Below are 1,153,433 nucleotides of genomic sequence, written 5' to 3' on the forward strand. Positions count from 1 at the left end.
TCCCACCAAAAAGGATGAAAACAGTGAGTGAATTCTGCATCTTCAATTGAGGTATCAAGTTTATCACACTGGGACAGACTAGGCAGTTGGTATGACCCATGGAGAGCGAGGAAAAGCAGGGTGGAGTGATGGCCCACCTGGGAGCTGCACAGGGCAAAGGGGGCTCCCTCCCCAAGCCAAGGAATACAGTAAGGGATCGTGCTGCCTCTCCCTGAAAAGCACTCTTTTATATGCCTGAAAAATTTTTATTTTTCCTTAGCTTATGAAGCTTAGTTTGGCCAGATATAAAATTCCAGGTTGGAAACTCTTTTCTTTAAGATGTTGCATATTGGCCCCCAATCTCTTCTGGCTTGTAGGGATTCTGCTGAAAGGTCTGCTCTTAGTCTGATGGGCTTTCCTTTATAACTAACCTGGCCCTTCTTTCTAGCTGCCCTTCAGTGGTGGGAGGTGCTCAGGTGAATAGGGTCTGGAGTGGACCCCCAATAAACCACAGCAGCACTACGGAAGAGGGACCTGACTGATAAAAGCAAAACAAACAGAAAGCAACAACATCAATGAAAAAGATCCTACAAAAACCCCATCCAAAGGTCAACAGCCTCAAAGATCAAAGATAGATAAACCCATGAAAATGAGAAAGAATGGCAAGCTGGATGAACAGTCAAGATCCATTGTTGTGCTGTATTCAGGAGACCCATCTCACGTGCAAAGACACACATAGGCTTAAAATAAAAGGATGGAGGAAAATTTACCAAGCAAATGGAAAAGATAAAAAAAGGGGTTGCAATCCTGGATTCTGACAAAACAGACTTTAAACCAAGATCAAAATACAAAGATAAAAAAAAAAAAAAGAAAGGTGTTATGTAATGGTAAAAGGATCAACTCAATAAGAAGAGCTAACTATCCTAAATACATACGTATTCAATTTAGGAGCACTGAGATTCATAAAACAAGTTCTTAGAGGCCCACAGAGAGACTAAGACTACCACACAATAATATTGGGAGAATTTAACACCCCACTGTCAATATTACACAGATCATTGAGACAGAAAATTAACAAAGATATCTTGTACTTGAATTCAGCTCTGAATCAAGTGGACCTGATAGATATCTACAGAACTCTCTACCCCAAAACAACAGAATATACATTCTTCTTGGAGCCACATGGCACTTACTCTACAACTGATCAAATAATTGGAAGTAAATCACTCCTCAGCAAATGCAAAATAACTGAAATATTAACAAATGGTGTCTTAGACCACTGCACAATCTAATTAGAACTCAAGATTAAGAAACTCACTCAAGACCACAAAACTACATGGAAATTGGACAACCTCCTTCTGAAGGTCTTCTGGGTAAATAATGAAATTAAAGACAAAATCAAGAAGTTCTTTGAAACCAATGAAAACAAAGAGACAGCATACCAGAATCTCTAGGAGGCAGCTGAAGCAGAATTAAGAGGGAAATTTATAACACTAAATGACCACATCAAAAAGCTAGAAACATCTCAAATCAACACCCTAACATCACAACTAATGAAACTAGAGAAACAAAAGCAAATAAATCCCCAAGCTAGCAGAAGACAAGAAATAACCAAGCTCAGAGTGGAACTGAAGGAGATAGAGACACAAAAATCTAATGAATCCAGGAGCTCTTTTTTTGGAAAAAAAAAATAATAAAATAGATAGGCCTGTAGCTAGACTAATAAAGAAAAAAGAATGAAAAATCAAAAAAGACACAATAAAAAATGATAAAGGGGATATCAACACTGACCCTACAGAAATACAAACAACCATCAGAGAATACTATAAACACCTCTATGCAAATAAACTAGAAAATCTAGAATAAATTGATGAATTCCTGGACACATACACCCTCCAAAGATGGAACCAGGAAGAAGTTGAATCCCTGAATAAATCAATAACAAGTTCTGAAATTGAGGCAGTAACAAATAGCCTACAAAAAAAATAAATAAATAAAACAATAAAAACACCTCAGGACCAGATGGATTTAAGGCTAAATTCTACCAGAAGTACAAAGAGGAGCTGATATTCCTTTTTCTGAAAATATTCCAAACAATTGAAAAGGAGGGACTCCTCACTAACTCATTCTATGAGGCCAGCATCATACTGATACCAAAACCTGGCAGAGATACAATAATATCAATAACAACAACAAAAACTTCAAGCCAATATATCCCTGTTGAATATTGATGCAAACATTCTCAATAAAATACTGGCAAACCAAATACAAAAGCACATCAAAAAGCTTCTTCACCATGATCAAGTTGGCTTCATCCCTGGGATGAAAGGCTGGTTCAACATATGCAAATCAATAAACATAATTCATTACATAAACAGATCTAAAGACAAAACCCACATGATTATCTCAATAGATGCAGAAAAGGCCCTTGATAAAATTCAACATCCCTTCATGTTAAAAATTCTCAATAAACTAGGTATTGAAGGAACATACATTAAAATAATATGAGCCATTTATGACAAACCCATAGCCTAAATCATACTGAATTGGCAAAAGCTGGAAGCACTTTCCTTGAAAACTGGCTGTAAACAAGGATGCCCTCCCTTACCACTCCTATTCAACGCAGTATTGAAAGTTCTGGCCAGGGCAATCAGGCAACAGAAGAAAATAACGGGTATTCAAATAAGAAGAGAGGAAGTCAAATTGTCTTTGTTTGCAGATGACATTATCCTATATCTAGAAAACCCCATCGTCTCAGCCCAAAAGGTATTTATGCTGAGAAGAAACTTCAGCAAAGTCTCAGGAAACAAAATCAATGTGCAAAAGTCATAAGCCTTCCTATACACCAACAAGAGGCAAACAGAGACCCAAATCATGAATGAACTCCCATTCCCAATTGCTACAAAGAGAATACCTAGGAATACAGCTAACAAGGGAAGTGAGCGACCTCTTAAAGGAGAACTACAAACGACTGCTCAAGGAAATCAGAGAGGACACAAACAAATGGAAGAACATTCCATGCTCATGTATAAGAAGAACCAATATGATGAAAATGGCCATACTGCCCAAAGTAATTTATAGTTTCAATGTTATTCTCATTAAACTGCCATTGGCATCCTTCGCAGAATTAGGAAAAATGATTTTAAAATTCCTATGGAACCATAAAGGAACTCATATAGGAAAGACAATCCTAAGCAAAAAGAACAAAGCTGGAGGCATCACACTACTAGACTTCAAACTATACTGCAGGGCTACAGTAACCAAAACAGCATGGTACTGGTACAAAAACAGACACATAGACCAAAGGAACAGAATAGAGAACTGAGAAATAAGACTGCACACCTACGACCATCTGATCTTTGGCAAATCTAACAAAAACAAGCAATGGAGAGAAGATTCACTATTTAATAAATGTTGCTGGGAGAACTGGCTAGCCATATGCAGAAAATTGAAACTGGACCCACCCTTCTTTACACCTTATACCAAAATTAACTCAAAGTGGATTAAAGACTTAAATATAAAACCCAAAACTATAAAAACCTTGGGAAAAAATCTAGGCAGTACCATTTAGAACATAGGAACAGGCAAAGATTACATGACAAAGTCACCAAAAGCCACTGCAATAAAAGCAAAACTCGACAAATGGGGTCTAATTAAATAAAGACCTTCTGCACAGCAAAATAAACTGATATCAGAGTGAACAAACAACCTACAGAGTTGAATAAAATTTTTGCAATCCGTCCATCTGACAAAGGTCTAATATCCAGAATCTATAAAGAATTTAAACAAATTTACAAATAAATAATGAACAACCCCACTAAAAAGTGGGCAAGTATCATGAAAAGACATTTCTCAAAAGAAGACATTCATGTGTCCAACAAACATATGAAAAAAAGCTCAACATCACTGATGCTTAGAGAAATGCAAATCAAAATCACAATGAGTTACCATCTCACACGAGTCAGAATGGCAATTATTAAAAAAGTCAAGAAACAGCAGATGCTAGCATGGTTGCAGAGAAATAGGAACACTCTTACACTGTTGTTGGAATGTAAATTAGTTCAACCATTGTGGACAACAGTGTGATGATTCCTCAAAGATATAAAACCAGAAATACCACTTGACCTGGCAATCTCATTACTGGGTATATACCCAAAGGAATATAAATCATTCTATTACAAAGATAAATATATGTGTATGTTCATTGCAGCACTATTCACTATAACGAAGACATAGAATCAACCCAAATGCCCGTCAATGATAGACTGGATAAAGAAAACGGTACATATACACCATGGAATGCCATGCAGCCATAAAAAGGAATGAGATCATGTCATTTGCACAGACATGGATGGAGCTGGAAGCCATTATCCTCAGCAAGCTAATGCAGGAACAGAAAACCAAACATCGCATATTCTCACTTATAAGTGGAAGCTGAAAAATGAGAACACATGGACACAAGGAAGGGAACAACACTCACTGGGGCTTGTCAGGGGGTGGGGTAGGGGGAGAGAGAGCATTAGGAAAAATAGCTCATGCATGCTGCACTTAATACCTAGGTAATGGGTTGATAGGTGCACCAAACCACCATGGCACACATTTACTTATGTAGCAAACCTGCACATTCTGCGCATGTACCTCAGAACTTTAAAAATAAAAATAATTAAATAATTAAATAAAATAAATTTTCTATTGAAATATCTGCTGGTCATATGATGTTGTTTTTCCATAAAGTTACTGAAGCATAGTACCAAGGCTATCCTTAGAGACAGCCAAAAAAATAAATGGGTACTTACATGGTTTGATTGGAATTATCAAATATTTCACCACACATTCTTCACTCTTGACTATTCTGATTATTTTATCAGATTAACCTAAAAGTACATATTATTAATTTGGCAGAAATACGGTTATTGGAAAATGCATTTTAAAATATGGTTATTGGCAAATGCAGACAGAGTGGAGATGGAAAGTATGGAAAAGCCAAACAAGTAAGACACCATGTAGGCTACATCTGACGGAGAGTGAAATTTTGTGACTATGAAAACCTTTGTTGTTTTGATTTTAAAAATAAAAACATTGTAAACGATATATTCATTGCAACAATTTCTAAAAATTCAGAAATATGTAAAAGAATGAAATTCCCTGAGGCCCTATTTCCCTTCCTAATTATATTCCTCAGGGGTACTTGTCATCTTTTATAGTTTAGAGTGTGTACTTTGGCTGGTAGACTTTTCAATGTCTCTGCAAACAAGGAATCCTATTAAGAAAATACTTCTGCACTTACACAACTGCCTGTAGACCATTCTACCTAGAAAATTAACACTATGCATATTTTTTCTCCTTTTATCACAGGCTGGAAATGGAAAACAATAGAAGTAAGAAGCTAAAATCTAGTATTCATCATTTTCTTTTAGATAGGCAGAGTATACAGAGCAAGAAGCATCTTCACTGGAGAATTAAGTAGTCTCATTTGTGTCTAAAATATATGGGTGTTCAATTAAACAGAGACATAAACAGGACTTATGTGTAGCTCTGTCATCTTCTTCAATGTTGGTAATTACACTTATTTAGCAATATCCTGATGATTAAACATTTGCCTCTGAACTAATAAAACCACCAGGGCAAGTACTGTAGTAAAATAACTAAGAGGATGATTATAGCAATAGCTTTATAGGGCAGATGGGAAGAGATCACATTAAAATAGAGCAAAATCTCTGTAAGTCAATAGGAAATACAGACAGGGAAAATAAAACAGTATTTCCCTAGTGACGCATAATTTTAATTTTGGTTGCCTGTAGAAACAGCTCTCAACATATTAAGTAATTGTATGCAATTTAATTGAATTTTGTACTGCATGTCTCCTTTAATCTTTATCAGATAATTAACTGATTGCTTCTATTGCAGCATTCATAGAAACATCTGGATTTTAAATTAAAATGTTGCAGAAGTTCACACAAGCTTATAACAGGGTAACAGTATATTTAAAAAACCAATATTAGAGAAAGTAGAATTAATTGTGTTTATGTTGACTTATATGGCATAACATAATTTAGTTTTGTTAAACTTCATTGGAGTCAGAATATCTTTTATTTTTGATACCAAATGGATTGTTCACATAGTTTCAATCTTACATATTGTATGAAACATTTAAGCACTTATGAAAAAACATTTTAAAATTTCCAATACAACCTATAAATAAGACAAACTTATCTATGGTATATAAGTATTTATAGTCCCTAAATAACCACAAAATTGTGTGTGTGCATGTGTGTGTGTGTGTGTGTGTGTGTGTGTGTTTACAGTTTCTCATGTGGCTATTAAATTCCTTTCTTGTTCCTCTCAGAGGCACTTAATGTAAAATGACAAACATTTCCCATTATTTTAAATGTAATGAGTACTCTTGGTTATGTTTAAATAAAATTGTCATCTCTAAACAATTAAAAAATGAAAGCTAGAAATAACCACTGTGTGGAAAAAAAACGAGGAAAATCCAATTATCACTAAAATACAATGAATTCCCTCTGTATAAGTAGGGAGTCAGGAAGCTCATTGAGTGTTTCACAAGTAATTTAAAACCATATGTTGCCTCTAACAGAAGAAAAGCATACAGCAACAAGAAGGCAACTTAAGCAAAGAGAATCTCAACACCCAAAAGCCAGAGTAAAATTTGAAACACGTGTATTTCTTCTTAAACACATTGGAGAGCCTGAATCTTATTTTTTTTGTAATACTATTAATGGTATGATGAAGAATTTGTTCTCGTTTTCAAAGTATGTGTATCTTTGTTTTATTTTTACTCCATCTAACAGTTATTGCATACTGTGACTGCTCTTACAAGTCCTTTAGAAGATACTAACAGCTGAACTGCAATTTAGCAGTGGCAATAGTTTTTTCCAAATGAAAAGATGATCAAAAAACAGAATCATGTTTATTAATTCAACTGTGTACAAGCTATTACAAATATATTGTTTTCAAATGTGACTTAAACACGAGACTAGAAACTATCAAAATCCTAGAAGAAAACTTAAATAAAACTCTTCTTGACATTGGCCTAAGCAAACAATTTATGATTAAGTCTTCAAAAAGACATGCAACAAAAACAAAAATAGACAAATGGGACTTACACTAAAAAGTTTCTGCATTGCTAAGGACATAATCAACAGAGGGAAGAGACAACTAATCTGTTGAATGGTAGAAAATATTTTTTAAATATTCATCTAACAAGAGACTAGTATTAAAATTTTACAGGGAACTCAACACACAAAAAAATCCAATTTAAAAAGTAAGCAAAGTGCACGAATAGATATTTCTCAAAAGAAGACATACAAATGGCCAACAAGTATATGAAAAAATGGTCAACCTCACTAATGATTGAGGAAATGCAAATTAAATTCACAGTGAGATATCATCTTATCCCAGTTAGAATGGCTATTATCAAAAAGACAAAAATAGCAGATGCTGGCAAGGATGTGGAGGATATACAAGGATATACTGTTCCTGGGTAAGCAAATTAGTATAGTCATTGTGGGAAACAGTATAACGATTTCTCAAAAAACTAAAAATAGAACTACCGTACATTCCAGTAATCCTATTACTAGGAAAGAAAATCAGTTTATAAAAGGGACACTTGCAATCATATGTTTATTGCAGCACTATTCACAATAGCAAAGATATAAAATTAACCTAAGTGTCCATCAACAAGTGAACGGTAAAGAAAGTGTGGTGTATATATACGGAATGGAATACTGTTTAGCCATTAAAAAAAGAAATCCTGTCACTTGCAGGAACATGGATGGAACTGGAGGTCATTATGTTAAGGGAAATAAGCCAGGCACAGAAAGACAAATATTGCATGTTTCTCACTCATATGTGGGAGCTAAAAGAGCAGATCTCATGAAGGTAGAATGATAGTTTACCAAAGACTTGGAAGGGTGGGAGATGTTGAAGAGAAGTTGCTTAATAGTCACAAATATACAGCTAGATAAAAGGAGTAAGTTCTCGTGCTTCTACAACATAGTAGGGGGACTATAGTTATTGACACTATACTGTATATTTCAAAATAGCTAGAAGAAAATATTCTAAATTTTCCCAACACAAAGAAATAATAAATGTTCAAAGTAATAGATATCCTAAATACCCTAATTTGATCACTACACCTTGTATGCACGTATCAAAATATCACATGCACCCTGTAAATATGTACAATTATTATGTATCAATTAAAATGTTTTTTAAAAGATCCTTCGCTCTGAAAAAAATTGATATGACAACATTGCACGTTTTTAATAAAGAATCCTAAAGTGCGTTATACAACAGAACAAACGTGGGTTATTTACACTCGTGTTTTATCTGGTAGACATTTTTAACCATTGTAGGTATTAGAGACTGTTACTTTTCTCAAATTTATATATGCTGTTTTAGAAACCAGTCTTTTTGATATACAAAGATAAATCCTTTCAGTTGGCAGAAAAAGTGAAGGCTATTACAATCCTTCTTAAAGCAGCTTGCAAACTTTGGATTTGTAATCATTATACCGTCATAGCCCAGTCTTAGCTCTAAGGACAAGGATTATGGCTACTGAGCAGTGATGGACTTCCTAGACTAGTTCTTAAACATAAATAGCAACAAAATCAGTTGGTTCATCCTCAAACTCCAAAATTTACAAGGAAAAAAAAAATGCTGCCATTAAGTTAAAATCTACAAAATATTGCCAACTATATATAATTAAAGGGAAAATAAACTCAATACCTCAAAGAATTTATATATTTTAAAATGTATTAGTCACCCTGCCTGTGGATCCTGTAGCAGTTTTTGTAATATAAAGCTGGATAGTTGCATTTAATTTGTTTTAAAGGAGAGTTTCTATTAAAAGCATACCCAATCAATGTGTTAATCATTAATGAATTTCTAGTCATTTAGTTTTGAAGGCTTTATCTTCAAAATCATTTTCTATCCATCAAAATAGCTAAGTTGAATTATTAAAACATCGCATCATTTAGCTAATAGTAATGTTCCAGTGTCAATTTCTTAGTTTTTACAAATGTACCATCGTGATATAAAAAATTAACAATCGAGGAAAATGGTTAAGGGGCATGTAGAAACTCTGTACCAGCCTTGTAACTTTTTTTGTAAATATAAAATTATTCCAAAACATAAAGGTTATTAAAATATGCTCTTTTAAATGAAAACCTCTACTCCCCAAACAATGAGAGCTCCTTTTGGAAAAAAATTCCTTAAGTTGTATTTATTTGAAATTCTATTGAAATCAACATTATTTGAAGATGGTTTAAGTTGTTACTGTTGGGAATGAAAAGACCAAATAGGGAGAAACTGCCAAATCCACAAAAAATCCTCAAAATATAAGAAACCCAGGTAGCCCATAGACATTTGTTCTCAGAGGTGCAATCCAAAATCAAGTAAACCAACTAAAAAATGTTTAGCATGAATCAAAGAATAAAAACTTACAACAGTATTGGCCTTGATAAAAGCAACGTTCCTTCCCCTCACTAATTCATGTGAAGAACTTAACTGTCAGACCTTTGCGACCTAAAATAGTGATTATTAAAATTCAGATCTTGTTTTGACTGTTCCCTAATTTATTTACAAAAGTAAATATCCTTGGCATAATTCTAGCTCATTTTACCTGCATTTACATTTTTAGGAAAAAGTATGATATTTTCTTCCTATCAGGAATCTTGATTTTTCAATGACTGATTCTAGAAATATTTCAGAACAAAAGTCAATCTTCATATTTTTATGATCTATTAGCCATTGAACAATTTATTTGACAGGTTTATATATACTCAGTATGTACCATGTGCCAGACACTGTTACAGGTGCAGGAGATCTAGTAGTGAGTAAAAGAGAAGAAAAATAAAAACCTTTCCTCAAAGAAGCTTACATTCTAGTCATATTGTTCTCTCTTTTTTTGTTTAAATTATTATTTTTAATTGACAAATCATAATTATATACATTCGTTGTGTACAATATAATGTTTTGATATATGTATATAATGTGGAATTATTAAATTGAAGTCATTAACATGTTCATCATCCCATTTACCTATCTTTTTTATGATGAGACATCTTGTTCTTAAAAAGTAAGCAGAAATATACCAAGAAAATGACTTCACTATAATTGAATCATGTCCCTACCTTAAACTTCCTTTTCAGGGAAATCTAATAAGAAATGGTCTGCTATTTTTCAAAGCTAAAACACATCTTATTGTAACATTGCAGTAAGAGATACTTGGGAGTAGGCAGACAATGCCATGCAATGATAATACCTGACAAGATAATATCCTAGAAAGGGTTCCTTTCCGTCAAATGAACTCTAATAAAGAATGGCTCTGAAAATGTCAGACTTTGAAACTGCCTTTTATGTACTTATTGATAATGCATAGAATCTGTTTGTTATTCATATATAACTTGAAATTTCCCCCGTTAACACTTGAGGGCAGATTATCAGAGTAAGGAGAGTTTTGAATGTGGGATACATTTGTTTCCTCTTCCTCCATATCTCATCCAATTGTGTAGTTTGATGTCCTCCCTAACATTGCCTTTAATATTAGTTAATTCACATTTTTCTTCCTACTCCTATAGTTTTCAGTTCAACTGTAATATAAGTGTATATGGCAAACCACATTGGCCAGTTGATCACGGTGCATATTAATACTTTCAATTTGGCTTAAAACAACTAGAAGGGAAAAAGAATAAAATACCCAAATCCACTCAAAGCTCACATTCTCTATATCCTTCAAATAAATAGACTTCAGTCTCAGACATACTTTAACTTATGAGAATCATTTCAGGTACTATCACAGCTATTCTTGTCTGTCTTTAATGCTCCAGCATAATTGGTCTTAATCCCTTCTCCAAACCATCCTCTTCAAAAAAAAAAAAAAAAAATCCAAGTCTACGTCTCTATATAAAGGAATGAGTTCAAGTTTTTCTTTTAGCTTATTAGCTTTGATATCTTGGGTAAGTCACTTAACTACCAATCCTTTAACAGTATTAGTCCCAATTAATACAAAGTCAGAGGTATCTGTTACTACAGAATTTAATGTTTCTAGTTGGCAAACTTTAAAAGAAATTCTGTTAAATGAAGTGACACACAAAAAATGTTTTACTGTCATTCAGACAAAACTACAGAAAAGAGTATTAAAGTCCACAGACCACTCAGTTATAAATTCTTTTTGCAATAATTTTTTTCCTTTGATTTTGTACAATTAAACAATATAGTTTTTCTATTAATAAGTGTCACAAAGTAATACTGACTTTTAAACACATAACTTTTAAAGACAGACGGTAATAGTAACTGAGTTGATACAGATTTTTGAGTGTATATTGATACTTATTTAAGGTAGCATCCACCTTTCAATTAAAACTGCAAAACAAAACAGAAAATGTCATGGTGTAATAGGAAAATAAGCAGATATCCTCTAGAGGTTTCTCTTTCCTTGCATCAGTTTGAATCATCAAATTGCAATGGCTGTTTGGTTAATATTTTTACCAGTGCATGGAATACTCACTTATCAGTCAATCCATTAAGCTACACCTGGGCATTCACCTTATAAAAAAAGAAAAACAGTAGGGTTTTAAAAAATTTCATTGTTATGAATTTGGGGAGCTATTTTAGGAATCTATGTCCGAAGTATTATATCATTTGCAGAACTCATTTGGGCTGTGGAAAAGAGTATGGTAGTTCTTCAAAAAGTTAACCATAGAATTACATATGACCACACAATTTGAATTTTAGATATATACCCCAAAGAACTAAAAATGTAAGTCAACACAAAAACTTGTGCATGAACATTAATATCAGCATTATTCATAATAGTTAAAAAGTGAATAAAAGCCTAATATCCATCAACTGATAAATGGGAAATTAAAATGCAGAATATCAATGCAATGGAATATTGTTTAGAATTTTTAAATTAATGAAGTACATATTATAACATGTATGAACCTTGGCAACATTATGCTATGCAAGAGAAGCCAGGCACAAACAGATCCTATATTGTATTATGACATTCAAATGAAATGTTCAGAGTAGGAATATCCTTAGAGACAGAAAGTACATTAGTGGTTTTCAGTGGCTGGGGGAAGGAGGGAATGGGGAGTAACTGCTAATGGGTACAATATTTTCTATGAAAATTCTCTGGAATTAAATAATGGTGCATTAGTCCATTTTCATATTGGCATAAAGAACTGACTGAGACTGGGTAATTTATTTTAAAAAGGAGATTTAATTGACTCACAATTCAACATGGCTGGGGAGACCTCAGGAAACTTACAATCATGGCAGAAGATGAGGGGGAAGCAAGGCACTTTCATCACAAGGCAGCAGGAAGGAGAAGAGCTGAGAAAATGATGAAGAGCCCCTTATGAAACAAGACTCCCTTGTAAAACTCACTATCAAGAGAACAGCATGGTGGAGACCACCCCTGTGATTCAATTATCTCCACTTGGCCTCTCCTTTGACACATGGAGATTATGTGGATTACAATTCAAGATGAGAGTTGGGTGGGAGGACAAACCCTAACCACGTTATTTCACCCCCAGCCTCTCCCAAATCTCATGGCCCTTTCACATTTCAAAACCAATCATGCCTTCCCAACAGTCCCCCAAAGACTTTATTTATTGCAGCATTAACTCAAAAGTCCAATTCCAAAGTCTCATATGAGATAAAACAAGTTTCTTTCACCTACAAGCCAATAAAATCAAAAGCAAATTAATTACTTCCTAGATACAACAGGGGTAGAGACATTGGACACTCTTTTCCAAGTGTCATAAATTGGCCAAAGTGCAGGCACTACAGGCCCCATGAAAGTCTGAAATCCAGTAGGGCAGTGAAATCTCAAAGCTCCAAAATGATCTCCTTTGGCTCCATGTCTCACATTCAGGTCACGCTGATGCAAGAGGTGGGCTCCCAGTGCCTTGGGCAGCTCCATTCCTGTGGCTTTGCAGGGTACAGCCCCCCTCCTGGCTGCTTTCGTGGTCTGGCATTTAATGTCTATGGCTTTTCCAGGCGTATGGTGCAAGCTGTCAGTGGATCTACCATTCTGGGGTCTAGAGGATGGTGGCCTTCTTCTCATAGCTTCACTAATCAGTGACCCAGTGATGACTCTGTGTGGGGGCTTCCACCCCATATTTCCCTTCTGCAGTGCCCTAGCAGAGTTTCTCAATGAGGGCTCTGCCCCTGCAGCACACCTGTGCCTGGACATCCAGACATTTCCATACATCCTCTGAAATTTAGGTGGAGGTTCCAAACCTCAATTATTGTCTTCCATGCACCCACAGAACCAACAACACGTGAAAACTGCCAAGGCTTAGGGCTTGAACCCTCTGAAGCAATGGCCTGAGCTGTACCTTGGCCCTTTTTAGCCGTAGCTGGAGCAGCTGTGACACAGGGCTCAAATCCTGATTTGAATCACAATTCAAGATGACATTTGGGTGGGGACACAAAGCCTAGTCATATCAGTTGTGATAAATTTACAACTTTGTGAATACAGTAAAAACTAGTGAATTGTACACTTTTAAAGGGTAAATGTTGTGGCATGTAAGTTATATCTAAATATTTTAAAATTAGGTCATAAAGAAGCACAAGTTAAACTCATTTTGTTTCAGTACTTACTGTGTAGACTTCAGCAAATTATTAAACCTGTCTGAGCCTCAATTTCTGTCATTTGCCTAACAAGGGTAATAATATCAAACAAACAAGGTTATTGTGACTTGATAAAATATAAAATATGACATGCCTAACATGCAGTAAATAGCTAACGAGTACAGTTATTTTTGTTATTATTATCATTATTACTATCATTTTAAAATCATGGGCTAGAAAGAAACTCAGAAATCCTCAAATTCTTCTATTAACTAATGAAATACCTCACCTTTCTGCCCGATGTTCTTTGTTTTTTGATCTTATGTTGCATATCGATGAGTTACTGCCAATCAGTAAAATATACAGATACACATATACACACATGCATATACTATACTCATACATATATAAAATAATATCTAAAAAATGCTTTGTATCTAATACTTGTTATATTTTCTCAACAAACTGGCTTTCACAGCTATTAAATATCTCTCAGTGACACACTATGCATATCTCAAAAGGCTATAGCTCCTTAAAATATAAGCAAACAAATAAATCCACATATGCATACTCTGAGATTTCTGTGGGTGACAAAAAATACCTAGTCTACTTCAAGCCATTGCTATTCTATCCTTACTCATTGAAATAAGAAACAGTAGGTATATTTTTACCTGAATACGTTTATGCATAGTCAGGGACAAACCAGGCTCTGGTGATCATGGTTCAACTTTCTGATTCTATGAATTTAATGATTTTAGATACTTCACTAAGTATCTAAATCCTTCAATGTGCAGCAACAGTGAATGAATATTAAATATTTTATAGTTGTAAAAAGATATTTCATATATATGATCCTAATTAGTGGTAAACAAAAACTAGTGTGAGAATGGTAAATAATGCTGCCTATATATTCATTTAAAGTATTCTATTTTCAAACACCTTACTTTTATTGCAGTTACCTAGTGATACATATTCAATATGTTTCTCTCCATTTCACAAATGGAAAAACTGAGATATGCAAAACTAAATGACTTAAATAGGGAGACTCTATTCAGTAAAAGAAGAGTAGACCAGGTATGAAAAGTCTCTTCCATTGAACTCTCTTGCTAAAGGTGTAATTAATGAAAAGCAACATCAAAAGGGGACAGAGCAAGATGGCAAAATGGAAAGCCCCACTGATCATCCCCAAGGACACCAATTTTACAATTGTCTACACCAAGAAAACACCTTCATAAGGACCAAAAATCAAGTAAGCACTCATAGTACCTAGTTTTAATTTTCTGTCACTGAAAGAGGCACTGAAAAGGTAATCTTGAATCACCAGTGCCACTGCTATCCCATCCCCCAGCAGCGGCAGCCTGGTGTGGAGAACATTTCTGTGTACTGAGGAGAGGAATAGTGTAGCAATTGTGAGGCATTGAACTTAGTGCAGACCTCTTATAGCAGAAAACTAGAAAAAAACTCAGCTGACATCCACACGTGAAGGAAATATTTAAAGCAGCCCTAGCCAAAGGGTGATTGCTGATCCCAGCAGTCAGAACTTGAGTTCCTGGAAGCCTTGACACAGTGGGACAAAGTACTCTGGGGCCTTAAATAAGCTTGAAAGTGAGTCTAAGCCAAAAAGACTGCAACTCCTAGGTGAGTCTTAGTGCTGAACTTGACCATGAGCCAGTGGACTGGGGAGTATATGACCTATTGAGAATCCAGCTAGGGGAGCTAAAGGAGCTAGTATCACTCATCCCCTAGCCTCAGACTACATAGATCATGGCTCCAAAAGAGACTCCTTCCCTCTGCTTGAAGAGAGAAGATGAAAGAGTGGTGAAGACTTTGTCTTGGACTTTGGATACCAGCTCAGCCACAGCAGGATAGGGCACTGGTCAGAGGTTTGAGGCCCCCATTCCAAGGATCCTGGGAGGCATTTCTAGGCATAAACTGGGCCAGAAGGGAACCTGCTGCCTTTAGGGAAGGACCCAGTCCTGGAAGGATATACCACCTGCTCCCTGAAGAGCCCTTGGGCCCTGAGTATCCAGCAGTAATACCCAGGTACCACATTGATTGCATTGGGTGAGCAGCTGAGACTGTCTGGCTTCAGGTAAGACTCAGCATGTGCCAAAATGAGGTGGGACTCCTTTCACTTGAGAAAAGCAGTGGGTAAAGTAAATGAGAGGTTGTTTTGCACATTAGGTATTATCTCAGCCACAGTGGAATAGAGAACCAAGCGGGATCTTGAGGTCTGCAATTCCAGGATGTGGCACTTGAATGGCATTTGGGGATGTTCCCTGGGCCAGAGGGGAGCCCACTGCACTGAAAGGAGAGTTACAGGCCAGGCAGCATTCACCGCAAGCTGACTAAAGAGCTCTTCAGCCTTAAGCAGGCATAGGTGGTAAAGAGCTCTTCAGCCTTAAGCAGGCACTCTCTCCTGCTCCATCATGGGAAAATGTGCATTGCTTCCCCTTAATCTTCCACCATGATTGTAAGTTTCTTGAGGCTTCCCAGTTATGCTTCCCGTTAAGCCTGTGGAACTGTGAGTCAATTGAACATTTTTGTTTAATAAATTACCCAGTTTCAAGTAGTTCTTTACAGCAGAGTGAAAACGGACTAATACAAGATCCATAACAAACAACAACAAAAAAAAAACAAGAGAAAGTAAAGAAATAATAACATCTTTAATACAATAAAGCTGCAATATGTCTGACAGAAGACTTTTTAGTGGAAACTTTACAGGCCAGGAGAGAGTGGCAGGACATATTTAACATGCTGAAAAAAAAATTTACACTAGCATACCATACGTAGCTAAAGTATCCTTCAAACATGAAGAGAAATAAGGTCTTTCCCAGGCAAACAAAAGCTTCTGAGGGACTTTATAAACACCAGACCTGTCATACAAGAAATGCTAGAGTGTACTTCATTCAGAAAGAGAAAGTTGATGACAAGCAATAAGATACATCTAAAAGTACAAACTTACTGGTAACAAACAGGAAGTACACAGAAAAACACAGACTAATTTAACACTGTAACTGTGGTGTGTAAACTACTTCTATCCTAAATAGAAAGACTAAATGATGAACCAATAAAAAATAAAAACTTCAACCTTTTTATGACCTTGACAATACAATAATATTGTAAATAGAAACAATAAAAAGTAAAAAAGCAGAATGACAAAGGTAGTGTAGGGTCTTTATTAGTTTTCTTTTTGTTTGTTTGCCTTTGCAAACAGGGTGAAGTTGTTAACAGCTTAAAATAATGGGTTATAAGATAGTATTTGCAAGCCTTATGGTAACTGCAAACCAGAAAACATACAACATATACACACAAAATAAAAAACAAGGAACTAAATCATATCACCAGGGAAAATTACCTTCAATGAAAAGAAGACAAGAAGGAAGGAAAGAACAAAAAGATCACAAAACAACAAGAAAACAAATAAACAATGCAGTAAGAGTTAGTCCTTACTCACCAATAATAACATTGAATATAAATGGAATAAACTTTCCAATCAAAAGACACAGAGTGGCTGACTGAGGACAAAAACGACCCATTGATCTGTTGTATACAAGAAACACATTTTTTAAACATATATGCACCTAACACTGCAGCACCCAGAAAAATAAAGCAAATATTATTCGCATTCATTACATAGATGGGCCCGAATGCAGTGATAGCTGGAGGCTTCAACACCCCACTTTCAGCATTGAAAAGATCTTCTAGACAGAAAGTAAACAAATAAACATGACTTAATCTGCACTATAGACAAAATGGATCTAATAGATATTTACAGAATATTTCATCCAAGAGCTGCAGAATACACATTCTTTTCCTCAGCACATGGATCATTCTCAAGGACAGACCATATATTAAGTCACAAAACAAGTAAAACATTCGAATGATGGAAATAATGTCAAAAATCTTCTCTGACCACAATGCAGTAAAACAAGTTATTAATAACAAGAGGAATTTTGGAAGCCATAGAAACAGATGGAAAGTAAACAACATCCTCCTGAATCACCAGTGGGTCAATTAAGAAATTAAGGAGGAAATTGAAAATTTTTCTGAAGTAAATGATAATGGACACACAATATACAAAAGCCTATGGGATACAGAAAAAGCAGTACTAAGGTGGAAGTTTATAGCTATAAGTGCCTACATTTAAAAAGAAGGAAAACCAAACAAACAACCTAACAATGCATCTTAAAGAACTAGAAAAGCAAGAATAAACTGAACTCAAAATTAGTAGGAGAAAGAAAATAATAAAGATTAGAGTGGAAATAAATGCAACAGAAATAAAGAAAATAATATAAAAGACAAAACAGAAAGTTGTTTTCTTTTGAAAAGTTAAGCAAAATTAACAAATGTTTAGCCAGATTAAGAAAAAAAGAGAGAAGTCACAAGTAAATCAAATCAGAGTTGAAAAAGAGACATTACAATGGATATTGATGAAATTCAAAAGTTCATTAGCGGCTCCTAGGAGCAACTATATACCAATAAATTGAAAAATCCATAGGAAATGGACAAATTTCTAGACACATACAACCTAACAAAATTTAACCTTAAGGAAACTCAAAATCTGAGCAGACCAATAACAAGTAACAAGAATAAAGCTGTAATAAAACATTTTCTAATAAATAAAAGTCCAGAATCTGATAGATTCACTGCCAAATTCTAAACATTTAAAGAACTGATACCAATCCTACTCAAACTATTCCAAGATATAGAGAAGAAGGAAGCACATTCAAACTCATCCTATGAGGTCAGTATTACGTTGATACCAAAACCAGACAAAGAAAACCAAAGCCAATATATCTGATGAAGATTGATGAAAAAATCCTTAACAAAATACTAGCAAACTGGTTTAAACAACACATTGAAACTATCAGTCATCATGACCAAGTGGGATTTATTTCAGGAATGCAAGGATGGGTCAACCTATGAAAATCAATCCATGTGATATATCAACAGAATGAAAAACAAAAAGTTTATTAATTATTTCAATTGATGCTAAAAAAAACATTTTGTAAAATTCAACGTCCCTTCGTGATAAACACCCTAAACAACTGGGTATAAAAGGAACATACCTCAGTATAATAAAACCCATATATGGGAGACCCACAGCTAGTATTATACTAAAAATGGAGAAACTGAAAGTCTTTCCTCTAAGATCTGGAACACTGCAAGGATGCCCTTTGTCACCACTGTTATTCAGCATAGTACTGGAATTCTTATCTAGAGCAATCAGATGAGAGAAACATATAAAGGGCCTCCAAATTGGAAAGGAAGAAGTCAGGTAATCCAAGTTTGCAGATGATATGATCTTGCATTTAGAAAAACCTTAAGACTCCATGAAAAGTACTATTAGAACTCATAAGCAAATTCTATAAAGTTGCAGAACACAAAATCAACATACAAAAATCAGTAGCATTTTTATATGGTAACATTGTAAAATCAAAAAAGGGTTTTAAGTATAATCCCATTTACAATAGCCAGAAATAAAATTAAATAGCTAGGAATTTATTTAACCAAAGTGAAAGATCTTCATAATGAAAACTATAAAACACTGACAAAAGAAATTGTAGAGGACACCAAAAACTGGAAAGATATTCCATGTTCATGTATTGGAAGAATCAAAAATGTTAAAATGTCCATATGACCCTAAGCAATCTGCAGATTCAATGCAATCCCTATCAAAATACCAGCGACATTCTTCACAAATCAGCAAGAAAAAAAAATTATCCCATCAAAAACTGGGCAAAGAACATGAATAGACAATTCTCAAAAGAAGGTATACAAATGGCCAACAAACATATGAAAAAATACTCAAGATCTCTAATTATCAAGGAAATGCAAATGAAAACCACAATGAGATATCTCCTTACTCTTCTAGGTATGGCCACAATTAAAAAATCAAAATATAATAGGCATTGCGGTGGATGTGGTGAAAAGGAAACACTTTTATGCTGCTGGTGGGAATGTAAACTAGTATAACCACTATTGAAAATAGTATGGAGATTCCTTAAAGAACTAAAAGTACAACTACCACTCAATCCAGCAATCCCACTACTGGGTATTTTCCCAAAGCAAAGGAAGTCATTATATATTTTTAAAAAAACACTTGCACACGTATGTTTATAGCAGCACAATTCACAATTGCAAAAATATGGAACCAACCTAAATGCCCATCAATTAATGCATGGATTTTAAAAAGTGGTATATATACACCGTGGAATACTACTCAGCCATAAAAAGGAATGAAATAATGGCATTTTCAGCAACATGGGTGAAGTTGGAAACCATTATTCTAAGTGAAGTAACTCAAAAATGGAAAACCAAATATCATATATTCTCATTTATAAGTTGGAGCTAAGATATGAGGATACAAAGGTACAGAGTGATATAATGGACTTTGAGGACTCAGGGGAAGGGTGGCAGAAGGGTGAGGGATAAAAGACTACACATTGGGAAGAGTGTGCACTGCTGAGGTAACAAGTGCACCAAAATCTCAGAAATCACCACTAAAGAACTTAGTCATGTAACTAAAAACCACCTGTGCCCCCAAAACTATTGAAATAAAATAAAGAGGAAGAAAAAGACTTCAAGTCTTCAAGATAACTTACTTTTACAGAGATTTCAATAATTTTGTTTGAGGAAATGAATTTTGCTTTAGTTGTTTCTCTCACAAGATTTCACCCATAATAATGTCACCGTTTTACCCCATAACTGGATTATTCTTCATTATGAGAATATATTACCTAACCTATATTACTAAATGAGAAAATATGTTGCTTTGAGAGTTGAGATAAATACATTTTCATCTATTTTTTTACCTTATAGAGGAAACAAAGTGGTGGAAGTGTTTACATTTGCACACTGTACAGTCATGTATTGCTTAATGACATAGATGCATAGTTAGGCAATTTCACTGTTGTGCAAACATCATAGAATGTAATTCAAAAACCTAGATACTATAGCCTACTACATAACTAGACTATATGGTACAGCCTAATCCTTCTAGACTACAAACCTGTACAGCATGTTACTGTACTGAATAGCGTAGGCAATTGGAAAACAATGGTCAGTATTTGAATATCTAAACATATTTAAACATAGAAAAGTTACAGTAAAATATAATATAAAAGATTCAAAAAACAATACCTGCATAGGGCACTTATAATGAGTAAATCTTGCAGCACAGAAGATTGCTCTAGGTGAGTCTGTGAGTGAGCGGTGCATGGATGTGAAGGGCTAGCATATTATTATACCCTACTTTAGAATGTATAGACACTGTACTCTTAGACTACACAATATTTATTTTAAAATATTTATTTCTGATGAATACTGTATGTTGTAACTCATATGTGGGAGCTAAACAAATAAAATTGAGCTCACAGAAGTTTAGAGTAGAATTGCAGTTATTAGAGGCTGGGAAAAGTGTGGGGGAAGAATAAGGGGAGGTTGGTTAATGGGTACAAAGTTACAGCAAGGTGAGTGGAATAAGCATTATACAGCACTATAAGGTGAATAAGGTTAACAATAATTCAGTGTATGTTCTTAAAAGCTAGAAGAGATAATTTTGAATGTTCGCAGTGAAAACAAATAATGTTTAAGGTCATGGATATATTAATTATCCTGATTTGATCATTACACATTGTATACATGTATTGAAATATCACTCTGTATCCCATTAATATGTGCAATTATTAGGTGGCAACTAAAAATAAAAGGAATAAGGTGTTTCTTTTTTAAATAATGGATTAATATTAGCTTATGTAACTTTTTAACTTCATAAACATATGTAACTTTTTGACTCTTGTAATAACAGCTTAAGTCACATATTGCACAGCGGTAGAAAAATATTTTACACATATCCCTATTTGATAGACTTTTCTCTATTTTTTAATTTTTTAATATTTTACTTTTTAAACTTTTTATGTAAAAACTAAGACACAAACACACACATTAGTCTAGACCTGCACAGGGTCAGAATCATTAATATCATTGCCTTCCACCTCCATATCTTGTCCCACTGAAAGGACTTTAGGAGCAATAACACACACATGGAGCTGTCATTTCCAATGTAACAATGTTTTCTTCTTGAATGACTCCTGAAGGACCTGTCTGAGTTTTGTTTTACAGTTAACTTTTTATGTATATAAATAGAAGATGTATACTCTAAATTAATTATAAAAAGTTTAGTAAATACATAAACCAGTAACATAGTTGTTTATAATTATCATCAAGCATTATGTTCTGTATATATAATTGTCTATGCTATACTTTTATATTACCATATACATGTGAGTAACACACTGCACTTCAACATTACAATGCCTACAATGTCACTAGGCAATACAAATATTTCAGCTCCATTATAATCTTATAGGATTACCTTCCTCTATGCTGTCTATCCTTGACTGAAATGTTCTTATGCCTTGCATCACTGTAGTTAGTTCTATCTGTAAAAAGAAATCTGAATATACAACACATTTTGAAATGTATAATAAACACATTGTTGAAAAGATTTCCATCTTCACTAGTTACACAATAAGTACAACACAACTCTCCTTCTGAGATTCTTAGACATTGAGGTTTATCTTAAACCTCAAACTCCTACTCACAGAATATGTATATTCACACATTTTTGGGGTGTATATTAATGAACATATATAAGAATATATTAAAAAATGACTACAGAAGAAGAAAATCACTCTATTGAGCTCTAAAATGTACTCACATTCATAAGCTACAAATTTTTACTTCCATTGGCATAAAGCACTATCACTCCATTGCTTCAAAGGCAGCTGTGGCTGACAGAGTTCTCAAGAAATATTTATCAAAAAAATTTATGAAAGAAAGGGATGTTTTGTCTTGTGTTTCCTGTGATGCTTAAGAACTAAACATATCACATGGTAACTGTATTTCTTTGAAGTTTTACTATTTTTTTCTTAAGTTCATAAACTACAAGAACCAATATCAAAAATCAACAGTAACAGTACTCTTTAGAGATTTATTATAAATGAAAAATATAAGAATTAAAAAACTAAATTTTATTTTAGTAGATATTTTACAATGGAAATAATTACATGCACACAAAATGAGCAAATATCCTGAAATTTTGTTTTGTTCTTTATTTTTGTCAATAAAGGTCTTTTTTGCAAGTTAAGCATTCTCACTATTGAGAACCATGTTGAACACAATTCATCATTTTGATAAGTGCAGGTAAATTTAACTACCTTTTTATTAGAAAATTAATTGTTAATACTGGTATTTTAAAACATAGATGGATAGAATAACATGCATCCATAAAAAAAAGAACAAGATCATGTCCTTTGCAGGAACATGTATGAAGCTGGAGGCCATTACCCTTAACAAACTAATGCGGGAACAAGAAACCAAATACCAGATGTTCTCACTTATAACTGAGAGCTAAATGATGAGAACACATGGACACATGGGAGTAACAACAGACACTGGTGTTTATCAGAGGGTGGAGTGTGGAAGGAGGGAGAGGATCAGGAAATATAACTAATGGGTCCTAGGTTTGATACATGCATATTAATACATGGGTGAAAAAAATAATTTGTGCAAGAAATCCCCAAAATACAAGTTTTTCTGTATGACAGACATGCACATGTATCCCTGAACTTAAAATAAAAGTTAAAATAATTTTAAAAAAACATATTTCTAGCTTTTCTTGAATTAAGTATTATCAAAAATAATCAGTATCTAGCTTGGGTTGGAAACATCATCACATGAGTTCCTTCAAGGTCTCCTTTTCAACTTTTAGATTTATGTATATTTATACCGACCACCATTTTATTTCTTATGTCAGGGAAAACATTTTGTCTCTTTCCTTCTAAAATACTGGATTCATTCTTCTTCCCTTCTCTCATCTCAGACTTTTGCTTCATTTATTTTCAACCTCTCACTCAAAAACAGATCTTTTCCCTTTATTATGAAAACAAATTCACAATGATCTCATACACAGAAAAACAATAAACTTCCCTAAATCCCTATACTCCCTGTATTAATCCATTCTCATGCTGCTGTGAAGAAATCTCTGAGACTGGGTAACTTATAAAGGAAAGAGATTTAATTGACTCACAGTTCCACAGGACTGGGGAAGCCTCAGGAAACTTATAATCAAGGCAGAAGGGGAAGCAAACATGCTCTTCCTTACAAGGTGGCAGGAGAGAAATGTGCTGAGCAAAAGGGCTAAAAGCCCCTTATAAAACCATCAGATCTCATGAGAACTCACTCACTATCATGAGAACAGCATGAGGGTAACCACCTCTATGATTAAATTACCTCTCAATTGGTCCCATCCATGACATGTGAAGATTATGGGGATTACAATTTAAGATGAGATTTGGGTGGGAGCACAAAGCCTAACCATATTATTCCATCCCTGGCCCCTCCCAAATCTCATGTTCCTTTCACATTTTCAAAACCAATCATGCCTTCCCAACAGTCCCCCAAAGTCTTAATTCCAGCATTAACTCAAAAATCCAAGTCCAATGTCTCATATGAGACATGGTAAGTCTCTTCTGCCTATGAGCTTGTAAGATCAAAAGAAAATTAGTTACTTCCTGGACACAATCAGGGTACATGTGTTGGGTAAATATACCCATTTCAAATGGGAGAAATTGGCCAAAATGAAGGGGTTACAGGTTATAGTAAAGTCCAAAATACAATAGGGAAGTCATTAAACCTTAAGCTCCAAAATGACTACCTTTGACTTCACGTCTCACATCTAGGACACACTGATGCAAAGGATGGGCTCCCATGGCCTTGGGCAGCTCTACCCCTGTGGCTTTGTGGAGCATAGCCCCCCTCCTGGCTGCTTTTGTAGCTGGCACTAAGTGTCTGTGGCTTTTCCAGGCGCACAATGAAAGCTGTAGGTGGGTCTACCATTCTGGTGTCTGAAGCACATTGGCCCTCTTCTCACAGTTCCACTAGGCAGTGCCCCAGTGTGTGGGGACTCTGACCCCACATTTCCTTTCCATGCTGCTCAGCAGAGGTTCTTCATGAAGGTTCACCCCTGCAGCAGACTTCTGCCTGGACATCCAGGTGTTTCCAAACATCCTCTGAAACCTAGGCTGAGGTTCTAAAACTTCAATTCTTGTCTTTTGCACACACAGGACCAACATCACATGGAAGCTGCCAAGGTTTAGGGCTTGCACCCTCTGAAGCAATGGCCCAAGCTATATTTTGGCCCCTTTTAGCCATTACTTGAGTCACTGGGATGCAAGGCACTAAGTCCCTAGGCTGCACACAGCAGGGGGCCCTGGGCATGGCCCAGGAATTAATTTTTTTTCTCCTAGGACTCCAGGCCTGTGATGGGAGGGGCTGTTATGAAGGTCTCTGACACGTCTTGGAGACATTTTTCCCATTGTCTTGGTGATTAACATTTGGCACTCCATTACTTATGTAAGTTTCCGCTGCCAGCTTGAATTTCTCCCCAGAAAAAGAATTTTTGTTTTTTATTGTATCATCAGGCTGCAAATTTTCTAATCTTTTATGCTTTCTTCCTCTTGAAAGCTTTGCCATTTACAAATTTATTCCGCCAGAAACCGTAAATCATCCCTCTCAAGTTCAAAGTTCCACAAATCTCTAGGGCAGGGAAAAATGCTGCCAATGTCTTTGCTGAAACATAGCAAGAGTCACCTTCATTCCAGTTCCCAAAAAGTTCCTCATCTCCATCTGAGACCACCTCAGCCTGGACTTCATAGTCCATACCACTATCAGCATATTGGTCAAAGCCATTCAACAAGTCTCTAAGAAATTCCAAATTTCCCACATCTTTCTGCCTTCTGAGCTCTCCAAACTGTTCCAACCTTGGCCTGTTACTCAGTTCCAAAGTCGCTTCCAAATTTTCAGGTTTCCTTATAGTAGTACCCGACTCTGTGCAGTACCAGTTAACTGTATTAGTCCATTCTCATGCTGCTATGAAGAAATGCTCAAGACTGAGTAATTTATAAAGTAAAGAGGTTTAATTGACTCATGGTTCTGCATGGTTGAGGAGGTCTCAGGAAACTTACAGTCATGGTGGAAAGGTAAACAAGCACATCCTTCTTCACAAGGTGGCAGGAGAGAGAAGAGCCAAGAGAAAGGGGGAAAAGCCCCTTATAAAACCATCAGATCTCATGAGAACTCACTCACTATCATGAGAACAGGATGAGAGTAACTACCCCCACGATCAAATTACCCCCCACCGGGTCCTTCCCATGACACATGGGGATTATGGGAACTACAATTCAAGATGAGATTTGGGTGGGGACACAGCCAAACGGTATCACCCCCTCAAGCTGCAATGCTGTCTTTCAATTCTCTTCACTACAAAATTCTTAAAAGAATAATATATTTACGCTTCTAAAACCCTATTGTCCAAATTATTCTGTAAACCTTTCCCATGACACTTTAAAATGTACTATGTCACTCAGGGGAGTCACTGACTAAAATACCCAACAGTCTTTTCATCTTAGTGCTCTTTGTCATTTGACTTATTTTCATTTGTCTCTTCCCTGGCTGTTGTAATTCTGCATATGTACTTAGCTCTCCTCTTTCTCCTTTATTAACCACTCCTCAGTTTCATGCAACTTTATATTCTGCTTTTCTGGTTCATATTCCTCTTTGTATAAATGCATGTTTTTACCTGGGATTTTTTTTCTTAACTCTCATCTTGACACATACCAGAGATAATAAGCTGACAATCTCTATACAAAACTTGATTTACAGATATGGCTTGTATGGTCAGCATTCAAACTGAGCATGCATTTTCTAGTTTACCGCAGGCCTCATCAACTCTTAATGGATTATAACTGATCTCTTTTGAATATTAATTTTTACCAGAAGTCTTCAATATTTTGTTGTTTATATTTTTGTCTTGTGTACTCTCTTGAGTTCTAAGTTCATATTTTCTATGGTGTGTTACTCATTTTCATGTACATACCCTATCTGTAGCTAAAAGTCTGTTTCTAAACATCAGATTAGCTTCTCCCCTCTGAAACTCAATCTTCTGCATTTTTTATTCATGTGAATGGTGCCAATATCTTTCCACTATCTATCTTTCCATCGACTTAGGCTTGAAATATCAGTGTCATCTTTCACTTCTTACAGGCCACACAAAACCAATTTGTTTTTAAGTCCTGTTTCTTTCAAGGTCTATAATATATGTTTGCATTGATCTCTCCTTTCAGTTCCAGAGCAAGCACCTTAAGTTAGGTTCTCACTGCCTCTTCTTGGGACCACTGCACTTGCTTCCCTGTAAACTAAATTGTGTTACAAGAAAAGCATTTAAAGTAACATCAAAAGTTTAACCTAAAATAAAGAAAATTGGATGGTCCTGAGAGCAAATTTCCAATAACTTAAAGGCTGTCATGGAGAAAAGGGATTAGAGTATCCTGTGTGGTCTTCAGGAAAGCCAGGACCCCAGTGGGTAGAAGATGTACATGGGCAATTTTTGAGTCAATATAAATAAGCTTTTTCTAATATTTATCTCAGAAAGTAAATGCTATGTTACTTTAGACATTTGAACCCAGACTGAAACACAAGTTATGTATGTTACAGAAAAGATTACGTAACTATGAAGGTTCTTTCTTACCAGAGAAGTCTATGATTTTAAGAACTACACATCTGTAAGACTGTCAGATTGCTAAGTCTATAAGGATTTTAGAATTATTTGTGTGTGTGTGTGTGCGTGTGTAGTAAAAGGCCTTTTGTTCAAGTAAGTAATAAACATACCTCACTACTGAGAACCATGCTAAATGCAATTCAACATGCAAGTGAATACAGAGGCCAAGAAATTTTCAATTTCTTTCAAGATTCAGATGTGTTGATACCTCTTTCCAAAGAAGGAGCATAGTTAAGTGATTTTTCCGACCTGAAAGTAGAAATTGCCCAAATAACATAATGAGAAAATATTATTTCTATATTTATGGTCTTATTTACATTTTCAAAGTGTTTTCATTGTTGTTACTTCATTTAATAATCAGAAAAAAGAACCTGAAAACTGGGTTGATGTTATTCTTATCTTACTGATTAGAAAACTAAAATTCAGCAGTGTTATTTCTTATTAAAAGGCCATTATCAACATACATGATTAAAACCATTTTTTTTGACTCCTAAATCACTGTACTTTCCACTAAAACATGTTGCTTTCCAGTACTGGACAGTTTCTGGTATTAAAATTAACATGAACTCAATGATACAGGTTGAGTGATGATAGTGGAGTAAGTTTGAATAATTTAGAAACGAACATACCTGATGAGATGTATTTGATTTATTGATGTTTAATACCATCAAAGTTTCCTTACCACTAAGGTAAAATTTGTCACACTTAAACTTTTATAGCAATTTTCTCACTGAGAAATGGCAAATTTTTATCAAATACAGATGTGTATTAGAAACGTTTATTTAATCAGTTCAAGAGGAAGTAGTTCTTATGACATAGAAATAAAATAACTTATTTCCTCCATCAAATTCCTCTCTTGAGAGTCCATTGAGGGGAAAAAGTCAAATTTGACAAAAGCTATCATTGTCAGTATAGCATTGATTAGTTATAGCAGGACTTAAAGTGATGATTCCATTATCAGGATTTTTTTTAATGCTGTGACAATAGACAGTTAAAAGTGCTTATTTTACCTTAACACTTATTTATTGGTATGTATTGCCCTTTAAAATTCTTATATCTTAAAATTATTAAATCTTTATCCTGGTATAAATAGGATAAAATTTGTATCCTCAGCATGTTGTACATTTCAAAATTAATTGTCAAGACAGAGCCATCTGCTATAATAATTAGACACAGCAGTCCAGCAGTTGTCCAGCTGTTGCCATCATATAGTGCACTATCCAATATGTAGTAGTCCAGCAGTAGTCCAATATGCTGACACTAAAATGACAAAAACAATTGAGACAGCTGCAGGTGTAATCCAATACAGAGTAGGAAAGGCAGTCATACCAGCTATTGACTCCTTTACTATCAATATAAAAAGTGTCTTTTAGCCTATGTGGCAAATTACCCTATGCTGCAAGTTTATTACCAAATGCTTATTCTTTTCTTCATTAAACTCTTTTACACACTTATAATCACACCCAATTGACTTTCTATACTCTTTTATACTGGTTAACATGACTCTATATGCCAACACAACTGAAATCTGTTCAACTTGAAGACGTCTCCTCTAACAAATCTAAAACAAATGGTACTCATACAAACCCATCCAACTAAAACTGCTTTCCTTCTAACAAAACTAAGTAATCAACAAATATTTATTTATTTATTTATTTATTTTCTTCTTTTTGTATTATACTTTAAGTTTTAGGGTACATGTGCACAACGTGCAGGTTTGTTACATATATATACATGTGTCATGTTGGTGTGCTGCACCCATTAACTCGTCATTTAACATTAGGCATATCTCCTAATGCTATCCCTCCCCCCTCCCCTCACCCCACAACAGGCCCTGGTGTGTGATGTTCCCCTTCCTGTGTCCATGTGTTCTCATTGTTCAATGCCCACCTATGAGTGAGAACATGCAGCGTTTGGTTTTTTGTCCTTGCGATAGTTTGCTGAGAATGATGGTTTCCAGCTTCATCCATTTCCCTACAAAGGACATGAGCTCATCATTTTTTATGGCTGCATAGTATTCCATGGTGTATATGTGCCATATTTTCTTAATCCAGTCTATTATTGTTGTACATTTGGGTTGGTTCCAAGTCTTTGCTATTGTGAATAGTGCCGCAATAAACATACATGTACATGTGTTTTATAGCAGCATGACTTATAGTCCTTTGGGTATATACCCAGTAATGGGATGGCTGGGTCAAATGGTATTTCTAGTTCTAGATCCCTGAGGAATCGCCACACTGACTTCCAAAAGGGTTGAACTAGTTTACAGTCCCACCAATAGTGTAAAAGAGTTTCTATTTCTCCACATCCTCTCCAGCACCTGTTGTTTCCTGACTTTTTAATGATCGCCATTCTAACTGCTGTGAGACGGTATCTCATTGTGGTTTTGATTTGCATTTCTCTGATGGCCAGTGATGATGAGCATTTTATCATGTGTCTTTTGGCTGCATAAACATCTTCTTTTGAGAAGTGTCTGTTCATATCCTTCACCCACTTGTTGATGGGGTTGTTTGTTTTTTTCTTGTGAATTTGTTTGAGTTCATTGTAGATTCTGGATATTAGCCCTTTGTCAAATAAGTAGATTGCAAAAATTTTCTCCCATTCTGTAGGTTGCCTGTTCGCTCTGATGAACAATGCAGTGCAGAAGCACTTTAGTTTAATTAGATCCCATTTGTCAATTTTGGCTTTTGTTGCCATTGCTTTTGGTGTTTTAGACATGAAGTCCTTGCCCATGCCTATGTCCTGAATGGTATTGCCTAGGTTTTCTTCTAGGGTTTTTATGGTTTTAGGTCTAACATTTAAATCTTTAATCCATTTTGAATTAATTTTTGTATAAGGTGTAAGGAAGGGATCCAGTTTCAGCTTTCTACATATGGCTAGCCAGTTTTCCCAGCACCAATTATTAAATAGGGAATCCTTTCCCCATTTCTTGTTTTTGTCAGGTTTGTCAAAGATCAGATAGTTGTAGATACGTGGTATTATTTCTGAGGGCTCTGTTCTGTTCCATTGGTCTATATCTCTGTTTTCGTACCAGTACCATTCTGTTTTGGTCACTGTAGCCTTGTAGTACAGTTTGAAGTCAGGTAGCATGATGCCTCCAGCTTTGTTCTTTTGGCTTAGGATTGACTTGGCAATGCGGGCTCTTTTTTGGTTCTGTATGAACTTTAAAGTAGTTTTTTTCCAATTCTGTGAAGAAAGGCATTGGTAGCTTGATGGGGATGGCATTGAATCTATAAATTACCTTGGGCAGTATGGCCATTTTCATGATATTGATTCTTCCTGCCCATGAGCATGGAATGTTCTTCCATTTGTTTGTATCCTCTTTTATTTCATTGAGCAGTGGTTTGTAGTTCTCCTTGAAGAGGTCCTTCACGTCCCTCGTAAGTTGGATTCCTAGGTATTTTGTTCTCTTTGAAGCAATTGTGAATGGGAGTTCACTCATGATTTGGCTCTCTGTTTGTCTGTTATTGGTGTATAAGAATGCTTGTGATTTTTGCACATTGATTTTGTATCCTGAGACTTTGCTGAAGTTGCTTATCAGCTTAAGGAGATTTTGGGCTGAGATTATGGGGTTTTATAGATATATAACATGTCATCTGCAAACAGGGACAATTTGACTTCTTTTCCTAATTGAATACCCTTTATTTCTTTCTCCTGCCTGATTGCCCTGGCCAGAACTTCCAACACTATGTTGAATAGGAGTGGTGAGAGAGGGCATCCCTGTCTTGTGCCAGTTTTCAAAGGGAATGTTTCCAGTTTTTGCCCATTCTTTATGATATTGGCACTGGGTTTGTCATAAATAGCTCTTATTATTTTGACTTCCGTTCCATCACTACCTAGTTTATTGAGAGGTTTTAGCATGAAGGGGTGCTGAATTTTGTTGAAGGCCATTTCTGCATCTATTGAGATAATCATGTGGTTTTTGTCATTGGTTCGGTTTATGTGATGGGTTATGTTTAGGGATTTACATATGTTGAACCAGCCTTGCATCCCAGGTATGAAGCCAACTTGAACGTGGTGGATAGGCTTTATGATGTGCTTCTGGATTCAGTTTTCCAGTATTTTGTTGTGGATTTTCACATGGATGTTCATCAGGGATATTGGGCTGAAATTTTTTGATGTTGTTGTGTCTCTGCCAGGTTTTGGTATCAGGATGATGCTGGCCTCATAAAATGAGTTAGGGAGGAGTCTCTCTTTTTCTATTGTTTGGAATAGTTTCAGAAGGAACGGTGCCAGCTCCTGTTTGTATCTCTTGTGTAATTCAGCTGTGAGTCCATCTGGTCTGGGACTTCTTTTGATTGGTAGGCTATTAGTTACTGCCTCAATTTCAGAACTTGGTATTGGTCTATTCAGGGATTTGACTTCTTCGTGCTTTAGTCTTGGGAGGGTGTATGTGTCCAGGAATTTATCCATTTCTTCTCGATTTTCTAGTTTATTTGTGTAGAGGTGCTTATAGTATTCTCTGATGGTAGCTTTTATTTCTGTGGGATCAATGATGATATCCCCTATATCATTTTTATTGGGTCTATTTGATTCTTCTCCTTTTTTTCTTTATTAGTCTGGCTAGCAGTCTATCTATTTTATTGATCTTGTCAGAAAACCAGCTTCTGGATTCGTTGATTTTTTGAAAGGTTTTTCGTGTCTCTATCTCCTTCAGTTCTGCTCTGATCTTAGTTATTTCTTGTCTTCTGCTAGCTTTTGAATTTGTTTGCTGTTGCTTTTCTAGTTCTTTTAATTTTGATGTTAGTGTGTCAATTTTAGATCTTTCATCTTTTCTCTTGTGAGCATTTAGTGCTATAAATTTCCCTCTACACACTGCTTTAAATGTTTCCCAGAGATTCTGGTATATTGTGTCTTCATTCTCATTGTATTCAAAGAACATCTTTTACCTGCCTTCATTTCGTTATTTACCCAGTAGTCATTCAGGAGCAGGTTGTTCAGTTTCCATGTAGTTATGCAGTTTTGAGTAAGTTTCTTAATCCTGAGTTCTAATTTGATTGCACTGTGGTCTGAGAGACAGTTTGTTATGATTTCCATCATATTGCATTTGCTGAGGAGTGTTTTACTTTCAATTATGTGGTCAATTTTAGAATAATTGTGATGAGGTGCCGAGAAGAATGTATATTCTGTTGACCTGGGGTGGAGAGTTCTGTAAATGTCTATTATGCCTGCTTGGTCCAGAGCTGAGTTCAAGTCCTGAATATCCTTGTTAATTTTCTGTCTCATTGATGTGTCTAATATTGATGTCTAATATTGACAGTGGGATGTTAAAGTCTCCCACTATTATTGTGTGGGAGTCTAAGTCTCTTTGTAGGTTTCTAAGAACTTGCTTTATGAATCTAGGTGCTCCTGTATTGGGTACATATATATTTAGGATAGTTAGCTCTTCTTGTTTCATTGATCCCTTTACCATTATGTAATGCTCCTCTTTGTCTCTTTTGATCTTTTTTGGTTTAAATTCTGTTTTATCAGAGATTAGGATTGCAACTTCTACTTTTTTTTTTTTGGTTTTCCATTTTCTTGGTAAATATTCCTCCATCCCTTTATTTTGAGCCTATGTATGTCTTTGTATGTGAGTTGGGTCTCCTGAATACAGCACACTGATGGGTCCTGACTCTATCCAATTTGCCAGTCTGTGTCATTTAATTGGAGCATTTAGGCCATTTACATTTCAGGTTAATATTGTTATGTATTAATTTGATCCTGTCATTATGATGCTACCTGGTTATTTTGCCCATTATTTCTGTTCCAGGGAGATGGGGTTTTATCTATAAGTCCCTGACTGGGGCTGCTGCCTTTTGATCAGAGATGCCCTGTCCAGAGAGAAGAAATCTGGCAGTCTAGCCACAGTGGCCTTGCTGAGCTGCAGTGGGCTCTGCCCAGTTCGGACTTCCCCAAGGCTTTTTTTACACTGTTAGGGTTAAACAGCCTACTCAAGCCTCAGCAATGGCAGACGCCCCTCCCCCAACCAAGCTGGAGCACCCCAGGTCAATCTCAGGCTGTTGCTGTGCTGGCAGGGAGAATTTCAAGCGAGTGGATCTTAGTTTCCTGGGCTCCATGGGGGTAGGACCCACTGAGCCAGACCACTTGGCTCCCTCGCTTCAGCACCTTTTTCCAGGGGGGTGAACAATTCTGTCTTGCTGGCATTCCATGTGCCACTGTGGTATGGAAAACAAAAACTCCTGCAGCTAGTTTGGTATCTGCCCAGACGGCTGCCCAGTTTTGTGCTTGAAACCCAGGGCCCTGGTGAGGTAGGCACTGGAGGGGGTCTCCTGGTCTGCAGGTTGCAAAGACCGCGGGAAAAGCACAGTATCTGGGCCAGAGTGCATGGTTCCTCAGGTTTAGTCCCTGAAGGCTTCCCTTGGGTAAAGGAGAAGATTCCCTGACCCCTTGTGCTTCCCAGGTGAGGTGACAACCCACCCTGCTTCGGCTCACCCTCTGCGGGCTGCACCCACTGTCTAACCAGTCTCAATGAGATTAACCGAGTACCTCAGTTGGAAATGCAGAAATCACCCACATTCTGTGTTGATCTCTCTGGGAGCTGCAGACTGGAGGTGTTCCCATTAGACCATCTTGCCAGCAATCCTGTTATATTGACTTTCTAAACCTCTTGTTTTCTTTTTGCCTTCTGTAACACCAATATTTGATCATTTTATGGTGTCCCATATGTCATGTAGATTTTGCTCATCTTTTTTATTCTTTTGTCTTTATTTTTGTCTGACTGGTTTATTTCAAAATACCTGTCTTCAAGTTCCAACATACTTTCTTTAGCTTGAGCTAGTCTATATTGAAGCTTTCAAATGTATTTTGTATTTCATGCCATGTATTCTTTAATTTCAGAATTTCTGTTTGTTTGTTGTTTTAATGATATTTATCTCTTTGGTAAATTTCTTATTCATATCCTGAATTTGTTTTTCATTTCTCTGTATTTATTTTTAGTATTCTCTTGTGTCTTACTAGACTTATTTAGTACCAACATTTTAAATTATTTTACTATAATTTTTAAAATTTATTTTTGATTGAGGTCTTCTGCTGGAGGATTGTTGTGTTCCTTTGGAAGTGTCATGTTTATTTGCTTTTTTAATGTTTCTCATGCCCTTACATTAATATTTTTTGCATCTGCTGTAATAGTAGCTTCTTCCAATTTTAAAAATGTACTTATTTGGGAGAGGACTTTTTCCTGAAGATGTATCTATGGGGTTGGAGTAGTGTAGTCTCTGTGTGATTTCTTCATTTGTAAACAGTGTCAGTAGTATCTTATTATTTCCTCAGTACCTTAGGGTGTGGTTGATAGTAGAAACTGTGGTGAAGTTTTGCTAAAAACTGGGACACTAAGTTGGCCTGCCTTTATGCCCCAGATAGTGGTGGACTAAGCATACCTGTCCTTAGGTCCCAGGGTAATATATGCTGACACTGTTTTTAGTAGGTTCAGGCATCCTGATCTTGGGTCTCAATGTTGCTTGTTTAGTTTCCTAGGATGGCAGTGGTGGGCCAGGCAAGTAAGTGGATTCATGAGCTTCTGGGCAGTGAGTGTGGCATTGGTGATGGCAGTAGTAGTGGTGGGAAAAGCTCCAGGATCCAAACTATCCACACTGGAATGGGTGCTGACTGTGATGGGCTAGCCAGTCTAGTCCCCAGGCCCACATGTGGCACATACAGGTGGATGCCAGCTGTAATGTTAGCAGCAGGTTGAGTGGGCATGACTTCAGACAACGGGAGGAGTACTCAGGCGCCAATAGTGGTAGACAGGGCTGGGTTATTTACAGGCTTCTTGATGACATGCTTGGGCTCTGCAGGGTTAATAGTGGGATGGACAATCACCCTGACAGGCCCCCTGGTGGTGCATGCATGTGCTGGGTGTGGTAGGCAGGAACAGGGTGATCCCCAGGCCACAGGCAAAATGCTCTTGTGAGGGTAGCAGCTGTGCCATGTCCCCGCTTCTGGGGGAGGACATGGTTGCTTTCTGTGGGAGCAGCCATAGGGAGTTGGCTGAGTGTCACACACTTCACTTGAACCTAAGCGCTGCAGCAGTACGCAAGTGGTTATAGGCAGGGAAATTTGTTCTCAGGGTGCATGAAAATGTATCACTTCTCCTCTGCTGGGGGTCAAGGTGGCATGAGGTCACTGCTAGTGGTTCCTGCCAAACCCTGACAGTGACAGATGTGGGTGAGAAATGTCAATGGGGCTCCAGGAATGTGGAGATGCAGAGGGTGTTGAGCAGCAGGGCTGGATGTAGTCTGATTGGGGCTAGGTTCCCAAAATGGTGCCATGCTTCATTTGCTTAGGACTCAGAGGTTTGTGGGACCCAGCATAAGCTCAGTCTCTGGAGCAATGCCTTTATGTAGTCTCCAGGCAGCATTTTATGCTAATTTCAGGGCCTATGAGGCTTGAGAGGCTCTCCCATGGCTAGGATTGCAGAAGTCTGTGGTGGGACTATGGACCACTGGGTGTGTCTTTCACTTATGTTTTCCTTGCAGTAGGGAGCCTCTCCAGACTCCCAGCTGATCCCAGCCAAAAAAAAGCTGCCTTGCTTCTCTCTTTTTCTTTGTTTTCAGTGCTTCTTATCACTACTCTATTAAATTCCAGTGATCTCTCTTAGATAATTTATCCAGTTTCTGTATTAGATATGTTTAAGACAAATTTGCATTAACATTTAAATCTTATTGGGGCTTAGTATTCTTTTTCATTCAATAAACATTTGTGAAGAACAACTATTTCCTGGAGATTTTGCTAGGCATTAGGAATATAAATAAAGATAAGATGCTTTTTCCCACTTTGTGGATTTCACAATATAGTAGAAGAAAGTATGAAATTATCGCAATACAATTAGATAATTATCACATCAGAAATATTTGTCAAGTCCTGTGTGAACTGAATGAAAATTTGTCTATATTTTACTTACAAAAATTCAAGGTCACTGAAGAGAAATATTACACATTAATATGTGTGAAATGTAAACCACAGATCTGGTTATCACAATTACTTAATTTAATGTTAATCTCACTTTCCATCAAGGAGCTCATGTCTTGAACAAAATAGAACCAAACCTAATGCTCATTAAGCAATCAAATTGAAATATAAATAAATTTATTTTCAACCGGTAGAATTTTGATATTTATGTTAGCCCAGATCCTTCAAGAAGTAGAATCCAGAATGTGATTAGATGTGCAAGAGGTTTATGCAAGAAATTAAAGAACATCTAAACAAATGAAAATATATTTATGTTTATTAACAAGGGGACTTAACATTGTTAAGATGTCAATACCACCAACAGCAATCTACATATTCAATAAAATTAATGTCAAAAGTCCAACAGTATTATTTGCAAAAATGAAAAAGTTGATGATCAAATTAATATGAAACTGCAAGTAGCCTCAAAGAGCCAAAAAAAAACTTGAATAAGAAGAATAGAATTAGAGGAGTCACACTTCCCAATGTCAAAACTTCCCAATGTCAAAACTTTCTCTCTCTCTCTCTCTCTCTGTCTCTCTAGAGGAACTGAATTAATAGGATATATGTATATATGAAAGGGAGTTTACTAAGGAGAGTTGACTCACATGATCACAAGGTAATGTCCCACGATAGATCATCTGCAACTTTAGGAGCAACAAAGCCAACAGTGAATTAGTTCAAGTCCCAAAACCTCAAAAGTAGGGAGCTGACAGTGCAGCCTTCAGTCTGTGGCCAAAGTCCTGAAAGCCCCTGGCAAACAACTGGTGTAAGTCTAAGAGTCGAAAAGTCAAAAAATTTGGAGTCTGTTATTATAGAGCAAGAAGTATCTATCACAGGAGAAAGATAAAGGCCAGAAGACTCAGCAAGTCTAATCTTTCCAATTTCTTCTACCTGCTTTACTCTAGCTGTGCTGGCAGCTGATTAAATGATGCCCACTCAGATTGAGGGTGGGTCTGCCTCTCCCAGTCCACTGATTCAAATGTTAATCTCCCTTGGGAACACCCTCACAGACAAACCTAGGAAAAATACTTGGCATATTTCAATCCAATCAAGTTGACATTCAATATTAACCATCAATATACTAATTAAAACAATATGGAAGTCTGGAGGGGAGAGGGATGTTAGAAAGATGGCAGAGTAAGAAGCCCTAGATCTTCCTTCTTCCCACAGAAACACCAATTCAACTATAATAGTCTGATCATTTCCTTTTATGAGACATTTAGAAACCAGGTAAGAGGCTCCTACACCCCCAAGCAAGCACAATACCAACCATATTGAAAATGGTAGGAAAATTTGTGGTAGTCTATCACCTCAGTCCCTCCCTAGCACAAGGACACACAACAGGGAGGAAACTTTTAGCTTCCAGCTTCTCACTAAAGAAGGAAAGAGAAGACTGGACCATGTTACTAACATTGTGACTTTTTGGGGAGGCTTCTGGAGTGACTGGCTTATATTTAACCTGTCTTGGAGCACTGACAGCATACTCTAGATTCCTGGAGACCAGTGCAGTCAAAAGATCCAGGCAGCATCCTGCTGTCTTAGAGGGCCCATTGAGCTTGTTTGGCCTCTTTCTCAGGGGGCAAAAGAAGACTGGGGGGGAGGAGCCAAGATGGCCAAATAGGAACAGCTCCGGTCTACAGCTCCCAGCGTGAGCAACGCAGAAGACGGGTGATTTCTGCATTTCCATCTGAGGTACCAGTTTCATCTCACTAGGGAGTGCCAGACAGTGGGTGCAGGACAGTGGGTGCAGCGCGCTGTGTGCGAGCCAAAGCAGGGCGAGGCATTGCCTCACTCAGGAAGCAGAAGGGGTCAGGGAGTTCCCTTTCCTGGTCAAGGAAAGGGGTGACAGACGGCACCTGGAAAATTGGGTCACTCCCACCCGAATACTGCACTTTTCCGATGGGCTTAGGAAACAGCTCACCAGGAGATTATATCCTGCACCTGGCTCGGAGGGTCCTATGCCCACGGAGTCTCCCTGATTGCTAGCACAGCAGTCTGAGATCAAACTGCAAGGTGGCAGTGAGGCTGGGGGAGGGGCGCCCACAATTGCCCAGGCTTGCTTAGGTAAACAAAGCAGCCTGGAAGCTCCAACTGGGTGGAGCCCACCACAGCTCAAGGAGGCCTGCCTGGCTCTGTAGGCTCCACCTCTGGGGGCAGGGCACAGACAAACAAAAAGACAGCAGTAACCTCTGCAGACTTAAATGTCCCTGCCTGACAGCTTTGAAGAGAGCAGTGGTTCTCCCAGCACGCAGCTGGAGATCTGAGAATGGGCAGACTGCCTCCTCAAGTGGGTCCCTGACCCCTGACCCCCAAGCAGCCTAACTGGGAGGCACCCCCCCAGTAGGGGCAGACTGACACCTCACACGGCCGGGTACTCCTCTGAGACAAAACTTCCAGAGGAACAATCAGACAGCAGCATTAGCGGTTCAGGAAAATTTGCGGTTCTGTAGACATCGCTGCTGATAACCAGGCAAACAGGTTCTGGAGTGGACCTCTAGCAAACTCCAACAGACCTGCAGCTGGGGGTCCTTTCTGTTAAAAGGAAAACTAACAAACAGAAAGGACATCCACACCAAAAACCCATCTGTACATCACCATCATCAAAGACCAAAAGTAGATAAAACCACAAAGATGGGGAGAAAACAGAGCAGAAAAACCGGAAACTCTAAAAAGCAGAGCACCACTCCTCCTCCAAAGGAACGCAGTTCCTCACCAGCAATGGTACAAAGCTGGACGGAGAATGACTTGGATGAGCTGAGAGAAGAAGGCTTCAAATGATCAAACTATTCCGAGCTACAGGAGGAAATTCAAACCAAAGGCAAAGAAGTTGAAAACTTTGAAAAAAATTTAGAAGAATGTATGACTAGAATAAACAATACAGAGAAGTGCTTAAAGGAGCTGATGGAGTTGAAAGCCAAGGTTCGAGAACTACGTGAAGAATGCAGAAGCCTCAGGAGCCTATGTGATCAACTGGAAGAAAGGGTAACAGCGATGGAAGATGAAATGAATGAAAAGAAGTGAGAAGGGAAGGTTAGAGAAAAAAGAATGAAAAGAAAAGAGCAAAGCCTCCAAGAAATATGGGACTATATGAAAAGACCAAATCTGCATCTGATTGGTGTACCTGAAAGTGATGGGGAGAATGGAACCAAGTTGGAAAACACTCTGCAGGATATTATCCAGGAGAACTTCCCCAATCTAGCAAGGCAGGCCAACATTCAGATTCAGGAAATACAGAGAATGCCACAAAGATACTCCTCGAGAAGAGCAACTCCAAGACACATAATTGTCAGATTCATCAAAGTTGAAATGAAGGAAAAAATGGTAAGGTCAGCCAGAGAGAAAGGTCGGGTTACCCACGAAGGGAAGCTCCTCAGACTAACAGCGGATCTCTCGGCTGAAACTCTACAAGCCAGAAGAGAGTGGGGGCCAATATTCAACATTCTTACAGCAAAGAATTTTCAACCAGAATTTCATATCCAGCCAAACTAAGCTTCATAAGTGAAGGAGAAATAAAATATTTTACAGACAAGCAAATGCTGAGAGATTTTGTCACCACCAGGCCTGCCCTAAAAGAGCTCCTGAAGGAAGCACTAAACATGGAAAAGCACAACCGGTACCAGCTGCTGCAAAATCATGCCAAAATGTAAAGACCATCGAGACTAGGAAGAAACTGCATTAACTAATGAGCAAAATGACTAGCTAACATCAAAATGACAGGATCAAAGTCACACATAGCAATATTAACTTTAAATGTAAATGGACTAAATGCTCCAATTAAAAGACACAGACTGGCAAATTGGATAAAGAGTCAAGACCCATCAGTGTGCTGTATTCAGGAAACCCATCTCATGTGCAGAGACACAAAAAGGCTCAAAATAAAAGGATGGAGGAAGATCTACCAAGCAAATGGAAAACAAAAAAAGGCAGGGGTTGCAATCCTAGTCTCTGATAAAACAGACTTTAAACCAAAAAAGATCAAAAGAGACAAAGAAGGCCATTACATAATGGTAAAGGGATCAATTCAACAAGAAGAGCTAACTATCCTAAATATATATGCACCCAATACAGGAGTACCCAGATTCATAAAGCAAGTCCTGAGTGACCTACAAAGAGACTTAGACTCCCACACAATAACAATGGGAGACTTTAACACCCCACTGTCAACATTAGACAGATAAATGAGACAGAAAGTTAACAAGGATACCCAGGAATTGAACTCAGCTCTGCACCAAGCGGACCTAATAGACATCTACAAAACTCTCCACCCCAAATCAACAGAATATACATTTTTTTCAGCACCACACCGCACCTATTTCAAAATTGACCATATATTTGGAAATAAAGATCTCCTCAGCAAATGTAAAAGAACAGAAATTATAACAAACTGTCTCTCAGACCACAGTGCAATCAAACTAGAACTCAGGATTAAGAAACTCACTCAAAACTGCTCAACTACATGGAAACTGAACAACTGCTCCTGAATGACTACTGGGTACACAACAAAATGAAGGCAGAAATAAAGATGTTCTTTGAAACCAATGAGAACAAAGACACAACATACCAGAATCTCTGGGACACATTCAAAGCAGTGTTTAGAGGGAAATTTATAGCACTAAATGCCCACAAGAGAAAGCAGGAAAGAACAAAAATTGACACCCTAGTATCACAATTAAAAGAACTAGAAAAGCAAGAGCAAACACATTTAAAAAGCTAGCAGAAGGCAATAAATAACTAAAATCAGAGCAGAACTGAAGGAAATAGAGACACAAAAAAACTTCAAAAAATTAATGAATCTAGGAGCTGGTTTCTTGAAAGGATCAACAAAATTGACAGACCGCTAGCAAGACTAATAAAGAAAAAAAGAGAGAAGAATCAAATAGATGCAATAAAAAATGATAAAGGGGATATCACCACTGATCCCATAGAAATACAAACTACCATCAGAGAATACTACAAACACCTCTACGCAAATAAACTAGAAAATCTAGAAGAAATGGATAAATTCCTTGACACATACACTCTCCCAAGACTAAACCAGGAAGAAGTTGAATCTCTGAATAGACCAATAACAGGATCTGAAATTGTGGCAATAATCAATAGCTTACCAAACAGAAAGAGTCCAGGACCAGATGGATTCACAGCCGAATTCTACCAGAGGTACAAGGAGGAACTGGTACCATTCCTTCTGAAACTATTCCAATCAATAGAAAAAGAGGGAATCCTCCCTAACTCGTTTTATGAGGCCAGCATCATCCTGATACCAAAGCCGGGCAGAGACACAACCAAAAAAGTGAATTTTAGACCAATATCCTTGATGAACATTGATGCAAAAATCCTCAATAAAATACTGGCAAACCGAATCCAGTAGCACATCAAAAAGCTTATCCACCATGATCAAGTGGACTTCATCCCTGGGATGCAAGGCTGGTTCACTATACGCAAATCAATAAATGTAATCCAGCATATAAACAGAGCCAAAGACAAAAACCAGATGATTACCTCAATAGATGCAGAAAAGGCCTTTGACAAAATTCAACAACGCTTCATGCTAAAAACTCTCAATAAATTAGATACTGATAGGATGTATCTCAAAATAATAAAAGCTATCTATGACAAACCCACAGCCAACATCATACTGAATGGGCAAAAACTGGAAGCATTCCCTTTGAAAACTGGCACAAGACAGGGATGCCCTCTCTCACCACTCCTATTCAACATAGTGTTGGAAGTTCTGGCCAGGGCAATTAGGCAGGAGAAGGAAATAAAGTGTATTCAATTAGGAAGAGAGGAAGTCAAATTGTCCCTGTTTGCAGATGACATGATTGTATATCTAGAAAACCCCATCGTCTCAGCCCAAAATCTCCTTAAGCTGATAAGGACCTTCAGCAAAGTCTCAGGATACAAAATCAATGTACCAAAATCACAAGCATTCTTATACACCAATAACAGACAGAGAGCCAAATCATGAGTGGACTCCCATTCACAATTGCTTCAAAGAGAATAAAATACCTAGGAATCCAACTTACAAGGGATGTGAAGGACCTCTTCAAGGAGAACTACAAAAGAACTACAAACCACTGCTCAATGAAATAAAAGAGGATACAAACAAATGGAAGAACTTTCCATGCTCATGGGTAGGAAGAATCAATATCATGAAAATGGCCATACTGCCCAAGGTAATTTATAGATTCAATGCCATCCCCATCAAGCTACCAATGACTTTCTTCACAGAATTGGAAAAAACTACTTTAAAGTTCATATGGAACCAAAAAAGAGCCCACATCACCAAGTCAATCCTAAGCCAAAAGAACAAAGCTGGAGGCATCACCCTACCTGACTTCAAACTATACTACAAGGCTACAGTAACCAAAACAGCATGGTACTGGTACGAAAACAGAGATATAGACCAATGGAACAGAACAGAGCCCTCAGAAATAATGCCGCATATCTACGACTATCTGATCTTTGACAAACCTGAGAAAAACAAGCAATGGGGAAAGGATTCCCTATTTAGGTAATGGTGCTGGGAAAACTGGCTAGCCATATGTAGAAAGCTGAAACTGGATCCCTTCCTTACACCTTACACAAAAATTAATTCAAGATGGATTAAAGACTTAAACGTTAAACCTAAAACCATAAAAACACTAGAAGAAAACTTAGGCATTACCATTCAGGACATAGGCATGGGCAAGGACTTCATGTCTAAAACACCAAAAGCAATGGCAACAAAAGCCAAAATTGACAAATGGGATCTAATTAAACTAAACAGCTTCTACACTGCAAAAGAAACTACCATCAGAGTGAACAGGCAACCTACAAAATGGGAGAAAATTTTCACAACCTACTCATCTGACAAAGGGCTAATATCCAGAATCTACGATGAACTCAAACAAATTTACAAGAAAAAAACAAACAACCCCATCAAAAAGTGAGCAAAGGATATGAACAGACACTTCTCAAAAGAAGACATTTATGCAGCCAAAAGACACATGAAAAAATGCTCATCATCACTGGCCATCAGAGAAATGCATATCAAAACCACAATGAGATACCATCTCACACCAGTTAGAATGGCAATCATTAAAAAGTCAGGAAACAACAGGTGCTGGAGAGGATGTGAAGAAACAGGAACACTTTTACACTGTTGGTGGGACTCTAAACTAGTTCAACCATTGTGGAAGTCAGTGTGGCGATTCCTCAGGGATCTAGAACTAGAAATACCATTTGACCCAGCCATCCCATTACTGGGTATATACCCAAAGGACTATCAATCATGCTGCTATAAAGACACATGCACACATATGTTTATTGTGGCACTATTCACAATAGCAAAGACTTGGAACCAACCCAAATGTCCAACAATGATAGACTGGATTAAGAAAATGTGGCACATATACACCATGGAATGCTATGCAGCCATAAAAAATGATGAGTTCATGTCCTTTGTAGGGACATGGATGAAATTGGAAATCATCATTCTCAGTAAACTATCTCAAGGAAAAAAAACAAACACCGCATGTTCTCACTCATAGATGGGAACTGAAAAATGAGAATACATGGACACAGGAAGGGGAACATCACACTCTGGGGACTGTTGTGGGGTGGGGGAAGGGGGGAGGGATAGCTTTAGGAGATATACCTAATGCTAAATGATGAGTTAATGGGTGCAGCACACCAGCATGGCACATGTATACATATGTAACTAACCTGCACATTGTACACATGTACCCTAAAACTTAAAGTATAATAATAATTTAAAAAGAAAAAAAAATCAAAGAAAATCTTAAAAAAACCAAAAAACAAAACAAAAAAAAACCAGAAAAGAAAAAAAAGAAGACTGAAGCATGCACATCTAATGCTCCAGGCTTTTGAGGGACTGTCTAAGGGGTTGTTTTCTGTCTAGTCTAACTTGGGGTGTTGATGTGTGTATTTGTGTGTGTATGCATATCTATGCAAAATCCCACCATACTTAGTGTTTTTTTAAATCTAGAAAGCACTCAACCAATTAGCAAAGGAGCTAGTAACAATGTTGATTCAAAGCAAATATTAAGAAAGCTATCATTTTTTTATAGGATTCTCAGCACATTTAATCAGTCATAATTTTAAGTATAATTCATGGATATTTAGATTAGACTCACCTTAGACATGGAAAGGCCATGGGTGTCTGCTTGTTTTGTACTGCTTCAAAGCAAGAGAAAAACAGAATTAGCCCAATTGTAAGAAGTATCTTGGCCAATTAAAACAGAATAATCAGAATGAATTATTTGTGAAGCTATTTAACAAATAATAAAACACCTCCTTTACTTACTTTATTCATTCATTTAACAAATTTTGTTGAACCCTTTCTGTACAAACACACAAAATAAACCCTTACTCTCATTTAGCTTATATTCTAATACAGAAAATTTTATTCATAAAGGTGTAAATAATGGCACAAAGTAGCATATAATTTATAGAGTAGTTGTTTAGGCAATATGCAATATAGAAATTACAATAAAAAGTAGTTTTATTTGGAAATAGGGAATACTTCGTGAAAGATTTATAAACTAACTTAATCTGGGCCCTAAAGAAAGGAGTATTGAGTCATTTTTCTGGCTACAGTTTTAGTTAATAAACCATTGAATTAAAAAAAATGGTTTCACTGTGCTTTCCAAGATTGTCTCCAGATAAAGCACACTGAAAGGATATACAGACAATCCCTGACTGAGGATGGTTCAACTTATTTTTTTTTACTTGATGATGATGAAAATTCAATAGACATTCAGTAGAAACCATAATTCAGCAATTTTTTCTTAACTTTCAGTACAGCATTTGATAAATTACATGAGTTACTCAACACTTTATTTTAAAATAGCTTTGTGTTGGATGATTTTGCTCTACTATAGACTAATGTAAATGTTCTGAGCATGTTTAAGGTAGGCAAAGCTAAGCTATGATGTTCACTAGATTAGGTGTGTTAAATGCAAGTTTGACTTACAGTATTTTCAACTTATGATGTATTTATCAAAATGTAACCCCATTATAAGTTGAGGAGTATCTGAAATTTGAGTGCTCGCTAAGTAAAAGCGTGTCATTTTTCTTATAATTTTTGCTATACTGTGAGCTCCTCATAGGTAAGAGTCCCCTCTAATTCATGTTTGCATCCTCCTTCCATTCCAACTAGCACATAATAGGCACTCTGATGTAAAGCTAAGATACTATGATCAAAAAAATTAAATCATTGAATCATTTCCTATGTTCTTTCTTTTCTATAGAATGGCCTAACTTGGAATCTAGATCAGTTTTCCCCTTTAGTTTAATGTAATGAATATAGACAAAATGTTTAAATAATTTCATAACTTTGAACATACTTTGAACTTTCTGTTAAAGAATCTTCACATTTTATTCTGTGGCACTAATCAGGCATCAGGAAAATAAAGACGTGGCATTATATATACATATGTGTGTGTGTGTGCGCACACGTGTGTGTATCAACAACACAACTATAACCCTACATCCTCTTTTGAGGAGGATAGTAAACTCTAACTTAAGATTGGGAACATCACACACCAGGGCCTTTTGTGGGGTAGGGGGAGGTGGGAGGGATAACATTAGGAGATATACCTAATGTAAATGACGAGTTAATGGGTGCAGCACACCAACATGGCACATGTATACATATGTAACAAACCTGCACGTTGTGCACATGTATCCTATAACTTAAAGTAAAATTATATATATATACATATATATATACATACACACACACACATATATATATATAAAAGATTTACTCTTTGTCTAACTATGTGGCATGCCCTGTAGCCACTATTTAACAATTCTCAATTTAATCAAACTTTAAGTTTCATCATCTAGGAAATTTCAGAATGTGTTCTGTAATGGTTTTGATTTGGTAGTTGAAAAAACAAAAATCATCCTCATTACCATTACCACAGACTCGTGAAATCATAGCATCAGAATGGGCTACAAGAAGTTATCTAGGTTTCTAGGCAGCTCTGTGCCTCCTACTTTTGGCTTGTTGCAGAATCAATCAACACTTACCCGTGTTTTTTTTTTGTAATGGATGTCTAGAAGTCCTGGTACTTGAGCTACTCAAAAGTCACTAACAGTTTGTAAAAATTTTTTACTAAAGCAAAATTTTCTAGTAGGGAGCATTATCAAAATATACCCTTAAGATAGGTGAAAATCACAAGTGCTCTCAGTGTTACCCTGTAACATGGTAGGAGAGATCACTAAAGTGAGCTGTGTTGTGATAAATAGACTGTATTGCCTTTCTTGGCTTCTGACCTTGATTGTTACAAAGTTTCTTCTATAACTCAAAAACAAAACTAAATCCCAAGCTGACCAATATTGGTTTTTAACCCTGTGTTACAAATACATATAGATTCTCTGGTATGGTGGCAAAAAATAACCTGCATGAAGGAAACCATTACCTACTTGAAGAATTTGAAGAATTAAGCCACCCTGTGAATTGTTTCCACCAAGTATACAGTTTCATTTGGACATGTGAGTAGAGTGATAAAACAGAATTCTTTACAAGAGGGTACAGGTTCATCTGATTTGAGCTACGGAGGGAGTTAAACGTTGTATCATGGTTACACCTTACTCTACCAGTGCAGTGCAGAAACAGTGAGAGTGGGCATTGATGCATAACAAAATTGGGTTTAATTTTAGCCAGTTACCAGTTGGGGGACTAAGGTCTTAATTATCTAGATTCGTGACTGGTAAATAATAATAATGCCTATCTATAATGGATACTGAGTGCACAGTAGATGACACATAATAGGCGCTGTGTAAAGAAGGGTGCTACTCATTTTATGTTCATCATCATCACAGCAGGCAGTAAAATTGTGATACCAATCGTTATTTTTATTTTTGTGTAAGTGGTAATTTCAAAAGTGGCTGTGATTCCTTTTTCTAGATTTTTCTCCTTATTACTCTCTAGGTGTAATCACATATCTAATAAAACCATATTGGTTAACCATAAAAACATTGATTTAAAAGCCCTTTAATATTGGAAGAAATAAAAATAGCAAAGGCATACAACCTTCCAAGCTAAAATTCTGAGTTATAAATTCAAGTGATTCAAATTGATACAAACAAAATAAAACTTTCTAAATTGCTAAAAGTGGGGAAGATTTGAACATTAGCCTCAATTTTGGAAATCAAACAACTGGAAGCCTTGCAATAGGTGGTTTGACTTTTATAAGATCAACTGGATGCTTTTAGAATAAAAGTTTTTTTTATTTACTTTATTTGATAACCCAAATAAATGTTCATGAAATAGATGTGTTCTATATAGCAGTAGGTCATAGAGACATTGATCAGAGTGCAGGAAATAGGAAAAGATAGAGCATCGAACTGCGTATTTATATATCCAAGGTAAATGAGAACATGATTATAAGTAATATCATTTTAGGATTTACAATTCTTTTAGATTTAATATTGGATGACTAACTGTATTTTATTTTTGACAGATAATAAGTCAATTACATCTCTTTTATTATCCTGGGAGGCCTCTGACTTTGGGATATAAAAAAAATAGAGGAAGTATTTTTTTAAAATAACCCTGGTAAGTAGATACAAACCCTCTAACAATTTAGCTTCTCATATTTTCTATTTCCTGTCTGAGACAGAGAGAAGCAACTGTGCTGCATTATCAAAAAATTAAATGAAAAATTAAAACATCAGAGAGTGTAAATGTCTGCTTCCAGTGACACAACGCTTAGTCAATATCATTTGGCTTTGCTTAGGGAGCTTATGTTTTCCTGCACATTGTAATCATCTCCGCATTAAATTACATTTGAAATAGAAAGAGAACATATGAAGAAAATGCTTAAGAAAATGAGCTATGCATCTTGACATCTCTTTCTCAAGTTCTATTCAATTTGATCATTCATAAAATATAAGCTATGCATTTTTATTCTTTGTCAACACCCACTCTCCACCTCCGCCCCTACATCCACATCCAATTAATATTTTACTGTAATTTATAAAGAAAAAGCAGTGTTATGATTGATGAGAGTAAAAAGATTTTTAGTTACACTTAACACATAAATGCAAAAAGTTTAAATGAATGATTACTAAAATAAATGTATAATTTCCACAGGGAAATACATTAAAAAAAAAGTAGAGTTGTCAAGGTAAAACTTGAGTAAGAATTTTTAAACCAAAGGGGTACCTGAACAACATTCAGAAATATTGAAACAAAAGTTTCAATCTCCATCTGAATTTTGATTACTAGTGGAACAACCAACTAATTCCCAAAAAGAGAAGAAGAATTGCTGAGGATTTGGAAGTGGATTGGATCTCTCTCATCTAGCTATGTGTGTTACATCTCCTATTCCACAAGGTTTTCATACAAAGGAGTTGGAGAAATATTTTATTACTTTGCACCCAGAGTCAAGCTTTCTTGTATGAGTAAGAACCAGCTTCATCCAAATAGTGAACATGATTTCCAATGTGATGTTCACTACTCTTTAGTAAAATGTACCCACATACATAAGCACCTCCCTTGAATTCCTGTTGAATCACTAAATCCTGAGATCAAGAAGTAAAAATTTCTTTTTTTTCTCTTAGTTTAGGAAGTTTTTCTGGGCAACTACCCGGCCCTACAGATGACTACTGATTAACCAATGCTACTTATAAAATAAAAAATTAAGAGGCATTATAATTATTCATCTGTATGTTCAAAGAGAGGAAATGAAGTCTGTTTAATTTTACTCCAGCTGAACAAGAAGCTTTATTATGGCATTTCCTCCCTCCTTCTACTTTTCCCTACCTTCCTCCCTCCATTCCTTCCTTCTTTCTTTTCCTCCCTCCCCCCTTATTTTCATACCTATTTGAGTGCCTCCTTCATATCAGGCACTGTGACAGGAGAAGAAAAAACAAACAATGTAGGGCCAAAATAGGTAAAGTTCATTTCATGTGGCTGACCATCTTCTTAGGAGAAATGACATTAATCAAATTACCAATTAATTATTAATCATTACTAATAAATATTTAATTAGAACTGTAAAAACTGCAATGAAGTGGAGGAAAATGGTACTATGGCAACATAAAATAGAGATTTTACCTAGTCAAAAGCCAAAGGGAAGTTTTCACAATGGACTCTCACTTAAGAGCTAAAGGAGTAGTATGAGATAACTGAGTAAACAGGGAAAAACTATTGCAGTGGAATGCAAAATCAGTGAAAGAGAGAGCCTTACTAGAAGACCAAGGTAAAACAAACTGCTAAATATGATACCTAACTTATTGGAGAATATCTGGTAGAATATATACAGAGGGAGAAATATATTAAAGTCAAAACTGAATAGAAAACAGATGTGAAACACAATGATTTAAAAATCAATTTAAAAAATCAATCTTAGCAATTATTTGTGCAATAATTTAACATTTGGATTTCATTGCTTTTGAATCATTTTGGTGATTATGCATGATTATTCAATAAGTACTGTCTAGACAGTGTGAACCATTTGCTTAATATTAAAAGTTAAATAGATATTCCTCACTTATCGACTAAATGTTTCATTTCCATACACACACATTCACACACACACACAAACACACACACACAGATGTAAATATGTCAATATAGGAGATAAACAGTAGATTTTAATATTTCCCCATGGTACTATTTGTTAATTAATTATCTATCCAACATTCTTTGCTCTTATACTATTTCTACTGAAACTTTGGATAAGTAAACAAAACGTGTATTGTTAGCTTAAACTTTTCATGGTTGGCATGAAAAAATGCAGTTGTTTATAGGTTTTGAATAAAAAGTTAATTAATTGGAGTTAAAATATTTGATAGACTTCAAATGTACAATTCCCTGTACAATTCAAAAACTTAAATAAAAATTTATAATTTGATTTTTAATCTCACTCTCCAACTCTCCTATTGAGAGTTTGGAAAAGCATGTGCTACAAAAGCTAGAAAAGCCTCTGAGGACACTACCAATACTCCCTCTACAGGCCGATATGAAAAAGGACTGGAGAGTGGGATAGTCATCAGTATGCACTACACTCTAGCTGGTTCTTTTCTTTGCATCCTCCTGGGCTTGGTAGTCATAACTCAAAGTTTTCATGTTATACAGCAACCTGAATATGAAAGAAATGTTCTTCTAAAGGTTTATAAGAATATTAACAATGACTAAAATCAGTCACACATATCCACAAAAATTTCTTTATACTGGTATGTCATAATGCTCAAGTCCATTTTTAGATTTGATTTATAAACACAGAAGTATATATTACATCTATTTCATTGATTTATTCCTTTTGAAAACTCCATGTTAAGATTGTAGGTGGTTTCATATGGAAGCCCCACTGGATGGGTGTTAATCCCACTTTGATCTCGGATTTCTCATACTATAATGGAAATGGTATGTTAATCAAAGAAAACCAAAGTAATCTTTTAATCCTGAGCATAATAACTAAAAGTATCCTTCTCCTTGAAACACTGTTGTATTAGTCTGTTCTCACACTGCTGATAAAGACATACCCGAGACTGGGCAACTTTCAAAAGGAAGAGGTTTAATAGACTTACAGTTCCACGTGGCTGTGGAGGCCTCACAATCATGGTGAAAGACAAGGAGGAACAAGTCATGTCTTACATGGATGGCAGCAGGCAAAGAGGAAAGCTTATGCAGGGAACCTCCCTTTTTTTGAAACCATCAGATCTCATGAGACTTATTCTCTATCACAAGAACAGCACAGGAAAAATCCACTCCCATGATTCAACTACCTCCCACTGGGTTCCTCACTTTACACGTGGGAACTGTGGAAGTTACAATTCAAGATGAGATTTGGGACACAGCCAAACCATATCATTGTTCACTGAAATATCATTATACAGCATATGACTGCATATAGATCCTTTTTTGAAGTGTACATTGGATAACAGATTAGGAAAACAATACTAGCATATCAAAAAAAATACCCGCAGTTTAAATTCAAAAAGCTATTTAAACACACATGGCAATATAGATATACTTTGTTTTGGAATGTTTAGTGATTCAGACAAAAGGAACATGTTCTTACCTAAACTCTCAAGTTAGAGAGATCTAGAGAACTAAAAGGTAAATTCTAGAAGTATTTAATACTTCTAGCAGTTTTTATTTTATTGTACCAAATTTAAAAATATGTCTTTTTTTTTTCTTTGTTAGATGTCAAGCTCCTTGAGCACAAGGACCATACTATATTAGCCTTTGAACTTAGAGGTTCTTGGCAGTAAATTAGTTAATATCAAATTTTAACTCCACAACTTACCCCTACCTCATAAAGGATGATTGGTGCATTACTCTTTACTTTTAAAATTGTGTTTATTTTTAATTTTTGTCAGCACAAAGTAGGTAAATATATGTATAGGGTATATGAGATACTTTGATACAGGCATGCAATGCATAATAATCACCTCACAGTAAATGGGATCTTCATCCCTCGAGCATTTATCCTTTATAGTATAAACAATGTAATTATACATTTTTACTAATTTTTAAATGTAAAAATAAATTATTACTGACTGTAGTCCTCTTGTTGTGATATCAAATAGTAGGTCTTATTCACTCTTTCTAACTACTGTTTGCACCCATTAACCATTCCCTCTTTACCCCCACTCACCCACAACCATTCCCAATCTCTGGTAACCATTCATCTACTCTCTATCTTCATGAGTTCAAATGTTTTAAGTTTTAGCTCCCACAAATAAGTGAGAACATGCAAAGTTTGTCTTTCTGTGTCTGGCTTACTTCACTTAACAAAATGACCTCAAGTTTCATCTATGTTTTTGCAAATGACAGGATATCATTTTTAATGGTTGAATAGTACTCCATTGTGTGGTGCCTGAGAGAGTTCCATAATAGAATAAAAATGGTTTACATAGAATCTTGCTACCTGGGAATATAAGGAGGAGTTACTGATAAGCAGGGGGCCTCTTTCCTAGGACTAATTCTAATTCTGTGAGGAGCTGCTAGTTTCTAAAATGTCTGATAGCTCTCACGTACTGCTTGGCTTGTGAATGCCATTTCCAACGTAAACAAACATCTTGTTTAAAAGCCACTGCTCTATTTAAAGAAGTGTCAGGAAAATCTTTACTTTTAAGTTATTTGGGTAAAGTATTTTTTTTTGTAACGAATTGCTTTTCTCTCTGAGTTCTCCAAATTTCAGATCGTGACTTTAGGACAATATAGGTATTTGCATAAGTTCAATAAGAGTCTTTTAAAACAGAACAATTGAAAACACTGGTTATTTTACCAAGGCTTTAACTAAAACAGCATATTTTTAGGTAAAGTTCCATCACAGCCAACTTAAAACGAGCCTATATGGCCAATCAATTCTTGTGCATTTTATGCAAATAATCAGGCCAAGCATAATAAGCCTATAACATAGAAATGGGTCTTAATATAATTTCTCTTTAGTAGAAAAGAAAGGGGCTAAAGAAATTGTTTCATAAGGAAAAGTGTAACAGTTGATACAAGATTTCGACACTAACTTTGTTTCTTTATGTGCAGATTATATCATGAATTATTTCTTGGCTACAATAATCCTTTAGAGTGTACCAGATTATAATTTGTCTTCATATTTTTAGTTGGCACCCTTTTGAAAGAGGTTCCTTTGTCTATTCTAACACAAAAGTTAGTCTTATAATTGTCGAAGTATAAATGTTATTCATCTCTGTTTTACTTCCAAGGAAATCAAAATCACGGTATTCTGAAGACCAGATTTGATTCTCCCTCATTTGCCATCCCACTGGACACAGATCTGTTTCCCTGTGAATGTTCTGCTGCTAAAACTATACACACAGCCTCTCTCTAGGCCCAGGGACTGTCGTAGAAGAGGCAGGCACATGAGATTGTAAGGGCTGGTTTTGAGGTATAAAATTAGGTCATGGTCAAACCCTCCAAATCAAGAAGGGGTACAAAGATGCCTAAGCTGCCTGTAAAACAAATTTAGTTGCCTTTTAAACTATTATGTGTCACTTTTGCATCCACTCCAACCATAAAGAATTTTCTGCTTAGTATAGAATTAAAGGAAAATATTTACTAACAGGATAAAATACCTTGTAACAAAACCCACTGGGTATAAAACTCCTAGTTATAAGTTGTAAAGATAAATCTATCTATCTACATATTAGTTATTTTTCAGAACAATGCTTATGTTTTGTATAGCAAATTGCTTTAAGTCTGTAACTAAAACAAAGTTTACACATAGCTCAACACATAGAAGTTAAAAATAAGTCAGTCTGGTAACGTTGCCTTTCGGTTTTGTTTGCTGAGATTTTTTCTTAAAATAATTTTAGGAGGTAATGAATGCCTGTCCACAACCTTTTATATCTGGCCTAGAACAATTAATTGATTATAAGTCTTTGACTCTTAAGGCCCTCAGCCATAGGGAGTCCTACCAAGGGACAGGATGGATGCAGGGCAGGCAGCCACGCCACCCAGGCAACACTATGGAACAAAATAAAGATTTGTTGGCCTTTGATGTTTCTCTGGCAAATCTTGGCCAGAAGAGGGAAAATGTAAACCAAAAATAAAATTTTAAGGCCTCCCCAAACATTTGAATAAACTTCCTCCTGGGCCGGGGCTCTTAAATTTTAACCTGAAAGACTGTTTCAGGCCATGAAGGGAAGTGGGGGTCAGACATGCCTCATTATACCTCTCTGCCATTAACATCAACAGCTCTGATAAAAAACCTTTTACTAGCTATTCTTTCTGAAGCCTGCTACCTGGAGGCTTCACTTGCATGATAAAACTTTGGACTTCACAACCTCTTATTACAACACTGGCATTCCTCTCTATTTATCCCAGGTCTTTAGACAAACTCAACCAATTATCAACCAGAAAATATTTAAATTTACCTATAGCCTAGAGGCCCCCACTTCGAATTGTCCCACCTTTCTGGAGCAAACAAATGTATTTCTCAAATATATTCGATTGATGTCTCATGCCTCCCTAAAATGTATAAAATCAAGTTGCACCCCAGTGAGCTTGGGTACATGTTCTCAGGACCTCCTGAGGGCTGTCTCATGGGTCATGGTTACTTACATTTGGCTCAGAATAAATGTCTTCAAATATTAAAAAAAATAGTACTCCATTGTGTGTATGTACTGCATTTTCTTTATACATTCAGCTGTCGATGGGCTCATCAGTTGTTTCCAAATCTTAGCTATTGTGAACAGTGCTGCAACAAACATGGGAGTGCAGATATCCTTTTGATATACTGATTTCCCTTTTTTGGGGTATACACCCAGCAGTGAGATTCCCAGATCATACAGTAGTTGTGTTTTTTAGTTTATTGAGGAACCTCCAAACTGTTCTCCATGTAGTTAGTACTAATTTACATGCCTAACAATAATGTCTGAGAGTTCCCTTTTCTCCACATACTCGCCAGCACTTGTTAATGCCTATTAGATAAAAGCTATTTTAACTGGGGTGAGATGATACCTCATTGTAGTTTTGATTTGCATTTCTCTGATGATCAATGATGTTGAGCACCTTTTCTTATGCCTGTTTGCCACTTGTATGTCTTCTTCTGACAAATGTCTATTCCAATCTTTTGCCCATTTTTAATTGAATTGTTAGATTTTTGTTCCATATAATTGTTTGAGATCCTTATATATTCTGGTTATTAATTCCTTGACAGATGGTGATATGATGTGGCTCTGCATCCCCACCCAAATCTCATCTTGAATTGTAATCCTCAAGTGTTAAGGGAGGGACCTGGTAGGAGCTGATTGGATCATGGGGGTGGTTTACCCCATGCCGTTCTCGTGATAGTGAGGGAGTTCTCACAAGATCTTATGGTTTAAAAGTGTCAGTTTCCCCTGCACTCTCTCTCCTGCCACCATGTGAGACATGCCTTACTTCCTCTTTGCCTTCCATCATGATTATAAGTTTCCTGAGGCCTCTCCAGACACGCTGAACTGTAAGTCAATTAAACCTCTTTTGTTTATGAATTACCCAGTCTCAGGTAGTATCTTTATAGCAGTGTGAAAACAGACTAATACAGATGAGTAGTTTGGAAATATTTTCTCCTATTCAATAGGCTGCCTCTTCACTTTGTTGATTGATTCCTTTGCTGTACAGAAGCTTTTTAAATTGAAGTGATCCCATTTATCCATTTTTGCTTGATTGTCTCTGCCTCTGGGGTATTACTCAAGAAATTTTTGCCCAGACTAATGTCCTAGAGAGGTTTAACAATTTTTTAATAGCAATTTTATAGTTTTACATCTTAGATTTAAATCATTAATATATATTTATTTGATTTTTGTATGTGGTGAGAAAGAGGCTCTACTCTTGTGTGTGTGTGTGTGTGTGTGTGTGTGTGTGTGCACATAAGAATATCCAGTTTTCCCCATAACTTTTATCAAAGAGACTATCTTTCCCTCAGTGTATGTTCTTGGTACCTTTGTGGAAAGTGAGTTCACTATAGATATGTGGATTTGTTTCTGTGTTATTTATTCTCTTCTATTGGTCAATAATATGGTTTGGCTGTGTCCCCACCCGAATCTCATCTTGAATTGTACTCCCATAATTCCCACATATCGTGGGAGGGACCCAGTGGGAGATAACTGAATCATGGGGGCAGATTCCCCCATACTTTTCTCGTGGTAGTGAAAAAGTCTCACAAAATCTGATGGTTTTATTAGGGGTTTCTGTTTTTGCATCTTCCTCCTTCTCTCTTTGCCTGCAGCCATTCATGTAAGACAGAACTTGCTCCTCCTTGCCTTCTGCCATCATTATGAGGCTTCCTCAGCCACATGGAATTGTAAGTTCAATTAAACCTCTTTTGTAAATTGCCCAGTCTCAGGTATGTCTTGACCAGCAGCATGATAGCAAATGGATACAGGTAACAGTAGAGGGGGGCGTTGCTGAAAAGATACCTGAAAATGTGGAAGTGACTTTGGAACTGAGTAGCAGGCAGAGGTTCGAACAGTTTGGAGGGCTCAGTAGAAGACAGAAAAAGGTGGAAAAGTTTTGAACTTCCTAGAGACTTGTTGAATGGCTTTGCCGAAAATGCTTATAGTGATATGGACAATAAGGTTCAGGATGAGATGGTCTCAGATGAAGATGAGGAACTTGTTGGGAAGTGGAGCAAAAGTGACTCTTGTTATGTCTTAGCAAAGAGACTGGCAATATTTTGCCCGTGTCCTAGAGATTTGTGAAACTTTGAACTTGAAAGAAATGATTCAAGGCATCAAGTGGGTGAAATTTATAAGCAACAAAGCATTCAAGTGGTGACTTGGGTGCTATTAAAAGCATTCAGTTTTAAAAGGGAAACAGAGCATAAAAGTATGAAAAATTTGCAGTCTGATAATGCAATGGAAAAGAAAATCCCATTTTCAAAGGAGAGTTTCAAGCTGGCTACAGAAATTTGCATAAGTAACGAGAAGGCAAATGTTAATCCCCAAGACAATGGAGATACATCAGAGGGATATGTCAGAGGTGTTCATGGCAGCCCTTTCCATCACAGGCCTGGAGGTCTAGGAGGAAAAGTGGTTTCATGGGCCAGGCCCAGGTTCCCCAAGCTGTGTGCAGCTTAGGGACTTGGTGCCCTGTGTCCTAGCTGCTCCAGCCATGGCTGAAAGGGGCCAACATAGAGTTTGGGCCATGGCTTCAGATGGTGCAAGCCCCAAGCTTGAGCCTGTGGGTGCACAGAAGTCAAGAATTGAGGTTTGGGAACCTCCACCTAGATTTCAGAAGATGTATGGAAATGCTTGGATGCCCAGACAGAAGTTTGCTGCAAGGGCGGACCTCTCCTGGAGAACCTCTGCTAGGGCAGTGCGGAAAAGAAATGTGTGGTTGGAGCCCCCACACAGAGTCCCCACGGGGCACCACCTAGTGGAGCTGTGAGAAGAGTGCCACCGTCCTCCAGACCCCAGAATATTAGATCCACTGACAGCCTGGAAAAGCTGCAGACACTCAATGCCAGCCCATGAAAGCAGCCAGGAAAGAAGTTGTGCCTTGCAAAGCCACAGGGGCCGAGCTGCCCAAGACCATGGGAACCCACTTCTTGCATTAGCATGACCTGGATGTGAGACATGGAGTCAAAGGAGATCATTTTAGAGCTTTAAGATTTGACTTCCCCACTACATTTAGGACTTGCATGGGCCCTTTAGCCCCTTATTTTGGCCAATTTCTCCCATTTGGAATAGCTGTATTTACCCAGTGTCTGCACCCCCATTGTATCTAGGAAGTAACTAACCTGCTTTTGGTTTTACAGGCTCATAGGTGGAAGAGACTTACTTTTTCTTAGATGAGACTTTGGACTGTGGACTTTTGAGTTAATGCTGAAATGAGTTAAGATTTGCGGGACTGTTGGGAAGGCACAGTTGGTTTTGAAATGTGAAGATGTGGGATTTGGGAGCAGGGAGGGGTGGAATGATATGGTTTGGTTGTGTCCCCATCCAAATCTCATCTTGAATTGTATTCCCATAATTACCACATGTTGTGGGAGGGACCCATTGAGAGAGAACTGAATCATGGGGGCAGTTTCCCCCATACTGTTCTCATGGTATGAGATCACAAGATCTGATGGCTTTACCAGGGATTTCCACTTTTGCATCTTCCTCCTCTCTTTGCCTGCTGCCATCCATGTAAGATAAGACTTGCTCCTCCTTGCCTTCTGCCATGATTGTGAGGCTTCCCCAGCCACATGGAACTGTGAGTCCAATTAAATCTCTTTCTTTTGTAAACTGCCTAGTCTCGGGTATGTCTTTATCAGCCATTTAAAAACAGACTAATGAAGTCAGTGTGTCTGTTTTTATGCCAGTACTATGCTCTTGTTGTTACTATAGCTCTGTATAACTACTTCTAACTATAACTACTATAGTTAGAAGTCAGGTAATGTGATTCCTCCAATTTTGGGGCTTTTATTTGTGCTCAGAATAGCTTTGACTATTCTGTGTCTTTTGGGGTTCCATATACATTTTAGGATAGTTGATTCTATCTCTGTGAAGAATGTCATAGGTATTTTGATTGGGATTGCATTAAATCTGCAGGTTGCTTAGGGTAGTATGGACATTTTAACATTATTGATTCTTCCAATCTATAAACATAAACTAACTTTACAGTTTTTTGCATCCTCTTGAATTTCTTCCATCAGTATTTTATAGTTTTCATTATAGAGATCTTTAACTTCTTTAAGTTAAATCCTAGATATTTAATTTGCTTTTTGGGTATTGTAATTGAAATTACATTTTAATTATTTTTCTTAATATTCACTGTTGACATATAGAAATGCTACTGATTTTCCTATGTTGATTTTATGTACAACTTTGCTGAATTCATTTATCAGTTCTAATAGTTTTCTGGCTGAATCTCTAGGTTTTACTGAATATAAGACCATATCATCTGCAAACAAGGATAATTTGACTTCTTTGTTAACAAGTTGGATGCGCTTTATATCTTTCTCTTGTCTAATTTATCTAGCTAGAATGTCCAGTATTATGTTGAATTACAGTGGTGACAGTGGGCATCCTTGTCCTGTTCCAATTCTTAGAGGAAAGGTTTTCCATTTTCCCCCATTTGCGATGATACTAGCTGTAGACCTGTCATGTGGCTTTTATTATGTTGATGTATGTTCCTTCTGTACCTAGTTTTTTTAGTGTTTTCATAATGAAGGGAGGTTCTCAACCTCCCAACCTCAAGTGATCTGCCCACCTCAGGCTCCTAAAGTGCTGGGATTACAGGCAAGAGCCACCGCGCCCGGCCCAGTGAAGGGATGTTGAATATTATTAAATGCTTTTCCAGCATCAATTGAAATAATCACATGGATTTTGTTCTTCATTCTGTGAATATGATGTATAACTTGATTATTTTGTGTATGTCAATCTCACCTTGCATTCCTGGGATAAATCCCACTTGATGGATGATCTTTGTAATGTCTCATAGAATTTGGTTTACTAGTATTTTGTTATTATTTTTTCATCAATATTCATCAGAGATATTGTACTGTACTTTTATTTTTTCATGTGTCTTTGTCTGGTTTTGATACTGAGGTAATACTGGCTTTATAGAATGAGTTTGGAAGTATACTTTTCTCCTCTATTTTTGAAATAGTTTGAGTAAGATTGGTATTAGTTTTACTTTAAATGTTTGGTAGAATTCAGCAGTGAAACCACTGAATCTTGGGCTTTTCTTTACTGGGTGACTTTTAACACAATTTTGTTGTTGTCACTTGTTATTGGTCTCTTCAAGTTTAAATTTCTCTGTGGTCCAAACTTGGTAGGTTGTATATGTCTAGAAATTTGTCCATTTCCTCTAGATCATCCAACTTATTGGTATATAGTTGCTCATAGTAACCACTAATTATACTTTTAATTTCTGTGGTATTGGCTGTAATCTCTCCTTTTTTACTGTTGATCTTATTTGGATTTTCTCTCATTTTCTCTTAGTTATTGTGGCTAAAGTTTTGTCAATTTCATTTATCTTTTAGGAAAACTTTTTCTTTCTTTGATTTTTTGTATTGCTTTCTAGTTTTAATTTCATCTATTTTTGCTCTGATCTTTATTTTTTCTACTACTAACCATGAATTTAGTTTGCTCTTGCTCTTCTAGTTCTTTAAGATGCATCATTAGGTTATTTATTTGCAGTTTTACTTCTTTTTTTAATGTGGGCACTTAAAATCATAAATTTATCTTGTAGTTCTGCTTTTGCTGTATTACATAAGTATTGGTATGCTGTGTTTCCACTAGCATTTGTTTCAATAAATTTTTCTGTTTTCTTCTTAATTTCTTCTTTGAGTCACTTGCCATTCAGGAGCATATTGTTTAATTATCATGTGTTTGCATAGTTTCCAAAATTACTCTTGTTATTGATTTCTAGTTTTATTCCATTGTTATCAGAAAAGATGTTTGCTTTTGTTTCAATTTTTTGAATGTTTTAAGACTTGTTTTGTGACATAACATATGGGCTATCTTTGAGAATAGTCCATATGCTGAAGAAAAAAATGAGTATTCCGTAGCTCTTCAATGACATGTTCTGTAATCATCTATTCAATCCATTTGGGCTATAGAGGACATTCAGTCTAATGTTTCTTTATTGATTTTCTGTCTGGAAGATCTGTCAAATGCTAAAAGTTGGGTGTTGAATTTTCTAGATATTATTTTATTTCGGTCTCTGTCTTTACTTCTAACAATATTTGCTTTATATATCTGGGTGCCCCAGTGTTTGGTGCATATACTTTTACAATTTTGATGTCCTCTTGCTATGTTGACACCTTCATTACATAATGACCTTCTTTGTCTCTTTATACATTTTTGTCTTAAAGTTTATTTTTTTGTTTGTGTTATGAGTATAACTACACATGCTCTTTTATGATTTCCATTGCCATTGAATATCTTTTTCATCTCTTTATTTTCAGTTTATATGTGTCTTTATTGGAGAAGTGTGTTTCCAGTAGGCAACAAATCACTGGATCTTGTATTTTTATCCATTTTATGTCTTTTTATTGGAGGGTTCAGTTAATTTACATTAAATATTATTGAGAAGTAAGAACTTCCTCCTGCCATTTAGTTATTTGTTTTCTGATGATTTTGTCACCTTCTCTTCCTTTTTCTCTTCCTCTCTGTCTTCCTGTTAGTGAAGGTAATTTTCTTTTGTGGTATGACAAATTAATTTCTTGCTTTTCATTTTTTTGAGTATTCTTTTTTTTTATTTGTGGTTATCATGAGTCTTGCAAATAATGTCTTATAACCTATTATTTTAAAGTGATGGCAACTCAACACTGATTGCATAAACATCCTAACAAACAAGAAAAATAAAAAACTTACAAAAACCTTACTCTTTAACTTCACCTACCCCCCATTTATAAGTTTTTGGTTTTTTCCATTTGTATCTTATTGTACTGTCTATGTCTTGAAAAGTTGTAGTATTATTTTTGACTGGTTATTCTGTTAGTCTTTCTACTTGAGATATGAATAGATTACACATCACAATTACAGTGTTATTATATTTGGTGATTTTCTATGTACTTACTATTTCCAATGAGTTTTATACCTTCAGATGATTTATTATTTCTGATTAATGTAATTCTATTTCAGACTGAAAAACTCTCTTTAGCATTTCCTGTAAGTCATATCTGGTGTTTATGAAATCCCTCAAAGTTTCTTTGTCTGGAAAGCCTTTTTTTCTCTTTCATGTTTGAAGAATATTTTTACCAGATATACTATTCCAGGGTAAAAGTTTGTTGTTTGTTTGTTTGTTTTTTCTTGCTTCAGCACTTTAAATATGTCATGCCAATCTCTCCTGGCCTATAGGGTGTCCACTGGAATGTCTGCTTGCAGACATAATGGAGCTCCATTGTATGTAATTTTTTTCTTTTCTCTTGCTGCTTTTAGAAACCTTTCTTCATCTTTGACTTTTGGGAGTTTGATTATTAAATCCCTTGAGGTAGTGTTTTTGTGTTAAATCTGCTTGGCATTCTGTAACCTTTTTGTATTTGGATACCAATATCTTTATCTAGATTTCGGAAGATATCTGTTACCATCACTTTGAGTAAACTTTCAACCCCTATCTCTTTCTCTACCTCCTTTTTAAGGCCAGTAACTCCTAGATTTGCCGTTTTGAGGCTATTTTCTAGATATTGTAGACATGCTTTATTGTTTTTTATTTTTGTTTTACCTCCTCTGACTTTATTTTCAAATAGCCTGTTTTCAATTTCACTAATTCTTCTTCTGCTTGATCAATTTTGCTATTAAGAGCCTCTGACACATTAGTCAGTATGTCAATTGCATTTTTCAACCTTAGAATTTCTGCTTGATGCTTTTTAATTATTTCAATTTCTTTGTTACATTTATCTGATATAACTAAATTTCTTCTTGGTATTATATTGGGTTTCCTTGAGTTTCCTCAAAACAGCTATTTTGAACTATCTGTTTGAAATGTCACATATCTCTGTTCATCCAGGGTTGGTCTCTGATGCCTTGTTTAGTTCCTTTGTTGAGGTCATGATGACTGTCTTGATGCTTGTGAATGTTCACCAGTGTCTGAGCATTGAAGAGTTTGGTATTTATCATAGGCTTCACATAGGTTTTTGTTTATCTCTTCTGAGAAGGCTTTCCAGATATTCAAAGGGACTTGGGCCTCAAGCTCAATAATTCAGTGGTTCTTGTAGACTCATAGAGGTACCACCTTGATGTTCTTGGATAAGATGCAGAAGAATTATCTGGATTATAGGGAGATACTCTTGTCCTCTTTCCTTACTTTCTCCCAAACAATCTCTTTGTGTGCTATGCTGCTTGGAGCTGGGTGTGGGTTACCATACACACCACTGCCACCACCATGACTGGGATTGTGCTGCGTCAAACCTGAAGACAGCACAGCACTGGGTCTCACCCGAGGCCCACTGTTAGCACTACCTGGCTACTGACTATGTTCACTCAAGACCCTAAGTCTCTACAATCAGCAAATGGGGAAGCCAGCCAAATTTCTGTCCTTCCTTTCAGAATGGCAAGTCCCCCCAGGCCCCATGCAGGTCTAGAAATTTTGTCTGGGAGCCAGGGATTGGATTCAAAAACCTTAGAAATCTCCCTGGTGTTCTATTCCTTTGCAGTTATGCTGGCTCTCAAACCACAAGACAAAATCCTTCCTGCTCTTTTCTCCCCTTTTTCCAGGCACAGGAGCCTCTCCCAGTGGCCATCACCACCACCAGCACACGGGGAATTTGCCAGGCAACCACTACTGCTCACTTAACATTCCAAGGGCTCTTCAGTCAGCTTGTGGTGAATGCCGCCAGGCCTGGGATTCACTCTACAGTGAAATAATCACCCCTGAGTCCCAGGGAATGTCCAGAAATACTGCTCAGGAGCCTAGGCCTGGACTTGGAGACTGCAAAAGCCCACTTAGCATTCTACCCCACTGGGGCTGAGCTGGTAGGTACCTAAGGTGCAAGACAAAGTTCCCTTCACTTTTCTCTCTGATTTTCTCATGCAGAAGAAGTCTTTCACTATAACCAACACAGCCTGAAATGTGCTGGGTTTTACCTGAATCCAGCACATCTCGGCCTCACTAAAGACCCATGGCATACTACCTGGGTATCACTCTTGGTTATTCAGGCCCCAAGGGCTCTTAAATCAGCAGATGGTGAATTCTGCAAGGACCAGGTAATTTTCTTCAAGTCAGTAGGTTACCTTCTGGTCCCAGGTGTGTCTAGAAATGTCTTCTTGGAGGTAGGGCCTAGAATGGGGACCTCATGAATCTGCCCAGTACCAGTACCCTATCCTATTGTGTCTGTGATCCAAGATGCAAGACAAAGTCCTCTTTACCCTTTCCTCTCCTTTCCTCAAGCAGAAGGAAGAAGTCACTTTTGTTGGTGTAAGCTGTGCTGCCTGGGGTTGGGAAAGAGGTGTCACAAGCATTTCTTTAGCCTCTCTATACCTAGGTCATGTCCCATCATAGTCTGCTGACTCTAAATCCAGACCAGCACTAGGACATGCCTAGTAAATGCAGTCCTTGTGTCTTTGACTGCCTTTCAAGTTTACCTTGGACCCCAGAGCCCTTTATCCCACAGTGGCAAGGCTTGCTGAGAAATTCAAGTTTCTGTCTCTGAGATAGATAATTCCCCTCTGGCAGGACTGATCCAAATGCTCCCTCCATGAGTGAGTGCTGGCTGAATCCAGCATGGCTTTGCTCTCTGCTGTGACAAGGCAGCACTGAGTTCAATGCCAATTCCTCCGGCCATTGTGTTCTCTCTCCCACAAGTGCACAGATTCTCTCTGCGTTCCATGTGGTCCTTGCTAAAGGATGGGGGAGGTGTAGCATCAGTGACCCAAGACTGTCTTTCCTACCCTCTTCAGAGTCTCTTTCAGCAATAGAAAGTTAAAACTGGGTACTCTGATTGCTCGCTTGATTTTTGCTTCTTACGATGATGCATTTCTGTGTAGTTGTTAAAATTTGGTGTTCACGAAAGAGTGGATGATAAGTGGAGGCTTCTATTCAGCCATCTTGCTCTTCCCCATGCTTCTTACTTTGACATTGTATTCTTCAGTTCTCACATTGCTATAAAGGAATGACCGAGACTGGGTAATTTATAAAGAAAAGAGGTTTAATTGGCTCATGATTCCACAGTCTGTACAGGAAGTGTCACAGCATCTGCTCAGCTTCTGGGGAGGCCTCAGGAAACTTACAATCATCACAGAAGGCACATGGGGAGCCAGCACTTGACATGGCTAGAGTAGGAGGACGGCTGGGGAAAGTGCCACACACTTTTAAATAACCAGATCTCATGAGAACTTATTCACTATCACAAGAACAGCACCAAGGGAGAAATCTGTCCCCATAATTCAACACCTCCCACCAGCTTCAAACTCCTACATTGGGGATTACAATTTGACATGAGATTTAGGTGGCAACATAGATCCAAACCATATCAGACACAAAAGATCAACAGAAGTCAAGCTAACTCTTATTTTCTTCTTACTTATTATCTCTGAATTATAACTTCTCAAGAATAGAGAAAGGGCAAGGATTAATTACAAATTTTGGCTCAAACATCACATTACGATAGCTGAGCTGAGCATAAAGAAAGTAACTTAAAATATTTTTCAACTCCAGCTGGGAAGCAGTCTCATACAGAATAAGATTTTTCTATGATATCTGATATAATTTACCACTCTATTTTGTCTGAAAATGGTCTCTTGTTTTAGGCTTCCTTGATAACACACTGTTCTGGTTCTTTTCCTACATTTGACCATTTGTGGAAGGTTTCTTTCTTGACTGTTTGCCATATTTTTTTTCCATTCAACACAAGTGTTCTTTAGGGTTTTATCTTCAATTCCCGTCTCACTCAATATAATGTCCCCTGATAAATTCATTTACTATTAATGTTTCAACCACCAATATGCTGACATTCAGAAATCCTTAACCCTTTCTACCCCCAGATCTGTTTCCTAATATTCAGACAAAAAAGAAAAACCTGCAATTTGACATTTCATACATGAATATACCACAGGCTTTTCAAGGTTAGTATGTCAAAAAGTAATCTCATCATCACAACATCCTCCCTAATAGGTCTTATGTTTTCCTGTCTCTCACATCCTCATTCATGTTTCTACTATCTTAGGTCAGAAACTTCAGAGTCATTCCAATTTTTTTTTACCTCAACCCCTGCTCAGACACCTGAGTCAACATCCTTCCCCTTGCTTATACCTTCTCTTTTTCACTCCCAATGCCTTAGGCCAGGCCTATATATTATTTTGCAGAGATGATTGCAATAATTTCCTAACTTGTCTTTTAGATTCAATTTTACACCTATCCAATCCAATCTTTATATCTTCTTAGAAGTAATCTATCTACAATGTACATCTGACAATGTCATTTTCCACTTAAACCCTTTAATGACACCATTCATAAAGCTTCTTCTAATCTAACTCTAAGGTAAAAATAACCATCCTCTTCATTAAAATCTCTACTATATTTGTGCTCTTCTGCTGTTTTTATTGTAAGCCTGTAATTATTTTTTGTTTCCACTTGTTTACATGAGTTGGGAACTTTTAACTCAGAGAGTGATTTTATGTTTTTGTGATTCCTCTGCATTGGAAATTGAAGTAATTAGATAATTCAAAGATTTTAGTAAGAAAATAAATTAATTCAATGAAAATAAACTAACATAAAACCCACAAGCAAGCCAGTTATTTTACACTAAATCAAGCATATTAAAATGACTAGTTTTTCTGTTTTTATACCCTTCCAAACATGATGCTGGTTACAGAGAACCTGAGAAAACATATTAGTAGAAAGTGAGGACAAAGAAGTTGAAGATAGTTTTAGAAAATGAGATATAAATAAATAAATAAGAATAAAATGAAATCAGAACATACTTAAGCCAGGCTCCCTTTACCAGCTTGATCAGATCCTCACAATCAAACAAATTGAGAGGATAACACTCATCTTTCGGGCATAAATTCCACTTTTATTTGAGTTATTCAAATGATCCAAGCTGAAACCTGTGTTTGGCTTAAACTGGTAATACAGTCAACCACTCCCCTTGATTTGAGAAAACACTAGGGAAGAGGGCTTAGCGAATTATAATCAATCATTCTTCTTTATTCGCTTATGATAATTAGTGATTTTCTTAGAAATGTATTTAAATGTATTTTAAATGTAAACAATAACATGCTCTCAGATTAACTCAAATGAAATATTAGATTCCCACTGTAATGCCAAACTGTTTCCTTCTAGCTTTCTAAGGCAAACATGAGCTTAGCCAATATGTTGTCACTTAAAATAATTTATTAAACTAGGCCAGGCGCGGTATGGCTCACACCTGTAATCCCAGCACTTTAGGAGGCCAAGGCAAGTGGATCACAAGGTCAGGAGATCGAGACCATCCTGGCTAACACGGTGAAACCCCGTCTCTATTAAAAATACAAAAAATTGGCCGGGCGCGGTGGCTCACGCCTGTAATCCCAGCACTTTGGGAGGCCGAGGCGGGCGGATCACGAGGTCAGGAGATCGAGACCATCCCGGCTAAAAAAACGGTGAAACCCCGTCTCTACTAAAAATACAAAAATTAGCCGGGCGTAGTGGCGGGCGCCTGTAGTCCCAGCTACTTGGGAGGCTGAGGCAGGAGAATGGCGTGAACCCGGGAGGCGGAGCTTGCAATGAGCCGAGATCGCGCCACTGCACTCCAGCCTGGGCGACAGAGCGAGACTCCGTCTCAAAAAAAAAAAAAAAAAAAAAAAAATACAAAAAATTAGCAGGGCATGGTGGCACATACCTGTAGTCCCAGCTACTTGGGAGGCTGAGGCAGGAGAATCTCTTGAACCCAGAAGGCGGAGGTTGCAGTGAGCTGAGATCGCACCATTGCACTCTAGCCTGGGCGACAGAGTGAGACTCTGTCTCAAAAAATAATAATAATAATAATTTATTAAACTAAGATTTTTTTTTTTTTTTTTTTTTTTTCTGAGGCGGAGTCTCGCTCTGTCGCCCAGGATGGAGTGCAGTGGCGGGATCTCGGCTCACTGCAAGCTCCGCCTCCCGGGTTCATGCCATTCTCCTGCCTCAGCCTCCCAAGTAGCTGGGACTACAGGCGCCCGCCACTACGCCCGGCTAATTTTTTGTATTTTTTAGTAGAGACGGGGTTTCACCGTTTTAGCCGGGATGGTCTCGATCTCCTGACCTCGTGATCCGCCCGCCTCGGCCTCCCAAAGTGCTGGGATTACAGGCGTGAGCCACCGCGCCCGGCCTAAACTAAGATATTTTGAAGGCTCTAAGATGTTCGATTAATTCTAATTATATTAGTGTGTTATGTCCAAATTATAACTTTTTTAAGAGACATGTTCTTTCTCATTCAGGCTGGAGTGCAGTGGTACAAACATAGTTCACTGTAATCCCAAACTTCTGGGCTCAAGCCACCATGCCTGGCTAATTTTTTAAAGACAGGGTCTCACTATGTTGCTCAAGTTGGTCTTGAACTCCTAACCTCAAGTGATCTTTCCACCTCCAGCTCCCAAAACCTGGGATTACAGGTGTGGGCTGCTGCACCCAGTCCCCAAATTATAATTATTAGAACAGTGTCAATACCCCGGAATGTTTTCTTTTTTAACTTTTATTTTAGGTTCAGTGGTGCATGTGCAGGTTTGTTACATAGGTAAACTGCATGTCATGAGGGTTTGTTGCACAAATTATTTTGTCACGCAGGTAACGAGCATAGGACCACATGGGTGTTTTTTCTGATCCCCTCCTTCTTCTCACTCTACACCCTCAAGTAGGCCCCAGTTTCTGTTGTTCCCCTCTTCGTGTCTGTATGTTCTCATTGTTTACCCCCTAGTTATAAGTGAGAACATGTGGTATTTGGTTTTCTGTAGCTGCATTAAAATAATAGTTTGCTTAAAATAATGGCCACCAGCTCTATCCATGTTGCTGCAAAGGACATGATCTCATTCCTTTCAACGTCTGCATAATATTTCATTTATATATATATATATATATGCATGTATATATATACGTGTATATATATATACACGTATATATATGTGTATATATATACGTGTATATATACATGTATATATATGTGTATATATATACGTGTATATATATATATACATTTTCTTTAGTCTTCCATTGATAGGCATTAAGTCAATTCCATGTCTTTGCTATTATAAACAGGGCTGCAATGAACATATGCGTGCATGTGTCATTAAGGTAGGATGATTTATATTCCTTTGGGTATATAGCCAATAATGGGATTGCCAGGTCAAGTGGTAATTCTGTTTTAAGTTCTTTGAAAAATCGCCACTTTGCTTTCCACAGTGGCTGAAGTAGTTTACACTCCCAGCAGCAGTGTATAAGCGTTCGCTTTTCAGTGCAACCTCGGCAGCATCTTGCTTGCACCTTGCCTGGGGCCTACTTGAGGATGGAGTATGGGAGGAGAGAGAGAATCAGAAAAAATACTTATCTGGTCCTATGCTTATTACCTGGGGGACAAAATGGTCTGTCCACCGCACCCCAGTGGCGCATAGTTTACGTATGTAACAAACCCCCACACACACCCCTGAACCTAAAATAAACGTTAAAAAATAAAACTTTCTGGACATATTGACATCTTTCTAGTAATTATAATTTGGGGCCTAGGTGTGGTAGCCCACACCTGTAGTCCCAGAACATTCACTGGCCAAGGTGGGAGGTTCACTTGAGGTCAGTTCTCTTTGACCTCCTAGTAATAGCCATTCTGCCTGGTGTGAGATGGTATCTCATTGTGGTTTTGATTTGCATTTCTCTAATCATTAGTGATGTTAAGCATTTTTTTTTTCATATGCTTTTTGGCCAGTATGTCATCTTTTGAAAACTGTCTGTTCTTGTCCTTTGCCCAGTTTTTAATGGGGCTGTTTGTTTTTTGCTTGTACATTTGTTTATAGAATGTTTTATTAAAAGGTCACTTTTATTTCTTGTATTTTATATTCTAGCTTGCTATTTTTTTTTTGTCTTTTGGGGACTTGTATGCATACAGTAGTAACTCCATGGCATTCTTTTTTAAGCCTAAGCTTTAGTGGATACTGAATAATGCTTAGGAAGGAATGAAAACTAGGATAAAGAAAGAAAAGACTGAAGAAAGACTTTTTTTAAAGTTTCCAATGGAATATGGCAATGGAGATGTCCAGTTGCAAGCTGAACATGCTTGGTTTGGAATTCTGTAGTGAGGTTATGACTATAGATAGAAACTTTGGAGTTACAGGCATAAAACTACAGATATGAACATGCCTGATATTATCCAGAAAGAGCCTATGGAGTCTAAAAAGCAGGTGGTGAGGATAGCTTCCTGAATATCATGAACATTTTAGGATTATTCACACTGAAGAACCTGTAAAGGGAGTAAGAGGAAATAGCCATAATGATAGAGGAAAACAAGGAGAAAGGAGTATCATAGAAATTGAGAAAGGACAATCTCATGAAGACAGTGGGCCACAGTGCAAAATATCAAAGAGAGATGAAGTAAGATAGGGAAAGCAAAGTGACTGGAGCCTTTGGAAATACTGATCGCATTGATAAATTGGGAAGACAGGGTCTTCTATTTCAAGGGAATGGAAGGGGTTGTTGAGAAGCCAGATGATTGTAATTTGGGGACAATGGGCAGTAAATAAGCAGAGGCAGTAAATAACTACAGACTACTATTATGATGACTCTTAGCTATAAAGAAAATGGCATGATGACTAGAGAGACTTATGTTATTGACAAAGAATATAGAGATGATATCGGATGGAACAAGTTTCTTAGGAGACAGAAGAAACAGAAGGGGAGAAATTTGTCATGTGGAGAAGAAGGGAGCCCTCTTCCATTGAGTTATGAGTGAGGAAGTAAAAGATATGTGGACATGAAGATACACAGTACGGGAAAAGTAAGGAAGTTGTACTAATTTCTCGACTTACGGCTTCCATTTTCTCAGTGAAGTGAGAGGCTAAGTCTGCTAACACCAAAAGAGAAAGTGGAATGTTAGGAGATTTGAGGTTAAAAAAAATATAAGTCTGGAGTGGACATTGAAGAGCAACGTAAAGGAATCTGAGATCTTCTCTGTCTTCATGGTGACTAAAAATTATTGGACAATAATTAACACCCTACCACAATGTGGAAACTATAAATTTATTGTAATTTCATATAATGATTGTGCAACACTCTTTCAATATCCAGATCAAATGGTTCTTCCACAGTGAAAATTCCTGTGATCCAAAAAAGCACTGTTTAGCCGTCCTTATTTATGGCACCACTATACCTATGATATATCTCTATAATTGCACTTAGAATAATATATAATGAATATAAATTATTTGTGCTACATGCTGCCATCCATCCATATACTGAGCTTCTTAAAGGCATGTCTGTATTTTGGGATATCTCAACAAATGTTTGTTGAATGAATAAATAAGTAACCAATAATCCTCTTGAGATAGTGCATGTCCAAATGTGTATCTACAATGTTATTACTAATATATCTTTCTCAAAATACCTTCCCAGAAACTGCTCCAACCCAGGTATCCTGACTATATAGCTTAGCTTTGTCAGAATGTGCTCAGTGCAATCAGAAGGAGAGTGAAATTTTGGTAGACAGCAAAGTAGATTAGTCTCAGATGTTCAAATTTCTGGTTTGGAAACTCAGAAAAGAACCATGTATTATAAACATGAGATTGTACTACAAAGATAATTCTCTACATTATTTTTAAATGAAAACCTCTTTTTTCACATTTTATTTTAAGAAAATTAATTTTCTATTATACATCTTACTGGTCAATCTATTAAAACCCATAACCAAAAACAATAAACGATTACTTTTAAAAGAGACTTATCCTTGAATTTTTTTTTTTTAGAAAACATCACATTGTGATAGTTTCTCAAACAATCAATGAGCAAAGATAGTTCTTTCAGCCTCAAGGAAATGGACAGCAGCTCAATCTGTGTGATCTCACTCATTAGGCTGAATGTTAGCTGCCTTTGGAAAAAATATGCCAGGTTTGAATGATGTGGGGTATAATAAAGTTTTATCATGAAAATAATTTTAACCCAAATTAGGTCATTTATATATTTTAATAGCAGTTTAAATTTACTCATTCACATTGTGCAGATTATGGTCGCTCTTCTCTCACAATTATTTTGCAACCTTGTTTAGCATATGTGACTGATAGTGGGTAAATTGATTTTTCAAGGATAAGTTAGTAGGATCTTTCCGTAAAAATCCAGGTGATGATGGAAAAATTATTTTTAAAAAAGCACACAGATATTGTCCATGTTGACAGTTACATCTATTATTTTATGCTAACAGATTCTTTAGCAGCCTAGTGATTAAAAAACTTGGTTTTTGTTAAAAGTAGTTTCAAATTAATTATTTACTGTACTTACCAGTCCCTTTCAGCTGATGATATACTTCTAAATTAATATTTCACATAAATTCTGCACTGAAATTTATAAGAATAAGTCATTCATCCTGTATCAGATCTCATGGGTGTCTATTATTTTTAGGACACCTCTTACCTTATTATCTACCCACCTTTCATTATATGCATACTTTCTGGAAGTTCCACTTAGAATATGAATAATCTTCCATTTTCAAACATATAACAGAGAATATTGTTAGGGCTGTCTTATATGACAGGAAAGGAAAAACTTACATACTTTGACATTTAGCTTCCTGTAATATTGTACCCTATTAAAGAGCATTGAAATGCTATTTATGTTCTGAGTTTCAGCTATACTTTTGCTTATGAAGTTATCTTTCCCCAAACATTCCAGTTTGTTCTTCAATGGAAAAATGCAAAAAATGTGTTTGAAGATATGCATCATGTTACCTATTGGGAGGGTAAAAGAAAGCTTCAGTCAGAAACAAAAGAGGGTGGCTTACGGAAAGGTTTTTTCCCTAAAATTATTGCATGTAATTAACTGTGAGCAAGCTTGAAGATTCATACATTACTAGTAGAACAAACAGGTTTTCCTTATTTTACCATCCATCATTCATTCATTCATGTAACAGGTATTTGTGAGCACCTACTGTGTGTCTGGCAATGTTACTGGCACTGCAGAAATATCAGTAAACAAATAGGCAAAAACCTTTGCCCTCATGGATCTTACATACTTGGGGAAGATGGAATGTAAACAAAATAAATAAGTAAATTATGAAGCATATTAGAAGGTAATAAGCATTAAGAAACAAAAATAAGCAGACAAGAGGAGGTGAGGAAACATAATTTTATATAGTATCATCAGGGAAAAATTCACTGAGATGGTGCCATTTGAACAAAGATCAGGAAACAATGAAGTGAAAAATATGGTTATCTTGGGGAAGATAATTTCAAACAGAAGGAAAGGAGATGCAACAGCTCTAAGCTTGCCTCTTTCCAACAGCAAAGAGGACTATATTGATGAAGTGGAGTGAGCAAAAATGTTGGAGAAGCTGCAGTCAAAGGAGTAAGGGGTTCAGTTGTATAGAAGCTTGATTTGGCCCTTACCTTTACTGAGATGGAAGTCATTGGAGAATTCTTAGCAGAAGAACAACATGATCTGACATAGCACAAAGGATAAAAGTAAGATTTAGCAAATCTTACTAGCTAAGGAAGATTTCTCTTTGTTTGCCAGCTTCAGTGGGATCTCTACTTCTTTTCAGTAAAATTGGAATCTCTGTTAACACCTCTGTTGGGATTACCACTATTTTTTTCTCCCACTGCTTCTTTGTGATTATATATTATACTGTAGATTAGCAGGGTAGACAAATTAACTACAAATGCCTAAGAACACACTGCTAAAATCATTAATTCACACTTTGAAATGATAAGCAAAATGAACATTATAATGTTCATTACTGTGTGGTCACATGCTTTTACAGAATGCAGCTATGTATAGAATAGAATTCAGTTTTTCTTCAAACTTTTGACTCTCCAGAAATGGAACATAAACAGTCAATTAACACAGTCAAAAAAGAGTAGATTTTATATATTAATTACATGCATTATACACTGTATTCTTACAATAAAGTAAGCTGGAGAAAAAAGGTTAGTAAGGGAATCATAAGGAAGAGAAAATGTATTTACTATTCATTAAGCAGAAGTGGATCATCATAAAGGTCTGCAACATAAATGTCTGCATACTCACCTTGAGTAGGCTGACGAGGAGGAAGAACAAGAAGGGCTGGTCCTGCTGTCTCAGGAGGGGCAGAGGCGGAAAGGTGGAAGAGGCAGAAGGGGAGGCAGGCACACTCTGTGTACATTTACAGAAATATGTCATAATTTCTTTCTGAATTTTTCACTTTTTCATTTATCTAGGAGTTTTTCTATACAGTACCGATTCTTCTTCCATTATTTGCTTTAGTTTCACTGGCCATATCATAGAAAGGGCAATGTCATAAAAGAAGTCAAATGCAATCTTGAATCATTGGAACCTTTCTGCCAGATTGCCTTATGTCAATTTCTTTTCTGGCCCTGTTTCTATGTCTTCTTCTTCATTGTCTGGCACTGGTTTGGAAGCACTAATCTCCATCAAGTCATTTTCTTTTAATTTGTCTGGTGTGGGGTCTATGAGCTCTAGAGTTTCTCCAAGCCCCATATCTTCGAAGCCTAAACCCCCCTAAACACATTTTTTTAACATATTCACAATATCTTTCATGATTTCCTTGGTTAGCTCTGTTGTAAGTCCTGTAAAGTAATGCACAACATCTGAAAACAGTTTTCTCCAGCAGAAATTTATTGTTTTGGGCTTGATGGCTTTCATGTTTCTTTCTATAACAATAATGGCATCTTCAATGGTGTAATTCTTCCAGGCTCGCATGATGTTCTCTGTATCCAGGTTCTCTTTCATAGTGTTCACAATCCTTTCCATAGAGAATCACGTGTAATTAGCCTTAAAGGTCCCTATGAGCCCTGATCTAGAGGCTGAGCTTGACATATTGCATCTGGGGGAAGGAGACCACTTCAACACCTTTGGTGTTGAATTCACGGGTTTCAAGTATTCTGGGACATTGTCCAATATCAAAAGAACTTTAAAAAGCCGTGTCTTACTGTAGAATACTTCCTGAGTTCAGAGACAAAGCATGGAAGGAATCAATTCAAAAACAGGGTTCTCATTGTCCAGGCCTTCCTACTGTACAACCCAAAAGACTGGCAGCTGGTGCTTATATTTTCTCTTTAAGGCTTAGAGGTTAGCAGCTTTATAGATAAAGGCAGTCCTGATCATAAACCCGACTGCATTTGCACAAAACAGTAGAGTTAGTCTATCCATTCCTGCCTTACATCCTGGTGCTTGATTCTCCTCTTTAGTAATAAATATCTTTGGTGGCATTTTTTTCAAGAACAGGGCACTTTTCTGCATTATAAATCTGTTCAGTTAGTTATCTCTTCTCCTCACTGTTTTTTTTAATGGCATCTAGGAATCTGTCTGTTGCTTCTTGATTGGCAGAAGCTGCGTCTTCTGTTATTGTTACATATTTTCATCCATACTTCTTTCTAAATTTATCAAACCTTCCTTCGCTGGCATTAAATACTTCAGCTTCCGATTCTTCATCTTCCTTTTGCTTTAAATTGTCATATAATGACTTTGCTTTTTCTCAATTTATATTAAATTGTGTAGGTCTGCCTTTTTTAGTAACAATTCTGCACCCACATAAAAGCTGCAGTTTCAGTGCAAGAGAAAAAGATATTTCACAAAATGTGAAAGGTTTTCACATATGCTGGGATACCAGTAACAATGGCTTCATGTGTTTCTTTTTCTTTTTTTACAGTGCTTCTTATGCTGGATCCATTTACCTTTAAATGGCAGGCAACCGCAGCTGCAGACCTCAATCTACGGTACATATCAAGCAAATCAACTTTTTCTTGTAATGTAATAACTTTTCTCTGCTTCTTGGTAGCACTTCCAGCATCATCAGTGGCACATCATATGAATCCCATGTTGTTACTAAAACACGGTGTTACACTAAACATGATGAAAATATGCAAGAACCATGAGAAATCCCTTTTTACTGTGACGCACAATTTACTAAGGAGACAAGCTGCTCATGTGGAGATGATCAACAGCACAGGGCATTTTAAGTGAATGCTGACAACACGAGCTCACTGCGACAGCAACAGAAGGTGGCTATGAAATTGTAGTAGTGCACTACATACTACAGTTAATTTTATGGAGTTGTGATTTAATAACATATCTTTGTGTTTGTCTACTTTCAACTGCAAATGACACTATGTAAGGTCTGTAAGTGGTTGTATGAATAAGTTTTGATGTATTTTAACTTTTTATAACAGATTTGTGTGTATTTTATGGTGATAAATAATAAAATAGTCAAGTATCTAGGTATTTTATGCATTTACAACATACATAACTTTTTGTTATTTTTTTTCTATATGTCTAAGATATGTGGCTTGTCTGTGAGTTTTTTCAAATTGTTGCAAATCTCCAAAATATATTCCAACATATTTATTGAAAAAATCTGTATGTAAGTGGATCCGCACAGGTCAAAACCATATTGTTCAAAGGTCAACTGTATATCAGGGTTGATTTTACAAAAGTTAAGAAAGAAGAGAAAGATCTAGTAAAATAATTAAAAGAAGAAAAAGGAAGAGATCTGTGTTACAGACCAACGAAGTCCTAAATAGAAACATTTTAAGGGTTATTTTCCTGAGACATCACTTTTGCTATTCTAGCCTCTGGTGAACAAAATCCAGTGTGCCAAAACACTCGTGTTAAAGTAGATTACTCTATCATACATTTATTAGTTACTTTAATTTAAATCTTAAATAAAAGAGATATACATGCCGCTAATTAATTGATGGTGCAGATATCTCAAGACTCAATATAGAAGTCTGAACAATTATATTTGGCAATTAGTGCCAGGTAGACAGACATGGATAGGTAAACAGTTAAGTCTACCAAGTTAGCAGCTCCTTTCAACTTCCTTGCTCTTTCTAATGAAGTCACTTTCTTTAGCAATTTTGCTCACTACTCTTCTCAGGTTTCAATATGCATGGCTAAAAATTTACTATCAAAACTTCTTCATTGTACTACTAGGTTTCTGGTTTTTTTGAATTTTTAAGAGTAATTTTAAGAGTGTTCCCTTAAAATGAATCAATAATCATATAACACCAGAAAATCTGACAAGCTATGAGGAAGATTCTGTAGAAGATCCTTAACTATGCATCCAAATTCACATACAACCCAGTACATTGTGGTGGTGATGGGTATGATCTTAAGCTTTGAAGTCAGACAGATGTGGATTTGAATCCAGGCTCCAACAGTTACTTTGTGACCCTGGACATTTAACCTCTATTTTACACAACCATAAAACAGGGATGGCAATATATAGGGCCTATATATATTTTTGCAATTCGTATTAAGGGAAATGTATATAAAGTCTCAGGCAGGAAGAGTTAGTAATTATTATTAATGTTACGATTATTTCACCAGAAGATTAAATTCCACCAGCTTGTAATAGCATATATTGTCTTCTATTCAGGGCCCACTTAAAGTGCTTTGCGATCTTGAAGAGTTTCAAATAGTACCTGGAACATTATATGTGCCTAAGTGCTAGTTAAGTGTCTGTTAAATAAATTAATTAAATAAGCTTCTTTTTAAAGAAAGGGTTTGGAGATTAAGGAGAATACCTAAACCAGTCTTTCTCTTCTATTATCACTGTAAAATACTTACCTAGTATTGTCAATGGGCTATGAAAAGGGGTCTGGCTCTTATCGCCTATTTTTTCTTTTTTCTTTTTTTTTTTTTTTTTTTTTTTTTGAGACAGAGTTTGCTCTTGTTGCCCAGCCTGGAGTGCAATGGCACGATCTCGGCTTGCCACAACCTCTGCCTCCTGAGTTCAAGTGATTCTTCTGCCTCAGCCTCCTGAGTAGCTGGGATTACAGGCATGCAACACCACGCCTGGCTTATTTCATAATTATAGTAGAGATGGGGTTTCTCCATGTTGGTCAGGCTGCTTTTGAACTCCTGACCTCAGGTGATCCACCCGCCTTGGCCTCCCAAAGTGCTGGGATTACTTGCCTCAAACCTTTGGCCTGGGCTTCTTGATTATATACTTGATATGGTTTGGCTGTGTCCCCACCAAAATCTCATTCTGAATTGCAGTTGCCATAATCCCCACATGTCATAGGAGGGACCACATGGAGATAATTGAGTCGTGGGATCAGTTTGCCCATCCTGTTCTCATGGTAGTGAGTGAGTTTTCACAAGATCTGATGGTTTTATAAGGGGCTCACCCCTTTGCTGGACACTCATTTCTCTCTCCTGCCACCATGTGAAGAAGGATGTGTTTGCTTCCCTTTCCAGCATAATTGTAAGTTTCCTGAGGCCTCCCCAGCCTTGTGGAACGGTGAGTCAATTAAATCTCTTTCCTTTATAAATTACCCAGTCTCAGGCAGTTCTTTATAGCAGTGTGAGAACAGACTAATAAAATACTACCACTGTGAAAACGCTCAGAGATGTTGCCATTTTAGAAACAAGAGTATAGAAGGCTAGAACAAGTTAAGAAACTGAGCTATTTGCAAACAAGGAATATGTTGTTTTCTTTTTTTATGCTTAAGACTGAGGCATTTCTTGATGAATGAATCAACACATCAGTGAATGAATACATGAATAAATAAAACAGAAAAGGGGCTTAATTTTGAGTAGATGAGAGTATCTTCAGAAAGTTTATGGATAACGGGACATTCCTTAAATTCTTATATGATGTACCATTCAAGAAGCTTCATTCTATTGCAGACCTTTCTGTTTTTAGCATATAGAATATAGTGCTAATATAACACTTACTTCTAAATCAAGAATGATCTTATTTAAAATGTCTATGATTTAATTAGGAAATATGCTAATGATGATTTCAAGGAATCTGCTACATCATCCCTTCATATTCACACTACTAAAGAGATATATAGTTTGTATTTGATCAGTAATACTAGGATACATTATAGAGTCTGTAGAGCTTCTTGCTGTATGGTGAAATTCTCAAAGTGTGAAGGTATATCTTATTTTTATTTACATCCTCAGTGCTGAAGAGTTTCCCTAACATATAGTTGTTCTTCAACAATATTTATTGGATAAAAAAAGAATATTAAGATTCAATAAGCTCTGGATAGCAAGGCAAAATTGCCTTAAGAATATCCAATACACTACAAACTGTAAAGTTGTTTTTCTTTTAAAATGCACTACATAAATATGTCATTCAAACATTTAAAAATATATAATTAAACACATTAACATATTGGCTTGTCATGTTACAAGATTATAATAGGTAATATGTATTTTTTAAATTCCCCTCTGTAAATATTGTTCCTTAAGACTGCTCCCACTCAAGGAAACATGCATCCTGAGAATAGTACTTTTTTTTGGTCAATCATCTTTTTCTCTGCTTTAAGATAAAGCCAGTAAATATTTTCCTGTTTTCTACAAGGAATAAGAATGAAAGATTCTATATTTAGGTAATTTCCCCTATCTCCAATTGATCTTTATAATTCACATTTTACAAGTGCACCCCTCTTTTCATCAACATTTTGAAACATTTGAAACAGTTCTTTTTCCTTCCACCTAGAAATTAGTGGAGTACACAATCCTATTTTCTGATTCATAATATTATGACTTTCTTTGAAAAAGTCACCATTTTTTCTGAGTCAGCATTTCAAACAGGTGTACCCTTTTTTCTTTTTAAATAGTATTTGTCTTTTTAGTGCAAATTGTTTTAAATAGGGTTTTTTCTAATATTATAGTTCTTTCCTACTAGATAGAACCAGAAGTTATATCCCCACATCCTAAGGATGGGTTACTAATTTCAAATGCTTTGCTAAACAGAAAATTTTCACATTTAAGTTCCATGCTACCTGGTGGAAATGACAAGAAAGGTTATATTTTGAGCCTAATATTCAAATCAGTAACTCGGCTTTTCACATATCTCTTGCTAATGATGCTGTTTATTTTATTAGACGAATTATATAATGCCATAAAACAGGGGACCTTCTCCAGGTATTTTCTCCTATGGGAGACTAGCTGATAAAGTATGGTATAACCATAACATTGTGGTTTCTTCCAAGATAAGGGTTTCCACAGTGTTTTTCACATAAAGAGTCCTAGAGCTAAGTTTCACTTAATAAAATAAGAGGCAACTTAAAATGATGGTTAAAAAAAAGATACTCATTACAACATGATGTAGTGATGTAGTGGTGGAAAATAAATAGAATGCAAAGAAATGAAAAATAGAAACTTATATATAAGCTTCTTAAAGTGTTGGGACTTAGGCAATACCATACTTGGGCTCAGATACCTGTTGATTGATTAACTGGGTAATGGTGTGTTCTCCTGGACTTTGTAAAAACATTGTAAATATTGACATATATTTGAAAATACATTATAAGCTATATTAAATTTTAGAATATGTAAGGGGCAGCAGTAGTATCTGAAGTCAATATCTTTCACTATTTTTTTTTTTTTCTGAAGGTTCATCCTATAGTTAATGCTTTGGTAAGTAAAGAGGATACAGTACTGGGTCCTGCAACCTAGCTCTGAGTTCTCAGCTAAGGTAAGTAGTTAGTGCTTCATGTAATCAGTGGTATAGAATAACTTCACTCCAGTTACTTATTAGGGAGGATCGTCTTAAACTCTGCCTCTCAATATTATAGATATATATATGAGAAATGTATCCATTATTTAAGTGGCATTTTCTGAAGAATATGCTGCTCATCATTCCTCAAGTGCAGTCATTTCTGCTAAAATATTTTTTGAAAACATGAATTTGTTCCAACACGATTGATATATTAGGGAACAATTTGAATATAAAGAGGATTTTGCATTGTATTAAGCTCTGAAAATCTCTCGGTAAACACAGAAAACTGCACCCAGCATAATAATATAAAACACACACACACACACACACACACACACACACACACACACAAAACAATTCACTGGAAACCTCACTTTATTATGTATGTTATCCTACAAGTTTATGTCTTGCCATTGTTTTGTATTTGAGGATATTTTTATACTAAATAAAAAGTAAACATCCAAAATGTATAAATATTTTGGTTCAAAAATACCAAGTAGTGCATAAAAAGAAAAAATTTAAGTACTGAGGAAAAGCTTGAATAATGAAGTGCTTCACATTGAGAGAACATGATGTTTCCCAAGCAACAGACAGAAATCCACTCTGTGACCCCTTAGAGATAATAAGCAAGAAAAAACAAATGTATATGACTCTGTGATATAATAAAAATCTATTTGGTCTTTGTTTTTGGTTCCTGGAACAGGGCTCCTATAATCTGTGAAATTTCCTGGGAAACTGGAGTGTCATTTTAAAACACCTAAGTTTATGCTAATGAATTGATTTAGTGTGGGGCTCCTAGGTAGCCTCAGGATGGGGCAGGTCACCAGAAGGACCAAGTAATTTGAGGGGTGGAAATTCTACCCTAACCATTGGCCTCTGAGGAGGTGAGCAGGAGACTGGTGATTTGACCCGATGAATCTTCTTGAACCATGTGATTCAGGGAGCTTCTTCTGGGTGGGTGAACACTTCATGGTGCTGTGAGGGTGGCATGCCTGAACAGGGCATGGTAGTTGCACAGCATCCCCTCCTCAATACCTTGCCCTGTGCATCTCTTCTATTTCACTGTTTCTGAGTTTTATCCTTTAAAATAAAATAGTAAACATAAGTAGTGTTTTTCTGACTTCTGTGAGTTGTTCTAGCAAATTGTCCAACCTGAGAAGGATGTCATAGGAACCCCTGAATTATAGCCAGTCAGTCAAAAGTACAGGTGGCCCCCAGGGGTTGCAGCTGGCATCTGAAATGAAAGCAGTTTGAGGAACCAAGCCCTTTAATCTGTGGGATATGATGCCAAATTCAGGTAGATAATATCAAAATTAAATTTGAGTTGTTGGGCATCCAGTTGGTGTGAGAGACTCAGAGAATTGGTTGTTGGTGTACAAAAACTTTACACAGGCAGGAACCACTTGAAGTACTGCTGCAAAGTCAGTAACAACAAGGCCACAATAAATTAAGGAAATGAAAAGATTGTTGAGCATATAAATTCTAGTCTCAACAGTGAAAAATATTGGGAACAATTGTCTCATAAAAATAAAAGACTATCTATAGATAACATCCTTAAACAGAATAGTCTGGGTGTGGTGGCTCATGCCTGTAATGCCAGCACTCTGGGAGGCAGAGACGGGTGGATCACCTGAGGTTGGGAGTTCAAGACCAGCCTGACCAACATGGAGAAACCCCGTCTCTACTTAAAAAAAAATACCAAAAAAAAAAAAAAAATTAACCGGGCAAGGTGGTGCATGCCTGTAATCCCAGCTACTGGGGAGGCTGAGGCAGGAGAATCACTTGAACCCAGGAGGCAGAGGTTGCGGTGAGCTGAGATCGCAGCATTGCACTCCGGCCTGGGCAACAAGAGCGAGACTCCGTCTCAAAAAAAAAAAAAAAGAAAAATAAAAAAAAAAACAGAGTTTGCTAAATCCTGCAGAAGTGACTTCTTTTATCTCGGAAAATGAGTCCTAGGGGTGGCTATTTTAGTGTTGTCAAACATCTCTACAATTCTCAAAGCCTTCAGCTGTCTGGATAAGCTATGGGTGCACATGAGACATCCACAACATAATTCCCAGCAATGATTCACAACTTACTTGAAGAAGTCTATATGCCAAATCAGATTTACAATTTTTATGAAATATGTGTCTATTATAAATTTAAACCTTAAAAACCTGCACCTGAAATGCAGAAAAACATGCCCAGGATTTAAGGCTGTGAAAGATTTTTAACTGCAGCATTTGGAAACAATGCCAAACCCAGGACAATGAGCCGTGCTGATATGATTTGCCTGTGTGCCCACACAAATCTCACCTTGAATTGTAATAATCCTCGCATGTCAAGGGTGGGGCCAGGTGGAGATAATTGAATCACGAGGGCAGTTTCCCCCATACTATTCTCAGGGTAGTGAGTAAGTTTCACAAGATCTGCTGATTTTATAAATGAGAGTTCCCCTGAACAAACCCTCTGTTACCTGCCACCATGTAATATGTATCTTGCCCCTCCTTGCCTTCCACCATGATTGTGAGGCCTCCTCAGCTATGTGGAACTGTGAGTTCATTAAACCTCTTTTCTTTATAATTACCCAGTCTCAGGTATTCCTTTATAGGCAGCCTGAGAACAGACTAATACACACACCTATCCACATCTCCTGCTACAACTTTGCATTTGCTTTCAGATAATCACCCCACACAACCTCACAATAACTCACAAGCTGCAATCCTTCTGAAACCTACTTCCACAAGGTAAAGTGCCATATTATAGCATTTATGTGAAATTGTGCTACCACATATATTAGATTTCTATTATTTATTTTTTATGTGTCACTGAAAAAGTGTTTGAATATTGTGCCCAAACCTCATTTTTCTCATGAGCCCTCAGGTTTTTCTTATACAATTTTGGAAAAAAAAAATATGGTGTTTTTTAGAATACTATAAGTTGTGTTATAGAAGAACTAACTAAACATTAAAATCTATCATCAGGGGAAGCCAGTCAATGAGAGAGCTGTATGATGGGGCCAAATCATTTTTATTTCCCCAAAATTGCTTTCCCTATACTGGCCATGGCATTAGGAAATCAACCTACAGTGAAGGACATTATAAGAAACTATCCTCTGAAATTCATTATTCTATTCACTGTAAGAATGTTGTTGAATATGATGCTTACCACATTACACAAATCAAATTTTCAATTTTGATGAAATGGGTGTCTATTATAAATTTAAACCTTAAAAACCTACACCCGAAATGCAGAAAAACATGCCCAGGATTTAGGGTGGTGAAATAGTCTTCTTTTTTTTTTTTGAACTAGAAATACCATTTGACCCAGCCATCGCATTACTGGGTATATACCCAAAGGATTATAAATCATGCTGCTATAAAGACACATGCACATGTATGTTTATTGCAGCACTATTCACAATAGCAAAGACTTGAAACCAACCCAAATGTCCAATAATGATAGGCTGGATTAAGAAAATGTGGCACATATACACCATGGAATACTATGCAGCCACAAAAAAAGATGAGTTCATGTCCTTTGCAGGGACATGGATGAAGCTGGAAACCATCATTCTCAGCAAACTATCGCAAGGACAAAAATCAAACACCACATGTTCTCACTCATAGGTGGGAATTGAACAATGACAACACTTGACCACAGGAAAGGAAACATCACACACCGGGGCCTGTTGTGGGGTGGGGGGAGTGGGGAGGGATAGCATAGGAGATATACCTAATGTAAATGACGAGTTAATGGGTGCAGCATACCAACATGACACATGTATACTAACTAACTAACCTGTACGTTGTGCTATGTAACTAACCTGCACGTTGTGCACATGTACCCTAGAACTTAAAGTATAATAACAAAAAAAAAAGATTCTTAACTGTGACATTTGGAAACAATGTCAAACCCAGGACAATGAGCCATACACAGTATTCTCTTTATGATGGCCCACACAAGAAGTTTCACTCTGGCCTTAGTCCCAGGAAGAGTTATGCATCTCCTGAAAAATTAGTTTGCTTTTATTTTTATGTACACTGAGACTTTTAAAGGAGTATCTTAACAGAGTTCAATGAATATTTCTTAAATAAATGAATAAATGTGTTTTTAAACTGTTTCTTTTTCCACTTTGGAGAAAATGCTTAGAGCCAAATTTATGAGCCTCTTCTAGGAAGTGTACAGAAACCAGAAACATTATTAAAATATTCTGAGCTGAACTCACAATAATAGCTTCTTACTTGTGCATTTCAACTATAACTGATCACTGGCTTAAACCTTACTTGAAAATTTGTATAATTGCTGACAGTCTAAATAAGTAGCACTCTGACTAATGAATGAGTTATAAGTCTATTGAAAAATCCTATTTTCATAGATTCTGCAGATGCAGCACCAGAAGTCAGCTAGAGGAGACTAACTAATGTTAACAATCCTTCTGAGGTACTTCTTAATTGACATTTTATTGTATTACAATTACGCAAACTGTGCCAAGCTGACTAGGACTAAGACAAAGGAGACAGTAGTTTATATATTTATTTACTTTTGCTCCTAAATGATTCCTGAGAAGGAGTAATAAAATCCTAAACCAGAGTATACAGGCTTTGAAATGATATATGTAAAATCCAATAAGGCCAGTGAGAATCATGTGTACCTTCTCTCTCCTTCTCGTCCCCATATACAATAACTAGGCCCAATAACTTGAAAAGGGTATAATCAAAGTATTTAAAATAATGGAGTATATTGTGACTGAGAGTAGCAATTAATGGGAAAAAATAGTAGTTATTGGTCTGAAACTTTTACTAATAACTCTTCTTGTATAATCTCTGTCCAGCAACTTAAATACCCAAGAGAAGCATTCTAATGCCTTGGTCACAAGTTTCTCTTTTTATTTATTTATTTACTTTTTTATTATACTTTAAGTTTTAGGGTACATGTGCACAATGTGCAGGTTAGTTACATACATATACATATGCCATGTTGGTGTGCTGCACCCATTAACTCGTCATTTAACATTAGGTATATCTCCTAATGCTGTCCCTTCCCCCTCCTCCCACCCCAAAACAGGCCCCGGTGTGTGATGTTCCCCTTCCTGTGTCCATGTGTTCTCATTGTTCAATTCACACCTATGAGTGAGAACATGCAGTGTTTGGTTTTTTGTCCTTGCAATAGTTTGCTGAGAATGATGGTTTCCAGCTTCATCCATGTCCCTGCAAAGGACATGAACTCATCATTTTTTATGGCTGCATAGTATTCCATGGTGTACATGTGCCACATTTTCTTAATCCAGTCTATCATTGTTGGACATTTGGCTTGGTTCCAAGTCTTTGCTATTGTGAATAGTGTCACAATAAACATATGTGTGCATGTGTCTTTATAGCAGCATGATTCATAATCCTTTGGGTATATACCCAGTAATGGGATGGCTGGGTCAAATGGTATTTCTAGTTCTAGATCCCTGAGGAATCACCACACTGACTTCCACAATGGTTGAACTAGTTTACAGTCGCACCAACAGTGTAAAAGTGTTCCTATTTCTCCACATCCTCTCCAGCACCTGTTGTTTCTAGGTGCCATTCTAACTGCTGTGAGATGGTATCTCATTGTGGTTTTGATTTGCATTTGTCTGATGGCCAGTGATGATGAGCGTTTTTTCATGTGTCTTTTGGCTGCATAAATGTCTTCTTTTGAGAAGTGTCTGTTCATATCCTTCGCCTTGTTGCAAAAATTTTCTCCCATTCTGTCGGTTGCCTGTTCACTCTGATGGTAATTTCTTTTGCTGTGCAGAAGCTCTTTAGTTTAATTAGATCCCATTTGTCAATTTTGGCTTTTGTTGCCATTGCTTTTGGTGTTTTAGACATGAAGTCCTTGCCCATGCCTATGTCCTGAATGGTATTGCCTAGGTTTTCTTCTAGGGTTTTTATGGTTTTAGGTCTAACAGTCAAGTCTTTAATCCATCTTGAATTAATTTTTGTATAAGGTGTAAGGAAGGGATCCAGTTTCAGCTTTCTACATATGGCTAGCCAGTTTTTCCAGCACGATTTGTTAAATAGGGAATCCTTTCCCCATTTCTTGTTTTTGTCAGGTTTGTCAAAGATCAGATAGTTGTAGATACGTGGCATTATTTCTGAGGGCTCTGTTCTGTTCCATTGGTCTACATCTCTGTTTTGGTACCAGTACCATGCTGTTTTGGTTACTGTAGCCTTCTAGTATAGTTTGAAATCAGGTAGGGTTATGCCTCCAGCTTTGTTCTTTTGGCTTAGGATTGACTTGGCGATGCGGGCTCTTTTTTGGTTCCATATGAACTTTAAAGTAGTTTTTTCCAATTCTGTGAAGAAAGTCATCGGTAGCTTGATGGGGATGGCATTGAATCTATAAATTACCTTGGGCAGTATGGCCATTTTCACGATATTGATTCTTCCTACCCATGAGCATGGAAAGTTCTTCCATTTGTTTGTATCCTCTTTTATTTCATTGAGCAGTGGTTTGTAGTTATCCTTGAAGAGGTCCTTCACATCCCTTGTAAGTTGGATTCCTAGGTATTTTATTCTCTTTGAAGCAATTGTGAATGGGAGTTCACTCATGATTTGGCTCTCTGTTGTTGGTGTATAAGAATGCTTGTGATTCTTGCACATTGATTTTGTATCCTGAGACTTTGCTGAAGTTGCCTATCAGCTTAAGGAGATTTTGGGCTGAGACAATGGGGTTTTCTAGATATACAATCATGTCATCTGCAAACAGGGACAATTTGACTTCCTCTTTTCCTGATTGAATACTCTTTATTTCCTTCTCCTGCCTAATTGCCCTGGCCAGAACTTCCAACACTATGTTGAATAGGAGTTGTGAGAGATGGCATCCCTCTCTTGTGCCAGTTTTCAAAGGGAACGCTTCCAGTTTTTGCCCATTCAGTATGATATTGGCTGTGGGTTTGTCATAGATAGCTCTTATTATTTTGAGATACGTCCCATCAATACCTAATTTATTGAGAGTTTTTAGCAGGAAGAATTGTTGAATTTTGTCAAAGGCCTTTTCTGCATCTATTGAGACAATCATATGGTTTTTGTCGTTGGTTCTGTTTATATGCTGGATTACATTTATTGATTTGCATATGTTGAACCAGCCTTGCATCCCAGGGGTGAAGCCCACTTGATCATGGTGGATAAGCTTTTTGATGTGCTGCTGGATTCGGTTTGCCAGTATTTTATTGAGGATTTTTGTATTGATGTTCATCAGGGATATTGGTCTAAAATTCTCTTTTTTTGTTTTGTCTCTGCCAGGCTTTGGTATCAGGATGACGCTGGCCTCATAAAACGAGTTAGGGAGGATTCCCTCTTTTTCTATTGATTGGAATAGTTTCAGAAGGAATGGTACCAGCTCCTCCTTGTACCTCTGGTAGAATTCGGCTATGAATCCATCTGGTCCTGGACTTTTTTTGGTTGGTAAGTTATTAATTATTGCCTCAATTTCAGAGCCTGTTATTGATCTATTCAGAGATTCAACTTCTTCCTGGTTTAGTCTTGGGAGGGTGTATGTGTTGAGGAAGTTATCCATTTCTTCTAGATTTTCTAGTTTATTTGCATAGAGGTGTTTATAGTATTCTCTAATGGTAGTTTGTATTTCTGTGGGATTGGTGGTGATATCCCCTTTATCATTTTTTATTGTGTCTATTTTATTCTTCTCTCTTTTTTTCTTTATGATAGACCGCTAGCAGTTTCTCTTAAAGTAAAAACTTTCTTACTGTATTTTATGACATATTTTACTGTGCATACATAGGAACTAGATGAGACCCACTAAAGAGATTATCTCTGTAACTTTTACTACTGTTGACTGAGAACACTTTATTCCATTTTAAATCATTTGAGAAAACTGTAAACATTTTCTGAGCCTTAGGCCTGGCCTTACCCCTGATCTTTAAAACTGATAGACAACAACCACAAAAGTTTCAGTAGAAGCCATTTAAAAGAAAAAAAAGCCTCTCATTATCTTGAAACAGAAGGTGTATTAGTCTGTTCTCACACTGCTATAAAGAACTGCCCCAGACTGGGTAATTTATAAAGGGAAGAAGTTCAATGGACTCACAGTTTCACCTGGCTGGGGAGGCTTCAGGAAACTTACAGTCATAGTGGAAGGGGAAGCAAACACATCCTTCTTCACAAGGTGGCAGGAGAGAGAAGTGCCAAGCAAAAGGGGGAAAAGCCCCTTATAAAACTGTCAGACCTTGTGAGAGCTCACTCACTGTCATGAGAACAGCATGAGAGTAACCATCCCTATGATTAAATTAACTCCCACTGGGTCCCTCCCATGACACATGGGGATTATGGGCACTACAATGAAGGTGAGATTTGGGTGGGGACACAGAGCCAAACCATATCATTCTGCCTTGAGCAACTACACCCCTGTGGCTTTGCAGGGTACAGCTTCCCTCCTGGCTGTCTTCACAGCCTGGCATTGAGTGTCTGTGGCTTGTTGTCAGTGGTGCATGGTGCAAGTTGTGGTGCATGGTGCAAAAGGGGGAAAAGCCCTTTATAAAACTGTCAGACCTTGTGAGAACTCACTCACTGTCATGAGAACAGCATGAGGGTAACCATCCCCATGATTAAATTACCTCCCACTGGGTCCCTCCCATGACACATGGGGATTATGGGCATTACAATCAACGTGAGATTTGGGTGGGGACACAGAGTCAAACCATATCATTCTGCCTTAAGCAACTACAGCCCTGTGGCTTTGCAGGGTACAGCTTCCCTCCTGGCTGCCTTCACAGCCTGGCATTGAGTGTCTGTGAGTGTCTGTGGTGCATGGTGCAAGTTGTCAGTGGATCTACTATTCAGGGGTCTGGAGGATGGTAGCCCTCTTCTCACAGCCCCACTAGGCAGTGCCCCATTGGGACTCTGTTTGGGGGCTCTCACCCCACATTTTCATTCCACTCTGTCCTAGCAGAGGTTCTCCATGAGAACTCCACCCCTACAGCACTCCTCTGCCTGGACATCCAGGTGTTTCCATACCTCCTCTGAAATCTAGAGGTTTCCAAACTTTAATTCTTGATGTCCCTAAAAACCAAATTGATTATTTAAAAAGACAAGATATAGTTATCTACATGATTTAGCTAATACAGTTGCACTAGTTATTTTTCCCAGATTCCCACTGAATGAGTCTTTAATGCGTTGGAATAAAATTATATTCAATACAAAATCTACCTTTCAAAATCAGGTAAGAAAACATACAAAACTATTCAAGTGACCAAAGTTAAGATAAATGCAGGAATGAATAATTAAAATCAAGATTTTATCACAATGTTTTAGAGTTAATCAATATTCACAGAAATGTGACACTAGTGATACATCACAAGCATATCATGAGAGCTGAGACTTTCTTCAAATAATAATGACTAACACTGTATTTTTACTATGTATCAGTTCACCAGAGAAGCAATGTAATGAATTACTTTGTTTAATGAAGATGAAATTATTTTTCACATTTTGCCAATGAGGAAACTGAGAAACGGTTGGTACGGACAAAGGGCAGTACTCTCGTCCATGTCTACCTTCAGCTCAAGCTTTTGTTCTTAACTACTTTGCTCTAATACATACTGCATTAATGCTGGTAAGTTTGGATGGCCCATTTAAAATTTTGTCTGATTCTATAGTTATCAGTAACACAGAATACTAAATTCCTTTATCTCAGTTATAGTTACATTCAACAAATATAATATAACTAAAATATATTTTAAGTAGATTGAACTTATATTGAAAATTAAAACTGTTGTGGGGTGGGGGAGGGGGGAGGGATAGCATTAGGAGATATACCTAATGCTAAATGACGAGTTAATGGGTGCAGCTCACCAGCATGGCACATGTATACATATGTAACTAACCTGCACATTGTGCACATGTACCCTAAAACTTAAAGTATAATAAAATAAAATAATCTGAAAAAAAACAAAAAAAAAGAAAAGAAACTTAAAAATATTGAAAAATGTTGATTGTTGATAGCAATAGTAATAAAAACATCCACAATATTGAGGATGAAAGCCTGAAAATTAACTTATTTCAGTGATAATTTTTACTCTGTAAAGGCTGTGTAGTATAGTTAGGGATCAAAAAATTAACTTTAAGCATATTACAATTAACCATAGCAATCCAATTTTATCAATCAAAATCAAATCCATGTATGTTAATTAACAATCTGAATACTATCATTTTTCTTTCATTCAGTAGCATCCTGTTTGTATCTTGGTGAAACAGAATAAAAGCTTCTGGCAAGATATATTAGATTTTAAAATATTTGGATAATTAACATGCTTTCATATAAAGAGTATACATTAATTAGTGTTTTACTTCCCTAAAACACATTGATAGAATAGTTTATCATTGTATTTAATACTGTTATTATTTTCATTACTAACATTCATTGAATGTTTACTAAGAACTAGTGATTGTGATAGGCATTTTATTCACATTATCTCATTTATTGCACACAGCCCTAACATAAATACCACTATTACCTCCATTTTGAAGATAACTATAGCTAGTATTTACTGTGGACCACCATTAGCAATCTCAGTTCCAGTGCTCCAAAGAAATATTTTAAAATGAGTGGAACATTGTCCTTGTTCTTATGCAGGTTGTAGTCTGGTAAATTTATCAAAATTTTCTTGAAAAAATCCTGTGCATCATTATATGCCATGTTGAATTGAATCTTTGCTCTACTTTTCTAGCTAAAATATATCAGGTAGAATTATCTGAGTGTAATTATTTATATCAGAATATGTCACAGCATTTAGAGATTTTCTAATTTGTACTTAATTGCTATGATAAGAAAAATATTAATACGTAACCAAAGCAATTATTTTGGTCTCAAATATTAAAAATGTGATGGTATTCCGCTGAAGTGTTGGAACTTTTCTTGTTATTTTGAATAAATATTTCTGTTATTCAAAGAAATTCTAACAGTTGTTTTCTGACTTCTAATGAATATGTTGCAAATGTTCTTAGTGATATACATCAAATGATTAAAGGTATAGTTTTCCAGAAAGCAGAGTTCATTACTGTATATCTCTTATCCTGGTAAGACAAATCTGTACTTGATTTTGGTGTTAACAAAAAGAAGCAAATATTTTTTACTCTTTAATGATGTTTTATGCTTAAACTACATAGAGATTTTCTTGGTATTCATTTGGAACATTGTTTCCTTGTCTCATTAATACTTGTAGTTTTCAATTGGTAGATAAGAGGAATTTTTGTAGTTAATTTTACTCAGATGGAGAGACAAAAGCTCAAAGAAGGTAGAATCATACAAATCTGAGACCAAGTCTATTAAATAAAAGTGAAGATTATTGCCAGGAAAAATATTTTAATAATAATAATTTACCTAGAATGAAAAATTTGGAATCAAAGGTAGAACTCAGCATTCATTTATCCTTTTGTATATGGAACAATTTTAGAAGTGGGGTAGGGAAGAGGTTCAGAGTAGATTTTCAGAAGAAACAAAAGATGCACACTTATTATCTTGTCACTTCTTTATAATACATTATTATCCCTAATTTATAAAAACATAAAGAAAATAAAATGAAGAAGAGGTTTAAAAAGAAGAGGAAGAATTTGCCTTCAAAGTAGGACAAAGAAACTAAGCATAAGAGAAACTACTTTTCAGTACACTATGTCTGAAACAAATTTGTTACAACTAAAAGAGGACACCAATATTTTAATTTTAATGTATCCAGATGGATAAGAGAAACTCAGTAAAATTGCTTTCAACAAACAAATTAAAAAAAAAAACCCAAAGGTATCCAGCATTTCTACACTATTTATAAGTGCAATGGCTGCTGCTTCTGAAAAGACTTACAGAATCTGCTTTTATGTTATTTTTTGATGTCATTTATAGTGTAGCCATTGTTAGACAATGACTGATTCAATTAAAGCTAATGCTTTTGATTTCTTAAAGCTCTGAATAGTATTTTTAATTGCAATTGATTACATACTTATTTAATAAAAGGGAAACTGTTGAACTGACCGAATAATGGTATCCCAGAATGAGGATTTACATCAGTTATTGGTTGAAACATTTAAAACTTCAGAGTAATATTATAATTTTCCTATTATTCAAACTTATAAATGAAACAAAAAGTGATTTTTTTCTATGCTTTCAGAAACAGGAATTCACCAGAACTACTTTACTGAATAGGTGAGTGAATTATTCATTAAGATGATCAGTAGGACTGGGTCTTTTTTAACTCTAAGGAGATATGTATATTACTTCACACAGAAGCAATTATTAATTTACTGATAGCATAGATAACTTCATACTTTAATTTTTGCAATTTTAATATACATGTTTATACTATTTTATTTAATTTTAATAAAAGCAAATAAAGTATTGAATATGTAATCATTTTGAGATAACTCTGGAGTAGTAAATTACTATAATTTCACTTTTCTTTGCCTTTTATTTCTTTATTAGTTTGTTTTCACGGTGCTGATAAAGACATACCCAAGGCTGGGTAATTTATAAGGAAGAAGAGGTTTAATGGACTCACAGTTCCACGTAGCTGGGGAGGCCTTACAATCACGGTGGAAGGTGAAAGGCACAACTTACATGGCTGCAGGCAACAGAGAGAATGAAAGCCAAGTTAAAGTGGTTTCCCCTTACAAAGCCATGAGTTGTCGTGAGACTTATTCACTACCATGAGAACAGTATGGGTGAAACGGCCCCCATGATTCAGTTATCTCCCACTGGCTCCCTTCCACAACATGTGGAAAATACCGGAGCTACAATTCAAGATGAGATTTGTGTGGGGACACAGCCAAACCATGTCAAATTATTTCTTGCAACTTCCAAAAAAAAATTTTTTTTTAGAAATAATTCATTATTTTTTGTTTCATTAGATATTCTTGTAAAGTCTTGATGGTAAATCTGAATGATCAAAAACTAAGAGCCAAATAGTGGGTTGTTGTTACATATGGTTAAAGTTCATTTAGCCCTAAAATAATGGGAACAAGAGAATAATGACCAGAGGAGGGACATTGGGGAGGTGATGAGTATAGTAGGAATCTCTAGCAGTCTTGCAGACATCATGTGAATTTTTCAAATCTGATACTCTCTTGTTTTAAGATAGCCAGATGAAAAGTCGATTCAATGGAGAAAAAAGAGGGGTTTGGCATGAAGTTTCCTAAGTACAGCCAGGCCAAAGAATGTAATGTATAGAAAAAGCCACAGTAGAGTTTATGGGAATTAAAGCAAGGGAAACCAACTAAATTAATCTGTAGTCTTCATTCGACAATCTCACATACCTGTTTCCCTCACATATATACTCATTCTTAAATTCACTGTTATGACCACATTAGAACTCAACTTCAAATTTGTGTTATTAATCTTTTTTATAAAGCATTTCCAAGTAGATTTACTTAACATTATCTAATATCTTGCAAGTGTATGGCAGTATTATTTTCAGCAATATGGAAAATGATGAAAATACTGGTTACTGCAATAGATTATGTTGCAGAAAATAATGCAAGAGCCTGTGAAATTCCTTGGACATGTGACACATTATACATAAACCAGTCAATGATCTAGGGAATTATAGTGAACTCTGGTCATTCAGGTGAAGTAACATAAGAGCACAAAACATTTCTAGTTTCAATCCTGCTTCGTATCATTTACACTCACCAAGCATCAATTTCCTCTTCCATAAAATTTAGATACTAAAATTTTTGTCTTCCATAGGGCAGTTATGAGGATCTCATAAAACAATAAATACATAGGAGTATTCTTCAAAGAACAATGTATTACAGGGATGCTAGTTATTTCTGTTAACCCAGCAACTCGAATTACCCAGGAATCCTGATTAATGCTATGGCATATAAATTGGGAGACTCTCAAGATTCTCTAAAATCAGTTTTAAAATGTAAAATGTATGCTTTACTGGAACACATTTATCTCAAGAAAGAGCATCATAGCAATTTGAATATGTAATCTAGTATTAAAAAAACATTTGTAGCAAATTATATCCACTGTAAAGAAAATTATTACAGGACACACATGATCTGGACTTAGTGCTTAAGGAGGTAATAGATAAGTAAGGAGATATGAAGAATAGAAAAAAAATTCTACTTTTATTTTTGAATACGTAGCTGTATTTCTGAGGTTGAGTCTGAGTTAACCTACCCGTATAACCGTTTCTTCTATCTCTTCTTTAACTAACATAGATCATCCTCTCAGTGCATCTTTTAGCCTAGAGAAAAGCTAGGTTGGGATTTATGGAAGGAACAAGAACAAAATAAAACCATATCTGCTCTATTTTTCCATATCAATTGATTTCAGAGTGTACTTCATTCTCAACAAATGAAAAAAAAAAAAAACAAGAATTTCCCTTCATGGTTTATTCTACTGGTTTAGAGGTAACTGTAATTAACTTTCTGCAAACTCCTCACTTAGCAAAAATGCATTACCTTTCAAATTATTTGTATTGTAGATACAATACAAATCACTACTAAAAACTGATCTTGATTGATAGACCCCATAGTTGGATATTTGGAAATAAAATGGAAACTGAGACACAGGAGAGACATATCTGAAATTAAAATGTAAGAAGTATCAGAAAATACATTGCTAATGAAGTAAGGTTTCCTAATGGTGTTTTTTCATTAAAAATACTCTTCCTGTTTTACATGAACCATAGCTTGGGTTTGCTAAAAGACGCCATGATAAATAATTAAACATGGAAATCCTGAATATCCACACTAAGGAAAATAAAACTTCCACATGCAATAACTAATGAGTATTGTAAATGTAAAATCAAGGCCCTAGTGTAAATTTTATAACAAATACATGAAATAATATAGTGAAATTTTAATTTATGTAATTATTATATATAAGCTGTATTGTTATATATATTTTATATACATGTAATGAAAGTCATGGTTAAATAATCTAGTATATTTAAGTTTATGGATTTAAATTTAAATTTATTAAATTTAATTGTATTAAATTTAATTTTTATTAATTTAAATTTAAATGGCTTAAAACACATTGAGTTGTTTTATATATTTTATACAACAAATATATCTAAACTAAATATTAAAAATTATTAAATGCTTTAATGGACAAATAAATGACAGATAATTTAAAATGTTATTTGTTTTTCTTTCAAGATGGCACATTAGAGGCTTTTAGCTTGCCTCAGCCACTTGGAAATACCAAGAGAGTTCATAAAGATAAACACTGTGTGCTTTAATACAAGAAGGGAAATGGGAGTACACCAGAGTCATGAAGGACACCCCAAATCCTGGGGATGAGATCATGGGAAAACAGCCCCTCTGTCAATGTCTGGCTGATAAAAGTGAGTGAAGCCCCAGTACATGAGAGAGGCAGAAGCCTCCCTCTTTGACTCACCTTTCCTCGGGGGAATCTGAGCAACCTAGGCCAAAGAGCACCCTTTTTTTTCTCCCAAGTCTTGGAACTAACTTGGCGAGAGGCATAAAGACGCTGTGAGAGAAAGACACTAGGAAAAGCTGCACTCATTTTCCAAGACCCAGAGCTGAGATCAGGATGGCATTTTTAATCCGGGCTCATGCAAAGTCAGCCATTCTGTGGCAACCCAGAAGCGTGGCCGTGTAGACATTTTAGTTTCAGGCCAGAGTTTGGAGGGCCTGCTCTGGTGTAGGGTAGGGGCCTCCTCAGCCAGAACTGTGGAAACTGCCTCAGCATCAGGTGCTGGAATTGTGCTCTCCCCTATTGCATACTTTGAGTGGGAGGAGAGCTGCTACAGCTGCAATTTCTCCTGGACAATGATAATTACATCCAGGGCCAGCTTGGCAACCTGGAACCAATATGTGTGTGTCATTGCTGGGTATCCCATCCTGCTCCCCTGAACTTGCGGTACAGAAAAACCCTCTCTGCTTCACCCACAAACAGAAATCCAGACTCTCAAATCACCCACTTTCCTGGACCAACAGCCTGAGCTGCCCCGCTTTTCATGGACATAGATTGCGGTTCAGCGAGCCCCTCTCTGCTTCAAAACTAGGTACATCTCCAGGTATGCATAGCACCTGCTCACCTGGATCAGCAACCTGAATTGCTCCACCCTTCCGGTGCATAGATTGTGGTGCAGCAGGGCCCTCTGGGCTCTGTGCCCAGGCACATCTCCAGGCATTCAGAGCACCTACTTGTTTGGTTCAGCATCCTGAGTTTCTCCTCACTTCTGTGCAGAGATCTTGGTGCAGAGAATCCTCTCAACTTCATGTCCAAGCAAATCTCCAGGCATATGGAACATCCACCCTCCTGGAGTAGGAGTTTAGGATACCCCTATCCTTGTGCAGATATCTTGAGATTAGGGAGGTTTCCCAGCTTCATACCTAGACACATCTCTGGGCACTTGGTGGCTGCCCAGTGGATTCTCATTCAGTACTAGTGCTTGTCCCTCCCATCAGGACACCAGTACGTGGACCTGCCCAGTCTGACCCCATCAATCTTGCCCCCCCAACCCTCTGGAGTTAAGAAGTAAGCTCAGACGGCTGTGCACTCTAAGAATCAGCCATTGCCTGAGGCGACAGAGAGGTTCTATCAGTAAACAAGGATCAAGTATATACCCAGCCACATCGGCCAGTGTGGGCTCTTACCCAGAAACGTCACCTACTGGCTTATTGGTCAAACTGCACAGTCCAATATAAAACCTGCTGACAGAATTGCATGAGGCTACGGAAGCAAAGCCAAAACACACTACCCAGCATTCTCTACAGTCACATCCCCAAGGGAGAGGGAGAAAGAGAAACTGAAAAAAGAAAAAAACAATAATATTATAGGGAAAAAGAGAAAAATCCTACCTGCACAAAAATAACTTCAAAAAGTAGAAGTGTCAGCATCTTCAGATCAGAAAGAACCAGTGCAAGAATTCTGGCACCATAAAAATATGTGAATACACTAATACCACCAAGGGCTCACACTAGCTCTCCAGCAATAATTCCTAACCAAAATATAAATGCAGAAATGACAAATAAAAGACTCAAAGCATGGATTGTAAGGAAACTCAATGAGATCCAAGATAAGGTTGAAAATCAACACAAAGCAACTTCTAAAGCAATCCATGAAATGAAGGAATAGATATAAATCTTAAAAAGAAATCAATCAAAGCTTCTGGAATTGAAAAGCTCACTTAAAATTTCAAAATACAATTGAAAGGTTTATCAATAGACTGGAACAAGTAGAAGAAATAATTTCAGAACTTGAAGCCTAGTCTTTCAAACTAACCCAATCTGACAAAAATAAAGAAAAATGGAATTTTTGAAAATGAACAAAGTCTTTGAGAAATATGGGATTATGTAAAGTGGCCAAATCTACAAATGGTTGGCATTCCTGAGAGAGAAGGAGAAAAAGAAAACAAACAACCTGGAAACATGTTTGAGAGAATAATTCAAGAAAAGTTTCCTAATCTTTCTTGAGAGGCAGACATCAAGATACAAAAAATTCAGAGAACACCTGTGAGATACTATACAAAACAAACATCGCCAAGGCATATAGTCATCAGACTATCCTAGGTCAATGCTAAAGAAAAAATCTTGAAGGTAGCTAGAAGAAAAGGTCAGATCATATGCAATAGGAATCCCATCAGGCTAGCAGCAGACTTCTCAACAGAATCCTTGTAAGCCGAGAGAGATTGAGGGCCTATTTTCAGCATTCTTAAAGAAAAGAAAATCCAACCAAGAATTTTTTTTTTTTTGAGATGGAGTCTCGCTCTGTTGCCCAGGCTGGAGTGCAGTGGTGCAATCTCGAGCTCACTGTAAACTCCACCTCCTGGGTTCACGCCATTCTCCTGCCTCAGCCTCCCAAGTAATTGGGACTACAGGCACCCGCCACCACACCCAGCTAATTTTTTGTATTTTTAGTAGAGATGGGGTTTCACCGTGTTAGCCAGGATGGTCTCGATCTCCTGATCTCATGATCCGCCCGCCTCGGCCTCCCAAAGTGCTGGGATTACAGGCGTGAGCCACCACGCCCGGCCCAACCAAGAATTTTATATTCTGCCAAACTTAGCTTTATAAGGAAATAAGAAATAAAATATTTTCCAGACAAGCAAGTGCTAAGGAATTTGTTATCACTAAACCAATCTTATAGAGATCCTTATAAAAGTTCTAAACACTGAAATGAAAGAATAATACCTGCTACCAAGAAAACACACTTCAGTACATAGCCCACAGATCCTATAAAGCAACTATACAATAGAAACTACAAAGATACCAACTAACAACTTCACAACAAGATCAAAATCTCACATATCAACATTAACCTTGAATATAAATGGTCTAAACATCCCAAGTAAAACGCACAGAGTGTCAAGTTAAATTTAAAAAAAATGACCCATTCATCTTCTCTCTTCAAAAGATGGACCTCACACATAACAACACACACAGACTCAAAGTAAAGGGTTGGAGCACATGTATACATATGTAACAAACCTGCACATTGTGCACATGTACCCTAGAACTTAAAGTATAATAAAAAAAAGGGTTGGAGAAAAATCGATACATGCAAATAGAATACATAAAAAAGTAGGAATCACTATTCTTCTTCTTTTTTTTTTTTTTTTTTTTTGAGACGGAGTTTCACTCTTGTTGCCCTAGTTGGAGTGCAGTGGCACGATCTCAGCTCACTGCAACCTCCACCTCCTGGGTTCAAGTGATTGTCCTGCCTCAGGCCTCTCAAGTAGCTGGGATTACAGGAGCCCACCACCATGCCCAACCAATTTTTTTTTGTATTTTTAGTAGAGATGGGGTTTCATCATGTTGGCCAGTTTGGTCTCGAACTCCTGACCTCAGGTAATCCACCTGCCTCAGCCTCCCAAAGTGCTGGGATTACAGGCACAAGCTACTGCGCCCAGCCTGAATCACTATTCTTATAACAGATAAAACACAATTTAAACTAACAACAGTAAAAAAGGACAAAGAAGAGCATACATAATGATAAAGGGTTTAATCCAACAAGAAGAATCAACTATCCTTAATATATATGCACTTAACATTGGAGCAACCAGATTCATAAAACAAGTACTTCTAGACCTACAAAAAGACCTAGACAGCCACATAACAATAGTGTGGAACTTCACCATACCACTGACAGCCTCAGACAGATCATAAAGGCAGAAAACTAACAGAGAAATTCTGGACTGAAATTCAACACTTGACCAATTGGACCTAATAGAAATCTATAGAATATTCCACTCATTTACTACAGAATGTACATTATTCTCATATGCACATGGCGCATACTCCAATACAGACAACATGCTCAGCCATAAAGCGAGCCTTAGTAAATTCAAAAAACTTGAAGTAGTACCAACCATTGTCTTGGACCACAGTGGAATAAAGACAAAATGCAATACAAAGAAGATCTTTCAAAACTACACAATTACATGAAAATTAAACACTTTGCTCCTGAATGACTTTTGGGTAAACAATGAAATTGAGGCATAAACCAAAAAATTATTTGAAATAAATGAAAACAGAGACACAACATACAAAACGTCAGGGATGCAGCAAAAGGAATGTTGAGAGGAAAATGTATAGTGCTAAATGCCTACCATAGAAAAAATATCTTGAATTAATTATCTATTATCACACCTGTAGGAAGTAGAAAAACAAGAACAAACTAACTTCAAAGATAGCAGAAGAAAGGAAATAACTAAAATCAGAGCAGAACTGAACAACATTGAGACCCTAAAATCCTTACAAAGCATCAAAGGAACCAAAAGTTGATTATTTGAAGAGATCATCAGCACCAATTGACTGCTAGTTAAATTAACAGAGAGAGGGGAAGAGACAGAGAGAGAGATAATCCAAATAAACACAATCAGAAATGACAAAGGAAACATTACAACTGATCCCACAGCAATACAAAAGATCTTCAGAGACAGTTATGAACACTTCTATGCACACATACTACCAAATCTAGAGGAAACAGATAAATTCTTGGAAACAAATAATCTCCCAAGATTAAATCAGAAAAAAAAATTGAAACACTGAACAGCCTACTAGGATGCTCCAAAATTGAATCAGGAATAAAGAACCTATGAATCAAAAAAGTCTTGGATCAGATGAAATCACAGCTGAATTCTACCAGATGTACAAAGAAAAGCTGGTACCAAAATAATTGAGGAAGAGGAACTCCTTTCTAACTCATTCTATGAAGCCAGCATCACTCTCATACAAAACCTGGCAAAGACACAATGAAAAATGGAAAACTATGGGACAATATCCCTGATGAACAGCAATGCAAAAATCCTCAACAAAATACTAGCAAACTGAATCCAACCATATATCAAAATGGTAATTCACCATGATCAAGCAGCCTTCATTCCTGTGATGCAAGGTTGCTTCACATACAAAAATCAATAAATGTGATTCACCAAATAAACAGAATTAAAAAATAAAAACCATATGTTCATTTTAATAGATCCAGAAAAAGCTTTCAATAAAATGCAAAATTCTCTCATGATAAGGACCCTCAAGAAACTGGATATCAAAAGAACATACCTCAAAATAATAAGAGCCATCTATGACAAACCCACAGACATCACACTGAATGGATAAAAACAGGAAGCATTTCCCTTGAGATCCAGAACGTAGACAGTGATATCTACTCTCACCAGTCCTATTCAACAAAGTACTGGAAGTTCATGCCACAGCCATGGGGCAACAGAAAGTAAAAAAGACATCCAAATAGGAAAATAAGAAGTCAAACTATCTTTCTTCACTGATGATATGATCTATACCTAGAAAACTCTAAAGACTCCATCAAAAACCTCCTGGAACTGATAAACAACTTTAATAAAATTTCAGGAAACAAAATCAACATACAAAAATCAGTAGCATTTCTAAACACTAATAACATTCAAGCTGACAGCCAAATCAGGAACACAATCCCATTTAAAATAGCCACAAAAAATTAAAATATCCTAGAATACATCTAACCAAGAAGGTGACAGATCTCTACAAGGAGAACTACAAAACACTGCTGAAAGAAATAAATGATGTCAGAAACAAATGAAAAAAAAATTCTATGCCCATGGATTGAAAGAACAATATTAAAATAACCATAGTACCCAAAGCAATACATAGATTCAACTTTATTTCTATTAAAACACTAAAGTCATTTTTCACACAACTAAGAAAAACTTTCTAAAATTCATATGGAATCAGATATCAGTCCAAGTAGCCAAAGTCATCCCAAGCAAAAAGGAAAAAGCTGGAGGCATAATATTACCAGACTTCAAATTATACTATAAGGCTACAGTAAGCAAAACAGCATGATGCTTTTACAAAAAGATACATACACTAAGGGAAGAGATTACAGGACCCAGAAATAAGGCCACACACCTACAGTCACCTGATTTTTGACAAAGTTGACAAAAATGAGCAACAGGTAAACAACTCTCTATTCAAAAAATAGTGCTGGGCCAGCTGGCTAGCCACGTGCAGAGGAATTAAAGTGGACCTCTACCTTTCAACATATACAAAAATTAACATAAGATGGATTAAACATTTAAATGTAAGACCTCAAATGAGAGTAATCCTAGAAGAAGACCTAGGAAACACCATTCTGGACATCAGCCTTAGGAAAGAATTTATAACTAAGTCCTCAAAAGAAATTGCAACAAAAACGAAAATTGATAAGTGGGATCCAATTAAACCAAAAAGCTTCTATACTCAAGGAAACTATCAACAGAGTAAACAGACAATCTGTAGAGTGTGAGAAAATATTGACAAACTATGCATCTGACAAAAGTCTAATATCCAAAATCTGTAAGTCACTTAAGGAGCAAAAAACAAATAATCACATTAAAAATTGGGCAAAATGCATGAGCAGACAGTTCTCAAAAGAAGACATACTGATGGCTAAAAAGCATATGAAAATTGCTCAACATAACCAATTATTAGAGAAAGGCAAATCAAAACCATGATGAGATACCATCTCACAACAGTCAGAATAGTTATTATTAAAAGGTCAAAAAATAACAAATGTCGGCAAGGTTGCAAAGAAAAGGAAATTTATACACTGTTGGTGGGAGTATAAATCAGTTCAACAACTGTGCAAAGTAGTTTGGAGATTTCTCAAAGAAATTAAAACAATTATCATTTGACCCAGCAATTCCATTACTGGGTATACACCCAAAAGAAAATAAGTTATTCAACCAAATAGATACATGCACTTGTATATTACTCACAGCACTATTCATAATAGCAAAGACATGAAATCAATGTAGGTGCCCATCAATGGTGGATCAGAGAAAGAAAATATAGTACATATACACCCTGGAACACTACACAGCCATAAAAAAATGAGATCTTGTCCTTTCCAGCAACCTGGATGGAGCCGGAGGCCATCATCCTAAGCAAACTAACACAGGAACAGAAAACCAATACCACGTGTTATCACTTAAAAGTGGGAGCTAAACCATGGGTACTCATGGACATAAGGATGGCAAAAATAGATACTGGGGGCTACTGTGGGGGGGTGTAGAGCAAGGGGGCAGGTTGAAAAGTTGAGTATTAGTAGTAGGTTGAGTACTATCCTCAGTACCTGGGTTATGGGATCAATTGTACTTCAAACCTCAGCATCATGCAATATGCCCAGGTAACAAACCTGTACACATACCCCCAAATCTAAAATAAAAGTTGAAATTATTAAGAAATGTTATTGGCTATTAGTGGCTATCATAATCTACTTGAAATTTCTAAAGTAAATCTATTTATATCAGTGACGAAAGCTTCTTCCTCTCTGATGATAAATCCATTGCAGACTGGAGTTTTAAGAAAATATTTTAGGATTATGAATATATTTATTGAGACAGAAGTAAATTCTGAATGCATGAAAGAAGAAAACTGGATATAAAAGAACCATGAAAACTGAGGAGAATTCAACATAAAGAATGCTTATTCACAGAAAACGTGATGTTTTTCAAAATCAGCCTCTATATGGTGAATTACAAATGCCAGCAAGGCCAAAAGTCAAGCATAACTATTTTAAAGAATAGTGGTTAAACTTATCATACACATGAAATTGAAGCTTATATTCTATTACAATCTTTTAACACAATCCTCATTGTTATGAGTTTCTAAATGTCAGTTCCTCACTATAAAGATGTTAGATAACCTCTCATCTAGCCTACAGTCTAAACTCTAAACAGTCTTATACACAAGTAAAAGTTATAAGATTATTTAAAATAATAAACTTGCCATTCAACTAAAGAGAATGATTAACTCCTTCAAAAAGTAACATCTTATATTGATACCCATAAACATTTATGAATATCTTTATGTAGTCATATACTATTTTAGAATTTTTTACAGTAAGAAATGTATAAGGGAAATATAGTGCCTCAGGTTGTTTGAATGAATGAAGAAAATTGTCATCTATTAAAGATACAGAAATTCAGTCATCAATGTTAGAATAATTTTTTCATACATGTTTTAAGTAGCCTTTCAAAAGCCAGCAGGAAATTGAAAACTGACATCCTGAAATATCCACTTATACTGCTGCACACATATACACACATGCATATACACACATAATATGAAGTGATAAAAAAAGACACCCAAGTGTGATAATTTTCTAAAGTCAAACAATAGTAACAATAGATATATCTATAGACCGTTTAATACATGCTGAATATTGTTTTAAGCACTTCATATGTACAGGTATACCTCAGAGATACTGAGTTCAGTTCCAGACCACTACAATGAAGCAAATATCACAATAAAGCGAGTTACATGATTTTTTTGGTTTCCCCTTGCATATAAAAGTTATATTTACACTGTACTATAGTCTACTAAGAGTGAAATAGACTATTTTTTGGTCTAAAAATGTACGTGTCTAAATTTAAAATACTTTATTGCTAAAAACTGCTAATAATCATCTGAGCTTTCAGCAAATTGCAGTGTTTTTCTTGGTTGGTGTTCTGTCTCAGTGTTGATGGCTGCTGATTGAATACCATGGTGGTTGCTGAAGGTTGAGGTGCCTGAGGAAATTTTTAATAAGACAATGGTAACATTTGCCTCATTAATTGACTCTTCCTTTCATGAAAGATTTCTCTGTGGCACGTGATGCTGTTTGATAGCATTTTACCCACAGTAGAACGTTCACACTTGGAGTCAATCCTCTCAAACTCTGCCACCACTTTATCAGCCAAGTTTATGTAACATTCTAAGTCCTTTGTTGTCATTTCAAAAATGTTCCACAGCATCTTCACCAGGAGTAGATTCCACCTCAAGAAACCAATTTCTTTGCTCATCCATAAAAACCAACTCATCTGCTCAAGTTTTATCATGAGATTACAGCAATTCAGGCAAACCTTCAGTCTCCACTTCTAATCTAGTTCTCTTGGTACATCCACCACATGTGCAGTTTTTCTATTGGAAAAAGCCTTCTTTTCCAATAGAAGGCTATTTCATCTACATTGAAAATCTGTTGTGTAGTGTAGCTACCTTCATTAATTAACACAATCTTCAGCAGCTTGCTGCAGCTTCTCCCTCAGCACTTGATGCTTCACCTTGCACTTTTATGTTATGAAGATGGCTTCATTCCTTAAATCTCATTGAAACAACCTCTGCAAAATTCAAACTTTTTTCCTGCTGCTTTCTCATCTCTCTGTCTTCATTGAATTGAAGAGGGTTAGGGCCTTGTTGTGGATTAGGTTTCAGTTTAAGGCAATGATGTGGCTACTTTGATCTTCTATTCAGATCACTCAAACTTTCTCCATATCAGCAATAAGTCTGCTTATTCTTCTTATCATTGGTGCGTTCAGAGTAACACTTTCAATTTCCTTCAAGAACTTTTCCTTGATATTCACAATTTGGCTAACTGGCAAAAGAGCCCTAGCTTTTGACCTATCTTAACTTTTGGCATGCCTTCTTTACTAAGCTTAAACATTTTGGACTTTTGATTTAAAGTGAAAGAGTTGAACACCTAAAGTCAATTTTGGTGTTATTAACTGGCCTAATTTGTATATTGTTATGTCCCAGGGAATAGGGAGGCCCAAGTAGAGGGAGAGAGGGTAACACCTGGCCATTGAAACAGTCAGAACACACACAACAATTATCAATTAAGTTCACCATTATTTATGGGTGCAGTTTGTGGTGCCTCAAAGCAATTATAATAGTAACATCAAAGATTACTGATCACAGATCATCTTAATAGATATAATAATAATCGGATATAATAATACTAATAAAGTTAGAAATATCACAAGAATTACAAAAAAATGTGACATGGAGACACAAAGTGAGCACAGTTCATTTAGGAAAAATGTCACTGAAAGACTTTCTTGAGGAAGGGTTGCCACTAACTTTAAATTTGTAAATATGTATATCTGAGAAGTGCAATAAGGGGAAACACAATAAAATAAGCTACACCTGTATTAACCCCCTTAATCCTCACAACAAAACTGTAATACTGGCACTGTCATGATGTCCATTTTTCAACTGGGAAAAAGAGTGCAAAAAAGTGGGGCAAGATTCAAACTGGCAATCTGTTTCCTCATCCCACTTTTTATATTATAATTATTTATTTTTTTATAAATTTTACTTTAGGTTCAAGATTACAGATGTTATATAGACAATTGCATGTCATGGGGATTTGGTATACAGTTTATTTCATCTCCTCAGTAATAAGGATAGTACACTATAGGTAGTTTTTCATTTCTCACCATCCTCCCACCCTCCACCCTCAAATAGGCCCTGGCGTTTATTGTTCTCTTTATTATGTCCATGTTTAATCAATGCTTAGCTCCCACTTTAAAGTGAAAACATGCAGCATTTGGTTTTCTGTTTCTGCGTAAGTTCCTCTGTTGGTTCCTCCAGCGCCATCTGTGTTGCTGCAAATGACATAATCTGGTTATTTTTTACAGTTGTGTAGTATTTCATGATATATATGTACAACATTTTCTTTCTCCAGTCTACCATTAATGGATTTTAGGTTGATTCCATTTCTCTGCTGTTGTGAATAGTGCTGCAATGAACATACACATGCATATGTATTTATTGTAAAACGGTTTCTATTCCTTTGGGTATATACCCAATAAAGGGATTGCTGTGTGGAATGGTAATTCTGCCTTAAGTTTTTTGAGGAATCACCAAGCTGCTTTCCACAATGGCAGAACTAATTTAACATTCCCACCAAAAGTGCTTTTCTCTGCAGCCTCAGCAACATCTGTAATTTTTTACTTTTTAATAACAGCCATTCTGACTGTTGTGAGATGATATCTAATTGTGGTTTTGATTTGCATTTCTCTAATGATTAGTGATGTTGAGCATTTTTTCATGTGCTTGTTGGCCATATATGTGTCTTCTTTTGAGAAGTGTCACTTTATGTACTTTGCCCTCTTTTAATTTTTTTTTATTTTTTGCTTTCTAATTTGCTTGACTTGCTTATAGAATTCTGGATATAAGGTCTTTGTCAGATGCATAGTTTGTCAATATTTTCTCCCATCCTTTATGTGATCTGTTTACTCTGTGGATAGTTACTTTTGCTGTGAAGAAGCTGCTCTTTAATGTATTTAAGTCCCATTTGTCAATTTTTGCTTTTGTTGTGATTGCTTTAGGTGTCTTTGTATGAAATATTTGCCAGAGCCTATGTCCAGAATGGTATTTCTTAGGTTTTCATCTAGAGCTTTTTATAGTTTTAGGTTTATTTTTAAGACTTTAATCCATCTTTAGTTGATTTATGTATATAATGAAAGGAATAGGTTCATGTTCAATCTTCTGCATATAGCTAGCCAGTTATCCCAGCACTACTTATTGAGTAGGGAATCCTTTCCCCATTGCTCATTTTGGTCACTTTTGTCGAACATCAGTTAGTTGTAGCTGTGTGGTCTTATTTCTGGGTTCTCTGTGCTGGTCCATTGATCTATGTGTCTGTTTTTGTACCAGTACCATGCTGTTTTGGTTTCTGTAGCCCTGTGGTATAGCTTGAAACCAGGTAATATGTTGCCTCTAGCTTTGTTCTTTTTGCTTAGGATTGCCTTGGCACTTTGAGCTCTTTTTTTTTTTTTGTTCTATATGAATTTTAAAATGGCTTTGTCTAACTATCTGAAAGATATCATTAGTAGTTAGAAATAAGATTGAATCTGTAAATTGTTTTTGGCAGTATGGCCATCTTAACAATATTGATTCTTCCTGTCCATGGGTATGGAATGTTTTATCACTTGTTTTTGTCAGCTTTGATTTCTTTGAGCAGTGTTTTGTAATTCTTATAGTAAAGATCTTTCACCTCTTGGTTAGTTATATTCCTAGGTATCTTATTATTTTTGTGGCTACTGTGAATGGGATTGTGTTCTTGATTTGGCTCTCAGCTTCAGTGTAGGTGTATAGGAATGTTACTAACTTTTGTAAATTGATTTGTATGCTGAAACCTTGCTGAAGTTCTTTATCAGATTTGGAGCTTTGGGGCAGAGACTATGGGGTTTTCTTTGTTTAATTTCCATATAATTGTATGGTTTCAAGTGATTTTCTTAGTATTTATTTCTATTTTTATTGCTCTGTAATCCAAGAGTGTGGTTGGCATGATTTTAGTGTTTTTGACTCTGCTGAGAATTCTTTATAGCTGATTCTGTGGTTGATTTTAGAATATGTGCCATATGCAGATGAGAAGAATGTATATCCTATTGGGTTGGAGGCTAAGGGTTCTATAGATGTCTGTTAGGTCTGTTTAGTCAAGTGTTGAGTTCAGGTCTCATGTATCTTTGTTAGTTTTCTGCCTAGATGATCTGTCTAATAATCTCAGTGGAGTGTTCTCATCTTTATATTTTGTCATGATCTAAATCTCATCATAGATCTCTAAGGACTTACTTCATTAACCCAGGTGCCACTGTGTTGAGTGGCATATATTTTTAGGAAAGTTCAGTCTTCTTGTTGAATAGAACCTTTTACCCTTATGTAATGCCCTTCTTTGTCTTTTAAAATCATTGTTGGTTTAAAGTCTGTTTTGTCTGAAATTAGAATAACAACCTCCAATTTTGGGGGAATTTTCTTGGTAGATTTTTCTACATCCCTTTACTTTGTGCCTATGCATGTCATTGGCTGTGAGATGTGTCTCTTGAAGACAGCATACAATTGGGTCTTGCTTCTTTATGCAACTTACCACTCTGTGCCTTCTAATTTGGTCATTTACCCTGTTTACATTCAAGTTTAATATTGATATGTGCACTTTTGATTCTGTCATCATCTTGTTAGCTGGTTATTATGTAGACTTGATCCCATGATTGATTTAAAGTTTCAATGGCCTATGAACACAAGTGAATTTTTGTGGTGGCCAATAACAATCTTTCCTTTCCATATTTAGCACTCCTTTGATGACCTCTTGTAAGTCTGACGTGGTGGTAGGTTACAAATTCACATACATTTGCTTATCTGAAATGGATCTTATTTTTCCTTTGCTTATGAAACTTAGTTTGATTGAATATGAAATTTTTGTTTGGAACTTGTTTTCTTTAATAGTGCTGAATATAGACCTCCAATCTCCTGTGGCTTGTAGGATTTTGTTGAAAGGTCCACTGTTAGCCTGATTGGGTTTCATTTGTAGGTGACTTGCCACTTTTCTCTATGTATCTTTAACATCTTTTCTTTCATGGTAACCTTAGAAAGTCTGATGACTATGTGTCTTAGGTGTGGTCATCTTGCATAGTGTCTTGCAAGGTTCTTCTGCGTTTCCTGAAGTTGAATGTTGGCCTCTTTAGCAAGTTTGGGCTGATTTTCAAGGATGATATTCTCAAATTATTTTCAAGTTGCTTACTTTCCCTCACTCTCTTTCAAGGACACCAATGAATCAGATTTGGTCTCCTTATATAATCCCATATTTCTTAGAGTGTTTGTTTATCCTTCATTATTTTTTAAAATCTTTGTCTGATTGACTTATTTCAGAGAACCACTCTTTTCACTCTGAGATTCTTTACTAAGTTTGGTCAATTCTGCTGTTAATACTTGTGATTGTATCATGAAATTCTTGTAGTGAGTTTTTCACCTCTGTCCAGTTTGTTTCTTTTTAAAAATGACTATTTTATCTTTCATCACCTGTATCATTTTCATTTATTCTGAAGGTTCCATGCATTGGGATTTGAATTTCTGCTGAATCTCAATGATTTTTGTTCCTACCCATATTCTGAACACTATTTCTGTAATTTCAGTCATTTTGGCCTTGTTAAGAACCATGGCTAAAGAAGTAGAGTAGTCATTTGCATGTTAGTAGACACTCTGACTTTTTGAGTTTCCAGAGTTCTTGTGCTGGTTGTTTCTCTTCTGTGTGGGCTGATGTTCCTTCAATCTTCGAAGTTGTTATCTTTTGGATGAGTTTCCTTTCCTTTTATCTTCTTTGATGCCCTTGAGGGTTTGATTTTGGTATAAGGTGGACTCAGTTGACTGGCTTCATTTCTGGAAGATTTTAGGGGGGCAAGTCTCCGCTCAGCAATCCTGGGCTGTGTGCACTAACTCTGGGGGCCTGGTACCAGGCCATTGCCTTGGTTCTCTGGCCCTTCAAGGTTATGAACCTGCTTCACTAGAGAGACTGATGTGTTCTCAGTCTGCTAACCACAACATTCCAATGGGTGATGCCAGCCAAAGCACATTGTCAGGTAAGTGGCAGCAGGATTCATGCTTGCTTGTGAGTACAGCAGCTGTGGCAGTATGACAAGATGCACACAAGTTGGCTGGGGTGGAGTACTGGTAAGAGCAGGACTGCTGCATTTCTGCATGGATTCATGCCAGTGCTGTCAGTGGCATAGAGGGGCAGGGTACTGGTAGGCATGGGGTTGCTGGTGTGTATGCTCACTGTCACACTGGTGGCAACAGTTGGGGCAGGGTGCTGGCTGATGTAAGGCTACCTCCATGCACACATTTGCAGCAACAGCAATGGTAACGTAGGGGAGTGGGGATGCTGGCCCACATCCATGTGTGTGTTTGTATCAGCAGCAGTGTCAGCACAAGAGGGAGCAGGGTTTCTGGCATCCATACATGCATTCACGCTTGCAATGGCAATGTGGCCCAATGTCTACATATCAGTGGTCGAGCACAAGGGATTTGCTCTTGCCACCAGCAGTGGCGTGACAGGGTGCATGCACACACACATGCTGGTGGGGAAAGGGAGCTGCAGTCTACCCATTCACCCATGCCAGCAAAGCAATGAATGGTTGGCCATGGGCATGTGTGTGCCTACAAAGTGGCACAGGGGAGGCTGCAGTTGAGGGAGGATGCTGTTGGACTGGTGAATGTCAGCAGAGGCTACTCTGTTGGAGCTCTCTGAAGGTCAGGCATAATCTGTCATTAAAGGAGCTATGATGAAGGCCGCAAGTTCACACCCAGTTTGAGCATCTGAGGCTGCATGGCAACTGGGCATGGACAGGCTGGGGCCCTGGAGAGGCAAGCAGACATGACTGTGTTCAGATTGAATTTGCCTCATCTCATGGGCAAGACTTCCCTGCTGTGTCTGGGTCCAAAAGCCAGCCCAAGGCTAATGTCTCTTACGGGAACATGGTGAGACTTGGGGGATGCATCTCCCTGGCCATGATCAACTGCATACGTTCCCATACCAAATGCTCTGGGCTCCACATAGGCTGAAATCTTGCCCCTAACATCCCTTTAAGCAGCTCTCTCACAGCTCAAGTGTCCATCGGGGTTGTGGGGTCTCCTACTACCAAGATGCCAGAGGTCCGTGGTGAGAGTGGGCCACTTTTTTCCTGTTGTACTCACCCTTTCCCCAGAAATTTCTGGGGGCCAGGAACATTTCCCAGTGCTCAGTAGCCCTGTGCAGGATTCCCAGCTTCCTCCCGCTTCAACCCAGCATCTGTGTCCTCTCTCCATCCATTCTCAATGCCTTCCCTCCGAAGGTCTACTCATGGTGTGCCAGTATTCCTGATGTCCCAATTTCTCAGTGACAGATGTTCCTTCTGGCTGTATCTAGTCAGCCATCTGGGATATTCTTTAAAAAAAAAAAAAAAAAAAAAAAGACTACATTCATCCTTCAGTATTCACTGGGGATTGGTTCCTGGGCCTCCTGTGTATTCCAAAATCTAGAGATGCTTAAGTACCTTATAGAAAATGGCATAGTATTTGCATATAACCTATGCACATCTTTATGAACACTTTAAATCATCTCTTGGTTACTTATAATACCTAACACAATGTAAATGCTATGTAAATTGTTGTTATACTGTATTTTAATTTTAATTTTATTGTTGTATTTTTTTTTTCTTTTTTAAATATTTTTCATCTTTAGTTGGTTGAATCTATGAGTGTGGAACCCAAGGTTATGGAGGACTGGCTGTGGATACCTGAAGAGGTAAAGATAGTATTTGCCAGAAAATTCAGTTGAAACATTTGTTCAATGTTTACAATAAATATCTACAGGTATCATCCTGGGGACTTTTTAAATAAAAATTGAATAAAAATTCTCCAAGTATAGCTCAAAAGAAGGCTTACTATATTCATGGTTTAGTAATTAATCAGGATATTCATATCCTAAATTCCCATGTCAAGTTAATCTTCACACTTTTTTTTTAATAATCAAAAGTATAAAGATTATATTTTTCTCCCAAAAAAAGGCCTTTAAAGGAAATGACCTGGTTTATATATTACTCAGGACATTTGAGGTATTTCTTTTCTTCTTTTGAGAAATCAGGAGCAGATTTCAATGTTGGCAGAAATACATAAGCCCAATGGCTTAATGCCTCATTTACTTCCAATATCAAATATGTCCTAGTATGAAAAGCAAAGAAGTTAGAAGATTTTACTATATTAAAAGGAACAAATTATTTATTTTTCCCAAGGCAGACTCAGCCAAAATGTAATAGACTAAGAACATCAATCAAGTATCTTAATATAGATTCAACCAAAGGCCAAGAAAGGTTAAAAAGGGGTGGGGGGGTGTAATATGTATAATACTCTATATCTAAGGAGTCCTAAAACCTTTAATAGAAGTTGAGTTTTAGAAACAATTTATCAGATAAATGTTCAACCAGAAGTTACTACTGATTTAGTATTAACTCTACTAAAAAATATTCATCATTTTATGTGCCAAGTACTCTACTAACGGCTTTGCATTTATTAACTCATTTAATCCTTATACAAACCCTATGTAGTAATTACTGTTATCCTCGGTTTACAGATGAGAATGATACTAAAAGCAGTCTGCTTATTGCCATAATGCATGATAGATGAAAGAATGCCTATTTAGGAATTCTGAAATATAATACTTACTAATTGTTACCATTCTCCAGGTCATTCATGTTCCCAAATGAGAAAATTTAAATAAAAAATATTCAAATCCTCATACTCAATGAACCCACTCTTTACCTTTACTTGGACCTCAAATTGCTCAAAAACATCCACTTCATTCTTTACATTAGCACATATGAATTCTACAAATTAAATACTGTAGTTACCAATTTTAGTGCTGACTAGTACTTAAGATGCTTTTTTTTTTAACAACAGTTTCCTGTTGTGCTTATAACATTTGTCCCAATTTTCGTTTTTATTCCCACTGCTACCACTCTGGGCAAGGTCTTTAATTGAATGGCCTCAAAAATGATCTTCCTGCATCTAGTCTCTTGCGTGTTACAATTTCTTCATTCAACAAATACTATTTGATATAAATTGACCCCTTACTATTACGCATGGCACATAGTAAGGTGTCAATTTATATTTGTTTAATGAAGTGTTAAACCAAAGAGACAATGATTCTTGATCTTATAGCCCTTATACCCTACCATGTCTCTAAACAAAAACGTAAAATGTCTCCCATTGTTTTTGAGACAATTTCAAACTCTACAAATTTGCATTTAAGATACTTCACAAACTATTTTTACATATATCTATTTCAATACTATCCAACACAAACTCTCTAATATAACCAGGAAATATCCTCATTATCCTTCAATATGAAATATCCATTCCCAAATCTGCACCATTTATTAGAATGTTTCCTCCACGTGAATTTTCTTCACTGTCTTCTTCATGATTACAAAGACCTATTCATCACCCTTTCAGTAAGAGATTATATCTCTGCCCTGTCAAAAAAAGTTTCCAATTTTCTCCAGCTAATATCTTTCTTCTCTGAACTGCTCTGAACTTAGAATTTACATTAGTGTTTACAAATTTTGGCAACAAAGAGTATCAAGGAACACTGAGAGCACATCATAGCATATTTAAGATCAAATTATGACTGCAACCCTTCCATTTAAGGGAAGACCCCCAAAAGATTGCATAGCATAGAAATAGATGCAAGGTACCAGTAAGATTCAATTTCTTAGGTTTTAAGATGTGTTCATTAGGAGGGCTGGCAAGATGGCCAAATAGGAACAGCTCTGGTCTGCAGCTCCCAGCGAGATCAACCCAGAAGGACGGTGATTTCTGCATTTCCAACTGAGGTACCTATCTCGTCTCATTGGGACTGGTTAGAAAGTGGGTGCAGCCCACGGAGAAAGAGCTGAAGCAGGGTGTGCTGTCGCCTAACCCGTGAAGTGCAATGGGTCAGAGAACTCCCTCCCCTAGCCAAGGGAAGCCATGAGGGACTGTGCCATGAGGAACTGTGCATTCCAGCCCAGATATTACAATGAGATACAGTCTCATTCCAGTTAGAATGGTGATCATGAAAAAGTAAGGAAACAACAGATGCTGGAGAGGATGTGGAGAAATAGGAATGCTTTTACACTGTTGGGGGGAGTGTAAATTAGTTCAACCATTGTGGAAGACAGTGTGACGATTCCTCAAGGAACTAGAACCAGAAATACCATTTGACCCAGCCATCCCATTACTGGATATATACCCAAAGGATTATAAATCATGCTGCTATAAAGACACATGCACACATATGTTTATTGTGGCACTATTCACAATAGCAAAGACTTGGAATGAACCCAAATGTCCATCAACGATAGACTAGAAAAAGAAAATGTGGCATATATACACCATGGAATGCTATGCGGCCAATAAAAACGGATGAGTTCATGTTTTTTGCAGAGACATGTCTGAAGCTGGAAACCATCACCCTTAGCAAACTAACACAGGAACAGAAAGCCACACACTGCATGTTCTCACTCATAAGTGGGAGTTGAACAATAAGAACACATGGACACAGGGAGGGAAAAATCACACACAAGGGCCTGTCAGGGGGTGGGGGGCAAGGAGAGGGAGAGCATTAGGACAAATACCTAATGCATGTGGGGCTTAAAACCTAGATGACAGGTTGATAGGTGCAGCAAACCACCATGGCACATGTATACCTATGTAACAAACTTGCACGTTCTGCACATGTATCCTAGAACTTAAAGTTTTAAAAAATAGACAAATAGCACTATATTAAACTAAAAAGCTTCTGCACAGTAAATGAAACAATCAAAGAATAAAGAGATAACCTTTGAATGGGACAAAATATTTGCAAACTACTCATACAATAAGGGAATAAAATCTGGAATATACCAGGAAATCAAACAACTCAACAATAAAGAAATAATAATCCTTTTTAAGTGGGCAAACCAAATAACTAGGCAATTCTCAAAAGAAGACATACAAATGGCCAATAGGCATGTGAAAAATGCTCATTGTCACTAATCAGAGAAATGCAAACCAAAACCACAATGAGATATCGTGTTACCTTCGTTAGAATGGCTTCTATTAAAATGACAAAAAGTAACACATATTGGCATGGATATGGAGAAAAGGGAACTCTATACGCTGCTGTATGGAATGTAAATTAATGCAGCCACTATGAAAAGAGTATGGACATTTCTCAAAAAACTGAAAATAGAACTACTACATGATATACCAATCCCACTATTGGGTATTTATCCCAAGGAAAGTATATCAATGTATCAAATGAATACCTGCATACACATGTTTATTGCAACACTATTCTCAATTGCAAAGATATGGAATAAACTTAAGTTTCCATCAATGGATTCATTGAGAAAGAAAATGTGGTACATACATCATAGAATAATTTTTAGCCATAAAAAGAGTGAAACTGTGTGATTTTCAGAAATGGATGGAACTGGAGGTCATTATGTTAAATTAAATAACACAGACACAGAAAGACAAATATTGCATGATCTCACACATGTGTGGGATCTAAGGAACTTGATCTCATGGAGATAGAGAATAGAATGATAGATACCAGAGTCAGGAAAAAGTATCAGGGTGTGAGGGGAAAAGGAAGAGTGGTTAGTGAATGGGTACAAATTTACAGTTAGGTAGAAAAAGTACATTTTAATGTTTGATAGCAGACTAGGGTGACTACACTTAGCAACGATATATTTTATATTTCAAAATAGCAAGAAAAGAGGACTAGAAATGTTACCAACACATGGAAATTATGAATACTCAAGGTGATGGACACTCCAAATACCTTGACTTCATCATTACCCATTCTATGCATGTAAAAAATACTAATATGTGCCCCATGAATATGTAAAATATTATACATCAATAAAATAATAACTACAAAATGTAATATGAGTTACTTTTTTTGTAGATATATAAAATGTTATTCTAAAATTCATATGAAATATCAAAGGACCCCTGTAGCCAAAACAACTTGGAAAAAACCAAGTTTAGTGGCTTCATGCACTTCCTGATTTCAAAACTTACTACAAACCCATGGTAATCATAACAGTGTGGTAATGGTATAAAGACAGATACATAGGCCAGTAGAATAGAATAAAGAGCCCAGAAACAAACCCTCACATAAATGTCAGGAAACACACAACCTCGATTTTATTACACATTTTTCATTCATTACACACATATTAATATTTATACATTACCTCACATTATCACAATGATTTTCTACAAGGATATCATGACCATTTAATGGGGAAAGGACAATTTCTTTGACAAATGGTTTTGGGAAAACTGGATATCCACAGAACACATGCAAAAAGAAATTGGGCCCTTACCTTACACCATGTACAAAAATTAACTCCAAATTGATCAGAGACCTAAACATAAAAGTTAAAACTAGAAAACTCTTAGAAAAAAAGAAGAAAACTTTAATGACCTTGAGTCTGGCAATGATTTCTTGTATAAAATACCAAAGGACAGGGAACAACGGAAAAAACTAGTTAAGTTGGACTCCATCAAAATTAAAAACTTTTTATATATTAAAGAATGCTGGTAAAAATGTGAAAAGGCAGTCTGTGGGATGGAAAAAATACTTGCAAATTTAATATATGATAAGAGATTGATATCTACAATACATAAAGAATTTCTGTAACTGGACAACAACAAAAAACAATCAACCCAATTAAGAATTGGACAAAGGACTCAAACATATCTCCAACATATATATATTCAAATGATTAATAAGCGCATGAAAAGATTCTTACTGTCCCTAGTCACTAGGGAAAAGCAAATCAAAACAAAATGAGATATCACTTCACTCTGTTAAGATGCCTACTGAAGAGCAAGGTGCCTGGTTAAAAACCTATGTGTAATTTTTCAGGCCAGACTGTAGACAACAACCTGACAGGCATCACAGGGGAAAATTGCCCTCTCTACACCAGATTTAAGGCAGAGCCATTTTATTACAGTCTCTAGAGAGAGTTGCAATCAAGTTCTCAGCCTCTCTTGTCTAGTCATGCTCATCACATATGTACACTCCTAGCCCTGGTGCCTTCATTCTTCAATCTCTTTGTCTGAGACCTTTTGCAAAGGTTCTCTTCAAGCCCTTCTGCCAAGGCCTCCTAATGGGAGTAAGGAGGAGAAAAATTTGAAAGCACTTTTCCACTCTGACTCAGTACCCAGTTCTTTTCCACTTCTAGCTTTCCCTTTAAGCCCAGAGACATAAAACTGCTAGAGCCTTTCATTTGGGAGCTTTCTCAACAGTAAGATACATCCCACTTTTGTACTGATTCAAGTGACCCTTCATGAGTGCACCAGGGGAAATGGAACACAGTGTGTTTGCACTGTTTCTGGTTTTAGCTTCTTGCTTATACCATTGCAGTAAGCCATTAAAGGATTCACTCTTTCATTTTTGGCTTGCTGCTTTAATCAGATATTCCCCCATCTAACAGCTCAGCATGCACTCTCTCTCTCTCTCTCTCCTCTTTCTCCCTCTAGTTCAGCTGAATTCCTGACACCTGTTATCTAAGAAAAGAAAACAAAGAAAAAAGAAACAGAAAATAACGAGTGTTAGTGAAGCTGTGGTGAAATTGGAACACTCATGCATTGCTGGTGGTAGTGTAACATGGTACAAGTGCTATGGAAAATGGTATGGCAATTCCATATACAATTATTACCATATGATCCAGCAATCCCAATTCTGGGTATATACCCAGTATAAGTGAAAGCAGGGACTCAAATAGATATGTATACACCATTTTCATAGCAGCATTATTCACCATAGTCAAAAGATAGAAAAAATCCAGTGTCAATCAACAGATTAATGGATAAATAAATGTGGTAGGTACATACAATGGACTATTATCTAACCACAAAATCAAATAAAATTCTGACACATCTGATGATATGGAGAAACCATAGAGACATTATGCTAAGTGGAGACATTAAGCCAGTCACCAAAGTAAAAATATTGTATGGTTCCTGTAACATGAGCTTTCCAGAGTAGACAAATTCATAGAGATAGAAAGTAGAATAATGGCTACTAGGGGCTGGTGGTCAGGAGAATGGAGAATTATTGTTTAATAGGCACAGACATTTGGTTTCTGGTGATAAAAAATCCTGGAGAAAAATAGTGTGATGATTACACAAGAAGGTGAATATACTTAATGCCATTGACCCATACACTTAAAAATAATTAAAATAGTGATTTTTATGCTACGTATATCTTACCACAATAGAAAATAATAATAAAAAAAAACTTGGGAATACTTGGAGGTGAAAGATTAATAATGAAGAAAATAAAATAATAATGAAATAAATAAAATGATGAAGAAAGTAAGGATATACATGAAGACAAAAGACTGACAGCAAAGAAAATATCAAAGAAAATAAAAAACATTGCTGAAAGAAATTAAAAGCAATGTAAATAATTGGAATGCTAGCCATTGTTAATAGATTCAAAAACTTACTATTGTTAACATATCAATACTCCCCAAAGCTATGCTTGGTTTCAATGTAATTCTTATAAAAATCTAAATGATAGTTTCTTCAGAAATAGACAAACTCTTCCTAACACTCATATGGAGTCACAGGGAAACCCAAATAGCCAAAACAATCTTGAAACGTAAACATGGAAGTGACAGATTTATAAACTAAAAACAACAAAATATTGGTGAAAGAAAGAAGACCCAAGTAAATGAAAAGATGTCCCATGTCTTTGTATATTTTGCCACAAAAAAATAATATTCAATATAATGAAATACTGAAACTTACAGAATAAATTATGTTAATTATGATATGCTAATATGTGCTATGATTAAACACCAAAATATCATTTGTTTAAAGTCAGTAAAGTCTGTTTCTCCCTCATTACTACATGTTCTACAAGTCCATTGTTTAGATTGGAGAGAGGTGCTCTGCTTCACATAGTCCTCACTTAGGGACACAGTTTGACACAGATTCTACTATCTGGACTGTTGCCACTTGCTTTGGGTGGTGGGAAATGGTATAAGGGAGAACAAGATACGTTTTTAAGAGCTTTACCTGGAAGTGACACTCATTACTTTCACTCATATTTTATTGCCTGCTCAAGGTAATTCTCACAGCTACACCTATTTTCAAAGGGGAAGGGAGGTACAATTTTCGTTTGTATCCAGCAAGAGAGAAGAATGAGAAATACTGGTGAGCAGTGCTAACATCTTTCACCGTAGTTATTTATCAGTATTATTATAATCACATGTCTTAATCCATTCATGCTGTTAAACTAGGATACCTGAGACTAGGTAATTCATAAAGAACAGAAATTTATTTTTCATTGCTCTGAAGCTTAGAAAGTTGGAGATCACGGCGCTGGCAAGTTTGGTCTTCTGTTGATAGCTGCTTTCTGTTCTCTGCTCCCAAGATGGTCCTTATTGTTGCATCCTCTGGATCGGGGAGAACACTGTGTCCTCACATGGCTGAAGGCAGAGGGGCAAGCACACCTAATGCTGCGTGAAGCCTCTTTTATAAGGGCCTTAATCTCTTTGGCCAGGTAAGTGCCCCCATGACCTAATCACTTTTTAAAGTCCCCATCTCTTAAAACTATTATATTGACAGAACCTGAATTTTGAAAGGGACACCTTCAAGCCATAGCACCACATTTACTCCACGTAAGCATTTCATACACATAATCTCTCTTGAACCTCAGAATAAGTAATATTATTTTCACTGTACATATGAAGGTACTGTAGCTAATAAAGGTTAAACTGTTCAAAATTATCACAGGAATAATAATAATGGAGCTTATCAATAATACTGTCAGTACCCATAGGGGAGATATTAAGAAACTCAGAGACAGGTCAGTATTTTTCACATCATACCACATAGGTAGCCATTCATTCATAAGGATGGGCCATATCATGAGTGAATATGGTCCAAATCATGAGTGAATAAAATGGGCTGGTAGGATGAGGTAGACTAATGCTAGAAACATGGAAAATGTTCCTAAAGTGCAAATAGAGAAAAAAGGATGCTCTCTACTAATTATATACAATTTTCCACATGTTAATTTTAAGAAAATACCACTACTGACTGAAAATTGGCTTGAAAAGGCTGACAGAACCAGGAATGCAGTTAGAAGGAGGACTGTTAAGGGTGATATTTCTCAGGTTAACAATGTCAGAATCCTCAAAACATATATGAGGGACGTAGAAACAAGAATTGACATTTTTATTGGAATATTCAAATATGGGTTTTAAAAATTATGTTAATTATGTTTCAGTGTTCTCCACTCACAATCCTAATAGTAATCCTAATAATAATCCTAATAATAATCCTTTATTTCCACATCTAATATTCAACCTTACATCTATTTTGTATGTGTATCAGTTTTATTTTATTAAAACTTTCTAGCCCTAAAATTGAACTTCATTTCCTAAAGTATTTCCTAAATGGAAAAAATGATCTATTTTTTCTAATTCTAAAAAAAGTAAAACACCTAAGAAATGAATGCAAGTATCATAGGAGATATTGCTGTATCAACAAAACAGTAGTGGACACATTGTCATAAAGTCAGAGGCTTTTGTTACTCAAAATGATATTACACATGTAAACACCCATGTTCTTCTGACAAACTGCTAACAAAAAAGAAAAATAACCTTTCGTCAAATTCCCCATTATGGGTAGATTAGCAGAAAACCATGTGTCTGAGTGACAGGCATTCATCCAAGAGCAATGCTATGACTGTTTTTATTTTGTTTATGTAACATTTTTACTCAAAATGTTTAATATTTTATATTACACTTTAGGAAAAATTAAAACATACTTTATTTGCTAAAGAAATGAATCATTCTAAATGGATATGTACAAACCAGAATATTGCAGCTTTAAATTTTATCACTTTTTGTTTCTTAATATGTTTCTATGTTTCTATACCTTCTCCATATCAATAGAAAGTCCTAGTTTATATTCAGTCCTTTATTCGTAGGTAAATTTGCTACACAAAGGCAAGAGTATGAAAAGAAAGTGTTGTCAGAGAGTGTGATAAGATGTAGGAAGTGTCAACACAAAGAGTCAAACTCTAAAATATATATATATTTTTTTTTTTTTATTATACTCTAAGTTTTAGGGTACATGTGCACATTGTGCAGGTTAGTTACATATGTATACATGTGCCATGCTGGTGCGCTGCACCCACTAATGTGTCATCTAGCATTAGGTATATCTCCCAATGCTATCCCTCCCCCCTCCCCCGACCCCACCACAGTCCCCAGAGTGTGATATTCCCCTTCCTGTGTCCATGTGATCTCATTGTTCAATTCCCACCTATGAGTGAGAATATGCGGTGTTTGGTTTTTTGTTCTTGCGATAGTTTACTGAGAATGATGGTTTCCAATTTCATCCATGTCCCTACAAAGAATATGAACTCATCATTTTTTATGGCTGCATAGTATTCCATGGTGTATATGTGCCACATTTTCTTAATCCAGTCTATCATTGTTGGACATTTGGGTTGGTTCCAAGTCTTTGCTATTGTGAATAGTTCCGCAATAAACATACGTGTGCATGTGTCTTTATAGCAGCATGATTTATAGTCCTTTGGGTATATACCCAGTAATGGGATGGCTGGGTCAAATGGTATTTCTAGTTCTAGATCCCTGAGGAATCGCCACACTGACTTCCACAATGGTTGAACTAGTTTACAGTCCCACCAACAGTGTAAAAGTGTTCCTATTTCTCCGCATCCTCTCCAGCACCTGTTGTTTCCTGACTTTTTAATGATTGCCATTCTAACTGGTGTGAGATGATATCTCATAGTGGTTTTGATTTGCATTTCTCTGATGGCCAGTGATGATGAGCATTTCTTCATGTGTTTTTTGGCTGCATAAATGTCTTCTTTTGAGAAGTGTCTGTTCATGTCCTTCGCCCACTTTTTGATGGGGTTGTTTGTTTTTTTCTTGTAAATTTGTTTGAGTTCATTGTAGATTCTGGATATTAGCCCTTTGTCAGATGAGTAGGTTGCGAAAATTTTCTCCCATGTTGTAGGTTGCCTGTTCACTCTGATGGTAGTTTCTTTTGCTGTGCAGAAGCTCTTTAGTTTAATTAGATCCCATTTGTCAATTTTGTCTTTTGTTGCCATTGCTTTTGGTGTTTTGGACATGAAGTCCTTGCCCACGCCTATGTCCTGAATGGTAATGCCTAGGTTTTCTTCTAGGGTTTTTATGGTTTTAGGTTTAACGTTTAAATCTTTAATCCATCTTGAATTGATTTTTGTATAAGGTGTAAGGAAGGGATCCAGTTTCAGCTTTCTACATATGGCTAGCCAGTTTTCCCAGCACCATTTATTAAATAGGGAATCCTTTCCCCATTGCTTGTTTTTCTCAGGTTTGTCAAAGATCAGATAGTTGTAGATATGCGGCGTTATTTCTGAGGGCTCTGTTCTGTTCCATTGATCTATATCTCTGTTTTGGTACCAGTACCATGCTGTTTTGGTTACTGTAGCCTTGTAGTAAAGTTTGAAGTCAGGTAGTGTGATGCCTCCAGCTTTGTTCTTTTGGCTTAGGATTGACTTGGCGATGCGGGCTCTTTTTTGGTTCCATATGAACTTTAAAGTAGTTTTTTCCAATTCTGTGAAGAAAGTCATTGGTAGCTTGATGGGGATGGCATTGAATCTGTAAATTACCTTGGGCAGTGTGGCCATTTTCACGATATTGATTCTTCCTACCCATGATCATGGAATGTTCTTCCATTTGTTTGTCTCCTCTTTTATTTCCTTGAGCAGTGGTTTGTAGTTCTCCTTGAAGAGGTCCTTCACATCCCTTGTAAGTTGGATTCCTAGGTATTTTATTCTCTTTGAAGCAATTGTGAATGGGAGTTCACCCATGATTTGGCTCTCTGTTTGTCTGTTGTTGGTGTATAAGAATGCTTGTGATTTTTGTACATTGATTTTGTATCCTGAGACTTTGCTGAAGTTGCTTATCAGCTTAAGGAGATTTTGGGCTGAGACGATGGGGTTTTCTAGATAAACAATCATGTCGTCTGCAAACAGGGACAATTTGACTTCCTCTTTTCCTAATTGAATACCCTTTATTTCCTTCTCCTGCCTGATTGCCCTGGCCAGAACTTCCAACACTATGTTGAATAGGAGTGGTGAGAGAGGGCATCCCTGTCTTGTGCCAGTTTTCAAAGGGAATGCTTCCAGTTTTTGCCCATTCTTTATGATATTGGCTGTGGGTTTGTCATAGATAGCTCTTATTATTTTGAAATATGTCCCATCAATACCTAATTTATTGAGAGTTTTTAGCATGAAGGTTGTTGAATTTTGTCAAAGGCTTTTTCTGCATCTATTGAGATAATCATGTGGTTTTTGTCTTTGGCTCTGTTTATATGCTGGATTACATTTATTGATTTGCGTATATTGAACCAGCCTTGCATCCCAGGGATGAAGCCCACTTGATCATGGTGGATAAGCTTTTTGATGTGCTGCTGGATTCGGTTTGCCAGTATTTTATTGAGGATTTTTGCATCAATGTTCATCAAGGATATTGGTCTAAAATTCTCTTTTTTGGTTGTGTCTCTGCCCGGCTTTGGTATCAGAATGATGCTGGCCTCATAAAATGAGTTAGGGAGGATTCCCTCTTTTTCTATTGATTGGAATAGTTTCAGAAGGAATGGTACCAGTTCCTCCATGTACCTCTGGTAGAATTCGGCTGTGAATCCATCTGGTCCTGGACTCTTTTTGTTGGTAAACTATTGATTATTGCCACAATTTCAGAGCCTGTTATTGGTCTATTGAGAGATTCAACTTCTTCCTGGTTTAGTCTTGGGAGAGTGTATGTGTCGAGGAATGTATCCATTTCTTCTAGATTTTCTAGTTTATTTGCGTAGAGTTGTTTGTAGTATTCTCTGATGGTAGTTTGTATTTCTGTGGGATCGGTGGTGATATCCCCTTTATCATTTTTTATTGTGTCTATTTGATTCTTCTCTCTATTTTTCTTTATTAGTCTTGCTAGCGGTCTATCAATTTTGTTGATCCTTTCAAAAAACCAGCTCCTGGATTCATTGATTTTTTGAAGGGTTTTTTGTGTCTCTATTTCCTTCAGTTCTGCTCTGATTTTAGTTATTTCTTGCCTTCTGCTAGCTTTTGAATGTGTTTGCTCTTGCTTTTCTAGTTCTTTTAATTGTGATGTTAGGGTGTAAATTTTGGATCTTTCCTGCTTTCTCTTGTAGGCATTTAGTGCTATAAATTTCCCTCTACACACTGCTTTGAATGCGTCCCAGAGATTCTGGTATGTGGTGTCTTTGTTCTCGTTGGTTTCAAAGAACATCTTTATTTCTGCCTTCATTTCATTATGTACCCAGTAGTCATTCAGGAGCAGGTTGTTCAGTTTCCATGTAGTTGAGCGGCTTTGAGTGAGATTCTTAATCCTGAGTTCTAGTTTGATTGCACTGTGGTCTGAGAGATAGTTTGTTATAATTTGTGTTCTTTTACATTTGCTGAGGAGAGCTTTACTTCCAAGTATGTGGTCAATTTTGGAATAGGTGTGGTGTGGTGCTGAAAAAAATGTATATTCTGTTGATTTGGGGTGGAGAGTTCTGTAGATGTCTATTAGGTCTGCTTGGTGCAGAGCTGAGTTCAATTCCTGGGTATCCTTGTTGACTTTCTGTCTCGTTGATCTGTCTAATGTTGACAGTGGGGTGTTAAAGTCTCCCATTATTAATGTGTGGGAGTCTAAGTCTCTTTGTAGGTCACTGAGGACTTGCTTTATGAATCTGGGTGCTCCTGTATTGGGTGCATAAATATTTAGGATAGTTAGCTCCTCTTGTTGAATTGATTCCTTTACCATTATGTAATGGCCTTCTTTGTCTCTTTTGATCTTTGTTGGTTTAAAGTCTGTTTTATCAGAGACTAGGATTGCAACCCCTGCCTTTTTTTGTTTTCCATTTGCTTGGTAGATCTTCCTCCATCCTTTTATTTTGAGCCTATGTGTGTCTGCACGTGAGATGGGTTTCCTGAATACAGCACACTGATGGGTCTTGACTCTTTATCCAACTTGCCAGTCTGTGTCTTTTAATTGCAGAATTTAGTCCATTTATATTTAAAGTTAGTATTGTTATGTGTGAATTTGATCCTGTCATTATGATGTTAGCTGGTGATTTTCCTCATTAGTTGATGCAGTTTCTTCCTAGTCTCGATGGTCTTTACATTTTGGCATGATTTTGCAGCAGCTGGTACCGGTTGTTCCTTTCCATGTTTAGCGCTTCCTTCAGGAGCTCTTTTAGGGCAGGCCTGGTGGTGACAAAATCTCTCAGCATTTGCTTGTCTATAAAGTATTTTATTTCTCCTTCACTTATGAAGCTTAGTTTGGCTGGATATGAAATTCTGGGTTGAAAATTCTTTTCTTTAAGAATGTTGAATATTGGCCCCCACTCTCTTCTGGCTTGTAGGGTTTCTGCCGAGAGATCCACTGTTAGTCTGATGGGCTTTCCTTTGAGGGTAACCCGACCTTTCTCTCTGGCTGCCCTTAACATTTTTTCCTTCATTTCAACTTTGGTGAATCTGACAATTATGTGTCTTGGAGTTGCTCTTCTCGAGGAGTATCTTTGTGGCGTTCTCTGTATTTCCTGAATCTGAACATTGGCCTGCCTTGCTAGATTGGGGAAGTTCTCCTGGATAATATCCTGCAGAGTGTTTTCCAACTTGGTTCCATTCTCCACATCACTTTCAGGTACACCAATCAGACGTAGATTTGGTCTTTTCACATAGTCCCATATTTCTTGGAGGCTTTGCTCATTTCTTTTTATTCTTTTTTCTCTAAACTTCCCTTCTCGCTTCATTTCATTCATTTCATCTTCCATTGCTGATACCCTTTCTTCCAGTTGATCGCATCGGCTCCTGAGGCTTCTGCATTCTTCACGTAGTTCTCGAGCCTTGGTTTTCAGCTCCATCAGCTCCTTTAAGCACTTCTCTGTATTGGTTATTCTAGTTATACATTCTTCTAAATTTTTTTCAAAGTTTTCAACTTCTTTGCCTTTGGTTTGAATGTCCTCCCGTAGCTCAGAGTAATTTGATCGTCTGAAGCCTGCTTCTCTCAGCTCGTCAAAATCATTCTCCATCCAGCTTTGTTCTGTTGCTGGTGAGGAACTGCGTTCCTTTGGAGGAGGAGAGGCGCTCTGCGTTTTAGAGTTTCCAGTTTTTCTGTTCTGTTTTTTCCCCATCTTTGTGGTTTTATCTACTTTTGGTCTTTGATGATGGTGATGTACAGATGGGTTTTCGGTGTAGATGTCCTTTCTGGTTGTTAGTTTTCCTTCTAACAGACAGGACCCTCAGCTGCAGGTCTGTTGGAATACCCTGCCGTGTGAGGTGTCAGTGTGCCCCTGCTGGGGGATGCCTCCCAGTTAGGCTGCTCGGGGGTCAGGAGTCAGGGACCCACTTGAGGAGGCAGTCTGCCTGTTCTCAGATCTCCAGCTGCGTGCTGGGAGAACCACTGCTCTCTTCAAAGCTGTCAGACAGGGACACTTAAGTCTGCAGAGGTTACTGCTGTCTTTTTGTTTGTCTGTGCCCTGCCCCCAGAGGTGGAGCCTACAGAGGCAGGCAGGCCTCCTTGAGCTGTGGTGGGCTCCACCCAGTTGGAGCTTCCCGGCTGCTTTGTTTACCTAAGCAAGCCTGGGCAATGGCGGGCGCCCCTCCCCCAGCCTCGCTGCCGCCTTGCAGTTTGATCTCAGACTGCTGTGCTAGCAATCAGCGAGATTCCGTGGGCGTAGGACCCTCTGAGCCAGGTGTGGGATATAGTCTCGTGGTGCGCCGTTTCTTAAGCCGGTCTGAAAAGCGCAATATTCGGGTGGGAGTGACCCGATTTTCCAGGTGCGTCCGTCACCCCTTTCTTTGACTCGGAAAGGGAACTCCCTGACCCCTTGCGCTTCCCAGGTGAGGCAATGCCTCGCCCTGCTTCGGCTCGCGCACGGTGTGCACACACACTGGCCTGCGCCCACTGTCTGGCACTCCCTAGTGAGATGAACCCGGTACCTCAGATGGAAATGCAGAAATCACCCGTCTTCTGCGTCGCTCACCCTGGGAGCTGTAGACTGGAGCTGTTCCTATTCGGCCATCTTGGCTCCTCCCCCTCTAAAATATTTTAAGAGATTTATTCTGAGCCAAATTATGACTGACCAATGGCCTGTAACACAGGCCTCAGGAGACTGTAAGAACATGTGCCCAAGGTGGTTAGGCCACAACTTTGTTTTATGCATTTTATGGAGACATAAGGCATCAGTTAATGCATATATGATGTCCACTGGTTCAGTCCAGAAAGCAGAACAACTGGGAAGCAGGGGCTTCCAAGTCATGGGAGGATTCAAAGATTTTCTGATTGTGAATTGGTTGAAACAGTTATTACCAATAGAAAGGAATGTCTGGGTTGTGATAAGTGGTTGTGGAGACCAAGGTTTTGTCATGCAGATGAAGCCTCCAGGTAGCCGGCCTCAGAGAGAAGAGATTGTAAATGTTTCTTATCAGACGTAAAGAATCTGTTCTACCAGTAATTCCAAAAGGAAGAAGGGTGTAATTAAGCATGTCCAGCTCCCACTTCCCATCATGGCCTGACACTAGTTTTTCAGGCTAACTTTGGAATGCCCTTAGCTGACAGTAAGAGTTTATTTAGATGGTGAAGGGGCTTAGAATTTTATTTTTGTTTTACAGGAGATAGTATGGAATGGTAAAGAGGACATGATTAGGTATACAAAGATTTAATTCAGTCAGGCTGTAAGAAAAGCTGTAAGAAGTATCTACCAATCTTTTCTACTCTTCTTTCCACAGAAAACTCCCTTCTCATTTGTATGAGAGATAACACCCACTCCACTCACTCCTCACAACTCCCTATTCTTAACAAATTAACTCACATGCAGATCTTATCAAATATTTAATGGAGAGGTATTTCAGGCTTAAAATAAAATATTTCCCCTAAGCATTTGCCTCATTTATTTATTTTGTATTTGTTGACCCATATGTATTGAGAGCATTTTTCTTTCAGGCACTGTGTCAGCTATCATGAAAACAAGTAAATTTGTCTTATGCTACAACTAAAGTGTAGACAGGGATCAGTAGGAGAATGGGGCAAAGCCTAATTACCTAGAGGAGTCAGGAAGGTATTCCCAGATAAAATGAAATTTAAGTTGTGTCTCCTGAACCAAGGAAATCCATTAGGACCTAAAGCATTCTAAAATTTCCTTAACATATTCACAATACAGAAAGTTGAGGATGGAGACATTTTTGTGTGTGGCAGAAAGTATTTGAAGACAAGGGAAGAGTAATAGCATCCCTCAAATAATAGCACAAATGTGGCCTTATATTCTGCATACTTGAAAGATGCCCCTTTCTTACGTTATTTTAGGACGCATCTTCAGGAGGCCTGCACAACAGAGTACACTGTTTTCTGGCTCTGTTCCTTACCTCTCAGATAATTTAAATGGCACAGAGTCAAATGAAACAAGAGAAAAATGCCAATATATATGGATGTGTTAAACCGTGAGAAGATATAACATAGCTATTTGAGTTGACAGAAAAGCATCAGATAAGTTTCAAGAAAAGTTTAAAGATAGATGAAAGTAAGGCAACTCAGTTCAGAAAAATATAACCTAAACTATTATATCTATGCTGTCATTTAAGGCCTAGGAACAGGACTCAGGTCACTGTTGACTGTGAATTACTCCAGAAAATGATGAAAACAAAGGACTTTACTTACTGTGGAATTCTCATAGAATACAGTGGGGTTCAGTTACACCTAAACCACACTAAATTTGGCAACTTCTGTTGGATAACTAAAAACAGAAAAGGAAAAAGCTAAAAGAAAGGCATATCGAGGAATTCAAAGGATGCTAGATTATTTTTCTATATGAATTCAAACTTCATAAAAGACTAAGAACAAAACAGGATTAAAGCGTACTCTTTGACCTTTGAAAGAGATATGATGGTTATGATGAAAATGAAGATGACATCTCCAATTTAGTGAGTGTCAGACACTTGGTTGTTCAGTTTACATATAACATATATTATCTTCCTTTGGCCTTGCCACATGAAGCAGATATAGTTTATAAATAGTAGAAATGCATTGTATAACCAGTGACAACTACGTAAATATGAACCTCCTCTGTTGTATGGTAAATACAAAATATAATAAAAGGTATTCTGTTTCTAACTAAATACCATATTTTTAATGCCTTTATAAGATCTGATTTCAGGAACTGCATGTAAATTTATTAGTATTTTAAATTAAAAATAAATTCACTAATATAAGTGTAAAGAAATCAAGTGAGTTTAAATGTCTTAGATAAAATACATCTTTAATTTTTACTTCAGTATAGCTAATAAACAAATCCAGACATGGCTCTTGTCAGATAGCTTTTTTCCTATTTGATTTTCCTTCCCTTGTACTTCCTGCACAGCTTTAACATGGCTCCCACAGCCATGCTTTTTCACAATGATACGAAGTGTTGAAATTATCTCTTCTTTTTCAGTACACAAAAATATCATTCTACTGTACAACTTACCACCAAACCCTTATTCCCTGCAAGTTTACACTCAGGATAATCAGCTACTGTCTGAAGTCTCAAATTCTAGTGAAATGAAACATTTTTGTATTATACACATGCACTTATAATATATTCATTAACATGAATGTGCATTATGATATAGGACATGGGAAATAAGGCATTTACTTGAGGAACTGCAAATATTTTACATTTGTTCAACAAACACGTTGAGAATTTACAATGTGCAAAGTATTGTGGAAGTCTTTCTTCTTTCCTCTTCCCCCAGTAAAAATGTCCAGCTGTCTCGGCAGGAAAAGAGATTGAGAAGTATAATGAAAGCATACTCTCTGGTCCTTGTCATTACAGCACTTATCCATGAAGTTGCATGCTAGAAACAGGGAGTCAGTCTTTGTGAAAATTTTGGTCACCATCGCAGCTTTAGACTAGGCTGAAATAAAGAAAGAGTGTATAGGGTCTAGTCTCTTATCCAAAGCCAAGAAAATAGTTATTTCAAGTTTTTATTTTTAATAAGTGAAAGCATTTATTTCTGTATCAAACTACATATATGTTTTATTAATAGAGAGTTTAATAGAATCATGGGTCTGGATAGCACATATTAGAAGACTTGAATTTTAGTACAGTCATAATAAGTAATTAATTTATAATAAGAGAGGGAAAAAAAGAACTTCAACCCCAATGCCACAAATAAAATAAAAATTTTAAAAAAATTATGAATGCATAGTATAAAATCATGTAGTATATTTACTTAATTGAATACATATCAAAAATTGTTGCCTGTAAAGATTTTATGCATACATAATTTCACATAATTATATATATTTATATCATTGTATTATAAATACAAAAATATTCATATAATTATAATTACATATAATTTTTAGAACTAGCTTCCTCTAAACAATAATTGAATTCAGAATAATATAAATCATGTTAAAGAAATATAACATAAATAATTAAAATTATAAGACAGCAGTTCAAAAGTTCAAATACCTATTATATATATATATATATATATATATATATATATATATATATATACACACACATGCCTTAGGAGATAAAATTATTTTATTCTTCAATGAAATATTCATTGTTCTTCAATGAAATATTCATTATTCTTCAATGAAATAATTCAACCGATAAGTTTAAATCATTGTTAATTAAGACAATATTATATACTTGAAATTTATATTAATTTTAAGTGTTCAGTTCTAGTTTTATTGTTCATACACTGAGCCCTCTTACACACTACCTCAGAAGATGAATATGAGAGCATGATTGCAAATTTCTTTGAAATTTCTCCCCAGCAAAGACTGATTCAGAAAGCCACATGGGAGAAGCAAAGAAAAGCCAGAGAACACATTCTTTCCTGATCTCTTATATTTGTTCAGAAATACGAAACAACATAAATTGAATTCCAGTTATAGGTAAAAATGGGGCCATTTCTAGAAAGATGTCTGTGATGGCTCAGACTAGCTCCAATTATATTGCCTTTCTCATTCAAAAAAATTGATCTCCTATTGGCTGCAGAGAATAATTTGTCTTTTTTATCTGTGATCAAATGAAGATTCATACCTGGTTTCACCGGGAAGTTTAGGATATTGTTGAAAAAAACACTCTTACAAGAACTAATTGCACATGACGCTGGAATTAGAATTAATATCTGCTGAGCATTTTACAATTCACAAAGCACATCTATATGTATTATCCTATTTGGTCTCCTAGCAAACCTGTGAGGAAATATTATTCCCATTTTACAAATAAGGCTCAGAATCTCTGCCTCTTATGGCTGAAACTTTTTTTTTCTACAACAATTTGACTTACCATATGAGAGATGCCAAATAATAGTTGCAATGCCATATATTGCACATGAAATGTATATTTTTAGAGAATCTATGAAACATCCAAATGCTGCTACTATTTTTGATAGCATCTTTCATTTAAAACTCTAATTGTTGACTTCTAATATGAACTGAATTACCCTTTAAGGCAATCACTGCAAATAGAAAGTTCTTCATATACAGTATTTTCCCAAATTCTTCGTTAAAATCAAAGTACCTTGCAATGAGTTTTACCCTGAGGTTCCAATATTTTAACAATGAAAAGTCTTTTATTAGTCTGGCATAGAAAAACATCGAATACATCTGCTTAGGAGGAATGAGAAGTTCTTCCTGTAAGATGAAGGTACTAACTCAAGAAGGGAACTTTGGGAACTCCAAAGCTTGTTCAGTTCCTACTTTATTTTTATCATAAAAATGTGGCATCTTTCCTACTGCTACTATCTAGGTTAGTAGTCAAGGCCTATGTTTTACAATAAATTATTTTAAGCCATGTTTCATATCCCTTCCTTTGCCTCAGCCACAGAATTCCGAAAAAGCAAAAGTAGAATAATCTCTCTTAGGAGGCTTCTCATTGTACAACTGCAGTATATCCAATACTGACATTTGGGTTATAAGAATTCTCCTCAGTCTACCAATCCTAAATATACCCTAGTTTAACATACTCATTATGTCCCTTGCCAAAAAGCAGTTAGAGAGAGATTGAGAGAGATGGACTATGATATTTAAGTATATCACATGCCTTTAAGCTTTTGTATACAATCAAAAACAACTTTAAATTAGAAAAAGCTTATTATGTCATCATCCTCTCATTTTAACTACCAAGAAATAACTGTGCAATGACCACTGTGAACATGGTCCCATTATATATGTGATGGGGTTTTCAAAAGCCTGTTTATAGACAGTAGTGGCTTTCAAAGAATTTTTTTTCTTTCTTTTTTTGAGACAGAGTTTTGCTCTGTCACTCAGGCTGGAGTGCAGTTGTGCGATCTTGGCTCACTGCAACCTCTGCCTCCCAGGTTCAAGCGAATCTCCTGCCTCAGCCTCCTGAGTAGCTGAGATTACAGGTGACTGCCACTACGCCTGGTTAATTTCTGTATTTTTAGGAGATACGGGGTTTCACCATGTTGGCCAGGCTGATCTCGAACTCTTGACCTCAGGTGATCTGCCCACCTCGGCCTCCACCTGGCAACCTTCACAGAATTTCTAATGACAGTACAAATACATTCACACTGTGTCACTAAAGGGAATGAGAATAAAGACTACCATTAATATTTCCTACAAAGGTTACAAATGGTCAGTCATTGTCAGTCACTTACTTAAGCAACACTTAAGTTTCAAGCCTCTCCACTGAAATAGTCTACCCAAATTAGAAGGTACCAGAAAAGTAATCCAGGCAATATGACAAAACAGGGTTCTATAACACACCCAAAAGATCACAACAGCTTGCCAGCAATGTATCCAAACCAAGAAGAAATTTTTGAATTGCCAGATAAACAATTCAGAAGGTGGGTTATTAAGCTATTCAAGGAGATACCAGAGAAAGGTGAAAATCAACTTAAAGAAATTAAAAAACAATGGAGGATATAGATGAAAACTTCTCAAGAGAAATATATATCACAAAGAAGATACAATAACAATTTCTGGAAATGAAAGACACACTTAGAGAAATACAAAATGCAGTTGAAAGTTCCAACAATACACTAAAACAAGCAGAAGAAAGAACTTCAGAGCTCAAAGACAAGGCTTTCAAATTAACCCAATGAGACAAAGACAAAGAAAAAAGAATTTAAAAAAATAAACAAAGCCTCCAAGAAATTTGGGATTATGTTAAATGACCAAATGTAAAAATAATTGGTGCTCCTGAGGAAGAAGAGAAATCTGAAGTCTGGAAAACTTATTTGAGGGAATAATTGAAGAAAGCTTCCCAGACCTTGCTAGAGATCTAGACGTTCAAATGCAAGAAGCTCAAAGAACACCTTGGAAATTCATCACAAAAAGATCCATGTATTCTTCAGGTTATCGAAAGTCAAAACAAAGGAAAGAATCTTAAGAACTGTGAGACAAAAGCATCAGATAACCTATTATTCTGTGTTCTAATATTCTGTGTTTTTCTGTGTACTTATTACCACTGAGTTTTACACCTTCAGGAGATTACTTATTGCACATTAATGTCCTTTTCTTTCTTTCTTTTTTATTTTATTTTATTATTATTTTTTTGACACAGAGTCTCATTCTGTTGCCCAGGCTGGAGTGCAGTGGCACAATCTTGGCTCACTGCAGCCTCCACCTCCTGGGTTCAAGTGATTTTCCTGCCTCAGCCTCCCGGGTAGGTGGGATTACAGGCATGCACCACCGTGCTTGGCTAATTTTTTGTATTTTTAGTAGAGATGGGGTTTCACCATGTGGACCAATCTTGGCCTCCCAATGTCCTGGGATTACAGGTATAAGCCTCTGTGTCTGGCCAGTGTCTTTTTCTTTCTGATTGTAATATTCCCTTTACCATTTCTTGTAGTTCAGGTCTAGTGTTGATGAAATCCCTCAGCTTTTGTTTATCTGGTAAAATCTTTATTTCTTCTTCTTATGAGTTTGAAGGATATTATTGCCAGACATACGGTTCTAGGGTACATTTTTTTTCATTCAGCACTTTAAATATGTCGTGCCACTGTCTCCTGACCTGTAAGGTTTCCACTGAAAAGTCTGCTGCCAGATGTATTGGGGCTCCATTGTGTTTGTTTCTTGTCTCTTGCTCCTTATAGGACTGTTTCCTAATTTTTGACCTTTGGGAGTGTGTTATTAAATGCCTTGAGGTTGTCTTCTTTGGGTTAAATCTGCTTTGTGTTCTGTAATGTTCCTGTGCTTGGATACTGATATCTTTCTCCAGGTGTAGGAAGTTTTCTGTTATTATCCCTTCGAATAAACTTTCTACCCCTGTTTCTTTACCTCCTCTTTAATGCTAGTAACTCTTAGATTTGCCCTTTGAGGTTATTTTCTAGATCCCGTAGGCATTCTTCATTTTTTAAATTCTTTTTTCATTTGTGTGTTCTGAGCCTATCTTCAAGCTCACTAATTCTTTATTCTGCTTTATCGATTCTGCTATTAAAATATATTGATACATTCTTCAGTATGCCAATTGCATTTTTCAGCAACAGAATTTATATTTGAGCCTTTTTTTTTTTTTGTGGGGGGAGACAGAGTCTCGCTCTGTCGCCCAGGCTGGAGTGTAGTGGCGTGATCTCAGCTCACTGCAAGCTCCACCTCCTGGGTTCACACCATTCTCCTGCCTCAGCCTCCCAAGTAGCTGGGACTACAGGTGCCTGCTACCATACCCAGCTAATTTTTTGTATTTTTAGTAGAGACGGGGTTTCACCGTGTTAGCCAGGATGGTCTCATCTCCCGACCTCATGACCCGCCCTCCTCGGCCTCCCAAAGTGCTGGGATTACAGGCGTGAATATTAGAGCCTTTTTAATTATTTTGATATCTTGGTTAAATTCATCTGATAGAATTCTGAATTCCTTCTCTGTGTTATCTTGAATTTCTTTGAGTTTCCTCAACACAGCTCTTTTGAATTCTCTGCCTGAAGCATCACAAATCTCTGTTTCTCTAAGATTGATTCCTGTTGCCTTACTTAGTTCGTTTAATGAGGTAATGCTTTCCCAGATGGTGTTTATGCCAGTAGATGTTCTTTGGTGTCTGGGCATTGAAGAGTTCTGTATTTATGATAGTTTTCACTGTCTGAGCTTATTTGTAGCCATCTTCCTTGGGAAGGCTTTCCAAATGTTTGAGTGATTGGGTGTTGTGATCTAACCTTTGTCCCCTTTAGGGGGCACCCAAAGTCCAGTAACATTATGATTCTTCCGGACTCATAGAGGTACTGCCTTGATGGTCTTGGACAAGATCTAGGAGAATTTTCTGGATTACCAGGCAGAGACTCTTATTCTCTTCCCTTACTTTCTGCCAAACAAAGAGTCTTTCTGTCTGTTCTGAGCCACCTAAAGCTGAAGGTGGAGTGACACAAGAACCCCTGTTGACACCATTGCTATGACTGTGCTGGGTCAGACCTGAAGCCAGAACAGTGCTGGGTCTCACTGAAGGCTTGCTGGAACCACTCTCTAGCTACTGCCTATGTTCACTCAAGACCCCAGGGCTTTACAATCAGCCAATGGCAAAGCCAGCCAGGCCTGTGTTTTTCCCTTCAGGGTGTCAAGATTCCCCAGGTCCCACATGGGTCCAGATGTGCTGTCCAGGGGTCAGGGACTATAGTCAAAAGCCTTAGAAGTCTACCTGGTGTTCTACTGTATTGCATCTGAGCTGGCACTCAAATCACAGTTCTTCCCACTCTTCCCTCTCCTTTCCAAAGGCAGAGGAGTCTCACCCTGTAACCACTGCCACCTCAGGCCGTGAAGTGTACTGCCAGACTTCCAACCAATGTTCCCTTAAGTCCCAAAGGCTCTTAAGTCATCTTGTGATAAATGCTGTCTGGCCTGGGACTCTCCTTTCAGAGAAGTGGGCTCCTTTCTGACCCAGGTTAAGGCCATAAATGCTATCTAAGAGTCATGTCCTGGAATTGGGAACTCCCAAAGCCCGCTTGGTGCTCTGCTCCTCTGTGGCCATGCTGTTACCTAAGGTGCCAGATAAAGTCCCCTTTCCTTTTCCCTCTTCTTTTCTCAAGAAGGAGTTTTGCCCCATAGATACCACAGCTGATATTGTTCTGAGTCTCACCTGAAGCCAGAAAGCCTCAGAGGTTCACCCAAGACCTTTGATGTAGTTCCTTGGTATCACTGCTGGTTACTCAGTGCCCAAGGGCTCTCCAGTTGGCAGGTGATGAATGTTATTAGGAATGGGTCTTTTCCTTCAAGGAAGCAGGTTCTTTTCTGGCCCAGGGTGTGCCTAGAAATGTTATCTGGGAACTACGGCCTGAACAGAGCCCTCACAACTCTGTCTTGTGCCCTATCCTGCTTTGTTTGAGCTGGTATCCAAGACGCAAAACAGAGTCCTCCCCGCTCTTCCCTCTCCTCTCCTCAAGCAGAAGGAAGGGATCTCTTTTGGAGCCAAAAGTTGTGTAGCCTGGGGTTAGAAAAGAGGTGATGCCAGCATGCCCTTGACCCTGCCACAGCTGGTGTATCAGTAGGTCATGTGCCTACCCAGTCCACTGTCTCTGGGCCCAGTTCAGCCCTAAGACTTGCCTAAGAGTTGCAGTCCTTATGGCCTAGACTGCCTTTCAAGTTTACTTGGAGATAGAGAGTGCTGCAGCCCATGGTGGTAAGGTTTGTGGGAACTCAAGTTTGGGTCCTTAAGCTGGGATGGGTGATTCTCCTCTGGCTAGGGCTACTTTAAATTCATTCTCCAAGGGCAGGCATCAGCTGAGTTTGGTCTGTTTTTCCTTTCTGCTCTAACAGGACGGCACTGAGTTCAAGCCTCACAATTGCTGTATTCTCCCTCCCTTAGTGCCCAGAAAAGCTCTCCACACCATGCAGCTGCTGCTGCTGCCAGTGGTGGGAGGTTAGGTGGTATTGGTGATTCAGTACTTTTTTTTTTTTTTATCTCTTCAGTGCCTCTTTCAGAAATATGAAGTTAAAACTAGTGCTATGAGCGCTTACTTGGTTTTTGGTTGTCATGAAGGTGCTTTTTCTGTGTAGATGCTTGCTAACTGGGTGTTTGTTGGGAGTGGGAGATGATCAATGGAGCCTTCTATTCCACCATCTTTCTCTGTCTTCTCTATTCTGTGAGAGTTTAAATGTCACATCTGTTTTTGACATTCAAATATCTGTAATTTTATTTTGCTTTGTAAACACGTGGTCACAAACCAGACAAATAAAGATTAAAGCTATAATTATTTAAAACCTTTTAGACTGGACTTCTAACTTCTGTTATAAATCTATCACCTAAAGCGTCTTTGTTACCCAATGTATGCCTTGAAGACCAGCAGCATCAAAATTGCCTGTGAATATCAGAGAAATGAAAAGTCTCAGTCTCCTCCCATATGAACAGTATCATAATCTGTATTTTAACAAGGTACCAAGTGATTTACGTGCCCACAAAAGTTTCATGTAACAGAAAGAACAACAAACTGGGATTTAAGCCTAGCTCTGCTCCTTTGGCTTTCCTGTCTGTTTCTCCACCTATAAAGAGCAATAATTCTGAAATGACTACCTCAGAGTTAATATACAAATGGTATTAGCATTTATGTGAAAGTATTATGAAATTGAAGACATTAAGATAGCTTAAAACAATATGGTTGTTGATCTTCTTAGGAAAAGATTCAAGGGTGGAAATGTAAAAGGGGAAAACAGATGAGAAGGTGAGTAATGCAATGAATGCTTACCAAAGAAGTTATCCTGGATTATCCCAGTGGGCCCTAAATCCAATGACAAGTGTTCTTATGAGAACAAGGCAGAGGGATATTAGGCCTAAGAGGAAAAGGCAATTTGACCAAGGAGGCAATGATCGCTGTGATGCAGCCATGAATAAAAGAAAGGCTATCACCCTCAGAAGCTGGAGAAAGCAACAAATGAATTCTCCTTGAGAGGCTTCTGAGGAAGCACAACCCTGATGACACCTTAATTTTGGACTTCTGGCATCCAAAACTGAGAGAAAAATAAATATCTTTTGTTTTAAGCCACTAAGTTTGTGAGAATTTGTTACAGCGGCCCATAAAGGTGGGGAAAAAGGAAGAAAGGCATCTATGTCAAAGAAGAAAGCATGAACTCACATTCTGTGCACTTTGCAAACAAATGGTAGCTCTTTGTCCAATAGAAAACAATAATGCTGAAGATAATAATAGGAACAACTAATAATAATAATGAGCTTAACACACTTTAAAGTATTTTTAAAGCTTTTAAATGATTTGAAGATGCAGAATCTCAATCATTTTCTCTTTGTATATGTCAGTAAATTGACACTGAAGCTAGTTACCTCTACCCAATCCAAAAATTCTGTAGATAGTTAACTGGGGGGAGGGGAAAGCCAAACAATGCCAGACAATGCTTAGTAACATATTAAAAAAAAAAAAAAAAAAAAAAACAAAGCTAGCCACACAAACACAAGTAAACTAACCAACGTGTCTCGGTGTATTAGTTTCCTAGGGCTGCCATTCTCAAGTTATTTTATACGCTTGCATTTTACTGTGCTTTCTCTGTATTTCCTTTGCTAATGAATTCTCTCTTCCTTTCATCCCACTTGCCCCCTCCTAACTCCTATTCATGCTTTATTTATCAGCCTAAATAAAATCTCTTCTAGGAAGCCTTCCTTGAGCCATTGATCTCTCATCTACCACCCTAACCAATCCCACCTCCCAGTCACTCGCCCACTAACGTACATAAACACACAGAGTAGGATGCTTTTATGCTGTGGACACACTGCATTCATCACAGCATATTAATAACTCGGTAGAATGTGAACACACTGCATTCCTGACAGCATATTATTAATAAATCTGTAGAGTGCATGTTTACTTGCCTTCTTCCCTCTATGGACTTTATCCCCATCATGAGTAGAACATAGCAGGGGTGAAAAAGGTATTTTAAGATAAATGAATGCATGAATAACCTTTAAAAATACCAACTACCACTTATAAAGTGTTTTCTGTCTGCCAGACACTGTTCTAAGTGCTTTATGTGTATTAATGTATATCCTTATAAATGACCTATGTTACATACTATCGATGTTCCCATTTTATAGATCAATAAACTGAGGCAAAAAAAAACTTAGAGCAAAGTAACATAGGAAGTAAACGGTAGAACCAAGTATTTGCATCCATGCATTCCCACTGCAGACTCCAGGTTCTTAACCATTATTTTAAAAACATAATAGCTAACACAGAATTTATCACACACCAGACATTCTTTTAACTCATCTACATATGTTGATACATTTAATCTCAACACATTCATTCAACAAGCGAATGATACGGGCATAACTAGCACCAATAGTGCCTGCATGTCTAAAACTTGGGGGCATGAAACCTGTTTCCGCCAGAGAACTATTTGTTGTTTAACTAATAAAAGGCAATGCTATCAATTCACATTTGTGAATCAATTGTATTCAAAGCACTTACACACATAAGGTAACCTCTTTTTTCTCTGGGGCACAATAATTTAAAATAATAACATTAGCAACATTACTTTCCAGTTTTATTTTACATTTTAAATCTTATGTTGTGTGAAGTTGTGCCCAATTTCAGCCTGCCACAGGATTCCAAGGTAACAACTTGCAAAGCAGCCCTTTAATCACTAGAATTAGTATTTCAGTGGATTTTTGTATGGCAGGTATAGCATGAGTAATGACCCTGTATAACTCAGTAAGATATGATGATGAAAACTTAGGAGCTTCATGTTGAAAGAGTCCCAACTGGAAGTTAAGAGAGCTAGCTTCAACCTCGGACACTAACTGGAAGACAACTTTCCCTGGACCTCAGTTTTTGCATCAGTGAAATTACACGGGGAATGAGCTCTTTATAACTCTAGATGCCTAATTCTGTAAAGCCACAAACTACTCATGAAATGTAATCTAATTATTTTATAATATCACTTCCAGCCAGCTTGGCAAAACTAATAAATTGTGGCTCTCTTTTCCTGGCTGGTGAGACATATAAGATAAAAACATGAGCATTATTTACCCAGGATCACAGGTTTGACTAGTAATGAGGACTCTGTCTCTAAAAATCATAGCATTGAATAGAAACTCCTTTGAGAATATCAATAGTATGCCATGTGTGAGCAGGAAATTACCATCGTGATACCAGTAGATAGCATGTTAACAGAGTATTAATTATGAAGCAGTGCTAACTGAATAATACATGGCAGTTATTAAGAGGAGATTTTCAAGGGTCGATATGCTATGACTCAACTGCCAGTCAGTAATGAGATAATACACTACAGAGCCCAGGTACAAAGAATTGCTGGTGCCAGTGATAAGGATGCGTGATAGCTATCTGGAACTAAAAATCATGGTCTATACATGGTATGAGCTAAGATTTATAAATCTTCCGGCAGAAAGAGCTATTCAAGCAGTTATAAACCACACATCTGGTAAGCTGTTTTTATGGATCTTGAGTGCAGAGCTAATGAGGCCAGGATAAAACCTCAGTAGGAAGTCATTTTATAAGATTGCCTCTTTCCTTTTCAGGCATTGTGTAGAATAATAGTAAATATCAAATTGCAACAGAATTACTAAATAAGTAAAGAATAGCTTAGCTACCTCTTGAGTGAAGGAGACAACAGAAAAAAAAAATAAAGAGACAAAAGAATCTGTTTTTAGAGCTTCTTACAAGAAAATATGGTTTTAATAAATGTTATTGAGTATGAAGAAGTCAGTCATGTCATAAATTCAGGAAGCATCAGATTTACCAAGCATTTATTTTTAGCTCTAGCAAGAGTAAAGAGAATTCATTAAAATATTACCATGGCAAAACATGAAGCTAAAAGTGATATCACAGTCACATGATTTATTTTCAACAAAAAAAAATTGCATTAACATTGACTTATAGTATTTCCTTGAAATATAAGACATCTCTCTCCTTTTAGTTAAAGGTCATTTAACCAGCAAGGCAATGGCCTTGTAAAAAAAATTCCTGATAATGCTATTAAGAAACTAACCTTCTAGCGTGGATGGAGGACAGGAACCAGGAATAGGAGTTCCAAGTTAACAGACATAAATAAACAAAAATATAAAAGATTCTGAAAAATATTTTAATTGTTATGTTTTCTTTATTAGGCTATTTTTTTTTTTCATGGTCTCAGTAGTCACTAAAGGCATTCACAGAGAGCATTCTTCTTGATAAAGGAAAATAAATTCAAATAAAAGACTGCACTAGATGTAGAACCCAAGTCTTTTCGAAATGAAAGGGGCCTTAAAGATCTTCCAGTAACTCCTGGAAAATTTTCCAAAGGAACAATTTTGTTTCTCAGAGCAGCCTACTCTCTAACATATTCCAGCTGTCCAGTTAGGTAAGCCAGTGCAATCAGGGAGAACACAGATGAACCAGATAAACAACAACAAAAAGATCACTTGGAAAAAAAAGGGTTACTGTCAAGTAATTCAAACTTTGTAATATGAAAGTGTCAGTGTGATAAAACTGCTGATAAAATAGCCTGCAGCCATTTTTCCAAAACAGAAAGATGGCACTAATATTGTTTTTCTTTTATTTTAAATTTCATTATTATAATACTTTAAGTTTTAGGGTACATGTGCACAACGTGCAGGTTTGTTACATATGTATACATGTGCCATGTTGGTGTGCTGCACCCATTAACTCGTCATTTAGCATTAAGTATATCTCCTAATGCTATCCCTCCCCGCTCCCCCCACCCCATAAGCAGACCAGCCATGCTTGTTTACTACAGGATTTCTACAGCCATCATTTAGAGAGGCATAGAAGCAGTATTTCTGAGCTACTGAACAGTAATACAATGCACAAATTTTACAGTGGATAAGCCAGCCTACAAAAGGGAAGAAATGTATTTCATGAAATCTCTCTCCTGTCGATGTATAACATCCACAGAAACAAAGATGGAGCAAGGTAGCCCACATACTAACCATGACTGAAAATGTACTCTTGTCCCTTGGAATAAGCTTTTAATTCCTATCTTTGCCCTTCACTCTTTTCTATGATGCTCTGTTCATTGTCCTGCTTCCACCTTCTTTTAGCATTCTTTTTTGCCCCAATAACAGAAAAAACAAAACTATGTAAAAGATAAAATGTCTTCAATTTCTTACTGTAATAATGTACCCAAACACTCTCTTCCTTCTCCCCACCAACATGCATATGCAAACACACACACAGAGAGAGAGAGGTTGAGAGAGAGAGAGAGAGAGAGACAGATCCACTGAGAATTATTTCTAGGACTGAATGTCCTAGAAGGCAGATGTATCTCTATGTTCTGTTTTGTTTAGCTATATGTGGTACTTACTACAGAGGTGTAACTACCATATGTATTTAAAAAGCAAATGGTAAATTAATTTTACAAATACAGCATAATTCCTGTGATCCAGAGCCACCCATTAAAGTTCAGATATGGAGAATAGAAACAACATTTAGCAAGAACCCTCCCTTATAAACACACATGTGACACCCAGTGATGTTGACATGAGCTGTGAATACACGTCTAAAAAGAAGATTTGGTTTACAGTAACCAATGCTACAGTTAATGAAAAGAGCATTTTTGTAGGATTGCAAAATTACACGTATCACACCTGTACATGGATTACCTGCCTCCAAAATAAACATCTTCATAAGAAGCAGGGTACATCTGAGTGGCTCTAGCATCTTAACTAAATTAAGACCAAAATGGCACCTTTACACAAGGACACAGTATTCTAAAACTCCAAATGAAAACCTTTCTTTAGGAAGTGGAAATCAGCTGCAATTAAGAGATGACACACTCAAAAATGGCATATGAGAACTGGCAGGTAAAAGGCTTTCCATGAAACAATTTGAGTGTACATTGAGTCTGTACAGTCAATCCCTTGTTATCCATATCAGTCAAAGGTGGTGATCACACAGAAAATTCATAATTGTGGATACTGAAAAACACAATATTTGGTTTTATATGTCTCAAGCTAGATTCAAATGGGAGAAAAATCTGGAATACATTTGTGAATCCACTGTGAAGAATCTGATTCTCTCTTTCTTGTAGTAATCAAATTGGAAAAGCCACTCAGCCTCCAAATTCTGCTTTCACTCTTTCCAAACCATATGGGAAATTATTACCCAGACTGATACAAAGTAGCCCTGGAAAGCCAAATATACAAACTTGCTTTTTTTTTTTTTTTTCTGGCAACTCTCTTATAGCAAAAAGCTAAATGCTTTATCCAAAAAGCACTTTATTTCAGGTTTCTCTCTGTCTGGCTAGAATGGGGAAAAGAAAGTTATTTATATAAGCTATTATAGTACATAATTACACAGGTAACAAAAGAAAAAAAAATCAATAAGATTTTGAAAGGAATACGTTCTTACCCTAAACCGAATGGAAACAAAAACAACATAGAAAGTATTAATTCAAAATCAGGCAGACCAACAAAAGTCATGGTTAAAAGAAACCACAGATTTATATAACCTAAACCCTTCATTTTATGGATGAAGAAATTAACAAGCAGTGAACTGAAATCTTTACTTCAGTTGTGGTCTGTGGGCCAAGCCTAAGCATCACCTGGGAGGTTATTAGAACTGCACAATTTCAGGCCTCACTTCAGACCCACAAAATTAGAATCTGCATTTTAACAAAATCTCCACCCCAGATAATTTCTATGTACGTTGAGGTTTAAGAAGTACTTGTTAAATTACTTCTCCAAGTTATCATTAATCATTTACCATGTATATATTACTCAATGGTAGTAGTCAAATGTGTCAAGAAACCTTTCTTTGAGTAAGAGTAATTCAAGCATACTTCCCTCTGTCACAGTGAACAAACTATTTCCATAAGCTAAATTAATTATTTTTGAATTCTGCATCACTTCTTCAGGCCTTTTACCCAAGTTATCAAATTACTATTTTAGTGCAAATAGGCATTGCCAGAGAATAATTTTGGCATTTAAAGAATCTAGTTTATTCCATGATAAATTCTACAATTCCTTATTTCCTTATGATCCCTGACTAGGAACCAGGTTATTCTGTATAGAATAAACTGGAACCGGGTCCTCGCTTATTCCATTTATTTGTCCACTCTAAAGCCAGGCATAAAGAAGCACAGTATATATTTATTCAATCAGTTGTTGGAAGGCAAGCAAAGAACCAAGTTCTTTGTGGTCAGTAGCATTTGTGTTAATATTCCTTCAAGAAAAATTACTAGACCATTTTCAAGTCCATTTTTAGTGCACTCTCTTTTATTGGTGGTCAGAAACTGCTTCTTGCTCTCCACTTCAAACTCCTCAGCCATATAGTTCGGCTTGTCTCTACAGCCAATTGAGCCTATCCTATACTCTAAACAGGTGGCTCTCAACCTGAGGTGATTTGGCCCCACAGGGGACATTTTGCAGTGTCTAGAGATATTTTTGGATATTACAACTCTAAGGTGGTGAGTGCTACTGGCATCTACGGAGTAGAGGCCAGGGATGCTGCTAAATATACTACCCAGGCAGCCTTCCACAACAAGTAATTAATTATCCAATCCAAAATGCCGATAGTGCTAATGTTGAGAAACCCTTGCCTAGACCCATTCCCAAACTTTTGTAGTCCTTTATCCTCCTCAGGTTCAGCTATTGCCTTCTATGGGCTGGCTGAGCCATGTCCCAGTTATTAAGATTAATCTCATCTTTAGATAAAAGAGATCCAATCCTGGCTTGATGCCCTGATCACTGTGTTTGTGCTTCATTCTCAAAATCTAGGCTCTACATTTTGTCTCCATAGTTTTGAGTAACTCAAAGGCTACAAGCTTACGTCACTCTTGCTCAGTGTCTTCCTAGGTCTTGTTCTCTAATATCACATGACTGGTCTTTATATTACCTATGAGACTTGCCTTACTATTTCCTTCTTTTAGATTTCCCAATTTTGTTCTCCAACTTTCTGTAGGGTTACCTGCTTATCCCTGGATTTGACACTGTCATTAAACTGAAAACCCCATTTGAGTAAGCATTCATCATAAAAATCCTGTCAGCTCTTCTCTTGGAAATCGTTCTTTGTCATAAATACTGTGGAAACACAGAGTGTTATAAATTTTATGAGAATAAATACAATATCTTTATTAATATATCAGCTTCTTTTTAAAATGATGTAGAAGAAAGTAAATGCAGCACTTAGAAAATGTAGATTGGCTTTCATTCACTATCTGACATTTTCCAGATCAGCATTTCAGTTTTAAAAAATATATAATGACAAATAATTACTTTCGTATTTCAATTCAGTTGTAACTAAAGGGTAATTTTAGAAAGAACAAATGGTAAGCATAAGCCAAAAAATGAACCAAAGGGTAATAAATAAACCAAACCCCTAAAATTCATTATCAAAAAGAGCTACAACATTTTCACATTCTCAGAAAAAAATGATTTTATAGAGATTATCTTTGAATTCAAGCACTTACAGTTTTATTTGAAAGTCACGGGGAGGAGCCAAGATGGCCGAATAGGAACAGCTCCGGTCTACAGCTCCCAGCCTGAGCGACGCAGAAGACGGGTGATTTCTTCATTTCCACCTGAGGTACCGGGTTCATCTCACTACGGAGTGCCAGACAGTGGGCGCAGGTCAGTGGGTGCGTGCACCGTGCGTGAGCCGAAGCAGGGCGAGGCATTGCCTCACTCAGGAAGCGCAAGGGGTCACGGAGTTCCCTTTCCTAGTCAAATAAAGGGGTGACGGACGCACCTGGAAAATCGGGTCACTCCCACCCAAATACTGCGCATTTCCCACGAGCTTAAAAAACGGCGCACCACGAGATTATATCCCACATCTGGCTGGGAATGGGGGGTCCTACACCCATGGAGTCTCGCTGATTGCTAGCACGGCGGTCTGAGATCAAACTGCAAGGCAGCAGCAAGGCTGGGGGAGGAGCACCCGCCATTGCCCAGGCTTGCTTAGGTAAACGAAGCAGCCGGGAAGCTCCAACTGGGTGGAGCCCACCACAGCTCAAGGAGGCCTGCCTGCCTCTGTAGGCTCCATCTCTGGGGGCAGGGCACAGACAAACAAAAAGACAGCAGTAACCTCTGCAGACTTAAATGTCCCTGTCTGACAGCTTTGAAGAGAGCAGTGGTTCTCCCAGCACCCAGCTGGAGATCTGAGAATGGGCTCACTGCCTCCTCAAGTGGGTCCCTGACCCCTGACCCCCAAGCAGCCTAACTGGGAGGCACCCCCCCAGCAGGGGCAGACTGACACCTCACACGGCCGGGTACTCCTCTGAGACAAAACTTCCAGAGGAACAATCAGACAGCAGCATTAGCGGTTCAGGAAAATTTGCGGTTCTGTAGACATCGCTGCTGATACCCAGGCAAACAGGTTCTGGAGTGGACCTCTAGCAAACTCCAACAGACCTGCAGCTGAGGGTCCTGTCTGTTAGAAGGAAAACTCACAAACAGAAAGGACATCCACACCAAAAACCCATCTGTACATCACCATCATCAAAGACCAAAAGTAAAACCACAAAGATGGGGAAAAAACAGAACAGAAAAACTGGAAACTTTAAAAAGCAGAGCGCCTCTCCTCCTCCAAAGGAACGCAGTTCCTCACCAGCAATGGAACAAAGCTGGACGGAGAATGACTTTGACGAGCTGAGAGAAGAAGGCTTCAGACGATCAAATTACTCTGAGCTACGGGAGGACATTCAAACCAAAGGCAAAGAAGTTAAAAACTTTGAAAAAAATTCAGAAGAATGTATAACTAGAATAACCAATACAGAGAAGTGCTTAAAGGAGCTGATAGAGCTGAAAATCAAGGCTCGAGAAATATGTGAAGAATGCAGAAGCCTCAGGAGCCGATGCGATCAACTGGAAGAAAGGGTATCAGCAATGGAAGATGAAATGAATGAAATGAAGTGAGAAGGGAAGTTTAGAGAAAAAAGAATAAAAAGAAACGAGCAAAGCCTCCAAGAAATATGGGACTATGTGAAAAGACCAAATTTACGACTGATTCGTGTACGTGAAAGTGACAGGGAGAATGGAACCAAGTTGGAAAACACTCTGCAGGATATTATCCAGGAGAACTTCCCCAATCTAGCAAGGCAGGCCAATGTTCAGATTCAGAAAATACAGAGAACGCCACAAAGATACTCCTCGAGAAGAGCAACTCCAAGACACAGAATTGTCAGATTCACCAAACTTGAAATGAAGGAAAAAATGTTAAGGGCAACAGAGAGAAAGGTTGGGTTACCCTCAAAGGGAAGCCCATCAGACTAACAGCAGATCTCTCGGCAGAAACCCTACAAGCCGGAAGACAGTGGGGGCCAATATTCAACATTCTTAAAGAAAAGAATTTTCAACCCAGAATTTCATATCCAGCCAAACTAAGCTTCATAAGTGAAGGAGAAATAAAATACTTTATAGACAAGCAAATGCTGAGAGATTTTGACACCACCAGGCCTGCCCTAAAAGAGCTCCTGAAGGAAGCGCTAAACATGGAAAGGAACAACCGGTACCAGCTGCTGCAAAATCATGCCAAAATGTAAAGACCATCGAGACTAGGAAGAAACTGCATCAACAAACGAGCAAAATAACCAGCTAAAATCATAATGACAGGATCAAATTCACACATAACAATATTAACTTTAAATGTAAATGGACTAAATGCTCCAATTAAAAGACACAGACTGGCAAATTGGATAAAGAGTCAAGACCCATCAGTGTGCTGTATTCAGGAAACCCATCTCACATGCAGAGACACACATAGGCTCAAAATAAAAGGATGGAGGAAGATCTACCAAGCAAATGGAAAACAAAAAAAGGCAGGGGTTGCAATCCTAGTCTCTGATAAAACAGACTTTAAACCAACAAAGATCAAAAGAGACAAAGAAGGCCATTACATAATGGTAAAGGGATCAATTCAACAAGAAGAGCTAACTATCCTAAATATATATGCACCCAATACAGGAGTACCCAGATTCATAAAGCAAGTCCTGAGTGACCTACAAAGAGACTTAGACTCCCACACAATAATAATGGGAGACTTTAACACCCCACTGTCAACATTAGACAGATCAACCAGACACAAAGTCAACCAGGATACCCAGGAATTGAACTCAGCTCTGCACCAAGCAGACCTAATAGACATCTACAGAACTCTCCACTCCAAATCAACAGAATATACATTTTTTTCAGCACCACACCACACCTATTCCAAAATTGACCACATACTTGGAAGTAAAGCTCTCCTCAGCAAATGTAAAAGAACAGAAATTAGAACAAACTGTCTCTCAGACCACAGTACAATCAAACTAGAACTCAGGATTAAGAATCTCACTCAAAACTGCTCAACTACATGGAAACTGAACAACCTGCTCCTGAATGACTACTGGGTACATAATGAAATGAAGACAGAAATAAAGATGTTCTTTGAAACCAATGAGAACAAAGACACAACATACCAGAATCTCTGGGACGCATTCAAAGCAGTGTGTAGAGGGAAATTTATAGCACTAAATGCCCACAAGAGAAAGCAGGAAACATCCAAAATTGACACCCTAGTATCACAATTAAAAGAACTAGAAAAGCAAGAGCAAACACATTCAAAAGCTAGCAGAAGGCAAGAAATAACTAAAATCAGAGCAGAACTGAAGGAAATAGAGACACAAAAAACCCTTCAAAAAATTAATGAATCCAGGAGCTGGTTTTTTGAAAGGATCAACAAAATTGATAGACCGCTAGCAAGACTAATAAAGGAAAAAAGAGAGAAGAATCAAATAGACGCAATAAAAAATGATAAAGGGGATATCACCACCGATCCCACAGAAATACAAACTACCATCAGAGAATACTACAAACACCTCTACACAAATAAACTAGAAAATCTAGAAGAAATAGATAAATTCCTCGACACATACACTCTCCCAAGACTAAACCAGGAAGAAGTTGAATCTCTGAATAGACCAATAACAGGATCTGAAATTGTGGCAATAATCAATAGCTTACCAAACAGAAAGAGTCCAGGACCAGATGGATTCACAGCCGAATTCTACCAGAGGTACAAGGAGGAACTGGTACCATTCCTTCTGAAACTATTCCAATCAATAGAAAAAGAGGGAATCCTCCCTAACTCATTTTATGAGGCCAGCATCATTCTGATACCAAAGCCGGGCAGAGACACAAGCAAAAAAGAGAATTTTAGACCAAAATCCTTGATGAACATTGATGCAAAAATCCTCACTAAAATACTGGCAAACCGAATCCAGCAGCACATCAAAAAGCTTATCCACCATGATCAAGTGGGCTTCATCCCTGGGATGCAAGGCTGTTTCAATATATGCAAATCAATAAATGTAATCCAGCATATAAACAGAGCCAAAGACAAAAACCACATGTTTATCTCAATAGATGCAGAAAAGGCCTTTGACAAAATTCAACAATGCTTCATGCTAAAAACTCTCAATAAATTAGTTATTGATGGGACATATTTCAAAATAATAAGAGCTATCTATGACAAACCCACAGCCAATATCATAAAGAATGGGCAAAAACTGGAAGCATTCCCTTTGAAAACGGGCACAAGACATGGATGCCCTCTCTCACCATTCCTATTCAACATAGTGTTGGAAGTTCTGGCCAGGGCAATTAGGCAGGAGAAGGAAATAAAGGGTATTCAATTATGAAAAGAGGAAATCAAATTGTCCCTGTTTGCAGATGACATGATTGTATATCTAGAAAACCCCATTGTCTCAGCCCAAAATCTCCTTAAGCTGATAAGCAACTTCAGCAAAGTCTCAGAATATAAAATCAATGTACCAAAATCACAAGCATTCTTATACACCAACAACAGACAAACAGAGAGCCAAATCATGAGTGAATTCCCATTCACAATTGTTTCAAAGAGAATAAAATACCTAGGAATCCAACTTACAAGGGATGTGAAGGACCTCTTCAAGGAGAACTACAAACCACTGATCAAGGAAATAAAAGAGAATACAAACAAATGGAAGAACATTCCATGCTCATGGGTAGGAAGAATCAATATCGTGAAAATGGCCATACTGCCCAAGGTAATTTACAGATTCAATGCCATCCCCATCAAGCTACCAATGACTTTCTTCACAGAATTGGAAAAAACTACTTTAAAGTTCATATGGAACCAAAATAGAGCCCACATCACCAAGTCAATCCTAAGCCAAAAGAACAAAGCTGGAGGCATCACACTACCTGACTTCAAACTATACTACAAGGCTACAGTAACCAAAACAGCATGGTACTGGTACCAAAACAGAGATATAGATCAATGGAACAGAACAGAGCCCTCAGAAATAACGCCGCATATCTACAACTATCTGATCTTTGACAAACCTGAAAAAAACAAGCAATGGGGAAAGGATTCCCTATTTAATAAATGGTGCTGGGAAAACTGGCTAGCCATATGTAGAAAGCTGAACTGGATCCCTTCCTTACACCGTATACAAAAATCAATTCAAGATGGATTAAAGACTTAAACGTTAGACCTAAAACCATAAAAACCCTAGAAGAAAACCTAGGCATTACCATTCAGGACATAGGCATGGGCAAGGACTTCATGTCTAAAACACCAAAAGCAACGGCAACAAAAGCCAAAGTTGACAAATGGGATCTAATTAAACTAAAGAGCTTCTGCACAGCAAAAGAAACTACCATCAGAGTGAACAGACAACCTACAAAATGGGAGAAAATTTTCGCAACCTACTCATCTGACAAAGGGCTAATATCCAGAATCTACGATGAACTCAAACAAATTTACAAGAAGAAAACAAACAACCCCATCAAAAAGTGGGCAAAGGACATGAACAGACACTTCTCAAAAGAAGACATTTATGCAGCCAAAAAACACATGAAGAAATGCTCATCTTCACTGGCCATCAGAGAAATGCAAATCAAAACCACAATGAGATACCATCTCACACCAGTTAGAATGGCAATCATTAAAAAGTCAGGAAACAACAGGTGCTGGAGAGGATGTGGAGAAATAGGAACACTTTTACACTGTTGGTGGGACTGTAAACTAGTTCAACCATTGTGGAAGTCAGTGTGGCGATTCCTCAGGGATCTAGAACTAGAAATACCATTTGACCCAGCCATCCCATTACTGGGTATATACCCAAAGGACTATAAATCATGCTGCTATAAAGACACATGCACACGTATGTTTATTGCGGCATTGTTCACAATAGCAAAGACTTGGAACCAACCCAAATGTCCAACAATGATAGACTGGATTAAGAAAATGTGGCACATATACACCATGGAATACTATGCAGCCATAAAATATGATGAGTTCATGTCCTTTGTAGGGACATGGATGAAATTGGAAATCATCATTCTCTGTAAACTATCGCAAGAACAAAAAACCAAACACCGCATATTCTCACTCATAGGTGGGAGCTGAACAATGAGAACACATGGACACAGGAAGAGGAACATCGCACTCTGGGGACTGTTGTGGGGTGGGGGGAGTGGGGAGGGAGAGCATTGGGAGATATACCTAATGCTAGATGACGAGTTAGTGGGTGCAGCGCACCAGCATGGCACATGCATACATATGTAACTAACCTGCACAATGTGCACATGTACCCTAAAACTTAAAGTATAATAGTAATAAAAAAAAAGAAAATTAAAAAAAAAAAGAAATTCACAAATAGCTTGTTTAAAGCAATTGACTATTTTCAGTGTTGTGACTGCTCTGCTTTGGTGTATATAAACATTAAAAAAAGACTTCAGAATTTTTTATTTTCTATTTATAGAGACAAAGAGGAATCATTATTAGTTTTTTTGCCATGTCATATTAATAATCAGTGTTTATAGGCCAAACTAAACATAATCGAAAATCACATTTCTTTAAAGAGTCCTTATTATAGAGATAAAGCATCTTCTCTTAAATGTTGTTATATTTTCCATTTCTAAGAAGTAGTTTAGGTGAAATGAAATGGAGACCCATGAAGTAGATAAATGAGACTGATTAAGAGAATAAGCCAGTTATTTAATCCCAGGAATAAGAAGTAATGTCTAAGCAGGAATTCATGAATAATAAAAGTTTCAGGGAAAGCACTTTACATGCCTGAGTTTATGACTGTGTTATTTTAAACACTGTCAGAGTCCATTCAGCTGGAGTGTAATATTTTGTGTATCAGCACTCCTATTTTAGGATGTACTATAATTTAGAGATAGTGAGTAGTGATCCCTACATAACAGGACTACTATTTCCTTTGCCATAATAGCAGTTTGTTTATGATAAAATTTATTTTCATCTAGTCATAGCATATATGATGCTTTCATTTTCATTCATTTCATTGGAGATTATAGCCTTAGGTGACAGAGTTATTTTATTTTTCTTCAGAGTCCATTAAGTCATAAAAGTCTGCAGACTACTCCTAGACTTGTGCTCTACTTTACTATAAAACAACAAATAAACTGGAACTGTTACAATATGTTCATAACGTTAACATGTTGCTAGCCATAGGAGTTCATATCTTAGTTACATTTTCTCGGGAAATTTGAAACCTCTAAAGCTAAAAAAAAAATATATATATATATATATATATATATATATATGTATATGTATACACACACACAATAAAGTACACTTTAAAAAGCAAAAAAAAATTTCTTTATAAGATTTAATGTAACTACATTTTTTATTTGATTTGTTTTGATTTGTTTTTGCATCAAAGATGATGCAAAGAGTTAACTGGAACTTTTAGTTAACTTTCTAACTAATAGAGTTAACTGGAATTCTTCTCTAGTTTTTTTTTTTTTTTTTTTTTTTTTTTTTGAGACGGAGTCTGGCTCTGTCGCCCAGGCTGGAGTGCAGTGGCATGATCTCGGCTCACTGCAAGCTCCGCCTCCCGGGTTCACGCCATTCTCCTGCCTCAGCCTCCGGAGTAGCTGGGACTACAGGCGCCCGCCACCGCGCCCGGCTAATTTTTTGTATTTTTTAGTAGAGACGGGGTTTCACCTTGTTAGCCAGGATGGTCTCGATCTCCTGACCTCATGATCCACCCGCCTCGGCCTCCCAAAGTGCTGGGATTACAGGCGTGAGCCACCGCGCCCGGCCTCTTCTCTAGTTTTTTTCTTACTTGTTGAACACTGTGTTGCTTTGATTGTGAAAATCAGAAAGCCTAGCCTGTGGATGAACAAAAAGAAGCAAAAATACAAAGTATAAGTTATTTTATAGTTTTTTAGTCCATAGTAGAAAAATAAAGTTGCTTTTCTTTTATTAAAATATACAACATTTCAGCAGTATCCACTCAGCCATGTTTCTGAGTTTTGGGTTGTTGTTGTTGTTTTGTTTTGTTTTAAGAAGCATCTGTGTGATGAGTAACAATTTTACTGTCACTTATTCCAGACATTAGTTAGTTACGAGGCTTGGCTTTTTCACTGACAAGGTTAGGTGTCCAACCCTATTCCCCGTAGCCCCTCCAAGCTCACAACATGGCCCCACTGAAAGCCCTAATGAATTATTGCCTCTTTCCAATAAGCTGGATGCTAGCTCTAAGAAGTACTTAATGACATTCACAATTTAAAACCTTACCTAAAAATCTGTTTATGGAAGAATTAGCTTAATTAACGAGTTTGCAATGAAGTCAGTCTTAATGACGTTCTGAGAAAGACACTAAAGGTGAAAAGGAAACAAGCAGAACAAACAACCCTTTGAGCTTTTCAGGTCAGTAGTTACACTAACAATTGTCACAACTTCCCCTGAAAGGGATGGTACTTGAAGTGAGAATCAAAAAGGAAAATGTGTGATTGATCACCTCTAAGACTTTCCTCTGCTTTTCTGAAGAGCTAGGCCATAAAGTCACAAAGGGAGCAGCTTACTAGGTTGTAAAGCCTCTTGATATTTTTTAAGGCGCCTGTATTAGTTTTCTATTGCTACCATAATAATTTGCTACATACTTGGAGGCTTAAAACAACACCTATTTTTCATCTCACAGGGTCTATAGTTCAGAAGTTCAGCTAGACTAGACTAGGTTCTCTGCTCAGGGTGTCATAAGGTTGAAATCAAGGTGTTGGAAAGTCTGTGCTCCTTTATTGCAAGTTTTGGGGAAGAGCCTTCTTCCAAGCTCATTCAGGTTGTTGGCAGAATCCAGTTTCTTACAGTTGTAGGACTGAGGCTCCTGCTCCCTTGATGGCTGTCATCTGAGATCTCCTTTCAGCTCCTAATGGATAGCCACATTTCTTCTCACATGGCCCCCTCCATCTTCAGAGCCTGCAAAGGTGTGTTGAATCACCCTTGTTCTTTGGATTTCTCTCTTTCTCTTCTGTGACCAGCAGGAGAAAACTCTCTGCTTTTAAAGGGGTCATGTGATAAGGCCTGTCTCACTTAGATCATATGTGTATTTTATAGTCCACTGATTTGGACATTGATTACATTAGGAAAATCCCTTCATGATTGTATCTAGATCGGTGTTTGATTAAATAAACCAGGCACAGAAATCTTGGGAAGTTTTGGGGAGGAGAGGACATATTTAAAATTCTGCATGCCATAGCACCTCTTCCTTTAAGAGAAAAAATCTTCAGGATGGACAACTTGGATTTAAGCCTCTGTCTGTCCCACTTGTTAGTCCTTTGTGCTGTGAACAGTTGTACAACCCTACGTAGCAGCCCTGAGCTATAGCTTCTAGGGGTCATGAAGCATTGCCTTTACGCTTTGACTTCTTTCTCTTCTTAGAACCTTCCCTGTCCTGCTCAATCCTATTTATTAAACAGATCCTATCCTCATAACTGACCTCCTCACCTTCATCCAAACTCTAGTATTTATTTACCAGTATTTGACATTTTTAATGTGCATTTGATAATAATTTGTACATAACAGTTGCTGTGGAATACATCTTCTATGGCTAACTTATTTCTGCCATTGGAGTCATGTTTTCCCCCATGAAGTGTGCCATTCAAATGGACCTTCTTCAATAATTCAAGAAATTCAATAATTTCTTATTTTATTTTCAACTAAATGAAAACTGTAAGTTCGTGAGAGTAGCTTATATTTTTTCTTCATTTTTACTGCCAAAAATATGGTTGCTAAATCCCAATATAGACAAAGGTCAATTAAAGACTATGTAATTGTGCTACTAATGTTATTACTGACGATATGTTAAATCACATTTACTTTTGCATGTGTGTTTTGGAAAGAAGCTTTACAGTTGAGAAAGCCATAAGGGTAGAAATAGAATACACACAGAAAAGTATGAAAAAATGCTTCTAATAGATCTGATAGAGATTTAGAAAAACAATTGTTTAAATTAGCACAATCCTTAGGGCTGAATTGGCTGGGATCTAGAAAGAACATTACTCACCTTTCAAGGGTGTTAAACTTCTAATGGACTGAGACCTCATCCAGAAAACATGGGAATTTATGCTTTCTCCTGGACAGAAAAGCATGTATCAACTTCTTCAGTTGCAAAGTCTCACAGTAATTGACCAGGAAAACTACAATTTCTATACAAATGCTAGATGACCATAATCCCTCCTCACGCAAGTAACATTCCTTTCTCATGTATGGACATTGCAATTCATAAAAGGGCTTATCACACACATCTCAGAGGATATATAACTACATTGCAGCAAGGTCTTTGGCATTCTAAGATAGAGGACCTAGGTTATTAAAAGCACAGATACAGAACACTGGCAGGAATGTGTGTTTTCACAAAAGAGTGTGTGTTTTCACTGAATAGCATATATTGCAAATTGATACAGTGCAGTTTGGTAGAAAAGACACTAATTTGAATTTAGGATATGTGGATTTTAATTCAAGCCCTGTCTCCAAATATAAGCTCCTTTATTTAGCTTGAATCTCAGTTCCATCAGTTAAATGGGAATGCAGGTCTAGATGTTTTTTTTAAGGTCTCAGTGGGTTGAGAACCTATGGTGACAGCTAACCGGGGTTTTAGTATATGTGCCACATCTCTGTAAATGTTCACTTCCTAGGCAAGCTATTATTACAAAAAGCTATGCTCCAGGATAAACTTCTGGGAGTCAAGAAAACTTAGTTGTCATTCTGATTCTACCATGAATGTGGTATAACTGTGGTGGCTTTGTCTCTTTCAATCTCATCTCCTCATCTCTAAAATTGGACTAAGGCTTTCTATAGCCACTTAATAGTGTTATTTTTTTGAGAATCAAATCAAATAACAGATATGAACCTGCTTTGAAACCTTTAAAATCATATATAAATGTAAGGGATAATAAATATATCCTAGCAAGTTTCTTTGATAAATAATTTATTCTGCCACTCAGTTAATAGATGTTTTCATGAATAAGTTTTTAAATGAACTGAGCCTCAATTTTATTATCTGTGAAATGAGGAAGATGACCTAGATCAGTGATTTTCTTAAGAGCATTTTATATTTTTTAGCAGCAGAACTCTGATTTCACACAAAGTATCAAGTGGAATCTTACATATATGTCAGTCAAAAAACAAAGCAATTCTAACTGAGTATGACCCAGAGCCTTGCCTTCCAAGCTTCCTTCTCTTTGCACTCCATACCATAACTTCTCATGCATTTCTATAAAATCCTGCAACTCTGAGGGGTTCTGAGTGAAAACAGATGGACCAGATAATCCTTAATCTGTCTTCCAGTTTCAAATATCTGTTTAAAATTATGACAACTGAAGAGAGCTAGTCACTGGTTTTTATATAGAATATTTTGGTTCTAAGAAATGAATAGGAAGTAATTTAACTTCTTTAGTAACTTTTTCTTCATTCATTTACCCTTTGATTTCTGTACCTTAACAGACCATGATGTCTTCTCAATTATGAAATGAAGCTTGTTGTCATAAAATATACTTACTATTTCTAATTCATTAGATAACAAAGCAGAAAAATCAATTTTTTCATTTAAACCATCATTCTAAAACAACTACTTTTAGTGCTCCATCACAAGAAGTAGTTATTACCAGCTACAAAAATGACTGTGAAATTTATATAGTAAAACTGACAAATTCCACAACACTTGCCAAGAAAACTCAATACCCTACTGATATTAGTAAATGCATAGAAAGTCCCAGACCCATTAGGCTGTCCCATTTCAGAACATGACATTTTATTTCTTCCCAAGTGATGAAAACTAAATTTGCAACCTGAAAATTGTATAGCTTTGTGGTGCTTTTCTAAAAAACATATTGAAAATAGTTGGTTATAAGTGAGCTAAAAATGGGTAGTGCCACTATTCAAACAAAGTATGTAATTATTGAATAAGTACTTCCTTTACATCCAATACACATACCTCAGGAGTTCAGAATGCCACTTAAAAGAAGATGTGCATTTGTCTTAAATTTACAACAAAGTTTACCACAGAAGCCAACATTTACAGCTACTAGGGATATTCTGCTATCCAATTAGAAACATAATTTTATAACTAATTGAAGGAGTGCATATATATATGTATATATATATATAGTTAATTTTAGAAAAATATATGTCTCATGGGTTTTTTAAAAATGACAATTTAGTGCTATAAATTCCTTCATGATTTTTCAAAAATGACTTTGGTTTAGAGAATGAAATTATAAATGTTATTGATCTATTAAGCATATTATTTCCTGAAGAGAGTTTAATAAAAAATACTAAAAATAAGTGTTTTACTTTTTAAACCAAAAATAAAATTCTAAGACCCACAACCGACTGATGGATCTCCCCCTCAGCCAAGGACATTCCAAAGTTAACCTGAAAAACTAGTTCGGGCCATAATGGGAAGTGGCAGTCAGACCTACCTCAAAATCCCCTTCTCCCCTTGGTATTTAGGCACAGCTGACCAGCATTAATATTAAAACAGAGACCTTAAGACTGATAGAATAGCCTCTTTAAGTTTATAAGAAACATTCCCTTCTATTCATTCGATTTGCATAATGTGAACCTTGGTCTCCACAACTCCTTAACAAAGACATTCCCTTCTATTGATTCTAGGTCTTTATACGATAACTTAACTCTTTCAACCAATTGCCAGTTAGAAAATTCTTGAGTCCACCTATGACCTGGAAGCCCCTGCTTCAAGTTGTCCCACCTTTCCAGACCAAACCAGTGGACACTTTACATGTGTTGATTGATGTCTTATGTCTCCCTAAAATATATAAAACCAAGCTGTAGCCAGACTGCCTTGAGCACATGTTCTCAGAATCTCCTAGGGGTGTGTCAAGGCCATTGGTCACTCATATTCGGCTTAGAATAAATCTTTTCAAATATTTTACAGGGTTGGACTTCTTTTGTTGACAACTGTTAATATATCCTGTGCTGAAACTATTTTAATCCTTAACCAAAATAAACTCTAATTTAAATATGTGGCTTTAGTGTTCATGGTTGACTGTTATCAGGAAAATTGATAAGCCTGACTATAATCACCTGACATGTCAATAATCTCTAAAGTGAAATTGGTCTATGAGATCACTGAGGTAATGTGCTGAACTACATACATTGGAATATAGGTTAGTTCTTTCTCATGCCTGTGAAAAAGTTAATCTCTTAAAGAAACAAATGCAAAAGAAATCTAACAAAGAAATTATGACACAGCAAAATGCGTTTCACATATACTGTGATTAACATCTGAAGGAGATCAGAATATGCTACCCCAAAATATGCCACTTTGGCTAAAGATTATTTTAACCTGAAGGCAATTGAGAACATCAGGCACAGGATGAGCTCTCTGCCCTCCCCCATCTGATGTCATACATTACACTTTCGTAAAGGAAATTTCCACTTGTAATGAAATTTCCATGTGTAAAGTTGTCTTCCTCACCCATAACAGAAAGAGGGGAATGATTCTTGTCATTGGAGATGGCACCAAGATGAGTGTGCATAATCAACCCCTATCCACCGTTATTTCCCCCATATATTTCCTAGTCACCGTCCCACAATTTACTCCATAGAATCTCAAACTACTTTCCTTTGTCTAGTCACTTCTGAATAATTTATCACTCTTTGTTAAAATGGCATATAATCCCCTTGGTCTAAAGGCCCCTTAGAGTTTTTTATTTCTGTGAAGCTCCAGTGCATGTAAAAATATTAAAACCAAGAAGGTTTGTATGCCTTTTCTTTTGATAATCTGTCTTTTCTCAGTTTAATTCACAGGTCTCTAGATCCAAAATCTGAGAAGGTAGAAGAAAATATTTTTTTTCCCTCCCTTACACATCTACAGTCACTTTACAAACCAACCAATGTATCTGTCTTCTTAGTGGTGCAACTTGGCAACTAAATAATATGAGACAACATAACACAGAGGTTTGAAAGACAAAGTGAAAGAAAACTACATATATAATGTTATAAAGGGTATTTTAATTAGACAGAATGTAAATTAGCAGAAATTGGACTTGGACCAAATAACTGAGGTTGCTCTTCCTGTATTCATGGACATTTTGATACACAATAAAGATACTCTAGTCCAAGTGCCTAGAATTTTAAAAATAGCTACATAAATTTATTAATTTGATTTTAACCATTTAAAATACTATATCATTTCAGACATTAAAATGTAAAAATGTAAAATTTAGAGACATGAAGTAACTGTAAACAAGATTGGGCCTCAATTTTTCTCTTGTGATACTTCTACAATATACAAGTAATTTTCATCTATTCTTTTATGTTTTCTCAGTAGGAATATATATGCCTTACAAGTCACCATCTCTTGAAATGGGTTTAACAGTACAATAATAGGTGTTACTGTTAAAAAGCAAAGAAAAAAGACAGACATGGGAAATTCTGGGTTAGAAAATGTTACATATATTTTTTTGCTGTAATACATCTCAGAGTCTTTAAGGCTAATATTAACTACGAATCCAGGGAACATGCATTAGAAAACACCATTTTAAGTAAATGGATCACTTAGCTAATAAGTATTTGGCAAGGGTTATATGGCTGTCCGAATGAATCTTTAGATAGCTTAATAAGCAAATTCATGGATGTGCTTCAGTCCTCTTGCAATAGGTATTAGGATCACCAAAATGACCCAAATAAATTAATTGCCCAATTTAGATTTGGTGATCCCCCAATACTAGATTTGGTGATCCCCCAATACTAGATTTGGTGGTTTTACATTGGCTTGGTCTCCAATTCAGCACCATATGTTTCAGAAGGGATGTATTAAATTTCTTAAATTATCTTTTGTGTGTGAACAGGAATACTTAGTGTCTTAGTAATATCCAGCATTTCTAATCCTTATCTTCCTTTTTTTTTGAGTCCCTCATCACCTTTTAGGTTTATCATTACTATCAATACTTTACCAGTAGACTACTGACTGCTAATTTATGACATTCTCTGCATTTATGAACAAGTATCATGAGGAAAGGAAAGAAATACAATTCTTGCTCCCTAATGTCATTGTGATTTCAGGAAGTGTTAGAACATTTTTGTCAAACTTGCTTAATAGTCTTTAACAAGCTGAGTTAAAGAACTTTATTCTTTCAAACTTAGGATTTGTCATTATTTTGAGATTCATTAGTTTAATTAGTTAGAGCATTGTGCTAATGAGCCCAAGCACATGAATTTGAGTCACATAGGCTAGTTAATTTTGTACAGAAAAAATATTTTCTCTCCCCCCATACTAGGCCCTTTGCCATTAACTAAGCCTCTAATGAATATCTACGTTTTGATCATAAAGGAAACTCATCACCACTGCTTAAAAAATAAAATAAAAAGGAACAGGCAGGATCATATACATATGCAGGCAGTGCAGTTATTCATCATTATTCACTAATGGATCTTTGGCCATACCTCTATTACCAGAAAGGGGTCCAGATCCAGGCCCCAAAATAGGGTTCTTGGACCTCACACAAGAAAGAATTCAGGGTGAGTCCATGGAATAAAGTGAAAGCAAGTCTATTAAGAAAGTAAAGAAAGTAAGAATCACTACTCCAGAGCCAGAGCAGTGGCATGGACTGTGTATACTTATAGTTACTTCTTGATTATATGCTAAACACGGGGTGGATTATTCATGAGTTTTCCAGGCAATGGATGGGGATTTCCCCAGAACTGAGGGCTCCTCCCCTTTTTAGACTATATAGGGTAGCTTCTGGATGTTGCCATGGCATTTGTAAACAGTCGTGGCACTGGTGGGAGTGTCTTTTTGCATGCTAACACATTATAATTATCATATAATGAGCAGTGAGGATGACCAGAAATCACTTTCATTGCCATCTTGGTTTTGTTGGAAGCTGGCTGGCTTCTTTACTGCATCCTGTTTTATCTGCAGGGTCTTTGTGACCCATAATTTGTGCTGATCTCCTATCTCATCCTGTGACTAAGAATACCTAACCTCCTGAGAATTCAGCCCAGTAGGTTTCAGCCTTATTTTCCCCAGCCCCTATGCAAGATGGATTTGGTCTGGTTCAAATGCCTCTGACACCTCTAAACACACACCTGCTTTACTTAAGGAAACTGATCCAAGAAGAAAATTCAAGATTTGATGACATTTTAATTAACAAGTGCTTCATTTTAACTAATAAATTTCAAGTTGCTTATTCTCTTATACAACTATGAACATGTTTTAAATTGAAAAATACTATGTGCAGTATTGTAGCAAACATAAAAACAATTAAGAGATTCAGGGGATGTGAATCTAGACTTGCTGAAGTTTAATTACACTGTATTTTCATAAAGGAATCCCATTCACTTTAATTTTGTTTCTAAATTATGATGTCCTTTTCTTTTCAGAGCACATTGTAAATAACAGCATAGAACATCAGTTGGAATAGAGAAAACTGCAATTTCTTCCTATCTCTTGTCATTTAAAAATAACAAAAATGACAACTTGTCTGAAGAAAAGTTTTTAAATTTGACTAATGTTCCTTTGTGTGAAATATAATATACTTAGCAGTTCAAAGTGGAAAAAACTAATCCAAGAGAGGATCATCATCATAGAACTCAAAAGAATGATGGATTTGATAGTTTTCTATTTTATGTTCAATATAAAATTCCATTTTATTTGATTCATCAGGAATCCCATATATCCTTTAAATATGACAGATGATTATCTGAGAATAAAAATGTCTATGACCAAAAGTCCAAAACTCGAACAAATTCACTAATCTCTAAGTTGATAAAGGCCAGTCCTAGTTTACAGAGCTACATATGGTTATTGCATGCTTTCTGTAAATGAAAGAACTATAATCTCGTCCACAAGCGTATGGAGGTTTCTATTTTCCCTTTAGTCACTGATGTAGCCAAGAATCATACTACAGAAAACTACAGAAACTATTAAATTTTTTTCAGAATTAAAATCTGAAGTTATTTTGTAGGTCCAAATTAATCTACTCATAAAGGTACAAACTTATAACTTAAGTTCCAGTTTTTTAAATTTTGTATTTCCTCTGGAAGAATAAAAGACAGGTCTTTTGATATGGATAAATAGGGATGAATCCTAGTTTTTGGAATCTGAAACTTACACGTTAACTCTCTTTAAAAAAAAGAATACAAAATTACCATACAAAATTTTGTATAACCAGAATATTTATTTATAAAGAGAGGTTACGACAAATGCCAAATTTATAGAAGCTGACAAATATCACAAACATTATAGAATCCAAGAAAATTATATACTTTTAATAATAAGCTGCTTGACACATCTCTGTAATATTTTTCTTTTCCCATTTCAAGAACACCCATGGATGCCTGAAACTGTAAAGACTACCAAACCCTGTATGTATTACGTTTTTTCCTATACATAAATATCTGTGATACTTTTTCCCAACATTTTTGGGTGCCTATCATTGGATTGCCTCTTCACATGAAAATAATTTTGTAATATCAGGCCTCAAAAGAGGCCAGTGTAAGTGAAGGACCCTCAATCTTAAACTTCCTTAGCTCCATGGTAAATCTGCCTCTATTTGTATCAGTTATTCAATCAATGTGTGGCTGTTCATAAGATATAAAATAAGAACAACACCCTGTTGCAAAATATTCATCACTATATATCTATATCAATATCTGTATCCATATCTATAAACATAGATGTGTATAAAAAAGATTGTGAATTATAAATTTTGGACCGTATTTCAGGGTGCAATATATCCTCAGAGAGATTCAAATTGTGTGGTGGGAGTGAGAGGTAATATTTATTTTATGCAAATAAATTGAGGTTACCAATCCCTTTTACCTGCCTACTTCAATTAAATAGTGAAAGGGATAGTGACTTATACAATGCTGGGGTTGTACTTATCATTATATAACTCACTACCTAGAACTAAAAACCAAACATGAAGTAGAAAGTCTATTTAATGAATTAATGTGGCTTAAAAGTGCCTGGGATGTAGAGTTCTTCAATAAGTATTTGTTTATGAATGAATAGATGAACTAACAAATGAGTGAATGGATAATACAGCTATATCCACCTCCCTTTTCTTTTGCCTCATTTTACCTCAATGACTGCTTTCGCTGCCTAATGAAGTCTAATTTTTTGAGTGCTAAATTACATTGAAATATTTTTATCGGGTACTTCATGGCAGTTTTTATGTTATCTCATTTATGTTTCTAATAACAATTCTCAAGGTAATTTCATTTCTCAATACATAGTTACTGAAATTGAAAGAATTTGAGTAACTTATCCAATGTTCTACAGCTAGAATGTCAAAGAATCACAAGTTGAATCGAGGCTTTCTAGATTCTTAGGTAATATACATCATAGCCTTTTATTTTTCCTACATGCCATGCCGTAAAAATATAGCCAAAACAAAAGGAGCTTATTAAGTTAAAATTGTGTTACATGCATCACAAGTTCTAGGCAAAAAATGTAATATATTATGTCAAAAATAGTTACAATGGGAAGTCCTTGTGTCTGTGTCACAATGTACAGATTTATTCTTTTTATTTCCTTTCATTTTCATATCCATAAATTGCTCTTCGTAGTCTCAGTTTTGAAACTGGGTCTGGTCTGGATTGAGCAGTAGCACGTCAAGGGATCAAATGAATGTTGATGGAAATAGCTATATGCAGAGTGATCAACATCATGATAGGCTGACAGGTTTGAAGAGCCAAGCACTTTTACAACTGTCAAGCAGTATTTTTCATACTACCTCAAAAAGATTCTCTGGTTGAATAAACTTTTAATATCCCCCTGCTGGAGAGTCACAACACATATTTACGTATTAAAGAAACACAGGAAATCCTCCGTATAAACCTGCACCACGCCTACCTCCCCCAACTCCAATTTGTTCCTTTGCTGCCCCCTAGAGGGCCTTGGCCAGAGTGCACACGCCATCACTGCCTTCTCTCCTAGTTTCTCTTTCTATTGCAGACTACGCTGCCTAAACTCGGGTCTCAAAGTAAACAGGGAGCTCAAAGTAAACAGGGTTTGAACACCAATTTGTGGTCTTTACATCATTTGCTAACTGCTAACACCCTTCTCTTCCTTGGAGAGTTTTCAGAAAGGAAATCATTATGAAGGGAGTAGGTGACTTCAATTCCTTTCTTCCCTATCATCTTCACTTCCACATCAGTCTCCAGATGAGCATTTTACCCGGCTGGAGTACATGCAGAAAAGTTGAAAGAGATGTAGCATGGTATAAATTTGAAAAGTTACGGTAGTGAACTTGAAGGAAAAATAAAAGAAAAATAATTTAAAAAGAAAAAAGTATCTCTACTGACTCCCCTCCTCAGGACCCTGAGTTTGCCTATCCCTTATGTCCCACCCTCCTCCTCCTTCTCCTCTTCTCTGAGACCTAATCCACTTGGGGATAACAGACTATTTTCCAGTTATCTATGATTTATCTAAATCTAGTTTTTGGATCTAAATCTGGTTTTGGAAGTGTGGGTGTTAAGTAATTCAGTCACACTATTCAAGAATAACAAATGTCATTGGAAGGCATCATTACTTATTTTGATAAACAGAAAAAGTCTTACCAACACAGCCTACCCACTTCAGCATCTTCCATAGAATAAATGATCCAAGGATATAAAACATAAAATGAGAAGCTAGAGTCATAAGTAATCTTATTTGTAGGACAGTGCTAAGCAGTTTGTCCTTTTGGGATCATGACCCTCAGCGAAGCAGGTAATATTTCCTTGACACTGAGCTGAGAGCACCACAGAAAGGGACTGGTGGAAACCAAGCAGGGTGCCAATGCTCCAACTATCAGAGCCTGAGCACTAGTAATAGCAACGGGTACTACAGTGTCCCCAGATAACTGAGTTAGACGACTAATTGTATGAACTAGAACACTAGGTTTGGACTTGGAGTAAAACGCAGATCTGGTCGATCCACTACAAGAACACTGAACAGTGGGTCTGAAAAAATATCGAATTCAAAAATCCATCAGTTGACAAAGTGAAGGTTTCTGAAGGATTCTTTATTATGACAGGATTAAGTTCAGCCTGAAGGAGAGACTAGTGCGTCTGGCTCCAGCAACAGGGCTAGAGAAGGTGGAGGCTAATAATAACAACATTCACAGAGTTGGGGAATCTAGGTCCAGTATTTTATTTTCATTGCCAATTTTTCATTCAATTTTTTTTCTTTAAAAGGAAAACCATTCTGTGCTCCAAACCCTTTCCCTTCACATTCTAGCCTGACAAAAAAGATAACCAGGATAGAATCAATAGTGTGCCAAACTGCCTTTGTGGTTTCACTTCATTTAGAAGTTACTCAAGAAAGGACAATTACATTTAAAATTCAAGACATCTTTTTATTATATGAAAGTACAATGATTCACCATTTTCTACCCTATGTGAAAGAAAATATAAAAGGAATAGTTGAGACCAGCTGCATTTTTGCAATTGAGAATAATCCTGGATTTGGATATTTTATTTAAAGGCAGAAACTGACATCCAGCTAAGTTTTAGTAATGAAAAAATAAAAATTGTCAGCTAAGTTTTAGTAATGATGAAATAAAAATTGTTCAATCTCAAAGGGAAAACAAAAATCCTATGCTGATTCTCTAGACATATGTGTAATCATTTAAAATGGTATGTCTGCAGTAGTCCAGCCAATTAAAAATGGCTCAAAATAGCCACTCATTAAATACTTTGTTGACTATACCATAGGCATTGATTTTAAAAGGAAAAAAAGAGCAGTTTTCCTATACGTTTCAATGAAATACACAGTATATTTGTTATCACATATCAGAAAATATAACTGATTTTAAAAGCATACAAAAGTTAAATCTACTTAGTTCACAGTCATATAATAGAAATAAAGAGGCTTAAAAAGTAAAGGCGGCTCAGAGTAGTGTGGGATTAGTCCAGGATTCTTGAAAAATGTGTATTTGTATCAATCTCAATATATTGCTTTGGAAACATTATGTGGTTGGTTGCATATGTGTGTGCATTTCCTAAATTTAAAACAGTAGCTGATACCTATGTCCTGAAGAGATGGCCACATAGAAATCTTGATGGAATAGGAAAATTCATTCTCATTGTTAATGAAAAAAAAAAAGGATTCTGCTTTTCTCAACGAACAAAACTGTTGGAATCCTTCACCTCACCACACAACATCTGGATAACTTAAGGCAAAACCTGTCCTAAAGAAACAAGAAAGATAGAGACTGTTAATAGCATTCTAATCATTCTACTCTTTAAAAAACAATAATTTTCCCCATTCACGTGCTGCCATCACAACACAGGCCAGTAGCACACAGATGAAAATCCTCATCTGGTACAGTTTGCAGCTATTCATTTGCAGAAAAATAAGAGTAAAGTAGGAGAAATTAATTCTTCAGGGGAAAAGAGCAACCTTGAGAACAACCCCACATTTACAATCATTTATAATTTATAATCATTTATAATCAGCGCTCAGTGCTTCAGCAAAGTTCAGCTATAAACATAAGGCTGTAATTGTCAGGTTCTTGTGAAAGAAATTCAGCTACAGCTTTTATCCACTGCAATTGTGGAGCTGTTCAAGCCTACTGGAAAAAAAAAACATCTTCTATATGACCTGACTACCAAACAGTTGTCACACCCCTATTAATTACAGAGGTCGTTGAAGTAGTTAAGAATTCTTATCAAAATCTTTCCTCTATAGAAAGCCCTTCTTTTCTTCCCCTCCTTGGAATTTCAGTAAAGCATTTCTCAGAGCAGGGAACGAGTTCAAACTTTTCCCAATTATTGGCCCAAACATTATAGTACACTTCTGATATATATATTTTTTATTTTGATGGTGTTGTAAGGCCAGTCCCAGGTCTACAGAACAAAAAAAGAAAAACCAAAAAATCCTTGCAAGTCATATACAGGAGGGAATGGAGAAATGTTACTTTCATTTCACAGATACGCCCTTTTCAAATATTCTTATACATTATAGTGGTGGAGAGGGGGAAGTGTGTTGAAAGATTTCATTCATCTATGTTTTCAGTAATAGTACCCTCTAGTGTCTCCAGCTGAGATATGCATTTGGTGAGCTGCTAGGTAAAGCAGTTAAACCACCGACAGCATAGAGCTCGGTAACAAGCAGACCTTCTCCCATTTCTCAATCTTTAGCTTCCGAAGAAATTCATTTGTCTTTTGTGTATCTGTACCAGTTTCAGCCTTATTATCATTTGTGACGTGAATGCCTGAATACTAGAAATATCTACCAATTAAATGTAAAACTGCCTGTACAAATTATGATAGTAAAAATGCTTGGAATTGAGAAAGTACTTTTAACTTCTCATATCATTTGCATATGCACTATAATATTTGTAGGTCACAGTATAGTTCCCCTACCCCTGTGATGACACATGAATGTTTGTTGTTGCTTTTAAAGAGAGAAGCAGAATGATTTCACTTGGGATAAAGAGAAATGAATTCTTAACTAAGGCTTTTGCTTTAAGCATTCTCTATCCCTTTGAGGTTTATGTTATCTTTTAATTTTCCTTAACATCTTTATTTGTTTATGTCTTGGAGAGTGACAACTTTTTAGCTTTATTTTAGACATTCTGCTGAGCATTTTAGATGAATTACCTTATTTAAATATCACTACAATATTTTGAGGTGGATAAGGTTATTATCCCTAATTTTAGATGAAGGAACTGTAGCTTTTTGGGACAGCTCTGTCCAAAAAGCTACGTAATGCAAGCCACACATGTAATTTGAAATTTTCTAAAAATATTAAAAATACACAGTTGAAATTAATTTAATAATATATTTGTTGAACCAATGAGTCAATATATTATTTCATCATGTAACTGATATGCAATGATAATGGTATATTATGTTATATTATATTATATATTGAAACAGAGTCTTGCTCTGTTGCCTAGGCTAGAGCAAAACGCCACAATTATAGCTCACTGCAGCCTTCGAGTCCTGGGCCTAAGTAATGCTCCCAACTCAGCCTCCCGAGTAGCAGGGACTACAGGTGTGCACTGCCACACCTGGTGAATTTTTTATTTTTAGTATAGATGAGGTCTCACTATGTTGCCCAAGCTGGTCTGGAACTCCTGAGCTCAAGCAATCCTCCTGCCTTGGTCCTCCAAGGTGTTGGGATTACAGGCCTGAACCATGGCATCTGGTCAATATATTTTACATACGTGTGTGTGTGTGTGTGTGTGTGTGTGTGTGTTTATGTGATATACCTTCAAAATTGGGTGTGTACTTTACACTCGAAGCATATGTCAACTAGGGCAAGCCACATTTCATGTGCTCAGTAGCCACATGTGGGTAGTGGTTATCTTATTGGACAATACAGGTCTAGAGATTAATTTCTTCACAGCCAGACAGCTAGAACATGGCAGAGCCAAGACTCCAAATTTGGTCAAAAATCAAAGGTTTTTTCTTAACTACTGAGCATCACTCCCTCCTATTGCAATTGTTGCTGATGGTTTAATATTAAACATTAAAAATATCATGGAGAATGTGTTTTATCCAGTCTTTCTGTTTCATTCCCATACACCAATCTACTTTCCCAATAGCAATGATGATCTATTGATTATCACATGTCTGTGCAATGAATAGTGCAATTTGTGATGTAAAACACAAAAAAAGAATGGAATTTAGTGCAAAATAACTGTCACATGATAAATACAAATTACTCTGTTGTCATCTATCTGCATGACCTGTACACTCCTTCTCTGAACAGAGACTATAAGGAAAGACAGATCACAATGAGATGACAGATTGCTTGATAAGGGATGTTTCATGCAAGGTGAATTAAAATAACAATATTTGATTGGCTTCATCAATCTCATATCAAGGGTGATTTTGTCAGAGAGTGAAAATGTACATGAATAGGTGTTGCCAATGCTCATCTCTCTGTTTTCTTTCACCAGGATTCTATGGCTGATCAATCCTTTTTTAGATGGGCATGTTATTTCTTGGTTTTAATCAATTCTTACAGGCCTGAGAAACATCCTTACTCACCAATGTTTTTGAAAACTCTTCTTTGATCCATTATATAATCAGAATGGCTTTATAGTTTATCCCTCAGAGAATATGCATATTTCCATGTTTATGGGGGTATATATTACCATAATTTCCCTTTTATGATCATAGCAGAACCCTGGTCTAGGTTCCTAATGGGAACACTGAAGAAACAAAATGCAATAAATATCACAGTTCCTTCCTGACACCTCATCCAAAAACCAGATTCCCACAGTGCCCTTTTTGCTTTTGAGGACTTTTGTTAGTCATAAAATTTTTATGTAATGCACATTCTGAAAATGTGTCACTACACAATCTGAAGACCGTATGCTGAGGGGCAGCACAATGGACTGGACGTAACATGGGTTGGAATTTCCTGTGTATTTTACAGCTATAATACCTTGGGCATTTTTACCGAGTCTCTGTTTTCTCATTTGTTAAGGAAAACATGAAGCTAATAATACCTACCTCTTAGAATGGTTTGGAGGATTAATGGGACAATTTATATAATGCAGATGGTACATTAAAAACATTCAGTAACGGGGAGTCCTTCTGTCTGTAGTCAGAAAAGCGTCTTCATCAGTCCTTTTAGAGTTAGAATGCCTAGAGCTTTTTGCCAGGTGCCTTTTGGTTATTCCGTTGCTCATTGGTGCCACCATCAGACAGAATACAGGAGAAAAGAAAATGGGGGAAAATTTTCATTATTTTCAGATGTGGATTTCTGTCAGTCTTTTCAACAGACTCAATTTCTTAGGTAACTTTCTGGTTTGCTTAGTTCAACTAGTAGAGTCTCCTTGGTCTGTAAGTAATGTTTCTAATCTATTCAGATCACTTCCTATTGGACTATCCACCTAAAACTAAATGCTCTGCTCCATATTATATATAGAAGAATTCAGATTAACTATAAAGTAACCATGTAGCTGAATTTATGAGTTATATACCCTGAATAGAAATCTAGAGTCTGTTACTCTTTAGCGTCATGGTCTTGTGCAAATCACCTGTCCTCTATGAATTTCAGTTTCAGGAATTGCAAAATGGAATAATAATATTAACCTCATAAGTCTGTCATGATAACTTTAAATACTTTAAACGGTGACAAAATAGTTCTCTTCTCCTGCCTAGGGATTAAATGGAAATCTTCAGAAATCAATTAATTGATATCTAATGTGGATGTTATGAATAATTCTTAGTATTTGAAAGCACTCCCATAGCATGCCTGTGCCACACTGTCCCTGGATCAATCAGTGATTTTATTTGCATTGAGTTCCTGCCATCTCCCATGACACAGTCTCATACAGTATTGCAATCCCCAAGAGTCAGAGCTGTAACCATTTAGCAGCTTCTGATTTCCCCTCTCAGACATTTCCTAGCTCCCAAGAAGAGTACAATGCATGTGCTGGATACTGTGAATAATGAAGGGACAGTTACAGGAGGAGCAAAATGTAATAGTGAAGTGTCTCCTCACACCTGTGCAAGTAAATATTTCTCTGTTTTCTTTCATGCAGACCTGCATTGAGCTGCGGTGCTGATGTTTCTCCTAGTAGCATGGTTTTCGGTATAAAAATATGCAAAAAAGTGACGTGAGGAATATTTGAACCAAGGATTTAACCTTCAAAATATCAGGAATGGGAAAGGAGGCAGCTAAGAAGATGGAGAAGGATATACTGGGGAAATAAGTCATAAGGATTTGCCTTTCAGTTAAAAAACTTTCCCTGAAGCAGCTATTAGAGAAAAGCAACTTATTATAATTCTGAAAATTTTTCCTTCTTGATGTTCTATCTCTATGCAGATGTCATCTCCTCTTCTATTCAGTAGACAAAAAATAAAAAATGGATACTGTGTTATTGGTGCTCTGAAACATTCTCTACTTTTTCTCCTTTTATTTCAGGAAAAAGAGCCACCTACTTTCAAATAATTGCACAGCCCCAGAAAGATAAGTTTTTCTACAGGATAAGCACAGAAAGTGGATTTTCCCCATAAAATCGTACACCTTTCTGGAGAGAGGAATTTAGAAAATTCACCTGGTTAATTTTCTGGCGTCTGGGTAAATTTAAGGAGTTGTTCCTTGAAACAAGAATAAGAGTTGACCAGCTGGGGTGGTTTTGATGTTGTTACTACTGGTTTTTTAATCACATGCCAGGAACGGGAGAATTGGCCCCTACTTCCTTATATCCACGACCCTTCGAAGGCATAAACCAGCCACATTCCTCCTGGTACCTTTAGTGGTCCTTGGGGACCTGGCACCCGGATGCCCACCCAGCCGTCGCCCACCAGGCAGCCAGAGCTGGCTGGCAAGCACCAGGCATGAGGCTCCGGGCTGGTTTCCTCCCTCTCTTGCCCCCTTTCCTACCTTGGAAAAGCGCCGTCCATGCCCGCGACGCTGCCTGGTCTCTGGCAGCAATGCCACCTGACTCACTCCTGCTTGCTGTCTGGGGTAGCCAAATGCTAGGTCGCTAGAACTTCTCCTTCCCTCCTTCACACACACACACACACACACACACACACACACACACAGCCCTTCGCTGCTGTCAGAGGATTAATCTGGAAAGGCGATCGAAGTACCAGACCCCGCTCACAGTTGAGTATGATATATGCGGACAGCCTCTCAGCTCAAACTGTGACTTTGCCAGGCTTCTGCCCCTACTACCCCTAGTCTGCCTTAAGTATCCTTTGTATGAGAAAACGGTGCTGTGGGATGCTTGTTCTCTAGCTGGAGTCGGCAGCCAGCGGTATCACAAGAAAAACACACAAGAAAAATCAAACTTCTCTGAGAAAATGTGAATGGGTGAAACTTAAAGGGAAGCCTAAGAGAAGAGTGAGCAGAGGACCGAGGAGAACATTGTATGCACAGGGTTTTGCTCAGGAAAGCTAGCAGCCCGAAAGCGGCGCGTTTTCTTCAGCAGCGGGTCCCGCACGCGAGAGTGCTGCCAGCACGCTTTCTGCCTCCTTCTCCAGGAGGCGAGCAGTAACTTCCTAAGCTTACCTCCATCTCTCCCCCGCCCTTCTTGCTGGTTCTCCGTCAGCGGGGAGGGGCCGCCCCCGGATCGATGGGGGATGTGAGGTGCAGGGAGTGGGGACCAGAGGGGGGTACTCAGCAGTTGGTGCTGCGCCATCCCTTCCCAGCAGGCGGCCCGGACACTGGTTCACTTCTCTCCCCACGCCTTCCCCTGGTTCACCCCCCTTCCTTCCCCTTTCTCCCCCTCTGTTAAGTCCCTCCCCCTCGCCATTCAAAAGGGCTGGCTCGGCACTGGCTCCTTGCAGTCGGCGAACTGTCTGGGCGGGAGGAGCCGTGAGCAGTAGCTGCACTCAGCTGCCCGCGCGGCAAAGAGGAAGGCAAGCCAAACAGAGTGCGCAGAGTGGCAGTGCCAGCGGCGACACAGGCAGCACAGGCAGCCCGGGCTGCCTGAATAGCCTCAGAAACAACCTCAGCGACTCCGGCTGCTCTGCGGACTGCGAGCTGTGGCGGTAGAGCCCGCTACAGCAGTCGCAGTCTCCGTGGAGCGGGCGGAAGCCTTTTTTCTCCCTTTCGTTTACCTCTTCATTCTACTCTAAAGGCATCGTTATTAGGTAAGTAACCGGACTGGGTACCTGTACAGGGTGCTGTCAGGGAGGCGTGAGGTCCACACTTAGTGCGCGGACACTGCCCGCTGCCTGCCCCTGAGGTCTGAACTATGACAACGGGGTGGTTTTAAAGACGCTTCTGCTATTCTCCCTTCCCCCTTCTCTTCCCGGGAGGGAAGAGAAAGAGCAAACCCCGGAGGTGAGCGCAGGGAGAATATCTTTTTGCACTACCACCGCTGCGCTTCGTTACTTTGGGAAAACTCTCACTTTTGTCAGAAATGTGTCGGCGCATGAATTTCCCCGACATTGGCTGTGCAAAAAGGTCTCTCCCTTTAAAGGGTACAGCCAGCTTCAGCGAGGCTGAGGGAAACTCTAAGGTTGGGGCGGGTGTTGACAAAAGAGCACGTCCCGGACTCCCAGACTCGCCCGGCTGAGAGATTGGAGCTGAGGGGCGATGCCTCTAGCTGAGAAACTACCCCTGGCCTCGCTGCGCTCCTCTGGGGGCTCGGGTTTGGATCCCTGCCAGGCTGGCTCCAACCCTTGAGGGTACGACCCTTGGCGCAGAGAGGAGGGCCAGGAGCGCACAGGGTTCCCGGTGCTGTTTCTCTTGGCGCTCACCTCCCCGCCCTTCCTTCCCGCCCTATTTATGGGGCTGTACTCAGCCAGCACCTGCTGGATGTGGAGATGGTAGGTGTGAGAAATACTGCCTATTTTTTAAAAATCAACTTATAATCTAGCCGAAAAACGGCATCATTTTCTCATTTTAAAAAAATGACTTTTCTAAGAGTATTGCCAGACATAAAAGGGTTCCTCTTTCTCTAAAGAAATGACTTGTAATCCCTTAGCCAAATAAATAAATCAATAAACCGCCCACCTATCCCATAAATAGATGGTGTTTTCTAAGACAGAACCCAGAAACAGTTCACGTCCTCACAAAGGAATTCTTTTTCTTAAAGCGCGTAGCGATAAAACGGCTCTTTTTTTTTTCGAGGAAAGTAATGTACCTTTTAAAAGAGGTTCATCGGAAAATGTGACTTTTTAAAAGCGAGCAGCCGCAAACGGGTGCATTTTTTAGACTTTAGAAGAGCGGAGCGGCAGTCCGCCCGGGTTGCGGCTGGGACTCGCATCTGAGCGCTTAGTCGCAAACGGACTGAGGGTTAGGAGGAGAGGTCACTTTCTCAGAGTGTACAGCCAGAGCCGCTTCCTTGCCTCTCCCAGGGAAAGACTTTTAGAGCTTAACCGAAGGTGGGCCCTTTTGCTTCAGAATGATTTATTCCGCGTTCCTCTGCTTCACCCGCCTGCGGCTTAGGGTGTGGGGCGCTAGGCTGCTCATGTGAAGCGCTTACGGGTGAGCCCTGGCCTCTCCGATGCAAAATATGGGCTGGGGGCTGGGAATTGCTATTTGCGCCACTGCGGCCTACACCCACAAAGCAAAAACCGTGGGGAAGAGGGGCTAGGACAAAAGAAAAAGAATTAAAGCTCAACAACAAACAAAATAAAAATTTTTAAAGTGTCTTTTTCTTGTGTGGAAACATCACAAAATGGGATTTAAACCCAGCCTAGGATCTGTTTTGTACGAAGAAAAGTGTGTGGAAGAAACTGGTTGAAAATCCGGGTAGAAGGGGGAGGGGGGGCAGCAAAGATGGGGAGGAGGCGATGGTGTCATAGCAGTCGCCTGTGCGCTCTTAGCGCTGCAACCAGGAAACAACCTGAGGAGCATGCAGAGAATTCCGAACGCTGAGCACACCTGAGAACATAGACGTGCTTTGTGACTTAAAGCGATCTAGGCCCCCTAAAAAGTAAAACAGGTGTGACTCAAAATAGAAAAGGAAACGGTACTTGAGGGCACCCGCGCAACTTGGTAAAGACTGACGGAATTCCACTTTTAATCTTGTTTGAAACAAACTCTCGCAATCCCAGCAGGAAATTCCAGCGCCAGGGCTGGCCTTTCCTCTGTGGGTCTGTGTGTGTGTGTGTGCGCGCGTGTGTGTGTGTGTGTCGCGGCGGGGCTGGGGGTGGGGAAGCAATTGGAAGCAAGTCGAAGTAATAGTGTATGTACACGTTTCCCCCTTTCTTGCCTTTGTCTAGTTCATCATAGAGAGAGCGCGGACCGTGTGCGGGCCGTCTTGACGAAAGAACCGAGAGATGGATGCGCTAAGGTCTAAAGATACCTTTCTCCCTCGACTAAATTAAGAATTGCTGCGGCAGTTCCCAAAAGCTGAGTCCCGCTGCAGCTGCCAGGTCGCCACACTCGCCAAGCGGCGAGGGAGCGCCTTTGCCTACCAGGCCGGAGAACCCTGTTCTTCAGTCGCCTTGGCAGGGGCAGCCCCTCCTTCTGGCAATGATGTCAGCTGCAGAGAGGCTTGGCCCGGCCGATGGGAAGCCGAGCGGCGAGTCCGACCCGCAAGCACGAGCAGCCCTGCCCCGCGCGCTCCCTGCGCGCAGCCGCCCTCGTGTCCCTTCGGCCCCTCCTGGGTCCTGGCTCGCAGCCCCCCCCCTTCCAGTCCCTCGCTCCTCAGAGGCGCGCTAAGGCGCCAGAGGCGGGGGTGGCCACTGCTGGCGGCCCGCCGCCGGTTTTAAACCCGGGGTTCAAACCCAGATTTGGGGTCTTCCCTCCTCCATTTCCTCCTTTCCTCCGCGCCCCAGCTCTCTCCCTTTTTCAGCTTGCACCTTCACTATTCACAGTGACTTTACTTATTTAGCAACATTTTAGAGGGCAAGTGTTCCAGATGCAATAATAGTAGTAACTGGTGTTAAATTTCTGCTGTTTTCTCTCCCCTCGGGTGATAAAAAAGATGTGAAGAACGCCTCTTTAAAAAAAAAACCCCCGTGGCTGCTGCTTCGCCTGTCACAGAGCAAGCTCTCTAGAAGGCGGGGAGGGTCATCTTTCCCACAAAATTGTGAGGTGGGGGAGGGTTTGTAACCTTAGGCGAAAGCGCAGGCTGGGGAATCCCCTTCACAGAAAGAAGAAACTGCAAATTGGAAGTTGCGGAAAGGCTCTATCCACTACTGCCATAGGGGAGAGACCACCATGCTCTTTATTTAGAGACCCGCGCTCCAAATTGGGATGATGCAGGAATAGGTTTCTTTAAGACGGAAGCCCGCTGCGGCTTCCCTTTTGAGCTTGCTCTTATAGTCCTAAGGAGCAAGCCCCTGCTTTGCCAAATTGGAGGCTAATCTGTTTTCCTGATTGCGGACAATTCCTTCTTTAGCTTTGGTAGAAGGGCCGCAGAATGCAGTTGGAGAAGGTTGCACAGGGCAAGAGGGAGGGGCAGAGGCAGGGCGTGTAGAGGCAACTGGCGCCTGGAGCAGAATTTACCTTCCAAAGGAAAAAATCTTCAAGGGGTGTCGCAACAAACTGCTTACTTACTGTGTTTTGGTTTGGACGCAGGTGAGAGATGTGGGCAAAGGGAGCAGGAGCAAAGAATTACTCTGTTTTGTAAAAGTAGGATTCTTCCCCCTTCCTTTTCTTCTTCCCTTTGATGAAAAGCTTCCCTTTCATGACGTATAGCTGGCAGCAAACTTAAAGTTGCTGTGCGTCTGAAATACAGGAATGGGAAAGAAACTCCGACCAAGCATAAAACACACTCATTTTCTAGAGCTCAGTCATTTGCTAAGGGTTGAAATAAACTGTGTACCCCCACTCCCTGCCCCTTCCCCCTGGCTCCTTGGCCTTTTTGTCACCGGACTGGATTCTGAAGGACGTCCAGGTAATGCTGGGTTTCAGCAGCTGAAAGGCCTGGCAGAAGGGATTGCAGGTTTCACATTCTTCCTTCTCTTGGTATTCAAAACTTTATTTATTTATTTATTTTTTGCGAGATAAAAATTCTTGATAGAGAGCTTCCAGACTGCTGGTGGCAGGGAAGCAATCTGGTTAAGAGATTCAGAAAGCAGAAAATTCTTTTTCTCTGCGCAAGCAGTCCACAACAGCCTTTAGCTAGGATTTATAAGATTCTTGGTGGAGCAAGGCGAGGCACATCGACAAGGAGAGTTTATATAAGCCACTGGCCTTGAGGTACATTGAAAAAATATGTATGGCAGCCACGTTTTCTTAGTGGGAAAGAAAATTATTCAGGGAATGAAATTTTGAAGGCTAATTCTCTCCAAGAATCTTGCTTCACATAATTTAAAGGAGGTGTCATCCCTGTATTTGTTCACTGAGGAGTCCACAAACTTTAATTAGTCACCTACTGTGCCAGACAATGTGCTAGGCTCTAGGAATACAAAAGAGAGTATGACAAACATGGCATGGGCCTCTTTGAGCCATGACACTCTTATAGATCTAGGATACGATGTGATAAATGATGTAATTGAACATAATGGAGAGAGGAATTAATTTTTGTTAAGAGGTTGAGAAGAGGTTCATAAAGGAGAGAGAGGTCTGTGGCTTTAAAAATAGTCATTCCTAGTCAGTGGCTAGCCAAGAAATGTATCTGGAAGGTCATGACCTGCACAGAATAAGTAAGGAAGGGCATGAGGGCTTGGTGTCTTGTTACAAAGTTTAGAGGTATATGTGTGTTTTGTAGACCTAGAACATCTTTGAATATTTTTTTCCAGCAAATTCGTTAAAGTAACAACAATAAAATAGCCTGAGAAAATTGGGCAATAGATAGCACACAGTAGAAATATTATTGTTGTTTGCATTTAAATGAAGAATTGAATACATTGATGTATTACAGTAGAGACTGGAAGCAAATATGTTAAGAAGATAATGTAACATCCAGAAAAGAGGACTAATGAAAGAATAGGGCCTAAAGCTAATCAGTATAACTAAGAAAGAAAAGAAGGCTACTTTGGGGAATAAAATTTCTCTTTAGGCACCATCATGTATCCACTCAGATCTTTTTACTCATCTCACTTTCCCCATCCAGACTTCGAAAAATTCCCCATCTTCCATCTATCCAGTAAACTCCCTTTGTCCTGGGGAGACCCCCACTCCTTCAGCCACTTTCAAGCACATTCATCTTCACCTCACCCCATTTTCTACACACATCCCTGCATCATCTCTGAACCTTACATCATGTAACATTTTACCCACTTCAGCCTTCTTTCTACAACCAGTTAGAGCCTCTTAATCTTGTCTTTTTCCTCCCTTTAGGCACTAACAAATAGCTCTATCTTGCTTCTTTTTCCTCCTCTAAGTCAGGTATTCCCCGCCCCTTTCCCATGCATTAATTATCCTGCTAATTTGTCCATTCATTTCCCCCTTTTACATCCTCCTCCCCCTTAGCCACCTTGCATTCTCCTATCTTTCATTGACCTCAAAGAAGCTAAGGGGAAAGAAAAGCCACTCTACTTTAAACTTGCTTAGATTTGCCAAATTTTCATCATCAAGGTTTCTTCCTTTCTGTGTCTTTTGCTGTTTTAGTTCACACAAGACTTTTAGTGGAATTCCTTCAATTTGTTATATATTTTTATTATGCCTGCAAATGTCTGTTTTCCTTTGGTTGTGGCTGGGGATTCAAATATTTTACTTTGGGGAGTATTTCCAACCTTTCTGAAGTTCTCACTGACACACTCCTGACACTGTTTCGCTGCATCCCATCCTTTCTGCTGTATTCTCTTCCCATGGGTAATTCCTTTTATATTTTCAGTGAAATTCTTTCTTATTTTTATTCCCTCCTCCCCCCCTCCTCCTTTTTTTCTTTTTGCTTTGTGGGATTGGTACAGTGGCTCAAGTTTAAATATTTTGAGAAGGGACCCCCCTCAGCAGACCCCCTCAGCCCACACACAGGATTTTAAAGCCTGTGTCAACGTGTGTTCATGTCAACATACAGTTACCAATCTTCAGAGGCAAAGGAACCCCTGTTTGTTTTATTTTAACTGCACTCTTAGAAAATTCTTTTTCTGTGTGTATGGTAAAGGTGCAATTCTCATATCGTTGTTCTCTCTACATTCAGTGGAATTGATTCAACATCGCTGGGAATTGGGAAGGGAAGAAAGAGTATGCTGTAAAAATACATTTTTCATCAAAGACATATATACATGCTACGTTTGGGAAAAATAAAATACTTGGGAACATTTAATTGGATTGACTTTATATTACAACATTCCAAATTACATGTCATTGTCTGAGCAGAGTTCTATTATTTGAAGACTTTATTGATCATTCAGTGTCCAGAATGAAGAAAACTAGGTAAGATGTCTTGATGTTCCAAACTGGCTTGCTATGTTCAAATTGATCATATTTGAAATGGTGTTATTTTTCAATAGAAGTTCTTCACGAAGGCATCATCTCTAAAATGTGGTTATCTTTTCTTAGGAGAAAACATCAAATGACCTATGTGTCATGGTCCCTTAAGATTTATTCTCTATGCAAGGTTAATTGTAAAATAAAAGTTTATCAGATAGAGAAAACTATTTTAGGGTGAAACTGTCTTTTGATATTCAGTTACATCTGGGGAAACACTGCATTCTCATTATCAAACAGCACCAAAACGTGGGAAAAAGAGTATTTTTCAATTACTGTTTTGAATTTGAGGAGTAGTTTGCCAGAAATTATAGATGTACCTGTTATCCTTTTGCAATCTAAAAATCCTCAACTGTTCAAGGATTTAAACTGCCCTTTTAATTGTCTCTAATGTGTTATGCACTGGATTAATATAATACATTTTAAGACAAAGAACATCAGTGGCTACAATTTTTGTTTCCAGCCCAAATCTGAAAGAATGATTTTTGTACACCTAATCTGCTCATCTTGAACGTGTAGATTTGGGTAAATAGGAGGAAAGATAAATGAAAGGAGAGAATAAATTCTGGAAGAATATATTTCTCTGTTCAATAAAAACTGTTTTAATAATCTAATATAACTTTTAGCATGACAATGATAAAATTAATTTGCTGATGGATTTTAATTAAACTAAAGGAAAATTCATTTCTTTTAAAAATCCTTAAGTGATTAGAGTGCAAATTGAGATTTTAGCTAATTATATAATTCAGTTACTATCATCACATAAAATGAAATTAAAAGATTGTTTTCTGTCACCTTTATTTTGATTCATTCTTTAACTCCTTCAATATGTATAGTATTTTATATTTTTATATCATTTAAAAAGTTATATTAGGATCATAAAAATTTTTTGAGTAGAAAAAGAAGGCATGGTTATACCCATTTTGTCAATGGGGAGACTGAAGTTCCCGCTGATGAAATCAGCTCCCTAAGAATTTCCAGAATTAAGAGGGGAAGCTTCAAGAGGATTGATGGTCTTTAGTCTCCAAGCCAGGTCTTTTCCCAACATCCCTTCTTGCCTCTTTTTTATTTTTGAGTATATGTTGTCAAAGTTCTGAATGTAAAAAGCAAAAATCTATGTGTCTTGGATTAAAAAATAAAATTTCAAAGACAAGTATATTCAAATATATTAAAATAAGTTTTTCAGTTAATTTTCTACTAGCATTATATTCTCCTATTTAGTGTCTTTTTGCACTAAGCTTTGTAAACATTATATGATATTAAATAAAATGGTAGAACTATTGAAATGTTAACAGTACATGCTTATATGCTTCTTCCATTTTGTTTACAAAAATAATTTAAATTATGACCCATCATAATGACAGTCCCTAAAGTTTGAGTTTACTTAATGTAGCAAATGTTTAGTCCTATATCCTACTATCCTACTGTCATTTTTTTAGAACACCTGTATTTTTACATAAGATTTATTTTAGGGGATGTTTGCCAATGATTTTTAGGTAGTGTTTTTTTTCCTGACATGACATTTTGGAAGCAACATATCTTTGGTAATCAGTTGAGTGTGGGTTTGTATCATATCAACCGAAAGGATATTAAGCCCCCAAAATTCAAATCGTTGTTTGTTGTCTTCAGATTACAAACTCATTTCAGGTACAGTGAGAGCAGGGGTTTATTTAAATTGTGTGAACACAAGGTCTTTTATGATTTATGTTTTATTAGTGTCTAGAGAGTGACCTTGGGCAAAAACCTTCACCTCCCTGGACTTCAATTTCCCCAAAAGTAAAATGAAGGAATTGTAAGTTACTTCAAGGCCCTTTGCAAAGGGAAAAAAAAATCCTGTGATATTTTACAAAAAGCAGTAGACATCTAGGACATTCTTTCCTTGTCCCTTGGCTCTGCACGTATTATCAATTTGACTGTATTGATTCATTAACCATCAATAACTAAAAACCTATGGCTTGTCCAGCATTGCAATACTTTAAATGTTAAGGGTGGCCCTTAAAGAAATTTTGGAGAGTTCTGTCTTTGAAAAGCTTATATTCTAATAGGGCTAAAACAATGAACAACAACAACAACAAAGTAATATATAGTCACATTAAATTGAATTCAACAAATATTCGTTGTCACTCTACATTACAGTACACCAAGTATAGTGCAGGTTTTATAGACTCTGAAAGTGGAAGGGACCGGAAAGATAATTTAGTCCAAACCCCTCATTTTACAGATAAGAAAAGGAAGGCTCAGAGATGAGATATGAGTGCTACAGGAGTTCATGTAAGGTATTGGGTGATAGCATGAATTAATTTATTCCACAAACATACTTGTTCCCTGCTTTCCAACGTGTTTAGAATTTTAAAACACCATCATGTAGGGCTTTTTAATTACCTTTGCTCAAATTTAATAATAGTATCTTATCAGAAAGTTAAATGTATCCAAAACTTGTTTGTTTTTTGTTGCAGTAAACAATTTCCCACTCTGACTCAGATCTAGAAAATACTGTTTCCCAAATTTTGTATTGAATAGAGATTATTAAAAGCACCTGTATTGTGCATATTATGTTATAAAACATAAAAAATGATGTTTTGATATGGAAAACAAGTGAATGGATTCAAGTATCAATGCATTATTTTATTTTTTTAAAAAAATGACTGGAAAAGCCCATTTACTTAAAATGGCTAGAAATATACATTCCTGGAAGGATGGTTTTATTTTTATAAATGCATATTTACTCTAAATAGTTAAGTACACATTTCCTTTAAGTTTTAAATATAATCTGGGGAAGATTTTGAGTGCATTCTCTAAAATTTGATGTTTGCTACATAATCTCATTCTCTATGCCAGGGCATATGTGCGTTTGTTAGGGAGTATGGGTCAGGCAAACGTAGGCAGGAAAATTATGCCAAAGCAAAGCTTTCCCTTCTTTCCTGAGTAATCGTAGACTGCTTTATTTTACTTTGTGACAGAGGAAGAGGGGAGGAGAAAGGAAATCAAATAGAGAAGAAAGAGAACTACCAGAGCGTTGGATGATAGGGCCTGATTTTCTCTTCAGTGTGAAATATGGAAGCTTTTTGAAACTGCCTTGGATAGCTTGTCTCTTTTACTTCTCATATTATATATTTAGAATACCTTAAGTGTTGGCTGGTCTCAGCGGCTCACGCCTGTAATCCCAGCACTTTGGGAGGCTGAGGCGGGTAGGTCATGAGGTCAAGAGATCGAGGCCATCCTGGCCAACATGGTGAAACCCCGTCTCTACTAAAAAAAATTACAAAAATTAGCTGGGCGTCTTGCTGCGCGCCTGTACTCCCAGCTACTCGGGAGGCTGAGGCAGGAGAATCCCTTGAACCCGCGAGGCGGAGATTGCAGTGAGCCGAGATCGCGCCACTACACTCCAGGCTGGCGACAGAGCAGGACTCCGTCTCAAAAAAAAAAAAAAAAAAGAAAAAGAAAAAAGAATACCTTAATTGTTATTTGATGGTTGTTTGCTAGGTTGTGAGAATCAAAATCTTCCAAAACATGAATACATTAAATTTTTTTAAAGAGAGGCTTAAGAATAGGTAATACACACACCAAACACACAAACAGGACAAAACCTTTACATGAGAGCTCCTCAGGCAGAATTTCCTTTGCCTTTCTTTTTAGATCGGGAAAGAATTTGCTCAGTTTGTCAGTGACGTTTTACCCTTCAGTCTGCCTCCACAGTTCTTAAAGCTTTCCTTGTCTGCAGCCTTTCTTAGTCCATGAATTCAGTTTTAGCATCCATAAAATAAAGCAGTTACAATATGTGCTGGCCATTTTATAATGGCCATGAGTGCAAAGCAGGATTACTTAAGAAAGAGCATTTGAATTCACTGAAAGTCACAGACATTCTGAATGCCTCAGAACTGCATACAGGAGTAAACAGATATGGGAATATAAGGCTAATGTTCAAAACTTGGATAGCTGGCATATATAACAGAATCAAAACACTTTAGAAAGAAATAGAACCAATATACAATTACTAATCAATCAGCATCACTGCTAACGACTTGTTATTTTAAACTCCAGTTTCTAGGAAATTACATTCTATTCCTGTGCTTCTCAAACTATAATGTGCAGACAGATCATCTAGAAATGTTAAAATGCAGATTCTGATTCAGTAGATTCTAGGTGAGGCTGAAATTCTGCATTTCTAACAAGCTCCCTGTACACATGGAAGCTGCTGCCCCTCAAACTACAGTTATCCAAAAGGCGCTGATCCATAGTCTGGTAAACAAGCATGATAAAGATGAAGTAAGCCAAGGGTAACAGGATTTCTTAAAAGAAAAAAGAAACAATTTAGGTATGTGCAATGGATGAAAGTTTTAAATTCAACTAGATTTACAATTATTTGCATTTAGAGGTTAAATTTGATTTTAACCTTTGGTGTGACTATATTGGTTGAAACTGTAGTTCAGAATAACAACCAGTTGCTTGTCCATTTTGCAGTCAAATCTATTTCATGGACACTTTGTACATACGATTATACCATTTCAAAAATGAAAACCATTCGTCATACAGTGTCAATGGTGTACCAATATCTTAAAATCTTTTTAAAGAAATCCAAAAGCTGTGAGAAGTCTTAGTATAGTATAGACCCCTAAAGATATTGGTTTGTAAAATATCAGAATTGAACATATCAGCTAATCATTCAGATTTTAGAGTGGAATATCCAATTAGATTTTCATTTACCTAATTTGAAGAACTTCTTTTTATTTTCTTATTAGTCACATTTTGCAGAACAACAACAGCAACAACGAAAGACACTTGGTAGAGATTATTTTGTATTTGCTGTCTCAAAATAAAAGTCCTCAAAGTGGGAACAAAGGTAAATTAGACACCATGCTAACCACTTTCCTCACAACTAGACTTTTATCTTAGAATACAGCCGAATAGTCACTTAATCTAAGTGAAACTTTCATTCATTATTAGTTTAGGAAAACTTTCATAGTTCTCATTTCTTTATGTGCAGCTCAGAAACAGTATCAAGTTAAAACACATGACATTGAAAGCAACCATTGAAATAAGTGTAAATGTTTAAATTGTGCTTGCTAGGAGACACGGTATAGTTCTAGCAGGGTTAGGAAAACAACTGAAAGTTTTCACTTCAGCGTTGGAATTCATGTCTTAATTGTACCATTGAGATTCAGAAGCCATCACCTTCCCGATGAAACTGTACTAGTCTTTTCTAAGCTCTGATACTTACAGGAACAGCAAAGTCTGTTTAGTGGTAATAATTTGAGGATCTCAGTGAGATAAAGGGCCAATTGGATTAAAATGTTCTTGTAAGTGCTAAATGAACTTGAGTGTCTGCCAAAATTGCCTTGGATTTCATTACTCTTAACATTACTTAATAATGTTAAGCTAGCGCCCACGTGGGTATGAACCCCAATCTTGCTAACAGTTTTCTGTATTGGTCTGTTCTTGCATTGCTATAAAGAACTACCTGAGACTGGGTAATTTATAAAGAAAAAAGGTTTAACTGACTCACAGTTCTACAGGCTGTATAGGAAGCATGGCTAGGGGAGGCCTCAGGAAACTGACAATCATGGCAGAAGGCTAAGAGGAAGGAGTCACGTCTTATATGGCCAAAGCAGGAGGAAGACGGAGCAGGTGCAGGTGCCACACACTTTTAAACAACCAGAACTCGTGAGAACTCACTCACTATCACAAGAACAGCAAGGGGAAAATCCACCCCCATGATCCTATCACCTTCCACCAGGCCCCTCCTTCAACACTGGGGATTAAAACTGGACCTGAGATTTGGGTAGGGACCCGAATCCAAACCATACCATTTAAGCATAGACTGTTTCCATGTACCTAATGGGGCACGTATAGCAGCCAAAATACCCTATATCATTTTAGGGTTTTTTTTTTTTTTTTTTTTTTGAGAGGGAAAATCCAAAATATACAAAAAGGAAAAGAAATATAAGAATCAAGACAAAATAAACAGATAGCAAAACATCTTCATACTCTATTATCAAAGAATAGAGAAGAAAACTTACTCTATGGTAAATAGAAATATCAGTTCTATGAACACGATCAGTTCATTTTTTTTTTTTTTTTTAGATGGAGTCTCGCTCTGTCGCCCAGGCTGGAGTGCAGTGGTGTGATCTCGGCTCACTGCAAGCTCCGCCTCCCGGGTTCACGCCATTCTCCTGCCTCAGCCTCCCGAGTAGCTGGGACTACAGGCGCCCGCCACTGCGCCTGGCTAACTTTTTGTATTTTTAGTAGAGAGGGGGTTTCACCGTGTTCTCGATCTCCTGACCTCGTGATCCGCCCACCTCGGCCTCCCAAAGTACTGGGATTACAGGCGTGAGCCACCGCGCCCGGCCTCATGTTTTAAGACAATGAGAAACAATTGAGTTAATTTACAATGGCATTAAAATAAAAAATCATATGTAATTAAATACATGCCAAAAATCAGACTATCTCAGACTCATAACTGGAAAAAATATGAAATAATTTCTTGGCCTGATCCAGCAAATATTAGAATGGTTCAAAATATTAAACAAAATAATGATGTCAGACTATTCCAATTCAGTTTCATAACTTTAAGTCATTTATATTTCCAGCTTCAGAATCAATTTGAGTAGATCTTAGAATGAGTTTAATTACAGGAAAATATTACATAACTGGATGAAATTTTAATCATAAATCACAGACTTGAAGAATAGATTTTAAAGAGATGGCAGTGAAGGTTGAGCAATATTAGCCAGAAGACAATACTGTATAATACATACTAAATGTCTAAGTACTTACAATTGCTAATAATATGATAGGATCACAAAAGAATTAGTAAGAACTTTAAAGGAAATGGATTAATTATATTCATTAGAAAAAAAATTACAATTCTCAGTTACAATTAGGTTCCAGGATAAGGACTGACAACTCAAATAAGCATCATGATTCAGAGAAATGGAAGACACTTTGAGAACATGATATACAGTATTTCCTTTACAATATCATTACACTTTTTATATTTTTATATCCTATGCCAATGATAGCAACTATTAGGTCGAAGCAAAAATAATTGTGGGTTTTCCCATTAATAGATCACCCAAGAACATGCTTTGGTTGTAACTGAAACTACTAAGTTTTTGAAACAGGTAAACTAAAAATCAAAGCAGATTTATCATGAAACTTAACACAAAAACTAAACAAAATACTGGAAATAGCACTTTGCAGTAACTACTAAAAGCAATATCACTAATATCACAGATTTTACTATGTAAATAATTACATTATCACTTTTAAATTGCTTTCATTGCATTTTAGGGTACTCTGGCAGATTTTTTTTCATCTGAATCTCACAACAGTTCTGTGAAACAGGTATTGCATATATTATATATTTTTAACATATGAGGAAAGAGGCAAGACAAATTTTTCTATTCTTAAAATCACATACCTTTTAGGTGTCAGAGACAATAATAGATCCTTGTTCTTATCCCTGGAATAATATTTGTTTTATCAGCTAATATATGCACCAATTTATTAGGTTCAAATATAATTAAGGATATATATTAAATAACAATTTAGAATATATTATATTTACTTTTTTAGAAGTTTTAAATTTGTACTACAGAGTTTCAGTGAGCACTTATTGAATCTTATTCGGCAAAACTATTGTAATATCCCTGGCTTTAGTAATTTAAAACATGTATTAACATAACTATACAATTATACAGTAGTCAATAGTGGACTAGGAAATAAGGATGTTATCAGATTGAACAAGAAAGGAATACTAAGTTGGAAAACAAGTTAGGATTTGGTTCTATTTTCAAATAATTTCGGAAACCAGAGTCAAACTTCAAAGGATTGTCTTCTCTGTGAAGATAAAAATATTTGAAATAATAGGTCTAGAGGGAGAGTATTTGGGAGCAAAAAGGAAAATTATGGCTATGGGTTGGCTCAGATATAGACTGTTAATAATACACTAAGGTGTATTACTCTGGCTAAGTACTGGTAATGCTTGATCACAGAACTTTGGTAGGTTTCAAGTTTCTAATTTTATTTGAATTACATTCAAGCATTTCCGTAATAGAGTTCTGTAATAGTAGTTAACCATGTGGGGTGAATAGGTTTATCCACTGAGCTCATACTTTGTTTTCCATTGGAAGAACTAGATTATTAGAAACTATTACAAAAATATATTTTGCTGTTAGAGAAGCAAACCCTGTTTAGTTTCTTTAGTGAATACCATGAGTTAATTAGTAGACTTAAAAATATAAATGATGACACATATTGTGCTGAAGTGCCACCGAATATAAGAAAAACACTATCCTTTTTGTAAAGTTTCCTTAAAACTACAGTTCTACATAAAGGTGATATTTATTCGTGAATGTTTTCTTGAAAGAAGCCTTTACATATAACCATTTAACACTTCAAACAACCCTGCGGATTAGCTGGAGCAGACATTTTTAGCCTCCCTTTCTTTTGTCCATTTCTGTTTTTCAAATGAAGAATTGAGCTACTAGTCCAGATTAGCTAAATGGCTTGCCTAAAGTCATCGTCAATTTAGTTAGGAGTAACTTAAGATTCCATGAGCTTTTCACCATTGCCATGTAGACTGAGTTACTGGTGGTAGATAATTTAACCTAGGAATTATGTAGTGATTTGAGATTTTTAATAAAGGAAGGAAAAGAGAGGAAATGTTTCTCAGATATAGAATCTAGGTTAGGGATAACATTTCTTTGCAGAAAAAAATACAAATTGTGATGAGATATTCAGATTCTACTGAATTAGCAATACACTGAGGTAAATCATGACTAGCAACGTTTTGATGAAAATATACTTGTTTGCTGTTGGGGTATTCATTCTGTTCTCATTATTAGTGGCTCCAAATGAAGAAAGTAGGAATTATTGTAGTGAAATGCATGTCCCTAGGCATTCTATAATAACCTGGAATTTCTAGTTTATTTGATTTTCCTGTTTTTACTTAGGAAGGTGATATGGTTTGGCTCTGTGTCCCCACCCAAATCTCAGCTTGTAGCTCCTATAATTCCCACGTGTTGTGGGAGGGACCTGGTTGGGGATGATTGAATCATAGGGGCGGGTTTTTCTATGCTGTTCTCATGATAGTGAATGGGTATCATGATATCTGATGGTTTTAAAAATGGGAGTTTCTCTGCACAACCTCTTTCTTTGCCTGCTGCCATCTATATAAGATGTGACTGGCTCCTCCTTGCCATCTGCCATGATTGTGAGGCTTCCCCAGCTACGTGGAACTGTGAGTTCTCCATTAAACCTCTTTCCTTTGTAAATTGCCCAGTCTTGGGTATATCTTTATCAGCAATGTGAAAACAGACTGATACAGAAGGTCATTTCTGATATTTTTTTGTCTTTGTGCATAACTTGTGCTCTTTTGGAAGTAACTTAAAACACAAATACTGTTTAACTATGAGCTATGAACAGTTACACCTACTGACTTAACGTGTGTTTTCCAGAAGGTTCCATTCCCTTTGAAGTGACTTGCCCAAGGTCACAAAAGCAACTTAGTGGCAGTCTGAAATAGAATTTAGGTCTGCTTGGTCAGTGTGCTTTTCACTATATTGTCCTGTCACATCTTTCACCACAGTAAAAGGGCTTATGTACATTTTTTTAAATCACATGTATAATGATCATATAGCCCAAAATAGTCCAGTGTTAAAACTAGTTTTGGTTATAGATTTGAATGGTAAATACCAAACTAATGTGTGTTAAATAGTAAAACGGTGACTCTTTTTCAACAAATTAAAGACATAAAAATACTAACTCATTAACTAATTTTCTGAATGAAACTTAAATTTTATAAAGCAATGTTACATATGTTATAACATTTACCTTCTTGAATGTTAGGGACGTCTCCTACATGAGGTTTTATGCTACAATTTAAACTTTAAATTTTACGGAAATATCACTATAATACCTTACTGCAACTTAGATCTCTCTTGAATCCAAGAAGTTTGTTTTGCAGAAATACTGTAAGAACAGTTTTATAGTCATCTTAATTTTTGTAGCAGGTCCCTATGACTTAAGACCCCAAAATACATTAAGGTAAAGTTTTAATGTTCCATAAACAATACCAATCATCCAATTTATGGAACTTATGTTTTGCTTATTTACAGAAAAATAAATATTTGCCCCATTTTAAATATTTTAAAGGTGTTTGCTCTATTGCTAAAAATGTCTAACACATTAGACTTTTAATAGATTAATGGAATGGAGTTGTAAACTATTCTTCAGCAAACATACCTTTAAAGGTCATGCTGTTCTCAAAACATAAATTAACAAGTTTGGTTAAGTGCAAGGAAGTAGTATAAAAGCCAGCAACCTCAGTTATATTTTAGTCTTGTTATATTTGTTTGAATGAAAATTTATCTTACATAGCTATCTTTTTTTTCCAAAATGTAAAAGATTTTCCTTGTGAACAGACAGCATTTGATCTAACATAGTTATTGGTCTATTAATTTTTTGTGTGTTCTTTTCTACCAGAGCCATGTATTCTTACTGCATAGTATACATTTTTAGAGTAAATTCTTTTAAGAAATAATTTGAACATCTTTAATTTTCAGAGAAAATTTTAGGTGTAGTTTTTTTAATTGCATAACTATTTGAAACTACTATATAGATAAATTTTGAAATTTTAGTAATGTGGTGAAAAAATTCAATGAGAAAGAATCTCCTTGATTCAGAAGCTACTGAAGACAAACAAGTAAAGTTGGAAACTGTTAAAGGACTAAAAGGGCAGAAAAATTGTCAATATCATTTTCTTATCTCTTCTAGATATAGCTGACTTGATAAACTGATTATTAAAAGTAACAAGTTCAAATAACTGAAAAACCCAAGTTCATTTTGAACCAAAGATTATGGTTAAAATACCAATGCCAAATTTACCAAAATAATTACATTTTGCATACTGGATAATCATTATATATGTAGTTGGTACAAATTTATCCTTAGTTATCTATATCTTAGATGTCTACTTCTGTGCCTCTGTGAAGCAGGAGGTAGTCTAATTATTTCCATGGTATGAATATAGAAATTGAGACTTGCCTAAATGTACAAAGACAGTAAATGGCCACATCAGGGATCACACTCACATCTTTTTCACTTCACAGTCCAGATTTTTAACCAGAATGCGAAATATAAATGTATTTTTGTTTATATTTTGAAATATCATTTAACTATATTAATAATTACTATGCACATAAACTTTTCAATTTCTTTTTAGATAAATGTTTTATATTATATCCATTTCTCAGCTTTATTAACTGTGTTAGGAGTGCAGAACACCGTGCCTTGAGGAAACATAAAAGTACATCAGTTAAACTGAATATTAAGGTTTTTCTTCTTTCTTCTGGACAGCTTAATTGTAGGAGAAATATTCTACCTATAAAATTGCCTGTCGTTAACAATTCAGTAACAGCCTGGTGAATGTGAACACACACACTTTAAGTGTCTAATTTAAAACTAGATTTTCTCCTTTGATAATTCTACTTTTGTTGTAGATTATATAATGAGTTTAAGCAAATTAAAATTATAGATGGCTTGTGATCTTTCTCATCAAAGATGATTGCATTTTTGTTTCACTTGTATTAGAAATTTGACAGATTTGATCTAGAGGCATGTACAGTTTTGATTTTTAATGGATTTGCTTGGACAATCTCAAGTTAAAATAAGAACTTTCAATTCTAGTCTCTGTTCAGAAATCCTGACTCATAATACTGAGATAAATACTGGAGGGATAAAATGTCTCTCAGCATTAAATAACTAAATAACATTTGTTTGAACTGTGAAGGGAGAATTGAGTTTATTTATAATCCATCTGCATAATACATCTAGTTGAATCAATCAATTATTTTAACTGATTTTCTTCCAAATTAACTGCTGGTTTTATTTTTATGTGGACATTAGCCTTATTGTCCAAAAAACTCACTCTATATTTCTACTTAAGACAATTAAAATGCAGCAATTCCTTATTCTTTAATCATATCCTTAGGGTATTTAGTCAGAATGGAATATTATGAGTCAAAGATATTGATCAGAAGTCAGTCAAAATTTAAAATATCTTCTCTTGGATTTATTTTCTTCAAAACTATTATCATGCAATAATGATGCAAATGAAGTACAGACAAAAACATAGATGAACACAGATGCATTTGCTTGATAAGTACAGACAAGGAAACAGCATGGTAGAAATTTGCCCAACTAGACTTTCATTCTAGTAGCTAAGCTTTATACTTTTTTTCTTAACTTGATATTTTAAAAACTTGAAAAAAAGAAAAGAATCAGCATCACTTCTCAGCCTTTTGGCTAAGATAGAGTGTAGTATCTGTTCCTATCAGTTTAATATCTGATGTATCCTCTGTCCGAGGACAATATATTACATGGATTTTTGGAGCAGGGAGATGGAATAGGAGCATGCTCTGTCCACTCCACACATTGACCTGGTATTGCAGTACCTCCAAGAACGGTGTTCCCCTCGGGGGTTAAAACACAGTGTTACGGGCTGGGCGTGTTGGCTCACGCCTGTAATCCCAGCACTTTGGTAGGCCGAGGCAGGTGGATCACCTGAGGTCAGGAGTTCGAGACCAACCAGGCCAACATGGTGAAACCCCATCTCTACTAAAAATACAAAAATTAACCAGGCATGATGGCGGGCGCCTGTAATCCCAGCTACTCAGGAGGCTGAGGTAGGAGGATCACTTGAACCAGGGAGGCAGAGGTTGCAGTGAGCCGAGATTGTGCCACTGCACTCCAGCCTGGGCGACAAAGTAAGACTCCGTCTCAAAAAAAAAAAAAAAAAAAAAAAAAAAAATCAGTAGAATCACTTTCCTAAAATATAAGTACACAGATACTTTTACAAATATATGATACACAATGGCCTTCAAAGTGGATCTAGACAAATAGAAATTTGTTTTTAATAATGCTTAGAAACTATGTTTCTCTTGCTAATATTCAGTATCACTTTGTTACTTGAAAATTCTACTTTTCACAGAAAACAACCTATTTTTGTAGGACTTAGGTTGTCTTCCTGCTGTTAGGATATAATACCACTAGATAGCAGTGAGGTTGTAAGAACTCATTTCTTGTTGGAATGTATTTTACTCAGACATGGATTATTTCTTCCTTTAATATATATAATATACATAATTTCTGAAATTATATAATAAATCATAAAATGTTTATATTCAAAATATACTTTTAGAAATGAAGACTTAGGTCACATTTATTCTGTTTTCCTTATCATATATCATCAGTTAATACTTAATGAAACCCTACCCCTTCACCAGAGATTTTGAATAGCTTATTTTTTACCTACTCCATATTTTCTATTTTCCAGAATTATCTCTTGAAAAAACTCATACATGCATAATTGAAATTAAAATTTTAGGATATTCCACAAAGTTGAATAGAGGTTTTAACTAAATCCATGACCTCCTAAACACAAATCTTTTTTTTCACTGACATTAAAAAAAGTGTATCTATAGATAAAATTTCTGTTATCCTTCAATTAATAATAAATCACAAACATACATAATTCTGTTAAGTAAAAGACCACATGTCTATTGAGGAATTGTACTAGGCTCACAAGAGTGAGTGTGAGATGATTACTAAGAGACTGTTTGCTATGAACAGTAAAACGCATTTTTTTGGTATAATGTGATATATGATATAAATGAGCTTGATAAGGTTGTTTAAAGATTCACAAAAGAAAGTAGATTTCTGGCCTTTCACTTGATTTACTATGAATTTCTGCAAAACTACTGAGTTTCCTGGTTGTGAAATAAAAATAATGACTCTTTAACAATTTGTCTGACTGTGCAAATGAGTGATAAAACTTGAATAAAAATGTATTATTCAGAGTAGAACTGAAAGGTGTGAGGCTCTAGATGTTAAACATTTATATTCATAAATTATCATAAACACTGAACAATGATATGTGTTCATAAGTAAATAAATAAGTTTTTTAAATTAGGTGTTACATATAACTTATAAAACCAGATGAGATGCCACATAACAGAGTTGTATATTTTCTACACATTTTGCAAGTGCACTTATAAAGATATATGTCTATTATTCATATATTAGACATTAGTATTTATGGAGAGGCATAGGTGGATACATATGTCCATATATTCTTGCTTAGACAAATGGCAATATAATCATTATACATATGTTCCTAAATAAAAATTTTGCATTTATCGTGTATACTAATCAAGGAATAACAAACTAGATCATTTAAGGTTTCATTTACAGAATCAATTCCAAATATCTTTTATTGCTTTGACACTAGTAGCATTTTGACTCCTTTAGTACACCCTACAGCATTCCAGGTTAGGGGAGTTAAAAGGTCCGAGAAAGTTGCCAGGTTCACATAGTAGGGAGATTGAACTGATAGTAGGGAGATTGAACTGATAGTAGGGAGTTTCAACTGATACCTCATTAAGGTTTTTGTGGCTGGTTGCGGTGGCTCCCGCCTGTAATTGATCCCAGCACTTTGGGAGGCCGAGGTGAGTGGATCGCTTGAGGCCAGGAGTTCGAAATCAGCCTGGCCAACATGGCATAACGCCGTCTCTATTAAAAATACAAAAATCATCCGGGCGAGGTGGCACACGCCTATAATCCCACGTACTCGGGAGGCTGAGGCACAAGAATCGCTTGAACACGGGAGGCGGAGGTTGCAGTGAGCCGAGACCGCGACACTGCATTCCAGCCTGGGCGCCAGAGAGAGATTCTGTCTCAAAAAGAAAATATTTTTACATAACAATTTTCACACTCTTCCATTTTCTCTCCACTTTCTCTTTTCCTTCTACTCTCTTTTTTCCTTCTTCCATTGAATTTTCACTACTCTTTCTTCATAAAGTAAGTTGTTGAAAGATTAAATATTTTACTGCAGTTCACTCTGTTTTCTACTTCCATTCTTCTACAAGTAGGCCTCTATGTCAAAAAATAATCAGTTTGAAAATCTCCTTTATTATTCTGTTTTTAAGCATCTCTTTGTCTAAAAGTAAAAACAAAACGTACAATTAGGAATATGTGCTTTGGCTCTTTAAGGCAACTGCTTGCCCCATACTCTGACTTTAGCCCTCAATTGTCTTGGAGATGCACAGTAAAAGGATATATGCCTAGGAGAATAAGGCTTTGATGTACTGTATATCTAAATGTTGTCTGACAAAATTAACACAGAAAACTATGGATATTTTTTCTTAGCGTTTGGAACAAACATGATACATAATAGATTATTTTGCTGTAATTAAAATGATTTTCTATGTCTAAGTTAATGTTCATGTACCTAGTTTTGGTTGTTTCCACTCAGCAGGTGAGGTAGCAATTGCTTTCTTTTGAAAATTTAGACCCTTTCTACTGCTATCATTGACTTTGGAAAAAAGGCAAAACCAAAGGCAAATTAACCCTGTAATAAATATATTCAGTTGATCATTCATGTTAAGATACTTGATGGCTTACATTTAATATTAGGGATATTTATTTTACATTCAAAAGTTATTCATTTTTACTTAAAACATAGAAATGCTGTTTTTTAAAAAAAGGTTTATTGCTGGGCGCCCTGGGCCTGTAATCCCAGTATTTTGGGAGGTGGAGTGGGGCAGAGAGCTTGAGCCCAGGATTTCCAGACCAGCCTGGGCAACATGATGAAACCTCATCTCTACCAAAAATAAAAAAAAATTAGCCAGGTGTGGTGGCATGCGGCTGTAGACCAAGGTACTCTGGAGGCTGAGGTGGGAGGATTACTTGAGCCTGGGAGGTGGAGGCTGCAGTGAACCATGATCATGCCACTGCACTCCAGCCTGGGCAACAGAACAAGACCCTGTCTCAAAAAAAAAAAAAAAAAAGAGTTTATTATCCCATCTAGGCTTCAAGTAAAATGATTTAAATAAGAAGGGCAGTTACTTATTCAACTCAAAAGAATTTAAAAGGAAACATAAAGGATTTTAAACAGCAGTATTCATTTTCTGCCTTTGTTAGTCAACAAAAAAGAGGGTCTTGAGTCATAATGCAGACAAAAGGTAACATCGGCTGCATATTGTGCCTGAATAATGGAGATTTCTTCAACAGAAACTGTTTGAAAAACATTTGCATGGAAGTAGTAGATTGCCTTTGATTATATTCAAGGGGAAGGAAATAGCCAAGCATGATTTTCCAGAATAAGGTAAACTTTTCTTTCATTAGTGAAAGTTATATTTTTGGAGTGATATAAACACTTTAAAACACTTTATACACAAAGTGAATTCATATAGATAAATTACATATTTTAAAACCAGAAATATTTTCACATTAAAGCTGAAATTATACATGATATGAATGCAGTATTAGTTACTAATGATTTGTTTTGCAGAAAGATTCTTCATTGTGTAAATGAATTCATCATAGACTCCAAATATCAAGCTCTCAGAATGTGTTAAAAATGGCATTTGTTATCAGTCCTCCAGGTGTTACATATGACTCCCAGTCACACTTAGATGACAGTATATGTGAAAGATGCTTAGGAGAGGCAAGAGTCTGAAAGGCCAACATATATTAAATAACTTTATTTAAATGAAACAATAAAATCCTGATTGATTTGAAAGCACACTGATGCATTATTAATGCACTTTCTTGAAGAATTGGTCTCGAGAGAAAATGCTTCACTGAAATAATTCAGGAAACTGCCCTTATGGCAAGTGGGGCAGATTCTCTTCCTGTCCTTCATAGCATTCTATATGTTTAAGGAGCAATGCTGACAATCATACACATGCATCTGCATGCACACATTAGAAGAGATGGAGTAACATGTCTATCTAAGTTGTTGTTGGCAATCTGTGTTCCCCCTCAGTGGAAATCTTTCAAATTAAATTTGGGCAATTTTCTTTATGTAGATACTAGAAAAGGATTCTCTCTCAGCTCATATTTGTGTGTCTTTTGTCATTTTTTCTTCACAGTTATGGTTACCTATGCTAGTACAGTATGCTGCACATAATTTAGATCAATTAATTCTGTTGACTAAAATACACCTTTTTGGATCCCCTGTTTCCTGCTTCTCACCACCACACATTGTCTTGTCTGCTGTGCTTTTAACAGCTCTCAAATAAGAAATTTATCTTTGCATATTTAAACATCCTACTCCTCACCCCATATTAAAGTTACATTATTAAGAAGGCCCACACATTCTGATAATTTCCATATATTTATTAATGCCCACCTGCATGAAATAATTTTTCCTGCACATTTAGTTTTGTGCTTTTCCCAGATATTTGGAATAAATCTTTACTTATTGATGTAGTGATTTGTATGGAGAATTGCATATTAGTGGAAAGTCTGACTAAATATCTATATAGAATATATGATGTCGGACTACATGAAATTTCTATTTTTCAGGTCAAAATTGGTTAAATATCAGCAATTTTATCTATTTCAACCAGTAAACAAAGGTCACAGTTCAGATGTACTGAAACAGAGAAAATCATAATTATCGGTGGAACTATCTTCTGAATTTCTCCTCACATCTGCAGATTTGTCCGGACAATTACTTAGTCTTAAGTAAAAATTAGTGTTGGAGAAGTCTTTATGAATAATGCATACTTCTGGAGGAAGTGAGATTTGATCACTTCTCAGCCTTTTGGCTAAGATAAAATGAAAGTCAGTTTATAAAGTTGAGACTTCTGATTTAATGTTAATATGAGTTCCTGAAAAATGAAACACAGTTCTATTAATGCCTCAGTACAAATTACCCAATTATGCAACATAAATTTCAATTAAATGTAGCATCAAGTAAATCTATTTTCCTATTCAATTACTTATTGAATGAATACGCATTTTTCTAATAAGATAGGCATTTGGATCAAATGTTAGCATTTTTTGTTTCTGCAGATTTATTGTGTCTGCAATTTAATATGGATTATAGAAACATACGGAATGAAGCCTCCGTATAATTGTTTATCCCATTATCAGAAATTTTGCAAAATTTGATTCCTGAGAAAAAGGTAAATTAAAACCATTTGCCATCAGTTATCTTTTTCATTTTTTTTTCTAAACTCGGATTTCAAACAGAAGAGCTCTTTTTTGGGTGATGTCCTTAATAATTACAATCTAGATTCTGATTCCAAAACTTTACTAAGTTTTATTTAGGTTAGTGTAAGTGAAAAAAAACATATTTTGTATTGTTTAAAGTCTGTGTAGTAGCTAAGAGCTTAAGCTTTCGACTCATATAAATCTTCTTTCAAATTTTAGTTGTATACCTTAATAGGTCTGTGACCTTGGGCAAGTTATTGAAACTTTTAGAGTCTCAATTCCCTCATATGTAAACGGAAGTCACAATAACAGTGCATGTATCATAAGACTGCTGTATTAAATGCACTTATCACAGTTCTTGGCATGTAATAAGAATTCAATAAATGGTAGCTACTATTATTCTAATAACTGATTACATTCTTTGGAAATTGTATTAAGTTGACCCCAGCTGCTTAGTGAATCACTGTATTTGTCAGCATAGTAATTTGCAGAAACATGGATCTGTATTTCCTTTATATATATTTTTAATAGGATTAGGACTTGCAGGAGTTTGCTAGTGTGTATATGATCTTGGCAGCAGGAATCCAAATAGCCTGAGTAGAAAACTGAATTTTCCCACATTTTTTCAATCACATATGGATAGAGATAATCCCCACTGTTGGCTAAATTGTGGAAGTTTTATGCTTCTTGTATTGGTGGCCTTGCTGGCAACAGTAGTCTACAAATAAAGAATATTGTTTCTTAGTAGCTTAAGCAATGTTAACATTGTGATACATTCTCTCTTTTTACCAAATAAGTCTTTTCAAACTCTTAGCAAAATTAAACATTTTAAAAAATCATCGAGTTAATTAAAAGAATATTGTATCCTTAAAATATGCCATTTTAATGGAAATTTTTTTTTGTCAGTGAGAATATGATTTATTTACAATAATGCCACAAAATATGAAGTGGCAGTTTTATATTTCAAGTGGTTCTGGTCATTTTTAATTAACCGGAGAGGAAGTGAGAAAAAAATAAAGACTGTTTAAAATATAATTAATTAGATTAAAATTTTAACTTTTGTTTATACAGTCTTTAGTAATGTATTTATTGGCTTTTCTGAGGAATCTGGTATTTCTGAGGAAATTCTATTTTTAAATACATGCTACTTTAAATAAATGTTACTTCATCATTTGCAAATGACTATTCAATCAACATGTATAAAAGTTGTGGATTTCTTTGCTTTTATGACAAAAGTGGTATTGTATTTTTAAACTGATCACTTTATTAGGTCAGAGAGGGTATAGTTCAACGTGTAATTATTTATTGTTAAATTGTATATTTACAAACATTTTAGTTTTGAACCATTAGATGTTTATGTAATTTAAGTATGAAAGTTTAAAAATGGTTCATATAATAATAGGCATGTGATAAAATGTCATGATAAAAGACAGCCAAATAAATATTATTTCATCCTATTTAGAAAGAATAATTTTCCAGAGGAACTTTACTCAGTTTTAGAGAGAAATCCAAGAATAGTGTTCTTCTTTCATTTTTCAACATGATATAATCAGAGAATTTGGAAAACTGGTAAATATAACCTATAGTAAAATGGTCAGGAAAAATACTCATTTCCATTTATGATAACTGAAGTGACAAAAAGACTCCTAGAAGTTACATTTTCCCTTTGTGGTATATTAAAGAACAATGAATATACCACACTTTATTCTAAAAAGGACTTTTTTTGTGAATGTAAAGGATAATGATCAGATTTAAGTTTCTTTCTACAACCACTTCTAATTCTATTCACGTGATCTATTTAAAAATTCCTTACTTCAACATATTTAAATGTAGTAGCCATTTTGAAACATTTTAGTCCCGCAAGACACAGAAATATACAAAAAAACATACAAGTTTCAGATCCAGAATTCAGTTTCTCCCTAAAGGGAAATTCATCATCCAATCTTCTGGCGTTCTTTAAACTAGACACTAGACCCTTTTCATCTAGATATTGCATATCTCATATATATTATACATACATACATGTATGTGTATGCATGTATTTTTAAAATCAGTATTTGTAGTAACATATCAAAAAGGAATTTCTAATATTCCAAGGTTCTAATGTTAGAATAGAAACATATTCACAATAGTGTTTATCAGTTTCATGTATTTAGAGTAGTTTCACACTAAAATGAGTGATTAGGCTGGGCACGGTGGCTCATACCTGTAATCTTCGTACTTTGGGAGGCCAAAGCAGGGGGCTTGCTTGAGCTCAGGAGTTCCAGACCAGCCTGGGGAACATAGTGAGACCCTGTCTCTACAAAAAACATTTTTTTTAAAAAAATTAGCTCCTCACAGTGACACGTGCACCTATAATTCCAGCTACAGGGGAAACTGAAGTGGGAGTATGACTTGAGCTGAGGAGTTAGAGGCTTCAGTGAGCCATGGTGGCACCACTGCACTCTATCCTGGGTGGCAGAGTGAGAGCCTGTTGCAAATTAAAATAAGTTATTAGGACAAAAAAGATATAGGGCAAAATAAATAGAATGCTTACCCACCTCAAATAAAAAGAAAATAATATTTGTTAATATGAAGGTGATACTGGATAAGTGAAGTGCCTAGGACTTTTTTCTTAAATAATCTAGTATATTTTATGTGAATAAGGGACTATAAAGTAGGGAGATCAGCAGGACTGTAAAAGTGGGTGTGGGAGAAGAAAGTTTGCTAGTCAAACTTGATTTAAATTGACTGCCTTTGTAATAGCATGTGGCTGAATGTTTTGATCTATTTATAATGAATATTTTAAGGATTTGCTAATTTTTGAAAATTGGCAAGAAATACTCATTTTTTTCCTGCCAAAAATAAAACTTGCTAGAATAAAAAAAAATGAAAGTGAAGGAATGTCTTGTGTGTGCTAAAACACCTCCACTTAAAGAGTTTGATATCCACTAGAAAATGTTGTTTCTTTAAAAAGGGGATAAAGGGCATTTGATGCTTCTCACCTTTCACAGTTGTGACAATTCTCTTAGACATCTTAAATTCTCTAAGTGGAGATTTCTTATATTCTTCACAGTACACCTGTTTAAAAATTGTAGTCCACAGAAATCTGAAACTACAAAAGAAACTTTTCTCAAGATGATAACTCTCAAGGAGTGTAAATTACAGTTACTTCATTTGTGGGAGTTTTCCTATCACTTTTCAATTAATAAGACACCCTGGTTATGGGAATTTTAGTCTCACTGAAAAACTCAATTGTTCTATGCAAATTAAATTTGCGTATGCAAGTTACAATTTGAGTTTAAGCTTAGGCCTACGATGATGGAGGGATAACAGGCAAACTGGAATGTGGTACTTGACCATACTTAGTCAGTGCAGGAAAAACAACAAAAAAATCTTCAGAAACTTTCTTACCATTGACAGGGGCTAGTGTCGATATTCCTTGTGGTTTTCCCTTATTGACTGTATCTACACCATCACATAGCAAAATGTACACAACAGCAGAAAGTAGACATTTTACTCATAGTTTCTGCAAAATCTGAATAAAGATAAAGTTTTTCTACCACAAATAATTCCAAAGATGTGGTCTTATAGATGTATGCATTCTAAGGATCAGGGAAAGGCGGTGAAATAAAACTCTAAGTTGAACAAAATTCAAGTAGTTTATCTTTTAACAGAAATATCTCCATAAACCATATTGATATAAAGGTGAACAGGGGTTGGACACAGTGGCTGAAAGCCCATAATTCCAGTGTTTTGGGAGGCCAAAATGGGAGGATGGCTTGAGAATAGGAGTTGGAGACCAGCCTGGGCAACATAGAAAGACCTCATCTCTACAAAAAAAAAAAAAAAATAGCCAGGTCTGTTCATGTGTGCCTGTAGTCCTAGCTATTTGGGAGGCTGAGGTAGGAGGATTGGTCAAGCCCAGGAGTTGGAGGCTGTAGTGAGCTATGATCGTGCCACTGCACTTCAACCGGGGTGACAAAGCGAAAACCGTGTCTCTAAAAAAATTAAAAATAAATAGAGGTCAACAGGAAGAATCAATAACTAAGGCAGCAACTGGAATTGACAAATTAATATCAATAAGCTTGAATCAACTAATGAGGATGGTTTTGTGTGTGTGTGTCTGTGGGGGGGAGACAGAGAGAGAGAGAGAAATATTGGTGAAGTAGTATTTTAATTCACCCACCAACATTCTATTGGGTGGCCAAATTCATAGAGGTATTTTATTAGAATCAGAAATTTCAGAATTTTAGAATCTATATGTTAGCAAACTGTGTATTCATAGGTTCAAAAGAGGTTCACGACCTCTTGTTCCTCATAAATCATTCTAGGAGGAAAAAAATACTAACATAGCTGTAGCCCCTAAGTCATGAAGTGCATCTGACTGGTTCACAAAATGTTAAATATAAAGGATTACAGCTTTTCAATTAAAAATTTTTTATGATAAACATTAATGGGAAAAAACACTTATTTCAATAAAATTTATGGAATTCATTATTACTTTCAAAGAAATAACACCCTTATCTGTTAGCTCTGTCGATCCAGGGATGAAGGTTCAGCTAGAAAAATAACTTTAACCCATTATTGGACTGGTCTTTATTAAAGGCAGAGATATAACCCTAACTATCTCCCACTCTTCTGATTATGTATTTGTATTAAATACCTGATTATTTATTTAAAATTTATTTACTCAAACTATGGAAACATTATTCAATTCTTCCTTTCTTTGCAAAGAAAGATTTTCTGGTCAAAATAATAAACGTTAATCCACAGAGGCAAAGCAAAAATAACAAAGATCTCTGTAGATAATATTAACTTTTATTCAAATTTCACAGTTGTTAATAAATGTATATTCAAAAGGAATGTGTGGCTGGGTGCAGTGGCTCATGCTTGTAATCCCAGCACTTTGGGAGGCCAAGGCGGGCAAATCATGAGGTCAGGAGTTCGAGACCAGCCTGGCCAACACGGTGAAACCCTGTCTCAACTAAAAATACAAAAATTAGCTGGGCATGGTGACGGGTGCCTGTAATCCAAGCTACTCAGGAGGCTGAGGCAGGACAATTGCTTGAACCCGGGAGACGGAAGTTGCAGTGAGCCGAGATCATGCCACTGCACTCCAGCCTGGGCGACAGAGCTAGACTCTGTCTCAAAAAAAAAAAAAAAAAAAAGAGAGGAATGTGTGATGGATCTGGGCATTGATAAATCTATCACTAAGGTTCTATATTTATGGCATTTGATTAGCTATCCACATCACATTATGAGGCTATCTACTTTCTCAAAGTATTTTGATCTTTGCTTCTAGATTAATAAAAAATGTAATAGTGGCTGAAGTATTTAAGGCACTCCCCTGGGACATGAAAAAAAATAATAAAATTTAGGTTATCTGGCACTGCCCAAATAATTGTATACAGAAAGTAAGAGAAAATTCATGTATGTTTGTGTTTATCTGCACTTACGGTAGTTGTTCTAAACTTTAGTCTTTAAATATAGAAGCCAATATGGAAGGTTAAATAGATGATTAATGCTCATCCTTTATTAGAAGTCTCTTTAAGCATATCTTATTTCCACGTTGATCATATTTATCTTTAGTAAAATTATAATTAACGTATAAGGTTTGTTTAATGGCTACAATTTCAGCTCATTTGTAATTAAAGTTTATCGCAAATAACTTTTATAATTAAGTAACTTATAAAATCTCAGATTAAAGTAAATTATATTACTTAGTCTCAACATTTTCTTATAAAACATATTCTTCTTCTGTCTTTGCCTTATCTGTTCTTGGCACTAACTTCTTCAGTCATTCACACTTCAAAAGCTTTGGACTATTTCCTCTTCCTTATACCCACATTGCAGATTAAACTTTAGACTTTTTTATCTTGCAATCTCTTTCTCTCCCAATCTTTCTTCCTACATCTTCCAGCTATTTATCAAAAACATTTAAAGAGCTACTTCTTTCATGAACCTCTTCTTAATTCCGTTACCTCAAAGTATTCACATTCTTCGGTACTATCATATCACTTTGCTCTGTCCTTTGTCACTTAGCCTATTTAGTATAATAATTATCATCTACAAATCTTGTATTATCTCCCCCACTACATAAACTTAACATGTGCTTTATACACAGAGGGTGCTTAAAAAGTACAGATCAACTGGATGGATGAATGGATGGAAGAGGATGGAATATCTTAACAAAACACATTTTCCTTAAGTAAATTCATGCATACTCCAAATAAAATACAGAATGTGAAGTATCTCTGAACTGTGCTGTTGAATATGGTAGCTACTAGCTACATGTGAGTATTTAAATTTTAATTTATTAAATTAAATTAAGAATTTAATTCCTCAGTCGCACTAGCCACATTTCAAGTGGTTAATAGGCACAAGCGGCTACCATATTGGACCATGCAGATTATTTTAATAAAATATTTTTATCATTGCAGAAAGTTCTATTGGATAGTACTGCTCTAGAAATTTCTGCTGGAGGAATGGATGAGAGAAACACGTCTATGGAATTCGAGGGAGATCATAATAACGAATAATAAGGCATAGGATTACCACTTCCCATATAAAAAGTATGATTCATAGCCATTTATAATACAAGCAATTACCCCTCAAAGTTGAAGATTTATATTAGTATCATTATTATCACTTTTCATTTAATCCATAATTTTTGCAACATCGATAATATAAAACTCAAAATAATTCATGTAGGTAGGAAGATGTCATATTTTCCACATAAATATGCATTAAATGCTTTAACAAATCTGGCTTAATTAGAATAAGAATACAACAGACTAGGCTGGCTTTTCAAAAATTTTAATAGCTTATTCCCTGTTAAAGCTAAGAAATACCTTCCAGTATACCCTACCTCCCAAAGTATCAGGGATTTTTTGTTTTTTAATCCAAGAGAGATTTATGAGATCATAAAACACAATCTTTATGTTCTTTGCTTCCCTTTTCCCAAAATCTAAAATTATTCAGAAATATTTAACCTTTTCTTGATTTGTAGCCGTTACAGCTAATTGGAGGATCCTGCCATAAAATGATGGCCCTCTGTCATGTGTTGCCTACTTGTTTAATTTAGATTTATGGTTTCTTGAAAGCCAATTGAAAGTGTTTGACCCCTCATAGGAAAATCCTGTTGTGAATAAGAAGGATTCCACAGATCACATACCAGAGCGGTTTTGCCTCAGCTGCTCTCAACTTTGTAATCTTGTGAAGAAGCTGACAAGCTTGGGTGAGACAATGTTTTGCTATCCTCCTTAAAGAATTAGAAATTCCCGCATAAGAGAGTATGAATTGATAACAAGAGGCATTATAGCTAAGATCAGGTTCATAACTGACAAAGTTGAAATAGATATGTAGGTAATCAAGCATTTTTAGTGATGTATATTATGTGATTGCCGTTCAAGGCAGGCATAACTATTTTCCTCAGTCAGGAAATAAATACCACTAGCCAATGGGGCTAGGATCACACCTATTCCATATAAATAAAACTTTGAATCTATCCTGTCTACTGTTTGATAAGCCTATGCAGATTATCAATTTTATGTGTTAGGCTTATAAAACTGTTATAATGATCCAAGGAATAATAGCAGCTGGTGGGGAGGGTGTTTTTATTTAAGCTTTCATTAGCAGACAAATAAGGATAGCAGAGAGTTCACTCCAGTTTTAATTCAAAAAGTATTTTGTGCCTACATTTCAGAATCCTGGATGATTTGCTGCTAACAGCACTCTGAGGTCCTGCCATGGAACCTCCTATCTAGTGCAGCATTTGGGTTATTGAAGCCCTATCTTTTCAGTGCATCTATTTCATTTAAGTTTAAACTGATTACAATGTACTGGAGGCAAAGACCTTTTTCTTCCCCTCCCTCTTTTTATCCCCCACTCAACAGCTGATTGCAGTGCACTATGAGGACTGAATGACAGTGGGTTTTAATTCAGATATTTCAAGGTGAGTTTCATATATATTAAATATCATATACGTCTCCTTTCCTCTGGGTCTTTTCAGGAGTAGTAATTTTATCTGAACTCCAATTTTTCATGTTTGAGGCTTTCATTTTCTTAAAAGATTTGTTTTGAGTTTAAAATGTTAACAGTGAGATTGGATGAGAGGAAGGGGAAGTCTATATTCCAATATACTGATATCATGTAGGGAGAGATGTAAAACAACAACAACAAAAATCCCACAAATTATAGTAAGCATAATTTACCTAGATTGGCCTGGATGGCCACACATGTTGTCCGTGGATTGACAATTTCTAAAGAATTGACAGTTTACTGACGGTAAGCAATGAAGTTGTAAAGGCCCCTCTGGATCGTGCAAAGATGTCTTTAGGACCATGAGTTATCAGTGTACTGAAAAATTCCAGAAGTGCCTATTTTCAGAACAAATACTTGTTCTGAATACTACAAGCACCCTAGGTAGAGAGACTGTTCTTCCTCAGTTTTGCATTTCCAATGCGTGGTGTACAGAACATACTTTACAAATAGACACCAAACTAACAAACAAGAGAGTATTCTAATGAATAAATATATAGACTTTATTGCACTTGTAGGAATATGATTTGATTTAATAAACTAATAGGCTATCCCCCCAAATCTCCATTTAGATGAATAAAAAATGTTTAGGATTCTATTTAATTAAACCAAATTTAGAAGTAGTGTTCAGTTTCTTGCTTGGGAGGTTTTGATTTATTCAAAAATCATTTAAGTTTGTCCACTTAGTGATTAGCGTGTACTCCAGTGCACCCCCACAACCTTGTCACAATACTCCAATAATGTAATACGCTTAAAAATAATATATTTAAATTATTTGTCACAAATACTCATTCTCAGTTTCTCTTGTCCATGTGGCAGAAGATACTGAAATATGTTCCCCTTGACATTGCTCAAAGAAGAAATCTCTTAAAAGTTCTAATCACTGTTAAATTTCTCAGACATTTTAAGCTTTAGAGAAGAAAGGATTTAAACAACTTTTTACATGATTCTTTTTCTTGTTCCCTTCTATTCCCTCCATTACTCCTCTGTCACTTCCATCATTCTCTCCAAGTATATAAATCCACTCTTTATGGTGCCTGGGACCTCCCAGATCCAGTAAATCTTCCCATCCCCTCCCTGTACCTTTCATTCCTTCAAGTTTTCCGTTCATTGAAGTCACTCTCAGTTCTGTTAGTTTTCCCAGATTTCTCCCTGTTCTCTTTGTGTGTCTATAATTCTTCCAAGTCTCTACCCAGTTTTTAAGTTCTCCATCTTTGTTGTCACCATAGTTTTCCCCAGTTAAGTTTTCATAACAGCTTGTTGCTCAGACTCTATGAGTACTTCTTATTTTGTTAGTTCGTCTCAATGCTCAAAATCATTCCTTCCCTCTCAATCATCCCTTTTCTCTCTTTAACACCTTCATCCTTTCCATGTTTTCTCTGCAGTCTTTTCCATATCCTCTGCCCCTACCAGTTTCCCCTTGTGCCTCACAGTTCTTCCCAAATTATTCAAGTCCCTTGCAGGTAGTTGGAATATAATTCATCACATTATTTCCATATTTAGGAACAGCTTAAATTTACAAACTGCCATGAATAAAACAGTCTGTAGCTTAATCATTGACAGTTTAATATAATCTTATTCTTTATTGTGGCATTATATATACACCACATTTTATAGACCTGTTATTTGTACCAGGTTTGGTTTTAAGATAACTTGAGATAGTAGAGGGGAGATACAAAAAATTAACATTCAGGTAGTAAAGCCAAATTAGGCCAAGGTGAAAATTTCTTATTCAACAAGACATTCAGCCCATTCAGTTCAAAACAATATTCTGTGTACTTTTTAAGGAGTGGAAGAAAAATAGACGAGTAATGGAATATGCTAGTTGAATATTGATGAGATTTGTTTCCATTTTAAAGTTAAAAAAAACCAAAACTGATTGCTCTAAGACTTTTTCTTGCTGACTGCCATCACCTCAGTTGTCATATTTTAACCACAAATCCCGTAAGCACTTACATTTAACCTTATCGTTACTCTTATGCTTATTCAAATTTTCCCCATGTGATGCTAATCTGAAAATTTCTTAGAGGAAATGAGTTTTGAATTGCTCTGAAGTAGATGATGACCTTTGATGACCAGAGAAGATGTGGAAAATATTATGGCTAGAGAGTAGATGTTGGCTCGGCTGAAGAGGAGAGGTCATGGATTATAAATTAAAGAGAAAGATATTTCTTAGAAGCAGCTAATTGAGGACCTTGAATGCTAGGCCTCGGAGTTTAGATTCTATAGATTTCGAGAGGTAATAAACATAGTTTTTTTGCTTTCAGTTTTTGTTGTTGTTGTTATCGGTTTGGTTTGGTTGTTATATATAATGTTTATCAAAATAATGAATACTTATTTTTCAACACCATAAAAACGTGGAAGTAGACCACAAAAAAAGTACTGGTTGGATAGATAATATATTTGGAAATGCTTTGTTTTAAAAAAAAAACCTTTTCTTCTGAATAAAAATAGAGAGGAGAAGCAGTTCTTACGTGAAATCTCTCTTTAACAGTTCCTCTTGAAAATTAGCAGCTGTACTTAGTGAAAAATTATGAAGGTGCAATGTTGTTGTCAGCTGTAACAGGTTTTAATTATCTTTTTTATTTTAAAGTCATCAAATTTAGAGATGTCAAATTTTTATTATTTTCAGGACAAAATCATGATGCCATAGTTCACATATTTTAGTTGCAAATACTGTTTCAAAATGCACTTGATTTTGTGAGGTGTTTGCTTTAATATTTTCAACACGTGCTGGATTACAGAGTTTCAAGATATATTGCACGTATCCAATTAAAATAACTCCCCACTTTCCCTAATTTATACTTGTTCTTTAAAAATTTAAATATTAATTAAGATCTTCTAATAAGTTAACATGTTCCCTGTTTTATCAAAAACATTCATTGTTCAGTTTAAGCATTTGAAAACCAATCATAATAATATCTATAGATAAATGTCACTGGGATGTGTCTTTCTCAAAAATGTTATGAAGGGTTATAAAATTTTGAAAAAAAAATTTTATTACCAAAATATTACCAAACATACCTTGAAAGTTGAATATAATCATTCCTCTTTTAAAATAAGCTTTTTAATCTAAATTACATGAAAAAAAATTTGTTGCCAAGCTGGGAACAATTATAAAATCACTAACTACCTAAAACAGAGCACACAGTCTTTAAACCTTATAAACATAATTTTAAATCTGAAGATTATATGAAATATTCATTTGATGAAAAGACATTTTGACTTCGCATGTGGAATTGTGATGTAAGATCTTTTAAAGCTGTAGCATTGCTCATAATTGAGATCCATTATGCAAATGATTATGTATTTATGATTAAACCTTCTTTCAATCACAGATGGCTAGAACAAGAAAAGATCTTAGAGATAAATCCCAACGCTACTCACCCTCAGTGAGTAAAATGAGGCACAGAATGACTAAATGACTTGTCCAAAGTCACAGATACCTAAAGGCATAGTTAATACTAGAATTCAAGTCCAGTTAGTTTTTCCCACAGGATTAGACTTGTCTTTGTGAGTGCAGGATATACAAATACCTTTGTTTATTATTTTTTTTAGTTTATAATAACAATATCAACAATTACAAACACATGTAACATTAATGTTCCAGGAACTGTTCTAAGTATTTTACATATATTAACTCATTTAGTGCACAATAACACTATAAGGTAGACACAATTGTTAACCCTGTTTTACACAAAGATACAGAGAATTTAAATAACTTGCATAAAGTCACACAGCTAGTGAGTGGTGGATCTTGGATTTATTATAAAACAAGACCGTCTAGCTCCATAGCTCATGCTAGGACTTCTTTAAAAAATTTAAATTTTTTAATGCCAGGATAGTTTATATTTGGATATAATAACATTTTATGACTTTACTTTTTCAGTAGGGTATAAAAACATTTTTTAGTATTGGAAATTAATGACTGTCTCAATTTCCATAACATATACATTTTGCAATAGCTTTAAATGAATTGTCTTGCTACAATGGATGTGAAGCCCTGAATGAATGGTTTATCTGAAATCATCAATATTGTTCATTAAGACAATTGCAAAAAAATGATCTCTATGGAGTCTTTCGTTCATTCTATGTATGAAAAAATTTTTCATTTATTTTTAAAACTAGAAAATCAAACCAAAAGTATATTTAAATAATGTCTCTATGAAATGTCTTCTGTGAGAATGGTAAAATGAGCTATCAACTAATTATTTTTTCATATACTTGGTAATGACTATGTGAACAAAATTGATTTTGCATTTTCTCATTAATGTGGCACACAACACAGAAATAAAAGTCCTATTTTTTTCTAGCTTGTTTTAGTCTGTGGGCTTAATTGCTAGTTTGAAAGTAATATTAGGTAATATCTTACTCTGTAAGAAAGCATATTTTGACATGTTGACGTGTTAATATATTGACACATGGGAAAGGAATAAGTAAATGTAAATGAAAACTAATTAAGCAACATTATATAGTGGATATGGGAAAGGTAAAAAAGTATCCCAGCACTTTGGGAGGCCAAGGTGGGTGGATCACCTGAGGTCAGGAGTTTGAGACCAGCCTGGCCAACATGGTGAAGCCCCGTCTCTACCAAAAATACAAAAATTAGCTGGGCGTGATGGTGGGTGCCTGTAATCCCAGCTACTTGGTAGGCTGAGGCAGGAGAATCACTTGAACCCGGGAGGCGGAGGTTGCAGTGAGCCAAGATTTCACCACTGCACTCCAGCCTGGGTAATAGAGCGAGACTCAGTCCCCACCCCCCACCAAAAAAAAATCTCCAATACGCAAAATGCCTATATAAGTTTGTTTTATGTATAATTATGTAATAAATTCTGAAAATTATCATAAAATTAAAATATTAGAATATGAGATCTTCCATACATTGCCCCAATTTGTTTATTCCGTTCAAATAGAATGGAAAGACAAATTAAAATGGAGAAGGGCTGACTCGTAAGAAATAGCAATGAATTCCTTTTCTTTTCATTTTTTAGGGAAGAAAGGGATTGGGAACAAGACTATATGTTGTATAGGGAACATTGAAGGATTCTATTTCCATTTCAGTGCTTAATGGCTTTTACTAGTTATTTAACTTTTTTCTCTACGTTTTTAAAACTCTCAAGAGTCTGTGGCTTCATTAAATATTATTTCTTTATAAAACATATATGATAATACGAAAAGTGTTAAATCGGTGGTATTCATTAAGACTGTATCCAGCACTGTGGAGAACTTGGAGGTCAAGGGAAAGTCTGCACAAAAGTAGAAATATGAGGAAATTTGTGTGTGTTAGCCAATGTATATTAGTGCTCTGAGCATATATTTAAGGAAGGATGAGGCAATGTGGACTGAGGGACATTGGAGATGGATTAAGAGTGAAAGGGTAATTAGCTATGTTAGAAAACAGTGGCTTGCATTGCATGATTCTGTATCACAGGTACTTATTTATAGTGTGCATGCATTTCTGATATTGCATAAAGCAAGACAGTGATGAAGTTACATAGTTGTCTATTAGGATATTTGCCCTATACCCTTCAGTTTTCTGTTTGAGGTTTTTGAAGGATTCATGATTTCTATCATGCATCATATTCTTCATACTATCTGTATAAGGATTATGATGGTGATAAATGAGAAGAACATGGTGAGTATTCCAAACTCCTATCGACCCTACCCAATATACTAAAGATTATCAAGTGGAGAGTTATTTTGGTGTATTACCACTTCATAATTTTTATGTCTCAGATACAGTAAATTTATTTATATAGATATCACATAGGTTTTATTGGGATCATATAATGTTTTATGAAATAATTCTATTTTAAGATGCTATTTACTCATAACTATAAAACTGTGCATTTTTGTTCTCTCAGAGGATCTGGAACAGTGTGATTTCTAACTTAAAATGAGGGGAGATTTGATTGTTTCTTCTTGAGTTAACAAGTTACCAATATCTTAAAAATATTCACTGCCTAATAGTTTCAAAATTTAGAATCATAAAATACTACTCATTCCTAAATGATTCAAGAATACATTTTACTGTACTATTTAATTTTATACCTTTTTTGTCCCCTGCCTATGAATTGGATATTCTAGCCATCATTTCACTGTCCTGGGTGCAGGCATAGTTGAAGGTTACTGACCTTCTGATCTAGATTAGTACCGTCCAACAGAACTTTCTGTCATAATAGAAATATTCTATAATCTGTGCTGTCCAGTGCTTAAGTCCTTAGCCTTATTGGACAATTGAACACTTAAAATGTGCTTAGTACAACTAAGGGATTGAATTTTTAATCTGACTTAAATTTAATTTTAACAGCTACACACAGCAAGAGGTACTATATTGGACTGCACAGCTCTAGATGCTTATAGTCTAAATATAACTATTGTATGGAAAAGAGAGTTCTTTTTTCAAGGCATAATCAATCACCTTTGTTTCTAATTTTGTTCTTGTGCTATCTATAAATCAAGTCCTGATGCAAAGTAATTTCATCATGAAGAGCAATGGTCTTTATTTTCCAGGGTTGTCAGGTTATATAAAGAATTAATGTACCCTGTGATCACAATTTCCTAGAGTGAGTGCCAGTTTTAGCAAGTGTAAAATAGTTGTGTTTGTTGTAGCTTCTTCTATGATATCTATTAAGGAGTTGGATATCTCTGAAAAGGAAATATAAAATATTTCAGCATTTCTAATATTTTCTGGAATAGGAAAATATTTTACATTTATCAGCTATAAAGAAATTATAATTTAAAATGAAATACTGGCCATTTTCACATATTTTGTACTCTGTGACAAACTGAAATCATTACAGAGTATGTTATAATTCTAAAAACCAAAAAGTCTCCCAAGTAATTGGAGCCTCTAGTACCTAATCAAAAGAATGGTGCCTTTATTTTCTTTTTTCGTAATCTCTTTTTCTAAACCAATGTGAGATCAAATTACGTTTTTTATAAGCAGTGCAATAGCTAAATAAAAATAACAATAACCGCAAATGCATGAAGAATTTTTTTTTTATCTGAATGTATTACTCACTTAAAACTGCATTGGTGGACTGGGCACGATGGCTCACGCCTGTAATCCCAGCACTTTGGGAGGCTGAGGCCAGTGGATCATGAGGTCAGGAGATCAAAACCATCCTGGCTAACATGGTGAAACCCCATCTCTACTAAAAAAAAATACAAAAAATTAGCCGGGCATGGTGGCACACGCCTGTAGTCCCAGATACTCGGGAGGCTGAGGCAGGAGAATCTCTTGAACCTGGGAGGTTGCAGTGAGCCAAAATCGCACCACTGCACTCCAGCCTGCGCGACAGAGTGAGACTCCATCTCAAAAAAAAAAAAAAAAAGTATTGGCATGGAACACAATGAAACTTCTATTTTGGGGCTGCCTTAATGTGAGATTAACCCTGATCACACCACTTGCATTTCAACTATTGTTTAGTATGATGGCATTTCAATTGGCAGTTTTCCTTACAGTGATCTGTCTACACATGCACGCACATAAATGCACACAAGGGCATATGTTCACAGTGAAACACAAAGATTATTATTTTAAACATATAAATAAAGCATCTCATGAATATTTCTCAGTTACAAGTTGGCTAGTGTTTGTTGGTCCAGCAAGCAATACTGCATCCAACTCTGTAGAGGCAGAACTTGTATATTCTTGATTTCCCATTTGATGGTTACTTAGAATTGTTTTGAGGTTAATGCACTTCTTGATTTATAAATAAAACGGGGGTTGCATTTCATTCTTCTTCCAATATACTATTATATTACCCCTTTGAAGGCTTGTTCTTTACTTGTGGTGAGAAGGCATGGAATATGCTGAATGAAGGCTAATGATAAATCATTTTTCATTTCTTAATGAGTTGGAGTGGGGTTTGTGGTTGTCCTAAGTGAGAAACAGAAAAAAAAATTTAAAGAAGAGGAATCTAAAAATATTGTGAAAACATGTAGGATTAGTTAAATTAATTTAAATATTTTACTTACTAATAGTTTGAAAAACTGATTTCCTAAGAACCACTTAGTATAATTTGTAGTGAAAATAACTACAGGTGAAGGTCATGCATAAAATATACTCTTACCAGAAAACTTTAGGTTTTTGAATAAAATGGAATTCATAAAATAATGAACACTCCAAGTTATTATAAATCACTCCGATTATTTCTTGAAGTCTTTGCTGGTTGTTGTAGTGATATATTCTTGGAGGAAAAGGTTTAAAACAAAAGAATTGGTGACCCGAATCTCCAGCAAGCATCTTTTTTTTTTTTCCTTTCTTTTTTTCATTTTTATTTTTATTTTTATTTTTTATTATTATACTTTAAGTTTTAGGGTACATGTGCACATTGTGCAGGTTAGTTACATACGTATACATGTGCCATGCTGGTGCGCTGCACCCACTAACTCGTCATCTACCATTAGGTATATCTCCCAATGCTATCCCTCACCCCTCCCCCCACCCCACAACAGTCCCCAGAGTGTGATGTTCCCCTTCCTGTGTCCATGTGATCTCATTGTTCAGTTCCCACCTATGAGTGAGAATATGTGGTGTTTGGTTTTTTGTTCTTGCGATAGTTTACTGAGAATGATGATTTCCAATTTCATCCATGTCCCTACAAAGGACATGAACTCATCATATTTTATGGCTGCATAGTATTCCATGGTGTATATGTGCCACATTTTCTTAATCCAGTCTATCATTGTTGGACATTTGGGTTGGTTCCAAGTCTTTGCTATTGTGAGTAATGCCGCAATAAACATACGTGTGCATGTGTCTTTATAGCAGGATGATTTACAGTCCTTTGGGTATATACCCAGTAATGGGATGGCTGGGACAAATGGTATTTCTAGTTCTAGATCCCTGAGGAATGGCCACACTGACTTCCACAATGGTTGAACTAGTTTACAGTCCCACCAACAGTGTAAAAGTGTTCCTATTTCTCCACATCCTCTCCAGCACCTGTTGTTTCCTGACTTTTTAATGATTGCCATTCTAACTGGTATGAGATAGTATCTCATTGTGGTTTTGATTTGCATTTCTCTGATGGCCAGTGATGATGAGCATTTTTTCATGTGTTTTTTGGCTGCATAAATGTCTTCTTTTGAGAAGTGTCTGTTCATGTCCTTTGCCCACTTTTTGATGGGGTTGTTTGTTTTCTTCTTGTAAATTTGTTTGAGTTCATCGTAGATTCTGGATATTAGCCCTTTGTCAGATGAGTAGGTTGCGAAAATTTTCTCCCATTTTGTAGGTTGCCTGTTCACTCTGATGGTAGTCTCTTTTGCTGTGCAGAAGCACTTTAGTTTAATTAGATCCCATTTGTCAATTTTGTCTTTTGTTGCCATTGCTTTTGGTGTTTTAGACATGAAGTCCTTGCCCATGCCTATGTCCTGAATGGTATTGCCTAGGTTTTCTTCTAGGGTTTTTATGGTTTTAGGTCTAACGTTTAAGTCTTTAATCCATCTTGAATTGATTTTTGTATAAGGTGTAAGGAAGGGATCCAGTTTCAGCTTTCTACATATGGCTAGCCAGTTTTCCCAGCACCATTTATTAGATAGGGAATCCTTTCCCCATTGCTTGTTTTTCTCAGGTTTGTCAAAGATCAGATAGTTGTAGATATGCGGCGTTATTTCTGAGGGCTCTGTTCTGTTCCATTGATCTATATCTCTGTTTTGGTACCAGTACCATGCTGTTTTGGTTACTGTAGCCTTGTAGTATAGTCTGAATTCAGGTAGTGTGATGCCTCCAGCTTTGTTCTTTTGGCTTAGGATTGACTTGGCGATGCGGGCTCTTTTTTGGTTCCATATGAACTTTAAAGTAGTTTTTTCCAATTCTGTGAAGAAAGTCATTGGTAGCTTGATGGGGATGGCATTGAATCTGTAAATTACCTTGGGCAGTATGGCCATTTTCACGATATTGATTCTTCCTACCCATGAGCATGGAATGTTCTTCCATTTGTTTGTATCCTCTTTTATTTCCTTGAGCAGTGGTTTGTAGTTCTCCTTGAAGAGGTCCTTCACATCCCTTGTAAGTTGGATTCCTAGGTATTTTATTCTCTGTGAAGCAATTGTGAATGGGAGTTCACTCATGATTTGGCTCTCTGTTTGTCTGTTGTTGGTGTATAAGAATGCTTGTGATTTTTGTACATTGATTTCGTATCCTGAGACTTTGCTGAAGTTGTTTATCAGCTGAAGGAGATTTTGGGCTGAGACAATGGGGTTTTCTAGATATACAATCATGTCATCTGCAAACAGGGACAATTTGACTTCCTCTTTTCCTAATTGAATACCCTTTATTTCCTTCTCCTGCCTAATTGCCCTGGCCAGAACTTCCAACACTATGTTGAATAGGAGTGGTGAGAGAGGGCATCCATGTCTTGTGCCCGTTTTCAAAGGGAATGCTTCCAGTTTTTGCCCATTCAGTATGATATTGGCTATGGGTTTGTCATAGATAGCTCTTATTATTTTGAGATACGTCCCATTAATAACTAATTTATTGAGAGTTTTTAGCATGAAGGGTTGTTGAATTTTGTCAAAGGCCTTTTCTGCATCTATTGAGATAATCATGTGGTTTTTGTCTTTGGATCTGTTTATATGCTGGATTACATTTATTGATTTGCGTATATTGAACCAGCCTTGCATCCTAGGGATGAAGCCCACTTGATCATGGTGGATAAGCTTTTTGATGTGCTGCTGGATTTGTTTTGCCAGTATTTTATTGAGGATTTTTGCGTCAATGTTCATCAAGGATATTGGTCTAAAATTCTCTTTTTTGGTTGTGTCTCTGCCCGGCTTTGGTATCAGGATGATGCTGGCCTCATAAAATGAGTTAGGGAGGATTCCCTCTTTTTCTATTGATTGGAATAGTTTCAGAAGGAATGGTATCAGTTCCTCCTTGTACCTCTGGTAGAATTCGGCTGTGAATCCATCTGGTCCTGGACTCTTTTTGGTTGGTAAGCTATTGATTATTGCCACAATTTCAGATCCTGTTATTGGTCTATTCAGAGATTCAACTTCTTCCGGTTTAGTCTTGGGAGAGTGTACGTGTCAAGGAATTTATCCATTTCTTCTAGATTTTCTAGTTTATTTGCACAGAGGTGTTTATAGTATTCTCTGATGGTAGTTTGTATTTCTGTGGGATCAGTGGTGATATCCCCTTTATCATTTTTTATTGTGTGTATTTGATTCTTCTCTCTTTTTTTCTTTATTAGTCTTGCTAGCAGTCTATCAATTTTGTTGATCCTTTCAAAAAACCAGCTCCTGGATTCATTAATTTTTTGAAGGGTTTTTTGTGTCTCTATTTCCTTCAGTTCTGCTCTGATTTTAGTTATTTCTTGCCTTCTGCTAGCTTTTGAATGTGTTTGCTCTTGCTTTTCTAGTTCTTTTAATTGTGATGTTAGGGTGTCAATTTTTGATCTTTCCTGCTTTCTCTTGTGGGCATTTAGTGCTATAAATTTCCCTCTACACACTGCTTTGAATGCGTCCCAGAGATTCTGGTACGTTGTGTCTTTGTTCTCGTTAGTTTCAAAGAACATCTTTATTTCTGCCTTCATTTCGTTATGTACCCAGTAGTCATTCAGGAGCAGGTTGTTCAGTTTCCATGTAGTTGAGCGGTTTTGAGTGAGTTTCTTAATCCTGAGTTCCAGTTTGATTGCACTGTGGTCTCAGAGATAGTTTGTTATAATTTGTGTTCTTTTACATTTGCTGAGGAGAGCTTTACTTCCAAGTATGTGGTCAATTTTGGAATAGGTGTGGTGTGGTGCTGAAAAAAATGTATATTCTATTGATTTGGGGTGGAGAGTTCTGTAGATGTCTATTAGGTCCGCTTGGTGCAGAGCTGAGTTCAATTCCTTGGTATCCTTGTTGACTTTCTGTCTAGTTGATCTGTCTAATGTTGACAGTGGGGTGTTAAAGTCTCCCATTATTAATGTGTGGGAGTCTAAGTCTCTTTGTAGGCCACTCAGGACTTGCTTTATGAATCTGGGTGCTCCTGTATTGGGTGCATATATATTTAAGATAGTTAGCTCTTCTTGTTGAATTGATCCCTTTACCATTATGTAATGGCCTTCTTTGTCTCTTTTGATCTTTGTTGGTTTAAAGTCTGTTTTATCAGAGACTAGGATTGCAATCCCTGCCTTTTTTTGTTTTCCATTGGCTTGGTAGATTTTCCTCTATCCTTTTATTTTGAGCCTATGTGTGTCTCTGCACCTGAGATGGGCTTCCTGAATACAGCACACTGATAGGTCTTGACTCTTTATCCAATTTGCCAGTCTGTGTCTTTTAATTGGAGCATTTAGTCCATTTACATTTAAAGTTAATAGTATTATGTGTGAATTTGATCCTGTCATTATGATGTTAGCTGGTTATTTTGCTTGTTAGTTGATGCAGTTTCTTTCTAGTCTCGATAGTCTTTACATTTTGGCATGATTTTGCAGTGGCTGGTACCGGTTGTTCCTTTCCATGTTTAGTGCTTCCTTCAGCAGCTCTTTTAGGGCAGGCCTGGTGGTGACAAAATCTCTCAGCATTTGCTTGTCTGTAAAGTATTTTATTTCTCCTTCACTTATGAAGCTTAGTTTGGCTGGATATGAAATTCTGGGTTGAAAATTCTTTCCTTTAAGAATGTTGAATATTGGCCCCCACTCTCTTCTGGCTTGTAGGGTTTCTGCCGCGAGATCTGCTGTTAGTCTGATGGGCTTCCCTATGAGGGTAACCCGACCTTTCTCTCTGGCTGCCCTTAACATTTTTTCCTTCATTTCAACTTTGATGAATCTGACAATTCTGTGTCTTGGAGTTGCTCTTCTCGAGGGGTATCTTTGTGGCGTTCTCTGTATTTCCTGAATTTGAATGTTGGCCTACCTTGCTATATTGGGGAAGTTCTCCTGGATAATATCCTGCAGAGTGTTTTCCAACTTGGTTCCATTCTCCCCATCACTTTCAGGTACATCAATCAGACGTAGATTTGGTCTTTTCACATAGTCCCATATTTCTTGGAGGCTTTGCTCGTTTCTTTTTATTCTTTTTTCTCTAAACTTCCCTTCTCACTTCATTTCATTCATTTCATCTTCCATCGCTGATACCCTTTCTTCCAGTTGATCGCATCAGCTCCTGAGGCTTCTGCGTTCTTCACGTAGTTCTCGAGCCTTGGTTTTCAGCTCCGTCAGCTCCTTTAAGCACTTCTCTGTATTGGTTATTCTAGTTATACATTCTTCTGAATTTTTTTCAAAGTTTTCAACTTCTTTGCCTTTGGTTTGAATGTCCTCCCGTAGCTCAGAGTAATTTGATCGTCTGAAGCCTTCTTCTCTCAGCTCGTCAAAGTCATTCTCTGTCCAGCTTTGTTCCGTTGCTGGTGAAGAGCTGTGTTCTTTTGGAGGAGGAGAGGTGCTCTGCTTTTTAGAATTTCCAGTTTTTCTGTTCTGTTTTTTCCCCATCTTTGTGGTTTTATCTACTTTTGGTCTTTGATGATGGTGATGTACAGATGGGTTTTTGGTGTGGATGTCCTTTCTGTTTGTTAGTTTTCCTCCTAACAGACAGGACCCTCAGCTGCAGATCTGTTGGAGTACCCTGCAGTGTGAGGTGTCAGTGTGCCCCTGCTGGGGGGTGCCTCCCAGTTAGGCTGCTCGGGGGTCAGGGGTCAGGGACCCACTTGAGGAGGCAGTCTGCGTGTTCTCAGATCTCCAGCTGCATACTGGGAGAACCACTGCTCTCTTCAAAGCTGTCAGACAGGGACATTGAAGTCTGCGGAGGTTACTGCTTTCTTTTTGTTTGTCTGTGCCCTGCCCCCAGAGGTGGAGCCTACAGAGGCAGGCAGGCCTCCTTGAGCTGTGGTGGGCTCCACCCAGTTGGAGCTTCCGGGCTGCTTTGTTTACCTAAGGAAGCCTGGGCAATGGCGGGCGCCCCTCCCCCAGCCTCGCTGCCGCCTTGCAGTTTGATCTCAGACTGCTGTGCTAGCAATCAGCGAGACTCCGTGGGCGTAGGACCCTCCGAGCCAGGTGTGGGATATAATCTCGTGGTGCGCCGTTTTTTAAGCCCGTCGGAAAAGCGCAGTATTCAGGTGGGATTGACCCGATTTTCCAGGTGCCATCCGTCACCCCTTTCTTTGATTAGGAAAGGGAACTCCCTGACCCCTTGCGCTTTCCGAGTGAGGCAGTGCCTCGCCCTGCTTCGCCTCGCGCACGGTGCGCGCACCCATTGACCTGCGCCCACTGTGTGGCACTCCCTAGTGAGATGAACCCAGTACCTCAGATGGAAATGCAGAAATCATCTGTCTTCTGCGTCGCTCACGCTGGGAGCTGTAGACCGGAGCTGTTCCTATTCGGCCATCTTGGCTCCTCCCTCCAGCAAGCATTTCTTAAGCACTTACTGTGTATTTGGTACAGTGCCCATGAACTGCTAAGTTAAATATAATGTCTTAAAATTGTTGGTATATATTTGGAATGATTCATTTGCTTTGAGTTGAGATTCATAATATAAAATATTATGGATCTATACAGTTGTTTACATTTAAAACTGATATTTATAGAGAATAAATTTTATATCTAAATTGTTATTTTTGAAGAGCTCAATCTTTGTGTATTACGTAGGGAGTTGTCTTGAGAAACGTCTAATTTTTACCGCTCATCTTTTTGCACTTTCAAATATACTAATACTTTTGAAGCAGGACCCAACAGGCCTTCTCTAAAATTAAATTTTCTCACATGTAGCAAGGTTATTTTGAATGCCCAAATTGAAGTTTAAATGGTTAATATTACATTTATATTTGGAGTTAAAATGTATTAAGACACAGTTGAAATAGTAACTCATTGTAAGTATAAAGAATATTGCTAAATAGAGAAAACATTTTCTTATGTATTTACCTAGATGAAAGAGAAAGGAAAAATTATACAAACACTAACATTTATACCTTATCTTTGTATGAACATCTTGTAAATACATTTGAATTTTCTCTTATAGATGCTATTCCTTCCTGAAAACCAGGCTGAACCCAGTACATGCTTTTATAGTGAAACTAAAGAACACACAAGAAGTAGGGTTTATTTTAACTTATAAATGCAAATTCCATTTTACTTATTTTTTAATGGGAAAAATATTTACTTTATTTCTTTAACTTTTATTTTAGGTTCAGGTATGCATGTGCGGGTTTGTTATATAGGTAAACTCATGCCACAGGAGTTTGCTATACAAATTATTTCATCACCCAGGTACTAAGACTAGTATGCAATTTTTTTTTTCTGCTCTTCTCCCTCCTCCCACGCTCCATGCTCAATTAGTCCCTAGAGTCTGTTGTTCCTTTTTTTGTGTCTATCAGTTCTCATCATTTACATCCCACTTAAAAATGAGAACATTCAATATTTGGTTTTCTGTTCCTGCATTAGTTTGCTGAGGATAATGGCCTCCAGTTCCATCCATGGTCTTGCAAAGGACATGATCTCCTTAGTTTTTATTGCTGCATAGTATTCCATGATGTATATGTACCACATTTTCTTTATTCAGTCTGTTATTGATGGACATTTAGGTTGATTCTATGTATTTACTATTGTGAATAGTGCTGCAGTGAACATTTGTGTGCATGTGTCTTTATGGTAAAATGATTTATGTTCCTCTGGGTAGTTACCCAGTAATGGGATTACTGGTCAAATGGTAGTTCTAGTTTTACCTCTTTGAGGAATCACTATGCTGCTTCCCACTATAGTTGAACTAATTTACACTCCCACCAACATTGTAAAAGTATTCTCTTTTCTCTGCAACCTCGCCAGCATATGTTATTTTTGACTTGTTAATAGTAGCCATTCTGACTAGTGTGAGATGATATCTCATTGAGATTTTGATTTGCATTTCTCTAATGATCAGTGATATTGAGCTTTTTTTCATATGCTTGCTGGCCACATGTTACTGTCTTCTTTTGAAAAGTGTCTCCTCATGTCCTTTGCCTACTTGTTCATGGGGTTGTTTTTTTCTTGTAAACTTAAGTTCCTTATAAATGCTGGATATTAGACCTTTGTCAGATGCATAGTTAGCAAATATTTTCTCCCATTCTGTAGACCGTCTGTTTACTCTATTGATGGTTTCTTTTGCTCTGCAGAAGCTCTTAAATTTAATTAGATCCCATTTGTCAATTTTGCTTTTGTTGTGATTGTTTTTGGCATGTTCATCATGAAATCTTTGCCACTTCCTTTGTCCAGGATGGAATTCCCTAGGTTGTCTTCCAAGGTTTTATAGTTTTGGGTTTTATGGATATTTAATTCATTTTGAGTTGACTTTTGTACATGGTGTAAGAAAGGGGTCCAGTTTCAATTGTCTGCACATGGCTACCCAGATGTCCCAGCCCGATTTGTTGTGTAAGGAGTCTTTTCCCTACTGCTTGTTTTCTTCAGCTTTGTGGATGATCACGTGGTTATAGGTGTGTGGCCTTTTATCTGGGCTCTCTATTCTGTTCTATTCGTCTATGTGTCTGTTTCTGCACCAGTACCGTTACTGTAGCCCTGTAGTATAGTTTGAAGTCAGGTAATGTGATGCCTCATGTTTCGTTCTTTTTGCTTAGGATTGCCTTGACTATTTGGGGTCTTTTTTTGTTCCATATGAATTTTAACATAGTTTTTTTCTACTTCTGTGAAGAGTGTCATTGGTAGTTTCATATGAATAACAATCTGTAAATTGTTTTGGGTGGTATCCCATTTTAATGATATTTATTCTTTCTATCCATGAAATAGTGTTTGATTATACTTATTAATGCAAATTCCATTTTAAAAGGCAGAATTCTTTTTTTTTTTTTTTTCTGAGATGGAGTCTCGCTCTGTCACCCAGGCTGGATTGCAGTTGAGCGATCTCAGCTCACTGCAAGCTCCGCCTCCCGGGTTCACGCCATTCTCCTGCCTCAGCCTCCCGCATAGCTGGGACTACAGGCGCCCGCCACCACGCCTGGCTAATTTTTTGTATTTTTTAGTAGAGACGGGGTTTCACCATGTTAGCCAGAATGGTCTCCATCTCCTGACCTCGTGATCCGCCCGCTTCGGCCAAAAGGCAGAATTCTTTATCATTTTTTCTACTCTAAGTGTATCACAACTGAAGATTCGAAATATGGCTTGTGTGTGTCACATTTATGGTTCAGTTGTTTTTCTATTCATTTATTAATTAATGTTGTCATTTTTAATTGGTTATCCATTTTTTTGGTTTTGAGGTGACACAAAACAAAAATCACAGAAATAATATTAAAATATGTGTAAAAAACTGAGAACTAAAAGGATAAGGAATATTGTTGAACCTTTAGGCTGAGGCATCTGTTATTAGGCAGTTGATAAACCAAGTCTTAAGATTGGTTTTAAAAGGTTGCTATGTCATTTTTCCTTAGCGTTCTAAGATGTGTAGTTACTGATTATGGATTGTGCAACTCCAAAGTCATCTTAATAGGAAGAGCTTCATTGTCTCACGGGGTGAATGAATGCAACTATTAAAGTCATTTCTCTGTTCCTTGGAACAATAAGTTGATGGATATAATTCATTTTCTGACAACTAATATCTTACCTTGATTTGTTTTACAGACCATCAACTTGGATCTTGTTTTTAGCCATCACTTCCAAGATTCTGGTGCTATATCTCATTTGCTTTCAACTGTTGATTTTACTGCATTGTAATTTGATAATTTAGACCCCAACACAAAAAATAAATTAAGTCATGCTAGAATATGCACCATACGTATATAGGGGAGTAATCTGATAAAATGCTTTGTGCAGATATTGCAATTAGTACTGAAGTTTGGGGAGGTGTGCAATCAATAGTAAAATATTAATTGGTCTTTGTACATAGATAATTTAAACACTAATATGATAGATATATTACTACCTGTTTTCCTGTACTGTTTTATTAATTCATGGAATAGTGACTAATAGAAGTATTATTTAGCCTTATATATAAAACTCATAGATATAATACTGTTTTGTGTACTGTTTTATTAATTCATGGAATAGTGACTAATAGAAGTACTACTTATCCTTATATATAAAACTCAAAATAGCCTTTTCAGCAAATACCCAGTGAAGACACAAATATATATATTACACACACACACACACACAATTATATATATATATGAAGAAACCACATTTGTTAACAAATGACTAAAATTGTCATGCCTGAACCCTCCATTATTGAACATCACCTCTCCATACCCCTTGATCTCTTTAATTTTGTGATGCTATACCACCTCCATAATTTCACCCATGAATAATAGATTCCAAGCCCATCACTTTCTGTTTCTTTCTCTTTTCTTTTGCAAACACTTTTCCTTTACACGAGGGACCTTTGGTTACCTTCTTAAAATGTGATTATCTAGAAAATTTACAGAATGTGAAATTAATGCCTATTTGATAAAAAATATTTAATATATAAAGCAATGCCTACAGATATGTATATATATCACATAGTTGTTATACAGATTAAATGAAATAACTGATTTAAAATCACATAGAGCAATTCAAATACTACACCAAGTGGAAATTATCCTTTTTGATGAATTTAGGACTTATTTATTATGATAATCTGGTACTTGTTGACAAAGTACAGTAAAATAATTATTAGATACTGAAACAAGCAATATTACATTCACCCTGAGGCAATAGAAGAATGTGTGATGATAGACAAACGTTATATTTTTGCCATGAAGAATGTGTCTCTTGCTTGATTATTCTGTAAAGCCATGTTTCAAATGTTCCCTAAATCATATATCAAAAATCCAGAAAAATTAATATAGAAGAGAAACCTTTAGAATTTGTCTTATTAAGTGCTATTTGAGCTTGATTATTATCAGATTTTGAAACCCTGTTAGAGAACACCACACTAACTGTTGTTGGAATGATAGAATGAATCAGCAAACAATAAATAATTTGGAGAAGGAAGCAGCATTGATGGAATCCACTTCTCAGAGAAGTTTAGACCCAAATGTGAAAAATTAGACATGTACAATAAGTACAGTAAGCAAGCTGTTTGTGGAATAAAATTTAACAAACCAGTTATATAATTACTGTGCCTTATTAAATTTTTTATTTTGACATCTCAAGTTTCAGAATACACAGGAAATAATTACATAAAATTGGACAGCCAATGCCCTTGCCCGCCTCTGCTTGCTGTGGTCAGTTCCTCTGAAAATACTAGGTTTATCGGTTGCTCCAATTTGTCTTTCTCCCAGTGTGGTTACTTTTATTGCAATGTTCTAGATTCCTGTCAACCTCAAGAACTACCTTATTGTTTACCCAGGCTGTGAAAGAAGCTTTGCTTGTATTTGAGACCAAGAACACAACAGTAGTGACCACCTAACATATTATGGCTGTTAAATGGTGTATTTTTGACTTAATGAAACATTGAAATAATTGGAATGATGAGATTTAAGTGGAGTTAGGATAATGGGCAGCAGATAGATATTTCTTATCTTCATGTAATACTTAAATTTGTACTATTGTAGAAATTGTACAAAAATTGTAGCATATAAACCATTCACTCATGTGTTTGTTGTTGTAGCATATGATCCAGTAATTCACATAGAATTCATTTAAATATATTACAAATGAAACCAGCACTATAATGCAGAAAAAATTTAAAAAATATCAAGGAAATTATGCCTTGAAATTCTTCTGACAAAGCATTTGAACATTAATTGTGTGGTTTGAAATTTCTAGAATTGCGTATAGTAGATGCCTAGCTCCCTTACCTACTCAGAGATGATAAAATGAACTTCCATTTTTGCTTTATATATCTTTAAATTTTCAGAGATGCTTATTTTATTTCTGCTTTTGCTTTCTCTAATTGTCATTATTGTGTCCCTCTAAATACAACTATTGCTTACCCAACCGTGATGTCTTGCTGATAAAGGGCATCACTTAAATAGCATGGGCACTACTGGAACTTGTCAAAAATTTTAGTTCTTTATATCTTCTTTTGTGTTGTTTCCTTTATCAATTTCCAAACTAACATTAATCTATAGTAGGAGTGGGTTGTAGGAGAAGGGCAAAGAAATTTAAGGTTACCTTGTCACATTTTTCATGAGACAGAAAAATTAGAATGTAATTTACATACATTAAGATACGTATGTAGGCATATTTTCCCTGGATATCTGAGTTAAATGTGCCATGCTTCCATAAGACTAAGCAGTGATTATTTATATCCATATTTAGTAGCTAAATTTCTGTACTGTTCATTCAAAGAATTAAACTCAGCATTTTCAAAGAAAACTTAATAAATTTTAAAGATAATAAATTTTCAAGTGGCAAATGTGAGAGTTGAAATCAAAATCTGGAGATTGAGGTTACTTAAACATGCATGTTCACATCCTGGTAGAAGCAGAGATGAGTTCATTATACAGTAATTGAACACTGAATTAAAGACATACTAGAATATATTATCAAATATAAACTCTGTTTTGTTCACTGATGTACCTTCAGTGTCTAGAACTGTGCTTGACATATAAAAATTGCTTAATAAGTATTTGTTGAATAAGTGGCTAAACCTCCATGAGTTCATTTCATCTCAAACTCTTTATTAACTAGAGGGTGAATATTCCTTCTAGGTTGGCAACATATATATTCACTTAAGCTTTAGAAATGGTATTTTTTCTCAATATTTCTTCCCTGTTTTTAAAACCACTGAATGAATTTCCGGTTATGAAACACATTTTAAAATGTTTTATATGATGATGGTATTGTGGAAGACAGTGTGGCAATTCCTCAAGGATCTAGAACTAGAAATACCATTTGACCCAGCCATCCCATTACTGGGTATATACCCAAAGGATTATAAATCATGCTGCTATAAAGACACACGCACATGTATGTTTATTGTGGCACTATTCACAATAGCAAAGACTTGGAACCAACCCAAATGTCCATCAATGATAGACTGGATTAAGAAAATGTGGCACATATACACTGTGGAATACTATGCAGCCATAAAAAAGGATGAGTTCATGTCCTTTTTAAGGACAAGGATGAAGCTGGAAACCATCATTCTCAGCAAACTATTGCAAGGACAGAAAACCAAACACCACATGTTCTCACTCATAGGTGGGAATTGAACAATGAGAACACTTGGACACAGGGTGGGGAACATCACACATCGGGGCCTGTTGTGGGGTGGGAGGAGGGGGGAAGGGTAGCATTAGGAGATATACCTAATGTTAAATGACGAGTTAATGGGTGCAGCACACCAACATGGCACATGTATACATATGTAACAAACCTGCATGTTGTGCACATGTACCCTAGAACTTAAAGTATAATTAAAAAAATTAAAAATAAAGATAGAGTAGAACAGATTTAGAATGGATTGAGGGAGGGTGACTTCTTGGAACTAGATCACTCTATTAATTATTTATGTTGTGTAGAGATATTGCGACATGCATGCAATGCTTTTATTTCTTTATTTTGCTTTATTTTGTTTTTCATTTTGGGCGGTTATCCCAGGAATTCAAGGTGGTTTTATCTTTTTTTTTTTTTTAATTTAACTTTTATTCTGAGTTCAGGGGTACAAGTGTAGGTTTATGTAAGTAAACCTGTGTCATGGGGGTTTGTTGTACAGATTATTTCGTCACCCAGGTATTAAGCCTAGTACCCATTAATTTTTCCTGATCCTCTCCCTCCTCCCATCTTCCAACCTCCAATAGGCCCCAGTGTGTGTTGTTCCCCTGTATATGTCCATGAGTTCTCATCATTTAGCTCCCACTTATAAGTCAGAATATCCTGCAATGTTTTTAAAAACAGTCTGTAGTATTCTTCTGCCAGTTGTAATAATGTGTAATACCTAAGGGTAAGATAAGAATAGAGCGATAATTTTAATTCCAATTGTCACTGCCCCATTTTTATTTCTGCTTATGTTTGCATGACATTTATAAAATCACATAAGCATCCAAAACGTCTTAGATATGCTAGATTCACAGCATATAGAACACATATATGTGTGCATATTAGCTGGTAGTATCAATGGGGTATTTTTAATCTCACCTTCATAACAGAGTATAAAACCAAAAATTCACAAGACTGAATTTTGAGCGAGTTTTTATATTATGTAATCCCAATGCACATCATTGTACAAATGATGCTAAAAATACTATACCACAGGCAACAGTGTTTTTATGTTGTTTACTAGGATAAATAATGTCTTCACCTCTAGCATTACTCACTATCATAACTAACATATTTTATATATGATACCAACTGCTTAACATAGGAAAGTCATTGAATTCATAATATATATTTTTAAAATGTTGTGATAAAAATTAATGAGATATTTTAAGTCTACTGCTGACCTAAACTATCTTGATTGTTGCAACAGATGCATTTATTTGATTATTGATTGTAAATAGAAAGATTTCTTTTTTTCCAATTTTGTGTATTCCAACATTGGCATATGCATATTTTAAAAAATGCAGATGTGCAGCTATGCAATGGGACAGTTATTTCATATAACACATTGCTTGGCATAACCAGAGCACAATATCCATAACAAGTTATTTATATCATATGTAGTCCTCCTGTTTTTAGAACAATTACTAAAACTTGTTGATGTTATCGATTACCAATAAATATTGAGAAATTCCTTAATTGGTTACCTATATGCATTAATACATTTCTGGAATGGAATTTTAAATAACCACCTGAACACTGAGTTTTCAAAACTGCTAAATACCTTAATAGTTGCATTAACCTTCATTTAATTATAAAAGTATGACATCTGATAGGCTTTAGCTCAGTGTGATACAAATTTAATTTTGTTTATATAATATATCATCTACAAGTACTATCCAGAAGAAGCACATTAGAATGTTTAATTATACTAGAGATTAAAAGATATTTAATATATAAACTTGAGAATAAATAAAATAGAGAATAAGAATTGAGAATTATGAAAGGAAACTGAAGGTAAAATTTGCAGATTTTAAGAAAATCAAAATCCCTCATTGAATTTTGTCAGAAGAGTTCAAGAACTGAAATAATTTTAAAGCTTTCAGTGAGTGAAAAATAATAGGGAGAAGTAGCAAGAGAGATTGATTTTTGACTCACTTTCAACTCGGTACTGTTTTTAAATGCCTTTCTTATTTTCAAGCCCTTCTCAAGCTGTTCCTTGAAGTTGTATAATTCCTGTTAGTCTATAGATGTGAAAACCCATTTTTATATGAACTACCTTCTGCGTTCTATAAACATAAATTCTCAGGGTTGGGATGTCTTCTAGTCTAACTCTCCCATTGAATGTTTGGACGTCATCTACCAAATCCGTGTATCTAAAGCAAATATAGTAGATCTAATCTGGTGGTCCAGTACCTCCAAAGATATGGAATACACTCCTGAAATATCCTGAAACCTTTTTTTTTTCAGAATCCTTTAATAAGCAGTTATGTCAATCTGAAAGTTGCTTACTTGTACTTTATATTAATAGCTATTCTTGTTTTTCTTATCCAAAGAAAAATCCTCTAATCCCCTTTTCACATGATAGTTGTTACCATGTTTAGGCGTTAGTCACATCAACCCCTCTCCTCTCCCAAACTTCTCTTCTTCAAATCAAACTTTATTAGTCCCTCCTTTATAATGATTCCTTGCCTCCTTTTATCCAGATCAATTTTTTTTCACTTTGATGCCCAGAGCTGAAGAAATGGACTATTGTATAAATTATTCATTGCCAAGAGAATAATTGCATTTTAAACCCATGTTATAACAAAGAATAATGATTATATTTTGTGATTTGTAACAAATACCCTTTATTTTCCCTTAACTATTGAATTAAATATTTTAATTATTTGTATTCTCTTTAACTATCTTGGTATATTAAAGTATTATCTTTTATATATTTATCAATGGTGGACACTTTTATAGGTACTCTGTGTCATTTTTGATACTGTAGGTATCTTATTTCATTTATCTTTATTCTTAATGTACGAATTCATAATATTTGATTCAGAACAGATTTATCACTAATTAACAGAGTGTCAATTATGCTAACATCTCATTTACTGATTTTAATTTAAAACAGTTTTTGTTAACATGCATGTTTAGGGTTGGCTTCTTAATAATTTCTTCTTCCTCTTCTCTCTCTCCTCTTCTTTTGGTCAGTGTTGTGCGGGTTAATACAACAAACTGTCACAAGTGTTTGTTGTCCGGGACGTACATTTTCGCGGTCCTGCTAGTATGCGTGGTGTTCCACTCTGGCGCCCAGGAGAAAAACTACACCATCCGAGAAGAAATTCCAGAAAACGTCCTGATAGGCAACTTGTTGAAAGACCTTAACTTGTCGCTGATTCCAAACAAGTCCTTGACAACTACTATGCAGTTCAAGCTAGTGTACAAGACCGGAGATGTGCCACTGATTCGAATTGAAGAGGATACTGGTGAGATCTTCACTACCGGCGCTCGCATTGATCGTGAGAAATTATGTGCTGGTATCCCAAGGGATGAGCATTGCTTTTATGAAGTGGAGGTTGCCATTTTGCCGGATGAAATATTTAGACTGGTTAAGATACGTTTTCTGATAGAAGATATAAATGATAATGCACCATTGTTCCCAGCAACAGTTATCAACATATCAATTCCAGAGAACTCGGCTATAAACTCTAAATATACTCTCCCAGCGGCTGTTGATCCTGACGTAGGCATAAACGGAGTTCAAAACTACGAACTAATTAAGGTGCGTTTTAAAATCACTTTGTTAAAGATATCATCTCATTTTTTAAAGAGTAAAATAAAATGATATTAATGTATTTCAAATTTTGAGTAAGCCATCACCCCAATTTTTCAAAATTTATGTAATTTAAAGCATAGTGGAGAAAATTCATCAATGCAGTTTTTGCAATTACATGTGGATTATGAATTTTCATGGTATGTATATTCATTTTCAAACAGTTGTGTTTCCATTAATCTATAAAGGGATCAGACAAGGAGGTTAGCCCTGCTACTTACAAATCAGTAGTTTGCCCAGCTTCATTCTTTTAATCTGTCCAGTCATGCTTCTGCCAAAAACTTGATATAAGCAAATCATTAAGAATGAATCCATAAATCTGATTATCAATTTTTCCTAGTGATTACTTTAGATACACAAATTTTATCTTGCCATTTGATATGGTGCCAAATAAATCTATTTGAGAGGTGACTAGAACAATTTAATTTATTACTAGCATTTCTGAACATATATAGATAAATATTTTTCATGAGGATTTCAAGGTAAGGCAAGGTCTTTAGCATATCCTGAATCATCAAATTGAGATTAAATTTTAGTCAATGTTCTGTTAATGTTAAATATTTTCTTTTTTTACAATTATTTGAAAACAGAGTGTTCATTTGTTGTAAAGGGTAAGTAAGCCTTTTAACAAAAAAGAGTCAATCAGTTAATTTGAATAACCTATTCTGGCTTGATTTGGGTCTTAGGATGGAGAAGTTAGAGAGAAGAATAGATAGAATATTTGGTATTCTTCAAAATATGTGCAGAGGGGGCACATTTATCAAGTTAATGATCAATTCTTTTAAATTACTTATATGTTATAAAGAGAAATAGATAACTCAGATTTGGGTATGTGAAATAGTACAATGCACTTGAATGATCTTGGAAAATATATGTTAATGAAATAACTAATGTGCATGTTTCAGATAGATATGTTCAGGGGATTTTCACACTTTTATAAATATTCTGCCAAACTATGATCTATATAATAACTAGTGTTAAAAATATGCCCCAAAACATATAAATAAGACATTCTGATATATATCATCTGAAGGTTTTGACCTGGAGGATATATAATATGGGAAAATTTCTCAACTAATGCTGATCTATTGTAAAGATATATTTATTTATAAATTCATTCAGGAATGGAAGGCTACAAACCTCTTGAGCAAATTTCGGTGAAATGCAGATATGTTTGAGTATATGAAGTGAAAACAGAAAGAGAAGGATTTGGAAAACAGGGAACTCTTGAATACTGTTGGTGGGAATGTAAATTAGTACAACCACTAAGGAGAACAGTTTTGAGGTTCCTCAAAAAAACTAACATTTAGATGATTTTTAAGTGAGCACTTTGGGGTGAAGTTCCTGCAATGACATCTCCTTATCTGATGAAATGGAAAAATATTCAGGAGTCAGATAGATATGGATCACAGTTTTATGCTTACCTCTTACCAGACATGCTACTTTCAGCTTAATCTTTTTGACCTTTAATTTCTTCAGTCATAATATGAGGATGATAATATCACAGGGGCAGAATTGGGAAGAATAAGCACTTAGTATGGAGTAGACATACCTGCATAGAAGATTTTTGAACATGCTTTAAAACATTTAAGTACTTATAGAAATGTGAGGCTTATCACTTGACATAATAAATTGAGTAACAGAGTGGACAGTCTCTCTCTAAAGCAACACTTCACAACAGAATTTTCTGCAAGGACGGTAATCTGTGTGAGAACAATGCAGTAGCCACCAGTCACACGTTGCTGTAGAGTCCTTGAAAGTACTTAGTAGCTAGTGCTACTAAGGAACTAAATTCTTAATTAATTCCATTTTAATTTTAATAGCCACGTGGTTAGTGGCTATCATACTGCACAGCACAGCCTAAACAAATAAAAAACGTTTATTTGGACAATAAAAATTAATAGATAAAATCAAAATGAGACCTTACCAAGTTTAAATCAGATATTAGCAATAGGGTCTCTTCAACTGACCATCTTGACAAATGTGTTGTTTTAAAACGTAGTGCTTTATTCAAAGAATAATTTTGTCATGTCTCCCTTAGGGCAGCTTAATGAACTTCCAAGAAATTTCTGATTTGTCTTGAAAGCTGCTTAACTAATTCAGATAAAACAAATAAGCCTGCTGGCATAATTTTAGCTTTGTTAAAATGTGCTTTCATTTGACATTCTTTGAAAGATTGTCAGCAAATGACAAAAAGTCTCACTACAGGTTCTTAGATGAGTCTTAGAAATGCTCTAAAATTTCTTTCTGTTTTAGAATGTGTGATAAGCCTAAAGTAACTATATGATGTGCCTAAAGTACTGAGGCATTTGTATGGCCCCGTGGACAAATACTGTTTTGACTGCTTGTTAAAAATAATGAGAATGGAACACAAAGCATAGCCCCAGGCATGCAGACAGCCATGACATGGGCGACTTTAACTGAATGCACTTTGACTCGCAAAAAGTCCCTGTCATGAAAGTGGCATATATGCTATGGGAAAGGAGACTTAAAGAAAAACAGAGAAAAGAAGCATGTGTTGATTCATCCATAAACTTTAGTAAATTTTACAATGTGAAATAAGTAGGCCAACCATAATAATTTCTTTTAAAAATCCCTTTGTCCTGCAGAATAGGATGAGAATTTAATTAATATTAATTGGCTCTACTTTTGTTGAATAGACAAGAATAGAAAAATCACCGTTTATCCTAACTAGGCTAATATAAAATGTATATGAATAGTTCAAATAGCAAAGGGAGAGAAGGGAGAAATATAGAGAAAAATTCTAGGAAAAAAGCTCAATTTAAATATTTAAATAGGTCAATTTATACATGAAGGTGTCCTATTTACTATTTGATATTAATTAACTGAAATTAAAGGCATTGGTGGAAAATATTAAATGTTTAAAATGTATGTAGTATAAAATTTCATAAGACTTAAAACTTAGAATATTTATTTCTAAAACTAATATATACATATATTAATTTAGCTTACCTTTTGATGACTTTCAGTATACCTTGGCACAAACAGGGAAAGTATTATTTCACATTTTAAATATTTGGAAAATGAGTTTCAGAGTGATAATGTATTATGCTTATCATCATATGACTGGTAAATGATAGAGGTAGGAACCAGAGTGCAGTTCCTGACTCCTAATCAACAGACAGATTGTAGATGGATAGATAACCTTCAGAGCAGGATCACTGCAAGTTCATGATACAAAACGAAAAGAGTGAAAGAAAGAAAAAAGACTGGGCGCAGTAGCTCACACCTGTAATCCCAGCACTTTGGGAGGCTGAGGCGGGTGGATTACTTGAGGTTAGGAGTTTGAGACCAGCCTGGCCAACACAGTGAAACCCCGTCTCTACTAAAAAAATACAAAAAAAAAAAAATTAGCCAAGCATGGTGGCGGGAGGCTGAGGCAGGAGAATCACTTGAATTCGGGAGACAGAGGTTGCAGTGAGCCGAGATTGCGCCATTGCAATCCAGCCCGGGTAACAGTGAAAGACTCTGTCTCCAAAAAAAATAAATAAATAAAATTTAAAAAAATTAAAAAGGGAAAAAGTGGGGGAATGAAGTGATTACCAAGTAATTCTGCTTGTTTAAAATATAAGTAAAAATAAAACTTATTTATGTGACTTTGATGCGATTAATTTTCAACTTTTTAATGGATCATGTTACTCTTTAAAGAAAAAAAATCATCTATAAGAGTTCTTGATGTTATTAATAGTTGCCACTTAAAAAAGAATCCAGATTTGAAAGCTTCTCTTTTCTCTCTTTCAAGTAAAATCATACTGCAATGCTAATTCCCTATATACATTATAGCTATTTACATACTCACACACATCGTACTACACATTGCAGTATTTGGAAGAACTGTTGTTCAGGAGTAGGAAATCACAGATCTCTTTAACTTTCACTTTTTAATTCAGATGGCCTGTTATTTATAAAGCTTTTTAAAATATTGTAAGTATTTTTTGACAGGGAAGCCAACATTTTCACAAATAGAAACATCCCTCAAGCACCCAGTCTGACTCAGAATATGTATATAAACCACAGGGACTTCCTTCTTTTCTCATGGTAGGAACTCAGGGGAAATTAGTTTATATAATGATGTTACGGTTATTTTTATTTTCTGCTTCAAATTTCCATCTTCCGTGGCATATATCAACAGTCACATTTCTGTACTAGCCCAGTGACAGTGTGCTGATTGATTTCCTTAAGGCAGGCATGACAGTGTTTCAAAGGTTGACAATTTTTGTTGACAGAACATGAAGATCAACTTTTTCTCAGATTAGTGATCCTACTCAAGGCCTTCCCTTGTTTCTACCCATCCCATAAGGCATCCTCATCTGTTCCATGAATCTCAAAAGATCATTTAAACTGGGGTAGTCTTTTAACATAGTCAAGATGTTTGGGCCCTTGTTTTTATTTTAAGTAAACATCTTCCCCATTGATCAAAAGCTGGACTGGATTTATGAAACTAAGGTTAGAATTAGATTTGTTTTGCGATCTGGGGTTAGAAAATCTAAATTGTGAAAAATCTCACCTACCACAAGATTTAGAAATCTTGATTTAAAATTGCCAAGAATGAGACATCAAATAATACATTGTGAAGACAAAGAGCAAGCAAACTTTGTTGTTCTGAAGAAATTAATATTTTTTAACATTATGTAACCATAACTCAAAGTGATGTGTAACATTAGAAGTGAGTAAAGATTCATTGATGTCAGTGCAGAGAGAATATACTATAACAATGAGTATAACAATTTTAGAAAACTTACTTAGTTTATTTGCCTCCAAGAGGCTCAGAAGAGTTTGAATATAATGATTTCCTCATTTTTTCAAATATAAAATGAAGTTTCACTTAAAATTTCTCCATTTCAGCTTTAAGTTTACTTGATTTTATAGTCTCTGAATTCTATAATTTGCATATTAATATTTTTGATCTAATGTTAAAAAGCAAAAGAGATGACAATCAAATGCTAACGACTATGAGGTTTCTGAAAGCTGGGGTTATTATCAAAGTACACTTCCACTGGGGAAAAAATGACAACATAAAACTCACTGTCTTCATAAATGAATCTTTATTAATGCTGTCAGGTCTTAACAAATGAGAGTGTGACACTAATAGGATTAAGTAACTTTTGACTTCATTACTATTATCAGAGTCTTGGTTAGTGTTCATCGTCCACTAATGCCTTTTGTTAAATATATCTGTTATTAAAAATCCCACAGTATGGATGGACACTTATGGAACATAAGTTGGACATCGTAAATAGTTCAATTCTGGAGTTTATAAATTGAGGCTCTGAAGAACAAATGTGTTCCCAAATCTGAATGATCTACTCACATCATGCCTCTTAACTTAATATTACCAACTAACTATAAGAAGCACCACTAAATTTTATGTTATTAGATACAGATTTATTGATCTGTTATTTCATTGTCCACTGTATCTAAGTAAAAATAAATTTGAACTTAATATTATTCTTGCCAAAGGAAATGACTTAAATCCTAAAATAAAAACATATTTTTATAAGACAAAATTAATTGGTATAGAATTATTTAATGAAAACATGAGGTTGTATTACACAGATCTAATTGTCTTTAACAACTTTGATCAATGCTAATAATCTAAGATTATAAATATCCCAATGTGGGTAGTTTTCTTGGCATAAATTATTCTTTTTGTCTACACTGATTTATATTGATTATATAACAACACTGCTGTGGAGACACTCTCTTAGTGAACTGAAGTGTGATCTTTCAATCTTAGATAAAATAAATTGATGGATTGGTAAGATTTCTGTATCAGAGGTGATGACACCTTGTATGAGAAGTGATGATAAAAGCAATAAGGTCATTCTGCAGAAAACTTTCTGAGTTTGTTTGAGTTTTATCTATAAAATAATGTATCTATCTTCATGATTTTACCAGGGTATGAGTTTGGACCAGTTTTTGATGGAATTGGTCTTTAGCAAAAACTATAAAGTGCAGATGAAAACTAATTCTCACTTAAAAATCAAATACTGAAGAAATTAATATTCTCCCTTTTGTATTTATCAGTGTACAGTCATCTTCACAAAACTAATCAAGAATGAATAAATAATCTAGTAGCCTAATAGACCAAATAAATTGCTTTGACCACAAATTAAATTTTAGCCGATTGTTATTCAAGTGTCTTTCAATTTCCCAGTGCAGGTAGATGTCACTGGAGGAAGGAAAATATTGAGTCTAAGTTAATTAAATAACGCAGAACTTAATTTTCTTAATTATTTTTGAAATGTCCTTTTTTCATTGGTCTTTTGCTTGCACAAATTATATCTTCACCAATCTATTCTACAAATAGGTAATAAAGTGTTTTATCCATAAAATGTTAAATATCTATTACTAGAGCACTAAGGGCATCAAAATAGAATACATGTGGACACACACGTTTTAGCAATTAAAACTATAAAAATATCGCTAGTTATCTATTTTGTATTTCCTTTGAAATAGAAGAGGTACTTCTAGGTGAACAATCATAAGAAACCTATTGCTTATTATTTATACATTGGAAGAGTATTTAGTGGTAGCATGTTTTAATTGCTGCATGCACATATCTCTATACTTGCTGGTAAACTGAGGAAAGTAGTATAACGTCATATATAGGAAACATATTTTAAAAGACATATTTTGCAAAGTAAGTGTGAATTTTGTTTCATTAAGCAAAACAAAGGATTTTAAAAGTTGAAAATCATAAAATGAAGTTTTGGATTTTCTAACCTAATTTACATTTGTCTTTGCGATCTCACTTAATCTGGAATTTTATTTTATGTAGAGTATTATCATGAATATTTCTCATCCTTTTACTTATTTTATATATAGAATTTCATTATTTTAAGCTTCTTCAATACAATGAAGTGAAATTCTAAAGAATGAAAGGCTGTTCTATTAAATTTTGTCTAGATGTAACAATAACTGACTGCTAACTAATATCTTAGTCTAATTCCAGTAATCTAAATTTAACACATATTTAATGAGTGCTCAATGTACAAAGTCTTGAGGGATAAAAAATGTGTTTGGAAAACAGTCAGTGTCCCCAAGGAGATTAATAACAGGCATTATCAGGATTATATTTTTGCTCTAATGATAGTAAAGAGGAAAGTATTTATTTTATATATACATACATACTTGTGTGTGTGTGTGTGTGTGTGTGTGTGTGTGTGTATCTTTTTTCTTTCTTTTTCTTTGTGAGACACAGCCTTGCTCTGTCGCCCAGGCTAGAGTGCAGTGGCACGATCTCGGCTTACTGCAACCTCCACCTCCTGAGTTCAATTGATTCTCCTACCTTAGCCTCCCGAGTAGCTGGGACTACAGACGTCTGCCACAAAGCTTGGCTAATTTTGTTGTTGTTATTGTATTTTTAGTAGAGACAGGGTTTCACCATTTTGGCCAGGGTCTCAAACTCCTCACCTCCAGTGATCCTCCCGCCTCAGCCTCCCGAAATGTCATGGTTACAGGCATGAGCCATCACACTTGGCCATATTTATTATGTTGTAAGAACATTTTATCTTAAATTGATCATGCTGCCATTAAGAAAATGGAATTATTTAAAGTTTTATTGTCTCAGAAAAGTTAAAATTTTATATCTATTTTTAGTAGATTTTTACCAAGCACTCTCATTAACTTATGATATCTTATTTTGTTACTAGGTTTGCAATTATGGCAGTAATACTTTTTGCCAACATTTATCTGTACAATCATTTTGAGACTGGAAATAAAACGTTTTGATGACAATGGTAATTCTTGTGCTAGTTGTGGTAATTACCTAAGTCTTTCTATTATCTTAATTCTCAAACTTGTTATCTGTGCCTACAATTCCTCTCCTATATAATAGAGAAAATTAAAATTATCCTTATGTAGCATGCAGGGATATTATAAAAGCTAATGATATAAGTAAAATCTATAAAGTTTGCTGAGTACCCTGAAGAAAACTGTTCTGTAAACAATAGTTATGGGTTTTACTCTGTAGGTTGAGGTTAATTATAGTCTTTCACAATTTTTCTAAGACTTGATGCTTCATACTCCTTAAAAAGCCTATTTTACGACTTAAACTTAGTTTTCCATACATGTTTTATGTATGTATACAGAGAAAAATATGACAACATTAATCTATTTCTTGATCAGTGCCACTGGCTCTACATTTTTTTCTGGACCTAGTTCAGTTTTTGTTTTGTTTTGTTTTGTTTTAAGTCTTCCACTTACCCTCTTTGGCTTATCTTTTGAATCAAATGTCTCCTCTTCATTTGCCTTTGTCTCCTCGTGGCCCTCCATATGACAGTGATACTGCTAATATGAGTACTTTCTCATATACTGCCTCTACCATCTGGAATTGCTTTATTTACATCTCATTCATATGACCTTATTTTTTTAAAAAAGATTTCCTCTCTTCTTTTCTTTTTTCAAGCTGAGAACTTATTTTCCTATCCCCTTTCTAAGACAATCACGACTGTTTTTTTTTTCCAGTAGATTTTGTAGAAGAGGTGTGTAATAACGTACTTGAACTTTTTTATTTTTAATTATTCTAAATTAAATAGGTCTTAAAATATCCTTTTTCAAGCAGAAGATTTGCTATAACAAGCCTTTCCTGGATGCTAGTATGTTTTTCTGGCTTATAAGAGAGCCAAGATATCCTCTGAGGACAAGAGTTGTTTAGAAGAATTCATTTAAAATAGTTTGACCAGGGAAATATAGCAGAATAAACAGCCTGCATCCTAAGGACAGTGGAACAAGGGGAGCATTGCTGTCAGTAATGCAAATAACAAAGTAAATGGTTAACAGAAGAACGAAGTTGTGTTCTAGATAATCATACACTGCCTCTACGGTCTGGATGCATGAATTCTAGAGAAACAATTTAATGGACTATAAATAAATTAAGAAGTTTAATACTTTATAGATTACTTTTAGTTGAACAGAGTGCTTTATTTAAGTCACTGAATGATTATATGCATGAATTTTAGATTGCATATAGATATCAAAAAGCCAAAGAATATGATCATGCTTAGCTACAAGCTAATGCATATTCAATTAACTCCCATTAAACTACCTTCAATAAATAAGTAAATATAAAATGAAGGCTACTTACATTGTTTGAATACACAATATAATAAGATTCTGATGCTGATTATTTGATTTTGTGTTTAGTGGTTTCATACTGCTTTTGCTTGGAGGATGTAAGTATTTAACAGATCCTGTGTGTTTCAGGAGGCATTTAAATCTTTTAATTTTGCTGTGAGGAAAGTTATTCCTAAGGGATCAGTCACAGATAGCTATATTACCCCCATCAAATGCATCATTTTCCTAGATTCCAAACCCTATGTAGAAATCTCCAAGTTGAAGAAGTAACAATGACCATGCTATCAATGTTTAATCCTTTGGAAACCATAGTAATGGTATAGGAATGCACCTTTTTAACTAGAAGTACTCATGGGCCTGGAAAAGTGAAGATGACCTCATGGGGGAATGGATATATGGCCCTAAACTGGAAAATCATTGGCTGGCTTCTGTATAGGCTATTTATAGCCCATTTATTCATCTGCAGCTTTTAAGATTCTAAACATTTCTCTATAATCTATTTTCCCTATAGTTTGAGGTTAATTATACTCTGTTTATCTATATGTTTAAGATCAATTACCTAACTGCTAAAATGAAAGCATTTTCATATAGCTAGAGCTCTCACACAGAAAACTAGTTTACGTGTAAGGTAACCAGTTTAATAAAACTGATAATCTCTTTAGCTCTTAGAAATTGGATTTTAATTATTTATCTAATAGACAAGACTTCTTAAGCTATATTTTCTACTCAAATATACTAATGGAAATGTAAGTAATTTAAAATTTTTCTCCAACTGTTTTGTGGATGTTTTGTAAACTGTAATCTCATTGTAACTATGTCTGGTGTTCTACAATCTAGACTATAAAGGTGTGAAGCAAAAAAAAAGATTTCTTTCTGAAATAATGTTTTGCATTACTATTTTACACCACAAAATAGTGACTGGCCTTATTTAGGTATTGATTAATGTAAAAAATGGCATTTTACCCAATAACCTTCCTGTTATTACCAGGCAACTATGAAATTTAGTGACACAATTATTTTTGTTTCTTTTTTTCATCTTAAGGAACAAGTTCTTAATTAGATTCGATACAGCTATAAGTAAACATAAACTATGTTCTTATGTAACCTCAAGAGTTATTTTAGGCCGGGCGCGGTGGCTCATGCCTGTAATCACAGCACTTTCGGAGGCCGAGGCGGGCGGATCACGAGGTCAGGAGATTGAGACCATCCTGGCTAACCTGGTGAAACCACGTCTCTACTAAAAATACAAAAAAATTAGCCGGGCGTGGTCGCGGGCGCCTGTAGTCCCGGCTACTCCGGAGGCTGAGACAGGAGAATGGCGTGAACCCGGGAGGCGGAGCTTGAAGTGAGCCCAGATCGCGCCACTGCACTCCAGCCTGGGCGACAGAGTAAGACTCCATCTCAAAAAAAAAAAAAAAAAAAAAAAAAAGTTATTTTAAAGTGTCTCCATGCCTTGTTACACAGTTCATTGACAATTGTTTAATCTGTTGCTGCTAAGTTTCCTTAAATTTGTGATTATTTCAATGAGTTAGTGATAGTTTATTCACCCATATTTGTGGTGCATTGCCACAAGGAATTATTGACACTTCTTTTTACTGACAACAGCTTTTTTGTTTTGTGTTTACAGTGTGATGTTGAGAGTTTTGTTGTTTCCTCACAAATAACTGACTGCATAACTCTATGCTTTCCTACATGGTTAGCAATTGCTATTTCATGAAAAATTGGATTTGCTTTCCTAGTTGCAGTTATCAGTCGGTGCTTCTTAAAAAGATAGCTGTTTATTTTGATGACTGCTTAGGCAATATTTATTATTAAGTATTGCTTTCTCAAATGATTTTTCACAGAGGCAGTGGACAAATGGTTTGACCTGTACAGTGTACAGTGTACAAAGATTCATTTTGTAGCTTAAAGAATGAATTATCTTTGTGTCCTCTGTGTGTGTGTGTGTGTGTGTGTGTGTGTGTGTGTGTATTATAGAGACAGGGTCTCACAGTGTTACCCAGGCTGGAGTGTAGTGGCTTTGCACAGGCACAACCATGGCATGCTACAGCCTTGAACTCCTGGGCTCAATCAATTCCCCTGCCTCAGCCTCCTTAGAAGCTGAGACTACAGGCTAGCACTACCAGGCCCAGCGTTTTTTGTACATTTTTTAATCTGTATTTTATCCTCATATGAATTTTTGTTATCTATTTGCCTTGTATAATATTAGGATGGGTATATCATTTATCCTCCAAATTAAGATTAAACAGGGACATTAAATTAAATTAAACAGGGACAACCAGAATATATAGTCACAATATTTAAAACCCCAAATTTCTACAGTAATTCCTTCTTTTCCATTTTACATCCTTCTTCTCAAGGTCTGGTCTACCTTGAGCCAGAGAGCTGCCATCTTCTGCAAAACATCAATGGGGTCAACTATTATTTGCACAAACTTGAACTTCACTCTGTTTTAATTTAGCAGAGCGACTCTCAGGCTGACTTGGTTCTGTTGGCAAAAGACTAGCTTCTGAAGAATTGTCTAACAGCAGAAACGCTGTCATCAAGCTTGTACATAGGGTGAATTTTTTTCTGAGCTGGCATTGTTCATCTAATGTAGTGTTTTCTAAAGCTAAATTTTACACACACACAAAAAAAACAGACATGGAAAACGGGCATAATTGCATTTAGAATTATGTTACTTTTGGACATAAGATTTCTATTTCCTTTGATACTATTCAAATAGATGAAGACTATGTCGTTTGCTTCTATGCACTGATCCACAAAATGTAGGAGGTATTAAATGTCTTGCCAAGTTACTAAACAAGTAAAGTTTTCAGAAGCTCAATGTGTGACCGAGTTTCTCCTTTTCTACACATATTTCCCTAAATAGCCATTTGTCTACAGGCCATTTGAGTATAGCCTGAAGACAGGATGAGATACAGAACCACTTAAGCAGCTTTCCAAAATGAGGTTTTAGATTGTAGAGCCAAAGCTCTGAGTGGTTTTTGTAAGAGAGGAATTTTTTTTTTGTTTTTTTTTTTTCTTGAGACAGAGTCTCGCTGTTGCCCAGGCTGAAGTGCAATGACGCGATCTCGGCTCACTGCAGACTCCGCCCCATGGGGGTTCACTCTATTCTCCTGCCTCAGCCTCCCGAGTAGCTGGGACTACAGGCACATTCTTTATGACTTTATCTCCATGGACATATTCTTCATAAATATTTAGAACAGCTTATACTGTCTTCTATTATACTGGCTTGAAGATAATTGATACCATTGATGCAGGATCAAGTGTTGTCTCTTTGTTCATCTACATTACAAAACATGGTGTCACCAATAATCTAATTGTTTTTGTTATACTTTCCTATGTTACTGGTTTGAAGATAATCGATACCATTGATTTGGGATCAAATTTGTATTTTGCTGTTTTTCTCCATTCATCAACAGTACAAAATGTGCTGTCACCCATAATAGTTTATTTTTGCATCGTATGTTTTGGATTTCTACATTCATTTGCCTGAATTTTTCACTCAGGGTTTTGGATATTATATATTTCATATGCAGCATGTATCATTTGTTGGTGACTTAAATGCCTGTATCCTATTATAACAGAACTAATCACTTTTCTAAAGATAAGTATAAGTTTGGTCCACAAAAAAATTTCTATGTGCATTGACTCATTGAACCTGCTACGATGAAGACTTCTACTTTACAATTCAACTATGCATATCAGGATTACTGATTTCTTTATATGACATTACTTATGAAAAGAAGTAATTTTATGAATTACTAAACACTTTCCAAGTATGTTTATTTTGAAACTTGCCTTTAATTAATAGAGATAGCTTGAATATTTAGCATAGTCCCTAATAAAAATAATTGAATTAAATTTAAGTATCTAGTCAATAGAATTAATAGCAATTGCTATAAACCTAAATAATTATGGTGATAATAAAAATCAAGTTAAATACAAGATGTGGTATAGGGGTTCAGTTAGCTTAATAATCTAATGTTTTACTAGTCCACATTCAATTTTAGAGTAATGATGTTGAAAATGCAAATTACTTATTATTAGGTTCCTTAACTTTACTATTTATTTGCTTTTTAGTTTTTTTAAAGTTTTATTTTAGGTTTAGGAGTACATGTGCAGGTTTGTTATATAGGTAAACTCCTGTCTTGGGGGTTTATTGTACAGATTAATTCATCACCCAGGTACTAAGACAGGTAAGTACCCAATAGTTATTTTTTTCTGCTCCTCTCTCTCCTCTCACCCTCCACCCTAAAGTAGGCCCAATATCTGTTGTTCCCTTCTTTGTGTCCATGAGTTATCTTTATATTAATTATTTTTATTTCACTACTTGGCAGTTTGCCAAATCAGAAACTTGATTTTGATAAGAGAAAAATGTCTATTTCAGAAGTTAAAAATCCGTATTTACCAAATGTTTACCAGTCTACTATCATTGATAGGGTTCACTATATTTCAATACATATATCCCAGTGTTGTCAAATTTTTGAGATATTGTGATTTTATTAGTGTTTGATAATGAAAACATAACTTCAAAGTCTATTACCTGAGCATTGCTTTAATATCCAGGATTCTTTGTACATGCCATTATGTTCCTGAAAGTACATTTAGCATAATATGTATAGCTAATTTATTTGAAAACATAGCCAATTCTTCATTATTCAGAAGTTAATAATCAAATTTCATGAATCATATCCCTCCCCACTACATCCTACTACATTTCATTTTCCTTCAAAATACTTTAAAAATACTTCCTAGAAATTATCTACTTTAGCAAATGCATTTCAAGATTCTCAGAAAATATTTTTTAATAGTCCAGAATTATTCATAGGATTAGATAAGCTCAAATCTCCATTAGATGTTCTTTTCTGTTATTAGTAAACTCCCCTCTTTAGTTTAGATCAGTGTTGTAGCACCCTTATTCTTGGTTTCTATTACATTTACAGTATCTTACAAGGAGCAGCATCTGTTACTGTTCTAAGAGATTAAGTCAAACCAAATAGGTGTGTCTATTTAGAATAATAGGGATTTTTAAGAGAATTATAATTGGATCTTGTAGGTGTCACAAACCTCAGTGTAATAGGCATCATTGATAAGAGATTCCTCTTTTAACTGTTTATTTTGGCATTGCTACATTCGTTTTGAAGATTTTCTTGGTAGCCTTGCATACATGTCTTTAAACCATTTTTCTTACAATTAGATGCTGTGATAACATACAGAGGCTGTGGATACCTACAATTTTAACTTCTGCTTTGACTCCCAGAAGGAAAGTATAAATATTATACTGGCTCTGATATATTACAACTTTACATTAATTTTTAGACAAGATAAAAAGTATTTTTAACATATTTTCTACCATATTGCTCAATTATCATCCTTTTATCATAGTAACTTATCAATGTTACAAAACGTTTTTGTGGGCATTATAGTTTGGAACTCAATTTTGAGAACATTGTTTTAAAAATCTTATCAAGATATGACTTTCCAAATACAACATTTGTATTACAATTAGATGTATACCTTGTTCTTTTTTTCACTTTTAAATTAAAACATGTGGCTGCTCACGGATTGAAAACAGGTTTACCTATATATGTCCTTACCAATTGGTAAGCATTATTCAAAGTAGATCATAAAAAGGAGACAAAAGCCTTGATATTCCCAATTAAAAAGATTTAAACTAAAAACTCCTTCTGCTAACTGTATACTGTTGAAGCATTTATTGTATAACCCTTAACTATCAAGAACTGCCACATCTTTTGATATTTGTGACAGCTATTTTAGGAGAATAAGGGAGATGCAATGTTATAATAGGTAAGGGATGAAGATCAGCTTCCTGGTAGATTACAAAGTAGTGATAATTCTGCTTTCATCCTATTGTGTTTTTTTTCTGCACTATAGATTGAATTACATATTATTGCTCAATGTGATGCTGATTAATTAAGATGTAGGGAGCTGTGGAAAATTATCCATATTTTGTCATAAACTTATGTTTACTGACTGTACATCAGAAAATCACTAAATAATGCATGAAATTATAAAAATTACATTAAAATATTAAAATTACCTGTAAAACCTAGATATTTAAACCACTGTAGTTTTTCATATGATATTGTCAGATCAAATACACTTGCCACTTTCATTTAAGAAATAATTACCAATATTAGATGTAAGTTAAAATAAACATAAAATAAAAAGAGTTGGACATTTATTCATATCAAATAAATAGACTAATGTCTTCTATGGATACCTACTCTTTTCCATATTTTTAGTTGTTCTTCCATTTTTAATTTTTATGACTACATAGTAGGTGTACGTATTTGTGCGGTACATGAGATATTTTGATTCAGTCATACAATGTGTAATAATCACATCAGGGTAAATGGGGTGTCCTCAGTTCTTTGTCACCTGTGGTTTTAGCTCTGATTAAGAACTTGTCTTGGAACCTAAGTCAAAGTTTGATTTTAAATTTTTCATTGAAATTGACAGGTCGGCTGAGGAAATCAAGATTTCTCCAGTTCTGTAGTCAGGTGGTCTGATCGTTAGACTAATTGGATTTACATAAACCCAAGTATTACATTTTACATATGCATTGATTTTTATCACCTCTATTTTCAAGCTGTTGTATAAATGTTGCAGCTTTCAGGCCCTACTTCCATTGGTAACAGATAGAAACTGGTTTGCTGCTATTCTGTCCTGGCATACAAATAATCTAAGTCAAAAGCTTCGCTTTTCATGTTTTTCTAGGATAGTGAGAGGAAAAAAAAAAATTTCTCCTACTCAAAGCATTTATTTCATTTCTATTTTCATAAAATTAGGAATTCATTTTTTTTTTTTCTTTTTTGAGACGGAGTTTCACTCTTGTTGCCCAGGCTGGAGTGCAATGGCACGATCTCGGCTCACTACAACCTCCGCCTCCCGGGTTCAAGCAATTCTCCTGCCTTAGCCTCCTGAGTAGCTGGGCTTACAGGCGCCCACCACCGCACTCAGCTAATTTCTTGTATTTTTAGTAGAGACGGGGTTTCACCATGTTGGCCAGGCTGGTCTAGAACTTCTGACCTCAGGTGATCCTCCCGCCTCGGCCTTCCAAAGTGCTGGGATTACAGGCATGAGCTACCATGCCCAGCCCAAAATTAGGTATTATTTGTTAATGACTTACGGGTTTTTAATTAGCCACAAGATACGAAAGTCTAAACAAAAGTATGTTTTGTTATAGTCAGTTTAATGCCCTAAAAAAATGATGTTTGCACAAATGATTCTAATGCACAAATGTTATTAGTTTCTATACATTTATATTTTCTCAGAGTCTTTTCTGATTATTTGCTGGACCCTACATTTATAATTCTATTTATGCCGATTTCAGAGTAAAATTTCTATTGGGGTACAATTTAGTCTTTTTCTTCTAGGATTGCAATTTTCATTCTGTTGGCCTAGGGCTTCTCAACCTTGGCATTATTGACATTTGAAGCTAGATAATTCTTCCTTGTGGGGTGGTGTGAGAGCTGTCTTATGTACTGCAGGAAGTTTGGCAGCATCTCTGGCCTCTACCAAATAGATCTTAGTGGCACTCTCTTGCCTAATTGTGACAAGCAAAAATGTCTCCAGAGTTTGACAAATGTTTTCTCGGGTTGCGGTGGGGGCCCCAGGAATTTCAACAATAGAAAACCATTGCTTTAGCTCACCCTTACACATATTCATAAGAGAGGATTTTGTATTTTATAGAAAGATTTTATTAACTCCAAAAAGGAGTCAGACTTGAAAACCTTCAAAAACCTTCAAATGATGAGCATTCTCAGATAAAATATTTCAGAAATGTTGAAACAATAAATGCTATTTGAATAACACATACTTTAGTGGTCATAGGTGAAATAGTATTAGGACATATATCAAGTCCTTTGATAAAAAGATATTTTATGAAGTAATAGTGCCTTTTAACAAATTCATAATATGTTATAATTTATCGTAAATGTAGAAGTTACTTTCTTATCTGGTGTGACTGAAGGGGAACACAGTGCTAAATGATAAAACAGAGTAGCCTGAGGTGGTTTTCTTCTAATTTCAGGTCAGATTTACATTTCACTAATTGCACAAAAGTTTTTCAATATTAATTTTGTTTTGTATATACAGAAAACATATTTATTATTAGCACTAGCAAAATCTTATGTAATGAACCCACTTCATAAATAGAATATTTATGTTAATCAAATATGAATGTTTTGCCAACCTAATTTCAAATCTTAACATAAAAAATTGGAATGAGAAAATTGATACATATGAGTATATTGGTATATGTATTATAAATGATTCAACCTCAGCTAGTAAAGGAAGTTTTATTATTTTCAACAGTAAAATCATTATTTTTCTAATTTGATTTCATAGTTATGTAAGAATTATTAGCAATGTTAAAATAATAAACTTTGAGCAAAACTATTTCCTGATTGTTAATGGATAAGAAAAAGATAAAAATTGACATCTAGAATTAGGCAAAGGAAAAACTAATGGAAGATTCAATATATGAATGAGACACAAAAGTTGATAGTGGTGTGTGATAGAACTAATTACAAGCGTTTTTTAAGCTAATGTTTTTAGTTATAGATTTATTTATGAAAAATTGTTCTTAGCTCTTGAATTTTATAGTGTTTTTAAATTTTTAATGTATTTACTTTTTTCTTTTTAATTTTTGTTAGTACATCATAGGTGTATATATTCATGGGGTACATGAAATACTTTGATACAGACATGCAATTGTCATGATCACATCGTGGTAAATGGGACATCCATTCCCTCAAGCATTTATCCTTTGTGTTACACACAATCCAATGATACTTTTAGTTATTTTAAAACATATGATTAAATTATTATTGACTGTAGCCACCCTGTTGTGTTAGCAAACGCTAGGTCTTATTCATTCTTTCTTTTTTGGTACCCATTAATCATCCCTACCTCCCCTGCCTACCAACAACCCTTGCTAGCCTCTGGTAACCACCTTCTACTCTCTGTCTTCATGAGTTCAATTGTTGAAATTTTTAGCTCCCACAAATATGTGAGAACGTGTGAAGTTTCTCTTTCTGTGCCTGGCTTACTTCAATTAACATAATGATCCATGCATCCATGTTGTTGCAAATGACAGGATCTCATTCTCTTTTCTGAATAGTACTCCATTTTGTATATGTACCAGATTTCCTTTACCCATTCATCTGTTGATGAACACTTCAGTTGCTTCCAAATCTTGGCTACTGTGAATAGTGCTGCAAAAAACCCTGGGAGTGCAGATATCACTTTGATATACTTATCTCCTTTCTTTTGTGCATATACCCAGCAATGGGATTGCTGGATTGTAATGGTAGCTCAATTCTTAGTTTTTTGAGGAACCTCCAAACTGTTCTCCAAGTGATTGTACTAATTTATATTCCCACAAACACTGTACAAGGATTCGCTTTTCTCCACATCGTTGCCAACATTTGTTACCACCCGTGTTTTAGATAAAAGCCATTTCAACGGGGGTGAGATAATATCTTATTGTAGTTTTGATTTGCATTTCTCTGATGATTAATTATGTCAAACATCTTTTCATATGCCTGTTTGCCATTTGTATATCTTATTTCGAGAAATGCCTATTCAAATCTTTTGCCCATTTTTTATTACAATATTAGATTTCTTTTTCTCTAGAGTGATTTGAGCTCTCCATATATTCTGATTATTAATCCTTTGTCAGATGGGTAGTTTGCAATATTTTCTCCCATTCTGTGGGTTGTCTCTTCACTTTGTTGTTGATTGTGTCCTTTGCTGTGCAGAAGCTTTGTAACTTGATGTGATCCCATTTGCCCATTTTTGCTTTGGTTGCCTGTGCTTGTGAGGTATTGCTCAAGAAATCTTTGCCCAGACCAATATCCTGGAGATTGTTTCCAATGTTTTCTTGTATGGTATAATAGCTTGAGATCTTAAATTTAAGTATTTACTCCGATTTGATTTGATTTTTCTATATGGTGAGAGATAGGGGTTTAATTTCATTCATCTGCATGTGGATATCAGGTTTTTCCAGCACCATTTATTGAAGAGATTGTATTTTCCCCAATGTATGTTTTTGGCAACCTCGTCAAACATTATTTCACTGTAGTAGTGAGGATTTGTTTCTGGGTTATCTGTTCTGTTCCATTGGTATATGTGTCTGTTCTTATGCCAATACCATGCTATTTGGTTACTATAGCTCTGTAGTATAATTTGAAGTCAGGTAATGTGATTCCTTCAGTTTTGTTCTTTTTGCTCAGGATAACTTTGTCTATACTGGGTTTTTTGTGTGGTTCTATACAAATCTGAGGATTTTTTTTCTATTTCTGTGAAGAATATCATTGGAATTTTTATTGGGATTGCATTGAACCTGTAGATTGCTTTAGGTAGTATGGACATTTTAACAATTTTGATTCTTCTAATCTATGAACATGGAATATTTTTTCCCTTTTTTGGTGCCCTCTTCAATTGCTTTCATCAGTGTTTCATAGTTTTCATGATTGAGATTTTTTACTTCTTTGGATAAGTTAATTCCTAGGTATTTAATTTTTTGTGTGGCTATTATAAATGGAAATAATTTTTAAATTCTTTGTCACATTGGTCACTGTTGGCATATAGAAATGGTATTGATTTTTGTATGTTGATTTTGGATCCTGCATCTTTACTGAAATTGTTTATCAGTTCTAATAGTTTTCTTGTGGAGTCTTTAGTTTTTTCCAAATATAACATCATATTATCTGTAAACAATGATAATTTGAATTCTTCCTTTCCAATTTGGATAACCTTTATATCTTTCTCTTATCTGATGGCTCTAGCTAGGACTACCAGTACTATGTTGAATAATAGTGGTGACAGGGGGCATCCTTGTCATGTTCCAGATCTTAGAGGGAAGAATTTCCATTTTTCCACATTTAGTATGATACTAGCTGTGGATCTTTCATATGTGACTTTAATTGTGTTTAGATATGTTCCTTCTATCCCCAGTTTTTTGAGAGTTTTTGTCATGAAGGGATGTTGAATTTTATAAAATGCTTTTTCAGCATCAATTGAAATGATCATATGGTTTTTATCCTTCATTCTATTGATGATATCTCACATTGATTTGCATATGTTGAACCATCCTTGTTTACCAGGGGTACATCCCACTTGGTTATGATGAATGATCTTTCTAATGTATTGTTGAATTTGGTTTGCTAGTATTTTTGTTGAGGATTTTTGCATTAATAGTCATCAAAGATATTTGCTTGTAGTTTTCTCTTTTTATTATCATTTTTAAGTTCCAGGGTACATGTGCAGGATGTGCAGTTCATTACATAGGTAAATGTGTGCCGTGGTGATTTGCTGCACCTATCAACCCATCATGTAGGTATTAAACACAGCATGCATTAGCTAGTTAGCTGATGCTGTCCTTCCCTAACTGGCCTCAGTGTGTGGTGTTCCCCTCCCTGTGTCCATGCGTTCTCGTTGTTCAGATCCCACTTATAAGTTAGAACATGTGGTGTTTGATTTTCTGTTCCTGTGTTAGTTTGCGGAGGATAATGGCTTCCATCTCCACCCATGTTACTGCAAAGGACATGATCTCATTTCTTTTTGTGGCTGCATAGTATTCCATTATGTATATGTACCAAATTTTCTTTATCCAGTCTATCATTGATTGGCATTTGCATTGATTCCACATCTTTGCTATTGTGAATAGTGCTGCAGTGAACATACATGTGCATGTATCTGTATCGTGGAATAATGTATATTCCCTTGGGTATATACCCAGTAATGGGATTGCTGGGTCAAGTGGTATTTCTGGTCCTAGGTTATATTAGTCTGTTCTCATGCTGCTAATAAAGACATACCCAAGACTGGGTAATTTATAAAGAAAAATAGGGTTAATTGACTCACACAGTTCCACGTTGCTGGAGAGGCCTCACAATCATGGCACAAGGCAAAGGAGGAGAAAGGCAGGACTTACATGGAGGCTGGCAAGAGAGAGCGTGTTCAGGGGAGCTCCCTTTTATAAAACCATCAGATCTCATGAGACTTATTCACTATCACAAGAACAGCACAAGAAAGAAATGCTTCCATGATTCAATTACCTCACACCAGGTTCCTCCCATGACACATGGGAATTATGGGAGCTGCAATTTGAAATTTGGGTGGGGACACAGTGAAACCATATTTTTCTGCCCCTGGCCCCTCCCAGAACTCATGTCATCACATTTTAAAGCCAATCATAGCTTCCCAACTGTCCTCCAAAGTCTTAACTTATTTCAACATTAACTCGAAAGCCCAAGTCCAAAGTCTCATGTGAGATAAGGCAAGCCCCTTCCACCTATGAGCCTATAAAATCAATAGCAAGTTACTTTCTAGATACAATGGGTGTACAGGGTAAATACACCCATTCCAGATGGGAGAAATTGGCCAAAATAAAGGGGCTACAGGCCCCATAAAAGTCTGAAATCCAATAGGGCAGTCACATCTTAAAGTTCAAAAATGATCTCCTTTGACACCATGTCTCATATCCAGGTCATGCTGACGCAAGAGGTAGGTTCCCATGGTCTTGGGCAGCTCCACCCCTGTGGCTTTGCAGGGTACAGCCCCTCTCCTGGCTGATTTCACAGGCTGGCATTGAGTGTCTGTGGCTTTTCCAGGCACCTGGTGTAAGTTGTCAATGGATCTACCATTCTGGGGTCTAGACGACAGTGGCCCTCTTCTCACAGTTCCACTAGATAGTGCACCAGTGGGGATTCTTTGTGGAGGCTCCCACCCCACATTTCCCTTCTGCCGTGCCCTTGCAGAGGTTCTCCATGAGTTCTCTGCCCCTGTAGCACACTTCTGCCTGGACATCCAGTTGTTTCCCTACATCCTCTGAAATCTTGGTGGAGGTTCCCAAACCTCAGTTCTTGACTTCTGTTCACCCTCATGCCCAACACCACGTATAAGCCACCAAGGCTTGGGGCTTCCACCCTCTGAAGCAACAGCCTGAGCTCTACATCGGACACTTTCAGCCATGGCTGGGATGTAGGTCATCAAGTCCCCAAACTGCACAAAGCAGCAAGGCCCTGGTCCCAGCTCATGAAACAATTATTTTTTTCTCCTAGGCCTCCCAGCTTGTGATGGGAGAGGCTGCCATGAAATCTGCGGACATGTCCTGGAGTCATTTTCCCATTGTCTTCTCGATTGATATTTGGCTCCTTGTTGCCTATGCAAACTTTTGCAGTCAGCTTGAATTTCTCCTCAGAAAATGGCTTTCTCTTTTCAATCACATTGTCAGACTGCAATTTTTCCAAACTTTCATGCTCTGCCTTCCTTTTAAACATAAATTCCATAAGTTCCAAACCATATTGTAGTGAATACATAACACTGAATGCTTTTGACAATACCGAAGTCATTTCTTGAATGCTTTGCTGCTTAGAAATTTCTTCTGCCGGATACCCTAAATCATCTCTCTCAAATTCAAAGTTCCACAAATCTCTAGGGCAGGGACAAAATGCCACCAGTCTCTTCACTAAAACATAGCAAGAGTCACCTTTGCTCCAGTTCCCAACAAGTTCCTCATCTCCATCTGAGACCACCTCAGCCTGGACTTTATTGTCCATTTCACTATCAACATTTTGGTCAAAGTCATTCAGCAAGTCTCTAGGAGGTTCCAAACTTTCCCACATCTTCTTGTTTATTTAGGATCCCTCTAAACTGTTACAGTCTCTGCCTGTTACTCAGTTGCAAAGTCATTTCCAAATTTTGGGGTATCTTTACAGCAGCACCCCACTCTACCAGTACCAGTTTACTGTATCAGTCCATTCTCACATGGCTAGTACAGACATACCCGAGACTGGGTAATTTATAAAGAAAAAGAGGTTTAATGAATCCACAGTTTACAACAACAGTGTAAAAGCTTTTCTATTTCTCCACAGCCTGGCCGGAATCTGTATTTTGTGGACATTTTAATAATCGTCATTCTGACTGTCCTGAGATAGTATCTCATTGTGATTTTGGTTTACATTTCTCTAGTGATCAGTGATATTGAGCTTTTTTTCCATATGTTTTCTGGTCGCATGTATATCTTCTTTTGAGAATTGTCTGTTCATGTCCTTTGCCCACTTTTTAATGTTTTTTTTTCTTGTAAATTTGTTTAAGTTCCTTATAGATTCTGTATATGAGACCTTTATCATAGGGATAGATTGCAAAAATTTTCTCACGTTCTGTAGGTTGTTTGTTCACTCTGATGATTGTTTCTTTTGTTGTGCAGAAGCTCTTTAATTAGATCCCATTTGTCAATTTTTCCTTTTGTTGCAGTTGCATTTGACATTTTCATCATGATGCCTTTGCCCTTGCCTATGTCCTGAATGGTATTGCCTAGATTTTCTTCTAGGGTTTTTATAGTTTTGGGCTTTACATTTAATTCATTCATCTATCTTGAGTTAATTTTGGTAAAAGGTGTAAGGAAGGGGTCCAATTTCAATTTTCTGCATATGGCTAGCCAGTTCTCCCAGCACCATTTATTAAAAAGGGAACCCTTTCCCCATTGCTTGTTTTTTTTTTTTCAGGTTTGTCAAAGATCAGATGGTTGTAGGTGTGCAGTCTTATTTCTGAGTTCTCTATTCTGTTGCATTTGTCTATGTTTCTGTTTTTGTAGCAGTACCATGCTATTTTGGTTACTGTAGCCTTGTAGTATAGTTTGATGTCCGGTAGTGTGATGCCTCCAGCTTTGTTGTTTTTGCTTGGAATTGTCTTAAGTATATAGTCTCTTTTTTGATTCTATATGAATTTTAAAATAGTTTTTTTGCTAATTATGTGAAGAATGCCAATGGTAGTTTAATGGGAATACCATCTATAAATTACTTTGGGCAGTGTGGACATTTTGACAATATTGACTCTTCCTATCCATGAGCATGGTAAGGTATATTTTTCCATTTGTTTGTGTCCTCTTTGATTTCCTTGAGCAGTCGTTTGTAGTTCCTCTTGAAGAGGTCCTTCATTTCCCTTGTTAGCTGAATTCCTAGGTATTTGATTCTCTTTGTAGCAATTTTGAATTGGAGTTCATTCATGATTTGGCTCTCTGCTTATCTGTTGTTGGTGTTTAGGGATGCTTGTGATTTTTCCACACTGATTTTGTATCCTGAGACTTTGCTAAAGTTGCTTATCAGCTTAAGAAGCTTTTGGGCTGAGACAATGGGGTTTTCTAGATTTAGGATCATCTCATCTGCAAAGACAATTTGACTTCCTCTATTTCTATTTGAGTATATTTTATTTCTTTCTCTTGCCTGATTGTCCTGGCCAGAACTTCCAATACTATGTTGAATAGGAGTGGTGAGAGAGGGCATCCTTGTCTTGTGCTGGTTTTCAAGGGAGATGCTTCCAGCTTTTGCCCATTCAATATGATATTGGCTATGGGTTTGTCATAAATGGCTCTTATTATTTTGAGATATGTTTCTTCAATAGCTAGTTCATTGAGAGTTTTTAACTTGAAGTGTTGTTGAATTTTATTGAAGGCCTTTTCTGTGTCTATTTAGATAAGCATGAGGTTTCTGTCTTTAGTTCTGCTTATGTGATGAATTATGTTTATTTATTTGTGTATGTTGAACCAGCCTTGCATCTTGAGGATAAAGCTGACTTGATCGTGGTGGATAAGCTTTTTGATTTGCTGCTGGATTCAGTTTGCCAGTATTTTATTCGGGATTTTTGTATTGATGTTCATTAAAGATATTGGCCTGAAGTTTCATTATTTATTTTTATTTTTTTCGTTGCATCTCTGCGAGGTTTTGGTATAAGAATGATGCTGGCCTCATAAAATGAATTAGGGAGGAGTCCCTCCTTTTCAGTTGTTTGGAACAATTTCAGAAGAAATGGTATCAGCTCCTCTTTGTACCTCTGGTAGAATTCAGCTGTAAATCCATCTGGTCCTGTGCTTTGTTTTTTTGGTAAGCTATTTATTACTCCTTCAATTTCATAACTCATTATTGGTCTCTTCAGGGATTCGATTTCTTCCTGGTTCAGTTTTGGGAGGGTGTATATTTCCAGGAACTTATCGATTTCTTCTAGATTTTCTAGTTTATTTGCATAGAGGTGTTTATAGTATTCTCTGGTGGTTGTTTGTGTTTCTGTGGGTAGGTGGTGATATCCCGTTTATCATTTCAGATTGTGTCTGCCCCAGTGAGATCAGAGTTCTGTCCATAAACCCCTGACTGGAGTTGCTGATATTCCTGTAGGGAGGCCTTGCCCAGTGAACAGGGATAGATCCAGGTCCCACCCAAAGAAGCAATCTGGCCACAGTCTGTCACAGCCACTGTGCTGCACTGTGGAGAATTCCTCCCAGTCGAAACCTTCCAGTCTGTCAGGCCCTGGCAGCAGAAAATGGCTGTTTGGAGCCACAGGGATGGCTGCCGCACCTCCCCCCAGGAACTTGGTCATCTTAGTCAGTCTCCAGCCTGCTACCTACCTCTGGGTCCAACCCAAACGGCTGCTGAGATTCTGCACAGTTCTGTGCTTGGGAGCCAAAGTCCTGGTGGCATAGGCTCACAAAGGAATCTCCTAATCCCTGAGTTGTGCAGATGGGTTGAAAAAGCATGATTTCCCGAGCAGAGTAGCACAATAACTCCCTCCCTTGGCTGAGGGTAGGAACTTCCCTTGCCCTGTGCAACTAGCAGATGGGCCATCACTCCACCGTGCTTTTCTCTCTGCATGGGTTGCATCAACCACCTAGTCAGTCCCAATGTGAGAACCTGGATACCTTAGTTGATGGTGCAGGATGCACTAGCTTTTTTTGTTCTTCTTGGTGAGAGCTGCCAACCACACCTGCATCTAATCAGCTTTCTCGGCCCCACCGCCACTCATCTTGGCCCCGCCAACACCCAGTTTTCTTTTTTTGATGTGTCTTAGTCTGATTTTTGTATCTGGGTAATGTTGGTCTCATAGAATGAGTCTGGAAATATTCTCTCCTCTATTTTTTGCAATAGTTTCAGTAGAATTGGTATTAGTTCTTGTTTGAATGTTTGGTAGTATTCAGCAGTAAAGCCATCGGGTCCCAGGCTTTTCTTTACTGAGAGGCTTTTTTATTACAGCTTTGATCTCACTACTAGTTATTGGCCTGTTCAGGATTTGAATTTCTTCCTGGTGAAATCTTGGTTGGTTCTATGTGTCTAGGAATTTCTCTATTTTCTTCTAGGTTTTCCAATTTATTGGCATATAGTTGCTGATAGTAGCCACTAATGAGCCTTTGCATTTCTGCAGTGTCAGTTGTAAAGTCTCATTTTTTCATTTCTGATTTTATTTATTTATATCCTCTCTCTTTTTTCTTAGTTCATCTGGCTAAGAGTTTGTCAATTTTGTTTAACTATTTTAAAAAGCCGCTTTTTGTTTCTTCAACAATCTTTTTTCATTTTCTTCATTTCAATTTCATTTTATTCTACTCTAATCTTTATTATTTATTTCCTTCTACTAATTTTGGGTTTGGCTTGTTCTTGCTTTTCTACTTATTAAGATGAATTGTTAGATTCTTTATTTGAAGGTTTTCCTCTTTTTTGATGTAGGCACTAATAGCTATAAACTTCCCTCTTGGTACTGCTTTTGCTCTACCCCATAGGTTTTGGTATGCTGTGTTTTCTTTATTATTTGTTTCAAGAAACTTTTCAATTTACCTCTTAATTTCTTTATTGACCCACTGATCATTAAGCAGCATATTATTTAATTTCCGTGTATTTGTATAGTTTCCAAAATTCCTCTCTTTATTGATTTCTAGGTTTATTCTATTGTGCTTAGAGATGAGGCTTGATATTATTTCAATTTTTTGAATGTTTTAAGACTTGCTTTGTGACTTAACATATGGTCTATTCTTGACAATGATCCATGTGCTGAGGAAAAGAATGTGTATTCTGCAGCCGTTGGATGTAATGTTCTGTAAATATCTATTAGATGCATGTGGTGTATAGTACAGATTAAGTCTGATGTTTCTTTGTTGATTTTCTGTTGGGAAGATCTGTCCAGTGCTAAAAGTGGGGCATTGAAGTCTCTAGCTATTATTGTACTTGGGACAATCTCTTTTTAGCTCTAATAATATTTTCTTTATATATCCAGGAGCTCCAGTGTTGGGTGCATATATATTTAAAATTGTTATATCCTCTGACTGAATTGAAACCTTTATCATTATATACTGACTTTCTCTCTTCTTAATTGCTTTTGTCTTGAAATTTACTCTGTTTGATATAAGTATAGCTACACCTGCTCTTTTTTGTTTTCCATTGGCATGGAATATTTTTTTCTCTTTTTCATTTTCAGTCTATGTGTGTCTTCATAAGTGAAATGTGTTTCTCATAAGCAACAGATCACTGGTTCTCAGTTTTTTCATCCATTTAGCCATTCTTTGTCTTTTAATTGAAGATGTTAGTTCATTTACATTGAATAATATTGATAAGTAAGGACTTACTCCTGCCATTTTATTATTTGTTTCCTGGTTGTTTTGTGGTCTTCTCTTCCTTCTTTCTGTCCTTCCTGTCTTCCTCTAGTGAAGGAGATTTTCTCTGGTGATATGTTTTAGTCTCTTGCTTGTCATTTTTTGTGTTTTCATTTTATGTTTTTTGGTTTGAGGTTATTTTGAGGCTTGCAAATACCATCTTATAATGCAGTATTTTAAGCTGATAATAGCTTAACATTGTTTGCATAAACTGACAATCAAAAAGAAAACTAATAAAAATTCTACACCTTAACTTGATCCCCAAGATTTTTAACTTTTTGTTGCCGTACTATGTCTTGAAAAGCGGTTGTAGTTATTACTTTTGATTGGTTCATTGTTTATTCTTTCTACTTAGGATAAGAGTAGTTTACACATTACAGTTACAGTGTTATAATATTCTATGTTTTTCTGTGTACTTGCTGTTACCAGCGACTTTTGTACCTCCAGGTGATTACTTATTGCTCATTAATGTCTTTTTCTTTGGGTTTGAAGTACTCCCTTTAGCATTTCTTGTAGGGCAGATCTCGTGTTGATGAAATCTCTCAGCTTTTGTCTGGGGAAATGTTTATTTCTCCTTCATGTTTGAAGGATATTTTCACCAGATATACTATTTTAAGGTAAAAGTTTATTTTCCTTCAGCACTCTAAATATGTCATGCCACTCTCTTCTGATCTGTAAGATTTACACTGAGAAGCCTGCTTCCAGACGTATTGGAGCTCCATTGTGTGTGTGTGTGTGTGTGTGTGTGTGTGTGTATTTTCCCTCTCTTGCTGTCTTTAGGATCCTTTCTATATCATTGATCTTTAGGAGTTTAATTATTAATTACCTGAAGTAGTCTTTGCATTAAATCTTCTTGGTGTAAAACTTCCTTTTACTTTGATATTGATATATTTTTCTAGGTTTGGAAAGTTCTCTGTTATTATTCTTTTGAAAAACTTTCTACCCCTATCTCTTTCTCTACCTCCTCTTTAAGGCCAGTCACTCTTAGATTTGCCCTTTTGAGGCTACTAATATTTCTTAGATCCTGTGGGCATGCTTCGTTGTTTTTTATTCTTTGTTCTTTTGTCTCCTCTGTGTATTTTCAAATACCCTGTCTTCAAGCTCACTAACTTTTTCTTTTGCTAGATTCATTCTGCCATTAAAAGGCTCTGACACATTCTTCAGTGTATCTATTTTATTATTTAACTTCAGAATTTCTGCTTCATTATTTTTAGTTATTTCAATCTCTTTGTTAAATTTCTCTGATAGAATTTTGAATTCCTTCTCCACATTATCTTGAATTTCTTTGAGTTTCTTCAACACAGCTATTTTGAACTCTGTTTGAAAGGTTGCATATCTGTTTATCTAGGCTTTGTCCTGGGTGACTTATTTAGTTCATTTGGTGCGATCACGTTTTCCTGGATGGTGTTAGTGCTAATAGATGTTCTTCAGTGTTTAGGCATTGAAGAGTTAGGTATTTATTGTACTCTTCACTGTCTGGAATTATTTATACCCATCCTTTCTGGGAATGCTTTCCAGGTATTTGAAAGGGCTTTGGTATTGTGATCTAAGCTGTATGTGCTTTAGGGTACACTCCAAGCCCACTAACACTGTGGTTCTTGCAAACTCACAGAGGCACCACCTCAATGGTTTGGACAAGATCCAAGGGAATTCTCTGTATTACCAGGCAGAGACTGTTGTTCTGTTCCCTTATTTTTCTCAAGCAGAGTCCCTCTCTGTTCTGAGCCACCTAAGGTTGGGGATATGGTAACACAAGCACCACTGTGGCTTTCACCACTATGACTGCACCTGGTCAGACCTAAAGCCAGCTCAGCACTGGGTCTCACCCAAGTTCAAGCTCAGCACTGGGTCTCACCCTTGTTCAAGGACCTGTGGCTCTACAGTCAGCCAGTGGCAAAGCCAGCTAGGTCTATGTCTTTCATTTCAGGGTAACAAGGTCTCTCTGGGACCAGGTGGGTACAGAGGTGCCATCTGGAAGTGAGGGACTACAGTCAAAAACCTTAGAAGTCTCCCTGCTGTTCTATTGTACCACGACTGAGTTGGCACTCAAACCACAACATGCAATCCTTCCCTTGCTTCCCTCTACTTTCCAAAGGCAGAGAAGCCTCATCCTGTAGCCACTGCCATCCCAGGCCACAGGGAGTCCTGCCAAACTACTGCTGATATTCCCTTAAGACCCAAAGGCTCTTAAGTCAGCTTGTGGTGATTGCTTCCTGGCATGGGACTCACCCTTCAGGGTAATGGGCTCCCCTCTGTTCCAGCACAGGTCCAGAAATGCTACCCAAGGGTCGTGTCCTGGAATTGAGGACCCCAAAAGCCCACTTGGTGCTCTGCTCCCCTGTTGCCATGCTGGTACCTGAAGCCAGCTGTCTAGAAATGTCATCTGGGAGCTAGGGCCTGGAATGGGGGCCTCATGACTCTATCCAGTGCCTTATCCTGCTGTGGCTGAGCTGGTATCCGGGATGTAAAAGAGAGACATCCTCACTCTTCCCTCTCCTTTCCCTAAGTAGAAGAAAGGTGTCTCTTTTGGAGCCATGAACTGTGCAGCCTTGGGTTAGGGGACAGGGGATGCTTCCCCAGCTGATGTCTCAGTATGCTGCATGCCACCCTAGTCCACTGTCCTATGCCCAGTTCTGCCTTAGGCCTTGCCTAAGAATTGTAGTCCTTATGGTCTAGGCTGCCTTTTAAGTTTACTTAGAGACCTAGAGCACTTTGGCCCTTGGTGGCAAGGTTTGTGAGAATTCAAATTTGGACCACTGGGATCAGTGGTTCCCCACCAGATAGGGCTGGTTTAAATGCTCCCTCTGTGGGCGATTGTCAGCTGCGTTTGGTCTGGTATTTCTTTCTGCTCTAACAGAACAGCACTGAGTTCAGTGGCTCACAATTGCTGTATTCTTCCTCCCCCAGTGCCCAGAGAAGCTCTCTGTACCATGAGGCCACTGCAGCAGTTGGGGGAGGAGAAGTGGCTTCGGTGATTCAACTTTTTTTTTTTTTCTTTTAATCTCTTCAGTGCCTCTTTTGGGGTATGAGGTTCAAACTAAGTACTATGAGTGCTCATCTGATTTTTTCATTCCTATGAAGGTGTTTTTTCTTTGTAGATAGATGTTAAATTTGTGTCCTTGTGGGGAGGATGATCAGTGGAACCTTCTATTCTGCCATCTTGCTCTGTCTTTCATTATGGTATTTTTTTTCTTTTAGTATTGTGGCATATGAAAAAATATTTCTGACCAACCACCCATAATCATTTTTATCTAAACTGCTATCAATCATTAAAAATGTCTGTGTTTCATTGAGCAAAACTGGGACCAGTGTCTTTAAGCTTGTCACTTGCTGAGTCTGTAAAGAATTGGTTAATTGGATATTAATGGAAATTTTAGTTATTCGAATGACTTACATGGTTGCTGAATATTGTGCCATAAAATACTGGTTCTGACTTTCAATACATCATTTTAATTAATGTTGGTGTAATTTCATACATGTTATTAATCTCTGGATGGAGGTTAGAGATTATATTGTATTGATGCCCTGATTAAAGTGTGTTATATTCACGGCACTTGAAGAAAAAAATCACTAGTAGTACAAAAATATCATTGTTTCTCTTAATTCAACTTGATACCAAACATAACTTAAATCACTCCTAGTTTCGTTGCTATGGGGCATAGTATCTTAACTAGAAATATGAAATACTTCTAGTAAATTTGAGTAGGTAAAGACTCCCTAAATATATAAACAGTAGTTATGCTTACAGAAAATTGGTGGCATTTTTCCTATCAATGAGTTGTTTTAAGATGAGTCAGAGCTAATGAAGAGTCAGAAATCATCTCAGAAGACATGGTACTTTCTTCTAAAACAGAAACAGAAACTATTAGGACAAATGGCAATGAATTCTGCCTCCCCCTAAATTAAAGCAGGAAAGTATGAGTCAGAGGTAAGGCCCTTTTAACATCTCCAGATATATCCCATGGTGTCAGGCCAACTGGATAGACCTTATAAATGGACTTACCTGAAGCTTTCTTTAGCCTCTCTGTGCATGGCCTCGTATTTTCTGCCCTAAACTTTTCTCTTTTTACTTCAATTATCACTTATCCCGGAGACATATCACGACTATCCCATACTCCCCATTCCTTGACTAGTCTTACCTCCAACAAAGAAGAATATGCATTTTAGTTAAAATCCAGATTTATAAAAAAAGACACGTCTATGATTCCCAGTCCTTTGCCTCCACTGGGAAAAAATTTTTGATCTGTTTGAAATGTTCAAGGGAAAAAAGACCCAAGTTTGCTGCCTCTCCCATGCCATCCTTCAGCTTCCCAGCCCTGCCTGTGGAGGTTTGATTCTACTTGGGCTACATCCTACTTCTCAAAAACCAGGTCACTGAGAAATCTGGGACTTTCATTCATATATGTGTCCAATGTTTTAGTGACCAAAAATAACAACAACAACAAAAAATCTACCACAAGATTCTGTCATTCACCCACTATAGCATTAATGACTTCCAATTATTCACCAGGGACTTGATTAGAATGAGCCATCTCTGACTCGTTACTGCCAATTTGAAAGTATTTGCATTAAAGAGCAAAAGATACGAACTATTCTTACAATGCTTACCCATTTCCAAAAGAATGTGATCCACAGACAAATTTGTCATTTACCAAACTTCTCTCACCAAAATTTGCCACCATCTTTATTATGACGTCCATTTAATCAATAGTCAGAGGCCATGAGACACAGAAGAAATGGCCTTCTTATGTGATAGAGAAACTGAAATCTTCTTTTGGAGAAAAGGAGATTTCTGGACTTTGATGATAGTAGATCCAAAAGAAACTGGTTGAGGTCTTTTATCAATTTAGAAGGTAGAACCAATCAGAGTTAGAAGCACCCAAGAAGTCCTGAGACTTAAAAGATAAAACACCTTCATATGATCTTAAATGTTTAGCACTATTTTCCCTTCTTGAAGTTGTATTATTACTGACTTCCTTTACCTGAGGTTTTCGCTGACATACAATGAACCAGAAGCAACTTTAGTTTTATTTTCCTGATATTAATAAGCAATCAGTTAGGTTTATAGCAGTGTCTATTAGTGAAAGATCATATTTTCATTTTTGATTACTGATTTTTTAAAGTTTAAGCTAATCACAAGTTTTCATTAAAATTTACCATTAGATCATTACCCTGCTTCTTTAAAACAATAGTTCAGATAAAGTACACCTGCAACATAAAAAGCTTTTGGACTTTTCTTACAATGTTCTTAAAGGACCTTTTTACAAGAAATTTTTAAGAAAATCTTCTAAGAAATGTAAAATACTTTATACCAGCTATTGAAGAATAGTAACGGTGAATTTTATTTTGAGAACCTGACTCAATTTATACATAGAAATAATAGCACTCAATATTTATTCATATTCTTAAATGGGCAAGTTAAAATTGTATTTAATTATATACTCTTAAAATTTTAGATGGTATTTCTTTGGTTTCTTTTTTCAATAAACATTACTTTTAGGGGTGGTAGTTTTGAAGGGAGCAGGGAAGAAATCTTTTTATCAGTAGCTCAATATTCTGGGATCAGAAAACACAATAGTTTTTGTTTTGCTTTTGCTCTTTTTGGGCAGTAATTACCTGATAAGTTTCTCATACTGAGAGCTCTGCAGAATACAGAGTTCTTGCCAGCATCAAAAGGACTTCCTTTTGAGAAGTAACCATATTTCAGTGAAAAAATCCTTGAACTAAAAACTAAGAGACTTGGCTTTCAAATCGGGTTCTGTAATAAACCAGCTGTGTGATCACGGGCAAGTCACCTAACCTTACTGTGTCTTAGTGTCCTTTTCATAAGAGGAGAAGTAAGGCTAGATGATATCTGAAGTCTTTTCTAGTACTAGTATTCAGTGGTTGAATATCCTATATTTTTGTTATGAATGCAGCTCATCTAACTTAAGCACAAGAGAGCAGCTGCTAAAAAGAGCTGATTAGCAACAATTAGGAGTGGCATTTCATTTGTATTGCATATCTTCCCAATTAAAAGCATTTAGTGATTAAAATTACATGCTTGAAATACAGTCTTTAAAAGGAAATATTTTCAAATAAATGAAATCTCTGGGTCAAGGCCAATTTGTATTTTAAACATTTGCATAATATTAAAGAGTTTTGCTGTAGTATAAGGCATGCTTAGCCATTGCAGGTTTTAGAATCTGAAGCGAGACAGAGATAGAGTCAAAGAGCGAGATAGAGAATGCAAGTGCACATGTGAGCACAAGCAAATGAAACAAGTAAAAAAGAGAATTCTGAATTATTATGCATGCTAGTAAAAAATGATTGGTTCCTCCTAGGATGTTTACAGAATTAATCAGATTATATCTTGTGTTTCATTTCTATACTTCACATTAAGTCATATGTTTAAGATTTTCCTTTCTCTCTGAAAGCCAAAAGCTGACTTTTCAAAATCAAGGGAAGAATAGACTAAAAAAATGGAGACCCGAAAAATAGATGTGCTTCACTGTTCTCGTGGATATAACAACCCTGATGTCTTCAATTAAATCTCCTTTGTTCCAGCTTAAAACATTGTGAATTTAAATTAACACTTTACGACATTTCAATCTGAGTGCATATTTCAAATTTTAACGTAATAAAATCATTTGATTGTTCTCTCAGATGGAGAAACCAGAGTAGTGATAGTGAACACAAGGCCAGAAAAAATGAAATGGTATTTATTATATATTTTCTTATAAAAACAAAGTTGGGGGAAGTACACATTAAAACAGAACTTAGTACAAAAATTCTATCATTTTCAAGAATCTGTTCTTAATTTTGAAATCTGACAAAATAGGGAAAAAAAATCAATCACAGAAATTCCTATTCTTTGGACTACCATTTAAAAAAAAGAACCACATGCTATGAATAGTACTGTTCTACAAAATAGGTTTTGCTAAGTCCTAGTGGGAAAAAAAATCCATGTATAATATCTTAAACCTTGTATGTGGCTTTATCAAAATTAACAATACTATTATTAATATTTTAATGTAAACTTATTTCTTCCTAAGAGACATAGTGTTTTCTTACCCAAAGGGAGATGGTGTTTTCTTACCCAAAGAGAGATGGTGTTTTCTTACCTAAAGAGAGATGGTGTTTCCTTACCCAAAGGGAGATGGTGTTTTCTTACCCAAAGAGAGATGGTGTTTTCTCACCCAAAGAGAGATGGTGTTTTCTCACCCAAAGAGAGATGGTGTTTTCTTACACATCACTCTCCTTTCCTTAGTATGACTTTAAAGTAGCGAGGGACTGGCTGACATTAGGGTTATCGGCAGATATGTGACTAACGGCTTGGGACATTTTATTGTAATCCATTTTTTATTGTATTTCCCTTGACAAGGCTACAAATGAATTCTGAAATAAATGTTCTAGAAGTAGTGCATAGACTCTAAAAGGCACCACAGTATTGAATATATAAGCAACAGTTGCTTTTCCCCCTAATAGTTTTAGACAGCCTATAGCAAACCAAGAATTTTTAGTGGAATGAAAGTGAATTTATGATAATACTTATTATATCTGTATTGAGAATATTCAATGTGTATTAAAGTATTTCCTTAGTGTTTTCTAAAACAGCCATTTTATTGTAGTGTTATCCATTTGAATCTATGTTCTTGCATTCCTGTGGCCCAAAGATGTATCAGTAATACTAAGAGAAAAGTGAAAAAAAATTAAATATCAGGTTAGTTATTGATAAATCAAGCAGTGGTGAAAGTCAGAAATAAATTTTGAGTCTTTCCACCAGCATTCCTCGATCTAAAGAGTAAATGGCTTTTAATCAGTTTTAGAACTAGATCTCTTTGGAACTATTTTTAGTACTTACTGGCACTGTATGCATTTTCTGGGCAACTGTACCAGATTTATAGCTCTAAAAGTGCTGTGTTATTTATTGCCTTCCAATAGGCAATGAAGTGGTGTCTTGCACATGCATGTGTCAAAAATGTTAAAGTTTTCTCCAGTTGTCTTGTTAATTCTTTCCCAGGACAATAGACAAAATATATGGCTCTCTATTTGGCAATGAATATCCTTTATCAATTTTTTAAAAGAAAAAAAAACTTCTCTTGCAAATTTCACATCCAACATCAACTTTCTCTTTTTTGATTTTACAAATCTCCACAAAGAATTAAAGTCTCAGAAGGGCTTTATCTTGTTTATTTTAGCAGTTTTTGTCTTGGGTTTGCAATCCTAAAGCTTATTTTTGAATTTAGGAAGAAATATCACTCACAAATGAAGGTTATTAGGATGAGGTTATTAGAAAGTCCATACATTTTTCATGACCTCAACCTGAATTGGCACTTTTGTATACTAGAGATCAATGCCATTTCAGATATCAGAATCCAAAAATCAACATATCATGTGTAAATGATTCTTGCATGCAGTTCTTATATATTATTTTCTTCCCTGATTTTTGTTTTCTTTGTTGATCACACGTATCCGTGTTTGACAGATGTAGGGTTTTGCATCTTTTCAATAATGCACTGGCTACATACCACACTTAGTATTTGTCATAATTTATTCTGAAAATCAAGTTTTACAACTAGGTTGTAAAATTTTACTAGCAATTGACACTTTGGCTTTTATTACATTTTTGAACAGAAAAGAAGTAGTTGTTTCAGGAAATAATTTTGAAATTGTTTTCTGGACAGTTTTATTAAAATAAAAGACAAAAAAAAAAACCCAAGTCAACAATTATAGAGTATTCCTGTGCCTATACAGACTGAGAATTAACAACAACCAAATTCTGCTCTTCTTTTATCTTTTAAAATAAGAGCCACTACTTTAATTCGTGCATTTATTTATCTAACAAATGTTTTCTGAATGTGTTCACATATGCCAGGTGCTATATCTTTAGATATTATACATTTAAACAAAGCTTCATGCCATATTACTTAGTATATGAAGGCGTACCTAGAGATATACACATAGAGAGTTTGCCCCTATACACAGAAATAAATAATTTTAAGTGGATTTGGAATTCAGGGTAGTGCAGGTCAATTCTTCCAAACTTTTAACTTTTTTGTATATAAGGATGTGTCGATGCTGAAGATAGGGAGATGATGAATTAAGGAGCCATATGTTTTATCTTCTTTTTCATTTTTCTCACTGTCCTGCTGTCATGGTCAAACATATGGCAAAAGGCTTCAGTTTTTTAATTGCTCATGTGGATGTGAGCTCAGTTGAACTAACTACATTTGGGGTAGGACTGATGTTGGATTCATGTGTTAGTTATTCTTTATTCCTGAAGGAGATTGAACAGAAAACAGTCTTGGAATCATCATTCAGTAATAATAGTAAGCTCATGTTGGTACTATACTTTGACGTCAACTTAGATATCTCACCAAAATTTTGTTGAAAATTATTTATGTCTTAACCTGTGGGCAACTCCTGTTCAAATCCCGTGGACAATATTAAGTTTAAATATGTTTGCTCAGCAAGTCTTTGTAGAACTCTAAAAATCTGGAAAAATGGGGGTTATGCATGCAATCACCTGGCTAATCATAGATTCTTTTTAAAGAAAAACATGATGTCTTAGGATAGTACAGTTGAATAGAATTTGTGCAATAATGAAAATGTTCTACATCTGCAGTGTCCAACGTAGTAGCTACTGGCCACATGGAGCTGTTGAGAACTTAAAATATGGGTAGTGCAAGTAGGAACTGATGTTTTAAATTAATCTAATTCATTTAATTTAAATCTAAATTTAAATGCTCCTTTGGGGCTAATTACCATCATATTGAACAGAGTAGTTGTGAAACACAGAATAGCAATGGTGACATTATCCATTAACTAATATGTACATTTCATTATCACCTTGAGAGTTAGAAAAATATATTTTTAAGATTATTGCCATTTCACATAAAGTAATTAAAAGACAGTGAGTATGCTGATCTTGGATTTTTCATCTGACACAAGCTTGCCTTAATTTGCTTTGGAAAGCAAAGGCCAACTCAAAATTCAGACAAACACATAAAAGTAAAACCTAAATATATAAACAAGAAATGCACAAACATAAATACATAAATTTTAAAATTAAAACTTACATATTCGTTTTCCCAGATGTATTGTATTCATAAATTGGATAGTTGGCTCCGAAACTTAAGAACTTTGGAACATTTTCCTTGTTCTTTTTATATTATATTATCTTTGTTTCTGTTTATGCAACCTCTAATAATAACTTACAATTTCCCCTTATAGCTCTTATTAAAAATGTAGTGATTCTCTTAATGTAAATCCGTTAGTGTCAATACCATCATTAAATCCATAGTTATTGATTTTTCTTTCACCTTAACTAGAACTTACCTTTTATCACATTAGTAAAATATGTTTACTCACCACCATAACCTTGGCATCTAGGAGAATGCTCTCACTATATTAGCCACTCAGTATTGGAATGTCAAGGATTAAAAGAATAGTATTAAGTGCCATGGATTTTATGAAGTACAATTTAGAAACTATTTTTTCTACCCATAAATAGACATTTTGGATTTGAACCTTCCTAAAAACCTCTTAGAATATCATTACAAAAATTAAATTATCATTAATCACTAAATTTGTTTAGATCAAATTATAGTAGTATGTTATGGTATTTACTTACATTCAATGTTGTCATGAAATTCTATTTTTTCTTAAAATATGCAGTATATCAAATAATAGATTTTGCTTGCTAATTTTCAAATATAAATACGTATAACATGAAAATGTTTTTCTTACTATATAATCAAGGAAAAGCCAGGTTGATTATTGCTCTATCTGAGTAAAATAGGAATAGAATGCTCACGTTTATTGTATGAATTAAAAACAAAATAACTAATATACTTTGGTTAGCTCTTGTGAAATGTTTTTTTAAATAACGTTGGAACAAACTAATGATTTTAATTAATATTTCTGAAATGCCATCTTAAATTTTGTAATAAACATCTAATTCCTCCACAAAGATATATTATGGCACTGCATTTGAATAAAAGTATAAGTGAATCTCAGCACCCCCCCAAAATCTGAAAGTTTGCAGAAATATCTTCAAGTAATTCATAAGAGGAAAAAATGAGATGCATTTGGATATTGTTTAAGACTATATATAGGCAATTATAAGACAGGTAAATTTTTTAAAGATAATGTGATTGAAATACATTTATAAACTGATCATATATTCTAGCAGTCTCTGAAAACCTGGTATTATTTATTAGGTTCTAATTTTTAGGATCTTGTTTTAGACAGTGGTATGACAAAACTATAACCTCAGATCTTATCCTGTTCTTTTATGATACAGCACATAAATGAGAGATCAATAACCAATCCATGCCACTTGTCCAGAACATGTATGTTAAAAATGTAGTAGAGAATTAAAAATTATTTAGATGTACGTGTGTGTGTGTGTGTGTGTGTGTGTGTGTGTGTGTGTATCTGTTCATAAATCACCCATGAATAGGAATCTTAAAGTCCTCCTCCGATCTTTTCTTCATACCCTCCAGTACCTTTTTATCTCATTCATCTCTGTCATAATGCTGCAAGTAACACTGGACAGGAATCCTCCTCTCTCATTTCTCCTCGGTGAGCTGGCAAGATCACTACGTTTGTGTGTAGGGATCATCTTATTGTAGTACAGGGAGGGGATTTTTTTTTTTTTTTTTTTTTTTTTTTTTTTTTTGAGACGAGTCTCACTCTGTCGCCCAGGCTGGAGTGCAGTGGCGCCATCTCGGCTCACTGCAAGCTCCGCCTCTGGGGTTCATGCCATTCTCCTGCCTCAGCCTCCTGAGCAGCTGGGACCACAGGCACCCACCACCACGCCAGGCTATTTTTTTTTTTTTTTGTATTTTTTAAGTAGAGACGGGGTTTCCCCGTGTTAGCCAGGATGGTCTCGATCTCCTGACCTCGTGATCCGCCCGCCTCGGCCTCCCAAAGTGCTGGAATTACAGGCGTGAACCACCGCTCCCGGCCGAGGGGATTGTTTTTTAAATATTCCCATACTGTGACTTTGTGGGCATGAATTGAAAATAGGTCCTATCCGAAGCTACCTTTTTCAATTTGAGATCTTGACCTGTGAATTTTAGTTCCTTGTGCTTGCATGTTAAAAAAAAAAAAAAAAAAAAGTAAGAAAATAACATTGCATTGTTAATCTCTGAGATAATTTCATTTTAACTGTGTGTTCCTATGGGAAATATTGAAATTCTTTGTATTTTATACAAATTTATATTTTAACCAGTTTGTGTATTTTTTTTCCATCTGCTAAAGGTTTTAGCTGTATTTATTAGATATGATACTTATGATGTTGTCTTGGAGGAATATTTTTATTTCGGTGCTTACTTTGGTACTGAAAAAGCATCTTAGGCAACTGAAATCTACAGTAAAAAATATTTTAATTCATTTGGAATAATCTTGGATAATTCACTTACAGCTTCATTTATCTTGCAAAAATTTAGTGACAATTCTTTTTAAAATTCTATATACTTTTTTCTTTTGAAAACTTAAATAGTTCGAAAACCAAACATTGTGTGTTCTCACTGATATATGGGTGCTAAGTTATGAGGACGCAAAGGCATAAGAATGATACGATGGACATTGGGGACTTTGGGGAAAGAGAAGGAAGGTGGTGAGGGATAAAAAACTACAAATATGGTGGAGTGTATATTGCTCCAGTGATGGGTGCACCAAAATCTCACAAATCACCACTAAAGAATTTACTCATGTAACCAAATACCACCTGAACCCCAATAACTTATGGAAAAATGAAATAAAAAATTAATTAATTAAAAAAACTGAAATAGTTCACATAATTTAAAAAAACTTAAATAGCTCACATAAATAAGTTACATATATTACCATAAAATGCTACAATCTGAAGCCTCCTGTCCCCAGAACATCTTCTAGTACAGTTCTCTAATTTTACAAATATCAAGAAAAGTAAAGTAACTTGCTTGTAATCACGATATTTGTTATAGGCAGAGTTGAGACTTAGAACTGAAGTCTTCTGGCACCTATTTCTGAACTGATCCCATTATTTTATGTGGCTTCAAGAAACTGAAAATTGTTCTCATTAGATAAGCTAACATAAGTTAAATTATATTTTATTATTCACATTAATATTAATATATTAATTTATATTAACATAAGTTAATTCTGTTTCATTGCATGTTTTCCAGAGTCAAAACATTTTTGGCCTCGATGTCATTGAAACACCAGAAGGAGACAAGATGCCACAACTGATTGTTCAAAAGGAGTTAGATAGGGAAGAGAAGGATACCTATGTGATGAAAGTAAAGGTTGAAGATGGTGGCTTTCCTCAAAGATCCAGTACTGCTATTTTGCAAGTAAGTGTTACTGATACAAATGACAACCACCCAGTCTTTAAGGAGACAGAGATTGAAGTCAGTATACCAGAAAATGCTCCTGTAGGCACTTCAGTGACACAGCTCCATGCCACAGATGCTGACATAGGTGAAAATGCCAAGATCCACTTCTCTTTCAGCAATCTAGTCTCCAACATTGCCAGGAGATTATTTCACCTCAATGCCACCACTGGACTTATCACAATCAAAGAACCACTGGATAGGGAAGAAACACCAAACCACAAGTTACTGGTTTTGGCAAGTGATGGTGGATTGATGCCAGCAAGAGCAATGGTGCTGGTAAATGTTACAGATGTCAATGATAATGTCCCATCCATTGACATAAGATACATCGTCAATCCTGTCAATGACACAGTTGTTCTTTCAGAAAATATTCCACTCAACACCAAAATTGCTCTCATAACTGTGACGGATAAGGATGCGGACCATAATGGCAGGGTGACATGCTTCACAGATCATGAAATTCCTTTCAGATTAAGGCCAGTATTCAGTAATCAGTTCCTCCTGGAGAATGCAGCATATCTTGACTATGAGTCCACAAAAGAATATGCCATTAAATTACTGGCTGCAGATGCTGGCAAACCTCCTTTGAATCAGTCAGCAATGCTCTTCATCAAAGTGAAAGATGAAAATGACAATGCTCCAGTTTTCACCCAGTCTTTCGTAACTGTTTCTATTCCTGAGAATAACTCTCCTGGCATCCAGTTGATGAAAGTAAGTGCAACGGATGCAGACAGTGGGCCTAATGCTGAGATCAATTACCTGCTAGGCCCTGATGCTCCACCTGAATTCAGCCTGGATCGTCGTACAGGCATGCTGACTGTAGTGAAGAAACTAGATAGAGAAAAAGAGGATAAATATTTATTCACAATTCTGGCAAAAGATAATGGGGTACCACCCTTAACCAGCAATGTCACAGTCTTTGTAAGCATTATTGATCAGAATGACAATAGCCCAGTTTTCACTCACAATGAATACAAATTCTATGTCCCAGAAAACCTTCCAAGGCATGGTACAGTAGGACTAATCACTGTAACTGATCCTGATTATGGAGACAATTCTGCAGTTACGCTCTCCATTTTAGATGAGAATGATGACTTCACCATTGATTCACAAACTGGTGTCATCCGACCAAATATTTCATTTGATAGAGAAAAACAAGAATCTTACACTTTCTATGTAAAGGCTGAGGATGGTGGTAGAGTATCACGTTCTTCAAGTGCCAAAGTAACCATAAATGTGGTTGATGTCAATGACAACAAACCAGTTTTCATTGTCCCTCCTTACAACTATTCTTATGAATTGGTTCTACCGTCCACTAATCCAGGCACAGTGGTCTTTCAGGTAATTGCTGTTGACAATGACACTGGCATGAATGCAGAGGTTCGTTACAGCATTGTAGGAGGAAACACAAGAGATCTGTTTGCAATCGACCAAGAAACAGGCAACATAACATTGATGGAGAAATGTGATGTTACAGACCTTGGTTTACACAGAGTGTTGGTCAAAGCTAATGACTTAGGACAGCCTGATTCTCTCTTCAGTGTTGTAATTGTCAATCTGTTCGTGAATGAGTCAGTGACCAATGCTACACTGATTAATGAACTGGTGCGCAAAAGCATTGAAGCACCAGTGACCCCAAATACTGAGATAGCTGATGTATCCTCACCAACTAGTGACTATGTCAAGATCCTGGTTGCAGCTGTTGCTGGCACCATAACTGTCGTTGTAGTTATTTTCATCACTGCTGTAGTAAGATGTCGCCAGGCACCACACCTTAAGGCTGCTCAGAAAAACATGCAGAATTCTGAATGGGCTACCCCAAACCCAGAAAACAGGCAGATGATAATGATGAAGAAAAAGAAAAAGAAGAAGAAGCATTCCCCTAAGAACCTGCTGCTTAATGTTGTCACTATTGAAGAAACTAAGGCAGATGATGTTGACAGTGATGGAAACAGAGTCACACTAGACCTTCCTATTGATCTAGAAGAGCAAACAATGGGAAAGTACAATTGGGTAACTACACCTACTACTTTCAAGCCTGACAGCCCTGATTTGGCCCGACACTACAAATCTGCCTCTCCACAGCCTGCCTTCCAAATTCAGCCTGAAACTCCCCTGAATTTGAAGCACCACATCATCCAAGAACTGCCTCTCGATAACACCTTTGTGGCCTGTGACTCTATCTCCAATTGTTCCTCAAGCAGTTCAGATCCCTACAGCGTTTCTGACTGTGGCTATCCAGTGACAACCTTCGAGGTACCTGTGTCCGTACACACCAGACCGGTAGGTATCCAAGTTTCTAACACAACTTTCTAACTATTTTTTTATTATTATTTTCAGTTGATGTAGAACTTTACAAAATCTATTGACTTCAAAGAGGGATCAAAACAATCATATTCTACAGATGTACCCAATAGATATATGGATTCAATTAAGTTTGGTAGAAGATGAGAACAAAATAACTACTGATTTAGGAAAATTGGATGCAGAATAATAATTATAGTAGGGGCAATTTTGTCTGTAGATGGCAGTATGACAATTCTTGCTAGAAAATATATTGAAAAAAACTTCAACACAAAGGGTTGTAGCACTGTCCTCAGTACCATTGTGGGCATGAGGATCAGAATAGTCTGGGCTAGATACATCACATTAAAGCTTTTCAGAATCTGATAAATAGCTCTAAATACTAATGATATTGAGAAGCCTAGCTTCACTTGGGAAAATCTGTGGCTGTTCACAGAAATTCAGCACCAAGATATTCCCCCCATACTCTACCAGGCCTTCAGGTCCTCATAAAGAAAAGTGTCGTTTTCAGATTAGGAACTCAAAATTATTTTGGTGCATCAAATCTACAGTAACACAATATAACAAGAATGGGATTAGAAAAATGAAAGCCTACTCATTCTCATCTTTAAGCCAGAGAATGAAATATATATGAGGTCTCTACTTTAGATAGCTATTTAAATATTTGCATATTTATGCAAGGTATTTTGAGCCCTTCAGAAGACATTCTTAAAAGATAATAACTTTTGGAAAATAAAATGCTTGCTTTCTCTAATGGGCACAAAGAAAACTGTGGGCATATTAAGACCCAAGAAATCTGTGCACAATAACTTAAAACCCAATACATTTATGAAAGCAAGAGTTTATCCAGTGCCTTTTATCAGTGTTCCATGAAGAAATGAATACAAATTTATCCAGAAACTCTTAAATGTTGAATGATTTAAATATAATTGTTCCCTTTAAAAATACAAGCAATGGAATTTACCCACATATTTTTCTCGAAGTCATGCTACATGTTGAGTTTATTATTTTGTTTGTGTTAACTCTTAAAAAAGTATTAATCTTAGTTTCAGGGAATAAAGTCTTTTGAACACCTATTCAGGCTTAACAAAATAGTAGCAATGTGAAAATCAAAACTGATTTTCTTTCACCAAAAGTTCGAGATATTAAAGAAGGCTACTGGATTCAAGATAGCAATGCAAATAGTTTACCATAACTTTGGAAATGGGTTTAAGAATGGAGGTCATTCAAGCATAAGCGCAGTTATATAATACGATAACATTAACTTTTCTCTCTGAATCACACAGTGAACGTAAGGTACTAATTCAGATGTGGGTGCATTTTTGTTACAGTAGGTACACAATTAAATGCTGTTTCAAAAGGTAAACTAGAACCCTAGTGTCTGTATAGAGAGCTTCTGTTAGACTTTAAAAGAATTTACGCTGCAGTTGTTATTTCTACAGTTTAGATGAATCCCATATTTTACATAGTTAGTGGATCTGGGATGGGCAACAAATGTTAAGAGATGTCGAACATCTCCACAGGGTGTGTTTTTGTTTATATTTAACCATTAAAAAGGGCACTCTCATTTTCAAATTCTTATTGCTATTCTGCTTATTGGATAAGTTTCTCAACATAAAAGTATCTTTTATGACTAACACTACATGATTTGGGTATAATAACATTTTTTCCTGGGTTTAATTTGTGACTTTCTTTAAGAAATGTACAAAGAGTGGGTTTGTGAATTACGTATGTAGATCATCATTTTTAACAGAGTTAATGAAGTTAATTAATAAAGCAAGTTCTGGTTTCAGTGCTTTTTGAAGGCACAGAGATATTTTATGAGCTAGACTGATTTTACTTGAGTTTATGAACACATAGCAAGGAGGGCATGGATGAAGAACAAAAAACTGAAGTATTTTTCAAATATCCTCACTTTTTTGTTTTTTTAAAAATATTTTGTAATCCTAAAAAGTCATTAAAAATAATAAACTTTTTCCATGACACATTTTATATCATATAACTAAGAGACATTTTCTGAATCATAAGAATTAGTCAAAATACAAAAAAGTAAATGCTAATGAGAATCAGTTATTGGTTGTTATTAGGTTTTTATTAACTGAAAGGACTATCTTAGAATCATTGAATTAGCAGATGACTTATTATTTCACAGCTTAAAAAGTAAATAAATTATATATTTTATTATTGGTTCACAGTTGTTTCATATTCGTTACTAAATATCTTCAAGACATGAATTGGTGAACTTAGGCAGACTAATATGATACTAAAAATAATTTGAATCTTTACATTTTGTGCTACATTTGCAATGTTCTTTACCTTTTCTATATGCTCTTCAATTTGTGTTTAATGTTAGGGTGTTCACTGATGTTGCAGAATGCTAGCAAAATAACTGAGCACTGAAAAAGAAATTATGTATTTAAAAATTCAAATGCAGTAGGTGTCTTCTTTTTAAAGAAATATCATACAAAATGGGAGAAGTGACAGCCAATACAATACAAATTCATTGTTCCTTAAGGAAATACTTAGAGTGGAATAAAATATTACTGTTAGCAGAAGGCAGAATTATTCCAATTTATTTTAAACAGTGAGAAATGCATTTTCAAAATGAGGGTTTGGGGAATATTTACAGTTAGTTCATTACTCATCTGTATAGAAACAGGAAAGTGGAAAATAAAATGTTCTAGTAGACTATAAGAGACAAGGGAATTCATCTGAAATTTTATGTTTTATAAAGGGAATCAAATACTTTCTAGTTCTCATAATTTCTCATTCTCCTTGATCATTCTATAGGTTGTTTTTCTGACTTGGATGTTCTGAAAATATATGGAACATTTATTAGATAGGAGTACGTATATTGCATAAAGCCATCTATACCTGGGGAATATAATGGTCGTCTTTGGCATAAGTTTCTACATGTATTATGGAAGGCATTTTTGTATACATTGTAGTAGAAATTTTAAAAACATGAAATTTGAGAGGATGAGGCTACACATTATCTTCTATTAACACCTTCCAAAGCAAGCAGATAGCAATTGGTTGTTATGACACTAGAGAAACCATAAGTATAAATAATTATTTTAAAATCACTTTTGATCAATGTCATATAAAAGAGATAAACTGCCAAAACCAAGTCTTGCTTAATACAATTCACCCATTAAATATTGTGAAGACTATACATTTTAAAAAAAATAGAGAGGAGAATAAAAATGAAAGTAGAATTTTTGAAGGTCTTCCAGTCACTGTCTAAGACAAGTATTTGGGGTACATCATTTTCCAAAAAACAAACAAACAAACAAAAAACCTTACAAGTTTCTGTGATTTGAGTTGGAATAGTCTTTCAGTTTCAGAAATGAGGTGAATGAATGGTGAAAACTTTAGACAGTTCTAATTCATGCATGAAACCATCCTGTAGATATGATACATGGATTTGAAATGATAATTGCAGTCTGAGTTAGCTTGGAATAGGATTGGTATTCGCTATTGTAAAATTCAGTAACTTTGATTCTGCATTTATATTTTGGTAATGCAAATTTTAACCATGAAGCATGCTTGGCAAATGAAACTCCTAGAACACAACCATCTGATTTTGATAACCTGTTATTTTTCTTGTCCTAGACTGATTCCAGGACATGAACTATTGAAATCTGCAGTGAGATGTAACTTTCTAGGAACAACAAAATTCCATTCCCCTTCCAAAAAATTTCAATGATTGTGATTTCAAAATTAGGCTAAGATCATTAATTTTGTAATCTAGATTTCCCATTATAAAAGCAAGCAAAAATCATCTTAAAAATGATGTCCTAGTGAACCTTGTGCTTTCTTTAGCTGTAATCTGGCAATGGAAATTTAAAATTTATGGAAGAGACAGTGCAGCGCAATAACAGAGTACTCTCATGCTGTTTCTCTGTTTGCTCTGAATCAACAGCCATGATGTAATATAAGGCTGTCTTGGTGTATACACTTATGGTTAATATATCAGTCATGAAACATGCAATTACTTGCCCTGTCTGATTGTTGAATAATTAAAACATTATCTCCAGGAGTTTGGAAGTGAGCTGAACTAGCCAAACTACTCTCTGAAAGGTATCCAGGGCAAGAGACATTTTTAAGACCCCAAACAAACAAAAAACAAAACCAAAACACTCTGGTTCAGTGTTTTGAAAATATTGACTAACATAATATTGCTGAGAAAATCATTTTTATTACCCACCACTCTGCTTAAAAGTTGAGTGGGCCGGGCGCGGTGGCTCACGCCTGTAATTCCAGCACTTTGGGAGGCCGAGGCGGGTGGATCACGAGGTCAGGATATTGAGACCATCCTGGCTAACATGGTGAAACCCCATCTCCACTAAAAATACAAAAAATTAGCTGGGCGTGGTGGCGGGCGCCTGTAGTCCCAGCTACTCGGGAGGCTGAGGCAGGAGAATGGCGTGAACCCGGGAGGCGGAGCTTGCAGTGAGCCGAGATGGCGCCACTGCACTCCAGCCTGGGTGACAGAGCAAGACTCTGTCTCAAAAAGAAAAAAATGTTCAGTGATAGAAAATAATTTTACTAGGTTTTTATGTTGATTGTACTCATGCTGTTCCACTCCTTTTAATTATTAAAAAGTTATTTTTGGCTGGGTGTGGTGGCTCATACCTGTAATCCCAGCACTTTGGGAGGCCGAGGCGGGTGGATCACCTGAGGTCAGGAGTTCAAGACCAGTCTGGCCAACATGGCGAAACCCCGTCTCTTCTAAAAAATACAAAAATTAGCCGGGCGTGGTAATGGGCGCCTGTAATCCCAGCTACTCGGGAGGCTGAGGCAGGAGAATTGCTTGAACCCAGGAGGCGGAAGTTGCAGTGAGCCGAGATCGTGCCGTTGCACTCCAGCGTGGGCGACAAAGCGAGACTCCGTCTCAAAAAAAAAAAAAAAAAAAGAAAGAAAGAAAGAAAGAAAAAAAGTTATTTTTGTTGTAATAATGTTTTCTTTTTCCATAAATATTTTCAAAGAAAGAGGTCCTTTCTATTTTTATCTGTCAAAAGGAGAATGTAAAGTTCTTTATACTCCCTGATATTTTGAAAAAAAGTATATTGATATTTCTTATATTACGAAACATAATTCCAGTCATATGAGGGTGGAAACAACGATTGAGATAGGAGATTTCAAAAAGATTTTATCTCAACTTTGAAACTACCTAAGAAAAATGTGAGGTTGCTAGAGTAACTTATTTAAATAAGTCTGTTTTATTTCTCTAGCATTAAATTACTAAATATACATCATTGCTTTGAGTAATTTTTCCTTTAAAATGAATTCACTTTTCACAGTAAGTCAACTAACTCATTTCCTACACGAATGAGACAATGCCTCATATTTTGTGTACATTATATTTTATTGAGGAAAGAATGACATGTTCCAATTTTATGCTATATTCTTAAACTATTTATGACTTACTAACAGTACTAACAGAATTTTTTAAAATCATGATTTATTGGGATAAAAAGGGAGTACAAAGGACCCTTATAATGATTACATAGCATATGCTTCCTGAATTTTAATTCAAATGTTAATTATGTATCATTTTACCTTTAAAAGTGTGAATAGGATTTGGTCTGTTTTGTATGTACATTAACGTTAGTGTATTATTTGAAGTGTTCTTTGATGTGAATGTATTTAGAAAAGGTTTATGCTCTGTTCAGTATTTCAAATTAGTGTAATTCTTGGATATTTAATATATAGGTAATATTTTAAACAAGTTTCTGTTAAAATTTAGTGTTCCCATTAACTCGGTACAGAATCCCTTGTATTTCCAATATGTCAGGTTCCATGAATGTACATGCTATCTGGTTGTTTAAACATTACTTAGTTGATTATAATGACTGTGAGTATAACTACTTTTACTGCTTATGGTAGATATCATGTGAGTTACAATATTATATTACATACTCTTAAACAACTGTTGTAGAAAAGTTGCTTGAAATTAAAATACACACTTGTACAAGTTATTCACATAGAACAAGTTTACAGTTCCTCCCCTTTTATTCTTGATAAATATTTCAGTTTAGTTCAAATCATTCCAAGGAATGTAAAAATTGAGTCAACTTATTATATTCCTAAAATCAGTGCCCTGCAGGTAGTAAGATATACCTAGAGTGGAGGTTTCCAAAATCTACAGTCTCAATTTAATTTTGAATAAAATGACGAAGCCCAGAAAAGTGAATCAGAAGTTGAAGTGTCCCATAATAAGCTGTCATGGCTTCATGATCATTTGTGTATGTAATTATTATAAAAATGCATTTGCATTTTTATTGCTTGTGTCATGACTAGCCTGGCCTTTCCTTTCCTTTTCTGCACACACTGAACTAAGGGAGAATACCTTGTTTTTCTTCCATTTCAGTGAACCTTTCCTTCATAACTGCAATGAGTAAAGGTCCTAATCACTCCTTTGTATATATGAAGATGAAAATTCCTTGAAATAATTATCCAGAATTTCTTTAAAAGCATTCCTCAATGGTTTTATGGGTGCTGTATTTGAAGAAGATTAAAATAGAAACTTTATTTTAAAGCTATGACTCCATCTCTTAGAATGCAGCGTCTCTGAGAAAGGAACTTCTAAACTGACTTCTGCTTTGGGCTAAAATATTTACCCATATAAGCCAATGATAGTATAGAGATTTAACAGTATTTAAATTTGGGCCATAGATGAAAATGAATTCTACTTTTGACTAGTAACTATTCTTGATCCATCCTTTGCTTTTGTTTGAGAGAATATTATCTCTATTTGAGAACAACATGGAAGGCATTGAAACTAGTTTTCCACAAAGGCCAGAGGACAAAAATATTTATTTCCTTAGTTGATTCCTTATCAGTTGACCTGGTCGCACCTTTAATTTAATTGATATTATTATTACGTTTGCCTTGCAAGTTCTCAGATATCTCCAACCTTTTGTGTTGTCATTCATCGACTACGGGAATATTCTCAATGAAATGTCCTTGATGGTCTCTCTGGTTCTTATTCTAGTCATGAAAAGGAAAAGACAAAAAGATAGCAAATCTTAAAACTAGTCATCGGCCGGGTGTGGTGGCTCACGCCTGTAATCCCAGCACTTTGGGAGGCCGAGGCGGGTGGATCACGAGGTCAGGAGATCGAGACCATCCTGGCTAACACAGTGAAACCCCGTCTCTACTAAAAATACAAAAAATTAGCCGGGCGTGGTGGCGGGCGCCTGTAGTCCCAGCTACTTGAGAGGCTGAGGCAGGAGAATGGCGTGAACCCGGGAGGCGGAGCTTGCAGTGAGCCGAGATCGCGCCACTGCACTCCAGCCTGGGCGACAGAGCCAGAGGCTGTCTCAAAAAAAAAAAAAAAACAAAAAAAAACTAGTCATCATAGATAAATAAAAGGAACTTTTAGTGAACTTTGTCCATTAAATTATAAGTAGCTTACCTGATGAGCTACAGTGTACTGTATACTTTCTCCCCTGCAAGCACTCAAAGAAATATTATTTGATCAAAATCTATAGTGCATAAATTAAACAAAAAATACTGAAATATATTCTCATTTTATTTTAATTATGAAAGTTTATTTTTAATGATATGATATTTAAGCTATTATATTTCTCACTTTTTTATTTTCAATGATTTAAATGTAAAAATTATAAAACAATTTTAATCTCATTCATTAATTCATCTTTCATGTATAAGTCTGTTTTCTCTGTTGACCACCCTGTCCACATTATGAATGAAAATATGTATATACTTGGCCGGGCGTGGTGGCTTATGCCTGTAATCCCAGTACTTTGGGAGGCCAAGGCGGGAGGATCACGAGGTCAGGAGATCGAGACCATCCTGGCTAACACAGTGAAACCTCGTCTCTACTAAAAATACAAAAAATTAGCCGGGCGTGGTGGCGGGCGCCTGTAGTCCCAGCTACTCGGGAGGCTGAGGCAGGAGAATGGCACGAACCCGGGAGGCGGAGCCTGCAGTGAGCCGAGATGGCGCCACTGCACTCCAGCCTGGGCGACAGAGCTAGACTCCATCTCAAAAAAAAAAAAAAAAAAAAAGAAAAGAAAAGAAAAGAAAATATATATATACTTTAGAATAATTTTTAGAAGTTGAGTTTATATTCAATCAATATTTACTAACCTTGTCATTTCACCATGAAATACTAACTGCATCATTTTGCTGTTTTGTCACCTGCACTCCTCACTGTTGAATTCCATGTTGTAATTGTGTATCTAGCTAGATGTGATGTGCAGCCTGAGTGTAACAGAAGCACTACAGGACAAGCAGACCTTGAGTAATCTTATATAAATCTAAGCCACATTCCATAAATGCTTCTTGTAGGTGCTTTTGTGTAATAAATGTATTTTCTTGGCTTTTATGAAGCTTAGTTTGTGTTTATTTTAAATATGACTTAGCTTCCTAGAATATTCAAAGATTCTGTGATAATACAAAGCTATATTTCTTGCATATAATTAGTATTTTTAGAAAGAACTACAGTGCATTTTTTCATACATCGTGCGTGTTCATACATGACATCTTTGGTTTAATGTATTTAGAATTAGGAGTTGACTTTTAAAATTCTAGAGTAGCCATAGGTTTCTATTTTTATTGTACGTGTGATACACATTTGTTGTAGAAAAATCTAGAAAATTGTATAAAGTTTTTAGATGAAGAATTTTAAAATTATTTGTTTTTATTTCAAGCTATAGCAGTGAGTTCTTTATAACAGTAATTCTGTTTGAAGGCTATATAACTTTTTGAAGTGGTGCATTTTAAAATTATAGAATTATGCTTATTGTTTTATAAACTATACATCCAGGACTTTTTACATGTATTGAAGACTGATTTATTTATTAAACATATTGTTTATTTTTATAGATGTATGATTGGACAAATTTATGTAATAACATACCTTGATTAGTTGATAGTGTAATACAGAGGCATGTTACATATCTCCATCATGAGACTAAACTCCCCTGAGTAAAAATATCAAGTCTTGATGAAAAAGCTTTTATACTTTAAAAAAATACCATCTAATGTTTTCCAAAAGTTCCCTTAGAACAACCTAGTTACATAATTATTTCCCAGAATTTTCAGAACTCTTTTAATTTTCCTATATTCTAGATATTTGCAACTGAAATTGTTTTAAATGTTCCTTTTGAAATAGTTAATTACATTTAATTATCCATACATACACAAATATATCCAATTAATAATAAAACGTTTTTGTCAAGTGAAAAAAATCACAAATCACATTTCATTAGATTTCAGGTAGTCAAATTGACATAATCATGAAAATGAACTATTCCAATAGATTTTCTAGAAATATTTGTACTTTATCCCTTATCCTAGAACCTTATATGTACCAATTATATATTGATTTACTTCATAAAATGTTACTGTCTTTTGAATACAGTTGACTTTTAAAAAAATTTTCAGTGGCCAGGCGCAGTAACTCTCATGCCTGTAATCCCAGCACTTTGGGAGGCCAAAGCAGGTGGATCACTTGAGCTCAGGAGTTTCAGCCCAGCCTGGGCAACATGGTTGAAACCCTGTCTCTATCAAAAATGCAAAAACTTAGCCGGGTTTGGTGGTGCATATCTGTGGTCTCAGCTACTTGTGAGGCTGAAATGGGAGAATCTCTTGAGTGGCGGGGGTTGTGGGGGAGGTTGCAGTGAGCCTAGATCACGCCACTGCACTCCAGCCTGGGTGACAGAGTGAGATTCCATCTCAAAAAAATTTTTTAAAATAAATAAATAAAAACATTTTCATTCTTTTTATCTTAAAACTTGGAAGAAACATTAGATACAATAATACTTTCATTAGTCAATTAGAGAAAACTTTAAGTAATAGGCTTTGACTATTCAGTAGTAGTGAAAAGTAAAACAAATATTGAACTCTAAAGAAAAATGTTATTTACAGAAATCTATAAAATAAACTTTAAAATGTATTTACTTATTATATATCAGTTCTAACCTTAATTACAAAATCAATGCAGAGCACCATTTCAATGATATATTATAACTAAAGAGAACTGATCATAAACAACTGTTACATTATCCAAAAATATTTTCAGTAATTCAAACATGCAACTTGAATAGTTGTTGAGTGACACAAACTTGAAGTAACTAAAATTATTTTTTTAAATGCACTGGCTCTTTTGACATGTAAATACAGAAATAGTCTCATATTCAAGGATGGAACAAATACACAAAAATGGAATTTCATGGACTCTCAACACTAGTTTGTGACCTCTGAAATGAGAGACCATATTTTATTATTATTTTTATTTATTTCATCTCTTGTTATTCAAAACTATGAATTGAGTGTATTTTTTGCAGAAAATTATACTCATCATTTATGATGCTCAGATTAAATAATTACTTTTTTGTTTTGTTTTGTTTTGCTTTTTAAGACATAGTCTTGCTCTGTCTCCCAGGCTGGAGTGCAGTGGCCTGATCTCAGCTCACTGCAACCTCCGCCTCCTGGGTTCAAGAGATTCTCCTGTCTCAGCCTCCTGAGGGACTATAGTCATGTGCCACCACACCCGGCTAATTTTTGTATTTTTAGTAGAAACGGGGTTTCGCCATTTTGACCAGGCTGTTCTCAAACTCCTGACCTCAGGTGATCCACCTGCCTCAGCCTCCCAAAGTGCTGGGATTACAGGCGTGAGCCAGCGCACCTGGCCAAATAATTAGTTTTTTTACACAAATTTAATTATCCAAAGAAACTGCTGAGTTATCTTCCAGATTGTTATCATGACTGTGTTTACATGATACCAAAACATATGGAGGCAAAATAGAATTTTTTACTACATATAGGGATATTTTGCTGACCTGACAGAATTATTTGACTACATAAAGACACAGAATTTAGTACTACAGAATGATATTGTAAATAGTTTCATTTTCGATAGAAAAAAGAGTTTTACATGCTATATAAAGTTGTCATTATCTGAATCTAGAATAACTGATAACAGTTAACAACAGAATTCCACACAGTGCTGCAATTCAATTTTACATTTATACATTTTAGTTGTGTATAAAGACATACACTTATTTATTTCAAAATGCACACAAATTAAAGAAATGAGAGGGAATGTACACTTAAATCTTTTTAGGTGTCTGAACTGAAAGATAGATGTCTAGAAGTTAATATACCTAATTGTGTGTCTAGAGGAAATGTCATATTAATTTGATGTTTAAGCAGTTCTAATGTATTGGTATTAAAATGGGTTAGTGTATGTGTGAGCACAGATATGTTTGCATATATGTGTGCATATTTATGTTTCTCAAATTTCTAGCAGAAAAAAGTAATATAAACTTCAAACTAAAGAAAGCTTGTTAAAAGATTTTGCATCTACATTTACAATGTTATTGTCCCCTTTTACACCATTATGCCTCGTTTCTAAACTATAATCATCCAGTATCCCTGATATCATCCCATATATAATCTTTCATTTAGAAAATCCTTGTCATATCCAGTACATTCTGTATGTGTCCTCATGTTTTTTTCTTTTAAAAAAATTATTTGTCTGTTTCCCAAATGATCACAGATCCAGTAATGTTAAAGTACATATAAAAAATTAAATTGATTTTTGTTATCTAAGTACTAGTACAGATTCTGCTTCTCTTGCACACACACACAAATAAAGACAAATTTGCTTTCCATAATAGCCAACTTCTGCCCAGTTGTTATAACTAAAATATATCCAAGTAAAAGTCCATTAAAACAATCCTCTTTATTTTGCATTGTTACATTACTTAATTTTAATAATTATGAAAATAAAAAGAAAGAAGTAGTTCTCTGTTAGTCTTCTGTACAATGTCAGATTTGCTGTTTCATGTGTCTTCAACTTTATGGGTTTAATTTATGTCTTCATCAAATGGCTATGGTATGGATTTACCATAATTATATACATGCGTACATGCCTACCTATGTATATATAAACAAACATTTTTGTAAACAGCTCAGTGAGGACTTTGGACTGGCATAAATCATAGGAATATGATTATGAGGATACATCCAATTTTCAGATTGGGCAATGTATACAGTTTATTATCATTTCTGATTTTGAGTAGAGTTAGTACTAAGAACAGCATTGAAGAAAAGCAGTATAACATTAAAATTAAGAAGATTTAAAATACAAGAGGATTCATAACAGTCACTTTTAAAATATTGTTTTGGCTTTCTACTTTGGAGCTGTAATTTTAAAAAACCAATGAACAGGTTTTTGTATGAATATGTTAGAATGACTAATTATAGAGCATCTTTCAACTGGAATACATGTAGATACTAACACCTGGTTGTATTTGATGTAATTTCAGTGCATACAGTGTGTGTAATCTGTATTAAGTGAAATACTTATGAATAAAGTTGTTTCTGCATTGCAATAACACATCTTCTGATATTTTTTGAAGTGCTTCTTGTCAGCAGGGGCTACTAGTTTCATTAACATCATCAAGGATCCTAAAATATTTTTAGCACAGTGACATCCTACATTCTTCATGGTATAGCTCATTATCTGTGCTGGATTAACCAGAATTTTTATATTGTCATTTCTGTTCACCACCATTGTGGTGTAATTGATCTTTTTCGATTAACCCAAAGCAATGAAGTAGTCATATTTACTAAAGTTTTAGTTTCGTGCGTTTTATTGTATTAACATTTTTTGAATATTGGTAATGTGGTATCATTTATGAACCACTGTATTTGATAAAGCATTATCGATAACGGAGTTTACCATGAGTTCAGACAAGATAAATTAAATATTTCTCAAACTCCTACTGTGAGTAAGGCAATGTGGAGAAGGTCAATGGTTATGGTGAGGGATGGGGTATAGGGGGCTAGAAATGTAGGATGACCAAGGTTCTCCCCTAGTTGCTATTACTGTAAAAAGCCCCCTGTCCAAGGAGTTGAACTGCAAGTATGTTTAATAAAAAAACAAAAAACAAACAACTTTCCTTTTTCCAGTGCAGAAAATTTGTGAGTATATAATATCAGGGTTTAAAAAAAAAAAGAAAAAGAAAAAAAGCACATAAAAGTGACAAAATATAAAATTTCAGTGTTTACTATAATAATTAGAGGGGTGTGTGTGTGTGTGTGTGTGTGTGTGTTAGAGAGAGAGAGAGAATATCACTAGTAAACCACCTCCCAAGTATGTATTGGGTATGGGCATGCATGTACTTACCCCATTTCAGGAAGCATCCTAAAATCAGCAACACTTTCCTCTCCTCAGTCACATCCAAGCCAACAGCTATATTATGTTGATAATACCTCCAAAATACCCCTGACATTTGTCCCGTCGCCATTTCCTTTTTCCAGTCTTAGTCACCAGTTACCTGTTCCACTACTAACAGGTTGCCTTACTTTCTACTTTCATTTGTTCAATCAATTTTCTACCCTGTACCCATAATACTCCTAAAACACAGGTCTGATCCAGTGAAGCCTGACAGAAAAGCTTCTCTTTCCTCATTGCACATAGAATAAAGCCTCAATTTTTATATTTTTCAAGGGACTTTGCAATCTTAACCAGTTCTACTTGTTCATTCTATCTCGTACCTTGCCATGCACCTCGTATTTTTGTCATTTCTTCTGCCACCCCCTCCTCCCTGATCATGGCATGCACTTTGATGCCTCCATAAATCTGCACAATTTACCAGAATTATTTTGAGGACTTTTTTTTTGTTAAGACACCGCTGCAAGGACAAAAACAAAAATAAACTGCAGTTGGCGATATTGAAGTGCAACTGTGGAGATAGGACAAGAACACATTTTTTTTTTTTTTTTTTTTTTTGAGACGGAGTCTCGCTCTGTTGCCCAGGCTGGAGTGCAGTGGCACGATCTTGGCTCACGGCAACATCCGCCTCCCGGGTTCAAGCAATTTCAGGCTAATTTTTGTATTTTTAGTAGAGACTGGGGTTACACCCTGTTGGCCAACCTGCTCTCTAACTCCTGACCTGAAGTGATCCGCCCGCCTCATTCTCCCAAAATGCTAGGATTACAGGCGTGAGTCACCGCGCCCGGCCAAGAACACAATTTTAATACCAGAGAGTATATGACAAAAATGAAGAAATGCTACCTGATTTTATTAAAAATGAAACAAGTCGGCATGCTATCATTTCCTTCCATATCTTTTCAAATCTTAGCATCAACCTTACATAATTCTTATAAAATTAAAATGTTTCAAATAAATGACTAGGTCATATAACCTGTAAACATCAGTTTCTGGAAACTATTCCCAGAAAATTGTTACATTGCTTTTCTTCATTAATTCTAGAAACATTTTTAAAGCTCTATTTTGGATATTTTGATTGTTGTTACACCTTTTGTCCATGAGTTACACTCAAAAAGTATCAAAGGAAAAATTTAACGCATTTATTGATCTGCATATAGTCCATATACAAAGGGGTGAGAGAACCGCATTTTTTTTTTTTTTTTTTTTTTTTTTTTGAGATGGAGTCTCGCTCTGTCGCCCAGGCTGGAGTGCAGTGGCGCAATCTCGGCTCACTGCAAGCGCTTTTAGGCATTTTAGCACAAGAAGCATCTCAGTGTGTGATTTCTTCAAAGAAAAATATTCCCAGTATGCTATATGGCGAGAAAAAAAGACATTCTTGTCTTCAATAGAGGGACATTTTCTGTGGTGAATAATCACAAATCTATATTGACGACTATGGTTTGGATGTGTTTGTGTAGACATAAATCCTGTCGCCGAAGTACTGAGATGAAATGTTCACGCCAAATAGAAATCATTGTGTCTCTCCGCCCCTCTGCTGAAAATCAAAGTTATCAATTTTGGGAAAACATGAACAGATGGAGAAACCATGGGATATCAAATGTACATATATGTATGTCCAAATTATAACATGGCAGAGCTACTCTGAAAATGCAGAAACTACATATCCCTACTCAAAACTGACCATATATATATAAAATTTTAAGGAATGAACTTCTTGGCACTTACATTGAAAGCAAATATGCTACCTGCTTCCTGGAAATAGAACGGATAAAAATAAACCACCGAGTTCTTTTTTTTTTTTTTTTTTTTTTGAGATGGAGTCTTGCTCTGTCGCCCAGGCTGGAGTGCAGTGGTGCGATCTCGGCTCACTGCAAGCTCCGCCTCCCGGGTTCACGCCATTCTCCTGCCTCAGCCTCCTGAGTAGCTGGGACTACAGGCGCCCGCCACCACGCCCAGCTAATTTTTTGTATTTTTAGTAGAGACGGGGTTTCACCGTCTTAGCCGGGATGGTCTCGATCTCCTGACCTCGTGATCCGCCCGCCTCGGCCTCCCAAAGTGCTGGGATTACAGGCGTGAGCCACCGCGCCCGGCCACCACCGAATTGTTAAGTTAGCCCTTTTTACTTTCGTTCTTACTACGACATAAAAAGTCTTTCTAAATTATATGTAGGAAACATTCTGGGAAATTGGGGTTTTGTTTAGTTTAGTTTCTCTTTCATATCTTTCCTAGACAATCTTATATCAGGAGATTCTTAACACCAGCTTTAGGATAAGACATTTCCATGGTACATGTTTTATAAAAAATCGTGACTTATGTCACCTCTTTTTGTAAAGGAAATGAAAACCATCATGAATAGGAAAATAATGTTTCTTTTGCTCAGTTACAACTATAGAGAATTTTCAATCATCCCAGATAAAATAAAAGCAGCTATTAACATTCTTAAAGTCGGTGACTATTTTCTTCAGTGCACATACCTTGGTAATAGAGGGTCATTATAAAGGGTTAATATAGTGAAAGACTAGATATGAAGACAAGACTAAGGACTCAATAACATGAAAAACATAGCAAAAACAGTACATTACCATATTTCTAGTGAACAAATGTTGCTTTTATGTTTGTGTGGTGTTTTACATTTTCTTGAAGTGCTTCCATCAGGGCATCGGAAAGATTTTTATTCATAAACGCACCCCTCTTATTCCCTTTTAATCTGATAGAGGCCAAAAGTATGTTTTACTCTGATTTATTTCTTAGAAACAATTATATCTAAAATGAGTCTAACTGAAAAGGTACAATAACAATATTCCAAATATGCCTTAACTCTATTTCTACCTCAAATATCACTGTGCTTATGTATGAAATTTCAAATTTCATGGTCCGTTTTTTTTGTTTCATGGAGAAAAATACCATGTCCCTTCTGATATGAAATCAGAATCCCAAGAGACAACTCAGAAAATAGACTTGCAACATACCCTTTTTTAGGTTAGTCTGGCATGTAGAATGTGTTAGAACTCCAGATTGGCTACCACATATAGACATGGGAAGTGTTAGATATACTAACAGATAGAGACTTGTCCTATTAACACATTAAAGAAACATGCTGTAGTTCAGAGCTTCTCATCCTCTGGGCACCCTTTGTGACCCTATGTTCACATAGGGGCATGCACCTTGACTCATATAATTTCTGTTAATCCAATAAGAGAAAAAATCTCAGTCAACTACACACTTTCTGGATAAGGTGACTCTTTTTACTCAGGAAAACAGTTTTCTGATCATGTTCCCTTATAATACATTTTTATGCCTTTCTTAGCAATATTACTCTGTGGTATACTTCAGTCAAATCACCTGAACTCTCTCATTCCCTGAGCGGTGGTCACTGTACTCATCACAATGTCTATATACACTGTGTGGAGAGTAAAGTTTATTTAACCACATAAGCTGCTATTCTGAAAATATATTTTTCACATTGAGAGAAGTATAGTTTGTGTAGCTAAAGCTATACAAGGTGGTTGAGTGTTGGGAAAAAGAGATTGAGACAGGGAGAGGGTGCTAGTGCTGAAAAGATCAAAAGCCTAACAGGAAAAGAGAAAGAGGTGGTAGGATACAAAAGATCAAAACTATGGATTCTCTCGGACATTTCCTCAGTTTCATCAACCTACATATTTATTAGTTTGCCTCTCCCTGGTAATGCCTAGGATTGGTCCTTGCACAAGTTACCATTTCTGAAGGTTTTACATATTCATGCCCCCAAGTTTTAACACCTTCTCTCATCTCTGACAGAAATATCAAATAATTGTATATATTCTACATGAGGTTTCCCCTTGCCCAAAGAAACCTAACAGTCCAGAAAGATATTTATGTAAGTTTGATTTCTGTACAGATGTATATAATACTGATATTATATATAATACATATTATATTATATGTATATATTTATGTGTATCAAATATTCATTATATTACACATTCCGTATATTTACATATTACATGTATAATATGTAATACACTTTACATACATTATACACATATACATATACATATGTTATGTATTATATATTATACATATTATATACATATACACGTATATTATGTATATGTATATATGTATATTATGTACATGTATGTAATACACATACATAGTATATATAAATATAAAGCTAAAATACAGTTAATAGAACTTAAATTTATGTTCCAATTTGAAAAAGAAAAAGATGAAGAGTGTATTCTTCTAATAGGAACAAATTTTTGTTTTGGTCTTGGAGAAATATTTTACTTACTTAATTAAGTAATAAATATATTTTTTGAGACAGAGTCTCTCTCTGTCACCCAGGCTGGAGTGCAGTGGTGCAATCTCGGCTCACTGCAGTGTAAACATCCTGTGCTCAGGTGATTCTCCCACTTCAGACTCCCGAGTAGCTGGAACTACAGACACGTGCCACCAGACTTGGCTATTTTTGTGTGTGTGTCTTTTTAGTAGAGATGAGGTTTCAGCATGTTGGCCAGGCTGATCTCAAACTCCTGGACTCAAGCAATCCACCCACATGGGCCTCCCAGAGAGCTGGGAGTGAGCCACCGCACCTGGCCTTATTTTATATTGAGAATGCTCTCTAGTCTTCTGGTTATGTTATACTGCCTGACCTAATTTTCAAGACTGTAGTATTACCTATAATCTTTATGAGATTTATTGTTTTACCTGTCTTCAGCTTCTATTTTAGAGATGGAATGGATCCTTAAAGATCATGTAGTATCCTAGTCTGCCTCTATTATTTGACAAATGATGGAACCAAGGCCCAGAGAAAGAACTGACCTTTAATGAGCAGCTATTTTATGTCAGGTAATGTGCTAGGTACCATACCTATGTTAGTTCTTTATCTCAGAGAGGTTATAACATTAGTAAGTGGCAGAGAGACAGTCTATAGTTAAGTCTGATTGACTCTTAAGTTCTCCTTCCACTATACTACATCAGAATTCTGGCAGATCCATGGCTCCCCAATCTCCTGGTTTGAAGTCCATAGGCCCTTCCCTTTTAGCACTAACCTATTACATTTCTCCTCTGCTCTATAAAACACGAAGTTCAATTATATTTTCCCAACACTCTTTGCACCTTCCTAGATGCATTCTCTTCTATTTAAGCTCAGGCAGATAATCTTGTATATGATTATTTTTATTAGATTTTCATAAAGTTGGCAAGCACTACATTCATTCTGGAAGCTACTATTATTAGCAGATATTTGCCGTGGAGCATAATTTCCTATGAACACATCAGTTGGGAAATGCAAATAGCATAGACAAGGAAGTCTTTCTTCCTTCACCTACTCCCATTTCTAATATATGAACCCAGGACAAACTTTGAAGATAGTAGCTATTCAAAAAGTTTTAACTGAACTTTCTGCAGATATTGTGTTGCAAGCCCTAGCTCTGTTTTCCATTCTGCCTTTGCAATCTTTAAAATATAATATGATTCTAATGTCCTGCAGTTTGGTAAGTCACAGGATGAGTTTGATGGAGGAGGGAATATATATACATCACCAAATCTAAGTGTAAAGTAATTTTGACATCAATTTATAATGAAAAGGAGCATTTTGATACATTAAATATAGCTATGAATTTCTACCTAGCCTGATTAGACTTTTTGGTAATCACCAGAAATATATATCAAATATGGATCATCAGATATCTATAGAAGGGAAGGAAAGTTATCAATTCAAACAATATGAATTTTCAATTTAGTCAGAATTACTAACTTTTGCTTATATAACATAAATTGGAAATATATTTTGTTTCTGGATTGTGCTTCCTAATTTAACTATTTAATTCATATGTAACAATTGCAACATTAATTTTTAATATTGTCAAAGATATACAATGCCATACTATAAATACATTTTGTTCCAAAGAGGCAAAGTTCATCATTTATTTAGGAAGCTGCATTAACTCCTTACGTCCACTTAGGGAACATACATCAAATGCCTCTGCTACATTAAGTTCTAGAAATTAGAATTTATAAAAAGGAGAAAAAGAGGGAAGGATTAATTCAAGGAAAATTCTGTGAGTGTTTGCTAGGTGCCAGGCATAGTGCTAGGCACACTGAAAAGCAAGGTGTGGTGGGCCATGACTGGGCTTTAAAGACAGACCTTTTTTTTTCCAAATCTGGATTTGCAGGTTTTAGCTGCATGGTCTTTATCCTGTTTGAACCTCAGGATCTTCATCTTTCTAGTGATATCAAGATGTCTAATCAACAGGATCATGAGGAGTAAATTAGATAGTATAAAAAAATGTACATAGCACAGCATAAAGGAGTCAATAAGTATAAGACTTCTTCTACATAGATGAACTCATCTAATCTTCTTATAATATTACGAGCTAGATATCATTGGTATCATACTCATTTTAAAGATTGAGCTCTCAGAGAGCTCAATAATTTGCCCCAGCCGAATTTAGCCAATTTCTTGTTCATTCTCCTGTACCAAAGCTATCTCAGATCAACAGTCTAGGTGATTCTACTTTATTAACTGCTTAATTAGAGCTCACTTGCATGGTAGGAATGTTGCTTCCTAAACCCTGCCATTGTGTGTTCTTTATGGGAGCCTGAGTAGAAATATTGAGTATAGCTCTGGGCAGTAATGTAACTTTAAAGCCTTTCCAGTTGTAGGTGAATGTACTTTTAAATATAGCTGATATAAAGTTTTGTCTTCTAATGATAGTGAAAATTATTGACAATATTGACTAAGTGGTAGAATCATAAAATGTCAGATGAAGATAAGAGTCAGAATGTGTGCATGACTTGCCCACGGTTATTCAGTTAGATTTTAATAGAATCAGGTGATGAGTTTTAATCTCCTGACTTTCAGTTCAGGATTCTTACCACTGCATACACATTCTATTTACTATGTGACAACACTGTAACAACTGTATGAAATGGCATTAAATACTATTAAAATTAAGAAAAAGTGAAGCTAACAAAAACAAAACCATTCTAGGAGCCAGACCATTGTTGAGGTTTAGCTTTCCTATCTAATATATCTACTGTGACCTTGGAAAATCAATCATCTTCTCTGTCTGAGACTCAATTTCTTCTTGTGTTAAATGGGGATGATGGATTGTTCAGAACCTCAATGAGATGACTTTTCAAAAAGCATTTGTAAAATGAGAACTTTTCATAATTGTTACCAATACCACGTTTATTAGGGTTCTCTAGAGGGACAGAACCAATACTATAGATGTATATATTACAGGGAGTTTAATAAGGAGTATTGACTCACACTATCACAAGATGAAGTCCCACAATAGGCTGACTGCAAGCTGAGGAGCAAGGAAGCGAGTTCGAGTCCCCAAACCTCAACAGTAGGGAAGTCGACAGTGCAACCTTCAGTCTGTGGTCAAAGGTCCAAGAGTCCAAAAGCTGAAGAACTTGAAGTCCGATGTTTGAGGGCAGGAAGCATCCAGCATGGGAGAGAGATGTAGGCTGGAAGACTCAGCCAGTGTATTCTTTCCAGTTTCTTCTGCCTGCTTTTATTCTAGCCGTGCTGGCAGCTGATTAGATTGTGTCCACCGATTGAAGGTGGGTCTGCCTTTCCCAGTCCACTGACTCAAATGTTAATCTCCTTTGCCAACACCCTCACAGACACATGCAGGAACAATACTTTGCAAACTTCAATCCAATCAAGTTGACACTCAGTGTTAACCATTGTAAGTCCACCCCTTTTCAACTTGAACCCATATACATCTCCTGAAATTATATATATATACATATAAAATCTTCAAATAATTACACCTAACATAATAGAGCTATCCTTTGTATAACTGGAAACACACCAATCCCCAACCTAAATGTTATTACATAAAGTTAACAATAGTTAAATGCTGATATGAAATCAATGACTCTTATGTCACATGATAAAGAAAAAAGAAAGGAAATAAAATGAAGACATTTTCTTAGTACAAGTGTATACATGCACAAACATGTTCTTAACAAAATAAGGAAGAAACACTCATGACAATTATAGTCCTTGTTTCTGCAACTGGCCACATGGCCATAGCTGGTATTGATAACTACCTTCTTCTACTGCCCATTCTGTATTCCCTTTGCCTTCAGCAAGCACCTCAGCAGGTTGTGGTTTTTACCTGGTGGAGTGGCCCAGACCTTTATTCCTGAAGAGTCTGGACCATTTGTAGTCCTGCCTGGATTGGGCTGTTGTAGTTTCCAATTGACCTTAATCACAGGGCATGGTAATACCAAGAGATGCCCTAAGGGGTCTCCTTTATTCCATGTATACTATTCCCTACCTCCATTGTGGAGTAGTAGACTGGTTTCATCTCGATAGTCGGGGTCAATTACCCCAGCAAACACTGTAACTCCCTTCTTAGCCTGTTGACTTAGAGGTAGGAGGAGCCCAGAGTGGCCAGGTAGCAATCTTAACTTCCAGTTTAATGGAATTGTTGTTGTGTCTCATGGTGGCAGCATTCCTCCCTCTGGAGTTAAGACCTCTAGGCCAGCAGAACGTAATGTCATGGGAACAGGAAGCAAAAATTCTTCTAGTAGGTTACTGGGGTGATGGTGAGTGGTGCCACTTCCACTTCCACCACTTGATTCCTGGACCTGTGAATCCTGGCTATGAGAGGAAGCAGTACCATATATTGGACAGTGATTCAGAGGATACACAGCCTTCTGGAGAACTTTGCCCCATCCCTGTAAGGCCATTCACAATTCTATCAATCCAGCTGCTTCAGGATGATGGGGAACACTGTGGAACTAAACAAGGCTTTCAACCTGCTGTACAATTAGGTTTGCTCCCTCATAAAACACTGAAATGATGGGCCTTTGATTACAGACATCTCAAGATTTTATGCAAGTATCCAAAATGTCCAACTTATGATTATATGGGGGTGACTGTAAGACTCCTGTGTTTCTGAAATGCAACTTCTAATTCATGAACTACATTTATACCAAGTATGTCTTAGAATAGCTCATAAGCACATGAAATCAAATTCCATAAAACCACGGGTTTTGTATGGCACTTAATTAAGGAAACTGAACAGCTTTCAGTGGCAAGTAAGGCGATTTCAGAAATGGTAACTATAGTGATTCTCCTCAAAATTAGAAAGAGAAGGAGAAAACTGTTCTTGTGTGTCTACTCTGTGTCAGGCACACTGGGGCCTCAGGAAGTGAATGAGCTTCAGAATCAGGGAACATGGTTTGTAACACTGACTTTTTAGCTGCTGGGCCTTGCATAAAACTGTTTAAGATTTCTGAGCCTTAGGATCTTTAACTATAAAAATGGCAAAAATAATGTCAAACTCCCAGGTTTGTTGTGTAAATTAAATTAGATAACCTATGAAATGTGACTGGGATATAACAGGCACTTGATAAGCATTATGCCCCTTCTTCACCAGTTACCTCAACTAACCTGCCCAGCTACCTGGTAGGCAAGTAATGTTGTCACATCACAAACAAAACTAGGAGACTGAGTTTCAGAGTTTCAGCAATTTGCTCAAGCTCAGGTAATTGGTAAGTGGCCTGATTGGAATTTTACCAAGATTGGCCTAACTCTCACTTCCCAGTCCTTTCCTGTCAGCCTTTCTGACTCTGGAATAAGACCTCAAATGCCACTGTTCAGTGGTAGTTTATCAACTCATAAGATATATGTCTTTTTCACATTCTTTCTCCATAGGCATAGGGAGATATTATGTAAGTATTACTCTCTTTTCTGAATTACCAATAAATTACTTTAAGGGGGATGTTTATAATAAAATGATAAGAATATGACTTATTATGTGATTTTAATATTAGACATTTTACTCTATTATCACTCTATGATCTTTGAAATTATAAACACTTCATTCCATGAATGTGGATGGGTATCTTACAAAGATAACTAATTAAAATAGGTATCCCAAGATAAAACGTAAAGACAAAATTTAATTTAATTTTTATTTGACTGGTTTCAGAATACATACTACTTAGGCTCGCCAGGCATACATTCATGAAAATAAATCCCTAAAATACAACACAGTATGGGAATAATTCCTATTTTTGAGTTTGAAGAAGCCATTAAGGGCTAGAGTAAATTGGGAAAGACTCGTGGAAGAGATTGAACATGATTTGGTCCCTAATGCAGGATTTGGAAAAATGGAGAGAAAGGAAAAGTCCCAGTTGGTAGGAATTAAATAAGCTAAAACATATGTCATATTTTTGGAGCAATGTTTTCAGCTACTGTTGAGACACATTTAAGAAGATGTTAGGGCCATGTTATTGACAATTTTGTGGAGGCAATAAAAAACAAATGAAAGAAATTTCTATATTTATTTTTGGAATAGTGTTTCTCATGTGTCCTGCTCAAACGGGAATGTTACGTCAACCACCTACACTTCCTCAATTCCCAATTGCTCTTCAAAACATCTTAATCTAGTCTCTATCCCCTCCATTCACTACTCATATGTCTCATGTAGTTAGCAGTGGCCTCCTATTTGCCAAACTCAATGGACATTTTTTATTTCCATCTTTCTGCTCTATTCGGCATTTTTCCTCATTCATTCACTCCTTTTGAAGTTCTATTTTCTTAGCTTGCATGATGATATTCCCTTCTGATTTTTTTTGGCCTTCTGATAATTCCATTTCTTTTTCTGTGTGGTAATTTCATCTGTCCACTGCATAAGTGTTAATTTTCTTAGAGTTATATCCTCAGCCTGTTCTCATCATTTTATACTCTCTCTGTTGTTTTATATATAACCTATATCCTGATGAGTTCTGATCTCCATATACAGTCCTGGTCCCTCACCTGAGATTTTGACTGATACATCAAGTTCTCCTATAAACATCTCCCCTTCACTGGTCCATGGAACTTCAAGCTCTACTCGCTCTAAATTGGATTGATTCCCTTCAAATTCCTTTTCCCAAATCTGGTTTCTTACCTACTTCAACTGATAGAGTCACCATTCATTCAAGTCACTCAAGTTAAAAATCTCAGTAACATCCTATGCTTCCTTCTCTCCCCCTCCCCTTCATTCCAATTGTTCAACAACATTTTTTTTTCTGACTTTACATTTAAAATATTTTTAAAATAATGAAAATGATAGCAGATAATATTTTTCAAAATGTACTACATGCAAGGTATGGTGCCAAGAATTTAAAAAGTATTAACTTTCATACTACAGGTACTATTTTTCCCATTTCACTTATGGGGAAAATGGAGCTCACGAAGGTTCATTGTCTTGCTATATGTCACACAAATACTATTTGGTAAAGCTGTTATTTAAATACAAATGTTTACATTCCAAATTCTGTATTCTTAAACACAAGAGTAGCATTTATTGCTTCTATCTCTACTCCTGTATCCTATTTTAAGTTCTTTTCATGTTTTATGTGGACAACTGAGATAGCTGCTTAGCTGGCATTCATCATATCTCTAATCTTGTTTCACTCAAGTCAGCTTCCACATAGCCAATGAAGATTCTATTTCACTTGCAAATCTCATCATCCCACCCCTCTGCTTAAAATCCTTCATTGGATCCTCATAAGTTTCAGTATAAATACCTATTTTTTAGTATACTAAACAAAACTCTCCATGGTGTGGTCTTGTGCTTAATTTTCAGCTTGAGGTCTCATTCATCCCTGGGTCATAGTTTACGCTTCAGAGATATCATATCACTTGCAGTTTTCTACTATACAGCATGCTGGTTTTAGTTTCTACAAATTCATTCATATTTTTTTGTAGTGGAGACTTGCTCTTTGCCATTCTATTTACATAACATGATTAAATTCCACAGAGTCATTGTGACTCAGCTCAGGTTCCTCTATGTGCATGTGTGTGTGTGTGTGTGTGCACGCATGTGCGCGTGTATAAAATATTTGAGTAGGAAAAAAATGTGATAACAAATATTTTGAGATGATTAATTAAAAATTATAATGACAAATGGAAGGCAAGTTTTAAAGTAGGAAAATCAGCTAGGAGAACCAGAACATTGAATTAAGAACAAAATAAGGGATAAGGGCCAGGACTAGGGTAGTAGAGGTGGGAAATGAAAACAGGGACTGACGAATGAGATGGTGGAGGGGATCAAATAGAGTATATTTTCTAAAACAACTCCAAAATTGAAGGCAGTTGACTAGAAATTAGCAATTGGGGTTTGAACTAAGATAATCAGGAGTGTAAGTTTTGTAAAGAAGTAGGAGTTGAGGAGATGGAGAACAAATGTGTAGATGTTTTACATGTAAAGATGGTAAAACTCTAATTCCTTTTAACTGTGGGACAAAAGGGTGAGAAGATGGGTGTGGGGATTAAATACTTTGAAATGTAGGAAATAGTATATGATAAAGCTATTATATTATGTTGGTGCAAAAGTAATTGTGGTTTTTGCGATTAAAAGTAATGACAAAATTACTTTTAAAAATTACTTTTGCACCAACCTAATATCATAAGTAAATGGATATTTAGCACAGTTTAACATATGATGGGGAATAGTCTGAAGTTAAAGGCAGCAGTACGACTACATATTTACATTTCATCATCACTATATAGTTTAGTGGAAGCATCCAACTATGATTGACTGATTAATAAGCCAAGAGTTTCTTCAGCTATAATTCAATTTGGATATTATATTTCTCAAAAATAACTTGTACTTGTTATTTAATTGTTAGTAATTGATCCTTTTCTGACTATAAAATAGTATAAATTAATTGTAGAACGTTTGAAAAATACAGATGAATAGAGATATAATAGAGAAGAAAAATAGAAATTACCTATAATCCTACCAACTCAATGATAATAAGTGTTACTTCAGTGCATATTCTTTCAATCTTTTTTCTGTGTGCTCATTTTTATTTTATTAAATACTCTTCTCAAATAGGATGTTTGATAGCTACATAATATTGCATCACATAGACATTCTATAATACATTTAGATATCCAATATTAATGAATGGTTTTATTTTTATGCTATTATAAACAAACTATAATGAACCTTCTTGAACATAAATCCCTTTGTGCACCGATCCAACAGCCAACAGTGTAATTCACAAAGAAACACTGGAGGCAATTCCATTAAAATCTATAATAAGCTAAGGACAATTTGTTTAAAATTGTTTTAGACATTTCATTTACAACAGTAGTACAGGGGAAAAGAATAAATATTAAAAAGAAAAATATAGTGCTATTTATTGTTTATAATGATCTTCCACCAAGAAACTCCAAGAAAAACTTCTGGTAGTATAAAGAGGAACAGCTTTTATTTTTTACTTTTTTGTTGTTTATTATTATTATTATTATTGTTATTATTATTTTGAGATGGAGTCTCACTCTGTCACCCAGGCTGGAGTGCACTAGTGCAATCTCGGCTCACTGAAGCCTCAACCTCCCAGGCTCAACCTCTTTTACTGCCTCAGCTTCCCAAGTAGCTGGGACTACAGGTGTGCACCACCATGCCCAGCTAATTATTTTAGTTTTTGTAGGGACAAGGTCTCACTATATTCCCTCAGGTGAAAGAATAGCTTTTAAAAGTCAGCTTTCATGATGTGTAGTAAAGTCAGTAATTCTACTTCCAGAAATTTATTGTACAGATAAATAAGAAAAATATTTAAAAGCTACTGAGTTTTAAAAGATATTTGTATACTATCTCATCAGTTATCAATACTCTAACGGATAATCTATCATTATTAAATGCTTTTCTCTTTTTCATATAATAATTGCTTTTTGTATAAAAGTAATTTTATAGAGAAATTCAGTTTACAAAGTTTAGACTTATATATTTTTAGTTATATTTTATGCCTAATTGGAAAGTAATGCCTAATTAATAAAGTGTTTTTCAAGACACATGATATTTTCATTTTTCTTTTTGTTGTTTTTTTCCTCTGTGTCAACTCTACACTTTTTTTTACTAAGGTATGAAATGACAATCAACTAATTTTCTCAAGATTTGAAACTTTTGTTTCTAAAAAATAAACTAAATTGTGCCTTTTTCTAAGTGTTTAACTGTGCCATGGTGCCATTCAGAAGAATAAAAGTCTGCCCAATTTATTGTGACTTTTCCTGCATAATTTCTATGTACATTAAACAGGTTTATAATTCACTTGTTCTTAGACTTCATACATATAATTAGTCATTTGTCATTTATATATTTCAAAATCACTGCTTCAGAGAAATAATGTAGAAGCATCATGGAGGTTATGGCTTTCTATGTACATATAAGATCTTTACGTTTGAGGATCATATTTAAAGACTAAAAAATTATAATGTACTTGACTCATATATTCAAAATTGTGATAAAGAAGACATTTTTAGCTTACAATTTGCTCTAGAAGATAACATCAACTTACTAAAGATATGTAGAGGTAACTTTTAACCTTATGTTAACCAAATTCAACATATTGAAATATTTGTTTCCTATGCTGCATATGGGCAGTGAAACAAATAAACAATTATACACTGAGGATTCTTTAGCATCTTCCCATTTTGTTTTAATTTAGAGTACAGAAGACTTCACCTTCTGTCACTATTAGAATAAGAGAAACAAGCTGAATCAACAGTGGCCCAATATATTAACCACTTTGATAAAAGTGACCTTGTATTTGATCAACGTCTAGACCAGAGATTCACAACACTGGCTGTGCATTAAAATTGCATTTGGAGGTCAGAATCTATCCTAAGAAATTATAATAGAGGTCTGAGTTGAAGCCTAGCTATCTTTGTTGTCAGCCTGACAGGTGATTTATATGAGCAAACAAGGATGATAATCACTGAACATAAACATACATGCATCCATTAATTGACTGCTTATCTACATATTTGAAATATTGCCCATTAATAACCTTATACTCACTAGACTGAGCATTTGAAAAGCAAACACAACGCCTTTATTAACTTCGTAACCCTAGTAACCAGCTTGGTTTCAGCACATAGGCACTCAGGAAAATTAATTACTTAATTAATTAATTATGGTCATATGAACTCATTAAATTAACGAAGAATCATGGCATTTGTTAGATTCATAGGTAGTGACAAACAAAATGTTTGTGAAATTCCTTTTTAAATATCAAACACAAAACCACTTTGGAACAAATTTTTATTACTCTTTTACTCTTTTTTTCAAAGAAGGATAAATCACTTGAGGAAAACAAAAAATAATTTTTGCTAGAAAGATATTTTCACCAATAATGTGCTAATGCACACACTGTGGCCAAGGAATACATTTTCGGTAACTCTGCCAACTTCATGCCATACAGACAATATATAGTTTGTAATGCTATTTTTAAAATAAAATGACATGACTAGTGAAAGTATGTACTACCACACTATTTACACTAGTACACTATTATAATTCTAAAACATAAGCAGTTATTACAATGATTTTAGTGTTTTTGTACATAGTTGATCTTCAGATAGAGATAAGGTGAATATGGTATTTATTTTTTATTTGCTGAGTGGATTCTAAATTTCTGTTACTTCCCCAAAGAGCAACCACTGGCACACACATGCATGTACATGATACACACCACCCTCAACACACACACACACACACACACATACCCACACACACACACAGAGAGAGAGAGAGAGAGAGAGAGAGAGAGAGGCTGACATAAATTTATTTTAATAGACAAATATAAATATTTAAATTGTCATGGTCTTAAATACTACCAATGGTTTTCAATTTATATTTAAAAAATCAATTTTAATATATTGCCAATGTCAAGGACAGCCATATATACTTTAGTTATTTCTTTAACAGTTTTTCAAACAATCACAGTTATGTAATTCCTTGTTTTAAATTTTATTTTAAGGTCAGGGGTACAAGTTCAAGTTTGTTAGATAGGTAAACTTGTGTCATGGGGGTTTGTTGTACAGGTTATTTCATCACCCAGGTATTAAGCCTAGTAGCCATTAGTTGTTTTTTCTGGTCCTCTCCCTCTTCCCACCCTCCACCCTCTGAAAGGCCACATTGTGTGTTGTTCCCCTTTATGTGTTCATGTGCTCTCATCATTTAGCTTCCTCTTATTAGTGAGAACATGCAGTGTATGGTTTTCTATTCCTGTGTTAGTTTGCGAAGAATAATGGCCTCCAGCTCCATCCATGTCCCTGCAAAGAACATGATCTTGTTCTTTTTTATGCCTGCATAGTGTTCCATGGTATACATGTACCACATTTTCTTTATCCAGTCTATCACTGATGGGCATTTAGGTTGATTCTATGTTTTGCTATTGGAAGATACCCTAAGCAATACCATTCAGGACATAGGCATGGGCAAAGATTTCATTATGAAAATGAGAAAAGCAATTGCTACGGAAGCAAAAATCAACAAATGGGATCTAGTTAAACAAAAGAGCTTCTGCACAGCAAAACAATCAAGTAAACAGAAAGTAAACAGAAAACCAACAGAATGGAAGGAAATTTTGCAAACTATGCATCCAATAAATGTCTAATATCCAGCCTCTATAAGAAACTATAAGCCTCTATAAGGAACTTATTACCAAGAGCAAAACAAACAACGCCATAAAAAAGTGGGCAAATGAAATGAACAGACACTTCTCAAAAGAAGACTTACATGTGGCCAACAATCATTTGAAAAATATCTCAACATCACTGATCACTGAAAAAATGCAAATCAAAACCACAGTGAGATAGCAACTCACACCAGTCAGAATGGCTATTATTAAAAAGTCAAGGCCAGATGTGGTGGCTCACGCCTGTAATCCCAGCACTCTGGGAGGCCGAGGCAGGTGGATCAACTGAGGTCAGGAGTTTGAGACCAGACTGGCCAACATTGTGAAACCCTGTCTCGATTAAAAATACACAGATTAGCTGGGCATGGTGGGACTGTGCCAGTAATCCCAGGTACTTGGGAGGCTGAGGCAGGAGCATTGCTTGAACCCGGGAGGCAGAGGTTGCAGTGAACAAGATCGTGCCATTGAACTCCAGCCTGGGTGACAGAGTGAGACTCTGTCTCAAAAAAAAAAAATGTCAAAAAATAACAGATGCTGATGAGGTCGTGAAGAAAAAGGAATTCTTATATACTATTCATGGGAGTATAAATTAGTTCAGTCACTGTGGAAGACAGTGTGGAAATTCCTCAAAGACCCAAAGACAGAAATACCATTCAACCCAGCAATCCCATTACTGGGCATATACCCAAAGGAATATAATTTATTCTATTATAAAGACACAGTTATGTAATTCTAAAACAAATTGTACAAAACATTCAAGATAAAATAGAAAACAGCACATTATTAAAGCTATTTTATTGTTATAAGAGTTATTTTTACACAGTCCTCTTCAAAACAAGCTATTTGAAATGTTTTGCTCCAAAACGTGTATCCATTAAAGTGGAGTCAAAATTTGATTGCTCTCAGCCAACATACTTTACTGGAAAAAGTGTGTTTAAAATGGTATAGTAAAAGAAAAGATAAAAGATAAAAAGGTAAAGGATTGTGAAGAATTCAATGCTGCTATCTGCATGTACTTTGTAAAAATATCACCCTCTCCTTCCTGATCCTCTGTCTCTGTCACATTTCGTGGCTCATATGTTAATATGTCCCACCTCCTGAACACTTCAGTCATGAGAGACCCAGCTTAATGCACCCAATTGAAAATCCATTAAAAACACATATGGCATCTTCTGTGTTGAAAGGATTCTCTTAAAGATCTTACAGTGGTTTGCTGATTTAAAAATATCTCCCTGTTATAACAAAAGAAGGTGTAGGCATTTATTATGGCTTGCTGACTTCAGGCTAAAAATTTTTTATTTAAATTTAGCCTCTTTTAGATGCCTCCCTAGATTCAAAATCTTATCGGCATTGCCTAATAAGTAGTTGAAACTTTCAGTTCAACAGAGACCTCGGAAATCGATATATCACATCAGTGTTTTATTTTGTCTGTAAACGTGGCATATTAAATTATTGAGTTGTCTGATTTTTTCTCGGATTTATTGAGGTATAATGCACAAATCAAAATTATATTCAAGTTGTACAAAGTGATATTTTGATATACCTATACATTGTGAAATGATTACCACTATCAAGCTAATTAACATATCCATAACCTCATAGTTACCTTTTTTGTGTGAGATTGAGATCGACTATCTTAACAAATTTCAAGTACTCAATACAGTATGATTAACTATAGTCATCATGCTGTACGTTAGGTCTCCATAACTTTAGATTCCCTGTTTTGTAACACCTGCTTTAGGCTTGCTGAGGGTCACTGTCCAGTAGTAGTGAGCATTTTAAGCCAATTTCATTAAGATACGATATTTATGATAAACATTTTTTGTAGCATCAGCCAGTGAAACAAAGTATCTGAACTAATCTGAAAGGATTGCTAATAAGCATCTTAGCCTTTCTATCTCTGGTTTCTCTACAGGTATCACCATGATAAAATTTTTCTTTACCTGAAGCAATTAAAAATAAAAACACTGTGTTTCCCTGGTTGGGCCTTTTTAGTTCCCAGTGAAGGCCACCTACGGTGGATAGAGAAGAAAGATACTTTCCACACAAAATATCTTACTATTTGAACCTGGTAATTCACATATGCGGTGAAATGTTACCACAAGAAAGCTTCAGTTTTCATAGGTAAAAATAGTTATCCACATATTTAAGCAAGTTTATAATTCTTCATACAAATATTCACAAAAACAAAAAAGACCATTTTCTCCAGCTTCAGATACACACCATTTGACTTCAGAAACTAAGTTACATCCTTTTGTTTGTTGATTGGTTTGTTTTTAGGCCATCCAACCCCCTCAAGATAAGTTACATTCTAATGTGGGCATGTTCAAATCTTACAGGATGATCTGCAAGTATAGAAAAACATACAAGAAGAAAAATTTGGAAAGATTTTTATATCAGATCACATTTTCCAACATGATTGTCTAGTTGGTAAAGTTCAGCAGTATCAAATTCCCATTGTTTTCTGTGAAAGTATCTCATCATTATTTAAAATGTCATATTTTACCTTATTCACTAAACTATAAATATAATTGGTTCCATTAATAATACATGGCAGATAAGCTAGCTTTTTTATATTATTCATCATTATGAGATAAAATTCATAGGACCCTATGAAAATAGTTCAATATATACCTCATATGACTGTTAATAATTTCCAACTTATTTTAGAAAACCTAAAAGCGGAACCAAAACTAGCACAATTTGGAAGAATTTGAAACTATACTTTCTTTCATAAATTTTGAATTATCTAAATTATCTGAATTTCAAACATGAAATTTTATGTTTACAACTTCTAGAGATATTTATTTGGAATTAAAATTACAAAATGCCAAAGGATTGGATAATATTTATCCAGTCCAATAAATGTTAGGTCCTTTTTTATTGCTGCTACATATGTCTAGCCACTTAAATAATTGTATTCAATTAAATCCACTTTTCATGTCCAGGGATAGTTCTATTCCCCTGTTATTTCCATCAAGAAATAAATATCCTATCATTTTATTTTTATTTTTTATTTTTATGGGTATATAGTAAGTGTGTATAATTATGGGCTACATGAGATATTTTGTTACAGGCATGCATTGTGTAACAATCACATCAGGGTAAATGGGGTATGCTCACCTCAAGCATACTTCCTTCGTGTGTGTTACAAACAATCCAATTATACTTTTTTGGTTATTTTAACCTGTATAATTAAATTATTATTGACTATAATCCCTTTGTTATGCTATCAAGTACTACATCTTATTCATTCTTTCTGACTATATTTTTGTGTCCATTAATCATCCCCACTTACCCTCCTCTCCCCAACTTACCACCCTTCCAGCCTCTGGTAACCATTCTTCTATTCTCTATCTCCATGAGTTCAATTGTTTTCATTTTTAGCTCCCATAAATAAGTGAGAACATGTGAAGTTTGTCTTTCTTTGTCCTTTTTCCTTACTATATCTTTGTCTATTCTGAGTCTCTTGTGGTTCTATATACATTTTACATTTTTTTTCTACTTCTATAAAGAATGTCATTGGTATTTTGATAGAGATTGCACTGAATCTGTAGATTTCTGTGGGTGGTATGGACATTTTAATAATATTGATTCTTCAGTCCATGAACATGGAGTATTTTTCCATTTTTTTTTGGTATTGTCCTTAATCTCTTTCATCAGTGTTTTATAGTTTTTGTTATAGAGATCTTTAACTTCTTTAAATTAATTCATTGATATTTAATTTTATGTGTGACTATTGTAAATGGGATTACTTTTTTATTCTTTTTCTCATTGTTCACCATTGGCATATAGAAATGCTACTGATTTTTGTATGTTGATTTTGTATCCTCAGCTTTGCTAAATTTATCAGTTCAAATGGTTTTTTTTGCTGGACTCCTTAGTTTTTTCCAAAGATAATATCATACCATCTGCAAACAGGGATAATTTGACTTCTTCCTTTCCATCATGGATGCCTTTTATATCTTTCTCTTGTCTAGTGTGTCTAAGTAGAACTTCCAGTACTGTGTTGAATAATAATGGTGAAATTGGCCATTCTTGTCCTATTTCTGATCTTAGAGGAAAGGCTTTCAGATTTTTCCCCATTTAGTATGATGGGTCTGTCATATACAATTTTTATTATGTTGAGGTATATTTTTTCTATTCCTAGTTTATTGAAAGTTTTTATCATGAAGTGATGTTGCATTTTATCAAATGTTTATTCAGCATCAACCAAAATGATTATATGGTTTCTGATCTTCATTCTGTTGATATGATATATCACCTTAATGATTTATGTATGCTGAACCATCCTTGTATTCCAGGGATAAATCCCACTTGGTCATGATGATTGGTCTTTTTAATGTGGTTTGAGAAAATCGAAGTGGGGGGGAAATGGCAGATAGGAGACAGGGATAATGTATAGCTCCCACATGGACAGACAGAAGAGTGTGTGGGGACTCACACTGTGATCTTTTGCTTCAAGAACCCCCACAGGAACATACCAGGAAAACTGAAAGAATTCACAGATCCTTTGAAGGAAGCAGCACACTGCTGCAAATTCCACAAAACAGGTGAAAAACTGTGTGTTCCCAAAGTGTGAGAGGGCGAAAGGAAAACCTACCTTCGATCACACATCCTGACTGGGGAATCTGAAAATCCAGATCACAAGAGGATTTAACCTTACCTAGAAATGAAATGGATTTAGGAAGTCACATGAGATATAAAAGTAGAAGTAGCAGTGGGAAGTGACTTGCATGCACTCCCAGCCTCCACCTCTAACCTAGAAAGGCCATCCCTGACTATATCTCACAGGAGCCCTCAGGAAAGGTGGCCAGAGGAATTGGGGAGGGATTATGGGGTGAAGGAGGCTCCCAAATGAAATTGGTAGTGGTTTTGGCTGGGCACACATTTTCTTGAGTCCAGTCTGGGGGACGGGAGGGAGCTGCTGCACATACAAGCAAGTGCAGGAGTACAGGAGCTGCTGCTGATGGAGTGGGCAGACAGGGAAAGGCAAGGTCCTAAAGCCATGCTTGCTTTCCCAGTGGAGTAGCTCATGGCTTCTGGCAAGGTCAGAGCAGGGGCACTGCATGAATGAGAGACTGGCCTCGCCAACTGCATGAGAGCTGGGTACGGCTTCTTGCTACTGGCTATCTCCCACTTCCCTGGTGAGCTATACTGCACAGCAGAGGCGGCCAGGATTGCCTATGGAACATAACCCCATTGGCCTGAGAACCACCTCACCCCATGCTCCACAGTGGTCATGGCAAGCCCTCCCCAAGGAGAGTCTGCACCCAGACCCACCAAACCCTGCCCCCACATGACAGTATTTCCGTAACTACCCTGATAGCTGAACACAAAACACAGAAACTCATGGGAGCTTTATGGCCCCACCCAACACCTGAGAAACCAAAATACTTAGCAGGACCATCTTAGAGTAAGCTTAGAGCCCTTTAGTACTATCACAGCTGGTGCTATCTTGAAAGTGCCACCTCTTAGCTGGAGGCCAACCAACTCAGGCCATTACAGCAACTCAGGACAGAATAACCCTGATCCCAGGAAGGAGAAGACAACACCTAATTTCACTGCCTGCAACATCCTGGCTAACCAGAGGTCCTGAGTGTGTCCATGTGACAACTTCATCACTAGCATAACCAGCATTCAAGAAAGCCAGCATACTAAACATATTAACAACAAAGAGCTCTCGCAGAGTCTACTTTGCTTCTCTGCCACCTCTACCAGAGCAGGTGCTTGTATCCACAACTGGGAGACCTGAAGACAGATCACATCACAGGACACTTTGCAGACATCCTGCAGCATCAGCCCAGAGCCTGATAGCCCCACTCAGTGGCTAGACTCAGAAGAGCAATAACAATCACTGCAGACCAGCTTTCAGGAAGTCTCATCTCTAGGGGAAGGGGGAGAGCACGACATCAAGGAATCACCCTCTAGGACAAGAAAATAAATCTGAACAGCAGGCCTTAAGTTTCATACCTCTCCACTGAAATAGTCTACCCAAATGAGAAGAAACCAGAAAAGTAATCCTGTTATAGAACACGGTTCTATAACACCCCCGAAAGATCACACCAGATCCCCACGAATGGATCCAAACCAAGAAGAAATCTCTGAATTGCCAGATAAACACTTCAGAAGGTAGATTATTAAGCTACTCAAGGAGATACCACAGAAAGGTGAAAACCAACTTAAAGAAATTAAAAAACAATATAGGGTATAGATGAACAATTCTCAAGAGAAATAGATATCACAAAGAAAATACAATTACAACTTCTGGAAATGAAAGACACACTTAGAGAAATGCAAAATGTAGTGGAAACTTTCAACAGTAGCATAGAACACGTAGAAGAAATAACTTTAGAGTTCAATGAAAAGGCTTTCAAATAAACCCAATCACACAAAGACAAAGAAAATATTTTTTAAATGAACAAAGACTCCAAGAAATTTTTGATTATATTAAATGACCAAACATAAGAATAACTGGTGTTCCTGAGAAAGAAGAGAAATCTAAAAGTTTGGAAAACTTATTTGAGCAAATAATTGAGGGTAACTTCCCTGGTCTTGCTAGAGGTCTAGACATCCAAACACAAGAAGCTCAAAGAACACCTGGGAAATTCATTGCAAAAAGATCACCACCTACGCATGTAGTCATCAGGTTATCTAAAATCAAGACAAAGGAAAGAATCTTAAGAGCTGTGAGACAAAAGCATCAGATCACCTATAAAGGAAAACCTATCAAATTAACAGCAGACCTCTCAGCAGAAACCTTACAAGCCAGAGGGGATTGAGGTCCCATCTTTAGCCCCCTGAAACAAAATGAAGGAGAAATGAAGTTGTTTTCAGACAAACAAGTGCTGACTACTAAGCCAGCACTACAAGAAATGCTAAAAGGAGTTCTACATCTTGAAACAAAACCTTAAAATACACCAAAATAGAAACACCTTAAAGCATAAATCTCACAGGGCCCATAAAACATTAATGCAACAGCAAAAATGCAAGGTATTAAAGCAACAACTAACATGATGAGTAAAACAATACCTCACATCTGAATACTAACACTGAAAGTGAATGGCTTAAATGCTCCACTTAAAAGATACAGAATGGCAGAATGGATAAAAATCCACCAACCAAGTAGCTGCTGTCTTCAAGAGACTCACTAACACATAAGGACTCACATAAACTTAAGGTAATGGGGTGGAAAAAAACATTCCATGCAAATGGAAACCAAAAGCAACTAGGAGTAGCTATTCCTATATCAGACAAAGCAGAATTTAAAGCAACAACACGAAGAAAAAACAAAAAGGGACATCATATAATGATAAAAGAAATAGGCCAACAGGAAAATACCACAATCGTATATACGCACCTAACACTGGAATTTTCAAATTTATAAAACAATTACTACTAGACCTAAGAAATGAGATAATGAGATAGATGTCTACATAATAATAGTGCAGGACTTCAGTACTCCACTGCCAGCACTAGACAGGTCATCGAGGCAAAAAATCAAAAATAAACAGTGAAATTAAACCATAGTCTAGAACAAATGGACTTGATGGATATTTGCAGAACATTTCCCCAACCACTTCAGACTATACATTTTTTTTCAGCACATGGAATATCCTCCAGAGTAGAACATGTGATAGGTCACAAAACAAGTCTTAATAAATTTAAGAAAAAAATTATATCAAGTATCCTCTCAGACCACAGTGGAATAAAACTGGAAATCAACTCCTAAAGGAATCCTCAAAACTATACAAATACATGAAAACTAAATAATCTGCTCTTGAATTATCTTTGGGTCAACAATGAAATTTAAAAATTCTTTGAGCTGAATGATAATAGTAACACAACTTAACAAAACCTCTGGGATACAAAAAAAGCAGTACTCAGAGGAAAGTTCATAGCATTAAATGCTTACATCAAAAAGTCTGAAAGAGCACAAATAGATGATCTAAGGTTGCACCTCAAGGAACTAGAGAAACAAGAACAAACCAAATCCAAAACCAGCAGAAGGAAAGAAATAACGAAGACCAGAGCTGAACTATATGAAATTGAAACAAAAATATAATAGATAAATGAAACAAAGAGCTGGTTCTTTGAAAAGATAAACAAATGGATGGACCGTTAGTGAGATTAACCAAGAAAAGAATAGAGAAGTTCCAAATAAGCTCAATTAGAAATGAACCAGGAGATATTACAGCCAATACACAGAAATACAAAACATCATTCAAGGTTACTATGAACACATTTTTCTACAAAAACTAGGAAATCTAGAGGAGATGGATACATTCCTGAAAACATGCAACCCTCCCACGTTAAATTGGGAAGAAATAGAAACTCTGGACAGACCAACAACAAGTAGCAAGATTGAAACAATAATAAAAAATTGCCAACAAAAAGAAGTCCAGGACCAGATTCACAGCTGAATCCTATCGGACATTCAAAAAAGAATTGGTACAAATTTTACTGAAACTATACTCAAAGACAGAGAAAGAGTGATTCCTCCCTAAATCATTCTATGAAGTGTCACCCTAATACCAATATCAAGAAAGGACGTAACAAAAAAAGAAAACTACAGACCAATATCCCTGATGAACATAGATGCAAAAATCCTCAACAAAATAATAGCTAACTGATTCCAACAGCATATCAAAAAGATAATCCACCACGATCACGTGGGTTTTATACCAATGATGCAGGGATGGTTTAACATACACAAGTCAATAAATGTGATACATCGCATAAACAGAATTAAAAACAAAAATCACATGATTTTCTCAATAGATGCAGAAAAATATTTGACAAAATCCAGCATCCGCTTATGATTAAAATTCTCAGCAAAATTGGCATACAAAGGACATACCTCAAGGTAATAAAAGCTATCTGTGACAAACACATAGCCAGCATTATGCTAAATGGGGAAGGTTGGAAAGAATTCCCCCTGAGAACTGGAACAAGACGAAGATGTCCAGTTTTACCACTTCTCTTCAAAATAGGACTGGGAGTCCTACCAGATCAATCAGACAAGATAAAGGAATCAAGGTGCATCTATATTGATTAACAGGAAATCAAACTGTCGCTGTTCACTGATGATATTATTGTATACCTAGAAAACCCTAAAGATTTATCCAAAACACTCCTAGATTTTATAAACGAATTCAGTAAAGTTTCAGGATACAAAATCATTGTACACAAATCAGTAGCATTGCTATACTCCAACAACAGCCAAGCTAAGAAACAAATCAAGAACTCAATCTTTTTTACAGCAGCTGCAAAAAAAAAAAAAAAAAAAAAATCCTTAGGAATATAATTAACCAAGGAGGTCAAAGATCTTCACAAGGAAAACTACAAAACACTGCTGAAAGAAATCATCGACAACACAAATAGAAACACATCCCATGCTCGTGGATGGGTAGAATCAATATTGTGAAAATCACCATACTACCAAAAGCAATCTACAGATTCAATGCCATTCCCATCAAAATGCCATAATCATTCTTCACAGAACCAGAAAAAAAATATCCTAAAATTCATATGGAATTAAAAAAAACACCCTGCATAGCCAAAGCAAGACTAAGCAAAAATAACCAAACTTGGAGGCATCACATTACTAGACTTCAAGCTATACTACAAGGCTATAGTTACCAAAACAGCACAGTACTGGTATGAAAACAGGCATGTAGACCAACAGAACAGAACATGTATCAGGTAGGATGTGATTATTGAAGAGAGACACATCATTTTGTATTTGTGGACCTTGTGGGTCTCAGTTTCTTTATCTAAAAAAATGAATGTGTATTAGTTTTGGAAGTTGCGTAATAAATTACCACTAACTTAGAAGCCTAAAACTACTAATTTATTATCTCACAGTTCTGTAAGTCAGAAGTTTAGGCAGGCTGGGCTGGGTTCATTGCCTAGAGTCTCCCATTATTATTTATTATTATTTGTTAATCTCCTAGGCTAAACTTCCTTTTTGGGAAGAAAAGTAGTTTATTTTTGCTGGAATTTCTCTCTGTGTTGTTTTCATCTTGAGGAGATCAAGTATAAAAGTGTTGCGCATTTACTGAGTAATATTACAAGCAGAATGCCACATATTATTAATTGAAATTCTGATTCAAATGTTTATATTAAGTAGAATTTTTCCAACACAGTGTATATGTGCTAAACCTCTAGGAAGAATATGTTTATTTTGCACCTAAACATTGGATGATATGAGGAGAAGCACATCTTGATAATGATACATAACAATAAGTTAGGTGTAGACTAAGACGTTGTTGATTGAGAGACAGTGTACTTGATCTAAAATCTGTTTCAGGAACATTGCTATGAGGATATTTACTGCAAAAAAAAAAATGTGTTTTTTTCACATTTTGTACTAATGGTGGAATTTTCACTTTTAATAAAGGAAAGTTACAAATTATTTCAGGGAATTTTTGTTTTATTAAACCTCCTGGTAAATCAAACTGATTTTTTTTTTTTTATTATTATACTCTAAGTTTTAGGGTACATGTGCACATTGTGCAGGTTAGTTACATATGTATACATGTGCCATGCTGGTGCGCTGCACCCACTAACGTGTCATCTAGCATTAGGTATATCTCCCAATGCTATCCCTCCCCCCTCCCCCGACCCCACCACAGTCCCCAGAGTGTGATATTCCCCTTCCTGTGTCCATGTGATCTCATTGTTCAATTCCCACCTATGAGTGAGATATGCGGTGTTTGGTTTTTTGTTCTTGCGATAGTTTACTGAGAATGATGGTTTCCAATTTCATCCATGTCCCTACAAAGGACATGAACTCATCATTTTTTATGGCTGCATAGTATTCCATGGTGTATATGTGCCACATTTTCTTAATCCAGTCTATCATTGTTGGACATTTGGGTTGGTTCCAAGTCTTTGCTATTGTGAATAGTGCCGCAATAAACATACGTGTGCATGTGTCTTTATAGCAGCATGATTTATAGTCCTTTGGGTATATACCCAGTAATGGGATGGCTGGGTCAAATGGTATTTCTAGTTCTAGATCCCTGAGGAACCGCCACACTGACTTCCACAATGGTTGAACTAGTTTACAGTCCCACCAACAGTGTAAAAGTGTTCCTATTTCTCCACATCCTCTCCAGCACCTGTTGTTTCCTGACTTTTTAATGGTAACCAAAACAGCATGGTACTGGTACCAAAACAGAGATATAGATCAATGGAACAGAACAGAGCCCTCAGAAATAATGCCGCATATCTACAACTATCTGATCTTTGACAAACCTGAGAAAAACAAGCAATGGGGAAAGGATTCCCTATTTAATAAATGGTGCTGGGAAAACTGGCTAGCCATATGTAGAAAGCTGAAACTGGATCCCTTCCTTACACCTTATACAAAAATCAATTCAAGATGGATTAAAGATTTAAACGTTAGACCTAAAACCATAAAAACCCTAGAAGAAAACCTAGGCATTACCATTCAGGACATAGGCGTGGGCAAGGACTTCATGTCCAAAATACCAAAAGCAATGGCAACAAAAGCCAAAATTGACAAATGGGATCTAATGAAACTAAAGAGCTTCTGCACAGCAAAAGAAACTACCATCAGAGAGAACAGGCAACCTACAACATGGGAGAAAATTTTCGCAACCTACTCATCTGACAAAGGGCTAATATCCAGAATCTACAATGAACTCAAACAAATTTACAAGAAAAAAACAACCCCATCAAAAAGTGGGCGAAGGACATGAACAGACACTTCTCAAAAGAAGACATTTATGCAGCCAAAAAACACATGAAGAAATGCTCATCATCACTGGCCATCAGAGAAATGCAAATCAAAACCACTATGAGATATCATCTCACACCAGTTAGAATGGCAATCACTAAAAAGTCAGGAAATCAAACTGATTTTTATGGGTTTGTGTGTGCAGTTTTTAAAAAAAATTTATGAGCACATGATAAATGCCTACTAAAACAAACACTGGTGTTCTAGCTCTCTCTCTCTCTTTTCAAATATCATGAAGAATTGTCCACAGAATAGCATTTAGGATGGTGTAGACTTAAGAGGGAAATGCATGTACCATCAGTACTTTTCCTTGGGCAGTCTAGCTAGGATGTCACCCACAGGAGGGGATACAAGCCTTGCAGGACATGTTAAAAAATTAAGACTATAAAATTAAGGAATACAAAGGAACACATTACTATTCAATTCAGTAGGGATCTGTAATTCTGCACTGCTCAGGTGCAGATGAAAACTACTCAGGTCAGAATCAAGTTGTTTCTGTAAGAGACAGCTCTATAAATAATGAGCTGTTTGTTTCTATGAGAGATAGCCCTATAAATAATGAGCTGTTCTCAGGTGAGCCAATCATTACCAATTGCCTGTTTAAAATGTCAGAATTGTCAAGGTCAATTGGTGTTAATCTAATGGCAGCACTGACCTAGTGTCACACAGAGTCTATAAATTAAATTTTAAGTCTCACAAAAGGATTATCTTTGTTTCTAGAGACAATATTTGAATCAACAATGTTTTGGGTACTTCCGTGAAAGTGATGTGGGTGGATTGAAGTTTAAAAGGTGTAGACAATTGTCCATTAAAGCAATTACATTAATGCATCAGGCTGATTTGAAATCAGTATTGAGGTAGAGTCAGAATATTTGCATATTTTTTTCTTTGTCATAACATCCTCACCAAAGCTTTTGGAAATTGCTGTTTTCAATGCACTTCTCACTCCACAGCCAGGACATAAAGAGTGACGGGGAAAAAGAGAACCTTATCAGGAAGAGAAAGAAATAACCATTAGAAAGTTGTTCAAAATATATTATTTCATGAAATTGTCTTTCTTCTGTAACTTGTCTGTTTCCATATCTCCTTGTCACATTCTTAGGTATTTCAGTAATAAAAAAATTATCTGGATAAAAAAAGAAAGTAAAAAAAATGAAGTTTAGGTTTGATAAAAATTACTTTTATGAGTTAAAAGAACAAAGTATATTTCCTCTAAAAGAAGTTGATTACCGACTCCTTGTAACTTTTCATAAATTAACGTTCAGATATTTTTCAAATAAATAACTGATGGGAACTCAGCTTGTTGAAAATTTGCTTGGTTACACATTCAACAAACCTGATGGACAGTTTTGATTATTTTTGCCCTTTACAGAGTAAGTGTGAAATAACACTAATTAAAAGCTTTTCTACTGAATAATCCATGTGCATCACCTTCCAAAATTTCACTTAAGGGGCCTACACATTGACAAAAACACATTTTATTCCCTTTGCTTAATTTCATTAGTGGGACTTTTCTTTGACTTTGTGGGAACATTTAGATTTTTCTCCAGAGCATGTTAGAGCTCAGAACGATTAGCAGAGCATTTGAAGTAACCACAGCTCAGGGATAATGGGAATGAGCCCTATAGCACTGTGTAAGCACTGGGACCATTTATAGATGTTCTGTGCAATGGTGGATAAAATAGGGCCACACTATACTGTTCCAGAAGCATTTTCTCTAGAGCCTTCTATAAGTCCCTTCTATGCTAAATAATTCAAACATGCATTTTGCATTCAGTAAACAATTGAAAACACAAGGAAATGAAGCTTTAAAAAGGAGTTGTGCTCAGTCAGTATATTGCTTTCAACTTTGAAAGAAGGCAAATATATAAAATGATCCTGAATTGCCTACTCAATTTCTAGCAGTAAGAGTAAAGCAGAGAAATCTCATTCTACTCCACCTATCCCCCTCTCACCAAAATCAAGAATTGTGTCTTTATTGTTGTTATAATTTGCTTCATAATGTTTTCTTGACAATTGAGACATTGTATACTGCATTAATTATTTACATTTTGTATGAACATTAAAATAATGAGAACATATATTTGTTTAGAAAAAAATCCCTCTATTTTTTCTCTCATAAATATAATTCTACTGTTATGTTAGTATGTTCATAATTTGAGAAATTCTAAGTCTTAAGAAATCTTGGAATTGTATGAATTCTCTTTTACCTACTCATTAGCAGACTCATAATTTTAGAAATCTTAATTGAGATCCATGTGCCAGTTATACTAATTAGTGTATAATTTCATAATCTGAGTACTTACAGAAAGCACACTCTTGAAAAACTCTGTATCTACAAATGCTTTTGACTATATGGATTTCCAGAGTCAAAATATTATTCAAAAAAGTAATAATAACATTTACCACAAAGCTTCCAATGATGGTTCATCTGTGGGTGAATTTCCCATTTACAACTTTGCTCCCAGAGCACTCAGAAATATTTTACCCCTTTTCATTTTTTTAAACTAGACTTTATTTTTTACAGAAGTCTTAGGTTCACAGCAAAAATGAGAGGAAGTTATAGAGATTTCCCGTATCTTCTCTACCCTACACATGTGTAACCTCCCCCATTGTCAATATCCCCCACCAGAGTGACACATTTGTTATAGTTGATGAATTTACACATCAATATCACCCAAAGTCCATAGTTTACATTGGGGTTCGCTCTTGTATATTCTATGGGTTTGGAAAACATTTAAAATAACAAGTATCAACAATTATAGTATCTATAGAGTAGTTTCTCTGCCATAAAAATCCTCCATTCTCTGCTTGTTCATCCCTCCTTCCCCTATTCCACAACCCCTGGCAACCACTGATATTTCTACTGTCTCCATAGTTTTACCTTTTCCAGAATGTCATATAGTTAGAATCATACAGTATGTAGCCATTTCCAATTAACTTATTGTACCTAGTAATACAGATTTAAGGCTCCTCCACGTCTTTTCATGGCTTGATAGATCATTTTTTTTTAGCAATGAATAATCATTTCTGAATCTACCACAGTTTATTTATTCATTAACCTACTGAAGGATATCTTGGTTACATTCAAATTTTGGCATTTATGAATAAAGCTGCTATAAATATCTGCTTGCTGGTTTTGTGTAAACATAAGTTTTAAGCTCCTTTGGGTAAATACTAAAGAATGTGATTGCTGAGCCTTATGGTTAATAGTATATTTAGTTTTGTGAAAAACTGCCAAACTGTCTTCCAAAGTGGCTATAGATTCTCTTTCATTGGGAAGATGGCAATACATAATATCTAAGTCATTTTACGACTCAGTGTTTTCTATCATATAGGAATGACCTTTACTTTAGTTAGTATTTGGCATTACATATGCATGTATAAAATGTATAGTTTTTAAAAGAGTGTTTGTTCCTTAATATAGTTAGTAGTTATGAAATGAGTCAAGATCTGTTATTGCTAATGTTGGCAATATATTTTTATTAAATTAGACATTTTGGATGGTTTTAAAATTATAACTCAGTAATAATAGCTAACCTGTATGTAGCACTTAACTTTGTGCCAGACACCATTCTATTGGCATATATCGTCTCACTTAGTTAATATTTTAAATTCTGTTTCTTCAGATTAGGAAACTGAAGTCTAGAGTAGTTAAATGACCTCTTGAAGATGACACAGTTAGTAAGTGGTAAAGCTGGGGTTTAAACACAGTCTGTCTAGCTCGAGTCCATACTCTACACTTTAAGACTATAGTAGTTGTGTTTAACAGGCTTTAGATCAGGGATCCCCAACTCCTGGGCCATGGACTGGTACTGGTCCCTGACCTGTTAGGAACTGGGGCCACACAGCAGGAGGTCAGTGGCGGGCAAAGAAGTGAAGCTTCATCTGTATTTACAACCACTCTCCATGGCTTTCATTACTGCCTGAGCTCTGCCTGCTGTCAGATCAGTGATGGTATTAGATTCTCATAGGAGCATAAACCCTATTGTGAACTGTGCATGCCAGGGATCTAGGTTGTGCGTTCCTTGTAATCTAATGCCTGATTATCTGAAGTGGAACAGTTTCATCCTGAAACCTACCTCTCTCCATGGAAAAATAGTCTTCCACAAAACCAGTCCCTGGTGCCACAAAAGCTGAGGACCCCTGCTTTCAATAACAGAATCTTAGGTCTCTATTATAAATGTCTTTCAGAGGTTAAATCACTTTTGCAGCATATAACCAACCCTTGGCAAAAGCAATTGATGTAAGATATCTCTTGCTAACTTTTAAGGCAAATTCAGATGACCTGTCATTTCACATGGACTCTACAAAAGCACAGCTTCTGGAGATTCTAAATCAAAAGATACAAGTTCTTGAATTAATAAAAATCAAAAACAAATTCATATTTTGTGGACATCAATGTAAAAAATATATACATACTGTGCTACAAATAATAATTAGCGCACTTCTAGTTATACGAAGGATAGCTGTATGTTAGGCATAATTATGACCTCATTATTGTTTATATTTGAAGATTATGTATGATTTCAAGAGATGTGTGTGGGTTCAAGTTGACAAGGGGTGGACGTGTGATGGTTAATATTGAGTGCCAACTTGATTGAAGGATGCAAAGTATTGTTTCTGGGTGTGTCTGTGAGGGTGTTGGCAAAGGAGATTAACATTTGGGTCAGTGGACTGGAAAAGGCAGACCCACCCTCAATCTGGGTGGGCACCATCTAATCAGCTGCCAGTGCAGCTAGGATAAAGCAGGCAGAGGAAGGTAGAGGGACTTGACTTGCTGAGTCTTCCAGGCTTCATCTTTCTCCTGTGCTGGATGCTTCCTGCTCTTGAATATCAGACTCCAAATTCTTTAGTTTTGGGACTCTTGGACTTACACCAGTGATTTGCCAGAGGGTCCTGGGCCTTGGGCCACAGACTGAAGGCTGCATTGTCGGCTTCCCTACTTTTGAGGTTTTGGAACTCGGACTGGCTTCCTTGCTCCTCAGCTTGCAGATGGCCCATCATGAGACTTCACCTTGTGATTGTGTGATTCATGTTTCCTAATAAACTTCCCTTCATATATACATATACCCTATTAGTTCTGTCCCTTTAGAGAACCCTAACTAATACAGACTCCCATTATCCTAAATGGATTAATGCAAGAATAGAAAACCAAATACCACATGTTCTCACTTATAAGTGGGAGCTAAACATTAAGTACACATAGACATAAAGATGGAAACAGTAGATACTGGAGACTACTAGAGTTGGGGGGGAGCTGCAAAACTACCAATTGAGTACTATGCTCACTAGCTGGGTGAGGGATCATTCATACCCCAAACCTTAGGATCACACAATATTCCCGTGTAACAAACCTGCACATGTACCCCCTGAATCTAAAATAAAATTTGAAATTATCAAAAAAACTCATAATAACAACAATAAAAAGAATAACTGCCTGCCAGAGATGCCCATGCCTTAATCCCTGGGACCTGTGAATATGATGCCTTAGATAGGAAAGGACATGGAAAGTCGCTAATCAGATGATATTGCAGTAAGTATATTATCCTGAATTACCCAAGTGAGTTCAATTTAATCACAAGTCTCCTTAAGTTTGGAAGAGGGAGGCATAACAGGAGATCATAGTGATGGGACATTAGAAGAACTGACCTGCTCTTATTGTCTTTGAAGATGGAAGAAAAGGGCTGTAATCCAAGGAATGTGAGTAGTCTCTAGAAACTGGAAATGGATTATTCCTTAGAAAGAAATATAGGCCTGCCAACATCTCCATTTTAGCCCAGCAAGACCCATTTTGGAACTCTGACCTCCAGCACTATAATAAAGATTTGTATTGCGTTAAGCCACTAGTTTGTAGTAATTTGTCACAATGGTGATAGGAAAGTAATACACGCACACACACACAAAACAAAATTTGGCTTTAATTGGAAACATTGTCTTTGTTAAATCAAGCCATATGCATAATTTATCTCTTGGCTAATTTTTGACTTTTAACCTATTTGAGCTCTCTCATCCTTGCATCTATCTAGAATCTATTACTGGCTTCGTTTTTTGTGGGACTTTACTTGGAATTCCAATTCTTCTTATTATAGGGAATAAGAAATTGAGTACCTTTTGTTTAGCTGGTTTAAGCACATTTCTTCCTCCTGGTCTCATCAGTAATTGTGTGTGTGTAGTAAGTAAGGCACAAAACTAGTATAGAAACATCTGAATGGCTGCTGGAAATATTTTTTTAAACATGCCACTTAGGGGCTTAAATACTAAGAAATATATTAGTATCCAGTTTTCAAGGAAATGGACCATTGAAGCTCAACTTGAAAGCAACATATGGCAGTCTCATCTTCATCATGGTTTGACATGTGTTAAAAAATTTTTGAAAAGAAACTACCAATATTAAGAATCAACTAGGCAAACATTATAAACATAAATACAGATGCTCCTCAACTTACAGTGGGGTTACATTATGATAAACCCACAGTAAATTAAAAATATTGTATGTAAAAAATGTACTTAATACATCTCACCTAACAACACATCATAGATTAACCTAGTCTGCCTTAAACCTGCTCAGAACAGTTACATTAGCCCATAGTTCAGCAAAATCATCCAATACAAAGCCTATTTTATTAAAAAAGTTTAATATATCATGTAATCTATTGACTATTGTGCTGAAAAACAGAAAGGTTGTATGGGTACTCAAAGTACGGTTTCTACTGAATGTGTATCAATTTGTGCCATTGTAAAGTAAAAAAAAATCCTAAATTGAACCATGGTAAGTCAGGGACTGCCTGTATTGAAAAGCTGACTTGGGAATAAACTACATTTTCATTGAAATATGAATGTATGATCTAGCAGTCTTTCTCTCCAATCATTTTTGAACCAAAACAGATTTCCCTATCTCACTAAAGTCATTATTTGAGGTCCCTTGTTGCCAGGCACTAGCTGTATAGAACATTGATTTTCAGAGAAAATGCTATGATAATTGAAGAATGTTAAAAAGCAGATAGATTGTTTCCAAATTTCTCAGTGAATAGTTTACCATTAAATTTGAATTTTATCATCATGTAGGATTTACTCATAGTTAATAATACTATTCCTTTTAAGAAGAAAGACTCTCAAGATTGAGAAAATATAGCTAGAGCTTGTGTGCAATGATTTCAGGCAGCACATGGCTTTAGAAGGCTTGAATTCTAAGTTAGTATGGCAGAGTTATCACATCATTGACTGATTTTTCCTTTCAATTCAAAGCATGTTGATAGGTTTTCTTTCTTGGTATAGAAGGGAGAGGAATCTCTTGATGACATATTATCTTAGTACTTTGTGCATTTTCTTGGTTGAGACACTTAGAAGACTGAGCAAATACTGTATAATCAGGGTTATATAGAAAAACAGAATCAACAGGATGTATGCATATATACACACACACAAACACACACACACACACACACACACACACACACACACATATATATATAGAAGGAGATTTATTATAAGAAATTAAAGCATAAGATTATGGAGGCTTGGTGAGTCCAAATTCTGCTGTGTGGGTCAGCAGAGTGGATAACCAAGAGAAACAATGATACTAATAAAATCTGTAGGCCATCTGCTGGAGAATTCCTTCTTGCACAAGAAGGCCGGTATGTTGGTTCTATTCAGGCCTTCAGTTGATTGGATGAGGCCCCCCCACATCATGGAAGGCAATCTGCTTTACCCAAAGTTCACTGATTTAAATGTTAATCATATGCAAAAACACCCTTCAAGTTGGTGCATAAATTAACCATCACATGATATTTTAGAAAACATCTCATACCGTTGTAGAGTTATCACTTCTTTTGATGAGGGTGCTATTTTATCCTGCCTTCTATGACTTTATTTTTAACTATTGTAGATTTTAAAAGCCTATTGTTATATCAGACAGCCAATTGATTGAAACTAAGTAAATACATTTTTCCCAAATATCTGTATATTCCATGTGTAATTCTTATTGTAATAGAATTTTTTGCAAATATTATATTTTTTGATTTGTATTTTTTAAACATTTTTAGTTCACACATAATTGTACATATTTATGGGTTACATAGTAACGTTGCAATACATATAATGTATAGTGATCAGATCAGGGTCATTAGCATATTTATAATCTCAAACAGTTATCATTTCTTTGTGTTGGGAACATTTAATATCCTCCTTCTAACTATTTGATATATTATCATTAACTATAGTCATCCTACAATGCTATAGAATACTAGAACTTATTCTTTCTTTCTAGCTGTAATTTTGTAACCTCTAACCAACCTCTTCTATCTCCCCTTCCCCTCTATGCTTCCTATCCTCTGGTAGACAATATTCTACTCTCTACTTCTATGAGATCAACTTTTTTAGCTTCTGCATCAAGAATGAAAGCAAGAACTGTTTTGACACACGGGAAATATAGTTTATTTAAAGCACACACTATCTAAATAATCTAGATAGATAATGTGCTAAATAATACACTCACATGCACACACACTCGCTTTATGTTTCCTGAATATGGATGTTCCTCAATAGAAGACAATATTTTTGTGAAATGCTCAGTAAAATAGTGAAAATGTAGTCAATATGATCGCAAGTTTTCATCATCAGCAGTTAGGGAACATGACAAATTCACCATCTAAGTGTCAAATACTTTTCTAAGTGCTTTACATGGGTTAACTCATTTAATTCTCATAATAACTATATGATATAGATTCCATTATCTTCCCCTTTTCATAAATGAGAAGACTGAGGAACAGAGCATTTAGATGATGTGTTCAAGGTCTCAGAACTAGTGAATGGTAAGGAATCCAGCCTTTTAGGCTTTAGAGACCATGCTCTTGGCAATTAAACTATAAAGCCTTTTAAAGGAGATTTTAAAAAATTCTTATAATGTGACTCAGTTGTAAACAACGTAAGTGATAGAGATTTTAGACTCACGGAGCTAGAAGAGCTTTCATGTCCAAATCTTTCACTTTATCAATGAGGAATCTTAGGAAACCAGAGCAGTAAAATGACTTTCTCTGCTTATGTAATGCATCTTTGATATCTATTGTAACTTTTCTGAGAAGTTCCCCCATTGCAGAAGGCAATGGCAGATAGGGAAGCAGGGGAGAAAAATCATTCTGAAAGAGGCAATGTAAGAGCTGCAGAATTTGTTTCCAGCTTCTGATCTATTACTTAATTTAGGTATTGGCTTAGACATGAACATGATTAAGCTTCATAATTCACAAGGGTGTGGAGGAGGAAGAATTGTACTCAGGGCCCCATTGTTTACTAGGGGATTTTTCACATTCAGCCCAGTGTTTAAAGGTAGATTTAGTCTAATTTATAGTCCAAATAAATGACCAGATAAAAGTACATGTTTTTCTCTGCACCTATTCCTCAGCTTAAAAAAGAGGTGAGACAGACACTTAGCCTGGAAATTAAGCTTCATGGTTTATTTTAGTGACTCCCCTTATCTGTACTACCAATGGCATGCTGTGAATATATTCTTGACTGCTGCACTTAGTAACACTTCTCTCACTATGTATATAAAAAAGACCAAGCTACTTATTTTGGGGTTTTGTAAAATGAACAACCTAATCAAACGTGGCTCTTGTGGATTTTATTCTTTGTGGGCACCCACAGTAAATATATAACTTTATATCATGCTGAAGATTATCATTTAGTCATATATATTATATAATGAGTGGTGCTTTGTATAGAGAAGATGCTAAAAATGCCCTGATTAAATTTATTAGGCATGATGAGATAGAAAAATACTTACTGTAAAACAAGAAACAAACTTGGAGCCTAAAAAACATTCAAATATTACTTTGAAAGAAAGGAAATAAGCATTTTATTATATTTACTAAACTTTAAGAGAAGTTTTTTAACAGAAGTTTTTCCAGACAGTACACTTTCGGATACCCTCAAATTACATTTCAACAATTAGTGGTTTGTTGTGTGAGCAAATTTCTTTATAGAGGGAAATTAATGGCTGGTATATCCTAGCTAAGGATGTAAATGTCATGGGTAAGTGTTCACAATGGATAATACATGCCCTGAAAATGATACAGATGGATTTTGATTTATTTTCAAGTGTTGTGATCTGATATAATATCCTTCTAATTCACATTATAAAGCATATTTTCAATGTATGATATTCACTGCTCTGGAATATCATAGAATTAATCAAATGCTGTGCATAGATAAAGGAAACAAATGAATTACTTAAGCTTGTGAACAAAGATCAAGTAGGAGCAAATGAATCAAATCCTTAAGTGTAGTGTGTATATATAAACATTTGTTTTCGTGTAGGTAATCCCGTATATATAGATGTCTTAGGAGCTTTGTAGAAGTGTTTCTGTAATATTTTAGAGACCTTAACAACTGTAACCTGAATCTGATAAAATGGTGCCTAGCTTAGATTATAATAAATATTGTTTGTTTTTTATGAATTATAAAATGAAGTAATAAATTTAAAGTCTGATAAATATCAATCCTATTTATCTGTTTTTTTCTGAAAAGTGAAATAATCTGCTATTCATATGTCTAGCAAAATTATTTCAACCATTTTGATCATTACTGTGAATTATTTAGTTTATATTGTTATAATTAACATATTATATTTACAGTCTACCTGATAGTCACATATACAGAGAGTCTAATGAGTAAGTAAAAGAGTACACAAGGTTTGCTGAGTTCTTACTATGTGCCAGGTACTAGTCTGAGCCCTTGAACATAACACAAGAGCCCTATGAAATACTTACATTTCTTTGTGTCTGTTATTCAGGTAAGGAAATCGAAGCCCAGAAATGCTAAGTAAATTGCCAAGATCACCAGCCTAGGAAGTAATGGAGCTAGGATTCAGGCCCAGACAGTCTAGCTCCAGGAATTTTGTTTTAACTATCATTACTGATTATCATGGCCACGTTGATTAGCAAAGCAGTAGCATTCTTACCAATACACTTATGAAAGATTGAGACATGCTATTAAAAGCAGTAATCTCAGGGAAATAATAAAATTAACTTCGTGGCAGATAAAATGCAAAGGAAGTGAAATAAGAATTAGCAAGTATAATGACTCCATTGTTCAATGAGATTCCAGCAGTCTTTAAGAAAAAATATGCAGTAAAGATTTAGTCAACTCTAGACACTTTGACTCTCAGAAATTTGGTGAGTTTTTAGAACTACTTGACTTCTATCAATGTTATGCAAATATATGACATGTTGGTGATTCTGTATTCTTCAGATACTAGGCAGGCTCATAAAAAGCCTCTACTGAGGAGAGTAGTGGAGTGATTTACTTAAAAAGAGCAGGCCTAAAATGACAGAAAGCAAATCGAAATCCATAAAGTAGTAAGAAACTACTTAACTATTATATAATTAGTGTTAGCATATATACAAGATCTCTCAGAATAAATTCAGGAACAGAAAGATAATAAAGAGAAATAAGCCCCAACAACAGAAATTTTGTAAGGCTCAAAGACTCATTAAAAGGTGTTAGATCTAGCCCAAATGTCCATAGATAGTTCTAAAACGTAGACTATTCACTGGACTAAAATGATAGAAAAAAATTGGTAGTAATAGGTAGAAATCTATTTTAAATATAAAAGACTACCAAAATTTGGAAGCATACCTGATAGTGGTGGTAAAATGCTGTCCATGTGTGTCTGTGTGCATGTGAGAAATATTAGTAAAAGAATAAAAGAAAAGGAAATCATCTCTCCTAAGACACTATGGAGAGATATATGGTATACAATTCTGTAAAGTAACAGATAAACCACGGCAGGAAGGGAAGATTTTTGGCAGAAAAGAGTAAGAGGAAAAAAAAAAAAAAAAGAGGTCCTCTCCAAATATATATATATACACGTATATATATACACATACATATACATATATACACATATATATACTTACTATATATTATTTTTGTTTCTTTCTCAGAAAAAAAAAAACTTTGAGGTACAACTTGTGACCATCAAAAGTGAGAAGTAGGGGATTAGCCCTTAGCTAGCAAATACAACAGAGCTGGTAGCCCTGTCACAAGCAGTAGCACATTTAGGACTTAGTTTTCCATATAATTCCCAATACAATGACAACTGTTGTGTTTACTTGGAAGTAGATTTGATGGCTTAATTTGGCCCTTGATGCTGGAACCAGACAACATGGTAAATAAGCTTTGAAAGTAGCCTAGTGTCAGAGTTGGTCATTAGAGTGGTTCATTCAATATGGTTATGGTGTTCAGACTTGAAATCTAAGCATAAAATATATATGTAGATGGGAAAATTCTGTAGCCACTCCTATGGTTAGTTTTAATAGATTAGATTTCTAAATATGTAAGATTTAAAAGCACCTGTAATCTTAGAGGGACTATTTCAAAACACTGTCCAGGCAAGGGAGCTGAGGTGAACTTTGTTTTGGGAAATTCATTACAGATAGTTTTGTTTTTTCATTTTTCTTTTCTTTTTCAATAAGCTTTAGTGGTGTGTGTGTGTGTGTGTGTGTGTTGTGTGCGTGTGTGTGTATATGATCATTAATTTTGAAATAACTGCCAACATTAGTTGGCTTGAAAGAAAACCTTTTTGAAAGTTTTTAGCTTGTTCCAATTTACTTTTATATAATAAGGGGCAGTAAAACTATTTGCATGTTGGTCTGGCAGAAAAAGAAATTATGAAAGGCAAATTAATTATGTTGAAAATAGTCTGCTAATGTACTATGAGTAATTGGTATTAACCTATGAGTGAAGTTTACACTGACAGATTTTATTTCATTAGAAGACAGCATTTTCTAATAAAATGAAATGAGCCATCTTATGAGGCAGGGAGATTTCCAGCACTAAAATTGAAAAAGCAAAGGATATGTGGACACTGACAGACTGCTCTATTGAAGGGCTTCAGGTGAAGGTTACACTACGTGAATTCTAAGTCCACTTCTACCTCTGTGTTTTATAATTTTAGGACTTATTTAAAAACTTCTAGATAAAAAGAAACACAGTATTTTAGATGTGCATTATCTGGTCTTTTGTCAGGAGTTGAGTTCAGAAAAAATGATTAAGATAATATTTTTTGGCTGATGAATGCAATTTAATCCTATAGAGAAGTCATATTTTAAGCAGTCAAACATTCTCTACTCAATAGAAAAATACGTCATTATACTTATATATATTTTTTCATCAACTTTTATTTTACGTTCCAGGGTACATGTGCAGGATGTGCAGCTTTGTTACATACGTACATATGTGCCATGGTGGTTTGCTGCACAGATCAACTCATTACCTAGGTATGAAGCCCAGGATCCATTAGCTATTCTTCCTGATGCTCTCCCTCACCCCACCCGCCCTCAAGAGGCCTCAGTGTGTGTTGTTCCCCGCTCCATGTATCCATGTGTTCTCATTGTTCAGCTCCCATTATAAGTGAGAACATGCAGTGTTTGATTTTCTGTTCCTGTATCAGTTGGCGGAGGATAACGGCTTCCAACTCCATCCACGTCCCTGCAAAGGACGCGATGTCATGTTTTTTTTTAATGGCTGCATAGTATTCCATGAATACACTATTATATCTTTTGATGGTCTGTTCTTGACCAAAGCTCAGCCACAGCTGTGGAACATTGTGTATGATTATGTGTATACGTTATTTCAAAAAAGAAAAAGACAAAAATGTCATGCCCCTTTTTGAGTTTTGGAAAGAGAAATGGTGAGAAAGAAAGGGGGAGAAAGGGAAAAGAGGTAGGAGGTGAGACAGGGGGAGAAGTTTGGAAGAAAAAGGGAGTGAAAATAGGAAGAGAGTACAGTAAAGATAAAGTGGAGAAACATGGGAAGAGGGAAAGGGGAGCAAGAGAGGGAAAATTCAAAAGAGAGGCCGAGAGAGAGAAAATGTGTTAAAGATGAAGAGAGGCAAACAGAGTCAGTAGTAGCAAGAGAGAAAAGGGGAGAAATGGAGGAAGAGAGCAGAGAGAACAAGAGAAGAGAGGGAAGAGAGGTATGAAGAAGTGGGCATGGTGTATGTGTCTGCATTGTGTGAGTGTGTGTGTGTGTGTGTGTGTGTGTGCGTGCCTGAGAAAGAGATAGAGGGAGAGAGCAAATTTCTAGACTTAACTGTGTACTGAAACATACTCATCCAGTACCTACTTAATAATCTGAAAACATTTTCATTAACATCTTACAGTCATCCTATGTTAAATTCATGAATACGTTACAAGTAGCATTTCCAATAAGAAGTGGAGATTACTGGCACTCTTGCTCCCACCCTTTTTACCCACAAATCTTAAACACATTTAAGTCTCTGGAATTACCCACCTTTAGTTAATTTTGATTCCTTTACCTTTGAATGAAAAATTTATCTTTTATGACCAAATACTGAAATGATGCATTACTGAAGATGTCATGAAAGAAAATGTAGCATGAAAAACATTTAACTTCTTGACTTCCTGAGTACCACTATTTGGATTATAAAAATATTTTAAGATAATCAAGGTGGGTCTATTTTGAAAATCTCTAACTAGTAAAAGCAGACCTATGTCTTGCAAAGCTTTTGCCACTTCCTAATGCCTCATTTGTGCCAGTTGAAAAACTGCAGTAATTAACAGGCCAAGCTGTATTCAGAAGATTCAGACACAGCCAGAGAAAACTGTCTCCTCCTTTGCTACTATCAGCCTCAGGAGAGAGAATGGGTTACTCATGGACCAGATCATCTTAAAGAAGAAGCAGTGAAATACCTTAGTAAAATATTAGAAACTCTTTTGATGTATAATATTACTTTACATTAGTGAATTTTTGTTGTCAGATAGGCAACTCAAATACCTACAATGCGTTTTTTCAACCTTCAAACACAATTTAGCACAGTTCTCTATGCAAATATTTGAAGATATTTCCACCCATGATGAATTTTAAAGAAAATTTATTTTACTAAGGAAAAGGAGCTCAGCTTTTATAGGAAAGATAACATTAATGTTTACTATAATCCTGACATATTTTGATGCATTTTTATCAAAATATTCGCTAGTTTATTTGTTTGTTGACAAAAATCCATGCATATTTATGAACTGCTTAGGTAGTAAGCAGTTATTCCTAAATTTGTCAGTGAATAACTATTGCTAAATGGGAAAGTTGGTGTGAAGAAATGAATATTTTAGGTGTCAGACATGCCTAAGCAAATTTCATTTTGTTTGCAATTAGTGTTTAATTCTTATCCTCAAAAATTTTCTAGTAAAAAAAGTAATAACAATCATAATGTGAACAATTAACAAAAATCACCCAAAATAGGGTTTCTAAATGGAGACATTCTTAATGGCCCTTTCGTTGAATGTGTTGAGTGTCTCTAAAGAGAAAGGGTGATAACAAAGTTGTGGTTAAGGATATGTCTCCATCCAAACAAAATGTTATAAGTTTGTTAATTAGGACAATAATAAAACTAACATCACAGATGCATTCTTTTCTTAAAACGTAGCTAAATATTTCACCTCAGCTATTGAAATCTTTTTTTCCTTTAAAAATGGGCTTTGTCTTTGTCTTTCTTTTAGCTGTTCCCTTTGTTAATTGTCCCTAACCATGGGAATGTTATTGTAGAAGAATTTCACGGCCCAAGCTATAAGAATCATTGATTAGTGGCATTCAAATTTTACCAGCACGAGGAGAAAGCTTAGTTCCTTTAGGCTTGGGTTGGAATAGCACCCATAATTAAAGATGTCTGTCAACCCTTGTTATGCTTCTAGTCTTAACATTTTTCCCCCCTGAACATAATTTGCTCTTTTGAAAGAATAGCTTTTTCTTGAGATTTATAGGTCACTCTTTGTTCCTTGCTAAAATCGGAAATTCTTGGCACAACACTCCGCTGTTAGCTAGATATTTTTTTCTGACTGTAGTGAGGTTTAAAGACATTAGTTCTGGGATACTTTCTGTGTGTCTCTCTTTAGGATACTCTAAAACAGACTAGGGGCACCTTATCCAATTCTTCAAAACTATATGGAAATAGTTTAAATTAGATTTTAAGTCAATATATGATTTTAAAATTCTACTTTGGAGTACCTTAATTCAATTAATTATTTACCCAAAATGCTACTAACTTTACTGGAACCATCAAATTGTTGTTGTTCATATACATTATATGGCAGCAATTCCAACTGAAGCTATCTTCACTGTTTTTCCTCAATGAAGACCTTTTGTTATTCTTCATTGAATTAAAGAAAGCTTGAGTTTTGTCTTTTCCTGCCTGAGAGTCCTAGATAAATTATAGAAATTAGACTGGAATCCCACTGTAGATATGTTACTGAGTTTAAACTGAAATAACTCTGTGTCTAAAATAAATCACCCAAAGCTGAACAGAAAAGTTATTGGACAATTAGAAGAACATTTAATTGTATAAGATGAAACTCAGCAAGCTGTAAGGCAATGTAATTAAATAGACACAGCTTAATGAAGATAAGGAATTTGAAAGGGAAATAAGTATTTTTCAATGTATGCTAATTCAGGTAGAAAATACCTCAGCAAGATGTGTTATCCCAATTATATGTCAAGCTTAGGAAATTCAAGTTTTAAAAAAAGCACTGTTTAAAAAGGAAATATGCAAGTGAGGAACAATATTGGAACATATTTTCAGTTTTTCATGGCTATAGAGATAACAAATGTCTTACTAGAGAAGACCCAGTACAACATGAAGACCCAGTTTTCATGGACAGCTAAATTATTTTCTTATAATTTGTAATTTTGTACAATTTCTTACACTTATATTTCCCAGCTTCTTATTGTCATTTATCTTAAAGTTAAATTATTTTTCCTAAAGAACATTCATTCCTGAATTTGTGTGTTATTTCATCTTATCAGCTTCAATTAATTTAACGATACACTTTTCAATCTCCATAGTGAATCAGTGCTGAGAATATCCACTAAACCTTGTCACACTTTTTGTTACTGTCCATTTTTTTAGAGAAACAGAAGTTTTGTAAACCAAAAAGTACCTGAGACAAGTCTCAATCAATTTAGAAAGTTTATTTTGCCGAGGTTAAGGCGGCCCCAATGACATAGACTCAGGAGGTCCTGATGCCACGTGCCAAGGTGGTTGGGTACCGCTTGATTTTATACATTTTAGGGAGACATAATACATAAATCAACGCATGTAAGATTTACATTGGTTCAATCTGGAAGGGTGGGAAAACTCAAAGCAGGGGCTTCCAGGCCATAGGTAGATTCAAACATATACTGATTGGCAATTGGTTGAAAGAGTTATTATCTATAGAAAGGAAAGTCTAGATATTATAAGCGCTTGTGAGGACCTAGGATTTCTCATGCAAATGAAGCCTCCAAGTAGCAGACTTTAGAGAGAATAGATTGTTGATGTTTCTTACCAGACTTAATGTATTGCTGTTAATGTTGGCAGGGTATAATGAAGCATGCCCAACACCCACTTGCCATAATGGGTTGAACCAGTCTTTCATGTTAAATTTTAGGGGGCTCTGGCTGAGGAGGGAGCCCATTCAGATGGTTGCAGGGGGCCTTTAAATTTTATTTTTGGTTTATAGTTTCTTTGTCCTATCCAGGTACCTTATGATCTTCAAGTTATGTACAATCCAGAGGGGGTGCGATATTTCAGCAAAATGGGGTCTTTTGGGGCAATATTTATCCTTAGTACCCCTCAATTAATGGTGCATAAAGAATTAGAAAGTAGTTGAACATAGAGTTAAATTGTAATTGGCAGTTCTGTGAGATGAAAATTTGATTTGCCTAAGTAATTTTAACCTTCTTAACATTTAGCTAATGTATACACCAAAAGATACACATTTGACCACTTGTAATTATCTCAAACCCTTACAACTTACAATCGTATTTTCATTCTTGACTTGCTCCTCTCTGAAACATACAGTTAGCTCTTTTTTGAAATCAAAACATTTATATAATATAATATATATAATATAATATAATATAATATAATATAATATAATATAATATAGTTGAGAATGGTTCCTTGCCTAAAATAATTTTTATCATTTGCTATTAACTTGAAGGTAATATTTGAAGGTGTTTGTTTATTTGTTTTTGTTTTTTGAGGGTCCTGAAAGGGATTATTTAAGTTTAGCTATAGGCAAAATATTTATATGATTTTAGCATGAAGCCATACATGAATAAAGCTTATTTCTTAGCTGCATCGATGTCATTAAGGAAATGATCGTAATTGAATGGGCTTAACACTTTACCTTTTCATTTTTTAAGAATATTCAATGAGGATGCTTATTATCTTCTCATTTTATTAGATTTACTATTAATTTAATAATTTTAAATATATGTTATTGTAATTATTTATATAATGATTTAAATAGTTTAATTCAAAGTTACAACTGGCAAAGGAATCCCTTTTATGAAACTATAATCACCTTTAAGGTTCTGGATTGATATGCTAGATACTTGATTAGGTAATTGCCACTTAATAGGAATCTATTTTCTTAAAACTATATACAGATTTTGTGAGTGAGGAGAGGTTTAGACTCTGACTTTTTTCATTCAACTGCCATATATATAATGAGAAGGAGGACAATAGTCTGAGCACTTTTTCTACGTCTATAGCTCAATATACATGACTATTATTTTCTTTTAAATAATAGTACACATCAGTACTATGTTGTTACAGTTTCGGGAATCTAGTCGAATTTACACAATTTTTTCTTACCTAATATATGGAATTATTTGCTTTGCTTTTGCTTATGTTTTCTAAAATAAGCCTATCTAAAGAGTAAAATCAGAATAATTTCCCATTGCATCAAACACAGGGACAAATATTAAATGCCCAAAGTTTATTCTTTATGAAAAAAGTAAAATATAAAGTTCAAATAAATGCAACAAAATGTACCCGGTATGCATATTGGCTGCTTGTGAAATGATTGCTACCAGTTTTACTAATTCATTTCTTCCAAATTCATGTGAATCTAAAAAAACTAATATAAGAAAATATATTTGGAAACTGTGTTTCTTTCAATAATCTATTCTGATATGCAGAGTTTTTACTGTATGGATAGGAAGAGTGATTAGATTTATTAACTAGGTCTCATTAGTTCAAAACATCATTACACTGTTTCTCTCTGTCTTTAGCGACTGTGTAGGATCTTCCTTTATTCATTGTATAATTTCAACATCTGGTACAGTTTCAGTAGTTTTTTCTCTTTTTTCTCAAATTTTAAAAATTAAGCTTAATGTCCTCATGCAAATATGACTTTTATAGCTCATACAATTGAATTAAATTCACTATGTGTGCCTATTTGTCTAATTAGGTCAATAAAGTCGCCATTAATTTTAGATTGTCCATCTGATATTATGCAATTCTTCTCACATTGAGAAAATCATCACTAGAATATTTCATGACAAAACAATACTGGTTCTTTTAAAAATGTGTGAGCTTCTATTTTGCATATACTTTCATACCATCTTTCCAAAAGAAAGGTAATAGCCATGAATAAATATTGTCTTGGATCTAAAGTTGCTACAACTTCCCTTTAATATCTGAAGACTGGAAGAATCAAAGTAGCCTGACACTTCTAAGTCAGAACATAAGTGTTTTCACAAGATACACCCTCAGAAGCATATTTGTGGTTTTTAAAAACTACTTGAACATTTTTACATCTGTCCAAGATGGAATAAGAGGGACTAGATTTATCCTACTTCTGAAACAACTAAAAGAGAGAGAGAATATATGAAATGACATCTGTCAAATTATGGACCTCAGGCAAAAAAGGACAGTGATCCCTGACAGACAGGAAACAAGTGAAGTAAACCTAAAATTTCCACAGCTCACAATCTTGAGGGAGTTGCCAGAACACAATGCAGAGAAAGATAATCCAGGTGGAGCCTGAATAACTTCCTGAGTTAAGGAGACAGAGATGGTTAGAATTTCTGGAGCAAAGTACTGAAGAGAAAAGAGCTAGACAGAGAGAATACCCTGGAGATCAGCACAGGGTCTCCCTTGGGTATTCATCAGCTTGTTGATCAGTGTATTTGTGAGGGAAACATCTGAAGTCACTGTGAAAAAGCCATCCAGTAGTATTACAGAATAATGCCTGGTTCTTATACATGGCTAGAAATAGTGCCTGTTTCTACTAGTCAGACTGGAAAAAAAATTATGTTTCTAAGGCACTGAACAGAGTACTCCAAAAGGTCTTTCTCAGTAGTGGGACATAATTAGCCCCTAGATGAAGCATAACTCTGCATCTACTAACAAATAACAAAAAGAAGGCCTGAAAGAATCAAACTTTTGAAGTAACTTATATTCATTCCAGATAAAATCTTGATCATATTTATAAAAATAGAAAAATATCTGGAAGCCAACACAGTGAATTTCACAATGAATGACATAGAAGCAAAGATTAGTGAACATACTAATAAGCAGGGAATCATAAGCTATAATGAGTAGAATAATCAACAGAAACTGAGAGCTGACACAAATATTAGGATTAGCATATAATAGCATCTTAAAATGTTATTGTAATTGTGTTTTCTATGTTCAAAATGTTGAGTAGAGATACATAAGATATTAAAAAGACTCAAATCAAACTTCCAGAAATGCCAGCCAAAATGTATGAGAGGTAAAAATGCACAGGATGGAATTCATGTTAGAGTAGACATGCAAGAAGAAAAGATCAGTGAATATGAAGACATAGCAATACAAACTATTCAAAATGAAATACAGAATAATGACTTTTTAAAATGACAACAAAAGTAACTGAGCTCTGGGACAATTTCAAGTAGCTTTATTTATGTGGAACTAGAGTCTAAGAAGGAGAGGAGGTGTGAGACAGGCAGAAAAAAATATTTGAGTTAATAATGGCAAAAATTTTCCAAATTTAATGACGGCTCTGAACTCATCAAGTCAAGAAGGTTAATGAATCCAAGCACAAGAAACATGAAGAAAACTGCACCCATTACAGCTCATAATAATCAAATTGCTCAAACTCAATGATAAAGAAAAAAAAATGTAACGCAGCCAGAGAAACAAGACACACTATGTAGAGAGAAACAAAGATGACAGCAGAATTCTTGTCTGAAACAATGCAAGTAAAAAGACAGTGGAGGGCTGTCTTTAAAGTGCTGAAAGAAAAAAAAAAGTCTACCTAGAATTTTATATCCAATGAAAATATCTTTCAAAACTGAGGGCAAAATAAAGATATTTCCAACATACAAAAGTTGAAAGAATTTATCACCAGCCCACGGAAATGCTGAAGTCCATCAGGCAGGGAAAAATAAAATGCCAGATGGAAATGTGGACATACAAAAACAAAGAATAACACTACAAATGATCACTACAGGGTAAATATACAAGCTAGTTTTTGTATCATTAAACTCTCTGATATAGTTTGGATGTGTGCCCTGCCTAAACCTAATACTGAAATATAATTCCCAGTTTTGGAGGTGGGCCTGGTGGGAGGTGATTGGATTATGGGAGTGGATTTCTCGTGAGTGGTTTACCACCATCCCCCTTGTTATTGTCCTTGTGATAATGAGTGAGTTCTCATTAGATCTGATCATTTAAAAGTATGCAGCCCTTCCCCCATGCCTCTCTTGCTCCTGCTTCAACTTCCGCCATGATTGTAAGCCTCCAGATGCCTACTCCAGAGCAGATGCTGATGTTATACTTCCTGTACAGCCTGCAGAACCATAAGCCAATTAAAGATCTTATTTTCTTTTAAATTACCCAGTTTCAGGTATTTATAGTAACGCAAGAACAGCCTTAACACACTGTATTATAAAATAACTTAGCTATTTATAAAACATTAATGACAATATATTGGAGTTTATAACATATATAAGTAAAATGTATTTCAATAATAGCACAAAAGTTTGGAAGAGGAGATATAGAAGTCTGTGTGTGCATGGGCGCACATGCGCATGTATACACACACAGGCACACAAACATATATATGTATTGTTTTTGAAAACAGGATCTCACTCTGTTGCCTAGTCTGGAGGGCCATGGCTGAGTCATGGCTCACTGCAGCCTCACCCTCCTGAGACCAAATGATCTCCTGGCTCAGACTCCCAAGTAACTAGGACTAAGGGTTACCACACATGGCTAATAGAATTTTTTTTTTTTTGTAGAGATAAGGTCTCATTATGTTGCCCAGGTTGGTCTCAGACTCCTGAGCTCAACTGATACTCTTGCCTCAGCCTCCCAAAGTGTTGGAATTATAGGTGTGAGCCACTGCGCCTGGTCAGAAGTATATTATTGCAATGTTTTTATAATATACGTGATGTAGGATAATATAGTCTGAAGGCAGTCTGTGATAAGTTAAAGGTATATACTATTAGTAGTAAAGCAACCACTAAAATGAAAAAGTTGTATCTAAAAAGACAACAGAAATAAAATTTGATTATAAAAAATATTCAATCTACTGTAGTCACTAATAACTTAATTGTGCATTTTAAAATAACTTAAGGAGTATAATTGGATTGTTTGTAATTCAAAGGATAAATGCTCACGGGGATGGATACCCCACCTTCAGAAAAGAAGGCAGAGAAAGAAGAAAACAGGAAAGACATAGGACAAACAAAAAAACAAATAGCAAGAAAATGGGAAAGACATAGGACAAACAAAAAAAAAATTCTTACAAACAACCAGTAACACCTTTAAATATAAACAGTGTAAACACCTCAATTAAAATGCAGATCATCAGGTTTGATAAAAATAGACAAGATTTTAATGTAGGCTCTCTACAAAAATTCACTTTAATTCTGAAAACACATCTTAAATTATACATTATGTAAACAATAGTTAAAAGAAGTGGAAATGGCTATTTAATATCAGAAAAATAGATTTCAGAGTAAATAATACTAATAGAGATCAAGCAAGATAGTTCATAATGTTAAAGGCATGCATTCATCAAGAGGATATACTCATTATTCATGTTCGTGCAACTAATAAAAGAACCTTAAAATACATGAAGTAAAAACTGGTAGAACTGCAGGGAAAAGTAGAAGGATTAACAATTTTGGTTGGGAATTTCAATATTCTTTCATCAACTGATTCAACAAGTTTTGTGATCAGAGAGGACATAATAGACTGGATTGCCACTGTCAACTAACTTGACCTAATTGACATTTATTGAACATTCCACTCAATGATAGCCGAATACGTTCTTTGCAAGTGCACATAGAGAATCTACTAAGATACACTCCATTCTGGACTATAAAATGTTTCAATAAATTTAAAAGAATTCATGTTATAGAAAGTATGTTCAGTAACCTCAATGGAATTCAACTGTATATCAATAAGGGAAATATACCTGGAAACATCTCCAAATAATTAAAAACTAAATAGCACATTTTTAAATAAATTATTGGTACCAAAATAAAACATTTTGAACTGAATGGAAATGGAAAAATCAGTTTGTCAGAATTTCCGTGATGCTACTAAACCAGGAAATAGGGGGAAATTTATAGTGCTTTTATTAGAAGCAATGACCTCAGTCTTAATTTATTAGAAAAGAAAAAAAAGGAAAAGAATCAAGGACCTCAGGCTTAATATTAAGCAACTGGAAGAAGAAGAACAAGTTAAACACAAAGGAATCACACACAAAAACAATAGCGCTCAAAGCCAAAACCAGTGAAATTATAAACAGAAAAAGCAAGAGAAAATCAGTCAACCCAAAGGTTCATTGTCTTTGAAAAAATCAGTAAAATTATAACTGATAAATCTCTAGCCAGACATAAGAAGAGAAGATGCAACTTTGTAATATCAACAATGAGAGAAGTGACATCACTACAGATTAGAAAGACATTAAAAGAAGAAAGACGAAATATTTTGAACAACCTTATGCATATAAATTTGACAACTTTGATGAAATATACAAATTACTCGAAAAATGCAAACAACCAAAGTTCACTAAAGGAGAAATAGATAAGCTGATTAGTCCTATATCTATTAAGGAAATGGAATTCCTTGTTTAAAACCTTCCCACAAAGGCGACGGCAAGCCCATATGGCTTCACTTGTCAATTCTACTAAGTGTTTAAAGGAAATATAACACTAATTCCATAAAAAATTTTTCTGATAGTTAAAGTGGAGAGAATACCTCCCAGTTCCTTCTATCAGGCCAGCATTGCCCTGATAAAGAAACTAAACAAAACTAAAAATCCAAAAGAAAAAAAGAAAACTAAAGATCAACATCCTTAATGAATATAGATATAAAATTCTAAACAAAATTGTATCAGTCAAATCCAACATGATATACGTCATTTGCAAGTGATGTTTATTCTAGGATGCAAGGATGGTTTAGCTCTTTAAAATCTATCAATATTATTCAGTGCTTAAAAGAAATGATATATCAAGCCATGAAAAGACATGGAGGAAACATAAATGTGTATTACTAAGTGAAAGAAGTCAATCTGAAAATGCTACTTACTGTATGATTTCAACTAGATGACATTCTGGAAAAAGCAAAGTAAAAAGATTAATTGTTGCCAGGGGTTGTGAGGGGTCTGGAGTTGGAGTGGGGAGGATAAACAGTTGGAACATGGAGGATTTTCAAGGCAGTGGAACTACTCTGTATGATACTATAATGGTGGAAACATTTCATTGTACATTTGTCTAAACCCATAAAATGTACACCAAGTGTGAACCCAAATGCAAACTATGAACTTTAGCTAATAATGATGTGTCAGTGTAGGTTCATCAATTGTAACAAATGTACCACTTTGGTGGGGGCTATTAACACGTAAGAAACGATGCATGTGTGGAGTAGACAGTATACGAAAAATCTCTGTACCTTCCTCTCAATTTTGCTGTGATCCTAAAATTGCTCTAAAAAATAAAGTCTATTAAAACAAATCAATTAATATATTTTACCATATTAAGAAAACTGAAAAAGGAAAAGCACGTGATCATCACAGCAAATATAAGAAAAATATTTGACAAAATTTATCATCCGGTCCTTATAAAAATTCTTAGTAACATACAAATAGAAAAGAACTTCCACAACTTAAGATAGAACATCCATGTAAAACCTACAGCTAACGTCATAATAATGGTGAAAAACAGAATGCTTTCCCCCTGAATATCAAAAGCAAGATATGCAATTATTAGGAAACTATTGTATTAGAAGTTAACAACACAATCTTTAATCTATCAGTTAGTAGTTCACATCTGACAGTTGAAAACAGAATAACAGCCATGCCATAGTTAAGAGAAAACACGTAAATATTACTAATCATGATACTCCACATTTCTTTCAGACTAGAAAGTAAGAAAAAAAAAAGCCACAGGCTTACTTATAGGTTTTGATGTTTTGATGCAGCCATTAAAACATCCAATAAACTCGGTGAGAGCCATCTGTGATTTCACCTTAGCTGGCTTAGCTGCTTTTCTCCTTTCAGAAGTGCATATCCCAAAGCTGTATCTCTTGGATTGTGTGTGTGTGTGTGTGTGTGTGTGTGTGTGTGTGTGTGTGTGTTCGCTTGCTCTTGTTCAGTGCTTAATAACAGACTTACAAAAGCTTTTAGTATACAACTAGATTTCCTTGATCACATTATGCTAGAATTTGGGTGACCTACTCCACACACAACACAGGAAATTGATGGTAACTTGTGAAGTGAGTAGAAGTGACTGAATTTAATTTGGAAGAGTCCCCAAAAAACAATTAGTTTAGCTTGAAATTCTTATAAGGAGAGTTTTGGGTACTGTTAGGTTTCATTTTATTTGCCTATACTCCAGAAAAAAAAAGAAAACTACATCAAAACTGTTGTGATGAAAGCTAGTGATCTTCAGCACATCAAAACTTGTTCAAAATGCTTGCATCTGATCTCACACAATAGGGATATTCACACAAAATATCTGTATAGAAATCATGTTTTAAAAATTAAGAAACAAAATACATGAAGAAAGTAACTTTCGGGTGAATCATATAGTGCATCATTATGTAACATCAAATAAGCCTTTGATATTTCCTCATTTTTCTTAGATTTTTATACACTGGCTCTATCTGTAGAAAGTAGGCTGGAAGGGAAATATTCTTATAGGACACAAATTGAAATAGTTTATTTTAGTTGATCCCTTAAAATCTCTTAGTAATAGTCAAAGAATTATGTATGGGTTTACTTTTTAAATGGATTTACACATTTAATGAAACCATGTAAGATGAAACTAGGATATTTATCATTTAGCATCTTATTTTCATTAGTTGACAGAAAAAAATCCTTTTGTAGAACTTATTTTAAAGGCATTTCATACTGTTAAAAAGGAACAGCTTTCAAAATACAAATCAAGTATATAAATCCATTAAGTGCAGTCACATCAATACTTAGGTCAAAACCATCACATGACACATAGTACTATAAGATCATACTTAAAATCCCTCTTATCTGTAAGTCTTTATATTAACTGCTTAGAATTGCAGCTGTCTCCCTTATTTTTCTCTAAGTCTTCGTAGACATCATATATATATATATATATATATATATATATATATATATATATATATATATATATTCTTAAATGTCAGAAGGATAGTGTTGTTTTCATATAGAGTGGAAATGACTAGATACTTAAAAATACATTGTTCCTATGGAAAGTAATCTCTGGAGGTTTAGATTAAAGAAAAATACTATTCGGGTATGAGATGAAAGCTATATAAAATGACTAATTTTATTTCAATTTTATAATCATTCAGGGCTACATCTTTCAACCTTATCTCTAAAATATGCAAGTAGATAGCAGGACAATACTAGAGTGCCGTGTTAATTCCCTTTGCTAATGTACTGGCAGTCAAAACTGAAAGACTACAATTTTATGAAAGCAAGAATAAATTGCATGTAATCCTGGCCTTTACAATGAAAGTCAAACTTAACCCTAAATGAAATTCCTAAATTTTTAGGGCCTCTTTTATCCCAAAATGCAAAGGCCAGTTTTGTCATACATGATGAATTAGATGCGCCACGTTCTTGTATTAACCTCCAAAGAAGGCAACTCTTGGTATTCTAAACATCTTTTTAAGTCAGAAGACAAGTATATGATAATAAATCTCTGAAATTGTTATGGGCAAAATTTTCTGGTGTTCTAAAAATGCAGCCTATTTGCCAGCATCTTATAATAAATATTATAAGTAAAAAATAATGGTAAATTTATAGTTTTGTTGCAAAGAAAGAATTATAGTAGGCTCTTACAAAAACTAAAATTTGTCTTCTAAGTTCAGATAATCGTAGGATGAAACCGAACCTTTACCCATTTTGAAATTGCTGCATGTTTCCAAACCCATCTTGGACTTTCTATACCCTACTTCTCAGCTCTGTTTCTAGTTGCATTGCCAGATTTCAGTTTAGCCATTTAGTACCAACTACTTTTGGCATGAAACAATGATTCAGGAATTAGCTAGACAATTGTTAGTGTTTAGGTGCTATAACTACATTATACTTTTAATTGGGACACACAACACAAAGAATGGATAAGGAAGATTTTATACATACACATGCTGAATCCTCTCCGTGGTGAAACGGAATACTCAGAGCCATTTTATTTAGTACACTAGGATGTGTTTGGGGTATTTTTTTGTTAGTTGTACTCCTCACAGTACCCCTTTAGATATAGACATTATTGTGATTCCCATTTTACAGATAAGGAAGAACAAGTGATTTAAATTATTGACCCAGAATCACATATCTTGGAAGTGCACATTTATTTTGCCTTAACTAAATATTAAATTTTGCCTTTTCACACTCCTATTATCAGGGATATTATAATTTATATTTTAAACATTATACTATTAAAGTTGATGCTGAAAAAGCTTTCTCAGTACCATGATCTTATTCATAACACAGTTATTGAACTGCAAAATGTTGGAATCCCATGCAAAGTTAATTAAAATATATATCATACTTGACTGCAAGTATTGTAAATGACCATAAAAAATATAAGAAAGCTGTGCTTCTGTCATATGTTCTTGATGCCTGGAGTTTGAATTTGGATTCAAACCTGTTTCCCATATATATATAGCTATTTAAAATAATGTACTAGGAAGGATTTGTGATATATTTATCTTTACGTGAAGGACAGGCTGAGGCAATATATATTTTTAAAATTTAGCAGTAATTTGCATCTCATTAATTCTGATTTTCCTTCTCTTACCTTTCTCTCTGACTGATTCTCACTGTTTTCTTCTTTTGTTTATAATCACTGTGACTATTCAAAATTCGTCCATACTTATAGAGATAGTTTAGTAACGCATGCTTGCAGGTGTTCAAATGAAAGCAGGTCAAGTTTAAAAATCCTGAAGATACAATTTTTATTTTTGTATTATGAGCATGTATTTTCTTGCCTGGTTACATGCTTCAATTCTTGGGGTTGAGAGCATGAAATTTAACTCCAGAACACCTAATGCACAGGAATCCCTAGAAAATGATAAACCCCAGGTATATGTAGTACAAAGCTGATCCTGGGTAATTAATGGTCAGTCAGGAAGTGCAGTTACTGCAAAGAGCATGCTACCTAAGAATTCCTCTATATTCATATTCATGCTGAGACTAGATACAAAATTTTTATAAAAATTTTGATGTGTGCATTTGAGTGTGCAAGCTAGGGGAAAGTTTGTGTTGGGGGGGTGCAGCAGTCTAAAAAATCTTGATATTAGACTCCAAGAAATGATTGTTATCAACATCATTCAAGTGCAAATCTTGATGCGAAGGGCATACAAAAAGCTATAGGTAAGAAGCAATTCAAGAATATAGAGTGCAGAAGTCATCTATTTCTCTATAGTCACATTCAGGGAACATTTATACACTTCCAAGATGTGTTTTGCATACATACACTGTACAAAATTTTTGTCATTTTTAAGATGCACCTAGTAATTGGAGGGAGTTTTATATTTAAAACTCATATTCTATATGGTTATTTTAGCCACGACTGATAAAATTTTGTAGCTAAAAGTTGATATTATTTTGCAGTTTGAGATTTAGAAGAAAAGAAATCATAGAGAGGAGAAAATGCCCATACAGATTTTTCTCAAGAAGACTACAGGATGAGGCTCTCAGTTAGGAATTCTTTTCTCTACCAGTCTCCTGGGGACATAAAGAGTAATTTTCCTCCAGGCCTTGGCATGGCAAATGCACAAAAATTAGTGAATATAGTCATTTCCAATTCACTCACTGGTGTGTGGGATATGGTTGCCTTAAACCATATTCTCTTTAAGTACGTACACACTTCCAGTAACTTGGGCAACATACTGGTATCCTCCCAATTACCCAAATTTCTGGAAATCAGAAGCCAATCCTGTTTTTATTTCAAAAATCAGATCTAATTCCTTAGATGGAAATGCCTTCTAGGCATTCGGTTATGAGGCATTCCATGCTACCAATGTCTCCTTCCTAATCTAGGCTCCTGAGACCTCTGAAATGTTTTACATTTTGTTATATGCTATATGGTATCCTATGTTTTAGGATTTCCTAGAAGCAAATTTAAGGTACTTGCTTTGTTTTTACTTCATTCTCATGCAAGCAGTCTTACTATTCTTGGATCCTTAACTTCCAATACTATGCTTTAATTAAGAGTTTTTAGTTATTATGATACAATTATTTTTAAATGAAATCATTAATTTTTACCAAGGAAACCTTAAGTCAACATTTTCCCTTTAAAAAAAGAAATGCTATTTAAAATTGGCACAATAAAGTCAGCAATCAAAGCAAAAGAAGAATTTGTGTTTAAATAATAGTTGACAATTCTGCCCACCACATTATTTCCAATTCCATGTTCTGTTACAGCCAGAAAGGAAGCAACTAAACTCATGCAGCTTATCTCGGCGTGCTAGGGGTAATGGACTGTGGGATAAGTGATGGCATGTACAGAAGAAACGTAAAATTCCACAGTTGCTCTGATAATGTACCTTGGGTTTGGAATTCAATACAGTAGTTGTTATGGTTATACAGGCTGTGCTCTGTCCTACACTAAGATGTTGCAATCAGATGATACATTGATATTAGTTGAATATGTTATAACTGTTAAAGAAAAGCATTATTTATAACACTTGTTAAATAAGGTGAGGAAGGTCCTAAGGAGGGACCATTGCAATAGGTGTAGGGACCACTGCAATGGGAACTTGCGGTGCAGTGGGGAAGAAAGATTGGGCTTGACTCTGATTCCAACAAGGACAAGAGGACATTGATATCCAAGGAGCAGTATGGGGTCAGTGGATAGAATATTACTAAGAGGAAACATCAGGCATAAGGAGGATTCCTGCTATGCCAACTCAACAGACTTCTTGCTGAAGACAGGCCAGGATGATAAGATATAGAAGGTGAGGATAAGGACAGACATCAAGGATGGGGGACTTTCTTTAAACTAATTTAGCAGGATTCTTACTTAAACTGGATTCTACAAGGATAGAGGGAAACCCAAGATCAGGTCTCGTCGAGCAGAGGCCTCAGAGGAGCCTGAATAAGAGAGAGTATTTGTTACAATATACAAATACATACACAAAGCCAGTACTTTGCAGTTCAGCACTTCCCATGTTATTGGGTCCACAGAAACAAGAGACTGTTATGGAATGGGTCTGTCATATTGAAGACTAAAGTGCATGGAGGGAGCAGTAAGAAGCTATTATGATCTTTGGGGGTTGCTTATCTCAAGGAAGATTCTGACAAAGATGAATTGAAACAATAACAGCTTAACAAGTACAGGACAAGACAAAAACAGCCAAATTATAGTTAAACAGACAAAAAATTACCAAACATTTTTTGAGGAGGCAGATATAGAGGGAAAAAAAAAACTTACAAAAGAAAATACTGTCGCTTCTGAATAGATGAGATAACCCTGAGAGATAATATTAATAACATAGGCTAAAGCATTTGGAATTTGATTGCATCTTATCATTGTAAAATAAAGACTAGTGACTAGGAAAAAACATTAAAACAAATTGGTACAAGTAGTTTGATGGAGTGGAAAAATACTTTATTAGAAGTCAAGTGTTGAGGATTCAGACTCAATGCTACTTTTGTCACCTGGGTAACTGTGATAAATCACTCGGCTTCTAGCGCTGTTTTCTCTGCTGTAAAATTAAGTTAGATTAAATGATCTTTAAAATTCATTCCAGACATATTTAATGGTTTTGTATGTGATAATTTTAACGATTTTATATTTATATTTGAGAATTTATATTTGAGAATAGCTTTATATTTTTAATCAGATACAAACTATAATTATTTAATTAATTGGTACTATAAAATTTCAGTAAAAAAGAAATAAGCAAAGGCTGGGGTAATGGGGGAGGTTTAGGAAAGATGTAGCATTTAAACTATATAGATCACAGTTGCTTAAAAAGCTGGCTGGGATTTTCATAAGCAGACAGAAAAAGGGTGACAAAAAGAATTCTAATAGGAGGAATAACTGGAGTGATCAGGAGAAGTGGGATGGCTAGTAGATGGGCCAATAATAAGAGCAGCCTGACAGAAATACAGTAGACAATGACACATCATATGGGGATTGTGTGATTTAATAATTTATACTAGCATGTTAAATTCTTGTAGAATGTATTTCAAGACAAAATTATATTTCAGCATTTCAAAATGTATTTCAAATCATGCAATATTTGTATTTATTGTCATTCTTTAATTTAATTTTATTTATTTCAATAGCTTTCAGGGTACAAGTATTTTTTGGTTACATGGATGAATTGTCTAATGGTGAAGTCTGGGATTTTAGTGCACCCATCACCTGAGTAGCGTACACTCTACTCAATAGGTAGTTTTTAATCCCTCATCTCCCTCTCACCCTCTCTTCTTCTGAGTCTCCTATGTCTTTCCATTATACCAGTCTATATACTTTTGCATATCCATAGCTTACCACCCACTTATAAGTGAGAACATGCAGTATTTGGTTTTTCATTCCTGAGTTACTTCACCTAGAATAACAGCCACTAGTTCTACCCAAGTTGCTGCAAAACACATTATTTTATTATTTTTATGGCTGATTAGTATGCTATGGTGTATACCACATATATATCAATGTGGTATATATATATATAAATGTGATATATATATACAAATGTGATATATATATATATATATATATATATATATATATACAAACACATATATATCACATTTTCCTTATCCACTCATTGATTGATGGGCACTTAGGTTGATTCCTTATCTTTGCAACTGTGAATTGCAAAAGCACAAAATATTTTTAAGTAAACAGCTATAAATTAGAATATTTTGTTCTTTCCATTAGAGTGTAAGCTCCATGTGATCATTGTCTGCTTTGTTCCTTCTGTATTCCTAACATGTAGAAAAGTGGCTGAAATATAAGCACATTTTGCCTATGTTAGAGTGTGCTTTAAATAAGTCAGAATTGGTTTTTACATCTTGAAAAATGGGATATTTTATGTTAAAACAACCTCGCAAAATCACTCCCATGTATAGAGAGACATAAGGAAGATACAATTGCTATGAGCAACCTTATTTTTTCAAAATGAGAACTAGACATTTTTGTAGCTTTTCAACTACGGGCATTTATGACTGTATCCTATGTATTAGCAAAAAACAGATCTTTGTTTTTCAGGTAGAAATAGTAACTAGCCATCCATAACATATTATTTTTCTCTCAGGAGACTGTGTTAAATATGAGTGTACTTATATTGTAAAACAACATCTACCACTAGAGTAAAAGCCATTTGAAAGTCAATGCACTACAACTGCTGTTTGCTATGGAACACTGTGCAAGAGAGTACTATTTGAAATATTTGAAACACTTTATTACAGCAGGACAGGAGGTCAACTGATAGTAACAGAATTTATGTGGACTTCATTTTCTGCAAACTTGGAGAGTAGCCTTTCTATTTTTCCATGTGATTTTTAAAGTCATAATTCTAAATATGTCAACATTCATAATAGATCTAGAAATTATTTACATAATCATCAATACTGAAAAGGAAGGGGCAGGCATTCTTTGGACACAAATTAGCATCATAGAGGATTATGAAATTTGGCCATTCTGTGTATTAAATTTCCATTTTAAAGTAATGTTACTAGTGTTGAATCTTTTCTTCTCTGATGCATCAACTATTCCAGTCATCTAAAATTCATTTTTAGCTGAACAAATTTCCATGAAATTATTGTGACTTCTGACAACTTTATTTTTTCTAGTTATTGCAGTCCAACAATCACATAATAAACATCACATAAATTGCATGAATTTTTCTCCTATTGAATTAATAAAGCCATGGAGCAAATTATATTTTCTGATGATTCTTAGGTAAGGATTTGGAAATTTCTTTTTTTTTTTTTCTTTTTTAATTATACTCTAAGTTTTAGGGTACATGTGCACATTGTGCAGGTTAGTTACATATGTATACATGTGCCATGCTGGTGCGCTGCACCTACTAACGTGTCATCTAGCATTAGGTATATCTCCCGATGCTATCCCTCCCCCCTCCCCCGACCCCACCACAGTCCCCAGAGTGTGATATTCCCCTTCCTGTGTCCATGTGATCTCATTGTTCAATTCCCACCTATGAGTGAGAATATGCGGTGTTTGGTTTTTTGTTCTTGCGATAGTTTACTGAGAATGATGGTTTCCAATTTCATCCATGTCCCTACAAAGGACATGAACTCATCATTTTTTATGGCTGCATAGTATTCCATGGTGTATATGTGCCACATTTTCTTAATCCAGTCTATCATTGTTGGACATTTGGGTTGGTTCCAAGTCTTTGCTATTGTGAATAGTGCCGCAATAAACATACGTGTGCATGTGTCTTTATAGCAGCATGATTTATAGTCCTTTGGGTATATACCCAGTAATGGGATGGCTGGGTCAAATGGTATTTCTAGTTCTAGATCCCTGAGGAATCGCCACACTGACTTCCACAATGGTTGAACTAGTTTACAGTCCCACCAACAGTGTAAAAGTGTTCCTATTTCTCCACATCCTCTCTAGCACCTGTTATTTCCTGACTTTTTAATGATTGCCATTCTAACTGGTGTGAGATGATATCTCATAGTGGTTTTGATTTGCATTTCTCTGATGGCCAGTGATGATGAGCATTTCTTCATGTGTTTTTTGGCTGCATAAATGTCTTCTTTTGAGAAGTGTCTGTTCATGTCCTTCACCCACTTTTTGATGGGGTTGTTTGTTTTTTTCTTGTAAATTTGTTTGAGTTCATTGTAGATTCTGGATATTAGCCCTTTGTCAGATGAGTAGGTTGCGAAAATTTTCTCCCATGTTGTAGGTTGCCTGTTCACTCTGATGGTAGTTTCTTTTGCTGTGCAGAAGCTCTTTAGTTTAATTAGATCCCATTTGTCAATTTTGGCTTTTGTTGCCATTGCTTTTGGTGTTTTGGACATGAAGTCCTTGCCCACGCCTAAGTCTTACATTTTCATTATTAAGGATAAAGAATCACCCGTTAGCACTGGTGGGTAGGAAAGCTTCCAGTTGCTCTGTCCGGAGCCCTGGCCTGCTGAAGTTGTAGAGTATTCTAGCTGCAGTAGCAAAGCCTACACCTGCTCATTGGTATGGCTGCTGCTATGGCAGTATTATGGGTGTGGTAATTGGTTCTTCCCTACTTTTCACAAGTGCTAATGGTCACCAGAGCTGGATGCCAGAAAGAAAACTCCCCTAAGTATCCCGAAAACATCCTCTACCTCTCTGCCATTTCTGTCTATAGGAAATTGGGCTTCATGGTAATTCACATTGTAGCAAACTTTCGTGAATATCTGTTCCATATCAAAAAATATATGCACTAAAAATACACTTTAAAAGATCTATTGCTTTTTATTTTAATTGGATATTTATTGCAGTTTAAAGTTGATTTGGCAGTTGATTTTATTAATGAGTAGTCCCTTCAATGTAAAAGTAATAACACTTGACTTCTACTTTGGGATGTAATGTTTGAGGTAAGTTGAACAAAAGAAATTTTATGATTTTTCTTAACTATTTAAATTAGACAACAAGCAGTGTTTTTCTGTTTGTCCCTTGAGTCAGTTGTAAAACTTTCCATTCTAGCTGAAAAGAGGTTACCATTTGTGAACTTTGAAAAATATAAAACTGCCAAAGAATGAATAACTCTAGAATATAATAGCTGTTTTAATGCATTGTTCCTATAACTATATTGGAAGGGGAAAAATCATATTTACTTTGGGACATATTAATCAGCTAGGAATAACAGTTAGTACAACGCACTACAGAGAACAGTTTGGAGGTTTCTCAAAACACTAAAAATTGAGCTACCATATGATCCAGCAATCCCACTCCTGGGCATATACTGAAAAGAAAAGGAATCAGTACATCGAAGAGATATCTGTACTCCTATGTTTGTTGCAGCATTGTTCATAATAGCTAAAATTCAGTAGAAACCTAAGTGTCCATAACAGATGAATGGCTAAAGAAAATGTGGTACATATAAACAACGGAGTACTATTCAGCCATCAAAAAGAATGAGATCCAGACATTTGCAACAGCATGGATGGAACTGTGGAACTGGAGATCCTTATGTTAAGTGAAATAGCCCAGGCACAGAAAGACAAACATGACATGTTCTCATTTATTTGTGGGATCTAAAAGTCAAATCAATTGAACTCATGGACTTGGAGAGTAGAAAGATGGTTACCAGAGACTGGGAAGGTAGTAGGGAGTATGAGGGAGGTGGGGGTGGTTAATGGGTATGAAAAAATGGAAAGAATGAATAAAACCTGATATCTGATAACACAATAGGGTGACTATAGTCAATAATAATTATATATTTTAAAGTAAAGAGTGTAATTGAATTGTTTGTATCTCAAAGGATAAATGCTTGGAAGGATGTATACCCCATTCACCATGATGTCATCATTTTACATTGCATGCCTGTATCGAAACATCTTATATACACCATAAATATATACACCTACTATGTACCCACAAACATTTTTTTAAATGTAAAAATTAAAAAGAGAAACTAATCAAAATCTAAGCAGAGGGACCTTGAAGAGGTATCAGAGTGATAATTTTACAAAGGAAAAATGAACAGGCAGATTTTGTCACTAAATAATCACCAGGGTACCCAAGTTAAAATTCTGCATTTTATATTTAGAAGCAAGTTGGCACAGGGCTGAAACATCAGAAATTCAGTATCCACCAGTAATTTCTTGTTATTGCTAATTCTCATTAGAGGTCTAACCACAAATTGCTATCTACCTTTGATATTTAGATCTTGTTCCTCCATGCATCTTAGTATCTTACATATGAGTTTTATTTTTCTGTAAGTACTATATCCATGTATGCAGATCTTTATTATACATTGTTTTAATATTCTCTATTTACACTGGGAATCAGGTAAAATCAGTTTGTTACTTTGCTGTTATTTAGAAGTGAGGTCTAGAAGTCAGAGAGTTTCTTAAAAAGTTTTAGTATGTAGCTTTGGTAATATGAGCCAAGCTGACATCTACAAGAGCATAAAATAAATATCTATTATATGCACAAATGACAGCATAATAGTAAAGTTGACCGTATTACGAACATTAGTTCACAATCTTAGCATGTATTTTTTTTTTCTTCAACTTTATTTTAAGTTCAGGTGTATATTGCAGGATGTGCAGGTTTGTTACATAGGAAAACGTGTCCCATGGTGGTTTGCTGCACAGATCATCAGATCACCTAGGTATTAATCCCAGCATTGATTAGGTATTTTTCTGGTGCCCTCCTTCCCCTTCCCCCTACCACGACAGGCCCCAGTATGTTGTTTTCCCCCACGTGTCCATAATTGTGGTCCCATAATTCAGCTCCCACTTATACATGAGAACGTGTGGTGTTTGATTTTCTGTTCCTGGTTAATTTGCTGGGAATGATGGCTTCTAGCTTCATCCATATCCCTACAAAAGACAAGATCTCATTCCTTTTTATGGCTGCATAGTATTCCATGGTGTATATGTACCACATTTCCTTTATCCAGTCTATCATTGATGGGCATTTGGGTTGATTCCATGTCCTTGGTATTGTGAATAGTGCTGCAATGAACAGAGGCATGCATGTATCTTTACAAGAGAATAATTTATATCCCTTTGGGTATATATCCAGTAATGGGATTGTTGGGTTAAATGGTATTTCCGCCTCTAGGTCTTTGAGGAATCACCACACTGTCTTCCACAATAGTTGAACTAATTTACACTCACACCAACAGTGTAAAAGCATTCCTTTTTCTCCACAATTTTACCAGCATCTGTTGTTTTTTGAATTTTTAATAATAGCCATTCTGGATGACATGAGATGGTATCTCACTGTGGCTTTGACTTGCCTTTCTCTAATGATCAGTGATGTTGAGCTTCGTTTCATATGTTTTTTACCTACATGTATGTCTTCTTTGGAGGAGTGTCTGTTAATGTCCTTTGCTTACTTTTTGATGGAGTTGTTTGTTTCTTTCTTGTAAATTTGTTTAAGTTCCTTGTAGACTCTGGAATTTAAGCCTTTGTCAGATGGATAGATTGCAAAAATTTTCTCCCATTCTGTAGGCTGTCTCTGTTGATAGTTTCTTTTGCTGTGCAGAAGCTCTTTCGTTTAATTAGATCCCATTTGTCAATTTTTGCTATTGTAGCCATTGCTTTTGGCATTTTCATCATGAAATCTTTGCTTGCACCTATGTCCTAAATCATACTGCCTAGATTTTCTTGTAGGGCTTATATAGTTTTGGGTTTTATATTTAAGTCTTTAATCCACACTGAGTTAACTTTTGTGTAAGGTGTAAGGAAAAAGTTCTAGTTTCAATTTTCTGTGTATGGCTAGCCAGCACTCCCAGCACCAGTTATTAAATAGGGAGTCTTTCACCATTGCTGGCTTTTGTCGATTTTGTCAAAGATCAGACAGGTGTAGTTGTGCAATCTTATTTCTGAGTTCTCTATTCTGTTCCATTAGTCTATGTGTCTGGTCTTGTACCAGCACCATGCTTTTTTGGTTACTGTAGCCTTGTAGTATAGTTTGAAGTTGGGTAGCATGATGCCTCCAGCTTTTTGATGTGAGCATTTAATGCTATAAATTTCCCTTTGGCAGTGTCCCAGAGATTCTGGTACACTGTCTCTTCATTCTCAGTAGTTTCAAAGAACTTCTTGATTTCTACCTTAATTTCATTATTTACCCACAAGACATTCAGGAGCAGGCTGTTCAATTTCCATGTAGTTGTGTGGTTTTGAGTGAATTTCATAATCTTGAGTTCTAATTTGATTGTGCTGAGACTGTTTATTATTATTTCAGTTCTTTTCATTTGCTGAGGAGTGTATTACTTCCTATTATGTGATCAATTTTAGAGTAACTGCCATGTGGCAATGAAAAGAATGTATATTCTGTTGAATTTGGGTGGAGATTTCTGTAGATTTCTATTAGGTCCACTTGATCCAGAGCTGAGCTCAGGTCCTGAATATCTTTGTTAATTTTCTGTCTTGACCTGTCTAATATTGTCAGTACATGTTAATGTCCCTCACTATTATTGTGTGGGAGGCTAAGTCTCTTTTTACATCTCTAAGCACTTGCTTTATGAATCTGGATGTTCCTATATTGGGTTCATATATATTTAGGATAGTTAGCTTTTGAATTGAAACTTTTACCATTATGTAATGCCCTTCTTTGTCTTTTTTAAATCCATATTGGTTTAAAGTCTATTTTATTAGAGACTAGGATTGCAACCCCTGCTTTTTTCTATTTTCCATTTGCTTGGTAAATTTTCCTCCATACCTTTATTTGAGCCTATGTGTGTCTTTGCCCATGAGCTGGGCCTCTTGAAGGCAGCATACCAATGGGTTTGGCTCTTTATCCATCTTGCCATTCTGTGTCTTTTAATTGGGGCATTTAGCCCATTTACATTTAAGGTTAATATTGTTATGTGTGAATTTGATCCTGCCATCATGATGCTAGCTGGTTACTTTGTAGTCTTGTTTATGTAGTTGCTTCATAGTGTCACTAGTCTGTGTACTTTAGTGTGTTTTTGTAGTGGCTGGCAATAGTTTTTCCTTTCCATATTTAGTGCTTCCTTCAGGACCTCTTGCAAGGTAGGCCTGGTGGTGATGAATTCCCTTAGCCTTCGCTTGTCTGAAAAGGATCTTATTTCTCCTTCACTTACGAAATGTAGTTTGGTCAGATACAAAATTCTGGGTTGGAAATCCTTTTCTTCAAGAATGTTGAATATTAGCCCCCAATCTCTTCTGGCTTGTAGGATTTCCACTGAGAAGTCTGCTGTTAGTCTGATGGGTTTCCCTTTGTCAGTAACCTGGCCTTTCTCTCTAGCTGCCCTTTTAACATTTTTTCTTCAATTTTGATCTTGGAGAATCTGATCATTATGTATCTTGGGGTTGATCTTCTCATGGAGTATCTTACTGGGGTTCTCTGGATTTCCTGAATTTAAATGTTGGCCTGTCTTGCTAGGTTGGAGAAGTTCTCCTGCATGATATCCTGAAATATGTTTTCCAAGTTGGTTCCATTCTCCCCATCTCTTTCCAGTACCCCAGTCAGTCATAGATTTGCTCTCTTTACATAATCCATATTTCTCAGAGGTTTTGTTTGTTCCTTTTCATTCTTTTTTCTCTATTTTTGTCTGCCTGTCTTATTTCAGAAAGACAGCCTTCAAGCTCTGAGATTCTATGCTCTGCTTAGTCTATTCTGCTGTCAATACTTGTGTTTGCATTGCGAAGTTCTTGTGTTGTGTTTTTCAGCTCCCTCAGGTCAGTTATGTTTCTCTCTAAACTAGCTATTCTGGCTACCAATTCCTGTATTGTTTTATCATGATTCTTAGCTTCTTTGCATTGGGTTACAACATGCTCCTTTAGCTCAATGTAGTTTGTTATTACCCACTTCTTAAGCCTAATCCTATCAATTCAGCCGTCTCAGCTTCAGCCCAGTTCTGTGCCCTTGCTGGAGAGGTGTTGTGGTCTTTTGGAGGAGAAGAAGCACTCTGGCTTTTTGAGTTTTCAGTGTTTTTGCATTGATTCTTCCTCATATCTGTGGGCTTACCTACCTTCAATCTTTTAGGTTGCTGACCTGTGAATAAGGGTTTTGTGGGGTCTTTTTTGTTGATGTTGTTGTTTTCTGTTTGTTTTCCTTTTGACAGTCAGGCTACTTTACTGTATGGCTGCTGCAGTTTGCTGGGGGTCTGCTTTAGACCCTAGTTGCCTCAGTTTCTCCCATACCTGAAAGTATCACCAGTGAAGGCCATGAAACAGCAAAGATAACAGCCAGATCCTTCCTCTGGAAGCTCCATCCCAGGGAGATACTGATCTGTTGCCAGCCTACATGCACCTGTAGGAGGAGACGGGATACCCATGTTGGCAGGTCTTACCCAGTCAGGAGGAATGAGATAAGGGATCTGCCCCTAGAAGCTGTCTGGCTGCTTTTTGGTAGAGCAGGCATGCTGCATTGAGGGGCTCTCTTCCTCATCTGGACTACCTGAATTCTCCAAAGCTGGTAGGCTGAAGGAGCTGAGTTGGCCAAACCACAAAGATGGAGGCCACCCCTTCCACTGCAAGCTCCATCACAGGGAGGGATCAGAGCTCTATTCATAGTACCCTGGCTGGAGTGGCTGGAGCCCCCTCAGAGAGGTCCTGCCCAGTGAGAAACAATGGATCAGCATCCCACTTAAAGAAGCAGTCTGGCCACCAACTGGCAAGGCAGCTGTGCTGCATTGTTGGGGGGCCCTTCCTTATCTGGACCATCTGTATTCTCCACAGGGGGCAGGCTGGAATAGCTGAGTCTACCAAACCACAGAGATGGTGGCCACCCCTCCCCCCAGGAATTCAGACTCATCTCAGGCAGACTGCAATCTGCTGCCATTGGCTAGCTGGGATTCCAAGCCAGTGGGTCTTAACTTGTGAGGCAACAGGAAGTGGGGCACACAGAACAATGCTGCTTGGCTCACTGGATTCAGCACCCTTCCTAGGGATATGTGCGGATGGATTTCCCACCTTACTGGTGATCCCAAGGCCAGAGCATGTAAAGTTCCTGGGTGTCTGTGTGTGTCTGAGTGGCTGCTCTGCTGAGACTCCACACAGCTCTGTGTGTCAGACCCAAGGCCCTGGTGGTGTGGGCTCATGAAGTGATATCCAGATCCATGTGTTGCAAAGATCCATGGGAGAAGTGTGGTTTTTCAGGTGGGGTTGCGCAATCACTACCACTTCCCTTGGATGAGGGTGGGGCTTCCTTTGGCTCCATGCCACTCCCCCATGGGCCATCACCTTTCCCCACTTTTCTTCATTTTTTTGTGGGTCGAGTTGTTTTCCTAGTCAGTCTCAATGTGAGAACCTGGATATTTCAATTGAAGATGCTGAATTCCCTCACCCCTTCTTATTCCTCTCCGTGAATACTGTGGACCACAGCTGCTTCTAATTAGCCATCTTGGATCGTGTTTTTTGCGACATTTTTAAAATACACCTTTGTAAACTGTTACTTGTTCTTCTCTCACTGTTTAAATTTATGGAAACAACTAAAGCATGTTTCACGAGGAAAACTTCAACAAGTCTGACATATATTTTGATATTATTAATGAGGAATATTCAACAAGAAATGCTAATAAGACAGACCTCAGTATAAAGTGGCACTGTTCCCACTATACAGATAACACATTTTTCCTAGCTATCGGTAGTGTCAATGGCAGTAATAACAGATTCATACTGCCTGATTCCTTTCTCTCTGAAATAATTTAGAGAAGTTAAACTTAATTTTATGTAAAAATGTAAAATTTTCCAATATTTATTTTTGGGGTATTTTTTAAACTTTATTGAGCATAATTGACAAAATTGTTTATAATAAAGTGCACAGCCTGATGATTTGATATATGTGTACATTGTGTGACTGTTACGTCAAGTTAATTAACACATTCATCACTGAAAATAGTTATCCTTTTTTTTTCTTTTTAATGAGAACACTTGACATCAACTCTCTTAGTAAATGTCCAGTCTGCAAAACACTGTAGTCACTATGCGGTATTTTAGAGCTTCAGAACTTATTCATCTGAATATTCAACTGAACATTTATATCCTTTAACCAATGTCTCCCCATTTTCCACACTCTGGATCCTGGCATCCACCATCCTATTCTGTTTCTCTAAGTACAACATTATATTTTCTTTTTAGATTCCATACGTAAATGGAATCATGCAGTATTTTTCTTTCTTTGACTGACTTAAATAAGCCATGTCCTCCAAGTTCATTCAAGTTGCTGCAAATGGTAGGTTTTCCTTTTTTTAATTGCTGAATAATATTCCATTGCATACTACATTTTCTTTCTTTCTTCATTCATTCATTCATTCATTCATCAACTGACATGTTGTTTCCATATCTTGGCTATTGTGAATGCTGCAATAAACATAAGCATGCAGCTATCTCTCTGAGACACTGATTTCATTTCCTTTGGATATATACTCTGAAGAGGGGTTGTTGGATCATATAGTAGTTCTATTTTTTAATTTTTTTGAGGAAACTCCATATTGTTTTTTCATAACAGCTGTACCAATTTATATCCCCAACAGCAGTGTGCAAGTGTTCTCTTTCCTCTACATCCTCACCAATACTTGTTATCTTTTCAAATTTGATAATGACCATCTAAATAGGTGTGAAGTAATATCTGCTTGTGATTTTAATTTGCATTTCCCTGATGATTAGTGATGCTGAGCACCTTTCCTTGGCCATTTGTATATATTCTTTGGGAAAATGTCTATTCTTTTACCCATTTTTAAATTGTATTATTTGGTTTTTGTTTACTCTTGAGTTGTGTTTCTTATATATTTTAGATATTAACCCCCTACGAGATAAACATTTTCTTTCATTCTTTAGGTTGCCTCTTCATTTTATTGTTTGTTTCCTTTGCTGTGTATAAGTTTTTTAGTTTAATGCAATTCCACTTGTTTATTTTTGCTTTTGTTGCTGTAATTTTGGTGTCATAAAAAAAATCATTACCAAAACCAATGTCAAGGAACTTTTCCCCGATGTTTTCTTCTAGGAGTTTTTGGTGTCAGTTTGTGTTTTTTCACTTTGTTTGTTTGTTGTTGTTGTTGTTTGAGATGGAGTCTTGATCTGTCTCCTACGCTGGAGTGCAGTGGCGCAATCTCAGCTCACTACAAACTCCACCTCCCAGGTTCAAGTGATTCTCCCACCTCAGCCTCCCAAATAGCTGGGATTACAGGCACCCCCCATCATGCCTGGCTAATTTTTGTATTTTTGTAGAGACAGGCTTTCACCATGTTGGCCAGGCTGGTCTTGAACTCCTGATCTCAGGTGATCCACCTGCCTCGGCCTCCCAAAGTTCTGAGATTACAGGCATGAGCCACCACACCTGGCCAGGTTTCAGGTCTTATATTGAAGTCTTTATTTCAAGTTAATTTTTGTAAGTGGTGTAGGGGTGCACTTTTATTTTGAGGGTCTTGCTATCCAGTTTCCCTGACACAGTTTGTTGAAGAGACAATCCTTTTGCCATTGTGTGTTCTTGGTGCTCTCATCTAAGATTAGTTGACTCTATACATGTGGATTTATTTCTGGGTTCTGTATTCTGTTCTATCAGTTTATATGTCTGTTTTTATACCAGCACCATATTGTTTTGTTTACTATAGTTTTGCAATATACTTTGAAATCATAAAATGTGATGCCCCAAGCTTTGTCATTACAGGCCAATATCCTTGATGAACACAAATGCAAAAATCTTCAACAAAATACTAACAACTCAAATTTAACAGCACATTATAATGATCATACACCATAATCAAATGGAAATTATCCCTGAGGTGCAAGAACAGTTCAACATACACAAATCAATAAATGAGATACACTATATTAACAGAATGAAGGATAAAAATTATAGAATCATCTCAACAGATGCAGAAAAACAATTTGACAAGCTTTACCAAATTAGGTAAAGAAAAAATATACCTCAACATAATGAATGTCAAATATGACAAGCTAACAGATAACATCATACTCCAGTGAAAAGCTGAAATCTTTTCTGTTAAGATCAGGAGCAAGGATGTCCACTCTTGCCACTGCTAGTCAACATAGTACTGGAAATCCTAGCCAGGGCAATGAGGCAAGAGAAAGAAATAAAAGGCATCCAAATTGAAAAGAAGAAGTAAAATTGTCTCTATTGGAAGATGACATAATCTTATATACACAACACTCTAAAAACTCTGCCAAAAAAATTACTAGAATGAATAAACGAATTCAGTAAAGTCACAGGGTACAAAATCAACAGGGAAAGATCAGATGCATTTCTATACACTAACAATGAACTCTCAAAAGGAGAAATTTTAAAAGCAATACCATTTACAGTTGGGTATTAGTCTCTTCTCATTCTGGTAATATAGACATACCTGAGATTAGGTAATTTATAAAGGAAAAGGTTTAATTGACTCACAGTTCAGCATGTCAAGGACTCAGGAAACTTACAATCATGGCAGAAGAGGAAGCAAACACATCCTTCTTCACATGGCAGCAGCAAGGAGAAGTGCCTGTGAAAAGGGGGAAAAGCCCTTATAAAACCATCAGATCTCGTGAGAATTCACTCACTGTCATGAGAACAGCAGGAAGGTAACCACCCCCATTATTAAATTACCTCCCACCAGGTCTCTCCCATGACACATGGGGATTATGGGAGCTACAGTTCAAGATGAGATTTAGGTGGGGACACAGCCAAACCATGTCATTCCACCCCGGCCCCTTCCAAATCTCATGTCCTTATGTTTCAAAACAAAATCACACCCTTCCAACAGTCCTCCAATGCCTTAACTTATTCCTGTATTAAACCAAAAGTCCATGTCCAAAAGTCTTGTCTGAGACAAGGCAAGCCCCTTCTGCCTATGAGCCTGTAAAATCAAAAGCAAGTTAGTTACTACCTACATACAATGGGTCAACAGGTGTTGGGTAAATACATCCATTCCAAATGGGAGAAGTTGGCTAAGAGAAAGGGGCTACAGGCCCCATGCAAGTCCAAAATCCAGTGGGGCAGTCAAATCTTAAAGTTCTAAAATGATCTCCTTTGAATCCAAGTCTCACATACAAGGTGCTGATGCAAGAGGTGAGCTCTCAATGCCTTGGGCAGCTCCATCCCTGTGGCTTTGCAGGGTACAGCCCACCATCCTGGCTGCAATAACAGGCTGGCAATGAGTGTCTGTGGGTTTTCCAGGTGCATGATGCAAGCTGTCAATGGATCTACTATTCTGGGATCTGGAAGACTGTGGCCCTGTTCTCACGGCTCCAGTAGGCAATACCCCAGTGGAGACTCTTTTTGGGGCCTCTTACCCCACATTTCACTTCTGCACTGCACTAGCAGAGGTTCTCCATGAGAACTCCATCCCTGCAACACACCTGTGCCTGGATATCCAGGCATTTACATATATCTTTTAAAATCTAGATAGAAGTTCCCAAACCTCAATTCTTGGCTTCTGTGCACCTGCAGGCCTAACATTATGTGTAAGCTGCCAACCCTTGGGGCTTGCACCCTCCAAAGTAACAGCCTGAGCTATATATTGGCCCCTTTTAATCATGGCTGGGACACAGGGCATCAAGTCCCAAGACTACAGAAAGCAGCAAGGCCTTGGGTCCAGCCAAAAAAAAAAAACATTTTTCCCCCTAAGCCTCTAGGCCTGTGATGGGAGGGGCTACTGTGAAGACCTCTGACATGTCCTGGAGACATTTTCTCCATTGTCATGGCAATTAACATTTGGCTCCCTTTTTACTTATGCGAATTCCTGCTGCCAGCTTGAATTTCTTATCAGAAAATGGGTTTTTCTTTTCTATAGCATCATCAGGCTGCAAATTTTCTGAACTTTTATGTTTTGCTTCCCTTTTCAACATAAGTTCCAATTCCAAACCATATCTTTGTGAATACATAAAACTTAATGCTTTTAACAGCACCCAAATCACCTCTTGAATGATTTACTACTTACAGATTTCTTTTCCTGGATACCCTAAATCATCTCTTTCAAGTTCAGAGTTTCACAGATCTCTAAGGTAGGGGCAAAATGCCACCAGTCTCTTTGCTAGAGCATAGCAAAAGTCACCTTTATTTTACTTCCCAACAAATTCCCCATTTCCATCTGAGATCACCTCAGCCTGGACTTCATTGTCCATACCACTATCAGCATTTTAGTCAAAGCCATTCACCAAGTCTCTAGGAAGTTTCAAACTTTCCCACCTCTTTCTGTCTTCTTCTGAGCCCTCCAAGCTTTTCCAGCCTCTCCCTGTTACCCATTTCCAAAATCGCTTCCACATTTTCAGTTATTTTTACAGTAGCACCCCACTCCTGGTACCAATTTACTGTATTAGTCTGTTCTCACACTGCAAATAAGGACATACCAGAGACTGGGTCATTTGTAAAGGAAAAATATTTAATCAACTCACAGTTCAGCATGGCTGGAGAAGCCTCAGGAAACTTACAATCATGGCAGAAGTAGAAGCGAACATGTCCTTCTTCACATGGTAACAGCAAGGTGAAGTGCCAAGCGAAACAAGGAAAAGCCCCTTATAAAACCATCAGATCTTGTGAGAACTCACTCACCATCACGAGAACAACATGAGGGTAACCAACCTCATGATTAAGTTACCTCCCACTGGGTCCCTCCCACATCATGTAGGGATTATGGGAACTACAATTCAAGATGAGTTTTGTCTGGGGACACAGCCAAACCATATCAAGCAACATCAAAATTAATAAATTTAGGGGCAAATTTAACCAAGGGAGATGAAAGATCTCTACACTGAAAACTATAATGCATCAGTGAAAGAAATTAAAGAAGACATTAATAAATAGATATCCTGTGTTCTTAAATTGAAAGAATTAATATTGTTAAAATGTCCATACCATCCAAAGCAATCTATGGATTCAGTGCAAGTCCTATCAAAATGCCAATGTTACTTTTCACAGAAATATAAAAAAGAATTCTAAAATTCATATGGAACCACCAAGGACCCAGACTAGCCAATGCAAACTTGAGAAACACTGTTTTGTTAGCAGGTCTATTATATAGTTATCAGAGTCTTGCCTAAGACTTGTTATTTATATTGCAAGGTTTTATCCAACTCTTCAGCTAGAAAGAATGCATGTCGTGTTAACCTGATGGTGCTATGTTATATTAATGAACAATATCATTTCTTATTTGAAACCTTAGTTATTATGGCTGCATGAAGATCAAGATCACTTAGGAAGAAAACCATGATGTAACGTTACACTATTGAGCATCACAGTCTTTGAATTAAAATAATACTTTTACATTATCTTTTCTAATTGAAAATGCTCCTGCTAAAGTGTGGGGTTTTCTTTCCAGATTTTCCTCCATCAGCAGGACTTACATGTGCTTTGTTTAGAGAGCTGACAGTTTGTACTAGAGCATACTACAGCTGTGCCTCTCTGGCCTAGCAACATGTGGTGTCAGATGATCTTTAATGACTAGGGTACGGGCTTCAACACTTAGAATCTTTAGGAACAGCAGACAGCTCTTGAAAACAGGAGACATACATAAGGGCAGAGCTGAAGGAAACTGCTAGCGTTTAGTTTAAATGGTGCCAAACCTTACAATCATTTGTGGGTCACTGAGTTTTTTATCTTTTTACAGCTGTTTTTGAGTATCAGTGACAGATAATTTGTAATAGCATTAACATTTTAACAATGCATGAAAAAAGGAAGTATTTTCTTTACTTTTGCATTCAGTAATTTAATGTACATTCAGCTCTTTAAAAGAACAGAGGATAAACTTAAAGTTATTGGAACTAGAGGAAAGTTACGACAATCCTTTATTTTAATGACTTATAATGGAAGTGGGAGATAATATAAAAGACAATGCATGAGAAAGCTGAATATGGAATAATAATAGAAATTACAGTGGTTAAGAAGATTGTTTTTAATTTATCCTGTTTGACAGAGTAAGTTACATTTGAGAGCACACAAGAGTAGAAAAGTTCATTCATACAAACACTGTGTATCACACAATGTATTATTTTTGTATGTCAAGCATGCAGGTGGGCCCTTGAAAATTCCATTTTTGACTTCTTTTTTTTTCCTTTTTATTCACAGCCAAAATAACAATTAGAGGCCATGTACATTAGATGTGCAATTCCCAGCTCTGGCTTTGTTGACAGCAGACATTAGGTAGAGTGGAGTGTCTTCTAGACACACTTGTGAGTTAAACTTAATTTATAGAGGAGGGAACAATTAAGGGACTTGACAATGAAGTCATTTTTACAATTTATGAAACCTGATTTCTTTGTCCCAGCTTAAGATGAATTGACTCTCCATTGATGTTTCTTTATATCTATCTCTTAATAAAAGATCTTGTTCAATTAATAAAATTCTTTAAACAACTATTAGCTATCACTTTAAGAAGTTAAACATTGGCTTACAAGAGAAAGGAAGTCTATTAAAACCATACATTTGATTTTCTCTAATTTTTAGAAGCCCACATTTTGTCAGTTGAAAGTGTCCGCAAAACAGCAGGGGTTTGGTCTAGGTTCTGCTACTCACTGCACAGAAAGCCAATGACTGAGATGACAAGTATTACCAAGGAGGAAGGAAGAAGGCTTTAATTGGGTGCTGCAGCCAAGGAGATGGGAGCTCAGTCTTAAATCCCTCTCCTTGACTGTCTAAAATTAGGTTTTTATATAGTGGGGAAGAAATGTAACAATATTAGAAGATAGGAACTAGAGAGGGGCAAGGAAACAATCATGATGAATGAGGGATCTGGCATCTCATTATCTGGATGCTCTGATCTGGTGAGTTTCAGTTCTTTGATTTTTTTTTTTTTCTGAGAGGCCTGAACATCATTTCCTGAGGAAGGAATGCAGATAAAACAAATATAAGTTTCAAGCTTTAAGACCAGAAGGATCAATATCTATGTTTACCCAAAAACAACTGTCTGTGGGACTATTGGGTCAGTTTCAAGAGAATGAATTTCAAGAGAAAGAATATTTGATGCTTTTGGAGGCAAAATTAACTTATTCAGAATACTATTTCCTAGAATATAAAGAGATGTGTTATTCAACTAAAGAATAGTTTGTGTTCTCACTCATAAGTGGGAGTTGAACAATGAGAACGCATGGACACAGGCAGGGGAACATCACACACCGGGGCCTGTCGGGGGTGGGGGCTGGGGGAGGGATAGCATTAGGAGAAATGCCTAATGTCAATGACGAGTTGATGGGTGCAGCAAACCAACACGGCACATGTATACCTGTGTAACATACCTGCACGTTGTGCACATGTACCCCAGAACTTAAAGTAAAATTTAAAAAATAAATAAAATAATAAAATTGCCTTTCAAAAAACAAAAAAAGAAATATTGAAAAGCTACCCAGTATTTTAACAGGCACGTATTTTTAAAATAAATTTTATTGCATAAAAAAAAAGAATAGTTTGTTGGGTGAAAGGGAATTAATTTTATTTTATTATTTTTAAATTTTACTTTAAGTTCCAGGATACATGTGCAGACCGTGCAGGTTTGTCACATAGCTATACATGTGCCATGGTGGTTTGCTGCACCTATCAGCCTGTCATCTGGCTTTTAAGCCCCGCATACATTAAATATTTGTCCTAATGCTCTCCTTCTCCTCAACCCCCACCCCCCACCCCCCGACTGGCCCCAATGTGTGTTGTTCCCATTTCTGTGTCCATGTGTTCTGATTGTTCAACCCCCACTTATGAGTAAGAACATGCGGTGTTTGGTTTTCTGTTCCTGTGTTAGTTTGCTGAGGATGATGGCTTCCAGCTTCATCCAAGGAGAGATGTTGGAAGGGACCTATTTAGTGTCATTGTTTTCTCCCCTTTTTTTGTCTGTTACCAGTGTGTAGTTGTTAGGATGCTGTGAACAGGCTGTATGAGAATGCTCTAAGACAGGGGTCCCCAAACCGTGGGCCATGGACCGGTACCTATCCATGGCCTGTTAGGAACCAGGCTGCACAGCAGGAGGTGAGCAGTGGCAAGCGCGCATTACCGCCTGAACTTCACCTCCTGTCAGATCAGCAGCGTCATTAAATTCTCACAGGAGCTCAAACCCTATTGTGAACTGCTCAAAGGATCTAGATTGTGCACTTCTTATGAGAAATCTAGCTAATGCCTAATTATCTGAGGTGGAATAGTTTCATCCTGAAACCATTATCCACCCACCCACCCCCACTCTCCAACCATGGAAAATTGTCTTCTACGAAACCAGTCCCTGGTGCCAAAAAGGTTGGGGACCACTGTGGTAGGAGAAGGAGATAAGCAGAAATATTTCCTTGTTTCCAACTGAGCGTTCAACCTTCCCAGAGAGCTGACAAAGTAGAAAAAAGGAAGACCCCCCCTAGCAACATCATATGAGTACAAATTTTAAATTTAAGAGTACTTTATTCTGTTGTCTCTATTTATACAGATTAATATTTAACTTTTTAATAACTATATTAGCAGGAACAACTTAGTTGTACAACAAATCTCTCAAAATAATACTGCTTGTTATAATTTAAAGAGCATCTTTATATTCTCTTCTTTCATTAACAAGGCTGAAAGGAAATATTACTCTGATTTTAGTGATGAGAAATTTATACTCAGAGATTTAGCCTTTTCACCCAGCTAATAAAGGGTAATGCCAGAACTTGAACAATGTCTTCTGAATGCGAGCCATTTGCTTTTGTTTCACGTCTGGTTCTATAAAGTGAATTGCAGTTTTGAGTAGTGCAGTGAATTGAAAAGCAAGCCTTCAAATATGAGTTGATTTTTAAGAATCAACTCTTCACTGTAATAGAAAATCTTCACATTTATTTTTTAAAATTTGATTACACAACATAGTAGGGTTTTTTCCTGCAGAGTGGATTTAGGATGAAAGGTTAAGTTTTCTTTATATTTCCTTCTGTGCTGTTTTAATATTTTTTTCAATAGGTTCACACTGTTAAGTACTTATATTCAAACAATAAAATAACAATAGAAATATTTCAGATTTGTAAATAGTCTTTTTCTCTCCCAAAATACCACCACATTTGTAATTTTTTCTTTAGTTTGTTATCCTGTCTCACAGTTAAAGCGACTGAGTCACAAGCAAATAAAGAGTGTTGGCCAACGTCTCATGGCTAGTTTGTGTACAGCACAAATCTCAGGTTTCTGATTTTAGGCTAGAGCTCTTTGGACAGCAAAAGTGATTTATTTATTTTTCTTTCAAATATCCCCTCTTTTAGTCTTAGCTTAATTTTTCTGAGGCTAATAAGACTTTATAATAATGCATTTCAGGTATGCTTAACCATTTATCATTACATGTTACAGAATGACCTGATGACATGAAAAGTGTGCATGTATCTTTTAAGAAGTTTTTTCAACTCCAGAAGAACTTATCAATTTGCAAATGTCTAATTCACCATGCCACATTGAAATATTGCAATAAAACATTGTGATTTATAACACCATATTGTTATAAATCTAAAAATGGGTGACTTAGTTTAGTCATATTTTGTAGGTTCAAATGCAACATATATGTATAACATGGAATTATTGTTAATGTTGGTAGACATCAATGCAGCTTAGAACTAAAAAAAGGCACGTCTTAATTTCTCTTAGAAAGTCCGAAATCTTACTTTTAGCAATGAAGTTTCACATCCTAATTGAAATATAAACAGAAAAGATGTGTGTTTTCTTTCCCAGCTCTTTTCCATTTGCATGATTATAGATTCTGACAGACGCAAAATATTTATGTATTCAGTGACACCTCTTTTAATTAAAACACTATACAGTATGAGGGTATAATACCAGACCTCTCATTATTACCCAAAGGAATGTAGTTGGTATAAAAAATAGTTGGTTAAAAAGTGATTACCTCAGAAAGGGTGGCTTAATTATATGAGCATTTGCTTGACTCTGGAGAATACTTTGCAAGCCCAAGGACAACATTTACAAGTATAACCACAACTTTTCTTGTACCAATTTACACTATAAAATTAGTATCCAAACAAGTCTTTGCTCACTTTATGTGGATTACTTGGAAAATAGTGTCTTGTTAGATTAAAAAAAAAGTGATTGTTTAAAAAAGTAGCATCACATTAGTAAAATTCAAGATATTGTTTAGAATTTACTAAGCGTCAAGGTAGTGAAGATGATCAAAGAAGGATCACCATACGCTAGACATGGTGGCTCACACCAGTAATGCCAACACTTTGGGAGTCTGAAGGTGGGAGGGTCGCTTGAGCCCAGGAGTTTAGAACAGCCTGGGCAACATAGCGAGACTCTTTCTCTACAAAAAATAAAAAATTACCAGGGCGTGGTGGTATGCTCCTGTGTCCCAACTACTCGGGAGCCTGAAGTGGAAGGATCACTTGAGCTTAGGTGGTTGAGGCTGCAGTGAGCAGTGACTGTGCCACTGCACTGCAACCTGGGTGACTGAGTCACCCTTGTCTCAAAAAAAAAAAAAAAAAAAAAGGAAAAAAGCAAAAGCAAAAGGGATCATCGTGTTTGGCAGCATGGCTTGGTGGAGAGTGCGGCCTAGAATCCTGATTCCGCCAGTTCTTTTTATGTGACTTGGGTAATTTATTGAATCCCACTAAGGTTCAGCTTCCTCATTTGTAAAATAAGTAAAATAATGTGTCCGGAATTGGTTCTTTCCGGTGGGTTCTTGGTCTCGCTGAGTTCAAGAAGCTGCAGACCTTCACAGTGAGTGTTACAGCTCTTTAAGGCGGTGTGGACCCAAAAAGTGAGCAGCAGCAAGATTTACTGCGCACAGTGAAAGAACAAAGCTTCCACCACGTGGAAGGGGACCCCAGCGGGTTGCCACTGCTGGCGAGGGTGGCCTGCTTTTATTGCCTTATTTGGCCCCACCCACATCCTGCTGATTGGTCCATTTTACAGAGAGCTGATTGATCCATTTTACAGAATGCTGATTGGTCCATTTTGACAGCGTGCTGATTGGTGTATTTACAATCCTTTAGCTAGATAGAAAAGTTCTCCAAGTCCCCTACCCGATTAGTTAGACACAGAGCCCTGATTGGTGCGTTTACAAACCTTTAACTAGACACAGAATGCTGATTGGTGTGTTTACAATCTTTTAGCTAGACAGAAAAGTTCTCCAAGTCTCCACCCAACCCAGAAGCCCAGCCACTTCACCTCTCAATAATACCTCTCTTACTTGGCTTTAATGAAAATTAGCAATAAGATAAAAGTTCCTAGTGCAGCACCTCATAGTGCAGCCGCTCCTAGGCACTGAATAAAGTTAGTTCTGATGATTATTCTGCCTTTCGAAAACTTCAGGTGCAATAAAAAATGATGCAACAGGAAAATATTCAGGTTCTGCATCTAAAAATTAAGATATAGTGATACGTACCTTACTGAAATAGGGTGATATGGTGAAGCACCTAACACAATGTTGGACCTCATAAGCTTTCAATGATTGTTCATTACTTTCAGATTTTCAATGAGCTATAAAGACAAAATGCAAATGAAATTGAAAGGCATTGTCAACCATAGCGTCATGCAGATGCTACTTAATATAACTTTAAAATACATAGAAATTTTAATAAGTTTGTTCCCTTAGGAAAATAGCTAAGGAAAAATGCATAATTACCTGCTCTTTACTTATTTTCACTATTTAATAAAGCATTACAGGAAAGGTAAGAGTTGTATAGCTCAAGTAAGCAAAGAAAGCTTTCTTTTCTTTTTGATTTTGCACTTGGGGAATTTTTCTTGATCTTCTTCTTCAAAAGGAGCAGAGAATTCATTTATGTGTACCTGGGGTCTTGATTATTACAAAAAAAAAGAAGAAACTGAACAACTTTGCATACTTTAGTAAAACAAAATAATTCAATTAAGCTTATTCAGGGCATCTTGGTGTTTTAGCAAAGTTGAAAAGGACACTTGACTCTTGTTAAGGGGAGCTCTGTAGACATTTATGTCTGGGGGAATATGTTACTCAGTTTGCAGCATGATAATAAGCTCTAAACCAGGGAACTATATCAGTTGCATAGACAATGAATCCAGTCTGGAAGATAAATTGTTCACTGAGGGTAAGGTGGCTGAATTTCTGATATAAGTGGCCATATAATCATGAGAGCTTTACCTCTAATAAAAACATATATTTGGTTCTTAAAAAACAGTCACCTTATCTTTAATGAGCAATTTGACTTTTAGGCTTAATGCATTAGTCTCTTAAGTGACAAATTTTTGTCTGTGCTAACAACTAGTTGGCAGAATTTTGACAGTGAACAGAAGCTGTCAGACAAACCCATAATATTTCCTCCAGTAGCTGATCTGTTCAATTTCAAGCATTGAAAGCTTATGTAAAACATGGAGAGAACTTGTTTTATGGTTTCTGGGATAATTTTTTTATATTGCTTGATAAGCTCTAAATGAACAAGTATCTACATGTAAGACATACTTTAGAAATAAAACTACCTGAAATGGTGGTTGCCAGCATTTGAGAGTTGGGGTATTGGGGAGATGTTTGTCAAAGGACACAAACTTTTAATTAGATACAAAAAATAAGTTCAAGAAAACTATTGTGCATCATGGTGAGTATAGTTAATAACAATATACTTGAAAATTGCTGAACTAGTTTACAGTCCCACCAACAGTGTAAAAGTGTTCCTATTTCTCCACATCCTCTCCAGCACCTGTTGTTTCCTGACTTTTTAATGATTGCCATTCTAACTGGTGTGAGATGGTATCTCATTGTGGTTTTGATTTGCATTTCTCTGATGGCCAGTGATGATGAGCATTTTTTCATGTGTTTTTTGGCTGCATAAATGTCTTCTTTTGAGAAGTGTCTGTTCATGTCCTTCGCCCACTTTTTGATGGGGTTGTTTGTTTTTTTCTTGTAAATTTGTTTGAGTTCATTGTAGATTCTGGATATTAGCCCTTTGTCAGATGAGTAGGTTGCGAAAATTTTCTCCCATGTTGTAGGTTGCCTGTTCACTCTGATGGTAGTTTCTTTTGCTGTGCAGAAGGTCTTTAGTTTAATTAGATCCCATTTGTCAATTTTGGCTTTTGTTGCCATTGCTTTTGGTGTTTTGGACATGAAGTCCTTGCCCACGCCTATGTCCTGAATGGTAATGCCTAGGTTTTCTTCTAGGGTTTTTATGGTTTTAGGTCTAACGTTTAAATCTTTAATCCATCTTGAATTGATTTTTGTATAAGGTGTAAGGAAGGGATCCAGTTTCAGCTTTCTACATATGGCTAGCCAGTTTTCCCAGCACCATTTATTAAATAGGGAATCCTTTCCCCGTTGCTTGTTTTTCTCAGGTTTGTCAAAGATCAGATGGTTGTAGATATGCGGCGTTATTTCTGAGGGCTCTGTTCTGTTCCATTGATCTATATCTCTGTTTTGGTACCAGTATCATGCTGTTTTGGTTACTGTAGCCTTGTAGTATAGTTCAACCATTGTGGAAGTCAGTGTGGTGATTCCTCAGGGATCTAGAACTAGAAATACCATTTGACCCAGCCATCCCATTACTGGGTATATACCCAAAGGACTATAAATCATGCTGCTATAAAAACACATGCACACGTATGTTTATTGCGGCATTATTCACAATAGCAAAGACTTGGAACCAACCCAAATGTCCAACAATGATAGGCTGGATTAAGAAAATGTGGCACAAATACACCATGGAATACTATGCAGCCATAAAAAATGATGAGTTCATGTCCTTTGTAGGGACATGGATGAAATTGGAAACCATCATTCTCAGTAAACTATCGCAAGAACAAAAAACCAAACACCGCATATTCTCACTCATAGGTGGGAATTGAACAATGAGATCACATGGACACAGGAAGGGGAATATCACACTCTGGGGACTGTGGTGGGGTGGGGGGAGGGGGGAGGGATAGCATTGGGAGATATAACTAATGCTAGATGACGAGTTAGTGGGTGCAGCGCACCAGCATGGCACATGTATACATATGTAACTAACCTGCACAATGTGCACATGTACCCTAAAACTTAAAGTATAATAAAAAAAAAATTAAAAAAAAAATTGCTGGTGACAGATTGTAAGTGTTCTCACCACACAAAAAATGATAAGTATGTGAGCTAATGTGTGTTAAATAGCTTGATTTAGCCATTTCATAATGTATACATACAGAAAAACCATATTGCACACCATAAGTATATACAACTTTTTTTTTTTTTTTTTTTTTTGAGACAGAGTCTCACTCTGTCGCCCAGGCTGGAGTGCAGTGGCAGGATCTCGGCTCATTGCAACCTCTGCCTCCTGGGTTCAAGCAATTCTCCTGCCTCAGACTCCCAAGTAGCTGGGATTATAGGTGCCCGCCACCATGCCTGGCTAATTTTTGTATGTTTAGTAGAGATGATGTTTCACCATGTTGGCCAGGCTGGTCTCGAATTCCTGACCTCAGGTGATCCACCCGCCTTGGCCTCCCAAAGTACTGGGATTACAGGTGTGAGCCACCATGCCCAGCCTACAACTTTTACTTGTCAATTAAAAAGTAAATTTAACAAAAGGAAAAGTAAAATTAACAGGCATTTTGCAAAACCTTTATATTGGGTTTATTTCACATTTGTATCAGTTCTTTATTCTGTTTTACGGTAGGAGAAAACTTTTTATAAATCTGGAAAAAAATATTTTTTTATATAATAGCAAAGCTTTAAGAATGTTAAAATGTAAATGGATGACTGATTAACTGTATATCAGTGTCAGCCAGTTATACATGATTTATTTTTATTAATTGTAGATAAATCTCACCATTATCTATACATGATTTACTTAGATATTTATATATTAATTATCTTGAGAAATATATAAAAGCTCTCATTAAAGAAAAATCATCAATTTTGTGTTAAGTGACAGTGAGTGCAAAGTATAGAGACTGTTAGAAATTGATAACCTTTGTGGTGCACCATAAATGGGATTAGCAGTGTCAGTGGTGTGGTTGTGACTGTTTTGCAAGTGGTCAGGGTTTGCTCATTGAGAAGGTAGAATATGGAGCCCACATTTAATGTGGTAAGGGATTTTGTCAAGTAAATATCCAGGGGAATAATCTTCCTGCAGAGGGAATAACTAAGAGTTATATAAAAACATTACAGGTATGTTCAAGGAATCGTAAGGTGTTCAGTGTGGCTAAAGCAACTTGAACTAGGGGGCAGTGATAGGAGAGGAAATGACAGGGAAGATGGTGGTGGCAAGGGAGATATTTGGAAAGGCCTTATAAGAAGCTACAATGGCCTGATTCCAAGTAAAACATGGAGACATGGCAGGCCTTTGCCTAGAGGCGTGAAATAATTTTACTTGGGTTTCTTTTTCTTTTCTTTTTTTTTTTTTGAGACACTTTCACTCTTGTTGCCCAGGCTGGAGTGCAATGGCCCGATCTCGGCTCACTGCAACCTCCACCTCCCGGGTTCAATTGATTCTCCTGCCTCAGCCTCCCAAGTCGCTGGGACTACAGGCTCGTGCCACCATGCCCGGCTAATTTTGTATTTTTAGTAGAGATGGGGTTTCTCCATGTTGGTCAGGCTGGTCTCTCACTCCTGAACTCAGGTGATCCGCCTGCCTCGGCCTCCCAAAGTGCTGGAATTACAGGCATGAGCCGCCACGCCTGGCCTTTTACTTGAGTTTTAATAGGATCGCTCTGGCTGCTATTGAGGATAGTACATATGGGGTAATGATGCAAGCAGAGACCTACTGTAGTACTCTTCAGGAGAGAATGGTGGCTTGCACAAGGATGGAAGCAATGAAGGTGGTGAAAAGTGGTCAGTTTCTATATTTATTAGGAAACACCTAGGATGATACCTTAATAGACCAAAATGTGAAATGTAAGAAAAATAGAGATGTCAAGATGACACAAAGATTTTTGGCTTTGACAACTGAAAGAATAGTTACTATCAACTGTGATTGGTAAGAATGCACATGGATCAGGAGTTCAGTTTTGGACGTCTTAATCTTAAGATGTCAATTAGATATCTATGTAGAGATGCTGAATGGGCAGTTGGATATAGGAAATTGGAGTTTGGGAGAGTGGTCCTGGCTGGAGATATAAACTTGGTAGTTGACAGCATATGGTTGTTATTTAAAGACATGAGACCGGTTATCACCAAAGAAATGAGTGTGTAGATACAAAAGGGAAGAAACCTTAGAGACCTCCAGCTTTTGGAGATCTAGGAGAAGGGAAGAAACTAGTCAAGGGGACTCAGGAATGGCTGTAAAAGTAAGAGGAAAACCTGAATGTGTGGTATCCAGGGAGCCAGGTGAAGAAAGCTAGCAAGCAGGGGGAAAGGATCAACTGGGTTAAATGCTGTTGATAGCATCAAGTAAGATGAAGAAATTGATCATTGATAAGGTAGTTTACTGACTTGTGAGAACAACATCAATATCCAAATGAAAGAAGACACTTAAATGCTATCAATAATAGACAGCTTAAGACTGGGAGTCACAATCTTATGGCCCACTGCCCACATGTAGACAGAGATGGGCTTTGAGAGGCAGTCTTTAGGAAAAAAAAATTGATTGTGAAGGCTATTGGGAGATATGTACTCTCTTATTAGCCATAGACCCATCATGTCATATTATTTTATATTTGAGGGTCTTTACATATTTATTATTTTCTTTTCGTTGTTGTTTTTGAGACTGGGTCCCACTCTGTCGCCCAGGCTGTAGTGCAGTGGTGCGATCAGGGCTAACTGTAGCCTCAACCTCCCAGGCTCAAGTAATCCTCCCACCTCACCCTTCTGAGTAGCTGGGACTACAGGCATGCGCCACCACACCTGGCTCATATTTATGATTTTTGCTAGGCTCCTGAAACAGCATGGCTGCCTTGAATTTGTGACCCCTGGTTATTAAGTGTGTTTTTGCTTTGGCACAGGAAAAAAATAAAATAGATGTAATTTTGATAGCACAGTTATTTTCATTATTATGTAGATGTATAAGAGACTTGGATTTCCAGCTCAGGATAATTGAATTTTTCATCCAAATTGATGTTCCTCTTCAAGGCCAGACATACTTTCTTTCTTCTATAAGGGTATTGAATGATAGACTTTTTGTTAGAACTCTTGGTTTGCTATTTGGCCTTTCCTAATCTCTCTTCAAAAAAGAGAGATCTGAACACAGAGGTTAAATGTCTTGCACAGCAAATGGCTAGCTGTGATATGACCAAGACTCTTAACTTCTCACTCAGCCCTGAAGATTATATTGGTCTTCTGATGTGAAGTTTACTGTTCTTTCTTTTATGCTATCTAGCCACTTGTTCAGTTAGCTTATTCATTAATCACCGATACATATGAGACATTCTATATTTATGCCAGTAATACATGTAAATTGCAGCCATTTTTAAAACCAGGAAATGCACTTAAATTGTGTGTTTAAATTTATCAGAATCACATATGGTGCTTTTTACCACTTATAGTAGTTTTTAAGATTATATTTATCCATATTACCTCCGTAATTATTTGTGATCAGGTTAGCTTAAGTGAAGAAAAGCCATATTAATGCTCCACTTTGGTTTTGAGATAACTACTGGTATTCAATCCATTATTCTTATCCATTAGAATTCCTCTTTTGTCCAGAAATTGTTCAACCCTTAGAATCAAGTATCTGTACTTCCTCATTTATGTTTCCCTCACTCCAAGTCTAAGTAGACACCATGTCTGCATCCTTTCCTGCCACACTACGGTTGTAGGAAATATATCTATTTAGATATAAGTTGCAAGAGTAAGAAGGTTAATTGTATAAAATTATCATAGAGTTGTAATTGAAAATCTCTTTTAACAAATAAAAAGAAAATCACTTCTAATTATATAGTCTGTTGGCCTCTTGTCATTGCTGTAGCATGGTTGTTTATTTTGTGTTTTTGCCCAGGTGCTTAATTCAGCCACTGTCAGTCTTACAAAAATAGATAACTGTACAAATAAAACAGCTTCTGACTAAGACTAGCTAATTTTCTTTATTGCTAGACCCAAATTATTTTCAATATGTTAAAGAAAGAAATACCCCAAACCACATTGACTTATAACTGTATCTATGCAGGATTTTGTTTCAATGGCAGTGTAGAAGGGGCAAAGACTTCTCTCTTGCTTTCTCCTTAGCTATGAGTGAACTGAGTCAATGAGCACATGTTAAGCATTTGTAGTGAATATCCTGATTTCCTAGTGATTCAGAAGTAGCAGGAACAGTCAGTCTCACTCATCACTCAAAGAGACCTTGAATTCATCTTCTCTTTTTTCTCATTTCTCCATGCCATAATTTACAATGTCATCACCCTTTCTCCTACATATGATCTAAAAAACTGGCATCTCAACCTAATTCCATCCTAAATCATACATGGCCAGCATAGTTTGTTTCCTTTATTAAACATTTGAATGTAATACCTGGGGGCAGGGTGAGTGTGCTGGGTTCTGCTTTAAATTTGCATGATTTCTGAGGCCTTCAAAAGCATTTGGATTTTTAAACCTTCCTTAGACAGTTGTAATCCAGGCTCCTAATTGTTTTCTCCTTCAAGTTGTAAATTGTCCCTGTCCAAATAACCCTCCACCCTTTCCCCAGATTCAGCAATCTAAGAAAACAGTTCTGATCGTATAACCCTCCTTTGTAAATCTTATTCACTTCTCTATTGCATGAGGGGTAAGATCCAAACTCTAACATGGCAGATGAGAAGTTTCATCACTCTGTTCCAGTCTGCTTTTCCCAGTCCGTTCTTTTCCACTTTTTGTTAACATCCTGCCTCCACAACATACACCAAGAGCTGCAGCAGAGCAAGTTATACCTAGTCCCGTTAGCCTGAGTGGTCTTTCGGGTCCCTTTCTTATGACTGTGCTTTTCTCTGCCTATACTCACTTTGACTTTCTCCCTTACCTGGAAAATGCTTATTCTTCTACTAAGCCCCAACTCATGTAATAATTCCTATGTGAAGAGTTTCCTGAGTCTCCGGGGAGGTTGATTGTTTTTCTGGGCTACCAATCACACTTCGCACATCTCTTCATTGTAACACTTACCATAATGTGTTTCAAGATTTATGTGTCCCTGCCTCACTTTGCTGTACAGGAAGCTCTGTGATAAGCATGGTTAGATCAAATTCATTTTTGTATTAACAACACCCAGTAGTGTCTGGCACATAATAGGTGCACAAGGGATGTTTCTTGAATAGGTGAAAGAGGAATCTCCCTATTTCTCCCTACTTATATTCTGTGGGCAGCTGCTATCCCCTTGCTGTCTGTCTGATCCTCAATCTCTTCCTCTTGTCCACTCAAACTTCCTCATGGTATTTTGCTTATTCATCTTACATCTTTACCCTCTGGTTTTTGAGATGGTGATAAAGACAGGGATCAGGGCTCAGGGCTCTGTGATTAATACTTCTAGACATCGCAGTTTGGTTTGGTGCCACCATCAATGACAGCAGCTGCTATCATTTTTCTCAGTTTCCAGGATTCTTCCAATATTTCAGGGCATAGCCTAATTCTAGACCTATCTCTGATGATTTGAGGTATATGATATGTGTAATTCAATACTTCATATCTGCATTTATTATTGTATATGAGCCTTCCACAAGGGCATTTTTGTCTGTTTAAAATGTAATAATAAATCAAATATGTTGAATTTTCTGTATATCTGAATGCATTGTAAAACTATTTTAATGGTGTTCGAGATAAAATTCAGACTGAACATATCATATACTAATGACATCATGTTAATATGCTTGTAACAAACATGAACAGGGTATCAGTTGTGAATAGATAACCATAATAAAATTCAGTAGGTTTGTTCTTGAGAGTGAGGTGTCACAAATTCTGTTTGGCAAGATATGGACTATGAAACTGGCAAAATTAGCCTTCTGGGGTTTAAATTAACCTATAACAATTTCATTGCTTAAGAATATTAAGGCAACTTAATACTTTTGTTAAAGTGTAAATGCAAGACAAGAAAGAGTAACGGCAGGCTGTTTTACTTTTTATATTGTCTTCTTTAATGTATTTCCGCTTTTCCTGCCTGCCAATGCCATTCATATTATATTCTTTTTACCGTGAAAATGGAGCATATAATTTTATAGATAAGGAAACAAAAGCTCAGAGAATAAAAATGGCTTGCTCAAAGAGACACAACTAGTTAGTAACAGGGCTGGGACTAAAATTCAGATCCCTTCACTCCCACACTAAGGACCTTAACATTATTATATGCTGTTCCCCTTCATTTGACTTGTTTTTCTAATGTTCAGAGTGTGTGCTGTTTTATTTACTGCAAAGAGATGCTCTGTTTCTCCATAAAGTGATTACAAATCCGTGGAGCTACAGTCATCATAGATGTTCCTACAAATAATTTAAAAGCAAAATATTGAAGTATGCCTTATCTTCACTGCCAATGAAATTATGACCAAATGGTAATTACTGAATAACAAAACAGTCATATAGCAACCAATCCAATTGTTTAATGCTATATCTAAAGGCAAACATTTTAAAAAGCAGTGAGTTAATACAATTTTCAAAAATTTGACTCATCAAGCTGTCTCAACAGTCAACAGTTTGAGGATTGCATCAAAAAATGGGCAGGCACTGATGAGATTACCAAATGATATCTTATCTTTAAATGCCCTAGTTTAAAATTAGCAAGAATACGTTTGGTGTCTAATTTCTGAGAAGTAAAAACAGCTTTGGCTGTTTACCCTAAGTTTAGGACAAAACTCAATTGAATGAAAGCAAGAAGTGGAGTAGAAATTTTAGCATTTTAAAAGCTGACAGCTCTAACCTGAACCAGAGTATTTATGTTATTAAAATAGTCTTGGAATCCTAGGTCAGGCAATTCCATCTTTCTGAACTGCCCTCTATACACTTCTCCACCAGCAATACTCAGCACTTCTTTCAAAGCAAAGGCTCTCAAGCTGACCCAAAGCAGGAATGTTTCCTTGACCAATCTATATCACATTTTAATGATTTCTCGACAGTATTCACAGCTCTTTCTAGCTCTGTATCTTTTGATGGATATCTTAGGGAAGTAATTTCAGCAAGTGACAATTTTAAAAAGCTGGAGGGTTTTTTCGTTTTGTTTTAGTTTGGTTTGGTTTTGAGACAGGATCTCGCCCAGGCTGGAGTGCAGTGGCATGAGCTCAAGCAATCCTCCTGCCTCAGCCTTCTGAGTAGCTGGGACTACAGGCTCACACTGGCTAAATTTTGTTGTTGTTTATAGTAGGGACAAGGTCTCACTACATTGGCCTTGCTGGTCTCCAACTCCTGAGCTCAACAGATCATCCCGCTGCGCCCTCCCAAAGTTCTGGGATTACAGGCATGAACCACCATGCCCAGCCCCAAACTGGAGATCTGTATAGAGCATTTTATGTTGCTTTGATGAAAGATATGTAACACATGTCAAATTATAAAACTGTATTACTACTTTTATATATTTAAAAAGAAAGAAATGAATAGCAGTTGAATTTAGTTAATTTGTCAATTCAGTAAATATCACTGAGTGTCTACTAGTTTTGAAGTCCTGTGTGAGGTTGTACACAGTGTATATATTTTATATATATATATATACTGAATATATATATATATACACTGAATATATATATATATACACTGAATATATATATATATACACTGAATATATATATATACACTGAATATATATATACACTGAATATATTTATATACACTGAATATATTTATGCACTGAATATATATATACATTGAATATATAAATATATATATATATATATATAGTGAGCAAGATTTGTTCTCATTCCTCAAGAAACTCACAGTACAGTGGCAGTCTTACATTTTGTAAATATTTAATAGCTAACTCGACAGTGCTATGACTGACAGGTTATGTGTGATTTTATCTCACTCCCCATTCAATCATTGAATGAAGAATTGATTAAGGAAAAAATGAAGGAGAACCAAGTTCCATCACACTGGTTCCTATCTGGGCTATGGTTTCAATTATTCAAGAAAAATTTGGCTTGTCCTTGCCGAAATTGTATATTCAACAAAGATTTATAGTTGTGGTTTCCTAAGTGCTCTGGAAGTCTACAATGATGCAGTATCTGGTTAAAAAAAATGTGGCTACCTGATAAGTCCCCCACTGCTTGCTGTTGCAAAAAAATGATTCATTAGAAAAAAAATGATTTGGAATCAGAAATTATAGGTTATTTTCTGGATCTACCACTTAACCTTTTATACCACTGTATTAGTCCATTTTCATTGTGCTGATAAAGACATACCTGAGACTGGGCAATTTATAAAAGAAAGAGGTTTATAGGACTTACAGTTCCACATGGCTGGGGAAGCCTCACAATCATAGTGGAAGGCAAGGAGGAACAAGTCACACCTTATGTGGATGGCAGCAGGCAAAAAGAGAGCTTGTGCAGGGTAACTCCTGTTGTTGTTGTTGTTTTCTTTTTTTTAGGTTTCAATATTTTATTCAAGTTTAAGTGATGTTAATTACAGCATTTGAAGGGGAGGATCTAATTCCACAGAAAATGGAAGACTCTAAAATGTACCCATTAGACTGCTAAAAAACAAATTGAAGGGTGAGAATATAACAGAAGTCCAATTTAGATTCTGAGTGTTGTCACCATGTGATTACAATCACACAGACGCTTCCAAGCTTATAGCTGGAGTTCCTGGAAGCTATTTCATACTCTAGTGCAAGGGCTAAAAAACACAACACAGGAAGGAATAAGTCCTGAATTATTGGCTTCATCACATCCACCCTCTCCACCCCAAAATGGCACAAAAGAAAGAGTGACCACACCCTGCAGACCTTTTGGTGTAAAAGAGGTAACGATGAACTGGGCTGGGAAAAGGTCATGAAGCTCTGTCTAAAAGAGTCCCATTCAGGTGAGTTTGTACACACCATCAAGCAGCAAGCCCCTCATCAGTTAGGGTTAGGAAACCAAGGTTCGATTCTCAGGAAATCACAATTTCATTCATTTACTCAATATGAACTTACAAAGCGCCTACATATTATCAGCTTCCACTTGCAGCCATTTCTAGAGAAAAAAGACACCTGGCATCTCAAAGTGGCTGCCAAGTTCCCCCAAGTCTACCACTGAAAGGGCCTTTTTTGGAAATGAGTTTCTTCTGTACCTCTGAAAGGGTAACATCTTAAAGCTGAATCATCTTTAACCTGGAGGGGTAACATATTTAGCAATACTTGCGTCCCAGACATACAACATTAAAAGATACACTAAATTCTGAAGGTAGCTATGCTGCAAAATAGTTTAAAATTAAACAATTGTACAGTATTCATTTATGCTTGAAATTCCAGTCCTAGACCAAGCTTGTGGCCACCAGCATTGACGTTCTTGCCATCCAGAAGAGCTGACAGTGTCAGTTTGATACCTGGCTTTAGGGTCTGAGTGTATCCTAAACCTATCAGGCTGGAGTTGTTCACTTTAGCCAAGAAGCAGGCTTCAGGGTCAATCAAATACTTGGCTGCTATTTTGAAATGCGTGTTACTGTTTCCTGCTTGTCCAGGTGAGATTGACAGCAGTCTCCAACTTCTTGTTCACTTTCTGGTAAATGAGGCCGCCAAACTCTGTCCCGTCATTCACATTAGTGTGAAATTGGAATTCATCAGTCTTGCAGCCAACTGCAAAGTTGCTCTGGGTCACTCCGGACTTTGCAGTCTCAAAATTCATCTGGTAGCCGGCCAGCCAGCCCTTGTAACCCAGCATCAGAGCAGCCCGGATGGAAGGCCCAGCAATGTCGAAATCTATGTTGCAGTCCAGGGTAATGTGCTCCTGCTTGTAACCTGTCTTGATTTTAGCATCTTTTTTCCCCCAGTCTTAGGTAAGAAGGATGAATCGAAGGTCAGCTTCAGTCCACGTGCAAGCTGATCTTCCACAGTAATCTCGGTGCCTAGTGTATTATCCGTGTTCTATTTCTCTGTAAACGTCAGGCCGTACTCAGTCCATCTGTACTTGGTTTCCAGACTGCCCGTCACTTTGGTGGTCTCAGTGTTGGCTGAGCCTGAGCTTGTAAATTCCAACCCATTCTCAGATTTTGTTTTCAAATCAAGCATTATTAAGCCAAATCCATAGCCCTTAGTGAAGACATCCCTGGCAGACTTGCCAAGATTGGCATACATGGGTGGCACAGCCATCTTATGCTTAGAGGTGGTGGCAGTGGGCTAGGAGGTGGCTATGGCCGGGGCTGCTGTGCGGAGGCAGAGAACTAAGTGGAGCCAGCTGCGGGGCCCAACTCCCGTTTTTAAAACCATCAGATCTCAGGAGACCCATTCACTGTCCGGAGAACAGTACGGGAAAGACCCACCCCCCTATTCAGTCATCTCCCATCAGTTCCCTCCCACAACATATGGGAATTATGGGAGCTACAAGATGAGATTTGGGTGGGGACACAGAGCCAAACCATATCAACCACCAATAAAGCCAATTTAATAAAATGAAGAATATATGTGTATGTGAAAAATACTATATGTTATAATCTGTAAACAAAACATATCATAGAAAATTGCTCATATTTATAGAGATATTTATTATATATGTAGACTGTGTTCTTATTGCGTTATTAATATCTAAAGTTACATTCGAAGTCTTTAGTTTAATCTGGAAAATCATCTCAATTTACTACTGCATACTTCATATGAAAATTGCTTTTCAGTTTTTTTACTACAAAATATACATCTGGATATCTGTAAGTCAATGATGTTCTTTAACCTTAGGATTATTATAGTATTATTTTTAAATCAGGGGAGACTTTAAAATAAAGTGAAATCTGTGTGGCATGACTGTCCTAATTTTTACTCTACCTTATTAAAACCGTTTTAATAGATTTTTACTCATTAGAATCATATCACTCCAGAGGTTTTCACTTTTTTAATAAATATTCTGCTAGCTTTTAGTTTCAACACCTATGTATTTATTCATTTTTATTAGTTTAATCTCTTTAAGAATATGTGTGAACTTTTGTCATAATGTTCTTTCCTTAGTTTTTTAAACATTATTTGGTACTGTTTCTTTAATCAATTTAAAGATAGTTCTTTTTATCTACTTAATGATTCTTAAAAGTTCTTGGAGTAACACCAGAGCTATTTGTTGTGGCTGTTGACTCTTTTCTACGGCAAATTTTGAACTCTGAGCTAATCTTCAGAGATAATTTATCTGTAGGAATCCTCTTCTGCCTGGATTGAACATTCCTCCTAGACAAGTTTTGAGTTTACCACTGCTAAGGCAACCCGGGAGTATTACCTTCTGGGGACCACTTTTTACTTTAATATTTTACTTTAGGTATCCGTGGATCATGTGAGTAGTATAAATTCAGACCATAACCTGTTAAAATGAAAATCTGCATTTATAAGTTCTCAGGAGAGCCCTTCTCCCGCCCCCCATCCAGAGACCAGACTAACATAGGCATAGTTCCTTGGAATCTCACTGTTCTGATGGCATTTTTTAAAATCCAACATATGTATGCTTCTTCAAAGTCTTGGCTTTGTTCAAGGGATCTCATTTCCAAATTCCCACTTCAAGTGAACCTAAGACCTTAGCCTTGTGCCTTGTGTTCTTTCCTTGCAATTGAATCACAGGCCCCTTGGTTTGAGGAACCATAAGTCCTCCCATAACCTGCACACCCGCCACCACAACATCATCACTAGGGCAACCTTGATGTCAGGACTTTTTTTGTGCTGTTCCTCTAAGGATTGCTTTCCTTTTCTTATGATCTAAGTAATACACATAAAGGAGTGTTGCTATATTTTCTTCAGCAGTTCTATGGGTTTTGTAGCAGGAGAGTTTTCTGGTTATTTTTCCATATTAACAGAAATGGAAATCTACTAGGTTTTACATGCTTAAAGTTTAATTTGTCAGGCCGGGTGTGGTGGCTCACGCTTGTAATCCCAGCACTTTGGGAGACCCAGGCGGGTGGATCACAAGGTCAGGGTTTCGAGATCAGCCTGACCAACCACCCCATCTCTACTAAAAATACAAAAATTAGCTGGGTGTGGTGGCGCATGCCTATAATCCCAGCTACTCAGGAGGCTGAGGCAGGAGAATTGCTCGAACCCGGGAGGCGGAGGTTGCAGTGAGCTGCGATCGTGCCACTGCACTCCAGCCTGGGTGACAGAGTGAGACTCCGTCTCAAAATAAATAAATAAATAAAAATAAAAAATAAATAAAAAGTTTAATTTACGACATTCAGGGAAAACCATACTCAAACCCTATTTTTCCCCTGGAGGCTTTGCATTCTTCAAAGAACATTGCCATATTCCAACTGAAATGGAGATTTTGCTGAGATTTTTGTTTGTTTTTGCTTATATCCGGACTTAACTTTTAAATACAACCTTCTTGTCTTCTTTCCTGTCTTCCAAACTCATGGATTTACCATTTCACAGGGAAAGGGTATGCTTTATAAAACGAGCAGAAATCCACATCTAGCTTGAAATCTACTTCATAGGAAACTTAAATTAATTCAGAATAAAACTAAGCCAAATGCTAAGTTAAATGCTAGTATGGAAAATTGTCTTTTTAAAATGCATCTTTTTTTAAAGAGCTTGAAATGTCTGGTAGAGACGCATAATTCTTTCACGGAAGGGTTTCATGAAGCACAGATGTTTTTCAGCCTCCCACGGGGATATATACCACCACAGTGAGGACAACAGATGCCTCTTCCCTCACTTTCCTATCTGGCTTCATTCCTTATGAATCTATTTCTTTTAGTGATTAGCTCAGAGAAGCTTATTTCAGCACAGTTAACCTCAACCCCTTCTTGAAAGTAGATTTTATGGAATGAGGTAAGGAAGAAATAGAACAACTCATTTAAAAATTCTGGCAGTTTCAACTGCCAATTTTTGGGGGATACCATTTTCAATTATACCCACTAAAATAGTAAATATCTAAGAATTCAAAGTAGTTTAGAGAAATAAAGTTAATAAAGATTTAATTGAATTATAAATGTGCTAACTTTCTATTAAATTATGTATGAATCAACCATTTTAAAATTCATTCTTTATGTATGTCACTGATACTATGTTAGTGTCAAGATGTAGCAACTGAGCCATATTTATGTGTATGTAAGTTTTCTATTGCTGCTGTAACACGGTATCACAAATTAGTGGCTAAGAACAACACAAATCTATCATTTTATATTTCTGAAGGTTAAAGGCCCAACAGAACTCAGTGGACTAAAATCATGGTGACAATAGGTTTATTTCCTCTGGATCCTTTAAGGGAGAAGCCATTTCCTTGCCTTTTCCACCTTCCTTGGCTCATGTCTCTTCCTCCATCCTCAAAGCGACTCTGCATTTCTCTCACCCTTCTTCACCTCATGTCTCCCTTTGACTAGATCTGGGAAATGTTGTCCTTTTTTAAGCACTCATGTGATTAGATTGGGCCCACCTGCCTAACCCAGGTCCTTGAGTCTCTCCATCTCAAGGACCTTAACCTTAATCACATCTGCCAAGGTCACTTTTGCTATGTGAGATAACATAATCACAGGTTCTGGAATTGGAGCTCAGACATCTTTGGGGGCCATCATTCTGTCTTACTATGTTGTATGTAATTAAAACCTTGCTCTCAGCTGTCTAAAAGTTTGCCTGAGCAAATGAATTGGCAATGTATTCAATCCAATTCACTCCCTAATATCATCATGATAAAAAATTAACTGAAATATTTTAGATAGGGCCAGGCCAAAAATGAAAATTGTCTCCTACAAAAGGAATGATTTAACATTGTCTTTTTTGAAATGGAGTCTTCCTCTGTCACCCAGGCTGGAGTGCAATGGAGTGATCTCAAGTGACTGCAATCTCTGCCTCCTGGGTTCAAGAGATTCTCCTGCCTCAGCCTCCCAAGCAGCTGGTATTACAGGTGCCTGTCACCATGTCCAGCTAATTTTTGTATTTTTAGTAGAAATGGGATTTCACGTTGTCCAGGCTGGTCTGGAACTCCTGACCTCAAGTGATCCACCTGCCTCATTCTCCCAGAGTGCTGGGATTACAGGCATGAGCCACCACACTTGACCCAGACATATTTCTTCTTAATCAAATAACATTAAATTGGGTTATATTATTAAACTTAATGAGTGTCTACTGCTTACCTTATGTCTGGATGACAATGGACAGGTGCTTATTTATTTTAAATCTACTCATTATTTATATAAAAGCTTTATAATTTCTCAGGTTGGTATTTTTTAAAGTTTGTATTTAATTTATATTACAAATGATTCATACTACCCACTATGAAGATTTTACATTGTATGATGGAAAAATGCTTCATACATAATTTGCCTATAATAAATATTAGGAATTTTATGGAAACATTCATTTTCATTTTGAGAAATACAACAAGAGTCATTAGAAAAAAAGAGAAACAAAATGTTTGAAACAAGTATTACCATGAAGTGACTTTTTTTTTTTTTTTGCATTTCACAAAATGCACAAAATTTGTGTTAAGGTTCATTTTGAAAGACCCAATGGTCTTTCCAAAATAATGGTCTATTAAAAAACTATTGAAAATTATTTAAAAACTGTAAAAAACTCTCACAAAAATAATTTTATCTGGAGAGAAACCATTCTTATTCATCTTTGTATCTCCCATGATATAATGGCACTTTTGTTGTTGTTTTTTTCATTTATGAGCTGTGAGGATATCAAAGCCAATTCTTTTTAGAAGTTAAAATTTTAAAATTTAAAACCAGAGAAAAATCTTGGAATGGAATATACCTGTATTATAGTATAGAGCTATGTTCTTTTGATGAGCAATACTATAATACATAGCACTATTATTATAATATTAGATTAATTTTCTGTGTGAAGTCGGCTCCTTTCTCTTCCCTTTCCTCTCTTTTCTTCTATTGTGTCTCTCCTTTTTCTTTCCCTTCTTTCCATTCCTCTCTTTGAATCTTCTATGTTCTCTTCCTCTTTTTTCCATATCTAGTCCTCCCTTCTCCTCATACTGAAGTAATTCAAAATCTGCTACTAGGAATTGTTCAGTTAATATATCTTAAGACATGTGTCATGTTGACATATATTGTTAACTTAATGTGTCTTCCTCTTTGCTGAGGGATATGTTGTCTTAATCTTTTTTTCCCCCAAACATTGCAATTTACTTCTCTCTCTCATACAAATAACCATAAACTAGTTATAGCAATCAATTCGCATGCAGTAATTACATTACCTATGATAATTATAATATGTGTCACCTGGACCTGTATTTGTTTTAATGGGAATCAATAATTCTCAAGTGGGCAGAAGTGTGTAGCTGATTATGTGTTCAGGTGATCAGAGATTAGGCAGCATTTGATTAAATGAACTGCCTGGATATTTTGCAATTACTTTTGATCAGTCTGCTATGGCCACTGCTCCTGGCTGTCATGTGATGCAGTTGTCGAACACTAGTCTTACATACTGTGGTAGAGGACACAGACCAGTGTAGATCCGGAACTCAATACAATCGCTTAGGGTTCTTCCAAAGAGAATGATTATACTACTCACTGTGAATAAGCTCAGCTGTCCAAGGCTACCCATTCTTGGGCTTCCAAGAATTCACTTCTTGATTCAAATATATATCCATTTCACAGGGGACCAACTGGCTGAAGGAACCCTAAATTGGGTTTGGTTTTCTGCACCTATTACCTTATATACCCAGACTCTCCATCACCTTCACTATCCAGGAATCTGCTACTAGGGTTTAGGCAGGTTTTCAAACCACAGTGGGCCTGATGAGAACCTGTTTCATTGGACAGTGTTTATCACACATCCTTCAGAGGGAGGCTACCTGCTGTGATACTAGAAGGCCTCAAGAAAGTCCATCCTTCCTGATTCAATGTTGCTTACACTTCTTAAGTAAAAAAAGCTACTGTCATTGGATTCCCAACATTTCTTGTGAAAAAAAAAAGAAAAGAGAAAGAAGAAGAAAAGAAGGCCAGGCTCGGTGGCTCATGCCTGTAATCCCAGCACTTTGGGAGGCCGAGGCGGGCAGATCACGAGGTCAGGAGATCAAGACCATCCTGGCTAACATGGTGAAACCCCGCCTCTGACAAAAATATAAAAAAATTTGCCAGGTGTGTTGGTGGAAGCCTATAGTCCCAGCTACTCGGGAGGCTGAGGCAGGAGAATGGCGTGAACCCAGGAGGCGGAGCTTGCAGTGAGCCCAGATCGTGCCACCACACTCCAACCTGGGCAACAGAGCGAGACTCTATCTCAAAAACAACAACAACAAAAAAGAATAAGAAGAGAAAAGCCAAAGGAAACAATACAGAATGTAAATTTAAGCCCATGTGGGAGGTAGTGGCATGAACCCTAACTACAGTTATGAAAAAAAATGGTTGTATATCTAATCAATTTACGAAATTTTGATTTCAAATGCATATTAGCATAGTCAATGTTCTGAGAAGTCCTTACAAAAAAATAGATTTAACTGTATTCATTCAGCTTCTTGGATCTGTAGGTTTGTGTTTTGTTTGCCAGATTTGTAAATTTTTCATCTATTATTTCTTCAGATACCTTTTTAGCCCTACCCTCTTTCTTCTCTCCAGAACTCTGAAGAAATGAACATTAGATCTTTTGTTATAATCCTACACGAACTTCAGGCTCTGTTAATTTTTTTATAGGCTATTTTCTTTCTGTTGTTCAAATAGATTAAATATGATTTTTTTCAATTTCTTTGATTCTTTCCTCTCCAAAAGATTCTCTGATCTTTTCCTCTCCAGAATGGTCCTCTCCATTCTGCTGTTAAACCCATCCACTGAGTTTTTATTTTTGTTATTGTATTTTTTATTTGAGTTTCCATTTGATTCTTTTATAATTGATCCATTATGATTATACAGTTTTATAGGGTACAATTTTATGTTTTGATACATCTATAGGTTGTATAATGATCAAATTAGGATATTTAACATATTTGTCACCTCATACATTTATCATTTGACTCTTATTTATATCTTTTGTTTTTTCTGGGACTTTCCATATCTTTGCAGAAACTTTCTATTTTTTTTTTTTCATTTGTTTCAATGTGTTTGTGGTTGCTTGTTGGGAGATTTTTATGATGGCTGTTTTAAAATTCTTCCCAAATAATTCTAACAATTCTGTCATTCTGGTGTTGGTGTCTGTTGCTTGCTTTATCACTTTTACATGGAGATTTCCCTGCTTCATGGTAGGATGAGTGATTTTCAATTGAAATCTGGACATTTTCAGAATTTTGTTATGAAACTCCAAACTTCATTTAAATTTTCTGCTTTAGTAGGCCTTATCTGACACCACTCCAGTGAGAAAGGGGGCACTGCCTCATTATTTCCAGGGATAGCGGAAATCCCAATTTCCCACTCAACTTCTGTTAACACACAGGAGGTGCAGGGGCTCCTACTTACTGCTAGGTGGGGCTAGGGTATACCTTTTTTCTACTAGGCCTCTGCTGTTATCTGTTGTAGGGAATGGCAGAGTGGCCTCATTACTACTCACTACGTGGCCTCCCTGAACTCTGGGGGGCTAGCCTCACTACTGTTGTGCTGAAGTGAGGGACCTGACTTTTCACTAAGTCTTCTCTGATACCATCTACTCTGGTGGGGAGGAAGAAGGGCACCTCCTTACTACAGGGTTGTGCCTGGCAATAAATTTTGGGTTCTCCATTCAGCTTTGCACCTGAAAGGGGGAGTTGCTTGTCATTGCTAGCTTAAGATGGGAGCTCTGGCTTTCCACTAGGTCTCCACTGATACTTCCTTGGCCGAGAAGAGTAAGAGTGACTAATTGCTACTTTCTGCACAATCTTCTCTGATATCAACCTGAAGCGGGGGCTGGGGGCTAAGGATCCTTGTTACAGTTTGGCAATGGTAGAAGTCTACACCCTCCTCTTGGCTGGTGTGTGTTGGGTGGGGCTGCATTTTTTTCCTGTGGTGTTTGGCTGGAGTTAAAAAGTTATCATCTAACATTCTCTCCCTTGGTAAGCTGTCTCTTTCCAGGACGTTTGGCTACTGAGAACAGGCTTTTGTTAAGACTTTCTTTTTTTTTTTTTTTTTGGTCTGTTGGTGCTTCCAGGTTACTGGCTTTTCCAGTACCCAGTCTGGGATACATAAGGCAAAAAGAAAACCCAGGGAGCTCACCATCATGTCTTTCCTTGAGTTCTGAGGTCTCTGGCCAATGTCTGGCTTTCTCTTCACACTGTGTTTGCAGAAATCACTTTCTCTTAGACGTTCCAAGGATTTTTTCTCTTTTTTGTTAATCCTATTTAATTCTTTTTTTTTTTTTTAAGTATGTATCTTGGTGTTGGTAATTCTGGATTGATGTTCTCAGGAACTTGGTGTGTTATTTCAATATGTTGTTTCAATTTTTTTTTTAGTTTGCATTTGTTCAGTTATCTTGTTATTGATTTCTTCCTCAGTGATTCTTGTGATTTATATGTTGACTTGCGTTTACATGCTTTCAACATTTGACACTTTTTATTAAATCATTATCATATTTTTTAATTTCTTTTTTTTTGCATGTCAAGAAATTTCCTCTGTTTGACCTGTATCTGTTTTGTTTCTTTATTTGTCTATTCCTTTGAATTTAGAAGGAACATTTTTGAAATTAATTTTTTCTTTTATTTCCAATTGTTTTGTTAGTTGTCACTTAAGTTTTTTTTTTAACAATATCTAACTCTGCTTTATATTGCTCTTTCACGTATTGTATAATTTTCTTAATGTCTGTTAGCTTATTTTTAAATAGTAAGTATTCATTTTAATCAATTTTTATGAGCTGGAGGGATGCTATTCTGCTCCTTATTTTTTTTTTAAATCTTATAGTAACTTATGTGAGATTGTCCTCAATAATATTCCATTGCTCATGCTTATGTACAATTAGGTTTCTTAAACTTCCAGATGAAGGCAAGATAGTTTTGTAGTTTTGTCTTGGTGTAGTGCCTTGCTCTAGAAGGAAGCCCTGGCTAGTCATTTTCAAATGTATATCAATCTACACTACTGTAGTCGCTTCAGTCATAAAAGCTGACCCCTTGAGCTCACTGACTTTTGGAAGGGGCCAAACGCCTCTCAATTTCAGTTACTTTCTCGACTTTGCCTACTGTGCTTTCCTGTGAACACTTCTTTGCTATTTTGGCATTCTTGTGTTTTCAGGTTCAGCCACCCTATTGTGCCTCTCTGCTCATTTCCACACTGACCTTGATAACGTCCTGGTCTTGTGGCTATGGGTGGTGTTTTTCTCCACCACTTGTGTTTTAAGAATCATGAGAACACCTTGTCACCTAGTGCAGTTGTAAATATTGTCTCTGGTTTTTTGGTGTTGCTGTCAGGTTGCTCTGTTTCTCTAAGGAGATTCTGGGAGTTTCAAAAACTGCCATCACCATCATCTTCTCAGAATCATCTTTTATTACACTTAGTTTGCTCACAGCTTGAGAAAGATTATCTTGTTTTGGACTCTCAACAGCCTTATGGGGCAATTATTTTTATTATTTCTATATTTTAGATGAGACAACTGAAGCTAAGTTAAACACAGCTAATATGTGGTGGAGCAAGGACTTAGGTCTGGTAGAAATTAAATCTTATGCTTTTAACTATCAGATATCGCTTCACTACTGGTGTAAATGGGGTGTAGTTTGGGGCAGAGTTTGGGAGGAATAACCTATGTTTTTGAATTAAATAATTTTTCCTTAAGTCCAACATTTAATGAGCACTTACAATATGCTAGCTATTGGGTGTAGCCTTGGAAATACAAGAGTGAAAAAAAGTGATGAGATTCTTGTTATCAAGAAGCAATAAAAATCATTAAATCAGGAGATAGCATTGGCCACACAGGTTGTACCAATATTCATTTGCATGCATAACTAAGCATTTTGAAAACCAGTTTAGATCTGTGTGCAAAGAAGAACATAACACACCAAGGTGAAATTTGTTGAAGTTTAGAGTCCTTTCAGATTAACAAGTTTGCAAAATCTGTGTTCTCTTTAATTAGTTTCCCAATGTGATGTGTTAACAGTAGACTGGTTTATATTTTATTAAAAGTAATTTTGAACATATATTACCTAGTGCTTTCAGCGGATGAACAGAAATTGGAAGAGTATATCCTTTATTAACTTTCTCCTCACCTGTAAGGCTGTGTTTTATTTCAAAAAATAGAAAAAAGCTGCTATGACTATCACTGTTTTGAATCATCCTTTTATAGATGAGAAGCTGCAAGTTCAATGAATATTATACATATTTTTAAAAATATTAAGCTATGAATTGTGCTAAAATTCATGTTAGACTCTTGGCTTTTTTCTCCCCCTCCTTTAGAGAAAGAGTTGGAGGTTAGGGATGCCTCTACATTAAAGTTGTGTTTCTGGGAAGTAATAAATTTAGAACTGATGAAATTAGAAAAACCTAATTTTCTCAGGGCCTGAAAATCTGCAGGAAGACTGACAAAACTGCTTTAAAAGGCTGCTTTCGGGAAATAAAAAGAAAGGGACCTGTTAGGGTCTTCTTCCGTTCCCCTTGGCTGCAGGAGTAATGCTTCTTTCTGGTAATTGGCCTGACTTCATTTACACTTACATTTATTATTAATGTCAAGAATAACATTTTCTGCTGCTGTGCTTGTTCCATGTAAACTGATCCTCTACAGCATTTTGCCAATCATTATACAGTGCTTGGTTTTTTTTAAGTTTTTCTTGGTGAAGGCGGCAGAGGAATAATACAGTATTTTATGTCAATAACAACCTCTTGTTTTTCTTTCTTCCAGCTTTATGAGGTAAGATTTAACAAATAAAAATTGTATAAATTTAAGGTATACATTGTTATGTTTTGATACACATATACATTGTGAAATGATTACCACAGTAAAACTAATTAACATGTAAATTACATCACATATTTACCTTTTTGTGTTTGTGGTGAGAACACTTGAGATCTGCCCTCTTAGCAAATACATTACGTCTCTAGAATTTATTCCTCTTCTAACTGAAAGTTTGTACCCTTTCACCAACTTCTTCTCATTTTCCTCACCCTCCCAGCCCTTGGTAATGACCATTCTGCAATCTGTTTCTGAGTTAGAATTTTTAGATTTCACGCTAAGAGAAACAATGTACTATTTCTCTTTATGTCTCTAGATTATTTCATTTAGTATAATGTCCTCCATGTTCATCAATGTTGTCACAAATATCAGGATCTCCTTGTTTTTAAGGGCTGAATAATATTCCATTGTATATATACATTACATTTTCTTTATTCATTTATATATTGATGGACACTTAGGTTGCTTCCATATCTTGGCTATTGTGAATAATGCTGCAAAGAACATGAGAACGTAGATATCCCATTAGCATGGTGATTTAATTTCCTTAGGAAATTCCCCAGAAGTGGGATGGCTGAATCACATTGTAGGTCTATTTTCAAGGTGTCGAGGAACATCCACACTGTTTTCCATAATGGCTGTACGAATTTACATCCCCCCCCCACAGTTTACAAGGGTTCCCTATTCCCCACATCTTTGCTAACAATTGATGTTTTTACTGTTTTTTATAATAGCCAATCTAACAGGTAATGGAGTAATATTTCATCATGGTTTTAATTTGCATTTCCCTAATGATTAGTGATGTTGCACACATTTTCATGTGCTTGTTAGCCATCATTTTTTTGTCTTTGCAGAAATGACTATTCAAGTCTTTTGCATATTGTTCATTGGATTATTCGGTGTTTTATAATCTTTTAAAAGTATTTAGTTGTATGAGTTAGTTATATATTTTAGATATTAACCCCTTATCAGATATGTGATTTGTAAATATGTCCTCCTATTCTGTAGGTTGCCTTTTCATTTAGTGGTTTCCTTTGCTATGCAGAAATGTTTTAGTTTAATGTAGTTCCAATTGTTTATCTTTGCATTTGTTGCCTATTCTTTTGGTGTCACGTTAAAAAAGAAAACAAAAAAACAAACAAAAAAAACACTGCTGAGACAAATGTCAAGGAGCTTTCCTCTGTTTTCTTCTAGGAATTTTACAGTTTTATGAGTTATATTTAAGTCTTAATCAGTTTTGAGTTGATGTTTGTGTGTGATGTAAGATAAGAGTCTATCTTTCTTCTTTTTGAATATGGATATCCAGTTTTCCCAGTGCCACTTATTGAGGAGACTATGCTTTCCCTATTGTGCATTCTTGGTACCTTTCTTGAAGATTACTTAACTGTCTATGTGTGGGTTTATTAATGGACTCTATTCTGTTCCATTGGCCTATGTGTCTGTCTTTATGCCAGTACCATACTGTTTTAATTACTATAGCTTTGTACCATAGTTTGGACTCAAGTAGTGTAATGCCTCCAGCTTTGTTCTTCTTCCTCAAGAGTCTTTTAGCTATTCTGAGGTTTTTGTGGTTCCATATGAATTTTAGAGTTGTTTGTGTTCTATTTCCATGAAAAATGCTATTGGGATATTGATAGGAATTGTATTAAGTCTGTACATTGCTTTGGATATCATAGACATGGTAACACTATAAATTCTTCCAATCTAAGCACATGGGGTATCTATTTATTTGTATTATCTTCTTTTTTTTTTTTTTTTTTTTTTTTTTTGAGGCCGAGTCTCACTCTGTCGCCCAGGCTGGAGTGCAGTGGCGCGATCTTGGCTCACTGCAAGCTCCACCTCCCAGGTCCATGCCATTCTCCTGTCTCAGCCTCCCAAGTAGCTGGCCCCCGCCACCACGCCTGGCTAATTTTTTGTATTTTTTAGTAGAGACGGGGTTTCACCGTGTTAGCCAGGATGGTCTCGATCTCCTGACCTTGTGATCCGCCCGCCTCAGCCTCCCAAAGTGCTGGGATTACAGGCATGAGCCACAACACCTGGCCTTTTTTTTTTTTTTTTTTTTTTTGAGACGGAGGTTCAGTCTCCTCACCCAGGCTGGAGTGCAATGGTGCAATCTCGGCTCCCTGCAATCTCCGCCTCCCCGGTTCAAGTGATGATTCTCCTGCTCAGCCTCCCGAGTAGCTGGGATTACAGGTGCCCACCACCATGCCCAGCTAATTTTTGTATTTTTAGTAGAGACAGGGTTTCTCCAAGTTGGCCAGGCTGGTCTCGAACTCCTGACCTCAGGTGATCCACCTGCCTCGGCCTCCCAAAGTGCTGGGATTACAGGTGTGAGCCACCACGCCCAACCCTTCTTCATTTTTAAAAATCAATACTTTACAGTTTTCAGTGTACAGATATTGTACCTCTGTGGTTAACTTATCCCTAAGTACAGTTGACCCTTAAACAACACAGGTTTGAACCACACAGGTTTACAGATACATGGTTTTCTTTCACCTCTATCAGACCTGAGACAGGAAACCAAACCCCCACCTCTTCCTTCTCCTCTTCAGCCTAATTTATGTGAAGATGGTAACGATAAAGAGCTTTATGATAACCCACTTCCACTTAAGGAATAGTAAATATATTTTCTCTTTTTATGATTTTCTTAATAACATTTTCTTTAATCTAGCTTACTTTATTGTAAGAATACAGCATATGATACACATAACATACAAACTATGTGTTAATCAACTGTTTATGTTATCATCAAGGCTTACAGTCAACAGTAGGCAATTAGTAGTAAAGATTTTAGAGTGTCAAAGGTCATATGTGGATTTTCAACAGCATGGAAGTTAGTGCCTCTAACCCCCATGTTGCGCAAGGGTCCAGCTGTATTTTTTAAAATTTATTGTTAATTGTATTGTCTACTTAATTACTTTTTTAATAGTTAGTTGTTAGTATATAAATTCGCAACTGGTATTTTTATGTTGATTTTGTGTCTTGCAGCTTTATTGAATTCCTTTATTATTTCTAACAGGTTTTGGTGAATTGTTAGTGTTTTTACACAAGGTCATGTCACCTGCAAACACTGAAAATTTTACTTCTTTCTGATTTGGATGTCTTTTTTTTTCTTGTTTAATTTTTCTGGCAGGGACTTCTAGTACTATGTTGAATAGAAGTGGCAAAGGAGACATCTTTGTCTTATTCCTTATCTTAGAGGAAAAGTTTCAAATTTTCACTGTTGAATAGAATGTTAGCTGTGGGTTTGTCTTACAAGATTCTTATTATGTTATGTTGAGCTATGTTCCTTCTATATCTAATTTATTGAAAGTTTTTAATGATAAAAGTATGTTGAATTTTATCAAATTTTTTCTGCAACTATTAAGATGATTATATGATGTTTGTCTTTCATCCTGTTAATGAGTTGTATATTTATTGATTTGTATATGTTTAATCATCATTGCATTCCAGAAATAAATCCCACTTGATCATGGTGTATGATCTTTTTAATGTGCTGCTGATTTCAGTTTGTTAGTATTTTGTTGAAGATATTTGTATCAATGTTTATCAGGCATATTGACTATAATTTTTTTTATAATGTCCTTGTCTGGATTTGGTAACAGGGTATTGCTGGTCTCATAAAGTGGTTTTGGAGGTGTTCTCTCCTCTCTTCAGTTTTTAAAAGAGTTTGTGAGGGATTGCTTATATTGTAGTTTTGCTTTAAATATTTGGTAGAATTCACCAATAAAGCCATCTGTTCCTGGTGTTTTCTTTGTTAGATTTTTGATTACTGATTCAGCCTCCTCATGTGTAATTAATCTGTTAAGATTTCCTATTTCTTTTCTCGTTTCTTTTTTTTTTCTTGAGACAGAGTCTCATTCTGTCACCCAGGCTGGGGTGCAGTGGCACAATCTTAGCTCACTGCAACCTCTACCTCCCAGGTTCAAGTGATTCTTCTGCCTCAGCCTCCTGAGTAGCTGGGATTACAGGCTCCCGCCGCCATGCCCTGCTAATCTGTGTATTTTTAGTAGAGACGGGATTTCACCATGTTGGCCAGGCTGGGCTCGAACTCCTGACCTCAAGTGATCTGCCCACCTCGGCCTCCCAAATTGCTGTGAATACAGGCATGAGCCACCGCACACAGCAAGATTTTCTATTTCTTCATAATTCTGTCTTGGTAAGTTGTATGTTTCCAGAAATTAATCTATTTCTTCTAGTTATTCAATTTGTTGGTGAATAATTCTTCATAGTAGCCTCTTAAGATTCTTTGTATCTTTGTGGTATCCGTTGTAATGCCTGGTCTTTTAGTTCTGATTTTATTTATTTGAGTCTTCTCTTGTTTTCTTAGTCTAGCTAAAAGATTGATAAAATTTGATAAAATTCAACATACTTTTATCAATTTTGTTTATCTTTGCAAAAAAAAATCCTCTTAGGTTGTGGATCTATTTGACTCTATCAATCATCTTTATTGTTTTTTTATCCTATGGTGGTATTTGTTAATTCTACAAAAGTCTGAAATAATTTTGCTATATGTTAACTGTAGTCTTAGTCCATCCAGACTAACCATTTCTCTATGATATATTCTACCATGTTGAACATTATATTTATACATTTATTTGTTTGTATTTAATTGTCCTTTTATGTAATTTTTTCCTCTCCATCCAAATTATAAGCTCCTATAAGGTGGGGCTCGTGTGTTATATTTTCCAATATTGTCACTATGCCGAATACAGTAGTAAGCATTCAGTACATATTCAGTAAATAATCTATTTCCTGATTGATAGTATGTTTGCATGTTTCTTTTCCTTTTATTTTATTTTTTTTGAGACAGTCTCTCACTCATCTCCTAGGCTGTAGTGCAATGATGTAAACACGGCTCACTGCTGCCTCAACCTCCCCAGCTCAAAGGATCCTCCCACCTCAGCCTCTCAAGTAGCTGGCACTACAGGCATGCCCCACCATGTCCAACTATTTTTAAATTTTTTTTGTAAAGATGGAGCCTCACTGTGTTGCCCTGGCTGGTCTCAAACTTCTGGGCTCAAGTGATCCTCCTGCCTCAACCTTCCAAAGTGCTGGGATTACAGACATGTGCCACCATCCCCAGCCTTAATAGTATGTTTCTGTAAAAGAGCAATACAGTAACATTTCAGTTAACTGGTATGTTGGCAACAAATTTATTTTGATTAATGGATTTTCCATTTAACAGTTTTTATTGTTTTATTCAGTGCAGTTCTTTAAAGTGGGTTATTCCCTGCCTAGACTAGTGGGATCAACCACCAAAACCTTCAAATATGTGCATTGATATTTGTTTACACTCTTAATTCTGTTATTTTTTGGAAGACACCTATGTTTCTCATGAAACTTCAACCAGAGCAATATGTCTGGAAAGAGGCCACATGAAAATGTTCAAAATTGTTACTAAAAATGTTACATAAACAGCATAAACTTAGAAGAAAAAATAAAATATTTACTCTGAAATTTGTATGGTTTAAAATAATAGAGTCAGTAGAGCTTTATAAAAAAATGACAGCTTCCTACTTTTTAATTGAAGAATAAACATATAACACTGGCTATACTAGATGGAGAGACTCAGAGGTAGTCATGGAATCAGATGGTGAGAAGAATGACCCATTTGTAATAACTAATCTCATTGCTGGTGTTTATTCCAACAATCTAGCATGGCATATTTTTCTTTTTCATTGTTTCTTCTTTATCCCTACCAAACTGTATGTCCCTGGATTAAGGCTACATGAATAGCTTCACGGCTTGCAGCAGTTCAGAGTAAGCAGGTGTAAAGGGACAGCCTTAAAATAGGAGTCTAATTTTTAAAATGGAAATATAACATTGGCTTTCGTCGTCTTAGCTGGCAAAGTAACTCTAGGTTAATGACTGAAGAAATGGTGTTTCACTATGTATGGGGGGTTTAAAAACATGAGTCAACTGGCAGGCAGACAGATTCTACTCTCACTAGGTAAGAAAGTAACGATTATATATGACCAGGGCTGGATCATACAAACCCTACCCTGAAGTTATACTCCTTAATTAAAGTAATTAATGAATGTTATTATGACTTTAGTGTAAATTGAATGTTTCACCTGAAGATATCAAACAGACCACATTTGAGTCCAAATCTTTAGTTCTTTTGGATTTATATTAATTCCTTTGTTCCATTTTCACATACGGATTTGCCAAGGTGCCACTGGACTGGGTTCTGGTTAACCGAAGTATTACAGCATACAATGAAATAAAATAGTATTTAATATATTACATATTTAGTTTCTATTGTATTTAAAGTTATACCTAAGTACATTCTTATTTCCTTTTAAAAAATTATTTTTGTGGGTACATAATGAGTGTATATATCTATGGGGTACATGAGATTTTTTGATACAGGCATGCAATGTGAAATAAGGATGTCATAGAGAAGGGAGTATCCATCCCCTCAAGCACTTATCCTTCAAGTTACAAACAATCCAATTAAAAATTTTAAGTTATTTTAAAATGTACAATTAAGTTGTGATTGACTATGGTCACCCTATTGTGCTACCGATTAGTAGTCTTGTTTATTCGTTCTAACTATATTTTTACCCATTAAACATTTCACCCTCACCCAAGCCCCCCATTACCCTTCCTAGTCTCAGGTAATCATTCTTCTACTCTCTATCCCCATGAGTTCAATTGCTTTGATTTTTAGATCGCACAAATAAGCGAGACCATGCCATGTTTGTCTTTCTGTGTTTGGTTTATTTCACTTAACATAATGATCACAAGTTCCATCCATGTTGTTGCAAATGACTGGATTTCTTTATTTTGATGTCTGAATGGTATTCCATTGTGTATATCTATGACATTTTTTAAATCCATTCATCTATTGATGGACACTTAGGTTGCATTCAAATCCTGGCTATTGTGAACAGTGCTGCAATAAACATACGAGTGCAGAAATCTTGTTGATATACTGATTTCCTTTCTTTTGGGTATATACACAGCAGTAGGATTGCAAGATCATATGATAGCACAATTTTTAGTTTTTTGAGGAATCTCCAAACTATTCTCCCTGGTGATTGTACTAATTTCCAATCCCAACAACTGTATATAAGAGTTATTTTTTCTCCACATCCTCCCCAGCATTTGTTATTGCTTGTATTTTGGATATAAGCTATTTTAACTGGGGTGAGATGATATCTCATTGTAGTTTTGATTTGCATTTCTCTGATGATCAGTGATGTTGAGCACCTTCTCATATGCCTGTTTGCCATTTGTATGTCTTGTTTTGAGAAATGTCTATTCAAATCTTTTGCTCATTTTTTGATTGGATTATTAGATTTTCTTCCTACAGAGTTATTTGAGCTTTTTTTTTTTTTTTTTTTTTTTTTTTGAGACAGAGTTTCTCTCTTGTTGTCCAGGCTGGAGTGCAATGACGTGCTCTCGGCTCACCACAACCTCTGCCAACTGGGTTCAAGAGATTCTCCTGCCTCAGCCTCCTGACTAGCTGGGATTACAGGCATGCACCACCATGCCTAGCTAAATTTGTGTTTTTAGTAGAGATGGGGTTTCTCCATGTTGGTCAGGCTGGTCTCGAACTCCCGACCTCAGGTGATCTGCCCACCTCACCCTCCCAAATTGCTGGGATTATAGGTGTGAGCCAGCACGCCCAGCCCTGTTTGAGCTCTTTATATGTTGTGATTATTAATCTCTTGCAGATGGGTAGTTTGCAAATATTTTCTCCCATTCTGTAAGTTATTGCTTCACTTTTTTTATTGTATCTTTTGTTGTGCAGAAACTTCTTAACTTGATGTTATCCCACTTGTCCATTTTTTTCTTTGGTTGCCTGCTCTTATTGTCTATTGCTCAAGAATTCTTTGCCCAGACCAATATCCTGGAGATTTTTTCAGTGTTTTCTTGTAATAGCCTTTGACTTTGGGGTCTTAGAGTTAAGTCTTTAATCCATTTTCATTTGATTTTGGTATATGGCAAGAGATAGAGGTTTAGTTTCATTCTTCTGAATATAGGGATCCAGTTTTCCCAGCACCATTTATTGAAGAAACTGGCCTTTCCCCATGATATGTTCTTGGCACCTTTGTCAAAAATGAATTCACTGTTGGGGTGTGGATTTCTTTCTGCGTTCTCTATTCTGTTCCATTGATCTATGTGTCTGTTTTCATGCAAGTTCCAGCTGTTTTGGTTACTATAGCTTTGTAGTATTATTTGAGGACATGTTATGTGATTCCTCAAGTTTTGTTCTTTCGCTTAGAATAGCTTTGGCTATTCTGGGTCTTTTGTGGTTTCATATTAATTTTAGGATTTTTTTTTTCTAAATCTGTGAAGAATGTCATTGGTATTTTGATAGGATTGCATTAAATGTGTAGATAGCTTAGGGTAGTATGGACATTTTAACAACATTCATTCTTCCAATCCATGAAAATGGAATTTTTTTCCATTTATTGGTGCATTCTTCAATTTATTTCATCGATGTTTCATAGTTTTATCATAGAGGCCTCTCACTTCTTTGGTTAATTACTAGGCAATTAATTTTATGTGTGGCTATTGTAAATAGGACTAATTTTATTTTCTTTTTACATTGGTCACTGTTGGTATATAGAATTGCTACTAATTTTTGTATGTTGATTTTGTATCCTGCAACTTTACTGAATATTTTTATCACTTCTAATAGTTTTCTTGTGGAGTTGTTAGGTTTTTTCAAATATAAGATTATATCATATTCATACAAGAATAATTTGACTTTTTCCTTCCTAATTTGGATTCTTTTATATTTTTCTTATGGCTCATTGCTCCAGCTGGAACTTCCAGTGCTATGTTGAATAACAGTAGTGGCAGTGGGCATTCCTGTCATGTTCCAGATGTTAGAGGAAAGGCTTTCAGTTTTTCACCATTCGCTGTGATACTATGTATTAGTCTTTCATATATGGCTTTGATTATGTTGAGGAATGTCCCGTCTATTCCCAGGTTTTTTAGGGTTTTTATCATGAAAGGATGTTGAATTCTATCAAATGGTTTTTCAGGATCAATTGAAATGATCATACAGTTTTTATCCTTCATTCTCTTGATATATCACATTGATTTGTTTATATTGAACCATCTTTGCATCCCAAAGATAAATCTCACTTGGTAATGATGAATGATCTTTCGAATGTATTGTTGATTTTAGCTTGCTAGTATTTTGTTGAGGATTTTTGCATCAATACTCATCAGAGATATTGGCCTGTAGTTTTATCTTTTTATTGTGTCAGTCTGGTTTTGGTATCAGGGTAATACTGGACCCATAGAATGAATTTGCCATTACTCCCTCCCCCTCTATTTATTGAAATAGTTTGAATAGGATTGGCATTAATCACTTAAATGTTTGGTTGCATTCAGCAGTTTAGTCATGGGGTCCCAGGCTTTTTTTTTTTCTTTTTTTTTGATGGGAGAGTTTTTATTATGGCTTCAATCTCATTACTTGCTATTGATCTGTTCAGATTTTGGATTTCTTCTTGGTTCAATCTTGCTAGGTTGTATGTATACATGAATTTGTCCATTTCTTCTACATTTTCCAAATTATTAGCTTAGAGTTGCTCATAGTAGTCACTAACGATCCTTTGAATTTCTGCAGTATCAATTATAATGCCTCCCTTTTCATTTCTGATTTTATTTATTTGGATCTTCTCTCTTTTTTTCTTAGTCTGAATAAAGGTTCTCAATTTTGTCTAACTTTTAAAAAACCAGCATTTTTTAACCTATCTTTGTATTGTATTTTTATCTTAATTTCATTTATTTGTGCTCTGGTATTTATTATCTCTTTTCTTCTACTAACTTTGGTTTGATTTGCTCTTACTTTTCTAGTTCTTTAAGATGGATTATTACATTATTCATCTGAAGATTTTCCTCTTTTTGGATGTAGGCATTTATAGCCATAAACTTTCCCCTTGATACTGCTTTTGCTGTATTCCATAGGTTTTGGTATGTTGTGTTTCCATTATGATTTGTTTCAAGAAATTTTTGAATTCATTCTTAATTTCGTCATTGACCTACTGGTCATTCAGCAGCATATTATTTAATTTCCATTTATTTATATAGGTTTCAAAGTTCTTGTTATTTATTTCTAGTTGTATTTCACTGTGGTCAGAGAAAATGCCAGATATTATTTTAATTTTTTTCAATGTCTTAAGACATATTTTGTGACCTAACATATTATCTATCCTTGAGAATGATCCATGTGCTAAGGAAAAGAATGTATATTATATAGTCGTTAGATGAAATGTTCTGTAAATATCTATTAGGTCCATTTGGTCTATAATAGTCCAGACTAAATATGATGTTTCATTGTTGATTTTCCGTATGGAAGATCTGTCCAATGCTGAAGGTCTGGTGGTGAAGTCTCTAGTTATTATTGTATTGGGAACTATCCCTCTCTTTAGCGCTAATAATATTTGCTTTATATATCCAGGTGCTCCAGTGTACATATATATTTAAAATTCTTATATTCTTTTGTGAAATTGACCCCATTATCATTATATAGTGAACTTCGTTGTCTCTTCTCATAGTTTTTGTCTTGAAATCTAATTTGTCTGATACAAATATAGTGACCCTTGCTCATTTTGGGTTTCCATTGTCCTGAAATATTTTTCCATCCTTTAATTTTCAGTCTACGTGTGCCTTTTTTTTTTTTTTTTTTTTTTTTTTGAGATGGAGTCTCGCTCTGTTGCCCAGGCTGGAATACAGTGGCCCAAGCTTGGCTCACTGCAAGCTCCACCTCCCAGGTTCACGCCATTCTCATGCCTCAGCCTCCCAAGTAGCTGGGACTACAGGCACCCGCCACCGCGCCCGGCTAATTTTTTGTATTTTTAGTAGAGACGGGTTTCACCATGTTAGCCAGGATGGTCTCGATCTCCTCACCTCGTGATCCTCCCGTCTCAGCCTCCTAAAGTGCTGGGATTACAGGTGTGAGCCACTGCGCCTGGCCTATGTGTGCCTTTTTAGGTGAAGTGTTTCTTGTAAGCAACAGATCAGTGGGTCTTGCTTCTTTATCCATGCAGCTGGTTTATGTCTTCCGATTGGAGAATTCAGTCTATTTACATTTAATGTTACTATTGATAAGTAAGGACCTACTCTTGCCATTTTCTTATTTATTTTCTGGTTGTTTATGATCTTCTCTTTCTTTTTTCTTTCCTTCCTGTCTTCCTCTAGTGAAGGTTATTTTCTCTGGTGATACGATTAAGTTTCTTTCTTTTTATTTTTTATGTATCCATTATATGCTTTTTGGTTTGGAGGTTACTGTGAGGCTTGCAAATACTAACTTATATCCTCTTATTTTAATATGATAACAACTTAATACTCTTTGTATAACAAACAAAAAGAAAGAAAACAAATAAAAACTCTATGCCTCAACTTAGCTCCCCCACTTTTAACCTTTTTGTTGTTTCTATTTATATCTTATTGTACTGACTCTGTCTTGAAAAGTTGTTGTAGTTATTATTTTTGATGGGTTCATTTTTTGCTTTTCTGCTTAAGATAAAAGTAGTTTACATGCCACAGTTAGTTTTATAATATTCTGTATTTTTCTGTGTACTTACTATTATCATTAGGTTTTGTATTTTCAGGTGATTATTTATTGCTTATTAATGTCCTTTTCTTTCTAATTGAAGTACTCCCTATAGCATTTCCTGTAGGCCTGGTCTGATATTGCTGAAATGACACTGCTTTTGTTTGTCTGAGAAAGTCTTCATTTCTCTTGCATGTTTGATGAATATTTTAGCTGGATATACTATTCTAGGGTAAAAGTTTTTTTTCCTTCAGCACTTTAAATATGTCATGCCACTCTCCCCTTGCCTGTAAGGTTTCCACTGAAAAGTCAACTGCCAGATATATTGGAGCTCCAGTGTATGACATGTGTTGTTTTCTCTTGCTGCTTTTAGAATCCGTTCTTAACTGTTAACCTTTGAGAGTATGATTATTAAATGGCTTGAGGTAACCTTCTCCAGGTTGAATCTGCTTTATGTTCGATTTCTTTCTTATACTTGGATATTGATGTCTTTCTCTAGGTTTGAGAAGTTTTCTGTTATTATCCCTTTGAATTATCTTTCTACTCCTATCTCTTTCTCTACTTCCTTCAAGGCTAATAACTCTTAAATTTGTACTTTTGAGGCTATCTTCTTGATCCTATAGGTGTGCTTCATTTTTTTTATTCTTTTTTCTTTTGACTCTTCTGTGTATTTTCAAATAGCCTGTCTTCAAGCTCAGTAATTCTTTCTTCTGCTTGATCAATTCTGCTAATTAAAGGATGATGATGCATTATTCAGTAAGCCAATTGCATTGTTCAGCTTCAGAATTTCTGCATTATTATTCATAATTATTTTAATCTCTTTGTTCAGTTTATCAGATAGAATTCTAAATTCCTTCTCCGTGTTATCTTGACCTTTTTTTGAGTTTCCTCAACACAGCTATTTTGAATTATCTGTCTGCAAGGTCACATACCCCTGTTCCTCCAGGACTGGTCCCTAGTTCTTAGTGAGTTCATTTGGTGAGGTCATGTTTTTCTGGATGGTGGTGATGCTAGTAGATATTCTTCAGTGTCTGGGCATTGAAGAGCTAGATAGGTATTGTAGTCTTCACTGTCTTATCTGTAGCCACCCTTCTTTGGAAGGCTTTCCAGATGTTTGAAAGGATGTGAGTGTTGTGATCTAAGCTGTATCTTCTTTAGGGGGCACTCCAATCCCATTAATGCTGTGGTTCTTGCAGACGCATAGTGGTGCTGCCTTTATGGTATTAAACAAGATCCAAGAGATTTCTCTGGATTATCAGGCAGAGACTCTTGTTCTCTTCTCTTACATTGCCCCAAACAAACAGAGTCCCTCTCTATCTTTTCTAACCCATGTAAAGCTGGAGCTGGAGTGACAATAAGCACCCCTGTGGTCACCACCACTATGACCCTGCTGGGTCACACCTGAAGCCAGCACAGTGCTGGGTCTCATTTAAGACCCACTATAACTACTCCCTGGCTACTTCCCATGTTTGCTCAAGGCTCTGGTGCTCTACAATCAGCATGTGTCAAAGCCAGCCAAGCCTATGTTCTTCCCTTCATGGCAGTGAGGTCCCCCAGACCCTATGTGCGTCCAGAAGAACTGTTTGGTAGTCAGGGACTAGCATCAAAAACCTTAGAAATCTACCTAATGTTTTACTGTATTGCACCTGAGCTGATATTCAAACCACAAGACACAGTTCTTCCCACTCTTTCCCCCTCTTTCCAAAGGCAGAGGAGCCTCTCGCCATAGCCACCACCACCTCAGGCCATGACGTATACTGCCAGACTACCACCAATACTCCCTTATGACCCAAGGTCTCTTAAGTCAACTTATTGTGAATGCTGCCTGCCCTGGGACTCACCCTTCAGGGCAATGGCCTCTCCTCTGACTCAGGTCAGGTCCAGAAATGCCACCTAAGGGTCAAGTCCTATAATCACAGACCCCAAGAGCTCACTTGGTGGTCTACTGACCTCCACCCCTGTGGCCTGATATTGCTGAAATCCCACAGCTTTTGGTTGTGCTGGTACCTCAGATGCAAGACAAAGTCCCATTTACTTTTCTGTCTGCTTTTCTCAAGCAGGAGTTTTGCCCCAGAGCCACCATATCTGTTAATGCACTGAGCCTCACCTGGAGCCAGCCCATCTCAGAGACTGACCAAGACCCTCAATGTAGTACCTGGGTATTGCTGCTGGTTATGCAGGGCCGAAGAGCTCTTCAGTTAGCAGACGATAAAAGCTGGCAGGAATGGGTCCTTTCCTTCAAGGCAGCAGGTTCCCTTCTGGCCCAGGGTGTGTCTAGAAATGTCATCTGGAAGCTAAAGCCTGGAATGGGGGGCCTCATGACTCTGACCAGTGCCTTATCCTGCTGTGGTTCAGGTGGTATCCTAGATGAAAGACAAAGTCCTTCCCACCCTTCCTTCTCCTCTCTTCAAGTGGAAGAAAGGGGTGTCTTTCAGTGCTGAAAGCTGTGCAGCCTGGGGTTAGGGTAGGGATGATTCTAACACTCCCTTGACTTCTCCAGCTGGTGCCTCAGTATGCCAGGTTTCTTCAGTTTTCTGTCTCTGGGCCTAGTTCAGCACTAGGACTCACATACACGTTGCAATTCTTATGGCCTAGACAGCCTTTCAAGTTTACTTTGAGACAGAGTGTGGTAGCCTTTGATGGTGAGGTTTGCAGACACTCAGGTATGGACCTCTGGTTTCAAGGGATCCTTCTCTGGCTAGGGCTGATTTAAATGCTCCTCCTGTGGGCGGGGGTCAGCTGAATTTGCTCTGGTTTTGCTTTCTGCTTTAACAGGACAGCACTTATTTCAGCGCCTCACGATTGCTGTGTTTTCTCTCCTTCGGTGTCCAGAGAAGCTCTCTGCACCATGCCAAGGTGGGGGAGTGGTAGCATCGGTAATTCTACAGGGTTTATTTCTTCAGTGCAACTTTAGGACATATGAAGTTAAAACTAGGTACTATGAGTGCTCGCCTGATTTTTGTTTCTTATGAAAGTTTTTTTTTTTCCTGTATAGATAGTTGTTAACTTGGTGTCCTTGCTGGGGGGCAACTATAGGTAGAGCTTTCTATTCTGTCATCTTGCTCTGTCTCCCTTGTATATTTCCTGCTCTTTCCAAATTAATATGTTAATTTTTCTTATTTTATCTTTCTTAATGAAATAAGTTTTCATTATTACTTATGAGTGACACAAACTATTGTACTGATCAAAAGTAAAGATACACTTACTGGTGAAGGGATGCCAATATGTTTTCTTTAGATATCAGGTGAACTTGAGCAAAATGCTTGTTACTCCACTTTATAGATAACCTTTGATGCTTAGGCACTGATAAAGAAATCGGAACAAACAAACTCAAAATAAAATGAGCAAACTCATCCCACAAATACTTTATTTTATAGAAATAGCACTTTTAGCCAAATGTGAATACAATTGCAATAGCTGTGTTTTTAAGAAAATCAGCAAAATTTTATGTGCTCCATTTTAGTAACTATATTTGAAATATCTAAATTTATTCCCATTATTAAGATTGGACATTGTTATGATTGCGTTTCCTTTCAAAAGATGTATTCTAGCTCAATTTCCCTAGCTTCCAGGTAAGAATAATAGAAATATTAAAATAGAGCTGTGGTTTGCTATAATTTTACAGGGTATTTTGTGGTCAAGTTCTAAAATTATCAAGAGCATATTTTTATGTTTTTGAACTTTAAGTTTTTAACAAGATAGTCTATCCTAAATCTTAAATATATTAATCAGCAACAAAATGGCATAGAATGAGAACAGTGTTAAGGAAACCTTGAAAATAATAAAAAGTATGTGGCTTCTTACATATGACATACTAAGGCAATGCCATTATCATGCTGTATTACAAATAAAATGTAAATTACAATGCAATGAAAATAATTTCACAATCATTTTATTGTTTTAAGCATACCAATATCTTGAAATTTTTCAGGAAAGAATTGCTTTCAGAAAGATTTGCCTTCTCAAGATTGAAGCACATTTTATATTGAATTAACTGATATGCTATGAAACCCAGGCCCCTTGATAAAAAACAGTGACTGTTGCTTTTTTTTTTTTTTTTTTTTTTTTTTGAGACAGAGTCATCTCTCTCTCCCAGGCTGCAGTGCAGTGGTGCGATCTTGGCTCACTACAACCTCCGCCTCCTGGGTTCAAGTGATTCTCCTCCCTCAGCCTCCCAAGTAGCTGGGATTATAGGTATGCACCACCATGCCCGGCTAATTTTTTTGTATTTTTAGTACAGATGGGGTTTCACCATGCTGGTCAGGCTGGGCTGGAACTCCTGACCTCAAATGATCTGCCTGCCTCGGCCTCCCAAAGGGCTGGGATTACAGGTGTGTGCCACCTTGCCTGGCCTGTTGCATTTTCACTAACTTATGACTTCTCTAGTATTTATATAAAAAACAGAGACAATATCTCTACAAATCAACTTTATATAATTATTTTAACAAATCCTTTGATTATATATAACCAAACTGTTCTGTGCACATGGAAAAATGAATATGATAGGAATATGATTCTCAGGTGATTAAAAAATAATATTCTCTTTCATCAAAATAAGCAAATACCTACTTGTAAGGAACAATGCAAAGAAAAAGAAATATTTTTGCAAATGATCAACTGTCATTTAAAATAGATAGCATCTAAGTTGCCTTATACCCCAAATGTAAATGGACCTTCATATTTTGAACAGTGAAGCCAATTACAGAAATTTGTCATCATTCTTGTCATCTGGGATGATCATTAAAATATCTTTAGTGATTACATCTCTCATTTTTCTTCTTACTTATCATGTGTTTACAGACATAGCCAATAATATGACTTTTCTACCTAGAATTATTATAAATTCATCACAATGACCGGTACGTAGGTACTGTTTTACCCCCTCAGAGAGTTCTTTCATTACCTCATTAATTCATAATCCACACAGTTTTCCATGTGTGCAGAACAGTTTGATCTTATATATTCAAAATATTTGATTAAATAATTCTATAAGATGGATATGCATAGATATTGTCTCTATTTTTTAGATGAATACTAGATAAATCATAAGCTAGTGAAAAAGCCATAATCACTATTTTTTTTTCTGACTTTTAGGTTCAGGAGATACATGTGCAGGTCTCTTATATGGGTAAATTGTTTGTCACTTGGGTTTGGTGTACAAATGATCCCGTCACCCAAGTAGTGAGCACAGTACCTGATAGTATTTCAGTGCTCACTCTCCTCCTACCCTCCCCACTGTAGTAATACCCAGAATCTATTATTCTCATCTTTGTGTCCACATGTACTCAATGTTTAGCTCCTACTTATAAGTGAGAACATGAGATATTTGGATTCCTGTTCCTGTGCTAATTCACTTAGGATAATGGCCTACAGCCACATCCATGTTACTGCAAGCGGAATGATTTTATTCTTTTTATGGCTATGTAGTATTCCATGGTGTATATACACCACATTTTCTTTATTCAGTCCACAGCCAATGGGTATCTAGGTTGATTCCATGTTTTTGCTATTGTGAATAGTGCTGTAATGAACATACACATGAATGCATCTTTATGGCAGAACAATTTATATTTCTTTGGGTATATAACCAGGAATAGGATTGCTGGATTGAACAGTATTTCTGTTTTAAGCTCTTTGAGTAATTTCCATTGCTTTCCCCAGTGGCTAAACTAATTGACATTTCCACCAACAGCCTATAAGCATTCCCTGTTTTCTGCAACCTCACCAACATGATATTTTTTGACTTTTTAGTAATAGCCATTCCAAAAAGTCACTATTTTTATCCAAGTGCCCCAGTTTCATAGCATATCACTTAATTCAATGTAAAATGTGTTTCAATTTTGACGAGGCAAATATTCCTGAAAGAAAATGTGTTCTAAATTTGTTGCTTGACCAACTGTCTTATTTCAAGTGGTGAATATAATACAAGAAGTATAGAAAAGAATGTTTATGGCCTTGAACGATTTTACAAATTTGAAGGAAGAGCAAACACCAAAAACATATCTTCTTAGTGGATGTCATTTCCCATTTTCCCACCCTGATGCCTTGCTCTATAAGTCAAATTAGGTAGATATACAGATTGATAGAAGATAGAATTGTTGATAAAAACAGCAAGAACATTGATACTTAGATTTTAGAATCAGCATTACAAGAGATCCTGAAAATCATTTAGTGGAAACCAGAGTCTTATAGAGGAAGCCACTAAAATCTGGAGAATAGTGACTTGCCAAAAATCCAAAATTTTGTTTCAGTGTTAGAGCCAGTCTCAGAATCTAGGCCTTCTTTCCCCATGTAGTAGTTTTTTATATATTTTTAATTTATTCTAATGAATCTTCTAATATCTAAGAGGCAATTCTTGTTTTATGTGATAGTTTTTTCAAAAGTCAATCTTGACATATGGGGCCATTACAGCAAACTAATAGGCAAATCTAGCATATATCCTTTGTACTTTAAAAACATTAGACACAACTTGATTCTTCAGGTTATATGAAAATAATGAAGTGGTGGTGAATACATAGAACAGATGTGTGTTCATAAAGACCATGTGGTTTTTTTTTTGTTTAATGTAGTAATGTTTTGATGTGCTGCTGAGGGGCTTATCTTAGGGAGATAGCAAAATGGCAGCTGGTTTTACCCTAGAAGACCTCTTACTAGATAAATTCCAGCTGTGAATATATGATGTTTCCTTAAATGGGCAAAGAGAAGTTATCCCATATGTAAAATTATTCTCAACATCTGTGCTGCTTTAGGAACCATATTCTCTTTGTAATTGGCTTCTGTAAGAGGATTTTTTTCCCTTAAAAATGTAGAGAACTGAATTTGTACAAAATGTTTATAAATAATTCGAAAGAGGACTTTAAAAGTACTTTTTGCAAGTTTGTTCTTCTTGCAAGTATAAATGTATACAAGTATAAATATATTTGAACAGATCTAAGTACAATCAGTGTTAAACAAGTAGTTAAAGTAGTATGTGCCTCACATTATAAAATCTCTGCCTAAAATGACTTGTGGGTGTGCAAAGGTAGACCTGGTACATGTCCATAATTCTATTGGACAAAAGTCTTTTGGATTTTGTAAAAATACTATGGAAGCATGCTCCAGAGATTTTGTGGGTTTGATTTCAGACCACTGCAATAAAACGAATATTCAAAAAAGTGAGTCATGGAAATTTTTTAGTATAAACATAAAAAAGTTATGTTTATGCTATACTGTAGCTTATTAAGTGTGCAATAGCATTAATGTCTAATAAAATAATGTGCGTCAGCCAATATCATACTGAATGGGCAAAAACTGGAAGCATTCCCTTTGAAAACTGGCACAAGACAGGGATGCCCTCTCTCACCACTCCTATTCAACATAGTGTTGGAAGTTCTGGCCAAGGCAATCAGGCAGGAGAAGGAAATAAAGGGTATTCAATTAGGAAAAGAGGAAGCCAAATTGTCCCTGTTTGCAGATGACATGACTGTGTATCTAGAATACCCCATCGTCTCAGCCCAAAATCTCCTTAAGCTGATAGGCAACTTCAGCAAAGTCTCGGGATACAAAATCAATGTGCAAAAATCACAAGCATTCTTATACACCAATAACAGACAAACAGAGAGCCAAATCATGAGTGAACTCCCATTCACAATTGCTTCAAAGAGAATAAAATACCTAGGAATCCAACTTACAAGGGATGTGAAGGACCTCTTCAAGGAGAACTACAAACCACTGCTCAATGAAGTAAAAGAGGATACAAACAAATGGAAGAACTTTCCATGCTCATGGGTAGGAAGAATCAATATCGTGAAAATGGCCATACTGCCCAAGGTAATTTACAGATTCAATGCCATCTCCATCAAGCTACCAATGACTTTCTTCACAGAATTGGAAAAAACTACTTTAAAGTTCATTTGGAACCAAAAAAGAGCCTGCATTGCCAAGTCAATCCTCAGCCAAAAGAACAAAGCTGGAGGCATCACACTACCTGACTTCAAACTATACTACAAGGCTACAGTAACCAAAACAGCATGGTATTGGTACCAAAACAGAGATATAGACCCATGGAACAGAACAGAGCCCTCAGAAATAATGCCACACATCTACAACCATCTGATCTTTGACAAACCTGACAAAAACAAGCAATGGGGAAAGGATTCCCTGTTTAATAAATGGTGCTGGGAAAACTGGCTAGCCATATGTAGAAAGCTGAAACTGGATCCCTTCCTTACACCTTATACAAAAATTAATTCAAGATGGATTAAAGACTTAAATGTTAGACCTAAAACCATGAAAACCCTAGAAGAAAACCTAGGCAATACCATTCAGGACATAGGCATGGGCAAGGACTTCATGTCTAAAACACCAAAAGCAATGGCAACAAAAGCCAAAATTGACATATGGGATCTAATTAAACTAAAGAACTTCTGCACAGCAAAAGAAACTACTATCAGAGTGAACAGGCAGCCTACAGAATGGGAGAAAATTTTTGCAATCTACTCATCTGACAAAGGGCTAATCTCCAGAATCTACAAATAACTCAAACAAATTTACAAGAAAAAAAACAAACAACCCCATCAACAAGTGGGTGAAGGATATGAACAGACACTTCTCAAAAGAAGACATTTATGCAGCCAACAGACACATGAAGAAATGCTCATCATCACTGGCCATCAGAGAAATGCAAATCAAAACCACAATGAGATACCATCTCACACCAGTTAGAATGGCAATCATTAAAAAGTCAGGAAACAATAGGTGCTGGAGAGGATGTGGAGAAATAGGAACACTTTTACACTGTTGGTGGGACTGTAAACTAGTTCAACCATTGTGGAAGTCAGTGTGGCGATTCCTCAGGGATCTAGAACTAGAAATATCATTTGACCCAGCCATCCCATTACTGGGTATATACCCAAAGGGCTACAAATCATGCTGCTATAAAGACACATGCACACGTATGTTTATTGCGGCACTATTCACAATAGCAAAGACTTGGAACAAAGCCAAATGTTCAACAATGATAGACTGGATTCAGAAAATGTGGCACATATACACCATGGAATACTATGCAGTCATAAAAAATGATGAGCTTATATCCTTTGTAGGGACATGGTTGAAGCTGGAAACCATCATTCTCAGAAAACTATCGCAAGGAGAAAAATCCAAACACTGCATGTTCTCACTCATAGGTGGGAATTGAACAATGAGAACACATGGGCACAGGAAGTGGAACATCACACACCAGGGCCTGTTGGGGGTCGGGGGAGTGGGGATGGATAGCATTAGGAGATATACCTAATGTTAAATGACGAGTTAATGGGTGCAGCACACCAACATGGCACATGTATACATATGGAACAAACCTGCATGTTGTGCACATGTACCCTAAAACTTAAAGTATAATAAAAATAAATAAATAAAACATTTCATGCTGCAAAAAAAGATAAAATAAAACAAAATAAAATAAAATAATGTGCGTATCTTAATTTCAAAATATTTTATTGCTAAAAATGCTAACACTCATCTGAGGCTTCATTGCTTTGAAATCTTTTTTTTTAAAGAAAGAAAATGGTGGACTTTAATCTTTATTTACAGGACACTGTGAGATATGAAATTCCATTGAAATCTTTTTGCTGGTGAAGGGTCTTGCCTTGATGTTGGCAATGAGGTATGGCTAATGGGGTGGTGGATGCTGAAGTTTGGAGTAGTTGTGACAATTTCTTAAAAGAAGATCATAGTAAAGTTTGCTACATTGATTGGCTCTTCCTTTCCTGACAAAAATACTCTGTAGCATGCAATGCTGTTTGATAGCGTGTTACCCACAGCAAAACTTCTTTCAAGATTTCAGTCAATCCTTTTATACCCTGCCACTGCCTTATCAAGTAAGTTCATGTAATATTCTAAATCTTTTGTTGTCATTTCAACAATGTTCACCGCATCTTCACCAGAAGTAGATTTTATCTCAAGAAACCACTTTTTTATCATTCGTAAGAAGCAACTTTGTATCCATTCAAGTTTTATCATGATATTGCAACAATTCAGTCACATCCTCAAGCTCCACTTGTAAGTCTAGTTCTTTTGCTACTTCCACAACATCTACAGTGGCTTCCTTCAATGAAGTCTTGAACCCCTCAAAGTCATCCATGAGTGGGGGAATCACCTTCTTCCAAGCTCTTGTCAATATTGATATTTTGACCTCCTCCCATGAATCATGAATGTTCTTCATGGGATTTAGAATGATGAATCTTTTTCAGAACCATTTCCATTTGCATTTCTCAGATTCATCAGACAAATCACTAACTATGGCAGCTATAACCTTATGAAATGTAGTTCTTAAATGATAATACTTGAGAGTTGAAATTACTCCTGATTCATGGACTGCAGGATGAATGTTTTGTTAGCAGTCATGAAAACAACATTAATTTCCTTTTATATCTTTTTCAGAAGTGTTGGGCGACCAGTTGCATTGTCAATAAGCAAATATTTTGAAATTAATCTTTTTTTAGCATTAGGGATCAACGGTCAGCTTAAAATATTTAATACACCATGCTGTAAACAGATGTGCTGTCATCCAGGCTTTGTTGTTGTATGTGTAGAGCACAGGCAGAGTAGATTTAGCATCATCCTTAAGGGCCCTAGCATTTTCAGAATAGTAAATGATCATTGGCTTCAATTTAAAGTCACCAGCTGCATTAGGCCCTAACAAGAGAGTCAATATGTACTTTGAAGCTTTAAAGCCAGGTATTGACTTCTCTGTAGCCATGAAATTCCTATATAGCATCTTCTTCCTATATAAGGCTGCTTCATCTACACTGAAAATCTGTTGTTCAGTGTAGCCACCTTCATTAATTATCTTAGCTAGATCTTCCGGATAACTTGCTGCAGCTTCTTTATAAGCACTTGCTGCACTTTTATATTATGGAGATGGCTTCTTTCCTTAAACCTCATGACCAACCTCTGCTAACTTCATTTTTTTTTTTCCTGTAGCTTTCTCGCCTCTTTCAGCCTTCGTAGAATTGAAGAGTGTTAGGAACTTTTTCTGGATTAAGCTTTGGCTGAAGGGAACGTTGTGGATGGTTTGATCTTCTATCTAGACCTCTGAAACTTTCTCCATATTGGCCATAAGGCAGTTTCACTTTCTATCATTTTTGTGTTCACTGGAGTAGCACTTTCAATTTTCTTCAAGAACTTTTCCTTTGCATTAACAATGTGGCTAACTTTTTGGCACAAGAAGCCTAGTTTTCTGCCTATCTTGGCTTTTGGTATGCTTTCCTCAATAAACTTAATCATTTTTAGCTTCTAATTTAAATGAGAGACATGTGACTTTTCCTTTCATTTGAACACTTAGAGGCCATTTTAGCGTCATTAACTGGCCTACTTTAAGGAGTGTTGTATCTCAGAAAATAGGTAGGCTGAAGGAGAAGGAGAGATACATGGAAAGGGCCAGTTCACGTCGCAGTCAGAACAGACAGGACATTCATCAATTAAGTTTTTCATTTTATATGAGCAAGGTTTGTGGATTCCCAAATAATTATAATAGTAACATCTATAGCCAAAAATAATTAAATTGTACATTTTAAAATAACAAAAAGTGTAACTAGATTGTTTGTAACACAAAATATAAATGCCTGAAGTGACGGATACTCCATTTAACCTGATGTGACTATTACACATTGCATGCCTGTATCAAAATATCTAATGTAACCCATAAATACATACACCTACTATGTACCCACAAAAATTAAAAATTATGAAAAAGAACACTGATCACAGATTACCATAAGAGATATAATAGTAGGTGGGGCACGGTGGCTCACCCCTGTAATCCCAACACTTTGGGAGGCTGAGATGGGCAGATCGCTTGAGGTCAGGAGTTCAAGTCCAGACTGGGCAACATGGCAAAACCTTGTCTCTATAAAAAAAAAAAACAAAAAACAGCTGACTGCCGTAGCGCATGTTTGTAATCCCAGCTACTTGGGAGGCTGAGACATGAGAATGGCTTGAACCTGGGAGGTTGAGGTTGCAGTGAGCTGAGAAGCCAAGATGGTGCCACGGCACTCCAGCCTGGATGACAGAGTGAGACTCTGTCTCAAATATATATATAGAGAGAGATAATAATAACAAAAAAGTTTTGAACATTGCAAGAATTACCAAAAAGTGACATAGAGACACAAAGTGAGCATTGGCTGTTGGAAAAATGAAAAATGGCACCAGTAGATTTGCTTAATGTAGGGTTGCTATAAACCTTCAGATTTAAAAAAAAAAAAGCAATATCTATGAAGCACAACGAAATGAAGCACAATAAAATGAGCTATGTCTGTATTGAGTCTTGTTAATGTTGTTCATGGTGATTAACACAAAATAGTAAATATTCAGACTTTACTAGTTTGTGAAATATCTGCATACCAACAACCATAACAAGCAGCCAAATGGTTAGGCTGAGAGAACTAGATGCTTTAGTAGCTACTGTATTTGGCATTTATTTGTCTCATTCTTACTATCTGCTGTCATAGCTGATGAGAGGTTCCTCATAAAGATGACTGGAAAAAGATTATCTGAAACCATTATGTATTGGCTGAGTCTCAATCACAAATGATACCAGAGTTTGTTTTTCAAGCACATTAGACAAATAGATGTCAATAAAATTGTGTAGATATATTTTGTTTTAAAAAATAATGATAATTTAAGAAAATAGTTATAAGAACAAAAAATCAATATTAACATCTGCAAAATCTTAAATAGATATAATTAATGTATGTTGCTAAGTAGAGCATTTTTTAATGATAATGTTAACAGTTTTTTAAAAATTGACCAGGATGTGTAGAGTCAAAAATGCCACTGCCTTGTTACCAGTTATCTTTGAATGCAATTTCTAATTAAATATTCCAAAAGTGGTCTGAACAATGGTAGCCCACTTGTGAGTAATGAATACAGCCTCTCAGGACAGCTATCTGGAAATTAATGGCATTTGTCTAAATATGTATGTTCTGATAAGTTTGTTAAACACCAGTTGTATTAATATACAGCCATGCTTCATATAGTGTCTAATTATGATGTGATACTAATTATTATCTTTCTCATTGATCCCATGTGATCTAATAATTATTTGTAGAGCCATGTAGGTGTTTGCATGTGTACACACACACATACACACACATTGCCCATTGAAAATGAAAAAGAACAGTCTCATTGCCTGTGTTCTAGGCACACTACACCTTCGTTTATAATCTTACATGTATCAGAAAAAACTTTATGCTATAAATCCGGAGTCAGTAAACTATGAATCCTGGGCACATACAACACATACAATCTTTCCAGGAGCTACAGATTTTTTTTTTTTAACATTTTTAAGTGTTGAAATAAATCAGATTTAGAGGGTAAGATGGCTCAATAGACACAACCAGGTGGAACAGCTAACACTGAGGGATCGAGACAACTGGCACACTTCTAACAGATCTTCAGTGGTAAGGCACTGAGAGTGGATGGAGGAAAGTCACAGAAGCTGGGCTGAAGAGGAAGGAAGCTGGAAACACTGCATAGGGCTACTTCACACCAGGACTCATTCTTGGCCCCCAGTGACCCCAGGAGAACAGGCGAGTTAAACTGTCAAGGAGTAACCTGCTTTTGTCAAGAGCCTCTGGAATCCCAGCAGGAGGAGACCCCCTTGACCCCACTAACAGTATTACACACATCATTGAGGCAGAACATTTGCAAAGATATTCAGGACCTGAACTTAACACTATATCAAGTGGACCTGATAGACATCTACAGAAAGTTCCATTCAAAAGCAATATTATATACATTCTTCTCATCACCACATGGCATATACTCTAAAATCAACCGCATAATCAGACACACTCTTCAGCAAGTGCAAAGGAACTGAAATTATAATAACCACTCTGTTGGACCACAGCACAATTAAATCAGGAATCAGGTCTAAGAAATTTTCTTAAAACCATACGATTACATGGAAACTGAATAACCTGCTCCTGAATAACTTTCAGGTAAATAATGAAATTGAGCCAGCAATCAAGTTATTTGAAACTAATGAGAATAAAGATACAACATTCAAGAATCACTGGGACACAGCGAAGGCAGTGTTTAGGGGGAAACTTATAGCACTAAACGCCCACAGCAACAATTTAAAAGGATCTCAGTGGGGCAGGGCCAAGATGGCCAACTAGAAGCAGCAGAGATCGGAGGTTGCCATGGAAAAGAACCATAACAGCATGCAAATCCAGAACCGGCAAGTGAGGTATCCAGGTTCTGTCATCAGGACTGACTCGGCAGCTGGCGTGGTCCATGGAGAGGAAGGAAGAACAGTGTGGTTTGACGGCCCACCCAAGAGCCACATGAGGCAGGGGAGCCCCCAGTCCCAAGCCAAGGGAGGCAGTGAGTGAATGTGCTACCCAGCCTGGGAAACCGTGCTTTTTCACTGAACTGTGCAACCCATGAACCAGAAGATTCCACTCATGAGCCCATGCCACCAGGGCCTAAGGCCCCAACCACGGAGCTGCATAGATTCTCAAAAGCCACTCAGCACAAAATGGCTTAAGCCTGCCAGTCTTCCCGTGGGAGCGCAGCCAGCATCACAGCTGCTGCTGTCTGCTGTCTAAGTCATTTGAGCTCCTTGTGGGAGGGGTGGCAACCAGCATTGGGACTAATAGCTGCCTAACACTAAGCTCCCAGGGCAAGGGAAGGGCAGCAGCCATCTCTATAGCTCCAGGTCATGCTTTTTCCCTGCTGGAGCCAGGGAGGCTGGATGGCTTGGTCCCAAGAGGTATCCCCCACAGCCCAACACACCAGTTGTGGCAGACTGCGGCCAGAGCACCTCCTCAGACCTGACCCTGACCCATTCTTCCTCATTGGGCAGGGCCTCCCTGCAGGAACTCCAACTCTAGCCCCAGGAACTCAGGAACAGAAGTCTGATCTCTCTGGGCCTGAGTTCCTAGCAGGAGGGGTGGCCTCAGTCTCTGTGGACCAGCAGACATAGTCTTTCCTCCTGCTAGTTCTGAGAAATCTGGGAAGCCCAGATGAGTAGGATTCCCCCCAATAAAACACACTCCCTCCACCAAGAAACAGTCAAAGTGCTTTGTTAAACGGGTCCTGCTCCCCATGCCACCCAACTGGGTGAGACCCTCCAGAAGGGGTTGTCAGACACCGTATTCAGGAGGGTACATATTGGCACCAGGTCAGTGCCCCTTAGGGTCAGAGATCCCAGAGGGAGGAGCATGCACCCATCTTTGCTGTTCTCCAGCCTCCTCGAGTGACATCTCCAGGCACAGGAATGAACCAGATGAATAGGGCCTGAAGTGAACCCCCAGAAAACCCCAACTTCCCTACAGAAGAGGGACCTAACCATTGAAAGAAAAACAAACAAACAGAAAGCAACAACAACAGCATCAACAAAACCCCATCCAAGGGTCAGCAGCCTCAAAGATCAAAACTGGACAAACTCATGAAGATGAGAAAGAATCAATGAAAAAATTCTGAAAACCCAAAAGGCCAGTGTACCTCTTCTCCAAATGATCCCAACGCCTTTCCAGCAAGGGCACAGAACTGGTTGGAGGATGAGATGGACAAACTGACAGAAGTATACTTCAGAAGGCACTGAGCTAAAGGAGCATTTTCTATCCCAGTGCAAAGAAGCTAAGAACCTTCATAAAAGGTTACAGGAGCTGCTAACTAGAATAACCAGTACAGAGAGAAACATAAATGACCTGATGGAGTTGAAAAACACAGCACAAGAACTTCGTGAAGCATACACAAGTATTGATAGCTGAATCAATGAAGCAGAAGAAAGGATATCAGAGGTTGAAGATGATCTTGCTGATATAAGATATGCAGAGAAGATTAGAAAATAAATAAAGAAATGGAACAAACAAAACCTCTGAGAAATACGGGGCAATGTAAAAACACCAAACCTACGATTGATTGGAGTACCTGAAAGAGACGGGGAGAATGAAACCAAGTTAGAAAACACACTTCGGGTTATTATCCAGGAGAACTTCCCCAACCTAGAAAGGCAGGGCAGCATTCAAATTCAGGAAATACAGAGAACACCACTAAGATACTCCATGAGAAGATCAACCCCAGAACACATAATCATTAGATTCTCCAAGGTAGAAATGAAGGAAAAAATGTTAAGGGCAGCCAGAGAGAAAGGCCAAGTCACCTACAAAGGGAAGCCCATCATACTAACAGCAGATCTCTCAGCAGAAACCCTACAGGCCAGAAGAGAGTGGGGGCCAATATTCAACATTCTTAAAGAAAAGCATTTTCAACCCAGAATTTCATATCCAGCCAATCTAAGCTTCATAGGCAAAGGAGAAATAAAATCTGTTCCAGACAAGCAAATACTGAAGGATTTCATCATCACTAGGCCTACCTTGCAAGAGCTCCTGTAGGAAGCACTAAATATGGAAAGGAAAAATCAGTACCAGCCACTGCAAAAACAAACCAAAATATAAAGACCAATGACACTATAAAGAAACTGCATCAATTAGTGTGCAAAATAACGAGCTAGCATCATGCTGACAATATCAAATTCACCCATAACAATATTAACCTTAAAGGTAAATGGGCTAAATGCCCCAATTAAAAGACACAGACTGGCAAATTGGATAAAGAGTCAAGACCCATCAGTGTGCTGTATTCAGGAGACCCATCCCACATGCAAAGACACACATAAGCTCAAAATAAAGGGAGGGAGGAAAATTTACCAAGCAAATGGAAAGCAACAACAACAACAAAAAGCAGGGGTTGCCATCCTAGTCTCTAACAAAACAGACTTTAAACCACAAAAGATCAAGAAAGACAAAGAAGGGCATTACATAATAGTAAAGGATTCAATGCAACAAGAAGAGCTAACTATCCTAAATATATATGCACCCAATACAGGAGCACCCAGATTCATAAAGCAAGTCCTTAGAGAACTACAAAGAGACTTGGACTGACACACAATAATAGTGGAAGACCTTAACACCCCACTGTCAATATTAGACAGATCAATGAGACAGAAAATTAACAAGGATATTCAGGACTTGAACTCAGCCCTGGATTGAGTGGACATCTACAGAACTCTCCACCAAAAATCAACAGAGTATACAATTCTTCTCAGTGCCACATGGCACTTATTCTAAAATCAACCACATGATTCGAAGTAAAACACTCATCAGCAAATGCAAAAGAATTGAAATCATAACAGTCTCTCAGACCACCGTGCAATCAAATTAAAACTCAGGATTAAGAAACTCACTCAAAACTGCACAACTACATGAAAACTGAACAAACTGCTCCTGAATGACTCCTGGGAAAATAATGAAATCAAGGCAGCAATCAAGAAGTTCTTTGAAACCAGTGAGAACAAAGAGACAACATACCAGAATCTCTTGGACACAGCTAAAGTAGTGTTAAGAGGGTAATTTATAGCACTAAATGCCCACATCAGAAAGTTAGAAAGATCTCAAATCAACACCCTAACATTACAATAAAAAGAGGCACAGAAGCAAGAATAAACAAATCCAAAAGCTAGCAGAAGACAAGAAATAATTAAGATCAGAGCAGAACTGAAGGAGATAGAGACACAACAATCCCTCCAAAACATCAATGAATCCAGGAGCTAGTTTTTCAAAAAAAAAATTAACAAAATAGACAGACCACTAGCTAGACTAATAAAGAAGAAAAGTATCAAATAGACACAATAAAAAATGATAAAGAGGATATCACCCCGACCACAAAGCAATACAAACTACCATCAGAGAATACTATAAATACTTCTATGCAAATAAACTAGCAAACCGAGAAGAAATGGATAAATTCCTGGACACATACACCCTCCCAAGAGTAAACCAGGAAGAAGTAGAATCCCTGAATAAACCAATAACAAGTTCTGAAATTGAGGCAGTAATTAAAAGCTTACCAACCAAAAAAAAAGCCCAGGACCAGATAAATTCAAAACTGAATTCTACCAGAGTTACAAAGAGGAGCTGGTACCATTCCTTCTGAAACCATTCCAAACAATTGTAAAGGAGGGACTCCTCCCTAACTCATTTTATGAGGCCAACATCATCCTGATACCAAAGCCTGGCAGAGGCACAACAAAAAAAGAAAACTTCAGGCCACTATCTCTGATGAACATCAATGCAAAGATCCTCAAAAAAATACTGGCAAACCAAACCTAGCAGGACATCAAAAAGTCTATCCACCACAATCAAGTCGGCTTCATCCCTGGGATGCAAGGCTGATTCAACATACACAAATCAACAAACATAATCCATCAAATAAATGAACCAATGACTAAAACCACATGATTATTTCAACAGATGCAGAAAAGGCCTTTGATAAAATTCAACATTCCTTCATGATAAAAACTCTCAATAAACTAGGTATTAATAGAACATATTTCAAAATAATAAGAGCTATTTATGACAAATACACAGCCAATATCATACTCAATGGGCAAAAGCTGGAAGCATTCCCTTTGAAAACCAGCATAAGACAAGGATGCCCTCTCTCACCACTCCTATTCAACATGGTGTTGGAAGTTCCAGCTGGAGAAATCAGGCAAGATAAATAAATAACGGTATTCAAATAGGAAGAGAGAAAGTCAACTTGTCTCTGTTTGCAGACAACATGATTCTATATTTAGAAAACACCATCGTCTCAGCCCCAAAACTACTTAAGCTGGTAAGCAATTTCAGCAAAGTCTCAGGATACAAAATCAATGTGCAAAAATCACAAGCATTCCTATACACCAACAACAGACAAGCAGAGAGCCAAATCATGAATGAACTCCCATTCACAATTGCTATGAAGAGAATAAAACACCTAGGAATGCAGCTAACAAGGGATATGAAGGATCTCTTCAAGGAGAACTGCAAACCATTGCTCGAGAAATAACAGAGGACACAAACAAAAGGAAAAACATTCCAGACTCATAGATAGGAAGAATCAATATCGTGAAAACGGCCATACTGCCCAAAGTAATCTATAGATTCAATTCTGTTCCCATTAAACTACCATTGACATTCTTTACAAAATTAGCAAAAACTACTTTAAATTTCATATGGAACCAAAAAAGAGCCCTTATAGCCAAGACAATCTTAAGCAAAAACAAACAAACAAAAAACAAAAAACAAAAAAAACAAAGCTGGAGGCATCATGCTACCTGACTTCAAACTATACTACAAGGCTACAATAAGCAAAACTTCGTGGTACTGACATACAATGGAATAGAATAGAGACCTCAGAAATACCACCACACATCTACAACCATCTGATCTTTGATGAACCTGACAAAAATAGGAATTGGGAAAAGGATTCCCTATTTAACAAATGGTGCTGGGAAAACTGGCTAGCCATATGCAGAAAAGTCTTGATTAAAGACTTAAATATAAAACTCAAAATCATAAAAAACCCAAAAAGAAATCTTAGGCAATACCATTCAGGACATAGGCATGGGCAAGGACTTCATGATGAAAACGCCAAAAGCAATTGCAACAAAAGCCAAAATTGACAAATGGGATCTAATTAAGCTAAAGAGCTTCTGCACAGCAAAAAAAAAACTATCATCAGAGTGAACAGGCAACCCATTGAATGGGAGAAAATTTCTGCAATCTACCCATCTGACAAAGGTCTAATATCCAGAATCTGCAAGGGACTCACACAAATTTACAAGAAAAAAACCAAACAACCCCATCAAAAAGTGGACAAAGGATATGAATCTGCAAGGAACTCACACATATTTACAAGAAAAAAAAACAAACAACCCCATCAAAAAGTGGACAAAAGATATGAACAGACACTTCTCAAAAGAAGACATTTATGCAGCCAACAACCTTATGAAAAAAAGATCAACATTGCTGATTGTTAGAGAAATACAAATCAAAACCACAATGAAATACCATCTCACACCAGTCAGAATGGCGATTATTAAACAGTCAACAAACAATAGATGCTGGAGGCTGTGGAGAAATAGGAATGCTTTGACACTGTTGGTGGGAATGTAAATTAGTTCAACCATTGTGTAAGACAGTGTGGCGATTCTTCAAGGATCTAGATCTAGAAATACCATTTGATCCAGCAATCCCAATACTGGGTATATACCCAAAGGAATATAAATCATTCTACTATAAAGACACAAGCACACATATGTTTATTGCAGCACTGTTTACAATAGCAAAGACATGGAACCAACCAAAATGCCCATTGATGATAGACTGGATAAAGAAAATGTGGTACATATACACCATGGAATGCTATGCAACCATAAAAAAGAAGGAGCTCATGCAGGAATATAGATGAAGCTGGGGGCCATTACTTTAGCAAACTAATACAGGAACAGCAAACCAAATATCGTGTGTTCTCACCTGTAAGTGAGAGCTAAACAAGGAGAACTTCTGGACACATAGAGGGGAACAAGAGACACTGGGGCCTACTGGAAGGTGGAGGGTGGGAGGAGGGAGAGGATCAGCAAAAATAACTAATAGGTACTAAGCATAATTCCCGGGTGATAAAATAATCTGTACAACAAACACCCATGACACAAGTTTACCTATATAACAAACCTCCACATGTACCTCTGAACTTAAAAGTTAAGAAAAAATCAAAAGAAGGACAATGTTTTGTGATATGTGAAAATTAAGTGAAATTTCAGTGTCCATAAATGAAGTTTTATTAGAACAAAGCCACAGCCATTCATTTATGTAATGCCTATTGCTGCTTTCACACTACAGTGGCAGGATGACTACTTGCAATAGAAACCATATGGTTCAACAATCATAAATTATTTACTATCTGCCTTTTTACAGAAAAAAAAAGCCAACTCCTGCTGTAGATCACTCACACTGGAGGAATGTGTGGCTAAAAGAGGGGATACATTTCCCATAAGACTCAAGGAACACTCATTATCCATTCTTAAGAGAAAATGATAGGGGTTTAACAAGTGATGTGAATGAAACAAAATAGTATCTATGGATTCCCTTTTGGAATTTGGAGGAAGAATAATTTTCCAATTTTAGGCATTAAATCCCTGTGAGCATGTGTTTCTGAGTACTATGGTTCTTATGTCAAACATTGCATAAGGGTAGGGCACAGGTAGAAAGGAGAAAAGAAAACTTTTACTCTATTACCTGTTTTCTTCTCCATGTGTCATGTGAGAATAGAAGCTATATCTCCTTCAAGATGAACATAGTTATTACCTGGGGGTTCTATTCCCTGTTCCCTGATTAGAAGGTAAATGCTGGGAGGAAAATTGCTACTCTGATGCCATAAAGGGACGCTTCTAGACTAAAAGGAAAGAATTGTATCCACTTGCAATTTAGCCTATCTTTCTTCATCTTTTGCCCTGTCTTCTTTGGGAATGTGAATGTGATGACTGTTTATTCTACACAATCATAAGGGATACATATTGCCATTTTAGTGGCTATGTTTTGCATTTTGTTAAGGTACACGTTTTAAATTTCTTCCTTGTGCTAAAATATCCAGTATTTGTGTGTATGTGTATATATACACACACACACAGCACCCACACACATAGTGTATGACACATATAATGTGCCTTATTTGCATATTATATTTATGTATGAATGTGTCTCAATGATAGTGTCATTTTTATAATAATATGATAATATATTGGTATGATCTAATAATTTAGCTTCCTTATTTCATTGGAATACAATTACCAAGGGGCTTATTGGCCTGTAAAAGAAAACTCCTAGTCGGGATCTAAATGCATTTACAGTAGCCAAATTTACATCTACCAGCTATCTAGACGTCAAATAATATAGAACATAGGGGGCCGAAGCAATTTTTACTGATTGTTTCTTAACTGAAGGATAGGACATATGCAGAACAGTTAAATAGCCCTAGGGTCCATGTTTATTATGGCCAAGAAAGAGAAACGGTAGTCATAAATTAAGTTTATTACATCTTATATATAGCATAGCAAGAGAAGCATGAAAGTAATACCGTATCACTCTCCTTTTCACCAATGCATGAATATTAGATTTATGAATTATGCTTAGTAGTTAGTCCATGCATAAAAAAGCATTATAAAATACATATAATATTGCAATATAGCTGCAAAAATATAGTTAAGTATCTGAAATTCACTTATATAAACAAAACTATAATAATCCAGTGGGAACTGACTTAATATTCAATGTTTCAGCCAGGACACGAGATCTAAGTTATTGTTACAAATGTGTACATGACCATTGTCATGTCATTGAATTGCAAGAAAATTCAATTTATTATGTCATTTTCTTTCCATCTGAATTAGGCATATTTTATATTTGATGTTTTCTTGCTAAAAAGCATTTATAGGCTTTCTCCATTTGACTTTATTTTCTTTCTTTCAATTTGTCATAGATGAGTCCATACTGTGAACTTTTTAATTAAATTTTTTAATGATGCTTGTCCCAGCTTTCTAAATATCTAATCTTACCCTTAAGAGTTTAACTTACCATTTAAGTTTAGAGTTTTCTAAATATTATTATTTAATTGTCTTATAGTGGCAAGTGTAATGCTCCCTGCATAGTCAGTGTCATCAAAAGCTTATTAACTAAGAGAAACAAAGGTAAGTGTTAAAATTTAAAGATCACACAGTGAGGGAAGTCTTGGAAAATTGGCAGAAACCTCTCCAAAGTATATCTGTGGGTAATATTACATACTTCATATTCTGTAAGATGGTGACAGTAAGGATTAGGACAGATTTGAAGGTTTGATCCTTATTTATAAGCTTCTTGCTTGTGAATAGAAGTCAGACCTACAATTTATTAACTTACCTTCTTCACTATTTCTACACTGGTCCAAGTCACCATTATCTTTCACCTGAATTATTCCAATAGTCTCTATAATTGTCTCCTGTTTTCACATCTTCTTTATCACACTGTCTTCTCAATATAGCTGGGAGAGGTTCTATTAAAGGAAGTCAGCTAATTCCTCTTTTCAAATCTCCAAAGTCTGCTTCTCATTTAGAGTAAAACCCAAGGTCCTTACAGTGGTCTACAAGGCCCTACGAGATCTTCCTTCAGGTCTACCATTTCTTTTCCTACTACTTTCTCCCTCACTCAAACTAGCTTCTTTGCTCTTCTCTATGAATTGCCATTTATAAGTGATTATCACATTTCATTTTTAAAATACCATGAAGCCCAGATACTCATGAATTACTCTCTACTTGTTTGCCCTCTGAATACTTTCTCTAGGACTCACCAGGTACAAACATTGGTACAAAGGAGGCCAAAAACACAGCAATAACAGAAACAGCAAAGACAAGCTCTCTTTGTTCTCCTTCTGAGATTTTTTGCTAAAACTGCAAATTGTGCCAGGTTGGAAGGAAGAATCAATGACCCATCATGAGCAATGTACACACACTCTTGGTTTTGCCATTTTCTTGTCTTTTTGTTGGGCCAGAAGGATACCATTGAAAATTACTGCTTCAGTGCTTTAAAGAGTTAATGTAGCTTCCAGAAAGGCTTATTACACTCCCCAGGAGTAGCTTATGCATTATGAGAATGTGACTCAGTTTGTTGGCAAAATGCACATCTGCTACAGGACAGGGACAACTGCTGATTAAAGGAGACTTCAGTGGCCCTAGTCTTTAAGAGCAAGTTGACTGATGGCAAAGTTTTCGAAGATTATATCTAAAGTCCAGTGTCCCTTTTATCACCACCTCCCGTGGGTAATGATTGAACATAATTAGCATTATTTTATATGCTCGAATCCTTCTCCCATTACTGTTAACTGTCTTTCTATCGCAGTTTATTGGATTGCCACTGAACTCAATTTCACTTTGGGCATTCAAGTGAGGCTGAAATTTCTCCCTCTTTCTAGTTAAAATATGTGACATCATCAGAAGTTGGAGGAAATCAGGCATTTATAATGAATATGAGATTGTAGAGCTCCCAATGTAATTAAGATTCTTTTGTCAAAATTTATCTAAATTCACCAGATATGAAAGACTACCACACACACTTCCTTTAGTTTACCAATATAATCCTAGTACAGGTGAGTTGTTGTTTAGGCTTATAGTAGCATATGCTGTTTTAGGAAACTTTTTGCAAAGAAATGGGGGAGAGGGAGTACATTTCAAAATTGTTTTGAACATTAGGTAGTACAAAATATTTCTAAAAATAAAGAGAAGCTTTTTGGATTTTAGAAATGTTGCTTAATGAACATTGCATTTGAACATAATTTTTCATAATTTAAAACCTTATTATATCACCTATTACATAAAGAGAAATCTTAATTGATTTGTCCATTTCAGATGGGGGTGTTGATTGATATTAGAAATTCAGGCCAATAAGACGCAAAGAGAAACAATAAGTAGATTTCAACATTTCAGTTAAGATATATTTCAATCTTTTTTGAGATGGAGTCTTGCTCTGTGGCCAGGCTAGAGTGCAGTGGCATGATCTCGGCTCACTACAACCTCCACCTCCCAGGTTCAAGCGATTCTCCTCCCTCAGCTTCACAAGTAGCTGGGACTACAGGCATGTGCCACCATGCCCAGCTAAGTTTTGTATTTTTAGTAGAGATGGAGTTTCACCTTGCTGGCCAGGATGGTCTCAATCTCTTGACCTCGTGATCTGCCCGCCTTGGCCTCTCAAAGTGCTGGGATTACATGTGTCAGCCATCGCTCCTGGCCAAGCTATATTTCTAAATAGTAACTGAGTGGTTTTACAATATTATAATATTTTCTGGTTGGGCAAAGATTTTTTATTTTAGTTTTTTTTTAATTTTTAATTTTTGTGGGTATATATTAGGTATATATATTTATGAGGTAGATGAGATACTTTGATACAGGTGTGCAATGCATAATAATTACATCAAAATAGGGCATCTATCCCCTCAAGCACTTATGCTTTGTGTTACAAACAATCCAGTTTCACTTTACGTTATTTTAAAATGTACTATTTAATTATTATTGACTATAGTCACCCTGCTGTGCTAGAAAATACTAGGTCTTATTCATTCTTTCTATTTTATTTTTTACCCATTACCCATCCCCATCTCCCCCAACCCTCGAACTACTCTCCCCAGCCTCTGGTAACCATCTGTCTACTCTCAATGTCCATGAGTTCAATTGTTTTCATTTATAGATCCCACAAAGAAGTGAAAACATGAAAAGTTTGTCTTTCTGTGCCTGGCTTATTTCACTTAACCCAATGATCTTCATTTCCATCCATGCTGTTGCAAATGACAGGATCTCAGCCTTTCTATGATTGAATATCATTGTGTATATGTATGACTTTCTTTTATCCATTCGTCTGTTGATGGACACTTAGATTGCTTTCAAGTCTTGGCTATGGTGAACAGTGCTGCAACAAACATGGGGGTGCAGATATCACTTCATTATACTGGTTTCCTTTCTTTGGGGTATATATGCAGCAGTGGGATGGCGGGATTGTATGGTAGCTTTATATCTAGTTTTTTGAGGAACCTCCAAACTTTTCTCCATAGTGATTGTACTAATTTACATTCCCACTAACAGGGTACAAGAGTTCCCTATACTCCACATCCTAACCAACATTTGTTATTGCCTGACTTTAGATATTTCATTTTAATTGGGGTGACATTATATCTCATTGTAGTTTTGATTTACATTTGTCTAACAATCAACGTTGAGCAACTTTTCATATACCTGTTTGCTATTTATATTTCTGGTTTTTAGAAATATCTATTGAAATCTTTTGCCCATTTTTAATCAGATTATTAGATTTTTTTTCCTATAGAGTTGTTTAACCTCCTCATATGTTCTGGTTATTAATCCTTTATCAGATGTGTAGCTTTTAAATATTTTCTCCCATTCTGTGTGATGTCTCTTCACTTGGCAAAATGTTTTCTTTGCTGCATAGAAGCTTTTTAACTTGATATGATGCCATTTGTCCATTTTTGCTTTGGTTGCCTTGGCTTGTAGGGTATGACTCAAGAAATTTTTGCCCAGACCAATGTCCTGGAGCATATCTTCAATGTTTTCTTGTGTTCATTTCATAATTTCATGTCTTAGATTTAAGCCTAATTCATTGTGATTTGACTTTTTTGTATATGGTGAGAGACAGGGATCTAGTTTCATTCTTCTGCACATGGATATCCAGTTTTCCCAACATCAGTTACTGAAGCGACTGTCTTTGCCCCAGAGTATGTTCTTGGCACCTTTGTTGAAAACGAGTTCACTGTAGGTGTATGGATTTATTTCTCGGTTCTCTATTCTGTTCCACTGATCTATGTGTCTGTTTTTAATGTCAGTGCATGCCATTTTTGTTACTATAGCTTTGTAGTAAAATTTAAAGTCATGTAATGTTATTCCTCCGGTTTTATTCTTTTTTCTCAAGATAGCTTTGTTTACTCTGGGTGTTTGGTGTTCGCATATAAATTTTAAGATTTTTAAAAATTATTTCTGTGAAGAATGTCATTGGTATTCTTTTAGGGATTTCGTTGAATCTGGAGATTGCATTGAGTAGTGTGGCCATTTTAACAATATTCGTTCTTCCAATTCATTAACATGGAATGTCTTTCCATTTTTGTGTCCTCTACAGTTTTTTCCAGCACTGTTTTATAATGTTCATTGTCTTGATTTTTCAGTTCTTCGGTTAGGTTAATTCCTCGGTATTCACTTTTATTTGTGGCTATTGTAAATGGGCTTACTTTTTTTTCCTTTTTACATTGGTCACTGCTAGCATATAGAAATGCTACTGATTTTTCCATGTTTATTTTCTATCCTGCAATTTTACTAAATTTGTTTACCAGTTGTACGAGTGTTCTTGTGGGGTCCTTAGGTTTTTCCAAGTATAAGATCATATCATCAGCAAACCAAGATAATTTTACTTCTTCCTTTCCAATTTGGATGCCCTTTATTTCTTTCTCTTGTTTAATTGCCCTAGCTAGGACTTTCAGTGCTATGTTGAATAACAATGGTTAAAGTGGGTATCCTTGTTGTGTTCCAGATGTTGGAGGAAAGGCTTTCAGTTTTTTTCCCATTCAGTATGATACTCAATGTGGGCCTGTTGTATATGCCTTTTATTATATTGAGGTATGTTTCTTCTATCTCTAGTTTTTTCAGGGTTTTTATCATGAAGGGATGTTGAATTTTATCAAATACTTTTCTGGGATCAGTTGAAATGATCATATAGTTTTGTCCTTCATTCTGTTGCTATGATGTACCACATCAATTGATTTGCATATGTTGAATAATTCTTGAATCCCTATGATAAATCCCACTTGACCATGATAAATGATTTTTTTTTTTGAGGCTAATGCAATGACGGCTCACTGCTGTCTCAACTTCCTGGGCTCATGTGATTCTCCCATCTCAGCCTCCCAAGGAACTGGGACTACAGGTGTTCGCCACCATGCCTGGCTACATTTTTGTAGCTATAGGGTTTCTCCATGTTGCCCAGGCTGGTCTTGAACTCCTGGGCTCAAGCGATCTGCTCACCTCAGCCTCCCAAAGTACTGGGATTTTAGGCATAAGTCACTGGGCCCAGCAAATGATCAGTTTAAATGTATTGTTGGATTAAGTTTGCTAGTATTTTATTGAGGATTTTTGCATCAATATTCATCAGAGGTATTGGCTTGTAGTTTTCTTTCTTCACATGTCTTTGCTTTTGGTATGAGAGTAATACTGGCCTCATAGAATGAATTTGGAAGTATTCCCTTCTGCTTTATTCTTTGGAGTAGTTTGAGTAGGATTGGCATTAGTTCTTCTATAAATGTTTGGTAGAATTCAACAGTGAAGCCATTGGGTCCCAGGCCTTTTTTTTTTTTTTCTAGAAACTTCATATTATTGTTTTGTTCTTATTACTTGTTAGTGGTCTTTTCAGGTTTTGGATTTCTGCGTGCTTCAATGTTTGTAGGTTGTATGTGTCTATGAATTAATTTGTTTCTTCTAGGTTTTCCTTTATAGACACAGAGTAGCTCATAATCCTTTAAATTAGTCCTTTAAATAATCCTTTAAATTACTGTGGTTTCAGTCATAATGTCTCCTTTTTCATCTCTGATTTTGTATATTTGTGTCTTCTCTCTTTCTTCTCAGTTTGCCTAAAAGTTTGTCAATTATGTCTTCAAAAAGCCAACTTTTCATTTCTTTGATCTTGTGTATCATTTCCTTATTTCAATTTCATTTATTTCTCCTCCAATCTTTATTATTTATTTTCTTCTACTAATGTTGAGTTTGGTTTGCTCTTGTTTTTCCAGTTTTTTAAGATGCATAGTTAGGTTATGTATTTGAAGTTTTTCTTTTTCTTTTTTTTTTTAAATGTAAGCACTTACAGCTATAAACTTTCCACTTAGGAGTACTTTTGCTGTTCCCATAGGTTTTGATATGTTGTGTTTTTATTATCATTTGTTTTAAAACATCTTTCAATTTTCTTCTTAATTTCTTCATTGACTCACTGGTAATTCAGCATTTTATTTAATTTCCCTGTGTTTGTATAGTTCCCAAATACCTCTTGTTATTGATTTCTAGGCTTATCAAATGGTGTTTTTAGAAGATGCTTGATATGATTTCAACTTTTTGGATGTTTAAAGACCCATTTTGTGACTTAAGGTATGGTCTATCCTTGAGAATGATCCATGTGCTGAAGAAAAGGATGCGTATTATGCAGCTGTTGGATGAAATGTTCTGTAAATATCTATTAGGTCCACTTGCTCTATAGTGCAGATTAAGTCAGATGTTTAATTTGCTGCCTGAAAGATCTGTCCAGTGCTAAAAGTGGGGTGCTGAAGTCTCCAGCTATTATTGTGTTGGGGTCTATTACTCTCTTTAACTCTAATATTTTTTATATATATTTGGGTGCTCCAGCATTGGGTGAATATTTATTTACTATTGTTATATCCTCTTTCTGAATTGACTACTTTATCATTATACTATAACCTTCTTTGTCTCTTTTTTCAGTTTTTGCCTTGAAATCCATTTTGTCTGATATCAGTATAGCTACTCCTGCTCTTTTTTGGTTTCCGTTGACACAGAATATCTTTTTTCATTTTGTAAATTTTCAGTCTGTGTGTACGTTTATAGATGAACTATGTTTATTGTAATCAACACATCATTGGGAATTGCTTTTTTTATCCATTCAGCTGTTTTATGCCTTTTGAATGGAGAGTTTAGTCTATTTATATTCAATGTAATTATTGATAAGTAAAGACTTACTCCTTCCTTTTTGTTATTGGTTTTCTGTTTGTTTTGTGGTCTTTTCTTCCTTTTCTTCATCCTTCCTGTCTTACTTTTACTGAAGGTGATTTTCTCTGGTGGCAAGATTTAATTTCTTGGTCTTTAATTTTTGTATATCCATTTTAGTGTTGTTTTTTGAGATTACCATGAGGCTTGCAAATATCATCTTATAACCCATTATTTTAAGCTGATAACACCTTAACATTGTTTGCATAAACAAACAAGCAAAAATAAAACTAATAAAAACTTTACACCTTAACTTTGTTTCCCTAGTTTTTAACTTTTTTGTTTCTGTTTATATCTTATTATACTGTCTTGTAATTATTATTTTTGAGTGGTTAATTGTTTAGACTTTCTACTTAGGATAACAGTAGTTTATACACCACAGTTACAGTGTTATATTATTCTGTGTTTTTCTGTGTGCTTACTGTCACCAGTGAGTTTTATACCTTAGGATGATTTCTTCCTGCTCATTAATGTCCTTTTCTTTCAGGTTGAAGCATTCCCTTTAGCATTTCTTGTAGCACGTATCTGGTGTTTATGAAATTCCTCAGCTTTTGTTTCTCTGGGAAAATATTTATTTCTCCTTCATGCTCCAGGGATATTTTTGCCAATTTTTGCTATTATCTGGTAAAAGTTTTTTCCTTCAGCACTTTAAATATGTCCTGACTATCTCTTCTGGCCTGTAAGGTTTCGACTGAAAAGTTTGCTGCCAGATGTAATGGAGCTTTGTTGTATGTTATTTGTTTCTTCTCTCTTGCTGCTTTTAGGTTCTTTTCCTTAGAATTGACCTTTGGGAAGTTGATTATTAAATGCCTTGAGGTAGTCTTCTTTAGGTTAAATCTGCTTGGTGTTCTATAACTTTCTTGTACTTGAATGTTGATATCACTCTCTAGGTTTGAGAAATTTCCTGATATTATCCATTTAAATATACTTTCTACCCCTATCTGTTTCTCTACCTCCTTTTGAAGGCCAATAACTCTTATATGTGCCCTTTCGAGGTTATTACCTAGATAGCAATAGCTTTCAAGTGTGCTTTATGCTTTCATATTCTTTTTTCTTTTATCTACGTTGACTTTTCAAATAGCCTGTCTTTACGTTCACTAATTATTTCTTCTGCTTGATTAATTCTGCTGTTAAAAGAGTCGATGCATTCTTTAGTATGCCAATTTCAATTTTCAACTCCATAATTTCTGCTTGATACTTTTAAATTATTGCTATCTCTTTGTAAGTTTATCTGATAGAATTCTAAATTCATACTCTGTGCTATCTTGAATCTCTTTGAGTTTTCTCAAAGCAGATATTTTGAATTATCTGTCTCAAAGGGCATATATCTCTGTTTCTTCAGGATTGATCTGTGATGTTTTATTTAGTTCCTTTGGTGAGAATATGTTTTCCTGGAGGTTACTGATGCTCGTAGATGTTTGTTTATGTCTGTGTATTGAGGAGTTAGGTGTTTATTGTACTCTTCACAGTCTGGGATTCTGTTTCCCATCTTTCTTCTGATGGTCTTTGATATGGTTTGGCTTTGTCTCCACCAAAACCTCATCTTGAATTGTAACTCCTACAATTGCCACTTGTCATGGGAGGAACGCGGTGGGAGGTGATTGAATTATGGGGGCAGGTCTTTCCTGCACTGTTCTCATGATTGTGAATAGTCTTACCAGATTCGATGGTTTTAAAAATGGGAGTTTGCCTGCACAATCTCTCTTCTCTTGTCTGCTGCCGTGTGAGATATGCCCTTCACCTTCCACCATGATTGTGAGGCCTCCCCAGCCTCGTGGAATTGTAAGTCCAATAAACCTCTTTCCTGTATAAATTGTGCAGTCTTGGGTATGTCTTTATCATACCCAAGCATGAAAATGGACTAATACAGTAAATTGGAACCAGTAGAGAGGTGCGCTGCTGAAAAGATACCCGAAAATGTGGAAGCAAGTTTGGAACTGGTTGGCAGAGGTTGGAACAGTTTGGAGGGCTCAGAAGAAGACAGGACAATTTGAGAAAGTTTGGAATTTCCTAGCGACTTGTTAAATGGCTTTGCCCAAGATTCTGATAGTGATAAGGACAATAAAGTCCAGGCTGACGTGGTCTCAGATGAAGATGAGGAACTTGTTGGGAACTGGAGCAAAGGTGATTCTTGTTATATTTTAGCAAAGGGACTGGAGGCATTTTGCCCATGCCCTAGAAATTTCTGAAACTTTGAACTTGAGAGATATGATTTAGGGTATCTGGTAGAAGAGATTTATTTTATTTTATTTCATTTTATTTTATTTTAAATTCTGGGATATATGTGCAGAAAATGCAGATTCATTACATAGGTATACGTGTTTCATGGTGGTTTGCTGCACCTATCTACTCATCATCTAGGTTCTAAGCCTCGCATGCATTAGCTATTTGTCCTGATGCTGTCGCTCCCCTCACCCCCTACCTCCCAACCGGCCCCAGTGTGTGATGTTACCCTCCCTGTGTCCATGTGTTCTCATTGTTCAACTCCCACTTATGAGTGGGAACATGTGGTTTTTGGTTTTCGGTTCCTGTGTTAGTTTGCTGAGGATGTTGGCATCCAGCTTCATCCATGTCCCTGCAAAGGACAAGATCTCATTCCTTTTTACGGCTGCATAGTATTCCATGGTGTATATGTACCACATTTTCTTTATCCAGTCTATCACTGATGGGCATTTGGGTTGGTTCCATGTTTTTGCTATTGTAAATAGTGCTGCAATAAACATAGTGTGCATGTATCTTTATAGTAAAATGATTTATATTCCTTTGGGATTCCTTTGGTTGGTCAAATGGTATTTCTGGTCCTAGATCCTTGAAGAGTTGCCACACTATCTTCCACAATGGTTGAACTAATTTACATTCCCACCAACAGTGTCAAAGCATTCCTATTTGTTCACAGCCTCCAGCATCTATTGTTTCTTGACTTTTTAATAATCATCATTCTGACTGGCATGAGATGGTATCTCATTGTGGTTTTGATTTGTATTTCTCTAATGATCAGTGATGTTGAGGTTTTTTTTTTGTATGTTTGTTGGCCACATAAATGTCTTCTTCTGAGAAGTGTCTGTTCATATCCTTTGCCCCCTTTTTGATGGGGTTGTTTGTGGGGTTTTTTTTTTTTTTTTTTTTTTTTGTAACTTTGTGTGAGTTCCTTGTAGATTCTGGATATTAGACCTTTGTCCAGTGGGTAGATTGCAAAAATTTTCTCCTATTCTGTAGGTTGCCTGGTGGAAGAAATTTCTAAGCAGCAAATCATTCAAGATGTGACTTGGGTGCTGTTAAAGGCATTCAGTTTTATAAGGGAAGGAGAGCATAAAAGTTCAGAAAATTCAGAGCCTGACAATGTAATGGAAAAGAAAATCTCATTTTCTGAGGAGAAATTCAAGCGGGCTGAAGAAATTTGCACAAGTAACAAGGAGCCCAATGTTAATCCCCAAGACAAAGGGGTCCAGGGCATGTTAGAGGTCTTCATGGCAGCCCCTCTAATCACAGGCTCAGAGGCCTAGGAGGATAACATGGTTTTGTGGGCCAGGCTCAAGGTCCCCATGCTGTGTACAGCCCAGGGACTTGGTGCCCTAAGTCCCAGGAGCTCCAGCCATGGCTGAAAAGGGCCAACATGGAACTCAGGCCATGGCTTCAGAGGGTGCAAGCCTCAAGCTTTGGCAGTATCCACGTGGTATAGAGCCTGCAATTGCACAGAAGTCAAGAATTGCGGTTTGGGAACCTCTGACTAGATTTCAGAGGATGTATGGAAATGCCTGGATGTCCAGGCAGAAGTTTGCTGCAGGGGCAGCGTTCTCAAGAAGAACCTCTGCCAGCACAGTTTGAAAGCAATGTGAGAACATGAGATTTGGGAAGGGCCAGGGGTGGAATGATATGGTTTGGCTGAGTCCCCACCCAAACCTCATCTTGAATTGTAACACCCACAATTGCCATGTGTCGTGGGAGGAACCCAGAGGGAGGTGATTGAAATGGGGACGGGTCTTTCCTATGCTGTTCTTGTGAAAGTGAATGAGTCTCAGGAGATCTGATGGTTTTAAAAATGAGAGTTTGCCTGCACAAGCTCTCTTCTCTTGTCTGCTGCCATGTGAGACTTGCCTTTCCCCTTCTGTTATGATTATGAGGCCTCTCCAGCCACCTGGAACTGTAAATCCAATAAACCTCTTTCCTGTATAAGTTGCCCAGTCTTGGATAAATCTTTATCAGCAGTGTGAAAATGGACTAATACCACTTTCCAGGTCCTAAAAGAGACTTGAACCCCAAGCCCAATACTACTGTCATCCATGGAGACTCATAGAAGCACTGCCTTCGTGGTCTTGTAAAAGATTTGGAAGAATTAAAGTTGGAGGCACCAACACTGTGACTGTGCTTGGGCAGACCTGAAACCAGCACAGCACTGGGTCTCACCCAAGGCCCACTGTAACCACTACCAGGCTCCTTTCTATGTTAACTCAAGGCCCTAGGGCTCTACAATCAGCAGGTGGGAAATCCAGCCATGTTTGTGACCTCTTCTTCAGGGCAGCAAGTTTTCCAGGCCCTGTGCAGGTCCAGAGATGCTATCTGGGAACTAAGAATTAGAGTCAAATACCTTAAAAATCTACCTGGTATTCTATTGTACTATGGCTAAGCTGGTTCTTGAACCACAAGACAAAGTCCTTCTCCTCTTCTCTCCCCTTTTCACAGGCAGAGGAGCCTCTCCCAGTGGACACCACCACCACCAGCCCACAGGGATTTCTGCCAGGCCACTGCTAATGTTCACTTAAAGCCCAAGGGCTGCTCAGTCAGCTTGTGGTAAATGCTGCCAGGCCTGGGACTCACCCTTCAGGGAAGTGGGCTCCCCTCTGGCCCAGGGCACGTTCATAAATGTTATCCAAGAGGCTAGGCCTGGACTTAGGGACCCCAAGAGCCTGCTTTATGCTGTACCCCACTGTGGCTAAGCTGATACCTAAGGTGTAAGAAAAGTTCCCTTTGCTTTTCCCTCTGCTTTTCTGAAGCAGTAGGAGTCTTTCATCACAGCCACCACAGCTGGGAATGTGCTGGGTGTCACCTGAAGCCAGCATGTCTCACAATCTCACTGAAGTCCCACCATGTACTATCTGGTTATCACTGATGGTTACTCAGAGCCTATTGAATTATGCCACAATTGTGTCCTTCCCTTCAAATCAGCAGATTACTTTCTGGCCCAGGGTATGTCTAGCATGTCATCCAACATCCAGGGCCTAGAAATAGGGACCTCACAACTCTGCCTAGTGCCCTATCCTATTTTGGCTGAGCTGGTATCCAAGATGCAAGGCAAAGTCCTCTTTACTCTTTGCTCTCCTCTCCTCAAGCACTGCCTGGGGCTGGGGGGATTGGAGGGGGAAGTTGACACAAGCACTCCCTTAGTTTCCCCGGTTGATGTCTCCCTAGGTCACATGTTGCTCTGGTCCCCTGGCTCTAGGCCCAGCCCAGCACTAGGACATGCTTAGGAATTTTAGTCTTTGTGCTTTTGACTGCCTTTCAAATTTACCCAGGATCTCAGAGCGCTTTACCCCATGGTGGCAAGGCTTGATGAGAAACTCAAGTTCCAACCACTGGGATGGGGAATTCCCCTCTGGCTAGGGCTGGTCCAAATGTTCATTCTGTGGGTGGGTGATGGCTGAGCCCAGCAAGACTTTGCTCACCACTGTGACAGGGCAGCACTGAGTCCAATGCCAAGTCCTCCAGTCGCTGTTGTTTCTCTCTCCCAAGTGCAAAGATTCTCTCCTTGCATACAGCCACTGCCAGCGATATGGGAGGGGTGACATCCATGATACACGACTGTCTTTCCTAGCCTTCTCAGTGCCTCTTTTGGTGATATGAAGTTAAAACCAAGTAATGTGATTGCTAACCTGATTTTTGACCTTATGACATTGCTTTTTTTGTGTGTGTAGTTAGTTGTTAGACTTTTATGTTCCTGTCAAGTGGACAATCAGTGGAGGCTTCTGGTTGGCCATTTTTCTCTGGGGTGGGACAGAGATTTTACCAAAGACTAATTAATGCATTTTGAAAATTGGATAAATATTTCCTCATTCAATAGTTTCAGAATTTCATTATTAAGACAAAACTATTGCTACATGTTTTGAATGTTTTAGAAATTGCTGATTATGTTATTGATTATATCTAAAATCTCAATATATCTGCACATGAAAAAAAGAGAAATAATGCTACTTTTTTATTTACCTAAGACATAATATTTTACATATTTATGGGATACTTGTGAGTATTTGTCACATGTATAGAATGAGTAATGATCAAGTCAGTGTATTTGAAGCATCCATCACCTTGACTATTTATCATTTGTATGGGTTGGTAACATTTCATGTCCTCTTTTCCACCTACTTTGAATTATACAATATATTTTTACCAACTATAGTCACTTTAGAATGCTACTTATTCTTAATTTTGCCACTCCTCCTTCAACAAAGTATAGAATTATGGTGACTTTTAAAACATTACGTTTTGAAAAGTATGCATATTCATATACTTGACTACAAATTATAAAACCTAATTAAAATTATTTTCTTATACAATCACCAAATCTATACTGTTCTGTATTGTATTGTTCTACGGTAAGAGAGTTTTTGTGTTTCAGTCTTGATACTTTGCTCACGATAATCCAATGCAAATCAGTACAACACAAACTGACTATTCAAACATGTAGTGTTTTGAAATCACAGCCCAAGATATATGCTTCTTCCTAAATTTTCACATTAAAAACGTCAATGTAAGGTGACATGTATTGGTAGTTAGATCAGAAAAGAAGTAAATAATTCTGAGTTCTATTCCTTGAACTTCTAATGATTTTAATACACCATGTATATGTTTAGCAGGTGCAAAAAAATGTATGAGTACCACACAAATATTACAGTTTAAAAAATAGCCTCTAGGCTGGGCACAGTGGCTTATGCCTGTAATCCCAGCACTTTGGGAGGCTGAGGTGGGCAGATCACGAGCTCAGGAGTTCGAGAGCAGCCTGACAACACGGCGAAACCCCATCTCTACTAAAAATACAAAAGTTAGCCGGGTTTGGTGGCATGTACCTGTAATCCCAGCTACTCAGGGGGCTGAAGCAGGAGAATCGCTTGAACCCAGGAGGTGGAGGTTGCAGTGAGCTGAGATCGCACCACTGCACTCTAGCCTGGGTGACAGACCGAGACTCCATCTCAAAAAAACAAAAAAATAGCCTCTATATTCATTTTGATCTTATAGTGAGACATGGGATTATTGATAAATCAATTTTAATAAATAGTATAAAATCCTAAAACAACTAAAGTATCTAAATGTAATTTAACTTTTAATTACAGTATTATGTGATAAGAATACGAGTGTGAATATTTCCCATGCAATCCATTAAAATTTAATATTTTATTAAATTAAGAAACACCATAAATAGCTTGATATCTTAAAATATTATATTATTAAATTAAAATATATCATGAAAGATAATGTCACATTCTTCAGTGAACAATCAGAAATCCTTGTCTTGAATGAATTATCAACTAAATATATTTACTTTTATTAAATACATGCATAAATGTTAATAGAAAATTAATCTGTGTTAAATGAATGTGTCTTTCTGAAGATTTCTGTACATCATATTATATGGCTCAGATTAAGACACACACTTTACAAAATCTAGCATTTCTGAGTATAAAATCTTCTGACAAAATTTTTTTTCTTATGAGCACCTACCATGTGATTTTAGAGTAACATACATGCATTAATTTTCTCTCAATGAACTACATTTAGCTATTTATTGGCTACTTCCAAATACACACAAATAATTATTTGAATAAAGATTATAGCTCAGGAAGCTATAAAGTTGTTGCTTTTTTTTTTTTTTTTTTTTTTTTTTGAGAGGGAGTCTTACTCTGTTGCCCAGGCTGGAGTGTAGTGGGGTGATCTCAGCTCATGCAACCTACACCTCCCGGGTTCAAGCGATTCTCTGCCTTGGCCTCCTGAGTAGCTGGGATTGCAGGCTCCCGCCCCCACACCCAGCTAATTTTTTTTGTATTTTTTAGTAAAGACGGGGTTTTGCCATCTTGGCCAGGCTGGTCTTGAACTCCTGACCTCGTCATCCACCCGCCTCAGCCTCCCAAAGTACTGGGATTACAGACGTGAGCCACCGCGCCCGGCCGTTGCTCATTTTTTAGGAACACATTTCTGTGATTTTCAGTTTATTATACCGTTGTAGGTAACCTAAAAATAGCTGTGCATTTTCGATATATTAGATATTTTTATGTTGTTATTGAAGGAAAAAAACCTAGCTTTCTACTTGAAAGAGATGATACTTGTTCATTAATATTTATGTGTTTTAAAAGTGAGGGAGAATATTTTTTCAAAAATTAAATATTGCCTCTTTTGGCATATTGGCACATAAGCAAGCCAGCACTTAATAATACAAATAATTTCTTTAACATATTTTACTTTTCTTGACTTCATTTCAGTTGAAATTACATTGCAATTTCTGCAATTAGTGATCTTAGCTTTACTGTTTTCCCTGTCAGTTCAATGAAGTAGTGATTGGACAAAATGTGGAGGATTGGGCTACAAAACATTTAATCTATGCATAACTGAAAGCCTAAAAGATCTCTAGCAGATTTCCTGGGTTGTTATCCCATAAGGCTCATAATTTCTAAAATACACCAAAGTTTATGTTTAGGAATACACATTTTTTACAAAATAAATACACTGATATTCTCTTAGTCTTTCATCAAAGTACTAAATGATCTTTGCCTTTCTAACTTCCATGGGCCACTGGTCCTTGGTGATGGAGCCATGACCTGGAGCTAAAAAACAAAATGAACATATCCAGAAATATAATGTCTTGGCTGCTGTAACTTACAAGGAAATGTTCACTGTATGAAAAACAGCTTCACAGAAATACTAAGTTGTCAATTTATCAGTCAAAATTATGTGTAACCGCCAGTGTACGATCATATACAAATCCTAATATAAAATTTTAATTTGCCTTTAAATAGCTTGAATTTCATTGACAAACATCCTACCACAGGCATAACTTTCTTGAAGTTTAAAATAGCAGCATTAATGTATTAATTATAATCTTGCATTTTTAGATGATTGATAGAGTTAAAAAGAGATATTCCAACTCATTTATAATCTTGCGAGGCTGAAATACTAAGTAAACTATTAGTTCAACTTGTCACTTTAATATAAGTACACTGTTGAAATTCCTAAGGATATAGTCTAGCTGCTTGGCAATGGATTGCAGTGAAATTCATTGAGAGTTCATTGAACATGGAAAGGATGTAATTTATTTAAATCCTTCACTTATTAAATCAGGATTTGAATTTTTTTAATATTTTATTTTTTTCCAACTAATGAAATGGACTTGAAAAGAATTAGCAAAATCTTTGTAGAGTTGTGACAAAGTAATTCTGATGACTATGTTGTCTACTAAAGTTTTTACTGATAAGCGCTGAAGGCTGAATTGAGATGAATACATTCACTGTTGTTTAGAGGATTTGTTTTTATTTTGATTTGTTTTACAGAAAGATATTCAGTTTTAAATACCTTATAGAATAGTCTTGCCCATATCTCCCTTTCCATATAAATAATAAGATCGTATTCTTGCATATTTAATGAGCATATAGATTAACAAAAAGTTTACAAAGGAACTCCTGTGTTTCTTAATAAATAATCATATAAGTAACAGAAGGTAAAATTTTTCCACAGCTTTATTAAATTGATTAGTAAGTACAGACTTTTGAAGCATAAAGTTTTAAATATGTAAAAATTTAGCTTCTGATTTTGTGTCTTTGTCTCTACCTCCCTCATACTTTTTGATTTCATGGGGTTTTTTGTTGTTGTTCTTTGCATTTAAGTTATGCATTTGCTCTCAGCCGTGCTTTCATCTATTCTTTTGAGATTTCAAATATTAAAACCTTAAGTGTGATCTTTGCAGGTGTATTGTCAAGATAAAATTCATGAATTCTCTCTAAGAGAAATGTCTTTAGACTTAGTAAAGGGTTACTACTATAGTGTTTTCTGATTGATGCAAGTACTGTGGAGCTTAAAAGTCAAAATGGTAGATATGAAAATGAGTTTTTTGGGGAATACTTTATTTGCATCAAATAATGTGTAAGATATATTGGCACATCTGTATGATTATGTGTCCTCAGCCCTGTCATACCCATCATTTCTTTCACTGAATTACAGAAGGGATTCCTAAGGAGAAAACCACATAATTCCTAAGTTTGTAATTGGCAATTATAAGGAAAGACAAGCTTTAAATTAAATCTTGATAAAAACTGATCATGCTCTTTCTAAAATGACAACATAGACTTTTTCTCTCCTCCTCTGCTCTAATAAATGAATTAGGCACAACTGTAGATTTCAAGACGTTCATGATGTTTTAGAAGCTTAGGGAGATAGAAAGATCAATTACACCTGGTACCTGCCCTTAGGGAGCTTGTAGTCAAATTAGTGCAGATAAGAAACAAAGGCATATAATTATAAACTCAGGAAAAAACTGATTCCAGAATGAAGATAAAGTCTGGACCACAGGATACCAGAGGAAGGAGAGATCTATTTAGACAGAAGGATTACAGTGCAGGTGGTTCTTAAGCAGGTTGTTGAAAGATCAAATTTAGATATGTGGGTCATCAGGAAAAAAAGGTGTTTCAGAAATAAGAACAGGACTATTAAAGGCACTAACACAGGAAATCTCTGGTGTACACTGATACAAATCAAATAGTTCAGTTTCATCGGGTTAATGTAGGAAACAGAGTTGTTACAAGGAAATTTGAAATGTTTGATTTGGATCTTGGATGCCAGGTCAAAGAGTTCAGTTGACATTTACAATTTTGGGGATTGAGAGTCAGAACAACACTTTCAGGCCAGGCGTGGTGGCTCACGCCTGTAATCCCAGCACTTTCGAAGGCCAAGGCGAGTGGATCATCTGAGGTCAGGAGATCGAGACCAGCCTGGCCAACATGGTGAAACCCCGACTCTACTAGAAATACAAAAATCAGCCAGGCATAGTGGTGTGTGCCTGTAATTCCAGCTACTGGGGGGCTGAGGCAGGAGGATCGCTTGAACCTGGGAGGCCGAGGTTGCAGTGAGCCAAGATTGTGCCACTGCACTCCAGCCTGAGCAACAGAGCGAGACTCCATTACAAAAAAAAAAAAAAAAAGGAACAACACTTTCAGAAGTTTATTTTGGCAGGGATTCCAGTAAAAAATCTGTCTCTAATATGTTTCACTGTATTTCTAACCATTGCTACTAAAAATACACCAACGATGGTGTGCTGCAGCCAACAAGTACCCGCTTGTGAGAGCCAATTGTGCATCTCTTTCCAATTCTATCTAGTGATATCATGTTGTTAGCTTGAAACAGGAAATAGTGGGAGTATTTATGCCGCATAAATTGGCAAATCCTACAACAGGGTGTTTTTCACCTCTTTTGAGAATTGGTCATTAAATTTTTGACCAATATACCACTGGATGGACACAACACTCTCTATGTTAGTGTCTACTGGTGATTTTTAAGCATGTAGGTTTTATTTCTCATCAGACCTTTCAAATTGGTAATAGACTCTCTATGAAAAATAGGAGTATTATCACTGTGGCTTTAATATAAAAGGGAAATGATAATCTACCAAACGCAAAATTATAGTTTGATCCTCCAAGGATTTAAAGACCTTCCAAAATATAATCTTTGGAAAGTACCATCTATTTCTTGGAGCAAATTAACTAAAAACTAAAAACATGTGTTGTTTGTTTTACATTGATATTGGCACTGTTGTAAATTCTTTTTGTTTTTTGCTCCACATAGTGTGTGTTGGCTGATCCAAAAATAAAAAAAGCAAGACAGGGGTGCCAAGGAAAATAGTACTATTTTTTTTTTTATCTGAGAAGATCAAATGAGCAACATAAATGCCTAAAAAATTACTAGAAAGACAATGCAAATACTTTATTAAACTGAGTAAAATAGCACCATATTTATAGATGATCCACATTATAGTCAATTTTAGCAAAACATATCCTTCATTACTATTAGAAATACAAAAACTTTTACAAAAATCTTGACTCAAGGCTCTTCTCAAATATAGTTGTCTCCAACATACTTTCCCATGGGATTAAGTGGTGTTACCTTTGTATTTAAAACATTGTATAATCTGTATAGATTTCCCTTTGAGCTCACAAAATTCAATTAAGAAAAAACATTAACAAAGGGGAAACCAAATATCCACCTATGCATACACATGCTTACATGAAAAAATAAAATCTAAAATACAAAAGGGGCAAAGAGCAATGGTTTATTTTCTCTTCTTTAGGATATATCTTGAGAGGAGTAAGATATTTTTGTAATAATACCGTACATTTTAATGGTGTTTAAACACACACTATCTCCTTTGCATAATATATTAATGTGAAGTATAAAGATTTAGAAAATATACACAATTGATTATCGTATTAATACTGTATCATTTATATTTGGCAATAATTTATATTTCACATTTCTCCATTTATATTATTTGAAATGTAAATATTTTTGTTCCCTGTTTTCTATGGGTGTAACCAGTAAAAACTAGGGTTCTACTGCAGTGATTCTTTTTATGCCTTGATAGACCTTGTTTTATAGGGAGGAACTGAGTCAGGAGCAGTGAAATTGATAGAGCCTCCAGCTCTTTTTGCCAATCAAAACATTTAAGATGATTCTGTTATTTATGTACTTTAGCTTTGAGCCTTTGCTTAGCTATATTTAAACTTTAGGATGTGATGCTATTGGGCTATTTATTGAAAGCTGACATATGGCACAGTGAAACCTAAACAGAAAATATTTATGGCTTAAATTTCCAGGTTAGGTATAGAAAGGTGAACAGCATTTTCTACTTTTTGTTGTTGTTGTTTCTAAGAAGTCAGAGTAAATAGTTTCCCCATCTTCTCATCTTTCAGTCAGAAATTTGAAATCCATTGTGGAAGGAATACAGAGGCATATTTTTGGAAGTCTAATTTAGGAACATGCACACAATGTATTTTCCAGCAGTGAGAAGGTTTTAGCACCCCAGAAAAAAAGCAAGCCTTATCCAGCTCAATGAATTGTCAAAATCAAAGTAGCTATATGCACAGGAGCCACTTTGGATTACCCATTCCTTTTATGGATGAGCTTTAAGTGCACAATGGAAAGCTGCCTGGGAGGGAAAAGAATATTTGCATTCTGATGTCTGGGAGGTAAAATAATACTTGCTGATGACTTTTTTCAGGTCAGGCTAAAGTAATGACATTTGTATCAGCATTAGAAGTAGAAGTACTTAGTAATATACCATGTTTGTGGATGCCTTAAAATGAAGGAATTTCATGGTTTAGAAGAAATGACCAGTAGTCTAACTTACTGAGGTTTGGAGAAGACATGATCTTCCAGGAACACATCATTTCAAAATACAAATAATTCTTGATTACCTATTGATATAAAGCTTTTCTTTTGAAAAAAAAAAAACCGACTTTCTCTCTCTTCCTCAACATTTATCTTCTCAGTTTGGTTATGTTCAAAGTGTCCCTTCTCTCAAATACTCATTATTTAAAACTTTGAGACGAAAGAACTTCCATTTTGTAAGATATGGCTCAAAGTAAATGAAACAAAAAAGCTTTTATTTAAAGAATAAGCTATCTAGTTTCAATGAGTAAATGCAAGGCACCTAACATTGATAAGCCAGATAACGAATTACCAAACAATTCAAAACTTAGTTATATTAATTACTGAAAAAGAATATACTTCGTTCTTTTTACATAGCTACTTATCAAAAGAAGCTAAATGTGGCAAAAAGTCTGAATTTTAATAAATGATTTAGAGGAAAGTAACACTCTTTGGTTGAAAGTGCTACGTGTTAAATGTCTATTAGAAAAATAAATTCATTCTGTGGCATAGGTAGCTCATGATTTCTCATCAAATACAGTTGTTGATGAAAAGACTTAAACTCCGTATTTGAAGAGATTTATTCTGAGCCAAATATGAGTGACCATGGCCCGTGACACAGCCCTCAGGAGGTCCTGAGAACATGTGCCCCAGGTGGATGGGGCACAGCTTCGTTTTATATATTTTAGGAAGACATAAGACATCAATCAAATACATTTAAGAAATACATTTGTTTGGTTCAGAAAGGTGGGAAAACTCTAAATGAAGGCTTCCAGGCTAATGGTAAATTTAAACATTTTCTGGTTGACAATTGGTTGAGTTTATCTGAAGACCTGGGATCAATAGAAAGGAAATGTTTAGGTTAGGATAAAGGATTGTGGAGACCACGTTTTACAGTGCAGAGGAAGCTCTCAGATAGCCAACTTCAGAGAGAGCAGGTTGTAAAATGTTTCTTATTGGACCTAAAAGGTTGCCTATCTCTTAGCTGATTATCTCCTGGATCTGGAAAGGAAGGAAGGAAAGCAAAGGGGAAAGGGGATTCTCTGTAGAATGTGGATTTTTCCCACAAGAGACATTGCAGGATAATTTCAAGGTATGCAAGGAAATATATTTTGGGGTAAAACATTTTGTTTTTTTCTCTTGTTATGCTTGTTATGCCAGAGTCAGATTGGAAAGTAAGTCAGTCATGATATACAAGGTTAAAGGTTAACTAAAACCCATCTGATAAGAATTTATGGTTTGTAGGGCATGACTCCCCTGACCCCTTAGAAGGAAATTTGGGCAATATAAAAAAAAATCACAGCTTAGTCCTCACAGTTTTAGAGGATCTCCTGTGGAACTTAAGGAGAGTCACATCCTTTCTTGAAAAATTAATTGGAATTTTAATTTTAGTAAGATTGAATTTAGCCTTTGAAAGATTAAAATTGTATTTATGGATAGAAAAAAATAGTATCTGTAGATAAACAGGTATTTTAATTAAAAATAAATATTCTGTAAATATTTTATACTAAGGTAATTCTCCCTTGTCTAGTTAGTATATTTTTATACTTTATTATTACAAAATTAAGTTTTTCTTAGCACCAATGATTGTCAGCGTTGTTTTTTGTTTGTTTGTTTTTTCTTGACATGGAGTCTCGCTTTGCTGTCCAGTCTGGAGTGCAGTGGCACAATCTCTGCTCACTGCAGCCTCTGCCTCTCAGTGATTCTCCTGCCTCAGCCTCCCGAGTAGCTGGGGTTACAGGCACCCACCACAATGCTGGGCTAATTTTTTGTATTTTTAGCAGAGACGGGGTTTCGCCACGTTGGGCAGGCTGGTCTCGAACTCCTGACCTCAGGTGATCTGCCTGCCTCGGGCTCCCAAGGTGCTGGGATTACAGGCATGAGCCACCAGGCCCAGCTGTCAGTGTGTTTTAATTTCCAAATGTAACAAAATATTTGGCTTAAAAATAGAGGTATTATTGACATATACATACCAATATTTTGGTGACCCTGAAACCCACATTGATTCATTTTCTGCTTTCGGTTAGCGGTACAAGCTTGTATTACATGAAAATAAAATTACCTTTACTTCTTAGAAAAGCTGGCATTCATACTTCAAGAAAAATATTTTCAGAAGATAAGTTAGGTATTGATGTAAATTGAAGGTTTTTTGTTGTATTTCATATCATCTTATTGGTATGAATATAAAGGATAGTAGAATGATTTTCCATCATGAAATTCATAATTTACTGGAAGCATGTTTTGATGCTGTCCATTTATTTAGTATTCACTAAAGATTGCAGTATATGTACAGTACACTTTTTAAGAGTATGGATTCTGGAGCTAGACCGTCTGGGTTCAAAGTCTTACACTTTGACACTCTCTAACTGTGTGACCTTGGACAAGTTAACTAATCATTCTGTGCCTGTTTCTGTATCTTCTAAAATGGAGACATTCATCATGAGCTTTTCATATAAGATAGTTAACCTAAGTACCAGCAAAGTAGGTTGTAAACTCTTTAAGTGTAACATATACTTTGTGGCATACACACCTTTATATTCCGAGTACCTAGGATAGTTTCTAGCAGACAGAGTTAACGAATAATACATATTTTTAATAAAACTAAATGTTCCAATGCATGTTGAAAATTGATTATAATTCCCTTGCAAGTTTTGGTTCTGATTGCACTGGAACCCCATGTAGCTCCAAGTTGGACAAAGTCAGCTGGTTTACATCTCAATGTAATAAATATTTGTTGAAAGAACTGTATGGCATGATGCCCCCTTTGTGTCTACTCACATTGACTTCAATAAATGATATTCTCTTTCTTGATACAAAAATCTACAAAAGTTTATTCATATAAATTTCTATACTATGAAAATTAGCATTCCACAAATTCTATAAACCAAATCATGAGTTACAGGATTGATAGATTGAGGGATAGAGGGATAGATGAACAAGTGCATCAAATGAAATATAGTTCGAAAGCACTATTACCCATTCAATTCCAAGCACTAAACCATTAAGAAACTTCTTGCGGTTCTCTTCCTTTCCTTAGTCGGCATATGATAAATCTTTTTGTCCTAATGTCTCTTTCATGTTTAATTTCCCAGTGTTGGTTTACAAGTGTTACTCTTTCTCTTCACTATTGGAAATTGGATGATTCAATTTATTTTTAAACTTTTAATGTTAAAAGGCATTGGCACTTCAAAAGAGAAAATGTATCTCCTAGGTTTGTGATATGAGCAGTGATATAGCAATGATTTCAAATACAGCATGCTTTAAATTCCAAGCTGGTGGAAATGTACCTGTATATTAATTAGGTGTTTACTATTTATGGCCAGAAACAAAATATCATGAATTGTTGAGATACATGTACATGGAGAGATTATATTCTTATTTCTACAGTACTAGTAACAATATAGTGAAAAATATACAAAACTACATTCCTTTATCTTTGTACATGGGAAGATTTGAGAGTGCATAGAGTTTCATCACTAAGATTGTATGATATTAGTCTCAATATATCTTCAAAGAATCAAATGGGTGTGAAGTATATTAAAATTTGGTAAAGTGTTAGTGAGAGCCTGGGTAAATAACTCTAGGCATTCAGGTTAATAATAAAAAGAAAATTTTTGATAGTTTTAATGGTTGTACAACTGTCTGAATATACTGCAAACTAATGAATTTCATGTTTTAAAAGGTGGACAGTATGACACTTAAATTATATTTCAATAAAGCTGGTAAAATGCTCATACAAATAGTTTTTGAAATGTAAATACCATTGTGAACACTTTCAACTCAGTTATCATACAGTATATTTTCTTTAGTCTCCATCCAGTTCCAGCAAATGCTACTACATGCACACTGAGAAGTAACAAAAAGGTAAAACTCTGTTTTCATTATTCTCCCTAATTTGCTCCTCAAATCATTCTTATCCCCATAGCAACTCAGAGGAGTTGGAATGAATGTCCCATCCCCATTTCTTCTGCTTTAGTAAACTTGAATATTTAACTAGTATGATCTGACCCTTGGTTTGAAATTTAGATGCCTTATGACTACAGAAACTATAATAGGCACAATATTTGTCAAAAATGTTGAATACTGCAGGAAAAACAAATGCAATCCCAATAAAGTCCAGTTTTAAAATTAGCTTTACATGTAAGTGAGTTTTGTGGGAATGGGATCAGAATGGGTGATACTAAGTCATTAAAGTGCTTTGTTTTACAAAGAATGGATAAAGTTGTGCTGATTTTCAAGTCTGCATTGATTGACTTGCTCTTTTAATGCATTATAAATCACAGAGAAATAAAAATCATGGTGAAGAAAATTATTTAAAAATACCATAATAATAAGTATTGTCCAGTTATAATTATCTAATTCATTTTCTCTCTCTTTCTCTGTCTCTCAACTTACTTCTGCATTTATACTAAGAGAAGATACACAGAATAGACACTAACCTTGCAGACACAAACATTCTATAACATCCTAATTAATCTGGTAGGTGGGATTAATTTTTTTCTTTCCAAACCACAAGAAGCATTATATGTTAACATCATCAATTTTCAGATATATTCTATATACTTGTAATATAGTTGAACTTCATCATATGCATAATTTTTATTCTCTGAAAATATAGCACTTTCCCTAGAATTCTTAGCATTTTCCTCTCTAATAAGGTTTCTTGAAGTAGACACTATCAAAACTTTATGAAGTAAGAAAATTGTATTATTTACTATTGACTTCTTGTTTGAATTAAAGTCAAAAAATAAATTTCAAAATAAAGTCATTACATTTTTGTTGCTGGAAATTAGAAGCAGAAATATTTCCTCAGTACGAAAAAAGATCTCTGCATATTTAGTTATTTAATAAATGTTCATTGAATGTAAAACACATCTTTTATTCACAGTTCTTATTTCATGTATTCTAATGTTAATTATTAGTACTATTCATGTATTTACATATTTAAGTTATCATATAAATTTAGAAACTTATTAGAAACAATTTTATTACATTTCAGGTGTTTCTCCAATTGCCTGTGTGCTTTATTGCACTAGCAGAAGACAATTTTTATTTTACTGGCATACGAATACAGGCTTTACGTGTATCCTGAGGCACAGGGTCCCAAACTGCATTAGTTCAACAGACAGCAGCATGATAATAAACCCCAGGGTGTCAACCTATTAGTTTTAAAAATAGCTATAAAATTGACTTTAAATCTGATTTGTAATATTTTGCAGTCTTCATAGTAGTAATTCATAACTACCTATCTATACTTTCTTTAATTATTTAAAAATTCATAATACTATCATCAAGAATGTTCTGAAAATTGTCAAACCCAAGAGGTCAAAACTATCATTTTTTGGGTTACTATGTTTCAAATAAGGAAAATAAGGAGCAGCGGAAGAACTGACATTGAACTGAGTCTTTTTTTTTTTTTTTTTTTAAGACAGTCTTGCTCTGTCACCCAGGCTGGAGTACAGTGGCACAATCTCGGCTCACTGCAGCCTCTGCCGCCCAGGTTCAAGCGATTCTCCTGCCTCAGCCTCCTGAGTAGCTGGGATTACAGGCACCCACCACCACACCCGGCTAATTTTTGTATTTTTAGTAGAGACGGCGTTTCACCATCTTGGCCAGGCTGGTCTTGAACTCCTGACCTCGTGATCCACTTGCCTTGGCCTCCCAAAGTGCTGGGATTGTAGGCGTGAGCCACTGCATCTGTCCAAGTCTGGTATTTTTTAAATGTCAGGCTGAGTGTTGTCATCTGCTCTTGACATGTCATTTAATTTTCAACATGGTTGTTCTCAGAACTGTTATCCCCATTTTTCAAATGAGGAAATGAAGGCTAAGAAATAATAATAAACGTGGCCAAGATCACAGAACTCATGCTTAGTAGAACCTCAGCCCATGCTCATGTATTCCTGATTCCATTTCACAATCATTTAACTGAAGATACTAACATTTCAACACCCAACATTGCCATGGGGATAATCTGAAGTGTGCCAAGAGCTTATATAAATGCCTCATTAATTGCTAAATCACTTACAAATTGTAAATTTGGCTTAAGTTTATCTCTTTATGTCTACTTGGGACCTAGAAGCAAAGCAGGGTAAATTTAGCAAGGAATGGACAAGATCAATGTTCTTGTCATTTCCCAATTGTGTAACCTTTTTAAAATCACTTTACTTATTTAAGTTGACCATGGAAATGATATATTTCCAACTCACAGTTTTGTCAGAATCCAACAAGATATTTTATGTGAAAATTTTTACTTCATTGGTCAAAACCTGATAAATAAGAAATTTTTACAGGATTCCATGTTTAATAGAGTCATTGCTTCTTCACCAGAAGTTCAAGGAAGAACTTCTTGGAATTAAAAAGTAACCACAGTGTGTGCCTGGCACGGTGGCTCACGCCTGTAATCTCAGCACTTTGGGAGGCCCAGGCAGGCAGATCACCTGAGGTCGGGAGTTCGAGGCCAGCCTGACCAACATGGAGAAACCCTGTCTCTACTAAAAATACAAAATTAGCTGGGCATGGTGGCACATGCCTGTAATCCAAGCTACTCGGGAGGCTGAGGCAGGAGAATCACTTGAACCCGGGAGGCGGAGGTTGCGGTGAGCTGAGATCGTGCCATTGCACTCCAGCCTGGGCAACAAGAGTGAAATTCTGTCTCAAAAAAAAAAAAAAAAAAAAAAAAAAAAAAGAAAAGAAAAAGTAACCACAGTGTAATGTTTAATTTAGCCTTTGAAACTGAAAACACATGTGACAATCGTTGAAGGAAACCAGTTGCTCAAAAGAAGTTATAAAACTATAAATATATACTTTAGAGAAAAGGAGTTTGCTGTTCAATGAATATGGAATACCCATTATGTGGATATCTAGAGTACCTGGTACCCTAATGCCTGAACTTCCTATTCCAGGAAAGGCAGAGTGGAATTCTTAAAATACTCTTCACTTTAACTTCTCCTAAAGGAAAGTAGACATGAAGAGCAAGTAGGCATACTGGGATATGTGGCCATGAGATGTCCTGGATAATGTGCCTGAATAAAATTTGAACTGAGTTCCTTTATTTTACTTTCCTTTATACTGCTACTTGATACATAGTAGTTTACAGGTTGCAGGATTATTTCATTACTATGTTTCTCTTAGAAAAAGAGCAATTTAAGAACCATCCAATGGCATTCGATTTATAATTGTATTAATAAACAGAAAGTCACTATTGAAACAAACCAGACACTGGGCAAAGTTGCCTGTAGGAGAAACCTGGAATGAAAGAGAGACTATGAATCTTCTTTTAAAGCTCATATATGCTACTTGAAATACTAGCAAATATCATATTTCGTTGCTATATATATTCATATGACATGTGTTTGGGGCTTTACATAAGAGCCATATTAGATTTATTTACTTATTTTTTTTAACTTTTAAATTCAGGGTACATGTGCAGGTTTGTAACATAGGTAAACTTATGTCATAGGGGTTTGTTGTACAGATTATTTCATCACCCAGATAGTAAGCCTAGTAGCCATTTCTCTGGATCCTTTCCCTCCTCCCACCCTTCACCGTCTGATAGGCCCCAGTGTGTGTTGTCCCCGCTATGTGTCAGTGTGTTCTCATCATTTAGCTCCCAATTATAAGCCAGACCATGCAGTATTTGGTTTTCTGTTCGTTTGTTAGTTTGCTAAGGATAATGACTTCCAGTTCCCTCCATGTCCCTGCAAAGGACATGACCTTTTTTATGACTGCATAGTATTCCATGGTATATATGTACCACATTTTCTTTACCCAGTTTATCATTGATGGGCATTTAGGTTGATTTCATGTCTTTGCTATTGTAGTGAACATATGTGTACACATGTCTTTATAATAGAATGATTTATATTCCTTTTGGTATATACTTAGTAATGGGATTTCTGTGTCGAATGGTATTTCTGTCTTTAGGTCTTTGAGGAATCACCACACTGTCTGCTGCAATGGTTGAATTAATTTACTCTCCCACCAACAGTATATAAGAATTCCTTTTTCTCCACAACCTCATCAGCATTTGTTATTTTTTGACTTTTTAAAAATAGGCACTCTGGTGTGAGATGGTATTTCACTGTGGTTTGGATTGGCATTTCTCTAATGATCAGTGATTTTGATCATTTTTTTCATGATGGTTGGCTGCATGTATGTCTTCTTTTGAAAAGTATCTGTTCATGTCCTTTGCTCACTTTTTAATAAAATTGTTTGTGTGGTTTTTTTTTGTAAATTTAAGTTCCTTATACATGCTGTATATTACACCTTTGTTGGATACATAGTTGGCAAGAATTTTCTCCCATTCTGTAGGTTGTCTGTTAACTCTTTGATTGTTTCTTTTGCTGTGTAAGAGCTCTTTCATTTCCTTAGATCCCAGTTGTCAATTTTTGCTTTTGTTGCAATTACTTTTGACATCTTTGTCATGCAATCTTTGCCCATGTCTATGTCCTGAATGGTATTGCCTAGGTTGTCTTCCGAGATTCTTATAGTTTTGGACTTTACATTTAAGTCTTTTACCCAACTAGAGTTAATTTTTTACACTTATTTAAAATTATATTTATGTATTTAGACTTAACTTTTAAAATTTATATCTTATTCTAAATTTTAATCAACTTAAAATCTGTTTTTTACTTAAAAAGAAATAGCACATACACACACATGCAGGAATTTAATATTCTTCACTTATATGTAAAAAACATTATTTGATGTTTTCCGTTTCAAGATATAACAATTTATTTTCACTTTTATGTGCATTTATATTATTATATAGGTTTTTAATTTGTGACCTAACTCTTCATTCTGGACAAAGATAACTAGTTGCATCTTTAGATGTAAAGTTACACTCAAGTGCAATAAAGTGAGTCCTCAAAATGACAAAACAAACAAACAAAAAACAACAAAGCAGACACTGAAGTGAGGAGAAGGGAAACGTAATAGCCTATTATGCAAAAATAACTTCATTTAAGAAATCAACCAAGATTAGAGAAAAATATGAGTATCCACATGGGGATTATATGGGTATATTGGCATCTATAATTTTAAAGATGGTTTATGAATCATTGTTTTGAATCAGATTGGAGGACCAATCTCTACTCTTTATAATGAGGCTTCTTTCTGTCCTAGCTAAGTGGGAGCTATAATTGATAGTGTATATGGCCACGAAGTGGAACAGAATGCTGTCATAGGAGTTTTCTACGTAATGTGATTAAAGCTAACATGCAGTACATCAAAAACACTGTAGTCCGTCTGACAGTCTTTAGCAGTGGGCATCTAATATTGAAGTTTGATTTACTTCAACATTTGAAAACTCTGTTACCTTAATATCTTTCAAGGACTTCAAATACTTTTTGATTTATTCCAAGCTTTCATTTTATTATTGAACTGGAACTAAAACTTCCAAAATGCAAATGAAATAAATGAAATAAAGATCATTAATGGTGCTTAATTCAGTTATCAGAATATCAGCATAGTGTGAGTTTTGCAAATTGGTTTCTCAATTCTGAATTTACATTCTGTTTGCCATGTGTTCAACTTGAACTTACACAGGATGACTCATTTTTATAAACTTATACCATTCATATAACTTGAGGAAAAGATTTATTGCTTATCTTTATAGACAAGTAACTTGAGTATACAGTCACTCTTTAGATAATAGACATTTTACTCATTATGTTGTGGATTCAATTCTGAAGCCAGTTATTTTGCTATTAGAATTGAAATTATTCATTTTAATCACGATGATAATAGATTCACAGCCACGTATAATAAAATTGCAAAGTCTACTTGATTTGCCTTTAATTTCTTCCCTTTCTATGTTGCTCTTCTCACTTTATTGTCCATCTTGGTTACTCAAGTCTTGGGACAAAACCTCCCAGTGATCTCTCCTCACTTCTCTCAGGCCTATTTTAACTCAGTCCTCTAGAGCCTCATGGTTGATGGAGACAGTCACATGGCTGGATATATTAAAATTATCTAAGATATCTACCTTTCTGTTTTTATTAGTGCAACTAATACCTAAAAGAGGAAGGACTGGTGGTGCAAGATGACATAGTTTCTGGAAACTATTTCTGTGCAGACTCCAAAAAGGGGAAGGATGGAAGGGGATTGAGGAGTGAGAAATTACCTGTTGGATACAATGTTCACTATTTAGGTTGTGGGCTCACTAAAAGCCAAAACCTCACCATAATTTTCAGCATATCCATGTAACAAACCTGCACATGTACCTTCTGAATCTAAAATAAAATCGAATAACAAAAAACCGATTTTTGGACTATATTTCATAAACCTACCAATATGGTCCATAAGAAGTTGCAAATGCTATGAATAAAATAAATTATATAAATGTAAAATCGTATCTGCTTGTATGTATTTGTTTAATCCTCATAGTATGTGTAATTCATTTCTATATACAAGTACATGCCATGGTATTTACACAATACATATGGTCAAATAGTTATGTGCTCATAAAATATTAAAAATTTTGGATGAAGAAAGAGATATTGTACTTAGTCATTGATATTGACATTGTATTTCATAATTCCAGTGCAGTAATGCATGTGTGTTTATGTTGATAAATGCTGATCAGAATTCAGATTTACAGTAAAAAAACAGAACCGAATAAATATTCAGATTCAAAATATTGATATTATTTCAATGCTGTATTTTTCTGTGATTTATATTCTCAGAAATTGTGGTGGGAAATTGAATTTGATATTGTGGTTCAAGGTGCATAGATTCCTCTCTTGTCAATGGTTTACATTGGTCATTAACAGTGGCAGGTTGTTGCAGAGGTGAGGAAATTACATGTTCCCAAGTGTTTCTAAAATATAAAAACCCAAAGAGTTGAATTAGGTTTTGCATCTAAGTTAAACTGAAGCTTGTGATATGATGCTTCCACAGAGCTATTAAAAGTTATTAAAATCCTGATTCTGTGTGTCTAATAAATTTTGGCTGTATGATATGAATGCATTAATTTTGTGCTTAAAAGCAAAAGGGCTGATAAAAAGTTCCAGTTAATATATAAACATAGTAGAAATTTGATACATACTTCTTGATGATACATATTGTGTGACAGAAAACCTAACTATAATAATGATACCAACTCATATTGTACAGGACTCTTTCATATATTACATTATTTGATCCTCACAATCCCATCAGCTAGGAAAGGCAGACTTTATGAATTTCTATTTAAAGATGAGAAAATGGAAATTCAAGGAGGTATTTGAGTTTTCTAGGATTCAGACATAGGTCTAGTAATATTTTTCAGTATACCATATTGCTTCTGAGTACTCAGAATCTCATTTTCAATTGTAACAGTTGTAAAAGGCCTGTATATGCTTACAATATGTGTGCAGAGTGTAGATATGAAGCCTCAATGGTGAGAACAACCTTACATATATCAAATGGATTCTAAACCAAAGAAATTCCAGCAACTAAATATCCTACCTTGGTTCCTTATATTTTTAACGTGTAAAAATTCACATAAATATCACATTTGGAAAATAATGCAGATTTATATCATACCTGCATAGAAGAAAATATGGCACACTGATTTTTATGACGGGGAACAAAGCCGGGCTTTTGATCCTAGAATTACAGTCCTGTAATTTAGACCTCCTTAATGTAATAGTTTTATGATAACTCTGCAAGCCTAGGCATCACTGCTACTTAATCTTTCTGCTTACCTATTTCACAGGTATTTAATGCCCATTTAGTCATCATTTGAAAAACTTATATATATATTAACCAAAGCTAAATTTATCTACTCTGCTTATATATGCAGCTTGACACACACAACTAATTTAATATGTAGGTGCTTTCCTTGATCCAATTAGGTTCTTCTGTTTTATTCATAGGTATAGATTGTTGCAAGCACTAAAATTATACCCATAAAAAAAAGTTTGCATCTAAAAACAGGATTAGCTAATTGCTTGGCACTTTGAGAAAATTCCATCCACAATCTGATGAACTCCCAATTTAAAAATACAGGAAAATGATTTAAAATAAACATTTCTGCTTTTATTCTGTTCTGTGTGTCATAAATGTAACATAAAATAATTCCATAGGAAACGGGATGGTTTCTCTAAGTTTCAGATGACTTTATAAGTAATTTTGTTTTATTTTGTTTCTTTCTTTGATTCCTGGGGAATTAATTTTTTTGCAAACTTTTATTTTAGGTTCATGGGTACAGGTGCAGGTTTGTTATAAAGGCAAATTGCATGTTACAGGAGTTTGCTATATGAATTGTTTTGTCACTCAGGTAATAAGCATAGTACCTGACAGACAGATTTTCAATCCTCAGCCTCTGCACACCCTCCACCCTGAAGTAGATCCTGGGGTGTCTGTTCTTCTCTTCTTTGTGTCCATGTGTACTCAATGTTTAGCTTCTACTTATAACATGCAGTATTTGGTTTTCTGTTCCTGCATAAGTTCACTTAGGATAATGACCTCCAGCTCCATTTATGTTGCTTCAAAGGACATGATCTCATTCTCTCTTATGGCTACATAGTATTCCATGGTGAATGTGTACAACATTTTCTTTACCTAGTTTAACATTGATGGGCGTTTAGGTTGGTTCCATGCCTTTGCTACTGTGAATGGTGCTATGATGAACATACATGTGCATGAGTCCTTATGGTAGAACAATTTCTATTCCTTTGCGTATATACCCAATCATGAGATTGCTGGGTTAAATGGTAATTTTGTATTAAGTTCTTTGAGAAATCGCCAAACCACTTTCCAAAATTGTTGAATTAATTTGCATTCCCATCAGCAGTGTAAAAGTATTGCCTTTTCTCCACAACCTTGCCGGCATTTATTATTTTTTGACTTATTAATAATAGCCATTCTTACTGGCATGCAATAGTATCTCATTGTAGTTTTCATTTGCATTTCTCTAATAATTAGTGATACTGAACATTTTTTCATATGCCTGTTGGCCACATGTATGTACACTTTTGGAAAGTATATGTTCATGTCCTTTGCCTACTTTTTAATGGGATTGTTTGATTTTTGCTCATTAATTTGTTTAAGTACTTTGTAGATTCTGGATATAAGACCTTTGTCAGATGCATACTTTGAAAATATTTTCTCCCATACTGTAGGTTGTCTGTTTATTCTGTTGATAGTTTCTTTTTGCTGTGTAGAAGCTCTTGAGTTTAATTAGCTCTCATGTGTCAACTTTTGATTTATTTCATTTCCTGTTGGCGAATTGTAATAAAATCTTTGCCAGAGCCTATGTGCAGAATTGTATTGCCTCAATTGTCTTCCAGAGTTTTCATATGTTAGGTGTTACATTTAAGTCTTTAATTCATCTTAAGTAGATTTTTATATATGGTGAGAGGAATGGGTCCAGTTCCGGCACCATTTATTGAATAGGGAGTCCTTTCTCCATTGCTTGTTTTTGTCAATTTCTGGAAGATCAAGTTATTGTAGGTGTGTTGCGTTATCTGGGGGCTCTGTCTTCTGTTCCATTGGTCAGTGAGTCTTTTTTGATGCCAGTACCATGATGTTTTAGTTACTGTAGCCATATAGTATAGTTTGAGGTTGAGTAATGTGATGCCTCCAACTTTGTTTTTTTTACTTAGGATTGCCTTGGCTATTTGGGTTGATTTTTTTGTTTGTTTGTTTGTTTTTTGGTTTCATATAAATTTAAAGATAGCATCTTCTAATTTGCTGAAGAATGTCATTGGTAGTTTGATAGGAATAGCACTGAATCTGTAAATTGCTTTGGGCAGTATGGCCATTTAACAATATTCATCCTTCTTATCCATGAGCATGGAATGTTTTTGCATTTGTTTGTGTCATCTCTGATTTCTTTGAGCAGTGTTTTGTAATTCTCATAGTAGAGATATTTCATTTCTCTGGTTAGTTCTATTCCTAGGTATTTCATTCTTTTTATGCCTATTATAAATAGGATTGTGTTCTTGATATGGCTCTTGGTTTGGATGTTGTTGGTGTATAGAAATACTACTGACTTTTGGACATGATTTTTGTATTATGAAATTTTGCTGAAGTTGTTTATCAGATCTAGGAGCTTTGGGGCAAAGACTATGGGGCTTCCTAGGTATAGAATGATATCACCTACAAACAGAGATAGTTTGACTTCCTCTCTTTTTATTAAGATGCCTTTTATCTTTTATTTATTTCTATTGTCTGATTTTTCTTCCTAGGACTTCCAGTACTATGTTCATTAGGAGTATTAGAGTGGTCATCTTTGTCTTGTTTCTGTTCTGAAGAGGAATGCTTCTAGCTTTTGCTCATTCAATATGATGTTGGCTGTGGGAATGTCATAGATAGCTCTTACTATTTTGAGGTATGCTCCTTCAGAGCCTAGTTTGTTCAGGATTTTTAACGTGAAAGGATATGAACAGACACTTCTCAAAAGAAGACATTTATGCAGCCAACAAGCATATGAAGAAGAGCTCATCATCACTGGTCATTAGAGAAATGCAAATCAAAACCACAATGAGATACCATCTCATGCCAGTTAGAATGGCGATCCTTACAAAGTCAGAAAACAACAGATGCTGGAGAGGATGCAGAGAAATAGGAACGCTTTTACACTATTGGTGGGAGTGTAAATTAGTTCAACCATTGTGGAAGACAGTGTGGCAATTCCTCAAGGATCTAGAGCCAGAAATAACATTTAACTCAGCAATCCCATTATTGAGTATATAACCAAAGGATTATAAATCATTCTACTAAAAAGACACATGCACAAGTATGTGTGTTGCAGCACTGTTCACAATAGCAAACCCTTGGAACCAACCCAAATGCCCATCAATGATACACTGAATAAAATGTGGCACATATATGCCATGGAATACTATGCAGCCATAAGAAAGGATGAGTTCATGTCCTTTGCAGGGACATGGATGAAGCTGGAAACCGTCATTCTCAGCAAACTAACACAAGAACAGAAAACCAAACACCGCATGTTCTCACTCATAAGTGGGAGTTGAACAATGAGAACACATGGACACAGGGAGGGGAACATCACACACCAGGCCTGTCGGTGGGTAGGGGGCTAGGGGAGGGATAGCATTAGGAGAAATACCTAATGTAGATGATGGGTTGATTGGTGCAGCAAACTACCATGGCACGTTTATACCTATGTAACAAAGCTGCACATTCTGCATATGTATCCCAGAACTTAAAGTGTTAAAAAAAAAAAAAGCTATGCATTCAAAATTTTTAAAAAAATAAAAATTAAAAAAATTCTTAAAGTGAGTTTTTAGCTCTATCTGATCAGCTTGGTTCTTTCTTAAAACAGACATTTCATGTATCTCCTGGGTTATTTTATTGTATTCCTTAGATTTCTTGGATTGCATTTCAAGTTTCTCCTGAATCTTGATGGTCTTCATTTATATCCACACTCTGAATTCTATTTCTGTCGTTTTAGCCATATCAGCCTGGTTAAGAACCATTTCTGGGGAACTAGAGCAGTTATTTGGAGGTGAGAAAACACTCTGGTTTTTGAGTTGCCATAGTTCTCACACTAGTTCTTTCTCATCTGTGTTGGCTGTTTCTTCTATCTTTGGAATTGCTATCCTTTGGATGAGAATTTACTTGTTTCTTCTTTGATGCCTTTGGGGGTTTGATTGTGATATAAGGTTGATTCAGTTGACTGGCTTTGTTTCTGGACGATTTTGGGGCACCAAGGCTCAGCTCAGCACTCTTGGGCTGTGTGCTCTAATTCTGGGAGGCAGGTATTGGGCCCCCAGCTTTGTTTTCTGGCCTCTGCAAATTAGGAATCTGCTGTGCTGGAGGGACTGAAACATTCCCTGTCTGCAGCCACAACACTCTGATGGGTTGTACTGGCTAAAACACTTTCTTGGGGTGGTGACAGCAGAATTCATGCTTGCTCATGTGTACCAGTAGCCATGGCAGCACAGCATGTGTATTTGTATTTGTGCATGTGTATTTGCTGGGGTTGGGTACTGGTAGGAGTGGGACATTGGTGTTCTTGGGTGAACTTGTGTAGGTGGTGTGGTGGGGGTGGGGGACTGGCAGGGGTAGGGTTGCCTGTGTCCATGCTTGCACTTGTACCAGCAGTGATGGCAGCATGGGTGGGTCACTGGTGGTTTCAAGGATGCTGCCCTCCATGCACACATTTGCATTGGCAGCAGTGATGGCCTCATTTTAGTTATAAACTTTTTTAAGGACATATTAACATACATTTTATTTTTTGTTCTTCTAAAAATCTAACTTTATAGTTTACATACAATACAATGCACCAATTTTGATTGTACAGTTCAACATGTTCAGAAAAATGTATACACCCATGTAACTACCACCACAATCAAGGTATGGAACATTTCTATCAAATCCACACAAATGAAAAATAAATAAATAATAAATAAATAAATAAATAAATAGTTTTGTCATGTTACTATGTGGTCAGTCTTTCCTCTTCCCTGTTCCAGGCAACTACTACTTTGTTTTCTGCCATGACATGATAGGTAAGTTTGCTTATTCCAGAATTTCATTTAAATGAAATCACAAGGTAATTATAGATTTATGATTTTATTATAATTGAGAAACTTATTAGTTCTAAATTGGACAGTGCAATAAATTTTTTGTTGTTTTTTGTTTTTCTCCCCGGGAGAGGCAGTTTAATGAGCTCGGGGCCAATACAAAAGATCAAATTTCTCTCCATGGGGAAATGCAGGAACCCACAGAACACTACGCTTGCTGGGAAAGCGGGTAGCTTCTCATTTAGTTGCAGGAGGAGGAGATAGCTCCCAGGGCTTTCAGAGGAAAGCATGGCCTTCAGCATCAGGGACATTGGGGGTGCACTCCAGGATCTGAGGGGTAAACTTCAGGAGGCTGAGGGTGGACCCAAGGAGCTGCAGGATGGATTCCAGAAGCTTACAGGTGGTCTCTGGGAGGCTGGGCATTGAACCCCATTGCCTGAGGGTGGATCCCTGGGGCTCGTGGGTATGCTCCTGGGGCCTGGGGGTAAACTACAGGGGCTGATGGATGCACACCATCCATGTTGTTGCAAATGACTGGATGATCTCATTCTTTTTTTATGGCTGAATAGTACCCCATTGTGGATAAGTGTCACATTTTCCTTATTCATTCATCCCTTGATGGATACTTAGGTTGCTTCTAAATCTTGGCTATTGTGAATAGTGTTGCAACAAACATGGGAGTGCGGATATCACTTTGTTATACTGCGGATATCACTTTGATACACTTATATATCCCTTTTGGATATATACCCAATAGTGAGATTGCTGGATTTTATGGTAACTTTATTTTTAGTTTTTTTGATGAACCTCCAAACTTTTCTTCATAGTAGTTGTACTAATTTACATTCCCACCAACAATGTACAAAGGTTTTCTTTTCTCCACATCCTTACCAGCATTTGTTATTGCCTGACTTTTGGATAAAACCCACTTAAATTGGGTGATGTCTCATTGTAGTTTTGATTTAAATTTCTCTGAGGATCAATGATGTTGAGCACTTTTTATATGCCTGTTTGCCATTTCTATTCAGAAATGTCTATTCAAATCTTTTGCCCATTTTTAATTGGATTGTTAGATTTTTTTTCCTCTAGAGTTGTTTGAGCTCCTTATATATTCTGATTATGAATCTCTTGTCAGATGGATAGTTTCCAAATAGTTTCTCCCTTTCTCTGGGCTGTCTCCTCACTTAGTTGATAATATATTTTGCTGTGCAGAAGCTTTTTAACTTGATGTGATTCCATTTGTCCATTTTGCTTTGGTTGCCTGTGCTTCTGGGATATGACTGAAGAAGTTTTTGCCCAGAACAATGTCTTAGAGAGTTTCTCCAAAGTTTTCTTGTAGTACTTTCATAGTCTTAGATTTAAGTCTTTTCATTGATTTTGATTTGATATTTTTGTAAGGTGAGAGACAGAGATCAAGTTTCATTCTTCTGACTACGAATATCCAGTTTTTCCAGCATCATCCATTGAAGAAACTGACTTTTCTCTAGTGTATGTTCTTGGTACCTTTGTCAAAAATGAATTCACTGCAGGTGTATGGATTTGTTTCTGAGTTGTCTGTGCTGTTCCATTGATCTGTGTGTCTTTTTATGCTGGTACCATGCTGTTTTGGTTATTATAGCTTCATAGTATAATTTGAAGTCAAGTAATATGATTCCTGTAGTGTTGTTCCTTGTGATCAGGATGGGTTTGGCTATTATGAGTCACTTGTGATTCCATATACCTTTTAGAATTATTTTTTTTTCCATTTGTGTGAAAAATGTCATTGGTATTTTGCATTGAATCTGTAAATTCCTTTGGGTAGCATGGACATTTTAACAATATTGGCTCTTGTGATTGATGAGCATGGAATATCTTGAATTTTTGTGTCCTCTTTGTTTCATCTGTGCTTCATGGTATTAATTATAAAGATCCTTCACTTCTTTGGATAAGTTAATTCCTAGGTATTTCATTTTATTTGTAGCCCTTGTAAATGGGATTACTTTTTTATTTCTTTTTCAAGTTGTTCACTGTTCGCATATAGAAATACTTCTGATTTTTTTGGCTTAATTTTGTATCCTGCAACTATACTGAATTTATTTATCAGTTCTAATTGTTATTCGGTGGCGTCTTTTGGTTTTTCCAACAGTAAGATCGTTATCAACTGCAAAGATAAATAATTTCACTTCTTCCTTTAAATTTGGATGCCTTGCTGTGAGCAGTGGCTCAGGCCTGTAATCCCAGCATTTTGAGAGGCCAAGGTGAGCAGATAACTTGAGGTCAAGGGTTCAAGACCAGCCTGACCAACAGGGTGAAACCCCTTCTCTACTAAAAACACAAAAATTAGCTGGGTGTGGTGGTGCATGCCTGTAATTCCAGCTACTTGGGAGGCTGAGGCACAAGAATCTCTCGAACCTGGGAGATGGAGGTTGCAGTGAGCCAGGCTCTTGCCACTGCACTCTAGCCTGGGTGACAGAGTGAGCTCTGTCTAAATAAATAAACAGACAATTAAAAGTAAAAATAAATTTGGATGTCCTTTATTTCCTTCTCTTTTCTGATTGCTCTAGCTAGCACTTCTCATGCTATGTTGAATAATAGTGGTGAAAGTGGGTATCCTTGTCATGTTCCAAATATAAGAAGTAAGGCTTTCAGTTTTTCCCCATTAACTATAATATTAGACTTAGGTCTGTCATTTATTGCTATTATTATGTTGAGATACGTTCCTTCTATACCTAGTTTTTGAGGGTTTTTATCAGGAAGAGGTGTTTAATTTTATCAAATGCTTTTTAGCATCAATTGAGATAACCATATGGTTTTTGTCCTTCATTCTGTCGATATGACATATCACATTGATTTGTGTATGTGGAGTCATCTTTGCATCCTTGTGATAAATCCCACTTGGTTATGATGAATGCTCTATTTAATATATTGTCTAATTCAGTTTGTAGTATTTTATTTAAGATTTTTGCATCAATATTCAGGAGAGATATTGGCCTGTAGTTTCCTTTTTTTGATACGTTTGTCTGGCATCTTCTTTTGGTATCAGGGTAATACTGGCCACGTTGAATGAGTTTGGCAACAGTCCCTCTTCCTCTATTTTTTGAAAAGTTTGAGTAGAATTGGTACTAGCTCTTCTTTAAATGTCTGGTAGAATTCAGCAGTGAAGCCAGCAGGTTTCAGGCTTTTCTTTCCTGGGAGACTTTTTCTTTAGAGCTTCGATCTTGTTACTTGTTATTGGTCTGTTCAGGTTTGGGATTTCTTCATGATTCCATGTTGGTAGGTTGTATGTGTCTAGGAATTTATCTATTTCTTCTAGGTTTTCCAATTTAAAGGCATGTAGTTGCTCACAGTAACCACTGATGATTCTTTGAATTTGTGGTATCCATTGTAATGTCTCCTTTTTCATCTCTGATTTTATTTATTTTTGTCTTTCCTTTTCTTAGTCGGGCTACAGATTAGTAAATTTTGATTATATTTTCAAAGAAACCAACTTTTCGTTTCATTGATCTTCTATGTTGTTTTCCTCATTTCAAGTTCATTTAATTGTTCTGATCTTTATTAATTTCTTTTCTTCTATAATAAGTTTGTATTGAGTTTGTTCTTGCTTTTCTAGTTCTCTAAGATGCATCACTGAGTTATTTATTTGAAGGGTTTTTGTTTGTTTGTTTTTATGTAGGCATTTACAGTTATCAGTCTCCCCCTTAGTACTGCTTTTGCTGTATTCCAAAGATTTTGGTATATTGTGTTTCCATTTTCAGTTGTTTTGAGAAATTTTTAAATTTTCTTCTTAATTTCTTTATTGACCCACTGACTCACTGATCATTTAGGAACATATTGTTTAGTTTCCATGTGTTTTTATAGCTTCCACAATTCCTCTGGTTATTGATTTGTAGTTTTATTTCATTATGGTCAGAGAAGATTCTTGATAGTACTATTATTATTATTAAGATGGAGTCTCACTCTGTCACCCAGGCTGGAGTGCAGTTGCATGATCTTGGCTTACTGCAACCTCTGCTTTCCAGGTTCAAGTGATTTTCCAGCCTCCGTCTCCCAAGTAGCTGGGATTACATATGTGCACCACCACGCCTGGCTGATTTTTGTATTTTTAGTAGAGACGGGGTTTTACCATGTTGGCCAGGCTGGTCTTGAACTCCTGACCTCAAGTGATCTGCCTGCCTCGGCCTCCCAAAGTGCTGTGATTACAGGTGTGAGCCACCATGCCCAGCTAGATTCTTGATATTGTTTCAATTTTTTGAATGTTTTAAGACTAGTTTTGTGACTTATTATATGGTCTGTCATTGAGAATGATCCATGTGCAGGGGAGAAAAAAATGTGCATTCTGTAGCTGTTTGATGAAATGTTCTGTAAATATTAGTTCCATTTGTTCTACTATGCAGATTAAATCTGAAGTTTCTTTGTTGATTTTCTGTGTGGAATATCTGTCCAATCCTGAAAGCGGGGTGAAGTCTCTAACTATTATTGTATTAGGGTATATCACTCTCTTCAGCTCTAGTAATACTTGTTTTACATGTCTTGGTGTGCCAGTGTTGGGTGCATATATGTTTACAAATGTTAAATCTTCTTGTGGAATTGACCCCTTTATCATTGTATAATGACCATTATTGTGTTTTATACTTTTCGTCTTTAAATCTGTTTTGTCTAATGTCACTATACATACTCCTGCTCTTTTTTGGTTTATATTGGCATGGAATATCTTTTTCCATCTTTTTTTTTAGTGTGTGTTTATCTTTATAGGTGAAATGTGTTTCTTGTAGGCAACAGGTCATTGGGTCTTCTTTTGTTTAATCAGTTCAGCCACTCTGTCTTTTGATTGGAGAGTTTATTTTATTTACATTCAATATTATTATTGATAAGTAGGTACCTACTCCTGCCATTTTGTTATTTATTTTCAATTATTTTGCGGTCTTTTTTTCTGCCTTACTGTCTTCCTTTTCTCTGGTGGTATTCTTTAACTTCTTGCTTTTTAGTTTTTGTGTATCCATTGTATGATTTTTGCTTTGAGATTACCATGAGGCTTGCAACTATTATCTTAAAACTGATATTATTTTTTTGAGACAAAGTCTCGCTCTGTCACCCAGGCTGGAGTGCAGTGGCACGATTTTGACTCATTACAACCTCCACCTCCTGGGTTCAAGTGATTATTTTGCCTCAGCCCCGCAAGTAGCTGGGATTACAGACATGCACTACCATGCCCATCCAATTTTTGTATTTTTAGTAGAGACAGGGTTTTGTCACGTTGGCCAGGCTGATCTCAAACTCCTGACCTCAGGTGATCTGCCTGCCTCGGCCTCCCAAAGCACTAGCCAGGATTACAGTCTTGAGCCACAGCAACCAACCTGATTTTTTAAATGGATAACAATAACACTGATTGCATAAACAAACATGCAAAAAAAAAAACTAATAAAAACTCTACACTTTAACTTCATCCCCCCATTATTTTAACTTTTTATTGTTTTTCTTTATGTCTTATTTTGCTGTGTCTTGCAAAAATGTTGGAGTTATTATTTTTGATTGGTTCATAATTTATTCTTTCTATTTAGAGTAAGAGTAGTTCACACACCACCATTACAGTGTTATACTCGTCTGTGTTTTTCTCTGTACTTACTATTAATATTCCCCATGAGTTTTGTATCTTCAAGTGATTTCTCCTTGCTCATTATCATCCTTTTCTTTTAGATTGGAGATTTCCCTTTAGTATTTCTTATAGGACATGAAATCCCTCAGGTTTTGGTTGTGTGGGAAGGGCTTTATTTCTCCTTCATGCTTACAGAATATTTTCACAAGATATACTATTCTAGAATAAAAATTTTATTTCCTTCAACAGTGTAAATATGTCATTCCACTCTCTCTTGTCCTGTAAGGTTTCTACTGAAAAGTTTGATGCAAGATGTATTGGAGCTTCAATGTATGTTATTTGTTTCTTTTCTCTTGCTGCTTTTAGGATCCTTTCTTTATCCTTAACCTTTTGGAGTTTGATTATTAAATGCCTTGAGGTGATCTCCTTCAGGTTAAATCTGCTTGGTATTCTGTAACTTTCTTGTACTTGAGTGTTAATATCTTTCTCTAGGTTTGGAAAGTTTTCTAATATTATCCATTTGAATATACTTTCTACCCCTGTTTCTTTTTCTACCTCCTCTTTAAGGCCAGTAACTCTTTTTTGTTGTTGTTTTTGAGATGGAGTCTTGCTCTGTTGCCCAGGCTGGAGTGCAGTGACGTGATGTCAGCTCACTGCAACCTCTGCCTCCTGGGTTCAAGTAATTTTCCTGCCTCAGCCTCCTGAGTAGCTGGGACTAGAGGCATGCACCACCACACGCAGCTAATTTTTTTTTTGTATTTTTAGTAAAGATGGGGTTTCACCATGTTGGCTAGAGTGGTCTCAAACTCCTGACCTCGTGATCTGCCAACCTTGGCCTCCCAAAGTGCTGGGATTACAGGCGTGAGCCACTGCACCCGGCAAGGCCAGTAACTCTTATATGTGCCCTTTTTAGGCTATTTCCTAGATCTTGTAGGCATGCTTCATAGTTTTTTATTCTTTTTTCTTTTGTCTCCTCTGACTGTGTATTTTTAAATAACCTGTCTTCAAGCTCACTAATTCTTTGTCTGCTTGATCACGTGTGCTATTAAGAGAATCTGATGCATTATTCAGCATGTCAGTTGCATCTTTCCACTCTAGAATTGTTGGATTTATCTGATAAAATTCTGAATTCCTTCTCTGTGTTATCTTGAATTTCTTTGATTTTCCTCAAAACAGCTTTTTTGAATTATCTCTCTGAAACATCATATATCTCTCTTTCTCCAGGATTGGTCCCTGGTGCCTCATTTAGTTCATATGATGATGTCACATTTTCCTGGATGGTATTGATATTTGTAAGTGTTCATCGGTGTCTGGGCATTAAAGAGAGTTAGATATTTATTGTAGTTTTCAGTGTCTGGGCTTGTTTTTCCCTATCCTTATAGGGAAGACTTTCTAGGAATTTGAAGGGACCTGGGCTCCAAGTCTAATAATGCTGTGGTTCTTGCAGACTCATAGAGGTACCTCTTTGGTAGTCTTGGATAATATCTGGAAGAATTCTTGGAATCACCAGGCAGAGAGTATGCTCTTTTCTCTTGCTTTCTCTCAAACAAATGAAGTCTCTTTTCCTGTGCTGAGCTGTCTGCAACTGGGGGTGTGGTGATGCAAGCACCTCTGTGGCCACTACCACTGGGACTTTGCTAGGTCATTCCTGAAGCCAGCACAGTTCTGGCCCTTGCCCATGGCCTTCTCTTCAGGGTGGCAAGTTCCTATAAGCCCAGTGATGCTTTCTTAGAGCCAGGGATTATTCTATTCTACTGCGGCTAAGCTTGCCCTCAAACCACAATACAAAGTCCTTCCCACTGTTCTCTTCCCTTTCCACAGGCAGAGGAGCCTCTCCCTGTGGCCAGCAGTACACCAGTCCATGGGGGATTTCTTCCAGGCCACCGCTTATGTTCCCTTAAAGCCCAAGACCTCTTGCATCAGCCTGTGGTGAATGCAGCCAGGCTTGAACTCACCCTTTATGGCAATGGACTCCCTCTGGCCAAGGGCATGTCTAGAAATGCTGTCCAAGAGCCTAGGCGTGAACTCAGGAACCCCAAAAGACTGCTTGTTGCTCTACCCCACTGTGGCCAAGCTGGTATCTAGGGTGCAAAACAAAGTCCCTTTTGCAGTTCCCACTGCTTTTCTCAAGCAGAAGGAGTTTTGCCCTATAACCACCACTGCTGATAGTGCGCTGAGTTTCCCTGAAGCCATCACATCTCAGAGGCTCACTAAGACCTTCGTGTAGTACCTGGGTATCACTGCTGATTATTCAGAGCCCAAGGGCTCTTCAGTTAACAGGTGATAAATGCTGACAGGACTGCATCCTTTCCTTCAAGGCAGAAGGTTCCCTTTTGACCCAGGATGTGTCTAGAAATACCATGTCGGAGCTAAGGCTTGGAATGAGACCTTCTTGAATGTGCCCAGTGCCCTGTCCTACTGTGGCTGAGCTGGTATCTATGATGCAATACAAAGTCTTCTTTATTCTTCATTCTCCTCTTGTTAAACAGAAAGTAGGAGTCCCTTTCATTGTTATGAGCCACACTGCCTGGGGTAGGGGGTGGCATGGTGCAAGCACTCCCATAGCCTCACCAGCTAGTGTCTCCTTAGGACACATGCCACTCTGTTCACTGGCTCTAGGTCGAGCCTAGCACAAGGAGTTCCCTAGGAATTGCAGACCTTGTTTCCTAGACTGCTTTTCAAGTATATCAAAGATCCTAGAGTACATTAGCTTGTGGTGGCAAGGCTTGATGGGAAACCCAAGTTCCAACAACTGGGATGGCAGATTCCCCTCTGACTAGGGCTGGTCCAAATGCTCCTTCTGTGCATGAGTGCTGGCTGAGTTCGGCATTTATTTATTTACTGTGACAGGGTAGCACTGAGTTCAATGTAAAGTCTCCCAGTCACTGCTCTCTGTCTTCCCAAAATGCACATATTCTTTCTCCATACCTCGTGGCCACAACCAGGGGCTGGGGGAAGGGTGGCATCAGTGATTCAAGACTGTCTCTTCTGCCCTCCTCAATGCTTCTTTCCAGGTTATGAAGTTAAAGCCGTGTACTATGATTGCTTACCTGATTTTTAGTTCTTGTGATGGTGCTTTTCTGTGTGTAGATAAAATTTGGTGTTGCAGCGGGGGAAATGGTAAGTATAGGCTTCTATTCCATCATCTTGCTCTGCCTTCTCTTTACAACTGTGGCAATATTCGTTGCAGAAGAGTGTGTATTGTCCTTTTACTTTAAGCCTACGCTGAAAATGAGAGAGACAATTCTCATTCCATATCTAATACAATGAGTGGAAACTGGAAAGCTAACTGGTAAAAGGAGTGAGAATAAGATAAGATATCTTACCATGTTTCATCCACCTTACCTAATTTATAGTCTCTAAATATCTGCAGAGCATTTATACAGGAACCTGGAGGCAATGGAAGAGCAATATACTTGTATGTATGAATATATGCAGGATAGATTTTCAGATGAATAGGTAACTGATGGTCATTGTTGAATGGGTCAGTTCTTTAGGGGTAGTAGGAGTCTAAATGAGGCAAGTAGCACCTTTAATGATGAGACAGTTAATCCGGATATTTCAACAAGGATGGGGGTGGTTTGTTTTGTACAGAAAAATAGTTAAATGACTAGAATACTGGGAGGCCGTACCCATTTTGGAATTGTAACAGGAGAATCTGATTTAGACTCATCCAGGTAGGATAAAAGCTGGCTATAAACATGTGTAGGACAATGTCAAGGTGCTGTTTGCAAGTGTTTCATGTGTGCATGATAGAATACAATTTGATGCTCACCAAGTTCATTTATTTTCTTTTCTTATGATGCATCATTTACACGTGGTCATTCAAAGATGCTTTGTTTCCATTAGATATGTTTATAAAAGCATGATTTTATAATAATCTGAATTAGAATGACCTGGGGAGCATGTTAAAAGTAAAATGTTCCTTTAGGTGGCTCTTGGATCCACAATAAGAAATATCTATCTCTTTAATTCCTTTTTGCCAATATGCTACTTTGTACATAATACTTCTGTAATGAAAGACATTTTTAGACCAAACTGTCATTGGGCATTGGAAAAGTACAAAAACGATGGCAGTTTTTCTATATTCTGATAAAGTGAAGTTAAAGTGAGACCAGATTAAAAGATACGATTCAGTTTCATATAGAAAATAAGGCTTGTGGTAGTAAAGTTAGACATTTTCAGAAAATGCAAATGAATTTATTTATGTCTGAAAATGAAGAGGAAAAACAAACCTCCATGTTTCCTATTTTACACATTCATCTAGTTTTAAAAGCTATAAATATACTAGTGCATCTTTAATCATACAATTTTTTTCTTAGTGTGCTTCAATACTCATTTTTATGTTATGTGAAAAAAAAATTTGTTCTATTCATTCACCTATTGACCACTCAATTTAGCTTATAGGAAAATATAGATATTTGTGTGAAACTATAGTTATAGAGACAGAAATCAGAGATGGAAACAATGCAACAGATCATTTCATTTTTTAACAGTCAATATTTTTTCACATAATACACTTAGAGAATTTTTCTTACCCAATATTTAATTTCATGAGTAATGAATCATTTATTAATTTGTAAAGTGTTAATTCCAGCTGAAATTGTCATTTTATTTTCTCTATTTAGATAAATTACTTTTCTTTTTTTTTGTTTTCCTTTCTTAATATTATTCCATCGCTCAAAATTCTATCTATCCTGGGGTTAAATGCAATGTGTGTGCTATATCACATACAGAGAATTTACCGACAATAGCAGCCTTTCCAAGCCCTGTCTCTGTAACTAACCACTCCATGGGTATAGAGCTCACAGGTAAAAATTGATATAAGGAATGAAGCAAAACAAAGTTGCACAATATTTGCATGGGGATACTTTTATTCTTAGTGGTAATTACACAGAGGGATTGTGTTCTCCTTCTTGCAATACTGGATTCTAGATTCAAAAATACTTGAAATGCTTTTTCTGGTTTCTACCTGCATCTCACGAGGCCTCTATTGGAATTCTATAATAACCAGCCATGGTATTTCCGTAGGTCAGTGGGTCTCTGAAACTTTTAGTGTTCAGGAAACTCATCTGAGGCTCTTGAAAGCATGTTGATTTCAAGGTTCCACAGCTAGAAACAGCAATTTGGCAGGTCAGAAGTAAAGTTCAGGAAACTACGTTGTTAACAGGTACCTCAGCACCTTTGAATGCAGGTGGCTTTTGAACTTAGCTTTGAGAAACACTGATTTCAGCTATGCCTACCCTGAGCAAATACCTAGTATGGGATTTTTATTTGAATGAACAAATCATATTCACCTTTGTGGCATACAGTGTGTTGAATTGAAACAAAGAAGCAAAATGAGCTTTCATAAAGTGACTCAGACTAGGTATTATTTTAATGACTTTTTACAAATTATGTGAGCAATCTTCAGTTTGTTCAAGGGTATTTTAGTTTTCTTGGACTTAAATAAAGTTTCTATTTCAGAATCATTCTGCTTCTTTAAAAGAAAAACTATCCAGATCCACAAAATTTACTCGTAAGAACTGAACAAGTTTCAATCACCTTTTTAATCTGATTAAATCCTCACAAAAATTCAGTGTGAATAACTATCACCTTTTCATTTTACACATGGGGAAATTGAGCTCTATTATGATCAATTTCCCCAAGACATGCATTTAGTAAGCACAAATCCTGCCTCAAATATGTTTACTTCAGACCATAACTTGTTTTCTTTCCACTGTACTAGGCAGTAGTGTACAAAAACATCAAGCATAATACCTAGAGGCTGTGGAAAGGTACTTCTTGTTGGTATGCCATGCCTTAATAAGGAAATGAAGGTATAGTAAGACTTTGGTAAAATTAATTGCATTGGAAGAGATGCCTGAACTCTCCTTGTGATTGCAATTATTTATCTGAGTGGGCATGGGAGAGACAGAGAAATTGGTAGTAAAAGATAAAGAGAAAAAATTCCGTGTAAGGAAATATGTTAGCCGCTAGCCCAAACATTCTTTCAATGACAGCAGGTTTATGGTCTCTAAAAAAGGTCTTGCATCATTTTACTTGAATTCTTTTTATAACATTTTGCATGTCTCTGAGAGAAAACCAATGAGAGACCACAGCAATTTTTTGTAATTGTTATGATCAAGTGAAGATGTGCCAAACTTCCTAGTGCAATGTAGTGAGAGGCCAATGTTTATCACCCAGAAAGGGAAGCAAAAGACTCAGCTATAGTTTGTTCAGAAATCCTTCCAGTAAGGTCTGTGATCGATTAAATAGTTTCTCTGTTGGGTTTTACTGAGATCAAACTTTGATGCTCACAATGTAGAATAGACGTGTTAAATGGGTTGGGACAGGATAAGAATCATAAAGGCATGATTACACCAAAAGGGACAAATAACCAAAATTCCATAGCTTTTGTGGGACTGAGGGTACCCTCATCAAATATGTAAAATCTTTAAGTTATGTTATTTCAGTAAATCCAAATTAAGTCATTTATTTTTAATGGCATTTGGCTTTTTTGTTTCCTGACAGTTAATACAATATTCTGAGTTGAATACATAAATACAATAAAATTGACTTCTGCCCAGCTGGGTTTATTCAAAATTTCTAGATTCTCAATTTTTATTTTCTGGCACCAAAAATACATAAAAAATCTTTGTGTATTCAAATGATCTCTTAAACACTAATTTAGACCTAGCATGCTGGAAGTATGTGTTAAAATCATTTGTGAAGAATGTACTTATTTGATAAACAAAGCCTTCTTCACTTGAAATATTGGAAATAATTTCTGAGTTCCAAAACACTGACATTCAATGAACATTGCCTTTCATTACTTTTGTTAATACATCTTTTTATACACATCATTTGTACAACAAAACTGTATAGCATCTATCATGGGCCAAGCATTGTGCTAGGTGCCAGGGAATAATGGTGAGCAAGACAAAAATGGTATTGGCCTTCACAGAGTTTATACTAACTTTGAGGACAAAGAGGTAAGCCAGCCCCACAACCACAGTAAACTTTGAAGGTAACCTGATTTTTTTTTCATAGCCTTCACATGATACCCGGAAAGTAGTAGGCAATCAGTGTATACCTGTTGCATGAATAGAGGAAAACACAGTATAGCTGAAGGAACACCCGAGCAGACGTAAGGAAATATTAATCCTAGCTTTAACTCTATTGTTGAATGACCATGTAGTATATGCAAAATTGTTTCCACTTCATGAACTTCAGTTTGCTTTAATGTAGAATTAGAGTAGTCAACATTATGAAATTTATTTCATGCTACTTCCAACAATATATAACCATATAATACTGAAAATATCATTTTAAATATTTGAATAAAGGCATTTATAATTGCTTGTACAGCAGGCCTCATTCCTGTTATCTGCTTATATTAAATGTTTCAAAAAAGAAGGAAGGAAGGGAGGAAGGAAGGAAGGAAGGAAGGAAGGAAGGAAGGAAGGAAGGAAGCACAGACATCAATTGCAAACAAACTCATCACAAATCTCACTTCAATTATATAGTGTATAAACTTCTAAAAGTAAGAAACATATAGGAGTATTCCTAGACTAGTTTCTTGAGGGAACTTAAACTAAAGCTCAGATCTAAATATTTCCAGTTTGGCAAATTCAGAAATACCTTTATTTCCATTAGTATTTTTGACCTCCCAAAACTTAAATGAATATTTCACAAATCTTTCATTATAGTAATGAAAAAGGTTAAGTTGTTATTTGTGATCAGATTTAGACTGTCATATTTTGAGTGTCTCGGTAGGGAAAATAAGTGCTTCATAAAGAATATTACTGTTATTATTAGCCCTATGCTTGTTCCTGGAAACAAAATGGAGTAGTGTTTCCCTGTGGACTCAATAGACTATTAAAACTATTGTGGCCGTCTTCTGCATACCTGTTATCACCAGTTATAAAAAAAAATTGTCTCTTTATTGAAAGTTGAACTTCAGGGCTTTTTTTTTTCTTTTAAGATGAAGATACTGGAAGACTTGGCATCTTTACAATATTTCAGTTTAAACATTCCAAAGGAACTGCTCATGTTGCAAAATATTTATAAAATGTTTTATCTAATGTAATTAAATCCCAATAGTACAGAAAGCTTAAATCTTTCTTCATTTTTCTTCTTCATTTTTTACTTTTACAGAGAATATATGCATTTTAGGCAACTTTTGCTCTACTTTTTGAAACTCAACATTAGATGTGTGTATACAAGTTTTGTTCATTTAGGTAAGTTTTCTTGAAACACGCTTATGATATTTGCAGGGATAACATCTTCAAGTCATTTTAAGAGTGCTAATCAGTGATTCTTAGGATTTTTGGCAGAATGAGGGTAGTTATAAAAAGGAGCAGCAACACTGTTTGTATAGCATGGTACCACTCTCTCGATTAACAGTACTTTACATTAAAATTTTGCTCAGCTGAGCAGCTGACTATGCTAATTCTTCAGAGTTGTGTTAAGCCTTACTCATTTTTTTTCTAAGCCTACTTGCCAGGAATAGCATGAGAAAATGAACATTTTCAAGGTCAGTGAAAATAGGATCACATGGCTGCTTCGTTGATATTGTCACTCAGTGTATTTTTGCATGTTTATTTCTCTGGAGGTCTTGATCTGATTGTAGGTGTTTCATGATTTGCTATGCACACACATACTCTCTCACACATGCCTATATAGAATTGTCATGAATATCCATTTATCATAATACTTGTTTATTGTTCAATTCCCTAAGTTATAAGAGCCCAAGGAATCTGCTTCTCTCCCCAGAAAATTAATAACAGCAAAAATTATCAACTTATGATTTGAAGACATCTGTATCTGCTTCCTGTTGCAAATGACAAATGTAGTCATTTGTAATAAATGGCTACAAACTTAGTGGTTTAAAACAACACAAATTTACAGTTCTGGAGGTTGGAGATCTATAGTGGGCCTCACTGGGATAAAATCAGTGTCAGCAGGCCTGCATGGTGCATTGTACACAGTGGGTGCTTCACAGATAGAGTTGATTTTCACTATTTGAGGATTCTGTATTTGCAAATGCCGCTACTCTCTAAAATTTACTTGTAACCTCACAATCAATATTCATGAAGCTTTTCAGTCATTCACAGACATGGACAGAGCAGCAACAAATGTGATGTGCCTCATGCTCGGGTTTCCAGCTGAGCTCCAGCAAGGCCCTGCTCTGCCCTGTTCCAGCTCTAATACAGAAATGACCAGAAGATAGAGATGGCAGGAAACAGTGCAATGTAGTGCAAGAAGCTCTGACTGAGACCCCCTTGAATGGGATTTAAATCCCACCTCTGATATCTGTTAGTGGGTGTCCTCAGGCAAGTCACTTAAAACTTATGAAGGCCATTTTCTCTTTTCTAAAGTAAAAAAAAAATAGATTCTACCAGGAAAAGTTTTTTTAGGCTTTAATTTGATAATCTATGTGAGATATGTGTACATATGTACATGTTTCCCCTAGGAGCAATGTTTTAGTAAATTAGCTAATTCATAGTTCACAGCTACTTCATAGAACATGACTACTTCGAATAACAATAGCCAACTGTATCTGTTGAATAAAGGAATGAATCACTGACCCAGAAATATTATTATTTATGGTATGACCTTGTTACATGAATTGATGGTAACGGTTGCTCAGCGATTTCCCAAAGGATGTTGTGGTAGGCAGAATAATGCCCTTCCCCAAGGATGTCCACATCATCTGTGGAAACCATGAATGTGTTAGATTACAAAGTGAAGGAGGATTATAGTTGCAGATATAATTAAGGTTGCTAGTCAGTTGACCTTAAAGTAAGGAGATTATTTTCATTATCTTGATGGGCCAATATAATCTCAAGAACTCTTCAAAGTAGAAGAGGAAGGCAGAGGAAGGTGAACAACGACTTGGCCCAGCATGCTGGCTCTGAGGATATAACAGGACCAAGATTCCAAGAGTGTAGCTGACCTGTAGAAGCTAGAAAAGGGAGGGAAATAGATTATCTCCCAGAATCTCCAGAAAGGAATGCACCCTGCTGACACTTTCATCTTATCCCAGTGAGACTTACAGATTTCTGACTTTTGGATCTGTAACCTAGGAAATTTGTGTTAAGTGACAAAGTTTGTAGTAATTTGTTACAGTAGCAATAGGAAACAAATACAGATGTCTCCAAATCATAAGTTGATAATTGTTGCTGTTGTTGATGTTGTATTACTCGGAATGTATAAAAATTAACCCGGTACTAAAAAAGAGTCAAATGAGAACAATACCTTAGCTAAAAAGATTTGCCCTTCAATATCATTTGAGATCATGGGGTAAAAAAGACTGGAAATGACAGCACAAATTGGGAATTTTACCAGGAGCAACTGCTGGATATAGAAGAGGATTTAACTTGATCCTGTAGGAGAGGCAAAATTTTGCCCCTACCTTCTTAGGGATTTTTGGCTTCGGGACTGAGAATTATACCCATGTAAGACAGATAAACAGAAGAAAATGATACAAGTTTTTTCAATACAAGTTTTATGTGGCACAGGAGCCATCATAAAGAAATGAAGACCCAAAGACCCTGAGTTATTTATATGCTGAATTGGACAAAGTGTAATAAATTGTGAAAATATGACAAGGCAAAGCGGCTTTGGCTAGGTTAGTTATTTGGGTGGAGAAGTAACTGGATAGATAAAGTTAATTTAACCAGGTTTGTTTGTACAGATTTTTCTCAGTCTCAGTTTCCTGTTCTTGGTGATAAAAATGTCCTTCCAGTATAGGGAAGACATCTTTCACATGGAAATTTCATATCTTCCTTTTAAGAAACAGAATGAAAGTCAGACCGATCATGCACCTATTATTTTTCAAGTTTCTTTAGTTCAAAATAATTCTTAGCACAAAGTGGCATACTTTGGAGCAGTGTGTTTTGAATTCATTCAATACTAATAAAATCCACACCACATATTTCAAGCTCCAGAGAGAGTTGGATCTACCAATGTATCACATGGGTCACATGATTTTGTAAAATTGCAAAAATGATATTAGTAAAATAATAATAGTAAGATACTAAAGAGTCCCCCTCATATTAAATAATTTTCAGGGCACAGAAAACCTAGCTCTGCCCCTGCTTGAATACCTTTCAGGAAACTTGAGAGAGATCTGACTCCAAAATGAAAACATGTGTCTCATGCACAGCTGTACATGTTTCCCTCCCCAGAACACATTTTCCATTGAGGGGAATTCATATGACAAGGACATATGAGGAGTGAGATAGGGATAGGAAGTAGTAGCAATTACATAATTCATCTCCTGTTGATCAATTAAGCACTTACTATGTGGCTAATCATTGTAGGCTACAATGAGATCTATGACTCATTCCAATTTCACTAATAACTTGAAGCTTAATTGGGAAGATGAAATGCACATGGACACATCATCATTAGTATTATGTAATATACAATTAGGCACTAATAAATAAGGTACTGGAAACTAGAGAATAGCACAATAAAATACAACTTTGGCTGAGCCAATAACACACACACACACACACACACACACATACAAACATACACATATATGCACACATAACTCAATATTGGTTTCATAGCAGAAGTGAGAACTTGATTTGATCTCAAGGCATGATGATTATATGATGGTTATTTAATTTGCAGCAGTGGCTAGAATAATAGCAAAATAGACCAAAAATATGTTGTTTTATAAATACTGAATGGAATGGCTTTATTACAGAAAATTAAAGTACCCAATGGGCTGAGTACCTTACATCATTTATTTCAATTTATCTTTACAACAATACTCTGGGGTAGGTACAGTTTATTATCTTTGTTTCACTAATGGGGAAACTGAGACTTAGAATAGTTTAACAATTTTTTCAGTGATGTCACAAATCCATTATGTGGCAAAGCCAAGACTGAAACCCAGGCCTACCTGACACCACAGTCTAACTCTTATGCACTTAAGGAGTTGGGATGTAGAGAGAAATAAAATTGAATAGGTTTTAAACACTAAATAAAGGTTTTAGTTTACAGATAAGAATACTTCTATATGAAGCATAAATTTGCATATATGCTCACCTAGACTTTGAGATCTTATAATTTCTTCAACAGATTAAACCATCACTTTCCAGAAGGCTACCATATTTCTTTGACATAACTAGTAAATTGCTGAAGTACACATTGACATCTGAAATCATTTGTCTGAATGTCACCGAAATGAAGTGAATAGTGTGATAGGTTTTGCTCTTGTTGTCACAAGGATAATACGGAGTATTTAAAAATGTGTGATAAGATGGGATAGTTGTATTAAATTAAAAACCTTTTAAATCATACTAATAGGATGACCAATGTGCTTTATTAAGAAGCAAAGAAGTATCAGAGATGCTTAAGGCAAATGGGCAGATGACTTGAATTGGAGTCATTTGACTGCATGTGAAAGCTAGTACATGACTAAGAGCCTACAAAAATATGTATTCTTATTTAAAACTTAAATATGAAATGCTTTGGAACAGTATAGCAAATTTCATTAAGTTTGTTAATAATTACAGAAGCATTAACATGATGGCATGTACTATCAATTTCAGGTTGAAAATAGCTGGAAAAAACATATTTTCACAACAAGTGGCTTCTCTTGGCTTTCCAACTGTTGCTTCATTCACCTTAAAAAAATAAGTATTAATTCTACAAATATTTAAATTTAAGTAACACAATTATTGCAGGATTGATAGAAGATGCAGTAGAATTTTATAATATATTCAAAATATGTAACTGTGAGTCTGTAAACTTTGATGTGTGATGAATTTGAGCCTGCCATGTTTATTCTGTCAAAACCACAGCAGTGCTTAGATGACAGACCCCTAGTTATGGTTGACAGCCTAGATCCTATTAACACTGTGAATCATCACAGTTAACCCTGTAATATTGTAAGATTAGAAATGAGTATCTTGTCAGAAATAATACATTTATCTAGGAAATATATGGTTGGATGGAACTGTGTCAGAGCAAGCAAGAGTCACCAGAAATTTATGTAAGGCACACAATACTTTAGCTTACTATTTTATTTATTTTTGAATTTTACTAAGGGCTGACACTGTGTCACATGAAAATCCTACAGTAATGGTATCTTGGCTCACCCTACTGGTTAAGAGAAGAGCATTTCCACCTTGAATGCTGCACCTAAAACTTAAGATGTGTGCTTCCTTAAAAACAATACAACATAAACCCAAGAAATAAATTGGAGTGAACTACAAAATTACAACTTTAAGGAATTTATGACTTTGAGAACTTTCTCTGCATTTTTTAGACTACAGAAAAAATTATAGCACTTTATTTTAAATATGAGGGGAATTTTCAAATAGTCATGTAAACTGCAAAGTAAAAAACTACATATTTTAAATATACAGTTTCTTTACACAGCACTGTTTCTTAAAGCTGCATTAACAAAGTTCAAAAGACCTCTAAAAATGTGTTTTACCATCATTTTGGGTTGTGTTAAACATGATATCAAACTCAAGTTGTCCTTCTCAAGACCCAAATTAAATTTTGTTTTACTTAATGAATAATTTTAAAATCTGGATATATGATAACTATAACTCTATAAAAAGCATCTTAGAGCCAGGCACGGTGGCTCTCGTCTGTAATCCCAGCACTTTGGGAGGCTGAGGCGGGGGATCATGAGGTCAGGAGTTCGAGACCAGCCTGACCAACATGGTAAAATCCGTCTCTACTAAAAATACAAAAATTAGCCGGGTGTGGTGGTGCATGCCTGTAATCCCAGCTACTCTGGAGGCTGAGGCAAGAGAACTGCTTGAACCTGGGAGGCAGAGGTTGCAGCAGTGAGCCGAGATTGCACCACTGCACTTCAGCCTGGGCAACAGAGCAAGACTCCGTCAAAAACAACAACAACAACAACATTTGATCAAGAAGCTACCAACTGAATAGCTTACTTTATTTATGCACGTTACTAGACCATTTTTGTTAAGCTCACCGTTTTAGTAATAGTCTAGTTTTTGAAAATTTGGAAGAGTTCGGGCCGGGTGCAGTGGCTAACGCCTGTAATCCCAGCACTTTGGGAGGCTGAAGAGAATGAATCAACTGAGGTTGGGAGTTTAAGACCAGCCTGACCAACATGGAGAAACCCGGTCTCTACTAAAAATACAAAATTAGCTGGGTGTGCTGGCGCATGCCTGTAATCCCTGCTACTAGGGAGACTGAGGCAGGAGAATCGCTTGAACCAGGGAAGCAGAGGTTGCGGTGAGCCAAGATCGCACTATTGCACTCCATCCTAGCCAACAAGACTGAAACACAGTCTCAAAAAAAAAAAAAAAGAAATAGTCTAATTTTAACTAACACTTCCTAAAGATCAAAAAAGTTTACTTAAATAATTTACACATAATATTGAGAAAGATTTTATTACACTTCTACAAAAACTCTGAGAGTGCAGCTAGCATGTAGTACTTGCTCCTCTAGAGGATCACAAGCACTTGGTTGGACTACCAGTGTTAGACTACCTCTTGACCTTTAGAGGGTTGGGCTACCTCTTAATGTTAGAGAGCTTTTTAAAGAGTGATTATTATACAATGTGACATCACTGGATATAATTTTAGTTATGATTGTAAATGATCTTAGGCTACTTTCATTAATACAGTCTGAGTCAATTATTCATTTCATCACAGGCTTCTTTATTGATATAAGAGAAATATGATTTGTTACATGTAGCTCTAATTGGTTAGACTTAAAACTGTTGGAAAAAAAAATAACTTTAGACAAATTAAATTTAGTAGTTCATTTCAGCAAGTTCATGAATGAGGCGGCACTCAGAACCAGAACAGGTTCAGAGAACTCTGCATAGTAGTGTGGACAGTGAGCTCTTATAGTCTGAATACAAAAGCAGAGTAATCACCTGATTGGCTAGAGCTAGATGACTGCCTCATTTGGCATGGTCTGATCAGTTTGCTGCTTGTGATTGACTGAAGCTCAGTGTCTTGTGATTGGCTGAAACTTCGCTCTTTGTTACAAAATATACATCTAAATTGGGTTTCGGTTGGTTTATATACTAAAAGAGGTTGTAGTTTGTGGTTTGTTTGGTAGGAATTCAAAGTACGGAAACAGCCTCAATCCAATAGGCTCCTGCTTATTTAATTTAACAAAATTAACCTTTCATTGGGTCCTGACTACTCGATTTAAACCTCCCTGTTTGACTCTTCTTATGTTAGAAATTCATTCCCTAAAAGTCTTTTCTTAATTTGGTTGCAAAAAAAAAAAAAAAAAAAAGCCACCCACATGCCATGGCTGCCTGTGTTTTTTCACCCTGGAATTCTGCCATTACTGAACAGTATGTGCTCAGCTATGCTAAAGCTTTTACAACCCCCACCGTCATATTATAGAAGCAAAAAAAAAAAAAAATGTCCAAAGAAATTCTACCATCTGGCATATTGAGACTTCAAAGACTAAAGAAAAAATGTTAAGTTATGGTTAGAACATTTTTTTTCTTCCCAAATAACACCTATGCAAGAAAGAAAGGAAAACAAAAATATCACAGAGCTGGAACTTCATGGGTTTTATGCACTTACATCTATCAAAAGTAAAACACCATTGCAGACATATTCTATGCCTATGCTGTCTAGTACAGTAACTAGTAGCTATGTGTGACTTTAAAGCACCTGACACATGACTAGTCTGAATTAAGATATGCCGTAAGTATATAATACATACCAGATTTTGATCACTTACTATGAAAAAGACAATGTAAAATAGCTCATTGATAAAACATTAATATTCACATTGGTTGCATGTTGAAATTTGAATATTTTAGGCATATTGGATTAAATAAAACAGATAATTTCACCTGATCGTTTTGGCTTTTACTTTTACTGTGGCTACCAGAAATTACTTATGTAGCTTGTCTTAAATTTTTGTTGAAAACCCCTCTTTTATACCAAACTTAGTAAGGAAGATTTTGACTGAAGTTTACTTAATACCAATACATTTGACTTTCTTGTTTCTTATGGTATAACTGATTAAAAATATTGTTTAAAATAATAATAAAAATAAAATAAAAATATAATAAAGATATATCATTTCAGGAATTGCATATTAAATATTGATATGAAATTACAAACATTGTGAATAACCTGCATATTAACATTAAATATGCATGGTTATAAACAGTTAAATCCAGAACATTGACCCTTAATTAGAGACTCCACTTCTCCTCACGTCTTTGAAGTGGAATATTCTTTGGGCTGCAGAAATGGTAATAACTGCCTAATTGATAGTGTTTATGAAAAGTTTGTCTATTGAAGATAAAAAAACTATCTGTACCTCAAAGAAGTAAAATGTATAGCACAGGTTATCTAAGCAAACTGCTAAATAAAGAATAGATATAAGTTCCATAAAGTTTATGGTTTTGTGCAATAGAGGACATACACCCTTGTATTTCATATTTTATTGCACTTAAAAATACAAAACTTTTTTTGATGAGAAAGACAATGACACAGATGTCTTTATTTTACTATATTAAGCATATTTTTTGACAGTGTTCTGTGTGGGAGACACATGAGGGGAGACGAAAAGGCACACACAATACTTTTAAGGGTAAACAGCCTTTATCCCAAGTATATGGCAATACAGATATAATAAGCAAATCATATAATAAACAAATGACATAATAAGCAAATTGCAATTGGAAGGGGAAAAGAGAAAAGATATATATATATATATATATATATATACACACACACACACACATATATATATATACACACACATATATATATATATACTCACCAGACTGTGGAGGAAGCATCACCAGACTGGGAAGCAACAGCCTGAGCTCCATGGTTGGTCACCTGTTCAGCACAGATGAGGAGAGGTCTCATGAAGCTTTAGGGTGGTCTGGGTGGTCTGGGACCCTAGCTCTTTTTTATTTGTTTATTTTTTTGAGATGGAGTTTCCCTCTTGTTGTACAAGCTGGAGTGCAATGGCACGATCTCAGCTCACCACAACCTCTGCCTCCCAGTTTTAAGTGATTCTCTTGCCTCAGCCTCCTGAGTAGCTGGGATTACAGGCAGGCACCACCACGCCTGGCTAATTTTGTATTTTTTAGTAGTGGCGGGGTTTCTGCATGTTGGTCAGGCTGGTCTTGAACTCCCTATCTAAGGTGATCGTGCCTTGGCCTCCCAAAGTGCTGGGATTACAGGCGTGAGCCACCGTGCCTGGCTCCTAGTTCTTTTTGTAAGTTGTTTGGCATGAGGCCCAGTCACAAGGACCCTTCACGACTGGGCTCAAGGAACACAAAAAGGTCAACTTGTTTTTTGCTATTCTGTTGTCTTTCAATAACTAATATACAAGAACAGATTGAGAGAGCGATATCTCCGAAACAGTGCTGGATGAATGCCTCAAGGGGCTCACTCAACCTGTTTTGGGACTTGGTGACCATTGTCTGTGTCCAGTTGAGTTTAATTTTAATATTTAACTTTTCCTCCACACACAGACAGGTTTGTACGTAATTCATATCTAATCAAATCATGATAATCGTTTTCAAATGCTTAACTTTCCCTTTATCATTTAATGTTGAAATTATGACCCAGCAAGCTAAAAATGGAATTCATTTTATATCATGTCGGATATCACTTTGCCCTCCAAATATGTACTCGTAATGGCAAATAATGAGTTATGCTGAATGATTAATCTGAGTTAAAAAATGCTGATTTTACTTAGTTTGAAAATTGCTTATATATTTATATAAGATATATATTTCTTATATATATAAGATATATATATAAGAAATATATATAAGAAATATATATAAGAAATATATATAAGAAATATATATAAGAAATATATATAAGCAATTTAACTGCATATAAGGCCTTGATCACTTTCGTTATCTTAAAGTCCCAATTATTTTGAGTGTGAGACTTCCAGTTATACTACATTCTTGGAAATTAAAGTTATTACAGCTATATCCAGTAGAATTAAGTAGGGAAATATGTAATCATTATAAAAATTGCATTTAAAATGAAGAGATTATATAGATTTAATAAATTTACAGTGATAGGATCTTTAGGTTATATAACTCTGAGCAACACATTTTTGCTCTTGAATATTTTTTCAATTGCTTTAATAGCTGTAGCAGTTTATTCTCATTTTTGTTAACAAATAAAAATAAACACACCATAACAATAATTATGTCACTGTTTTAGATAAAGTATTAGATTTTTTTTTTCCTTTAAGGAATTCTCTTTTTTAATGCTTTGATCCATGTATCCATGTCCTGGGAAATCATTAGGAACTCATCTATATGTCTGTTCATTTAGTTGGTCCTTGAATTATCTGATAATTCTCATTTTCAATAAGTAGGAAATGGGTTGTAAGAAGAGAAATTACTTTTGCTTATTACAATTCATCAAAATTATGCTCCAAAGCTCAAAAACACTTCTGATTTATCAGCAAGTTTTGATTGGAGGAGCCAACACACATCTGGGAAATACAGATTCAAATAAGAACGCCCAAATAGGGATCTCCCTACTGTAAAGTACGTTTCTTTCTGTGGAATGAATACAAAATCCCCCAATAACCTTTTAGGTCATTTTATTTCTCCAAGAATTGGTTTTTCTTTCCTTCTACTGCCTTAGAAAAATTTATTGTTTGGCATATCCACTGGTTTTGGAGACTATTGTAGTGTCCTACAAAATACTACCATCTTAAAGGTAAAACATTCATATATTATTTCTTAATATTTCACGTTGTTATACTCAGGTAGCAGAAAAGAAGAAATTACCAAAACAAAACAAAACAAAACCTAAGATAAGTTGTTTAACTCTAGGGAGGAATGGAGAATGAAATTGTTCTTGGGATGTAGAAACATCTCATCTGTGAATCTGAAGTCAATTTCCTGTTACTGGGCAGTATACAATAATTATTTCAAATATTTACAGGTATGTTATACCTAATGTTCAGAAGAAGCATAAACATTCTGATTTTCTAATTTTACACCTTGACTATAAAACATTTGCAAGACAATTATAAGTTGTGATATAACTATACATATAATATAGAAGACACATGTTTTAACATAAAGAGAATGATGATATCCATTCATTAAAACTGAGGACAGAGAGTCTTCCCAAATAATGACCAATCTAAATATAACAATTTGATTTCGGAACAGTCTAATCTGTGTAGATGTTAAATCATTATTGCTCACATAGTCATATATAATTATATGCTATTAGTTTCATTGAATTTATAAATAAATCTCTCATGGTCTCTTGAAATTAGCTTTATGGGAGGGGAATATCTGAAATAAAATAAAAACCCACATTCTACATTCCTTTAGGAGAATGGGGACATAACTACCATAAGTAAATTATTTTTTCCTTTATTTTCTTTTTGAGATGGAGTTTCACTCTTGTTGCCCAGGCTGGAGTGCAATGGCACAATCTTGGCTCACTGCAACCTCCTCCTCCCGGGTTCAAACGATTCTCCTGTCTCAGCCTCCCAAGTAGCTGGGATTACAGGCACATGCCACCATGCCTGGCTAATTTTTGTATTTTTAGTAGAGACAGGGTTTCATCATATTGGTCAGGCTGGTCTCAAACTCCTGACCTCAGGTGATCCACCCTCCTCGGCCTCCCAAAGTGCTGGGATTACAGGCATGAGCCATCGTGCCTGGCAGTAAATTGGTTTTTAAACCTTTTCTGCTTGTTTAGAAGGAAATCTCCATTGCAGCAGGTGATGTGAGGTTTGATTAAATAAATTGACAGACTGCTCAGAGGCTGATTCAGTATTTTAATAACATTGCAATAAATCTTTTGCAATGTGGTCCCATTTTTCCTCAAGATGATCATCCTTATTTTATTTAATATTGGTGTAATCGAATACCTACTTCATTTAACTTTTCTACAGTCTACATTTTGAACTACATTTTGAAATAATAGATTCCGTTCATGAGGAATTATGATTGTGTGGCATTGCTAAGAGTTGTAACTGTTGGAAACGTCAAGATACACTGTTGCATGTGAAAAGAGCTTTACATAGAATTGATGCTATCAGATACAGTGCCATCTTTTTATTGAGGGCATGATAGGCTAATGATAATGAAATTTTTAAGAGTTCTGCATAATAGCAAGATTTTTAATAACTAGAGCAGAATGATAGAAATCTCTTGTAAAAGTGGGTTCCAAAAGATCTTAGAGTTAGTTGATTGTTTAAATTTATAACCTCATTAGTAGTATAGACAGATTCCTGCATCTTAGAAACTCTTAGGAAAATGCCAGTTTTGATTCATCAATACTCCAACTTTAGCTTCAAATGGAATTGCCCTCAATTTTAAAATGACATGAATTTTAATAAAAAATGGAAACTAGAGAAATAGTTACGTGAAGGAGGCATATATGGGAAAGTGGAGGCTAGGCCTTCAGGTTTTACAGAAGCAAGCATTTCTAACAAACAGAGACAGACTTGAAACAGGCTAGAGAACCCTTAAGTAGGAAATACGCATAACAAGTTGTTTTAATTGCTAATGCATTTGTATAAACAGAGCAATCTATGACAATTGTGCTGTCAATAATCTCTGAGATATGGTTAAGTTATAAAGCAACAAGAAATGATATTGACAGACAAATGGAGATCCAGTAATTGTCTGCAGCATCAAACTCTCATGTATAATGACTTTTGAAGGTTGAAGTTCATGAGAGCAGTTCATTATGTGTTTCAAACAAAACTCTATTTTGCCATTCTTCCATCAACTGGAGCAGTAAGCACTACAGCTAAAATTCTGCCTAAGGGAATCCATGTATACCAGTTGGTTAACCTTGTGACATTCCACTAAAAAGCACCAGGCTCTTTTGTAATACATAATTCATGAACCACTCTGATTGTTTAGCATTGATCAGCACTTGAATAAATTGAGTTGCTATCATATTAACATAAGTAGCAATGCTTTAGTGAGATTTTCTTTCTTCCTTTCTTTTATGATTTATAGTTCTTAAAACAGGAAGTCAGTTTAGAAGACTGCAGAGTTATGTATCCAACTATTACTTTTGAACCAACCTAATACAATGATAACAGAAGGCTGTGAAGTACATTCTAACAACTGTTTGCATATTCCATTTAAATTCCCAGATTTGACTGCCAGTATGGATTTGTTGTCAGACTTCCTGTCTTCTCTGTGGTCAGACATGCCTATCTTTGCATTTTTCAACTCTATATGTAATTATTCTTGTCTACCAAAAGAGTCAAACTCTCTAAAATATTTGAAGAGATTTATTCTGAGCCAAATATCAGTGGCCATGGCCCGTGACACAGCTCTCAGGAGGTCCTGAGAACATGTGCCCAAGGTGGTCGGGGCACAGCTTGGTTTTATATATTTTAGGAAGACATGGGACATTAATCAAATACATTTAAGAAATACATTGGCTTGGTTCAGAAAGGTGGGACAACTCAAAGTGGGGGCTTCCAGGCTATTGGTAAATTGAAACATTTTCTGGTTGACAATTGGCTGAGTTTATCTGAAGGCCTGGGATCAATAGAAAGGAAATGCTTAGGTTAAGATAAAGGATTGTGGAGACCAAGTTTTATTGTGCAGAGGAAGCTCTCAGATAGCGGACTTCAGAGAGAGCAGGTTGTAAAATGTTTCCTATTTTACAATAAGACCTAAAAGAGTGCCTGGCTCTTAGTTGATTATGTCCTGGTTCTGGAAAGGAAGGAAGGAAGACAAAGAGGAAAGAAGATTCTCTATATAATGCGGATTTTCCCCACAAAGGATGGCTCTGCAGGGCCATTTCAAGATATGGCAAGGAAATATATTTTGGGGTAAAATATTTTTAATTTCTTCCTTGTTATTCCCGAGTCAGATTGGAAAGTAAGCCACGATATACAAGGTTAAATAAACCCCATTTGATGGAATTTATGGTTTGTAGGGTGTGAGTGACTCCCCAGACCCCTTAGATAGGAATTTGGGCAAGATAAAAAGTTAGAGCTTAGTCCTCATTCTCAAATCTAGGTAGTTTGATGTGGTTGTATAATTGCCCAATATCTCAGCAGGCAAGGAACTGCAATTTATATCTTTCAGAACTTTACAAGGTAATACACTGAAGACACCAGCCTTACTCTAAGGAACACAAATGTATATAGTAGTGATCTCTGTGTGATGTGAACTCTGAAAATTTGAGACAAGTCTTAGTTATTTTAGAAAGTTTATGTTGCCAAGGTTGAGGACACACGCCCATAACAGCCTCAGGAGGTCCTCAAAACATGTTCCCAACGTAGTCAAAGCACAGCTTGGTTTAGTACATTTTAGGGAGACATGAGATACCAATTAACACATGTAAGATGAACATTAGATCGGTTGGAAAGGCAAGACAACTCGAAGCAAAAGCAGGATGACTCCAGGGGAGAGAGCTTCCAGGTCATATGTAGATATGAGACAAACGTTTGCATTATTTTGAGTTTCTGATTAACCTCTCCAAAGGAAACAATCAGATAGGCATTTGTCTCAATGAGCTAAGGGGTAACTTTGAATAGGAGGCAGATTTGCCCTAAGCAGTTCCCAGCTTGACATTTCCCTTTCGCTGAGTGATTTCAGGGTTCCAAGATATTTTCCTTTCACAGAGATGTGGTTTGGATCTGTGTCCTTGCCCAAATCTCATGTCCAGTTGTAATCCCCAGTGTTGGAGGTGGGGCCTGGTAGGAGGTGATTGGATGATGGGGGCAGTTTCTCATGGTTTACCACCATCCTCCTTAATGTTGTTGTAGTAATTGTGACTGATTGAGTTATTGCAAGATCTGGTTGTTTGAAAGTGTGTGGCACCCCACCCCTCACTCTCTTCCTCCTCCTATGGCCATGTCAGAGGTGCCTGCTTCACCTTCTGCCATAATTGAAAGTTTCCTGACGCCTCCCCAGAAGCCACTATGCTTCTTATACAACCTGGAGAATGCTGAGCCAATTACATCTCTTTTCATTATGTATTACCCAGTCTCAGGTATTTCTTCACAGCAATGCGGGAACAGACTGTTACAAGGTGTATATAGAGAAATGTGACTATTGTGTGGTGAGAGGGTACGTTTTCATCCTCACATGCTGAAAAGTGAGAAGAGGAATATACTCGAGAATGTATTTTGATACATAAATATTATTTCATTGCTTTTCCCTTTTAGCATAATTTGCACATTTTAAATCATGTAACCATTTCAGAGAGAAAACTATATTAATTATGAGATAGTTTTATCTACAGCTTGAACTATAGAAGAAATTTATTACTACATCAGTGTGAACCAGACCGTATTTAAATAGATTATTTAACGTATGGACAACAGGGTTCCAGAGTAGTGGTAAGAATTCCCTAAGGAAATTACCTTTATTCTTGGCATATATTTTGCCTAGTAAAAAGTGAATAGGCACAAATGTCTCCTATGATTTTATACCTAATCACTGTTCCCTCTTGAGATTCATCTATGCATGCTCAGCCCTTCTACTGCTATTTTTTCAGGAATTTATCTGTATGAAAAGCAGTAGCCTGAGAAAATTAGTTACAGATTTGCCACCAAGAATGACAAATGTCTAGTGGAGCAGAAAAGAGGCATAGAACATGCTCAGACTCATCACGGAAAGTGACTCAATTTTCCAGTGTATCATCATTTGTAACACAAATATATAGAATATAAAGTGATACGCAAGAGATGAACTCTCCAAACATTTTAAAGTGTCATTTGGGTATTATACATATTTAAATGTCCACATTTCTCATTTAATTTGGTTATTACAAGATACAAATTTAATATGCATTTACTGAAACTCATGACTTCTTTTTAGTCCTAAATCTAACTGTTTTCATTAAACACAAATTATATATGAATTTTTTATTCATAAAGCTTCATTCCTTTTTACCTATTTATATTTTGCTATTTAAAAATATCCAGCACCACACAAAAAAGTAATATGTGTGTGTGTGTGTGTGTGTGTGTGTGTGTGTATAAACCATTAAATTAAAAAATAATAATATCTAGCATGGTTGTTTTGTTGACATCCCATACACTGGTTTAAATAACTGAAAAAAAAATGGACAACAGCATTTTATCATGACTTTTCTTTGCAAACCATTTGAATTATTTTATAAAATGAGTAGAGATAGGTTACTTATCATTGCAGAATCTGTTTCTTTAGATATTAGAAATAGAGATTTGATTTTGAGCCATAACCTCTTGCTTAAAAGTATTCTTATGCCCTATGATATGCAGGTGTTATTCAGATTTAACTGTTTATCTCTATCTTTGAGGATATACAGGTATATATGAGGACAAGCCCACTTGTTCTCTTTTCCTAAAGGAATACACAAAAAATCAGGGTGTAGAAAAATATCTTATTTCTCCCTCATTTTATACACTAGGACAATGTGAGACATTTAACTGCTCTATCATGTCCACTACTAGGCTGTCTGCCAATTGGATGATCATACTTTCCAATTATCCTAGCCTCTAGTACTTCAGTGTTTAGGACAGTTGGATTTTAACAACATAATTCACTAGGACAATATTCTATGCCATCATGAATACCTTCTGTCTTTGGGGAAAAACAACAACAACTGTAGTGCTTTTTATTTACTTGGAGAATATTTTGAAATAAGTAAAGTATTAATTTCTAATATCTAGAGGTTTAGAAAAACATGAACATCCCTCTTTAATTTGAATGTTTATGATGTCACTCCACAAACACACATATTATTATCAATATTTAAATTACATTAAAGATATATCCAAGAACAAAGGCCCTTCATTGCAGTATGCATGGTAATATATGCATTATCAACTGAAGAACATGGGGCAACAAGTGAATTCTGTAGAGATTTCAGCTAATAAAAATGCAAGTCCAAATCCCAAATCCAAGTCCTCCTATCCCCTAACCCCCAATCCCCAGCTGTGGTGAAATTTCCAGCACAAAAATATCTAGGTTGTCATTAGTGTTTCAACAAAGCTAATGCATTTACTCTTCCATTGCTCACTAATTTTCAGGCTTTTTCTGCATTTCATATCCTCTCTTTGTCTCCTTACCTGCTCTTTTCTTCTTTGGTTACTTTTGTGACATTTTGTACCACATGTCCTTAGAATTCTATTCCTAATATTATGTTTTTTTCTCCAAAAATACTTTTCAAATGTTCTTCACAATGTTCTAGTTTGTTGTTTAGAGGTAGGTACCCCTGAATAAGATATATCTTTTAACGTATATTTAATAAAATGATAATATTTCATTCTGGGGCTACTATGGCACATCCCAAAGGAAGGAATTTGCATTTCTCTCTCATACTGTAATTTTTATTGAGTTTCTCATCTAGAAGTAACCTCCTTTTGATGTTGTCGTCACTATAGTCCTAAATTAAGCCTACTTCAAAGCTTTAAACAATAAAAAATTCTAATTCAGGCAGAAAGTCACCAAAGATACAGTGAACATATGCTATAAGCATGAAATTTGAACAATCTGTAATATAAAAATATATGGCATTTAAACCTTATGTCCTACATATCAAGGGTAATGACTTTGCTTTTTAGTAATTAAATTTGTACACGTAGTGAAATTGCTAATGGATATTGATTGACAAGGCAAAAATCTTCACTTTGGGAAATCTTCCATTTTCCTAGAAAAATCTTAGAGAAGTTATTTAAGTGGCAACAGAGTTGATTCTGAATTACTTTTTGCTATTCAAGTTCCAAGACGAAGAGAATCATTGAGCACTTTTAGGCCAATCATCATGCATTTTTTCTTTTAGAAACAAAGTTAAGGTGTTCAACATCTTTAGACACGTTCTTGAATATACTGTCACAATTATTAAAGATTATAAAACTGCAAATAATAGAATTAGTTACTTATGTTGTTATCACAGTGGGCATCAAAGACACGATGTTTCCCTTACATATATTTCTGAAGGAAAGTAAGGTTAGATTGAAATGTTGTTTGATATTTTCCAAAATGCAAGTCACTTGCTGAAGATCAATCTGCCTTCACATTTCAGATAATCAAGGGAGAGTCTGTCTACCTTATTCACAAACTGAATAAATATAGATTCATTCTGAATGATATATGCAGGCCCCTTTTCCCTTTATGATTTAATATACAAGGCACTTTGAACACATGGGACATTATCTTCACTTGCTCTCAGGAGGACTATGTAAGAGGACTGAATAAATAGACAAGTTTATATATAGTTTAGGGGCCCTAAGTCAAGTGTATGTGTATGTGTTTGTGTGTGTGTATGTGTGTGTGTATGTACCTGCTATATATGAATATATACACATATCATATTGTATTTGTCCATTTTCATGCTGCTGATAAAGACATACCTTTATGTCTGGGTAATTTATAAAGAAAAAGAGGTTTAATGGACTCACAGTTCCATGTGCTGGGGAGGCCTCACAATCATGTTGTAAGGAGAAAGGCACGTCTTTCATGGCAGTAGGCAAGAGAGAATGAGGGCTGAGCAAAAGGGAAACCCCTTATAAAACCATCAGATCTCATGAAACATTAAGTACCACGAGAACAGTATGAGGGAAACCACCCCCATGATTCAAATATCTCCCACTGGATCACTCCCACAACATGTGGGAATTATGAGAGCTACAATTCAAGATGAAGATTTGGATGGGGACACAGCCAAACCATATCACATACATACACATTGTATAAAATGATGTACAAAGTATGTGTATGTATGAATATATGGGAAAACTTAGGATTAAAGTGGAACTGAGCCTAATGGATCTGTCAAACTCATGTCAATATTTATTAGACAGAGATGTTCATCTGGTGATGGTGCCATTTTAGCTAATAAGAAGGTATAAACTATTGATAATCTTGCTTACATTTCTCTTTAATTTTGTTTGTTTTCTCCTCTAAGATTAGAAAGCAAAATTGAAAAAGTCAGGGACCACGCATGGTGGCTCACATCTGTAATCCCAGTACTGTGTGAGGCTGAGGTGGGAGAATCACTTAGCCCAGGAGTTTGAGACCAGCCTGGGAAACATACCGAGACCCATCTCTACAAAAAAATTAAAAAACTGGCCAGGTGGCGTGCACTTGTGGTCCTAGGTACTTGGGAGGTTGAGATGGAAGGATTGCTTGAGCCCAGGATGTCATGGCTGCCTTGTTGTGTTCACACCACTGCATTCCAGACTGGGAAACAGACTGAGCCCTTGTCTCAGAAAAAAAAAAAAAAAATTGAAAAAGTTCTCAGGAAAGATGCGGGGAAATATATTTTTTTCATTACACCATTCCCCCACACAAATATATTTTATTTTTTTCTTTTCATTTCCTTTCTAAGTCTTTGCATCTCTAATGATGGTGTACATTCATATGAAAAATTTGATATTTAGCAGAATTAATACTCAGTTAATACATAAAGCTATAGATTATAGTTTGATAAGTAAAAATGAGTTATGAATTATGCAGAACTCCATAGAATTTCAATATATGAATCCTCATTTTATTTATGTATCTGCTATATATATGTATATTTATATTCAGTCCTCCCTTGGTATCTTTAAGGGATTGGTTCTAGCACCCCCGTAATACCAAAATCCTTAGATGCTCAAGTCCCTTATATAAAATGATACATCGTATTTACATATAGTCTACACACCTTCTCCTGTATATTTTAAATTATTTCTAGATTACTTATAATACCTAATACAATGTAAATGCTATGTAAATAGTCATTATACTGTATTATATATATTTGTATTACTTTTTATTGTAGTATTGTTATTTGTATTGGGCTTTCAAAATATTTTTGATCCTCAGTTGCTTGAAATCAAGAATGTGGAACCCGTGGATACAAGGTGCCGACTGCTTATACATATATGTATGTATTCAAATAATGAAATTCATTCCTAAAGCATGAATATTTTAGGGAAAAAAATGAGGTAGCAGACGATATCTTATTGATCCTAGGGATTTCTTATTTTATTTTTTCTTCTTGCACCAATGTTTCCTGGCCTACACTAATCTAAGTAACCAAAACTACATTTTATGTTGTGAGGTTGTGTGGTCAGAAATTGAGCCCAAGAACTAATTAAGGTGGAGGTAGATTCGACTCCAATGATAGGGAAGCTCCCACTAAATGTATTTCTACAGCAAGACACAAAACTAATAATGAACATGATTGTGATACCATATACCCTCATTTCTATTTTGTTTTAATTAAATAATATAAATTCTTTCATAAATAAACATACGGTTGGTCATAGAAACCATCAGGCTAAACCAAAAGATGATGTTTGAATTTGCTCATAATTTTGTTCTTCCCTTAAGACACTAGCTAAAATCTCATCTGTGGTTAAAGCACAGGCATGATTCTCAAAATGTTCTTGGTATTGCCAGAAATCCACTGAGCTGGTTGTGCTTGTCCAGTGAAGCTCCAAATGCTCTTTTTTTTTTTTTTTTTTTTTTTTTTTGAGACAGAGTTTCACTCTTTTTGCCCAGGCTGGAGTGAAATGGTGTGATCTTGGCTCACAGCGACCTCTGCCTCCTGGGTTCAAGCAATTCTCCTGCCTCAGCCTCCCGAGTAGCTGGGATTACAGGCATGCGCCACCATACCCAGCTAATTTTGTATTTATAGTACAGATGGGGTTTCTCCGTGTTGGTCAGGCTGGTCTTGAACTCCCAACCTCAGGTGATCAGCCCACCTCAGCCTCCCAAAGTGCTGGGATTACAGGCTTGAGCCACTGCACCCGGCCCCTGAATGCTCTTTTAATTAATCATTGTAAATACATATGGATCTGTGTGTTCCTAAAAGGGTAATGACATGCCATACTGGCCACATCAAGTATGTTTACAAAGTATAGGCTAGTAACTCATAACTATTTTACCAAAACATCTCTAAAAACTGCTCTCCTGTCTTAATCATATTTTGATCTTGACTTTTTTTGTAACTTTTCTGTTAGAATTATCTATTCACACCTTGGCTCAGTATGTGCTTTGTGTTGTTAATAATTTCATGTCTATAGCTTTTTAGAAACTTTTACTGAAAGTCTGTATTTGCGTGGAAATGAAACCAATTAAGAAATACAAATGACATTTCTTTCCAGCTTGTCAGAAACTGTGAGAGAGAAATTAATGACAAAAGTTTATTGCTGTGTCTTCTTTTCAGTATGCTTCCTTCAAACTTCATGGCAGTAAATGCCAAATAACCTCATGTATCAAACTTAAAGCAAGCTGTGAGCCAGGTGTCTTCAACTGCAGGTCATATGCTGAGCTACATTCATCATTTTAATCTTTTGAATTAAATTCTCTAAAATTGAATAAACCTCAGTGAGCCTGTGGTTGCTAAGAAATTCTTTAATTCTCTGACTCCTGAATTCTGTAATATCTTCTGCCTAGAATAAAAATGGAGAAAGAATAAGGGGCAGGTTTTGGCCCATAGAAAGCAAACAATACATGTTTTGAGTCAATTTAGTGTTAGCAACTTGAGAGCAGGGACCAGAGCCATTCTTTTACACAAAACACAAAAATTTAGTTCAATTTTTGTATATTTCACTGCTATGTATCCTGCTGTCATTCAGTGAAATTCTGCTTGTATTTATATGCTAAAAATTGTTGGGGAAAATTACTCCTTTTGGTAGTAATCAAAACCAATTCAATGTGCACTACGGTATAATGTTTAAGTGGAAAGTAGTAATCTCAATAATTTCTCTGAAAATCAACTCCAAGTTTCAAGCAGCCAAGGATGAATGATGGCTGCTCTCTATATATTAATCAAAATAATCATTAAAGAAAATAAAGAACATATATTTAAAAGATTCCATCATATTGACAGAACAAGCATTTACAGCACTTAGCAGAATATGTAGTTCATATATTTTCCCTTAAGTGTTTTTCTTATGGGTTTTTAATTTTTTAAATTTATTTTGGGGATTTTTAATAGATGATGTATTCAAATGATTTAAAAATTAAAACCATGTAACAAAGTACACATGAAGAAGCCTTTCTTCCAAGCTTGTCACTATTTCTTCCATATATCCTTCCTTTCATGCACGTCCCTGTGAAGAGACCACCAAACAGGCTTTGTGTGAGCAACGAGGCTGTTTATTTCACCTGGGTGCAGGTGGGCTGAGTCCGAAAAGAGAGTCAGTGAAGGGAGATAGGGGTGGGGCCGTTTTATAGCATTTGGGTAGGTAAAGGAAAATTACAGTCAAAGGGGGTTGTTCCCTGGCGGGCAGGAGTGGGGGTTGCGAGGTGCTCAGTGGGGGTGTTTTTGAGCCAGGATGAGCCAGGAAAAGGACTTTCACAAGGTAACGTCACCAGTTAAGGCAAGGATCAGCCATTTACACTTCTTTTGTGGTGGAATGTCATCAGTTAAGGTGGGGCAGGGCATATTCACTTCTTTTGTGATTCTTCAGTTACTTCAGGCCATCTGGTCGTATCCCTGCAAGTCACAGGGGATGTGATGGCTTCGCTTGGGCTCAGAGGCCTGACATTCCTGCCTTCTTAATAAGAAAAATAAAACAAAATAGTGTTGAAGTGTTGGGGCGGTGAAAATTTTTGGGGGGTGGTATGGAGAGAGAGTGGACGATGTTTCTCAGGGCTGCTTCGAGCAGCATTAGGGGCTGTGTGGGAGCCTAGAGTGGGAAAGATTAAGCTGAAGGGAGGTCTTGTGGTAAGGGGTGATATTGTGGGGATGTTAGAAGAAACATTTGTCGTATAGAATGATTGGTGATGGCCTGGATACGGTTTTGTATGAACTGAAAAACTAAATGGAATAAGAAGGAGAAAAACAGATATAAAAGGTCTAAGAATTGGGAGGACCTAGGACATCTGATTAGAGAGTGCCTAAGGAGATTCAGCATAGTCCTGCCAGCAAAGATTATTTATTTACTTCAAGAGTTAAGAGTAGCGGTTTGGGGATAGCACGAGGAGATATCACCTGTGATGGCTTGGAGAAACAGTGTAAACTGGCAGTGTAAACAAGAGCAGGGCATGTATGAGTAGTTGAGAATGGAGAATAGGAGTATGACTAGACAGAAAATAGTAGGGATGACAAGTTTTTTTGGGGGCACAGTCTAAGTTGGTCTGGTGTCTGGAATGAGACTGGGGCCTAATAAAAAGGAGCATCTATACAGGAGCTTAAATGGGCTGTACCTTGTAGCATTCCGAGGACAGGCCTGAATTCTGAGAAGGGAAAGTGATAAAAGTATTGTCCAGTCCTTTTTGGTGGCTGAGCTTGGTGAGGTGTGTTTTTAAAAGACCTTTAGTCCATTCTACCTTTCTTGAAGAAGGAGGACCGTAAGGGATATAAAGGTTTCACTGAATACTAAGAGCCTGAAAAACTGCTTGGTGATTTGACTAATAAAGGCTCATCTGTTATCAGACGGTATAGAGGTGGGAAGGCTAAACTGAGGAATTACGTCTGACAGAAGGGAAGAAATGACTGCGGAGGCCTTCTCAGACCCTGTAGGAAAGGCCTTTACTTTATTCAGTGAAAGTGTCTATTTAGACTAAGAGGTATTTTAGTTTCCTGACTCGGGCATGTTGAGTAAAGCTAATTTGCCAGTCCTGGGTGGGGGCAAATCCTCGAGCTTGATGTGTAGGGAAGGGAGGGGGCCTGAATAATCCCTGAGGAGTAGTAGAATAGCAGATGGAACACTGGGAAGTTATTTCCTTAAGGATAGATTTCCATGATGGAAAGGAAATGAGAGGTTCTGAGAGGTGGGCTAGTGGCTTGTACTATAGCATAGCCTGACTTTGCTGGTATGTGGCGATTAGGCCTGGTGGAACTGCCATCAATAAATCAAGCGTGATCAGGGTGAGGAACAGGAAAGAAGGAAATATGGGGAAATGGGGTGAATATCAGGTGGACCAGAGAGATACAGTCGTGGGGGTCAGGTGTGGTATCAGGAATAATGTGGGAAGCCAGATTGAAGTCCTGGCCAGGAACAATGGTAATTGTGGGACTTAAGAAAGTGTGAGTACAGCTGAAGGAGCCGGGGAGCAGAAAGTATATGCGTCAGGTATGAGGAAGAAAATAGATTTTGGAAGTTATGAGAAATGTAGAGAGTGAGTTGAGCATAGTTTGTGATTTTTAGGGCCTCTAAAAGTATTAAAGCAGCGGCAGCCTCTGTACGCAGACATGAGGGCTAGGCTAAAACAGTAAGGTCAAGTTGTTTGGACAGAAAGGCTACAGGGTGCAGTCCTGGCTCTTGTGTAAGAATTCTGACTGCACTAACCATGCCTAGGAAGGAAAGGAGTTGTTGTTTTGTAAGGGATTGAGGTTTGGGAGATTAATCGGACACGATCAGCAGGGAAAGCACGTGTGTTTTTAGGAGAATTATGCCGAAATAGGTAACAGATAAGGATGAAATTTGGGCTTGACTGAAGTAATGGGGGCTGTCTGTGAAGCCTTGTGGCAGTACAGCCCAGGTAATTTGCTGGGCCTAATCGGTGTCAGGGTCAATCCAAGTGAAAGCGAAAACAGGTTGGGATGAAGGGTGCAAAGGAACAGTAAAGAAAGCATGTTTGAGATCTAGAACAGAATAATGGGTAGTAGAGGGAGGTATTGAGGATAGGAGAGTATATGGGTTTGGCACCACGGGGTGGATAGGCAAAACAATTTGGTTGATAAGGTGCAGATTCTGAACTAACTTGTAAGGCTTGTCTGGTTTTAGGACAGGTAAAATGGGGGAATGGTAAGGAGAGTTTATAGGCTTTAAAAGCCCATGCTGTAGCAGGCTAGTGTTAACAGGCTTTAATCCTTTCAAAGCGTGCTGTGGGATGGGATATTGCCGTTGAGCGGGGTAAGGGTGACTAGGTTTTAATGAGATGGTAATGGGCATGTGATCGGTTGCCAGGGAAGGAGTAGAGATGTCCCATACTTGTGGGTTAAGGTGGGGGGATATGAGAGGAAGACTCGAAGGAGGCTTTGGGTTGGGGAGAAGGGTGGCAATGAGATGTGGCTGTAGTCCAGGAATAGTCAGGGAAGCACATAATTTGGTTAAAATATCTCGGCCTAATAAGGGAACTGGGCAGGTGGAGATAACTAAAAAAGAGTGCATAAAAGAGTGCTGTCTAAGTTGGCACCAGAGTGGGGGGAGTTTTAAGAGGTTTAGAAGCCTGGCTGTCAATACCCACAACAGTTATGGAGGCAAGGGAAACAGACCCTTGAAAAGAAGGTAATGTGGAGTGGGTAGCCTCCATATTGATTAAGAAGGGGACGGGCTTACCCTCCACTGTGAGTTACCTAAAGCTCGGCGTCTGTGATGGTCTACGGGGCTTCTGAGGCGATGGGGCAGCATCAGTCTTCAGCCGGTAAGCCGAGAAGGAGTCAGTCAGAGAGCCTTGGGCCAGAGTTCCAGGAGCTCTGGGAGTGGCTGCCAGGTGAGTTGAACAGTCCGATTTTCAGTGGGGTCCCACACAGATGGGACGTGGCTTAGGAGGAATCCTGGGCTGCGGGTGTTCCTTGGCCCAGTGGCCAGATTTCTGGCATGTGTAACAAGTTCCTGGGGGAGGAGGTTCTGGAGGAACGCCTGGCTGCTACAGTTCAGGTGTTTGGAAGTTCTTGTGTGCTGGAGATGTGGCTGGGGTTTGTCTCACAGTGGTGGCAATGAATTGCAACTTTTTTCTGTTATTGCACACCTTGAAGGTGAGGTTAATTAAGTCCTGTTGTGGGGTTTGAGGGCCAGATTCCAGTTTTTGGAGTTTTATTTAATGTCGGGAGCAGATTGGGTAATAAAATGTATATTGAGAATAAGATGGCCTTTTGACCTTTTAGGGTCTAGGGCTGTAAAGTGTCTCAGGGTTGCTGCCGAACGAGCCATGAACTGGGCTGGATTTTTATATTTGATGAAAAAGAGCTTAAACGCTATCTGATTTGGGATAAAGAAAAAGGAGCATTAACCTAGTGCCTTTAGCTCCAGCCACCTTTTTAAGAATAAATTGCTGGCAGGTGGGGGAGGGCTAGTCACGGAATGAAACTGTAAGCCGGAGCAGGTGTGAGGAGGGGAGGCGATAAAAAGATTATAGGGTGGAGGAGTGGAGGCTGCGGAAGAATTGGGACCTAGCTCGGCCTGTCAAGGAGGGGAGAGGTCAGATGGGTCTGTAGAAAAGGAAGATTAGAAAGACTCAGCGACGCTTGGGGTTGGGACTGAGGGGACAGGCGGGAGGGAAAGAAGGAAGATTTGGGAGGAGTTGCACTGGGCACAGAGACTAGGAGGGGACTGATGTGTAAAAGAATGCCTGGACGTCAGGCACCTCAGACCATTTGCCCATTTTACAACAAGAATTATTTGGATCTTGCAGGATGGAAAAATTGAAAGTGCCGTTTTCTGGCTATTTGGAACTACTGTTGAGTTTGTATTGGGGTCAAGCGGCATTTCAGAAGAAAATAAGACGCTTAGATTTTAGGTCAGGTGAGAATTGAAGAGGTTTTAAGTTCTTAAGAATAGAGGCTAAGGGAGAAGAAAGAGGAATGGAAGCTGGAAGCATAGTGAAGGAGGCAAGCCCAGAGAAAAGAGTGGAGACACGGAGAAGGAGTGGGGTTTTCTTTCCCTCCAGAAAAGCAGAGAAAGGGTTGGGGCACAGAAATAAGGGATTGGGGTGCAGAGATAAGAGATTGGGGCGTGGAAATAAGGGATTGAGGCACAGAGATAAGAGGTTGGGGCGTGGAAATAAGCGATTGGGGGGTTCTTGCCCCCTAGGAAAGCGGGACTTGCCACTAAGGGTGAAGGAGAAGGGGTTGAGGGGTACTTGCCCCTGCCCCAGGAAAGAGGGACTTGCCGCCAAGGGTGAAGGACCAAGTCAGGCATCCCTGCGTGGTCTGACACCCTTGAAACGTGAGTGTATAATCAGAGAGGTGTCCCTGCAATGATTAAACACCAAGAGAAGGCTGCCTTCCCAGTCCGTGACCGGCGCCGGAGTTTTGGGTTCATGGATAAAACATGTCTCTTTTGTCTCTACCAGAAAATGAAAGGAATTGAAATTAAGAGAAGGGAGAGATTGAAGTGTGGTTCCAAGATTGAAAGGAGAAAGAGGTTAAGGGATAGTGAGGGAGGTTGGAGAAGAGAGTAAAAAGAGGCCGCTTACCGGATTTGAAATTGGTGAGATGTTTCTTGTGCTGGTCGGTCTGAGGACCTGAGGTCATAGGTGGATCTCACGGAGCAAAAAGCGGGAGGACAGGGGATTGATCTCCCAAGGGAGGTCCCCCGATCCGAGTCACGGCACCAAATTTCATGCGCGTCCGTGTGAAGAGACCACCAAACAGGCTTTGTGTGAGCAACATGGCTGTTTATTTCACCTGGGTGCAGGCGGGCTGAGTCCGAAAAGAGAGTCAGCGAAGGGAGATAGGGGTGGGGCCGTTTTATAAGATTTGGGTAGGTAAAGGAAAATTACAGTCAAAGGGGGTTTGTTCTCTGGCGGGTAGGAGTGGGGGTCGCAAGGTGCTCAGTGGGGGAGCTTCTGATCCAGGATGAGCCAGGAAAAGGACTTTCACAAGGTAACGTCATCAGTTAAGGCAAGGACCGGCCATTTACACTTCTTTTGTGGTGGAATGTCATCAGTTAAGGTGGGGCAGGGCATTTTCACTTCTTTTGTGATTCTTTAGTTACTTCAGGCCATCCGGGCATATACGTGCAGGTCACAGGGGATGCGATGGCTTGGCTTGGGCTCAGAGGCCTGACACTTCCCTCTACAGTTAATCATTCTTATTAGTTTCTCAAATATGTTTCCAGAGTTTCCATATGTAGATATAAACAAATATTTGTAGGTTATCTCATAGCTGTTATAAACAGTCCCTTATACATGGATATTGGGACTTATTTTCAGCTTTAAAATGATAAAATGGTAAATAGTGCTGTAATGAAAAATCTTTCACACATATCATTTATCCATATTTCTAGAAATGGGATTGTTGAATCAGATTAACGTTAGAATCAATTTATCTAGCTCTAAAAATGTTGCTGTTCTTGTTGGAATCACACTAATTTTGATGTTAACTTAGAGAGAATCATCAGCTTTATGATGCTGAATCCTTCTACCCAAGATTACATCATGTCTTTTCTTTTATTCCATCCTAGATTTTTGTCCTAAATTATGTTAAATATTTTTCTTATGACTATTGAACAATTCTGGCTATGTTTACTCAGACGTTTTGTTCTTTTTCATGTTGTTTGTGTATGTTCTTGCCATCTTAGCAAAGTAATTATTGCAAATTTTTAAAATATGCGAATATGGAGCAAAATTGGAAGTAACACAGTATATATTTTTATCAATTTTGTGCAACTCCAGACACTTTGTGTTAATCATTAATAAATATTTATTTTACTAAGTTTTTGATATCTACTATTTGATTTGGCATTCCTCAAATACCTGTTGATTAAAATATTATAAAAACTTCCTACTGGGAAAAATTTTTAAAAGCCATATTATCATTTATTGGTTTATCTTTTTTAAATAATTCAAATACTGAATTAACTCTATAGTTAACAAGATATCACTTACATTTTCTAAGATACTCTCTTGGATTTAGCTGTGTGGCACTATTAACCAAAAATAAATTCTAAGGCCATCCAATCATCTAAATGGACCCCTCCTCTTGGCCAAGGGCATTCCACAGTTAACCTGAAAAACCAGTTCAGGACATGACAGAAGAGGGGAAGGCACATGCCTCACTATACATCCCACCAGCATTAGCATCAACACAGATCTTAAATCTGATAAGAAACATTTACAATCTATTCTCTCAGAAGCCTATTACTTGGAGGCCTCCTCTGCATGATAAAATCGAGGTCTCCACCACCCCTTAACTTAATCCAAACATTGCTTTCTATTGATAACTCTCTTTCAGCCAATTGCCAATCAGAACATTTTTAAATCCATCTATGATCTGGAAGCCACCCTTCAATCCCCCTCCTCAATCCCTTCATCACTTTGAGTTAGTCTGCCCTTCCAGATGGAACGAATGTAAATCTTACATGTGTTGATTGACGTGTGATATCTCCTCAAATTATGTAAAAACAAGCTGTACCCTGACCACCCTGGGCATATTTTCAGGGCCTCTTGAGGCTGTGTCATGGGCATGTCCTTAACCTTGGCAAAATAAACGTTCTAAACTGATTGAGACCTGTCTCAGATACTTTTGAGTTCACAAATTTGAGAGCTGTCTTAGGTACTTTTGGGTTCAAAACACCCTTTGATGTTAATGGAATCCATTGTCTAAATCACCAAGAGGCTGGGCGCGGTGGCTCACGCCTGTAATCCCAGTACTTTGGGAGGCCGAGGCGGGCGGATCACCTGAGGTCGGGAGTTCTAGACCAGCCTGACCAACATGGAGAAACCCTGTCTCTACTAAAAACACAAAATTAGCAGGGCGTGGTTGGCACATGCCTGTAATCCCTGCTACTCGGGAGGCTGAGGCAGGAGAATCGCTTGAACTCAAAGCCCCCACTTTGAGTTGTCCCACCTTTCTGAACCAAAACAATGTATTTCTTAAATGTATTTGATTGATGTGTCATACTTCCCTAAAATATATAAAACCAAGCTGTACCCCAACCACCTTGGGCACACGTTCTCAGGACTTCCTGAGGGCTGTGTCATGGGCCATGGTCACTCATATTTGACTCAGAATAAATCTCTTAAAATACTTTACAGAATTTGACTCTTTTCAACAACAATATGCCAATATGTATAGGAAATCACTAGTCAAATTAATTTATCAGTGCTATTTGATAGTTTGTGAAATATCTTTGTATATAAACAATATGAACTGATAAAGAAAAAATATAGTTCTGATATAAAGAAGCAGAGTTCTTTGACAAGCTGAGTGAAGAGAATTTAATCATGAAGGATCCTTGGATATTATTTAGTTTTTAGACATCATGTAGTCCAAGATCTGTTCTGAAAACATACCTGGTTCAAAATGCAGATTTCCTCAAAATGTCTACATCAGTATCAAATGAAATATATAACAATGTTCATTGGTTTCTTCTTCTTTATGTCATTAAGTTGCTTCAATAGCAATAGACTGGCAAGTGCATTCTGCCACCTTGGACTTGTGATTCACTCAGGAGAATTTAACACTGTGATTAAAAAAAGTAAAAGGGATTTAGTATTTCTAAGGCTGACTGCCTTGGCAAGACACTGTAGTTCAAATCAGCATGCATCCATTTTGAATATTAAGTAGGAAAGTGAAATAAATTTTTGGTAGAGGCTTAGAAAAATATAAAACACTGTCATTCTGAGGTTAGTTTTCAGCTCCATTGATTTTTGTCTTTTATACCTCAATATGATTAAAAAAAAAGCTTTCCCTAAATCTGTCTATATAATGTTTCACCATTATGGTACACATATAATATAATGCAGACTACTCTGTTTTCCACTCTGACCTTTACTACATAGCTGGTTTTTGATAGAAGAATGTGGGAGGAAATACTTTTTAAATAGAATTCCAATAATGCATCTGTAAACATAACCTCTCATCCTTTGAAATACGAAGTGTTAACCTTGCTGTAGGATATATTATTCCTTTTCGTTTTGATAAGCCGTAAGAGGTAGGGACATAGAATTAAAATGCATAGATAACTATGGTCAGGATTACCTAATATTAACCTAAATTATGTCCTGTTAAGCATTGAATAATGTTAAGTAAAATGTTCTATTATCATTATAAGTTTTGTAATACTGTAACCGCCCAACGGGTTCACCTTGCCCGCTGCCTAGACAGAGACGATTTAGTAAGACAGGGGGACTGCAATGGAGAAAGAGTAATTCACTCAGAGCCGGCTGTGTGGGAGACTGGAGTTTTATTATTACTCAAATCAGCCTCCCTGAGCATTTGGAGGAATGCTTGGGGATTGGAGTTTTTAAAGATAACTTGGGCCAGGCACGGTGGCTCATGCCTGTAATCCCAGCACTTTGGGAGGCCGAGGCGGGTGGATCACCTGAGACCAGCCTGGCTAACGTGGTGAAACCCTGTCACTACTAAAAATGCAAAAATTAGCTGGGCGTGGTGGCAGGCGCCTCTAGTCCCAGCTACTCGGGAGGCTGAGGTAGGAGAATTACTTGTTGAGTCCAGGAGACGGAGGTTGCTGTGAGCCTAGATCATGCCACTGCACTCCAGCCTGGGCAACAGAGGCAGATTCCATCTCAAAAAAAAAACATTAAAGATAACTTGGCAGTAGGGGCTTGGGAAGTGGGAAGTACTGATTGTTCGGACTGAAGATGGAATCATAGGGGGGTCGAAGTGAGGTTTTCTTGTTGTCTTCTGTTCCTGGGTGGGATCACAGAACTGGTTGAGCCAGGTCTGGGTGGTATCAGCTAATCCATCAAGTGCAGGGTTTGCAAAATCTCTCAAGCACTGATCTTAGGTTTTAAAATAGTGATGTTATCTCCAGGATCAATTTGGTGAGGTTCAGACTCTTGCAGCCAGAAGCTGCATGACCCCTAAACGTAATTCCTACTCTTGTAGCTAGTTTGTTAGTCCTACAAAGGCAGACTGGGCCCAAAGCAAGAAGGGAGTCTTTTTGGGAAAGGGCTATAGTTTCGTTTCAGAGTCAAACCATAAACTAAATTCCTTCCCAAGGTTAGTTTGGCCTATGCCTAGGAATGAACAAGGACAGCTTAAAGGTTAGAAGCAAGATGGAGTTGATTAGGTCTAATCTCTTTCACTATCATAATATCCTCAGTTATAATTTTTGCAAAGACAGTTTCAAGACTAGGAAGTTATTTTTTGAAGATATAGTTATTGAATAAAACAGTGTGTAATTTAGCTATTGACCGATGGAGCTGCAATTTTTCTCAGCAGTTAATCTTTTCTTTAAGTTACTTCATAATTGAAATAGCTACTTTTATAGATTGATTAGTCCCTAAATATAAATCAATCGTATATTTAAAAGGGTTTTTATTTTAAACTTATCCTTGAAAGATTGTGAATAAAACAAATTAGAAGGTCTATGAAAGTTCCAGCCTATTGAAAAAGAGATTTGTATTGTATAGACTAAGTAATTCAATTGGAATACATAAATCTTAGGCTCTTACAAAGAAAGAGAAAAATAAAATCTTAGACTAAGATTTCACAGTACCAATGCCAATATAGACAAGATACCTAAACAAATCAAAGAAAAAGTTTTGAATTTCAGTAGACACTGTCAACCGAGGAAAATGACAAGCCTCAATCATTTTAGGAGATTTATTTGCCAAAATTAAGGATGCACCCGGGAGACAGGTCTACGCCTTTCTCCAAAGATGATTTTGAGGGCTCCAAATTTAAAGGGGAAAGGGTGGGATATTGAGAAGCACACAGTTTTTACATAAACAAGGGGGGGCAGAGGAAAAATGTGAAGAATCTGCATTTTACCTAACACAGACAAAATGGGTAAGGGGAACAATCAGCTATGCATTTTTGTCTGGCAGGCTGGGTGACTGCACCTGTAAAGATAAGCTATCAATTTGCATGGCCATGGAGAAGTTTTTAACAGCTCACCAGGAATTTCCTTGTGGGCAAAATATGGGGGAGGCGTGTAGCCTTTCATCTGGTAGCCATCTCATCGAGGAACCAAAAGGGGGAGGCAGGTTTGTGTGACTCAGTTCCCAGCTTGACTTTTCCCTTTGGGTAAATGAGTTTGGGGTCCAAAAATTTAATTTCTTTTCACAGCACACCATATTCTTGATAGTTCCAAATATCCCTTTCTGGCTCTCCTTTGTTTTCTTAGAGGAACCAGGACATGCTGATAACCTTTCTTAAGTTATGTTAATATGTAAATGCAGTCAACATCTGGGGTATTCTAGGCCTTTGGTAGCTCCACGAACAGCAAATACTTTCACCTGGACAGACCTTCTAAATACTTGGCAAAGGAAAGATTATTATGAGCCTTATTTAGTTTAGTCTGCAGCAGTGATATTTTATTACCAGCATTCTCTGTAGGTTTGGAGAATATGAAAGTAAGCTCTGTATTAGCCTTAAACTTTCTGAGCTGGATTTGAATCACCTAACGCTAAAAAAAAAAAAAAAAAAAAAAAATCAGAGTCAACTACTTTCTAAGCATATGTTTTCGCAATACAGATGAGGTTTTATCAGTAGTTTTTTACAAGTCTGTCTAGAAATTTCATATTCTACTCAATGCTTCTAGTTATTAATGAGAAATGAATTTTTTCATGAAAATGTAGTTGCCCTTCTATTAGAAACTGTTCATATGAGCTGTATCTACTCATCTTAAATAAAAATGTAATGCTACTCGATTAAAATAAATTTCCTCAAATTAATATTTCATTTTTTAAAATTTTAAGGTAGAATGTAAAAAGGAAAATGTATAGGAAATTGAAAAAAAACAGCATTTATTTATCCAGTTTCCTTTAGTCACAGCATCACTAAGTTGAAAGAGCTGTAGAAGATATAGTCCAATGTCATCATTTTACAAAAGTGAAAATTGAAATTCTGAAATATAAAATAGTTTCCCAAGTCACATAGTTAATGACAGAACTGAGGCTATTTCACAACCCAACTCTAATGCTCATTTTTCTTTTATTTATTTATTTATTTATTTATTTGAGACGGAGTCTCACTCTGTCGCCCAGGCTGGAGTGCAGTGGCCGATCTCGGCTCACTGCAACCTCTGCCTCCCGGGTTCAAGCGATTCTCCTGTCTCAGCCTCCCGAGTAGCTGGGACTACAGGCGCCTGCCACCTCGCCCGGCTAATTTTTTTGTATTTTTAGTAGAGACGGGGTTTCACCGTGTTAGCCAGGATGGTCTGGATTCCCTGACCTCCCAAAGTGCTAGGATTACAAGCGTGAGCCACTGTGCCCAGCCTCTAATGCTCATTTTTCTAAACTGCACTGATGATCACACAACCAGGCATACCAAAAAAAAAAAAAAAAAAAAAAGAAGGTATCAGCTATAAGCTATAACCTTTGCTCTTATGGAGCTTATAATTTCATAAGAAAGAGTATACAAGATGAACAGCTTTGTATGATCAGGACAGGCAAGATACGACATGCGCTATTTGTGCAGAAGACAGCTACATCATAGCAGGCAGGCTCATAGATTTGAGAGAGGCTTGGCAAACAGATAGTATCTGGGATAGGGTGAGGTTCTGGTAAAAAAAAAAAAAATGTATAGTCATCATAGTGTCCTACTGTTTTAAATTTTTGAAACAAATTCTTTCCCAAAGAATTCCTGAAATGTTTGGTATTTTGATATTTTTCTCTTAATGGAAAATGCAAATGAGTTAAACTATTAATGATTTTCATCCTATAATTGCTACCTACTGTCATTTGTGTGGACAATTTCAATAGGCATGTTCACTTTTTAGATAGAGATTTATTATAATGTTTTCTTGTGACAATTTGATATCATTGTGTTGTTTACTTATATTCATTTTAAAATTATTCACTTATCTTTTATTCCACCAAGATAATCCATTTATAGATTTAATTCATCATGAGGCTCCTAATAATGAGTTTATGATTAAGAAAATTTTGCTATTAGTTTGTTCAGCCATTTTTCAATTTTTTTTTAAATCATGGCACCTGAGTCCTAATTATAATTAATTGCTAAAGTTGATCATTTGAAGCTTCTTTGAAGAATTACTCAAGTTGTTTCAGTGTAAATTAACTCTAAAAAAGGCAGTGATTTATATTTTCTATTTTGGGTGCAAGAGATTAACACCAGTGCTAGATTATATTTAAAACACTTAGTTTATTGATTAACTTCCCTGAAGAACATATGACCTTATTTTTTCTTAAAACTATTTGCAGATCTGAAATATTTGAGGAAGGTCAGTGAGTGTATAGGGGTTAGATTCAGGGGAAGGAACAGTACTTCTACTTTAACCATAATACCTACCTTTTTATCTATTTTTTTTTTTTTTGGCCTCAAAAAGTGACATTTATTCAAAGAAAAAAAATGACAAGTCTATCCCTTGGCTCCCTTCACTCCCCTCTCCTGCTGCTCCTCAGCACCCCCGAGATTGAGCCCTGGCTGGGGCTGGGCGGCAGGACAGCCCCTCAGATGAGGTCAGCAACATTGGGGGCATTTCCTCAATGGAGGTGTTGTAGAAGATCTCAATGTCTTGAAGAGTCCTCTTGTCTTCTTCTGTCACCATGTTAATAGCCACACCTTTACGGCCAAACCGTCCACCTCGACTGATTCTGTGGATATAGTTTTCCCTGTTGGTGGGAAGGTCATAGTTGATGACTAAAGAAACCTGCTGCACATCAATGCCTCTGGCCAGCAGGTCAGTTGTAATCAAAACTCTGCTAGAGCCAGAATGAAACTCCCTCATGATCACGTCTTGCTCCTTTTGGTCCATATCTCCATGCATGGCGGAGACAGTGAAATCTCGAGCATGCATCTTCTCAGTGAGCCAGTCCACCTTCCTCCGGGTGTTGATGAAGATGACTTCCTGGGTGATGGTCAGGGTTTCATACAAGTCACATAGTGTGTCCAGCTTCCACTCCTCTTGTTCCACGTTGATGTAGAATTGGCGGATGCCCTCCAGGGTCAACTCTTCCTTCTTGACAAGAATCCGAATGGGGTCCCTCATGAACTTCTTGATCACCTCAAGCATATCAGAAGGCATTGTAGCTGACAGCAAAACTACCTGGGTGTTGCTGTTGAGCTTTTGGAATATGTCATAGATCTGGTCCTTGAATCCACGGCTTAACATTTCATCAGCTTTATCCAGTACAAACATCTTGATGTATTTGGGAGACAGGTATCTCTGGTTAAGCATATCAAACACACGGCTAGGGGTACCCACGATGATGTGGGGAGCTTCCATCTGCAGTTTCTGCACCTCAGCACGCATATTGGTGCCCCTGACACAGGCATGACAGGAGGCACCCATGTAGTCTACTAGTGCCATGACCACCTTCTGTATCTGCTGAGCCAATTCTCGAGTGGGTGCTAGGACCAAGGCCTGGGTGGCTTTTAGATCTAATTCAATCTGCTGCAGAATCGATATGGCAAATGTGGCCATTTTCCCAGTCCCAGATCGGGCTTGAGCGATTACATTATAACCCCTGATACAAGGTAGAATGGCTTGCTGCTGGATGGCAGAGGGCTTCTCAAAACCATAGGCATAGATGTCACGGAGAAGGGACTCCGAGAGGTTCATGTCATCAAAGCTGTCAACAATCTCATTCCAGTTACTCTCAATGACGCATTCGGGCTCCATCCCATCGGGGCCATTGTCTCTGGATCAGGAATCCTGGCTCACAGACATGATCCTGAGAAACTAGCCTTTTTATCTATTTTCTATATTGTGGCTTTGATTCTGTTGAATTTCCATTAAAAAGGTGGAGAGGTGTATTACAAATTGTAAACTTTTCTAACTTTTAAAAATCACTTTCCTAAAGGCAAAGATCAAAGTCTTTCAAGGTTCTTTATATCCCAATTATAGTTTCTGCTTCTTCTTCCTTTACACAAAGACTTTGTCTCATCCAAACTTATTTTCTGAACATTGTCTAAACATACCTTGTGGTTTCCTTGCTCCCTGACTTGCATAAACTTGCAGCTTCCATCTTGGAAACTCTCCTCTCCTACCCTGCACCCCTACTGGATCAAAAGAATGTCACCTGTCCTTTCCATTTATTTATTTATTTATTTATTTATTTATTTATTTATTTTTGAGACGGAGTCTTGCTCTGTCGCCCAGGCTGGAGTGCAATGGCACGAACTCGGCTCACTGCAACCTCTGCCTCCCGGGTTCAAGCGATTCTCCTGTCTCAGCCTCCCCGAGTAGCTGGGATTACAGGCCCCCGCCACCAAGCCCGGCTAGGGTTTTGCCATTTTGGTCAGGCTGGTCTCAAATTCCTGACCTCAGGTGATCCGCCCTCCTCAGCCTCCCAAAGTGTTGGGATTACAGGCATGAGACACTGTGCCCAGTCCCTTTCCATTTTTGAAGTTAAACTCTCCCCATGAAGTCTTCTAATTCATAACAACTGGAACTGACCTCTCTATCCATTGATCTCCAATACCAATTATCATTTATTCTTACCACTACTTTATATTGCAGTTATCTATGTAGACTAGATCAACATGACTGTATTTGAGCACTCAATAAATATGTGTTAAATGAAACACATATTTATTGTGAGGTACTCATAGACCACAAGTTTTGCAGAGTAATAAAGTTTAATTTTATTCTTCTAGTTTCCAGCAGAAAGAAAATAATGAAAAAATATGTATTTAACTAGAAGGAGACTGTACTAGTCAGGGTTTTCTAGAGGGACAGAACTAACAGTATATATGTATATATTAAAGGGAGTTTATTAAGGAGAACTGACTCACAGGATCACAAGATGAAGTCCCACGATAGACTGTCTGCAAGCCGAAGAGCTAGGAAGCCAGTAGTGGCTCATTCAGAGTCCCAAAACCTCGAAAGTAGGGAAGCCAACAGTTTAGCCTTCAGTCTGTGGCTGAAGGCCTGAGAGCTCCTAGCAAACCACTGGTGTAAATCCAAGAGTCCAAAAACTGAAGAACTTGGAGTTTGATGTTCCAGGACAGGGAGCATCCAGAGGAAGACTCAGCATGTCGGCTTATCCCACCTTCTTCTGACTGCCTTTTCTAGCTGCGCTGGCAGGTGATTGGATGATGCCCACCCAGACTGAGGGTGAGTTGGCCTTTCCCAGTTCACTGACTCGAATGTTAATCTCCTCTGGCAACACCCTCACAGACACACCCAGAAACAATACTTTGCATCCTGCAATCCAAACAAATTGACACTTAATATTAACCATCACAGATTTCTACTACTAAGTCTCTCTCATGTAACATAGCTTCAGTGGAATTATATTCTCAGATCCATAGTTTCTCTGAGCGATAGTTGCCCATAATTTAAAATGTAAAGTGTATACTCTGCAGCAGCATGTTTGTAAGGTGTGTAAATGTGAGTGTTTTAGTTAGCTCAACACTTAGCTTTTAATGCTTAGAATGACATACTTGAAATATATTTTTAATTTTTCTTGAGACTTTGACCAGAACTGGGATTAATCCATTCAGACATTATTTTGGTATTCATAGATCATCTTGAAGGTATGTTTTATTAAATAGCCTATAATATTTATTTAATTCAAAACTGATTTCTAACTTTTAAAATTTACTCATGGTGGCATATTAAGTTATTGAGCTCAACAGAGAATCAAGGAACAAAGAGTAACAGCTCTTTCTACCATCTTCTTAGATTTTCAGATTGATCCAATACAACTTTTAATAGCATTGGAGGCCAAAACTAATATTAATACATTAGCATTAATGCCGGTGTAGACAGATGTAGAAAGCTCCAAGAAAATTAAATTCTTAGATAATCTTTCTGGCTGTTTTCTTATTTTAGCAAATGTATTTTTATTTTATTTATTGATTTATTTATCTATTATTATTTTTGGAGACAGGTTCTCCCTCTGTTGCCCAGGCTGGAGTGCAGAGGCACAATCACGGCTCATTGTAACTCCCCCTCCTGGGCTCAAGCGATCCTCACTCCTCAGCCTCTTGAGTAGATGGGACTATAGTCATGTGCCACCACGCCTAGCAAATGTTTTGTATTTTTTTGTAGAAACAGGGTCTCACTATGTTGCCCAGGCTGGTCTTGAGCTCCTGGGCTCAAGCAATCCACCATCCTGGACCTCTCATAGTGCTGGGATTACAGACATGAGCCACCGTGCTCAGCCAGCAAATTTATTTTATAATTAAAAAAAATCAATGTTGGGTTAGCAGTGTTATATAGTATGTAGAATACCATCCTGAGGATTAGGAAACCTTGTTAGGAATTAGTTGTGTGTTTTTGGGAAGGCCTCTTTTGCAATATGAACCTGAACATGTTTTTCTATAAAATGAGGGTTCAGAACTTGGGGATTTCTAAGATTTCCTCCAGCTCAATCCTTTTATGTCTTTAAACTTGTAAAGGGTAGGGAAAAAGCCCTCAAAAAGTAATACTGTGGTAGGCATGGTGGCTCACGCCTGTAATCCTAGCACTTTGGGAGGCCGAGGCAGGTGGATCACCTGAGGTCAGGAGTTCGAGACCAGGCTGGCCAACATAGCAAAACCCTGTCTCTACCAAAATACAAAAATTAGCCGAGCGTGGTGGCGGACACCTATAATCCCAGCTACTTGGGAGGCTGAGGCAGGAGACTCACTTGGACCTGGGGGTGGGGAGGTTCCAGTGAGCGGGGATCGGGCCACTTTACTCCAGCCGGGGTGAAACACCAAAACTCCGTCTCAAAAAAAAAAAAAAAAGTAATACCATATTCACGCAAATACTCTCTTTATTCTCTTGAAGAACAAATAACAAAGGGATATGTATATCCTAGTGTAAGTGTTTCTTTGAGATTCACTCTCTTATTTCCTCATACAATGCAAGGGAAAGGCCATAGACTAATTTTTTATTAAAGTAAATACAAGTAATTTTTAATCTAGAGGTTTATTTCTGTAGCAGTAGAAATTCTTCCACATTAAATACAGGAAGGAAAAAAAATGCTTCAGAAGCACATTTGAAGAGAGCTATATTCAATTTCACAGGAAAGACTCAACATCAAGTAACCCCTGGGTCCCTTCAATGTATTGCTCTAATTTATACATCAAAGTGAGAACAAGCTTGCTGAAACATAAGGCCTGAAGGAACAACTCAATGTTTCTAGCAAAATGTAATTCAGCAGTCACACAGTCCATGAAATGCTCATTAACAAGCTGAGGCAATATGTACTGAGTATACAAGTTCACCTTTGCATATTAAGGAGCAATGTGTAATAACATTTATGGCTCTTGCTGTTCCACATGCAGAGAACACGGAAATTAGAGCCGGGCTGTATAAATGTCAAATGTATTTATGGTCATGCATGCATACTGCTGTTTTAAAACAGTAGTCTTAACGGCCACAAATGTTTCATTCATATGCAGGTAGTTGGCAGCCACCTTTTTTCTTGAGCCACAGATTACTTCTGCTATAGAATTCCATCCTACAACACAGATCTACCACCAACAGTTCTATGAAGCCATATGCCCTTCAGAAACACTGCAGTTTTGGTTTTCCCTTCATAATAATGTACATTATCTTAATGTTTCATAAAAATATTTCATTTAAAGGCAGCAAAGTAAGACATCAGGAAAAAAAGATGCAACTAACATGTAACTAAACGAGACCCTAAGCCCCAGAATTAAAATATGGTTTTCTGCTGTACTAGCAGCATGAGATCTCTTCACCATAAAATCTCCAAGCTCACAAGAAGGGAAGAGGGTGGAATATATATATATGTATTGACTCATTCCAAAGCATTCTTAAAGACCTTAAAACCAGAAAACAATGAAATTAACATGTCAGCTTTCCCTTCCACTTCTAGGAAGTCTTGTCTGACTGGCTTACCCTCACAGCCCTCCCTCACATATGCTTTAGAGTATAAACACGTATCTTTTCAAATTAATAGTTCTATTAGTATTTTTTTTCAGATTTGACTCATTCCAAAATTTATTGCATTTTAATGCAAACTAAGCATGCATATTATTGGTTTGGTTATAATGCAGTCTTTTTTTTTTTTTTTTGAGACGGAGTCTCGCTCTGTCACCTAGGATGGAGTGCAGTGGCGCAATCTCGGCTCACTGCAAGCTCCACCTCCCGGGTTCACGCCATTCTCCTGCCTCAGCCTCCTGAGTAGCTGGGACTACAGGCACCCGCCACCACACCCAGCTAATTTTTTGTATTTTTAGTAAAGACGGGGTTTCACCGTGTTATCCAGGATGGTTTTGATCTCCTGACCTCATGATCCGCCCTCCTCAGCCTCCCAAAGTGCTGGGATTACAGGCGTGAGCCACCACGCCCGGCCAGTATAATGCAGTCTTGAGATAATCTGATAAATTATTTATTTATTTTTAATTTTAATTTTTTAATTAATTTATTTGGTTTTTTTTGAGACAGGGTCTCTCTGTTGCCCAGGCTGGAGTGCTGTGGTGCCATCATGGGTCACTGCAGCCTCCACATCCCAGGCTCAAGCAATTTTTCCCACCTCAGCCTCCTGAGTAGCTGGGACTACAGGGATGCACCACCACATCCAGCTAATTTTTTTAATTTTTGGCAGAGATGAGGTCTCATTATGTTGCCCATACTGGTCTCCAACTCCTGGGCTCAAGTGATCCTCCCACTTGGCCTCCCAAAGTGCTGGGATTGCAGGTGTGAGCCACCACACCTAGCCATTGATTAATTACTTAAAAATCAAAGCAATATGCTATTACAGAACCAGACCTTATAGGCAACAAATTACCCATGTCACATACTTTTTGAAGTACATTATTGGGTATAGATATTCCACATTAACCAAAAGTACTTTATTAGAAAGATAGGAAATTGAAAAAATGGAGATGGAATTTTGGGAGTCCCTAAGCAATTCAATAATTTCTCAAAACAAACTTAACTCATTAGTAATAAAACCTATGGTTTTCCATTATTATTTTCATTATTTTATTATTTCTATTATTTCTAAATAAACTAATTTACATAATGCATGTATTCAAGCCAAGCTGAACAGCTAGCACATTTCTTACCAAGCAGTGTGTGCTCTTAAATGCATATAGAATAAGACACATTTACGCATTTTCTATTTTTATTTTACACATTTAATTGTTTATCTGTGAGGTAAATCACATTTTAATTTTTTGCAAAATTAAACAAGAGGCTTTTACCCAATAGCATTTTGGTCTACCTGTACTTTTTGAGAGAAGAAATAGCTTTGTAGTCTTGATACATATTGTCAGGTACTTTAACATGATATTTCATAACAGTTTCAAAACACACTGTTAGAATGGAATAAGCTAAAAGGGGGCAGGAGTGATATGCCATGATATTTTTCATGTAATACAAAGTCATGCCTATACCATCCATCATATGAACTATGTAGTAAAGTTGATGACTTGTAGAATGGAATGGCACCATTTTCTAACTTTTCTTTTATTTTTTTTTTTTGGAGACGGAGTCTCTCTCTGTCACCCCAGTTGGAGTGCAGTGGCGTGATCTTGGCTCACTGCAACCTCCGCCTCCTGGGTTCAAGCAGTTCTCTGCCTCAGCCTCCCCAGTATCTGGGATTATAGGCACCTACAACCACGCCTGGCTAATTTTTGTATTTTTAGTAGAGGTGGGGTTTCACCGTCTTGGCCAGGCTGGTCTTGAACTTCTGACCTCGTGATCCACCCACCTCGGCCTCTGAAAGTGCTGGGATTACAGGCGTGCGCCACCGCGCCTGGCCACCATTTTCTAACTTTTCTAAGATGTGAAGGTAAACAAAGAGATAAGTATGGTGAAAATGCAGATTCAAAATAATTAGAAATTCACTTTTGATAAAGTAATTCAAATGCTAATTGTCAAATTCATATTTTACACTTTTGATCATTAGCCTTGTATTTTTATTGTGACATCATAGTGAAAGAGTGATGCCTTTTAGATTCATGAAGAAAGCAGACCCATACATGGGTGGAAGCTAATGTCTTGGTGCGGAAAACAGCATGTCTTTCACAAAGCGACAATTACAACATGACTGCAATAGTAGTTGACAATACACCTTATTTGAACATGTTTAGTCTTCTCAGGCATAAATGATTTAGACTGAACAAAATTAATAGCATAGGGTTCTCCAAAAACACTTATCTATAGTGTATGCACTATGGATTTTGACATGTTTTAATCATAAAGTCTTTTCTACTAATAATAATTATTTTAGAGGTGTGGCAGATATTCATGTAGTGGCTTCCTTTTTCTGGTTTAGGCAATTATTAAATTATCTGACTATGTTTTATTCTCTTAGTAGTATAAGTATGTAGCTGAGATAAACAAACATCTATTATTTTTATGAAAATTAATTATGAGTTATGTATTTTTACATTTTAGTAGCATGATCATTCATTTTAATCATAGCTTCTAAAATTTTTTTTGTTTTGTTTTTTATCTTTTTTCTTTTTTTTTTTTGAGACAGAGTCTTGCTCTGTCACCCAGGCTGGAGTGCAGTGGTGTGATCTTGGTTCACTGCAACCTCTGCCTCTTGGGTTCAAGCGAGTCTCCAGCCTCAGCCTCCCAAGTAGCTGGGATTACAGGCGTCTGCCACCATGGCCAGCTAATTTTGTATTTTTAGTAGAGATGGGGTTTCACCAGGTTGGCCAGGCTGGTCTCGAACTCCTGAACTCAGGTGATCCACCCGCCTCGGCCTCCCAAAATGCTGGGATTACAGGCGTGAGCCACCACGCCCCAGCCTAAAATTGTTTTTAATCCAATCTAAGAATTAGCCCAGTTACTCCCATTGAGTAATTTAGGTATTTGTAAACATATTATGTTGAGTCACTAGGGTGTCTTGTGCCATCAGTGCACACTTGTCCTCATCTAATATGTGTGTACTCTGTCACACAATGCTTCTCCTATTTCTTGGACCGTATTAGCAATAATTGAATAGTTGAAGCAAAAATTTTTAAATGTAAACAAAGATGATATCAATTTTTCAATTTTTATTGATTTTACTTTATTTATTTATTTATTTATTTTTTGAGATGGAGTCTCTCTGTTGCCAGGCTGGAGTACAGTGGCGCAATCTCGGCTCACTGCAACCTCCACCTTCCGTGTTCAAGCGATTCTCCTGCCTCGGCCTCCCGAGTAGCTGGGACTACAGGCATGCACCACCATGCCTAGCTAATTTTTGTATTTTTAGTAGAGATGGGGTTTCACCATGTTGAGCGACAGAGCGAGACTCCCTTTCAAAGAAAAAAGAAGCAGTCATTTATGTTTTTTTTGTTTTGTTTTGTTTTGTTTTTTGAAACGGAGTCTCACTCTTGTTGCCGAGGCTGGAGAGCAGTGGCACGATCTCAGCTAACTGCAACCTCCACCTCCCGGGTTCAAGCTTCTCCTTCCTCAGCTTCCCGAGTAGCTGGGATTACAGGTGTCTGCCACCATGCCCGGCTAATTTTTGCATTTTTGGTAGAGATGGGGTTTTGGCATGTTGGCCAGGCTGGTCTCGAACTCCTGACCTCAGGTGATCTGTCCACCTCAGCCTCCAAAGTGCTGGAATTACAGGTGTGAGTCACTGTGCCCAGCCACAGTCACCTCTTGAAAAACCAAATCCAACCACAACGTTAACCACAACATTATTCCTATCCCTGAAATAAATATAATGAAACCATTTGGGAAACAACTTTTGAAATTATTGAGCCATGAACTGGTTGGTGTTTTCATGACCAGTTTCTAAATGGCTTCTATGATAAGTCTTTAGTTCATAATGTGTGTTTCTTTCTGTCATACTTAACATGCCTATTATATTTATGAAACTTACTAGAAATTCCTCTACAAAGAAAAGAAAAAAATAAAAGAATCGATGGATGTCACATTAAATAGTGGTATAGTGAGAATGAAGGCCAAGTGATATTCTTGAGTACTTAATGTTTACATTTAAGAAAATCGTAATCTGGGCCAGGAGCAGGCAGTGGCTCACACCTGTAATCCCAGCACTTTGGTAGGCCGAGGCGAGTAGATCACCTGAGGTCGGGAGTTTGAGACCCGCCTGGCCAACATGGTGAAACCTTGTCTCTACTAAAATTGCAAAACTTACCTGGGAGTGGTGGTGGGCACCTGTAATTCCAGCTACTCGGGAGGCTGAGGCAGGAGAGTTGCTTGAACCTGGGAGGTGAAGGTTCCAGTGAGCTGAGATCATGCCACTGCACTCCAGCCTGGGCGACAGAGTGACACTGCATCTCAATAAATAAATTTAAATAAATACATACATACAAAAATAAAATCATAATCTGAATGTATTGCCCTCCATCTACCCTTTGCTTTAACCATTTACCCTATGCTTTAACTACGGCAACTATGGTTTCTGGAGCATGAACACTGTCCTGTATCACATTTTGGGGAAAGTTTATTCCTTACCTGAAATTCCTGTCCCAATCCTCACCCACTACATGTTGGCCTATGTAAACTTCTTCTGTAATGCCAACCAATTTTCTCTACCAAGTTGTCTTTGATTTTCTCTGCCTAGATAAATACTACTTTCCTTCTGTAACTCACCACAGCATGTTCTTATTACTACTCGGTTCATCACAATCTAGTGATTTTTGTATATATTAGAAGACTGTAAGTTTCTTGTGGGCAGTAACCATACAATTTATCATTGTCACACCACCTACTCAACCTGTAAGTGTCGTTTCTCAGAGGTCAGTACTAGGCCACCATCTACTTTTTTTCTAAGACCTTTCTCTTGATGGTATCATATCCTATGGTATTAAATACCATTTCTATGCATATGACTCTCCTTTTTCTCCAAACTTGTGTCTCTAACTGCCTACGCTGACATAAGTCACAGGCATCTTAAATTTTAATAGCTTTTCTGCTGCACCAAACCTAGTTCCTTCTTCATCATCTCTATTTCATTAAATGGTACTAATACTGGCCCAGTTTCTCTCCTTATTTCTTCTACTCCAACCTAGATTCAGTCCCTCACCAGACTCTATTTATTCTGCCTCCAAACTCTGTCATACTCATCAACTTCTCTCCATCTTTACTGATATCACACTAAATCAGGCCGTTGGCCATCCACCACACACTCTTGTATCAGTATCCTAGAGTCTCGCAAACTTTCATTCTCACATCTCATCAATCACATTCTTCTCAGAATAGACAGAATGATATTCAAAACCTAAATAATAATGTCTTCCCAATCCATTTAGAATAAAACTCAAATCTTTACAATGACCTACAATATCCTGCCTGATTTGACTCTTTTCTATGTCATTCCACTTTCCTCCTTGCTTACTATATATTCCAGGCACACTGGTCTCCATTTTTAATTTTTATCAAATAAGGGAAGTGCTGTCCTGCCTCTGTGTCTTTGCCCTTGCTCTGTTTTCTGCCTAGGACACTGCCACACCCACCATACTTCTCATACTTCAAGTTGCAGCTTAAAAGTCATTTCCTTAGAGATGCTGTGTATAACACTACTATCTATTAAGTCAGTTCTGTTGTGCTACCTTATTCTTCTTTTCCTCTATTTTATGTGTCACATATTATAATTAAGATATACTTCAGTGGTTACAACTCAGGTGCCACGGGAGCCAAGGCAGGTGAAATAAATGGGTAAAATAGGCCTAGTACAAGCCAGGTGTGGTAGCTCCCACTTGCAATCCCAGCACTTTGGCAGGCTGAGGCGGGCGGATCAACTGAAATTGGAGTTGGAGACCAGCCTGACCAACAGAGAGAAACCCTGTCTCTACTAAAAATACAAAATTAGCTCGACGTGGTGGTGCATACCTGAAATCCCAGCTACTCAGGAGGCTGAAACAGGAGAATCGCTTGAACCTGGGAGATGGAGGTTGCAGTGAGGTGAGATCGCACCACTGCACCCCAGCCTGGGCAACAAGAGCAAAACTCCATTTAAAAAAAAAAAATAGGCCTAGTATAATACCGCAAGAGGTGTGACTAGCACTGGAGATGACATTCTGGATCTAAAATTGGCAATAGCTATTTAGTCCCAGGCCATTTGGGAGTAGGGCCTATGTTGAAAGCATCCCAAGGTTTTCAAGACAAACAGGGAATCTGAATGTTAATGTAAATATTCCATATTTTTTCATGTTGTAAAACAATTAATATATTTGAACTAAAATGCAGACCAAACAAAACATGTCTGCTGAACATTTCTGTCCCTGGGAGTCCAATTTGTGATCTCTGATTTATTTATGCATTTGTTTGTTTGTTGCTTATCTTTCCTACTAAATTGTGAGCTCCATGTGGGTTAGGGAACATGTCTGTCTCGCTCATCACTGTATTTCTACTGCCTAAGGAATGTCTGGCACATAGTATGAACTCAACATGTGTTGCATGAATGGATGAATAGATTTAAATTTTATGCACATACTGTTTCATCGTGCTTTCTGATTGAAAGAATAACAAATGCAATTTAATATTGAATTATTAGAAAATAATAGTATAGGAGAGGCAGGCAACATTTAGTTCTATAATCCATTAAGGAAAGTTCCAATCAAATATGAAAATATATTAACATGATAATGCTTATAAATATAGTATCTTCAACATTAGTGATATTATGTCCTTTTAGTCAAAACAGTGGCATTAAAAAATTACAATGGTAATGCATGCAATAAAGTTATTCATATTGATTATATGTATTTTAAATTCCTATAAAGGTCTCAAAAATTTGACATTGCCGCAGGCATAGTCTTCCATATCCAAACACAAATGGGAGAGTTTTGTTTGTCATTGTTACACAAGGTCTAACTAAAAGTAATGAGACTGGTTTTGATGACTTAGTTTTGATGACTTAGTTATTATCTGTCTCATTGCTTCATAGGTACATTATGTAACAGTAGACAATAGTAATTATTGTGAGTTCCTTATATGGAACTTTCTTGAAGTGAACTAAATTATTTTTGACCTCATGATAAATGTTTGCCCTTTTAAGGATGTTACTAATATTTATAGGACATTTGCTAGACTTTTTTTGTTTGTTTGTTTTTGTTTTTTATTTTTTTATTTTACTTTAAGTTCTAGGGTACATGTGCACAATGTACAGGTTTGTTACATATGTATACACGTGCCATGTTGGTGTGCTGCACTCGTTAACTCGTCATTTACATTAGGTATATCTCCTAATGCTATTCCTCCCCCCTCCCTCCACCCCCCTACATTTGCTAGTCTTTTAAAAGTAAACTTGAGGCTGGGTGCGGTGTCCCACGCCTGTAATCCCAGCACTTTGGGAGGCCGAGGCAGGTGGATCACCTGAGGTCAGGAGTTCAAGACCAGTATGGCCAACATGGTTAAACCTCGTCTCTACTAAAAATACAAAAATCAGCTGGTCATGGTTGCATGCACCTGTAATCCCAGCTACTCGGGAGGCTGAGGCAGAAGAATTGCTTGAACCCGGGAGGTGGAGGTTGCAGTAAACCGAGATTGCACCATTGCACTCCAGCCTGGGTGACAAGAATGAAACTCTGTCTCAAAAAAATAAAATAAAATAAAATAAAATAAGATTATAAACTGTGTTTTCTGATTAGTTCAAGACAGCACCAAAGTAATCCTTAACAATTGAAGAGGAATTGTTGCTTTCTAAGCACATATGCATTTATGTTCTCCTACTGTTTAATACATCATGACAGTCACAAATGTTTTAATTAAACATTGAAAATATAAAAATGTTCTCTCGCCGGGAGTGGTGGCTCACACCTGTAATCCCAGCACTTTGGGAGACTGAGGCAGGTGGATCACCTGAGGTGAGGAGTTCGAAACCAGCCTGAACAACATGGAGAAACCCTGTGTCTACTAAAAATACAAAATTAGCGGGTGTGGTGGCACATGCCTGTAATCCCAGCTACTCCAGAGGCCGAGGCAGGTGAATCGCTTTAACCTGGGAAGCAGAGGTTGCAGTGAGCTGAGATCATGCCATTGCACTCCAGTCTGGGCAACAAGAGCAAAACTCTGTCTCAAAAAATAAAAAATAAAAAATAAAAAAATAAATTAAAATAAATTTTAAAAAAATCTCTTTTTTGATTTTAAATAAATTTTTTACCAGATTGAAGATATGTGGGGAGTGTGTGTGTGTGTGTGTGTGTGTGTGTGTGTGTGTGTTTGTGTGTATTAGATTGGGTTTTGAGGGGAAAAAATTTAAAGTATGGGAGAATCTAATTTTAAAAATAATATAATTGATGTTCTCAGAGGAATATGTATTTCTTACCTTTGTTTGAAATATGTTAAAAAAAAAGTTTCATTGCCAATGATGTCAGTATTTCACCAATGGAAGCTGATTTTTGTTGCCTAAAAGCATGATTTTTATTAAATTCACTGTTTGATTCAGTTGTAATTCAAGACAAGTCTTTCCTTTTTCATTTTAATCTTTCTTAATGAGCATATCTAGTGCAGAAATGTTCATAAGTGTTTGAAAACTCATCCTATGTAAATAATGAAAATGATTTTAGGATAGTATGAAAAGGAGAGATATATGAATCTAATTATTACTACTAGTAAACATATATGTTTTATCTAGTGTATTTATTGCCAAGCCCCTATGTATATTGTTAAAATGTATAGTTATTAAATTATATGTTATAAATATTAATAGGTGCTGTAATATGCCATGTCATTTATTGGTGTTTTCATTTTCCTCTAATATAGATGTTAATAATGAGTGCTTTCCGTACCAGCCAAAAATTTGAATACCCCAATTCCTGGATTCATTTGCTTTATTCCCTCCACTGTTAAATTAGATTGATTATAGTATTTGGTTATAATTATGCTGAAATTGTATTTTGAGAATTGAAACAGCAGTCTTAAATCCTTTTTGAAATTTGTCAGGGTTTAAATAAATAATTTAAGTATCACATCAGAAGCAGCCACATAGTTATCTTTCCGCCCACTTTTTTTTTTTTTTTTTTTTTGAGACGGAGTCTCGCCCTGCCGCCCTGGCTGGAGTGCAGTGGCCTGATCTCAGCTCACTGTAACCTCTGCCTCCCAGGTTCAAGGGATTCTCCTGCCTCAGCCTCCCAAGTAGCTGGGACTACAGGTGCGTGCCACCAAGCCAGGCTAACTGTTTTGTATTTTCAGTAGAGACGGGGTTTCACCATGTTAGCCAGCATGATCTCGAGCTCCTGACCTCATGATCCGCCCACCTCAGCCTCCCAAAGTGCTGTGATTACAGGCATAAGCCACCACACCCAGCCTTACCCTTCCCCCTTTCTAAGAGTCAAATAACTCTACCCAAACCTAAAATATCAATTTAATGCAAAGCTATTGGTTTTATGTTACTGTTATGGTGATTATTGAATAAGTTAGACTATGGTTGAAGTGGGGAGCTAGTTATTACAAAACAGTAAATAGCCAAAAGAGTAATTTTGTCTCAGAAGCAGACATTTTGGTTAGAATTAGCTTGATTCTCTATTTGGTATGTGAAGATTTGTAATTATATGTGTAAAATTTCTATTATTTTAATTCTTTCACCAATGGATGCAAGTAAGGTGCTACAGTTAATTATAATGAATGTGGAAGCAATTTGAAATACTAGTAAATGCTTTACAAACGTAAAACAGTCTTCTGATGGGAGTATGCACTAAGTGGTATTTACTGAAAGAGAAAATAAATCATTGATCTTACATCTCTACACTCACTCTCCTTGGATTTCAGTCAGTATGGAATACACCTGCTGAAAAATAATGTTCTAGGAATTGTGCCTTGGACAGAAAAGAAAGACACAAATAACTAAAAAAAAAATAGGACTCTTGCCTGCAATCTCTCAGCATTAGCCTTTTTTTTTTTTTTCTGGAGACTGAGTCTGCCTGTTGTTGCCCAGGCTGAAGTCCAATGATGCGATCTCGGCTCACTGCAACCTCTGCCTCCCGGGTTCAAGTGATTCTCCTGCTTCAGCCTCCAGAGTAGCTGGGATTACAGGTGTGCGCCACCACGCCTGGCTAATTTTGGTAATTTTAGTAGAGACGGGGGTTTCACCATGTAGGCCAGGTTGGTCTCAAACTCCTGACTTCAGGTGATCTGCCTGCCTCGGCCTCCCAAAGTGCTGGGATTACAGGTGTGAGCCACCACACCTGGCCTCAGCATTAGTTTTATAAGATGATTCCTGTTTAATCAGAAAATAATTTTTTACAAATTAAAAAAATAAATGAACAAAAGGCAGATTATGTGTCAAAATTGATTCATTTCACATTTTCTATTACAATAATTTCGTATTAATAGAAGAGGTTTTCTCAGGTGATATAATTAATATTATAGCAGCATAATGTTCTGGACATACCTAGGAATGCAAACATATACAGGACATTATAATTATTATAATTTTCATTGTTGAAATGGATGTTTGCCATATATATCAAGAAAATAAATAAATAAATAACAATTAAGAATTCTTATTTTTATTCAGTTTTCACCTGGAAATGAATACCATAAATAGTGTATATTTCTAATTAATTTCCTTAACATTGTAGGGGAGGGGAAAAAGTCTTTTCCCAGGCCAGGCACGGTGGCTCACGCCTGTAATCCCAGCACTTTGGGAGGCCGAGGCAGGCGGATCATGAGGTCAGGAGTTCAAGACCAGCCTGACCAACATGGAGAAGCCCCTGTCTCTACTAAAAATACAAAATTAGCCAGGCATGGTGGTGCACGCCTGTAATACCAACTATTCACGAGGCTAAGGCAGGAGAATTGCGTGAACCCGGGAGGCAGAGGTTGCAGTGAGCCGAGATCGTGCCATTGCACTACAGCCTGGGCAACAGAGCGAGACTCCGTCCCCCACCTCCGTGCCAAAAAAAAGTCTCTTCCTTCTACCCATTTTAGGTTTATTGCCTGTGGCCCCATAAACCAAACTGACAAAAGACTAATTAAAAACTGAAAAGCATACAAATTTATTTAGTATAAGTTTTATAGGACAAGGGAGACTTCATGAGGAAATGAAATCCAAAGAAGTGGTTAAGCCTGAGTGTTTTTAAACTAGGCATGAGGAAAGGTGGAATGTTGTAGAAAAATGCTATATGACCAAAAAGGTATGCGCTAAGGCTAGTAAAATGAGGGAAACTTAGAAAGACCTGTTTTCTCAGATTCCTGTAGGCATCCCTCCCTTCTCTTAAGAGAGAGGATACTTCTTTCCTTCAGGGGTAGGGAGGGCTCACATAAGGATCTCATGAATAGCTCCATGGGAGACAGAAAGGTCAGAGAGGTCTTTCTGTACCTGTCTTTTTTCAAAGTTCTTCCACATAAAATATTCAATATGCCAAGATGCTGTATTTGGGGGTAGTGTGTTTTTAACCCCAACAACATCATTCTGTGAGATAGTTTGTACTTTTCGTGAGTAAATGGCTTATACGCGCACACACACACGCACACGCACACGCACACATACACATTTCCAAATTTAGGATCTGATTTTTCTTATTGTAATATAAATCCCTATATATGTATGTTTAAAATATCTGCAATATATGCACATATAAAATACATGTAATATATGCACATATGTAACATCAGGACAATCAGAACAACATTTTTAATATTGGTAATCTATTATTCATTAAACAAAAATTTGGCACATATTGACAAAATTCTTGCTTTCTGTTATTATTGTAAAGTATTTCACTTATTTACTCCTATATTTTCATTTCTTACAAAAATTCCTTGACTAGCCATCTAGTCTAACTATGTTTTAGCATGTTTCTACTAGATCAGTAGAAAAACTGCTAGCAGTTTACATCTTTAAAAAAAATTTATTATTGAGTCCGGGCATGGTGGCTCATGCCTGTAATCATGCCAGCACTTTGGGAGGCCAAGGTGGGCAGATCACCTGAGGTCAGGAGTTCGAGACCAGCCTGACCAACATGGAGAAACCCCATCTCTACTAAAAATACAAAATTAGCCAGGCGTGGTGGCACATTTTGAGTAGTTCCAGCTACTCAGGAGGCTGAGGCAGGAGAATCGCTTGAACCAGGGAGGCAGAGGTTGTGGTGAGCCGAGATTGCGCCATTGCACTCCAGCCTGGGCAACAAGAGTGAAACTCTGTCTCAAAAAAAAAAAAAAAATCTATTATTGAATCAGTATTAATATTATTAAAGAAAAAAGTAGGTCTTTAAATTTTTCTTGGGATACTTAATTTTATATCTGTATCACATTAATTGCAATTACAAGCACATTGCTTTGTGATAAGAATATATAATTTTATGTTAATGGAACCCATTTTATATGATTATTGTTTGATATACTCGACATTCTTTTTATGGTACAGTAGGTACAATGACCTAGAAAGAATATTAACTCATTTTTTGCACAGATACCCTGCTACTACTTGAAAAGAATATCCATGGAAATATGTAAAAAAAAAAAACCCATATACACCTTCTCATTTTAGGTGTTTGTTGGAATGCAACTTCCTGAGAAAATTTCAGTTATGGGTACAAAACACATTACCACTTAACAGGATGCCCTCATAATATTAAAGACAATATACTCTGAATCATGATATACACTTGAATGTACATTACTGAATTATTGCCTGAACAAGATGGATTTCTAATGTCTTAGATTCCATTTAAAAAATGAATAGTTTTATTCTATTAACTGTGATTGATATTTACTTAGCTTAAAGATATGTACAGTGTTGATTTTACCTTTCAAAGTCCTAAAGTGAGGACATTTTTTATGGGTTTGAATTTTTATGGATTTGAATTTTAAATCAAGAGATAGAAAAAGAAAATAAATGTTAAGGAGGATTTACTTACGTGAAACACAGCAAGAGTTATAAACTTTCCCTTGAGTCAGGTGAGGAAATAACTTAATTTTGTTCCCGGACCAAACTGAGGGTCGGGCTGCTATTTCTCGCAGCCCAATAAGGGGATGCAGATGAATTGGGAAGGAAGAGAGTTTTATTTCTGCAACCAGTTACAGGGAGAAGGCGTGGAATTTATCTCCACACCAACTCAAAATTACAAAGTTTTCCAGAGCTTATATACCTTCTAAGCTATATGTCTACATGTAAGTGTGCATCCATTTAAAGACATAAGTGATTAACTTCTTTTGATCTATGAGTAAGGTCTGAGTCCTGAAGATCTTCCTCTAGAGCCTCAGTACATTTACTTAATCCAAATGGGTCCAGGTGCTAGGGTAATTACCCTTATCTTGTCTCCTGCTAAATCACGGAGGTTTGGGGAGTTCCTGGAGGCCTGGGGAGTTTCTTCAGACCCCCAATAAAATCCTAAATGGGCCTTGTTAAGAATTCCTTTGTTATTTTGTCATGTTTTAAGGCCTAGGAAAGGCCTAGGCAAAACTCTTGGTGGGCTTTTGTTACATTCCAGACTTTGTATAAGGGCACTGGCTTTTTTAGCTTTTAATATTTAACTTGTGGCCGGGGGTAGTGGCTCACGCCTATAATCCCAGCACTTTGGGAGGCCGAGGTGGGAGGATCACCTGAGGTCAGGCGTTGGAGACCAGCCTGGCCAACATGGTGAAACCCTGTCTCTACTAAAAATACAAAAAAAAAAAAATTAGCTGGGCGTGGTGGTGGGGGCCTGTAATCCCAGCTACTCGGGAGGCTAAGGCAGGAGAATCACTTAAACCCGGGAGGCAGAGATTGCAGTGAGCCAAGATTGCGCTATTGTACTGCAGCCTGGGCAACAAGAGCAAAACTCTGTCTCAAAAAAAAAAAAAAAAAAAGGTCAGGCGCAGTGGCTCACGCTTGTAATCCCAGCCCCTCTTTGGTGAGGCCGAGGCAGTTGGCTCAAGAGGTCAAGAGATCAAGACCATTCTGGCCAACATGGTGAAACCTCGTCTCTACTAAAAATACAAAAATTAGCCGGGCGTGGTGGTGTGTGCATGTAGTCCCAGCTACTTGGTAGGCTGAGGCAGGAGAATCGCTTGAACCCGGGAGGCAGAGGTTGCAGTGAGCCGAGATCACGCCACTGCACTCCAGCCTGGGCGACAGAGTGAAACTCCGTCTCAAAAGAAAAAAAGAAATTATATATATACACGTATATATATATACGTGTATATATATATATACGTATATATATATATATATATATATATGTATATGTTTAACTTAACTGCTTAGTCAGTACTGAAACAGCTGTTATGGAAGCCTGCGTTATTGAGACCTGGCCTGCCACAGTATCACATGAGATAATTTTTCTTTAATTTTCAGCATCATTCACAGTTTGTTCTAATCTAAATAATTAACAGAAAAATAAACTCCATTGGATTAACAAGAATTCAAATCCTTTTCAATTAATAATTTTAAATTCTGACATTTCGTAATATTTAAAAATGCCATCAAGGAAGTACATGTTTAGAAGGAAAACAACACAAAATTCAATATTCATGACTAGTCTTTTTAAGAGGTTCTTAAATGGAAAACTGCATTTTAAAATTTTAAATTTCATGTAAAATAATTTTATAATTAATGACATTGCACATTCGTTTATATATGAAGAGAATATAATCACATCAAGTAGATTTTAGACTTTAAAAATGTGGTAATTAGCTTACAAAAATGTCTAATGCCATTATGCTAACTAGTTCTGACATCCTTTATGAATCGTGAACGATAATTTATATTTTGCTATTATCAAGTCTGAATGCTTTGTTCACATTAGCCTGGATAAAAATTCAGGTACTTTTAGGAAATTATTTTGAAACTTTTCACAGATACCTGGAATCATAAGCAACTGTGGCTTTTTGCTGTTTATTTTTTTTCTTTGTTTCTTTGAGACGGAGTTTACTCTTGTTGCCCAGGCTGGAGTGCAATGGGACAACCTCGGCTCACCACAACCTCTACCTCCTGGGTTCAAGCGATTCTCCTGCCTCCGCCTCCCGAGTAGCTGGGATTGCAGGAGCCTGCTACCACGCCAGGCTAATTTTGTATTTTTAGTAGAGTTGGGGTTTCTCCATGTTGGTCAGGTTGGTCTTGAACTCCCCACCTCAGGTGATCACCCAGCCTCGGCCTCCCAAAGTGCTGTGATTACAGGCATGAGCCACCGCTCCCGGCCAAATGTTTTATTGTTTATGAGAAACCACATATCTTAGAATACAAGGACAATACAAATGGACTGTGCATAGAGAGGGACAGACTATTTCAAGAGGGAAAAAATACACATGTATTCTGGAAATGGATTGTAAACCAAAAAGTATCTGAGACAGGTCTCAATCAACTTAGAAAGTTTATCTTGCCAAGGTTAAGGATGCACCCATGACATAGCCTCAGGAGGTCCTATGCCATGTGCCCAAAGTGGTAGGGGTACCGCTTGGTTTTATACATTTTAGGGAGACATGAGCCTTCTATCAATATATGTAAGATGTACATTGGATCAGTCTGGAAAGGTGGGACAACTTGAAGTGGGGAGGGGACTTTCAGGTCATAGGTAGATAAGAGACAAACAATTGCATTCTTTTGAGTTTCTGATTAGCGTTTCACGGAATGCACAATTTACAGGAATAATCATTTATGCCTAAGTCTAGGTTAGTGAAACAATAGGGTAAAGGAAGCAATCAGATATGCATTTGTCTCACATGAGCAGAGGGATGACTTTGAGTTCTGCCTGTCCTTTGTCCACAAGGAATTTCCTTGTGGGCAAATTGTGAGGGAGGTATGTCGTTTTTTGGTTTGTTTGTTTTTTTAATTTTTGTAACTATCATATTTAGGAATAGGATGGGAGGCAGGTTTGCCTGATGCAGTTCCCAGCTTGACATTTCTTTTTAGCTTAGGGATTTTGGGGTCCCAAGATTTCTTTTCCTTTCACAGAAAGATGTTTTCTTCTTAATGAAACTAATTACTTTGACAATATGTTTTACAAAACAAGCAAAAAAAAAAAAAAAAAAAAAGATGAGAGTATGTTTCATTGCCAGGAATGTGTTACCGAAAAGGCGTCTCGATCCAGACCTCAAAAGAGGGTTCTTGGATCTTGTGCAAGAAAAAATTTGGGGTGAGTCCATAGAGTAAAGTGAAAGCACGTTTATTAGGAGAGTAAAGGAATACAAAAATGGCTACTCCATGGACATTTTTATGGTAATTTCTTGATTATATGCTAAACAAATGGTGGGTTATTCATGTGTCCTCTTTTTCGAGCATATAGGGTCACTTCCTGATGTTACCACGTATTTGTTAACTGTCATGGCACTGGGGGGAATATAGCAGTGAGGACAACCAGAGGTCACTCTTGTTGCCATCTTGGTTTTGGTGGGTTTTAGCTGACTTCTTTACTGCAGCCTGCTTTATCAGCAAGGTCTTTATGACCTGTATTTTGTGCCCACTTCCTATCTCATCCTGTGTCTTAGAATGCCTTAACCGTCTGGGAATGCAGCCCAGTAGGACTCAGTCTCATTTTACCCAGCCCCTATTCAAGATGGAGTTGCTCAGGTTCAAATGCCTCTGACAACAGGAAGGACTATTTCTAGATATTACAAATAAATATATATATTTGGAAATAAAAATAAGGTCCTAGAGAGAGAGTGTTTTCATTGTATTAAAAATGGTAGTCTGTTGGATTTTAGTTCCCCATTTTACTATGAACTAATGAAACAGCAGCTTTAATGCATTTTATAGTGGAATCATGTTATTCGTCTTCTCTGAGTTCAGAGTTTTTTATCCTACCTTCTGTTCCTCTCTTCAGTATCTCTTAACTAAAAGGGCAAGTAGCATCATTCATTGTCTCATCACATCCATTTTGTCACAATGATAGTGTAATAAAGTCCATTATTTCTAAGAAATGAATATCCCATCCAGGAATGAATAATTTCTTCAAGTATAGTAACAGCACTCTTTATTGTATAGGCCATGATGATTTTGTACAGTAAAAGATTCTATGTGGTAGGCATGATTTCTTTTTTTGGTGAGAGGAAGGAAGGTACTACATTTCATTAATATTCTGTTTTATTATTCTAATAGGAGTGATAAAATATGTCCCTCAAGTGCTGGTGCAAGAATAGGGTTTATGTTTCATTATAAATATTATTGTGAACACTGCCCAAGGAAATTATTATATGTCTTCTTGGAGAGAGTATAATATGCTAATAAAAATCAAGCTGTACAGTACCCTGTAGCTCTGACTTTAGTCCTGTGATCATTATGTACATAGAAGTGTGTGCGTGTGTGTGTGTGTGTGTGTGTGTGTGTGTGTATGGTGGAATACATGAAGTCAATTGGAGGATCTGCCCTTTGTGTATAATTGGAATGAAAATTATTATCTTGGTGAAGAAAATCTGAGCTGCCAATCTTCGATAATGAGAAAGTAATAGCAGAGTCGAGAACACACATACTGTAATTTAAAGATGACATATGCAAAAAAAATGTCATTATCTCTAAACAAAAATATTTGGGAGAGAGTGATAGATTGCTCACTTGTAATTATTCAGTCAATAATTGGTTTTCATTTGCAAATTACAAGCACATGGCAAGAAAGTCTTATGTGTTCAAATTAAGACACTGGAATACTAATTAGTCCCATATTAGCTGTTAAGCACTATTCATTAGCAAAGCAAAGAAATAAAAGTCAAACATCTTGTTGAAATTGTAGGTGACTTCTGAGCAAAGATTTGAAAGACTTGAGGGAGTAATCATGTGGCTATTTGGGGGAAGCTTATTCCAAACAGAAGGAACAAAAATACAAAGGCACTAGATGTACGTGTGACGTAGACAGCAAGAATACCAGAATCTCTGGAGCCCGAGGAACAAAGGGAAGAGGAATAGGAGATAAGGTCAGAGAGACAACAGGGGATCAGATCTTGTAGAGTAGGAGTCAGCAAACTGCACTTATTTTTAGATACCTCAGGAGATAAGAATAATTTTTACATGTATTAAATGGTTAAAAAATAAGCCCAAGAAAAATGTTACTTCACATGTGAAAATCTTGTTGAATTCAAATTTTAGTTCCATAAATAAAGGTTTATTGGAATCCAGCCATGCTCATTCTTTTTCATACTGCCTGTGGCTGCTTTCATCCCACAGGGGTATAACTGAGTTGTTGCAAAAGACATGATGGGGCCCCATGAAGCCTGAAATATTTGCTATCTGTTCAATTACAGAAACTGCCTACTGACCCCTGTTGTAGATAGAGCCTTGCAGGGCATTTTAAGAGCTTTAACTTTTAATCAGTGTGACGGGAAACCCTTTGGTAGGTGCTGAGCAGAGGAATTACATGAGCTAGTTTTCTCTTTAAACAGGATCACTTTATCTACTATCTGCTATGATAATAAATTTGGGAAGGGGTAGGAAGTGGATATTTTCATTTTCCCTAAAAATTTTTACCTTCACAATAATAAATCAAATCTAATAGGCCTGCAGGTTTTCTCTACTCGTCATTTTTGTTTCTTTTTTCTTTTTTTTTTTTTCTTGAGACAGAATCTCATATTGTTGCCCAGGCTGGAGTGCAGTGGCTATTCAAAGGACTAATCATGGCTCACTGCAGCCTCAAACTCCTGGCCTTGAGGGATCCTTCCACCTTAGCCTTCCAAGTAGCTGGGACTACAGGCACACTCCACTATGCCCAGTTAGTCTTCTTATACTACAAGCAAATATATACATAGACAACAGTGTATACATATACACACATACCATTAGTATGCATATTAAGTATTATTATAAAATAAACTTGGTTGATTTCTGTTAACCTATAGAATAATGGAAACATAGTCTTTTTGTCCCTTAAAAAAGTCATCTTGCAGAGCTTACAATTTAAGTTGAAGAATGTCTGCTGTAGCAAAGCTCAACTTCAAGCAGCTTTAATGGCTGCCAAGTACTATGTTGTCCTTAGTTCTAGCAGGCAATGAAGCATATAGGTTTCTTCTAAGATGCCATTAAAATAAGAAAAACGTTTTCATATTTGTTTTAGTATATAAGATCCTTTTCATGGCAACAGAGTCATTGGGATATAAATCACATACCATACAATTGACCCATTTAAAGTGCACAACAAAATGGCTTTTAGTATATTCACAGCATTTTGCAACTACCACTACAATTAATTTTAAAATATGTTCCTCAACCCCAAAAGAAACACTATACCTGTTAAAAGTCACCCCCAATCCTACCATTCTACCCACCTGTCAACCCAGCTCCTAGCAACCACTAATCTTTCTGTATCAAAAGATTTGCTTATTCGGGATATTTCATATAAATGAAATAATATAATATGTGATATTTTGTTACTGGCATCTTTCACTTAGCATAATGTTTTATTTATTTATTAATTTATTTTGAGTTCCAGGGTGCATGAGCAGAATGCACAGGTTTGTTACATAGGTAAACCTGTGCCATGGTGGTTTGCTGCACAGATCATCTCTTCACCTAGGTATTAAGCCTAGCATCCATTAGCTATTTTTTCTGATGCTCTCCGTCCCCCCTCCTCTCCACCCCCGACAGACCCTAGTGTGTATTGTTCCCCTCCCTGCACCCATGTGTTCTCACTGTTCAGCTCCCACTTATAAGTGAGAACATGCAGTGTTTGGTTTTGTTCCTGCATTAGTTTACTAAGGATAATGGCTTCCAGCTCCATCCATGTCCCTGCAAAGGACATGATCTCATTCCTTTTTATGGCTGCATAGTATTCCATGGTGGATATGTACCACATTTTCTTTATCCACTCTGTCATTGATGGGCAACTGGGTTGATTCCTTGTCTTTGCTATTGTGAATAGTGCTGAAAGCATAATGTTCTATAAAGGCTTTTTTTAATGGTATGTTATGAAAACTGGCATGTCCTCAGTTTTACTCTAGCATCAGAATATATTTTCATTATTATTTTCCATAAATTATGGCAGCATAAATATAGTATGCCATTAAAATTCTATAATTTAAAAATTAAAGAATAAAAATACTTTAAAATTAAAATTAAATTAAATATAAACAAAATTAAAATTAATAATTAATGGATATTTTCCTCAAGTATGCATTAATATGTGCATTGGAAATATAATATCAAATATAATATATTCTCTGAATATTGTAATAGCCTAGGGTATCAAAGCACATTGTAATTATTAGTTCTTATATTAGTCTTGACTTAAAAAGTGTCCAATGTATCAGAGCCCTAAAATTAAATGACCATTCAGTATAATCATAATGTGCAATGGATAATCATTTGTAGTATTATATTGAGATCCAAATATTTAGTTTCATATTATTCTACTGAATTAGTGTCTTTTATCAGTTTCATAATGTATTGAACAGTATTTGTATACAGAAATAACTACATCAGAATTCCAATTTCCTAATACTTTTAGGAGTATACAAAAAGAAATCTCAAAGTGAGGCCTTCCATCAACATTATGTTTCTTACCACCAACTTTCCTAGGCTTCACATGTACACAACACATTTTAATTTTATTGGACAGAGGAGAATGTTCAATCTAGGATGCAAATGTTTTGGCTAATTGTTAATGGCAATAGCAGGGTGTATGCCCTTGAAATTGCATTTACATATAGATTATTTTCACCTCTCCTCTTTGATTGGTAATGTAAATAAACATTTTAATTTTTCATGAAATTCAGTTCATTTTTCTTTTCCTTTAGTAAATACCTGGTATTATCTACAGATACCATTTGGAATGTTTTGAAAAAAAAGTCAATTTTACTCTAAAACAAGTCTTTTTCTTTTTCTTTCTTTCTTTCTTTTTTTTTTTTTTTTTTTTTTGAGATGGAGTCTTGCTCTTGTCGCCCAGGCTGAAGTGCAGTGGCATGATCTCAGCTCACTGCAACCTCCGCCTCCCAGGTTCAAGCGATTCTCCTGCCTCAGCCTCCCAAGTAGCTGGGATTATAGGCACCCGCCACATTTTTGTATTTTTAGTAGAGATGGGGTTTCGCCATGTTGACCAGGGTGGTCTCAAGCTCCTGACCTTGTGATCCACCTGCCTCAGCCTCCCAAAGTGCTGAGATTATAGGCATGAGCCACCCCTCTAGGGCTAAAACAAGTCTAATCAAAACGACAGTAGCTGCACGTAAATGTACTTCACTCAAATAAAATCTGTAGTTTTTCTTTATGAACTATTTATCCATGAGACAACAATAAGAAACTTTATCAGAAAGATAATCTATTCAGTGTTGCTGTGAGTCATTTCACAAATGTTGTGATAATTTGTTAATAGTTGATAATTAAACATAATATACAAACAAGGGTTTAGGTGGTATGATTCAGCAGAGAATGTGACATACATACCTTCATTACTAAAATGCTATTATAGTGCCTGGGATCTATCAATAAAGAAGGGACTATTTTTCTATATTCTGCCCAGTTATTCATATTTATATTAACATAGCACATTTATAGAATCACTTCTAAGAAAGGATTAAAATTACCTACTGTCCATGCCCTTCTATCCTTCCTTTTTTTTTTTTAATTTCAAGGAGAAAAGTGAAAGGAGGTAAGAATCAAGATTAACAGATTGTAAAAAAAAATTTTTAACTATAGACATAAATAAACAATATTTTCAAAATTTCTAAGTATATTTCAAAAGCAGAATTTTGAAATATACAGTATTAATATATATTGTGTATATTTTTAAAATGATGTGTGTCCCCACACATGTACATGTGAATGTGTATACATATATATGTATTTTATCATACATATGTATAAAAAAGGAAGAGGCATTTATGAGTTTGATAATTATTTCAAAAGCTATTTTATCAGTATTGATTTTTAGTTCAACATCTAAGTAGACTTGTAATTTAATCTCTCTTCAAAAATTTTTAATATTTACTAGGCTATGTTATAGAATATGGTTAACTTTATGAAAGGCTGTTTGTAAATGACTAGTAGCTATAGATTTTATTTAGGAGAGGCACAGTAAAAATATGTTTTCCAAAACTGTTGTGCAATTTACTTGAGAACAGTACATAAAATAAAACGGTATGTAAAAATAAAGTTATGATTGTGCTTTTGTCACTTTTTCCTAACTTTGAAGTAAAGGCCCTTTTACACCTTTTTCTTGTATTAAAAACCCACCAATGAAAATCACAAATCTTGAAAAATAAAAACATTTACATATAAATTTATAGAATAAATGGCTTTTTTTCAAAATTATTTGTCCTGTGAATTTCTACCTGCCAACCCACTTATAGCAAGGTTTGTAAAAACAACCAGCTCTCTGCTGTAAAGACTCGTTGCTCAAAAATGTTTATTTAGTGTTAGAATATAAGTGGCTTGTGTTTCATCCCCTCATTTAGCATCCAATCTAAGAGGTACCTGAGAGAATTTATGGAAATGAAGACATACTAATAAATATGTATTTTGCTTTCATAGTTACAGATAAAAGTTGACGAGTACATAAAAAAGCTATAAAAATGTCTATATAAGTGTTATACATTTTTATTTATTATTAATCTATCATTAATTTTACATGGGGATGGGACAGGATCATTCTTCTCCAGTTGTGTCTGTATACAATGCCACCCTCTATAGGATTGTTATTGATATTATTTAAAAAAGAGGAAACAGGTGGAGAGTAGAAAACTATACTTACTTTATTTTAGTCCATTTCTCTTAACATTCCTCTCACAGAAGTGAATTAATAGCAGCTTGATATCAATGGCATGCAGGATTTTATTGGTAATCAGTAATATTGAATGTTATATAGTTTTTAAAAATTCTATATTCCATTTTTCATTGTTTATGTTATTTACCTAAGTGTTAACATTGCAAATTAGTATTTCATTATTAGTATGGGCCCATACCTTGTCTGACTGCTGGGTCAGCAAGTGGAAATTGCAACATGATTAATTACTTAGTTTATTTAGAAAACGTAAAAAGCAAAACAAGAGAATACTGTTAAAAGATATCACATCATAATTTAAGCCAGGCAAAGACAGAACTATTTTAAAAAGTGATGCTATAGGTTACATTGAAGACGAAGCTCTTTCGCTTCCCCAGTTTAAATTCCATATTGTTTGTGAGATACTTGACGAAACAGAAAGATCATTTAAACCTAATGTTTTTTTCCAATGCCATTTTCTTCCTCATCAGTTATGTTGCTATTTTTATATTTATAATATAGCCATGTGCTTTAGTTTAACCAATTAACGATGCTTATCCTGTAATTATTTCTAATGCAATATTTTTATAATACATCTATTATGTGTATAGTAGTCACAACTGGTAAGTTAAATGGCAGAAATAGGTATTCTAGGAAAACTTGATATAGTTAATTCCCAACAATAACTCTATACTTAAGAACATGTTTCTGATTCCCTGGAATTGAGATATTCTACTTGTTCTAAATCATTTGTGAGTTTTAAGATGGAACTATTCACCCCATAAAGTTCTGTATCATTGTTGAATATTGTTTCATATATGTTATTGTTTGAGTAAATCTTATCAGACAAGGCAGATGCAATTTATACAATTATAAGCTTAATGTACATTGTATAAATTAAGTTGGATTAATTTTAGAGATGATCTCGAATTTGTCAGATAGTTGTAAAACACCCTTACTCTAATATTGCCATGTAGACTAGGTGCTTCAGGTAAACAAGTGCTAAATTCTTTTCTTTTTTTTTTTTTTTTTTTGAGATGGAATTTTGCTCTTGTTGGCTGGAGTGCAGTGGAGCAATCTCGGCTCACTGCAACCTCTGCCTACCGGGTTCAAGTGATTCTCCTGCCTCAGCCTCCCTAGTAGCTGGGATTACAGGCATGCGCCACCATATCCAGCTAATTTTGTATTTTTAGTAGAGACAGTTGGTCCATGCATGTGCGCACAAACACACACACATCTACACATACACATATCCATGTTGGTCAGGCTGGTCTTGAACTCCTGACCTCAGGTGATCTGCCGGCCTCAGCCTTCCAAAGTACTGGGATTACAGGCGTCAGCCACTGTGCCCGGCCCAAGTGCTAAATTCTTTGTAGGTCAAATGCAGAAATAGGGATTGAATGGGTCTATTCTGATGACTGAGGTAACCAAAGTACAAATTGGTAAGCTAAATATTTAATTGTTCAGCTACTACTTGTGAATTACACACAGTTGCACATGCACACACACACATACAGCCATTCAAAGTATTTTATTCATTTTACAAATACGGGTAACTTGTATTTTTTTCTGCCATAGATGAAGGATCATCTACTATCCTTCTTTACTGTGCCTTAATATTTTAGTTTGACAACCTTATATAAGATGGTTCTAATCTTTTTTTTTTTTTTTTTTTTTTTTTTTTTTTGAGACGGAGTCTCGCTCTGTCGCCCAGGTGGGACTGCGGACTGCAGTGGCGCAATCTCGGCTCACTGCAAGCTCCGCTTCCCGGGTTCACGCCATTCTCCTGCCTCAGCCTCCCGAGTAGCTGGGACTACAGGCACCCGCCACCGTGCCCGGCTAATTTTTTTTGTATTTTTAGTAGAGACGGGGTTTCACCTTGTTAGCCAGGATGGTCTCGATCTCCTGACCTCATGATCCACCCGCCTCGGCCTCCCAAAGTGCTGGGATTACAGGCGTGAGCCACCGCGCCCGGCCTGGTTCTAATCTTTATTGAAAATTTTTATCCCTAAATTGTGTGTGTATATATATATACACACACAGACACACACATACACATTGATATATATACACCACACACACACAGATGCATGCACATACACACACACACACACACACACATCTACACATACACAAACCTATATATGCATTTAAAATGTTTACAATGTTCTCCAGCCAGGCACGGTGGCTCACGCCTGTAATCCTAGCATTTTGGGAGGCTAAGGTGGGAGGATTGCTTTGGCCCAGAAGTTTGAGACCAGCCTGGTTAACATAGTGAGACCTCTATCTGTCTAAAAAAAGAAAAAATGTAGCTAGATGTGGTGGCACATGCCTGTAGTTTTTGGCTACTAGGGAGGCTGAGGTGGGAGGATCATTTAAGGCAGGGAGGTCAAGGCTGCAGTGAGCTGTGACTGTGAAACTGGACTCCAAACTGGGCAACAGAGTGAGACCCTGTCCTAATGTCAGTCCTGAAGACCACGGGGAAAATATCTCCAGGCCATGTCAGAGACTTTCATAGCAGCCCCTCCCATCACAGGCCCAGAGGCCCAGAAGTAAAAAGTGGTTTCATGGGCCTGGTGCAGGGTTCCTGGTGCAGGGTTCCCATGCTGTGTGAAGCCTAGGGACTTGGTGCCCTGTGTCCCAACCTCTCTAGTCGTGGCTGAAAGGGGCCAACGTAGAGCTTGGGCTGTGGCTTCAGAGGGCGGAAGCCGCAAGCCTTGGCAGCTTCCACGTGGTGTTGAGCCTGTGGGTGCACAGATGTCAAGAATTGTGGTTTGGGAATCTCTGCCTAGAATTTAGAAGAAGATGTATGGAAACACTTGGATGCCCAGGCAAAAGTATGCTGCAGGGGCGGGGTCCTCATGGAGCACCTCTGCTAAGGCAGTGAAGAAGGGAGATGTGGGGTTGGAGCCCCCACACAGAATCCCTACTGGGGCACTGCCTAGTGGAGCTGTGAGAAGAGGGCCACTGTCCTCCAGACTCCAGAAAGGTAGATCCACTGACTGCTTGCACCCTGCACCTGGAAAAGCCGCAGACACTCAATGCCAGTCCGTGAAAGCAGCCACAAGGGAGGCTGTACCTTGCAAAGCCACAGGGGCAGAGCTGCCCAAGACCATGGGAACCCACCTCTTGCATCAGCGTGACCTGTATGTGAGACCTGGAGTCAAAGGAGGTCATTTTGGAGCTTTAAAATTTGACTGCCCCATTGGATTTCGGATTTGCATAGGCCCTGTAGCCCCCTTTTTTTAGACGATTTCTTCCATTTGGAACAGCTGTATTTACCCAATACCTGAACCCCCATTGTATCTAGGAAGTAACCAGCTTTTGATTTTATAGGCTCATAGGCAGAAGGGACTTGCCTTGGCTCAGATGAGACTTTGGACTGGTGGGCTTTTGGGTTAATGCTGAAATGAGTTAAAACTTTGGGGGACTGTTGGGAAGCCATGATTGGTTTTGAAATGTGAGGACATGCGATTTGGAGGGGCCAGGGGCGAAATGATATGGTTTGGCTGTGTCCCCAACCAAATCTCACCTTGAATTGTATCTCCCAGAATTCCCACGTGTTGTGCGAAGGACCCAGGGGGAGATCATTGAATCAACTGGGCCAGTCTTTCCCGTGCTATTCTCATGATAGTGAATACGTCTTATGAGATCTGATAGGTGTATCAGGGTTTTCCGCTTTTGCTTCTTCCTCATTTTCTTTTGCTACTGCCATGTAAGAAGTGTCTCTCACCTCCCACCATGATTCTGAGGCTTCTCCAGCCATGTGTAACTATAAGTCCAATTAAACCTCTTTTTCTTCCCAGTCTTGGGTATGTCTTTATCACCCAATACTTAACTTTCAGGTTTGCCTCCTCCTATACTAAAATCCTGTATGGCCAGCTATCCTGATGTCATTAGTAGTAGACTTTCATAGGTTTACATAATTTAGCTCTGAATTTTTCTTTATTCTTCTTCAAATTGATGCAGAGGGATGAAGGAATAACGTTCACAACCATTAGAAATTTATGCATTGTTAATTTTCTCATGTATGATGGCAAACTGATTTAATCATCTGACCTTTGAACTGGATCTACAAAATTGCTTGTTGCATATACAAAATCTAAATGATATGGTGTCAGTAAATTATGTATAAATGTCCTGGGGGAGCTGCCAGTGTGACCATCCTCCTCAACAGTTATTCTTCTAAGTATACTGTTGATCCATCTATTTGGATTGCTTTGTCTATTAAAACCATTACAAAATTACCATAGTGTCAGTTTGGTTAATAGGCTTGTCTTTCAAATGAACATAACCTGTAGACAGTGAGATGATTGTGCAAATAAACAAGCTGCTTGTATTTAACTCAAGTATGTATACAATGGCTCTAATTTTGTATTCATTAAGTGTAAACAAAGGGACTCAGAAAAATGCGAGGACAGTCCCACCACAGATTAAAAAGGGTTGGGACTTTCAGAGACGTATTGCTGCAGTCATTTGGTGAATATTTATGAGCCCAAATATCTACAGCTTTTATTTATTTTCTTTTTTATGATTTATTTTGCTTTGTATGGTCTGTGAGTAGAAAACTATAAGGCTTCATGGAAATCACCTGATAGTTCATGTAAAGGCAACATTTTCCAGAGACTTAAGAAAGTAATAGGAAAGGCTCTGGTATTGAATAAAATTACTTTGCTTTATAAATGGTGCATGTAGAAGACAGCTAAGTTATATTATTTAGAAAAGATATAGCTGTGGCAAGAAAAATGTATGCATTTTATTAGGAAACAGCAGATTTAAATTTATTTTTAATATTGTCAGTTATAACAGTACCAAAACTCTTAGGGTTAATCAGTGCCAGATATCTTCAGGCACTCAAAATTTGCAAATAATTAAACAAATGGATGGATCTTATTCAATTAAACTATTAATATAAGAATACACTAATTTCCTTGAAAAATAGAAACATGAAAGGTTTAATTTTGTATAGTTCCAAAATTTGTCCACCCCATTGGGCTTTTCCACACTTCATGATGACTTAGTAATGTTTTTCATCTGTTCTATGATCTCTCCAAAGATGTTTCAGTTCCACTTTCTTAGAAACTATTTTTCAAATATAAGTGTCAAGCTGTTCCAAAGTTTATTTTTTCTTATTGTATAATATATCCATTTAGAGAATGCAAAAGCATTAAATTGTTGCACTGCCTCTGGCCTATTGTCTTGCAAATGTGCTTTGCACATAAGAGACAACCTCTGAATATTTTTCTTTCATCAAAATCATAAAACCTAGGAGACATTCTATAGAACTGCCATGAGTAATATTTTTTCATAAACATCATATATATATAGGATATGTTAGCATACTCCTCTTTTCTTCCTGCCTACGAGAAAGAATGGGCCAATAAAAACTGAACTATTATTTTGAAATTTAATTTTGACAACTGAGAATCCCTAAAGACATTCCAGTCAGGTACAACAATCTTTCCTTTCTCCCTGGGAGTCTATTACACTGGAAACTTGTGCTGTTGCATACAACTGCTTGCTTTTGGGGGGTGGGGGTGAGAGGGAGCATACAGTCCTCCTGTATGTGCAACTTGTGCAATAGCTAAGAGTCAAAATGCCTCCCATGAGGGGCAATATGGAATACTGGTTTTTGTTCTACTAATTAAATCCTTTATATTCTATAAGCACATCTTTCCGTTTTCTGCAAAACATCATTAAGCATTTGGGGGTTGACTTTTGGACTTTTGGGATATCTCTGAGCAAGTCAGTATTGCAGAATTACCCTGATATTTCTTTGTTTGATGCCTAAATACATTCTTAAAATTGTAAAAGACCTGTTTAGTGTATCTATAAATGCTACATAGAATTTGAAGTTTGGATAATTTGGAAGTTAAACTACAACTTGAGTAATAAATACTCAAACATGGCCTAGTGCAGTGGCTTACACCTATAATCCCAGCACTTTGGGAGGCTGAGGTGGGCAGATCACCTGAGGTCAGGAGTTCGAGACCAGCCTGGCCAGCAAGGCGAAACCCCATCTCTAATAAAAATGCAAACATTAGCCAGGTGTGGTTGTCCATGCCTGTGATCCCAGCTACTCTGGAGGCTGAGGCAGGAGAATGGCTTGAACCCAGGAGGTGGAGGTTGCAGTGAGCCGAGATCGCACCACTGCACTCAAGCCTGGGCAACAGACTGAGACTCCATCTCAAAATAAATAAATAAATACTCAGAGACTGAAGCTAATAGATGTAACAGAATTTGATATGAGGTTACATTTTTATTTATCTTAAATGGGAATGAAATAAATAGCTCAGTAGAAACATTATTATTATTATTATTAGTTTACTTTCAGAAAGAGGGAATTGAAATATGGAAAGTTTAATTCTTCAAACCGTTAGCAGAAACAAAATCAAGAATGGAACTGTCCAACTATGTAAAATGTAATTATTTGTCTTTTTAAATGAAGATACAACCTGACAAATTTATTTCTCTTATTTGATCACAATCTCTAATTGCAACATTTTCTCGGTATATGCCCATTGTGTGATTTTGTCTTATGTCTTCAGATTTTTTAAAAAAACTTTTACACATTTTATTCCCAGGGATCTTCTTTTCAGTGATCATTCTAATGTATGTTTGAAAGGAAAACGTCTTCACTGATTTGAGCCAGCAAAAGTTGGCAGTACAGTGACAAATAAACAAGGGTTAGAGATAAGCAAAAGGAGAGACTTTTATGTAAATCTTACTATTTTTAATCAATTGGCAAGATGTTCTCAGGTCTTTCTAATATCCAGCAGAGAACTCGATTGAAGTTTAACTTCTTTTGACAATAAATCAGTGATTAATCTGCTACACACCTATGTATTAAGAGGGGAATTACCAAGATTGCCAAAGGCAGGTAGACAACTTTGAAGCAGAACATTGGAAAACTGTCTGACCTGTGACCTTTTCTCTCCTACCATGTAGTCACACTCCTCGTTTACTGAACTTCTTTCTTTCTTTTCCTTTCTTTTCTTCCTTCCTTCCTTCCTTCCTTTCTTTCTTTCTTTCTTTCTTTTTCTTTTCTCTCTTTCTTTCTTTTTCTTTCTCTTTCCTTTTCTTTCTTTTCTTTCTCTTTCTCCTTTCTTCCTTCCTTCATTCCTTTCCTTCTTTCCCTTCCTTCCTTCCTTCCTTCCCTTCCTTCCTTCCTTCCTTCCTTCCTTCCTTCCTTCCTTCCTTCCTTCCTTCCCTCCCTCCCTCCCTCCCTCCTTTCTTTCTTTCTTTCTTTTTCTTTTCTCTCTTTCTTTCTTTTTCTTTCTCTTTCCTTTTCTTTCTTTTCTTTCTCTTTCTCCTTTCTTCCTTCCTTCATTCCTTTCCTTCTTTCCCTTCCTTCCTTCCTTCCTTCCTTCCTTCCTTCCCTCCCTCCCTCCCTCCCTCCCTCCCTCCCTCCCTCCCTCCTTTCTTTCTTTCTTTCTTTCTTTCTTTCTTTCTTTCTTTCTTTCTCCCTTTCCCTGTCTCTTTCCCTTCCTTTTTTTTTTTTTTTGAGACAGAGTCTTGCTCAGGCTGGAGTGCAGTGGCACAATCTGGGCTCACTGCAACCTCTGCGTCCCAGGTTCAAGCGATTTTCCTGCCTCAGCCTCCGAGTAGCTGGGATTACAGGCATGCGCCACCACACCCAGCTAATTTTTATATTTTTAGTAGAGACGGAGTTTCACCATGTTGGCCAGGCTGGTCTCCAACTCTTGAACTCAAGTGATCCACTGCGTGGGTCTCCCAAAGTGCTGGGATTATAGGCCTGAGCCACTGCGTCGGCCTGAATTTCTTTCTAATATAAAGGAATAGCACCTATGATAGAACACATTAGAACTGCCTACTTAGCACAGATAGTGTAGCATAGGCACATCTAGGCTTACATAAAATAAATTATTATTTTGTTTAAAATACTTGCTCCTCAGCCACTTAACTGTTTTTTTCTTTATAAGATCATCTGCAAGCATAATTTCAGGAACTGGCCTTGGAAACATTGACATACATGTGTACTTATATGTTTATATATATATATATGTGTGTATATATACACACACACACACACACACACACACACACACATAAATGTTTTTTGGAGTGAAAATCTGGATCTTAGAAAGTTAATGCTATATCTGGCTTTGTGTGTATTGCATACTCCCTTTGTTTAGATAATTAATGCTAAAGAATTTGAAGAATCATTTCCAATAATTTCCACTGCAATACATTGAGCTGGGAGTCAGAGGTACAGCCATAGATGATTTCCCTCACATTATATTTTGTACAATTAGTAGTTTTGATGTTGCTGAAAACATTATCGAATGTATAAAATATACTTCAACTTTGCCATCTTCATCTATCAGAAACAAGTGTATCTGTATCGTAAAACATCAACCCTATAACTGTGGGTCTGAAAGTTGCCTGACAAAGCAGATGTGTACTTTTCCCAATTCCAGTTGTGGATAACTGAGCTCAGTAATTATAATTATGAAGGCTAGGCCTGGCATAGCAACTGAATCAGATTTAGAGTGCTAATGTCTATTTTTTGTTCCAATGTAGAGAATAAATGTGCATATTTAGATTGACTTACTGTGTCTATATCAGAGAAAGATTAGCATTATAAGAACTATATACTTTTCATAAAATTCAGACAATCCATTTGTGACAAGAATATAGGCTGGAATGAGAGATCTCTCTCTTTCTCTCACTCTCTCTCTATGTGTGTGTGTGTGTGTGTGTATATATATGTGTGTATATATATATATGTGTATATATATATATATGTATATATATGGCATAATCACAAACCAAATTCCAAGGCATAATCATAAACACAATTTCAGGAATTTTTAATAAGATTTGTCTATTGAAGTGTAATTGAAGCACAATAAACTGTACTTATTTTAAAATTCAAAATGTACAATTTGCTCAGTTTTGACATACGTGAAAACATTGCCATAGTCATGAGAATTAACATAGTTGTCATAACTAAAAGTTTCCTCATACCCTTTTGCAATACTTTCCTTCTTGCCTTCACCCTGACCCAAACAACCACTAATATGTGTACTGTAAGTATATATTAGTTTGCTTTTTCAAGAAGTTTATATCAATGGAATCACACAATATGTGATTTTTTGGTATGTGGCTTCTTTTACTTACTGTGAGGTTTTCAAGGTTTATCCATGTGGATAAAGTAGCCTGTACTTTATTCCTTTTTATTGCTAAATAATATTCAACTTTATGGATACAACACAGTTCATTTATTCGTTCATCCATTGATAAGCATTTTTGTTGTTTCCTTTTTGTCTATTATGGATAATTGATGCTATAAACATTTGTGTGAAAGTTTTTGTGTGGATGTGTCTTTTCTTTTCTCTTGGAAAAATATGTAAGAGTGGAGTAGCTGGATCATATGGTTGGTGTACATGTAGCTATTTGAGAAAGTGCCAAAGTGTTTTTCTTAGTGGTTATGAAATTTTGCATTTCTCACCATCAGTGTGTGTGAGTGCCAGTTCCTTCACATCCTTGCCAACATTTGGTATGGTTGTCTTTTTAGTTGTAGCCATTCTAAATGAGTTTGTAAAAGTATGACATTATTGCTTAAATTTACATTTTCTTAATGACTGCAGATGTCAAGCATCTCATGGTTATTTTTCATCCATTTTTTTTTTTTGGTAAAATGTCTGTTTACTTTTTTCCCATTTCCTCATTGAGTTATTTGTCTTGCTATTAAGTCAAACAAGTTATTGATATATTCTGGATACATTTATGTTCATTCTTAATGAACACTTTTGATTCCTGTAGCTTTATAATAGGTCTCAGGTTTAAAGAGTTTATGAATTCCATGGATTTTCATAGGTCCTTTGCATTTCAATAAAAATTTTAAGATTGGATTTTCAGTTTCTATAAAACACCATCTTCCTGATAGTGAGCCTTCCAATCCATGAACATAGTATATATATTCCCATGTATTTAGTTATTACTTAATTTCCCTTGGCAATATTTTATAGTTTTTCATGTAGAAATCTTAAACAACTTTATTAGATTTATTCCAAAAGGATTTTATGTTGTTTGGCATTAATATGAATGGTTTTGTTAAATTTCACGTTCCAATTATTTGGTGCTAATATGAAAGAATACAACCTTATATCACCTAATCTCACTAAATTTATTTATTAATTATTGTAATTGTTTTGTGGTTCCCCTGTGATGTTTCATATAAACCGTTATACTTCTGTTTTGTTTGTTTGCTTGTATTTTGCTTTATTCATATTGCTATCCCTTTTAGGGAAATGTTAAACAAAGTGACAAGAACCAGTATCCATGCTTTCTTCCTAGTATCAAGGGGAAAGCATTTAGTCTTTCAAGTATGAATTTAGCTCTAAATTTTTTTTATATTCTTTTTCAGTTTGAGGAATTTACCCGTCATTTCTAGTTTGCTTAGAATTTTTATTTTTATTTTATTTATCTATTTATTTATTTATTTTTGAGATGGAGTCTCGCCCTGTCACCCAGGCTGGAGTGCAGTGGCGCCATCTCGGCTCACTGCAAGCTCCGCCTCCCAGGTTCAAGCCATTCTCCTGCCTCAGCCTTCCGAGTAGCTGGGACTACAGGGGCCCGCCACCGTGCCTGGCTAATTTTTTGTATTTTCAGTAGAGACGGGGTTTCACCGTGTTACCCAGGATGGTCTCGATCTCCTGACCTCGTGATCCACCTGCCTCAGCCTCCCAAAGTGCTGGGATTACAGGCTTGAGCCACCACGCCCGGCCTAGAATTTTTAAAAATACGAATAGATGAATTTTGTCAAACGTATTTTCTACATTTTTGAAATGTTTTTTCTCTATTTTGTTAATTGGCATATTATATTTATTTTCGAATATAATTTGTTTTTGAAATTAAAATTATAATCTATCTTAATTCTACGGTTCTTTTTCAGAGATAAACAAAAAACTTCACATTAGTATTTATTATTATCGTTACATATATTTTATTTCATCATGTTTGTAGATATGACTAAATATATTTTTTCATCATTATGAACAAAGTTTAGTTCATTTACATATTAAATCACAATTATTTTATTAATTCATTTAATTTCTATGTAACTATTTCTCTGTAAACCTAAGTTTAAATATGGCTGAAACTACATAATTTTAAACATTGTAGATCTAAAATTTTAGGAGGCAAATGTCAAAACAATTAAGGATAAGATACTATAGTAACTAGAGGAAGAAATAAGAAAACCATATAAGTAAGGAAAACAATATATTTGTGTAGATGTACTCTAAAACCACACCTATGTTTGGCACTTATATCTTTTGACTTCAGTATTCCAATTTTTGAATGGGCCTTCTGCCATACTAACAGATGTGTCGATTGTGTAGACCTGCCAAGGAAACAGAATATACATAAAAACAGTAAAAAAAGAAATTGTGCTGGCAATTAAGAAGACTTCATTGTGCGCAAGTGCCTTGCCAAACATCAATGTATGCATATTTATATTTGAGTAGTTCCATCCAACACTGAAGTCAGAAAACAAAATCATTTTATGCCAGTAACTGAATGAAATATTACTTTGTTTTGGTTTATTTTTAGTATTAGTCAGATAGTCCAGTCAATATAATTTTATGTACTTTTCAATTATAATGCAAAGTAGTAGACTCTTTCCCCAAATTAAAAAAAAATATTAAATCAAATGTATATTTTCTTGTATAGCTTCAGTTATCCTTCATGAACACTTCTTGATTACTTGGAGCACTAAACTTGTTCATATGGTGAAAGGAAGGTCATTAAGACAATGTACTTTAGAATTGCACTTTAAACTTTTGTTTCAAGAGTCTTTGCTTATTTAAAATAAATGAATATTTTTATGTTTATGCATATATGCATTCACAAAATACTGATAGAATAATCCTGTGAAGCTCACTTCAGAATGACAAAGTTTTCTTCATTAGCAAAAAACTAAAGTATTAAACATTTAAAATTGTAATTTAAAAATTTAAAAAAATATTTTCTATATTTTTATTTTATGTATGTATGTATGTATGTATTTATTTATTTGTTTATTTATTTTTTGAGACGGAGTCTAGCTCTGTTGCCCAGGTTGGAGTGCAGTGGCGTGATCTCGGCTCAGTGCAACCTCCGCCTCCCAGGTTCAAGTGCTTCTCCTGCCTCAGTCTCCCAAGTAGCTGGTATTACAGGCACCTGGCTAATTTTTGTATTTTTAGTAGAGATGGAGTTTTGCCATGTTGGCCAGGCTGGTCTTGAACTCCCGACCTCAGGTGATCCGCCCACCTTGGCCTCCCAAAGTGCTGAGATTACAGGCGTGAGCCACCGCACCTGGCCTCTTTCGATACTAACTGCTGATAAGACTTAGTTAAATTTTTTTTGAAAACAGGTTTCCCAAGGGGGTATACTTAGCACATTAAAACATGTATCACAAAATCTGACAATCGACCTACAGGAGGATGCATCTGTATAGTTCCTTTGTCTGAAATTTTAACTTTAATTTTTATGAAACAAATCTAACTGGAATAAAATGCCAATCCTATTACAGATTGCAATGCCATCTTATATTACATATAAATAAATAAATACACACACACACACACACACACACACACACACAGAGAAGACAATCCTATAAAACAGAGCCGCACTGAGTTTTGTATTTAGCCTAGAAATAATAATTAATTGCTTGTCAGTGATTTATAGTGGTTTACTTTTTATCAAACTGACAAACTAAATAATGTAATAGTAAGTTTAAGCACAGTTAGGTGTTTATTGAAATGTGAAGTGGTTTCAGATATTTCTCCTGTAGGTGATTATTTTACTTAGAGAATGGAGGCATTTTTTATGTTGCCTGTATGTTTACTAATCTTTCAAAATTGTATATCATTTTTATTATCTAAAGGATTTCTCTCATTCACTACACTGGTAGGTGAAGAAGAAGCAGGCATTCATTGAGATGGTGAGCATGGCAGGAGCAACAAGAATTCTATCATCAAGGAAATTTAAAGTTTTGGTAAAGACTATATATTTTAATGCCAATGCTAATTCTAAGGAAACAACAGATGTAGCAGCAGTTACGATAAAAACCAAGTGCTCTTGTCTGTTAAGCTGTTTTATTGCAAGTTTCTGTAATATTTTTGATGAAAACAAATAACAAAGGAGGATAAAAGCACCATTAGCAACAAGCAACAACAAAAAGATAGTTATTACTGGTAGAAGAACGCCAAAAGTTAATGCCTGTGGAAATTTTTTTAAATATGAGCCATAAATGAGCAGGCTAAATACAAATATAGCACAAAAATAGGTTGAGACAACTTTGTAAGAGCTGAACTGTAAATTGAATTCAATTTTGATGAATGAACTCTGCTGTGATGAGGTGTGTATATGTAAGTGGAAATCAGTCTACCTATCTATTGATTGGAAAGGAGGGCATTTGACCATCAGTTTTTTCAGATTTCATTCCATTATTAATCAAGTTTATTATTTAATGACATTATATAATGTAAGTGATTTAAGATACTTCAGGATAAGATATTTAAGGCATTTCAATATGGAATCTCTTCTATGCCATTAAGAAAAAATCACTTTGGTACATGACACATGAGTTAAATTCCCAGTAGTTACTCTTTGTCTTAGTCTAATTTTGTCAGTTTTTCTGGGACAATCTGGTTTATGCACATTATTATTGATACGGAAGTGGGGCAGGGAAACTCTGCGTAGAGAAAAGCATGTCCCTGGCTAGGGCTCCACCCCAAAGGACCTAGGTGAGGACAGGCACTCCTGCTTTCCCGCCCAAATGTTGCATTTTCCAAGACCACCCTGGCCCACCATGCCTCCATCCTGGGCCTATAAAAACCCGAGACCCTAGCGGGCAGACACACAAGCGGCTGGACAGCGTGAGGAACACATCGGCGGGAGAAGACACAAGCGGCTGGTCATCCAGAGCAGATGGCAAAATAGCTCGCCCGGCAGGCCATTGACTAGTGGAACAACACAGAGTCTGGCCAGAGCCGTCGGAGAAAAGTCCGGTCACCGAGCGGCCCGATTCCGGGGGAAAACTATCTCCCTTCTGGCTCCCCCATCTGCCCAGACCTACTCCTACTCAATAAAATCTTGCACTCATTCTCCAAGCCCACGTGTGATCCGATTCTTCCCGTACACCAAGGCAGGAAACCCCGGGATACAGAAATCCCTCTGTCCTTATGATAAGGAAGGGGGTCTGAGTTGGTTAACACAAGCCACCTATAGACAGCAAAACAAAGAGCACCCTGTAACACATCCCACCGGGGCTTCAGCTGTAAATATGCACCGCTAAACACTGCCGTGGTGTCAGAGCCCCACAGCCTGCCCGTCTGTATGCTCTCCTTTGAGCATACAGTGGGGCACTGAAGAAGAGAGCCACACCCCCATCGCATGCCCTGCGAGAGGGACAGGGGAACCTTGCCTGTTTAATTATGATATGATATATTAATACTGACATTCACTCTCAAGACCGTACTGGTTGGATTATCAATCCTATAGTCTCTTTATCTATTATTTTCTCATTAAAAAATGCTGCTGGAGATGACCCAAAGATTTACCATGTGGAGAAAGCTTAACTCTAGTTTTAAATTGAGGTTAAATTATTCCATTCCTATTCCAAATTAACATTTTACTATCAAACCTGGTGCTTTAACAGTTTTCTTTATCTCAGGAAATGTTAATACCATCTTTCCACTTCCTCAGGCCAAAAACCTTGGCATTGTCTTTTTTCTTTCACACACTTTGGCTCTTTTTTCAAAATATACCTGGAAACCTCTCGCTCCTTATCACCTCTACCACTACCACTCTGGTCCAAGCCTCCATTGACTGTCACCTCAGTTACTTCAATAGCATTTTTTTTTTTTTTTTTTTCTTTCCTGAGACAGAGTCTCGCTCTGTCACCCAGGCTGGAGTGCAGTGGCGCAATCTCGGCTCACTGCAAGCTCCGCCGCCCGGGTTCAAGCCATTCTCCTGCCTCAGCCTCCGGAGTAGCTGGGACTACAGGCGCCCGCCACCGCGCCCGGCTAATTTTTTTTTGTATTTTTAGTAGAGACGGGGTTTCACCATATTTGCCAGGATGGTCTCGATCTCCTGACCTCGTGATCCGCTTGCCTCGGCTTCCCAAAGCCCTGGGATTACAGGCGTGAGCCACCGAGCCCGGCAGTTACTTCAGTAGCTTCTTAACTGCTCTCTCTGCTTCCCCTCCTGTCCCCTCCATGTCAAGTCTCAACAAAGCAGCCAGAGAGACTCAGATATAACTGAGATCATGGTATTTCTCCGTTCAGAACACACTATGGTTTGTCAATTTACACAGTAAAGAGCAAAGACTTCAAGATCGTTGAGGGCCTCCCCTGTGACATTTTTTATGACAAAATAATAAATAAAGAGACCATAGGATTGATTATCCAACAAGTACACTCTTAAGAGGGCACAACCTGCACCCCCTCCAGTTACCTCTCAGACTTCATCTCCTATCCGCCCCGCCATTCCTTGTTCACATAGTCCCCTTGTTGTCTCTTGAAGCTGCTGGGTGTGCTCTTTCCTTAGGATCTTTGCACTGACTGATTCTATTGCATAAATATCACATGATATTTATACGATGCAAGTTCTTACCCCTTCAAATCTTTGCTTAAATGTCACCTTTTCAGTGAGGTCTTCCCTGACCATCCTGTTAAAAATTGCAACTATCCTCCCACACACATCAAACGCACTCCATATAATCTTTCCCTGATCTTTTTCAGAGCACTAGTACCATCTAACATACCATAGTATTTAATAATTTCTAACGTATGCATTTCATCCTTTCTCCCTAACTAAAATCACTGTGAATGCAGACATTTCTGTATTGCCAGCACCTAGTAGAATGTATGGCCTAGAATAGGCACTCAATAAATGAATGAAGGAATGTAACTTATACCCCGTTCTTAACAATTCTAGCATATTAGAGTTGTTAATCCATTCCAGTAGGAATTTCCATTCCTTGCATAGTTTAATTTGATATACTACCATTTATATACTCATTATGTGTTTGTATGTATGTGGAATTGGATGGTTAAAATCACATACAAAGAATCACTTCACACGTGTGAAGTAAACATGCTAACATGCTTTCTGCATAAGAAGTCAAAAGACAGCAGTGGTACTTATATTTAATTTCAACTTGGATAGGCTTAAAATGACCTTCATAAGAGAGATTTGAATACACTTTAACTAAGGCAGGAGGTTTATGTAGCAAATCCATTACCACTTCCAAAAATCTGTCACTGGAATACAAAATCCAATGGTTGCGGTCTGTTCTATGCCAAAACATAGGTTTAATTATTCAGAAGACCGTTAGAGCACATTTTCTAAACCTAAAACTCGGCAAAGAAATTCTACCTAATGTCCCTTAGCTTTGGGAGCTATACACTAAGGCACCTTCCTGGTGTGCAGGATTGTGGCTTTTATGAACGTCTGAATTAAAACAGTTACCTATTAGAGAGCTAAAGTCCCCTGTTCTGCCTCACCTTAAATTTATCAAATTGTTTATCTTCTACTATTCCTCTGGTGATCATGGTAAATAATGATTTAATTGCACTGTTAACAACCTACAAATAGTGTATAATTTTTTTATTCCTACTGAGTATTAATGTAATTTGCCTTTCATTATTAGGAAAGGGTTAAAGTGAAGGATATAGATCCATTTAATGGCAAAAGGATAGAAGGATTAGTCAATAAACCAAATAAAAATGACAGAGTGTAAAAGAAAGTTGTTTCAATACATGGTGAGTCACTATAAGAAAATGATTTTAAAGCACGTCAGGGATATATTTAAAATGAGGTGGTTCTGGCAATACGTTAGTTTTTGTTAAAATGACATTTACATTAAAATGAATAAATAATTGTTATAGACTCAAATACACTTCATTTGCTCTCGGTCACATTATCAGTATCCACTTAGAAGCTCAGTTTGAATTTAAACACATTTTATTCTTACAAGGTTTGTGCTTTCATCATCAAGATTTTCTTTTAGAATTTTTTGTGTTAATTTTTATAATATCAATAAACAAATAATATCAATTATAGTATTTAATCATGTTCTTATGACATGGAAAAAATCAATTATATGTTGAAAATCAGTTTATGAAAGTCTTTCTGCTCTGGACTATAAAATATATGAAAGTCTTTCTGCTCTGGACTATAAAATATCAAGAAGGCCGGTCGCGGTAGCTCATGCCTGTAATCCCAGCACTTTGGGGGGCTGAGGTGGGTGGATCACCTGAGTTCAGGAGTTCGAGACCAGCCTGACTAACATGGTGAAACCCTGTCTCTACCGAAATTACAAAAAAATCACCTGGGCGTGGTGGCAGGCGCCTGTAATCCCAGCTGCTGGGGAGGCTGAGGCAGGAGAATTGCCTGAACTGGGGAGGCAGAGGTTGCCGTAAGCTGAGATTGTGCCACTGCACTCCAGCCTGGGCAACAAGAGCAAGACTCTTTCTAGAAACAAAACAAAACAAAAATCAAGAATACTTTTAATAGTTAATAATTTTAAAATGCTAAATACTTGCACTTCATAAGAAATGTATTTATTAGATAGAGCCTGGCCAACATGGAGAAACTCCATCTCTACTAAAAATACAAAAATTAGCTGGGCGTGGTGGTGCGTGCCTGTAATCACAGCCACTCAGGAGGCTGAGGCACAAGAATTGCTTGAACCTGGGAGGCAGAGGTTACAGTAAGTTTAGATCATGCCACTGCACTCCAGCCTGGGTGACAGAGCAAGAGACTGTCTCAAAAAAAAGAAAAAAAGAAAAGGAAATTTATTTAATAGATAGTTGACTCCTTACTTTGTCTTTGTATTTATTAACTTTGATTTTAAGATTGCCGAATGGTAATGTTTTCTAGTCTTTTTTCAGAATATATATATATTTTTGAAACAGAGTCTAGCTCTGTCGCCAGGCTGGAGTTCAGTGGTGGGATCTCGGCTCACTGAAACCTCCGCCTCCTAGGTTTAAGCGATTCTCCTGCCTCAGCCTCCCGAGTAGCTGAGGTTACAGGCACGCACTGCCATTTCCAGCTAATTTTTGTATTTTTAGTAGAGACAGGGTTTCACCTTGTTGGCCAGGATGGTCTGGATCTCCTGACCTCGTGATCTGCTCACCTCGGCCTCCCAAAGTGCTGGGATTACAGGCGTGAGCCACTGGGCCCAGCCTAGAATAGATAATTTTTATATTTAGCAAACTACACTTGCTTTATTTGTCTGCATTGTTCTGCACTGACTCTAAGATTTTAAGCACAAAAATAAGTACATATTACAAAAATATCTTAATATCTCATGGATTTTGTAGCTACTGTCAAATTGGCATGCTAATAATTCTTGCTCTTCTAATATAAATATTAAAAAGTAAAGAAACTTTAGCAGGAATATAAGGTAAATATTATAGAAGAACATATGAAATAATAATGAGAAATAAAGTTTGGAAGTCCTAGTTAATGGAATCATATGTAGGTAGAATCTCTCAGTCTGCTGTATTTTCAGATGTGGATGTAGGAGGTTTGCTGTGTTCTCTCTCATGTGACCCACTGCAAAAATTCAACATGTATTGAATATAAAAAAATATTCTACATAGTGGAGAAGAATTCACATCTATGAATTCTTTGTATAGTGTAAACTCATTATATTATCATTTTAAAAATATATTATCATTTTTTAAAGATTCCATAGTCTGAGTAACGGCCAGTATAGTTTAGTATTACAAAACTCCTGAGAAAGGGTTATGATACTCAGGAGAATAAAAAACACAAGTGTCTGTATGTTTTAGAGTATAAAGGGAAATTTTCTAGAACAAATAAAAAGGTAATTGGTGGTAAACTTAACCTCATTGGGATTAAAAAAAAAAAGGCAATTTAAGAGTGTCAAAAACCAAATTACAATGAATTTAGTTTAAAGACATAATTGACTTTTATTAGTGATTCTAGAATCAGGCAACATCTCATTCTATAAAACAGAATGAGTGCTGAACAGTTGTTTTTTTAAAGTGCAAACAAGGAAACAGATTAAAATGTGGAGTGACATCAGGTTACCTCATTTTTTTTTTTTTTTTGTAAGGGTTAAAGCTGAGAGGACTTCCTTGTTTTGCTGGCTCAGGTTTACTGGGCCCTCTTCAATTGTTTGTTATGAATCTCCTGTTTTCAAAAAAAAAAGGTTTGGGGATTTACCTGCTTCCTTAATGTTTCAGTTTGATTATAAGGCACTTATCATGAGTGACTCCATTTTGGTTTGCTCTACTGGGGCCTTAGTGCAGGAGCTCAGCCCAAAACAATGGCCGTTCATACATTTTATTTAACAGGGAATGGTTTTATTTATTTATTTTTTTGTTTGTTTGTTTATTTTGGTCTGTAGCTGGCTGGCTCTACTGGCCAGCTTTTTTTTTTTTTTTTTTTTTTTAATTTCCATAGGTTATTAGAAATAACCAGGTGGTATTTAGTTACATGAGTAAGTTCTTTTGTGGGGATTTGTTAGATTTTTGTGCACGAATCTCCCAAGCAGCATACATTGAACCCAATTTGTAGCCTTTTATTTCTCCCTCCCTTCCCACCCTTTCCCCCTGAGTCCCAAAGTCCGCTGCATTATTCTTATGCCTCTGCATTCTCACAGCTTAGCTCCCGCTTATGAGTGAGAACATAGGATATTTGATTTTCCATTCCTGAGTTACTTCACTTAGAATCATAGTCTCCGATCCTATCCAGGTTGCTGCAAATGCCATTAATTCATTCCTTTTTATGGCTGAGTAGTATCCCATCAAATATATACCACAGATTCTTTATCCACTCGTTGAGTGATGGGCATTTGGGCTGGTTCCATATTTTTGCAATTGTAAATTTTGCTGCTATAAACATGCATGTGCAGGTATTTTCACCAGCAGTATAGAAGTGTTCCCTTTTCACTGCATCCATGACAACATGTATTATTTTTTGATTTTTTAATTATGGCCATTCTTGTGGGAGTAAGGTCGTATCGCATTGTGGTTTTTATTTGGAATCCCTGATCATTAGTGCTGTTGATCAGTTTCTTATATGTTTCTTGGCCACTTGTATATCTTCTGTTGAGACATGTCTATTCATGTCCTTAGCCCACTTTTTGCTGGGATTTCTTTTTTTATTTCTTGTTAATTTGAGTTCCTTGTAGATTCTGGATATTAGTCCTTTGTTGTATGTATAGATTGTGAAGATTTTCTCCCACTCTGTAAGATTTGTTCTTTAAAGAGGTTATGTTTTAATGTGTTTCCAGGATGTGTTTCAAACTTGATAGCTCCTTTTAGCAGTTCCTGTAGTGCTGGCTTGGTAGTGGCAAATTCTCTCAGCATTTGTTTGTCTGAAAAAGACTGTATCTTTTCTTCATTTATAAAGCTTAGTTTTGCTGGATACAATACTTTTGGCTGATAATTATTTTGTTTAAAGAAGTTAAAGATAGGGCCCCAGTCCCTTCTAGCTTGGAGGGTTTCTGCTGATAAATCGGCTGTTAATCTGATATGTTTTCTTTTTTAGGTTACCTGGTGTTTTTTCCTCACAGCTCTTAAGATTCTTTCCTTCATCTTGACTTTTGATAACATGATGACAATGTGCCTAGACATGATCTTTTTGCAATGAATTTCCCAGGTGTTCTTTGAGCTTTTTGTATTTGAATGTCTAGGTCTCTAGCAAGGCCGGGGAAGTTTTCCTCAATTAGTCCCCCAAATATGTTTTCCAGACTTTTAGATTTCTCTTCTTCCTCAGGAATGCCAATTATCTTAGGTTTGGTCATTTATCATAATCCTAAACTTCTTGGAGGCTTTGTTCATTTTTTAAAATTCTTTTCTCTTTGTCTTTGTTGGATTGAGTTAATTAGAAAACCTTGTCTTTGAGCTCTGAAGTTCTTTCTTCTGCTTGTCTGATTCTATTGCTGAGACTTTCCAGTACATTTTGCATTTCTCTGAATGTGCCCTTTATTTCCTAAAGTTGTCATTGTTTTTTATTTATGCTATCTATTTCACTGAAGGTTTGTCCCCTGATATCTTGTATCATTTATTTGACTTCATTAAGTTGGACTTCACCTTTCTCTGGTGCCTCCTTGATTAGCTTAGTAATCAACTTTCTGAATTCTTTTTCAGGTATATCAGAGATTTATTCTTGGTTTGTATTTATTGCTGGTGAGCAAGTGTGATTTTTGGGGGAGTGTTAAAAAACCTTGTTTTGTCATATTATGAGAATTATTTTTCTGGTTCCTTCTCATTTGGGTGGGTTATATCGGAGGGAAGATCTGGGGCTCAAGGTTGCTGTTTAGATTTTTTTTTTTTTTTGAAATGGAGTCCTACTTTGTCACCCATGCTGGAGTGCAGTGGTGCGATCTCGGCTTACTGCAACCTCTGCCTCCTGGGTTCAAGCAATTCTCCTGTCTCAGCTTCCTGAGTAGCTGGGATTACAGGTGTGCAACACCATGTCTGGCTAATTTTTGTATTTTTAGTAGAGATGAGGTTTCACCATATTGGCTAGGCTGGTCTTGAACTCCTGACCTCAGATGGTCTGCCTTCCTTGGCCTCTCAAACTGCTGGGATTACAGGCGTGAGCCACCGCTCCTGGACATTGCTGTTTAGATTCTTTTGTCCCATGGGGTGTTCCCTTGATGTAGTACTCTTCCCTTTTTCCTAAGGATGTGGCTTCCTGAGAGTGGAACTCTAATAATTGTTATTTATCTTCTGGATCTAGCCATGCAGAAGGGCTAACAGGCTTTGGGTTGGTACTGGGGATTGTCTGCACAAAGTCCTGTGATGTGAAGTGTCTTCGGTATCCTCAGCTGTGGATACCATCACCTGCTCTGGTGGAGGTGGCAGGGGAATGAAATGGACTCTGTGAGGGTCCTTAGTTTTGATTGTTTAATGCACTATTTTTGTGCTGGTTGGCCACCTGCCAGGAGGTGGTGCTTTCAAGAGAGCATCAGCTGTGGTAGTATAGGGAGGAACAGGTGGTGCGCAGGGCCCTAGAACTCCCAAGAGGATATCCCCTTTGTCTTCAGCTACCAAGGTGGGTAGGGAAGGACCATCAGGTGGGGGCAGGGTTAGGTGTGTCTGAGCTCAGATTCTCTTTGGGCAGGGCATGCTGTGGCTGCTGTGGTGGATGGGGGTGTGGTTTCCAGGTCAATGGAGTTATGTTCCCAGGAGGATTATGGCAGTCTCTGCTGTGTCATGCAGTTTGTCAGGGAAGTAGGGGAAAGCCGGCAGTTACAGACCTCACCTAGCTCTCATGCAACCCAAAAGGCCTGTCTCACTCCCACCGTGCCCCCCACCAAAACAGTGCTGAGTTTGTTTCCAGGCAGTGGGGAAGCAGGGCTGAGAGCTTGCCCCAGGCTACCAGCCTCCCCACAGAGAAAGCAAGCAGGGCTTTTGCACCTCCCCACCTGTCGATTCTGCATACCAGATTCACACCCTACCCTGAGTTCTGGCCAGGAGACTTCGCATTTGGTTGGAATTGTTACAAAGTTCAGCTGGAGGTTTCCTTCTCCCTGTGGTCTTTTCCCAGTTCCTCTGGCAGCCCTCCCCAAGGACCCCTGTGAGACAAGTCAGAAATAGCTACCCTGGGGACCCAGAGAGCCCACAGGGCTTTTTCCGCTGCTTCCTCTACCCCTGTATTTCACTTGGCTATCTAAATTGACTCAGTTCTAGATGAGGTCAAATGCCTCTCCCGTGATTTAGACCCTCAGGTTCCCCAGTGAGGGCGTGTGTTTGGGGGCAGACAATCCCCCTTTCCCACTGTCACAGCTTGGGTACTCACAGTATTTGGGCTGTCTCCCGGCTCCTGCAGGAGCAATCCACTTCCTTCAGAGGGTCTGTGGATTCTCTTGGCTTTCTTGGTATATTTCTGTAGGAGTTCTGGAGCAAAGGTTCACGATGCAGGTCTCCACACACTGCTCTGTCTGTTTGAGCTGGAACTGCAAGCTAGTCCTGCCTCCTATCCACCATCTTCTCTCTCTGCACCAGGGACTGGTTTTCATATTTTACAACTTCAAAATAATACAAAGTTTTAGTCATTTTACAGTTAAAAAAATGAAATAATCTAAAGAGACTGTACTTTGCAAACATAAATGACTCATCTTGATGCATAGATTAAATTTTAATTACTGTATTATGTTGCCATCAAGAATTATTGTTTTTCAAATTTAACTGACATTTATAGGGAAAATACTTTTTAATTAGAATTATCATCTGGTTTCCAAGTAAGCTGCAGTGATATCTCCATCTTGCTCAAAGTTGGAAGTAACATTTATGACACGGGCTTCTTCTTACTGAAATATACCAATAATGAGCTGATTCTCTTTTGTTATTTTTTGTTGCTATTTATTTTGTTTTACTAAACAGAATGACTTTATTGTTGAGTGAGATGTTGGACAAGTACAGGTTTGCTGATATAAAGAGGGTGAAGTAGAAAATTGTTAAGGAGGAATATGCCACCGTCTAAAAAACAATCAATGTTGTGAAAGCCCTAAGATAAGTATTTCTTCTTGGATTGTCTTCTAATGAGAAGTAATTCTATTTTGTTGTATATTGTTTCACTAGAAATCATCTGAGGTCTGGCAGGAATAACATGTATTCATGAATGTTCTTGAAGGCAAGGTTTGAAGTAAAGTGTGCACATACATAGACAAGCAGTGAAAACGTGAATAAAATTCAGAACAAAGGCTATTGCTTAAAATAAATACTAACACATGTAACTGCAAAGAATCCTGGAGTTAAAGAGTGTCATTTTTTAAATGTCATTTTTTTTTTGTAATTCTGATGCAAGAATTCTATATATATTATCATGATATGGTTTGGCTGTGTCCATACCCAAATCTCATCTTGAATTGTAAGTCTTAGAATTCCCACATGTCATGGGAGGAACACGGCGGGAGGTGACTGACTTATGGGGGCAGGTCTTTCCTGCACTGTTCTTGTGATAGTGAATGAGTCTCAAGAGACCTGATGGTTTTAAAATGGGAGTTTCCCTGCACAAGCTCTGTTTTTGCCTGCCGCCATCCATGTAAGATATGACTTGCTCCTCCTTACTTTTTACCTTCTGCCATGATTATGAGGCCTCCCCAGCCATGTGGAACTGTAAGTGCAGTACACCTCTTTCTTTTGTAAATTGCCCAGTCTCAGCTATGTCTTTATCAGCAGTGTGAAAACAGACTAATACATACAGTATGCTGCTTGACAAATTATTTTCATGATGGTATTATAGGATTAAGAGTAATTGACTCATTGATTGGATACAAATAAATTAATAATTTTAAGGTATCATAAATAGAGTTTAAAAAGATCATTCTTGGCATATATTGAACACCAAGAGAGTCTTATTGCAGCCTCAATGCTAAAGCTTTATAATTTAAAGATGCTCTGATAATCAGCAGTCTCCTTGTGTATTTTGAAAAGTGAAAGTTGAGATCACAATCCAGTTTTCCATTTTATTGACAAAGAACATGGACTCACTCAAAGCAGTCTCTGCAAAACTCTTAATGTATTACCAAAGCCATCTTTCCTATGGGATTTTATTGTCTGTACAGGGTATTTGTAATCACAAAACCTATCTTTTTTTCTTTGCTCTATTACATACGTAAGTCCCCACTTAAACAGAATTAGGCAGTGCAAGTGAAAAAGATTCAATTCCAGAGGTCGTGGGCTTTGTTGTAAAATCCCATGACTGTAACCATAATTATATACAACCCTACATTACTTCTGATGTTTGATAATTATGACCAGTGATATATGTTATTGATTTTAAAGCAATTTAAAACTGGTCCATGTTCAGATTTCAGTAGCTATGTGCACTGTAATTGCTTTCATAATGTGTCTGTATGATATTTAAATGCTTAAGGATGACTCTCCAGCTAATGAAAAATCATTGTTTGCACTTTTGCATTTCTAGTACTTCCTGTTATAAATGAATCTGCCATAGGAGGGGATAGTTTTCATGAAATTCCTGAAAGCATTATGGGACTATTACTAGATACACAGGATTTGCAAAGGGAATTTGGCTAAAAAAGTGAAACTGACAAGGATATCATTTGCATTACATAAAGTTTCCATAGGTTAACTCTAGCCGAAGGGTATTTTTAGTGAGCATATTGATAGGGATTGTGAATGACATTACTTCTATTGTGTAAACTTAGGAAAAATCAGTCTTCAATAATATACATATAGTGAAATATAGTGTACAGTAATATTAATATTTAAATATAGCTGACCACTGTTTTTTATTTTTTCACACAATAATGAAATATATTTTCAATACATTAAAAGAGAAAAATATTTCTCATTAGTATCTATTCATATGATATTAAGTGTTCAGAAAATATACTCTTTACATCTGTTTGTTGATATAATTTTTTATCAATCTACTATAATCTTATTTTTATAAAATAGTATTCTACTTACAGTTTATTTCTGATGTGTAATATTTTTGAGTAAATATAGTAATAACTATGACTTTGGATGACAGAAAATAGTTCCTAATATTATTCACGCTTTATTTAAAATGTTAGTTTTCCAGAGACTTCACAATCCTATACTTTCTGTCATATTTCACATGGAGTGCTTGCTAATAATTGCCATTTATATCATCTAAGCAATATCCATATATCAAGACAGATTATGTAAGCAGAAGTTTTAAAATATAACATATTTTAGCAAACACAGAATTTCCTGTAACATGTCTGTCATAAGGAATTCATCTGGGCCAGATGTGATGGCTCACACCTGTCATCTCAAAAGTTTAGGAGGCCAAGGCAGGAGAATCGCTTGAGCCCAGTAGTTGGAGACCAGCCCAGTCAACCGAGGAAGACATTGTTTCTACAAAAATTTTAAAAATTAGCTGGGCATAGTGGCATGTGCTTATAGACCTGGCTACCCAGGAGGCTGAGGCAGGAGAATCATTTGAGCCCAATATTTTGAGGCTGCAGTGAGCTATCATGATGCCACTCCACTCCAGCCTGGTGGACAGAGTCCCCATCACTTAAAAAAGAAAAATAAATTCATCTAGGCAAAAAGGCAATTAGTTGGCTGAATGACAATAGGAAATGTCACCAATAGCTGCAAACTGATGATTCCATCCTTTATCACGTTGGCAACTCTCCTTATTATGAACATTAAAATTAATACTTTCCTGTAATTTAAACCTGCACCTGCATTTCTTTTTGCTAAAACGTACTATCCTCAATTATATTCTATAATTTTACTTGCTAATTTTTGCTTCCTTTTCCTCACTGAATATGAAGTGCTATATTAATCTTTAAAGTATATTTTTAAAAGATTATCTAAAAGCTATAAAACTGGAAGTTATATTGCTGACAGCGAATCTTCTCTTAAGAACTTTAAAAATAGACATTGAGCTCACGCCTGTAATCCTAGCACTTTGGGAGGCCGAGACGGGCGGATCACGAGGTCAGGAGATCGAGACCATCTTGGCTAACACGGTGAAAACCCGTTTCCACTAAAAATACAAAAAATTAGCCGGGCGTGTTGGCGGGCGCCTGTAGTCCCAGCTACTTGGGAGGCTGAGGCAGGAGAATGGCATGAACCTGGGAGGCGGAGCTTGCAGTGAGCCGAGATCGCGCCACTGCACTCCAACCTGGGAGACACAGCGAGACTCCGTCTCAAAAAAAAAAAAAAAAAAAATAGACATTGAAAGACACTGCAGATGAACAGTTTGAGTCTAGTGCAAAAAAACAGGCAAACTAGGGGCTATCAAACCATAGAATTATTAGCGAAAATATTTACTTTTGTTTCAATTGAAAATGCCACATAATAAGATTTATTTTAGTAATTTTTTGTGTGTCTCTTCTATAGGCAAGTATCTTAATGATATTTAATTTCAGGGAATTGTGTGGCTCTTGAAAGAGTCAAAATCAAAATTTATGTGCCAGATTTTGCCTCTATCTATGTTATTTGTCTCTCTAACTAGTAATTTTCCATGTTGTTTTAGAGTGAATACAGAACAAAGTTATAGAATATAGTTAGTGATATTTCTTTACTTTTCAATGGTAGATTACTTTGGCCATCTAGTTAAACTACTGGAAAGATCTTGCTGTCTATTTTGTTATTTTGTAGCTTCTTACCACAATTGCTGGCCATGAATTTTCTTCTTTTTCTAAAACTGAGGGAATTGGCAAAATTTGGAAAATATGATGTCACTATGATTGATCAACATTATAAATGTATTTTTAGAGGAAATTATTCATTGTATAATAGAAAATGTGTAAGTACACATCCTATGAGTCCTGATTGGGATGATTGTTACTAAGAAAGAAAACAAGATAGCCTTGCTGATATGAGAAGTAGTTCAGCCTGTGGTATAAAGGTTAACTGTTTTACTTTGCCAACAAATTTAGAGTGCACAAGAATCCTTTTTCTGGAGTGCGGTGGCGTAGTGTCGGCTTACTGTAACCTCCGCCTACTAGGCTCAAGTGATCCTCTGACTTCAGCCTCCCAAGTAGCTGAGACTACAGGCATGTGCCACCACATCTGGCTAGTTTTTGTATTTTTCGTAGAGACAGGGTTTCTCCATATTGCCCAAGCTAGTCTTGAACTCCTGAGCTCAAGCAATCCACCCACGTCAGCCTCCCAAAGTGGTGGGATTACAAACATGAGCCACCACACCCAGCTGACAATAGTCCTTTAAACTATATAAATACTGGTGGGGGTGATGGCTCACACCTGTAAACCCACCACTTCGGAAGGCCAAAGAGGGAAGATTACTTGAGCCCAGGAATTCGAGACCAGCTTGGGCAACATAGTGAGACCTCAGCTCTACAAAAAATAAAAAATTAGCAAGGTGCGGTGGTGCTTGCCAGTCAGCTACTCAGGAGGCTGAGGTGGAAGAATTAATTAAGCCCGGGAAGTCAAGGCTACACTCTAACCTGAGTGACAGAGTGAAACTCTGCCTCAAAAAAAAAAAAAAAAAAAAAAAAAAAAAAAAAAAAAAAAAAAAAAAACCCAAAACAAACAAACAAAACATGAAAAACCCCCAACTATATAAATGCCAAAATCTTGGCAGAAAATTAATAAATAAACATGTGTGTCTTTTCTTTGTGATTAAAAGGATGAAGAATTAGTTTTCCATTGTTTACTATAGAATCATTGAGTTGTACCATTGCAAGTTATTTTAGATATCATCTATCCAAAAATCTCATTTTAAAATTGAGAAAAACTAGGCTCAAAGAGATGAAGTGACTTCCTAAGTTCACACACTTGGGCATAGCTGAACTAGAAGCAAAGTCCCAGTTTCATCAAGTTAGTATACTTTCTGGCCATTATAAGGTCTGCTTTGGAGCTAGCTTCATCGGTATGACAATTTTCCCTCAAATATTCAATGTTTGTTAATAGCACCTTTCCTGAATTATATATATGTGTGTTTTCTAAAACAACTATTTAAATCAGATGGCATACGAGTTTTACTAATGAAAATCCAGAAAATCATGTCCTTAATTCTTTTCTTTGGATTGAAGAGATTATATACACAAATACTTTCTCAAGATGAATGAGTGGGGAAGACTTCCTAAATGCCACCATTTTGTGGAAAGAAAGTGTTTATAGGGACAAAACCCGAGGATTTTAAAATTCATTTTCAATGTAGACCTAAATTTTGTTCAGTGACTTGGAGCATTGTGAGAAGTATAGACCTCAACTGAGCTTTATCACTCTCCAGTGAGTAAAATAATATAGTCCCCATTTTTTTTCAGAGCTTACAAAAAAATGCTTTATCTCCAAATTTATACAGCAAAATCATATTTGAGCTAAGACTGAATTTTAGGGGCATTCTTACTCTTCTGAATGTTTTCATCCACAATCCTGCTCCCAACAGATGGAGACTGAAACACAGGAGAGTTTCAGTTTTATAGGAAAAGAGCTAGTGCTCCTCTTGGATTTAAGTTTTAATTCAAATGATAACCATTATTACATGGGTCCTCACCCCTCCTATATAATTCCAGTACCAATAACTCTAGAAAGAGACTCTATTATTTATTCTCTGGAATTAGCCTAGCCAATTTGATGAATAAATGACTGAATGGTTTCTTAGTCTAACCACTTTCCTCTATTTTGTCTTATTGAGGCAGTAGAATATATTATATTCTGTTTAAGTTCCAGAAATATTTATTGGGTGCTTATTATAAGCCAGGAACTGTGCTAAACAGTAATGACATCAAATTACTACCACTTAGGACTATATTTGTGCATAACAAATACTCAGAAAAAATGTATGTACTGATGATACAATGACTAATAAGACACACTTCCTACCTCCAAGGACCTCACAGTCTTGTGCGGTGTACAAACTTACCTACATATAGGTTAATATTAACTGTAATAGCCACTTTTTATAGCATCAGGGTATGAACAGAAGGCCATGGAAATCCAGAGGCAGTAGCAATTAACTTAGTCTGGAAAAATGCATACAAAGTAGCTTTCAGTCTAGTTATTCTGCTACTAACATCACATTATTTAGGATAAGATATATTTTGTATAAAAATATGGAGATAGAAGTAAAATAAAAATACTTCCCTCTATTTTTCATTACCATAAGCCTACAAACCCCCTCAAATTTGAACTGAAAGTTGTATTTTTAATCTGAGAATCCCAAGAAACTCAGGACAAGGATGAATAAACTATTTCACTATCTTCTCTCACTTAATAGTACTAAAGATAAATTTAAGGGAAAATATTAATTTTATGAATGTTTTAGGATTCATCTATGCTTGTCTGGCCAAACAGTATTATATATTTCAAATATATGTATATGAATTATGCATCTACAGAAATTTAGCTCTGCTGTTGAAGAACAGAAAGCTTAAGATTACTGAAAGAGAGCTCAAAAAAAAATTGGAAAAGAATGAGAAAATATAGTAGTAGTTCCTGGGGTAGAATCAGTTCACAAACCTTGTTCCAGGTATGGAGAAAAGAAAATTTTCAAACATACAGGAAAGATGAAGAATTTTACCATGGACACCATATACCAAGATCACTCAAAAACTTAATTTCTATTTTTTTGAAATCTTTTTAATTTTAGAGACAGCATCTTGCTCTGTCATCCAGGTTGGAGTGCAGTGGTGCAATCACAGCTAACTGCAACCTTAAACTCGTGGGCTGGAACAATCCTCCTGCTTCAGCCTTCTGAGCAGCTAGGACTACAAGTGTGTGCCAACGAGCCTAGCTAATTTGCTTTTTTTGTTTTGTTTTTTTGTTTTTTGTTTTTTTTTTTGAGATGAAGTCTCACTCTTGTCCCCCAGGCTGGAGTGCAATGGTGCTATCTCGGCTCATTGCAACCTCTCCCTCCCGGGTTCAAGCAATTTTCCTGGCTCAGCCTCCCGAGTAGCTGGGATTACAGGCGCCTGCCACCATGCCCAGCTAATTTTTGTATTTTTAGCAGAGATGGGATTTCGTCATGTTGGCCATGCTGGTCTCGAACGCCTGACCTCAGGTGATCCTCCCATCTTGGCCTCCCAAAGTGCTGGGATTACAGGCCTGATCCACTGTGCCCGGCCAAGCCTAGCTAATTTTTAAGTTTTACTTCTTTTGTAGAGACGGAAGTCTCACTATGTTGCCCAGGCTGCTCTCAAAACTTTTGGCCTCGAGCAATCCTCCTGCCTCCCAAAGCAGTGAGATTATCAGTGCAAGCCACTGTGTCGGCCTAAAAACTTGATTTTTAGGGGTTATTCTTTGTGTTCTAGAAGCCCTTTCTTATACAGATACTCATTTATAGCACTGAGGACAGGAACTATACTCATTTTACAAACAAGGAAACTGAGATTCAGAGCTAGTTATGAATCAAGTGTCCAGCACAGTTATCTGCCCTAAAAGTGTGTTTCCCAACATTGGTTGTGCATGTTGTTTTTCCAAAATTTTAAAAAATACTGATACCTTGTTTCTACCCCAGAGGTTTTGATAGAATTTGTTTTTATTTTTCAAGACTTTTTTGGCTATTCTGGGTTCCTTATATTTCCATATGAATTTTAGAATCAGCTTAAGCATATCAATTTCTGCAAAAAATGATTTTTTTTTCTTTTTTTTGAGATTGAGTCTTAGTTGCTCAGGCTGGCGTGCAGTAGTGTGATCTCAGCTCACTGTAACCTGTGCCTCCTGGGTTCAAGCTATTCTCCTGCCTCAACCTCCTGGGTAGCTGGGATTACAGGCATGTGCGGCCATGCCTGGCTAATTTTTTGTATTTTAGTAGAGGTAGGGTTTCGCCGTGTTGGCCAAGCTGGTCTCAAACTCCTGACCTCAGGTGAGCTGCCTGCCTCAGTTTCCCAAAGTGCTGAGATTACAGGCATGAGTCACCGTGCCCGGCCCAGTTTGAATTTTTGTAGGGATTATGCTCAATCTGTACATAAGTTTGAATAATGTTGCCATCTTGACAATATTAACTATTCTGATCTATGAACATGGTACGCCTTTTCATTTATTTAGAACCTCTTTATTTCAACACTATTTTGAATTTCCAGTGTACAAGTTTTGCCCTTCTTTTATTACATTCATTCCTAAGTAAATATTTATCCTTTTATATGCTATTGTAAGTAGAATTGTATTCTTAAATTTTATTTTTGGATTATTCATTGCTACTGCATAGACATTCAGTTAGGATTTTCTATATATAAGATCCTGTCGTCTTCAAATAGAGATAGTCTTACTTCTTCCTTTGCAATATGGATGCTGTTCATTTCTTTTTCTTGCTTGATTGTCCTAGCTAGAACCTCCAGTACAATGTTTAATTGCTGTGTAAAAGCATATATCCTCTTCTTGTTCCTGATCTTAGCAAGGAAGCATTATTCTTTCACCATTAAGTTTGAGTTAGCTGCAGTTATTTCATAGATGTCCTTTATCAGGTTGAGGAATTTTCTGTATATTCCTTGTTTGTTTATTGATTTTATCACCAAAGTTTTTTGTTGTTGTTTTATTTTTTGTTTTTGATTGTCTGTTTGTTTGTTTTTGTTCTTTTGTTTTGAGACAGGGTCTCTGTTGCCCAGGCTGGAGTACAGTGGCAAAATCATAGTTCACTGCAGCCTTGAACTCCTGGGCTCAAGGAATCCTCCTGCCTCAGCCTACCGAGTAACTGGGACTATAGGTGTGTGCCACCATGCCCAGCTAGTTAACAAATTTTTTTTTGACATTAGATTATGAGTAAAACTGCCCCATTGCTCAAGATTCAGTGGAAAGGAAGCAAAACAAAACAAAGAAACCTTATGAGCAAAATGCTTAATTCAGCACATAACAGCATATAGTTTCTATTGGTTAAAGAAGAACATTTATATGGGGTCCTAGATAGGCTCCAAGGAAACCAAATTACTTGAAGAAGCCTGAGATTATTCTTAAAGAAATATAGATTTCCTTGTATGTTTACAATGAATGAGTCTTATTTTTACATGCATGGAAGTATCACAGTCACTGGACACTGTATAATGAAAACTTACAAGTTCTCATTTTGAACAAGCTTCCTTTTTCCTTAGTTGACAAAATTATCCAGGTTTCTTTTAGCATGTTCACAATTTCAGATTTTATACAATTACAAACTGAACTTTCCTTATAAACTGATTGTTATAGCTAATTTTTCCTAATAAAATTCAAATTAAGACAGCACCTGTGAATTCTATTTAGAGTTCTATTGATACTCAATGTAGCCAATCACTGCCAACATGAATCAACCTACGTATGTAAATTTAGTGACCAATATAAAATAGTCTCATCGTTCTTTACTACGCTTTGGAGAAACTTAGTCATTAATGTTAATCACTATAATGGTTCATATTTATTCCTGCTAGTTCTAAAGTTCTGCTTCCTAATTGCATTATTACAAAGATAAAAAATTCAAAGCAACATGTATAGAATAGAATGTGTGTGGGACTGTGTCCAGTTATTAGACATTATAAATTACTATTTGCTTTTTAAGCAATTAAATATTTTAATAAAAACAAATTGTGTTTATACCTGCTGTAAAATTTCTTGCTTTATATTTTACTAGACTAAAAAACAAAACAATATATTTTAATCCACTGTTAATCAGCAGGATTTAAGATAGTTCTGAGAAAGAGGGAAATTGATATTACTGACCCTCTTCCATATTGGTACCCCTAATGACTGTCAGAAAATGCAGGATGAGAACCATTTTTGCTGCGAGGCAAGCCCACTTTTCTTTTTAGAAGCTTTTAAGGAAGCTAAAATTGTGTACAAAAATATTTCTACTGCCTACAAATCACAGTTTATTTTTATGTTTGAACAGAATATTTTCTAATGTAATATATAGATTTTATTTGTGGGAAAATCTGGCACCAACTTTCAACGGCTTTTTTGCAGAAGCATCTAAAAATGAGCTGGAACTCTAGGGTCTAGTACATAAAACATTATATTTTCACATATGGGACTGCATTTTAAATTTAATCTGAAGGACTTGATAAGATACGCCAAATTGCTTAGAAACAATTTGTGTAGCTAGTGAACTGTGGCATCTGGAAGCCCATAGACATTAAAAGCACTTTTTCCCACTTTTTCCCTCTGTTTTTGCCTCCTAATCACTGCAGACAGAATACATGCAATCTATACTGATATTGCAATGAAGACACAAGCACAGATGCTTTTTATTGTGATGAAAGATGACTTTTATTCAGTGCCCAGTTTATTATTGTTATTATTGTTGTTATGATATTAGCAGGCAATATGATGCAGACGTGCTGGCAAAATCTATGATACTAGTCCCACATCATTATAGAGTATGGATTTTCTGTTAGACTGTAGAATTTTTTTTTTTTTTTTTTTTTTGAGACGGAGTTTCACTCTTGTTGCCCAGGCTGGAGTGCAATGGCGCGATCTCGGCTCACTGCAACCTCCGCCTCCAGGGTTCAAGCGATTCTCCTGCCTCAGCCTCCTGAGTAGCTGGGATTAGAGGCCCCCACCACCATGCCTGGCAAATCTTGTAGTTTTAGTAGAGATGGGGTTTCTCCATGTTGGTCAGGCTGGTCGCGAACTCCTGACTTCAGGTGATCCGCCCGCTTCGGCCTCCCAAAGAGCTGGGATTACAGGTGTGAGCCACTGCGCTCAGCCTGTAGAAAATTTTTATAAAAGTAGTAAGTCAATCTGTGTGTGTAATAACATATGTGCTTTAGGTTTGAATTTTGTCAGGGAACTAAAACTGAAAACAAGGAAACATATTGACAAATTATTTATTATTCTGTGCATATATAAGGAATAGCCATTAATTAAAGATTGCTGAGACCAGCTCGGTCATGGAGACCCTAACCCAGTGGCCCTAGAGGAGTTAAAGACGCACACGCAGAAATATAGAGTGTGGAGTGGGAAATCAGGCGGCTGACAGCCAGGAACAGAGATTTACCCACATATTTATTGACAGCGAGCCAGTGATAAGCATTGTTTCTATAGATTATAGATTAATGGGAAACAAAGGGATGGGCCGAAACAAAGGAATGAGCTCTGGCTAGTTATCTGCTGCAGGAACATGTCCTTAAGGCACAGATTGCTCATGCTATTGTTTGTGGTTTAGGAACACCTTTAAGCGGTTTTCCGCCCTGGGTGGGCCAGGTGTTTCTTGCCCTCATTCCAGTAAACCCACAACCTTCAGCATGGGCATCATGGCCATCACGAATATGTCACAGTGCTGCAGAGATTTTGTTTATGGCCAGTTTTGGGGCCAGTTTATGGCCAGATTTGGGGGCTTGTTCCCAACAAAAGATCATCATGGCTAAAGATAAAGCCATCACAGCTTTATCACGCCTACGTAATTTTTGCTTTGCTTCTCATCAATGAGCCCAGGAAAAAATTATTTAATGTTGGTGCATACAAATATTCCAGCATTTCACAGAAGATTCAGAATTATCTTTTAATTTAGGGGTATTAAAAGTTAACAGAATGTCCAGCTGACATTTTGAAAAATAAAGTGAGAAGTTAAGCATTGTTCCTCTTAAGGTTTTAAATAAAATTCAAAAAGTAAAAAAAAAAAAAAAAAAAGGAAAGGAAAAGCAAGCAGATATAGTACAAAGAAAGTGAAAATAAAATAAAATAAGATAAACAAAAGGAAAATCAAATAAATACAATTCAGGTCTCTTCCTTCAAAGAGACCACTTATTTCATTCTAGATTAAATGGGCTTTCATATTTTTGAACTGATGACTAGATGAAGTAAGTTCTACTAAATGGTCTCACTAGTTCCAATTTTGGAGATTATCTCTTCAAGGATTTAGTTTACTTATTAAATGCTACTGAAAGATGGAAAAAGAACAAAGTAGCTACAACTGAAAATCTGGAATAGAATTATATAGCAAGAAGGAATTATAATCTATAAATATAGGTTCTCCTAAAATGATCTCACATCTACAAACATGAAAGTATTTTAAATGATAAAAAGAAGTCTTTCTCCAGTTTGTAAGATGGGAATAATAATCATACTTATCTCACTGGGTTATTGTAAGTTTTAAGTAAGTGAATATTAAATAAGTTCATGTATCTAAAAATGATTTAAACAGTGCCTGGAACATATTGGTGCCATGCAAAGTTTATATATTATCGTTATTATTAATGATAGTAATAGTATGATTCAATACACTGTATTTACGTGACTTTAAGACAATGGGTGCCAAACTAGTGGTTTGTTGTTGGAATTGACTGTCAGTAAAAAATAGAATGTGAAAATAGTGCTTCTTTTCTCTTATTTATTTTATATTTTATTTTATTGTATTTTACTTTAAGTTTCAGGATACATGTGCAGAATGTGCAGGTTTGTTACATAGGTGTCCATGAGCCATGATTGTCTGTTGAACCTATCAACCTGTCATACAGGTTTTAAGCCCACATATATTAGGTATTTGTCCTAATGCTCTCCCTCCCCTTGTCCACCACCCCCTGACAGGCCCTGGTGTGTGTTGTTCCTGTCTCTGTGTCCAAGTGTTCTCATTGCTCAACTCCCACTTGTGAGTGAGAACATGCGGTGTTTGGTTTTCTGTTCCTGTGTTAGCTTCTTTTTCACCTCTCCCAGAATACCTCTCATTCAGTATCCACCGTTGGCATTCTGTCTTCCCACTACAGCATTTAATGTGCTCATTCAATCAACCAGCAACCCTGATACTAGTGTTGCACTGTCCTGTACGATCCAGCATTATTTGGACATTATCCTGGAACCTAGAATTTTCTTCCTTTTCTTTTGTTTTAAACTTTCCTAAATCAACATTTTCTTATGCAGTATATTATTTCTTTAGGCTTCGCACACTAATAAATTGATAGCTAGCTAATTCTACTAAAATAGATCTGATATGGTTTAGCTCTGTGTCCCACCCAAATCTCATGTTGAATTGCAATCCCCAATGTTGTAGGAGGGACCTGGTGGGAAGTGATTGGCTCATGGGGGCATATTTCTCTCTTGCTGTTCTTGTGATAGTGAGTTTGTTCTTACGAGATCTGGTTGTCTGAAAGTATGTAACACTTTCCCCTTCACACTCTCTCCCTCCTTCTGGCCATGTGAAGACTGTGCTTACTTCCTCTTCCCCTTCTGCCATGACCGTAAGTTTCCTGAGGCTTCCCTAGAAGCATAAGCCTGTATAGCCTGCAAAACTGTGAGCTGAATAAGCCTCTTTTCTTTATAAACTACCCAGTCTCAGGTAGTTCTTTATAGCTGTGTGAGAACAGACTAATACACGATCCATGCTACTGCATTTAATGTATCACTATGGAAATGCATTTTCTTTTTAGATGCAGAGACTGAAGAAACCAAAATTAATGGCCATTTGTGGGAATTTTAGCCCTGTTCAAGAGGTCTGCTATAGTTTTTCCTTTCTGTAGCTAGTAGGTTCTTATACTACCTTTTAGGAAGAAATGTTCTACTATTATGAAAGGACCTTAAGTCACTTGGAGACACTGAGGTCACTACAAATTTTGAGTTAGTTATTTCTTTTTTTTTTTTTTTTTTTTTTGAGGCAGAGTCTTGCTCTGTCGCCCAGGCTGGAGTGCAGTGGCAGCCTCCACCTCCTGGGTTCAAGCGATTCTCCTGCCTCAGCCTCCTGAGTAGCTGGTACTAGAGGCATGTGCCACCATGCCCGGCTAATGAATTAGTTACTTCTAAGGCTGTATCAATAAATTCCAGACTTAAAATATCTGTTTATTTTTACTGTTAATCAAGGTAGGACATCATTTCTTTGCACATGCCTTGGTATTTTCATTGGTTAAATTTTATTGTCAGTATGGAAAAATAAAAATCAGAGGAAATGTATTCAGTATTTCTGTGATTTGTTTTAAGAATTTAATTATAGATTTTAATCTTGATGTGGTTTTTTTCAAAAACATGTACCAGGTTTTATATCATCCCAGTAAATAATTTTGTCTGAAGGTCAAATGTTTTTAAGAGTGTTTCATGGAAATGAATATATTTTCTTAATTTTATAATTGACCAAATTTTTATAATGTAAAAGAGAAATTAATGAATGCTGTATTGAAAGGTAATCACTCTGCAGTTGATCCCGCTATAATTTCTATTTATTTAAGAATTATGAATCATCAACTAAAATACTGAAAATATTTGTTTTAATAATAGACTATGAATATTTTGTATTTTAGTAAATTTTGTATTGGAACTATCAAATAGAGTCACAACTTCACCCGTTTCAATTTTTATGGTTGCTCTTTATTGAGTGCATAACCATTCTATTTGCAGAAATTCCTTCAAGATTTATCACTGAGTTTTTATTCATATGATTAAAAATATATTAAAATATAAGCTATTACTATTATATGCGTTATGAAGGATTACAAAGAATTTCAGATCAGGTATTTAAAATCACATTGGAATCATATATCTACTGTCTTCTCAATAGACGCAATATACAGCACACCGAGGTTGAATATTTATTCAAGTTGTTTTTTCTGTTGGAAATGAGGCTCAATTATTCCAACTTGTTAAAGCAAGGGCTAAAACATAGCTTCTGAAGCATCATAAAATTAAATAACTATATTTTCATGATTTAAATGACAACTCCATTTATTTCAGCTTTCACTTATAAATGAGTACTTACGCACTGATTAATATGAACAAATGTACTTAAAATGGAAAAGTTAAATGTGATTTTAATACATTTTAGTAAATTAAGGGCTGAGTACTATTGGGTTAGAACAAGAGGGAAAACAAATTTACATGTGAACATTGTGAGGATGTTCACATGTAAATAAATAGCAAACCACTGTTATGACTAGGTCAGATACTTCAACTCATTTAAAAAATCCAACTATGTTTTTACTGTGTAGACTCAGTAATAGTAGGAACAATATTGCCTAAAAGCATAATTTATTACACAGACAACTATTTGCTTTTTTTCTTTTAAGTAACTAATGCAGATCATAATTTTCATATGAATAATTTCATAGAAATATCTGTCAGCTTACTTAACAAATATTTCCCAGGAAAGCTTATCATTTGCTCATATTTTCCTAAATCATATTTACTATATTTTTAAAGAAAGTAAGTCATAGAAAGGAATCTGAAACATATTAGTTTAAAACACTTCTTTTATATAAGGTTAATAGTGGGAATGATAGAGGTAACATTTAAAATTGTTAATTATAGCTGCAATTTCGATCAAATACTTTTTTATCAGCTACAGTTTTATGATAATGCAACTGTTCTTATTTATTTGACTTCTAATAAAACAATTATGAATCAAATTAGTGAGTACTAATTATACCTTCATTTCTTATTCACCTTCCATTTGTATGTATGTATATTAGGGATGATCAGACATAAAATTTGCTAATTTTTACAACCTTTTACATCAGATGGTTATTTTTCCATCATGATTAGAGAGAAGTTAGAATCAGTGTATCACTTTCACGGATTCACTCGGCAGTTAAAACACATCGTTAAAGCCATTCAATGAAATAACCAGAAAGGAGCAATTGACTTTTAACATTTGGCTCCACAGAATGTGTTTTAACCAGGTTCCACTTCCTAAATAACACATCATGCCATCATTTCAGAATCATAAACAACAGTCATAGCAAAGATATGTCTAGTGATATTATAGAAAGCATATCAGCATGTTGACTTGTGGAAAAATCAAATTCACTGTTCGTAGAAGTGGAAAATCAAGTGTTTGAAGAAATTATCCTCTTATGTTGTCATGTTTGTCTAAAATATGTTTAATATTTTGCAATGAATAAACAGTGGCATAACTAAGTGGGCAAATATTTTCAAACTAGATAAATAAACCTGATTGAAGTTATTGGGCCCTTTTCATCAATCACGTTATTTCAGGAGGCAAAGTTATTGTATAGTATTTGTACTTGTATATTAGTAACAATGCACCACCATGTATTTCTTTTAAGTAACAAGATTTATAATTACAAGATTTATAAAATAGTTTACATTGAGGATGTAGTTAGTGGATGAAAGATGAACTGAGAAACATTTATTTTCTTTTGTCTTTTTTTTTTTTTTTTTTTTTTTGAGACAGTGTCTCTCTCTGTAACTCACGTTGGAGTGCAGTGGCACATACATGACTCACTGCAGCACTGACCTTCTGGGCTCAAGGGATTCTCCTGCCTCAGACTCCCGAGTAGCTGGGACCACAGGTGTCTGCAACCATGCCCAGCTATTTTTTGTTGTTGTTGGTTTTTTGTAGAGATGCAGTCTTACTATGTTTCCCAGGCTGTTCTGGAACTCCTGGGCTCAAATGATCCTCCCACTTGGGCCTCCCAAAGTGTTGAGATTACAGGTGTGAGCCACTTCGCCCAGCCCAGAAATTTTTCATTTGTTAAAGCATACTGATACATTATTTTCTTTCCAAAGATTTTTTTCTTATAAAATACTATAAAGTCTATGTGTGTTTGAGGAGAAGAGGCATATATCCTGTATCCTGTATATACATTTGGTAACTGTAAATAATTAAACACAGTTTCAGAAAAATATTCCCATTTGTTAAAAGCATAGAAGTTTTACCCTCCTACCATACAGAAGGGCCTCACAGATGGATAAACCATGTTTGTAACTTTTTAGGTTCAGTAAATTACAACACACATCTTCTGTAACCCAATTCCAACTTTTTAACGTCTGTGCATGGAATTAATATAGGTTAAAAATGGGTATGAGGTCTTAAGCGAGCAAAATGAACTATCTAATTACTCTGTTGCTTAATAATATATTAAAGATTATTAGTTTTTAGTTCTGTTGTGTGTTTCCTACTTTTGAACAAGTTCCATAAGCTATAACTAAAACTATATGCTTACTTTTCATCTTTGGAAATGAAACAGAGTGTTTATATACTTGAATGCCCAGAGATGGAAAAGTCATATGTTGGACAAGAGCATCAGACACATGACTTATAGCCACTGAAATACTTTCAAATCATGACTTAGTCTACCATAGGGCATTATGAAAATGTAAAGACTCTGTCTCAAAAACAAAAAAAAAGAGAAAGAAAAAAGAAAAAAAAAGCATGAACACAAAAGCAAAAAATAATTAAAATAATTCATTGTCTTTATCCATTTTGGAGACTATTTGGAAAATCAGCTCTGAATAGAAAGAATGCAAAATGTGAAATGCATCACTTTGGTTGTTAGCAGGTGGTCACATGCAATCCAATAAAATGTGGACCATATTATACTGGGTACTATATGTAATAGTTACAACCTAATATGCATAAAGTATATAGTTAATCTTGTCTTTCTGGATTATGGATGCAAAGTCATTTAAATTTTAGAAATAATGAAGTGACTGATCTCGTTTCATCAATGTGCAAAGACTTCTCAAAGTCTGCTGCAGAAAAAAAAATTATTTTGGAAAAAAATATTTTGAATGTCATAACAATCAGCAGGTAACTTTTTAAAGAAAAGAACAGAACATTCATAAATTGGAAGTATCCTTAATGTTTTTGCATGTTGCTGGAACATTTTACCTGCACACTTGTTCTTTAAATGTTCTCACTCTCATTTTATAAATACTTATGCAAGCTTTTCATGAAACGCATTTCTACGTACTACCTGCTGGTTCAGATTATGTCTTGTTCTATTTTATTGAAATAATTCAGGAGACTTTTAAAATTAGGTATATAGAGGGTGATTTTTTAAAATGCCTCTCTTAACAGTAGAATGAAACTGTCATTTACTGAAGCCACAACCTCCTGAGAAGGAAAATAAGAAAAGTCAAAAAGAAAACATTCAAGGAAGATGTCTTTCTACCTTTTGCTATGTAATCTTTCTGTTGGTGCCCTACACCACTGCACACCTCCCTGCCAGCACATACACAGAATCACACACAGTTACTATTGGGAACAATAGACAAAGAAAAAAATGTTTTTATTTTTTATTGGTATTCAAAGAACTGAGATGTAGAGGAAAAAGAGCTGCAGTGAAAGTCCAGCAATGAATTATTCAATTCCTTCAATTTGTTGACCTTAACGAAATGCAAAGTGATTTGAACTAAAAGTAATTAACAAGAGAGAGTGTGCCTAGTAAAACCAAGAAAGAATCATATTTGTTTCAGGAATCAATAACAGCCAGTGACTGAAGGTCATAAAGGAACCATTCAGGAAAACAAAGAGCCTTTTGCCAAGGCAGTTGTCATGCTGTATATGTGTGCACATATGCAGGGATTTTAGCTGTGACCGTGTACTAGGAAGATTTAATTACATGAAAATGTCTTCTACAGAAAATAAAGTGAGGAGAAAAATGAACTAAGAGGCACATCTCAGTGACACTAAAATGTCATTTTTGATGTCAAGTTTAACAGAAAATTGTTTCTGAGGACTGGCATCCAATGCAGTTTTTCATTTAAATAAAATATTCCAGTGTGACTAAAAGTAAAATTAAAAGCAACACTGAATAAAATTTAATGAAGAACTTTGGAATGATAATAGAGTTCTATAACATAGAACTAAAGCTGTGGGCCAGGCACGGTGGCTGAGGCCTGTAATCCCAGCACTTTGGGAGGCCAAGGCGGGCAGATCATGAGGTCAGGAAATTGAGACCATTCTGGCTAACAAGGTGAAACCCCGTCTCTACTAAAAAAAATACAAAAAATTAGCTGGCGTGGTGGCGGGCGCCTGTAGTCCCAGCTACTCGGGAGGCTGAGGCAGGAGAATGGAGTGAACCAGCGGGCGGAGCTTGCAGTGAGCCGAGATCGCGCCACTGCGCTCCAGCCTGGGCGACAGAGCGAGACTCCGTCTCAAAAAAAAAAAAAAAAAAAAAAAAAAAGAACTAAAGCTGTGAACATGTTCCAAAGACTATTTTGGCACGCAGAAGCACATCTTTGTCTCTTCTGTTACGAAATCTCAATGAAAAACTCTTGAGCTTTTCCCAAATTGAAGGACATTCTATAAAATACCTAACTAGTACTTCTCAAAACTACCAAGGTCATCAAAAACAAGGAAAACTTGACGAACTGTCATAGTCAAGATGCGCTGAAGGAGATATGATGACTAAATGATGTAATGTGGAACCCTAGATGGGATCCTGGGTCAGAGAAAAGACATTAAGAAATAGAAATAAAGTAAAAATTAGTTAATAATAGTGTATAGATATATTGGTTCATTAGTTGGGGCACAATGTATTATAATAATGTAAGATGTTAACAACAGGGAAAATGGGTGTAGAGAAAGACTACCTGTACTAACTTTGCAACATTTTTTGAAATCTAAAATGATTCTAAAATTTATTAAAGATTCTGAAGTTTATTTTATTCATTTATTCATTCATTTATTTATTTATTTTGAGATGGTGTTTTGCTTTTGTTGCTCAGTTTGGAGTGCAATAGCATGATCTTGGCTCACTGCAACTTCCACCTCCCAGGTTCAAGTGATTCTCCTGCCTCAGCTTCCCACGTAGCTGGGATAACAGGCACCCACCACCACGCCCAGCTGAAGTTTTGGATTTGTAGTAGAGACAGGGTTTCACCGTGTTGGCCAGGCTGGTCTCGAATTCCTGAACTCAGGCGATCCACCCATCTCAGCCTCCCAAATTGCTGGGATTACAGGCTGTGAGCCACTGTGCCCTGCCAATTCTGAAGTTTATTAAAAACATTAGAGCATTTTATCCTGGTATAAATTCCAGCAATATTATTGGCTTTTATTCCAATCTATCTTAATCTCTTTGAAATATGCTCATTAATTAAGAAGACAGCTATACAAAACATTACAATAATCAACAGGAATGGACATTTCCATTTTGTTTATACATTTTAGGAGCTGTGGTCTTGGGGAAAAACAAGAGGACCCAAAATGACTACAAAGATAAATTTTCATAAATGATTGTCCTGGAGCTGCTATATGCTAGATCTCATCAAGAAGAGCTTAGGGTTTCACTTGTAAAATAAAAGCATCTTCTCAGAGAACTGCTGTTTGGAGATTCATAAAAATAAATAGTAATTATTGGATTCAAGGCCCTAGAGAAACATATGTGTGTACTCTTTGGTGAGCAAATTGCTATTATTATCTTGAATTTAATACAATGAAGCATCACACATTGTAAAACTAAGGGAGTCACAGAAATTTCAAAGTTATCTATTTCTACCTCAGCTATTTTAAACTCTCTTCTAGAAGCCAAAATAGTAAATACTTAAAAAGAAGTAATTTATAGTATTTGTTAACTAATTGGAATAACTAGATAAATGTAGTTTCATGAATGGTTAAGAAAACTTTTACTGAAACCAAAAGTATTGAGAAAATCATCGTGAATAGTAACTTAAATTTTGCAAAGGGTAAATGCAAACAGAATATGACTCATGAATAATATGGTAAGCACTGAACTGTAAGTAATCGTAGAACTGAGAAAGTATTAAAATGATATAAATCTGCCCAAAAGTTAAGTATATGTGTTATTTATATTGGTCATGTCTAAAAGTGAACAAAAACTAAATAAACTGAATAATATAGTTGATTTTTCTATATTGATCTTATATCCTGCAACCTTGCTGGACTCTCGTTATTTCTAATAATTTTTGCAGATTCCTTAGAATATTCTATATACAGGATCATGTCATCTGCAAATAGAGATAGTTTTACTTCTTCCTTTCCAATCTGTATGAATTTTGTTTCTTATTGTTATTATCATTTTTGTTTTGCATAATTATCTTGGCTAGGTCCTCCAGTGCAACACGTTAGAAATGAGCAAGAGTGGATATTACTGTTATTTTCCTGGTCTTCGTGAGAAAGCACCCAATCTTTCATCATTAATTATGATGTTAGCTGTGGGTTTTTAATAAATGCCCTTCATTAGGTTCAGAAAGTTTTCTTCTATTCCTGGTGTGTTGAATATTATCCCCATAAAAGCATGCTGGATTTTGACAGGTGTGTTTGTGTGTGTGTGTGTGTGTGTGTGTGTGTCTATTAAAAAGATCATGTGGGTTGGGCGCCGTGGCTCATGCCTGTAAGCCCAGCACTTTGGGAGGCCTAGGCGGGAGGATCACCTGAGGTCTGGAGTTCGAGACCAGTCTGGCTAACATGGTGAAACCTCATCTCTACTAAAAAAACACAAAAAATTAGCTGGGCATGGTGGCATACACCTGTAGTCTAAGCTACTTGGGAGGCTGAGGCAGGAGAATCGCTTGAACCCGGGAGGCGAGGTTGCAGTGATCCGAGATCGTGCCTTTGCACTCCAGTCTGGGCAACAAGAGCGAAACCCTGTCTCAAAAAAAAAAAAATCATGTGCATTTTGTTTCTTATTTTATTGATTTGCTATATGATAGATTTTCCTATGGTGAATCAGTCTTGGATCCCTGGAATAAATCCCACTTGATTATGGTGTATAATTATTTTTGTACGTTGCTGAATTTGGTTCACTAGGTTTTTTTTCTAAACTTTTATCTTAGGTTTTGGTATTCATGTGCAGGTTTGTTATATAGATAAATTGCATGTGACAGGAGTTAAATATACAGATTATTTTATCACCCAGGTAGTAAGCATGGTACCTGACAGGTAGTTTATTGATCCTGACCCTCCCCCGACCCACCACCCTCAAGTAGGCACCGATGGCTGTTGTCCCCTTCTTTGTATTCTTGTGTACTCAATATTTAGCTCCCACTTATAGGTGAGAACATGTGGTGTCTGGTTTTCTGTTCCTGTGTTAGCTTGCTTAGGACGATGGCGTCCAGCTCCATCCATGTTGCTGCAAAAGACATGATCTTGTTCTTTTTTATGGCTGCATAGTATTCCATGATACATATGTACCACATTGTTTTAATCCAGTATACTATTGATGGGTGTTTAGGTAGTTCCATGTATTTGTTACTGTGACTAGTGCAGCAATGAACATCCATGTGCATGTGTCTTTATGGTAGAATGATTTATATTCCTTGGGACTATACCCAATAATGGGATTGCTGGGTTGAATGGTAATTCTGTTTTAAGTTCTTTGAGAAATTGCCATTGCTTTCCACAATGGCTGAACAAATTTGCATTCCATCCATCAGTGCATAAGCATTCTGTTTTTTCCACACCCTCACCAGTATCTGTTATTTTACAACTTTTTAATAATAGACATTCTGACTAGTGTGAGATGGTATCTTATTGTTGTTTTGATTTGCATTTTTCTAATGATTAGTGATGTTGAACATTTTTTCACATATATATTCCTTGCAGATTATGGATATTAGACCTTTGTTGGATGCATTGTTTGCAAATATTTTCTCCCATTCTGTAGGTGGCCTGTTTACTCTGTTCATAGTTTCTTTTGCTATGCAGAAGCTCTTTAGTTTAATTAGATATCATTTGCCAATTATTTTGTTGTCGTAATTGCTTTTGATTTCTCTGTTATAAAATCTTTGCCAGGTCCTATGTCCAGAATGGTCTTTCCTGGGTTATCTTCCAGTGTTTTTGTACTTTTAGGTTTTATATTTAGGTCTTTATTCCATCTGGAGTTGATTTTTGTATATGGTGTTAGAAAGGGGTCCAGTTTCAATCTTCTGCATATGGCTAGCCAGTTATCCCAGCACTATTTATTGAATAGAGAGTCCTTTCCACATTGCTTGTTTTTGTCGACTTTGTCAATGATCAGATGGTTGTAGGTATGCGGCTTTATTTTTGGGCTTTCTAATCCATTGCAGTGGTCAATGTGCTTGTTTTTGTACCAGTTCCACACTATCTTGGTTACTGTGTAGCCTTGTAATATAGTTTGAAGTCGGGTAATGTGATGCATCCAGCTTTTTTCGTTTTGCCTAGGATTGCTTTGACTATTAGGGCTTTTTGGTGCCATATGAATTTTAAAATAGCTTTTCTAATTCTGTGAGGCATGTCTTTGTTAGTTTGATGGAAATAGTATTGAATCTGTAAATTGCTTTGGGCACTATGTTTGTTTTAACAATATTGATTCTTCCTATCCATTAGCATGGAATGCTTTTCCATTTGTTTGTGTCATCTCTAATTTCTCTGAGCACTGTTTTGCAATTCTTGTTATAGAGGTTTTTCACCTTCCCGGTTAGATGTTTCCCCAGATATTGTTCTCTTTTTGTGGCTATTGTGACTGGAATTGCATTCTTTATTTGGCTCCCAGCTTGGATGTCATTGGTGTATAGGAATGCTACCAATTTTTGTACATTGATTTTGTATCCTGAAACTTTGCTTAAGTTGTTTATCAGATCAAGGAGCTTTTTGACAGACACTATGGAGTTTTATAGGTATAGAATCATATCACCTGCAACAGGGACAGTTTGACTTGCTGTCATCCTATTTGGATGCCTTTTATTTCTTTCTCTTGTCTGATTGCTCTGTCCAGGATTTCCAGCACTGTTTTGAATAGCAGTGGTGAGAGAGAGAGCATTATTTTCTTGTTCCAATTTTCAAGGCAATGCATCCAGCTTTTGCTCATTCAGTATGATGTTGGCTGCGGATATGTCATAGATGACTCATAGTTTTGAAGCAGGCTCCTTCAATGCCTAGTTTGGTGAGTGTTTCTAACATGAAGGGAAGTTTAATTTTATCAAAATCCCCTTCTGTATCTTTTGAGATACAAATGAGAATTTTATTTTCGGTTCTGTTTCTGTGACAGATCACATTTATTGGTTTGCATTTGTTGAAACAAACTTGTATCCCAGGAATGAAGTCTATTTGATCATGGTGATTCACTTTTTTATGTGCTGCTGAATTCAGTTTGCTAGTATTTTGTTGAGAATTTTTGCATCTACTTTCATCAAGTATATTTGCATGAAGTTTTCTTTTTTTTGTTGTGTCTCTGCCAGGTTTTGGTATCAGGATGATATTGGCCTCATAGAATGAGTTAGGGAAGAGTCCCTTTTTCTCCATATTATAGAATAATTTCAGTAGGAATGTTCCCAGACCAAACTGAGGTTCGGGCTGCTATTTCTTGTGGCCCAATAATGAGATGCAGATGAACTAGGGGGAAGAGAGTTTTTATTTCTGTAACCAGTTACAGGGACAAGGCCTGAAAAATATTGCCAGACCAACTCAAAATTACAGTCTTTCAGAGCTTATATACTTTCTAAGCTATATGTCTACATCTAAGTGTGCATTCATTTAAAGACATAAGTGATTAACTTCTTTTAATCTGTAACTAAGATCTGAGTCCTGAAGACCTTCCTCTGGAGCCTCAGTAAATTGACTTAACTTAGATGGGTCTAGCTGCTGGGGTGATTACCCTTATCTTGTCTCCTGCTAAATCATGGAGGTTTGGGGAGTTCCTTTAGTCCCCAGTAAAGCTTGTTTGTGGAGGCCTGGGGAGTTTCTCCATACTCCCAATAAAACTTATTTAATCCTAAACAGGTCCTGTTAAGAATTCCGTCATTATCTTGTCATGCTTTAAGGCCCAGGAAAGGCCTAGGCAAAACTGTTGGTGGGCTTTTGTTACATTCCATCCTGAGTGGTTATTAAAAGCTGATAGGTAAAGCTTTATCAGCTTTTAATAACCACTCAGTCAATACTGAAACAGTTGTTAGGGAGGTCTGTGTTAGTGAGACCTGGCCTGCCACAGGAATGGTACTAGCTCTTCTTTACATATCTGGTAGAAACTCACTGTGAATCTGTCTGGTTCTGGGCTTTTTCTGGTTGGAAGGCTATTTATTACTGATTCAATTTTGGACCTCATTTTTTATTTGTTCAGGGATCCAATTTCTTCCTGGTTTAGTCTTGAGAGGTTGTATGTGTCAAACAAGTTATCCATTTCTTTCAGGTTTTTTAGTTTGTGTGCATACATACACATGTTCATAATAGTCTCTGCTGGTTTTTGTATTTCTTTGGGGTCAGTGGTAATGTCCTCTTTGAAATTTCCGATTGTGTTTATCTAAATTTTCTCTTTTTTTCTTTATCTAGCTAGCAGTCTATCTGTCTTATTAATTGTTTTCAAAGAACCAACTCCTGCATTCATTAATGTTTTTTATGGTTTTTAGCATCTCAATTTCTTTCAATTCAGCTCTGATTTTGGATATTTCTTTTCTGATAGCTTTGTGGTTGGTTTGCTCTAGTTTCTCTAGCTCCTCTAGTTGTGATGTTAGGTTGTTAAATTGAGATCTTTCTAAGTTTCTGATGTGGGTGTTTAGTGCTATAAACTTCCCTCTTAACACTGTTTTAGTTGTGTCCCAGAGATTCTAATATATTATATCTTTGTTCTCATTAGTTTCAAATAATTTCTTGATTTCTGCCTTAATTTCATTGTTTACTCCAAAGTCATTCAGGAGCAAGTTGTTTAACTTCATGTAATTATATGGCTTTGAATGATTTTCTTAGTATTAATTTTTATTTTTATTGCACTGTGGTCCGAGAGTGTGGTTTGTGTGATTTTTTAAAATTTGCTGAGGATTGTTTTATGTCTGATCATGTTGTCAATTTTGAGTATGTGCCATGTGCATGTATAAATATATACACCTACTATGTACCTACAAAAATTAAAAATTAAAAATAGATTCATTGCTGGGATACTACTGTGTTAATTTAGATGTAAGAAGACACTCTGGCTTTTTGAGTTGCCAGAGTGCTTGTGCTGTTTCTTTCTCATATGTGTGGGCTGATTTTTCTTCAATCCTTTCCTTCAAGAAGTTGCTATTCTTTGTTTTGTTGCTGTTGTTGTTGTTATTTTTGGTTTGTTTGTTTGTTTTTCGGAGTCTTGCACTGTCACCCAGGCTGGAATGCAATGACACGATCTCGGCTCACTGCAACCTCCGCCTCCTGGATTCAAGTGATTCTCCTGCCTCAGCCTCCCGAGCAGCTGGGATTACAGGTGCCTGCCACCATGCCCGGGTAATTTTTTGTATTTTTAGTAGAGACGGGGTTTCACTATGTTGGCCAGGCTGGTGTCTAACTCCTAACCTCGTGATCCACCTGCTTCAGCCTCCCAAAGTGCTGGGATTACAGGCATGAGCCACTGTGCCCAGCGAGGAATTTTCATTATTATGATTATTTGCTTTTTCTTTTCTTTGACATCCTTGGGGGTTTGGTCATTGTATAAGGTGGGTTCAGTTTACTGGCTTCATTTCTGGTACATTTTGGTGCAGGCAAGGCTCAGCTCAGCACTCCTGGGCTGTGTGGTCTAACTCTGGAGGGCTGCTGTTGGGCAATGGCACAGTAGGATGTATGTGCACTCTTGTGCCAGCAAGTGAAGGAAAGGCAAAGTCTACTTGCCTATGTGTGTGCCAGCAAAACAATGAGAGTGTGGCTGTGGGCAAGTGCTTGCTGGCAAAGAGACATAAGGGAGGCTGCAGTGGGGAGAGGGTGCAGTTGGGCTGGTGCCAGTAGGCCAGGGCCACGATGCTGGAGCTCTCCGACAGTCAGCTGTGGTCTTCCTGTGCAGGAGCTATGATGCGGGATCCTGCAGGCACCCCATTTGAGTATTGGAGGCTAAACTGCAAGTAGGCGTGGCCAGGGTGGGGACCCAGGAGAGGTTAGCAGACAGGAGGCGCTCAGGGTGGACTGACTGGTCTCCTGGGCAAGATTGTTCTGCTGTGTTCTGGTTTGACAGTTTCCCTAAGTCTAGAGTGTCCTGAGGAGCATGGCGAGCCTTGGGGAATGGGCGTCCCTGGCAGTACTTGGCTGCAGATGTTCCCACACCAAACCTTCTGGGCTCCACATAGGCTGGAATTCTGCCCAGCCTTAAAAATCTTTAAGCAGTTCTTGCTGCTAGCTCAAGTGCCCATGGGGATCATGGGGTCTCCTGCTACCAGGATTCCAGATGTCCGTGGCGAAAGTGAATCACTCCTCACATGTTCAATGCATCCCTTTCCTAGGAGTCTGGGTTCACTTTTTTTGTTTTTTTTTGTTTTTTGTTTTTTGTTTTGTTTTTTTTTTGAGAATCTGTGTGTTTACATTCCAGATATGATTCTGCAGCTTCCTTTTCTTGTGTTGTCTTTGCCTGGTTCTGGTGCCAGGAAATCATGGCCTCATACAGTGAATTAGAAAGTATTCCCTGACTCTTCTATTTTTTAAGGGGAGAATTTGTGAAGAATTGGTGTTAATTATCCTTTAAACGTTTGGTAGAATTCAACAGTGAAACTAACTGGTCCTGAACTGGCCGACTTCTCTGTGTGTGATTCTCCTGCTTTAGGAGCTGAGTGCTTAGTGGAGGTAACAAAGTCGTCAGTGGTAGTAGCTTCAGCCATTCTTTGGCCATGAAACTACTGCATTACAAGTGAAGGCAAGGCAGATTGGGACGCTAGTATTCTTGGTTGTATCTTTTCCAAGGTAGAACCTCCATCACTTGAATGGGGGCTGGGTAGAAAAGAAAGCCCTCACCTCTCAGCTGCATTTACCTGAAACTTAGCCTCAACAACAGGAAGTTAGGGGCAGGGTAAGAAATTCTGACCTTATGATCCCTAAAAAAGATAACACTCCCACTGGGAGTCAGGTAAAAGGGAATGTTGTGTTCTTGGCTGCTCTCGTGTGTAACGGAGTTGTAGTCTTGCTGACCTGGGAGGAGAAAGGAAGGCACAGGTCTTCATACGAATACCACAGACTCTCGCTCTTTTTGTAGAATTTTAGTAGATTTTCTTGAACAAGTATATCTTCATTTGCTAGATGCTCTAAGATCATTTTCTGACGCTTTAAATGGCTGTTTTTAAATTAATATTTACCAGTTTTGCAAGGGATTACATCCATGGAACTCCTCAGATGTCATGCTGGAAGTCAGTTTTTACACTACGATTTGAATATAAAAGAATATAAAATCAGAGTTTATTGGCTAGGACAGTTGTTTTTTTATAGCCTGGAGCTTAGTGTATGAGACTTCCACAGATTGTGAAGGGGCTTGTATGTCACACTGGGAAATTTTAAAATTATCCTTTAAGAAATGCAGCACCCATGTACTATCTAAGAATCTGAGTGATATGACCAGATTTGGGGTTTTAAAGAATAGTTCCAGAAGCTGTATGGAAGGGAAATTCAACTAAGCTAAGCCCAGATATTAAATGATTCAAGACCTTAAAACATGACTTGAAGAGTTAGAATAGATAGAGAATGAATTCAAGGGAAATATAAGAGAAAGTTGAGAAATTATTGATTGGATATAGATATTGACTAGCAGAAAAGTAAAAATTTGATAATGGAACAATATTTTGTAGCTAATGTCTGATTTCAATGCTAGTGGAATACATAAGGAGAGAAACAAACTCGAAGCAGAATGTAATTACTATGGTTTTGAAGATATTGTTTTGATGTGGCTGTAGGACATCCTGTTGAAGATGCTTAGCAGGCAGCTAGAAGTATGGCTCTTGAGGTATGAGAGCATTTGAACTTGGAGATAGAAAGGTGAGAGGCATGATAAAATATACAATATTTGAAGTCACTGGAACAGATATTACCCAAGAAGATCACATAGAAGAGGAAGAAGATAACAGCTCCAAGGGTGAAATTCTGTCACAATATACTTTCAATGATATGATTGGAAGAAGAGAAGCCAGAAAATTCTACTGGAAGAAGATAACAAAACTGAATAGAGTAAGATAACAGCATTGCAGAACAATTGCCTGACAGAGTTTCAAGAAGGAAAGTATGGTCAGCCTTTCTATACCAAATTCGAACATTCAGTGGGTTTTTATATCTCCTTCTCTAAGATGATTATTCATGTAGGGTCCTAGAGAACCTCCAATGGAGGTAAATATAAATAAGAGGAACATTCTTGACAGGAAGTATGTCCATATAATTTAAAGAAACACTATCTGACAAAAAAAATGCTTATATATAATGTAAAGAAACACTATCTGACAAAAACTGTGCATATATTTGCATCTGTTTGCCACCTGCAATTATGTGTTTAAATGTTTCTCAGGCTCCCAGACGTTTACGAAGCGATATCTGTCAAACATATGAAATTGAACATTCCATTCTCATTTTAAAAATATCATTTTACGTAGTAATTTTCATACTAAGACACTGCATTTCCTTCCCATGAAGAGTACAACTAACGCTAATGGTTGAATTACAGTCCAAGACAGTATGTTGTAATGCCATTTATAACTGGTGCTCTACAATCATACCTCACAAGATAAACAGTTCTTAAATGAGTTCAGATGTTTACTACAATGCAACACGAGTTTTAAATGACTAAGTTATTTTATTTTGGAAGAATAAGAAGTCTTAGTTCCCAGTGGAGTGGGAAATTCTGTCAACAATAATGCTTAGAGAAGACAAACAAGTAGAATATTTAAAGATAAATCAAAAGAACACTGTTTTATTCCTGTGTTATGTTTAGGTTATGTCTCCCAAGGGTCATCTAGGTTGTCAACCTATGTGGATGGTATTAATCAGATACCTGAAAAATTCTTCCCTTATGTTTCCTAATTTAGCTATAAACTTAATGTTAACCAAAATAAATAAATTTTATTTTTATTGAAGGCTTTTACTCTATTCATTTAGTGAATACAGCTACCTGCCTTTGATGTAAGATATAAAAATGGTTATCTTGCCATCGTTGAAGACCTTCAAATCTACAGTCTGAAGCAAAGCAGAAACTGATTCAGATTTACCAGAACTTATAAAATTGACAAAAAGCTACACAGATATATCAGTTTTATTTTTAACTGACATGCATTTATGACATTGTACAAGAACCACTCAATGATAAAAATATGCTGCCTATGATATCCATATCTGTGTTAGATATGGTCTTTTATGACTGGTATAATTCAAAGTAAAATAGACAATATTGTATAAGAAAAACACTAGTCTTAGGATAATATATTGTTGGAGCTGGGGAATCCTTAGGGAATATCTAGCTTGCCTTCCCACTCTTATTCTTCAGAGGATGAAAATGAGATTCAGGGACATTAAGTAATATTCCCTGGCTCAGAAAATATCTTATTGTCTAAAACTAGATTGCCATCCTTATGTTCTGAACTCTTTCTAGCCTATCCAATATTCTTTCCACTGTACTACACTACTCTTTATGTTAAAAATCATAATAAACTTTGCTTGAAGAGCAGTAAAATAAAACTGTTACTTTGACTGATTCCTCTAGTGAATTTGAGATTAAAATATGATGATATTGAATTGAAATAAACTTAGAAAAATGACAGCTTCCCAGCCCTCTTAAGTTAGCCATGATTGCAATGAATATAATCTTGCAGCCAATTTTTTTTTGCTGTATCCCAAGAGATAATCTAGGAAATTGGAATATTTGAAAGCAATCTGTTACACTCACATCTGTCTACCTACAGCCAATTGAATACAATTTTTCTTGCTGATTTACTATATTTTACTAAGACTGCACTTAGCACCAGATTATGTCAGATATTCAGAAAAACTTCCTAACAAAATTCTAAAATTATTGATAGTCATGCCACACATAGACACAGCCTAAAAGCTGTTGTACTAGTCTACGAGGACTGCCATAACAGTTATGAGAATTACCACATATGGGTAACAAAGTTACCACAGACGGGGTAACTTAAATGATAGGAGTTTATTTTCTTCCTGTTTCAGAAAGTGCAAGACAAGATCAAGGTGCCATTAAGTTTGGTTTCTGGTGAGGCCTTTCTTCCTGGCTTGCTGATGTCCACCGTCTTGCTGTGTGCTCACATGGCCTCTTCTCTGTGTGCATGCAGAGTGAGAGATATCTGGTGTCTCTTCCTCAGTCGTATCGAATTTGGACTTCCTCTTCTTATAAAGACACCAGCCCTATCAAATTAGGACCCCAGCTTTATGATTCCATTTAACCTTAATTACTTTCCTAAAGGCCCTATTTGCAAGTCACATTGGGGGTTGGGGCTTCAAAGTATGAATTTGGGTTGGGGGGATCTATTCAGTTTATAACACCTGTTAAGCATATACATTTGATGTTACTTCATCACATCTTTTCACAAACTTTTAAAGTGGAATCTACCTAGAGGAAGCTGGCATATGCATATGTGTTATGAATACAGTAAATCATGATTGAATGACAGAGGTACATTCAAACTAGCCACCACCCTTACATTTCTTACTATTTTGCTGCACTTATCCAGAGCAAAATTTAACTAACATAAAAGAATAAACATCTTTTTTCTCTGAAAACTGTTGAACCAAATGTACAATGGGTGACAATGGCAGTGAACAGGTTTTGTGTTTTTTTAAAAAATAGGAGAATACACATTTTTCTCAAGTACACTTAGAACACTCTCCAGAATTGACCATATGACAGCCATAAAACAAGTCAATAATGTTAAATGGCTAAAATTATACAAAGTATCCTTTTCAATCACAATTGAATGAAACTAGAAATCAAGGATAGAAGGAAAATCCAAAATATGTGGAAATTTCTTAAACAACCAATAGGTCAAGGAAGAAGTTGCAAGGGAAAATATAAAATATCTTGAAACAAATAAAAATAAAACAATTTACCAAAACTTGTAGGATGCATTGAAAGCAGGAAAATTTATAGCTATAAACAATTACATTAAAAAGAAAAATAATCTCAAATCAACAACCTAGCTTTACATCATAAAGAATTAGAGAAAGAACAAACTAAACCCAAAGTGAACAGAAGGAAAGAAATAATAAAGACTAGAGCAGAAGTAAGTAAAATAGAGAATAGAAAAACAATAGAGACTATCCATGAGCTTAAGAATTGTTTCTTTAAAAAGATCAACAAAATTGACAAGAATTTCACTAAATTTATGAAGAAAAAAAAGACTAATATTTAATTAATATCATAAATGAAAGATGAGAAATATCAAGAATGAAAGAGATAGGAAGGATCCAAATAGCACTATAATTGTAAAGAGATTGAATCAGTAATAATAATAATAATTAAAAAAAAAAAAACAACCCTTGACCAGGCGCTGTGGTTCACACCTGTAATCCCAGCACTTTGGGAGGCCAAGGTGGGCAGATCACGAGGTCAGGAGTTCAAGACCAGCCTGGCCACCATGGTGAAACCCCGTCTCTACTAAAAATACACACACACACACACACACACACACACACACACACACAAATTAGCCGAGCGTGGTCGTGCGTGCCTGTAATCCCAGCTACTCCGGAGGCTAAGGCAGTAGAATTGCTTAAACCTGGAAGGTGGAGGTTGCAGTGAGCCAAGATCGTGCCACTGCACTCCAGCCTGGGCAACAGAGCAAGAATCCATTGGGAGGGGAAGGGGAACAAAAAATAAAAAACTCTTAACAAAGAAAAGCTCAGGACCAGATGTGTTTACTGGTGAATTCTACAAAACATTTAAAGAAAAGTTAACATCAATCCCCTTCAAATTCTTCCAAAAAATTATAGAAAAGGAAATACTTACCAACTCATTCTGTAAGGTCAGTGTGATCCTGATACCAAAGTCAGAAAAAGACACTGCAAGGAAAGAAAACTACAGACCAATACTGCTGATGAATATTGATGAAAAGTTCTCAACAAACATTAGCAAACCAAATTCAGCCACATATTTAAGGGATTATATACCATGACCCAGTGAGATTTATTTCTGGAATACAAGGATGTTTCAGTGTATTAAAATCAAACAATATAATACACTACATTAACAGAATGAAGGAAAAAAATTATCATCTCAATGTACAAAAAACACTTTCAAAATTCAACATCCCCTTTTATGATAAAAAATAAGCAACAACCTAGAATAGAAGGAAATTATCTCAACATAATAAAAACTACATATAAAAAACCCACAGCTAACATAATATGAAAGTCTGTAAGCTTTACCTCTAAGATCAGGAACAGGAATAGGGTGTCTGCTATCATTCCTTCTATTTAACATTGTAATGGAATGGATTTGAAAGAAAGACATTAAGTTGTCTTATATGCATTATCGCCTGATTTTGTAAATACAAAACCCTAAAGATTCTACAAAAACATTCTTAGAACTAAAAATGTGTTAAATCATTTTCTCCATTTGCATGAAGGTCTCATGGCAATCATAACAATTATTTAAGTGCCTCAAGTTGTGAAAGTTCTACAAAATTCTTAGAACTAAAAATCAGTGTAATACATTACAAGTAAAGTTGGAGGACATAAAATTAACATAATTAGTTATATTTCTATACATTAAAAATGAGCACAAAAATATTTGAGAAAGCAATACCATTTAAAATATCCTCAAACAGATTAAAATACTGAGGAATAAATTTAACTGAGGAGGTGAACGACTTGTAGACTATAAACTACAAAATATTGCTGAAAGAAATTAGACACCAATAAATGGAAAGATATACTGTGTTTATGAACTGAGTGACTTAGTGTTATTAAGAAGTCAATACCCCCCAAAGCTGTCTACATATTCAGTGCAACCCCTATCAATCCCAATAATACTTTTTGCAAAACTAGAAAAATACATCCTAAGAATGATATGGAATCTCAAGGGACCTTGAATAGCTAATACAGTCTTAAAAAAGAACGAAGTGGGAGGCCTAGCACTTTCTGATTTCATAACTTACTACAAAGCTATAGTGATCAGAACAGTGTGGATGCTGGTATGAATACAGGTATATAGACCGATGGAATAGAATAGAAATCCCAGTAATAAACTGTCATGTATATGGTTAAATGATTTTCGCCAAGAGTACCAAGACTTTTGAATAGGGAAAAGACAGTCTATTTAACAAGTGGTCTTAGAAATCTGGATATGCACATGCAAAATAATGAAGTGAGACACTTACCTTATGCCATATACAAAAATTAATTCAAAATGAATCAACGACCTTAACCATAAGGGGTAATATATAAAAATGTTAGAAGAAAACATAGGGGAAAAGCTTCATTACATTAGATTTGATAATGATATCTTGGATATGGAATCAAAAGCACAGGTAACAAAAATAATACATTAAAATTAAACAAACACTTTTGTGCATCAAAGGACACTGTCGACAGAGTGAAAAAGCAACCCACAGAATTAGAGAAAGTATTTGCAAACCATATATCTCATAAGGAGTTGATATCCAGAATAGCTAAAGTATTCCTACAACAACAACAAAACTAAACACTCAGATTAAGAAATGGACAAAGGACTTGAATAAGTTCTCCAAAGATAATATATAAATTGCTAATAAGCATATTAAGAGATATTCAATATCACTAATTATTAGAAAAATACAAATTAAAACCACAACAAGAAACCACTTCTCACCGATTCGAAAGGCTATTACTAAAAAAAGAAAAGGAAATACCAAGTGTTGGTGAAGATGTGGAGATAATGGAAGCCTTGTGCATTGTTGGTTGGAATGTAAAATAGTGCAGCTGTTGTGAAACTGAGATAATGAATAGTTCTTCAAATAATTAAACAGAACTGACATATGATCCAACACATCCACTTCTGGGTATAAATGCTACAGAATTGAAAGCAGCATCTTGAACAGATATTTGTGTACCCATATTTATAGCAACATTTTCATAACAGCAAAGAGATGGAAGAAATATTTGTGTCTATTGATGGATAAACAGATAAGCAAAGTGTGGTATATACATATACAATAGAATATCACTCAGCTTTAAAAAATGAGGGAAATTCTGCAATATGCTACAACATGAATGAACCCTGAAATCATTATGCTAAGTGAATTAAACCATTCACAAAAGGACGAATACTGGATGATTCCACGTTGTCCACCTAAAGAGGTGCCTAGATTAGTCAGATTCATAGAAATAGAAAGTAAGATGGTGGTTGCCAGGGGCTGGAGGGAAGGGAAGAGTGAGGAAATTATTATTTAATGGCTTTGGGGGTTTTGTTTGGAAAGATAAAAATTCTGGAGATGGATGGTGATGACAGTTTCACAACAATGTGCGTGTACTTAATGCTACTGAAGTGCACACTTAAAATGGGTTAAAATTGTAAATTTTATGTTATATTTTTTCACAATGAAAGAAAGAAATTTACAGCAAAACAAACTCAGACCTGTAACTTCTACCATGTCTAAAATTAAATGGGATTTTCCCTCCACTAAGGAAACAAAGGAAATCACTTTCTAATGGTGCATCTCTCACTGCCGGAGGCATTTCCCCCAAGCCAGTGATAGCAGGGACAAAATACAACTACCTGTATAGCAGCAATTTTCTATTTAATACTGATCTAGATTTGCTGTATGCTGCTTTTCAAACATCTCTTCCTTGTTGGTGTAGAATGACACTTTTACAATTGTATTATTAATTTTTTAAGGAAAAGAAAAGTTTGGTTCAATTTCCAGACACTCTAGTTTCTATTTCCTTCAGTTTAACCATCATTCTTGTTTTCTTCCTCGGGTTTTTTTGCTCTGTTTTTCACCACCTGCTTCACTCTGTTGCTGTTTTTGTTATGCCTTTGTTTCCTATGTACTACTCTCTTCAACTTTCCTTTGTTACCTGATTCTAAACAATTTTCCCCACCGTGTCCGGTATTCTCTCATGTTTTGCTTTTCTGTTCTGGTTGAAATGCAGACCAGTAAAGAGATCAGGCTGAAAATTTATGTTTAATTAAATTTGGGAATAGAACTTTTAATTTTGTCAACATCACCGCATTCTAAAATCTTTTACTTTCGGAAACATGTGCCCCTACTTAGTCTTCTTTGTGTTAACATCATGTTTTTTCTAAATGGTAATTTACTTATTTATTTATTGTATTTTATTTTATTTTTGAGATGGAGTTTTGCTCTGTTGCCCAGGCTCGACTCATTGCAACCTCAGCCTCCCAGGTTCAATTGATTCTCCTGCCTTATCCTCCTGAGTAGCTGGGATTACAGGTGCCCCCCACCACACTGGGCTAATTTTTATATTTTTAGTAGAGATGGGGTTTCACCATGTTAGCCAGTCTGGTCTCGAACTCCTGACCTCAAGTGATCTGCAAGCCTTGACCTCCCAAAGTGCTGGGATTACAGGCTTGAGCCACCCCACTGGCCTCTAAATGGTAATTTTAAAATATTTATTCCATTCATTCTCAGGTATGAGTGAAAAGCAAAAATGATGAGGATAAGTGTTATCTCCTCAAGAGCATATGAACTCTCTTCCAGTAAAACACTTCTACAAAATTTTGAGAAATAGTTAAAAATGTAGATTTCGTTTTCGTAAATGTAGCGCATTGTAGATTTTATTTGTAAGTCCTAGTTCACCTGAAACTCTGAGTAAAATAACCTGAGCAGTTTGATATATAATAAGAAATTAGATCAATGAGTTAGTCAAATAATGAATTTCTCAGCCTTTGAGTTTTCCGAGTAACCCAAATGATTTTATGTACAGTGACTTTGACCTCAACTAAATTTCCAGTTTATCTAATTTCTATTAGATGAGAAACGGATGGAGAATAACTTTAATATATAAAACATTTAAGAACAATAGAAATGTAAAATGAGGATGATACCAATCGTTCGATGATTTATAAAGTAGGAAATAATGCATAAAACTCACCTCATACATAAAAGACACTCAGTTATGGTAGACTGTTTTCTGCTTTCAAGTCAGTTTTATTTTTCACCTTGAATCCATTTTGAGATACAGTCAGCCTTATAAAACTGGAAGTGTTCTGCACTAGTTAATTGTCAGTGTTAGATTCTAAGTGGTAAATATTTGCTTTTAATATTTCTTCTCTTTTTTATGATAACTTTGTAATCTTAGTTGATGTGCCATCACCACAGGTAATTATTATTTGTATATTTAGTTCTTCAAATAAAAGAGAGAAAAAAGCCCACCAAAACCCAAGTAGTCAAATATATCAGATTGATATTGTTCAGTTAAAATGAAAAGCCACCACATTTGGCAATTGAAAGTTAATTCTCAAAGAATGAAATATAATTAAATGTTTGCATTTTTTTTTTCCACAGTAGCTCACAGGAATTATCTTCCCTCACTACTAGTGCTTACTTCATGTACTCCAGAAAGTAAGCAATTACAGTGTGTGTGCTACAAATTTGTCCGTAATATTCAGTTTTATAATTTTAACATGGGACATTCTATGATTTTATATTAAATGGAAATAAAAAGATACTGTCCTTTTTCCTCTTTGTTTATTACAATACAGATAAAATGGAATATATGATAAGGAAGCAGTAGGATATTAAGTTTTTTTAATAGAAGAGGATAGTTTCTCTGACTTTTTAGCAAAGAAAAGAAACATTAGTTACTATTTTTGAGAGAATAGGGTAAGAAAAAGATGATCTTTTGAAAATTAAGTATATGTATTCTGTAGAGTAAATAAGCATTGTTAGGTACACTGTTGGTTTAAAATTATTTAGCATAACCAAATTTGGCATCATTGCAGTGCCAAAGAATGCCCTGGCCAGACGTGTCTATGCATTGACTTTTTCCATTGGTGGTAATGAAACTGTTCCATGATAAATTAATTTTTCCATTTTATTTTTCTTTCACAAAACATAGTTGATTACCTTTTAAAAATGATACAGTGGAATAATTATAGCCTTTAGATAACTTGTAGGGCAAAATAGGAAATTTGAGAGACATTTAATATCACTGTAAAATAAGTTCAAGGAGGGATTTAGTATGTAGTATGAAAAAAATTTATTAGCATATGTGTTCCTTATTTAATTAAATAGATTTATTTCGGTGCCACATTCTTTCAAATTTATCAAAATGTAATAATACGATTTTTATATTAACTTACATGTTAAAGTAAGAGATTGGTTCCCGTGGGAAAAAGGTTTTGACTAATGTACTACTCAGATTAATAATATCACTGACATAAATACTCCATTATTTTCATAAATATTACTACACAAGAACACATGCAAAAAGGACAAGTACCTATCTAAAATAGTTTTCCAATTGTAGAAATGGCAAGCATTTACTAAAACCTTAGAAATTTGAATGTGTTTTTATTTTTACCAGCCAATAATCATTTTTACAGTTTTAAATTTATATTCAAGTGAATGCTGTTTGAAAAGTGTCATTTTCCACTGTTTCAACTTACTATTTTATTTTAGATCATTTTCCCTACTAACACGAGTTCTTTTTTTAAACTATGTACCCTGAATGAGAAGAATTAACCAGGATACACGGAAGGCCTAAAATAACTAACTCCTGTTCAGGAATAGAGGCTTACCCAGTGTGTTTTGGGGTCATGTAGACACTTAGTCTAGTACCTGAAACTATTAATAATAATTTAGTTGCTTGATTTCCCTGATGCTCTTATTTCCTATAAAATAGTCTCTTCATTAATGGCTAGATTATTATGTATTAACAATTGCCCATGTTTTCCTTGTAACAGGAGCTTTTTCATTAGTCCTAATTTGAGAAGAGCAAAGCAGTCTCAGTGACAATAGTAAAAAGCAGGGATAAAGATGACATTTCTTCAGTCTGTAATTCCACAAAATGTGTACATTTTTTTTTTCTGTAAGAAAGAAGGCAGCTAACTTTTATTGAGTCCCCACTATGTGACAGGGACATTGCAATGTACTATACCTGAAGGTAGGTATTTTTGACTTTGTCTGCAGATGATAACACAGAGCCTTAGAGAAAATAGGTAACTTGGCAAAAGTCACACAGTTAGTCAATGACTGATAGAGAAGACAAACCTACATCTGGCCAAATACCTATACTCTTTCCATCATTACACACTTCCTTCACATTAAAGAAAAGATACAACTTGTTTCTTGTGGTCCTTACATTTGAATATCTTCTATGTAATTTTTTCTTGAACAAATTATAACTGTAAAATTTTCATGTAAATTGTACTGACACACGCCCAGTAGTGTTTGTTGTGCAGGTTTATTAAGTACAGTCATGTGTCATTTAATGATGGAGATACTTTCTGAGCAACGCATTGTTAGGTGATTTCCTTGTTATGAGAACATCATAGAATGTCCTTACACAAATCTAGAAGGTATAGCTTACTACACACCTAAGCTGTATTATATAGCCTAATGTTCTTTGGTTACAAATCTGTACAGCACATTAATGTATATATTTGTAACCTGTAGACACATATAATATGATGGTAAGTATTTATATATCTAAGCCTAGAAAAAGTACAGTAAAAATACGGTATAAAAAAGAAGAAATGGTACACTCATATAGGGCAGTTACCATGAATGAGCTTGCAGGCCTGGAAGTTGCTCTGGGTGAGTGAGTGATGAATGAATGTGAAGGCCTAGGACACTACTGTACACTACTGTAGACTTTATCAACACTGTACACTTAGGATACACTAAATTGAAGGAAGTCTATTTTTCTTTCTTCAATAGTAAATGAACCTTAGCCTATTATACAGGGCCCAAAAATATTTTATTTGTTTTTATTCTCATTCTATAGACTTTTTCTGTTTTTAACATTTTGATTTTTTAAACTCTTCTGTTAAAAAATAAAACACCAACACATATGTTCAGCTAGGCCTACACCTGGTCAGGATCATCAGTATCACATCTTGTCTCACTGGAAGATCTTCAGAGGCAATAGTATGCATGAAGCTGTCATCTCTTATGATAACAATGCCATCTTCTGAAACACCTCCTGAAGGACATGCCTGAGACTCTTCTACAACTAATTTCTTTTCCAAAGTTGGAGTACACTCTAAAATAATGATAAAAATTGTAATATAGTAAATACATAAACTAGTAACATAATTGTTAATTATTATTATCAAGTCTTATGTACTGTACATAATTGTATATGCTATGCTTTTATATGACTGGCAGTGCAATAGGTTTGTAGACACCAGCATCACCACAAACACGAGTAATACATTGCACTACAACATTATGATGGCTACGAAGTCACTAGGCAGTAAGAATTTTTCAGCTCCATTATAATCTTATGGAACCACAGTCATATATGTAATCTGTCGCTGACCAAAACATTGAGCGGCACAGGGCTGCATATCAACATAGAGCACTGGATTGTTTTTTGCAAGTTTTGTGGGATATCTAAAACATCGATATACAGGATCAAGGTTAATAACATAAATAGGTCAGTAAGATTGTTTTCTAGTCTGTGAAGATTTAAAAGTGCAATGTTTGAAGACCAGATGAAGTTAATATTACTATGCAAGCCTCTACAGGTTTGGATTTCAATATGTTTAAATTTGAACGCTTAACAATATGTTATGATTTGGGTTTCCATTTCATTTATTTCCCTTTCAAGTTCTAGCATGAATTTTGAGAATCTTCATCAATGTCCCTGTGAAGTAAATGCCACAAGAAAAGTGCAATCAATATGTGCACCTCCCAGAGAGCCCTAAACAAGTTGAAACACTAAACAACTTTCAAATCTTTAAACTTTTATAGATGCTCATAGATGCACTGTAATATTAGCCACATACTCTATGTCTTATTAAGATATTCTGTAACATGTGCTATTTACTCCTGCCAGATCTATATAGCATAAAGTGCACTGGAGGATTGGCATCTATCCATTAAATTTTAATCAACACAGAGACAGTTTGGATATTTAAAACCTTCTTTTATTTACAGCTGGTTTTTAAAATTATTGTTGTTTCTTTTGTTTGCTAGCTAGATTGCTTGCTTGCTTATTTATTGACTGGAGCCATGTGAATAATTTTGGAAGTCCCATCTCACTTCTCTGGCCTCAGAAAAGTGACCTTAAACCACAACATCCTTGATAGAAATGATAGAAATGATCAAATTATTTAAATTTTTTATGTTTTGGAGACAGAATCTCACTCCTTCACCCAAGCTGGAGTGCAGTGATCCGATCACAGCTTACCATAGCCTTGATCTCCTGTGCTCAAACGATCCTCAACATCATCCTCTTGAATAGCTGAGACTACAGGTGTATGCCATGATGCTGGGCTGATTTCTGTATTTTATGTAGAGATGGGGTCCCACCATGTTGCCCAGGCTGGTCCTGAACTCTTGGGCTCAAGGGATCTGCCCTCCTTGGCCTCCCAAAGTACTGGGATTATAGGGGTGAGCCACCACCCCTGGCCTGAATTATTTAATCTTAGAGCATTGTTCTTCACTTATTGCGGCTGTATGTTTTTAACTGAAACCATATGAAGAGTTGGGAAATTACTCAATTAATACAAGTATAATGACCAAAACAAGAATATATTTCATTTTTATATTTTTATTCAGATGGACTTGGCAAATGAATTCAACATGAATATTACTTACATTAATAGAAAAAATTATCAGTGCTCTTCTGAAGTCAAGGCAAGTATTCAACCCCATATGCTTTAACCATCACATTTTCTGAACAATCTTTGTGCTGGCAATTGTGCTAGATGTACAATTGTGCTAGAAGCAGGTCATGGTGGCTTGCTTTAGGTGAACTCACAGTTTAGTGTAGGAGAAAGGCAAATAAATTATACATTATAAAACAATATATTTAATGTTTTCCCTAGAATTTGCCAAATGCTAGGCAAATAATATTGTAGAAATAACTGCCTGGGAAAACTGTGAAAGTATAAAATCGCATAAGATGCTGAGAAATGTAGTGATCTCTCTAAACAGACCAGTGAATGCTGCATTTGATTTATTAAACAGTTCGTCAAAACTTATTTTTCAAAAGGAGTTCCCCAATTAGCATCTTCTTTATATCCAAGATGATATAAAATATGATGTATTATTTATCTCTTCTTAAAATAATTGGACACTTTTTTCATAAGACATTATCTGTGATTATTTATCCAATAATTAGTTTAGAAATTTAATTAAACATTAGGAGTTTTTAGTGTCATTTTGAAAGACCCTATTATGAAATTATGAAAACAGTAAGGTCAGGAAATGTTTTCTGTTATTGACCTTATGTTATTTGTTTATTTAATTTAGAACTCTTTACAAATAACTTACTGGGGTCAAAACTGCTCTGACACTGGTATCAGAAAGACTTTTGAGAAAAGTGAATTTACTTTGTATTTCAAGTTCAAAGGGATTTAGATTTGGTAGATTTTGGAAACTTCTCGCCCTGCATCTGCTAAAAACCAAGCAACTTCCTTTCTGAATTTTTAATCTCATAATGCCCCTGTAGTCATTAAAGAACCAATGCATGATAGACATTTATTCACTGTGCCTTTCTACATTGAAAAGCTGAATTAAGGTCTCCAGAGCCAAAATGGAATTAAAATGTTTATGTCTTAAAGACAGCCAAACACGTACTTTCAGAAAAAATTGCAGTCAAGGGGGAAAAAAACAGAAAGTAATTTGTAAAACTGTTCGTTTTTAAACTTTGGAGTTAGAGAGTGGAAATATGATACAGACAAGAGTGAAGAAATGTTAACTAAAAAGAATGTGTTATAGCTTGTGAAACTGTCCCCTCCCACCCCCCATCCCTGCTAGGAGTAACATTTGCATTCAATTTGAATGAAGACATACTGATAGACCAAAATAGTTTGATTTGTCTTTAGAGAGTCCTTCTTCATCCTCTCTTAATCTATAATATGTGTTTCCACATTCCTTCTTCAAATTTCTTCATTATTCTACCAGTTTCTTTAAGGAGTCCCAAAACTGTAGGCTAGACAAATATGAACCTTTCTGTTTGTTAAAATAATGCTTCTTTGAATAATTATTTTTAATCTCTTTCTCTTTCTTTCTCTCTTTTTGTAATGCTGCTTCTCAATGCACATTGTATTTTAAAATCAGTACAGAGTCATAAACTTGACAACAATTGTTGATAATACTTTCCAGTGGTACGTAAAATATCTCAACTATTTCTCAGTTGGAATGATTGGGTACAAATGTGGGGAATAAATCTATAGAATATTTTGAACCAAGATTTAAAATTCATAGCAAATCTAAGCAGTTCTAACAGATTTTTTTCGCTCACTAATATTTAAGTGTAAAAAGCAATTTAGTGTAATAGACAAGCTCACAGATTTGGAGTTATACATACTTGAGGTTAGATCCTGGATATCACATTTATTAACTGTTTGAAATTCAGCAAGTCACATAACTTCTCTAAAACTCAATTTACCAAACTAGAAATGAGAAGAATAATAATTACCTTCTCAGATTACTGTTAGCATTCAGTATAATGTTAGACTTAAAAGACCTCAACATACAGTAATTTTTATTAAATGTTACTTATTGTTATTAGTAGTACTGATAGAAGTAGTAACAATAGTAGTAGTAATAGTAATGTAATATCTAAAAATGTAAGATTATCATTTACTTATTTTTGGTGTTTCTTAGCTTCTTTTATCTTTAATTGTGTAATATTCTAATGCCATATTAATTTGTTCCTAAAAAAAATTTAAGTCAAATCAAATTTGCACCACAATTACCGTGGAAAAAATACCTCTTTGAATAAGTTCATTCTATCAAAATACACTATCTGGATGAAAGTGTTTTCCTTATATTTTTATTGTCTACCTACATTTCAAAATTACTCTGTTTTTATCCTCTGATTTGGGATTTGCCACATTCCTGAGACTTCCGTGTTTTGTAGCTAAACTTGATTTTTGCCGTGCTTTTCTACAGTGTCAACCAGAAAAGTCTCGCCTGTACAATCCAGCAATCAAAACTCACTTGCAAACACAAAGACAAAAATAGAAATAGTCAGTAGGAAGCAGTTTTTCCCTCAAATTTTTTCTCTCTGTGATTGCACAGCAAAGCTCAGACTTTTTTTTTTAAATACAGATACTGGGTAGTTGAGATTTGTGATTAAAAAAAATACAGGCCACAATTGCATAAACCATTTGTTTCTCTTATGAGATATTTTTTACTCTTGCACTGGTGTGAGGTCAGTACTTGACATCATCTCCATGGATGTAGGACAGCACCATTATTATTTCAAAGCACCTTAGCCTGGGAATAGATTTGTTTCATGTCTGATTACATAAAATCTCAATAACTGTTTCACTATCTTTCTAATCATAGGAAAATTGGCTTTTCTAGAACAAAATTAAAAGAATACCATCCAAGGTAAAGGCAAACAATTCTGTAATTGTCACTTTTGTATCAATCTTACTGATCAATTAGTTAGAGGACTGGGAAGCTGTTAACATCCTTAAAAACCATAAAGGAAATCCATAGTCATTTAGCGATTTCACCGGCATTATAACATGAAAAAGTCTTATTTGTTTAAACTAACTATGACTGTCTTTATATAGCAACTTTTTCTCACAGAATAAAGTACGTATTGTTACTTTATTCAAAGAATGTAAATTCTCTCTAAAAATAGTCCAATTTTGCAAGCATTTTGCAAGCAGCCTCATTGCTATATGGGCACAACTGTAAAGTAAACCAAAAGATTTCATTCACTATCAAAATGTTTTGTGAAAATAATTAGATATCTTAGATAACCACCTGGATTTTCTTTCCTTTTGTTCATGTTTGGTGAACTTTAAGCAGGGATCCTGATTATCTTTATCTTGAGAGTGGGTAGTGGAATTCATCTTCCTCTATCAATTGGTCATTTATTATATATTTGTGTCCACAGTATATGTCTTGAGACTGTCTTGCAAAATTATTAATTTAATTTTTGATTTTTCAAGATAAACAAAGATCAATACAGGAATACTTTGAACTTAAGGTTTTAGACATTCAGTAAGAGAACAAAAGATAAAATTAAATAATTTGGATTGAATTTTAAGACCTGGTCTTCTACTTAATGGGAATGAGACCACGGCCGTAGAATTAAAAGTCTTATATGCCTTCATTGCTTCTTTTTTTGCTTTAATTTTTAGTAGAGACAGGGTCTCACTATGTTGTCCAGGCTGGTCTCAAACTCCTAGGCTTAAGTGATCCTCCGCTTTGGTCCCCCAGATTGCTGGGATTACAGGTGTGAGCCACTGCATCCAGCCTGCCTTCATTATCTTCTATGTGAAATGCAGATAAGCACACCTAACTCAGATAGGATTATCAGGAGAGTGAAATGAGATTTTATATATATAAAGTGCTTACATGTGGCCTGGCATATCATGAGTACTTGATAGAGAGAGCTGCTATTATTATCATCAATGATAAATTAAAATTTATAAATGTAAAATAATACTGATAAGTAGATCAAGATCTTTTCAGTTTGTTTGCTAGTGGACACAGAATTTTCTTTGACATATCACCATTCATTTTTAACGCTGCTAATCTTACACAGTTTCCTTTATCATTTTGCTGAGCATCATGGTATAATTCTAATCAATGTTCATGTATGTTCAGTAAGTTAATTAAAGCTTCCATGCCCAACCAAAATGCTACCACAGTTAATGGGTTTGGGGTTGATTACCAGAATCCTATATGATATGATATTCTTCTATATATTGAAACAAAGACAATAACATCTCATTCTACCTTGTCTCATACGCTCACATTTGTGTACAGTACACAAATGGAGCATGTGTCTGTGGCAATCGGCTAGTGAGAAAAATAAAATATATTAGCAATCATTATAGTAGACAAAAGTTCTAGCTCACATGCCTCTGAGTTTTTCATCTGTTAATAGAATCCTGCTGAAATGTATATTACCTGTCTCTGCTCCTGTTCTGGAATTTTAGTATAGAAAGGAAGTGGGCAGATCTAACAAATAGACAATGATCTCATGATCTCTCTCTCTCTCTCTCTTTCTCTCTCTCTCTCTCTGTCACACACACACACAAACACATACTTTTTTTCAACTAAATCAATAATATGAAGGATATATTATCCATAAATCACTAGGATTACTGTTACCACTAGCAAATAAATAGTGTCTAAATACAGTTCTAAAAAGTTATTATGATTCATTGCACATAATGAATTATAACAATATTTGAAGATACTGGAATGAAAGGACAAATTTTCCTTACAATCTTGTATACTCACATTAATTAAAGAACCCACACAATTTACAAATTTAGAAAAGGAGAGGAAGATTTATTTTTATAAGGGGTTACAGCCTGTAAGGGGTCCATCCTGCAGGCTGAGAAGCATGCCTCCCGCAAAGACCAGAGACAGGCACTTTAAAGAAGGGGGATTGGGGTAGGAGCTTTATGCTGAACAGATTGGCTAAACATACATATTCAACAGGTTACAGGAGGAGCTATGAATATTTATGAAGATCCTGACACATCTATTGAACAAACATGCATGTAACATATGACCCATGTTCACTTTGGGGCGAAGACCTTAACATTTTAATGTATTACAATTGGGACCTATACATGAAAGGGGCTTTTCTGGACATGAAGACATAGAAGCTTACAGCCTCTGTAAAGTTGCCAGAATCAGTCTATGGTTAGTGGGCTTCTTATCAGGAGAAAGTCCTGAAATCAGTTGTCTTGTACAATCAAAGCTATAGTTATGGCTTGTGGAACAGGAGGTCGGTTAGTCAGTATCTGTGAGCTGAACTGTAATTTTTTTTTTTTTTTTTTTTTTGAGACGGAGTCTCGCTCTGTCGCCCAGGCTGGAGTGCAGTGGCGCAATCTCGGCTCACTGCGAGCTCCGCCACCCTGGTTCACGCCATTCTCCTGCCTCAGCCTCCCGAGTAACTGGAACTACAGGCGCCCGCCACCATGCCCAGCTAATTTTTTTTTGTATTTTTAGTAGAGACGGGGTTTCACCATGTTAGCCAGGATGGTCTCAATCTCCTGACCTCGTGATCCACCCGCCTCGGCCTCCCAAAGTGCTGAGATTACAGGCGTGAGCCACCGCGCCCGGCCGTGTAATTGTTTTAATATTGCTTATCTCATGGCCAGTGCTTGTTTAGCTGCTAGAGAAAAATAAAAACCTTGTGGAAGGTTAAAACATAATTTATTCTTTAAGTTTAAGAGTCTTAACCCTTGCCTGCTAAGGCCTTAGATCCTATGAATAATTTGGTATCTTATTACCACAGAGTCTCTTCTGTCATCTTATGATCTCAATTTTAACATTAATGCTGGTCAGTTGCGTCTACACCCCAAAAGGAAGGAAGTATAATGAGGAGTGACTGACTTCCCATCTCATCATGCCTGAGGACTGTTTTTAAGTTTTTTTTCTGGGGTACCCTTGGCCAAGAGAAAGTCCATTCATTCAGTGGTAATGCTTAACATTTTATTTTTAGTTTATATTAATTTCTCAACCATTATGTTTTCTTGTTTCGATTTTTGACTATATTACATGCAGCTTTCACATAAGTGCACGTAGAGCATACAAAATATTTTCTATTTTTAAAGCTTTTCCAGCAGAAACGTATATACTTTGCTGGTATACAGCCTTTTAAATTATAATTAATGTCTGTCTAACTTTCTGCTGATATTCTCTAATGGCTAATTTACTCCGTAGTCTATTTTAGGAATTTGATCTTACATACTTAACACATGCACACATACACATGTTTACAAGAAACAAAGAGTACTAAATATTCAGTATTACCTTGAATATAACTAACTTGTTCTTAGATAATTACTATAACATTTCCCAGAATTATGTGCAATATTCTCCAAATGGACAGGTGACTGAATCAAATATGCATGAGAAAAAGCACAAATAACAACCAAAACAAAATTAACTGATATTGACTCAGTATTTACAATGTACTTTCCATTCCTTATTTTATACAATTCAAAATAATCAGAGAAAAAAGTTATTTTTATCATCAGTTTACAGATGATGAAATTGAAGCTGAAGGGTTGAGTGCAATGCAAGGAAAATAGGAAGAAGTGGGCTTAATCATGGGGACTCGGGTATAGTCTATGGCTTTATGAAGTCGTTATATCTTATTTACTGTAATTTGATCATGTTTCTCGTCATCTCAGTACAAACATATATGACATATTTTATAAACAGATAACTCTACAAATATTTCTTGACAAAGATGAGTAGTTACAAGAAGTGTTTCCAAGGTAACAATACTAATTCAATTGCTATCATAATACTATTATTAATAACGCTCTTATCAACACTCATAAAGTCTATTGCCAGGGGAATATTGTCATTCTAAGGACAAAAGTATGACAGAGACTGCGGAAAATAGCTTGAAAGCAAAGAATGACAGCAACACTGAAATGATGAAGGGGATACTTAATACTGTTTGATTTTAATAAATGCTTTAGCTCTTTTTAAGTGGTATTATGTCCTTTAGATCTGTCAAACAGGTCGTGTTTCCTCTCTCAGGATTCAGATTGTCTAGTCATTGGAACCACAGGGAAAGACCAATAACTTGAAATTGGTAGTACGTTTACAGCTACTTCCTTTAGTTGCTGAGTAATGACGCTATCCTTTCTAGGTTATCTGCTTGCTTAAGCAAGAAACTAACCAATTAACAAGCAAGTGCATTGTAATAAACAAATACTTTATAGAGATTTAATGGGAGAAAGCCTATTTCTTTCTGTTTAATGCCATCACTATGCTTATGTAAACAGAAAATATTAAAGCTGTTGTTTTAAAATGGAAATGAGCTCTTTCTTATATAGAATCAATTAAAAGTATGATATATTATAAAAACTAATCTGAAACACTGTCAGACTGTGATCTTTTTCTCTGCTGTTACACTACTTAGACAGGCTGATATTGATTGAAACTGTTGCAAGACAAGGAAGAGAGGTAACTATAGGAGTTGTCATTTACCTACCACTCTAAGATGAATAAAGAATCAGTAAACCCTCAGATCCATCTTGAATGCTGGCTTTCAGACCTGCCTCTTCACTGGTGACTTGGTGAGCCCATGTATAGGAGAGTGTTCTGCATTTATCTTGCAATCTACCCCATTTTCCTTGACTTTCAGATACTGGCTTTCTTTTTTTTTAATTTAATTTAATTTTATTATTATTATACTTTAAGTTTTAGGGTACATGTGCACAATGTGCAGGTTAGTTACATATTTATACATGTGCCATGATGGTGCGCTGCACCCACAGATACTGGCTTTCTACTATGATTACAACTATGTGCCTCTAGACAAGGGAAGTTATTAATCACTCCCCAAGACCACCTCCCTCTGATACCTTTGCAATCATCAGACTCACCAGCTTTTTAACAGTGTCGAATCCATTTCAGTTAAATATCTGGATTTCTCTCTGTTTCAACAATGGGAATGAAATGGGATTACTTTACACAGTTTCAATTTTTTTTCCAGGCTTTAATAACATACTTATTACCAATCCAGGAAAATTAATTCTGTTAAAAATACAATTCAATAAATCAGTGTTCCAGAGAGCAGTTTTAGGTCATGATCTAAGCCTATATAATATATTCTGTATTTCTTTATTAAAATCATCTTAAGAGCAATGATTATGTGGTTCTGCTTTAAGCTGGTGAGTTAAGGTGAGATTGGCATAGGGAGAGACTCTCTTGGCTTATAAATGGTGGAGGCATTACAAAAATCCTCTCATATCCTTTTTTATGATGAGTAGGAGTGTGCTATTTCTAGTACAGTTAGGATTTTGACAAGTTATGCTCAAGTAATTGATGTTTGCCCTACCCTGTTGGCTAGATTGCTCAGGTCATGCTTGAAGCCACCCCAGGAATCATGGTCTTCTGTGTAAACCTGACAACCTGTTGCTGGAAGGCAATAAGTTAATTTGATGGTGTCCAAAGTAGTTATAAATCAATGTGGCAATCTCTTTCTTCCACGTCAATAGAGGGAACAATCTGACTTCATAGATCAGATACATTTACCTTCATTTATAGCTTTAGAGTGTCACAGCAATCTGTAGAGTTATTGAGATAACTTGGTGACATTCTTCTAGTTTTCTTCAAATGCCTTTGGGTAACAAGAAGATAGACAATCCTAAATAATGTTTATATAAAATTTATTGCAGAGTTAAGCTCCTAATATAGAAAAGATAGCAATGTAGTACATGATAACACTATTTATCACCATCACTTTGAGTGCCATCATTAAGATACTGCAATTCTTCTCTTAAAAAACTTTTATTTTCAGGGGTACATGTGCAGTTTTGTTATACAGGTAAATTATGTGTCATGAGGGTTTGATGTACAGATTATTTTGTCACTCAGGTAATAAGCATGGTACCCGATAAGCAGTTTTTTTATTTTCATCCTTCTCCCACCAGCCACCCTTAAATGGGCCTCATTGTCTCTTGTCTCTTCTTTGTGTCTATATGTACTCAATGTTTAGCTTTCACTTGTAAATGAGAACATGAGATATTTGGTTTTCTGTTCCTGTGTTAATTCGTTTAGGATAATGGTCTCTAGTTTCATCCTTGTTGCTGCAAAGGACACGATCTCTTTCTTTTTATGGTTGCATGGTAGTCCATGCATTTTCTTATCCAGTCTGCCATTGATAGGCACCTAAGTTGACTCTATGTTTTTGCTATTGTGAATAGTGTTGCAGTGAACATACAACATACTGCAATTACTTGGAACAAAAAGATAACTCGTTGAGAAGGATAGAAACTGAACAATCGACATATTTGGAGATGGTCTTGTACACTCCTAAACTTGGCAACATTCTATGCCCAAGAATTCTAGAAGCAATGACTCTTACCCTTATTCACCCTATATTCTCTGATCTGAAATCATATAAATGAAAACAGGAAGGAAATGATAGAAACAGACAAAAACTCTTGCTTTTTTCCAGACATTATATATACATTTTAAAAAGAAGTATTATAACTTTAAGTGACAATCAAACATAATATTAAGATAGTCCCTCTACGTGAAATCATTCTAATATCAAGGGAAACAGCAATTTAACAAGTAAATTTTAGGAAATGCAGCGTTCCAATTTAGGTACCAAAACTTATTTTAAATGACATTTTCAGCCAAATGAGAGAAAAAGAAACTCACCATTTTTTTCTCATATTATTCTAATTTCATCCCTGTGCAGTATAGAAGCCAGATTGTCACTGTGCCCTGGGAAGCTTTGCAAATATGGCACATGCCACAGTCAGCATGACCCTGACTTATACTTTAATAACTCCTTGATTTAGCAGACAAAGCTTTTCTCTGCCTCCAATACACCCCTTAATCTAGCACTTGTCCCCATGCTGTCCCATGGTTGCTCAAAGCCATCTTATGTTAGTTTCATCCATTGTTCCATAATTTTCCTCAGCTCTACTTTCCTATAACAACTAACCTGCTCCTGTTATTTCTCTCTGTAGTCAAGTGTTTCTCAGAGAAATTAATGCCACAGTGCTAATAATTGTTGTTACCTGTCATTAGCACTATAACCTCTATAGCATGTTATCCCTTTCAGATATCAATTTGTTAAAATAATGAAAGAAACAAGTCCTCTGGTTATTTCTATGTAATGAATCACTCTAAAACTTAGTGGTTTAAAATAACAACAATTATTGTATTATGTCTCACAGTATCTGTGGGTCAAGAATTCAGAAGTAGCTTAGCAGGAAGTTCTGGCTTGTGGTTGCAGTCAAAACAGCAGGTGGCTGAAATGGTTGGAAACTGGCAAGGAAGCATTCTGTTCATGTAGATTTCTGGCCTCTCCATGTGGAGTAGTTTGGGCTTCCTTGCAGCATGGTAGACTCGGGGTAATCAGATTGCTTACAGGGACGCTGAAAGATCCAAGGATGAACATCCTAGAGAAGCAGGTGAAAGTGTGCAGCATTTTTATGACCTGGCATTGAAATTCAGAGGGTATCATTCTGCTATACTCTGTTAGTTTGGGCAGTCACGAAAGTCCACTGAGATTCAAGGGGAACATGGATATTCAAAGGGAACACAGATTCTATCTACCTTTTGATGGTGGAATGGCAAGGTTCTAGGAGATATGTTTCTAGTCATCTTTGGAAAATGCAATCTGCTAAAATGAGTAATGTGGGCATTTTGTGCCCTTTATTATGTTACTCTCTAGCATATTATTTTCAATTATTTTTAATAAACTATATATATATATATATATATAGAGAGAGAGAGAGAGAGAGAGAGAGAGAGAGAGAGAGAAAGAGACAGTGGAAAATAAAATGATAGAACAGTTGATGAAATGCCACTTAGGAATTTTTATTTTCTGTTCCTATTTCTCTCCCTAGGAAGACTACCTAAATGAATATAAACTTTTAGGTACTTTTGCCATATTTAGTGAAGATATTGTTACCCATATAAATATTTGAAGAGTTAGAATCTCTTTAAAAAAGAAAAATTCACAGAAATCATTAGAAATGCCAAAACTTCATCTCATAATTTGCAGATGTAATACAATAAATAATTATAAAACATTCCAATATGAAGTCTCTCATCAGTATTCTCAGGTATCTGTGTTAATAATCTGAAAAACTAGAGCATGTATATCTGATATATTGTCAGCTAATAATTGCATGCTTTCAAAGGCCATATCTTAAGGAACTCACTATAGCGTAAAAATAAAGAGATTAATATTAGACCTAAAAGTCTAACATAGTAGGGTCAAACAATGGACTTGAAAGCCCTGGAACATTTTGAATATTTGAATTACATAAATCGTTTTAAAAACAACTGTAATAAAAAACCTTGTGTTAATGAGTTTTAAGATTTTGCAGTGCTTCATAGCCAAGTCTTGAGATACAAGATTGAATGTGTATTTCTTAAAAATACAACTTTGTGTTGTACTTTGAAATAAATGATGCTTTAAAAAAAAAAAGCTTTTGCAGTGCTTGATTACTGCCAAAATCTCTTATTTTTCATGTGCACTTGGGCAGTCTAGTTGATTGCATACTGAGCTGTCCTCTAAAGCTTTAAGGGAATTTATTTTAAAAAGACTCATAAAAAAGGTTTATTCAGACTACCTGCAAGACCCCCATGTGCTTTTTGCTACTTGAGATAATAACATCTATTATGTGAGAAATAATAATTGTCACTCTGAAAAGAAACAATTGATTTCACTGTTTTACTTTGGGTCCTGGCAGCTTTTTATCCTGACTTTTTCAGAATTCAATTATTGAAGAGATCTCTAACTGTCCATACAGCATGCACCTGGGATTAGTACACCTGCTATTTCTATTCAACATGGATATATCAGCAAAAGCTATTTTGCTTTTTCTTGGGGAAGATTTTCCCCAACAGAAAGATGTTTTCTTTTGAGCAACTAAGGTATTGACAATTAAGATGCAAAAAAAGATTATGCCTGTAAATATTTCTTTCTCAGAAATACAACATATGATTTCTGAGACATAACTTACATGATCTGATCATGGAATGTGTTATTAAAAAATGTCCTGTTTAAAAATTTTTCAGAAAGCCACTTAAAGTAATAATTACTTTTAAAGAAGTACAAGTAATGAAATCATTTGAAATTTCTATTTCTTGTGAAGATTAAGTGTCAGGGAGTGAATTTACCCTTCACCTGAAACAACAAAGAAACCAAACAAAATGTATGAAACAATGGTTCTCAACATATCATACATAAAGGTACATGAATAATGATACTTAAGAAATAGAACATAAATGAAACAATAGTTACTCTTGCCTTAGCTTATTGCTTGCATATAATTTCTATCCTTTAGCACAGGGAGAGGGAACCCAAATAGAGCATGATTGGGCCCTCGTAGTAAATTCATCTCCTGGAATTGTGAGCCCAGGGAGGTCAAGGTGGCTAGGGTCCCTGGTCAGTGCTTATAGGGAAATTTATGGCATAAAATTACAATATTAGACAAGAAGATCTCAAATTAACTATCTAAGGTTCCACAGTGAGAAACCAGGAGAAGAGCAAAAGAAAACCAAATTAAGCAGAAGAAAAAAAGTAATACAAATTAGAGCATGAATCAATGAAATCAAAAGCCAAAAAACAATGGAGAAAATTAGTGAAACCAAAAGCTAGTATTTTGAGAAAATTAATAACATTGGTAAAACTCTAGGCAAACTGATAAGATTTAAAAAGAGAGAAGAAAATTAATAGTATTTGGATTAAGAGATGATATCACTGCAGATATTAAAAGTATAAAAAGGGAGTATTAATATTTATACTGTATACGTTTGACAACTTTGATGAAATATGCAAATTACTTGGAAGAGAAAACACTACCAAAGTCCAATCAGGAAGAAATAGCTTGAGTAGCCCTATATCACTTAAAGAAATTGAATTTATTACTAAAATAAATCCTCTCAAAAAGAATACTCCAAGCTTAGGTGGCTTCACTAGGAAATTCTACCAAATATTTAAGGACTAAATAACACCAATTCTATACAAACTCCAAAAACAATTATCAAAAGAGAAAACTATACCCCAACTCATTCCTTGAAACTGGAATTAGACTCTGATACCAAAACCAGAAACAAATATTTGAAGAGAAGAAAGCTTGCACACCAATATCCTTTATGAATATGGATGTAAAAATTCTTAATGAATATTTGGTGAGTCAAATCCAACAGTATACGAAAAGGATACTATTTCATGAACAAGTGGGGTTTATTATAGGAATGAAAGATTTGTTTAACATTCAAAAATCTATCAGTGCAATTCATGATATTAACAGACTAAAAAAGAAAAATCATATAAGTATCTCAATAGATGCAGAAGAATAATATGACAAAATCTAACATTTACTTGTTGTAGAAACTGTCAGCAGACTAGGACTAGAAGAGAAGCGTTGCAACATAATAAAGCATATCTGAAAAACCTATGGCCAGCATAATACTACATGATAAGACTGAATGCTTTTACTTAAGGATCAGGAACAAGGCAAGAATGTCCCTTCTCACAACCACTATGGAGATCAATTAGAGGGTTTGTCAAAAAACTAAAAATAGAACTACCATATGATTTAGCAATCTCTCTGCTAGATCCACATTCAAAAGAAAGAAATGAGTACATCAAAAAGATGTCTGTACTCCCATGTTTATTGTGGGACAATTCAGAATAGCTGAGATTTGGAAGCAACTTAAGTGTCTATCAACAGACAAAGGGATGAAGAAAATGTGGCACATATATACAATGGAGTACTATTTAGCCAGAAAAAGGAATGAGATCCAGTTTTTGCATCAACATGGATAGACGTGGAGGTTATTATGTTAAGTGAAATAAGCCAGGCACAGAAAGACAAACTTCACATGTTCTCACTTATTTGTGAGAGCTAAAAATTTAAAACAATTGAACTCATGGAGATAAAGAGTAGAATTATGTCTACCAGAAGCTGGGAAGGGTCGTGGCTGGGGGGAAGTAAGGATGGTTAATGGGTACACAAATATAGATAAATAAAATGAATATCATCTAGCATGTGTTAGCACAACAGTATGGCTACACTCAACAATAATTTATTGAACATTTACAAATAACTAAAAGAGTATAATTGGATTGTTTGTAACACAAAGAAAGGATAAATGCTTGAGGTGATGGATACCCCATTTACTCTGATGTGATTATTATGCATTATATGCCTGTGTCAAAATATCTCATGTAACCCATAAATATATACACCTACTATATACCCGCAAATTAAAAATTAAAAAAAAAAACTTAGAATGAAAAGACAAACCACAAAGAAAGAGAAATATTTGAAAATCTCATATTTGCTAAAGAATTTTTATCCAGAAAATATAAAGTACTCTCAAACCTGTGTCAGAAGAAAATTATCAACCTAATTAAAAATGTTAAAAGAACTGTGAACAGTCATTTCAACAAAGAAGATATATGGATGAAAAACAAGCACATTAAAACGTGCACATTACTAATCATCAGGGAAATGCAAAATAAAATAACATTTAGAATACTTAAAATTAAATTGATTCTTTGTATCAAGTATTGGTGAAGATGTGGAGCAACTGAAACTCTCTTACACTGCTGGTGGAAATGTAAAATTGAACATGTTGGAAAACAGTTGGTCAGTTTCTAATAAAGTTAAACCTACTCCTACTACATGACCTAGTCATTCCATCCTTATTCATTTACCCAAGAGAAATGAAACTAAAAAGACTTGTGCAGACCCATTCATAGCAGTTTTATTATAGTTGAAGTCTAGGCACATCCGAAGTGTCCATCAACAGTAAAATTAATAAACAAATTGTAGCAAGCCAATTAAATAGATTTCTATTCATCAGTAAAAAGTAACAAACTATTGATACAGGCAGCAACATGGAGGAATATGCATATAATTATCCTGAGTGAATGAAGCCAGATACCAAACAAGCATGCATACTGTATGAATCAACTTATGTAAAACTCCAGAGCCTGAAAACTAAGCTATTATGTCAGAAAGCCAATCGATGCTTTCTTGAGAAATGAAAATGTTCAAGAGTGAGAGTGAAGGATTACAAAGAGGCGCAAGGAAACTGTTGAGGGTCAGGATGTGTTCACTGTCTAGACTGTAGTAGTGGTTTCATGAGTGTATACATACTTCAAAACATATGTTGTGCATTTTAAATATGTGCAGTTTACTGTATGTTAATTAAAACTTAATAAAGCTTTTAAAAATACTTTTGTACAAATAATTATGATAGGCTACATCTTAAATGATGTTTTCATCAACCTTACAATTTAGCTTTGTAGGAATGTCTGAATCCCTTGCAAAACAGTAGTCATTAAATGCCCGTTTCCTGTCTTGATATCATTCATGAGCTGATTTTTTCTTTCCACCTCCTCCTCCTCCTCTTTCTTCTTCCTCTTCTTCTTCTTCCTCTTCCTCTTCCTCTTCTTCTTCTTCTTCCTCTTCTTCTTCCTTCCTTCCTTTTCGCCCTCCTCTTCCTCCTCCTCCTTTTCCTCCTCCTCCTCCTCCTCTTCCTTCTTCTGCTTTTACTTCTTTCTTTGTTTTTAAATTGCCTAGAATGTCCTGACTCTTGTGGTAACTGCCTATGCTAGCTATGGTATACCAAAAGAAAATGCATAAAACTTTTTGCCTGCCATCAAAAAACTTTTGGTTTCGTTGGGAAAAAATATGAATATAAAAAAGGAAATAGTATAGTCAATACAAGACAGTACATATTTAAGCACCAAATTTTCTGTTACAAATTATGATATTGAAGTTATGAAAAGCAAAAATCAATATATACCATAATAGATTGGGGAAATTTTACGGAGAAAATTGGATTATCAGATATTTTATTCAAATGGTTCTCTTCCTTTTTAACCAATTTACACCTTAAAACATTTGGTTTAAAAATTATGTCCTCTACAAAGCCTTCTCTGATTAATCTCCTATCCCTTATCACCAGGTATTAATATACATTCTCTCAAGTGTGTTGAACTCAGTTTTTCTCAATTTATTTGCACTGTTACATCATTACAACTATAATTTAAAATAAATTGTGGTCAATAACCCTATTTTCCATCTTTCCTTCTCCTTGTTGCTCAATGTACTGTTCCATGAATAATGGACGTTCAAATAAATAGCATTATCTGGCACACATTAATTATAATACATGCCATAACGAGGGTTTATATTCACAACCTGAAGTCTGTAATTATAAACTGTTAAAGATGCCCTATTAATACAGTTACAGTGAAATCACCACCATTTGCAAATTATGTGCTGATACTTAAGTGCTAAAGTCTCTTAAATTTCTTGAAGAAAATGGCATGATATTCAGTGTAATGAGACTTGTATAAATAAGAAAATTTAAGAAAGCAAGTAAATACCTTTCTAATGACCATTGCATTACTTTTGACAATAGCTTTTATTTATTTGTATCCCAGGGCAGCTACATTTGTAACAATATTCAGGTTAGCCTTTTGTCTTACTTTCCCACACTTTTACTTGTATATAGGTGTGTGTGTGTGTGCGTGCATGCACACATGTGTGCATTCACGTGCATGCCTCTGACATATAAAGGTGAAGACCATAAGATGTGAGTTCTCAAAGTTTTTAATTTGAGCTCCTATGTGTTTATTAAAGTACCACTATCACTACTCCCTGTTGATACTCACTTTCAGTTAATAAAAAATTAAATCAGTAACAATTATTGGCTTTAATTTACAAATATGTTCTCACAATTTCTAAAGATAAATGACAACTTATCCTTACCATATGCTTTTACAAAATATTGTGTTTATTAACAGGCAACAAATTGGGTAATTTGACCAATCAATCTTGAAATGTAGTTACTAAAACAGCAGCAGCAGCAACAGCAGCAGCAGCAGCAGCAGCAGCGCAGGGAACTGGTTGGAAATACACATTCTCAGGCCCTACCCAGACCTACTGAATCCAGAACTTCAGGAATAAGCCTCAAAAATGGATGTTTCCATAGACTGCTAGCTTATCCTGATGCATATTAAAGTTTAGAATAAAGTTGAGAATTTGGGTTAGACCCAGTGGAAACTTAACAACTTGGGTTTATGTCTAGGCATTCAGAGGGGTTACCAAATAGGAAATATTGTTATATTAAATCCCAGGTTAGAAACTGTGAGGGTAGAAGCATTTATGCAACATGTACATGGGAGGCAACAGAAGGAATTAGTTTCATGCCCTTATTTTTGCTAAAAACTATTAGGGTTTAATGCCTACTCACACCATGAAGTGACAATAAGAACTTCAATAAGTTATGTAAAACTTTTGTGACTTAATTTTAATATCTTCAAAATGAGCATGATGATATTGACACCTGATGAATAACGTTGTTGTGAAGTTTAAATGGCTTAATACGTATAAAGTATTTGAATTACAGGAGATTTAAATCCTAATGTCTTGCATGAGAAGATATTTTGTTTTTTTTTTTCTTTTTTATGGCTTGTGTAATAGAGCTGACAATTGATGCCTGTGTGAGTCATAGAGTGATGAAATTATTCCTACCTGTTCGAGACAGCATTCTGTACTAAATAACTAATGTTTTATCAAGCGTTCAATTTCCCAAAAATTGCTTTGGAAATAATTTTCGCTATTCAGAAATTTACTCAAAGTGAATTTCCTGATATAAGCCCATGTGCAGCAACATAAGTCAAGATATTGAAAGAACTCACTTTGAGAACTTTCCTGAGGGAAGGTGGTCATAGAGCAGGTTTTATTATCTGAGTAGAGGTTGTAGACAGCCAGGACAAGTTAATTGTTAGTTTCAGGTGACAATTTGCCTAATTTGGTTTATATACTTTGTTCCATTCAGTCTTTGATACCAATTTAGCATATATAAATCATCTATGATATTTTTGGAAAGTAAAGTTCAATTAAGCAACACACACTTATTAACATCTTCAATGACAGAAAAACCATAAAGTATTTTATTCTCATAGAAAACCAGCAAATTATTATCAGTGTTGAAAGTTTGAGTTGGGATCTACTTTAACTTTGTGCTGTTCTAGTTTGGCTGCCTTGGAAAGTCTCCATTTGCATTTCAGGCTCTGACAATAGCATTCGCTTTCAGACTGTGGTTGTCTCTTAAACAACATGGGTTTGAAATATATGGATCCAGTTATACGTTGATTTTTTTCAATGAATACTGTAAATTGTTTTGAAATTTCTGACAATTTGGAAAAACTTACAAACTGTGTAGCCCACAGAAATTGAAATTATTAAGAAAAAGGTATGTCATGAATACATAAAATAAATGTAGACACTAGTCTATTTTATCATTTACTACCATAAATTATACACAAATCTTTAATAAAATATTAACATTGATCAAAATTTACACGCAGAAACACAGACCATACACAGCACCATTTGCAGTTGAGAGTGATATAATCAAACATAAAGATGTAGTATTAAATTATAACTGCATAAGTTTAGTGTAGTAAACACTGTACTACTGTAATAATTTCATAGTCACCTCCTATTTCTACTACAGTGAGCTGAACTGTTGCAAGTATCTCCTTTAAACTCCCTGTGATGCTAATTATCTCCAAGTGAGCAGTTCTCTCTCTAGTAAATTGTGTATTGTAGTAAAAAGTGATCTTTCAGGTCTTGTGTGTATTTCATCATGTTTAGTGCAATACCATAAACCTTCAATAACACCATGGGAGCCATACGAAGTGCCAGTCGTCATGCTGGAAGTACTCCCAAAAAGCAGAGAAAAGTCATGCCATTACAGGAAAAACTTGAATTGCTTGCCATGTGCCATAGATTAAGGTTGGCAGCTGCATTGCCCGCCATTTCATACAACTGATTCATCTTGTAAACAGACAAGATAAACTTATAGTATCGACAAACACAATATAGTACTCTAAATGAATCTTCTCTTCGTTATGATTTTCTTAATAAGGTTTTCTTTTCTCTAGCTTACTTTATTATAAGAATACAGTAGGTAGTACATATAACATACAAAATGTGTTAATCGATTGTTTATGTTATCGGTAAGGCTTTCAGTCAACAGTAGGCTATTAGTAGTTACCTTTTGGGGGAGTCAAAAGTTATATGTGGATTTTCAGGTGTAAGAAGGGCTGGTTCCCCTTACCCTTGTTGTTCAAGGGTCAACTGTATATTGCCTATCTCTCAGGGTCTAGGGTTTATAGTCAATCATTTACAGGTAAGGGAAAAAACACAATTTACTCTATTACTGACATTCCCAAACCCCCTTTTCCTTTTTTAGCATGAAGACAAGGAATTATTTTCCCAACATTGGATGCATGGAACCACCTTGAATCTATGTAAAATAAATTTTTTTTTCAGAGCCCAAAGCATAGAAATAACTGCCTTCAGTTCCAAATGAACACCAAAGTTCATAATTTTAGACCTCGAGTGACTCTTCATCCAACATGAGAGATTGCTTTTTTATTTCATTCATGTGTAAGTAGCTTCTTAAGTTTAAATCATGCTTGCATCTATAATCAGGAATCTGAAAGTAATGTGCTCTAGGCTTTCATTCCTGAAAGCTGTCTGAAAATAAGTGAAAATCAAGGCGTTTGAAGGAAATCGAAATCTATTTATCTCGAATGGGCTTTGCATGCACAGGCATGTTTTCCAATCCATTGTTGGACTAGTAGCAACCAAATGATAACAAAAGGGTGAAAATGAACTCCTCTCTAATCTGCAAGTATCAGATCAATAACACTTCATCTGTTAATGGAGCAGGTCTGAGTTTTCCAAACAGTGTGAAAATCACACTTACAATGAGTAACAAAAAGCAACTACTAGAAACATTGTGCAGAAAATTTCCTTAAATGTATTTTGTTGGTAAAGCTAAGACTATACTACAATGAGGTCATTAATTTCTAGCCAGTATCATATAAATAAATACATGTATGGGTGTAGATAGATAGATATTGGGTGTGTGTGTGTTTCTAAAATATTTACAATAGTGATCACGATTTGACAGTTAATACCTACCTTCTCTATTTAATATCTAAGTTTTGCAGTAATTGATCTACTTTTATGCCGTTGGTGGTCATAGTAGCAAAGCTATAATCAATTAGAAATTCTCTTTTGAGATGTATTTTAAATGTTTGTAGATGACACCTACCACAAGAGAACAGCTATAGCAATTATCTTAGTGATTTTGTTTGTGCTTATTATATAAATTACAAGGAAGGTATCTACCAAAATTATCAAAATAGAAAAAAATAAAAAAAGGAAGTTGTCATATAAATATGTCAAAATTACATAATAACTATTATAAGAAAATAATTTGATTTATTCTTATGTTATATTTGACATGCATGGAAGATCCTTTTTCAAATTTAATCTGGAGGATTCACACACAAAATTATTCTGAAATAAGATGACTTCAAGGTCATAAAATTGAATCTTGAGATATTTTCAAGATATTTCAAGATTTTCATTGTAATGCTGAATAGTTAACATTTATTAAAGAAAACCAGAGGTAGTCCATGTTTCTGATAACAAATATATAAAAATGTTTATTGCATATATGTGAAAAATATATTCAAAGTCTTTCATTAATAATTGATCATTCACATTATTTCAGCCTTGTAAATTTCAAAACCCAAATCTGACAACATATGAAAACTTTTTCATTAAATTCAAGAATATATATATTTATAATTTTTTGTTAGGGCATTTTTGATTAACCTGTGAATCCATTGATTTTTGCCACATATGCTGTAGTGGAAACTGTATGCTGCGCAGTTACTTGACCTCAAATTCACTCAAAGTTTTCAAAGTTTCTAAATATTTCTCACACTTATGAGTCACGCAATGCATGGACAGCTTTTATCTCTTTGTAGCTGCATCTCTTTCAGTAAGAATTTTGAGCCAATTAATTCACAGCAAAGTGGGCAACATAAGGTTTTTTTTTTAAGAAAATAGTCATAGTGTCTGAGGACTCAAACTCAGCCCTACCAAACAATTCATACAAGTTACTTTTTGATTCAGTTCCTTACAGCGCTGTCTTCTAGTTTTATATCTACACTGGAGGGGTTGACAGGCTCTAAATATTTGATGTCCCACTCCAAGTGACATCAGATTTCTCCAAAAATAAATGTAGATGTGAAGTATTTCTCAGCCTTCACACAGTGAATTTATACTACTTAAACTATGACATGTTTAATACATAGTAGAACCATTTGTGATCTTTATGTAGCTGAAAAGTTACTGGAGATAGCTGGAACACTGAGGCTGCATATATGGCCAGTGGAATGCAATTTTCAGTTTGTCTTGTAAGGTAGGAAATTTGCATTTGTTAATTGGCAAGCTCCCACCATGATCCAAGTCCAAGATCCCAGTGCCTTGTACTGCTAACATATTGATGAATTCCACAAGTTCTCTGGAAGCATCTAGCCCTGCGGCTTGCTTATAGCAGATAAGTAATAGTGAGTTCTTGCTCCCTTTGGTAAGTTAATAGACCTCTGGTTTCTGCCAATCCATTAGTTTTTCAGAGAAAGCACTACATTGTATCCATTAGCATCACAGGAAAAAAATGCTGACATTCATAGGTCATTCATTCAACACTGAATGTCCTGGATGTACTCATTGTTCTTGGTCTTGGGATACAGAGCTGAATAAGACAAGATCCTAGCTTGAGTAAAGTTCATAATCAATGAAGAAAGAAAGACATAATAATTTAAATATGTAATGCAACATGAACAAACTGTGTAATAGAGATATGTATTGATATGAGGGCCTACCTGATTACAGAGAAGAAAGTGAGTAAGTCTGTTTCAGTAATTTGAGTAGATTCCTAGGGATTAATTGGAGTAACCAGGTCTTGATTCCGGAAAGACCATCTTCAGGGTTTTCTAAAGATGTTAAATATGAATATGTGTATAAAAGATGGGGATTTACTGTGGGCAAAATGAATACTGTATCTATATCCACCACTTACAGAGTGTTTATTATGTTTAAAGATCCATACTAAGAAATGCAGATAAAGTCCAACAGCTTTTAATTAGACATATTCTTAAACTCTACATTATATTGTCCCCTCTTACATATAAATTTCCATAGCTAATAAATAGAAATATTTTTGCCTATTCAGTTTGCTGAGAAGGATAGTGAGAGGGTTGGGGAGGTGTGGGTGTTGGGGATGGTTAATGCTTTAAATATGTTTTACAATGAAAACCCAATATTCACAAAATAAGTCATAATTCAATTTTCTAAGACCTGTTCTCATGTTTAAATCACCTTTTCAAATAACACAATAAATTAAGCTGACAACCTTTCCACATAGAAGATTCTTATTCAAATAACTGTCTTAAGTAAATGTTATATTAATTTCTTGTTTCTTAAGTAGACAGTTATTAAATTAGCTTCTGGTATTTTGGAGAGTTTAGGCTACACTCTGTATTGATTAGCTTAATCCATGTTGGGATAGCAGAGTGCACACTTCGCAGCTGTGAACTGTCACAATGTTCCTTTTTTTAATTGAGTAATTTGAGCCTGGAGACTGAGACAAGGCTATATAAAAACATGTACAAGCACATAATCCAATTCATGAGATTGCATACAAATAAAGTTCATTCTTTTCCAAATGTTGGAAGCATTTCACCACATAATACTGTTTCCTGCCTTGAATTATTGTTGGATTTAGACCCCACTACCTATCACTATCTATTAGAGCAAATTATATTCACTTACTGAGACAATCACCCCTAATTTTATACAACATGACGTTGGTCTTCAGGTGGCAGAAATAGAAACACACAAGCCTGGAAAATGCTTGTAAATAACCAATAGGCAATCAAATCAAATTGTTCATTTTTATTGCTAGCAATTACTCTGCGTAAGTGGCTGGGTCATGCTGGTTGGTGTCCTGAAGCTCAGGTATCAGAGAAAATGTTAAAGTATATACCTTGCTTCTTCTCTATTTCTAACTACTGGTGGGCTGCTCAAAGCTATGGATTTGAATTTATTTACTTTTATGTGAAATTCAACATAAACTGAATAAAAGATATGAAGATAATATGGAAGCAAAAAAGAGCCTGAGTAGTCAAAGCCATTCTAAGCAAAAAGAACAAAACTGAAGGCATCACCTTACCTGACTTCAAACTATACTACAAAGCTACAGTAATGAAAACAGCATGATACCCATGCAAAAATAGACATAAAGACCAATGTAACAGACTACAGAACCCAGAAATAAAACCACACACATACAAACATCTGATTTTTGACAAAGTGGACAAAAACAAGCCATGAATAAATAACTCCATATTCAATAAATGCTGCTAGGAAAACTGGCTATCCACATACAGAAGAATGAAATTAGACCCCCATCTGTCACTGTATACACAAATTAAATAAAAATAGATTAAATACTTAAATGTAAGACCTCAAATTATAAAAATCTTGGAAGAAAATCTAGGAAATACCCTTCTTAACATTTGTCTTGGGAAAGAATTTACGACTAAGTCCTCTAAAGCAACTGCAACCTGTATTAGCCCATTCTCGCATTGCTATAAAGAAATACCAAAGGCTGGGTAATTCATAAGGAAAAGAGATTTAATTGGCTTATGGTTCCTCTGGCTATACAGGAAGCATGATACTGGCATCTGCTCACCTTCTGGGGAGTCCTCAGGAAATTTACCATCATGGTGGAAGGCCTAGGGAGAGCAGGCACATCACATGGCCAGAGCAGGAGCAAGAGAGAAGTGCCACACTTTTAAATAGCCAGATCTGACAAGAAGTTGCTCACTATTGTGAGGACAGAATCAAGGGGATGGTGCTAAATCATTTATGAGGGATCCAACCCCATGATCCAGTCACCTCCCACCAGGCCCCACCTCCAACACTGGGCATTACAATACAACATAAGATTTGGGTGCAGACACTTATCCAAACTATATCATTCCACTCTTGGCCCCCTCAAATCTCATGTCCTTCTCACATTGCAAAATTCAATCATTCCTTCTCTATAGTCCCCCCAAATCTTATCTCATTTCAGCATTAATTCCGAAGTCCAAAATCCCAATTCTCATCTAGAGATGTGTTTCTTCTGCCTATGATCCTAGAAAATCAAGCAAGTTATTTACTTCCAAAATACAATGGAAAAACCAGCATTGGGTAAACATTCTCATTCCAAAAAAGAGAAATCGGCCAAAGAATGAAGCTACAGACCCCATACCATCAGGAGAGTCATTAAATCTTAAAAGCTACAAAATAGTCTCCTTTGACTTCATGTCCCACATCCAAGGCACAGTGGTGGGAAGGATGGGCTCCCAAGGCCTTGGGCAGCTCTGTCCCTGTGGCTTTCTGGTCTTTGGCCCCAACAGTTGGTCTCCTGGGCTGACACTGAATGCCTGCAGCTTTTCCAGGTGCACAGTATGAGCTCTCAGTGGATGACAGTGACCCTCTTCTCACAGCTCCACTAGGCAATGCCCCAGTAGGGACTCTGTGGGGGCTCCAACCCCGCATTTCTCCTCTGCACTGTTCTACTAGAGTTTCTCTGTTGAGGGCTCCATCCCTGCAGCAAGCTTCTGCTGGAGCACTCAGGCTTATTCATACATCCTCTGAAATCTAGGCAGAGGATCCCAAGCCTCAAGTCTTGACTCAGTGCACCCACAGGCTTAACACCACATGGAAGCCACCAAGGCTATGACTTGCATCTTCTGAAGCAGTGGTGTGAGCTGTATCTGAGGCCCTTAGAGCTGAGACTGGGAACAAAGCAACTGGGATGTGAGGAGTAGTGTCCCAAGGCTATGCAGGGCAGTGAGACCCTGGTCCTGGCACACAAAACCATTCTTTCCCCATAGGCCTCAGGGCCTGTGATGGGAGAGGCTACCTCAAAGGTCGCTGAAATGCCTCCGAGGCCTTTTCCACATTGTCTTGGAATCAACCCTTGGCTTTTTAGCTATACAAATCTCTCTGGCAAGTGGTTGCTCCACCACCTGCTTGAATTCCTCTCCCAAAAAAGCTTTTTCTTTTTCTGACACTTGGCTAATTTTTCAACATTTTATGCTCCGCTTCCCCATTAAGTATAAGTTCCAACTTATTTATTCACTCCCACATCTGAACATATGCTGTTAGGAGCAGGCACAGCACTTCTTGGACACTTGCTGCTAGAATTTTCTTCTGCCAGTTACTCTATATCATCATTCTCAAGTTCAAACTCCCACAGAACCGTAGGTCATGAATACAGTGCAGCCAAGTTCTTTGCTAAGACATAACAAAAGTGACATTGACTTCATTTCCCAATAAGGTCCTCATTTCCATCTGCGAACACAGCAGCCTGTACTTCATGGTCCATATCACTATCAGCGTTTTGATCACAACTATTTAACCAGTCTCTAAGAACTTCCAAACTTTCCTCATCTTCCTGTCTTCCTTGGAGCCCTCCCGACTCTTCAAACCTTCACCTGCTATTCAGTTCCAATGTCACTTCCACATTTTCAGGTAGCTTTATAGAAATACCCACTCCTTGGTACAAAAATACCAAATTTTTGTATTAGTCCATTCTCACATTTGTATAAAGAAATACCAGAGACTGGGTAATTTATCAAGAAAGGAGGTTTAATCGGCTCACACTTCTGCAGGCTACACAGTAACCATGAGGTTGGCATCTATTCAGCTTTTGAGGAACCCTCAGGAAATTTACAATCATGGTGGAAGGTGAAGGGGGAGCAGGCACCTTACATGGCCAGGGCAGGAGCAAGTCAGGGGTGCCACACTTTTAAACAGCCAGATCTCATAAGAAGCCACTCACTATTGCAAGGACAACACCAATAGGATGGTACTAAACCATTCGTGAGTCGTCCAACTCCATGATCTAATTACCTCTCACCAGGCCCCACCTCCAACATTAGGCATTACAGTTCAACATGAGATTTGGGTGGGGACACATATCCAAACTATATCACAACCAAAACCAAAATTGACAAGTGTGATCGAATTAAACTAAAGAGATTCTGCATAACAAAAGATAACTATCAACAGGATAAACAGACAACCTATAGAATGGGAGAAAATATTCACAAACACAAATCCAACAAGGGACTAATATCCAGAATCTCTAAGGAACTTAAACAACTCAAGAAGCAAAAAACACATAACTCCACTAAAAATAGGCAAAGGACATGAACAGAAAATTCTCAAAAGAAGATATACATGTGGTCAACAAGCATCTGATAAAATACTCAACGTCAGTAGTCATCAGATAGAAGCAAATCATAACCACAATAAAATATCATCTCACAAGAGTCAGTATAGCTTTTATTAAAAAGTTAAAAAATAATGGTTGCAGGGCTGCAGAGGAAAGGGAATGCTTATACACAACTAGGGGGAATGTAAGTTAGTTCAGCCACCGTGGAAAGCAGTTTCAAGGATTATCAAACAAACAAACAAACAACAAATGAAAAAAAGAAAACTACCATTCAACCTAGCAACCCCATTACTGAGTATAGACCCAAAGGAAAATAAATCATTTTACCAAAAAGACACATGCACTCATATGTTCATTGCACTGCTGTTCACAATGGCAAAGATGTGGAATCAACCTAGATGCCCATAAACAGTGGATTGGTTAAAGAAAATGTGGTACATATATCCCATGGAATACTACGAATCCGTAAAAAAGGAACAAAATCATATCCTGTGCAGCAATGTGAATGCATTTGGAGGCCATTTTCCTAAGTGAACAAATACAGAAACAGAATCCAAATACTGCATGTTCTCACTTATAAGTGGGAGGTAAACATTTATGGACATAAAGATGAGAATGATAGACACTAAAGTATTCAAAAGGAGGGAGTGAGGGAGGGGTGCAAGGGTTGAAAGAGTACCTATTGGGTCCTATGCTCACTAGCTGGGTGATGTGTTCATTCATACTCCAAACCTCAGCATCACACAATATACCTTGGTAGGAAACCTGCACATGTACCACCTGAATTTAAAATAAAAATAGAAAAAAATAAACTCAAAAAAGAGAAAAGAATATATGAAGGTAGTTAAATTATTCCATTTATCTTTTCTTGTAGATGATGAAATGATTTCTATTTTGTGCTCCCCAATTGCTAATATGAAACATTTTCCAAGAGAAATAGCTGACCAAACATGAGAATATTTCTAATCAAATTAAGTGTTTTATATAATCAGAATCATGATGAAGACTGTTTGCTGAAGTTGGCTTGGGACTAAACACCATTATTTGAAACTCAAATAGCTGTCTCATTTTAAATGTGTAAGGGACAGCATTCAGGCAAAGTCCATTTTCAAAATGGGTTTGCACCAAAGCTGTTTGGAAGGCCAATCTTTAAGGTCAGATTCATTTTGGAAATTCCATCTGCCTTGTTTAGTGTTAGGTAGAATAGAACTTATAACAAATCAATTGAAGAATATTGGTATAAGCCTATATAGTTCTACCATTTTAAAAATCAACCAAAAGCACTTAGAAATTCAGACTTGCTTTCAGAATAGCTTTACGGAGTCGGTTTTCACCTTACCCTGTGATATGGTGGATAATATTACAGTAAAGAGTGGGGAAAAAAGGAGGTAATAATTGTTAAACCTGTAGTGGCATTTTAGGTTTTATTTCAGAATTACCCATATTGGACATTATCATAAGGGAACACACATAAACTGTTTTATATAAAGCTATATATCTACGTGTATTTCTTTATGTGAAATGACTTTGCCTTTCAAGAAAAAGAGAATCACATTAAATACAATTTTTAATTTTACCAAACTAGTTTTGAATTATCTAGTGGAAATTTTCAGTCTGTATTCAAAAAATACATTGTGCCTTTAGCAATGACATTTAAAAATTATTTCTAATCAAGAAGCTTATGAAAATGATACTGCTAAATTTAATACCCACCTCAATAGCATTCAATGCTATTTTTGGACGTTCAATTATACATTATATGTAAACTGAAGTGGGCCCTCTGTTGAGTCTGGACAATGTCTATATAACTGAGTGTTTACAAACTTAGCTAGATGAGAAAACTTTACTTTGTGTATTCTAGCCCTAAATTAGATTTTAAATTTCTTGAAAGCTGGTTGTACAAACGTTTTTTTTGTCTTGCCCCTGTCTTCTAAGTTCTTTGGGTCCTCAAGTTTTGGCACATTATTCTATGTATAGTAGGAACTCAGTAGATGAATAATTTGTGATTTACAGACTATGAAGCTAATGAATGATGATGTTTGAAGATCTTATCCATCTGGACCTTTCCTCATGCTAGGCACATTATTTTGGCCCGTTATTCTAGATATAGTAGGGACTCCATAAATGAATAATTTGTGACTTACAGACTATGAGGCTAATGAATGATGATGTTTGAAGATTATATCCACCTGGACCTTTCCTCATGCCTGTAGAAGCAAATTAAAGTTATTATTTAATTAATAATTAGGCAGCACAAAGCAAGAAAATGTCATTAACTATTTTATAAGCTAATTAACAATGTGGCTGTTAACATTATTTTATCAAGGTCAGGTAGTAAGTCAAGACAGATAGAGAAGCATAATCTGTATCTTCTGTCTCAGTCTGAGTTCTCCCTTGTAATAGGCTGCTTTTCTCCTCCACTTTCTGGAATAGATGAGGGGGATTTTGTTTAAACAACATTATATGTAGTGCTAACCACTTGTAAAAATAAAATCTTATCCCTTACATTTTCCATAGTTGTACTATAGAATTGCATCGTAGAAATGTTGTTGATCATAATAACTTTTATAGATTTCATAAATACATCAACAAGGCAGAGAAAATTAATGATGCTTGATAAAGAAATAAGATAAATTCATTTCTCAAGAACATTTTGATTGTAAGCTACTCCTGTATTGTCTTTTAACATTAATGTCTATGCAATAAACTCAGTGGTGAATAAGAAATAAAGAAAAGGGCCAATGACAGAATTAATAGCACCAAGTAATAATTAATAATGTTGAATGGAAAGAAAATAAAATAATGAGGATAAATCTGATAAGAGTATTCAGGAATGTAACAGAGCACTGTCTACTATCGCTTCTAAAAGCAGGAATAGGGCTATTTCCTGCTATACAGTGTTGCTAGCTAATATGATGAATAGGTGGAAATGCTTGCCCTTCATCTTTCCTTTTTAAAAATATTCTTTCTCTGTTTCTTTTCCTTTTTTACCTAAATTTTTCAGATATTTCCAAATGTTTACTAGTTCTTTTCTACTTGTCTTGATTTTTGAGCTCTTTGAAGGAAAGAGAACTTATAAATCTTATTAATCAAACAAAAGAGAATATGAAGATACAATCATATAGCCTTAGTGAAAACAGAGCTGAAGAGTATACGAAGAACATTCCTTTTCAATTTGGTACGTGTTTTTTTACTGTTGTGTCTAGGTTACTTGCTTCTCAGAAACATGAAATAATTCAGCTATAGACAGGGTACATAAACATATCATCTAACTCCCATTGGGTTAGATACAGGGAAGCTACTTTTATATAGAAGTAAATAATAATTAGCTTGAAAATAATACATTTGGAGGGATTACAAAGAACAACCACAGAGAAAATGACTTAGAATATGAAGCTTTATACTCTTTTTCCCACTGGCCCCAACTCTACACTAGAAATATTCTCAACACAATCAGAATATTAGTAAATGTCTTAAACATTAAAAAATGAGTTTTAAAAAATTGTTTAAACAGATTTTATTAAATCCAGAATAATGTTAATTTTTAATTTGTATTTGTTTTAATAACTGCAATAAGGTCAGAAGAAATCTCAAAACAATTGTTTTATAAAATAAGTTCATTGTCTTGATAGTTATTTTTTTTCCTCCCCGCATTATAGGAATTCATGAAGTTACGTCTGTCATCTTCATTTGTTATTTGAAGTTACTCTGCAAGTTACCTTAATAAACTCATTCATTATTTTTCAGAATATGAAAACACAGGAGACATGGTATTGAAAGCTAATTAGACACCCCTGAGCACATATCAGAAACGTATCAAAGTTAGTACCTGTATTTTTTTTCTGATAAAAGTACTAACTTCTAATGTGTGAGTAGCTAACATAGCAAAAGAATCCTAATATATGAAACCTAAGGAGAAAATACATAGAAATCCAATTTTAAAGTAAAATGTTGTTGTTTTGAATTTCCAATGATAGGTTTTAGATCTTCTTTTTCTTTACTTAAGTGAAGCAGCAAATATAGATGGGATGCTTGCATGTACATTAACGACTGCCAATGCTATATTGGCAATGAATTCATCAACTCATATGACAGATTCAAGATTAAGTTCTTATGCCTTCCTTGACATTTTGAAGTAGACCATTTTTGTTGTGGAAGAAAGAGGAAAAGGAAAGGTCATAGAATTTTTATCAGTCAGTCTTATTGTCTTTTAAAATAGCAATGTCTGTTTAATGTCAGTGAACAATTCAGATGGGGATTTGTGGGTAATTTGTTGATGGAGAGCATTTTTGCTACATTTTACATCTCAAGGTGTATAATCCCTTAAACTTGGCAATAATAGAATACTCTATAACTTACTAGATGGATCCTCTGTGCAAGATGAGTTATTTCTGCTTCCAGTCATCCTCTTCCCATAATATAAATAAAACCTGCACAAGTCCAAAACCTTGAACTTTATCTTACCATCTTCTCAGAAAATAATACTTTGTATTAAAATTTTACAAGTGACACGTGGAATTATACTTTTAAGTGAAAACATATGTAGTAGACTACAATCAACATTTAATAATAAATGCCCGTGCATCTAGACTTTTTACCAAAATTAAGTATTGCAAAGAAATTTATTAGATTCTTTTACTTGACGTTCAATAATTCATTCTAGTCAAACGGGCCTATCCTAGTCCATCCTCATGGTGGCAGCCATAGATATTTAGTTATTATGTGAATAAATAATGCTTTAATTCACTGCTGTGTCATGGTCTCCAATATGTATTTTCTACGGTATTGAAACCTCAAAGAAGATGTCTTGTAGCATATTTTTCCCTAGAAAATGTATTACATGGTATCCACTAAGATCTAGTTATTTTCAGTTGGTTTCCTACTAATTTTCTGTTAATTGGTGGTAAAAAAAACTAAGGTTTATTAAATCACTTGTGAGTCATTCACTTGAATTATATACGTATATTATGTGACTTTTGTGCTAAAATAATCTTTTCTATGTTTTTAGATATGCTTAAAATTCTTTTATAACCTTAAGTATGTATTGAGTTGCAGCTACACTTTGATTTATAAAATATATTTTAAAATTATTTGCATATGTAGACATATTTGTGTATGTGTACAAGCTCAGACATAAACCATGTTACTACTAGTTATAAATGTCAAATTAATCAATAATCATATAACTTATTCATTGACAAGTAACTCAATAAGTAATTTAAGAAATTATAGAATACTAGATGTCATTATATATTCACATAGTTTGACTTAATGAAATGTTTGATGTGAAACATGGCATTAATAGTTCATAAAGAAGACTTTTTTTCTCCTTCAGATGCTCTTATAGTCTTCTAATTCAACAAAAATTTTGACAGAAGACAAAGAAGACAATAGTCTGGAGAAAATGAAGATTACTTGAAATCCTAATTCAAAATCTAAGAGGCTTCTGGGTAGAAATGAATTCTCTAAGTATGCCTGAGTGTTAAGGAAAGCAGCTGACCTTCAGAGACACTCTAAACCATTTATACGCAGGTTCATGTCATCAGCATAGTTCATCACAACCTATTTCCATTCTTGCAGATGAGGGTCTTGGATTCCTAGGTGTCATGGCATCAAGTCTATATCCTCCATTATAACCTCATAGATAGTTTCTTCTGTTATAACTACATTGGAGCAAAGTATATTTAAAAACCCCTTTATTGTTCTTCCTTATTATCTATATTGTAGTATATACATAGTAGATTCCACAGAAATAGCTGGGTCTTCAATTGACTTGCAAATCAATTTTTCTTATTTTCTCCAAGTAGCATAATTTTGCAATTTAATGCTATCTTTGAAGACAAATATCATTTTTGTTTATGGACCATAGAGATTACATGAAAGAAAAGGACATTATACATCAGAGCCAGAGAGAAATTCAAAAAGAAAACAAGGGCTGATTTCAGTCAGTGTCCTGTTTTTACAGACACTGGAGCCACAAGCTTTCTAATTAGGGTGATTTATTATAGAACCCACTCCATTCCACCAAACTCTGGCATTTTTCTGTTCCTTTACACAACACTGTCACCTGGATTCCTAAAGCTGAAGCAAAACGGTTCCTGAAGTAATTGAATCAGCTTTGTTATTTTCAGCTCTGAGGACATCTGTTGGTGAAGTTCTGGACTACTAGCAACCAATGATCCAGCCCCGGGCTGGGTCAGAAAATCAAAATGAAACAAAAACAAAATATACAAATAAGTATTATATCTTGTAAGCCAAAGGCTGTGTTAAAGTAGTAAATGCCAGAGTAGGATTCTCATCCTGGTCTATCTGACTCCCCAAGCCCAGGATCTCAACCAATATGCTGTACAGCTTTCTCTTTTGTAACCATCCAAAATCCAAGTTCAGGGATTGAGACCATTCATCTATGAGATGTTTTAATTCAGAGAAATCAAACATCAAAATTATCATTATTATTATTATTATTATTATTTTTGAGACGGAGTTTCGCTCTTGTTGCCTAGGCTGGAGTGCAATGGTGTGATCTCGGCTCACTGCAAACTCTGCCTCCTGCGTTCAAGCAATTCTCCTGCCTCAGCCTCCCAAGTAGCTGAGATTACAGGCATGCACTGCCACGCCCAGTCAATTTTGTATTTTTAGTAGAGACAGGGTTTCACTATATTGGTCAGGTTGGTCTCGAACTCCTGACCTCAGGTGCTTCACTCACCTCCGCCTCCCAAAGTGCTAGGATTTACAGGCGTGAGCCAACACGCCTGGCCACTTATCAAAATTATAAGGAACAAATAAGGTATGGGACACTGATCATAGTCAGCACTACTGGCTTCCTGACAGCAGTCAAATTTTTCTGCACTTACTTTCTAAATGTGGAATGTTCTTTCTACAAGTATCTATGAGCATCTGACATGTATGGGTATTAGTGCATAATTGTAGCTCTGTGCACGTGACTATAGCTGGTAGAGCTCATAGAAACTCAAACCTTGTAACTTTTTTTCTAGATCTCGTTGAAATGGACATTACTAATACATATTATATTTAAGCATGTATTTATATGCTTTAAGCCACTGTGTGCTTATTAAATATCCATTATATAATGTATCTAATTATGATAAGAAATAGTGAAAATTTATTGTTTGGATATTTACATTTTTAAAATTGCAAAAAATTAATTCTTGTTTATTTTATAGGTAACTGAAAATAATGTTTAGCTTTTTATGAAATAATAGCCATTTTAAACAACAGAATAAAATTTATTTTAATTGGACATGTAGAAAGTATACATTCTCACTTGCAGTTCATTTATTTACCTAACATGTATTTATATAAGAATGATTTCTGTGATTCTAACCTTGACCTCTTCAGTCATTTCTCAATCAAGCTGCCACAACCATCCTTTAAAACTCAGATCACATCACTCTTCTGCTCATGACCCACCAATTGCTTCCCATTTCTCTCAAAGAAAGTTAAAATACTTTACCATGTTCTACAAGTCCCGCTACCATTTGTCCCCTCCCCTTTCCGTTCTTCTCTGACCTCCTTTCCTCTTATATATGGTCCTTATCTTATGATGAATCAATTTATGATTTTTTGACTTTATGATGGTGCAAAAGTAATACACATTCAGCATAAATTGTACTTTGAGTATGCATACAGTCATTCAGTTTTCCACTTTCACTTCAGTATTCAGGAACTTACATGAGATATTCAACACTTTACTATAAAATAGGCTTTGTATTGGCTAATTTTGTCCAATGTAGGCTAATGTAAGTGTTCTGAGGACGGTAAGGTAGGCTAGGCTAAGCCATGATGTTTGGCAGCTTAGGTGTATTAAATGCATTTTTGACTTAAGATAGTTTCAATTTAGATGCTCCTTGACTTAACAATGGGTTTATCAGGACATAACCCCTTCGTAAGTCTAGAAGCATCTGTACTCTTTCCTGGTCTCCCTTGGCTCTAGCAATACTGGCCTGCTTGCTATGCCTTCAACATATACACTGAAGTTGTGATTGCTTTTTATTTATGCTATCTATTTCACTGAAGATTTCTCCCCTGGTATCTTGTTTCATTTTTTTGATTTCCTTAAATTGGACCTCACCTCTTTCTGGTGCCTCCATGATTAGCTTAATAATTGACCTTCTGAATTCTTTTTCAGGTAAATCAAAGATTTCTTCTTGGTTTGGATCTATTGCTGGTGAGCTAGTGTAATTCTTGGGGCATGTTAAGGAACCTTGTTTCTTCATATGACTAGAATTGCTTTTCTGGTTCTTTCTCATTTGGTAGGCTATGTCAGAGGGAAGATCTGGGGCTCAAAGTTGCTGTTCAGATTCTTTTGCCTCCTGGGGTTTTCCCTTGATGTAGTAGTCTCCCCTTTTCCTAGGGATGTGGCTTCCTGTGAGCCAAACTGTAGTGATATTATTTCTCTTCTGGATCTAGCCACCCAGCAGGACTAGGTTGTCTTCACAGACAGAGTCCTGTGATGTGTACCATCTTCAGGTCTCTCAGCTGTGAATACCAGCACAGTGTTTTGGTTGTCTCCCAGGTCCTGTAGGAGCAATCCACTTTCTTCAGGGTGTCTATGGATTCTCTTGGCTTTCCTAGTATATTCCTGAAGTAGTTCTTGGAACAAAAGTCCATGATTCAAGTCTCCACACGCTGCTCTGTCTGTCTGACTGGGAGCTGCAATTTAGTTCTGCCTTCTATCTACCATTTTTCTCAGTATCCACCCAGAACAGCTTATCAAGATGGGCATAAAAATTGCAGACCTGTGACCATGTATTATCTTGTCTTGTTATGCTCTCGTACTTCAAAACACATTTGTTTCACCCATGTAACTCATTATTCTCATTTGTCATGAAATATTTGTGCACTGATAGACAATGAAAATTGGCATCTTCCTCTAGGATTTTCATTTCACTGATGGCAGGTTTTGAACTCCATAGATGATTTTCAATTCAAAGTGGAAGAAAGAACTTGTGAGTTAATTTCAAACTTCTGAGTAACTTCTGTTCAGTATGATGTTTACTTTACTGCAGTTGCAGGTCAACTGTTCTTCAGTCCTAAAATACAATAATCCCTAATCAGATATATCTGTTTCAAGAACTAAAATTACTTCTAATTTACAAGACTCGCTTCTTATAAACTATTCCATCAACTTAATTCTACTCCTACAAAGCTCTTTTGTGTAGGTTCACAAATAAATCATTTTACGCCTCTTTGCTTTCAGAATAATTCATTCAGGAATGACTCAGAGTAGGTTCGACTAATGCATGACATCTTTTAATTTCATGTAAACTAACAATATTCAATTTCATTTGGAAATATTTTATATCACCTGAACCTATGGGGTACATATAGTAAGTTTTCTTTCCATTTCTTTAGCTATCTTTAACATTCACATCGAATAATTTTCTAAGATCTGTAACTATGAAATTCTATTTTATCTTACTGCTATCAATTTTATTTATAGTGTAAAAATAATTATATTATCTTTACATTTGAATGCACTACACTGGCCTTGAGTCAAATTTTTTAACACGGTATTAAACATTGCATGTTTAGTTACTGCAAGCATCATATTAGTCACTGTTAAATGAGGTAAAATCTATTTTTCCTTAGCTCACTTCATAATTCTCTACTGTATATGATTCATCCCTTCATCTGGAATCTGCTGTAGTTGAGCTTCCATTGTGTTGGGTATGGAAGAGGTTTGTTCACACTGACTTACTGATACAGCAGCTATCGAATAATGGAAAAGATGTTATGATTTCTTAAGATCATCAGTCCACTCCTAGACATTGCCTGTAAAGAATCATATAGATTTTAAAGAAGACATGTGAAGTGTTTAAATGGAAACCTCTGTAGTTTTCAAACAATGGGAAATTGGAAATATTAACTCAATCTGACTACATGACCTTACCATCATTTGGAGAATAAGCTATTTCCAGTTGCCCTACAACTGAAACGATAATTTTCTTCATCATTATCATGACTTTCTCCTTTATACAATAAAAAGTTTTAATATTGAAGATGCAGTATCTTATATTTGTACTCCATCTACTGATCTTGGATTCTAAATGGATTGGAGCTTTTGCCTTGAGTAAATGTATTCCTACAAAAACCATAGAATTTTAGAGAGAAAAATGATATTAGAAAGACATTATATACCCAACCCTCTCGTTTGATTGATGAGAAAACTGATGCCAACTTAGTTATGAATTACCTGGATTTACATGAACAAGAAGTGGAACTGGAGCTCAGGTCTCTTGATTCATTTTCTAGAGCTTTTCCTACTCCACAAACTCCTTTTATTATGAATTCTGTATTCCAAATATTACTATAAATGAAGAATTCAATGTAGGATTTTTTTTTTCATCACTAAGGCAAGTGTTAGTTAACAAATACAGTCAAGGAGAAAATGAAATATTTGAAATTAGCTGAAGTTATACTAAAGGCACAAAGAAAAATTCTCAGACATTATTAGGTACTCAGTAAAAGAGAGAAATTCAGCATCATAGAGCTGTAAACGCCTTGATAAATGTGAGGTCAATCAATAAAATAATGACAGTGAACTCGTGTGGCTCATAGCATAGCACAGAAGATAAATCTGAAAGAGAAACAGCAAAATGTTGTGAACAATAGCAGCATCGTTGAAATAAATAGTCCCCATTTATACTAGTCTGTAGTTAGAGTTCTAATGAATTAATAATTTTTATTGATTTCAGTTTCTAAAAGAAATTTCTATTCTTGTCATCTTTATCTGCCTTGGAATCTGATAAAATCTAAGTTGACTACTTCTCATTAAAAGAAATTGTTGAAGCAGAATCTCTGTTATTAAAAGTAATGCAAAACCAAAACAAAACTCTTTTATACATCTGAAGGTTACAAATAAAACATACATTTATCAGTTTTATTACAAAGATATATTATTAAAGCATGAATGGTTTTAACATGAATTGTTTCTTCATTTATTCACGGTAGTTTATACTGCCATTGTAAATTTTAGAGTTTCCCTGCATTTTTTTTGCAAATATCATAGGAGCTATTATAGATATTTCATGTTCTATATCTGACTTACAGTTACCCAGTTTTGATCATGACCAAGCAATAGGATCCTAAGGGTCCATTTGAAAGGATTTGGAGGAAATATAGCTTCATGTTGCAATATAGTTTTGCACATTTGTGACTGATCACTGCAATCAGAGAACCGTGCTATCTCATGTTAAGACTGTATAAATATATACTGTTTCACATATTTTCATATAATCATTGCAAATTCTAAAAAAAAAAACACTTTAAATGATGTTTTAAATACTCCTGAGAGTTGTTACTTGTACAGCCTCGTACTTCAGCTGAACAAGTCATGTATATATAGAATGAATAGATCACCAGAAGCTCCTTCTGTGTCAATGCTCCTGGTAAATGTTTCTACTTGTATTCCCCAGAGGGAATCCTAGGAGATAATTTGGAGAGCAAAGCAAAAGTTATAACATTTGTTTTTCTCTATTTCTTTGATGCACTAAGAATTCATTTACTTTCTCCACAGACTGGTCTTCCTTTGCCAGCAAAGAAACTGCAAGTTATATTACTTTATAAAAAGGAAACATTAACCACATTAAAATGTTTCATGTCTCTAAAAATTGTGGTATGTAATTACCTAAAACTGAGTTCTTTGAAGAAGGAAAGAAATAATACCAAATTTAGCTCTAATATGCCTGGCTATATGTCATATAAATTCTATTAAGTTAACTATATATCCCCAGTTTTAAAACTATTAAGTGATTCACTCTTCGAAATATTTCCCCTATATTTACAACATAATTTAGAGTAGAATCGCCTTGTAATAATAAAATTAAAAACCCATATACTCACCTCTTGGTAAACAGCAAATGCAGCAAGAATACAATAGTATGTATGAAAGCAGAGAACACATTTGCTTGTAATGTGGGTGGGACTGCCTCTTATAAGTAAGGTAATCATATTTGTTTATTTTCTTATCACTTTGTTATTGCTTCCATAATCACCGTGTAAGAAAGTGTAACAGCTTAAATCCTATATCTTTCAACCTCATTGGGTAAATATAGTCAAACTTTTAAAGAATGTGGCACAGAGTATCATACTAGGGAATTGCTGTAATCGTTGGAGTAGGGTCTTTGGCCATGTCAGTTCCCATAGTTATTTACTTAAAGTGAAATCATCTTTACACAGCAATTGCTATTTTCCAGAGATGGGCCACGTTAAATTGTCCACTCTAGGTGATTTAGGGACCATAATGAAGATTGGCATCATGAAAGGCAACAGGAAATGCACCCCTTTGAAGAGAATGTGGCTCCTGTGCAACAGTGAAAATGCAATAAGTACTGAATGCCAAGAGCAGGTGGCTGAGGATGGAGCAAAGTTCAAAAATTCACGTCTATTCTCAATAGCGAGTGGAATGGCCTTTTTTATTTTTTCTGAATGAATCACCCAAGGCCTCACTTTTTTTAAAAAAAAAAAAGCCTGATAACTTATATTGCTCAAAAGAGAAAATGTAAGAATGTAAGTCATTAATTTAAATTCCTGATTTCTCCTTGCTTCATTATAATAAAGCAGATGAATGTGGTCACTACAATTGATGATCAGGAAGAATTTGAAAATAATGCATGTTGATGTCCTAATATTGTCTTTCTCACTAACTCTTATGATTGAGAATATATTTCTTTATTTCATTTAACTAATTTGGAAAAACGAAATCTAGTCTTTCTTTTACCTTGTGCTATGGTCAGAATGTTTGTTCCTACCAAAATTCATGTTAAAATCCTCACCCCTAAGGTGATAGTATTAGGAAGTGGGGCCTTTGGGAGGTGATTAGGTCATAGGAGTGGAGTCCTCATGCATAGGATTAGTGCCCATATAAAGGAAGCCTGAGAGAGTCCCCTCACCTCTTCCACCAAGTCAGGACACAGCAAAGAGCCTTCTATGAACAGAAAGCAGGCCATTCCTAGACAATGAATCTGTCAGAACTTTGATATTGGACTTCCCAGACTCAAGAACTGTGAGAAATAAATCTCTGTTGTTTATAAGATATCTAGTTTATGGTATTTTGTTATAGGAGGCTAAGCAAATTAAGATACCCTGTATTACTTGTATCGATCTCATTAAGTATAAATCTATTTTAATTTATTATGTATCTTTTCAGTGTTATGTCTTTTTTTTATACCTAAGAGAATTGAATATATTGAAAGTTAATTTTTTAGGATATATTTTACTTTATGTTTTACCTGCAGATAAAATTTTGGTCAATGAATGTAGGAATAAAGCAAAACACATGCAGGATGGAGGAAGGAAGAAATTTTGGGCATATTTAGGATGTAGAATGGACAATAATTGGTGACGTCTATGGGGCCAAAGCCAAGGACCCACAAGAAATGAAAAACAGAAAGTGCAGAAGACTGAGGGAAGGGCAATATGGACTTTGGTTTCGGAAATGTTGATTTTGAAATGTCTATAAGCAAACAGTTGTAGATCTGGAATGGATTCCATAGCTAAAAAAATTATAGGTCTAAATCTCAGAAGAGACATCTAACTGCACTGAAGGTAAATAATCATTAGATACAGATGGTCATTGATGTCATGGAGTAAAGATTCTAGAGACTCTTTTTTACACATTTATCCATTTCATCAACAAATAATCTTGAGTGCCTATGATGTGCCACACACATAATGGTGAAAAGAGAATAAAACTCCTGTTACTGAAAACACAAAGATGTTGAATCTGTGCATTCATCTAATGTAGAATCTACATTTTTGGCTATTGTCAGATCCTTTTAGGTCCTAAATTGATACTTTTTAGACTTTTTTGAAAAATGTTATAATATTTCTGGTAAGTTTTTTGATTTTTTTTTTTTTTTTGCTTAGGTAGACTTTGTGCTAGCCTAGAAACTTGATTATTACATATTTCTTTGCCCATAATAACCCAGTTTTTACTGTGACTTAAATTACTTTATTTCTCCTAGTGCTAAAGTTACCAATGACACAACCTGGGTAGTCACAGACAAGAAAAACTCCTCTACCTATCATGCTCACAGATAGAGACAAAAATATGATCTTGGACAAACAATAATATTTTATTCCACCTCTGTTAGTTTCTTTTATTTTCTTTTAGCATCTAGAATTTGAGATCTGTAGGTTCTCATATTTATTTATTATAAATTCTTCTCATAAGGAACTTGCTTATAGGAAGTTGCTATTTCAGGCTATATAATCTCAATAAGGCAAGGACATTTATGGTTTCATCAATTCTCACTAATCTGCAGTCCTTCAGCCTTACAATCTGATTCTTGTGAAAAGCTGTCATCAGAAGGCAGTATCTATAGTGTACATTTTCCCTGTAAATTAATTGTGACACATTGAGTGGCGGTTCCTCATGCCTGGAGGCGTGGCTATTTTTTCATCTAATTTCATTTATGTTTTTTTTTGTGCCAAACTGCCTTTTGTTAGAAAAAATATATATATTCAACTTGATTAATTTGGGGGAGGATAAACATGCATTATTTTGTGTATGAGTTATCTTCATATTTTGGAGTGTGCAGAAGTGATTGGCTATTTTTGATGACCACTAATACAGTAAAATTTGGTATCTCATTATTTAAACTTATTGATCAGAAGGAAAGAAAAAGCACTGTGAGAACTGACTGTAATGAAAAGTCTATAAGGTACTACCTTAGCTTAAAACATCTAAATAGATTTCTCACAACAATTAAGGGTAAATATGTCCCTTGGTACATGCACACAATGAACAGCTTGGATTGTTGTATTTAATTTCTTACACAGTATGATAAAAGCAAACTAGTGGAATTTAAACTTTAGTTTAAAGCAAAGTTCATGTCTCTATGATAAAATTCAGTGAATCAAAAGCCAGTTTTTTCAGCCGACCTAATATCTCATTTATTTTATGACACAATAGATTTGATTGGCTCTGCCATTTGAGATATACAGGGCTAGAAATAAACTAAAGTATGTGTAATTCAGCAGCTGCAAGCATGTGATATCTAACTATCTCTTCATCATTGCATTTTAGGTTTTGTACATGGTAACTAGATCTTACTATAGCAAGCAAACACCACTATTACCTAAGAGCATCATATAAGATAGAATACTATAGGTAGTTTATTCCACTGTGGGTAGAAGCATTTGATGCTTCTGTTAACTTTATAAATGTCCCTTAAAACACAATATTGACCCATGAAAATAATAGTAATTTTAGTCCTCCTCAGTGCCTTGTACCAAATACTTATTTAATATGCCTTTTCAAATGAGTTGTCTGTAACAGCAAACAAATCTATGTGACTAAGCATAAATTAATCTCTCCATCAAGTTTTACTGTTAGCATCCTTATTTTCTCACTCTTTAGGCAACTATTTTTAAAATAAATTATCTGAATATAAAAGATCTGAAGTGTAAGTTTTACAAAGCTTAAGATACAACATTTCAAAACTATTAATTCCTATTGTTTCCTTATTTTAGAAGTACTTGTAGGGTATTTTATACTTTATACTTTGTATAAGTGCTTTATACTTTATACATTGTATACAGTGCTTTATACTTTATACTTTGTATACAGTGCTTTATACTTTGTAAAAGTGAAATACAGCTTTATTTCTTGCTTTTCTGATGTTACTGTTCCCTTACATTTAAAAATCATTTTAGGGTGATAGCATCATTCGCATTTCTACAGCGTTTGAAACACGAACATTTTAATGCGCAAAATATTTTGAATTTATGATGTATATTGCACAGGAGATAAATAAATAGAACATTATTTTCTCGAAATTGGTCCTATCTAAATTTGATATGCATAACTCAAATGATCAATTATAATATGTGGGGATTCTTTAAAACATTGCAGGGAAAATATTGGAGATCAGCCAACTCAAAACAATGTTTTAGATCTCTAGAGTAGAAATGCATTTCTTCCCTTCATTTGTAAGTTTTCTAGATATCATCAAAAAGTGCTCATTTAGCTTTTTTGTTAAAGTTGTCTTTTACTACATCATACATATTTAAAAAGACATTGCATACAAGTAAATCTACTTAGTGTCTATATGCTCCAGGCACTATTCTGGGCACTGCAGGTCTTCATTAGCTCACTAAGGGGTCATTCATTTTAAAACCAAGAAAAAAAATCAGTAAAAAGTAAATATTTTGCTGTTTGGCTCCCAGATTTCCAAAACTGCTGGAAAATATATTTCTTAAAATGGCCTGTGTTGGGCCACTACAAATTCATACTTCTAACTGTATCAGGGCTCTTGGCACCTCTGGGCAGTATTTTTTTTAATTAAATCTCTTATTATTTCTTAACACATTATCCGAAGAAGCTGATTTATTTATTTATTTTATTCATTTGAAACTCTTAGTCCCATGCTACGTCACTCACAATTTGCCAGGTATTATCTCAATTACTGTTTATTTAGGAGATTAAGATAATTAAACCAGTTTTTTTCACCTTCTCGTCTATACTTTTCAGAATATTTCTGAATCTTTCCTTTCACTGTCTTTATTTTGGTTACTGTCTTTGAGAAAGAAGTATATCTCTCCTTTCAATTCCCCCTGTTTGCATCTTTAAGTTATTTCTCTATTTGGTCTTCCTATATCTCTCCACATGATCAGGTCTTTATTATTTTAAAAGACAAATAATTCTAAACATCCTAAACCCTACTTTTGCTTCAGACATTTGCTGAAACTCTTCACTTCCTTTTCCCTCCAAACAATTTAAAAGATAATTTTATAACTGCTGTCATAACACATCAGCTCTTTAACTTCTTGCAACTAAGAATTATCTTTTCCAATTTTATAACCTTAAAGAAAACCAATGATGACCAAACTCAGGTGACATTTCTCAGTCCATAGCTTTTTGAAAATCCCTGATTCATTAGATTTTTTTTACTATCCCCGTTTTACAAATGCTCTCTTCTCTCTGATAACTTGTAATATGCCACTGTTAGCTTTTAAAAGATTTGTTGTGAAATACAGATAACATAAAACTTACCATTGTAGTAGTTTTTAAGTATACAGTTCAATGGCATTAAGTACATCACATTGTTTTGCAGCCATCACCATCATCCATCTCCAGAGCTGTTTTCATGTTACAAAAGTGAAACTCTTTACCCATGAAACAGTGATGCCCCATTCCTCCTGGTACCCAAGCCACTGGCAAGCACCATTTTACTTTACGTTTGTATTAATTTGGCTATTCTTGTTACCGTGTATAAGTGGACCCATGTACTATTTGTCTTTTTTTGGGTTATTTAACTTAGCATAATATTCTCAAGGTACACCCACATTGTAGCATCTGTCAAAAATACCTTCTGTTTTAAAGTGTATACCACATTTCATTTATCCACTTATCTGTCACTGGATATTTGGGTGGCTTTTACCTTTTGTCTACTCTGAAAATTTCTGCTATGAACAAGGGAGTACACTTGAATCTTAGAGACCCTGCTTCTGTGTGTTCATATCTAGACATAGAATTTCTGGATCATATGGTAATTCTACATTAAATTATGTGAGAAATCGCTACACTGTTTTCTATTGAGGCTGTACCATTTTATATTTCTACCAACAGTTTACAGGATTTCACTTTCTTCACATCCTCATCAACATTTGTTATTTTATGTTTTGATAGTAGCCATTCTAATGGGTGTGAAGTGATATCTCAATATAGTTTTGTTTTTCCCTAATTATTAGTTATGCTGAGTATCTTTTCGTGTGCATACTGGTCATATGTTCATCTTCCTTGGAAAATGGCTATTCAAGTCCTTTGCCCATTTTTTAAAGGAGTTATTTATTTACTTATTTATTATTTTTGATGTTGAGTTGTATGAGTTCTTTAGATGTTTTGGATATTAACCATATACCAGATGTAGGGTTTGAAAATATTTTTTCCACCCTGTAGGTTGCATTTTCATTCTGATGATTGTGTTTTTTGACTCATGAAAGTTTTAAATTTTGTGTAGTCAAATGTATCTATTTTTTCTTTTATTTCTATATTTTTGTCGTTATTTCTAAGAACTCATTGCCAAACCCAATGTCATGAAGTTTTTTCTCTCTGTTTTCTTCTAATAATTTTATAGTTTTAGGTCCTACATTTATGTTATTGCATTTTGAGTTTTTCTGTATGTGTTGTAAGGAAAGGGTCCACCTTCATTCATTTGCATGTGAGTATCAAGGTTTCCAATATCATTGGTTGAAAAGACTGTTCTTTTCTGATTAAATGGTTTTGGCATTCTTGATAAAAATCATTTGAGCCTTTGTTTTTAGGTTCCCTATCATGTGAACCTTTAATTTTAGGTTCTCTAATCTATTTTTTTTTGTCTATTTATCTGTCTTTATTCTAGTACCATACCATTTTGATTATTGTAGATTTGTAGTAAGTTTACAAGTAACTTAAATGTGAGACTTTTTACTTTATTCTTCTTTTCAAGATTGTTTTCACTATTGCAGTTCTCTTGAAATTCCATATGTTTTTTGGATGGATTTTTCCATTTCTCTAAAAAACACCTTTTAGATTTTGATAGATATTACACTAAATATGTAGATCTCTTTGGAAAGTGTTGAACCATGCACAATATTAAGTATTCTAATCCATGAACATAGAATAGCTTTCTACTTATTTGTGTCTTCTTTCATCTGTTTCAGCAAAATTTTGGAGTTTTCAGTGAATACCTTTCCCCTCTTTGGTTAGGTTTATACATACATATATTCTTGTTTTGATACTATTGTAAACAGAAATGTTTTCCTAATTTTATTTTCATATTGTTCATTGTTAGTGTTTAGAAACCTAACTGATTTTTAGGTTCTGATTTTGTATCCTGCAACTCTGCTGATCTTACTTATTAGTTCTAACAGGTTTTTTTTTTGAATAATCTTTAGGATTTTATACATCTAATATCATGCCATCTAAAAACAGAGATAAACTTACTTCTTCTTTTCCAATTTAGATGACTTTCACTCTTTTTTCTTGCCTCATTGCTCTGGCTAGTACTTCCAGTAGTATATTGAATACAAGTGGTGGAAGCAGTTATCCTTATCTTATTCTTGATCTCAGAGGGAAATCTTACAGACAGTCACCATTGAATATGATATTAGCTGCAGGCTTTTCATATATGATATAATGTTAAAATAGTTTCCTTGTATTTGTACTTGGTTTAATGTGTTTTTTTTTAAATCATAAAAGAGCATTGAAATTCATCAAATGTTTTTCTTCATCCATTGATATGATGAGGTATGTTTTTCCCTTCATTCTGTTAGGTGGTATAGTACAGTCATTGATTTTTGTATGTTAAACTGTCTTTGCATTTTCTTCTCAGAATAATTACTACTCAGTCTCGGTGTGTAACCTTTTTAATATATTGTTGAATTCTGTTTTAAAGTATTTTGTTGTGGATTTTCATTAGAGATATTGGTGTGTAGTTTTCTTATAGTGTCTTAGTCTAGCTTTGGAATCATGGTAATGCTTTCCTCATATAATAGTCATGTGCTACTTAACAATGGCAATATGTTCTGAGAAATGCCTTGTTAGGGGATTTTGTCACTGTGCAAACATCATAGAGTGTACTTACATGAACTTACACTCTATAGCCTATTACATACTTAGGCTATATGGCATAGCCTATTGTTCCTAGGCTACAAATCTGTACAGCATGTTACTGTACTGAATACTGTAGGCAATGGTAACACAAAGGTAAGTATTTGTGTATCTAAACATAGAAAAGGTAGAGTAAAAATAGTACAAAAAATAGAAAATGCTACATTTGTATAGGGCACTAAACATGAGTAGAGTTTGCAGGACTGGAAGTTGCTCTGGGTGAGTCAATGAATAAATGGTGAGTGAATGTGAAGTCCTAGGCCATTACTTTACACTACTGTGTACTTTATAAACATGTACCAGGCTAACACTAAATTTATGAAAGAATATTTTTATTTCTTCAGTAATAAATGAACCTTAGCTTTCTATGACTCTTTTACCTCGTAAACTTTTATTTTTTTCTAACTTTTGACTCTGTTGTAATAGCACTTAGCTTAAGACAAAAACACATTTTATAGCTCAAATCGTTTTCTCTTTGCTGGGCACAGTGGTGGGCACCTGTAATTCCAGCTACTTGAGAGGCTGAGACGGGGATTCCTTGACTCCAGGCTGTAGTGCACTAAAAAGACTGCAAGATTGCACCTGTGAATAGACACTCCACTCCAGCCTGGGAAACATAAGAAGACCCTTTCTTAAAAAAAAAAAAAAAAAAAAAAAAAAAAAAAAAAAAATTTCTTTCTTTATATTCTTATGTTATGAGCTTTTTCTATTTTTTTCTATATTTTAAACTTTTTAAATCTTTCTGTTAATAACTAATGCACAAACATTAGCATAGGCTTGCATAGGGTCAAAATAATCAATATCACTCTTTTCACCTCCACATCTTGTCCTTGTCCTACTGGGAGGTTTTCAGGGACAGTAACATGCACAGAGCTGTCTTCTCCTATGATAACAATGTCTTCTTTTGAAATACCTCCTGAAAGATCTGCTTGAGGCTGTTTTGTAGTTAACTTTTCTTTTTTCAATAAGTAGAAGGAATATACTCTAAAATAACAATTAAAGGTATAGTATAGAAAATATATAAACCAATAACATCGTTATTTATTATCATTATCAAGTATTATGTACTGTACATAATTGTATGTGTTATACTTTTATACCACTGGCAGTGCAGTAGGTTTTTGTTGTTGTTGTTGTTGTATTGTTTTTTTAAAAAGTAAAGACAGGGTCACACCATGTTGCCCTGGCTGGTCTGGAACTCCTGGACTCAAGCAATCATCCTTTCTCAGCCTTCCAAAGTGCTGGGATTACAGGTGTGAACCACCACACCTGGCCAGTACGTTTGTTTATACCAGGATTGCCACAAACACATGAGTAATGCATTGTGCTATGATGTTACAATGGCTATATCATTAGGTTTTAGCTCTTATTATTTTGAGATATGTTCAATCAATACCTAGTTTATTAAGAGTTTTTAGCATGAAAGGATGTTGAATTTTATCAAAGACCTTTCTGCATCTATTGAGATAATCATGTGGTTTTTGTCATTGGTTCTGTTTATGTGATGGATTACATTTATTGATTTGCATATGTTGAACCAGCCTTGCATCCCAGGGATGAAGCTGACTTGATCATGGTGGATAAGCTTTTTGATGTGTTGCTGGATTTGGTTTTCCAGTATTTTATTGAGGATTTTCGCATGGACGTTCATCAGGGTTACTGGCCTGACACTTTCTTTTTTTGTTGTGCCTCTGCCAGGTTTTGGTATCAGGATAATGCTGGTCTCATAAAATGAGTTAGGGAGGAGTCCCTCTTTTACTATTGTTTGGAATAATTTCAGAAGGAATGGTAGTGGTTCCTTTTTGTACCTCTGGGAGAATTCGGCTATGAATCCATCTGGTCCTGGGATTTTTGTTTTGGTTCATAGGCTATTAATTACTGCCTCAATTTCAGAGCTCGTTGTTGGTCTATTCAGGGATTCAACTTCTTCCTGGTTTAGTCTTGGGAGGGTGTATGTGGTCCAGTAATTTATCCATTTCTTCTAGATTTTCTAGTTTATTTGCATAGACATGTTTATAGTATTCTCTGATGGTAGTTTGTATTTCTGTGGGATCAGTGGTGCTATTCTCTTTATCATTTTTTATTATGTCTACCTGATTCTTCTCTCTTTTCTTCCTTACTAGTCTAGCTAGCAGTCTATCTGTTTTTAAAAAAAAACTTTTCATAAAACCGGTTCCTGGATTCACTGATTTTTTTGAAGGGTTTTTTATGTCTCTATCTCCTTCAGTTCTGGTCTGATCTTAGTTATTTCTTGTCTTCTACTAGCTTTTGAATTTGTTTGCTCTGGTTCTCTAGTTCTTTTAATTCTGATGTTCAGGTGTTGATTTCAGATCTTTCCAGCTCTCTGTTGTGGGCATTTAGTGCTATAAATTTCCCTTTTAACACTGCTTTAGCTGTGTCCCGGAGATTCTGGTATGTTGTCTCTTTGTTCTCATTGGTTTCAAAGAACTTATTTATTTCTGCCTTAATTTTGTTATTTACCCAATAATCATTCAGGAGCAGGTTGTTCAATTTCCATGTAGTGATGTGGTTTTGAGTGAGTTTCTTAATCCTGATTTCTAATTTGATTGCACTGTGGTCTGAGAGACTGTTTATTATGATTTCCACTCTTTTGCATTTGCTGGGGAGTTTTTTACTTCCAATTGTGTGGTCAGTTTTAGAATAAGTGCTATGTAGGTGCTGAGAAGAATGTATATTCTGTTGATTTAGGATGGGGAGTTCTGTAGATGTCTATTAGGTCTGCTTGGTCCAGAGCCGAGTTCAAGTCCTGAATACTTTGTTAATTTTGTGTCTTGTTGATTTGTCTGATATTGACAGTGGGGTGTTAAAGTCTCCCACTATTATTGTATCGGAGTCTAAGTCTCTTTCTAAGTCTCTAAGAACTTGCTTTATGAATCTGGTTCTCCTGTATTGGGTGCATTTATATTTAGGGTAGTTAACTCTTCTTGTTGCATTGATCCCTTTACCATTATGTAATGCCCTTCTTTGTCTTTTCTTGACCTTTGTTGGTTTAAAGTCTGTTTTATCAGAGTCTAGAATTGCAACCCCTGCTTTTTTTCTTTTTTTTTTCTTTCTTTCCATTTGCTTGGTAAATCTTCTTCCATCTGTTTATTTTGAGCCTCTGGGTATCTTTGCATGTGAGATGGGTCTCTTGAATACAGCACACCAATGGGTCTTGACTCTTAATCCAATTTGCCAGTCTGTGTCTTTTAATTGGGGCATTTAACCCATTTACATTTAAGGTTAATGCTGTTATGTGTGAATTTGATCCTGTCATTATGATCCTGGCAGGTTATTTTGCACAATAGTTGATGCAGTTTCTCCATAGTGTCATTGGTCTTTCTATTTTGGTGTGTTTTTGCAGTGGCTGGTACTGGTTTTTCCTTTCAATATTTAGTGCTTCCTTCAGGAGCTCTTGTAAGGCAGGCCTGGTGGTGACAAAATGCCTCAGCATTTGCCTGTCTGTAAAGGATTTCATTTCTCTTTCACTTTTGAAGCTTAGTTTGGCTGGATATGAAATTCTGCATTAAAAATTCTTTTCTTTAAGAATGTTGAATATTGGCCCCCAGCCTCTTCTAGCTTGTAAGGTTTCTGCAGAGATCCACTGTTAGTCTGACGGACTTCCCTTTGTAGGTAACCTACCTTTCTCTCTGGTTGCTCTTAACATTTTTTCCTTCATTTCAGCCTTGGAGAATCTGATGATTATGTGTCTTGGGGTTGCTTTTCTCAAGAATTATCTTACTGGTGTTCTCTGTAGTTCCTGAATTTGAATGTTGGCCTGTCTTGCTAGGTTGGTGAAGTTCTCCTGGATAATATCCTGAAGTGTGTTTCCCAACTTGGTTCCATTTTCCCCATCACTTTCAGGTAAACCAATTAATCATAGGTTTGGTCTTTTCACATAGTCCTGTATTTCTTAGAGGCTTTGTTTGTTCCTTTTCATTCTTTTTTCTCTAATCTTGTCTTCACACTTTATTTCAGTAAGTTGATCTTTAATCTCAGATATCCGTTCTTCCACTTTATCGCTTGGCTATTGATACTTGTGTATGGTTCACAAAGTTCTCGTGCTGTGTTTTTCAGCTCCATAACGTCATTTATGTTTCTCTCTAAACTCGTTACTCTAGTTAGCAGTTCCTGTAACCTTTTATCAAGGCTCTTAGCTTCCTTGCATTGGGTTAAAACACACTCCTTTAACTCAGAGGAGTTTGCTGTTACCTACCTTCCGAAACCTACTTCTGTCAATTTGTCAGTCTCATTCTCCATCCAGTTTTGTGCCCTTGCTGAAGAGGAGTTGCGATCATTTGGAGGAGAAGAAGCATTCTGGTATTTGGAATTTTCAGCGTTTCTGTGCTGGTTTTTCCTCACCTTCATGGATTTATCTACCTTTGATCTTTCAGGCTGATGAACTTTGGATGGGGCTTTTGCGTGGGGGTCCTTTATGTTGATTTTGATGTTGTTGCTTTCCGTTTGTTAGTTTTTCTTCTAACAAGCAGGCCTGTCTGCTGCAGGTCTGCTGTAGTTTGCTGGAGGTCCACTCCAGACCCTGTTCGCCTGGGTATCACCAGTGGAGGCTGTAGAACAGCAAAGATTGTTGCCTGCTCCTTCCTCTGGAAGCTTCGTCCCAGAGGGCACCAGCCTGATGCCAGCTGGAGATCTCCTGTATGAGATGTCTGTCAACCCCTATTGGGAGGTCTCTCCCAGTCAGGAGGCACTGGGGTCAGGGACCTACTTGAGGAGGCCATCTGTCCCTTACCAGAGCTGGTGTGCTGTGCTGGGAGAATCCCTTTTTTTCAGGATCAGCTGCTCTCTTCAGAGCCAGCAGGCAGGAATGATGATATCTGCTGAAGCTGCACCCACAGCCTCCCCTTCCCTCAGGTGCTCTGTCCCAGGGAAATGGGGGTTTTGTCTATAAGTTCCTGACTGGGGCTGTTGCCTTTCCTTCAGAGATGCCCTGCCCAGTGATGAGGAATCTAGAGAAGCAGTCTGGCCACAGCCGTTTTGCTGCACTGTGGTGAATTTGCCCAGTCCACACCTCCCAGCCTCCTTAGCACTGTCAGGGGAAAATTGCCTTATAAAGCCTCAGTAATGGCGGATGCCCCTCTTCCCACCAAGCTCGATCATCTCAGGTCAACTTCAGACTGCTGTGCTGGCAGTGAGAATTTCAAGCCAGTGATTTTTAGCTTGCTGGGCTTCGTGGGAGTGGGATCTGCTGAGTGAGACCACTTAGCTCCCTGGCTTCAGCTCCCTTTCCAGGGGAGTGAATGGTTCTGTCTTGCTGGGGTTCCAGGTGCCACTGGGGTAGGAAAAAGACTCTTGCAGCTAGGTCGGTGCCTGCCCAAACAGCCACCCAATTTTTGGCTTGAAACCCAGGGCCCTGGTGGTATAGGCACAGGAGGGAATTTCCCAATCTGCAGATTGCAAAAACTATGGGAAAAGTGTAGTAACATGGCCATGTAGCACAGTCCCTCATGGCTTCCCTTGGCTAGGGGAGGAAGGTCCCCCAGCTTCATGAACTTCCCAGGTGAAGCGATGCCCCACCCTGCTTCTGCTCACCCTCCGTGGGTTGGACCTACTGCCTAACCAGTTCCAATGAGATGAACTGGGTACCTCAGTTGGAAATGACAAAATCACCTTCCTTCTGTGTTGGTCTCGCTGGGAGCTGTACACAGGAGCTGTGCCTATTCGGCCACCTTGGCCCCTCTCCTGTTTCTAGTTCTTGAAGGTGTAAATTTTGGTTGTGAATTTTAGATCTTTAATCCAATCATTTACAAAAAATTGTTTCTTAGCACTGGTTTTCTTTATCTCATAATTTTTTTGCATTTTTTGCATGTTGTGTTTTAATTTTCATTTTCTCAAGATATTTTCTAATGTGATTTTTCTTTCTAATATTTTATAATGTGATTTTTTTGACCCAGTAGTTGCTTAAAAGTGTTGTTTAATTTCCACATATTTCAGAATTATCAAGTTTTTTCTGCTTTAATATATAGTTTCATTCCATTGTGATTGCAAAAGATATTTGTATGATTTCATTCTTATTAATTACTATTAGTTTTATGGCCATATATATTATCTATCCTGCAGATATTTCCATGTGTACTTTGGAAAAATGTGTACTCTTTTGATCTCGCGTGATATGTCATGTATATGTTTGTTAGATCCAATTGGTCTATAGTGTTGTTGAAGAGCCATTATGTTCTTTTTTCTTTTTTTTTTTTTTTTTTTTTGAGACACAGTCTCGCCTTGTTGCCCAGGCTGGAATGCAGTGGTGCGATCTTGGCTCACTGAAATCTCCACCTCCCGGGTTCAAGCGATTCTCCTGCCCCAGCCTCCCAAGTAGCTGGGATTACAGGCGTGTGCCACTATGCCCAGCTAATTTTTGTATTTTTAGTAGAGACTGGTTTCACTATGTTGGTCAGGCTGGTCTCGAACTCTTGACCTCGTGATCCGCCCGCCTCAGCCTCCCAAAGTGCTGGGATTACAGGCGTGAGCCACTGCACCTAGCCAAAGATCTATATTTTCTTACTGATCATCTTTCTGGTTCTAGCCACTATTGACAATGGAACATTGAAGTCTACTATTTTTGTAGTACTGTCTCCTTTCAATTCTGTTAATGTTGGCTTCATATATTTAGAAGCTCTGATATGTAGTGCATGTATGCTAATAATTATATATTTTTGGTGAATAGACATTTATCAATACATATTGTCCTTTTTTGTCTCTTGTAACATTTTTTGGTGTAAAATCTATTGCTTACTATTAGCATAGCTATGATTGCTTTCTTTTGGCCACTATTTGCATGGACTATCTGTTTTCACCTTTTATCCTTCAACCTATTTGTGTTCTTACTTCTAACATGAGTCTATTGTAGACAGTACATATTTAGTTCCCGGTTATTCATTCACTATGCCAGTGTAATGTCTTATAATGTCTTATAATTAAGGTGTTTAATCCATTTAAATTTTAAGCAATTGCTCATAGTCAGGACTTACTATTACCACCATATTATATTTTTTAAAAACTCTCTTTCTTCTCATATGCACCACGAATTGCGTCTGACCTTTTAGAGTATAGGTGACTTTTCTAATGAGATTCAGAAAATAATTTCCACTTGTCCATTTGGCATTTCTACCTGTATGTTCATTACTCTTGAAGTGATTTAAGTAGGAAAAGAGGATGCTACCTTTTAAATTTGTTTCCATTATTTAACTAGAAGAGTTTGTTCATTAAAACATTATACTCCTCAGACATGTCACTTAACTCAGGTATTATGGTACTCTCTTTTGCAAATGTGAGTCCTCGAAAATTCATTAGTGTACTTTTAATTCAACAGATATGTATTGACTTTTACCCATTACATTCTTGGTATTGTTCAAGGTACTGAGTATATCACAGTGAACAAGACAGAGGAAAGCTTCTGCTCTCATGGAGATAGACAATAAGCATAATAAATCAGTAAGTGATATAGTGTATTAGAAGATGTTTATGTGCTGTGCATAAACTAGAGAAGTGTAGGTGGGAATAGCAGTGCCACTTGGGGGTGGGTGATTTGATGGCTTTTGGGTAATAAGGGTTTAGGTACTTTTGGGTAATAAGGATTTAGGTACTTTTGGGTATATAAGGAAGACAGATTTGGATCATAGTGCCAACAGAGGAGCTATGAATGAAATTAGCATAATTATATTGTGATATACAGATGATATTTGAATTTTTTTTATAATGTAAGAAATATATTATATGTCTATTTTATTTATTTATTGAGTATGATTCCTAGCAACAGATAACTAGCTAAATAAACTGCCTTTCTCTTAAGCTCAATGCTAATTGAAAAAGAAATTAAAGCCAGAATCCATGTAGGACAGTGAGGAATTCATGGCTATCAATATCAGGATCTCCTTTCAGAGAGCATCACAAAAGTGTGCTGATAGACATGATGAAGGAAAATAAGGAAAATAAAAGATTCTTAGGGGAGGGAATATGCTATTTTTTGTGATAAGCAACTCCTGTTACTTCTCTTTGATAGGTACAGGATTATAAACTAACCCTCAATTTTACCCTGTTTTGAAGAATATGTTTTAAAGTGAGCTTAAATAATACAATATAAAAATTGACTTCTTCAAGTGGCGAGAGCACTCAGAGACGCGACGTGGAGCTGGCGGGTACCGAGCGGGTGCCTCAGTCTCCTTCCCCTCCCCTCGCCTAGCCTTGCCGTCTTCTCCCCGCAGATGGACCGGAACTATGTGATCCCGGAAGTTCTAGGGCCTTTGCTGTGTGTGGGATAAACGGTCATGGCGGAGGCTCCAGCTCCCGTGACAACAGCCACAACATCAGGAGCAGGAGACGCAGCGGCAGCAGCCACAGCGGCCTCCCGCACCCCGATCCCCACAGTCACTGCCCCATCCCCAGTGTCTTATTTGTACAATGTATTTTAAATGAGGTAGCAATGCATTATAAGTATTTAATAACTAGCTTATCAATTGTTACATTATATTTGTCTAAAGTTTGAAAACCACTAATTTTAAGCATGTATCATTGATAGATCATCAAAAACTATATTATTAATAGAACATTTATTTTCAGCTAAATTGAAGAGACGTAGCAGGGTAATAAGGCCCAGCACTTAGATTTGATTATACAATTAAAAATATTTTACACCATAAATGAGTATTCATTAACTAGATTGAATCATCTGACTCAAGTTGGTATGTCAATCAAATGAATTTTCAAATGTTTTAAAATAATCATATATTCATACGTTGATACTAGGAGATAAAAATATGTTTTAGAGACTGCTAAAAGGAAGGCAAACTTTTGCCCTTACTCTTAGGGTTTTTCTGCTGGATATGGGAATTAAACTGACACGAGACAGGTCAATAGAAGAAATGTATACATATTTATTCAATACAAGTTTTACATGGCATGGGAGTCTTCATAAATAAGGAAATGAAGAACCAAAGTCGCAGTTGGAGTTGAAAACTTACATGCTGTATTGGACAAAATGTAGTAAATTGTGAAAATGTAGCAAGGCAAAGGGGTTTGGGCTACAGGAGTTAATTGGGTAGAGTTGTGACTAAGAAGATAAGGTTGGTTTAACAAAGTTTGTACAAATTTCCCTCAGTCTCAATTTTCTGTCCTCGAAGACAAGTTTTCTTGCCTTCCAGTACAAAAAGGATATCTTTCGCATGGGAATTTCGTCTCCTGCTGTTAAGAAACAGAATGAAGGTCAGAGTGAACTTCTTGCACCTGCTGTTTTTCAAATGCCTTTAGCTCAAAATAATTCTTATGCCAAAGAGCATATTCTGGAATGATGTGTTTTAAAATCCTTCACTGCATTAGATTTCAGAGTAAGAAAGGAGCAGAATATAACTCTTAAAAGGATGCTTCTGAATCTTAAAATCTCTGAGAAATTAGGAAGTAGGCTTTTCTTGAATGACGCTGAGGTATTAACCACTTCGATTTTTTTAACAGCTCATTAATAATCAAGTAATTATATCAGAAAGATAATTAGATTTGATCCTTAGAAATGTGCCTACATATTTTAGTGTAAAACTAAAGAGTAATGCTTTACTGAATTAACTAATTTTTAAACAGAAGACAGTGTTCAAACAAGTGAACTGTATTCATTTACTTTCATTCATCTAAATGAAATTGTATCCTATTTTTCTAAGACTTCACGGCACTCATCCTTTTCTAATAACCAATTTTGCACCGCAATTCCTGTGGCAATTAAAAAAACAATAATTTACTTGCTTGTAGATGTTGCACTACAAAATGAGACATTTTAAAGACCAAGGATGCATGTTCCTATGAGATTGTTTTGAAGTTTTTATATATAATTATATTTAATGAAGTGACTGGTTATAATTTCCATGGTTTCATATAGTCTTTATGTTGTTTTTATTGCATTTTCAAAACCTCACTTTTATATTTGTCATTTTTTTCTTCAGAAATGAATCATGGAACTTTATATTTTCCTGGCCATTTCTCTTTTTATAATATGAATTTTAAAAATCAATAATGCAACCCTTTAAAAAACATTTACCAAATTTTAAATTTCTGAAGATTATTTTCAATTGAATTATGTGTAACTCACATTTTATCTTTTCCACCACAGAATACTGCTTCAAGTTGCCTCAGTACAAGTTTGTTATCTTAACATTTCTCTTTTATCCAAAGACGATTTATCCATTGTCTCCCAGAGAGTGCTCTTTGTCTCCAGATATTTGCACTTAGCATAGTAATAGTCAGGAAGACCTTTATCAATACTTTAGAATATCAATGAAAAGTCTTTTTTTTCCTCCTAACAAATGAATATTAGATGTGGAAGCTTCACAATATGCTACATTTCTGGTATGATAATTGATTATATTTGTTTGAAGAATGATTCTTCTGCAACGTGAGCTTTTTGTTGGTTCAGTTGAAAATAATGGAAAGATCCTCTGGATCTGAGATGTGTTCAAGTGTAATAAGCAACATTTAACAAATGTTACACTGTTGCCATTTAACAAATGTCTTTGGAATTCAATTGAGCCAGGTTTTAAAGTGATAATCCATATCACCATGTGTGAAATGTAATTCAGATCTTGTTTATCCATATTTAAATTGTGTATAAAATTTATGAAAATGTCCAAAGGCTTATCAAATTGAATCATTAATTACTATCTTGAAATTATTGGTGTCAAATCAATGATTTTTGTTGATATTATATGAATATACGGATAAGCAAACTTAGATGTGATTTCTTCATAATACATTGGCATGGCAAAATTTTTAAAATGTGCAGTTAATGAAAATTTATCCTAAATATTTGGGATTATTAAATATAAAATTAAACATGCAGATTTTAAGGGTTTACCTCACTTACTTTTTAATCATTCCATTCATATATATATATATATATATATATATATATATACACATATATATATATATATATACACATATATATATATATATATATATTTTTTTTTTTTTTTTGAGATGGAGTCTTGCTCAGTTGCCCAGGCTGGATTGCAGTGGCACGATCTCAGCTCACTGCAAGCTCTGCCTCCTGGGTTCATGCCATTCTCCTGCCTCAGCCTCCTGAGTAGCTAGGACTACAGGTACCCACCACCAAGCCTGGCTAATTTTTTTTTGTAGTTTTAGTAGAGACGGGGTTTCACCGTGTTAGCCAGGATGGTCTTGATCTCCTGACCTCATGATCCACCCTCCTCGGCCTCCCAAAGTGCTGGGATTACAGGTGTGAGCCACCGAACCTGGCCCATTCATTTATATTTTTAAGAATTAGTTTATGTTTATATGTATTTTCAATTATTACCTGAAAAATATTTGCTAGTAGTATCTAGTTAAAGATTATTGCATATTTAAAGTGTTTACCTGTTTACATGACTTTTAATATTTTTTTTTGTTGTTTCTTTGTTTGTTTTTGAGATGGAGTCTTGCTCTGTCGCCCAGGCTGGAGTGCAGTGGCTCAATCTCGGCTCACTGCAATCTCCGCCTCCTGGGTTCAAGCAGTTCCCTGCCACAGCCTCCCAAGTAGCTGGGATTACAGGCACCCGCCACCACACCCGGCTAATTTTTGTATTTTTAGTAGAGACAGGGTTTCACCATCTTGGCCAGGCTGGTCTTGAACTCCTGACCTTTTGATCCACCCTCCTCAGCCTCCCAAAGTGCTGGGATTATAGGCATGAGCCACCGTGCCCGGCCTTGTTTTGTTTGTTAAAGGCAATTTTTTAAATAACCTGAGAAGGAAATTAAGAAATATTGATGTGCTTAGACTTTTGAAAAGCACTGTGCATATGTGAATGCATGTGCATGTGTGTGTGTATTCTTCCTACCATCAAGATATCTTCTTTATGCCCTTCTTTCCCCTATTAGGTCTGAGCTCATATTTGTAAATGTATGTATCACAACATATTTTGCTGTTATTTGGATCAGAGAAAAATCTGTTTTATAAAATGTACCACAAACTGACATGTCAAACTTGTTTTAAAAAATCAATTGCGGGGTGAGCAACTGTCTTTAATTTGAATTTATCCCATCTTTTATGACCAGTTTCCAACTTAGAGTTTACCCTCTTAACATCGAGTTACTTGTGTTATTTTCTCAAAGTGATGTGATTATTTTGCTTTTGCTTCATTACTGCAACAAAATTTAAATACCTTCATAAATAAGCAATTTTAGAGGAGCATGAAAACTAACAAAATGTAACAAACACACTGAAGAGATTTGATGATTTGCATTTTCATGAAGCTATTGAACAAAAAAAATATCCAGCAGCACTAATATACAGCAAATTCATCTTTCAACAATAGGGCTAACTTAATTCTTTGTGCCATATGTCTATTAGGATTTTAAGCTGCTTGGTTGTCTGTGATCACTAAGTGAAGGTGAAGTCTAGATTAATAAAACATATTTCAAAGGCTGATGTCAAAACAGAAGCAAATGTTCAGAGTGTGCTACTCTTTCTTTAGGTAAAATAAACAGCACCTGATTCTTCCTCTTTTCAGTATCACTTTTTGCAAAAATAAATAAATAAATAAATCCTGTACTTATTTGTGACAATAACTTAATGTTCCATTATGTTTAATTTAACATTCTTTAAATTTAAACATTATTAGCTAATGGCAGTTTTCAAAGTACCACCAGTTCTAACTCCTGACCCTTATGTCAGTTACTAATGAGACACTTGTGATTTACATTAACATTTGGAAACATGATCAAAATATTTTTTAAAAACAGATAATTTTCCAGTAAGGAAATATTCTATATAATTGCCAGGTACAGTTTTATAGATTCTATGTGTTAATTACTTACTGAAGAATTGTCAAGGTGTAAGTGGAAAAGACAGAAAGGTATCATTTTGAAATTTAATAGGAACTTCAGAGAGCTAGAGACAACACTAGTCTTTTAAAATTGTAAAATGTGACCTACTGTATCTTGTAGGATGTAATCTTTTCAATTTGTATATCTTAAATAAACCATTGAATGCACTTCAGAAATCAGAACTTTTGGAAGGCTCATTGCATTTAACATTAGTTGAACTCAGTATTGGACCTAGAGTCATTATACCTATTTGGGAATATTTTATTATGAATGAAGGTGCCCCAACACTACAGTTTATAGAGCTCTTAAGCACAAATCTCTTTTAGCAATATTTTTCCTTCAATGCCATGAGATTCATAGCTCTAATTTTAACAGTCCTATGATCCAACTTGTCTTCACTGTAAATAGAAGCAAAATTTTGTATTATGAAGGCTGTACCAAGCAATAATCAATTCTTATTAAATAGAAAATATGTGATTCCTTTATTCACACAAGCATATAATCAGAAAAAAATATTTTTACTGATTTTATTTTAATCCTTATAGTACCATGCAATTGTCTTAGTTTTTCTTCAGAACAGCATCACTCTAGTATGATCAAATTATCCACAGATAATTTCGTATCTGTGAAGCTCCCCCATCCCACGTTTTTTCATTATATTATACCATGGCCATCTCTGTGTTAATAATGTCATCACTAGATCATATGTATCATTTATCAAAAGTGAGCAGGAACACATCCTGAATGCAAAATCATTCTAGTAATAGCAACTAATTAAAGTGAATTAAAAGTGAACTGATTAAACTGTATAGTTAATGGATGTAGTGGCTTGAAAATATAAAATTATATATATATATATCCAAAGACAATTCATCAATTTTGCCAAGTAAAATGAATATATTCTTGTTTCAGAATTAGTCTCTTATTTTTAAGATAATCCTATGACTTTTGAATGTTATAGAATTTAATTATTCAGCAGATAACAAATTGTAATCATGATTTCTCTGATCAATACAATGTATTTTTGATCTACAAAGAGGGTATATGAGCAATAAAAATCCCAGAAATGTTGCCCATAATGATTTCAAATGCCTTAGAATGATTAATATTATAAATTTAGAAAGATATTTTTGTGTAGATTTATTTTTGATTTTTACGAAAAATAATGATTTTTGAGAGTTTTTATTTCATAGTTTCACGGTAAGTTGTCTTGTTTAATGGTCCTCTAATGAGAGTCAGGGTAAGAGATGTGATTAAATATAATATTGTGGCAAAAGGAGATGTCTATAGAATAAAAATTGTGAAATAATCATATTCTAAAATTGTTCTAATTAGGGTAGTCTGACATCATTAAAATTTCATTACTCTAATATGATCATATTAAAATGCCAAAAAAAGAGTCTATTATAAACATATTTAGAAAACTTAATCAGCATTCCCAGTTTTCTCTCATACACACATATAAATATATATGTTTCTGAAATTATCAAAGAACCATGTCTTAATCTGCTCAGGCTGCTAGAACAAAATGCTATTAACTAGGTGGCTTATAAACAACATAAATTTATTTCTCAGAGTTCTGGAGGCTAAGAAGTCCTAGATCAAATTGTTGGCAAATTCAGTGTCTGGTGAAGGCTCACTTCCTGGTTCATAGACAAGGAGGCATCTTTTCACCGTGTACTCACAGGGAAGAAAGGGTAAGAGATCTTTGAAGTCACTTATATAAGGGCACTAATCTGATTTATAAGGGATCTGCCCTCATGACCTAAGCACTTACCAAAGGCCAACTTCCAGATGCCATCACATTAGTGATTATGTTTTAACATATGAATTTTAGGGTGACACAAACATTCACTCTATGTTAGACCATGTGGCTTAAATAATCTGAATCTTACTTCGGACCTACTAAAACAGAACAGAATATTTGAATTTTGAAACCCAGGAATTTGTGATGGCAGTGGCGGCTGTCTGGAGTGGCCACTGCCATGACACCAGCTGCAGTGGGGGAGGCTTGACCAGGGTTGCATGCTCCATGGAGCCTGTGGGAACCAGGAACAGGTGGGAGCCCCTCCTCCTTCTGAATTGGAGGGGTGACAGCCTCGCCTTCCCAGGTGCAGTTGCAGGGGCCCAGCTGGGACTGCTGCCCCAGGTATCCTGTGCTCTTGGGGATCCAGGAAGCCCTCCTGCCCCAGCAGGCTTGAAAGAGCCTGCACCTGCTGCTTGGCCTCTCAGCTCTCCAGCTGCCCACTCCAATTTTGGAGCAAAGTTGAGGCCAAGCCTGGGCACTGTGGCAACCTGGTGGGATGTGTGTGAGCTTTTGGCGGTCCTGACATGCCCATGGCTGCCTCAGCCCCCTCCAGACTTTGACCACCCACAAACAAGGGAGGGAAGCAGAGGGGGTGCTGAGGGCAGCTGGGCATGGGCCTGAAGGTGTCCTTTGGCATGAACAGCCTGGGTGCCATAGATGTCATGATTGATAGTGGGTGCCATGGATGACATGATTGATAGCGTCAGGAGGCATAGAGGCTTCTGCTCAGAAAAGGGCATGTCCCTGGTGAAGTCCCACCTTCCGGTCAGAGAAGGCCTGAAGCCTGGGGGCCCGTTGGCCAGTTCCTCAGACCAGAGTGAGAATGCGTGCTTTTTCTGGCCTGCCTATGGCTGTCCATGGACCAATCAGCATGGACTTTCTCCCGTCTCAAGCCCATAAAAACTCCAGGACTCAGTGAGAATTGGACAAACGACAGATGATCTAACTGCTGTTAGGAGCTACCCACTCCGTGTCTTCTGAGAGGTGCGCTTTCACTCAACAAAGCATCTCTTCACTTTGCTCACACTCCAATTGTCTGCATACCTCATTCTTCCTGGACACAGGACTCAGGACCCACCAAATGGCAGGGCTGAAAGAGCTGTAACACAAACAGGGCTGAAACACCACCCCCCCACCCCAACTTGCCACGTTGGGGGTGATGAGGATAGAAGAGAGCATAAGAGAAGAGCTGTGCCCTTTGGGGAGCCTGGACCTAGGAGCTCCCTGAGCCAGGGCTGTGACACCCTTTTTGGGGCTCTGTGGGTCCTGGCATCTCCAAGATTCCAGGTGCCACCATGTTCCCTGGTGCCCAATTCACTTGCAGTACAGTTGGTTCAGCTGCAGCCTTGCAGGGATCCAGTGCCCACGCTGGCACCTGCAGCTGCCCACCTCACCACAGCCAGTGTACCTGGTTATGCGCAGTGGCCGGAACTTGTGCTTGCTCACTCACACACCCCTCTCCTCCCTGCATTTGACTTGCCTTTGGCAGGCATGGGTTCCGGGCTGGTAGTGAGACCTGAGTGCAGCCTGCCAAGCCGAGTGGGTGGAATAAGCCCAGTGGGCCCGAGCAAAACTCGAGCAAAGGCACCATCGGCCACAGAGGATTCTGTCTGGTGAAGCAATACCCCAAAGATCTTGTGACATATGCATGATTAACAAATTAACTAGGTGATTTCTACGTAGCTGATGTTTTGAAAACCACTTGATAGCTACTGGTTGCTGTAGCTAGCTATCAATTTTATCCAAATTTTCAATCCCTTATCTAATTCCCAAATGTTATGAAAGGCAACAAAAGTAGTGTTACAAAAGGTCCAAATAATATATTGGGGGTAAATATATAAGATTGATTTATGGGTTTTAGAGTTGGAGACTATATCTTTCTACTAGTTTGTATTCCCATCCTCAATTTAGAAATAATTAAGAAGTATATTTTTATACCTTTTTAAGAAAAATGAAAAGGACAGTGCCATATCAATTTACTCCTGGGACCATAGCATAATGATCTTTTTTTTTTTAATTCTTTAACTTGTCAGTCACTTTGAGGTTATTTTTAATACCGTGTGTGTGTATGTGTGTATGTGCGTGTGGAGTATGTGGGTGTGGTAGACAGTATATAGAGATATTTTTGTTTGTATGGAAAATAAGTAGAGGGGAGTCTGCTTTTAGAAGAAATACACCTCTGTAGAGAGATCCACAAGTAAAAGACTACAGCAACACTACAGATATTAGTTGATTACAATTCCTCCCCACAACTCCACCCACAACTATATTTACCACAACGTTGCTTGCTACTATCTTCCACACTGGTGAATATTATTACTGGAAGATGCAACTATTTTAATTTATTATTTGATTATCTATGATGATTATAGAACTTCAATGTTTTTTAAATGTAAGAAAAGTTCAAAGGAAACATTGGTCTATTCATCTCATATTAATTTCCAGGAAGTGACACATATTACAAAGCAGCAATTATTTTCCATGTGCTAATGAACACCAGGTAAAAAAGATGAAACAAACATGTTTCATATACACCAGAATGGGTCTAAACAAATATGTTACCACTATCCATAAACTCAACACACTAACGAAATTACTAGCATACTGGCCGATGTGTGCATTCTCCAATTTTATTAGGAATACATTCTAATAATTATTATTTAAAAACTGATATTTATTCACCATCATAACTTTTTGTTGCATTTTTTACTAACATTAAACAAGAAATATTTTGATCCAAGCGTTTATGCCATTAATGACAATGCCAGGTTTTTCCTCTTTCATTGTATGCTACAAAATTATTCCAACATCTAATCCAAGTCAGAAACCATCTGTTGCTTGAATGACATTTGGCTTGTTTAAAATGTATTAATTAAACAGACATGTTGTGTAACTATGGCAAAGGGAGAATTATTTTGAAAATATAAAGGAGTGACACCAGAGATGAAGCAGTGTTCAAACCAAACTTGTGGCTTATTTTATGGAAACATATTTTCAAATAACAACTAGAAAAACTTAACTATTGACTAATATTCTTAAAAATAAAATGATTATTTGGATCATATGTGATCCATGGTTCCATCATCTCCCAAGTCTATTTCATCACTGACAATGGAGTAAGTAGTTTAGGTTTGATCTTGTTAATTATGCTAGTAGACTACAGGGACAAAAATGAAAAGGGTTAATAGCATCATAAAAGTTCTGAAAACCATAACAAATTAGGATGGGAATTATAGCCTGGAATAGGAAGACTTATACATGAGTCTTAACTATCTTCAAACACAGGAGGGCTTGTCACGTAGAAGAACAATCACACATATTTTATGTAGCTAAAGGCATATCTAAAGAAAATTGGTGGGAACTTCTCCTTCTGTCAATGTTTTCATTTCTAGCAGCTACCAACCCTCCTAATACACACTGTGAGCTGGAGAAACAGATATCCAAGTTTGTTAAAATTAAAAATAAAAGCAGAGTATGGTAGATATGATTCTGAAAACAAACTTTGTGATAAATACTTTAGGAATTTACATGCCTTTATTCCCCCACTTACTTCCTGATATGAGGTTCTTTTAGGATAGCTGAGGCTATCAGATAACTATTAGATAGTCAAGGTGCTTTGGTAATTCATAAGTTTAAATGTAAGTCACTAAATATGGATGTGGTTAGTACCAAAAACAATGTAGATATTTCTACTATTCTTTTTTTGACTGATAATTAGGCTTTTCATTGAAACCATTGTCTATTTCAGTTTTAATATTTGGTTTTAGTATTACTTAATGGCTTTTTTGACACATGCCAGTTTCAAAGCGTATTAAGTTTCAATTCTGTCATATTTTAAATGTTAGTCAAAGAATTGTAGTTTCTCAAACATTCACAATATTGCTATTTCATTTGCAAAGTTCACACAACTGCAGTAATAGCCAATTTAACAATTTATAAACAATAACATTACTGAAAGAAGAAGCTTCATCTTGCGTATCTACAAATAGATTATTTCCATTCTGATTGAGCTGAAATGAATTATGATTCAAGGAATGAAGGAAAGTTGCCTGCTTATAATGCCATGTAGTCTTCTAATCAGCAAAAAATATGTCTGACTGTGTCACACACACACAGACACACACACACACACACACACACACAAAACTTATATCATGAAAAATGTAATGGCAGAATAGTCAGAGCTAGGAGGTCACCTGATTCTCATACAATGTAGCTTCATAAAAAGCCTCCAGCACAGGCTAGTGATGTATTATGGTACTTAAAAAAAAATAGCCATGAAGGGTAAAACCCCCAGAAACATGAGAAATGAGACTATTCAAATTTTATGAAATGGAGCAGTGAGGCCGGGAGCAGTGGCTCACGCCTGTAATCTCAGCACTTTGGGAGGCTGAAGCGAGTGGATCACAAGGTTAGGAGTTCGAGACCAGCCTGGCCAATATGGTGAAACCCCGTCTCTACTAAAAATACAAAAATTAGCCAGGCGTGGTGGCAGGCGCCTGTAGTCCCAACTACTCAGGAGGCTGAGGCAGAAGAATTGCTTGAACCCAGGAGGCAGAGGTTGCAGTAGGCTGAGACTGCACCACTGCACTCCAGCCTGGGCGACAGAGCAAGACTCCATCTCGAAAAAAGAAAAAAAAAAAACAAAAAAGAAAGAAAAGAAAAGAAATGAAGCAGTGAAAACACAATTAGGCCAACAGGTCAACTGATCCATCCTGCAAAATGACTTGAGTTGGTAAAGTAGAAAGTTTTATGACTACAAATTTCAGGGCCAAGTAGTAAAGACCTGCTACAAAATAAAAAGGCCTGACATGTCATCTGTGAGATTTACACTGGGAATTATGATCTTCACATGGGATGTGCATGCTGGCCATATAATGCACATGAAAATCTTTAGTTTCTAACCAGGCTATTTGCACATTTTACTTTATGATATACTGAGTAATTATAAATCATTTGGCTAAGAGACAGTACCTATGGGAAAAAAAATGCAGAAATCCTCTGACATTCAGAATGAGGTTGTTTACTATTATAAAATGTGGGAACTTGGAATCCTAAAGTATTCTTAATAGTTTGAAATTCAAAATGTTTTTTACGTAAATCAAAAACAAACTTGCATATGGTAATCCTTAGAAAGTAATGACCCTACATATGATTACTCTTTCTAATCAGAGTTACTGGTGATGACAGTGAATCTAAAGGAAGATTGGGTTAGAGTGTATTAGGTTTGAACTCATGGCATGTGCAAGGTTGTATAAGTAATTCTAATGAGCCTTCTCTAACATGATACTCAAGTATTCTATAATTAGAATCACAGGGTCACCTATCTGCATGCAGCCTCTTTGGTGCCAGATTAACCTGTCCGAAATGCCACTTACATCATGTTATGAAATGTAAAAATATTTACCTGATAATTACTATGAAATGATGCCTTCATGAGGTTTAATGGACACAAGAATGCTGGGGATTTGATATTTAGTCTGTAAATGATTTATGTGAATGACACCAATATAATTTCTGGGTATTGTTGTGTCCTGGAATTTTGATTCATTTGAGCTAAAAATGAGGTGTGTAGATTTTAGGGAGAGGTATCCTGTGCTGTTTCTCTCTGCTACTGGCAGAAAATAAGTAGCTTTTCAGGGCAAATATTTATTCATGAAAACGCCAGGATTTATTTCCATCCCATAAAGTCACTATTCCAGTCAATAGATTTGTTTTAATTTCTGTGTCACAACTTCTCTGCAGGGCTACAGACAGAAATTTGTCATGAACAAATTATGACATGAATATTAATGTAGTAGCCCTTTTATACTGCACAATAATTATCTTTAACCAGCTTTTCCATATTGAAAAATTAGCCTTCCAGATCAGAGGTCTTCAAACAATGGCCTTTAGAGCCAAATGATGAAGAAGTTCAAGCAAAACATTATATTTAATAATACATAAAAGTACCTAAATTTTAAATTTTAATGTCCATAAGTACAGTTTTATTGGAACACAGGCAGGCCCATTCAGTTTCATATTGTCTATGGCTGTTTTTACACTTCAACATTAGGGTTAAGTAGTTGAGAAAGAGACTGTATCATATGGCCCACAAAGCCTAAAATATTTACTATCTCATTCTTTACAGAAAAAGTTTGCTGAACCTTCAGTTTAATGGTTATAAGAGGGGTCCTAGAGGATGATTAGTTTATCATCCTTAAAACTGTAGATAAATGTTGTGGTTTTTTTTTTTTAATTATACTTAAGTTTTGGGATACATGTGCAGAACGTGCAGGTTTTTTACATAAGTATACACATGCCATGGTGGTTTGCAGCATCCATCAACCCATCACCTACATTAGGTATTTCTCCTAATGCTATCTCTCCCCTAGCCCCACACCCTCCAACAGGCCCCAGTGTGTGATGTTTCCCTCCCTGTGTCCATATGTTCTTATTGTTCAACTCCCACTTAAGAGTGACAACATGCAGTGTTTGGTTTTCTGTTCCTGTGTTAGTTTGCTGAGAATGATGGTTTCCAGCTTCATCCATGTCCCTGCAAAGGAAATGAACTCATCCTCTTTTATGGCTGCATAGTATTCCATGGAGTGTATGTGCTACATTTTCTTAATCCAGTCTATCATTGTTGGACATTTGGGTTGGTTCCAAGTCTTTGCTATTGTGAACAGTGCCGCAATAAACATACATGTGCATGAGTCTTTATAGTAGAATGATTTATAATCCTTTGGGTATATACCCAGTAATGGGATGGCTGGGTCAAATGGTATTTCTGGTTCTAGACCCTTGAGGAATCGCCACACTGTCTTCCACAATGGTTGAACTAATTTACACTCCCACCAACAGTGTAAAAGTGTTCCTATTTCTCCACATCCTCTCCAGCATCTGTTGTTTCCTGACATTTTAATGATCGCCATTCTAATTGGTGTGAGATGATACCTCATTGTGGTTTTGATTTGCATTTCTCTAATGACCATTGATGATGAGCTTCTTTTCATGTTTGCTGGCTGCATAAATGTCTTCTTTTGAGAAATGTCTCTTCATATCCTTTGCCCACTTTTTAATGGGGTTGTTTGTTTTTTTCTTGTAAATTTGTTTAAGTTCTTTGTAGATTCTGGGTATTAGTCCTTTGTCAGATGGATAGATTGCAAATATTTTCTCCCATTCTGTAGGTTGCCTGCTCACTCTGATGATAGTTTCTTTAAATGTTGTAAATTTTTTATATATTATGAATTTCTACATAGATCCAACAAGCTATTGACAATGTTTTAGTTAGTTTATTTACAAGAATGCAAATGTAACCACCCAGTGGGTTCACCTTGCCCGCTGCCTAGAGAGAGCCAATTTATCAAGACAGGGGGATTTCAGTAGAGAAGGAGTAATTCACGCAGAGTTGGCTGTGTAGGAGTCCAGAGTTTTATTATTACTCAAATAAGTCTCCCTGAGCATTTGGGGAGAGAGTTTTTAAGGACAACTTGGTGGGTGAGGGGAAGCCAGTGAGCCAGGAGTGCTGATTGGTCAGTGGTGAAATCGTAGAGATTCAAAGCTGTCTTCTTGGGCTGAGTTAGTTCCTGGGTGGGGGCCACAAGATCAGATGAGCCAGTTTATCGATCTGGGTGGTGCCAGCTGGTCCATCAAGTGCAGGATCTGCAAAATATCTCAAGCACTGATCTTAGGAGCAGTTTAGGGAGGGTCAGAATCTTGTAGCCTCCAGCTGCATGACTCCTAAACCATAATTACTAATCTTGTGGCTAATGTTAATCTTACAAAGGCAATCTAGTCCCCAGGCAAGAAAGAGGTCAGCTTTGGGAAAGGGCTGTTAGTGTATTTGTTTTAAACTATAAACTAAGTTTCTCCCAAAGTTAGTTCAGCCTATTCCCAGGAATGGACAAGGACAGCTTGGAGGTTAAGAAGCAAGACAGAGTTGGCTAGGTTAGATACCTTTCACTGTCTCAGTCATAATTTTGCAAAGGCGGTTTCACAAAGGCTTATTTAGTACTCTGAGACTTTAGAGTTGAAGCAGCTAAACTTTTTATAAACTTTTATGAAACTCTGCTTTTGAAGAATACAGTATTGATGATTATTTCAGTAGCTCCCTACTAAATATCTTTAGTACTAATAAATGATAGATGACTGACAGGCTAGGTAATCCATGTATTTTAATGCCCTGTAATTCAGGTTAACATTCGGATTATGTCTGTGTAGAGGTGATCAGAAGACGACCTGAAGCTTTTATTTTCCTCTTTTCACTGTGGGTTCTAGATACAAAGACAAACAGAAAAAGGGATATTGACTAGGCAAAAGCATACAAAAAGGTATTTCAGTTACATTATTTCCCTGATAAATGCTTTAAATCTTAGAAAATACAGTGTGGTTTAATCAGATAATACAGTCAATCTCACTCTTCACAGCTTCCACACAACCTAACACTCATCCCCCAAAAAACTAAAACCAAGGCTGGGTGAGGTGGCTCATGCCTGTAATCCTAGCACTTTTGGAAGCCTAGGTGGGTGGATTTCTTGAGCTCAAGGGTCGAGACCAGCCTGGGCAACATGGTGAAACCCCATCTCTACCAAAAATACAAAAAATTAGCTTGGTGTGGTGGTGCGCACCTATGGTTCTAGTTACTTGGGAGGGTCGCTTGAGCCTGGGAGGTAGAGGTTGCAGTGAGCCAAGATTGTGCCATTGCATTCCAACCTAGATGACAGAATGAGACCCTGTCTAAAACAAAACAAAACAAAACAAACAACAACAAAAACCCCTGCCTTCTGAACTCCTCAATATTACTTAGTTCCAGCAAGCTTTTCTTTTATTCAGTTTATTTTCTGCTCATACTAATTCTGCTAAGAGTTACCTTAACCAACACCACCCACTACTCCCTCTGAGAGGCCCAAAGGAATCCTGTCTGGCTGTTACACTCACATGTAGAAAATCAGCAGACTATTTCTCATTAGAAGAAGTAATTTTATGTTCAGAAACATATTCCATAATATATATTACATATTACATGCATTAGTCATTTTCTCCTATTTTATTGAGACTTTAATATAAAAAATAATGGCTAAAAACTAAAGAAGATTCAAGTGAGCTACTTAAATATTTTATGCATCTATTATATTTTCATATATCTTCCAATAAGTTTGAAGTATGATATTCAAATCTTTTCATAGCTCCATCTGAAGAAATGGCTGACTGTTAGACCTGAATTTGTGAAAATATATGCATTCTGTTATGAAAATGCCTAGGATGTAAATTCTTCTCATCTTTGATATATGCAAATCTCTTAAATAAATTATACCTAATTTGAAGCTTTCATGCTGCCAGTAGTTTAGTGCTTTGGTTGATCTATTGTTACATAGCAAACCATCAGTAATCTTTGGGGACATAAAAATCAATAGTCCTTCTTAATTTTTAGGTCAGGAATTTAGGTAGTGTACAGCAGATATAGCTATTTCTACTCCACAATGACTGCTGCCTTAAGTAGGGGGTGCTCAAATGTCTGAAGATAGTTAGGATGACTCCAATAAGGCCACTAGCTGGAATGTTCATAATGGATTCTTCATGTACATATCCGGCACCTGAACTTGAGTGGCTGGAACAGCTGGGCCTCTCTCGGCATTGTAGTCTCTTTTTATACAGTCTTTCCACGAAGCTAGCTTGAGCTTCCCCACAGTATGGCATGCTCCCAGTACTCAAACTACTTTCAATGCAGCTGTAATTTTCCATGGTGAGTTTTCCAAGGGTGCAAAGCAGAAGCTACAGGGTTTGATTACAGAGTCTGTGCAGATTCAATGTGGTCTCAGGCTACTTGAAAGTCTGAATATCAAGAGGTGATGTCCATTGGGGAGCCTATTTTTGGAGACTACTACATATAGCATAGCAATGCTGCAAACAAAAATGCTGCTACAAGATCTGGTGAAGATGTTACAAACTTCTTCTTTCGGAAACCAAATGCTTCATCTTTATCTTTTTATTTGTATATATATTTTTATATTCTGCTAGGAATACCATTTATGATGATAACTATAATTTGTTTTCATAATTACCATTAACTGTTATCCATATTATGTAATTACTTTTTTCTTAGAAAGTAAAATCAATTTAAATAAATTCCAATTCAAAATTTTGTCTCTAAGATTCTTCTAAAGGATGATGTACTTTTAGTTTTCTAAGCCTACATGATTGAATAAATTTGTGTTATTATTCACAGTTTCAGCTCACTAGCAACTTACAGATACAGCAAAAAAGTATGGTTATATTTATCCACATTTATTACTCAAAAAATAAGTTATTGCCAAATAATACCTAAATAAATACATGTTAAAATTATGGTTGGAATTTCCAGTTTGCTCAAATGTGCTATAAAGCTGACTGTCTCTTGCTTTAGAACAAGTTGACTTTCATTCTGCATCTGGCTGTGCCTTGTTTTGAAATATAATGGAAGCAACACTGCCTTCAGGTGAAGAAGGTTTGAACACAGAATTGTGTTATTCACAAAAGCCTGAAATTGTTCACAACTCAAGATAATGTTAATGTGTCTTCACCAGATAGCCGAAATAATGCATTTTCTAAATTGCAGCATTAAGCAATGATTCAGATCATATCTGAAACCCTGTAATTTTCATTCTCCCTTTCAGTCCCAGCGGCGTGTCACATTTCACCTGCCAGAAGGCTCTCAGGAAAGCAGCAGTGATGGTGGACTGGGAGACCATGATGCAGGCAGCCTTACCAGCACATCCCATGGCCTGCCCCTTGGCTATCCTCAGGAGGAGTACTTTGATCGTGCTACACCCAGCAATCGCACTGAAGGGGATGGCAACTCCGATCCTGAATCTAGTAAGTGATACCTCTCTGGTTCCTCAATATAAACGGGCTTACTGTGTTTGCAACTCAAGCTATCATAGCCATAATAACATGGGCTAATTTATTATGTTATTGTGAATAGTGACACATTTTTGAAAGGTAAACATACAGAATTAGATGGATGGCAAGTATAAGGCAGTTTATAATATTTTAAATGTATGATCATAACTACGCTGAATGAAATTTATTATAGTGACTTTGTTAAGGCATAGATAGAATTTTCCATTTATGTACACCTGTAATTTATTTGTATATAAACAGCCAATTTATTTTATTTTATTCATTTATTTGTGAAGGTATAAATTTTTTCTTATATATAAAAATATTTCCTAGATTTTATTTTTATTTTTATTAGAGATAAAAACCATTGACAGTTATTTTCTTTCTGAGGAAATAAGAGATCCTGACTCCAATGTAGGAGAGGGCATCTGAGGTTTTCAGCAATATACTGAAATCACACACCTGTGCCATGTTACTGTTTAGAAAGGTATTCACATTTGGTCTTCAGACAGAAGGCACAAAATCTGTGTTTTGCAAATTCCAAAGATGTTGAACTCTTTAAAAGGATCATAGAGTTGATATTAAATAAAATTTCATTAAATGTATTATCTTGAACGTGTAGCGAACAACCTTGCTGATTTATAATTTCAGGAAATACAAAATTTGATAAGATATATATTTCTCGGAAGAGTCTTGAAATTGCAAGAAGCTACAATTTGCTCCATTTATGTTATGTACATAAAAGTATGTAGATACAAAAAAGCATACAATATATGTGAGAAAAAAGTCATAGCCATAAACCAATATGAAAAAAAATGGGCCAAATACCTGGCAAAAACATAAATAAGGTAATATAAACTAGACATTTTGAAAGGTTATTTTGAGCATTATGGATTGCAGGGATGTATAATTCAAATAAAGCTTCTAGGCTTTAGAACAAAATAGCTTCCCTATCATTGTATTTTAATCCTCTATTTTTGAAACTTCAAAAAATAGGGAAATGGATTGGCTAAACATTATGATATAATCTAAGGCTAAACATATGGAACCAATGACAACATAACATCAACTTTTTCTCTCTACAGATGTAGATGCTATATATTATAGGTATTTTTAATGTAAAAATATTAGAGACTTTTGAGTCAGCAAGTTCAGACAGTCCTAAAAATCTACTATCTCCATTTTCAATTTTATACTTGGAATAAATGATCAACATTTGTTCTGAAGATAAAAAATTCCCCTATACCTTGTGTCACTAAACTATCTTTAATTTACTTTGTTTAGCACAGCAAAATGACTCCTGGTAGAAATACATAGTTGTGATTATATTTACTTGTGTAATGAACTAAGAGTTAATCTCTAATAAGAATATGATCATAAGTAACAAATACACATTAAGCAAGGGTGCCACTGATCTTCTTTCCTCCATAAATCATTGTTTTAGTTGTAGGTCTATCATGCCCTGTTAAATAAGAATATAGAAATGGGATAAGTATCATTTTTATAAACTAGAAAGAGTTGATTCATTTGTACATGATGTGTTACTAAGCCTCTTTCATAGAGGATTGCATAGCAACAATTAAAGAGTAAACTCAGAGTAAGCATCCACAGTGCACATCTCACCCTGAAATAAAATTCCAACTGAATGAGACTCAAATGGAATACTGTTGATAATAGTAGGAGAATTGGTATGTGTCAGAAATAGTAAAACATTTAACATTAAATATAGCTTTATTAATCCCAATTATATTTAGAAATAAGTAGTTGTTTTAAAAAGTATTCAAATGCATAGTTCTTAACAGAAGCTGGTCTTGTTTATAGTTAAGGATATAAGTGCTAGCATCAATGTATTAGCTGACATACTTAGGGGCTTTTTTTAAAAAAGGGTGCTTTCTGTTAGGAGCTAAACATTTCTCTCTTCTAATTATATTTACACTATTATCTTGAACATTAAATATCTTGTTCATATTTACTCTACAGGATGAAGGACTCACAAAATTTGCATTAAAAACTTTAGTTGCTCAATCGATTTTATTTTAAAATCTAGATGTCTGTGGGCAATGATAATAGTAAAACAAATTGTATATTTTGCTGCTTATTATTTTAATAAACTTATGCAAAGGGTAGATATAATTAAAAATGAATGCCCATTTTCTACAAGTCTAACAATATTGTTAAGCGAATGTTTAAATGTTATTTTTTTACTATGAATAATACTAACAAACTGCTCTCCTACTAAATGTGAAACCTCCCCCTAAATCATGTTCCAAGAAAATTTTTGTTAGGAGTTTTGTTTTGGGACAGTCAGAGACCTTACTAAAAGTGCAAGAAGCACAATAATTTACTTGAAATGAAGCTCCATTGTCTTAATGTGTCACGGTAGTGAAATGTTTAACATAGTACGTGTGTGTGTGTGTGTGTGTGAGTGTGTGTGTGTTGTTTTAATTAAAAAGAAAAAACATAGCTGGTTTAGAATTGGCCATAGCAAAGTAATCTCTTTAGGCTAATACTGATGATAAGGTATTTTGATTCTTCAAAAAGCAAAGCTATAGCTCTGAAATAGCACCCGATAATGGGTTTTATGATATGGAGCAGATGCCAATAAACTGTGCATTGTTTGTCAATAGCACCACTGATAGGAATGTAAAGTGTTAGAGGAAATAAATGCTGTCCTTAAGCAATGGAATTAATTTATGCAGTTCCCATTTCACATTTTGAAATGTATTACATCTTCAATCTGCTTTCTTTCTTGCTAGTGAATTGCCAAAATAGCACATAGTTCTGCAAATCCTTTGTAAATTCACAAAACAGGAATAAACATGACATTTATGAATAAGGGTATTCTGTAAAATTTGCTAGAGGGATTTATTAATACTGCTTTAAAAATATAGTTCCCTGGTTGATAAAAATCTGCTGCTTAGGTGAAGAAATCACACAATTCATTCTCTTAAGTCTTTTGCCAAGACTATTAACTTTTCTTTTTAAAATAAAGAAAACAAACTCAAGCCAATTATTACTTTTTGAGGAGACAAAGTCAATAAAATATCCTGTCTCATTCCATCTGAAGACTTTGTAATTTTTAAATTTTATAATTGCAATCTCTTTACTGTGGCCATTGGACTAAGGGTCACTTAATGCCATTCTATACAGTTCTGTCTTCCTTGGATGACAGCTTATATTCTAGACCTTTCCTCCTACCATAGCCTCATCAGATTATTTACAATGAACCCTGCTCTTTGAAGCTAGTTAATTTGTTAAAAAGCAAAAACAAAATAGAAACCCAATTCAAAAACAGCACTATTGATTGCTGCTGGGTTACTGTGGATACTGGAACAGATAATGTCTGCATTTTCAAAGGATTTTCTTGAGACACATTCATGGAGACACATGTGGCCCTGGTAAAGAACAAGTTGTGAGTCTACTTTTGAGGATTTTACATATCCAGGTATAGTGTTAACTCAGAGATTTGAGGATAGTGAGATCCTCTTGGGACTACTGTAAACACATTAAACTATGTATGGCCCTATGCTCCTATCTACTTATTTTTAAGTAGTCTCAGGTAAAATATGATTTTTGAGGATATGATTTAAAAATGCTTTCCAATTTGTTTTCTAAATTTTTTTTCTGTTTTTATAATTCAGACTGAGTGCTGAGACATACAGAAATATTAGCAAATGTCTACACATTAAACTTCTGAGATTTTTTAATACTCTATGTTTATGAAGCCAGGGTTTTTATGTTTTGTCCTCAAATAGAGAATGCATTGCTGCTATTTCACTACAGGTAAGTTGGATCTAAAAGGGTAACTACTAATATTTTTACATTTCTACTGATCTGCTGGCATATTATAATTTTCCAGCTTCATTGGAAGAAATAAAATAGCCATAATTCTTTGGAAGATAAATGGTGAAATAGAGTATTGCTAAAGAGGCTCAAATCAGTCTTCAGCTTTCTAGTCATAAATCAGTACAATTGCAGAGAAAAATCCCCCTAAAATGAAGAGGAGAATGATTTAGTTTATATCAGTATTTTAATTTTCTTCAACTGAACAAGTTATGTCATCTGTATTTTTTAAAACCTCTTCATTGTATGTGATCATTTCACGCATGAAGTCACTCTATCTGAAAATGTTATAGCTGGTCTAGTGTCCAGCATTGAATCTTAAAGTAACAAAATACTTGAGTGAAATTTCTTCATCTTCCCCCAAAAAAGTTAATGCTTTTCCTCTTTTTGTATAACATAGTCATTTCTGTGATACAAAAGAAGAAAATATAGAGTTTCAAGAACATTTAGGGCTAAAAAATTATATGTTTAAAATAAAGATCAATATATGTTTTTATTAAAATGATGTCTGCTAGAGTTTATCTCATGTTAGCAAATCTGTTTGACATTCATTTTTATTTCAGTAGATCAGGTTTGCTTAGCACTCAAATACACTACTAATTAATTCACAACAAGGAAGTAATTAATCTTTCCCTGGCAAGGCACTTTGATTGATCTTCTACCAGTAATCCAATAAATTGGTATAAAAAGTGGGAGACCAATTTGATTGACTAGAATGAATTTCTACTCAGAGAAATGCCAGATTTTCTCCTGATCTGCTAAGAGTATTGACATGAATAACACTAGGGTAATTACTAGTAAGTGTTTGAACATCTCATTATTTGAATATCTAATTCTAAACATAGACTACTGGTAAAATTAAAAAATCAAAACCAAAAACTGTGAAACGTTAAAAGAATAAGCTAGTAATGGGTCATTAAAACTCAGCCTTTCATAATTAAAAACATTAGGAGTCAGTTGTCTAAAAGCAAAATAAAGCCATGGAAATATTTTTCCCTGGAAAATATTGATATACTAGTACCTTGGGGAAAGCAGTGATCTAATTATTTATCTAAAAAATTCAAGGAGAAAATATGATTCAATTATAGAAAAAAGGAGTAGTATTGGTTAGTATATTTAAGAGAAGAGTAACACTTCTGATGTGGCAGAAAATCATCTGAGTCCACAGTTCAGCTAATATTACCCGTATAACTGTTAATTAAGTGTTTTTGTTTGCTGCTATATGCCCAGGAAAATTTGACTCCATAGGCTTTCTAATATTTCTTTAAAATGCATTTTTGACGAAAGTCACATATCAATTCATGTATTACAATAAAAAGAAAAGTGAATGCATCATTTTGTTAATATTTTTACATGAAACAAATGGGAAATATATTCCACTTAACAAAAAGAAATTATGCTCCCTTTAAAGGTTAATTACATAGCAAGGCCAATTCTGACTCTGTAGGCTATGTATTTGTAAGATTATTTCTTAAAACTGTGCTCAGTAGCCTATATAATAGTGTCAGTCCATGGTAGAAAGGGGGGAGTAAAATAATTTAAATCAGCTCAGCAAGCTTAATGTCATGTGTTTTGAAAAATGAATCAATCAGTATTTCTAAGGAGTGATGTTATCATTATCAATGATATCAGTTATGGTCTATTTCAAGAAAGAGGTTGAACTCCATGGCCCCGGGTTCTGGAAATATAGGACATATGCCTGCTCTATTTCATTGCCTTGCCAAGAGAAAACAATATATAGCTTTATGCTGCTACTGAAAATTTAAAAATTTCCTTAATATTTATTAATATTTTTAAGGTAACAATAATATCAAAGTCACTTTTATTCTTTTTCAAATGAAATATCATTGTAATAATTGATACTGTCAATGATTATTACCAGTTTATTTTAGTCCGTGATGTGTTATGTAAATAGTGTTAGAAAAGTATCTATATATAAATAGGTTATAAAGAATGGTTCCACCCAAGAGTTCAGCCATCTGCCATTGTTTTAGAGAGAATAAGGTATACTTGGTAGTGACAGTAGTTTTTATAATAAATGTGCTTAGGCAGGTATAAACAGTGATCTGGTAGCAGATGCTCTGTGATGTATATTAATTTTACCATTTAAACTGACATGCTTTTCAAAAGTAAATCTTTCTCTATTGAAGCTTCTGAAAGTTTATAAATACATTATAATAAGAAAAATGGGTAAAACACGTCTTACGATACCATCCTATCATATTCAACTTCCCTATATAAGAGATGCAATCTCAATGTAGACCAATTGAAAAATGACTGCTAATTTGGAGTATATAGGCTTTGGGAAGGCAACAAAAGCTTTATGCTAGAGATAATCTTTAAACAATTATAGAGGTCATGAATTAAAATGAGAAGTATATCTTTAAAGTTGGAGACTTGAAGACATTTACAGGATTTTATTTGGGTGACAGTCTCTAAGATGAGTGTATCTTTAATATCTTAAATATAATATGGATTAGATAGAGGTTGATCACTCAAAAGCAGGCCACTATAAGTAAAGCAATCTCTTATCTTGTCTTTTCTGTTTGAAAGTGACAAGCACTAGGAGACTGGCACAAGCTGCCAGTTGAAAGCCAATGCCATAGGTCTGGAATGTCAATAAGCTTGAATAATCACCTAAAGTGGCAGAGAATAGGTGGCCTTCTCTTCACAATAAACCTTCTCTTGCTTCTAAATTTTATTAAGCTTCCTACACCAAATAATAAAGGTCATTTAACATTTGTGTTTCTATAATTTATGAGCCATGAGGCGATTCATTTTATGACAACATTCTTTCTTCTGCTTTTTAAAAAATCTTACTTCTCACTTTCCTTTGCCTATAAGACAGACTATTTGCCATTTGTTATTTTTTGTAGTTCTTTGAAAGTCAGTATAATCAGTCATTCAAGATGTAGCATTTGGGTGACTTGGAATATTTAGTAGTGTTAGCCACACATCAACTTCTTATTTTAAAATGATTTATAAATTTTAATGAATGAGGAGTATTATAGCAACATATTTTTAATCCCCATGACACTTTTAAAATTGGACAATAACTTGCAACTCTCATGATTGCTTTCATCAACAGAACATTCAACAACTGGTGAATATATCAAGGAATTCATTAAAAAATGAATAACTATAGACCATCTGTCTTACCATGATTTCTATGATTTTTTAATTTACATTTTATTGAATATTGAAGATGCCCAATAGAGAATAGAATAGAGATAACAGTGTTCGCTTAGCCAATTTTTTCTCTCTCTTAATCAATAATCTTAGAAATTGTTTTCCCAGTTCCACTAGGTACATGGTCTTTATCTGGCATTAATCAATCTTATATTGGAAATGTTTGTATGTTATCTAAACAAACTTTTTCTGAATAGTGTATATGAAATAAGCCATTAAAAGTTTAGTTTTTTCTTAGAAAATTCTTCTCTTGCAATTTGTATAGACCTGAAAGGCTGGTAATTTTAAATATTATTTTGGGGTATCTAATTATACGATAAAAATATTTGAACATTGAATACAAATTTTTATTGCGGTAATTCTTTGTGTAATCACTATTCATGAAACCTTTTCAGCACAGACCATTGTAGATAATTTGTTTTAGGCAATCATCTTACGTATTACAGAACTCTAGTCCGTTTACTACAATTAACTAGCTCTGTGAACTTGGATAGGTCTTTTAACTTCACTGTCTCTTTTTCTTAATTTATATAATGAAGGGATTATACGAATCTCTAGTGCCCCTTCTAGGGTCATAATTTTGTAACTATTAAAATCCCAGAATTTACATGTGCAGGTGTTGCCTTTTACATTGTCTTTAAATTCTAGAGCTCTCAGGGACCTTGGGTGCTATTTAGTCCAGCTCCCTCATTATGCAAATGAGATAACTGAGATTTGGCCCTTTTAAGCAACAACTTAATGTTCTAAATTAAGATTTGAAGTGTATCGTTTATCGTGTTCTAAAATAAGAGTCACTAATGTTGGTAAGCAGCTACTTTTGAAATTTAAATGAAACAACTCATGAGAGAAAAGTAGTATAAAATTTAGCATTATCATCACTCAAGGGGACTGTTACAATATATCCAAATGGAGAACTTTTTTATATGTGATGAGGCCCTTTATTTTTTTAAAAAGGTTCCTGTTTTAAAAATGCCCTGAAAGAGCATTTGGAGCAATACAGACTGCCGATTTCTAAAATTACTGTTTGTGCTAACCAGTGAAAGTACTGCAGAAAAAACTGTAAACATGCTGAATGATAATGATCTCTATGTCAGGAAAACTAGCCACTTTTCACTATGCTTATCTAATGTAGTTAAATTGTGTGTACGTGTGTGTATGATTACTTCCAGAACAACTTGGAATTAAAAAATGAATTTTAGAAGGTAAATTTCCTTTGAATATGATGAAAAGTGCATAAACAGAATCTCCAGGAGGAGAAACGCAGAATATGTGAATATATCTTTTATGCATTCTGCTGTAAACTCAGCTCTTCCTCTATATGAAATTCCTGTGTAACTCTATGCTACTTCTACTTTCCAGAAGAATGAAGTCTCAGTTAACAAGGAATTGATATTCATAGACTCAATCGACTGAGTTAATAGTGTGCCATATAGTCAAAATGTTTTGGGTAAACCCTATTATAATAGTCCTTTTTGGATAATGATTAGAACTTGAGATGAAAGCAGGATAACTTTTATAGTTATATAAATGTCCTATAAAAGTTATCCTGCTTTTGGCCGGGCACGGTGGCTCATGCCTGTAATCCCATCACTTTGGGAGGCCGAGATGGGTGGATCACCTGAGATCAGTAGTTCAAGCCCAGCCTGGCCAACATGGTGAAACCCCATTTCTACAAAAACACAAAAATTAGCTGGGCATGATGGTGGGTGCCTGTAATCCCAGCTACTTGGGAGGCTGAAGTGGGAGAATCGCTTGAACCTGAGAGGGGGAGATTGCAGTGAGCCGAGATGGCACCATTGCACTCCAGCCTGGGTGGGTGACAGAGGGACTCTGTCTCAAAAAAAAAAAAAAAAAAAAAGTTATCCTGCTTTCCTGCTTTTATCTCTAGTTCTAGTTCTAATGGATTGAGCAGAGTACAACTCCTTTTCATCTCTAGTTGTTTATCCTAGAGATGAAAAGGAGTTGTACTCTGCTCAATCCATTAAGTTATATGAAGTTTGTCTTACATATAAAGTCTGTTAGCTTTTATTTATACTAATAGATGACATCATAGAAATTGATGCTCTGGATTAAGAAAGTCATGCAAAAATAAAAATATTTTGAGAAGAATACTTGATCATCTTGAAAATAGCATTAGTTTTATAGGACAATATTATTGAAGCATGTAAAAAAAACAGTGAGTTTTAATTAACTTTTAGAAGATTCTACTCCTACTCCTTGGCTTATCAATAGTGCATTGCAAGGTTCACTTGGCTCACTATAATTTTTATTTTAATGATGTTGTTTTCCAGGGCTGAGTTTAGACTGTGATTTCCTTAGATTTATGCATGTAACTTAATCTAAAACTGAACCTGACAATTTTTTCTAACTGATTGTTCCATTTAACTGTATTCTGTCTCTTTGGAAAGTGTGTGTCCTCATATTGCAGAAATGCCTCTTAAATTTGATTTGAAGAAGGAGTCAATTTTTTTTTTGGGGGGTGGGGGAACGGAATCTCACTGTCACCCAGGCTGGAGTGCAGTGGCGCGATCTCAGCTCACTGCAACCTGAGAGGAGTCAACTTTACAGAGGTACATACATGTCTTCTACATTCTTTTAAAGAATGTAGCTAATTAATCTGATTTTTAAAGACTAAGTTAAATATTAACAAGGAATTCAGGGATCTTTGCCTCATTCAGACTGTAGTTACAAGGACAGAGTACTCATTAGAGATATTTTTGATATATGAATGCACCAAAGGCATTCTCAGTTGTTGGATAAATCATGTATTTGATTCAGCTGTTTGTGTTTGTTTTCTTCGTTCAGATAATCTTCTATAAAAGCTACTTTTACTAGCTTAAATCCATTGCAAACTTTGCAGTAATAATGTTTTCTAATTTCTCTTCCCCCAGTTGATTATGAATTATACTGGACAGAAGAACAGGATACATTGAAAAATTTCACACAAATATGTTTTTATTCAAGTAGAAAACTGGAGTTTTAGGATTTGACCCAAATTAAATCCAAATATTGAAATTTCAATTCAAAGTGCCATAGTATTGAACTATTAAGTCTTCCCTTCTGAAATAACTAGCCATTACATTTTTGCAAAACAGCTTAACTTATGAAATATAATATCTGAAATCCAAATATCATGGCGAAAGATCTTAAACAAAGTGAGCCCAATTCAATACCCATGTAACTTTGGCAAATATCCCCTCAGGGTTTCAAAGGATATGAACTGTGGCTAAGTAAAAAAACCTTTCATCTAGAAAGATCCCATAATGCCCAACAGTCTGAAGTGAATCTGTCTATGTGTTAGTACTCAATACAGGGTAAAAACATACTGCTTTCAGGGCAGAGAATTGGAATTTCACTGCACAAGGGAAATTTATCATATGCTTGAAACTGAACTTTCAGAGCTGCTTTAGCAATACTATTTTTTGCAGAAAGAAAAAAAAAAGTTGACCTTCAGAGACCTTGTTTTCAAAAGACCATGAATTTCTTTGTCTACTCCCAAAAAGATTTTTTTTGAAATCAGAGAATTTTAATACCCGTAAGAGATGCAGATATGTTTAATTCTCTTATATTCTGTTTCTTTCTTAGTCTCTTATCTACAAAACACATTTTAGTGGTTATTAAAGTATATAAGACTAAATAACTCGTTATGAAGAGAAGCATTCTATTGGAGTGGGACCAGATTGCCTAGAAGAGAATATCAAGTCTGCTCCTTCCTAGTAGTATGACATTTGACAAGACATTTAGGCTTCCTGTGCCTCAGCTTTGTGCATCCTTAAAATGAGAATAATAAAAGCAGTTGCTTTGTAGCATTGTTGTATTAAATGAAAGTGCATGTATTTGTCTGCATATATACATATATTTACAGCATTTAAAAATATTTTAGCCGGGCGTGGTGGCTCACGCCTATAATCCCAGCACTTTGGGAGGCTGAGGCGGGCGGATCCCGAGGTCAGGAGATTGAGATCATCCTGGCTAACACAGGTGAAACCCCGTCTCTACTAAAAATATAAAAAATTAGCCGGGCCTAGTGGCAGGCACCTGTGGTCCCAGCTGCTCGGGAGGCTGAGGCAGGAGAATGGCGTGAACCCGAGAGGCGGAGCTTGCAGTGAGCTGAGATAGCGCCACTGCACTCCAGCCTGGGTGACAGAGCCAGACTCCATGTCAAAAAAAAAAAAAAAATTATAAGATAATCATATTCTCACACAGCACTTTTCAGTTTCAAATGCATACAGACCACCTAGAAATTTTGTTAAAATGCAAACTCAGCAGTTGGGTATAGGGACCAGAGAGTTTTCATTTCTAACAAGTCCCCAGGGTATGTGAATACTGTTGGTGTGGGGGCTACACTTTGGGTAGCAAAGTTCTAACAAATGTGCTTAGCAGCTGACCCAGGTAAAGATGAAGGAGAGCAGAGCAGCAATTGGCCATGATAAACTGAGGCATTAAAATAACTCATGACAATCTGTCCTAAAGCCTCAGACACATTGTATTATATTTTAAGATACATAAAATTTTACCATACTGGAGTTTGTATTATAGAGACTTTGAGATAATTCTCATAGTAAAGTGCAGAAAAGCATTATAGAAAGTTTCGAAGGTCAGTACATATTTGCTTGATTCTTCAATAAAGAGACTTTCTCTTCTTTCTGTATATCTGTCCACACACACAAATGTGTACATGCGCACAAAAATCCACACATCTTATTTTTATTTATTTATTTATTTATTTATTTTGAAACGGAGTCTCGTTCTGTTGCCCAGGCTGGAGTGCAGTGGCGTGATCTCGGCTCACTGCAAGCTCCACCTCCTGGGTTCCCGCCATTCTCCTGCCTCAGCCTCTCGAGTAGCTGGGACTACAGGCACTGGCCACCACGCCCGGCTAATTTTTTTTTGTATTTTTAGTAGAGATAGTGTTTCACCTTGTTAGCCAGGATGGTTTCGATCTCCTGACCTCGTGATCCGCCCGCCTCGGCCTCCCAAAGTGCTGGGATTACAGGCGTGAGCCACCGTGCCCGGCCTTTTTCTGATAATTTTTATTTGAAAAACAATGCACTCCATTTATACGTCACCCATGTCATCTAGGTGAATATAAATGCCATTTTTATTTTAGGTGTTCAACTATAGGCAAGCTCTTCATTTCTAGGAAACTGATCAGAAGAATAACAGGGCAGATAGGGCATTCGCAAAGCAGAGTACCAGCTGCGCTGTCAACTAATCAAGTCAGCAAACATCTCTGCAGGTGAAGTCATTGTGATTCCTATTAACTCAAGCAGATTAAGAATTCTTCTGGATCATTGCTAGTGTTGATGTGTCAACTTTTGCAAACAATTATCAGACTGGGAAAGGTGAACAAAGGAAGCCAAGAAAGTCACAGGAAGTAGACAAAAAAGATGCAGATAAGTTTTCCATTGAATGTGGGGTGCTGGACTGTTTTATTTGACCACTTTTGCCTATATCCAGAAGAATTTGTTTGTTGTGTATGCAATTGAGTCATAGAAAAGAAACGTCCTGTTGTTAAAGTTCTCATAGTTTTGGGAAACATATTTGCTTAGCTATTCAATGTGGATATATTCTATGATAGGAACTTTAATTAGGTAACTGCTGATTATGTGTAAGTTTTATTTCTTTTTTTTATCTCATTGCTTACTTATATATCCTAGTTTAATTCCAAAGAGTGAAAAAATATTGACTGATTATTTGTTCTTGCATCTTTTTTAATTATCACCATTCATTTTCATTGCAATCTCCTTCTCCCAGTATGTTTTATGAGGCTTTGTGCCTTGAGTGTAATGGGCATAAAATGAAGGGAAGTCTATGTTTTTAGTATGCATGATGTTTTCTGAATATAGATGCTTAAGGAAATTGTAGGCAGGTGTGTTTTCATCTCTCACACTATGTGGCTTTTTCTATTCCATGGTAGGAATCAAAGATAGCCAAGTTAAGAACATTGTGGCTCATTGGAATTAGAACTTCATGCAGTTTAAAACTGATTATTTTATTTGTTTCAAATTATTTTAGCATTCTCAAATTAACCATCCAAAGTTTCCCCAGAGATGAATAGTTTCACATCTTACAATAGCACCAGCAATAATAAATATATAGTCAACATTTTCCTTTTTTCATATTTAAATGTACAGACTACTTTTTGAGATGTTAGAAAAAGTAGATTGATAATGTGTCATTGCAAACTTATAATCAGGCTTATTGTCACATAGGCATAAGCACAAATAAACATTCCTCCTCAAGGTGTGGAGGAATATTGAATATATTGAAGATGAAGCAAACTAACTCTCAACAGGAAGGAATAATAGTATACTTGGCATCTTTATAACTCCAAATCATCACGGAAGTAAAACATTTTTAATATTACATTTTTTTCTTGTGTAGACATGGCAGCACAATTTTGTTTTACTTCATCACAAGAGTGTTTCATTGCAAATTTTAAGAATATTTTTATAATTTTCTTTACAATGGCTGTATTACATGAGACCAAGCCATTTCATTGTAATATTTTAAGGTGATTTATTGCTAGTAACCACAAGGCAATATGCCATCTTTTATTAAAAAAATTCCACAGGAAGCATAATGACTATGTTTTTTAATCAATGCAATTTGTTTTAAAGGATTTTATCTTGAAGTTAGTAACGAAACTTCTGTACATCTGGAATGCTGAATGTCCTATCAGACTTCAGCCTGTGCTGATATATAACAAGTATAAATATATCTAATGAAGATAGTTTTAGGCAAATATGAGGGTTCTGGAAGCAATAATTTGAAGTTTTGAAAAATTACTATGGATCAAATGATAACGCTTCATTTGTATTCTGCTTTTTTGTCCTTGGATCTACGTTTTTACTTTAAGCAAATGTAAAAATGGCTGTAAAGAGATATAATCATTTTTGTGAAAAAGTAAATGGCCTTAAGCTGGTTACATGAATTAATCCTTCATGTCCTTTACTCCTTTCTGCTTTTGAAGGAAAGATTAATTCCGTTATCAAATTAACACGTGCACAAATATTTGGTACTGTATATTCAGTGGAATGAATATGATTAGAAAAAAGGGGACCTGATATACAGTCTAGGTTCTGTCAATAACTCTGTAACCTAGGTGACACAAACAAATGGAAAAACATTCCAAGCTCATGGATAGGAAGAATCAATATCATTAAAATGACCGTGTTACCCAAAGCAATTTACAGATTCAATTCTATTCCTATCAAACTACCGATTACATTCTTCACAGAACGAGAAAAAGGCTATTTTAAAATTCATATGGAACCAAAAGAAAGCCTGAATAGCCAAGGCAAATCTTAAAAAGAACAAAGCAGGAGGCATCACACTGCTCTAATTCAAACTATAGTACAAGGATCCAGTAACCAAAACAACATGGTACTGGTATAAAAACAGGCACATAGACCAGTGGGACCGAATAGAGAGCCCAGAAGTAAGGCCACACACATACAATCATCTGGTCCTTGACAAAGCTGAGAAAAAGAAGCAATGGGGAAAGAACTCCCTAGTCAATAAATGGTGCTGGGATAACTGGCTATATGCAGAAGATTGAAGCTGGACTGCTTCCTTACACCGTATACAAAAATCAACACAAGGTGGGTTAAAGATTTAAATGTAAAACCCCAAACTATAAAACCCTGGAATACAGCCTAAGCATCCATTCTCGACATAGGAACTGGCAAAGATTTCAAGACCACAAAAGCAAGTGCAACAAAAGCAAACATTGACAAATGGGAATCTAATTTAATGAAAGAGCTTCTGCACAGCAAAATAACTATCAACAGAGTAAACAGACAACTTAAACAGCATCTATAAGGAACAACTGCTAAATTACACAATTGCTTCTTAGGCAAATACAAGACAAGTAATTAACATTGTATTTTCAACTATGCATTTGAAATTTTATACATGTTTATAATTTCATATATTTGCCAAAAGTGTGTGCGTGTGTGTATATATATGTATATATACCAAAGATTCTAATTGAAGATGAATAGTGCATTTAAATTCTGGAAATTTTACTACCTTGCCTCTTGAGATACTGATAATGGAGAACTTCCAGAACAAAAGAATACAACGAATAAATGATAAACCAAAAATCACTAATAAAATACAAGAAGCTCATCTTAAATTAGTCTTAATTATTAATTTTCACCTAGATCTTCACCTTTAAAGTTTTCAAAACTCCTAGTTATTTTGTTTCAAAACATCATGAGTTGTTTCATGTGTCATTACTGTGTGTTCTGAGTATCTGTTTATACGTGTGTACTGGGATATGTGTCCGGGCATTTACGTTTTTTTGTTTGTTTGTTTGTTTGTTTGTTTGTTTTGTAGAGTGTGAATCTGCAAGTCATTTTATGCATATCTCCTGGGGGTTTAAAAATAAATCTCTTCTTTCTGCTAAATCAAGTTGTAAATATCTCGTTTAGTCTGCTACTACAGTAACTCATGAAAAGAGAAAGATTGCTTTTCAACATTTTACCTCTGTCCTCATTTTATGTCAGTGACTGCTGATTATATGTACTATTAGTGAAACAGAAATCAGCATGGAGCACTTAAGTTGCTTTTCAAATAAAGTTCTTCTTTCAGCATTTAGTTTCCCAGAAGGCTTTTAATCAAGGTTATGGGAAAGTCCATAAACTTTCTGCTGAATATTTAACAAGCTGGAAGTCACTGCAAATGTGTTTTTTCAAGGACAAGGGAAATGAGATTGCAATCAGGAAAATAGAAGACCTTATAATAAGCAAAGCTTTGTCTTCTGGATAAAATCTAACAAGAAAATCAAAGTGACTCACATTTTCAAGTTTCCTTGTAAGATTTAAAAATTTTCCTAGTTTGGATCATCATTTTCAAAATGGTAAATAGGACTGAGTAATTCATTTGAGTCCAATTACTATCTTATCTTTAAGAAGATGGTTGGAATGAGTTCTGCAAAATGGTGATAGCGGCAGAATATAAGAAGATGTCACTGAAGTTCCACTGTTTAATATTAAAAGCATAATTCTTTTGGATAAAAGAAATTTTATAAAATTTACAAATGTCATGTGATTACTATATATTTTGTAAATGACCTAGCCCACCCTCATCAAAGCAAAAACCTCACAAAACTATGTTTCCACTCTCACAGGAATCAAAAGTTATGAAAAGAGATAGGAACAGATTCAAAAATACTTACATATTGTATTTTCTTTTAACATGAAAGAAAATTGGAAGTTTCTTTCAACATTGTCTGTCTACTGAGAATGGTGACAAGGAGTAAAAATAGAAATGCATACTTTGGACTTTCAAAGAAATGTAAGGATATTTGGCAGCTTTAGTGTGGTAAGGGCAAGTTATGATCATGTGTATCATGCCTACTGTGTAATAAAAGAATGAATACATTTTCATTCTATCCTCATTTATATTAAAATAATCTATGTAGGGAAGTTAAGTCTTTCCCTCGATCACATAGAAATGTAGAGTAAAAATTTCACTCTTATCGCCTCTGATTGCTAAATCAGAAAAATTTATACAAGACATTTATCCTTACTGTACCTTCAAGTTTTGATATATAGTAAGAATATCCTACTGTTTGTTATTTATCTTAAAGTTTTATGTATGGATATAGAAACATTATTCTTTTCTGAAAAGAAAATTTTGACTTTTAAGGAAAAATTATATAGTAGGAGTTCAAATAGATTGCAACTTACCTCCTTCCTGCTTACATAATTTTGGAACTGTTCTAGCAGAGTTTAAGAAGAACTGTGAGGGGTAGGCAATAGGTTGGTCTTTGAGCTTAATCACTGAATTCCACTTCTCCAACCTGTGCATGAGTGAAATAAGCAGGTATTGGAGAAAGGACTTGGCTACATATTATGGAAGCCAACTCTGGTCTCTGCCACTTGGTGCAAGTGAACATATAACTGAAGAATTTTAAGAGACAATAATGGTTTGTTGTGTCTGAGCAATTTTCAATGCATGCAAATCATATTCTATATTTATTTTGTTATTGCCCCTAACACCTCCTACAAAGTAATATATATTGTAAGAATGGTGGGGGGTTGTGACTTGAGGAAGTACATATTCATGCGCCATCAGGTTTCCTCCTCTGTGTAATGTACACAATAATACTGCCTACCTCTTTGGATTATTTTGAGGGCCAAATGACATAAGCAATACAATACCCTTAACACCACATTTCACACACCTTAAACAATTTACTGTTAATAATGGATACTTTTCTAATCATATTCAAGCCATGAACTCCCTCCCCATAATAATAAACATTCATTCAAGGATTCACATAGCATTTCACAAAGTCTTTGATCACTTTGGAGATTCAGTTGTCTGACCTAAACAAGAAAGGCCATAGGTATTAGCCTATTACGTTAGAGGAAACTTCATTGACCATTTTGTCTTCTCAGGCCAATCCACTCATGTTAATAAGTGATTTCTCTGGTTGTTTTTAGAAGAGAATTGTTTAACAAAGTTGAATGAGTTCATGAGTCATATAGACAAAGCTTTAGTTGTATTTTTTTTAAAAGTAGCTCTTCTTTTGTTTCCATTGCAAAGAAGATTATATTGGCATTCAGAATAAAGAAGAAAATAAAATGAACCATAATCTCAGTACCAAGATAACATCAGTTATATTAAAAATAAAAGTATTAACATGTGTATACATGGTAAAACATTTAAACACCACTGTAAGATATGAAAGTAAAAGTTAGTGTCTCCCTCAGCACCTCTCTTCACTGCTCACAAACACCTCTTACAACAGATAATTTCTGTTAAAAGCTTTTTCTGGGCCGGGCGCGGTGGTTCACGCCTGTAATCCCAGCACTTTGGGAGGGCGAGGTGGGTGGATCACGAGGTCAGGAGATCGAGACCATCCTGGCTAACACAGTGAAACCCCATCTCTACTAAAAATACAAAAAATTAGCTGGGCGTGGTGGCGGGCGCCTGTAGTCCCAGCTACGCGGGAGGCTGAGGCAGGAGAATGGCGTGAACCCAGGAGGCGGAGCTTGCAGTGAGCTGAGATCGTGCCACTGCACTCCAGCCTGGGCAACAGAGTGAGACTCTGTCTCAAAAAAAAAAAAAAAAAAGCTTTTTGTGTTTACTTCCACCCAAAATTTGTATACCAACATTTATTTATATGCATATAGATGATTTTAAAATTATTAACCAAGTGAGTATTACTATACACAAGTGTTGATGTCTTGTTTTGTTTTTCACTTAAAGTATGTCTTGCAGAATTTTCTACATTAAAAAGAATAGATATATCTCATTATTTTAGCGGTGGCATGGTATTCTAATGACTTTGATGGACCATGACTGATTTAACCTGTTCATAACTATTTAGGTAATGTCTAGATTTTAGCTAAAACAGACAATGCTGCAATGAATATCATTGAGCAGAAATTGTAATGCTCTATTACTAGTCTATCTGTCATGGAAACAATGGAATTGTTGGATGAAAAGGAATGTGCAAGTTTTATTATTAAAATTTTCAATCATTAAGAAAAAAGACTGATAATACATAATTGTTTCTATCCTCTAATATTTTCAAAGATTACCATTCTGCCATGATTGTGTCATATCACCCTTTATTATTAAAAATTGAACTCTTGGCTGGGCACAGTGGCTCACGCCTGTAATCCCAGCACTTTGGGAGGCTGAGGCAGGTGGATCACCTGAGGTCAGGAGTTCAAGACCATCTTGGCCAACATGGTGAAACCGGTCTACAAAAAAAAAAAAAGAAAAAAAATCAGCAGGACGTGGCAGTGGGCACCTGTAATCCCAGCTACTTGGGCAGCTGAGGCAAGAGAATTGCTTGAACTCCGGAGGCAGAGGTTGCAGTAAGACGAGATCGCGCCACTGCACTCCAGCCTGGGCAACAGAGTGAAATTCCATCTCATAAAAAAAAAAAAAAAAAAGGAAAAATTGAACTCTCAGAGTTGTGAATACTCCTCTGTTCCCAATCTGCTTCCTCTCTCTCCAGAGTAACTCACAATTCTGAATTTGGTGTTTATTACCCCCAATTATTATTTTTTGTATTTTTATTACATATACTATACATTATAAATGGTGTAGTCATGTACAGACCTTTCTGCTGTTGACTCCTTTTGCATGTTCTTATTTATTGGCATATGTAAGTTTAGTCCCTCCACTTCCACTGTTTTGTAGTGTTTTGTATGAACATTTCACAGAAATTAGTTACCTATTGATATTTTCAAGTTATGTTGTTTACAATACTTGACCATAACAAAAACTGCTACAAAGAACAACCTTGTACATACTTTCTGTTGCTCATGTTTAAAGTTACTCTTGGGTATTTACCTGTTATTAAAATTGTTGAGTTGCATGTTCAACCTATCTGAAGTCTCTAAGTAGTACAAGAGAGTTGTTGCTCAACATCCCATAGCCATTTGACACCATATTTTAATTGTTCAAATGTGAAAATTGTAAAATGGAACTTCATTTTGTCTTTTATGTACATTTTCTAGTTTACTGATATGATTGAATATCTATTCAAAAATGTATTACTTATTATGTGTTTTTCTTCTCTTGATTAAACTATTCATAAATGTAGCTGATTTTTAAATTTGATTATTTTTACTTAATTATTCTTATATTCTTTACATAGTCTTGATAAAAATAATCAGATATGTGTATGGCATGTGTCATCTTTCAGTCTTCTATTCATCTTCTCTCTATGTACATTAAAACACATGTATTTCTAGATATTGTTAAGCTGCCTGACAAAAAGGGTAAACTAGTTTATAATCCCACTAAGTGTGTATGAGGTTACTCTTCCCCTACACTTTTGCAGATACTGGATACTATTAAAGTGTTTTTTTTGTTTGTTTGTTTCTGTTTTTTGTTTTTTGAGACGGAGTCTTGTTCTGTTGCCCAGGCTGGAGTGCAGTGGCATAATCTCGGCTCACTGAAACCTCTGCCTCCGGGTTCAAGCAATTCTCCTGCCTCAGCCTCCTGAGTACCTGGGATTACAGGCACATGCCACCATGCCAGGCTAATTTTTGTATTTTTAGTAGAGACGGGGTTTTACCATGTTGGCCAAGCTGGTCTCGAACTCCTGACCTTGTGATCCATCCACCTCGGCCTCACAAAGTGCTGGGATTACAGGTGTGAGCCACCTTGCCAGCCTTAAAGTGTTTTAATATTAAGAAATGAATAGATGAAAAAAATTGTCTCATTGATGCCTAGATATAATTTTCCATATTTATAAGTGAGACAGGGCATCTTAGCATGTTTTAACATGTGTTTATCAGAATAGTAATTTCAGCTACAGAAAATTCCCTTTATCATTATTATTTGAAATATAAGACTTTTGCAAATAACTGCAGTTTTTTCGTAAAAGCAGTTTGTCAATTTCATAGAGTTAGATGCATCTGAAATTAATTTGCCTTGTCAAGCTCATGTAGAAGGGGGAAGAAACACCACAAATGTCAGTGTTTGCCAAAGTTACTGGAATGCGTGTAATAAAGTGAAATGCTTCATTTATTACTATTGTTTAATGAAATAGTATTTGTTTTTTATTTTTATTTTCTTTATTTTATTTTTTGAGACGGAGTCTCACTCTGTTGCTCAGGCTGGAGTGCAGTGGCGCAATCGATCTCGGCTCACTGCAAGCTCTGCCTCTCGGGTTGACGCCGTTCTCCTGCCTCAGCCTCCTCAGCAGCTGGGACTACAGGTGCCTGCCACCATACCGGGATAATTTTTTGTATTTTTAGTAAAGACAGGGTTTCACCGTGTTAGCCAGGACGGTCTCGATCTCCTGACCTTGTGATCCGCCCGCCTCGGCCTCCCAAAGTGCTGGGATTACAGGCGTGAGCCACTGCGCCCAGCCAAGAAATAGTATTTTTTACTTTTATTCAAATCTATATAGAATTTATCTATATAAATGCCTGCTTAACATTAACATATTTTTAAAAATGTAATTGGCTAATTATATTTAGAATGATACAATTTAAGCTGGGAAGTACCAATATTAGATTAATGTGTGCTGTATTATATACTTTCTGAGAACTAGAGGAGGTGGTGGACAAGCCATTGATTGCTAATTTGAAATAAGTTTTAAAGTATTTTGGTGGAATTTATTTTGCTAGCATGACTTCTCTTGATTGAGGCTTTACTTATTTTAATCATGCAGGACCCATTTGTGAGAAGCTCTTTACAAAACCAAATGGATTTTTAGAATTAACCTAAATTATATGTCATCCAATAACATTCTTGATGTTGTCATAGTTCAGCAGAGGACAATCTTGTATCGTATCTCTGTCACATAGACATAATCATACCACACAATATTTAAGCTAGAACGTGGTTTGGCATTCTGTTTAAACACTCATCAAAATGGTAAACATTCCCCTCTCTTAATTGCTTTGTTAGGCTTCAAGAAAGAGAAAAATTATAAAGCACTATTTTCTTCTTGCTACAACCATTCATTCTACAGATAAATTCTATATTGGTGAATGGGCTATCTGGATTATGTGTATTATTGGAAGCATAACAGATATGTCATGTAGATGACAATAGCAGAAAATGTGATTTAGCTGAAATGATAGAGCTATGAAATGTTTTTCTTCCCTAGGTCTGGACTACACACAATTTCAAACCTTGTGGTTTATAAAATTGCAAAAGATGCATTATATTGAATCATGCTTTTGACTTATTGGGTAGAAAAGTAACAATGGCTAAACTCAAGTGAAGATTTGGTTCTTAACTGTATTTGATTCACATTTCTCTTGGTTATTTGCTTTACTCTACCTCATTTTGCTTGTGCTTATTCTGTTTCAATTAGTGGACTCTTAACATTTGTATTTACTAAAAAATCAATGCCAAGAAATTGCTTCTTTTAAGACTTATGCTTTGAAGTGTGAAATATTTAGCTTTCCAAAGAACTTTATAAGCCTATTTTTTTAGCATTTTAAAATAAGCATAGATTTATACATAGGACTGGTGGCAAAAAATGTAAACTAGAAATATGAATATAGTAATAATAGCTTTAATTACTTTTACAGAATTTAGAAGAATGTGTCTCTGTGGGAATAAAGATTTCTCCCTCTCTTGCCCCCCTCTCCCATAGTAGCATCAGTATAATTTATTTTTAAAGAAATATCTCTTATACATTTCAGTTTTTCCCCTTATCATTGTCATTGAGTAAATTGATAGGAAGAAACATAATTAAGGAAGGAAAATCTTATTTCGGAATTATAAGCAATTTTCTCTTCTCCTCCTATTGCTTTCTGGTAGGCATCTGTTCAGGTATTTAGCTGGAGATAGAGTGAATCACCTTTCTTAGTGCGTACAGGAAGGGGCTTTGCTTGTAGTCACACTGTCAATACTGATAATTACCTGCATAGCAACAAAAGATATATTCTTGTGATATTTTCAAAGTGAAATCGGTACTTCAGTGGTACTCTTCATGCAGAATTGCCCCTGTGGTACCAAGTTATTGGATTTTAATGCTGCACCTGTGTGAAAGGGAGAACCAGAAAGGATATAAAGAAAAGATACCTTTAAGGAAAGGTAGTAGTTTCCATCAAGAAACAAAGGAAAATATAGGATATTTTTAAAATCTAGTTTGTGATTATCATTAGTTTTTGCTGAATTGGCTTAAAGGATTTATAAGGCTGTAAATCCAGAAACTCAAGCGTAATATTTATTATTATAAAATATAGCAGGAAATGTTAGGAATTTAGAAGCTCATATTTTGAATCAACAATGCCAAAATATTATAGGGGAAAATGGAAAAATAAGAGAATTTGTATAAGTAGTAAAGACTGCTTTCTTGAGGCAGAAGGCAAAAGTGCCAACTGATGTTTGATGCCATCAAAGGATACTGGTCTTCTATTAAAGAAAACAATTTGTATCTTGAGGGTAAGAAAGAAGAACCTGCAAACTCTGTAAGAAGCAAAATATATTCATGTGGTATCAGTCACTAAGAAAAAGGCTTAATTTAATGAAAGCTATGTACATCCTGTTATTACTGGGGAAGTAAATAAAGTCAACAGATTACATTTAAAATAATCTCTTGTTTTCACTATTCCTGTTGTTTTGTATCACCAGTTTTTAAAGCTAATATAAGATATGAAGAAGAAATTTTTTAAAATCCAAATATATTGCAAGAGATTACTATCAGAGAAAGTTTGAGTAGGTCAATGCTATAAATACACATTAACGTTATATTTCCCCTTAGGTTGAATAAATTGGCTATCCTATGTTATTGTACTTTTAAAATTTTACTTTAAGCCCTGGGATACCTATGTTGAACATGCAGGTTTGTTACATAGGTATACATGTGCCATGGTGGTTTGCTGCACCTATCCATCCATCATCTAGGATTTAAGCCCCGCATGCATTAGGTATTTGTCCTAATGCTCTCCCTCTTTTTTCCCACCAACCCCCCAACAGGCCCCTGTGTGAGATGTTCCCCTCCCTGTGTCCATGTGTTCTCATTGTTCAACTCCCACTTATGAGTGAGAACATGCAGTATTTGGTTTTCTGTTCCTGTTTGCTGAGGATGATGGTTACCAGCTTCATCCATGTCCCTGCAAAAGAAAGGACATGAACTCATTCTTTTTTTATGGCTGCATAATATTCTGTGGTGTATAAGTGCCATATTTTCTTTATCCAGTCTATCACTGATGGGCATTTGGGTTGGTTTCAAGTCTTTGCTTTTGTAAATAGTGTTGCACTTTTTTTAAAGGGCAGGTAAGAGTTAACAGGAAATGGAGATTGGACATGCTGTTTCAGAGAAGTATAATCAGATAAACTGAAGGTAAACAAGGTATGCTATTGGTGTAAAATTTTGAGAGAGAAGAAGAAAGAGAGAAGAAGAAGAAAAAGAAGAAGAAGAAGAGGGAAGAGGAGTGGGAGGAGGAGGAGTGGGAGGAGGAGGAGTGGGAGGAGGAGGGGGTAGGAGGAGGAAGAAGAAGAAGAAGAAGAAGAAGAAGAAGCAACAGCAGCAGCAGCACAAGCAACAGCAGCAGCAGCGGAGGAGGAGGAGGAGGAGGAGGAGGAGGAAGAAAAAGGAGAGAGAGAGATTTCCCCGTTGCCAAAATAAGGATTTTGCTTTACCTTCAACTGCTTAAGCTAAAGGTCTTTCTTTACATGGGATAATAGTTCACTGTAACACATCTGCCTGCAGTAGTTCTCTTCCTTTTTTGGCTGTCAGAAGGTGAGACTTTGCTCTCACTCTATTGGCACCTGTAACAGTGATACCAGAAATGGCAACTTTAAAGTATGACGTAGTTGCCCAATTGTACGTCTCAGAACCTACTGAGGTGCTACACTGTCACAGGGGGCTTTAATTGTTGACAATTTAATTTCTAAAGATAAAAATTTGATGATCAAAATAAAGAAAATAGTATATATATATATAGATAAAGAGGTAGATAAATATGGTATAATTTATCTTTTTTTTATAAACCAGCATACCCACACTCTTGGAGTTTATCTTTTATTACCATAATAGGAGTTCACACAATCTTGCATCTATAGTACCTTCATTTAAAGATTTGTTTGTTGGAACTGCAAAAAGAATTATTTTCTATTAATTAATTATTACCTATTATCAATTTTTCATATGTTTCAAAAAACAGTCTCTCTCTCTCTCTGTGTGTGTGTGTGTGTGTGTGTGTAAATTTATTTTTAGGTAGAGAAAAAAGTAAGCATATTCATTCTAAGATAAGCAGCTAGAAGCTTCGTATGTACATGATCATATGTATATGTTAGGTGGTTCTCTGATGAAGATAGGTCTATTTCTCCTAAGAAATTGCTTTGTCTTTTGTTTTTGACAGCATGTATAATTTATCTAATTATGTTGCTTTATTTGTCTTGTTTTCTGTGAAGCACAGAGCCAAAATTGTGGCCCAAATAAAGCAAGAAGATTTGCAGTGCAAGCTGCTTCTTTCAAAGGGTCTGTGAATTCTTTTGGTGTTCTGGTATGTTCCTGTGGTGGTTCTTGGAGCAAACGTTTATGATGTGAGTCTCCACATGCTGTTCTGTCCTTCCAAGTGGGAGCAGCACATGAGTCCACCATTTTGCTGGATTATTTTTTCTATTCATTCTTTATTTATTATTTGCATTTCATTTTGGAAACCTTCTATTGACGAGTTTTGTCAATAGACATCAAGTCTTTGATTCTTTCCTCAGCTATCTCCAAGTTATTGATAAGGCCATCAAAGGCATTCTTCATTTCTGTTAAAAAGAATTTGGCAATCTTTAGATCTACATATATATATATTATTTTCTCAAGAGCTGAGCAAATTCTAATGGTATCTCTCTTTGAAAGGAATCAAATATTATTATTATTTGATGCACATATATTTCTCAAAAGGTCTTATTACCATAGATTGGTGCTGTTAGGCTTAGGTATCCATGGCTCCTCAACTCATAGTCTCTCAATACTATGATAATGTCAACTGAAGAATGATGAGGTTCATAAATTTGGAAAGAAAATCTTTATTTCCATAAGGGATTGCAGCCTGCAGAGTGGCTGTTGTGACAGGCTGGGAAGGCTAACCTCCAATCAGAAGCCAGAAACAAATACTTAAAGGGTCGGAAGAATAAGACATGGATTTGTGCTGAATGAAGTGGCCAAATATACATATTCAGTAAGCTATAGGAGGAGGCATGAATATTTATGAAAGAAGAAATATGTGTATGTACAACTGAGCTTTATGCCTCTCCATGGGATCCATGTTCAAAAAATGGCAGTGTTGGCATATGAGGGTGGAGTTTTTGGCCCTCTGACATTAAAAGATGAAGTAGAGGACACAAAAACCCTCACTGTGCATCCTCCGTAGACTGTCCAGAACCATCCCATAGCTGGCAGTCTATTATTAGGAAGAAGTGCTGGTCTGTTGTTTTGTTAAAACCTCAAAAAGAGGGAGCAATATCAGGTACTTGGTTAAAACTAGCAGTGCAGCAAGTCTCTTGAAAGGTTTGGTTTCTGTTTAATCCTTAGAGAAGAAAGCCTATTGGTGGTTAGTGAGGGAGTGAAGGATTATAATAAGGAATGACGCCTTCCCATTGAGTCATGGCCAGAAACTCAGGTTCCAAGGTTTCTTTGGGGATCCCTTGGCCAATAGGAGAGGTCATTCAATTGAATTATGGGCTTTTTTATTTTTATTTCTCAGTAGAATGGATCAGGCAGTAATCATTGTGGAAAATGTAGAAACTATGTCAAACTAAATGTTTAAGTACTACTACTATTAAGTAATAATATCAAGGTCTTAAATCATGTGCTTACCGTGTTCAAAGCACTAACATTTTATTCTCAAAACAAACATATGGGATAAACTTAACATCTCAAATTTAAGGGTTAGTAAACTGAAGCTTAAAGAGGTTAAGGAGGTTGTTCAATTTACACCATTAGGACATGATGGAACCAGTGGTACATGTGCCACCAATATCTGTCTTTAACTCTTATGTGATCCTGACACAAATATGTTTGTTTACAGATTCACCACATTGACACATACACTTTCATTGTGAATGGAACAAGAGGAAATAGAATTAAGACATCACAGACTGTTTCATAGAATCACTATTTAAAAAAAAAATTCTGTAGCGTTACAGCTTTCCAAGACAATCAGTCATTCTTAACCAAGAGTCACATGGCTGCACCAGTAACACTTCATATCTTGAGTCCTAGAATGCAATTCTTATCCAAAGGATGACATAAGAAATCAGAATGGAATTTCTATTCTCAGTCACATCCATTGGCCTATGAATTGAAAATTTCATTTTCAGAAGGTAATTATATTCTCTTCTCAGGATTTATCTTTGAGGACAGTGTATACTTCTTAATTTATTTTAGTACAGACTCTCATTTCTAATCAGTAATGCTAATTTGGAGAGAAAAGAAGGTTTTCTTTGCAAGCATGGGGATTTTGATAGAAACGTCATACTTTTTTAAACTTTCCTAGACAATTTCAGCTTTTGTTTTTTTCTCTGAAGCAGATGGTATTGAGTGAAAAGTTCTATAATGCATTCATCATTACCCATTCACTGCTCATTGAGATGAGAGAGTGATGTACTTCATCAGAGGAAAGTACTCTACTGTCTAACTTACACTACCACTTTCAGGAGAAACAGTTAACTTCCTAGAAGAGGTGGTTAACCATATATGGGTGAACATATGTGTGCCTATAATTTTCTCCTTTTAAAATAACTTTCAGACAATTGTGGACCTTTATTTCATGACATTAATGTACTTTTACATCATTGACTAACAAAGAATGTAATTTACAATTTTTATGTGAATGAGAACTCTAGTCCATCAATGCAATTACAATGCATCAATTATCCTTCCTGAATGTTAAGTACATCTCGCAAAAAATAGTATTTTTACTTTTACTCTGTATAAATGAAAAATTTTGAAACAGTCCAAAATATGTCAGTATTCATTTGCATTAAAATAAGAGGATACAGTGTAGGCAACTAGAAAATATTTCCGATAAAAATATTCTAGTGACTTTAAAGCTGAATTGCAGGGATTTTAAGAAAAGAAAAATAATAATTTGTTGTGTTTATAACTACAACAAGAGATATGTTTAACCTATTTAGTTACTTCACTAAATAGCAATCATGCAAATAAGAATTCGAGGACACAATTTAGACTGAATATATGTTTTAACTACCAGGTGAACTGGCACAAGTTGTGAATACCACAAATAAAATATTGGCATTCTATAATTCTTTTAAATTAATAGAAAAATACATTTTATCTTTGAAGATTTATATTATTTGGAAATAAAATATTTATAGTTATTTTTCACTTTGTATAATTGGAAAAATTGCCTTAATATGTGCTTATTATATGAGAGTGAACACTTTTTATTTCTCACTGTGCTGTACTGAAAGTCAAAGATTTGCTATTGTGTGTATATATGTGTGTGTGTTTGTGTGTCTGTATTTTCTTAGGTCAAATTATTAATATTTAGTGTGCAAAAATTCCTGGATATAGAAAGCAGCAGAATGATTATCAGATCCTGGAAAGGGTAGTGGCGTGATTGAGGAAGTGGGAATGGTTAATGAGTACACAAAAATAGAAAGAATGAGTAAGACCTACTAATTGATAGAACAATAGGGTGACTATAGTCAATAATAACTGTACATTTTGAAAAAAACTAAAAGAGTGTAATTGGATTATTTGTATCACAAAGGATAAATGCTTGAGAGGATGGATACCCCATTCTCCATGATGTAATTATTTCACATTGCATGCCTGTATCAAAACATCTCATGTACCCCATAAATATATTACACCTCCTACATACTCACAAAATTTAAAAATGAAAATTGAAATAAAAATTCTACATATCCAATTCAAAAGAGAAACAATGGAAGGCACATGTTTATAAAAAAAAAATCTCGGATTGAGAATGGAAATTAGAAAGTGATTCCCAAATAACTAGAGAAGTGGAGTTAAAATATTCCTAACACAAAGAAATGATAAATGTTTGAGGTGACTTTTACCCCATTACCCTAATTTGATCATTTCCCGTTCTATGCTTTTATCAAAGTATAACATGTACCTGATAAATGTGTGCAATTATTATATGCACATAAAAATAAAGAATAAAAAAGGATTACCCCTTTTTAAAAAAGTTAAATGTATAATATTTCTCTTTGAGTACATTAAAACAAGTGCTTTTATTTATTCTGATAATTGAATATGTGTTAAATATGAATAAAAGTTGTACGTTATTTATTGTGTTTTCAGGATCCAAGCCACTTTGGTGGCATTTTTTTTTTAGTTTAACATTATCTCATAATTATAACTTTCATATACCGGACAATTACTTCATTGCATGTAAATATACCTCATTGATTTTAACAATGACAGAGGTGGGTGGATGACTGTCAGAGTTGTTTTTCTTAAGCTATTGTGGTCCTCCCCTGAATGATGCTGTAACATGCATTATGCTTTGAATAAATGCCATCTGTAAACAAATGAGTGATTTGTTAAAAGAAAGGTAGCAATAAATGAAAATTCCGGCAGAAGTTAATGAATATTGTTAGTTGAACTGTACAATGCAAGTAAATATTAGTTTTTACATTTTATATGAGTAGACATTTGCAAAGTGTCAATCACTTTCTTTTCATGTATATTTTTTTCACATACAGTGCTAATGACCTAGCAAGCCTATAGCTGCTAAATCAGTACTATTTTTTTTTATTTCTGTTTTTTATAAACGCAGTCAGTATTAGAACAAAAGCTACATACTCTGTCTTGGTCACAGTTGACATGGAAGCCAAATATGTCTGTAATTGAATTATGAATCTTCTATAATAACCTTCAAACAAATCTTTTTATTACTTACAATAGTGAAATAGAAAGTTTTTCTAATTTTATTTCATAAAAGACACTTAGAGACTACTCAATAAGGATTTGAAGAGTGTCTTTCAATGTTCAGGGAGTCCTAATACACATGTAATTTTTGTTAAACTATATTTCTGCTCCTTGCTCACTCTAAAGGTAAAAATGACTGGTGGAAAAGATTGTGAAACTGTTATAGGCTATGAATATTGCAGAGGCTTAGCTAGTTGCCTAATGTGTTTAATTAGTATTGAACAACTGCAAAATCACTTTGGTTTATAGCCATGGTCACACACTTTTGTTTTCTTCTTTTCTTCCATTTTTTTTTTTTTTTTTTGCCCCTTTCCTCTCTTATGCAAAAGCCTGCTCTGATTTCACAAACTAGAAGGTTAAGGCTCGCATAGCCGACTCCTAGCAGATTGGTTTAATACATAAGAAGTATTCAGTTTGCTCATTTTTAGTGTAGGCCTTTAACCTAAGTAGATAAAGCATTTTATATTTTCAATATGACGTTAAATAACATTTGACTAATCTTTCACTGATATATATTGGTGTATACCTAAACTACTAATCACCATCAGATTTCCATCATGCTTCCATTGCCCCAAGCTAGGTCTCTTCTCTATCTACTAGTTATTCTATTTTTTTAGTTATTCAAATTTAACATCCTTACTATTACTAGTAGTTTCTACTAGTTTAGCAATGTGGAATAATTACTATTCAGTTTTGTTGCTTACTGAGACATAACTGTCAAATAAAGCAAATTTTTTTATTATCTGTAACAGCAGGTAATCATAAAATATAAACGGCCAGGTAATCACAAAAGTATGCATGCATTTCAAATGTATCATGCAGTCTTCTTCCTGGAGGCAACAGCAGATATTCTTGACTTTTTTTCCTAGATAGCATTTTAGTGAGAGTTTTGCTATGATTTACTTTGCCAGGAGGAAAAATGTTATTACAAATAAATGTCATATATACTAAATGCTTTGTATTGCCCCTTTTCATTATCTCCCACCTTGGACCTTTCAAAGAACTAGATTTTGATTTCATATTGTTTTCATTATTTTTCTGTTTTAAATTTTATTGATTTATGTTTTTGTTTTAGATAGACATGGTCTTGCTCAGTCACTCAGGCTGGAGTGTAGTGGTACGATCATAGTTTACTGTGACCTCAAACTCCTGGGCTCAAGTGGTCTTTTTCCTCAGCCTCTCGTGTAGCTAGGACTAAACACACACACCACTATGCCTGGTTAATGACTTATTTTTCTTCTTCTTCTTTTTGCTTGCTTTGATTGTATTTGCTGTTCTTCAAGTTTCTTAAGGTGAAAATTTAGAACATGGAATGGAGAACTGTCTTCTTTTCTAGTTTGTAGTATTTAATGTAATGTTCCCTCTAACCAGTGCTTTCGTTGCATCTTACAAATTGTGATATGCTTTATTTTGTTTTCATTCAACTGTGATTTCCTTTTGGCCTATGTACTGTGTAGAAATGTTTGTTTTCTCTCTCCAGTTGTATTGGGTTTTTTTTTTCATGTATTTCAAAGCTCTGTTTTAAGGTGTATATATATGTAGGATTGTTAATTCTTCTTGGTAAATTGATCCTTTTATAATTATAAAATTTCACTCCATATCCGTGTTTATATTCCTTGTTCTGATGTCTACTTCTGATATTAATATAGTCATTTCAACTTTTTTGCTCTTGGTTTGCATGGTATATCTTTTTCCATCTTTTAGCTTTTTTGTATGTCTGTTTTCTGTTTTTTTGTTCTTTTTTTTTTTTTTTTTTTGTCTTTTTTTTTCTTAGAGACAAGGTCTTGTTACGTTGCCCCAGCTGGCTCAAACTCCAGGGTTCAAGAGATTCTCCTACCTCAGCTTCCCAAATAGCTGGGACTGCAGGTGTGCACTGCTGCACCTGGCTAGCTATCTTAACTTTTATCCTACCTAGGTCTTTCTAGCTAAAGCAGCTTTTTTGTTCACGGATATAGTTGGGCTTTGTTTTTTTTTGTTTCATTTTGTTTTTTTAATCCAACCTGAAAATCTTAAAATACATGTGCTATAACTATTTATTTTCATGTATTTATTGATGTTATTGGATTTAATTCTACCATTTTAATAGGTGTTTCCTATTTGTCCCTTCCCTTTTCTGTTTCTCTCTCCCCTCCCTCCACCCTTTTTTTTTTTTTTTTTTTTTAAGATGATTCTCGCTTTGTCGCCCAGGCTGGAGTGCAGTGGCACCATCTCAGCTCACTGCAACCTCTGCCTCCCAGGTTCAAGCAATTCTCCTGCCTCAGCCTCCTGAGTAGCTGGGACTACAGGCGCGCGCCACCATACCCAGCTAATTTTTTGTATTTTTAGTAGAGACGGGGTTTCACCGTGTTAGCCAGGATGGTCTCGAACTCCTGACCTCGTGATCCGCCTGCCTCGGCCTCCCAAAATGCTGGGATTACAGGCGTGAGCCACCACGCCCAGCCTCTCTCTCCCCCTTTTCTTTTGAATTCCTTGGATTTGTTTTTCATATTCCACTTTAATATATCTGTTGACCTCTGACTATGTCTCCTGTATTATTTCTTAGTGCTTGCGCTAGGCCTGATAATATACATACCTAACCTTTCACAGTTTACTCAGAGTTATATTTTACTACCACAGTAAAAATGTGGAAGTTTTACCATGGAGTTTATCTTTTCCCACAAACCTTTTTGTTATAGTTGTCATATGGGTTACAACTATGTACTGATTGCAATGATCATACATAATTTAAAGAATTTAAGAAAAGAAAATTTAGTTTTATATTACCCATTTTTTATTATTCATCTTTCTCTTACTTTATTCCTGAAATTTTTTCCTACAGGCCTTCAAATTAACTTTTTATTAGTTACAACAATGAAATTGAATATTTAATTTTTTCTCTTAAGAACGAGATTTAATAAATTCAACTTCATGTAATTTTCCTTCAGCCTGAGATCTTTTGGCAGTGAGTTCTGTGAGTTTCCCTTCATCTACGAATGCCTTTCTTTATCCTTCATCCCAAGGAGGGTTTTTAATGGATATTTAATGGATATAAAGTTTTACATTAGGAGTTAGTTGCTTTCTTTCATCATTTTAAGATACCATCTCACTATTTTCTGGCCTTCATGGCTTTTAATGAGAGAACATTGGTAATTCAAATTATTGTTCCATTAATTATAATGAATTATTTTTCTCTAGCTACTTAACATTTTCTTTCTCTATTGTTAGAAGCTTGATTGTGGTGTATCTGGGCATTGATTTCTTTCAGTTTATCATGGTTGGGGGTTGCTGAGCTAATGAATATGTAATTTTGTTTCTCATCAAATCTGGAAGTTTTTGGTCCTAATTTCTTCACATTTTTTTTTATGGAGCAATCACTTTTTCTTCTTCCTGAGACGTCAAAGACATTTATTTTAAAACTTTTGAGATTTTCCCACTGTTTCCTGAAGCTCTTCTCCGTCTTTTTTCAATCTTTCTTCTCTCTCTGTTCTTCAGATTGGATAATTGTTATTGGTCTGTCTTCAAGTTCATTGACTCTTGCCTCTGTCATCTCCGTTCTGCTCTCAATCACATGATCATATTATGTGAATAGTTTATTTATCTGTGTTTTGTTTTTTAACTTTTAAGTTCAGGGGCACATGTTATACAGGTATATTGCATGCCATGGGGCCTTGGTATACAGATTATTTTGTCACCCAAGTAAAAGCATAGTATCCAATAGGTAGTTTTTCTTTGTGTCCATATGTACTCAGTTTAGCTCCCACTTATAGTGAGAACATGTGGTATTTGGTTTTCTGTTTCTGTGTTAGTTTGCTTAAGATAATGGCCTCCAGCTTTATTTACATTTCTGCAAAGAACATGATCTCATTCTCTTTTTATTGCTACATAGTATTCCATTGTGTATAGGCACTACGTATTTTTATCTGGTGTTCCATTGATGGGCATTTACGTTGGTTCCATGTCTTTGCTATTGTGAATAATGCTGCAATGAACATACACTTGCATATGTCTTTATGGCAGAACGATTTACATTCCTTTAGGTATATACCCAAGGATGAGACTGCTGGGTCAAACGGTAATTCTACTTTAAGTTATTTGAGAAGTCCCCACACTGCTTTCCACATGGCTGAACTAATTTATATTCCAACTAACAATATGTAACTCTTCCCTCTTCTCCACAACATTGTGAGTATCTCATTGCGGTTTTGATTTGCATTTATCTAATGATCAGTGATGCTGAGCATTTTTCATACTGTGCTTGTAGGTCACACGTATGTCTTATTTTGAAAAGTATTTGTTCATGTACTTTGCCCACTTTTTAATGGAGTTGTTTGTTTTTTGCTTGTTAATTTGTTTAAATTCCTTATAGATTCTGGATATTAGACCTTTGGAATTGTTTATTTTAGATATTGAATTTTCAGTTCTAAAATTTTTATTTGATTATCTTATAGTTTCTACTTCTGTGAAAGAAATAGAATGTCTACTTATTAGACAGTGATTTTAAGCAGCTCTTATATACCGGCTCAGTGAAATAAATGAACCCATAGAATTTCTTTTTTCTTTTTTTTTTTTTTTACATTTTATTTCCAGAGGTTTTTGGGGAACAGGTAGTTGTCAGTTACATGGATAAGTTTTTCAGTGATGATTTCTGAGATTTTGGTACACACATCACCCCAGCAGTGTACACTGTACCAAATTTGTAGTCTTTTATCCCTCACTCCCCTCCCACCCTTTCTCCTGAGTCCCCAGGGTCCATTGTATCATTCTTATGCCTTTTCATCCTCATAGCTTAGCTCCCAGTTATGAGTGAGAAAATATGATATTTGGTTTTCTATTCCTGAGTTACTTAACTTAGAATAATGATCTCCAATTCCATCCTGGTTGCTGCAAATGTGATTATATCATTCCTTTTTATGGCTGAATAGTATTCCATGGTATAAAACACAATTTATTTATTCACTGGTTGATTGATGGGCATTTGAGTTGGTTATATATTTTTGAAATCGCAAATTGTGTTGCTATGAACATGCATGTGCAAGTATTTTTTTCGTCTAATGACTTATTTTCCTCTGGGTAGATATTCGGTAGTGGGATTGCTGGATCAAGTGATATTTCTACTTTTAGTTTTTTAAGGAAACTGCACAATGTTTTCCATAGTGGTTGTACTAGTTTACACTCCCACCAACCATGTAAAAGTGTTCCCTTTTCACCACATCCACGCCAACGTCTATTTTTTTTATTTTTTATTTTATTTATTTCTTTATTTCTTTATTTTTTGAGACGGAGTCTCACTCTATTGCCCAGGCTGGAGTGCAGTGGCGCGATATCGGCTCACTGCAAACTCTGCCTCCCAGGTTCACGCCATTCTCCTGCCTCAGCCTCCCAAGTAGCTGGGACTACAGGCACCCGCCACAAGGCCCTGCTAATTATTTTTGTATTTCTAGTAGAGACGGGATTTCACCATGTTAGCCAGGATGGTCTTGATCTCCTGACCTCGTGATCTGCCCGCCTCAGCCTCCCAAAGTGCTGGGATTACAGGCTTGAGCCACCGCGCCCAGCCTGATTTTTTTATTATGGCAATTCTTGCAGGAGTAAGGTGGTATTGCACTGTAGTTTTGATTTGCATTTCCTTGATAATTAGTGATGTTGAGGCTTTTTTCATGTTTGTTGGCCATTTGTTTATCTTCTTTTGAGAATTGTCCATTCATGTACTTAGCCCACTTTTTGATAGGATTGTTTTTGTTTTGTTTTGTTTTTTCTGTTAATTCCTTTGAGTTCCTTGTAGATTCTGGACATTAGTCCTTTGTCAGGTGTATAGATTGCAAAGATTTTCTTCCACTCTGAGGGTTGTCTGTTTACTCTGCTGATTGTTTCCTTTGCTGTGCAGAAGCTCTTCAGTTTAATTAAATCTCACCTATTTATCTTTGTTTTTGTTGCATTTGCTTTTGGGTTCTAGGTCATGAAGTGTTTGCCTAAGCCAATGTCTAGAAGGGTTTTTCCAATGTTATCTTGCAGAATTTTTATAGTTTCAGGTCTTAGATTTAAGTCCTTGTTGCATCTTAAGTTGATTTTTATAAAAAGTGAGAGATGAGGATCCAGTTTCATTCTTCTACATGTGGCTTGCCAATTATCCCAGTACCATTTGTTGAATAGGGTATAATTTCGCCACTTTATGTTTTTGTTTGCTTTGTCAAAGATCAGTTGGCTGTAAGTATTTGGGTTTATTTCTGGGTTGTCTATTCTGTTCCATTTGTCTATGTGCCTATTTTTATACCTGTACCATGCTGTTTTGGTGATTATGGCCTTATAGTATAAAGTCAGGTAATATGATGCCTCCAGATTTGTACTTTTTGCTTAGACTTGCTTTGGCTATGCGGGCTCTTTTTTGTTTTCATGTATGAACTGGGGGATTTTTTTTTCTAGTTCTGTGAAGAATGAGGGTGGAATCTGATGGGAGTTGTATTGAATTTGTAGATTGCTTTTGGCAGCATGGTACCTTTCACAATATTGATTCTATCCATTCATAAGTGTAGAATTTGCTTGTGTTGTCTGTGATTTCTCTCAGCAGGAACACAGAATTTCTATTGGCAAATGTTTTTTTTTTTTTTTTTCCCTTGAGAATCTCTCATATTTTCCTGAGTGTTTTTATGTTAAATGTTATATAGTATAGCCTCTGGGTTCTATTTTAATCATCTGGATAATGCTGATTTTTTTCTTTATTTGTTTAACCAGCAGTTGTTCTAGTATCTGTTAAATTTTTAAAGGCTTTCCTATGATGTCTAGATTAATCCAGTACATGCATGATTCAGGGGATAATCTGAAGTTAAGGTTTTAGGTTATATCATAGTTCAGGTTTCAAAACCCCTTACTCTCCTGCTTTGGGTCTCTCTCTGGCTCGTGCAGTTCGTAGGGGAACCTGGGATTTGTGTGGGTTCACATAGAATTATGGAGTCCCTTTAGTTAACATTTCTGTTTCTAGGACTGCTGCTACATTCTCTGACTCTTTTCTGGTTCCTCTATGCATTTTCAACTGAAGTTCTAGCTGTCAGCTCTATACCTCTGTTGAGCTTTGCAAAGGGAGCTTACATTATGGACAAATCTGTGAGACAAAGGGAAAAATGTATGAGGAAACTCCTCCCTGAATGTGTTGCTTCTCTATGTTTTGACTCTTTTTCTAAACCTGCCTTCCTTTTGTTTACCTTTCAGAGTCCTCGGGTAGTTGCCTTTTGTATATTTTCCAGAGATTTTAGTTATAACAAGTGGTATATATGGGCTATACTGGGCTTACTACATTTTGGACAGAACTGCAACCCTCCAAACATGAGGTGCAGCTCAGCTGATGCTTATGTTTATGAGCACAGAGGAGGTTTCTCTGGGCTTGAGACCCAAACCTTTGAGAAGCAGATGCTGGCTAACTGGTAGTGGTATCTGTGAGGGAAGTGTAATCTGGCTGGTTCTAGAAGTGTTGGAAAAACTGCAAACTGATTTCAGCAGTGGCTCCTGGGACAAACTGTCATTATCAGCATAAAAAAAGAGTCTGAGATCACTCTTATAGGAAGATTTTGAGCAAAGAAGTGGCATGATCTAATGTATGTTTTAAGATGGACAACTTGATTGCTATTGGGAAAACAATAAATGGGACTGGAGCAAAAAGAAGGAGACTACTTAGAAAGCTTTTGAAATAATGTAGGTGAATTACAGTTTATACAAGGATCATAGCAGTAGATGTGGCAGATATTTGTCAGATTATAGATGTGTTTTGAAGATACAGCCAACAAAGTTCCCTAATATATTGTATGTGTGATATGTGTGTATCCTTCTTTAATAATAATGAAGGAATCAAAGGTGACTCCATTTTTTTTCACCTAAGAAAATAGAAGTTTGCATTTTTCAAATTAGAGACGGTGAAGACTTGGGAAGAAGAAAGTTTGGAGTTTAGAAGAAAAGGTTGCAGGGGAAGATTGGGTTTGTTGTGCCTTTTTCTCATGTAAATAGAAGCGTTATGTAGACATTTAGATATACAGGGCTGTATTTTAGGAGAGATGTGTTGGCTTGGAATAAAGAGTATACAAATGGGGTTTTAAACCATAAGAAGGGATGAGATCACTTAGGGTACGAGTATAGATGGAGAAGATGAAAAGTCTGGGTACTGATCCTAAGATATTTCAACTTTTAGAAATAGAGGAGGTAAGAAGAAATCAGCTAAGTAGACTGAGAAGAGGTTAGTATGATGTAAGTGAAAAACTAAACCAATGGCAGATCAGAAGTCACATGAGAAGCTATTTCAAGAAAGGAGAAGCATGATCAACAATGTCAAATGTAGAGTCTAGAAAATGAGATCTGTGAAGTAAAATTAGATCTGACAAATAACTATTTGATTTTAGCACCACAGAGGGTTATTTGTGACCTTGATAAGAGAATTTTCAGTGTAATATTGGAAGTGAAAGTCTGGATCTAGTAGGTTCAAGATGGAAAGGGGAGCAGAGAAATTGTATGAGTTCAAGGAAATATTTTTCGGCGAACAAACATAGATTTCATTTGGATTAAAAATGTTATTAATATGCTGGTTCTTTCAGCCACTGTATTTTTTTGTTACTATTAAGCTATTAGACAATCAATAGATACCTATTAACCTCAAAGTATAATAGAATTGACCAAAATGTTCTGCTCTTAATAAATAGAGCGTAAATAGTATTTATAGAGCTAAGGACATTTCAGTAGTTCTAGACTTCAGGCATTGCTGCAAGCAATTTGAAACATTACTGTCCTGTCTTTAAAAAACAATGCAAGGTAGAGAAAGAGAGCAACCAGAGTTGACTAAGAAATGCATTTTCTTCAATGTCATGAATATTGTAATAACAATTTGTCCTGCATTATTTTTGGACTACATTTTTAGGACTGATATGTGTGTTTCAAATTAAGGAAAAATTTGCATCAAACTATGTTTTCATTTAGATGACAAAAACAAAGATAATGAATAATATAAAGGCACAATTTTAACAATATAATAACTAATATCAATGCTTATTGTTGCATAAAATAATACTATTTTAGGAAATTATTAAAATAAAACATTTATATTCATGAATTTGAAAATATGATGAAATGGCAAAAACAGGGTATTGCATATTTTTAACAAGCCCTTTAAAAATAATATGGTATCTCATAATCTAAGCTGAAAATACTAGAGGAAATAGTATAATTTTATTCAAAAGCGACCTTGGAGTTGATTTTATCCAATGTTCTTCCTTTATAAACATAGCAATTTAGATGCAAAGTATATAATGACCTGCCCAAGGTAGCCTAACTAATTTGGACAATGTTTGGTATTCTGTGGTGTTCAGTACTATTGCCACTTTACTATTGAGAATTATGTTAGAGAAGCAATTGAAACATATGCAGAAAACGTTGCATTATCTTCTTTCCTCTATCCTCCCCTTCACTCCCTGCCTTTCTCCTTTCCTTCTTTCCCTTCTTTTCTCCTTCCTCCAGTTTCAGCTTTATAAAAAAATTTTCCTCTTCTTAAAGAAAGGAAAACTTAAGTGTTAGTGAAGTGGGAGAAAGTTGAAAAAGGAGAATTATTTTAGTAGCTTCCCCTATAATTATTTACCTTCATGCCTATGCACATGCACACACATACCTAAAACCATTTGGAAGACATAATCCTAAAAGCATTAAGTTTCCAAATTTTTTCTAGTTTAAAAAATAACCTCTAATATTGTATCCTGGGACAGAAAGCAATAACAGTAACCATGCTTTACTAAATAAATCAAGATTTATTTAATGAACTTCAGATTAATCATGTTCCGAGGTTTCACTTTTCTGTGGGCTATTGACCAATATAGCAAAAATTTAGTGTCATATGAGTGCAGACAGGCACAGTTTTAAATTCTATTTTTCATAGTTACTAGTTTTTTAAAGTTTGCAAATGATTTAACACCTCTGATCCTTAGTTTGCTAATCTAAAATATAAGGGTGATAATAATGCTTATTTTGTAAAGTAATTGATAGCTGTACATGGTACACCTGGTATAGTATAACTTCTCATAACCGTTAATTATTTTATTGCCATTATTGCTATTAGTACCAGTAATAACACTCTTCCAATGGAAAATATTTTTCTGAAAACTCATAAATATAATAATATTCATTGTTTCAGAAATTAGCTAAAAGTAGGACCTATGAAGTATTATGGTGCTTGTTAACATAACATGTAGTTAGTGAAATCACCAATAAATGAAGACATGACATATAATCTAAATTATATTATATTTGCATAGTCTAAATTATATTATATTATGTATGGCATATGTCCATACTCCATCCTAAGAAATCCAATTCTTTTAATAATTGTAATAGAATTGATTGAGCTTGCTATTAGAGTGTTTAACTGTACTCTTGAAATGGGTTTTACTAAAAGAGATATGGAAAAATTTATTTATGAGCTTCAAATGAGCATCTAATCTACTAATGTCATTGTAATTTCTCATACAAGTGTACAAATGATAGCGCAGCATCTCTTTCAGGTGTTATATTCAGAATCATAATAAAACTCTTGCAGAATATATGTGTGCATCAAAATGAAATGACAATGAATTTTCTTTTGAAATTGATAGCACGTATTAGCATAAATTGAACTGTGCAACTGTGTCCATAACAGGCTGAGTGATGTAGCAGTTGATTGCTTTGTACACATTCTTGTGTTTTGCCTTCCGTTTTCCTTGCTGTGTGTTATTCTCTCTTCCGTCCCACCAAGGTAAGAGTAAATTTTTCCCTTCCTGGCTTTATTGCTTGAAGATAATAGAGTAAGGCAGGAGCATGTGCAAGGCAAAAGTACCTCTTGTCATCATTGCCCTTTTCCGGTGTCCCTCTTTATTTCCTTCTGTGTCTTTGATATTCCAGGCAAAACTCTTTTATAACACTTCATGCCATGGCCCCTTCCAGCTACAGATAGGACAGGTGGTTGAATGGCTAGCACTCCATGAGCTTTATTCATGTATATTTATAAAAGTGCAATTTCTTTTTCTTTCTTTCTTTCTTTCTTTCTTTCTTTCTTTCTTTCTTTCTTTCTTTCTTTCTTTCTTTCTTTCTTTCTATATTATAGCAAACTCTTGTACATTTACTTACTTATTTTCTTTCAGTGATCATGCTAGTATGGTTGTACTATCTGAAAATCTAGCCTTTTAGCTTCCTAGATGATATACTTAATATGACTAAATAAATCCAGCCTGTACCACAACTGTCAAAACACCTGGAAATTTATAATTTCACCATCTCTTCAGAGGAAGAGAGCTTTTGTGACAAATATGGTAGGGTGAATACGGAGCAGATAAACCCACATACTCTGACTTTCAATAAAGCAAGAGGGGGTAACACTTCATAGAGACCAGATACCACTCTATCAAGGTTACTGAATGGACTATGTCCTGTACCAGATGTGATGCCTTAATGTGACCAAATCCATTCTAGATGCCTCAAAGCTGGTTTTTTTGGACCTGCATTTTTTTGTGAAAAATAAAATGCTAACTTATAGGGAAAATGATAACTAATTTTCTTGGCAGTGGTCAATAACTGGAGCTAGCATAAATAGCCATTGGATTTATTTAGGAGAAGTTAACTCAGAATATAAGTGGCTTTCCCCTTCTACCTGTATCATAAAGCCTACCTTGACCAATGAGAAATCCAACAGTATTTGAAAATAAACTCCTGAGAACATAGAACGCAAACTAAGATAAGCAAATTACAGTTGTTATGCTCTCAATTGGCCTATAAAAATAAACAGTTTGAGAAATCTGTGTCTCCTACAGAACCACACTGACCAGATAGCACAGATGAGACAGCTAGCACCCTGATCATTAATGTCACAGGTAATTTTGTTGTTGGTTACTAGTATCTGCCATACATACCCTTCAGGAATTAAATGGGCCATATTTGAAAGCCAAGGTCAAGGAGTGAAATTTTAAAATAATAATCCACCCCCAGCTAACGAAAAGCTAGGACAGGTAGTGTTTTCATTGCTTTTGTATTCAGGCCCTTCTCGTAGTATGCTGTGCCTTATGAGGGGAAGAGAGACCCTTGATTTTCAAGGAGGGTGAGTGGGTGGGAGTGCTCCTATGAGGGATGTATATCATGACAAATAATGGGCTCTTAAAAATTACACCTCCTTACTACCCTGATTCTCTGAAGCCCATAGCGGTGCCATGCATAACCTTGTTGAGAATTGCTGCCTAGTGAGCCTCACTGACAGGTAATAGTAACGCATTCAGGTTTGTTGATAAGGAGAAAAGGTTTAGAAGTAATTGATAACTTTTCTTCCAATACAAGTTTTCTTAAAACTTCTAGTATGTTGTTAAACAACAGAAAAATAAGCGCTCTGAGTCTTGGGAGATTCTGTCTGTGTACAAGCATGAACTATGCTCCATATGAGAACATGAGCCTTGTCATCTGCTTTAAATGTCACTTGAGAACAGTTATCAATGACTACTTTCCCAGAGTTAAAATTAATAAACTTGAGCTTATTGTATTGCAAGCTTCTTTAGGATTTCACCCACTGTGAAAATATCCTTTAAATAACATTTTACCAAACTTCAGGCCTTCTTGTAAAATTTTGTGACAGTTCATCTTAATATGCATACTATTTCTGTTCTGATTCCATTTTTGAACTTTTGTACTCTATTTTTATCTGTAGGATGGAGATAATGCTAGATAAAATTCAGAACAAAAGTATTTAATTTGAAAAATAACTGTTAAGAATTAATACTATGCAATTTCCCATGGCAATTGATTACGTGTTTGTTCAGAAGTTTGGCACAGTTGCTTGATTAAAATATTAATTTTCCAATTTCAATTGAGCAGTTTATGAATTTTACTTTATAGTGTTTACTTTCTCTGATAATGTCAATGTTTTTCACTAATTATGTCCAAGGGTGAGCTACCTTGGCCAATAGAACAACTTGGTTTCAGGTAATTTGTTCTTTTCAGTGGTTGTAAATGTATTGGCTATGTGGTTGAACTTTGACCATTTCTCTGACAATAATTTGCAACCTCCATGAGATCAGTCATAAATCCATAGTCAATTATGTGTTAGAAAATATATTAAAAAGCCTCAGAGGAACAAAATTATGTCATTTCTGTTGTGGAAGATTGGTTTAAAATAGGTCTTACAAATATTATGAAAATACAACTTACTGTAATCATACTGCAGTTTGTCATATGTGGTTCATTGTTATGAGGCAGTAAGGTGATGGCAGAGGGAGCACTATATATAGCAAATAAATAAAAATAAATCAGGTTTACAACCCTGTTTGCAACCATCTGTAATGCATGGTAGCATATGTTTTATAGTTTTATTGAGAGAATACATCTTTTAATTCTCAAAACTTTGAGTTTGAAAGCTCATCTCTGATAGAAACTAATGGTTGAATTACAAGCTAAAGTGAATTTCATTTTACTTATTCTTCTAATCAGTTTACAAAGTGCAGCTTTACATGCAGGAGGCATTCTTCCTTTTCTTTTTTTAAAGGATGAAATGTAAAAGAAAGCTTACCTCAACTTTACTATACAATATTGTCTCTTGGAAATGAAAAGTGCAGGATTTCTAACAGTTTCCTTCAAGTTGTAATTGAAAACAGTAAATTGTCTCCATATTTTCTTTAATACCTGTAAGTCTCCATACGTGTGAAGAAAATGAATTGATATTTTGTGTGGTAGTAGTAATACATTTATGAAATTTATTTGTAGACAGGAACTTTCCATTGAAGATATCTGACTCTTTTCATAGTTGTATTTTGAAAAGGGGTATTTTTTTCCCTAGATGATAATGCTGTGTTTGAATTAACACTATTATACAAAGGAAGTGTGAAGGACTTACAAAATTGCACTGGAGTTTAAGACTTAAAATAGAACTCAATTTTTGTTTTTGACAAGTTTACTCACACGTATAAGGAGGTAAGGGGAAAAATGTAGTTACAAGTAATCAAAGCATTTGAAAATGTGCAGAAACTAAAGCTATTATTTTGGAGTGGGTGGGGAGGGAGAAATGGGAGTATTTCTATTATTCTATATCATGTCTAAGATACCTATTAATTTAAACCTCAGTAATCTTAATCAGATTATCTTCACATGAGATGAGAATAAATTCTCTACCTGAAATTCTCCACCTTACAATATAGGATCAAGGCAAGAATTTCGGAAGCTACATATTGCTAAAAAACTGAATTATCTCTCTGTGTATCATCCATATAGAAATTAATGAGCTTATATCTAGAAGCTCATCTTTTTTTTACTCCTCTGACAACTTAGACAAGGTTAAAATCTTAAACAAATTTTAAATTCCCTTTAAAGAAACACTATAAAGGAAATACTACTTCTAACTTGGCAATTAAATTTTCATTAACCTAGTAATTTTTACATATTTTAGTATAAAGGACAAAATGATCTGACAATACATTTACTTAACATTTGATTGCCTCAGAAACGCACCACCCAAGAAATATGAATAAAAGGATTCCTCAAACAGTAATAATGAATTGACCATTTTATCGTAGTTAATGATCCTTTTGCATTTTTATTACCAGTATTGTCCTTGTTATTTTCTTTTTTCTTCCTTTGTAGCCTTCATTTCATGGTCTTTTAAAATTGCATTGTCATTTAAAACTTTTTAAATGATTCCAAATAATATGGCACCATTCTCTTAAAGTTTCTAATGATTAGTAATTTCTACAACCATCTGTATATTTATACTGGTAGCTTTCAACAGAAATACCATTTAGATTAGATTAAAAGATTTCATAAATTAGGTTATGCACATCTAATTTTACTTTATAAAATATATTTAAAGATAGCTTTGCATTTTAAAGTTTTATTCTCCAGCGTATGATATTACAAGATATGAGTGACATCAAAACCACCTCTTCAAAATTGAAAAATTTCATCCTGTGGATTAATAAATGTTATGTGGCTCAAAATGCCTTCTTTATTTGGCTGCATTTCCCATGGTAGGTAGTTCAGAGTTTCATATCAAGTAGGAGTTGAGTAAATACTTGTAGTGTATGTATGGAAAATAGTTGCTAAATAAATTCTACCAGAAAATAACTGTGATTTCCATGGGCACTCTGTTAAAAAGGGGGAGGGAGGGTAGATATTTATTTGTTCATATATATGATAGCTAAATAAAGTTAAAATATATTTTTGACAAAAATAACCACTCAGTATATTGATAGCATCATTACAATTGTTTTTTTACTACTGGCTATGAAGTTTTATAATTAGAGCTCTGAATCATTAACAAAATCCACAGGAAAACCTAGTGAACAAACTTTCATAGGTTTTCAAAATTTATATTTTTTATTTTTATGTTTTAAATCAATTAAAACTTATTTGTGAGCTCAATCATCTTCAATACAATTTTAGTTGAGATATAGAAAGTCATGTTGTATTACTCCAAAGCATACTGTAAATCCATTAATATAAATCTGGACTTGGCTAATGTAGTTTAGTTTAACAAGGAATAGACAATAAATGAACTACCTTAGTTTCTGCAATAGAAAGTGGTGGAGGGGGGATTCATAGTGGTGTTTTTTGTTGTTTGTTTTGCTTTTTGTGTCTTTGTTTTTAAAGAGCTATTATTGTAATTGCTACTAGGGACTATAAGTCAACAATAAACTTATTCAAAAAAAGTTTTATAAATAATTTGCTGTTTTAAAGCTTCAGTATCTTGTTCCTGCATCGAGCCTGACCCAGCAAATAAATATAGTGAGGAAATGAATAGTTAGCATATAAATAATTCCTATTATTTGCAGTGATAGTAATATTAAACAGTGTTCAACCTTCTTTCCTGGTTGCTCCAACATTTTGGAAACATATTCTTGTGGCCTACACTCACAGTGTGGATCACTCACCCTTTAGGATTATTAACAGAAAGTCTTATGAACATATGAAGGAGATGAAAGGCAGCTGGAAGAGGTCCCATATGCTCTATTCCTTTCTCTTAGATTTTATGCTCTGAGAACATCTGTGTGAAGAGTAAAGTTGACATGGTGTTGCCAAAATGTCAGTGTTATGGGACTTGTAATTGATTACAAAAATGACCCTTAGTGTAGAATAGTGTAAAAAACATGAGGTTGGAATCAGTCCTGAAAGTGAATCCTGATTTTCTTATAAAACGGATATAACAGAGGGTAGATGTGCAGGACAAATGATATAATGTATGTAAAGCTCCTTGAATAGTGCTTGAAGTCTTTTACTTGAACAGTAATGATAACTATTGTTCTTGTCTTCATTTTTGTTGATATATCAAGACTTACAGTATGGAAGCAAATTGACACGTGCCTGTCCTTTCATAATCAAAAAGCATTAGTGATGTGACTTGTGAAGCAGTGTGAAAAGGTTCTGAACACACAGTAGCCTTCCTATAAGCAGAATACCAAAAGCAAACTCACTTTGCCTAGAGTAAGCTACTTACTTGGGATCCAAGGGGGATTATTACAATTCAAGGTCAGGTCCATTATATTATTTTTTCATCTTCTAAGATCAAAAAGCATAAGCACAAGATCCTTATAGATGTATTTTAACCTAAATTTTATCTATCTATCTATCTATCTATCTATCTATCTATGTATCTATCTTCCTATTTAACAGATTTTCTATTTGTACATTCATGCCATAGTGTGCAAAGACTTTTGCCATTTACCCATATGCTGTTTAACACTTGGTTTAACAAAAAGAAGCTTAATGAAAAGAACACAAATGAACTATCTTTCATAACTATCAAACATATTTTTCACTAATCTTAGTAAGATTCTATAATTACATGATACTACTTTTTTCATTGACATAGCTTAAGAGAAGAAAAGACAAAATGTAAGTATCAGTCTCTGGCAGACTATGTTAAATATGTTTACTCATAATGAATTAAATTTATAGGGTAAAGAAGAAGAGTGAATTTTTAAAAACGTATATTCACTTAATGAATACCTGAAGTAATGATGTACAGCCACACTCAAAATTTAAATTTTCTTTTCTTTTTAAGAGACAAGGACTTGACTGGTCACCTAGGTCGGAGTGCAGTAACATGATCATAGCTCACAGTACCCTCCAACTCCTGGGCTTAAGAGGTCCTTCTGCCACAGCCTCTCAAGTAGCTAATTTTTTTTTATCATTATTATTCTTTGTAGAGACAGATGTATTAGTCCGTTTTCATGCCCCTGAAAAAGACATACCTGAGACTGGGGAATTTATAAAGAAAGAGAAGTTTAATGGACTCACAGTTCCACATGGCTGGGGAGACCTCACAATCATGGCAGAAAACATCCAGAAAAGAAGTCTATCGACTCAATCTACACTGAAGTTAAAGGAACACCCACACACACAAATGAGGAAGAACCAACACAAGAACCCTGGTAACTCAAATGGCCAGTGTCATATGTCCATGAATGACTGCATCAGTTCTCTAAGAAGGGTTCTTAACCAAGCTTAGCTGGCTGAAGTGACAGACATAGAATTGAGAATATGGATAAGAACAAAGATCACGGAGATTCAGGAGAATGGCAAAACCAAATCCAGGAAAACTAAGAATCATAATAAAATGATACAGGAGTTGAAAGCCGAAATAGTGGAATAACAGCAGAATAGACCAACATGAGGAAATAATCTCAAATCTTGAAGACTGGCTCTCCAAAATAAGACAATTAGACAAAATTAAGAAAAAAAAGAATAAAAAGGAATGGACAAAATCTCTGAGAAATATGGGCATATGTAAAGAGGCCAAATCTACTAATCATTGACATCCCTGAAAGGTATGGGGAGAAAGCAAACAACTTTGAAAACATATTTCAGGCTATCATTCATAAAAATTTCCCCAATATTGCTAGAGAGGCCAACAGTCAAATTCAGGAAATACAGAGAACCCCTAAAAAATCAGACACAAGAAGATCATCCCCAAGAAACATAATCATCAAAATTTCTGAGGTCAAAATAAAAGAAAGAATGGCAGCTAGAGAGAAGGGGCAGATCATCTACAAAGAGAATCCTTTCTGGCTAACACCAGACTTCTCAGCTGAAATCCTGCAAGCCAGAAGAGATTGGGGGCCTATATTCAACATTCGTAAACAAACAAACAAACAAATTCAACCAACATTTTCATATGCAGCCAAACTAAGCTTCCTAAGGGAAGGAGAAATAAGGTCCTTTTAAGATAAGCAAATGTTGAGGGAGTTCATTACCACCAGACTTGTCTTATAAGAGATCTTGAAGGAGCACTAAATATAGAAAGGAAAGACTGCTACCAGCCTATATAAAAACACACTCAAATACACAGACCAGTGACACTATAAAACAATCACACAAACAAGCCAGCATAATAACCAGCTAATAACACAATTACAGGACCAAACGCACACATATCAATACCAACATTGAATGTAAATTGGCTAAATATCCCACTTAAAAGGCACTGAGTGACAAGCTCCTGCATAGCAAAAGAAACTGTCAACAGAGTAAACAGACAACCCACAGAGTAAATTATTTTTTGCAAACTATGCATTCAACAAAGGGCTAATATCCAGCATCTATAAGGAACTTAAACGAATTTATAAGAAAAAAACAAACAACCCCATGAAAAAGTGGGCAAAGGGCATGAACAGACACTTTTCTAAAAAAGACATACATGTGGCCAGCAGGCATATGAAAAAAATCTCAATATCATTAATCATTAGAGAAATGCAAATCAAAACCGCAATGAGATACCATGTCACACCAGTCAAAATGGCTTTTATTAAAAAGTCAAAAAATAACAGATGCTGGTGAGGTTATGGAAAAAAAGGGAACATTTATACACTGTTAATGAAAGTATAAATTAGTTCAACCATTATGGAAAGCAGTATGAAATTCCTCAAAGATTTAAAGACAGAACTACTATTTAACTCAGCAATCCCATTACTGGGTGTATACCCAGAGGAATAAAAATCATTCTAACATAGAGGAACACGCACACAAATGTTCACTGCAGCACTATTCACAATAGTAAAGACATGGAATCAAGCTAAATGCCCATCAATGGCAGATTGGATAAAGAAAACCTGGCACACATGAAATATTATGCAGTCATACAAATAATGAGATCATGTCCTTTGTGGGCACATGGATAAAGCTGGAGGCCATTATCCTTAGCAAACTAATGCAGGTACAGAAAACCAAATACAACATATTCTCACTTATAAATGGGAACTAACTGATGAGAACTCATGAACAAAGAAAGAAACAACAGACAAAGGGGGCCTCCTTGAGGGTGGAGTTTTGGAGGAAGGAGAGGAGCAGAAATAATAACTATTGAGTACTAGGTTTAGTACCTGGGCAACAAAATAATCTGTACAGCAAACTTCCATGACACGAATTTACCTATATAACAAACCTGCACATGTATTCCAACCTAAAATAAAAGGTTGAAAAAAAAAAAAAAGAATGTAATTTGATTGTTTGTAACACAAAGGATAGATAAATGATTGAGGGGATGGATACCCGTTTCTCCACGATGTGATTATTATATGTTGCATGCCTGTATCAAAACATCTCATGTATCCCATAAATATATACACCTACTCTGTACGCACAAAAATTTGAAAATGAAAACATGAAGTGGCAAGGATAGTAGATGTGCATATGTGTGTATGGTTTGTATTAAGGCTGAAGTTTAACATGCAGAACAGGAATTAGTTTAACCACTCAAAATAGGAAGTCAGGATTCTGTTTATAGTTCTAACTAAAGATAACCAAATAATGATTTTAGTAAAATTTTATGTCTTTTCTAGAGATGTTGGTAAAATTTTATAGTCTGAGCTTCAGTGGATCTCTACTAAGATAAACAAGATATTTAAAATGTAATTTTGAAAAGCCAGATACTGATAATGAAGGATAAATTACCTTACTTAAATACATAATTGACCTTATAACAGAAAAACAAATATGACTATAATTTTTAAATTGTCCATATGTCCCCTTCCTTCTCTCTTTAAACTTAGCATCTGCTCATTAATTAATTTCACTCACTTCTATTAAGTGTATCATGTGCTCTGGCACTGTACTATTATTGCTTTTGAGTCTTAAGTAAGCAGAAGAAAAGCTTTCTTACATGGAATGGCCCACTGTTTTACATGGAAACAGAAGTCCTGCAACAGGTGCAGAACTTTTCCTAGCTGCTGTCTAGTATATATTTCTCCCTTAAGGTATTCTTGTAAGGGAAAAAGATAATTGATAATTAGTCTGAATGAACCCAAGGGTGGAAAAGGACCCTGCTTTAAGCCCTAATATGACTAAACCTTGCAGAGAAAATAATGAAAAAGATTTAAAAAATACAGCTATAGGTAACAAGACAGATGACAGCATGATTTAATTGTATTGAAAACAATAAGGGACCTACTGCTAAGTAATGCACCTACTGCTAAGTAACGCATCGAAAATTGGGTGCTGCCAAAAATGGCCAGTTGTGTGCTTTGAACTTAATCTGATAGGTAGTAAGACATACGTAAGCGAACACAATATTTTAGAGTCTATAGAAATTTGATGTTGTAAGTAAATTGAGAGTCATATATTCCATCTTCAACTCAGTCAAGCACCCTTGCCTACACATTGTCCTTTCCTTAATTCTACTCTAATGACAAAAGTACCAGACAACATGTATCCTGAATGATGTCTTTTATTGTTTTAAAAATTGCATGTATATTGCATAAACACGTATTTTAGTAAACATAAGACACACAATATGATTTTAAAAACTCCCTCGGTGCTGTTGCTTTCACTCAAAGCAGTTATTATTAAGGGAATTGATTATTTTGTTGAATTTAATTTAAAATGTTAATTATGTATCATTTATTGGGGTTGACAAAGTTCAGGATATTCTACTCCAAAATATGATACCTTGTCATACTGAATATTTTCAGCTGAAGTAATTTGAGAAAACAGCAGAAGCAGGAAGGTCAGTCTCAACTCCTCCCCACCTCTCCTTGTTACTTGAAGCATGCCATAAAACCTAGGAAGGATTTTCTGACTGTTCCCTGAAGCAGGTCATAAGACACTCAATAGAAAGGTACCCTTCTTATACCCAGAAGAAAAGAATATTTTTATATCTGAAGATGAAGGGTCACAGAGAAGGAGTTGAACCAGCAGGTCTTGCTAAGTTTCCTTCAGTCACCATTGGATCTACCCCACTTTGTCCATTTATTTCTCCATAATTATTCACTCTTCATCAAACATAAGCATAAAAATACACAAGTTTACCTGTTTTTATGGGTCTTCATTTCCTTATTACAGTCCCCATGTCATATGAAAGTTGTACTGAACAGATTTGTATGCTTTTTCCTTGTTAGTCTTTTGCTATAGTGCCTAAGACATGAGATTAATATGGGTGAGAAAAAGATATTTCTCCTCCTCTCCACAGTAAACTTGATATACTTGGACTTACTTGGACGTATATGTCATGACACCAGAAGTAGACATGAATAGAATTTTTAATACTTTTGTATTAGAAAAATGCACAGGAGACATCTGGAATTTCAACAAATATCAGACTATGCATAAATATGTAACCCAGAATTCATTTGGGTTTCCTAGGTGTTATTGTCAATTAATGGCATTTATGTAATTAAACTGAGTTTATGAACTGTCATAAGAAAGAAGTAGTAAAGAAGTGTCTTTAGGGTCATACCTCTGAAGGTAAGAACACCAAGTGGGCTACAATAATAACAATTAAGCTTATATATTATCCTAGCAATTACTTTGGATTGTGTTTATCTCTGTTATACTGAAATGGAAGCCAAAGCTTAAAAGGAAAACAAAATGTGACCTGAATTTGGAGGAATATGGACAGACCTTAGATGGAATCAGAGCCATAGGATCTTCCTCCATGTAATGAATGACCAAACCATGCAGCTATTCTGGATGGCTGTGGATCAAGTCAGCTTGCATATAGTACTAAAACCATTATAATTTTGAAAAATATATCTAGGAAAGTATGAAAAAGTGATTGAGTTTATAAATCAAAACTTGCTAAAAGATTTTTCTATGTATAAAGACATAAACTATTTAAATAATCACTGCTTGACTTATTTTAAACATTTTTATGAACTTCTTGAGAGTTCAGGTTTAGGTACACAAACAGATATCAACTTCAAAATTTCAGCTCTTTCTCTCCCCTCCTCCTCCATTCTTTTCCTCTCCCTTCCTTCCTTCCTACTATCCTTTCTTCTGCTTGCATCTACTTATGCATTGGAGACAGTCTAAGCAAAATGATTCCCAACAAAACATTACACTTAAACAATCTTTGGAAGACTAAAGATTTTTTAAAAACAATAAACCACAAGATGTTATGAATTATCGGAAATTACATAGGAGAATGGAGTACAAACAGTTACATTTCAGAGCCGTTTTTACTTGATAATTATACTTAATGACAATGTTTTGATAGCTAGTTTTTTAAAAAAACAATTTTATTCTCTTTTATTATGGAGTGTGAACATGCTTTTCCTCTTGGTATTCTCCAGTGTCAGCCTTGTTTTTAGTGCTGAATAATGTCAAAGATTAAATTTTCTTTTTAGAAACCATTTTTTTCCAATAATTTATTCTAATTTACAAGATCTTGAATGGTTTTTTTAGAAGTTTTATTTTAGATTCAGGGAGTACATGTGCAGTATGTTACCTGGGTATATTGCATGATGTTTGGGGTACAAATGACCCAGGTCCTGAACATGGTACTGAATAGTTTTTCAACTTTTGCATCCCTCCCTCCCTCCCCACTCTGGTAGTCCTCAGTGTCTGTTGTTGCCATATGTATGTTCATGAGTGCCCAATGTTTAGCTCTCACTTACAAGTAAGAACATGTGGTGATATTCTTTGGCTGTGTCTCCACACAAATCTCATCTCGAATACCCATGCATTGTGGGAGGACCTGGTGGGAGGTAATTGAATCATGGGGGCAGGACCTTCCCATGCTGTGCTCCTGATAGTGGGTAAGTCTCATGAGATCTGATGGTTTTAAAAAGAGGAGTTCCCCTGCACAAGCTCTCTCTGCCTGCTGCCATCCACGTAAGATGTGACTTGCCCCTCCTTGCCTTCTGCCATGATTGTGAGGCCTCTCCAGCCATGTGGAGCTGTTAAGTCCAGTAAGCTTCTTTCTTCTGTAAATTGCCCAGTCTCAGGTATGTCTTTATCAGCAGTGTGAAAACAGACTAATACAGTAAATTGGTACCAGTAGAGTGGGGTGCTGCTGAAAAGATACCCAAAAATGTGGAAGCAACTTTGGAACTGGTTGACAGGCAGAGGTTGGAACAGTTTGGAGGGCTCAGAAGAAGACAGGAAAATGTGGGAAAGTTTGGAACTCCCTAGAGACTTGTTGAATGGCTTTGACTAAAATGCTGATAGTAATATGCACAATGAAGTCCAGGCTGAGGTGGTCTTAGATAGAGATAAGAAACTTGTTGGGAACTGGAGAAAAGTTGACTCGTTATCTTTTAGCAAAGAGATGGATGGCACTTTTCCCCTGCTCTAGGGATTTGTGGTACTTTGAACTTTAGAGAGATGACTTAGGGTATCTGGTGGAAGAAATTTCTAAGCAGCAAAGCATTCAGGATGTGACTTGGGTGCTGTTAAAGACATTCAGTTTTATAAGGAAAGCAGAGCATAAGAGTTCTGAAAATTTGCAGTCTGACAATTTGATAGAAAAGAAATTCCCATTTTCTGAGGAGAAATTCAGCCAGCTGCAGAAATTTGCATAATTAACTAGGAGCCAAATGTTAATCACCAAGACAATGGGGAAAATATCTCCAGGGCACACCAGGAGGCTTTATGGCAGCCCCTCCTATCACATAGCCTCCTCCTGGAGGCCTATGAGGGAAAAATGGTTTCATGGGCCAGGCCCAGGGTTCCCATGCTGAGTGTTGCCTAGGGACTTGGTGCCCTGTGTCCCAGCTGCTTCAGTCATGGCTGAAAGGGGCCAAGGTAGAGGTTGGGCCATGGCTTCAGAGGGTGCAATCCCCAAGCCTTGGTAGCTTTCACTTGTTGTTGAGTCTGTGGGTACACAGAAGTCAGTAAGTGAGGTTTGGAAACCTCTGCCTTAGACTTCAGAAGATGTATGGAAATGCCTGGATGTCCAGGCAGAAGTTTGCTGCAGGAGCAGCACCCTCATGAAGAACCTCTGCTAAAGCAGTGTGGTAGGGAAATGTGGGGTCGGCACCCACACACAGAGTCCCTACTAGGGCATCATCTAGTGGAACTGTGAGAAGAGGGTTACAGTCCTTCAGACCTTAGAATGGTAGATCCACTGACAGCTTTCACTGTGTGCCTGGAAAAGCCACAAACACTCAACACCAGCCCACGAAAGCAGTTGGGAGGGATGCTGTACCCTGCCAAGTCACAGGGGCAGAGCTTTCCAAGACTATGGGAACTACCTCTTGCATCAGTGTGACCTGGATGTGAGACATGGAGTCAAAGGATATCATTTTGGAGTCTTAAGATTTGACTGCCCTGCTGGATTATGGACTTGCATGGGGCCTGTAGCCTCTTTGTTTTGGCCAATGTCTCCCATTTGGAATGGCTGTATTTACTGAATGCCTGTTCCCCCATTGTATCTAGGAAGTAACTAACTTGCTTTTGATTTTACACACTCATAGGCAGAAGGGACTTGCGTTTTCATGGATGAGAATTTGGACTGTGGACTTTTGAGTTAAAACTTTGAGGGACTGTTGGGAAGGCTTGATTGTTTTTTAAATATGAGGACATGAGATTTGAGAGGGGCCAGGGGTGGAATGATATGGTTTGGCTGTGTCCACACCCAAATCTCATCTTGAGTTTCCATGTGTTGTGAGGGAACTGGGTGGAAGGTAATTGAATCATGGGGGCAGGCTTTTCCCATGCTGCTCTCATGATAGTGAATAAGTACCACAAGATCTGATGGTTCTATAAGGGGGAGTTTCCTAGCACAAGCTATTCCTTTGCCTGCTGCCATCCATGTAAGATGTGATGTGCACCATGATTGTGAGGCTTCCCCAGCCATATGGAACCATAAGTCCATTAAATTTCTTTCTTTTGTAAGTTGCCCAGTTTTGAGTATGTCTTTATCAGCAGTGTGAAAATGGACTAATACATGTGTTATTTGGGTTTATGTACTTGTATTATTTTACTTAGGGTAATGGGCTCCAGTTGCATTCATTTCATAGCAAAGGACATAATTTCCTTTCTTTTATGGCTGTGTAGTATTCTACAGTGTATACATAACACACTTCCTTTATCCAGTTCATCACTGATGGGCACCTAGGTTGATTCCATGTCTTGTTATTGTGAATATTGCTGCAACGAACATGCTGTTGGCATGTGTCTTTTTGGTAGAAAAATTTATATTTCTTTGAGTATATACCCAGTAATGGGATTGCTGTGTCAAATGATAATTCCATTTTACATTCTTTGAGAAATCTCCAAGCTTCTTCACACAGTGGCTGAATTACTTTACATTCCCACCACCAGTGTATAAGCATTCCCTTTTCTCCATAGCCTCACCAGCATCTGTTGTTTTTTGTCTTTTTCATAATAGTTGCTCTGACTGTTGTGAGATAGAGATAGTATCTTATTGTGGTTTTGATTTGCATTTTTCTGATTAGTGATATGGAGCATTTTTTGCAACCCACTGGTATGAGATGGTATCTCATTTTGGTTTTGATTTTCATTTTCTGATGATTAGTGATATGGAGCATTTGTTCATGTTTGTTGGCTACCTGTATGTCTTCTTATGAGAAGTGTATGTTCATGTCCATTGTCTATTTTTAATGGGGTTGTTATTAGGTTTTTGCTTGTTGATTTGTTTAACTTTCTTATAGATTCTTGATATTAGTCCTCTGATAGATTCTTGATATTAGTCCTCTGTCAGATGCATAGTTTGCAAATATTTTCTCCTATGCTGGAGTTTGTGTTTTTCCTCTGCTGATAGTTTCTTTTGTTGTGCAGAAGATCTTTAGTTTAATCAGTTCCCACTTGTGAATTTTTGTTTTTGATGTAATCACTTTTGAGAATGCAGCCATAAATTATATCCCAAGGCCAATTTCCAGAATGGTGTTTTCTAGGTTTTCTTCTAGGATTCTTATAGTTAGAGGTTTTACATTTAAACCTTCAACTTATCTTGAGTTAATTTTTGTATGTGGTAAAAGGTATGGATCTACCATTATTCTTCTGCATGTGGCTAGCCAGCTATCCCAGCATCATTTATAACATAGGGAGTCCTTTCCCTATTGCTTAATTTTGTTGACTTTGTTGAAGATAAGATGGTTTCATGTAGGTATGCAGCTTTATTTCTGGGTTCTCTATCCTGTTTCATTAGTCTACATGACTGTTCTTGTACTAGTATCATGCTATTTTTTTTATTGTAGCCTCATAGTGTAATTTAAAGTCAGATAATGTGATGCCTCCAGTATTTTTCTTTTAGCTTAACATAGCTTTTGCTATTCAGGCTCTTTTTTGTACCATATGAATTTTAGAATAGTTTTTTTTTCTAGTTCTGTAAAAAATGATGTTGGTATTTTGATAGAAATAGTGTTGAATCTGTAAATTGCTTTGGGCAGTATGGCCATATTAATGTATTAAGTCTTCCAATCCATGAGCATGAAACGTTTTTCCATGTGTTTTTGTCATCTCTGATTTCTTTGAGCAGTGTTTTGTAGTTCTCTTTGCAGAGATATTTCACCTTGGTTAGATGTGTTCCTAGGTATTTTATGTTTTTGGTGGTTATTGTAGATGAGATGACATTCTTGATTTGACCCTCAGCTTGAATGTTTTTTTGGGAAGGAGTGTAAAAATTTACTGATTTTTGCACATTGATTTTGTATCCTGAAACTTTACCATAGTTCTTTATCAGTTCCAGGAACTTTTTGACAGAGTCTTTAGGGTTTTCTAAATATAGAATTTTGTCAACCACAAACAGTGGTAGTTTGACTCTTTTCTTTTTTTCCTATTTGGTTGTCTTTTGTTTCTTTCCCTTTCCTGATTGCTCTGGCTAGCTCTTCCAATACTATGTTGTATAACAGTGGTGATAGTAGGCATTCATGTCCTGTTGCAGTTCTCAAAGGGAGTGCTTCCAGCTTTTGTCCATTTAATATGATGTTGGCTGCATGTTTGTCATAGATGGCTCTTATTGTTTTAAGGTGTGTTCCTTTGATGCCTAGTCTGTTGGATTTTTTTTTTAATGATGAAGGGATGTTGAATTTAATCAAAAGCTTTTTCTGCATCTATTGAGAAAAATAGTTTATGACAATATGGTTTTTGTTTTTAATTGTGTTTATGTAGTAAATCACATTTATTGATTTGTGTATGTTGAATCAACCTTGCAATCTCATGAATAATGCCTATTCAATCATGACAAGTTAACTTTTTGATGTGCTGTCAGATTCCATTTGTTAGTATTTTGTTGAGGATTTTCATGTCTGTGTTTATCAAGAATATTGGCCTACAGTTTCCTTTTCTTATTGTGTCTTTGTCAGGTTTTGTTTTCAGGGTGATGCTGGTATTTTAGAAAGAGCTGCAGAGGAGCTCTTTCTCCTTGATTTTTTGGAATAGTTTCAGTAGAATTGGTACCAGCTCTTCTTTGTACTTCTGGTAGAATTGAACTGTGAATCCGTTTGGTCCAGGGCTTTTTTTTTTTTTTTTCTTTTTTTCTTTTTTTTTTTTTTTTTGATTGGTAGGTTTTTTACTATTGATTCAATTTTGGAACTTGATGTTCCTCTCTTTAGGATTTCAACTTCTTCCCGATTCAATCTTGGAAGATTGTATGTTTCCAGGAATTTGTCAGTTTCTTCTAGATCATCTAGTCATCTAGTTCATGTGCATAGAGTTGTTCTTAATAATCCCAGAGGATCATGTATATTTCTGTGAGGAGATCTTATATTTTAAAATACTACAACTTGCTTGAAAAAAAAATGATATAAATACAAGTTAGTTCCAACATGGATTTTAAGAGTTCACATCAAGAATGCATCATAAATTATGAGGGGTTAAAAAACTAAAAGAATATTTTTTCAGAACAGACCAAGAAAACAATTAAGTTGGGAAAACTTAATGCATAAGAAAAGTTTAAAGGAATCAGGAGAAGTCTAAAACCGATTTTAAAACTGTTTTTAATATTGTAAGTACTTAATGAAACTAGGATATTTAAGATCAAGTGTACTTTATTTTCACTAGATATAGGAGAGAATGTTGAATTGAATTAAATTATAATTAAAAATTATGCTAGCTCTGAGGAATTGCTTCTTTCTAGTAAGATACACTGCTGAAAAAATATATATGGGATATTATAGAATATCCCTTGAATGTGATTAAGAGTAGAATTTTCAGCAGTGTCACAAATAACTAAAATTCAGATTTGTAATGAAAAAGCAAACTGGATTAGAAAATTATGCTTTTGTTCCTACTCTTTGATTCCATAATAATTCTGAAAGAACATGTTAGCAAATGCCTTCAACTTAGGTGAACTCCTTAATTTAACCTCATATTATTGGTTTTGTGTCATGTCTCAATATGTCACCAAAGCCAGCCCAGATTTTAAATTCTTATTATTACTTAATAACACCTACATTTTTATCTTAGAAATTCTCCTTCAAGGCATCACAAAGCAGAATTTAAAAAAAAGAAAGAATACTTTCTGAGTATCAACCAATATTTTAAATGATTCTGTATCATGTGCAGCCTCTTTCCTATATAGTGTGCAAATAATGTACTTCTTTTTGGATTAAATGGACTCAGGAGTGTACTATCTAGAATATTGTACAAAATTGCCTTGAATATGTTATATGCAATGATATGGTTTCACTGTGTCCCAACCCAAATCTCATCTTGAATTTAATGCCCATAATTCCCAAATGTTGTGGGAGGAGGAACCTGGTGGGAGGTGACTGAATTATGGGGCAGGCCTTTCCTGTGCTGTTCTTGTGATACTGAATGAGTCTCACAAGATCTGATGGCTTTAAAAACGGAAGTTTCCCTGCACAAGCCCTCTCTTTGCCTGCTGCCATCCCTATACGATGTGACTTGCTCCTCCTTGCCTTCTACCATAATTGTGAGGCCTCCCCAGCCATGTGGAACTGTAAGTCCATTAAATCCTTTCCCGTATAAATTACCCAGTCTCAGGTATGTCTTTATGAGCAGCATGAAAATGGATTGATACAGTAAATTGGTTCCAGGAGTAGGGTGCTGCTGAAAAGATACCTGAAAATGTGGAGGTGACTTTCGAACTGGGTAACAAGCAGGGGTTGGAACAGTTGGAGGGCTCAGAAGAAGATAGGAAAATGTGGGAAAGTTTGGAACTCCCTAGAGACTTGTTGAATGGCTTTGCCCAAAATGCTGACAGCAATATGCACAATAAAGTCCAGGCTGAGGTGGTGTCAGATGGAAATGAGGAACTGGAGCAAAAGTGACCCTTGTTATGTTTCAACAAAGAGACTGGTAGCATTTTGCCCCTTCTCTAAAGATTTGTGGAATTTTGAACTTGAGAGAGATGATTTAAGGTATCTAGCAGGAGAAATTTCTAAGTGGCAAAGCATTCAAGAGGTGACTTGGGTGCTGTTAAAGGCATTCAGTTTTGTAAGGAAAACAGATATAAAAGTTCAGAAATTTTGCAGCCTGACAATTTGATAGAAAAGAATTTACTATTTTTTGAGGAGAAATGAAAGCCAATTGTAGAAATTTGCATAACTAATTAGAAGCTGTATGTTAATCACCAAGACAGTGGGGAGAATGTCACCAGGGCATGTGAGAGGTCTTCATGGAAGCCCCTCCCATCACAAGCCCAGAGGTCTAGGATTTAAAAATGGCTTTGTGGGCCAGGCTCAGGTCCCTGTGCTGTGTGCAGTCTAGGGAATTGGTAACTGCATCCCAGCCACTCCAGCCACAAGTAAATGGGGCCAAGGTACAGCTCGAGTCATGGCTTCAAAGGGTGCAAGCTCCAAGCCTTGGCAGCTTCCATGTGATGTTGGGCCTGTGGGTGCATGGAAGTCAAGAAATGAGGTTTGGGAACCTCTGCCTAGGTTTCAGGGGATTTGTGGAAACACCTGGATGTCTAGCAGAAGTTTGCTGCAGGGGCAGGGCCCTCATGGAGAACCTCTGCTAGGGCAGTGTGCAAGGGAAATGTGAGGTCGAAGCCTGCACACAGAATCCCTACTGGGGCACCACCTAGTGGAGCTGTGAAAAGAGGGCCACTGTCCCTCAGACCCCAGAATGGTAGATCCACTGACAGCTTGCACTGCATGCCTGGAAAATCTACAGACACTAAACAACAGCCTATGAAAGCAGCTGGGAGGGAGGGTGTACCCTGCCAAGCCACAGAGGCGGAGCTGCCCAAGATCATGGGAACCCACTTCTTGCATCAGCATGACCCGGAAGTGAGACATGGAGTCAAAGGAGATCATTTTGGGGCTTTAAGATTTCACTGCCCTGCTGAGTTTTGGACCTCCATGGGGCCTGTAGTCTCTTTGTTTTGCCAATCTCTGCCATTTGAAATGGTTGTATTTACCCAATGACTGTACTCCCATTGTATCTAGGAAGTAACTAATTTGCCTTTGATTTTACAGGCTGATAGGCAAATGGGGCTTGCCTTGTCTCAGATGAGATGTTGGACTGTGGACTTTTGAGTTAATGCTGAAATGAGTTAAGACTTTGGGAGACTGTTGGGAAGGTATGACTGTTTTTGAAATGTTAAGACATGAGATTTGGGATGCACCAGGGGTGGAATGATATGGTTTGGCTGTGTCTCCACCCAAATCTCATCTTTAATTGTAACTCCCACAATTCCCATATGTTGTGGGGGGAACCCAGTGGGAAGTGACTGAATTATGGGGGTGGGTCTTTCCTGCACTGTTCTCTTGGTACTGAATGAGTCTCACAAGATCTGATGGTTTTAAAAATGGGATTGTCCCTGAACAAGCTCTTTCTTTGCCTGCTGCCATCCATGTAAGATGTGACTTGCTCGTCCTTGCTTTATGCCATGAGTGTGAGCCCCCTCCACCCCCTGCCATGTAGAACTGTATGTTCATTAAACCCTTTTCCTGTATAAATTACCCAGTCTCAGGTATGTCGTTATTAGCAGTGTGAAAATGGACTAACACACGAAATTTCCTCTATCTTTTAAAATGATAACTAAAGAGACTGAGCATATACGCCACCAAGAATATGTGTGTGTGGTGGAGAAAGGGTACTTAATTAGCTTAACTCTTTACAATTCAAGAATTTTGGGGAGTCCAAGTTTTGGCTAAGTAGTATATGTGGTTTTGATAGTTTTCAGTAACTTCTTATAGCCGAAATTTTATTGTTTGCTAGCTGGCAAAAGCATTATGTTTAAAAATATACAGCAACAGATTTTCATATTTTTTCATATCTTTTTAGAATGACTCACATAAGTAGATCTGTTCTTTTGCAGATTACTTTAGCGTTCCTCAGATAGGCATCACTTAAATGTGCGGTAGCAGATAGGACTTTTCTAAAGTCCTCTTATAATGTAATATTTCATTACTTCGATTTACCAAGCTTAACAAGTGTTTGACACCCTTCAGCTACTAAATTGATTCAGAAAAGATAGAACAGCATAGGCATGCTCTGATTTTTTTGCTCTTTCTTGATGGATTACAATTATTAACCTACAGGTGGAGTCTAGATCTTTATTTTTAGAGAAAAATCTCAACAAATAGTCAACTGAATAGAATCAGGGCAACATAGCTATTTGAGAAGTACACAACTTTCAAATTAACTTCTTGTATAGCAGCTTCAATCTTCTGTATTAGAAATTGTAATAAACTATTGGCCGGGTGCGGTGGCTCACGCCTGTAATCCCAGCACTTTGGGAGGCTGAGGCGGGTGGATCATGAGGTCAGGAGATCGAGACCATCCTGGCTAACAAGGTGAAACCCCGTCTCTACTAAAAATACAAAAAATTAGCCGGGCGCGGTGGCGGGCGCCTGTAGTCCCAGCTACTCGGGAGGCTGAGGCAGGAGAATGGCGTGAACCCGGGAAGCGGAGCTTGCAGTGAGCTGAGATTGCGCCACTGCAGTCCGCAGTCCGGCCTGGGCGACAGAGCGAGACTCCGTCTCAAAAAAAAAAAAAAAAAAAAAAAAAGAAATTGTAATAAACTATTAAACTGAATATTTTTTATTTGTCACCACACTATTCCCAGATGGTTGATCATTCTCATGAACAGTGGAAGACCAAGAAACATCAAGCAACAGAAACTGAATTTCTGATCAACCTATTAATTCAAAATTTAGTCCCTGATATGAGTGTAAAAATTCTTTTAAAGTTAAAGTGAACATTTATAATAATATACAAAAATACCCCATTTTAAAGATGTGGAAATTGAGGCTGGAGAAGGATAGATTATTTGCACAAATTTCACAAAAAATAATGATAGAGCATGGGTTAAAACACACAGTATCGTGATTATATTTGAATCATACATGAGAGCTCAAATTACATCACACTTTGCCCATTCTGCCAGAAAATATTCTGGAGGTCATTATCATGCAGTAGTTAAGCCCACAAAAAGCTCTAGAGTCAGCAACTCTTTGTTAGAATCTCAGCTCTGTCACTTACCTTTCTATCTCAACTTCAGTTTCCCCATTGATTTAACAGGAATGAAAATAGTATTTATGTCAGAGAGTTGTTGAAAAGATAAAATGCATACAAAAAGAGACCCCCTGGCACATGGTAGGTGTAACAGATACTAATGTATCGTAGTGTTTCTCTTAAAATTTTGGAACAGTATAATTGTATAATTTAAAAAATCAATATTGCATATATTGAATAAATAATAACTTTATTATAGAGTTCATGAAATGGTAAAGATAAAGTCAATTACATTGTATCCATCTCAGATAATTGGGAAAATTTTCCTCACACAAATATACACTCAAGAAATACACACCAAGAATACAACCTCAGATATCAGATATTAGAGCTAAATTTTGTTCACAATGCTAGGCTAAGAAATCTTTGGTTAGAAGGTTATGGAACATCAAGATTTTATTGGTAAGCACATAACCCCATTTAATTCCAGTAGACGCTCTTTTAACAGTCACAGTCAGAATCAGAGGTAAGATGGTTCATCAAAGCAATCAGATGAACAGGTAAATCATTAAGAAATGCATACATATCTCATATATGTTACATATATATGATAAATAAATACTTGAAACAAAGAAGTGTACATTTATCTTTCATAATTTGATGTAGAATCTTTGCCTTGCCTTTGGATGTATGTTCACTGATTTTAGCACAATGCACCATATTTATTACATACACTCTACCAATATTACATAATATGTAGTGTCCGGTTTTTGTTCCCATAAAATGGAGTGTGTTTTTAAATGCTCTTGAAAAGTGTTCTGAGTATGGAATGCTTCTAGAGTTTTATGATACTTTTTCTGAATCTTCTGTAGTTCTCTTGCTCAGACAGTACTCTATGACAAGTCATTGCAGCATTTTGCCCTTTGTAATCTTTCTGAAAAGTTCAATTTCATCTTCTTTGAAGCAATTATTTTTATATTAACATTTCATTGGGTTATATGAGATTTTAATTAAATTAAATGGTTGCAATAGCAAATGCAGCTCATGTAAATGTATTTTAAAACAATATCTGACTTTTCTTAAGCATAAACTCGCTTTGGCTCAGAAGTCAGTGGGTATACTGTAAAGTGGCATCCTAGCTGAGGTGAGGACATAAAGCTTGTTGACTTCATCAAGTCAATGTTTTATTCACTGTGGGAATAATGAGCTTTATTTAATCAAATGAGTTGGTTAAGTAGAGGCCTGTCAAAAAAGTTTCCAATTTATTAATATTGATGCATTTGCTATATCAGAGTAGGACATCCAATTGTGGAAGATTTCACAACTTACCATTGTATTTACAAATCTAAACTTAATTTTTGATCATTCTAATATCTCAAGAAGTTTGTTTGCAGTTTGCCCATACCTTCACAGTAACCCGACTGCTACACGACAGCAACTCTAGCCTTTAATCAAAAGTATGAATTTTTGAATGAAACAAGTACATTTGCATAATTTTTTAAATAGTTAAAATCAGTGTACCTCAAACTTTCATGTGCAGATCCATCATATAACATATAAATCTTATGTATGTTTTACCAAAATTAAAAAGGCAAAAAAGAAATATTAATGCTATGTCCTACTAATATCATTATTTTCCCTGGGAGTGTAGCCTGGAAATAATATTTTTGTAAAATTATCCATTTGATCTATGTGTATGCAAATTTTAAAAACCACTGATTTAAATGGAAAACCTTAAAATGTGTTTCAATCATTCACCACTTGAGTTCCAGTGAGAACAAAAGTAAAGTTTTATCTTTGAGTCTACCGATTATTTCCGTTACAGGGTAAGAAAATGTGTTTGCTAAGTAGGCATATTCTCAAGACTTCGTTAGGCTGAATGTAACATAAAAAAGACTTCATGATAAGAAAAGCAATGAAACCTGATTAATACAGATTGACTTAGCGAGGAGCCACAAACTTCTGGCATTCTAATTTGTTTGTAGTTGACTACTTAACAGTATTCGATGATCGGAGAATACTTTAGTAGACAGACAGAAATGAAAATTTTCCTTTAATTACATCAAATTCTCCCTAGACTAAATTCTGTGTTTTGTTTAACAATCAAAATGTAGGAAACAGGAGGGTGACTGGTAATGATTCAAATGGGTATTAAAGTTTCATCTACTATACATCATCATATATTTATTAATCTGAGGTTATTCATGGAACTGATATGAAAACTGAAGGACTGTGAAGTTATATTTTAGTTCACATAAATGTGTGAATTCTATTGTATATTAATATTATCTGTATTTGGATATGGATAGACAAATTATGTAGATAGAGAGAGAGATGTACCCATATTATATCCAGACTAAATGCCTTCTGAGAATATTTATTCATGTAGAAATTCATTTATCAAAACCAAATATTTATCAAAAGAAAGAATATATTCATCCGAACCATACGATTTTGATTCAAATATTAACAGCTTTATAAACTCAAGCAAGTAACTACTAATTTCTGAGCTCACTAACATCTACAGCAAAAACTTTCTATAAGAATGAAAATAATTTTGAACTCTCTGTAAGAAAGATGAGCCCATCCTGATAGCATAAGTATTAAAATGATATTTGAGCACTGTACTGCAAAGCTGCTAAAAACAGAAAAATTACATATATAGTAGTTTGTATAATATAGATGTGTGTGTGTGTGTGTGTGTATATATATATATATATATAATATATATATATATATGTTTTTTTTTTTTTGAGATGGAGTCTTGCTCTGTCACCAGGCTGGAGTGCAGTGCCGTGATCTCTGCTCACTGCAACCTCCACCTCCTGGGTTCAAGCAATTCGCCTGTCTCAGCCTCCCAAGTAGCTGGGACTACAGGCGTGCCCCACCACACCCAGCTAATTTTTTTGTATTTTAGTAGAGACGGGGTTTCACCATGTTGGCCAGGATGGTCTCAATCTCCTGACCTCATGATCTGCCTGCCTCGGCCTCCCAAAGTGCTGGGACTACAGGCGTGAGCCACCACCCCCAGCAAGTTTATATATTATATAATATTAAATATGATCTAATATAGCACTTGGAGTATTTGGGTCTTTCTTCTTTTACTTCTGTATTATTGTTTTTGTTATTTTATTCTGCCCCTCTTTGTCTTCCTTCTTTTACCCGCATATTTTAGTTTTTGTTATTTTCTCCTACCCCTCTTTTACAAGTTACCTTGCATTCTTAGTGAATGACTTATGTGGAATTATAATTATGTTGCCTTTTTATGGATATGTCAATATTTATAACAGTGTTTGAAGTAGACAAATACTTCTCCACTTCTCCTAAATCTGTCTTATAAATGTAACCGGTAATGACACAATCTATGCAGTATTAAATATTAATTTGGGATTATATATTAATGATAGAGAACAAATGAATTCCTTTATTGCTAAGTCAATGCAAACTAGTGAAGTGGCTTATTTTGGTGAATTACACTATGATAAACATTTTTTTGGACCACCATATCACATATCACACAGGACAACCATATAGAAACTCATAGCAAATATTGTAGTCGTGAGTATCTGTTCTAAATTTCATCCGAATTAATATTATTTTATGAAACTATAGGAAGATGAATTCCTGTATACTGACTTTACAAACTACATTAAGTCTGTGGAAGTTGCATACCAAGTAAGCAATGTAATGGTAGAGATGTGAAAATTCTGTCAGTTGTCTTTCTAATCAGTAGTCAAATTTTGACACAAGAAATGCTATCAAATTCAAAAGGCATATTCATGGAATCCTCTCCAACTATTTAGTTAACAGAATGAGATTATGTTTTTTTTTTTCTTTTTATGGTACGACATACAGTGCTGTGTTTTACTTTTCTCTATTGTCTAATAAATTATTTTTAAATAATTTTTTCTGCTGAGACAGTGTATGATCTACATGTCTTCTGAAAACCAAAGAAGGTATTTCTTTGATTTGAAATAGCGTTTAAAATACCTACATTCTTAAAAGTCAGAGCTTGTAAAGTGATTGCAGGCATTTGCGAATCAGGTGAAATTTGTGTGGTCTTTTGACTCTTGCTATATTAATAATATTTTCAATGAAAACTGTACCTACTTGCTTTGTGTGCATATAAATTGAATATATTGTAAAATTTAAAATAACAGTAATAGTTCCGGTGGGCTGATGTTCCATAATCTGTATCTGTACTTGTATAAAGATAATTAGTTTGAATCAATCACTTATAGAAAAATGTCACCTCACCTGCCCATTTTAAAAAGTGGCTCACAGAAGTGAAATTAGTTACACAGCATACTAATTACAGAATGAAAAGACTGCTCAAAAATGCTAAATACAGGCCTGTAAATTAGCATATCTTCATACAGATATAAATTAAACATATAATAAAATTATATGTATTATAATTATATATAATTATATGTGTAGTGTATATATACATATTTATATATAATCAGTATATATAGATATTATATATCTATATGTAAAATATATATGTATCTAAATATGTATCTATCTAAATACATATATATACACAAACATATAAAATAAGTGCTAAGTCGGGTCTGGGACAATGTCATTTATTCAGCACAGTGTTCTTGGTACATAGCAAGACCTGAAACATACTAAATAATCAATAATATGTTTGGTTCAACAAGTGTCAGAAATGCTTTATTTTGGTGATGTTTTAGATTTGGAAATTTTACACAAACAGGCATAGTTAGCAAAAATATTTTTTCTTTTTTTAAGTTTAAAAGATATGAACAGTACAGTACAGTGTTCCAGAAATTCTTATTGGTGAAGAATTCATGGCTTGGAAAACTAAGTTGATGATGCAGAAGAATGTTCATTATGAAAGAAATGGGTTATAAAGAAGTCTGAGAAAAAGACTATTTAGGAAATTTGTCTTAAAAGGGTGAGAAATGGATTAGATATGGGCATGAACGAAATACAATTTTTTCTTTCATTCTTAGGTTTGGCTTTGTTCCTTTTCACTGAGCTGGAATGAGTATCACAGGGTAATTGTGACATATTGACCCTTAAACTTTCAACATGTTTTCATTAATTCAACAAATATTATTTAAGGTGGCATCATACCCGACACAATTTTAGCTTATCCTTTATGTAAACCTTATGTAAACTAAATATACATTAATCTTGCACAAAAATTTTGAGAAAATATTTTGAGGAAATGTGTTAATGCATTATTTGCTTCTGCATGTACCTTTTTCCCTAGAATATGACTGGGTTTTGATTATATATTGCCAGAAAATAGTTTCACCTATGTAAAGGATTTGTTCTTAGTGACTTTTGTTGTCAGGAAGTTTTGCATTTGTGTTAACACTTGTGTGTTTTGTGGCATCATGTTTTTATTAGTATCAGTGCTACATTCTGTGATACCTTTATGACTCCTAAATCTTTGATTTAGATTATATAATTCATTGCTAATCATGTCTTCTTCTCAATGTATCTCATTTAAATTATTTTAGCTAAAGGGCCAAGTGATAGCTGGGAACATTATGTGCCCATTCCTGATGGTGCCCATTTTTCAAAAGGAAGGGATTTTGAGAAAGGTCCTCAGAATTCAGTAATACTGGTATATAGTGTAATGTTGAAAGAATGTAATGATGCACTAACTTTGGCTTATTTATTTATTTTTAGAGACAGGGTCTCACTCTGTCTCCCAGGCTGAAGTGCAGTGGTGTGATCATGGCTCACTTTAGCCTGGAGCTCCTTGCCTCAAGCCATACTCCTGCCTTAGCCATCCAAAGCCTTGGAATTATAGGCATGAGCCACCACACATGACCTCCTTTTCAAGTTATTCCATTAATTATTTATAGGAAATAACAACAGTTTAATGAAAATTTAAAAAAAGAATTAGGAAGTTTATCCATATCTAATTCAAAATCACATGACAAATTCTTATTTAACTTAGTCAACCTATGGGGATAATTTGTATTCTTAAAAAAATCTCTTCTAGTAGGAAAAAATATAATTTCAAAATCTTACTTAAACCAAATGTATTTGTTATTCAAGATATGAGTACATTTCTCTCTGTCTTGACACTTGAAATTCTCGTATAAGATTTCAAATTATAGGGGAAAAATCAGAAGAATTGATTGTTGTATTTTAGGAAACTCACATTGTGTTTTGGGAATTTTGGCAAATTATAAAAAATACCCTTTAATTTCCACAAGCGAAAGTACATGCTGACTTGAAGTTAATTCTACTTTTTAAAAGTAAAATCATTTTGGAAAGTTTTTCAGTGAGTTATGTCCATGCAAAATAAGTGAACACTGGTAATTCTTTGTACAACAGAGTACAAAAATTGAAAGAGAATAGGAAAATATTGCTACTTAGGGATCCGGGATATATATTTTTCATCATGGGACATGATATTTCATCTGAGCACAATGTGCATTTGAGGAATGGATAGGACTGGCTTATAGTTTAAATAAATATCTTAGCTAGTCATGGTTATATTCTCTTAGACTAAATTTCAGTCAAATTCTTAGCAATATTAATATGTGTATTTGAACTAATTTCTGTGTCAATTCTCCAAACTGTGTAGCAGAAACATCATTTTATGTTTAAAGAAACAAAGTAAAGGGAGAGATTAATAGGAACTCAGACAAATGCAGAATCAAATTATAGTGTATTAAAGATGTATATCTCCTTCCTTGTTATATAAGAACTAAAACTTAGGCAACATTTTATCTCTTAGTGGTATACTCTCCTTTTACAAATACCAAAATATAATATTTATATTTTGAGTATCCAAAGAGCCATTACCTTAAATCTGTATCTTCTAGTCATGAAGTGCAGATGATTTTTAAGGCAGACAGCATTTGGTTTATTCAAAAAATCTTTTAATATGTCTTTTGCAGTGAGTTAATCTGTCAGACTGATAAAATAAGTTCCTCATACTCCCCCTCCTCTTCCTGTGCATATAAGCTTTTATTTAATTCTGTTTGAAATAGCTTGCTTCTATTTTTGCTTCCTCTTCATGTTTGTGGCACTGCTTTTTATGCTTTGTTCTTTGCTGACATAAAATATTTATCAACATATCATCTAAGAAGATTGGTTCTCCACAGTAGATATCCAATATGTTTCACCACATGGAAAATGTCTTTTCTTGTTTATTCCTAAAATCTGTAGCCAAATTCCCATATGTCTGGTTTATCCATTGATACTTGAAAATGTAAAACTAAGTAATTCTGTGGATAACAATTATGCATGAACATTGCCATTAAACAGTAAATTTTAAAATAATTTATATTTAAACTAAAATAATAATCATATATCTTTCAATATCAAGCAAACGGATTTGATTTTATTCCATTCCTTTGTTATAATGGAAAATAAATTTTCTAATACATTTATTTTTCATTTTTTCTTTGATATGATTTCCCTAATAGTTAAAACAATAGCATTATTCAGAGACTGTATTTTTAGATGTGGCCTATGATTTCAAGGATCCCTCCTTTCCCCATGTGTTACAATACAAAATATAAATAACCAGTTGGTTCCAAGACTAAAAATTTCTGCCAAAGCTTGTGTTCATACAGTTACAAAGTCCCAATAAAATATATATTAGAGAGAAAAAATATAAATATAGAAAATAAATCAAAGTCTCCAATTCTTTGAAAATGCCAGCATGGTACTACTGTTAAGCTGTCAGTAATTCACTGTGATTACAAGAAATCACAACTTCAGTCCATGCTAATATCACATGTGAGATTATGAAAACATATTTATAAAGAGAATTATCAAGTCAGCTTGCACTTCCAAAACTATACTTTCGTTTCAATTATTTCATCTCCTTAAATATTTTATATGTAAATATTAAGATCTATATAATAAAATAATCAATTTATTTGGAGTTTTATAAGTTGTCCATCCAGATGCATCTCTCTAAACTGATGTATTAGGAGGAAAAATACTGTCAATGAATAAACATCACTATCTTTCTCATTTTGTAGCAAATTTTAAAGTGAAAGTAATAGAACATTACTTTGGGGGAACAATGCAATATTTATGATAGTGAACATTATTGAAATAAGTTCAAATTTTTCTTTATGGATTTTAAAAAACATGCTTTCATATACAAAAACATGTAAACATCTGCCTAAAATAAAGTTGAAATAGATATTTTTGAAATGGTAATTATATGACCTATTTCTTATTCCAGTTTTCTGTTACATATGCTACATGTAATAGAAAATGTAAATAATATAGTATTAATATAAGTATAGACATGCATATAATATATGATCAATATAAGTACTTCTCAAATGAAATCTCTGTTTCCAAACTATGTCCTAAGTTGTGTGCAGAGCTTAATATGTTTAGCAAGGCATACGAACATACAGAAAGAGAAAATATGCTATAGAACTTACAAAACTGACATTCACTAATAAAATAAGACTTTCAAGTGCTTATTTTTATTTGTTATTTTTAACTTTATTATGGGTATATAATAGTTGTATATTTTTATGAGGTATGTGTAATGTTTTGATACAGACATATAATGTATAATGATCAAGTCAGGGTAATTAGAGAACACATCATCTCAAGCCTTTATCATTTTTTTGTTTTAGGAACATTCCAATTCCACTCTTTTAGTTATTTAAAAATAAACAACAAAATACTGTTAACTAGAGTCACCCTATTGTGCCACCAAATACTAGATCTTATGCATGCTATCTAACTCTATGTTTGTACACATTAACTATCTTCACTTTATCCTTCTGTCTCCTCTATGCTTTCCAGCCTTTGGCAATCATCATTTCACTCTCAACCTCCACTGAGTTCAAATTTTTTTTTAGCTGCCATATATGATTGAAAACATGTAACATTTGTCTTTCTGTGTCTGACTTATTTCACTTAACATAATATCCTTCAGCTCCATACATGTTGTTGCAAATGACAGAATTTCATTTTCTTTATGGCTGAATGATAACCCATTCTGAATATGCAGCACATTTTCTTTATCCATTCATCCATTGGACACTTAGATTGCTTTCATTTCTTGGCTATTGTGAATAGTGCTGCAAAATAAACACGGGAGTGCAGATATCTCTTTGATATACTGATTTTCTTTCATTTGGATTTAAACCCAACAGTGGAATTGCTGGATCATATGGTGGGTCTAATTTTAGTTTTTTGAGGATCCTCTATACTGTTCTCCATAGTGGTTGTACTAATTTACATTTTCATCAAAAGCGTATGAGCGTTCCCTTTTATCCCTACCCTTGCCAGAATTTGTGATTGCCTCTCTTTTGGATAAAAGCCATTTTAACTGGGGCGAGATGATTTCTCATTGTAGTTTTGATTGGCATCTCTCGAAAAACTGGGTATAGAATGAACATATATCAACACAATAAAAGTCACATTTGTTAAGCCCACAGCTAGTATCATACCAAACAAGGAAAGTCTGTAACTCTTTCCTCTAAGATCAAGAACAATAAAAGCATGTGCACTTTTACCACTTTTATTCAACATAGTTCTCTACTTAGATAAGAGAAGGAAATAAAGGGCATTCAAATTGAAAAAGAAGAAGTCAAATTATTCTTGTTTGTAGACAACGTAATCTTATATTTAAAAAAACCTTAAAGTCCTCACCAAAAAACTATTGGAACTGATAAACAAATTGGAATTAGTAAAGTTGCAGGATACAAATCCAACATACATAGAAAAACATTAGTAGCATTTCTATATGCCAACAGCAAATAAGTTGCAAAAGAAACCAAAAAAGAAACACCATTTACAATAGCTAAAAATAAAACAAAGTATCCAGGAGTAAATAACCAAAAACTTGAAAGATTTCTACAATGGGCCACCATCGTCGGCAAAGCCTGAGTCCTGTCCTATCTCTCTCCTCCCCGGACAGCATGAGCTTCACCACTCGGTCTACCTTCTCCACCAACTACCAGTCACTGGGCTCTGTCCAGGCGCCCAGCTACGGCGCCCGGCCGGTCAGCAGCGCGGCCAGCGTCTATGCAGGCGCCGGGGGCTCTGGTTCCCGGATCTCCGTGTCCGCTCCACCAGCTTCCGGGGCGGCATGGGGCCTGGGGGCCTGGCCGCGGGGATGGCTGGGGGTCTGGCAGGAATGGGAGGCATCCAGAACAAGAAGACCATGCAAAGCCTGAACGACTGCCTGGCCTCTTACCTGGACAGAGAGAGGAGCCTGGAGACTGAGAACCGTAGGCTGGAGAGCAAAATCCGGGAGCACTTGGAGAAGAAGGGACCCCAGGTCAAAGACTGGAGCCATTACTTCAAGACCATCGAGGACCTGAGGGCTCAGATCTTCGCAAATACTGTGGACAATGCCTGCATCGTTCTACATATTGACAATGCCCGTCTTGCTGCTGATGACTTTAGAGTCAAGTATGAGACACAGCTGGCGATGCGCCAGTCTGTGGAGAACGACATCCATGGGCTCCGCAAGGTCATTGATGACACCAATGTCACTTGACTGCAGCTAGAGACAGAGATTGAAGCTCTCAGGGAGGAGCTGCTCTTCATGAAGAACCACGAAGAGGAAGTAAAAGGCCTACAAGCCCAGATTGCCAGCTTTAGGTTGACCGTGGAGGTAGATGCCCCCAAATCTCAGGACCTTGCCAAGATCATGGCAGACATCCGGGCCCAATATGACAAGCTGGCTGGGAAGAACCGAGAGGAGCTAGACAAATACTGGCCTCAGCAGATTGAGGAGAACACCACAGTGGTCACCACACAGTCCGCCGAGGTTGGAGCTGCTGAGATGACGCTCACAGAGCTGAGACGTACAGTCCAGTCCTTGGAGATCGACCTGGACTCCATGAGAAATCTGAAGGCCAGCTTGGAGAACAACCCGAGGGAGGTGGAGGCCCGCTACTCCCTTCAGATGGTGCAGCTCATCGGGATCCTGCTGCACCTGGAGTCAGAGCTGGCACAGACCCGGGCAGAGAGACAGCGCCAGGCCCAGGAGTAATGAGGCCGTGCTGAACATCAAGGTCAAGCTGGAGGCTGAGATCACCACCTACCGCCGCCTGCTGGAAGATGGCGAGGACTTCATTCTTGGTGATGCCTTGGACAGCAGCAACTCCATGCAAACCATCCAAAAGACCACCACCCGCCGGAGAGTGGATGGCAAAGTGGTGTCTGAGACCAACGACACCAAAGTTCTGAGGCATTAAGCCAGCAGAAGCAGGGTACCCTTTGGGGAGCAGGAGGCCAATAAAAAGTACAGAGTTAAAAAAAAAAGATTTAAACAATGAAAACTATAAAACATTGATGAAAGAAATTGAGGCAGATACAAAAAAATTGAAAGACATTTCATATTCATAGATTGGAAAAATCTATATTGTTACAAAGTCCATACTACCCAAAGCCATCTACAATTCCTATCAAAACACCAATGACATTCTTCAGAGAAATAGAAAAAATAATCCTAAAATTTATATGGAACCACAAAAGACCCAGAATAACCAAAGCTATGCTAAGCAAAAATAACTACACTGGGGGAATCATAGTACCTGACTTCAAATTATACTACAGAGCCATAGTAACCAAAACAGCATGGTACTGGCATAAAAATAGACACATATACCAGGGGAACAGAATAGAGAACCCACAAACAAATTCACATACCTACAGTGAACTCATTTTTGACAAAGGTGCCAGGAATATAAACTGAGGAAAAGAGAGTCTCTTCATTAAATGGTTCTGGGAAAACTGGATATCCATATGTAGAAGAATTAAACTTGACCCGTATCTCTTGCTATATACAAAAATCAAATCCAAGTGGATTAAACACTTAAATCTAAGACCTTAAACTATGAAACTACTACAAGAAAACACTGGAGAAACTATCCAGGACATTGGTCTTGGCAAAGACTTATTGACCAATGCCCCAGAGGCACAAGCAATCAAACCAAAAAATGGACAAATGGGATCACAGCAAGTTAAAAAGTTTCTGCACAGCAAAGGAAACAATCAACAAAGTGATGAGACAACCCACAGAAGGGGGGGAAATATTTGTAAACTACTCATCTGGCAAGGAATTAATAACCAGAATATATGAGGAGCTCAAACAACTCAATAGGAAAAAAAGTGATTAATAAATAGACAAGAGATTGTAATAGACATTTCTCAAAATAATATATACAAATGGCCTACCTTCAAGTGTTTAAGTAAAAGTTGTTTCCTGATATCATGTCCATTTACTTATGCAATATAGAGACTTTATTTACCTACTGTTTTCTTTATAGTACAGCAGATTTTTAAATTAGTTTGTAATGGAGCAAACAGGTTGGTGAAAATGTAAAGAAAAAGTTTTGAAATTTTTTATTCTAAAAAACTTCAATTATATTCTCTCTCTAGATATGATTGAGTTTTATCCCTGTTTTATTTCTATGCGCACAACTCAAAAAGGTTTGTTGACAAAACAGTCAAAGCTTCGAAATTGGGTAAATTGCTTAGAAGAAACTTATTTTCAATTTCACAAGGAAGAAATTTTAAAACTTAAGTCTTTTAGCAATGTACAGATTGTACATTATTATCTTGGAGGCATGTATTTTGTCTGCATTAAAATCATGCAAAGGAACACGCTTTACAAATCAATTTCACTGTGGACCTAAAGACCAGATACACCACCAAGTCCCATTTAAAAATGGCCTTAATTTAGAATTCACCCTCTCAAGAACAGATTGAGTATTAAAACATATGAAATGTTTGAGAGCTAAAATTGTTTCAAATATTTTGGATAGCTTAAAGGCATATTTTAGAAATACTGATTTCTTAGTATTTTCTTTGCCAAACTGAAGAAAATAATGGATCCAGCCCTCAAAATTTTGCTTTGGGAATTTCTCATCATCATTAAAATTTGTATATTATCATAACTGCTTCATGTACCTCCCAAAGCAGTGTAACCAGTGCCTTAGTAGGAACTTTCAATGGACCATGAAACAATTTTTATTCCCACATTTATTTTTGAGAAAAGTTGAGTCCTCCATAATTCATATTTCTTGAGTTCTTTCTGGGAGTCAGCAAAATCTTTAAAAAGATTCTTTAAAAAAAGAATTTGTTATCTTAAATATCCAAACTAACTGAGAAGGATTTTAAATTGACATTTGTGTTGTTAGGATAGTTTGACAATGTAATTAGTGAAGTCAGATGGCCTGCAGAAAACCAAATGAAAATATAATGTGATCATATATAAATTTTTCTGTAAGATGTCCAGTTCTGTATATCTCAGAATTATTCTTTTAATTGTAGCTACCAAAAGGAGTTATTATGATTGGCTAGATTCGCTTTATATAGCCATGAACAATTTAAAATATTAAGGCTAGATTTTGAGGTGGAAATTTTTGCCTTATATTTTTAGCAAAAAGGAACAATTATATTCTATTTCTCTTAAGGACTAAGTTAATTTGCTAATTAGTATTTTTCAATAGGCATTATCATTTTGTTGGATCTGCCAAAGCAAGATTTTATTTCTTAAAATATGATTTTCTCTTATTCTGCCCTTGTCAGTTGATGTGTACATGAGGGGGTAAATTGCATTTAGTATTCATCTAAATTGGAATTTTCCAAATGTATAATCTAAAAGCACTGATCTGTTGATACTCCCTGCAATAAAAGTTTTCCTTGAGCAAATAGTTTTGGATATATGTATTGTTTTCATATCTTGGAAATGATCTGTAAATGGTGGCATTTAATAGTATGTGAGTTCCTTGGTAATGAAAACATGAATTCTAATTCTACTTATGTCTCTAACTTGTTGTGTTAGTCTCAGATCTAAGTCATTTTATTTCTCTTGATGTCATTCTTCATGTGTATATTGAGGATGCTGAATCGGATGACTGTCTAAGGGCTCTGGTTCTTGACTTCTCTAATCGTTTTATTCTAGATAAAATTTAAGTTGTAACTCTATGCTCTTTGAAGCGCATAAACACTGTCAACATAAAAAAATGAGACTTGAAGGTGGTATCCATTACAGCCTTTGCAAAGATTTCCCTTGAATAAAAGGGCAGAAAATAGAGCCAATAGCTTGTGGACTAGGAAGATTTTGTGAAGAATAGGAAAAATGAGTTAATTTCAGAAATGGAAAAAAAAGTACAACTCTAGGCTATGAAAGAAAATAAGCCATCTGGTATTATGGCACTGCATGAGTTCAGTCAACCAAAATTCTGTTAATGTAGAAAATGGTAATTGCATATTTTGTGAAAATGTTTCGATTCCTAAGGTTTTAGTTACCTCTATAATAAAGGCAACATTATGACTTTTGCTGTTGTCAATTTTCAAATTAATATTTCTTTGATCCAGTAGTAACCTAATTTTTATTGAAACTCAAGGCACAGAGGAATATGGATAGAAACTTTAATATAAAGGGATACATAATTAATTTTATATTTGCAATACTTATTTCACTGCAAATAAGATGCTCATTATGTTAATCACATTGCAGCTTCTCTGTTTGTAGCTTATATGGTTTGGCTGTGTCCCCACCCAAATCTGATCTTGAATTATAGTCCCCATAATCCCCACATGTCACAGGAGGGACCTGGTAGGAGGTAATTGAATCATGGGGACAGTTACCCCCATACTGTTCTTATGATAACGAGTGCGTTCTCAAGAGATCTGATGGTTTTATAAGGGGCTTTTCCCCCTTTGCTTGACACTTCTCCTTCCTCCTGCCATGTGAAGAAGTGTGTGTTTGCTTTTCCTTCCACCATGATGGTAAGTTTCATGGGGCCTTTCCAGCTCTGTGGAACAGTGAGTCAACTAAACCTCTTTCCTTTATAAATTACCCAGTCTTGGGCAGTTCTTTATAGCAGCATGAGAACAAACTAATACAGTAGCCTTAACCTTACACACAATTTGAATAGAAAATTTGATTCGAGCTTCATTATTTTTGTAGTTCAGACTCTATGCAATCTACACAAGTACAACACTGCTACAGTATATTAGTTTTGCACTCAATAGGAGATTCACTGGGGTGATTTGAATTATACATCAAGAAGAATTGAATCTTTTTGGCATATTTTGTAGAATTTTTTAAAATTAGCATTATTCAAAGAGGTATTGGTTTATTAATTTGACACCACAGTCTTCCGTACACTGATTTCATTTTTTTTCATGCTGATTCTGCCATATCCTGTGACCTTCAGTATAAACTACTGTGTGGCTTTGCATAAGAAAATGAGAAACTTGTTCTCAAAAGTTAGCCTGTATCACGGTTGCATATGCTAGTCCATGCTATAGGTGGCATAGGCCTGTAGTCCTAGCTGAGATGGGATAACTGCTAGAGCCCAGGAATTTGGGGTTGTACTGAGCTATGATCTTTCCACTGCACTCCTGCCTGGGCTACAGAGTGAGAACATGTCTCTTAAAGAAACAAAAAAAGCCCATAAGAATAGGATAAACATCAGTTTTCAGATGAATTGAATCTTGACTGATCAGATTTTATTTGTATTAGGAACTATAATAAACATTGTAATTCACTGAATTAAGGAGGAGATATATGCATATGCATAGTGATACTTACATGCAATATTATATTTCAATTGACTCTAGTAGTAAAGATATCTGATTATTTCTAAACAAATGTCTTTGAAAATGTTTTCACTTCTTATTTATTCCAAGAAATAACACTTTTATTTCAAAATGGCTTCATTAATGCAGCTTTATTACATGACTTTAAAATTTATGCATAATAAAACTGCAACTGTTACTTCTTTATTGAAGTAAATGGCAATTATAGATTGATGCATGGTACTTGATCAACAAAGGTTACGCCAACACTGTGAATTTTATGGTGAGTTCTATTGACCTATAAGCTCTTCAACCATCATCTAGTTATTTGGAATTCTCATTTACTTTTAGCCAGATATTTCTAGCTCATATTTAGTACTTAAAATTTGTTTTAGGAATATAAAGGAGATATTAAAATATGTGTGTATGTGATAATGTAGCATGTTTTGGTATTGTTCTCATGATAAATTTTAGTAATATTTATGAAACTCAAAGAGGAGATTTTTTTTCTTTAAAATGTATGTTTTCTTAATTTTGTGGTAAAAGAAGCCTAGTTATTTCTATTGTTTTAGTTTACTAATTAAAATATTTGCTAGTCATTAATTCAGAAAATAATGTTAAAAAACTCAATTATACTCAAAGTAAGAATTTATGCAAACATAATTTTTTATTATTATTGAATTTGTGTAAGTAAAAATAATGACACCTAAACTATCGTTTTTAAATTTATTAACAAATAAATTTAATCACAGAATATTTAATAGCCTAAAAACAATCTTCTTGTTAAAAACACACTTAACTTGTGAGATATGTTCATCTTCCATATTAGACAACTTATGTTTTAAGTTACACATTAGTCATATTATATACCTAGTCATTCATAATATAAAATTTGGTTGGATTATTTATTTTAAAAATTAGTTTCAGTCATAATGATTCACATAGTCTATAGTATTTCAGATGACAAGGACTATGCTGATCTGTTTACCACAAATATCTTGGGCAGTGTTGATGCTTTAAAAATGTCAATGATAAACCTTTAAACCTTAATTAAAAATTACTCTGAGATTTAGAGATACATTTCAAGATGGGCCTTTAGCTTACACAAAAAAGTCCTAATAATTATAATGAATGCATTTCTTAGTGGTTGTTAGTATATAAGATATATATAGATATATATATATACTCCCTTACAGTGGGAAAATGGTTCCTTTTCTGTACCATTTCTCATGTGATGAATTCGAGAAATTCTTCACATTCAGTCTTAAAAGTTTTAAGCCGAATATGCTTATTGTTCTGAATTTTAAGGAAAATTAATCAATATTTGACTTTGGTGGTTTATAAACCAATTTTCACTTTTCAATTTGGGAACTAAAAGTCTTGAATAAGTTGTTAAAATGTGTTTGTTTTCTTTTTTATTGTTGTCACGTCCCATGTTTTGCTTCTTTTATTTGTACTTCCATACTATTAGAAATAAGTCCAGACCCATTACATTACTTATTTTTTTGACCTTTTTAGTTACCAAATTAGAAAGGATTTTTATCACTAAGCTCTAGACAACACTGAAATTGCAGTCTTTAAAAATGAAAAGCACGTACGTTATTACTTTTCTGTTTAAAGCAGTCTTTCTCTTTTTAGAGTTTTGTATATTTGAAAACTCTACACTTAAATATTACGAGTTGATTATGAATTCTAATTAATACAAAATTAGAGTGATTCTGTGTGTGTGTGTTTGTGTGTTTCTTATCATTGAAATAGAATCCTCATTTAAAGTGTGGGGAATTGCAAAATTCTATGTAGAAGATCAATCCTCCCCAAAGTGTTTTATGAAAGCACTATTTAAAAAAAATTTTATACTTCAGCTTGTATTACCATTAAATTACATTGCATACAGATGAAACATCTTGCAATGAGAAATAAATGTGCTGTTTGTCAGTGACACTTAAAAATGTTGTACAATGCTCTTTTATTGATCCTTATTAGTGCATAGAAACATTACTTTCACCTCTATTTTTCTATTCTGCTTTATTCCATCTAAGAATTTCATGTCTTCAGTTTTATAATATTCTAATTTTATTCAAAATAGATTTTTAACAAATTCAAAATGTTTATCTTTAAGCTTTTATCCATAATGGATATTATTAAATAATTCCTAAAATGCAGATGTGATCAGGAAATTATTTATTAATATTGGCTTTAAAATTTTGTGATGAATAAACTTGAGAGTCATCTGTCCAGATCAATACATATTTGGGTGTTTATAAACATACAATTATTTTGTTTAAAAATAGACTTTGCTACTTGTTCCAGGTCAAGCATGATTTCACAGTGTTTTGAAGAAAGTCAATAATGCAAGGCTTGAATTTATCTAGAAAATAATGACAATAATCTCTAATCCCTTATGTCCTAATTGTGAGAAATAATATAAAATTTTAGGTGAAGACAATGGTATTATAGAAAAAGTTTCTTAAGCCATGATAAGAATAATTCTACTGGGCCATTCTCATGCTAGTGCCTGCTGATTTTGGGTTTTTCCTATTACTATTTTATATGTCAGAAGTTTGGGGACAGAGCAACCTGTTAAGTCAAAAACAATGTCTTTCCTTGCTCTACACTTATAGTAGGAGGTTGCGTGAAAGAAACTGGTATGTCAGTAGAGGACTGTGCTTAGCCATCACAGGCGACGAAGCTAGAAAATCTACTGAGTTACTGCAAAATGTTACGTTTAATAACACATCTCCTTTGTGGAAAGCACCAATCATTACTTCCCAGGAAGCCAACATATTGCATAGGCTTGGTCCAATTCTATAAAAATGTATTACAAAATACAAATGTGAAGGAGCAGCAGTCCTACTATGTCTCAATTATCACATTCTTTGTAAAGTGAAGTAGAAAATATATTGCAATACCTTACAAATTATATTTATTTAGGTATGCTAATATAATGTTGTAGAAATAAGAGAAAATATTTATTGTGTTTAACTTTATTAAAATTTCTTTTTAGCTTTCATACCTGGACTAAAGAAAGGTACAGTAGAAATCAACACAAACCATCACCATGTTGCATGTTTCATTTTAAAATGAAGTGCTGATTTGTGTTTAAGAACTGTTTACCTTTTTGCTACTCATAAAACATCAACTGTTTGCTTCAAACACATTTTTGATACATTTAAAATATCTGAAATCTAGGAAGGGCATTCAGTCAGTTGGATATCTTATATATCTGAATGCTTTTTCTAAATTGTGTGTCATCAATCTTTAGATAATAAAATAAATGTGACTCTATAGTTATTTATTTGGCTTAAAGTAGTTACTTTCAAATTACCTATGAATTTATTATTCATTTCTCTCCTCTGATAGTATAAGCATTTTCAGTATTTTGTTTGAGCAGCCATTAAAGATATAATTATATTTTTCTGTATTCTATTCCAATTTGATCTATAAATTGTATATGTTTTCTAAATTACTAACAAAGTTTACATTGTTTATGAATTTGTAAATAATATGTAATATGCATTTTCTTTGCCAAATTATAACACATGGATTACATGGGAACCTATGATAAGTTAAGGTTGACAGACAAAATATTTCTAAAAACATGGAGTTTAAGCAATCAGTTGAAAAATATATATATTTTTTGTGCTGATAAAATTTTAAAATGCTGCAGGATATATTGAATGTTCCAAATATATCTGCACTCATTGTGCATATGCACACATTTCTTTGTTGTCCACTTTATATTTGGTGATGTTTCTGTCCTATTGTTCCACTGTTCTTTATAACAATAATTTATTTCACTCATACACTTTTATCTTAAACTGTAATGTATAATACATTGATGTTTTGATGAAATAGAAAGAGCACTTAAAGAAAAAATTTTCCTGAAATCCGTCATAAACCTGAATTGTTATGTAAGGAAGAAACTTACCTTTAATCTTTAATTTTGACATATTAGCAATATTAACAACATACTTTATCAATTTTTGGTATTTTAAATGTAAAATGTTGCTTTTGACTTTTTACACTGTGTTGGGGTACTTCTTCTGTTCTTCTATAATCAGTTCTAATGTCCATGATACATTTCTGCCTATCATCTGAATAATGAAATGTGATCTCATTTGTCCATCTTTGCTTTGGTTGCCTGTGCCTGTTGGATAATGCTCAAAGAGTTTTCGCACACTCAGATTTCCTGAGGAGTTTCCCCAAAGTGTTCTTCTAGTAATTTCATAATTTGAAATCTTAGAGTTAAGTCTTTAATATGCATTGATTTGATTTTTTTGTGTATGGCAAGAGGTAGCGGTCTAGTTTCATTCTTCTGCATATGGATATCCAGTTTTCAGTTTTCCAGGAAGTATTGATTGAAGAAACTGTCCTTTCCCTAATGTATACTCTTGGAACATTTGTTGAAAATGAGTTTACTGTAGATGAATTTATTTCTGGGTTTTCTATTCTGTTCCGTTGGTCTATATGTCTGTTTTTATGCCAGTACAATACTATTTTGGTTAGTATAGCTCTGTAGTATAATTTGACATCAGGTAATGTGATTTCTCCAATGTAGTTTTTTTTTGCTTAGGATAGCTTTGGCTATTCTGCGTGTTTTGTGGTTCCATATAAGTTTTAGAATTTTTTTTTCAATTAATGTGAAGAATGTCGTGATTATTTTACAGGGGTTTGCATTGAATCTGTAGATTACTTTGGGAGTATGAATATCTTAACAATATTTATTTTTCCACATACATGTAATATCTTTTCATTTTTTGTGTCTTCAATTTCTTTCATCAAAGTTTTACAGTGTTCATTGTAGAGAATTTCACTTCCTTGATTAATTTATCATATTTTATTTTATTTGTAGCTATTGTAAATGGGATAAATTTCTTGATTCCTTAATGTTGGCACATAAACATGTTACTGGTTTTTGTATGTTGATTTTGGATATGAAATCAATATTCATCAGTGATATTGGCCTGTTTTCTTTTTCTGATATGTTGTTGGATTTTGGATACGAAATCAACATACAAAATTACTAAATTTGTTTATCAGTTCTAATCATTTTCTTGTGGACTCTTTAGGTTTTTCTAAATATAATATCATATCATTAACAAACAAGAACAATTTTACTTCTTCCATTTCAACTTGGATGCCCTTTATTTCTTTCTCTTGTCTGATTGCTCTAGCTAGGACTTCCAGTACTATGTTGAATGACACTGGTGACAGTGGTCCTCCTTATCATGTTCCAGATCTTAGAGAAAACACTTTTCGTTTTTTCCCCTTTCAGTATGATACTAGCTGTAGGTCTGTTGTATACGCCCTTTATTATATTGAGGTATGTTCATCCTATACTCAATTCTTAGAGAATTTTTTTAAATGAAGGAATGTTGAATTTATCAAGTAATTTTTCAGCATCAATTGAAATAATCATATGATTTTTGTCTTTTAGTCTGTTGATATGATGAATCACATAGATTGATTTGCATACATTGAGCCATCTTTGCATCTCTAGGTTAAATCCCACTTGGTCATGATGAATGATGTTTTCAATGTGTTGTTGAATTCAGTTTGCTAATATTTTGTTGAAGATTTTTGCATCAATATTCATCAGTGATATTGGCCTGTTTGCTTTTTCTGATATGTTGTTGGTTTTGGTATCAGGGTAATATTAGCCTCATAGAATAAGTTTTGTAGTGTTCCCTCCTTCTCTATTTTCTAGAATAGTTTGAATAGAATTGGTATTAGTTCTTTCTTAAATATTCGTTAGAAGTCAGCAGTGAAACCCTCTGGTCCTCAGCTATTTTTCTGCTGGAAGATATATTTTTTCTTTTTTTTTTTAACTTTTAAGTTCAGGGGTACAAGTGTAGGTTTGTTACATAGGTAAACTTGTGTCATGGGGATTTGTTGCACAGTTTGTTTCATCAACCAGGTTTTAAGCCTAGCACCCATTAGTTGTTTTTCCTGATCCTCTCTCTCCTCCCACCCTCCATCCTCCAAGAGACCCCAGTGTGTGTGGTTCTCCTCTATGTGCCCATGTGTTCTCATAATTTATCTCTCATTAATAAGTGAGAAAATGTGGTATTTGGTTTTCTGGCCCTGTGTTATTTTGGTAAAAATAATGGCCTTAGGCTCAATTCATGTTCCTGCAAAAGACATAATCTTGTTCTTTTTTATGGCTGCATAGTATTCCATGGTGTATATGTACCACATATTCTTTACCCAGTCTGTAATTGATTGACATTTAGGTTGATATCATATCTTTGCTATTGTAAGTAGTGCTGCAGTGAACATATGCATGCATGTGTCTTTATAATAGAATGATTAATATTCCTTTGGATATATTCCCAGTAATGGGATTGCTGGGTCAAATGTTATTTCTGTCTTTAGGTCTTTGAGTAATTGCCACACTGTCTTCCACAGTGGCTGAAATAATTTACGCTCTCACCACCGGTGGATAAGTTTTCCTGTTTCTCTACAACCTCACCAGGATTTCTTACTATTTGACTTTTTTGTAGCCATTCTGACTGGTGTGAGATAGTATCTCATTGTGGATTTGATTTGCATTTCTCTAACAATCAATGTTGTTGAGCTCTTTTCATATGATTGTTGACCACATGTATGTCTCCTTTTGAAAAGTGTCTGCTCATGTATTTTGCCACTTTTTAATGGAGTTGTTTTTTTTCTTTGTAATTTTTTTAAGTTCATTATAGATGCTGGATATTAGACCTTTGTCAGATACAGAGTTTCCAAAAATTTTCTGTCATTCCATAGATTGTTTACTCTGTTGATAGTTTATTTTTGCTATGAAGCAGCCGTTTCATTTACTTAGATCTCATTTGTCAATTTTTGCTTCTGTTGCAATTGCTTTTGGAATTTTTTTTATGAAACTTTTGCCAGCGCCTGTATCCGGAATGATACTGCCTAGGTTATCTTCCAGGAATTTTATAGTTTTGGGTTTTATGTTTAGGTCTTTAATCCATCTTGAGTTTATTTTTGTATATAGTGTAAGGAAGGGGTCCAGTTTCAATCTTCTGCATATGTCAGTTATGTCAACACCATTTATTGAATAGAAAATCCTTTCTTCAGAGCTTCTTTTTTTTTTTTTTTTTTTGGTCAGGTTTGTCAAAAATCAGAGAGTTGTAGGTGTGTGGTCTTATTTCTGGGTTCTCTATTCTATTCCATTTGCCTATGTGTCTGTTCCTGTACCAGTGCCATGCCATTCTGGTTACTATAATCCTGTAGTATAGTATAGTTTGAAGTCAGGTAGTATGATACCTCTGGCTTTGTTCATTTTGTTTAGGATTACCTTGGCTATTAGGGCTATTTTTGGTACCATATAAATTTTTAAATAATTTTTTAAAATTTTATTTCTGTGAAGAATGTCATTGATAATTTAATAGGAATAGCATTGAATGTATACATTGTTTTAGGCAGGATGACCATTTTAATGATATTGATTATTTCTATCCAGGAGCATAAAATGTTTTTCCATTTGTTTGTGTCATCTCTGATTTCTCTGAGCCGTGGCTTGTAGTTCTCCTTGTAGAGATTTTTCACCTCCCTGGTTAGCTGTATTCAAAGGTATTTTATTCTTTTTGTGGCAAATGTGAATAGGCATCTGTTTGTGGCTCTCAGCTTAACTGTTGTTGATGTATAGGAATACCAGCACTTTTTGCACATTGATTTTGTGTCCTGAGACTTTGGTGAAGTTGTTTAACAGCTTCAGAAGCTTCGGGGCTGAAAAAATGTTTTTTTTGTTTGTTTTTTTTTTTAGATATAGGGTCATGTCATCTGCAAACAGAGATAGTCTGACTTCCTCTCTGCTGGAAGATATTTATTATGGCTTTGAGCTCATTATTTGTTATGGATATGTTCAGGTTTTGGATTTCTTAATGGTTTAAACTTGATAGGCTATATGTGTCTAGGATTTGTCAATTTCTTCTGGCTTTTTCCATTTATTGGCATATAGTTGCTAATAATGGCCATTAATCATCTTTTGAATTCCTGTGGTATCAGTTGTAATGTCTCCTTTTACAACTCTGGTTTTATTCAGGTCTTCTCTCTTTTCTCTTAGTCTGGCTAAAGGCTTGTCAATTTTGTTTAACTTTTAACAAAACAACCTTTTTATTTCATTGATCTTTTGTATTGATTTATTTGTTTTGATTTCATTGATTTATCTTCTATTATTATTCTTTTTCTTCTATTAATATTGGATTTTGTTTGCTCTTGCTTTTCCTGTTGTTTAAGATGCGTCGTTAGGTTGTTTACTTGAAGTTTTTCTCATTTTTTAGTGTAGGCACTTACAGCTATAAACTTCCCTCTAAGTACTGCTATTGCTATATCCCATAGGGCTCAGTATGTTGTGTGTCCATTATAATTTGTTTCAAGAATTTTTTCAAATTTCTTTTTAATTTCTGCATTAACATACTGATCATTCAGCAGCATATTGTTTAATTTCTATGTGAGTGTATGGTTTCCAAAATTCCTCTTGTAATTAATTTCTAGTTTTAGTCCATTGTGGTGAGAGAAGGTGCTTGATAATTTTTGACTTTTTTGAATGTTTTAAGAATTGTTTTTTGAGCTAATATATGACCTTTCCTTGAGAATGATCTCTTTGCTGAGGAGAAAAATGTGTATTCTGCAGCAGATGGGTGAAATTTTCTGTAACTATTAGGTTTTTTTGTTCTATAGTGAAGATTAAGTTCAATTTTTTTTGCTGTTGCTGTTGTTGTTGATTTTCTGTCTGAAAGGTCCAGTGCTGAAAGTGTGGTGTTTAAGTCTCCACCTATTACTGTATTGGGGCCTATCTCTATCTGTGGCTCAATAATATTTGCTATATATATCTGAGTGCTGTAGTATTGAGCACATATATATTTACAATTGTTATATCCTTTTCCTGAATTGACCCATTTATCATTATATAGTGACTTTCTTTGTCTCATAGTTTTTATATTGAAATATAATTTGTCTGATATAAGTCTAGCTACTACCACTCTTTTTTAGTTTTTATTGGCATGGAATATCTTTTACCATCTGTTTATTTGCAATGTATGAGTGCCTTTAAATGTGAAGTATATTTCTTGTAGGCAATAGATTATATAGTTTTTTTAATCCATTAATCCACTCTATGCCTTTTGATTGGAGAATTTAGTTGTTTTTACATTAAATGTTATTATTAACAAATAAGGGCTTATTCTTGCCATATTGTTATTTGTTTTCTGTTCATTTTGTGGCCTTCTCTTCCTTCTTTCCTTCCTTTTTTCTTCTTTTAGTTAAGATGATTTTCTCTGGTGATACAATTTAGTTTTTTTTTTAAATTTTTTGTCAGTCAGTTATCTGTTTTTTGATTTAAGGTTACCATGAAACTTGCAAATACTATCTTATAACCCATTATTTTAAGCTAATAATAATTTAACACTGTATAAACAAACAAACATAAAAATGTAGAGAAAACTCATAAACACTCTACATTTTATTACCCTACTTTTTAATCTTTTGTTGTTCTTATTTATATATTGTTATACTGTCTAGGTCTTGAAAAGTTGTAGTTATTATTTTTTATTGGTTCCTGTTTTAATATTTCTACTTATGATAAGAATAGTTTACACACCAAAGTTACAGTGTTATAATATTCTGTATTTATTGTGTATTTACTATTACCAGTCAGTTTTGTACCTTTGTATGAATTCTTGTTGCTCATTAACATTCTATTCTTTTTAATTGAGGCACTCTCTTTAGTATTTCCTGAAGGACAGGTCTGGTGTTGTTAAAATCCTTCAGCTTTTGTTTTTTGGGGGAAGTCTTTATTTCTCCTTCATGTTTAGAGGATATTTGCACCAGATATACTATTATAGAGTGAAAGTATTTTTTCTCCAGCACTTCTTTAAATATGTCATGCCACTCTCTCATGCCCTGTAAGGTTTCCACTGAAATGTGCTGCCAGATGTATTGGTGCTCCATTGTATGTTATTTGTTTGTTTTCTCTTGCTGCTCTTTCTAAAATAATCCTTTCTTTATTTTTGACCTTTGGGAGTTTGATTATTAAATGCTTTGAGATAGTCTCTTTTGGGTTAAATCTCCTTGATGTTCTTTGGGCTTCTTATACTTGGATATTGATAATATTTCACTAGGTATTGGAAGTTCTCTTTTATTATTTCTTTGATAAAACTTCCTACTCATATCTCTTTCTCTACCTCCTCTTTAAGGCCAGTTACTCTTAGATTTGCTCTTTTGAGGCTGTTATCTAGATTCTGTAGTTGTATGTCATTACTTTTATTCTTTTTTCTTTACTTCTGTGTATTTTCAAATAGCTTATCTTCAAGCTTACTAATTCTTTCTTCTACTTGATCAATTCTGTTATTAAAAGACTGATATTGTTTGGCTGTGTCCCCACCCAAATCTCATTTTGAATTGTAGCTCCCATAATTCCCATGGGTTGTGGGACGGACCCAGAGGGAGGTAACTGAATCATGGGGATGGGCTTTTCCCATGCTGTTCTCATGATACTGAATGAGTCTCATGAGATCTGATGGTTTTATAAAGGAGAGTTCCCCTACACAAGCTCTCTCTTTCCTGCTGCCATGTGAGATGTAACTTTGCTCTTCCTTGCCTTCCACCATGATTTTGAGGCCTCCCCAACCACATGGAACTGTGGTTAAACTTCTGTTACCTTGTAAGTTACCTAGTCTCGTATGTGTCTTTATCAGCAGTGTGAGAATGGACTAATACAAAGACTCTTATGCATTCTTCAGTATGTTAATTGCATTTTTCAGCACCAGAATTTTTACTTGATTCATTCTAATTATTTCAATCTCCTTGTTAAATTTATCTAACAGACTTCTAAATTTCTTCTCTGTGTTATCATTGAATTTCTTTGAGTTCCCTCAAAACAGCTATTTTTAATTCTCTGTCTGAAAGTTCACATATCTCTATTTCTCCAGGATTGGTCCCTGGTGCCTTATTTAGTTTATTTGGTAAGGTCATGTTTTCCTGGATAGTCTTGATATTTATGGATTTTCATCTGTGTCTGGGCATTGAGGAATAAGGTATTTATTGTTATCTTTGCAGTAGGGACTTGTTTGTACTCATCTTTCCCAGGAAGGCTTTCCAGATATTTCAAAGAACTTTGATGTTGTGATCTAAAATATATCTGTATTAGAGAACGCAAGAAGCCCGAAGCCCAGGACAACTTTTTAAGTTTAAGAACTAAGTAACTGTGGTTCTTGCAGACTTGTAGAGGTACTGCCTTGGTGGTTTTGGACAACATCCAGAAGAATTCTGTAGATTATCAGGCAAAAACTCTTGTTCTCTTTTCTTACTTTCTTCCAAAAAAAAAAAAAAAATGGAGTCTCTCTCTCGCTCTCTGTTCTGAGCTGCCTGGAGTTATTGGTGGAATGACACAAGCACCTCTGTGACCACCACTACTAGGATTGTGCTGGGTCAGACCCGATGCCAGTACAATACTGGGCCTCACTCAAGGCCTGATACAACCTCAACTTGACTACTGCCTATGTTTTCCCAAGGCCCTGGGGCTCTACAGTAAGCTGCTGGTAAGGCCTTTCAGGCCTGTGTTCTTCCCTTCAAGATGGCGAATTTCCCCAGGCCCCAGGTATGTCCAGATGTGCCATCCAGGAGCCAGAGACTAGCATTAAATACCTTAGATGTCTAAGTGGTATTCTATTGTACAGCAACTGAGCTGGCACTCAAACCACAAGATGCAATCCTTCCCACTCTTCTTTCCTTTTTCCAAAGGTAGAGGAGTTTCACCCTGTGGCCACTGCCAACATGAGGCCATGGAGAATACTGCCAAGCTATTGCTGATGTTTCGTTTAGGTCCAAAGTCTCTTCAGTCAGCTTGTGATGATTGATACCTGGCCTGGGACTCACCCTTCAGAACAATGGGCTCCTCTCTCACCCAGGGCAGGTCCAGAAATGCTGTCCAACATCCATGTCCTAGATATGGGGACCTCAAGGGTCCACTTCGTGCTCTACTCCACTGTGGTGAGCTAGGACTTAAGGTCCAAGACAAAGTTCCCTTTTCCCTCCTCATTTCTCAATCAGAGGGAGTCTTGCCCCCTACACACACAGCAGGAAATGTGCTGATTGTAGCCTGAGTCCAACAAGTCTCAGAATTTCACCCCAAGGCACTAGAAGTATTGCTTGGGTATTATTGCTGGTCATTAATCTTCTGTGATCATTATTTGTATTTCTGTGGGGTCAGTGGTAATATCTTCTTTGTCATTTCTAATTGTGTTTATTTGGAACTTTTCCCTTTTTTTCTGTATGAGTGTACCTAGAAATCTGATATGGTTTGGCTCTGTGTTCCCCTCAAAATCTCATCTCAAATTATAATCCCCATGTTTCCAGGGAGGAACATGTAATCTCCATGTGTCAAGGGAAGGAGGTGATTGGATCATAGGAGCAGTTTCCCCCATGGTGGCCTTGTGATAATGAATGAGTTCTCACGAGATCTTATGGTTTTATAAGTGTTTGACAGTTTCTCCTTCACATGTTCTTTCTCCTGCCACCTTGTGAAGAAGGTACTTCCTTCCCCTTTGCCTTCTGCTATGATTATAAGTTTCCTGAGGCCTACCCAGCCATGTGGAACTGCGAGTCAATTAAACTTCTTTCTTTTAAAAATTACCCACTCTCAAGTATTTCTTTATAGCAACGTAAAAATGGACTATTACACAATCTATTTCACTAATTAAAAAAAAAAACCTCCTAGATTCATTCATCTTTTGAATGTTTTTTCCTGTCTCATTTTCCTTCAGTTCAGCTCTGATTTTGGTTATTTCTTGTCTTCTGCTAGCTTTGGGCTTGGTTTGATCTTGCTTCTCTAGTTTTCTTTAGTTGTGATGTTAGGTGGTTCAACTGAGATTTTTTTAACTTTTAGATGTGGGTATTTAGTGCTATAAATTTCCACTTTAACACTGCCTTAGTTGTGTCCCAGAGATTCTGCTATATTGTATCTGTGTTCTTATGAGTTTCAAATAACTTCTTGATTTCTGCCTCAATTTCATTATTTACCCAAAAGTCATTCACAACCTGAGCAAATTATACAATTTCCATTTAATTGTATGGTTTTGAGCAATTTTCTTAGTCTTGCTTCCTAATTTGATAGTGCAATGATCTGAGGGAGTGATTCTTATTATTTCAGTTCTTTTGCATTTGCTGAGGAGTGTTTTGTGTCCGATTATGTGGTCAATTTTAGAGTATGTGCTGAGTGGCATTGAGAATAATGTACATTCTGTGGTATTTGGGTAGAGATTTCTGTAAATGTCTATTAAGTATATTTGGTCCAGTGCGGAGTTTAGTTCCTAAATATCTTCATGAATTATCTGTCTAATACTGTCAAAGGGTGTTGAAATCTCCCACTATTATTTTGTGGGAGTCTAAGTCACTTTGATGATCTCTAAGAACTTGTTTTATGAATCTGAGTGCTAATGTGTTGGGTGCATATATATTTAGGACAGTAAGTTCTTCTTGTTGAATTGAACCCTTTACCATTATGTGATGCCCATCTTTGCTTTTTTCTATATTTGTTGGTTGAAAATATGTTTTTTCTGAAATTAGGATTGAAATCCCTGCTTTTTTGTTTTCCATTTGTTTGTATATTTTTTTCTATTCCTTTATTTTGAGCTCATGGGTGTCACTGCATGTGAGATGTGTCTCTCAAAGACAGCATAACAATGGGTCTTGGTTCTTTATGCAACTTAACAGTCTGTGCCTTTTAATTGAGAGCATTTAGCTTGTTTACGTTCAAGGTTAGTACTGATATGTATGGATTTGATTCTATCATCATCATGTTAGCTGGTTATTCTGCAGACTTGTCTGTGTGGTTCTTCATAGCGTCACTGGCCTGTGTAATTCAGTATGTTTTTGTAGTGGCTGGTAACTGCCTTTCCTTTCCATATTTAGTGCTTCTATCAGAAGCTCTTGTAAAGCAGGTTGGTTGGTAATGAATTCCCTCAGCATTTGCTTGTTTGAAGATAATGTCATTTCTCCTTCATTTAGGAAGCTTAGTTTGGCCAGATATGAAACTCTGGGTTGAAATTTCTTTAAGAATGTTGAATATAGACCCTCAATCTTTTCTGGCTTGTGAGGTTTCTGCTGAGAGGTCTGCTGTTTGTATGATGGGGTTCTCTTTTTAGGTGACCTGACTCTTCTCTAGTTGCCTTTAATTTTTTTTTTTTATTTTGACCTTGGAGAATCTGATGATTGTGTTTGGAATGATCTTCTTGTAAAGTATCTTACTGAGGTTCTCTGAATTTCCTGAATTTGATTCTTGGCTTGTATAACTAGGTTGGGGAAGTGACCATGGATGATATCCTGAAATATGTTTTCAAAGTTGCTTCCATTCTCCTCGTCTTTTTCAGGGACAACAATGCTTCATAGATTTGTTCTCTTTCCATAATTCCATTTTTTTGGAGGTTTTATGTATTCCTTTTAATTCTTTTTTCCCTATTCTTGTCTGACTGTATTATTTTAGAAAGCCGACCTGCAGACTCTGAGATTCATTCCACAGCTTGGTCAATTCTGCTATTAATACTTGTGATTGCATTATGAAATTTTTGTAGTGTGTTTTTCAGCTCTGAGAGCTCAGTTATATTATTTTCTATAAAGACCTATTTTGTTTGTTAGTTGTTGCATCATTTTATTATGATTCTTACCTTCTTTGAATTGGGTTTCAATGTACTCCTGCATCTCAATGATCTTAGTTTCTATTCATATTCTGAATTCAATTTCTGTCATGTCAGCTTTTTCAGCCCAGTGAAGAACCGTTGCTAGAGAGTTGGTGTGGTCATTTGGAGGAAAGAAGACACTGTGGCTTTTAGAGTTGTCAGAGTTCTTGCACTGTTCTTTCTTGTCTTTGTGGGCTGATGTTCCTTTAGTCTTCGAAGTTGCTGTTTTGTGAGGTTTTTTGTTTTTTTTTTTTAATCCTATTAGATGCCCTTGAGGGTTTAGTTGTGGTACAAGCTTAGTTCAGTCAACTGGCTTCATTTCTGGAAGAATTTGGGGGGCCAAGTCTCTGCTCCCAACTTCTATACTACGTGCTGTAACTCTGGGAGACTGGTATTGGGCCCTGTCTTTGTTCTCTGGCTCCTCAAAGTTAGGAACCCAATGTGCTCGGAAGGCTGAAATGCTCCCAGACTACTGATCACTACACTTTGATGGCTGGTGCCAGCCAAAACATTTGGTAGGTCAGTGGCAGTGGGATCTGTCCTTGTTTGCATGTGCCAGCAGCAGTGACAGTGGCAGCACTGTGTGGTACCTGCATGTTGGCTGTGGCAGGGCACCTAGTGGGTATTGGGGTACTGGTCTCCCTACACACATTCACAGCAGCGACAGAGGCAGCATGGCTCTCTAGGATGGGGATCCCCTCTGGTGACTGTGCATGTGGTCATACTGGTGGTGGTTTTAGCGCAAGGGCTGGACGCTGTCAGGTGCAGGTCTTTGTGCACCCTCTATGTGCATTCATGCAGGCAGAGGTCCCCACTCAGGGAATGTGAGGGTCTGCTGTTCTCTGTTCCTGGTTTCACTCTGGAAATAGCATTGGCACAGGGGCAGGGGCCTGGCAAAGGTGGGGCTGCTGGGCTCTGTGCCCACCAAGGCTCTGACTGCAATGACAGTACAGTGGGGAGAGAGGAGGTGGAGTGAACTCATGCTGGCAGCAGTGGAAGGGCAGGGTTCACACACACACACACCCCACACACACACACCCCACACACACACACCGAGGGGACACGGAATGCAAAAGCCACCTCACACACACTCACCAGCAAGGCAATATGGGGAAGGGCCGTGGGCCTGAGGGTAGATGCAGTTGAGGGAGGGAGGGTGTGAGCTAGTGCATGGCCATGGGCTTTGCTCTGCTGGAGCTCTCTGCCAGTGTGGTGCAGTCCACCAGTGCAGGAGCTATGATGTGGGTCCCCAGGGCACCAGAGGTTGCACCGCAAAGAGGCAGAGTCAGGCTGGGCCTCTGGGACAGGCCAGCAGACCAAGGGGTGCGCAGGTTGGACCATCCCCTTCTGATGGGCCTGCAGAGTTCAGGCCTGACAGTTCCTCTAGGGATAAATTCTCCTATTAGAGCAAGTCAAGCCTCGGGGGTGAGAGTCCCTGACCATGGTCTGCTACAGACGCTCCCACACCAAACCCTCTGCACTCCTCACTGGATGAAAGGCTGCCCTTACTACTTCTCTAAGCAGCTCTCTCTGCCAACGCAAGTGTCTGTGGTAGTCAAGTGGTTTCCTACTGCTGGGATTCCAGAGGTCCATGGTGAGTGCTAATTGCTCCTTGCCAGTTCAACTTACCTGTTCCCTTAGAGTTACTGGGGGCCAGGAACGAGTCCTGCTGCACAGTAGCCCCTTGCAGTATTCCCAGCTTCCTCCCTCTTCAGCCCATTTTTGTCTTCCCTTTGTCCACTCTCAGTGCCTTTCCTCTGAAGATCTGTTAGGAGTGCAGCAGCTGTCAGGATCCCTCAGTGGCAGCCGTTCCACCTGGCTGCTTCTAGTTGGCCATCTTGCTCAGCTCCAATCATTTAACCTCTTAAAGTCTGTTTACTCATTTGTAAAATATAAATATCAATAGCAAGTATCACAAATAATTTAGCACTGCCCCTTAGACATCGTAGATGTTAAATATTATGCTAATACAATAATAGCATTCTTATTTTTCCATTATTTTTTTTCTAGATTGAACTTTTATTGGCTACCCACTTAGCTTTTAGGCAAAATCAATTTCATTTTGTTTTTATTTCAAATATTAATAAAAGAGGCACTGCTTGTTTTCATTAACCTGTGAAATAATTTTCTATGAATTAGAAAATACAGCTGTGTGCATAATTCTGTTCTTTTATCATTATTAGTATTTTCAGCCACTTTTAAGAAACAGAGGAGATAATTTTTTTATGAGTTTATCAAGTTATCTTGTAATTGTTAAATACACCTTGAAGTCTCCATTCCCATAACTAAATCTGGTTTGTCTTTTACCTTTAATTAAGCTAACCTCTCTGTTTAGTAAAGTCTAACTGTGAAGATGATAAGCCAGGTACCAATGTTTAACTTGCATTTTTTTAGCATATTTTAAAACTTCAGTGAAGTCTTGATGTAAATGAATAGATGTATGTATATAAATCTATGGTTATAGTATCTGTTACTCACACATGTCTCATTAAAATTATTGGGAACATTCTTCCTTTACTTTGTTTTTCTCTTAGTCTTCAAAGTTTTATGTGTAGACTCCTTATAAATAGTTTAAATCAGATTGTTAGTAATAAAGAGGAAAATCACTTTAAGAATCTGACAGCAATGTTTGCATTTTAACATCCATGGGAACAGTATATTGTGTCTAACTTAAGTATCTGACACCAAACATTAAACATAATATTTCCTTTCTAATCTTATCCTTTGATACATTTTAGTGTATGAGGTATTTCAAGGAAAGATGTGAAACATGTAAATTAATTGTCTTTTTTATCCCTCAAAGATAACCAAGGTATTTATTAAATTCCCTGAAGCCGTATGACAAGACATACATCTAAACTCAAACTAAATTATCTGGCTCTTGTAAGCTTTATGTTTGACATCATGATAATCCATATTTTGTTCTTTTACAAAAGTGATGCAACGAATTTATAAATTAACACAGAGACATTGGTTACAATAATTTCATAAAGACAAAGAGAAGCCTCACAATTGTGACACCGGGCTTGTTTGACATTCCTTGTACCTAAACAATTTATTACCTTTTACACTATAGTCAGAGGTAGTGAACTATTACTGGAAAAATGGTATTTTCTCCATGCATTGGAATTTGAATTATTCCTCAAAGGCAGTTCTTGCAGTGGGTAATGTTCCTCGTGTTGTCACTTGGCCAACAGACTGTACCTTGGCATGGGAAAATTTGTCAGCTTTTTCACATGTGACACAGATGTTGCTTTTAATGATGCATTTAAATAATTTTGCATAGAAAGGGAAGATAAGATTACATAAAAAGAAAAATAGTTATTCAAGACTTATGAAGGCTCAAGAAACTGGAGAGCCAATAATACACTCTGAATAAGGTCTATGATCTTTCACTTATGAAGAATTTACACCCAATTTTCATAAATTACATATCGATGTGTTATAAATTATGTACTTTATTTTATTTATAAAATTATGTCCAACATTTTGCTAAAGTTCATTATACAAATTCCGAAACAAACAATAGTTTATTTTAGATTTGGTAGTTTAATGATGCCATTCATTTAACGTAAATATGTTTCATTGTGAAAGAACATGGGAAGAAAAATGACTTTGTCATACATATATCTTGTCACATTTGATCCAGCAATCCCACTACTGGATATCTACCCAGAGGAAAAAATGTCATTATATGAAAAGGATACTTGCACAGGCATGTTTATAGCAGCACAATTCACAATTGTGAAAATGTGGAACCAGCCCAAATGCCCAGCAAACAATGAGTGAATAAAGAAAATCTGTGTGTGTGTGTAAGTGTATATATATGTATATATATGTGTATATATATGTATATATGTATATATACGTATGTATATATGTGTGTATATATATACGTATATATATGTGTGTATATATATACGTATATATATACATATATATGTGTGTGTATATATATATACGTATATATATATGCTAGATCGAATGGTACATCTACTTTTAGTTCTTTAAGACATCTCCATACTGTTTCTCAAAGGGGTTGTACTAATTTAGATTCCCTTCAGCAGTGTAAAAGTGTTCCCTTTTCACCACATCCATGCCAACATCTATTAATTTATTATTTTTTCATTATGGCCATGTTTGCCAGAATAAGGTGGTATCATATATATATATGTACATACCATGGAACACTACTCAGGCATAAAAAGGAACAAAATAATGGCATTTGCAGCAGCCTGGATGGAATTGGAGACCATTATTCTAAGTGAAGTAACTCAGCAATTGAAAATCAAACCTCATATGTTCTCACTCATAAGTGGCAGCTAAGCTATGAGGACGCAAAGACATAAGAATGATACAATGGACTTTGGGGACTTGGGGGAAAGGGTAGGAGAGGGGTGAGAAATAAAAGACTACATATTGAGTACAGCATACACTGCTTGGGTGATAGGTGCACCAAAATCTCAGAAATCACCACTAAAGAACTTATTCATGTAAAAAATTTTTTTTAATGTGATTGCTGTATAAAATGAGGAGGAAACATAAAAAAGGATGAGTATAAATTAAGACTTTAGATGAATATTCTTAAATTGTATTAAAACTGATTTCTATCAAAGACCAATATAAATTTTTGAAATTGTTTCTTTAAAAATTAATTATACATATTCATTTTCATACATTTATTAATACATATTTGTTTGTATTTACATATAAAATGAGGTCTGAGATTTTTCAGACAATAAGATTTCATAGTTATTTCAATAATTACTATTGTAGCAAAAATTATAAATATAGGCAATCATATTTGGAGCAATCTTTCATTGTTTATATGGCTCAAATTTTTAAGTATATTTAAATTCAAGTTTTTAAGTATATTTAAAAAGATGTCTAACATAAATATATAATACTGTATTTACCCCAGAAACATTAGTAATTAATGATAAGAATAATGACGTAGGAAAATATCAGGAAGGCTTCATCTATTTTGTAAAAATGTTCACATGTTTTTACACATCATAAGAAGCACATTTACAATGAAGAATAATTTGGCCTTTATAATAATGTAACAAGATGACATAATTGCTCATCACAATTAGAAGCTATCTTTAAGGTCTGAAAGGACAAGCAATCTATCTGAGTCGATGTATTATTTTGAGTAATCAATGAAATTTCAGTTACTTGTGATAATAAAGATAATATTATTTTTCTTTAAGATATAGCCTTGCATAATAATAGAAAGATTGATGAAATGGCCAGTTATGTTAAACTTAGAAGAAACATTTCTTCTAGAAAAGAACATCTTGTAGTTCTCGAAACTCATTTTTTTCTGTCAACACAGCAAAAATTGAAAATATGTAAAAAGTGTTACTAAATGTAGAGCTGAAAATGTAGAGCTGAAAGCCTCTTCAGCCTGCCTATTGAATTAGCAAATACAAAACTGAGTACTTTGATTGATATCACCCTGCCAAAGATTCAGCCAAGAGAATTTGGGTAGCTTTATTAAAGCTGGGTTGGACGGTGAGTCTGAGCATTAATTTTTTATGTAGTAGAACACAGGGTCAAAGCTTGCCTTCTGGGACTGCCTTTCCTTGTACTATAATAGATTATCAGATTGAAAAATACTATCAGAATACAGAACAGAGTATAGAGATTAAGTGCTAGCTATTTATACATCAAGAAACATGAATTATTTTGATGGCTGTTGTTATTATGTAACATAACAGTAACTCCCCCAAATACCCAAACAATAAGAAAATGTAAATTATCTATTTTAACTGTTAACTGGACGGTGGAGGTGAGTGAGATTCACTGATTGAATGGTACAAAAGGCATTATATTTAACATAGAAAGTTGTACATTTTTTACAATCTTATTTATGAACACTTGCATTATGGTTGAAAATGAAGGCTTTCATGAAAATAAGCCTATATAAATATATAAAATAATATGCAGGACACATGTGACCCTTATTTATTCCCCATTAGTTTTTTATAGTTTGAACGTCTAATAGTTTCGATTTTTTCATCTGAAAATGTGCAATAGTAATGTGTTAGAACAAACATTTGTGAAACACTTATATCACAAATGCTCAATATATATTGGTTTCTCATTGCAATAAATGACTGCAAAGTCATTAAAAGTAAAAATCATTGACATAAATGCAAAGATGTGAAAAAGTAAATTGACTCTCACAAGTCACAATTTAAAATATCTATACACTTCTATTTTTAAATTTCTTTTTAGAATAAAATGTACTAACTCTATCCATTATGCTCCAACTACAATTGCATCATAATTAATAATTGATGTATTTTCTCGCTGTATCCATTCCATATATTTCCAGGAGAGCTATTTTGCTTGCCAAATATTGATATAAGCAAATAAACTTACCAAATATTTCTGATTTTTTATTATCACTCACCCAATCAAGGTACAATTTGAGAACAACATTTTTAGCATATATTAAGCAGAGGTAAGATCATCATCTTGTCAAAGAAGGATTTTAGTATATCTTTTTAGAGATAATGTATTGCACTTTTCCAAGTGTCATATAATACTTTGTTAAATTTTAAATTGAAGTATTACATTGTGAAGCCACAGAACTCCATGATTATAGATAAAGTGCTTTTCTTAGCAAAGCTTAACTGACATGACAAATATATAGTTTTTTATTATCTCTGAGAAATATGCTTTTTTTTTTTTTTTTTTTTTTTTTTGAGACAGAGTTTCACTCTGTCGTCCAGGCTACAATGCAATGGCATGATCTCGGCTCACTGCATCCTCCGCCTCCTGGATTCAAGCAATTCTCCTGCCTTGGCCTCCAGAGTAGATGGGATTACAGGCATGCACCACCACGCCTGGCTAATTTTTGTATTTTTAGTAGGATGGGGGTTTCACCATGTTGGCCAGGCTGAACTCTGAGAAATATGCTTTCTACTTTTTTGTTTAATTTGAACTTGAAAACAAAACACACACAACTTCCCAATTGGATTAGACTATTAACATTTCAGAAAGGATGTAAGAAAGGACTAGAGAGATATACTTAATGTTTTTAGTTTTTTAAACTTTACAAACTTAATACTGTCATTCTGTTGTTCAGTTAACATCCCTGAATCCTAAATTTCTTCAGATTCTAAAACAAAAAGTTCCAGATGATTTTATATTACACTATTTACTTAATGGTACTTAAATCCTCATTAAAAAAAACAGTACGGTTGTTAAATAATTCTTCCATTAGAAATTCTGAGCCTTTACTCTGTGTCAGGCCTTGTGGTAGGAGCTGGGCTTCAGAAATAAGTATACTGCAATCTGATTCCGGGAAATATTTAGGTTCATAAATAGATAATTTTAACATAATATAGTAAGGGAAGATGGAGGTATAGAAAGGGTTTTCACCTCTGGAGAAATAAGAGGGGTATTTAGAATAGGTCTCTTAACTAAGAGGCCTAACATTTTTGTCTGTGAATCCATAATATTGGCAAACTAATAATGTGTACACACCACTGACAACAATACTTTATCCTTTGATGAATACCCTACAATGGTGTGATTGAATTGGCTTCCAATTAATTTCAAATTCTATATATCACGAAAAGGTAGATATATACCAGAAGGCATCTCACTCTGTTGCCCAGCAGTGCAGTGGCACAATCATGGCTCACTGTAGCCTAGAACTGCTGGGCTCAAGTGATCCTCCTGCCTCAGCCTTCCCAGTAGCTGTGACTATAGGCATATGCCACCACTCCTGGACTTGGATAATGTTTTATTAGAATCATATAGCATAATGATATCTTTTGTTAACCTCTCAACATCAGTATCATCTTTGTGAAGTGAGAGCGCATCATCAGATTATAAGAAATGACAGGAGGACTGTATACTTGGGAAAGTTTTGTTCAGTGTCTTGAGAATTAACAAATATTTATTTTTCTAGAATAACTTGAATGTAAGCTCACTAGAATGTAAGCTCTATGATGGCAGCAGTCTTGTCTGAGTTGTTCACTTGTGTTTCTGTAGTTCCTTCAACAATATCTAGCACATAGAAGGTTTTTAATAAATATTCATTCAGTGAATTTCTACTTAATGTAGCAATCATTTGTCTATTCCCTTAGTAAAGTCTAATTGATCTAGGTATCTTACAAATATATACAAGACCTGGACATGATAACTAAGGTAGAATTTTTTTAGCTAATTAGCTACTGGAAAACTCAAATTAGTAATTATATATATTTTTATTATATACCTGTATGTGTTATTATATATTTATACCTCTATCTATTAGACTCAGGCAAGCTTGAGAAAGTTGTTGTTTGTATTCTAAATTCTGTATTCAAAATAGTTTCAATCTGGCCTGCAGAAAAAGTTGAATTAGTCTCAATATAAATACAACAAAACCCTTATTGCCAAGGAGAGGCATATACCATGCAAATTCTGATCTGAGGGAATTTCAATTGTTTCAAAAGCCATGATATTTGGGTTCCTCTGGATTCTAGCATTACATAAACAGGAAGAGAGGTGAAAATAAGCAGTAGTGATATAAAGAAGTTTCAGGATGGCAATTTGAAATCACGTATTCCAGCTCAACTTTCTAGAAAGTGACACCTGCAGCTTTGTGGGGGTGTCTTCATGCACAAGCTAAATTGTACCTGTTCCAAATGGCCAGATGCACCTATACTCTGAATGTGGGTATACACCCACATTTACCAAGCATTTTAAAATATGCTCTTTAAAGCATAGTTTTGTATCCATTCTGATGACTTCTAGCCTGTAAACACAGGACCCGTGTTAATTTAACTTTTAGTATCACAATAGAATGACATTTTTTAAAGTATAGTTATGATGGTATCATACAACCAGAAATCTAGATGTGAATGAGGTATTTCACTCACTTTTGACCTCTTCTGCTTTACTCCTATGTCCAAAAAAAGAAAACAAGGCATGGAGGTATATTTCTGGCATTATAGGTGGGTGAAAGGCACCCACTATGAGCTCTGAGCCGAAATGTTTGCCACAGGCTTAAATAACTAATTAGGCTTGGGGAAGAGAATGGCTACTTAGAGACATACACCTATAAACTCGGGCATATTTACGCTAGCATATTCATTTACCACAGAATTTATTTATCCCTTATCTCTTCTCTCATGATATTTCTGTATTTTTCTTCTTGGGCAGAGCCAAGTTTTGTGAGTTTATTTGGTCATTTTCTGCATGTATCCCTACTCCTGCTTTTTTTTTCCCCTTCAGATCCACATGCAGCTCAACAGAGGACATAATAATATATCTCTTCTTTCTCACTCTCTTCTGTTCTTACCATCAAAAATATTCCTAAACCATCTACCTCTCCACCTTTTTAATCAGTTTTACCTATTTCATTTTTGAAAATAAGAGGAATTATGCCACACAATTTGTATATATATATAAATTTTTATATATACACATATATATAAAAATTTATACTTACACATATATATATATATATCCATTAAATTGCTAATATTATCACATCAGCCACTTTACTAAACAACATGATCTTACTTGGACCCAACAAATAATTAATTCTGGTATGTTATTTTTAACATCTATAATTATATAATAATAATAACACTAAGAACAAAAACAACAATAACGACATAATAGTTTTTGCAAATAAAATTGATATTCAAGGCAGAAAGATATACAACTTTGTAAGCATAGTAAAGCAATATAACCCTTCTTCTTGTAAAAAAGCAGAAAAAAGTTTTCCTGATACATAAACATAATAGTTTATAACTGATGCTAGTAGATGAAAGAATAGTCAATACATTCTTAGTACTTCCAATGCTAAGAACTTGCCCAAAAGAGATAGGAGAGATCCTTGTCCTGAAAGAGTAATGAGAACATCAGAGTCAAGTTAGTAGAGAGGTAAGGACATGAATTATTTTTGGAGTAGATCAACTAATTATATGATTTGTAACAATAAAACTTAAAATATAATTTGTATTTCCTAAATTTCTACAGGTTTTTCCCTCCACATATCTTTACGTCACATATTCTGCGCTATTTTTCTTCCTTGCATTTATTGTGATGAAGCTGTCAAGTTTATGTCAGAAATAGGCATTTACAATGAACAAAACCTACACTGTGAATCTGGATGCAGGATGAAGTTATGCGCATCTAGGAAATAACATGCTACATCCTGTATCGATGATCCTGAAAGATCTTCGCATTTACAATGAACCTGTCATCAGTAGAACTTAAGCCAGATGTCAGAAAGAGAGTCCAGAGACCGTGGTTCTCTATGTAATACACAGAATGGAAATGGCATGAACAGTGACACTGAACTTTTGTGCCCTGTCTCACTATCATGCGTGCCCAGGAGACCTTGTTCTAAGAGAAAAAGAAAGAAAGAAAGAAAGAGAGAAAGAGAGAAAGAAAGAAAAAGAAAGAAAGAAAGAAAGAAAGAAAGAAAGAAAGAAAGAAAGAAAGAAAGAAAGAAAGAAAGAAAGAAAAGAAAGAAAGAAAGAAAAGAAAGAGAAAGAAAGAGAGAGAGAGAAAGCAAGCAAGCAAGCAAGCGGGCATTTGGTCCTTAGGACATTTAGTGAAATGACAAATGGAAGAACAATTAATGACAACTGTGAGTTTTGGTGCAGATCGTAGGGAATCCTAAGCTGAGAATTTGACAGCCAAATGACTATAATTAACTACGAAAAGGTCAACTAGAAAAAACAAGGCACATACTTAAGCAGACTCTTGTTAAGCTTGTCTTGTGGTCTGTTTTGTGATCTATTTTCATATGAACTGAAACAGGTCTAACTTTCAAAAGGAAGAAAGGTAAAATATGAGTGACCATATTTTGTCTATTCATATTCATTTTAAAAATATGGCTTAACTGTTATTCCCAGAATCGTAGTTCAAATTTCATTAAAGTAGTTTAAAAGGGAAAGAGGAGGAGAAAGACAGCAAGGAGAAAGAGAATGCATACTACATATAAATCGCACTTTGAAAATTCCAAGGTCCCTCGTAAAATTATGAAGAAGTGAAATTGAGCAAGTATAGTGCATTCCTCCCGGTATTGCATTTCCAGAAGTATGTTGTATAGTCCTAACAGCTTTATACAAGAGATTTGGCTTGTTGATATCTTGTATTCAGTCTCTATTTTTAGTTGTGTATTTATGTATTTATTTTTATTGTCTATATTTAAGGTGTTCAACGTGATGTTTTTGTACACCTCTGCGTAGTAAAAAGATCACTACAGTCAGACAAAAACATTAACCTACCCATCACATACCATAGCTACCATTTTTTAAATAGTAAGAGCGCTTAAAATCTACTCTCTTAGTAAACTTTTTGTATACTATACAATAATATTAACTATAGACCTCATGCTGTACATCATTATAACTCTAGACCTATTCATCCTACATAGCTGCAACTTTTTACTCTGTGACCAATTTCTCCCCATTTTTTTCCTCTCCTTACGCCTGATAACCACTGTTCTACTGTTTATTTCTATGTATTTAACTAAGTTTTAGATATTAAATATCATTGAGATCATGCAGTATTTTTCTTTCTATGTTTGGCTTATTTCACTTAGGATAATGTCCTCTAGACTCATCTCTGTTATTACAAATGGTAGTTTATCCTTTTTTAAAGCTGAATAATATTATGGGATATCAAGAAGTCCCAAATTATTTATAGCACAAAAATATGGTTTATGTTGGCAATAGCTGGCAGGAAGCTCCCTGGTTTTGAATTTAATATAGGCAAATATGCACTAATCGGAAAACTGTAGTCTTTAATGGTGACAAGTCATACTCTTTCAAAGTTTACATTTTATCATCAAACTTACATTATTTTAGCTGCTTATAAGAACTACTGTGAGCTATGATTAATTTGCTTTCAATTTTTACATTTTCTGTATTTATTATTTTTTGTGCTAATTGGCTCTGAGCCTCTGGGTACAATTTGAAGAATTAGAAACTACATTTCTACAATAAAGTAATGAGCCACTTAAACTTTGATGTAACCCACATTATATTAGGAGACAATATTTTTATATCAGTGGCTGTGACAAACAAGTGGCTGTAATTCAATTAGTTTGAATTTGCATTTTCCAGCATAACAACCTTTATTATGATATTATCTTCACATCTGAGTAGCTAGATATGAAGTATTCAAATAAATTTCTATGCACATTTTTATGTCACATAATCATTTTATTTTGTTCTCTCTCACAATTTTTCATAGTAAAACATGTTTGCTTTGGAGAAAGCTGTATTTTTTGTGCATTACTGAGCTGAAGTAAAACTATCATTATGTCATTGATTAGAAATTGAGGTAGCAAAATTCTCCCCCAGCTGGGTGCACAATTGTGGGAAAGTGTGTTTCAGATCCATCTCTGTGTACAAAAAGGAATGGAATGTACTTTGTCGAGATCATTAGTGCTGACTACACATATGTGAAAATTCAGAAGAGATAGGTGCTTGATGACAAATAGAACTTATGAAACAAGCATTAGTGGGACTAATTTTTATAGATAATTGGAACAAAATTTCCTAAACTTTTTCTTTCTGTTCCTTATGATAATCTCTTCTTTCATTTTCCAACAAGCCTGCTGTGCATTTCTTAAATTTATCTACCACATAACTGAGTGACAGTTTAAAACTGAGATAAAGCTTGAGAATATGCAAACATCTTTATAAAACATACTTGAGAGCCCGTTATTATTTTTTTATTTTTTATTTTTTATTTTTTATTTTTTTTTATTATACTCTAAGTTTTAGGGTACATGTGCACATTGTGCAGGTTAGTTACATATGTATACATGTGCCATGCTGGTGCGCTGCACCCACTAATGTGTCATCTAGCATTAGGTATATCTCCCAATGCTATCCCTCCCCACTCCCCCGACCCCACCACAGTCCCCAGAGTGTGATATTCCCCTTCCTGTGTCCATGTGATCTCATTGTTCAATTCCCAGCTATGAGTGAGAATATGCGGTGTTTGGTTTTTTGTTCTTGCGATAGTTTACTGAGAATGATGGTTTCCAATTTCATCCATGTCCCTACAAAGGATATGAACTCATCATTTTTTATGGCTGCATAGTATTCCATGGTGTATATGTGCCACATTTTCTTAATCCAGTCTATCATTGTTGGACATTTGAGTTGGTTCCAAGTCTTTGCTATTGTGAATAGTGCCGCAATAAACATACGTGTGCATGTGTCTTTATAGCAGCATGATTTATACTCATTTGGGTATATACCCAGTAATGGGATGGCTGGGTCAAATGGTATTTCTAGTTCTAGATCCCTGAGGAATCGCCACACTGATTTCCACAATGGTTGAACTAGTTTACAGTCCCACCAACAGTGTAAAAGTGTTCCTATTTCTCCGCATCCTCTCCAGCACCTGTTGTTTCCTGACTTTTTAATGATTGCCATTCTAACTGGTGTGAGATGATATCTCATAGTGGTTTTGATTTGCATTTCTCTGATGGCCAGTGATGATGAGCATTTCTTCATGTGTTTTTTGGCTGCATAAATGTCTTCTTTTGAGAAGTGTCTGTTCATGTCCTTCGCCCACTTTTTGATGGGGTTGTTTGTTTTTTTCTTGTAAATTTGTTTGAGTTCATTGTAGATTCTGGATATTAGCCCTTTGTCAGATGAGTAGGTTGCGAAAATTTTCTCCCATGTTGTAGGTTGCCTGTTCACTCTGATGGTAGTTTCTTTTGCTGTGCAGAAGCTCTTTAGTTTAATTAGATCCCATTTGTCAATTTTGGCTTTTGTTGCCATTGCTTTTGGTGTTTTTGACATGAAGTCCTTGCCCACGCCTATGTCCTGAATGGTAATGCCTAGGTTTTCTTCTAGGGTTTTTATGGTTTTAGGTCTAACGTTTAAATCTTTAATCCATCTTGAATTGATTTTTGTATAAGGTGTAAGGAAGGGATCCAGTTTCAGCCTTCTACATATGGCTAGCCAGTTTTCCCAGCACCATTTATTAAATAGGGAATCCTTTCCCCATTGCTTGTTTTTCTCAGGTTTGTCAAAGATCAGATAGTTGTAGATATGCGGCATTATTTCTGAGGGCTCTGTTCTGTTCCATTGATCTATATCTCTGTTTTGGTACCAGTACCATGCTGTTTTGGTTACTGTAGCCTTGTAGTATAGTTTGAAGTCAGGTAGTGTGATGCCTCCAGCTTTGTTCTTTTGGCTTAGGATTGACTTGGCGATGCGGGCTCTTTTTTGGTTCCACATGAACTTTAAAGTAGTTTTTTCCAATTCTGTGAAGAAAGTCATTGGTAGCTTGATGGGGATGGCATTGAATCTGTAAATTACCTTGGGCAGTATGGCCATTTTCACGATATTGATTCTTCCTACCCATGAGCATGGAATGTTCTTCCATTTGTTTGTGTCCTCTTTTATTTCCTTGAGCAGTGGTTTGTAGTTCTCCTTGAAGAGGTCCTTCACATCCCTTGTAAGTTGGATTCCTAGGTATTTTATTCTCTTTGAAGCAATTGTGAATGGGAGTTCACCCATGATTTGGCTCTCTGTTTGTCTATTGTTGGTGTATAAGAATGCTTGTGATTTTTGTACATTGATTTTGTATCCTGAGACTTTGCTGAAGTTGCTTATCAGCTTAAGGAGATTTTGGGCTGAGACGATGGGGTTTTCTAGACAAACAATCATGTCGTCTGCAAACAGGGACAATTTGACTTCCTCTTTTCCTAATTGAATACCCTTTATTTCCTTCTCCTGCCTGATTGCCCTGGCCAGAACTTCCAACACTATGTTGAATAGGAGCGGTGAGAGAGGGCATCCCTGTCTTGTGCCAGTTTTCAAAGGGAATGCTTCCAGTTTTTGCCCATTCAGTATGATATTGGCTGTGGGTTTGTCATAGATAGCTCTTATTATTTTGAAATACGTCCCATCAATACCTAATTTATTGAGAGTTTTTAGCATGAAGGGTTGTTGAATTTTGTCAAAGGCTTTTTCTGCATCTATTGAGATAATCATGTGGTTTTTGTCTTTGGCTCTGTTTATATGCTGGATTACATTTATTGATTTGCGTATATTGAACCAGCCTTGCATCCCAGGGATGAAGCCCACTTGATCATGGTGGATAAGCTTTTTGATGTGCTGCTGGATTCGGTTTGCCAGTATTTTAGTGAGGATTTTTGCATCAATGTTCATCAAGGATATTGGTCTGAAATTCTCTTTTTTGGTTGTGTCTCTGCCCAGCTTTGGTATCAGAATGATGCTGGCCTCATAAAATGAGTTAGGGAGGATTCCCTCTTTTTCTATTGATTGGAATAGTTTCAGAAGGAATGGTACCAGTTCCTCCTTGTACCTCTGGTAGAATTCGGCTGTGAATCCATCTGGTCCTGGACTCTTTTTGGTTGGTAAACTATTGATTATTGCCACAATTTCAGAGCCTGTTATTGGTCTATTCAGAGATTCAACTTCTTCCTGGTTTAGTCTTGGGAGAGTGTATGTGTCGAGGAATGTATCCATTTCTTCTAGATTTTCTAGTTTATTTGCGTAGAGGTGTTTGTAGTATTCTCTGATGGTAGTTTGTATTTCTGTGGGATCGGTGGTGATATCCCCTTTATCAATTTTTATTGTGTCTATTTGATTCTTCTCTCTTTTTTTCTTTATTAGTCTTGCTAGCGGTCTATCAATTTTGTTGATCCTTTCAAAAAACCAGCTCCTGGATTCATTGATTTTTTGAAGGGTTTTTTGTGTCTCTATTTCCTTCAGTTCTGCTCTGATTTTAGTTATTTCTTGCCTTCTGCTAGCTTTTGAATGTGTTTGCTCTTGCTTTTCTAGTTCTTTTAATTGTGATGTTAGGGTGTCAATTTTGGATCTTTCCTGCTTTCTCTTGTAGGCATTTAGTGCTATAAATTTCCCTCTACACACTGCTTTGAATGCGTCCCAGAGATTCTGGTATGTGGTGTCATTGTTCTCGTTGGTTTCAAAGAACATCTTTATTTCTGCCTTCATTTCGTTATGTACCCAGTAGTCATTCAGGAGCAGGTTGTTCAGTTTCCATGTAGTTGAGTGGCTTTGAGTGAGATTCTTAATCCTGAGTTCTAGTTTGATTGCACTGTGGTCTGAGAGATAGTTTGTTATAATTTCTGTTCTTTTACATTTGCTGAGGAGAGCTTTACTTCCCACTCTGTGGTCAATTTTGGAATAGGTGTGGTGTGGTGCTGAAAAAAATGTATATTCTGTTGATTTGGGGTGGAGAGTTCTGTAGATGTCTATTAGGTCTGCTTGGTGCAGAGCTGAGTTCAATTCCTGGGTATCCTTGTTGACTTTCTGTCTCGTTGATCTGTCTAATGTTGACAGTGGGGTGTTAAAGTCTCCCATTATTAATGTGTGGGAGTCTAAGTCTCTTTGTAGGTCACTGAGGACTTGCTTTATGAATCTGGGTGCTCCTGTATTGGGTGCATAAATATTTAGGATAGTTAGCTCCTCTTGTTGAATTGATCCCTTTACCATTATGTAATGGCCTTCTTTGTCTCTTTTGATCTTTGTTGGTTTGAAGTCTGTTTTATCAGAGACTAGGATTGCAACCCCTGCCTTTTTTTGTTTTCCATTTGCTTGGTAGATCTTCCTCCATCCTTTTATTTTGAGCCTATGTGTGTCTCTGCACGTGAGATGGGTTTCCTGAATACAGCACACTGATGGGTCTTGACTCTTTATCCAACTTGCTAGTCTGTGTCTTTTAATTGCAGAATTTAGTCCATTTATATTTAAAGTTAATATTGTTATGTGTGAATTTGATCCTGTCATTATGATGTTAGCTGGTGATTTTGCTCATTAGTTGATGCAGTTTCTTCCTATTCTCGATGGTCTTTACATTTTGGCATGATTTTGCAGCGGCTGGTACCGGTTGTTCCTTTCCATGTTTAGCGCTTCCTTCAGGAGCTCTTTTAGGGCAGGCCTGGTGGTGACAAAATCTCTCAGCATTTGCTTGTCTATAAAGTATTTTATTTCTCCTTCACTTATGAAGCTTAGTTTGGCTGGATATGAAATTCTGGGTTGAAAATTCTTTTCTTTAAGAATGTTGAATATTGGCCCCCACTCTCTTCTGGCTTGTAGGGTTTCTGCCGAGAGATCCGCTGTTAGTCTGATGGGCTTTCCTTTGAGGGTAACCCGACCTTTCTCTCTGGCTGCCCTTAACATTTTTTCCTTCATTTCAACTTTGGTGAATCTGACAATTATGTGTCTTGGAGTTGCTCTTCTCGAGGAGTATCTTTGTGGCGTTCTCTGTATTTCCTGAATCTGAACGTTGGCCTGCCTTGCTAGATTGGGGAAGTTCTCCTGGATAATATCCTGCAGAGTGTTTTCCAACTTGGTTCCATTCTCCACATCACTTTCAGGTACACCAATCAGACGTAGATTTGGTCTTTTCACATAGTCCCATATTTCTTGGAGGCTTTGCTCATTTCTTTTTATTCTTTTTTCTCTAAACTTCCCTTCTCGCTTCATTTCATTCATTTCATCTTCCATTGCTGATACCCTTTCTTCCAGTTGATCGCATCGGCTCCTGAGGCTTCTGCATTCTTCACGTAGTTCTCGAACCTTGGTTTTCAGCTCCATCAGCTCCTTTAAGCACTTCTCTGTATTGGTTATTCTAGTTATACATTCTTCTAAATTTTTTTCAAAGTTTTCAACTTCTTTGCCTTTGGTTTGAATGTCCTCCCGTAGCTCAGAGTAATTTGATCGTCTGAAGCCTTCTTCTCTCAGCTCGTCAAAATCATTCTCCATCCAGATTTGTTCTGTTGCTGGTGAGGAACTGCGTTCCTTTGGAGGAGGAGAGGTGCTCTGCGTTTTAGAGTTTCCAGTTTTTCTGTTCTGTTTTTTCCCCATCTTTGTGGTTTTATCTACTTTTGGTCTTTGATGATGGTGATGTACAGATGGGTTTTCGGTGTAGATGTCCTTTCTGGTTGTTAGTTTTCCTTCTAACAGACAGGACCCTCAGCTGCAGGTCTGTTGGAATACCCTGCCGTGTGAGGTGTCAGTGTGCCCCTGCTGGGGGGTGCCTCCCAGTTAGGCTGCTCGGGGGTCAGGGGTCAGGGACCCACTTGAGGAGGCAGTCTGCCCGTTCTCAGATCTCCAGCTGCGTGCTGGGAGAACCACTGCTCTCTTCAAAGCTGTCAGACAGGGACACTTAAGTCTGCAGAGGTTACTGCTGTCTTTTTGTTTGTCTGTGCCCTGCCCCCAGAGGTGGAGCCTACAGAGGCAGGCAGCCTCCTTGAGCTGTGGTGGGCTCCACCCAGTTCGAGCTTCCCGGCTGCTTTGTTTACCTAAGCAAGCCTGGGCAATGGCGGGCGCCCCTCCCCCAGCCTCATTGCCGCCTTGCAGTTTGATCTCAGACTGCTGTGCTAGCAATCAGCGAGATTCCGTGGGCGTAGGACCCTCTGAGCCAGGTGTGGGATATAGTCTCGTGGTGCGCCGTTTCTTAAGCCGGTCTGAAAAGCGCAATATTCGGGTGGGAGTGACCCGATTTTCCAGGTGCGTCCGTCACCCCTTTCTTTGACTCGGAAAGGGAACTCCCTGACCCCTTGCGCTTCCCAGGTGAGGCAATGCCTCGCCCTGCTTCGGCTCGCGCACGGTGCGCACACACACTGGCCTGCGCCCACTGTCTGGCACTCCCTAGTGAGATGAACCCGGTACCTCAGATGGAAATGCAGAAATCACCCGTCTTCTGCGTCGCTCACGCTGGGAGCTGTAGACCGGAGCTGTTCCTATTCGGCCATCTTGGCTCCTCCTCCTAGCGAGAGCCCGTTATTTAATGTTGAATATTGTATGATTTTTCTAAATGTGAGCAAATAATATAATTATAATGTTTTCTTTTTTCAAACTCTGAATTATGTAAAACAAACATATATTTTGTAAGTATCTATTTAAAACACAGCTATATGGATGCACATTGCATATACTAAAAGGTCATAAATACAGATCACACTGTATGAGACTACAGTAAAGTTCAGTGAGATAATTTACTTTTACTGCAATGGTAATTTTTTTTTTTAAATTGTAAAGTTTCATTTTAGTAAGAACTTCAAAGCAAGATGAATAAGCCCTAGAGATCTGCTGTACATTGTGTCTATAGTCAACAATACCATATTGGACACATAAAATTTAAGAAGGTAGATCTCATGTTGAGTTCTCTGACTACAATAAAGTACAATTTTCTTAAAAGTTGTTATCAGTAAGTTATAGCATTGGAATTCTAATGTAATGAACAGGGCAGTTCATACATCTTTTTTTTTTTTGGTCTCCTTAGAAGTCAATAAGGTAGTAATGTGTTCATTTCTAGGTCAAAACCCATTTTTAGGAATAAAGTTATGAGAAGCTTTCATTCAAGACTTAGACTCTGAAGAACGCAGAAACGAGAGAACTTCAGTAGTAAAACTTACATAATGTTTGCCCCCTTAACTTTTTTTTTTTTTTTTGAGATGGAGTCTCACTCTGTCACCCAGGCTGGAGTGCAATGGCATGATCTCGGCTCACTGCAACTTCCTCCTCTCAGGTTCAAGCAATTCTCCTGTCTCAGCCTCCTGAGTAGCTGGGATTACAGGTGCACACCACCATGCCAGGCTAATTTTTTGTATTTTAGTAGTGACGGGGTTTCACCGTGTTGCCCAGGCTGGTCTCGAACTCCTGAGCTCAGGCAATCCAACCACCTCGGCCTCCCAAAGTGCTAGGATTACAGGTGTGAACCACCACACCCGGCTGCTCCCTTAATTTTTATATCCCTCTCTTGCCAACAGGTTTTTTTTTTAAGGTTATTTTCTTTCCCTTCACAAGGCTATGTGATGTAATGCAAAGGAAAATGAGAAGCATCTGCTGAAGAGTTAAACACCCATACCAAAAGAACCATTTCGCTATTTTGCATATTATCTATTCTAAAGGTAGTTAAGAGATCCTCACCCTGAACTCAAAGGCAATTCAAAAATTTCCTTAAACAAAATCAGAGTGCAATTATTGGACATGAAATAGTAAAGAGGTATAAGTTGTTTAGAACATTTTATTTTAAAATAACATGAAAGTCATGCATATATGGTCAGTCCTAAGTCCTTTTCATGTTATTTGTGATTCAAGAGATATATTTTGTCCTGGCCTCTCAATAGGATGTCAGTGCACTTTTGTCTTCTCTGCATGAACTGCCAAGCAGTTTAACAGATCAGAACATCTAGCCCCTGTTAGGAGTATTAAATATCACTGTCAGTTTATTCTATGAAAAATGAAGTGTATGTCAGCGGGGCTGTCATGCTATATGTACAAACAGTTGACCTTCCACTTTGTTTCAGGAATGAGGCTGATATTTGATTTTCTTTTTTTTTAATCAGCCTTGTTTTTGCCAGTGGATTTTTTAGGCCGGCACCACTGTAATCCATTATTTCTCACTAACAATACTGAATTTACATAAAACATTCAAGAAAATGCATTGATCTACAGCTATGTCCTCTTTTTGAAATAAGGCAATAAGGCATCAGGGGCTGAATAGTTGTGAAAGCTCTTTGACCTGAAGTATCAGTAAATGCATAAGATTTATGAATAGTTCACCAGTATTTGTCAGCACAACAGAACATAAACATTTGTATTGCTGGGTGCTCATTTTACAGTTGTTTATAGAGACTACAGGGTGCCATTCTACTGTCGACGACTCTGCGCTAGATACAAAAGTATCACTACATTGGGATTGTATTTTCCTATAGCCAAGTAAATTCATGTGATAAGATGTAAACTGAGGCTCAAAGATATTAGGAAACTTGGTTGTAGTCATACAGTTTTACATGGAAGAATTGATATTTAAACCCTGATTTGCCATACCCAAGAGTTCTTTCCTCTGTATGGCATACCAGATTTTTAATAGTGAGGTTCCTTGAATATTTACATAAAATATTTATATACTGATACAATCCTTTATTTACTATTCTCTTTCATCAACTCAAGCGAATTGCTTAGCATAATAAAACCTCCATAAATCTGCATACCATCTCTTTCCATACTGATTTCTCCAGTTGCCCCTCAATCCCAATGCTTTAAACAATCCAGATAATCTTAGGTTCACTTAATGATTCATGCGGCTTCATGTGCCTGCTTATATGCTATTCTGTTTGAATGTCCACTTTGAAAACACTTCTCATCTTTCAACACACAGTCGCAGTCAATTTTTTTTTGTAATGCTTTCCATTTCTCCTCCTTGAGGTAGAATTGAGCACTCTCTCCTCTGTGACATCACTATACCCTATATGGACTGCTGTCATACCAGCTAAGATAAATTTATTATGTATTTTAACGAGTTTATTGAGAAATAACTGACAAATTACAAATTGTCCATATGTAAAGTATGCAATTCGGCATATCAGTAAACATTCGAAATTATCACCACTGTATTATTCCATTTTCATGCTGCTGATAAAGATATACCCGAGACTGGGAATAAAAAGAGGTTTAATTAGACTTTCAGTTTCACATGGCTGAGGAGGCCTCAGAATCATGGTGGAAGGCAAAAGGCACTTCTTACATGGCAGCAGCAAGAAAAAATGAGGAAGATGCAAACGCGGAAACCCTTGATAAAGCCATCAGATCTCGTGAGACTTACTCACTACCACAAGAGCGGCATGGGGGAAACTGCCCACATGATTCAAATTATCTTCCACCGAGTCCCTCCCACAACACATGGAAATTATGGGAATACAATTCAAAATGAGATTTGTGTGGGGAGACAGAACCAAATCATATCAACCACGATCAAAATACTGAACATATTTATTATTCCTAGAATTTTTTTCATTTTCCCAGTACCTACTGCATTGACTACCATTTTAGATTTTATCAGTTAATTGGTAAATATGTATTGACTGAAATAACTTTCTTTGGCAATATAATTCTGTAGTATATATAAAGTAGGGGTTCATTGTCTATGATATAGATGAGATTGGTTTTAATGCTTGAAAACATGCAATTTATATGAGAATCTTTAAAAATTAGGAAGTATAAGAGACAAAATATCAATTTCTTTCTCCTACATTTAAGAACAGGTAGTCTCTTCAAAATCCCAGAAGTTGAGCCTTAGCTGAGGTTTAGTGTTTTCTAAACAGGCTTAAAATGGAAGTTGTTTAATTATATAATAATTATGCAAGGAAAAATGTGGTGATGAAGATTAAACAACTCTTTTATATAGGCCATCTAGGAATTAATCATTGGAGGAAAAGTAACTCTTAGGTTTTAGAGCATCAATTAGTAAACTACAGGTGTATCATTCCTAGCAGCTAGTAAATAGGTGAAGGTGGTTGCACAAGCCTTTTTTCAGAGATGTATATTCTTTGACTTTGGGACTACTATTAAATATGCCCACACAGAAAGCATTCCATGAGGACGACAATGGATTATGGAATATGGCAAAACCAAAATTATGTTAATGTAGAAACCAAAGTAATTCCACCTTTCTGGGGACAAGCCCAGATATGTAAACATACTGCTTATCTAGCTACATTTATCTTTCACTATGAGTCCCTAAAATGTTATACCGCAGGTATGTTAAGTAACTAACTTCTAAGAATGCACTATAAACTCTTCTTACATGCCTTTGCAGTACCCTCACCTAGAATGCTTTTCCACCCATTCCCATATCCCTTTGCCTAGTTAGTTCTCAGTCATTAGCTCTAATTTTGAAGTTGACTCCTCTAAGAAGACATATTTGGCCAAATTACTTGAGACTCTTACCTTTGTGTTCCATAGCACTCTGAGATATTTGTGTTAAAGAAAAGCAGATTTGGGCAATAGTTAAAGTGGTAAAGCAGATTTTATTCAGGAACTATTGTAGATGGAGAAAAGAGGCTTCAGTATGGCACTTGAGCTCAGTTTCAAATACAGCAAGGGCAAGTGGAGATTTATAGCCAAGGAGGAAGTTGTTGGGTGAAGCTTGGTGGATGGAAAAATTACTAAGTGTAGGGGAAATTCTGCCTAAATTGACCTAACAGTATTCTTGTGGAATCTTTCAGGTCAGGTGATATGGAAGGTAAGAGATTCTGACTAAAACTGGGCTAAGCAGTTCTTAAGACAAGGCTGAAGAACAAGGCCTAATCAAGAAAGGTCTTAAAGGAGCCTGACCAAAGTTTGGTCAATGAGAGACTCTTTGTTTCTATCATAACATTCATCACACTGTACTGAAATAACTTTGTAAGAATTTTTTTTTTACATATACCCCACTAGACTGGAAGCTTCAGGAGGGTAGATTATTCTTTATTCAATATTGTATTCCTCACAAATAGCAACATGCTTGGCACATGCAATCAATGTTTGTTGAATTGAAATTAACTTTTAAAGTACAGAGTATAAGATAAATGTAAGTGACTATTTTTAAAATATATAGCTTTAGTGGTTGATATTCATTAGGAATTAGATACCAGCATTCTACAATCAAATGATAAATCCTTTGAAGTATAAACTTCTGATTGATGTGTTTATATATATTTAGTAATTATGAAAATGGAAACTAGTTATTTTCTGATCTATCACTGAAACTTTTCTTAATAGTATGGCTTTGTTTCAAATAACCATTACAATAGAGAATGATCTTGTTTACATTAGAAACAAGGCTAATATAGGACTAAACAGCTGTCTTAAATTATTTGTAATCAAAATTTTGTCTGATATGCTGTCGTAAATGTTGCTATGCCCTTATTTGTTTCATGCAGATATTGATCATTTAAGAATAATATCTGCATGATGACAAAATGCCTGCTTAATTTGTTAAGTGAGAGAAAAGTCAAACTTTTTGATGAACAGTTTATTAACTTTTTGCAATTATTTATTTATTGTTTTGTTATTTGGTAAAGACACACTCTCTGTTGGCTTAAACTGTAAACTATAGCAAGGATTTGCATACACTTTAATGGGAATTCTATAATTTGACCGTTATTTCAGATATCCACAATTAATCATACCCTGTGACTTTTCCTTTTCTCTCTTTTAAAGTGATTTTATGAATGTATGCTCCTTAAAAGAGGTAGTTTTGCTTGTCTTTAGTTGAGTAACATTAGTCCAGCAACAAAATTAGCAAAAGTATAATGGTAACTTGCAAAGTTTCTATAACAACGATGCTATCCTATTGGGACCACATGGTATCACATATGTTATGCCAGATTACTCACTCTTAACAGACACCTGTGGTTCATTAACAAAATGTGCTGGAGTATCCCTAATTATACAAACAATTGATAGTTTAAAATAATTTTGCTACATTTTTATAATAGGGGCTTCTTTTCCTTAAATATTCTGCTGCCCAGTTTCTTAAAACTAAAAAAAAATCATGACAAAAGAATGAAACTTTAAGTCAGGTTATTATATTGGCCATATAGTTAATTTTACTATATATTAGTAACTAACATATAGCTTTAAGTTGACTTAACCTACCTTTAAATCAATACAATAATGTAGCAATTATGAGGCTGTTGCAAACTATAAATGTATTGCATACTTCTACAATATGTAGCACTTAAAACTCATAAAATGTTTAAAAGCAAAGATCACACTCATACATAAAATACAACTCCACAATAAGAAATAAAAAATATAACATGAAGTAGTGATTGTAAAATACCCAATGAAAGATAAATCCCTTAACTTGAATAGCAGCCTATTTGTTGTTTCATTCATATTGTCATCAACAGTATATTATAATATTATAATATTATAATATCTATTATAACAAAACTTGAAATATCTTGAGTATATTCTTAGATAACTTGAGCGGCTGCAGATCAGCATAATATTTCCAGCTGATTATTTAAAAGCGTCCTAAAAAGAAATCCGCAGACAGTTTTATTTGTTTACCACCTTGAAAATTCTTCCTAAATCTATTAAATATCAACTAATATTCATTGTAGTTCTTTTCATATTAAAGTCAAAATCATTTCAATAAACTGAACAACTTTTTGAAAATCAGAATATAGAAGTTCTGTGATGTTTGTCTCAGTAACTATGACCATTTACCTATAGGAAAAATTTACTCATCAATATGATATCTAAGTTAATTTAGATTTATGTTTCTTTATGTAAATAAATATAAAATGATTGAATATCTGATTCTATATTAATATAATTTTTCACTTGTAGTAATTTTTGCCTAGATAAAGGTGGTGGATTAAAAAAATAGGAAGACTAAAATAGATGGAAGTGCCTCTCCTCATCTGGAGTTTGAAAAAAAAAAAAACAAAAAAACAGTGGATAGTTACTACCATCACCTTTAATAAAGGACTTTAGAAATACCTTCCTGACTGGGTACGGTGGCTCATGCCTGTAATCTTAGCATGGTGGGAGGCCGAGGCAGTCAGATTGCTTGAGCCCAGGAGTTCAAAACCAGGCTGGGCATCATAGTAAAACCCTGTCTCTACAAAAAAAAAAAAAAAAAAAAAGGTATCCTAGTGTGGTGGTATGTGACTATAGTCCCAACTACTCACAAGGCTAAGGTGGGACGACCACTTGAGCCTGGGAGGTCGAGGCTGCAGTGAGCCATGATTATGCCAGTGCACTCCAGCCTGGGTGACTTAAAGAGATGATGTCTCATAAAAAAAGAAAGAATGAATGAAAGAAAGAAAGAAGAAAGAAAGAAAGAAAGAGAGAGACCTTTACCTCCAAAAGGAAGGCAAGAAGTAATTACAATTTTTCTCTGGCATTTCTAATGCTAGTTCTGGTCACTGTACTGTAAATATGTATTTTTTTTTTCAATTCCAAATCCAGCTCTTCACTATATTTGCTGTGTAACACACATTTCTAGTGCAGATATTGTATTTTATAGGGGCTTATACAACTTTTCTTAAAATTGATACTAAGCTAAGACATTCTTTGACACACAGAATAAAATCAGACTTCCATTGCAATCAAGATGTAAAATGTTTTAAAGTTATTGCATTCTACTTTTTTCATATGACTGTTAAAACAATTTATCTTTTAAAAGATCATATTTCAGGGATCTGAATTCTATTGTAGATATCTCTACTTAACAGAGTTTAATTTGGTGAAAATATGACACGAAACTATAAAAATCAACTGATTTCTCCTACCTTTTTTACCCTTTCCACAACATCAATTTCTACACTTAATCTAGAAAGGTATAAAATATAATGGAGGAGTAAATATATTTCCAGTTGGTTTTCTTTTAGGAAACACAGCAAAACCCTTTGTTTAACATCAGGGATGATCTAAAAGGAAATCCTGTAAGTGTGAGAGGCAATGTCAGACACTTGTAATAACATATAAGTCTGAGAGATGGAGGGAAGATTTAAGCAGAAAACTGAAGAGTATGCAAGATTAAGACATCCACTCAAAAGCACACAGCTATTTGCTCCTGAATGACTCTTGGGTAAATAATGAAATTAAGTCAGAAATCAATAAGTTTTTTTAAAGTAATGAGAACAAAGAGACAACATACCAGAATCTCTGGGATGCAGCTAAAGCAGTGTTAAGAGGGAAATTTATAGCACTAAATCTCAACATCAAAAATCTAGAAAGATCTCAAGTTAACAACCTATCATCTCAACTGAAATAACTAGAGAATCAAGAGCAAGCAATCCCCAAAGCTAACAGAAGACAATAATTAACCAAGATCAGAGCATAACTGAAGGAGACAGAGATGTGAAAAACGCTTTTAAAAAAATCAACAAATCCAGGAGCTATTTTTTTGAAAAAAATAATAAAGTAGATAGACTACTATCTAGACTCATAAAGAAGAATAGAAAGAATAATCAAATGAACACAATCAGAAATGATAAGGGGGATATCACCACTGATCCCACAGAAATAAAAACAACTACCAGAAAATATTGTAAATCCCTCTATACACATAAACTAGAAAATCTAGAAGAAATGGATAAATTTGTGGACACATACACTCTCCCAAGACTGAAAGGAAGAAATTGAATCATTGACCAGACCAATAACATGTTCTAAAATTGAGGCAGTAATAAATAACCTACCTACTAAAAAATAAATCACAGGACCATACAGATTCACAGTGGAATTCTACCAGAAGTACAAAGAAGAGCTGGTTTCATTCCTACTAAAATTATTCTGAAAAACTGAAGAGGAGGGACTCCTCCCTAACTAATTCTCTGAGGCTAGCATTATCCTGATACCAAAACCTGGCAGAGATACAACAAAAGAAAGAATACTTTAGACCAATATCCTTGATGAACATCAATGCAGAAATCCTCAGTAAAATATTGGCAAACGAAAGCCAGCAGCACATCAAAAAGCTTATCCACCATGATCATGCTGGCTTCATCCCTGGGATTCAAGGCTGGCTCAACATACACGAGTCAATAAATGTAATTCATCACATAAACAGACAAAAACCACACGATCATTTCAATAAATGCAGAAAAGGCCTTCGATAAAATTCAACATCCTTTTATGTTTAAAACTCTAGATACATTAGGAATTGAAGGAACAGACCTCAAAATAATAAGAACCATATATGACAAACCCACAGCCAATATCATACTGAATGAGCAAAAGCTGGACACATTCCCCTTGAAAACTGGCACAAGGCAAGGATGCCCTGTCACCACTTCTATTCAACATATTATTGGAAGTTCTGGCCAGGGCAATCAGGCAAGAGAAAGAGATAAAGAGTATTCAAATAGGGAGTGAGGAAGTCAAATTATCTTTGTTTGCAGATGACATCATCCTATATCTAGAAAACCCCATAGTCTCAGCCCAAAAGCTTCTTAAGCTGATAAGCAACTTCAGCAAAGTCTCAAGATATAAAATCAATGTGCAAAAATCGCTAGCATCCTTATACACCAACAAAAGGCAAGCAGAGAGCAAAATCATGAATGAACTATCATTCATAATTGCTACAAAAAGAATAAAATACTTAGAAATACAGCTAACAAAGGAAGTGAGGGAACACTTCAAGGACAACTACAAACCACCGCTCAAGGAAATCAGAGAAGACACAAACAAATGGAAAAACATTCCAGGCTCATGGATAGGAAGAATCAATATTGTAAAAATGGCCATACCGTTCAAAGTAATTTATAGATTCAATGCTATTCCCATTAAACTACCATTGACATTCTTCACGGAATTAAAAAAAAAACTATTTTAAAATTCATATCGAACTAAAAATGAGCCCAAATAGCCAAGTTAATCCATAGCAAAAAGAACAAAGCAGGAGGCATCACACTACCTAACTTCAAACAGTGCTACAAGGCTGCATTAACCAAAACATCATGGTACAAGAACAGACACATAGACCAATGGAACAGAATAGAGAACTCAGAAATGAGACTGCACACATACAAGCATCAGATCTTTGACAAACCTGACAAAAACAAGCAATGGAAAAAGGATTCCCTATTTAATTAATAATGCTGGGAGAACTGGCTAACCATATGCACAAAATTATAACTGGACTCCTTCCTTACAACATATATAAAAGTTAAGATGGATTAGAGACTTAAATGTAAATCCCACAACTATAAAAAGCCTAGAAGAAGATCTAGGCAATACCATTCAGGGCATAGCAGAGGCAAAAATGTCATGATAAATCATCAAAAGCAATTGCAACAAAAGCAATAATTGACAAATGAGATCTAATTAAAGAGCTTCTGCACAGCAAAAACAAACAAACAAACAAACAAACAAACAAAAACTATCATCCGAGTGAACAGATAGCCTACAGAAAGGGAGAAAATTTCTTAATGTAGCCACCTGACAAAAGTCTAATATCTAGAATCTACAAGGAACTTAAATTTACAAGAAAAAAAACAAACACCTTCATAAAAAAATTGGCCAAAGGACATGAACAGACACTTCTCAAAAGAAGACATACATGTGGCCAATAAACATATGAAAAAAAGTTCAACATTACTGATCATTAGAGATCCTCAAATCAAAACCACAATGATATACCATCTCATACCAGTCAGAATGGCTATTACTAAAATGTCAAAAAACAACAGATGCTGGTGAGGTTGTGGAGAAAAAGGAACGCGTTTACACTGCCTGTGAGAGTATAAACTAGTTCAACCACTGTGGAAGTCAATGTGACAATTCCCAAAGACCTAGAGGCAGAAATACCATTTGACTCAGCAATCTCATGACTGGATATATACCTAAAGAAATATAAATCATTCTATTATAAAGTTACATGCATGCATATGTTCATTGAAGCACTATTTACAATAGCAAAGTCATAGAATCAACCTAAACGCCCATCAATGATAAACTAGATAAAGAAAATGTGGTACATATACCTCATTGCATACCATGCAGCCATAAAAAGGAACAGGATCTTGTGCTTTGCAGAGACATAGATGGAGTTGGAAGCCATTATCCTCAGCAAACTAACGCAGGAGTAGAAAACCAAACACAGCATGTTCTCACTTATAAGTGGGAGCTGAACAATGAGAACACGTGGACACATGGTGGGTAACAACACACACTGGGCACCTGTAGGGTTGGGGAAGAGCATCAGGAAGAACAGCTAATGGATGCCGGGCTTAATACCTGGGTGATGGGATAATCTGCGCAGTAAACCACGATGGCACATGTTTATTTATGTAACAATCCTGCACATGTACCCCTAAACTTAAAATAAAAGTCAAATTAAAAATAAGAAAATTGAAGAGTATGACCATGAGGTGGGATGAGGGAGAGTTCTGGGCACCCAGGTTCAGAACAGCTTTTCCACAGTTTCAGAGCTAAACCTTCATGGTGTCTCTGAATGTCTTCATTTGAATCAAATGCTCCAAATCAGCAAACACCCAAGATCAAAAAAAAAAAAAAAAAAGACTTCTTAAAAATGCATTCCAGAGCACAATATCTGTCTTCATATTATGAATGTTTTTAAAAACTTTTATTTTGAGTTCAGGGATGTATGTACAGATTTGTTATATAGATAAATTTTGTGTTGCAGGAGTATGGTGTACAGATTATTTCATGACTCACATAGTAAGCATAGTACCTGATAGTTTTTCGATCCTCACTCTTCTCTCACTCTCCTCCCTTAAGTAGGTCCTGGTGTCTATTGTTCCCTTCTTTGTGTCCATGCATCCTTAATATTTAGCTCTTACTTGTAAGTGAGAACATGTGGTATTTGGTTTCCTGTTCCTGCATTAGTTCACTTAGGATAATGACCTCTAGCTCCATTCATACTGCTGCAAAGGTCACAATCTCACTTGTTGTTATGGCTACATAGTATTGGATCATGTATATGTACCACATTTTCCTTATCCAGTCAACCATATATGTACCACATTTTCTTTATCCAGTCAACCATGGATGAACATTTAGGTTGATTCCATGTCTTGGTTATTGTAAATAGTGCTGTGATGAAAATATGTTTGCATATGTTTTTCTGGTAGGAGGATTTATATTCCTTTGTGTATATACCCAGTAATGGGATTGCTGGGTCAAATGGCAGTTTTCCTTTAAGTTCTTTGGGAAATCACCAAACTGCTTTTCACAGTGGCTGAATGAATTTACACTGCCATGAGCAGTGTATATGCATTCTCTTTTCTCTGCAGCCTTTCAAGCATCTGTTATTTTATGGTTTTTAATAATAGCCTTTTTCACTAATTGTGGTTTTGATTTGCAGTTCTCTAATGATTAGTAATGTTGAGCAATTTTTCATATGCTTGTTGGCCAAGTGTATGACTTATTTTGAAAAGTATCTGTTCATGTCCTTTGGCCACTTTTGAATGGGGAATGCTTTCAGCTTTTGCTCAATTAGTATGTTGTTTTTTTGTTTGTTAATTTGTTTAAGTTCCTTATACATTCTGGATATTAGGCCTTTGTTGGATGTATCATTTGAATAAATTTTCTCCCATTCTGCATGTTGTCTGTTTATTCTGCTGATAGTTGTTTTTTTTCTTTTTTCTTTTTTCTTTTTTTTTGTTTTTGTTTTTTTGCTGTGCAGATGCACTTTAGTTTAATTAAGTCACACTTGTCTTTTTTTTTTTTTTTTTTGGCAATTGCTTTCGGTGTCTTCATCATTAAATTTTTGCCAAGGCCTACGTCCTGAGTGGCATTTCTTAGGTTATCTTCCAGAGCTTTTGTAGTTTTAGGTTTTACATTTAAGCATTTAACGCAACTTGGGTTAATTTTTGTGTATGGTATAAGGAAGGGGTCCTGTTTCAATCTTCTGGATATGGCTATTCAATTATCTCAACACCTTCTATTGAATAGGGAGTCTTTCCTCATTGCTTGTTTTTGTCAACTTTGTTGAAGATCAGATGGCTATAAGTGTGTGGCTTTATTTCTGGGCTCTTTATTCTTTTCCATTAGTCTCTGTGTCTGTTTTTGTATCAGTACTATGCTGTTTTGATTATTATATCCTTGTAGTGTAGTTTGAAGTTGGATAATGTGATGCCTCCAGCTTTATTATTTTTGCCTAGGATTGCTTTAGTCATTTAGACTCTTTTTTGATTCCACATAAGTTTTAGAGCAGTTTTTTGTTTTCTAATTCTGTGAAATATGTCATTAGTTGTTTGATTGGAATAGCATTGAATGTGTAAATTGCTTTGGGCACTATGGAATGCTTTCTATGTGCTGTGTCATCTCTGATTTCATTCAGCAGTGTTTCTTAATTCTTGTTTTGGCGATCTTTCACCTCTGATTACCTGTATTCCTAGATATTTCATTCTTTTTGTGGTTATTGTGAATGTTATTGCATTCTTGATGTGGCTCTCAGCTTAGATCTTGCTGGTATATAGAAATGCTACTTATTTTTGTACACTGATTTTGTGTCCTGAAACTTTGCTGAAGATATTTACCAGATATGGGAACTTTTGGGCAGAGACTATGGGGCTTTCTAGGTATGGAATCATATGATCTGTGAACATAAATAGTTTGAATTAATGTTTGGATAAACATACATTCTTTTTTAACATTATCTTTTAAAAACATTATCCTCTTTTTTTATTTGGATACATTTTCTTTTCTTTTTTTTTTTTTTTTTTTTTTTTGCCTAATTGCTCTGGCTAGGACTTCCAGTACTGTGTTAAACGGGAGCAGTTAGAGTGAAGTTAGAGTGAGCATCCTTGTCTGGTTCTGGTTTTCAAGAGGAACACTTTTAGCTTTTGCTCAATTAGTATGATGTTGGCTGTGGGTTTGTCATAGATGGCTCTTATTATTTTTATGTAAGTTCCTTCAATGCCTAGTTTGTTGAGGATTTTTTAATATGAAGGGATGTTTAATTATATCAAGAGCCTTTTCTGCATCTATTCAGATGATCATGTCATTTTTGATGTTCTGTTTATATGATGAATCATATTTTTTATTTCCATATGTTGAAACAACTTTGCACCACAGGAATAAAGCCTACTTGATTGTGGTAAATTAGTTTTTGATGTGCTAATGGATTCAGTTTGCTAGTTTTTTTTTTTTTTTTTTTTTTGAGGATTTTTGTATCTAGGTTCATCAATTATACTTGCCTGAAATTTATTTTTTTGGTTGTGTTTCTGTCAGGCTTTGGTTCAGAATAATGCTAGTATCATTCTATAATTTTTTGGAATCATTTCAGAAGGAATGATACAAGCTCTTCTCTATACGTATGTTATAATTCATCTGTGAATCCACCTGGTCCTGGGATTTTTCTGTTTGTTAGGCTTTTCATTACTGATTCAACTTTAGAACTCCTTATTGGGCTTTTCATGTTGCAATTTATTCCTGGTTCAATCTTCAGAGGTTTTATGTTGCCAGGAATGTATCAATTTCGTCTAGATTTTCTATTTTCTGTGCATTCAGGTGTTCATAATAGTCTCTGAGGGTTTTTTGTATGTCTCTGTGTTGGTATTAAAGCCCCCTTTTTCATTTCTGACTGTGCTTATTTGTATCTTCCCTCTTTTTTTCTTTGAGTCTAGCTAGTAATCCTTCACACTTATTTGTTCTTTCAAAAAACAAACTTCTGAATTCATTGATCTTTTGTATGTTTTCATGTGTCTCAAATTCATTCAGTTCATCTCTGATTTTTTAGTTATCTTTTGTCCTCTGCTAGCTTTGGGGTTGGTTTGCTCTTGTTTTTCTAGTTCTCTAGGCGTGATATTATGTTGCTAATTTGAGCTGTTTCTAACTTCTTGGTGTGGGTGTTTAGGGCTATAAAAGTTCCTTTTAACATTGCTTTAATAGCTGTGTCCCAGAGATTCTGGTATATTTTATCTTTGTTCTCATCAGTTTCAAAGTGCTTCATCTTCCGGTTTATCCTTGCTACTGTCCTCTGTTGGGCTAGATTGGTGAGAGCTGACTCTATTTTGATTTTTTTTAAATAAGATGCAATATTTGGAAACTGACATTATATTCATTTATAATCAAAATATGCAGGACAAAGTTCAGCTAAATCATCTGGTTTTACGTTTGGATACTAAATATGTGATTGATACTGAAAGAAAAACTTATGTGGGAACTATTGTTTGATGCTGGCCTTGAAATGAACAGGAACAGGAAGCACTGCTTTGAGCTAGCATGCTCCTAAGAGAATGGGAATTCAAAGGAAACTAATAGGAAAATAAAATCCAAAAAAGAAACAAGAATATTAATATTGAACCACAGGAACATTTTTTTTTTAACAGAGTCCTCACTCTGTCATCCAGGCTGGAGTGCAGTGGCAGAGTCTTGGCTCACTGCAACCTCCACCTCTTGGGTTCAAGAGATTCTCCTGCCTCAGCCTCCCCAGTAGCTGGGATTACAGGTGCCCGCCACCATACATGACTAATTTTTTTGTATTTTTAGTAGAGACGGGGTTTCACCATGTTGACCAGGCTGGTCTCAAGCTCCTGGCCTCAAGTGATCTGCCGACCTCAGCCTCCCAAAATGCTGGGATTACAGGCGTGAGCCACCGCACCCAGTCAGATTAATTAAATTTTATCATTTATATGCATGAATAGAAAAAAGCATAGTATATATAGTGTTCAGTACTTTCTGCAGTTAAGATAGTAACTCTACTTTGTTTTTTTTTGGTTTTTTTTTTTTTTGAGACAGAATTTTGCTCTTGTAGCCCAGACTGGAAGGCAGTGGCATGATCTAGGCTCACTGCAACCTCTGCCTCCTGGGTTCAAGTGATTCTTTGCCTCAGTCTCCCAAGTGGCTGAGATTACAGGCACATGCCTCCACACCCAGATAGCTTTTGTATTTTTAGTAGAGACGGGGTTTCACCATGTTGGCCAGGATGGTCTCGTGATCCACCCTCCTCGGCCTCCCAAAGTGCTGAATTACAGGCGTGAGCCACTGTGCCTGGCCAAACCACAGGACCTTCTTTAATACTAACACATTTCAGCCCTTTCAAAGTTTATAATGCTTTATTGATATTTTAAAAATGATATAAAGCTAAGACTTAAATAAACCCATTATTATAAATCAATATAAAAATAAATAGAATATGGTAAAATTAAAAATAGCACTTGGGACAGAAATACACCCACAATTTTAAGGTAATATGCCTGAAAATAATTTTGTATATAAAAAATTTTGAAACAATATATTTCTAAATTGCCTGAAGCACATGCAATTTTCTTATTTAATATTAAGATCATAAAAATTAATTTTAAAAGCTTTATTTCCTGCCTCAATGGATTATTCATCATTTGAAAAGTGAAGAGTTTTGCCCACATGAGACGTTGACCATTTATTCATATTGGCTATGAAAACAAAAGGTCTGGTATTAGCCACTGCTCTGCAATTATGATTGTTAAGCAAAAATTAATGTTTATATTGGGAAAAATACTTTACAGCCACCTATTTTTATTCACTCTCATAGCAATTTCCCAGGGAAACAAGACATCTCAAAATTAAAGCAGCAACAAGGAAATTGTTTATGAAGGTGAAGATGAGGAAAGCAAAAGTGACAGCAGTTACAGAAAGCAGCAGTTGCTCTTGAAGTTAAGCTGCTCTGTCACATACCATCAATTGGACCATTATCCAGTGCAGGAAGTCTGTAATAAATTGTAAGATTTGCTTCTCAGCTCAAATGATGGGATGGAAATTTTCACTGTAGATGATGTTGAAGTGGAGGTACAGCTGAATGGGTATACCAGATTGGCCCATGTTTTAAATCCTACAATGATTGACACTCTGGCACTAGACATATAATTTCTTCAAATAAATTGTAACTCAAGAATCTGGTTATCCTGATTATTTAAGGATAAAAACATCACATAAAAAGTTTTAATAGTGACAAGAAATATTTACTTTTCTGAGACATGTTCTTATAATTCTGCAAAATGATTTCTGTTTCAGATTCTCATCTTCTTTGAGATAAGTATTATTTAAAAGCAATCTGAGTTTCTTACTGATAACACCTTCCCTGTTATTTATTATAAGAGCTAATATTGTCTCAGTAATATTTTGCCTACTTGTTTGTTCTGCATTTTAAGAAGGGCAACATGACATATGTGGGGAAACGTGAGGATAAGAGTTAGGTGATCTGGTTTGTTGTCTAGATTCTGATTTACAGGTGATGCTTCATAGCAGTTACTTTGCATCCTTTCCTCTGGGCAAATAATTGTTCAGCTAGCCAAAAATCAGGTTCATAAAAGCTTCTCTGTGCAACTTATAAAATTATCGGTATAAAGGAACAACTTATTCTTGAGATAGCTTGTTAATTTTCCTTAGTCATATGCTCACTGGAGCCTTAATATCTTTTCCTTTTTCTGAGACTAATATTGAAATATGCCCACATTTATAATAAACAATTAGAGTGAGAATCTAGCTTGAAAATTATAGAATATTTAATAATGTAACAATATGTTGTCCATCTTGACATTTTAATTTGGAAGGTTATAATGGTCAGGCTTGTGTGAAAACAAACCTGTAGTATACAATTTCAGGGTGAGTGAAATAAAATGTTTATTTTATTCAGAACAAACCTGTATCTTGTTGTAGTTGAAATTTATAACTTACTGAGGACAACATTGAAATGTAACTAACAGGGATCATTACCAGGCTATGACATCTTGTCTATAGAGGTATCCTAAGCTGACACTGTATTTCATTCATTTGGTAATAACTAATGAAGGCTGTTTTCCCCTCTTCTTGAATAGCAACTTGTGGATAAGAGAAGCACTTTAGCTGTGTCAACATGATTAAAAAAGTTAAATAAAAGAGAGACAATCTTGCAAATGCCAGTCCCTGTATCTTTTAAAGTAACTATCAGTATAAATTCAGGAAGGGGTTTTTGTCTGAATTGTCCTGGTATAATAATTGCTACAAATCTCTACTTCTTAACCTATGAAGCTGTAACCTAAGGGCATTTAGTGCATTACTGTCAATTTTCAAGGCACTAAATTATCCCGAAGAGACCTTGAAAAGAGGACTATGCTGCTGCAGCAACCTCACTTATTATCCAGTAGGGATTCAGGTTTTGGGGTGGATTTGATTTAGTATTCCTAACAATGCCTCCTTGTGTTAACAGACTGTATCTTGGATAGTTCTAGAAGGTGCATGTTCTCTTAATAGAACTCTCCTGCTTTTGTATTCAATTAGATTATTAAAAAATTCAGTTTGTCTTATCCTAATTCATCTCCAGATTTTTAAGTACGACTTCCCCAAACACATCAGATTCACTCTGCTTTTTAAATTACTGTGCATAAAAGGTATTATTAAATTATGGAAATTCATCCTCAGACTTTCAATTATCTCAAGTTTATCTCTAAGAAATAAACATTTAGCAATACCTTTTAAAGTTGCCGAATGTTCAGACTGCAGACAGAAGCACTGAGTGTGGTTGGTGGTGCTATAGCACCTATAGTTTCCCCAGATGTAATTTAGGAATAGAAAAGGATGGCCTGTAGAAATTCCTTTTCTGACCAGTATCTTCACAGGTGGCCAATACACATTCATATGCAATCTCACTGGAGAGATTAGTACACCTGTGATATCTATTAGTATCTGTGATATCTATTAGTATCTGCGATACAGGTCTGAGATGCATTTCTGCGGCAGCTGTGTAATTTTAGAATTCTCAGTAAATTGTATTGACTCCAGGAAGAGACAGTTGCATGGACGGTGTCATTAAAACATGTCACTGGAAGTTACTTCCATCAGAAGGGACAACAGAGACGCTTAACCCTCACAATCACATTCTTAGGTAGTAGGGGGGCAAATAGGCAATGTTAATGTGACTGAAAAAGAGCAGTTTTGGAGAGTCAGTCTGAGTTTGATTATTGTATTATTTAGTTGTTAGCCTAATTTGTTTCAACTGTGAAACTATATAATACAACCAATCTCAATGAAATAATTTTTTTTAAACACTAAGTGCCATGCCTGTCACAGAGTGTTTTTTCAATTATTGATTGTAGCTATTGTTTTTATTGCTGTTAGCATTATGATTCCATAAAGTGAGATACAGAGAAGTTAACTGCACTAGATGAGACCAAAATCCAGTCTTAATTCAGTATGTTTCTATGTTGATGCATTCTAGTGAGAGAGATCAGTGGCAAGACACTGTTTGTGACCAGACTTTCTTATATTTTTTAGGAAACAATTCAGTATAGCAGAAAAAAGGCCTGAAATTCCACAATACATTATTTGCTTCCTGATGGTGTACATACTATTATCAAAAGCTATCAAGGAACTTCCGCATTTCTGGAAGATGAGGGGGTGCCTAAGGGTATAACAGCTCTAGCTTCTTGATGGCAAACTTAGCAGAAATTCAATATGGCCTTTATCCGTGGCATCACATTGTAATGTCTTGTCTGTGCTTCTGCTTAAAAATATTCCTTGAAATATGGATTCTTATAAAATGATGCTGTGGGGGACCTCTTCCTCAAGTATAATATGTCCTGTTACTTGCTGTTAAGGCAATGTATTACAAATCAGAATTTTTGGAAGCCTTATCATTAAAGAAGCTGATTTCACATACCATATACTATATGAAGACCATACTGTCATAATAGTCTCTTTCTCTAAGGCACCAGCATATTAATGCACACACCTGTACTTTTATCAGTACCTCTCAGAAAGCAAAATCATTTTGTTTATGTGATTCATTGAATTAAATCAGTGCTTCCTCTTATGAAAAGACAGACACTTCATGGAAAGTGTAACAGCTTTTGATGACTACATTTTCAAGATCAGTAGATTGTAGCTCACATATTAATACTGGGAACTATTTGGGGACGTAATATAATGATAATAAATTCATCAGAATCCTCTTCATCATGTTAAAATATTTTTAGAGAGCCAACTAAAATGTTTTGAGGAGACTGGGTTTATGAAATATGAAATTGAGATGAGTTTCTCCTAAGAAGTAAATTATTTAGCTAGGAGGAAATTACTAGAAGGATACTGAAATGATGATATGCAAAAGAAAGAAAAATGTCTAATTAAAATCATAGTATCTTTGCATCTATACACCACAAAACTGAGCCAGCGTGTCACAGTGAGTGTACAGAGGGCTTGAGCACAATGGGAAGAGTAATTTTTTAAGTGAATTTATTAAATCAAAGTCTTTTAGATCATTTTGAAATAAAGCTTGAAATTTTAATACAAAGTAGAAGGCAACATCATGTAGTGGTTAAGACCATCGTTCTTGACTAAATTTTTACTCTCATCTCTGCAATTATTAGCTATATGGTCATGGGCAAGTTACTTAATTATGCCTCAGTTTTCTAATCTCTCAGGTGGAGATAATATTAGTACCTACCTCATGGAAATGCTTTGAAGAGTAAATGAGAGATGATGTATCCAATGTTTTTAGAAGAGTTCCTGGCATAGATTAGGTCTTCAATAAGGGTCAGCTATATTTAATATGAGGATTAATTGAGAGAGAATGATTGTAAAACATTTAGGGTGGTGCTTATTCAGTACAAGTTAGTTCTTTTATAGTTATAAAATACACAAATAGTATATTCGTATGCTTACTATTGTTAAAATCCAAACAAAAGTGGTAACTCAATGGTGAATGAATTTTTAATATACATGTGTACACATACCCATTGCAATTTGAATAACTTAAAAGTTTCACCTGTTCTTTCTAAAACAAAACCCACAAAACTATGCAAATTGTTATTTTACTGGTGATGACAAGAAGAAGCATTTCCAACTAAGAAAGTAACAACCTTTATATTGTGAGGGTGCTAAAAATATTACTAGCAAAAATAATGAAGAAACTTTGGAAGTAAAAGGGGATATGAGGCTTATGGAATTGATAAGAATAATGCATAGTGAGTAATTCCTTAATGTTTGGTATTACACAAAATGAGAATATTAGAATTCTGGCCACCACATAAGGTAAAATTTCATGAGGTTTTCTATTGGCTATAAAACATCTCAATGTATAAATATTATTTCTATTGAAAATCTTAACAACTCAGGCTTGAAATGAGGGTTAAGCTTCTGAAGATTCACTTATGTCAACATTTTTTTCATTTAAACTTTTCAATTTGAAAAGTACTTTTTTTCCCTTTTGTATTGTTATTTTCATAAAGTTCTTCACATTGACTTCTTCATCTTTCAATACGTAGTTTTTTACAGATTCTTTGAAGTATAAATTATATACCAGGAAATTCACCTATTATAAGTGTACAATTCAATGATTTTTAACAAATTTACAGACTTCTACAACCATCACAATGACCCAATTTTAGAACACTTTTCCTCACCCCAAGAAAGACTGTGGCCACCCCAATTCTGAGCAACCACTAGTCTGCTTTCTGTTCATATAGTTATATTCTGAACATTTAATATAAATGGAATTGTACAGTATGTTATCTGGCTTCACTTAGCATAGTGTTTTTAAGGCTAATCCATATTGTAGTATGTATCGGTACTCCATTACTTGTTATGGTGGACTAATATCCCATTGTATGGACATGACATATTTTGTTTATCCGCTCATCAGTTTGACTTGTTTCTACTTTTTGGCTACTATGAGCAATTCTTCTATAAACATTCATGTATGAGTCTCTGTGCACAGACACTTTTATGTTTTCATTTCTCTTGGATATATACCTAGGAGTGAAATACCCAGTTCATATGGTAACTCTATGCTTTAAGACCTGCCAAACTGTTTTCCAAAGCAGCTGTGCCATTTTATGTTCTCACCAGCATTTTGTGAATAAGGAGGCGGAATAAGATCAGATAAAGTTTAGTTTTCTCAAATCGGTTTTGGTTATAATTATTTTAGGGCATCTGGCTTAACAGTTTGAAGTGATCAAAATTAATACCTTTAAATCGCCCACTGGGTGGCTCACGCCAGTAATCCCAGCACTTTGGGAGGCCGAGGCGGGTGGATCACCTGAGGCCAGGAGTTCGAGACCAGCCTGGCCAACATGGTGAATCCCCATCTTTACTAAAAATACAAAAAAATAGCTGGGTGTGGTGGCGTGCGCCTGTAATCCCAGCTACTCGGGCGGCTGAGGCAGGAGAATAGCTTAAACCCAGGAGGTGGAGGTTGCAGTGAGCCAAGATCTCCCCAATGCACTCCAGCCTGGGTGACAGAGCATGACTACATCTCAAAAATAATAAATAAATATTAAAAATTAATCACCTGGCCGGGCGTGGTGGCTCACGCCTGTAATCCCAGTACCTTGGGAGGCCGAGGAGGGCAGATCACAAGGTCAGGAGATCGAGACCATCCTGGCTAACACAGTGAAACCCCGTCTCTACTAAAAATACAGAAAATTAGCCGGGCGTCGTGGCGGGCGCCTGTAGTCCCAGCTACTCGGGAGGCTGAGGCAGGAGAATGGCGTGAACCCGGGAGGCAGAGCTTGCAGTGAGCTGAGATCGCGCCACTGCACTCCAGCCTGGGCGACAGAGCGAGATTCCACCTCAAAAAAAAAAAAAAAAGAAAAGAAAAGAATCACCCTTATCCTTCAAAACCGACTCTAACTCTTGTCATATGTATTGATTTATCTTATAAGAAAAGGTAAGTCTTCAAATAGTACGATAATACGTGTTTCAGGGAGATACATATTGAGCATATTTTTCGTTTATTTACTAGTCAATTCTCATTTCTTATTATTTCATAAAGAATATTTTTGCAAATACCCTAAGTTAATAAGTCTAGAATTCAAAGTCCAAATGTTCTTATGTGAATTTAAAGAAAGGGTAGCCTTGACCCTGATTTCGAATGTGGTGAAGCGGCCCCAGCCGCCCCCCACAGTCTGCCCGTTGCTCATAGATCTCAAGGAAGTTGCTGGGGGACCGGTAGGCGTCATTCAGGTTCTGCGGCTTGGTGATCAGCCACTGGGTGTCAGCCATGGACTCCGCCATTTCGCTGTAGCCGCCGCCGCCGCGGGCTGCCATGACACGTTATGGACTAAAACACAAACGATAAAAGGGTTACCTATTTACCGCTAACGCATTACCAGTCGTCCAACTGCTGAAGATAAGAAAAATGTATCTGTGTGTGTGTGTGTGTGTGTGTGTGTGTGTGTGGCATTTTAGCATTAAGTTTATAATGTACCCTTACTTTTAGTTAATAAAATATGTTTCCATCAAAAAAGGGTCGTCTAATTAAAATTTCTTCATCTGAAAAAGCTACCCACCATATTGAAAGCAATGACAATTTTTTTCTGTACAATAGCAATAATAATAATAATTGCTCTAAGTAATATTACAAATTTAGTGTTATTACAAAGTACTTGGATACATGTTTGATATTTTCTATTGGAAAATGTCTTTCATTTGCAAATATACCTAGGGAAGCAGTAGGTCAAATGAAAAAGAAATTGTTCTCTTGAAATGTTATACTGCTCATGATTCAGTAAATGGGTATAGTTCATATCCTGTTCAAATAAAGAGGAAAGACTCATAGACCTTTTTCTGCTTATAAGCTTCTATTTTACCAGGTGAAGTCTTGATAATTCCATCAAACTTGGAACCTAATTAGAAAAGTGACTGATTTATATCTTCTCAGCTGTGTGAACATAATTCTGCCTATTGAATTGAGGGGTTGTTAATCCCTGGCAATCATGTTTGTGCCAACTTGACTGGTGATCTTAGACTATTTCCAGTCATAGGAGGTTGAAAAGCATGTGGATTTTAGAAAAGAAACAGGGAAAAGATGATGATTCTAAATAAAAACAGAACAGGACTAAACAAAAGTCTTGATATGATGAAGTTCAGAAAATAAAAGATTCTGTGAAATGTACTGGTGAATGCTTGGGGAAATGAAGAAATAAAATGAAGCTTTTTCAGCTTGATTAACGTCTGACTTTTTGTTAACAGAAGTGGAATATGAGAATAGGTTTTATCTTCTAATGGAAAAAAGTATTTTGAAAAATGCTTTCTAGTTCACATAGTTTAACAACAACAAAAATTTTAATATACAATGCTGAGACTAGTAAAAAATCAAATCCCAAGGGGGAAAAAGATTACTGAATCATATAATTAAACTATACTTTACATATAGGTTTACTATAAATAATTTAGAATTTCAAATATGATCAGTGTATTTTCCAAAGTATGCATTTGCATTATATTTATAGAGGTAATCAATCTGTCTTATAAAGACTCAGATTTTACAATTTTCTTAATTTCCTCCTGTGTTAGAAAATAAAACACACAATGTCAAACGACGAGAACAACCTCAACCACAAACACAACCATCTATATATGAAGGTTCATTTCAGAGAACAGTATCTTTCTAACATTTGGCATCTGCCATCTTCAGGACCATTTCAGAGAAAAGGGACTGACCTGGCAAGAGAAATGTAAGATAAGGTGATCTATGATAGGCACGACTGGGTGTTTTTCTGACAATGACTTGCTAAATAAAAGAATGACTTTTTGTGAAAGATGTGAGAATGTAAGCCTGGATTGATTTATGTGAGGTATTGTCCAGGCTGAATGTGAACTAAATAATGTCTCACAGTACCCAATATTTTATTAATTGTTTCCCATCAAGGGCAAATTGGAGAATAGATAACAATAATCTGAATGATTCGAACCTTCCCTATTCTACCCTATCCCATAACTTTTATCCTCCCTTCTTTTGTTGCAATTGTCTGTGCATTTAAAAAACCCAAAATATAAAAAACAGAGCTTGAGTGTGTGTGTGCATGCATACCAAATTTCAAATGTGAGTTGGAATTGCATCAGAGATCTCTCTGAAAGCCAATTCAGGCTCTTGAGAAAATTGTCAACAATTAGTAGTGACATAGCTACATCACATTACCATTCTTTTGGTAAAGCTGGCAATGGTATAAACTTTCCATAGCCTTCGTGGTAATTCAAACATGGATTGCTTTATGCCCAGTGAAATAAACTTTGAGATAAGAAAATTAATCATGTGAACTAGTTTTCAAGGGAAATACAGTGTACCAGAACACTGGTCTTAAATATATAACATTAGATAGCCAACTGTATAAAAAGGACTGCTCATTTTAAATGGGATTTGTGTCTTTATTAAATTTTATCTCATGGGATTTTTATTTCTGCCTAAATATATATAGCATTAATTATACGAAAATTAATAAAATCAAATTTATTTTCTAAAGTATTCACTTAATTCAGACATTTATGTGAAGTAGGCTTCCCCTTCCATCTTCTCTTCCCAGCTTCACTTCCTATCATGAAAAGTTACATCCATAAACTTTGGGTGAAATACCTCTTGAGCAATGCTACCTGATTCAATAAAGTTTTTTCTCTATTTGTAAAAAATGTTACTGTTTTCATATATCAAGTCCATCAAACTATACTCTGTAATTGTTGACTTCTGTGATTTTTAACAAATATTGTCATAGTGCAATGATAGCATTTTCATTCACAGGGGCTCAGCTCTGTCTTCTTTTGGTAAAAATTGCTTGCTCTAAGATGATAGATTAATCTCAAAATTGATGGATTGATTTCTCTTTTTTTATTGGTTGGTTTAAGCAAACCAGTATGTAAAAACTATCACATAATTTTAAATAGTTTTTTAAGTTGAATCTCTTTCCTATCTGCCTTAAACCTCTTTGTGTTAATTAATTCTGTGGTTTTAACTGAACTTTTATCTTGAAAAATATCAGTAAACTCATCCAAATTGAGAAGTAAATGTGATATGTTTTCCCTTTGTGAAATGTCTTTCCATGTTTTTCAAAATCTTCCTGTAAGTTTCATTTACTTTATCCTTACCTATCATGTGGATATTGTTATTAGAGCTTCCTTAGCAATAATAATCACAAAACTATGTGTGTGTGCATGTGCACATATATGAAGTATATATATACATACTCTGTAAACTCAATCCAGTGAATGTTAAGGAGTCTGCTATGGATCTACTTAACTGAGTCAATTTATCTTCTTGAACATCACAATCTTCGTAACGATTAAAAGGAGCCAATGTTTTATACTTTCCACTTGGTCCAGTGACCTATTTGACTTGCTTATGTAAGTCCTCTTTCCTCAACCTTACAAAAGGTAGAATAATCAGGGCCTTCAGGATTATATCCTAGCTTGGCCTGTTTAAGACCTTCTGCGAGCATGCTAGCAAAAGAAAAGTTCCCTAGATACAAATTAAATCTTGCAGGGAACTTTCACTATGGCTTACCAATAAATTTTTTTTTTTTTTTTTTTTTTTTTTTTTTTTTTTTTTTTTTTTTTTTTTTTTGAGACAGAGTCTCGCTCTGTCGCCCAGGCTGGAGTGCAGTGGTGTGATCTCGGCTCTCTGTAAGCTCCACCTCCCAGGTTCACGCCATTCTCCTGCCTCAGCCTCCCGAGTAGCTGGGACTACAGGTGCCCGACACCACACCCAGCTAATTTTTTTGTATTTTTAGTAGAGACGGGGATTCACCGTGTTAGCCAGGATGGTCTTGATCTCCTGACCTCGTGATCCACCTTCATCAACCTCCCAAAGGGCTGGAAAAAAATTTTTTAAGTTCTGATTCTGCTGCTTACTATACTGTTTGGCCTTGGACATTTTGAACCACATTTCTTCATTTGCAAAATGAGGACCATAATGCTTCATAAAACTTCATTTGTTGTGATAATACATTACACATGCCTAGTGCTTAATACAATGTATTGGCAGATGAAGAAATCCATATAGAGAAGATGAGTAACTCACTCAAGCTCACACAGTAGGCAGCAGTGGAATTGGGTGTTATCTCATTCATAATTGAAGCCAAACTTGTATTTATCCTTCTATTATAGTAGCAAATAGACTTCTTTATTATCTCTATCAAAACATGATACAAAATTGATCTCTTCCTCTCTCCTAATGCCATCTTATATGTGCTTTATCTTTTTATTTTTACTTTATGATTAAATTAATATCATTCTGGCAACGTACTTAAGTATAATTAATTATGACTCCTTCTTTGCTCAAGATAAAAATATATCATTAGTGACTATGAACTCATCTATCAAAAAGGGTATTAACCTATCTGTTCTAATTAGTTCAATTTATTATAGGGATTAGAAAACAAATATCATAGTGACGTCATATTCTTTGTTTTTTTGACTTATGACAGGTAAATCAAAAGTGTACCCTTTATTATTAGTTAATTTTTAATAATCTCAGTACAGTCAAATAGTATACTTCATTTCTTCAGTATGTCATATTTACAAGGATATACTTTGTCTTTATTCCTCTCATTCATTTTGCCTTCATATGCTCTTTTTAAGTACATTTTAATAGTAAAAGCCCCCAAAAACATGTAAATCTTTTGAGCTTTTGAGGGTTTCTGACCAAAGATAACAATAGTATCAATAGCTGTATCTTTGGAGATTTGAATTTTTACTATAATGGTTGAAAAATAATACTGACAAACATTAAGCACTTTCTTTGTCCTGTGGGATAGGGTGGAGGGAAAAACTGATTGGCTTCTAATTACATAAGAGAGGAGATAGGATAATTAGACACCACTTGTAAAAATAATTCCAAGTACAGGAAAAATGCTGATAAATACAAATCTTGTGGGGATAAAGGAGAGAAATAGAAAGGAATCAACATGAACACTTAACGGTATTTATAGAATAAGCATACCTCGACGATATTGTGGGCTCAGTTCCAGACCATTGCAATAAAGTGAAATACTGATAAATACAAATCTCTCAGATTTTTTTTTGGTTTCCCAATGCATATAAAAATTGTGTTTACATTAAGCTATAGTCTATTAAATGTGCAAGAGCATTATGTCTTTTAAAATGTATATACCTTAGTTTAAAAATATTGCTAAAAAATGCTGAAGATCATCTGCACCTTCAGGGGATAGTAATCTTGTTGCTGGTGGAAGGTCTTACCTCAATATTGATGGTTACTGACTGATCAGAGTGGTGGTTGCTAAAGGTTGGAGTGGCTGTGGCATTTTTTTTTTTTTTTTTTTTTTTTGTAGAAACAGGATTTCGCCATGTTGACCAGGCTGGTATTGAATTCCTGGACTTGAGTAATTCTTCTGTCTTGGCCTCCCAAAGTGCTGGAAGTACAGGCATGAGCCACCACACCTGGCCTGGCAATTTCTTAAAATAAGACAACAGTGATGTCTGCTGCATCAATTGACTCTTCCTTTCACAAAAGATTTCTCTGTAGCCTGCCATGCTGTTTGATAGTATTTTACCCATTGTAGAACTTCATTAAAAAATTGGAGTCAGTCCTCTCACTGCTGCCACTTTATCAACTAAGCTTACATAATATTGTAAATCCTTTATTTATATTTCAACAATGTCCTCAGGATCTTCACCAGTAGTAGTTTCTATGTCAAGAAACCATTTTCTTTGCTCATCCTTAAGAAGCAACTCCTCATCTGTTAAAATTTTATCATGAGATTGGAGCAGTTCAGTCACATCTTCAGGCTCCACTTTTAATTCTAGTTCTCTTGCTATTTCCACCACATCTGCAGTGATTTCCTTCACTGAAGTCTTAAACCTCTCAAAGTCGTCCATGAAGGTTGGAATAAACTTCTTCCAAACTCCTGTTAATGTTAGTATTTTGACCCCCCTCCCATGAATCATGAATGTTCTTAATGGCATCTAGAATGGTGAACCTTATCCAAATAATTTTCAATTTATTTTACACAGATGTATCAGAGGAATCACAATTCAATGCAGCTATACCCATGGAAAATATGTTTATTAAATAATGAGATTTGAATATCAAAATTATTCTTTGATTCATGGACTATAGAATGAATGTTGTGTTAGCAAGAATGAAAACAACTTTAATCTGCTCGTATGTCTCCATTAGAGCTCTTGACTGACCAGGTACATTGGCAATGAGCAGTAATATGTTGAAAGGAATCTTTTTTTCTCAGCCGCAGATCTAAACAGTTGGGTTAAAATATTCAGTAAACCATGCTACGAAAATATGTGCTGTCATTCAGGCTTTGATGTTCCATTTATAGAGTTCAGGCTCAGTTCATCTAGCGTAATTCTTAAGTGCCCTAGGTTTTGCAGAATGGTCAATGAGCACTGGTTTCAAATTAAAGTTGTCAAATGCATTAGCTACTAACAAGAGAATCAGCCTGTCCTCTGAAGCTTTGAAGCTAGGCATTGACTTCTTTTCTCTATGAAAGTCCTACATGGTATCTTCTTTCACTCTATGGCTGCTTCATCTACATTGAAAATCTGCTGTTTAGTGTAGCCACCTCCATGAATTACTTTAGCTAGATCTGGATAACTTCCTGCAGTTTCTTCATCAGCACTTGCTGCTTCACTTTGCACTTTTTTGTTATGAAGATAGCTATTTTCCTTCAACCTCATGAACCAACCCCTGCTAGCTTCAGCGTTTTCTTCTGCAGCTTCCTTACCTCTCAGCCTTCATAGAATTAATCTTTTCTCTGGATTAGGCTTTAGCTTAAAGGAATGTTGGGACTGGTTTGAACTTCTGTTCAGACCAGCAAAACTTTCTCAATATTAGCAGTAAAGCTGTTTTGCTTTTTTGTAATTAATGTGTTAACTGGAATATAACTTTTACTTTTCTTCAAGACCTTGTCCTTTGCAGCCACAACTTGGCAAACTATTTGGTGCAAGAGGTCTAGCTTTTGGCTTATCTTGGCTTTTGACATGTCTTTCTCACTAAGCTTAATCATTTCTACCTTTGATATAAAGTTAGATATGCATGACTCTTTTTCACTTGAACACGTAAGATGCCATTTTACGGTTATTAATTGGCCTGATTTCAGTATTGTTGTGTGTCAGGAAATAGGCCAGAAGAAAAAGAGAGAGATGGGAAAATGGCTGGTCAGTGGAGTAATCATAACACACACATTTATTGATTGTTCGCCCTCTTATCTGGGCCTGGTTTGTGGTATCCCAAAGCAATTATAATAGTGACATCCAAGGCCACTAATCACCATAACAGATATAATAATAATGAAAACGTTTGGAATATTGTGAGAGTTACCAAAATGTGACACAGAGACCCAAAGTAAGCACACGCTGTTAGAAAAACGGCATGGATAGACTTGTTGGACACAAGGTTGCCACAGATCTTCAATATGTAAAAAACACATCTGTAAAGAACAACAAAGTGAAGTGCAGTAAAATGTGGTATGCTTGTAAATGTTATATTATTGTGTTTACAACATGCTGCGCTGAGCAATTTACAGATGTTATATCTAATTTTCAAAATAGTCCTTCTGAAGAAGAGGAATTCCAAACTCACTGTGGAGCTTAAGAAAAAGTGGGTAACATATTGTGGTGAGAGAGTTAATTAACTTTCCTAAGATCAAAAATTTTAAAGTGCCAAAACAAAAAATCAAGGCCAAGTCAGTCTGACCCTAAGAATAATGCTTCTCCCAGAACTTTACATCACTTGGATGAAATGTATCCAAGAGTTATTCTCAGCAGTTAAGATTTGGCCACTAAGAAAGTAAGGCTTTCTGACAAATCTGCCATAGATGGGCCATTCAGAGAGTGAGCTAAATATAAAGGAAAGAAAATAAGAGGCAAGGCCTCCTGCACTATTTTAATGATATGCACATCTTTTAAAATGTGTCTTATTTTAATGTCTTTTCCCCCAGAATAACATCAAAGCGACAGGCAATCCATTCTGTAGTTGCTATCCAATGTCATATCTATTTTTCTCAGTGATGCACTGCTTTTTGACCAAAATAATGATATTTATTAGTTTGGATGAGTCACCTTTTTTTGCATAGTACTCAGCCCACTGGCTTCTTTGAATCCCTTTCTAGATATACAGGGAATAGTTACTATTAGTCTAGCTCTAAAATTTTATATTATTAAATTGCTCCACAAATGTTGCATCCAGTCATTTCCTCTTCATTTTTCTCTCTTAAGGTGTTAGAGAGCTGTGAGCTACATTTTCTTTCTATAAAAAGCAAGAGTAACGTTAGACATCGCTCAGATCTCAGAAGAAAACATGTTGAATGATGATTGAAATTTGACATTAACTAGTGCTATTGCAGTCTTAACTGAAGGTCACAGGATATGTGACCACCAAAATTCCCTCCTAGACTCAGTGGTGGATGCCAGAGATTTTCTCCACTGTTTTCCTTATCTGCTTTCGTCACTCTGTCCCATAAAGTTCACAGGGCTTCTCTAAGGGAAGGGTCAGGCACTGTAGTGAACACTTATCTTTTCTTTTAAAGACTTCCAGAGATAGAGGTTTTGCAGCAGTGAATCAGTATGCCTTTCTGGTAGTTCGCATTGTCATGAAATTCTTTCTTTTATTTTCACTTTTCTTACTCCCCAATCCAAAGCTTCTTCTCTTTTTGTTTTTCTTCTTTTTATTATCCTTCACCTCACAATCCATCATACATTTGTTTTTATGTAATTTTTAGCATTTTTTTCAAATGAAATAGGCCATTTTAGATTCTTTTTTATGAATCAATTTTTCAATTAAGGTGAGTTCTTTCTGAGATTAGAATTTTTTTCTGTATGCAGTACTAGGGAGGTTACAAGCCATATGAGTAAACGCTTAGCACAGAAGACAAGAGATTGGTGTTCGAGAACATTTCAAAAGTGGCTTCAAATGCAAAACTACACAGAGCAAAATTTCTGTTTTCATTTATTACATATTATATGGAGTTAAATGTTAAATACTATTATACCTCAGTACCGTGATTCTGCCTTTATCTTCATTGATTTTAAACAAAAGATCTCTTTTCCATCTTCTCGCTTTAAGTTGCTCTAGAGTTGCGAATCGGGGTTTATAATCTGAAGCAAATACATCAAGACATAAATCAGGTTAACAGGGGAAAATCCAGATGTCCAAATTCTACTCTACGTCTTTTATCCAAAATTTGAATTATTTGCCTGTTCATTTTTCAGAAGCGACTTCTGCAAATACACATTATAGTAAAACGAATGAGACAAGAATATTTATTTTTCTGGCTTATATTCTGATTTCTGACATGTTATCTTCCAATATGGGTATCTACTGCCCATATTGATATCTACTGCCCATAGCAACTGCCCAGTTGTCAGTAACCCCATCCCTATTTTTGTACCCATTAAAAAAAAGATTTGTGTTTAGTTTCATTGGAGCAGTAGTTTTCAGCATGAATTTGACCTTTTTTTTTTTTCTAAGACCAATTACTAATTAAATTTATCATCTGGTATTCTGTTCTTTGTCCCTTCAATAGACTGTTGTTTCAATCTCTTGCCATTCTGTGACTTGACATTCCCTTGAGATGTGATAACTAACTAAAGTTAACTTAATAGCAGCATAGAAAATTCAGAGAGTATCATCTGTACAAGTGTATGTGTATAGTAATACCTAAAATTTAGTACAGGGCATGTGCTTGTGTCTCTAATCAGGACCTTGTGTTTTTGCTATGAGGAACTCTATGATTTCTAATAATTAATCCTCAACCTACCACAGAATTAACTCTGACAGTTGGGAACACCTAAATGTTTTCCCTACTCAGTTAATATAAAACAGTGCCAGAAAGGAATCCTTAAATGGAAACTTGGAAGAATATTCATAAACTATTACATGTCTTCAATCAACCCACAAAATGAACTTAAACCTCATTTTTATTAAATGAACTTAACCTTTGTATCTATGCAGTATTACAATTAACATTAGCATAACTCTCTTATTAATTTTGAATTCTTTTTGTCAACTGCTAGATTTTCCTTCCTGAATTATGTCTTTGTTTGCAACTTGTTTTTCTACTTTATAGACATAAGAACAATGTAAAGAAGATAAAAATAATTCAATGTTTTTGCAAAAGTGATACTGCATGAAATTACCAAAGTAAGACTTTAAAAAAAGTAGAGTTGTCTGGGTGCAGTGGCTTACGCCTGTAATCCCAGCACTTTGGGAGGCTGAGGTGGGTGGATCACCTGAGGTCAGGAGTTCGAGACCAGCCTGACCAACATGGTGAAACCCCATCGCTACTAAAAATACAAAAATTAGCCAGGAGTGGTGGTGCATGCCTGTAATCCCAGCTACATGGGTGGCTGAGGCAGGAGAATTGCTTGAACCCAGGAGGCAGAGGTTGCAGTGGGCCAATATTGCACCAATGCATTCCAGCCTGGGCTACAAGAGCAAAACTCTTTCTCAAAAAAAAAAAAAAAAAAAAAAGTAGAATTACTATCTTATCAGTTCTTGGCCAACCATGTACACAACTGAATATTGAAAAGTTAATACATTCTTTATCAACCTTGCCTTACAAATATTATAACAATATCCTTTCTTGAAGCTAGTTTTTTGAAGCTTTAATTGATAACCATTTAAAAGAAAAATATTTCAATAATAATGCAAATTTCGTGAGGGCATGGAATTCATTCATTGGGTCATTTTCTTATTTTTTGCTCCAATTTTTTAAATTTTAGAAGATTAAACACGGAGTGCTACAGGGTGACCTAAGAATGAATTGGGATACAATACTAACAAATAGAATTCAGTACTTGGGCTCCAGATTCCCTGTTGCTCCCTGTAGCCAAATCTTTTTCAGGGATCAGAATATAATAGGTCAGTATCTGAACTTTGAAGAGTATCTGCCCTTAAAATAAAATTCATTCTTAATTCATCACGGGAGATGTATGTCCTCGTAGGCTGACTTTAGCATTTTTTTTCTTTTTTCTTCTACAACCTGCAACATAACATTTGGTATATGGTTCCAGTTCTATGATCATTAGCAGCCTTTGGAGTACTGTAGGTGTGGCAAAAATGAAGTGAAGAAAAGAAGAATTTTCAAATTCCTTCATGAAGCTAAGACTTTAGGAGAATTGAGATTTTTTTAATAAGCTCTACTCTAATTGCTTGCTTAATAGTTCATGTTTACAATGGGGAGCCATTGTTCGCACACTACCCATCTGACAAGTGATTCATAACCAGAATATATAAGGAGCTCAAATAACTCAATAGGAAAATATTAATAATACCATCAGAAATGGGCAAAATATATCCATAGACATTTCTGAAAAGAAGACACCCAAATCTCATACAAGCATCTGAAAAAGTGCTCAGCATCATTGAACATCAGATAAATGCAAATCCAAACTGCAATGAGATATCCTCTCACCCCAGTTAAAATGGCTTTTATCCAAAAGGCAGGCAATACCATATGCTAGTGCAGATGTGGAGAGAAGGGAACCCTAGTACCGTGTTGGTGGAAATGTAAATTAGTACAACCACTATAGAGAACAGTTTGGAGTTCCCTCAAAAAAACAAAAATTGAGCTACCATATGATCCAGCAATCCCATTGCTTGATATATACCAAAAAGAAAGGAAAACAGTATATTGAAGAGACATTTGCACTCCTATGTTTGTTGCAGCACTGTTTACAATAGCTAAGATTTGTAAGCAACCCAACTTTCCATCAACAGATGAATGGAGAAAGAAAATGTGGTACATACACACAGTGGTATACTATTTAGCCATAGCAAAGAATGAGCTCTTGCCATTTGCGACAACACCTATGGAACTGAAGATCATTATGTTAAGTGAAATAAACCAGGTGCAGAAAGACAAACATTGCATGTTCCCACTTTTTTGTGGGATCTAAAAATAAAATCAATTGAACTCAGGAAGGTAGAAAGTTGAAGGATGGTTACCAGAGTCTGGGAAGGGTAGCCGGGGTTTGGGATGAGGTGGAGATGGTTAGTGGGCCCAAAAATACAGAAAGAACAAATAAAACCTACAATTTGATGACACAATAGCGTCACTATAATCAATAATAACTTAATTGTACATTTTTAAATAACTTAAAAAGTGTAATTGGATTGTTTTAAATTCAAAGGATAAATGCTTGAGGGGAGAAATATCTCATTCCCCATGATGAGATTATTTCACTTTGCATGCCTGTATCAAAACATCTCAGGTACCCCATGAATATATACACCTGGTATGTACCCACAAAAATTAAATAAAAAATTAGAAATTAAAAAAAAAAGTATTATGATTTCAATTCCCATGAAGAATATTTGAAATTAGTGAACACATTTTTTCTTGCTAAATTACACATGGTATTATTAACATATCTTTAGAAAGGTTATAACTTATTTTAAAGCACTAGACACTGTCTCAAATGAGCCAGTCTTATTTACTATAATAAGCTAGAAAATTAGCCCTAAAATTAATTTACTTTAAAACATTTATCAGACCCTAAAGCTAAAAGAAAATACTTTTTAAAAGAGCAACACATAAAATATATTCTCCTATTTAAAAATCCTGCCCATGAGAAGGGATCTAACATAATTGAGTATTTCTTGGGAAGAACATTTACTCATGTATTCAAGATCCAACTGAATTGTTCAGCCCAAATATCTGAATTTTACTTTGCTGACAGAACTAAGTTTCTTCATTTCAAGCAGTAATATCCAGCATATTGGATATTATAGATTTATAATGAATAAATGAAAGAGTACATGAGTGAATTAAGTGGACCCTTATCTGACATATTTCAAGATAGCTCTTTTAGCATAAGGGGCATTCTACATTTCGGGGTGAATTATTAGAACTACTTCTAAATGTACTCTTATTCCCAGACACGAATCATAAACAGAATGAGATTGATAACTGGGGGATTAATAGTGAAAACGGTCTCTTTATTTGATTAAAAGAATTTGCGTCATTTTTCTAGAACAGGAGTATACATAATGTACCTAGCAAAATTAAAGAGAAGATTTAGTTTAAGAAAATAAAAATTATATGCACACACACATATACAGACATACGCACATGTGCATATCCTACATGTATTTAATGAGTCCTAAGTTGTTTTATTTTTATTTATTTATTTTTTTGAGACGGAGTTTCGTTCTTGTTGCCTAGGCTGAAGTGCAATGGCGCAATTTTGGCTTACCGCAACCTCCGCCTCCTGGATTCAAGTGATTCTCCTGCCTCAGCCTCCCGAGTAGCTGGGATTATAGGCATGCACCACCACAACCGGCTAATTTTGTATTTTTTAGTAGAGAGGGGGTTTCTGCATGTTGGTCAGGCTGGTCTCGAACTCCCGACCTCAGGTGATCCACCTGCCTTGGCCTCCCAAAAGTGCTGGGATTACAGGCATGAGCCACCACTCGCAGCCTTGAGTCCTAAGTTGTGATGGGAATCCTTAGAGAAATTCCAGTTCAACCCATTTCCATATAATCCTGCCAGTGTTATTATATTTCTCTATATTTTAATAAGAATTCAAATTATTATGTCAAAATCTCTAAGAAAAGAAGACGTAATGTTTTAATGAAGTTTTAAGTATGAAAAAAAGAACATTCAGTTGTCTTTTAAAAATACTACCTACAAATGCATACTGTAACTCTGGTGACAAAATGAGAATATCAGCATTAAGACCCAGAAAATAAGGTGCATGTTAAGCCCTATTATTTGTAACATTATTAATTGGTGAAAGATAAGTGCAGGATTGATAAAGGTCACAGAGGGATATGCTGCATGAGATAATTAGATCCACATACTTTAAACAAACCCAGCCTTACGTTAGATTTAGATCGCTGTCTGAACTAAAGGGTAGAATGCTTTAATGCACCACTTTATCCTGAGCATTATATTTCACACTGTGGAAAGTTGCCATTTTTATGGGTTTATAGGATGAAAAAATTTTCTGGAGAAAAAAACACAGTAGGATTGATGTTTACCGAAATAGGCAGTGATTAGCGAGCCATCTGTGTTGATGTAACAGGCACATCACCATTGTTTGTTTCTGGATGAGTTATTAATGCTAGATGCATCAGTCATGGTTTCCATCATTAATTTAGATTTATTCCATGGCTGAAAAGGTTATTCTAACAGTGGAACATGCCTGTGATACCTTTCAGAGAAATGCTAATCACAGTCCACTGAATCTGTATGTATTATTTAGTGCCATTACCAATCCTAAAGCTTTCTAGATTTTTACTTCTCTATTATTTGTGTTCATAGATCTTGGTAATGCTATATAGCATTCACACTATGATAATAAAGAGCAACTATAGGAGTTATAGCCAGTCTAGGGTCTTGCTCAGAGTAGCATTGAGATGGGAGAGAATGTGCAGAGGATTAAGGAATTTAAAATTATGAATAATTAGACATAAATAGCACAGAACAGGTCACACATCTGTTGGCTAAGTGTCAGTGATTGAGGAAAAAGAAAAAAATAATTACCTTACTCGAAGATCGATAAGCAGAGACCAGCATTTCCTAAAGTATGTTCTATTGAAGACTAATACAAGGAGATACTTTTAAAAGTAAAAATAAATAAATAAAGGTGCAGTGGTCTATTGTGTTTGGGAATAAGAACATAAAACTGGAATTATCTATGACTTGAGTCAATAATGACATCCATTATTGATGATAACAGTTCTTTTCTAGGTTTGGTAGAAATAATAATCGAAAGTTACCTTATGTGAGGATTTACCAGAAATAAACAGTCAAAGGACTTCTCTATAAAATATCATTTCTTAGCGAGCATTGACCTCTTTTTTGTGACATATGGGTTTGTAAATTAAAAAGTATGTAATAGACCTAAGGATATAAAAACAAGTGATTCAAAATACTCTGATGAAAAGAAAAGAAACCTTTGAACCAAAGAAGTGGCTTTCAATTTAGATGGTTCTCAAAGACTGAAAACATTTTTTAAAGATTAGCAATTTTTGTTTATTGTTCTTTAAACCCCAAAGTCGAGGTGCAGATTAACCCTTCTAATTAGGCTTCATCTATGGGGGAGTACAAATTGTTTCAAAGATTCAAAATCATTTGAATATTTACTATTTTGCAAACAGCTGGATTCCCTTGCTCTTTTACCTGTAAAGTGTATGAATGCAAAACTTCTAGGAAATGGTGGGGAAGAGCATACACCCCCACCAAAACAGGCCTTGCATTGTTGTTATTTTACCGTTTATAAAAACCTTCCTACGATGATAGATTTAATCTATAGCTGTGAGGCAGGAGAAATCCCAGAGATGGTTGTTTGCAATACTAAGAGTAAGTTTAGCATTTTCCTAATTCTATGTCATGCATGCCCCTTTTAAAGATACTATGGCCTCTAGTACATAAGTTACAGTAATTCTTCACAATAGTTCGGTGCTTGAAGAATGAGATGGCAGACATTTTAAAAGATGTAGAAGGAATGCTTCAGCCACAAATATTCCAAAGATATAATATTTTATCCCTGGGTGATGAATATTTGAATCGATTGTTTTTAGCTTAAGTTTTTTTTCATGTCTTCTAAAACTGATTACCATAGAAACAATTGTATTAGTCATGAAATTATCAGATTTAGTTATCAGGTTGTTTACAAAACTTCAAGCATTGTAAATTATCTTTTCCATATGGAAAGTAACATAGATGGAGATCGTTTCAGTGCATCTTAAACTATATTGGTGGCCAATATAGAATGCAATTTTTTTTATAATTCTCAAGTTAATATAATACCGTAGGTTTTTCTTAATCCTCATGTTAATGCATTATTTTCAAAAATTACAATTTTTATATTGCGAGAAACACTTCAATGAAGCTCCCACATGTGAGAAAAACACTAGAAATAGAAAGGCTTCCTTAAACCACATAAAAAATCAACTTAGTAGGAATGAATCATTAATTTAAAAGTGCATGTGTGTGCACACACAGAGAGTTTTATCAACTCCTATGAGATTTCTTGTAAGAATTTAAGACTAAATGTGATGTCTCAAATTAAAATTAACTCTGTAAGTAAAACTCTGCAGTGTACCAAGAACAAAGGGTAAGGAATACATAGGTACCATCAAAATTACCAGAGACTCCTTTCAGTAGAATGTCAGTGTTCCAATTTTTCTTAACTTTAGATGTCAAAGTTATTAGCTCCATAGGTGAATATAATTTCCTGTAATGTAAATAATTGACTAAAGTTTACTGTTTTTTGAACATCTGAACTCTGTGTGAAGACCGTCAGTGAATTTATGTGTTTAATTCATAAAGATATTTTTACATATTATTAGCTTAAGCCATCTTATTTGCTATTAACAATGAGTATCATGCTATGAAAATTTCCTCAACCAGATTTTATAAAAAATTGACATATGAAGTTTTTTAATGAATATATTAAATAAGCAGCTAAATACTGATACTAATACTGAAAAAAAAATTGACAATATTTGACATACCAGAGAACTTGAAATGAAAAATATTAATATTAAGTGACTGACCCATTTATATAATCTTCCTTAGTTCTGAGCTTTTCTGGATTTAGTGAGAGCCTTATATTGTCACAGAAATAAAGTCAATTATATTTCAGAGAAAAAATCATGAAAGATCATGACCTAACAGTATGCCCAAGGGATTGGAAATAAAAATATCTTTGAGTTTATTAATCTCACTAGTGTGGATAATATAATGTGTACTTTCCATTGGTGTTGTAAGAATAAATAGAATTTTTGTCTTGTTACTATAATGTATTGGTGATGATAACACAGAGCCACCTCAATACTACAGGGACAAAGTGGACACTGGAGAAAATAAGGTCTAGTAAGTGGAATTTCATGAAAGAAAGATATACCAATAGAAATACATTTTAATTTAGGACCTCTGGTACCTTGAAAGGATCTGGTCTGCCTTTTTCTACTTCAAGTTGCCATTGTTTAGCTGATGTATAAAGTTTGGCTTCTGATAAATGTAGTTCTTATTCTCCCAGAGTTACCCAGAGAAGGAGAGGACATCAATAGGAAACTCTTTTAAGACAGAGATTATTGCCTTAGCCTAAATTTCTATTAGATTTATTTTCTCCTTAAGAAATTAGAGACATAATGATATCTTTATTATTCAAATACAAGGAGTGATTCTAAGATTCCTTCATTTCTTAAAGAAAATTTTCTTTATTAAATACAATATACTAGTGGACACCATACAATCATTATCATCCACTAAGTCTATACTGCATTTAAGCATATATGAGAATAGACAGTAAAGACAAGATATGTTTAGTTGTTCTGAGAAGAATAAATTAGGAAAGAGTAGAAATGGAAGAAGAGATACAGGTTAGGTTCATGTAAAAAAACAACATGAAAAGTGAAAAGATGCTTACCTTTGGAGGCAGTGAGATTTAATAATATATTAAAAGGGATGTAGGATAAGTTGGGGAGTAATATATTTAACAAGAAGAAAGTTCTCCTCCTTCATTTAAAAAAAAAAAAAGGAGAAGGCAAAGCAAGATGGTGGAATAGAAAACTCCACCAATTCTCCCCCTGTATTAGTTCCTTTTCACATGCTGATAAAGACATACATAAGACTGGGCAATTTACATAAGAAAGAGGTCTAATTGGGTTCACAATTCCACATGGCTGCAGAGACCTCACAGTCATGGCAAAAGGCTAGGAGGAGCTAGTCATGTCTTACATGGATGGAAGCAGGCAAACAGAGAGCTTGTGCAGGGCAACTCTTGTTTTTAAAGCTATCAGGTCTCATGAGACCCATTCTCTATCATGGGAATAGCACAGGAAAGACCCACCTCCATAATTCAATCATCTCCCACTGGGTCCCTCCCACAACACATGGGAATTATGAGAGCTACAAGATGAGATTTGGGTGAGGATACACAGCCAAACCATATTACCCCCACACAATAACAGGCTTTATAGAACACCATATCATTTTCAAAACAGAATATAAATTAAATGTCTTTGGGAGGAAAAAGTAAAAAAGGTAAATTGTAGTAAAACATAGCCATAATACTTGTGATGTTATCACATAATTTTATGTGTACAATAAAAATGTCCCTAATAAATATTTTGAATACTCTATAACAGGTCCTGCTCTGGGAAGTTGAGGTCTACCAGAGGACAAACTAGAAAAAAAAAAATGTCCTACTTAACATAAAAGAATATGCTATCAAGAAAGCTGAGGATGTTACAGATGGTCTCTCTGTGAAAGTAATATTTAAGTTTATTCCTGAAGGTTTATTAACACTGGGTGTGTAGATGTGGGAAGGATTTCTAGGTGGAGAAAACAGCTTGTACAAAAGCCCTGAAATGAACATGCTTAGCATGTTGGAAGAACCGACAGAAGACCTGTGAATCCAGAGCAAGGATTTCAAAGGGGACAGGCACTTAAATTTTAGTGGTGAAAGAAAGACAATAAATATATAAGATAAGCAAATTTTATTATTTGCTAATTTGCTCTCTCAAATTTTATAGCATGTTAAAAGATGTTGAGTGCTGTATAGAAACATAGTGCAGAGTAATATTTGCTGTTCTGCAGCCTCCGCTGGTGATACCCAGGCAAACAGGGTCTGGAGTGGACCTCCAGCAGACACCAACAGACCTGCAGCTGAGGGTCCTGACTGTTAGAAGGAAAACTAACAAACAGAAAGGAATAGCATCAACACCAACAAAAAGGACATCCACACCAAAACCCCATCTGTAGGTCACCATCATCAAAGACCAAAGGTAGATAAAACCACAAAGATGGGGAGAAACCAGAGCAGAAAAGCTGAAAATTCTGAAAACCAGAGCTCCTCTTCTCCTCCAAAGGATCGCAGCTCCTCACCAGCAATGGAACAAAGCTGGACAGAGAATGACTTTGACGAGTTGACAGAAGTAGGCTTCAGAAGATCAGTAATAACAAACTTCTCTGAGCTAAAGGAGGATGTTTGAACCCATCGCAAATAAGTTAAAAACCTTGAAAAAATATTAGACGAATAGCTAACTAGAATAAACAGTGTAGAGAAGACCTTAAATGACCCGATGGAGCTGAAAACCATGGCACGAGAACTACGTGATGCATGCACAAGCTTCAGTAGCCAATTCGATCAAGTGGAAGAAAGGGTATCAGTGATTGAAGATCAAATAAATGAAATGAAGCGAGAAGAGAAGTTTAGAGAAAAAAAGCGTAAAAATAAACGAGCAAAGCCTCCAAGGCATATGGGCCTATGTGAAAAGACCAAATCTACGTTTGATTGGTATACCTGAAAGTGACGGGGAGAATGGAACCAAGTTGGAAAACACTCTTCAGGATATTATCGAGGAGAACTTCCCCAACCTAGCAAGGCAGGCCAACATTCAAATTCAGGAAATACAGAGAACACCACAAAGATACTCCTCGAGAAGAGCAACCCCAAGATACATAATTGTCAGATTCACCAAGGTTGAAATGAAGGAAAAAATGTTAAGGCAGCCAGAGAGAAAGGTCAGGTTACCCACAAAGGGAAGCCCGTCAGACTAACAGCAGATCTCTCAGCAGAAACTCTACAAGCCAGAAGAGAGTGGGGGCCAATATTCAACATTCTTAAAAAAAGAATTTTCAACCCAGAATTTTATATCCAGCCAAACTAAGCTTCATAAATGAAGGAGAAATAAAATCCTTTACAGACAAGCAAATGTTGAGAGATTTTGTCACCACCAGGCCTGCCTTACAAGAGCTCCTGAAGGAAGCACTAAACATGGAAAGGAACAACCAGTACCAGCCACTACAAACACATGCCAAATCAAAACCACAGTGAGATACCATCTCACACCAGTCATAACGGCAACTACTAAAAAGTCAAAATACAACAGATGATGGTAAGGTTTCAGAGAAAAGCAACACTAATACACTGTTGGTTGCAATGTAAATTAGCTCAACCACTGTGGAAAGTAGTGTGGTGATTCCTCAAAGAGCTAAAAGCAGAACTATCATTCAACCTAGCAATTCCAGTACTGGGTATATACCCAAAGGAATATAGATAATTCTACTGTAAAGACTCATGCACATGTATATTCATGGCAGCATTATTCACAATACAACGACATGCAATCAACCTACATACCCATCAACGGTGCACTGGATAAAGAAAACGTGGTATATATACATCATGGAATACTACACAGCCATAAAAAAGAATGAGGTCATGTCCTTTGGAGGAACACAGATGAAGCCGGAGGCCATTATCCTTAGCAAACTAACATGGGAACAGAAAACCAAATACCGCATGTTCTCACTTATCAGTGTAAGCTAAATAATGAGAATACATAGACATATAGAGGGGAAAAACAGACACCGGGGCATATGGGAAGGTAAAGGGTGAGAGGAGGGAGATGATTAGGAAAAATAACTAATGGGTACTAGGCTTAATACCTGGGTGATGAAACAATCTGTAAAACAAACCCCTATGACACAAACAACCCTGCAAATGTACTCTTGAACTAAAAAGTTATTTAATATGTAAATTAAATTAGATCATATCATTGAGTATTAGGCAATTAGAAATTGAGGCAAAGATAGGAATACGATCCAATACTGCCATATAGTACCAGTAAGAATACACATTTGAGAACACTACTCTAATTTAAATGTAATGATCACAAAATAATCACAAAAATATTCACAAAAATAATCTTCTTAAGTCTTTCCTATCCTAAAATTGACAAAAGATTTTAAGAAGCTTAATTACCTTATCAAAAATTTTGCATAAGCTTGGTGAATAAAATACATTTCAGAGTTCATCCTTTCAACTTGATATTTGGTCATTAAAAAGTATTTTGTTTTACGGGGTTTGATACGCCGTCTCCCTCATAAGTTTGTGTTCCTCATAGATGTGATCTCTCTACATATTTCTATATTACTCAGAGGTTGGTTTCTTCCTTTTTATTCTATTCTTTTTTCTATTTTTTTCTCTGTTTTGTCTGAACGTCTTATTTTTGAAATCCAGTCTTTAAGCTCTGAAATTCTTTCTTCAGTTTGGTCTATTCTTCTGTTAGTACTTACGATTGCATTATCAAATTCTCATAGTATGTTTTCCAACTCTATCAGATTGTTTATGTACATTTTTATACAGGCGATTTTATCTGCCAGTTCCTGTATTATTTTATTGTGATCCTTAGCTTTCTTGGATTGGGCTTCAATGTGCTCCTGCATCTCAATGATTTTCATCTCTACCCATATTTTAAATTCTATTTCTGCAATTTCAGCCATCTCATCCTTGTTCAGAACTTTTGCTGGAGAGATATATACTGATATTTTCTTTCTTTTTAGTATATACTCAGTAGTGGGATTGGTATACCATTTGGTAGCTGCATTTTTAAGTTTTTGTGGAAGTTTCAGAATCTTCTCCATATTGTTTATAATAATTTTCATCTTAACCACCAACAGTGTACGAGGTTTCCCTGTTCTCCACAACCTCTCTAGCATTTGTTATTGCCTGTCTCTTGGATAAAAGGCTTTTTTTTTTTTTTTTTTTTTTTTGAGACAGGGTCTTGTTCTGTCACCCAGGCTGGAGTGCAGTGGTGCAATCATGGCTCACTGCAGCCTTGACCTCTTGGGATCAAGCGATCTCCCTGTCTCAGCCTCTGCAGTATCTGGAACTACAGGTGTATGCCACAATGCTAGGATAAATTTTGTATTTTTTGTAGAGACAGGGCTGTGCATGTTGCCCAGGCTGGGATAAAAGTCATTTTAACTGGGGTAAGATAATAACTCATTGTAATTTTGATTTGCCTTTCTCTTATTATCAGTTATGTTGAACATATTTTCACATGCCTGTTTGCCATTTGCATGTCTTCTTCAGAGAAATATCTACTCCAATCTATTGCCTGTTTTGAATTGCATTATTGAATTTTTTCTTATGAAGTTATTTTATCTTCTTATATATTCTTGTTATGAATCCCTTGACAGATAGATTGTTTGCAAATATTTTCTCCCATTTTGTGAGTTGTCTTTTAACTTTGTTTATTATTTTATTCATCCTGCAGAAGCTTTTTAACTTCACGTGATCCCGTTTGTCCATTTTTTTTTTTTTGCTTCATTTCCTTGTACTTCTAGAGTATTACTTAAGAAATTTTGGCCCAGACCAATGTGCTGAAGATTTTCCCCCCCAAAAGTGAAAGAACTCTACAATGAAAGCTATAAAATCTAATAAAGGACATTGAAGAGAAAAATAAAAATAAAAAGATATTTCATGTTTATGGATTAGAATAATCAATATTGTTAAAATGTCCATACTACCTAAATTAATCTATTGATTCAATGCAATCTCTATCAAAATACCAATGATATTTTTCACAGAAAGGGAAAAACAATCCTAAAATTTATATGGAACCCTGTAATATTTAGATTAGCCAAAGCTGTCCTGAGCAAAAAGGGACAAAACTGGAGGAATCACCTTACCTGACTTGAAATTATACCACAGAGATATATGAACCCAAATAGCATAACACTGGCCAAAAAAAAACCAGACATATAGAACAATGGACCAGAATAGAGAATCAGAAACAAATCCACATACCTACAGTGAACTTATTTTTGACAAAGTTGCCAAGAACATGCACTGGAAAAAAGACAATCTGATTTATTTTTCCGATAATTAACTATTGGCATATAGAAAGGCTACTGATTTTTGTATATTGATTTTGTATTCTGTAAATTTACTAAATTTGTCCATCAGTTTTAATAGTTTTTGGTAGTGTCTTTAGGATTTTCCAAATATAAAATCATATCATCTGCAAACAAAGGTAATTTGAATTCTGTTTTACCGATTTGGATGTCCTTTTTATTTATTTATTTATTTTCAGCAAATCAAATAATATTTGCTTTATATATATATGAATGCTCCAGTGTTAGGTACATACATATTTATAATTGTTATGTCTTTTATTAAATTTACTTCTTTATCATTGTATAGTGACCTTCTTTGTCTCTTCTTATAGTGTTTATCTTGAAATCTATGTTGTTGAATATAAGTAAATATATTCTTGCCATTTTCTGGTTGCCGTTGGCATAAAACAGCTTTTAGCCATCCCTTTATTTTCAATCTGTGTGTATCTATATCGGAGAAGTTTGTTTTTTTAAGGCAAGAGATCATTGGGTCTTGTGTTTTTTCTTTATTCTGACATGTTATGTCCTTTCATTGGAGAGTTCATCTATTTATTTCCTTGTTATTATTGACAACTAGAGACTCACTCCTGTCATTTTCTTATTTGTTTTCTGGTTGGTTTGTAGTCTCCTCTCTCATTCTTTTCTTTTTTTATCCTTTTAGTGAAAGTGATTTTCTCTGGTGATATGATTTAATTTGTAACTTTTTATTTTTGTGTATTTGTTGTATGGTTCTTGATTTGAGGTTATCATGAGACTTGTAAATACTATCTTATAACCCATTATTTTAAACTGATGACAACATAGCAAAGATTGCATAAACAAAGAAGCACAAAAAGAAAACTAATAAACACTCTATACTTTAACTTTATACTCCCCCTTTTTAACTTTTTATTGTTTCTTTTTATGTCTTATTGTACTGTCTATGTTTTGAAAAGTGTTGCAGTTATAATTTTTGATTGGTTCATCATTTGACCTTTCTACTTAAGAGTAGTTTACATACCATGATTACAGTGTTATAATATTCTGTGCTTTTCCATGTCCCTACTATTTCCAGTGAGTCTTCTACCTTCAGATGATTTCTTCTTATGTATTAATGTATTTTGTTTCAGAATAAAGAACACCCTTTAGCATTTCGTGTAAGACAGGTCTCGTGTTTATGGAATCCCTCAGCTTTTATATGTTATTTGTTTCTTTCCTTTTGCTGCTTTTAGGATCCTTTCTTTATCCTTGACCTTTGGGAGTTTGGTTATTGAATGCCTTGAGGTTGTCTTCTTTGGGTTAAATCTGCATGGTGTTTTGTAACCTCTTTGTACTTGAATGTTGATTTATTTCTCTAGATTTGGAAAGTTTTCTGATATTACCTCTTTGAATACACTTTCTACCCCCATCTCTTTCTGTACTTTTCTTTAAGGAAAATAACACTTAGATTTACCCTTTTGAGGATATTTCCTAGATCTTATAGTTGTACTTCATTCTTTATTCTCTTTAATTTTGTTTCCTTTGTATTTTCCACTAGCCTGTCTTCAACTAAATCTTTTCTTCTCCTTGATTATTTCTGCTATTAAGATTCTCTGATGCATTCTTAAGTGTGCCAATTGCATTAATCAGCTCTAGAATTTCTGCTTTATTCTTTTAAATTATTTCAATCTCTTTGTTAAATTTACCTGACAGAATTCTGAATTCCTTCTCTGTGTTATCTTAAATTTCTTTGAGCCTCCTCAACACAGCTATTTTGAATTATCTGTCTGAAAGGTCACATGTCCCTGTTTCTCCAGGATTGGTCCCTGATGACTTATTTAGTTCATTTGGTAAGGCCATGTTTTCCTTGATTATCTTGATTGCTTATGGACATTCATCAGTGTCTGGGCATTAAAGATATATATTTATTGTAGTCTTTGCAATTTGAGCTTGTTTTACATCTGTCCTTTTTGAGAAGGTTTTCCATGTATTCTAAGGGAATTGGGTACTGTGCCCAATAATGCTGTGGTTTTTGTGGACTCATAGAGGTACTGCCTTGGTAGTCTTAGATAAGGTCCAAAAGAATTACCTGGATTACCAGGAAGAGTCTCATGTTGTCTTCCCTTACCTTCGCCCAAACAGTGCCTCTCTCTGTGTGCTGAGCCACCTGGAACTGTGGGCATTGTGATGCAACTACCATGGGGTCACCACTACTGGGTCTGTGCTGGGTCAGACCTGAAGCCAGCACAACACTGAGTCTCACCAAAGTCCTACCGTAACCACTACCTGGATACCACCTATGTTGACTCCAAGGTTCTAGGGCTCTATAATCAGCAGGTGGTGAAACCAGCCAGGTTTCTCTTCTTTCATTCAGGGCAGTGATATCTCTCAGGCCCCAGACTTGTGCAGAGATCCTGTCTGAGAGCCAGCAATTGTAGTACAAAACCTTACAAATTTAACTAATATTTCATTCTACTTTGTGTAAGCTGGCACTCACACCACAATACGAAGTCCTTCCTGCTTTTCCCTCCTCTTTCCACAGGCAGAGGAACCCCTCCCTGTGGCCACTACCACCACCAGCCCATAAGGCGTTCTGCCACACCACTACTTATGTTCACTTAAAGACCAAGGGCTCTTCTAAGAGATTGTAGTGAATGTTGCCAGAACTATGACACGCCTTTCAAGGTAGTGAGCTCCTCTCTGGCCTAAAGCAGGTCCAGAATTGCTGTCCAAAAGTCTAGACCAGGACTTGACACCAAGAGCCTGCTTGTTGCTCTACTCCACTGTGACCAAACTGGTATCTAGTGTGCAAAACAAAGTCTTCATTATTATTCCCCCTGCTTTTTTCAAACAGAAAGAGTCTTTCACTGTAGCCAGCACCGCTGGGAATATGGCAGGTCACACCTGAAGTCAGTACATCTCAGAGCCCAAGGCCCATGGAGTACTCCCTGACTATCACTCCTTACTATTCAGAGCCCAAGGGCTCTTTAGTCAGCAGTTTATAAATCCTATCAGAAGTGGTTTTTTCCCTTCAAGGCCATGGGTCTGCCTCTAGCCCAGGTTGATTCTAGATATGTCATCTGTGAGCCAGAATGGGGACCTCACTACTCTGCCGGTGCCCTCTACTTCTGTGGCTGAGCTGGCATCCAAGATGCATAAGAAAGGCCCCTTTTTTCTTTCCTTTTCTTAATCTGAAGAAAGGAGTCACTTTTATTGTTGCGAGCTGCACTGACTTGGCTTGGAAAAGGAGTGGCACAAGCACTCTCTTAGCTGCCCTAGCTGGTGTCTTCCTAGGTCACGTGCCACTTGAGTCCACTGGCTCTAAGCCCAGCCTAGCGCTTGGAGTTGTCCAGGAATTGTATTCCTTGTGTCCTACACTGCCTTTCAGGTTTACCTGGGACCCCAGAGCACTTTGGCCTACAGCAGTAAGGCTTGCTAAAAAAACTCAAGTTCTGACCACTGTAATGGGCGATTCCCTTCTTGTAAGGACTGGTCCAAATGCTCCCTCTGTGCAGGGTACTGGTTGATCCCAGCATGACTTTGCTCTCCACTGTGACAGGCAGCACCGAGTACAATGTAAAGTCCCTAGGTCACTGTGCTCTCCCTCCCCCAAGTGCACAAACTCTCTGTGTCACAGGACCACTGCCAGTGGATGGGGAGGGGTGGTGTCAGCTATTTCAGACTGTTTCTCCTATCCTTTTTAATGCCTCTTTCAGTGATATGAATTTAAACCATGTACTGTGATTACTCACTTGATTTTTGGTCCAGTGATGATGTTTCTCTGTGTGCAGATACTTGTTAAAATTTGGTGTTCCAGCGCAGGGGACAAATAGTGTAGGCTTTTATTCCACCTTCTTATACCACCCTCTTTAGATTTTTTTCTTAAGCTTTTATTTATTTTAAACAAGAAGTTCTTTAAAAAAATAACTCAATTAAAAAAAAAAACTATTCAACAACTACCCCCTTTCACTATAAAAAGGAGTTCGAGACCAGCTTGGTCAACATGGTGAAACCCCGTTTCAATACAAAAATTAGCCTGGCGTGGTGGTGGGTGCCTGTAATTCCAGCTACTTGGGAGGCTGAGGCCGGAGAATTGCTTGAACCCAGGCGGTGGAGGTTGCAGTGAGCCAAGATCGTGCCACTGCACTCCAGCCTGGGTGACAGAGTGAGACTCCTTCTCAAAAATAAAAATAAAAAGGCTATATATAATACTACACTTAAAATTATGTTGATAGGTGTATGTTTTCCAGTTCAAACAATTCTCTGTATTACTTTTTTCTCAGGGAGATGTCAGTTTATTTCAAATGTACTTTATATAATTATATTTTATAGCATATTCTCACACTACATATTTAAGATGAAATTTGTAAATGTGATTAAATTTCACTTAAAAATTATTGAATTGAATAAACTGAAATTCAACACCTATTCCACTGAATTTTACTCTACCTGATGAGTATTTTGGCATTGCAGAGAAAATCTCTTTTTTTGAAAGGAACTCATTAAATATCACTTTTGCATCAATATTAGGACCTTTTAATATGTAGTTGCACATTAGGAGATGATGAAGAGTTGCCTGCAGTTCTGCACACAAATACTAATCTTCATCCCAATGATTTCCAAACTTTTGACTTTACAATTATCTGTATTACCATACTTTATGTTATATTGTTGGAACACTGGGACCACTAGCACCTTTTAAAATGTCCATAAATTAGAATAAAATTATAATAAAACCACATTTTTATATTTTTTCCCAAGAGTTTATAATAGAAGACTAAGTTTTGTGGGATTCACAATATATTATCAATGTATGTTTCTTGAAAATCATTTAGAATGAGAAAATAATTTGAAGTCAACTAATATATATGTCTCCTTTTACATGAAAGATAAAACATTATTTTCTGTGAATGTAGGTAAAATAACTTCAACAAATGGAAATTTTTACCTTTAAAAAAGATTGTCATTTATTTTCTGGTAACTGTTGTACTCTGAAAAATCTAAAGCCTCTCTAGTGGCAGAAATCTACAAAATTCAATACAGGTTTAATATAAAGAATACATGATCTTTAAAAAAGTGCAATAAAGAAAATATTGTTTTAGTCTCTTGAGAGCCATCTTTCTAGATTTTTCAAAGTATAGACAAAATTGAAGTGTTTCAACCAATTCTGTTATTAACAATCCTGAACAGGATTATTAATCATAAGACATCAAAATTCTTTAGCCTTCAATTTTATCCTTTACAAAATATACTTCTTAAATCCAGATTATAACACCACTCACTTCCACTTTTCCATTTAGAATAAAAGGAACTAGTGAGATTATATGATTTCTACAAGTATTTAAAAAATATTCCAAATTACAAATCAGTGTAAAATCTCCTGAATATCAGGACACTGCATTTCTTAATCATACAATAATAATATTGTCCTTTAAAATTTTGGCTTTTAATAACTTTTTAAACTTTATTTTTAAACATTATAACTTCCTCTAGACATGTACTTCTCCAATCGTGATTGAAAGCAAATATTACATAAAATTGACTTGCAAAATATCACAGTAACATAGTTCTTAATACAGCACTATATTTTATTCATATCAACATCTTTTGACACAATTTTTCTAAAAGAAGACGTTAAGAACTTGTTAAGAATACACATGAAAAGAGATTTTGTTTTTAATCCTACCTTTCCTATAAACCCTAGTAATCAGAAAGTAGAAAGAAATATCTAGCTAACTCATTTTTTAAAAACACTCTAAATAGACTAGAAGCTATGATATGAATTCATGAAATTGGTATCAGGGTCATTATTTATAAATAAAGTTTTGGCCGGGCATGGTGGCTCACCCCTGTAACTAGCTGGGCATGATGGCGGGCACCTGTAATCCCAGCTGAGGGAGGCTGAGGCAGAAGAATGGCTTGAATCCGGGAGGTGGAGGTTGCAGTGAGCCGAGATCGTGCCACTGCACTCCAGCCTGGGTGACAGAGCGAGACTCTGCCGAAAAAAAAAAAAGTTTTATCATAATACATAGTCTAGAATAACAGAAGGAAATACTATACTCAAACAATCTAAAGGAAGTCATCAAAAGCCAATCTTATTTTTCAAACATGTTAAAGATAAATAAGAATATAGACACGCTAATATAACAATTTAAAAAATAACCACAAAACTCTGTAAGTAGGATGGATGATAGACAATGGAAGGAAGAAAAGAAGGGAGGTAATTTTAAAAACCATATACTTCAGACATTTTAATTCCCTTGTTAGATAAAACTAGTATGCTCGGGGGTTAATGTGTGGCAGTTGTCAGACACCTTTCACACCATGGACTAATTTATAGATAATTGGAATAAAACCCTGAGTTTCAAGCAGGTATCACTTATTTTTATTGAATTTCCCTTCTTGAGCATGATTCACACATACTTCACATTTGCCCATATACTGGCTAAGTAGGACAGCAAAATGCCTTAACGAAATGTACCATTTTAAGAAGCTAGCTTTTTTTCTTAGATGCATAAGTTATGCTTGGAGAAAATATAATTATATTTTCCTGCATAATAAATAGGTTTTATGAAAAACACAGCCTTTGGAGAATACAAGAGAAATTATTCACTATGTTTAACAAAAGATGTAGCAGAACATTTTGCCCTTGATTTTCTTATTCAAATAGTGGGACTAGAAAAACTTTTGAAGACGTGTTAGATGTAGTTAGCCATTGAGGTACACTGAAAAGTCAGCACGAGTGCATGAGTTGGATTTTGTTATGATTATTTTGCTTTTGTTTTATTATTTTTTTTCTTACTCCCTTTGGTCTTGTCTTATGTGAACTCCCTTTGGTCTTGTCTTAGGTGCCATTGAAGACACCGTAAATTCAACCCCATTATATGGTTTCATTTTAACTCAGAAGGTTAGATATGTTCAGCACAAATAAAATCAGATATTCTCAGGCTCACCCTAATTAAAGGTCCTAATCTAATCAAAGCTTTCATGAAGAAATGTCTTTTATGGAGGAAATTTACTGGTGTGTATTAATAATGGAAGCACTTTTTTAAAGCAAGGAAAACTGGTATGAATACAATTTTTATATTAAATTTAGATGTCATGTTTTTATTGATGGTACAGACGACTACAATTGATATATCCAGATTCAAGCCCCTACAAAACACAGTCAGAATATACTGGTACCTGTCTCTTCATACTGCCTTCACCCAGATTCTATGATTCCTTTAAGTGAACAGAAAGTCTATTCAGTAGGGTAGAATTTTAACAGCATAACTGGAGAGCTCCTGCTGTCCAAATGCATGCTTCCATGTGGAGGCCTGGAATAAAAAGGCCATTATAGCTTTTGGTACACTCTGTGGGAGAGAGTAGAGAGAGAAGTTGTAATGATTAGCAAGTAAGTTTTGTGATTGGCATAAAAACTAGGGAGGCATAAAAGAATTTACTTTTGTGCATATTGTTCCATTTTTACCAGAGTGACTTATAATTTAGAGGCTTATTTATTCCAAAGACCAGTAAGAACTTACTACATAAGAGACATGTAGTCTATCAAATAAGGAGAGTGGTTAAAGTCTCGTTTTTAGTATCATTGACTTCGAAGGTTAAATTCCTTTTTTTTCTTTTTTTTTTTTTTTGAGGCGGAGTCTCGCTCTGTCACCCAGGCTGGAGTGCAATGGAGCCGTCTGGGCTCAGTGTAAGCTCCGCTTCCCGGGTTCATGTGATTCTCGTGCCTCAGGCTCCTGAGCAGCTGGGATTACAGTTGCCCGCCATCATGCCGGGCTAATTTTTGTATTTCTGTAGAGACAGGGTTTCACCATGTTGGTCAGACTGGTCTTGAACTCCTGACCTCAGGTGATCCTCCCCCTTCAGCCTATCAAAGTACTGGGGTTACAGGTTTGAGCCACCACACCCAGCCTCAAGGGTTAAATTCTTGAATTGATAATTAATTCCCTGATATGCTTACAATTCTGTTTTTATGAGTACACATTTAAATAAAGCTTTTGCATCAGTCTGATCGAAAAATTAGTAGAATTAGTTTAAAGGTGTGATTACATCCAACATTTCAAGTTAAAAATATAAAATTGTGATCACACTTAATCCCTTTGGTTTACAAATAGCATTTTCTCTGATATCATTTTCTGCTAAATTGTATGATATGGTGTAGGGGAAGTATTATCACTAGCCTTCAGGCACTGTCAGTGTGTGTCTACGCCTTTTATTTTAAAAATGTGAACCCAATGATAAACTTCGAATATTTGATTTAATGTACTATGTGGTGAGCTGATTTTTACACAACAGAGAACCTTTGTCTACTCTTAGAAATAGAGCAAAGAAAAATATTTGAATTTTATATTTGAAATAATCTTAAGGATCATAGAATCCAAGTTCTTTATTGTGTAATGGGAAAACTAAGTTTTAAAGCAGATGTGACTTACCCACAATCACACATTTATTCAGTTGTGGAACAAAGAATATAATCTGAAAGAAAAATTATTGGACAAATAATATCCATCTATCAGATTCTAGCCAGAATGGGGTTAACATCAGAAAACTCTATACTATCAGAGAAGACTGCATTGATTTAAAGTACAAATAATGTTATCTTCCATCAACATACATGAAAGACGAGTCTTAGAAAATTCTTATCTCTCTGTATATATAACACTTTTTTCAATAAAAATGTAAATCATATTACTTGTGTTTTATCAATTCTCATTTTGAGAATGGATAGCAAAAAAATTGAAAATAATAGTTCTCATATGTTAATGCAAGGAAAAAAAATAAGGTCATGCCAAATTCCCCATTTTCTTCTACAAATTACAGATGTTATTTCAGTCTAAATTAAGTTGCTATGTAGTAATAATCCATTTAGGTGGAGAAAAATATCCAAGTTTACATTCATATTAGGAACTATGTAAAACATGTAGGTGTCTGATGAAATTTTGTGTTTCCTTGCAGTATTTCAAACCATACAATTATTTCATCACTGCCCTCCATTTACGCAAGTATATTCCCTTTAACTTAAAAAATAGTATATCTGAAAGTGAGCTTTAGATACTGTCCTTCATATTGGGTCTATGTCTGCAGGGGCAAAGAGACCACATATCATCTAGTCAGCACTCAATTATTATATTTCAAATGCTTGTTGCCTGAAATACCCATCTTTTGTTCTCCTCACTGTGTCTTTGCAACGCGCCTTAGCACAGTATCTTATTGACCTCCTTGGAGCACTAAGATCATTCACTGCATGGGAAGAAATGATTTTCCTCCTCAGCATGGACATATTTACTGCACCTTTAGGGAAGCCCAGCAAAAAAGAAGCAGCTTCCAGATAGTTTTGTTAGAAAATACTATTACAGAAATTCTGCATAAATTCCGTTTTAGGAATTGTTAACTCTTTCTGTGAATTTAAGTAGTATTAAGGTGATTTGGCAAGAACTGTGAAAATTAATGATTGATTTCTCTATTGGCTCATAACTGTCAAGATTCTTGGATAAACTATTTAGAACACGACATAAAAGATAAGAGATTAGTAGTAAAAGGAAACGGTTATAAAATAAAACATGTTGAAATAATAGCAGATATTTTTTAAATGTTGCTTACTTAAGGTAATATTTGTTATGGAAAGATGCTATCGAAATGCAGATTCTACTTCTCACCTGGAGTTTCTAAGGGAAGATTAAATTGTAATCTTAGAAAAAAAATGTGAATGAATGTCTCTCTCTTCCTTCCTCCCTTTCTCCCTGTCTCCCTCTCTCTCTCCATCCCTCGCTCTCCCTTCTTCTTCTTTTCTTACCTCCTTAACATTTTGAATGTTTCTAGTAACTTTTCTTATACCATTATGAGGATTTATATTTAGTGTTTATTTTTCCTGTCGAGGCCTTTAGAAGGTAAACATTTACCTTGAGAAAAAAATGATAGTTGTACATTTTTTTCTAATGGGCTTTTTCTTTTCTTTTTTTTTTATTTTTTTATTTTTTGAGATTGAGTCTTGCTCTGTTGCCCAGGCTGGAGTGCAGTGGCTGGATCTCAGCTCACTGCAAACTTGGCTTCCCAGGTTTAGGCGATTCTTCTGCTTCAGCTTCCTCAGCTTCTGGGACTACTGGTGGGCGCCATCATGGCTATATATATATATATATATAAGAATTTTAACATCTATTAAAATGTCATTTTGGCAATACAGAAATTACATTAACATGTTTATTCTATTTTTGTAAAGTGTCAATAGCTTCAATATATGTAAAAGGTGATTAAAACCAAAAGCCTTTTTAAAAAGGAGATGATCTGGTTTCTTCCTTCCTCACAATCCAAGTTTAAATTGTGCATTGTCATCTATAAAATACTCTTAAAGGAAAGAACTCATTCCTTTCCTGCAATTCTATTTTTTTTAATTCTTTCCTTTTCTAAGTTTTGTTTGTTTGTTTGTTTTGAGACATCCTTTCAGTTGTCCAGGCTGGAGTGCAGTGACACAATCATGGCTCACTGCTCGCTTGACCTCCCCAGGCTTACGTGATCCTCGCACCTCAGCCTCCTGAGTAGCTGGGACTTCCGGCAGGCACCACCACTCCTGGCTAATTTTTGTAGTTTTTGTAGAGACAGGGTTTCACTATGTTGCTCAGGCTGATCTCAGACTCCTGGGCTCAAGCAATCCACTAGCTTCAGCTTCCCAAAGTGCTGGGATTGCAGGCATGAGCCATCGCACACAGCCCCTAAAATTCTCTTATCTAGCCTTCTGGCATCTTATCATCAGCGTGTGGAATGATAGTTGCTGATGTTGTCAAACCTATGATAACATGATGAAGTTCCCAAAGTTAATTTCGGTTAACACTAGCACCTTCTGAAATGTGAGCCAATTTCAATACTGCAATGCCAAGCTTTCCTTTCAGCCATTTTGCCCTTATCTCCCACAATGCTATAGAAAGTAGTGATCTTAAAAGATGACAGAGCCAACACCAAATGACATAAATTCTACTTAAAATGTTTGCTCATAGGATCAAAGAAGAAAAAGGTACACTTGTTTTTCAGTGACATGTTCGATCCATCATTAGAGAATATTGCAAGCATTACTAGAGTTATTAAAATTATTCATTTTAAATTATTAAAATTATGTCAGCTGAAACAGTCAAAACATAAATTAAAGGCTCAGAAGGTCTTTAAAAATATCTAATCAGTTTTGTTAATGTGTGAAAAAAACAGTGCAATTGTCATTTATTGAAATCAGGCTTAAAGTGTACCATTCAACAGTTTAAAGCCTACACCAGGTACATCTGATCATTGTAGGACTAGATGCTATATAAAAAATGATTCACTATATATTCTCACAAGGCACATTATGCAACTCCAAAATACTCTCTTTCAGTACTTTATGAGGGACACAAATGTGTAATTGTCAAATATGACAATAATGTCTAATTAAGAAAGTACATATACATATATAATATGTATATGTATGCACATACATTTGACTTTGCTTTTCTAACTTAAAATTTAACTTAATGCCTTACATTGCCTTATTTTGTAGCACTCATTTATAATTTCGTCTTGAACATGAAATGGACTTTCACTTCATTTCATTTGCTGCTTACTTAGAAAGTATCATGATTTCAGTTCAATGTGAAAATGCTACCTGTATTGTTCAACCTGAAATTAAGTGTCTCTGTTCAGTGCTTACATTTACTTTCAACACAGTTTCTTTATGTGTGTAAATGAGTTCTGAAACAATAGAAAAAATGAGAAGTTGCATGAAAATGATGAACATTTTCAAATTCGTGATCTAAATTCAGATTCACCGAGTTCCTCTGTAAAATACTTGTTAAGAAAACATGTATTTCTCACCATGAGTAGTGCCTTTTTTCCTGTGGTTTATCTATTTAGAACAAAACTTTAATGATTTATTTAATCTCTCCCTAAGATCCTTTTCACGATGGCGAAAGAGAGCAAAAAACATCTATGGTTCAGAATAAATAAAACAAAGTCATCTCACTGAAATATACATAAAAAGAAACTCAAGTATATTATTAAAAAGCAGCATATGTATTTTTATTTAATATATTTTAATAGACATAATAATTGAACATATTTATGGGGTACATAGTGATGTTTTGATACATACAATGCATAGTGATCAAATCAGGGTAATTAGCATATCAGTCACTTAAAGCATTTATGATTTCTTGTAGTGGGAATATTCGAAATCCTCTCGTCTAGCTTTTTGAAAACATATCATAAATTATTGTAAACTAGAGTAATCCTACAGTGCTATAGAATGCTAGAACTTAATCTTCCTATCTAGTTGTAATTTTGTATCCTTTAATGAATGTCTCCCTCTCTCCTCTTCTCCCTACCCTTTGTAGCTTCTAGTAACCGCAATTCTACTCTCTACTTACGTGGGATCAAATTTTTAGTTTCCAAATATAAGTGGAAACATGCGGTATTAATCCTTTGTGCCTGGTTTATTTCACTTAGTATAATATGCTTCAGGCTCACCCATATCTGTGTATTCATTTAAAAAGCATATTAAATGTGCTATGAAATAAAGGGTTTGCATTTTTCCTATTGTAATATCATAAATATCTTCCTTGGATATCTAGGTACTCTCTCACTTATATAGTTAAAAAATAAACCCATGATTATTTTAGTATAAATTTCTGGAATAGTTTTCTTTCTGAATTTTTTAAATTTTAATTTATTTTTGTATATAGTAAGTATATATATTTATGTGATACCTTGGATATTTTGAATCAGGCATGCAATATGTAATAATCAAATCATGGAGAATGGGGTACCCATCTCCTCAAGTATTTATCCTTTATGTTACAAACCATCCAATTATATTCATTTAGTTATTTTTAAATGTATAATTAAATTATTATCGACTATAGTCATCCTGTTGTGCTATCAAATACTTGGTCTTATTAATTCTTTCTAACTATTTTTGCACTCATTAACCATCCCCATCTAAATCCCACCACACACTACCCTTCCCCACCCTGGGTAATCATCCTTTTACTTTCTATTTCCATGAGTTCAGTTGTTTTGATTTTTAGATCCCACAAATAAGTTAGAACATATGATGTTTATCTTTCTGTTCCTGGCTTATTTCACTTAACATAATGATCTCCAGTTCCATTCATATTGTTGCATATGACTGGATCTCATTCTTTTTTATGGCTAAATAGTACTCCATTGTATATATGTACCACATTTCTTTCTCTGTTCATCTGTTGATGGAAACTTAGGTTGCTTACAAATCTTAGCTACTGTGAACAGTGCTGCACAAACATAGGAGTGCAAATGTCTCTTTGATATACTGATTTCCTTTCTTTTTGGTATATGCCAAGCAGGGGAATTGCTGGATCATATGGTAGCTCAATTTTTGTTTTTTTGAAAAAACTCCAAACTGTTCTCTAGAGTGGTTGTACTAATTTATATTTCCACCATCAGTGTACTAGGGTTCCCTTTACTCTACATCTGTGCTAGCATTTGTTATTGCCTGTGTTTTGGATAAAAGCCAATTTAACTGGGTTGAGAGGATATCTCATTGTAGTTTTGATTTGTATTTCTTTTTCATATACTTGTTTGACATCTGTATTTCTTCTTTTGAGAAAGGTCTATTTAAATCTTTTGCCCATTTTTTTTTTGCTCAGATTATTAATTTCCTATAGACTTGTTTGAACTCCTTATATATTCTGTTTATTAATTTTTGTCAGATGGGTAGGTTGCAAATATTTTCTCCCCTTCTGTGGGTTGTCTCTTCACTTTGTTGATAGCTTCCTCTGCTGTGCAGAAGCTTTTTAACTTAATGTGATCTCGTTTGTTTATTTTTGCTTTGGTTGTCTGTGCTTGTACTCATGAAATTTTTGCCCAGACCAATGTCCTAGAGAGTTTCTCCAATGTTTTCTTGTAGTAGGTTCATAGTTTGAAGTCTTAGATTTAAATATTTAATCCATTTTGATTTTATTTTTGTATAGGATGAGAGGAGGGTCTAGTTTTATTCTCCATACAAATATCCAATTTTCCCAGCCTCATTTATTGAATAAACTTTCTTTTCCCAAGTGTATGTTCTTGGCATTTTTGTCAAAAATGAATTCATTATAAGTGTGTGGATTTAATTCTGGGTTCTCTATTCTGTTCCATTGGTCTATGTGTCTGTTTTAATGCCACCAGGCTGTGTTGGTTACTATAGCAGTGTAGTATAATTTGAAGTCAGGTAAGGTGATTCCTCTAGTTTTTTTTTTTTTCCCTCAGGATAGCTTTGATAATTTGGGAATTTTTGTGATTCCATATAAGATTCAGGGTGATTTTTCTAGTTCAATGAGTAATGCCACCAGTATTTTGATAAAGATTGCATTGAGTCTGTAGATTGCTTTGAGTATTATGGATGTTTTAACAATATTAATTTTACCATTTCATGAACATGGAATATCTTTCAATTTTTTGGTGTCCTCCTCAATTTTTTTCATCAGTGTTTTATAGCTTTCATTACAGAGATCTCTCACTTTTGGTTAATTCCTAGGTATTTACTTTTATTTGTTACTATTGTAAATGCGATAACTTTTTAAAATTTCTCTTACAGATTGTTCCTTGTTGGCATATAAAAATACTACTGCATGTTAATTTTTTATCCTGCAACTTTACTGACCTTGTTCATGAGTTCTAACAGTTTCGTTCGTGCAGTCTTAGGTTTTTCCAAATATAAGATCATATCAGCTATAAACAAGGATAATTTGATTTCTTTCACTCCAGTTTTGATGCCCTTTGTATCTTCTCCTGTATGATTGTTCTAGCTAGTTCTTGCTACTATGTTGAATTACAGCAGTGAAAGTGGGCATCCTTTCAAGTTTCAGGTGTTAGAGAATAGGATTTCCATTTTTCCCCATTCAGTATGATACTTGCTGAGGTTCTGTCATACATGGCTTTTATTGCATTGATGTATGTTCCTTCTATACCCATTTCTTTGAGGGTTTTTAATCATAAAGGAATGCTAAATTTTTTCATATACTTTCAGCATCAGTTGAAAACATCATATGGATTTTATCCTACCTTCTGTTTATATGATTTATCACATTGATTGATTTGTGTGTGTTGAACCACTCTTGCATCCCAGGGGTAAATCTCACTTGGTTATAATGAATAATCTTTCTATTGTGTTTTTGAATTTGGTTTGCTAGTATTTTCTTGGAAATTTTTGCATCAATACTCATCACGGATATTGTCCTGCAATTTTCGTGTGTGTGTGTGTGTGTGTTTCTTGATGTGCCTTTGTCTGCTTTTGGTATCAGGATAATATTGGCCTCATAGAATGAATTTGAAAGTATTCCATCTACCTCTATTTTTAAGAATTGTTTGAGTAGCATCCTTATTAGCTTTTCTTTACATGTTTGGTAGAATTCAGCGTTGAAGTCGTCGGGTCTCGGGCTTTTTTAACTGGGATTTTTTTTTTTTATTAAGACTTTGGTCTCATTACTTGTTATTTGTCTGTTCAGGTTTCAGAGTACTTCCTAATTCAATTTTATTGGGTTGTGCATGTCTTGGAATTTGTCTATTTCTTCTAGATTTTCCAATTTATAGGCATATAGTTGCTCATAGTAGCCACTAATGACCCTTTGAATTTCTTGCAGCATCAGTTGTAGCGTCTTCTTTAGCATTTCTAGTTTTACATATTTGAATCTTCTCCTTTTTTATTAGTCAGTCTAGCTAAAAGTTTGTCAATTTGTTTAACTTTCCCAAAAACCAACTTTTTTCACTCATCTTTTGTATTGTTTTCATTTTAATTTTATTTATTTCTATTCTAATCTTTTTTTTCTTATACTAATTTTGGTTTGGAATGCTTTTGATTTCCTAGTTCTTTAAGATGCATCATTAGATTGTTTATTTGAAGTTTTTCTCCTCTTTTTTGATGTAGGCAAATATAGCTATAAACTTTCTTCTTAACACTGCTTTTGCTGTATCCCATAGGTTTTGGTGTTATATTTCCATTATCATTCAATAGGTGGAGTTTTCTATTCCACCATCTTGCTCCCCCTCCTTTCTTAATTTCTGGAGTTCTAGATAAACTTTCAAAACCACCCACTGTGTTACTCAGAATAGAGAATATGAATGTGTTGCAGAAGTGACAAAAATTCAGGAGTGAAAGCTTGGTAAATTCAGTATCTCATTCTCCATTATGGGAAAATATTCTTTATTTACACAGAGTCAGTTTTACTCAAATTGGAAGAACACTAGATCTTCACTGTTAATCAACCAAGAAAAAATTTTTTAATCATAGAACAGTCGGTTTTAGAGGTAGAATATGCCTTGATTCTTCTCAACATTTTTCACCAACGTATCTCTATCTGCAAAGAAGAGTTAACTGGCCACTCTGATGACCTGTAAGTTCCTCAAAACATACTATTTATTGTAAGTATTGTGTTTTAGTTGTGGAAAACAAAGATATTCTACATTCTACTCTTCAATGTCTTGTATACAGCAAGAAGAGGAAATGCCACCTTTCTATGCCATATTTTATGCATGCCACTTTCTTTAAATCAGTTAAAAGACTTGCATTATTTACAGCTAAACACTAAAATTTAGCCTGATATTCCAGGCCCTAAAGAATTTTTTAAAAATTACTATTATTATTTTTAAAAATTTTATGGGTACAGGGTAGGGGTATTTATTTATGGGGAAAATGGCATAACCTAGTTAAAGCCTTAAACCCCTTAGAATCAGAGGGACTTTATTAATTACATAGTTCAAACATATATATCTAACTATAACCCCTTCGATAATCCTCCATTTTTATAAACTATTCTTCAGCCTATAGCACTTAGCAACTCTTAATTTTTAAATTGATATATTATTAATTTTTGAATTGAATATCACCTCTTTGCTCTGAATTTTTTATTAACTCTTTAATGGCTACAAAAAATAATTGAAATAAGTTTGTTCTTATCATCTGTTTTCTGTTTTCTATAACTTACACCTATTTTTGTCATTTTCTATATGGCATATTCTTCTCCTAATGTGAACTGTGAACTAAGAAGGATCCTGCAAAGGAGCCTCACTTTCTTCTTGGCATGCCTTTATATAAGCTAGCTCTTCCCACTGTCAACTTCCCACTTCCCACCAAACTTTCCATACTGTCTAAGGTTATTCTTTGTTTCCTTAGCCCTCCAAAGCCTCTCAGTTCTCATTTTAGCACTTTCTAGTGTAATTAACTTGTTTACAAACGCGTATTCTCTATTATAATATCAGAGCCTGAGTAGCAGGGTTTCGCGATGTGTATTTTTGTTTCTGCAATGCTTAACCCAACACCTGGTGCAACATAGGAACCTCATAACTTTTAAAATGCATGCTGAATAATAGTATCAGAAAGAATCTTAGAGATCATCCAGTTCTACATCTTCACTATTAAAGAAAATAAAATTAAGGCCCACACAGCAGAAGTGGTTTGCTAAGTTTATAAGGTTTAAACTTTGTTTGAAATGGAAGGGAATTTTTAATTCAAGTGCATAGTCTAAAACACAGAAGAAATATTTGATTTGACCTTCAGTACTTCTTTTAAATATGTACCTAGGATCTATCATGATGATATTTTAACATTCACATAAAAAATTAGGTTTATGATAGGGAGGTTATTTTTCAACTTCTCAAGGGACCTGAAATTTTGACAGAAAAATGTCTAATATTTTCTGGAATATAATAATACTGTAATCCTGATATAACCAAAGGAAATACAAATCATACAGATTAGAGACTTCAATGGAATATTTTAAAGTTTATTGTAGGCAGTGCTTGCAGTTTGGAGACGTCTGAGGTCTGAGATCTTAAACTAACACATTCATGACTTCAGATAACTGGTGCTATGGCTATTGTATTTCCAAAGCCATAGTTTCCCTTATGAAACAGCTGCTTGGTATTTGCATAGCACTTGCATTACCATCCCTTCTATTCAATTTTAGAAAGGTTCTGTCCTTCTCTGATTAAAAGAATTATTGATCAAAAGTCTTATTTCATAAGCTATTATGACAGAGGCTCCTGGAAGGTCCTTTTGGCTAAACACATGTATTAGCTCATTCTCACACTGCTATGAAGAAATACCCAAAACTGGGTAATTTGTAAAGGTAAGAGGTATGATTGACTCACAATTTCACATTGCTGTGGAGGCCTCAGGAAACTTACAATTATGGCAGAAGCCAAAGCAAGCACCATCTTTGCAGGGTGACAGAAAGGAGTGAGTGCTGAGCAAAATGTAAAAAGCCACTTATAAAACTATCAGATCTTGTGAGAACTCACTATCATGAGAACAGCATGGGGGTAACCACCAACATGAGCCAATTACCTCCCACTGGGTCCCTCCCATGACATGTAGGGATCATGAGAAAAATAATTCAAGATAAGATTTGGGTGGAGACACAGCCAAACCACACAATTCCACCCCTGTCCCCACCCAAATCTTATATACTCACACTTCAAAACACAATAATACCTTTCCAACAGTCCCCCAGAGTTTTAGCTCATTCCAGCATTAACCCAAAAGTCCAAGTCCAAAGTCTCATCCAAGACAAGGCAAGTCACTTCTGCCTGTGAGCCTGTAAAATCAAAAGCAAGTTAGTTATTTCCTGGAAACAATGAAAGTATGGAAATTGGGTAATTCTATCTGTTCCAAGTGAGATAAATTGGCAAAAACCAAGAGGCTACAGAACCTATGCAAGTACAAAACCCAACAGAGAAGTCAATAAATCTTAACACTCCAAAGCGATTTTCTTTAACTCCATGTCTCACATCCAGGTCACACTGATGCAAGAGGTGGACTCTCATGATCTTAGGCTGGTCCACGCCTGTGGCTTTGTAGGGTACAGCCCTGCTCTGGGCTGCTTTCACAGGCTGGAATTTAGTGTCTGCAGCTTTTCCAGGTGCACATTGCAATCTGTTGGTGGACCTACCATTCTGGGGTCTGTGACCCTCTTCTCACAGCTCCACTAGGCAGTGCCCCAAAGGGGACTTTGTGTGAGGGCTCCAATTTCACATTTCCCTTCTGCACTGCCCTAGAAGAGGTTCTCCATGAGGGCTCCACCCATGCAGCAAACTTCTGCCTGGCTATCCAGGTGTTTCCATACATCCTCTGAAATCTAGTTGAAGGTTCCCAAAACTCAATTTTTCACTCTGTGCACCAGAAAGCCCAACACCATGTATAATTCACCAAGGCTTGGGGCTTGCACCCTCTGAAGCAACTTCCTTAGCTGTATGTTGACCTCTTCTAGCCATGGCTGAGACTGAAGCAGCTGGGATGCAAGGCACCATGCCCTGAGGCTGCACAGAGAAGGGCCCTGGGCCCAGCCCATGAAACCATTTTTCCTTCTAGGCCTCCAGGTCTTTGATGGAAAGAATTGCTGTGAAGGTCTCTGACATGCTCTGCAGACATTTCACCCACTGCCTTGGGAATTAGCATTCAGCTCCTTGTTAATTAGGCAAATTTCTGCAGAAGGCTTGAATTTCTCCCCCAGAAAATGAAATGGATTTCTCCTTTCTATTGCACCATGAAGCTGAAAATTTTCCAAACGTTTATGCTCTGCTTCCTCTTAATGCTTTGCCACTTAGAAATTTCTTCTGCCAGATACCCTAAATCATCTCTCTCAAGTTCAAAGTTCCACAGATCTCTAGAGCAGGGGCAAAATCCCACCAGTCTCTTCACTAAAGCACAGCAAGAATCATATTTATTCCAATACCCAAGAAATTTTTTTTCTCCATTTGAAACCACCTCAGCTTGGACTGCGTTGTCTATATCACTATCAGCACTTTGGTCAAAGCCATTCAACAAGTCTCTGGGAAGTTCTAAACTTTCCCACATTTTCCTGTCTACTTCTGAGCCCTCCAAGCCTCTATGAAGGTCCAAACTTTCCCATATTTTTCTATCTTCTTTAGAGCCCTCCAAGCTGTTTCAATCTCTGCCTGTTACCCAGTTCCAAAGTTGCTTCCACATTTTCTAATGTCTTTATAGCAGTGCACCAGTACCTTGGTACCAATTTACTGTATTAGTTTATTCTCACAGTGACATGAAAAAAAAACCTAGGGTGAATAATTTATAAAGGGAAGAGGTTTAATTGACTCACAGTTCTGCATTGCTGGGGAGACCTCAGGAAACTTACAATTATGGCAAAAGGCAAAGCAGGCACTTTCTTCACAGGGTGGCTGGATGGAGTGAGTGCTGAGCAAAGGGGGAAAAGCCCTTTATAATACCATCTGATCTTGTGAGAACTCACTAACATGAGAACAGCATGGGGATAACCACCCTTATGATTCAATTATCTCCCACTTGTTCTCTCCCACAGCATATGGAGATTATGGAAACTACAATTCAAAATGAGATTTGAGTGGAGACACAGCCAAACCATATCAACACATAATAAGTTTCACAGGTGACTCAGTATTTGAATATGCAGCATTCAAAACATCACAATTTAATCTTGACATTGTTCTTCCATCATAACGCAGGTTGAGTTGTTTTTTTCCCTGCCCATTTTTCTATGTGCCCAGACATATTGTAGAAAATAAAGTTGCTGAATGACTAAGTGAATGAGTTGTCTTTTAAAAAGGCACATGCTCATAGAAGAGTTACATTGTTACTAATAGCATAATATAAAAGAATATATCAAATAATGTTTAAACTCTCTGAAAATATGGAGTTCATTAGGAAGGAACTGGTTAAAGAGTAAATTAGATTAAGACTTATGTGCTTGAAGTTCTATATGAAAACAAGAAAAAAAATAAGGTCATCCACTGCTACACTCAACTTATGAGTGATTTGTCATGCTTTCCAGGACTAAGGAGATAAGATCAATTCTTTGTAAAGTATCATAAATCCTACTAAAAACTCTTGGAAAAATATTGGTGTAAACTCCTCTAAGTAGAAAAGATAAGAATAAATTTGAGATGATTAACTTTCTATCAAAACATTTTTCTTCCATTCTATAGACTAGTGTTTTGTTTATATTTGTCTTAGTAATTAAATAATTATAGATAGTTTCAGAATAACTTGCTGGTATCTTAACTTAATTGATCTTGATTAAGTAATCATGTTTATTTTAAGATATTAATTGCTATGTCAAGTAACAGTCAAACATAATTATCTTTGCTAGGTTTTAAAATTTGTTTCTAACATTTAATATTTGAGAAATTATGAGTCATATAATTAAATTTTGTTTAAAATTTAAGCTATGGGAACACTTTTTACATTTAATAATTATAATTTAAAATCCTTGCCAAAATTTCCATTGGGCATCTAGTTGATTTTACTTGTCATTGATTCAAAATAACAAGCAGCCACTTAGTAGATGTGTGGGAGGACATTTGGGTATTTTGTAATTAACTCAAAGGCTTTTGTATGAAAAAAGTGATGTCAAAAAAATCTGAAAATTATGTTCATGTGTATTGAGATGAGTGCATTGGGAAATTTATGAAAACAGAATCATTTGCAGGATTAAGAAAAAAGAATAAATAAAATGCTACATAATATGATCTACATTTCTGAATGTTTATGACTAATCAAATATTGATGCTTGTTAAAAAGCCTTTAAAAAAATACAAATAGAGCAAAGGAAGAGCAAGATTGTGAAATATAAGCCTACGCTGTTTATCCCCCAAAAGGAATACCAAATTTTAACAAGTATCTTTACACACACACACACACACACCACTGTCATAAGAACCAAAATTTAAGTGAGCAATCATAGTACATGGTTTTAATATCATATCATTAAAAGAGGCACTGAGGAGGGGAGAAGAGACAGTCTTGAATTACTGATGCCACCTCTCCTTCATCTAATAGCAGAGGTCTTGTGGTGCAGAAAGAGAAACTGTGCACTTTAGGGAGGAATATTGCAGTGACTGGGGACTTTACATTGAACTTAGTCCTGCCCTGTCATAGTGGAGAATGAAGCTGTGCTGGGCTTAGCCATCCCTTGCACATTGAGGGAGCATTTGGACCAGACCTAGCCAGAGGGGTGTTCTGGTGGTCAGAACTTGAGTTTCTCAGCAAGCCTTGCCATCACAAACCGAATTGCTCGGGGTTTCTAGGTAAACATGAAAGGCAATGTGAGACACGAGGAATGCAATTGCTAGGCAACTCCTAGTGCTAGGCTGGGCTTAGAGTCAGTGAATTAGAGTGGCATGTGACCTAGGCAGACACCAGCTGGGGCAGCTAAGGGAGTCCTTGTGCCACCCCTCTCCCAAGCCCAGACAGTGCAGCTCGCAACAATAAAGTGACTCCTTCCTTCTTCTTGAGGCAAGGAAAGCAAAGAGTAAAAGGGACTTTTATTATGCATTTTGGATACCAGCTCAGCCACAGTAGGATAGGGCAATGGGCAGAATTGTGAGTCCCCCTTTCTAGGCTCTATCTCACAGATGACTTATCTAGATACAACCAGGGCTGGAAGCAAACCCATGGCCTTGAAGGGAAGGAACCAGTTCTGGCAGTTAGTCATAAACTGCTGACTAAAGAAACCTTGGGCTCTGAATAACCAGCAGTGACTCATGTAGTGTTCCATGGGTGGTGGGTTCTGAGATACGCTGGCTTCGGGTGTGACCCAGCACATTTCCAGCTGTGCTGGCTACATTGAAAGACTCCAACTGTTTGAGAAAAGCAAAAGGAAAAGTTAAAGAAACATTGTTTTCTACCAGCTCATCCACAGCAGTTGGAGCAACAAGCAGGCCCTTGCTTTCCTTGTGTACAGACCTAGGTTCTTGGACATCATTTATGGACCTGCCCTAGGCCAAAGGGAAGACCACTGCCCTGAAGACTGAGTGCTAGACCTGACAGCAGTCACCACAAGCTGACTTGGTCTTTAAGTGAACATCAGTGGTGATCTGGCTGAACACCCATGAACTGGCAGTGGTTATGGCCACAGGGAGAAACTCCTCTGCCTTTGTAAAGGGGATGGAAGATGTAGAAGGACTTTGTTTTCTTGTGTGAGTGCCAGCTTAGCCACAATGGAAGAGAACATCAGGTAAACTGGTGAAACTTTTGATGCCAAGTCCTGGCTCCTAGACATCACTGGACATCTCCAAGTCCTGGGGAAATCCATCACCCTTAAGAAAAGCATCTTGGGCAAGACCCAGTGCTGTGCTGGCTTCAGATCTGGTGCAGCACAGTCTCAGTGATAGTGGCCATGGAGGTGCTTGCATCACAACATCCCCGGCCTCACATGGCTCAACACAGAAAGAGAGACTCTGTTTATTTGGGAGAAAGTAAGGGAAGACAATATGAGTCTCTTCCTGGTAATCTAGAGAATTCTTTTGGATCTTATTTAAGACTACCAAGGCAGTAGCTCTAGGAGTCCACAAAAACCACAGTGTTAGTGGGCTTGAAGCCCAAATCCTTTCAAATACCTGGATAGCCTTACCAAGAAGGACAATCCCAGGCTGTGAAAACTACAATAAATACCTGACTATTCAAAGCTCAGACATTAATGAACTTGTACGAGCATCAACACCACCCAAGAAAGTTTGCCCTCACCAAATGAACTAAATAAGGCACCGGGGACCAATCCTAGAAAAATAGAGATATATGACTTTTTAGATAGAGAATTCAAAATAGCTGTGTTAAGGAATCTCAAAGAAATTCAAGATAACACAGAGAAGTTATTCAAAATTCTATCCAATAAATTTAACAAAGAGATTAAAATAATTAAAAGGAATCAACCAGAAATTCTGGAGCTGAAAAATTCAATTGACATACTGAAGAATGCATCCATCTTTGAATCACAGAATGCATCAAGCAGAAGAAAGAATTAGTGAGCTTGAAGAAAGGCTATAAAAAATACAAAGTCAGATGGGACAAAAATAATTAAAAAAAACAAAGAAGTATCACTACATTATCTAGATAAATAGCCTCAAAAGCACTAATCTAAGAGTTATTGGCCTTAAAGGGGAGGTAGGGAAAGAGGTATAGGCAGAAAGTTTTCTCAAAGGGATAATATCAGAGAACTCCCTAAACCTATCAAAAGATATCAGCATTCAAGTATAAGAAGGTTACAGAGCACCAGGCAGATTTAACCCAAAGAAGACTATGTCTAGGCATTTAATAACCACACTCCCAAAGGTCATTGATAAGGAAAGAATCCTAAAAGCAGCAAGAGAAAAGAAAAAACTAACATAAAATAGAGCTCTGTATTAGTTTATTCTTGCATTGCTATAAAGAAATACCAGAGATTGAGTAATTTATAAAGAGAAGAGTTTTAACTGGCTCACAGTCATGCAGGTTGTACAGAAAGCATGATACTACTATATGCTCAGGTTCTGGGGAGACATCAGGAAACTTACCATCATAGCAAAAGGCAAAGGGGGAACAAATACCTCACATGGCAAAAGCAGGAGCAAGAGAGTGAGTTTAGAGGTGCTACACACTTTTAAACAACCAGATCTCAGGAGAACTCACTCTTTATTGTGAGGACAGTACTGAGGGAATGATGCCAAACCATTCATAAGAAATCAGCTTCCGTGATCCAATCACCTTCCACCAGGCCCCACCCCCAATATTGTGGATTACATTTTAATATGAGGTGTGGGCAGGGACAACTATATTATTCTGAAGCTGGCCTCTCCCAAATCTCATCTTCTTCTAACATTTCAAAATGCAATCACGCCTTTCCAATAATCCCACAAAGTCTTAATTCATTTCAGTGTTAACTCAAAAGTTCAAAGTCCAAAGTCTCATCTGCTTGAATTTCTCTCCTGAAAAAGCTTTTTTTTTTCTCTGTGATATGGCCAGGCTGAAAAATTTTCAAACTTTTACATTATGCTTCCCTTTTAAATATAAGTTTCAGCTTTAAGTCATTTATTTACTCCCACATATGAACACAGGCTATTAGAAGCAGCCAGGTCAAATCTTGAATGCTTTGCTGCTGAGAAATTTCTTCCACCAGATGCCCTAAATCATCACTCTCAAGTTCAAAGTTTCACAGATCCCCAAGCCAGGGGCACAATGCAACCAATTTTTTTGCTAAGTCATAACAAAAGTGACCTTGGCTCCATTTCCCAATAAGTTTCTCATTTCCATCTGAGATCTCCTCAACCTGGACTTCATTGTTTCTATGACTATCAGCATTGTGGTCACAACAATTTAACCAGTCACTAAAAAGTTTCAAACATTCCCTCATCTTCCTGTCTTCTTCTGAACCCTCCACACTCTTCCAGTTTCTGTCTGCTACCCAATTCCAAAGTTGTTTCCAGATTTCAGGTATCTTTAGAAAAATTCCCAACTCCTTGGTACCGTGTTTTTTTTTTTTTTTTTTTTTTTTTTTTTTTTTTTTTTTGTGAAATAGCTGACACTGGGAAATTTATAAAGTAAAAAGGTTTAATTGTCTCACTGTTATACAGGCTGCACAGAAAGCATGATGCTGGCATATGCTCAGCATCTGGGAAGGCCTCAGAAAACTTACAATCATGGTCAAAGGCAATGGGGGAGCAATTATGTCACATGGCAAAAGCATGAGCAAGAGAGTGAGGAGAGAGGTGCAACACACTTTTAAATGGCTAGATCTCAGAAGTACTCACTCTCTATCAGGGGGATGGCACCAAGAAGGATGGTGTTAATCCTTTTATGAGAAATCTTCCCCCATGGTTCAATCACCTCCCTCCCTGGCCCCATCTCCAATATATGAGATTACATTTCAATGTAAGATTTGGGCCAGGAAGCACATTCAAATTATATCAAGCTCCAACAGGTCTGGCAGCAGACTTTTTCTGGAAACCTTACAGGCCAGAAAAGAGTGACATCACATATTTAAAGTACTGAAGGAAAAAAACTTTTACTTTCAAATAGTATATCTAGTGAAAATATACTTCAGGCATGAAGAAGAAATAAAGACATTCCCAGACAAACAAAAGCTGAGAGATTTCATCAACACCAAACCTATCCTACATGAAATGCTGAAAGGTGTTTTTCAGTTTGAAAGAAAAATATATTAATGTGCTAAAAGAAACCATCTTAAGATAAAAAACTCACTGGTAATAGTAAGCACACAGAAAAACAGAATAGTACAACACTGTAATGGTGGTGTGTAAACTGCTCTTAAGTAGAAAGACTAAATAACAAACCAATAAAAAATAATGATGAAAACGAGGAAACTACTAGAACTGATAAACAAATTCAGTACAGTTGCAGGATACAAAGTCAGCATACAAAAATCAATAGCATTTCTATATGTCACCAGGAGACAATCTGAAAAAGAAATAAAATAATACTCCCATCTACAATAGCCACAAGTAAAATTAAATATCTAGGAATTGGCAAAAAAAGTGAAAAGTCTCCACAATAAACTCATAAAATTCTGATAAAAGTAACTGAAGAGGACACCAAAAAATGGAAATATATTTCATGTTCATGGATTGGAAGAATCAATATTCTCAAAATGTCCATACTACCCAAAGTAATCTACAGATTCAATGCAATCCCTATTCAACTATCAGTCACGCTTTTTCACAGAAATAGAAGAAAACAATCCTAAAATGTATATGGTTTATCAAAAGACCTAAATAGTCTAAGCTATTCTGAGCCAAAAGGAAAAAAATGGAGGAATCACTTCACCTTGCTTCAAATTATACTACAGAACTATAGTAACCAAAACAGTATGTACTTGTACAAAAACAGACACATAGACCAAGGGAACAGAATAGAGAACTCAGAAATAAATTCACACACCTACAGTGTACTAGTTTTCAACAAAAGTGCCAAGAATATACACTGAGGAAAAGCCACTCTCTTCAAAAAATTGTGCTAGGAAAACTTAATTCAGAGATGCTGAAGAATAAAACTAGACCCCTATCTCTAACCACATATAAAAATCAAATTATAATGGATTACATACTTTAAGAACTCAAACTATAAAATTACTAGGAGAAAATATTGAAGAAACTCTCCAAGACATTGATCTGTGCAGAAATTTCTTAAGTAATACCTCACAAGCACAGGCAACCAAAGCAAAAATGGACCAATGGGATTTGGTCATCAAATTAAAACTTCTGCACAGCAAAGGATACAATAAACAAAGGGAAGAGACAACCTGCAGAGTGTGAGAAAATATTTGCAAACTACCCATTTGACAAGGGATTAATAACCAGAATACATAAGGAGCTCAAACAACTCTATACAAAGAAAATCTTATAATCTGATAAAATAAGAACAGAAGATCTGAATAGACATTTCTCAAAAGAATACACACAAATGACAAACAGGCATATGAAAAGGTGCTTCACATCACTGATTATCAGAGAAACACAAATTAGAATTATAATAAGATATTATCTCATCCCAGTTAAAGTAATTTTTTTTAAATGTCAGGCAATGACAAATTCTGGTGAGTATGTGGAGAAAAGGGAAACCTCTTTCATTGTTGGTTGGAATGTAAATTAGTACAACCACAATAGAGAGTGCTTTGGAGGTTCCTCAAAAATAAAAAAAAAAAGAAAGAAACAAAAGCTATTATATTATCCAGCAATTCTACTGCTGGGTACACACCCAAAAGAATGAAAACTAGTATATCTAATAGATATTGGCTCTCCCATGTTTGTTACAGAACTGTTTACAATAGCCAATATTTGGAGACAACCCAAGGGTCTTTCAACTGATAAATGCATAAAGAAAATGTGATACATATACACAATGATGTACTATTCAGCCATATTAAAGAATGAGATCCAATCATTTGCAACAACATAGATGGAGCTGGAGGTCATTATGTTAAGTAAAATAAGCCAGGCACAGAAACACAAATATTGCACATTCTCATTTATTCGTGCAATCTAAAAGTCAAAACAATTAAGTTTATAGAGATAGAGAGTAAAAGGATAGTTACCAGTAGCTGGAAAGGGTAGTGGGGTTTGGGGGGAATGCTGGGATGGTTAAGAGAAACCAAAAACAATTAGAAAAAATGAATAAGACCTACTATTTGATAGAACAACAGAGGACTACAGTCAATAATAATTTAATTGTACATTTTATAGTAACTGAAATAGTATAATTGGATTGTTTGTAATACAAAGGATAAATGTCTGAGTAGATAGATACCCAACATTCCATGGTATGACTATTACACATTGCATGCCTGTACCATAATGTCTGATGTACCTCATAAATATGTACACCTGCTATTTACCTACAAAAATTAAAAATTTTGAACAATATGCTTAGTTCATATTAACCAAGGGTGGATATAAATTTTAGATATACTATAAATTTTTTGAAATGTTAATCTAGTGAGTGTGACTTTGTATACAAAATCTAGATAGATATGATGTCAACAGGATTTCACAGGAAAAGTTCAATTAAAAAAAAGAAGTTGGCTTTTTGTGGTGGTTGCTGTTTTGGTTTGAGCATTACCAAGTAGTCGGCTCTATGAAATCCAAACGAATCCACCAAGTCATATCAATATCACAAATTTATTTAAGCTCTGGTAGACACAACAGAGTAGAGCATGGACTTATTAACTATAATTTTATATTATTTAAACATTAGATGATCAAGTGAAATACATTTGAGAATGCAACAGCCAACTATCAAATCAAAACATGATGAATAAGTTTGTTCTATTAATATTTTATTGAAAATAGTGAGTTATCTTAACCTCTTTTAGATTTGTAATTAATGCAGAAAGGAAAGGGAAAATATAATTACAAATAAATGTTTAGTTATTTAAGCAAACATGTACATACACATCTGTCTAAGCATATTTAGATGAACTAAATCCAGATTTAGAAATACAGCCTTTGAAGAACCACCTGAATAAATGTTTTTCTACACCTTAAAATATACTTTATTACCCAGAGGAATATGATGAAACTAATGCTTAATGAAACTACTTACTCCCTCCAAAATGTGCCTACATTTCAATTGTATAAAAATGCAAAAAGCCTATTTTCACTTTATTGTTACATATTTTAAAAGTACTAAGTATTTGAAGGGCACTGAGCATTTAACTTTAACATCTCCCTTTTTGCCAGTTAGAAAAGTGATATGAACTTTTTATTGAGTTGTTGCACCCCACTGATTTCCTGAAATACTCAAAATGTCATGTATTTTGTAAATTTTAATATTTTGTTAAACGACTAGAATTACTCTAAAATATCCTAAAGCAACACTTGGAAATCATCCTTCACCAGAGATAAGAAGTGTTCATGAGTTCTCTATTCTGTTCCATTGGTCTATGTGTCTGTTCTAGTACCAGTACCATGCTGTTTTGGTTACCGTAGCCTTGTAGTATAGTTTGAAGTCAGATAGCATGATGCCTCCAGCTTTGTTCTTTTTGCTTAGGATTTTCTGGTCTATACAGGCTCCTTTTTAGTTCCATATGAATTTTAAGATAGTTTTATTTTTAATTCTGTGAAGAATGTCAATGGTACTTTAATAGGAATAAGCATTGAACGAATAAATTATTTGGGGCAGTACGGCCATTTTCACAATATTGATACTTCCTATCCATGAGCAAGGGATGTTTTTTCATTTGTTTGTGTCCTCCCTGATTTCCTTGAGCAGTGGTTTGTAGTTCTCTTTCAAGAAGTCCTTCCTTCCTTTGTTAGCTGTATTCCTAGGTATTTTTCTCTTTGTAGCAATTGTGAATAGGAAATCATTCATGATTTGGCTCTTTGCTTGCCTGTTGTTGGTGTATTGGAATGCTAGCGACTTTTGTACATTGATTTTGTATCCTGAGACTGCTGAAGTTGCTTAGCAGCTTAAGAAGCTTTTGGGCTGAGATCATGGGGTTTTCTAGATACAGGATCATGTCATCTGCAAACAAAAACAATTTGACTTTCTCTCTTCCTATTTGAATACGCTACATTTTCTTCTCCTGCCAGATTGCCCTGGCCAGAACCTCCAATACTATATTGAATAGGAGTAGTGAGAGAGGACAGCCTTGTCTTGTGCTGGTTTTCATGGGGAATGCTTCCAGCTTTTGCCCATTCAGTATTATATTGGCTGTTGGTTTGTTCTCACTTATACATGGGAGCTGAATGATGAGAACACATGGGCACATGGGTGGGAACAACACACACTGGGGCCTGCTGGAGGAGGAGGGTGGTGGGAGGGAGAGCATCAGGAAAAATAGCTAATGGATGCTGGGCTTCATACCTAGATGATGGGATGATCCATGGGACAAACCACCATGGCACACGTTTACATATGTAGCAAACCTGCACATCCTGTACATGTACCCCTGAACTTAAAATAAAAGTTGAAGAAAAAAAAGATCATACAAAAAGCCCTGGCTGACTTGAGTACTAGTTTGTGCACAGAGATGATGGTATTTCAGAGCAAATGTACTGAAATCTTCCATCCTCAATACACTACAAAAATTTTCATAGGCTGGGCCCAGTGGCTCACACCTGTAATCCCAGCACTTTGGGAGGCCGAGGCGGGCAGATCACTAGGTCAGGAGATTGAGACCATCCTGGCTAACACGGTGAAACCTGTCTCAACTAAAAATACAAAAAAAATTAGCCCGGCGTGGTGGCGGGCGCTTGTAGTCCCAGCTACTCGGGAGGCTGAGGCAGGAGAACGGCGTGAACGTGGGAGGCGGAGCTTGCAGTAAGCCGCGATGGCGCCACTGCACTCCAGCCTGGGCGACAGAGTGAGACTCTGTCTCCAAAAAAAAAAAAAAAAAATTCATAGTAGTCATAGTTTTTATATCACTTTAGAGTCAATATTCAGAATAATTAGAAACTTAACAATAAAGCAAATTTCTCTACCACACACAATAAAAGAAATATCCATGAGGAATAATAGAATAAACCGTAAGTCAATTCCAGAAAAAGCTCTGCCTTTTTGAGTAATATATTGATACTTAAGTATCACTAAAACTGTTCGAAGGCTATATTTAAATATCCAGAATCTTTAAATACTATTTATTCACTGCCAGCATCACTTTATTATGAATTCTAGAGGTAGTGTACAACCTGAAGTATCACAATTGTGCAAAAAAAATTATAATAAAACTGAAAAGGAGTCAATAACGAAACATTCAAAGAAACCCAGCCAGTTACAGGACAGGCTATTTTGTACGTCTTTAAAAATACGCTACTGCATTGTTATCAATTTCTAAATTCCCAGTCTGAAGCAATGTAAAATTTACGTAGTTGTTTATCATTTTAAATGTTTACATAATAGAAATATTTTTAAAGTTCATTTCTCTCTCATGTTCAAAGATAATGGAACCTTTCCCTCAACTTTGCTCGGGAATCTTCACTAATTAAAATTTATATTTCTGGTTCATTATTGTTATTTAAATTTAAAGGAAAGAGTTGGTAAATTGGTACATATTTATAATATAATTTATTCATTAATCATTGGAGAGGTATTGTGCTAAGAGTGAAAGAGTACAAAATTTTGAGCCATGGGCAATGACTTAAATCCTGTTTCTTTTGCTTAATTAGCTCTTTGGCCTTAGAAATTTATTTAACCTCCTGATTTTCAGTTTCTTCATTAAATACTTGATGAGTATTTGAATTAAAATAACAATACTTTATAGGGTTGCTGTTATAATTAAATAAAACATTGCAAGGCATGCAGCAGACACTGTATTTGACATTTATGTGGCTTTTAAAAAAATGTCATTAATCCTTTATTAAGGGCCACCTCAACACACTTGTGATTTATTTTGTTCATGGGTTAATGCACACTCAGATAAAATTGTAGAAAATACTAAACATATAGAAAACATTAAAAATAAAAATCACGCAGGTATAATCATTGCTAAAATGGTGGTGTGATACAGTGATTTATTACAATCATTTTATTACTTGATGTCTTCCTTTTTTTAACTTAACATTATACCATGAGCTCTTCCAGTGTCATTAACTATTTTTTGATATTTTGATTTTTAATGGTATATTCCACTGTATGCCTTCCATTGTATTTTGATTTCTTTGAGTAAATTAACATTTGGAATTATGTGTTCATTGGCCGGGTACAGTGGCTCACTCCTGTAATCCCAGCACTTGGGGAGGCCGAGGTGGGCAGATCAGGAGGTCAGGAGTTCGAGACCAGCCTGAACAACATGGTGAAACCCCCTCTCTACTAAAAATACAAAAATTAGCCATATGTGGTGGTGCGCACCTGTAATCCCAGCCACTCAGGAGGCTGAGGCAGGAGAATCACTTGAACCTGGGAAGCGGAGGTTGCAGTGAGCCGAGATCGCACCATTGTACTCCAGCCTGGGTGACAGAGTGAGACTCAGTCTCAAAAAAAAAAAAAAAAAAAAAAACCAGAAAAAAGAAAGTATATGTTTGTTGAAATATAATATCTTGTGCTATTTTTACATGTTTCACATCAGTTTAACTGTGGTGGTAATCATTTAAATTTTGCAGGAGCTATAGTACATCAATGAACTTACATTCATATACTCTGTTGTTTTTACATGATAGAGTTTAAGTTCTACCATATGCAATAAAACATTTTGTCTACACAAGTGTACAGTTATATTTTTAATGTGCGTGTCTTGCTAGAACACATTTAATAGTAATCGTTGCCATATTTTGAAACTATATTAATCCATATTTTATGAAATACTGTTATAGTTTATCAAGAGAAAAATGATGTTTTGTTTAACATAAATTACTTGATCATATTAGTCTATTGAGCAACAGCTTGTAACCCCCGTGAATCAACGGAATTTCTAAACAGCTAAATGAGTCACTGTTACTGAGGTTGCTCCTTTGAGGTGCCATTACAAAACTGTAACTCTTCACTGTATGCAAAAGTAATTAGGTGATCTTACTGATCATTATAGCATTAGGGTAGGAGGGAGAGAGAAGATAATTTTTTAAATGTCATGAAATTTAATACTGGGAAACCTGCATATTTTAGCTTTATTTCAGCTCAATTTTCTAACTATGCCTACCCCAGGGTACTCCAGCATAATATTTTTACCTTCCAACTCTCAAACAGCTCAGTTGGTGAGAAGATTGTTAATAACCATAATGAGTTATTCTCTGTCATAATCTAAATCTATCTTCTCAAGTCCAATTATTTTTGATGAATATATTCTGCTAACTTGAGCTTGAATGGAAGCACTGTTCTATAATGAATTAACTATAGACATAGAAACGGTATTATGGGGAATGCATATTTAGAACATAAATAAGAAGAGAGAAAAAAGAATAAACACATAGATATGATTCATTTGAAGGCCTCTTTTTAAAAAATTGACATTTTTAAATTGAATTGTAAAGATAATAAAAAATATCTTTGATGAGTTTTTATAATTTATAGAAATTACCTTACATTGTTTTCAAATTGATGACAGAGCTAACTGAAAGGTTTTTGTAAAACCAGAATTAACCTTTACTTTTTATTCCTGGGCACAATATTGAATGAAGCACAGAATGAGTGTTTTAAATTAGCTCTCATTTGTTTTGATGACTGTTTTTTTCTGGGAAGAGCTTGATCACATGCTTACAATTTCCATTTATGTATTATAAGGAGCAATGTACGGCTGCTCTGTTTACTTTGTGACTTTGGCCAGGATACACAAACCTAATTACTATTTTTCATTAAGTTTTTAATTGCTATTAAATTAGTATTTTAGTAAAATAAAATTTAATTTATAAATTTAAGGTAAATACTTTAAAATAAAATAATATTTAGTAATTAAATATCGAATTAGTATTAAGGGAGATGAATTGGTGAAAAAATATGAAGTTGATATTTGATGATATAATAAGATGTAATAAAAGTGTGTGGAGTTTGTTGGAGCATAACTCAAAATTGTATGCAAAGAAAGCAGTCTGCGTTCTTTATTAACTATTTGGCATAATAAATATTGCAGGCTTACTTGAAGTCCCAGATACAAGAATTGCCGTAATGAGTCAGAATGATGTCGATTCTAAAAGAAAAGTGGTGCTGTATATGATCCAGTAATTTTATTTGATTTAGGCTAGGTTTAATAGGAATCCCTACTGAGAACTTGCTTATATTTATTGCAAGCTTCAACAGTTATTCACCACTATCACCATTCCTCAACTTTCCACCCTACTTCCTATGTTCTCAGCCTTTCTCTGTCACTAGGCTCAGTAGGAAGGAAGGATAAATGGCAAATGTTGGATGGGACCAATATTTAATAGGGTTGGTTAAATAGAATATTTGAAAATCATAATATTAAACAAATGAACAATGAAACAATAAAATTTTCAAACTGTGTTTGATATGTGGAAAAAATAACTAAATTAGGCCTTCAAATTAAACTTGATTATATATGTGTAGATAAAATGTAGAATGAATTGTAAATAACGTTCTGAAATGTGACTTAAAATGTCCTCTTTAACATTCTAATGCTGATTACATTAATTGTAATGTAGATTACAGTCACTGTGTGCTTTCATTAGAAATAAAGCTTAAAAACTAAGTCATGTCACTATGAAACTTCTTATTGCAAATTATAAATCAGAAGTTTCTCTGCCATAGTCATTGATTTTATTAGAGTTGAGAGCAGTTCTTAGTAGGCACGTCTTATGTAATGGATGTGAGCAGCGGAAAACTAGTAAATACATCTGAGAATTGCCCAGTTGTGGCTTATATTCTAAAGAGCAGGAAGAAAAGTAATAAACTGCTTGACTGTCTGACTGCTGATGACCAACTGCAAGACTGGTTGAATTTTATGAATTTATGTCTAAAATATAGGAGTACATTTTTTCAGCAGCCAAAATGTTATTACTATTTTATTTGTGTAGTATCTTAACTATCCTTTAATCTCATCAAATAGTGAAAAGTAAATTAGAAAAGTGAAAGGCAATTTTTAAAAAACAAACTGAGGGCTGGGCCCTGTGGCTGGCCAGGCGCAGTGGCTCAGCCCTGTAATCCCAGCACTTTGGTAGGCTGAGGCAGGTGGATCACTTGAGGTCAGGAGTTTGAGACCAGCCTGGCCAACATAGGGAAACCCTGTATGTACTGAAAATACAAAAATTAGCCAGGTGTGGTGGTGTGCACCTGTAATCCCAGCTACTTGGGAGGCTGAGGCAAGAGAATCCCTTGAATCTGGGAGGCAGAGGTTGCAATGAGCCGAGATCACGGCACTGCACTTTAGCCTGGGTGACAGAGTGACACTCCATCTCAAAAATAAATAAATAAATAAATACGAAATAAACAAGCTCAGGAATTTAGAGAATTAATTCATATTATTTTTCAGAAAAGATCTGAATGCAAGCTGTGATGAAATTCTGAAAAATTTTATTCTAACTTGAAACCAAAAATCATTCTACCTTCTGAATATGAATTGAATGCTTTTGAATGGGGAATGTACCACAATGCATGTTGTCCCTACTATCCCACAAGAGGAAATGGTAGTTAGACAAACGCTGTATTAGGAATGAGGAAAGTAGGGTTCTAGGCCTGCCTTTGCCATGATTTTTGAGCACTTGGGGAGGTGACTTTACTTTGCCTTGGTTTTCTATTCTGTAATATTACTAGATGACCCTTTAGGTGTCTTCAGTTCTTTTCAAGAAAGAAAAACAATCTTCAATTCATTTTAAGGGAATTGGTTTTGGAGGAAAAGCAATTGCCCTGACATTTATTGAACAGTCCATAATAAAGTAAAATAGAAAAAATAAAGAGCTATTATTCAGCATTATTCCCTTTATAAGGTCAACTAAAAACTGACAAACTCATGCTTGAGTTCTGAGTGGACACTCATTTAAAGTATCATGAACCATGTGCAGCAATTATAGTAGGATGGTAATACATATTTACACCAGTTCAGTTGTAAAAGAACTCTAAAGTTTTTACTTATGTTTGTAAAGAAATCAAAAAGCTATTTTAACCAAAAATCTTTTAAATAATTTTAATTACATAGACACTTCCATATTTATTTCATAAATACCCATTTTGTCTTTAAATTTTGCCAGTTTCATGGAAATAATAATAATAGAGTGTAACATAAAAATAAGGTAAAGTTTTGTAAGATCCTAATGTAAAGAAAATACTATAGGCTTTTCATAATTATAAATATGTGCTTAAGATGAGAATAACAGAGGCAGTCATGAGAATGTAAATTAGTCCTTTTTTATGCAGATTATCTTAGCTAAAATTGAACATTCCCTATTCCACAGAGAAAACTACAGTTTAAATGCATGTTCATGCAAAGTAAGGTAGTTTTTAATGCTGTTAGGTATGATTCGTGTGCCTCATTTAAGACTGAATGGCTTTTCCCGCAGAATTGTAGTATTTACAATGCATAAATCCTTTCTCATACTGCAAATACAGTGCAACCATTACCAACTTTGTGAGATAGGAATCCTTCCAAATTATTTCAGTAACAATGTGGGGAGTTAAGTGAATAACTTCCTCTTTTCTTTGGAAAACAGTTTCACTTTTAAGCACTAAAAGCATTCTTGTCATGCCCTGGGAAATAAACTTCCAATGCCATTAACTGTTCTGTCATATTGCAAATGGAGAGTCTGCTATTTCTTAAAATCAAGAATGAAAGTTTCAGCGAAATTAGTGAATGGTCATCTGACTAATTCTGGGGAGAAATAGTTACATTTTCTTTATATAAAAGATGTTCACTCTGATAATTTATGTTCAATTTATCAAGACCAACAAATGTGAAATACCTTCTTTATGTCGTATTAGCTCAGCTTGATAATACCCAAGTGCTAAGTTAATTACCGTAGTTATTAGAGTTTCATGGAGTGGAAACATGAAAATCCTTAGCCACAATTTAAATCACATTTTTAGGATGCTTATATATCTCCCAATACATGAAGAGAATATTTAGAAGACAAGAGAGCAATAATTCATTTTTTTCAAAATAATATAATAAACCCGTCAGTTAATTTTCAGTTATTGAAATGCCCTTCAAGTATTTTTAATATTGTCATCTAGTGGAATTAATTTAATTGTTGTTTCCTCATATCGAGTGCACAGGCATGAAGTGATTAGACTTACTAACTACTGGGCTAAGTAGTTGTTTATGTGATTTCAGTTATTGCACATACATTTACAAAAATTTGTTTTTGACAGTCAACTATATTAGATGTTTTGAGAGGTAGATGTTCTGCATTTGAAGATTACAAAAAATACTGTGTGTTTGGTTGGTAGTTTTTTTCACTTAACCCTTAGAAGTTTGGTTCAGCAGGCTAACATGAATACTTCAAAACTGAAAACATTTTGGAAAAAATGTCTCAAACATACGGTAATGCTATTATATGACTGTAAAAGTGCACTGCTTTTGGTATTTTAGATAAGTTAAATATTCCAGAATGCTTAAAATATAAGAAAAACAAGTATGCCGTTTTTCATCACTTCATTCTATTTGGTTTGCTACATTATTTTATTTGAAATCAATCATACTATATATATATTTACTTAAATTTGGGCATATGCATGTACGTGTAAGATAATTTTATGAGTACATTATGTACGTAAATAAACAAATGCATAGTTTGAATATATCATGGATAATTTAATTATTTCATCTATGCCAATCTGGTATTACAGGCTATGTTTTATTTCTATTTTGTTATTAATTAAATTACACTCTATTTAAATATTTTAACACCTTTCAGGGTTTGTTTTTAATTTTTAATAATTTTTATATGGTGAAAATTTGCTAATTTAAATTTTAAAAATTTAATAATTTTATATGGTGAAAAATTATTATAAATTATTGAAAATAAGGTGATGTGCAAAAATAGACTTTGTGGTCTTTTTCACTTTTGTCTTTTACCTTAGGCTACAATTGACTTTATAAAATAATATATTATCATAGGTTCATTAGTAAAGTGTGAGCTTATTATTCAAAAACTGTTGTCTACTATTATGTTTGTGTAGACTTATGACTGAAATGACTGATTGTAACTATAGATTAAATTCAATTGTTACCATATTTACTTACTAACTCAACTTCCTCATTCTTCCCAAATTCCAACAAATATATTTTCAGAACACAATGAATCCAATTAGCTTCACAGGTAAACTATACCAGTCTTTTGGGTCTGATCTGTTTTGTTGTTCCTTAACTTGACTCATCATTTCAACATATTGAAGCTTGTGACTCCTAGTATCATGCACTGACAAAAACTAGTTGGTCTTCCTAGAACGGAATTTTGTAGGTAACCTGGTGTATACACACACACACACACACACACACACACACACAGGTGCTATATATACATATATATAGGTGCTCCAGGGTTGGGTTCATGTATATTTAAAATCATTACATCCTCTTGCTGAACTGACCACTTCGTCATTATGCAGCGACTTTCTTTGTCTCTTATAGTTTTTGTCTTGATACCTATCTTGTCTTATATAACTGTTCTGCTCTTTTTTTTTTTATTTTCATTGGCAGGTATATTTTTGGCAGATATATTTTTCTATCCCCTTATTTCCTGGCTATGTGCCTTCATAGGTGTGTTTCTTTATAAGTGTGTTTCTTTTAGACAACAGATCAATGAGTCTTTTTTTTTTTCAATCCATTAAGCCATTCTATGTCTTTTCATTGGAGAGTTTAGTAAATTTACATACAATGTTATTATTGATAAGTAAAGACTTGCTCCTGCTGTTTTGTTATTAGTTTTCTTGTGGATTTGTGGCTTTTTCTTTCTTTTTGCTTTCCTGTATTTTGTTTATTGAAGGTGATTTTCTCTGGTGACACAAATTAGTTTCTTGTTTTTAACTTTTTGTGTATTCTTTGTATGCTTTTGGTTTGAAATTACCACGAGGCTTGTAAATATCATCCTATAAGTGATTATTTCAAGCTGATAATAACACTGTTTGCATGAACAAAAAAAGCACACAAAAAGAAAAGTAATAAAAACAATGCCTTAATTTTGTTTGCCTGTTTTTTTACTTTCTGTTGTTTCTATTTATATCTTATTGTACTGTCTATGTCTTGAAAGTTGTTGTAGTTATTATTTTTTATTGCTTCATCATTTAGTTTTTTACTTAGGAAAACAGTAGTTTATACACTACAGTTACAGTGTTATAATACTGTTTTAGCTGTGTAATTACTACTAGTAGTAAATTTTATACTTTCAGGTGATTACTTAAGGCTTATTATCTTTCTTTTCTTTCTGACTGAAATATTTCCTGTAACATTTCTTGCAGGGCAGTTCTGGTATTTATTATATTCTTTAGCTTTTGTTTTGTTTTCTTTGGATGATGTTGGTCTCATAGAATTAGTTGGGGAGTTGTCCCTCCTTTTCCATGGTTTGGAATAGTTTCAGAAAAAGTAGTAGCAGTTCTCCTTTGTACCTCTGGTAGAATTCAGCTGTAAATCCATCTGCTCCTAGACTTTTTTTGGTTGGTAGGTTATTTATTACTTTCTCAATTTTAGAACTCATTATTGGTCCATTCAGAGATTCAACTTTTTTCTGGTTCAGGCTTGGGAGGGTGCATGTGTCCAGAAATTTATCAGTTTCTTCTAGATTTTTCTAGTTTATGTGCATAGAGGTGTTTATAGTATTCTCTGATGGTTGTTTGTATTTCTGTGGAGTCAGTGGTGGTATCCCCCTTATCATTTCTGAATATGTTCATTTGAATATTCTATTTTCTTCTTTATTATTCTAGCTAGTGGTTTCTCTATTTTATTAACTTTTTTCAAAAAACCAGCTCCAAGATTAGTTGAGTTTTTGAAGAGATTTTTTTTTCTATCTTTTTCAGGTCCACTCTGATCTTAGTTATTTCTTGTCTTCTGCTAACTTTGGGGTTTGTTTGCTTTTGGTTCTCTAGTTCTTTCAGTTGTGATATTAGAATGTCAGCTTGAGATCTTTCTAGCTTTTCAATGTGGGCATTTAGTGCTGTGAAATGTTCTCTTAACATTGCTTTACCTATGTCCCAGGGATTCTGGTACATTATCTTTGTTCTCATTAGTTTCAAATAACTTAATTTCTGTCTTAATCTTCTTATTTACCCAGGAGTCATTCAAAAGCAGGTTGTTCAATTTCCATGTAGTTGTATAGTTTTGAGTGAGTTTCTTAATTTTGAGTTCTAATTTGATTGTGCTGTGGTCTGAGAGATTGTTTATTATAATTTCAGTTCCTTTGTACTTGCTGAGGAGTATTTTACTTCCAATTATGTGATCAGTTTTATAGTAAGTGCCATGTGGCAAAGAATGTATATTCTGTTGTTTTTGGGTAAAGAGCTCTGTAGATATTTATCAGGTCCACTTGATCCGGAGCTGAGATCAAGCCCTGAAAATTTTTGTTAATATTCTGTCTCAAGGATTGATCTAATATTGTCAGTGGGGTGTTAAAGTCTCCCACTAGAGTTGAACAATGAGAACACATGGACACAGGGAGGGGAACATCACACACTGAGGTCTATTGGGGGATGGGGGGCTAGGGGAGGGATAGCATTAGGAGAAATACCTAATGGAGATGATGAGTTGATGGGTGCAGCAAACCACCAAGACACGTGTATACCTATGTAACAAACCTGCACGTTCTGCACATGTATCTCAGAACTTAATGTATAATAAAAATAAATAAATAGATCTCTCACTATTATTGTGTGGGAGTCTAAGTCTCTTTGGAGGTCTCTAAGAATTTGTTTTATGAATCTGGGTGCTCTTGGATAACTAGCTCTTCTTGTTGATTTGAAGCCTTTACCATTAGTAATGCCCTTCTTTGTCTTTTTTGATTACTGTTTGTTTAAATAATCTTTTTTTCAGAAACTAGGATTGCAACCCCTGCTTTTTTCTGCTTTCTATTTGCTTGGTAATTTTTTCTCTATCCCTTTATTTTGAGCCTATGTGTGTCTTTGCATGTGAGATGGTTCTCTTGAATACACCACTCTGGTGGGTCTTGACTCTATCCACCTTGCCATTTTGTGTCTTTTAATTGGGGGATTTAGCCCATTTACATTTAAGTTTAATATGGTTATGTATGAATTGGATCCTGTCATCATGATGCTAGCTAGTTATTTTATAGACTTGTTAATGTAGTTGCTTCATAGTTTCATTGGTCTGTGTACTTCAGTGTGTTTTTGTAGTGGATCATAATGGTGCTTCCTTTCCATATTTAGTGCTTCTTTCAGTAGCTCTTTCAAAGGAGACCTAATGGTGATGAATTCCCTCAGCAATTGCATGTCTGAAAAGTATTTTATTTCTCCTTCACTTATGAAGCTTAGTTAGGCCAGATAAGAAATTCCGGGTTGGCAATTCTTTCTTTAAGAATGTTGAATATTGGCTCCCAATCTTTTCTGGCTTGTAGAGTTATCACTGAGAGGTCCTCTGCTAGTCTGATGGTCTTCCCTTTATAGGTGACCTGGCCTTTCTCATGGGCTGTCCTTAATATTTTTTTCCTTCACTTCCACCTTGGGGAACTGATGATTATGTGTCTTGGGTTTGATCTTCTCATGGAGTATCTTACTGGGGTTCTCCAGATTTCCTGAATTTGAATGCTGGCCTGTCTTGCTAGGTTGGGGAAGTTCTTCTGGATGATATCTTGAAGTATGTTTTTCAACTTGATTCCATTTCCCTCCTCTCTTTCAGGCACCCCAATCAGTTTTAGGTTTGGTCTTTTTACATAATTTGATAGTTCTCAGAGGTTTTATTCATTCCTTTTTATTCTTTATTTCTCTAATCTTGTCTGCCTGTCTAATTTTGGCAAGATAATCTTCAAACTCTGTATCTTTTCTTCTGTTTGGTCTATCCAGCTATTGCTACTTGTGGTTGAATTGTGACGTTCTTGTGTTTTTCAGCTCCATCGGGTCATTTGTTTTTCTCTCTAAACTGGTTATTCTGCATAACAGCTCCTGGAATGTTTTATCATGGTTCTTAGCTTCTTTGCATTGGGTTGGAACATACGTCTTTAGCTCAGCAAATTTCATTATTACCTACCTTCTGAAACCTACTTCTGTCAGTTCAGCCATCTCAGCCTCAGTCCAGTTCTGAGTGCTTGCTAAAGAGATGTTGTGATAATTTGGAGAGGAGGCACTGTGGCTTTTTGAGTTTTCAGCATTTTTGCATTGATTCTTTCTCATCTCCATGAGCTTATCTACCTTGGATCTTAGAGGCTGCTGAACTTTGGATGGAGTTTTTGTGGGGTCTTTTGTTGATGTTGCTGCTTTCTGTTTGCTTGCTTTTCTTTTAACAGTCAAGCTCCTCTTCTGTAGGGCTGTTGCGATTGCTGGGGGTCCACTCCAGACCCTATTCACCTGGGACACTCCCACACCTGGAGGTGTCACCAGTGGAGGCTGCAGAACAGCAAAGATGGCTGCCTGCTCCTTCCTCTGGGAGCTTTGTCCCAGAGGGGCACTGAACTTATGCCAGCTGGAATGCTCCTATATAAGGTGTCTGGTAACCCCTGTTGGAGCATCTCATACAGTCAAAGGGCATGAGATCAGGGACCCACTCAACAAAGTACCCTGGATGCCCCTTGGCCGAGTAGGTATTCTACACTGGGGAGGATCCCCCTCATCTGGACTGCCTGGACTTCTCAGAGCCAGCAGGCAGGAAAAACTAAGTCTGCTGATCCATGGAGACTGTGGCTGCCCATCTCATCAGGGGCTCTGTCTCAGGGATATCAGAGTTCTATCTGTAAACTGGCTGGAGGTGCTGAAATTTCGACAAGGAGGCCCGACTCAGTGAAGAGGGATGGATCCTAGTCCCATCTAAAGAAGTAGTCAGGCCATGATCTGCCACAGCCACTGTGCGGTGCTGTGGGGAATTTCTTCCGGTCCAAGCAGCCCAGTCTCCCTCTCACTGGCAGGGAAAAAAAAGCCTACTGAAGCTGCAGTGTTGGTGGTTGGCCCTCCCCCTGGGATCTCAGTCATTTAGGCACTCTCCAACCTGCTGCCACTGGCCACAACCCAAGTGGCTGCCGAGAGTCTGCACAGCTCTGTGCTTGGGACCCAAGTCCTTGGTAGCCTGGGCTCATGAAGGGATCTCCTGATCAGCAGGTTGCATAGATCCATGGAAAAAGTATGATTTCCCGAGTTTGGTAACACAATCACTCACTGCCTCTCTTGGGTGGAGGTGGGAGCTCCCCTTGCCCCGTGTGGCTCCTGGGTGGGCCATTGCTCAACCCTGCTTTTCCTCACTCTCTGTGGGTCATGCCAACAACCTAGTCAGTCCCAGTGAGAGAACCTGGATACTTCAGTTGAAGGTGCAGGATTCACTCACTGAGTTCATTTTTCTTGGTGAGAGCTGCTGACCACCATTTCTTCTAATCAGCAATCTTGACTTCTCCTCCATAGTAGGATTTTTTAACATGTTTCATTTTGCAATTGATAGAATAAATAGAGAAAAAAAATCTGTAAGAAATAGTGGGTCTAAACAATACCAACAAACACATTGACCTACTTGGATACTTATACATAGACAAACACTATATCCCAAAACTATAGAATATGCACCTTTTTTTAAGTGCACATGGTACATTAACCAAGGTAGACCATTGATATGTTCTGTCTGTGTCCCCACCCAAATCTTATCTTGAATTGTAGCTCCCATAATTCCCACATGTTGTGGGAGTGACCCAGTGTAGGATAATTGAGTAACGGGGATAGTTTTTGCCCATACTGCTCTCATGCTAGTGAATAAGTCTCATGAGATCTGATGGTTTTATAAGGGGAAAGCTCTTTCCCTTGGCCCTCATTCTCTCTTGCCTATTGCCATGTAAAACATGCCTTTTGCTTCCACCATGATTGTGAGGCCTCCCCAGCCACGTGAACTGTGAGTCCATTAAACCTCTTTTTCTTTATAAATTACGCAGTCTTGGGCATGTCTTTATCAGCAGTGTGAAAACGAACTAATACAGTAAATTGGTACTGAGAGTGGGGTGCTGCTGTAAAAATGCTTGCAAATGTGGGACATGACTTTGGTATTAAGTAACAGGCAGAGATTGGAACAGTTTGGAGGGCTCTGAAGCAGATAGAAAAATGTGGGAATGTTTAGAACTTCCTAGAGACCTAATGAATGGCTTCTAACAAAATGCTGACAGTAATATGGACAATAAAGTCCAGGCTCAGGTGGTCTCAGATGGAGATGAGGAACTTGTTGAACACTGGAGTAAAGGTGACTCTTGCTATGTTTTAGCAAAGAGACTGGTGGCATTTTGCCCCTGCCCTAGAGATTTGTGTAACTTTGAAATTGAGGGAGATAATTTAGGGTATCTGGCAGAAGAAATTTCTAAGCAGCAAAGCATTCAAAAGGTGACTTCAGTGCTGTTAAAAACATTCAGTTTTAAAAGGGAAACAGAGAATAAAAGTTCAGAAAATTTGCAGCCTGATGATTGATAGAAAAGAAAAATCCATTTTCTGAGGAGAAATTCAAGCCGGCTTCAGAAATCTGCATAAGTAACCAGGAGCCAAATGTTAATCCCCAAGACAACAGGGAAAATGTCTCCAAAGCATTTCAGAGACATTTGATCACAGACCTAAAGGCCTAGAAAAAAAAAATAGGTTTGTGGTCCCGGCCCAGGGTCCCCCTGTTATGCACAGGCTAGGGACTTGGTTCTCTGTGTCCCGGCTGCTCTAGCCATCCCTAAAAGGGACCAAGATACAGCTTTGGCCATGGCTTCAGAAGATGCAAGCCCCAAGCCTTGGCAGCTTCCACGTGGTGTTGAGCCTGTGAGTGCACAGAAGTCAAGAATTGAGGTTTTGGAACCTCCACCTAGATTTCAGAGTGTGTATGGAAATGCCTAGATGTCCAGGTAGAAGTTTGCTTCAGGAGCAGGGTCCTCATTGAGAACTTCTGCTAGAGCAGTGCAGAAAGAAAATGTGGGGTTGAAGCCCCCACACAAAGTCCCCACTGAGGCAGTGCCTAGTGGAACTATAAGAAGAGGATCACCATCCTCCAGGCCCCATAATAGTACATCCACCAATAGCTTGCACCATGCACTGGGAAAAGCCACAGACACTCAACACCAGCCCATGAAAGCATCCAGGAGGGAGGCTGTACCCTGCAAAGCCACAGGGGTGGAGCTGACCAAGACTATGGGAACTCACCTCTTGCATTAGCGTGACCTGGATGTGAGACATGGAGTCAAAGGAGATCATTTTGATGCTTTAAGATTTCACTGCCCCACTGGATTCTAGAATTGCATGGGGCCTGTAGTCCCTTTGTTTTGGCCAATGTCTTCCATTTGGAATGAGTGTATTTATCCAATGCCTATACTCCTGTTGTATCTAGGAAATAGCAAACTTGCTTTTGATTTTAGTCTCATAGGTGGAAGGGACTTGCCTTATCTCAGATCAGACTTTGGACTGTGGATTTTTTTTTTTTTTAGATGGATTCTCTCTCTGTCGCCCAGGCTGGAGTGCAGTGGTGTGATCTCGGCTCACTGCAACCTCCGCCTCCCAGGTTCAAGCGATTCTCCTGCCTCAGCCTCCTGAGTAGCTGGGATTACAGGCATGCACCATCATGCCTGGCTAATTTTGTGTATTTTTAGTAGAGATGGGGTTTCTCCATGTTGGTCAGGCTAGTCTCGAACTCCCAACCTTAGATGATCTTCCTGCCTTGGCCTCCCAAAGTTCTGGGATTACAGGCATGAGCCACTGCACCTGGCCTTGGACTGTGGACTTTTAAGTTAATGCTAAAATGAGTTAAGACTTTGGGGAACTGTTGGGAAGGCATGATTGGTTTTGAAATGTGAAGACATGAAATTTGGGAGGGGCAGGGGAGAAACGATATGGTTTGGCTCTGTGTTCCCACCAAATCTCATCTTGAATTGTAGCTCCCATAATTCCCACGTTATGGGAGGGACTCAGTTGGAGACAATTGAATCATGGTGGCAGTTTCCCCCATACTATTCTCATGGTAGTGAATAAGTCTCACAAGATCTGATGGTTTTAAAAGGGGAAACCTCTTTTGCTTGGCCTTCATTCTCTCTTGCCTGCTTCAGTGTAAGATTTGCCTTTCACTTTTTGCCATGATTGTGAGGCCTCCTCAGCCACGTGGAACTGTAAGTTTATTAAACCTCTTTTTCTTTATAAATTACTGAGTCTTGGGTATGTCTTTATCAGCAGCATGAAAATGCACTATTACAACTATTTTCTAGGTTATTAAAAAACTTATTGAATTCAAATGAATTGAAAGCACACAGAATATGTTTATTTATGTTAATGGAATTAAAATATAAATAATAAGCTGTCTTGGAAAAATCACAATATTTGGAAATTAAACAATATACTTTGATGAGACAATGATGAAATAAAAAAGTAAGAAAATATTTTAAATGGAATTGTAATAAAAATAAAATATATCAAAATTTATGGGATGCAACTAACTAAAACCGTGTCCAGAGTAAATATTAAAACTTTAAATAATTATATTAGTGATGAGGGGAAATCTAAAATTAGTGTTGTAAGATTTTACATTAAGAAGCTGGAAAAATAAGTGCAAAATAAACCCAAAGCAAGGATAAAGAAATTATGAATTTCTCAACAATATAGAAAACAAATATTTGAGAAAATTAACAAGCCAAATGTTCATCTTTTGAAATATTTAATAAAATTTGATATACCCTCAGCTAGACTGATCAAAAAATATATGAAAGCAAAAATCACCATTATCAGTAATAAAAGACAGTATCTTCTCAGATCCTACAGATGGTGAAAAGATCATCAGAAAATAATTATGAACAACTTTTTCCCAAAGAAATTAAACAATTTAGAAGAGATAGACAAATTTATTGAAAGGCAGGAGCTACCAAATCTCTCTCAAAAGGAAGATACATAATCGAAATAGTTCTGTGTTTATTAAAGGGATTAACTTTGTTGTTAAAAATATTCCCCTAAAGAAAACTCCAGTTCTAGATGGCTTCTCAGGTGAAGTTTGGCAAATATTTATGAAAGAAAGGATAACAATTCTACATAAGTTGTTTTCAAAAAATACAAGTGGAAAGTAATCATGACAACTCATTTTTAAGGCCAGCATTATTCTCTTTTTTTCCTTTTTTTTTTTTTTTTGAGACAGAATTTTGCTCTTGTTGCCCAGGCTGAAGTGTAATGGCACAATCAGGGCTCACCACAATCTCTGCCTCGGGGGTACAAGTGATTCTCCTGCCTCAGCTTCCAGAGTAGCTGGGATTACAGGCGTGTGCCATCATGCCCAGCTAATTTGTATTTTTAGTAGAGGCAGGGTTTCTCCATGTTGGTTATACAGTCCCATGGGCTGTACAGGATGCAGGATGCTGGCATCTGCTGGGTTTCTGGGTAGACCTCAGAAAGCTTACAATCATGGCAGAAGGCAAAGTGCAGTCAGCACTGTACATAACTGGAGCAGGAAAGGGGGGTGCTACACACTTTTAAACAAGCAGATCTCACTCACTATCACAAGAACAGCATCAAGAGGATGGATTAGCGCATTCATGAAGGATTCATCCCCGTAATCCGATCACCTCCCACCAGGCCCCCTGCCTCCAACACCGGGGATTACAATTCCACTTGAGATTTGGGCAGGGTCACAGATCCAAACCATATTAATTGTCCTTTCCAAATTCAAAAGCCAAATGTAAATAGTGCTTTCTTTTTTTTCTTTTTTTTTTTTTTTGGGACAGAGTCTCGCTCTGTCGCCCAGGCTGGAATGCAGCGGTGCTATCTCGGCTCACTGCAAGCTCCGCCTCCCGGGTTCATGCCATTCTCCTGCCTCAGCCTCCCGAGTAGCTGGGACTACAGCGCCCACCACCAAGCCTAGCTAATTTTTTGTATTTTTGGTAGAGACGGGGTTTCACTGTGTTAGCCAGGATGGTCTCGATCTCCTGACCTCATGATCCACCCGCCTCGGCCTCCCAAAGTGCTGGGATTACAGGCGTGAGCCACCGCGCCCGGCCAAATAGTGCTTTCTGAAGAATACTTTGAATCACTAAACCCAAAGCATGAGAACATTTTGCATCAAATGTGATATCAAAATTGAGTGCATTATTTCAATAATACCCATAATATCATAAAATATAAAATGATGAATTAAAAGTTTGGCTTTTCTGTACATTGTATTTTAACTTTGGATAGCTTTGGGTGTTTAAAAATACTTTACAGTTACATGATAAAGAATAGTATGTAACATAATATTCAATAATATTATTCATGGGTTATTTTTAGTTGCTAAGGTAATTCAGAGGCTTTTAAAAAATAACAGGACTTAATTGCAATATTCATCAAATACTACTTCTAAAGAAGAAAAATAGACTTTCTACTGCCTATTGCTGACTGAACCAGTGTAAGGTGGTCATTACACTCATTTTACTGATGTGGCAATAAACTGATAATACAAAAAAATGCTACACTTACTGGTTAATTAGAAATCCTACAGCAAATTAAAGTCACTTGTCATTGTTTAATGGTTGTTGATATCATGAGCTCTGTATTGCTGTACAGGCAGCATTTTAAAAAACAAAGAATATTTTTGTGCCACTGAGGACAGTTTGTTTCATTGACCGAGAATTGTGTTTTTTTCAACATTTTATTCTAATTGCAATCCTAGATTAGTAATAACAATTTGTTTAAACCTGATCTTTGTTAAACTAGGTAACCTATTTAATTTAGACTTCAAATCATATAAGAGTAAGACTATGGAAACTTGAATAATTTAACCTAAAATACAATTATGGAACTATGGATTGATTAATGGTCTGGTGTAGAATAAACATACTTTATTAACATAAAGTATAGCTGTATTTATACCTATAAAGTAGCAACATTTAATGATACTTTCTTAGAAAGTCCCCACACTCACCAAGTTCTTGTCTGCCTACCTATGTAGGTTCCAAATTACTAACTTGGTGATGATCGCTTAATTAAATTGGTGTCCAGCAAATTCCAGTAGATATTGTAGAAATATTAGGTGAAAATGGGATTACTCATCTTATGGTATTTTTTCCTAGTGTATCCTTTGGCTGCTCTGGTTAGTTCACATGAATAGATGGAAGTTATCAGTCTTCACAGATTATTCCCAACAAGACAGAAGTTAGTCACACAAGTCTCTAATAAAAAGTTAAAATCTTGATTGAATATTTCAAATAACTCAGCTATGCATTTGTACCACATTTAACTAAACACTGATGTGTCAGACCATTAGATGAGTCATATATTTCTCATTTATTGTTTTGAAAAGACCAAATTATGAACTCTACACAGAAGCCTTTTTTTTTTTTTTTTTTTGGCTGAAATTAGCATATCAGTTACAACCTGATACAGCCCTAAAACACAATATTGACAGTCTTCATTGGGGCAATTGGGAAGCTGCTGAAAGTGCAAGAGATCAAAAAGAGAGATCAAAAGCAATTTTACAGCATCTTATTTCTTTTCATGAGAGTTCAGCTTAGAACATTAATCAAATAGTGTGTATAAGACCTTTATCATACGAAATTTGCTATCAGAGATTAACAGATACATTAAATGGAACAGTTTGACTGGAAATATTTGTATAATGAACATTCAATTCTGCTTCGGCATGACATTAAGAAAAACGTCTTTAAAATATATATTTACTCTCAAATTGATAGCGATTAGAAAATAATAAGGAGCATCAGCAGAGTGCATTTAATCATGTCTGTGAACCTGATATCTGAATTTTGAAAGACTGGGATTTTCTCTATTACTTAAAACATATTCTACATCATCCAATTAAAAATGTGATTTAATAGATAGTTCTCAAAAGTAATCTAAAGGTTAAAAACATATAAGCATTTAGAAAGTAGAAAAATATTTGTCCAAATGAATTTAATATCATAAGAGCAAATTTTCCTTCTGAGCCAAAACAGATGAATTATGCTCTGACAGTGATCTTTATTGAATTGTGCTAAAATATATTTCGATATACTGTAATTTTTTCTGACTTCTTCTCAGTAAATGCAGATGGCAACAGTTCACTTGTAAATGGTTTCGAAGAAGAGATATTGAAGTAATATTCTCTGAAATCTATTCTTTGCAGATAGCTATTTCTATTACTCTGCTGTATATTCCATCTTCTCAGTGTACTCCATTGATGTGTGTGTTGCCAGAATTTTTGTCCATCATTTAAATAGTAATTTCATTTCAAGTTTCCTTTTCATCATGATAAAATGATCAACTATATGACTGCATCACAATTTTCCTAGGGAAGCATTACTGTGATATTCACAGAGTAGTTTGCTACTGTGTGAGAGGCTAATATATTTCTCTAGGAAGAATATTCAATTCATAAAAATTAAATGTTATTAATGAGTTACAGAAGCCCTCAGAGAATGTTGTTTAAAGTATAATTAAATTGAACCTCGCTAATTCACAATGCATGTTATTTTGAACCTGCATTGAGTTAATTTGTGATGGTCCCATACTTTCTTCTTGAAAAATAGTTTTTAAGATAATTAAATGGGGTTGGTATTTAAGAAAGACTGTACAGTGTACTAAAAAATATATATTTAAAATAATATTTTAGCAACATTCATTCACATCGAAATCCTGAAAATGTTTATTACACTTCTGTCCTTTGTGCATTGTTTAAAATTGATTTACTAGTGGTTGGTGGATTTTCATATACTTGTGTGTGTGTGTGTATATATATATATGGATGTACATATATATGTTTGTGTGTGTATATGTGTATATATATACATATAATTTAACAAAGAGCTTGAAATAATTAAAAGGAATCAAGCAGAAATTTTGGAGTTGAAAAATACAATTGTCATACTAAGAAAGCATTAGTCTTTTAATAATAGAATTGATCAAACAGAAGAGAGAATTAGTGAGCCTGAAGACAGACTGTATGAAAATACACAGAGAAGAAAGAATAAAGAATAAATAATAAAAAACAATAAAACACGCCTACAGGATTTAGAAAATAGCCTCAAAAGAGCACATGTAAGGGGTATTGGCCTTAAAGAAGAGGTAGAGAAAATGAAGAGGGTAGAAAGTTTATTCAAGGGGATACTATTTAATAACAGAGAACTTCCCAAACTTAGAGAAATATATCAATATCCAAGTATAAGAAGGCTGTCGAACACCAAGCAGATTTAACACAAAGAAGACGACCTCAAGGCATTTAAGAATGAAATGTCCAGTGGTCAAGGACTAAAAAAAAGATCCTAAAAGCACCACAGGGAAAAAGAAAATACAATGGAGCTCAAACATCTAGAAGCAGACTTTTCAGTGAAAACCCTACAGGCCAGGATAGACTGGTAAGACAAATTTGAAGTGCTAACAGGAAAAAAAACAAAACAACCAACAACAACAACAAAGAAAACCCTTCTACCCTAGAAAAGTATGTCTGGTTAAAAATATTCTTCAAACATGAAGGAGAAATAAAGACTTTTATAAACAAACAGAAGCTGACATATTTCATTAACACCAGACCTCTCCTACAAAAAATGCTAGAGGGTGTACTTGAATCAGAAAGAAAATGATATTAATAAGAAATCATTTGAAGGTACAAAACTGACTAGGAATAGTAAATGCACAAAAAACCGGAATATTATAACACTGTAACTGTGGTGTGTAATCTACTTTTAAGTAGAAAGACAAAATGATAAACCTGTCAAAAATAATAATTTAGCAACTTTTCAAGACATAAACAGTACAATAACATATAAATATTAACAACAAAAATTTGAAAAGCAGGGGACAAAGTTAAAGCATATAATCTTTATTAGTTTACTTTTTGCTTATTTGTTTATGCAAGTACTGTTAAGTTTTTACCACCTTAAAAAATGAGGTATAAGATAGTATTCGCAAGCCTCATGGTAATCTCAAACCAAAAAACATACAATGGATACACAAAAAATAGAAAGCAAAAAGCTAAATCATATCATCAGGGAAAATCACCTTCATTAAAATGAATGAAGCTGCCTTTCTAAAAATTGTTATCAGTGAGACAATTACAAAAGTGAACAAGATCTGAGCTAATCTACCCCCCCATCTTACCTTTCCCTTAATTATTCCTGGGCTATTAGTACAAGGTAACTTTGAGAGACATTTAGTCTGTTGTTTAAATGATAATAGGTCTTACCCAAAACTCAACAGGGCTTTTGTAAAGCTAATGGGAGGCCATCAGTCTAGGCTGAGGAGAGGAGCCGAGTCCTGCTGAGGCGCAGACATGAAAGATTTTCGGCCATTAATCTAAAGATTATAAGATCTGCAGCTTCCCCAATTATTCCGCCGATAACACCACTATTGTAGATTGGCCTTTTAAGATATATTTTTCTTTTTTTTTTTTGCATATCTGACACCCATGGCTCCACCTGGACCAACCAACCCCACCCAATTCATCCTGCAAGAGGACAGCTATGACCCTCTATGATTTCGTTTCCACCCCAAGCAATCAGCAATGAGCACTCATTACCTGGCCACCCCCACCCCTTTCCCCAAAATGCCTTTGAAAAACACCTAACTGATGAGCTTTGGATGAGATGATTTGAGTATAAACTCTGACTCCCACATGGGGTGGCTGGCATCATGTCTATTAAACTCTTTCCTGCAATGGCATGGTCTTTCTTTATGCAGCAGGCAGGAAGAACCTCTTGGGAAGTTATAAATTTGGGGGCTCATCTGGGATCCCCTGACCACAGTTTGTTAGTCCCCCCACCAGAATGAGGAACACAGAGGTGATCTCTGGCAGCTGCTTATTTAACTGAAGCCTATCTCTGGTGCTGTCTCTGCTGATGAGGTGCTGTTGACCCACAGGGCTTGGGCCTAATTGCAGTGGAGAAATAGTCTGGAACCTACCTGGTGAACATGCTAGGCACTACCATCACCTCCACCCTTCCCCTGATCTATTGGCCTTACTAAGATGCACTGTAGCCCTGTCACAGGGACTGGCCCTATCACAAGGATTTTCAGATGGGGAAACTATCTCCTCAGTTGGGTGAAGAATATGGGACTGTTTGAAGGAATGCTCCTCTGGTCTGGAATCGGTTTGGAAGGCCTTCTGTTCATCTTTGTTGTGTGTGTTTGTATTTGTGGATGGTATCTCTGAAGAAATTGCTGATGAAAGTCCAGCAGGCTTAACTCAGAGAAGCCTCCTTATTTGTCTGGTCACATTTGGTAAGCCCTGAAGCAATTGTTAGTGGAAGTCAACAGGCCTGACTAGGGGTGATTATCCCCTCTTCAAATTGCCCTACACTACCCATTGAATTCTCAGTCAGAGGTCCCTCCTCACTTTGAATGGATCAAAGAAAACAGGGAGCAAAGGAAATTGGTCAATATTGGGTGTTCAGCAAGGTGACTAATGTCTGTCCCTTTTGTTATGTGTATTTTGTGACAGCTGGGATGGAAAATGTTAATTTGGTTCCCCCAATGAGGTTTCCCCATGCAGCCCATTGGGTGGCATCTTGCAAAATTAAGAGGCTTTTGCCTAAGGCTCCATGAAATGGAAAAAGGTGATTTTCCTTTGTGACTATAGTGCAGTGAGCAGGGTCGCCAGGGCCCCAAGGGAAAGGGAACTTGGAAAACTGGCATGCCAGCAAAAGAAATAGAATGAATTTCTTACCAATCAGGCTTCTGGCTCCTCTCTCTCTTTGTGCAAACCAGTTGAGTGATCTGTAAAAATCACTGTTTATTAATGAGAAAAAGGATTTGTGAGGCAAGTCTGAGACTGTAGTGAATCTGGTGTACCTTGCACTATGAATTAGTCTTTCTATGCCATTCTGTCATAAAGAGGGGTACCGCAGAATAGAATGTGTATTTAGGACCCCTATCAGCTTGCTACTCAAGCCAGCCCGGCAGGTTCGTCAGTTACAAACTATGCTACAGATCCCTGGAGCAAAAACTAGATAAAGGTTTCTTCTTGTCTTGCTTTACATCCTTGAGAGCATGACTTTATGACTATGTGGGGTACTCTCTTTTGGGCCTGTACCATCTGGAGGGCTGGAATATTTGAGTTTATGTCAGGTAGCCAGTCTGAGAGGACAAGCGGTCTGAGATGAATCAGCATGTTCTTCATCCTGAATATGCCAAGCCCCTGGGTGAGCTTTGTCTTAAAAGTCCTCATCTTTGTTGGGATTTTATCATCTTTTGCTATCTTAAGCCCATTTCTGAAAGTAAATTCTTGGGAATCATGGGGATCATGGGGATTATGGAGATATCTCCTCTACTCTCTTTCTGGAAACACCTTTTGCTGATATGGTAAAAGCCTGGAAATTTGAGATCTAGACTTTACCAGACTTTTTGAATTGAGTCGCTATTGGAACTGAGGATACCATTAAAAGAAAAAGGTTAAATTAAAAGAAGGATCCATAATAATAACATGGTTCCTGAGCAGTTAAAATCCTTTGCAAGCTTGAAAATGTTCAAGACTCCCTCAGGGAAGAATAACAGCAGTCACCTTTGCTCTGGGTCAGTTGCTAACTCTTTACCCTCTCCAATTGGTGGCCTGGGTTCAGTTTTGGCTTTGGAGTGAGTCCTTTGAGGTTTAATACTTGTAGAAATTTTGCCATTTATTGATATTTTTTCCCTCCATGGAGAGCTTCTGGTCTTGAATTTTCTTTTATCTGAACTACCTTTGGGGAGATTCTAGATCTTGTAAAAATCACTTACCATTTCTTTGGAGACGCCTCGTGTGCCTGTTGCTAAGCTGTCCCCTTAGTAATGGCTTATTGATTTCACATAGGAGGTTACCTTTAGTAAAAAAGATTCAAGGCCAGGCGCACTGGCTCACGCCTGTAATCCCAGCACTTTGGGAGGCTGAGTTGGTCAGATCACCAGGTCAGGAGATCGAGACCATCCTGGCTAACATGGTGAAACCCCATCTCTACTAAAAATACAAAAAATTAGCAGGGCTTTGTGGCATGCACCTGTAGTCCCAGGTATTTGGGAGGCTGAGGCAGGAGAATCGCTTGAACCGGGGAAGCGGAGGTTGCAGTGAGCCGAGATCACATCACTGCACTCCAGCCTGGGTGACAGAGCAAGACTCTGTCTCAGAAAACAACAACAACGAAAGATTCAAATGCCAGAAATATTGGCTATTTATCCTGGCTAAAATAAAATATTTTAAAAGGATTTTTCTTTGGAGAGCTCCATAGATAATGGAGCTATATGCATGCAGATGTTGTTTTAAAGTCCCTGCCCTGCCTTTAAACACTTCTCAGTTGATGGAACTCTGTCTTGATTCTCTGTTTCTGTCTGTGTGTGTATCTACATGTATATATGTAGTGTTTATTTAAAAGAGCTCTAATGAATTGGCTTAATGAATAATAAGCGCTTAGATCAAATTTCAGAAAGAAACTTTAACATGTTTTAGGTCATGTGACTGATAATCTTTGAAAAATAAAGACAGTTAAAAGATTACTGGTAAACTAAAATAAAAATGTTTTTAAAGTTTATACATTTGGTGTAAATTAGGCAGGTCAGATATGGTTTGCTAGATGCTTTAAGGTAATAAACGGCTTCTATGACTTTTAATAATTGTTGATTTGTCTGTTTTACAGTCATTAGATTCTAAATAAGGTCTGGAGACATACAGAGTTAGCCAGATTCCCTGGCTAGGCTGGGAAGAGTCAGACATTGTATGCAGCTTTGTCTTTGTCATGGGCTCTGCAATGTTATACGTGGTTAAAATTGCTTGCTTACCAGGTTTTTTACCAAAACTAAAAGTTGCTAAGGGTTAACAGCATAGCATGTACTTGAGACTACTGGAAAAACAATTTTACATTCATGTTGTGAAAGGAAAGTAGAATTTGTTTTTGGTAAGAGGTTATAAGAAGGCATGGGAATTTTTGTTGTTGTTGTTAAAGGGCATGTAATTTTGTCTAGCTCAGAAGTTTAAAAAAAAATTTCTTAAAAGAGTAATGGGACAAAACAAATTTGAAGCAAGTTGCAAAGGGTTTGTGAAGGATTGATCTTGTAAATGAAGTTCTGTGGGTGTTAACAAATGGCTAAAATTTGAAGGAGATGATCTAGTTTTTCTGTAGGTTAAACATTAAAATAAAGTACACTAATGGTGGGCAAGAATCTGTGCCCATGTGTCTGAATAACATGTTTTTCTTAGAGAATGGACCTGCTGTTTAAGAGAAAATTGTAAAGAGTTATAAGAGGTTTCTGAAAATTTTACCTCATGGTCAAACTGATTAAGATGGTATAGATTTGTTTGTAAGATTTTATTAATAATTGGGTTTAACATCTATAAGACATGAATGCAAAGGTGAGATTTTGTGCTCTCTTTTAAACAATATTTTAGTGTATTATGAAAATATTATAAAAGATTTTTGTATGCCTTTTGAATAAACGACAGAAATTAGAGGGGGGAGAGAGAAGACATCCAGTTGTTTTCAAGCTGTCTTTATTGAGTCCTGTTTGGAAAGCTGAATCTCCCCTCTATCAGCAAGTAAAGAATTTTGCTTTTAAAATTTTCTTTAGTTATCCTTTTGGGCTAAATAAATGACTTACAGTTACTTGGGATTTGTTTTGTAATATCAAGTGTTTAAACATTTGATATTTGACAAACTTTCCATGGTCAAATTGTAAATTAAGCCCTTTTTTGATCTAATCAGGCTTTAGGAGCAGATATTAAATACTCTAAAGTCCAAAAGAGATATATTTGGCTTATTTGGTATATCAAAATCATACAGGAAGCATTGTCAAGTAGAAAATTGTGTTTGGCTTTCTTCTTTGGGCTGTATTTGCATAAATGTGTTATTGGTGTGTGTTCCAGAATTGTGTGAGATTCTTGTAATTCTGATATGTCTCAGTATATGTTTTTAGTAATAATTATGATTGTTATGTTATTATGTGCCACAGAGATGACCAGACTTTAATCATGGCTGTTTTGAGACTTTTTTCAGCCACAGTTGTTTTATTTTGATTTTTTTCAGGTTGGTTTTATAATCAGCTATAGGACTCTGACGGGTGCACTTGAATGCAGGTTTGTGATAACTTTGGAGATTGTGACATTAAAATAGAAGAAAGAACTTCCAAGACTCCCATAGGGAGCTAATGTGTATGAATATCAAGCAGAACAGGAATTAATTACATAGACTGAATTAATGAAAAACCAAAATAATCTTCCTACGAATTTGTTTAAAACATTGCTAATTTTTTTTTTTTGTTTTGGAGTCCAGCAAACCTTTTTTTTTTCTTGTGAGATATCTACAGCTTTAAATAATTTGGTAAAGTACCCTCCTGTGAGCAAAATCTGAAGCATATTTCTCTCTCCCTGATTTCTCCAGAACTTGAAAACTATTTCCAAGTGTACTTAATTTATGACAGGTATAGTTATTTGCATAAGTTCGATAAGAATCTTTTTTCTTTTGTAACAGGAAAAAATTGGAGACACTGGTTATTTTACCATGGCATTGAATGAAATGGCATACTTTTAGATTCTTTTAAGGAGTCAAAGTTGACTTATAGAGCCAATAAAAGTCCCTTGGGAAAACTGACCTCGTAACTTGTCTACACAGTCCCTGTTTAGGGGTCCTGCCATGTGGTAAGTAAAGAATGTCACTTCCTGACAGGCCCAAAAAGCCGAAATTATCTTGGCACCTTGAGGTGAGAAATTCACCCAATTAATACAGTTATTTGTAAGCATAGATAAATCTGTGGCTACACTTAAAGGCTTTAAAAAAGTTTAATCTAAGATTTCCTATGGAATAAAATTCCAGCAATGCGAATTTAAAAAGGGACTGTGTGGTAAATAATTATTCTTGCTGACTTTATGCAAATACTCAGGCCAAGTATAGTAAGACTAAAACTTATTTTACAAATAAAGTAGTCTTGCTGTGATTTGTTTTTAGTAAAAACAAGGATTGGAGAGAGAAAAATTATATTTCAGAAAAAACTATAGTACACCTCTTATTACATTCTAGTCCCCTATTTTGAGTTTTTATAATTTTCTGCAACTTGGAATGAATACTAAATTCTTTCCAGACTACAAGTCTCCATACTAATGCTTTCAAAGTTTTGTTTCCTTTTTCTTTTTTGACTTGGCCTCAATAAAATTGTCACTACCTCTTTCCTGAGGCCCTGTAAGTTAAAGCTTATTGCTTGTAATACAGGAGAGAGAAAAATGTGTCAGATTGTTACTACTGTCCTCCTCTATACCTAAAGATGCTTTAAATCTAACACCTGGATAAATTGTACCCAACATTAACCTTTGTTTTTCTTCTGTCTCTATAAAACTGCCTCTTATTAAAATTAGTTTGCCTTCATAAAATAGAGAGGTCTAGCCAATCTGAAGTGCTACCTCCTCATGTGGGAAACAGCTGTTTAACTGAGCTGATCTAGTCTCGGGACTTAGACACTGACTCAAAAGATATTCAACTATACCGAAGATGGTATATTTAATTTGCTCTTTCCTGTTTATCCCAATCTGTCTTTCTAACAACCTATGGTTTGTTGTTCACTTAAGTGCTGTATTAGAACTGTGGGTGAGAATATTAATGTTTTTGTCATACACCAGTGAGTACACGCAGATGGCTGCAAAGCAGCGGTTTTACTCATATTCTCCTGGGACCAACCTCCCCCAATTGTACCACCCGTCAGCAGGAAGAAGCCAGAGTAGTCATTGCTGTTTTTCCATCTCTGTGACCAACATCTTAAGAATAAGGTGAATAAAAGCCAAAGGGGGATTGAAACAACCTTTGCAAAAAATATATCAGTGAGAAAATTTTGACTATGAGGAACTATATGCCAAAAAATTGGAAAATCTGTAAGAAATGGATAAATTTCTGGGCACATGCCATCTACCAAGATTAAACCATGAAGAACTCTAAAACCTGAACAAACCAATAACAAAAAATGAGATCAAAACTGTAATAAAAATTCTCCCAGGATATAAAAGCCCAAGACCTGATGGCTTCACTACTGAATTGTACCAGAAATTTAAAGAACTAAATCCAAGCCTGCTCAAACTATCCCTAAAAATAGAGGATGAGAAAATACTTCCAAACTCATTCTACGAATCTAATATTAGCATGATAACAAAGCCAGTCAAAGACATGTTAAAGTAAAACAAAACAACAGGCCCCAATGTCTCTGATGAATATTGATGTAAAAACCTTAACAAAAAATTAGCAAACTGAATTAAACAATACACTAAAAAGATTATTTATCATGACCAAGAAGTCTTTATTCCTATTACACAAGGATGGTTCAGCATAAGCAAATCAATCATATCAATAGAATGAAAGAAAAAAAAACTATGATTATTTCAATTGAAGTCAAAATAATTACATTCAATACCCCTTAATGAGAAAAACTCTGAAAAACTGAACACACTACCACATAATAAAAGCCATATATGACAGACCCACAGCTAGTATATCACGCTGAATAGTAAAATAATAAAAGCCTTTCCTCTAAGATTTGCAACATGATAAGGATGCCCATTTTCACCACTGTTATTCAATATAATACTGGAATTCCTAACTAGAGCAATCAGACAAGAGAAATACATAAAGTACATTTAAATTGGAAAGGAAGAAGTCAAATTATCTTTTTTTGCTGATGACATAATTCCATATTGGGAAAAAACTAAAGAGTGCAAAAAAACCATTAGAACTGATAAAAAAAATTAGTAAACTTGCACGATATGAAATAAAAATACAATAATCAGTAGCATTTCTATATCCCAACAGTGAATAAACTGAAATTGAAATTAAAAAGTAGTCAAATTAATAATAGCCACACACAAAAGTAAATACCTAAGAATTAACATAACCAAAGAAGTAAAAGATCGCTATAATAAAAAACTATAAAACACTGACAAAAAAAATTTCAGAGAACACCAAAAAAGGTAAAATATTCCATGTTCATGAATTAGAAAAATTAATATTTTTTAAATGTCCATATTACACAAAGCCACTACAGATTTAATGTAATCCCTATCAAAATACCAATGACATTCTTTATAGCAATAGAAAAAAGAATCCTAAAATTCATATGGGACCACAAAAGACCCAGAATAGCCACAGTTATCTTAGGCAAAAAGAACAAAACCAGAGGAATTATATTACCTGCCTTCAAATTATGTTACAGAGCTATAGTAACCAAACAGCATAAACCTGACATAAAAACAGACACATAGACCAAAGGAACAGAATTGAGAACCTACAAACAAATCCAAACACATACAGTGAACTCATTTTCTCCAAAAATGCTGAGAACATACACTGGGGAAAAGACAGTCTCTTCAATAAATAGTGCTGGGAAAACTGGATATTCACATGCTGAAGAATGAGACTAGATCCCTATCTCTCACCATATACAAAAATTAAATCTAAATGGATTAAAGACTTAAATCTAAGACCTCAAACTGTGAAACCATTAAAAGAAAAGTATTAAAAGGAAACATTTGAAAAATGCTCAACATCAATCCAGGCAAAGTTTTCTGTAATACCCCACAAGAACAGGCAATGAAAGCAAAAATGTACAAATGGAATCATATCCAGTTAAGAAGCTTCTGCACAGCAAATAAAACAATCAACAAAGTGAAGAGACAACCCACAGAATGGAAGAAAATATTTGCAAATTACCCCCCAGACAAGGTCTTAACAAGCAGAACATTTAAGGAGCTCAGCTCAAACAACTGTATTAAAAAAAACAAAACACTAATAATTTAATCAAAAAATGGACACAAAATGTGAATATACATTTCTCAAAAGATGACATGCAAATGGCAAGCAGGCATATGAAAGTGTGCACAATATCATTGATTATCAGATAAATGCAAATAAAACTACAATGAGATATCATCTCGCCCCAGTTAAAATGGCTTTTATCTAAAAGACAGGCAATAACAAAAACTGGAGAGGGTGTGGAGAAAAGGGAACCGCCATGCACTATTTGTGGGAATGTAAATTAGTACAACCACTATAGAGAACAGTTTGGAGGGTCCTCACAAAACTAAAAATAGAGCTACTATATGATTCAACAATTCTACTGCTTGGTATATACCCCAAAGTACAGAAATTGGATATCTCCACCCCTTTTTTGACAACTCTGTTCACAATAGACAAGATTTGGAAACAACCTAGGTGTTCCTCAACAGATAAATGGATAAAGAAAATATAAAATTTATACACAATGTAGTACTATTCATTCACATAAAAAATGAGATTCAGTCATTTGCAACAACATGGATAGAACTGGAGGTTATCATATTAAGTGAAATAAGCCAAGCACAATAAGATCAGCATTGCATGTTCTCAATTATTTGTGAGATCTGAAAATTAAAACAATTGAACTCATGGAGATAGAGTGTAGGATATGATTACCAGAGGCTGGGAAGCATAGTAGAGAAAGTGAGTGGGTGGCAGGGATGGTTAATCATTCCAAAAAGTAGTTAGAATAAATGGATAATACCTAATATTTGATAGTAAAACAGGATGACTATAGTCAATAATAATTTAACTGTACATTAAAAAATAACTAAAAGAATATAATTAGATTGTTTATAACATGAAGGATAAATGCTTGAGGGGATGGATAACCCATATTTCATGGTGTGATTGTTACACTTTGCAAGCCTGTATCAAAAAATCTTATGTCCTCTGATATGGCTTGGCTGTGTCCACACCCAAGTCTCACCTTGAATTGTAGCTCCCATAATCCCCATGTGTTGTGGGAGGGACCCAGTGGAGATAATTACATCACGGTGGCAGGTTTTTCTTGTGCTGTTTTTATGGTAGTAAATAAGTCTCAAGAGATCTGATGGTTTTCAAAAGGGCAGTTCCCCTGCACATGCTCTCTTGCCTGCTGCCATGTAAGGCATGCCTTTTTTCTTCTGCCATGATTGTGAGGCCTTCCCAGCCATGTGGAACTGTGAGTTCATTAAACTTCTTTTTCTTTTTAAATTACCCAGTTTTGGGTATTTCTTCATAGCAGTAAGAAAATGGACTAATGTAGCAAATTGGTACCAGGATTAGGGCACTGTTATTATATTAAGATACCCGAAAATGTGGAAGTGACTTTGGAACTGGGTAACAGGCAGAGATTGGAACAGTTTGTAGGGCTCAGAAGACAGGAAGATGTGGGAAAGTTTCAACGTTCCTAGAGACTTGTTGAATGGTGTTGACCAAAAAGTTCAGGCTGAGGTGGTCCCAGAAGGAGATGAGGAAGTTATTGAGAACTGGAGCAAAGGTGATTATTGCTATGCTTTAGCAAACAGATTGGTAGCGTTTTTCCCCTGCCCTAGATATCTGTGGAACTTTGAACATGAGAGAGATGATTTAGGGTATCTGGCAGAATAAATTTCTAAGCAGTAAAGCATTCAAGAGGTAACTTGGGTGCTCTTAAATGCATTCAGTTTTATTCATTCACAAAGAAATGGTTTGAAGTTGGAACTTATGTTTAAAATGGGAGCAGAGCATAAAAGTTTGGAAAATTTGCAGCCTGATGATGTAATAGAAAAGAAAAACCCATTTTCTGAGGAAAAATTCAAAGCTGGCTGGAGAAAATTTCATAAGTATTGAGAAGCCAAATATTAATCACCAAAACAGTAGGAAAACTTTCTCCAGGACATGTCAGAGGTCCTCATGGCAGCACCTACAGTCACAAGCTGGGGGTGTCTAGGAGGAAAAAAATTGTTTTGTGGGCCAGATCCAGGGTTTTGCTGCTTTGTGCAGTCTTGGGACCTGGTGCCCTGCATTACAGCCATGGCTAAAGGGGGCCAATGTACACCTCAAGACATTGTTTCAGAGGGTTCAAGCCCCATACATTGGTGTCTTACATGTGGTATTGGGCCTGTGGGTGCACAGAAGTCAAGAACTGGGAATCTCCACCTAAATTTTGGAGGATGTATGGAAATTGCTGGGTGTCCAGGCAGAGTTGTGCTGCAGGGGCAGAATCCTCACGGAGAACCTCTGCTAGGGCAGTGCAGAAGGGAAATGTGAGGTGGGAGTCCCCACACAGAATCCCCACTGAGGCACTGCCTAGTGGAGTGATGAGAAAAGAGCCACCATCCTCCAGACCCCAGAATGGTAGATCCAATCACAGCTTGCACCATGCACCTGAAAAAGCCACAGACACTCAATGCCAGCCTGTGAAAGCAGCCAGGAGTGAGGCTGTACTCTGCAAAGCCACAGGGGCAGAGCTGCCCAAGACCACGAGAACCCACCTCTTGCATCAGTGTGACCTGGATGTGAAACATGCAGTCAAAGGTGATCATTTTGGAGCTTTAATATTTGACCACCTCACTGGATTTCACATTTTCATGAGGCCTGTAGTCTCTTCATTTTGGCCAATTTCTCCCATTTGGAATAGGCATATTTACCCAATGCCTGTACCTCCATTGTATCTAGGAAGTAACTAACTTGCTTTTGATTTTACAGGCTCATAGGTGGAAGGGAGTTGCCTTGTCTCAGATGAGACTTTGGACCGTGAACTTTTGAGTTATTGCTGAATCAAGACTTTGGGGAACTGTTGAGAAGGAATGATTTGTTTTGAAATGTGAGGACATGAGATTTGGGAGTTGCCAGGGGCAGAATGGTGTGGTTTGCCTGTGTCCCCACTCAAATTTCATCTTGAATTGAAGCTCCCATAATCTCCACGTGTTGTGGGAGGGAACCAGTGAGGGGTAATTGAATCATCAGGGTGGGTTTTTCCCATGCTATTCTTGTGATAGTGAATAAGTCTCAAGAGATGAAAGAAAGAAAGAAAGAACAATGATGTGAAATAATTAAAACGCTAATACATTGCTGATGGGAATGTAAAATGGCGTAGCTACTAAGGAAAATGGTATGGTGATTCATAAAAAAAAAAAAAAATATTAAACATAAAATTACCATATGACCCAACCATTCTACTCTGGGTATATACTCAAAAGTAGTTGAAATAGAGATTCAAACAGGTATCAGTACCCATATTCATAGCTGCATTATTCACAGCAGCCAAAAGTTGGAAGCAACCTAAGAGTTTATCCTAAGAGCAAACAGCAAATGGAGAAGCACTTATTCTAGAAAATCTACTAATATTCTGCAAGAATAGTGAGAGCCTGTGGCATTTGAATCATAATCCATATCTCGCCACACAATTTAGTGTGACAAAAGCTTCATCCCTTCCAGGGTCATTCAAAAATGCAGAACTCCTTTTCCCTCCAACTCCAAGTCTAGGGTTAAGGTATCTTCCACTGAGGCACAGGCTTCCAGGATTTCTAATTTCTAACAGGTCTGTGTTGCAGAAGCTCTATTATAGGTTAAGAACACTGTGCCTAGTTGCCCATACTCCAATTCACTTATAGAGTAGAAATCCCATGCTGGGTTAGGCATGTTAAGAAGACCAGAGGATACTTCACCTGTCTGCTAAAAAGCAGGGTTATACATCTAAAAGAAGCAGGCTACTGTCCTCATTTTTATCGTGAGAGCAGTGGCACACATATATTGCCCAGGGGATGATAAATACAGAGAGCTCCAAAGCTATCCTCAAGAGAAGGGACTCATTTGGAGCAAAGTATGGGGGAAGTTCAAGCTAAGGGAGTTGTCAAAAACAGTGGAGATTTTGCTGGTAAGGCAATAAGAAGAAGCTGATAGCTCCATGAGACAAAAAAATAAAAATTACATTAAAATTTAAAAGACTGTAGATTAGCTGTAGGTTTAGCAGAGACAACCAGGAAAAAGTGCAGAGAAAAAGCCCGCTTGGGTCAGAACCAACATCCAAATGTTGCCTTAAAGACTACCCCTGCAAAGGGGCTCACATTTGATTGTATCAGACTGCTGAGCAATTTATGCCTTAGGACATTGCCAAAAACAATCAAGCAATCAGCCAGTAATGAGTGGAGCCTAACTGGCTGAGAACGGATACCAAATGAAGCAAGTAGTTTAGCTGAAAAATCAGGGAAAGAGACTGTCAAATAAACCTTAGCTAAAATTACTGACATCTCAGTGTATGTCCATATTTAAGGCCGTACCCTCTGATGCATGACATCAGAGGTAACACATTCAATGGGATATAGACTTCGCCAAATATTCTAGCCAAGTAACAAAACAAGCAAATAAACAACAACAAAATCAAGTCCCAGAGAGGGTAGTGGTATCAGTATTCACAATTGATGCAATATATAATCTAAAATGTCTAGTTTTTGATAAAATTATGAGGTATTCTGTGACAAAATTATGAGTTACACTGTGAGCTCTACATGAAAAAAAGCAAGCAACAAAAACTAACTGTGAGAGGGCTCTGTTGTCAGATTTAACAGATAATAACTACAAAGAAGCCATTATAATCATATTCAAAGATTTAAAAGAAACTCTGCTTAAATAAGTAAAGGAAGGTAAAATGCCAATATTTTATCAAATACAGAGTATCAATAACGAAATAAAAAGCACAAAAATACCAAATGGAAACTCTGGAGTTGAAAAGTACAGTTATCAATATGTAAAATTGACTAGAGTGATTCAACAGTGCATTTGAACCAATAGAAGAATGAATCAGAACACTCGAATTTAGGTTGATAGATATTATGCAATCTAAAGAAAAAGAGAGAAAAAAGAACAAAGAAAAAGGCATATATTCAGATCTTATTTTTTATTCTATCTGACAATGTTTGCCTTGTTTTTTGTTGTTTAATCTATTCACTTCATTGAAGTAAAAAAGAAATAAAGAACAATTATGAGGAAAGTGGGTATCAGAAAGAAAGAAGAAAAAGGAGTGGAAATAATACTAGAAGAAATAATGTTATTAAATTTCTCAATTTGATAAAAGTCATATATACACAATAAATTTAATGAAGTCTGATAAACACAGAGATCCACATGGACACATTTCAGTAAAAATACTGAAAGATAAAGAAAATAAGAAAATTTTGGAGGGAAAAAAAAGACTTTCAGTGGATACCAGAAGGCAAGAAGGCAGTGAAATAACAAAGAGTCGTAAGAAAAAAAAAAGGTAAGAAATAATTTTTTATCCAGCAAAATATTGGTCAGAAATGAAAGTGAAATACAAACCTTCCTAGATAAACAAATATTGAGACAATTTATTGCTAGCATATCCATGTTACATAAAATACTAAAGGAAATTCTTCAGACTGAAAGTCAGAGACTCAAGATAGTAATTTGAAACCACATTAAAAAACACAATATTGGCAGTAAAAGCAATTATGTAGGTAAACGTAAAAGACAGTATAATTTTGTTTTTTCTTTTTTCTCCTCTTAATGAATTTGAAAAACCCTTGTATAAGACAAGACAAGACATATGCATCTATATATAAACAATTGTATAAGATATATACATATATAATTATATATACACAATTATATATCATTTTGTTCAGTCTATAACATATAGAAATTCATATACAATAATAATACATAATTACAACATTAGCACAAAGATAGGTAGAAGCAAAGTATTGGAGTAAGGAAATGATGCCAGATTATAACTAGAATTCACAGGAAAAGAAATAAAAGAACAAAATTGTAAAATAGGAAGGTTAAAAAAATATAATTTATAATTATGTACTACTCCCCTTTTATCAGCTTCATTAAAAATACATAAATTAATAATTATGGCAATGTAGTTATTGAATTTTTTACATATATATGTTACAGAAAAGTAAATAGTAAATATAGGTATATAGGAGTAATATCTCTATGTCCCATGGAATTAACTTACATTAAGTCAAAAACAACTATGATAAATTAAGTTTCAAGCACTAGACACTAAGAGAATAACACTCATACACACATACACACACATATACATACCCGCACATGTATAGTGAAAAATATCATAAAAAGCATTAAAATATTACACTAGAATGTATTCACCTAATGCAAAAGAAAGCTGCAAGGAGAAATGGGGAAACCATGAAACACATAGAAAATAAAAAGAAAAATGACGGATATCAGTTCATGATATTAATAACAAAGTAAATGGATTAAACAACATAAAACAAGGCCAACAGTGTCAGAATACAAAATAAGATCTGAATATATGCCTACAGTATGAACAACCCAGATTCAATGCATTGAATGTAAAATTACGGAAAATCATTATACTATGTAAGTAAGAATCATGAGAAAGCTGAAGTGACTACACTAATATCCGGCAATAAAAGACTTTAAAATATGTTACCAGAAATAAAGAGGAACATTTTATCATGAAAAAATGGCCAAACTATCAGAAAAACATAATAACTACAAACATACATGCACCTAACTCCAGTGCCACCAAATTCATGGAGCAAATTTGACAGAATTGAAGAGAGAAATAGACACTTCAATAATAGTTAGATATTTCTATATTTCTTTTTCAATAATGGAACAACTAGGCAGTAGATCAATAAAAAGAAGACTCAAACAGCACTCTAGCCCAACTAGAACCAGCAGACATGTATCTGACTACAAGAGCAGAATACATATACTATGAAACTGCACAGGCATGATTTTCCAGGATAGACTATATGGTAGGCTATAAAAGAAGCCTCAATAATTTGAAAAGATTGAACTCATCCAGAATATGTCTTTTTATCAAAACAAAAGAACATTAGAAATGAATAACAAAAGAAATTTGGAAAATTAACAAATATTTAGAAATTAAACAAGATCTTCCTAAGTAATAAATTGGTTAAAGAAGAAACAACAAGAGAAATTCCAAAACATTTAATGGTGAAATACTCAATGCTTTTCCCATAAGATCAGAAGCAAGACATAGGATGTCCATACTTACCACTTCTATTAAACATTAAACATTGTACTAGAGGTTTTACCACAAGTAACTAGGCAAAATAAATAAATAAATAAAAGATACTAAAACATCCAGATTGCAAAGAAAGAAGTAGAATTATCTCTATTTGAAGATGATATGAGTTTCTTATACAGAAAATCTTATGAAATCTATTAAAAACTTGTTAAAACTAATACTTCAGCAGTGCTTCAAGGTATAAGAGCAATATATTAAAAATTGAGTGTATTTCTATATTCTAGCATTAAACATTTCTTAAAAAATTAAGAGAATCTCATTTACAGTAGAATAAAATGAAATAAAATGCTGAGAAATAAATTTAACAAAAGTCCTTCTTATCTTCTAAAAATTCTAAACTATTGGTGAAAGAAATTAACAATCTAAATAAGTGAAAAGACATCCCATGTCCTTAATTTGTAAGACAATATTATAAGATGCAATCCTTCACAAATTGATCTTCAGATTCGACACAATTCAACTTGAATTTTGCAGAAATAAGACGCTAATCTGGAGCTGGGTGCAGTGGCTGACGCCTGTAATCCCAGCACTTTGGGAGGCCGAGGCGGGCGGATCACCTGAGGTTGGGAGTTCGAGACCACCCTGACCAACATGGAGAAACCTCGTCTCTACTAAAAATTAGCTGGGTGTAGTGGCACATGCCTGTAATGCCAGCTGCTTGGGAGGCTGAGGCAGGAGAATTGATTGAACCCAGGAGGCAGAGGTTGCAGTGAGCCGGAGATCGTGCCATTGCACTCCAGCCTGGGCAACAAGAGGGAAATTCCGTCTCAAAAAAAAAAAAAAAGACGCTAATCCTAAAACCATGGGAATTTAAGAGAACTAGATTAGCCAAAATAATTGTGAAAAATAAGAACAAAGTTGGATAACTAAGCCTTTTCCATTTTAAAACTTTCCTCAAACCAATAGCAATCAATGGACAATTGATTTTCAGCCAATTAAAGTCAATAAATAATAAATAGTCTTTCCACAAGTGGCATTGGGATTGCTGGATATCCACATGCAAAAGGATAATTTTTAGATACCTTCCTTACAAAATGCATAGAAATAACCACTCCAAATGGATCATTGACCTTAATATGAGAACAGAAGCTATAAAACTATTAGAAATCACAGGAGCAAACCTTTATGACTTTGCATTAAGCAAAGTTTTCTTAGATCTGACACTAAAAGTACAAGCAACAACAAAAAAATACATTATACCTCATCAACTTCAAAACTTCTGTACGTCAAAGGATATCATCGAGAAAGTGAAAAGACAAACCACAGAATGTGAGAAAATATTTGTAAATTGTATATCTTATAAGAGTCTTATATTTAGACCATAAAAAGAACTTGTAAAATCCAACAATAGTAATGCAAAAGATATACTTTTTAAATGGGTAAAAAATACAAATAGACATATTTTTCCAAAGAATATAAACAAATTACTAGTAAGTATATCAAAAAATATTTAACTTCATTAGCAGTTAGGGATATGCAAATCTAAATCACAATGAGATAGCACTTCTTACTCCTAAGATTGCTGTAATAAAAAAGACAAATAATAACGAATCTTGGTAAGTGCGTAAAGAAATGGGAACATTCATGCATTTCTGATGTTTCTGTAAAATAGTGCACCCAATTTGGAAAACAATTTGGCAGTTCCTCAAATGGTAAACAGAGTTGGTGTAAGACCCAGCACACAAACTTTTACATAAATGTTAATAAAAGCATTGTTCATGATAGCCAAAAGATAAAAACAACCCAAATGTCCATGATCCGATGAATGGATAAATAAGAAGTAGCATATCCTTATAAAAGATAATCTTGGGTAATAAAAAAAGAACTGAAGTACTGATACATACTACAACATGAATGAAATTCGAAAGCATTATGCTAAATACAACAGACCACTTACCCAACTGTCCGAATAAAGGATTGCATTTCTATTATTTGTACAGTATAGGCAAATCTATTGAGACAGAAAGTAGATTAGAGATTGCTTAGGGCTCTGGAGTTTGACAGGAAATGGGCAGTGGCTGCTAATAGTTTCTTTTTGAAGTGATAAAGATGTCCCAGAATTGAGATGGTTGCACAATGCTGTGAATATACTAAAAACCACTGAATTTCTCATGTTAAATGGGTGAATTTTAAGATATAAATTACATCTCACGAAAATTGTTAAAAAGGAATAATTATAAATTATATCATTTTCCAGTGAAAATGACTTTGCATCAATTTCTTCATCACAAATAGGCTACAATCTCGATATTGAAACTATGATGTATTATTTTTTGTGAAATTTCAGGCTGCCAGATAAATGGCTTTTCTGATGACCAGGAAATTAAATTTTGTTTGAAAGTAAAGTTATATGTGTGTTCATGTATTTTCATGCCTGCAATTATGGTTTAATATTATCTGAAATATATAAAACTATATTCCCAACTATTTCTCAAATATAATTGTGCAAAAAATATAGAACATTTTAAACGTTAATCTCCTAGGGACACGTTTATTTTAAGTGAGCTCTAAATAAAGAAAGATAAATGGTTATCTAATGCGGAGCTATTAGTCTTACTATAACTTATTTTACATCCTATTCTTTGGTACTAAGCATGATAGGGTAATGACAGTCACTGGACTCTATAACAAATTGAATCTCTATTTTTATTTTTTAAAATTATGTACAAAAACTTGAATTGCCATTATCACTCAGCAAGCACACATGTTCAGAGAGAAGAAAAAGAGAATTTTTTTTTTCTTTTCTGGAGACCTAAGTGTGAAAACAAATTATACTAATCATTTATAAAGTTATTTGAAATTAACTAGTGGTTGCAACCCAAAGTTAAGAAAATAGTGAAGATTATATGGACAGTTTCTTTCTCTAAAAATAACCAAATTCTTCCTTCCTGTTCTGCTCTTCTCTTAATACCATGCACCTGAACAAAAATCATTATGTCATTTTTCTAGCTTTGTGAAGGTAGAAAATGTATGAGGCTAAGTGTCTTAGAAAACCTTTGTATTATCGTTTATCCTATGGTTTCTGTAAATAAATGATATTCTTATCTTTTTAAATATTTCCACACATTATTTTCAAAATTATGTTTTGAATTTGATAACTTTGTATTAAAAATATTTCAAGCAGTGAGTCCACAAAGAAGCATGTATTATTTGGATGCAATACTATTTAATTTGATTAGGATATTTTTCTGGAAAAAATAATTCTGAATTGAATAAAGGAGGCAAAAGATAATTTATAAAAAGTAAAATTTCTCAACAGTTGACATCACTCATTGCTGTTTTTTATATTTACGTACAATAAAATTCACTCATGTTCTATAGTTCTACCAGTTTTGACAAATGCATACAATCATGTATCTATCACCATTTTCATATAGAGAACACTTTCATTACTCCCAAAATTTATTTGTGCTGCTCTGCTAGTCAACATTACCTGAATTCCCAGCTCCTGGCGATCACCGGTATGTTTTTCATCCCTATAAGCTTGCCATTTCCAGAATGTTATATAATAGGAACCATACACGATGTAGACTGTTGATTATGGCTTCTTTCATTTAACAAAATTCATCTGAGATTCATCCATGTTGCTCTAAGAATCAATATGCTTCTTTTTATTGCTGAGTAGTATTTCAGTGTGTGGCTATGACACAGTTCATTCTTTTACCAGCTGAAAGACAGTAAGGGTCATTTCTACCTTTTGGTGATTATTAATAATGATGTTTAACTTGCACATAAAAATTTCTACGATAACATACGTTTTCAAATATTTTGCATAAATATGCAGGACTGGAATTGCTGGGTTTTTTTTCTGTTTTTGTTTTTCAAGTGTATGTTTAGCTGTATAGGAAGTTGACAAACTGTTATCTAAATTCTCTGTGCCATTCTGTGTCAGCAGCAGCATCAACTGAAGATTCTAGATGTTTGGAATACTTACCAGCACTTGGTATTTTTAGTTTGTTCTTTTAATCACTCAAATAGAATGGTATCTCTTTGCATTTTAAATTTGTGTTTCTTTAATGTCTGACTGTGCTGAGCCTCTAATTATATGCTTATCTGACATATTCATGTCTTCTTTGATAGTCTATACAGATATTTGCCAGTTTTTTAATTGAGTTCTTCATTTTCTTATTGTTGTTTTTTAGTTTTTTAAATTTCAACTATTATTTTTGATTCAGGGGGTACATGTGCAGATTTGTTACCTGGGTATATTGGGTGACGCTGAGGTTTGGGGTATGAATAATCTCATCATATTCATAGTTGTTCAACGCTTTCTCCCCTCTCTCCCTTCTAATACTCTTCAGTGTCTATTGTTGCTGTCTTTATTTCCATGAGTACCCAATGTTTAGCTTCCACTTATAAGGGAGAACATGCAATATTTGGCTTTCTGTTGCTGTGTTAATTTGCTTAGGATAATGGCCTCCAGCTGCACCCATGTTGCTGCAAATAACATAGTTTGTTCTTTTAAAGACTGCGTATATCCTATGGTATATGCGTGCTATATATAAGAAATCCAGTCCACCACTGATGGTCACCTAGGTTGACTCCATGTCTTTGCTATTGTGAACAGTGCTGTGTCAACATGCAAGTGCATGTGTCTTTTTGGTAGAACAATTTGTTTTCTTTTGGAGATAATACTCAGTAATGAGAGTTTCTGGGTTGAATGGTAATTCTGTTTTGTGTTCTTTGAGAAATCTTCAAAATGCTCTCCACAAAGGCTGAATTAATTTACATTCCCACCAATAGTGTATAAAAATTCTCTTTTCTCCTCAACTTTGTTAGCGTCTGTTGTTTTTTGGCTTTTTAATAATAGCTATTCTGACTGGTGTGAGATAGATTCTCATTGTGGTTTTGATTTGCATTTATCTGGTGAAGAATGATGAGGAATTTTTTTTATATGTTTGTTGGCCCCTTGTATGTCTTCTTTTGAGAAGTGTCTGTTTATATTTTTTGCCCACTTTTGAATGGAGGCTTTTGTTTTTTGCTTGTTGTTTGTTTATATTCTCTACAGTCTAGATAGTAGACCTTTGCTGAATGTATACTTTGGGAACATTTTCTCCCATTCTATAGGTTGTCTGTTCACCTGGTTGATAGCTTATTTTGCTTTGCAGAAGCTCTTTAGTTTAATTAGGTCCCATTTGTCAATTTTTGTTTTTGTTGCAATTGCTTTTAAGGATTCAGTCATAAATTCTTTGCAAAGGCTAATGTCCAGAATGGTGTTTCGTATGGTTCCTTCTAGAATTCTTACAGTTATTGGTCTCACATTTAAATCTTTAATTCATCTTAGGTTAATTTTTGTATATGGTGATAGGTAGGGGTCCAGTTTCATTCTTCTACATGTGGCTAGTCAACTGTCCCAGCACAATTTATTGAATAGAAAGTCCTTTCCCCACTGCTTAATTTTGTCAACTTTGTCAAATATTAGATGGCTGTAGGTGTGCAACTTTATTTCTGGGTTCTCTATTTCTGTTCCATTGGTCTATGTGTTTGCTTTTGCATCAGTCCCGTGCTCTTTTTGTTACTGTAGCCTTATAGTACAGTCTGAAATCAGATAATGTGATGCCTCCAGCTTTGTTCTTTTTGCTTAGGATTATTTTGGCTATTTGGCTTATTTTGTGGTTCCATATAAATTTTAGAACAGTTTTTTTTTTCAAATTCTGGAAAAATGACTTTGGTAGTTTGATAAGAAGAGTGTTGAATCTGTATTTTGCTTTGGATAGTATGGCCATTTTTATATTTATTCTTCTAATCCATGAGCATAGGATACTTTTTCATTTGTTTGTGTCATCTAATATTTCTTTTAGCAGTGTTTTGTAGTTCTTCTTGTACAAACAAGCCTCTTGCTGCCTTGGTTAGATTTATTCCTAGCTTTTTTTTTTGGCTATTGCAAATAAAATTCTATTCTTGATCCAGCACTCAGCTTTAATATATAGAAATTCTACTGATTTTTGCACATTGATTTTGTATGCTGAAACTTTGCTAAATCTTTTGTGTTCCAGGAGCCTTTCAATGTTCTTTAGGGTTTTCTACATATTGAATCCTACTGGCCATGAATCGACATAGGTTATCATCTTCTTTTCCTAATTAGATGCCTTTAGTTCTTTATCTTTCCTGATTTCTCTGTCTAGCACTTCCAGTACTGTGTTGAATAGGAGTACTGAAGATGGGCATCCTTGTCTTATTCTAGCTTTCAAAAGAATGCTTCTAGTTTTTGCCTGTTTAGTATGATGTTGGCTGTGGGTTTGTCATAGATGACTCATTACTTTAAGGTGTGTTCCTTCAGTGACTAATATATGAAAGTTTTTATCATGAAGAGATGCTGGATTTTATCAAAAGCTATTTCTGTGTCTATTGAGATGATCACATTTTTTTTAAATTTACTTCTGTTTATGCGGTGAATCACATTTATTGATTTGCATATGCTGTACCAATCTTGCATCCCAAGAATGAAACCTACTTGATCACAGTCTTCACGGTCAATTAATTTTTTGAAGTGCTGTTGGATTCAGTTTCCTAGTATATTTTTTTTGACAATTTTTGTGTCTTTGTTAATCAGAGATATTGGCCTATAATTTTCATTTTTTGTTGTGTCTTTGCCAGGTTTTTGTATCAGGATGATGCTGGCCTCATAGAAGGAGTTAGAGAGGAGTCCCTAACTACTAGAATTTTTTTTTAATAGTTTCAGTAGCATTGGTAACATCTCTTTTTTGTATGTCTGGTACAATTTGGCTCTGAATCCATCTGGTCTGGGTTTTGTTTTTGGTTTGTTTGTTTGGTAGTGTTTAAAATTACTGATACAATCTCAAAACTCAGCATTGATCTGTTCACGGTTTCAATCTCTTCCTGATTCAATCTTGGGCGATTGTGTGCTTCCAGCAATTTCTCAATTTCCTCTAAATTTTCTATTTTGTGTGCACAGAGGTGTTTATATTTTCTGAGGATCTTTTGAATTCCTGTGGGATCAGTTGCAATGCCACCTTTGTCTATTGTGACTGTGCTTATTTGGGTCATCTCCTGTTAATCTAGCTAGTAGCCTGTCAATCTTATTTATTTTTTTCAATAGTTTGTATGATTTCAATTTTTTTAATTTATTGAGACTATGCTTTATATATTCTGTATATACATGTATATTGGGTAGAGTATTCTGTGCATGTTTATTAGGTCCAACTGGTTAAGTGTCAAATTCAAGTCCAGAATTTCTTTGTTAGTTTTCTGTCTTGATGATCTGTCTAATGCTGTCAGTGGGATGTTGATATCCCCCAGTATTATTGTGTGGCTTTCTAAGTCTTTTTGTAGACCAAGAAAAACTTGTTTTATAAGAAGAAAACACTCCAATACTGGGTGCATATGTATGTGTATAGTTAAGTCTTCTTGTTGAATTGAACACTTAACCATTATGTAATACCCTTCTTTTTGTTGTTATTGCTTTAAACTCTGTTTTATCTGATATAAGAATAGCAACCCCTGTTCTTGTGTTCTGTTTCCACTGTAGATCTTTCTCTAGATCTTTACTTTGAGTCTATGGATGTTTATGCATGTGTGTTGGGTCTGTTGAAGACAGCAGACTGATAGGGCTTTTTAATGCAGCTTGTTACTCCATATCTTTTAAATTGGACCTTCAGGCCATTTAAATTCAAGGTTAATATTGATATCTGAGGTTTTAATCCTATCATGAAGTTGTTAGCTGTTTGCTTTGTGTTTCCTATTTTGTGGTTGCTTTATAGGGTCTTTGGGCTATGTATTTAAGTTTGTTTTCCTGCTAGCTGCTATGATTTCTATGTTTAGAACTTCCTCAATAATCTCTTGTAAGGCTGGCCTGCTGGTAACAAAGTTTTTCAGGGCTTGCTTGTCTGTAAAATCGTTTGTTTCTCCTTTGCCTATGGAACATAGTTTGGTGGGATATAAAATTCCTGGTTGGAATTTCTTGTTTTTAAGAATATTAAAAATTGGCCTCCAATTTCTGTTAGCTTTAAGGTTTCTGCTGAGAAGTTCACTGCTAGCCTGATGGGGTTCGTTTGTATGTGATCTGACGTTTTTCTCTAGTTGCCTTTAAGTTTTTTGTTGTTGTTGTTGTGTGTGTGTGTGTGTGTGTGTGTTAAACCTGGACAGTCTTGTGACCATATGCTTTGGTGATACTCATTTTGTATTATATCTCTCAGATGTTCTCTGGATTTTTTGAATCTGGATATCTGTCTCTCTAGCAAGATCAGAGAACATTTATTGAATTGTTACCTCAAATATTGTTTTCCAAGTTACCTACATTGTCCACTTCTTCCTCAGGGATGCCAGTAATTTGCAGGTTTCTTCGCTTTACATCATCTAATATTGCTCAAAAACATTGCTTATTTCTTAAAATTCTTTTCTTCTTTATTTTTATCTGGCTATGTTATTTCAAAATACTGGTCTTTAAGCTCTGAAATTATTTCTTCTTCTTGGTACAGTCTATTGATAAAGCTTTCAATTGTATTTTTTAAATTCCTTAAGTTAGTTTGTCAAATCCAGAAGTTCTGATTGCTTTCTTTCAAGATGTTTATCTCTTTCTTTATTTCCCGGATTGCTTTAGAAGTTATTTGTGTTCATTTTCAGCTTGTCTTGGATCTCACTGAGCTTCCTTGAAATCCATGCTTTGAATTCTTTTTGTGATTTCTGCATTTACATTTTGGTTAAGGACCATTGGTGGAGGGGTACTGCAATTCTATGGTGATGTCACTGCATTCATATTTTTCATAGTGCTAGAATTATTGCATTGGTTTCTTCTCATCTGAGAATGTTGGCACTTCTAATTTTTGTAATTTTGTGTTAGGATATTTTCTTTTGTTTTTTATTTCAGTGTAACATTATTATTTTTTTTCTTTCCCTTTCCCTTTCCTCTCCTCCCTACAGGGTGTGACTGTAGTGAATGCTGGGTATGGTCACTTGTCTTTGCTTCTGTAACCCTATGTAGTTTCGTTGACAGGTTTTATATTGATGTGTGTAGTTCAACCTACAAGCCAGTAGATGGTACTTATGGGTGAGAGCTGGCTGTACCCGATGTGGCTAGGTATATACATGATCCTTGTTTACTGGGAGAAGCTCTCTCTCATCTTAGGCAATGGGCTGATCTGTGGAGTGCACAGTTGTCTGAGCTCCTTGCTCTGTCCTATGTTAGGACAGGTCCAAGATTAGCATGGCCTGCCTAAATGTCCCCTGATGTCAGGCACAAACACCAGCACTTAGCAAGGATCCAGTGGACAGCCACTAAACACCCAAAGGTGTGTCTAGGCATGGAGCTGGGAAACCTCCTCAGCCCCAAGTTCTCTGGACAGGGATTAGGGGAGGCCTAAATTCCTAATCCAGGTCAGAGAGCGAGTGCTCCACATGCCTGGAGATATGCCTGGGTGTGGAGCAGAGAGAGATGCCTGTTTGTGAAGCAGAGAGAACCACCCTTCACCAAGATCTCTGCATAGTAGGGGTGGGCAGCTCCAGGTTGCTGAACCAGGTGAGTGAGTGATCTGAATGTCTGAAGATCTGCCTGGGCATAAAATGTAGAGGGCTTGACTGCACCATGATCCATGGCCAACAAGGGGGGTGTTGCTCAGGCTACTAGTCCATGTGAGCAAGTACTCCAAATTCCTGGAGTTCTGTCTGCATGTGTTGTGATGAAAGCCCCACTGCACCACCATCTATGCACAGAAATAGGGGCAGGTAAAGCTGTTGATCCAGGTGAGGAAGTGCTTCAAACACCTGGAGATCTGTTTGGGTATTGAGTGCGAAGTGCCTGCTATACCACAATTTATGTCCATGAAAAGTGGGGCAACTCAGATTGCTGATTCAAGCAAGTGGGCGCTCCAGATGCTTGGATTTCTGCATGGAGGTGGAACGGAGAGGGCCCTGCTATACCACATCTCAAGGGGAGCATGCTGTGGCACCCATTAATGGCATACGCAAGTCAGTTTCAGGTTGCCAGCTGGCCTTGAATGAAAGTGTCATCATCCAGGAGAAAACACAGCTATAGCAGCTCTTCTCCTGCCCCAGGGCTTCAACAGGGGAGTGTACAATTCTGGTACCTACTGCTGTGGTGCTTTCTACAGTTCTGGCTATGGAAGCCCCTACCCTGCTCCAGAGCAGGTGTTCCAATCTCTGGCCTGAGATTAAAATACCTGCATGGCCATACTGCTAGGTCTCAAAGGAATGGCTGATTTTGTATGTGCCTGGATTATAAATGGCATCCTGCTGTCAGTCCTTGGCCTGGGCAAATTTCTGTAGTTTTTCCTGGTGTTTTCCCCTCAGGTCTCCAAGCCTCTCCCCAGGTTAGCACCAGGACTTTAAAGAAACAAAATATTCTCCCTCCTCTTGGGTTGCTCAGATCCCCAGTAGAAAGGTGAGTCACAGAGGGAGGCTCTCTGTCTCTCTCATGTACTGGGGCTTCACTTACTTTTATCAACTGGATGCCATCACATGGACTGCTTTCCCATGTCCTCCCCGCTGGGGCCCCCTTCACAATACTGGTGGATTCTCATTTTTCTTCTTGAATTAAAGCTCACAAAGTTGATCTTTATGCACTATCTTGCTATTTCCAAGTCACTGAGGCATGATAAAAGGATTTAATCAGTCATCTTGGAAAAAAAATCTATTGTTAGTTTACATCCTTTTTTAAATATATAACTCCCTTGTCAGAAATGTGATTTGCAAATATTTTTACCCAGTCTGTAGCTTGCCTTTTCATTCATTCACATTGCCTTTTGCAAAGTAAATATTTTTAATTACAAATAAGCTCAACTTAGCATATTTTTAAAAATAAATTGTGCTTTTGATGTTGTAGTTAAGAATGCTGCCTAACTGATAGTCACAAAGATTTTCTCCAATATTTTCTAATAGAAGTTGTATAGTTTTACATTTTACATTTAGACTTTTGATTGATTCCAGGTTAATTATTTTATAAGATTAAAGATGTGGGTCAAGTTTTAATTTTCTGCTTATAACCTATAATCATTCTGTTGGCACTTGTTGAAAAGTCTATACTTTCACCATTGAATTCAGACCTTTGTTGAAAATCACTTTAGAATTTTGTGGATCTATTTCTGGACTGATTATTGTATTTTTATTAATCATTTTGTATTTATTATTTTGCTATTATTACATTGTAATGATTAGGTACGTGCTATAGTAAATCTTGAAATCAGATCATGTGAGTCCACAAATAGGTTTTTTTTAATCAAAATTGGTTGGCTAATCTAATTCCTTTACCTTTCCCCATAAATTATAGCATCAGCTTGTTGATATCTGCAAAAACAGAAGATCCATCTAAGATTTCCTTTTTATTTAGATTATGTTGACTTTACGGATCAATTGTGGGACCACTGACATCATAACAATATTGAATATTCCAAGCTAAGAACATGGTATATCTCTCCATTTAATTAGATTTTCTTTATTTTTTTCATCTTTTTTTTAATTTTAAGCACACAGATTCCACACACATTTTGTTACATGTATACCTAAATGTGTCTGTGAATAGATACAGTGTTGTTTATTTTCAATCTGTATGTCTTTCATTTCTTTTTCTTGCTTTATTTCATTGGCTAGAACTTACAATATTATGTCAAATAGGAGTGGTGTCAACCTTACTGTTTCTGATTTTTGGGGAAAAGTATTCAATATTTAACCTTTGAATATCGTGTCAGCTGTTATCTTTGTGTAGGACCTGCATGTCAATTTGAAGATATTCCCCTGTTTCTAATTTGCTAAAATTGAATAGTTCTACTAATATAAATTTTGATCTAGTTGGTTGATTATGTTGCTCAAGTCTTCTATGCATTTACTGATTTTCTATTTTTTCCATCAAGTTCTAAGGAGTATTGTAGTCTCCAAGTATTACTGTGGATATGTCTATTTATCCTTTCATTTCTAGCTTATTTTGCTTATATTTTGAAGCTCTGTTGTAAGGTGCATACACACAGGATTGATACGTCTTCTTAGAGAATTGATCTTTTTATTGTCATATAATGTATTTCTTTATACTGGATAGCATTTCTTGCTCTCAAGTAAACTTTATATAGATATAGTAACTCCATCTCTATTTCACTAAAATTTGTATAATATTTTTATTGATGTTTGATATCTATTGACATTTGAAGACTATAGAGAAATTTCATAAAAAGAGTATTATAAACTATTATAGTTTACAGCTAAATACTTGGATCTCTAGTTTATTATGTTCCTAACTTGTATTTTAAGATGATTCCAGCAAATAAAGAATACCGAAATCACTTATTTTTGAAATAATTATGACTATATTTTATTCTTGAAACTAAGGCATATCTTAGAGTTCAATAAACTATACTTCCAAATTTATGTAATTTATTATTAGCTAACTATTTTTTAGCTATAATTAGTTCATTATATATTCTTATAATTTGTTTTCCAATTAATTTCTCTTTTATGTCCTCTCTCAGTGCTAGTTAGAAGCCATATTTCAGCTGACTTGCATGTATAGATGAATGATCATAGTTTCCTTGAGGGTCACAGATACAATAAAAAATACCTACATTTGGGATACTAGGCCAAAGGATCCCAATTATGATAATGAGACCTCATCCACCCACTCCAAGTCATTTATACTTCCCTAAGAATTACTGACAAATTAAAAATACCAACTCTATAAATAATGGAAGTCTTTAATGCATTTGTATATAGGTTGTTACCTTTTTTGTCACAATGATATTTAAGTAGCTAATAAAAATATGCCTTTGAAATATAAATTTTATTATTTTTTTCCTCACCCCAACAACTGCAGAAATAACTGTTCAACCAACTGTGGAAGAGGCCTCTGACAACTGCACTCAAGAATGTCTCATCTATGGCCATTCTGATGCCTGCTGGATGCCGGCATCTCTGGATCATTCCAGCTCTTCACAAGCACAGGCCTCTGCTCTATGCCACAGCCCACCACTGTCACAGGCCTCTACTCAGCACCACAGCCCACCAGTGACACAGACCATTGTTCTCTGCCACAGCCCTCCAGTGACACAGACCATCGCATTGTGCCACAGCCCACCACCGATACAGGTGTCTGCTCTCCACCACAGTCCTCCTCTAGTGCAGGGTACTGCACTTCACCACAGCCCACCATCAGCACAGGCCTCAGCCCTCTGCTACAGCCCTCCTTTAGCACAGGCTGCTGCAATCAGCCACAGCTCTTCTCTGCCACAGGTTATTGCCCTCCATCGTAGTCAGGCCCAATCATCAGTCAGTTTGCAGCAAGGTTGGGTGCAAGGTGCTAATGGACTATGCTCTGTTGATCAGGGAGTGCAAGGTAGTGCAACATCTCAGTTTTACACCATGTCTGAAAGACTTCATCCCAGTGATGATTCAATTAAAGTCATTCCTTTGACAACCTTCGCTCCACGCCAACAGGCCAGACCGTCCAGAGGTGATTCCCCCATTATGGAAACACATCCCTTGTAAAGCTAAAATAGTTACTTCAAATTTTCAGAAAAGATGTATATAGTCAAAATTTAAGATACAATTCCAATGAGTATTCTGATTATCAGATTTGTAAATAACTATGTAAATAGAAACAGATACCAGAATAAATCTACAGCTAGACCCTTAGTCAATAGTTAACCAAAAAATTGCAATTTGTTTAATTCAGAATGTGTATTTAAAAAGAAAAGGAATTTAACAATTTGCATCCCCTTGTACAGTAAGGCTTATCATGACAGAGCGTACTATTTCTGATGTACAGTATTTTTTGTTGTTTTTATCATCATGTGCAATATTACTGATTTGTTTCCATGCTGATTGTGTGGAACCAGTATGTAGCAAATGGAAAGCCTAGAAATATCTTATTTTCTAAGTTTACCTTTAGTTTACCTAAACTTTTGTTCAGATAATGTTAAAAGGTATACGTACTCTAGCCTTTTTTGGGGCTTTCTTTTTGATTTTTGTTTGTGGTTTTCAGTTTTTTTGTTGTTGTTAGTGAGTCTCCCTTCAAAATACACAGTAGGTAGTGTAAATACTGCTTGTTTGTGTCTCTCTGCTGTCATGTTTTCTACCTTATTCCAATACTATATTGTTGATAAAATTTGTATATACATTTTCAATAAAGAATATGTATAAACTGTACAGATCTAGATCTACAACCTATTTCTCTACTCTTTAGTAGAGTTCGAGACACAGAAGTGCAATAACTGCCCTAATTAAGCAACTATTTGTTAAAAAGGGCCCCTTTTTACTTTAATAGTTTAGTGTAAAGTACATCAGAAATAAAACTGTATCTGACATTTTAAGCCTGTAGTCCATTATTACTTGGGTCTTTACTTCTGGGAATTTGTATGTAACAGCCTAGAAAATTAAAAGGAGGTGGATGCATCCAAAGCACGAGTCACTTAAAATATCGACGGTAAACTACTATTTTGTAGAGAAACTCAGGAAGATTTAAATGTTGATTTGACAGCTCAATAGGCTGTTACCAAAGGGTGTTCAGTAAAAATAACAAATACATGTAACTGTAGATAAAACCACATACTAAATCTATAAGACTAAGGGATTTTTGTTATTCTAGCTCAACTTACTGAAGAAAACCACTAATAACAACAAGAATATCAGGAAGGAACTTTTCAAGAAATGTAATTATAAATCTACATCAAACAGAATTTTAAGGAAAAATGCAGAGGGAGAAATAAGGCACATGACTGCTTCTTGCAGTCAAGAAGAAATACCAATAACACACACAGAACAAAAACCATCAAAATCTCATATATGAAATAAAATATATTCTTCTAAGCAAAGAAACAGTACTATTCATAGAAAACATTAGTTTTCTCCTGTTGTCTGTTATTTCCTTCTTTTATCCTCTTAACTGGCCATTATCTTGTATGTGCACATTTTATAAATGTACAGAAACATCACCAACTTGATTTTCTTCCATAGCAAAACTGAGAAAATACCTTGTTTCAGTATAACACTAAACCAAGAGACAATTGATGTTTAATGGGGGCGGTTGGGGTTGGGGGGGAGTCAATATCTCCTATTGATTAACTTAGACATAGATTTTGTAATGTATAACTTGATATTTAATTTATGATTAAACTGTAATTTTGTAACATAAACTGTGGTAATTGCATAATTTCATTGGTGAGGATTTCCTTTGAATATTGAGAAAGTTTCTTTTCATGTGCCCAGCAGGTTAAGTAGCGTTTTCAGAATATACATTATTCCCATCCATTGTAAAGTTCCTTAAGTCATATTTGACTGGGCGTGCAGAATAACTTCTTAACTATTAACTATCAGAGTTTGATTAATAAAATTAATTAATTTTTTTTCTCCTTCGTGTTGTTAATGTTCCAAGGGATTTGGAGCATACTGGTTTTCCAGGTGCATGTGAATCCCGAAGGACTGATGATATTTGAATGTTTATTAAATTATTATCACACAAATGTGTTGATATTGTGGCTATTGTTGATGTTGAAAATTGTAAACTTGGGGAAGATTAAGAAAAGAACCAATAGTGACAAAAATCAGTGCTTCCAGTAGATTTTAGAACATTCTTTGCCTCAAAAAACCTGCAAAGATGATGTGAGATTTTTTCTTGTGTTTTAATTATTTTCACATTTTCTCTCTGCAAACCTTTAGTTTTCTGATGATCTACACACACACATACACACACACACACACACACGTGCACACACACACATTTAAAGGATATAAAAAGAAGAGGTTGAAAGATTATTAAATAACTTATCAGGCATCTCAATGGTTACTATCTATGTTAGTGAAAATCAAATAGGACTCAAAGTTGGATATTTGGGATTTTTCTTCTGACAGTATAATTTATTGAGTTACTAGGGAGGTTCTTAAATCCTCATATCTGGAAACTTGTGAAGTTTTGACACCTTTCCTATAGATATAGGAATGAACCAATACGCTTTTATTACCCTTTCTAACTCTGATTTTATAATCAGACTTAGATTGTGTTTAGAATATTAAATGACTGGGCACCCTCTTCTTGGTTTTTACCAGAGAGGCTTTGAATGGAAGCAGGCTGAGAGTAGCCAAAGAGGCAAGGGGTATTAGCCCAGTTATTCTCCCCTATGCCTTCTCTTCCTAAGCGTCCACTAGGTCTGGCCTTGGAAATCTGTTACTTCTACGGCTTCAGATCTGATGATATCTTTTTCATCACATTACAAGTTATTTCTTTGACTGAATAGACAGTGGTATAGGTTGACACAGCACACAAGTGGCTATTGTGATGTATGATGTATGTAGTCCCACAACTGCAAAACGTCTTACTGAAGCAACAATCGAAAAATGGTTCTGTTTTAAAAAGGATTTTGTTTGATTTGAAATTAAAACTTCAAACTGAATGACTTATATGAGAATAATATGTTCAATCAAAGTAGTTATTCTATTTTGTGTCCATATTCCATTAGATTGTGATTATTAATTTTCTAGCTATGGTATTACTATATCACACTTGTGAGTATGTATTCAAATACTAAGTATCTTATATGCTACGTGCATACACATTCTTTTCTTAAACTTTACCTGTGTTTTAACTAATATTGTGTCAGTGTATTAAAAATTAGCTTTTACATATGATATCTACAATGTAATAAATTTAGAGAGTAATTTTGTGTATTCTTATTTACTTAACATTTTACTTTTAATTATGTAAATTTGGTTAGAAAATAATAATAAATGGTTAGTGCTATTGTGTAATGGTAGCAGTTACAAAGAGCCTCTGCCTTCCCAAACTAATATTTATCACACATGGTCATTAAATGGGAAAAAAATAGACTAAACAAATCACAAATTGTTCAGTTCTTAAAATGTAATTATGTCACACACACAAAAAAATCCTTTTCAATCCTGAGAAAATTAAAGGTGTTTTACTCACATGGATATTTCAACATTAGTTTTTTTTGTTTGTTTCTTTTTCATGGTATTACTGAAGGTGTGTATACTCCCTAATACACATTTATGAAAATCTACTTGTTTAGACTTTTATTTATACTCTTCTGATTTATATTTTTTATTATAATTATTATTTCTTATCTTCTTTTATATTTTTTGGAAACCAAATTTATAGTTAGTTTAGGTAAACTTTTTATTATGACCATTAGAAACTATTTTGAATGTTTCCAACTGGCTCAATTGGCTGGGAAAACATGGGAACAAGAGAAGCTGAAATATATTTCTGCAAGAACCTTTCTATATTATGTGCCAATTACCACACCAGATCAATTTTATGCAGAGGCCTTAAAATATTCTTTCACAGTAGCTTTCTTACACTAACCGTCATGTGCTTTTAGTAAATATGATTTTTAAAAGCAGTTCAAGTTGACAACAGCAGAAACAGTAACAAAAAAATCTGCTCAGAAAAATGTATGTGCACAAATAAAAAAAATTAATGGCAATTGTTTAGTGACTGTAAGTGATACTTTTTAAAGAGTAAACTGTGTGAAATTTATACTATCCCTGCTTAAAATATTAAGATTTTTATGAAATATGTATTTATGTTTGTATTGTGGGAAGATTCCTCCTCTGTGATATCATACAGCATCTGAAAGTGAACAGTATCCCAAAGCAGTTCCAAGCATGCTTTGGAAGTAAGAAGGTTGACTATTGTATGGCCAAGGATGGCAGTATGTAATCCAGAAGCAAACTTGTATTAATTGTTCTATTTCAGGTTCTGTATTGCATGTTTTCTTATTAATATATATTAATAAAAGTTATGAGAAATAAACATTCATTTTTATTGTGTGTGTTAATTCAAAACTCAAATGATTCACTTTATTTTAAATAGATTTTCAAATGTATATAGAAAATACCCTTTTTCAATGGTACATTTTGGATTTAGCATATTTTTGTTCACTCTGAAAACTCCTTCAATATAATTTCTGACTTGAACATAATTTCAATCACTTTTCAAAATTGCTGAACACTATTGTAGTGTTTCTGAACATTTATTTTGCATCATTCAAGACAAGATTTAAGTGATATTTACTTATTCCAGATTAGATCTATTGCTTCACTTAATGTAAAAGTTACCTAAGGATTTCTCTGTACAACCATAGGAGATCCAGGTGAAATAAGTTTCTGGAGATGGTTGATAATATTTGTGGAACAAAATAACTTTACTCCTGGCTTTGTTTTCACTTTGGCTAAATGGAGAGAATTCATTGAAACCTCTCAAACTACAAGGTATCACTAAATATGTAACTGCATTTAGAATTTTATTAGCCCCAAATTTTGATTAAGAATTACATACCGCACAGTCCAGTGCTTTTTGTATTATTTTTTCTCACTCATATATTTATTATTGTGATATTAATTTATTCATTTTCACCAAGGGTTAGCTGGTGAAGAAAGAAAAACAGGAAAATTTAAATCAAGCAACATTTTAACCTCTGGCAAAAAGGAGATTGGGGTTTTAGAAGAAGTACAATATATGTGTAGGTTAATTTGTGTTATTTCTCATCTTCACTCCAGCCATTTGGGAAAAAAAAAATCTCACAAGTTGTTGTGACTTAATTTGTGAAGCTGACTGAGAATCACCAAGTTATATATAGATATTATCATAATAACCTTGGCAAGAACTCTAGAACCTGAGAAAGTGCATATGGTGAAAACATACTCTGAATAGGAGAAAAATACCCTACTGAAAAGGAGTATTACAAATTTCTTTTTTTTCAACAAGTGGAAAAATATGTGAGCTAATATTTGGCTTGATTAAAGACATTGAAGTTATTGGTCTTATTGTCAGAAATGGCCAAACTGACTATAAAATGTTGATGGACAAATGGCAATTGCTTCAAAACAAAAAATAAAAACAAGGACAATACCGATGCAGGCAATTCAGTTCAGAATTTTATTTCTGTATATTGGGTAACAAATTTAATATCCATTTCGAGTATCTGAGAATCAACACATGCATGAAAACAACCGAAGTTTAATTTGTGCACTAGCTTAACTCCTTTCTTATCTGTTAAAGTATTCTAAAGTTAATTGGGGTAAAACAGAAGCAAGATACATAAATGAAGAAAATGAAAAAATGAAAGTTTAATTTGTCAGCAATTTAGTTCTGAAATCTGGTCATATGATGTTTTCTTTGTAAGCTTTTTTGAACAGTTTTAGATTTACAGAAAAATTGTGATAATAATGCAGAGTTCTCAAATAACCTCGCTCTTAGTTTTCCTTATTTTTAACATGGCATATTTGTTATAATTAATGAGCCAATGTTTATACATTATTATCAACTGAAATCCATAGTTTATTCAGATTGCCCTAATTTTTACTATTAAGGACATTAGTCCTTTTCTGGTTCCAGAATCCCATCCAGGATTCCACATTACATTTATTTATTGTATCTTCTTAGGGCCCTCTGGACTGTGACACTTTCTTAGACTTTCCTTGTTGATAATGACCTTGACAGTTTGGAAGAGTACTGGTCGGGTATTTTGTAGAATGTCCCTTAATTGAGATTTTTAATGATAATTTTTCTTGTGTTTAGACTGGGGTTATGGGTTTTTGTGTGGAAGATTCCAGAGGTAGTGTATCTTGTCTCATCACATGCTCTCAGGAGTAAGTGACAGCACATTTTTAACCTGTATAAGTTAGCATTTGGAATCATTTTGCTTTATGCTCAGGATTTACTCTTCACCCCTGAAGCAGAGACTCACCTGTCCTCCCTAAGTTTGAAGTGTAGTACAATTCAGGACATGCTCCTTCCTCAGATTCCTACCTATCATACAGATGACCACCTTCCCATTTTATTTTACTCTCTCAGTCTCTAATAAAACAATTGAGAATAAAATATTAATAGAAACATATTAAGTAAATGTGTTTCCCTTTCCAAATTTACTAAATAGGAAATGAGTGGTGTGGTACGTCCCACTAGCAATGAAAATTTCGGAAATCATGGCAAACAGTGGAAGATCCATTATAAATAAATAAGACCATTTATTTAGAAAAATTTCATTATCTCTCTCAGGGATAGCAAATGTCATAGTAGCATTTCTAATAGAGTCAACTGCACCAACTAATTAGTTATTAGGTAACTAAGAAAGGGTGTTGAGACTCTGTGACAGTTAATTTTATGTATTAACTTGGGTAGGCCACCGTATCAGACATTTGCACAACCACTTGTCTGAATTGTTGTCAAGACACTTTTTAGATGAGATTAACTGTAAAACCAGTAGACTTTGAGTAAAGCAGATTACCCTCCATAATTTAGGTAGGACTCGTCCAATCAGTTGAAGGCCTTAAAAAGAAAAAGACAAACTTCTATCAAGGAAGAGAGAAATCTGCAAGCAGACTGCCTTCAGACTTGAACATTAACACTTCTCTGGGGCTCCAGCCTGCCAGCCTACCGTTCAGACTTTGGGCTGGCCAGCCTCCTAAATCATATGAGAAAATTTCATAAAAGAAATTTCTTTCTTTTCTTTCTTTCCTTTAATCTTTCTTCTTCCTTCTTTTAATCTTTCTTCTTCTTTTTTCTCTTTCTTTCTTTCTCTCTTTTTCTTTCTGCTTATTTCTTTATTTCTTCCTGTCTCTTCCTTCTTTACTTCCATCCTCCCTTCCTCTACTGTTCTTTTTCTTTCTTTTCTTTTCTTCTTTCTCTCTTTCCTTTCTTTCTATTTCCTCTCTCTTTCCTTCATCTTTTCTCTTTCCTTTCTTCCTTTGTTTCTTTCTTTCTCTCATTCTCTCTCTCTCTCAAACCCTGACTAATATAGATTTGAATTTTTAAAAAATGAAACATCTTAACCAAGATCTGCCAAATAAGGTCAGGCCTAATATGATACTGTTTCATCCAATATTACTGTTCTGAGAAGTGTATTATTTCAGTATGTAGATGGTTTAGCTAGAATTCTATTTGTCTCCAGTTTAATTAGTGGTTAATTTCTTAGGCTCTTCCATCATACTAATCTACACTCAATTCTCAGTTACTCCACTTGAAAGCTGTGTTACCACGGTGCAATATTTACCCTTTGATCTTTTTTCTCATTTATAAAATAAGGCTAGTGTTTGGTATACTGTGAAGAATAGTGGAAATACGTGATCTATGAACATTAGTTGGAGAGGGGAGGAACTATATGGTGAAGAAGAAAGTGAGAAAATCTTTCCTGTGGAGAGAAGCCTATACATAATTCACCTCACTAGACTACTGCCTTTTCCCATTAAACTAGAGTGTGAAATGAAGAAAATGAACTAGTCAATCCTACTTGGAGAGATTGCTTCGGACCTGAGACATCTGAAATCTAACCACCTGACAAGCTGTGGGTGCTGGTCATCTATTTTAGTCCATTTAGGATGCTGTAATAAAATAACTTAGACTGGGTAACTTGTAAATAGCAGAAACTTACTGCTAGCAGTTCTGGAGACTGGGAATTGTAAGAGCAAGGCACCAGCAGATTCTGTGTCTGATAAGAGCCCTTTCCTCTTGGATGATATCTTCTATGTCTCCTCACACAGCGGAAGTGTCAAAAAGGCTCCTCAAAGCATCCTTTATGAGAGCACTAATTCTATTTATGGGGTAAAACCCTCAAAACTTAATCACCTCCTAAAGACCTCAACTCTTAATACCATCATCTCGGTGGTTAGGTTTCAATATATGAATTTTGGGGGGAAACAAATATTCTAAGTCACAGCAGTCTGCTCCTGAACCCACAAATTCATTTCCTTCTCATAAGCAAAATACATACATTTCATTCTAATAGCCCCCAAGGTCTTATCTCATTCGAGCATCAACTCAGAAGTTTAATATCTCATCCAAAGTCTCATCTAAGTATCACTTAAATCAGATATAAGTGAGACTCAAGGTAAGATTTATTCTGAAGTAAATTTCTCTCCAGCTGTGAATTTATGAAATTACACAAGTTATGTGCTCCCAAACTATAATGGTGGAACTAACACTGGATAGATAGTTCTTACACCAAAGAGAGAAAGAAGAAAAAAGAAAGCATAACTAGTCCCAAATAATTTCAAAACCCAATAGTGTAAACATTAAATCTTAAGTCTTGAAAATAAACTTATGTGATTCCATGTGCAGCCTTTTGTACACATTGAGGTGGGGGTTGGGTTCTCCACACTCTGGGCAGCCCTGCTTCTATGGCTTTGCTAGGTAAGACCCACAATGTAGCTCTCATGGGTTGAAGGTTGGTGCCTGCAGCTCTTTCAGGCTGCAATCGCATGGCCGTGGCTGTACTAATCTGAGGTTGTGAAGGTAGTCTTGTAACCATCTTTTCACTGGGTATTTCCCTAGTAGGGGCTCTTTTTGGTGGCCCTCATAGTTTCACCGGTCATTGCCCTAATGGGGGATTTCTACAGTGGCTCTACCACTTTAGCAGTTATTTGCCTGGGCCCTGAGGCTCTCCAGGGCAACCTTTGAAATCCAGGTGAAGGTAGGCGTGCTTCCAAAGCTTGTGCAAGTTGCACCTTCCTGGAGATGACACTGTGTGGATGCTACCATGGTTTAACACCTGTGCCTTCCAGAGGGGCAACCAGAGCTGCACCTGGGCCTGCTTGAGCCACAGATGGGGTGGCCAAAGAGTGCTTTGCTGGAATGTGGAGAGTAGAACTTTGTCATCATTGTGCCCCAAAAGCCCTGGCATTTTGGGCCTGTAATGGGTGGTGCAATCCCGAAGATCTCTGAAATGCTTTTAGGATCATTCTTCCATTGTCTTGATACAAAGCATCTGGCTTCCTTCTATTCATACTAATCTCCTTATTAAACACTCACTTGGCCACATCCTTGATGTTCTTTCCTGAACATTTTCCCACTCTTTAAAACATGGCCAGGCTGAGAATTTTCCAAACCTTTAAGCCCCCCTTTCCTTTTGATTATGAATTCCAATTTTGTTTCTTTTTTCTCACATTTTACTATAAGCAGTCTAGTAGAGTCATGCCATACCCTCAACCGTTTGCTTAAGGATTTCTTCTACCAAATGTTCTATTTCATAACTCCTTCCCTGGAACACTATGATATGAACATAATTCAGCCAAGTTGTTTGCTGGTTTATATCAAGAATCACCTTTCATCTAGCTTTTAACAATCTTTCCTCATTTCAGTCTGATATTTCATGAGAATGGCCTTCACTGTCACAAACATTCTGGTGGTGATCACTTAGGTAATTTCTAAGAAGACTGAGGTTTTCTCTACAGCTCTCTTCTTATTTGAAGACTTCACCAGAATTTCCCTTTTTAGTCAGTTCACAGCAGTACAGGCTGCTTCTACCATACACTTCAAAATTCCTCCAGGCTTTACCCATTACCGAGTTCCAAGGTGCTTTCATATTTTTATGTATTTGTTACAGCAGCACCCCACTTCTTATAACCAATATCTCTCTGTGTCTATTTGGGCTACTATAACAAAATATCTTAAACTGAGTAATTTATAAGAAACAAATTTATTGACCATAGTTCTGGAGGCTGGGGAATCCAAGAACAAGGCACCAGCAGATTCTGTGTCTGATGAGAGCCTGTTCCTCTTGAATGGCACCTTCTTTGTGTCCTAACATGACAAAAGGGGTTAAAGTCTTCCTCAGGCCTCTTTTATAAGGGCACTAATTCCATTCATGAGGCAAAGCTTTAATGACCTAATTACCTCCTAAAGACCTCAGCCATGAATACTATCAGTGTGGTGGTTAGGTTTCAACATATAAATTTTGGGGAAGATACAGTCAGACCACAGCACTCACCTAAAGAACCAAAGAGTTTGTCATTCTTTATTGCTTTGAGGCACCATGTTTATAGGCATTTTCAAATACCTTACCTGACCATGACCATCACATTATGGCTAAAAATTTATAATTGCAACACTGTTAGTAAGGAAGGAAGTAGCCAAGGAAAGAATCAAGGGAAACAAGTATTTCCGGAGTGAGCTAGTGAGACAAGAAAGGAAATAAGTGAGGCCTGAAAGAGAATGTTCATGCATCTGATGAGTATTTAGTGAGTGACTATAATGTAGCAAGCATTGTTATAGGTGATGAAAATACAATGTCGACAAGAAAAGCAGTGTCTCTGTTATGGAGCTTACCATCTAATGATATACTGGGGACAAAACACAACAAACGAGAACACACAGACACCTGTAACAGAATGTCTGATGGTGATAAATGAATAAGGAAAATCAAAGAAGGTAATATGATACAGGCTATTTTATCTAAGATGTATATCAGTTAAGATGAGTTTAGCTCCACATAACAGAAAAACCCTAATGTACATGGCTTCAAAATGAGAATTTCATTATTTTATTTTACATGATATCCTGAGGTAAGAAAGTTTCTAATATGGTACATCTCAGCTCTGAATTTGTTTCTTTGTATTTCCATTGCTTTCTCCTATTGTTGTTTTTTGTCTTTATCTTCAGGATGATAGTAAAATTATTGCTAGAGTTTCATCGTTGCATCTGGACACAGCAACATTCTTAGAAAGAGGAGGACATATCCCTCTTTAAGAATGAGAAAAATCTATCTCAGGAGCCTTCCAGCTGACTATTTTATTGGCCAAAATGAAGTTGTATGCCCTAATTAAAACCAATCACTGCTAAACTGAGTGGAAGGCCATGAATAAATTAGACTATATGGAACAGATTTAGTGTAAGTACCATAACCACTTTTGAAGGTATTTGTGAGAAGACATTTGAGAAGAGATGAGATATGAATCATAAAAAGAGGCAAATATGTGATGACTTGAGAGTGAGAAGATGTTATAGGTAAAGGAAACACCAAGAGTAATTTTTTGGAAGCCGAAGAGGAAAATAATATCAATGAAATGTGAGTATTTGGTTATGTTAAATGCCAAAAATTTAAGTTAATGGTCTCTCACCACAAATGGACCTTACTGCTGGCCTACAACCCTATTGTATTAATTTGTTTTCTCTCCTAATTTGGAGATTATTAGTCCACTCTCTCACAGCTGATGATCTTGTTTCCTGTTTCAGTGAGAATATTAGAGCAACACAAATAGAATCTCCACAGCTCTCACCATCAATCCTTACTTTCAACTACTTGCATCTCTGACTATGTAGTCTTCTTCCTCTCCTGTTTTTATCAATGACCTGTTGAAACTCTAATTTAAGGTCAGTCACCATAGATGTGCATTGGATCAAATCCTCTGTTGCCTATTTAAACAAATTGCTTCAACAGTCTTCCCCTATCTTCTGTCATTAGCTTTTGTATCTTTACTGTACATTCTTATCACCATTAAAATGTGTAATTGTTACTGCTACTTAAAAAGTTATTTCCTGACCTTATTTCAGCCTCCAGTTCCTATTCCTTTTTTATCTTTCCCCTTCCAAAAAACTCTTTAGGGGAGCTGTTTTTAATCAATGTCTCTAATTAAGCCATTGATTGATCTCTAATCAGCTATTTGTCCCACAACTGTACCAAATTTCCCTTACCAAGGTAACCTATCACACCATGCTGCTAAATGCAATGGCAAGTTTCTCAATTCTTACTGAAGTATTCAGAAACATTTGACATAGTTTAAGCATCCACATCATGCAAATTTTTCTTCACTTGACTTGTATGACACCAAATGTGTCTGGTTTTTCTTCTACAGCTCTAGCTGTTGCTTCTATTTTCAATTATGCTGGGTTCTCATCATATCCCCAAGGTCTTTTTCTGTTTCACGCAATCTGTTTTTCCCTGAGATGTAATTCATGTATCACAAAATGCATCTGCTTAAGGTGAACAATGAAGTGGTTTCAGTATATTCAAAAAGTTGAGCAACCATCAGTACTATTTAACTCCAGAACACATTTCCTCATCCCTAAAAGAAATCTTTTGCCAACAAAAAGTCACTACTCTACATCCCCCGGTCCAAACCCTATGCAACCAATAATCTTCTTTCTGTTACAGATTTACAAATTGTGGATGTTTTATATAATTGGAATCACAATATGTGGTCTTTTGTGATTGGCTTCTTTCATTTATCATAACGTTTACAAGGTTAATTCATGTTGTAGCATGTATGATTAGGTTGGTGCAAAAGTAATTGTGGATTTGGACCATGAATTTTAAATCATTATAACTAGGCTTAAGCACACTTTTATTAATCAAAATAGAAACCATTACAATCAGCTCATTTTTGCCAACAAGAAATAAGTATGTTTATTCCTGTAACATAAAAATCTGTGCTTTGGGATTCAATGAACTCTTGGAAGGCATTTTCTGCATCTTGCTGGTAGAGGAAGCATTTTCCATGCAAAAAGTTGTCGAGATGCTTGAAGAAGTGGTAGTCAGTTGGGGAGAGGCCAGTTGAATATGATGGATGAGGCAAAACTTTGTAGCCCAATTCGTTAAACTTTTGAAGCTTGGTTGCACAAGCTGCAGTTGAGTGTTGTCATGGAGAAGAATTTGGCCTTTTCTGTTAACCAATGCCTGTTGCAGGCATTGTAGTTTTCGGTGCATCTCATCAATTTGCTGAGCATACTTCTCAGATGTAATGGTTTTGCTGGGATTCAAAAAGCTGCAGCAGATGAGACAGGCAGCAGATCAACAAACTGACCATGACCTTTTTTTGGTGCAAGTTTGGCTTTGGGAAGTACTGTGGAGTTTCTTCTCAGTCCAACCACTGAGCTGGTGGTCACCGGTTGTCATATAAAATTCACTTTTCATTGCACATCACAATCCAATAGAGAAATGGTTTGTTGTTGCGTAGAATAAAAGAAGATGACACTTCAAAACAATTCTTTTTTATTTTTGCCCAGCTCATGAGGCACACACTTGTCGAGTCTTTTCACCTTTCCAATTTGCTTCAAATGCCGAATGACAGTAGGATGGTCGACGCTGAGTCCTTCAGCAACTTTTCATGTAGTTGTAAGAGGATCAGCTTCGATGATTGCTCTCATTTGGTCATTGTCAACTTCTGATGGCTGACCACTGTGCTCCAAATCGCCAAGGCTCTCATCTTCCTTGCAAAACTTCTTGAACCACCACTGTATGTTCATTACCAGTTCCTGGGCCAAATGCGTTGTTGATGTTGCGATTTGTCTCCACTGCCTTATGACCTATTTTGAACTTGAATAAAAAATCACTCAAATTTGCTTTTTGTCTAACATTATTTCAATAGTTTAAAATAAATATAAAATAAACTGCAAGTAATAAGTCATTAGCAAAAAAACAAAGCGAGAAATGTGCATTAAAATAATGTATAACATAACAACACTTATTTAAAAATGTATTCCAATATCAAATCACAGATTTCAACAATGCAAAAATCACAATTACATTTGCACCAACCTAATAGTAGTTTATCACTATTAAGGCTGAATAATATTCCATTGTATGGAAAAACAACATTATGTTTACCCATTCCTCTGTTGATAGAAATTTGTGTTATTCCCACTTTTTAAATTATGAGTAATGCTGCTGTGAATATCCACATTCAAATTTTTGTGAGGGTCAGGCATGGTGGCTCATGCCTATAATCTCAGCACTTTGGGAGGCCAAGGTGGGAGTATTGCTTGAACCCAGGAGTTAGAGACAAGCTTAGACAGCAAAGTGAAATCCCATCTCTACAATAAATAAATAAATAAAATAGGGAGCAAGGTGGCATGTGCCTGTGTTCCCAGCTATATTGGAGGCTGAGGCAGGATGATTGCTTGAGTCCATGAGGCCAAGGCTGCAGTGAGCCATTTTTGTACCACTGCACTCTAGCCTGTGTGACAGAGTGAAACCTGGTCTCAAAAAACAAAACAAAACAAAACAAAAAACAAAAACCAAAAATGTGGATAAATGGAATTAGTTCTCTGGGTACATACCTAGGAGTGCAATACCTGGGTCAAATAGTAACTTCCTATCTAATCTCTGAAGAACTGCCAAACACTAATTTTCAAAGTGGCTGTACCATTATATATCCCCACCAGCAATGCATAAGGTTCACATTTCTCTACATTTTCACTAACATGTGATATTGTCAGTCTTCTTGATTATAGCCACCCTAATGAGTTTTATGTGGTCTCTCGTTGTGTTTTTGACTTTCATTTCCCTACTGATTAAGAGTGGTCAGCATTCTTTTATGTGCTTATTGGCTATTTGTACATCTCCTTTGGATAAATTTATGTTCAAATTCTTTGTTCATTTTTAATTGGATTATTTGAATGTTTATTGCTGAGTTGTAAGAGCTATTTATATACTCTAGACACAAAATCATTATAAGATATATGACATGCATTTTTCTTTATTCTCTGGTTACATTTCGTGTTCTTAAAAGTGTCCTTTGAAACAGAACATTTGCTTTAGTTTATGTGCAGTGGAAATATCAATATTTTCTCTGGCTGCTTGATCTTTGATCTTTTTGAAAATTGTTTTCTACAAACTATCTTTTTAAAAACATTCATAAGAACTTTAAAATAAGCTTTTAATTTTTTTGCCAAAAATAATGCCAGCTTAAATTTTGTTAGAGACTTTGTTCTAACTATTGATCACTTTGGGGAATATTGACCATTTTAACATGTCTTATGATCAATTAAGCCTTCTGATCAATAAACATGGGATGTATTTCTTTTTAGCTATTTTACAAAATTTTTCTTTCAATGATGTTTTGTAGTTTTCATAGTGCCAATTTTGTACACCTTTTGTTAAACTTATTCCTAGATATTTTATTGTTTTTGATGCCACTACAAATGAAATTATTTTCTTAATTTTATTTTTAAGTTTTTAATAGCTAGTGCATAGATATACCATTAACTTCTATGTATTGGTCATGTATCCTGCAATCTTGCTAAACTTCTTTATGAGTGTGTGTGTGTGTGTGTGTCTGCGTGTGTGTGTGTGTATAATTTTTTTATATATACAAGGTTATATCCTCTGCATATACAGATGTTTACTTCTTCCTTTCCAATATGAATGCCTTTTTAAAATTTTTCTAGCCTGTTTTAGTTTGCTGATGCTGCCATCACAAAACACCACAGACTAGGTGGCTCAAACAACAGAAATTTATTTCCTCACAGTTCTGAAGTCCTGAAGTCCACAATCAAGGTGTTGGTAAGCTTTGGATGTATTTGGGGCCTCTTTCCTTGGCTCACAGATGATGGTCTTCTCACTATGTTCTTAACATTTTTTTCCTCAGTGCACAGACATCCCTGGTGTCTCTTTTGTGTTTCCAAACCCCTGCTTATAAGACAAGTCACATTGGAATTGGACCCACCATAATGGCCTAATTTTTAACTTAATTCGTTTTTAAAGTTCCTTAGTCCAAACACAGTCACATTCTGAGGTACTCAAAGTTAGGACTTCAACATATGAACTTGAAGGGTATGCAATTCAGCTGATAATAGTACCTTGCAACCTCTAATACTGAATTCATTTATCAGATTTAGGAATCTTCTGGCAGAATCTTTAGAGATTTCTAGGCATAAAGTCATATTATCAGCCAACAGAAGTAGGTTGACTTCCTACATTTTTTTGTCAGTTTGGATGTTCTTTATTTCTTTCTCTTGCCTGATTGCTCTGGGTAGGACTTTCAGTACTATGTTGAATAGAAGTGCTGAAAGTGGGCATCTTTGTCTTGTTCCAGTTCTGAAGGTAAATGCTTTCACCTTTTCCACGTCAAGTATGATGATGGCTGTGTGTTTGTCATATATGGACTTTATCATTTTATTGTATTATTTTACTTAATTATTTTAATATTTTGAGGTATGTTATTTCTATGTGTAGTTTGTTGAGGGATAAAGAGATGCTAGATTTTATCAAATGCTTTTTCTGGAACTATTGAGATGATCATATGATTTTTGTTTTTAATTCTGTTTATGTGATGAATCATATTTATTGACGTGCATATGTTAAAACATCCCTTCGTCCCTGAAAGGAAATCCACTTGTTCCTGGCAAATTATTTTTTGACATGCTGTTGAATTTCATTTGCTAGCATTTTCTTGAGGTTTTTTGCGTCTATGTTAACCAGGAATGTTTTCTGTAGCTTTGTTTTCCTTCCTTTGTTGTCATTTTCTGATTTTAAGATTAGGGTAATACTGGTTCCTAAAAAGCAGTTAAGGAGGAGTTCCTCCATCTCAATATTTTGAAATAATATCAGTAGCATTGGTAATAATTCTTCTTTAAGTGTCTAGTAAAATTTAGTTCTGAATGCATTTAGCCCTGGGATTCTTTTGTTGTTGGCAGTTTCTGTTTGTTTGTTTGTTTGTTTGTTTGTTTTATTACTGTTTCAATCTCAATGCTTGTTACTGGCTTCTTCAGAATTTCTGTTTCTTCCTAAGTTAAGCTAGGGTGAATTATGTGTTTTCAGAAATCTAACGATTAGCTCTGGATTTTCTAGTTTGTTTGCATAGAGGTGCTCATAGCAGTTCGAATGATCTTTTGTATTTATGTAGTGACATTGTAATGTCTTTATTTTCATTTCTTATTCAGCTTATTTGAATATTCTCTTTTTTTCTTAGTTAATATACCTAGTAATTTGTCAATTTTGTTCATCTTTTCCAAGAACCAGCTTTTGTTCTATTGATCTTTTGCATATTTTGCTTCAATTTTATTTAGTTGTGCTCTGATATGTGTTTTTTCTTTTCTTCTACAAGTTTTGAGTTCGATTTGTTTTTGTTTCTCTAGTTCCTTGAGATGTGAGATGAGGTTGTCGAATTGTTATCTTTCAGACTTTCTGATGTAGGCATTTAGCAATATAAACATTCCTCTTAGCACTGCTTTTGCTATATCTCAGAGGTTTTGATAACTGTGTCAGTTATATAACTCATTTTGAATAGTTTTAAAAATTTGCATCTTAATTTCATTTTTAATTCAATAATCATTTAGGAGCAGATTGTTTAATTTTTATGTATTTGTATAGTTTTGAGTGTTTCTTTTGCAATTGATTTCTAGTTTTATTTTGCTGTGATTTAAGATACTTATCGCTTTAATACATAGTGCTGGGATAACTGGCTAGCCACATGCAGAAGATTAAAACTGAACTCCTTCCTTACACCATATATAAAAACTAACTCAAGATACATTAAAGACTCAAATGTAAAACCCAAAACTACAAAATCCCTGTAAGACAATGTAGGCAATACCATTCAGTTCATAGGCAGGGACAAAGATGTTATGACGAAGATTCTAAAAGCAATTGCAACAAAAGCAAAAATTGTCAAATGGAGTATGATTAAATTAAAGAGCTTCTGCACAGCAAAATAAACTACCAACAGACTAAACAGACATCCTACAGAATGGGATAACATTTTTTCAAACTGTCCATCCTACAAAGGTCTAATATCCAGTGTCTAAACTTAAGCAAATGCACAGGTAAAAAACAACCTCATAAAAAGTGGGCAATGGACAAGAACAGAAAATTTTCCAAAGAAGACATACATGCAGGCAACAATCATATGAGAAAAAGCACAACATCACTGATTATTAGAGAAATGCAAATCAAAATCACAATGAGATACCATCTCACAGCAGTGAGAACGACTATTATTAAAAAGTCAAAAATAACAGATGCTGGCAAGGTTGTGGATAGAAAGAAATGCTCACACACTGTTGATGGGAGGGTAAATTAGTTTAACCATTGTGGAAGACAGTGACAATTTCTCAAAGACCTAAAGACAGAAATACCTTGTGACCCAGTAATCCCATTACTGGATACATACCCAAAGGAATATCAATCATTCTCTTATAAAGACATGCATGTGTATGTTCATTACAGCACTATTCATAATAGCAAAGACATGAAATCAACCTAAATGTCCACCAATGGTAGACTAGATAAAATGATGCATATACCTTATGAAATACTATGCAGCCATAAAAATGAATGAAACCATGTCCAAGATAACAGCTGGAGGCCATTATCCTTAGAAAACTAACACAAGAACAGAAAATCAAATACAGGATGTTCTCACAAGTGGGAGCTCAATGATGAGAATACATGGACATGTAGAGGGAAACAACACACACTAGGGCCTATCAAAAAGTGGAGGTTGGGAAGAGGGAGAAGATCAGGAAAAATAATAATTAATGGTGATATGGTTTGGCTGTGTCACCACCCAAATCTCATCTTGAATTCCCATGTGTGGTGGGAGAGACCCAGTGGGAGGTAAATGAATCATGGGGGCAGGTCTTTCCTGTGCTGTTCTGGTGATAGTGAATAAGTCTCACAAGATCTGATGAGTGTACAAGGGGAAGTTTCCCTGCACAAGCTCTCTTCTCTCTGCCGCCATGTGAGAATGCGCCTTTCACCTTCAGCCATGATTGTGAGGCCTCCTCGGACACGTGGAAATGTAAGTCCATTAAACCTCTTTCTTTTGTAAATTGCCCAGTCTCACCTAGGTCTTTATGAGCAGCATGAAAACAGACTAATATGGTAAATTGTGTGGTACCACTAGAGTAAGGCACTGCTGAAAAGTTACCCGAAAATGTGGAAGGGACTTTGGAACTGTGTAACAGGAATGGGCTGGAACAGTTTGGAGGGCTCAGAAGAAGACAGAAAAATGTGGGAAAATTTGAACTTCTTAGAGACTTGGTGAATGGCTTTGACCAAAATGCTGATAATGATATGGACAATAAACTCCATGCTGAGGTGATCTCAGATGGAAATGAGGAACTTGTTGGGAACTGGAGCAATGATGACTCTTGTTATGTTTTAGCAAAGAGACTAGTGGTATTTGCCCCTGCCCTAGGGTTTTGTAGAACTTTTAACTTGAGAGAGATGATTCAGGGTATCTGGTGGAAGAAATTTCTAAGCATCAAAACATTCAAGGGGTGACCTGGGTGCTGTCAAAGGCATTCAGTTTTAAAAGGGAAACAGAGCATAAAAGTATAGAAAATTTGCACCCCGACAATGGAAAAGAAAAGAAAATCCAATTTTCTGAGGAGAAATTCAAGCTGGCTGCAGCAATTTGCATATGTAAGAAGTAGCCTAAGGTTAATCCCTAAGAAAATGGAGAAAATGTCTCCAGGGCATTTCAGAGGGCTTCACAAAGACCCTCTCATCATAGACCTGGAGGCCTAGGAGGAACAAGTGGTTTCATGGGCCAGACCCAGAGTCCCTGTGCTGTGTGCAGCCTAGGGAATTGGTGCTCTGTGTCCCATTCACTCCAGCTGTGGCTGAAAGGGGCCAACATAGGGCTTTCACTGTGGCTGCACAGGGTGCAAGCCTCAAGCATTGGCAGCTTCCATGTGGTGTTGAGCCTGCCAGTGCACAGAAGTCAAGAACTGGGGTTTGGGAACCACCACCTACATTTCAGATATATGGAAACACCTTGGAGATCTGAAGAGTATATAAGGGGGAGTTTCTTTTCTCTTTTCTTGCTCTCTTTTCTTGTCTGCCTCTATGTTAGAAGTGCCTTTCAACTTCTGCCATGATTGTGAGGCCTCTCCAGCCACGTTGAACTCTAAGTCCATTAAGCCTCTTTCTTTTGTAAATCGCCCAGTCTTGGGTAGGTCTTTACCATCAGTGTGAAAATGGACTAATAAAAATGGGTACTAGGTTTAATACCTGGGTGATGAAATGATCTGTACAACAAACCCCCATGACACATTTACCTATGTAACAAACCTGAACGTGTATCCCTGAACTAAAAGTAAATCTTTAAAACAATATTCTTTTCCCTTATAATTTTGAAATAAAAATAGAATATTTCTATAAAAAATTTTGATTTTGAAGAATTTATTGAGGCTTGTTGTGTGTCCTTTAATATGGTTTGTCTTGGAGAATGTTCTGTGTGCTGATGAGAAAAATGTATATTCTACAGTACTTGAATATAATGATCTGTAAATGTTTGTTATAGCCAGTTGTTCTAGAGTACAGGTTAAGTCCAATGTTTCTTTGTTGACTTTCTGCCTTAATTATCAACCTCATGCAGTCAATGGAGTGCTGAAGTCCCCCACTGTGATTGTGTTGTGGTCTCTTTACTCAGGTCTAGTAGTAATTGTTTTATGAATCTGATAGCTCAGAGATTAAGTGTATATATATTTATAATTGTGATATCTACTTATCAAGTTGATCCTTTCTTCATTATATAATGATCATCTTTGTCTTTTTTTTTTAACTGTTGTTGCTTTGAAGTCTGTTTTATCTTACAAAAGAACAGCTATTCCTGCTTATTTTTGGTTTCAATTTGTGTGAAATATCTTTCTCCACCCCTTTGCCTTGAGTATATAAAAATCCTTATGTCTTAGGTACATTTCCTGAAGAAAGCAGATATTTGGTTTACGTATTTTCAGCTAGTCTATCTGTATTTTTTTAATGAAATATTTAGACCATTTAAATTCTACATAAATACTGAGCTCAGAGGTTCCATGCCAGTCATCATGTTGATTTTTACCTAGTAACTTCGTTTTCTTCATTGTGGTATTGTTTTAAGACTGGTAGTTTTTATGCTTTCAGGAGTTTTTATTCTGGTGTGTATTGACCTTTTATTTGAAGATGTAGAACTCCTTTTAGAATTTATTGTAAAACTGATATAACATTGACAAATTTCCTCAGTATTTGCTTGTCTGAGAAAAACTTTATTTCATCTTCATTTATAAAATAGTTTTGCTGGATACAAAATTCTTGGCTTACAGTTATTCAGTTTAAGGAGATTAAAGATAGGACTACAATCACTTCTGGCTTGTAAGGTTTCTGCTGAGAAGTCTGCAGTTAGTCTGATAGTTTTCCTTTTAGGTTACCTGGCGTTTTTGTCTCATTGCTCTTAGAATTCTTTCTTTCACATGGATTTTAGATAGCCTGATAACTGATAAGATAGCTTGTGATGCCCTTTTCTCAATAAGTCTCACAGGAGTTTAAGCTTCTTATATTTGTGTGTCTAAAAACTCTAGGGAGACGAGGAAAGTTTGTCTTAATTATTTCCTCAAATAGGTTTGTCAAACATTTTGCTTTTTCTTTTCCCTAAGAACACCTATAATTCTTAGATTTGGGCATTTTACATAATCCCATTTTTCTTGCAGATGTTGTTAATTTCTTTTAATTCTTTTTAAAAATTTTTTTGTCTGTTTGCATTAATTTGAATGCCTTGTCTTTGATCTCTGAAATTTCTTCTTCTACTTGTTCTAGTTGAATGTTAAAACTTTCCATTGCAGTTTGTATTTCCCTAATTGTTTCTTCTATTTCCAGAAGGTCTGATTGGTTTTTCTTCAAAGTAGCTATCTCTTTAGAAAATTTTTTATTTGGATCCTGAATTAAAAAAAAAAATTCTTTAAGTTGGTTTTAACCTTTCTCTTCTGTCCTCAAGTAAGTTAGTAACCAAACTTTTGAATTTTTATCTGGTATTCCAAATATTTTATTTTGATTTGGATCTACTGCTGGAGAGTTATTTGGGGAGAAGGAATTATATAGGATCTTGTTTTTTCATATTGCTAGAAATACTTATTTGGTTCCTTCTCATTTGGGTAAACCTTTTCTTTTCATTATTTTGAATTTATTTTTTATTCAACTAGGTTTTCTATTTTTTTCCCCTTGAGGATGTGACATTAATGTTTATAGTTTATTGTCACCTAGTTTTGACTCTGGGTGATTTCATTGGAGAAGTCTCAATTTGAGTTCCTTAGTTATAGACAAATTTTGTGTCATGTCTTCTCTGACGCTGGTTGTGTTAGTGTTATGCTGGGTGTACGAGAAGGTTCACTGTCTCCTGTTTGGCTGAAGTGGCAGAGGCCTCATGAAGCTTATCTTGTTTCCCAGTGGTGTGCATTTTTAACCTTTTTCCCCAATATTTTTTTCACTGGGTTGGACAGTTCAGAACTCAGGCCAGTAGGAGTTGCCCAAGGATAAAACTCAGCAGTGGCTAAAGCAGGTGAGTAAATGCAAATACCCCAATGGTGGGAAGAGGTCCCAGCTTTTAGAGATGTTGCTATGAAAATTCTCAGTAAAATGCAATGTGGTATTTTAAGGGGGAAGAGAGGAAGCTACCGCAGCTCTTCTTCCAGGCCTCAGAAAAACAATTTGCCTCTCAATTACATTCCTGATCAGTGTTCTGGCTATTCAGATAAGGCAGGCACCTCTATTCATCTATAGGAAGGCTGCTGTTCCATGAAGATAGAGATTTTGCCTTTACCTATAGTGCAAGCTGAACCTGTAAGGCACATTTCCTTTGGGGATGCAGTCACCCTGAAGTGATCCAGAAAGGCTGCCTGCAGATGGGCCCATGACAATTTCCCATGGTAGACACCTGAGTTGTAACTGCAGTGGTGGGTAAGGGGGAGAATAAGTCTCCTCCTCCCAGATCCTACACAAGAATGATGGGTGCTTAACTGTTGGAACCAAACCACAGTCTTTTCCCACTGAGCCCAGCATTGCACTTGTGCCTCCACTGAAGAAAACTTCCCACACATGGAAAATTCAGAGATGCAAAGCCTTTGGTCTGGTTTCTTTTATCCAATTGGGTGCTCCCTTAATGTGGTATTCTCCCCATTCACTAGGATTAGCAGTCCCTGAGTGCAAGACTACTGTGAATCCTGTTGCTTCTCTGGGCCTAGCTACCCAGTTGGGCTGCCACACTCTAGGCCAGTGCTGAGAAATGTCTGCAAGGGATCTGGTGATGTGACCTGTCCTCAAGTCTCCCAGCAGTGTTTACAAGCACCCTCTCTGATGCAGGTTGGAGGTGAATGATGTAGACTCTCAGATTTCCTTAATTATAAATAGCCTTAGCATGCTGGCTTTCTCAAATGCCAGCAGTAGTAGTATTCACATGCAGACTCAAGATCTCTTGTTCATCAGGGTGATGCAGGCATTGGAAATAGCTGAGGTTATGCAAATGTCTTCTTCTTGAGTGCTGTGTTACTGTGCCTGCAGATGTAATGGGCTTTGCTGGTTGGCCTCTAGCCAGGAGGTGGCAGGTGCAAAAGAGGACCACCTACACCGAGAACAGTAGAATGTGTTCTTGCTTCATGTTACCCACGGGAGGTACTCTGGTGCCTCAGGCAATAAGCAGGGCAATGGATATCCCAAATATCCCCGTCCATCATGTTACACTACCAGGGTGGTGAAGGGACAAAGCTGGGTTGGGGGTGTGTCAGGCAGGGCTGTCCTCTGGCTCCCAACGTGCAGCCACAAGCAGTTGTCCTAATGGAGATTAGATGGCAGTTCCCTGGCTGCTGGAGTAATGTTCCAGGGAGGAGCACAACTACCTCTGTTGCACGGAAGAATCTGCACTAAGAGCAGGGTACAGCAGGTGGCAGTAAGCCCCACTCAGCTACTACACACTTGGCAGGGCAGTTCTCATATCCAGAGTTATGCCAACAACAGCTATCTGGATTCCAGGTAGCCTGAGCTCAGAACTCAAAACTGCCCCAGGCCATAAGCCTTTTCCCAGGAAGACTGAAACTGTGGCTTCAGGCCATGCCGCTCTCTATATGCCCATGAAGCAGTGACACCCAGGGTCACGGAACTCCTGCACCTATGGCTGTAGCACACTTCCTGCTCTCCCCTCGGTTCTGGCCAATGGTATTCATCCCCACTCAAGATTACATCGCAAATCTCTTGTTGGGAGTGTCTCTGGACTGCAGCCTGAGCTAGCTGGCAGACTTCCATGAGGTCCCCTGAGAGGTAGGAACAGAAATGGCTTCTCTCCATCCTCACTGGATTCTAAGAGTGCAAACAAAGCATGCTGCTTCTCATATATTCTCCACTGTTCACTAAATCAGTTCCAGTGTGGGATAGAGTTATGGCCTTCCCGCATGGCCAGGATTGCCCAGCTACTTTGTGGGAGTGTATGTCATAGCAGCAGTGTCTCCATATTTCATGCAGTGGAGACTCACGGTTTTCCTTCTGGTTCATATTGTAGGCTGCTGCCTGCTGCTTCTTTCAAAGAGTCTGTGGTTTTGTTCAGTTTTTCTGTTAATTTCTTGTGTTGCTTCTTGGAAAAAATTTCAAAACATGAACCTGTACACACTATTTTGTTTTACAAGTGAGAGAGGCATGCTAACAATACTGCTAATCTGACCCCTTGGGGATGAAAAACCCTATCTTTGCTGTTTTATTTGATTCTTCAATCAATTTACAATCATTGATTTTATTGATCTAATTCGGTTTATATCTGGCATTTAACTTGATGTTTTCTATATGTTTCATCTTTTTTTTGTGGCTCTGTTCTTTTTTTTACTACATTGTTTGGCATTCAGTAAATATTGTCTGTTGTAACATTTTAGTTCCTTTAATGATTTTTTCAATACATTTTTGAGTATTTTTAGTAGTTCCTCTAGAGTTTACTATACATCCTAACTTATGAAAATCTACTTCAAATTTATACAAAATAAGTTAAAAATAGAAATAGAAATGTTATTCCTATAGAACTCTATTATTTTCCCCACATTTTGTACTATTATTGTTACTACATCTATGTTATAAATCCAAAAATACATTGTTACAATTTTTACTTTATATGATTTTATGTCTTTTAAAGAAGAGAGACGAGAATAGAATACATCTTTAAAGAGTTCACTATATCAACTTTCTTATCAAAATTTCTGCTTCCTTTCATTTGTTCCTGTGGGTGTGAGCTACCACCTTGGTGTTCTCCCCTTAATTCAATGCAACTTTGCTCCTACTCACCTGCTTTGTGCTGCTATTGGAAAATATGTTGAATTTCTACATATTGTAGAACAATAATTTATATACATTTTTATGCAATTGTTTTTTAAAACTATTAAGAAAAGAAGAAATATGCTATTATACTTTCTTTTACAATATGTACATAGTTACCTTTACCAGCACTCTATATGCTTTAAAATTAATTCGCATTTCTTCCTGGAGTCACTTGCTTGCAGACTGAAGAATTTCTTTAAGTATTTTTTTTAGGTGAGACTGCTAGTAGCAATTTTTTTTTTTTTGAGACAGAGTTTTGTTCTTATTGCCCAGGCTGGAGTGCAATGGCATGATCTTGGCTCACTGCAACCTTTGCCTGCCGGGTTCAAGCGATTCTCCTGCCTCAGCATACCAAGTAGCTGGGATTACAGGCACGTGCCACCACGCCCGGCTAATTTTGTATCTTTTGTTTTTAGTAGAGGCAGAGTTTCTCCATGGTGGTCAGGCTGGTCTCAAACTCTCAACCTCAGGTGACCCACCTGCCTCGGCCTCCCAAAGTGCTGGGATTACAGGCGTTGAGCCGCTGTGCTTGGCCAGCAATTTTTTCTTTTAGTTTCTGTTTATCTGGGAATATTGTTACTTTGCCATTATTTTCATAATATAGTTTTGCTAAGATTTAAAATTCCTGGTTGATAGCATTTTTTTAGCACTATAAATAAATCATTCCACTTCATTGTTTACAGTGAGTATTCAGCTGTTAATCTTTTTGGGGTTCCCCTATACATGATGAGTTTTCTTTTGCTGCTTTCAAGATTTTCTCTTTGCATAGGGCTTTCAACAGTTTCGCTATTATGTGTGTGGGTGTGAATCTTTGGGATACACCATTCAGAAGAAAATGTTACCTTGCAACATTTAATTGAATGTTCACCAGATTGTTTTCCATCAAATTTGGGAAGTAAGCCTCAACTTCCCATTTGATTCCTTTATTGGGTTTAACAATACTCAAAGGCATAAATTGCTCCACTGATTGATTAAATTACATGCTGTTCCCTTTACAGGTATAGTTTTTGAGGATGGTCTTTGACGTTTCTTATAATCCCAGGAAGTGTCTTATTAGCTACCATTTTCTCTGGTTGTCTGGTAAAGTTCTACATGGTCTACAGTTTGTCTTGTTGCTCTCATGGAGCCAAAAGTTTCCTCTTAATTGCTTATGACCAAACTTTCCATTACCTTAACTTACCCTTAGGCTTGAACTTCTACACAGTCTGTTCTAAATATAGTCTTATAACTTTGGATGAGCTTCACAGTTTTCTGTTCTTACAACCTGCCTCCTTCCCTGTGTACAATTTTTGAGCCACTTCTCCAGAACTTGCTATGATGACAGTGACTCATTACTACCATAGAGGCACACCTGCTTTCTGACCAAGGTGGTAGGTGGTAGCTTCTGATTATCTCAGTTTGCCTTCTTTAGTGTGAAATCCTCACTTTAGGAGTAATTTGAAGTGAAGACAAATGGACCCCGGTATCCTTCATCTTCCACACCTGGAGAAGAGCTTATATCTTATGAGTGGTGACTGGATAGTAGAAGAGAGCCTCAGAACTTTTAGATGCTATTGTTTGGAATAGAGCATCTGTATGTAACACAGAGCTGAGAGAAAAAGAAATGGTGGTGGGCTCCTCATCCCTGGAATACACTGTAACTCTAGACTGGAAGTTGAGGGAGAGAGAACCCTGAGTTCTTGGGCGACCCCACCATAAGTATGCCTCCTGTTATTATAAGCTGGAATTGAGGTGAGGGAGTGGGTTATAGTTCAAATGCCACAAGCATGGTCTGTTCTTGCCAAGATTTAGTAAATTTTCTTGAAAAAAAATTTTTGTTTTCAAACTTACAGTATGCCTCTAGAATAATTTTCAGACACTTTAAATATTTGTTATTAAATAATTTATACCAGTTATGGTTCTTGTTTTGGGGAAAACTTCTCACACTACTGTTTTGGAACTAAATTCTCTAAAATTTGTTTTTAAAATTTGAAGAAATGGCAAGTGAAAACAAAAGTTAATTCTTGAAAAATAAGAATGAAATAGGAAACTCTGAAGAGTAAGATAAGAAAAACAGTTAAAAACATGTCAAATAAGGGATGAGAAAGACAATATACTCACAGATTTTGAAGTTACTGAAACATTTTAAATGTGGAACATTATTCAAGAAATTTTGAAATCTGGAGGAAATTATTTTATTTCAAATATAAATTACCAAAATTGACTTTAAAATATTCTACACAAAGCTGAAGTAACTAAAAACAGCATAGTACTGATATAAAAAGAGACAAATACACCAATGGAACAGAATAGAGAATCTAGAAATAAATCCATGTGTTGACAGCCAACTGACTTTTCACAATGGCACCAAGAACATACATTATGGAAAGGACAATCTTTTTAATAAATGGTGCTAGGAAAACAAGAAATCCATACGCAGAAGAATGAAACTAGACTCCTGTCTCTCACCTCATACAAAAATCGACTCAAAATGGATTAAAAAGCTGGGTGCAGTAGCATAAGCTTGTAGTCCCAGCTACTCAAGAGATTGAAGCAGGAGAATCACTTGAGCCTAGAAGCTTGAAGCTGTAGTGCTCTATGATTGTACTTGTGGCTGGCTAGTCACTGCACTGCATTCTGAGCAACAGAGTGTGACCCCATCTCTCATCTCTAAAAATATTTAAAAAATGGATTAAAGACTTAACATGAGAATCAAAACTATAAAACAACTAGGAGGACACATAGGTAAAATGCTTTAGGACACTGGTCTGGAAAAAAAAATGTCTGAATAAGACCTCAGAAGTACAAGCAACAAAAGGGAAAACTGACAAATGGGGTTACATCAAACTAAAACACTTCTGCACAGCAAAGGAAACAATCCACAGAGTGAAGGCAAAACCTGAAGAATAGAAAAAAATATATTTGCAAAATATTTATCTGACAAGAGATTAATATTCAGGATATAAACAGAACTCAACAGCAAAAAATACAAATAATTCAATTATGAAATACACAAATAATCAAATAGACATTTCTCAAATGAAGACATACAAATGACCAATAAGTATATTAAAGAATGTGCAACATTCTTAATTATCAGGAAATGCAAATCAAAACTGCAAGGAAAAATTATCTCGACACAGTTAGAATGGCTATTATCAAAGACAAAAACTAACAAATGCTGATGATAATATGGAAAAACAGGAATGCTTTCATACTGTCAGTAGCAATGTAAAATAGTACACCCGACATGGAAAACAATATGGAGGTTCCTCAAAAAAACTAAAACTGGAACTACCATATTAACCAGCAATTCCGCTACTGAGTATGTATCCAAAGGAACAGATATCTGCACTCCCATGTTTATTGCAGCACTCTTCACAATAGCCAAGATTTAGAATCAACCTAAGTGTCCATCAACAGATGAATGGGTAAATAAAATATGGTATATATAGACAATGAAATACTCTTCAGCCATAAGAATAAAATCCTTCATTTGTGGCAACATGGATGGAACTGGAGGACATTATGTTAAGTGAAATAAACCAGGCACAGAAAGATAAATACTGCATATTCTGTCTTATACGTTGGAGGTAAAAAAAAGTTCTCACATTGAAGTAGAAAGTACAATAGTAGTTACTAGATGCTGGGACGGAAAAGAGCAGGAAATACGAAGATGTTGGTTAAGAAAATACAAGTTACAGGTAGATAGGAGGAATAAGTTCTAGAACTCTACAGCCCTGTAGGGTTACTATAATTAACTATAACTTATTGCATTTTGTAGGAGATCTGTCAGGGTAGTGGGAGAAATTGTAGGAAGGGCTTTGCAAAGCTTTGGGGAAGAATGAGCCGAAGGCCCTAGTTCTTATCCTGGGGCAAAGGGCATGAAGTAGGTACAAAAGAATGCAGGGGAGTTTATCTGAATAGCTTATTTACTCATGACTCCAGAAACCTGGCCATTAATCATCCATGCACAATTACCCACAAGTGTATTGACTCAAGGCCTTTGTCATTAAATATATACTGAATAAATGCCCACAGCACCAGCTGGTCAAGGCTGGGCTGCTGACTCTTTACAGCACCCTCCTTGGGGTCTGTAAGCAGCTGGGTCCCCTAGCCCTCTCTTTCACTGGGTATCTGTGTCTGAGTGCATTTGTTCATCCATTGTTTGGCCAGGGTCTGCGGGTCAGACCCGGTAGTTTTGTTTGTTTGTTTTGTTTTGTTTTGTTTTGTTTTTGAGATGGAGTCTTGCTCTGTCGCTCAGGTTGGAGCACAGTGGTGTGATCTCAGCTCACTGCAACCTCTGCCTTCCGGGTTCAAGCGATTCTCCTGCCTCAGCCTCCCAAATAACTGGGACTACAGATGTGTGCCAACACGCCTGGCTAATTTTTTGTATTTTTAGTAGAGACAGGGTTTCACCGTGTTAGCCGGGAGAGTCTCTATCTCCTGACCTCGTGATCTGCCCGCCTCGGCCTCACAAAGTGCTGGGATTATAGGCATGAGCCACCATGCCTGGCCAATTTATTGTATATTTTTAAATAGCTAGAATAAAAGAATTGTCACATTCCCAACACAAGGAAACAGTAAATGTTTGAGGTGATGGAAATGCTAATTCCTCTGATGTAATCATTACACATTGTACGTATCAAAATATTACACTGCATCTCATAAATATGTACAATTATGTGTTAATTAAAATTTTAAAAAATTAATGTGGATCTAAAATCTGGAAAAATTAATTTATTTCACTGCAAATATAATTACCAAAACTGACTGAGGAAATGGTAAAATATCTAGACGTTAAAGTAATCTCAGAAGACAGAGCAAAGGCAATTTAAATGCAATTTAAAACCAATTTCTTTAAAAAGAGATCAGGCTTAGATTATTTTGCAATTCAATTGCATATAACAGTTTGGGCACATAAAACCATAAAACTCCTATTTTTTATTTAGATTTGGTTCATGTACAAAAAAACGCTGTACATATTTTATATATACATCTTGGTGAGTTTGAAGATAAGTATATGCCTATAAAATTATCACCATAAACAATGCCATAAACTTAGTCAAAACCTATAAAAGTTTCCCCTCTTTTTTTGTGATAAGGATATTTAACATAAGATCTACTCTTTTCACCAATTTTTAATTACACAATACAGTATTGATGACTACATGTGCTATTCTGTATAGCAAATCTCTAGGACTTATTCATATAGCCTAACTGAAAGTATGTACTCTTTGACCAACACGTCCCTTATCCACACTATACCCCAGCCCCTGGTAACCACCATTCTATTTTTTGCCTCTATGAATTTGCCTGTTTTAGATATCTCATATAAATGAATTCATATAGTATTTGTTCTTCTGTGTCTGTCTTATTTCACATAGAATGCTATCCTCCAAGTTTATTTACATTGTAGCAAATGGTAAGATTTTGTTCTTTTTTAAGGCTGAATAATATTCCATTTTATGTATAGGTCACATTTTCTTTATCCATTCATCTGTTGATGGATATTTAGGTTCTTTCCATGTCTTGATCATTATAAATAGTGCTGAAGTAAGTGAAAGAATGCAGATATTTCTGTAAAACTCTGATTTCAATTCTTTAGGGTAATATATTCAGAAGTAGTATTCATGGATCATATGGTAGTTCTGCTTTTAATTTTTTGAGAATCCTTCATAGTAGCTATACTAATTTACATTCATACCAATAGTGTACAAGGGTTTGTTCTCTCTACATACTCGTCAACATTTATTTTATTTTCCTTCTTTTATATTTAATAATAGCCAACCTAAGAGATGTGAGGTGATTTTTTCTTATGGTTTTGGTTTGCATTTTCCTGTTGAGCAGCATCTCATATACTGTTGTCCATTTGTATGTCTTTTTTGGAGAAATGTTTATTCAGGTGTCTTACTAATTTTTAAATAAGTTTATTGGTTTTATATCTGCTACTAAGTTGTAGGAGTTTCTTATATATTTTGGATATTAAGCCTTTATCAGATATATGGCTTGCAAATATTTTCTCCCATGCCATAGGTTTTTTTTTTAATTATTATTTTTCTTTATTTTGCTGGATGTTTCTTGTGCTGTGCAGAAGCTGTTAAGTTTAATGTACTTCCCTTTGTGTATGCTTTTGTTTCCTGTGTTTTTGGTATTATATCCAAGAAATCATCGCTAAGGCCAATGTCAACACGCTTTTCCCTTGTGTTTTCTTCTAAGAAAACTTCCACATTATCCAAACTCATTCCATCTGTAAGAAACTATTTAAAATCTCCATAATTCATCATATGAAACTAAAAAAATTTTTCTACTTAAAACTAAAAACAGTAGTGCAAAATAAGAAAATGGTAGCAAATGTAATTAAAAATGTAAGTGAAAAAATTTAAAACAAATCTTAGTCAATCAAATTGAGTAATAAATGAAGAGAATAATACCATGATGTCTGAATATGTTTTATTTCTTAAATGCAAAATTTGGTGTTTTTTTTAAGAAAATCTGTCTAAAGAATTCACTCTATCAATAAATTTAAGGGGAAATATATGATTGCATCAATAGATGTCAAAATAAACATTCAACTAAAATAAAAATTTAGGTACAAATTAAAAGGAACTGTGAAAATTGATAAATACATTTTGCCACAAAACTAGGAGCAAACATAGTTTATAATGCAATACGAATTTTCATTGCTGTCAGAAAAAGATTGATAGCTGCCATCCTCAGTATTATTCAACAATATTTTTGGAGATTTTAGCTGATGCAATGCAATAAGCAAATGAAACATTCAGTATAAATGTTGAAAAAATTTTTAAACACTCAAAAATAAAAGTATTCTAGTAATTCAAAAGACACTTCTTTCTGTTATTAGAATTAAGACAATTTGATGGTACAATTATTATTAATTTTTTGTGATCAAATTTTTATCATAAAAAATCAATATATACATTTTTGTATACTACCCTACTAAAAACAGAAGAAAAATATCTCATTCACACTAATAACACCACCATCAAATACTTTGTAATAAATTTCAAAAAAATGGGACAAAATCTACGTGAATCTATAAAATTTAATAGAAAACATAAAAACAAATCTGTCTAAATGGAAGAACAAGCCATGGTCTCAGATGAGAAGATATAATACCATCAAAATATGAAGACCTTGTAATGTAATACATTTCTTTACTGCATCCAGTAATAATAACTCCCAAAGGAGTTATTATTTTGGGAATCTTCATAAAAATATTATTCTTTTTATTTTACTTTAAGTTCTGAGATACATGTGCTGAATGTGCATGTTTGGTACATAGGTATACATGTGCCATGGTGGTTTTCTGCACCTATCAACCCGTCATTTAGGTTTTAAGCCCCATATGCATTAGGTATTTGTCCTAATGCTCTCCCTCTCCTTTTCCCCCACCCACTGACAGGCCACGTTGTGTGATGTTCCCCTCCCTGTGTCCATGGGTTCTCATTGTTCACCTACCACTTATGAGTGAGAACATGTGGTGTTTGGTTTTCTGTCCCCATGTTAGTTTGCTGAGGATGATGGTTTCCAGCTTCATCTATGTCCCTGCAAAGGACATGAACTCATTCTTTTTTATGGCTGCATAGTGTTCCATGGTGTATATGTGCCACATTTTCTTTATCCAGTCTATCATTGGTGGGCTTTTGGGTTGGTTCCAAGTCTTTGCTATTGTAAATAGTGCTGAAATGAACATACATGTGCATGTGTCTTTATAGTAGAATGATTTATAATCCTTTGGGTATACACCCAGTAATGGGATTGCTGGATCAAATGGTATTTCTGGTTTTAGATCCTTGAGGAATTGCTGCACTGTCTTCCACAATGGTTGAACTAATTTACACTCCCACCAACAGCGTAAAAGCATTCCTATTTCTCCACATCCTTGTCAGCATCTGCTGTTTCCTGATTTTTTAATGATCGCCATTCTAACTGGCATGAGATGGTACCTCACTGTGGTTTCAATTTGCATTTTTCTAATGACCAGTGATGATGAGGGTTTTTTCATGTTTCTTGGCCACATGGGCAAATACTTCATAACTAAAACACCATAAGCAATTGCAACAAAAGCCAAAATTGACAAATGGGATGTAATTAAACTAAAGAGCTTCTGCTCAGCAAAAGAAACTATCATCAGAGTGAACAGGCAACCTTACAGAATGGGAGAAATTTTTTGCAATCTATTCATCTGACCGAGGTCTAATATCCAGAATCTACAAGGTACTTAAACAAATTTACAAGAAAAAAGCAAATAACCCCATCAAAAAGTGGGTGAAGCACATAAAATTACTTTAAAATTCAAGCAAATATTTTCTTAAAAATAAGATTAATAAGGAGAGAGAATTGCCTCACCAGATGTAAAAATTTACTATACAAATATAGTCCATGTGATATGATATGACTCTGAGACAGAAATAGAAAAATAGAACTTTGAAAGTTAAAGATTAGAGGGAAATAGATCCAAGTACATATATAATGTTAGGATTAAGCTTTACTCCAAGAGACCCAAAATACCAGTGGCTTTAAAAAGAAAATGTTGCTTTCCTCATTCATCTGGAGAAAAAAATTAAGTCTGGTATGCAATGCTGCTGTGTCAGTGATATTGACTCCTTCTATCTTTTTTTTGTTATATTGTGTGGTCTCAATTCTCGAGGTCATTCATGATCCAAGGCAGCTGCTTCTGTTTCATTCATCCCACCTGGATTACAGTCTGCAAGAAAGAAAAAAAGGAAAAATAAGGGCAAAACTCCATCCTTTTAAGGTCACTTTCAGAGAAGTCTACATGCTCACCTAGAATTTGTCTTAGCCATATGTAGTGCAAGATCAGCCCGAAATGAAATATTTATTTTTAGGCAGTCATGTGCCTTGCTGACAAGTAGAGGATATCAAACTATAAAAGAAGGGGAGAACAGATATTGATAGACAACTATCAATCTCTTACACATGTATGACACGGTTAGCATTTCAATTCTGTGGGGAAAATGCAGTGATCATCAACCTTGAACATGCATCAGAATCACTCTCTCCCTTGCTGGCTTTTAAGAAGAAAGCTGCCATGTTGTGAGCTGTCTTATGGAGAGAGCCACATGGGAATAAACTGAAAGCATCCTCTGACTGAAAGTCAGAAAGAAATTGAAGCTCTTAGTCTAACAGCCTGCAAGAAACTGCATATTGCTGAAAACCATATTAGTTTGAAATCAGACTCTTTCCCAGGTGAGCTTTCAGATGGGAACTCAGTCCTGGCCAACATCATGATTGCAGCCTTGCAGAACACCCAATAAAGCCATGACAAGAACCTTCACCAACAATAACTGAGAGATAATAAATATGTGTTGTTTTAAGTCACTAAGTGTTGGTAATATAGTTAGGTAGCAATAGAAAACTCTATGCTAGATGTTAGTCATACTACTGCTATTTGAGGCCTAATTAGTTATTTAATATATTGTGTCAGCACCCATGGCTATGTGTAACAAGGGAATTCATATATTTCTATAACCTCAAGTTTCCATAGAATATATTCCATGCAGACAACTTTCAGATATATAAACAAATTTATTCTCAATCTATTGCTTATTCATTCTTCTCCTAAGACAAGAAGGTCTCCTAATGGTAGATGGTATCCATTGGTCCATGGTTATTAATTGCATAGAACTAATGGCATATTCTACACCTGCACTGTTTAATGTAATAGTCATATGGCAAACGTGGCTATTTATTTTTAAACCAGGTAAAACTAAATCAAATAAAAATTCAATTCTCTATTTATACTAGACCTTTTTTCTGCACTCCATAGCCACAGGTATCAATGGACTCATTTCCTCATCAAGGCTAGTGGCTATCACATTGGAGACTGGAATTATGGGGCATTTTAATCATTATATAATTTTTTATAGTTCTGGTCTATACTTAGGAGGAGAGGAAAGAGGTATGTAGAGATCTGTAGTTTTCCTCTTATTGTCTGCATTGGTAATAAAGCTGACATTTTCGTCAGTATCTTGTATACTGATACAATATTTTGTATCTAACTTTCAGTTGCTTTCCACCTTCGGGGGAAACAAGAATTTTCATGTAATGATCTCTTAAAATATGCTACTGTTCATTGGAACAAATATATAGCAAGATCCTTAAGTCTTACCGCATATAAAAGCAAGTGCCAAATGGGTTTAATACCTAATAAGAAACAGAATAATATAGAGTATTACATCTATTTTAAGATGCATAATTATTTTTCATATTATAACTCATTTGAAATAGAATGTATCTTACAATCTAATGATGTCTTGTAATTGCTCACGGATAGATGGCAATCATGACATAGTTGCCATTGCCAACACAACTGTCAATTTGATTGTCATTTTGGGTAAAATAACTACATAGCTTCACTCCTTGAAATTTCATTCGGTAAATCATATAAAAACCACTTGATGATGAAATGAGTCCATTGATACCTACTGGTAAGACCAAGAAAAAGAACACATTAAAACTTACAGAATGGGTGCCTGAGTTTCCTAAGAAAATTAAGTAGATAATAGTGAAGTAACTGTTAATGACAAAGGGGTCAGTATTATGTGGCTAAATAATAAATAAATAATAAATCCATGACTGTGAGTTGAAAAAAAAAAAGATTCAGAACAGTTGGACATTTGGTGTAAAGAAATTATAACAGCATTTTTTTGAGACAGAATCTCACTCTGTCACCCAGGCTACAGTGCAGTGGCATGATTATGGCTCACTTAAACCTCATACTTCTGGGTTCAAAGGATTTTCCCACGTCAGCTTTCTGAGTAGCTGGGACTACAGGCACGTGCCTGCATGCTGGGGTACTTTAATCAATTTTCTCCTTATGTTTTTCTTTTCATGAATGTACAGGTGTACATTATAAAAACTATATCTAAATAAGTGTTTTAAAGTCTTTAATAAAGTAATAAATGATAAGAAAGCATTGTATCAGTTGGACTGCCAGTGCCATTTTCTTTCTTTGTGGTACACAAAATGAGATTAATCATAAAACTTATAGTATCTTAGACTAAAATATAAAACATAACAATGATAATGATGGTAATAGATATAATAAGAGTACTAAGTATTAATAGTAGTAGATATAACAGTAAATAGTAATATTAACATTAGGAGGAAATTTAGTAAAATGTTTATATAAACTTAGGATAAGATTGAAGAGAATGATTAGGCCAGTAAGTTAATCCATAATGCATAAAGCATAATATGGAAATTTTGGTTACCTAAATAAATAGCATTTGGTAAAGATACCATAAACAAAGACAAAATATGAAGAATGGACTGAGTAGAAATATTGGAAAAATGAATGACAGAGTAAGATTTAACAACACTAATACAGAGAGCTCCTACAAATTGAAGTGAAAAAAAAAACCAAATAACTGTTAAAATATTCAATTAAGAGGCATTCTTTAAAAAAACCAAAACTGTTCTTTTATTTACAAAGACCATAATCTAGAAATTTCCTTCAGAGAGCAAAGTCCAAAGTCCTAGATAAAGTCTGAGTGCTGTTAGACACCCCAATCACAAGTAAGCAATAAAGGCCAGATACTACATATTTAAACAACCAATGTTTCTCAGTTTTAGGAAGAAAGCAAAAACACTGTTGTTCATTTGATAGGGACTAAAAGGGTGACAAAAGTCTTTTGCCAAAGACTTTACTACTTTACTAAATTTTTCAACTCACTGTAATTTTAAAAATAAAAAATAGTATAATATATATAGGGGAGTGTGGCAAGTTAAATATACCCACAGATTCTTTGATGCTACTGCCATTGAGAGGGAGATCTATAATACTGACTTTGAATTTGGGTGGATTCCCTAACTGCTTTGACCATTACAATACAACAGACGCTATGCTGTGCCAGATTCTAGGCCCAGTCCTTAAAAGATTGGCAGGCTCCACTTCCTGCCCAGCAGAACACTTGCCTGGAGCCCTGAAGTGCTACTCCTGTGCCATGGAGAAGACTCGCACAAGCTCTGAAATGATAGAAACAGCAAGTGAGCAAGCGAGTGAGCGAGAGAGAGAATAACTTAGATATGTGCAGCTTCTAGCCATTGCTGATATTTTGGACCCTCCAGAGATAACCAGCTGTTAGCTGAAAATCACTGAGTGACCTCAGTTGACATCATGTCTCGGTAGAGAAACACTTTTGTGAAATAGTCACTATTTCTGTGGATATTTATAGTGACCAGTAGGTCGCTATATCTCAGGGGGAAGCAGAGTTGTTGAATTTTGTATACACAATGGAATATTATTCAGCCATAAAAGAATAAAATCATGACATTGAAAATAAAATGGATGGAAGTGGAGGACATTATTTTAAGGAAAATAAGCCAGGCATAGAAAGACAAATATGTCATCACTCATACGTGGGAGTTAAAAAAAAAAAATGAACTCATGGAGATAAAGAGTAGAACGACAGTTACCAGAGGCTGCAAAGGGTAGCAGAGAAGGGGGGATAAAGTGGGGATGGCTAATGGGTATGAAAATACAGTTAGATGGAATGAATAAGATCTGGTATTCAGTAGCAAAATAGGGTGACTGTAGTTAACAGTAATATATTGTATAATTTAAAATAGCAAAAAGGGTAGAATTGGAATTTTCCTAACACAAATAAATGATAAATGCTTGAGATAATGCATACCCCAATTACCCTGATTTGGTCATTATATTCCTATATCAAAATATCACACTTACCCCATAAATATATATAACTATTATATACTCATAATAATAATTTAAAAAAAATGTTGGAAATGGGAAGGCTTTCCTAATTTTATTTTATTTGAAATACAAGCCCTAGGATGTATATTAATTCCCTGGAACTGCCATGTCTATTTGGGAAGAAAATGGGATTTTCCAAATTAATAGCACCTCATGTCTCATTTTCTTGTATAATACTGCTTAAAGAGAGCTTTTGTTTCTCAACTTCTAGATAGTCTGTAAAGCATGACCTCTGTAATAGTTTTATTGAAATGCTCAGTCTGAATTGAATCGTGGTGAAACAATTAGGTGTATCCATGTTGTAGGAATTCTAAAAAGTAACTGCCCTGGACTCTTCAAGATGCCAAAAGACACGTACATGTGGAGGAACTATTTCTAATAAAAGGAGCCTAACAACTGTCTTAGTCCATTTGGGCCACTCTAACAAAATACCAGAAACTGGGTGGTCTATAAATAACAGATATTTGTTTCTCAAAGTTCTAGAGACTGGAAAGCACAAGACTAAAGCTCCAGCATATTTAGCGTTTGGTGAGGTTCCACTTTCTGGTTGATAGACGGCACCATCTAGTTGTGTTCTCACATAGTGAAAGGAGCAAATGAACTCTCTTAGGCCTTTTACAAGCTTTTACACTAAAAGCACATGCGAGCTCTGACCTCATGACCTAATCACCTCCCAAAAGGCTCCACTTCCTAATACAATCACTTTGTGGGTTAGGATTTCATCCTATTTGGGGGAGACAAACATTCAGAACAAAGCAAAAACCAAGTGCAATGCCTGTTTATTGATTAGATTCTGGTTTGGGTGTGGGAGGTGACCAGGACTATTTTCTTGACCAAACTTTAATGAGGCTGATCTGAGCTTACTTCTCAACTAGGAAGCCTTGTCCTTGGGCTGAAAAGCCCAGCTTTAGCAAATAATTGTGCTGAGTCAGCTTATTGATAATACCATTACCCTTGATACCTGTGGTATTATATATATACAGTGTGTGTGTATATATGTATTTTGTATGTGTGTGTGTATATATATATATAAAGATTTTTTGTTTATGGTTCCTGGCTCATAATTCCCATAACCCTTGCTATAATTTGGGGACATTTTATGCCTCAGTAGCAAGCCTCGGAAAACAGATTCTGTCTTTCTGACCTTCCATTGCCCTCCCTCCACCTGCCCAAGGCAGGACTCTAGTCTAATTGTTGAGTCATAAGATCATTACTCCAGAGAGGGTCCTGCTTCATACCCTGGAGGAAGAAATGCTGCAAGAAGAGACCAGAGGAATCTGAAAAGACAGACCTTGCTGGGCTTCCCCACTCAGTCTATTAATATTAGATCAAAACCTTTTTGCCTAATTACATTTCTGCTTGGTTGTCACTCATGCCTATCCAATGAAGTCTCTATAAAAGGCCCAAGAGGACAGGGTTAGCAGAGCTCCCAGATAGCTGAACATATGGAGATTCCTGGGGGTGGTGCACCTGGGGAGGGCATGGAGGCTCAATGCCACTACCCACTATATCTTTCCCTATGTATCTCTTTGTGCCTATCCTTTGTAATATCCTTTATAATAAAATGGCAAACATAGATGTTTCCCTGAGTTCGGTGAGCTACCCTAGCAAATTAATCAAACCCAAAGAGGAGATCCTGGGACCATCAACTTGAAGCTGATTAGTCAGAAGTTCCAGAGACTTGACTTGCTGCTGGTGTCTGAAGTGTGGGACAGTCTTGGGATGGAGCAATCAACCTGTGGAACCTGATGCTATTTCCAGATAAATAGTGCAGGAATTGAATTGAAGGACACTCAGTTGGTGTCTGTTGCAGAACTGATGGCTTGCTTAAAATAGGAAGAACCACCCCTCAACCCATCGATATTTGGTCACAGAAGTCTTCTGTGTTTATTGTTGTGCTGAGAGAGCAGAGGAAAAACAGTTTGAGTTTTTTGCCACAATATCTCATCAAGTTTCTCTTCCCCTACCCTTGATATCTAATCAAATTCTTTTTAGTAATTTTCTATTCACTGACTCTCACCTTGCCCTTTGGCTGTGAATCCTCAGCTTCCCTTGCTGTATTTGAAGTTGAGCTCAGTTCTGTACTGAAATCTCTCCCGCTACTGCAATGGCTCAAATTAAATATGTCTTGCCATTTTTAACAAATGTTCAGTACTATTTCCTTTTAATGGGTGGAGGGCAGCTCTACAGAATATTTTTGTGAATTTGAAGAAATTTTAACACATATTGTATTTTAAATGTGATTATTCTTTCAGTATTTTGGGTGTGGTAATGGTGTTTTGTGTGTCTTTATCTTAGGAGATACATGTTGAATATATATATATATAATTTTAAGATATCTGAAACATAATTTCAAATGATTTATCTCCCCTCACAAATGTGTCCGTGTGTGGGTGTGTGTGTGTGTATGAGTGTGTACATAGATAAAAATTATGGGAGCGCTCTCACTCTAGTATGCATCACTTGTCCTGTAGAATTGAAAATTTACAAAATAAACTGTTGAAGAAAACAATAGTCTCTTGAAAACTATTAATAGTTGTTTATTTCATGAGAAAAACTTACGAACAAGAAAAGAAGAGAAACTGGATGCTTTCTTTTCATTTTATATCTTATTCATAATGTTTAGATTTTAAAAATAGCATTCACATATAACTTACTTCATCAAATATAATATGGCATTGATTCTAAGATGAATTATCTTATATACTTTTAAGAAAAAATATTCTGTCAAATAGACTATGACACAACAATTCAATGGTGATTGTGCATGACACAATGTTTTAATAATAATCCCACACTACACATGAATGGCTTATAATAATATCCTGTCATTGTAGTGGATTTTCTTTCATCTATTCCCAAGATATAAAAACTTATTTTGCCTTAAGATTCATTGCTTGTGGTGTGATTGGTAAACACTTTACACATGTGTCTGTAATAAAATTTAACAGAGCTTCATTTACTTGTGTGTTTCTTTCTTTACTCTTTTAAGTAATCTGATTATTTCTTTGCAAGAAAAATGAAACTGAACTCTGTATTGGAAACTATACTTCTCCTTCAGATTAGATTTCAGGAATAAAGAATGTAATCACCCAGCTACTCAGAATTTTGCCACTAGAGAGTCCTCAGCCATAAGCTTTCTTCAGAATTGTCTTTGCTATAGACAGTTGCAACCTACACACTGGGAGAAAATATTTCCAAAACATATGTCTGGTGTGGGGTTAATATACAAAATTTGTAAGGAGCTAACACAACTTAGTAGCAAAAACAAAACAAAACAAAACAGAGACCTGATTTAAAAATGGGCAAAAGACCTGAATAAATATTCCTCTATAGAAAAGACAAAAATGAGTATCAGTTATATGAGAAGGTGCCCAAAATCACTAATCATTAAGAAAATGCAAGTGAAACCCACAATGAGATATAACTCCAACCTGCTAGGATGCCTATTATTAAAATATAAATGACAAATGCTGGAAAGGATGGGAGAAAAGAGAAATCTTGTACACTGTTGATGGGAATGTAAATTAGTATAGCTATTATGGAAAACAGTATGGAGGTTCCTCAATAAAAATAAAACCATCATTTGATCCAACATTTCCAACTCTGAATATACATTTGAAGGAAATGAAATTACAATCTCTGGAAGAGATGTGCACCTCCATGTTCCTTGAAGCATTATTCACAATAGCCAAGATACGTACATATATATATGATATACATGTGTGTACATGTACGTTTATTACAGCACTATTCACAATAGCAAAAACTTGGAACCAACCCAAATGTCCATCAATGATAGACTGCATTAAGAAAATGTGGCACACATACACCATGGAATACTATGCAGCCATAAAAAAGGATGAGTTCATGTCCTTTGCGGGGACATGGATGAAGCTGGAAACCATCATTCTCAGCAAACTAACACAGGAACAGAAAACCAAACCGCATGTTCTCACTCATAGATGGGAATCGAACAATGAGAACACTTGGACACAGGGAGGGGAATATCACACATGGGGGCCTGTCGTGGGGTGGGGGTAGGGGGAGGGATAGCATTAAGAGAAATACCTGATATAAATGATGAGTTAATGGGTGCAGCACACCAACATGGCACATGTATACATATGTAACAAACCTGCATGTTGTGCACATGTACCCTAGAAATTAAAGTATAATAATAAAAATAAATAAATAAATAAATAAACTGTAGCTTTTTTAAACTCAGAAACTATATATATTCTCTTTCACTGTGTGGAAATGAGTGCAGAGTTCTGAAAAATAGATAATGATTATTCCCAGATGTTTACTCTTTCGTATGAAATTTAGAGTCATTTTATCCAATCTTTAACTTATTTAATATTGGATTTTAACTGGAATCTTTCACTTCAAGTTGTTCAATCAATTGGCTGGCAAGTTGGAGCTGACTCAGAGTTCAGCTGAGTCTGTGAGCCACGGACTTTGGTTCCTCAGTCCCTCCTTAAGCGGGTCTCCCTGCATGGCTGCATGGATTTTCTCATGGTAAGTTGCCTGGATTCTGTGAAAAAGAAACATGAGCAAAACAAACAAAAGTGTTATGGCTTATGCTTGAAAATCACAAATTGTCACATTTGACAATCAAAAGCAGAATCAAAGTTACATTGTAAAAAGATTGTAAGAAGAGATTGTGGCATATGGCCATTTCTGGATATACATTCCAACACACAGATTTAAGGTCAAATTGGGTAAAACTCTCTTAAGATTCAACTAAAAAGTCAAATAATTTAGAATAGCCAAAAACACGGACATATAGAGGCATAGAAAAACTAAGAAGGAGCTTAGCGTTCAAACATACCAAAACAACATGGTACTGGCAAAAGTATGAATAAATAGATCATTAGGACAGAAAGAGAGCCCAGAGGTAGATCCTTGTATATAATATTCAACCATATATAAAGCATTATTTTATTCAAATAGTGAAAGATGTTTCATTCAATAAATGGAATTAGCACAAGTTGTTATGTATCTGGGAGTAAAAAAATAGAACTTCTATGGAATATCATATTCAGAAATAAATTCCAGATATATTAAATATGTAAATGTAAAATCTAAAGCAATAACATATTTCGATATTTTAAATTATATATACAACCAATAACCTGGGAGGGGAGAATTTTTTAAGACAGGAAACACAGAAGCTATAAAACAAAAGAAAGAAATGCTTGGCTATAAAAAATAATTTTTTTCTATGACAACAGATGCAATATAAAAAGTCAAAAGATAAATGATAAATCAGGAAAAATTGTATGCAAAATAGGGGACAGAACTTTTTTACTGAAAAGGTACACATTTTTCTAGTTAAAAAAAGACAAAAGGCTCAATAGAAAAATGAGAAAAATAGCAATAACTATTGCTCTCCTAGGTAAGCATTCCTGGTAAGGATCTGTGAAAAATGATACTCTTATTCATTAGCAGTAGATTTATAAATTTTTATAATCCGTTTGAAAAGGTAAGCTTGTTAGAGCTATAAAAATTAAATGGAAATATACCCTCATTCCTCTGCCACTCTTAATATACTTGGTTCTCCCTCCTTCCTCCCTTTTCTGTCTGTCAGTTCCTCCCTCCCTTTCTCTCTCCTTTTCCCCCTCTTTTTTGCTATATTCTCTCATTCGGTTGGTCTATTTCTCTTTATCTTTTCTCTTTCAGCAATTATACATCACGGAATCTATGTGATAGAAATACATTCACATAAGGAAAAATGCAGCACTTTTCATATTCATAAAACACAGGAAGAAAACAATGTGATTTTTTTTCTAAGGTGGTGAATTGCAGGCAATGTTAGCATGCCTCTCCCACTTGGAGAGACAAAATATGGCATAGAGATTCACACTATAAACGTTATTCCAAGAAGTAACACAGGAATTTAACTGGAAAACTGAAAGAAACCACAGACGCTTTGAAAGAAGCATCAGGCTGCAGCTTAGACTGTGAGCCAGGCAAAAAACTGCAAAGTCGCCAGAGTGTGAGAGGGAGACGACTGCCTCCAGGGTATACAGCCCCACTGGGGAACCTGACAATACAGCCCACAAGGGAAGGTCTTAATCCTACCCAGCACTGGAATTGATTTAGGGAGCAGCAGGGAATATAAAAGTAGGAGCAGCAGCAGAAAGAGCCTTGTGGGCATTCCTTGTCTCCAGCACAGACCAAGGGAAGCCATTCCCAATTCTTTGTCACAGGGGACTTTTTGGAAGTCAGCTAGCTAACTCAGTCAGTGGTCACAGGTTGAGAAAAGCTTCCAACTAAAATACTTGCTATAATCTTGATTGGGGGCAAACTTCCTTGGCTGGAACCAGGAGACAAGCAGGAAGTGTACTGCAGCCATGAGTATAGGAGCTGGGTGTCCTGGCCTTGCAGGTGGACTGGGAGGGGTGTGGCCTGAAAGCTGAAGTTGCCGTCTCTGAAGGAAGGCTTATGGTTTGGTGCAACTTTGAGTTCTGAGCATAGACTGCCTGGAAATTAGCTATCTGCTGCTAGCAGAACACTGCATGTGTGAGACATGCATTGCCAAGTGTGTAGGAGATGGATGGGGCTTACAGCCACCTGCTACTCCCCACTCCCTGCATTAGCTTTTCTGTGCAGCAGGTGCAGCTATTCTTCTCCCTAAAAAAGTACTCCAGTGGCCAGAGAACCACCCTCCCTACCCCCAAAAAGGCTTCTGCCTGTCCTGTACGTGGAAAGCCAGATCACAGACCTGCCTGACTCAGCCCCCATCTGGCTTTGTCCCTCCACCTGCCCTGGTAGCTTAATACACACACACAAACACACACACACACACACACACACACACACACACACAATTTTGGGATGTCTGTAACCCGACCCACCACCTGAGAAACCAGAATACTTCCCTACGTAATATAAGGCAAGCCCAAATTTCAATGCTATTACCACAGCTGGGGCTTTTTTTCAAGTGCCACCCCCTGGCTGGAGGCCAACTGATACAGTCCATTACAGCACCTGCAGGTAGAATAACACTGCACCTAGGAAGGAGAAAACTTATGGATGACCTCAGCTATCACTATTGCCTGCACCATCCTGGCAGGAAGTCCTGAGTTTGTCCATATTACCAGTTCATTACTACTAAAACTGGCATTTGAGGAAAAATCACACTAAGGCTAATTATAACCAAGAATCACAGAGTCTACACCACTCCCCTGCCACCCCTATCAGAGCTGGTGCTGGTAGTCAGCACTGGGAGACTTGAAGATGGTCACATCACTGGATATCTTGCAAACATTCCCCAGCACCAACCTAGAGTGTGACAGCCCAACTGGGTGGCTAAGCCCAGAGAAGCATCAGTATTCATAGTAACCTGGCTCTCAGGAACACCCCATGGGACAAAAGAATCCAGACAGCAGGACTTAAGTCTGCTTAAGAAGTTTCAGGAGAGGCACAGTTGTAGTCCTGGGCTCAGTGGGTAAAGCCTGTAACTCTATCCCAACAGTCAGGCAGCCCCTGTGATCATGAAGGGTCTTGTAGAAGGGAACTTCTTTTTCCTCATTCACCACTAAAGACACAGCTAGGGCTTCCCCCATGGTAGGTCAGTGTATGTGCATGTATGTGTAGACAGCCTTTGTGGAACACTTCAGGGTGACTGCATGGCCAAAGGAGGAGCATCCTCCAGGTTCAGGCTTGCACAAGAACTAAAGCCACAGTGCCTCTCTACTTGGAAAATCAACATTCTTGTAGATGTAAAGAGGTGGCTGTGTAATCTGAATAGCCGGAACACTAGGTCAGAAGTGTGTCTGTGAGGTGGATCACTTTGCTAGTGGCCTGAGAGGGGAGGTGAGTTTGCTCCAACCCTTCCCCCTGACAAGAACCCAATGCATTCTACTGAGAGCTTCCCGAGGCATGTCTGTCAGTGCTTGGATCTTTGCCCACCATTACATATTTCAATTAGCTTTAGCCACAAACGGTTTCTACTCAGGGACACCACAGCTACTGGCCTGAAACCTGAACTATATAATGCAGTAAATGAAATCCTAGGGGAAAAATGAATAGATGTACACCATGGGGGAATGAGATATGCTTCAAGAGACCTCTGTCATTCCAATCGCGTAGGAAACAGTGAACTTGCTCAAACACTGAGCACATGGCTAATATAACCAGCACCATACAAAGACTCTGTAACCAAAAACCTCATACGGTCTTCATCCGTGAAAGCATAAAGAGCCAAATTAAGCTACAACAAACTAAAAGCATTAAAGTAATATAATTAAGACAAAAAGATTACATGAAGCACAGACAAATCAAAAATAAACTCAACAATAATGAGAAGAAATACTAATAATATAATGTAATATAATAATTATAAAAATAATTATAAGACACATTTAGGGAATTACAAAATGCAGTGGAGAATATTAACTATGAACTAAAACAAGTAGAAGAAAGAATTTCAGAGCACAAAAGCAAGGCTTTCAAATTAACCCAATTAGACAAAATTAAAGAAAAAAGGGTCAAAATAAATGAACAAAATCTTCAAGAAATATGGGATAATGCAAAAAGGCCAAAACTAAGAATAATTGGCATTCTTGAGGGAGAAGAGAAAGCAAAATGTTCAGAAAACTTATTTGAGGAAATAATTGAGGAAAACTTTTTTTTAGCTTACTAGAGATTTACATATTCAAGCACAAGAAGCTTAAAGAACTCCTGGGAGACTGATTGCAAAAAGGACATCATGAAGGCTTATAGTCATCAAGCCATCTAAAATCAACATAAAGGAAATAATTCAGAGAGCAGTGAGACAAAAGCATCAAGTAACCTATAAAGGAATACCTCTCAAATTAAAAGCAGTCTTCTCAGCAGAAACCATACAAGCCAGAAGGGACTGGGGTCTCATCATTAGTCTCCTTAAACAGAATAGCTGTAAGCCAAAAATTTTGTGTTCAGCAAAACCAAGTTTCATAAATGAAGGATAAATAAAATCATTTTCAGACAAACAAATGCTGAAGGACTTGTCACTACCAAACTAGCCCTACAAGAAATGTTAAAAGGGGTTCAAAATGTTGAAACGAAAGTTTGATATGCACCAGACTAGAACCTCCTGAAAGCATAAAACTCACAGGGCCTATAAAACAATAACACAACGAAAAAAACATATCTAGGGAAAAATTAACATAATTACTAGAACAGTATCTCATATCTCAACATTGACATTTAATGTAAGTGGCCTAAATACTCCACTTAAAAGGTAGAGATTGGCAGAATAGATTAAAAAAAAATCAAAACCAAATATCTGTCATCTTCAAGAGATTTACCTAACATGCAAGGATTTACATAAAGTCACGATAAAGGGGTAGAAAGAGATACTCCATGCAAATAGAAATCAAAAGCAAGCAGGAATATCTATTTTTGTATCAGATAAAACAGACTTTAAAGGAACACAAGTAAAAAAAAAAGACATTATTATATAATGATAAAAAATCAATTTAACAAGAAAGTATTACAATCTTAAATTTATATGCACCTAACACTGGAGCACCCAGATTTATAAAACAATTACTACTAGACCTAAGAAAAGAGATAGACAGCAACACACTAATAGTGGAGGACAACAACACTCCGCTGACAGCACTACACCGATCATTGAGACAGAAAGTCAACAAAGAAATAATGGGCTTAAACTATACTCTAGGACAAGTGGATCTAAAGATATTTACAGAACATTTTACCCAAGAACTTCAGAACATACATTCTTCTCATCAGGACATGGAACATTCTCCAAGATAGACCAAATTATAGGCTACAAAGTAAGTATCAACACATTTTAAGAAATCAAATAAATATCAAGTAACTTCTCAGACCACAGTGAAATTAAATTAGAAATCAATTCCAAAAAGACCCTCAAAATGGTAGAAATGCATGGAAATTAAACAATTTGCTCCTGAATGATTTTTAGGTTAACAATGAAAACAAAGTGAAGATTAAAATAAATGATAATTAGCTGGCTGTGGTGGCATGCACCTGTAATGTCAACTGCTCCAGAGGCTGAGGTGGGAGAATCGCCTGAACCTGGGAGTCAGAAGTTGTGGTGAGCCAAGATCATGCCACTGCACTCTTGCCTAAGCAAAAGAGATTCCATCTCCAAAAATAAATAAATAAATAAATGATAAGAGTGACACTTAAAAAATTTTTTTAATGCCCACACTGTAAATAGTGACACAAGATCTCGAAATTTCCCAGAAACAGCAAAAGCAATGCTAAGGTGAAAATTTGAAGTGTTAAATGCCTACATCAAAAAGTTTAAAAGATCGCAAATTGACAACCAAATGTCACACATTAAAAACTAGAGAAACAAGAGCAAACTAAACCCAAAGCTAGCAGAAGAGAAGAAACAACAAATATCAGAGAATAACTAAATGAATTTGAAACAAAAAAATACAGATCAATAAAATAGAAAGTTGGTTCTTTTACAAAACAAATTTGATAGACCACTAGATAGATTAACCAAAAATAGAAGAATCAAATACCTTCAATTAGAAATAAAAATGAAGACATAACAACTGACACCACATAAATACGAAATATTATTTGAGACCATTCTGAACACCTTTATACATACAAACTAGAAAATCTAGAGAAAATGGAAAAACTCCTGAACATACAACCCTTCTAGATTAAATGAAGAAGAAATAGAAACCCTGTACAGATAAATAACAAGCAATGTGATGAAATCAGGAATTTAAAAATTGCCAAAAAAAACCAGTCCATTAGCAGATAAATTCATGGTTGAATTCCACCAGACATTCGGAGAAGAATTGGTACCAATCCTACTGAAACTATTCCAAAAGATTGAGAAAGAAACAATTTTCCATGGCTTATTCTCTGAAGCTAGTATCACCCTGATACCTAAATCAGAAAAGGACAAAACAACAACAAAAAGGAAATCTACAGACTAATATTTCTGATGAACATAGATGCAAAAATCCTCAACAAAGTACTAGCTAATTGAATTCAACAGCACATCAAAAAGATAATATACCAAGATCAAGTGGGTTTCATCCCAGGGATCCAATGATACTTTAATATATAAAAGTCAATAGATTTGATACATCAGATTAAAAAGAAATAAAAATATAAACCATATGATCAACTCAATAGAAGCAGAAAGACTTCAGTCAAATTCAGCATCTGTTTATAATAAAAACTCTGAACAAACCAAGCATAAAAGGGACTTACCTCAAAATAATAAAGGCATATATGACAAAACTACAGCCAGATTCATACTCAATGGGGGAAACGTTCAAAGCATGAACAAACCAGACTGGAACAAAACAAGGATGCCCACTCTCACCACTTCTATTCAACAGACTACTGGAGTCTTAGCCAGAGCAATCAGACAAGAGAAAGAAATAAAGGGCATCCACATTGGATAAGAGGTAGTCAAACTATCAGTGTTTGTGAATAATATGACTGTATACATAGGAAACTCTAATGATTCCTTCAAAAGAAACTATTAATAGAGACAAAGAAGGACATTATGTACATAATTATAACAAACTCAATTCAATAGGAAATTATAACAATTACAGACATATATGCACCAACATCAGATGTCCTAAATATATGGAGCATAGATTGACCAGAATTGAGGGAAGAAATACACATCTCTACAGTAGTAATAGGAGACTTGGGTACCTCATTTACAATATTGTACAGAAAAACCACCCATAACTTCCATAAAAAACTAGAAGACTCAAAGAAAAACTACTATTGGCCAATTGAAACTAACAGAGATATATAAAAATTCACTCAAAAATAGCAGCATACATTTTTTCTCAAGTGTTCAAGAAATAATACTGAGGATAAACAAAAAGAGAGTCTTAATAGATTTAAAAATATTTAAATTGTATTACGTATCTGTTTTGATCACAATGGAATAGAACTAAATCAAAAGCAGAAAAAAATTGAAAATCTATAAATATTTAGAAATTAAACACAGTTTTAAACAACCAATGGAACAAAGAATAAATTATAAGGAAAATTAAAATATATCTTGAAATGAAAATAAAAACTCAACATATCAAAACTTATGGAATGCAGTGAAAGTAGTACTAAGAGGTGCATTTATATCTGAAAATGCTTTTATTAAAAAATAAGATATCAAATCCATAGCCTGAATATATATCTCAAGGAACTAGAAGAAGAACAAACTAAACACAAAGCTAGCAGAGGAAAGGATATAATAACAATTAAAGCAGAAATAAATAATTGAAAAACAATCGAGAAAACTGATGAAACCAAGAACTGGTTCCTCAAATAGATCAGCAAAATTGACAAAACTTTAGCTATATTGACTAAGAAAAATATAAATGTCTCAAGTAACTGAAAACAGAAGTGAAAGCAGATAGTAAGACTGTTTTTATAGAAATAAAAAAGAGAACATAAATTTTTGTATGGTAAACTACATGAAATGAACAAATTCCTAGAAAACCACAAATATCAAAACTAAACTACTAAGAGATAGAAAATCACAAAAGACTTATTAGTAGTCAGGTGATGGCATCAATAATTACAAACATCTCAACAAGAAAAAGACCAGGAGAACATAATTTCACTGGTGAACTCTAGGAAACAATTAAAACATTGACACTAACACCCTTTAAAATTTTCCAAAAATGGAAGTGTAGAGAGCACTTCTAAATGCATTCAGTTGGTCTAGCATTATCCCAATATCAAGGCCAGAAAAAGATACCATAAAATAAGAAAACTATAAACCAAATTTCTAATAAATACTGATGCAAAAGTCCACAATAACATAGTAGCTAACAGAATCCAATAGCACACTAAAAAGATTATACATGTATACAGTTGACACTTGAACAACATGGAGGTTGTTCAAGATGTAACTGTATTCCTAGGTTAAAGGGAAGGTTCAACATAGAAAAATGAACTAAGCTGAGAACAAAATTCAGAATGCACTCTCATTCAGAATTGCCACACAAGAATAAAAGATCTAAGAATACATCTAACCAGGTAGGGGAAAAATTTCTACAATGAGAATTAAAAAACAATACTCAAAGAAACCAGAGAAGACAAAAATAAATGGAAAAACATTCTATGCTCATGGATTGGAAAATACAACATTAATAAAATGGTCATACTGCCCAAAGCAATTTACAGATTCAGTGTTATTCCTACCAAACTACTTATGATATTTATCACAGAATTAGAAAAAAAAGTATTTTAATATTTATGTGAAACCAAAAAGAACATGAATAGCCAAGGCAATCCTAAGCAGAAAAGACAAAGCCAGAGGTATCACATTACCTGACATCAAAATACAGCACAGGGCTGCAGTAACCAAAAGAGCATGGTACTGGTACAAAAACAGACACAGAAACCAATGGAACAGAATATAGACCCCAGAAATAAAGCCACACACCTACAACCATCTGATTTTTAACAAAGTTGAGAAAAACAAGCAACGGTAAAAGGACTTCAATATTCAATAAATGGTGCTGGGATAACTGGCTAACCATGTGCAAAAAATTGAAATTGGATAAATTCCTGATGCCATATACTAAAGTCAACTCAAGATGGATTAAAAACTTAAATGGAAAACCTAAAACTATACAAACCCTGAAAAATAACCTGGGAAATACCATTATGGATATAGGATCTGAAAAAAATTTTATGATAAAGATGCCAAAAGCAATTGTAACAAAAACAAAAGTTAACAAATGGGACCTAATTAAACTAGAGAGCTTCTGCACAACAAAATAAACTATCAACAGAATAAACAGACAGTCTACATAATGGGAGAAAATATTTGCAAACTATGCATGTGAAAAAGGTCTAATAACTAGAATCTATAAGAAACTTAAATTTAAAAGCAAAAAACAAACAGCTCCATTAAAAAGTGGACAAAGAACACAAACAGCCCCTTTTTAAAAGACATACACACAACTAACAAGTATATAAAAAGAGGTTGACATCACCGATTATTAGAAAAATGCAAATCAAAACCACAATGAGATAGCATATCACATTAGTCAGAATGGTTATTATCTAAAAGTCAAAAAATAACAGATGCTGACAAGGTTGTGGAGCAAAGGGAATGCTTATACACTGCTGATGGCTATGTAAATTAGCTCAGTCTTTGTGGAAAGGAGTTTGGTGATCTCCCAAACACTATAAGTAGAATTACCATTTAACCTAGCAATTCCGTTATTAGGTATATACTAAAAGGAATATAAATTGCTCTACCATAAAGACACAAAGACATATGCATGCATATATTCATCACAACACTATTCAAAATAGCAAAGAATGGAATCAACCTAAATGCCCATCAATGGTAACTGGATAAAGATAATGTGGTACATCTACATCATGGAATACTATTAGGTTAGTACAAAAGTAATTGTGATGTTTGCCATTGAAAGTAATGGCAAAAACTGCAATTACTTTTGCACCAACGTAATATACACTCATAAAAAAGAATGAAATTATGTCCTTTGCAGCAACATGGATAGAGCTGGAGGACATTATCCTAAGTGAACTAAAACAGGAACAGAAAACCAAATACCACATGTTCTCACTCATAAGTGAGAACTAAATATTGAGTCCATATAGGCACAAAGAAGTGAACAGTAGGCACCAGGGACTACTAGAGGATGGAGGAAGAAAGCAAGGTGAGTAACAAAAAACTACATATCAGGTGATACCCTTATTACCTGGGTGGCAAAATAATCTGCACAGCAAACCCTCATGACACGCAATTTCCCCATATAACAAAACTGCTCAAGTACTCCTTAACCTAAGTTACAAAAACAAACAAACAAACAAACAAACAAAAAACGCATTGGAAACTTAATCCTTATTGCAACAGTGATGGGAGGTGAGAACTAATGGAAGCTGTTTAGATCAAGAGAACTCCACCTTCATGAATGCCTTATTGCTGATTATAAAAGGGCAAGTTTATATTTTGCTCTCTCCCATTATCTCTTTGCCCTTCCACCATAGAATGATGCAGTGAAAACACCATCAACAGATACTAACTCCTGTATCTTGGACTTCCTAATCTCTGAACTGTTTGGAAATAAATGTCTTCATATGTTATCCTGTGTGTTATATTCTTATGGTAGCAAAAAACAAAGACACAAGTCAATAATAGTTATTAGATAATCATCATTATAGTGTAACATTGTCTCACAGGTTCTATAATATTTCTATGGTTTGAATGTCTGTTTCTCTAAATGTTATGTTTAAATTTGATTCACAGTTTTGGAGGTGGGGTCTAATGGGAGCTGTTTTTGTCAAGGTGGCTGGTCCCACGTGAATAGATTGCTGCCCTCCTTTGGGAATAAGTGAATTCCCCCTCCATTAGATTCTATGAGTTCTGGTTGTTGAAAAGAACCTGCCTCCCAACACTGCTTCTCTCTCACCCTGTGATCTGTGCACAATCTGGCCATCCTTCAACTTCCACCATAACTGGAAGCAATCTGAGGACATCAACCAATACAGATGCCCAATCTTGAACTTTATAGCCATTAGAATTGTAAGCCAAATAAATCTATTTTCTTGATATTATTTAAATTTTTGAATGTTTTAAGATTGGTTTTGTGACAACATACGGTCTATCCTTGAGAATGATCAATGTGCTAAGGAAAAAAATGTGTTTTGTGCAGCTGTTGAATGAAATGTTATATAAATATATGTTAGGTAAATTTGGCGTATAGTGCAGATTAAGTTGGACGTTTCTTTGCTGATTTTCTGTCTGGGAGATCTATTCAAGGTTGATAATTAAGTGTTGAAGTTTCCAGATATTATCATATCAGGATCCATCTCTCTGTTTAGCTCTAATAATATTTGCTTTATACATTCAGGTGCTTCAGTGTTCAATGTGTGTGTGTGTGTGTGTGTATGTATATATATATATATATATATATATATATATATATATATATATATATATATATATATTTAAAATTGTTATATCCTATTACTGAATTGACACTTTTACTTTTATCATTATATTGTGATTTTCTTGGACTTGTCTTACACATTTTGTCTTGAAATCTATTTTGTCTGATATAATTACTCCTGCATCTTTGGTTTATATTGAAATAAAATATTTTTCCATTCTTTTATTTTTAGAGTATGTGTGTCTTAATAGATGAAGTGTGTTTGTTGTAGGCAACAGATCACGAAGTCTTGTTTTTTCATCTATTCAGCCACAGTCTGTATTTTTTAATTTTTAAAAAAATTTTGTAGGTACATAGTATGTGTATATATTCATGGGGTACATGATGTGTTTTGATACAGGCATGCAATGTGAAATAAGCACGTCATGGAGAATGGGGTATGCATCCCCTCAAGCATTTATTCTTTCAGTTACAAAGAGTCCAATTATATTAAGTTATTTAAAAATATACAATTAAGTTATTTTTGACTATAGTTACCTTGTCCTACAAAATACTAGGTCTTATTAATTCTTTCTACTTTTTTGTACTAATTAACCTCCCTCCTAACTCCCAACTCTCCACTACCCTTCCCAGCCTCTGGTAAGCATTCTTATAATATCTCTGTGTACAAATTCAATTGTTTTCATTTTTAGATCCCACAAGTAAGTGAGAACATGTGATGTTTGTCTTTCTGTTCCTGGCTTATTTCACTTAACATAATGATCTCCCATTTCATCTACCTTGTTGCAAATGACTTAATCTTATTCCTTTTTGTGGATAAATATACTCTGTTGTGTATATGTACCACAATTTCTTCATCGATTCATCTGTTGATGGACACTTAGTTTGCTTTCAAGTCTTAGCTATTGTGAATAGTACTGAAACAAACATAGAAGGGCAAATATCTCTTTTATACACTGATTTGCTATTTTCGCTTACATACCAAGCAGTAAGATGACTGGATCATATATTAGCTCAATTTTTAGTTTACTGAGAAACCTCTACACTGTTATCCATAGTGGTTGTACTAATTTACATTCCCATCAACAGTTTATAAAGACTCTCTTATCTCTACATCCTCATCAGCATTTGTTATTGCCTGTATTTTTTATGTAATTCATTTTAACTGAGGTGAGATGTTATCTCAGTAGAGTTTTGATTTGCAATTATCTGATAATCAATGATGTTGAGCACCTTCTCATGTGCCTGCTTGTGATTTGTATGTCTTCTTTCATGAAATTTCTAGTCAAATCTTTTGCCCATTTTTTTTATCAGATTATTAGAGTATTTAATATAGAGTTGTTTGAGCTCCTCATATATTCTGGTTCGTAATCTGTTGTCAAATGGGTAGTGTACAAATATTTTCTCACATTCTATGGGTTGTCTCTTTACTTTCTTGATTGTATCACTTACGTGCAGAAGCTTTCTAACTTGTTGTGATGCCATTTGTCTATTTTTCCTTTGGCTATCTGTGCTTATAGAGTATTACTGAAGAAATTTTTGCCCTAAACAATGTCCTGGAAAATTTTCCTGGTAGTTTTCTTTTCTTTTTTCTTTGTTTCAAGTTGTAATCAAAGCTTGTATATAAGATTACTTTATTCCTGCATCTTCTCAATTGTTTCTTCCTTGTATTTGCCCTTTTGCTTTCCTACTTGGCAAGATTTGGCTTTCCGTTCACGGATATTTTTGCGGTCTTTGTCCACTTTTAGCCTAGTGATAACCACCTTGCTGGGGTGAATGCCTACGTGGACAGTTGTGCCATTAGCCTTTTCCCACTGCACCCGTTCAATGTATGTAGCATATTTCTTCCTGTAAACCTTGACTACTTTGCCAATTTGTTGACCTTTATAGTGTCCTCGTACAACCTGAACTTCATCATCCTTTTGGATGGGCATGGATCACCCGTTATACTTCTGTTTCAGCTCATTGGAAAGAGGGGAAGACATAATCTTCCCGTGAATGTAGGAAGGTGCATTGAAATGCCTTTTGCGACTCTTCCTTCAGTTGGAAGTCACAAAGGGATTAAACTTCATTTTGGCCGCTCCCTCTTCAGTGATGGATGCAAAAGGGAAGAGAACTACACACTCCTGATAGTTTTCTTGTAGCAGTTATGTAGTTTGAGATCATAGATTTAAGTCTTTAATTCATTTTGGTTTGATTTTGTATATGGTGTGTATTATTCCATTCTCATACTGCTATGAAGAACTACCTGGGACTGGGTAATTTATAAAGGGAAGAGGTTTAATTGACTCAGTTCCGCATGGCCAGGGAGGCCTCAGGAAACTTACAATCATGGTAGAAGGCAAAGGAGAAGCAGGCACCTTCTTTACAGGGTGGCAGGATGGAGTGAGTACAAGCAAGGGAAATGCCAGATGCTTATAAAACCATCAGACATGGTGAAACTCTCTATGATGAGAACAGCATGGGGGATAATGCCTCCATGATCTGATTACCTCCACCTGATCCTGCCCTTCACACTTGGTGATTACACAGATTATGGGGATTAAATTTAAGGTGAGATTTTGGGTGAGGACATAACCAAACCACATCATTGTGAGAGATAGTTAACCAGTTTTATTATTCTGTATAAGGATATCTAGTTTTCCCAGCATCATTTATTGAAGGACTGTCTTTCCCTCAGCATATGTTCTTGGTATCACTGTCAAAAATGGTTTTACTGTAGGTGTGTGGATTTGTGTCTGTTTCATTGGTTTAAGTGTCTGGTCTGAGTTCCAGCACCATACTATTTTAGTTACTATAGTTCTGTATTATAATTTGACATCAGATAATGTGATTATTCCATTTTTGTTCATTTTCTTCAGCATACCTTTGGCTATCCTGGGTCTTTTGTGGCTTCATATACATTTTAGAATTAGTTTTTGCTAGTTCTGTGAAAAATGAATTTGTATTTTGATACAGGCTCTATTGCATCTGCAGATAGCTTTGGTAGTGCGTACATTTTAACAATATTGATTCTTCCAATCCATGAACATGGAATAATTTTCCATTTTATGGTGTCCTCCTTAATTTTTTATCAGTGTTTTATAGTTTTTGATATAGGAATCTTTCACTTCTTTGGTTAATTTCTAGGTATTTATGTGTGGCTGTTGTAAATGGGATTTCTTGTTTTGTTATTTTTTTTCACATTGTTAACTACTGGCATATAGAAATGTTATTCATTTTTTCTACATTGATTTTGTATCCTGTAACTTTACTGAATTTGTTTATCACTTCTAATAATAGTTTCCTTGTGGAGTCTTTAGATTTTTCCAAATACAAGATCATATAATCTGCAAATAAGGGCATTTTGACCCTTTCCTTTCAATTTGAATGCCCTTTATATCTTTCTCTTGTCTGATTGCTCTAGCTGGGACTTTCAGTACTATCTTAAATAACAATGGTGGCAGTGTACGTCCCTGTTGTGCTCCAGATCTTAGAGAAAACCCTTTCAGTTTTTACGCGTTCAGTTTTTACGCATTCAGTATTATATTAGCCATGGCACTGTCATAATGGATTTTATTATGCTGAGGTATATTCCTTAAATTTCCACCATTTGAAGGTTTTTATTATGAAGATATGTTGAATTTTATCAAATGCTTTTTCCACATCAATTGAAATAATCATATAATTTTTTCCTTTATTCTGTTGATATGATGCATCATATTGGTTGATTTGTATATGTTTAAACATCTTTGCATCCCAGGGATAAATCCCACCTGGTCATGATGAATAAACTTTCTTAGGTATTATTGAATTCAGTTTGCTAGTATTTCATTAAGAAATTTTGCAACAATATTCATCAGAAATATTGCCCAGTGCTTTTCTTTAATTAAGGTGTCTTTTTATAGTTTGGGTATCAGGGTAATACTGGCCTCATAGAATAAGTTTGGTCTTGCCCTCTATTTTTTAAAATAGTTTGAACAGAATTGATATGAGTTTTTCTTTATATTTTTGTTAGAATTCAGTAGTGAAACCATCAGGCCTTGGGCTTTTCTTTACTGTGAGACATTTCATTATGTATTTGATCTCATTATTTGTTAATGGACTGTTCAGGTTTTGGATTTCTTTCTGGTTAAATCTTGGTAAGTTGCATGTATCTAGCAATTTGTCCCTTTCTTTGAGATTTTCCAATTGTTTCCAATTTGTTTTAAGAATTCTTTTAACTTTCTTTTTTCATTGAACTGCTGGTCACTTAGGAGCATATTGTTTAAATTTCATGTATTGGCATAGTTTCAAAAATTTCTCGTTATAAATTTCTAGTTTTATTCCATTGTTGCCAGAGAAGATGCTTGATATTATTTCAAATATTTGAATATTTTAAGACTTGCTTTGTGACCTAACATATTGTTTATCCTTGAGAGTCATCCATGTGTTGAAGAAAAGCATGTGTATTCTGCAGCTGTTATGTAAAATGCCGTGTAAACATCTATTATATCCATTTGTTCTATAGTACAGATTAATTCTGATTTTTTTTATTGATTTTCTGTCTAGAAGATCTGTCCGGTGCTGAAAGTGGGGGTGTCAAAGTCTCCAGCTATTATTGTACTGGAGCCGATCTCTTTCTTTAGCTCTAATAATATTTTCTGTGTACCAGGGTGTTCCCGTGTTGGGTGACTACATATTTAAAATTGTTATATCCTCTTACCAAATTGACCCCTTTATCATTATATAGTGACCTACTTTGTCTATTCTTATAGTTTTTGTCTTGATATCTATTTTTTTTCTAATATAAGTATAGCAACTCCTGCTTTTTTGGGGTTTGCATTGGCATGGAATACAGTTTTCCATTTTTTAATTTTCAGATTATGTGTGTCTATATAGGTGAAATGTACTCCATTTACACAACAGATAAATGGATCTTGTTTCTTCATCCATTTAGCCAGTCTATATCTTTTGATTAGAGTGTTTAGTCCATTTACATTAAATGTTATTATTGATAAGTAAAGACTTACTCCTGCCATTTTGTTATGTATTTTCTGGTTGTTTTGTGGTCTATCTTTTCTCCTTTTATTCTTTCCTGTCTTTCTCTAGTGAAGATGATTTCCTCTGATGATATAATTTAGTTTCTTGTTTTTTATTATTTATGTATTCATTGTATGTTTTTTGGTTTGAGGTTACCATGAAACTTGCAAATACTGTCTTATAGCCCATTATTTTAACCTAAAAACAGCTTAATATTTGCATAGAGAAACAAAAAACAAGCAAAACAATAACTAATAAAAACTTGCCTTAACTTTTTCCTTCACTTTTAAATTTTTGTATTTTCTATTTATATTTTATTGTACTATGTCTTGAAAAGTTGTTTTAGGTATTTTTGTTTGGTTCTTTATTTAGTCTTTCTACATATAATAAGAGTAGTTTACACACCACAGTTACAGTAGTTACAGTTTTACAATATTATATGTTTTTCTATGTAGTTGATACTACCAGTAACTTTTGTGCCATCAGATGATTATTTATTGCTCATTAATGTTTTTTATTCATTTAGTTGAAGTACTCTTCTGAGTATTTCTTGTAATATGGGTCTTGTATTGATTAAATTCTTCATCTTGTATTTGTCTGCGAAAATTATTATTTCTTTTTCATGTTTGAAGTTTACTTCACCAGATATACTATTCTAGGGGATACGTTTTTTTCCTTCAGCATTTTAAATATGTCATGCCATTCTTTCCTGGCCTGTAAGGTTTCTACTGTAAAGCATACTTCCAGATGTATTGGAGCTCCATTGTATGTTATTTGTTGCTTTTCTCTGGCTGCTTTAAGACCCTTTTTTTCCTTGACCTTTAGGAGTTAGAGTATTAAAAGCTTTGAGATTAGTCTTCTTTGGGTTATATCTGCTTGGGGTTGTATAACCTTCTTGTACTTGGATATTGATATATTTCTCTACATTTGAGATGTTGTATTTTATTATCACTTTGAATAAACTTTCTATCCCTATCCTTTTTCTACCTCCTCTTTAAGTCCAGTAGCTCTTATATTTACCCTTTTGAGGCTATTTTCTAGATCCTGTCGGTGTGCTTCATTGTTTCTTCATTTTTCTTTTTTCTCCTCTGAATGTGTATTTTCAAATAGCTTGTCTTCAAAGTCACTAATTTTTTCTTCTTCTTGATCAATTCTGCTATTAAAGACTCTGATGCACTCTTCATTATGTCAATTGCATTATTTAACTTCTCCAGAATTTATGCCTGATTCTTTGCAATTATTTTAGTCAGCTTTTTAAATTTATCTGATAGAATTCTGCATTTCTGCCCTCCGTTATGTTGAATTACTTTGAGTACTTTGTGTTCCCTCAAAACAGCTATTTTGAATTCTCTGTCTGAAAGGTCACATATTTCTATTTTCCCCAAATTCATTTCTGGTGCCTTATTTAGCTTATTCTGTGAGATCATATAGTCCTGAATAATCTGGATGCTTGTGGATGTTTATCTGTGTCTGGCTATTTAAGAGATAGGTATTTATTTTCATCTTCACACTCTGTGCTTAGTTGTACCCAACATTCTTGGGAAAGCTCTCAACATATTCAAAAATACTTGATTGTTGTAATCTTAGCTGCATGTGCATTAGGGGGAAACCCAAATCCAGTAAAGCTGTGGTTCTTGCAGACTTATTGAAGTACCACCTGAAGGTCTTAGATGAAATTCTTAAGAATTATCTGGATTATGAGGCAGAGACTCTTGTTCTCTTCCCTTATATTCTCCCAAATAAATGAAGTCTCTCTCTCTCTCTCTGTCTCTCCATTCTGAGCTACCTGGATCTGGTGGTAGGGTGTTACAAGCACCCCTATGAGCACCACAACTGAGACTGTGCTGGGTTAGACCCAAAGCCAACACAGCACTGGGTCTTGCCCAAGGCCTGCTATAACCATGACCTGGCTACGGCCTATGTTCACTCAAGGCTCTACAATCAGCAGCTGGTGAAGCCACCAGACTTGTATTCTTATCTTCAGGGCAGTGAATTTCCCAATGCCATGGTGGTTCCAGAGATGACATCTGGAAACCAGGGACTATAGTTAAAAAAAAAACAAAAACAAAAAAACAAAAAAAAAACCTTAGAAATCTACATGGTGTTGTGTTGCAGAGTGGCTGAGTTGGCACTCAAACCATGAGATACAGTTCTTTTCTCTCTTCCCTCCCCTTTCCACAGGCAGAGGAGCCTCACCCCATATCTATTCCCACCATAGGCCTATGGGGATTACTGCCAGGATACCACCAATATTCGCTTTAAGCCCAAGGGCTCTTCAGCAAGATTGAGGTAAATGTTGCCTGGCCTATGACTCACCTTTCAGGGAAGTGGGCTCCTCTCTGGCCCAGAGCAGGCTTTGTGATGCCATCCAAGAGGCAAGTCCTGAAATCAGGGATCCAAAGGCCTCACTTGTGTGCTATCCCTTTGTGGCCTAGCTGAAATCTAAGGTGTGAGACAAAATTTTCTTTACTTTCCCCTATGTTTTTTTTAAGCAGATGAAGTCTCTTCCAATAGCCACTATAGCTGGGAATGTGCTGTAGCAGAAGCAAGGAATCACCAAAAGTAAAAGTCTCAAAGTCTTACCCAAGGACCATGGCATGTACCACCTGGGTATCACTGCTTGTTATTCAGTGCCCATTAACTCTTTAGTCAGCAGGTGATGGGCCTTTCCCTTCAAGGCAGTGGGTTTCCTTTTGGCCCAGGGTGTGTGTAGAAATGTTGTCTAGGATCTGTCACCTGAAAATGGGGCCTCACAACACTGACCGGTTCCCTATTTTACTGTTGCTTAGCTGGTATTCAAGAGGCAAGAAAAAGTCCTCTTACCCTTCTCTCTCCTCAAGCAAAATAAAGGGGTTTCTTTTGAGGTCATGAGCTGCACTTCATGAGTTGGGCATGGATGACACAACTGCTCTGTTAGCAACCCCAGCTGGTATCTCAGTAGGTCACTTGCTCCCCAAATCTACTGGCTCTGAGCCTAGTTCAGCACTAGGACTCACCTAGGACTTGCAGTCCTTATGGCCTAGACTGTCCTTCAAATTCACATAGGGCCCCAGAGCAGCTTAGCTCGAGGTGGTGAGGCTTGTCAAATTTCAAGTGTCAATTACTTCAAATGGAAAATTACTCTCAGAGTAGGGTTGGTTTAAGTATTCCAGCCATGTTTTGGCATCAGCTGAGTTCAGGTGGGTTTTGCTTTCTGCTCTGACAAGGCAGCACTGAGTTCAAAGCAGTGTCTCACAATTGCTGCACTCTCACTCTCCCAAGCACAGAGATTCTGTCTCTGCACCATGCAGCTGTTGTTGCAGGATGGGACGGTGGTGACATTTGTGATTCAGCACTTCTTTTCTAACCTTCTCAGTGCCTCTTTTAGTGATATGAAGTTAAAACCAGGTACTTTATGTGCTCACCTGTTTTGTGGTTCTTATGAAGGTGCTTCTTTTTGTGTGTAGATAGTTGTTAAATTTGCGTCCTTGTTGGAGGGATGATCAGTGGAGCCTTCTATTTGGCCATGTTGCTCTGCCTTTCTCCAAACCTTTCTTCTTTATAAATTACTCAAGCCTCAGGTGTTTCTTTATGGCAATACTATGCAGACTAAGACAAAATAATCCACATTTATTACACTATTTAATTTCTTTTCTGTTTACTTTACTAAAATTATTACAGGTGTTTTTTTTAATGGTTTTACCCTTTTATATACCCTTCAGCAAATTTCTCTAGTATTTTATTGAATGCAAGATTGATCCCTAAGAGTATGTGATTTTTTTATACCTCTTTCTTCTTATATTGCATCTCACAACTGCTCAAATCAGTAATCCTTCTGACAAACTTTGCCGTAAAATGTATGTATTCTCAATCGCAACAATAAAACATAGCTTTGGAAAGTATTTGGCAACACACTGAGAAGGGTTTTCACAAACATGACTAGTTAAGAGTCTATGTCTTATGGAATTCAACATAGTCTTTTCATTGTAGAGGTCCTGTGTTTACCGAGGTATCTAAGAGCACCAAATGTGCTATTTTCCATTTTGTGTGCCTGGTCAGTCATAGAAGCATAACCATGTTAAAAAGATTAGAAACTTTGGAATGTCTCTGAGAGTACTTGAGGATAAACCATAAATAGAAGGCTTTTTACCTGGATACAGTTACCTAGATAATCCCAGGGAAAAGAGCTCATTCTAAATTCATAGAAAAAATGTAGTTTTATATAACTATGCTTGTCAGCACACTAATTTCTCTTGTCAAATTCAGCAAGATTGCCCCTTATAGCAGCTGTAGCTACCTGGCATTAGTATGCCTATGATTTGGAAAATTATTTTCCCTGAATATTTTTCCTGGCTTACTCAAATGAAAGACTTGTGAGTGAAGTAACAAATTATTAATGCTACATGCCATAAAGTAAAACATATTCTTTTTCAGATCTCGATTTATTAATCAAGAATAAATGAATGCATCTGAATTATTTTTAAAAACCTAAAATTATACAGATTGTACTCAAATTGAGTATTTTCAATATTCTATTCAAAATATAATGAAAGGCATCACTCTTCACATTAACCTATACATTTATGAGGAAGCAGTCAGGTTCTCATATGAAATATTTAACATTGTATCTTGTATGAATTAAAATGAAAAGTATGTCTTATATATTAGAAATTTTGCATCAAGTTCAGACTGGAGAGTCAGCTGCTTTGGCCTTATAAGATAGACCTCAAGGGGTCAGATTCCAAAGCTTGTCATTCTCTACTACCTCAGCCAAGCTTCAGTCAGTGTTGCTATAACTATGTGATAGCGTTCCATATTAAGCACTATTTATTACCTCTTGTTGATTCTCAATGACTGCTTGAAAACTGGCCTTCTTTAAGTGTTACACATAAAAAATTGAGATTTTGATTTAATCTATAATGCTTATGAGAGCGTACCAGGCTTGTGCCATGCTAAATTAGGCTGTAAAAATCTAGGGTTAGAGGTAACCCACTTTTATAATATCCAGTATTTATTTTGCTCTAGACCCTCAGTCTATAAAAATGTATATTCCAAATGCATTTTAATTGAGTTTGTACTGTTATTGGTTAATTACTTAATTTGTTTTAGTTTCAAAATTAGTTGAATCCCACTATACCAAAGATAAAGACAAAATTGGGATTATAAACTTCTTGTTTTATAGTAAAATAATGGGTTGCTGTGGAGATTAAATTATTTGGGGCATGCAAATCATAGTGCTTTACAAACAGTAATGGTGGCTGGTGCACTTCTAAATATAATTCGCTCGTCTACATTTATACAAAACTGTTCTGCCTTGCTTTAAAAGTTCTACCATAGGTGCCTTAAAATACATGCTTATACTGTTTCTTCCAGGATAGAAAACCCATTTCGGTAAGGGTTCTATGTCTGTTGTCTTACTTTTTTTTTTTCCAAATTTGTAAACAATTCTTTCTTTCACAACCAGTTCTGAAACCCACAAAAGTCTTACAATGTCATTCAAGATGAGAAAATATCTTGGAATGGACAGGCTCACTTCTATACTTGAAGAAGTTGTTGGAGTACCTGTAGGCAGAGTCTTCCACTACTCTGACTGATAGACAAGTTTGCACTCCATCATGTATGTTCTAAGTACTCAGCCTCTCTAGAGGTTTTCAATCCCAATTATTACTTTTTCTACTAGATAAGAGAGTTTTTGAGAGAGACACTGGGTTGACGACAGGGAATTGATTGAAAGTATGAATATTAATGAGTAAATTTCCCATTCAATCAATCTATCCTAAAAAGTAAGTACTGCCTCCACATCTGGAAGTGCTAGCTTCCAAATATAATACATTGTTCCAGTTAAAGAAAACTGAGCTATCTTAGAGTGAAATTTTCTGAGTTCTTGCATTTAAACATTCATCAACATAATGACCAAATCTCTAATCAAAGGTCTCCCTAAGCTTACATGTAAGCAAGCTCGATTGACTTATACAGAGCTTCTTAACAGTTTTTAGTTCCTCATTCTTAACTGTGAACATATATTCTGACTTTTGAGAAAAATTGGAATACAAAATGTCAATAAAACAACAACAATAATAAGAATCATTGATGGAAATTTTCTGGAGATGTCAATAGGATTCTCACTGAACAGTTATCAGAGTACTGATCAGTTCATGCTTGGGAGGAAACTACTCAAGGCAAAAGAACTTCCCAATAATATGAATAAAACAATTTATCCAACCCAAAGAAAGTAACAGATATTTGATTTTTTGTCTAAAAACAAACAATAACTTGAAAAATATATGAAAATAACACTTTTCAAAACGTTGGAGTTCAGGCAATGCATGACAATAATTCCCCAGGTTACCACCTTCTGAGAGTTTCCCAGATGCAGCTCAGAGACAGGGAAGCCAGGGGAAGCCCAGCAGACTCTCACAGTTGAGGAGATATGCCTGTAAGTCCAGAGAGAGCAAGGTGGCTACAGCTTACAAGGTAGAGTAACTTAGAGGAAAGGCCTACACAGAGAAAACACTTAGAAAATCACAATAGGATCATCACTGAGTATTCATCAGAGTACTGTGAAGTTGATGCGTGGGAGAAAACTACTCAAGACAAAAGAACTGCTCAAAGGAATTAGAGGATAGAATACTTGGAGCTCAGACAAGGCCTAGAACAATGCCTATTCTTACCAGCTGCACAGGTCAATGTCATAATTCACAGAGCATTAGGTAAAGTGTTTTTTTTGTGTGTTTGTTTTTTAGACAGAGTTTCGCTCTTGTCACCCAGGCTGGAGTGCAATGGCACGATCTTGGCTCACTGCAACCTCCACCTCCCGGGTTCAAGTGGTTCTTCTGCCTCAGCCTCCCAAGTAGCTGGGATTACAGGTGCCCGTCACCAAGCCAGACTAATTTTTTTGTATTTTTAGTAGAGAAGGGGTTTCACCATGTAGGCCAGGCTGGTCTTGAACTCCTGAACTCAAGTGATCCACCCACCTCGGCCTCCCAAAGTGCTGGGATTACAGGCGTGAGCCACTGCGCCTGGTCAGGTAAAGTATTTTTAGAAGTCTTTCCTTTGGATTAGAGATAATAAACCTTGCATAAAATGTTGTTTAGGTCCCACCTAACAAACCTTAAAAAGCATGGATAAAGCTGTTTACGAAATAAAACTGCATCCCAGAATAAAGCTTGAGAAGAATTATAGAATAGAAAAATCAACACCACATCAAGCAAGTGGAAGGATTGAATATTATGTAGAGACAAGAAAAATATTCAAAAAGACAAATCAAATCTGAAAAATTAAAGAATACAATGTCTCAGATGATATTCTGGATGAATGGCAGATTAGACATTACAGAAGAAAAGATAATTGAACTTAAAGTCTTATCAGCAACTATCATAAATGAAACTGGAAAAAAAGGAATAAAAAATGTGAACTGGGAGAAAACTTTAACCTAGGAAACATGTTAAGTGGACCCCCAAAGTTGGAGAGTGGGGACAGAGAAAACATTTGAAGAAAAATATTTGAAATATGGTCATGACAAGCCATATGTTTCTGTCAAGAACTGTAAAGGGTCTGAAATTTTACTCAAACTTGTTAGGTGAGCACAATTTTGGGCCAGCTGAATGGGAAGAAGACTTGAGACTCCTAGATCAGCAACCAAGAACAGTTTATTATTCACAACAACAATAGTAGTTAGAGTGTCACCATTTTTTGCACTGCTTTCTTGAGCCCCAGTTCTCACAGGGTGATGCAATAGAAAGCCAGTTAATATCTCCTCTTACAGGAGAGAAATCTTGAGTTTATGAAACTAACACCTTTTATAATGGGTTCTCTATATGTCTTCCTTTTGCTCCGGAGGGAAACAGTCTCAATCTTTCAAGGCTGTTCTCTACACACATCCTTGAAATGTTAGTTTGGAAAAAGGGACACTTAGTACCTCATTCACAAGACATGCAGAAACTCAAAAGGTAGTACCTCATTCACAAGACATGCAGAAACTCAAAAGATCTACTGAAAATTATCTCCCAAAATTACTATCTAAATTTAATAAAATTTGAAAAGTCAGTTCCTTAGGTGCATGAGTCACCTTTTAAGAGTTCAATAGTCACATATGGCTAGAAACTGTCCTATTGACAGTGAAGATATGGAACATTTCCATTACTGAAGAAAATACTATCATATAGAATGGTTGTACATCATATAATAGCAATAATAAGGTGTAATAATAATAGTAGCCCTATAAATTATGGGTTATTATCTGCACTTTACAGATGAAGAAACTATGCCTTAAGAAAGTAAAGCAACTTACTAAGTTAATATGTCTAGCAGGTGTCAGAGTTTGGACTGCATTAAACTAATTTCTTATACTGCTTTCTATAATGCCTGTGGCAGATTGTATGTTCAAGTAATGACTGCAACAATATTTATGATCCCACATGCTCTTCTAGATCCTTGCTACTATCCTGTCAAGAAGTGGAGCCTAGGGCTGGGCGAGGTGGCTCACACCTCTAATCCCAGCACTTTGAGAGGTTGAGGCGGGTGGATCACGAGGTCAGGAGTTCGAGGCCAGCCTGCCCAGCATAGTGAAACCCTGTCTCTACTAAAAATACAAAAACTTAGCTGGTGGTGTGTACTTGTAATTCCAGCTACTCAGGAGGCTGAGGCAGGAGAATCACTTGAACCCAGGAGGCAGAGGTTGCAGTGTCCTTGAACTTGGGTGGGCCTTTGTTACTGCCCCTATGGAAGTGATATTACATACAGTGTAAATGATGATATGTAAGGTTAACTGTATCCTTGAAAAGATGTCATATCTTTAACAAGATGATAGAGCTTCTACATGGCTCCTTTTTGGGACAATAGCTCCTGGAAGTCACTTGCCAGGCTATGAGGAATCCCAGGTCACATATTTATATCTTTTAGCTGAGGCCATTATTGAGTTCCCAGGCAGCAGCCAGAATTAACTCATACACATGAATTACGAAGGCTTCTAAATGTCTCCAGCCCCAGTCACCTTTGGATTTTAGCCCGGGAGATCCACAAAAATAATTATCGACCTGATCTAATCCTAACTTATATTTCAAATCACAAATAGTAATAATAAAAATAAGTTTGTTTCATGTTATTATGCTTGGGATGATTCCTTATGCAGCAATAAATCATTGAAACAATGTATCTTCAAACCAATTATTTAAAAACCTTTTTTTCAGCCAATGAATCAATATTTGTTTGCTTTATTCACTGGTGCATTCAACAAATGAATATATACGTGGGTAATTTCTTGTATAGCCTGTGTCACATTTTGTAGAACTAGAATTAAAAAGAAAAAGTCAATTTATGGCTTATATGAAAAAATATACATATTTAAAAAAGAAATTTTATCTAAGCAAAATTGTTTCTCAAGTAGCTCTGTACATTTTTTATGTATTGTCATATTTGGGTTTCATACCCTAGACTTCTGTCTTTCATTTATTTATTCTGGTTGATAGGTAAGTTGCCTTATTTGCATTATTTCTAAAGATGTGAAAAATTATTATGATTTTTAAATGTTAAAGTAAACATACCTCATACTTTTCACTAAAATGCAAAATATTGTAATAAAATAAATGACAAATTTTTCAAAGAAATGTGAAGCATAGTCAATAAAACATACAACTTTATTAAATCTCTATGTTCTAGAATCAGTTTTTGCACTGACATATATTCATAAGACACCTAGAAAATACCTTGTTAATTTTCATAGATTTAAACATTTCACAGGTTTAATTTTAGTAAGCTGACAATTTTCTAGAGGATATTTTTATTTGCAAATACAAATTATTTACAGTTAAACTTTGAAATTGGATATTCTTTCCAACTTGATCAATTCTTAAAGAACTGAGAAAAGTCTCAAAATAAAATGGGTTAGAAATAGTTTATATGTTATTGCTTTAAAATCATTTCAAGTAGTTACAATGCACTTTCACAGAAGCATCATTTTGCCTGAAGCATACAGGAGGGACACGGAATCAGGAACGAACAGAATGGAGGCCCCTGGAGCTATGTTTATAGATCCTTGCTCATTTATTGTGCAATTTATTCACTATAGCTTAAGGGACAAGCAAGCATTCATCACCCACTGCTCCCATCATTTTCAAGGCTGTTCAGTAGATAACACAAATGCTAAGCAAACAAGTCTTTTGATCCATTTCAATCTACTTCTGATTTTTCTTTTAGGTAACAAAAGTTTATTGATTTGACTCTATCTATGTGTTTCTATCTCTATGTCTACATCTAAAATTTTTCCATCTGTGTCTCTACTTACACATAAAATTGGAAAAAACACCACCCTTGGAGTATTCTCTGAACAGGGACAGAAAGTAAAATTGTTTGGTACAAAAGGGATTCCCATCTAAGAGTTTGATATGTGTGGAGTCTTAAATAGACAAAAGAGTTAGGCTGGTGAGAGATGGGAAAAACAAAACGAAAAAACAGATAAGCTCTAAGTACGCCTTTCTTCACGGTTCAGGTCATATAGACCTCTTGTGCAAACAACTGACAATCTTCCTGAGCCCAACTATCATTAGACACCTACAAGTTAGGTCACCGCAACCTTAGCGTTTTTAGTACTGCACAAAGCCCTCTTCAGCAGACAGCATAAACACTATTTGATAAAATTTCCACCGAGCCTTTGTTTCCCGGCAGTCAGTTTCTGTTGGCCTTCCCATTGCCTCCTTGCAAACTATTTTCCTAACAATTTTTCTAATAAATCTGCCTTTCTTTACCTACAACTGTCTTGGCAAATTCTTCTATCCCCATGCCACCGGCCCAGATAGTTGTCGTTCACCTGTAATATTTTGGTGGCCCATTAGGGGACTTTCTTTTCACGGGGAACTCTCTCCCCTGTCTCTTTCCCTTTCCCAACTTGGGACCCTCAGCAGACAGCGTCTAAGCACGAGCCAATTGCAGGTCACTGATTGGAGCTACACACAGGTGGGACCAAAAGGTGTCTATGTGGAAGTGTCTGACCACCATCACCCGTTTTGGTCAAAGGACCTGAGTTTACTTATTTTTTTCTGTCTTTCAGCAGCCAGTTTCTTGCATCCCTCTGGCAATTAAACCTGTTTTCCTTATATATTACCCAGTCTCAGGTATTTCTTTACAGCAGCATGAGAACGGACTAATACAGTAAGATGATACAGCAGAGAGTGGGATACTGCTATAAAGGGACTGAAAAATGTGGAAGTAACTTTGGAATTGGGTAACAGGCAGAGGTTGGAAGAGTTTGGAGGGCTCAGAAGAAGACAGGGAGATGTGGGAAAATTTGGAACTTCCTAGAGACTTGTTGAATGGTTTTGATCAAAATGCTGATAGTGATATGGACAATGAAGTCCAGGCTGAGGTGGTTTCAGATGGAGATGAGGAACTTGTTGGAAACTGGAATAAAGGTGACTCTTGCTATGCTTTATCAAAGAGACTGGTGGCATTTTTTTGCCTCTGCCTTAGAGATCTGTGGAACTTTGAACTTGAGAGAGATGATTTAGGGTATCTAACAGAAGACATTTTTAAGTGGCAAAGTGTTCAAGAGGAAGCTGAGCATAAAAATTTGGAAAATTTGTAGCCTGACCATGCAATAGAAAAGAAAAATCCATTTTTATGGGGAGAAATTCAAGCAGGCCACAGAATTTGTATAAGTAACGAGAAGCTGAACATTATTTCCCAAGCTAATGGGAAAAATGTCTCCAGGGTGTGTCAGAGACCTCCATGCCAGCCCTCTCCCATCAAAGGCCCAGAGGCCTAGGAGGAATACATGGTTTCATGGGCCTGGCCCAGTGCCCCCCTGCTCTATGCAGCCTTGAGACATGGTGCCCTGCGTATCAGCTGCTTCAGCTTCAGGTGATTGTAATTACCTGAGGCCTCCCCAGCCATGCTGAACTCTGAGTCAAAAAACCTCTTTTCTTTATAAGTTACCCAGTCTCTGGTATGTCTTTATTAGCAGTGTGACAACAGACTAATACAGAGGTCTCTGATTGTCTCACAGCTGTATGTAGTAGAGGATCTTCACTTAGTGCCTGAGTGGCTTTGACTCTGGAGAGGCGGACCCATGGAGAGACACCTCGGAGATTTACAGCCATTGGGGTGGTAGGAAGAACTTGATATGGCCCAGTCCAGATGGATTCTAAAGGCCTTTCCTCCTATGCGAGAGTTTTAAGATACACCCAGTCCTCAGGCATCAGTTTAGGCTGTGTGTTCTCTGGAAAAGAGGGATTGGGTTTTAGACTATGAAGATTTTGGTAATGGGTAATGGTTTTGATGGTTTGTCCTAAGAGATATCACATGCTGTGTGAAATAATGACTTTCTGGATCTAACAAGAGGTCTGTTTGTAAGAAGGGCCTTCCATAAAGAACTTCAAATGGGCTGAGATGGGTTTCTGAATTTGGGGTAATGCAAGACCTTAAGAGGGCAATAGGGAGCACAGCGGGCCGTGACTGTTCAGTTTCCTGTATTAGCTTTGTGAGATGCCTTTTTATGGTTTGATTAGCTTTTTCTACTTTTCCAGAGGATTGTGGATACCAGAATGCAAGCAAGTAGTATTTCATTTGAAGGCCTTAGCAACTTCTTGTTTTGAGAAATGAAGGCAGGGCCATTGTCTTATGGAATGAGTAAGGGAGCCCAACACAGGGAAGAATGTGGTCCAAAAGGGCCATGGTGGCTTCTAATGCCTGTTCAGTTTTGGTGGGAAAGGCCTCTATCCCCCCAAGTATCTACAAAGACTAGCAAGTATTTAAGTTCCTTGCATTGGAGGCATGTGCGTAAAATCTAGCTGCCAATCTTCTCCTGGTAGGGTCCCTCATCTTCGAATGGAGTAGAGGAGAGGAGGAGATTTGTGGGTCCCTTCAGGATTCATTTTCGCAGCATGTGGCACAAGCCTGCAAGATGGCTCGCTGAAGATTGGGTTATTCCTTTACCAATAAACAGTGGACTTACTAAGTTTTGGAGGGCTTTGGCCCCCACATTAGTTGATTTGTGTAAGCTTTTTAAATGTTTCCATTGTGAGGCTCCTGGAATGAAAGTTTGCCGTTAGAGCTTTTTAGCCAGCTTTCTGAGTTATGAGAGAAGCCTTTCACTAGAGCCCTTTGGGTTTCTTTCTGTGAATAGTGTGAGACAGGAGAGTGGGGTTAGGAACCAAAACTGCCTGAAGGGGCAGCCTGGCAGCTGCTTTTGCTTAGTCATCAGCTCATTTGTTCCCAATTGAGATTTCATCACTGCTTCCCTGATGGGCTCTGCAGTGAATGATAGCTACCTGTGCAAAAAGCAAAATTGTCTCTAACAGAATCATGATTACAGGAGCATGTCTAATTGGAGAAGTTTGGTCTGTTGAGAGTTTCCTTTTTCACCAAATGGCTGCATGGGCATGTACTACATGAATGCCTAGGCTGAGTCTGTGTAAATATTAAATCTCATGCCTGGTCCTAATTGTAAGGCTTGAGTAAGGGCAATAAGTTCTGCCTTCTGGGCTGAGGTGGTGCTGCCTGGTACGGGCCTTGATTCTATAACTTCAGTAAGGCTAACAATTGCATACCCTGATAACTGGGTACCTTCCAACATGAAACTACTGCTGTCTGTGAACCAAGTGGCCTCTAGATTGATTGGTAAGGGGGGTGTCTTGGAGGTCTGTTCTGGTGCAACAAGTTAAATCAATAGTTTGTAAGCAGGAGTGTTTAAGTGGTCCATCTGCATTTGGAGATGGTAACAGGGTAGCAGGATTAAGAAATTGACGTGGCTTAATGTTTAATTATGGTGTTTGCAGTACTGACTGATATCTGCTAATTCCACTATTAGAGACCCAGTGAAAGGGCTTTGAGTTTAAAATATTTGTTACATTGTGTGGTGTATATATTATTATTTCTTGGCCCAGAGTTAGCTTGGAGACCCCCCTCAACTAATAGGGTCACAGATGCTAGCGCATGGAGGAACGGAGGCCAGCCCTGTGCCAACCAATCAGGGTTCTCTGATAACTGATTGGTCATTGGAAGGGATCCAATGGCTGGGTTAGGACCATTTTCAGGGTACAGCCCTACTCCTGGCTGCTTTCATGGGCTGGCATTGAGTGTCTGCAGCTTTTCCAGGCACATGGTGCAAGTTGTTGGTGGATCTATCATTCTGGGGTCTGGAGAACAGTGGCCCTCTTCTCAGAGCTCCACTAGGCAGTGTCCCAGTGGGTACTCTGTGTAGGGGCTTCTACCCCACATTTTCCTTATATACTAACATGGCAGAGGTTCTCCATGAGGGCTCTGGCCCTGCAGCAAACTTCTGCCTGAATATCCAGGCCTTTCCATACATACTCTGAAATCTAGGCAGAGGTTTCTTAACCTCAATTCTTGACTTGTATGCACCCACAGGCCCAACACCATGTGAAAGCTGCCAAGGGTTGGGTCTTACACTCTCTGAAGCAATGGCCTGAGCTGTCCGTTGGCCCCTTATAGCCATGCCTGGAGTGGCTGGGATGTAGGGCACCAAGTCCCAAGGCTGTATAGAGTAGTGGGTCCCTGGACCTGGCCCAGGAAACCACTTTTCCTTCCTAGGCCTTGGAGTCTGTGATGGGAGGGGCTGTTGTGATGGTCTCTGACATGCCCTGGAGACATTTACCCCATTGTCTTGGTGATTAACATCCAGCTCCTCATTACTTATGCAAATTTCTGCAGTGGGCTTGAATTTCTCTTCAGAAAATGGGATTTTCTTTCCTATCCCATGGTCAGGCTGCAAATTTTCCAAACTTTTATTCTCTGCTTCCTCTTGAATCCTTTGCTGCTTAGAAATTTCTTTGGCCAGATACCCTAAATCAGGTCTCACAAATTCAATGTTCCACAGATCTCTGGGGCAGGAGCAAAATGCCACCAGTCTCTTTGCATAGCAACAGTGACCTTTACTCCAGTTCCCAACAAGTTTCCCATCTCGCTCTAAAACCACCTCAGCCTGGACTTTATTGTCCATATTATTATCAGCATTTTGATCAAAGCCATTTATCAAGTCTCTAAGAAGTTCTAAACTTTCCCACATCTTCCTGTCTTCTTCTGAGACCTCCAAATTGTTTCAACCTCTGCCTGTTTCCCAGTTCCGAAGTTGCTTCCACATTTTTGGATATCTTTATAGGAGCACTCCACTCCTGGTACCAATTTCCTGTATTAGTCCATTCTCATGCTGCTAACAAAGACATATCTGATAGTGGGTAATTTATAAAGAAAAGAGGTTTAACTGACTCACCATTCTGCATTCGGCCTCAGGAAACTTATAATTATGGTGGAAGGGGAAGCAAACACATCCTTCTTCACATGGTGGCAGGGAGAAGAAGACTGAGTGCCCAGTGCAGGGGGAAGCCCCTTATAAAACCATCAGATCTCCTGAGAGCAGGATGGGAGAAACCGCCTGCATGATTCATTTGTCTTCACCTGGTCCCACCCATGACATATGGGGATTTGGAGAACTATAATTCAAAATGAGATTTGGGTGAGGACACATCCAAATCAGACTCTATCTATTGTTTAGACAAACTCAGACTCTGAGTTGGATTCAGGTAATACTAACCCTAATTTTCAACTCTAGCTTCAAGGAGTTTCTTTTTCCTTACTCCCTTAACTTTCCTTAAAAATCAATGAAATCTACTTTTTTCCTGGCTTCTTTACTTAATTACAGCTGTAAACTGCATCCTGGTCATTACTTTCATTGTTCTGCACTTCAACTGCCTTTTTACATCTGGATGCAATAATATTCTCCTTTCTCCTTGAACTTCACTCTTTAAGAATAAGCATGCCAATGACTCAACCACCATAACATAGTCTAGCTACTGTAGCTAACAATTAAAGCTATTACTGAGTCCTCTGAAATTTCTGGTGGGGATCCCAGATAGTTAATCTATTTATTAAATTAGCAAATAGATACTCATCAAGGCAGTTTGCACTCTATCAAGCACATAAAAACATGCAAGCGCTGGTGGACTCAAGGCAGTAATACCAACTTTGAGATTTGGGTTTATCTAATCAGCCATATAATTTAATGTCACAAAATCAATACCACATACTATAGGAAAAATAGCATAAAATTTTCAGTAAAAACTTCCTTCACTTGGATTTTCTGAAAAGATAACCAATTAGAACAATTTCTAAAAACCAGATGCCTAAACAATATTTTATTCTTGATGACCTTGTTTGTAACTGTGCTTTCTAAATTACCAATCACCAAAGGAAGAAGCCATGAACTTCTTATATTTTATATTTATAATTTACAGAGGTCCCAAAAACATCATTTAATACCAGGGCTTCCTGCTTTCCCAAGAAATCTAGAATATTTTGATCTCTCTTGAAGTTGACAGAAATTAGCCCAATGGCTTTTTAAAACTTTATTCTTAGAGCTAACTCTTTTTACTCAATTCTATTACAGGCTCACAGTAATTATCCAACTGCTTCACTTAAACAGCTTCATCCTCTTGACATTAATACTATTATAAGGGAAGTAGGATATGGTTGCTATTTGCAGGGGGATTTCCAAGATTACCACCCAGATAAAATTTCTTTATATTTGTCCTAGTAATCTCATATACCTCCATGCCACACAACAATATACCAAGGTACTAGGTGTTTGTTTGTTTTTCTTATACTCTGTACAGTCCTTCTTCTTTCCTGTCTCCCTGAATTCACTACATATTGTCACCTTTAACATGTCAGGCTTCATCCTAGTTACTTGGATATCTCTACAATTAGCATTAACACTTAAAATGAACCTTACTCTGCCAAGTCTTGTGGATTACATTGTACTTGAAGGGACTCACAAGCTATTAAGGAAACAACATTCTCTGTGTGCCAAGGATTGTTGGTTTTGTTTACTATTAGTCCCTGAAAGGTATGATTCCATATTCCCTATTTATGCTCAGAATTTCATCCCTTTTAACACCACCTTGTATCCCAAATTCCTGTTTTCCCACTCCCACAGGACCCTAAAAAGCATACACAAGGCATGGTAGCTTCATTCTCTGCCTATTTAAGTCAATACACAACCAAGCTAAAAACATAAACCCTCTCAAAGGACTGGTTCCCTGACCCAAGAGAAAATCCCCTGTTGTAGGCCCCCTTTTTAAACAAGTCCAATTCAAACATTAAGCTTTTTTTTTTAAGCAACAGAAAACAAACATTACTTCAACCCTGTTGGTAATGTTCCTAAACCCCTTTGCAACTACACTGTAACTATAAATTGTACCAATAGAAAATATGTATCGGGGAAAATATAATTTGGTACCAGTTAGAATATCAGGCCTAGCCAACCTCAATGCCCCAAATCTCCAAACTATAAACTATCACTTCTGTACAGTGAGGCCCTCTCCAGACACTTGTCCTGATGTAACTCCATGGCAAAATGGCAAGGTTATGAATTCCCCTAACAATTGCCTACAACTTCTCATGCTCAGCAACCCCAAATCTCAGATTTTTCTAGACTCTCAATGCTTTCAGTTATTCTGGGAAAACAAAATCCACCCAAATGCAAACTATAATATCCAAGCCTTACAGCCTCTTACAACTGCTACTCTAGCTACCTCATACTTGTTCTTCAGGTCAGAAGGCCAAAACACACTTCGTTTCTTCACTCTAAGTTTAATATCTTGCCTTAAATCTGAGGAAGCATTCTTCCTCCATAAACAAATGCATGTATTTGTCTTCCAGCCAACTGAACTAGAACTTGTACACTAGTTTACTTAGTCCTAGACATCCAAATTGCTCCTTCCAATCAATTCCTTCCAATACCACTTTATAGTTCTAGCAGAGAAAACTGAGCAATCCATCTGATTGCCCTGTTCATTGGCCTAGGGATTGCCATTGGGTTAAGCATGGGAATAATAGGTATGAGCCTCACAGCCCATACTTATTATACCCTCTCAATGGAACACCCCACCAAGCTCAAACATATCTCGGACACCCAGGAAGTCCTCCAAAATCAGGCCAACTTCATAGCACAAATTGTTCTCCAAAATGGCTGTGGCATAAATCTGCTTACAGGAGCCCAGTGGGGTATTTGTTTAGTCCTTGAATAGGAATGTTGTGTTTATGTTAATCAGTCGGGAATAGTGCAGAACCATGTCCAAAAAAAAAAAAAAAACCATGTCAAGCTGCTGAAATAGAAAAAAAAAAAAGCATCACAAGCATAGTCTTCATGGATATCTACTTTGGGATGGTTCTCCTGGTTCCTCTCCTTTTTGGGGCCACAAACAGGTATTTTATTATTCCTTCTTTTCAATCCTTGTATCTTCAACTTACTTGTCAAATTTTCTAGATCTTGTGGGAATGCTTCAATCTCTTTATTCTTTTTTCTTTAGTCTCCTTTGTGTACTTTCAAATAGACTGTCTTCAAGCTCATTAATTCTTTCTTTGCTTGATCCATTCTGCTAAGAGATTCTGATGCATTCTTCTGTATGTCAATTCCATCTTTCAACTCCATAATTTCTGTTTGATTTTTTAAATTTATTTCAATGTCTTTGTTAAATTTATCTGATATTATTCTAAATTTCTTCTCTTTGTTATTATGAATGAGTTTCTTAAAAACAGCTATTTTGATTTCTGTGTCTGAAACAACACGTGCATCCATTTCTCTGGCATTGTTTCCTGGTGCTTTATTTAGTTTATTTTATGAACTTATTGTTTCCCGGATAGCCTTGATGCCTGTGGGTGTTAACTGTTGTCTGTGCATCGAGTAGTTATGTGTCCGAAATTGGTGGGTTCTTGGTCTCACTGACTTCAAGAATGAAGCCGCAGACCCTCGTGGTGAGTGTTACAGTTCTTAAAGATGTGTGTCCGGAGTTTGTTCCTTCTGATGTTCAGACATGTTCGGAGTTTATTCCTTCTGGTGGGTTCGTGGTCTCGCTGGATTCAGGAGTGAAGCTGCGGACCTTCGCGGTGAGGGTTACAGCTCTTAAGGTGGCGCGTCTGGAGTTGTTCATTCCTCCTGTCCGGAGTTGTTCATTCCTCCCGGTGGGTTCGTGGTCTCGCTGGCCTCAGGAGTGAAGCTGCAGACCTTCATGGTGAGTGTTATAGCTCATAAAAGCAGCGTGGACCCAAAGAGTGGGCAGCAGCAAGATTTATTTCAAAGAGCGAAAGAACAAAGCTTCCACAATGTGGAAGGGGACCCGAGTGGATAGCCACTGCTGGATCCAGCAGCCTGCTTTTATTCTCTTATGTGGCCCCACCCACAACCTGCTGATTGGTCAATTTTACAGAGAGCTGATTGGTCCATCTTGACAGGGTGCTGATTGGTGTGTTTACAATCCCTGAGCTAGACACAGCGTGCTGATTGGTGTGTTTACAATCCCTGAGCTAGACACAGCATGCTGATTGGTGCATTTACAATCCTTTAGCTAGACATAAAAGTTTTCCAAGTCCCCACTAGATTATCTAGACACAGAGCACTGACTGGTACGTTTACAAACCTTGAGCTAGACACAGAGTGCTGATTGGTGTATTTACAATCCTTTAGCTAGACATAAAAGTTCTCCATGCCCCCACCCGACTCAGGAGCCCAGCTGGCTTTGCCTAGTGGATCCCGCACCAGGGCCGCGGGTGGAGCTGCCCGCCATTCCCATGCCATGCACCTGCATTCCTCAGCCCTTGGGTGGTTGATGGGACTGGGTGCTGCAGAGCAGGGGGACGGTGCCCATCAGGGAGGCTCGGGCCGTGGGGCAGCCCACCGTTGGGGGGCTCAGGCATGGCGGGCTGCAGGTCCTGAGCCATGCTGAGGCCCGGCGAGAATTCAAGTGCAGCGTGGATGGGCCGGCAGTGCTGGGGAACCCGGTGCCCCTCCACAGCTGCTGGCCCGGGTGCTAAGCCCCTCACTGCCTGGAGCAGCAGCGCTGGCTGGCCACTCTGAGTGTGAGGCCCACTGAGCCCATGCTCACCCAGAACTCACGCTGGCCCGCAAGTGTCGCTCCCAGTTTCCCGCCCGTGCCTCTCCCTCCACACCTACCCGCAAGCAGAGGGAGCCGGCTCTAGCCTCTGCCAGCCCAGAGAGGGGCTCCCACAGTACAGAGGCAGGCTGAAGGGCTCCTCAGGCATGGCCAGAGTGGATGCCGAGGCCAAGGAGGCGCTGAGAGCGAGCGAGGGCCATCAGCACATTGTCACCTCTCAGTTAGGTATTTACTGTAGTATTCTCAGTATGTGCTTGTTTGTGCTGTCCCTCTTGGGAAGGGTTTCAAGACATTCAAACAGACTTGAATGTTTTAATCTAAACCATATGTACATTAAGGGGAACACCAAATTCAGTAATGCTGTGGTTCTTACAGATTCATGGAGGTACCACTTCTTGGACTAGGATATAATCTGGAAGAATTCTCTGGACTTCTCAAGAGAGAATCTTGTTTATTTTCCTTTCTTACTTTCAAACAAGTGGAATCTCTCTTTCTATATGTTGAGCCACCTGTAGCTGGGTGTGGGGTGACACAAGCACCCCCATGGCCACCACCACTGGGACTGTTCTAGGTCAGACCTGAAGCCAGCACAGCACTGGGTTTTAGCAAAGACCTGTTGTAACTACTACCTGCTTACCACCTATGTTCATTCAAGGTCCTTAGGCTTTAAAATTAGCAGCTGCTGAAGCCAGCCAGACTTGTGTCTTTCCTTTCAGGGAAAACAGTGAGTTCTTCTAGGCCCTGGGCAGGTCCAGAGATGCTGTCTCAGAGCCAGGGACTGGAGCCAAAAACTTAGGAATCTACCTGGTACTCTGTTCTACTGTGGCTAAACTAGCACTCAAACCACAAGACAAAGTCCTTCCGACTCTCCCCTCCCCTTTCCATAGTTAGAGGAGTCTCATCCCATGGCCACCATTACCACAGACCCTTGGAGAGTACTGTCAGGTTACCGTTGATGTTTCCATAAATTCCAAGAGTTCCTCAGTCATATTGTGGTGAATTCTGCCAGGCCTGGGACTGGCCTTTTGGGGCAGTGGGCTCCCCTGTGGCCCAGAGCATGTTTGGAAAGACCATTCAAGAGCCAATGCTTTGAATCAGGGATCCCAAGCTCCCTCTTGGTGCTCTTCTATGCTATGATCTAGCTGGTATCTAAAATGCAAGATAAATTCCCCTTTACTTTTCCCTCTGCTTTTCTCAAGCAGGAGTCTGTCCTCATAGCCACCAGAGCTGTGAATGTGCTGGGTCTCACCAGAAGCTTGCACACCTCAGAGTTTCACCCAAGGCCCATGGTGTGTAAAATTTGGATCTTGCTACTGGTTATTCAGGAACAAAGACCCTTTGGTCAACAGGTGATGAATAGTGCCAGGACTTGGTTCTTCCCTTCAAGGCAGCAGGTTTTCTTCTGCTCCAGTGTGTTTCTAGAAATGTCCAGGATCTAGGGCCTGGAATGGGAGCCTCACTACTCTGCCCAGTGCTATATCAGACTGTGGCTGAGCTGGTATTCAAGTTGCAAGACAAAGTCTTCTTTACTCTTTCCTCTCCTCTCCTCAAGGAGAAGGAAGGCGTCATTTTCATTGCTGCAAGCTGAACTGTGAGGAATTTGTAGAGGGGTAGCACAAGCACTCTCTTAGCCACCCTGTTTATGTCTCACTAGGTCATGTGCCACCTAAGCCCACTATCTCCAAGTCCAGCTCAGCACTAGGGCTTGCCTAGAAATTACAGTCCTTGTGACCTAAACTGCCTTTTATTTAAGACCCCAGAGAAATTTTAGCCCATGGTGGCAAGGCTTGCTGAAACTCAAGTTCCTATCACTAGGATGGGTGAATCTAATCTCCTCTGCCTAGGGCTGGTCTAAATGCTCCCTCCATGGGTAGTTGTCAGCTGAGTTTAGCACAGTTTTGCTTTTCTGTGTGACAGGGAAGCACTGAATTCAATGCAATTTCTTACAGTTGTTGCACTTTGCCTTCCCCAAGTGAAACGGATTCTCATGGCCACACAGCCACTGCCAGAGTATTCAGGAGGGGTAGCATCAAAAATTAAGACTCTCTTTCCTACCGCCTTTAGTACCTCTTTCAGTGATACGAAGTTAACACTATGTACTGTGATTGCTTACCTGATTTTTGGTTCTTATGAACTTCCTTTTTTTTATGTAGATAATTATTAAATTTGGTGTTCCTGTGGAGGGTAAAATTGGTGGAGGTTTCTATTTAGCCTCCTTGTTCTGCCCCTTTGCTAGATGTTTATTTTCATGTATAAGAGCAAAGTTAAGCCTGCCAGTTTTGCTATTGTACAGGCACATCTTTATAGAAAAAAATGTTGCGGAAGCTTTCTTTATGTGTATCATCTTCTAGCCTACGATAAACCAGAAGTAAAAGCTACCTTCCACAGCTTATTTTCCTGTTTGCAAAAAGGAAAGGCAGTGGCTAGTGCATTTCGAGGTTAAATAAAACAATTCATAGTGTTGATTGGTGTTTATATAGTAACCTAAGAAAGATTAATTACAAAGAAAAATAAACAAAGAAATAAATAATAGTTAATTGTTTAATGTATACCTAACTTATCACTCTTCATTGACCTACAACTAATAATTATTATTTAAAACAAACAAAATAGATTTTTAAAACCTGCTGCTTTATATGACTTTCATTTATCTAAAAACACATGGTTTACGCAGTAACACTGAGATTCAATCTTTGATAAATCACCGACTAAGAAAAACTTCTGATTCTTCATGTTTTACTTTGCATATAAATTGCCTCTTGAATATTTCCACATAAATCAGAATTATAATTTACAACCCAGAATAAAATGGACTAAATATATTTACTTATTCTTTCTCTGACAGAAAAGCTGCCTAAACAGAAACACCATTGAAGAAAAAAGAGATTGCAGTCTTCTCTGTTTCTGCCATGTTGAAGCTTGGATATATTGCTTTTGTGTCTTCTGTAGAAGAAATCATTTGATTTGTTTATTTCTTTTCTCTGCAATATGTGAAAAGTAAATGTTGGTGGTGTCTAGTTTATTTTAAAAAAAATAGTGCATTCCTCAATGCAGTTGGAAGGGCTAAGATTTAAATAACATTGAAAATTATAACTGCAATAAAGCAGAATTCCTGACTTTTCTATTGTCCAGTAAGTTCTGTTGATTTCCTCTGTGATATCTTTGGCAGGCAGAGTCTCCCTTCATTATTCTAAATTTGGTGAAATAAAAATTGTATTAGTTTTTAATAAAATTATGTATCTGGGTACAGAATTTTTTTGGGTAGGAACTGTCAACAGTGTCTCTACATCTCTATCTATCTATGTATCTATCTATATCTATGTCTATATCTATCTGTCTATCTATCTATATCTCCCCTATTAATTTTCTTTTTCTAGAGAACTCTAATTAATATAGTGATGCATTTTGGACTGTGCTATAAAAAATATTAGGGGGCAGCCCATAGTGTAGCTCTATTTGTTGCCACTCTGGTTCTACTCAAGAAACTATTAGACTTCCTCTCCTTTCATGTGGACTAACAGATGTTTTACACTTCCAGTTTATACGTAAGTCTTACTTATTTGAAGTTTTCATTCAACTAAATGATTCCACTGATTACTTTCTATTTATAATAAATCTGTTAATCACTACAGGGAACACAGACATAAGTAAGATCATCTAGAGTCTCAAAATGCTCAGATACTAGCTGGGATGAAGTTGGAGGTGGATCTATAAGGTGGGAGTGGAAGGAAGGCTGATAAGTAAAAAAATGTAAAAATAAAAAATCAGGATGGAGACAAGTGGCACGTAAAAATGTACAAAATGATATGGAAACAAATGAAGACATGATTGCATCTAATTAGAGGGATCAAAAGTGCTTTCATTAAAGAGGTGGTCAGATACTATTGCAGAATTTTGACATGTGACATTCAGGGTGGGGATATAAGACATTCTAAAAGGATGGAGTTAAATATGCATGGACAAAGCAAAACATGAGGCAGAAAGCACCCAGTATGTCTGTGGTGTGATGCTTTGTAGAGAATCTAGCAGATTAGACAATTAAAACCCTGAAAATATAGTTTGAAACAAAATGATAAGAGTCTTGAATAGAAAATTGAGGAATTCTGAGTTAATTTTATAATTAGCTGTGGAGCAATGAATGTGTTTGAGTAGGTCAATACTTACTGAAAGGAAATTATGCTGATAGCAGGGTGGTATAATTTATAAGTTGGGAGGCAGAAGACATGGAGATCAGTTAAAAACCTCTTACAATAGCACATGACTGAGTCAATCAAGCCTGAATTTGAGTGGTGGCAGAGGAAACGGAGAAGAATAAAGAGTTTTTTTGTGGAAACTGAAATCAATACAATTCAACAACTGTTTGGCTATAAGGAATAGTAGATAGGGTGGAATCAAAGATGATAAAGAGATCTCAAGCCTGGTTAGAGCTGTTAGAATAAACTAAATATCAGGAAAATGAATTACCTTGAGCACAAAAATGGGGATTTCAATTTTCAAAATGTTGAATTTGTTGTGCTCATGAGGTAGAAATAATCAGTGAAGCAGTTGGATGTGTAGGTCTCCTGATCTAGAGACATGTTAGGACAGAAGATAGAGATATAAGAGTCATTTACATAGAGGTGATAGTTGAAGCTATGGATCTAGATATATTTTCTGATTAATAGATTCTAAAACAAAATGTGAATAAAATCTTAAGAAATATACAGAAGTAGTAGAATCCATATTGCGGGTAAGAGTCATCAGGACATATCTAGCAAACGTCTAAATAGCTCATGCGATGGGCACACAAAGTGTATTTGTGTGAGTAAAATTTGAGGAAACAGCTTGGATAGAATTTGGCATGTCCATCAAACTGGTGAGCTCTTCCAATAGTAGTCTTCTGTCAGGGAGGCTTAAAAACCCTATGCTTGATCCAGTAACAATACTTAGTTAATTTAGGTAATAATAATCTAAGTAAAACATTGTGTCCTCAGTATGAATTTTGAGAAGTGGTAAAGTCTACTTGTTAAGAATATAGTTTCTAGAGCCAAAGTGTGTGGGTTTGAATTCCTGCCTGTCACTTACTAGCTGGGTTACTTTGAGCAAGTATCTTAACTTCTCTGCTTCTTAGTATCTTCATTATTATTATTATTATTATTATTATTATTATTATTATTATTAAGACAGGGTCTGGCTCTGTCACCCAAGATGGAGCGCAGTGGCGCTATCTCGGCTCACTCCAACCTCTGTCTTTGGGCTCAAACCATCCTCCTACCCCAGCCTCTCAAATAGCTGGGACTACAAGAGTGCACAACCATGCCCGGCTAATTTTTGAATTTTTGGTAGAGATGGGAATTCACCATGTTGACCAGGCTCGTCTTGAACTCCTGAGCCCAAGTGATCCACATGCCTCAGCCTCTCAAAGTGCTGGGATTACAGGCGTGAACAACCACACCTGGCTGTCTTATTATCTTTAAATGTATAATTGGGAAAATAATACTACACCAGAAGTTAGTTGTAGTAATTTAAAAAGTTAAAATACAGTAAGTATATAAGACAGTTCTTGAGACTTGTTAAGTCCTTAACAAATGTTTGCCATTATTATGTTTAGTCTCCTCACCCTAATTCAGTTAGATTGTCTGAGACCTATGGAGAGATCTTTCAATGAATGTTCTTTAAGATATAGACACACAAGAATAATTCTTAGGAATTTCCATAACAAATTGTGAAAGAAATAAGGAGTTACTCTTCATCACACTGCCATGCAAACGTTTTTAGCTTTGGCAACTGAAAGATAACTGTTGTGCCTAGCAGATAAAGTAGAAAGACTACAATAAACCAGAAAAGCAGGGGCGTTGTATCAGTGGCAACAGTCTGTTCTATGGTACTGAAGTAATGCCTGCTGCAGTAGGCAGAGCGGCAACCATTAGAATTAGAGAACTACTGTACTTAGCTGAATGGCAGTGATTATTATGTAGCACCTAATAGAATAATGCGGATACATTAGGAGTGGAGCACTCATAAGGTTTTCTGAAAAATTATCGGGGCACTCATTGTAGGGAGACTGGAGTAAACCTTGTCAGCAAATGTGATAATAAGATAGTGCAATTTGTGTCATATATATTTAGCAGGCTGACAGAGTAAGAGAAGCTGCAGAAGGATACAGAAGAATCAGTCAGATAGAAATGAGGAGAGTATAGTATTATAGAAGGCAAAGTAAGAGAAATTCCTGGAAGTATGGCATTATCAACAGGGTCAAATGCTGCAGAAATGTCAAGAAGAATGAATACCAACAAAGGTGATTGGATCCGGAAACCGGAAACTCATTTGTAGTATCTCATAAGGCAGTTTCAGTAGAGCAGTGGTGTAAAGAGACTGATTGTAAAAAGCATAATTATAAACGGGTGGTGAGAAAGTGAAGAAAATTGGTGTGGAATCTTCTCTGGAGGAAATGTGGAACTATGAAAAATATACAAGATAGTACGTTGAAGAGGTGATAGGAGTTTGTAAATGATTTTTTGGTTTAGGAAGAGCTGAGCCATGTTTGTAGATAAAGAAGGAAAACCTGACACAGGGAGATTTTAAAAATTCAAGGAATAGGGGCCGGGCGCGGTGACTCACGCCCTTAATCCCAGCACCTTGGGGGGCCGAGGCAGGTGGATCACGAGGTCAGGAGTTCGAGACCAGCCTGGGGCCAATATGGTGAAACCCTGCCTCTACTAAAAATACAAAAATTAGCTGGGAATGGTGTCGCGCGCCTGTAGTCCCAGCTACTTGGGAAGCTGAGGCAGAAGAACCGCTTGAACCTGAGAGGCGGAGGTTGCAGTGAGCCGAGATCGCGTCACTGCACTCCAGTCTGGGCGACAGAGCAAGTCTCTGTCTCAAAAAAATAAATAAATAAATAAATAAATAAAGGAATAGAAAGACTAATAAATAGAATATAATACCAAAGAGAGAGGCAGGTAAAAGCTTCATTATTTTATATGTATCTATTCTAGTTGAAAGGAACAGAGTCTCTCAATGACTAGTTCAAGTTATAAGCATAATGTAAGGAGACATATGCAGAAACATGTACTGAGACTCATAAAAAGCCCAAAAGACATTGGTCATATTTCACAGAGATAGGAATCATAGCATATTTCTGAGACTATATTATGGTCTGTCAAAGACTATTCTAGAAATCTCTGCAGCAATTTCGAATGGATTTTCAATTTAATGTTCAATTATTAATTTAACTCAGGTACTCTTCTGGTTTTTGATATTTTATTTGTATCTATTCATGTCATATTCTATGCATTGATTTTTTACCCCATTCAATATATTTCTTATTTGAGCTGATATTAACCAGATTTACTATGCATAACTCACCATACCCCAATATCCCCAAATTTGTTTTTTTCATGAATTCATTTTGTGTGTAAGATTGATGTCCTACAAAATTAGCCCCAATTTACTCAAAATTTCCGTGTGCTTATCATTTTGACCCATTAACTTTATTATTTCTCATGGTCCTTCTTGCCTTTTTGCCCCTCTTTGTGCATAGTTTCAGTCTTACTTCCCCATATTAACTATCCCATTCTCTTTGGACTCCTAGTTTAAGTTCCTTAAAACATAATCTGATTGGACCAGTTTATCTATATTTAGCCAGAATTATTTGTTTTGTCGTCTCATGGGCTACTGATTAGTATAGGAAATGGCTTTTCTTGGTCAAGTGACCATTTGTAGTCTAATCTCCTGTTTTGGCGTACTGGTTGTAGAGAAGCATAAAATGAAACATCATGTGGGAAGAACATAATCAAGAAAATACCAGGGGTCACTTCCTCCAGCAGGAGTCTTGCTCGCAATCGTGCGTAGAATGAGCTTTGACCTAGTAGGCATTATGCTTGGCTGATTGAAAACATCTGTGAATTAAATAAATTAACACAGAAAACCTAAATCTACTTCTGAAGTGATTTTGTCTTTTCCTCTTTATTTTCATCAATAGTGTCTTAGCTTACATATTATTTTCATCTCTTATTAGGACCTTTGCTAACTTGCCTAACTGTTTCTGATCTTTTCTTCATGATAACCTATTGTCCAAATTAATTTTTGAGTTTTATTTTAAAAACACATAATAGATAACATAACTCTCCTATTCAATATATTTAATGTCAATGAAAGTTAGCATGTTGAAGTGCGATGTGTATTCTATTCACTTGACGTGTAGTTGTTTAAAAATGTTCTTCAAGTAATAGATTACTGTTATCATCCTCCATTATATACAAGGATATTGATACTCAGAAAATTCAAATAATCTGAGCAGATGAATAAAGTTAGTAAGTGTTGCAACTGGAATGTAAACCAATATTTATTGATTCTGATACCAATTCAATATTTATTATTTTAAACTCTAGCCTACACAACTTTCCATTGTCTGCAGAAAGAAGTTCAACATTCCTACAAATTCATACATAGTTCTTGACAATTTTCCCCAAGCCACATTTAGAGGCTCATTTTTTTCCTCTTTCTCTCATCATGTGGCTACCCTTCAATATAATCATACTAAACTTCTTGCAGTTTCATAAATACACCACTTTAAAAATATATCTCCTGTTTATTCCAAACATCCTAGGCTGGAAATGTTCAAATGACAAAATTCAAAGTTATTTGTAGTGTGATATTTTTAGTACTACGGTAACTGGAAATATATATCTCCAGATATTCCTTGCAACTACGGTTATGTCGGCTATAGTAGACAGAATTCTAGCTGCTCTCTCTGGCCCCAAGATTTCATTCTTGGTTACTGAATCAAATATTAATCTAGGTATGGTTGCGAAGCCATTTTATAGGTGTAATTTAAGTCTTAAGTTAATGGACATTAATATATGGTGATTATCTGAGTGAACACGACCCAAGCAAGTGAGCCCCTCCTTTCTTTTAAAATATTTAATTGACAAAGATTGTATGCATTAGAAGTGTAAAACATGATGTTTTGATATATGCATATATTTTGCAATAATTGTTGCAATCAAATAAATTAATACATCTATCAACACAGATAGGATCCATTAGGTTCCCAGAACATGATAGTCTTATACCTGGAAGTTTATACACTTTGACCATCCTTCATTCCCTCCAAACCCCAGCTCTTAGCACCCACATTCTGCCCTCTGTTTCTGTAAGTTTGACTTTTTTAGATTCCACATGTATGTGAGATTATACAATATTTTTCTTTATGTGTCTAGCTTATTTTGGCTAGCATAAAGCAAAACATTTTGTTTAAATGTAGAAAAGAATATCGAAAGGCTTTGAAGCAGGAGAAAGATTTAATGGACTCACATTTCTGGCTTTGAAGAGGAGCAGGACCGTGTGCAAGGACTAGAGAGTGGCTTCTAGGACTTAAGAGTGACCCCTGACTGACAGCCATTACGGAAATGTGGACCTATGTCTTACAACCTCATGAAGCTAAATTTTGCCAACAACCTGAATGAGCTAGAATTACATAGGTTTCCAAACCCTCCAAACCTGAACTCAGACTGACATTTTGATGCCAGCCTTGTAATATGCTGAGCAGAGAAATCAACTATGACATGACAGATTTCTGAACTACATAAATGCGGGCTAAAAAGTGAATGTTGTTTTAAACCGTAGTAACTTGTTATGTAGTAATAGAAAGCTATCATAGAGTCAAATTAAGTTTTACTAATAAGTTGCAGTTACATAAGATTTGAGGGCTGAAATAAGGCATAGACCTTCCAAAATAACTTTTGCCATTTTCTGGCTGGCAAACAATGTATGTGAAGATTCTGTTGTTCAATTTCCAGTTTTAGCAATGAAAGTGGCAGTTACAGCAATAATAATGGACTAACATTTTTTAATCTGTTTATAAGCATCATGAGTGTTGAGAAAAATACAGGCTATCATGGTGGCTAGATTTCACATTTCATTTCCTAGACAGTCATGTTCCCAGACAGGACAAGGTTTGTCTGCTTGTTCTTGTGGTCCAATAACAAGACGCAGACAGACTGGGAAAGAAGGGAGTTTATTTCTCCAACTGGCTACAGACAGAAGGTCGGAGTAACTCACCAGACCAACTAAAAGTTACAAGGTTTTTCTTCAGTGCTCATATAAATTCAGACCATATGCCTATGTGTGAGAGTGCACCTGCAAGCCAAAGTGTTTCACCCTGTTTAATCTTTAACTAGGGGCTGGGATCTGAAAAATTTCTTTAGAGCTTTGGAAGAATTACTTAATCTAAAGTGGATCCTGGTACAAGGTGTACAAAGTGTGTAAGAACTTTTCCATTATTTTAATCAAACTCTAAGTTCTGAGAAGCCCAGGTGGGGTGTTAAATGCCTTGTTTTACATTCTAGCCTTTGTTCTAAGGTGCTAGTTTCTCCAGTTCTTTAGTGTTTAACTTACACTTTTATCAGAGTAACTGAAGGGTGTTGGTGAAGGCTGACCTCTCTGGTTCCTCATGGCGACCCGGCCTACCACAGTTGTAGTAATTATAGTAGTAGTCATAGCTTCCTAAACATTCTTTCTAATCCCTGGATCATGGCTTCAATAAGATTACATTAAAGCTCATGTTTTAGGGCCAAGCTTTCTGATTCCTTACCTTTGTGATTATGATGAAGGTAGTAGTGATTCTGATATATTTTCTTAGGAGTAGTAGGTATTGTTTCTGGAGGTACAGCCTTAATCTTTACTCTCTAATTCTTGCAGTAACCTCATAAATACTAAATTTATTATGTTCAATTTCTTTTTTTTAAGTGACTTCTATTACCTAAACTGAGCCCTGATTGATACTACAGTGCTTGATACTAGAAGTAATTATAGGCAATAAAACTTCAAAATTGGTAATCTAGTATTGGTTATCTGGCCTTGGCATGTATAAAGCTATGACAATCCTGTTACTATTGGAAAATGTATCACTGTTAGTTCATAGGACACAGTGGCAAATAGTTACGGTTTTACTGATAACTGTAATGAATAGCAATTGTGATAGACTGTTATTTTTGGAATGAATAATCTAGGTTTGAGGGTTAGATGTTTGTTTCTGACCATAGTAGAGAGTTTAATGAAAGAAAATGCTGACTTCAGGCTTATAAATTTTTGGCTTAGGATTTCTACCTTGAACCTGCACTGGCTTATGGCAGAGATAATGAAACAGAAATCTCAGTGACCATACACAACAAGGAATACAAACTTCGCAAAAATAGTTTGGAAAAATCACTGAACAAATGTATAATGGCATCTCTCAGCAAACAAAAATATGTAATCCCTTAGGAATAAGAAAATATGATTTCCAGAATTGCCAAATTATGATATTCAAAATATACAGTTCCAAACAACAGCAACAATAATAAAATTACAAAGCATACCAAAAAAAAAAAAAAGAAAAATGAAACACATAGCCCACTCACAGGAAAAAAAATTGACAAAAACCATCTCTGAGGAAGCCCAAACATTTGAATTTATAGTAAAATACGTTAAATAAAATGTCTGAAATATGCTCAAAGAGCAAAAGGAAAGCATAGAAAATGAATTTAAGGTATTTGGAAGAACGATGTCTGAACAAACAGCAAACGTCAGAAAAGAGATAGAAAGAGCTTTCAGATAGTGGAACCTATGAAGGTTCCTGGAGGGTGGTGTATTAGTCCATTCTCACACTGATATAAAGACGTACCTGAGGCTGGGTAATTTATTTAGAAAACAGGTTTAATTGGCTCATGTTTCTGTGGTCTGTACAGGCTTCTGTTCCTGGGGAGGCCTCAGAAAGCTTATAATCGTGGTGGAAGGTGAAGGGGAAGCAGGCATTGTTTTCACATGGTCAGAGCAGGAGACAGAGAGAGAGAAGGGGGAGGTGCTACACACTTTTGAATAACCAGATCTCATGAGAACTCTATCATGAGACAGCACTAGGTGGATGGTGCTAAACCCATAGAAATCAACCCCATAATCCAATTACCTGCCACCAGGCCCCAACTCCAACACTGGGGATTGCAATTCAACATGAGATTTGAGTGGGGACACAGAACCAAATTATCAGATGGCACACCTGGTGAGGGCATGAAAGCTTTGTACTCCTTTCCATATGCTTTGCCATATGCATCTTTTTATAAGATGCTAGCCACAGAGGTGAGCTGGCTTGGGTAGAATAAGGTTCCAACTGAGCCACATAGTTTCAGGTCATGACGACCACACTTGGCCACATTTGTCCTGTTGGTTGAACCCAGTGGGCCTCTCTGCCATGGCCAATCTTTTGGGATATCCTTTATAATAAGATGGAAAATATAAGTAAATGTTTCCCTGGGTTCTGTAAGCTGATCTAGCAAATTGATCAAACCAAAGGAGGGGGTTACGGGATCTCTGATTTATAACCAGTTGGTAAGATGTACAGGTAAAACAACCTGGAGCTTGCAATTGGCATGTGAAGGGGGAATACAGTCGTGGGGATTGAGACCTCAGCTTGTGGGATCTGAGACTATATTCAAGTAGACATTGTCAGAATAGAACGGAATTAGAGGAAACCTAGCTGATGTGAACTGTAGAAGTGATTGCTAGCTTGTTGGTGGAGAGAAATCCCCACACATTTTGTCACAGAAGTCTTCTGTGTTGATTGTTGTTGATGAGAGAATAGAAACTGCACTTTGAGTTTGTGTGTGAGTTTTTTCTACTCTCAACTGAGTCAATGGGGTTTACTAGAATAGTCCTGGCTCACAGAAACAGATGGTTTGGGATGAGAAAGAATAAAAGGGTGGTGATAAGGAATCTTTGATTCCTTAGGGGACATGTGGTCACCATGGTTTGGAGCCATGGATGTGTTGCAATTAGTTACTAAAGGTAAAATTTACCAGTGGAATTCAGAGATGAACCTAGCTCCCATGGACTTGGTTCTGTAAACCAAAAATAAAATAATAAGGTCCCCCCAACCATATGCATGAATCACTCTCTTTGGCCAAGGGAATTCCAAAGTTAACCTGAGAAACTTGTTCAGGCCATGATGGTAAGGTGAAGCCAGACATGACTCATTACACCCTCCTCCCTTTTGGAACTACTGATAGAACAGACTCTTTAAGTCTAATAAGAGATATTTACAATCTATTCTGTCTGAAGCCTGCTACCTAGAGGCTTCATCTGCATGACAAAACCTTTGTCTCTAAAACCCCTTATCATAACCCAGACATTCCTTTCTATCAATAATTGCTCTTCCAACCAATTGCCAGTCAGAAAATCTTTGAGTCCGCCTATGACTTGAAAGCCCTCCACTTCCAATTGTCCCCCCTTTCTGGACCAAACCAATGTACATCCTAAATGTATTGATTGATAACTTATTTCTCCATAAAATGTGTAAGACCAATTTATGGCCAGACCACCCTTGGACACATGTTCTCAGGACCTCCTGAGGGCTGTGTCACAGGCCTTTGGTTACTCATGTTTGGCTCAGAATAAATCTCCTCAGAGATTTTACAGATATTAAATTTTTTCACAACAGTTCACTAGATGCATTAAAAGATACAACCTATTAGTTAAAAAAAAAGCAAAACATTCAAGCCCTTGGTTGTTATCTGTGAAAGCTGAAATGAAACTAAAAGAGAGTACTGAGTAAGACCTTTATTCTATCACAAGCACAGATTTCAGTGAGTCTGAGCTTTAGCCACTAGCCTCTAAGCTGATGCCCAAGGTAAAAATTATGCAGGGACAACAGACAGTACTTCTAAGACCTGTGGTTACTAAGAAGGTAGTCAATGTGGGGGAAGGGAAAAACCAAGTAATGATTGGAACCAGTGGGTATAGTGTGAAAAAAAATTGTTTCATTTTGTAAATCTGTATCATCAAATTTCTGAGAAGCCTTTACTAAAATGGATTGTGAGAGTGTAACTGGCCAGTGGGTTTTTCTTGTCTGTTGCCCAGAGTGAGCAAATTTATCAAGACAGGGAAATGCCAATAGAGAAAGAGTTTAACTCATGCAGAGCTGGCTGAACAGGAGAATGGAGTGTTATTATTACTCAAATCAGTCTCCCTGAAAGTTCAGAGACTGAGTTTATTTTAAGAATAACTTGGGGGGTAGCGGAGAGTAAGTGGGGAGTGCTGATTTGTTGGGTCAGAGATAAAGTCATAGGGAATCAAGGCTGTCTTCTTGTGCTGAGTCAGATTATGGATTGTGGCCACAAGACCAGATGAGCCAGCTTATTGATCTGGGTTGTGCCAGCTGATCTATTGAGGACAGGGTCTGCAAAATATCTCAAGCACTGATCTTGGGTTTTACAATAGTGATGTTATCTCCAGGAGCAATTTTGGGAGGTTCCTCATCTTGCAGCCAGAACCTGCATGACTTCTCAACCATAATTTCTAATTGTGTAGCTAATTTGCTAGCCCTGCAAAGCAGTCTAGTCCCCAGCCAGGAAGGGAGTTTGTTTTGGAAAATAAGCTGTTATCATCTTTGTTTGAAAGTTAAACTATAGACTCAGTTTTCCCAAAGTTAGTTCAGCCTATGCCCAGCCCAGGAATGGACAAGGACAGCTTAGAGACAAGAAGCAAGATGGAGTCAGTTAGGTCGATCTCTTTCACTGTCATAATTTTCTCAGTTATAATTTTTTCAAAGGCAGTTTCACTGGGGACCTAAAGCTTTCTTACACAAGAGGGGATAAACTGATCTGGGGGTGGAGAAGAGAAGTTCCTAGGACTAGAATATAAAAATGTAAAGGTTGATATAATTATAAAGGTTGGAATGCTTTAACAGGTTTTATGTAAAGAAGTTGTGTCTCCTTTAGCTAAACATTTTATGAAACTGGATATTATATCTGAGTGGGGAACACTTTTCCTACCTAGTATCATAAAACAAAAACCAGTTGATAAAGTCCTAATGGAGGTTACAGTTGGGAAAGTAAGAGTTGATAAAATGAAAAGTTTATAGGCGAGTTTGTACATGTGAACATGATTTATATGAAGTGGTAGTGTCTCCTTTACTTGATTGTATAATGAGCATGGACATTGTATCTGAATGGGAAATCTCCTACCCAGTTGTGTAAAATAGAAGAAATATAAATATGCCAATTTAGCAATATTAATTGGACATCATGTTAAACAGAAATCAGCAAGATTTTCTGAGCCCACAGAATGTAGAATAGAAGCTGGAGTTCTGGTAGGAATAAACTCTCCCTTTAATAGCCCTCTGTTCAGTGAGAGAAAAGAAAAATAGCTCAGAGCAATCTGAACTGTGTGAGGTATGCAGAACCAAGAGAAAATGAGTACAGGATTTTAGTCATCTCCCTCTGCTCACACTTATGCCTGGAGAAAATTTTTAAAAGTCATTTTGTTTCTGAATAGCTGTCTCACCCATTATTTTTATGTTCCTGGAATTCGTGATAAAAAGAACAATGTATAGCTGATCAATAGCTTATGTAATTTTAATGTAAATTCCGGGGAAACAACTCAGAAACTGACTCTTCTTTTCTTTACAAATCCACCTGTAACTGCTGCCAATTGAAGTTGTCCTGCCATATTCAGGACAATATGAATCTATGCTCTCAGGTTGCAAATTCTCAATTTTGGACCCAATAAAATCTCTACTTTTGTTAATTTTGCCCCAGCTTCTTCCATTTAGGTCAACAAGTGTTAGCAGAGGTAGAGCTTATGGCAAAAGTGGGTGAGTGCCTCTCTGTGATGATTACCTGGAAGTTTGGATTAAAATCTTTTTACTTGCAGGACATTTGGTGCTTTACTATGGGACATTAAGTGAAGCTACCCTTTATGATTGAAATGAAGCTACCCTTCATTTTATAAACCTCGAATACCAAACTATCTTGGGTGATGTCAGAGAAATACTCTAACATAGTAGCAGTGGCCAGAAGAGTTTCATAATAAAACTGAAATTGTTTATACAGAATCTTGTTACCTGGGGAATCCAAAAAGAAGATACTCTTGAGAAGGAAACCTCTTTTTCCCTAGAAATGACTAAGAAACTGTGTCCAAAGCTGCTGGATTCTATCAAAAGTTTGAAAGTGCCCTATAAACAACCCTCTTCTGACTAACAAAGAGCTGCTTGGGATGTAAATGACAATTCTGAGGTGAACAGATGACATCCTATTTGGAAGGATGCCAGTCTGATTAAAGAAGGTAATGCCCACTTGCTCACTGCTAGCGCAGCAGTCTGAGATCGACCTGCTAGGCAGCAGCCTGGCAGGGAAGGGGCGTCCGCCATGGCTGAGGCTTGAGTAGATAAACAAATGAGGCTTGAGTAGGTAAACAAAGCCTCCGGAGAAGCTCGAACTGGACGGACCCCACCTCTGGGGGCAGGGCATAGCTAAACACAAGGCAGCAGAAACATCTGCAGACTTAAACGTCCCCGTCTGATAGCTCTGAAAAGAGTTGGGGTTCTCCCAGCATGGTATTTGAGTACTGAGAATGGACAGACTGCCTCCTCAAGTGGGTCCCTCACGCCCAAGTAGCCTAACTGGGAGACACCTCCCAGTAGGGACCGACTGACAACTCATACAAGCGGGTGCCCCTCTGGGACAAAGCTTCTAGAGGAGGGATCATCCAGCAATATTTGCTGTTCTGCAGCCTCCACTGGTGATACCCAGGCAAACAGTGTCTGGAGTGGACCTCCAGCAAACTCCAACAGACCTGCAGCTGAGCGACCTGACTGTTACAAGGAAAACTAACAAACAGAAGGGAATAGCATAAACATCAACAAAAAGGACATCCACACCAAAACCCCATCTATAGGTCACCAGCATCATCATCAAAGACCAAAGGTAGATAAATCCACAAAGACTGGGAGAAACCAGAGCAGAAAAGCTGAAAATTCTAAAAACCACAGGGCCTCTTCTCCTCCAAAGGATCGCAGCTCCTCACCAGCAACGGAACAAACCTGGATGGAGAATGACTTCGACAAGCTGACAAAAGTAGGCTTCAGAAGGTCAGTAATAACAAACTTCTCCGAGCTAAAGGAGGATGTTTGAAACCATTGCAAGGAAGCTAAAAACCTTGAAAAAAGATTGGACGAATGGTTACCTAGAATAAACAGTATAGAGAAGACCTTAAATGACCTGATGGAGCTGAAAACCATAGCATAAGAACTATGTGACAAAGGCACAAGCTTCAGTAGCCGATTCGATCAAGTGGAAGAAAGGGTATCAGTGATTGAAGATCAAATGAATGAAATAAAGCGAGAAGAGAAGTATAGAGAAAAAAAAGTAAAAAGAAATGAACAAAGCTTCCAAGAAATATGGGACTATGTGAAAAGACCAAATCTACGTTTGATTGGTGTACCTGAAGTAACGGGGAGAATGGAACCAAGTTAGAAAACACTCCTCAGAATATTATCCAGGAGAACTTCCCCAGTCTAGCAATGCAGGCCAACATTCAAATTCAGGAAATACAGAGAACACCACAAAGATACTCCTCGTCAAGAGCAACCCCAAGACACATAATTGTTAGATTCACCAAGGTTGAAATGAAGGAAAAAATGTTAAGGGCAGCCAGAGAGAAAGGTGGGGTCACCCACAAAGGGAAGCCCATCAGACCAACAGAGGATCTCTTGGCACAAACTCTACAAGCCAGAAGGTAGTGGGGGGCCAATATTCAACATTCTTAAATAAAAGAATTTTCAACCCAGAATTTCATATCCAACCAAACTAAGCTTCATAAATGAAGGAGAAATAAAATCCTTTACAGAGAAGCAAAGGCTGAGAGATTTTGTCACCACCGGGCCTGCCTTAGAAGAGCTCCTGAAAGAAGCAATAAACATGGAAAGTAACAACCAGTACCAGCCACTGCAAAAACATACCAAATTGTAAAGACCATTGATGCTAGGAAGAAACTGCATCAATTAATGGGCAAAATAACCAGCTAACATCATAATGACAGGATCAAATTCCCACATAACCATATTAATCTTAAATGTAAATGGGCTAAATGCCCCAATTAAAAGACACAGACTGGCAAATTGGGTAAAGAGTCAAGACCCATCACTGTGCTGTATTCAGGAGACCCATCTCACATGCAGAGAAACACATAGGCTCAAAATAAAGGGATGGAGAAAGAGTTACCAAGCAAATGGAAAACAAAAAAAAAAAAAAAAAAAAAAAAAGAAAAGAAAAAGCAGGGGATGCAATCCGTCTCTGATAATATAGACTTTAAACCAACAAAGATCAAAAGAGACAAACAAGGCTATTACATAATGGTAAAGGGATCAATTCAACAAGAAGAGCCAACTATCCTAAATATAGATGCACCCAGTACAGGAGCACCCAGATTCATAAAGCAAGTCCTTAGAGACCTACAAAGAGACTTAGACTCCCACACAATAATAATGGGAGACTTTAACACCCCACTGGCAATATTAGACAGATCAACCAGACAGAAGGTTAACAAGGATATCCAGGACTTGAACTCAGCTCTGCACCAAGCGGACATAATAGACATCTACAGAACTCTCCACCCCAATCAACAGAATATACATTCTTCTCAGCACCACATTGCACTTATTCCAAAATTGACCACATAGTTGGAAGTAAAGCACTCCTCAGCAAATTAAAAGACCAGAAATCACAACAAACTGTCTCTCAGACCACAGTGCAATCAAATTAGAACTCAGGATTAAGAAACTCACTCAAAACCGCACAACTACATGGAAACTGATTAACTTGCTCCTGAAAGACTACAGGGTAAATAATGGGACACATTTAAAGCAGTGTGTAGAGGGAAATTTATAGCACTAAATGCCCACAAGAGAAAGCAGGAAAGGCCTAAAATCGACACCCTAATACTACAATTAAAAGAACTAGAGAAGCAAGAGCAAACAAATTCAAAAGCTAGCAGAAGGCAAGAAATAACTAAGATCAGAGCAAAACTGAAGGAGATAGAGATACAAAAAACCCTTCAAAAAAATCAATGTATCCAGAAGCTGTTTTTTTAAAAGATCAACAAAATTGATAGACTTCTAGCAAGATTAATAAAGAAGAAAATAGAGAAGAATCAAATAGACACAATAAAAAATGATAAAGGAGTTATCACCACTGATCTCACAGAAATACAAACTAACATCAGGGAATACTATAAACACCTCTACACAAATAAACTAGAAAATCTAGAAGAAATGGATAAATTCATTGCCACATACACCCTCCCAAGACTAAACCAGGAAGAAGTTGAATCTCTGAATCTACCAATAACAGGCTCTGAAATTGAGGCAATAATTAATAGCCTACCAATCAAAAAAAGTCCAGGACCAGACGGATTCACAGCTGAATTCTACCAGAGGTACAAAGAGGAGCTGATACCATTCCTTCTGAAACTATTCCAATAATAGAGAAAGAGAGAATCCTCCCTAACTCATTTTATGAGGCCAGCATCATCCTGATACCAAAGCCTGGCAGAGACACAACAAAAAAAAGGAGAATTTTAGACCAATATCCCTGATGAACATTGATGCGAAAATTTTCAATAAAATACTGGCAAACCAAATCCAGCAGCACATCAAAAAGCTTATCCACCATGATCAAGTGGGCTTCATCCCTGGGATGCAAGGCTGATTCAACATACACAAATCAATAGATGTAATCCATCACATAAACAGAACCAACGACAAAAACCACGATTATCTCAACAGCTGCAGAAAAGGCCTTTGACAAAATTCAACATCCCTTCATGCTAAAAAGTCTCAATAAACAAGGTATTGATGGGACATATCTCAAAATAATAAGAGCTATTTATGACAAACCAACAGCCAATATCATACTGAATGGGCAAAAACTGGAAGCATTCCCTTTGAAAACTGGCACAAGACAGGGATGCCCTCTCTCACCACTCCTATTCAACATAGTGTTGGAAGCTCTGGCCACGGCAATCAGGCAGGAGAAAGAAATAAAGGGCAATTAGTTAAAGAGGAAGTCAAATTGTCCCTGTTTGCAGATGACATGACTGTATATTTAGAAAACCCCACTGTCTCATCCCAAAATCTCCTTAGGCTGATAAGCAACCTCTGCAGAGTCTCAGGATACAAAATCAATGTGCAAAAATCACAAGCATTCCTATACACCAATAACAGACAAACAAAGGGCCAAATCATGAGTGAACTCCCATTCACAATTGCTACAAAGAGAATAAAATACCTAGGAATCCATCCTACAAGGGATGTGAAGGACCTCTTCAAGGAGACCTGCAGACCACTGCTTAATGAAATAAAAGAGGATACAAACAAATGGAAGAACATTCCATGCTCATGGATAGGAAGAATCAATATAGTGAAAATGGCCATACTGCCCAAGGTAATTTATAGATTCAATGCCATCCCCATCAAGCTATCAATGACTGTCTTCACACAACTGGGTAAAACTACTTTAAAGTTTGTATGGAACCAAAAAAGAGCCTGCATCGCCAAGACAATCCTAAGCAAAAAGAACAAAGCTGGAGGCATCACATTACCTGACTTCAAACTATAGTACAAGGCTACAGTAACCAAAACAGCATGGTATTGGTACCAAAACAGAGATAGACCAATGGAACAGAACAGAGGCCTCAGAAATAACACCACACATCTACAACCATCTGATCTTTGACAAACCCGACAAAAACAAGAAATGGGGAAAAGACTCCCTATTTAATAAATGGTGCTGGGAAAACTGGCTAGCCATATGCAGAAAGCTGAAACTGTATCCCTTCCTTACACCTTATACAAAACTTAATTCAAGATGTATTAAAGACTAAAATTTTAGACCTAAAACCATAAAAGCCTTAGAAGAAAACCTAGCAAATACCATTCAGGACATAGACATGGGCAAGGGCTTCATGAATAAAACACCAAAAACAATGGCAACAAAAGCCAAAATAGATAAATGGGGTCTAATTAAACTAAAGAGCTTCTGCACTGCAAAAGAAACTACCATCAGAGTGAACAGGCAACCTACAGAATGGGAGAAAATTTTGGCAATCTACCCATCTAACAAAGGGCTAATCTCCAGAATCTACAAAGAACTTAAACAAATTTATAAGAAAAAAACAACCCCATCAAAAAGTGGGCAAAGGATATGAACAGACATTTCTCAAAAGAAGACATTTATGCAGCCAACAGACACATGAAAAAATGCTCATCATCACTGGTCATCAGAGAAATGCAAATCAAAACCACAATGAGATACCATCTCACACCAGTTAGAATGGTGATCATTAAAAAGTCAGGAAACGACAGATACTCAAAAGGATGTGGAGAAATAGGAATGCTTTTACGCTGTTGGTTGGAGTGCAAACTAGTTCAACCACTGTGGAAGACAGTGTGGAGATTCCTCAAGGATCTAGAACTAGAATACCATTTAACCCAGCCATCCCATTACTGGGTATATGCCCAAAGGATTATAAATCATGCTACTATAAAGACACATGCACATGTATTCTTATTGCAGCACTATTCACAATAGCAAAAACTTGAAACCAACCCAAATGTCTACCAATGATAGACTGGATTAAGAAAATGTGGCACATATACACCATGGAATACTATGCAGCCATAAAAAAGGACGAGTTCATGTCCTTTGCAGGGACATGGATGATGCTAGAAGCCATCATTCTGAGCAAACTATCACAAGGACAGAAAACCAAACACCACATGTTCTCACTCATAGGTGGGAATTGATCAATGAGAACACTTGGACACAGGGCGGGGGACATCACACATGGGGGCCTGTCATGGGATGGGGGGCAGGGGGAGGGATAGTATTAGAAGAAATAGCTAATGTAAATGACTAGTTAATTGGTGCAACAAACCAACACGGCACATGTATACCTATGTAACACATCTGTACTTTGTGCACATGTACCCTAGAACTTAAAATAAAATAATAAAAAAAAATTCTTATGCCCTAAATCAAGTCAAATATGATAGACTGATATAGAGATTATTTTTACAGGAAATGCACCAATAAAACGAACAAGTTTAACAACAACAATAAAAAAAGGTAACAGCAACAACAAAATAACCCTGGTGGGATGAACTGCATTCTGTAAAATAAATAAATTAATAAATAATAAAAGCCCCTGTGCTTGGGTTTTTATTGATTCATGGGCAGTGGCCAATGGCTGGGCCACATGATCAGGCAGAAGGGCAATGAAAATCTGGCTTATTAATGGGATGCCCATATGACCTTATGGAAATTTGAGGAGTTCATTAAAGTAGAACATGTCTATGCTTATCAGAATAGCCCCTTTTCAGGTTCAGAACGTAATTAGAATTGACAAGCTGATATCCATCCACCATGCGATCCCTTGAAGTGGCTGCCTGGGTCCATGAAATGAGTGGATATAGGCATATTTCAGCAATTAAGAGATGAACTTAATCTAGACATGTTTCTCTTACACCCTATTAGACACATAACAACAATAAAAATTCTTATGTATGCCAGCAAGGAGACAGAGCCTGCCAATGGTTATGTGGCAGATTCCCTGGTGGGAAGGCCATAAAACTAGCTGGCAAGTGGGACTGAAGCTGGTAGACCTGAGGGAGCTACAAATGGGTCTTGACAGGAAGAAACAGGTTCTGGACTAGGCTTTGATTATCCTGTGGAAGATGCAAATGTTCAGAGTGTTGTAAGAAAACCAGAACAGAAGATATTGCATAGATGTGAATGGGCAAGCATCATTACTTCAGGCTGAGAGACCCACCATACAGGCAATAACGTTCAACAGTGGGCAAAGATATCTCCTTTCAGAGTAATAGTTTGATAGAAAAGTGAAACAGGCAATGAAAACATTGGCTGCCTAAAACAAGGGGAGATAAAAGAATAACGGAATGGCTTATGAATGTGAGCACAGGGCTTCATAAATGTGTGACCACACTCAACGTAAGTGGGGTTAAGGGAAGGTTCCCATTGGTTAGATTCCTTCACATTTCTGTGGTTTTTGTGAAGAGGGGATGGGAAAGAATGCCAGTGTGACTATGTGACCCTTGCCAAGAGAGGAGTATATTAATACAAGGACTATACTTTTTCCCTACATAACCTCAAAAAAATATTTCTCCTGTTTGATGCAGTGGTTCTAGGACCAGGGCAGTAAAAACAAGTGCTGAAAGCAGAGACGATTTTTAAGAAAGAAACTATAACTATGTATTAAAGCTTTATGTCAGAATTTCAAAAGGCCAGATGTGGGTGGATGTTGCCTTCACCACATCTGGCAAAATTGGAGTTAACAGTGAATGTAGCTACATTTTCTGGAGGTAACAATAGCTATCTAAATGTGAATGGACTGAGGAGGAGGTACCTGCTAGACTAGTGCTTGCAACGTAGATCAACACGACTGCTTATTCTAATGTCTCATCCAAAGGTGGAAGTCTGAGTATTAATGGAGAGATGGAATAATAGCTGAGGGTAAAGGGATGAATAAATGGGTTTTGAATTGAGGGAAATCCTATATTACTTTAAAACCTCAAAAGAGGCTTAAAGAAAGATTATATTGTCTCTTAGCTCAAGTATGCCAGATGCCTGAAAGGGTGAAGCTATGTTTGCTAAGACCACTGCTGCTTTTGTATCCTGCCAAGATTGAATGAATATCTGTAAACATTAATGGCCTTACCCTGGAAGAGATTCATGCAATATAATGGACTGAACTAATGATTATATGGGATTCTAGAATTTGGTAGTGTCCTCTGAGTTGTATGTCCTTTTGATGTAAGGGATTTGAATTTGAAGACCAGGGGCAGTCTGTGATATTGTAAAATACATATTTAGTCTTCAATCTTGTTTCCAGCAATACAACTTCTAAAATCTTTAGAAACTCCAAAGTGATGTCTTTGTATATGCTAATAAGTTGACTGATGACTGGCATCCCCAAGGTAGCTTCAGGATAGGAGCTGGTTACGGGAAACACTAAGGCAGGATTAGAGGGTTGAGAGATTTCCCCAAATTCCAGGGGCTAAAGACTACCATGATCACCAATAGCCAATGGTTTAATCAATCATGCCTATATAATAAAGCCTTCATAAAAACTCAAAAGGACAGGGTCTGGGGAGCTTCTGAATAGTTGAACATATGTAATTTCCTGAATGATGGTATGCCAGGAGAGCCATAAAAACTCCACACCCCTCCCACATGCCTAGCCTTATGAATATATTTATGTGCATCTTTTGCAATATTCTTTATAATAAAGTGGTAAACATAAAAAAGAGAAATTAGAAAAACAAACAAAACAGGAACTCAGAAGATGAAAAGTACAATAATTGAATTAAAAATTCACTAAAAGGATTCAACAACTTTGAGCAGGCAGAAAAATGAATCAGCAAAATTGAAGATAATTTAAATGAACTAGTGTGAGGAATATAGAGAAAAAATAATGAAAGAAACGAACAGAAACTGAAGTAAATGTCAAACATCAAAAAGTGTATTAACATATACATTATGGGAATGCCAGAAGGAGAAGAGAAATGGGAAAATAAAATATTTAAATAAATAACTAATGGATGAAAAGTTAAATATGATAAAATATATGAATCTACACACCAAAGAAGCTAAATGAACTTCAAATAGGAAAAACTAAGAGACTCACATTGAAACACATTACAATCGAACTGTTGGAATCTAAGACAAAGAGACCTCTTGAAAGTGGCAAGATAGAAATGATTCATTTCACATAAAGAAATCTCCAATTAGATTAACAAATGATTTTTTATTAGAATCCATAAAGGCAAGCAAGAGGTGAGATGACATATTTAAAGTTCTAAAGACATAAAACTGGCAACAAAAATTCTATACTTCACAAAACTATTCTTCAAAAATAAAGGATAATTAAAATATAACTAGATAAGCAAAAGCTGACACAGATTATTAATTGTAGAACTTCCCTGCAAGAAATACTAAAGGGAATACTTTAGGCTAAAATAAAAGAACACTAGACAAAAACTTCAAGGTATATGAAGAAATAAAGAACACTGGTAAAAGTAACTATATAGGTAAATATGAAAGGTGGTATTATCATACTTTGGGTTTGTGACTCCTTTATTTCTTCTACAATTTAAAGTCTAAATTAATAAAATTTTAATTATAAATCTATGTTAAAGGAAACATAATATGTAAGAATACGATCTGTGACTATTAAAATACAAAAGAAGAATGAAGGAGATATATAGTAGCAGTTTTTATACTACTGAAATTAAGTTGGTATTATTCAAACTAAGTTGTCTTAAGTTTAATATGCTAATTGTATTCTCCATGGTAACCAATAAGAAACAAGTAAAATGTATAAAGAAAAGAAAGAAGAAAATCAAAATGGTGAACCATTAAAATTTTAAAAAGTAAAAATAAAGCAGTAATGGAGGAGTAGAATGAATATAAGACATACAGAAAACAAATATCTAGATGGCAAAGGTAAGCCCCTTCAAATCAAAAATTACTTTAAATATTAACAGATTAAACTCTCTAATTGAAAGGCAGATATTGGCATAAATGATGGAGAAACGTGATTTATTTATATGCTGGCTATAAGTGACACACTTTAGTTACAAATGCACAAAGAGGTTGAAATTAAAAGAATGGAAAAAGATTTTTCATGAAAATAGAAATCAAAGTGAGCTGGGGTGGCTATATTATTGCAAAGAAAACAGACTTAAAGTAAAAAAGAAGTTACAAACACAAAGAGGATATACACTGGTAAAAGGCAAAATGTGGCAAGAAGATATAGCAATTATAAACATATATGAACCCAACAACAGACTTCAGTGCTCCGTGTTCAATAACGGATAGAACAACCAGACAGAACTTTAATAAGGAAGTAGAGGACTTGAATAATACTATAAAACTATTAGACCTTAAAGATATATACTGAATATTCCACCCCAAACGACCATACATTCTTTTCAAATGCATGCAGAAAATCTGTAGAACAGATCATATTTTAGGCCGCAAACAATTTTTAATAAATTTTAAAATATTGCCATCATATAAAATATTTTATGATTATAACGGAATACAATTAGAAATCAATACCTAAAGAAAATCTAAAAACTTCATAATTATGCAGAAATTAAACCAAAACCTCTCAAACAACTAAAACATTAAAGAATAAATCATAAGGGTAATTGGAAAATGTTAAGAAATATGCAAAACAATCTATCAAAACTTATGAGATGCAGCCAAAGCACTGCTGAGAAATCTATAGCTGCAAATGCTTAAATAAAAAAAAAAATTAAAATCTCCATTCAACAACGTAACTGTATGCCTAAAAACTATAAAAAGAACAGCAAACTAAACCAAATATTAGCAGAGGAAAGAAATAATAAATATTAGCAGGGAGGTAAATGTAACAGATAATAGAAAAGCAACAGAGAAAATTAATGAAACTGAAAGTTTTTGAAAAGATATTGACTAAGAAAAAGAAGACAAATTAATACAATAAAAAGTAAAAGGATAACATTATTATCAACTTCATAAAAATAAAAGGATTAAAAAACATTATGAGCATTTACATATCAGAAAATTGACTAACCTAGATGATATAAACTCACTTTTAGAAAGATAAACTACCAAAACTGACACAAGAATAAATAGGAAATATGAAGAGAACAGTAAAAAGTAAACATATTAAATTGTTAATCAAGAACCTCCAAACATATAAAATTCCAAGATAGATCAGATGGGTTCATTGGTAAATTCTACCAGACGTTTAAGAAACAATTGGCACTAATTCCTTTGAAACTTTTCAAAAAAGTGGAAGAGCAGGAAATAGTTTTAAACTCATTCTGTGAGACTAACATTACCGCACCCCAAAGCCATATAAAGACAATACAACAAAACTACAGGCTAGTTTCTTTTTGACTATAAATTTAAAAATCCTAAGCATAATATTAGAAAACCTAATTCAACAGCATATTAGAAGGATTATACATAATATCTAAGTGGTATTTATCTCAAAAATCCAAGAGTGATTAAATATATGAAATTCAATCACTGTAATACACTATACTAACAGACCAAAGAAATAAAGCCACATTATCTGAATTGATACAGAATATGCATTGAATAAAATACAATATCCTTTCAGGATAAAGACATTCAAAAACTAAGAATGGAAGAAAATGTTCCCAAGATTAAATAAATACCATAAACGAAATACCCACAGCTAATATCGTACTCATTTGTGAAACACTGAAAGCTCTTCTGAGGATTCCTGCTTTAGCCATTTCTATTCATCATAGTCCTGGAAGCCCTAACAAGGAGATTATGCAGGAAAAAAACCTACAAGCACCCAAATTGGAAACTACATGGAAAATTATCTGTTTTCGCAGGTGACCTAACATTATATGTAGAAAACCCTAAATATTACACAAAAAATAATCTGTCAGAGATAATAGACAAATGTATCAAAGTTTCAGAATACATAGTTACCATTCAAAAATCAGTTGTATTTGTATACAGTAACAATTAAAAAATTATTCTATTTTCAATAGCATCAAAAAGAATAAAATACTTATGAATAAACTTAGCCAAGAAGGTAAAGGACATACATCAAAAAACCATAAAACATTACTGAAAGAAATTAGGGACTGTGATGGTTAATATTGAATGTCAACTTGATTGGATTGAAGGATGCAAAGTATCGGTCCTGGCTGTGTCTGTGAGGGTATTGCCAAATGAGATTAACATTTGAGTCAGTGGACTGAAAAAGGCAGACCCACCCTCAACATGGGTGGGCACAATCTAATCAGTTGCCAGTGCAACCAGAATAAAAGCAGGCAGAGGAATGTGAAAAGACAAGTCTGGTTTAGTCTTGTGTCCTACATCTTTCTTCAGTGGTGGATGCTCCCTGCCCTTGAACATCAGACTCTAAGTTCTTCAGCTTTGGGACTCAAACTAGCTTACTTGCTCTGCGGCTTGCAGATGGCCTACTGTGGGACCTCACCTTGTTATTGTGTGAGTCAATACTCCTTAATAAACTCCTCTTTATATATACATCTATCCTATTAGTTCTATCCCTCCAGAGAACCCTGACTAATACAAATTTTGGTACCAGAAGTGGTTCTAGAGCAATAGAATATCAAGATGGAGTTATTTTGTTGGTTTTGGGGTTTCTGGAGTTGGCTACTTAATATGGATTAGGCCTCAAAATGCTAAGGACTCTACTTCTAACTGTATGAAGAACACTGATAGTCCTTACCGTGAACTGTTTGGAGAGTTATGCATAATGAACACATTTGATACTTCTGATTTCACTGCTCATGAGAGGCAAGGAGGTTAGTTACTCTACATAATACCTTTGATCATATGTGGAGAACCAAGGATATAATAAAGTTGGTTGGTTGCTTCTGAGTTCACTGGAAAGGGATGAAAGAAAATGATGAACTCAAGGATTCCAACTCCTGGCTTCAGAAGCAGACACGGAGCCTTAAACCTTCTAAGACTGCTCTGAGTGAGAGTATTATCTCTTGTAGGAAAAGAACTGAAATTGTGGAAAATCAGACACAAGTTCTTATCATGTAAGCAGCTGACCTGCAACAAAAGGTGCATGCACAGCCTTTCCAGGTGTCTACTGTTAAAGTGAGGGCATTGATTCAAAAAGAATGGGACCCTGAAACTTAGAATGGGAATGTGTGAGAGGACCCTGATGAGGCTGGGGACATTGAGCTTGTAAACTCTGATGAGACTTTTTTGCCAGAAAACAAAAAACAGCTTCCCTATCCCCAGTAGTGGCAACATCCCCCCTGCCCCAACCCATGCTGCCATCAGCCTTTCCACCTTTGTCTGAGGAGATAAACCCTGCACTGCCTGAGGCAACAATGATGGCCTCCCCTGAGGCAGTTGTCAGCAAGACAATGCTGATTCTCCTCAGGAGCCACCCCCAACACCCCTGTTTGCATCTAGTCCTGTAACTAGACTAAAGTCCTGGCTGGGCCCCAGAGGTGAGGTTCAGAGTGTGACACACGAGGAGGTACACTACACTCCAAAAGAACTGATTGAGTTTTCTAATTTTTATAAGCAGAAATCTGGAGAACAGGCATGGGAATGGATATTAAAGGCGTGCAATAATGGTGGAAGGAACATAGAATTGGATCAGGCTGAATTTATTGATTTGGGCCCACTAAGCAGGGGCTTTGCATTCAATGTTGCAGTTTGGGGAATTAAAAAAGGTTCCAATAGTTTATTTGCTTGGTTAGCTAAAATGTGGATTAAAAGATGGCATATTGTGAATGAGCTGGAAATGCCTGATCTTCCTTGGTTTAATGTGGAGGAAGGGATCCAAAGGCTTGGTGAGATTTGGATGCAGGAGTGGATTAGTAAATTTAGACCTACTCATCCTAGCTGGGAGGGTTCAGAAGATATACCCTTGACCAATATTTTGTTAAATAGATTTGTGAGGACAGTACCTGCATCCTTGAAGAGCTCTGTTATTGCTCTTCTCTGTATGCCAGATCTTGCAGTAGGAACCACAGTCACTCAACTACAAAATGGGAATAATTGGATCCCGAGGTGGCAGAGGCCAAGTGGCAGCACTCAAACGTCAAAGGCAAGGTGGGCATAGGTACGATAATGGAAAGCAAAGGCAGAGCAGCAATCAGAATAGTCTGACTCTTGTAGAGCTCTGGCATTGGCTAATTAATCACAGTGGTCCTAGAAGTGAAATTCACAGGAAGCCTACTGCACTCTTACTTAATTTATATAAGCAGAAAACTTCCAGGCCAAGTGAACAAAAGACAAATTTGAATTATAAAAATAGAGAATCATGGCGCCTCCATCAATTTCCAGACTTGAACCATTTTACAGACCCAGAACCACTTGAATGAAGGGGAAGCCAGTTCCCCTTGGGGAAGGACCCCACTACACTACCAACAATTTATGCTGTTAATTTTTCTTCCATCTTTTACCAAGGAGACCTCCAGCCTTTTACCAGGGTAACTATGCATTGGGGAAAGGGAAATAATCAGACCTTACAAGGACTGGACACAGTCTCTGACCTGATGTTGATTCCCAGGGACCCAAACGTCATTGTCGTCCTCTAGTAAAAGTAGGGGCTTATGGAGGTCAGGTAATTAATGGAGATTTAGCTGAGGTCTGACTTACAGTAGGTCCAGTGGGTTCCCAGACTCATCCTGTTGTCATTTTCCCAGTGCCAGAATGCATAATTGGCATAGATATACTGAGCAGCTGGCAGAATCACCACATTGGGTCCCTGACTGGTAGGGTGAGGACTATTATGGTGGAAAAAGCCAAATGGAAGCCATTAGAGCTGCCTCTACCTAGAGAAATAGTAAATCAAAAACAATATTGCATCCCTGGAGGAATTGCAGAGATTACCACTACCATCAAGAACTTGAAAGACGCAGGGTGGTGATTCCCACCACATCCCCATTCAACTTTCTTATTTGGCCTATGCAGAAAACAGGTGGGGCTTGCAGAAAGACAGTGAATAATTGTAAGCCTAACCAAGTGGTGACTCAAATTGCAGCTGCTGTACCAGATGTGGTTTCATTGCTTGAGCAAATTAACACATGTCCCAGTACCTGGAATGCAGGCATTGACTTGGCAAATGGTTTTTTCTCCATCACTGTCCATAAGGCCCATCAGAAGCAATTTGCCTTTAGCTGGCAAGGCCAGTAACATAACTTTACTGTCCTACCTGAGGGGTACATCAGCTCTCTGGCTTTGTGTCATCATTTTGTTTGAAGAGCTCTTGATTCCTTTTCCCTACCACAAGATTGATCCATTACATTGATGACATTATGCTGGCTGGATCCAGTGAGCAAAAAGTAGCAAACACACTGGACTTATTGGGAGACGTTTGTGTGCAAGAGGATGGGAAATAAATCTGACTAAAATTCAGGGACCTTCTATCTCAGTAAAATATCTAGGGGTTATGGGGTGTGGGGTCTGTCAAGATATTCCTTCTAAATTGAAGGATGAGTTGCTGCATTTGGCCCCTCCTACAACCAAGAAAGAGGCACAACCTATTTAGATTTTGAATACAACACATTCCTCATCTGGGAGTGTTACTCTGGCTCATTTATCAAGTAACCAAAAAAGCTGCCAGTTTTGAGTGGGGTCCAGAAGAGGAGAAAGCTCTGCAACAGGTTCAGGCTGCTGTGCAAGCTGCTCTGCCACTTGGGCCATATGACCCAGCAGATCCAATAGTGCTTGAGGTGTCAGTGGCAGATAGAGGTGCTGTTTGGAGCCTTTGGCAGGTCCCCATAGGTGAATCACAGCAGAGGCCTCTAGGATTTTGGAGCAAGGCCTTGCCATCTTCTGCAGATAACGACTCTCCTTTTGAGAGACAGCTCTTGGCCTGTTACTGCGCTTTGGTAGAAACTGAACGTTTGGATATGGGTCATCAAGTTACCATGAGACCTGAAGTGCTTATCATAAACTGCGTGCTTTCTGACCCATCTAGCCATAAAGTGGGGCATGCACAGCAGCATTCCATCATCAAATGAAAGTGGTACATATGTGATAAGACTAGAGCAAGTCCTGAGGGCACAAGTAGGTTACATGAGGAAGTGGCTCAAATGCCCATGGTCCCCATCCCTGCCACCCTGTCTTCTCTCCCCCAGCCTGCACTGATGGCCTCATGTGGAGTTCCCTATGATCAGTTGACAGAGGAAGAGAAGACAAGGGCCTGGTTTACAGATGGTTCTGCACAATATGCAGGCGCTACCTGAACATGGACAGCTGCAGCACTGTAGTCCCTTTCTCAGACATCCTTGAAGGAAAGTGGCAGAGGGAAATCTTCTCAGAGGGCAGAACCTTGAGCAGTGCACCTCATTGTGCACTTTGCTTGGAACAAGAAATAGCCAAATGCTTAATTATATACTGATTAATGAGCTGTAGCCAATGGTTTGCCCGGATGGTCAAGGACTTGGAATAAGCATGATTGGAAAATTGGTGACAAAAGAATTTTGGGAAGAGGTATGTGGATGGACCTCTCTGAGTGGTCAAAAATTGTGAAGACATTTGTATCTCATGTAAGTGCTCACCGAAGGGTGACCTGAGCAGGGGAGGATTTTAATAATCAAGTGGATAGGATGACTCATTCTGTGGATACCACTCAGCCTCTTTCCCCAGACACTCCTGTCATCGCCCAATGGTCCCATGAACAAAGGGGCCATGGTGGCAGGGATGGAGGTTATGCATGGATTCAGCAACATGGACTTCCACTTACCAAGGTGACCTGGCTATGGCCACTGCTGAGTGCCCAATTTGCCAGCAGCAGAGACCAACACTGATCCCTCGATATGGCACCATTCCTTGGGTAATTAGCCAGCTACTTGGTGATAGGTTGATTACATTGGACCTCTTCAATCATGGAAGGGGCAGAGGTTTGTCCTCACTGGAACAGACACTTACTCCGGATATGAGTTTGCCTATCCTGCACACAATGCTTTTGCGAAGACTACATCCATGGATTCACGAAGGTCTTATCTACCATCATGGCATTCCACATAGCACTGCCTCTGATCAAGACACTCACCTTACAGCTAAAGAAGTGTGGCAGTGGGCTCATGCTCATGGAATTCACTGGTTTTACCATGTTCCCCATCATCCTGAAGCAGCTGGATTAATAGGATGGTGGAATGGCCTTTTGAAGTCACAATTACAATGCCGACTAGGTGACAATACTCTGCAGGGCTGGGGAAAAGTTCTTCAGAAGGCTGTGTGTGCTCTGAATCAGCATCCAATATATGGTACTGTTTCTCCCGTAGCCAGGATTCATGGGTCCAGGAATCAAGGGGTGGAAGTGGAAGTGGCACCATTCATCATCACTTCTAGTGACCCACTAGCAAAATTTTTGCTTCCTGTTTCCTCGACATCATGTTCTGCTGGACTTAAGGTTGTAGTTCTGATGGAGGAATGCTGCCACCAGGAGACACAACAACAATTTCATTGAACTGTACATTAAGATTGCCACTTGGCCACTTTGGGATCCTTCTACCTCTATGTCAACAGGCTAAGAAGAGAATTACAGTGTTGTCTGGGGTGACTGACCAGGGCTATCAAGTTAAAATCAGTCTACTACTCCACAGTGGAGGTGAGGAAGAGTATGTGTGGAATACAGAAACATTTTTAGGGTATCTCTTAGTATTACCATGCCCTGTGATTAAGGTCAATGGGAAATTACAACAGTCCAATCCAGGCAGGACTACAAATGGCCCAGACCTTTCAGGAATGAAGGTTTTGGTCATTGCACCAGGTGAAAAAACACAACCTGCTAAAGTGTGTGCTGAAGGTAAAGGGAATACAGAATGGGTAGTAGAGAAAAGCGGTCATCAAAATTAGCTACAACCACGTGACCAGTTGCAGAATCAAGGACTGTAATTGTCATGAGTATTTTCTTCTTATTTTGTTAAGAACATGTTTGTGCATGTATACACTGTACTAAGAAAATATCTTCAATTTATTTCCTTTTTATTTTATCATGTGACATAAGATTTATTGACTTCATATCAACATTTAAGTGTTATTAACTATGTAATAGCATTTGTGTTAGCGATTGGTGCATTTCCTACTGTACAAAAGACAGTTGTATTATGTTAGGTGTAATTATGACCTTATTATTGTCTTTACTTAAGATTATGTATGATTTCAGATGTGTATGAGTTCAAGTTGACAAGGGGTGGACTTGTGATGGTTAATGTTGAGGGTCAACTTGATTGGATCGAGGATGCAAAGTATTGCTCCTGAGTGTGTCTGTGAGGGTGTTGCCAAAGGAGATTAACATTTGAATAATTGGATTGGGAAAGGCAGATCCACCCTCAATATGGGTGGGCACAATCTAATCAGCTGCCAGTGCAGCCAGAATAAAAGCAGGCAAAAGAAAATGAAAAGACTAGACTAGTTTAGTCTTCTGGCCTACATCTTTCTCCCATGCTGGAAGCTTCCTGCCCTTGAACGTCAGACTCCAAGTTCTTCAGCTTTGGGAACCGGACTAGCTTCCTTGCTCCTCAGCTTGCAGACTTCTTATTGTGAGACCTCACCTTGTGATTGTGTGAATCAGTATTCCCTAATAAATTCCCCTTTACATATACATCTATCCTATTAGGTCTGTCCCTCTAGAGAACCCTAATAGATACACAAAAAGTAAATGAAAAGACATCTGTGTTGTTAAGAGGACAATAGTCCCCAAAGCGACATACAGGTTCAATACAATTTGATTTTTCTTTAATATATAATTTTTTTTAATAGAGATGTGGTCTATGTTGCCCAGGCTGTCCTGAACTCCTGGGCTCAAGCAATCTTCCTGCCTTCACCTCCCAAAGTGCTAAGATTGCAAACATGGTCCACAATGCCCAGCCCACAATTTTTTAATGGCCTTTTAAAAAAATGCATGATTTTAAAAATAGAATTATCTATTCCAAAATTCACATGGATTTTCATGATACCCTGAATAGCAAAAAGTAATCTCAAAAAGAAACACAAGAAACAAAGTGGAGGACTCACATGTCCTGATTTCAAAACTTACTATAGTACACAAAACATAGTATGGTTCTCACATAGGGATATACAAAAAGGCCAAGAGAATAGAAATGAGAGCTCGGAAGTAAACCTTCGCATATATCACTAATTGATTTATAACAAAGTGCCAAGGCTATTCAATGTGGAAGGAAAGTTGTTCAACAAATGGAGCTGATAAAACTGGATATGCAAATGTATTGAATGACGTGAAATCTTTACTTTACAGCGTATCTGAAAATAGCTCAAAATGAATGAAAGACCTAAATTGAAGAGGTGAGACTCCAAAATTCTTAGTAGAAATCATAGGAACAAATTTTCATGACCCTTTATTTGGCAATAGTTACTTAAATATCATACCAAAACTACAATTAAGAGAAAAAAAAGGTAAATTCGACTTCATAAAAATTAACTTTTGTATATCAAAGGACACTATCAAGATAATGAAAACACAACCCACAGAATTGAAGAATATATTTGCAGATAATATCTTAAGATTTAACATCTAGAATATATAAAGAACTCTTACAAAAAGGTAACTCAATTAAAAATGGTCAAAGTACTTCAACAGACATTGTTCCACAGAAGATATATAAATGGCTAATAAGCATATGAAAATATTCTTAGCATCATTAGTCTTATGAAAATGCAAATCAAAACTACAATGAGATACCACTCCCCACCCACTAGAATGGCTACTAAAAAATATTCAAAAATAACATCAATTGTAATGGATGTGGGGAAATTGGAACTTTTTGCATTACTTGTGCAAATGCAAAATGTTGCAGCCTCCATCAAAAGCAGAGTTTGAGAGTTCCTCAAAAAGTTAAAATGTAGAATTACCATGAGGGACTCAAACTGATAGTTGTACATGAATGTGCATAGTAACATTATTCACAATAGTCAATAGGTGGAAATAACCTGTGTGCATCAATGGATGAATGGATAAAAAATGTATATTTATATAATAGAATATTATTCAGGCATTAAAAGGGATGAAGTTTTGATACACACTGCAACATAGATAAACCTTAAAAACATCTATTTTAAATAAAGTAAGCCAGACACAAAAGGACAAAAATGAACCATGTAAAACAGACAAAAATGTAGAGATAGAAAACAGAGGTTTCCAGTGGTTGGCAGGAAAAGCACTGGAGATTTATTGCTTAACAGGTTTATAGTATTTGCTTAGTGTGATGAAAAATTTCTAGAAATATACAGTGGTTTTGGTGCAGAATATTGTGAATTTGTTGAATACCACTGAATTGTACAGTTAAAAATGGTTCAAATGGAACATTTTATGTCATATTTTACCACATCAAAAAATGTATAATCTCTGAAAGAAGAGTAAACATCTGAACAGGCGAGTTAATTTTGAAACAACCAAGAAGAAAGCATACTTAGAACTCCACAAACTGCAATTATATATGTATTGTCAGACATGAAATATAGAGTAGGTAAGCACAAAATGTTTAAAGAATAAAAGGTGAAATTACAAAGATCATTTAGTAAGAAAATATCAGAAAACAACAGGCATACTTGAACAAAGTGAAACTTCCTGAAATGAAAAACTATATATTCAGTGTAATAACAAAACTCAAATCCAGGGATTAAATGGCAGATTGCAATTTTCACTAGAAAATAAATTTGAAGAACTTATTCAGAGTGCAGTTAAAGATATAAGATGGAAAATATAAAAAAGAGGTTAAAAGAAATGGAAGATAGACTGAGAATGTGTAACATTTGACTGATTAGGTTTACCAAGAGAAAATGAAAAAGAAAAATGAAATACAAAAATCAAAACTGAAAAAAAAATTGTGGCTTCCATTTCTAATAATAGTCATATGGATATTCCAGAAATAATAAAAAAAAATTAGATTTAAGATATAATACATAGATTTAATTAGATTACATTTAATTGATTAGATTTAAGATATAATAATAGATTTAAGATATATAAGATATAAATGTATTATATCTTAAATCTAATCTTACTAAATTTAAAATCGTTTGTAAAAACTATTGTGGAGATATTTCTAGAAATTTCAAGACACCAAATGAATTGCGTATGTGATAAATATAAATAAATCATCACTAGGTATGTTCTAATAAAATTTCAGAACACCAAAGATGAAGATAAATTTTAAAAGTAGCCAGAGGAAAAAGGTGAATTACCTTTAAAAGGTTACAGTTTAACAAGAAGTCTGACTTTTCAACTACAAAGATTTTCAGAATAATATCTTCAGTATGCTGAATGAAGTTTTAAAAAGCAGCTGCCAAAAGAGTTTTAAACTGTGTAGGTATATTTCAAGACTAAAGGGAAATGAAAACATTTGTAGATAATGAAATCTGTAATTACCAACTGAACTTAAGGATATGCTTCAAGTGGAAGAAAAGTAAATTGAAATGGAGGGTCTGAGATGTAAGAGAGAATGAGAAATAAATAAAATAGTAAATATATAAATAAATCTAGATGAACACTGACTGCAAAAAGCTACAATAATGATAACATCTTTGGGCATTTAAAAAGATAATTAAAATAAGTAAGAGGAGTGACAAATTCTTTGGGAGGTGATTAAATTGAATGAAGGTATTCTAAGGTACTTGCACAGTCACAAGGGGTGAAAAAAGGTTTTGTTTATAGTAAGACTTTGTCAAGTAGGCATATGTAATTTCCAGGTTACCCATAAAAAATTCAAAACAGAAAGTGAAATTTCCAAATTAGTAGAGAAAAAAATGACATAATAAAAATTATTCAATTCAAAATGAGGCAAAAAAGAAGAGACAAAGAAACACAGGATATTTAGTACAAATAAAAATCACAACATAATACAGTTCATTAAAACTCAAATTTGTTAGTAATTCCATTGATTATATATGAATTATGTGTTCCATTTATGAAGCAAAATATCAGAAGAAAAATCCACCCATATACTGTTTTAAAGAAACATTTAAGACATAAGAATACAGAAAGTTTGGCAGTAAATGAATCAAAAATGAAATAATGAGTCTATGTGAAGATAATCAATGTTCACTGAAATATTAGGGTGAAATGCTGATGGAGAACTTTATAATAGATATACCAGGTCTATAACACCTGAGCCTAATCAAATGTAACACCATAAAAGTGAAATATCCAGACACTATCCACCAGGTTATAGGAAATGCAAAGCAAAAGAATATTAAAAGACATAAAGATGACTCAATCTTGCAATTCCAGAACATGGGAACTTCTAAAAGATAAATTGTTTTAATCAATATGTAGTAAAAAGGGAAAGGGAACTGTTACTGAATAAAAGTGACATCGTGACCAAATGTAATAACTTTGGACACTGCTTGAAGAAACCAACTATAAAAATTCATATTGAGTCAGTCAAGAACATGTTTATATTGACTGGAATTTTATTACTTTAAGGATTAGTATTAATTTTTCAGTGTAGTAATGGATTGTAGTTATAGTAAAAAAAAGTTCTTATTTTTGAAATTTACATTGAATTATTGATGAATAAAATTATGTGATATTTGGAATTTTCTTTAACATAATTTTCATTATTAATAATAAAATCATGAAAAGGAACAACTCTTGTTGAATGCACATTTGAACTCTGTTGAAGCAGGCATTTCTGACCTAGGGGGAAAAAAACATAAAAGAGAAGATTTTTATGTGATAAATACAGGTGGTTGCCAGGGGCTGCCGGGTGGGGAAAATGGGGAGATGTTAGTCAAATGGTACAAAGTTTCAGTTGTGCAGGATGAGTAAATAAGCTCTGGAGATCCAGTGTACAACATGATGACTATAGTTAATAATACTGTATTATATACTTAAAATTTTCTGAGTAGATTTGAAACGTTCTCGCCATACACACACAGAAAAGGGTAACTGTGAGGTGATGAATACGTATTCAAGCTAATCACGTAATTAGCTCGATTGTGGTATTTATTTCACAATGTATAAGTAAATTAATAAATCACATTGTACTCAACTATATATATTTTTTGTCAATTATACCTCAATAAAGCTGGGGAAAATGTAAAAATAAATAAATAAATAACCGAGAAAACCCAAACATCCATAAATGAAAATGATACCAAACCTGGCGCCACTTTTTACAATGGATGTAAAAGTCAAGAGTTAAAATCTTTAACATGCATGCTTACTATGTCGAAAGATCACGTACATGAAAACAAACATACTTTATTGTGATTTTTTTGAATGTAAGCGATGAAAATCTATCATAAAATAGCTTATGTAAAACAGGGAATGTAGCAACCTGTATAATAGAGGAAGACTAAGAGTAGTTTCGGTTTCAGGCCTGACAATACCAAGATATTCAAAAGCTGTTTTCTGTTTGGCTCTCCCTCATTCTTTTGGCTCTGCTTCACTTTGTGAACTGTGTGTTGCCTCATTCTCTTCTCCTACATGTGAGTTTCCCTCATGTGGCCTATAAGAAGTTGGAAGACAGAGCAATACATATCCATGGAAAAATATAAATGATTAGCAATAATGTTGGTTCAATTATAGTTATTTAATACATTCCAACTTTGCTTGACTATGAGAAATAATGCTATAGACACATATTTAATTATGTAGCAGTGTTGTGAAAGTGCCTTCAGATATATAAATGCAATGTCTTTTTTTATTGTCTACAATTGATTTGACTTTTATTTTAGGACCTGTTCATGACCCTATTAGATAGCAATAAAAATAATAAAAGCCACCCCCCACCCAAGGTTGAATATAATCCTGTAATCTCATTTTACTCCAATAACTTAAACTATCTCTTTAGGTAATTCAGTTCATGTCTCCTTGGAAGACCCAAGTACCTCAGTTTTTAGTGTTCTGCCTCCCTCTTCTTGATCCTCTCTCAGATGGCTTGTGGGTATGTTTAGAACTGAAGTGCGTGTGGCTTATGTGACCCTCCGGGCAATAAAAGGGATATGGGATGTCCTGCATTCTTATGGAACCCTTTGGACTTCCGTTGTTCTCTCTGGATACTCAGCAGTTTGTGCTGCTTCCTAGAATGATGAGTGCTGGTGTGCAACTGGTCTCATTTGCCCTCCTATGTGTGATGTGCTGCACCTACTTGTTGAGCTTATGTTCTTGGATATTGGCCCCTAATCTTGAATTCCCAATTCATGATACTTTCTCTTCATTACAATCCCAGGTTTCTACTGCTCCAAAAGTGTCCTATCAACTCCACATAGCATCCTCAGTGAGGTACACTGAAACATCTAAGTCCCAATTTTCCAGGCCATATGGAATCAGAAACTTTGACTCAGGTTCATCAAACTATTTATCTAATACCTGCACCTCAACATCATAGCTCAAACATTGTGTTGAAAGTAAGGGCATGTGAGGATTCTTCTAGAGGTTTGCAGCCTCTGCCTAGTGTGTCAATAATCTTAATGTTTACATCCATCTGACTCCTCCACCTCTATCTATTTGTTCTAGTAGGGGTTTGTGAAAGTCCTGGTGTCTAATCTCCTAACCCTATTTGTGTCTCAATTTTTCTTCCCAGAATTTCCTGGAACAAGAATGAACTATATTTCTTTTCTTTTCCCATCTTGGTAATATTGTTATTTGAAACTTTATAATCAAATCAATTAAGTCTGCCTCTTAATTTCTTAAATGGGAGATAAAGTTACTAAACTATTTCCTCTTGTCTGAGCTTTAACAATAATTCCCTTGCTAAATAATTTAAGAAAGTCAATTTTGACACTCATGACTAATCAAGGAAATTGATCACATTTAGCCAAAGAAATTTGATTCCTGAGAGGACTGGAGGTACAAAGTTGCAAATAAACAGTTTTTAAGAAAGGAGGAGAATATTTGAATGTTTTAACTTTTCTAAAATACAATTTACTATAAGGGGACACTTGAAAATATTGCTACATGAAAGGAGAGGCAGATGAGGATGGTACTTTTTATGATTTAAATAAAAAGTGGAGGATCGTGCTTAATTTTGGTTTTTGTGATTTATCATAAGTCATATCACACTGAACTCTAATTACTTTATCAATATGAAAATTATACAGTAATAGTTCAGGCAGACAAGTAAAACAAGCATGTAGGATAAACTGATCTGAGGACTTGAAGTAATTTCCATCGTAGCATAAGGCAGATACTTTTTCAGTGCCCTGAATGTTGTTTATTATGGATACTAGTAATAATTCTTCTGAGTGTATCAAAATCACCAGTAGAGCACTGATGAAAAGTGATACTAATAGATAGGAGTAGGTAAGGGAGTTTTCTTATGGAAAGGAGTGAGAATGAAAGGTAAATATAGAAAAAATAAAGATAGAGGAAAAAGATTATGACATAACATTTCAGATAATCAAATGAGATTGAAAACAAAGATTATATAATTCTACCACATAGCCAGTGAAATTCTAACTTTTAACCATAGCTTCTTCCAACTGTTTCAGCTGAATCCTTGACATCAATTCTTCTGATTCACTGTTATCCAAAATGATCTGTAAATACTTAGTTTGCCTATTCAGTTAATATTCAGCTGGACACCTTTTCCAGAGTTCAATCTCTTATTTTTTCATTTTCCCGTTAGTGCCCTCTATTTGGATACTCATCTTAAGTATTTTGTATTATTGTTTTATTATGCATAGCATTTCTGGTTCAAAATCATCATCTTCAATTTGAACGGATAATTCCAACATCACATCGCTTGACATTCTCACTAGTAAGTTTATCCTACCCACTATCAGATCTAGCACTATAGCAAAATGATGAGCCAACAACTCAAACCTGATTATTATGAATCCAATTACTGGCATTTTTCAGTCTGTCTAGTTCTAGCTCAATGTTTTTTCTCCCCCAAACAATGTATAGATTCAAAGAAATCCTAATCAAAATTACAGCCAGCTGTTTTTGAAATTGACCAGATGATTATTAATTTATATGTACTTGCAAAGGGTTAAAAATAGCCAGGATAGCTTGAGGATGAAAATTATGCTTTATTTAAAAAGATATGATAATTAAGATGGTGTGATTTTTTAAATAAGAATAGGACAATGAAGGAAATAAAAATTCCAGAGCCCAAAAACAGACCTACATAAAGTCATCTGATTTACTTCAAAGGTGACACATCAGAATAGTGGGGTAAGAAATTTCCATTCAAAAAATGATGCTGTACTAATTGAATATCCACATATTTTAAAAAATTGACATTTTTTAATGCCGTAGAATTTGAAGAGTGAAAAGAATAAAAAATCTTTTCAGAACTGGAGGGGAAAAAAAAGCAGCTCTATTGTTAATAAGTCTGGGAGGACAGGCAGAGAGAAAGTCAGATATAGTCTCAAAAAAATGTAACATTGTTTCTTCCAAGGTCTTGCAACAGTTGTGACATTCAATAAGGGCCACCTCTTTGGGTGACCACTGCTTTCTTACTATCGACATATCCAGACCAGATTTTCTATTTTTGTGTGTTACTAGGGAAAACCCAATTGCTTTTGTCAGTAACCAATCCCCAGTTAATCTGTACTTATTTTAATCCATCCTCAGAAATAACAACCATACTTCCATTAGACTGCCCTCAGAATCCTTCAGTGGTAACTCAAACTTTGCAAAAGACACTTCCTTCTATCTTGTCAGATGACATTCCACTAGTCCTCTGAAATACCCTTCCCTTCCAGTGAGTCAATAAATCTGATTTTGTCACACTACAGGCTTGTTCCTGTTGATCTTTAACAGGAGTTTGGACACTCTAAATATGAAATGTAAAATGAGAAACTTCTGGAATATAACATAGAAAAATGTCTTTATGACCTTGAAATAGGCAACAACTTATTAAAAAGAAAACAAATAAAACAAATCACACTAGCAGCAAAGAGAACAATTGATAATTTGTACTACATTAAAATTCAGAATTTCTTTTCACCAAAACACAGCATAAAGCAAAAGAAAATGCAAGCCAAAAATGCATGCAACCCAACATTTGAAATGTTTAACCGGAAATGTCTATTATGGACAAAGTTACTTGTGTCCATAATGTATACAAATTTTCTAGAAATTAATAAGAGACAGTCAACCTAATAGGAAAATGAAAACAGACTTTTTGAGGCAATTTGGAAAGAGGATATCAGTATCGGCGAGATTGGTAAAATTACTTTGTAGAACTGTTCATGAACTATTAAACCTGAATATCTGCATAGGTTTTGAACCAGCACTTCCAATCATGGGTCTATTAACTACAGAAATGGGTACGTATGTGCACCAGAAGGCAAGTGCCAAACCATCTATAGCACAACAGGTCCTAACATCCAGAAACTAGAAATTACTGTAATTGCCATTAACAATAAAATGAGCCAAAGAACATGTTTATTTGCAGGAGATGTAACACAATGGAATACTATGAATGATCAATAGAGGAAAAAGTGCTACTACATGCAATAACATAGATGAATTTCACAAATATATTATTGAACAACAAAAATGCTAGTCACAAGATAATACATACTGTATGATTCGATTAATATGAATTTCAAAAACAGACAAAAGTAACTTACAATGTTAGAAAAGAGGGTGGCAATAGTGATAGGTATGGGGCACAAAGAGAGCTTAGATACTGGAAGAAATTCAATATGTATTGACTTAAATGGCCAATTCAGCTACCTGCACATTTATGGTTTGGTAACATTACTGTCTGTAGGTTATTCGTTTTTTAGATACTAATTTTTTAAAGGACAGTTAAGCACAGACAGGAGGCAATTCACAACCCTGGTACAAAGAAAATGGCAAAAACCAAAGTGAGTCTATATAATTGAGAGATTCTCAGTTCCCAAAGTGTATTCAATATTTTCTTTTCATTGTCACCCATATAAAATAAGACTTTATATGTGAGAGATTATCTGGGAAGTGACAGGACAGTTGAGGTTTTCCCTGGGAGATTTTTCAATCATTACTGGGTGAATAGGGCACTTTAGGTATGTTGATTAAGAATAAAAGGAAAAAAAATTGCACAGCATTTCTCTAACGTTTGCATCTAATCTGTTAAACTTTAGCTGAGTTTTGCAAGATTGTCATCTGGGAATACCACCTCAAAAAAGTAGTTGATTAACATAATCTCTTGATTAATTCAGAGGTGTGAATCCCAATCCCTTAGCAAATGAATTGGTAGGTAACGATTAATGATCAGGAAAAAGACAGGAAATTGGGCAAAATGTGAAAAAAAAATTAGTACCTACATCAGTTTGCTAGGACTGCCATAACAAAGTACCACAGACTAAGAGGCTTTAACAAGAGAAATATATTTACTTTCAGTTCTGAGGGCTACAAGTCTGAGGTGAAGGTGTTGGCAGAGTTATTTATGTTGGCAGAATTGCCTGTTTGTCTTGCAGATGGCTGTCTTCTTGTGTCTTCACATGTTCTCTCTGTGTGTACCTGTGTCCTAATTTCCTCTACTGATAAAGATAACAGTCACATAGAATTAGAGCTTGTTGAAGTGACCTCATGTAACCTCAATTACCAATATAAAGGCCTTACTTTCAAATACAATCATATCCTGGAGTACTGGGGTTTAGGACTTCAACATATTAATTTTAGGGAGACAAAGTTCATGCTGTAACATTACATATAACTTTACATTGAAAATTAATGTAAAAATAGCCCATAATTATTTTTTAAATTATTTTTAAACATTGTTCAAGAGTAGTTATGCCCATAAAAGTGGAAATCATCATGTCAAGGCAAACAAATTGACAAAAATCTAAGTGAGCAAACACAATTGAAGATACCTCCTTAGTTACTGTTATAGATTGAATCGTGTCCCCTTTCCACAAATTGATATGTCGAAGCTTTAACCTCGTATGTTATATTTGGACATAGGATCATTAAAGAGATAATTAAGATAAAGTGAGGGCCTAAGGGTGAAGCCCTAATCCATTAGCACTGTTGTCCTTATATAAAAAGGAAGAAAATGCACAGAGAGAGAGAGAGAGAGAGAGAGAAAGATAGAGAGAGAGAGAGAAAGGCAATGTTAGCACCCAGAAAGAAAATGGCCATCCACAAGCTAAAGAAATAAAGAGGCCTCAGGAGAAACCAACCCTGCTAGCACCTTCATCCTGAACTTCCACCCTCAAGAACAGTGAGAAATAAATTTGTCTTAGTCCATGGCAGGTGAATAAAACATAATATCTTAGACTGGGTAATTTATAAATAATATAAATTTAATTGTCACAGATGTGGAGGTTGGGGAGCCCAAGATTAAGGAGTCAACAGTTTTGGTGTCTGGTCAGGGCTGGCTCCTCATAGCCACTGTTTTCCTCACAGAATACTCTTGTGGCAGAAAATATGTGAATACTGAGTCCTCACATGACAAAAGGAGCAAAAGGATAAAGGGCAAAAAAGAGTAAAGCCTGTGTCCTCACACGGCAGAAGAGATGGACCAGCAAAAAGGAGCTAATGTGCTCACTACAACCTCTCTTATAAGTGTTCTGTGCATAAGGGTAGAGCAATCACTTCCACAAAAGTCCTTCCTTTTAATACTATTACATTGGCTATTAGGTTCCAACATATGAATTTTCAAATCACAGCATTGTTATTTAAGGCATCTAGTCATTGGTGTTTTATTATGCAGTGCTAGCAGACTAATACAGTTACCCAAATATATTTAGTTTCCTTTTCACAGGGTATTATGTATGGAAAGCACATGTTCAAATAAGGGAGAGGACTGGCACATCACCAAGATTTTGAGTTTTGTTTAATGATTTCATTATTCTTTTTTATATCACGCATTCAATTTTCTTTTTTAAAAAAATTTATTTGAGGTTCAGGGTTACATGTGCATATTTTTTATATAGGTAAAGTCATGTCATGGGGGTTTGATGTACAGATTATTTCATTACTCAGGTACTATGCTTAGAACTCAATAGTTACTTTTTTTCTGCTCCCCTCCCTCCTCCCATTCCCCACCCCCTGGTAGGTTGCAGTGTCTGTTGTTCCCCTTTTTATGTCCAGGTGTTCTACTTATCAGTGAAAAACATGTGATATTTAATTTTCTGTTCCTGCATTAGTTTTCTAAGGATAGTGGCCTCCAGCTCCATCTATGTTACTTCAAAGGACATGATCTTGTTCTTTATTGTGGATGCATAGTATTCAATGGTGACTAGGCACCATATTTTCTTTATCCAGTTTTCATTGATTGGCATTAAGGTTGATACTACGTCTTTGCTATTGTGAATAAGGCTGAAAAGAACTTACACATGCATGTGTCTTTATGATAGAATGATTTATTTTCCTTTGGGTATATACTCAGTAATGAGATTGCTGGGTCAAATGGTAGTTCTGTTTTTAGCTCTTTGAAGAATCACCACACTGCTTTCCACAATGCTTGAATTAATCTATACTCCCATAAACGCTATATAATTGATCTATTTTCTCTGCAACCTCATCATCATCTCTTGGTTTTTGACTCTTTAACAACACCCTTTCTGATTCGTATGAGATGGCATCTCACTGTGGTTTTGATTTGCATTTCTCTAATGCTCAGTTATGTTGAGCTTTTTTCCTATGATTGTTGGCCACATGTATGTCTTCTTTTGAAAAGTGTCTGTTCATATACTTTGCCCACTTTTTAATGGGGTTGATAATTTTTTTCTTGTAAATTTGTGTAAGTTCTCTATACATGCTGGCTATTGGACCTTTTTCAAATGCATAATTTGCAAGTATTTTCTCCCATTCTGTAAGTTGTCTGTTATTCTGTTGATAGTTTCTTTTGCTGTGCAGAAGCTCTTTAGTTTAATTAGATCCTATTTGTCATTTTTACTTTTGTTGCAATTGCTTTTGGGTTCTTCATCATAAAACATTTGCCAATTTCTTTGTCTAGATTGGTGTTGCCTAGCTTGTCTTCCAGGGTTTTTATAGCTTTTGCTTTTATATTTATGTCTTTAATGTATCTTTAGTTAATTTTTGTATATGTTATAAGGAAGGGGTCAAGTTTTGATATTCTGCAAATGGCTAGCCAGTTATCCCACCACCATTTATTGAATAGAAAGTCCTTTCCCCATTGTTTGCTTTTGTTAGCTTTGTCAAAGATCAGATGATTGTACGTGTGTGACCTTATTTCTGGGTTCTCAATTCTATTCCATTGGTCTATGTGCCTGATTTTGTACAAGTACCATGTTGTTTTGGTTATTGTAGCCATGCAGTAGAGTTTAAAGACAGGTACTATGAGGCCTCCAGCTTTGCTCTTTCTGCTTAGGATTACCTTGGCTAATCAGGCTCTTTTTTGGTTTCATTTTAATTTTAAAACAATATTTTTTGAGATGGAGTTTCACTCTTGTTGCCCAGGCTGGAGTGCAATGGCACAATGTTGGCTCACTGCAGCCTCCGCCTCCCAGGTTCAAGTGATTCTCCTGCCTCAGCCTCCCAAGTAGCTGGGATTACAGGCATGAGCCACTGCACCTGGCCAACAATTTTTTTTCTAGTTCTGTGAAGAATGTCATTAGTAGTTTGATAGAAATACAACTGAATCTATAAACTGCTTTGGGCAGTATGGACATTTTAATGATATTGATTTTTCCTACTCATGAGCATGGAATGTATTTCCATTTGTTTGTGTCATCTCTGATTTCCTTGAACAGTGTTTTGTATTTATCATTGTAGAGATCTTTCACCTCCCTCATTAGCTATATTCTTAGGCATTTTATTCTTATTGTGTCAATTGTGCATGGTATTGTATTGCATTCATGATTTGGCTATCAGTATGGCTATTGTTGGTGTATAGGAATGCTAATGATTTTTGTACATTGATTTTGTATCCTGACTTTGCTGAAGGTGTTTATCAGCTTAAGGATCTTTTGGCCTGACAGTATGGGTTTTTCTAGATATAGAATCATGTCATCTGCAATCAGGGATATTTTGACTTCCTTTCTTCCTATTTGGATGTCTTTCATTCTTTTCTCTTCCTTGATTATTTGGGCCATGACTTCCAATGGTATGTTAAATAGGAGTGGTGAGATGGCATCCTTGTCTTGTGCCAGTTTTCAAGAGGAATGCTTCCAGCTTTTGTCCATTCAGTATGATTGTTGACTGTGGGTTTCCCACAGATGGCTCTTATTATTTTAAGGTATTTTCCCTCAATACCTATGTTGTTGTAAGTTTTAATATGAAGAAATGCTGAGTTTTAATGAAAACTTTTTCTGTATCTATTCAGATAATCATGCAGTTGTTGTACTTCTGTTTACGTGGTGAATTGTGTTATTGATTTATATATGTTGAACAATCTTGCTTCCTAGGGATAAAATCTAATTTATTGTGGCAGATTCACTTTTTGATGTGCTTTGGTTTGCCAGTATTTTGTTGAGGACTTTGCATCAATGTTCATCAAGGATATTGACCTGAAGTTTCTTTCTTGTGGTGACTCTGACAGGATTTGGAATCAGGATAATGTTGGCTTCACAGAATGAATTGTGGAGGAGTTCCTCCTCTTCAGTTTTCTGGAATAGTTACAAGAGAAATGGTTCCAGTTCTTCTCTGTACATATTGTAGAATTGGGCTTTGAATCCATCTTGTCCAGGGCTTTTCTAGGGGGTGTGGGGATGTGGTAGGCTATGACTGATTCAATTTAAGAGCTCATTATTGGTCTGTTCAGGAATGTAATTTCTTCCAGGTTCAGTCTTGGGAGGGTGTATATATCCAGGAATTTATCCAATTCTTCTAGATTTTTTAGTCTGTGTGCATAGAGGTATTCATAAGAGTCTTAGTAATGGTTGTTCTGTGGGGGCAGTTGTAATATCTCCTTTGTAATTTCTGATTGTGTTTATTTGGATTGTCTCTCTTTTCTTCTTTATTAGTCTAGCTGGTGGTCTATCTATCTTATAAATTTTTTCAAATAATCTAGCTCCTGGCTTTGGTTGTCTTTTGAATGGTTTTTCATATCTCAAACTCCTTCAGTTTACTTCTCATTTTGGTTACTTCTTGTCATCTCCTAGCTTTGGGATTAGTTTGCTCTTGCTTCTCTAGTTCTTTTAGTTGTGCCGTGAGGTAGTTAATTTGAGATCTTTCTAATTTTTTGATGTCAGCATTTAGTGCTGTGAGTTTCCCTCTTAACCCTGCTTTAGCTTTGTCCCAGAGATTCTGGTATATCTTTATTCTCATTAGTTTCAAATACTTCTTGATTTCTGCCTTAATTTAATTATTTACCCAAAAGTAATTCAGGAGTAGATTGTTTAATTTCCATGTTATTCCATGGTTTTGAGTGATTTTTTTTTTAGTCTCAAATTCTATTTTTATTGTGCTGTGGTCCAAGAGAGTGGTTGGTATGATTTTGGTTTTTTGCATCTGTTGAGGATTTTTTAATGTCTAATCGTGTTGCAACTTTTAGAGTATGTGCCATCTACAGATGAAAAGAATATATATTCCATAGTTTTGGAGTAGAGAGTTCTGTAGATGTCTATCAAGTCCATTTGATCCAGTTTTGAGTTCAGGTCCTGAATATCTTAATTTTCTGCCTCGATGATCTGTCTAATACTGTCAGTGGTGTGTTAAAGTCTCCCATTATTATTATTATGTGAAAGTCTAAATTTCTTTGAAGGTCTCTAAAGAATTGTTTTATGAGTCTAGGTACTTCTGTGTTGGATGCATATATATTTAGAATAGTTAAGTCTTCTTGTTGAATTGAACCCTTTATCATGATGTGCTACCCTTTTTTGTCTTTTTTGTTCTTTGTTGGTTTAAATTCTAATTTTGTCTGAAATTACAATTGCAACCCATGCTTTTTTCTGTTTTCCATTTGCTTGGTTGATTTTTTTATCCCTTTATTTTAAGTCTATCAGTGTCACTGCATGTCACATGGCTTGCTTGAAGGCAGCATACATTGGGCCTTGCTTCTTTATCCAGCTTGCCACTCTGTGTCATTTAATTAAGGCATTTAGTCCACTTGCATTTAAGGTTAGTATTGATTATCTGTGGATTTGATCTTGTCATTGTATTGTTAGTTGTTTGTTATGCCTACTTGTTTGTGGTTGCTTTATAGTGTCACTGGTCTGTTCATTTAAGTGTGTTTTTGTAGTGGCTGGTAATGGTCTTTCCTTTCCAGGTTTAATGCTTCATTCAGGAGCTCTTGTAAGGCAGGTCTGGTGGTAACTACTTTTTTCAGCATTTGTTCATGTGAAATGGATCTTATTTATCCTTTGGCCAGATATAAAATTCTGAGTTGAAATTTATTTTCTTTAAGAAGATTTAATATAGGCCCCCAATCTGTTTTGGCTTGTAGGGTTTCTGCTGAGAGGTCTGCTATTAATCTGATGGGCTTCTTTTTGTAAGTGATCTGTCACTTCTCTCTGATTCCCTTAATTTTTTTTGTTCTTGTTGTTTCGGCCTTAGACAATCTGATGTTTATGTGCCTTGAGGATAATCTTTTGAAATATTTTGTGGGAGTTCTCTGCATTTCCTCAATTTTAAGGTTGGCCTCTCTATCTAGGTTAGGAAAGTTCTCATGTATGCTAACCTAAAATATATTTTCCATGTTGCTTACACTTGCCTCATCTCTTTCAGGGATGCCAATGAGTTGTAGATTCAATCTCTTTACACAATCCTGTATTTCTCAGATGTTTTGTTCATTTCTTTTTATTCTTTTTTTAAAAAACTATTTTCTGACTGTCTTATTTCTGAAAGCCAGTCTTCAAGCTCACAGATTCTTTACTCAGTTTGGTGTATTCTGCTGTTAATACTTGCAATTTCATTAGGAAATACTTATAGAGTGTTTTTTAGTGCAGTAACATCAGTTACATTATTTTTTATACTGGCTATTTTTTCTGTCAGCTCCTGTATCATTTTACTGTGATTCTTAGCTTCCTTAGATTGGGTTTCAACATTCCCCTGAATATTGATGATCTTCATTCCTGTTCATATTCTGATTTATATTTCTGTCATTTCAGCTATCTCAGTTTGGTTAAGAATTCTTGCTGTAGAATGAGTATGATCATTTGGAGGAAAGAAGGCACTCTGGCTTTTTGAGGTGTCAGAGTTCTTTTGCTGGGTCTTTCTCATCTTTGTGGGTTGATGTTTTATTCAGTCTTTGAAGTAGCTGTTTTTTGGTTAAGATTTTTCCTTTTTTCCTACTTGAAAACCTTGAGGGTTTGGTTATGGTATAAGGTAGGTTCAGTCATCTGGTTTCATGACTGGAAGCTTTTAGGGGCCAAGTTTCATCTTAGGACTCCTGAACTGGGTGTTCTAACTCTGGGAGACTGATATCCAGCCCCAGATTTTACCTCTTCCCCCTCAAAGGTTAAGAACCTGCTGTGCTGGAGAGACCAAAGTGCTTTTGGACTTCTGGTCACAACATTCTAATGAGTGGTGTCAGACAAAGCACTTCACAGGGCAGTGGAAGCTGGATCCATCTTAATTCACATGTGGCAGCAATAGCATCAGTGGCAGCACAGGACAGGAGTGTTGCATGCTCTTTGGTAGTGACAGGGTGTTATTGTGTGCTTGGTTGCTGGCTTCTGTGCAGGCGTTCACAGCAGTGTTGATGGCAGTACAGCTCAGTGGGGGTAGGGATCCCCCACCAGTCATGGTGCACATGTTCATGCTGATGTCAGCATGGGGCTACCATGCTTGAGAGTGCAGTATTAGGTGCACCCTCTCTGTGCACACTGGTGGCAGTAGCCACTCTGAGTGGGGGCAGGTCTGCTGTTTTCCATGCCTAGTTTCACACCAGCAGTAGAGTTGCTTCAGAAGTGCGGCAATGGTTGGGGCAGGGTTGGCAGGCTCCATGCCTGCTAACTCTCCAAAAACAATGGCCATGCAGTGTAGGTGGGTGTGTGTGCACTCACTTCTGCAACAGTGACACAGCAGGGTGCATGTGCACTCCAGCACTGGCAGAGTGTGCTAGGTCTTTCCATGCACATACATGCTGCCAAAGCAATGGGGGAAGCTGGTTGTGAGTGAGTGGCTGCAGGGAAAGTGGCATGGGGGAGGCTGCAGTAGGGGAGGGAAAGGGTGGACTGGTGCACGTCTGTGGGGTCAACCTATTGGAGCACTCTGCCTGTCAGACACAATCTGCCTGCACAGGAGCTATGATATGGGCCCCCAAAGTTACCTGGGGGCTGCACTATAAGAAGACACAGCCAGGCTGGGGACTCAGAAGAGGCAAGCAGACTGAGGGGTGTTGGGGCGGGGGAGGTGCCCCGACTTATGGACACCACCACCATGCAGAGTTCAGGACCAACACTTTGCTTAGGGCAAAAATCTCCCATGGGAGCATGTGGAGCCTTGGGGGATGGAATCCCTGGCCATGCTCCACTACAGATGCGCCCACACCAAAGCCTCTGGACTCTGCACTGGCTGGAGTTCTGTCCCCTACCACTTCTCTAAGCAGCTTTCTCTGCCAACTCAAGTGTCCATAGTCATAGAGGGGTCTCCGCCTGCCAGGATTCCAGAGGTCTTTGGGGAAAGTGGGTTGCTCCTTGGCAGTTCAAGTAATTGGCTGCCTCAGTCACTGGGGGCTGGGAATGAGTCCCTGTGCATGGTAGCCCCTTGCAGGATTCCCAGCTTCCTCCCGCTTCGGGCTAGCTTCTGTGTCTTTCCTCCATCCACTCTCAGTGCCTTCCCCTCTGAAGATCTGTTAGGAGTGCACCAGTCATCCCCATCCCTCTGTGGCAGCTGTTCCACTTGGCTAAGTCTAGTCAGCCATCTTGATCAAATCCACCAGAAAACTCTATAAAAATCTATGCTGAGTAATTATGATAGGATCCTTGATTCTGGCAATCCCACTTTTAGGTATTTATTCAAAAGAAATGATAACATATGTCCATACAAATACCTGTACACATATGTTCATTATAACTTTATTGTAACAGCCAAATACCCCAGCAGCCAGCCCCCAACCAGTACCAGGGACCACCCAAACTCCCGTTTTTGATTTTTGATACATACTTTCATCGAAATGTTGGTAAAATAAACATAGTGTCTCTAGTGGGATAAAACTTTCACACAATGTATAGATATGTATGTGTGTATATATATATACACACATACATATTCATATTTATACATATATGCTTTTTATGTATACATAAAAGATCTTTACAAAAACAAGTAAAAATTGACATAACTATTTTAAAATAAAATAAAACTAAGAAAAGCAAAATATAATAAATAAAAACATGGATTATCATAAGTGATTATTTCATTACAAAATATTTTAAATTGGGTATATTAAAATTGCAAGACGAAATTTTTTCTACTTTGATAGAGTAACTGGTAGTGGACTTGCCCTCCTTTCAGAAAAAATTACAAAACTGGAAAATACAGATAAAATACTGTTTGCAGATATTGGCAAACATGCAGCACAGAACTGTAATCAGTGAAGAAGGGTTAAAAGAAGGTAAGCACCACAATATCCCAAACAGAGAAATAGGAAAGGTAAACTCAGGTAAATACCAGTAATCTCCCTGGATTGAAAAGATCAGAATTAAAATTCTGGAAAGTTTAGATAAACTTTGGAATTTGTAGAGTACTGGAGGTGAAGGAATAGCACAGAGAAAGAGCTTCACAAATCTGAATAGAAAAGCCGTTGAATTTTTCCTCAATAAAAAGCTGTGCATGCATAAGGTGAAATTCCACAAGTTAAAACAGACAACAGCTGGAAAGTCCTGACTTGAATAATTCCCAGAAATTACAAAGGGTGGGAAGACATTTAAACTCTAACCAATACGTTGAAAAACTCATTTAATCCTTCTCTACGGAAAAATCTGTCAGACTTTATCTGACCAATCAGGTTGATAGATTTTTCTGTAGCGAAGGATTAAACTGATCTGTAAGTAATATAGCTGCCTGTCTAAATATAATTCAAATCTTGCTAATGTAGGACAACAAATATAGACACTCAATACCATAATATTCACAGACACCTACTATACAGTGAAAAATTATTAGATATGCAAAGAAGCCAAAAATTATGACCCATAAAATGATGGATAAACATATGCCATGCTAACAACAGCAAGAAGAAAGATGTAGTAACTATATTAATTTCAGACAAGACAGATTTGAGAATAAGGAAAAATATTAAAAGTAAAGAAGGGCATTACATAATGAGAAAGGAATCAATTCTCCAAAAGATATAAAAATTCTTAATATGTATGTGCTTAACAATGAGCATTGAATATGTGAAAAAAGAAGTGACAGAAATGAAAGGAGAAATAGAAAAATCTACTTTCATATAGTTGGAGATTTCAACACACTCCACTATCATTATGACAGATTCAGAATTCATAAAATCAGTATGGCCATATTTGAACAGAATAGTATCTTTAATAAACTAAATCTAACGGAAATTTATAGAAAAATTTATTCAAAAACAGAAAAACAAACATTTTTCTTAAGCTTATATTAAACATTTACCAACTTAGAAAGTATTCTGGGCCATAAAACTCACCTTAATTAATTTAAATTAATAGCAATCATACAAAGTATGCTTTCAGACCATAATAAAATGAAACTAGAAATCAGTGACTGAAAGTTACATGGAAAACATCCAAAATACTTGGAGAGTAAACGACACACTTTAAAATAACATATATATCTAATAAGAAGGGTGAAGACAATTTTAGAACATATTTTTAAATATCTCAAATGGAAATTATTGACTTTTGTAGAATAGAACCAAGGCAGTACTTAGAGGGAAATGTATAGCATTTAATGCATATACTACAAAAGAAGACAGAACTATAATCAGCAATCAAATTTCCAATGTAGAAAACTAGGGAAATAGCAAATTAAATCCAAAGCATGCAGAAGAAAAGTCAACATTAGAAATTATAAAAAGAGCAGAAATCAATGAAATTGAAAACAGGAACCCAGCCAACAAAATAAAGATTATGAGATTTTGATCCTGTCATCATGTTGTTAGCTGGTTTCTTGTTTTCAATTTCATTGATTTCTATTATTTCTAATGTTTACTTTTGTATACCCAGGGGAGTATATGTTGTTCTATTATAAAGACACATGCAAGCATGCGTTCATTACAGCACTATTCACAACAGCAAGGACACGGAATCAACCTAAATGTCCATCAATAATAGACTGAATAAAGTGTGTTACGTATATACCATGGAATACTATGTGTGTGTGTGTGTTTTTTTTTTATAGGATTAAAAAAGAATGAGATCATGCCCTTTGCAGGGACAGGGATGGAGCTGGAGGCCATTATTCTTAGCAAACTAACACAGGAACAAAAAAACAAATATCACATGTTCTCACTTATAAGTGGGAGCTAACTGATGAGAACACATGGACAAATAAAGAGGAACAACACACACGGAGAGTAGAAGATGGTAGGAGGGAGATAATCAGGAAATATCAGTAATGATTACTGGCCTTAATACCTGGATGATGAAGTAATCTGTAGAACACACCTTTATGACACAAGTTTACCTATATAACAAACCTGCAAATGTACCCCTGAACTTAAAACAATTAAGTTAAAAAATAAATATGAACCCGGAATGGAAATGGTCGAAATGCCTGACTTAAATCGCATAGAGTGAAAAGCTGGATTAAAAGACAAGACTTAACTGTCTGTTATCTTTATGAAACCCATCTCACATGTAATGACACCAACAGGCTCAAAGAAAAGAAATGAAGAAAGATCTTCTATGCAAATTAAAAACAAAGAAGAGCAGGAGTCACTATTGCTATGTCAGATAAAGCAGACTTTAAATCAACAACAATTAAGAACAACAAAGACATTACTTAATTACAAAGGTTTTAATTCAACAAGAATACTTAACTATCTTAAATATATCTGTACTCAGCCTTGGAGCACCCAGACTCATAAAAGAATTTTTTTTTTATTTACAAAAAGCCTAAACACACACACACAGTAATAGTGGGAGACTTCAACACCCCCCTGACAGCATTAGACAGATCATCAAGGTGGAAATTCTGAAATTAAACTTTACACTTGACCAACTGGACCTAATAAACATCTACAGAACTCCAGCCAATAACTACAGAATATGCATTATTTTCATCTGCATACAGAACATATTCTAAGATTAACCACCTGTTTGGTTATAAAGCAAGTCTCAAAAATTTAAAATATTGAAATCATATCAAGCATACTCTTGACCACAGTGCAATAAAAATAGAAATCAATATCAAGAACATCTCTCAAAACTACACAGATACATGGAATATAAACAACTTGCTCCTGAATAACTCTTGGGTGAACAACAAAATTAAGGCAGAAGTAAAAAAAAATAAAATAAATGAAAACAGAGACAAAAATTAACAAATCTTCGAGATACAGCTAAAGCAATGTTAAGTGGAAAATTTACAGTGCCAAATGCCTTCATTAAAAAGTTAGAAAGATCTCAAATTAATAACCTAACACTGCACCTAGAGAAACTAGAAAAAAAGAAACTAATCAGCTCCAAAGCTAGCAGAAGAAAAGAAATAACTAAAATTAGAGAACTTAATAAAATTGAGATACAATAATCCATAAAAAGATCAATAAAACTGAGTTGCTTCTGCAAAAAACAAATGAGATTGATAGACCAAACATAAGATTGATAGACTAACAAAGTAAAAAAAAAAAGAGAGAGAAGATTCAAATAATCCCTTGCATCAGTGTGTCCTAGATAAGGAACATGGAGTCTAAAGAGATTATTTTGGATCTTTAAGATTTAATGACTGCCCTGCTGTGTTTGGGACTCACGTGGGGCCTGTAGCCCCTCTGTTTTGGCTGATTTCTCCCTTTTGGAATGGGAATATTTACCCAATGCCTGTATCCTCATTGTATCTTGGAAGTAACCAACTTATTTTTTATTTTACAGCCTCATAGGTAGAAGGAACTAGGCTCATCTTAGATGAGATTTTGGGCTTTTGAGTTAATGATGAAATGAGTTAAGACTTTTGGAGGACTGTTTGGAAGACATGATTATATTTTGCAATGTGAGAAAGATGAGACTTTGGAGGGGGCAGGGGCAGAATGATATGGTTTGGCTCTGTGTCCCACCGAAATCTTATGTTTAATTGTAATCCCCAATGTTGGCCCAGCACCGTGGCTCAAGCCTGTAATCCCAGCACTTTGGGAGGTCGAGGCAGGCAGATCACTTGAGGTCAGGAGTTTGAGACCACCTTGACCAAAATGGTGAAACCCTGTCTCTACTAAAAATGCAAAAATTAGCTGGGTGTAGTAGCGAACGTCTATAGTCCCAGCTACTCAGGAGGCTGAGGCAGGAGAATCACTTGAACCTGGGAAACGGAGGTTGCAGTGAGCCAAGATCGTGCCACCGAACTCCAGCCTAGGTGACAGAGTGAGACTCCGTCTCAAAACAAAACAAAATCCCCCATGTTGGAGATGGGGCCTGGTGGGTAGTGATTAAATCATGGGGGCAGATTTCTTGTCGGTGCTGTTCTCATGATAGTGACTGAATTCTCACGATATCTGGTTGTTTAAAAGTGTGTGGCACCTCCCCTTCTCTCTCTTCCTCTATCTCCAGCCATGTGAAGGGCTGCCTCCCCCTTCACCTTCTATCTTGATTGTAAGTTCCCTGAGGCCTCCCCAAAAGCTGATGCCACCATGCTTTCTGTACAGCCTGTGGATCCATAAGCCAATTAAACCTCTATTTTTTGTAAATTACCCAGTCTCAGGTAGTTCTTTACAGCAATGAGAGAAGGGACTAATACAAGGATGGAAGAGACAAAACCACGAGAGTTCCTCTATATCACTCACCATGTTTTGTAGCACACTGCATACTTTTATCATATCAGTTATTGCTCTGTATTGTAACATGGGGTTTGCCTATCTGTTTGACTCATGGTGTTTTAGGTCAAGGTGTGGTATGGATTTCTAGTGTGCAGTAATATCTAATGGAGTTTTCGCTCCCTTCAGGTACACAGGATAATTATACTTTCCTTTATCCTTAGGCTGGAGATGGTGCCACAGTTATGGCTAATTGGTTTAAAAAAATCAGTTCCAGTCTTTTCTTCCCCTGACATGTTATCACATATACATATTCTAAATGGTGTAGCTTCAAGAGAGTGAAAAGTCTATCAGCCTCTGTCCCTGGGTGATTGTGCAGAGCCTCCGAAATTTGGCAGCTTCTGTAACTGCAGCATAGCCCAACCTACTTGGATGAATTAAAAAAAAAATTAACCTTACTTTCATTGTAGATGTGGAAACAGTAAAATAAAATAAGACATTTTAATATAGCTGGGAAGGATGGTAACCATATTATACAATCACAAGAAATTTGGAATAACTGTCATGTTTCACAAATTATTCATCAGAACATGGAACAAATGAACTTGTAGCCAAAAAGAAGTTAGAAAGCAAAGTAAAAAATGAAAATGTTATTAGACTGGTGCGAAAGTAATTGTGTTTTTTGCAACAATTTCATTGCAAAAACCTCAATTACTTTTGCGCCAACCTAATGGTAATTGTGTTAGTTGTTATTTGTTGTGTTTGGCATAGTATTATAAGTGAAAGAAGAACTCTGAAAATAATTGGTTAGTTTCAAAGCGAATAATAATAATGGAAATAGAAAAGTCCAGAAATTCTAGACCTTCCAGTGTTTAAAAGACTACTTCTGAGCTCCAAATATAAAAGATAAGAGTGATAAGACTTTAAGGAATGAATGCCCAATAAAACGTTTAATCTGATTTAAGTTTCCTCTGGGAAAAGTTTTCTTAAGAGTGTGGCACCTAATAAAAACTTTTAATTTAATAAAGTAACTCAGAACAAAAATCCCATTAAGTGTGTGGCCTTCCAAGAGACCGTACTAACAGCCTCATCTCAAGGCAGTCCCCATTAAATTGAGGGAGAGAAGGGAGGTTCACAAAGTGTCTCTCTCTCTCTCTGTCTCTCTCTCTATATATATATGTGATATATTATATATAATAAAACTAAAGATAAATATGTAATATATAAATATATAACAAATAATAAAATGAAAATATATAGCATAGTGTAATCCATAATATTTTTATAATTTATATAATATTGGAGAATATAACTTGAAAAGAACTGGAGCTATAGCTACTGATTTTTTTGCCATAAGAATATGTTTATTTTGGAAGTGATTTTAATTCTTTAGCCACAATGTCCCTATATTTTTACATTACCCCTTATTTTTCCATACTATTTATACATTAGATACAGAATTTGTTAGAAGTTAAAAGGGAAAAACACATTCTTTTGCTGAACAATAGCTCATTATATTTAACTTAAAAATTATTAGCTTGTTGAATATCAAAACTTGAAGCTGCTGGGAATCACATTTATTCTTAGGTTCCAAAATAGTTCTGAGTTCTCAGTAGGAAACCATCTTTTATAAACTATAACAAAACTCTCATCTCAAAATTAAATACTATAAATTGACACAACTATATCTATATTGAATGTCTTTATAATATCCAGAAACCTACTGGCTTTTTAGAAATACAATGAAAATAGATTTACATTCTGGCTTTATAAATCAATTTTTATTTTAGAAAATTTTAAACATATAGAGAATACTATATGAAACACCACATATTCAACATCTTTAATATCATTTAACCAATAATGTTCTAGTATATATCTCTAAAATTCACACCTAAAGAAAACACAGAAAACATGTTTATCACTTATTAACATTTAATAATAATTTCTACAATAAAGTATCACTGAGCCTATTTCTCCAATTTCTTCATAAACATTTTTTACAGATGTTTTTTCAAATCAGAATCCAAAGAGGCTCTGCACATGCCATATTCCTGGAGTGTTTCCTAAGTGTACTTGACTCTGTATGTTCACTGTATTTGTTGGAAAAAGTCACTGGTACTCCTGAGATCAGCAGGGATCAGCATCATCTGGGAACTTGTTAGAAATTAAGTTCTCAGGAAACACCCCAAACCTATTGAACCTGAAACTCTAGAGTTAAGAGCCCAGCAATATGCTGATGCATGCTAAAGTTTAAAACCTACTACTATAGTTCTACACACTCAAGATTTTATAGATTGTATTTTCATGATACCATCTAATATGTTGATCTATCTCCCGTATGTCATACAGATTGTGGTTCTCAGGTACAATTGTTTGGTAATGAAAATTCATATATAGTGGGTTTCTTTAACTTTCCATAGAATCATATACAAAGATTCATAATGTCCTGTTGTCTCCTTTTACAGTGATAAAAAGTTTGATCAGTAAGTCAAGTGTGCCAGCTTCATTCATCAATTCATTATTAAATTATCCATTAGCTTTTCACATAATAGTTTCAGCATCCATTTATGATCATTTCTCAAATCTGTGATTTCACTAGAATTTGCAAAATGGGACTATACTAATTCTTTCAATTTGTTATTTGTTAGCAGAAGCAATTTTTAAAAACATTTTGCACTGTTTGGTTACCCTGAGGAACAATTTGTACAAGAGAAGCAGGAAAACTGCCTGACTCTTTCCTTTGCCAGTTTCCAAAACTGGTTCCACAGAAACCTGCAAACTGAAGTTGTTTTTTCAAATCAACATAATTAATTCATGAATTTGCAATATATTTTATGTGTTTCTATCCACTGCAGTTATTATTACTTTTGATGCTCATATTATCTGAACTTTGGCTAGCAGGAAACTCTTTAGGCATCTGAATCCTTTTAACATGATGCAAATCATTTCTTTTTATAGCTTCCCTGTTTTCTGGCATGACAACATGCTCCAGGCTCATTTTGTACATATTGTTCACCACACCCTTTTTTTTTTTATTATTTCTCCAAGACTCTCTGGTTGCCTTAATTGGAAAAATCATAGAGTTCATCATTGCAAATTTAGGGCAACTCATCACATATATGTTTGTCTTTTTTTTTTCACAGTAGAAATCAAGAAAATAGATTTATAGATTTTAGAATTTATATCATAAATTCTTACTGATATTTTCCATTTAAAATTAGGAGTTCAGAGTATAAGTATCTGTTTAATTATACTGAAAGTCTTAGCTTCCAATGACATTAACACAAATATTTATTTGCTTTCTCTGGCAATATCTACAGAAAAGTTTCCAAATAAAATGATCAATATTGTTAGTAAAAATATAATCATAAGTCAGTTTAATGTTTCTTTGCATTTTCTTTTGTCCTTAGGATAATCCCTACTAAGGATACGTAGATAATTCATTTTAAAGTCATTTGAAATAATTATCTGTGAGTATAGGCCTCCAACGAGATACACAGTTCAGATGATATAATTTTTGTATTTTATTTTTAAGTACTGATGTTTCATTTTGATTTCATTTTGTTTATAATGTGTAAGACATTTATATACTACCAAAGTCAAATGTATAAGCATGGTAAACTGTCTTCCATTTCCATCCCCTGCACCCTGTCCCTACCACTTTTTATTTAGGTGAACTTTTTGCTAATTTATTTTAGTATTACCTTATTTTTTGTAAAGAAAAAATAAACAAATATGTATAGATATAGATATGCCCATCTTTCTTAAGTGCAAGTTAGCAAACTGTACAAATTGTTATGCATGTGCCCTTTCTCACTTTGTAACGTGTTTTGGATGTCATTCCATAATAGTATACAGAAGTCTTCCTTATTTCTTTTTACATTTGCACAGTATTTAATTGTTTGGCTGCTCAATTGTTTTCTTAAACAGTCCCCTGTTACTGGACATTCAGATTGTTTCCAGTTGTTTGCAGTGACAAAACTAGTGCTGTAAGCAATAATTATGTGTATACATATTTTTATATTTTTTGCTAGATGGCTTTGAGATAGATTCTTAGAAGTGGACTCAGAGTCAAAAGTAAATAAACGTGTTTGGCCATTGTGATGGTTAATATTAAGTGTCAACTTGATTGGATTGAAGGATGCAAAGTATTGTTTCTGGGTGTTGCCAGGATAGATTAACATTTGCATCAGTGGGCTGGGAGAGCAAGATTCACTCTTACTCAGGAAAACACACCCACAATGTGGGTGGGCACCATTCAATTGCCTGCCAGTGTGGCTAGAAAAAGCAGGAGAAGAAGGTGGAAGAAGCTGACTTGCTGAGTCTTCCAGCCTTCATCTTTCTTCTGTGCTGGATGCTTCCTACTCTTAAATGTGAGAGTCCAAGTTAGTTGGCTTTTGGACTCTTGAACTTATACTAGTGGCTTGCCAGGGGCTCTCGGACCTTCAGACACAGACTGGAGGCTGTATTGCTAGCTTCCCTACTTTTGAGATTCTGGGACTTGGACATAGCCACTACGGGCTTCCTTGCTGCTCAACTTGCAGACAGCCTATTATGGGACATCACCTTGTTACTGTGTGAGTCATGTCTCCTCATAAACTCCCTTTCATATATACATGTATCCTGTTAGTTCTGTCCCTCTAGATAACCCTAATAAAGCCATCCTACAAAAATGTGATGGACCCTCACCCAAAATTTGGTTTGGATATCAAGGCTGATGGTGCCACATATGCACCAAGAGGGTATAAAAAGTTCTATTACTCACACAATGAGTTTTTCTGAGAAGAACAGGGCAATGTCTCAAACATAAATAAGGATGCCTTGAGAAAGTGGAGAAAGGAGACCAGTTTGTTTTTTATGGTAGCTGGGAGTGGGGTTAGGGAAAGAACTACTGCATAGGGGTTAGCACTTGTGTGTTTTGAACTTCCTACTGACACCAAAGGTAAGAGCATCGAGGCTTCCTCATCAGCTTGCCCAGATGTGTGTGGAAGGGCAAGTGGGAGTTGTTGGGCTTAAAAGTTGTCTGCTGTCCATTACAAAAACTTGAGTCAGACCCTTTTTGTTAGATCTTGACAAATTCTACTCCAAAGTGGTTGTACCCTTTTGTAGTGCCGGATTGCCTATTTTTTCCATAGCTTTGTCCCCAAAAAACAAAACAAACAAACTAACAAACAAACTATGTGGTCAAGCTTTTGAATTGTTAATAATCTGATAAGTGAGAAATGGAATGACCATGTAATTTTAATGTTAATGTATTCTGGTAGCTTGTATACATTTTTATATGTTTAAGCCGTGGCTAATATGCCCTTATCTTATGCCTATTTTCTGTAAGGCTATTACTGTTTTCTTCTCTTTTTTTACAAGCTGTTTGTATATTATTGACACTGTTTTTCTGTTATATAACTTACATAATTTTTTTAATTTATTTTTTTGCTGATGGTGCTTTCTTTCTGATGAAAGATTTTTTAATTAAATGTTATCAAACTTACTAGTATTTTCTCTTACAGAATCTGAATTTTGGTCTCTACTAAGAAAATAACTCTTCTAAATTTGCATCTGAGGTTATTATATATTTTTATGTACTTTATTCATCCATTAGGAATTCTATATTGTCTCTATTAATCTCCTCCTAGACATATCTATGCATTTTAACACTGTTTAAATAATAACACATAAAACTAAAAGTGGAGTTATCCAGTGTCCATAATAAAATCTACCAATTACTTTGGTAAAATGGGTCTAGAAATCAGGTGGAGCTCAGCAATAATAAGAAAACTGATTAATCGTGCCCATCTGACTCATTTTACGTTAAACCTAATGGTTTATTTAACTGACAGCTAGTGTCTCCTTTTAGGATGATTTGAACAGTAATTTAGTGTAATTTGAGCTTGAGAAGGTACTGATGATATAACAGAAAGATGTGGGTTCATCAATTGGTAGCTATATTTAGGATGATTTTATGGTATTCCAAAATTCTGTACTTTTGGGGGATTTTGTTGCCTGAAGTGAATGTGGTATAAAGAAGCTGTCATTAAATCTTAGTGATTCAAGGAAACCCAATCTTATATAACTTGCCAAGGAATACATAGCCAAATAGTATTCAATCTCTGAGGAAAAACAGCTGTGTTTTGACATTTTGCATAAACTTTGAAAGTAAAACAAAAAATATTTGCTTAAACTGTCCTTTCAGATGCTCAGAGTACTTATTGTTTCAAAAGTTTTTTTCTAAAACATGATGCTGTGTGTTCTTTTGCTTTAAAGCAGGCATTTGGTAATTTTGACATGGTATTATAAAAATTTACTTTTGAGTCACCTAGCTTCAGAAATCTCCTAAACAATTTACATGTGAAAAACACACTTACACAAGTGAAGTGAGTTACATTACAACAAACCTTTTCTACTAGCATTCCCTTTTAAGAGCAAGAAAAAAAATGAAGTTTGGCAACATGATTTAACAGCTGCATATAGTATTTATGCTAAAGAAATCACATAGCAGATTTTCAGTTACCCACAGAAGGAAGTCCAAGGAGAGCACACAATTAAGCTACACAGATAATCATCTCAACCATGAGTTTCAACCATCTGAGCTGTCAGTAATTAGCCAATTTTTATTTCACTACTACCCTGGCTATTCTCCCCAGGAACATTACAAGAGATATTCAATAATGACGAACAACAGTGAATTATTAGTAACATGAAATATTCCATATTCTGAATGAATATTGTATATTAATTCTTAAATGAGAAACATGATATATCAATGAACAACAAGAGATAGAAATTGTTGATAGGACAAATTTAATATAAACACTTTGCTTGAAGGATAGAAAGGAGCTTATGTGGGATGGAGCAGCGTACTCAAAAGGACAAATAGCTAAACATTCTCATAATTTCTTCCACAATAAAATAATGCAATCTTTCCATGAACACACTTTATTTTCTATGTTTCCATAGCCTAAACGCATTATTTGAAACGGCCATTGATGTATGAAGACTCGGAAGTAATCATGTGACTATTATAATTTATAGCAAATGTTGAATGGACAGTTTTAGAACACTTTGTAGTGTTTTTGTGATCCATAATATATGGCTATCTTCAAAGTTAGCAATTACTTCTTGCACTTTTTTTCTGCTTGTGAAGACTTCAAATTGATCCTTTTTCTAATATTTAGTTCATCTCCCAAATAATTACTTAACTTTTATCAGCAGCATCTTTTTTGTCTTAATTGGTTCATGATACTATGTCAAAAAGTGATTTAAAAATCTTTCAGTGTCAGAAATGTAATAAGGAGGGGTGGAAATTATGCTAAACTGTATTTTACTACAAAGGTCATAGTTTCACTTCCAAAATACCATTGCTGCTCTGCTGCAGTTAATTATTTCCATTCAAAAATGTAAGGCCAAGCTTTTGATTTGTGTCAAGCTTTTGAATTGTTAATAATCTGACAAGTGAGAAATGGAATCACCATGCAATTTTAATGTTAATGTATTTTGTGAGGTTGTATACATTTTCATATGTTTAAGCTGTGGCTAATATGCTCTTATGCCTATTTTCCTATAAGGCTATTGCTGTTTTCTTCTTTTTTTACAAGCTCTTTGTATATTATTGATATTAACTATTTTTCTATTATATAACTAACATGATTCTTAAATTTTTTTTGCTGATGGTGTTTTCTTTCTGACAAAAGACTTCTTAAATGTTATCAAACTTATTAATATTTTCTCTTACAGAATCTGAATTTTAAGAAGAAAATATTCATTTCTCACAGGTAATAGGTTAAATCATCCTTGCCTTCTTCTACTACTGGTATTGTGTTTCACTTAACTTTTCAATCTTTTCAACCTCTGATCTGCTTGAAACACATCAAGGTGTATGGTGTGAGGAACAGATCAAATTTTGACTTTTGTGTTTTGCTGCTGTGTAGTTCCAACATCACTAATTTAAAAAGCCCATCCTTTCTCCTAATTGTTGTGAGATGTCATATTTGTCATATATAACTTTTTTTTATTTCTTGACTGTTTTTTTCTCTTCCACTGATCCACGTAACTATGTATATGCAAATACTCCACTGATTTAATAAAAGAAACATGATAATATATTTTGACATTTGGTAGGATTTACCCTCCTATCAACATTGCTATTTTTCAAGGTCCTCCTAAGTATTCTTACTTGTTGGTTTTATCAAATGAATCCTAAAACCTAGGCTCATAAAAATGCTTGATGGCATTTTTATTGGAATAGTCTCACATTTAGGTAACTCAAGGAAAATTGACATAATAATGTTGATTCTTTATTTTCAAGACCACAGTATTCTACTAATTTTGAAAACATTTGTACCACTAAAGATATCAGAAACTTCCTTTGCAAAAATTATAACTGAGACAATTTTTACAGTGAAAGAGATATGACATAACTGACTCCACCTAGCTTCGAACCTTAAAGTTGTCCTTCATTCTTGGGAGTAGGCCAAACTATCTTTGGGAGAAACTTAGTTTATGGTTTAGAAACAAAGACAATAATAGCCCTTTCCCAAAACAAATTCCCTTCCTGCCTGGGGACTACACTGCCTTTGCAAGACTAACAGATTAGTCACAAAATTAGAAATTATGGTTTAGGAATCATGTAGCTGGAGGCTGCAAGATTCTTAACCTCCCCAAATTGCTCCTGGAGATAACATCACTATTGTGAAATGTAAGATCACTGCTTGACATATTTTGCAGACTTTGCATTCGATGTACCAGCAGGCACTATCCAGATTAATCAACTAGCTTGTCTGGTCTTGTGGCCCCTCATCCAGCAACTGACTCAGGTCAAGAGGACAGCTTTAACTCCCTAAGATTTCATCTCCAACCTGACCAGTCAGAACTCCTGTCAAACTATCTTCAAAAATTCCAGTCCCTGAATTCTCAGGGAGACTGATTTGAGTAATAATAAAACTTTGGTTTCCTACACAGCTCGCTCTGTGTGAATTACTCTTTCTTTCTTGCAGCTCCCCTGTCTTAATAAATCAGCTCCGTCTAGACAGTGGGCAAGGTGAATCTGTTGGGTGGTTACAAGACTATTTAAGTCCTCACTTTATGTCTTTGATAGGTTCATGGAAACAGCTACATTAAATGAAACAACGTATATAACAAAACCATTTTTTTTCTCTTCATCATTATGTTATTCAAGGACCTGCTGTATGTTGCTTCACTTAATGTTGCAGTTTCCAAGAACCTATCCATGATATTGACAACATACATTACATACGAAGCATGGAGTTTAACATGAAGAGTGTGTGTTCTACATGAGGGAAGGAGAAAGAACCACACATTTGGTAACAACAAGACGGCAATCCTGCATGAACTTCTGTGGCCACCTACATTCCGTTTTCCTCTATTTCTGGGAACACAGGGGAATTTTTTTTCCATCTCATGCAGTTTAGTGGGGTTATCTGCTACGACGACATGAGCATGTATTTTGACTAATACATAAGAACTGTATATTTTCTTTTTTATAACTCTGGTGCCCTGTACATTGTATAGACAATTAGAAAATATGTATTAAAAGAATAAAAGTAATCATATTAGAAATTCCAGCAGTATTATCCCATGGACTCACATAATTTTTCCATTGTAAATACAGTTAAATATTCAAAGTTGTATTATATATTAGTTTTTCATTAACCTACAATTTTCTTAACACTTCTAAATTTGAATCTGAGATTATTATACATTTTTCTGTACTTTATTCATCCATTAGGAATTCTATATTGTCTCTATTAATCTCTTCCTAGTCATATCTATGCATTTTAACACTGTTTAAATAAAATAACACATAAAACTAAAAGTGGAGTTGTCCAGTCTTCATAATAAAATCTACCAATTACTTTGGTAAAATGGGTCTAGAAATCAGGTAGAGCTCAGCAATAATAAGAAAACTGATTAATCGTGCCCATCTGACTCATTTTACGTTAAACCTAATGGTTTATTTAACTGACAGCTAGTGTCTCCTTTTAGGATGATTTGAACAGTAATTTAGTGTAATTTGAGCTTGAGAAGGTACTGATGATATAACCGAAAGATCTGCGTTCATCAATTGGTAGCTATATTTAAGGAAAGATGATTTCATGGCATTCCAAAATTCTGTACTTTTGGGGGATTTTGTTGCCTAAAGTGAATGTGGTATAAAGAAGTTGTCATTAAATCCTAATGATTCAAGGAAACCCAATCTTATATAACTTGCCAAGGAATACATAGCCAAATAGTATTCAATCTCTGAGGAAAAACAGCTGTGTTTTGATGTTTTGCATAAATTTTCAAAGTAAAAAAATTTGCTTAAACTGTCCTTTTAGGTGCTCAGAGTACTTATTGTTTCAAAAGTTTTTTTTCTAAAACATGATGCAGTATGTTCTTTTGCTTTAAAGCAGGCATTTGGTAATTTTGTTAAGGTATTATAAAAATCTACTTTTGAGTCACCTAGCTTCAGAAATCTCCTAAACAATTTACATCTGAAAAACACACTTACACAAGTGAAGTGAGTTACATTACAACAAACCTTTTCTACTAGCATTCCCTTTTAAGAGCAAGAAAAAAAATGAAGTTTGGCAACATGATTTAACAGCTGCATATAGTATTTATGCTAAAGAAATCACATAGCAGATTTTCAGTTACCCACAGAAGGAGGTCCAAGGAGAGCACACAATTAAGCTACACAGATAATCATCTCAACCATGAGTTTCAACCATCTGAGCTGTCAGTAATTAGCCAATTTTTATTTCACTACTACCCTGGCTATTCTCCCCAGGAACATTACAAGAGATATTCAATCATGAGGAACAATAATAACACGAAATATTCCATATACTGAATGAATACTGCATATTAATTCTTCTTAAATGAGAAACATGATATATCAATGAACAACAAGAGATAGAAATTTTTGATAGGACAAAGTTAATATAAACATTTTGCTTGAAGGATAGAAAGGAGCTTATGTGAGACGGAGCAGCATACTCAAAGGACAAATAGCTAAACATTCCCGTAATTTCTTCCACAATAAAATAATGCAATCTTTTCATAAACACACTTTATTTTCTATGTTTCTAAAGCCTAAAAGCATTATTTGAAACGGCCATTGACATATGAAGACTCGGAAGTAATCATGTGACTATTATAATTTATAGCAAATGTTGAATGGACAGTTTTAAAAAATTTTGTAGTGTTTTTGTGATCCATAATATATGGCTATCTTCAAAGTTAGCAATACTTCTTGCAGTTTTTTTCTGCTTGTGAAGACTTCAAATTGATTCTTTTTCTAATATTTAGTTCATCCCCCAAATAATTACTTAACTTTTATCAGCAGCATCTCTTTATCTTAATTGGTTCATGATACTATGCCGAAAAGTGATTTAAAAATCTTTCAGTGTCAGAAATGTAACAAGGAGTGGTGGAAATTATGCTAAACTGTATTTTACTACAAAGATCATGGTTTCATTTCCAAAGTGCCACTTCTGCTCTGCTGCAGTTAATTATTTCCATTCAAAAATGTAAGGGCAGGATTACCACATATTCCGTTATTTCTAAAAGAAGCCACTAATAGCATGATTTTAATGGTTACGAAGATTAATATTTTTATCATCTTTGCGTTCTTTATACTTAAAGAGCAAAATTGCATAGTACAGATAATCTATCCCTTAAATGTGTAATTAAACTTTTCGTGTGGACACATAGTTTCACACTTTGGTTCAATAACTAATTACATATTTAAACTTGCCCTTTCTCATCGTTAATGCCACATGCTGACCACAAAGACAATACCCGTTTACTAAGAAAATTTTGTTTGACACAGTAATACCATTTACCTTGCTTTGAAATACAATTTCTCATTGTTCTGCTATACTCTTTTTTTTTTGCATCGTACCCACAAAACTGGAAACATTTCTCAACGGTTTCCATTAAAAACAGAAAAAGAAATAATTAGCTCATATTTATATGAAATAGATAATTCATAAATTCTATAAGACACTCAGAACAAACACTATGATGCTAGCAGAAGAAGCAAGCATAAAATAAGTACAATCTCTCAAGGATATATTGATTCTCTCACAGCTTAGCTTGCACACAGGCTAATGATGACAATATTGTGGCATGAAACCTAAGAGTGTATGTGTGTGTGGGGGTGTACGTGCATGTTAGAGAGACAGAGCCTGCTTTTTAAATCTACAACAGATAAGTCCAAAAAGTTTACCTTTTACATGCACACACACACTTATCACACGCTTATCATCTTAGGACCTTTTAATATCTATTTATAAACATGTCTCAGGAGAATGTTAAACAGTAAATTGATTTTCATTTAGGCCTTTTTTTTCTAACCACATGCTATAGAAGTATGTGTTAGTGAAATATTTAGGAGAAAATATAACAAATTTTATTTGAATACTTGCTTTAGAAAACCAGCTGCATATGCTATAGAGTAGGAAGAGATTGCCTAGGTAAACTTCTGTAGTTCAAATCTTGAAGAAAACTAAAGGTTAAACACTGAGGAGACATTTCAAGTCTAGTGATTCCCTGAGTTCTCTTTAAAATACTTGCAACATGCACACCATAAATATGCTAGAGAATGTATTTTAAGATATTAAGAAGACATAGGAATGTTAATTTAAAACCCCATGGAACAGAAATAGCCATAATGTCCTGCCCTACCTCACCCACATGGAGTAAATAGTAGGGGTTGATGCTACTGGCTAACTGAATGCTAAGACTGGAAAAAAGCAAAAGAGTCTGAAAAGTAAAATATCAAGTGTTAATTTCAACCCAAATCCTGCCACACTTTTTACGAGACAACATCAGACTCATTGTATGAGACATATTCACATGTTTGATGCTCGTTGTTAAGCACATACATATTAAGGATTGTTATACTTTCTTGGAGAATTGATTCTTTTATCATTATGTAATGCCCTTCTTTAGTTTCGATATTTTTCCTTACTCTCAAATCCGCTTTGTCTGAAATTAATATAGTTACTGCAGCTTTCTTCTTGTTAGTGTTGTTAGCATGGCATATGTTTCTCCATCACTTTACTTTTATGCATCATAATTTTCTGCTTCTTTGCATATTTAATAATTTTTTACTGAATGGTAGATATCAGTGAATATTATGGTGTTGAGTGTCTAAATTTGTTTTCCTACATTAGCTAGATTTGAATTATGTTTAGACAGGCAGTTAAGTTACTTACAGATCAGTTTAATCCTTCTCTACTGAAAAATCTATCATACAAAGAGTTTTTTCAACCTGATTGGCCAGGATTTAAATGTTTCCCAACTCTGTGTAATTTCTGGGAATTCTTCAAGTCAGGACTTTCCAGTTATGTCTTGCCTCATGGAATTTCATCTTATGCACGCACAGCTTTTTATTGAGCAAAAAATTCAAAGGCTTTTCTATGCAGATTTGTGAAGCTCTTCCACTGTGCTATTCCTTCAACTCTGGTACTCTACACCACAAATTCCAAAGTTTAGCCATCTAAACTTTCCAAAATTTCAATTCTGGTCTTCTCAATCCAGGGAGATGACTGGTATTTTCCTGAGTTTACCTTTCCTATTTCTCTGTCTGGGGTATTGTGGTGCTTACCTTCTTTTATCCCTTCACTGATTACGGTTCTATGCTACATGTTTGCCAACGTCTGCAGACAGTATTTTATCTGTATTTTCCAGTTTTGTAATTTTTTCTGAAAGGAGGGCAAGTCCACTACCAGTTATTCTATTAAAGTAGGAAAGATTTCATCTTTCATTTTTAATATACCAAATTTACAATATTTTGTAATAAAATAATCACTTATGATAGTCCATGTTTTTATTTATTACTATTTGCTTTTCTTAGTTGTATTTAACTATAAAATAGACTTCCTGGAACCACCGCCCCCAACTCCTGCATCCATGTGGATTTCCCTCTGATCCTCTATGAGATGTGAGCCTCGGAAGCAGACAATAGCACCTCCTGCTCCAGCAAGAAACTCCCAGGCTCAAGGTGTGGCTTCCATTAAGGAGCCCAGGCTGGGGCCACAACTCTGAATAACCTCTGTTGGCACATAACCTTCAGCTGTGAGTGGTTCAGTCCTGTGATATTGGTTGGGTGTTGGTTTGTGTGTGGACAAGAGGTGGTTGGTGGCTGGTGGAGGCTAATGGCAGAGTTAGCCCCCTACTCTCCCCAGCCACCCCTGCAAGAAGCATGGCAGGGCATATACCAGTCAGGAATGCCCAGTACCTGGTTCCTTGCCTGGTCTGCTTTCCTCCACGTTTGCCTGGGGCCTAACCCTGCTAGAAGCTACAGCACTTTATAAGCAAGGTTTGCCTTCTTCCAGCTCCTAGGCTGTGGGTGCTGTATACAATTAGGAACTTCCTTTCCTTCACTTCCCTTTTAACCCCTAGTCAGAGCATTTCAGCTGTTGTTTGCTACTTAATTCCTCCCATGTTGGACAGAGGCTGGGGGCAGTGCCAGCCTGATTCTTCCCACCTACCTGCCATCTGTTCCCACCTTCAGATGGATGGACAGTTTGCTGGCTGTTGATAGGAGTGGGGACTGGACAGGGTCTTCACCCTCTACCAAGGGCTGGGCTGATCCCCCTACTACAACTAGTTGTTGCCCCCCCACCCCCAGTTGAGGAGTTGACAGGGTGCAGGCTGGGGTCAGGACAGGCTGTGGATGCTTGTGTCTATAGGGAGTTACTCCAACCCACCTATTCTGTCTAATCCCCCATGCCTTTGCACCAAGGCCTCTACCCTTCCAATTGGGAGGGAACTATTCACCACCCTGTGGTAAGGGACAACATCCTAAGGCTGGTGCCAATAGTTATGAGTAGCCTACCACCCCCTTCCCCTACAGTAACCTCCACCCCTTCAGGATGAGTCAAGGGAAAGTACTGGAGCCGCTGGGTATGAAAAGAAAGGAGGGAAAAATCATAAAAGGAATATGAAGGTTTGTAAATAGTCCACGATGATGTCATGGCAGAGTCTGATTTCTATATAGAGGTAACTTAAAAAAAAATACTGTGCAAGATCTGTTCTTCTAGAGTGTGGGAAATGGCTTGCGGAGGGTGGCCCCCAGCCTAGAAAGACTATTGTGCTATTTGTTCAATTTCAATAAAATGATTTATAGATCCTGAAAATAAATAAATGAATAAAATAGACTTCTTATGTCATTTTTGACTTGATTTTTGTCAAGATCTTTTATGTATACATATAAAGTATATATGTATAAATATGAATATATATGTGAGTGTATTTGTGTATGTGTGTGTATATATATATATATACACAAATATACATACATATCTAAAAATTGTGTGAAATTTTTATCCCACTAAAGACACCACATTTATTTTACCAACATTTCAATGAAAGTATGTATCAAGCTGGGCTCAGTGACTCATGCCTGTAATCCCAGCACTTTGGGAGGCCGAGGTGGGTGGATCACGAGGTCAGGAGTTCAATACCAACCTAGCCAAGATGGTGAAATCCCGTCTCTACTAAGAATACAAAAAAATTAGCCGGGCGTGGTGGCAGGCACCTGCAATCCCAGCTATTCAGGAGGCTGAAGCAGAGAATTGCTTGAAACCAAGATGCAGAGGTTGCAGTGAGCCAAGATCATGCCACTGCATTCCAGCCTGGGCGACAGAGTGAGACTTGGTCAAAAAAAAAAAAAAAAAAGAGAGAGAAAGTATGCATCAGATTCAAAAATGGGAGCTTGGATTGCCTCATGTACTGGTTGGGGGCTGGCTGCTGAGGTATTTGGCTCTTATAATTTATAATGAACATATGTGTACAGGTGTTTGTATGGACATATGTTGTCATTTCTATTGAATGCCTGAAAGTGGAATTGCTGGAATCAAGGATCCTACCATAATTACTCAGCATATATTTTTATAGAGTCTTCTGGTGGATTTGAGCAAGATGGCCGAGTAGACTCAGCCAGGTGGAATAGATGCCACAGAGGGCTGGGGATGACTGGCGCACTCCTAACAGATATTCAGAGGGGAAGGCACTGACAGTGGATGGAGGAAAGACACAGAAGCTAGCCTGAAGTGGGAGGAAGCTGGGAATCCTGCATAGTGCTACCAAAGACAGGGACTCATTCTGGGCTCCCAGTGACTCTGGGGCAGCCAATGACTTGAACTGCCAAGGAGCAGCCCACTCTCCCCATAGACTTTTGGAATCCTGGCAGGAAGAGACCCTTCTGCAACTATAGACACTTGAGTTGGCAGAGAAAGCTGCTTAGAGAAATGGTAGGGGCAGAACTTCAGCCAGTGCAGAGCCCACAGGGTTTTGTGTGGGAGCATCTGTAGTGGAGCATGGCCAGGGATGTCCATCCCTCACAGGCTCAACTTGTTTCCATAGAAGACTTTAGCACTGGGAGAGCTGTCAAACCTAAATTCTGTCGAGCAGTCTTGCCCATTAGACAGAACGAGTCTGGCCTGAGCATCCCTTGTTATACTGGCTGCTACTGAGGCCCCAGCTTGGTAATGCCTGCTTGCAGGGCAGCCTTGGGTGCCCAGGGTTTCTGCATCATAGCTTCTGCACTGGTGGATTATGCCTGGCTGGCAGAGATCTCCAGTGGGAGAGCCTCACAGCCATGCACCAGCCCGCCGGATCACTCCCCATAGTACAGCTTTCTCCAGGCCCACCGCAATCCTCCACATCCCTTTGCCAGTGTGTGCATGCATAGGGTTTACCTTCCCTGTCCCACCAGCACGCATGTGAGTGTGTACCCTGCCCTAGCTCTGCTGCTACCTGAAGTGCACCCCATTCCCCTGTCCCACCATTGCATCAAGACCTTGGCGGGCACAGAGCATCCCAGGCCTGCTCCAGCCAACAAGCTGCCATTGTGGCAACACTGTGCCTGAGTGAAACTAGGCACCAAGAGCAGTGGGCCCTTCTCCACCCTGAGCAATCACAGAAGGTGCACACAGAACTGCGTCTGCAAGTGCCCCAACACCCTGTTAACATCATCTCCAGTGTGACCATTCACACAGTAGACAATGGGAGTTCCTTGCCATCCCAGAGCCATGCTGCCTTTGCTGCTGCTGTGAATGCCCATGGGGAGACAAATGCCCTTGAACCCATTAGCACCCTGCTGCAGATCATGATTATGCATTTTGCTGCCCTGCCACTACTGCTGGCACATATGAACAAGAGTGAATTTTACTGCCACCACCCTATGAAATGCTTTGGCTGGCATCACCCATCAGCGTGTAGTGACCAGTGGTCCAGAAGCACATTGGCTCCCCCTAGTGCAGCAGGCTTCTAAACTCCAGGAGCCAGAGAAATAAATCAGGGCATGATACAAGTACCCAAGGTTTAGAACACATAAGCCAAGAGTTGGGAGCTGAGTTTTGGCCCCCTAAAGTCTTCCAGAAATGTGACCAGCAGACTGAATCCATTTTATACAATTAAACCCTCAAAGACATCAAAAAAGATAAAAGAAAAAAAATCGGAAGAATAGCAACTTCAAAGATTAAAGGAGCATCAACCCACAAAGATGAGAAAGAACCAGCACAAGAACTCTGACAACTTAAAAAGTCAGACTGCCTTCTTTCCTATAAACAACTGCATTAATCCTCCAGCAAGGGTTCTGAACTGAGCTGAGATAGCTGAAATGACAGAAATAGAATTCAAAATGTAGATAGAAATGGAGATAACAATGTGCAGCAGTATGTTAAAACACAATACAAAGAAGCTAAGAATCACAATAAAACAATACAAGAGCGGACAGACAAAATACGCAGTATAGAAAAGAATGCAACCACCCTGATAGTGTTGAAAACATTCTACATGAATTTCATAATGCAGTTGCAAATTTTAACAGCAGAATAGACCAAGCTGAGGAGGAGAGAATCTCAGAGCTTAAAGACAGGCTTTCTGAAATAAGACACTCAGACAAGAATGGAGGAAAAAAATGAAATGGAACAAACAAAACCTCTGACAAATATAGGATTATGTAAAGAGATCAAATGTACTACTCATTGGTGCCCCTGAAAGAGATTGAGAGAATGGAAGCAACTTGGAAAACATATTTCAAGATGTCATCCATGAGAACTTCCCCAGCCTGGCTAGAGAGGCTGACATTCAAATTCAGTAAAGGCAGAGAATGCCAGTAAGGTACTTCATTAGAAGTTCATTCCCAACACACATAATCTCCAGATTCCCCAAAGTCAAAATGAAAGAAAAAATGTTAAATCTAGCTAGAAAGTTCAGTTCACCTACAAAGAGAAGTCCATCAGACTAATGACACAACTCTCAGTAGAAACTCTACAAGCCCAAAGAAATTAAGGGGAAAAAATTCAACATTCCTAAATAAAAGACATTCTAATCAATAATTTTATATCTGGCCAAACTAAGCTTCATAAGCAAAGGAGAAATAAGATCCTTTTCAGAAAAGCAAATGCTGAGGGAATTCTTTACCATGAGACCTGCCTTACAAGAGCTCCTGAAAGAAGTAACAACTATGGAAAGGAGAAATCACTACAGTCACTACAAAAACACACTTAAATACATAGAACACTAACAGTATAAAGCAACCACACAAACAAGTCTGCATAATAACCAGCTAACATCTTAATGACAGGATCAAATCCACAAATATCAATGCTAACCTTGAATGTAAATAGACTAAATGCCCAAATTAAATAGCACAGAGTGGTAAACTGGATAAAGCACCAAGATCCAATGGTATGTGGTCTTCAAGAGACCCATCTCACACCCTTAGGTTCAAAACAAAGAGGTGGGAAAAACTAGCAAGCAAATGAAGAACCAAAAAGCAGGGGTAGGCATCTTAACATCTGAAAAAATAATCTAAACTCAAAAAGATAAAAAAAGACACAGGAGAGCATTACATAATAGTAAAGTGTTTAGTTCAACAAGAAGACTTAACTATTTTAAATATATAAGCACCCAACATAGGAGTACCTAGATTCATAAAAAAAGTTCTTAGCAACCTACAAAGGGACAGACTGCCACACAATAATAGTGGGAGACTTTAACAGCCCACTGATAATATTAGACAGATCATTGAGACAGAAAATTAACAAAGATATTCAGGACCTGAACTCAGCATGGGATCAAATGAACCTGACAGAACTTCCATCCAAAAACAATAGAATATACATTCTTCTCATCTGCACATCATATGTACTCTAAAATCGACTACACGATTGGACATAAAATAATCCTCAGCAAATGCAAAAGAATCAAAATCACACCAAACCCACTCTCAGACCACAGTGCAATAAAAATAGAATTCAAGACTAAGAAAATCACTAAAAACTATACAATGACATGAAAATTAAACAACCTGCTCCTGAATGATTTTGGAGTAAAGAAATTAAAGCAGAAATCAAGAAGTTCTATGAAATTAATGAGAACAAAGATTCAACATAATAGAATATCTAGGACAAAGCTAAGACAGTATTAAGAGGGAAATATATAGCACTAAGTGCTCACATCAAAATTTATAAAGATCTCAATTTAAAAACCTAACATCACAACTAAAAGAACTGGAAAACAAACAGCAAAGAAACCCCAAAGCTAGCAGAAGACAAAAAATAACCAAAATAAAATCTGAAAGACATTGAGATACAAAAACGATTCAAAAAATCAACAAATGCAGGCAGGAGTTTAAAAAAAATAATAAAAAAATAGATAGACCTCTAGATAAACTAAAAGAAGAAAAGAGAGAAGATCCAAAAAAAAAACAGAACTAGAAAATACAAAGGGGATATTACCACTAACCCCACAGAAATACAAATAACCATCAGATAATATTATGAACACCTCTATGTACACAAACTAAAAAATCTAGAATACATAAATAAATTCCTGATTACATGTATTCTCCCAAGTCTGAAGCAGAAAGAAATTAAAGCCCTGAACAGAGCAATGATGAACACTGAAATTGAACCAGCAATAGTCTACCAACCAAAACAACCCAGTACCAGTTAGATTCACAGAAGAATTCTACCAAATGTACAAAGAAGAGCTGGTACTATTCTCACTGAAACTATTAAAAAAAATCTAAGGAGGAGGAATTCCTCTCTAACTCATTCTTTGAGGCCAGCATTATCCTAATACCAAAACCTGGCAGAGACATAACAACAACAACAACAACAAAAAACACTTCAGGTCAATATCCTTGATGAACATTGATACAAATATCCTCAATGAGAGTACTGGCAAACTGAATCTAGCAGCACATCAAAAAGCTTATCCACCATGATCAAGCAGGCTTTGTATCTGGGATGCAAGGTTAGTTTAACATACGCAAATCAATAATGTGATTTGTCACTTAAACAGAACTAAAGACAAAAACTCAACAGGTGCAGAAATGCTTCTGATAAAATTCAATACCTCTTCATGTTAAAAACTCTCAATGAGTTAGGATTTGAAGAAACAAACCTCAAAATAATAAAAATCATCTATGAAAAACCCACAGCCAACATAATACTTAATAGGGAAAAGCTGAAAGCATTCCCTTTAAAAACTGGCACAAAACAAGGATGACCTCTCACTAATCCTATTCATCATAGTATTGGAAGTCCTGGCCAGTGTAACCAGGCAAGAGAAAGAAATAAAGGGCATGCAAATAAAAAGAGAGAAAGTCAAACTATCCCTGTTTTTCAGGTGACATGATTAGATATCTAGAAAACCCCATGGTCTCAGTCCCAAAGCGTATTAAGCTGATAAGAGAAACTTCAGCAAAGTCTCAGGGTACAAAATCAATGCACAAAAATTACTAGCATTCCTATACACCAACAAGAGTCAAGCCGAGAGCCAAATCAGAAACGCAATTCAATTCACAATTGCCACAGAAAAATAAAATAGCAAGGAATACAGAAAACCAAGGAGATGAAAGAACTCTACAAAGAGAACTACAAAACACGTGTCAAAGAACTCAGAGATAACACAAACAAATGGAAAAACATTCCATTCTCATGTATAGAAAAAATCAGTATCATTAAAATGTTCATACAGCCCAAACAATTTATAGGTTTAATTTTATTCCTATTAAACTGTCAATGAAATTTTTCACAGAACTAGAAAAAATGATTTTAAAATTTATATGAAACTAGAAAACATTCTGAGTAGCCGAGGAAATCCTAAACAAAAAGAACAAAGCTGAAGGCATCACACTACTTGACTTCAAACTGTACTACAGGGCTACAACAACCAAAATAGCATGGGATGGGTACGAAAACAGACATAGAGCAATGGGACAGAATAGAGAGCCCAAAATTAAGGCCACACATCTACAACTATCTCATCTTCTAGAAAGCTCATGAAACCAAGCAATGGGTAAAACACTCCCTATTCAATAATTGGAATAACTGGCTAGCTAGTTATATGCGGAAGAGTGAAACTGGATCCCATTCTTATGCTATATACAAAAATTAACTAAAGATGGATTGAAGACTTAAATGTAAAACTTAAAACTATAACAACCCTGGAAGACAACCTAAGCAATACCATTCTGGATACAGAAATGGGCAAAGATTTTATGATAACGATGTCAAAAGCAATTGCAACAAAAGCAAAAACTGACAAATGGTATGTAATTAAACTAAAGAGCTTCTGCACAGCCAAAGAAACTATCCACAGAGTAAACAGACATCCTACAGAATGGGACAAAATTATTTCAAACTATGCATCTGACATTCAGCATCTATAAGAAACAAACAAATTTGCAATAGAAAAACAAACAATGCCATTAAAAAGTGGTCAAAGGACATGAAGAAACACTTTTCAAAACAAGACAAACATGTTGCCAACAAGCATGTGAAACAAAGCTCATCACTGATTATTAGAGAAATTCAAATCAAAACCACAATGAGACATTATCTCACACCTGTCAGAGTGGCTATTATTAAAAGTCAAAAAATAACAGATGCAGGTAAAGTTGCAAAGAAAAAGGAATGGTTATACACATTGGCCATTCCTGAAAGACCTAACAACAGAACTAACAGTTGACCCAGCAATTCCATTACTGAGTATATACCCAAAAGAATATAAATCATTCTGTTATAAAGTCATATTCACATGTATGTTTATTGCAGAACTATTCACAGTAGCAATGACATGGAATGAACCTAAATCCACATCAATGGTAGACTAGACTGGATAAAGAGCATGGGGTACATATACACCTTCGAGTACTATGTAGCCACAAAAAAGAATGAGATTATGTCCTTTGCAGAAACATGGATGGAGCTGGAGGCTATTATCCTTAGAAGACTAATGGAGGAATAGAAAGCCAAATACCATGTGTTCTCACCTATAAGTGGGTGCTAAATGATGAGAACACATGGACTCATAGAGGGGAACAACAGCCACTGGGGCCTACTGGAGGGTTGAGGGTGAAGGTGGGAGAAGATCAGGAAAAATAACTAATGGGTACCTGGCTTAATACCTGGGTGATGAAATAATATGTACAACAAACTCCCATGACATGAGCTCACCTATATAACAAAACTGCACACATATCCCTGAACTTAAAATAAAAGTTAAAAAAAATGATAATGAAGTCCCAATGAACATATGCTCTGTAATATATTTTGCCAAGTCTAGCAGAGTTTCAGATTCAATAGTCAGATAAGATAGCTTTTGAAGTAATGTATTGAAAAATAGAAACAAAATAGAAAATCCTGAAATAATATTCACAACCTTAAGAAGAAAAAAATCATATTTAAAAATAAAAAACTCAAACTTTTTACCATAACAGTTGTACACCTTAATAGAAACCATGGTTTCTTAATTGTTTGGTGCACGGGTATATTTCTTATAAATATTTGGTTCCTTGATATTTTCTTAGGAAGTCTTATCAAACCATATGCATTTGTAAATAATTCAGAATTGCATTAGATAGAACAAAAATATAGAACTGTCATACTTAGTTTATTTTTGTCAAGAAGAATAGAAATCCACTTAAATTATTTTAATAAATGATAAATGCCACATATGTTGGTAAAGGAAAGAGCAATTTTGTAGGATTGCAAAATCAATTGTATGACTGCATAACTGGAGATGAAATGCAATTTAGGAACTGAGAGTGCCCAATCTTTTGGGATAATAATTGTCATATTTATCTCTTGGTGGCCTGTATTAAACATCTTTCATTCTGGCAATTCCTTTTCTCTTGTCTTTGCTTCTCCTGTACTTGTTACTACCAATGATTACTTCAGTCTTTACACAGTCCAACTTTTTTCTCTATATATTGTTTTCATAATACCTTTGTATTTACCACTTCTGCTTACTCATAACTTGACTTCTCTATGAGTCACCTTCAGCCTTTCTTATTGCTAGCAACTGAAAGAGTCTTTCTCCATATTTAGTAGTTTGGCTACCTAGTTCATCACCTCTCATCTGATACAAATTTTTATGTCAGGCAACATTATAAGACATTGAAGACAGTGGAGATTGACTGCCTTTGAGCCAGGTGTTCCAGTCATAGGTTGAGTGTGGCCAGTAAAATGGTTAACAGGTTCCAGTGTATAACAGCCAAGACTTTTCTCCTTGAAAGGAGGCTGAGTGTAGAATAAGAATTATTTCCTCAGAAGGGGGTGTGTTATGGGTAGGAACCGACTTAAGAAATATTGTTCAAAAATTAAAAACAAAAATTATACGATCATCTCAGTAGATGCAGAAAAAGCATTTACAAATCCAGCATCCATTTATGATTAAAACCCTCAGCAAAATCTGAAGGGACATATCTTCAGGTAAAAGAAAAAAAAAAAGCCATCTGTGACAAACCCACAGTCAACATTATAATGCAAGGGGAAAAGTTGAACGCATTCCCCATGGAACTGGAACAAGACAAGGATGCCCACTTTTACCACTTCTATTTGACATATTACTGGAAGTCCCAGCTAGAGCAATCAGACAAGAAAAAGAAATAAAGGGCCTTCAAATCGGTGAAGAGGAAGTCAAACCATCATTGTTAGTTGATGATATAATCCTATCCGCAGAAAACCCTAAGGACTCATTAAAAAAGCTCCTAGGTCTGATTAATGAATTCAGTAATTTCAGGATACAAAATCTGTATACACAAATCAGTAGCTCTGCTATACACCAACAGCGACCAAACTGAGAATCAAACCAAGAACTCATTCCCTTTTACAATAGCTGAAAAAAAAAAAATTAAAATACTTAGGAATATACCTAACCAAGGAAGTAAAAGACCTCTACAAAGAAAACTACAAAAACGCTACTGAAAGAAATCATAGATGATGCAAACAACTGGAAACACATCCCATGTCCATGAACTGGTAGAATCAATATTGTGAAAATTACCATACTGCCAAAAGCAATATACAAATTCAATGCAATTCCCATCAAAATGCCATCATCATTCTTTACAGAACTAGAAAAAACAATCTTAAAATTCATATGGAACCAAAATGTGCCCACTTAGCCAAAGCAAGACTAGGCAAAAAGGACAAATCTGGAGGCATCACATTCCAGATGTCAAATTATACTACAAAGCTGTAGTTATCAAAACAGCATGGTACTGGTATAAAAATAAGCACTTAGACAAAGGAAACAGAATAGAGAACCCAGAAATAAAGCCCAATATTTACAGCCAACTGATCTTCAACAAAGCAAACAAAAACATAAAGTGGGAGAAGTACACCCTATTAAACAAATGGTGCTGAGATAATACACAAGTCACATTTAGAAGAATGAAATTGGATCCTCATCCCTCACATTATACAAAAATCAACTCATGATGGATCAAAGACTTAAATCTAAGACCTGAAACCACAAAAATTCTAGAAGATAACATCAGAAAAGCGCTTCTAGACATGGACTTAGGCAAAGAGTTCATTACCAAGAACCAAAAAGAAATGCAATAGAAACAAAGATAAATAGATGAGACTTAATTAAAAGCTTCTTCACAGCAAAAAAAATAATAATAATAATAATCAGCAGGATTAACAGACAACCCAAAGAGTGGGAGAAAATGTATTCAAACTCTGTATGCAACAAAGAACTAGTATCCAGAATCTACAAGGAACTCAAACAAATCAACAAGACAAAAACCAAATAATCCCGTCAAAAGTGGGCATGAATAGACAGTTCTCAAAATGTAATGAAGACATGGAATCAACCTAAATGCTCATCAATGATAGAATGGATCAAGAGCATGGGGGTACATATACACCATGAAATATTATGCAGCCATGAAAAGGGATGAGATCATGTCCTTCACAGGAACATGGATGGAATGGCCAAGAAACATCAAAAAAATGCTTAGCATCACTAATGATCAGGGAAATGTAAATCAAAACTGCAATGAAATCCCACCTTACTCTTGCAGGAATAGCCATAATTAAAATGAAAAAAAATTGTAGATGTTGGTGTTGTTTTGGTGAAAAGAGAATACTTTTTTCACTGCTGGTGGGCATGTAAACTAGTACAACCACTATGGAAAACAGTATGGAAATGCCTTAAAGAACTAAAAGTAGATCTACCATTTGATCCAGCAATCCCAGAGAAAAAGAAGTCATTCCATGAAAAAGACACTTGCACCCGCATGTTTATAGCAGCACAATTTGCAATTGCAAAAATATGGAACCAGCCAAAATGTCCATCAATCAACAAGCAGATAAAGAAAATGTAGAATATATATACCATGGAATACTACTCAGCCATAAAAAGGAAAGAAAGAATGCCATTCACCAAAACTTGGATGGAGTTGGAGACCATTATTCTAAGTGAAGTAACTCAGGACTGGAAAACCAAACATTGCATGTTCTGACTTGTAAGTGGGAGCTCAAGCTATGAGGATGCAAAGGCATAAGAATGATACAATGGACTTTGGGGACTCAGGGGGAAGGGTTGGAAAGAGGTGAGGGACAAAAGACTACACATTGGGTACAGTGTATACTTCCTGGGTGCTGGATGCACCAAAATCTCTGAAATCACCACAGAAGAACTTATCCATGTAACCAAACACCACCTGTTCCCCAAAAATTATTAAAATATATATATTTCAGAGGTGTCTTCAGCCTTTACATTTTCTCTTCAGTGTGTTTTATTCTGTAAGACTGGCTTTCTCTATAAATTGAAGAAAATATCCACCAATAGCTCTTATATTCTTATGTCTTTCTGACTAGAAAGAAAAAGACTCTTTACTGATACCTCCAGTTAGAAAAATCTCAAAAAAGGCTAGTTGTCTCAGTTCCATTTATGTGCCCATTCCTTGACTATGAATGATGCCTGTGGTAGTAGTAGTAGGGTCACATAAAACAAAGGCAATTTCTATTCTGTCTATATAGCTAAAGTGGAGGGATGAGAAACAGTTCCTCAAAAGAAATGTGGAAAAACAAGGTAAACCATCAATATAATCTAAGAGTACTGTAATAACTGAAGTTATGTATTAACATTTGTTCTTCTTATCCTGATCATTTGCACATTCATAACATGTTTATACACTAGTATGGATAGAAAATTTAACTTTTCTACCATAAAGACACATGAATGTGTATGTTCATTGCAGAACTATTCACAATAATGAAGACATGGAATCAACCTAAATGCTCATCAATGATAGAATGGATCAAGAGCATGGGGGTACATATATACCATGAAATATTATGCAGTCATGAAAAGGGATGAGATCATGTCCTTCACGGGAACATGGATGGAATGGTCATTATCCTTACCAAACTAATGTAGGAATGGAAAACCAAATACTACATGTTCTCACATACAAGTGGGAGCTAAAAGATGAGAACACATGGACTCATAGAGGGGAACAACAGACACTGGGTCCTACAAGAGGATGAAGGGTGGAAGAAAGTGAAGAATTAGAAAAAATAATTAATGGGTACTATGCTTAATACCTGTGTGATGAAATGAATGATTTGTAGAACACACTTTCATGACATGAATTTACCTATATAATAAACCTGCACATGTACCCCTGAATGCAAAATGAAAGTTAAAAAAGAAAATAATTTATATCTTTACAAAATTGAGTCTTAGTATGCATGAGCATGAAGTATGCCTTCATTCATTTAGACCTTTGGGTTTTTTTCACACATACACTCAGTTTTTAACTAGATGTGTATACATGTTTTGTGTATCCATTTAATCACTGATGGACACGTGAGTTGTTTCCACATTTTGGCCACTGTGAATAATACTTTTAACGACAAGGGTACACAAACATCTCTTCAAGTCATTGTTTTCAATTATTTGGGTATATACCCAAAATAAGGATTTGCTGTATTTTATGGCAATTTTATGTTGGATTTTTTAGGGGCCACCATATTATTTTACTTACCTGTTACACTATTTTCCATTTCCACCAACTATGTGGAAGAATTCCAATTTCTCTACATCCTTCCAAACTCTTGTTATTTTATGTTTTTGATGGTAGCTATGCTAATAGGTATGAAGTCGTATCTCATTGTGGTTTTGAATTGCATTTATCCAACAATTACTGACATCAGGCACTTTTTATGATTATTGACAATTTCTATATTTTCAAGTGTTTTGCATATATCTTTTTTTTTTTTTTTTTGAGATGGAATCTCGCTCTGTCACCCAGGCCAGAGTGCAGTGGCACAATCTTGGCTCACTGCAACCTACACCTCCCAGATTCAAGCAATTTTCCTGCCTCAGCCTCCCGAGTAGCTGGGACTACAGGTGCACACCACCATGCCCAGCTAATTTTTTGTATTTTGGCAGAGATGAAGTTTCACCGTGTTGCCCAGGCTGGTCTCGAACTCCTGAGCTCAGGCAATCTGCCCGCTTTGGCCTCCCAAACTGCTGGGATTACAGGCATGAGCCACTGCACCTGGCCTGCATATATCTTAATTAGGCTGTTTTCAGGATTTCCTTGTTGTTGTTGGGTTGTAGGTGTTCTCCATATATTCTGTATATTAACATATCTTACCAGATATATAACTTGTAGATGTTATGTCTTATTAGGTGTGTTGTCTTTTCCTACTGTTGATTGTGTTCTGCCTTAGTGGCACCACCCTAGTAGATTATCTCTGTGAGGACTGCACCCCTGCAGCAGGCTTCTGCCTACCAGGCTTTTCCATACATCTTTTGAAATCTAAGCAAAGGTTGCCAAGCCTCCTTCATTCTTTGCACTCTGCATACCTGAAGGCTTAACACGATGTGGAAGCCACTAAAGCTTACAGCTTGCGTGCTCCAGAGTTGTGGCATGAAATGTACCTGGAGCCCTTTGAGCCGAGGCTACAGCCAGAGCATCCATGATGTAAGGAGCAGACTCCTGGCATGGGACAAGGCAGTGGCACCCCAGGCCTGCCCCCCAAGACATTCAATCCTTCTGGGCCTCTGGGCCTATAATGGGAGGGGCTACCTGGAAGATCTCTGAAATGCCTTGGAGGCCCTTTTTTTTCACTGTCTTGGCTACCAGCACCGGCCTGTTTTTTCAGTCATGCAAATCTTTCTAACAAATGATTGCTCCACAGTGTGTTTGGATTCTTCCCCTGTAAAAGGTTTTTCTTTGCCACATGGCTAGGCGGCAAATTTTACAAACTTTAATGCTCTGCTTCCCATTTAAATATAAGTTCCAATTGTAGGTCATTTCTTTGCATTCATATCTGATCATAGGCTGTTAGAAGAAGCCAGGCTAATTCTTAAAATGCTGTGCAGCTTAGATATTTCTTCCGACAGATACTCTAAATTATCAGTCTTTTTTTTTTTTTTTTTTTTTTTTTGAGGCAGAGTCTTGCTCTGTCACCCAGGCTGGAGTGCAGTGGCATGATCTCAGCTCATTGCAACCTCTGCCTCCCACATTCAAGTGATTCTCCTGCCTCAGCCTCCTGAGTAGCTGGGATTACAGGCATGCACCACCAAGCCCAGCTAATTTTTGTATTTTTTTCCGTAGAGACAGGGTTTCTCCACATTGTCTAGGCTGGTCTCGAACTCCTGACCTCAGGTGATCCATCTGCCTTGGCCTCCCAAAGTGCTGGGATTACAGGCCTGAGCCACCATACTCGATCTAAATTATCACTCTTTTTTTTCTTTTCCTTCGAGACAGAGTCTCACTCTGTCGCCCAGGCTGGAGTGCAGTGGCGTGATCTCTGCTCTCTGCAACCTCCGCCTCCCAGGTTCAAATGATTTTCCTGCCTCAGCCTCCTGAGTAGCTGGGATTACAGGCGTGTGCCACCATGCCTGGCTAAATTTGTATTTTTGGTACTAAATTTGTATTTCTAGTAGAGACGGGGTTTCACCATGTTGGTCAGGATGGTCTCAAACTCCTGACCTCATGATCTGCCCTCCTTGGCCTCCCAAAGTGCAGGGATTACAGGTGTGAGCCACTGCACCCAGTTATCACTCTTAAGTACAAACCTCTGAAAATTACTAGGACATAAACACAATGCAGCCAAGTTCTTTGCTAAGGCATAACACTAGCGAACTTTGTTCCAATTCCCAAAAAGTTTCTCATTTTCATTGGAGACCTCATCAGTCTGGATTTCACTGTCCATATCACTGTTATTGAAAAGAAGGTCTTGATCCAGACCCCAAGAGAAGATGCTTGGATCTCATGCCAGAATAAATTCAAGGTGAGTCTCAAAGTATAGTGAAAAGAGATGGTTTACTAAAAGCTACTCCGTTACAGAGTAGGCCATCCTTAGAAAGTAAGTGGAGAAATGCAACCTCTCTCTATATATATGGGTATTGCTTATGAAAAAGCTAATCAAAGGTATGCCTATGTGCAGGTGGGGTGACAGCATGACAAAATTTATTATTGTATTGATTTAAGGAAAACTACCCTCGACAATTTAGCATGCAAGTAAAACAAAGCATACCTATAGTTACCTTGAAAACATATATTATTATGAGTATTGGGACCTCTGGACTTTCTTCTGTTGTAGGAGTGTGTCCTTGTAGGTATCTTTAGGCTGTATCCTCAACCATAAATATTCTAAGACCATGGGTCATGACTGAAAAGAAATGTGCCTTGCTAGTTTTAAGATGAAGTTGATTTTAAAATGGTGTCACTCTGGTTCTCCTAGGCTCCTGCTTCCCTCACATCACTATCAGGGTTTTGCTCACAACAATTTAACCAGTCTCTAAGAACTTTCTAATTTTTTTTCATCTTTCCATCCTCTTCTGAGCCCTCCAAACTCTTCCAACCTCTGCCCACTACCCAGTTCCAAAGTTACATCCATACTTTCAGATATTTTTATAGCAATACCCCACTCCTTGGTATCTATTTTCTGTGTTAGACCATTCTTGCTTGCTACAAAGAACTATCTGAGACTGGGTAATTTATAAAGATAAAAGGTTTAATTGGCTCATGGCTCTGCAGACTATACAGGAAGCATAGCACTGGGGATGAGCTCAGCTTCTAGTGAGGCCTCAGGAAGCTTATGATCATGGCAGAAGGCAAAGGGGGACCCAGCATATTACATGCAAGAGTAGAAGCAAGAGAGAGAGGCAGGTGGTACCACACACTTTTAAACAAACAGAGATCGTGAGAACTCACTGACTATTGTCAGGACAGCACCAAGCCATGAGAGATCCACCCCCATGACCGAAACACCTCCCACCAGGCCCCACTCTCAACATTGGAGATTACACTTCGACATGAGATTTGGGTGGGGAAAAACATCTAAACTATATCAGCTGGTTTCTGGCATTCTTAAAAAACTATTTTGGCCTACATATTGTTCTCGTGATGCTTCCATGGGAAAGTTAAGTCCTGGAGCTTCCTAGCCCAACATCTTGCTGAAGTCATGCTCCAAAGAGATCATCTTTTGTCTATGGTTCCATAGTAATACATTTGTCATAGATTTAAATATCCATAATATGTGGAGTTGTTGCTGGACTCGACAATTTACTATTGGTCTATTTGTCTGTCCTTGTTACAATGCTATATGCTTCAGTTTTACAACTACTCTTTTTTTTTTCCTCCCCCGAGACGGAGTTTTGCTCTTTCACCCAGGCTGGAGTGCAGCGGAGCAATCTTGGCTCACTGCAACCTCCACCTTCCGATTTCAAGTGATTCTCCTGCCTTTGCCTCCTGAGTAGCTGGGATTACAGGTGCCTGCCACCATGCCCAGCTAATTTTTGTATTTTTAGTAGAGATGGGGTTTCACCATGTTGGCCATGGGCTCAAATTCCTGACCTCATGATCCGCCAACCTTGGCCTCTCAAAGTGCTGGGATTACAGGCATGAGCCACCGTGCCTGGCCATAACTAGTCTTAATATGTCATAGCATAGATTTGCCAACTTTTTATTTTTTATTTTTATTTTTTTGTGTGTGGTCGTCCCCTTCCTTCTTTCCTTCTGTCTCTAGAATTACTTAGCTGTTTCTGGTGCTTTGAATTTCAATATTAGGTTAAGAATCCATTTTTCAATTTGCACCAAAAAGCGTTAGAATTTTGATTGGTATCCTATTGAATCTATTTGTTAATTTGAGAAAGATACTGAATTTTCCATTCCTTGAACACAGTATATTTCCTCATTTATGTATGACTTTTAAATTTCTCTCTGCATGGTGTTTAAAATGTTAGTGTAGCTGTCTTGTACATCTTTTTCTTATATGTCATCCTTGGAATTTTATGTTTTTTGGTCACATTGAAAATTGTACATTTTGAAGATTTGTTGCTTATTAAAAATCATTTTTGATCAGTTAATCTGCATCCACTGACCTTAATAAATTCACATTCACTCAATAATTTATTTGATTATTTTTATTTTGAACATACACAGAAATGTGTTTGTGACTAATGAGAGTTTTATTTCAATTCTTTATTTTTTTTTTGTTATTGTTGTTTTTTTTTCTTGTCCTGATTTCATAGTCTGTTAGGGCTGGTATATTTTTGGTTTGTCCTCATTTCTGAAGTATAGGCTCTTAAAACTTTCAAACTGGTTATCTGGTATGTTGATCAAGTTGAGTTACCAGATAAAATGCAGGAGAGCCAATTAAATATGGAAGTCAGATAAACATTAAATAATTTCAAGTTAAAGTATGTCCTAAGTATTGCATGGTACATGCTTACACTAAAAAATAATTGCTATTTAGCTGAAGTTCAAATTTATCGAGGCATGCTGGACTTTTATTTGCTGATTGCAGCAATCTTATTACCAAGATTCATCCTATTTTCTCAGCCTTAACTGCAGTATTTTTTTCTCTCCAACTCTGTGAGATTGCTAAGAGCTATGCTTGGCTTCCCAACCCTTTGCTTGTAGCTTTCTCTTGTTTTCCTCTCAACTTGTTCTTAGCCTCTTAGCCTCCTGTCAATTATGGAATGGAAAATGTACTGGGGACAAATTGCTACAGAATATTGGGCTGACTTCAATGTGCTTCCCTTTCCTGTGAGATCTTGGTCTTGAAATCCTTGGAAAACTTGGTAACTCTGTGACACTATTAAGTATATGTCGTCTACATTGGGTAATGCTTCTCTAGTTATTAATACTGGCAGAATCAGTCTAAAACAGTCTACATTAATATTACTGAATAAAGTAACCTTTTTCTTAAAACATTATTTGAATACTCAAGTAAAACCATTTGAGGTAGAATTTCATTTTTGCTCAGTTTCTCTAGTAGGTGCACGATAATTCAAACTATCTATGTTTTATTTTCAGTCAGTTTTATATATGACATTTTAAGAGAAGTATATCTCAGTTGACTGAATTTTCATTTTATTGCTGAAAATATATCACAATTTCTTACTGTCTTTAAATATCTGCTCTATTTGTACTTATGTGCCTTTTTATGTTCCTAACATTTTTTGATATGCCCTTTCTCTTATTTTTCTTTATCAGTTTGACCAGTGTTTTCCATATTATTAAACTTTTAAAAGTACTAACTCTTGGCTTTGTGGATTCTTATTCTATGAAGCATTTATTTTCTGTGTGATAGATTCTTGATATTCTCATTATTTTCTCTTTTATTCTACTTTCTTTACATTGATTTTTTTATTACTTTCAAACTTCTGAAGTTAGGTATATATTTTAGTGTTTGTTATTTTTTAATACTTATCATTAAGATTATAAATGTTGCTAAAAGTAACATTTTGCTGCTGCGTCTTGAAAAGTTTTATAAGTAATATTTTTATTATCTTTCTTTTCTCCATAGTTTTAAAATTTCATTACAACTAATTTTTTGACCAAGAAATTATTGTGTGTTTTAAAATTTCTATAAATATGACTTTTTAGGGAATGTGCTTAATTGATTATATCTTAATTGTAGTGTGGTAGCAAATATGTTACTTATGATTTTTTGGTTGAAATTTGTTTACATCATAATCTAAAATGTGAATTTTTTAAATTGTCTTCCTTGTATGTTTGAGGATAATGTATCTTCTCTAATATTTTGGTACAGAATGCTACATATGTTAATTATATTATAATTGTTAAATATATTTATACAATTTTCCCTACATACACAGCCTTTTAGATAACTTGATCTATCAATAATGTAGAATTAGTCTCCAACTATTGTGGCATGTTATTTCAACTTTTTCCTATCAACATATCAATTATGGCTTGATATATTTTGAGAACTTATTAGGTGAATAAGTATATCAAATTATCTAGAGAAACAGAGCTAATAGAATGTATTTCTGTGTGTATGTGTGTGTCTACATGCACATGTATAAATGAAGAGAGAGACAGAGAGAAAGAGAGACAGATTTATTTTAAGAAATTGGCTCATGTGATTATAGTGGTTGGCAAAACCAAAATCTGCATGAGGGGCTGCTGGCTGGAGATCCGGGGAGAAGCCAGTGTTGCAGCTCCAGTCTGAAAGCCATCAGGCTGGAGAGCCAGGGAAAATCTTATATTGGTGTTCAAGTCCAAAGTTCGTGTCTTGGAAGAATCTTCTCTTGCTCAGGGGAGGTTAGTCTTTTGTTCTATCCAGTTTAAGTGATTGGATTAGGTCCACCCATATTAGGGAGAACAATTTTGTTTACTAAAAGTCCACCAATTTAAATGTTAATCTCGTCCAAAGTTATCTTCCTGGAGACATGCAGAGATATATTTGACCAAATAACTGGGCACATTGGTTCAAACAAGTTGATACATAAAATTAACCATTATAAGAAGCTTAGACTTGTTATATTTTGGTAATTAAAATTTTATCATTATTTGCAACTCTCTTTGTTCTTAATAATGATTTTGTCTGATATTAGCTTTCTTTTAATTAGTATTTTCTTAGTATACCTATTTCATGCTTTAACTTGTAACCCATCTGCATCTTTATACTTAAGAACTGTCTCTTGTAAAGACCTTTATAGCTATAGCCTTTACAATGCTGTCTGATTATCTCTTACTTACTTGGTGAATGTAATCTACGTATATTTTATTGCAATGGTCATTATTATTATGAGGCTTATTTCTGCCATTCTAATTTTATTTGTATTTCTTCTGCATTTTCTATATGCTTGGCTTTTTATCTATTTAGTTTTTGTCTACTTTTGTTCTTTTCCCATATTTTCCACTTACTTGGAATTTATCTTCTTCATTATTTAAGTAATTTTCATTGAATTTTTACCAAAATAAATGTATCAGTAATTACATAATTGCACAATCACAAATCTCAATCAACCTAAAAAATGCAGAAAACATGAAAACAAGCAAAACAACACAGATATAAAAAAGTAAATTTATCTTGCCTCACCTTTAGAATAGTATAAAGAACTCAGAACCCTTTAATCCAAAACATTTGCATCCTGATTCATGTACTACTTTTGTCTCCTATTTTATTTTTGTTTTTCTCTAACATCATGCATTACAAATTATTTTTATTAATTAAAAAATTAGTTTGAGACTAGGCACGGTGGCTCATGCCTGTAATCCCAGTACTTTGGGAGGCCGATGTGGGTGGATCACTTGAGGTCAGGTGTTTGAGACCAACCTGGCCAACATGGTGAAACCCCGTCTCTACTAAAAATACAAAAAAAAGAAAAAAAAAAAGAAAAAAAAAAAAAGCTGGGTGTGGCGGTGCACAACCTGTGCAACAGAGTGAGATGCTGTCTCAAAAAAAAATCGTTTGAATTTACACACCTGTTTATCATTGTATTTCATCACTAGTCTGCATCTCAAACTATTCGTCTAACATCAGCTGTTAATCCTTAGAAAGATGATTTAGTACACTATCTTTCCTTTTTTCTTTGCCTGAAAATATCCTTATTCCACCATTATTTTAAATGTATTGATTTTCTGGGTATATGTATCAGTTGTCTGCTTTTATATCACAAAACAGCACCATATATTTTATCAGATGATCATAATATGAATCATCAACTTGAGTTATGTTTAGTGGGATGGTTCTTTTGCTGATCTCATCTGAGGTTAATCATGTGGCTGTGCTCAGCTTGTGGATTAGCTTGGGAATGTTAGCCTAGGATAAGAATTGGAAATCTCAGAACTTTTGACATTTTGAGTTGTATAATTTTATATTTCGTGGGACTTTCCTATGCATTGTAAAATGTTTATGATATTCACAGCCTCTCTCTATTACATGCCATGTAACTCCCAAAATTGTGACAACCAGAAATGTCTTCAAATATTGACTAGTGTCTTCTGACATTTCTGGCTGAGAGACATTTAGGATTTTAATTCTTACTGCTGCTGTAACAAATTAGCAAACAGTGATTTAAAATCAAAGAAAGAGGCGGAGCAAGATGACAGAATAGAAGGCTCCACTGATCACCTCCACCACAATGACTAATTTAACAACTATCTCCACAGAAAAAAACACCTTCATAAAAACCCCAAATCAGGTGACTTCTCACAGTACCTGGTTTTATTTTCATATCACTGAAAGAGGCACTGAAGAGGTAGAAAAAAAAGTTCTGCATCCCGATGCCACCCCTTCACCACCGCCAACAGCAGCAGTGTGGTGGTAAGAAGAGCATCTCTGGGCACTAGGGAAGGAAGGGCATGGCAATTGCAAGGCATTGAAATCAGTGCCGTCCTGTTACAGCACAAAGGAAAGTCGGATCAAACTCAGCTGATGCCTGTCCATGAAGGGAGCATTTAAAGCAGCCCCAGCCAGAAGGGAATCTCTAATACCAGCAGTTGGAAGGTGAGTTCCTTCAAACCTCGCCACCAAGGGCTAAACTACTCTGGGTCTGTAAGAAAACTTGAAAGGCAATCTAGGCCATAAGGACTGCCACTCTTAGGTGATTCCTAGTGCTGAACTGGGCCGAGAGACAGTGGACTAGGAGAGCAGGTGACTTACTGAGACTTCAGCCCAGCTGGGCCAGCTAAGGGAGTGATGGCATCACCCCTCTCCTAACCCCAGGTTGCATAGCTCATGGGTCCAAAAGAGGCCTCTTCCTTTTGCTTCAGGTGAGGAGAAGGAAGAGTGGGGAGGACTTTGTCTTGTATCTTGGATACTGGCTCAGCCCCAGCAGGATAGGGCACCAGCAAGGGTTTGGAGGACCCCATTCCAGGCACTAGCTCCTGGATGACTTTTCTAGACACACTGTGAAATAAAAGAAAATGTGTTGACTTTAAGTGAAAGACTCAGTCCTGGCAGCATTCATCAACTGGTAAATAAAAAGCCCTTGGGCCTTGAATAACCAGCAGGGATACTCAAGTACTACCTTGATTACTTTGAGTGAGCTCTAAAACTTGCTGGCTTAAGGCGAGACTCAGCACATTACCAGCTGTGGTGGCTACAAGGCAAAACTCCTTCTGCTCAAGCAAAGGGAAAAGAAAGGAGACTTTTCTTGCACCTTAGGCACCAGCATGGCCACAGGAGGGTAGAGCACCAAATGAGCACTTGAGGCCCTGATTCCAGGATTTGATACTTGAGCAGCATATCTGCACCTGCCCTGGGCCACAGGGGAGCCCACTGTCCCAAAAGAGTAAGTTCTATGCCAGGCAGCATTTACCACAAGATGACTTAATAACGCTTGGGATTTAAGGTTGCATCAGTGGTAGTCTGACAGTATTCCCCATGGCCTGTGGTGGGGGTGGCTAGGCATTTTGTGGCTTGAGTGTCACCTCAGCTGCAGTACAATAGAACACCGGTGGATTTCTAAAGCTTTTGACTCTAGTAGTTTCTGACTCCCAGCTGCCACCTGGACCCACTCAGGGCCTGGGATAACTTGTTGCCCTAAAGGAAAAAAGACAGGCCTGGCTTCCTTTTCCATCTGCTCATTGTAGGTGCCCAGGTCCTTGAACAAATATATGCAGTAGTCAGGGAGGAGTTACAACAGGCCTTGAGTGAGACTCAGTATTGTGCTGGCTTCAGGTCTGAGGCAGTGTAGTCATAGTGGTGTTGACCACAGGTGTGCCAGATGTCACTCCATCGCCAGCTTTATGTCACTTAGAACAGAGAGAGAGAGCGAGACTTTGTTTGGTGGACAACAAGTGAAGAGAGCAACAACCTTTGCCTGGTAATCCAGAGAACCTGTCCAGATCTAGTCTAAGAACAACAAGGTGGTATCTCCAAGAGTCTGCGAGAACCACAGAGTTCCTGAGCTTGGGTTTCCCTCTAAAGCAGGTAAAGCTTAGATCACATCACCCAAGTTCTTTCAAATATCTGGAAAGCCTTTCCAAAAGGGACAGGTACAAACAAGCCCAGACAGTGAAGACTAAAATAAGTATGTAACTCTGCAGCACCCAGACACCAAAGAGCATCTGCTTACATCAACACTATCCAGGAAAATATGACCTCACCAAATGAAATAAATAGAGACCAATCTTGAAGAAGGAGGTATGTGACATTTCAAACAGTTAATTCAAAATAACTGTGTTGAGAAAACTGAAAGAGACTCAACATAACACAGAGAAAGAATTTAGAATTCTATGAGGTAAACTTAACAAAAACTTTGGGATAATTAAAAAGAATCAACCAGAAATTCTGGAGCTGAAAAATTCAATTGTCATACTGGAGAACACATCAGAACCTTTTAATAGTGGACTCGATCAAGCAGAAGAAAGAATTAGTGAGTTTTAAGAGCTATTTGAAAACGCAGTCAGAGGAGACAAAAGAAAAAAGAATAAAATACAATGAAGCATTCCTATGTGATCTAGAAAATACCCTCAAAAGGGCAAATCTAAGAGTTATTTAGCCATTAAGTGAAGGTAGAGAAAGAGATAGAATTAGAAAGTTTACTTTAAAAGATGATAACAGAGAAATTCCCAAACCTAGAGAAAAATATCAACATCCAAATACAAGAAGGTTATAAAACACCAGACAGGTTTAACCCATGAAGACTATCCCCAGGCATTTAATAATCAAATTCTCCAATATCAAGAATTTTTTTTTAAAAAAGGATCCTAGAAACAGCAAGAGAAAAGAAACAAATTACATACAGTGGAGCTCCAATATGACGGACAGCAGACTTTTTAGTAGAAACCTTAGGGTCCAGAAGAGAGTAAGTAGCATGCCATCTTTAAAGCGCTGAAGTAAAAAACAAAAACAAAAACGAAAACCTTTTACCCTAGAATAGTATACGTGGCAAAAATATCCTTCAAACATAAACGAAAAACAAAGACTTTCCTAGACAAACAAAAGCTAAGGGATTTAATCAATACCAAACCTGTCCTACAAGAAATGCTAAAGGGAGTACCTCAATCAGAAAGAAAAGGATGTTAATGAGCAAAAAATAATCACCTGAAGGTACAAAACTCACTGGTAATAGTTAAGTACACACACAAAAAAACACATAATATTATAACACTGTAACTCTGGTGAGTAAACTCTCTTGTCCTAAGCACAAAGACTAAATAATAAACCAATCAAAAATAATAACTTTTCAAGACACAGACAGTACAAGAAGATATAAATCAAAACAACAAAACATAAAAGAGGAGGAACAAAGTTAAGACGTAGAATTTTTATCGGCTTTCTTTTGGCTTGTTTCTTTATGTTATAGTGTTAAGTTGTTATCAGCTTAAAATAATAGGTTATAATATAATATTTGCAAGCCTCATGGTAACTTCAAACTAAAAAACACACAATGGATGCACAAAAAAATTAAAAGCAAGAAACTAAAACATATTACAAGAGAAAACCACCTTCACTAATGGAAAATATGGAAGAAAGAAAGAAAGAGAGAGAGGGAGGGAAGGAGGGAGAGGGCGAGGGAGGGGGAAAGGGAGGGGGAAGGGGGAGGGGAGAGGGGAGGGGGAGGGGGAAGAAGGTGGGAGGGGGAAGGGGAGGAGAGGAGAGGAGAAGAGAGGAGAGGAGGAGAAAGACCGCAAAGCAACCTTAAAGCAAACAAACAACAACAAAAAGTGGCAGGAGTACGTCCTTACTTATCAATAGTAACATTGAATATTAACGTACTAAACTCGGCCCGGCGCGGTGGCTCACACCTGTAATCCCAGCACTTTGGGAGGCCAAGGCGGGTGGATCATGAGGTCAAGAGATCAAGACCATCCTGGCTAACACAGTGAAACCCCGTCTCTACTAAAAATACAAAAAATTAGCTGGGCATGGTGGCGGGCACCTGTAGTCCCAGCTACTAGGGAGGCTGAGGCAGGATAATGGCATGAACCCAGGAGGCAGAGCTTGCAGTGAGCAGAGATCGCACCACTGCACTCCGGCCTGAGCAACAGAGCGAGACTCCCTCTCAAAATAAGTAAGTAAATAAATAAATAAATAAATAAATAATAAAATAGATAAAAATAAAAATGTACTAAACTCACCAATCAAAAGGCATAGACTGCCTGAATGAATGAAAAAAAAAAAAATGACCCATTGAGCTGCTGCCTATAAGAAACACACTTCACCTATAAAGACATATATATCCTGAAAACGTAGGGATGGAAAAATATTTCATGCCAATGGCAACCAAAATATAGCAGGAGTCGCTATACTTATATCAGACAAAATAAATTTTCAGACAAAAACTATAAGAAGAGACAAATAAAGTCACTATATAATGATAAAGGGGTCAATTCAGCAAGAGGATATAACAAATTTAAATAAATATGGTCCCAACACTGAAGCAACCAGATAGAATTAAAAAATATCATCAGAGCTTAAAGAGAGACAAAAGTTTGAATACCACAATAGCTGGAGACTTCAACATCACACTTTTCAGCATTGAACAAATCTTCCAGACAAAAAAGAAGCATCAGACGTAATCTGCACTATAGAACAAATGGATATAATATGTATTTACAGAACATTTCATCCAATGGCTGCAGAATACACATTCTTTTCCTCAGCACATGGATCTATGTTAGGTATAGTATAGACCACATGTTAGGTCACAAAACAAGTCTTAAAACACTCAAAAAAAATTCAAATTGCATCAGCCATCTTCTCTTGCCACAATAAAATAAAACTAGAAATTAAAAACGAGGAATTTTTGAAACTATACAAATACATGCTTGTGAATGACAAGTGGGTCAATAAAATATTAAGAAAAAATTGAAAAAATTGAAACAAATGATAATGGAAAAAAGCATACAAAAACCTATGGTATATGGCAAATGCAATAAAAGGGCATTGAATAGCTACAAGTGCCTACATCAAGAAAAAGGAAAAACTTCAAATAAACAATCTACTGATGCATCTTAAAGAACTGGAAAAGCAACAGCAAACCAAACCCAAAATTAGCTGAAGAAAAGAAAAAATAAAAATCAAAACAGAAATAAAGGAAATTGACATAAAGAAAACAATACAATAGATAATGAAACGTGAAACATAAAAATGGTTTATTGTAAAACAAAATTGACAAATTTTAACCAGAGTAAGAATAAAAGAGAGATGATCCAAATAAACTCAGACATATAAAAGTAGATGTTACCACTGATATTACAGTAATTAAAAGAAGCGTTAGTGTCTCCTATGAGCAACTATGTAACTATGGATTGGAAAATCTTGAAATGGATAAACTCCTAGACACATACCACAATCAAAATAAGAAGAAATCCAAAACCTGAACAGACTAACAAGAAGCAACAAGATCAAAGCCATAATAAAAAGTCTTCCAGTAAAGAAAAGCCCGGGACCCTATGGCTTCACTGCTGTATTCTACCAAACATTTAAATAAGAACTAATACCAATCCCATTCAAACTATTCCGGAATATAGAGGTGGAGGAAATACTTCTCAACTCATTATAGGAGGTCAGTATTGCCCAAAACCAGAGAAAGACACATTCAAAAAAGAAAACTACGGGCCAATAACTCTCATGAATACTGATGCAAAAATCCTCAAAAAAATACTCGCAAACCAAATTCGACAATACTTCAGAAAGATCACTCATCATGACCAAGTGGGATTTATCCCTGGGATGCAAGAATGACTCAACATATGCAAGTCAATCAATGTGATACATCATGTCAACATAATGAAGGATAAAACAATATGTTCCTTTCAATATATGCTGAAAAAGCATTTAATAAAATTCAACATCCCTTTATGATGAAAAAAAAACCTTCAAAAACTGGTTATTAAAGGAACACACCTCAACATAATATAAGCCATATATGACAGACCCATAGCTAGTGTCATAATGAATGAGGAAAAACTGAGTCTTTATGAGATTGGAAGATGATAAGGACGCCCACTTTTGCCAGTGTCATTCAACATAGTATGGAAGCCCTAGCTAGAGTATTCAGACAAGGGAAAAAAATAAAAAGCATCTAATCTGGAAAGGAAGAAGTCAAATGTATCTTGTTTGCAGATGATATGATCTTATACTTGGAAAATCCTAAAGACCACAGAAGAAAATGATTAGAACTGATATGTTCAGTAAATTTGTAAGATACAAAATCAATGTACAAAAATCAGTAGCATTTCTATATGCCAACACTGAACAATCTAAAAAGAAAAAGTAATCTCATTTACAATAGCCACACATAAATTCAAATACCTAGAAATTAACCAAAGAAGTGTAAGATAGATATAATGAAAGCTATAAAACATTGATAAAAGAAATTGAAAAAAATATTCTATGTTCCTGAATTAAAAGAATTAATACTGTTAAAATGTCCATACTATCCAAAAGTAATCTACAGATTCAAGGCAATCCCTGTTGAAATCCCAATGACCTTTTTCACAAAAATATTTTTAAAAAATTCTAACATTTATATAGAGCCACAAAAGACCCAGAATAGCCAAAACAATCCTGAATAAAAGGAACAAAACTGGAGGAATCAAATTACCTATTTTTAAATTATACTACAGAGCTATAGCAACCAAAGCAGCATGGTACTTGCATAAAAACAGACACATAGGGCCAGGTGCGGTAGCTCACGCCTGTAATCCCAGCACTTTGGGAGGCCAAGGAGGGAGGATCACGAGGTCAGGAGATCGAGACCATCCTGGCTAACACGGTGAAACCCCGTCTCTACTAAAAATACAAAAAAGTAGCCGGATGCGGTGGTGGGCACCTGTAGTCCCAACTACTTGGGAGGCTGAGGCAGGAGAATGGTTTGAACCTGGGAGGCAGAGCTTGCAGTAAGCCGAGATTGTGACTCCGTCTCAAAAAAAAAAAAAAAAAAAAAGCAGACACATAGAAGAATGAAATATAATAGAGAACACAGAAACAATCCACACATCTACAGTGAACTAATTTTCAACAAAAGTGCCAAGAATATACACTGGGGAAAAGATAGTCTTTTACATCAATGGTGCTGGGAAAACTAGATGTCCACATACATAAGAATAAAACTAGAACACTGTCTCTCACCATATACAAAAATCAAATCAAAACGGATTAAAGACTTAAATCTAAGATCTCAAACTATGTAACTACTAAAAGAAAACTTTGGGAAAAATTTCCAAGACATTGATCAGGGCAAGTATTTCTTGAGCAATACTCCACATGTACAGGTAACCAAAGCAAACATGGACAAATGGCATCACATCAAGTTAAAAAGCCTCTGCACAGCAAAGGACACAGTCTTGAAAAGAAGAGACAACCCACAGAGTGTGAGAAAATATTTGCAAATTACTTATCTGACAAGGGATAAATAACCAAAATATATAAGAAGTTCAAAGAACTCTATAGGAAAAAAAAAAAAATATATATATATATATATAAAATAGTTCTACTAAAAACTGGGCAAAGGATATGAATAGATATTTCTCAAAAGAAAACATACAAATGACAAATAAACATAGGAAAGGGTGCCCAACATCAGTGATTATCAGAGAAATCCAAATCAAAACTACATTATCTCATCTCAGTTAAAATCGCTTATATAAAAAAAGCCCAAGCAGTAACAAATGCTAGTGAGGATGTGGAGAAAAGGGAACTCCTGTAAGCTGTTGTTGAGAATGTAAATTAGTACAACCACTATGAATAACAGTGTAGAGGTTCCTCAAAAAACTAAAACTAGAGCTACCATATAATCCAGTAATCCCACTGCTGGGTATATACCCAAAAGATAGGAAATCAGTATATTGAAGAGATATCTGCACTCTCATGTTTGTTGCAGCACTGTTCACAGTAGCTAAGATTTGGAAGCAACCTAAGTGTCCATCAGCAAATGAACAGGTAAAGAAAATGTGGTGCATATACACAATAAAGTACTATTCAGCCGTAAAAGATAATGAGATCCTGCCACTTACAACATGGATAGAAATGGAGATCATTATGTTGAGTCAAATAAGACAGGTACAGAAAAACAAATGTCATATGTTTTCACTTATTTGTAAGATCTAAAAGTCAAAACAATTGAACTCATGGAGAAAGAGAGTGGAAGGATGGTTACTAGAGGTGGGGAAGTGTAGTGAGGAGTTGGGGAAAGGTGGCAAAGGTTTATTGGCACAAAAAAAAATTAAAGTATAAACAAGGTCTAGTATTTTATAGCACAACAGGGTGACTACAGTTGATAATATTTTTCATCTTAAAATAACTAAAAGAAGGTGACTGGATTGTTTGTAACACAAAGGGAAAATGAATTGATTGATACATCGTTCTCCATGATGTGATTATTTAATACTGCATGCTTGCATCAAACCATCTCATGTACCTATAAATATATACACCTACTATATACCCACGAAATTAAAACAAAAGATACAAAAAATAAAACAACCCAAATTTCACCACAAAATACCACAAATTGCTAAAAAAAAAAAAAAAAAAAAAAAAGAAAGAAAAGAAAAATCCTGCACAAAAAAAAAAAAAACAATGCTGGAACAATGCTGGAGGTATTGCACTGCCTGATATCAAACTGTACTACAAAGTTGTCATACCCAAAACAGCATGTCATACAAACCGGACACAGAACAATGGAACAGAATAGATAACACATAAATAGTCCATGAACTTACAGCCAACTCATTTTCGGCATTGCACCAAGAACATACATTGGAGAAAGAATAGCCTTTTTAATAAAATGATGCTGGGAAAACTGAATATCTCTTTCAAAAGAATAAAACTAGATCCCCATCTTTTGATATGTAAAACTAGTAAACTCAAAATGGACTAAAGACTTAAATGCTAGGCATAAAAATTTGAAACTAATATTTTTAGGGTAAAATCTCAAAAGAACAGAAAACAAAAGCAAAAATAGACAATTGTAATGACCTCAAAATAAAAAGCTTCCACACAGAAAAACACACACATGTAAACACACACACACACACAACAAAAAACAAAAAACAATGAACATGGTGAAGAGATCACCTGCAAAATTGGATTACATGTTAACAAACTATATAACAAGATATTAATAACCAGAATATATAAGGCACTCAAACTCAATAGCAAAAATAATAATCCCTTTAAAAAGTAAACAAAGGCCAGGCACGGTGGCTCACGCATGTAATCCCAGCACTTTGGGAGGCCCAGGTGGGCGGATCACGAGGTCAAGAGATCAAGATCATCCTGGCCAACATGGTGAAACCCCCTCTCTACTAAAAATACAAAAATTAGCCAGGTGTGGTGGTGTGTACCTGCAGTCTCAGCTACTCAGGAGGCTGAGGGAGGAGAATCGCTTGAACCCTGAAGGAGGACACTGCAGTGAGCCGAAATTATGCCACTGCACTCCAGCCTGCTGACAGAGCGAAATTCCTTCTCAAAAAAAAAAAAAAAAAAAAGTAAACAAAATAGATTAATACATATTTCTCAAAAAAGACATGCAAATGGCTAAGCTGTATGAAAAAATACTCAAAACTAATCATCAGGAAAACGCAAATCAAAACCACAATGAAATGTCTCACCTTACCTAGAATGGAAATCATAAAAAAAAAAAAAGAAAATTACAAATGCTGGCGAAGATGTGAAGAAAACAGAATGCTCCTACACTTTTGGTGGGACTGTAAAGTAGAACAGCCATTATGGAAAACGATATTGAGGTTCCTCAAAAAACTAAAAATAGAACTACCATATGAAACTCACTGCGAGGCATTATATATCCAAAGGAAAGAAAATAAGTATATAAAAGAGATATCTTTACTCTCATGTTTTCTTGCAGCACTATTCACAGTAGCCAAGATCTGAAATCAACCTGTGTCCATCAATGAATGAATGGATAAGGAAATTGTTATATATATATATATACAATGAATATTATTAAAATAATTTTAAATAAAATAGTAGAACCCTGTCATTTTTAGCAACATGGATGGAACATGAAGACATTATGTTAAGTGAAAAAAGTCAGGCACAGAAAGACAAATACTGCATATTCTCATTCATAAGCAGAAACTAGGAAAGTGGATCTAATAAAGACAGAGAGTAAATGGGGTTATCAGAGGCTGTGAAGAAAAGGAAAGTGATAAAGAGAAATTGGTTAATGAATACAAAAATACAGTTAGGAGTAAGTCCTATTGTTGGATAGTACAATAGAAAATTATGGTTAACAATAATTTCTTGTATATTTCAAAATAGCTAGAAGAGAAGAATTGCAGTGTTCCTGACACAAATAAAAGGTAAATATCTGAAGTGATGAATATCACACTTACCCTGATTTAATTATATGTATTGTATACAGATATCAAATTATCACATGTACCACAAAAATATGTACAGTTATGATGTATAATTTTTTTTTTTTTTTGAGATAGAGTCTCACTCTGTCGCCCAGGCTGGAGTGCAGTGGCGCGATCTCGGCTCACTGCAAGCTCTGCCTCCCGGGTTCAGGCCATTCTCCTGCCTCAGCCTCCCGAGAGCTGGGACTAAAGGCGCCTGCCACCATGCCTGGCTAAGTTTTTGTATTTTTAGTAGAAACGGGGTTTCACCGTGTTAGCCAGGATGGTCTCGATCTCCTGACCTCGTTATCCACCCGCCTCAACCTCCCAAAGTGCTGGCTTTACAGGTGTGAGCCACTGCACCCCGCCATAAAATTTTTTAAGAATAAAAAAACCCCACAAAAATATGTACAGTTATGACGGATAAATTTTTTAAACAGTAAAAACATAAAGAAACCCAAATTTTTATCTTATAGCTCTGGTGCTCAGAAGTTCAAAATGTATCTTACTGGGCTAAAATCAATATGCTGGTGGAGAAGTGCTATTTCTCGGGACTCTAGGGAAGAACCTCCTCACATTTTCTAGCATCTAGGGATTACTTACATTCCTTGGTTTCTGAGTCTTTCCTCCATCTACAAAACCAGCAATATTAGCATCTTTCTCCCATTTTTTTCTCTGTGTGTTTCTGTTGTCACATCTTTTTGACTCTTTTAGGGATATTTTTGATGACATTAGGACCACTGGGATATTGCAGGACAATGGCCTCATCCTAATGCCCTTAATTTAATCACATATATATTTAAAGTCACTTTTGCTATGTAAGGCATCATATTTATACATTCCAGGGATTAAGATGTGGATGGTTTAGGGAGGGAATTATTTTGTCTACCACAACTGATCTAGGAGGATCTCACTTGAGATTATTTGTTTCTGCTCCATATGTTTTTATCTTTTAGTAAGCTCTCCCAGACTTTTTCACATGATAGAGGTAGAGATTCCAACGGTAAGAACCTAAGCCCCAATGATCAAGTGCTTTTTAAGCCTCAGAATTGATAAAGTCTAACTGTCAAATCAAATCACAGAACCAACCCCAAAGTCAATATGGAAGAGAGTGTACAAGGACATGGTTATAGGGATATAGGGAGGAAAAAATAATTTGGCACAATTACTAAAAATTTAAAACAGTACAGTAATTTATATTGAGTTACTTTCTCTCAGAACTTTGATATGATTTCACTGTATTCTAGCTGTTAATGTTTTAAAGAAGTTGTAATTACAATTATTGTTTCTTTTTAGATACCCTTTCTTTCCAAATGCTTGGGTGTGCTGTGGTTTCTAGACCTGTAGTCCTGTCTTTATCAGTTCTAGAAAATTTTTCAGCCATTATCTTTTTAAATATTGCTTCCCCTTAAATTATTTCAGTTCTTTTTTTTAAAAAAGTGCTCTTTTATCTAAGTGAATAATTAGTGTTTACATTGTTATTATGTTTACATTGTTAGTTGTAGCACCAATTAGTGACTGTGATTACATTTGTTTTATTTTATGGCATTTTCATTTTTCTGGAATTATTAATAGCCTGATTTTCAATTGTGCCATTTCAATTTTGCAATTTGCAATCTACATATTAAAAACTCTTCCCCAGTTTTTTCTGATATCAAAGGCTTTTCTTGAGTCTCTCTTTCCTCTAGATTCTTTACTTCTAAAGCCCTTGGCCGCCTTGATCTAATCTAATTAATCAAATTTGCAACTTCTTTCTTTTGTCTCTGTGACTTTAAAGCCAAGTGTCAATTGAGACATGTTATTATGTTTTTGCCATAGTATAAAAATGTATATAAAGACTGTAATATGTTTAAGAGACATGAAAGAAAGCACATATGTATGTGAAAGAAAAATTTTCTGAGTCCTCTAGACATTTGTGTCTCTAATGCCTTCTTCTGACAAACTTAGACAATGCAGAAAGCTTTGAATGACTCTTCAAAGGCATAATAATGATACATTGGGCTTTGGGGACTTGGGGAAAGGGTTGGGAGTGGCAAGGGATAAAAGAATACACATTGGGTACAGTGTACACTGCTCGGGTGATGGGTGCATCAAAATCTCAGAAATCAACACTAAAGAATTTATTCATGAAACCAAACACCACCTGTTCCCCAAATGTCGGTTGAAATAAAAAGATTAAAATAAAAAAAAAATTATCGTCTAACAATTATCTTTAGAGAGGACCTGAAAGTCAAAAACAAGATGCTAAAAGAACCAATGAAGGACACAAAGAACTCTTGTAAATGAAAAAGATAGTTGTTAAAATAAAAATTGTAATGGCAGATTTTGATGATAAAGTTAAAGAAATCTCCCAAAGTACTAGAAAATATTAAAGAAAAATAAAAGACTTTATCAATCCAGGAGGTTCAACTTTCACCAGTAAGATTTCCAGAAGGAGAAAATATAGAGAAAAAAATTGTCAGAAAAACAAAAGAACATGTTCTAGATTGAAGGATCTCATGAGAGCTCTGCAGCATAGATGAGAGAAGACCTAAAACAAAGAGTACCATGAGATTCAAGAAGGTGAATGATAAAAAGAAGGACCGAAATACTTCCCATAACAATTAGAAGGAAGAGGTAGAATTTTAAAAAGGAAAATAATGGGTTAGAGCATCACACTTCTCAGCAGCAATTCTGGAAGCCAGCAGAATGACTTTAAAATTCTGATTGAACTATTATTTCCAACTTAAGATTCTATATCCAAATGAGCTGTCAATCAAGTGTGAGGACAAAGAAAAGATTACTATACATGCAAAGACTCATAAAGTGTACCTTCACAGTGTGTTCCTTCTTAGGGAATGACTGGAAGATGTGCTGCACCAAAACAAGTGAAAAAAACAAAAAATAAAAGGGAAAGCTACAGAATCCAGGAAACAAGAAATCCTACCTAAACAGTAATAGAGAAAAATTCTGAGGTGACAGCTGAGCCTTAGATCTCAAGACATACTCTTTGCTTTAGATCTTAACACTGTGTTTGTTGCATTCCAGAGATTTTGGTATGTTACATGCCTGTTACCATTTACTTTAAAGAATGTTTTGATTTCGGCTATAACTTCATTGTTTACTTAAAAGTCATTGAGGAACAAGTTTACTTTCCATGTAATTGTGTGGTTTTGAAAGAGCTCATTGGTATTGATTTCTATTCTTATTCCACTGTGGTCTAAAAGCATTCTTGATATGATTTTAATTCTTTTGAATTTATTGAGTTGCTTTATAGTCAAGCATGTGGTCAATCTTAGAATACATTCTGTGTTAAGATGAGGAGAATGTATATTCTGTGGTTGATGAGTGGATTATGTTGCAGATATCTACTAAATCCAGTTGGTCAAGTGTCAAATTTAAGTACAGAATTTCTTTGTTAGTTTTCTGCCTCAATAGTTTGTGTAGCTCACTCATTGTGGTGTTGAAGTCCTCCAGTATTATTGTGTGGCTAAGTTTTTTATAGGTTTAGAAGTACTTGTTCTACAAATCTGGGGGCTCCAATGTTGGATGTGTATACATTTAGGGTTATTAAGTCATCTTGCTTAACATTTTATCATTATGTAATGCCCTTATTTGTCCCTTTATATTGTTGTTGGTTTAAAGTCTGTTTTATCTTTCATAAGAATAGTGACCTCTGCTTTTTGTTGTTGTTGTTTTCTATTTGCATGATAAATCTTTCTCTATTTTTTTACTTGGAGCCTATGCATATTGTTACATGTGAGATGCGTCTCTTGAAGACAGCAGACAGTTGAGTCTTGCATTTAATCCAACTTGACACTCTGTGCCTTTTAATTGGGGTGTTTAGACTATTTACATTCAAAGTTATTATTGATATGTAAAGATTTTATCCTATCTTAAGGTTGTTAGGTGGTTTCTTTGTTGTCTGTATTGTGTAGTTGCTTCATAGGGTCTCCAGACTATGTATTTAAGCGTGTTTATGTGGTAGCAAGTATCATTCTTTTGTTTCCATGCTTAGAACTCCTTTAGGAATCTTTCATATGGCTGGTCTAGTGGAAACAAATTCCCTTAGCAGTTGCCTGTCTGAAAAAGATTTTGTTTCTCCTTCACTTATAAAGGTTAGTTTAGTGGAATATGAAATTCTTTATTGGATTTTCTTTTCTTTAAGAATGCTGAAAATAAGCCCCCACTCTCTTCTGGTCTGTGAAGTTTCTGCTGAGAAGTCTGTTTTTACACTAATAGGATTCCCCTTGTAAGGGATCTGATCATTATCTTTGGCTGCCTTTAAGATTTTTTCTTTCACATTGACCTTGAAAATTCTGATAACTATTTGCCTTTGTGGTGGTTGTCTTGTATAGTTTATCACAGGATTCTCTTAGTTTATTGAATTTGCATGTTGCTCTCTATAATGATTGGGAAAATTTTAGTGAACTGTATCCTCAAATATGTTTTCCAACTTGCTTACTCTTTCTCCTCCTCTCCCAAGAATGCCAATGCGTCATATATTTGGTTTCTTTACATAATCCTATATTTCTCAGAAGCTTTTCATCATTTTATAATTCTCTCCTTTTTTTTTGCTTTTGTCTGACTGGGTTGAGTTGAAGGACTTGTCTTTGTGCTCTGAAATTCTTTCCTTGGCTTTGTCTATTCTGTTGTTAAGTCTTTCATCTGTATTTGGAAATTCCTGTAGTGAATTCTTTAATTCAGGAAGTTCAGTTTGGTTCTTCCTGAAAATGGCTATGTCATCTTGCGACTATTGAATAATTTTACTCATTTTATTGGATTGGATTTCCATTTTATCTTTAATGTCGTTGAGCTTCCTTCCCATCCATATTCTGAATTCTGTGTCTGTCATTTCAGACATTTCAATCTGGTTGGGATTCTTTGCTGTGGAACTACTGAGAATATCTAGAGGTAAGAAAACTCTCTGACTTCTTGAATTGCTGAAGTTCTTTCACTGGTTCTTTCTCATCGGAGAAGCTGGTGTTCCTTTATCTCTTTGAAATTGCTGTCACTTAAATGAGGTTTTTTTTTTTGCTTATATATTATACTTTCCCCTTGGTTGTTTGACTATGGTGTATAGCATCTACAGTTGATTAGTTTCATTTCTGGGTGCTTTCTGAGGGCCAAAGCTCTGTATGAGTTCCACAGTTATGATTGACTTTCTACATTGGGTTTCACAGTGTGAAATGAATTTACTTTTGTTAGTAATGTTGTTCAGGCTGTGATCCAGTAGACGGTGCTTAAGAGTAAGGGTCGGCAGATAGGCTCATATACAATAGTGTTCTAGGGAGGGAGAGATGGGGATGTGCAAGAAATAACTCCCTCCCAAGTCTGTTCCTGGGCCTTGGGTAACCCCTTTTAATCACTGGTGCTGTGCTCATTTTCTCTTAGCTCCAAGGGGAGCCCTGGCAGCCTGCACTCCTCCTCCCTTAAGGGTGGCCAGAGCCAAAGTTTAGGTCACCAGGATTCCTGCAACTCAGGGACGCATTGGTTTTCTGAGCTTAGCAAAGACAAAGCAGGTTGTGGGGTATGTCTGCAGGTGATCTGGTGATATAGTGGGTCAAGGGTGGAGGGTCCTTGTGCAAAGGGATCCCAGTATCTAGCCTGATCAGCTAGTTTTGTCTCAAACCTTCTGCACTCAGATTGCTGGCATGTTCCGGGTGATCAGGACCATGGGGCTCCCTCAGGCAGAAACTGTGACTGGTCAACAAGCTCCACCTTTCCCTGACTGGTCTTGCAGACGGAGGGACATTTAGCTCCCACACCAGCACATGAATCCACACCTCACTCTTCTCTGTGTTCTAAGACTTGGGGTTCCCCCCCACACTTGAACTCTAGCCAAAAATCTCAGCTCAATAACTGTGGTTGGTGTGCTCAAACCCTAGGGGGTTGAAACTAGTCCTGTGGCTTTGTCCTCTGACCTCTTGGGGGCAAACACTGGCTGTACCAGGCTGTCGAACTGCTCTCCGGCTGCTGGCAAAACACTCAGACAGAATAGTGGAGGCTGTGCTGTGTGCATTCTCTTGTGGGAGCTGAAAGGCAGCTTGCTTTGTGATGGGCCAGTGAAAAAGGGGGGCATGCAGGTAAGTTGTGCCTTGATGCTGCAGGGAAGGCAGGCTTCCTCTCTCCCAGCCAAAAGTCAGGAGGGGCTATGCCCATTCAAAGCAAGATGGAGAACCTTTGGGGATGGGTACTTACAGTCACGTTTTGCTGCAGTTGCCCTGTGTGCCATATAATATTTTGGTTCTGTCCAAGTTTATTCTCTGCCTCTGCCTACTGTTCAGGCAGTTCCCTCTGTCAATTGAAATGTCTATGAGGGTTACAACATCTCTTGTAGCTAGGATTCCAGAGACTCACAGCAGGATTGTGATGTCACAGAGTTCCTTCATTTACCTCTTCCTTAGGGCCTGTTCAGGACCAAGAGCCTGGTCTGGTGACTCTATGTGGACTTCTCAGCTTCCTCCCTGTTTAATCTTGGAGTTGTGTTGTGTCTCTGTCAACTTTCAGTGTTTTCTCTAAAAGATTGGTTTGAACTGTAGTTGTTTACCCAAGATTTTGGTTTCTCTCAGTAAAAGAGGTGCTTTCCAGCTGCATCTAGTTGGCCATCTTGTCCCTTCCACCAAGAAATACTTTAGACAACCTAAATTTATCAATGTTTACTTGGGCAAAGCATAATTTATGAATGGGACAGCCTCCCAGACTGGAATATGTTCAGAGAATCTCCAGTGATATCTCATGGTTGAAAAATATTTGTGGATTAAGAAAGTGACATACAAGAACTGAAAGTGAGGTCCAGAAACAGCTGGATTGGATACAGCTTGGTGTTTTGCTTATTTCAACATGGGCTGAACAGTTGGTTGCCTTTGACTGGCCAAAACTCAAGGATTGGTACAAGAATAGGTGCAGTCTATTTTTAAACCCAGTTAGATTACAGTTCATTGTGTACACAGAAATCTCTAGGTTGAATTCAAAATAAGGTGGCAGATTTAGACTAAACTTAACAATTCTAAAGAGTAATCTTGAATACCTTTGTGTCAAAGCACCTCAAATTTGTAGATGACTGCTCTAGAAGAATTATTATTGAGAACAGAAGATATGATTAGGCAAATGTTTCTATAGCTTATGTGACATGAAAGATTAAGCTCAGTTTCTGGAAAAAAAGCCGAATATAAAGAGTCTTATGTGAGAAACAATGTAATGAAAAGCTTGATAATACATACTGATTAGTGAGTGATGTAGGAGGATGTAAAAGTAATTTTTAAGTTTGAAGACTGAAAACTGAAAAAAGATGGGTAACCATTAAAAAAAAATGAGTTATGGTTCATTAGATAATGGGCTCAATGTTTTGACATATTGAGAGTGAGATCATGATAGAACTTCAAAATGGAAATAGCCAACTATCAAATAGAAATATAAGAACAGTGTTCCAGGCCAGGCGCAGTGGCTCACACCTGTAATCTCAGCACCTTGGGAGGCCAAGGTGGGCAGATCACGAGGTCAGGAGACTGAGACCATCCTGACTAACACGGTGAAACCCCATCTCTACTAAAAATACAAAAAATTCACCGGGCGTGGTGGCGGGCACCTGTATTCCCAGCTACTTGGGAGGCTGAGGCAGAAGAGTGGTGTGAACCCGGGAGGCAGAGCTTACAGTAAACTGAGATCGCGCCACTGCAATCCAGCCTAAGCGACAGAGCAAGACTCTGTCTCAAAAAACAAAACAAAAAAAAGAACAGTGTTCCAGAGAAGTTTGAACTAAGTATACAAACTTCACATAGAAGTGATAATTAAGATAATGAAATTAAAAAATGATCTAAGGAGCAAAGTAAAATTAAATCAAGGGCAAAGCCTTATATTAAGGAGCAGCAGGAAAAAGGAGTTGTTAGAAAAGCAACAATAAGCCTAGTTGAAAAGATGAGAGGAAAAACAAGATAATAAAAGGTCACAAACTATAAAGTTTAAGAATATTTCAATAAAAAAGGGATCATTAGTCAACTACTGCAGGGAAATAAATTTTAATGACAACTACAAAATTAGTTTTATCATTTGGAAATCATTTCAAACAACAGTCTTAATAATGAGAAAGAGAAAGACATCAGATTACAATTAAATAAACATCAGGTCGAGGTTGCCAAAATAAAGGAAATAATTGTATAAAGTTTTAAAAAATGTTACACAAACGAGAAGCCAGAGGTAGGCAGAACTTGATGTTTAAGGCTGCTTCTTAAGAGCAGGACTAAGAGCGTGGTAGTAAAGTTGATTGTTCCACCCACTGAAATCTCAATAACAATTTGGAAATAGTTGGTCCTGAGATTACTCAGACAGAAGGATCTCAATTGTAAGAGATTTAAGGAGTGGTCAGCCCTTCTTTAGAATCTTTTTTTTTTTTTTTTTTCAGGAAAATAAAAGGATTAAATCCCGAGTCCCCAGCCCAGCCCCAAGACTGAACTACTGAGCAATTCTCCAGCTCCAGTGAAGATAGGGTATAAGTAAGTCAAAAACAAAAAACAAAAAACAAAAAACAGCAGGGTGACCAGTAGGTGAACAAGAGACGTGGCAGGACTCTAGTCCTGGAATAAAAACTAGACAGAAAGAATAACCTGTCAAAATTAAGAAATATAAACTAAGACAAAAACCCACATCTGGTGAATGAAATGTTAGGGCTCAGAAGTCAATACTCCAAAATATGGTACATTGACGTTCTGAAGAAACTTCGATGTCTCTATGATTTTCTTCCCCTGCATACTCTCTCTCCCAAATCCTTCAGATTTTTTTTCTTAAGATCCAGATCCACCAAGGAGAACATTTTTTCTTCCTTCTCTATAAAGCCAAGAGTATAATTACATCTTAACAAACCCTTTCACAAGATAATGTACAAGTTATTTGTTCCCTGATCTAATTATTCTTCCTAGTGATCCCCTTAACAGATTCTCTTCTCCCACCTTTCATAACCTTTTTTTGCAGGATGGTATATAAGTTTCTGAACTCCACTGGAGAGTGAGAAATCACTCTGTGATGCTCCCCATCTGCACAATAAATGTGAATGCCTTTTCTCCTATTAATCTACCTTATGTCAGTGATTTTCAGCAAACATTCAGAGAGCAAGAGGAAAGTCTCTCTTGGCCTCTATGAAATGAACATGCAGATGCATAGTATATCTGTGAACCCAGGGAAGCACATTCTGAAGGGTCTCTCTCCAGTGAAGCAGATTCTAGACTGTCTGGCAGTAAGATTTTTGGGGGAACTCAATATATAGCTATTACTACCCATGTCACTAGAATTAGAGCTACAGTCTTTGCTGTAATGTATATATCATTTTGGATCAGCTAAGGACCAAGTTTTCAACTCATAGGTGTCCAGGTGGAAACAGCTGGCAAGGCAGAGGCTGAGAAATCAAGGCATGTCTTGACAGATGGGGTAAAGTTTTTATTTTGTTTTCCCAAAGATAATTAGAACATATGTACAACAGAAATGAAAAAAAAAAAAAGTTGAGTAGAAGACATTAAATATGTAAGAGAAAGGACAAAATTTGTGGAGGGAAGTAATGAATTGAGTTGAGAAAATAAACTGGTAGTTGCTTTTTCCTTAACAGAATAAAAGTTATTTATACAGTGAAGAAATGTTATTTTTTTTTAAAATCAGGTACCAGTCTAGGTGCATATTATAGATTGGTAATCAGTAAATACAAGGATATGACTTTATGAAGCTTAAAATCTAGTAGAGGAGACACAAATATATATATATGTAATGTATATATATTACATATATATACACTTAATTATTTATAACATTACTAAATCTTGCCCCAATACTAGCTCAGCACTTTAGCCCTCCATTTTGAACCAAGAGGAAATTCTCTAGAGCTAAGTTAATGTAGCTTAATAGAGCAAAGCAAGGCATTGAAAATGACTAGATTAGTTTATGTGACTCATAAAGTATATATAAATGGTGATATATATATATATATATATATATATATATATATATATATATTGATAAGACTTCTGTAGAAAAGAACCGAATGTTGTGAAAAAGAATTTGGAAAAGGGGAGAGATTAGACAGCCAATTTAGATCAGGTTGTAAAGGAAGACCAGCTTTAAGAGGTTTCATTGGAGCTAAGATCTTAATAAGTTAGCTGAATAAGGTGCTGACCAGCTGGAAAAGCCTTTCAAGTAGAAATAACAGGAAAATAAGACGCTCAGAAGAGGTAATAAATTTAGCATATGGAGGGTCATAAAGTGGCTGGAGCATATCGTGTGAGGGAGAAAGTAGCAGAAAGTATGGGGGAGTCAGTAAAAGTTCAGATCATGCAGGGTTTTACAGGTTTTAATAAAGAGTTTGAATATTAAATTCTAAGTGTAAAGGGAGAAGACACTGGAGGATTTGAATGAGACAGTGAAATTTTCTAATTTACATTTTTAAAAGATTATTCTCATTTCTGTATGAACAGCATAATTAGGTGGACAGGGGAACTGGGTGCAAACAAAAACAAAAACAAAAACAAAAACAAACAAAAAAGATAAGGCTATTTTAATATTCAGCCAAGAGATGGGGGTGGCCTATCCTAGGCTGGTGATGGTGGGGAGAAAGAGAAATGGAGAAGTGGGATATTCTTTGTAAGTAGAAATTTCAAAACTTTGATGAATTAGATGTGTGTGAAGACTGGAAGAAAGATGTCCAAAAAGAAATTAGATTTCTAGTTCAGGCATTTACTTGATGTCTTGATTATGTTAAATAATAGGGTTAAAAAGGAAAACCAATGTAATCAATGTAATCAATGGCAGATGGGAATCAAGTGATAGAAATGACAATTTATTTAATCTACTGATATATGATGAGGTTAAAATTGAGTAGTAGATTAGAATGACCTATGCTTGGGTAGTTTTCTGTTTATCATTATTCAAACATAACTAAAAAATAATGCATATAAAATAGAGGATTCTAGTTTTGGATTTTTGTCATGAATCAAAATTGAAACTTTTGAAACTCAATTGTGTTGAAGTAGGTAGGCAGATTTTAAAATACTATCTACTATAGGAATTCTTAAAATGCAAACCTACTTTATTAAATGGATTTAAACACCATGTTGCCTGCCATAAGATTGTTTGGAAAGACTAAATGATTTAATTGGAAGCATCAATTAAAATAAAACATATTACTTTATATGTTAAACACTATATATATATGTACAGAATTTAAGGATTTGACCTAGTTTTTCTCCAGAGGGTCACGTTTTTGTTACAACAAGAATGTGTCTCTAAGCACCATCTTTACAATACAAAAGAACCATCTTTTACAAAAATTTTGATTAACTGTGGCATTTCCTTTCTGCTGTGAATAAAGCTGGCTATTGAATAAATTGTGAAGTACCAAAACCTCACCTTACAAATTTCTCTAATCCATTTAACTTCTTTCTTTCTACACATTTCCTGGGAATTTAATATTCTATTTATCCCTCTGGCTCTTCTTCCTCTATAGCAATTGTGGCATCCTATGCAAGACTTACATCCTCTGCACTCCTATGTTATGAATATTTTCTTTTCTATATGACCTAAAGATGATATAACCAAGCAATTCTACTTCTAGGTATATGCTCAAAAGGTTTACATACTGGTACTCAAAAAATTACTTGTACACAAATACTCATAGTAGCATTATTCAAAATAGACAAAAGTTAAAAACAACCTGAATGTCCATGGGCAGTTAATGAATAAACAAATTGTGATATATATGAAAATATCCAACCATAAAAAGGAATGAAACAGTGATACACTGTATAACCTGAAAAACATTTATGCTAAGTGAAATATGCCAGACAGAATAGATCAGATACTGTATGATTTTATTTACTTCTTCACACCCCTATCAAAACTGATTCATAGATGACATGATTCTATGTATGGAAAATCCCACAGGATCCACCAAAACCTGATAGACCTAATAATGAATTTAGCAAAGCTTCTGGGTAAAAACCAACATATAAAAATCAGCTGTCTTTTTATACACTAATAATAAACAATCTGAAAAGGAAATAATGGAAATAATTCCATCTATAATAGTGTCCAAAAAAGTTAAGTATTTAGGAATAAATTCAACCAAATATGTGAACAGCGCATACACTGAAAACTACAAAACATTAATAAACTAAAGAATACATAAATAAATGGAAAGACATTTCATGTTTATGGATTAGAAGACTTACTTTTGTTAAAACGGCAATGCTAACTTCAAGCAATCTATAGACTCAATGCAATCATAAAAATTCTAAGAGCCTTTCTGCAGAAACGGAAAACACAATTCTTGAATTCATATGAAATTGCAAAGAGCCTTGAATATTAAAACACTCACAAAGTAGAGGAACGAAGTTGAAGGACTATTATTTTCACATTTTATAACTTACTACAAAACTACAGTAATTAAACAGTATGGTCCTAGCATAAGAACAGACATATGCACTGATGGAACAGGATTGAGAGTCCAGGAATAATCACATGTATGTATGGTCAATTGATTTTCAACAAGGATGCCAAGATCATTCAACAGGTAAAGAATAGTTTCCTCCAAAAAATGGTGCTGTGACAAATAGATATTCACATACAAAATAATAAAGTTGCAGCTTTATACAAAATTATACAAAAATATATAAATTATGTATATATACATATACAAAAATGTACTTAAAATTTTATCAAAGACTTAATGATAAGAGCTAAACTCTAAAACTCTTAGGAAAAAAAGCGTTTTCCTGACCTTCATGACCTTGGATTTGGCAACGGATTCTGAGATCTGACATCAAGAGTACAACCAACAGAAGAAAAAATAGATAAATTGGAGTTTGTTAAAATGAAAACGTTTTTCATGTTAAAGGACATTATCCAGGAAGAGAAAGACAACTTACGGAATGGGAGAAAATATTTGCAAATCACATATCTGATAAGAATCTAGTATCCAGATTTTATAAAGAACGCCTTCTACTCAATAACAAAATGAAAAACACTCCCATTCAACTCTTAGAAGTCTTTAACAACAATAACAACATGGAAAACAATCTCATACAACCAGCCCACGGACTTGAATTGATGTTCCTCTAGAGATGTGCAAATGACACTTGAAAAGATGCTAAACATTATTAGTCATTAGGTCACTGCAAACCAAAATCACAGTGAGATACCACTTCACTCCCACTTACACGGCAATTTTTAAAAATCAGAAAAATAACTAGCATTGTCAAGGATACGGAGAAATTGCAAGCCTTTTACGTTACTTATGAGAATGTAAAATTGGTCAGTTGCTGTAGAAAATGTTGACAGTTCTGATACAGGAGATAGAAATTATTTAGGCAGATAGTGAGAGCAAAAGATTCTTTGGCAGAACTTCCCTTCTAACAAAATGCAACCCAAGAAATCATTTTATTTCTAACAAAGAGCAGCCTGAAATACTGAACTGCAAATATAGATAAGGAAGCTCGAAGTTTGCACGGGGAAATGCCAGCAGCTACGCCAATAGAAAAGGGCAACCTGGGGGCCAGGCATGTCCACCCTGGAAGCTCCGTTTTCTTTTTTTTTCGTTAGCACTTGTACAGTAAGAAAGAAATGGGCAACATGGAGCAGCTCAGGTAGAAAACCCACCTGAATAATACAGAGATTCATGCCATATGCAGATGGCAAACCTGGTTCTGTTTTTTCGTGCCCTGTGTAGATCAGACACCATCTCCCCACCAGCTCATCTATAAAAGCTCCTTCATTTCACTGCAGGTCAGCAACCCATTTTTCTGGGACCCCTCTCTATAACAGAAAGCAATTATCTTTCTTTCACCTATCCAATTTCCCCCTTAACTTCACTATTTGTGTGTCCACATCCTTGATATCTGTGGCTGAGACAAGAAACCTCGGGTGTCACCCCAGACAACAAGGCCATTTCATTGTGGGGGATCACCTGAGACCCAAGGTAGATTCATAAAAAGAAAGAGTATAGGAGCAGTTCTTTAAAAAGTTAAACATAGAATTACTATATAATCCAGCAATTCCACTTCAAGGTATACACTCAAAAGAATAGAATACTAGTACTAAAATAAATACTTGCACACAAATATTCATAGTAGCACTAGTCACAATTGACAAAAGCTGGACACACCCAAATGTCTATAAGTAGCTTAATGGACAAATAAATGGTGTTATATACATAAAATGGAAAATACTTAGCTATAAAAAGGAATAAAGTACCTATATATGCTATAACCTGAAAAATGTTTTTTGTTAAGACACAAAAGGTCATATATTATATGATCCAATTTATATATAATTTGTGAATAGGCAAATTCACAGAAATGAAAAGTAGATTGATGGTTTTCAAAGGCTGGGGGAAAGTGAGAGTGGAGAATAACTGCTTACTGAGTATGTGATATTATTTTGGGGTGATGAAAATGTTTAGAACTAGATAGAGGTGATTGCACAACATTGTTAATATAATTAATGGTACTGAATTATTTATTTTTAAGCAGCTAATTTTATTGTATGAGAAATTTGCCTCAATTGAAAATAACTGGCTCTGTCTCATTTTTTAAAATCTAACAAATCTGAAGTTTACATTTAATGGCTTAATGTTCTACTCCCTGTTGGATAATATATGCAATCTGATAGAGGGAGGTAATAATGCTTTAACACAAAGAATTGGTTAATGGTGAACATTTCTGGCAGGGCAAGTTAGATAAATATGGGTTATGGAGGTAGTCAAACCTCAATTAATTCAAGTGTAAATGTGTTTTTTCTTACAGAACAATTTTTGTACATTGGTAATAGTGCTACTTCATGATTTTTGCATTTTTATGATTCAAATTTTAAAATCCTAATTATATATATAGTTAAAATGTAGTGCTCAGATGAGGCTTATTGAACAATTAGGGCTTTATTTCTGAAAGCGTGTGGTCTTAAGTGCTAGTACTTTTGAATCCCATGTCTTTAGAAATATTATTATGTATACATATTTTTAAATGATTTGTCTTTTGCAGTAGGAGAGCACCTTGTGTCACCAGTGGAGACTGTCCAGGTTCTTGGCACCTTGAATAAAGAATTGGACAAACCACACAAAGCAAGGAAGGAATGAAGGGGTTTATTGAAAATAAATGTACACTCCACAGTGTGGGAGCGGGCTCAAGCATAGGGGATCAAGGGCCCCATTACAGTATTTTGGGGAGTTGCAACACCTTCTAGAGGATTCCATCGGTTACTTCGGGTATGCCCTTTGTAAATGGAGAGGATGAAGTAAAGTTACAAAGTCATTTACTTGGCCTACGCCCTATGGAGAGGATATTTCTTGTCATAGCTGAAGTGTGAATCGGCCTTATGTTCCCTGCCTCCAGACCCTATTTTCCTGCCTCATCTGCCCCGAGAGATGTGATCCTCATACATTTTTATGGGAGGCACAGGGACCAATGGTCTTTTTTCTGTAACTGCTTTATGCTGGCTTGAGGCACAGTCCCTACCTACTGGGGATCACAAAACTGTCATTCTGCTGTGTCTAGTAGAGGCAAGGTAGCTCCTTGATGGCCAGGGGTGGTGTCTTCACTTGGAACTGGCTGGACCCTTTGTTGCATGATCATCTAAAGCTTGATGCTTTCTAGGTGAGAGGAAATGAATTTGGTTAAAAGATTTAATGGGAACTTCATGGGGTGGATACTTCTGCTGTCAGGAATGTTTGTTATAGAGAATTGCAAGAGAAAAAACAAAACCTGGTTTGTTCTAGAATCTATGTGTTTCCTTAAAGTCTTAGCACAAGTCACTCCATTTGGTTTGGTTTGGACTATTGGGGCCTAGTGCATGAGATTACTTCAAAACAATGGCCTCCCAGAATTTTGTTTAAAAAATTCCACCTTTTTGGTTAGGTTCTCACTTAGGTGAGAGTTTAACCAAAACTTAGGGCCTTAGCACCACTTAGTCAACATCATTTTGGGTTTCTGGTTTCAGCACATTAGGTTATGGTGTCCTCATGGTTGCACATTTCTTTCAGCTCCTGTTATTCCAGCTTAAGAGAGACCATACGACATTCTAGAGATGACTGCATGCAAGCATTTAAAACCTTTGAGATAATACAGCACACCAGGGACACTATTATTATGACTATTGGGAGGATAATACCAACAGTTTGGACTATGCTCCTTACCCAATGTCCCCATAAACCAAACTTCCTAAAATCAAATAGATCAAAGACTGACTTAACTAAGCAGTTTCTTCATTAATCCACTACCACTGAATTTCTATAATTCTCATTTGATGTATTCCTTTATAGGTCACAAGTTCCAGAAGCTGCACAGATACTTTTCTGTTCAGCCAATCCCATTATAAGTTTCACAATAGAATTTAAAGTCTTGTGAAATTGTAGCCTTTACAGTATTATTTGCTATAGAGCCTATCATGGGGGATACATTTCTAGTTATTGCCTCTTTCACTATGGAAAAAGGAAGTAACAGACAATGCCCTTCTAGAAGAATGAAGACCTCCTGGCAATGCTCTTTTTAACCCCTGATGTGGGTCAACAGGGGTGAACCAATGTTTTATTTTTGACTGATTATGAGGCAACACATGTACCATTAAAGTTTCGTACCTATGTTGGGTCTTTATCTTTGATTTTTCATAGTATAAGTTTATCCATGTTTAAGGCTGGCTGCAAACCCCTTCCCAAATAAAAATATACCCCATAAGTGGCCATAACAGACCCCTTTTTCACTTCTATTCCTCATAGAGGCAGAAGCAAGGAAAAAATATTCAAAGAGCTTCATGATAGTAGAAGTCTTAATCTGTAAACTTGGGGAAAGCTGTTTACATAAAGGATGCCATCTTTTTCTTGGGAGAAATTTCCCTGGTTAGTTTTATCTTAAGGGTTCCAAAGGGTGTACAGCTCCAAGAGTGTGGAGGGACCCTTCTCAACTGCAAGACCATGAACCCAAAGCCCAGGGTCCCAAAGTTTTGTTGTAGTGTGCGTAGCAAGGACAGTTTTTTCCTGATGTTTCCAGAATATTCAAACTATAAAAGCTTTCTTTACCTGATGAAAATACACTGTAGCATAATAATCTTCTCTTATAACATCAGCCCTCTTGCATGGGAAAGCTTTTATACAACCAGAAAAGATGCATTAAAAGTAACAATTGAATGAAATCCCTTTATAAAGTGTTTAAATGGCCTACCAGGTAACCAAGTGTAACTGCAGCTTTAATTGTTTTTCCAGAAATATGGGGCCAAACATTGGTTATAAACTATTCTAGTAATTTGTAAGATACCACACCTATGTATTCAATTTGGATTATTTTATATTTTTCATGATGAATTATGGAATGCAGAACTGTTAATAATAAAAGCTTTAAGGGCTCAGGAAGGACAAGAAGGCCATCCTGGTTCTCCACGAACCCATGCTTAATTAACATTAGACTTATATCCTCTTGAATACCAGTTGTATTTCCAAATTTGGTGCATAGCACTGACAAGGAAATTCGGTTATTTCTGTGATTTACAATAACTTAACATAATAACCATAATTATAATTGACAGTATATATTTAGATATTAGAATTTTAGCAATCTCATACAATTTTGGAACATATATTAGTATTAGTCACAAAAATATGACCCAAACAATATTAAGCATCATTTTGACAATCTCGTGTAACTAAACACGTTAAATAATCCTGTTTATCTCCTTTCTGGATGTTTTAAGGGGCCCTCTGATTCATCCTAAAAGCCAGCCACCAAGAAAGACAATTTTGGAACTGAAGTTTGATTTTGGAATTTCAGATTACCATAAATTATTTATTTTGCCAAAATGATGACTTAGGGATTTAAATAAGTAAAAACTTTTTTATAATCTTTAACCCCCCACAAAAAATCCAAATTCTACTGTTTTTACACATTTTGCATGTAAAGCTGTGTCTAGTAGTGTTAATTGCATGTTACAATGGCAAATTTTAATATAAATCCTGGTAAGTTGTGTTCTGATAAGGTTTGACTATCTCCAGCACAGCTAGGAATGTGGCCAACTCCACATGTCCCCAGGCCTTACCTAGCTGGAAAGCAGACAAGTTAAACAATTTTCAAAAGCCAAACAAGCAGCTTATGACCTTAACGCATTTAGCAAACCTAACATTTGAACATAATTTAGACCACATGTTTACATTATGAAGACATTTGTATTTTACCAGTAATCTTTAAAACTATCTTTATTTCCCAAAGATCACTCAAGTTACATGAACTAAATAAAAGGCATTATATTTTTCACTTTTCTGACAAAATATTTAAGATCTTATTATTAAGCCAATTAATTTAAAACTTTACAGAGGAAATAAACAGTGACTTTTACTTTATGTTAGGCAAAGAGAGAAATATGACTTAAATTGTATCTAGGAGCGTATACTCAACACACTTAAAGTATCAGGAAGCCTAAAATCCAAAAAGTTAGTTTAAGGTTAAAAGGCTGGTGTGCTCTATCAATTCCTCTCGGCCCATCAAAGGTAGCCTAGGAATTCCAAATAAATGGAAGAAATGATGACTTGCTAGAAATGCATAGGAAACAAAATAACTATTCACAGAAACAAAAGCCTTCCACTAGAAACTAAAACAAAAATGTTTTTTTTATATATGCAAACACAAGCAAAGCCAGAGAAGAATAAACAGTGAACAAATGAAAACTAGAAGTAAACCGTCTGGGAAGTGAGGAGCGCCTCTGCCCGGCCCCCACACCGTGTAGGAAGTGAAGAGGCCTCTGCCCGGGCCGCAATGTCTGGGAAGCTAGGAACGCCTCTGCCCAGCGGCCTCACCATCTGAGAAGTGAGGAGCGCCTCTGCCCAGACGCCCCACCATCTGGGAAGTGAGGAGCCTCTCTGCCCGGCCGCCCCATCGTCTGGAAAGTGAGGAGCCCCTCTGCCCGGCTGCCCCACTGTCTGGGAAGTGGGGAGCACATCTGCCCGGCCGTCCCACCATCTGGGAAGTGAGGTGACCCTCTGCCCGGCCGCCGCCCCGACTGGGACGTGAGAAGCGCCTCTGCCTGGATGCCCTACCGTCTGTGAAGTGAGGAGCGCCTCTGCCTGGCTGCCACACCTTCTGGGAAGTGAGGAGCGCCTCTGCCCTGTGGCGGTCCTGCCTGGGAAGTGAGATGCGCCTCTGCCCTGTGGCGGTCCTGCCTGGGAAGTGAGATGCGCCTCTGCCTGGCGGCCACACTTGACTAATGCCTCTGCACCACTGCGCCACCGTCTGGGAAGTAAGGAGCGCCTCTCCCTGGCCGCCCCACCGTCTGAGAAGTGAGGAGCGCCGTTGCCCGGCCGCCGCTGTGCAACCCTCCAAGTATGAAGTGGCAGTCATGTGTGTGATCTTTATGCCCTCCCCAAGTTTGCATTTTTGACATTAAAGTTTACTTTTAAATTAAAAAGAGAAAGACAACTAGAAGCAAAAACAAACAGAAAACCAACCCTAAATTTTCCCACTTAATTTACCCTGGAGGCTACAGTGTTACCTAGGGCCAAAAAAACCCCACATAATGAATGTTTTATTCCTGATACACAATTCAATATCCTTAAGCTCACTAATATTATCATACATCTTTTGCAATCAATAAATTTACCTTAGGCACATGACTGATCAGTACTCCAGTGCCAGCGCTGTCCATGCAACACAATAAACATAGTGTGAAGCAATGCAAGCATGTATGTGAAATTTGGCTCCACATTAACTCCAGCTTCATGCTTAACTATGTAAAAAAGGAATAGCCAAACTGCCGATGCATTTCTTTACAATTCTTCTTATTTAACTTTAATCAAGACTAAGAGCTTTAACTATGAAAATGTTAATTAGCCAAATGTCTTCAATTATCAGGTTTTAAGAAATATTTTATTATTGAAACTTTTTTCACATCTTTCTCTCCTATTTAATGATTCCTTATTGCATTGTTTTATAAATAACCTTTTCGAATCTGTAAATTAAACTAACTTTTAGATAACTTCTGAATTAGAAAAAATTATTCTTTTTTCCACTAATAACATAAACTTTCTGGCACATTTTGTATACAGAATTACCAGTTAACTAAATTTTTTATCTTTGGTAACCTAAAGCTTTAGTGAAACCCTAAAAAGCAAGAAATCCTGAGCTATCAGATATGGGCATTTATAGATAAAAACAATTCCACAATTTTAGAAACATATTTCCCAATATCACAACCCTTTCTTAATTGGAAATGACCCAAATATTAAGTGAGCATTAAAATAAGTTTAAGATTTTAATTTACAAGAAAAGTTTATCTAAAACATTTATCCCATTCGCTGTACTTAATTTTTACTTTTAAGGAGGGAGACACAAGACATCAATCGGCATATGTAAAATGAACATCACATTGGTCTGGAAAGGCAGGAGAACTTGAGGCAGGTTGGGGGAATGGGGGCTTTCAGATTCAGGTAGTTGGAAGACAAAAAGTTGCATTCTTTTGAGTTTCTGATTAGCCTTTCCAAAGGAAGCAATCAGATCTGCACTCATCTCAGTGAGACTTTGAATAGAATGGGAGGCAGGCTTGCCCCAAGCAACTCCCAGCTTGAATTAACAATGACATTTTAAAATATCTAGCGAAGACAAACATAAAATTCAGACAAAATGTATGCTGACAATTCTAAAGGCATTTCTATTTTTATTCCACCAATAATTTTAAAGCTGTCTTGTTTAGTAAAGTTATACTTTAAGTCATGTGAACTTGAAAATAGCTTAGACTTACTTAATTTATGAGCGCTCATTTACTTACAAGCCAATTTGGTAGACACAACATATAACAATAAGTGTACATACAAATAAACACATCTAAACATATATATATATACACACATAAACAAAGATCTAATAGCTTGGGACCTTAGCCATGAGACAGCAATACAATACTTCGCCAGTTTTACTTTGCCCCAATAGATAATCCATTGAAGGCTGTGAATCAAAATTTCAGATAAAGCAGTCTCCATGGCAGTTTGATTTTTTTTCTTTCTTTTTTTTTTTTTGGAGACAGAGTCTTGCTCTGTTGCCCAGAACAGAGTGTAGTGGCTCAATCTCTGCTCACTGCAACCTCCGCCTCCCGGGTTCAAGTGATTCTCCTGCCTCTGCCTCCTGAGTAGCTGGATTACAGGCGTGCGCCACCGTGCCTGGGTAATTTTTTGTATTTTTTTAGTAGAGATGGGGTTTCATTATGTTGGTCAGGCTGGTCTCGAACTCTTGACCTCGTGATCTGCCTGCCTCAGCCTCCCAAAGTGCTGGGATTACAGGTGTGGACGCCACGCCCAGCAGGTAGTTTGATTTTTAAAGGCCAAACCTCCCCAGATTCCAAAAAGCACTGAGGCCAAACAGTACCAAAGGAGGGCATCACATATTAAACAGGCCTTCTGCTTAGAACAGCAGCACAAAAGCCTGGATACATGCAACACCATCCCACTTTCTGATTAGACAGCAAAGTTCAGATTCTGAACAATTTTGGAGCCAAGCATCATTGCAAGTGAGAGAGAAAATTCTAAAGAGGGCTTAATACTAGACCTCAGAACCTCTGCAGAGTGTCCCTTTGGGCAGGTTGAGGTCTGCAGGATTACCTGGAGCATTCTCCAGATGTCTCTGCCTTTAGGTGGGCACCGGTGCCACTTTGCATGCGTTCCCTCCGGAGCCTACTGTCAGGCCTCTGAGCCCAAGCCAAGCCATTGCATCCCCTGTGACTTGCACGCATACGCCCAGATGGCCTGAAGTAACTGAAGAATCACAAAGGAAGTGAATATGCCCTGCCCCACCTTAATTGATGACATTCCACCACAAAAGAAGTGTAAATGGCCGGTCCTTGCCTTAACTGATGACATTACCTTGTGAAAGTCCTTTTCCTGGCTCATCCTGGCTCAAAAAGCACCCCCACTGAGCACCTTGCGACCCCCACTCCTGCCCGCCAAGGAACAACCCCCTTTGACTGTAATTTTCCTTTACCTACCCAAATCCTATAAAACGGCCCCACCCTTATCTCCCTTTGCTGACTCTCTTTTTGGACTCAGCCCACCTGCACCCAGGTGAAATAAACAGCCATGTTGCTCACACAAAGCCTGTTTGGTGGTCTCTTCACACGGACGCGCATGAAATTTGGTGCCGTGACTCGGATCGGGGGACCTCCCTGGGGAGATCAATCCCCTGTCCTCCTGCTCTTTGCTCCGTGAGAAAGATCCACCTAGGACCTCAGGTCCTCAGACCGACCAGCCCAAGAAACATCTCACCAATTTCAAATCCGGTAAGCAGCCTCTTTTTACTCTCTTCTCCAACCTCCTTCACTATCCCTCAACCTCTTTCTCCTTTCAATCTTGGTGCCGCACTTCAATCTCTCTCTTCTCTTAATTTCAATTCCTTTCATTTTCTGGTAGAGACAAAGGAGACACGTTTTATCCATGGACCCAAAACTCCGGCACCGGTCACGGACTGGGAAGGCAGCCTTCCCTTGGTGTTTAATCATTGCAGGGATGCCTCTCTGATTATACACTCACATTTCAAGGGTGTCAGACCACGCAGGGACGCCTGCCTTAGTCCTTCACCCTTAGCGGCAAGTCCCGCTTTCCTGGGGAAGGGGCAAATACCCCTCAACCCCTTCTCTCCTTGTCTCTACCCCTTCTGTGCTTTTCTGGGGCAGGGGCAAATACCCCTCAACCCCCTCTCCTTCACCCTTAGCGGCAAGCCCTGCTTTCCTGGGGCAGGGGCAAGTACCCCTCAACCCCTTCTCCTTCACCCTTAGCAGCAAGTCCTGCTTTCCTAGGCAGCAAGAACCCCCCAATCGCTTATTTCCACGCCCCAAGCTCTTATCTCTGTGCCCCAATCCCTTATTTCCGCACCCTGACCTCTTATCTCTGTGCCCCAATCCCTTATTTCTGTGCCCCAACTCCTTCTCTGCTTTTCTGGAGGGCAAGAACCCCCCACCCCTTCTCCGTGTCTCTACTCTTTTCTCTGGGCTTGCCTCCTTCACTATGGGTAAGCTTCCACCTTCCATTCCTCCTTCTTCTCCCTTAGCCTATATTCTTAAGAACTTAAAACCTCTTCAACTCACACCTGACCTAAAACCTAAATGCCTTATTTTCTTCTGCAATGCCGCTTGACCCCAATACAAACTCGACAGTAGTTCTAAATAGCCAGAAAATGGCACTTTGAATTTTTCCATCCTGCAAAATCTAAATAATTCTTGTCGTAAAATAGGCAAACGGTCTGAGGTGCCTGATGTCCAGGCATTCTTTTACACATCAGTCCCTTCCTAGTCTCTGTGCCCACTGCAACTCATCCCAAATCTTCCTTCTTTCCCTCCCACCTGTCCCCTCAGTACCAACCCCAAGCGTCTCTGAGTCTTTCTCATCTTCCTTTTCTATAGACCCATCTGACCTCTCCCTTCCTCCCCAGGCTGCTCCTCGCCAGGCTGAGCTAGGTCCCAATTCTTCCTCAGCCTCCGCTCCTCCACCCAATAATCCTTTTATCACCTCCCCTCCTCACACCTGGTCCTGCTTACAGTTTCGTCCTGTGACTAGCCCTCCCCCACCTGCCCAGCAATTTACTCTTAAAAAGGTGGCTGGAGCTAAAGGCAGAGTCAAGGTTAATGCTCCTTTTTCTTTATCCCAAATCAGATAGCGTTTAGGCTCTTTTTCATCAAATATAAAAATCCAGCCCAGTTCATGGCTCGTTCGGCAGCAACCCTGAGACACTTTACAGCCCTAGACCCTAAAAGGTCAAAAGGCCATCTTATTCTCAATATACATTTTATTACTCAATCTGCTCCCGACATTAAATAAAACTCCAAAAACTGGAATCTGGCCCTCAAACCCCACAACAGGACTTAATTAACCTCACCTTCAAGGTGTGCAATAACATAAAAAAGTTGCAACTCCTTGCCTCCACTGTGAGACAAACCCCAGCCACATCTCCAGCACACAAGAACTTCCAAATGCCTGAACTGCAGTGGCCAGGCATTCCTCCAGAACCTCCTCCCCTAGGAGCTTGCTACACGTGCCAGAAATCTGGCCACTGGGCCAAGGAATGCCTGCAGCCCAGGATTCCTCCTAAGCTGCATCCCATCTGTGTGGGACCCCACTGAAAATCGGACTGTTCAACTCACCTGGCAGCCACTCCCAGAGCCCCTGGAACTCTGGCCCAAGGCTCTCTGACTGACTCCTTCCCAGATCTTCTCGGCTTAGCAGCTGAAGACTGACACTGCTCGATTGCCTCGGAAGCCCCCTAGACCATCACGGACGCCGAGCTTTAGGTAACTTTCACAGTGGAGGGTAAGTCTGTCCCCTTCTTAATCAATACAGAGGCTACCCACTCCACATTACCTTCTTTTCAAGGGCCTGTTTCCCTTGCCTCCATAACTGTTGTGGGTATTGACAGCCAGGCTTCTAAACCTCTTAAAACTCCCCAACTCTGGCGCCAACTTAGACAATACTCTTTTATGCACTCTTTTTTAGTTATCCCCATCTGCCCAGTTCCCTTATTAGGCTGAGATATTTTAACCAAATTATCTGCTTCCCTGACTATTCCTGCACTATAGCCGCATCTCATTGCTGCCCTTCTTCCCAATCCAAAGCCTCCTTTGCGTCCTCCTCTTGTATTCCCCCACCTTAACCCAGAAGTATAAGATACCTCTACTCCCTCCTTGGCGACCGATCACGCACCCCTTACCATCTCATTAAAACCTAATCACCCTTACGCCGCTCAACACCAATATCCCATCCCACAGCATGCTTTAAAAGGATTAAAGCCTGTTATCACTCACCTGCTACAGCATGGGCTTCTAAAACCTATAAACTCTCTTTGCCATTCCCCCATTTTACCTGTCCTAAAACCAGACAAGCCTTACAAGTTAGTTCAGAATCTGCGCTTTATCAACCAAATTGTTTTGCCTATCCACCCCATGGTGCCAAACCCATATACTCTCCTATCCTCAATAGCTCCCTCTACTACCCATTATTCTGTTCTGGATCTCAAACCTGCTTTCTTTACTATTCCTTTGCACCCTTCATCCCAGCCTCTCTTTGTCTTCACTTAGACTGACCCTGACACCCATTAGGCTCAGCAAATTACCTGGGCTGTACTGACGCAAGGCTTCACAGACAGCCCCCATTACTTCAGTCAAGCCCAAATTTCATCCTCATCTGTTACCTATTCGGCATAATTCTCATAAAAACACACGTGCTCTCCCTGCTGATCGTGTCCGATTAATCTCCCAAACCTCAATCCCTTACAAAAGAATAACTGCTTTCCTTCCTAGGCATGGTTAGTGTGGTCAGAATTCTTACACAAGAGCCAGGACCACACTGTGTAGCCTTTCTGTCCAAACAACTTGACCTTACTGTTTTAGCCTAGCCCTCATGTCTGCGTGCAGCGGCTGCCACTGCTTTAATACTGTTAGAGGCCCTAAAAATCACAAACTATGCTCAACTCACTCTCTACATTTCCCATAACTTCCAAAATCTATTTTCTTCAGAATTCAGGCCTGTCCTCAGAATGCTACAAGGTACAGCCAATTTAAGCTCCTGTATAGACGTTCCTTTTTATTAGGCCCCAGTCTCATTCAACACCAGACCAACTTAGACTGTGCCCCAAAAAAACTTGTCATCCCTACCATCTTTTGTCTAGTCATACTCCTATTCACCGTTCTCAACTACTCATACATGCCCTGCTCTTGTTTACACTGCCGGTTTACACTGTTTCTCCAAGCCATCACAGCTGATATCTCCTGGTGCTATCCCCAAACTGCCACTCTAAACTCTTGAAGTAAATAAATAATCTTTACTGGTAGGACTATGCTGAATCTCCTCAGGCACTATACCTGTTTTTCTCCTTCTGTTATTCCATTTAGTTTTTCAATTCATACAAAACCGTATCCAGGCCATCACCAATCATTCTATACAACAAATGTTTCTTCTAACATCCCCACGATATCACCCCTTACCACAAGATCTCCTTTCAGCTTAATCTCTCCCACTCTAGGTTCCCACACCGCCCCTAATCCCGCTCGAAGCAGCCCTGAGAAACATCGTCCACTCTCTCTCCATACCACCCCCCAAAAATTTTCGCCGCCCCAACACTTCAACACTATTTTGTTTTATTTCTCTTATTAATATAAGAAGGCAGAAATGTCAGGCCTCTGAGCCCAAGTCAAGCCATCGCATCCCCTGTGACTTGCACGTATAAGCCCAGATGGCCTGAAGTAACTGAAGAATCACAAAAGAAGTGAATATGCCCTGCCCCACCTTAACTGATGACATTCCACCACAACAGAAGTGTAAATGCCAGTCCTTGCCTTAACTGATGACGTTACCTTGTGAAATTCCTTCTCCTGGCTCATCCTGGCTCAAAAAGCACCCCCACTGAGCACCTTGCGACCCCCACTCCGGCCCACCAGAGAACAAACCCCCTTTGACTGTAATTTTCCTTTACCTACCCAAATCCTATAAAACGGCCCCACCCCTATCTCCCTTTGCTGACTCTCTTTTCGGACTCAGCCCACCTGCACGCAGGTGAAATAAACAGCCATGTTGCTCACACAAAGCCTGTTTGGTGGTCTCTTCACACGGACGCGCATGAAACCTACTATGAGCTTTCCTTTGGTACCTGGGTGTAATCCCCAAGTTTTAGCATCCTTATAATTTGATAAGGCCATGCTTTCCCAGACCTCCTGTTCCATGAACTTTAATGACAGGAACTGGGGACTGGGTGGGTTTCCTTTGCCCTTAGTCAGTTGAATAGGGGAAGGGAAGAATTTAGCATAAGTACAGAAGGTTTAAGTCACCTGAAACATATGCAAGTTTTCTCCGGGGTGCACAGCACACAGAGATCAGGGACCACAGCCAGAAAAGAATTTTAAAAACAGTCTAGGGCAATTATTCCTATTCATTTACAGGCCTTCGGGCAATACCAGGGAGTGACCCCAGCCAGTTGCCCTCAATTTCCAAGGAGCCACTAAGAAACAGCCACTGAAAGACTGAAAAAGAAAGGAAAAAAAAAAAAAAAAAACTGGAAAAAGTCCCAGCTCCTTTAAGCGAATTTAGTGGTGGCAGTTAGCTTCTTCCAGATGGAAACCACTTAGTTTCCCTGGCCACAGACAGAAACCTGCAGTTGCTGCTGAGTTTAGGCGCTGCCCACCAATGGTCCTGAGATGGAAAGGAAAGTAGTAACAGATTCCCCTGTATGAAGCAGAAAGGAAAGGGAGAAAAATGAATCCCAAACTTTGGGCTTACCTTTTCCTCCTGGCTAGCTTGCCAAAATATTTCACTGGTGGACAGTGTCCAGGTTCTTGGCATATTGAACAAAGGATCGGATAAAACACACAAACAATGCAAGGAAAAATGAAGGGATTTATTGAAAATGAAAGTACACTCCACGGTGTGGGAGCAGACCTGCACATAGGGGCTCAAGGGCCTCATTACAGAATTTTTGGGAGTTGAAATACCCTCTAGCAGATTCCACTGGTTACTTCAAGTATGCCCTATGTAAATGGAGAGGATGAAGCAAAGTTACAAAGTCACTTACTTGGCCTATGCCTATGAGGAGGATATTTCCTGTCATAGCTGAAGAGTGAATTGGCCTTATGTTCCCTGCCTTCATACCCTATTTTCCTGCCTCACTAGGACTTTAGCAGCAGGCACATTGACAAGTAGGCCATCTATCATCCTACCATTTAAAAAATATTTTTTTGGTCTAGTGCTTCTATAAATAGAGCACTTTAAATTGAAATATCTATATCTGATTTAAAGCTGTAAAAAATCATTTCTCCTTTATGACAATTTTGGGTAAGTACTATCAAAATAATGAAACTCGGCTGGGTGCAGTGGCTCACACCTGTAATCCCAGCACTTTGGGAGGCCAAGGCGGGCAGATCATGAGGTCAGGAGATTGAGACCATCCTGGCTAACACGGTGAAACCCCTTCTCTACTAAAAATACAAAAAAATTAGCCGGGCGAGGTGGCGGGTGCCTGAAGTCCCAGCTACTTGGGAGGCTGAGGCAGGAGAATGGCGTGAACAACGGGGGGGCGGAGCCAGCAGTGAGCCGAGATTGCGCCACTGCACCACTCCAGCCTGGGCGACAGGGAGACTCCATCTCAAAAAAAAAAAAAAAAAAAAAATGAAACTTTCCTTTAGAGTAACTTCTCCCCTCCTCAAAGATGAATAAAGATTTCTTCCTTTTCTTTCCAAGCAGATGCAACATACACAGTTACAGTAGTGTTAGAGTGTGTTAGAACTAAATTGTGTCATAAAACTTTATACTGCACTGGTGTCATAAATGTCAAATGGGTACCACTGAGGACTAAGCTCTGCTTTTTTTTATCTTGCCCAAATTCCCATCTAAAGCGCCTGGGAGTCATGCTGTACAAACCATAAACTCTCATGATATGGGTTTTATTTGACCCTATATGTCGTGACTTACTTTCCAATCTGATTGGCATAACATTATATGACAAAAAAGGAAATAAAAATATTTTACCCCAAAACATGTTTCTTTGCCATATTTTGAAATGGCCCTGCAAAGCAGTCCTTTGTGGGAGAACATTTACACCTGTAAAGAATCTCTAATTCATAGTTAGAATTTTTTATTCCAGGCCCTCCCAATCCTGAAGAGATTAGCTGAGAGTCTAGCACCTTTTAAAGGTCTGAATAAGAAACACTTGTCATCTACTGTCTCTAAGAGCAGCCACTCTGAGACTTCAAAAGAAACTTGATCTACACAATCTTTTATCTTAACCTTAACATTTCCTTTCTATTCATCCCAGGTCTTTAAACAAACTCAACCAATTGTCAACAAAAAATTTTTAAATTTACCTATAGCCTGGAAGCCCCCTGTTTTGAATTGTCCCACCTTTCTGGACCAAAGCAATGTATTTTTCAAATGTATTTGATTGATGGCTCATGCCTCCCTAAAATGTATAAAACCAAGCAGTGCCTCAACCACCTTGGGTACATGTTCTCAGGACCTCCTGAGGGCTGTATCATGGGCCATGATCACTCATATTTGTCTCAGAATAAATCTCTTCAAATATTTTAGTTTGACTCTTGTAATTGACATGCAACATATTCTAAAAGACTGCAATGAAATACCAAGCAATAAGCAAACCCAAGAATCAAAATTGATACTTCAAAATGTTTCAACAGTCAAAGAATATAACTTAGGAAGAAAACATCCTTCAATTATTACACCAAAAAAGAAAAAAAGGAGATAGGTATTTAAAAGCAGTTTCTCATCATTTTTTTACTGTCAAAATGAGGGTGTGATATTTCAAGCAAATGACTAAACTTGAAAACAGTTGTTCAGTAAGAAAAATTTTGCTTGCTAGAGAAAAGAGAAATAACTAAAATAATTTCTGTAAAAGAATTTTACTTCCCAAGTTTCCATATATATCATTCTATCTATAATATACTAATATTTATAAATTAATACCTTCAACAGTTTTAAAAACATAAGGTGTTTGTGTCATTGGACAATTTCTATTACTATTGCTATCACTAGTGATTTTGGGAGGTATTTCAGATTTACAGTAATTTGGTAAGTGTGTTAGGTTCATGATTAGTTACAAGAACAATTATATTCTGTTTGAGATCAGTAGAGAAATTAATGCTTAAATGGACAAGAAACTTCATCTGTAATTTTTATACAAAATACATCTTATCAAGATTACTGGCTGCACAAACTAAGATGTTGTGAGGAGACTGTAGCACCAGTATTTCCATGTATGCAACATAATGGCAAATTTATAAAGTCTTTGCTAGTGATGATAGTTCTTTATCTTCCAGAGAAAATGTTACAGAAATTCATAAGGAATTTCAGAAAATGAATTCCCAAGAGAAGTTTCTCACAATGCTTTTTACATATCACCAGAAATACTGACTAGCCTGGACTTCCACATAATCATTGGGTCATCTTCCTTCATTCCTTTTCCCACACCTTGAAAACTGAAATCACAAAAGGAGTCCTTTGAATTCCAGAATAAAGAGGTGTTATACTGAGAGTATTTCTGGTTTTGGCTATCCATCATTCTTTGTCTTCTTCAAGTAATAGTACCTTTATTTCCTTTTATAGGATTTCTTTTACCTCTCAGTCTTTAAGGGATAGTGAGTCAGATTTTCCATTCTTTTTTTAGCTACTTTGTGGTAAAAACATTCCAAGCTTGGCCAAGGATGTTGGCTGACGCCTATAATATCAACACTTTCTGAGGCTGAGTCTAGGAGTTTAAGAGCAGCCTTGGCAACAAAGTGAGACTACCATCTCTACAGGAAGAAAATGAGTTGTGTGTGGTGGCACATGCCTGTGGTCCCAGCTACACTGGAGGCTGAGGCAGGATGATCACCTGAGCCCAGAAGGTCAAGGCTACAATGAGCCATGACAGCACCACTGCACTCCAGCCTGGGTGACAGAGTGAGACTCTTATCTCAGAAACAAACAAACAAAAAAATCCAAGCTTAAACAATTAGAGCCTCCCTTGAGCAGAGTGAAAAAGGAATAATAAAAATAGTTAGATTTAATTCATCCCAGCAGAAGCAGCATAGTATACCTGCTATGTAGATCACCAGAATTGCCCTTTTTGTGTCTAGTAATTCAGCTCTTCTTTTGAGTCTGAGGACTATACATCATTCACATAGGAAGATAGATAGATAGACAGATAGATAGATAGATAGATAGATAGATAGATAGATAGATAGATTTTTCTATTGCTTGAGTTATTCAAAGTCAATTTCTTTTTGCTTGCAAACAAAGGGACTAATTGTCAAAATGAATTATCATATTGCCCTGGCAAGGTCCTTGTCAGTGTTAAAACAAGATAAGGAATGTAAAACACTAGCATGGCGTGTGTCTAAAAAGTGTCTAATAATAATAGCATTACTATTTATAATAGTTAACAAGAATTGAAGCTGACAGTACTGAGCACTTCACATGCATTATTTCACTTAATCCTCACTATGGATCTGTGGAGTAGATTCCAATTATCTCCATTTTATAGGTTAAAAAAAAGTCCAGAGAATGAGAAGCCCAAGCTAATGCAGCTGGTAAGTAGAGAGGCTGGGATTTGACACCTGGCAAACTTCAAATACACACATTTAAGCATTGCATTCTGAAGGGTAGGTGGAGCAAGATGGCAAAATCAAAGTCTCCATCTATAGTCTCCCAGAAGGACACCAATTTAACAACTATCTACATAGGAAAAACACCTTCAAAAGAACCAAATTTCATGTGAGCCCTCATGGTATCTGGTTTTAACTTCCTATCACTGAAAGAGGCAATAAAGAGATAGAAAATACAGTCCTGAATGACTGACACCACTCCTCCCCCAACCCCATGGAGCAGTGGTGTGGTGCTCAGAACTTCTCTGGGTGCTGGAGGAGGGAGAGCACAACAATTGTGAGACATTGAACTTAGTGCTCTGTGTTAGAGCAGAAAGGAAAACCAGACCAAAGTCAGCTGACAGCTGCCCACTGAGGAAGCATTTAAACCAACCCTAGCTAAAGGGAAATTGCAGATGCCAGCAGTCAAAACTTGGCCAACCCTGCCACCAAGGGCTACAGTGTTCTGTGTCTCCAAGTGAACTTGAAAAGCAGTCTAAGCCATAAGGACTGCAACTATGGCAAGTCCTTGTGCTGACCTAGGTCCAGAGACAGTGGAATTGGAGGAACATGTGACTTACTGAGGCACCAGCTGGGGCAGCTGAGGGAGTGCCGGTATTAGGCCCTCCCCTAACCCCAGGCTACACAGCTTGCAGCTCCAACAATGATCCCTTCTTTCAGCTCGAATAGAGGAAAGGGAAAAATGGGAAAGACGTTTTTTTGGGGGGCAGCGGGGATCTAGGATACCAGCTCAGCCACAGCAGAACAGGGCATTGGTCAGAATCAAGAGGCCCCCATTCTGGGCCCTTGTTCCCAGACATTTTTAGACACACCCTGGAACAGAAGGAAACCTGCTGCCTTTAAAGAAAGAACCCAGCCCTGGCAGCATTCATAGCCTGTTAACTGAAGAGCCCTTGGGCTCTGAATAACCAGCAGCGATATTACATCTTGGGCCTTGGGTGAGCCTCTGAGATTTGCTGGCATCATGTTAGACTCAGCACATTACCAAATGTGGTGGCTAGAGGGCAAAACTCCTTCTGCTTGAAAAAAGCTGAGAGAAAAGTAAAGATGACACTTTCTTGCAGCTTAAGAGCTAGTGCGGCCACAGGGGAGTAGAGCACTAATTAGGCTCTTGGGGTCCCAATTCCAGAATTTGACTCTTAGATGGCTTTTCTGCACATGCCCTGGGCCAGAGAGGTGGCCACTGCCCTGAATAGTGACTCCCAGGCTAGGCAGCATTCACTACTAGTCGACTTAAGATACCTTAGGCCTTAAGAGAACATTAGCAGTAGTCTGGCAATACCCCTCATGGTTTAGGGTGGCAGTGGCTATGGAGTGAGACTCCTCTGCCTCTGAAAAGGGGATGGAAGAGTGAGAAGAAATATGTTTTGTCTTTTGAGTGCCAGCTCAGCTGCAGTACAATAGAACACGAGGCAGACTTCTAATGTTTTTGGCTCTAGTCCCTGACTCCCCAGTGTCACCTGTGGACCCACACAGAGCCAGGGGAAACTCACTACACTGAAAGGAATGACACAGACCTAGCTAGCTTTGCCATTGGCTGATTGTAGGGCCCCTGGGACTTGAGAGCATATAGACAGTAGCTAGGGAGTACTTACTGCAGGCCTTGGGAGAGACTCACTGCTGTACTGGCTTCAGGTTTAACTCAGAGTAGTCATAGTAGTTGTGGCCACAGGTGCACTTGTGTCACTCTTCCACCAGCTTTATGTGGATCAGAACAATGATAGAGACTGTTTGAGAGAAAGTAAGGGAAGGAAGCAAGAGTCTCTTTCTTGTAAACCAGAGAATTCTCCCAGATCTTCCCAAGACCATCAAGGCAGTACCTCTACAAATCTGCAAAAACCACAATGTTACTGGGCTTAGGGTGTCCTCTAAAGCTGATAAAGCTTGGATCATAGCACACAAGTCCTACCAAGTATCTGGAAAGCCTTCCCCAGGAGGAGTACAAACAAGCCCAGAGAGTAAAGACTAAATAAATACCTAACTCTTCAAAAACCAGACACCAAAAAGCATCTACTAGCATCAACAGCATCCAGGAAAGTATGACCTCAACTAATTAACTAAATAAGGCACTAGGAACCAATCCTGTAGAAAAGGAGATGTGTGACTTTTCAGACAGAGAATTCAAAATAGCTGTGTTGAGGAAACTGAAATAAATTCAAAATATCACAGAGAAGAAATTCAGAATTCTATAAGATACATTTAACAAAAAGAAGAATAATTAAAATGAAACACAAATTCTGAAACTGAAAAATGCAATTGGCATACTGAAGAATGCATCAGAACTTTTTAATAGCAGAATTGATCAAGAAGAAGAAAGAATTAGTGAGCTTGAAGACAAGCAATTTGAGAACACAAGACCTGAGGAGATAAAAGAGAAAATAATAAAAAACTATGAAGTATGCTATTCAGAATCTAGAAAATAGCCTCAAATGGGCAAATTTAAGAGTTATTGGGTTTAAAGAAGAGGTAGAGAAAGAGACGGGTAAAATGTTTATTCAAGAGAAAAATAACATAGAACTTCCCACAGCAAGAAAAGATATCAAAATCTAAGTACAGGAAGCTTATAAAACACCAAGCAAATTTAACCAAAAGAAGACTACATAAAGGTTTTTAATAATCTAACTTCCAAAGATTAAAGATAAAATAAAAGGATCCTAAAAACAGCAAGAGAAAAGAAGCAAATAACATACAATGAAACTTTAATAATTCTGGCATCAGACTTTTCAATGAAAAACTTACAGACAAGGAGAGTGTGCCATGACAAATTTAAAGTGCTAAAAATCAAAAACCTCTTACCCTAGAATAATATACCCAGCAAAAATATCCTTCAAACATGGAGGAGAAATACTTTCCCAGACAAACAAAAGCTGAGAGATTTCACCAACACCAGACTTGTACTACAAGAAATGCTAAAGAGAGTACTTCAATCAGAAAGAAAAGTACATTAATGAGCAATAAATGTCTTGAAACCAATGACAATGGAGACACAACATACAAAGACCTATGGGATACAGTGAAAGTAGTAATAAGAGAAAACTTCTTACCCATAAGTGCCTACATCAAAAAAGAGGAAAGACTTCAAATACACAATCTAATGACACATCTTAAAGAACTAGGAAAGCAACAGCAAACCAAACCTAAAATTAGTAAAAGAAAAGAAAAAATAAAGATCGGAACAGAAATAAAGGAAATTGGAATGAAGAAAACAATACAAGAGATAATGAAACAAAAAGGTGGTTTATTGAAAAGTTAAACAAAGAGACAAATCTCTAGCCATACTAACTAAGAAAAAAAAGGGAGAATCCAAATAAAATAAGAAATGAAAAAGGGGAAATTATAACTGATACTGCAGAAATTCAAAGGATTATGAGTGGGTACTATGAGCAACTATATGCCAATAAATTGGAAAATCTAAAAGAAATGAACAAATTCCTAGACACATACAACCTACCAAGATTGAAACAGGAAAAGTCCAAAACCAGAACAGACTAATAACAAGTAATGAGATCAAAGCCATAATAAAAACACTTTCAGTAAAGAAAAGCCTGGGACCTTATGGTGTCACTGCAGTATTCTACCAAACATATAAATAAGTACTTACAGCAATCCTACTCAAACTATTTTGGAAAATATGGAAGGAAGGAATACTTCTAAACTCATTATAAGGGGTCAGTATTACCCTGATACCAAAACCAGACAAAGACACTTTCAAAAAAGAAAACTACAGGCCAATATCTCTGACAAATATTGATGCAAAAAATCTTCAAAAAAATACTGACAAACAAAATTTATGAAGAATTCAGAAAGATCATTCATCATGACCAAGTGAGATTTATTCCTGGGATACAATGGTGGTTCAACATAGGCAAATCAATCAATGTGATACATTATATCAACAGAATGAAGGACAAAAGCCATATGATTCTTTCAATTGATGCTGAAAGAGCATTTAATAAAATTCAACATCTTTTCATCATAAAAATTCTAAGAAAACTGGTTACAGATGGAACATACCTCAACATATTAAAAGCCATTTATGTGGGATCCATAGGTAGTATTATACAAAATGGGGAAAAATGAAAGCCTTTCCTCTAAGTTATGGACCACAACAAGGATGAACAGTTTCACAATTGTTACTCAGTACAGTGATGGAAGTCCTAGCTAGAACCATCAAAAAAAGAAAGATATAAAAGTCTTCCAAATTAGAAAGGAAGAAGTCAAATTATTCTTGTTTGCAGATGATGATTGTATGTTTGGAAAAATCTAAAGACTACAGAAGAAAACTATTAGAACTGATACATTCAGTAAATTTGTAAGATATAAAATGAAGGTACAAAAATCAGTAGCTTTTCTATATGCCAACAGTGAAAAGTGAAAAAGAAATAAAAAGTACTCCCATTTACAATAGCCACACATAAAATTAAATACATAGGAATTAACTTAATCAAGGAAGTGAAAGTTCTCTGTAATAAAAACTATAAAACACAGATGAAAAAAGTTGAAAAAGACATCAGAAATTGGAAAAATATTCCATGTTCATGGATTGATAGAATCAATATTGTTAAAATGTCTATACTAACAAAAGCAATATACAGACTCAGTGCAATCTCTATCAAAATACCAATGACATTCGTCACAGAAATAGAAAAAAAATCTTAAAATTCATGTGAGACCACCAAAGACCCAGAATAGCCAAAACAGTTCTATGTAAACAAAGCAAAACAAAACAAAAACTGGAGGAATCACATTATTTGACTTCAAATTATACTATAGAGCTACCAAATATCATGATAATGGTGTAAAAAAAGACTCACAGACCCACGAAATGGAGTGGGGAGCCCAGGAACAAATATGCACATCTTCACTGAACTCATTTTAAACAAAGGTGCCAAGCACATACACTGGTGAAAAGACAGTCTCTTCAACAAATGGTGCCAGGAAAACTGCATATCCATATGAAGAAGAATAAAACTAGAACCCTATCTCTTGCCATAAACAAAAATCAAATCTAAATGGATTAATTACTTAAATCTATGACCTTGAGCTATGTAACTGCTAAAAGAAAACATTGGAGAAACTTTCTATGACATTGGTGTGAGCAAAGAATTTATTGAGCAATACCCCACAAGCACAAGCAACCAAAGCAAAAATAGACAACTGGCGTCACATCAAGCTAAGAAACTTCTGCAAGCAAAAGAAACAATAACAAAGTGAAGAGACAACCCAGATAATGGGAGAAAACATTTGAAAACTACCCATCTGTATTAATCCATTTTCACACTGCTATAAAGAACTATCTGAGACTGGGTAATTTATGAAGAAAAGAGGTTTAATTTACTCACAAAACTGCAGGCTTAACAGGAAGCATGACTGGGAGGCCTCAGGAAATTGACAATTATGGCAGAAGGTGAAGGGGAAGCAAGCAGCTTCTTCACATGGCAGCAGGAGAGAGAGAGAGAGAGAGAAGCAGGAAGTGCCACACAGTTATGAACAATCAGGTGTCATAAGAATTCACTCACTATCATGAGAACAGCAAAGGGAAAATCCATCTCCATGATCCAATTTACTCCCATCAGACCCCTTCTCCAATTGAACATGAGATTTAGGTGGGGACACAAATTCAAACCACGTCATTCTGCCCAAGCCCCTCCCAAATTTCATATCCTTCTCCAATTGCAAAATACAATTATTCCTTCTTAACAGTACCCCAGTTTTAACTCATTTAAGCGTTAAATTAAAAGTCCACAGTCCAAAGTCTTATCTGAGACAAGGTGATTTCCCTCTGCCTATGAGCCTGTAAAATCAAAAACAAGTTACTTACTTCCAAGATACAACAGGGGTTGAGGCATTGGGCAAATGCTTTTATTCCAAAAAAGAAATTGGCCAAAACAAAGGAGATACAGGCCCCATTCAAGTCTGAAACCCAGCAGGGCAGTCATTAAATCTTAAAGCTCCAAAATGATCTCCTTTGATTCCATGTCTCACATTCAGGCCACACTGATGTAAGGGGTGGGCTCCCAAGACCTTGGGCAGCTCTGGCGCTGTAGCTTTTCAGGGTACAGCCCCTGTGGCTGCTTTCACAGCCTGGTGTTGAGTTCCTGTGACTTTTTGAGGCACACGGTACTAGCTGTTGGTGTGTCTACCATTCGGGAACCTGGAGGATGGTGTCCCTCTTCTCACAGCTCCACTAGATAGTGTCTCAATTGGGACTCTGTGTGTGGATTCCAATCCCACATTTCTCCTCCACACTGCCCTAGTAGAGGTTCTCCATGAGGAATCTGCCCCTGCAGCAGACTTCTGCCTGGACATTCAGGTGTCTCCATATATCCTCTGAAATCTAGGTGGAGGTTCCCAAACCCCAACTCTTGCCTTCTGCACACCTGCAGGGCCAATACCACATGGAAGCCTCCAAGACTTGGAGCTTGAACCCTCTGAAGCCATGGCCCGAGATGTACCTTGGCCTCTTTTAGCTGCCACTGGAGCTGGAGTAGCTTGGACACAGGATGCCATGTCTCAAGGCTGCACAGAGAGGCTGGGCCCTGTACCAGGCCCATTAATCCCTTTTTTCCTTCTAGGTCTCCAGGCCTATGATGAGAGGGGATGCTGTGAAGGTCTCTGAAATGCCCTGGAGACATTTTCCCCATTGTCTTGGCTATTAACATTCAGCTCCTACTTGCTTTTGCAAATTTCTGCAGCAGGCTTGAATTTCTCCCCAGAAAATGGGTTTTCTTTTCTACCACATGGCTGAGCTGCAAATTTTCCAAGCTTTAATGTTCTGCTTCCCTTTTAAACATAAATTCCAGTTTCAGATAATCTCTGTTCATGCATATGAGTGTACACTTTTAGAAACAGCCAGGTCATGTCTTGAATGCTTTGCTGCTTAGAAATTTCTTCCACCAGATACCCAAAATCATCTCTATAAAGTTCAAAGTTCCACAGATCTCTAGGGCAGGGACAAAATTCTACCAGTCTCTTTTCTAAAGTATAGCAAGAGTCACTTTTACTCCAGTTCCCAATAAGTTTCTCATCTCCATCTGATACCAATTCAGCCTGTACTTCATTGTCCATATCACTATCCGCATTTTGGTAAAAACCATTTAGCAAATCTCTAAAAAGTTCCAAACTTTCCCACATCTTTCTGTCTTCTTCTGAACACTCCAAACTGTTCCAACCTCTGCCTGTTACCCAGTTCCAAAGTTACTTCCACATTTTCAGGCATGTATATAGCAGTGCCCTACTCTTCTGGTACCAATTTTCTGTAATAGTCCATTTTCACAGTGCTATAAAGAACTAACTTGGACTAGGTAATATATGAAAAAAAGAGGTTTAGTTGACTCACGGTTCTGCAGGCTTAACAGGATGCATGAGTGGGAAGCCTCCAGAAACCTACAATCACAAAGGAAGGCGAAGAAGAAGCAAGCAGCTTCTTCACATGGAGGCAGGAGAGAAAGAGACAATGAAAGTGGAAGTGCCATACACTTTTAAACCATCAGATCTTGTGGGAACTCACTCATTATCACAATTTGCCACCATGAACCAATTACCTGCCACCAGGTTCTTCCTCCAATTTGACATGAGATTTTGGTGGGGACACAAATCCAAACCATATCACCATCCAACAGGGGATTAATAACCAGAATACATAATGAGCTTATACAACTTTATGGGAAAAAAATCTAATAATCTCATCAAAAACGGGCAAAAGATTTAAATAGACATTTCTCAAAAGGAGACATACGAATGGTAAACAGGTATATAAAAAGGTGTTCAATATCATGGATCATCAGTGAGATGCAAATCAAAATTACAATGAGATATCATCTCACCTTTTATCCAAAAGTCAGTCAATAACAAATGGTGGCAAAGATATGGAGAAAAGGGACCCTCATACACTGTTGGTAGAAACGTAAATTAGTACAACCACTATAGAAAATATTTTGGAAGTTTCTCAAAAACCTAAAAATACAGCTACCATATGATCCAGTAATCCCATGGCTGAGTATATACCCCCAAAAAAGGAAATCAGTATATCAAAGGGATATCTGTACTTTTATATTTGTTGCAGAACTGTTTACAATAGCTAAGATTTGGAAGCAACCTAAGTAAGTGTCCATCAACAGATGAATAAAGAAAATGTTGTACATATACACAATGGTGTACTATTAATTCATTGAAGAGATCTAGTCATTTGCAACAACATGGATGAAACTGGAGATCATTATGTTAATGAAATAAGCCAGACACACACAGAAAGGCAAACATCACATGTTCTCACTTATTTGTGATATATGAAAATCTAAACAATTGAACTCATAAACATTGAGAGTAGAAAGATGGTTACTCGAGGCTGGGAGGAGTAGTGGGGCACTGGCAGAAAGGTGGGGATGGTTAAGGGTACAAAATAAAATAGAAGAAATAAGACTTACTACTTGATAACACAACAGGGTGACTATAGTCAATAATAACTTAATTTTACATTTTGAAACAAAGAGTGTAATTGGATTGTTTATAACTCAAAAGATAAATTCTTGAGGGGACGAATATCCCATTTTTCATGACATGCTTATCTCAAATTTTATGCCTGTAACAGAACATCTCATGTTTCCCATAAGTATATACATCTACTCTGTATACACAAAAATTTAAAAAGAATATGTACATATACTCTCTGAATCCAAAATAAAAGTTGAAAAAGAAAAGAAATAAAGATTGTATTCTAATTTTGTTCCTCATTTTCTTATGTGGCATTGAAGAACTCTTAATTGCTGAATCTGTTGTTGACAGTGTAGTATTACCCTTACTGCCACGTGAGAAATGCTATACTCAGTACCTCTTTCTAACAAATAGCTTTGCCCAGTATTAAAGCATCACACTATTAATTAGTTCTCTGCTAGGTGTGGTGTTTCTTGATAGTTATTTGTTGCCTAACCTGTCCTATATCAACAACACTAATAGCAAATGATATTCCCAAAAACGTGTAGTTTCTTATCCTGTGTGCAAAGCAGGAGACATTTTAGTAACTGGATAAAACTGTGCCTTCACTACCAAATATATATTATTTCTGTTAAATAAAACAATCAGTATTTGATCTTTGGAATTATCATTATGTTTTTTGTGTAAATGGGAGTTTCATAGCTTTTATAAATGCAACATCTGCCTCAGTCTTGCTTAAGATTCTTCTAGGTTTCTTCCATAGCTACAGGCCTTTAAAAAATGATCCAAGTTTTTTATACTTCCTATGTAATAAAATTCTTTCGGATTAGTTGCTGAAGTAAACCAAATACAACATTACAAAAGCAGTAAGCAAGAAATTTTCCAATTGGCACCTTTAGTCTTTTTTCCTCTTATAGACTAGAATTCAGTGCTAACCAAGAAAAGCTATTTTTTTTGAGATAGCATCTAGTCACTCTATGCTCACAAAACAAATAGTCAACCAGGAAAAGATACTGCTAGGTCCACTGTGGAGGGGAAGGGGTGATAATTAAATGTCGTTTTGAGTTGCAATCAGCCATGTCTTTTCTCTGTTGTCCTAAGGAAATTGTCTGGTCAAGTGATTCTTAAGCACACATAAAACACACTGCATAAAGCTTGGACTTAAAGTCATTAGTAGAATTACCTCCCAAGACAAATGAGATTTCAAAATGCCTCCAGGTCGTTCTTTGTCTTCAGACATTATAAAAACATACTTAAAATTTTAAGTAGCTCATTATTTTAAATGGATCTTCCATCCTTTCCAGTCAAAATAAACTTTACCCTTCTAATTTTGGAGAAGTCTGTGTGTATCTCTGGGATAAAACAAGAGATAACAGGCGATAAAGAATGTATGTATTGGCCGGGCGCGGTGGCTCACGCCTGTAATCCCAGCACTTTGGGAGGCCGAGGCGAGTGGATCATGAGGTCAGGAGATCGAGACCATCCTGGCTAACAAGGTGAAACCCCGTCTCTACTAAAAATACAAAAAATTAGCCGGGCGCGGTGGCGGGCGCCTGTAGTCCCAGCTACTCGGGAGGCTGAGGCAGGAGAATGGCGTGAACCCGGGAAGCGGAGCTTGCAGTGAGCCGAGATTGCGCCACTGCAGTCCGCAGTCCGGCCTGGGCGACAGAGCGAGACTCCGTCTCAAAAAAAAAAAAAAAAAAAAAAAAAAAAAAAAAAAAAAGAATGTATGTATTGATGACTCAAAAATCTGCACACCTTATTTTGTAATTGAAATGTTTAAAAAATGTTTTAGATATGTTTAGTTTCAAAATGATAGGTTTTCTCATTATAGCTTCAGGGGTCCTGTTTAATTGGCAAAGTCCAGCCTCATGTTCTGAGGATCATGATGCTTTCATGTCCTTCATGTCTTTCATACACACACACAAACACACACACACACACACACACACACACACACACACACACACACAGTATATATATGTATAATAAATAAATATATATATTTCAATTTGTTTTTCAGAGCTTTTATGTGGTTTCTATTGAGTTATTGTATTTACAGTATCATAAAACATTTGGTGAAGTTTGATCTCAATCATAAACAAAAAATCTTATTTTTATTTTCAATGAGTGGTTATTGAATACCCACTGAGCAAGATTATGTGCTCAGTTCTGTTGGTACAAAATTGAATTGAACGATGATTCATACTCTGCCATAGCTTTGTAGTTAGTCGTTATCCTGGCTCAATGGTTTTCCTCACACTATTTGTATGCTGCCACTACAAATTATATTCTGAGGCTCCTTTTCTATCTCGTCTACATGATGGAGATATCAAACTTTCTCCTTGTGTTTTTTGTTTGTTTGACACTGTTTTGAATTTTACCTCCATAAATCACTGAAATACCAAGGTCTAAGTTAAAAAAAAAAAAATGAAAGTAGCAATCAGGAACCTAGGCTGTATTTGTAGTTCATTTTCTAATACACTGTACGAGTTTAGGTACATCTTAGCTGCTCATTTTCTTCATCTTCCTCATTGACCTCTCAAAACATTTACTGCATGGGTAAACAGAGACAATTACAGTATATATTTATTTATTTAGTTTGTTATATGAATTCTCTGAATCATAAGCAATTCTCTACAAGGACCTCAGCTCTGTGAAGTCTAGCTGAGAATTAGCCAAATACTAGCCATCTTATGGCTACTTAACATTCGTTGAATGGAACCCATACAGGCCTTTCCCAGGTTAATGATATTCTAGCATCTTTACAATGAATATATCACTTTATTTATCTCAGTCTTTTTTCCTTTTCTATTTTCACAAATTTATTGCCTTTTCTTTACCCTTCTGCTCTCTTTATTTTCTGATTCTTACTTTATCTTAGACTTGTTAGCGATATTGCTTAAATTCTTGCAGACACTCAGAGTTCAACAAATTTTTTAACCATCAGAGGTTTCTAGATTAAATACAAGATTTTGTTAAATTTGATTTTAAGAAACAATAAATAATTTGTAGTATAAGTTTGTCCCATATAATATCAGTAAAAGTATTTTATATAGTAAAATATTATTTATATGAATCTGTAATTTTATTGGGTATCATATATTTTTATTTGCTAAATCTAGAGTCCCTCGACCCCTCATTAGAACATTTTTTCTTATGTGGTTAAATACTATTATATACATTTATTATTTACTTTTCCCCAAAGTATTTTAATATTATTTCATAGTTGATAATATATGTTTTAAAAATATTACTTTATACTTATTTTACCATGATAATTTCATGTCTAAAACTGAATATGCTTCCTCCTTCATTTCTGACTTCAGGACTCAAACCCAAAGCTTCATCTTATTCCTTCTTTACTGTCATCTCTTACATGCAAAAAGTTGCAAAGTCATTTTAATTCTTCGTAATTTATCTTGAATTCATCCATCCAATCCCACATTTCTCACTACTGTTGTGCCTTGTGTAGCATATTATCAAAAGTGTGAAAAACATACTTTTCAAATTTTTACACGATTCATCTTAATTCATCTTATGAAAGGGCAATTAATGCTGCAGCATAAGGAAACTGATATTCTTTGACTGATAGAAACATTAATAAAATGATATAAAGTAGAAGTAAATGGAATGTTCTACAGCTGTCATTTTTTTAATCAGCTGCAAAAGTAGAATATGAGGAAAACCTTATTTGCCGTGGAATTTTGCATTGTCATTTTATTTTTCTTACATTAGTAATTATTAAAATTTTTTGAATACATACTATGTTTTACATACATTCTAATAATTGTCTCAGTCTTATGAGGTGATTACTAGCATTTTTTCTGTTTTATAGAAGAACCTGAAAATCAGAAAATTTAAAAAGCCATTCCAATTTCCTAGCACATTTTATAGAAACATTATTCATAGTAGCCAAAATCTGAAACAACTGAAATGTCCTATAACCACTTAATGGATAAGCTGGATTATATTCACACAATGGAATACTATACAGCAATAAAAAGTAGTTAACCACTGATACACAGAACAATTTGGATGAATATCAAAGGGGCTGAGTAAAAGAAACCAGTCTTCAAAGGTTACATATTGCATGACTCCATTTATATGACAGATTTGAAATGACAAAATTAGAGTGCTGAAGAACAGATCAGTGGTGTCCATTGGTTAGAGTTGGGGATAGAGTTTGATCATGAAGTAAGAGCATAAGGTAGTTTTGTTTTTTGAAGGATGGAAGTGTCCATATTCTGATGGTGGTGGCAGTTCCATAGATCTATATATGTCTTAAAATTTATAGAAATGTGCACTAAAAGAAAAATAAAATAAATTTTATTGGATAATAATTTTAATTTTTTTAAGTAAAAAAAATACACTGGTTTATTTTGGTATATATTTTAAAGTCAAGTTTCCAAACAAAACAAAATGCATTTTAATACAGGAGATTATAATGTAATGTTTGGTTTATAGGTATTTCTAGCAGAGATTGGATTTTATTTGTTGATTTAACTAAATGTATAGCACAGAGTTTATTTTGATATTTTTAACAACAAATTCAGAAACTTCCTAATTAGTCATATTTTTATACTCTAGAAAAAGAAAATACAGTAGCCATTAATATGGAAGTAAACGTGAAGGGTTAGGTGCTGGGATACACAATAATGCTAATGCTCTTTGCTCTTAAAGGGAAATAAAATAATATATAAAAATGAATTATGTGCATAAGTCCAAAAAAGATGTGGATAAACAGACTGGGGCATAGTCATATAAAAGTATACCACTCATCAACTGAAAGGAACAACCTACAGAAACACACTATATATTGACAGTTAGAAACCTGATGCTGAGTAAAAGATGCCAGCCTCAAGAGTTTGCACTGTCTGATTCCATTAATGTGAAATACAAGAACAAGCATAGCTGACCTATGGTCATAAAGATAAAAAAATAGTGACCCAGTTGGAGATGAGGTGGTAGATGTGAAAAGGGACAAGAGTTAACTTTCTGGGGCAATACAACTATTCTGTAACTTCTTGTGGAAGATGGTTACATGGTGTATACAATTGTCAGTATTCAAAACATGTAAGATCTGTGTATCTTTGTATGTAAATTATACTTTAATATATCACAATAGCATTTAATCATATAAGAAAATATTCAAAATACATTAAAGAATATAACAAGAGAATGTTAATAAAAAATAATTATATTCAATTTATATACTGCATCCAAACTGTAAAAAACAAGGATAATAATTTAAAAATTATGCACAACAGCAAAAGTTTGCACATTAAATGAGTCATTGAAGCCACACAATTTTAGACCACATTCTGGCTAATCCTCAATTTCTGTTTGTTTCTCTTCTTACTCCTTGGCTACACAAGAAAGTCACAAAATGTGTGGATTGAGTTCAATACAAAAGTCATATATATATATTTACAACTAAGAAATATTTACTGTTGACTCAAAGAGTATATAATGGCATTTCATTTAATTAGTTTTCTTTTTACTTAATATTAAGTCATTCCACACATTTTAATATGTCTAAAATACATTATTCCATATGCTTGAGCTCAGGCTCATCCCTAGAATTTGCAGGACAAAGGAAAAAGTACAAATGAAAGCTTCTAATCCATACCCTACTCAATTTCTCTTCTGACCTCTGGAACTATTTTCTACCCAGGAAACAAAGGTGTGGATTTTATTATCACTGCTGAGTCTATTGCAATCCCTCCATCTACTTTCCACCTTCATATAATAAAAATGTTGTTTCAGCAACATCCTGGTTTCATCAATTATGGGGTTTGTGTTTTCATTTTCTATTTTTTTTCTCTTATTTAGGAGTGATTCTCAGAAAATAAATATGCAGAAATCTCTTTATTCTGTCATCCTAAATCTAGATGTACCTTCATGACATTTTGTACCTCTTTCAAAAATGTGTATGCTCTTCTTGCATACAGCATTATTTTTTTGTGCAATTAGCTCCTTCAGTAGACTATAAGATCTGTGGAAACAGTTTGTCTCTTTGCTTACTCCTTTTTGTTCCCCCTAAACTATCTAATTTGGTGCCTTAACTACAGATGATCCTCAGTTTTCTATTGGGTTATGTCCCTATAAATCTGTTGTAAGTTGAAAATATCCTGAGTTACAAATGCATGTAATACACTTAACCTGCTGAACATCATAGTTTAGCCCAGTTTGCTTTAAACATGCTCAGAACACTTATATTAGACGGCAGTTTGGCAAAATAATCTGGCAACACAGCTTACTGTAGAGCATTGGTTTTTTACCCTTGAGATTTCATGGCTGTGTAGGAGATTCAGAGAGAGTTTCATACCATATATTGTTAGCCCAGAAAAAAAAAAATCAAAATTTGAAGTACGATTTCTACTAAATGTGTATTGTTTTCACACTATTATAAAGTTAAAAAATCTCAAATTGAACCATCATAAGTCAGGGATCGTCTGTATATGTTGCTTAATTCAACAAGCAAATACTTGTTCAATTAAATTAAATTAGGTTTTCAGTATTTTAGAAAAACAATATGTAAACTGCATTTACGGATATCCTGTCTTCGTTAACAGTATGAAATAACTTTTTTTTTCTTTTTTCTTGGAAATCCATAGCCACCCTAATGTAAAGCAATTGTTTCACTGGTGAGTATTATCTATTAGAAGTCATATTGTCTTTGGAAGTCAGACAGTCCTAGGTTCAAAAGCAGGATATTAACCTAAATTGGGAATTAGGAGGATTAATCAGATAAAAAGCACTGTGAAAGCATCTGATGTGTAGTTGTTGCTCAAGAAACCACTGTTATTGTTACCTCTATTATCATTTCCATGTTATTTTTATTCCCGTGTGCTAACACAATGCAACCCTTAGAGGTTTTTTGCACTGTGTAAACTGCTCCTAGAGTCGTGAGTCTTGTTGCTGATAACTTTTCTGTTTCTGTTTACTATCATTCCTCAGTATTTTAATTTCCAACATTGCAGCATAAAGGTAAACAATGCAGGCTCTCGAAGCAGATTTTCTGGCTTCTAATAATGACTCTAATCATTAATTGGGGTTTTGATCTTGAACAATATATTTATCCTTTGAATGCTTTAGATCTCTCAAGCGTAAACTGGGGATAGTCATAGATTTTATTTCATAGTCTTGCTTTAAGGATGAAATTAGTTATGTAGCACATTTAAAACTGTATCTGGAATGAAGTAAATATTGTATATAGGGTTAGTTATTATAGCAATTCTGATATGTGGTTGCTTCCAATGTTTTTTCAAGCAATAATATGTAAACAATGTAACTTTTAATTCTAAGCTCCTTTTGGCCCTGTAAGGTAGCTCTAGGAATTTCCTGGAGGAAATGTGCATAGACTCTACAGAAACCCTTGTTCTCATTTATTTATAGATTTTGGATGATAAGACCTACTAATAGTATGGCTTCTAAAAACATGGAATTATGATTGATTATTTACAAAGTGATTCTGCCAAAATAGGCTAAGTGAAAACATCTGGTGTGCCCCAAACCTGTGAAATTATTCCATATGGCTGAATCCTAGCCTTTGCATGAAGAAAAATAGAGAGAGTTATCTCACTTACCAATATATTCAGTAAAATACTGTGAGCTTTTGCTTGAAAGAAAAAGAAGAATAGCTATAGGTAATTTTATATCTAGATTTTTAAATTCAAGTAATATAGCTCTGTTTGTTTAACTACTTAAACACTGAAAGTAATCTCCTCCCTACTGCTTCTGCAGCTGTATTTGTTGACTGGGGAGAGACTAGGAGTCTATTATTATATTCATAATTAATTCATCTACAGTTGAGTAGACAGAGGGAATATGAAATGGGCTTAACTCGAGAATGGAGAATCCCCTCTCCCTGCTGTTTCAACCAACATCAAGTGTAATTTTATCAACATTGAATTTGGATCTCGTCTGTCCATAGGACCTAATCTTCAGTTACAATGAACATTTAATCTTGTTAGTCATTAAATTCTACCATGATTTATTACTTGGCTAATATTCTTGATGAGTTTCAGTTGCTAATTGCATCCCTACAGTTCATAAAATTTGTAAATGCATTCCTCTACTTCTGCAAATCCTTCATATCTCTACGTTAGCAAACAGTATAAATTGTTGAGGCTGTAGCAGTAGAAAAAGCATTTTCTCCTTCAAATATGACATGTGTTGTATTACCTGGATGTGCAGTATTGTCAGGGGTGTAGTTTTTGACCTGCAATGCATTACTTGCTTGACTGAGTTTGTGACTGTTTATCACTAATGACGTATTTCTCTCCAGGAATGTATAATTTATCTTGTCACTGCTTTAACGTAGTAAATACTGATATGAACCTGGAATTTTCCAGCAACTTGTGAAAGAAATGAAAGCAACTATTTGAAGTTTTATTTCATCCCAGCAAAGACAACCTTTATCATGGATTTCCAATGTATGTGAAGAAACACTAACCTAGAATACAAAAGGGTATGTCGAGAGCTTTGTGCATACAAAGTACCCATCTTACTAGTTATGCCTAGTGCTCATAAAATGCAATAATAATGAGCAGGTTGTTTTTCAAACCAAGAAAAGGGCCTTTTGCAGACAGGGAGTTTTTTATTATACATTTAAAAAAAATTGTAAATCATATCCATCTAGGATTTCTTGTAAGAAATCAATATATTTCTATCTTAATAATTTTGTCAATAGTACATCCAAATATAAATAAATGTTAGTGTGCTTTGTACATAGTATACTAGTCCTATTTCCCCTTTCTTTCTAGTAAGGAGAAATATTCACTTTTTAATGATTCGTCAATTCAGATTCACAAAACTGAATTCAATTTTGAGAAAAAAATTTGCTTAATCTCTACAACCCTATCATCCCTTTCACTATTCTCAGTGGAACTTAGACTAACAAATGAAGGCTATCTGATGGCTTACGATCATTTTTCTTGAGGCTGCAGTTTAAACCATTGATAATTTTCCAGGGCCATCACTCTTTTTTTGGGGGGGGGGGGAAGGGTTGATTACAAATCAGTGATGACAAGAGCATTCCTTCCTCTTTCACAACAGCCAGTTCTGTTTTCCCCCCTGTGATAGAGTAAGGAGATTGAGTCTTTCATTGTTTATTTAAAGGATCATTAATAACTCACTGTGTTCCTATTATATCATAGATAACTAAAATCTTCAGTCAATTCAAAACCTTGATTTTAACCACCTCTCCTGATAAACCTTTTGTTTATTTTTATTTTTATTTTTTCATTTTTCCATAAGTTATTAGGGTACAGGTGGTATTCGGTTACATGAGTAAGTTATTTAGCGGTGATTTGTGAGATTTTAGTACACCTATCACTCAAGCAGTATACATTGCATCATATTTGTAGTCTTTTGTCCCTAGACCCCCTCCCACCCTTCCCTCAACTACTTGAAGTCCATCATATCATTCCTATGTCTTTGTGTCCTCATAGCTTAGCACCCACACATCAGTGATAACATATGATGTTTAGTTTTCCATTTCTGAATTACTTCACTTAGAATAATATTCTCCAGTCTCATCCAGGTTGCTTCAAATGCTGTTAATTCATTCCTTTTTATGGCTGAGTAGTATTCCATCATATAAATATACCACAGTTTCTTTATCTACTCATTGATTGACAGGCATTTGGGTTGGTTCCATGATTTTGCAATTGCGAATTGTGCTGCTATAAACATGCATGTGCAAGTATCTTTTTTGGATGACTTCTTTTCCTCTGGATAGATACCCAGTAGTGGGATTGATGGATCAAATGGTAGTTCTACTTTAGTTCTTTAAGGAATATCCACACTGTTTTCCATAGCGGCTATATTAGTTTAATTCCCACCAGCAGTATAGAAGTGTTCCCTGATCACCACATCCATGCCGACATCTACTGTTTTTTGATTTTTTGATTATGGCCATTCTTGCAGGAGTAAGGTGGTATCACATTGTGGATTTGATTTCCATTTTCCTGATCATTAATGATGTTGAGTATTTTTTCATATGTTTGTTGGCCATTTGTATATCTTCTTTTGAGAACTGTCTATTGATGTCCTCCACTTTTTGATGGGATTGTTTGTATTTTTTCCTACTGATTTGTTTGAGTTCATTGTAGATTCTGGATATTAGTCCTTTGTCAGTTACATAAATTGTTAAGATTTTCTTTCACTCTGTGGGTTGTCTGTGTACTCTGCTGACTGTTCCTTTTGCCATGCAAAAGCTCTTTTGTTTAATTAAGTCCTAGCTATTTATCTTCGTTTTTATTGCATTTGCTTTTGGGTTCTTGGTCATGAAATCCTTGCCTAAGCCAATGTTTAGAAGGACTACCAAGAGCAATCTACAAATTCAACACAATCCCCATCAAAACACCACCATCATTCTTTTTTTCTTTTTTTTCCTTTTAGGCCTGCAAGTACCAATTAGTTGAAGTGCTTTATTTGTTATTTACAATTCATCTTTTTCTTTATTTACACATAGAACATATTTGGAATTATAAAATCTTACAAAATACATGGTTTTATTTAAGTAATATCTCTATACTTATGGACATCAAGAAAATTCACCACTGCTTCTTCCTTTGGATAATACTGTCATGGAATTTGGTATCACATATTCTTGTTTTAGAAGCAGTTTAGTATTAAACAAAAGAATCTCTACAAAAGCTCTTCAGTTGGACCAAATTTGTAACCATAAGTTTGCAGCTGTCATAATTGCAGTCCAAACTGCATTTACAATCTACCACAGTAATTATATATGTGAACATATAATCTTCTTCTTTCATTCTGTAACTTCACATGGGAGACAAAAATCATTATTCTCTTACTCAACACTTGAAGTTAATTTGTTTTACCAATTAAATACCTTAAAACAGGAAACATTTTTCTCAATGCTACTGGAATCCATGTTTTGCATCTCTTTCTTCTCCATGTAGATTCAATATCCAAGGATTGTTTAATAAAGAAGAGATTTATTTTAAACACATTATTCTATTTAAACTACTCTTTCAAATTCATTGGTAACAAAACTTGAAAATCCAGTGACCTTTCCTCATATTCTGTCTCTTTCAACTTTGATGATATTGATTTACTCAACAGATATTGATTGAGAAATAACTATATGTCAATCCCACATCAGAGTTAAATCAAATAACAAAGCTAATAATAAATCCTTCCCTCATAGAGCTGTTATTCTTGTGTGTGCATTTCATGATGGTAATGGTGAGGCATTTGATCCTGATGGATACCTCAACTTTGTTATATTGACTCTTGACTTTATTTCTGTGACTCATTGTCATATTTTCAATTATCACATATCTAAAAGAGATTCTGTCAACCATTTTTAAAGTATTTTTAAAATTTAGCTATAATTTACATGTGTAAGAAAAGGAGACATCTTACACATGTAGTTTGATGAGATCTTACAACTGCATAATCATCCCAATTAAGTTATTAAACATTCCTATCACTTAAGAAAATTCCCTTCTGCCCCCTCTCATTTGATTCTACTCTCACTTCCAGGCAACCACTGTTTTTATTTTTATTTTTTTCATCAGAGATAAGTTTTGCCTGTTGTAAGAGTTTAGATAAATGGTATCACAAAGTCAGTATTTGTTTGGTTCAGACTTTTTCATTCAGCCCGATTGTTGCATGTAATAATACTTTGTTCCTTTTCATTACTTGGTAGCATTTCATTGTTTGAATATTCCACAATTTTTTCATCTATTCCCCTGGTGATGAACATTTGAGTTGTTTCTTTAGGGCTACTATGAATAATAATGTCTGAGACTATTAAGAATAAAGCTTTTTAATAAATTCTTGTACAAATCTTTTTTTGCACATTATTTTACTTCTGTTAGGTAAATATCAAGAGAAATTGCTGAGTCATAAGGTGGGAATACGTTTAATTTTAGGAGAAGTTGACAGCTGAGTTTCCAAAGTGATTAAACAATTTTAACTCCCAGGGTCAAAGTATGATACTTCTAGTTGTTCCACAAACTTGTTAATTTCATTAGGACTGCTGTAACAAAATACCATAGACCTGACAGCACATACACCACTGATATGTGTTTCTCATATATCAGTGAGATACGGAGGCAAGGAAGTCAAAGATCAAGGAGCTAGCAGATTCACTGTCTGGTGAAGGCCCACTTCCTCATAGATAGCCTTCTTTTCACACTAACCTTACAGAGTAGAATGAGCAAGAGGTTTTTCTCAGGCCTCTTTTATAAGGGTACTAATCTTTATGAGGGCTCTGCCTCCATGACATAATCACCTCCCAATAGCCCCAACTTTTAATACCATCACCTTGAGGGTGAGGATTTTGAGTAGACATAAATATCCAGACCATAACATTTATCAACATTTAGTGTTTTATCATTTTTTAATTCTAAGCGTCATAAAATCTCGCCATGAGATTTTTTCCTATGCATATTTGCTATTAATATCCAGGTAGGCCTGACTAGAACAGTGTTCAGTGTTGGATGAGTTGTTTCCCAGTACTGAGGCAAGACACTACCGAATTACTTGTGAATTTGAAGGTTTTTCAATCTGGCATATGGGAAGCGGTACCATTCATATGTTTTTGGCTGTTTTTGTTTTTTTCTGTTCTTGTTCTTTCAGCTGTATTCAGAGGATAAATCTGGTACCTATTACTGTGTCTGGTTCATAAGCAGAAGTCTATTGATCATATAGTTTTAATATTTTTCTAATATAAGCTGAGAAATGATGGTGGATAGGAGGCAGTGTTGGTGTGTCTCTCCCACTTGGAAGGACAGAATACTGGGCAGAGATTCACACTGTGAATGTGTTCTTGAAGAACCACCACAGAAACTTACCAGGAAAACCAAAATAATTCACTGATCCTGTGAAAGAAATGGCAGGCTGCAACTTACTCCATGAGACAAGCAAAAAACTATCAGTTTCCAGAATGTGAGAAGTAGACAACGTGCCTCCAGACACACATCCCCACTGAGGAATGTGAAAATTCAGATCACAGAAGAAGCCCTTTACCCTACTCAGAGCTGGAACAGATTTATGGAGTGGTGTGAAATATAAAAGTAGAAGCAGCAGTGGATAGTGCCTTGTAAGCATTCCCAGTCTCTAGCACAAGCCCAGGGAAGCTATTTGTGACTATATCTCACAGGAACCCTCAGGTAAGTCAGACAATGAATTCAGAGAGAGGTTGCAGGGTGAAAGAAGTTCCCAATTTAATTTTGTGATACAATTTTGACTGGGGAAAAGCTCTCTTGAACAGAATCTGGGGATGAGCAGGAAGTGTGCTGCAGATATGTGAGCAGAAACTGGGCTTCCGGCCTTGCGGACAGACGGGGAGGGGCATGTCCTGAAAATCATGCTTGCTATCTCTGTAGGGAAGCTTATAGCCTGGGGCAGGTTCAGTTCTGTACTCAGGCTACCTAGATCTAAACCCGGCGCTCTTAGCAGGGCACTGCAGGAGTGACACTCGCTTTGCCAACTGTGTGGGAGCTAGGTGAGGCCTACTATTGCTGGCTATTCCCCACTCCCCTTGAAAAGTCTTCTCCACAGCAGAGGCAGTTATTCTCCCCTCTGGAACACTACCCTAGTGGCCTGAGATTCATCCCTCATCCCCTACAGTGACTGTGGCAGGCCCTGCCCAAAGAGAGTCTGAGTTCAGACCTGACCCTCCCCAAACCTGATGCTATATCTCTACCTGCCCTAATAGATTAACAAAAAGGACATAAACTCTTGGGAGCTTTATGGCCTCAGCCATCAGCTGAGAAAACAGAATACTTCCCCTGAACAACTTAGAGCAAGCAAAAATTCTACTGCTACTACTGCAGCTGGTGCTCTCTTGCAAGTGCCACCTCCCGGCTGGCGGCCAACCAACTCAGGCCATTACAGCACCTCTTGGTAGAATAACACTGCACCCAAGAAAAAGAAAATGGCTGGTAACAGCACTGCCTGCAACACCCTGGCTAACCAGAGGTCCTGAGTCTGTCCACATGAGAACTTCACTGTTAGCATAACAAGCATTCGAGAAAGCCAGCACACTAAGCTTATCTACAGCAAAGGAACCTAACATAGTCTACATTACTCCCCTGCCACCTCCATCAGAGCAGGTGGTTGCATCCACTGCTGGGAGACCTGAAGAGAGGTCACATCACTGGATCCTTTGCATACATTTCCCAACACCAGCTCAGAGTCTGGTACCCCACTGGGTGGCTATACCCAGAAGAGCAATAACAATCACTGCAGTCTGGCTCTCAGGATGCCCCATTCCAGGGGAAGGGGGAGAGCACCACATCAAGGCATCACCCCATGGGACATGATAATCTGAAGAGTAAGACGTGAGTCCCAGATCTTTCCACTTGTGGGTAGATTCTTATAGCACAGACACAACTATAGTGCTGGAAACAGTAGAGAAACTTTGCACCTCTACTCCAACAGGCAGGCAGCCTCTGTGATTATTAAAGGGCTTCGAGAAGTGGTCCTTATTCCCCTTGGCACACCACCGCAGAGGCAGCTGGGGCTTCTCCTCTAGGAATGCAGCACTGTTGCACGTATAGACAGCCCTCCTGGAACAATCCAGGGTGATTGCAGCCCCTCAAGAGGAGCATGCCACAGATTCAGGCCTGCATAAAAGGCAGAGCCATATTTCCTCCCTTCTTAGAACATCAACATTTCTTACAGATGAAAAAAGTTGCCTGTCTTATCTGAATAGTGAGAACACCTGGACAAGAATGAGGCTGTGAGGTAGACAGCTTTTCTGCTGGCCTTGCAGGGGAGCTGCAGTAGCTCCCACTACTTACCCCAATAAAAGCTCAGCAATTCTAAGTGAGAGCTCCTCCAGGAAACTTTATCAAGCCTGGAACTTCTGCCCACCATTGGGTATTACATCTACCTACCTGCCTTAGCTATAGCCAGTGCCTACTCAAGGATACCTCCCATATTGGCCTGAAGCTTAAATCATCAACCCAGTAAATAAAATACTGGGGAGGAAATAAATAAATAAAGTATACACCACGAGAGAATGAGATAAGCTTCAAGAGATCCCTGGCATTCCAGCCCCATAAGAGATAATGAACTTGCCCACACACTGAGTACATAAATACTACAGCCAGCATCTGGGAAAGCTGGTGCACAAATATTTTGTATAACCGAGGAACTCATACAGAGTCTTCACTTTCACCACTAAAAGCACCAAAATCAAATTAGGCTAAAATAAAATATGAACATTAAAGACTGGTTCTTAAGAGGAAAAAAAAAAGAAATATAAAAGACACAGTTCAATAAAAAAATGAATTCAAGAACAATTTGAAGAAATGGTCCACCCAAATGAGAAGAAACCAGAAAAGTAATTCTGGTAATAAGACAAAATGGGGTTCTGTAACACCCCAAAAAGTTCACACTAGCTCTCCAGAAATAAATCCACACCAAGAATAAATCTCTGAATTGCCAGATGAAAAATTCAGAAGATTGATTTTTAAGCTACTCAAAGAGTTACCAGAGAAAGGTGAGAACTAACTTTAATTAAAAGAAAATTGAGGATGTGCATAAAATATTTTCCAGAGAAACAGACATTATAAAGAAAAACAATCAGAACTTCTGAAAATGAAAGACACACTTAGGGGAATACAAAATGCAGTGGAAAGTTTCACCAATAGACCAGAAGAAGTAGAAGAAAGAATTTCAGAGCTTGAAGACAAGGCTTTTGAATGAACCCAATCAGACAAAAATTTTAAAAAAAGAATTCTAAAAAATGAAGAGTCTCTAAGAAATGTGGGATTATGTAAACAACCAACCCTAAGAATAATTGGTGTTCCTGAGGGAGAAGTCAAGTATAAATGTTGAGAAAACTTATTTGAGAGAATAATTAAGGAAAGCTTTCCTGGCCTTGCTAGAGACCTAGACACCCAAATACAAGAAGCTAAAAAAATTTCTGAGAAATTCATCACAAAAAGATCATCACAAAGACACATAGTCATTAGGCTATCTGGTCAAGGTGAAGGAAAGAATCTTAACAGCTGTGAGACAAAAGCATCAGGTAAACTATAAAAGAAAACCAACCAGGTTAACATCAGATTTCTCATCAGAAGCCTCACAAGCCAGAAGGGATTGAGGTTCTATCTTTAGCCTCCATAAACAATAACTGTCACCAAATAATTTGGTATCCTGCAAAACTAAGCTTCATAAATGAAGCACAAACAAATGCCGAGGCAAGCAAATGCTGAGTGAACTAGCTACTACCAAACCAGCCCTACAAGAAATGCTGAAAGGAGTTCTAAATCTTGACACAAAAGCTCAATATTCACCAAAATAGAACCTTCTTAAAGCATAAATCTCACAGGACCTATAAAACAATAACACAATGAAAAAATAAAGTATCTAGGCAATGTAGAATGTCAGTGGCCTAAATACTTTACTTAAAAGATACACAATGGCAGAATGGATAAAGAACCACCAATAAAATATCTGCTGTCTTCAAGAGACTCACTTAAAACCTAAGAGCTCATATGAACTTAAAGTAAAGGAGTGGAAAAACATATTTCATGCAAATGGAAACCAAAAGTGAGCAAGGGTAGCTATTTCTTATTTCAGACAAAAGAGACATTAAAGCAACAGCAGAAAAAAATGAAAACAAAAACAAAAACAAAGAAGGCCATTATATCATGATGAAAGGATCAGTTCAAAAGAAAGATATTACAATCCTAAATTTATATGCATCTAACACTGGAGCTCCCAAATTTATAAAACAATTACTACTACACCTAAGAAATGAGACAGATGGCAACACAGTAATTGTGGGGGACTTTAATACTCCATTGACAGTATTAGACAGATCATCAAGAAAGAAAGTCAACAAATAAACAGTGAACTTAAATTATACCCTAGAACAAATGGACTTAAGAGATATTTACAGAACATTCTTCCCAACAACCTCAGAATATACATTCTTCTCATCAGCACATGGTATAGTCTCCAAGGTAGACCATATGATAGGTCACAAAACACTTCTCAAGAAATTTAAAAAAAATCAAGATCATATCAAATATCTTCTCACACCACAGTGGAATAGAAATGGAAATCAATTACAAAAGAACTCTGAAAACTATACAAATACATGGAAATGAAATAATCTACTCTTGAATAATTTGGGGTTTAACAATGAAATCAACATGGGAATTTGAAAATTCTTTGAAATGAATAATAATAGTGACATAAGTTATCAAAGGCTCTGGGATGCAGCAAAAGCGATGCTAAGAGAAAATTTCATAGCATTAAATGCCTTCATCAAAAAGTCTGAAAGAGCACAAATAGACAACCTAATGTCACACCTCAATGAACTAGAGAAACAAGAACAAATGAATCCCAAACCTATTAGAAAAAAAAATAAGAAAGATCTAAGCAGAACTAAATGAAATGGAAACAAAGAAGACAGTATGAAAAATAAATGAAATCAAAAGGTAATTCTTTGAAAATATAAACAAAATTGATAGACCATTATTGAGATTAACCAGAAAAAGAAGATAGAAGATCCAAATAAGCTCACGTAGAAATAAAACTGGAGATACCACAGCCAATACCATACAAGTAAAAGATAATTTATGGCTACTTTGAATACTTATATGCACACGATCTAGAAAATCTAAAAGAGATAGATAAATTCCTGGAAATATACAACACTTTTAGGTTAAATCAGGAAGAAACAGAAACCCTGAAAAGACTAATAACAAGCAGCAAGATTGAATCAGTAATAATAACATTGCCTAAAAAAAAATCAAGACCAGATGGAGTTACAGTGAATTCTATCAGATATTCAAAGAATTGGTGTCAATCCTCCTGAAACTATTTCAAAAGATATAGAAAAAGGGAATCCTCCCTAGATCATTCTATGAAGCCAGTATCACCTTAATACCAAAACCAGGAAAGGACTTAATAAAAAAGGGAAACTACAGACCAATATTGACCCAGCAATCCCATTACTGGATATATACCCAAAGGATTATACATCATTCTACTATAAAGACACATGCACACATATGTTCACTGTAGCACTATTCACAATAGCAAAGACTTGGAACCAACCCAAATGCTCATCAATGATAGACTGGATAAAGAAAATGTTGCACATATGTGCCATGGAATACTATGCAGCCATAAAAAACAATGAGTTCACGTCCTATGAAGGACATGAATGAAGCTGGAAACCTTCATTCTCAGCCAACTAACGTAGGAACAGAAAATTAAAAACTGTATGTTCTCACTCATAAGTGGGAGTTGAACAATGAGAACACATGGACACAGGGAGGGGAATATCACACACCAGGGCCTGTTGGTGGGTGGGGGGCTAGGGGAGGGATAGCATTAGGATAAATGCCTAATGTAGATGATGGGTTGATATGTGCAGCAAACCACCATGATACGTGTATACTTATGTAACAAACCTGCACGTTGTGCACATGTATCCCAGAACTTAAAGTATAATAATAAAAAAACTCTCAAAAATATTCTAGCTAACAGAATATAAAAGCATATCAAAAAGATAATACAGCATGATTAAGTGGGTTTCATCCCTGGGATACGGTGATGATTTAACATACACAAGTCAATAAATGTGATACATCACATAAATAGAATTAAAAACAAAAACCATATCATCATCTTAATAGATGCAGAAAAAACATTTGATAAAATCCATCATCCCTTTATTATAAAAACCCTCAAAAAATAGGTATAGAAGAGATTTACCTCAGAGTAATAAGAGCCATACATGACAAACTCATAGCCAACATTATATTGAAGGGGGAAAACTTGAATGCATCCTCCTCTGAGAACTGGAATAAGACAAGGATGCCCATTTTCACCACTTCTATTCAATATAGTACTGGAAGTCCTAGCCAGAGCTATCAGAGAAGAGAAAGAAATAAAGGGCATCCAAATTGCAAAAAAAAAAGTTGAACTGTCACTGTTCACCAATAATATGATTGTATACTTAGAAAACCCTAAAGACTTATTCAAAAAGCTCCTAGATCTGAAAAATGAATTCAGTAAAGTCTCAGGTTACAAAATCAATCTACACAAATCAGTAGCACTGCTATACACCAACAACAACTAAGCTGAAAATCAAATCAAGAACTCAATTCTTTTTGCAACCGCTGAAAAAAAAAAAAAAAAAAAAAAAAAAAAAAAAAAAAAAACTAGGAATGTATTTAACCAAGGAGGTGAAAGATCTCTACAAGGAAAACCACAAAACACTGCTGAAAGAAATCATAGATGACACAAACAAATGGAAACACATCCCATGCTCATGAATCGATAGAATCAATATTGTAAAAATGACTACATTGCCCAAAGCAACGTACAGATTGAAGGTAATTTTTATCAAAATACCATCATCATTCTTCACAGAACTAGAAAAAACAATCCTAAAATTCATATGGTACAAAAAAAGAGCCCACATAGGCAAAGCAACTAAGCAAAAAGAACCAAACTGGAGACAACACCTTACCTAACTTCAAATTATACTACAAGGCTATAGTTACTAAAACAACATGGTGCTGGTATAAAAAATAGGCACATAGACCAATGGAACTGAATAGATAACCCAGAAAAAAAGCCAAATACTTACGGCCAATTGATCTTTGACAAAACAAATGAAAACCTAAAGTGAGGAAAGAACACCCTATTCAATGAATGGTGATGGGAAAATTTGCAAACCAAATGTAGAAGAATGAAAATGGATCTTCATTCATCTCCCACCTTATACAAAAATCCACTAACGATGAATCAAAGGCTTAAATCTAAGACCTGAAACCAAAAAAATTCTAGAAGATAACATCAGAAAGACTCTTCTAGACATTGGCTTAGGCAAAGACTTCATGTCCTAGAACCAAAAGCAAATGCAACAAAAACAAAAATAAATTGTTAGGACCTAATTAAACTAAAAAGCTTATACATAACAAAAGAAATAATCAGCAGAGGAAACAGACAACCAACAAAGTGGGAGAAAATATTCACAAACTATACATCTGACAAAGGACTAATATCCAGAGGCACTCAAACAAATCAGCAAGAAAAAAACAAATAATCTCATCAAAAAGTGGGCAATCAGATGACTAGACAATTCTCAAAAGAGAATATACAAATGGCCAATAAACTTATGAAAAAATGCTCAATATCACTAATTATCAGGGAAATGCAAATGAAAACCACAATGAGATACCACCTTACTCCTGCAAGAATGGCTATACTTTAAAACTCAAAAAATAGTAGACATTGGCATGGCTGTGGCAAAAAGGGAACACTTTTGCACTGCTGATGGGAAGATAAACTAGTACAACCATTAGGGGAAACCAGTATCAATATTTCTTAAAGTACTAAAAGTAGAACTAGTATTCGATTAAGAAATCCCACTACTGGATATCTACACAAATAAAAATAAGTAATTATATGAAAAAGATACATGCACAAGCATGTTTATAGCAGCACAATTTTCAATTGAAAAAATATAGAACCAAGCTAAGTGCCCAGCAACCAATGAGTGGATAAAGAAAATGTGGTATATATACACTATGGAATACTACTCAGCCATAAAAATGAATAAAATAATGTATTTTGCACCAACTTGGATGGAGCTGGATGTCATTACTCTAAGTGAAGTCAGGAATGGAAAAACAAATATTGTATGTTCTCACTTATAAGTGGGAACTAAGCTATGGGGATGAAAAGGCATAAGAATGATATAATAAACTTTGGGGACTCAGGGAGGTAAGGATGGGAGGGAATGAGTTGTAAAATTCTAGATATTCGGTATGGTGTAGACTGCTCTGTTGATGGGTGCACCAAAATCTCAGAAGTAACCACTGAAGAACTTATCCATATAATCAAAAATCACTTGTACCCCGAAAACAAGTGAAATAAAAAACATTTTTTTCTAATGTAAGCATGAAGAACTCTAATTATTGTTCCAGTTGCACTGTATGCATTTTGATATGTGGTGTTTTCATAATCACTCAATTCAGATTTTTCTCTAATGTATCTTTTAATTTCTTGTTTGATACATGGGTTATGTGAAAGTATGTTACTTAATTTCAAAATATTCATGTTTTCTACTGATGTTTTGTTGTGATTTGATTTCTAATTTAGTTAAATTTTGTTCAGCAAACAGAGTCTTCATGATTGCAATCCTTTAAAATTAACCTAGTTTATGGTGAATTACATGGTCTATTTTGATGAATATTCCATGTTTCCTTGAAAAGGATGCATATTTTCTTTCATTGGGATTATTGTTCTATAAATAAAAATTAGTTTGAAGTGGGTGATTGTGTTGCTCAAGTCCTCTATATGTTTATGATTTTCTGTCTACTTGTTCTGTCAATTTCTGGGACAAGAATATGGGAATTTTGAAATTTAATTGTAGATTTGTTTATGTCTCACCTTACTTAAATTATATTTTGTTTCACATATTTTGAAACTCTTTTGTTAAATACACTTTTAGGATGCTTGTTTTATTGATGATTTATGGTTTTATCATTGTCAAATATTTCTCTTTCTTTATTTTCATGTGTATTGTCCTGAAATCTACTTTCTCAGATATCAATATATCCACTCCAGATTTCTAACAATTAGGTTTGCTGATTCCTATCTCATGTCCAATGTCATTGTCTCTTTCCATTCGAAATATGTCTATATAACACATCTGGGGTAATCTTCATAAAACATCACCTTCACAGAGCCCTTACAATGCTCATAAATCTTCATTACTTCTCCATTATTTAAAGGATATGAATTCCTTAGCCTTCTATCCATAGATTTTCACCTTGCAGCCTCAATTTATCATTCAAAATGGTTTTCCAAATACTTCCTTATGAGAATCTTTGGCATCATACAAAATGTTCTAAAAAATCACAAGCCTCCAAATAAGTTGTGCATTCTTACCTGTAGTAGATTGACTAAGTGGCTCTACTTTTTACCCACCCTGAATCCATGTCTTTAATGTGTAATTTTTGCAGTTCCTTACATTACATTCAGCGTATACTTGCCTACCACTTGACTTTGGACTTGGTCATATAACTTGCTTTGGCTAAGAGATGTTAGATGTGACTTAAGCAGACTTAACGTCAGCAGAGACTTCAAATGTTCTTGCAAGATTGAGAATTTCCTCTTGTGCTTCAACCAATACCATGAAAATTTAATTTTCCTGCTGGTATAAGGAAGATGCAGCTTATGACCAAGGCAAGTAAAGCCAAACCAAGTCCAGTCAAGCTCAGCTAAAATCAGCCAACCCCCAGCTGACCCCTGGATCCTTGAGTGAGAATAAATTATTGTTGCTGTTTTAAGCCACTGAATTTTGGAGTGCTTTGTTACATATCGTATTTTTATGTTAATAGTTAACTGATACGTTACATCCATACTATTGTTCAGTCTTCTTTTTATTTTCATCAATCATTTAGATATGTTTTAGATACCTACTCATTATACAAGGCTCAGTCTAATGTGTCTTCCTTTAGAAACTTTTTCTATTACAGTCTCGCCTCAAAGAATTTTCCCTTCTTAATAATTATTACACAATGTATATGTATATAAAATCATCACATTTTACACCTTGGAGAAATTTAGTCTTTACAATGAATCAGATTAGACTGAGAGAAGTGTAGAGAGACTACTCTATGGATCTAACACAGGGGTTAAATTTGTCTGCTCCTTATACCTTCTCCAGCCTCATTTCCTATAATTAATTATAATTAGTATTCCCCTTTTGGGACAAAATAATTGTCCCTAATGACAAGTTACAGTGTGTTTTTCTAGTGCGTCTTTGAAACAAATAAATTGCTGGCTCTCAGATCGACATTTCTGTCCTAAACTTCAGTTCTGGCCTAGGACAGGATCTGGGTGTGTAAAGAGAAGACTCCTATTCACTTAGTACTATTTCCATGTTAGGAAATCTGTGGAAAACCAGGTTTATTATATCTTATTTCCAAACTGTCCACATACCTAAAAATTATTCTCATGTTTCAATTTATCAATAAATATATATTTAACATAGCACTTTA

General features: G+C 36.1%; 1 protein-coding gene and 7 pseudogenes across 8 annotated transcripts, besides 3 other annotated features; 4 read left to right on the forward strand and 4 right to left on the reverse strand.

The window, feature by feature from the left end:
• Positions 125,403-126,025: an enhancer, noted in NCBI's record as "NANOG-H3K27ac-H3K4me1 hESC enhancer chrY:4822044-4822666 (GRCh37/hg19 assembly coordinates)". NCBI's record gives its function as "activates a minimal SCP1, AML or CMV promoter by ChIP-STARR-seq in primed H9 embryonic stem cells {active_cell/tissue: H9 hESC(primed)}" and the evidence as "EXISTENCE:reporter gene assay evidence [ECO:0000049][PMID:30033119]".
• Positions 171,696-913,628, forward strand: PCDH11Y (protocadherin 11 Y-linked). 8 transcript variants are annotated; one of them, XM_017030079.2, is made up of 11 exons: positions 171,696-172,005; positions 174,088-178,135; positions 202,299-202,467; positions 202,615-202,746; positions 203,306-203,411; positions 204,070-204,128; positions 228,289-228,859; positions 269,615-272,107; positions 672,457-672,655; positions 753,175-753,198; positions 908,672-913,628. In XM_017030079.2, the coding sequence occupies exons 6-11, from the start codon at positions 204,097-204,099 to the stop codon at positions 909,340-909,342; spliced, it is 3,990 nt and encodes a 1,329-aa protein (XP_016885568.1). In that variant the 5' UTR covers positions 171,696-172,005; positions 174,088-178,135; positions 202,299-202,467; positions 202,615-202,746; positions 203,306-203,411; positions 204,070-204,096; the 3' UTR covers positions 909,343-913,628. The 8 variants fall into 8 exon arrangements, with proteins under 8 accessions (XP_016885568.1, XP_016885569.1, XP_016885570.1 ...); XM_017030080.2 differs by lacking the exon at positions 174,088-178,135; XM_017030081.2 differs by lacking the exons at positions 202,299-202,467; positions 202,615-202,746 and having other exon boundaries at positions 174,088-174,158.
• On the forward strand, positions 190,476-190,663 carry RNU2-57P (RNA, U2 small nuclear 57, pseudogene; annotated as a pseudogene).
• VDAC1P6 (voltage dependent anion channel 1 pseudogene 6) lies at positions 377,765-379,478 on the reverse strand (annotated as a pseudogene).
• Positions 496,223-496,799: an enhancer, noted in NCBI's record as "NANOG hESC enhancer chrY:5192864-5193440 (GRCh37/hg19 assembly coordinates)". NCBI's record gives its function as "activates a minimal SCP1, AML or CMV promoter by ChIP-STARR-seq in naive H9 embryonic stem cells {active_cell/tissue: H9 hESC(naive)}" and the evidence as "EXISTENCE:reporter gene assay evidence [ECO:0000049][PMID:30033119]".
• On the reverse strand, positions 509,003-510,380 carry EIF4A1P2 (eukaryotic translation initiation factor 4A1 pseudogene 2; annotated as a pseudogene).
• On the forward strand, positions 744,489-745,888 carry KRT18P10 (keratin 18 pseudogene 10; annotated as a pseudogene).
• On the reverse strand, positions 805,884-806,055 carry SNX3P1Y (sorting nexin 3 pseudogene 1 Y-linked; annotated as a pseudogene).
• Positions 880,927-881,887: an enhancer, noted in NCBI's record as "OCT4-NANOG hESC enhancer chrY:5577568-5578528 (GRCh37/hg19 assembly coordinates)". NCBI's record gives its function as "activates a minimal SCP1, AML or CMV promoter by ChIP-STARR-seq in naive and primed H9 embryonic stem cells {active_cell/tissue: H9 hESC(naive and primed)}" and the evidence as "EXISTENCE:reporter gene assay evidence [ECO:0000049][PMID:30033119]".
• Positions 964,657-965,179, reverse strand: RPL26P37 (ribosomal protein L26 pseudogene 37; annotated as a pseudogene).
• On the forward strand, positions 1,058,904-1,060,140 carry TUSC2P1 (TUSC2 pseudogene 1; annotated as a pseudogene).

Source organism: Homo sapiens, chromosome Y, assembly GCF_000001405.40.
Source record: "Homo sapiens chromosome Y, GRCh38.p14 Primary Assembly".
NCBI lineage: Eukaryota > Metazoa > Chordata > Mammalia > Primates > Hominidae > Homo > Homo sapiens.

Coding starts and splice junctions, on each gene's coding strand:
- PCDH11Y (NM_032973.2), top strand. CDS start 228,224: ATGTTTAGGGTTGGCTTCTTAATAATTTCTTCTTCCTCTTCTCTCTCT. Junction 228,860..269,614: donor AAAACTACGAACTAATTAAG/GTGCGTTTTAAA, acceptor CATGTTTTCCAG/AGTCAAAACATTTTTGGCCT. Junction 272,108..672,456: donor TGTCCGTACACACCAGACCG/GTAGGTATCCAA, acceptor TCTCCCTTTCAG/TCCCAGCGGCGTGTCACATT.